Here is a 1,153,433-nt window from a genome sequence, read left to right on the forward strand (position 1 = left end):
CCAGCAACTCTGATTTTACTGTAATACAAGAGAGACATGAGCTCCTTCCGTTGTGTTTTTTATCCATCAATTAAACGGCACCCGAGCGGGCCGTGGATAACAAGGAGGCCTCTCATGTCACTGCAGGGGAGGGGTTAAAAATAGACAAGCACTGGAAAAGAGGAGAAATGTAATCAATACCGTGATTAATGGCAGTAATTTCACGCGAACATCTGGGCAATTAGGAAAGCTCTCAAGGAGGTGTTTCTTCCTGTGACTTGTGAAGGGATAAATGAACTTCAAGCCTACGGTAAATTTACATCAATATATTGAAGTGAGCAGAGGCATGAACCAATTCTGCTTGGCAATGTTTCAACTTTCACATTCCAAACGTGTTCTCAAACAATTTTGGTTGTCGGTGGCTCGATGAAACTAAGCAAAGGTTCCCGTTGTTCTGTTCATCGGAGCCTGCGGTTTTAGGCCCGAGCTCGCTCCAGGCAGACATTAAATTACTATATGCTCTTTGCTCTGCTTTACAGGGTACTGCTCGCCAGACGTGAATGTATAAGCCTAAAACACTTTCAATCAAAAATATATGATGGAATGCGGGAAGTAGGGGCCTGATGTACAAAATACTAGAAGCAAAATACTGGTTGTAAATTCTGACCAGTGTTTTTGAGACCAGTGTACAATTTGCCATGTACTAATGTTCACTAAAAAGGTTCACTAAATTCCAGTTGCAGTGGGTCATTATCCAACCAACCTCATGAATATTAATGAGGTAAGTTGCAAATTCAATCTTACTATAGACGAATGCGGTCACAGTTTAGGTGGCATAATGGCATCAGTAGTCCACCATATGTCTGTTATTGCAAATAAATAAAGGAAACTTTTTTTAATGCAGTCTGTCTTCCTTGAAGTTAACGTGACTGTTCAAAATAAAAGTTTTTCAAAAAGTACCCTGGAGCACTGCCTACTCCCAAAAAAACTTTTTTTTAAATTCACAAAGGGAAAGAGCCCCCAAAGGACCCATAAATGGCCTATCTTGCCAACTTGGAGTCAGTCATTTTTTAATGTTTTCTACTGGGTTATGGTCACAAATCATTGCTATTTTGAAGAGATGCCTCCATCATGCCCCTTCCTAATTGTGAATTAGTATTCATTCACAATCCTGTTTTAGGGGTTGTCCAAAGTTCACTTCCTCTTAAAATTGAATTAGTACATAGTTGTTAGAAATGAGGTTTTTGGCTAACTAGGGTTTGCACCTCAGCCAGGCTGAAACCACCAAACCACCACTCTATACAGGACGAGTAAGTTCCATGCCAAAGATAACCTGTGCTCACCCCAGTAGCAGGCACTAAGCAGTCAGGCTTATTCTCAGAGATCATGTGAAAAGCATTTTCACAACACATTCACACCAGAGACACAATAAAGTACACCACAAAAGAGGTTCCACACCAAGGCATATGAAAATATAAAATATATTATACATAAATCAAAGACCAAACAACCATATTAGTAAACACTGTGCATGCTATACAGATCCTGACTCAGTGTTCCTTACCAGGAATCCCAATGTCATACCTTGCAACATCAGGGCACAAAGCACAGCATATAGGTTATGGAAAAGCACATATGAATCACCATGTACCGTTAGATCAAAGGTATCATAAATCATAATTACTGTGTAGGCATGCACAACGTAAATCATAAATGTTGCACCTAGAATGCCATGGCGGTACTCAGTTTCCTCATAGTGCTGGAAGCCCCTCAATAGACATTATAAGATCAAAATATACTTTGGTTATAAACTGTGCCAGGTTATAGAAAAGAAGACACATAGGTGCCATAACCAGACCCTGTAAGGCGAGTGGAAAGTACCGAAAAGAAATCAATATGAATCAGATAAGTATCAAAAGAAATGCTTATGAGTTTAGAACACATAAATCACCACAGATAATATTAAGGCACTGGAACACCTGTGCTCCTATTAGGTATACTGTGGTATTTCTATGTGAGTCTTTGACAGGATGGTACTCCAACTTTTAAACACAGGGCCCAAGCTGTCTGTCGCACTCATAGGTTATTTACGGTATTGTGGAACAACACTTTCTGTAGGGATCTCCCCCCCGCACTCCACAGGGGGTTTGCAGCATTGCCTTTGCCCTTCCGCACCACCAGGCAAAGAGGTGGGCAGGAAACCAATTGCATAGATACTGGCCCTTAGGCTGCAACAGTGCCCTATGGGTCCACTGTGACGACACAGAGCAAAGACAGCTTCTCATGCGTGCCGTGTCTATCAAACCCTTCCATCTGCCCGACCCTGGTGGCTTCCTTGAACGGTGCTGGGGAGCAATGGAACGTTCCCTGTGCCCCCAATACCTCAGGGAATGGGTGTAGCTGCTGGAAGGAGGTGTGGGGATCAAGTTGACGATCCTGCACTTAGCAGCCCCTGGGTTGGGGTCTTCAGTTACACTCCCCTGGGTGATCCTACTGTCTTCGAAGGCACCGGACCTGGTTGGGGCATGGCAGCTGCTGCAGCAGTCTCCCAACTTCGTGCAGTGTGTAGCAGCTGGGAGCCAGCCCGGCCGGGTACTAGCAACATGCTCTGTTCTTCCTTTCCCCACAGGCTGGCCTGCACCACATCATTCTTGAATAAGACTGAGCACCTCCACCCATGCAATCTGGCATCCATAGGGAGTGCCTTCTTGAGGATGCCAAGTAGCATCCTTTTAACGTGCTCTTCCTGCACGGGGGAAGATAACAAAAAGTGCCCACTGTAGTTTCAGGACCAGGGACAGGTCAGCCTGCACTGGAAGTGGGGAAAAAATAAATAAAACACTCACCACAAGCTGAGAGCACTGGCTGGAGTACAAAAACAGGACTGCAGGCCAGCTCATTCAACAAGGAAGAAGGCAGGGTTGGCGGTTGCTCCTCACATCACCCCAGTGCCCAGGGGTCCAACATCAGGGAACAGGTTGGCAACAGGGCCACAAGCAGCAAAGCAATCCAGGGAGTCCTTTATGTTACCCAGCAGCAGCAGGTAGCAGGGCATCCACAGAAGAGCAGTCCAGTTGAGTCCCTAGTGCAGTCCAGCAGTCCTTCTGACAGAGGTTCAGTCCCAGTTCCAAAAATGGTCTCCAAAAAATGAGGTGACAGCCCCTCTACTTATACTTCACATGTCCAGCTTCTAGAAGGTGGCAGAAGGTCCCAGCCAGATCTGACCAGTTCCAGGAATTCCCCTTCTCCTTTAGCCTGGCCCCATACATCAGTGGGGGGCAGACGAGCCACTTTGTGTGAGTGCAGAACACAGCCTAAACAGGTGTAAAGTGTGCCCCTCCTCCCTCTCTCCCAGCCCAAGAAGACCATGAGTATGAAGATGTAACCCTGCCACACCTAACCCTCGCTGATGTATGGCTGTCTGGGAGTATCCACTAAGTGAAGCTGTCACCCTGACCAAGACATGGATTGGAGCGATGCTGCAAAGCACCAGAGATATGAGCACAGAGAAATGCCCACTTTCTAAATGTGACATTTCTTAAATAGTGATGTAAAATCCACCAGCACCAGTAAACTGGATTTTTCACTACCATTCCAACCATACCACACATGCCCACTCCATTCCTTATGGATCAGAAACTACCACTTACACACATGTAAGGGCATTTCCAATGTGATCCTATTAGAGGAGAAGCACTCACAGTAGTGAGAAACTAAATAGGCTATATGACACTACTAGGACATGTAACACATAGGTGGTCATTACAACCCTGGCGGTCGGTGTTGAAGCGGCGGTAAAACCGCCAGCAGGCCAGCGGTAAAAAAAATGGAATTACGACCGTGGCGGAAACCGCCAACATAGACAGCCACTTCAACACTCCGACCGCCACGGCGGTACAAACAAACATCGCAGCAGTATCCGCCAACAGACAGGCGGAGGGCAATGTACAGCCCACACTATTAAAACCCACCAATCCGCCATCTTTTCCGGGGCGGATTCACCGCAAACAAAAACACGGCAGAAACAGGACTTTGAAGGGAAAACGCTCACCTCTACACACCCCACGAGGAGCCAGGACGCCATGGAACCGGAGCTCCAAATTCTGCCAGCCTTTATCTTCCTGCTCCTCTACCAGGAGCACGAACGCCGGCGGCGAAGACAACAGTGAGTACTGCACCTACGACACAGGGGAGGGGGGAGAGAAAAAACAGTGACAAACGCAACACGTAAAACTCCCACTCCCACCCTCACTCACTACAACACACACACAAGTACATGTTGATACATCACAGTTACACCCCCAACCCTCCCTGGAAGAATGCAAGGACAAAAGGAAATGAGTTGAATAATTGTGATATATTCAAAGACATGAATCAAAAATATATACAAATATGTACATTTATACTATATACAATTATATACACCAAGAACACAAGTCCAAGGGATTCCACCATCATATTCCGTGGATCACTGGGCCCAAAAGGCATGGGCAAGGCCCACACAAGATACCCGAACAAGACGGAGAGAACAGTGCAGGGACATCAGTTGGAAATAAAACAGGCACCTCAGGGGGAACGGAAGGGGGGGCACCTCAGCCAGTTGAGTGCACGACCCCAGATACACGAGGGGGCTCCATGCTCACAGTGCAATCCTGGGGAGTGCAAAGCCACAGTCTCTCAAGTCTCTACAGTGGGTGGTTTGCCCACTGTTTAATCCTGGGGAGTGCAAAGCCGCAGTCTCTCAAGTCTCTACAGTGGGTGGTTTGCCCACTGTTAAATCCTGGGGAGTGCAAAGCCACAGTCTCTCAAGTCTCTACAGTGGGTGGTTTGCCCACTGTGCAATCCTGGGGAGTGCAAAGCCACAGTCTATCAAGTCTCTACAGTGGGTGGGTTGCCCACTGTGCAATCCTGGTGAGTGCAAAGCCACAGTCTCTCAAGTCTCTACAGTGGGTGGGTTGCCCACTGTTCAATCCTGGGGAGTGAAAAGCCACAGTCTCTCAAGTGGATAACAGTCTCCACTGGTTCTGGAGGGGGCTTTGTGCCCAGAGTGCTTCATCCTGCCAAGGACTGAGGTAGTGGATGCCTTTCTCCACTGGTTCTGGAGGGGGCTTTGTGCCCAGAGTGCTTCATCCTGCCAAGGACTGAGGTAGTGGATGCCTTAATCCACTGGTTCTGGAGGGGGCTTTGTGCCCAGAGTGCTTCATCCTGCCAAGGACTGAGGTAGTGGATGCCTTTCTCCACTAGTTCTGGAGGGGGCTTTCTGCCCAGAGTGATTCATCCTGCCAAGGACTGAGGTAGTGGATGTAAGTCTCCACTGGTTCTGGAGGGGGCTTTGTGCCCAGAGTGCTTCATCCTGCCAAGGACTGAGGTAGTGGATGCCTTTCTCCACTGGTTCTGGAGGGGGCTTTCTGCCCAGAGTGCTTCATCCTGCCAAGGACTGAGGTAGTGGATGTAAATCTCCACTGGTTCTGGAGGGGGCTTTGTGCCCAGAGTGCTTCATCCTGCCAAGGACTGAGGTAGTGGATACCTTTCTCCACTGCTTCCGGAGGGGGCTTTGTGCCCAGAGTTCTTCATCCTGCCAATGACTGAGATAGTGGATGTAAATCTCCACTGGTTCTGGAGGGGGCTTTGTGCCCAGAGTGCTTCTTCCTGCTCATGGCGGTCTCAGTAGCGTCAGAGCTTTTGACGCTCATTGGCCTGCGGTGCTGGTGGGGGCGGTGTTCTGTTCAGCGGTGCTTGTGGCGGTCTTGTCCTGATCAGTGTTGCTGGTGGCGGCGGTGTCCTTGGCAGCGGTGCTTGTGGCGGTGGTGTCCTTGACAGCGGTGCTTGTGGCAGTGGTGTCCTTGGCAGTGGTTCAGCTGGTGGCGGTCTTGTCCTTGCAGCGATGCTTGTGGCGGCGGTGCCTTGGCAGCAGTTCAGCTGGTGGCGGTCTTGTCCTTGGCAGCGGTGCTTGTGGCGGCAGTGTCCTGTTCAGCGGTGCTTGTGGCGGTCTTGTCCTGTTCAGCGGTGCTGGTAGCGGCGGTGTCCTTGGCAGCGGTGCTTTTGGTGGCGGTGCCCTTGGCAGTGGTTCAGCTGGTGACGGTCTTGTCCTTGGCAGCGGTGCTTGTGGCGGCGGTGTCCTGTTCAGTGGTGCTTGTGGTGGCGGTGTCCTTGGCAGCGGTTCAGCTGGTGGCGGTCTTGTCCTTGCCAGCTTTGCTTGTGGCGGCGGTGTCCTGTTCAGCGGTGCTTGTGGCGGTCTTATCCTGTTCAGCGGTGCTTGTGGCGGCGGTGTCCTGTTCAGCGGTGCTTGTGGCGGTCTTGTCCTTCACAGCGGTTCAGCTGGTGGCGGTCTTGTCCTGGCCTGCGGGGCTGCTTGTGGTTGCCTCCTGGGCAGCCGGGCTGCTGGCGGTCACCTCCTAGGCAGTGTGGCTGCTGCTGGCGGTCGCCTCCTGGGCAGCGGGGCTGCTGCTGCCATTCCTGTCCGTGGCAGCGGGGCTGCTGGCGGTCACCTCCTGGGCAGTGTAGCTGTTGCTGGCGGTCGCCTCCTGGGCAGTGAGGCTGCTGCTGGCGGTCACCTTCTGGGCAGTGTGGCTGCTGCTGGTGGTTCTGTCTGTGGCAGCGGGGCTGCTGGTGGTCTGCTCTTGGGCAGCGGGGCTGCTGGCGGTCTTTTCCGCCGTGCTGATCTTCCCAGACTTGCTGGTTTTACTGTGTCCCTTCCCCACCTTGAATGGTGTCGCAGCTGTCTCCGCACTCCCAACTGGACCCCTGGGAGTGTCTTTGGTGGCTGATTTCTTTCCCCTCTCCTGCCGGGAACTGGCAAACTTTTGATGCTTGACAGGTGGGGGACTGTCTGTGCTCTGGCTCCTTGCCACACTGGCTGCCCTGCTGCCTGGTGCACTCCATAATCCGATGACTACTGGCACCACTGGTCCCGCCGATGTTGTGGCTGAGGTGCTAGGTTGGGACCTGGAGAGTCAGGCCCTAGGAGACTGAAGGGGTGGGGGAGGTGAGGGAAAGAGGTCAAGGTTGGACAGGAAAAGTTTTTGGGACACACTGGGATGGGTAGCTGGAGGGGGTTTGGGAATGGAGGAAGAGGTAGTGGTTGTGGGAGCTGTTCGGTTGGTGACTTTGGGTGAAGGTGCATGGGCTGGAGACTGTCGTGGGGTAGATGGCTGTTGGGTGGGTGTGTGGCTGCCTTTGTGTACCTTGGGAGGTGGCCTCATAGACACACTGGGAGAGGACACAGGGGATGTGTGAATGGTAGTGGGGGTGGTGACTGCACGTGAGCGGGGTGTGGTGGTGTGTGTGCTGGTGTTGGACATAGTGACTGAGGATGTAGTGCATGCAGGTGTGAGTGGAGACGAGACAGGGAGGGAGGAGGGAGACGAGGAGGAGGGGACACAGTGGAGGCAGTGGATGTTGGTGTGTCTGCATGTGTGTGTTGCTTGCGTGAGTGCCTGTGGGATGTGTGGTGCTTATGTTTGCCAGAGCTTCCCTTGTGTGTTGAGGTGTGTGCATGCTTGTCTGATGGTGTGCTTGGGATAGGCTGAGGTACAGGGATGTGGGTCTGGGTGGAGGAAGTTGGAGGAGGGAGGCTAGAGACAGGGACAATGGCTGCCATCAGTGCTGAGGCCAGAGTCTGGAAAGCTCGCTGAAGGGCTGCCTGACCAGAGTGAATGCCCTCCAGGAATGCATTGGTTTGTTGCAACTGCCTCTCTACACCCTGGATGGCATTCAAAATGGTAGACTGCCCAACAGTGAGGGACCTGAGGAGGTCAATGGCCTCCTCACTGAGGGCAGCAGGGGTGACTGGGGCAGGGCCTGAGGTGCCTGGGGCGAAGGTGATGCCCACCCTCCTGGGTGAGCGGGCACGGGGCAAAAGCTGAGGGGCTGCTGGGAGGGCGGTGCTGGTAGGGGGGTGGCGGCTGTACCTGTGGATGCAGGGGCACAGATGGGGCTACCAACGCAAGGGAGCTTCCATCGGAGGAGGAGGACGTTTCGCTGCTGTCAGCTTCTGTCCCCGCCGTGGAGCTCCCCTCGCCCTCCGTCCCACTGGTGAATTCGTAATCCGTAGTCTCGCCCTCCAGGGCCATGTGGGATGCAGCTCCCTCCTGCTCCGGTGCCACTGCTCCTCAGTCTGATGGTGCTAATGCACACAAGAACAGGGAGACCACAAAAAGGGGGGGGAGACAGAAGAAAGACATGTTCAGTGCCTGCAATACCGCTACCGTTGGCGGACACGACAGACACAGAAGCCCCCTGCACTATGCCGCGCACTTGGGGGCCACTATTCAATCCCTGGGACATGGCTTACAAGGCTATAGCCGATTTCTGCACACATAGATGTCACAGGAGCCTGACTAGGTGTAGTTGGCACTGTACACAGGTGGGGTGGGGTGCCACAGGGCCTGCCTGAAGAAGGGAACTTAACTGCCAAACTCGCCCTGGCCTAGGGGAACCCACAGCCCACCTCCCCCACCCAGACACCTCCAATACGTGCTGAATCAGCAGAATAAGAGTGTACTCACCCCCTTGTGGCTGCTGTGATGCCCTCAAGCGCCCATCCAACTCCGGGTACGCCACCGCCAGGATCCTGAACATCAGGGGGGTCTTGGTGCGACGGGCACCCCTACCACGTTGGGAGGCCATCCCCAGCTGGGCCTCCGCCGTCTTCTTGCTCCAGCAGCGAATGTCCTCCCCTTCTTTTCCGGCAGTGGGTGCTCCGTCTGTGGTAGACCCCCAGGGTCCAGACTTCCTTGGCGATGGCACGCCAAATGACCTTCTTCTGGTGGGCGCTGACCTTCAGGAATTGTACAGGTTAAAAAGAGTAGTAATTACCAACTGCACCATCACAGTCATTGGCCCGCATCCCTACCCTTGCCATGATGCACATGCACTCACCATCGTTTCATGCATGCCTCATTCTCAACCCCCCATCTTTCATCCGCACCTCTCCACACAGGCTTGCCCATACAGCATGCTCACAGTGTACTTACCTGTTTGTCTGGAGGACTGTAGAGTTGCGTGTACTGGGGGAGGACCCCATCCACAAGTTTCTCCAACTCCTCCGTGCTGAAAGCAGGGGCCCTTTACCCAGACACACGAGCCATTGTCTCTTCCAGACAGAGGTCACAGCAGCACTTGCAGTGTAGGTCCTCTCCTGTCGAAGATCAGGTATCGAGTGATTGAACAGAGGGAAAATGGCAGTCACGTCCGAGGCGGTGTGTACCGTCACCACCGGCGTACATCGTCCTTGGCTCCTGGGACCCATAGGGTCCAATGTTAACCAATGTAGGATTGTGCCGCGGTCTTCGACCGCCTACCGCAACGGTGTACAACGCCAGCGCAGTTACCTCATATCCCCTTGTCCCGCCTTACAGGTCAGGCAGCCGCCATTTCAGGGGCCCACATGGCTTTATTTTTGACTGCGTCACACATACCTAGGCCTTGCCTTACCACTCATACAAGCAAATTTCAATTTATGAATATGTTCAGAGTAAGCTGTGTTTCCGTACCTCTGATTTGGTTGACTCTGTGCTCGCTGTTCTCCTCCATAGGCACCGTCCACTGGGCATGTGAGGAGATGGTGGCATCCTCCGGTGTACAGACCGCTGGTGGACCTATGGACAATGGAGGAAAGACATGTGATCATCACCTACAGGCTTGATCGTGCCACAATCCAGGAACTGTGTGCCCAGTTGGAGCCAGACCTGATGTCAGCTATCCGCCATCCCAAAGGAATCCCCCGTCTAGTGCAGGTGCTGTCAGTACTGCATTTCCTAGCAAGTGGGTCTTTTCAAACAACAGTGGCCATAGCATCAGGGATGTCCCAGCCTATGTTCACAAACGTGTTGTCCAGAGTGTTGTCTGCCCTGCTGAAACACATGCAGAGCTACATTGTTTTCCCTCAGGTGGAGGAATTGGCTACATGGAAAGGTGACTTTTATGCCCTGGGACATATCCCCAACATCATATGTGCAATTGATGGGACACATGTGGCCTTGGTACCCCCCCCCCCGCAGGAGTGAACAGGTGTACAGAAACTGAAAGAGTTTCCATTCGATGAATGTGCAGATGGTGTGTTTGGCAGACCAGTACATCTCCCATGTGAATGTCAAATTCCCTGGCTTGGTGCATGACGCTTACATCCTGCGGAATAGCAGCATCCCTTATGTGATGGGGCAACTCCAGAGGCACCAGTTGTGGCTATTAGGTGAGCACCTGGACCCAAATCATTGGGAACAGTTGCCTGGGTCTGTGGATGTCCCTCTGAGTTAGTGTGTGTCTAACAGTTGTCCCTCGCCATTTCCAGGGGACTCTGGTTAACCCAACCTGTCATGGCTACTGACCCCAGTGAGGAATCCCAGGACAAGGGCAGAGGAATGCTACAATGAGGCCCATGGGCGAACTGGGAGAATTATAGAGCGGACCTTCGGCCTCCTGAAGGCCAGGTTTAGGTGCCTCCATATGACAGGTGGTTCCCTATTCTACTCACCAAAGAAGGTGTGCAAGATCATCATGGCCTGCTGTATGCTTCACAACTTGGCTTTGTGATGACAGGTGCCTTTTCTGCAGGAGGATGGTCTAGATGGAGGTGTTGTGGCAGCTGTGGAGCCTGTGGACAGTGAAGATGAGGAAGCAGAAGAAGAGGATATTGACAACAGGAACACAGTGATCCTGCAATACTTCCAGTGAGACACAGGTAAGAAGACAAACCTACCTGCTACATCTAATTTAGTTCTACTACCTCTCTACTGTCTGTCATTTTCACCCAGTGTATGGTCAGTGAGTTGACACTTTCCCTTACGATTTCACAGATGTGGGCCCCACTGTGTGACATCTGCTTTGTTTCCTCATGGACTAGAGCTGTGTGACATAGGTATGTTGACATTGCATTTGAAAGAGCATTTTGCCACTGTAATTGCTAATACAATATTTCGAAATCACAGACAGACTACAGATTGTTTTGTGCTGTAAGAGTGTTTATTTAAGTGCTCAATATTGGAGGGGGTTGTAAAATGGTGAGGGGTGATGGTGGAGGAATTTCCATGGCAGAGTCCAGTCTATTAGTCTCACAGGTGCATTGTCCAAAGGGGCATAGGAAGTGGAGCTGGGACAGTTTAAGTATGGACAGGGTGACAAGGTGGGACCGAAGGATGACAATCAGGGTGGTCTCATTTCTTGGCGGGGGTCTTGGCATCGTTCTCTGTCTTTGTCCTGGATCTCAGGGACCGCTTGCGGGGTGGTTCTCCCTCTGCAGGGGGTGGGGTGCTGGTGTGGTGTGGTGGTCGTGTGGCGGTGGCTCCTGTCCACTAGCGCCGGCAGAGGTGGTGGGCAGTTCATCATCCAGGCTAGTGTCAGGGGCCCCTTGTAGTGCCACAGAGTCCCTCCTGGTGTTGAGGAGTTCCTTCAGCACCCCTACAATGGTGCCCATGGTGTAATTGATGGATTTGAGTTCCTCCCTGAAGCCCAAATACTGTTCCTCCTGCAGCTGCTGGGTCTCCTGAAACTTGGCCAGTACCGTTGCCATTGTCCCCTGGGAATGGTGGTAGGCTCCCATGATGTTGGAGAGGGCCTCGTGGAGAGTGGGTTCCCTGGGCCTGTCCACCCCCTGTCGCACAGTTCCCCTGTGTTCCTGGGCCTCTGTCCCCTGAACCGTGTGCCCACTACCACTGCCCCCAGGTCCCTGCTGTTGTTGGGGTGGTGGGTTAGCCTGGCTTCCCTGTAGTGGTGGACACACTGCTGCTTGACGTGTCCTGGGGACAGACGTATGGGCCCGCTGGGTGGGTGCTGTGCTGGTGTTTCCAGAGGGGGAAGCTCTGTACTGGCCTGTGGCTGTGTGAGGGGAATCGACTGTCCCGAGGTCCCAAATGGGCTGGGCTGGTCGTCTAGATCCACTTGGACAGAGCTGCTGTCATCACTGTGGGCCTCTTCTGTGGGTGGAGTGGACATGTCTGGACCCTCCTGTCCGGTGATGTTGGGTAGGGGTCCTGCAGGGGTGTAAAAGCATGATTATTGCATCTGTGTGTGCCATGGGGTGCAATGGGTGGGTGACAGTGTACCCCAGTGCTTGCATTCCTGTGTAGGACCTTGTGTGATGATGGTTTAGTGGGGTGTATGGGTATGTGCAGTGGCCATGCTTTGGTAATGGGTGTCCATGCTTTGGTGTCACATGCAGGGCTTGATTTTGGATTGGGTGGTTTGTGATATTGGTACATGTGTGAGGAGTAGGAGTGATGGGGGTCAGGGCGAGGGTGGGGGTATGTGATGGTTTGCAGGTAGGGTGGGGGATGTAATAGTAAAGATTTGACTTACCAGAGTCCATTCCTCCAGCTACTCCTGCGAGGCCCTCAGGATGCAGAATAGCCAAGACCTGCTCCTCCCATGTTGTTAGTTGTGGGGGAGGAGGTCGTGGTCCGCTGCCAGTCCTCTGTACCGTGATGTGGTGCCTTGAGACCACGGAACGCACCTCCCCCGTAGGTCGTTCCACCTCTTCCTGATGTCATCCCTATTTCTTGGCTGCTGTCTCACTGCGTTGACCCTGTCCACGATTCTTCGCCATAGCTCCATCTTCCTAGCAATGGAGGTGTGCTGCACCTGTGATCCAAATAGCTGTGGCTCTACCCGGATGATTTCCTCCACCATGACCCTGAGCTCCTCCTCAGAGATCCTGGGGAGTCTTTGCCGTGCCATGGGGTGGTGTGGGTGATGTGTGGGTTGGTGTGTGTTGTGATGTGTGGGGTGATATTTAGTGGTGTGTTGTGTGAGGTGCGTGGATGTTGTGTGAGTGATGGTGTTGAGTGCCTGTGGATGCTGGTTTGTAGATGGTGGTGTCTCTCTGTGGCCTTCAGTCGCAATTCTGGTTGTAAGGGTTTGTGGGTGATGTGGGTGTGTGTTTTATATTGTATTGGGTGTGTGGGAGTGGTGTGTGTATGTGTATCAGGTGTGTGTATTTCGTCCAATGTGGTAGTGTTTTGTATATGTGTGTGTATTTTGAGCGCGGGGGTGTGTACTGCCAATGGAATACCGTGGTTGAAAGACCGCCGTGTGAATTCGTGGGTCGTGATAGTGTGGGCGTATTCCTGTTGGCGTGACGGCGAAGGTTTTGTTATCACCAGTTTATCACTGAGCTTTGATGTGGCGGACTTGTGTGGGGGTCTAGATTTTGGCAGATTCCGGCCTTTGGGTCATAATGACTGTGGCAGAATTCCGCGGCCGCGGCGGTGTGTTGGCGGTCTTCTGCACGGCGGTATGCGGCTTCTACCGCCAATGTTGTAATGACCCCCATAATAACATATGTCCGACCATTTACATACACAGCACCCTGCCCATAGACCTAACTAGGGCCTACTTTAGGGGTGACATACGTGTATTTAAAACAGGGAGTCTAGGCCATGGCAAGGGTTTTGGCTTGCCATATCAGTGTGGCAGTACGCTGCACCTGAAGGCCCTGCAGTGTTAGGCCTGAGACATGTTTGAAAGGCTACTTCTGTGGCTGACCCAATCTGTGCTATAGGCCCACTAGTAGCATTTAATTTACAGGCCCTTGGTATATGGTATATCACTTTACAAGGGTCTTACTGGTAAATTATATAAAGCTACATCACAAAATAAAATGATGGATGAAGTGTTGAAACTTTTCAAACGCTCATCCCCAGTCAAAGATCTGGGTTTAATCCATCTCTATTTTGCTTGTCACGTCACCCCTGTTTGGCCCAGCCATATGCAAACCAGTCTTGACCCCACACCCATGAGAACAGTTCAGTCTGAATTGCCAAGCCAGATCCTCCCTGGACCAGAAACAAGCATCCTGGGACCGGTTTTGTTGTATTACCCCTCATTAATGAGGCTAGCTTGAATCTGATGGTGCAGTGAGCAAGGGACCATGTCTGGGCAAACATCTAGCCACTTTGGGCACACAAAACAACATCACAAAAATAAAAGGATGGATAGAGTGTTGAAACTTTGCAAACACTCACCCCCAGTCATGGATCTGGGTTTAATCCATCATTATTTTCCTCGCCACCTCACCCCAGTTTGGACCCAGCCATATACAAATCAGTCTTGACCCTGCACCCCATGGGAACTGTCCAGCTCAAACTGCCACACCACATCCTCCCTGGACAGGAAACAAACATCCTGGGATTGGTTTCGGGGTATCAGACCTCATAAGCCAGGCTAGCTTGAATCCAGTATTCATATAATCTAGCGGAGCCCTTATAACCCCACTGCGTATGGACCAATTCACGATACAACAAATACATTTACACAAAGGGGATAAATGAATATTATTATCTCAACAATTAAAATATTAATTAAGCATTGGATAGAATTCTACTTCTTTTGGCTTTGTTATTTACCTTTCTTAATGTGTGTCTCTCTTTGTATTACTCCCATATACATACAACATAAAAAACATAGAAAAACACGACCAATTCCCCTATTTACACACTGTTAGAAATGGGGTCTCTGGTTGACAGTCAGGTTACCCCCTGTTCAAGCAAGGACCCTCACTCTAGTTAGGATAAAAGAGAATCACCCTCAGCTAACCCCTGCTTACCCCCTTGGTAGCTTGGCAGAGCAGTAGGCTTAACCTCAGAGTGCTGGGCGTAAAGTATTTGTACCAACACACACAGTAACTTAATGAAAACACTACAAAATGACACAACACCAGTTTAGAAAAATAGGAAATATTTATCTAGACAAAACAAGACCAAAACGACAAAAATCCAACATACACAAGTCAAGTTATGATTTTTAAAAGGTTTAAAATAAAAAGAGTCTTTAGGTAGTTGTAACAACACACTAGCGCTGCTAGCGTGTAAATGTACCTGGTTTGCGTCAAAAATAACCCCGCACGGGCTGTGCGCGTCGAAAATAACCCTGCACGGTTATATGCGTCGAAAACAACTCGGCACGGCGATGCGCGTCGAAACAGCCAGCCACGCGACGGTCCGAAAGTCCCGCGGCGCAGGTTGCGATCTCTCAGCCTTCGTCAGCGATGCTGCGCGTCGTTTCTCCTGCTCCGGGCGTCGATTCTTCGGTCGCGTTTCCTGCGGCGTCGTTTCTCAGCTGCGGAGCCGGCGTCGCGTCGTTTTCTCAGCCGCGATCGGATTCGCGTCGATCTTTTCTCCGCACGGCGCTCGGTGCGTGTATTTTTGTCCTTAGGCTGCCAGCCTCTCCTTTCAGGGTCCCAGGCACTGGAAGGGCACCACAGAGCAGAGTAGGGGTCTCTCCAGAGACTCCAGGTGCTGGCAGGAAGAAGTCTTTGCTATCCCTGAGACTTCAATAACAGGAGGCAAGCTCTACATCAAGCCCTTGGAGATTTCTTCTTCAAGATGGAAGGCACACAAAGTCCAGTCTTTGCCCTCTTACTCTGGCAGAAGCAGCACTGCAGGAAAGCTCCACAAAGCACAGTCACAGGCAGGGCAGCACTTGTTCCTCAGCGATCAGCTCTTCTCCAGGCAGAGGTTCCCCTTGATTCCAGAAGTGTTTCTAAAGTTTGTAAGTTTGGGTGCCCTTCTTATACCCATTTTAGTCTTTGAAGTCACCTTTCTTCAAAGGGGACTCACACCTTCTTGTGAAATCCTGCCTTGCCCAGGCAAGGCCTCAGACACACACCAGGGGGCTGGAGACAGCATTGTCAGAGGCAGGCACAGTCCTTTCAGATGAGAGTGACCACTCCACCCCTCCCTCCTAGCAGAGATGGCTAATCAGGAATGCAGATCACACCCCAGCTCCCTTTGTGTCACTGTCTGGTGTGAGGTGAAAAACAACCCAACTGTCAACTGACCCAGACAGGGAATCCACAAACAAGGCAGAGTCACAGAATGGTTTAAGCAAGAAAATGCTCACTTTCTAAAAGTGGCATTTTCAAACGCACAATCTCAAAATCAACTTTACTAAAAGATGCATTTTTAAATTGTGAGTTCAGGGATCCCAAACTCCACCTGTCCATCTCTTCTCTAGGGGAATCTACACTTTAATCATATTTAAAGGTAGCCCCCATATTATCCTATGAGAGAGACAGACCTTGCAACAGTGAAAACGAAATTGGCAGTATTTCACTGTCAGGACATATAAACCACATTACTATATGTCCTACCTTATCCATACACTGCACCCTGCCCTTGGGGCTACCTAGGGCCTACCTTAGGGGTGCCTTACATGTAAGGAAAGGGAAGGTTTAGGCCTGGCAAGTGGGTACACTTGCCAAGTCGAAGTTACAGTGTAAAAATACACATACAGACACTGCAGTGGCAGGTCTGAGACATGATTACAGAGCTACTTATGTGGGTGGCACAACCAGTGCTGCAGGCCCACTAGTAGCATTTGATTTACAGGCCCTGGCACCTCTAGTGCACCTTACTAGGGACTTACTAGTAAATCAAATATGCCAATCATGGATAAACCACTTACATACAATTTAAACAGGAGCACTTGCACTTTAGCACTGGTTAGCAGTGGTAAAGTGCCCAGAGTAACAAAAACAGCAAAATCAGAGTCCAGCACACATCAACAACCTGGGGAACAGAGGCAAAAAGTTAAGGGAGACCACGCCAAGGATGAAAAGTCTAACACGTGTCCCCCCCAGCTAAAAGTGGGGAGTAACTACCCAACCTCATGGGAGTTCTCATCACTAAGGCGGAAGAACCTGGACAGACCATCAGCATTGGCGTGTTCTGTACCGGGTCGATGTTCCACCGTAAAGTCCATCCCCTGTAGGGAAATGGACCACCTCAACAGTTTTGGGTTCTCACCCCTCATCTGCATTAACCATCTGAGGGGTCTGTGGTCGGTCTGAACTCGGAAGTGAGTCCCAAACAAGTAGGGTCTTAGCTTCTTCAGTGCCCAGACCACAGCAAACGCTTCACGTTCTATGGCACTCCACCTACGTTCCCTGGGTAGTAACCTTCTGCTAATGAAGGCTACGGGTTGATCTAGGCCCTCTTCATTCAGCTGTGAGAGTACTGCTCCAATACCATGCTCTGAGGCGTCTGTCTGTACAACAAACTCCGTGGAGTAGTCAGGTGCCTTCAGCACCGGTGCTGTGCACATGGCAGCCTTCAGGGCATCAAAAGCGTTCTGGCAAGCCTCTGTCCAGATCACTTTCTTGGGTTGCTTCTTAGAAGTCAACTCAGTTAAGGGGGTAACAATGGTACCATATCCCTTAACGAACCTCCGATAGTACCCTGTGAGACCTAAAAAGGCTCTCACTTCAGTCTGGGTCTTGGGAGGCTCCCAAGCCAGAATCGTGTCAATCTTAGGCTGTAGGGGTGCCACCTGGCCACTCCCCACCTGGTGTCCTAAGTACACAACAGAACCCTGCCCTATTTGGCACTTGCTCGCCTTAATAGTGAGGCCTGCCTTCTGCAGGGCCTCTAACACTCTCCAGAGGTGTTGCAGGTGTTCCTCCCATGTGGAACTAAACACAGCAATGTCATCCAGGTAGGCGGCACTGAACTCATCCAGTCCTGCCAACACCTGGTTGACCAACCTCTGAAAGGTGGCAGGGGCATTCTTCATCCCAAAGGGCATCACATTGAAGTGGAAGTGCCCATCGGGGGTAGAGAATGCTGACCTCTCCTTTGCCCCTTCAGTTAAGGCAATCTGCCAGTACCCAGATGTTAAATCAAACGTACTGAGGTACTTGGCAGCTCCTAACCGATCAATGAGCTCATCAGCTCGGGGGATGGGGTGTGCGTCAGTCTTGCTGACCGCATTGAGACCCCGGTAGTCCACACAGAACCTAAGTTCTGGAGTGGCACCAGGAGCAGTAGCCTTTGGGACCAAGACCACTGGGCTGGCCCAAGGACTGCTGGAGTGCTCAATAACCCTTAGGGCTAACATTTTGGAGACTTCCTCCTTAATGCAAGCCCTCACCCTGTCAGTCACCCTGTAAACCTTATGTTTAACAGGTGTACTGTCCCCAGTGTCCACATCATGTGTGCACAGGTGTGTGACTCCTGGGATCAGGGAAAACAGTGAGGCGAACTGTCCCAGCACGTGGCGACAGTCCCTCTGCTGTTCCTCAGTCAGGGAGGGGGAGAGGATCACTCCCTCCACAGACCCATCTTTCTCTCCTGCAGACAGGAGGTCAGGAAGAGGCTCACTCTCTTCCTCCACCCCGTCATCTGTCGCTAGGAGCATGGATAGCTCAGTTCGCTCAAAGTGGGGTTTGAGGCGGTTGACATGTAGGACCCTCAAGGGGTTCCTGGGGGATTGCAAGTCTACCAGATAGGTGACCTCGCTCTTTCTTTCCACCACCTCAAAAGGCCCAGTCCACTTATCTTGGAGAGCCCTAGGCTCTACTGGCGCCATGACCCACACTTTTTGTCCAGGCTGAAACTCAACCAGAGTGGCATTCTGGTCGTACCACCGTTTCATGTCCTCCTGGCTTGCTTCCAGGTTCTCCTGAGCGAGACGCCTGAAGCGGGCAGTCTGGTTTCTTAGTGCCAGCATGTAGCTAAATACATCCTGGGGTGGTTTACTAGGAGCTTTCTCCAAAGCCTCCTTCACCAGACTGAGCGGTCCCCTCACAGGGTGGCCATAGATGAGCTCAAAGGGGCTAAAGCCAAGTCCCTTTTGAGGCACCTCCCTGTAAGCGAACAGAAGGCATGGCAAGAGGACGTCCCACTTACGCCTCAAGGGCTCTGACAGGCCCTGAATCATGCCTTTCAAGGTGCGGTTGAATCTCTCAACCAGACCATTACTTTGGGGGTGGTAAGGGGTGGTGAACTTGTAGGTTACCCCACACACCTTCCACAGAGACTTCATATAAGTGGATATGAAGTTTGTACCCCTATCAGATACTACCTCCTTGGGGAACCCCATGCGGGTAAAAACCCCCATCAAGGCACGTCCCACCACGGGGGCGGTGACCGTCCTTAGAGGAATAGCTTCTGGGTACCGTGTGGCATGGTCCACCAAGACCAGGATGAACCTGTTGCCCAGGGCTGTCTTGGGATCCAGAGGCCCCACAATGTCAATTCCTACCCTTTCAAAGGGAGTACTGACTACCGGTAAAGGTTGGAGGGGAGCTTTGCATTTCCCCCCACTCTTGCCACTTGCCTGACAAGTCTGACAAGATCTACAATAAGCAGCTGACTGCTTGTTCATCAAGGGCCAGTAAAAGTGGGAGACAAGCCTCTTATAGGTCTTGTCCTGCCCTAGATGTCCTGCCAAAGGCACATCATGAGCCAACCCCAGTAGGAAGGTCCTGAAGCCCTGGGGTACCACCAGCATACGAGCTGACCCCGGCTCAGGAACCTTAGGCTCACTATACAGGAGGCCATCCTCCCAGTAAATCAGGTGAGTACCTGGCGCTCCGCCAGCCGCCTGGGCTGCAGCCTGCTGCCGCAGTCCTTCAAGAGTAGGGCATTCCTTCTGCGCTGTGCAGAATACTTCCCTGGTGGGTCCCCCTTCCTGCTGCCACTGCGACAGCTCAGGGACCTCCCCCAGTTCAGCCACCTGTTCCCCTGTAGGTTCCGGGGCATCACCCTCAGGCTCTGCCTCCTCCCGGACCGTGGGAACTTCTGGGGCGGGTTTCCCGCGCCTCCTGCCTTTCCTCTTCTTGGCGGTCCCCTGGGCCACTGTTTCAGGCTCCAGGGGCTCTTGACTACCCTGATTGGCTGCCATAGACCGGGTGGATACGCATACCCACCCAGGCAGACCCAACATCTCCAAGTGAGACCTGTGTTCCACCTCCTTCCAAGGGGAATCCTCCAGGTCGTTGCCTAGCAAACAATCAACAGGCATGGTTGGACTCACAGCTACTTTCCAGGAACCTGAGACCCCCCCCCATTCAAAGGGAACCTGCGCCACTCTGCAGAGGCGCTCAGAGTTGTCTACTGCAACCACTTGGTGAAGTACCCGGGGATCAATCTGCTCTTCAGACACCAGGTGACTCCTCACTGTAGTCACACTGGCTCCTGTGTCTCTCAGAGCCTCCACCCTCTGTCCATTGATGGTCACCCATTGCCTGTACTTCTTAGTGTTATCAGGCACTAGGTTTCTCTGGACCATCTCACTGTCCCCTAGTGAGACAAGGGTCATTTCTGCTGGTTCCCACCCACCTGAAACCAACTCCTCCCCAAGCGCTACACTGGCCAAACCCTGGGACGGTGCACCAGTGGGTGCCGGTGTACTTTTGGGGCATTTGGGGTCCCCCCTCACATGACCCACCTGGTCACATGAATAGCACTTACGTAGGGGACCACCTGCCATTGGCTTCCCTTTGGAGAACCATGGCCTCTTTTCACTGGGGGGTTGGGAATCCTTACCCTGGGAATCAGTTTGGGGCCCTTTAGAGAACTCATCCTGTTTGCCCTTACCCCCCCCTTTCTTCTGAGAGGGACCCTGCCCACCCTTGGCGTGGTCTCCCCCATACCTCTTTTGGACCCTGGTGCTCTCCCAGCGGTCCGCTTCCTGTGCAAGCTTCCTGGGGTCAGTCAGCTTGCTGTCAATGAGGTGCTGGCGCAGCTCTGGAAAACATAAACTGTACAAGTGCTCCCAAGCAATTAAATTGTAAAGCCCCTCATACGTGTTTACCTTACTGCCCTTCACCCAACCATCCAGTGACCTGCAACAAGAATCAACACATTCCAACCATGTTTGGGATTCCTTTCTCTTGTAGGATCTAAACTTCTCCTTGTACTGCTCAGGGGTGAGACCATACCTGGTAAGTAAGGCCTCCTTCATGGCAGGGTAGGTGAGACTCTGAGCATCCCCTAAGGCCGTCAGTGTGTCCCTCCCCTCTGCCTCAAAATGCTTCCACAGGACTGCCCCCCAATGAGCTTCAGGGACCAGGTTCATGTGGAGAGCTGACTCATAACCCTTGAACCACAAGTAGATATCATCCTCCCTCTTATAATCCCTCACAAGGTCTTTTGGGATGTGTACCCTTCTCTCAGGCTGCACTGTAGAATTGCTGCCACCATCCCTACTGGACTGACTCCTCTGATCAATCTCTTTTAAACTGAGCTCATGAGCCATGTTTATCTTCCTTTCCTCAAGGGCCAGCTTCCTCTGTTCCATCTCTAGACTGAGCTTTGTCAGCTCCAACTGGTACTCCCTCTCTGCCTGTCTGTCCTGTAACTCTCCAGGTGTCAGACTCTTGGAGGACACACTGCTACCTGCCCTGGAGATTCTCCCCTGAGACATAGCAGGCCCACCCACTACATCAGTGTGAGTGACTTGCAACTCCTCTTCCCCCTCTGGCTCCTCATCTGTGTGCCCCTCAGCTGCTTTGGCTGCCACCCAGGCCCTCAGCGCCTTTTGCAGCTCATCCTTCTTGGATGAGCTCTCAATGGGACAGCCAACATTCCTACAAAACTGCTTCAACTGAGCCACCTTGTAGCTCTCCAATTTCTCCAAATCAAAAGCAGTTTCAGCTAGGGCATCTCCAGACTGAGACATGATGAGAGGTTAAAAAGAAAATATGCACAGTTCCAAAAACAGAAAAGCAAGTTCTCAAATGAAGTTTCAGCAAAGTCAATCCCGGGATCAGCGAAAAAAAAGAAACTGAATGCAGAGAAAAACAGTCCAAGTAAAAAAACAAAAATCACAAGACTAGTAGTATGTGGTCACGTAGTGGTCTGAGATCAAAACAGTAGCGTACACTTAATTACTGTATGTCAAGTACAAATACAAGTCCAAATCCCGACCGCTGGTCACCAATGTTAGAAATGGGGTCTCTGGTTGACAGTCAGGTTACCCCCTGTTCAAGCAAGGACCCTCACTCTAGTTAGGATAAAAGAGAATCACCCTCAGCTAACCCCTGCTTACCCCCTTGGTAGCTTGGCAGAGCAGTAGGCTTAACCTCAGAGTGCTGGGCGTAAAGTATTTGTACCAACACACACAGTAACTTAATGAAAACACTACAAAATGACACAACACCAGTTTAGAAAAATAGGAAATATTTATCTAGACAAAACAAGACCAAAACGACAAAAATCCAACATACACAAGTCAAGTTATGATTTTTAAAAGGTTTAAAATAAAAAGAGTCTTTAGGTAGTTGTAACAACACACTAGCGCTGCTAGCGTGTAAATGTACCTGGTTTGCGTCAAAAATAACCCCGCACGGGCTGTGCGCGTCGAAAATAACCCTGCACGGTTATATGCGTCGAAAACAACTCGGCACGGCGATGCGCGTCGAAACAGCCAGCCACGCGACGGTCCGAAAGTCCCGCGGCGCAGGTTGCGATCTCTCAGCCTTCGTCAGCGATGCTGCGCGTCGTTTCTCCTGCTCCGGGCGTCGATTCTTCGGTCGCGTTTCCTGCGGCGTCGTTTCTCAGCTGCGGAGCCGGCGTCGCGTCGTTTTCTCAGCCGCGATCGGATTCGCGTCGATCTTTTCTCCGCACGGCGCTCGGTGCGTGTATTTTTGTCCTTAGGCTGCCAGCCTCTCCTTTCAGGGTCCCAGGCACTGGAAGGGCACCACAGAGCAGAGTAGGGGTCTCTCCAGAGACTCCAGGTGCTGGCAGGAAGAAGTCTTTGCTATCCCTGAGACTTCAATAACAGGAGGCAAGCTCTACATCAAGCCCTTGGAGATTTCTTCTTCAAGATGGAAGGCACACAAAGTCCAGTCTTTGCCCTCTTACTCTGGCAGAAGCAGCACTGCAGGAAAGCTCCACAAAGCACAGTCACAGGCAGGGCAGCACTTGTTCCTCAGCGATCAGCTCTTCTCCAGGCAGAGGTTCCCCTTGATTCCAGAAGTGTTTCTAAAGTTTGTAAGTTTGGGTGCCCTTCTTATACCCATTTTAGTCTTTGAAGTCACCTTTCTTCAAAGGGGACTCACACCTTCTTGTGAAATCCTGCCTTGCCCAGGCAAGGCCTCAGACACACACCAGGGGGCTGGAGACAGCATTGTCAGAGGCAGGCACAGTCCTTTCAGATGAGAGTGACCACTCCACCCCTCCCTCCTAGCAGAGATGGCTAATCAGGAATGCAGATCACACCCCAGCTCCCTTTGTGTCACTGTCTGGTGTGAGGTGAAAAACAACCCAACTGTCAACTGACCCAGACAGGGAATCCACAAACAAGGCAGAGTCACAGAATGGTTTAAGCAAGAAAATGCTCACTTTCTAAAAGTGGCATTTTCAAACGCACAATCTCAAAATCAACTTTACTAAAAGATGCATTTTTAAATTGTGAGTTCAGGGATCCCAAACTCCACCTGTCCATCTCTTCTCTAGGGGAATCTACACTTTAATCATATTTAAAGGTAGCCCCCATATTATCCTATGAGAGAGACAGACCTTGCAACAGTGAAAACGAAATTGGCAGTATTTCACTGTCAGGACATATAAACCACATTACTATATGTCCTACCTTATCCATACACTGCACCCTGCCCTTGGGGCTACCTAGGGCCTACCTTAGGGGTGCCTTACATGTAAGGAAAGGGAAGGTTTAGGCCTGGCAAGTGGGTACACTTGCCAAGTCGAAGTTACAGTGTAAAAATACACATACAGACACTGCAGTGGCAGGTCTGAGACATGATTACAGAGCTACTTATGTGGGTGGCACAACCAGTGCTGCAGGCCCACTAGTAGCATTTGATTTACAGGCCCTGGCACCTCTAGTGCACCTTACTAGGGACTTACTAGTAAATCAAATATGCCAATCATGGATAAACCACTTACATACAATTTAAACAGGAGCACTTGCACTTTAGCACTGGTTAGCAGTGGTAAAGTGCCCAGAGTAACAAAAACAGCAAAATCAGAGTCCAGCACACATCAACAACCTGGGGAACAGAGGCAAAAAGTTAAGGGAGACCACGCCAAGGATGAAAAGTCTAACACACACCATATACAAAAACCTTTATATATATACAATTACATATAGTTAGTGAACCAATTTAAACAATGATCTATTGCACCGCACTTTTCCATTTAGCAATTCATAAACAAATCCGCTGCTAAGCCCTTTCCTCAGGTAAGCAGTCTTTGGAATGAGGTAATCTTGTTTTGGTTCCAACTTTAATAGGATATTACTTCCTGTTGTTTATGTCTGGTACTGTCACATTCTTCTTTTTATTTAATAATTAACTTAATGCTCCTCGTTATTGTGGTCAACGTGTTTCGGCCTTACATCTTATGGCCTCCTCAGTACATCGGAAAAGGTGCCTATGTATACAATATTACACAAATTTACACAAAATTACATACCCATATTATTTTAACAAACCATCGCTGACAGCGCCACCAGGGTCAATAAGGACTCTGTTCACCATTCTCAACAAACCATCTCAAAAGGCAAATCGTTGCCTCATGAAGAACCTCCCAAAGATCTCTATAAAGACATTTTATAGGGTATCTATATGTGGTTTATCTCATTTTCTTAATAAGGTAGCATTCTCATTCCCAAAGTGTTCAATCACCAATCGTGAACATGCGTTTATGCTCCAGGTGCTTTACTATCATTTTCTATCGTGTTGACTCAATTATTTTGAAAAATGAAAACTTTTTATTATACGTGTAAGCTCCATTCTTTACCTATATGCATGCTTCTCTGGCTGACCTTATTATTGTCACAATAATCCGTTTGTTTCACACTCCGGCTGCAGTGGCGGCCGGCAGCTTTAGGAGGGAGGGGGCGGGCGGCATACACACACTCTCACACACACACACACACACTCATTCTTTCACACACAGACACGCATGCATGCACGCATATCCATTAACAACACTCATACCATTCAAACATGCACGCATGCACCAAACATTCTTTTTAAAAGATCACACAAACTCATTCTTTCACACACACATGCATGCACGCACGCACATCCATTAACAACACTCATAACACTCAAACATGCACGCGCGCACCAAACATTCAATTTAAAACATCACACACATACACACACACACCCACACACTTACCTTCAGCTTCCAGGTCCCAGGAGGGTTAGGACTGCTGCCTTCCCTCATTGGCTGACCTTAGGTCAGCCCAGTAGGGAAGGCAGCAGTCCCAGTCTTGTCACAGAGTGGGATGGGGTCAGTGAGATTGCTGACCCCACCCCACTCTGTGACGAAGTGTCACTGATTGACACTCACGCTGGGCACTTCAGGGCTTAAACCTGAAGCACCCAGGGAGAGTGTCAATTGGTGACGCTTTCCTCGTCACCCAGAGGAGGGCCTCGAGGCACCTATGCTGAGCTGAGCAGGTCACGCCCATAGGAGCTGTGACCTCCTCAGCCCAGCAAACTCAGCTCAGGCAGCCAGGATTGTGCGCAAATCGCACGCATGTCTGCTCCTGGCTACCTGAGCTGAACATGGAGAGTGTCTGTCAGGCTGACACTCTTCATGAGGGGCAAAAGGTGGGGGGGTGTGGCCCCTCCGCCCTAAAGGACGGGCCGCCACTGTACGGCTGACAACTCCAATATGACTTTGTTTCCTGTGCCCGTTATCAGCGAATATTTCCTGCATTTGCTAAACATATGTGCAAATATACGTAATAAGTACTCTGTATCTATATATTACATTGAAGTACGCTGTTTACCGTGTTTTTACTTACGGTTTCTTTCATTATAATTCTAATTTTTGGTCACAGCCTCATATCACAGGCTTGCTGGAACGCCATCTGCATGTCTGTATTCAAACCGATCTTCTGGGTAAACCCCTTATATTATTTACGGAGGAACAGGCTCCTCTTTTGCGATGTGTATGAGCCAGCTGCACTTGGAGTGCCCATCATTAAAGGACTACACCTCTTATCTACATTGTTCAAAATTATAAACACCCTCTATTTTTTTAAATATCCATTGTGCTAACAAGAACTAAAGACCATCATTTCAAATAACTGTTATTTTTCAATCGTTTTTACTCCTCTCCTGGAACTTTTATAGCCCATAATAGCTGTTTGATATTATCCAACTTCACATGCTGTGTCCGTCATCCGAATTGTCAACTTCTCACTCTGTATTTACCTTAGGAGCTGAGAAAAGTGCAGTTCTACTTAGCTCATTTTCGCCTTTATTTGGCAGTGTTATAGCAGCCATCTTATCCTTAATTCAAGCAGCCTTTCACAGCAAATCGTCTTTCAATTCGAGGTTCTATACAAATCATGGGCAAAAGAAGGAAGGCTCTGCCCTACTCTAAGCTTATTTCACATTGATTTTCAATTATATATTGGCTGCCATAGCACAAATAACTATCCATTGGGAAAGTTTTCAGACATTAACTTAAAACTATGGAAGCTTATTGATTACCAATAAGAGCCCACATTTCATTGAAATAATTTAGCCCAGATCTTGCTGTACCAGATTTTTCAATAAATCTGGCCTCCATTTTGGCGAGCATATCCTTATTTGTTCTTTGTGTTTTTTCCAATACGTAAAATATTGACCACCATATATGTTCTTCTTTATGACTCTTTTCTATGTAATGTTCCACCGTACCTCACATCTAATCCTGGACATATGTTGTAAGATCCTCGCTTTTACTGGTTGGACTGTCTGTCCTATATATGTCAATTGACACTGGCACTTAATACAATAAATTACATTCTTTGCATTACAGTCAGTTGGAGAAGCTTAGTTGTTGGTGTTATTTCCCATTAACTTCTATATTCTTATTATTCTCAGTATATATGCATGCTGTACAATTATTACATTTAAAGTGTCCAATCAATGGTGGTAAATCTAACATCTCTTAGGTCATTTTGTCTCTTTTTTTCAATGGGGGATGAGAAATGTACCAAAACATCCTGTATGTTCTGTCCTCTTTGAAATGAAAATAGAGGTTTTGGTATCCCTAGTGGATGTAAAACTTTCCATTTTTTTGCTATGATGGACTTAACCTTATTAGGTTTAGGGTGGTATGTCAGGATACAAGTCAATGGGATGCCCTGTTCCTTTTCTCTTGGAGTGAGTAGACATTCTCTGGGGGTATACCAAGCCCTTTTGCGTGCTCCTTTTACAATCTTTTTGGGATATCCCCTTGCAAGCAATCTAGGGCCAGATGTAGCAAACGTTTGCGACTCGCAAACGGGCCGATTCGCAATTTGCGACAGTGCAAAATCGGAAATGGGATGCAAAAAGCCAATTTCCGACTCGCAAAAAGCGATGGGACCCGTTTGCGAGTCGCATCCGTTGCGACCCCATTTTGCGACCCGCAAATTGCAAGTCGCAATTTGCGAGTCGCAAACCTTATGCAATTGCAACTCGCAAATTGCGACTAGTCGCAAAAAGCCCAGTTTGCAAGTCGCATTTACCACTAACTCAGAGCAGGTGGTAACCATTACCAAAGTATAAAAGGAGACCCAGAAGGCATCTGGGTCACTCAAGATGGCGGACATATACCTGATAGCAGTGAGGAGGAGAGTCTACGCAGCCCAGCAGAGGAGGAGGAGGGGCCACAGACAGGAGAAGATATATAGAACAAGGCAGACCCTTTTCCAGCAAACTGAAGAGGAGATCTATGATAAATACCGCCTTAGCAGCGCAGCCATTCTAGAATTAATAGATTTACTAAAACCACAGCTAGAACACAAGACTCTGCGTGGCTGCGCCATCCCTACGCATGTGCAAGTACTATCCGCACTGCACCTCTTGGCCTCAGGGAGCTATCAGGGGGTCATTGCCGTGGCAGGTGGGGTATCCCAAAGTGCAGTGTCAAGGTTCCTCAGGGCATTCCTAGATGCCTTAGTAGCGCACAGGTCTCAGTTCATATACTTACCAAGGAATGAGGCAGAAATTAACAGCACGAAGCTGGACTTTTACCGCATTGCCCACTTCCCCCATGTCATTGGATGTGTAGATGGGACACACATTCAAATATGCCCCCCGCTAATCTGGAACATATTTTCCGCAACAGAAAGTGTACCCACTCACTCAACATACAGGTTGTTTGTGATGCCCATTACATCATCACGGACATCGTAGCTAAGTTTCCAGGCAGTACCCATGACTCATACATTTTTAGACATAGTGGGATACATCAACGCCTGGAACGTGGGGAGTTTGGAGACGGATACCTCCTAGGTAGAGCTGCATACACCTTGCAGACATACACACAGGTCACTGTGCACGACTATCTGGACTTACTAACAGTGTACTTTTGTGCCCAACAGGTGACAGTGCATACGCTCTAAGGCCATGGATCATGACTCCATTTTTAACACCCAGCAACGATTCAGAGAGGCAATACAACAGTGCGCATAAGAGGACCAGGAACCTCATAGAGCGCACCTTCGGACTCCTGAAGGCAAGATTCCGATGCCTCCACCGCAGCGGAGGCGCCCTCCAATACACCCCCATTACCGCTTTCAAAATTGTGGTCGCATGTGCCATCCTCCACAACATAGCCACCCGACGTGGGCTACCTCTCACCCCTGCAGACCCAGATCCTGATGATGAAGAGCAAGAACAACCACATCGCCATCATGGGGATAGGAGTCTAGCTAATCAAGGCAGACTGAGACGGGACCACATTGCAACGCAATATTCTGGACGGTACGTGTCAACTCCCACCATACTCACCTATTAACCATTTGTTAAGTGGAACACAAATAACTGTTTTATTAATGTCATGAAGAAACTATATACAAGTTGAAATTGTCCATGGGCAGGAAAATGCCAACCAGTCATGTGGCACATTAACGCCATGTGCCACATGAATCTGTCCTGGCTGTTATCTATGATCTCCTGCCCCTCCTGCCAGCCTGGCTGGTCCCTGCTGCGTCCATGGTGCTGTGCCTACCACTCCCCAGCACCCTACTGTGAGTGGCAGAGACACTGCTCACTGTTGAGCCCTCCTCCCAGGTGTATTTGTTAACTTTCTGGCTGTGATGTCATCATCATGTGCCAGGAAGTGTTTCCAGGGTGTTCTGGTATGCTTTCTGGAGTGTTCTGCTGCATCTGCAAGCAATTTTGAAGGTATTCACAATTTGCGACACCCACTCGCTAATTGCGAGTTCGTTTTTGCACACTCGCAAACAGCGACCTCGCAAACTGCGGACTCGCACACAGCGTTGCGAGTCCGGCTGTGAGTCGCAAAATCGGATCGCTTTTTTTTCTGGCATTCCAATTTGCGACTCGCATTTTGCGAGTTGCATCAACTCGCAAAATGCGAGTCGCAATTTTTATTTTTGCTACATCTGGCCCCTAGTGACCAAGTTGTCTGCATTCTCAAAGTATTCCTTGTTGGTACAGTTCCTGCGAATCCTAAGGAACTGCCCATATGGTAAATTTTCTTTCAGGTTGCGTGGATGGTAGCTAGAGTAATGTAATCATGTATTTCTATCTGTAGGTTTCTTATATAAGGTGACCGCAAGTTGGACTTCTTTTAACTCAATCCATAAGTCTAAGAAATGAATCCGTCTTGGATCTGATGTCATCGTGAAATTTAGATCTAAAGTACAATGATTCATCCATTTATGAAATCTACACAACAACTCCACATCCCCTTCCCATATCATAGAGATGTCATCGATATATTGCAACCATCTCTTTATTTTTATGTGGAAAGGATTGTTTCTGTGGTAAATCCATTTCCATTAAAAACTATCCATCACCAAATTCGCAATTTCTGGGGCAAAGCTGCAGCCCATCGCTATGCCTTTAGTTTGTAAATGCATCTCTTTCCCAAATACAAAAAAAGTATTCTTAAGGCATAGTTTTGCCAGAGCTAAGATAAAATCCGATGGACCTTTATGTGGTACCTCCATATTTTCCAGACAAATTCTCATAACTTCCAAGGCTTCATCCTGTGGGATATTTTATATAGTGCCTCAATGTCTAATGTAACAAGCAACTGTGTTTGTTCTTCAAATGCATTACCCTCTAATATTTTTATCATATGCATAGAGTCTCGTCCATATGCTTGAGTCTCCCACACCATAGGTTTCAGAAAAGTATCCACATATTGTGCTAAGGGCTCCAGAATTGATGCACAGGCAGAAATAATCAGTCTGCCCAGTGGATTTTCTGGATCCTTTTGAATCTTTGGAAGAATGTATATACATGGTGTCCGTACAATACTTTGACTTAAAAAATCATATTCCTTTTTACAAATCCACCCTTCTGTCAACGCCTCATCTGTTAGATCTCTTATCTTGCCTTGTAGTCGTTTGGTGGGGTCTTCTGTGATCTGTCGATAGTGTTCTCTCTTACATAGTTGTCGTATTACCTTTCCTACATACTTTTGTTTATCCAATACTACGATACCTCCTCCCTTGTCAGCAGGTTTTATAATGATGTTTTCATTCAGAGATAATTTTTTAATAGCCACCTTTTCCTCATTTTTGCAATTCTGCTTATAAAATATTTTTTTCATTCATTGTCTCAAATTCTCTTAACACCACATCTTAAAAAATATGTACTTCTGCTGGAGGGTGGTTTATGTCTGGACAGAAGGTGGATTTTAAATGCAGACCACTCACATTTTGTTCTATCATTGTAGTCCCTGCATCTTCCAATTCCTCGCAAAACCAAGCTTTTAGTCTAACTTTGCATAGAAACTGTAAAAGTTCTATCTTTGAATCAACTGGATCTTGTATTTTAGCAGGGACAAAGGAGAGACCTTTATTTAGTATTGAACATTCACTTTCTGGGAGTTTGTAACTGGATAGATTATAAATCGGAATCAAATCCTTAACTTGGGTACTCTTTTGGTCTACCTTCTGTAGGTTTGTTTCCTTGTTCGGAATTCCCCTTGCTCTAAAAAATCACCCCTGCTTTGGTCCTGAAATTGGGCTCTTCCTCTTGGGTACCCACCTCTTCCTCTGCATCCCCCTCTATTGACAAAGGGTTGGTTTACAGAGTATTAGGGAACTGAACTTGATCCTATCATATGATCTTGTTCAGAGTCCGAAGAAGTATCTGAAAAAGTAATGAATCTTCTTCTTGATCTTGTCTGTAATTGTAAATTCAAATGACTTGGGTTATTGAATTTGTAAAAACCATCTTTTTTAGTAAGGGTTAGAAGTTTAACAGGCAAAATCCTCAACCTGAATCTGTGGTACAAATTCCTTGCTATAGAGAACTCAAACTTGTCCAATTATTTTTCAAGCTTCAATGAGCACATAGAAGACAAGGAATTGTCAACAATCCCCCTCCATTGGCTTCTGAAAACCAATCATCCATCATATAAGCCAAGTATTTACTCTTTAACTTGCCTTTAAATTTCCTTAACCTAGTCTATGATTATCCCAAAGATTGTGTAGGCACAACTGGAACAACCGGTCGTAAAGAAACACTGACCATAGTGTAGCACATTCCATGTTAACTCTACAAGTGTGTCAAATGTCTGTCTATAAACCTTGACTTCTGGTAATGACCAGATTTGTAAAAATGATAGCAACGGTCTCACATTTGCCCTGTGGCAGACTCCAGCTAGAGTCAGGTTGACATATGTGGGGATAAGGGGTGCACTTTGTAAAAAATCAAACAATAATCTCCAAAAAATGTTCTCTGTTTTTAAAAATAGAGACACTTTAACATAAACCCAAGTTTCTAACCCATACCCTTGACATAATAGACTTCTAATGTGGGTGAGAAAGCTCTCCATTGGGTCACGTTATACATTGCAGAACCGTAGTTGCTCTGTGGGTTAATACTATTTGGCATTTTGCAATGTGCAGAGTCAAGGACAACCAGACAACCAGTATCTCATGATACAGCCGAACAATGTCCTGCAATCTGTCCAGAATCTGCTTGCAAAAAATGTCTGTTGATTATCCAGGACACTAATAAATCTATAATTTGTAGAGTTATCATTCAGGCCCTTTTTATGGATTGGGATTATTTATGCCTCTTTCCATGTTGATAGGCTTTCTGCACATTCACCAATGTCATTTGACAGCAAGTCAATGTAGGTGGCCCAAATCTATGGTTCCGATGTGTAGGACGGGGAGAGTTGTAGGTACCGGTCCTGGGGAGAGGGAGTTGCAAAGGGGTTTTGATTTTGTTGTTGTTGTTTTAAGGGTACATCATGCACATCTTGTTCACGGCCCAGATAGATCACACCTTAGATTACTGATCTCGATAGGTACATCCATTAGTAGTAATAGAGCGGTGCTGGCAGGCCGCCTTTACGTTCCTCCTTAAACTATGGCCACAGAATACAAGATAATCACATGGAATGTTAGAGGCCTAAATAACATGTCCAAAAGGTACAAGGTTCACAATTTCCTTAAACGAAGGGGAGTGCACATAACTATCTTGCAAAAAACCCATTTGTTAGAGCAGGAGGTTAAAGCCCTGAAAAAGCGCTGGAAGGGACAAATCTTCGCCACTGTCCACTCGGCGTTTGCGAGGTGAGTGTTGATATGGATCCGACCATGCGTTCCATTGCAGGTTCTCCATACCTTGATTGACACGGAAGGGAGATATGTAGTGATTTCTGGTAGATTGGACGGGAGGGAGGTAACCCTTGCGGGACTATACGCCCCAAATCACGACCAGGGGAGATTTCTAGATCGACTATCGCTGGTCATGAGCACGCTCCTCACCAGCACCACGCTAATAGGAGGGGACTTTAATTGTGTAACGGATGCCACAATGGACAGATCTCACCCACCATTGTTGCAATCCGCAATCCATAAAACAGCACTGCACTTTCGGCAGTGGCAGAGACACTGGCAACTGACGGATTGTTGGCGCAAACTTAATCCCCTCAACAGAGAATATTCTTTTTACTAAGCAGTCCACGACCTGCACGTACGACTGGACACCTTTTTGGCATCTCTGGAAGTACAATCTGCGGTGGCAAAGGCCGAGTATCTTGGCCGCACCATCTCAGATCATAATCCCTTACTAATTTCTTTGACCTGGTGCGGCGAGAGACCTTTGATTCCCACTTGGCGCCTAAGAGCAGAAACACTTGAGGACGAGGCTTTTAAGGCGCTACTGAGTACGCAGATCACTGACTTCTTTAGGAACAATGCTGAAACTGCTTCGTCCAGATCCATTGAATGGGAATCCTTTAAAAGAGGGGTCAGGGGATGTTGTATTAGCGCGACTATAGGAGTACGTAAGGTGTTGGAGACTGAACTAAGTGATCTAGAGGATTCCCATAGAGATCTTGAACGCAAACACCCGGCACATCCCGACCTCTCAGCACAACTAGAAGAGACAAGGGCTGAAATAGCGGAAGCTAACATTAGACTGTCTTGTTTCGATTACAAGCAATTTTTTCAGAGGCAACACGCGGAGGGTGACAGGGCGGGTGCCCTCCTGGTCTGGTTGGCTAAACCACCTCAGCATCAAACCATAGTGGTAGAGCTGGAGGCTAACCCGGGTACTAAAGTGTATGTGCAGAAGGAGATCAATGCTACCTTTCTTGAATATTACTCGTAGCTATATGCCCCCCCACCAAAGTACTTAGCGATGCTCAATTACAAGAACTGGGAAACCTCAAACTCCCAGCACTGGGAGGGGAGGATAGAATAGCCCTGGCGACTCCCATATCACTTACAGAAATAAAGACTGCAATTCAAAGTATGGCCAGGGGCAAGGTCCCGGGAGCGGATGGTCTCCCCCTGGAGTTTTACCTTACGTACAGGATTCATTGGCTCCCCAGCTCAGCATACTATATGCGGAGGAATGGAATAACAATAGCTTGCCTCCTTCCACTACTGAAGCTATAATGATTCCTCTTTTGAAACCCACCAAATCCCCCACGGACGTTTGATCATACCGCCCACTATCAATGTTGAACTTAGATTATAAAATACTAAGCAGGGTGCTAGCTAACAGACTTCTACCTCGTTAATTCATCAGGACCAATCGAGATTTATCCCACAGCGTAGCACTGCCCAAAATATTTGACGATTGATTTCACTCCTTCATGCCCTGCCTTCTGATGCACCTAGAACAGTGATCATCTCGATTGATGTCGAGAAGGCTTTTGATAGCTTGCAATGGGACTACTTAGAATGAGTCATGCTACAGCTGGGGCTGGGGGAAGGTTTTGTCAAATGGATAAGGCTTCTTTATACAAACCCCACGGCGCGAGTGCGCACAGGCCGTACAATATCCCCTTCTTTTGTCATAGGTAGGGGCACCAGACATGGCTGCCCGCTGTCACCTTTACTTTTTGCATTGGCGGTTGAACCTCTCGCACAGTCGGCTAGATCCCAGAGGTTTTATTAAGGCATTACAATCAATGCCTGGACACATCATATTGCCCTATATGCGGATGACATGTTACTTTTTCTCCTGAACGTAGAGGCAGACTTGCCGGGAGCAATGACAATGTTAGACAACTTTGGTGCTGCATCCGGGCTCCGGATTAATTGGGGGAAGTCGTCCATTTTTCCGGCTACCAGGGGCATCAGAGAACCAGCGGACAATCGGGGCCTCCCGTGGTCCCCGTCCACATTCAAATACCTAGGGGTTAATATCTATCATTCTGCTGAAGAACTACTGGAGGGGAACATACAGAGCACGATTAGGAATATCAAAAATAGCATGGTATTCTGGTAGACACTTCCGTTGGCGGTCACTGGGAGAGTTGCGCTGATTAAGATGATAGTGCTGCCTAGAGTGTTATACTACATCGCAACCATTCCACTCATAATACCGAGGGTAGTATTTAAAACAATCACATCCTTGATTACAGGATTTATATGGGGAACTAGCAGACATAGGATTGCGTTGCGCACCCTCCAGAGATCAACAGCGGAAGGTGGTATAGCTGTTCCCGACTTCGAATTATACTATTGGGCGAGCCAACTCCAGTAGTTGGCGCGATTTTTCAGGGCACCCCCAGTGGGAGAGGCCCTGAGAGCCCCTCTCCATTGCTCCTGAGATAGAATTTTGGGCATATTACTAAACCCCAAGAAACAGAATAGACCGCTGCCGGTGGAATGGGAGGCATCACGTTACTGCTGGGAACAATACCTAAAGCGAACGCACACCAGAGCTCCATACTCACCAGAAGCCCCTCTGACCTACGTGAGGTCTATTGTGGAAAATCATGTGATAGGGGGTATCACCCGATTGATGTCATTTCAGATCAACACCATAGGGGCTCTATACAATAATGGGAAACTATGGCCCTCATTCTGACCTTGGCGGTCTTTTCGCAAGACCGCTGAGTTACCGCCGCGGTGAAGACCGCCGACCGCGGCGGTGTGCCGCTGTGCGCATTCTGACCGCTGGGAGCGTTCCGCCGGAAAACCGCCAGCAGCCACACTGGCGGTCGGCGGGAAAGTGGAGACTGGTCAACCTCCACCGCCACGCCAGCAGAACACCGCCCACAGAATTACGACCCACATTTCTGTGTGGCGGTCTTCTGTTGGCGGTCTTCTGTTGGCGGTCACGTCCCTATGGCTCCCGTCACCTCCCGGAGGACCAACGCACAAGGTAAGTTGATCGTCCGTGAGGGGAGGGGGTGGGGGGGTGTTGTGTGATGTGGGCGTGCATGGGGGTGTGCGTGTGAGTGTGTAGAGGGGGTGTGTGAGTGCGTGTATGCGGGCGGGGGGTGCTGCTGTGTCTATGGGTAATGTGTGCTGTTCGGCAGGTGCGCATGTCGGCATGTATGTGTGCGGGTATGTGTCCCCGTTGTGTATGTGTGTGTAGGGGGTGTGTATATGTGCATGTTGGGGGTGTTTGCATGTCGGGGTACATGTATGTGCATGTCGGGGTGGGGGTGGGGAGGGGGTTCGTACCACCTCTGGGGGGTGGCAGGGGGGTGGAGGGTGTGGGGGGAGGACCCGGGTGGGTAGTGGGGGGTGGGGGAGACCCCTATCAGTGCCAGGGAAGGAATTCCCTGGCCCCGATAGTGCTTACCGCCATGGTTCGCACGGCGGTTCCCGCCCGCAAGAAACCGCGGCGGTAGGCAGGGTCATAATACCCTTGGCGGTCTTGGGACGACCGCCGGGCCGGAGTGCGCAAACTCCAGCCCCGCGGTCATGACCGCCGTGGCGGTCGGAGTGGAGAAGTAGCGGTCGGTCGCGGCGGGGACCGCCGCGGTCAGAATGCCATTTTTAATACCGCCGGTCTGTTCGCGGTCCGGCCGCCGTCTCTCCGCCGACCGCCAGGGTCAGAATGAGGGCCTATGTACCTATGCAGAACTGCAAGAAAAGTTCCAGCTCCCACCAGGGCTGTTCCTAACCTATAACGCGATTGTCAGAATTCTTCGCAGGCAGTGGGGTACAGGGGTGGAGGAACCCCCCAGACATCCTACCTGTGACCAAATATGCACTATAGGAGACCAAGGGAGGATGATATCAGGGATACATACCTCTTTGCTAACCAGCACATGTCTTCCCTTAAAGAAACTTAAGACCAAATGGCAGGGGGAGCTGGGTGTTACAATAGACGACGCACAGTGGTCCAGAATAACCTCACACATGTATGCAGTTTCCAGAAATGCCAGGTTTAAATTAATAAATGTATATGTCTTTCATAGGGCCTACTTAACCCCCTATATGATATCAAAGATTTATGGTGTAGAAAATGCCAGTTGCCCTCGCTGCGCAGAACTGGCAGCGAAATTGTTGCACATGCTCTGGAGTTGCCCACTTACCGGGGATTACTGGGCGGAGATATTTGAGGCGCTCTCCACCTGCACGGGCAGAACATTACCACGAACAGCCATAGTGGTGGTCTTGGGGGATTTCCCACGCCCCAGCAAGCATAAAATCACAAACCGGTTCATAGACCTGGCCCTGATATTAGCAAGGAGAGAAATAACATCGCACTGGAAAGATCCGAAGGGCCCACAGATAAATCGTTGGAGAAATGCATTAATTAAATGGGCGGAAACTGAAGCGGCAGTATTACTGAAGGAAGCTCTCAGGGGCCTAGGAACTAGAGACAATGTTCAGCATTGGAATACGATACTGGACAATTTTAGAATACCCCACACTTCTAATTCTGATACAGAGGCTAATTTATCAGAACCAGACCCTGCATAAATAACTAAGATACTCAACCAGGAGATTCTACAAGAGGACAAATATGTTATCCATTTGTGAACTGATCAAACACATTTAATGCAATTGATAGAATGTGCAGAAGGGAAAAGGGAGGGGGGATCAAAAAATTTGGAAGTTATTTTGTTATGTATGCGTTGTCATGCAATTATAAAGCAATAAAAGAGATTTTTTTTTTAAATGGTTCCGATGTGTATACATCACCAGAAATTGTGTCCTTCAGACACAACATCAGAGAGCTTTTATTAACAATGAACAGTAATTCCGTGGGGGATCAGTTATACTAGTCAAGGATTGTAGTCTAAGACTTGGTAGACTGAATTTAGATTTGAAAAGTGTTTTGGATATTAAAAGCATGTCATCCACGAATAATGGAGTTGAAATTTTGGAAGAACCCAGTTTAGGGGCACCATCACCAGGGAAATACAGTGCTTTTACTATATCATTGAAATAAAGTGTGAACAGGGCCGGTGCCAAGACACAGCCCTGCCACATACCTATCTCGATCCTAAAGGGGTCAGTTAGTTCACCTTTATTCCCATATCTTGCTTGTGCATTTTTAAAGGTGTGTAGTTTTAAAAGAGCCACCAGGAGATCTTCAGGGAGCCCGATCAGCTTCAGCATTTCCCTGAAGTTCGCCCTGGTAACTGAATTAAATTCTGATCTCAGATCATAAAAAAATTACATAGGGGTGGCCCTGATCCAGCATTACAGTTTTTCAATCAATACTACAGAAACATAGGGCCTGATTCTAACTTTGGAGGACGGTGTTAAACCGTCCCAAAAGTGGCGGATATACCACCTACCGTATTACGAGTCCATTATATCCTATGGAACTCGTAATACGGTAGGTGGTATATCCGCCACTTTTGGGACGGTTTAACACCGTCCTCCAAAGTTAGAATCAGGCCCATAGTATTTGGTCTACTGTGATGATATTCTTTCTAAATCCTGCCTGAAAATCTGAAAGTATGTTGTTCACATGAGCCCACTCCGGCAGTTCCCCCAAAATGTCAGCAAAATAGTTTCCGCAAAATATCAATTAAACTAATTGGCCTGTAGTGCATGTTATCTCTACAGCCATGTTTAATAATTGGAACAATCTTGGCTTCCTACCATCTTCTGGTTGTAGGACCACCTTCCATGTTTGATCGAAATAGCAGTTAGAAATAAGGCCGTCAGACAAGCGGTTCCAGTAAATGCAAAATACCCATGAATGGAGTTAAGGCCAAGAGTTTTGTGAGGGTGAATCACCTTGATCGTCTCGAAAATATCTGTGAGTGAAAAACCAGCGGTTTATCATTTCTAGTAGGTGATGTAGGGCCTGCTGCTATAGCTTTAATTGTGGTGGCACCTTTAGCTGCATTTACCCTATCAAAATGTTTAACTCATACCTCTGGTTGGAGATGGGAGTCAATACAAGAAACAGTATGTTGGCTACCATTAGCCAGTGTCCCCCAGAATAATATATTTTCTCCTTCCTTGACTGCTTCTACTAAATCCTCCCAAACCCAACAATCCCACAAGGTTTTAGCCCAGGACAAAGTGCCTTCATACTTCTTTCCAGCCAGGGAAATGTGTAATCAAATGCCAGCTTTGATTGTCCTGATGAGGTTAGCCCTAACCAATCTACAATAACTGCTGATCCACGGGCATCATGGCAGTAAATTACTTCCCTTGTTGCCATCTTTGGTTAATAACGCCTAAAGTTTACTAAACAGCTGTTAGTCAAAACTGCATATAAACCTAGGTACAAAGTCTGAGGACCCGCTAGGTTTCATCTCAACCAAAATATAAGAAACCAACCCATAAATCTTTGCCAGGCCATTCATGTCCTTAGAAACAGAAGCCCACTTAATGGCTCACTTATTGTTCGAGATCCCCAGTTCACCCGATATCTTAAAAGTACTTGTAGGAAGTTGGCTCTGTATGCACTATTTCAAAGTAAGGAATAGTATGCACAGAGTCCAAGGGTTTCCCTTAGAGGTAAGATAGTGGCAAAAAGAGATAATACTAATGCTCTATTTTGTGGTAGTGTGGTCGAGCAGTAGGCTTATCAAAGGAGTAGTGTTAAGCATTTGTTGTACATACACAAGCAATAAATGAGGAACACACACTCAAAGACAATTCCAGCCCAATAAGTTTTTGTATAGAAAAATATATTTTCTTACTTTATTTTAAGAACCACTGGTTCAAATTTTACATGTAATACTTCAAATGAAAAGTATTGCAGGTAAGTACTTTAGGAACTTTGAATAATCACAATAGCATATATACTTTTAACATAAATCACATATAGCTATTTTAAAACTAGACACAGTGCAATTTCCACAGTTCCTAGGGGGAGTAAGAGTTTGTTAGTTCTTGCAGGTAAGTAAACCACCTACGGGGTTCAAGTTTGGGTCCAAAGTAGCCCACCGTTGAGGGTTCAGAGCAACCCCAAAGTTACCACACCAGCAACTCAGGGCCGGTCAGGTGCAGAGGTCAAAGTGGTGCCCAAAACACATAGGCTTCAATGGAGAAGGGGGTGCCCCAGTTCCAGTCTGCCAGCAGGTAAGTACCCGCGTCTTCGGAGGGCAGACCGGGGGGGGTTGTAGGGCACCAGGGGGGACACAAGTTAGAACAGAAAGTACCCTCAGCAGCACGGGGCGGCCGGGTGCAGTGCGCAAACACACGTCGGGTTTCCAATGTAAATCAATGGGAGACCAAGGGGTCTCTTCAGCGATGCAGGCAGGCAAGGGGGGGGCTCCTCGGGGTAGCAACCACCTGGGCAAGGGAGAGGGCCTCCTGGGGGTCACTCCTGCACTGGAGTTCCGATCTTTCAGGTCCTGGGGGCTGTGGGTGCAGAGTCTTTACCAGGCGTCGGGATCTGGGAGTCAGGCAGTCGCTGTCAGGGGGAGCCTCGGGATTCCCTCTGCAGGCGTCGCTGTGCGGGCTCAGAGGGGACAACTCTGGCTACTAACGGTCTCGTAGTCGCCGGGGAGTCCTCCCTGAAGTGTTGTTTCTCCACAAGTCGAGCCGGGGGCGTCGGGTGCAGAGTAGCAAGTCTCACGCTTCCGGCGGGAAACGCAAGTTGTTTTAAAGTTGCTCCTTTGAAACAAAGTTGCAGTCTTGGGTGAACAGAGCCACTGTCCTCGGGAGTTTCTTGGTCCTTCTAGAGCAGGGCAGTCCTCTGAGGATTCAGAGGTCGCTGGTCCCTGGGGAAAGCGTCGCTGGAGCAGTGTCTTTTGAAGGGGGGAGACAGGCCGGTAGAGCTGGGGCCAAAGCAGTTGGTGTCTCTGTCTTCTCTGCAGGGTTTTTCAGCTTAGCAGTCCTCTTCTTCTTAGGTTGCAGGAATCTGAGTTCCTAGGTTCAGGGGAGCCCCTAAATACAGAATTTAGGGGTATGTTTGGTCAGGGAGGGCAGTAGCCAATGGCTACTAACCCTGAGTGTGGCTACACCCTCTTTGTGCCTCCTCCCAAGGGGAGGGGGTCACATTCCTATTCCCATTGGGGGGATCCTCCATCTGCAAGATGGAGGATTCCTAAAAGTGAGAGTCACTTCAGCTCAGGTTGCCTTAGGGGGTGTCCTGACTGGCCAGTGACTCCTTGTTTTTCTCATTATCTCCTCCGGCCTTGCTGCCAAAAGTGGGGCCGTGGCCGGAGGGAGCGGGCAACTCCACTAGCTGGAATGCCCTGTGGTGCTGTAACAAAGGGGGAGAGCCTTTGACGCTCACCGCCAGGTGTTACAGCTCCTGCAAGGGGGAGGTGATAAGCATCTCCACCCAGTGCAGGCTTTGTTACTAGCCACAGAGTGACAAAGGCACTCTCCCCATGTGGCCAGCAACATGTCTCGAGTGAGGCAGGCTGCTAAAACCAGTCAGCCTACACGGGTAGTTGGTTAAGGTTTCAAGGGGCACCTCTAAGGTGCTCTCTGGGGTGTATGTTGCAATAAAATGTACACTGTCATCAGTGTGCAGTGATTGTGCTGAGAAGTTTGATACCAAACTTCCCAGTTTTCAGTGTAGCCATTATGGTGCTGTGGAGTTCGTGTATGACAGACTCCCAGACCGTATACTCTTATGGCTACCCTGCACTTATAATGTTTAAGGTTTTGCTTAGACACTGTAGGGGCACAGTGCTCATGCTCTAGTGCCCTCACCTATGGTATAGTGCGCCCTGCCTTAGGGCTGTAAGGCCTGCTAGAGGGGTGACTTATCTTTGCCTATAGGCAGTGTGAGGTTGGCATGGCACCCTGAGGGGAGTGCCATGTCGACTTACTCGTTTTGTCCACACCGGCACACACAAGCTGGCAAGCAGTGTGTCTGTGCTGAGTGAGGGGTCCCCAGGGTGGCATAAGACAAGCTGTATCCCTTAGAGACCTTCCCTGGCATCAGGGCCCTTGGTACCAGTGGTACCAGTTACAAGGGACTTACCTGGATGCCAGGGTGTGCCAATTGTGAAAACAAAAGTACAGGTTAGGGAAAGAACACTGGTGCTGGGGCCTGGTTAGCAGGCTTCAGCACACTTTCAAATCAAAACTTAGCATCAGCAAAGGCAAAGAGTCAGGGGGTAACCATGCCAAGGAGGCATTTCCTTACACAACACCTCCCACACCCCAACGAAAGAGGATGAGACTAACCTTTCCCAAGAGAGTCTTCATTTTCTAAGTGGAAGAACCTGGAAAGGCCATCTGCATTGGCATGGGCAGTCCCAGGTCTGCGGTCCACTATAAAGTCCATTCCCTGTAGGGAGATGGACCACCTCAACAGTTTTGGATTTTCACCTTTCATTTGCATCAGCCATCTGAGAGGTCTGTGGTCAGTTTGAACTACAAAGTGAGTACCAAAGAGGTATGGTCTCAGCTTCTTCAGGGACCAAACCACAGCAAAGGCCTCCCTCTCAATGGCACTCCAACGCTGCTCCCTGGGGAGTAACCTCCTGCTAATGAAAGCAACAGGCTGGTCAAGGCCATCACCATTTGTTTGGGACAAAACTGCCCCTATCCCATGTTCAGAGGCATCTGTCTGCACAATGAACTGCTTGGAGTAATCTGGAGCTTTTAGAACTGGTGCTGTGCACATTGCTTGTTTCAGGGTGTCAAAGGCCTGTTGGCATTCTACAGTCCAGTCCTTCTTGAGCATTTTCTTGGAGGTAAGTTCTGTGAGGGCTGTCACTATGAATCCATATCCCTTCACAAACCTCCTGTAGTACCCAATCAAGCCAAGGAATGCCCTGACTTGAGTCTGGGTTTTTGGAGCTGCCCAGTCCAGAATAGTCTGGATCTTAGGCTGGAGTGGCTGAACTTGGCCTCCACCTACAAGGTGTCCCAAGTAAACCACAGTTCCTTGCCCTATCTGGCATTTGGATGCCTTGATAGAGAGGCCTGCTGATTGCAGAGCCTTCAAAACCTTCTTCAGGTGGACAAGGTGATCCTGCCAGCTGGAGCTAAAGACAGCAATATCGTCAAGATAGGCTGCACTAAAGGACTCCAAGCCAGCAAGGACTTGATTCACCAACCTTTGGAAGGTGGCAGGGGCATTCTTTAAACCAAAGGGCATAACAGTAAACTGATAATGTCCATCAGGTGTGGAGAATGCTGTCTTTTCTTTTGCTCCTGGTGCCATTTTGATTTGCCAGTACCCTGCTGTTAAGTCAAAGGTACTTAAGAATTTGGCAGCACCCAATTTGTCAATCAGTTCATCAGCCCTTGGAATGGGATGGGCATCTGTCTTGGTGACAGAATTAAGTCCTCTGTAATCCACACAAAACCTCATCTCTCTCTTTCCATCTTTGGTGTGAGGTTTGGGGACTAAGACCACTGGGCTAGCCCAGGGGCTGTCAGAGTGCTCAATGACTCCCAATTCCAGCATCTTGTGGACTTCCACTTTGATGCTTTCCTTAACTTGGTCAGACTGTCTGAATATTTTGTTTTTGACAGGCATGCTGTCTCCTGTGTCCACATCATGGGTACACAGGTGTGTCTGACCAGGGGTTAGGGAAAAGAGCTCAGCAAACTGTTGCAGGACTTTCCTACAATCAGATTGCTGTTGGCTAGAGAGGGTGTCTGAGTAGATTACTCCATCAACAGAGCCATCTTTAGGGTTTGATGAGAGGAGATCAGGGAGAGGTTCACTCTCAGCTTCCTGGTCCTCATCTGTTACCATCAACAGATTCACATCAGCCCTGTCATGGAAGAGCTTAAGACGGTTCAAATGGATCACCCTCTTGGGGCTCCTGCTAGTGCCTAGGTCCACCAGGTAGGTGACCTGACTCTTCTTTTCTAGCACTGGGTAAGGGCCATTCCATTTGTCCTGAAGTGCCCTGGGAGCCACAGGCTCCAGAACCCAGACTTTCTGCCCTGGTTGAAATTCAACCATTGCAGCCTTTTGGCCATACCAAAACTTCTGGAGCTGTTGGCTGGCCACAAGGTTTTTACTTGCCTTTTCCATGTACTCTGCCATCCTTGAACGTAGGCCAAGTACATAGTCCACTATGTCTTGTTTAGGCTCATGAAGAGGTCTCTCCCAGCCTTCTTTCACAAGAGCTAGTGGTCCCCTTACAGGGTGGCCAAACAGAAGTTCAAAGGGTGACAACCCTACTCCCTTCTGAGGCACCTCTCTGTAAGCAAAAAGCAGACATGGCAAGAGGACATCCCATCTCCTTTTGAGTTTTTCAGGGAGCCCCATGATCATGCCTTTTAATGTCTTGTTGAATCTCTCAACAAGGCCATTAGTTTGTGGATGGTATGGTGTAGTGAATTTATAAGTCACTCCACACTCATTCCACATGTGTTTCAGGTATGCTGACATGAAGTTGGTACGTCTGTCAGACACCACCTCCTTAGGGAAACCCACTCTGGTAAAAATACCAATGAGGGCCTTGGCTACTGCAGGGGCAGTTGTAGACCTAAGGGGAATAGCTTCAGGGTATCTAGTAGCATGATCCACTACTACTAGTATGTACATGTTCCCTGAGGCTGTGGGAGGTTCAAGTGGACCCACTATGTCCACACCTACTCTTTCAAAGGGGACCCCCACCACTGGAAGTGGAATGAGGGGGGCCTTTGGGTGTCCACCTGTCTTACCACTGGCTTGACAGGTGGTACAGGAGACACAAAACTCCTTGACTTTCTGGGACATGTTGGGCCAATAGAAGTGGTTGACTAGTCTCTCCCACATCTTGGTTTGTCCCAAATGCCCAGCAAGAGGAATATCATGGGCTAAGGTCAGAATGAACTCTCTAAACTCCTGAGGCACTACCACTTTCCTAGTGGCACCAGGTTTGGGATCTTTTGCCTCGGTGTAAAGGAGTCCATCTTCCCAATAGACCCTATGTGTTCCAGTTTTCTTGCCATTGGACTCTTCAGCAGCTTGCTGCCTAAGGCCTTCAAGAGAGGGACAGGTTTCTTGCCCCTTACACAACTGCTCCCTTGAGGGTCCCCCTGGGCCTAAGAGCCCAACCTGATAAGGTTCTAACTCCATAGGCTCAGTTCCCTCATATGGCAGAACTTCTTCCTGAGAAGAGAGGTTCTCTTTTTGTTGTTGTATTGCAGCTGGTTTCCCAGTTGTCTTTCCTTTTCTCTTGGTAGGCTGGGCCCTTTTTCAAGGCTACAGCTCTACTTTTTCACCCTGAGCCTTGCACTGTGCCCTTGTCTTGACACACACCAGTTCAGGGATACCCAGCATGGCTGCATGGGTTTTCAATTCTACCTCAGCCCATGCTGAGGACTCCAGGTCATTTCCAAGCAAACAGTCTACTAGGATATTTGAGGAGACCACCACGTGTTTCAGGCCATTGACCCCTCCCCACTCTAAAGTTACCATAGCCATGGGATGTACTTTAGTCTGATTGTCAGCATTGGTGACTGGATAAGTTTGTCCAGCCAGGTATTGACCAGGGGAAACCAGTTTCTCTGTCACCATGGTGACACTGGCACCTGTATCCCTCAGGCCTTCTACACTTGTCCCATTAATTAAGAGCTGCTGCCTGTATTTTTGCATGTTAGGAGGCCAGGCAGCCAGTGTGGCTAAATCCACCCCACCCTCAGAGACTAATGTAGCTTCAGTGTGACACCTGATTTGCTCTGGGCACACTGTTGATCCCACTTGGAGACTAGCCATTCCAGTGTTAGCTGGAGTGGAGTTGGAAGTGGTACTTTTCTTGGGACAGGCCTTGTCTCCAGTTTGGTGTCCAGGCTGATTACAGCTACGACACCAGGCCTTTTTGGGATCAAAGTTTTTACCCTTGTACCCAAAATTGTTTTGTGAAGAGACTCTGGGCCCACCCTCCTGTGCAGGTTTTTGGGGGCCTGTAGAAGACTCTTTACTAGTTTTGTTTTTGGATGTCTCAACACTCTTCCCCTGGGGAGGCTTTGTGACCCCTTTATTTTGGTCACCCCCTGTGGAAGTCTTGGTCACCCTAGTCTTGACCCAATGGTCCGTCTTCTTTCCCAATTCTTGGGGAGAAATTGGTCCTAGGTCTACCAGATGCTGATGCAGTTTATCATTTGAACAATAATTTAATAGGTGTTCTTTCACAAATAAATTGTACAGCCCATCATAATCATTTACACCACTGCCTTGAATCCAACCATCCAGTGTTTTCACTGAGTAGTCCACAAAATCAACCCAGGTCTGGCTCGAGGTTTTTTGAGCCCCCCTGAATCTAATTCTATACTCCTCAGTGGAGAATCCAAAGCCCTCAATCAGGGTACCCTTTATGAGGTCATAAGATTCTGCATCTTTTCCAGAGAGTGTGAGGAGTCTATCCCTACACTTTCCAGTGAACATTTCCCAAAGGAGAGCACCCCAGTGAGATCTGTTTACTTTTCTGGTTGCACAAGCCCTCTCAAAAGCTGTGAACCATTTGGTGATGTCATCACCATCTTCATATTTAGTTACAATCCCTTTTGGGATTTTCAACATGTCAGGAGAATCTCTGACCCTATTTAAGTTGCTGCCACCATTGATGGGACCAAAACCCATCTCTTGTCTTTCCCTTTCCATGGCTAGGAGCTGTCTCTCTAAAGCCAATCTTTTGGCCATCCTGGCTAACAGGAGGTCATCTTCACTGAGGCTCTCTTCAGTGATTACAGAGGTGCTGGACCCTCCTGTGAGGGAAGCAGCATATCTGACTATTATAGTTGGAGACAGGGTTTGAGGGACTCTGTTCTCCCTAAGTAGGACTGGAGGGGGGGAATTATCCTCCAAGTCACTATCTTTATTCTCTGGGAGGTCATCGTCAGAGGGGTTGGCTTTTTCAAACTCTGCCAGCAGCTCCTGGAGCTGTTGTTTGGAGGGTCTTAAGCCAACTGGGATTTTCTTTATTTTGTAGAGATACCTTAGCTCCCTCATCTTAAGATGGAGGTAAGGTGTGAGGTCGATTTCCATCACATTCTCTTCTGCACTAGACATTATGGGGGTCATTCTGACCTCGGCGGTAAAAGGCGCTTACCGCCGGTCAGAAGACCGCCGTAACACCGCCGTGGTAAACCGCCACGGTCATTCTGACCCGCTACCTGAAAACCTCCAAAAACCCAACAACCACAAAAGTCCGCCACAGCAAAGGTCAGCGAAAAAATGGCGATGACCAAACCTCCACCGCCACGCCAACAGAAATACGCCTATGCCATTACGACCCACGAATCCACGCGGCGGTTTTACAACCGCGGTATTCCATTGGCGGTACACACCGCCGCGCTCAAAATACACACACCCTTACAAAACACAACCACATTGGACAATTTGAAATACACACACCCGAGACACATATACACACCACTCCCACACACCCAAGACAATATAAAACACACACCCACATCACCCACAAACCCCTATGACCACAATTGCGAATCAAGGACAGAGAGAGACAGCACTGCTTAGAGTAGACCATCACACAGAGGCAAATCACAACATCACCCACACAATTACCACGCACAAAACACCATACACCACCACACACATCACACTCCACAACACATACAACATCCCTCACCTCATCCACACCACCCCATGGCATCCCAAAGACACCCCAGGTTCTCTGACGCAGAACTCAGGGTCATGGTGGAGGAAATAGTACGTGTAGAGCCCCAGCTATTCGGGGCACAGGTGCAGCACACCACAATTGCTAGGAAGATGGAGCTATGGCAAAGGATAGTCGACAGGGTCAACGCGGTGGGACAGCATCCACGCAATCGGGAGGACATCAGGAAGCGATGGAACGACCTACGGGGGAAGGTGCGTTCCATGGTATCAAGGCACAACATTGCGGTGCAGAAGACTGGCTGCGGACCCCCACCTACTCCCCCAGAATTTACAGCATGGGAGGAGGAAGTCTTGCACATCCTGCATCCTGAGGGCCTCGCAGGAGTATCTGGAGGAATGGACTCTGGTAAGTCAAATCTAACTACTACTGCCCACCCCCACCCCACCTGCATGCCAGCACATACCCCCACCCTCACCCCCACCCCATCACACCAACTCCTTGCAAATGTCCCACCATCACAACCCACCCATCCCAACACCAAGCCCTGCATGCGACCACAAAGCATGGACACCCATCACCAAAGCATGCCCACTGCACACACACATCACCCCCACAAGCCACCCTCACAAAAGCATCCACAAGGGAATGCCTGCACTTGGGTACACGGACACCCACCCATCACACGAAATGCCACACACAGAAGCAATAACCTTACCCTTATACCCCTGCAGGACCCGAACGCCACCACACCGCCACGGAGGGTACAGAGATGTCCATCCCACCCCCAGAAGAGGCCCCCAGCGATGACAGCAGCTCTGTCTCCCTGGACCCAGATGACCAGCCCGGCCCATCGGGGACCTCTGGACAGTCGGTTCCCCACACACAGCCACAGGCTACAGCAGACCTAACCCCCTCTGGGAACCCCAGCACAGCTCCCACCCAGCGGGCCCATGCCTCTGTCTCCAGGACACGTAAATCAGCGGTGTGTCCGCCACTACAGGGCACCCAGGTTGACCCACCACCCCAACAACAACAGGGACCTGGGGGCAGTGGTAGTGGGCACACCATCCAGGGGACAGAGGCCCAGGACCACAGGGGAACTGGGAGGGCTGCTGTGCGACAGGGGGGGGACAGGCCCAGGGAACCCACTCTCCAAAAGGCCCTCACCACCATCATGGGAGCATACCACCACTCCCAGGAGACGATGGCGACGGTACTGGCCAGGTTCCAGGAGATCCAGGCACAGCAGGAGGAACGGTACATGGGGTTCAGAGAGGAACTGAGGAACATTGGTTCCGCAATGGGGACCATAGTCCTGGCCCTTAACCAGATAGTCACCACATTGCGGGACCATGTGGCACCCCAAAGGGCCCCTGTCACTAGCCTGGACCAGGAACAGCCTACCACCTCCGCCGGCGCTAGTGGGCAGGAGGCCCCCACACAACGACAGGCCACCAGAGCCCCACCTCCTGCTGAAGAACAACCACCCCGCAAGCGGAACCTGAGATCTCACAAGAAGACAGAGTAGGATTGCAAGACCCCCGCCAGCATAAGATACCCCCTGATGTCATTCCACTGTCCCACATTGTCACCCTGCCCAACCTTAAACTGTCCCTGCTCCATCCTTCCACAGGCATATGGACAATGCACCTGTGAAACTGAGAACTGGACTCTGCCATGGACATTACTCCACCCCCACCCATCACCGTTTTACAATCCTGTACCTATATGTAGTACTTGAAATAAATCACTAATTGCACTTACAATAACAGGAGTCTGCTTGTATTTGTCACAAATGTATTACACATAACGGTGCAATAATGTCCAGTAACATTGTGATGACAACATACCAATGTCAATAAGCTTTAGTCCATGGCCAAACAAAGCAGAAGTCACGCAGTGGGTCATACAGCTCTGAAAAGGGAAGGGAAAGTCACAACTCAGTGAAAAGGAACTGGGGGGAAACACAGACAGTAGAGACGCAGGAGGCCTTAAGTAAATGTGAAATGGCGTGGGTGATTCATACCTGTGTGCTACTGAAAATATTGTTGTATGACTGTATCCCTGTTGTCCGTGTCGTCCACGTCGTCTTCCTCCTCTTCACTCTCCACAGGCTCCACAGCTGCTACAACACCACCATCTGGACCATCCTCCTGCAGGAAAGGCACCTGGCGTCGCAAAGCAAGATTGTGAAGCATACAGCAGGCCACGATGATATGGCACACCTTCTTTGGTGAGTACATTAGGGATCCACCTGTCATATGCAGGCACCTAAACCTGGCCTTCAAGAGGCCGAAGGTCCGCTCAATCACCCTTCTAGTACGCCCATGGGCCTCATTGTACCGTTCCTCTGCCCTGGTCCGGGGATTCCTCACTGGGGTCAGTAGCCACGGCCGGTTGGGGTAACCAGAGTCACCTAATAACCACACACGGTGTCTCTGTAGCTGTTCCATCACATAAGGGATGCTGCTATTTCGCATAACATACGCGTCATGCACTGACCCAGGGAACTTGGCATTTACATGGGAGATGTACTGGTCAGCCAAACAGACCACCTGGACATTCATCGAATTAAAACTTTTTCTGTTCCTGTACACCTGCTCACTTCCTATGGGGGGAACCAAAGGCACATGGGTCCCATCAATGGCACCAATGACGTTGGGGATATGTCCAAGGGCATAGAAATCACCCTTCACTGTAGCCAAATCATCCACCTCAGGGAAAACAATGTAGCTCCGCATGTATTTCATCAGGGCAGACAACACTCTGGACAAAACCTTAGAAAACATAGGCTGAGACATCCCTGATGACATGGCCACTGTTGTCTGAAAAGACCCACTTGCCAAAACATGGAGTACTGACAGAACCTGCACCAGAGGGGGAATCCCTGTGGGTTGGCGAATGGGGGACATCAGGTCTGGCTCCAGCTGGGCACACAGTTCATGTATAGTTGCTCGGTCAAGCCTGTATCTAAGTATAATATGTCGTTCTTTCATTGTCGACAGGTCCACCAGCGGTCGGTACACAGGAGGATTCATCCTTCTCCTCGCAAGTCCCAGCGGACGGTGCCTAGGAAGGACAACGTGGAGCACAGAGTCAAGCAAACCACAGGTTCGTTCACACAGCTTGCACAGTAAAAGATTCGCAATGCATAGAAAGGCTTGTATGAGTGGCAATGCATGGCCTAGGCCTGTGTGACGCATTTTAAATTATGCCATGTGGGCCCTTGAAATGGCGGCTGCCTGACCTGTGAAGTGTGACAGTGGGATGTGAGGTCAATGCGCTGGCGTGGCACACCGTGGCGGTAGGCGGTTGAAGACCGCGGTGCTAAGCCGCATTGGTTAACATTGAAGCCTATGGGTTTCAGGAGCCAATGACGATGTGCGCCGGCGGTCGCGGTACGCACCGCCGCGGTACGCACCGCCGCGGGCGTGACCGCCATTTTCTATCAGCTTAATCACTCGAGACCTGATCATCCACAGGAGAGGACCTATACTGCAAGTGCTGCTGTGACTTCGGTCTGGAAGATACAATGGCTGCTGCGACTGGGGAAAGGGCCCCTGCCTTCACATCTGAGGAATTGGAGAAACTTGTGGATGGGGTCCTCCCCCAGTATGCGCTACTCTACGGTCCTCCAGAGCAACAGGTAAGTACACTGGGAGCACGTAGTATGGGCTATGCCTGTGTTGAGTGGGGTGGATGTAAGATGGTGGGGAGGGGAGCGAATGAGGAGTGCAACGCACAACAGATGAGAGCATGTGCCACATGGCAAGGTTGGGGAGGGGGGGCCACTCACATCGACCATGCAGAAAAGTGATGAGATTTCCTTTCCCTCCCTGTACATGTCACATAGGTCAGCGCCCATCAGAAGATCGACATTTGACGTGCCATCGCCAAGGACGTCTGGGCCCTGGGGGTCCACAACAGAAGGGGCACCCACTGCCGAAAGCGGTGGGAGGACATCTGCCGCAGGACCAGAAAGACCGCCGAGTCTCTGCTGGGGATGGCCTCCCAACGTAGAAGGGGTGCCAGCCGCCAATTGACCCCCCTGATGTCCCGGATCCTGGCGGTGGCCTACCCCGATTTGGATGGGTGCGTGAGGACATCACAGCAGACACAAGGGGGTGAGTATCTGCACATTCTGCTATCTTTGCGCGCAGTGGAGGTGTCTGGGTTGCGGAGGAGGGCTGTGGGTAACTCTAGGCCAGGGCGCTTTCTGTAGGCTAGTCCCCTCCGTTAGGCATGGCCCTGTGCCCCCGCCCCCCACCTCTGTAGGGTGCCAAGTACAGCTATCCATGGTCCTGCATCACCCATGTGTGCATTAGTCGTCCATAGACCTGTAGGCCTAGTCACAACAACTGAGTAGTGTACCCCGATTGCGCAGCGTAGTGCTGGGGGCTTCTGGGTCTGTCCTCTCCGACAACGGTGTTGTCAATGCATGCACTCAACCTGTCTTTATTTCTCCACCCCCCCCCTTTTCTTTGTCTTCCTGTGCATGTGTGCATTAGCATCATCAGGCGGAGGAGAAGTGGCATCGGCGCACGAGGGAGCTGCATCTCACATGGCCCCGGAGGGCCATGCAACCGACTCCGAGTTCACCAGTGAGACGGAGGGCGAGGGGAGCTCCACAACGGGGACCCGTGGAGACGTCAGGGACACCGACACGTCCTCAGAAGGGAGCTCCCTTGCGGTGGCAGCAACATCCGTGCCCACCGCCACAACAGGTACAGCCGCCACCCAGCGTACCAGCCCCGCCCTCCCAGCAGCCCCTCAGCCTTCTCTCCGTGCCCGCTCGCCCAGGAAGACGGGCATCTCCTTCGCCCCAGGCACCTCAGGCCCTGCCCCAGTTACCCCTGCTGCCCTCAGTGAGGAGGTCATTGACCTCCTACAGACCATCAATGTTGGGCAGTCTACCCTTTTGAATGCCATCCAGGGTGTAGAAAGGGAGGTGCATCGGAGCAATGCATACCTGGAGGGCATTCATTCGGGTCAGGCTGCCCATCAGCGATCATTCAAACCTCTGGCCTCAGCACTGACGGCAGCCATTGTCCCTGTCTCCAGCCTCCCTCTTCTAACTGCGTCCACCCAGTCCCAGTCTCCTGTTCCTCAGCCTATCCCATCCACACCATCAGACCAGCCTGCATACACCTCAACACCGAAGGGCAGCTCATCCAGACATAAGCACCACAGATCCCACAAGCATTCACCCAAGCAACATCCAGATGCAGACATGGCAACAGTCACTACCACCTCTGTGTCCCCCTCCTCCTCGTCTCCCTCCTCCCTCCCTGTGACGTCTCCACTCACACCTGCATGCACACCACCATCAGCCAGTACTTCCATCACCAGAACACCCTCCAGTACAGTCCGCACACGTGCAGTCACCACCCCCACTGCCATTTACACGTCCCCTGTGTCCTCTCCCAGTGTGTCTGTCACCCCCTCTCCCAAAACACACAAACGCAGGCAGCCACCCACCCAACAGCCATCCACCTCACGACAGCCTCCGTCACAGGCACCTGCACCCAAAGACAGCACACTTGACTCTCCTACAACCACATCCTCTTCCTCCACTCCCATACCCACTGCACCCTTCCCATTGCTCCTAAAAAACTTTTCCTCTCCAAAATTAACCTCTTTGCATCACCTGACCCACCCCCTCCATCTGGTAAGAGTCCAAAGAGCACCTCAGCCACCACCAGACCTGCATCTAGTATGACCATAGTGCAGGGCTATTGGAGTCCACCAGCTCCTAGGGCAGGGACATCGCCCAGCAGCAAGGGGACAGCCAGCCCACCCCCTGGGAAGAGGACCAAAAAAAATAAGGGCTGGCGCGAGAAGCCTGAGACGGCTGCCACCAAGGAGAGTGGCCTTGCCCCGTCACCTGCCACATCATCTAAGGGAGGCAAGGGCCAGAGAGCTGCAGCGAAGGAGGGCAAGGGCAGCGGGGCGGAGAAGACATGCAGCAGGCGAGCGCACCAGGAGGGCCCCACCAGCCCCATACCGGGTGTGACGGATGACACCCACGGGCCCAAGACTCCATCACAGGAGGGCCCCGGAACCGCAAGGTCAGAGGGCGACTAAGCGGGGAGTCTTGGCCAGGTCTGGCTCCCTTGAAAGGCAGGACAAGCACTGCTGAACAGGGCCCCGCCAAGACAGGCACCGCTGAACAGGGCCCCGCCAAGACAGGCACCGCTGAACAGGGCCCCGCCGTGAGGAGCACCGCTGAACAGGGCCCCGCCGTGAAGAGCACCGCTCCGCTGGGCCCTTCCTGTCAAGCACCGCTCCGCTGGGCCCTTCATCTCAAGCACCGCTCCGCTGGGCCCTTCATCTAAAGCACCGCTCCGCTGGGCCCTTCATCTCAAGCACCGCTCCGCTGGGCCCTTCATCTCAAACACCGCTCCGCTGGGCCCTTCATCTCAAGCACCGCTCCGCTGGGCCCTTCCTGTCAAGCACCGCTCCGCTGGGCCCTTCCTGTCAAGCACCGCTCTGCTGGGCCCTTCATCTCAAGCACCACTCCGCTGGGCCCTTCATCTCAAGCACCGCTCCGCTGGGCCCTTCATCTCAAGCACCGCTCCGCTGGGCACCGCCGTCTCAGGCACCGCTGGTCCATTGACAGTGCCGGTTCTGTGTCGAGCAGGTATTCACGAAGCACTCTGGGCACCATGCCTCCTCCAATACCAGTGGAGTCGGTTATCCATCTGATGGACTGTGGCTTTGCACTCCCGAGGATTGGACAGTGGGCAACCCTCCCACTGTAGAGACTTGTGAGACTGTGGCTTTGCACTCCCCAGGATTGGACAGTGGGCAACCCTCCCACTGTAGAGACTTGAGAGACTGTGGCTTTGCACTCCCCAGGATGGTACAGTGGGCATGGAGGCCCCTCGTGGATCTGGCGTCGTGGACTCAGGTGGCTGAGGTGCCCCCCTTTCCCTTCCCCCTGAGGTGCCTGTAGTTTTATCATCTGATGCCCCTGCAGTGTTCTCTCCAATGGTATCCGGTCTCCTGTGTGGGCTTTGCCCATGTGTTTGTACACATTGGCCCATGGACTATGGATATTTAACGGACTGTGCAGGACTTATTGACTATGTTTAAACTTTGCACTATGTTCATTATTTCTTTTGTATATTTCATGTAGCATATTTACCATGACTTCAATGAACCTATTTTATACATAAATTTTATAGTTCTTTTTAATTATGTCTTTGCATTCCTCCGGGGGGTTTGGGGGGTGTCACTCTGACTTGTTTCTCTGCATTGGTGTGTAGATGGTTGGGGGGGGTGGGGGGTGGGTGTGTCACGTATGTGTGTGCCCGTAACCTTTTCTCCTCCCCCCTCCCCTGTGTCGTAGGTACAGTACTCACCGTTGTCGTCTGCGCCGGCGTTCGTACTCGTGGTAGATGAGCAGGTAGACAATAGCTGGTAGGATGTTTAATTCGGGTTCCATGCTGTCCTCCTTCCTCGTAGAGTGTGTATAGGTAAGCGTTTTCCCGTTCGTAGTCTGTTTCCGCCGTGTTTTTATCGGCGGGGCTCCCGCCCCAGAAAAGGTGGCGGTTTGGTGAGTTGTGATAGGGTGGGCGGTACATTGTCTGCCGCCTGCCTGTTGGCAGTGACCGCCGCACTGTTTGTTTGTCCCGCCGTGGCGGTCGGAGTGTTAAAGTGGCGGGCTGTTTTGGCGGTTCCCGCCAGGGTCAGAATTCCATTTTTTTGACCGCCTGCCTGTTGGCGGGTTGGCCGCCGCTTTATCACCGACCGCCAGGGTTAGAATGACCCCCTATGTTTCTAAAAGTTGGAATACTTTTTAAGAATCTAAAACTATTTCTAGAACTTAATTCAAACTTTCTGAAAACTTTTAAACTCTAAAAGAAATGCTAACAGGGACTAACACAAGGCCATAGCAGGACTTTAAAAAATTTAGAAAAATAGTTCAAATGGCAAAAATCAGTTTCTAATGACAATTTTTGGAATTTGTCGTGTGATCAGGTATTGGCTGAGTAGTCCAGCAAATGCAAAGTCTTGTACCCCACCGCTGATCCACCAATGTAGGAAGTTGGCTCTGTATGCACTATTTCAAAGTAAGGAATAGTATGCACAGAGTCCAAGGGTTCCCCTTAGAGGTAAGATAGTGTCAAAAAGAGATAATACTAATGCTCTATTTTGTGGTAGTGTGGTCGAGCAGTAGGCTTATCAAAGGAGTAGTGTTAAGCATTTGTTGTACATACACAAGCAATAAATGAGGAACACACACTCAAAGACAATTCCAGGCCAATAGATTTTTGTATAGAAAAATATATTTTCTTAGTTTATTTTAAGAACCACAGGTTCAAATTTTAAATGTAATACTTCAAATGAAAGGTATTGCAGGTAAGTACTTTAGGAACTTTGAATAATCACAATAGCATATATACTTTTCACATAAATCACATATAGCTATTTTAAAACTAGACATAATGCAATTTTCACAGTTCCTGGGGGAGTAAGAGTTTGTTAGTTCTTGCAGGTAAGTAAACCACCTACGGGGTTCAAGTTTGGGTCCAAAGTAGCCCACCGTTGGGGATTCAGAGCAACCCCAAAGTTACCACACCAGCAGCTCAGGGCCGGTCAGGTGCAGAGGTCAAAGTGGTGCCCAAAACAAATGGGCTTCAATGGAGAAGGGGGTGCCCCGGTTCCAGTCTGTCAGCAGGTAAGTACCCGCGTCTTCGGAGGGCAGACCAGGGGGGTTTTATAGGGCACCGGGGGGGACACAAGTTAGCACAGAAAGTACACCCTCAGCAGCACGGGGGCGGCCGGGTGCAGTGTGCAACTACACGTCGGGTTTCCAATGTAAATCAATGGGAGACCAAGGGGTCTCTTCAGCGATGCAGGCAGGCAAGTGGGGGGCTCCTCGGGGTAGACACCACCTGGGCAAGGGAGAGGGCCTCCTGGGGGTCACTCCTGCACTGGAGTTCCGATCTTTCAGGTCCTGGGGGCTGCGAGTGCAGAGTCTTTACCAGGCGTCGGGATCTGGGAGTCAGGCAGTTACGGTCAGGGGGAGCCTCGGGATTCCCTCTGCAGGCGTCGCTGTGAGGGCTCAGGGGGGACAACTCCGGCTACTCACAGTCTCGTAGTCGCTGGGGAGTCCTCCCTGAAGTGTTGTTTCTCCACAAGTCGAGCCGGGGGCGTCGGGTGCAGAGTAGCAAGTCTCACGCTTCCGGCGGGAAACGCAAGTTTTTTTAAAGTTGCTCCTTTGAAACAAAGTTGCAGTCTTGGGTGAACAGAGCCGCTGTCCTCGGGAGTTTCTTGGTCCTTCTAGAACAGGGCAGTCCTCTGAGGATTCAGAGGTCGCTGGTCCCTGGGGAAAGCGTCGCTGGAGCAGTGTCTTTAGAAGGGGGGAGACAGGCCGGTAGAGCTGGGGCCAAAGCAGTTGGTGTCTCCGTCTTCTCTGCAGGGTTTTTCAGCTTAGCAGTCCTCTTCTTCTTAGGTTGCAGGAATCTGAGTTCCTAGGTTCAGGAGTGCCCCTAAATACAGAATTTAGGGGTATGTTTAGGTCAGGGAGGGCAGTAGCCAATGGCTACTAGCCCTGAGGGTGGCTACACCCTCTTTGTGCCTCCTCCCAAGGGGAGGGGGTCACATTCCTATCCCTATTGGAGGGATCCTCCATCTGCAAGATGGAGGATTCCTAAAAGTCAGAGTCACTTCAGCTCAGGTTGCCTTAGGGGGTGTCCTGACTGGCCAGTGACTCCTCCTTGTTTTTCTCATTATCTCCTCCGGCCTTGCCGCCAAAAGTGGGGCCGTGGCCAGAGGGGGCGGGCAACACCACTAGCTGGAATGCCCTGTGGTGCTGTAACAAAGGGGGAGAGCCTTTGACGCTCACCGCCAGGTGTTACAGCTCCTGCAAGGGGGAGGTGATAAGCATCTCCACCCAGTGCAGGCTTTGTTACTAGCCACAGAGTGACAAAGGCACTCTCTCCATGTGGCCAGCAACATGTCTTGAGTGTGGCAGGCTGCTAAAACCAGTCAGCCTTCACAGGTAGTTGGTTAAGGTTTCAGGGGGCACCTCTAAGGTGCTCTCTGGGGTGTATGTTACAATAAAATGTACACTGGCATCAGTGTGCAGTGATTGTGCTGAGAAGTTTGATACCAAACTTCCCAGTTTTCAGTGTAGCCATTATGGTGCTGTAGAGTTCGTGTATGACAGACTCCCAGACCATATACTCTTATGGCTACCCTGCACTTACAATGTCTAAGGTTTTGCTTAGACACTGTAGGGGCACAGTGCTCATGCACTAGTGCCCTCACCTATGGTATAATGCGCCCTGCCTTAGGGCTGTAAGGCCTGCTAGAGGGGTGACTTATCTTTGCCTATAGGCAGTGTGAGGTTGGCATGGCACCCTGAGGGGAGTGCCATGTCGACTTACTCGTTTTGTCCTCACCAGCACACACAAGCTGGCAAGCAGTGTGTCTGTGCTGAGTGAGGGGTCCCCAGGGTGGCATAAGACAAGCTGCATCCCTTAGAGACCTTCCCTGGCATCAGGGCCCTTGGTACCAGGGGTACCAGTTACAAGGGACTTACCTGGATGCCAGGGTGTGCCAATTGTGAAAACAAAAGTACAGGTTAGGGAAAGAACACTGGTGCTGGGGCCTGGTTAGCAGGCTTCAGCACACTTTCAAATCAAAACTTAGCATCAGCAAAGGCAAAAAGTCAGGGGGTAACCATGCCAAGGAGGCATTTCCTTACACAACCCCCCCACACCCAAACGAAAGAGGATGAGACTAACCTTTCCCAAGAGAGTCTTCATTTTCTAAGTGGAAGAACCTGGAAAGGCCATCTGCATTGGCATGGTCAGTCCCAGGTCTGCGGTCCACTATAAAGTCCATTCCCTGTAGGGAGATGGACCACCTCAACAGTTTTGGATTTTCACCTTTCATTTGCATCAGCCATCTGAGAGGTCTGTGGTCAGTTTGAACTACAAAGTGAGTACCAAAGAGATATGGTCTCAGCTTCTTCAGGGACCAAACCACAGCAAAGGCCTCCCTCTCAATGGCACTCCAACGCTGCTCCCTGGGGAGTAGCCTCCTGCTAATGAAAGCAACAGGCTGGTCAAGGCCATCACCGTTTGTTTGGGACAAAACTGCCCCTATCCCATTTTCAGAGGCATCTGTCTGCACAATGAACTGCTTTGAGTAATCTGGAGCTTTTAGAACTGGTGCTGTGCACATTGCTTGTTTCAGGGTGTCAAAGGCCTGTTGGCATTCTACAGTCCAGTTTACCTTCTTGAGCATTTTCTTGGAGGTAAGTTCTGTGAGGGCTATCACTATGAATCCATATCCCTTCACAAACCTCCTGTAGTACCCAGTCAAGCCAAGGAATGCCCTGACTTGAGTCTGGGTTTTTGGAGCTGCCCAGTCCAGAACAGTCTGGATCTTAGGCTGGAGTGGCTGAACTTGGCCTCCACCTACAAGGTGTCCCAAGTAAACCACAGTTCCCTGCCCTATCTGGCATTTGGATGCCTTGATAGAGAGGCCTGCTGATTGCAGAGCCTTCAAAACCTTCTTCAGGTGGACAAGGTGATCCTGCCAGCTGGAGCTAAAGACAGCAATATCGTCAAGATAGGCTGCACTAAAGGACTCCAAGCCAGCAAGGACTTGATTCACCAACCTTTGGAAGGTGGCAGGGGCATTCTTTAAACCAAAGGGCATAACAGTAAACTGATAATGTCCATCAGGTGTGGAGAATGCTGTCTTTTCTTTTGCTCCTGGTGCCATTTTGATTTGCCAGTACCCTGCTGTTAAGTCAAAGGTACTTAAGAATTTGGCAGCACCCAATTTGTCAATCAGTTCATCAGCCCTTGGAATGGGATGGGCATCTGTCTTGGTGACAGAATTAAGTCCTCTGTAGTCCACACAAAACCTCATCTCTCTCTTTCCATCTTTGGTGTGAGGTTTGGGGACTAAGACCACTGGGCTAGCCAGGGGCTGTCAGAGTGCTCAATGACTCCCAATTCCAGCATCTTGTGGACTTCCACTTTGATGCTTTCCTTAACTTGGTCAGACTGTCTGAATATTTTGTTTTTGACAGGCATGCTGTCTCCTGTGTCCACATCATGGGTTCACAGGTGTGTCTGACCAGGGGTTAGGGAAAAGAGCTCAGCAAACTGTTGCAGGACCTTCCTACAATCAGATTGCTGTTGGCTAGAGAGGGTGTCTGAGTAGATTACTCCATCAACTGAGCCATCTTTAGGGTTTGATGAGAGGAGATCAGGGAGAGGTTCAATCTCAGCTTCCTGGTCCTCATCTGTTACCATCAACAGATTCACATCAGCCCTGTCATGGAAGAGCTTAAGGCGGTTCAAATGGATCACCCTCTTGGGGCTCCTGCTAGTGCCTTGGTCCACCAGGTAGGTGACCTGACTCTTCTTTTCTAGCACTGGGTAAGGGCCACTCCATTTGTCCTGAAGTGCCCTGGGAGCCACAGGCTCCAGAACCCAGACTTCCTGCCCTGGTTGAAATTCAACCATTGCAGCCTTTTGGCCATACCAAAACTTCTGGAGCTGTTGGCTGGCCTCAAGGTTTCTACTTGCCTTTTCTATGTACTCTGCCATCCTTGAACGTAGGCCAAGTACATAGTCCACTATGTCTTGTTTAGGCTCATGAAGAGGTCTCTCCCAGCCTTCTTTCACAAGAGCTAGTGGTCCCCTTACAGGGTGGCCAAACAGAAGTTCAAAGGGTGACAACCCTACTCCCTTCTGAGGCACCTCTCTGTAAGCGAAAAGCAGACATGGCAAGAGGACATCCCATCTCCTTTTGAGTTTTTCAGGGAGCCCATGATCATACCTTTTAATGTCTTGTTGAATCTCTCAACAAGGCCATTAGTTTGTGGATGGTATGGTGTAGTGAATTTATAAGTCACTCCACACTCATTCCACATGTGTTTCAGGTATGCTGACATGAAGTTGGTACCTCTGTTAGACACCACCTCCTTAGGGAAACCCACTCTGGTAAAAATACCAATGAGGACCTTGGCTACTGCAGGGGCAGTTGTCGACCTAAGGGGAATAGCTTCAGGGTATCTAGTAGCATGATCCACTACTACTAGTATGTACATGTTCCCTGAGGCTGTGGGAGGTTCAAGTGGACCCACTATGTCCACACCTACTCTTTCAAAGGGGACCCCCACCACTGGAAGTGGAATGAGGGGGGCCTTTGGGTGTCCACCTGTCTTACCACTGGCTTGACAGGTGGTACAGGAGACACAAAACTCCTTGACTTTCTGGGACATGTTGGGCCAATAGAAGTGGTTGACTAGTCTCTCCCACGTCTTGGTTTGTCCCAAATGCCCAGCAAGAGGAATATCATGGGCTAAGGTCAGTATGAACTCTCTAAACTCCTGAGGCACTACCACTTTCCTAGTGGCACCAGGTTTGGGATCTTTTGCCTCTGTGTAAAGGAGTCCATCTTCCCAATAGACCCTATGTGTTCCAGTTTTCTTGCCATTGGACTCTTCAGCAGCTTGCTGCCTAAGGCCTTCAAGAGAGGGACAGATTTCTTGCCCCTTACACAACTGCTCCCTTGAGGGTCCCCCTAGGCCTAAGAGCTCAACCTGATAAGGTTCTAACTCCATAGGCTCAGTTCCCTCAGAAGGCAGAACTTCTTCCTGAGAAGAGAGGTTCTCTTTTTGTTGTTGTGTTGCAGCTGGTTTCCCAGTTGCCTTTCCTTTTCTCTTGGTAGGCTGGGCCCTTTTTCCAGGCTCCAGCTCTACTTTTTCACCCTGAGCCTTGCACTGTGCCCTTGTCTTGACACACACCAGTTCAGGGATACCCAGCATGGCTGCATGGGTTTTCAATTCTACCTCAGCCCATGCTGAGGACTCCAGGTCATTTCCAAGCAAACAGTCTACTAGGATATTTGAGGAGACCACCACGTGTTTCAGGCCATTGACCCCTCCCCACTCTAAAGTTACCATAGCCATGGGATGTACTTTAGTCTGATTGTCAGCATTGGTGACTGGATAAGTTTGTCCAGCCAGGTATTGACCAGGGGAAACCAGTTTCTCTGTCACTGTGGTGACACTGGCACCTGTATCCCTCAGGCCTTCTACACTTGTCCCATTAATTAAGAGCTGCTGCCTGTATTTTTGCATGTTAGGAGGCCAGGCAGCCAGTGTGGCTAAATCCACCCCACCCTCAGAGACTAATGTAGCTTCAGTGTGACACCTGATTTGCTCTGGGCACACTGTTGATCCCACTTGGAGACTAGCCATTCCAGTGTTAGCTGGAGTGGAGTTGGAAGTGGTACTTTTCTTTGGACAGGCCTTGTCTCCAGTTTGGTGTCCAGGCTGATTACAGCTACGACACCAGGCCTTTTTGGGATCAAAGTTTTTACCCTTGTACCCAAAATTGTTTTGTGAAGAGACTCTGGGCCCACCCTCCTGTGCAGGTTTTTGGGGGCCTGTAGAAGACTCTTTACTATTTTTGTTTTTGGATGTCTCAACACTCTTCCCCTGGGGAGGCTTTGTGACCCCTTTCTTTTGGTCACCCCCTGTGGAAGTCTTGGTCACCCTTGTCTTGACCCAATGGTCCGCCTTCTTTCCCAATTCTTGGGGAGAAATTGGTCCTAGGTCTACCAGATGCTGATGCAGTTTATCATTTGAACAATAACTTAATAGGTGTTCTTTCACAAATAAATTGTACAGCCCATCATAATCATTTACACAACTGCCTTGAATCCAACCATCCAGTGTTTTCACTGAATAGTCCACAAAATCAACCCAGGTCTGGCTCGAGGTTTTTTGAGCCCCACTGAATCTAAATCTATACTCCTCAGTGGAGAATCCAAAGCCCTCAATCAGGGTACCCTTTATGAGGTCATAAGATTCTGCATCTTTTCCAGAGAGTGTGAGGAGTCTATCCCTACACTTTCCAGTGAACATTTCCCTGTATAAGTGCTGGACCTCTGACCCTACCACTCAGTACACTACTGGAACTGTGAAGAGCTCTGCCAGAAAGAAGGGCTGCTGTCCTGCTACAAGGGCTGTCACCCTGGACTGCTGCTCTGGAAGAACTGATTTTCAGCTGTGTGGCACTGCTGCCTGCTACCCTCTGCCCTGCTAAGGAAAACTGGACCTATCTCACTTGAACCCAGAGTGACTCAAAAGGGCATGCTCGCTCTCCTCTATTCTAAGTCTCAGGAATATCAAAGACTTGTCATCAACCTACAAAAGTACTTGGACTTTGCTTGCTGCAAGTTTTGCCCTGCCAAATGGTGCCAATCCGGTCCTGGGCCACTGGAAGTGGGTATAAAGTGCTGCAACCCAGATTTAGCACATCAATGCTGTTTTGGCAATTGGAACTGGCACATCTTCATTGACGCTGATGCATATCCGCTTCTGCAAGGATCACGGACACCAAATTGCCGGCCGCATGGTACATCGTCTCCAACTTCTGATGCATCTCCAACTCTGCGCAGTTTGGAGTTGATTCATCGCCTACATCCAAAGGACTGATGATGACGCATTGCCTCCCCTGCTTCTCACATCTTGACCTTAACGTCGACACATTCAAGAACTAAGGTACTTTTCAATGGGCCCAGGCTGGTCCCTGCATCTGATCAGTGCTCCATTGAGGTCAGCCTGAACTTTTGGATTTACCCCGCTCTAACGCAGCCAGATAGCCCCAGTTGGTGCTTCAAGCTTTTAAACACAGCAATTTAATTTAATCTTTAAAAATCATAACTCCAGTTATACTTATTGGCTTTTTATTGTTTTGGTCTTGTTTTGTTCATAACAACACAAGCTATTTTGTCTAAACTGTTGTAGTATCTTTTTGAGGTGTTTTCACTGTGTTTCACTGTGTTCCTGTTTGAAGTTTTGCACAAATACTTCACAAATTTCCTCTAAAGTCAAGCATGCCTGCTCTGTGCCAAGCTGCCAGAGAGTAAGCACAGGTCAATTTAGGGTGACAACACATCCCTGAGGCCAGACATCTGGTCACATACTTGCTGGTTCAAACTGTATCCACGCCAGGTTGAGGCCCACATGCGTCCACTATCTGTACGTGTATTTACAACTTCTTGACAACTGTTCACATTTTTTAACAAGAAAAGAATGTATTTTATGGATTTATTCCACACAGAGAAATGTATAAAAACTTCATTCAATCTAATGTACAACGTGACGCAGTCCTCAGACAGGTTCTGTAACTGCTCTCCCGGTCGTAATGTTTAATTAAATTAGCAATTTCTGTTCTGCCAGATGTCTCTTGTCTTTTGTTTTTTAAGGTAAATTTTCATTCAAGCACGATTTTGGTGAGCCAACCAGGTGTTGATTGGTTGTTCAAGCCCGAGTGCGACCCAAAGAAGGGGACCTCATCCGGACAGATTCAGATTTGCACAACAAGAAAGATGAGCAGACGCCGCAATTTATTGGAAATTGTGCTGAATCAGTGGGGCGGGGGTCCACCCTGAAGCTGCCATCAGAAGGGTAACAAACTACATCAGAGCATTTGTCCTATCATTTGACTTGTGGCAAAGTAGGAAAAAAGTATACCTGCATAGTTCGCCAAAGTCATCTTTGTTGATCATCAGGGTCGGGGAGGGCAAATATTGTTTGTTTTTTTGGTTTGTTATTTTTGGGTTGCTGATCACTTGGAGCACTGGGCATGGCACAGATGGTACATAAAAGGCCCTGGGTGAGACATAGGGTCAACACCTCTGTTGAAAGAGGTGGCATGCTCTTGAACCATTTGGCTTGACACAGATGGTAATCATAGACTCTGGATGTGAAATAAGGCCCACACTTCAATCTTGCTATGCTTAAGAGGTTTTCCCAGTGCTTTAGGAAGCTAGAACTATTGGAATATAGGAGATATTGTTCATGAAGGTCCCTTCCTTTCTAAACACAAATCATTGTCATTTTCACCCAGTGCCACCTTATTGCCGTCCGCCGCCATGACCTTCTGGTGGAATACCGGCTACAGGAAAATAGTAATAAGGGGATTCCCTGAACTAATAATCGTAGCTCTAGCAGGGAAATAATCAATATAGAGAAAAACTACTAATAGAGCTACTCAGATAAGCATGAAGATACAATCATCTTCACGTACCAACACTATGGGTTGGAATGATACTAACTATATATTACTGACCAGTTATATGTTCATGATATCATGCTACTATACTTAGGTGCTTGGTCACAGATAAAGTAATCCTACTACATAATTGATGTAAACTCATTTTATAAATACAAATACTTTATTGTTCAATAATAACACAATCATGAAAAATATATATTAAATCAAGAAAAATAGAAAAAACATACAAAGTGCCTAAATCAAACATACCACATGCACACTGGGCTAAACAGATAAATAAACATGTCTCATTTACAAGTGAAACAACACATCAAAAAGCTAATCAGAATGACATAATAAAGCTAAAACAATTTAAATAATAAAAAGAATGTAGAAATATAAATTGTTTTGATGTATTAACATTGATAGTCTGATACACAAAAAGGAAACAATGTTGATATAGTTCTATCCAAATGGTACCGTAGGGACCGAAGGCCTACGCGCGTTTCGGTGTTTTAGAATATTATGGACAACCTTCCTCAGGGCCGTTCCCAGTGGTACTATTCAATGATGCTCTAGTCTAAGCAGCCAAATCTTCTGGTCAGATTGGTTATAGGTTTGTAATGTTCTTTTTGATGTAGTAGTCAAAAAATCTGATAGAAAGATTATATAATAATTTATATGAATCATCGTGCTAGTAGCTAGAAGTCACTAATATATGTTTGACATATGTATCTCTACCCAAGGTGACATGTTATCTTCTCAAAAATACGTGCCAAAAAAGATCAGAGTGGACTTTGAATAGTATTATTAGTAATAAAATATATATAAAATATGAAAAGGTAAAAACTAGAATTAGTTGGTTGGAAAGCATAGTGGTGACACATGTGACTTTAGTTGCTATGGTACATGCCAAGTGCACCTAAGGGCCCCAATGGTTAGTGTATCATCGTTGGTAGATGTCTTGTATTGCCATACCAGCATGCCTTAGTTCCCTTTAGTGAGTACATGCAGCTTAGTACGTGTAGAATGATAGAAACGATAAATTTTAGTAAAGACAGACCTTGCTTGAAGAGTCTTGTCTAACGTTTTTATAGGGCAATAGTTTTTCCAGCCATTTCTGCTTCACTGCAGAACATGTTGATACCCATTATTATGCAGAAGGATGAGCTAAATAAATAACAAGAGCCACATAATAAATAAATAAATAAGCAAATACTTATAATATGTTGACAGTACAATCGATATATATTATTGCTATTATTTATATGGGCTGGAATTTACCTATGTATTGGCTGATGTCAGCTGTTGAATTTAGGTCCACATAATCCGTTTTTTATATATATATACATCCACAAAGTTTTGCCGTCTCACACGGTAAGTCTGGGATATAGGTACCTAGATACAATGGTTTGGGCTATTACAAATAACAAAAAAGAAGCAAGAAAAAGGGCCAGAGTGGTTAAGCTATTTACTGCGTGTAACTCGCACTGTGTACTCTAATGATAATAAAATGAATATAACACAGGTACAGTTGAAAGAAAACTACGGGCTTAAAGTAAATACCGATCGCGGCGTTCGCTCTTCATGCGTCTGCTGACTAGAGTCAGCTGCCACTGATTATGGACGTTTTTATGCGGCTATAGGATAGTGTTCCCAATGCCTCTAGGCCGCGAAGGTGTAGAAAAGTTAGGCGGTCTAGGGCGGCCGCCATATTGGGGGTATTCCGAAATCATCGGAAAGGTAAAAACAAAATAATAGAAGAATACTTTTTAATACCTCTACTAGAGAACTTATATCTATAACTGGATGTTATCAAAGACCTACATATATATATATACACAATTCATTAATCAGTAAAATAGACATTAAATGGAACCCAGCTATGGGCTCAATTAACAGCTAACTCTGAAGATGTAGTACAAGACACAAAAGACATTGTTGATTCAAGTGATTCTATGGAGTATACTCTAGGGTCTAGTAATATAGATGATGATAACTAACAAAATAACTACCAGAAAGAATATCATCTTATTGATGGAAATAATTTATACTGAAGTCATACTCTAATTAGAATAAAGAGTAGACTTATATAATGGCATTTTCCCATGGAATATACTCGATTGCAGAGCCTTCAAAACCTTCTTCAGGTGGACAAGGTGATCCTGCCAGCTGGAGCTAAAGACAGCAATATCGTCAAGATAGGCTGCACTAAAGGACTCCAAGCCAGCAAGGACTTGATTCACCAACCTTTGGAAGGTGGCAGGGGCATTCTTTAAACCAAAGGGCATAACAGTAAACTGATAATGTCCATCAGGTGTGGAGAATGCTGTCTTTTCTTTTGCTCCTGGTGCCATTTTGATTTGCCAGTACCCTGCTGTTAAGTCAAAGGTACTTAAGAATTTGGCAGCACCCAATTTGTCAATCAGTTCATCAGCCCTTGGAATGGGATGGGCATCTGTCTTGGTGACAGAATTAAGTCCTCTGTAGTCCACACAAAACCTCATCTCTCTCTTTCCATCTTTGGTGTGAGGTTTGGGGACTAAGACCACTGGGCTAGCCAGGGGCTGTCAGAGTGCTCAATGACTCCCAATTCCAGCATCTTGTGGACTTCCACTTTGATGCTTTCCTTAACTTGGTCAGACTGTCTGAATATTTTGTTTTTGACAGGCATGCTGTCTCCTGTGTCCACATCATGGGTTCACAGGTGTGTCTGACCAGGGGTTAGGGAAAAGAGCTCAGCAAACTGTTGCAGGACCTTCCTACAATCAGATTGCTGTTGGCTAGAGAGGGTGTCTGAGTAGATTACTCCATCAACTGAGCCATCTTTAGGGTTTGATGAGAGGAGATCAGGGAGAGGTTCAATCTCAGCTTCCTGGTCCTCATCTGTTACCATCAACAGATTCACATCAGCCCTGTCATGGAAGAGCTTAAGGCGGTTCAAATGGATCACCCTCTTGGGGCTCCTGCTAGTGCCTTGGTCCACCAGGTAGGTGACCTGACTCTTCTTTTCTAGCACTGGGTAAGGGCCACTCCATTTGTCCTGAAGTGCCCTGGGAGCCACAGGCTCCAGAACCCAGACTTCCTGCCCTGGTTGAAATTCAACCATTGCAGCCTTTTGGCCATACCAAAACTTCTGGAGCTGTTGGCTGGCCTCAAGGTTTCTACTTGCCTTTTCTATGTACTCTGCCATCCTTGAACGTAGGCCAAGTACATAGTCCACTATGTCTTGTTTAGGCTCATGAAGAGGTCTCTCCCAGCCTTCTTTCACAAGAGCTAGTGGTCCCCTTACAGGGTGGCCAAACAGAAGTTCAAAGGGTGACAACCCTACTCCCTTCTGAGGCACCTCTCTGTAAGCGAAAAGCAGACATGGCAAGAGGACATCCCATCTCCTTTTGAGTTTTTCAGGGAGCCCATGATCATACCTTTTAATGTCTTGTTGAATCTCTCAACAAGGCCATTAGTTTGTGGATGGTATGGTGTAGTGAATTTATAAGTCACTCCACACTCATTCCACATGTGTTTCAGGTATGCTGACATGAAGTTGGTACCTCTGTTAGACACCACCTCCTTAGGGAAACCCACTCTGGTAAAAATACCAATGAGGACCTTGGCTACTGCAGGGGCAGTTGTCGACCTAAGGGGAATAGCTTCAGGGTATCTAGTAGCATGATCCACTACTACTAGTATGTACATGTTCCCTTAGGCTGTGGGAGGTTCAAGTGGACCCACTATGTCCACACCTACTCTTTCAAAGGGGACCCCCACCACTGGAAGTGGAATGAGGGGGGCCTTTGGGTGTCCACCTGTCTTACCACTGGCTTGACAGGTGGTACAGGAGACACAAAACTCCTTGACTTTCTGGGACATGTTGGGCCAATAGAAGTGGTTGACTAGTCTCTCCCACGTCTTGGTTTGTCCCAAATGCCCAGCAAGAGGAATATCATGGGCTAAGGTCAGTATGAACTCTCTAAACTCCTGAGGCACTACCACTTTCCTAGTGGCACCAGGTTTGGGATCTTTTGCCTCTGTGTAAAGGAGTCCATCTTCCCAATAGACCCTATGTGTTCCAGTTTTCTTGCCATTGGACTCTTCAGCAGCTTGCTGCCTAAGGCCTTCAAGAGAGGGACAGATTTCTTGCCCCTTACACAACTGCTCCCTTGAGGGTCCCCCTAGGCCTAAGAGCTCAACCTGATAAGGTTCTAACTCCATAGGCTCAGTTCCCTCAGAAGGCAGAACTTCTTCCTGAGAAGAGAGGTTCTCTTTTTGTTGTTGTGTTGCAGCTGGTTTCCCAGTTGCCTTTCCTTTTCTCTTGGTAGGCTGGGCCCTTTTTCCAGGCTCCAGCTCTACTTTTTCACCCTGAGCCTTGCACTGTGCCCTTGTCTTGACACACACCAGTTCAGGGATACCCAGCATGGCTGCATGGGTTTTCAATTCTACCTCAGCCCATGCTGAGGACTCCAGGTCATTTCCAAGCAAACAGTCTACTAGGATATTTGAGGAGACCACCACGTGTTTCAGGCCATTGACCCCTCCCCACTCTAAAGTTACCATAGCCATGGGATGTACTTTAGTCTGATTGTCAGCATTGGTGACTGGATAAGTTTGTCCAGCCAGGTATTGACCAGGGGAAACCAGTTTCTCTGTCACTGTGGTGACACTGGCACCTGTATCCCTCAGGCCTTCTACACTTGTCCCATTAATTAAGAGCTGCTGCCTGTATTTTTGCATGTTAGGAGGCCAGGCAGCCAGTGTGGCTAAATCCACCCCACCCTCAGAGACTAATGTAGCTTCAGTGTGACACCTGATTTGCTCTGGGCACACTGTTGATCCCACTTGGAGACTAGCCATTCCAGTGTTAGCTGGAGTGGAGTTGGAAGTGGTACTTTTCTTTGGACAGGCCTTGTCTCCAGTTTGGTGTCCAGGCTGATTACAGCTACGACACCAGGCCTTTTTGGGATCAAAGTTTTTACCCTTGTACCCAAAATTGTTTTGTGAAGAGACTCTGGGCCCACCCTCCTGTGCAGGTTTTTGGGGGCCTGTAGAAGACTCTTTACTATTTTTGTTTTTGGATGTCTCAACACTCTTCCCCTGGGGAGGCTTTGTGACCCCTTTCTTTTGGTCACCCCCTGTGGAAGTCTTGGTCACCCTTGTCTTGACCCAATGGTCCGCCTTCTTTCCCAATTCTTGGGGAGAAATTGGTCCTAGGTCTACCAGATGCTGATGCAGTTTATCATTTGAACAATAACTTAATAGGTGTTCTTTCACAAATAAATTGTACAGCCCATCATAATCATTTACACCACTGCCTTGAATCCAACCATCCAGTGTTTTCACTGAATAGTCCACAAAATCAACCCAGGTCTGGCTCGAGGTTTTTTGAGCCCCACTGAATCTAAATCTATACTCCTCAGTGGAGAATCCAAAGCCCTCAATCAGGGTACCCTTTATGAGGTCATAAGATTCTGCATCTTTTCCAGAGAGTGTGAGGAGTCTATCCCTACACTTTCCAGTGAACATTTCCCTGTATAAGTGCTGGACCTCTGACCCTACCACTCAGTACACTACTGGAACTGTGAAGAGCTCTGCCAGAAAGAAGGGCTGCTGTCCTGCTACAAGGGCTGTCACCCTGGACTGCTGCTCTGGAAGAACTGATTTTCAGCTGTGTGGCACTGCTGCCTGCTACCCTCTGCCCTGCTAAGGAAAACTGGACCTATCTCACTTGAACCCAGAGTGACTCAAAAGGGCATGCTCGCTCTCCTCTATTCTAAGTCTCAGGAATATCAAAGACTTGTCATCAACCTACAAAAGTACTTGGACTTTGCTTGCTGCAAGTTTTGCCCTGCCAAATGGTGCCAATCCGGTCCTGGGCCACTGGAAGTGGGTATAAAGTGCTGCAACCCAGATTTAGCACATCAATGCTGTTTTGGCAATTGGAACTGGCACATCTTCATTGACGCTGATGCATATCCGCTTCTGCAAGAATCACGGACACCAAATTGCCGGCCGCATGGTACATCGTCTCCAACTTCTGATGCATCTCCAACTCTGCGCAGTTTGGAGTTGATTCATCGCCTACATCCAAAGGACTGATGATGACGCATTGCCTCCCCTGCTTCTCACATCTTGACCTTAACGTCGACACATCCAAGAACTAAGGTACTTTTCAATGGGCCCAGGCTGGTCCCTGCATCTGATCAGTGCTCCATTGAGGTCAGCCTGAACTTTTGGATTTACCCCGCTCTAACGCAGCCAGATAGCCCCAGTTGGTGCTTCAAGCTTTTAAACACAGCAATTTAATTTAATCTTTAAAAATCATAACTCCAGTTATACTTATTGGCTTTTTGTTGTTTTGGTCTTGTTTTGTTCATAACAACACAAGCTATTTTGTCTAAACTGTTGTAGTATCTTTTTGAGGTGTTTTAACTGTGTTTCACTGTGTTCCTGTTTGAAGTTTTGCACAAATACTTCACAAATTTCCTCTAAAGTCAAGCATGCCTGCTCTGTGCCAAGCTGCCAGAGAGAAAGCACAGGTCAATTTAGGGTGACAACACATCCCTGAGGCCAGACATCTGGTCACATACTTGCTGGTTCAAACTGTATCCACGCCAGGTTGAGGCCCACATGCGTCCACTATCTGTACGTGTATTTACAACTTCTTGACAACTGTTCACATTTTTTAACAAGAAAAGAATGTATTTTATGGATTTATTCCACACAGAGAAATGTATAAAAACTTCATTCAATCTAATGTACAACGTGACGCAGTCCTCAGACAGGTTCTGTAACTGCTCTCCCGGTCGTAATGTTTAATTAAATTAGCAATTTCTGTTCTGCCAGATGTCTCTTGTCTTTTGTTTTTTAAGGTAAATTTTCATTCAAGCACGATTTTGGTGAGCCAACCAGGTGTTGATTGGTTGTTCAAGCCCGAGTGCGACCCAAAGAAGGGGACCTCATCCGGACAGATTCAGATTTGCACAACAAGAAAGATGAGCAGACGCCGCAATTTATTGGAAATTGTGCTGAATCAGTGGGGCGGGGGTCCACCCTGAAGCTGCCCTCAGAAGGGTAACAAACTACATCAGAGCATTTGTCCTATCATTTGACTTGTGGCAAAGTAGGAAAAAAGTATACCTGCATAGTTCGCCAAAGTCATCTTTGTTCATCATCAGGGTCGGGGAGGGCAAATATTGTTTGTTTTTTTGGTTTGTCATTTTTGGGTTGCTGATCACTTGGAGCACTGGGCATGGCACAGATGGTACATAAAAGGCCCTGGGTGAGACATAGGGTCAACACCTCTGTTGAAAGAGGTGGCATGCTCTTGAACCATTTGGCTTGACACAGATGGTAATCATAGACTCTGGATGTGAAATAAGGCCCACACTTCAATCTTGCTATGCTTAAGAGGTTTTCCCAGTGCTTTAGGAAGCTAGAACTATTGGAATATAGGAGATATTGTTCATGAAGGTCCCTTCCTTTCTAAACACAAATCATTGTCATTTTCACCCAGTGCCACCTTATTGCCGTCCGCCGCCATGACCTTCTGGTGGAATACCGGCTACAGGAAAATAGTAATAAGGGGATTCCCTGAACTAATAATCGTAGCTCTAGCAGGGAAATAATCAATATAGAGAAAAACTACTAATAGAGCTACTCAGATAAGCATGAAGATACAATCATCTTCACGTACCAACACTATGGGTTGGAATGATACTAACTATATATTACTGACCAGTTATATGTTCATGATATCATGCTACTATACTTAGGTGCTTGGTCACAGATAAAGTAATCCTACTACATAATTGATGTAAACTCATTTTATAAATACAAATACTTTATTGTTCAATAATAACACAATCATGAAAAATATATATTAAATCAAGAAAAATAGAAAAAACATACAAAGTGCCTAAATCAAACATACCACATGCACACTGGGCTAAACAGATAAATAAACATGTCTCATTTACAAGTGAAACAACACATCAAAAAGCTAATCAGAATGACATAATAAAGCTAAAACAATTTAAATAATAAAAAGAATGTAGAAATATAAATTGTTTTGATGTATTAACATTGATAGTCTGATACACAAAAAGGAAACAATGTTGATATAGTTCTATCCAAATGGTACCGTAGGGACCGAAGGCCTACGCGCGTTTCGGTGTTTTAGAATATTATGGACAACCTTCCTCAGGGCCGTTCCCAGTGGTACTATTCAATGATGCTCTAGTCTAAGCAGCCAAATCTTCTGGTCAGATTGGTTATAGGTTTGTAATGTTCTTTTTGATGTAGTAGTCAAAAAATCTGATAGAAAGATTATATAATAATTTATATGAATCATCGTGCTAGTAGCTAGAAGTCACTAATATATGTTTGACATATGTATCTCTACCCAAGGTGACATGTTATCTTCTCAAAAATACGTGCCAAAAAAGATCAGAGTGGACTTTGAATAGTATTATTAGTAATAAAATATATATAAAATATGAAAAGGTAAAAACTAGAATTAGTTGGTTGGAAAGCATAGTGGTGACACATGTGACTTTAGTTGCTATGGTACATGCCAAGTGCACCTAAGGGCCCCAATGGTTAGTGTATCATCGTTGGTAGATGTCTTGTATTGCCATACCAGCATGCCTTAGTTCCCTTTAGTGAGTACATGCAGCTTAGTACGTGTAGAATGATAGAAACGATAAATTTTAGTAAAGACAGACCTTGCTTGAAGAGTCTTGTTTAACGTTTTTATAGGGCAATAGTTTTTCCAGCCATTTCTGCTTCACTGCAGAACATGTTGATACCCATTATTATGCAGAAGGATGAGCTAAATAAATAACAAGAGCCACATAATAAATAAATAAATAAGCAAATACTTATAATATGTTGACAGTACAATCGATATATATTATTGCTATTATTTATATGGGCTGGAATTTACCTATGTATTGGCTGATGTCAGCTGTTGAATTTAGGTCCACATAATCCGTTTTTTATATATATATACATCCACAAAGTTTTGCCGTCTCACACGGTAAGTCTGGGATATAGGTACCTAGATACAATGGTTTGGGCTATTACAAATAACAAAAAAGAAGCAAGAAAAAGGGCCAGAGTGGTTAAGCTATTTACTGCGTGTAACTCGCACTGTGTACTCTAATGATAATAAAATGAATATAACACAGGTACAGTTGAAAGAAAACTACGGGCTTAAAGTAAATACCGATCGCGGCGTTCGCTCTTCATGCGTCTGCTGACTAGAGTCAGCTGCCACTGATTATGGACGTTTTTATGCGGCTATAGGATAGTGTTCCCAATGCCTCTAGGCCGCGAAGGTGTAGAAAAGTTAGGCGGTCTAGGGCGGCCGCCATATTGGGGGTATTCCGAAATCATCGGAAAGGTAAAAACAAAATAATAGAAGAATACTTTTTAATACCTCTACTAGAGAACTTATATCTATAACTGGATGTTATCAAAGACCTACATATATATATATACACAATTCATTAATCAGTAAAATAGACATTAAATGGAACCCAGCTATGGGCTCAATTAACAGCTAACTCTGAAGATGTAGTACAAGACACAAAAGACATTGTTGATTCAAGTGATTCTATGGAGTATACTCTAGGGTCTAGTAATATAGATGATGATAACTAACAAAATAACTACCAGAAAGAATATCATCTTATTGATGGAAATAATTTATACTGAAGTCATACTCTAATTAGAATAAAGAGTAGACTTATATAATGGCATTTTCCCATGGAATATACTCGTTTAATCCCTTTTCAAAGCTGTCTAGTGTAAAAATCCAGAAAACTTCTCTCTTTTTCCGGATTTTGTGATCCTCTATCTGTCCAGAGTTCTTAATTTTTTCTAGGACAGTCCAAGAGAGGTCCTCAATTTTATGTCCATGCTGTATCCAGTGAGTGACCAGCGGGGCACTTTCTTTACCATTTCGAATATTGGAAATATGTTCCAATATTCAGATTTTAACTTTTCTTCCAGTTTCTCCTATATATAGGAGAGGGCAAGGACATCTGATTAAATAAATACAGTTGGCTGTTTTACAATTAGTCATATCCGATAGTTGGAAGTTGGTACGTTTCCACGAGAATACATTGCCCACGATGGCTCTCGGGCAAGCTTTACAATTGCCACATTTATGATTGCCTGTAATGGGTCGATTACCATGTATCGACTTCTGACAGAAGGTCTCATTTTTGGGTAAAATAGCTCTGACTAGTTTGTTCGAAATATTTTGGTTTTTCCTAAAGGACAGGAGAGGACGCTCTAATAGTGCTTGATTGGAATCACTATTTAGGATATGCCAATTAGCCAAAATTATCTTCCTGATTTTTTCATTGAGATTAGAATGTTGAACTACACAAACTATGGAAGGTGTAGATTTTTTATTCTGTTTCTCAAACATACTTACTCTATTGTAGTATTTAGCTCTTTTATATGAGTCTCTGATCAATTTTCTGGGATATCCTCGTAGAAGAAATTTCTGCTGTAAGATGTTAGCATGGTGTTCATAGTCACTCATGCTGGAACAATTTCTACGGACCCGTAGAAATTGGCTAAAGGGTATCCCTTGTTTCTGACTGGTAGGATGAAAACTGTCGTAGTGTAATATAGTATTCCTAGCTGTTGGTTTAGTAAACAATGACATCTCAAGTTGAGAGTTATTGTGGCCAATCCAAATATCCAAGAATTCAACTTTATCTCTACTGGTGTGAATAGTAAACTTGAGTTTGGGATCACATAAATTGATCCACTGACTGAATTATGTTAGTGAATCTTCTTCACCTGTCCATATGAAGAAAATATCATCTATGAAACGTGACCAGAAGTGAACGTTTTCATAAAATGGTGCCATCTCGTTGTAAATGTGAGTTTCCTCAAAGGAGCCAACATAAATGTTGGCTACACTTGGGGCGCAAGCAGCTCCCATACTGACTCCTTTCTTTTGCTGATATGTCTGGCCATCGAATTCAAAGAAGTTTTCTTGTAGGACAATATTGAGAAACTGTAAAATGAAGGAAGAATGTTCTGTATTACCTTCTTTTTCGAAGAGGTGTGCAACCGCTGACCATGCCTCTTTCTGCGGGATGTTGGTATACAGTGCCTCAATGTCCATTGTTACTAATAGTTGTGTAGTCGAGTTGAATGGAAGGCCTTCTAGCTTGGCAATAATGTGGCTGGTATCTCGAATAAATGCTGGAAGTAAGGCTACTCGCGGATTCAAGAATTTCTCAACATATTTAGATAGAGGTTCTGTCAATGCCCCTACAGTGGAGACTATAGGTCTCATGGGGGGGTCTGTCTTATTTTTATGTATTTTCGGGACCCCATAGAACGCAGGGGTCCTAGTTTTCACTGGGTTAAGGTATTGAAATTCTTGTTGGCAAATGATTCCATTTTCCAAGGCTTCTGCACTTATGCTAGTTATCTTTCTCCTGACTCGTTCATGCCAGTTGTTTCCTGTTTTCTGATAGTACTCTGATTGGTTTAGCATAGTTTGAATCTTAGATTTATAGGTTTCAGTTTCCAACAATACTATACCCCCTCCTTTGTCACATGGTTTGACTGTAGTATGTTTATCTTTTTGTAGTCTTTGCAGGGCTTGATGTTCTCCCTGATTTAAATTAAAGTATGGTCTTGGAACAAATTTCAACAGGGATAGAATCCTGTTCAACACTATATTCTCAAAGATTTTAACTTCAGGACCCACCATATCGAGGTGGGGGGTGAAGGTGGAGATAGGTTTTAATCCAGATAAGTTAGATTCCCTAGTGTCTATTCTGCCTTCGAAGTATCTAGAGAGCCTGATTCTCCGAAAGAAGGCATGCAGATCAGAAAGAAGACCAAATTTATTGATGGGAATAGTGGGGATAAATGACAACCCTTTCTTTAATAGTGACTCAGTATCTGTGTCCATAGGTGAAGTTCTTAGATTGAAGACTGGTACTGCCTTTAATCCCTCCCATATTGTTGTCTCCTGGTTTGAAGGGTATGTGGTGGATTGTCCACATTCTGAAATCTGCCCCTCTGATAATTTCTGTATCTCATTCGGGGTCTCCCTCCTCTGGATAAAAAATGGTTCGAGCGACTGGGGCCTTCATTGGGGCCTACCCTTACATTGTATTGTTCGGATTGGTTAGAAGTTCCTTCTCCCTCAGATTCTGAGGTATCAGAGAAGGTAACAATTTTCTTAGTCGTCCAAAATTGTCGATCTTGTTGAAATGCGTTTTGTTGTTGGTTCGCATAGTATCCATCTGATAGATACGGGTATGCTCTTTCTTTAGTGAACCATCTAATATCCTTTCTAAGCTTATCTGTTTTTCTCTTAACTAGATATAGGTTAAAGGAATCAAGTTCTTGATTGATGGTCTCTATCTGTTTCTTCGCTTCCTGTACAGAGTCTTGTGTTTTCAATTCTTCTTCTAGTGATTGGATTTCTTTCATAAGGGTTTCCATCAGTTCTCTAGCGGTCTCTATTATAAGGATCATCCAATCTCGAGAACAACGATTGGAGATCAAGGACCATTTTTCTAAGAATTGTCTAATCTCCACAAAGAGACCTGGGATATTTCTCACTCTTAGTCCTGCAGAGATAATCCCGGCTCTAACATATTCTAGGATGTAATCTGAGTGTAATTCTGTGCGTTTAGATTTTTTCTTTAATTCCAATAATTTGAACCAACCTTCTTTAGGTTGATTCGAAGAAATCGATGTTCCTGACCCTGATCTTGGTTGTTTCAATAATTTAGCTAGATCTTCCTCGCTGAATCCAAATGTTTTAATAGACTCCATAGTTGGGTCTAGCCTAATGTCTAGGGAAATTAATTTTTCTTTTTTATCCAGTTTTGGCTCTGTCGCTAGATAGAATAAAATAAAGATACGAGTAGCCAGAACATAATAAAGTGGTTATAGTATAGATAATAGACAAAATAGAGGGTAATGCTCTAGCATAAACCGAATTCTTAATTCTCAAATGATACATATGTCAGACATGTTGAAAGTTACCTAGGGGACCACTAGGGCTAGCACGTGTGAAAAATTTAGTAAATATGTGTACAATATATAATGACTACAAGAGCAGACAACTACCTAACAAACCAATAAAGAACAAATGACAAAAGTAATCAAACAAACAAACAGACTCCAACGACAAAGTGTCGTAGCTATAGGAAAATAGTAATAAGGGGATTCCCTGAACTAATAATCGTAGCTCTAGCAGGGAAATAATCAATATAGAGAAAAACTACTAATAGAGCTACTCAAATAAGCATGAAGATACAATCATCTTCACGTACCAACACTATGGGTTGGAATGATACTAACTATATATTACTGACCAGTTATATGTTCATGATATCAGGCTACTATACTTAGGTGCTTGGTCACAGATAAAGTAATCCTACTACATAATTGATGTAAACTCATTTTATAAATACAAATACTTTATTGTTAAATAATAACACAATCATGAAAAATATATATTAAATCAAGAAAAATAGAAAAAACATACAAAGCGCCTAAATCAAACATACCACATGCACACTGGGCTAAACAGATAAATAAACATGTCTCATTTACAAGTGAAACAACACATCAAAAAGCTAATCGGAATGACATAATAAAGCTAAAACAATTGAAATAATAAAAAGAATGTAGAAATATAAATTGTTTTGATGTATTAACATTGATAGTCTGATACACAAAAAGGAAACAATGTTGATATAGTTCTATCCAAATGGTACCGTAGGGACCGAAGGCCTACGCGCGTTTCGGTGTTTTAGAATATTATGGACAACCTTCCTCAGGGCCGTTCCCAGTGGTACTATTCAATGATGCTCTAGTCTAAGCAGCCAAATCTTCTGGTCAGATTGGTTATAGGTTTGTAATGTTCTTTTTGATGTAGTAGTCAAAAAATCTGATAGAAAGATTATATAATAATTTATATGAATCATCGTGCTAGTAGCTAGAAGTCACTAATATATGTTTGACATATGTATCTCTACCCAAGGTGACATGTTATCTTCTCAAAAATACGTGCCAAAAAAGATCAGAGTGGACTTTGAATAGTATTATTAGTAATAAAATATATATAAAATATGAAAAGGTAAAAACTAGAATTAGTTGGTTGGAAAGCATAGTGGTGACACATGTGACTTTAGTTGCTATGGTACATGCCAAGTGCACCTAAGGGCCCCAATGGTTAGTGTATCATCGTTGGTAGATGTCTTGTATTGCCATACCAGCATGCCTTAGTTCCCTTTAGTGAGTACATGCAGCTTAGTACGTGTAGAATGATAGAAACGATAAATTTTAGTAAAGACAGACCTTGCTTGAAGAGTCTTGTCTAACGTTTTTATAGGGCAATAGTTTTTCCAGCCATTTCTGCTTCACTGCAGAACATGTTGATACCCATTATTATGCAGAAGGATGAGCTAAATAAATAACAAGAGCCACATAATAAATAAATAAATAAGCAAATACTTATAATATGTTGACAGTAAAATCGATATATATTATTGCTATTATTTATATGGGCTGGAATTTACCTATGTATTGGCTGATGTCAGCTGTTGAATTTAGGTCCACATAATCCGTTTTTTATATATATATACATCCACAAAGTTTTGCCGTCTCACACAGTAAGTCCGGGATATAGGTACCTAGATACAATGGTTTGGGCTATTACAAATAACAAAAAAGAAGCAAGAAAAAGGGCCAGAGTGGTTAAGCTATTTACTGCGTGTAACTCGCACTGTGTACTCTAATGATAATAAAATGAATATAACACAGGTACAGTTGAAAGAAAACTACGGGCTTAAAGTAAATACCGATCGCGGCGTTCGCTCTTCATGCGTCTGCTGACTAGAGTCAGCTGCCGCTGATTATGGACGTTTTTACGCGGCTATAGGATAGTGTTCCCAATGCCTCTAGGCCGCGAAGGTGTAGAAAAGTTAGGCGGTCTAGGGCGGCCGCCATATTGGGGGTATTCCGAAATCATCGGAAAGGTAAAAACAAAATAATAGAAGAATACTTTTTAATACCTCTACTAGAGAACTTATATCTATAACTGGATGTTATCAAAGACCTACATATTTATATACACAATTCATTAATCAGTAAAATAGAAATTAAATGGAACCCAGCTATGGGCTCAATTAACAGCTAACTCTGAAGATGTAGTACAAGACACAAAAGACATTGTTGATTCAAGTGATTCTATGGAGTATACTCTAGGGTCTAGTAATATAGATGATGATAACTAACAAAATAACTACCAGAAAGAATATCATCTTATTGATGGAAATAATTTATACTGAAGTCATACTCTAATTAGAATAAAGAGTAGACTTATATAATGGCATTTTCCCATGGAATATACTCGTTTAATCCCTTTTCAAAGCTGTCTAGTGTAAAAATCCAGAAAACTTCTCTCTTTTTCCGGATTTTGTGATCCTCTATCTGTCCAGAGTTCTTAATTTTTTCTAGGACAGTCCAAGAGAGGTCCTCAATTTTATGTCCATGCTGTATCCAGTGAGTGACCAGCGGGGCACTTTCTTTACCATTTCGAATATTGGAAATATGTTCCAATATTCTGATTTTAACTTCTCTTCCAGTTTCTCCTATATATAGGAGAGGGCAAGGACATCTGATCAAATAAATACAGTTGGCTGTTTTACAATTAGTCATATCCGATAGTTGGAAGTTGGTACGTTTCCACGAGAATACATTGCCCACGATGGCTCTCGGGCAAGCTTTACAATTGCCACATTTATGATTGCCTGTAATGGGTCGATTACCATGTATCGACTTCTGACAGAAGGTCTCATTTTTGGGTAAAATAGCTCTGACTAGTTTGTTCGAAATATTTTGGTTTTTCCTAAAGGACAGGAGAGGACGCTCTAATAGTGCTTGATTGGAATCACTATCTAGGATATGCCAATTAGCCAAAATTATCTTCCTGATTTTTTCATTGAGATTAGAATGTTGAACTACACAAACTATGGAAGGTGTCGATTTTTTATTCTGTTTCTCAAACATACTTACTCTATTGTAGTATTTAGCTCTTTTATATGAGTCTCTGATCAATTTTCTGGGATATCCTCGTAGAATAAATTTCTGCTGTAAGATGTTAGCATGGTGTTCATAGTCACTCATGCTGGAACAATTTCTACGGACCCGTAGAAATTGGCTAAAGGGTATCCCTTGTTTCTGACTGGTAGGATGAAAACTGTCGTAGTGTAATATAGTATTCCTAGCTGTTGGTTTAGTAAACAATGACATCTCAAGTTGAGAGTTATTGTGGCCAATCCAAATATCCAAGAATTCAACTTTATCTCTACTGGTGTGAATAGTAAACTTGAGTTTGGGATCACATAAATTGATCCACTGACTGAATTCTGTTAGTGAATCTTCTTCACCTGTCCATATGAAGAAAATATCATCTATGAAACGTGACCAGAAGTGAACGTTTTCATAAAATGGTGCCATCTCGTTGTAAATGTGAGTTTCCTCAAAGGAGCCAACATAAATGTTGGCTACACTTGGGGCGCAAGCAGCTCCCATACTGACTCCTTTCTTTTGCTGATATGTCTGGCCATCGAATTCAAAGAAGTTTTCTTGTAGGACAATATTGAGACACTGTAAAATGAAGGAAGAATGTTCTGTATTACCTTATTTTTCGAAGAGGTGTGCAACCGCTGACCACGCCTCTTTCTGCGGGATGTTGGTATACAGTGCCTCAATGTCCATTGTTACTAATAGTTGTGTAGTCGAGTTGAATGGAAGGCCTTCTAGCTTGGCAATAATGTGGCTGGTATCTCGAATAAATGCTGGAAGTAAGGCTACTCACGGATTCAAGAATTTCTCAACATATTTAGATAGAGGTTCTGTCAATACCCCTACAGTGGAGACTATAGGTCTGATGGGGGGGGGGTTGTCTTATTTTTATGTATTTTCGGGACCCCATAGAACGCAGAGGTCCTAGTTTTCACTGGGTTAAGGTATCTGTGCATGGCACAGATGGTACACATAAGGCCCTGGGTGAGACATAGGGTCAACACCTCTGTTGAAAGAGGTGGCATGCTCTTGAACCATTTGGCTTGACACAGATGGTAATCATAGACTCTGGATGTGAAATAAGGCCCACACTTCAATCTTGCTATGCTTAAGAGGTTTTCCCAGTGCTTTAGGAAGCTAGAACTATTGGAATATAGGAGATATTGTTTCTGAAGGTCCCTTCCTTTCTAAACACAAATCATTGTCATTTTCACCCAGTGCCACCTTATTGCCGTCCGCCGCCATGACCTTCTGGTGGAATACCGGCTACAGTCATAATATGGCAGATGGTAGGTAGCCACGGCAACGGTCTTTTGGAGGCCGTCGCCGTGGCCGTTGGTGGCATTTACCGCCTAGGACATAATGAGGGCTTTAGTGTTTGTGGTTATCCAAAATAGTAAGAGCATGCTGACTACTCAACAGGTTTCAGCCTAACAGATGATTCTCTCTAGGCCCTTGCTAAAGGTAGTACGGTGCCACTTATTGAACCCAGCCACCTTCCTAGCCCATGAGGTTTTGGAGGGGGAAGAGACCCGTGACTGCATGACATACACTCTGATGGGATCAGTCAGGCAGAGGAGGATCCCATCCTAGACAGTGAAGCACTGGTCATTGATGGTTCCTCAATGATCAACCAAGAGACAGGGTGTAACACACAGGGGCAGCTGTAGTCATGGCCCATAGGTATGAGCCCTCAGAAAATCTGCAGGTCATCCCATAGCAAACTCTCCTGCATTACCTCTCAGCACTGACAGCAGAAATGACAGCACTAATTAAAGCCCCCACCCAAAGCTTGGGTAAGATGGTAACAATTTATTCCGACTCAGCTTATGTCACCACCATGGTACTCTGAAGCATAGGAAGGTGGAAAAGGCAAGGATTCCTAAAGTAAGACGGCCCACCTGTCACACACCGGGACCTCCTAGAGCTACTAATTAATGTGCTGACCCGAATTAAACATGTTACTGTGGTAAAAGGATTTAATTTCCTGGGGAAATGCACTAGCCCACCAAGTTGCCAAAAAGGGCAGCATATGGTAAGGTTGAGAAGGTCCGTGTACTGTCAGAGTCGCAACCACTCATGACAAGCCTTACACGGAAATAGCAGGATTGTACTTGAGGGAGTTACAGGAAACTGCATTGCCTGAAGAAAAGGAACGATGGGTAGCCATGGGCTGCACATAGACAGCATACAACCTCATACAAAAACACACACTCACAGGGAAACCTATCATGCTGCAGAGCTTAGTCAACATATCTTTGCCCCAAGTAAACTTATCAACACACTCAGTCAAGGACAACATGATATCTGTACTTCAGAGCAACAGGTTTATACCCAACCTCTCTGAAATAGTGACAGTGTACTTGATTGAATGCTCCGTCTGCCAATTATACTCCCCTAAACCTACTCTCAAGGTCATGTCATCGGCTATCTCCAGATCAATGGGGCCTTTTAGAGCGTTACACACCAACTTCATTGCCATGATCAATGGATGTGCTAACTATTGGTACTTGATAGTAGTGGTCTGCCCATACTCTAGGGGGATTGAAGTCGGTCCTTGCATGCACTGCAACACCAAGGCAACAGCAACATTCCTTGGCAGAGAGGTAATACCCAGGTGGGGGGTACCAGACATCATCTTGCCAGACAACGGAAAAGCACTTTGTTAACTCCATGTTTGACCACATCCAATAGGGATTACCCACAATCTAGCCTCAGTGTGCCACCCACAAAGCAATGGTGTTCTGGAGAGACTCAACAGCCTGTTACAAAATAAAATAAATAAGACTTGCACCAGCCTCAAGAAGAAGTGGCTTCACTGTTTGCCCCTAGCTTTGTTCACACTGAGAAACGCACTAAACAGTGATCATCACCTTACACCACACCTGATAGTAACCAGAAGACTGATGAGGACACCCATCGCCAAAACTAGGGCCAAATTGAGTGCTGAGAGCTAACCAGAACCACCAAGTTCTTATCAAAAGAGGTCAACCTTCAGAGTTACAAGTGCTCCACCCCAAGCTACCATACCCAATACTTCAACCTCAAGAAGATTACATTCAGAACTCTGTTAGAAAATGGAAGCAAGACAAATTTGAAGGACCCTACCGAGTAATCTGCACCATGCTTTGAACCCTCAATGTGTAAGAGAGAGATGCATGCATCCACTTTTCCAATGTACTGCTGAAACCTTCTATAGCATACCCCCATGAACTGTTGAAACTGTCAAACTACAACTAAGGAATTCCCATCCAGGAGGCTGTGCACATCCCTGCCGGAATCATCTCAAGACCTACAGGGGGTTATTCTAACTTTGGAGGAGGTGTTAATCCGTCCCAAAAGTGACGGAAAAGTGACGGATTTACCACCAGCCGTATTACGAGTCCATTATATCCTATGGAACTCGTAATACGGCTGGTGGTATATCCGTCACTTTACCGTCACTTTTGGGACGGATTAACACTCCTCCACAGTTAGAATAACCCCCACAATGTTTAATAAGTTATGCATTTTTATGCATTTATACTTCCTCTGTTTGCTTGGGATTCTACCACATCCATGCATTTCCAAAGAACAGTTTAGTTTGATGGAGTATATTAAATAAATATCACCACGCTTGCTCAGGGACATCTCTCACTTCACTTTTATTTACATCGCACCCAACACTAAAATATCACATGCACTACACACTGCTCTTTTACACAACTCATGGTATCAGCATGTAACTGCCATAGGCTCCAAGACATCAGCCAGGTCATGTTATGTCTGTTTGCTGATACCACATGCAGTAGGCGCAGATACGCTTTACTTATCCCAGGAGGTAGCCCCTGAAAAAGCAAAATGCCTTCTCCATCTGTGTCTGTGTAAAATTAGGGCCAAAGTGCAACCTAACAATGTGGTGTCCCATAGGGTAGTAGTAAATCTGATCCGCGACAAGAACAATCCAGCAGCACTGTACCTTCTCACAGAGCCTAGTGACATCCAAACTGAGCTTGACAGGATGCGCAGAAAAGGACTTATAGGGGAGGACACTGTTTGTCCCGGGGATTTTCATGAGAAGAGATTCTTGGAGGTAGTTGAACCACCTAACCAGTGCACAAACATGTCAACTCCCTTTTCCATCTGTGGTGCCAGGGTGGCCCTTAACATGTCTGAGGCTATCTTCTTTAATAACAAATGGACCGCAGACATGAAATTTCAGGGCAGGGCCATCCACCTCGATGATATGAAAGGGAATGTTTCTCGTAGGGGAAGGTTGAATAACAGCATAGATACCCCATGTCAGGATATCTGGGATACTGACATAGATGGATACAGGTGGATAGAAGGGAAGGTACAACCCTTAATTGCATGGAAATTCACATTGTATTCCTTGTGTTTCAGACATGAAGGAACAATTCCACTGGGCACAAACAAAAACTGTGGCACAATACTGCACATTCCGGACATGCAATGGGTACCTGTACACTGATGGAGACCCACTGGCAGTGCGGCGAGTTTGCTTATACCCGGATGTTTCTTGGATGGTTTGGCCTCTGCTCCCTCATCACCATACACACCTCCACCCTGGTCATCTCTGGTACAAGGACATTCCTGAGAAATTTAGACTGTTCACCGTTGCCCAAATATCGGCAGGAGGCTGTATACCCTTTTTCACCCTGCAGACAAAATTCACTGGCTGCTGGTTGCAAATAACACTGCAGAAAAATGCTCAAAATTATGAACAGTACTGAGCTTGGCCTTCATGCAATAAAGGAATAACTGAGAGCCATCTGCCTTATGGTGATGCAAAAGCCATATGTTTTGGACTTGCCCGCGATGGAGGGTGGGGCACTTTTATACTTGGCAATGAAACGGACAACGGAACTCTGACTCTTGCCATTCAAGCATTGCACAGACTATAGAAAGATAAGCATGAAGAGGGAGGTGGCCCTGAGTATGAATGGTTCACGACCTGGTACTCCTGACTGAGCAGTCTGTACACATCATTGTTGCCTGTTTTCATTGTGTTACTGTGTGATTTTCTGCAGTTTGGGGTTTCCTGCTGTAAAAATGTAGTCACCAAATTGAGTAGAGTACAAGTAGCAAGGGAACTAGGACAACAAGGTGCCAACAATGTGACTGTCATGATGTGTGAGTGTGATGGTTGAAAATTCAACTAGAGGGGGAATGTTAGTATTGGATTAATTGCTGTTGATCCACACAGCGACACAAGTATATAGAAGAAGGAAGTTGCATCACCATTATTAGATTCCCCCGCCGTGAACTCTCTGTCAACCCTGGCACATATGTATGTGGTCAGGCAGGCTTTTCGACCCAAGTCTGAGGTTAATGACTGACAGGTCACAGCAGGGGTAACACTTAGCCAGCAGCCAAACTCACAAACAGGGACATTTAGATCAGATCCCACAGAGAGACAGCAACACCACAATGGTACCCGGAGACTGGCCCCAATAAAGCACACACGGCCCAAGGTACGTGTGCATTCCCAAACACACTATAAAGTTAGATGCCACACGAAGTTAGGAACACATAGCTGATCAGAGCACAGCACACACAGCACACGCAGTGACCACAAGCCTCTGAGACCAGACATCTGCACACATACTCACTGGTCCACTTTGTGTCCATGCCAGGTCACGGTCTACATGCATCCATTATCTGGAAGTGTATTTATGACTTCTTGACAACTATTCACATTTTCTACTAAGAAAAAAGAATACCTTTTATGGTTTTTACTGCACTTAGAGAAATGTATAAAAACTTGCTTCAATCCGATGTACAATGAGAGACAGTTCTCAGACCCAGGTTCTGTAACTGCTCTCCCGGTCATTATGTTTAATTAAACAAACCATTCTTTGTCTTTTAGTTTTTTGGGTTAAATTCTCATTTGGGCAACACTGATGGATTTTGAGAACAAGAAGAGCTTTGCTGGGAGTGGTTATATGATTTGCATAAGAAATTGGGTTATTGGTTGAGCAGGGCAAACAACCACAATCTTTTACAGGGTGAACGTTTTGTAGTTGTTAACTCTTAGGTAACTTGGCACAAATTAGGCAAGCTTCACTTTATGCACTCATCCTAATAGGAATAAAGTGAAAACACAACACAAGAAAAACACCAAACCAATTTAGAAATATAAAGCAACTTTGAATGAATACAATTGTGTAAAGATGAACAAACTCCAATCAGCAGAATGAGAGAGATTGATTTTTAAAGCTTTTAGTGAAAATAGCACCAAGAAGCAGAAAGCACTACTTGTAGATATATGTTGTGCTGATGGGAGGAACGTCAATGGCCCATGTGTCAGATATAGGGACCAGGATAGTGCCGCCAAAGAATTGCTTTTTCAAGGCTGGCTCTAAGTGTTCTGTTTGCATTGGAAGAAACTGCAAGGAAGAGGCTTTTGGCCCAAAGAGCAGGTTAGGAGTTGTAGCCAGCCATCACTGGAGCTTCATGCCAGTTGATCTTCGCAAATGGGTGCTGTCAGTGTGAAGTGCAGGTCTTGTGTTGCTGTTCGTACACAGTTACCATTTGCACAAAGAGCAGGTATCAATGGAGCTTTGCATTGGTGGTCATCAAAGGAGGTAGAGTCTTGATAGGAATGGGCCAGTTCACTGTTGTGAGAGCCCAAACTTCAGGATTTTCACTCCTTTCCTATGGAGCAGCTGTCACTGATGCCAACCAAGGGTCCAGGCTCTGGGTGGACATCATGGGTATCAAGGACTCAATCCAGCAGATGCCAGCAGCAGGGCTCAGGAATGTACAGACTGTTGCAGTTGGTGAAAGTCATCTGGGCATTTGCAGGGATGTATGTAGCTCACAAAGGAGGTCAGCCACCTGGGCCTTGGAGTTACTATTCGTAGTCTAGGACCAAGGCAATCAGGTCCAGTGCTTCTTCTTCAGACAGCAAGGCTGTCCTTCAAGCAGCAGGGCTGTCCTAATTGCAGCAAGGAATTCCTTCTTCTGAATCTTACACAAGTTGCAGGGTCCTGAAAAGTAGCTCCGGAGGTCCCCCTGTTATATCTGGTGACAGACTTTGTGTGAGGGAATTCCCTGACATACCCCTAAAACTGGTTCTGGTCAGTTCTGTCCCTTCCCCGGTCCTGGCTCCAAACGGTGTTGTGGGACAAAGGCAAGGGAAGGCCTGATGTCAGGTTCCTTTGTGTGTGCTGTAGCCAACGACCTTTGAAATGTAATCAGGGTGGGTTATAGCTCCTCCCCAGCTATCCTCCCAGGAATACCCTCTCTCAGTTACACCCAGGTCCCATTGTTCACTGTCTGGGCCCCATACACATTATTGATGGGGGAACCATTAACAGGCCTAGGCACCTGGCAACTACTTCAAAGGCCATGGAAACATTGGTTAGGAAAATGGCAATTTCTAAAAGTGACATTTGGAAAATTGTAATCTAAAATCAGACTTTAGCCGTTAAGAGGTTTTTAAATTACAATTAACACATATTGATTAAAAAAAGGTAACCCAGTGTTAGCCTGCAACAGAGAAAAAGGACTTTAAACGTTTTTCACTGTCAGGAAAGGTAAAACATATACACACAAGTCCCACTTTTTAAATACTATGCACCCTGCCCTAGGAGCCATATGGGCCTACCTAATGGGTGGCTTATAATTATTAAAAAGGAAGGATTAGGCCTTGCAAAATGTTTCTTTTGCCAGGTCTAAATGGCAGTTTAAAACTGCACAACAGGCTGCAGAGGCAGACTAAGACATGTTTTAAAAGGCTACTTTAGACAGTGGCATAATGACTGCTGCAGCCTGCGTGTGGAATTTAACTTGCAGCCCTTGGCCGCAGGTACTACCATTTACTAGGGAATTACAAGTAAACTAAATGTGCCAGACAGGTGTAGTGTTTAAGAAGATAACACTAGCACTTTAGTAATGGTTAGCGGGGTAATATCCTTAATACCAACAAAAAACGAGTTCAGCAAAGTAAGCCAGTGAAGGCATACATTTTGGGGGAATACAACGCCAAAGATGTCAAGTCTAACAGTGGGAGTTACAAGGGGTTCCCAGCACTGTTGTAAATATGTTTTACTGTAATAAAAGGGGACACTTCTCCTGGGTCTGCAAAGCTAAGGTTATAAGTGATGTAAAAACAACAGTAAGCCAGAATAAGTTTAGTTTAGTTAAGTTTAGTTCAGGAGTTTGTAAAGTACATGGCTACCCGAAGGCCTCCCAGCACTAGCACAGAAGCAGAACAACAAGGAGGCAACTTATGCTGTGAATGGAAGGGCCTTCAAATTCTCACAAAAGGAAATTTCTTGACTAACCTGGCAGGGCTCCAAGGGAAGGGAATTACAGAGATTTGAGGCTTTAAATGCTAAAGATCGTTCTCCCCATATTGCTTTCTTAATCTGTGGAACTTCAATTAGGGAGGCCCTTGAGGATCTGAGAGCCCTTTAAGGAATGTAGGGTGTTGCAATCTGTTTAAGGAAGGCCAGACCATTATTATGCAGAGCTCTGTGCAAAGCGCAGAGGGCCTTGAAGTTGATCCGTTGTTCCACAGGCAGCCAGTGAAGGGAAACTAAAGCAGGTTTTGCGGACAAGTGTCTGGGAATCTTCATAAGTAGGCATGCTGCAGCGTTCTGCACCACCTGAAGTCTTTTTAGTACATATCGAGGTGAACCCAGATAGAGAATATTTCCATAGTCCAAGCGTGACATTATGAGAGCCTGAGTGATTAGTCTTTTGGCTTGAAAAGGAAGTTGTTTAAAAACTTTTTAAAGAAACCTTAATAGACTAAAACAGGTGGCTGCCAGCTTTTTAGATTCATAGTCCATAGTGAGGTGGGAGTCCAGCCAAAAACCCAAGGATTTTATGATGTCTCTTGGTGGAGGCAGGCCTTTCAACCCATGAGGGAGAAGATAAGGGAATTTGAGTTGGCCATAATTACCCACCAGCATGACTTCTGTTATTCAGCTTAAGTTTACAGCTGGCCATCCATCTAGCTACTCCTTGAAGACAGGGTGTCAGGTTGGGCTGACCTGTCTTAGAGATGGTTGAGAATGAGAAGACCAGCTGTGTATCGTCAGCATAGGAAACCAGTGTCAAGCCATAAGGTTCCACAATCTCAGTCAGAGGGGACATATAGATATTAAACAACGTAGGGCTGAGAGAGGAGCCCTGGGGCACGCCACAGCTAGAAGGAAGGATATTGGAAAAAAAGGAGCGATAAAGAACTTAAAAATGTATATCCCTCATAAAGGAGGAGATCCATTTCAAAGCTTGTCCCTTGATGCCTGCATGGAAAATTCTATGAAGTACAATGTTATGATCTATGGTGTCAAAAGCAGCACTAAGGTCTAATAAAATAATGGCGGAAGCGCCCCCTAAATCCAGTCGCTGACGAACATCTTCGACTACTGCCAGAAGCGCAGTCTCGGTACTATGTTGGAGTCTGAAGCCCATTTGAGTATGATGAAGTATCTTGTGTTCTTCAAGAAAAGCTGAGAGGTGTCTATTGACATGTTATTCAATCAGTTTAGCTGCCATAGGCAAGAGAGAAATTGGCCTGTAGTTACTCAATATGGCTGTATCTAGATGAGGCTTTTTGAGTAAAGCTTTAATGATAGCATGTTTTCAATGTGACGGAATAAGGCCTGTTATTAAAGACTCGTTAAGGGCCTTTGTCAGAGCAGGGACAATCATGTCTGAACCTAATACCAAAATGTGAGGAGGGGCAGGGTCCAGTGGAGATTCTGATTTTATAATGTGTAACAAGTTACTTACCAATTTCTCTGCAAGGGGTGGAAAATCTAATAGAGAATCTCTGGAGTTTAGGACCTGAGCCTGGCATGCAAGGTTGTCATGCTGGGTGGTCATATCTGGAAAAGCTAAATAGATGTCTAGAACTTTCCTTTGAAAGAAACACTCCACATTATTGCTATGCTTCATGGAGGATTCAGTGAGATCAGTGTGAAAGGGCACTTGATATGATTTCTTTAAATATTGAGAAGATTTCTTGGGAGAGTTGGAGGACTGATATATTTTAGATGCATAATATGATGACTGTGTGTCTTTAATTTCTGTACGGAAGTGTCTAATTGCTTTCCTATATTTGTTTTTTGTGGACATATTGTAAGTTTTCCTCCAATTTCTTTTCAAAGCATTTCCACTCCGTTATTAGCAGCAATAGCTGAGGAGTGAACCATGGTAATTTTTTATGGCTTGCACCTCGAGTGATAGTTTTTATTGGTAGTACAGAGTTTAAGGATTTGGAGATCCATTCATTGAATTAGTCTGCTGAACTTAGGGTGGAATTAAGGAGAATGGCTCTACAGTAGTGTTCTCAAGAGCGGAGGTCCAGTCCTTGTGATTTAGCTTAGACCAGTGCCGACCAGATCACTTGTTTGCTAGCCGAGCTGCGCCAGCGGAGGTATATGGTATCATTAGCTTAATTAAAAAGTGATCGCACCATGACAGAGGAAGGACTGTCTGAGTTCAAAGTTCTGAGATGTTGAATACAAGGTCGATCATATGACCTTTGGTATGTGAGGGCCATCAATTATCTGTGTGAGACCTAGCACCCCAAGGTCTGTAAGTGGTGTTTTAGCCACAGCATTACTTGGTTTATCCGCATGAATATTAAAATCGCAGAGAATAGTAAACTTAGATTTACTACCAACTAGATTAGCAACTCGTTCGGGAAGAGCTTGAATAAACCTATCGTGGGAGACAGGGAGGTGGTAAATAAGATCCCCGGAGAATTTGAATGTAGGGCTCACTGCTAGGGAGAAGGACATGATTTCACAGCCAGGAATCATCAGAGGTTGAGAGAGACATTTAATAGAGTCCTTAAAGATAATGGCAATACACCCACCCCTTGTATGTGCCCTATCTAATCGGTTTATTGAGTAGCCATGAGGCAGGGCCAAGGTAATATCTGGAGAGGATTCCTCCCGGAGCTATGTTTCTGTCAGAAATAAAACTTCTGGGGCATAGTCACTCACAGTAAATGGATATCAATTTTTTGGGTGGGTAGGGATCGGCAATGTACTAAAAGGAACCTGCAGAATGATCCAGTGTACTTCCTTCAGGGCTGCATGCCTATATTCTAAGGAGTCTATAAGCAGTTGTTGCAGACCCATTGTGGCAGACCAGGTTCAAAAGAGTGCTGGTAGCAGTCCAAAACAGGTGTTCTGAGGGCAAGGAGTTGAGTAGCTGAAAATATTATTACATCTAGGCCAGAGGGGGCAGCATCCCTGGCCCCTGGTCGCGGCTGAGGGCGGATGGCGCAGATGGGCTTGCCTTTGGAACACCAGTGGTGCGCCCGCTGCGTGCGTCCACTGTTCCATGACCCTTATAAAGGGGTCAGAGAGTCAGCAGGTAGTGCAGCTAGACCTTCAACAAAAATGGTGTCACCTTGAGGCGTAGAAGCCTAGAGGACAAATGGCACCCTTCAAGTATTAATAACTATTAAAAGTAAGCCGCAATAAGCGGCTACCACCTCCAGCTGCCACTAAACACGGGCAGCAGGGGTCGAATGTTGAATGAGGGAGGAAGGGGTAGGGAGAATTAAAGGTAGAAAAACATTTAAATGTAAGCCGCAATAGGCGGCTAGCACCACCTGCTGCCACTGAACATGGGCAGCAGGGGTCAAATGATGAACGAGGGAGGAAGGACAGGGAGAACAAAAGGTAAACACAGCAATAAGGCAGAGCGATAGACAGCAATGAGGTCTGTCTTACTGAGTGCCTGCAGGTCTGCTGCGCGTCGGCTGTTTCATGACGCTTATAAAGGGGTCAAAGAAGCAGCAGACAGTGCAGCTAGACTGGCAATCAAAATGTTGTCTCCTCAAGGCACAGAAGCCCAGAGGAAAAATGGCACCCTTCCATTCTTTAAAACGATTAAAAGTAAGCCACACTAAGTGGCTAGCACCACCTGCTGCCAGTGAACACGGGTCAACTGAGGAACAAAGGATGGAGGGACAGGGAGAATGAAAGGTATAAAAACAATTAAAAGTAAGCTGCAATAGGCGGCTAGCACCATCTACTGCCACTGAACACGGGAAGCAGGGGTAAAATGAGGAACAAGGGAGGGAGGGACAGGGAGAATCAAAGGTAAACACAGCAAAAATGCAGAGCAATAGACAGCAATGAGGTCTGTCTTACCGAGTGTCTGCAGGTGAATCTGGAAAATGAAGATAATGGTGGTTAGGTCCTTATGGTATCTCAAAGGCATGGCTGAAGTGATTGATGGTGTGGTTAAGGTTCTCATGGTACAAAGGAGAAAAAGGATTCCATTGTACATTAATATTGCTGAAAATGGAAAATTGTTCAGGGTTATGGCAGATTCTGGTTCCCTGTTCACTTTAATTGGGGGCAAAGAGGTGTTTGTTCTTGATAGAGTGACACTGGTAGATACCAACATCAGTGTTTGTCTACAGAAGAAACAAATATGAATGTAGTACGGAAAGTCAAGGATAATCTAAGTTTTGAAGATGTGAATAAAGGGACAGTATGTGTGGGGGAAGTGTAAATCGTGTACAGGGTGATAAGCAAGGAAATCTGAACATGATATTGGACCCAATTAATTGCAAATAAGTCATTTAAAAGTCAAAGGTTAAAATTATTGTTCTCATTTGTGAAATAGATGATACAATGAAGATCTGGACAGAACAGTTTCCAAGTGTGGTTACCAAGTTGAGGAACAAAGCGGTGCCTGTGGTACATAAACCATGCAAGACGCCATTTAGATTCAGGATTGAACTTCTGAATGAAATTCAGAAATTGTATGGTCTGCAAATAACTGAGACAATCAAGAGTTCTGAGTGGTTGGATCCAGTAATTTTGGCCAGGAAGGTTTATATGTCCTTGAGGTTATGTGTTGACCTGAAGGATTAAATCACAGCATATAAGTCTCCCACCATCCTCTTCCATACATCAATGAAATATTGTGTTTGTTAAAAGATGCTGAGGTGTTCACATCCCTAGACATACCCTCCACCTACGGCTGAGGGGCAGGTTTACCACTGCTGTTGAGGACTATTGGCAGCCTTCAGAAACATGAAGGTCCCACACCTCTACTGAGCCCCTGAGTTGAGACCTTACAGGCAAATGTAGACAGAATTAGAACTGTACCTTCACAAATTAAGAACATTCAATCTGGTTTGACTGAAGTCAATATTGAGTGTTTGAATTATATTTCAAGATTTTATTAAATCATTGGTTCATCACTTTTTTATGAGTAAATCATATCATCTCAATGTAATTACAGAACACAGAATATAGAGTGTCCCATAAAAATCTAATCCCTGTCTAATTTAATTTTAGAGTACATTAAAAATAATTAGTAGACCCATAAAGAGGTCTTGTCTCAGATGTGAAAGCTTATAGATCTCTAATGTAGCATCTCATAGGAAAGAGACTGAGAATTTCAGTAGAATCTCTCAGCAATAAATTTAAGCAGAATACAGTCAGTCTCAGAATGAAATCCAAGACAAATCAACAAAAAGAATAAGGCAGAATGTGTCAGAATCACATTGCTCTCAAGGAAAGGGTCTAGTCTCTTGAAAAAGAAAACTCAAAAGCCTCTCCGCCGGTATCTTAGTCTGGGAACACGGTTTATACAGAGTTGACAATCTAATAAATTGCAAGTTTTGTATAGATGAGTTCTGGTTCCAATCAATTATAGGACAATGTCTTCATGTGGAGGAGCTTCCATCGATTGTGCAAGTTTTAACAAAGAACATTGTAAACACATGATACATTTACCTATTTTCCAAAGTAGTATGAATCATCCTGATGTCTCCCCACTACCCGTTGTCTATAAGGCAAAAATAAGTCAGGGTAAGTTCGATACATTTTGAGATGATCGCACTCTTAATCTTATACGATTTTCTGACAATTTCTATTCATAAAGAAACTGTTTGTTTAAAGATCAAACTAAGAATTCAGTAACTCTTTTCAAAGTTAAATGGTCGAGAAGCAAATGCTTAACACCCTCTCTATTCATTTATGTGTTACCATACAACATTTGTGTAATGAAATGTTATAGTTATGATCATGAAACAGGTCAAAACTAACAAAGAGGAAAGAAAGAAGGAGAGAAGGAAATAATAATCTTTCCTTGTCAGCAATTCAACTAAATACGTTATTGTGCAAGCTACAAATGTAAAGCCACACTTCAATAAAGTGTTTAGTTAAGGCCTACAAAAACTCTTTTGTGCAGGTTAATAATATTATGCTTTTATTCTCATCGTGTTTGTTGAACAATTCTCAGGTGTTCACATCCGTAGACGTGCCCTCAACTTACCATCAGGTGGAATTCCATGAGGAATTTAGGCATCTCTTGGCTTTCATCACTCTTGATTGTTCATATTGATACAAGTGCATGCCTTTTGCCTTAGTCTCTGCATCCTCCATAGTTCAGTGCATTATGAACATGCTGTATGGACAGAATTTGGCTCAACATAACGATAAGCTCAAAAGAACTTTGAAAAGATTTTGGGAGCTAGAGTATTGACCTTGAGAAAGGAGAAGTGAAAGTTTCGGTGGGTTGGTGAAGACTAACTAGGACACAATGTTGAACATGAGTTCAAAATCTTAGAAGCAATTGAGGAAGTTTCCTCCTGGAAGTATAAAGATCAGTTCTGATTTTTTAGGTCCACTGGAGTACTACTCCAAACATATTCAAAATTGTGCTACTAAAACTGCACCCCTACACAAACCTCTAAGAAAAGATCAGTTGTGATCTTGTTTAGGTTTAGAGGAGCACTGCTCCAATTTTGTCCAGATGTTTGCTAATAAAACTGCACCCCACTGCAAACTGTTAAGAAGATAAGAATGATATATATATATGGGATTGCTGAGTTGAGGGTGTAGTCACATTAATTCCATCAGTCAATGTTACAGCAAAACCATTAAAATCTTTTTTAATACCAATGACTCAAGTATAACAATGACAGATGCTAAAATCATCATTTGGGCACTGTCCTATTGTGTAAGCGAGTGAAGTGGCAATTGCATTAGGTCCCATGATCATGCAGGGTGCTGAATCTGCCTAATCTATGGTGTGATATTCTTTGGGTGTTTGTTGAGGGAAACAGGCTTTATACTCCATATAGATCAAATGCCTTTGATATATTTATTATCTACTCAGAGTGGAGGTAAGGCTACTCCACATATCTCAGGTGGAAATATAATCTGCAGGATTTTTCATAAAATCTCAAATATATACCTGGTTCAAAATATTTCACAAAAGATTGTCCAGATTGCCTGTGCAGGAGTAAGTGAATTTGGGTGAACCTGAATATGTGAATGAAGTTAGCTATGTTGGAGGTGCGCTTTATGGAGCATTTTCTGAGGACAATTAGATGCTGTAGTTCATGGTGGACTAAGCACTGAGAGAATGTATGGAGCATGCAATCAAGGGTTAGCCAAATGTTAAAGGAATGCAATCAACATTCACACTCAGGCTGAGTGAAGTAAATATTTAAAATGTATGTACATGAATATTAACATAAATATTATTTTTAAGGTTTATTTTGAGTTGAGTACATTTTACCAATACTTTAGCATGCAACGATTCCACACAAAGGGCAGAGATCCCCACATGATAAAGTGTAGGAAAAACAAAAATGTTTATTTAACTCAAAAATGTATATCAAAAATATTTTTAAGTTACATTTTAATGCAAATTCAATTTATATGTTTACTTTAGCTGTACAGCAAAATGAAAATGTTTCAGCACTATTAATTTAGCTTTGAATTACAATTTTAAAGAAGGGAAATACATTAAATTAAATTAAAATGTTATTGAAGTTTCAATTAAAAAAGGAATTACTAAACAGACATTAAAATAGAGGAAGTATGGCAATCCCCTATGGGTAAAGACACAGTTATTAAGGCGAAGAAAGCATTTTGGGAATCTGATTATTTGTGCCTTCAACATACGATCCCCCTCTGTACTTGCACTTTAAGCCCTTATTGTTGTTTTATTAAATTATGTATTATTGGGCTTTTTTTTCCAAATCTCTGCACATGCACTTCATGTTTTTATTGTATTTTCTATCACATCATCAATTTATAGGATGCTCTCTATCCTTTACTAAGTCTGGCCTTGTACTGTGAATGGATGTTAAGCTTTTTATGTTAGTATACATTTTTTAAGTTGGTTATATATGTTGTACTTTTATGATTGGCATAAGCCAGAATAAAGTAATTTTCAAACATGTCTGTGATGTGCATTACTAATTATTAAAAGAATAATTTTAAATGAATGTAATTGCTTTTTATTAAGATATATTACAACATTATTTTTCAAATTCAAAATAGGTCATTACAGGATATTATATTTAAATAATAGATATCAACTATCTTTATCAATAATTTTTCATTGTTTATATATTTACATTTTTAACTATTTGAAATAATTAAATATAATTTAACATTATTTGCTGTGGGGTTTTATTCTAAGTCCCAACCTCCATTACTTTCTATAGGAGGGCAATACAGTACAAATGGTTGGGCCTATGCAGTGCTGGCTTTACCACAAAAGGTAAGTTACTACAAAAGTGTGAGTTACTACAAAAGTGCAGTTTGTGAATACCGAAAAGTAGTACACTTAACCAAAAGTGCACTTTGTGAATCAGGTGTTTTTTGATGTTACAGGTCTAAGATATGTGGGTTTCATATGAGATTAACTTATCTGGGAGAATCATTCTGGCCAGCGATGCTGCTGTTTCAAATTGTATAGAGTTTATGTACTGTAAAGATGTGTTTATCAATGTAGATGATATATTTGTTTTTCCTATAATTTGTCAATTTAAAAAAAATATTTGGACTACATTTTAATGCAACTTTTCCCTGGTATGGTAATACAATCATTATCACTGTCATTTGCTAGACATATGAGGGACTACTTGTTTGATATTTCCTGTCTGTCTTGGGGCGTAGTTCACGCTGGTTCTTTCTGATGGGTGATATATCCATCTTGTCATTTGGAGGTGACCTAATGGCTCCACCTGTGTGATTTTGGCACATTTTGTCGGGAGATAAACATTTCAGGTCATTTTTGTCTTATGTATTTGGCCATATTGTTGGGCTCAAAGCCACCCATTGAATGATTCAGAATGTTTGAAATTGAATTTGTTGTGCTTAGCTGTAATGTCATCCTGTATTTTGTGCCAATGATACCTGTGCTTGATGTGGTCTGCATTGTATTGCTGATCTAAAAAAATCCCTTGCCTGCCCAACAATTTGTGTATGCTGTGTCTACCATATATATGGTAATTGCATTTCTCTATAAATTCTTGTTCTCCATGTTAGATTTGATTAAGCTAAGGGTGAAGATGGTGAATGACCCACACAAACAGAAAGAACTGGCATGATTATATGGGTACGTTGGCAGTTCTGGCTATTGAAGTTGGGCTATGGGGAGATTTGTACTTCCATCAACAGGTCTCTCAGCATAATTCATGGGTTTCAGTTGTCTTTCCCCATTGGGGGTCTGAAGGTCAGAGGTTACTCAAAGACTGCACCAGGAGCTCACATAGTGAGCCCTGAGATGGATTAAGTTAAAACATTGTCAGTGTCTTTGTAGCATGCATTTGATGTCTAGTTCTAGAAACACAGTAATTGAAGTGGATACTATATATACTGTGTGTGATGCACTAAGAATGACTGGTCTGTGCAGACGTGGATCCTATGATCACTGTGCCACTGGAACCAAGTTGCACCCAAGTGAATGGGTCCAAAGGGTTGAACCCGGTCTTGAGTTGCTTGTGTTCCAGTTTAAATAGGAACTGGGTTGGCATTTTGGGCTCGATTGTTCCTAATGAACAGGACCAAGGCTTATTTGTATATGTCTGGATCAAAACTGAGGTGGCTTTGTGGGCAACAAATGGTCATGCCCTGTTTAATGACCACTGGCTGTGATTACTTCAAACATTCTATCCATCCTTTTTTGTAACCTCCTCTTTCCCTGTGCCATCTCTTGTAGTGATTTTATTGCCTACATTATGATCTTCCACAGCAAAATCTGGGGATCTGCAAGTGAGTAGAGGGGATACAATGTCTTCAGGACATTCTGGCTCTTGCCACTAGCTACCTCAATAATGTTTGGAATCCTGGGGTTGACCCTTGAGTAGGTGAAATTTTGTAGTTAGCCTTAAGATCTTTGAAAACTTTCAATAGGCTCTGATCACCTGGCATCTACCTCAGGGCACCAATCCTCTCTCACCAATGGACCTGGAAGGATAGGAGCGTGGAAAGGAAAGATAATTTCTAACTCTGAGTAGCAGGACATGAGTGAGATGTTAAGGTGCACCATCTCCTCAGGTGTGCTTGTGTATGATGCTGTGGTCTACATGTCACCAGTTTCTTCTGTCAGCCATCTCACCCACTTATTCAGGGGACTCCTGAACAAATGAAAGTAAAATTCTCATGATTTCTCCTTCCGAGACTTTCAGCAAAGCAACTTGTGTTGTTCTTTGAAAGATGACAGGAAATGGTAAAAGGTAAGATGAGCCATTATTCGTGAACACCTCATCTGACACTGCTCTACCTCAAACTACCACTCTGGCAGCCTCTACATTCGAACCCATTAAATCATGGGATTCTATCATGCGTATTCTACCATATCATACATCTCCCTCCCACACAAAAAGACACACAATAAAGAACACAACAAAAGAAAAACAAACATATAAAGAAAATATTAGAACTTTCCCCCACACACAACACAATGTATTATTACAAGATACCAGCATTCGAAAGGAAAAGTGACATAATAAAAATGTGTATTGCACTAAGGTAATTAGACTTGAGAAACATACTACGAAGTATATGTATAGAAAAACTGAGTCATAGCCCCTTAAAACTTAACTTGATTACTGTACAACAAACTCCTTCAGATAAGCAGGTTTCCTAATTTCTCTTTTACACTTTCTTCTGCTGAGTGTTATATCGGAGTGAGATACACATCTATATTGTCTGTATTAACTCTCCTTTTCTTGTTCTGCACTATGCTGAAATGAAGTAGAAGAAGTAGCTGCCTGATGGAAAACAGCTACTCTGTTGTAACTCCAGATATGAACATCATACATTTTAACTGCATTTTTGAAACACTTTACAACCTCAAACTTCCTTGTGAGCCTGGATCAGTCTCCATAAATTTTAAGAGCTCTTATTTTAACTTAATCTCCTACATTGAAATGAAATAACGAGGCACTTATGCAGTGCACTGACACTTCAAGGAATAGCCTACAATTAACTGCTCAATAGAAGCAAACCGTTAAACCTGATTAAAAAGCAACATTTTTAGCTTCTTTGAAAACGGAGCAGTGTCTGAAATAGACTGCAGCTCAAGCAGCAAGCTATTCCAGGATGTAGGACCTAGGAAGAATAAAGACCTACCACTGGATCTAGAATGCCAAATCCTAGGAATTTTTGGGCAAGAAACTATTTGTCGGATGTAGATGCCTAGAGGGTCATTGAAGCTGACCCCAACACTAACATACCCTGCACCCTACTGATTAAGGGCTTTGAGGCCCAGGACAAGAGTCTTAAATAAAATCCTCTTTTTAACAGGGAGCCAGTGAAATGCTGTTGGAAAATGGGTTATTGGTAGGGCAGGTAGGTACCTACACCTAGCAACAAGCCACTAACCTCCACATAGGTACAGTTAGGTCTCAGTAAATTAATCCCAGCTCAACCCTTGGTAGCTTGGCAACGAGCGTCAAGGCTTAACTTAGGAGACAAAGTGTAAAGCATTCAAATATCACAAAACAGTAATTAAATAAAACACAGGAAACAGTTTAAAAATCCAAAACCAATTTATAAAAATAGTTTATATTTTTATCTTTAAAATGACACCAAAACGAATAAAATCGGTTCAGGGGAACCGGAGATATGAATTTTTAAAGAATTATTACTTTTCTAGCGCTTAGAAACAAAAAGTGCCAATCGGGTCATCTGGTTGCACCTCGACCGGGGCAAAGTCAAACTTTCAGGCCGACCGCGATGGAGCCCTGCTCGGCTACAGGTCGCAGGAGGCCTCGGTTAAAAAGTTACCTTCTGACTTAGTCATTATTTTGAAGTTTTTCTTCACCGGGACGAACCTGCCAGTTGAATCCGACCTCCTGGAGCCCTTGTCCGGATACGCGATGTGGGTTTCCTCGGTGGAGACTTTTACCTTCGGACTTAGTAGTTTTTTCGAGATGAAAATCCTTCGACCGGGGTAAACCTGGATCTTGATCCGACGTCCATGGAGCCCTTCTCGGATACGATGGCTGGGAGGTCCCGGTCAACTTTTTACGTTCGGACTTAGTCTCTTTTTTGGATGTTTTTCTTTACCGGGACGAACCACGAAGTCAGGCCGGGTCGCGGTTGAGGCAAGCCGGCTAGAATTTCTGCGGCGGGTCGGTCCCTCTCTGGAGCTTTTTTCCAAAAATTCTCAAATCTTTTCCAAACTTCTGGGGCTTCACCCAGATGTTCTTTTAAGGTTCTTTTGGGGTCCACAGCTCACCCCAAGGGTCCAGAAGTTCTGTGATGGTCCTTGGGGGGTGCGGACTTCAACTCCCAGAATGCACCTGGCGCAAACTCCTTTTTGGCCACTGGACAGTGGTCAGCTGGTCGCTTTCTTCAGGAGTTGGTGCAGGGGACTCTGGTTTCGCAATTTTTCACCTGTAGCAAACAGGGAGTCCCTCCTTGAACCAGTTGAAGCCAGGCAAAGTCCTTCTTGTGGTGAAGCCCAAGTGTGCAGCTGGTGCAGTCCTTCTGAGTGCAGGTTCCAGGTGCAGGCCAGGGGTCCAGCAGGGCAGTCCTTCTTCTTCTTTAGTTCCTTTCTTGTTGAATTCTGGAGGGGATCTGAGGTGTGGGTGCAGGACTGCCAGTTTTATCCTTGCTCCTGGGTGAAAAGCAGGGGGGCCCTGGTTCTCCAATCAGGTACAGGGTCGTCCCCCTGTGATGACCACTTCCTGGGAAGTGTGGCAAAAATCCATCCCAGAAGGCAACAGTCTCTAAAAATCCAACATGGATTAATCTGATTTTTGGAGGTTACATCTGGCTGAGCCCACCCACTGGTGTGGCTAAAAATCATAAACACACCCCTCTCCTGCCCTCTCCTAATCTAATCAAGGGGGCACCTAGCTGTCTGGGGTTGCAGGATGTGGGGGTGTTGCTGGGTGCTGCAAATGTCCTTCTCTGCCTTTGAAGACCAGTTTGGCAGCCCTCCCCCTTCCTGCCTCACCATCTGCTGAGGGGAGATTCTCTCCCCCAAGCACATTCCTTTGTGTGAAGTCTGGCCACTTCACACCTCATCAAGGCAGCCTGGCAGAAGCTGCTGCAGGCTGGCCAATCAGAGTTCAGCAGCAAAAACAATGCAGAGCTGAAATTGGCAACTTTTTAGGTAAAGTCTAAACTTTTTACCTGAACTAGTTATATTAAATCCAACAACTGGAAGTTGTAGGATTTATTACAACAATTAATTTGATACCAAATTCTTGGTATGCAACATTTAAGGAGACTTTAAAATTTAAAATAAAGTCTGCCCATTCTAGCCTATGAAGGCCATTTACTTCAATGAGGGAAAAACGAATTTGGCTGTTTTTACCTAACCAGGGCTTATAAATCTATTTTTATAAAGTCCCTGCTTATAGTTACATGGCACCCAGCCCTAGGGGCACATAGGGCACACCTTAGGGGTGACTTATATGTAAAAATAAGGTAGTTTAAGACTTTGGAAGTACCTTTAATTCCAAAGTCGAATTTGCATATAACTTTAATTTAAAAGCAGCCAGCAAGGCAGGCTTGCTTTTAAAATGACACTGGGCACCTCAGCAATGCACCTAGGTGTGCACCACCTATGCTGTGGTCCCTAAACCTACATGCCCTACCATATACTAGGGACTTATAGGTAGGTTAACTTAACCACTTATAATTAGCCTAATTTGCATATCCATTTTACACAGAGCACAGGCCCTGGGACTGGTTAGCAGTACCCAGGGCACCTTTAAGTCAGGAAAACACCAGCAAAAAGTGGAAAATGGGGGCAAAAAGTTATGGGGCCTCTGCAATCAGCCCTGTTTTCTCACAAATGCTTTATGGTGTGGGTACACATGTGCTGTCAAAGGCAAGGCTAGGAGAGTGTGAGCTGGTGCATTTTAAACCACCTGTAATTTGCTGGACAAATATTCAGGCAGGCCCAAATACAAGGCATTGCCATAATCCAGTTATGAAATGAAAAGGGCCTGTATAACTACTTTTCTAGCTGACAATGAGAGAAAGTGTAAGAATTTCCTTAAAATATGAAGCAGTCCAACATTGAATCCCCAAATTTTGTACTGAATTCCCCTGCCGCCTGAGGAGATTCGGGGAGGGAAGGGGCGTCCGCAGGCCAAAAAGTCTGCCAAGTTTCAGGGGTCTCCATGCCAAGGAAAACAGCTCAGTCTTTTCTGCTTGTATTTGAGCTGGTGTTAGGTGAGACACTTAAAAACAGCTGCTCGACATACTCTGATCTTATCACCAGGGAAATCAGAGTACCTCTCCCAGGAGAAAAGTAGCTGGATGTCATCAGCGTATAATATGCTAGGACTTCAGCAAGCAGAGCCAGTGGGGTTAGATAAATGTTAAATAATGTGGGGCTCAGGGCCAAGCCCTGTGGAACCCCCACTCATACTTTCAGAGACCCAGGTGAGAAAGGAAGGATCCACACCACTGGCCTGTTCCTCCAGGAAAGAAGTCAGCCAGTCCAGAGCTAGACCCTCAATCCCAATAGATTGAAGGCATGTGGACTGTATCAAAGGCTGCAGAAAGATTTACCTTGAATTCCACAATTTTAAAATGTTTGTCCCTGTAAAAACTCTCCTTTCTCTTTCTTTTGATTCAATTTATTTTTCTCTCCAGTCTAGCAAGGCAGCATTGTTCACAGAATTCTTACCCCAGGACATCCTACCTGGACACACTTTAATCAAAGAAGTTTTCCCCTTAAACAATTCAAATAGAGACCGTTTATGGTATTCTGAGGGGACATGCATTAACCACTTATTCTACTTGAAAACTCTCCTTTCCATTCTAAGTTATTCACCCCCACCAATTGTACACCCTCTTTCAATGTTTTCACCACTGTCTCAATAGCACCATTAGTTTGGGGGTGATATAAAACAGACTTCTTGTGTTTTATTACACATGCTTGCAAATACTCCATCTCACGAGAACAAAACTGCACACCATTATCTGTGAGTAGATAAAGAGGTTAGCTCTCCTGTCTGAAGATGTTCTCTAAAAATGTTACAACTACAGACAAGGAAATATCATGTAAACACAACACCTCAACCCATCTAGAGTACTGATCCATGAGAATCAACTCAGAAGGAGCAGCATGATCCCCCTTCACAGGCCTAAGATGTTCATTGTAACCTCTTCCCATGGATACTTTGGCAATTTCTAGCACACCATGGGAGTGTTGCTGGTTTTTAGCCCCTTGTCACATGCTACACATTCTACACAATCCCTGACTGTACATTCTACATCATGGTCCAGAGCCGTCAGCAGAAACGTTGATAGCTCTTGGTATGCACTGCATTGCATAACAATACTCTTTTGTGATTACTATCCACCTCCTGATGAGAAAACTGACTTCACTCACCCAAATTTACACTTTTCAGCTTAAAGTGTTAGACCTTTGTCTATCAACCTCCTTAACATCTCTCTTACTGTTTGATCATGTTTACTGAACATTGAACCAAAGTTCAAAATATCATCCTGGTAACACTTCACACCAGACTCACCCTTCAGAATCTTCATCAGTATCCTTTGGAAAACTGCAGTTGACAAAAAAAACGTAAAAGGCATCTTTTAGTAGCAAAATACCCCATTGCGCGTTAAAAAGGCCATCAGCTCTTGAGACGTCCCCTCAAGCTTGATCTGATAGTATGCTGACACCAAATTTAGGGTAGTAAATGCCTTTACACTTGAAAATATTTTAACCATTTCTTCAATGTTGGTCAAAGGAAATTTCTCTTCCACAACTTCACTAGTGAGTGCCTGCAAATCTACACACATGCAAATGTCATTTCCCTTGCGTGCCACAGATATGGGAACCCAACATTCTGTACCTTCCACTGGCTCAATAACTCCAGTCTTGCAAAGTCTCTCTAATTCATTCATCACAGCGGTTTGCATGCTCAATGGAATGTACATGACTTTTGCCACCAACAAGGTGGAAGGCATAATGTACAATAAAGGGGTGATCTCCCATTGGGGGGTCCAACAAAATGGCACAAAGAAAGGTAAGAGAACTCTTTGTGTCATTTTTTTCATCACTTTAATGACTGCTCCAAGCAGGCCTTAAATGAAGGCATACCATTGAATACAAAAAGCCTCAATGAGTTTTCCAGGATTAGCATCCAAATTTTTGACACTAATCCTGCAAAGCCCTGGACAAGCGTGAAAAATTCTGAAGCTAGTAAACTACTGCCATGGTGCGCCATATTTTAAATACGGCACACGCATGGTGGCATTAAGTCGGTGCTAAGGGTAGCAAGAAAAGGGGCACTGTACTGTGTGCAGCACCACCTTTCTTAAATATGCCCATCATTTCTCTCTGATGAACCCACTCCAACAAATCATCACCTTGGTATGACACATATATCTTCCCACGAGTGTGTTTGTAACTAACAGCTATATCACCCTCAAAATAGCCTACCATCTGGATCACAGAGCCACCATAACCACCAACTGCTAAATAGCTGTGAGCACTATCTCACTACAAGCATCCCAATTTAAGATGGCTGCCACTTGTAGGACCAACAAATTAGGCTGTCAACACGCATGAGTATGTTGATCAATGCTGAGAAACCACTCCTGCACCCATGCGCACAAGCACACTTGATGATGCTGATCTACTCTCGTACCCTTCCTCACAGTGAGAGCTCTGCACGAGCAAGAACTTGACAGCTGTCTTTCGGTGCGCAAGGGTGATGCTACACACGCTATGCCTTAGTTGCCTGATACAGGTCACACAGTGATCATGAGGCCTGCTCATGCTCTGATGGCCTTCACAGCTGACCTAATGGAATCTTCAACTGCCACACACTAGTCATGTGACCCACAATCATGTGGCTTGTATGCACACCTTAATGACACATGTTTTCCAAAAGATCAGGTCAAGAAACTCTGACTTCCCAACACAATGTACTCTAGAACTAGGCTCCTGCAATGAGTGACCACATACAGTGACAGGCAAAACAAGAATGCACAGGCCTTTATGACAAAATTGCAGTCTCCACACCTTAATGTTGCTTCATTGAGGTGTCCAGCAGTGACATTGATGTCCATCCCATCCTCGTCACCAGAAAATGTGGTGTTTTTCGAGAGAGAACAGGACATGGTAAAAGACAAGATGAGCTTTTATTCACGATCACCTCATTCAACAGCTCTCTACTTCCAACTGCCGCTCCGGCAGCCTCTACATTCTAACTCCTTACATCATCACATTCTAACATGAGTGTTCTACTGTGCCACACAACTCCATTTTTGTTCTAAAGATATGCTTTCAAGAAAAATCTATCCCAGACACAATTTCACCACAGAAAATTGCAACTGCCTTTTTCCTTTCTGCCTTTTTCCTTCTCTCTAAAAACACTTCAGAAGAGTGACCCATGTAACCACATCAAAAAAATAAAATAAAAATTTGCCTCCAGGCTCTGACCTATGCTGACTTCTATGCTATGATTAGCTTAACAGTTATGGATAAATCTGCCTCTTCCAAGGCAAAATATGTTTTACGTGCAAGGACAAGTTGACGAGGAGGTTAATTGAATGTTTCCTTCTCTTTCCTTCATATGCGATATCCTTTAACATCCAGCATCCAGACTGGCCAGTAAGGGAAAAGCTATGGAAAGCAAAAGTAAGGTGCAAATAGTAGGAGACCAACCATACATCTGAAGCCCTCTGAGCTAATCACCTCACCATAGTTTCAGCCAGGCGATATTACATAATATTAAAATTTAAAACATGGCTGAGCAGTAGATGTTATAAAAAACAAATGTTTCCATTGATGTTCTCACACAAACATATTTCTACAGTGTTTATTTTAAATCTATTTCATTTTCCTATTAGCCATTAGTGAATTAGAGTAATTATCTCCATGTTGTATTTTTTAAAGTAGCCTCTGCAGCCTCAGGCAAGAAACATGGATTGCAGGTAAATATCATACTCTTAGATCAAAGTTGAGTAATATTTAATTCCCTCCAGGATCCCATAATTGAACTTTGTGCAACTGTGCAAAACATTAATACACAATTACAGTTGACTTATCAGTGTGCTTTACAGCAAAACATGTTTTAGTTTGATAGCAGATGACAATGTAACTGGTACATGATTAGCAGGCCCCTGCACTCCATAGGTGGAATATGGGATGCCTACAGAAAAAAACAAGTGACAGAACATAGCAAAAAGAAATGATTAATCAAAGTCAATCTCCACCACTTCTGAATATATTGTTATTAAGTGCAATGATATGACCACACCTACAGATTCCTAGTGGTTTGCAAGTCAAATTGGAAAGTAAAGGTTTTAACACTAATCTTCTTTTGTAGCAATAATACAATCTAGAATCTTTCTGGTGGGCATTTAAGGGCATATTTATACTTGTTTTGCACTGAATTTGCATCATTTTTTGACGCACATTTAGTGCAAAACTACCTCCATATTTATACTTTGGTGCCAGCACCAAATTTATGGAGTTATGGAGTTATGGAGTTAAAGTCATTTTTTGGAAGTGGAAACCTACTTTGCGTCGATGAGATGCAAATTAGGTGTTCCCGTGAAAAAGATGACTCTATGGCATTAGCGCCATATTTATCCCCCTTGCTAAATTCACGCACGGGAGGGAGGAGGGAACTTGCTTTGCACCATTTTTTAATGCCTGGATCAGGGCAGGAGTTAGGGGACCTGTGGGCCTATTTCCATGGTGGAATACCATGGAATAAGTCCACAGGTGACCGCTCCAGGCCCCAGGGACACCACCACCCACACCAGAGAGACAGCGGAGGATGGGTGACCCCATCCCAGGTAAGTATAGGTAGGGCACACATGAATATTTTTTTTTAAGTGCTATTGGAGGCCCTGCAATGGGCACCCCTACAATGCACTGGGTGCAATGGTCATGCTCAGACCCTGGTCCCCTGTGCTGACCATTGGGGTGTTGGGCATGAATCTTGTCTTTTCTAAGACAGGAGTCATGTGGTATGGATGGTTTTGCATCAAAAAAGGACTCAAGGCAGGTTAGAGTCATTTTTCCATACTCTAACTTGCCTAACGTCATTTTTTGGTGCAAAACCCCCTTCTTCCATACCGCCAGCCCCACCTGACTAATGTCATTTGTTTTTTAAGCTAGCCTACCCTTTGCACCAGCTTGCACCATTCCATAAATATGGTGCTAGGCTGGTGCACAGAAATGGTGCAAACTCACACAAAGGCTCACACAAAGGACTTCAAAATAGCCTTTGGTTACTGGGATCAGGACAGGAAGAAAGGACATTTCAGAAAATGTTGGTGGAAAACTCCAGAAGCTTTCCCCACTTGAAAGCTGACATCAGGCATAAATATTGAGCCCTCATACCCAACTCATGAGTACACTCCTGGACCTGTACATGATACATAAGAAAGGCAAACTGGCTGCCCTGCTGCTTGAGGCCTACCCTGCTTGCTGAGAAGGAAGACTGGACCTGCTCTGTTCATCCCAGACTGACTGACCCCAAAATTCACCCATTGACCATGTGTGTGAGCTACAGGGACATTCAAGCTCCAGAGGCCTCCTTGCAACTGCCAAGATGACCTGCTGTAATGGACAAGCCACTGGATCTGCCTGAGCCCTAGCCTCTGCAGGAGTGATTTCTTAATCCCTAAGTGGTGCTTCCCCAGACCCTGGGCCCTTGGCTGGTATCAGAGAGAGCTCATCCTGGCATAACTGAAGTTTTCACCAAATCCGGCGTGAAGTGGTGCAAAGCCCCGCAAAACCTCATCGCACAGGTGCAAGCTTCATTGGTACTGACTCTGAGCAACACACACCTCGCAAAGCATCACTGCACAGCTATCCGCCTCATTGGAATTGACACAAGTTAAGATAATGTCCAATAAAGCATGGATGCGCAGCTGCCAGCTTCATCGGAACTGCCGTTGACGAAAGCTCAGCTGGGGTCCCTACGCCTGAGATGGCTAAGTGAGGTGGCCACACCCCTCTCCCCTTAAAAACAAAGACAACATTTGTGTTTGAACTATTAAAAAAAACACAGAAATTCACCATTTACAGTTAGCAGTGCTGAATATAACTTGGTCCCCATCCATGCACTACTTATGACCTCATTACATTACTCATTACAACTTCTATGCGTCCCCTCCTATTTATTTTTAAAAATGGCCCTGGGGGATGGGGTACCGAGGGCCGGACAAGTCTCAGGGAGGTGGGCCGAATGGTCTTTCATTTTGATAGCAGCCCTCGCAATGCATTGCTAATTACTCCACGTATTACATCACTTATGATGATAATATCACTGCAACATCTGATTAGAATACTGTGCATGGGGGGTCACAAGTTTCATGTAACAGGAATTAGAATTTGGTAATGTAATGAACAATCAAAAATCCACCTTGTGTTTAGTGCGGATGTAAAAGCAATCTTGACTTACTTGTCAGAAAATGATGCTAAAACACATCTTAGTTGTTTACAGATCAGTATTATGCTATTTCAGGTTCTAGGTAAGGAATTTAGTTGGCTGAGTCAATTGTGTCATAAAATGGGACCGTGATAGGCTGAGTTGTAGCTAAAAAAACAAAACAAAAATTGTGTAAGGTGGACTGTGCATGTACTTGAAGAATTCTATGGTGTATAATTAGAAAAAACTAATTCTAAAAATGCCTAGTGAAAATCAACACCGTCTGTGATTATTGTTCATATTGCTGGGTCAATAGTGTCAAACACTAGAAAATAAGGTATCCATCAATTTTCAGCACAGAACAGAATCTAATTCCTGTTTAGAGTTATTAACCACTGAAAGACTCTTTGGCGGCCAAGGTACCGCCGTCGGAACACCGCACCGCGGCGACCGCGGCGGTGATTCTGACATTTGCCCTGGGCTGGCGGGCGGCCGCCAAAAGGCCGCCGGGCAGCCCAGGGCAAATCAACCTTCCCACTAGGATGCCGGCTCAGAATTGAGCCGGCGGAGTGGGAAGGTGCGACGGGTGCAGTTGCACCCGTCGCGTATTTCAGTGTCTGCTGGGCAGACACTGAAATACTTTTTGGGGCCCTCTTACGGGGGCCCCTGCCGTGCCCATGCCATTGGCATGGGCACGGCAGGGGCCCCCAGGGGCCCCGCGGCACCCCCTACCGCCATCCTGTTCATGGCGGGAGAGCCGCCATGAACAGGATGGCGGTAGGGGGTGTCTAAATCCCCATGGCGGCAGAGCACGCTCCGCCGCCATGGAGGATTCAGACGGGCAGCGGAAAGTCGGCGGTAGCCCGCCGGCTTTCCACTTCTGGCCGCGGCTGTACCACCGCGGTCAGAATGCCCGGCGGAGCACCGCCAGCCTGTTGGCGGTGCTACCGCCGACCTCCGCCCTGGCGGTAATTACCGCCAGGGTGAGAATGAGGCCCTTTATGTCAATATCTCTTAAAGGACGAGATACCCTTTATTCTACCTGTTTAATTAAGTGCATGTTAATTCATTTTCAGACCGCACTCATCTAATAATTCTGTCACAAAATCACTGAACCTTCAATTTTTTTTAACTTTCCTGGCTTAGATCTTTGCACCTTTCTTGGATAACTTATTTCAGTGAAATCGTGGTGGTTATTCTCTTCCACATCTTTCAATCAATCAATCAATCAATCGGAGGATTTCTAAAGCACACTAATCACTGGTGAGGGTATCCAGGTGCTGTCACAGCTGCGCTAGTCACAGTCGAACAGTATCCGCTTGAGACCTCTTCTGAACTCCTGAATGAAGATAGATGCTCTTCGGTGGGGGAAGGCTGTTCCAGGCATTTGCTATTGGGAAAGAGAAGGAGTGACCACAGTAGGTGCAGCGGCGAGTACTGGGGTGGTGGAAGTTCAAGCGGTGGTTGAGGCAAGCTGGTCCTAGGTCATGCAGGGATTTGTAAGCAAACATCAGGAACTTGAAGTGCCACTGTTTGTGTATGGGGAGCCAGTGAGGTTTTTTAGATGGTCTTGATGTCCGTTCATTTTGGGAGGTCTATGATGAGTCTGGTGGCTGAGTTCTGGCAAGCGCATTTACGGAGTCTAGTCAGCTAATTATGAAGGCATGTGTGATGGTGCGTCTGGTGTTAATAGGGAGCCATTTGAAGACCTTGCAGAGCATTTTGAGGGTGAGGAAGCATGTGGAGGAGACTGCGTTGACCTGGCACTTCATGCTGAGTTTGTCGTCAACGCTCATACCTAGGTTTTTGGAGTGGTTTAGGGGTTTAGGGGGGGTCCCAACTTGACTGGCCACCAGGAGTTGCCCCTAGGTGAGGTGGTGTTACCAAGCAGTAGTACATCAGTTTTTTTCAGTGTTCAGTTTGCAAGATCTGTCCTTCATCAGTTTTGCAACATTGTTTTTGCAGTTCTGGAAGTTGGTTTTCATTGTGAAGGGGTCTTTTGAGAGAATAAGGATGAGTTGCATGTCATCAGCACAAGAAATTATGTTGAGTCCGTGGTTTCTGACAATGTCGGCCAGGGAGGTCATGTACGTGTTGATGAGGGTAGGGCTGGGAGATGATGTTGGGGGGGCACCCCAGATGATATCCTCAGGCTTTGAGGAGAAGGGCAGGAGGTGTACTCTCTGAGTTCTGTCTGATAGAAAAGCAGTGATCCATTTAAGGGCTTTTTTTCTGATTCCCATTTGGTGGATCCTAGTGAGCAGTGTGTGGTGGGAGACTGTGTTGAAGACCACGGAAGGGTCTAGAAGGATGCGGGCAGCAGAGTTTCCTTGGTCTAGGAGGTGTCTGATGTCATCCGTGGCTGCGATCAGGGCCGATTCTGGGCTGTGTTTACTGCAAAAGCCAGAATGTGAAGGGTCCAGGAGATTGTTTGTCTTCTAAGTAGGTCATGTGGTGTTAGTTGAAGTCTTTCTTGAGTACTTTTGCTTGGAATGGGAGTAGGGAGATGGACCTGTAGTTTTTAAGTTTGTTTGGATCAGTGGAGGTTTTTTTTTAACCGGGGTTCAACTCCTGCATGTTTCCATTCTTCCATGTGTTGATTGAGGAGCTGAGGAGTTGAGAATATCAATGAGTTTGAAGGCAATGTTGCTGATTCTTAAGTTGAACATTTGGTGGTGGCAAGGGTCCGTGGGGGATCCAGAGTGGATGGATCTCATGAGGTCCGCATTGTTCTGCATAGTGAGATGTTTCTAGTTGGTGGTAGTATAGTTGGTGGGGGGTCGGAGGAGCTCAGAAAATTTATGGTGTCAGGAACAGAGGGTTAGGGGCTATGTTGAGGTGGAAGTTCAGGTCTCCGATGAAGATGTATTATTCTGTGTTGATGGTTTGGGTAGCTGCAAGTTTGGGGATGGTTCTGCAGAACCTTTGTCATGGACTAGGGGGTCTGTAAGCAAGGGATCCTTTGAGGAACCTTGGAGGTTTTTTATCAAGGGTTGATCATTAATTGGAGGTGTTCCATAATCTGAACGTTGTTTCCTGTTGAGGTTGAGCGGCGGAGAGTGTTCTTGTGTATAATGTTGATTCCACCAATGGGTCTGCCCTGAGCAATCCAAGTGGATGATCTTGTAACCATCAGGGGTAGCTACAGCGATGACGGGTGTAGAGGAAGCATTGAGCCAGGTCTCGGAGAGCAAGGCTACGTCTGGAGCGAGGAAGGTGATAGTGTCTCATAGTTCTGTGACCTGTTTGCAGAGGGAACGAACATTAAACAGGATGCACTGTAGAAGGAAGGGGGTTGTCTAGGGTGCCAGCGAGGTGGTATCTGATTGTGCTGGGGTGCTGATGTTGCAGGAGAACTGGCAGTAGCACCATGTGAAACGATCTTCTATGGCCTGCGGAGATGAGTGGAAGCACGAGCTGTTGAAGGTGTGGACACTGAGTGCGAGGATCGCTGCTCTGGAGTAGTGGCAGAGGGAGACTGATCCAGGGTACCAGGGTCTCAGTGCAGTCCAGGTGGCGGACGGGTGCAGATGGGCTTAGCAGCCTCCATAAGTAGCACTGGGAGCGGGGGGGGCTGACAGGAAGGGGGTAGACTGGGAGTTACGCCCGTGAGTGCAAAAAAGTGGGCGGGTTGGCACTCAAGCTGGAAACTAAAAAAAACAATAAAATTAAACACTGGCAATTGATTAAACCACCAAAATTAGCAAAGTAACAATTAGGCAACTGAAATAATGAAAACATAACAAGCACAGAAGCAAACCTTGGGGTGGTAGTAGGATCGAACCTGTGAGGTCTCTGGTGGGAGATGAGTCAGTCAGAAAGTAGACAATTGCGCTAAGCAGCAGCCAGGTGGGAGCCGCACACAGACCAAGGGGTATCTTTCAATAGATGCACCTGCTTTTGTAATTTATTTCTGTGAAATTTAAATTAATTTTGCTAACTCTAAATTGTGTCAGAGTAAAGCTGGAGGTTAACAATAGACATGAAGATACCAGGTTTATATAATTTAATATTCCTTTAAACAAAATCCCTTGTAGGCACTCTTACCTCTTATAATTTAGGTATTTGGTATAAATGGGTTCAGCCGTTTTTGAGAAAATCTGCATTTAAAGAGGTGCTCAGGGTACTAAAAATAAGTATATTTGGATGGTTGGCCCCGAAGTCTGTGCATTGTGGGGGGTTGACTGCCCACGAGGGTTGAGCTCAGCCTCTGTGCCCAACTCCACTCTGCATATGGGTGAAGTGGGTGCTGGACATGGGACCTGACTGTGAGCCAGCTATACAAGCAGCTGCGATCTTGACTAAGGGCGGCTATAGCATCAGCAGGTGCAGAGGATCCAGACATGACATTCTGAATTTTAGCAGGGTTTGTGGACATTACTTTATCATCTTGCTTTCTGGTATGCCAAATGCTCAAGTGCTTCTTCATGACAGAGGTACAGAAAGGATACTTCTTTGTAGCAGCTCTGGAGAACTACTTGTCACAAAGTTTGCAGGTTACTATTTTTGCTGATACGTTCCTCTCACCAGTTTGTATGGTGAGGAAGTTGTGCTCAACAGATTGAGAATGTGAATGTGAATCCTCTTGCTGCTCCTCTTCATCACTTGAGTGGTATTCTGGATATTACCCTCCACATGCCATTTTCTGCATTTGATGTGTTCCCCAGATTTTGCTAAAAGCAAAAGAAGGCCGCACACATTAAACAGGTGTAAACTATGTGTACTGCCACTCCCTAAAAATAGGAAGAGGGTGGGAAATTCCCATGCATACACCAAAGTAATGGTATTAGCCAATGAGATGACATGTTCTTTGTCTGTCAGGTACAGTAGTACCATGGCACCTAAAAACACAGAAATGTCACTAAATTCTTCCAGATATCTTTATTATTTGGCCTGTGAGCAAACATCTTAAGCCCATTGGGTGCTCAGGAGAAACAACTGAAAAAAAACACTACAATAAGAAGCAACTTCAGATGATTTTGCAAATTACCATTACTGGATTGGTGTTTAACAGAGAAAGTTTGCGGTAAATGCTATCCAAAGCCATCATGATAAAACTGGAGACAAGCAGACAACATCTGCCAATCCTATGCAAAGTACACCATATGAAGATGGTGATGTCAGTGTTCTGTCAACCACTTCTTTAGCACCACAAGAAGCAAGCCCTTTGAAGGAATCAATGGAGTGGCAGTTGTTGACCTTCCAGCTGGCAAAAAAAGTCAGTGCACAATAGGTTACATACACTTTATGCCAGAAGGTGCTCTACGGGGGGAAACTGGCCAGTATTTGGGGAAACTGGCCAGTTCTCTTTGGGAACTACTGGAATGTGAAAGCACATAAGGGCTATGCCTCTGAACAGCATAGCGTGTTTAGAGATACAGAAGAAGAAAGCAGTAGAAAGAAAAACAAATGCTCTGGAGGAGGTGCGGCAACAAGAAGGGCAAGAAAATGATAACAATATGCAGCATTACAATATATCCTGCAGGCAGTGTCATAAAGTTGAGGCATGTGGGTCAGTTAATAGAAGAATATACACAAGAGTCATGGAACAGCATTAACAAACAGAACGCTGTAAACCATTGGCGGTGCATACTGCCATGCTCAAAATACACACACACTAACAAAACAACACCACATTGGACAATTTGAATAACACACACCTGACACCCATACACACACCACACCTACACACCCACACCACTATAAAACACCCACCAACAATACCCACATCCCTTAATGACTAACAAAAATTGCCACTAGAGAGAGATACAGCAAGAGCACCCACACAACCAGAGTCACAGAACACCATCACCCATACACCATCCACGCACCTCACAGCACACACCCCAACATATCACCCCACACACCCTCACCCACATCACTCACACTACACCCATGGCACCACAAAGACACCCCAGGTTCTCAGAGGGGTAGCTAAGGGTCATAGTGGAGGAAATCATCAGGGTAGAGACAAAGCTATTCGGATCACAGGTACAGCAGACATCCATCGCTAGGAAGATGGAGCTATGGTGGAGAATCGTGGACAGGGTAAACACCATCGCACAGCACCCAAGAACAAGGAATGACATCAGGAAGAGGTGGAACGACCTACGGGGAAAGGTGCATTCCATGGTTGCAAGACACCAGATAGCAGTACAGAGGACTGGCGGTGGACCACCACCTCCTCCCCCACAACTAACAACATGGGAGGAGCAAGTCTTGGCAATACTGCATCCTGAGGGCCTGGCAGGAGTGGCAGGAGGATTGGACTCTGGAAAGTCAAATCTCTATTACTATCACCCCCTACCTGCATGCCATCACATACCCCCACCCTCACCCTCACTCCCATCACCCCACCACCTCACATACACCCCACCATCACAACCCACCCCTCCCACTCCCAAGCCCAGCAAGCAACACCAATGCATGGACACCACTCACAGACCTGCATGGACACCCATCACCAAAGCAAGCACACTTGAAACAATCACTTAGCCAACCAAATCACCACTCACACAAGCCTAAGCTGCCAGGACAATCACAAACTTACAGGACAACACACCCATGCACAATATGTCACACACATATACTATAACACTGCATTTACATCCCCACAGGTCCTCCACACAACGTCACCGGAGAGGAGGTGCCAGCAACATCCAGTCCCCCCACAGAAAAGGCCCACAGTGATGACAGCAGCTCTGCACGCCTGGATCAGGATGACCAACCTGGCCCATCAGGGACCTCCGGACAGTCAATTACCCAGGCAAAGTCCCATACCACCACAGAGCCTCCCCCCTCAGGAACCACCACCACAGCACCCACCCAGCTGGCCCATACCTCTGTCTCCAGGACACATCAATCAGCAGTGTGTCCACCACTACAGGGACCCCAGGCCACACCACAAACACAGAATGATCAGGGACTTGGGGTCAGTGTCAGTGGGCACACGGTTCAGGGGACAGAGGCACAGGACAACAGGGAAACTGGGAGGACTGCTGTGCGACAGGGGGAGGACAGGCCCAGGGAACCGACTCTCCACGAGGCACTCACCAACATCCTGTGAGCATACCACCATTCCCAAGAGACAATGGGCCAGATACTGGCCAAGTTGCAGGAAACCCAGCAGCTGCAGGAGGATCAGGGAGGACCTTAGGGACATCCACACCACCCTGGTCACCATTGCAGGGGTGCTGGCAGACACAGCCAACACCATGAGGGAGGCAGTGGCACTCCACCGTGCCCCTGACAGTAGCCACATCGATGAACAGACCGCCACCTCCACTGAGGCTAGTGGACAGGAGGCCGTGCCACAGGAACAAGAGGCCACCAGCACCCCACCCCCTGCAGAAGGAGAACCACCCCGCAAATGGTCCTTGCGATCCAGGCAGAAGCCAGAGAACATTGCCAAAACCCCGTCAGGAAATAAACTCTCCTGATTGTCACCCTTGTGTCCCACTCTGTCACCCTGTCTACATTGAACTGCCATTGATCCACTCCCTATGCCCCCTTGGACAATGCACCTGTGATACAAATAGACTGGGATTCTTACCTAGACTCTCCTCCACCACTCCCAGCCTATAGTAATACCCCATCCACTTTTTAGCACATAAATAAACATCCTTGTAAAAAATCCTAAAGTATTGAGTCTGTCAAGCGATTGAACTATGTATTTGTTTAACAATCTGTAAACATTGCAATTCAACTGTACAGTAATGTATACATAGGTGTGACCTGTAATTTGCTGCAGTCAATACACCAGGAGCCAGAGTAGGGCACAGATATCTGTAAATAGACCTGTCAAAGGGTGCAGTAAGTGGCCATAGTAGTAGGAATATCAGCCTGCCAGTGAAAATTTTCAATACAAAACTGCAATGGAAGGTGAAGTTACAGTGTCTTACCTGTGTGTCACTGGAAGTACTGTCAAATGATTGCTGTTCTATTGTCCACATCCTCATCCTGTGCCTCATCTTCATCACTGTCCAGAGGCTCCAACGATGACACACACCCATCTCCAGCCTCCTTCTCCTGCAGAAAACGCACCTGGTGACGTAAGGCAAGGTTGTGCAAGATACAGCATGCCACAGTGATCTGGCAGACCTTCTTGGGTGAGTAGCACAGAGATCCACATGTTAGATGGAGGCACCGAAACCTGGCCTTCAGGAGGCCAAAGGTTCGCTCTATAATTCTTCTTGTTTGCCCATGTGCTTCATTGTAACATTCCTCTGCCCTTTCCCTGTGATTCCTCACTGGGGTCAGTAGCCATGAGAGGTTGGGGTAACCAGAGTCACCTGCAAATACCGAGGGATACCTGTTAGCCAGATACTAACCCTTAGGGCCAACCCCGTACCCATACACCAACATATACTGGGTGGGGACCATGGGCTCACCTATTAGCCACACCCTGTGCACAGACCCAGGATACTTTGCATTGACATGGGAGATGTACTGGTCCGCCAGGCACACTATGGGCCTCATTATGACCCTGGCGGGCGGCGGAGGCCGCCCGCCAGGATCCCGCCCTCCATTATACCGCTCCGCGGTCAGAAGACCGCGGAGGGTATTATGAGTTTTTCCCTGGGCTGGCGGGCGGTCTCCAAAAGACCGCCCGCCAGCCCAGGGAAAAACTCCCTTCCCACGAGGATGCCGGCTCGTAATCGAGCCGGCGGAGTGGGAAGGTGCGACGGGTGCAGTGGCACCCGTCGCGTATTTCAGTGTCTGCAAGGCAGACACTGAAATACTTTGCGGGGCCCTCTTACGGGGGCCCCTGCCGTGCCCATGCCATTGGCATGGGCACGGCAGGGGCCCCCAGGGGCCCCGCGACCCCCCCCTACCGCCATCCTGTTCATGGCGGCTTTCCCGCCATGAACAGGATGGCGGTAGGGGGGGTCAGAATCCCCAAGGCGGCGCAGCGAGCTGCGCCGCCTTGGAGGATTCTAAGGTCAGTGGAAAACCGGCGGGAGACCGCCGGTTTTCCCGTTCTGACCGCGGCCAAAGCGCCCCCGTTGGCCCTGGCGGTAGAGAACCGCCAGGGTCAGAATGAGGGCCTATCTGCACATTCATCGAGTGAAAGCTCTTTCGATTTCTGAACACCTGTGGGAGGGACAAAGTCAATATGTGTACCATCTATTGTCTCAATAATGTTGGGGATATGTCCCATTGCATAGAAGTCAGCTTTCACTGTGGCCAAATTCTCCACCTGGGGGAAAACAATGTAGCTGCACATGCGTTTCATCAGGGCAGACAACACTCTGGTCAGCACTATTGAGAACATTGGCTGAGACATTCCTGCTGCCAAGCCCACTGTCACTTGGAAGGAGGCAGTTGCCAAGAAATAGAGCACAAATAGGACTTGCACAAGAGGGGGGATCCCAGCGGGGTGACGGATAGCAGAGATCAGGTCTGGCTCTAATTGGGCACACAGCTCTGTGATTGTGGCACTGTCAAGTCTGTAAGTGAGGATAATGTGCCTGTCCTCCATGGTTGCCAAGTCCACCAGGGGCCTGTACACGGGAGGATGTCTCCATCTCCTATTCATCCTCAGCGGTTGTAATCTAGGGGGCAAAACGATGAGCATCTGGTCAGTATTCTACATTTCCAAAATGTACAGTGCATTGCATGCTGTGACAGAAACAGTATATTGTTGTGTAGGCCCAAATGGTGCCTATGTGTGCTATGACACAGTTAAGTGACATGGCCTGCCCCCCTGAAATGGCGCCGGCCTGTCCTGTGTAGATGAACATGTGGAAATGAGGCAATGCCCCTGACGTAGTGTGCCGCTGTTGGAGGCGGTCGAGTACCGCCATGCAACTCCTCATTGGTTGTCTTTGGGCCCTATTGGTTACAGTAGCCAATGGTGATGTACGCCGGCAGTGACGGTACGCACTGCCGTGGATGTGACCGCCATTTTCTATCTGTTCACTCACTTGCTACCTGTCCTTCAACTGGAGAGGACCTACACTGCAAGTGCTGCTGTGACCTGTGTCTGGAACCGACTATGGCTTGTGTCACTTTGGAAAGGGCCCCTGATTTCACCACTGCGGAGTTGGATAGACTGGTGGATGGGGTCCTACCCCAGTACCAAATGCTGTATGGGCCTCCAGACCAACAGTTGAGTACACTGTGAGCACGATGCATGGGGCATGATTGCATGGAGTGCTGTATGTGAGGGCCTCGTGTAAGGGGGGTGGTTGAGGGGTCTGGGGTAGCGTGCTGCATGTATGGTGGGCAATGTATGTGCGTAAGGGGATGGGAGGGATGTGGTGGGCCATTAGTGTAACAGGCCAGACGGTATGGCTGATACCCTTTTTCTATGTGTGTTTCCTCTGCAGGTCAGCACTCATCAGAAAAAGGGAATATGGTGTGCCATCGCCAAGGATGTGTGGACCCTGGGGGTCTACGCCAGGTGGAGCACCCACTGTCGCAAACGGTGAGAGGACCTGAGCCGCAGGGCATGGAAGACGGTGGAGGCCCAGCTGGGAATGGCCTTCCAACGAGGAAGGGTGCCTGTCAAACCCTGACCCCCCTGATGTTCCGCATACTGGCGGTGGCCTATCTGGAGCTGGATGGGTGCTTGAGGGCATCACAGCAGCCACAAGGGGGTGAGTACAGTTTCCCAATATACTACTTGCGCGTGATGGGTGGTTCCGTGTGGGGGATATGGGCCTGTTGGTGCCCCTAGGCCAGGCCGGATATTGCAAGGTAGGTTCCATGTTGGGCAGGGGCTGCTGAGCTCCACCTCCAACCAAGCTAGTGGACATCCACTACTGGGCAGGGCTCTGTGGGTCTCAGGTATGCTGCAATTGGCGTTAGGTATTACTGTCCATGGCATGGTGACTAGCATTGTGACTGGTAGTGCATTACATAGTGTGAAGGGCTGTTCCCTGTGTGTTGTGTACGCCAACGGTGGTGTTGTTGCTACCATTGACAAACTGTATCCTCTGTCTCTTCCCCCCCATTTTGTTTTGTCACCCTGTCCTTATGTGCATTAGCATTATCTGGCGGAGGAGCAGAGGCACCGGCGCCAGAGAGAGCTGCATACCTCAGGGCCCAGGATGCTGAATCCACCAACGGTGAGGGCTCCAGTGGGATGGAGCACAAGGGGAGCACCACAGCAGAGACAGGAGGGGACAGTTCTGAAAGTGATACCTCCTCTGATGGAAGCTCCCTAGTGGTGGCGGACAGCGCTGTGGCCACCAAAACTACAGGTACAGCTGCCACACACATATCAGCACCGCCCTCCCAGCAGCCCCTCATCGAGTTTCCTGTGCCCGCTCACCCAGGAGGGTGGGCATCTCCTTCGCCCCAGGCACCTCAGGCCCTGCCCCAGTTAGCCGTGACTGAGGAGGCTATTGACCTCCTGCGATCCATCTCTGTTGGGCATCCAACCATAGTGAATGCCATCCAGGGGCTGGCAGGGCATTTGCAACAAACAAATGCATTCCTGGAGGGCATTCACTCTGGCATGGCAGCACAACTGAGATCATTCCAGGCTCTGACCTCCTCCCTGATGGCAGCCATTGTCCCTGTCTCTAGCCTCCCCCCTCCAACTTCCTCTACCCAGTCCCATTCCCCTGAACCTTAACCTATCCCAAGCACACATTCAGACCAGCATGCACCCAAGACAACACACAGGAGTGGCTCAGGCAAACACAAGCACCACACATCATCCCACAGGCACTCACACAAACACCATCCCCATGCAGACACACCAACATCCAATGCCTCCACTGTGTCCCCCTCCTCCTCCTCGTCCACCTCCCTCCCCGTAGCATCTCCACTCACACCTGCATACACTACATCCACACCCACTGCCTCCATCACCATCACGCCTATCACTACACGCCCTCACTGGCAGTCACCACCCCCGCATCAATTCACTCATCCCCTGTGTCTTCTTCCACTGTGTCTGTGCCCCCTCGTCCCAAAGTACACAAACGCAAGCACTCAGACAGCCATCCACCTCACAATAGCATCCAGCCCATGCACCTGCACACCAAATGCAACAGACACCTCCTACAACCACTCCCTCTTCCTCCACTCCCACACCTTCGCCCTCTTCCCGCCCCAGTGTCCCTAAGAAGCTTTTCCTCTCTGCCATTGACCTCTTCCCTACCCCTCCATCCCCGTTCCTCACGTCAGGCCAGGGTGGGCAGAACCCAGACTAGCACCTCAGCCACCTAGTCCACTGCCACAGTAGTTTTGGCAGCTACTGCAGCTGTGAGAGGCTCCAAGGAAACACCCATCAGCACTTGCAGTGTGCCTGCACCAGCTGCCAAGGGGAAGGGCAAGGATGTACCACCAGCTGCCAAGGGGAAAGAGGCACCACCAGCTTACAAGGGGAAGGGCAAGGAGACACCACCAGCTTACAGGGGGAAGGGCACTGAGGCACCACCAGCTGGCAAGGGCAAGGAGCCACCACCATACGGCAAGGGCAAAGGGCCTGCCCCTGCAGGCCAGAAGGACAGGAGGCTTGGTGCTGGGACTGAGTCTGAGCCCCCACAACCAACCATGGTGCTTCAGCCATCCAAGGCTGCAGGGGAAGGGCTGGGGCCTCCCCCCACCACTGCCTGCCCCGCCACCAGCACCACTGCCAGCAGCAGCAGCCCCAGTGGGCAGCTGTCCGAGGCTGCAGTGGAAGGGCTGGAGCCTCCCCCCACCACTGCCTGCACCGCCACCAGCACCACTGCCAGCAGCAGCATCCCCAGTGGGAAGCCGTCCGAGGCTGCAGGGGAGGGGCTGGAGCCTCCCCCCACCACTGGCAGCACCGACACCAGCACCGCCACCTGCACCACCACCGCCACCTGTACCGCCACCAGCACCACCACCAGCACCACTGGCAGCAGCAGCCCCATTGGGAAGAAGTCCCAGGCCTGCCGGGGAAGGGCTGGAGCTTTCACCCACCACTGGCAGCACTGACACCAGCACTGCCATCAATGAGCAGCCGTCGCCACCGGTGGGCAGTGTGTAGTCCTGCATCCATGGATTGTAATGCATCCTACCCACTGCAAATCAAGTGGGTCTGACACTCAGGGGAGTGACTGTGACATTGCACTCCCCAGGATCAAGCACAAAGCTCCCTCCAGAAGCAGTGGAAGAAGGCATCCACTCACCCCCTCCTTTTCCAAAAATATGTTTATTAGCATTTTTTTATCCATCATAACACCCAAATAGGAGCCACTGACATGCGAATAATTATCATTGTGCAGTTACAATGTACCTAGATATCCACTCAGAGTAGAAAGAAGAGGGGAAAAGTCAGGTGATATAACAAGCTGTAGCCAGATATCTAATCTTTCCATTAAGCCATAGGGAGCCTGAGTTCCCATAACGTACTGTTTACAAGAATGCTACACTAGTACAAGAAGTGCTTACGCTATGGTCTCAAAGCATGAGCGACCGTGGAGAAATGTTAAATAAATGCATTATGTAACAAATCGGACCGTTGTGCCATGACACCACCGCCAATAATACAACATGAGTATGGCTAGCTGGTAGGCAAATACTGTAAGCAGGTTACAAATAAACAATACAAACAATAACAACGGCTTATTACTAGACATACAGGTGATAAATTACCATACAAGCGCATCCTGACCAGCTTGAGAACTACTCCACATCAATCCGGCATACCGGCGGAGGGGCAGAGCCTATCGTAGAATCCAGACAACACTCCCCGTCAGCACCCTAGCACTGCATCAAATCCCACCAGCGGACACACACATCACCCCATCGCAGCGCACCACACCCCCAGCGAACACCCATCTATGCTAGACCAAGTCCTCCACAGCGGAGTCCCCGTTAATATTCTGCAGTCACAACATCAGCTCCTCCCAGCCAGCTGAAAACGGAAACTTACTCAGCCCCAACACCTCTTCTCTCTTCAGCGCTATTCCCTCGGCCCCCACCCACACCTCAAAGGAGCATTTCCAAGCCTGCACCGACAGAGGGTCCGACGACTTCCACCTACGGGTCACTAGACGCTTTGCCGTAATTAGTCCCAGGTCCATAAATCGCACCGCAGCTCTATGCTGCTTGCCTCTGGGAAATAATCCCAGTATGCATGCTTCCCAGGTGAACGGAACCCGCCGAGCCGTGCACTCCGACAGGCAGTCGACCACTACTTTCCAGTAGCAGCACAAAGGAGTACAAGACCACAACATGTGGAGCAAATCCACGCCTACACAAGAACAGCGGGGACAAGCTGTATCCTGACGAGCAAAATATCTGTTCACTCGAGCAGGAGTGAGATAGGCTCTGTGAACAATGTAGAATTGAATTAAACTAAATCTGGAATTACGGGGTATGTTAAGGTGCCCACAAAGGGCTGACCTCCAATGTGCTACTGAAATTGAGTTGCCTGCATCCTCCTCCCAGGCCACACGCAACGCACTACACTCCAGAACAGTATGCGTCCGCAACGCGTCTGCAAACCAGCTAATCAAGCGCCGACCTCGGCCCATCACCTGCAAGTACTGAATCAGCAAATGTGTGGGGGGAGCCACCGACACATCTCCCCACTTGGATCTCAGGGCCCTCAACAAGATATTATATATATAGTAGGAACTGCCCCGATGGCAGCCCCAGCTCCTGAAGCCTAGAGAACGAAAGCAGTTGGCCATCCTCATAGAGATCGCCCAGCGTACACAACTCCACTTCATGCCACGCGCTCACTTCTGAGTCTGACGTAATCCTGGGGCCTCGTGGCGTGCCCAGCAGCGCTGAGGCCAGCGCAAATGGGACTACCCATCCAGTGAGCCGGAGGGATCTATGAAAACAGCTATACACCACCCTGAGGAACAGCTGTGGCGGGGCCGGCACGTGCGCAAGCGGATGAAATAAATGCGAAATCTGCAGTAGAGACCAAGGACCCCGCTCAGATGCTGTATGAGTCAGCTGGATGCCCGACAGCCACCTGGACACCCACTGAAGCTGAGAGGCCAAGTAGTAGTGCTCCAGATTAGGGACCGCCAACCCGCCCCTCTCTGACGGTAAGTACAGTTTCTTCAGAGCAACCCTACAACGTCCTCCATTCCAGATAAATTCCCTCAACTTTGACTCCAAGGCCCTAAAGAAGCTGGGGGGAACATAGTGCGGGAGGTTTGAAAAAAAATACAATAAGCGCGACAGGACTACCATCTTTAAAAGTGCTATTCTACCAGCAACTAACAGCAACAGCGTCCTCCAGAAGGACATCTGAGATTTAATCAAATACACCACTTGTGTGAGATTGCCATCAACTATATCCTCCTCACGATGGTAAACACTGATACCCAAGTACCGGATTGTGCGTGGCTGCCACGGAACAGGACTCCCAGCCAGGTAGAGCCCCGGATCCAGGAGCTCAGGGTCAAAAGGGAAAAGGCACGATTTGGACCAATTGATCCTGAGGCCAGATATCATCGCAAATCGCTGCAACAGCGTCCCAACCTCTGAAGGGATCTGCGTAATATCTCTAAAATACAGGAGGAGGTCGTCAGCATACAGCGATAGTACGTGCAGGCCGTCCCCTAGGGCAATGCCCCAGTCAGTCCCCTCTCCACGCAAGGCCGCTGCCAGGGGCTCCATGGCGAGAGAAAACAGCAGTGGTGAAAGAGGGCAGCCCTGCCTCGTGCCCCTGCACACACGGATCAGCTCCAAAATCATGCCCCCCAGCTTTACCTGAAACTGTGGCCGAGAATATTACAGTTTAACCAGTTGAGTGAAGGAGAATCCTATACCAAACCGCCGCAACACCCTGAACAGGTAAGACAATTCCAGAGAGTCAAGGCCTTCTCCAAGTCCAGGACAAGGCAGCCCGCCCTTGGCCAGTCCCGCTTTGCGTACTGCTTGATGCGAAACAGCCGTCTAATAGTATGTGAGGTGTCTCTAGCTGGTACAAACCCGTTCTGGTCGGAGTGGACCAGGTCCGGCAATCTCAGCGCAAGACGCACTGCCAGCACCTTGGCCAGGATTTTGTAGTCGGTGTTCAGCATCGCTAGCGGCCGATACAATCCAATCTACGTTGGGTCCCTCCCGGGCTTGGGAAGAGACACAAGTAATGCCTCCCTCTGAGAAGCTGACAAACAACCCCTTTGCACTGCCTCCTCATACACACGAAGCAACCGGGGTGCCTGATGAAACGCAAAGACCTTGTAGAAGTCAACCGGTAAACCATCCGGGCCCGGCGTTTTACCGGATGCAAGCTCACTGATACTGGACTTTATCTCATCAAGATCAAGAGGCACATCAGGCGCCTCCATCTGCTCCTCCTCCAAACAAGGAAGTTCCACACCAGCGAGAAAGTAGTTACAGAAACTCTCCATGGGAGGCGCACCCGGAGCATAGAGCGCCTCATATTGCCTCGTGAACTCAGCCTGTATCTCCCCTGGCGTATGCACCATTCCCCCGCCTGCGAACGAATCTCCATGATCGGTCCGCTCTCACAATCACGTCAAATCAACCAGGCCAGTAGCTTGCCCGTTTTATCGGCCGTAGCATGGGTTCTCTCAGAGTGCGCGGCATAATTCAAGCAGCGCAATCGCTCCAGTAACGACAGATGCTCAGCATGAGCCGCAGATAACAACGAATCCTCCGTCAGGCTACCAGCCACTTCTCTTTTCAGGCGTAGCATGACACGCTCCACCCGAGCCAAGTCACGTTCGACGGAGCGACGCAAATTACACTGAGTACCCAGGCAATGCCCACGGATGAAAACTTTAAATGCATCCCATTCCAACAAACCCAACAAAGCTGCACCATCATTGTGTTCTAAGTACTCCGGGATCGCTGCGCTCAGTAATGCTCTAAAAGCAGCATCTTCCAACAGTTCCGGCCTAAGCCTCCAAGTAGGAACAGCCGGAAGAGAGGAGTCCCAACTCAGGCTCACAAGCAGCGGGTTGTGATCCGAGTGCGTACGCCCCAAATAATCTGTATTAACAATCACTGAGGCCAGGTTCCGAGTGCAAAGCATCTTGTCTAAGCGCATATGCAGGGAGTGTGGAGCAGAGTAGAACGAATAAACCTTGTCCCCAGCGTGCCGCTGCCGCCATATATCTACCAATTGCCAATGCTGCGTCCACGTCACTAAACCACGCGCAGCTGTCACAACCGGGGACGTAGGCAGCGGAGGAAAGGAACGGTCCAAGTCAATATCAAGTACACTGTTGAAGTCTCCACCTAACAACCATCGAAAATCACTCCAACCCGCCAAGTGTTGGGACAACCCGCGCAGAAAAGAGGTCTGGTCTACATTCGGAGCATAGATGGAGTCCAGCACCACAGCATGACCTGACAGCCTCCCTCGAATCAGAACAAATCTACCTTGTGGGTCTATGATCTGCGCCTCTGCCGCAAAGGGAACGCCTGCTCTAATCCAGATCAGAGCACTCCTAGCATACGCTGAGTGACCTGTCACATATAACTGCCCTCTGCAGCGCCGCTGTAATCAGGGGATCTCCAAGCCCACCAAGTGCGTCTCTTGCAGAAACGCCAAATGGACTGAGTGCCTACTAAGATAGGAGTAGGTAGCGTATCGGCGCTTAGGGGTGTGTATACCCCTCACATTCCAAGTAATCGCAGTGTATGAAGACATGTCACAGATAGCCAACTACCCCCCACCCATAACCACCCTGCCCCACCGCATAGCGCCACACCAGCATTAACAGTTTCCCAACCTCCGATTGGACGCTCTGTATATGTCCGCCAGCATAACCAAAATATAACCAATACCATCAGAGCAGGTAGACAACAGGCCACCGCCCAAACCCAACAACAAAAAAAGTAGCGTGCAACAACACAACCACACATTATGAATCTCTACTAGGAGGAGTATGAGGTAGACCAATCCCACGAGGAAGCAATCCCCACACAAACCATACAGTCCGGCTAAAGTGGATAACAGAGAGGGGGGCAGAAAGGGAAGGCCACAACAGCCGACCATAAGAATGAGCAGCAAATAAAGACAGGCACAGTACTAGCGCCAGCCCACTCAACACTCCGAGGTCAAGAGCCCACATTCGACAACCAGATCTGCCATCCTCTCACATCATCAAACATACTTATTGGAGTCAAGCACACACAACAGTCCAGCAATGAACAGTTTTTCAACACAACTCGCGCAGCCCTTAAAAAAGTAAATCTGCTGTGGCTGGCGTTACGGATGGGCCCTCAACAAGGCCCAAATCTGAGAGTCGATCTGGTGTGGTAGGTCGATCACTAGGTGGCTGCGAGATTTCAGTCTCTGACTCTGACGCCAACAGGGAGGTGCCAATAGCCGCAGTAGAATGAATCGCCTCCCTCCTCTCCCGCATGAGCTGCTCCAAGTCTGGTGCATGCGTCACGGGCCCCACACGAACTTCACCTCTCTTTGGGGCGTGCCTGGCCCGACTGCGCTTACTTCGCAGCACCGGTGCATTTCGCTCCACCGCAAAGCCCGAGGCACGGCCCGTTGACTCTAGCCACTCCCACGCTGCCTCTGGTGTAGAAAAGAAGTGTGATTTGTTCTCAGCCACGACGCGTAGCTTGGCGGGAAATAACAGGGAGTAGCTTAGGCTGAGAGTTCTGAGTCTACGCTTCAAAGGCAGGTAGGAGGCCTGATCCCTCTGCAGCACCAGGGTGTAGTCCGGAAACAGCAGGACCTGCGCATCATCCACCCGAGTGGGCGGGGAGGTTCTCACAGTTCGAAGTATAATGTCTCTGTCCACATAATGGAGGAGGCGGATGATGAAAGGACGAGGACCACTCCCCGGCGGTCTTGGTCGCGTGGGAATCCTATGTGCTCGCTCCACAGAAAATAAGGGAGTAAGCGTGCCCGTTGGCACCAGCCCCCGCAGCCAATTCTCCGAGTAGGTCACCGCGTCCTGGCCCTCAGTGCCCTCCAGCAAGCCAACCACCCGAATATTGTTCCTCCTGGAGCGCCCCTCCGCATCCTCCACCCGACGCTCCAATTCCACTACACGGGCCAGCACGTCCTCCATCTCCGACTTCAAACGGGAAGCCGTCGGTGTCAGTTCATCCACCCTCGCCTCAATCTCGCCAATTTTGTCCACCAACTTGCGATGGTCAGCATGTAGAAGGAGAAGGTCGCTGGTCACCTTGTCTATTTTGGCTTTTAACGATGTGCGGGCCCGCTCCAACGAGTCTCCAATGCGCTCCACCACAGCAAGAACTGCATCTAACTTCTGGCTGTCTTGCACCGGCGTGTCCTGCTCCTCCCAGCTCCAGTACCAGAACGCAGACGTCCCGTCCCCGCCATGTTCCAGGTCTTAAGGGATTTCAACCTGTTCCCAAGCCAACTCCCGCTGTCTCACCACCAACTGCACCTGCTCCGTACCTTTAATTAATCTCAGTTGGCACAGAGGGACCACGCTAAGAGATTGGCACCCATAGTATAATTGTCTGATGCCGAGTGGAACAGCCAATGCCCACTCCCAACTCCACACCACCAACGCCTGGTAGCGACTGGTTCTACAGTAACAGGCACCAAAAGTGATCCTCCACGCAACGCTGTCCTCACTGTTAGTAAATGGCCCACCACTCAGGCTCCTACAGTTTCTCCTCTCTCACCGCTGCTCAAGATCTTGAATCGGGCCGGAACCGCTTGCCGGGGCTACCAGTTCACTACCACATGGCAGCACGAGCAGCCCAGCCCTTAATCACTGCACCCCTGGGCTCCCACTACCTTCTCCAGCTCCACGGGTCCCACCACCGGCCTCCGAATTCCTGAGGTGGTCAGCTAGGCTAGGGGCAAACATGCGTGTGATTCAGAGGCTCCCGCTGGGCCCAACGTGGCCCCGGTCACAGCCTGTCCACCAACGATAATGTTGTGCCACATACGAGGCACCGGCTCCTCAGGGCGCCCTCCTCCAGCTGACCTCCTCAATCGGGCTCGGCACGGGCTTGACCGCACCCCAGCCAGGCCCCAGGGGCACCCCGCAGGTCCAGCCTGGATCCTTAACTGGTTTTTCGGGAGGCGCCCACCAGCAGTCCTTCTGTTCTTCTCACCTCTCTTCTCCTGCCACGTCCCCGCATCCACTGGGGCAACAGCGGGCGTAGGGGAGCCTCGCCGTGGGGCCGTTCCCGTGCGAAGGCCTCGCCGTCACCGCGCGCACCGCACCACACAGCACTGCCGCACCGCAGGCCTCCGGCTCACGCGGTCCCGGCCCAACTCCTCCGCGAGCTGCCCCAACAAGTCGCCCCGCAGCACCAAAATGTCCTGGTGCAGATCGGGCCCCGGCCCGGTCACCCGCAAGGCGTCTCTGGCCCTCTGCCCCCTCAGATGACGCCGGATAAGCCGGGCGTGATGCGGAGCTCCTTCAGCTTGCGTCTGCCATGATCAACGGCTTGGCCACTCCCCTTCCACTCACCCTCTCCTTGCCAGGATGAAGCACACTGGGCACAAGGCCCCCTCCTGAACCAGTGGAAGAAGGCATCCACTCACCCCCTCCTTGCCAGGATGAAACCGCCCTCCTTGCCGCTACAGACGACATCAGAAGCCACCTCGACAATGGAGAAACATCAGCCCTCATCCTCCTAGACCTATCAGCTGCCTTTGACACCGTATGTCACCACACCCTAAAATCCCGCCTCCACGCAGCAGGAATCCAGGACCAGGTCCTCAAATGGAGCGCATCCTTCCTCACCGGCAGAACCCAAAGAGTCTGCCTCCCCCATACCAATCTAATGCCTTCAACATCATCTGCGGCGTACCCCAGGGCTCATCCCTCAACCCGACGCTGTTCAACATCTACATGGCCCCCCTCACACAAGTGGCCCGTCAGCACAACCTCAACATCATCTCCTACGCCAATGACACCCAACTCATCCTCTCCCCCACCAAGGACCCGCACACCGCCAAAACTAACCTCCATGAGGGACTAAAAGCCATCGCCAACTGGATGAGAGACAGCCGGCTAAAACTGAACTCGGACAAAACAGAGGTCCTCATCCTTGGGTGCACCCCCTCCGCCTGGGACAACCCATGGTGGCCGTCCACACTGGGTCCCCCACCGACGCCCATCGACAGCGCACGAAACCTCAGCTTCACCCTCGACTCCTCACTCTCCATGTCAAAGCAGGTCAGCGCCATCTCCTCCTCCTGCTACAACACCCTCCGCATGCTTCGCAGAATTTTCAAATGGATCCCAACAGAAACAAGAAAAACAGTAACCCAGGCCCTCGTCAGCAACAGACTCGACTACGGCAATGCCCTCTACACCGATATCTCATCCAAACTCCTCCAACGCCTCCAACGCATCCAAAACGCCTCCGCCCGACTCATCCTCAACATCCCTCACCACTGGCACATCACCCCCACCTAAGAGACCTTCACTGGCTCCCCGTCAACAAGAGGATTACCTTCAAGCTCCTCACCCAGGCACACAAGGCACTCCACAACACCGGACCATCATACCTGAACAACAGACTCAGCTTCTACACCCCCACCCGGCATCTCTGCTCCGCTAACCTCGCCCTCGCCTCCGTCCCCCATATCCAACGTACCTCGCTGCCAAGACCTGGAACACCCTCCCGCCGGATCTACAACCGACCCAGGACCTTCTTTCCTTTAGAAAACTACTCAAGACTTGGCTCTTCGAGCATTAGCAGCACCCCCCCCAGCGCCTTGAAACCCTCACAGGTATGTAGCACACTTTACAAATTAACTGATTGATTGATTGATTGATTGATTGATGAAGCACACTGGGCACAAGGCCCTCTCCAGAACCAGTGGAAGAAGGCATCCACTCACCACCTCCTTGCCAGGATGAAGCACACTGGGCACAAGTCCCCCTCCAGAACCAGTGGAGAAGCCATTCACTAGAGAGACTGTGGCTTTGCACTCCCCAGGATCAAGCAGTGGACAAACCACCCACATGAGATACTGTGGCTTTGCACTCCCCAGGACTAAGCAGTGGGCAAACCACCCACTTGAGAGACTGTGGCTTTGCACCCCCCAGGACCAAGCAGTGGGCAAACCACCCACATGAGAGACTGTGGCTTTGCACTCCCCAGGACCAAACAGTGGGCAAATCACCCACTTGAGAGACTGTGGCTTCGCACTCCCCAGGACCAAGCAGTAGGCGAACCACCCACTAGAGAGACTGTGGCCTTGCACTCCCCAGGACATTGCACAGGGCATGTAGCCCCCTCCAGGACAAGTGGTGTTGTACCATCTTCCGGCTGAGGTGCCCCCTCATTCCCCGTCCCCCTGAGGTTCCTGTGTATTTTCGACCTGATGCCCCAGCAGTGTTCTCTCCGTGTTCATGCAGGAGTAAGGTGGGGCCCTGGCCTATGTGATGTGGCCCTGTGGCCCACGGACATTATGGACTAGGCAGTGTCCCTCCGATTGTATATATGTAAATGCTGATTTGTTTTTGAGGACATATTTCTAGTATTTTATCTTATTACACTCACTTCAATCACTTCCTTTTGTCCTTGCATTATTCCTGAGGGGTATAGTGTAGATGTGTTATGTTGTTGCATCTGTTTGTGTGTATGGTGTTGGGGGTGGGGGTGTTGCGTGTGTGTGTCACTCTCTTTTTCCTACCCCGTCCCCTGTGTGCTAGGCGGCAGTACTCACCGTGGTCGTCGTCGCTGGCATTGGTATTCCTGTTGTAGGAGGAGGTAAGAACACCTGCAGTTCGGGCTCCATGGCGTCGTGGTTCTTCCTTGTATCTCCAGAGATGAGTCCTTTGACTTCTGAGATCTGTTTCCGACGTGCTTTTGATGTCGTTGGTACCGTCACAGAAAAGGTGGCGGAAAGGCCTCTTGTAATACTGTGGGTGGTACATTGTCTTCCGCCTGGCTGTTGGCGGTTACCGCCGCGGTGCTAGTTGCTACCACCGTGGCGGTCGGTGTGTTAAAGTGGCTGTCTGTGTGGGTGGTTTCTGCCGTGGTCATAATTCAAGTTGTTTTTACCACCTGCTTGTTGGCGGTATTACCACCGCTTTATCACTGACCGCCAGGGTTGTAATGAGGGCCTAAGTGATGTTATAGTTAGGTATGGTAATAAGATCTTACCTTACATTAAAATGCATCACAGAAATTCCCTGAAAAAAACTTATAGATTAAAGAAGTTAGATGTTGAAATAAGGTAAAAACTCAAAAAACTCTCTGAACTTCACCAGTTATAGTTTAATGAGCTCACTCCAACTTGCACCTCAGCCATGCCCTGCTGATGACCTCAACTATTACATAACTCATGACATGTTAAATGACATAATTGATGACATCACTGATAACAGAATAGCCATATAGAGCATAGAGTTACTGAATGTGAGTTACTGAATATGCCTGTGTGGGCCATAGCATGGAAGTAGACTAAGATCTGTAGGCAACCATGACTGTGCATGTTGAAAGTTATATGGTGCACTGTGTCACATTTATAAAAACACCTGTGCCATTACATATACTAGCCTCAGATTGTTTTCTGTTGTCAATATTTGTCAATGTATGTAGTTTTGGAGGGATTTACGATCAAATTGTTTATTTCTTTATGTGATCAGTGCAAACAGTGACATGTTTTCACAAAACCCACAGACCAAGGGTGCAAGTTGTAGTTACTTCAGTTTACTATTACTGGTAAATTTCAGTGTGTTTCTTGAGTTAAAATGTAACAATTTAAGTGATATTTACACCTAACCATAAAGACACTTAGGCCCTCATTATTACCCTGGCGGTCAGTATCGAAGTGGCGATAATACCGCCAATAGGCTGACGGTAAGTACTGCCAAATTATGACCATGGCGGAAAGATCTCCAAAAGACAGCCAATGTACCACACCAACTGCCTGGGGGAAACAACAGCCACCACAGCGGTAGCCACCAACAGCCTGGCAGAAGTCAATATTCCGCCTACCATATTAACAAACCGCTACCTTTTCCAGGGCAGTACCAACGACATCAAAAGCCTAATGGAAACTGAGCTCAGAAGTGAAAGGACTCGCCATTAGAGACACAGGGAAGAACCACACTGCCATGGAACCAGAACTGCATGTTTTTCTGATGATATTCTACGTTCTGCTCCACCATGAACACCAATGCCGGGGAAGACGATGACGGTGAGTACAGCCGCCTAGCACACAAGGAAGGGGGGAGGAAAAAGAGAGTGACACACACACGCACAACACACAACCTACACACACACACCATACACACAACCAGATGCACGACAAAAACAATTTGACGCCGTGACTCGGCTGAATAATGCAAGGACAAAATTATTTTGCCAAAGTGTTTGTGATAAGATCAACACAGTAGAAATAATAACTTAAGCAAGATAATAGATATATACATATTTACAGGAAAAGGCACACAGCCCAGTCCTCAATTTGTGTGGGCCACATGGCCACAGGCCAAAGTCCAAGGCCACACTGGTCACCTGCTTCAACACAAAGAGAACTCTGCAGGGGCATCAGTTGGTAAATAGGCAGGCACCTCTGGGGGATGGGGGAGCACCTCAGCAGGGAGATGAAACAAGAACACAAGTTCTGGATGGGGCAACATGCCCTGTGCTTTGTCCTGGGGAGTGATGGGTCACAGTCTCTCATGTGGGTATCTTACCCACTGGTTCTGGATGGGGCAACATGCCCTGTGCTTTGTCCTGGGGAGTGCAAGGCCACAGTCTCTCGAGTGGATATCTTAACCACTGGTTCTGGAGGGAGCAGGCCGCACAGCAGCTCATGGAGGCAGGATTACATAGCGTCCGCCGGCACTGACGGCTGCACAGTGGTGGTGCTGCTGGTGGGGGGAAGCTCCTGCACATTCTCTCAACCCTCGGACGGATGCACAGTGGTGGTGCTGCTTGTGGGGGGAGGCTCCGGCACATCCCCTTCACCCTCAGACTAGTGAACTGTGGTGGTGCTGCTGGTTGGGGAGGCTCCTGCACATCCCTTGCATCCTCGGACGGATGTACAGTGGTGGTGGTGCTGATGGGGGGAGGCTCCTGCACATCCCCTGCACCCTCGGATTGATGCATAGTGGTGGTGCTGCTGATGGGGGGAGGCTCCTGCTGATCCCCTGCACCTTCAGACGGATGCACAACCATGGATGGTGGTGGAAGCTCTGTCACAGTTCCTGTTCCAGGCTCCTTGCCCTTCCTGCCTGCTGGTGCAGGCTCCTTGTTCTTACTGCCTGCTGCTGCAGACTCCTTGCTCTTTCTGCCTGGTGGGGCAGGCTCTTTGTTCTTCCTGCCTTCTGGTGCAGACTCCTTGCTCGTCCTGTCTGCTGGTGCAGGCTTCTTGGCCTTTTGGCTGGCAGGTGCAGGCTCCTTGGCCTTTTGGGTGACAGGTGTAGGCTCCTTGCCCTTCTTGCCTGCTGGGGCTGGCTCTTTCCCCTTCAGTACATGTGTCCTGGATCCCTTCCCCCATGAGTGTATGCGGTTAGGACTGGGCTTGTGGACTGTGTGGCTGAGGTGCTTGACTGGGTTTGTGTTACCCTGGCCACACCTGCAGGATATGGCGGAGGGGTAGGGAAGAGGTCAATGGTGAATAGGAATAGTTTTTTAGGGACATTGGGGTGGGAAGAGGGAGAAGGAATGGGAGTGGAGGATAAGAAAGTGGTTGTTGGAGGTGTCTGTCCGTATGCTTTTGTGAGGTGAATGGCTGTTGGGTGTCTGAGTGCTTGCGTTTGTGTACTTTAGGAGGGGGCAGACACAATGGGGGGAATAATGTGGAGGTGTCTGCCAGTGAGGTGTGTGCTCTGCTTAGTGTGGTGATGATACTGGTAGTAGATGATGATGTAGTGCATACAGGTGTGAGTGTAGACATGGCTGGGGGAAGGTGGTGGAGGGGAAAGAGAGGGAGACAGTGGATGTTGTGTCTGCAACTGGATGGTGTTTGTGTGAGTTCCTGTGAGATGAAGTGTGGTGCTTGTGTTTGCCATTGACAATTTTGGGTGTTGTTTTGTGTGCATGCTCATCTGTATGTGTGCCTAGGATAGGTTAGGGTTGAGGGGATTAGGGCTGGACAGTGGAAGTTGGAGGGGGGACAGTAGAAACAGGGACAATGCCTGCCATCAGAGAGGACTGCAAAGCCTGAATCGATCTCTGTTGGGCCGCCAATCCAGTTTGAATGCCCTCCAGGAATGCATTTAATTGTTGCATCTGGACTGCCAGCCCCTAGGTGGCATTCACAAGGGTTGACTTCCCTACAGAGATGGATCTCAGGAGGTCAATAGCCTTCTCACTCAGGGCAGCAGGGCTAACTGGAGCAAGGCCTGAGGTGCCTGGGGCGCAGGAGACGCCTACCCTCCTGGGATGGCAGAGTTAGAAATGGGGACTTTGGTTGGCAGTCAGGTTACCCCTTGTCCAAGCAAGGACCCTCACCCTAGTCAGGGTAAAAGAGAATCACCCTCAGCTAACCCCCACTCACACCCTTGGTAGCTTGGCATGAGTAGGCATAATTAACTTCAGAGTGCTAGGTGTAAAGTAATTGTACCAACACACACAGTAACTCAGTGAAAACACTACAAAATGACACAACACAGGTTTAGGAAAATAGAGAATATTTGTCTAAACAAAACAGGAACAAAATGACAAAAATCCACCATACACAAGTCAAGCTATTGATTAAAATGCAAAAGAGTCTTCATGTTCTTTTTAAACACAACGCTAACGCTATTAGCGTGAAAATGTACCTGGATCACGACAAAATAACCCGCACGAGCAAGTGTGCATCGAAAAAGGTAAGCGGTGCGTCGATTTCTCACCCACAAGTGAGGTCATGTGTCATTTTTCCTTCTCCAGTCCAATCAACGTTCAACATTTCTTTCCCCGCAGGAGAGAGATGCATCGATCCAGACAAAACACCCCGGGTCCGGGCAGGCTTCCATTGTTTTTCGACAACCAGCGATGTTGTGTCGTTGCAGCCTCCGTCAGCAGTGCTGAGCGTAGTTCCTCCAGCTGTGTACCTCGATTTCACAGCCGCGCTGCAAGTGCTGCGTCAATTTGAGCCACGGAGCCTGTGGCCCTGCACAGCGATAACACTACAAAATGACACAACACAGGTTTAGGAAAATAGAGAATATTTGTCTAAACAAAACAGGAACAAAATGACAAAAATCCACCATACACAAGTCAAGCTATTGATTAAAATGCAAAAGAGTCTTCATGTTCTTTTTAAACACAACGCTAACGCTATTAGCGTGAAAATGTACCTGGATCACGTCAAAATAACCCGCACGGGCAAGTGTGCATCGAAAAAGGTAAGCGGTTCGTCGATTTCTCACCCACAAGTGAGGTCATGTGTCATTTTTCCTTCTCCGGTCCAATCGGCGTTCAACATTTCTTTCCCCGCAGGAGAGAGATGCGTCGATCCAGACAAAACACCCCGGGTCCAGGCAGGCTTCCATTGTTTTTCGACACCCAGCGATGTTGTGTCATTGCAGCCTCCGTCAGCGGTGCTGAGCGTAGTTCCTCCAGCTGGGTACCTCGATTTCACAGCCGCGCTGGAAGTGCTGCGTCAATTTGAGCCACGGAGCCAGTGACCCTGCACAACGATCTGTGGGTGGATTTCTAACCTTGGTCCACCAGCTTCACCTGACAGGGACCCAGGAACTGGATGGGGCACCACTCGGCAGGGCAGGAGTCTCAGCAGAGGCTCCAGGTGCTCGTAGAGAGATGTCTTTGCTGTCCCTGAGACTTCAACAACAGGAGGCAAGCTCAGTTTGAAGCTCTTGGAGAGTTCTTCACAAGCAGGAAGGCACACAAAGTCCAGTCTTTGTCCTCTTGCACAGGCAGAAACAGCAACTGCAGGATAGCTCCACAAAGCACAGTCACAGACAGGACAGCTTTTCTTCCTCAGCTCTTCTCCAGGAGGAGATTTCTCTTGGTTTCCAAAAGTGATCTAAAGTCTGTGGTTTTGGGTGCCCTTCTTATACCCGTTTTGCCCTTTGAAGTATGCTTACTTCAAAGAAAAGTCTCTCTTCTTTGTTAAACCCTACCTTGCCTAGGCCAGGCCCCAGACACACACCAAGGGGTTAGAGAATGCATTGTGTGAGGGCAGGCACAGCCCTTTTAGGTATGAGTGACCACTTTTCCCCTCCCTCCTAGCACAGATGGCTCATTGGGATATGCAGGCTACACCCCAGCTCCCTTTGTGTCACTGTCCAGAGAGAGGTGCAAACAGCCCCACTGTCAAACTGACCCAGACACAGAATCCACAAACAGGCAGAGTCACAGAATGGTTTAAGCAAGAAAATGCTCTCTTTCTAACAGTGGCATTTTCAAACACACAATATTTAAATCAACTGTACTAAAAGATGTATTTTTAAATTGTGAGCTCAGAGACCCCAAACTCCATGTCTATCCGCTCCCAAAGGGAATCTACACTTTAATCACATTTAAAGGCAGCCCCCATGTTAACCTGTGAGAGGCATAGGCCTTGCAACAGTGAAAAACAAATTTATCAGTATTTCACTGTTAGGACATATAGGACATATAAAACATATTAGTATTTGTCCTACCTTAAACATACACTGCACCCTGCCCATGGGTCTACCTAGGGCCTACCTTAGGGGTGCCTTACATGTAAGAAAAGGGAAGGTTTTAGGCCGGGCAAGTGTGTATGTTGGAAAATGGGTTATTGGTAGGGCAGGTAGGTACCTACACCTAGCAACAAGCCACTAACCTCCACATAGGTACAGTTAGGTCTCAGTAAATTAATCCCAGCTCAACCCTTGGTAGCTTGGCAACGAGCGTCAAGGCTTAACTTAGGAGACAAAGTGTAAAGCATTCAAATATCACAAAACAGTAATTAAATAAAACACAGGAAACAGTTTAAAAGTCCAAAACCAATTTATAAAAATAGTTTATATTTTTATCTTTAAAATGACACAAAAACGATTAAAATCGGTTCAGGGGAACCGGAGAAAAGAATTTTTAAAGAATTATTACTTTTCTAGCGCTTAGAAACAAAAAAGGGCAATCGGGTCATCTGGTTGCACCTCGACCGGGGCAAAGTCAAACTTTCAGGCCGACCGCGATGGAGCCCTGCTCGGCTACAGGTCGCGGGAGGCCTCGGTTAAAAAGTTACCTTCTGACTTAGTCTTTATTTTGAAGTTTTTCTTCACCGGGACGAACCTGCCAGTTGAATCCGACCTCCTGGAGCCCTTGTCCGGATACGCGATGTGGGTTTCCTCGGTGGAAACTTTTACCTTCGGACTTAGTCGTTTTTTTGAGATGAAAATCCTTCGACCGGGGTAAACCTGGATCTTGATCCGACGTCCATGGAGCCCTTCTCGGATACGATGGCTGGGAGGTCCCGGTCAACTTTTTACGTTCGGACTTAGTCTCTTTTTTGGATGTTTTTCTTTACCGGGACGAGCCACGAAGTCAGGCCGGGTCGCGGTTGAGGCAAGCCGGCTAGAATTTCCGTGGCGGGTCGGTCCCTCTCTGGAGCTTTTTTCCAAAAATTCTCAAATCTTTTCCAAACTTCTGGGGCTTCACCCAGATGTTCTTTTAAGGTTCTTTTGGGGTCCACAGCTCACCCCAAGGGTCCAGAAGTTCTGTGATGGTCCTTGGGGGGTGCGGACTTCAACTCCCAGAATGCACCTGGCGCAAACTCCTTTTTGGCCACTGGACAGTGGTCAGCTGGTCGCTTTCTTCAGGAGTTGGTGCAGGGGACTCTGGTTTAGCAATTTTTCACCTGTAGCAAACAGGGAGTCCCTCCTTGAACCAGTTGAAGCCAGGCAAAGTCCTTCTTGTGGTGAAGCCCAAGTGTGCAGCTGGTGCAGTCCTTCTGAGTGCAGGGTCCAGGTGCAGGCCAGGGGTCCAGCAGGGCAGTCCTTCTTCTTCTTTAGTTCCTTTCTTGTTGAATTCTGGAGGGGATCTGAGGTGTGGGTGCAGGTCTGCCAGTTTTATCCTTGCTCCTGGGTGAAAAGCAGGGGGGCCCTGCTTCTCCAATCAGGGACAGGGTCGTCCCCCTGTGATGACCACTTCCTGGGAAGTGTGGCAAAAATCCATCCCAGAAGGCAACAGTCTCTAAAAATCCAACATGGATGAATCGGATTTTTGGAGGTTACATCTGGCTGAGCCCACCCACTGGTGTGACTAAAAATCATAAACACACCCCTCTCCTGCCCTCTCCTAATCTAATCAAGGGGGCACCTAGCTGTCTGGGGTTGCAGGATGTGGGGGTGTTGCTGGGTGCTCCAGATGTCCTTCTCTGCCTTTGAAGACCAGTTTGGCAGCCCTCCCCCTTCCTGCCTCACCATCTGCTGAGGGGAGATTCTCTCCCCCAAGCACATTCCTTTGCGTGAAGCCAGGCCACTTCACACCTAATCAAGGCAGCCTGGCAGAAGCTGCTGCAGGCTGGCCAATCAGAGCACAGCAGCAAAAACAATGCAGAGCTGAAATTGGCAACTTTTTAGGTAAAGTCTAAACTTTTTACCTGGACAAGTTATATTAAATCCAACAACTGGAAGTTATGGGATTTATTACAACAATCAATTTGATACCAAATTCTTGGTATGTAACATTTAAGGAGACTTTAAAATTTAAAATAAAGTCTGCCCATTCTAGCCTATGAAGGCCATTTACTTCAATGAGGGAAAAACGAATTTGGCTGTTTTTACCTCACCAGGGCTTATAAATCTATTTTTATAAAGTCCCTGCTTATAGTTACATGGCACCCAGCCCTAGGGGCACATAGGGCACACCTTAGGGGTGACTTATATGTAAAAATAAGGTAGTTTAAGACTTTGGAAGTACCTTTAATTCCAAAGTCGAATTTGCATATAACTTTAATTTAAAAGCAGCCAGCAAAGCAGGCCTGCCTTTAAAATGACACTGGGCACCTCAGCAGTGCACCTAGGTGTGCACCACCTATGCTGTGGTCCCTAAACCTACATGCCCTACCATATACTAGGGACTTATAGGTAGGTTAACTTAGCCAATTATAATTAGCCTAATTTGCATATCCATTTTACACAGAGCACAGGCCCTGGGACTGGTTAGCAGTACCCAGGGCACCATCAAAGTCAGGAAAACACCAGCAAAAAGAGGAAAATGGGGGTAAAAAGTTATCGGGCCTCTGCAATCAGCCCTGTTTTCTCACACAACCCCCCCCCCCAGCCCACACGCCCAGGAGACTCAGCCCAACTCTAGGAGAGTCTTCCTGGCTTGTTAGGCGAGGAAGACAGTGAAAAAAACTGGCTGTCCCTTTGCAGGACCTACTCTGCCTTATATCCTCCTGTCAGGGTCACTCCCTATGGGTAGTGAAGCCATCCCAACAGTAAAAGGACCCAACTCAAACTGAAACTTCCCTCTAGGGGGGTCTTCCTCCTTTCTCTCTGCCAACTTGGGTAGTGAGGTGCCCACCTCCCCTACTCCAAACTTTGCTAGGGCAACACCTAGCTTAGCCAAAGAGGTCACCCAACACTTGAGCAACCCCACCATGACCAATAGGGTCAGGGGGCCTAATTTGCTATTGGCTTTGGGGTCTGCCTCCCAGGCCAAGTACAGTGCTGCCAGGAAGGCTAGCACCCAGCAGAGGCTACTGACAGCTGTCAGTACCCACAACCACACCCTAAGCTCTCCACTGACAGGTGGCTGAGCTGCTTTAGGGGCAACTTTGGGGTCCTGGCACCCCTCTTGCTGTCTAGAGTGGGGGGCTACCACCTCCTGTGGCAGACACCCTCCTTCCACTCTCCCTTCTGTCAGTGCAGGGGCAACACCCTGCATCTGGACAGCTGCCTGACTACTCAGGACTTCCTTAGGGTCAGGGGAGGCCTCACCAGTGCCAACTCTGGGCTTCCCCCCTACTGGGGCAGAAGGCCTTTGGCTCCCTGGAACTCTCTTTAAGAGTGGCCTACCCTTCCTTTTCTTCTTTCCTTTTCTTGGGGACCCCTGTCTCCTAACTGTAGGGACTGACTCCCCAGGACTTTGGCTTGGGGGGGCGCCCTGGGCGACCACCCCATCTGTGACCAGACTCACCTCTGGGAGGTCATTGCCCAGGATACAATCTAGGGGGAGGTCAGCACTGACTACCACCCTAATCCAGTCAAGGATACCCTCCCTCTCTAGGGGCACTATGGCTACAGGTTTGGAGGTGACCTCCCCTCTGGCTATCCTGACTTTCTTTGTCTTTCCTGGGACATACATGTCTGGCGTCACTAACCGGTCACTCACTATAGTGTGACTGGCACAGGTGTCTCTCAGGCCAGTGGTAGGGATCCCATTCACTTGAATGTGGTGGAAGTGCCTACTCCCACCCTCAGGGATCACCATCTTACCATCTGGTCCTGTCTCCCAGCACAATGCTATGAGGACTTCATCATCTGAGGAATCCTCCTCTATGGCTACACTGGACAGCCCAGTGCTAACCACCTTCTTTGGACAGGCTGCATCTCCTCTGAAGTGACCTGTCTGCTGACAGTCAAAGCAAGCCCTACTGTCCAAGAGCTTTTTTAACCCTGGGTCTAACTGTCTCTGCTGGTCAGAGTGGGATTTAATCTCCTCCTTCTTAGGGTTCTGGGGTACAGAGGGAGTCTCTGTGGTGGGCTTACCACCTCCCTCCTTAGGTTTTTGGGGACCTGTCCCCCCCCTTCTTGGAGTCTCCCCCCTGGGACTTGACAACCACCCTGGTTCTCAACCACTCATCAGCTGCCTCCCCTAGCTCTCTAGGGTTGGTCTGCTTAGAGTCCACTAGATGCTGGCGTAACCTTTCTTGGGTACAATTGGTCAAGATGTGCTCTCTCATGATCAGATTGTATAACCCCTCATAAGTATCTACTTTGTTACCAATAATCCAGCCCTCTAGTGCCTTTAGTGAAATGTCCACAAAGTCAACCCAAGACTGGGTACTGACCTTCTGGGTGTCCCTGAACTTCATTCTATATTGCTCTGGGGTCAGACCAAACTTCTTGGCTAAGCACCTCTTCATACTAGGGTATGAATCTGCCTCCTCCCCCCTTAAGGTCAGAAGCCTATCCCTCCCTGAGTTGGGGACCAACTCCCACAAAAGGGAACCCCAGTATTGAGGCCTAACCCTTCTCATTTGGAATGCCCTCTCAAAGGCCCCCAGCCACTAATCTATGTCATCCCCCTCTACATAAGCAGGAACTACCCCCTTGGGTAATCTGGGGCAAACTCCCCCACCCATGGACACCTCAGCTTCTTTATCGCTGCTTCCATCTCTTTTCTCTTTGTATGCCCACTTTTTCTTTTCTAGGGCCAGCTTCTCTGCTTCCAAAGCTATGTATGCTAGCTGGGCCTCCAGCTCTCTTTCTCTGATGGATGGGTTCTCTCCTCCTGAAAGGACCCCCTTCCCACCACTAGCTTTGGATCTGCCCCTAGTGACTGTGTTTACTGAGGACCGTTCTTCCTCATCCTCACTTGGGCTCAGATGCCTTCCCTCCCCTGAGTGGTTAGAGCTTGCATCCTCCCTTCTTTCTCCCTCCTCTGGAGCTTCTTCTGACTCTACCTCTTGGGCCTCAACCCATGCTGTCAGGGATGTGATCAGGATTTGCTTCCTGAGATCAGTGGTTGCAGGCAACCCTCTTTCAATACACAACCCCCTAAGCTGGACAACTGTCAGTGTGGGTAGGCTAGCCAGATCAAGCTCCATGGTTCCCTAGTTTTGTGTCAACAAAATTTTTTGCAAAAATTGGAAACAAGAATTTAGAAAAATTACAAAAATTCAATAATTGAAATTAATCCAAATTAAAAATTAAAAACAATTTTTGCACTAGGACAATTTAAAGGATTTTTAATTTGTTTTACCTAAAACTGTAACGCGATATTGAACACAAGTACAGGATCCCGTCGCTGCTTCCAAATATGTTGGAAAATGGGTTATTGGTACGGCAGGTAGGTACCTACACATAGCAACAAGCCACTAACCTCCACATAGGTACAGTTAGGTCTCAGTAAATTAATCCCAGCTCAACCCTTGGTAGCTTGGCAACGAGCGTCAAGGCTTAACTTAGGAGACAAAGTGTAAAGCATTCAAATATCACAAAACAGTAATTAAATAAAACACAGGAAACAGTTTAAAAGTCCAAAACCAATTTATAAAAATAGTTTATATTTTTATCTTTAAAATGACACAAAAACGATTAAAATCGGTTCAGGGGAACCGGAGATATGAATTTTTAAAGAATTATGACTTTTCTAGCGCTTAGAAACAAAAAGCGCCAATCGGGTCATCTGGTTGCACCTCGACCGGGGCAAAGTCAAACTTTCAGGCTGACCGCGATGGAGCCCTGCTCGGCTACAGGTCGCGGGAGGCCTCGGTTAAAAAGTTACCTTCTGACTTAGTCTTTATTTTGAAGTTTTTCTTCACCGGGACGAACCTGCCAGTTGAATCCGACCTCCTGGAGCCCTTGTCCGGATACGCGATGTGGGTTTCCTCGGTGGAGACTTTTACCTTCGGACTTAGTCGTTTTTTCGAGATGAAAATCCTTCGACCGGGGTAAACCTGGATCTTGATCCGACGTCCATGGAGCCCTTCTCGGATACGATGGCTGGGAGGTCCCGGTCAACTTTTTACGTTCGGACTTAGTCTCTTTTTTTGATGTTTTTCTTTACCGGGACGAACCACGAAGTCAGGCCGGGTCGCGGTTGAGGCAAGCCGGCTAGAATTTCCGTGGCGGGTCGGTCCCTCTCTGGAGCTTTTTTCCAAAAATTCTCAAATCTTTTCCAAACTTCTGGGGCTTCACCCAGATGTTCTTTTAAGGTTCTTTTGGGGTCCACAGCTCACCCCAAGGGTCCAGAAGTTCTGTGATGGTCCTTGGGGGGTGCGGACTTCAACTCCCAGAATGCACCTGGCGCAAACTCCTTTTTGGCCACTGGACAGTGGTCAGCTGGTCGCTTTCTTCAGGAGTTGGTGCAGGGGACTCTGGTTTAGCAATTTTTCACCTGTAGCAAACAGGGAGTCCCTCCTTGAACCAGTTGAAGCCAGGCAAAGTCCTTCTTGTGGTGAAGCCCAAGTGTGCAGCTGGTGCAGTCCTTCTGAGTGCAGGGTCCAGGTGCAGGCCAGGGGTCCAGCAGGGCAGTCCTTCTTCTTCTTTAGTTCCTTTCTTGTTGAATTCTGGAGGGGATCTGAGGTGTGGGTGCAGGTCTGCCAGTTTTATCCTTGCTCCTGGGTGAAAAGCAGGGGGGCCCTGCTTCTCCAATCAGGGACAGGGTCGTCCCCCTGTGATGACCACTTCCTGGGAAGTGTGGCAAAAATCCATCCCAGAAGGCAACAGTCTCTAAAAATCCAACATGGATGAATCTGATTTTTGGAGGTTACATCTGGCTGAGCCCACCCACTGGTGTGGCTAAAAATCATAAACACACCCCTCTCCTGCCCTCTCCTAATCTAATCAAGGGGGCACCTAGCTGTCTGGGGTTGCAGGATGTGGGGGTGTTGCTGGGTGCTCCAGATGTCCTTCTCTGCCTTTGAAGACCAGTTTGGCAGCCCTCCCCCTTCCTGCCTCACCATCTGCTGAAGGGAGATTCTCTCCCCCTATGCACATTCCTTTGTGTGAAGCCAGGCCACTTCACACCTAATCAAGGCAGCCTGGCAGAAGCTGCTGCAGGCTGGCCAATCAGAGCACAGCAGCAAAAACAATGCAGAGCTGAAATTGGCAACTTTTTAGGTAAAGTCTAAACTTTTTACCTGGACAAGTTATATTAAATCCAACAACTGGAAGTTATGGGATTTATTACAACAATCAATTTGATACCAAATTCTTGGTATGTAACATTTAAGGAGACTTTAAAATTTAAAATAAAGTCTGCCCATTCTAGCCTATGAAGGCCATTTACTTCAATGAGGGAAAAACGAATTTGGCTGTTTTTACCTCACCAGGGCTTATAAATCTATTTTTATAAAGTCCCTGCTTATAGTTACATGGCACCCAGACCTAGGGGCACATAGGGCACACCTTAGGGGTGACTTATATGTAAAAATAAAGGTAGTTTAAGACTTTGGAAGTACCTTTAATTCCAAAGTCGAATTTGCATATAACTTTAATTTAAAAGCAGCCAGCAAAGCAGGCCTGCCTTTAAAATGACACTGGGCACCTCAGCAGTGCACCTAGGTGTGCACCACCTATGCTGTGGTCCCTAAACCTACATGCCCTACCATATACTAGGGACTTATAGGTAGGTTAACTTAGCCAATTATAATTAGCCTAATTTGCATATCCATTTTACACAGAGCACAGGCCCTGGGACTGGTTAGCAGTACCCAGGGCACCATCAAAGTCAGGAAAACACCAGCAAAAAGAGGAAAATGGGGGCAAAAAGTTATCGGGCCTCTGCAATCAGCCCTGTTTTCCTCACAGTGTACACTTGCCAAGTCGAATTGGCAGTTTAAAACTCCACACACAGACACTGCAGTGGCAGGTCTGAGCCATGCTTACAGAGCTACTATTGTGGGTGGCACATCCAGTGCTGCAGGCCCACTAGCGCATTTGATTTGCACGCCATGGGCACCTCTAGTGCACTGTAGTAGGGACTTACCAGTAAATCAAATATGCCAATCATGGATGAACCAATTACATACACATTTTGTATAGGAGCGCTTGCACTTTAGCACTGGATAGCAGTGGTAAAGTGCCCAGTACACATCAACAACCTGGGAAGCAGAAGCAAAAAGTTAAGGGAGACCACGCCAGGAATGAAAAGTCTAACAAGCGGGCACGGGCAACTCGATGAAGGGCTGCAGGGAGGGCGGTGCTGGTAAAGGGGTGAGAGCTGTACCTGTAGCTGGGGTGGTCACAGAAGTGTCTGCCACCACGAGGGAGCTTCAATCAGAGGAGGTATCTGTGTCTGAACTCTCCCCTCCAGTCTCCGCCGTGGTCCCCCCCTCGCCCTCCCTCCCACTGGTGCCCTCAGCGTCAGTGGACTCTGCCTCCTGGGTCCATGCAGCTCCCTCCGTCGCTGGTGCCTCTGCTCCTACGCCAGATGATGCTATGCACATAAAGACAGGATGAGAAAGCAAAAAAGTGGGGAAAGAGACAAAGGACACACTGGGTCAATGGCTTCACCACTACCACTGTTGGCGTACACAGCACCCTCACACACAGGGAACATGCCTACGCAATATGTATTGCACTAGCAGACAAATAGCTTGCCTCCAAGCCATGGGGAGGGGCACACACCACCAAATTCAGTACACCTGGAACCCACGCAGCCCTGACCAGTAGTGGATGCCTATGAGCTAGGTAGCAAGATTATCCCTTCAGAACCCTAGTCACCAGGGGACCTATGCTGCAATGTTAGGCCTGGCCTAGGGGCACCCACTGACACACAACGCCCACACGGATACTACCCTACCATGCGTTAGTTGTAATGATGGGCACTGTACTCACCCCCTTGTGGCTGCTATGACGCCCTCAAGCACCCATCCAGCTCTGGATAGGCCACCGCCAGTATGCAGACAATCAAGGGGGGGTCAGGGTTCAGAGAGTACCCCTTCCTTGTTGGGAGGCCATCCCCATCTGGGCCTCCACCGCCTTCCGTGCCCAGCGTTTCAGGTCCTCCCACCGTTTGCGACAGTGGGTGATCCACCTGCCATAGACCCCCAGGGTCCTCACGTCCTTGGCGATGGCACGCCATATACCCTTCTTTTGATGGGCGCTAACCAGCAGAGGCAATACACAAAGGAAAACAGAATTAGACAAACAGTCCTGCCTGTTACACAGATGGACCACCATACCCCTTCTCCTCACCATTTCCACATACATGGCCCAGCACACAACCTGTATGCTGCCAAAAGGACATCTACCTACCCCCCTTACTCAAAGCCATCACACACACAACTCCATGCATTCATGACACATGCATAGTGCTCACAGTGTACGCACCTATTGGTCTAGAGGCCCATAGAGCAGTCCGTACTGGGGTAGGACCCATCCACCAGTCCTTTTCCCGGTTGCACGGGCCATGGTAGGTTCAAGACACAGGTCACAGCAGAACATGCAGTGTAGGTCCTCTCCTATGGAAGGTCAGGTAGCAAGCGAGGAATATGATAGAAAATGGAGGTCACGTCCGCAGCGTTGCATACTGTCACCGCCGGTGTAGATCACCATTGGCCACTGTACCCCATAAGGCCCAATTATAACCAATGAGGAGTTGCACAGCAGTTCCCGCCCGCCTCCCACAACAGCGCACAACGTCAGGGGAATTACCTCACTTCCACCTGTCCCTCCACACAGGACAGGCGGATTCCATTTCAGGGTGGGAGGGCAGGCCCTGGAATAATGCTGCATCACAGGAGATATTAGCACTTACTGGACAAATCACAGTGACCCATTACATGTTTACAGGATGCTAACCACTGTTGTAGCTCCATTGTTCAGTTTGTGACCGGCTCCTCACTCTTTTGTTCCTTAGATTCCTACCACTGGGGATGAGTATGAGATGGAGACATACCCCCGTGTACAGACCCCTAGTGAACTTGGCAACACTGGAGGACAGGCACATTATCCTCATTTATAGACTTGACAGGGCCACAGTCATACAGCTGTGTGTCCAGTTAGAGCCTGACCTGATATCTGCCATCCACCATCCCACTGGGATCCCCGCTCTTGAGCAAGTGCTATCTGTACTCCATTTCCTGGCAACTGGTTCTTTCCAAGTGACAGTGGGCTTGGCAGCAGGAAGGTCACAGCCAATGGTCTCAATAGTGCTAACAAGAGTGTTGTCTGCCCTGATAAAACACATGTGCAGCTACATTGTTTTCCCCCAGGTTGAAGATTTGGCCACAGTAAAGGCCTAGTTTTATGCAATGGGACATATCCCCAACATAATTGACAAATTTCACTATTTGGACATGTAAAACACTCTAGTACATGTCCCACCTTTTAAATACACTGCACCCTTTCCATGGGGCTACCTACGGCCTACCTTCGGGGTGCCTTGTATATACAAAAAGGGAAGGTTTGGGCCTGGCAAGTGGGTACACTTGCCAGGTCTACCTGGCAGTTTAAAACTGCACACACAGACCTTGCAGTGGCAAGTCTGAGCCACGTTTATAGGGCTACTCATGTGGGTGGCACAATCATGCAGGGCCACTAGTAGAATGTGAATTACAGGCCCTGGACACCTCTAGTGCACTTTACTAGGGACTTACTGTGAGAAAACAGGGCTGATTGCAGAGGCCCCCTAACTTTTTGCCCCCATTTTCCACTTTTTGCTGGTGTTTTCCTGACTCTGATGGTGCCCTGGGTACTGCTTACCAGTCCCAGGGCCAGTGCTCTGTGTAAAATGGATATGCAAATTAGGCTAATTATAATTGGCTATGTTAACCTACCTATAAGTCCCTAGTATATGGTAGGGCATGTAGGTTTAGGGACCACAGAATAGGTGGTGCACACCTAGGTGCACTGCTGAGGTGCCCAGTGTCATTTTAAAGGCAAGCCTGCCTTGCTGGCTGCTTTTCAATTAAAGTTATATGCAAATTCGACTTTGGAATTAAAAGTAGTTCCAAAGTCTTAAACTACCTTATTTTTACATATAAGTCACCCCTAAGGTGTGCCCTATGTGCCCCTAGGGCTGGGTGCCATGTAACTATAAGCAGGGACTTTATAAAAATAGATTTATAAACCCTGGTGAGGTAAAAACAGCCAAATTTGTTTTTCCCTCATTGAAGTAAATGGCCTTCATAGGCTAGAATGGGGAGACTTTGTTTAAAATTTTAAAGTCTCCTTAAAAGATGCATACCAAGAATTTGGTATCAAATTAATTGTTGTAATAAATCCCACAACTTCCAGTTGTTGGATTTAATATAACTTGTTCAGGTAAAGAGTTTTAGACTTTCCCTTAAAAGTTGCCAATTTCAGCCCTGCATTGTTTTTGCTGCTGTGCTCTGATTGGCCAGCCTGTAGCAGCTTAGCCAAGCTGCCTTGATGAGGTGTGAAGTGGCCTGGCTTCACACAAAGGAATGTGCCTGTGGGAGAGAATCTCCCCTCAGCAGATGGTGAGGCAGGAAGGGGGAGGGCTGCCAAACTGGTCTTCAAAGGCAGAGAAGGACATTTGGAGCAACCAGCAACACCCCCACATCCTGCAACCCCAGACAACTAGGTGCCCCCTTGATTAGATTAGGAGAGGGCACGAGAGGGGTGTATTTATGATTTTTAGCCACACCAGTGGGTGGGCTCAGCCAGATGTAACCTCCAAAAATCAGATTCAGCCATGATGGATTTTTAGAGAATGTTGCCCACTGGGATGGATTTTTGCCACACTTCCCACGAAGTGGTCATCGCAAGGGGAAGGACCTTGCCCCTGATTGGTTAACCAGGAACCCCCTGCTTTTCACCCAGGAGCAAGGATAAAACTGGCAGACCTGCACCCACATATCAGATCCCCACCAGATTTCAACAAGAAAAGAACTAAAGGAGAAGAAGAACTGCCCTGCTGGACCCCTGGCCTGCACCTGGAACCTGCACTCAGAAGGACTGCACCAGCTGCACACTTGGGCTTCACCACAAGAAGGACTTTGCCTGGCTTCAACTGGTTCAAGGAGGGACTCCCTGTTTGTTACAGGTGAAAAATTGCTATCCAGAGTCCCCTGCACCAACTCCTGAAGAAAGTGACCAGCTGACCACTGTCCAGTGGCCAAAAAGGAGTTTGCGCCAGGTGCATTCTGGGAGTTGTAGTCCGCACCCCCCCAAGGACCATCTCAGAACTTCTGGACCCTTGGCGTGAGCTGTGGACCCCAAAAGAACCTTAAAAGAACATCTGGGTGAAGCCCCAGAAGTTTGGAAAAGATTTGAGAATTTTTGTAAAAAAGCTCCATAGAGGGACCGACCCGCCGCGGAAATTCTAGCCGGCTTGCCTCAACCGCGACCCGGCCTGATTTGGTGGTTCGTCCCGGTAAAGAAAAATCTCTGAAAAAGAGACTAAGGCCCTCATTACGACCCTGGCGGTATAGAACCGCCAGGGCCGCGGCACGCGGGAGCACTGCCGACAGCCCGGCGGTGCCCCGCGGGGCATTCTGACCGCGGCGGCTTAGCTGCGGTCAGTAAAGGGAAACCGGCGGTCTCCCGCCGGTTTCCCGCTGAGCTGCGCCGGCTTGGGGATTCCGACTCCCCCTCCCGCCATCCAGTTCCTGGCGGTTCTCCCGCCGGGAACCGGATGGCGGGAGGGGGAGTCGCGGGGCCCCTGGGGGCCCCTGCAGTGCCCATGCCAATGGCATGGGCACTGCAGGGGCCCCCGTAAGAGGGCCCCTACAAGTATTTCACTGTCTGCTTGGCAGACAGTGAAATACGCGACGGGTGCAACAGCACCCGTCGCACCTTCCCACTCCGCCGGCTCGATTACGAGCCGGCATCCTCGTGGGAAGGGAGTTTTTCCCTGGGCTGGCGGGCGGTCTTTTGGAGACCGCCCGTCAGCCCAGGGAAAAACTCATAATACCCTCCGCGGTCTTTTGACCGCGGAGCGGTATTATGGAGGGCTGAATTCTGGCGGGCGGCCTCCGCCGCCCGCCAGAATCAGAATGAGGGGCTAAGTCCGAAGGTAAAAAGTTGACCGGGACCTCCCAGCCATCGTATCCGAGAAGGGCTCCATGGACGTCGGATCAAGATCCAGGTTTATCCCGGTCGAAGGATTTTCACCTCGAAAAAACGACTAAGTCCGAAGGTAAAAATCTCCACCGAGGAATCCAGCATCGCGTATCCGGAGAAGGGCTCCAGGAGGTCGGATAGGACTGGCAGGTTCGTCCCGCTGAAGAAAATCTTCAAAATAAAGACTAAGTCAGAAGGTAACTTTTTAACCGAGGCCTCCCGCGACCTGTAGCCGAGCAGGGCTCCATCGCGGTCGGCCTGAAACTTTGACTTTGCCCCGGTCGAGGTGCAACCAGATGACCAGATTGGCGCTTTTTGTTTCTAAGCACTAGAAAAATAATAATTCTTTAAAAATTCATATCTCCGGTTCCCTTTATCCGATTTTATTCGTTTTGGTGTCATTTTAAAGATACAAATATAAACTATTTTTATAAATTGGTTTTGGATTTTTAAACTGTTTCCTGTGTTTTATTTAAATACTGTTTGGTGATATTTGAATGCTTTACACTCTGTCTCCTAAGTTAAGCCTTGACGCTCGTTGCCAAGCTACCAAGGGTTGAGCTGGGGTTAATTTACTGAGACCTAACTGGACCTAAGTGGAGGTTAGTGGCTTGTTGCTAGGTGTAGGTACCTACCTGCCCTTACCAATAACCCATTTTCCAACACTTACTAGTAAATTAAATATGCCAATCATGGAAAAGTCAATAACTCATACCTTGTACTTTAGCCCTGGTCAGCACACAGTCAAAACATTGGAAGCAGAGACAAAAAGACAGGGGAGACTACGCCAAGGATGCCAGGTCTAACAGTCCTAAACAAGAAACAACAGTAGTGACCCATATCACAACAGATTTTTTGTTTTTCTGTATTAAACTCCTGCTTTGGGAGTTGCAATGCCGCTCTTGTAGAATCCTAGAAGCATTGAAAGAATTTCTGTCTGAGTTAACTCAGAGAAATACACTTACTACATGACATCACTATTAAACACTTGATTGGAAGTTAAACAGATATACAACCAGAAAACTTAATTGCAACTGATTGTTGCGAGGAAATAGGAAATGTGATCTCAGAGAAAGCTAGCATATTTTATCTGGTGTAGCTACTAGCCGTATACTGGGTCATTGTCATACTTGGGAAGAGAGGGAGAGCCATTCTGTTACCCAAGGTTCTTTATGATGAGAGGTCTTTTATTATGATATTGCAAACTCTAGGCAATTTTGACCTATGTTGCCCAGTATCCTGTTGGGCTGATGCAGTGTATATCTATCACTGAGCCGAGGTGGAACATCTACGATTGAAATCTCATCAATTTTCAATATAGTCCTTGGACTTAATGTGCACTCCTTAACACTTTTTTATTGGTTATAAATGCAATTGAAGTGCCTAATACAATGTCACACTTGAGGGGGGGTGAAATATGCCTTTGATTCAACAAATGCCAGAGCAAGAAACCATAAAGGAAATATTAGGGAGTCCCTGCAACTCATTTGTGATGGGTGTGCAGAAATCAAATAAAAAATGCAGGATATTTCAGAGTCAACGAAAGATGAATCAAATAGTTGACCCTTGTTGTCCCATGGTACCAAATTCTGTTGCAATACTTTTCCAAATTGATTATGACACAGTATTGATTCTTAACAAGCATTCCTTTCTATAGTTCTATAAGATAGTCAGTTTCTTTCCATGTTCTGATTTGTAGGGAAACTCCTTGCATAGTACAGAGTCCCACAAGGGCATACAGATACACCCTTAGCCTCCAATTGAATATTGAAGGAAAATCTGAAGACGTAACTATTGCTATACAATTCGGTTTTGGTCTAATATATCAATGACCTATTGGTTGCAACAACAACTCAAGATATATGCAAGCAAGACACTACTGACTTGTTGAATCATTTGGCAGAGAACAGGCACAATAGTTCCTCTACAAATTACAATCGTATCAGAGGAATATTTGGTACCTGGGACATCACATTGAGAAATTAGTTAGGAAAGTGTCTCAGAACAAAATATCTAAAGTCTTGAGAATGAATCCCCTACAACAAACAGAATTCAGGATAGTTCTGGAAACGGTGGGCTACAGTCGTCAGTGACTTCCCAAATTTTCCATAGTGGAAAAGCCTCTACAGAGATATACGCGCAAAGAGGTATCTGATCTGCTATCAATGGGCAATGAATGCAAGAGTGGCTTTCTAGAGCTTTGAGGAAATCTATGACACACAACCAGCTATAGGAATGTCTGATTACAAGAAGGACTTTGCCCTCTATTGTTATGAGAGAGAGGACAGGTGCTGTCTGTTTTGACAAAGACCCATGGTAAAGCCAAACGACCAGCTACTTACATGTCCACCACAGTTGATCTAGTGGCCACGGTGCTGCCTGGGTGCCTAAAGGTGGTGTCTACATTGGGTATCAGTATTCAGCAGTGTGAGGGTCTAACGCTTAGTGCCAAGTTGTCTGCATGAGTCTAGCACGTCTTGTACTAGAAGGGTACTATTCTAGCACACAATGCTATTCCTAGATGTACTTTAAAATATTCACACTTTTTGACGTGTGCTGTACTTTCCAGGCAAAACTTTCCAGCATAAATCACATTTTGTGTTTGACAGTAAACCAAAGCCTACACTCTGCCCTGATCTGAATCATTTTTGGTGACTTGGCATTGGCACAGAGTGTTGATAAATCTGAATACTAGTGTGCATGCCAGGCCTGCTCAGCCTTAACCCATGTACTCTCACATGGCTGGTGGCAATTAAATTGAAAATCATTCTTTCTGTGTCATTTTTTATCCTTCTTTCTCCTCACCTCTTCTGCATATACCCTCTGTCTTAATCTTTCCCTTCATCTTTATGTACCTTCATCCCTTTTCTCACTCTATCTCAGCTCTCTCCACCTCACCTTTGTCTACCTGATCTCTCTCTCTAAATAGCCACTATACCTCACTCAATGTCTAACTCTCTCATATCCGTGGCCCTCTCAGTATTACTCTTGGAGCTTACATCTATAGCTATCACTCAGTGCCATCTCTCAATCTCAGCTCTCTCTCTGCATCATTCTTCTGTTCGGACCACATTAATTGTTTTCCATCTGAACTCCCTTTATCTCTCCTCCTACTTCACTTATCACACAATCCCATCTCTATTTTTTCATCACATCACTGTCTCTCTTTCTCTTCATGTCCCTGCCACCTTACCTCTCTCTACTCTTCTCTCAGCTCTTTTTCTATCTCACCAATAACTCTCTCATCTCTATCTAATTTCTCTTTTTCCACATGTCCCTCACTACCTCACTTCTCTCTATGCTACTGCTCTGTCTCTCTTTCATTACCTCCGGGGTTACCTCACCATTAGTTCACTACATCACCTAATCACCTCCCCTTTTCTATTTTTTACTTCTGTTTTCTTTCATTTACCTCTCTAAATAGCCTATTATATTCTGACTCTACTTCCCTACTTCTACTTCTTTTCCTTTATCAAGTCCCCCGCTTTCTAGCTCCCTCTCTCTTTCACTCTTTCACTCTCTCTCTATCTGTCTCTCTCTTTCTCTCTCTCTCTCACACCCCCACACACACAGACACACACCCATGCACACACCTCGGTCTGAACTTTCTCAGTTTCAATTCAACTGATCTGCCCTGGCTATCTCATATTACCTGTTTTTTACAGATTTCCCTTCCTCACTCCTCTTCCTCATTTTCCAACTTACAACTCTCTACCTCTGGATCAACCTGACCTTTCTTTCTCCACTTCATCTATGTGTCACAACTTCCTCTTTTCACTCTATACTACATTTAGCTTTGTATCTTAACCCCCTCTCTGGCTTTCTCTCTTCTCCACTACCCTCTTTACCTGAACATTTGTTTTATACCGCTTCACATTTTGCTCTCTATCTACCTTGCATCACTTTCCTTCCTCCAGGTCCCTCTACCTGCCTACCACCTCCTTTCACTCCCTTCACCACTCTCTAATTCACCTCTTTTTCTACTTTACCTGTCTCTTTACCCCAACCATTGTAGTACTCTACTCCTCTACCTCGCCCTACATCTCATTCTTCCCATCGCTACCTTCCCTACTTTGCTATAGCACTCTAAAACCTTACCTATTTCTATATGTCTTTTTTTCTACCTGCATCTTTCCTTCTGGCTACCGCACCATTTTCTAGTTACTTTACCTCTCTCCCTAGCTCACTTATCTTTCTATATCATTTCTATCTTCCCCCTCCTCCCTCTATTTATACTGTTCACTTCATGCTAATGCGCACCTCCTGTAATGCCCCCTTCCATATCACTTAGAGCCTTATTATGACTTTGGCGGTCTGACCGTTGGACCACCAAAGCTGAGGGGATATGGCTGCCGTCAAGCCGGCATCCTCACCCCCCAATGTAGTACGATGTTTCCACTGGGCTGACTGGCAGAAGCATCGTATTATGACGTTCCTGTCAGCCTGGCGGAAACAGTGCAGTGGCATTGGCCTCAGCTCACCTAGGGAGCCGAGGCCACTGCCGTCGCACACCAGCACCTTCAGAATGCGAACTGTCCGCAAAGCAGACAGTGCATTTGGAGGGTGCTGGCAGGGAGGCCCCTACACTGACATGGTCGTGGGTAGCACTGGCTTGCCACCAGAATTTCCATGGTGGTTGCACCACCATGGCAAGGCTGGGGGAAAGTGAAGTTTGATGGGCACTGCGGTACCACCATGGGTACCACCGTTGGTGACCTTGTCTTCGACCACCGCCAAGCCATCAGCATCCAATAGTGGCAGTGGTTTCCTGGAAGTCCGACCACTAGGATCATAATCTGGCAGTCGTACCGCCAGGAACGTGGCAGTCCGACCACCACCGCGAGTTTGGCGGTCCATTGACTGCCACACTTGTAATGAGTCCATTAGTCCAAAGAGTCTAGCCAGAGAAGTCCACACATATACAGAGAAGAGGGACAATGAAGAGAAATTAGGAGAAAAATAACAGATTTTAACCAATGGAATTGTGAAAATTTCCAGACAGAGCTTTGATTTTCCCTGTTACAGCAAGAACACTGGTAGTGATTGGGATATATTTATAATAACAAATATCCGGCTAACGCTACAATTTCAAGTGCTATTTACATATTTCTTAATATTATGCACTAGTCCACTAAATATTTACCAAGCCACCCTAAGCATATTTTTCCTACAATGGGAGTAATATGCAGGCTAAACATTGAATTCCACATAAAACGTGTTGGTGTTGTAAGTAGAAAGTGTTATTCTAAAAAAATAGCTTCATCAATGCTTGCTCAAACTTTCTATTAGTATTATTTGTGTGCTGGACACTATGCAGTTTGAGCTTTTGATTTTTTGTTCATGCCCTGTTTTCTGAAGGTTCAACATACAGATCAGTAATGTTTGGCATCACAAGTACTTCAATGAGTTGGAAAGAGGTAATAAATGCAAAGTTGTTCTAATGGGAAGGCAAAATATGTCTTGCCCTGGGCCCCACAAATCCATAACAGATCACTTCTTCAATTTCACAAGTGCCCCTATCTAGAGACCACTGAAGACCAGATTTTTTCACAATGTGGATAAACTGTAATGGGTCAAAAACTCAATTTTCCTTGTACCAGAAGTGGCCCTTAATGTGACTGGATCCCTACACTACCATTGATCACAAAATCCAGAATATGTTCCTACTTTGGTAATCATTTGATGGAATATAATCGAGGTGGCTAAAAGGAGATGAAATAAAACCCAAGTGAGTAAATGGATTGCAACATCTATAGGACCTCCTGGTAGCAAACCCAAGGGCTGCTGTAACATTGACGTAATCAGAACCAAGTGGGTGATTACAAGGTCCATGGCCAACTGTTGTCCTACCTATAGTTTGGTCAGTCGCTGGTTAAATAATATAATCTAAGTGGGTAATTAATTAATACATACATGGGGCCTCTACATGGTAGACTGAGAAAGCTCCAACTAATGTAGGAAATAGTGGGTGGTCAACCGATTAGTATGCAATGCCCATAGTATCATAATTAGTGTGTGATCCATCTATAACAGTCCTATCATCTAACAAGAAGAGATTATGTGATGAAGAATTAAATATGTACAGTGAATCAGGCACCTATCAAAACTTATTGTAATGAAACTGCATATGTCAAACATCTCCTAACTCCCTCAATAGTCATTTTGAGTTAATCAATATATATATATATATATATATATATACATATATATATATATATATATATATATATAGGCACAATCTGTATATTCATAGATATACATGGTGCATAGATATCTCTAAGCAATGTTTTCACATATTTATATGATTACCTCCATCAATTATCCAAGAGAAACTAGAGCAAGGGTCCTCAACAGTCATGCTTTACTAGTTAGAAATCTGAACGCAATGTAGTCATTAGAAGTTTGATGTTGATTATTTTGCATGGTGTGGGGTCAGGTGTAATATAGACACCTAACAGTTCGAAGTTGGTGTGATGGGTTTTTGATTTTCAAGCTATGACTTGGCCCTCTTCTTTTAAGAAAGTTATTTTGGATTTGTCACAATTCATCTACAGCCCAGATGCTCTATCTTAGATGTAAAGTATTTTATTTGATTATTTCCAATGCTGTGTGATTTTCAAAAGAACAGCAGCATATCATCTGTATACATACATACTCCATCTTCCACTCAGTTGCCCCAGAAGAACCCCTAAACCATAGACACTGTCCTTATCCATGTCACCAAAGAATTGCTGAAGCAGATGTCTTAATTAGAATTTTTCAATGAATGTTTACGTATTTTCAATAATGACTTATGTAGAAATGTAGAAAAATGAATAACGTAGAAAAATAATGTGCACTTTTGAAAATGTGACCTCGTAGAATGGCCACTAGTGTTCACTAAATGTACTAAATTATAATTAATCCATATGAAATATTGAAAATGTATTAGATTATTGTAGTAATATGTCATATTAAGGGTTATGAATTACGTTTTTGCTACTTAATTATAAGCCTTAACTTATCGAGTGTCTTGGCCCAGTTTGCCAGGGCTCATGCAGAAGCTTTATTTCTTAGTGTTTAATACAAAATGCTGACAGGGTGAACTAACTGTGAAATGCTCATTGTTTTTATGAAATGCTTAGCAGAAATTTTCGTTGGGAACCGACGGAAAGGAGATGAGGTCTCTTGCAAAGTAACAATTAGTGTGTAAAATGTTCAAAGGTTCTTTCCCAGGATGTGAACAATGAAGACACAGACTTGAGATGAAGATGCAACAGAATTGATACCTGACGAGCCGGATGATGAGAACATCGTAAGATGAACCAATCAATGACATATGAACTTTGAAATATAAAAATTCATAGATTTGGTATATGGACATCATTGGGCAGAATAATACCGTATGATTAATTGACCAATTGGAAATTGGGGGATAGTTTGGGTGACTTTGATATAACAACATGACAAAGGGAAGAGAGTCCAGATTTTAGGCAGACTTATTCTGATTTGTGAGGCGATATTCGAGATTCTGTCATTGGGCTCATACTCTCTGACTGAGAGCCTGATGTTTTGCTTATCGATTAATGACTTGAGGACAAAGACTGATTCTGCTTGCTGACCCATACCGTGGATAGGTAGATATGACAATATGACTGAATTGCATTTTTATGCCTTTCCTTTCTAGGTACCAATTGCGCTAACCTAATACTTTTCTTTAGGTAGATGTTTTTCCAAATTTGTGTTCTAAATTGTTTTGCATGAAGCCCCACATGCTGATGCTAATCTGTGTTAGTTAAGGTTACTCACATGACAACTGACAAATTACAGAGACAAATGGTTGACAAACTATTTTGCTGAACTTTATGGACATCATAGCTTTGCTGAAATAGGTTTTACTAATGTTTTGTGTTGATGCCTTAGAATGTCTTTTGATTCAAGCTTTGATTAGATCATGTTTTCTGTGATTTGTTGATTAACAAGCATTATTAAAATAGATTGATTTGAAGTTGATGGTTAAGATTCCTGACTTAATAACGTATTGTTAACATAAGGGAAATAAACTTACTAAATTTATAATTAAAGGTGTGGTTATTCATTGCGGAAGAGACATGGTGTGTGAATTTTACTGACTCCGTTGGCTATTGATTGACTAATGGGTATTGATTATTGGGTGTTGATTATTGATTCTGTACTGAAACTATGGCAAGAACACCTTAAATTAATCAAAAGGTTCATCGACCTATACACGTCCCCTTGCTAACATGATCAATCACTAATGTGAACAATAGTGGGGAGACTGGCCGCGCTTGTGCCCTTGGAGATATGTGTTGTAATCCTTAGTCATTGTTAGGCTAGTAGTTCGGCCTGTCACTAATGCGTTTCAGTGGACCACGGTGCCCAGGCCCAGCAGGAGGCGAAGTTGTACATCAGATGCTGGTTGGTGCTGCGATTCACTATGGTGCTGCAACTTCTCTTCGAAATATCAGGCAGCATTGTCATGGAATTGCCTCGAAGGCCATTTTAAGAGCTGTGAGGCAGAGGGCGAATGTCTCAGGTTTCCCGTCTGCGAATGTGGCAGCAATGAGTCCAGGATGCGATGACTGGCTGTTTCGGGTCCATTCATTCTGCACACCATCTTCCAAGTAGGCAACGTGAGCCACGGCCTCTATCTGCCAACCACAATTGACTCCCACTCACATCAGCCTTATCGGATGTTTTCTTGCGCGTCCAATTCGACCAGTGGCATTGGCTTCTTTCACAGAAAACCGTCCCCTCTTTCTCCCCGGAACAGGAGTGCCACACTGACCATGCACCAGTCTGCAGCAGTCTCTCTTTCAGTGGATGTTGGTGAATGTCTAGGCTACAGCTCAGAGAGATGGCCCCAGTATGTCATCAGAAGGGACCAGTCTATTGACCACGGTGATACCGACCTTGCCTCCATTGCATCCGGATGTTTCTAGAGCTATTGCACCGTGGGCAGACAGTATCGGTTAACTGGTATTTTGTGCGCTGTTGGTTTCAGTGGCTGTCCTCTTTTCGAGCAGATTGCAGTGCCAAAGTGAAATGCTTGGAGGAATCGTGGTACACATTTTGGAGCTTGGTGGACTTTTGGCCTTACCCAGGGTCATCCCCAGTCTTTTTGCCTCCTTCCTCCTGGTTTTTCTGACCTCTCGCTGTTGGCGCTAGGACTCTGAGCACTTTATCACTGCTGACCAGTGCTAAAGTGCAGGTGCTCTCCCATCTAAAGTTGGTATGATTGGCTTATACCTAATTGGCATATTTAGTTTACCTATAAGTCCCTTGTACAGTGGTATCTCTATACCCAGGGCCTGTAACTTAAATACTACTAGTGGGCCTGCAGCTCTGCTTGCGCCACCCACTGAAGTAGACTTTCAAAACCTGTCTCAGGCCTGCTAGCGCAGGGCCTGTGTGCACAGTTTTCTGCCACCGGGACCTGGCATCTAAACGTATTTGCCAGGCCCAGAACTCCCCTTTTACTACATGTAAGTCACCCCTAAGGTACGCCCTAGCTAGACCTATGGGCAGGGTGCCATGTATGTAAAAAGGCAGGACATGTGCCATATTGCATGGCCTGTCCTAGTAGTGACAAACAGCCTAACTTGGTGTCTCACTGCTGTGAGTGCTGCCTTCTCATAGGATTACATTAGAAATGCCCTGCCTTATGTGTAAGGGGTATTGTCTGATTTATGAGGGGTAGCGAAGGCATGTTTGGTATGGTTGTGATGGTGATAATAAATGCTGCTTACTGGCGTGGGTGTATTTTTGATTACTATCACAGAAATGCCACTTCTAGAAAGTGCGCATTTATCTGTGCTTATGACTCTGGTGTTTTGCAGCTTGACTCCAATCCACGTCTGGGCAGAGTGACAGTTGGGGCTTTGTGCATACTTTTCAGACTGCCTGTACACAGGGAGGGTAGAGGTGTCACAGAGGTGCATCTGCATACTACCATTGTAAATCACTGTAAGAACTGACTATAAGTACAGAGGAATTTTCCCCACAATTTGGAGACTCTTGGAATCATCTTGGAACTGGACACCAAAGGCTGAAAGGACTCACCAGGAACCGCCATGGACTGCTGCTGCTGTGCTGACCTGTGACCTGCCTGGTCACTGTGAAGGACTTGCCACTTGCTGCCTTTCCCTTGTGCTGGCCTGTACCTGGGCCCTCCACCTGAGGACCTTGTCTTAAGATTCTGCTCCCCAGGGGCAGGGTGCTGTGGCCCCTGACCCCTGCATCCATTTCTTCACGAGGGGTGCTTCTCCGTGGTTGCGGCTGCCATAGCGCTGATTGCAGCGCACTTATGGAGCCTTGGGAGCTCATAGGCTCCTTGCTGCATTGTGCCCCTTTAAATAAGATCACCGCAGCGGCCCGGGAAGCTGGAAGAACACTCGCGCACCGCATCGGGTGCAGGCGAGTGTCTGCTCGGGCCCAGGAGGGGTCTGATCTTCTTGTGGCTTCACGGCAGGACCAGGGGAAGGCACGGGGAGTGCCCCCTGGCCTCTGCGTTAGTAGCAGGATGCTCCTTTTCTGCTGTTAGGTAAAACGGGCATTATTGTGGAAGGGCCAGTGGAGGCCCCCAGAGATCGCGGGTCCCGGGAGGGGCCTGTCATTAAACCGGAGGGGGTGCATGGTGCCCCCCTCCTGCCCTATGTTGTTTTTGCTGGCTTTGGCCCCCCTCGTGAGGGCCAGTTGAGGCCTTGGGGGCCCCCAGTAATCACGGTCCCCGGAGGGGCCTGTCTATAAAAGAGAGGAGGGGCATGTCGCCCTCCTCTGACCCCAGAGTATAAGGGATGCCCCTGTTTTGTGCATAGGAGCGCCGGGGGGCCCATTGTTCGCCTTCTAGGCACTGGAGATGCCTTCATCCAAACAGGTACTGTTTAAAGGACCAATATAGTTGCAATCCAAAGTTCTTTCTACAGACTTTTGTTTGATTCATATATTACCTACCTGCGTTTGATGTTTTTACATATCGGTATGCAAATGTTCCTTTTATGGACATGCTTGCTAATATGTTTTTCTAACTTGCCATATGTTTTCTAATGTTCCTACTATGGGCATTTTATGATATTCTTATGACAAGTGCTGTGATGTAATAACATGTTTTCCTGACTACTGCTTATGTTGCAGAATACTGAGTAACCTGTGTGTTATGTGTGACTACTGCTAGGTTGCAGAGTAACTAATGTGTAACGTTCTGACAACTGCTAAGGTAGCAGGATAGTACTGATATGTGATGTTTGGTCTGATAATTGCGTTGTGTACAATACAGTATATTTTCATATAATCTGGTGTTGTGTTTCGTTTGTGGTGGGGATATTGCGTCACATGTGTTGTGTGTGTTGTGCAAACGCTTCACACATTGCCTCCGGGTTAAGCCTGACTGGTCGTGCCAAGCTACCAAGGGGGTGAGCAGGGGTTATCTTGGACGTGTAACTCCCTTGCCCTGACTAGAGTGGGTAAGTTCTGCATGGCTGAGGTGCATACCCTAGCCAACCAGAAACCCCATTTCTAACAGAGCTGAATTAGAGTGAGGCTGTCATCTTAGATGCTCAGGCCACGCCTTGTAGAAACACTTCTATGTTTCAGAAAAGGAAATCTGCAAGTCTTCCTTTTCCAAGCCATCAGTGGAATCATATTATTCAGTCATTCCTAGACGGCTTGCACTTCCAGGTGAAATTAAGAGTTGTCATCCTGGATCCTCCATGAAATACAGTTAGCCTTGGAATACAGTGCATTTTAATGCTTCAGAAGTTCAGACTCCTTAACGCTCATCACAGCCTTTGCATTGAGTCCCTTTGTTTCCTCTTAGGTCTTACATTTTCTTTTTGGTCATGTATGACCTTCCTTGTTAAGTTCTGCTTTTTAACATTCTATAGTTTGTGCATATTTGCTGAGAGTTTTTTTTTCTGGCCTTGTATCTTTTTTGTCTTTTTTCTCCTGAAGGCTAGTTATGACACTAGTAATTGCGGCTTTTTGTCTATCTATTTTATCGGATGACAAGCAACGTGGAGTCTGAGGAAGATTGCCCTTATTATCCTTTTGAACTAAGACTCAAGGCGAGAGCTTTCACAAGACTACATTATGATGTACATTTAAATTGAATGAGGAGCTATTAAACTGCATTAATCTGTAAAAGCAGTCAGCATATCAAGCAACAAGGTAAAGAAACCATAACGTGAAGTACAACATTGATGTCTTTCACGGGAGTGTGTATGTTCATGAAAGAGGCAAAACTGAACCCTCAGCCATGACTAAAGGAGGGTATGCCCAGCCCGTAAAATCCGCACACGAAGGGCATATCGCACTTACAAAGCTAGACGGTGGATTTCCCCGTCGCGGCCTATTTTGTAGATGAGTTGTTTTTCCACACAATGGATCTGCTGCATCCCACATGAGAAATGAATATCTTACACGTTTGATGGGAATGACATCCAAGAGAACAAGATCTAAACGAGGCAAGGAGTTAACATGTTTGTTTTGAGTTTAATCTTAACAGCATTACAACCATGGCGCAAGCAGCAAGGGAAAACGCCCTTACAACCAGTAACAGCGCGTACTGATGTTTTTTTAAGGCAGAAGGCTTACACTATGATTTTCAATTTCTTTGCTGAACTGCAGCAGAAAGAAAAGCAACGAGCAAAATACAGATGATGATAGTGATTTAAAATTCAGGGAATATGCTGTCCAATAGCATGTGGACTCTTATATGCCAACTAGCTAATATATGTCTCTAAAATGTACATGATAGCTCTAAAAACGTAAGTATGAGACTTCATTGTGTATGAAACACAGTGATTGTCCTATACAGAGAATATTTAAGTAGTTATCCCATGACTACCAATAGTACATATAATGGTTTGCACCTGATGACAGGCAGGCATCACTGGGAATTAAGAGAGCATATATGAATACTAAGGGGCATAGTTCAACTTTTTGGTGCAAAACTGCGCTAACGCTGTTTTGCACCAAAGAGTTTACAGCGGCTTGCGCCATTCCTGAGCGCCAGCCAGGGGCCATGTTAATGGAATCGTGCAAGGAGGCGCTAAGCTTGGCCTAGCATCACCAAAAATTACGCTAACCGGGTGGGGGTTGTGTGTCAAAAAATGATGTTAGGCTGGATAGTGGCTAAAAAAATGCCGCTAACCAGCCTTGCTCATTTCCAGGGGCACAACCATCCTAAAACATGTCTCCTGTCTTAGAAAAGACAGGGTTTATGCCCTGGGCATGGCCATTGCATCCAGTGCCATGCAAGAGGCCCCTTGCTTGTGCCCTCGCCATGCATGGTTTTCGCATCAATAATTTTACTGCAAATGTTACAGTGAAATTATCAATGATGTCATAGAAGATGTCATGTGTGATGTAATATTTGGGGTAATTAGCAGTGCATGGCAAGGGCGCTAGTTATAGTTACCTTAGGACACTAGCTATAGTTACTTGAAATCACACTTGCAATAACCGCTGAATCTCTATTGTTTTGTGCATGTAAATGCAAACCTTGCTATAAGGGTCCTGTAACCTTTGTTTTTTTCAATGAAGTTCTAGTTTATTTTCAAACATTTCATAAAATGTCCATTTCAATGCACATTGGAGTGGGAGTTGGATGCTGGCCTTGGCCTGGTATTTTGCTGCCCCACCCAAGCTTGCTGCTCCTGCTCCCCTTTGCCATCCATTGTACAAGTGCATGCCCCTGCTCCATAATTGCAGCCCTGTGTGGCTGTCGTTCTGCTACTGCTCTTCCTGCCTTGAACAGTTGGCTTGCTGCCCCATCTACCTCTTCCCTACCCTCTGTTGTCTGAGTCCATGCACCAGTCCCCTGCCTCTGCCATGCATGGTCCGATATGCTGCAGCTGCCCTCCATTTACCATGATATCCCTGCCTACTTCTCCTGCCCTCAGTTGCCCAATTCTATGTCTCACCATTGCCCTCCTGCTTAGCCTCTGTGCTTAACTTGCTGTCTCTGCCTTCCTTACCCTTGCCCTTCAATGTCTGTGTGCTTGCCCCTGTCCCTCCTTTTCGCTCACCATGTTCCATGGGCCTGCTACTGCCCTTCCTTTCTACTTTGAGTGTTCTGTTGAGCTGACACTGCCCCTCCCATCTGCCTAGCATGGTCAGATGACTGCTGTCTGTCCCTGCCACTGGCACCCTCCCAGTCCAAGTTCCATGGCCCCATACCCTCCCTCCTGTCCTCCCTAGTCAATTTTGCTGCCACTCCTGTCTGCCCTCCATGCTTTGTTGTACTGCAACTGCTCCTCCTGCCTACCACAAATGGTCTATTTTGAAAGCTGTTCCCCTGCCTGTTCTTGCCTGTGTCAAGCTCCTACCCATCCCTTCTGTCCTCCATGGTCCATGGTGCATGCCCCTGCCACCTCCCTCTTGCCCATCACGGCTTCTGTGCTGCCACTAAACCTCCGCTTGCTTTGCATGACCTTCTATACTGCCACAGCCCCTCCCATCTTCCCTGTGTGGTCAACTTGCTGCCCCTGACCCTCTCCCACCTTTCCTCCATTGTCTGTGTATATGCCAGTATAGTATCATTGCTGCCCTCCATTGTGTGTTGTGCTTCCATTGCGCATCCCGCCTGCTGTCCATGGTCAGCTTGCGTCTCTAGCCCTACTCCCTTTCTGCCTGCCCTCCATTTTCCATATGCACACTCCTATCCCCTTCCTCCTACCTTGTCTGGTCTGTTGTCATGCCCCTGCACCCTCCCTCCTGCCCTGCATTGTTAGTTATGCTGCAACTGTCCCTCCTGTGTGTCTGGTATTGTAAGCTTGCTGCCCTTGCCTCTTTGCACTCTGCTGTCTGTTGTCCACGTGCATTGCCCTGTCTCCTCCCTATTTCCGTCCCGCTTGCCTGTGTGGTTTATTGTGATACTGCAACCCCTGATGCCTGCGCTGTGAGGTCATTTTGGTGACTCTTCCCCTAAAGCTCTTTCCTTCTGTTATACAAGACAATGTCCCTACCCCAATCCTCCTTCCCTTAGTGATCCAATGTATCATATGTGGCAACATTTTGAACTTGGTAAGAGGGAGGGTTTGAAAAAAACCTTGGGAATTGATGTTTCCCAGTGACTAACAGTGAAAAAGAGGTGCTTTTAGGCAGGAGATAGATAAAATAAAGCTCTTTTGGGCTTAAAAACATCAAGAGTCTCCCGCTTGAATAGTTTCTTTTGGCATATATGGTTGTACTGCCACTGCCTCTTCTTTCTACCATCAGTGGTCTGTTATATTACCAGAGCCTCTCTTGCCTGTCCTGCATGGTTGATTTGCTGCCCCTGGCCTCCTTTCCCCTGCTCTCTATTGTCTGTTGCATGGTTACTGCCTTGGCCCAGTGGTGTCAACTTGTTGGCTCTGTACCCTTCGCCCTGCACTCAATTATTTGTGTCCATGCACCTTTCATCTGTCTCCCCACAGTATTTTAATGAACAACTTGATTGCTAACATTCTACGTTTATTACAAAAGTGTGGCATGCCTGACGCCATCTTGATGTAATCAAAACTGTACTACCTAAAGTATATCCTTTAGAAATTGTAAAAATGACAGGGTCTTATTCCCATAGGAATTATGGTTAGTGCTCTAAAACACTAAAATTAGGTCATGTTTTCTGAGTTCTCAAATAGTGACAAAGCACTTTAACCGGTAGGGTGTCTGGGGGGAGATGGTCTTGTCCTCACACACATTTCCCGTGTGCCGGGAACGAGACCAGCTCGTCCTGCACCCGGCCCAAGTGGGGAGCGCTAGCCCTCCCCGTGGGCCTCCCTCCCACACTCCCCAGTCAGGGATGGAATCGCTTCCCCTTGGCCCTCTGACTCCCCCTCGGCAATCTGATGATGTTAGCGCACTCACAGCGTGCCAACATCTTCAAATGCTGCTGAGGACGCACTGGAAGCTATTTGCTTCGAGCGTGAGTGGAGAGAGCACCCGTCTAAAGTGAGTCCTTCTCCTGGGGGGTGGTTGGGGGTGGAAAACAGACACAGGGGGGAAGGAAAGAGATTTTCCTTTCCCCGTGCCTGTTTTCAATGGATTCCTGCTCCACAGTAGCGGACGAGACCTGTGATCATGGGGCAGGAATCCACCACTAGGCACCAGGGAAGTTCTTTTCAGTTCATTTTGGGGAGCGACCCCTTGGGCAAGGGTTGCTCCCCTGGGGGCATACGTATATCCATGTTTCTGCCCCCAGGGGGGTCGAAACCCACTAGACACCAAGGATTCCATTTTCAATAATGTTTTAGGGCAGCGACCCCTTAGACAAAGGTCACTGCCCTGGGGGAAATATTCTTTTTATATGTTTTGGCCTCCCCGGGACTAGATCAGCCATGTTTTTGGCCGATCTCGCCCCCGGAGGGTCGAAACAGACTAGGCCCTAGGGATTGTGTTGTGTGTGTGTGTTTGTTGTGTCTTGGGGGCATCTCTTGGGCAAGGGTCGCCCCCAAAAGGGGGGACATTAGTGTTGGCCATTTCTGCCCCCCTTGTGGGCGGATCGGCCTATTTGTTTAGGCCCATCTGCCCCCAAGGGGGGCAGAATCCACTTAGGCACCAGGGATCTTGTGTGTGTGTATTTTGTGTGTGGGGCAGCCATTTGGCAAGAGTCGCCACCCAAAGGGGGCACATTACCGATGGCCATTTCTGCACCCCCTTGGGGAAGATCGGCCTGTTTTTTTGTAGGCCCAAAGGGGGCAGAAGCCACTTAGGCACCAGGAAAAATTTGTAAATTCTTGTGGGTTGGGTGTTTGTCAACTGGCGATGTATTTGTATTTGTGATCATAACAGTTTATTTCTTTTTGTTCTAGTTCAAAGCTTTTGCTTCTTTGCTGCAGATCCTTGCGGTTTTGGCAGTAGTTGACCTGCGGTTTGAGTAGTTGCATGTTTTAGGTAAGTAAAAGCAATTTACTCCAGACATGTATGAGTGACATGTTTGTAGGCGGTATACTAATTGCAGGATTGTGTGTGAAATTTTCCCTAGATTTGTGCACAATGATATTTGTGTTGTCTTATGTCTAATTTGCTTTTCTTTTCTTTCTTTTTAGTGGGATATCATTGGTGATTGTTGAGTCTTTGCAGAGTAGTTGCTGGTGAGTTTAGCTTTTTCAGGCAAGTGAGTGCTATAGTTTTTTAGTATATAACTCTTTGTGGTAAAGCCACACTTTGCTTATTACTTGTTTTAGAAAGTGCTGGTTGTTGTTGGCAATCCAGTTGTTGTAAGAAAGGATCATGGCTAGCCGCAGAGTAACCGCTCAGCAGGTTGTTGGCATGCTTTTTGAGTCATCTTCTGACCATGATTATGAGACTGACTGTGCATCTGAGGCAGTTGAGGAAGTGAGAGATTCAGGCAGTGAGTTTTCTGTCTGAGAGGAATCTTCTGATGAGGAGGCCACTCTGAGTGCAGATGAAGGGCCTGTTTTAGAGAAGGACACTGATGTGCCAATAGTGAGGCAGCCTGTGGATGAAACATTTCCCTTTGGAAGACCTGAAACCTGGGATGCCCCAAACATGGAGCAGCCACAGCTGCCTGCCTTTACTGGTCGCCCACGGTGTAGAGTAAATACAGAAAACGTTTTGCCTGTCCATTTTTTTTTAGTTGTTTATGGACAATGTATTTTTGGAAGAGATTGTTGAGCAGACTAAGTTGTATGTGGAGCAGTATTTGAGAGACAATGCTGCCAGACTTAGGACTCAGTCTAGAGCTACCCAGTGGGTTCCCATAAATCTGGAAGAGATGAAAAACTTCTTAGGTTTTACTTTTTTTGATGGGTTTGATAAGGAAGCTGCCACTGGCTTCTTATTGGTCTACTAGTCCCTCGATGGCAACGGCTATATATCCTGCAACCATGACTCGTAATTGCTATTTGCTTCTTCTTCGGATGCTGCATTTTGTTAACAATGCTTTAGCCTTGCTACGAAATCACCCTAATTGTGACCGTCTTTTTAAGGTTAGGCCTGTCTTTGATCATTTTGTAGATGGGTTTTCAGAGGTGTATGTTCCAGGCGAAGAAATAAGTGTGGACAAGTCTTTGGTCCTGTTCGAGGGGCCTTTGGTTTTTAAGCAGTACATTCCTAGCAAGAGGCACGGTATGGAATTAAATTGAATACGCTGTCAGAAAGTAATACAGGATACGTGTATAATTTCCGGGTCTACACTGATAGGGATTCCAGTATTTACCCCCCTGGTTGTCTGCGCACTTTTGGAGTTAGCGAGAAAATTGTGTGGGAACTTGGTAGACAAAGGTCACTATTTGTACGTAGATCATTTCTACACTGGAGTGCAGTTGTCCAAGGAGTTGTTCAAAGTGGACACTGTTGCTTGTGGCACAATCCGTTCTAACCATTAAGGCTACCCAAGGGAGCTTGTCTGTAAAAAACTTGAGAGGGGACAGTGGAGTGCCTTGCGGAATGATGAGCTGCTAGCTCTGAAATTAATTTTCAGACAGGAGGGATATGTACACGTTAACTACCATCCATGATGAGAGTACTTCCCCTGTGACTGTTTGCGGTCAGGTTGCCGAAGTGCGCAAACCAGCGTGCATTTTGGACTACAATAGACAAATGGGTGGTGTTGATAGAGTAGATCAGAGGTTGGAACCTTACACTGCTCTACGTAAGTCTTACGTGTGGTATAAAAAGTTGGGCATACATTTATTTAATTTGGCAACTTTTAATGCTTTTATTGTGTACAAGGATTGTTCACCTGATTCAAGGATGAAATTTGTTAAATTGGCTAGATTAAAAGATCACCACTTTCCTGATCACATTTCTCCCACTCCCAAAAAAGACTTGCCCACTAAGAAATGTAGAGTCTGATCCTGAAGAGGTATCCGTAGGGAGAGCCAGATGTACTGTCCCGATTGCCCTTCAAAGCCTGGGCTGTCTGTTGCCAGCTGTTTCAGGAGTTACCATACCAAAAAAATATTCTGGAAAATACTGTGAGCATAAACTATCTGTTTTATATTTTCATATATTTAGTTTCACGATTGGCATTTCTGTCATGTTTTCAGTTAGAGCTTTTGTGTTTGTAGTTTTGTACTTTTTTCATAATTAGTTAGTGGTTTCTTTGTTGTTTATAAAACCCAAAAAGTGATTGCGGTGTGCGTGGAATGCCACTTGGCTGGTGATGTGCGTGAAGTGCCGCTTGGCTGGTGGTGTGCGTGGAGTGGCACTTGGCTGGTGGTGTGCATGGGGTGCTGCTTGGGTGACGGTGTGTGTGTACAGTGCCACTTGGCTGGCGGCGTACATGGAGTGGCACTTGGCTGGCGGTATGCATGGAGTGGTGCTTGGCTGGCAGAGTGCATGGGGTGGCGCTGGCTGGTGGTGTGCATGCAGTGGCGCTTTGGCTGGCGGTGCCAGCCAAATGTCAGTCCACACACTCCCATCAGCTGGTGTGATTACTGTATCAGGCATTTGGGCATATGTAAGTGATGGGCCTTTGAGTGGCGCGTCTATCGATGTGGGCGTTCGAATGTGCTGGGCCCGTGGCTGGTGGCGTGAATGGTCTTGTGCATGTCATGTATGAAAGGTGTGTGAATGGACTGTAAGGTGGTTGGTGCCTGCAGCTCACGAGTTGTGAGTCATTGGTTCAGTTTTTTGGCCTTTCAGTTATTAACAGGGCATTTCATTTTTGAGAAATCTCTTGTTAATAAAATGTGATCTACTTAACCATCACTCACCCTCGTGCCAAGTCCAACCAGTATGTGTGGTAAAAATGACAAAACCTGCTCTGCTGTAATAAGGCGTTGAAGCACACCCGTGACACACTAGGTGTCTCAGGTGGGATCCCGATGATGAAACATGCCACCAACTTGGTTGGTAGGGTGAGGGGTCTTTTAACATAACCTAAGTGCGTTTCTTTTCACAATTTTAGTGTTTGGACCATCACAGAAGTACACGGACACATTAAAATGATCTATTACAAAACTACCTGTGTTTGGGGGAGAGGTGGCACCTATGTTTTTGGCCCCAGGAGTGGCATTCATCTAGGGAAACCTACCAAACCCAACCATTTGTTAAAACTAGACACCCCAAGGAGTCCAGGGAGGTGTGGCTTGCATGGATCCCCCAACATTTTCTTACCCAGACTCCTCTGCAAACCACAAAATTTGCTTAAAAAAGCACATTTTCATCACTTTTTTTAGTAGGATCACCACTCTGGCACATATTTCCTGTCCCCTAGTGTTTCCCTCAGTCTCCCAAGTAAAATGATACCTCACTTGTGTGGGTTCCCGAAGCAGAATCAGCTTAAAGATGTATAAAAGAAAAATATGTGCTTATCAACTCGCTGTGCTGTCCCCTCAATCTCTACAGGTTTTTGGCCTTTTTCCGTTGCAGGCACCTGGGCCACCGAAGCAAGTGAGGTACCATTTTTATCAGGAGTCTTGGGGGAACACTTGCTGGAAGGAAATTTCTGGCTCCTCTCAGATTCCAGATCTTTCTGTCATAAATGTGAGGAAAACGTGTTTTTTTGCCAAATATTGAGGTTTGCAAAGGATTCTGAGTAACAGAACCTGGTGAGAGCCCCACAAGGCACCCCATCTTGGATTCCCCTAGGTGTCTAGATTTCAAAAATACAAGGGTTTGGTAGGTTTCCCTAGGTGCCGGCTGAGCTAGAGGCCAAAATCCATAGCTTGGCACTTTTGCAAAAACATGCTCTGTTTTCTTTAGGAAATGTGATGTGTCCACGTTGTGTTTTGGGGCATGTCCTGTCGTGGGCACTAGGCATACCCATACAAGTGAGGTACCATCTTTATCAGGAGACTAGGGGGAACGCTGGGTAAAAGGAAATTTGTAGCCCCTCTCAGATTCCAGAACTTTCTGTAACCACAATCTGAGGAAAATGTGTTGTTTGCCAAATTTTGAGGTTTGCAAAGGATTCTTGGTAACAGAACCTGGTGATAGCCCCACCAGTCACCCCACCTTGGTTTCCCCTGCGTGTATAGTTTAAAACAATGCACAGGTTTGGTAGGTTTCCCTAGGTGCGGCTGAGCTAGAGGCCAAAATCACAGCTAGTCACTGTGGAAAAAAGAGCTCTGTTTTCTTTTGAAAAATGTGATGTGTCCACGTTGTGTTTTGGGGCATTTCCTGTCGTGACCACTAGGCCTATCCACACAAGTGAGGTACCATTTTTATTGGTAGACTTAGGGGAACTCTGAGTGGAAGGAAATTTGTGGCTCCTCTCAGATTCTAGAACTTTCTGTCACCGAAATATGAGGAAAAAGTGTTTTTTTTGTCAGAATTTGATGCTTGCATAGAATTCTGGGTAACAGAACCTGGTGAGAGCCCCACACGTCATCCCATCTTGGATTCCCCTAGGTGTCTAGTTTTCCAGAATGCACAGGTTTGGTAGGTTGCCCTAGGTGCTGGCTGAGCTAGAGTCCAAAATCCACAGCTAGGCACTTTGGAAAAAACAGCTTTTTTTTTCTTTTGGAAAATGTGATGTGACTACGTTGTGTTTTGGGGCATTTCCTGGCGCGGTCACTAGACGAACCCACACAAGTGAGGTACCATTTTTATTGGGAGACATGGTTGAATGCTGAGTGGAAGGAAATTTGTGGCTCCACTCAGATTCCAGAACTTTCTGTCATCGAAATGTGAGAAAATAGTGTTTTTTTTGTCAGAATTTGATGCTTGCATAGAATTCTGGGTAACCGAACCTGGTGAGAGTCCCAGAAGTCATCCCATCTTGGATTCCCCTAGGTGTCTAGTTTTCCAAAATGCACAGGTTTGGTAGGTTGCCCTAGGTGCTGGCTGAGCTAGAGTCCAAAATCCACAGCTAGGCACTTTGGAAAAAACTGCTTTTTTTTTTCTTTTGGAAAATGTGATGTGTCCACATTGTGTTTTGGGGCATTTCCTGGCGCGGTCCCTAGACGTACCGACACAAGTGAGGTACCATTTGTATTGGCAGACATGGGGGAATGCTGGGGGGAAGGAGATTTGAGGCTCCTCTGAAGTTCCAGAACTTTCTGTCACTGAAATGTAAGGAAGAAGTGTTTTCATAGCCAAATGTTGATGTTTGCAAAGGATTCTGGGTAACAGAACCTGGTGGGAGCCCCACAAGGCACCCCATCTTGGATTCCCCCTAGGTGTCTAGATTTCAAAATTACAAGGGTTTGGTAGGTTTCCCTAGGTGCCAGCTGAGCTAGAGGCCAAAATCCATAGCTAGGCACTTTTGCAAAAACATGCTCTGTTTTCTTTAGGAAAATGTGATGTGTCCACGTTGTGTTTTGGGGCATGTCCTGTCGTGGGCACTAGGCCTACCCATACAAGTGAGGTACCATCTTTATCAGGAGACTAGGGGGAACGCTGGGTAAAAGGAAATTTGTAGCTCCTCTCAGATTCCAGAACTTTCTGTAACCACAATCTGAGGAAAATGTGTTGTTTGCCAAATTTTGAGGTTTGCAAAGGATTCTTGGTAACAGAACCTGGTGATAGCCCCACAAGTCACCCCACCTTGGTTTCCCCTGCGTGTATAGTTTAAAACAATGCACAGGTTTGGTAGGTTTCCCTAGGTGCGGCTGAGCTAGAGGCCAAAATCACAGCTAGTCACTGTGGAAAAAAGAGCTCTGTTTTCTTTTGAAAAATGTGATGTGTCCACGTTGTGTTTTGGGGCATTTCCTGTCATGACCACTAGGCCTATCCAGACAAGTGAGGTACCGTTTTTATTGGTAGACATAGGGGAACGCTGAGTGGAAGGAAATTTGTGGCTCCTCTCAAATTCTAGAACTTTCTGTCACCGAAATATGAGGAAAAAGTGTTTTTTTTGTCAGAATATGATGCTTGCATAGAATTCTGGGTAACAGAACCTGGTGAGAGCCCCACACGTCATCCCATCTTGGATTCCCCTAGGTGTCTAGTTTTCCAGAATGCACAGGTTTGGTAGGTTGCCCTAGGTGCTGGCTGAGCTAGAGTCCAAAATCCACAGCTAGGCACTTTGGAAAAAACAGCTTTTTTTTTCTTTTGGAAAATGTGATGTGACTACGTTGTGTTTTGGGGCATTTCCTGGCGCGGTCACTAGACGAACCCACACAAGTGAGGTACCATTTTTATTGGGAGACATGGTTGAATGCTGAGTAGAAGGAAATTTGTGGCTCCTCTCAGATTCCAGAACTTTCTGTCATCGAAATGTGAGAAAAAAGTGTATTTTTGTCAGAATTTGATGCTTGCATAGAATTCTGGGTAACCGAACCTGGTGAGAGCCCCAGAAGTCATCCCATCTTGGATTCCCCTAGGTGTCTAGTTTTCCAAAATGCACAGGTTTGGTAGGTTGCCCTAGGTGCTGGCTGAGCTAGAGTCCAAAATCCACAGCTAGGCACTTTGGAAAAAACAGCTTTTTTTTTCTTTTGGAAAATGTGATGTGTCCACATTGTGTTTTGGGGCATTTCCTGGCGCGGTCCCTAGACGTACCGACACAAGTGAGGTACCATTTGTATTGGCAGACATGGGGGAACGCTGGGGGGGAAGGAGATTTGAGGCTCCTCTGAAGTTCCAGAACTTTCTGTCACTGAAATGTAAGGAAGAAGTGTTTTCATAGCTAAATGTTGATGTTTGCAAAGGATTCTGGGTAACAGAACGTGGTGGGAGCCCCACAAGGCACCCCATCTTGGATTCCCCTAGGTGTCTAGATTTCAAAATTACTAGGGTTTGGTAGGTTTCCCTAGGTGCCGGCTGAGCTAGAGGCCAAAATCCATAGCTAGGCACTTTTGCAAAAACATGCTCTGTTTTCTTTAGGAAAATGTGATGTGTCCACGTTGTGTTTTGGGGCATGTCCTGTCGTGGGCACTAGGCCTACCCATACAAGTGAGGTACCATCTTTATCAGGAGACTAGGGGGAACGCTGGGTAAAAGGAAATTTGTAGCTCCTCTCAGATTCCAGAACTTTCTGTAACCACAATCTGAGGAAAATATGTTGTTTGCCAAATTTTGAGGTTTGCAAAGGATTCTTGGTAACAGAACCTGGTGATAGCCCCACAAGTCACCCCACCTTGGTTTCCCCTGCGTGTATAGTTTAAAACAATGCACAGGTTTGGTAGGTTTCCCTAGGTGCGGCTGAGCTAGAGGCCAAAATCACAGCTAGTCACTGTGGAAAAAAGAGCTCTGTTTCTTTTGAAAAATGTGATGTGTCCACGTTGTGTTTTGGGGCATTTCCTGTCGTGACCACTAGGCCTATCCACACAAGTGAGGTACCATTTTTATTGGTAGACTTAGGGGAACGCTGAGTGGAAGGAAATGTGTGGCTCCTCTCAGATTCTAGAACTTTCTGTCATCGAAATGTGAGAAAAAAGTGTTTTTTTTGTCAGAATTTGATGCTTGCATAGAATTCTGGGTAACCGAACCTGGTGAGAGCCCCACAAGTCATCCCATCTTGGATTCCCCTAGGTGTCTAGTTTTCCAAAATGCACAGGTTTGGTAGGTTGCCCTAGGTGCTGGCTGAGCTAGAGTCCAAAATCCACAGCTAGACACTTTGCAAAAAACAGCTCTGTTTTCTTTTGGAAAATGTGATGTGCCCACGTTGTGTTTTGGGACATTTCCTTTTGCAGGCACGAGGCCTACCCACACAAGTGAGGTACCATTTTTATCAGGACACTTGGAGAAACGCTGGGTGGAAGGAGATTCGAGGCTCCTCAGAGGTTCCAGAACATTCTTTCATCGAAATGTGAGGAAAAAGTGTTTTTTTAGCCAAATTTAGAAGTTTGCAAAGGATTCTGGGTAACAGAACCTGGTAAGAGCCCCACAAGTCACACCATCTTGGATTCCTCCTGGTGTCTAGTTTGAAAAAATGCACAGGTTCGGTAGGTTTCCCTAGGTGCCGGCTGAGCTGGAGTTCAAAATCCACAGCTAGGCACTTTGCAAAAAACAGCTCAGTTTTCTTTAGGAAAATGTGATGTGTCCATATTGTGTTTTGGGACATCTCTTGTCACGGGGGCTAGGCCTACCCACACAAGTGAGGTACCACTTTTATCAGGAGACTTGGGGGAACGCTGGGTGGAAGGGAACCTGGGGCTTCTCTGAGGTTCCAGAACTTTCTGTCACCAAAATGTGAGGAAAAAGTGTTTTTTTTTAACCAAAATGTTGGGGTTTGCAAACGATAACAGAACCTGGTGAGAGCCACACAAGTCACCTCATCTTGGATATCCCTAGGTGTCCAGTTTTAAAAAATGCACAGGTTTGCTAGGTTTCCTTAGGTGTTGGCTGAGCTAGAGGACAAAATCCACAGCTAGGAACTTCTCAAAAAACAGCTCTATTTTTGGGGGGAAAATGTGAAGTGTCCACTATGTGTTTTGGGGCATTTCTTGTCACGGTCACTAGACCTACCCACACAAGTGAGGTACCACTTTTATCCGGAGACTTGGGGAAAGGCTGGGTGGAAGGAAATTTGTGGCTTCTTTGAGGTTCCCGAACTTTCTGTCACCGAAATGTGAGCAAAAAGTGATTTTTTGCCAAATTTTGGGGTTTGCAAAGGATTCTGGGTAACCGGACCTGGTAAGAGCCCCACAAGTCACCTGATCTTGGATTCCCCTAGATTTCTAGTTTGCAATAAAGCACATGTTTGGTAGGTTTCCCTAGGTGCTGGCTGAGCTAGAGGTCAAAATCCACAGCTAGGCACTTTGCAAAAAACAGCTCTGTTTTCTTTGGGAATATGTGATGTGTCAATGTTGTGTTTTGGGACATCTCCTGTCGTGGGCGCTAAGCCCACCCACACAAATGAGGTACCATTTTTATCAGGAGCCTTGGGGGAACGCTGGGTGGAAGGAAATTTGTGGCTTCTCTCAGATTCCAGAACTTTCTGTCACCGAAATGTAAGGAACATTTTTTTTTTGTTGCCAAATTTAGATGTTTGAAAAGGATTCTGGGTAACAGAACCTGGTGGGAGCCCCACAAGTCTCCCCATCTTGGATTTCCCGAGGTGTCTAGTTTTAAAAAATGGACAGGTTTGGTAGGTTTCCCTAGGTGCTGGCTGAGCTAGGGGCCAAAATGCACAGTTAGACACTTTGCAAAAAACACCTCTGTTTTCTTTGGCAAATTATAATGCGTCAACGTTGTGTTTTGGGACATTTTCTGTCACAGGTACTAGGCCTACCCACACAAGTGAGGTACCATTTTTATCAGGAGATTTGGGGAAATGCTGGGTGGAAAGAAATTTGTGGCTCCTCTCAGATTCCAGAACTTTCTGTCACTGTAATGTGAGTAAAAAGTGTTTTTTTTTGCCAAATGAAGAAGTTAGCAAAGGATTCTAAGTAACAGAACCTGGTGAGAGCCCCACAAGTCACCCTATGTTAGATTCCCCTAGGGGTCTAGTTTTAAAAAATGCACAGGTTTTGTAGATTTCCCTAGGTGCCAGCTGAGCTAGCAGCCAAAACCCACAGCTAAGCACTTTGCAAAAAACAGCTCTGTTTTCTTTGGGAAAATGTGAGGTGTCCACGTTGTCTTTTGGTACATTTCCTGTGGCGGGCACTAGGCCTACCCACACAAGTGACATACCAGTTTTCATCGGGAGAATTGAGGAAAGGCTGCGTGGAAGTAAATTTGTGGCTTCTCTGAGGTTCCAGAACTTTCTGTCACTGAAATGTGAGAAAAGAGTGTTTTTTAGCCAACTTTTGGGGTTTGCAAAGGATTCAGAGTAACAGAACCTGGTGAGAGCCCCACAAGTCACCCCATCTTGTATCAAAATGCACAGGTTTGGTAGGTTTCTCTAGGTGCCGGCTGAGCTAGAGGCCAAAATCCACAGCTAGGCACTTTGCAAAAAACATCTGTTTTCCTTGGCAAAATGTGATGTGTCCACGTTGTGTTTTGGGACATTTCCTGTCGCGGGCAGTAGGCCTACCCACACAAGTGAGGTACCATTTTCATCAGGAGATTTGGGGGAAGGTTGGGTGGAAGGAAATGTGTGGCTCCTCTCAGATTCCAGAACTTTCTGTCACCGAAATGTAAGGAAAAAGTTTTTTTTGGTCAAATTTAGATGTTTGCAAAGGATTCTGGGTAACAGAACCCCACAAGTCTCCCCATCTTGGATTCCCCTAGGTGTCTAGTTTTAAAAAATGGGCAGGTTTGGTAGCTTTCCCTAGGTGCCAGCTGAACTAGAGGTCTAAATCCACAGCTAGGCATTTTGCAAAAAACAGCTCTGTTTTCTTTGGGAAAATGTGATGTGTCCACGTTGTCTTTTGGTACATTTCCTGTGGTGGGCACTAGGCAAACCCACACAAGTGAGATACCAGTTTTTATCGGGAGAATTGAGGAAAGGCTGCGTGGAAGGAAATTTGTGGCTTCTCTCAGGTTCCAGAACTTTCTGTCACTCAAATGTGAGGAAAGAGTGTTTTTTAGCCAACTTTTGGGGTTTGCAAAGGATTCAGGGTAACAGAACCTGGTGAGAGCCCCACAAGTCACCCCATCTTGGATTCCCCCAGGTGTCTAGTTTTAAAAAATGCACAAGTTTGGTAGGTTTCCTAAGGTGCCGGCTGAGCTAGAGATCAAAATAGACAACTAGTCATTTTGCAAAAAACAGCTCTGTTTTCTTTGGCAAAACGTGATGTGTCCATGTTGTGTTTTGGGACATTTCCTATCACGGGCACTATGCCTACCCCCACAAGTGAGGTACCATTTTTATCAGGAGACTTGGGAAAACGCTGGGTGGAAAGAAATTTGTGGCTCCTCTGAGATTCCAGAACTTCTGTCACCGAAATGTGAGGAAAAAATCTTTTTTTTGCCAAATTTATATGTTTGCAAAATATTCTGGGTAACAGGACCTGGTAAGAGCCCCACAAGTCACCCCATCTTGGATTCCCCTAGGTGTCTAGTTTTCAAAAATGTGCATGTTTGGTAGCTCTCCCTAGGTGCCAGCTGAACTAGAGGTCTAAATCCACAGCTAGACACTTTGCAAAAAATATCTCTGTTTTCTTTGGCAAAATGTGATGTGTCCAGGTTGTGTTTTTGGGCATTTCCTGTCGCGGGTACTAGGCCTACCCACACAAGTGAGGTACCATTTTTATCAGGGGACTTTGGGGAATGGTGGGTAGAAGGAAATTTGTGGCTCCTCTCAGATTCCAGAACTTTATGTCACAAAATGAGAGGAATTTTTTATTTTTTTGCCAAATGTATATGTTTGCAAAGGATTCTGGGTAACAGAACCTGGTGAAAGCCCCACAAGTCACCCGATCATGGATTTCCCTAGGTGTTTGGTTTTTAAAAATGTGCAGATTTGGTAGGTTTCCTTATGTGCCGGCTGAATTAAAGGGTTAAATCCACAGCCAGGCACTTTGCAAAAAACAGCTCTGTTTTCTTTAGGAAAATGTGATGTGTTCACCTTGTGTTCTGGGATATTTCCTGTCGCAGGCACTACGCCTACCCACACACGTGAGGTTCCATTTTTATCGTGAGACTTGGGGAAACACTGGGTGGAAGGAAATTTGGAGCTCCCTGGAGGTTCCAGAACTTTCTGTCACCGAAATGTGAGGAAAGTTCTTTTTTAGCCAAATTTAGATGTTTGCAAATGATTCTAGGTCACAGAACCTAATGAGAGCCCCACAATTCTCCCCATCTTGGATTCCCCTAGGTGTCTAGTTTTAAAAAATGGACAGGTTTGGTAGGTTTCCCAAGCTGCCGGCTGAGCTAGAGGCCAAAATCCACAGCTAGGCACTTTGCAAAAAACATCTCTGTTTTCTTTGGCAAAATGTGATGTGTCCACGTTGTGTTTTGGGTCATTTACTGCCGCTGGCACTAGGCCTCCCCACACACGTGAGGTACCATTTTTATCAGGAGACTTGGGGAAATGCTGGGTGGAAGGAAATTTGTGGCTCCTCTCTGATTCCGAACTTTCTGTAACCGAAATGTGAGGAAGAAGTGTTATTTTGCCAAATTTAGATGTTTGCAAAGAATTCTGGGCAACAGAACCTGGTGAGAGCCCCACAAGTACCCCATCTTGGAGTCCCCTAGGTGTCTAGTTTTCAAAAATGCACAGGTTTAGTAGGTTTCCCAAGGTGCCGGCTGAGCTAGAGCTCAAAATCCACAGCTATGAACTTTGCAAAAAACAGCTCTGTTTTCTTTGGCAAAATGTAATTTGTCCACCTTGTGTTTTGGGATATTTCGTGTCGCGGGCACTAAGCCTACCCACACAAGTGAGGTACAATTTTTATCAGGAGACTTGGGGGATAGCTGGGTGGAAGAAAATATTTTGGGCTCCTCTCAGATTCCAGAACTTTCTGTAAACGAAATGTGAGGAAGAAGTATTTTTTTTTGCCAAATTTAATGTTTGCAAGGGATTCTGGGTAACAGAACATGGTGAGAGCCCCAGAAGTCACCCCATCCTGGAGTCCCCTAGGTGTCTAGTTTTCATAAATGCACAGGTTTAGTAGGTTTCCCTAGTTGCCGGCTGAGCTAGAGGGCTAAATCGACAGCTAGGCACTGTGCAAAAAACATCTTTTTCTTTGGCAAAATATGCTGTGTCCATGTTGTATTTTGTGACATTTCCTGTCTTGGTTACTAGGCCTACTCACACACGTGAGGTACCATTTTAATCAGTAGACTTGGGGGAACGCTGGGTGGAAGGAAATTTGTGGCTCCTCACAGATTCCCGAACTTTCTGTAACCGAAAAGTGAGGAAGAAGTGTTTTTTTGCCAAATTTAGATGTTTGCAAAGGATTCTGGGTACCAGAACATGGTAAGAGTGCTACAAGTCACCCCATCTTGGATTCCTCTAGGTGTCTAGTTTTAAAAAAATGCACAGGTTTGGTAGGTTTCCCTAGGTGACAGCTGAGCTAGAGGCCAAAATCCACAGCTAGGCACTTTGCAAAAAACAGCTCTGTTTTCTTTGGGAATATGTGATGTGTCAATGTTGTGTTTTGGGATATCCCCTGTCGCGGGCGCTAAGCCCACCCACACAAGTGAGGTACCATTTTTATCAGGAGACTTGGGGGAACGCTGGGTGGGAGGACATTTGTGGCTTCTCTCAGATTCCAGAACTTTCTGTAACCGAAAAGTGAGGAAGAAGTGTTTTTTTTGCCAAATTTAGATGTTTGTAAAGGATTCTGGGTACCAGAACCCGGCGAGAGCCCCACAAGTCACCCCATATTGGATTCCCCTAGGTGTCTAGTTTTAAAAAATTGACAGGTTTGGTAGGTTTCCCTAGGTGCCGGCTGCGCTAGAGGCCAAAATGCACAGCTAGACACTTTGCAAAAAACACCTCTGTTTTCTTTGGCAAAATGTGATGTGTCCACGTTGTGTTTTGGGACAGTTCCTGTCACGGGTACTAGGCCTACCCACACAAGTGAGGTACCAATTTTATCAGGAGACTTAGGGGAAACGCTGGGTGGAAGGAAATTTGTGGCTTCTCTCAGATTCTTGAACTTTCTGCCACCGAAATGTGAGGAAAAAGGTTTTTTTTTGCCAAATATAGATGTTTGCAAAGGATTCTGGGTAACAGAACCTGGTGGGAGCCCCACAAGTCACCCCATCTTGGATTCCCCTAGGGGTCTAGTTTTAAAAAATGGACAGGATTGGTAGGTTTCCCTAGGTGCCGGCTGAGCTAGACGGCTAAGCCGACAGCTAGGCTCTTTGCAAAACATCTCTGTTTACTTTTTCAAAATGTGATGTGTCCACGTTGTGTTTTGGGTCATTTACTGTTGCGGGTACTAGGCCTACTCACACGCGTGAGATACTATTTTTATCAGGAGACTTGCAGGAACACTGGGTGGAAGGAAATTTATTGGTACTCTCAGATTCCAGAACTTTCTGTCACCAAAATGTAAGAAAAGTGTTTTTTTTGCCAAATGTAGATGTTTGCAAAGGATTCTGAGTAACAGAACCTGGAGAGAGCCCCACAAGTCACCTTATTTTAGATTCCCCTAGGAGTCTAATTTTCAACAATGCACAGGTTTCGTAGGTTTCCCTAGGTGCCAGCTGAGCTAGCGGCCAAAACCCACAGCTAAGCACTTTGCAAAAAACAGCTCTGTTTTCATTGGGAAAATGTGATGTGTCCACGTTGTGTTTTGGTACATTTCCTGTGGCGGGCACTAGGCCTACCCACACACGTGAGGTACCAGTTTTTATCAGGAGAATTGGGGAAAGGCTGGGTGTAACGAAATTTGTGGCTTCTCTGAGGTTCTAGAACTTTCTGTCACTGAAATGTGAGGAAAGAGTGTTTTTTAGCCAAATTTGGGGGTTTGCAAAGGATTCAGGGTAACAGAACCTGGTGAGAGCCCCACAAGTCACCCCATCTTGGATTCCCTTAGGTGTCTTGTTTTCAAATTGCAGAGGTTTGGTAGGCTTCCCTAGGTGACGGCTGAGCTAGCGGCCAAAATCCACAACTAGGCCCTTTGCGAAAAACATCTCTGTTTTCTTTGGCAAAATGTGATGTGTCCACGTTATGTTTTGGGACATTTCCTGTTGCGGGCACTAGGCCTACCCACACAAGTGAGGTACCATTTTTATCGGAAGACTTGGAGGAACGCTGGGTGGAAGGAAATTTGTGGCTCCTCTCAGATTCCAGAACTTTCTGTCACCGAAATATAAGGAAAAGGTGTTTTTAGCCAAATTTTGAGGTTTGCAAAAGATTCTGGGTAACGGAACGTGGTGAGAGGCCCACAAGTCACCCCATCTTGGATTCCCCTAGGTGTCTATTTTTAAAAAATGAAGAGGTTTGGTAGGTTTCCCTAGGTGCCGGCTGAGCTAGAGACCAAAATTCGCAGCTAGGCACTTTCCAAAAAACACGTCAGATTTCAATATAAAAATGTGATGTGTCCATGTTGCGTTTCCTGTTGCAGACATTAGGCCTACCCATGCAAGTGAGGTACCATTTTTATCGGGAGACTTGCGGGAACACACAATAACAGAACAAGTGTTATTGCCCCTTTTCTTTCTCTGCATTGTTTCCTTCCAAATGTAAGACAGTTTGTAAAAATTACATCTATTTGAAAAATGCCCTGTAATTCACATACTAGTATGGGGACCCCAGAATTCAGAGATGTGCAAATAACCACTGCTTCCCAACAACTCATCTCATGCCCATTTTGTAAATACAAAGGTTTCCTTGATACCCTTTTTCAATCTTTAAATTTCACCAATTGAATTGCTGTATATTTATGGGCTTTGGGTACCTAGGGTTCTTGATTAACCTACAACCCCTATATATGCCTACAACCAGAAGTTACTGTATATTGCTTTCAAAAATCTGACATCGCAGGAAAAAGTTACAGAGTAAAACATTGAGAAAAATGGCTGTTTCTTTCACCTCAATTTCAATATTTTTTTATTTCAGCTGTTTTTTTCTGAAGGAAAACCTTGTAGGATCTTCAGAAATGACCCCTTGCTGAATTCAGAATTCTTTCTACTTTTCAGAAATGTTTAGCGCTCAAGGATCCAGCATTGGTTTCATACCCATTTCTGTCACTAACTGGAAGGAGGCTTAAAGCACAACAAATACTACAAATGGGTTATGTCCCAGTAAAATGCCAAAATTGTGTTGAGAAATGGGGTTTTCTGATTCAAGTGTGCCTGTTCCTGAAAGCTGGGAAGCTGGTGATTTCAGCACTGCAAACCCTTTGTTGATGCGATTTTCAGGGAACAATCACAAGCCTTCTTCTGCAGTCCTTTTTTCCCAATTTTAAAAAAATAAATGACATTTTGGCTGTATTTTGACTAATTTCTTGGTCTCCTTCTGGGAAACTAACAAACTCTGGGTATCTCTAGAATCCCTAGGATGTCAAAAAAAAGGACACAAATCTGGCGTGGGTAGCTTATGTGGACAAAAAAGTTACGAGGGCCTAAGGGAAAACTGATCCAAATATCCCAAAAAAGGTCTGGCACCTGAGGACGAAAAGGTCTGGCAGCGAAGGGGTTAAAACTATTTGCTACCTTGATGTGTTTTATCTAGTTGATCACTTGATAATATGTTGCACTTAGGGGACTGTATGTGGTGTTATGGCCAGAGCTGTAGACTTTGCAACTGGGGAACCAGGTTTGAGTTTCAATGTCAGCTTGACATCCTGTGATTCTGGGCAAATCACTTAACCTCCCGCCCCATGCCTATAGCCCAAATGGAATGTGTTCCTTCTGTAATGTAAGTAGTGCTCATGTAAAGCACTCCAATACCTTCAGGTTAAGTATGCACCATATAAAACAGCAAAAAAAGAAAATAATAAAGTGTTTTGCACACTTCTGTCATTGGGCTATATTTTGGCTACATTTGGGTGATAATCTTTCTATATTTGGGGCCAGATGTACGAAATTCCTGGTTTGCGACTCGCAAATTGCGAGTCTGAGTGACTCGCAATTTGCGAGTCGCAAACCCGGATGCAGGATGGTGTCCATGACACCATCTGCGAGTCGCAAGGGGGTCGCAAAGGCCTACCTCATTAATATTAATGAGGTGGGTCGCAATTTGCGACCCCCATGCGATTCGCAGCACTCACAGGGCTGGTGGCCTGCTGGAGACAGCAGACCACCATGTCTGTGACTGCTTTTAAAAAAAGCAGTTTTTTTTTTGTAATGAAGCCCGTTTTCCTTAAAGGAAAATGAGTTGCAATACAAATGAAAAAATGAAACGTTTTTGTTTCATTTTTTCAGAGCAGGCTGTGGTCCATAGGACCACTGCCTGCTCTGAAAAAATGTTTTCAGGGCCATTCACAAAGGGGAAGAGGTCCCATAGGGACCCCTTCCCTTCTGCGAATGGTTTACCACCAGTATGACACTGGTGGTAACTGCGAATTGCTTTGCGAGCGCGGTCACAAAGCAATTCTGCATTGCGATGCGAACCGCAAATAGGAAGGGGAACACCCCTTCCTTTTTGCAACTCGCATTCCCATTTTGTGAGTCGGTAACCAGGTTACCGACTCGCAAAATGGGAATGGGCATCGCGATGTGCTTTTTGCATGTCGCAAACAGCGAGATTCACTGTTTGCGCCATGCAAAAAGTTTCCTACATCTGGCCCTTGGGCTCTTGTTCTCTGGTGTCCATCTTGGGAGACGCTCCCTAATCTCCCTAGTTACTGTAGTATCCTCAGCAGAAAAAGCTTTCAGACTTCTACTTGCATTCTATCAAGATGGCGGTCAGATGTGCCACACTTTTGACATACATTCATAAAGTTAGTACTCTAGTTGTTCTTCAGAACACTGTAGTGAACTGCTGTTCACCAGGGAGTTAAATGACAATCTTCTGCTGGTGTTGAAAGAATGTTTTAACAAGCAGTGCTATTGGTTTGGAAAAGATTGCGGGAGTGAATTTACTCCTTGACTTGATCTAAAATTGTTGGGGTGAGTTGAAGTTTGTGCAAAAAACATTTTCAACTCTTCAAGAAGTGCCCTAAGAGGAGATGTGTTTATTGCAGCGAGAGGGGGTAAAAAGGTAGCACCGGAGGGAACACTAGCTTATAAAGTGTCAGAAACAATAGGAGTTTCAGCATGCATATGGCTTAAACAGTGAGAATGAAGGTTCATTATCTTTTCCTTGTTATGGAACATTTAGTTTGAGAATTTTAGATAATTTGAGGAGAGTAATGTGTGGATCAAAGCCTCCTCCAAGACCTGCAGACAGAAAGAAACAATAACATTTGAGAACAGAATGCAGAAAGCAGTTAAAACATTACCAGAAGCTAGATGGGCTGAAGAGCAACAAATATGGAGAGCAGCCATACTACATGGAGTGAGAATGTGCCCAGATGTCACAGAGGAAGGTGATGGGAGTAGAAAACCGAAGAGGAGAAAGATGCAGACTATGAAAGGAGAACGGACAGCAGAGGAGGATAAAAGGACAGTTCCATATAAAAGTGATTGGGAAGATTAATTTATAAATCAGCTTCTGATGAATAGTCCCCCAATGTATCATTCAATTGAGGAAGCAACACAGAATGTAGCCCTGAATGTGCCAATTGCTCCAGTTGCGCAAAGCTCGATTCAGGTAGTTCCAAGTACAACTGCAAACTCAGTGACACAAGTGCTCATGGGTTATCCATCAATTCTGACTGTTAATACAGCACAGTCCATTACAATCCCAGTTATGAATTAGGTAATGCAAGTACTCATGTGAATCATATGGTGCAAACACCTAATGTGACTACATCTGTTCAGAACTAAGAATCAGACTATACCTATCTATACACCAGTGCAGACAATGTCAAATGTTACCTAGAATCAAACAGGACAGACTTTCAGTACTGTTTTAACAGGTCAAAGTACTGGAATGAAAATTCCACAGACTCAGACGGGACCCATCAGACCCAATGCATTACTGTACATTTCAGGCAAACCTGGAAGTAATGCCGAGTCCATGAAGGTTTCAGTAGTCCCAGAAACACTGGTATCTGCAGGGATGTCACCAGTTGGTATGCATAGATTGGTATATTCAAACAATTCAGAGAAGGAGAGAATAGATTATTGTGTTCCAACGTAGATCCCTACACAAACTGCAGAACCAAACCAGATGTTAAATCAAGCAGGACCAGTTTTTGATGTGAGATGTCTTTGGGGAACACTACTTCCTTACATGCCCACACTAGATCAGATTACAAGTGAACCTTGCAGTACCCAGCAAAATATGCCCCAGAGAAATAATATCAGTTTGCAAGGTTTTTCAGCACAGCAGTTAACTGAATGGCTAGACAATCTGAGCCCAAAAGGAACAAAAGGTGCAACGAATGGTAATATTAGAAAAATTTGAATTAGATTACTTACTTATGGGAACCCTTGATATGGAGCAATTAGAAACTTACACCGAAGATGAATGGCACTTCATGTGCAAAGATGTTACTCAACATGCAGGACTGACTTATGAGAAGTTAGCAGAATTGGCCGAGAAGTATGAAGTAGATTTTTAAAAATCCCTTAAAGAGAAGCTATAGATTAGAGATCAATCCCAAAGATATTCAGAATATAAATTTGCCCGGAATGAGTATGCACATTAAGGAATTAATTACATAGATTCAACTATGGGAAACATTAGATAAATGAGAAGGCAGATGGGCTAAGAAAAGAGATCAAAAGAAAGCAAAGCAGAATTTGTCTCACAAAATAAAAATGATGCTAATGAGAGAAATACCAGGTGAAGGTTATATGCATGTATCTTTGATTAGGAGTGATATATTGTCAATCACAAATGATTACTCGAGATTGAGAGAGAAGCCCGTTGAATTGTACAAGCAGACACATAGATTTGTGAAACTTTCAAAATGCCTGTGGAAGATTTGAACACATTATTTGACAATTTTGTTCTAGTTGATTTGTGAACAGAGTGTAAAAGATGCATTGATAGGCCAGAACTGGAACCTCCGAGAGATCCAGTAACAAGTGCTCCGTCCGAAGAGGTGATAAGAGGGTACTATAAGGTGATTCAATTCTGAAGAACAAAGAGTCCACTAAAGATGTAGGTTGGCAGAAGATTGACTGTACGGCGCAGATAACAAAAGACTCAGTTCATGCATATTATGAGAGATTGTTGCAAGCTTTCAAACAGCACAGTGGTTCTGAAACCATTGAACCAAAAGATATGAGTCATTTTGTATTCAGATTTGTGCACAGATTGAAGCCTGAGATTAGTACCACGATGCAGCAGCATTTATTTTGTTGGCAGAACAAGCCCATTGAAGAGGTACTACAGTATACATTCTGCAGCACACAAAGAAGTGCCAAATCACCATTAGTGATTGTTTATGTGCAGGAAGGGACACCCCTCAACGCAGCCATCCTTGCATGATGGTGCAAGGATGCCTGCATTGGCTCTGGCAGCTAAATTTAGCGCCAGTGTAGTGGACAACACAGGTGTGCATCGTATTCAATTAAATACGGTGTATACCTGAGTTGTGAAAATGACGGAGCGCATCAGCATTGCGCTCCGCCATTTTCCTATAAATATGGGCCTATGTCTTTTATTGCACTTCTTTTAATGAAGAATTGGGCTATGGAAGTGAGGATAAGACAAATCAAAATATCTTTATGACAGCCATTGACACTTAGGAAGAAGTTAAAAGGTTGCAGGATGAAGTAACAGAAGAAAAAAGCATAGTTGGGGTAGAGCAGAATGTGTCCAGAGGAATGAGGGTGATGTTTAGGTTTCGAGTGAACCTATAACAGTGTTGCCAAATAGCTTATTGTACCCGATGGCAAAATACTTCCATGGACAGGCACACATAGGTAGAAATATAATGATGAGAACGTTGAGACAGACATGGCACAACCTTAGATCCAGATTGGTTGCAGAAGCAGTGTCACAGATGTGTAAACTGTCAGCAGATGAATGTAGAAAAATGCACAGTTATTGCAATGATTCATGTAGGCAGACCAGGAGAACCTTTTAACCGAATGCAACTTGATTTCATTGAGGTGCCAGTATGCAATGGGCTGAGATATGTGTTGGTGGTGGTGTGTGTTTTCTCACATTGGGTTGAGACTTACACAACCAGTGATAGCCTTACTGTTGCAAAACTACTATTGAGAGAGTTGATACCTCGATTCACTTTACTGAGCTCTCTGGAATCAGACCGATGAACTCATTTCAATGATGAGATCCCAAAATTGTCCGTTTGTGGCATTTCAAGTTGAGCAAGGATTGCATTGCAGTTACGGACAAGGAGCTTCTAGTCTGGTAGTGCAGATAAATGGAACACTGAAGCCTCGACTGGTGAAATTATGTGCATCTACAACACTGAAATAGCTTGATGCATTGCCTCTTGTCCTGATGAGTATGCACAGCACTCCCGACAGAAAAACAGGCTTGTCACCTCGCAAAATAATTATGAGATGAACTATGAGATTGCCAGCAGTTCCTGCAAATGCTCTTGTGAACATTACAGATTACTTGGTTCTGGATTATTGGAAAGGACTACCTAATGTGGTTCGTACTTTGTCTCACCAGGTTGGAGAAGCAACTGCACAGCTGCAACAGGAACTTTGTGTCAGAGTCACCAGATCCTCGGGGTCTGTGCACGTTCCCAACACTTCCACCACAAGACAGCTCCAATACTCTGATTAGATTTATCACAGAGTCTAAGAGAGTCCAAGTGGGGAAAAGGGAATTACGACGGGAACAGCTGGGAAGGAGACCTCTAGGAAGCAAAGGTTAAAACACACTATCAAAATTACATCTCATGAAATCAGTACCATGCTACAACTCTAAGCTTCGTCTTTTCCGAAAAACATGAACAACCCTAGAATAGTCCTAAAACTAACTAGGCTTTAGATGACCGAATGCCTGAGGAGGAAACAGGAAAAGTTAAATAGGACTTTCAGATTCGAGTACTTTCTTTAGCATGAGAATCAGGAAACACTCTGAGCAATTTCTAAACAACCATATGAATCTCCTTTTAAGAATATATATCAGGAACACACAGCATTACATTTAGAACTCTGGTATTGTTGTGTTCATCTCAGAAAAAACATTGGGAAGTAAATTGCGCACATTGCAGATTTTTATATGAGTATTAAACACCATCAAGGATTGTGCACCATTAAATCACATAACGTAGATTCAAGGAATAAATCACGCAACGTGTCAACTTGAAATGCTACCAAGAAAATGTCTTAGAATAGTAGCGCACAGTAATTTACATTATTTATACACGAGGAAAGAATTGCGCGTCTTGCCGATTCAAATGCCACCATACAAATGCCAAGAAATGGTAGCGCACAATGAACAACATGAACAGCACTCAGGGAAAGAATTGCGCGTCTTGCCGATTCAAATGCCACCATGCAAATGCCAAGAAATGGTAGCGCACAATGAATAACATGAAAAAACACTCAAGGAAAGAATCGCGCGTGTTGCCGATTCAAATGCCACCATGTAAATGCCAGAAAATGGTAGCGCGCAATGAACAACAAAGTTAAATGCTCATGAAACGAGTTGCACGTCTTGCCAACTCGTAAAACATCATGTAAATGTCAAGAAATATCAGCGCGCAATGAACAACAATGTAATAACGAAGTCAAATCTTTATGAAATAAATTGCGCGTCCTCCCTATTTGCAAACCACCATACAAATGTCAAAAAATGGCAGCACACAAGTAATCTGTTATTCATTTAAAAATTAAAATCAAGAATATGAAAATTCTCAATTACGGTGTTGGGAAATGTCCAAACACCGTCTTACCGCCTGGAAACAGGGATCACCAATGAGAGATGAGCGCAGAAGACTGGAAAATCCAAATAGGCCGCCGGGACAGGAGCTCAGGAAGAAGCTGCTGCTCTGCACCGGGACCTCTGAATAGTGAGCACTGGGATTTGGGCTGACTCTCTTTTATAGAGTCTTGGCCCCGCCTAGAACCACGCCCAAGCATGTTGCAGGGAAAGTCTCTGAAAGGCCCTGGAAAGGGACCACACCCTGCCACACCCTAACTCACTCTGAATGTCTGCAGCAATACATTGCAAATGTACATTATTTATAAGCACCTTAAAAATGAATCTTTTGGATGGAATTCTGCAATGCAAAAGGTTAAACAATAACATATCATCACAATGCATAAATTACATTATCTTGCGAGTATTGGGTTTTTGCATTCTAGATGCCCGTAGAGCGTGCACTGTCCTGGTGTTGACACTTTGCCATGACCTGACTCCTGGCACTTCGGTGCTGGTGAAGAAGCACGTAAAAAAGATATGCTTGGAGCAGCATTGGAAAGGCCTGTACCAGATCGTTGTGGTTACGACAACAAGTGTGAAGTATGCTGTTCTCCCAAAGTAGATTAGTGCGATCCACACACGCAAAGGTATAAGTCCTCTTGATGAAACATTGCCTGTCCCTCAAGGGTCAGGGTCAGGGTCAGTTACAGTGAGAGAAGGAGTCCAGAGTAATCAAACTATGAGGACTGGACATGTGGCTATCGCAGAGCATGCACAGTCTGGTGAAAATCTGGGTGCTTCAAAAGCAGCTGAAAGTACAGAAGGGTGGAGAAAGAATCAGGCTTCTCCTACTTGCTCAGATCACACTGACATACCAGCAGTGTAAGATAAAAGATTTGTTACCGGAGACCAGTGGTCTGAGATAAATCCAGGCCCAGTGTTAAAAGAGCCCCCAACGATTGCTGAAGTAACTGAAGAATCAAAGCAAAGTGACAGTGAAACATAAGGTCATGTGACAAGGAAACCAAAACGTAAAAGAGTGCCAGGTCACAAATACTATGCTCCCAAATAGACTTATTACACAACTGATGACTGGGAGAAGGAGTTTGTTGCCTTTTGTGTTGACAATTCAAATCCAGTTCAACATTTTGGAGATTGGCATTGCTTTGGAATTGAACTTTGAAATCTCATTGCCTCTTGATGAGACACTATTTGATGGAAGTGCTAAACAGTGATTACCAGATGGTTTATTATTAGAGACATTTGAACTTTTAGTTTGAGCTTTTCAACTTTTGTAAATAGGAGTAACATTTAATGAACTCATGAACTTTTAATTTTCTTTTTAAAACTGTTTTTGAATTTGTTTTGCTCAGATAAAGAAAAGATTGAAAGATACAGTGAAATAATTGAAAGTAGCTTCTGCATTTTGATTTTTCATTTTTTATTTTTGAATTCAATATATTTTGGATCTGAGTCTAGAAAATTCCTTAATTCTGATCAAAGTAAGAAGAGTAAATGTAAATATGTGTGTGGAGGTTTAGCAGTGATTTGTGTGATTGCGATCATTTTGGTGATTATTGAATTGAGTTTGATGCTAAGAATGAGAATGAGAAGGCTTCAATCACAAATGCCCCAAATTTAGAAGGGGCAGTCACAAATCAAGGTCCCCTACATGAGGATGAGAAACTTTTGCACACAGACAGTTTAAAGGGAGATTTGACATCAAATGTATATTATAAATTTTTATATGAGTACAATGAAACAATGGAGGTTCAGAACTACTATGTTTGCCTTAAAATTCCTTCATCAGTAAAGGAAGGAATCACTTACCACAGCTTGCCACTAACATATGGCATTTCTTGTAGTCTGTAACTAACACGGCTGTATGATCAAGAGTATTATCATATTTGTATTCAAATTATGACCTAGTGTTTTCTTTCATGAATATCATGAAGCACCTGAGTAGTATTGGTAAAGCTGAAGACATTGATATTGTGGGAGGATTCTTTAAACCTAGCTTGAAATTTGGAACCACATATGCACACAAGAACAATATGACCTGCATACTTAGTTCAGTAGAAAAGGAGTTCAGTGGACAAGATGATGACAGAAGGAGATTAATGAAAGTCAAAATAGAAAAAGGAGTAGTTTTGAAAAACTGGGAAACGGATGCAATACACTCAGGGGGTCATTATGGGTTTGGCGGTCTTTTGTGAAGACCGCTGCAGTGGTGGCCGCCAAAAGACCGCCATGTTGGTGGAAATCCGATTGCCGTATTAAAAGTTACACTGTGAAGTCCACCAAAAATAAGCCAATTTTTAAAAACTACCAAGACACTAGGCCCCACAAAAACACCCATGTTTTATTGATGATGAGTTCAGCGTCATAGTGGACAATATTGTCAGGGTAGAGCCACACCTGTTCGGAGCACAGGTCCAGCAAATATCAATAGCCAGGAAAATAGAGTTGTGGCAAAGAATAGCGGATAGGGTCAATGCTGTAGGCACTTATCCATGCACAAGGTAGGACATAAGGAAGACGTGGAATGAGCTCCCGGGGAAGGTGCTTTCCATGGCATACAGGCACCAGCTGGCAGTACTGAAGACAGGTGGTGGGCCCCCAACTCTTCCCCCTACTTACACATCATGGGACAACAAGTTCTGGGACATCCGGAGGGCCTCACAGGAATACCTGGGGGAGTGGAGTCTGGTAAGTCCCCACAACATTCAGGTCACCCAATTGTTTTGTCCTGCATGCACCCTTACCACCTTAACCCCGCCTCAATTAACATACCACTGATGACCCCTCTGTCCAAATATCCTGATACCCCTCACTGGCATGCCACATGTCCAATAAACTCATCTGGCACCACAGCCCTTGGGGATATGACGTGAAGTGCTGGGAACTGATAGCACTACAACTCCCAGAAGGCAGTATCCCACCATTAAGAAAACCTGATCAGTGCACCAAAAGTGAGATATCATGCATGTGAAACTCACTGCCAATCTAACCAATCATGAATGTCCATCTGTGAAATAGTTCCTAGAAACTACAGCAATGTAAAGACCCACTCCCACTATCATTACAAACAAAACACAGCTACAGCTGAGTGCCCCATCAAACTGCCCTTAGAAAAAAGATTCCTAAGATTGTAATTTACTCACCTGGCCTGGAAATCTAGATGCCAAAGTGGATGCACATGCAGTACATCCAGACAGAGGTCAATGTCTATTGCTTACTCCCACACTGTGCCGCTACCCTGACACTATTGTGCATTGCCCAGCTTTCCTTGTGCCATTTATCATGCCAGACACTTCACTAGGCAACAAAGGTGAACACCCATGTCAATAGTCAAACAACATAAGATGGTAACAGCAGCCTAATGACTACCAACATAGTTTAACATCTGTCTCATGTTGCACTAAGTCAGATTTTACAACAGCTGTCATTGTCATTTCTGGGGATTATGTTAAGGCACAGTGTGCATCTCACAGAACATCACATACTCCAAATGAAACATCACTCACTGTAACTCTGTGTTCCACTTCACCCAATGGTAACCTTGTCATTGTCACCATGAGCCTGCTACCACCCCTCTGGATTAAGGCCCCAGTGTGGACAGCACCCCTGGATGTATGGATGCTGAGGATGAAGCTGGCTCATCAGGGATACCAGGTCAGTCAACAACTGTCAGCCTCACCCTGCCCTCAGTGATTCCTCCCAGCCCTGGTGCATCAACATCACAGGCAACCATTCATCCCCAAACTTGTGTCCCGAGGACTGTTTCATCCATTGTGTGCCCCCCAGTACAGGTACCTGAGTCTCACCTTGTCACTCCTGACGATGGTGGTCCTGCCACCACTGGGAGTGGGCACACTGTGGCAAGGGCACAGGCATGTGAGGGTAGGTTGCGTGAGAGGGATGGTGTGGGCCAGAGGATGGGGACTCCAAGGGACAATACTGACCAGGAAACAATCTCCTAAGTCTTGGGAGCCTACCACAATTCTCAAGGCATGATGGGCTAGGTAGTCACCATGATGGGGGAATCCAACAGCTGCAGAAGGACAACTACCAAGAAGTTATGCAGCAGTGGCAGGCACAAAATGCCATGCTGGCTTCCATTGCTGGGGTGCTGAGGGGCATTAATACTACCCTGTATAGGTCTGCGCCACAACATCAGGCTTCTTCCACTACTTCCACTAGTAATGAGTCTTAAGGCCCTTCAGAATCTAAGGCTGCTAGTGGAATAACGGCCCTGCCAGGGGAAGGACATGCCTCAGACACCATACCCTCTGTAGCAGAGGATTCCCCTCACCGCAAACGTGGTGGCCCACCCAGACATCCAGGAGGAGCAGATGCCAAGACAAAACCCACTGCCAGGAAGTAAACCTCTCCTGACTGGTTTCCGTTGTGTGTCACAGATACACCCTGTTGACTGTTCTGAAACCTAACTCAATTTTCCGGTGGTGCAATGACATTGGACTTGTGTTTCCTAATGGTGTCGCAGCTACCCTGATGATTTTAGCCACCATGACCGAACCCTTCACTGTTTACTTTGTGTGTTTTTGGTTACTATTCACACATATAGTTTTGCACTCCCCAATAAATAACACCTCAACACAGGTCCTGTGTAAGTGCCATTTATCAACCATGTACAATTGTCATATATGTCAACTATAGTATCAATATGTCCCTCTATACTGTACAACCTTTGTTACTGGCATTACACATGTACTCTATCACCAAGAGTCTCATTACATTGGGATTGTAACATAGACATAAGCCAATACATCTGTATTCTACATCTCCACACATTATTTCCAGATTTGCAAACAGCAGATAGAATAGTATCGCTAGTGACTTATGATTGTCAGCTTAGGTGTCATACACCACCAGCCCACAGGACAGAGAAGTTAGGGACATGTCAGGAGGCATACATATTGCTTCTTTGTAAAACCATGTAAAGCCTTATCACATACCCATACCTTAGCTTCCTAATAATCATACCCCATGATACAGACCGAGACCAGTACTGATGTCCCCAGTCCAGGGACCTTTCACTTACATTGGTCACTTATCTGTAATCTTGCCACTCACCTATGTCAGTCCACAGAGACATGCACATTGGTCTGCAAAGCAGAAACACACTGACAACTATGTTACAAGTAGATCACATACTACCGAAACCATTAAGATGATAGAGGCTCTGGTTCAACATTTTCACATGTGTCAGACACATATGGACACATGTGACACAATTTAACCTCCTCCAGTACCAAACTGTTTTTTTTGTTGGGAAAACACACTATCACCCCAGTGTCCTGGCAGTCTGGCAATAATACTTACACTCATGTGTAGTTATGGCAATCAGTACCTGGTTTCATCCATGTCCACTTCTCATGCCTGCCTGAAATGTCCATCTGCTTCTGACACTGTCTGTTACTTGTCAATGATGAAGAGCCAACACAGAAACTCAGCAAGCCTGTGATTGGCAGAGATAATGGATAGGACATAGCTGTAAACATACATCAATTCTGACAAGTCATTTTCACAAGTGTCAATTTGCATGTACAGTAACAAATCAGGACACTGTGTACAATACCAAAATACAAACTTCATGCACAACTGACTCAATGGCATTGGAACTACCTAAGACCTCATGGATGATGATAAATAGGAGGTGACATGCCAGCCATCAATTCTATGTTACAAAATGAAATATCACAATTAAGAAGACATCATATACCTTGAGTCAGTTGAAGTACTGATTGATGAGAGCTGCCCTGAAGTCTCCACCTTCATCTCATCTGGCTCATCAAAAGTTGGCAAATCTGCACTTCCACCCACAGGTTCTGTTGCCTTACCCTCATCTGGTATGAATGGTATCTGATGTCTCAGGGCAAGTTTGTGAAGCATGCATCAGGCAACAATTAGTCGGCATACCTTGTTGGGTGAGTAGAGGACGGCTCCTCCGATATGTAATTGACAACAAATGGCAACTCATTAATTGAAATAAATGCACATTCAAATTATGTATTCGAAAAGGAAATTATGGGTGCTCATACACTGAAACACATCGTTGCCTTGATGTGTAAAAGCGGGTTCACAAAAGTAAACCCGTTCTAGTAACAATGAAACAAACCAGTGGGGCACACCAACAAATCTATATCTATACTAAAGATAATGTAATATCTTAATGAGGTAAGTTAAAGGATCACAATAAGTTTAACTACAATGCTATTTTAGTCCTCTCCTTTTCTTAAATAGTATGAATAATCAAAAAGCTGACCAAAAGAGGAGACATACACAAAAATATTACTATCCAAACGAAAGATATATTCATACAAATAGACGTTTTCAATACAAAAAGAATACATTTTCTTATACATATAAATATATACATATATACACAAAACATATAGAAAAAGAATGGAAAGCAATCAGCCATCAATATACCTTCCCCAGAAGAAGATATTATCAGTAAATGCAGAGGGGCCCTTTTTCCAAACATGTATTGCTTCAAAAAAAAACATGTATAGATTTGCATACGATGGAGAGAACCGTGAGCCCATGGCTACTCCCTGTGCTTGCTTAAACCATTGTCCCTCATGTAAAAACACATTATTTTCCAATGTAAAGTCGATCATACACAATATCATTTCAGTATGTTCCATATGAGATGCGGATCTTCCAGACAAAAAATGTCGCACTGCTTGTAAACCCTTATCTTTGGGAATACATGTATATAGAGAAGATACATCTAAAGTGACCAACATCATATCTGGAGTCCAATTAACATCCTCCAGCTTACGAAGCACATCCTTCGTGTCTTGTAAATATGAAGGGATGTTTTTCACAACAGGCTGCAGATAGCTGTCAATGAACTCGGAAAGTCTTTCCGTAGGTGCTCCTATTCCCGATATTATGGGTCTACCTGGCGGTGAGATGGTACTTTTATGCAGTTTGGGTAACATATATATACATGGTGATGTCGGATAAGGATTGAAAATATATTTGAATTCCAAATCAGAAATTAAACCCTGGTTGCACCATAAGAGTAACAATTTCTCAAGTTTGTCAACAATCATTTTAATGGGATTACATTGCAGTTTAAGATATGCGTTACTATCAGCTAGTTGTCTATCTATTTCTTGAACGTAGTTTACTCTGTCTAGAATCACAATGTTTCCCCCCTTGTCTGCCTCCTTGATCACTATGTTTTGATTACTCCCCAGTTCCTTTAAGGCCAATCTCTGTTTGTTAGTTATATTGAATGATTTGTGAAAATTGCCACATTTGATCTGTTATTGAAGTTTAAACAGATCTTCTTTCACTAACCTTCCAAACACTTCTATAGCGTTATTACTGGGTAACCTAGGGGTAAAGCTGGATTTTGGTTTGAGGCCACTATTTAGAGTTGTGTCCTGGACAATTTTGAGATCATTTAGTCGGTCTAGCCTGTCCATATTATTGTAATCCATATTTTCCAGGGTAAGCAAGAGTTCAATATCTGCAATATCTTTGATGGTATATGTGCTCACTGTCGTGCTCATCATGGTGCTGGGTATCACTTCTGTATGTATTTCTGTCTTTTCTGCAAAATATTTTTTAAGTTTTAGTTGTCGAAGAAACTTAAAAAGATCAATATGTACTTGCGTCATATCGCAAAGATTAGCCACACAGAAGCCCAATCCTTTACCTAACACCTTTATTTGTTCTTCAGTGAGAATGTGTTTAGATAGGTTAACAATCGAGATGCTGCTACAATCCTGTGCAGCATTCTCCAACTTCTCGTTGGATGCCAGTATCAATTGTTTTTGGTTTTCTCCTTGCTGCTCTGGTCTGCACCCCTGTAGTTGGCTGATTTATGACTTCCTCTTCTCCTTTTGCCTTTGCGTGTTTTGGCCTTACATTTTGAAAACGCTGGTTGTGAGCATACCTTTTGTTTCCCAATCTGTACCTTTTTGCCTCCTGTAAAAAACTAGTGGTAGGCATTTGGTTATCATTAAAATTCGAATTGGTATTATCACTAGATACGCTAGTACTGTCTGATTCATCTGATGTAATTGAGAAGTCTGATTCATTAATCATGATTCCCAAAGTGCCTTTCACATTTGTAACTTGTCCTTTATGAATGAGACTGTCAAATCTCCTGGCAAACATGTACAGTATACTCTACCACTTTCATAATCTCTATCATCTCTTCGTACTTTTGACAGTTTTTTATTCTTGATATACATTTGATGTTTGTCAAACATCTCTTTCAAAATTTTGTTGTTTTTTATTTTGACATCTGGTAGATTTAAAGTCTTGATTTCATTTTCTAATTCCAGTATATCTTTTAATAGTTTTTCCCTTTTTTCCTCCGCATGTTGTATTAAAATTGTCATCATACCCTTTGAAGTCTCGAAGAGTAGTTGTTCCCAGTCCAGCATGTGTTTAACTGACAAGTCATCGAAAGTAGGGAATATAATTACTCTCAGGCCCCGAGGGACCTTTTTTTCCGTAAGATATTTTTTCAGGACCGTGGCATCCCACCAACGGGATAATTCCTGTTTCTTAAGTTTTTCTAAACGTAGGTATTTAGATTTCATACCTTCTGAACGATTACTTATACCTTGGGAACCATTACTAGTATTTGGAGTATGTGAGAACATTTCATGAAAAATCTTATCTCTCTCATCTTCAAACATCGCCATTTATTTGGGAGTGCCTATTCGGCAACCCCTACAATCTTGGTCTAGTACCTTTAGAAGTGCAAATAATCAATATGAACATATACAATTGACAACAAATGGCAACTCATTAATTGAAATAAATGCACATTCAAATTATGTATTCGAAAAGGAAATTATGGGTGCTCATACACTGAAACACATCGTTGCCTTGATGTGTAAAAGCGGGTTCACAAAAGTAAACCTGTTCTAGTAACAATTAAACAAACCAGTGGGGCACACCAACAAATCTATATCTATACTAAAGATAATGCAATATCTTATTGAGGTAAGTTAAAGGATCACAATAAGTTTAACTACAATGCTATTTTAGTCCTCTCCTTTTCTTAAATAGTATGAATAATCAAAAAGCTGACCAAAAGAGGAGACATACACAAAAATATTACTATCCAAACGAAAGATATATTCATACAAATAGAAGTTTTCAATACAAAAAGAATAAATTTTCTTATACATATAAATATATACATATATACACAAAACATATAGAAAAAGAATGGAAAGCAATCAGCCATCAATATACCTTCCCCAGAAGAAGATATTATCAGTAAATGCAGAGGGACCCTTTTTCCAAACATGTATTGCTTAAAAAAAAACATGTATAGATTCGCATACGATGGAGAGAACCGTGAGCCCATGGCTACTCCCTGTGCTTGCTTAAACCATTGTCCCTCATGTAAAAACACATTATTTTCCAATGTAAAGTCGATCATACACAATATCATTTCAGTATGTTCCATATGAGATGCGGATCTTCCAGACAAAAAATGTTGCACTGCTTGTAAACCCTTATCTTTGGGAATACATGTATATAGAGAAGATACATCTTAAGTGACCAACTTCATATCTGGAGTCCAATTAACATCCTCCAGCTTACGAAGGACATCCTTCGTGTCTTGTAAATATGAAGGGATGTTTTTCGCAACAGGCTGCAGATAGCTGTCAATGAACTCGGAAAGTCTTTCCGTAGGTGCTCCTATTCCCGATATTATGGGTCTACCTGGCGGTGAGATGGTACTTTTATGCAGTTTGGGTAACATATATATACATGGTGATGTCGGATAAGGATTGAAAATATATTTGAATTCCAAATCAGAAATTAAACCCTGGTTGCACCATAAGAGTAACAATTTCTCAAGTTTGTCAACAGTCATTTTAATGGGATTACATTGGAGTTTAAGATATGCGTTACTATCAGCTAGTTGTCTATCTATTTCTTGAACATAGTTTACTCTGTCTAGAATCACAATGTTTCCCCCCTTGTCTGCCTCCTTGATCACTATGTTTTGAATACTCCCCAGTTCCTTTAAGGCCAATCTCTGTTTGTTAGTTATATTGAATGATTTGTGAAAATTGCCACATTTGATCTGTTATTGAAGTTTAAACAGATCTTCTTTCAGTAACCTTCCAAACACTTCTATAGCGTTATTACTGGGTAACCTAGGGGTAAAGCTGGATTTTGGTTTGAGGCCACTATTTAGAGTTGTGTCCTGGACAATTTTGAGATCATTTAGTAGGTCTAGCCTGTCCATATTATTGTAATCCATATTTTCCAGGGTAAGCAAGAGTTCAATATCTGCAATATCTTTGATGGTATATGTGCTCACTATCGTGCTCATCATGGTGCTGGGTATCACTTCTGTATGTATTTCTGTCTTTTCTGCAAAATATTTTTTAAGTTTTAGTTGTCGAAGAAACTTAAAAAGATCAATATGTACTTGCGTCATATCGCAAAGATTAGCCACACAGAAGCCCAATCCTTTACCTAACACCTTTATTTGTTCTTCAGTGAGAATGTGTTTAGATAGGTTAACAATCGAGATGCTGCTACAATCCTGTGCAGCATTCTCCAACTTCTCGTTGGATGCCAGTATCAATTGTTTTTGGTTTTCTCCTTGCTGCTCTGGTCTGCACCCCTGTAGTTGGCTGATTTATGACTTCCTCTTCTCCTTTTGCCTCTGCGTGTTTTGGCCTTACATTTTGAAAAGGCTGGTTGTGAGCATACCTTTTGTTTCCCAATCTGTACCTTTTTGCCTCCTGTAAAAAACTAGTGGTAGGCATTTGGTTATCATTAAAATTCGAATTGGTATTATCACTAGATACGCTAGTACTGTCTGATTCATCTGATGTAATTGAGAAGTCTGATTCATTAATCATGATTCCCAAAGTGCCTTTCACATTTGTAACTTGTCCTTTATGAATGAGACTGTCAAATCTCCTGGCAAACGTGTATACTCTACCACTTTCATAATCTCTATCATCTCTTCGTACTTTTGACAGTTTTTTATTCTTGATATACATTTGATGTTTGTCAAGCATCTCTTTCAAAATGTTGTCGTTTTTTATTTTGACATCTGGTAGTCTTGATTTCATTTTCTAATTCCTGTATATATTACAAGGAAAATATTACTATCCAAACGAAAGATATATTCATACAAATAGAAGTTTTCAATACAAAAAGAATACATTTTCTTATACATATAAATATATACATATATACACAAAACCTATAGAAAAAGAATGGAAAGCAATCAGCCATCAATACACCTTCCCCAGAAGAAGAAATGTACTGGTCTGCCAAACACACCACTTGGACATTGATGAAGTGGTAGTGTTTCCTGTTCCTGTTCATTGGCACTGGGGGAAACCAAGGCAACATGGGTGAAATTGATAGCTCCAACCTCATGTGGAATGTGTCCCATTGCATAAAACTCTGCCTTCACATAGGCCCAATTTGCACATTGGGGACCCTGATGTAGCTGTCCAGGTGTTTCAACAATGCACACAGTACATCCTTCAAAACTAGACTGAACTTGAGCTGAGACATCCCTGCAGTTAGGGCCACTGTATTCTGGAAAGAGCCAGTGACCAGGAAGTGTAGCACTGACATGAATGGAACGACGGAAGGTATGCCATTAGGATTGTGAATGACAGGCATCATCTGGCTCCATCTGATCGCAAAGATCCATGATTGTCTGCCTATTCAGGCAATAGAAATGCATAAAGTGCCTGTCCTCCATGGTGTGCAGGTCCACTAGTGGGCGGTACAAAGAAGGTTGTCTTCCTCTCCTCCTGCCAGGGTAACTATGTGGAAAAACAATTTGATTGTAGGCGACTATAACAATGTACACATAATGAATATGTTCATATGCAAGTCTGACATACCTGCTGTTGATGTCAGATAAAACATATGACATCTCAATTACAGCATCTTGCTATGCATCCTATGACACTCATAATTGTTGCACCTAAGCTACGTTACTGACCTACACAGGATGTTTAGACTAGGTGTACATTTTAATTTACACCATTCCCTCTGTCAAACAGCTTTTACTACTCACATGCACAATTAGACTCACTGATATTTCTCACTATATAGGGAATCATCAATGATGCAGATTCAATACTTATCAATACATTTAATTGCTTCAAAATGGCAGCCGTCTGACCTACTGTACTTGACATGAGGAAGTGACCTCAATCTGCTGGCAGATGTCGTCATGGCGGTAGACGATTACAACCGTGGTGGACATTGCCATTGGAACCCATTGCTGCCTTTGGCAGACTTGGGCCAATGGCGATGTCTGCCGGAGGTGGCGGTCCTGTACGTGGAGAACGTGACCGCCATCTTTTGCAGTACTGCTCACTTGACTCCTGACACTGAAGCTATCAAGACCCCCACTACCTGAGCTTCTATGTGCTGCCTCTGGGAGCTATCATCGCATGTCCTGCAGGTGATTGGTCCCCAGCATTCACCTCAGAAGACCTGGACAAGCTTGTGGAGGAGGTCCTAACCTTGTATGGACAGCTATATGGTGCACCAGAGGAGCAGGTGAGTCCAATGGTATACCAATGTGTGAAAGATGACGTGTATGATTATGTACATGACATGTGAAGAAGTGAAGGTTTCCCCACTCATGTCTGGGTGTATGAAAAACTGTACATGTGCATTGGCAGACATACAGTAGTGTCACATAGTAGATAGTGTATAATGTAACTTCCTTCATCCACAGCATAGATTGTACCATGGACAACAATGATCGTGTGAGAAATGTTTTTGTAGACACTCGATGCTATGGACAGTCATGTGGCCTGGTCATATGTGTGTAGTCAACACCAGGTACTGATCATGACTGTTGTATGGGACACTCACCTCACACATGGGCTGCCTGCAGATGCTAAACGGTGAAGGAACCTGAACTTAGAGGATGGGAATGTTTGCCTACTTGCTGTGACTGAAGTGTTCTGACCACTTGCGTTGATATGGTGCATGTGGACATCATTTTCTCCTTTTGCCTTTGTCATCCATGCAGGATAATGCCCATCAAAAAAGGGAATTTGGTGTGCCATCGCCAAGCAAGTGTGCAACCCAGGGGTCCACAGCTGGCAGAGCACCCACTGAAGGAAGTGGTGGGAGGACGTGAGATGCTGGGCCCAGAAAACCACAGAGGCCCATCTGGGGATGTTCTCCCAACAAGGGAAGGGTGCCCGTCAGACCTTGACCCCCCTACTGGCCCGCATTTCGGCTGTGGCCTACCCTGAGTTGCATGGACATTCAAAACCCTCTGCCAGTTCAGTGTCTGATGTGCAAGTATCTTAACTGTAACAATGTGGTAAGTGCTAAAGCCAAAGGGTCTCTTAGGAAAACATAGAAGCACAGTTGGTACCACTGATCCACAGGTGTGGACATGGTATTGTGTATAGGGAAATATAACTCATATATAACTCACTTATGTTAAGCCTATTGTACTACAGCATGTGGTGATGCACATGTGACGGTGTCATATGTGTACCTCTACAGTGCAATACGTATGTGTAACTTGCTATGTCATCCTTCCCACCTACTGATCCATAGTCAAAATATCCTGTTGGTAAGTTGTCCAGCTCTTTGGTCTGTCGGTTCCTATTCTACCGGTTCTAGCTCTTTGTGCAACATAGTGTCTCACAGGTGAGAAACAGTCCAAATATTCCTGAGTTGTGAAATGGATGTCAACTTCATATGACGGTATTATCTCATTCAGATATATCACATGGCATACTTGCAACACTTACTCAGAGGTGTGAGGAGGTGTCCCCATTGTTAACTGTGGACGTACATTGGCAAATGTGATGTTTGATAAGGGTGGACATCCTACATGATGAAAAGCATGGAAGTAATTATACATTCCTAGTGCAAGACATCTCATAGACATGTGAGTTCAGACTATCTGTACCATGTATATGTTATTGAGAAGGTAAGTGGCTAGCCACCTATTCACTTAGTCAATATATTCTGCCCATGCTTCATGGGCAGGACATCTTGTATAAAGTTACAACATCCACTGTTTTTGCCAACATTATGTGTACATTGGTACTTCCTGCCATTTTAATATTTAAGATATAGGTTTGTCATACTTACTTTTGCTACTCTGAACATGTTTTGAAGTATTTTAGTATGGATACGCTCATTTAACCATGACTATGTAGTTTTGCAGGTGTTGTAGTTGACAGCTACATGTTGGTAGAATGGTGTATGTTGTCAAATTGTTGAACTCTAGATATATGTGGCAATCATGGTTAATTGAGAAGTGGTTTATGTCAGCGTAACTGTACTCCAAAGATGTAAGGTGACTCTTGTTTGAAGTGTTGATAGTGATGTTGGTCATTTTATCTGGTCATCTTGAGGTTGCTACTCAGCATGATTTGTGGAATGTGGCTTTCACGCACACAATAGGTATCCATTATGTTGAAGGAGTTGGTATGCTCCCTGTGGTTGTCTGTGGGTATATGCTGTGTGCTAAGTAGACCCCTATTGCTGTACAGGACTTTCTTTTCTATGTGAGAATGACTAAGATGAGTAGGTCCTGAATGTCTGTGCAACCGTTTGCAAAAACATAGTTGATACATGTGTTGGATAAATGGTTTGGGAATCTATTATACTTCAAAATTGGATATGCCAAATGGTGTAGATGCATCTGAGTTATTTGTCATTGTGAATGTTTTATGTATTTGGAATGTGATGAGGTAACTTTCATAGAACATGACATCTGGCAATGGACTGAGCAAGTGTGGATTTGGACTAGGTATGAATTTGAAATCAAAGTGAATACCAATTTCCATTGATGGTTTGTTGTTCCACATTGATGCTCTGTATAGGGACACATTTTTTATGTTTACAAATTATCTTGTACTTGAATAGTTTGTGTTTTAGCTGTACAGATAGGATAGTGATGTAGTGGTCAGATAGTAGGCTTATGTTGAGTGTGACATTGTTGTCTTATAGGGTTGTGGAAAATATGTTGTTGTGAAATGATGTTGGCTCATAATTGGGTGTTTTACACATAGATGTGATGTTACTGTTGTATATGGTGTAATGTATGTGTATGTAAAGAATGTGATGACCTCTCTCTCTTTTTCTCAGCAACAGTATCGGCAGGCGAAGGAGAAGGAGCACAGCCGAGTGAGGAAGTTGCTGGTCACGGGACCTGAAGTGCTGATACCACTGACACTGGGGGACCCAGTGGCCCACAGGGTAAGGGGAGTGCCACCGGAGAGACAGGATCCACGTCTTCTTCTTCAGAAACCTCCTCCAGTGGACACTCCCAGCACCATCTAAATCCACCACTCCCTTACTACTATCGCCATCCCTGCAGCTCCCCAACTAGTTGGCTGCGCCCGCTCACCCCAGATAGCGGGCGTCTCCTTTGCCTCAGGCACCACTGCCCCTTCGCCGTCAGCCCTGCTGCCCACAGTAAGGAGGCTATTGACCTCCTGAGGTCCATCTCTGTGGGTCAGTCCACCATTGTGAATGCCATCCAGAGACTAACAACTCAGATCCAACAGTCTAATGCATTCCTGGGGGGCATTCACAGTGCACTGGCTGGCTTACAGAGATACTTTCAGGGTCTGGTCTCCATACTGACAGCAGCCAGTGACCTTTCATCTCCTGCCCCCCCTCTACCTTCCTCTTCCCAATCCCAAACCCCACAGACAGATAGGCATAGGCATGCATCCATCTCAACACCTAAGGGTAGTTCAGACAAACACAAGCACTACAAGACACACCACAGGCATGCACACAAGCAACATTCAGATGCACACACAGCAACAGTCACAACCTGCCCTTACACCCCCACCACTGCCAGCATCACTGAGAGCACAAGTGACATACCTACAGACACCACACTAACATTCACAGATCCAGCCAACACACCATTCCTAACCACAGACAGCACCACAGCAGACCCTCAGACATCCACCCCAGTCACCACACCTGCAGACACCGCAAACACTGGAACACCTACATGTCCCATCCACCATACCTGCACTCACCCACCCAACAGACACCCACCACCCATAAACATACCTCACACAAACATGCACCCACTACATCCACAACAACACCACAGACAACCACTTCCTCTACCTCCACACCCAAACCTTTTGCTATGACCATCCCTGTGTCTAAAAAAAACTTTCCTTATGGAGTTTGCCCTTTACCCTACTCCTCTCCCACCCTTGATACCCCTAGACATTCTGTGTCCCTCCCCAAGTCCGGCCCTGCCACCTCCAAGACCTCCCCTGCCCCACCTGCAAGTACCTAAGCCCGCTCCCTGCCAAGAAGTCTACCCCTCCTAAAAAAAAAAACCCTCCGGTAAACCTATGATTAAGCCAAGGTCCCGCCCTTCACCAGATCCCAAAGGCCCCCTCTCCAAAACCTAAATCCAAACCTCCTTCCTCCACCAATCCCCCCCCCCAGATAACCCCTAAGGAGCCTGCCTGCTCCATAGATGCTCCAATCTGTAGAGGTTACATGGCAGTCAGGAGTCAAGCTCGGGGCACATATATGTGCACTGTGTGCATTGAGACTGGTATTTATGGACTGACCAATATCCTTTGTTTTTCCACTTTATTGGAATTTAATAATAATTTGAGCCAACCTGTTGGTTTCCAGCTTAGATCTTTGTCATGCATTTCTTTCACTAGTACAGAGTTGTTCCTGGCGGCCATTAATTGTGTATCTGTATGTCTGTATATGTGTGTGCTGCTTGGGTTACCTGTGTTGTTTAGCCAGTATGTGAGGCTGTATGCAGTGTTTTTGTCTGAAAGTGGTAGGTTGTGTTGTGTAATGATTGTGTGTCAAGATTTTTTGTAGTATTGGTATTGAGTGTTGTTTGTGTTGATATGTGTTTGTTTATGTGTTATGTGGCTTGCTGTGCTTTGACTGTGTGCATGTTTTATGCATAGTATGGTAAATACGATGTTCTGTGCGAGTCGATCGGTAAGTATTTAGGTTTTGTATTTGTGTGTGTTTTTTTGCCTCTTGGAGTTACATTGTGATGTATGTGTGATGTGTCCCTGGTAGTGTCCCCTGTGGGTCCCTGCCATGAGATTGGAGATGGTGCAGGTGTGTTGTGGTTGCGACGTGTTGTGGTGTAGTGGAGTACTGTGTGAGTGTGGGCCTGTGCAGTGTTTCCATATGTATCTTTGTGTGTTTGTGACGTGTGTATGTGTGTGTGAGTGGTGGCTGTATCATGGTTGCTTTGTTTATGCAAGTGTGTGGCAGTATGTGAGTGTGTGTGTTTATGTGCTATTACGTGTGTGTCACCATCACACCCCCTTCCTGAATATATGTTGTGTGAGTGTACAAAAATTCACAATCTACAACAGTACCAGGTACTTGTGTGTACTTACGATTGCTGTCATCATCACAGACTGCAGTCATTGGGCAAACAGGAGCAGTGGGAAGACGTCTAGTTCAGGTTACATAGCGGCACTGGACGAGTATGGCTTCCTGAAGGTGAGTGTCTCCTTTGAGGCAGTTGGTTTCCGCCTGGGTTTCCGTGGTGGTGCGACCACGGTGGAAACCTTGGCGGAGTGTAACCTCGTACGTTTGTCTGGCAGAAACTTGGTCTCCGCCGCCCTGCAGCTGGCTACCGTTGTCCATGTCCGCCTGACCACTGTGGCAGTGCTGGTGATGCTATGGCTGTGTTCTCCACTGAATGCTGCCAATGTTATAATTTGTCAGTCTTCTCTGCCAGCCTATTGGTAGTATGACCGTCACCACTAACATGGCGGTCCTGAGACTGCCAAACTCGTAATGAGGCCCTCAGTGTCTGAAAGTAAAGGATTCTCAGCTTTAGATTGGCAACATGTAGGAAAATTATGCATATATCGACCAAAGAAATTTAGGTGGTCATTACAACATTGCCGATAAAAGCCGCTTACCACCGTGAAGAAGACTGCCAATACACCGCCACGGAATTCCGCCACAGCTATTATGACCCACATTTTCGGAATCCGCCAAAATTCAGACACTCACACAAGTCCACCACACCAAAGGTCAGTGATAAACTGGCGAAAACAAAACCTCCACCGTCACACACATATACAAAACACCACCACATTGGACAATTCCAAATACACACACCTGATACACATACACACATCACTCCCACACACCCATTGCAATATAAAACACACACCCACATCACCCAAAAAAAAACTGACCAGAATCACTGAGAGAAGGCCAGAGAGAGACACCACCATCAACAAAATAGCATCCACAGGCACACAACACCATCACCCACACAACTTCCACGCACCTCACACAACACACCACTACATATCACCACACTTATCGCCACCCTACACATCACCTACACCACCCCATGGCAAGGCAAAGACACCCCAGAATCTCAGAAAGGCGGGTTGGGAGCACACTGCCTCACGTCCCAGTCGAGTTCGCCCCTTTGCATCCTGGTAAATACAGTTCAAATTTAACGCTTACTTGAAAGTGTCCGTAGTTTTTAACTAAAGTTAGTGCAGTCATTGCTGTTCATCTCTATACACGTGTTTCTGGGTTATTGCCCTTTATCAGTAGAGAGTAGAAAACATCGAAAAATATCTGGGGTTGCTGGAAATGCTGTCAAAATCGTCTCAGGTCTAGTACCACTCACAGGCTCACAGGTGCATCTCTAGAGCTCGTCAGCTCAATGGCTCAAGGGAGCCTTTTAAACAGGAAGGCGGGTTGGGAGCACACTGCCTCACATCCCAGTCGAGTTTGCCCCTTTGCATCCTGGTAAATACAGTTCAAAATTAACACTTACTTGAAAGTGTCCGTAGTTTTTCACTAAAGTTAGTGCAGTCATTGCTGTTCATCTCTATATACGTGTTTCTGGGTTATTGCCCTTTATCAGTAGAGAGTAGAAAACATCGAAAAATATCTGGGGTTGCTGGAAATGCTGCCAAAATCGTCTCAGGTCTAGTACCACTCACAGGCTCACAGGTGCACCTCCAGAGCTCGTCAGCTCAATGGCTCAAGGTAGCCTTTGAAACAGGAAGGCGGGTTGGGAGCACACTGCCTCACATCCCAGTCGAGTTCGCCCCTTTGCATCCTGGTAAATACAGTTCAAATGTAATGCTTACTTGAAAGTGTCCGTAGTTTTTCTAAAGTTAGTGCAGTCATTGCTGTTCATCTCTGTTCTGATGTTGTACGGCACTGTGCCAGTTTTGAAATGCAGGGATGCGCCATGTTCTCTGGTATATGGCATACCCCTGCGTTTCCCTCTTTGCCTGCACAGATTTGTTCTTACTGCACCAACACAGGTATTGTTGCATCATAGTGAATGGGGTGCCTGCATTGAGGGGATAGAGTGTTAATATGATGGGAGGTGTACTTTTCTGCACATGTGAAAGCAATTATGGCAAGGAGGCATTTCTACGTGTGCTGCAGGATACAGCACACATGCGAAGGGCAATGACACAAGGAGGAAGGAAAACATTTTGCCTTGTTGACCATCCTGACACCACCCCTGGCGTGGTGTTGACTTAAGTCACAGTCTCTGAGAAAGATGTTGTGTTGGATCTGGGCCTTTAACAATATGCAATGGGAGCAGTTGTGGCACAGCCACAGCTACACTAATTGCACGTCCCTTCCAGGCAATGTTCTGCATATTTACAAGGTGGTGTACAGCCACAGTAAGCAGCTTATGTCCACATTGTGTATGTGTTGAAGTGCATAACGTAACCAGAGCATCACTACAAGTGTCGCTGGGTGGCAATGGGGCATTTTGATTCAGGGCCTGTGTGTCCTGATGCAAACCTTTAGCATGCATTGAGTGTGTCCTATGTGCCTCCCCTTTCTGCAATTAGTGAGATTCCAGATAGTCCTCCCATGTAACTTACCCTACATTTGTGGTAGTTCTTGGTAGTCTGTGCTTTCCTATCCTGCGATTCCAGTGACCAGTTCCTCCGGAATGACTGCTGCCACCAACTCCTCCAGCTCATCCAGGTCCTCCTGTGGTACGGGACTTCCACCTCCAGTCTGCAGTACTGCCTTTCGGTTCCTGGCTAGTTTCTCCTTAGTTCTGTGCTTGTAATTGTGCCAGCTCTTCTTGCAATCAGTGACAGTCCTCCTCACCTCTGCAATGGTGTTGACTTATTCTACTATTGCCTGCCATATGGCCTCTGTCCTACCTATTGGCAATTTGGAGGTGACGAGGAGCTGGTGTTGTTGTCAGACACCCCAGGTTCTCGGAGGAGGAGCTCTGGGTCATGGTGGAGGAAATCGTCCCGGGAAGAGCCACAGCTATTCTGATCACAGGTGCATCACACCTCCATTGCAAGGAAGATGGAGCTTGGCGAAGAATAGTGGACAGGGTCAACGCAGTGGGACAGCACCCAATAAATCGGGAGGACATCAGGAAGAGGTGGAACGACCTACGGGGGAAGGTGCGTTCTGTGGTGTCAATGCACCACCTGGCGGTTCAGCGGACTGGCGGCGGACCCCCACCTCCTCCCCCACAACTAACAACATGGGAGGAGCAGGTCTGGGCGATTCTGCATCCTGAGGGCCTCGCAGGAGTAGCTGGAGGAATGGACTCTGGTAAGTCAAATCTCAATTATTACACCCCCCACCCTACCTGCATGCAATCACATACCCCCACCCTCACCCCCAGCACCCCAACTCCTCACATATGTCCCAACATCACAAACCACCCATCCCAACACCAAGCCCTGCATGCAAAAACAAAGCATGGACACCCATCACTAAAGCATGCCCACTGCACATACCCATACAACCCCCTAAACCATCATCACACAAGGAATGCAAGCACTGGGGTACACGGTCACCCACCCATTGCACACCATTACACACACAGATGTAATAACCATTGTTTTATACCCCTGCAGGACCCCTACCCAATCTCACCGGACAGGAGGGTTCACACATGTCCACACCACCAACAGAAGAGGCCCACAGTGATGACAGCACCTCTGTCCAACTGGATCTAGGTGACCAGCACGGCCCATCGGGGACCTCAGGACAGTCGGTTCCCATCACGCAGTCACAGGCCACTACAGAGCTTCCCCCCTCTGGAAACACCAGCATAGCACCCACCCAGCGGGCCCATACCTCCGTCCCCAGGACACGTCAATCAGCTGAGTGTCCACCACTACAGGGAACCCAGGATAACCCACCACCCCACCAACAACAGGGACCTGGGGGCAGTGGTAGTGGGCACATGGTCCAGGGGACGGAGGCCCAGGAACACAGGGGAACTGGGAGGGCTGCGGTGCAACAGGGGGCAGACAGGCCAAGGGAACCCACTCTCCACGAGGCCCTCTCCTCCATCATGGGAGCCTACCACCACTCCCAGGAGACGATGGCAACGGTACTGGCCAAGTTTCAGGAGACCCAGCGCCTGCAGGAGGAACAGTATATGGGCTTCAGGGAGGAACTCAGAACCATCAGCTCCATCCTGGGCACCATCGAAGGGGTGCTGAAGGAACTTGTGAACACCAGGAGGGACACTGTGGCACTACAAGGGGTCCCTGACACTAGCATGGACGATGAACTGCCCACCACCTCCGCCGGCGCTAGTGGACAGGACGCCCCGCCACAGGACCACCACACCAGCACCCCACCCCCTGCAGAGGGAGAACCACCCCACAAACGGTCCCTGAGATCCAGGACAAAGACAGAGCACGTTGCCAAGACCCCCGCCAAGAAATGAGACCACCCTGATTGTCATCCTACTGTCCCACTTTGTCACCCTGTCCATACTTTAACTGCCCCAGCTCCACTTCCTATGCCCATATGGGCAATGCACCTGTGAGACCAATAGACTGGACTCTGCCATAGACATTCCTCCGCCATCACCCCTCACCATTTCACTACCCCCTCCAATATTGAGCACTTAAATAAACACACCTAAAGCACAAAATGATCTGGAGTCTGTCTGTGATTTCAAAATAGTGTATTAGCAATTACTGTGACTTGGGGCCAGATGTAGCAAAATTCGATTTTGCGACTTGCAAACTGCGAGTCTGAGTGACTCGCAATTTGCAAGTCGCAAAATCGGATGCAGAATGGTGTCTCAGACACCTTCTGCGACTCGCTATGGGGTCGCAAAGACCCACCTCATCAATATTCATGAGGTGGGTCGCATCGACCTCATAGCGAGTCCTTTCACTCACAGGGATGGTGGCCTGCTGTAGTCTGACTGCAGACTGCTTTTTCAATAAAGCAGTTTTTTTTTTCATTTTGTAACCTGTTTTCCTTAAAGGAAAACGAGTTGCAAAATGAAAAAAATACCGAAACCATTTGGTTTCATTTTTTTCAGAGTAGGCAGTGGTCCATAGGACCACTGCCTGCTCTGAAAAAATATTTTTGTCGACATTCACAAAGGGGAAGGGGGTCCCATGGGGACCCCTTCCCTTTTGCGAATGAGTTACCACCAGTGTGACACTGGTGGTAACTGTGAGTTGGCTTGCGACCGCATTCGCGTTCACAAAGCAACTCTGAATTGCAATGCGAGTCGCAAATAGGAAGGGAACACCCCTTCCTATTTGCGAGTCGAGTCGGTACCGACTCGCAATTTGGGAATGAGCATCGCGTGAGGCCGTTTGCATGGCGCAAACTGCAATTTTCGCAGTTTGCGACATGCAAACGGCTTGCTACATCTGGCCCAAAATGCTTTTTAAATAGTAATGTCAACATACCTATGTCACACAGCCCTAGTCCATGAGGAATCTAAGCAGATGTCACACAGTGGGACCCACATCTGTGAAATCGTAAGGGAAAGTGACAACTCAGTGACCATACACTGGGTGAAAATGACAGACAGTAGAGAGGTAGTAGTGTTAAAGTACATGTAGTAGGCAGGTTTGTATTCTTACTTGTGTCTCACTGGAAATATTGCAGGATCACTGAGTCCCTGTTGTGCTGGTCTTCTTCCTCTGCTTCCTCGTCTTCACTGTCCACAGGCTGCACAGCTGCCACCACACCGCCATCTGGACCATCCTCCTGCAGAAAAGGCACCTGTTGTCGCAAAGCCAAGTTGTGAAGCATACAGCAGGCCTCGATGATCTGGCACACCTTCTTTGGTGAGTAGAATAGGGATCCACCTGTCATATGGAGGCACCTGAACCTGGCCTTCAGGAGCCCGAAGGTCCGCTCGATCACCCTTCTAGTTCGCCCATGGGCCTCATTGTAGCGTTCCTCTGCCCTTGTCCTGGGATTCCTCACTGGGATCAGTAGCCATGACAGGTTGGGGTAACCAGAGTCACCTGCAAATGGTGAGGGACAACTGTCAGACACACACTAACCTGTAGGGATATCCCCAGACCCAGATAACCATTCCCAATGATTTGCTTCCAGGTGCTCACCTAATAGCCACACACGGTGCCTCTGGAGTTGCCCCATCACATAAGGGATGCTGCTATTCCGCAGGATGTAGGCGTCATGCACTGAGCAAGGGAACATGGCATTCACATGGGAGATTTACTGGTTGGCCAAACATACCATCTGTACATTCAAGGAATAATAACTCTTCCGGTTTCTGTACACCTGTTCACTCCTGTGTGGGGGGGACCAAAGCCACATGTGTCCCATCAGTGGCACCTATGATGTTGGGGATATGTCCCAGGGCATAGAAGTCACCTTTCACTGTAGGCAAATCCTCCACCTGAGGGAAAACGATGTAGCTCCGCATGTGTTTCAGAAGGGCAGACAACACTCTGGACAATATGTTGGAAAACATAGGCTGGGACATCCCTGATGCCATGGCCACAGTTGTTTGAAATGAGCCACTTGCAAGGAAATGGAGCACTGACAGCACCTGCACTTGAGGGGGGATTCCTGTGGGATGGCGGATTGCTGACATCAGGTCTGGCTCCAATTGGGTACACAGTTCCTGGATTGTGGCATGGTCAAGCCTGTATGTGATAATCAAATGTCGCTCCTCCATTGTCGACAGGTCCACCAACGGTCGGTACACCGGAGGATGCCGCCATCTCCTCACATGTCCCAGCGGACGGTGCCTATGAAGGACAACAGCGAACACAGAGTCAAACAACTCAGAGGTACGTACCCACAGTTTACACAGAACACCATTCATACACAAAAGGTGGCCTGTATGTGTGTTGAGTCTAGGCCTAGGTCTGTGTGACGCAGTTGAAAATGAAGACATGTGGGCCCCTGAAATGGCGGCTGCCTGACCTCTAAAGTGGGACAATGGGATGTGAGTTAACTGCGCTGGCGTTGTACACCATCACGGTAGGCGGTCGAAGACCGCAGCGCAATGCTGCATTGGTTAACATTGGACCCTATGGGTCCCAGGAGCCAATGACGATGTACGCCGGCGGTGACGCTACGCAGCGCTGCGGACGTGACCACCATTTTCTATCTGTTCAATCACTCGATACCTGATCTTCGACAGGAGAGGACCTACACTGCAAGTGCTGCTGTGACCTCAGTCTGGAAGAGACAATGGCTCGAGTGTCTGGGGAAAGGGCCCCTGCCTTCACATCGGAGGAGTTGGAGAAACTCGTTGATGGGGTCCTCCCCCACTACAAGCTACTTTTCGGTTCTCCAGACAAACAGGTAAGTACACAGGGAGCATGTTGTATGGGCTATGCCTGTGTGGAGAGGGCTAGATGCAAGAAGGAAGGAGGCAGAGTGCTGCGTGCATGAAAGACGGTGAATGAATGTGCCACATGGCAAGGGTAGGGATGGTGGCCAATCAGTTTGACGGTGCAGTTGGTAATAACTTCTCTTTTTCCCCTGTACATTTCATGTAGGTCAGTGCCCACCAGAAGAAAGATATTTGACGTTCCTTCGCCAAGGACATCCGGACCCTGGGGGTCTACCACAAACGGAGCACCCACTGCTGGAAAAGATGGGAGGACATTCGCCGCAGGAGCAAGAAGACGGTGGAGGCTCAGCTGGGGATGGCCTCCCAACGTGGGAGGGGTGCCCGTCGCACCATGACCCCCCTGATGTTCAGGATCCTGGCAGTGGCCTACTCGGAGTTGGATGGGCGCTTGAGGGCATCACAGCAGACACAAGGGGGTGAGTACACTCTCATTCTGCTGACATTGCGCGCATTACGAGGTGTCTGGGTGGGGGATGTGGGCTGTGGGTTTCCCTAGGCCAGGGCAAGTTCCGTAGGCAAGGCCCCTCCGTAAGGCAGGCCATGTGGCACCCCACCCCACCTCTGTAGAGTGCCAAGTACAGCTATTCATGCCCCTGTGTCATCTATGTGTGCAGATATCATCCATAGCCTTGTAGGTCATTTCCCAGGAATTGAACAGTTGACCCCAAGAGTGCGGCGTAGTGCAGGGGTCTTCTGTGTATGTCGTGTCCGCCAACGGTAACAGTAATGCATGCACTCAACATGTCTTTCTTCTGTCTCCCCCCTCCCGTTTTTGGTCTCGCTGTTCTTGTGTGCATTAGCATCATCAGGCAGAGGAGCAGTGTCACCAGAGCATGAGGGAGATGCATCCCACATGGCCCTGGAGGGCGACACTATGGAGTCAGAATTCACCAGAGGGACGGAGGGCGAGGGGAGCTCCACAGCGGGGACAGGAGCTGAGACCAGCGACACGGACTCATCCTCTGATGGGAGCTCCCTTGTGGTGGTGGCAACATCTGTGCCCCCTGCATCTACAGGTACAGCCGCCACGCCCCCTACCAGCACCGCCCTCCCAGCAGCCCCTCAGCCTTTTCCCCGTGCCCGCTCACCCAGGAGGGTGGGCATCACCTTCGCCCCAGGCACCTCAGGCCCTGCCCCAGTCACCCCTGCTGTCCTCAGTGAGGAGGTCATTGACCTCCTCAGGTCCCTCACTGTTGGGCAGTCTACCATTTTGAATGCCATCCAGGATGTAGAGAGGCAGTTGCAACAAAAAAATGCATTCCTGGAGGGCATTCATTCTGGTCAGGTGGCCCTTCACCAAGCTTTTCAGACTCTGGCCTCAGCACTGATGGCAGCCATTGTCCCCGTCTCTAGCCTCCCCCTTCCAACTTCCTCCACCCCGACCCAATCCCCTGTACCTCTGCCTATCCCAAGCACACCTACAGACCAGCCTGCACACACGTCAACACACAAGGGAAGCTCAGGCAAACATAAGCACCACACATCCCACAGGCACTCACGCAAGCATCACACACATGCAGACACACCAACATCCACTGCCTCCACTGTGTCCCCCTCCTCCTCATCTCCCTCCACCCTCCCAGTCTCATCTACACTCACACCTGCATGCACTACATCTACAGCCACTACGTCCCTCTCCAGCACAACCACCACCACACCCCGCTCATGTGCGGTCACCACCCCCACTACCATTCACACGTCCCCTGTGTCCTCTCCCAGTGTGTCTGTGATGCCCCCTCCCAAGATTTGGCGTTGTGCACTCAACCGGCTGAGATGCCCCCCCTTTTCCTCCCCCTGAGGTGCCTGTTTTCTTGCTCTCTGATGCCCCTGCAGTGTTCTCTCCGTCAAGGTCGGGGATCTTGTGTGGGCCTCACCCATACCGTGTGGTCCCAGTGTTCCACAGACTTTCTTTATGCAGTACCTGGACTACTATGCCTGGTATTTATTTTGTACATTGTGTATATATGTATTTCTGCCTACTTGTTTTTAATATATTCCGATGGTTACACTCATTTTCTTTGATCTTTGCATTCTTCCGGGAGGGGTTGGGGGTGTAACTGTAATGTATCATGATGTATTAGTGTGTGTGTTGTAGTGGGTGAGGGTGGGGGTGGGGGTGTTGCGTGTTGCATGTGTGTGTCCCTGTTTTTTCCCTCCCCCCTCCCCTGTGTCGTAGGTGCTGTACTCACTGTGGTCTTTGCCGCCTGCGTTCGTGCTTCTGGTAGAGAGGCAGGAAGACTATCGCAGGGAGAATTTGGAGTTCCGGTTCCATGGTGTCCTCGTTCCTCGTGGAGTGTGTAGAGGTGAGCATTTTCCCTTCGAAATTCCAGTTTCCGCCGTGTTTTTATCCGCGGTGAATCCACCCCGGAAAAGATGGCGGATTGGCCTGTCATAATAGTGTGGGCGGTACATTGTCTCCCGCCTGTCTGTTGGCGGTGACCGCCGCGCTGTTTGTTTGTACCGCCGTGGCGGCCGGAGTGTTAAAGTGGCTGTCTTTGTTGGCGGTTTCCGCCACGGTCGTAATTGCAAATTTTTTACCGCCGGCCTGTTGCCGGTCTTACCGCCGCTTTAACACCGTCCGCCAGGGTTGTAATGACCACCATACACTTGTAGCTTGGACCTTTATGCTAAATGGACAGAATCCAGTGATACTAGGGGGCATATTTATACTTCAGTTGTGCCGAATTAGCGTCATTTTATTTAAACAAATTTGGCACAAAACTAACTCCATATTTATATTTTGACAAGTCTAACGTAAAAATATTGGAGTTTGCACCATTTTTTAGATGTGTGAACCTACCTTACGCCAATGAGTTGCAAGGTAGACGTTCCTGTTAAAAATGGAGTCTTTGGTTGGCAGTCAGGTTACCCTCTGTTCAAGCAAGGACCCTCACTCTAGTAAGGTTAAGTCATACACAATCCAAATTATCCTATGCTCACCCTCTGGTAGCTTGGGAATGAGCAGCCAGGCTTAACTTAGAAGGCAATGTGTAAAGTATTTGTGCAATAAATCATGCAATAACACAGTATAACACCACAAAGAGACATCACACAATGTTTAGAAAAATATAATATTTATCTGGTAAGATGCAGGTCAAAACAATCAAGATTCAATAAGTATACGTTGAAATATCACTGTAAAAATTATATAAAGGGTCTTTAGTCTTTAAAAAGCAACAAGTGTCTCTTGCAAGCACAAAGTACTTGTTTTGCCTTCAAATTCTCCGCAAGGGACCTCAGAGGAGGAGTTGCGTGGAAAACGTGGAGGTGTGTGTCGATTTTTCTGGCGCACACAGGCGATGCTTTGTTGAGTTTTCACGCAGGGCAGGCTTTGTGTTGATTTCTGGTGCATAGACTGGGATCCTCTTCGGGTTGCGGGGTTTTCGGACGCCCTGGGGATGATACGTTGAAATCCTGCTTGAAGCATGCATAACGAAGTCACAGAGGCTGCGTCGATCCGGTAGGCGTTGCGTGGAAATTTCTGCTGCACAGCAGGCACTGTGTCGATTCCTCTAAGGAAGTCGGGCTGCGTCATTCTGGTTCAGCTTTGCGTTGATCCAGTGGGCCGTGTGTCGTGTTTCCGGTCCCAACGCTGGCGCTGTGTCGATCTCCTCATCAGGAAGTCGGGCTGCGTCATTCCAGTTCGCCGTGCAGTAATTTTTTCACCACAAGGCATGCTGTGTGTCTTTTCTTGCAAGCTGTGTGGTGCTTTTCGCTGCACAAGAAGATCTTTTGCAGAGACAAAGTCTTTTTGGTCCTGAGACTTCAGGGAACAGGAGGCAAGCTCTATCCAAGCCCTTGGAGAGCACTTCTCAGCAGAGCCAGAGGACAGCAAGGCAGCAGGGCTACAGCAGGGCAGCAGTCCTTTGCAGAAAAGCAGTCAGGTGAGTCTTTTGGGCAGCCAGGCGGTTCCTCTTGGCAGGTTGCATGTTCTGGTTCAGGGTTTCTTCTCCAGTGGTATCTTGTCCAGTAGTGCCTTAGTCGGTAGGGTTAGAGACTGCTTAAATACTCATATGTGCCTGTGAAGTGGGGGAGGCTCAAAGAGTGGCTTACAAGTGCACAAGGTCCCCTTTCAGTTCCATCTGTCTGCCAGGGTCCCAGTAGGGGTTGTAGCAGCCCTTTATGTGAGGGCAGGCTACTGTCCTTTGACATGCAAGTGTCAGGCCCTCCACCCTCCCAGCCCAGGAATATTCAGATGTGTACAAGTGTGACTGAGCATCCTATGTTTGGGGTTTGTCTGAGTGGAATGCACAAGGGAACTGTCAAATAACCCAGCCAGACGTGGATTGTAAGGCACAAAAGGATCTAAGTGCAGAGACATGCTCATTTTTTAAAAGTGGCATTTCTAAAATAGTAATATTAAATCCAACTTCACCAGTCAGCAGGATTTCGTATTACCATTCTGGCCATACTAAATATGACCTTGTTACTCCTTTCAGATCAGACTCTACCACTCAAACAGTATATGAGGTTAGCCCTAATGTTAGCCTATGAAAGGAGCAGGCCTCACAACAGTGTAAACGCAAATTTAAGAGTTTTACACTACCAGGACATATAAACTGCACAGATACATGTCCTGCCTTTTATCTCCATAGCACCCTGCCCTATGGGTTACACAGGGCCTATCTTAGGCGTGAATTATATGTTAAAAAAAGGGGAATTTTAAGGCTTAGAAAGTACTTTTAAATGCCAAGTCTAAGTGGCAGTGAAACTGTACACACAGGCCTTGCAATGACAGGCCTGAGGAATGGTTAAGAGGCTACTTATGTGGGTGGCACAAAAAGTGCTGCAAGCCCACTAGTAGTATTTAATCTACAGGCCGAGGCATATGTAGTGCACTTGACTGGGGTCTTACAAGGAGATTATAGAACCCAATTGGGTATAAACCAATGTCAACATGTTTTAAGCACTTTAGCACTGGTTAGCAGTGGTAAAGTGCGCAGAGTCCTAAAACCAGCAAAAACAGTGTCCAAAAAGTGGAGGGAGGCAGGCAAAAAGTTAGGGGTGACCGCCCTAAGGCTGTCAGGTGTAACAGTTCCCATCTAAAAAATGGTGCTAACCTTATCTCCCCATATTCATCTTCTTGTGCATGGTTGGAAGAAGGGGCTAAATAATGGTGCAAAGCTTGCTTTGCACCATTATTGAACGCCTAGGTCAGACCAGGTGTAAGGGTACCTGTTAAACACCATGGAATGGGTCCACAGGTGCCATCATCAACCACCAGAAACACCCCCACCAACACCAGAGGGACACCGTAGGATGGGGGACCCCATCCCAGATAAGAAGGATAAGTATAGGTACGTTTTTAAAAAAAAATAAAGTGCCACTAGGGGCTCAACTTGGGGCAACCTGCATGGCACAGGGTGCAATGGCCATGCCCAGGGGACCCTGGTCCCCTGTGCTGGCCATTGGGGTGGTAGGCATGACACCTGTCTTTTCTAAGACAGGGGTAATGTGGCATGGATGGTTTTGCATCAGAAAATGACGCTAAGTTGGTTAGAGGCATTTTTTTGCCTCTAACCAGCCTAACATCATTTTTTGGTGCAAAACCCCCTTCTCCCATACAGCCACCCCCACCTGGCTAACATCATTTTTTTTACGCTAGCCCACCCTTTGCATCAGATTGCACATTCCTTAAATGTGGTACCCAGCTGGCACTCAGAAATAGCCCAAGCCAGTGCTAAACTTTTTGATGCAAAAACTGCGTTAGTGCAGTTTTGCATCAACAAGTATAAATATGCCCCTAGCTGTTTATTTTATTTGCAGAAAGCTTATTACAAGCTGCTGAAAGGCTTGTATGGAACTTGTTATTTGGGAGTAATTTTTCTGAAAATAAATCATGTGGGCAACATCAATGGACAAGTTTGGGATGAGAAATCAAACAGCAGAGTTAAAAGAGGAGCAAGTGCTTCATAGATAGTGGGAGATATATTTGGTGCCATAATTCCATCATTTGGAGTTATCTTGAATGTCATCAAGATTAGGAAATTGTCGACAATAGTAGAAAAGCTATCTAGTGACTATGCATGAGCTATGTTATTAATGGACATGGAGATGGTTGCTGTGAGATGAATGGTCTTGCATTAGACATCCTACTCCCAAAGGAGGGTGGAGTCTGCAAGGCTTTACATGTGCAACATTGTTGCACATACATACCTGACAAAAGGGAATAAGGAAGTACATTGCAAACATTACTAACCTGAAGAGAGACCTGAAGGGTCTGACAGAGACAGGTGCCTGGGATGCAATTGGGAATGGTTTTTCAGCACTTGAAATTTGGTTTGGAGACCTGGGAGAGGGAATAGTAGGAACAATACTGAGACCCCTGTTGATTGTGATTTTGTGTATTATAGCTACACTTGGATTTTACAGGCTGTACAAGATACGGAAGAAAAAACAAGAGAATTACAGCAGACCTCACTGAAATGAGACAATGAAGTTCTGAATGGTCTCATTGAAATGAGAATTTGGCCTATTGTGATGGCATATTTCGCCATCACAGGAGGGACTGATGGAGCATACATTTTAACTTTATTTCTTTTGCTATTAAACTCAGAAGACTGCGACAACTTTAAGTTTATAAGCACACATAAGTGAAAAACTAATGTAAAAAGCTGCACTGACATGTATATTAAATGTGCTTATGTTTTCATTTTCTGGTGGCCTCATTATACAATATGCTATTGAAATAAAAATGATGTTAATGTGTATTTTAGACTCTAGATTAATTGCTAGTATCAAAACAAATTTTCATTGTTACTGTTTAGTGAAAGATAAATAACTGAAAATATGTGCAAATGTGAAAAATGCACTTCTTTGTAATACATTAACGTTTTACAATTTATAATGATATTTTTTACTTATTCTGATGGTATATTAGTTATGCTGAATTTATGATTTTGCATATTATGTATGTTTCATTAACAGGTATTTTTTATGCATTTTATATGTTCTTGTATTAGCATAATTTAGGCCTACAGAGGTTGCATTACACATTCATGTAGATGTGCTTAATTATTTTTCCTTACCTAAAGCTTTCTTTCTGATTTTCTCTCTAGAGAAACAAAGTCCCATTTGCAAAAGCCTATTGTTCAACTGTAGAAGAATTGTTTATGGTTGTCTTTGGGATAGTATTGTTTTGAACTGTTTGGATTCAAACAGAGCTGAGATGATCCCATGGTCAAAACCTGGGAACCAAGTGAACTGTTGCAAAGGCATACTTTTGTATCATACCGTTTTGAGTCATACAGCAAGAGAAGATGTTCTAACGACAGACCTGGGAAATTGTGGTACTGTTGCAACCTGAAGTTTTATTACCTTTATGCTTGGACGATGCCCCTTTTGTGTGACCTGATGCTAATATTCTGAAGAATCAACACGATGTATGTGTTTTATATTAGGGACCTTTGAAAGTTTAAAGCAGATCTTCAGAATCCTTGACCTTTGGCAGTCTATCTATGCATTTTCCTGATGACACTTCTGACTGAACTTTGCTACTGATCTGATGCTTTGCTGAAGAAGAATTTCTGAATGCTGTACTCCTTGGAGAGGTATCTTCCTGTCTGCCATTTGCCCCTGCCCCTATAATTGCCCCTTTTAGGTTAGACTCTCCACTATGTTAGCACTTCTTTTTTTTTTTCTTTTAGTGTCCCTAGTTATTCTATTTTTCCAAATTATTTTGTTCCTCTTGTATTTTTGTATTTTGGCCACATGTGTTACTCACCACACGTGTATGTCCCTAATTTGGTTAGCTGTAGGGTTGACATGTGCCCAGACAATGATTATTGACTTGATTGAATTTGAATTGACTAAATTATTGTGCAATCTGAGCACCACGTTATTTCTGTGTTGCAGATATTTTTGTTTACTTTCTGTATTATTCTTCTTCAATGCTTACTTTTTTAATGTTAGTTTGCTTGAACATGTTTTTGTCGCATTGGGCAACCCTTGGTGATTATGTACCTCTATAACTTGGTTTTACGCATAGTCTAAATGACTTTGAGCTTGTGTTTATAATAAAGCTTTGAACTATATTCCTGAAGGGAGTTTTCATTCCATGGCCACATTGATCATGGTGTCTAAATTATTTGGATGGCGTTAATGTAAATTTGTCTATGGTTTCCACACTTTTTTCTTGGTCTAAAGGTACTCGGTGAAGCATTTGATTCCTTCGAAGGATGAAAACACGCTTGCTCTTAAAACGTGCCCTAATTTTCCTTTCTACAGCACTGACCATCATTTTTATGACAAAATGAAAGCCCTCATTTTATTCCTTTCTAAATTAAATGTTTTAATTTTTACCACTTGATTAAATCAAGATGGCTTCAGGTGTGCCACACTTATGTCATAAGTAAGGCTGTTAGTGCTCTAGTTGTTCTTTAGAACACTCTGAGGCTGCAGTAGAACACAAGGGAATCAACTGACAGGCTGCTCCTGTTGGAAGTACATGTTTCACGGAGAATGTCAGATTTTATTACAAGACAGGATGCTCATTTTATGCAATCTTTTCTTGCTTAATTTTTACAGCAGCCAAGCAAGAACTACGTTTCCAAGAGGAAACAACATTAGAACTACGAAATGATATCACAAAGGAACAACCAACAGGACGTTGAGTATAACCATAATTATGTTGACTGTGAACAACAAGTCCTCTTTTTCTTGCTGTGCTGCTCGCAGTCAAGGTAAGTAGTTATTTCACTTTTCCATATTTTATAATGATATTTATACATTCAAACAAGGTTTTTCTATGATTATTAAGCAATTTTTACCATGTACCTATGAAATTCTTGCCGTTACACACTCTGCCACTTTTATTTAATTCCCAGTGCTTCTTGTAACGGTCTTCAGTCAGCTTCTTCCGACACAGAGCCTTTTTTCTGGTTATTCTCCTCAGGTGTGGCCTCCTTGACTCTTTTATTAAAGACTCTGTCCAGCAAGCTGTTTCTGTTTCCATGTCAGACACTTCCAAAAATCTTGAAGCCTCTTTTTCCACACACGCATACATGCACTCAGACACACATCTCTCCCCACACATACACTTACACACATCCCCATGCACTCACACACTCACACACACCCCCTCCCCCTTCCCTCTCGGACAGCACTTACTTCTTCCTTCGCGCTGCTCCAGGAGGGAACGGGCTCCCTGGATGCTGCTCCGCCGCCATCGCTGCCACTCCATACAACTCTACGCCTGTAACTGCTTAATTTTAGGCATGGAGGTGTATGGTCTGATGTGGCAGTGAGGGTGGAGCAGCATCCACCCCCGCCACTGACCGCCAGCATGGAGCATGGCAGCACTCACCGCCATCAATGACGGTGAGGCTCCATGCGTCATTATTTGGGGGGATGCCAGGTGCCGCCACTGGCGGTCTTCCCCTGACTGCCGGCACGGTTGGCGGAAGGGCATCCCACCAATTCCATAATGAGGGCCTATGTTTCCTTTTATCTGCATAATGCAATGGACGTAGTTACCAGAAATAAATTAAAATCTGATTGCCCCCGTCCCTCTTTGCCTAACAACATCATGCTTACCCCAATAATTGATCCGAAAAAGCTTATGCTTTTCGCAAAATTCAGCAAAGACCCTAAAAAAGGAGTGGATAGAGCCTGGTCCAATTGCCAGGATAAACCGTTGTATTTAGTGGTTCCTCCCACCAGACTATTTGATCTGGCAAAAATGGCCAAGATGGAAGCCTCAGTGATAGACCTTGTTATACTTTCCAATTGGGCCAAGCATGCAATTTGCATGTTGGGCAGCGCTAACACACATTTATCTCTGGAGAGAAGGAAAAGTCTCCTGCTCAAGATTGACCCTAAGCTTGGTTCTTTAGCCTCCAAAGAAGAAGGTCCTTTAGCCAAAGGATTATTATTCAGAGGCTACTTTATAAAGGAATTTGGCAAATTCTTTTGCCACCTTGGACAAAGACCAACTTTCCCTAAAGAAATGTTTTTCTTCTCTGGTTTTCTCCAGAGCCGGCAAAGGTCAGAGTTGGTTTGCCGGCTGTTTCTCCAGAGGTCAAAACCCCAACAGAGGCTCCTACAACCAGCAGAATCACATTGACACCTATTCAGAATACAAGCCTTGCTTCTATCCCCACCGGACCAGAGGATACCAGTCCAGAGGATATTCCAATAGAGGAGAACAATTTTCCGGTAAGTGTTTTCCCTTCTGGCCTTCCTTCCGTACGAGGCAGATTTGCTTTGTTCATAGATTCATGGTTTCCTATCACTACAGAGCCCTGGTGATTCAGTCTATTCAGGGTTACCTCATAGAGTTTTACCAACCTCAGATATAATTCCAACTCCTTCAACCCCTTCTTTTTTCTCAGGCTCAACAACAATTCATCCACAACAAGCTCCAATCTTTTCTCATCGAACAGGCCATAGAACCAGTCCATTTTGACTCTTCAGGTTTTCTCTGCACCATTTGTCTAGTCCAGAAAAAGAACCAAATGTTTTGTCTTATCTTAAACCTATAAAGTTTCAACAACTTTGTAGTCTACCGCCATTTCAAGATGAAGACTATTTTACATTTCAGAAATATTTTACTTCAAGACAATTGGTTGGTCAGAATAGACCTTCAAGATGCTTACCTTACTGTCCCAATTCATCCATCCCAAAGAAAAGTTCTCCAGTTTCAATGAGCTGATTCTTTTTATCATTACAAATTTTTTCCCTTTGGTCTACCCTCGGCTCCTTGGTGTTTCACCAAGATTCCCAGACCGTGGCAACTTTCCTCAGATCCCATGAAGTGCGCCTGATTATTTATCTAGACGACTTTCTCATTATGGTCATCGACAAAAATCTTCCTCTTTCTCAATTACATCTTTGTCAGAATCTTCTCCTTTGTTTAGGTTTTCTCAACATTGTCCAGAAATCTGCTCTTGGAATTTCTGGGTTACTTGATAGACAGCACTCACTCTATCCTTCAACTTCTTCAACACAGCCATTCTTGTAGGACTTCTCGCTTCTTCAATTCAAGCGTTCTTTCCAGGCCCTCTTCATTATCGCGCTCTTCAATTATTAAAAATATCTTCACAAAGGCCTCACCTATTCCAACCCAATTTTTCTAGACCCAGAGACAAGGGAAGAGCTCCTGTGGTGGTTGACCCATGTAGATGCCTGGAACAGAAGAACAATCCTCTCTGCCACCCCAGATCTTGTATTAGAATCTGATGCAAGTCAGACGGATTGCGGCACAGGGTGTGGTCAGTTCTTCACTGGAGGCGCATGATCTCATAAGGAGTCTGGCCCCCTCATTTTCCCGATTTACTGCTAGAGCCTCGGGTCATCAACACTACATGATTCTCAACAGTTCTCTTTTTCTGATTGCATGGAAGATTTCAGGTCTTCCTGGAGAACGCCAGGAATTTTGGAGGAAGCTATCAACTTCATCCAACAGTCATGATCCCCTGGCACAGCAAAGGCCTACAAGTTGGCCTGGGTCACCTGGTGCACCTGGTGTAGGGACAGGAATTCAGATCCCTTTTCAACAGATGTAATCTTGGTGGTCAATTTCCTTCCTTCATTGGCTTCTCAAGGTAAAGCTCATCGCACTATCAATACTTATAGGTCAGCTATTTCAGCTGAACATTACAGGGTGAACGGCAGACCTATTGGTGAACATCCTCTAAATTGACAACTGTTAAAGGGAGTAAGATTTGTTCATCCTCCAGTTCCTAAATAAAATATAATGTGGGATGTTAATTTGGTGTTAAAGTTCTTCATTGCACAGCCAAACAATATGTCACTTTTACTTATGACTTTCTGCAGAGCTAACTACATTTTTATATTTGATCTCATTAAAATGTGTTTCAGATGTTGAAGCATTTGATGTTTCTTCTTTCCATTGCTCTCCTTTGGGTGTTTCTTTCAGACGTACCAAGACAAATTTAGCTTCTATTCATTATCAGTTTTTCCTTCTCAACCCAAATTGTGTTTTGGAAATTGCTTAAAATGTTAATTGACTCGCACTGCAGATTTGAGATCCTCCTCTTCTAACCAATTACTAATTTCTTTCCAGAAACCCCATCAACATGTTTCCTCCCCTACCTTAGCACGTTGGGTTAGATGGATCATGTCCTTCGCAGGAATTAACATTCATCTCAACTTCATTCTCATATGGCTGAGAAAGATAGTCTGAATTTACAGAAAATATGCTTTCCTTTTAGCTTCTGGAGCACTTTCTATAACCTCTATGGGAAAATCATGAGAAAACTGTTTTCGCTCAGACATTGATTCATGAAATCCCAGCATAAAGCTTTTTCACAAGGTAAAATCACCTTAGCAACAAATTGTTTATATTGTAACTAAAATCTGTTATCACCTTTTATGAATTCTTGTTTTTGTGACCCTCAAAATCTGCCATTCACTACAATGCATTTCAATGGGGTGCTATCAAGGCTGCCATCACTTTCCGGCTGCAGTACTGACATTCAATCAGATCTCACCCTGAGATCTGTGCTTAGGCTCTGGCCAGATATACAAATTTGCATTTCCTTTATTATCTCCAAATCTACTTAACAGATTTACACCAAATTACAAAAAGTTTTCTTTCTGGACCAAGAACTGCCTTCCTGCCAAGTTCTGTTTACCTCAGTTCAGTTGTTCAGGTTGCAGTGGTGCCTAAAATCTCTATGGGATTTAAAATGGGAAACACACTTTTTTGATCCCTATCTTTCTCAGGCCCTCCTTGACAGATCACCCCAAAACTTTCCATGCACAACAAGACCCAAGGAAGCTCTTCTTCTGGAAAATTGCATGAAGATTCTTCAAACGGTCCCAAAGATATAGCCAAGTCAAAAACGTTTTCCTATGGAAACTAGGTTCTGCCTATAAGTACCTAATGGTGGCTTATGTATATATATATATACATATAGCTATATATAGATAGAGAGATATACACACACACATATATATCACACATATATATTACCTAATGGACACCTGTAGGTACTTTTAGGTAAACCTTGAACTTTTTATGTTTTGCCAATTACTTTGGCGCCGCTTGATGAATCTTCATGAAAGTTTCAAAACTTATAATTCAGTCAGTTCCGCTGCTGTTTTGAAAGTTTCGGGGTGATCCGTCAAGCAAGGACTGAGAAAAAGGGGGGTCCCAAAATGCCTTTTTCCCATGCATTTTGACACAGGAATTTTGAACAAGACTACAGCTTGAAAGGCTGGATGGAATTACACCAAATTTGGCAGCATGTTAACTCTTGGTCCAGAAAGTGTCCATTTTGTGACTTGGTATAAATTTGTTCCATAGTTTCTGAGATAATAGAGTTTAAAAAATAGGGATGTATAGGGACATGGATCCTCAGTGGATCCTGATCTGTGGATCCAGACTCAGATCTGCAGATCTGGAGAAAAAGCAAAGCCCTGTTTGGCTGTCTGCTACCTAACAGAAAAGATGCTGCCGCCATTTAGTTTGTTGCATCAGCTTGGGGGTGGGAAGAATGCAAAAACACATAAAGGGTCAGGATGCAGGTATCCTTGACCTCGTAGGACACATATTGGGGACTCTTAGGGAACCCTCCTGGATAAAGATTGCCCATTTTGTTTCGTCCAATCTGCACAAATGTTGCAGTGATTATATCAATGATGTCATAGAAGGTGTCATCAATGTAAAATGTAATAATATGTGGAGAAATTGACTGTGCATGGCAAAGACCCAAGTTATAGTTACCTTAGGGCACTAATTATAGTTACTTGATATGTGACAGCTGAATTTGTTTAGTTTTGTGCGTGTAAAATCTGAACCTAACATATAATATATATTCACTTAAAAAGCCAAAGGTTAGAGGGATGTTATACATAGGCTCACATTTTAAACATACAATACCAGAGAAATTCACCTACAGATATCTCAAGTAACTATAATTCGTGCCCCAAGGTAACTATAGTTTGTGTCCCCCTATGCACTGTTTTTTCATCAATTTTTTTACTGCAAATATTACATTGATATTATCAATGATGTTATCAAAGATGTCATAAGTGTCGTAATTTGTGAGGTAATTAGCAGTGCCTGGCGAGGGTGCTAGTTATAGTTACCTTAGAGCAAGAGTTATAGTTACTTGAGATAAATCTAAGCAAAACAGGTAAATATCTGTGGTTTTGTACATTTAAAATGTAAGCCTAACTATAACGTCCCTGCAAACTTTTTTAAGTGAATTTCTATGCTTTTTAATTCTATTTCCTAACCATAATGTCCATGTAACCTTTAGTTTTTTCAGTGAATTTCTATTTTTTTTTTTTACTGTAAAGTAATTTTCATAACTATATGTTAATCCAACGTCTGCTGCACACGGCCTTTGGCCATGCATGACGGGAGTTGGCCACACAACCTGGCCCGTGGCCATGCCCTGCGGGAAACACACTAAAACTACCCAACCCCACGTGCTACAAGGATTATCTGCACTGCGGTCAAACCCCTATAACCACCCAACCCTGCACCGTGCATGAGAGGGGTTGGCAGCAGGGATTGGCCTGCAGCCAGTCATTATGGCCAACCCATCTAACCACCCAACCCGACTCTGAGCTCAGCCTTTGTCCATTCCAAAAGTGGAGCTTCAACTGGGGCACCTACTATGTTTATATTTGTAAGTGCTTCCTGTTGAGGTTTAATTTCTGTGAAATGAGCATCTATGCTAGAATGGCCTAGTCTTTTCATCATTTTTTGGCGGGGGCAAGGGCCTCATGGTCCCCCTCCCATATCCGATTTTGGCCCAAGGGACCCAATTCTTGGGGCCAGTCCTCACTAACAGTTATTTTTAGGGTGGCACATGCCTCTCCCTTCCCTGGCCGATTTCTGCCCCAGTGACCCCATCTCCCAGGGCACGACCTTTAATTTGTTTTTTATATTTTTTGGGGGAGGGGTACTGGGTGGTCCCCATCCCCTGGCCGATTTTGGCCCCTGGGGCACATCCCCCGGTGCCCAGGCTCACCCTTTACACTCCACAGCAGTGGACCCCGGGACAAAGCATAGGTGGCCCTTGGGGTAATGGTCCTTAGGGACATCAGTGCTTTAACAAGGCGGTCCAAGCGTACAGAAAAAACTGTGAAAAAAACCCAAAAGGGGCCAAGGTAGAGTCAGACTGACCCCTTAGCTGTGCTGTTGGGGTCCTAAAGGGACCCCCTCCCTGAGCTAAAAAATATATTGTTTTGAATTTTCACCATGATTCGCATTGGATCTGCGGATCCTGTGAAAATTAAAAAAAACAAGTGATTGTTTAACTGTAGCCCTGTGTGGGCCAAGTCCCGGGGGCATTCACATTTTAATGTGGGGGACTGCCGGTCCCCCACTCCCCCAGGGTCTGCCACCTCCCTGGTGCAAATAAAATTATGTGTGTGGGGTTCACTCAGCCCCCTTAGCCCCAGGGACAACCTACTCGTGGTTTAATGCAATTCAATGAGGGGGCTGCACAAACCCCCACAGCATTGGGGACCATCACCTCCCCGGGGCTATTATTACATTTAATGCTGGAGGTGTGCTGCCCCCGGGGCTATAATCAAAATGGAGGAGGGGGGCTGCCTGCAGCCCCGGGGGCCACCGCCTCCCCAGTCTTATATTTAGAGTGTCGGGCGTGTGTCCCCCCTCCCCGTATCACCCAAGATCACCACCTCCCCTGGGCTATAATAAAAAGAATGATAGGGGGTCCGTTTCGGACTCCCGCAGCCCCGAGAACCACCACCTCCCAAGGCCTCTGCTTGTTAGAGGGGTGCCGCTTAGACCCCCTTGTTAAACCTCTGATGTCCCTAGGGACCGCTACCCCCAGGGCCACCTCCTGCTTTGGAAGCAGGCATTACAATGCACATAACCATTCATGACCGTTACCACAAAATCCTTCCCACACGTCTGCATTTTATCGCCTTTATAATGAATTTCATTCTACAGTCATGAATAGTCATGGCGTATTCCTTTACCATGCATGCCTTTCCCACGCAAGCCCTTATGGTACGAATGGTAAAGGCATTTTTGTGGTAAAAGTTTTAATGTTAAGTACAGGTAAGTATTAAGTGATTACTATATATAAATGCCCACATTCAACAGTGAAATCAGTGGTGCTTGTGAGAAGAATGGCTGATTGTTTTCTTCCTTCTCCATCGTTGAATTACCTTCATGGGGATTCAGGCAGTGAGTGTTACAAACCAGATAAGACCTCATTTGATGATCTACATTACCTGTATTAGCTTATGTTAGAATATTTTTACTCAGGTGCAACCATCGTAACAGTGTTTCCAGACAGACAAAGGGCCTGATTTAGAACTCAGCGGACGGGTTACTCCTTCACAACAGTGACAGATATCCTGTCCGGCAAAATCAAAATCCCATTCTGTCCTATGATATATTGATTTTGATGGAAGGGATAGCTGTCACTGTAACTGTTGTGATGGAGTAATCTGTCCTCCAAGATCTAAATCAGGCCCAATATCTGTTTTTGGAAACCAAAACTCTTCTTTTTTCAACTTATTTTCATTAACCCATGTGGGAAATTGTGTTGTTGGGTGACTGGGGTGTGAGTCTTGGTCAAGCAACAGCCACAATCCCTTGCAGGGTGAGCCACAAAAAGTCATTAAATTAACCTGTGCTTAACCCTGAGTAGCTTGCCAGAAAAAGCAGGCTAACCTTAAAGGCAATGTACAAAGTATGTATGCAGCACGCAAACAGTAATAAAGTGAAAACACATTACAAGGAAAATCCCCTCCCAAAGCAATTAAAGTATTTGACACCAAAACCATTGAAACTAGTAGAACTGGGGGTATGGATTTTTTAAGTTTAAGGTTCAAAATAGAAAGTCCTCAGTTTTGGAAAATGGCCACCTGGGCATCCAAGAAACCACAACCAAGGGTCCAGGAGTGGGGGTTCAAGACTCACTCAGGATGGGACCAAGTGCAGGTCCAAGATGGTGGGCGCCTGTTATGTCCTTGTGGCTCTGAACAGGAGCCCAGCAAAACTAGCCCTTGAAGTCACTTCTGGAAGTTTTGGGTATAGGTGAAGATGCAGGGATCTACAGCATGGAAGGCCTGTTAGGGTCTAATGTAGGGTCCAGGCAGCAAAACAGTCCTCACAGGTACTTCAGCAGTATGGCAGAGTGCACAGCAGGTCACAGCAGCAGGCAGCCCTCTGGGAGTCCTTCTGCAGGTCCAGTAGTGAACTGAAGAGTGGGTCTGAGAGCTCAATTTTTATACCTTGGTGCCTTGCTTCTATAAAGTGGGAGAAGTTTCCAGAAGCATTCTTTGAAGTTCCTGGAGTTTCCTGCATCTCCTGCCCTGGATCCAAGCTGGCCACACTGACAATACAGGTTTATTAAGCCTATTGTGTGGCTCCACCCCCCCCCCACCATGCCAGTTCATGGGACGTTGAGGTTCAGCTAATCCCACTATTGTGTGACTGTCTGGAGGGAATTCACAAAGTCTTAGCTGTTAGTTACACCCAGTCATATGCTCTAAGACAGGCTGCAGACACTGAGGGCTAAGGGCAGGAAAATGCAAACTTTATAAAGTGGCATTTTCAAACTTGTAATGATAAATTCGACTTTACCATTGAAGAGGGTTTATTATTATAGTTTCATAAGTACCAAACATGACATATCTACCTCCTCTGGTTTAGGAATTACATCTGATTAAATATAATAAGGAATCCCCAATGCTATCCTATGAGGGGATAGGCCTCACAGTATTGAAAAACAAATAACATATAAAACTTAAAGGTAGATGCCCTACCTTGGGGAGGTACGGTGAGCAAGAGAACAATGGATTAAACCCACATCTGTGACTGGGAGTGTTTGCATTGTTCAGCACTCTGTCCATCATCCCTTTGTGTTGTACCTTTTAATTCCACAGCACCCTGTCCTATGAGCTACCTAGGGCCTACATTAGGCATGACTTATATGTAATGAAAGGAGAATTTAAGGCTTGGTAAGGGGTTTTAAAAGTCAAGTTGGCATGTCCGTGGGACACTGCATTCAGGCTGCAATGTCAGGCCTGGAACATGTTTTAAGGTGCTATTTAAATGGGTTGTACAATATGTACAGTAGGCCCACTGGTAGTATTTAATTTACAGGGCCTGGTTTTATTGTATACCACTTGACAAGGGACTTACATGTAAATTAAATATGCCAATCAGTTATATGCAAATCAAACCATGTTTTAGGGAAATAGCACAACACTTTAGCACTGGTTAGCAGTGGTAAAATTCACAGAGTACTAAGGCCACCAAGCAGAATTCCAGCAAAAAGTAGGAGGAGTAAGGCAAAACATTTGGGGTTGACCCTGTAAAGAGGGCCATTTCCAATAACCCATTATTACAATGTTTTCCGGTGAGTTATAAACCCCTGAGAAAGCTGGGAATGTATTTAACATTTCTAGTCAATGAATCCCTCAATCAAACCATTTCTGAGTCTGTGAATGAAGGTTCTATAAAAGTAGTGTTCGATTTAGTTCTTTATGTGATACAAGGAGGACAAATATGTAATTTCTGACACAGCTCTTAAATACAACTCCTTGGAGATTATGGTGGTCATTATAACATTGGTGATAAATCCCGATACTGCCGCAGTGACGGCTGCCAACATACCGCCACGGAGGCGAACATACGTTCGCCAAATTATGACACACACACACACCAATCTGACAAAATACTGCCACATACACAAATCCGCCAGCCCAAAGGTCAGCGCTAAAGTGGCAGTACCAACACCCAAACCGTTCCGCCAACAAAACAACACCCACCACAGTATGACCCACAAATCACCACAGTGGACATTCAATGGCGGTAAACCATTGGTGGTACACCCCGGTGCGCTCAGAATGGCCACCCTTATACTAAACTACACAACATTGACCAATACCAAAAACACACACCTGACACTCATACACAAACCACACGAAGCCACCCACAGCACTATAAAACACACACCCACATTACCCACAACACTTTATGAATATAAATTATTGCCACCACACAGCCACCAAGACCACTGCGAGAACTAGATACACATACCACATATACCCATACATCCCTCATACACCCCACTTCAGACACCCAACCACAGTACCCAACAAGCCCCCACTTACACACACCACACAATACTCATGTCCCCACAAAAGCACCCCCATTTCACAGATGAGGAGTTGCGGGTCATGGTGGAGGAAATAGTCAGGGTAGATCCATAGCTGTTTGGAGAACAGGTACAGTGAATATCCATTGCCAGGAAGATGGAGCTATGGCAGAGAATCGTGGACAGGATGAATGCTGTGGGACAGCATCCATGAACAAGGGACAACATCAGGAAGAGGTGGAATGACCTACTGGGGTAGGCACATTCTGTGGCAGCAAGGCACCAGCTCGCCATACAGAGGACTGGCGGTGGACCCCCACCTCCTACCCCACAGCTCACAGCCCACAGCATTGGAGGAGCAGGTTTTGGCAATACTGTATTCTGATGGACTCGCTGGGGTTGCCAGAGGACTGGACACTGGTGAGTCAACATTTATTACATCAACCCCCATATCTGCATGCCATCTCACCCCCTGACCCTCACTCCCATCACTCCACTCCATCCCACACACTGCACCTACACATATGACTAACCCCAATGCCAAGCCCTGCATGCTATCCCAATGCATGGACAGCCCTCCCAGCCCTGCATGGACACCCATCACAAAATCATGCACAGCATGGAGAACTAACAATCCCACAATACATCACCATACACAAACAAAGGTGGCAGGGCAATAGCAACAATAGAGAGGAAGATAGGGATCTACAATATGTCACAGACATGAAGCATAATACATCCCTTACATCACCACAGGTGCCCCAGCCAAAGTTAGCAGAGAGGAGATGCCATGACAAACCAGTCCCCCACCAGAAGATGCCCCCAATGATGACAGTAACTCTGGACTTCTGGATCTGGATGAACTACCTGGCCCATCAGGGACCACTGGTCACTCGGTCACCCCAGCCCTCTCCTAGTCAACCACAGAGCCTCCTCCATTAGTATCCAACACCACAGCACCCACCCAGCATCCCCACACCTCTGTCCCCAGGACACGTCATCAGCAGTGTGCCCACCTGTACAGGGACCCCAGTCCACACCTCGCCCCCAGGATAATCAGGGACCTGGGGTCAGTGGCAGTGGGGACACCATTAAGGGGAAAGAGGGACAGAGGAACAGGGACAGTGGGAGGACCAATATGTACCAGGGGAAGGACAGGCCAAGGGAACCGACTCTCCAGGAGGCACTCACCAAGATCCTGGGGGCCTACCATCAATCCCAGGACACGATGGGCCAGATCCTTAACAACATGCAGGAGAGCAAGCGGCTGCAGGAGGAACACCATCAGGAGATCATGGAGGACTTGCAGGCTCTCAACACCACCATGATCTCCATAGCAGGGGTGCTGGCAGACATGGCCAACATCATGAGGGAATCAATAGCACACCAGCGGGCCCCTACCACTAGCCAGTCAATTGACAAGCCCTCCACTTCCGCTAGTGGGCAGGAAGCCCCGCCACAGGACCACAGGCCACAGCACCCCTCCTCCTGCAGAAGGTGAACCAACCGCAAACGTTCCCTGTGACCCAGACAGAAGCCAGAGACACTTGCCAAGACCAAGACCACCCCAGGAAATGAGACTCTCCTGATTGTCCCCCTTGTGTCACACCCTGTCACCTTGTACAATTTGAACTACCTTTGCTGCCCTTCCAATGGCCCCTTGGACACTGGACCTGTGCTACAAACAGACTGGAGCAATACCCTGGACGACTTTCCTTTACCATCACCCCATTCCATTGCACTTTTCAGTCAATTATTTGTACTACAATAAACACCCTTGAACACAACTTGAGTGACACCATTTTATGTGTTGAAAATGTGCATTTATGGGAACAGTCACATCTAGTGCAAACTGATAGCATACAAATAATGACCTGTAGCTGTCTGCAGTAAACACATTAGGACACTGTTGTCATATCACCAACATCTGTAAAATGACAAGCCATAGGTGACAGTAAGCCGAGATGCAAAGGAAGTGAATGCTTTCATGATACAGCCACACAGAAAACATTGATAGTCAGAGGAATGGTCAGTTCCACTGTCTCACCTGTGTGTCATTGGAAGTATTGTCATGTAACTGATGTTCTGTTGTCCTCATCCTCTTCCTCTGCCTTCTCAGCTTCACCGTCCTCAGGGTCCACTGCTGCCACAGGGTCATATCCAGTCTCCTCCTCCTGCAGAGAAGACACATGTCGTCTGAGGGCCAGGTTTTGCAACATGCAGAATGCCACTACTATCTGGCAGACCTTCTTGGGTGAGTAGCACATTGATCTACCTTTCAGATGCAGGGATCTGAACCTGGCCCCCAGGAGGCCGAAGGCCTCTCAATTATTCTCCTGGTTCGCCCATGTGCATCATTATAATGGTTCTGAGCCCCTGTCCTGGCATTCCTCACAGGAGTCCGAAGCCACAATAGGTTTGGGTAGCCAGAGTCACCTGCTACTATTGAGGGACAACATTTAGCCTTACACAATGCTAAGAGGATAACATTTGAAGGCATACACTGACATACAGTGGATGGGGACTCTGTCTCACCTATTAGCCACACCCTGTGCCTCTGTGGTAGGGCCATCACATTTGGGATGCTGATATTCCTCAGAACGAAGGCACCATGCACCGACCCAGGATACTTGGCAGTAACGAGGGAGATGTACTAGTCCGCCAGGCACAGCATTTGCACATTCAGTGAGTGGAAACTCTTCTGATTACTGAATACCTGTTCATTCTGGCAGGGGGGGAGGGAACAAATGCAATATGTGTGCCATCAATCGCCCCAGTAATATTGGGAATATGTCCCACTGCATAGAATCCCTCTTTCTCAGTGGCCAAATCTTCCACCTGGGGAAAGAAATGTAGCTGCACATGTGTTTCACCAAGGCAGACACTACCCTTGCCAGCATGATTGAGAACATTGGCTGTGACATTCCTGCTGCCAAACCCACTGTCACTTGGAAAGAACCAGTTGCCAGGAAATGGAGCACTGATAGAACCTGTGCAAAAGAGGGGATCCCAGTGGGATGACGGATAGCTGATATCAGGTCAGGCTCCAATTGGGCACACAGCTCTGTGATTGTGGCCCTGTCCAGTCTATAGGTGAGCATAATGTGCCCGTCCTCCAGTGTAGCCAAGTCCACAAGTAGTGTGTACACGGGTGTTGGTCTCCTCCGCAGTGGTATCTAAGGGACACAAGAGTGAGTAGGCTGTCACAATTTGAACAGTGGAACCACTACCTCAGTGTGCATACAGCATTAATGTGATGGGACAGCGAGAATGGCAATGTATGTGCAATTTTCAGAAATGAATCATTATGGAAGATCTGTATGTAGTCTACCACCATGAAATGACGACCGCCTGTCCTGTATCTAGGGACAGGTGGAAGTGAGGTAACTCCACCGACATTGGGCGTCGTTGCAGAAGGCGGTCTTGCACCGCCGTGCAATTCCTCATTGGCTAATATGGGGCTCTAATATGAGCGACCCTTGACCCAAAGGTAGGTCGCTCCCCCTGCCGCTGCAGCTCCTCCAAGTTCCCGAGTTCCTGTGTTCCTGAGACCCACCTAACTGTAAGTACACCCCTCCTCCCAGCCCCTCGCCCTGCCCCGCGCCACTCACCTTCTCTCCTGCTCCTGCTTCTTTTCCTCCTCTCTGTCTCTTCCTCCTCGCTCCCCCTCTGCAATCTTCTTCTGTGTTCTTCTGTTCTTCCCTTCTGTTCTTCTGTTCTTCCCTTCTGTTCTTCTGTGTTCTTCCGGTCTTCTGTGTTCTTCTTCTCTGTTCTTCTCTGTGCTTCTGTGTTCTTCTTCTCGGTTCTTCTGTGATCTTCTGTGTTCTACTGTGTTCTTCTCTGTTCTTCTCTGTTCTTCTCTGTTCTTCTGCTCTTCCGATCTTCTGTTCTTCTGTCTTCTGCTCTTCCGGTCTTCTGTTCTTCTGTCTTCTGTTCTTCTGTCTTCTGTTCTTCTGTCTTCTGTTCTCCTGTCTTCGGCTCTTCTACCTCCTCCGTCTTCTTCCCCCGAGCCTGCCCTCCTGCTCCTTCCTCATCCCCCTCCCTCACTCGCCTCCCCCTCTCTCACCCCTAGCTAACCCGTTCGCTATCTACCTCCCTCACTCCTCCTATCTTCCTATCTCTCTAGCTCCCTATCTCACTATCTAACTCCCCCACTCTCCACCTCCTCCTACCTACCTATCTATCTATCTATCTATTTCCCTATCTATCGACTTCTCTATCTATTTTCTCTATCTATTTCTCTATCTCTCCCCCCCTCCCGCCACCCCCTCTACTACCTATCTCCATATCCTCTCACTCTACCTCTCTCCCTCACCCACCTCTACAACCCCCCCTCCCCTATCTTCACAACCCTACTCCTATCTCTCTCCCTAATCTCCAAACCTCCTAACACTCACCCTCCTCCACCCTAAACCCCCTCCCCCAGCTCCTCTCACTCTACCTGTCCCCCCCCCTCCCTCGCGCTTTCCCGCCGCGACCTCCTGCACGCCCCCGCCCCCCAGCTCCCATTCGCCCCCAGCTGACCCCTCCTACCTCTTATGGCGGCCGCTGCGCGACAGTGGTAGCGACCCTTGACCCAAGGGTAGGTCGCTCCCCCTGCAGCTCCTCCAAGTTCCCGAGTTCCTGTGTTCCTGAGACCCACCTAACTGTAAGTACCCCCCTCCTCCCAGCCCCTCGCCCTGCCCCGCGCCACTCACCTTCTCTCCTGCTCCTGCTTCTTTTCCTCCTCTCTGTCTCTTCCTCCTCGCTCCCCCTCTGCAATCTTCTTCTGTATTCTTCTGTTCTTCTCTTCTGTTCTTCTGTTCTTCCCTTCTGTTCTTCTGTGTTCTTCCGGTCTTCTGTGTTCTTCTTCTCTGTTCTTCTCGGTGCTTCTGTGTTCTTCTTCTCGGTTCTTCTCGGTTCTTCTCGGTTCTTCTCTGTTCTTCTCTGTTCTTCTGCTCTTCCGATCTTCTGTGCTTCTGTCTTCTGCTCTTCCGGTCTTCCGGTCTTCTGTTCTTCTGTCTTCTGTTCTTCTGTCTTCTGTTCTCCTGTCTTCGGCTCTTCTACCTCCTCCGTCTTCTTCCCCCGAGCCTGCCCTCCTGCTCCTTCCTCATCCCCCTCCCTCACTCGCCTCCCCCTCTCTCACCCCTAGCTAACCCGTTCGCTATCTACCTCCCTCACTCCTCCTATCTTCCTATCTCTCTAGCTCCCTATCTCACTATCTAACTCCCCCACTCTCCACCTCCTCCTACCTACCTATCTGTCTATCTATTTCCCTATCTATCGACTTCTCTATCTATTTTCTCTATCTATTTCTCTACCTCTCCCCCCCTCCCGCCACCCCCTCTACTACCTATCTCCCTATCCTCTCACTCTACCTCTCTCCCTCACCCACCTCTACAACCCCCCCTCCCCTATCTTCACAACCTTACTCCTATCTCTCTCCCTAATCTCCAAACCTCCTAACACTCACCCTCCTCCACCCTAAACCCCCTCCCCCAGCTCCTCTCACTCTACCTGTCCCCCCCCCTCCCTCGTGCTTTCCCGCCGCGACCTCCTGCACGCCCCCGCCCCCCAGCTCCCATTCGCCCCCAGCTGACCCCTCCCCCCCTCCTACCTCTTATGGCGGCCGCTGCGCGACAGTGGTAGCGACCCTTGACCCAAGGGTAGGTCGCTCCCCCTGCCGCTGCAGCTCCTCCAAGTTCCCGAGTTCCTGTGTTCCTGAGACCCACCTAACTGTAAGTACCCCCCCTCCTCCCAGCCCCTCGCCCTGCCCCGCGCCACTCACCTTCTCTCCTGCTCCTGCTTCTTTTCCTCCTCTCTGTCTCTTCCTCCTCGCTCCCCCTCTGCAATCTTCTTCTGTATTCTTCTGTTCTTCTGTTCTTCCCTTCTGTTCTTCTGTGTTCTTCCGGTCTTCTGTGTTCTTCTCTGTTCTTCTCGGTGCTTCTGTGTTCTTCTTCTCTGTTCTTCTCTGTTCTTCTCTGTTCTTCTGCTCTTCCGATCTTCTGTGCTTCTGTCTTCTGTTCTTCTGGTCTTCTGTCTTCTGCTCTTCCGGTCTTCTGTTCTTCTGTCTTCTGTTCTTCTGTCTTCTGTTCTCCTGTCTTCGGCTCTTCTACCTCCTCCGTCTTCTTCCCCCGAGCCTGCCCTCCTGCTCCTTCCTCATCCCCCTCCCTCACTCGCCTCCCCCTCTCTCACCCCTAGCTAACCCGTTCGCTATCTACCTCCCTCACTCCTCCTATCTTCCTATCTCTCTAGCTCCCTATCTCACTATCTAACTCCCCCACTCTCCACCTCCTCCTACCTACCTATCTGTCTATCTATTTCCCTATCTATCGACTTCTCTATCTATTTTCTCTATCTATTTCTCTATCTCTCCCCACTTCCCGCCACCCCCTCTACTACCTATCTCCCTATCCTCTCACTCTACCTCTCTCCCTCACCCACCTCTACAACCCCCCCTCCCCTATCTTCACAACCTTACTCCTATCTCTCTCCCTAATCTCCAAACCTCCTAACACTCACCCTCCTCCACCCTAAACCCCCTCCCCCAGCTCCTCTCACTCTACCTGTCCCCCCCCCTCCCTCGCGCTTTCCCGCCGCGACCCCCTGAACGCCCCCGCCCCCCAGCTCCCATTCGCCCCCAGCTGACCCCTCCCCCCCCCTCCTACCTCTTATGGCGGCCGCTGCGCGACAGTGGTAGCGACCCTTGACCCAAGGGTAGGTCGCTCCCCCTGCCGCTGCAGCTCCTCCAAGTTCCCGAGTTCCTGTGTTCCTGAGACCCACCTAACTGTAAGTACCCCCCTCCTCCCAGCCCCTTGCCCTGCCCCGCGCCACTCACCTTCTCTCCTGCTCCTGCTTCTTTTCCTCCTCTCTGTCTCTTCCTCCTCGCTCCCCCTCTGCAATCTTCTTCTGTATTCTTCTGTTCTTCTCTTCTGTTCTTCCCTTCTGTTCTTCTGTGTTCTTCCGGTCTTCTGTGTTCTTCTTCTCTGTTCTTCTCGGTGCTTCTGTGTTCTTCTTCTCGGTTCTTCTCTGTTCTTCTCTGTTCTTCTCTGTTCTTCTCTGTTCTTCTGCTCTTCCGATCTTCTGTGCTTCTGTCTTCTGCTCTTCCGGTCTTCATGTCTTCTGTTCTTCTGTCTTCTGTTCTCCTGTCTTCGGCTCTTCTACCTCCTCCGTCTTCTTCCCCCGAGCCTGCCCTCCTGCTCCTCCCTCATCCCCCTCCCTCACTCGCCTCCCCCTCTCTCACCCCTAGCTAACCCGTTCGCTATCTACCTCCCTCACTCCTCCTATCTTCCTATCTCTCTAGCTCCCTATCTCACTATCTAACTCCCCCACTCTCCACCTCCTCCTACCTACCTATCTGTCTATCTATTTCCCTATCTATCGACTTCTCTATCTATTTTCTCTATCTATTTCTCTATCTCTCCCCCCCTCCCGCCACCCCCTCTACTACCTATCTCCCTATCCTCTCACTCTACCTCTCTCCCTCACCCACCTCTACAACCCCCCCTCCCCTATCTTCACAACCTTACTCCTATCTCTCTCCCTAATCTCCAAACCTCCTAACACTCACCCTCCTCCACCCTAAACCCCCTCCCCCAGCTCCTCTCACTCTACCTGTCCCCCCCCTCCCTCGCGCTTTCCCGCCGCGACCTCCTGAACGCCCCCGCCCCCCAGCTCCCATTCGCCCCCAGCTGACCCCTCCCCCCCCCTCCTACCTCTTATGGCGGCCGCTGCGCGACAGTGGTAGCGACCCTTGACCCAAGGGTAGGTCGCTCCCCCTGCCGCTGCAGCTCCTCCAAGTTCCCGAGTTCCTGTGTTCCTGAGACCCACCTAACTGTAAGTACCCCCCTCCTCCCAGCCCCTTGCCCTGCCCCGCGCCACTCACCTTCTCTCCTGCTCCTGCTTCTTTTCCTCCTCTCTGTCTCTTCCTCCTCGCTCCCCCTCTGCAATCTTCTTCTGTATTCTTCTGTTCTTCTCTTCTGTTCTTCCCTTCTGTTCTTCTGTGTTCTTCCGGTATTCTGTGTTCTTCTTCTCTGTTCTTCTCGGTGCTTCTGTGTTCTTCTTCTCGGTTCTTCTCTGTTCTTCTCTGTTCTTCTCTGTTCTTCTCTGTTCTTCTGCTCTTCCGATCTTCTGTGCTTCTGTCTTCTGCTCTTCCGGTCTTCCGGTCTTCTGTTCTTCTGTCTTCTGTTCTCCTGTCTTCGGCTCTTCTACCTCCTCCGTCTTCTTCCCCCGAGCCTGCCCTCCTGCTCCTTCCTCATCCCCCTCCCTCACTCGCCTCCCCCTCTCTCACCCCTAGCTAACCCGTTCGCTATCTACCTCCCTCACTCCTCCTATCTTCCTATCTCTCTAGCTCCCTATCTCACTATCTAACTCCCCCACTCTCCACCTCCTCCTACCTACCTATCTGTCTATCTATTTCCCTATCTATCGACTTCTCTATCTATTTTCTCTATCTATTTCTCTATCTCTCCCCCCCTCCCGCCACCCCCTCTACTACCTATCTCCCTATCCTCTCACTCTACCTCTCTCCCTCACCCACCTCTACAACCCCCCCTCCCCTATCTTCACAACCTTACTCCTATCTCTCTCCCTAATCTCCAAACCTCCTAACACTCACCCTCCTCCACCCTAAACCCCCTCCCCCAGCTCCTCTCACTCTACCTGTCCCCCCCCCTCCCTCGCGCTTTCCCGCCGCGACCTCCTGCACGCCCCCGCCCCCCAGCTCCCATTCGCCCCCAGCTGACCCCTCCTACCTCTTATGGCGGCCGCTGCGCGACAGTGGTAGCGACCCTTGACCCAAGGGTAGGTCGCTCCCCCTGCCGCTGCAGCTCCTCCAAGTTCCCGAGTTCCTGTGTTCCTGAGACCCACCTAACTGTAAGTACCCCCCTCCGCCCAGCCCCTCGCCCTGCCCCGCGCCACTCACCTTCTCTCCTGCTCCTGCTTCTTTTCCTCCTCTCTGTCTCTTCCTCCTCGCTCCCCCTCTGCAATCTTCTTCTGTATTCTTCTGTTCTTCTGTTCTTCCCTTCTGTTCTTCTGTGTTCTTCCGGTCTTCTGTGTTCTTCTTCTCTGTTCTTCTCGGTGCTTCTGTGTTCTTCTTCTCTGTTCTTCTCTGTTCTTCTCTGTTCTTCTCTGTTCTTCTGCTCTTCCGATCTTCTGTGCTTCTGTCTTCTGCTCTTCCGGTCTTCCGGTCTTCTGTTCTTCTGTCTTCTGTTCTTCTGTCTTCTGTTCTCCTGTCTTCGGCTCTTCTACCTCCTCCGTCTTCTTCCCCCGAGCCTGCCCTCCTGCTCCTTCCTCATCCCCCTCCCTCACTCGCCTCCCCCTCTCTCACCCCTAGCTAACCCGTTCGCTATCTACCTCCCTCACTCCTCCTATCTTCCTATCTCTCTAGCTCCCTATCTCACTATCTAACTCCCCCACTCTCCACCTCCTCCTACCTACCTATCTGTCTATCTATTTCCCTATCTATCGACTTCTCTATCTATTTTCTCTATCTATTTCTCTATCTCTCCCCCCCTCCCGCCACCCCCTCTACTACCTATCTCCCTATCCTCTCACTCTACCTCTCTCCCTCACCCACCTCTACAACCCCCCCTCCCCTATCTTCACAACCTTACTCCTATCTCTCTCCCTAATCTCCAAACCTCCTAACACTCACCCTCCTCCACCCTAAACCCCCTCCCCCAGCTCCTCTCACTCTACCTGTCCCCCCCCCTCCCTCGCGCTTTCCCGCCGCGACCTCCTGCACGCCCCCGCCCCCCAGCTCCCATTCGCCCCCAGCTGACCCCTCCCCCCCCCTCCTACCTCTTATGGCGGCCGCTGCGCGACAGTGGTAGCGACCCTTGACCCAAGGGTAGGTCGCTCCCCCTGCCGCTGCAGCTCCTCCAAGTTCCCGAGTTCCTGTGTTCCTGAGACCCACCTAACTGTAAGTACCCCCCCTCCTCCCAGCCCCTCGCCCTGCCCCGCGCCACTCACCTTCTCTCCTGCTCCTGCTTCTTTTCCTCCTCTCTGTCTCTTCCTCCTCGCTCCCCCTCTGCAATCTTCTTCTGTATTCTTCTGTTCTTCTCTTCTGTTCTTCTGTTCTTCCCTTCTGTTCTTCTGTGTTCTTCCGGTCTTCTGTGTTCTTCTTCTCTGTTCTTCTCGGTGCTTCTGTGTTCTTCTTCTCGGTTCTTCTCTGTTCTTCTCTGTTCTTCTCTGTTCTTCTCTGTTCTTCTGCTCTTCCGATCTTCTGTGCTTCTGTCTTCTGCTCTTCCGGTCTTCCGGTCTTCTGTTCTTCTGTCTTCTGTTCTTCTGTCTTCTGTTCTCCTGTCTTCGGCTCTTCTACCTCCTCCGTCTTCTTCCCCCGAGCCTGCCCTCCTGCTCCTTCCTCATCCCCCTCCCTCACTCGCCTCCCCCTCTCTCACCCCTAGCTAACCCGTTCGCTATCTACCTCCCTCACTCCTCCTATCTTCCTATGTCTCTAGCTCCCTATCTCACTATCTAACTCCCCCACTCTCCACCTCCTCCTACCTACCTATCTGTCTATCTATCTATTTCCCTATCTATCGACTTCTCTATCTATTTTCTCTATCTATTTCTCTATCTCTCCCCCCCTCCCGCCACCCCCCTCTACTACCTATCTCCCTATCCTCTCACTCTACCTCTCTCCCTCACCCACCTCTACAACCCCCCCTCCCCTATCTTCACAACCTTACTCCTATCTCTCTCCCTAATCTCCAAACCTCCTAACACTCACCCTCCTCCACCCTAAACCCCCTCCCCCAGCTCCTCTCACTCTACCTGTCCCCCCCCTCCCTCGCGCTTTCCCGCCGCGACCTCCTGCACGCCCCCGCCCCCCAGCTCCCATTCGCCCCCAGCTGACCCCTCCCCCCCCTCCTACCTCTTATGGCGGCCGCTGCGCGACAGTGGTAGCGACCCTTGACCCAAGGGTAGGTCGCTCCCCCTGCCGCTGCAGCTCCTCCAAGTTCCCGAGTTCCTGTGTTCCTGAGACCCACCTAACTGTAAGTACCCCCCTCCTCCCAGCCCCTCGCCCTGCCCCGCGCCACTCACCTTCTCTCCTGCTCCTGCTTCTTTTCCTCCTCTCTGTCTCTTCCTCCTCGCTCCCCCTCTGCAATCTTCTTCTGTATTCTTCCGTTCTTCTCTTCTGTTCTTCTGTTCTTCCCTTCTGTTCTTCTGTGTTCTTCCGGTCTTCTGTGTTCTTCTTCTCTGTTCTTCTCGGTGCTTCTGTGTTCTTCTTCTCGGTTCTTCTCTGTTCTTCTCTGTTCTTCTCTGTTCTTCTGCTCTTCCGATCTTCTGTGCTTCTGTCTTCTGCTCTTCCGGTCTTCCGGTCTTCTGTTCTTCTGTCTTCTGTTCTTCTGTCTTCTGTTCTCCTGTCTTCGGCTCTTCTACCTCCTCCGTCTTCTTCCCCCGAGCCTGCCCTCCTGCTCCTTCCTCATCCCCCTCCCTCACTCGCCTCCCCCTCTCTCACCCCTAGCTAACCCGTTCGCTATCTACCTCCCTCACTCCTCCTATCTTCCTATCTCTCTAGCTCCCTATCTCACTATCTAACTCCCCCACTCTCCACCTCCTCCTACCTACCTATCTGTCTATCTATCTATTTCCCTATCTATCGACTTCTCTATCTATTTTCTCTATCTATTTCTCTATCTCTCCCCCCTCCCGCCACCCCCCTCTACTACCTATCTCCCTATCCTCTCACTCTACCTCTCTCCCTCACCCACCTCTACAACCCCCCCTCCCCTATCTTCACAACCTTACTCCTATCTCTCTCCCTAATCTCCAAACCTCCTAACACTCACCCTCCTCCACCCTAAAACCCCTCCCCCAGCTCCTCTCACTCTACCTGTCCCCCCCCCTCCCTCGCGCTTTCCCGCCGCGACCTCCTGCACGCCCCGCCCCCCAGCTCCCATTCGCCCCCAGCTGACCCCTCCCCCCCCTCCTACCTCTTATGGCGGCCGCTGCGCGACTGCGCAGCGGGCACGCCGCTGGCGCGCTGGAGGCGCGCCAGAGGCAAGCCCGTCTGCGCCCGTCCGCGCCTGGCCCGCGCCCAGCGCCACGACCCCTGGTCCCCAGCTCCCCCAAGCCCCGCTGATCCGCTACGACCCCACCACCCTCCACGCCCTCAACCCAGGGCGCTCCAAAACCTGCTTCCTAGCTCACCCCAAACGCACCCATGGACCCTTCGCCTGCAACTCCTGCAAACGCATCTTCCACCACGCAACTACCACGACCACAAGCCCACGCGCCATCAACCACCTCAAGTGCATCCTGATCAACGCTCGTTCCGTCCACAAGCACGCCGTTGAACTTTGGGACCTCCTGGACTCCACAGCCCCGGACGTCGCCTTCATCACGGAGACATGGATGAACGCCTCCTCTGCTCCAGACATCGCTACCCGCCATCCCCGAAGGCTACAAGATCTCCAGAAAAGACCGCACCAACCAAGTAGGAGGAGGTGTCGCCATCATCTTCAAAGACTCCATCAGCGTCACCACCTCCACTGAAGACCCCCCCCTCACCGCTGAACACCTGCATTTTCAGATTCGCACCGACCCAAGGACCACCCTCAGAGGATCCCTCGTCTACCGTCCTCCCGGACCTCGCGCCTCTTTCAGCGACGCCATCGCCGACTTCATCTCCCCGCACGCCCTCGCCTCACCGGACTACATCCTCCTAGGCGACCTCAACTTCCATCTGGAACAAAACAACGACCCCAACACCACCACCCTGCTCGACAACCTCGCCAACCTCGGCCTCAAACAACTGGTGAACACCGCCACCCACATCGCCGGACACACGCTCGACCCTATCTTCTCCGCCAGCAAACACGTCTTCTTCAGCCACACCTCTGCCCTACACTGGACCGACCACAGCTGCGTCCACTTCACATTCCGACGCGAGACCTCCCACCTCCGCACTCAACCCATCCCTCGTCGACAGTGGAACAAGATCCCTGAAGAGCAACTCTTCTCCGCTCTCGCCGCCAACCAACCCACCCTCACCACCGACCCCAACGACGCAGCTCTCAACCTCACAAACTGGATCTCCAACTGCGCTGACAACCTTGCTCCCCTCAAACGCACGCATCGACAGACCAACACCAAAAAACCTCTCTGGTTCTCTGACACCCTCAAAGAATCAAAGAAAACTTGTCGTGCCCTTGAGAAGGCCTGGCGCAAGGACCACACCGCTGACAACATGACCGCCCTCAAGAACGCTACACGCGAACACCACCACCTGATCCGCACTGCCAAAAGGAACTTTTTCTCCGACAGACTAGACAAAAACAGCCACAACAGCAGAGAACTCTTCAGCATCGTCAAAGAGTTCTCCAACCCCAGCGCCAGCGCCAACGCCGTCACGCCCTCACAGGATTTGTGCGAATCCCTCGCCACTTTCTTCCATCGCAAGATCAGCGACCTCCACGACAGCTTCGGACACCAGACCCAACCATACACCACTGAACCCGCTTCCCCGGACATCACCCTCAACAACTGGACCCACATCAACACGGAAGAAACCAAATCCATCATGAACTCTATCCACTCCGGCGCCCCTTCGGACCCCTGCCCGCACTTCATCTTTAACAAAGCCGACGACATCATCGCCCCGCACCTCCAGACCGTCATCAACTCTTCTTTTTCTTCTGCTACCTTCCCCGAATGCTGGAAGCACGCTGAAGTCAACGCCCTACTAAAGAAACCTACGGCTGACCTAAGCGACCTGAAAAACTTCCGCCCCATCTCTCTTCTACCTTTCCCAGCCAAGGTAATAGAAAAGACCGTCAACAAACAGCTGACCACCTTCCTGGAAGACAACAACCTGCTCGACCCTTCACAAACCGGATTCCGAACCAACCACAGCACGGAAACCGCCCTCATCTCAGTCACAGACGACATCAGAACCCTGATGGACAACGGTGAAACAGTCGCCCTCATTCTCCTCGACCTCTCGGCTGCCTTTGACACCGTCTGTCACCGCACCCTAATCACCCGCCTACGCTCCACCGGGATCCAAGGCCAGGCCCTGGACTGGATCGCCTCCTTCCTCGCTAACCGCTCCCAAAGAGTTTACCTCCCTCCGTTTCGCTCAGAACCCACCAAGATCATCTGCGGCGTACCTCAAGGCTCATCGCTCAGCCCGACACTCTTCAATGTCTACATGAGCCCCCTCGCCGACATCGTACGCAAGCACGACATCATCATCACCTCCTACGCCGACGACACCCAACTTGTACTCTCCCTCACCAAGGACCCCGCCAGCGCCAAGACCAACCTACAAGAGGGTATGAAGGACGTCGCAGATTGGATGAGGCTCAGCCGCCTAAAGCTGAACTCTGAAAAAACGGAAGTCCTCATCCTCGGCAACACCCCGTCCGCCTGGGACGACTCCTGGTGGCCCACGGCCCTCGGCACCGCACCGACCCCCGCAGACCACGCCCGCAACCTCGGCTTCATCTTGGACCCTCTTCTCACCATGACCAAGCAAGTCAACGCCGTGTCCTCCGCCTGCTTCCTCACTCTCCGCATGCTCCGCAAGATCTTCCGCTGGATCCCCGCCGACACCAGAAAACCGTGACCCACGCCCTTGTCACGAGTCGCCTGGACTACGGCAATACCCTCTACGCCGGGACCACCGCCAAACTCCAAAACCGCCTGCAACGCATCCAAAACGCCTCGGCCCGCCTCATCCTCGAGGTACCCCGCAACAGCCACATCTCCGCACACCTGAGACACCTGCATTGGCTCCCAGTCAGCAAAAGGATCACCTTCCGTCTTCTCACCCACGCACACAAAGCCCTCCACAACAAGGGACCGGAATACCTCAACAGACGCCTCAGCTTCTACGTCCCCACCCGCCCCCTCCGCTCCGCTGGCCTCGCACTTGCTGCCGTCCCTCGCACCCGCCGCTCCACGGCGGGTGGGAGATATTTCTCCTTCCTGGCGGCCAAGACCTGGAACTCCCTCCCCACCAGCCTCAGGACCACCCAGGACCACTCCGCTTTCCGGAGACTCCTAAAGACTTGGCTGTTCGAGCAGCGATAACCCCCCCTTTCCCCCCTAGCGCCTTGAGACCCGCACGGGTGAGTAGCGCGCTTTATAAATGTTAATGATTTGATTTGACTCTATGGAGTATAGTGGCCAATGGGGATCAGCAGCAGCGGTGATGGTGTACACCGCCGCAGACGTGACTGGCATTTTCTGTCTATAACCTCACTTGATTCCTGGCATTCCACAGGACAACACCTACACTGCGTTTGCTGCTGTGACCTGTGTCTGGAACCTGCTATGGCCCGTGTGACCAGGGAAAGGACCCCTGCCTTTACTTCGATGGAGTTGGAGCGCTTGTTGGATAGGGTCCTTTCCCAGTATGGACAGTTGTATGGGCCTCCAGACCAACAGGTGAGTATACGTTGGGCACGATGCATTTGGGAGGGTTGCCTGGAGATGTGTGTGCAGGCATTGTGTCATATGTGGAGTGGTATCTGGTGGAAGTGTACATGGTGTGGGCCGGGCGATGTGTGTGTCAATGGATTTGGAAACAGGATTTGGGGCCATATGTGTGACAGGCTGGATTGTATGTGTAATGCTGTCCTCCTGTCTGTATTACCTCTGCAGGTCAGTGCCCATCAAAAGGAGGGATTGTGGTGTACCATCACCACGGACGTGCTGACCCTGGGGGTCTACAGCAGGCGGAGCACCCACTGCAGGAAAGGGTGGGAGGACCTGAGACGCTGGGCACGGAAGACCATGGGGGCCCAGCTGGGGATGGCCTCCCAACGAGGAAGGGTTGCCTATCAGAACCTGACCCCCCTGATGGCCTGCTTACTGGCGGTGGCCTACCTAGAGCAGGATGGGCACTTGAGAGTATCATAGCTGCCACAAGGGGGTGACTACAGTCGGCATTACTACAAAAATTGGTAGGTGGCATGGGATCCGGGTAGTGGTTGTGAGTTACCGGGTGCCCCTTAATGCCAGGACAGACATTGCAGCATGATCCAGTTCAAGGGAAATGGGTGTATCACAAATGCAGGTAACCTAGCTTGTTTGCATTCCGTCAGTCAGGTCTTTGTGGGTCACAAGAGGTGTGCAGTTGGCGGTGTTTGGCCCTTATCTTGCTGTGGCATCTAGACAATTCATTGCCAGTGCAATGCATGGTGGTTCAATCCTGATCCCTGTGTGTGACGGTGCTGTGTATGCCAACTGTGCTGTTGGTGCTGTAATTGACCCAGTGCTCCCTTTCTCTCCCTCCCCCTTCTCCTTCTGTCATCCTGTCCATGTGCGCATTAGCGTGGGGCACTGGTGACACAGGGAGTTGCATCCCATAGGACCCAGGAGGCAGAGTCCACCAACGCTGAGGAAACCAGTGGGATAGAGGGCAAGGGGAGCACCACAGCGGAGACAGGAGGTGACAACACTGACTTAGGTAACTCCTTCAATGGAAGCTCCCTGGTGGTGGGGGATACTTCTGTGACCACCCCAGCTGCAGGTACAGCCGCCACCCCCGTACCAGCACCGCCCTCCCAGTAGCCCCTCAGTGAGTTGCTTGTGCCTTCTCACCAAGGAGGGTGGGCATCTCCTTCGCCCCAGGAACTTCAGGCCCTGCCCCAGTGAGCCCTGCTGCCCTGAGTGAGCAGGCTATTGACCTCTTTAGATCCATCTCTGTAGGGAAGTCAACCATTGTGATGCCATCCATGGGCTGGCATCCCAGATGCAGCAATGCAATGCATTCCTGGAGGGCATCCAAGGTGGCTTGGTGGCCCAGCAGAGATCGTTTCAGGCGCTGGCCTCCTCTCTGATGATAGCCACTGTCCCTGTTCCTACCGTCCCCCCTCCAACTACCACTTCCCAGTCCCAGTCTCCTCAAACCCAACACATCCCATGCACACATACAGACGAGCACGCACACAAGACATCACACAAGAGTGGCACAGTCAAACACAGGCACCACACTTCAGTCCATAGGCACTCACACAAACAACAGATAGTTGCACACACATCCACATCCACTGCCTCCACTGTCTCCCCTCCTCCTTCTTCTCCACCTCCCTCAGAGTCACATCCACACTCATACCTGCATGCACTGCTTCAACAGCCACCAGTAGCATCACCACACCAAGCAGCACACACACCTCACTAGCAGACACCTCCACAACATCCATCCACGCGTCCCCTGTGTCCTCTCCCACCCTGTCTGTCCCCCCTTCCTAAAGGACACAGACGCAGGCACTCAGACACACAACAGCCATCCACCTCGCATCTGCACACTGCCCATGCACCTGCACCCAAGTCCAGCAGATGTACTCCTCCAACAACCACTCCCTCAACCTCCACTCCCATCCCTCCTCCCTCATCTTGCTACAATGTCCCTAAGAAGCTTTTCCATGACCAACTTGACCTCTTCCCTCCCCCAGTCCTGCCCGTAAGAGCAGGGTCATAATGACCGAGCCCAGCACCTCAGCCAAACAGTCCACGGGGACAGTGGAGGGACCTCATAGTCGTGGAGGCAAGACAGTGAAGGATGCCACTCCACCAGCCAGGAAAGGGAAGGATCTCACTCCACCAGCCAGGAAAGGAAACTATCCCACTCTACCAGCCAGGAAAGGGAAGGATCCCAATCTGCCAGCCAGGAAAGGGAAGAATCCCACTCCACCAGCCAGAAAAGGGAAGGATCCCACTCATCCACCAATGACAGAAGAGGTTCCCACTCAACCACCAATGACAAAAGAGGTTCCCACTCAACCACAAATGTCAGAAAAGGTTCCCACTCAACCACCAATGACAGAGGAGGTTCCCCCTCAACCACCAATTACATGCAAGAAGCCCTCACCTCCAGCGGGGTCACAGCAGCCTTCACCTCCAGCAGAGGCTGCCCAGGAGACACCTCCCTCAGCAGAGACACAGCAGCCCTCACCTCCAGAGGAGGCTGCCCAGGCAACACCTCCCCAGCAGAGACACAGCAGTCCTCACCTCCAGCAGAGGCTGCTGAGGAGACACCTCCCCCAGCAGAGAAACAGCAGCCCTCACCTCCAGCAGAGGCTGCCCAGGAGACACCTCCCCCAGCAGCCCTCACCTCCTGCAGAGGCTGCCCAGGAGCCACCTCCCCCAGCAGAGACACAGCAGCCCTCACCTCCAGCAGAGGCTGCCCAGGCGACACCTCACCCAGCAGAGACACAGCAGCTCTCACCTCCAGCAGAGACTGCCCTGAAGACACATCCCCCAGCGGAGACAATGCAGCCCTCACCTCCAGCAGAGGGCATGTAGGCCACCCTCCAGGGACTGTTGTACAAGGATCCCCCTCCAGAAGCAGTGGGCGAGTTCCCCACTTCAGAGACTATGACCTTGGACCCCCCAGCTTTGGGAAATGGGCATGGAGCCCCCTCCAGAAGCAGTAGGCAAGTTCCCCATCTCAGAGACTGTGACCTTGATCTCCCCAGCATTGGAAAATTGGCATGGAGACCCCTCCAGGAGCAGTGGGCAAGTTCCTGACTTCAGCTGAGGTCCCCCCTGACCTCCTTCCCCCTGAGTTGCCTGTCCACTTCTGAGATGTTGCCCATGTGAGATGTGCGGAGTTAGTCAGGATCAAGTTGGGGCTTGGACTGTGCCCTGTGGCCATGTGATCCTTATGTGCTTTGGAAGAGGCATTGGCCCTTTCTGGAAAATTGTTCATGTATCTTTGTTGTAAAATTGGTTCATATGGTGGGTGTTGCCTTACTATTACAATTTCAGTACTGCCAACCTGTAATCCTTGTATTATTATGCCCTGTGTTGTGTGCCATTAGTTTACATCTGCAGCTGGTTGTGTGTATGGTGTGTGTGTGTGTGTCTGGTGTGTGTGTCACTCTCCTTTTCCTCCCTCCCTCCCTTGTGTGCTAAGCGGCTGTACTCATCGTCTTCATCTTCGTCGGCGTTGGTGTTCCAGGTGCAGCATGGCATAGAAGAGCATCGGTAAGACTTGCAATTCCGACTCCGTGGTGGCGTTGGTCTTCTCTGTGTCTCTGTTGGAGAGACTTTGGTCTTCTGTGATGTGTTTCCGCCAGGCTTTTGATGCCGTTGGTACCGCCCCGGAAATTGTGCCAGTTTGCAGTGTCATAATATAGTGGGTGGTACCTTGTCTTCCTCCTTGCTGTTGATGGCTACCGCCATGGTGAGTGGTGTTAACGCCCTGGCGGATGGTGGGGTACATTGGCTGTCTCTAAGAGTTACCAGCGCCATGGTCATAATTTGGCAGTAATCACCACCAGACTGTTGGCGGTATTACCGCCACTTTAACAGTCACCGCCAATGTCATAATGAAGGCCTATGTCCTTAACTAATGAATACTTTTTTAGGTCACAGCCTACCAGCAGTGCATCTTGGAGACTTTCAGAAAGTTGACTAGGAATGCATTCCGCTTGGCTTTCCATTTGCTGGCTTTATTTGCTTTAGGCTCTCCAGGTTCATTTTGTCTCTCCTGTTGCCGAAACTGTGTTTTCTGTATTCTTCCACAAACTTGCTTTCTGTTAAGAGGCTTTTAAATGCTGTTTTTATGTTGTCACACTTTGTGAGCATTCAAAGACTGAGGTCAAATGTCAGGCACTGTCTTCCAAGGGTGCTTGCTTACTTTCCTTTCTCTGACTTAAAAGTGAGAGAATTTATGTGCAATATTGATTGATACTGGAGGTAGGAAAGAGTTTTTTTCTAGCACACAACATTTAAATGAACTGTGTAAGTATTTCAGAAAAAAACAGAATTATGAACACAAAAATGAAACACATTTTTGTTATTTCCGAAGTGTGTCGCAGACAAATACTTTAATATAGTCAAAACGACCCATTAAACTAGGTGATGCAATTTCCACACATTTGTCTGGGTACCGTATAGTTTTATCAGTAAAACTGTGTGTCTGTGTAAATGCAATAGGCATTTCAAATGAAAATGTGTCATCTGTAATGGCTGTTTGCCACCACACCATGAATCTTCCAATCTATGCTACTCCACTTTACTCTGCACCACTCCATACCACTGCACTCTGCTCTTTACCACTCCACTTTACACTACTCCGCACCACTGCACTCTGAGCCACTGCACTCTATACCACTTCATGATATGCCTCTCCACTCTATCCTGTACCATCCAACTCTACATCACTGCACTCTTTGCCACTGACTCTACACCACTCCAGTCTAGACCACATCAATCTACTCTGCACAACTTCTATAGTACCAGGCGCGCAACCTGATCTCCAGAAGATACATTGCAAAGATAGCCAGCTTTTTTCACAATTGGATCCAGGCAATTGTTGTGTCATGTGTGCTACAAAGTGATTCAGTGGTTATAGACACAACATTGTTGCACAGGCTTTCTTTTGGGAAATTATAAAAACAGAATTCTACTTGTGATTTAAAAAGTCAGCTTGGAATTGCAGAGGCATCTTGGAGAAAGTTCACAATATTCTTGTGGAATAATATTCCCATGGAATAAGAATAACATGTAGCCCTTCACACACCTGAAATAAAAGGTCTATTTGAGATCAAGCTTTCCAAGTGCAACTTCTAGAAATGTCTTACAGGTTCATTTGCCATCAAAACATTAGATGAAAAACACATTTAATATTGTTTCTATTAAAATAAACAATGATTTGAAAGATTATTAAATGATACAAAACTGAAGATTCTAACAGATTAGATAGGAGTGTTTAGAAATATATTTTTCACAATCAGTTAGTAGTACTTTTGTGACATACTTTTAACTTTAATAACTCTATGGTGGACTAAGTGCCTTGATAATTCCACGCCACTGTAATCTACGCCACTCTGCAACACTGCTCTCTACGCCACTTCACAGTCTGCCAATACACTCTACACCAAGGCATTTTACTCTGCAACACTTAACTTAATATCCCTGCACTCTACACCAATCCATTGTACTCCACTCTAATCTACTCTGCACCACTGCACTCTATACGACAGCACTCTACACCAGTTTATGCCTTTACACTCTATGCCACTTCATCCAATTGCACTCTCCCCTGCACTACTCCACTCTATGCCACTTCACTGTACTCTGAAACAATCTACTCTATGCCACTGCACTCTATGCCACTGTATGCCACTCTGTGCTACTCTGTGCCACACTATTCTATGCCACTGCACTCTATGCTACTCTACTCTTAACCACTGCACTCTACACAACTGCACTCTATGTCATTGTACATTATGCCACTGCTCTCGGCATCACTGTACTCTATGCCACTGTTCTTTATGCCACTCTACTCCACTCTACACTACTGCACTTTGCCACTCTGCAACACTGCACACCTGCCACTGAACCTGGTGCCACTCTACTCTGCACTGCTCTATGCCCCTGTACTCTGCATCACTGTACTCTATGCCACTGCTCTCTATGCCACTCTACTCCCCTCTACACTACTGCAATTTGCCACTCTGCAACACTGCACCATTCTATGCTACTCAAATTAGCACTTTATGCCACTGCACACTATGTCACTCCAATCTAATCTGCGCCACTGCTTACTGCATCACTCAACTCTATGCCACTCCACACCACTTTACACCACTCTACTCTATGCCACTGCATGCTACACCACTGCATTCTACTCCACACTGTGCCACTCTACTCTGTACCAGTCTACTCTAATATACACCACTCTAATCTATGCCACTGCATTCTATGATGCTGCATTATATGTCGCTGAAATCAATGCCACTGCACTCTATACCACTATACTCTCCAACACTCTATGTTAATGCACTCTTCACCAGTCCACTCTACTCTACGCCACTCAACATGATTCCACACTATGCTACTCCAAAACACAACACTCTCTGCCACTTCTCTCTACAACACTCTACTGCACTCTTCTCCATTCCACTCTATAACACTCTCCTCAATGCCACTAACTTTTAGCTGTCACGTAGGCTCTCATTATTCTAATGAGACTACTGGATGTTGATGAGTGGCAGAATCGCCTGCGGTGTGGGAGACTGAGTCTTAACCTACTGCAGGTGACACCTGTAGCCCCAATCCAGGTTTTACTCCGGGTAACTAGCAGTGCCTCACCTCTACCCAAGAGCAGGGATGATTGGGCAGGCGAGCGCATGACACAATTGACTTCTCAAGGATAATGTGGTTACTCAGATCTCATCCGTTTCTCTCAGTTACATTAGTCTCACATACACAATGACAAACAAACAGAGGCAGTACATGTTTCAATAAGGTTTTAATGAGGCGACTGCATCTTAGATAACAAAGCATGTACTGCAATAACCAGGACAATACAGAATGACAGAATTAGATTGTGACAAGGAGAGTGTAGCATAGAAATAACGCTACCATATTGACACTAGAGTCAATAGACTAATTCCTACCTAGGCTACAATAGGGCACAACATGTTAAGCTCTAGTTCTGCCCTTCAGGTTCCCCTGGGAAGACATCATCCCCCATATCTGAGCAAAGGCCTGAATTCTGCAAAAGCAGCTGTAGCGAAGTGTTCAGCAATCAGCATACAGTCATGGTCCTCTGACTGGAATCTTCCTCTAACGTGTAATGGACAGGGAAGTGTTCATATAATAAAACAGCTGATGTTCTGATAAAATGTCCCTACTAAGGATGTGTGTTTTTCTATGAATACCAGAGACAAAACTTTTACCACATTCACCTGCAACCTACCTTACTGCAGCCTTGAAAGAAGCACAGAGTGAACAAGAATGTCCTGTTTGAGAGCGTAGTGCTGGCCTAAGCAAGAACAGCTAGATAGAAAGAAATAAAGCAAGACCGCAAAAGTGGCTATTGTTAAAATATTAAACGAAGCCAAATGAAATATATCTAGGTTAAAGTGCACAGCGGCAGGCCTAATGGGATAAAGTAATGTGCATGAAGCTATAACAAAAATGGCTACACAACACAGTCATGCTGAACAACAGCCACAGTGGTGAACATGGCTAAAACACATTGGCAAACCCAATAGCTCTTGCATAGGCGAGACCTATTGGCTTTGCCAATACATGTTATCCTTTGGTTGTAGAGGAGGGAAACAAGTCCAGGTAGACCCATGAAACACGCTAAAAAGGCTAAACAACTGCACAAAGAAGTGAAATGTCATTCATGGTAAATGTAGTGTATGGCCCTCATTATGAACACAGCGGTCCATACCGTGCCGCCGGCGGTGGCGGTAAAAACCGCCAACAGAGGAGCAGTCCGGAACACCAAATAATGAACCAAACGAAGCACAGGCATCCAGAAAACCACCCACCGGCATGAGAGGAGTGCTGACGACGACGGCAGAGTCCACCCACAGGCCAACGGAAAGGCCCAAACCGCCCATCAAATTATGAACCACTAGTCCGCCGCTAGTTCCGGGGCGGGAACCAGCACCACGCAAAGCCAGGTGGAAATGAACCAAATCAAATGAAACACTCAATGGAGGCCCACACAACGCGGCTAAGCAGACATGGATAGAGAGCTGCAGATCATGCCAGCCCTGCTCCTTGCTATATACCTCCACGACTGAGACCGCTGACGAAGACTATGACGGTAAGTACCGCAACCTACGAAACAAGGGAGGAAAGGGCACAGTTACATACTCACCCACTCCACCCACCCGGCAACGCCCCCACAACCCTTCACAGCAGCACAAGTCATGCACACCACAGCAAGAGGTACTTACCCGACACAAGTCAAATCCAACTTGACCATAGTACATCCTAATGCCCCACACCCACAAACAATGAAACGAAAGACCAGGGTTCAACAGTGTGCCGCCAAAACACAGGCCACACAGAAATATTTTATTAAAGCTCACAGAGCCAACTACTTCAAACAGGGCCAATGGCCAGTCCGTAGCACTACAAGTGCCATGGGCCACAACGGACCAAACATGACTCCCAAAAGTGCACGGTACTCCACCTAATGGGGCAACAAAGGGGCATCCAGGGACCTCATAGAACGGGGAAGTGGGTGGTGGGGATGGGGATTTGCGACAGGGGTGGGGCTTGGACTTGCGCTTGGAAGGTGGAGGGGGTGTGGGTTTGTCTTTTGAAGGTGGGGGGTGTTTCGAGCAGGTGGAGCCAGATGGACTTGGCTCTGCACGGGGTTTATTTTTCTCTGGGGAATGGGCACAGGAATGTGAAGGGCAGACAGAGGTGGGCTGTGAAGTGGAAGGAGTCGAAAGGGCAAGGAGGTGTGCACGCTTAGGGACAAGACGGGGTGGGCCAGTGGGTTGGAAGAGGTCAGCACTGGAGAGGAAAAGTTTTTTTCGGTGCAATTGGGGTGGTCCTGGATGAGGGCATGGAAGTGGAGGCAGAGGCAGTGGATGTATGTGGCATAGGGGTGCGTGTAGTGGGTGCAGGTGACTAGACAGTATGCTGTGGTGTGGTGGATGTGTGATGGGTGGGTGTCTTGGTGCGTTTGTGTGTTTTTGGAGGAGGGGGGTTGGACACAGTGGGAGAAGACAGGCTGCCAGTGTGGATGTACGTTGTGTGGGTGTCTGCAAGTCTGGTGAGTGTGCTGCATGTGTCAACTACAGTAGTTGTGATGAGTGCAGGTGTGGTGTCTGGGGTGCATGTATGGATGTCTGCTATTGAGGTGAGTGCAGTAAAAGGAGCAGCAACAGTGACTGAAGGTGCAGTGCATGAGGGTGTGGATGTAGAGGGGACAGACAGGGAGGCGGAAGAGGTAGGCACACTGGGGGAAGTGGATATTGTTGTGTGTGCATGTGTATGTTGGCTGTGTGAATGTTTGTGGTGGGAGGTGTGGTGCTTGTGTTTAGAAGTGTGCTTCTTGCGTGTTGATGTGCTTGACTGCATGCCAGATTGTGTGCTTTGGACGGGTGAAGTGAGTGGGGTGCTGGAAGGGGTAGAGGAGTTGGAGAGGGGACGGAATAGCCAGGTAAACTGACTGCCATCCAAGAGGAGGCCAGAGCCTGAAAAGATCTCTGTAGGGCAGACACGGCACTGTGAATGCCATCCAGATAGGCATTTGTCTGCCGCACCTCTGATGCTAGCCCCTGGATGGCATTGGCAATGGTTGTCTGCCCTACAGAGATGGTACTCAGGAGGTCAATAGCCTCCTCTGTGAGGGCAGCAGGGCTGACTGGGGCAGGGGAGGAGGTGCCTGGGGCAAAGGAGACGCCCACCTTTCTGAGTGAGCGGGCACGGGCAACTCGGTGGGGAGCAGAAGGGAGGGCGTTGATGGAATGGGGGTGGCGGAAGATGTCACTCTAATGGTGTGGCCACTAGGGTCCACCACCGCCAGGAAGCCCCCATCGGAGGAGGTCTCGGAGTCACTACCTCCAGTGGTAGTTGCCTTCCCCATGGTACTCCCCTCGCTCTCCCACCCACTGGTCCCCTTGGCGTTGGATGTCTCTGCCTCCGAGGATCCGTGGGCCGCTGCTTCCCCACTTGCCGGTGCCTCAGCTCCCTCAACAGATGTTGCTGCTGTACAAAAACAACACAAGAGAACAGGGATGGGGAGACAAAACAGGAGAGACACTTGTAAATAGCTGAATAGAGGTACATAGGGCCCATACATACACCCACCCAGAAGACACAGCCAACAGGCAGCACCGTTCACTATGCCCATGGCCATGCCCCTGATTACTGATCAGAACACTGCTCTACACCCATCCTCTGAACTACCTAAGGAGGCGACGTGTGGGAGACCTGAAAAAGACACCCCCGACACCCTTTGGGTACCATCATGTACATGGACACCAGTCAGAGTCCCTGCCTCTAAGCAGCATGAACCCTAATGCACACACAGACATCCTTCCAGACTGAAGTTTGTGACATGAGTACTCACCCCCTTGTGACTGCCGTGCAGCCTTCACGCGCCCATCCAGGTCTGGGTATGCCACCGCCAGGATATGTTGCATGAGGGGGGTCAGTGCCTGATGGGCACCCCTTCCACGTTGGGAGGACTTACCCAGCTGGGCCTCACAGATCTTATGTGCCCAGCGCCGCAGGTCCTCCCACCTCTTTCTGCAGTGGGTGCTCTGCCGGTTGTAGAAGACCCCCAGGGTCCACATCTCCTTGGCGATGGCATGCCAAATTGCCCTCTTCTGGTGAGCGCTGACCTAAAAGGGTGACACAGAAATGGAATACAGAGGTCAGGCACTTGCAAGATAGGTACAGCTGGCTATTCGTCCACTATGGGATGGACATTACTGTCAGACTTACAGGCCATATGCACACAGCATGCCATGCACCACGGCCCATGCAGGCTGAGAGGTGCACACATATGTCCTTACAACACCATCCATTACACCCAAACAGTGTACCCCAAACCCAGACTCACCTGTACCTCTGGCAGTCCGTAGAGTTTTGCGTACAGGGGCAGGACCCCATCCACTATCCTCTCCAGTTACTCCTGGGTGAAGTCCGGGGCCCTTTCCCCTGCAACAGGAGCCACATCCATGACCAGAGGCAGGACACAGCAGTACACACAGTGGAGTACCTGTCCGCACGAGATCAGGGAGTCAAGTGAAGTATAGATGACGAATTCATGTACGTACCGCAGCAGTGTGCACCGCCACCGCCGGGGGCCATCATGATACGCCAGGATTCCCCATTGGCATCCATGTTAACCAATGACTATGCGAACGGCAGTAAAGACCAACTTTTGATGTTACATCAAACGCTAGCAGTATGAGGTCATTTCCACAACAAAAGGCCTGGATTACAGTGGGCAGTCATTTTGGCAGTAACTACGCATCTATAAATAAAATTGTGCACAATGCAGGCCCTACTAGCCACATGAAGCACCTATGCATGTGACCATTTTGTAATATACCACACATGAAAAACACTGTTCCCTCAATAAGGTGTAGATGTAGATCTGTCAAGAAGCTGTTACTGTTGATTTACTACAATGAAATATGCAGTGCACAATTGATGACAATGTGTGCCTATGTATGTGTGTTCATCACACCTTTTTGATATCCCTCGAAGGTATCGACCCTTGTGGCGAAGAAGGGCACCATCGGTGTACAGACCACTTGTGGATATGAGGACCATGGTGGAGCGTCAGATCATAATCAATTACAGACTCCCACGTGCACCAATTCAGGAACTTTGTGCTTTGCTGGATTCTTCACTAACGCTGGGAAATTGTAATCAGCATGCCATCCCTACTGAAGTGCAGGTGCTCTTCGCACTCCATTTCCTGGCCATGGGATCATTTCAAGTGACAGTGGGCATGGGTGCTGGATTATCACAGCCAATGTTCAGCATGGTACTGACAAGATTTCTAAATGCGTTTGTACTACACCTGAAGTCCTATGTGAAATTTCCCCAAACTACATACCTCCCTGCCATCAAGTCTGATTTCTATGCCTTTGCCAACATACCCCATGTGATAGGTGCTATCAATGGCACCCACATAGCTATCATCCCCCCAAGAGTCAGTGAACAGGTGTACAGAAACAGAAAGAACTTTCATTCCATGAACATCCAATGGGTATGTACAGCAGACCAGTACATCTCACATGTGAATGCCATGTTCCCAGGTTCAATCCATGGTTCCTTTGTGCTGAGGAACAGTAGTGTGCCACAGAAGATGGAACAACTCCAAGAGGACAGAGGGTGGATCATAGGCAAGTGTTTCTGTCACTAACTGACACATAGCAGACAGCCAGGCTGTCTGACTAAGGGGCTTAACATTGACTACTCTGTATTGCACCTTTTTCTAGGTGATTCTGGCTATCCAAACTTGCGTTGGCTCCTGACACCAGTGAGGAATCCTAGGACAGATGCAGAGAGGAGTTACAATGAGGCCCATGGACGTACTAGGAGGGTGATAGAGCGCACAATAGGTCTCCTGAAGGCTAGATTTCATTGTCTACATATCTCTGGGAGTTCCTTGGCCTATGGGCATGAAAAGGTGTGTAGAATAGTGGTGGCCTGCTGCATGCTGCACAACGTGACAGTGAGACATTCTATCCCCCTCTTGGAGCTGGAGGGTGCTGTATGTCCTCACCAGCTACCTCAGAGAGGGGAGGAGAGTGATGGTGATGATGAGGAAGGGGAAGATGTCAATTCCAGGACCCAACTGATACAACTCTACTTCCAGTAACTCTGTGGGACTTAGGGTTGAAATTAGGGTTTGTGACACATACTGTCAGTGTGCTTAGTCATATTTAGGGGGGGTTTGATTATGATATGTGAAAGAGGGTCTAGTTCTGCATTTTACAGATTGACATTTTCTGCATTTACATTGGGCCCTCATTTAGGCACACAGGAGTCCTTTCATGCAACGATTTGACAATAAAGTGGTTATCAGCCAGTTGCATCCATACTTCACTTTGCTCACATTTTAACACAGGCGACAGTGTTACAGGTGTGATATGTGTTTTATTGGGGGCAGGGAGTGAATAGTGCTATTTACAGTGATGGGAAGTCGTAAGGGGTGGGTTTCCTCAATGCCAACATGGTGGCAGCCTTGTTGGTAGTATTGATGGGTCCATCATTTCTTACATTAATTCATATTGCCGCTTAGCAATGTGTGGTGGCTGATTGAGTGGGGTGGTTGCTGTGCAGATTGTTGCTGAGTTACTTCTTGAAGGGGGCCTTGTTCTTTGCTGGGGTTCCAGTGCCATATCTTGGCCTGAGGGTCCATTTGGGTGCCTTCTGTTGACCTTGAGGGGATGACATGGTAGGCCCTTGGGTTTCTTGTGAGGGTAGTTCCTGGAATGTTTCTGCTGATGGTGTAATTGCTAGGTGGGTGTCGAGTGCTGTAGTGGGGGCCTCCTGTCCTGTGTGGGTCTCAGACTGGGGTTGTACCAGCTGCAGCAGTGCTCCTGCTATGCTGGCCATTGTGGCGTTGTGCTGTTTCTACTGCTCCATGGCCTGTTGGTGGTGTTCCTGCTACATCCTCTGACTGTACTCCAGGGTGGATACTATCTGTGCCAACCTGTCATGGGTATGCTGGTAGGCCCCCAATACCTCAGATATCACGTCCTGGGCTGCTGCATCCATCCTGTCGCCTCCCCCCTGGCCCACTGAGACCCTAGTACTTGCCCTAGGCCCCTGTGCCTGTGTCCCCTGCACAGGTCTGGCAGTAGCACTTGTACTGGGGCCCTCGCCTTCTTGCATGTTGGGAGTGGGAGACTGTGGCATCTGTAACTGTGTTCTACCAGTCTATGGCCTGGATACACTGGTGTGGGGACACTTGCCCTGGGCTGCTGGCCTTGAATGGGTGGTAGGGGTGACAGCGGTTTCCTGGGTGGGGCTGCTGCATGGTGACAGTCCAGGACTGTGTGAGGGGCCTGCCTGCTCATCAGTGTCCAGGGATCCTTCACCAGTGTCCTGTGAGGTGCCTCTGTCTCCATGGGGGGTACTGGCACTCCTTGTCCTGTCCGTGAGGGTGGCATGGGTGGTGGTGCCTGTTGGGGGACATAGACATGTCTGTTACAAATTCATGAACGTTTGGGGTGCACATGACTGGGCTATTTTGTGCTGGTGTTACTTTCAGTGGCCATCCAGGGTGCCTTTGTGAGGTTTACACTGCATTTTGATTCGAGTGTGGGGTTGCATGGGGGTTTGTAGTTCCATTGTAGATACTTGCAGGGGTAGGTGGCTGTGCACAGAGGTAGGAATGTGGGCCTGTTAGTGGGTTTGTGGTCATGCAGGGGGGGGTGGATTCAGTGGCTGTTGCCTGGGTAGGGTATTGGTCCTGGTGGGTGTGGGTGGGGGGGGTGGTGCATGTATTACAGGTATGGTGTATATGTGGTAAATGTGGACGACTTACCCAAGTCCATTCCTCCAGTGAGTCCCTCAGGGTGCAGGATGGCCAGTACCTTTTCCTCCCAGTCTGTTAATTCGGGTGATGTTGGTGGCGGTCCTCCTCCAGTCTTCTGGACTGCAATGTGGTGCCTTGATGCCATGCCCCTGACCTTCCCCTGCAAGTCATTCCATCTCTTCCAGACGTCATCCTTGGTGCGTGGATGGTATCCCACTGCATTGACCCTGTTCACAATGGTCTGCCATAACTCCATCTTCCTTGCGATAGGTGTGTGCTGCACCTCGGCCCGAATATTTGTGGCTCCACCTTCAGGATCTCGTCTACCATGGTCCTTAACTCCATTTCTGTGAAGTGTGGACGTTTGGGGGGTAACATGGTGAGTGTGGTGAATGGTGTCGGGGCTGGGAACGCGGTGAGGGTGCTCTTCTTTGGGTCGGTGTGCGTCTCGTGTATGCCGGCGTTTGGTGTCTGCTTCTGGTGCTCTCCATCTTCTTTGGCCTGGTTTTGTTGTAAAGGATTGTGGGATGTGTCTAGGGGTGTTTTATGGGGTTATGGATGTGTGTGGGTTTCACACTTATCTAATGTGTGCACTTTTTGCTGTTAAGTCCACTTGCAGTCGGTGGCGGTCGGCACCGCCAGTGGTCGTCCGGCCTCCACTGTCCGCCAAGGTGATTTGTGCATCATTATTTGGAGGGCGGGATGTGGGTGTGCTTGGCGTGGCGGGGTGGGGACATCCAGCATTCACGCCGATAAGGTCATGGCGGGGAGTGGTGGTCTGGTGATTTTTGGCGGGGTCAAAATTTTCATTCATTATATGGCGGGTTTCCATTCACCGCCAACGGCGGCCTTCTGTTCACCACCGCCACGGCGGTCAGCGGTGTTTACGCCATGTTCATAATGACCACCTATGTCTTTTATATTTCCAGCTCAGTCCGAGCTACAGTTCATAGTAAATAACCACCTAAAATGAATTTATTTCAGATGTAATTCATAAATGCTACATGACAAATAGATGAGAAGTGACCTAGGTTTCTTCATCCTGCAGCTTTGACTTTATACCTATTATATAAGATGCCATTTTGGCTGCAGATGGTGAAATGGTGATGCTAATTATACCAAAGATTCAAAATCTATTTCCATTATGGCCTTCATGATCTAAGACTCACTAAACCATTATTGAAACAATCCCGTATTATCCTGATATGACGGTGTCCCCTGAAACTTTGGTGATTTCCCTAGAGCTCTTTTCCAATTATGCGGTTTATACAAATCCGGCAACAAAAGTGCATGATCTAAGCCAGGCCAGGATGAGCTCTTAATTCTTTTTAGAACAATATTATAGCCACTTTTGACTTAATAAATTATTGTTTTTTAAGAATGCAAAAAGAGCAGTTATAAAGCATGGGCAAAGATTCCAGGACAAAGTAAAAGAAAATTCACAGTGTGACAGATTTATGGGATGTGTCTAGGGGTGTTTTATGGGGTTATGGATGTGTGTGGGTTTCACACTTATCTAATGTGTGCACTTTTTGCTATCCTCTGGCATCCCCCCATCCTCTGACGTCCCTCTGGTGTGGGTGGGGGTGTCCCTGGGGCTAGGGAATGGCACCTGCGGGCCCATTCCATGGTCTCTGACCAAGAAAATAGGCCCATAGGTCCCCTAATGCCTGCCCTGACCCAGGCATTAAATAATGGTGCTAATCAAGCCCCCTTCCCCTGTGCTTGATTTTAGCACGAGGGATAGATATGGCGCTAAGGCCATATCATCATTTTGTGCCCGGGAATGCCTATCATGCATCTCATTGACACAAGGTAAAAATGATTTAACTCCTAAACTTTGGTGCTTGATGGGTCTAGCGCCAAAGTATAAATTTGGAGTTAGGTTTGCGCCAAATTTGCGTAACAAATGAGATGCAAATTTGGCACAAATGGAGTCCCTAAGTGCCTTGATTAATGTCTCTCTCTACTTAGGAATGGGTGTTCCTCATATGTCAGAACCTAGTGGGTAAACTTTTTTAAATGCCTATCTCTCAATACTCAATTCCCTTCTTCCATTGTCTTCAGTTGGTGGCCATATCTTGTGGCCTTAGACAACAAACATATTAATTTAAGTGTTGGGCTTCTATGTCTTTCATCTGCTCTCTAAGATGTCCGGGGATCCATAGTTTATCTTTTTATGTATATTAACCACAGAGTCAGAAGCAATTCTGGTCTTCAAAGTTCAGACCACATATTTTTACGTGTGTAAGCCACTGTCATTTTTAACTGGACATCGAAGCTAAATCAGAGCATTATAATTTTGTTGTTTTACTGTTTAGCCACATTTGTCTAAAGAGAAAACCATAAGAGAATAGGTGACAACTTGACGGCAATAAGTAACAGCGGTTACCAAGTGTTATCTATTTGGTTTAAAACAGCATAGAATCTGCCAAATCAATTGAGCAACAATATTAGCCCTAACTTTGACAGCATCATAAAAAATTACGTATTGCACAGCAAGTCATAAAACTAGAAACCATCTGAAAATATAAGAAAGCAGGTGTAAAGGTGCTGAATCTGCCATTTCTCATCAAGGGTGCAAGTTAATCAAATCTTGCAGATCTATCAAGACTGAAAAACAGAGTAAAGTCCATTAGTGTTTGAACTAAGCTTTAGCTGCTATGACGGAGATTCAAGAATTCCGCAGGTGACCAACCCTTATACAGCAGGCAACACCAAACTTGAACCTTGTATGTAGGCATCCCCTTGCATACACTGGGACCCAAGGTAAAATAAGGTTCAGTTGTGTTCAATATTAATAAGGTCTGATTAACTGCTTACATAAATCTGCAGACTATCTAGGTAAATTCCTCTATTGAATGAAGGTGTTCTTGATCTGTAGGTCATCCTTTTATTTGTAGATTAACCATGGGATTGGAAGCAATACTCATATTCAAATTTAGGAGCAAACATCCTTAAGTATTTAGGCCAGTGCAATTTTAAAGGGACATTCAAGCTAAACCAGTCCATAATAATTTCGTAGTTCTACTGAGTAGCCAGATTTTTCAAAAAAGCCAGAGGAGAAGAGGTGATAACTCGTTCACAATTCTTAATGACATAAGAAACAAGCAGTGCCTTGTGTGGGGCCGAAAGGTTTTATGCACAACCTGTTTTCCCCTCCTGAAGGCAAGTGATACTGGTAAACCCTAAAATCAGCACCAGGTGGAACAGGCAAAATAGATATAGATATCCAGCATATGTGTGAGTGCCTTATTACCCAGCCTTGCTGCAAAGTTAAAGGCATCCCCTCTGGCAGTGTGAATAGAAGACTCTTTCACGACAGCAGGAGCACACAGTTTCAAATTGTTCTTAAAATATTCTACAAGACATTGGCCCTCATTACAATGTTGGTGGTAAATCCCGCTTTCCGCCGTGCAGAAGACTGCCAACACACCGCCGTGGCCGCAGTATACCGCCACAGTTATTATGACCCACATCTCAGAATCCGCCAAAATCTAGACACCCACACAAGTCCGCCACACCAAAGGTCAGCGATAAATTGCTGTTAACAAAACCTCCACCGTCACCCCAACAGGAATACGCCCACACTATCACGACCCACGAATCCACGTGGAGGTCTTTCAACCGCTGTATTCCATTGGCGGTACACACCGCCGCGCTCATAATACACACACATTTACAAAACACAGCCACATTGGACAATTCGAAATACACACACCTGATACACATACACACACCACTCCCACACACCCAATACAATATAAAACACAAACCCACATTACCCACAAACCCTTCCAACAAACAATTTGGAAGAAGCAGAGAGACAGCAAAGCAAAGACCACACCAGCATACAGAGGCACACAACACCATCACTCATACACATCCACGCACAAAACACCACACACCCCTAAACATCACCCCACACATCACAACACACACCACCTCACACATCACCCACACCACCCCATGGCACCGCAAAGACACCCCAGGTTTTCTGAGGAGGAGCTCAGGGTCATGGTGGAAGAAATCATCCGGGTAGAGCCACAGCTATTCGGATCATAGGTGCAGCACACCTCCATAGCTAGGAAGATGGAGCTATGGCACAGAATCGTGAACAGTGTCAATGCAGTGGGACAGCACCCAAGAACACGGGATGACATCAGAAAGAGGTGGAACAGCCTACGGGGGAAGGTGTGTTCTGTGGTCTCAAGACACCACATTGCGGTTCAGAGGACTGGCGGCGGACCCCCACCTCCTCCCCCAAAACTAACAACATGGGAGGAGCAGGTCTTGGCTATACTGCATCCTGAGGGCCTCGCAGGAATGGACTCTGGTAAGTCAAATCTTTAACTACTTCATCCCCCACCCTACCTGCATGCTATCACATACCCCCACTCCTCACATATGTCCCACTATCACAAACTCAACACACATCCCAACACCAAGCCCTGCATGCAACAACGAAGCATGGACACCCATCACCAATGCATGTCCACTACAGATACCCACACAGACCCCTAAACAATTATCACACAAGGTCCTACACAAGAATGTAAGCACTGGGGTACAGGGTCACCCACCCATTGCACACCATGGCACACACAGATGTAATAATAATGCCTTTACACCCCTGCAGGACCCCTACCCAACGTGACTGGACAGGAGGTTCCAGACGTGTCCACTCCCCCCACAGAAGAGGCCCACAGTGATGACAGCAGCTCTGTCCAACTGGATCTAGATGACCAGCCCGGCCCATCTGGAACCTCTGGACAGTCGGTTCCCCTCACACAGTCACAGACCACCACAGAGCCTCCCCCCTCAGGAAACACCAGCACAACCCCCCCCCAGCAGGCCCATACCTCTGACCCCAGGACACGTCAAGCAGCAGTGTGTCCACCACTACAGGGAACCCAGGCTAACCCACCACCCCAAGAACAGCAGGGACCTGAGGGCAGTGGCAGTGGGCACGCGGTTTAGGGGACAGAGGTACAGGAAACCAGGGGAACTGGGAGGTTTGTTGTGCAGCAGGGGGAGGACAGGCCCAGGGAACCCACAGTCCATGAGGCCCTCTCCAACATCATGGGAGCGTACCATCATTCCCAGGAGACGATGGCAACGGTACTGGCCAAGTTTCAGGAGACCCAGCGGCTGCAGGAGGAACAGTATTTGGGGTTCAGGGCAGAACTTAAGTTCATCAACATCACCCTGGGCACCATTGTAGGGGTGCTGAAGGTCCTCATGAACACCAGGAGGGACACTGTGGTACAACAAGGGGCCCCTGACACTAGCCTGGACGATGAACTGCCCACCGCCTCCGCCGGCGCTAGTGGACATGAGGCACCGCCACAGGACCACGACACCAGCACCCCACCCCCTGCAGATGGAGAACCACCCCGAAAGCGGTCCCTGAGATCCAGGACAAAGACAGAGAACAATGCCTTTGTCCTGGGATTCCTCACTGGGGTCAGTAGCCATGACAGGTTGGGGTAGCCAGAGTCACCTGCAAATGTCGAAGGACAACTGTTAGACACACACTAACCCTTAGGGAGAACCCCAGACCCAGCCAACTGTTCACACTGTATAGGGTCCTTGTCCTCACCTAATAGCAACACACGGTGCCTCTGGAGTTGCCCCATCACGTAAGGGATGCTGCTATTCCTCAGAATGTAAGCGTCATGCACTGAGCCAGGAAACTTGGCGTTCACGTGGGAGATGTACTGGTCTGCCAAACACACCATCTGCACATTCATAGAATGGTAGCTCTTCCGGTTTCTGTACATCTGTTCACTCCTGCGGGGGGGTACCAAGGCCACATGTGTACCATCAATGGCACCTATGATATTGGGGATATGTCAAAGGGCATAGAAGTCACCTTTCACTGTAGGCAAATCCTCCACCTGAGGGAAAACGATGTAGCTGCGCATGTGTTTCAGCAGGGCAGACAGCACTCTGGACAACACGTTTGAGAACATAGGCTGGGACATCCCTGATGCTACAGCCACTGTAGTTTGAAAAGACCCACTTGCCATGAAATGGAGTACTGACAGGACCTGCACTAGAGGGGGGATTCCTGTGGGATGGCGGATAGCTGACATCAGGTCTGACTCCAACTAGCCACACAGTTCCTGGATTGTGGCACAATCAAGTCTGTAGGTGATAATTACATGTCGCTCTTCCATTGTCGACAGGTCCACCAGTGGTCTGTACACCGGAGGATGCCGCCATCTCATCACCTGCCCCAGCGGACGTGCTCTATGGATGAGAACAGCGATCAGAGGGTCAGCCAACACTGAGGTACTAGAAAAACAACTTTATTGCACACATTTGTCAATCCGCTATGTGCCTGTCTTAGTGTGTATGCAAGGCCTGGATATGTGTGACGCATTTAAAATTAATGCCATGTGGCCCCCTGAAATGGCAGCTGCCTGACCTGTATTGTGGGACAAGGGGATATGAGGTAACTGCACTGGCGTTGTACACCGTATCGGTAGGCGGTCGAAGACTGCGGCACAATCCTGCATTGGTTAACATTGGGCCCTATGGGTTCCAGGAGCCAATGATGATGTACACCGGCAGTGATGGTACGCACCGCAGTGGACGTGACCACATTTTCTCTCTGTTCACTCATTTGATACCTGATCTTCAACAGGTGAGGACCTACACTGCAAGTGCTGCTGTGACCTCAGTCTGGAAGCGACAATGGCTTATGTGTCTGGGGAAAGGGCCCCTGCCTTCACATCGGAGGAGTTGGATAAACTAATGGATGGGGTCCTCCCCCAATACACGCTACTCTACTGTCCTCCAGACAAACAGGTGAGTACGCTGTGAGCATGCTGTATGGGCAATGCCTGTTTGGAGTGGTGTGGATGGGAGATGGGTGGGGGGATGAGGCGTGCCTGATCCGACGGTGAGTGTATGTGCGTCAGGGCAAGGGTGGGAACGTGGGCCAATGACTGTGACGGTCCGGATGGTTAATGTTGTACCTTTTCCCCTGTACTATTCCTGTAGGTCAGCCCCCACCAGAAGAAGGATATTTAGCGTGCCATCGCCATGGACGTCTGGGCCCTGGGGTCCACCACAGACGGAGCACACACTGCCGGAAAAGATGGGAGGACATTCGCTGCTGGAGCAAGAAGACGGCGGAGACCCATCTTGGGATGGCCTCCCAACGTGGGAGGGGTGCCCGTCGCACCATGACCCCCCTGATGTTCCGGATCCTGGCGGTGGCATATCCGGAGTTGGATGGGTCCTTGAGGGCATCACAGCAGCCACAAGGGGTACAGTCAAATCCATCTGACTCTGCGCCCATTGGAGGTGTATGGGTGGGGGAGGTGGGCTGTGGGTTCCCCTTGACTAGGGCGAGCCTTGTAGGCAAGGACCCTTTGAGAGGCAGGCTAAGTGGCACCCCAACCACACCAGTAGTAAGAGCCATCTACACCTAGTCAGGCTCCTGTGACTTCCATGTGTGCAGCAATCGGGCATAGGCCATGTACCCCATGTCCCTGTGAGGAATTAGGGAACTCTAAGGGCATGGCGTTGTGCAGAGGGCTGCTGTGTCTGTAGTGTCCGCCAACGGTAGCGGTATTGCATGTACTGAACATGTCTTTCTGCTTTCTTTCCCCCCTTTTTCTGATCTCCCTGTTCTTGTGTGCATTAGCATCATCAGGTGGAGGAGCTGTGCCACCGGAGCAGGAGGGAGCTGCATCCCACATGGCCCTGGAGAGTGAGACTACGGAGACAGAATTCACCAGTGGAACGAAGGACGAGGGGCGCTCCACGGCGGGGACTGGAGCAGAGACCAGCGACACCGACTCCTCCTCAGATGGGAGCTCCCTTGCGGTGGTGGGCCCCTCTGTGCCCCCCACATCTACAGGTGCAGCCACCACCCCCCTACCAGCACCGCCCTCCCAGCAGCCCCTCAGCCTGTCCCCTGTGGCCGCTCACCCAGGAGGGTGGGCATCTCCTTTGCCCCAGGCACCTCAGGCCCTGCCCCAGTCAGTCCTGCTGCCCTCAATGAGGAAGCCATTGACCTCCTGAGATCCCTAACTGTTGGGCAGTCTACCATTCTGAATGCCATCCAGGGTGTTGAGAGGCAGTTGCAACAGACACATGCATACCTGGAGGGCATTCATTCTGGCCAGGCAGCCCAACAGCGAGCATTTCAGACTCTGGCCTCAGCACTGATGGCAGCCATTATCCCTGTGTCCAACCTCACCCCTCCAACTTCCTCCACCCAGACCCAATCCCCAGTACCTCAGCCTATCCCAAGCACACCATCAGACCAGCATGCACACACCTCAACACACAATGGTAGCTCTGGCAAACATAAGCACCACACATCCAAAAGGCACTCACGCAAGCATCATACCCATGCACACATACCAACATACACTGCCTCCACTGTGTCCCCCTCCTCCACGTCTCCCTCCTCCCTCCCTGTCACGTCTCCACTCACACCTGCATGCACTACATCCTCAGCCACTACCTCCATCACCAGCACGCCCATCACCACACACCGCTCATGTGCAATCACCACCCCACTACCATTCACACATCCCCTGTGTCATCTACCAGTGTGTCTGTGAGCCCTCCTCCCAAAGTACAGAAACACAGTCACACACTCACTCAACAGCCATCCACCTCACAACAGCCTCCAGCCCATGCACCTTCATCCAAAGTCAGCAAACGAACACCTCCTACAACCACTACCTCTTCCTCCACTCCCAAACCCCCTCCATTTACCCGTCCCAGTGTGTCTAAAAAACTTTTCCTGTCAAACCTTGACCTCTTCCCATCACCTCCCCCACCCCTTCTGTCCCCTAGGGCTCGCCTTTCCAGGTCCCAACCCAGCACCTCAGCCACCACATCACCGTGCACAGTGGTGCCAGCAGTAACCAAATTCTGGAGAGCGCCAAGCAGCAGGGCTGCAAGTGTCCCAAGGACCGCGGCCAAGGACATTCCCCCACCTCCAAAACAGAAGAAGTTGCCCACATCCCGGAGGGAGAAGGCCAAAACACCTGCCACCAAGGGCTCAGCCAAGATAACATTTGGAAGATACAAGTAAGCTGCGCCACCATCCAAGGTGGTGAAGGGCCTGAAAAAGAAAGGCAAGTCAATGTCGCCGCCAACCTGCATGGCGGACAAGACCGCCACCGGCACTGCCACATGCACCGCCGCCACGGGCACCGCCGCCAGCACCCAAGATACTGAGCCCTTCACCAGCACCGCAGACACGGTGCCCTTCAGCAGCACCGCGGTCAGTGAGCCCGCTACCAGCACCGCCGCTCATGACACCACCGCCAGCACCGACGTCAGTGAGCCCCCCACCAGCACCGCCGCTCACGCCACCGCCACCAGCACCGAGGTCAGTGAGCCACCCACCAGCACTGTTGCCCAATGACCAACGCAAGCACCACCGCTACTGAGCCCGCTGCCAGCACCGCCAGCGGCCATGCCACATCCTGAGCCAGTGGCACCACGGCAGACATGACTGCCATCCCCAGTGGTCATTCGTACGAGGCTGGTGGTCAGTTCCAGGGGCCTGGGCAGCTTCCATGTTGCCCCACCGTCAGTGGAGTATCACATCCACTACCTCAGTCCTTGGCAGGATGATGCACTCTGGGCACAAAGCCCCCTCCAGAACCAGTGGAGAATGGCATCCACTACCTCAGTCCTTGGCAGGATGAAGCACTCTGGGCACCAAGCCCCCTCCAGAACCAGAGGAGACTGTTATCCACTTGAGAGACTGTGGCTTTGCACTCCCCAGGATAAAGCCGTGGGCAAACCACCCACTTGAGAGACTTAAGAGACTGTGGCTTTGCACTCCCCAGGATAAAGCTGTGGGCAAACCACCCACTTGAGAGACTTGAGAGGCTGTGGCTTTGCACTCCCCAGGATAAAGCAGTGGGCAACCCACGCACTGGAGAGACTTGAGAGAATGTGGCTTTGCAGTCCCCAGGATAAAGCAGTGGGCAAACCACCCACTGGAGAGAGTTGAGAGACTGTGGCTTTGCACTCCCCAGGATAAAGCAGTGGGCAAACCACCCACTGGAGAGACTTGAGAGACTGTGGCTTTGCACTCCCCAGGATACATCAATGGGCATGGAGCCCCCTCGTGGAGCTGGAGTTGTGTACTCATCCGGCTGAGGTGCCCCCCCTTCCCTCCTGCCTGAGGTGCCTGTTTTTTTTTTAATCTGATGCCCCTGCAGTGTTCTCTCCGTTTCGATCGGGTATCTTGTGTGGGCCTCGCCCATGCATTTCGGGCCCAGTGGTCCACGGACTATATTGATGCAGTACCTGGACTTGAATTCTTGGTGTACATATTTGTTTATAGTGTATATAAAATTTTGATTAATGGATTTTACATGATTACAATCATTCAACTCATTTCCTTTTGTCATTGTGTTCTTCCAGGGGTAGTTGGGGGGCGTAAATGTAATGTTTCAGCATATATTGGTGTGTGTGTTGTAGTGGGTGGGTGTGGGGGTGGGTGTGTTGCGTGTGTGTGTCACTCTCTTTGCCCTCCCCATCCCCTGTGTTGTAGGTGCAGTACTTACGTGGTCATCGCCGCCGTCGGTGGTGCTCCTGGTAGAGGAGTAGGAAGACAATCGCAGGGAGTATTTGGAGTTCAGGCTCCATGGCGTCCTGGTTCCTCGTGGGTTGTGTAGAGGTGAGTGTTTCCCCTTCCAACTCCTGTTTCCACCGTGTTTTTGTTCTTGTTGAATCCGCCCCGGAAAAGGTGGCGGATTGGCCTGTCATAATAGTGTGGGCGGTACATTGTCTTCCGCCTGACTGTTGGCGGTGACCGCCATGCTGTTTGTCTGTACCGCCGTGGCGGTCGGAGTGTTAAAGTGGCTGTCTATGTTGGTGGTTTCCGACGTGGTCGTAATCCCATTTTTTTTTCCACCGGCCTGTTGGCGGTATTACCGGCGCTTTAACACCAACCGCCAGGGTTGTAATGAGGGCCATTGTCTGTTCCTGGAGCTTTGGCCAAAGAGAAGCCCTAATAGCGTCAATTAATTCCTGCAAGCTAAATATAAGTTTGGTGTTTATAGAGGAACACACCACTGAATCCAGTGGGATGTACAGGGTCATAAGTTGAGATATCCATGAGTCAGCAGGAACATGTATATCAAATAATAAACTGTTACTTTATGAAAAGAATGACTGTACACAATATTCCATAAGGTTTTCGGGTCATTCCTGGAATATGCTATTTTTAGACGTGGCTAGGCACTAAGGGCCAGATGTAGGAAGCACTTTGCGAGTCGCAAACGGCAAAAATTTGCCGTTTGCGACTCGCAAATGCGTGATTCCTATGCAGAAATGCATTTTTCGAGTCGGGACCGACTCGCAAAATGCATTTCCGAATCGCAAATAGGAAGGGGTGTTCCCTTCCTATTTGCGATTCGCAATGGTATGCAATTCCATTTGCGACCGCGTATGCGGTCGCAAATGGAGTCGCAGTTACCATCCACTTGAAGTGGATGGTAACCCATTCGCAAACGGGAAGGGGTCCCCATGGGACCCCTTCCCCTTTGTGAATGGACCCCATATTATTTTTTCAGGGCAGGGAGTGGTCCAAGGGACCACTCCCTGCCCTGAAAATTCCGAAACTAAAGGTTTCGGAATTTTTTGAAATGCAGCTCGTTTTCCTGTGAGGAAAACGGGCTGCACTTCAAAAAAAAAAAAAACCTTTATTTAAAAGGCAGGTCGCTAACATGGAGGCCTGCTGACGTCAGCAGGCCTCCATGTTAGCGAGTGCCTATACTCGCAATGGGGTCGCAAACTGTGACCCACCTCATAAATATTTATGAGGTGGGTCTTTGCGACCCCATTGCGAGTTGCAGAAGGTGTCTGAGACACCTTTCTGCATGTCAAATTGTGACTTGCAATTTGCGAGTCGCACAGACTCGCAAATTGCAAGTCGCAATTAGATTTTTTCCTACATCTGGCCCTAAGGCCCATATTTATACTCTGTTTTCTCTGAATTAGCGTTTTGTTTTTAGCGCTAATTCAGTGCAAACCTAACTCCAAATTTATACTTTGGTGCTATACCCGTCTAGCACCAAAGTTTTGGATTTAAAGTAATTTTTTGCTAGCGGGAAACTATCTTGCGTCAATGAGATGCAAGGTAGGCGTTCCCGGGCAAAAAAATGACTCTAAGGCTCAGGCGCCTTATTTATCCTACCGTGTAAAAATGGTGTACGGGTGGTCCTAAATAATGGTACTAAGCTTGCTTAGCGCCATTATTTAATGCCTGGGTCAGGGCAGGCCTTAGGGGATCTGTGGGTCTATTTCCATGGTGGAACACCATAGAATAAGTCCACAGGTGCCCTCCCCAGGCCCCTGGAACACCCCCACCCACACCAAAGGGATAGCGAAGGATGGGGGACCCCATCCTAGGTAAATACAGGTAAGTAGAGGTAAGAGTTTTTGATTTTTTTTTTTAAGTGCCATTAGGGGCCCTGAAATGGGCCCCCATACATGGCACTGGGTGCAATGGCCATGCCCAGGGGACCCTTGTCCCCTGTGCTGGCCATTGGGGTGGTGGACATGTCTCCTGTCTTTTATAAGACAGGAGTCATGTGGTATGGTAGGTTTAGCGTCAAGAAATTATACTAGGCTGGTTAGAGTCATCTTTTTTTAATCTAACCAGCCTAATGTTATTTTTTGGTGTAAAACCCCTTTCTCCCATACCGCCACCCCGACCTGGCTAATATCATTTTCCATGACGTTTGCCCACACTTTGAGCCTGATTGCGCCATTTCATAACTAAGATGTCTGGCCGGCGTCTTGAAATGGTGCTAGCCAGCTGTAAACTTTTTCACTCAAAACTGCATTAGCGCAGTTTTGCGGGAAAAGGTATAAATATGGGCCTCATTCCCATAGATGGGAATGTTTAGGGATTACTGGTCAGGGTATAGGCATGATGACTCTTTTGTGAATTTTTGATTATAGATTAACTTAGTCTTAAGGTATTGGAAGTGTATCTGGCACATTCAGAAATGCTGTATTTTTCCTCTGTGTCGATCTTCACAGGCATAATATAGATATTGAAAATATTCATCTTTCCATTCCTATCAAGTGTCATTCCCCATGCGCAAAAAACAGCCAGTCATTAAATATACCATTCTAAATATTCTCACCCACAACAATAGTACTCTCATTCACTTCTTCACCTGTAAAAATGGAAATCTTTCTGAAAGGCTTCCTCACTGCTAAATGCCTCAATATCCATCAAGGCGAAATTGACTTTCTCAGTACTGCACAAAAGATGGACCTGTTTTGCATTGCAAAATTCGGGAGCGCCTGTATTTCACAATCCTTCATAGATTCTGGAGTACAGCATCATAGGTGAAGAGAAGACACTTAAAAAGGGAGCAATATTGATAAAATATACATAGACTTACAAGATTGTGTGCCCATTCTCAACACTATGCCTTCCAGTAAGAAATAAAGTAATTAGCTGAAGGGACTAAGCACCCACCTCAAGTAATTACCATAATGCTTCATAGGGTGAATCACTAAAGTCACTTAATAATCCTGAGTTCAGCCCACTAATAGCTATGGCATAGACCAGGCAGGCTTAACCTGGAGGCAATGTGTAACATGTTTATGCATTACTAAAGCAGTCATAAAGTCAAAAAGCACAACAATAGACCTGTCTAGCGTCAAAATACTGGAGCTAGCGACGTGTGTTGGATGCGCAAACCCACCTTGCGTCAATGAGATGCAAGGTAGGCATTCCCATCCTAAACATGACACTAGCCCCCCAGCGCCATATTTACCTCCTGGCGCAAAAACTATGGGCAGGTGGGAGGCAGACCTAAATAATGGTGCTAAGCCCGCTTAGTGCCATTATTTAATGCTTGGGTCCGACCAGGCGTTAGAGTGCAGGTAGGCCCATTTCACCATAGAATGGGCACAAAGATGCCCATCCAAGCCCCTGCAAAACCACCACCCACACCACAGGAACTCCCAGGGGGCCCCTTACATGAGTTCCCCTGCCTGGCTCTGGGTATTTTGGGCTTTCCCAGGGGACACTGGTCCTCTGTGGTTGGCATTGGGGTGGTGGGCATGACTCCTGTCTAAACGTAGTAATTTTTTGGCTGCTTGTGCATCTGTAAATGATGCTAGGCTGTCTAGTGGCAACACTTCTCCCGCTAACCAGCCTAACATAATTTCTGACCCACTAGTGCCATTCCACCTAACACCATACCCCGTGGATAGCGTCTTTTTTATACGCTAGCAATGCCTTAGCACCATTGTGTGTCATTCCATAAATATGGGGATTCTATGGCTTTAAGAAATAGTGTTAATAGCATTAAGAGAAATGACGCACAACTACTTTAGCGCAGATGTACACCATTTTTCATTAATATGCCCCTAAGTGCCAGTGATAGTCAGTGGCCCCAGTAGAACGCTATATTGATGATATTTTGATAGTCTGGCACGGCACTATGACAGAAGCTTTGACTAACTGGATCAATCATCTAGATACATTTCTGATATTTACCGCCACAGTCTCTTCAACACAGGTACATTTTTTGGCTCTGATGATCACTATTGATAAAGGTAAACTTACCACTTGTACCTATCATAAATCTACAGACAGAAATAGTCTGCTACAGTTTGATAGTCACCACCCAAGGGCACTTAGAGAAAATTTACCCTTTGGACAATTTTTTAGACTATGCCGCAACTGTAGTAACATCCGACCTTTTCAGCAACAAGCAGCTGGGCTTGCTCAAAAATTGCAAGAGAGACACTATCCCCTTCAGGTTGTCAACACTGCATGGATGAGAGCCAGGAATAATAATAGGGATACACTTTTGGCACCCTCCTATAGGACACCTGATAATAGATTGACCTGTGTATCCAGCTTCACTCCTCTGTCTGACAACATCAAAAGAGTAATCAATAAGAGATGGTTGATCTTAGAGAGTGGCGGCACACCCATCCCTCAACCTTTGTTCGCCTTTAAAAGCACAAGTAACATCAGAGACATAGTGGTCCATATATGCCCGCACATATACAGGACAGGTGAGACAGACTACCCTGTCGGGCTTACCGTCCGTGACAGGCCATTATCCCTGTGGACAATGTAATGTCTGTCCTCTTACCTGTCGGCTAGATATTCTGGATTTAGAACCATGGGGGAGCTTGCGCCTTACCAAGCATACCAACTGCAATACACGTAATTGTGTTTATATGATTACGTGTCCCTGTGGCTTGCGGTATATGGGCACGACAACTAGAATGGTCAAATTAAGGATTAATGAACACCGGAGCAACACCAGGTGTGGTCGCATCACCACTAAACTTAGTGCTAATTTTTTGGATCTCCAACATAGCCCCAACGACATGTAGTGGGTAGTCATCTACTCCCAAGGGCATGTGAGGAGTAATCCCAGCTCGCTTTTTGAATCCAAACAATGCTGGATATTTAAATTGGGGACCCACATCCACGGGCTCAACAATGATATTCCTTGGCTCCAGTTTACCCACTGATCTTTGTCGTATGTGGGATATTCGAATGAGTCACTACCTTGACCTTGAACATATAACTCTGAGTGAACTATCTCCTTCTGTCCCACTCTTATCCTTGTAGTGGGGTTACTCAACATGTACCTACATACCTTCCTTTGCCTGACGATCAGATGTATTTCTTCTTTAATTGATTGTTACCATTGAGTGTGAGTAGTAAATAAACCCCTTTTTTGAACTTTGTTTTTGATTACATTGTTTTTTTTTTAAAAACAGGCACTCTGGCTACTTGAGAAACAAATTAGGTCTGTTTCTCTACATCAAATCTAGTAGGTATTTTACCTCCTTTAATTAATTTTCCCCTTAGCAGAGGTGCCGTCAGTCTGAGTACTTTTGTTGTTCTTTGATTGGACTGTATGAGGTGAATGCCTTTCAACCCGTTTGAGTCCCTTTTTAGTGTTGATGATGGGACTTGAGTTCCGGGAGTCCGTTTGCTCTGTCTACTTTTGTAGACACACGTGATCCAGTATCCGCGGGCTTCCGGGTTATGCCGTCTTTAAAACTCGGGCGACCGTGTTTCTTGACTATTAATGCAGGAACACGGCCGCGGGTAGGTCCCAGACGGAGGAGGGTGGACAAAAAAGTAAGTTGCCTGAGGATCTCGAGCCGCTTTTGAATAGCACGCCGAGTCTCTTGGCAGTATTGCTATATACAGTATTCCCGTTGCTCTGCCCAGTCAGATATTCTGCACGCGCTTCTAATAACGCTTGTTTCCGTTTGCCATATTTTGTTTTTACGTATTTTGACATTTTATTCTCACAATGTTTTGCCTACCTGAAGACCTATTACTCGGCTAGGTCGTATATATGTTACAAATTACTACTAGACATATGAACAGCTAAATGATATTGTAGTCCTGCTAACCCTGGTATTGGGGCTACATTCTGTGGAGATTATTTCTGGATATTAAGTACTGTTTTACATTTTACCTGTTTTTGTGCCATATCTCTCTAGTGTGATTGCTCTCCTTGGGGCACGTGTTTTACTATGATACCTGATCCTTTCATTGGGACGGTAAGCATATATATTTTGGTTCCATGCACCACCACTAAGCATGACTCCACTGCGTGTACACAGTGTGCCACTTACTGATCGTGTCTGCATTGTTTGTATCGTTACACAGGTGACATGATTTAATTGTTTTTGTGTTTACCTACAGGGTGACCCTTACATGAGACTAGCTTGATGTGCAGCCTTTTTGTAAGTGACTGGAGTTTAATATGACTGTTAGTTTGGACAAACTGTACCCCGTATTTGTTTTTTAGGAGTAATATTGAGATAGATGTTTTGGTCCTGATGAAGTGTTGATGGATCCTTCTGGACCGGTTAGACACGAAACATGTTGACCCTTAGCCTTAGGGTTTAGGCCAATCCCTTAACCACTACTCTTAGGCATAGCGTGAGAGTGGTTTGAGCATTATCTCATCCGTCACTCTCCCCCTAGTTCTTTTAAATTTGGCCACCACCCTTTGTTGTTCATTAAAATGTGGTGTCCTATTAGGGTTGTGAGCTTATTTTAACCCTTTCTGTTTGCCATTTATTCTCTCTCCTCGCTTATGTGGTGCCCGGAATTAGGCGACAACCACTCCACTTTCTTTTTCGGCACAGTGCTACTGAGAAAAGATCTCCGGCAAAGAGCCCCCGCTCAGGGGTGCCCGTCAGACATTGCAGCACCGGTCTGATGAGGAGCTTCCCGATGATGAAGCATGACATCCTATTGGATGTGTGAGGGCATTAGCTTCTAACCTAAGGGTTTCCCTGTGTTTTCTTTTTTATCTTTCTCTATTAGGAACAGTGTATTCTATTTTGTCCCAGTAGAACAGGACCTAGGTGCAATTTGACGCTGGCTGCAATGGAGCGTGAGTCGGAAACACAAACCAGGTTAATCCTGCTTAAGGATTTTACCTTAAGACTTTAGTCCTTTAAGTCCTGTAGGAAAGTGCCCTTTTTGACATAGTCACCCCTACGTTTTGCTCACTGGTACTGGGTTTTTTTGACTGAGGACCCCAATGCCAGTGCTCTTTCTCTAAAAACAGGTAACGGGTAACAATGTGTACAACTGGTACACTCCTCTTCCTATGCAAGTGCATAGTTAATGGTACCACTGGTACCTAGGACATGAGTAAGGGAGAGGATTGATCCCTAAGTGCTGCAGAGCATATTTTGTACCACCTTCAGGGACACCCCCCTAAAATGAGATGCACACAGTTGCCACTGCACTCTGCATGGCCTGGTGCAAGCCAGGTGAGAACACAACATGGCACATTACTCATCTGCCATGTCACCCACACTACATCAAAATATATATGTCACCCCTACAGCGGTCCTTGAGGACCTAGGATGGGGTGCATTATATTTGTTGTGACATTATTATGACATGCACTCAGCAAGCACCTTAGAAGTGCCCACTGAACCCCACTAGTCTCTGAGTGTGTTGGCTGACTGTTCTCGACCAGCCTGCCACACAAGACAGGTTTCTGACACCCCTGGAGGTGACAGCCCACTCTCTCAGAGGTCGGAAAAAAAGCCAGCTCCGGAGAGGGGTGTTGTCACCCAGTCTAGCTCAATGGCTAGCAGATCTGCATACCAAGGACAGAGGCTTTAAATGCCTTGCTGCCCTTTTTAATGCAAACCTCCCAGCTTCTCTCACCTGGGCGTAGGCCCAGCTGCCCTATCGTCAATTTGGCACTCAGACAGGTGGGAAAATTAGTTAGTTAGCAGGTGTGTACCACCTCTGGGCTAGCCATGCCTCTTATTTTTGGTTCAAACTAGGCCTTATGGTCTAGGAATATGCCCACTCCCCACTGAAAGTGGTCATATGAGGGCTGTAGGCACTCCAAGGGTAAGTAGCCCATTGGTTACTACCCTACAAACGCCCCTATATTGAGTTTTTAGGTGGCCCTCAACACCAGAAGGCAGATTCTCCGGACCCAAGAAGAAGGACACTGATAAGCTGTCAAAAGCAGGAACTGCGGAGCAGTTACTGACTTGGCTCCATCCCTGCCGGTCTTCCTGAAGTCCTTGACAATTTTGTCAAAGATGACCTGTTCTACAACTGCTCTGCTTCCAGAAGCCTGAGTGGACTTCCTGCACTTCCAGTAGCACCAGGATCTCCCATTGAGTAGCAGAACTACTCCTCAGCACCCTGCAGGCACCCAAGAAGAACCTTGAGGACACCAGACCACCAAAAACCCAACACCGGAAAGCACACCTCACCTGTTCCCCCATACTCCAAGTTGGCCAGTGGTGCTAGCATGGTTCCCAGGCTCTCCCGGACACAAGCCCACCTTGAGCACCTCACCTGTGGACTCCCCAATGCTGCCGGTAGACTCCTTGTGCAGGACCCCCTCTACTGCAACCATCTTCAGTGCCAAAGATCCAACACCTCAGGACACCTCTGCACCCAGCCATCCCAAAAAGAGGAGACAAGGACCAAAGCTGTACCTATGTCCCCAAGCCTTGCAAGACCTGAGCCCCCCTGTTGGTTCAGCTGGACTGGCTCCCCAGTTCTTACCTGCAGAGTCTTTTCCCCAAGGCCGTGTCTCATTGAAACCAATGGGGCACTCAATGTCATAAGGCACCTTTGCACCCGGATGTCCCAGAGTTCCCTGGGATGACCTGTTAGTACTGCCTTGGACAGTGCCCCATACTTACTTTAGCTTCTTAAGACCGGTCCTGTAAGTCACTGTTGAATACCCATAGAGAATACATGTGTTTTTCTCCATAGGAATGCATTGCTACCTTAGAGACACGTCAAGTATTTTGCTTGTTCTCTTCAAACTGCATCAAAAGTTATTCTTGTAACAGTATTCTGGTGTTGAAACACAATATAATCAAAAGTAACTATTTTCTAACAATTTGTCTCAAGTTCCTTCTTGATTGTGTGTCTCATTTATTGTCTCTGGGAGTATAACAAATGCTTAGCACTGCCCTCTGGTAAGCCTAACTGCTTGTCCACACTACCACAAAAGAGAGGTTTTGAGATTGTCATATGTAACCCTATAAACCAAAGTCGCCTGGACTATCTGCCTAGTGCCTCATGCATTAGTCCCTACAAAGATAGCCAGCCTCCTACTAGTACCAATCTACCATAGAAGTAGGCTTCTGAAGCCCTCTCAGGACCGTAGGGGAGGCAGTTAGAAACTAATTGTGTGACAGGCAGAAGCCAACAGGAGGGTTCGGTGCAGGTCTAGTTGTCACAGTCAATTGAGCACTCTGTTTCCCTCCTTTGAAGTGTGCCCCAAATATCATATGAAAAACCTAGCAAACCAGTTAAGGATGCCTTGACACTCCAGCAGGATCTGACACTTTGATGTTAAGAAGAGACCCATTGTGATGGAGGCTGGTCTGGAGAGGGCAAAAACATGGTGTTAGTTACATCTACTTGTGACAGGATAGACTTCTTTAAAGTTAATCAAGTCCTTGGGCCCAGACTACAGACCAGTCTATCAATGATACATCACCACCTCCTCATACCCAAGACCTTTTGCCCCTGTCTTGGAAGCAAGTTCACACCTTATTCACACCTATGTAAATAATAATTACTGGCTGACAGAAGCTGGAGAGCAAATGCAGATTTAGCTTTCAGGGACTTCAGGCAGGGCAAAGGTAACTTTCTAAAAGTTATTTTTCCATATTATGTAAAATAAACCAACATACCCAGTTGAATTGAATTTTTAATAACTGCCAAAATGGTGGTTAAATTATTTTTCTAGCTAGCACCATTGTCGAGATACAGTATTAGTATTTAGAATTGCATCCAAGTACCTTCTTATGGGGCAGCCAATCCTGCTACAGTGTATCATTGAGTGCTAGACACTGTAAGGTCATGTGGAGCTTTAAACTTTTACATATCATACTTTAAAATACCATGCATCCTGCCTGTATGGGCACTAAGGCCTACCTTAGGGTTGACATTAGTATTTAAAAGGAAGGTTTTAGGCCTGCCAACAGTACCAGGCTTCAATGGTAGGCCTGGGGTTCGTGTGTTGTGTTACTGCAGTGGGTGAACAATGTTTACTACAGACCACTCGTGACATTTAACTTATAGGTTCTAGTTACACTTTGTACCATGCACTAGGGTCTTATAGGTAAGTTAAATATCCATTCACATGTATACCAATGTTATCACTAATAAAGGGGGAGCACAAGCATTTTACCACTGGTTAGCAAGGGTAAAGTGTACAAAGTTCAATGGCTAACAAAAACAGTCAAGTCCAACACCTGGGAACTATCACATAAACGACAGTCATTTAAAACATTCCATTTCTTGAATGACTTAAAGTCACCATAACCCCACTGAAACTAATTTATCAACATCTCATCTATCACCTATTTAAACACAAACCCAATTTCATGGACCAGATGTTGCTATCATGATTCTTTTGTTGGACTCCAATGTCAACTTCTGGAATTCCCAATGGAACTGATCTCTCCTCTACAGAGTCTTTTGCACATGTATATGCCACACAACACACATTTCTATCAAACAACATAAAGGAAGAAATTGCTGATTCAGTGATTATGAAATTCCTGTGCAAATTAAATTCTCAGGTGTTATTACTTTCCCATGCTATTTCATATCCCTCCTTAATATATCTCATGGTCTGCACCAAATAATGCTAATTTAGTGACATTTAAACATTTCCCCAATTGGAACTGCTTAATCTCATCAATTCCATTTACATTTCACATACCTGATGCCACAAGTTCAAGTTTATTTATGTTTTGACAAAAGTATTTACAAAAATAAATACATACATACTATTAACATAGTAATCCCCCATCGTATTCCACTCTACCCATTACAGAAACCCCTACCACCACAGTGCCCTATAAAAACAGCTGTGTCCAATCAAGCATATTCCTCATGTTTCTCCTTCTATCACTTCTGCCAGATAGTCACCCACATACAACGTAGACCCAATGTATATCAACACTTTATTTCTAGTTCAAGCTTGCTTTTAAGAAGTCCTTTATTTTCTTCCACTTTAAGAAAAGGAAAACAGCCAACACGTTTTGTTCACCACATGTGAACTTCTTCAGGGCAGTGGAAAAGATATATAACATACATATATTTTACATTTTCAATGTAACATATAAATCCATATTTCACAACAATAAAACATATAATGAAACAGACAGAAAATCAAATACATGTATAAGGACAGAAAAGAAACAAAACACAGTAACCAATATTACACAATACTTTGACAATAAAAAGCATTCAGTCTGCATGAGTTCCCCTGAAGAAATGTTCATTACTGCTAAAAACATATGCCAACTTAAAACAACATAACATCAAGAAAGAAACTAGATCATGGCTTCATCAATATCAATTATTCAACACCCTTTCCTCACCCATGAACTGGGTTTGCACTTCTATTTCATATTTCTAAAGTCAGTGGTAGCACATGTATAACAGCATATTCCATGGTTCATAAATATTTATTTACTGACCCTTAATACTCATATACATAAACATATACTAATATGCATACATTCTAAACCAGGGAACCTCAAGTAGAGACAAATTATGCAATACCTCATAGACCTCAATACAAAAGATAGATAGGGTGCATGTAACTCCATTTTCCTCATGTAAGACTTGCCCCCAATAAAACAAATTAATTTGGTGCCCATAACATAATTTCCCTCAATATATCAACTCCCGATTTGACTGAGACAATCCAATTTAGATCACATACCATTGATGTTTTGTAATTATAAGGAATGCTACAGTCATCGAATGTGTTGACCTCTGTAAATTTAAGCATATCCATGTTCGTCAAAAGTGCTATTACTTTAGTCCAATGAGAAAAAAGCTATTTAAAAATCGTACAACATAACCTATAAAAGTGCGAGCAATCTAATAAAAGATAAGCATTAAAATTTAGGAATCCTAGTCCACGTGTACAATTATTCTCAGCATTCAGAAGAACATTATACATCTCTGCCCTTAGATAGCGCACATTCAGAGCTACCCAGAATTTCAAGAGAATTAGGAGTAACTGGGAATTGGGCAAGGTAACTACGTATGGGAAAGCCCTCTGATCATCCCAGGAATCCAAAATCTAATTAGATGAGCGCTTACCTCTTACATAGTCGTATAACCATGACTCTCTTTTACATGCCTTTTTCAATTCCGTGTTCAAAGGATGGGAGGCCTCTGTTGTAAAGCCACAGCTATTTTCCCTAATCTATTCCTTGCCTGCTCTGCCCAAGTTAGGTCACTATTTACAATTTCCTTTGCACCAAGGAACAATGCTGTTAGACCTGATAGCCTTAGGTTGGTCGTTCCCCAACTTTTTGTCTGCCTCCCTCCATTTTTCTGACCCTGTTTTTGCTGGTTTTAGGACTCTGCATACTTTACCACTGCTGACCAGTGCTAAAGTGCATGTGCTTTCAAAAACAGTGTCAAAAAGTGGAAGGAGGCATGCAAAAAGATGAGGGTGACCACTCTAAACCTGTCAGGTCTAACAATTACCTTCTAAGTTAAGCCTGCCAGCTGTGTGTCAAGCTACCAGAGGGTGAGCCCAGGATAATTTAGGTTGTACAGTGACTTAACCTTACTAGGGTTGTTGTCCCTACTTAGACAAGGGTGTACACCTCTGCCAACCAGAGAGCCAATTTCTAACATTGGTGTTCAGCAGTGAGGATAGGACTTGTTTTTGTGCAGTGCCATACAATAGGTATGCGTACACTACCTACTCATAGCTAAATACCATTTCAATTTGTTTTCTGCAATTTTCCCTGCTTTGCATTTTTAATCCATCTTATATATCATGGCTCTGGCAGGGTCCACAAGTGGAACTGGGGAGTTTGACCTGGCTAAGCTACAGGAATACACAGTTACCCAGCTAAAGGGCTTTTGCAAAGGGATGAGAGTAACTGCCTGTGAAACTTCCAAGAAGGGAGAGTATCAAAAGTCTTTGAGGGCCCGGCAGGATCCCGCTCCCAAGAGCACGGTGAGTTGGGGGAGCATGAGAATGGCTCTTCTGAGGAGCAGCCAACAGCAGTTGAGGATGACACTCCTGGATTTCTGCCTCTTACAAGGGCAGGAAGCAGTGTCTCAGGTCATGGCCTGACCCCAGAGAAAAGGAGAGAGGAGAGAGAATTCCAGCTGCATTTAGCAAGATTAAAAAATTGAAGCAAAGAAGAGGGGAGCTGAAAGGCAGGCTGAGGCTGAAAGAGCCTTAACTGAGAAGAAACGACTTCTGGCCCATGATCTGTGTTGAAAGGAGCTGAAACTCAAGGCCAAGCAGGCAGATTTCAGCAGTGATTATGACAGCATATGCACATTACCTGATGGTGACAAGAAAGACTTGATGCCCAGGTAGAGCTACCACATTGACAAGTGGTTTTCTGCTTATGAAGTTGCACTGCGGGCCCATGGGATTCCTGAAGAGCTCTGGGGGCGGGCCTGTGGAAACACATGCCAACACTTGGGAGGCAAACACTTCTAACATTAGAGGTTGGGGACTATACCAAGTACACTCCCATGAAAGCCATTTTGATTGCCAAATTTGGACTGACCCCTGAGAAGTATTGCCAGAGATTCAATGACAGGCAGAAGCTCCCCAACCAATCCTGGGTAGATTTCCTTGATTACTCCAGTAAGGCACTAAATGGATGGGTGCAGGGCCGCAAAGTCAGTGATTATGTTGGGTTGTACAATTTAATACTGAGAGAGCACATGCTTAGTACTTGCTTTACAGAGTTATGCCAGCACCTAGTTGACAGTGAGCTGATCCTAGGAAGCTTGCTGGAGAGGTAGACCTTTGGACTAGCACCAGAGTATCCAAAAAGGTATCTGGGGGGGATACCCAGAAAGGTGGTCAGGGTTCCCAACAGAAGAAAGGGGGTAGAAAAGTTAAAAATAAGGAGTTCTCTAAAGGCCCGCATCTTTTGGCGTGTTTCCCTGTCTTTTTGCCTTCTGACCTACTGTTTTATGATATGCTGGACTCTGTTTTTGCTGATTTATTGTCTCTGCGCACTTTACCACTGCTGATCAGTGCTAAAGTGCAAGTGCTCCCTGTGTAAATTGTATTAGTGATTGGTTTATCCATAATTGGCATATTTGATTTACTAGTAAGTCCCTAGTAAAGTGCATCATGTGTGCCCAGGGCCTGTAAATAAAAATGCTACTAGTGGGCCTGCAGCACTAATTGTGCCACCCACATGAGTAACCCTGTGAATATGTCTCAGACCTGTCACTGCAGTGTCTGTGTGTGCAGGCTGGCACTGCCAATTCGACCTGGCAAAGGTCAAAATCTTCCATTTAACTACATGTAAGGCACCCCTAAGGTAGGCCCTTGGTAGTCCATGGGCAGGGTGTAATGTATTTAAAAGGTGGGACATGTACTGGTGTGTTTTACATGTCCTGGTAGTGAAATACTGCCAAATTCGGTTTCACTATTGGAAGGCCTATACGTTAACATGTGAACTGCCTTTAAATATCTTTTAAGTGCAGTTTCCCATTGGGAGCAGATAGAGATATGGAGTATGGGGTCTCTGAACTCACAATTTAAAAATACATCCTTTGGTAGCGTTGGTTTTTGGATTGTCTGTTTGAAAATGTCACTTTTAGAAAGTGGGCATTTTTTTGCTTAACCATTTTGGACCTCATTACAACCCTGGCAGGCGGTGACAAAGCAGCGGTAATACTGCCAACAGGCCGGCGGTAAAACAAATTGAATTATGACCATGGCGGAACCCGCCAACACATACAGCCACTTTAACACACTGACCGCCACGGCGTTCGCAACAAGCACTGCAGCGGTAACCGCCAACAGCCAGGCGGAAGACAATGTACAACCCACAATATTACAACTGGCCTATCCGCCACCTTTTCCGGGGCGGTACCAACACCCTCCAAAGCACTGCAGAAACAGTACCCAGAAGGCAAAGGACTCACAACTGGAGACTCAAGGAAGAACCATGATGCCATGGAGCCCGAACTGCAGGTGTTCCCCATGCTGGTCTACCTCCTCCTACACCACGAATACCAACGCCGGAGACGACGACCACGGTGAGTACTGCCGCTTGGCACACAGGGGAGGGAGGAGGAAAAAAAGGGTGACACACACATGCAACACGCAACAACCCCACCCCCAACAACATACACACAAACAGATGCAATAACATTACATATTCACGCTCACCCCTCAGGAATAATGCAAGGACAAAATGATTTGAAGAAAGTGAGTGTAATCATATAAAATACTAGAAATACGTCCTCAAAAATCAAAACCGCATCTACAGCTATACAAATGAAGGGACACTGCCAAGTCCATAATGTTCGTTGGCCATAGGGCCATTTCACATAGGCCAAGGCCCCACTTGACTCCTGCCTCAATACAGAGAGAACACTGCTGGGGCATCAGGTCCAAAATATACAGGCACCTCAGGGGGAAGGGGAAGGAGGGCACCTCAGCCGGAAGATGGAACAACGCCACTGCTCCTGGAGGGGGCTATATGCCTTCTGCGATGTCCTGAGGAGTGCAAGGCCACAGTCTCTGAAGTGGGTGGTTTGCCCACTGCTTGGTCCTGGGGAGTGCAAAGCCACAGTCTCTCAAGTGAGTGGTTTGCCCACTGGTTGCTCCTGGGGAGTGCAAACCACAGTCTCTCAAGTAGGTGGTTTGCCCACTGCTTCATCCTGGGGAGTGCAAAGCCACAGTCTCTCAAGTGGGTGGTTTGCCCACTGCGTGGTCCTGGGGAGTGCAAAGCCACAGTCTCTCTAGTGGATGGCTTCTCCACTGGTTCTGGAGGGGGGCTTGTGCCCAGTGTGCTTCATTCTGGCACGGAGGGGGTGAGTGGATGACTTCTTCCACTGGTTCTGGAGGGGGGATTGTGCTGATGGGTGTCTCCTTGGAGTCTCTCACACCTGCAGTAGCTGCCGAAACTACAGTGGCTGTGGACTGAGTGGCTGAGGTGCTGGCCTTGGTTCCGCCCACCCTGGCCCGAAGTGAAGGATGCGGAGGGAGGGGTAGGGAAGAGGTCAATGGTGGAGAGGAAAAGCTTCTTAGGGATACTGGGGCAGGAAGAGGGTGAAGGTTTGGGAGTGGAGGAAGAGGGAGTGGTTGTAGAAGGTGTCTGCTGTGTTTGGGTGCAGGTGCATAGGCTAAATGCTGTTGTGAGGTGGATTACTGTTGGGTGACTGAGTGCTTGCATTTGTGTATTTTGGGAGGAGGCGGCTGTTCCCACTACTATGGCCACTTACTGTACCCTTTGACATGTCTATTGACAGATATTTGTGCCCTACTCTGGCTCCTGATGTATTGACTGCAGCACAATACAGGTCATACCTATGTATACATTACTGTACAGTCTACTTGCAACGTCTACAGATTGTGAAAGGAATACATACCTAAATCATTGGACATACTTGTTTATTTACTTGCTGAAAATTTAATGGTTAAGTGCAATGGGCTGGGGTGATGGTGGAGGAATGTCCAGGATAGAGTCCATTCTATGTGGATCACAGGTGCATTGTGCAAGGGGGCATAGGAAGGGGAGCAATGGCAGTTCAAGGTGGACAGGGTGACAGAGTGGGACACAAGGGTGACAATCAGGAGAGTCTTATTTCCTGGCGGGGGTCTTGGCAATGTTCTCTGGCTTCTGCCTGGATCGCAGGGACCGTTTGTGGGGTGGTTCTCCTTCTGCAGGGGGAAGGGTGCTGGTGGCCTATTCTTCCTGTGGTGGGGTCACCTGTCCACTGGCGTCAGCGGAGGTGGAGGGCTGTTCATCAGTGTGGCTAGTGTCAGGGGCCAGTTGTTGTGCCAATGCCTCCCTCATGGTGTTGGCCATGTCTGCCACCACCCCTGCAATGGTGACCAGGGTGGTGTGGATGTCCCTCAGGTCCTACCTGATCCCCAGGTACTCTCCCTCCTGCAGCCACTGGGTCTCCTGCAACTTAGCCAGTATTTGGCCCATCGTCTCTTGGGAATGGTGGTATGCTCCCAGGATATTGATGAGTGCCTTGTGGAGAGTCGGTTCCCTGGCCTGTCCTTCCCCTGTCACAAAGCAGTCCTCCCAGCTTCCCCGTTGTCCTGTGCCTCTGTCCCTTGAACTGTGTGCCCACTGCCACTGACCCTAGGTCCCTGATCGTCCTGTGTTCATGGGGTTGCCTGGGGTGCCTGTAGTGGTGGACACACTGCTGACTGACGTGTCCTGGGGACAGAGGGATGGCATCGCAGGGTGAGTGCTGTGGTGGTGTTTCCTGAGGGGGGATGCTCTGTGGTGGTATGTGTAGGAAGGTAGCCTCTTTCTACCATTGTTACCCCAACTTGTGGCCTGTTTGTGAGTATATGTCAGGGTGTTTTTACTGTCTCATTGGGATCCTGCTAGCCAGGACACCAGTACTCATAGTGGAAACCCTATTTTGTCAGTGTGTTTTATATGTCTCACTGGGACCCTGCTAGCCAGGACCCCAGTGCTCATAGGTTGTGGCCTGAATGTGTATTCCCTGTGTAGTGCCTAACGGTGTTACTGAGGCTCTGCTAATCAGAACCTCAGTGCTTATGCTCTCTCTGCCTTTTAAATTGTCACTGCAGGCTAGTGACCATTTTTACCAATTCTAATTGGCACACTGGAACACCCTTATAATTCCCTAGTATATGGTACCTAGGTACCCAGGGTATTGCGGTTCCAGGAAATCCCTATGGGCTGAAGCATTTATTTTGCCACCCATAGGGAGCTCAGACAATTCTTACACAGGACTGCCACTGCAGCCTGAGTGAAATAACGTCCACGTTATTTCACAGCCATTTTACACTGCACTTAAGTAACTTATAAGTCACCTATGTGGCTAACCCTCACTTGGTGAAGGTTAGGTGCAAGGTTACTAAGTGTGAGGGCACCCTGGCACTAGCCAAGGCGCCCCCACATAGTTCAGGGCAATTTCCCAGACTTTGAGAGTGCGGGGATACCATTACACATGTGCACTACATATAGGTTAATACCTATATGTAGCTTCACAATGGTAACTCTGAATAGGGCCACGTAACATATCTAAGATCATGGAATTGTCCCCCCATGCCAAATCTGGTATTGGGGTGCCAATCCCATGCATCCCTGGGGCTCCAGCATGGACCCCGTGTACTGCCAAACCAGCTCTCTGGGGTTTTCACTTCAGCTACCACTGCTGCCAACCCACAGACAGGCTTCTGCCCTCCTGGGGTCTGGGCAGCCCAGGAAGGCAGTGCAAAGAATTTCTTCTGAGGGAGGGTGTTACACAATCTTCCTTTGGAAATAGGTGTTAAGGGCTGGGGAGGAGTAGCCTCCCCCAGCCTCTGTAAATGTTTTGAAGGGCACAGATGGTGCCCTCCTTGCATAAGCCAGTCTTCACCGGTTCAGGGATCACCCAGCCCCTGCTCTGGTGTGAAACTGGACAAAGGAAAGGGGAGTGACTACTCCCCTGTTCATCACCACCCCAGGGGTGGTGACCAGAGCTCCTCCTCTGCCATCTTGAATCCAGAGGTGTGAGGGCACAATGGAGGCCTCTGAGTGGCCAGTGCCAGAAGGTGACGTCAGAGATCCCTCCTGATAGGTGCTTACCCGACTAGGTGGCCAATCCTCCTCTGAGGGCTATTTAGGGTCTCTTCTGCTTGCTTTTCCTCAGATAACGATGTGCAAGAATTCATCAGAATTCCTCTGCATCTCCCTTTTTGACTTCTACCAAGGATCAACCGCTGACTGCTCCAGGATGCCTGCAAAACTGCAACGAAGTAGACTACCAGTGACATTTTAGCGCCTAATCCTGCCGGCTTTCTTGACTGTTTCCTGGTGGTGCATGCTCTGGGGGCTGTTTGCCTTCACCCTGCACTGGAAGCCAAGAAGAAATCTCCAGTGGGTCGACAGAATCTTACCCCTGCTAACGCAGACACTCAACTTCTGCTTCACCATTCCTCTGGGTCCCCTCTCATCGTGACGAGCATGGTCCCTGGAACACAGGAGCTCAATCCAAGTGACCCTGACAGTACAGTGGTCCATCTGTCCAAATTTGGTGGAGGTAAGTCCTTGCCTCCCCACGCCAGACAGTAATCCTGTGTACTGCGTGAACTGCAGCTGCTAGGGCTTCTGTGCACTTTTGCAAGGAATCCTTCGTGCACAGCACAGCCCAGGTCCCCAGCACTCCATCCTGCATTGCTCAACTCACTGAGTTGACTACCGGCTTCGTGGGACCCTCCTTTGTAGTGTTGAGATGACTGCTGTGCTCAGTTTTCTTGAACCTGTGTTCAAGTACTGCTGCAGGTGCTGCCTTCTTGTGCATGGGCTCTCTGTGTTGCTGCGGAGCCTCTCTGTCTCTTTTTACAAGTGGTGACCTCCTGGTCCTTCCTGGGCCCAGGCAGCACCCTTTTTCTTCAGCTGCAACCTTTGCAGCTACCAAGGCTTGTTTGCTGTCTTTCTGCATAGAAACAACTCTGCATCCTCCAGCATTCCGTCGAACATCTTCTGTGCAAAGGAGAACTTCCTGGCATCTTCTGTTGTTGCAGAATCTTCAGCTTCTTCCACCTGGAGGCAACCATTTTGCTCCTGCCCCCCAGACACTTTTGTGACTCTTGGACTTGGTCCCCTTCTTTTACAGGTCCTCAGGTCCAGGAATCTGTCTTCAGTGCTTTGCAGTCAGTTGTGGTCTCTGCAGAATCTCCTATCACGACTTTAGTGTGTTTCTGGAGACATAGGGTCACTTTACTCCTACTTTTCAGGGTCTTGGGGTGGGGTATCTTGGACATCCTTAGTGTTTTCTTACACTCCCAGTGACCCCCTACAGATTACACCAGGCCTGGGGTCCCTAAGTGGTTTGCATTCCACTTTCTGAGTATATGATTTGTGTTGCCCCCAGGCCTATTGCATCCTATTGTATTCTACAGTGTTTGTACTACTTTTCTAACTGTTTACTTACCTGATTTTGGTTTGTGTGTATTTTACTTACCTATATCATCTGAGATATTTTTGGCACATTGTCACTAAAATAAAGTACCTTTATTTTTAGTAATATTGAGTATTGTGATTCTTATCATATAGTGCTATATGATATAAGTGGTATAGTAGGAGCTTTGCATGTCTCCTAGTTCAGCCTAAGCTGCTCTGCTATAGCTACCTCTATCAGCCTAAGCTGCTAGAACACTACTAATCTAATAATAAGGGATAACTGGACCTGACACAAGGTGTAAGTATCATCAGGTACCCACTATAAGCCAGGCCAGCCTCCTACAGTATGGGACTGTGTCTGGGTAACCGACTGTCCGGAGGTCCCTGATGGGCCAGGTTGATCATCCAGATCCAGGCGAGAAGAGCTGCTGTCATCACTGTGGGCCTCTTCTGGGGGGGACAGGATGTTGCTGGCACCTTCTCTCCGGTGATTTTAGGTGTGGGACCTTTGGGGATGTAAATGCAGTGTTATTGTTTCTGTGTGTGACATCTTGTGCATGGGTGTGTTGCCCTGTATGGTTGTGAGTGCCCTGTCAGCTTTGCCTTGTGTGAGTAGTTATTTTATGGGCTATGTGACTTTCTCTAGTGCGCATGCTGTGGTGATGGGTGTCCATGCAGGGCCGTCAGTAGTGTCCATGCATTGGTGGTGCTGGGTACTAGGATGGGTGGGTTGTGATGGTGGGGTGTGTGGGAGGTAGTGGAGTGATGGGAGTGAGGGTGAAGGTGGGGGTATGTGATGGCATGCAGGGAGGGGGGTGAAAGTAGTAAAGATTTGACTCACCAGGGTCCAGTCCTCCTGCTGCTCCTGACAGGCCCTCAGGATGCAGTATTGCCAAGACTTGCTCCTCCCATGTTGTTAGTTGTGGGGGAGGAGGTGGGGGTCTACTGCCAGTCCTCTGTACAGCTATCTGGTGTCTTGCAACCACAGAATGCACCTTCCCCCGTAGGTCGTTCCACCTCTTCCTGATGTCATCCCTTGTTCTGGGGTGCTGTCCCATGGCGTTGACCCTATCCACGATCCTTCGCCATAGCTCCATCTTCCGTGCAATGGATGTCTGCTGCACCTGTGATCCGAATAGCTGTGGCTCTACCAGGATGATTTCCTCCACCATGACCCTTAGCTCCTCCTCTGAGCACCTGGGGTGTCTTTGTTTTGCCATGGGTGTAGTGTGTGTGGTGTGTGCGAGGGTGTGTGAGGTGATGTGTTAGGATATGTGCTGTGAGGTGCGTGGATGGTGTATGGGTGATGGTGTTCTGTGGCTCTGGTTCTGTGGGTGCTCTTTGTCAATTTCTTTGAGTCGTAAAGGGATGTGGGTCGTGTGGGTGGGTGTTTTATAGTGGTGTGGGTGTGGTGTGTGTATGAGTGTCAGGTGTGTGTAGTTTGAATTGTCTAATGTGGTGTTGTCTTGTATGTGTGTGTATTTTGAGGGCGGCAGTATGTACTGCCAATGATTTACCGCTGTTGAATGTCCGCCACGGCGATTCGTGGGCCATAATGCTGTTGGTGTAGTTCTGTTGGCATAACGGTATGGGTTTTTCTACCGCCATTTTATCACTGACCTTTGGGCTGGCAGACTTGTGTTTGTGTCCGTATACTGACGGATTGCTGTGTGTTGGTCATAATATGGGTAGCGGTATACCACCGCGGTCGCGGTATGTTGGCGGCAGTCGGATGTGTGTGAGTGAATGCGTGTATGTCATTGTTGGTGAATGTGTGTATGCAGGGTGCGTGTGGGTGTGTGTATGTGTATATGCAGGGAGGGGGTGCTTTACTGGAAGAGGGTGGAGAGAGGGGGTGCTGTAAAGGAAGAGGGGTGGGGAAGGGGTGTTCTGGTATGGAAGTGGGGGTGAGGAGTATCGGAATTGCAGGGGGGGTTTGGGGGAGCATCTGCCGGTGACAGGAAAGAGATCTCCTGTCACCGGTATCCTTTCCGCAAGGGTTTTTATGGTGGTGCAACCGCCGCGGAAACCCTGGTGGAAAAATGACTTGTGATACCGCCGGCCGTCTTCAGATGCTAATCTCCAGCCCGGCTTTCCATCCGCCCTGGGGGTACAGTCGGGGATGAGGCGAGTTGCCAGAGGCCTACCAGCCACACTCATAAGGTGGCGGTCTTCACCGCCGGTCGGTCGGCTGTGAGACTGCCACCGTGGACCTGGCAGTCTTCAGACCACCAGAGTCAAAATAAGGGTCAGTGTGTTTTGTGCTGCAACAGAAGAAAAATCACAGTGACACCATGAATGACGCTACTGACTGCAGCGTGACCTGATTCCGCCGCACAGAGCTGTGCACCACATTGCACCACAACCCTGGTCTTGCCAACACTGCCAGCTGATGCCGTCACCGTGCCGCTGCTTGTACCATGACCTGTGAGCCCCGCATTCCGCATTGCTTTGCTCACACTGCAGTCTTAGGATCCCCGATGATGACACTTTACGCTGACACTGATGCCGCTGCCTGCTAATGACACTACTCGTGAGATACACAATGTACCACCCCATCCAGCACCTCAGCCCCGGTCAACCCACACCAACGCCGTTGACTCCAGCATTGACAACTGATGACCCTGTCTGTACCGTGACCCATGGGTGCTGCACGGAACCGCCCCGTGCCGCACCGCTGGCTTGGGCCTACCAACGGCAGCACTTCAGCGACAACACCGCTACTTGCACCTTGACCTGGAGACACCACACGTTGCCCCGCTTCACACTGCAACCCTGGTCTCAGCAGTGCCGCAGGATGCCGTTCCCGAGCCGCTGCCTGTACCTTGATCGATCTGCACACTCCTGATCTCATCACAAGAATCAGGACGCCCTGCATTTCCAAGGTACTGTTTGCGGGTCTTTCCGACACCATAGCTGGTCTGCGATGCTGCGGCCAGCCTGAACTGTTGGATTTGTAGTTCATGATGCTGTGATAGCCCCAGACGGAGCTATTGACTTCAAGGAAATGTATTTTTAAGTTAATCCTTGTAAAATTCATATCTTTATTAATGTTTGTTGGATTCCTTGAAGCTATTGACTTCAAGGAAATGTATTTTTAAGTTAATCCTTGTAAAATTCATATCTTTATTAATGTTTGTTGGATTTTTCTCGTTTTGGTATTGTTTTACACTGATAAATATTGGTTATTTTTCTAAAACTGGTGTGGAGTTCTTTTGTAGTGTTTTTACTGCATTACTGTGTGTTATGTGGATGTGCTTTACAGATTACTTCTGTGATATGCCTGAATGTTTGTGCCAAGCTACCAAGTGGGTAAGCAGTGGTTATCTGAGCTGGGTATCTCCCTTATTTTGACATGAGTGAGGGTCTCTACTTGGACAGGGTGCCAACTAGAGACCCCATTCCTAGCACCACCTAAATAATTCTCAAGGGAGTAGTGGTAGCCAGTCCCAGTCTGAGGGTAAGAATAAAGGGTTCTTTGATCACAAGAGAGGGGGGTGGGTTCCTCAATATGCAGAGTGCACCAAGTATTGTCACTCTCAGGGCTACTCCAAATGTCCAAAGAGGGCACAGTCTCCCCTGGATGGGCAGACACCTGAGTTGGCTAGTGTAGTGCTCGGGAGGAGGTAGTCCCAGATAGTTTTGGGGAACAGACAGATGTAACCTTAGTGTCCCTGTGTAATGCAGATATGGTGCCAAAAGCCCACATCCCTTCCAATACAAAGCTGCTGTGAACCTTACAATGCCTGTAGATTGTATGTTAGGCAATGACCTGGAGCAAACTACCTGGAAGGAGGTAGGGCTCAGGTCTCACTTAGACATGATGGGATTGCCTGAGTGGGTCTGTATGACCACACAGTCGGTGGCTGCTCAGGAAGGGAGCCAAAGGCGTCTGGAGCCTGGGAAAATGGTCCAGACAGCTACCAAGGAGAGGGGAAAGGGGTACTGGGAACGAGTCCCTGAAGTTTCAGCAGTGGAGGTTGACAGGATCCCTGAAGACGAGGCTCCTGAGCCAACGGGGGAGGACATTGCCACCCTAGGTGACCTTCCTGAGCGTGCTGGCTTGCAAATTAAGCCTACCAGGGAGGAATTCTACCAAGCACAAAAGGAGTGTCATGCTCTTGAGGTGACAGGCCTCAGCCCATGCAGCAGGTGAAGCCTCTGGAGATTACCTAATCTACTGGGAGAATGATCTCCTATATAGTGAGCCTAGGGCTCCAGGTGCTGGAGCAGCACCTGTGCTGGTGGTCCCCAGTGTTACCTAGCCTTCCTACTGGGTTTGGCTCATGACATACCCCTGGCAGGACATTTAGGGCAAGACAAGGCCTTCGCCAGACTTGCCACCCACTTGTTTTAGCCCCGAAGAAAGACAGCCTCAGATACATTCTGCAGGTCCTGTCCTACCTGCCAAGTCAGTGGGAAGTCAGGAAAAAACCTGAAATCTCCCCTAATCCCACTTCCCTTCATTGGCACCCCCTTTGAAATGGTGGGCATCTATATAATTTGTCCATTGACCCCAAGATGACCCTAGACAACAGGTTCATCGTGAACTTGGTGGACCTTACCACACGCTACCCAGAGGCAATCTCTCTGAGGACAGTGACTGTACCGGTGGTGACCGGAATTCTGATGGGGATCCCAAGGAGACAGTGTCTGACTAACTTCATGACTGCATACATGAAGTCCATGAGGGATGCATGTGGTGTAACTTACATTTTCAACACACCCTATCACCCCAATCCAATAGTCTAGTTGAGAGATTCAGTAAGACCTTCAATCAATCAATCAATCACTTGTTAAGTGTGCTACTCACCCTTAAGGGTCTCAAGGCGCTGGGGGAGGGGGAGTTGCTACTGCTCGAATAGCCAGGTCTTGAGTCGTTTCCTGAAGGTCAGTGGGTCCTGGGTCAGACGTAAGTTGACGGGAGGGAGTTCCAGGTTTTGGCGGCGACGTGGGGAAGGATCTGCCGCCAGTTGTGGTACAGTGGATGCGGGGGACGGTGGCGAGGGTGAGGTTGGCGGACCGGAGCTGGCGGGTGGGAACGTGGAAGCTGAGACGCTCGTTGAGGTAGGCAGGGCCTGCGTTGTGGAGAGCCTTGTGAGTGTGGATGAGGAGTTTGAAGGTGATCCTCTTGTTGACAGGAAGCCAGTGAAGGTCTCTGAGGTGGGCTTAGATGTGTTTGTGGCATAGGAGGTAGAGGATGAGGCGTGCGGAGGCGTTCTAAATGCACTGAAGTTTCCTCTGGAGCTTGGCCATTGTTCCTGCGTAGTGTGCGTTGCCGTAGTCCAGTCTGCTGCTGATGAGAGCGTGGGTGACCGTTCTTCTGGTTTCGATGGGGATATATCTGAAGGTCTTGTGAAGCATGTGGAGGGTGTTGAAACATGAGGATGAGACGGCGTTGACTTGCTGGGTTATGGTGAGCGATGATTCTAGTATGAAGCCGAGGTTGCGTGCTTGGGTGGTGGGAGTTGGTGCGACTCCTAATGCGGCATGCCACCAGGAGTCGTCCCATGCTGAACGGTTGGAGTCGAGGATGAGGATCTCAGTCTTATCCGAGTTCAGTTTGAGGCGGCTTATCTCCATCCAGTTGGTAAAGGCATGAAGTCCGTTGTGGAGATTGATCATGGCGGTGGCAGGGTCCTTAGTGAGTGAGAGGATCAGTTGGGTGTCGTCCGCGTAGGAGACAATGTTGAGGCCATGGGATCGGATGATGTTGGCGAGTGGCGCCATGTAGACGTTAAAAAGGGTTGGGCTGAAAGAGGATCCTTGGGGACTCCGCAGATGGTCTTAGTGGCTTTCGACAGGAACGGAGGGAGGTGGACTCTCTGAGTTCTACTAGATTGGAAGGATGTGATCCAGTCCAGGGCCTTGTGGCGGATCCCGGTGTCATGAAGGTGTGTGCAGAGTGTGTGGTGACAGATGGTATCGAAGGCTGCCGAGAGGTCAAGGAGGATGAGGGCCACGGTTTCACCTTTGTTGAGCATGATCCTGATTTCGTTAGTTGCGGCGATGAGAGCGGTCTCTGTACTGTGGACCTTGCGGAAGCCGGATTGGGAGATGTCGAGCGAGCTGTTGTCCTCCAGGAAGTGGGATAGTTGGCTGTTGACTATCTTCTCGATGACCCTCGCTGGAAAGGGGAGGAGGGAGATGGGCCGGTAGTTCTTGAGGTCTTCGGGGTCTGCCTTGGGTTTCTTGAGCAGGGTGTTGACTTCTGCATGTTTCCAGCTCTCTGGGAAGGTGGCGGTTGATGATAGCACGGATTTGGGGGGCAATGATTTGGCTGGCTTTGTTGAAGACATGGTGAGGGCAGAGGTCGGAGGGTGATCCGGAGTGGATGGTGCTCATGGTCTTGGTGGTGTTCTCGTCGTTGGTGTGGGTCCAGGCACTCAGGAGGTTGGTGTGGTTGGGTGCGTTGGGGTTAGTGTTGGCCGCGGTGGTCGTGGGGATCGGGGAGGCAAAGTTGCCGCGGATGTCCCTGATCTTGCGGTGAAAAAAGGTGGCGAGGGAGTTGCAGAGGTCTTGTGAGGGGGGGTCGATGGAGCAGGACTTGGGGTTGTCAAGTTCTTTGATGATGCTGAAGAGCTCTTTGCTGTCGTGTGTGTTGTTGTCGATTCGGTATTTGTAGAATTATCTTTCGGTAGTCCGGATGAGCTGGTGATTCTTGTGGATGTCTGTCTTGAATGCGGCGTGGTTGCTCTCTGTCTGTTCGTGGCGCCATATCTTCTCAATTTTCTGGCACTCCCGCTTGGAGGCCTGAAGGTCGGTGGTGAACCAGGGTGCTTTTGTGCTGGTGGAGGTGTTGGGTGGTTTCCTAAGTGGGGCGAGGTTCTTGGTGCAGTTGTCTAGCCATTGTTTGAGGTTGAGGGCAGCAGTGTTGGGGTCGCTGGTGCTGGGTGGCGGGGTGTGGGCGAGGGTGGAGATCAGCTGGTCTTTTGGGATCTTGTTCCAGCTACGGCGAGGGATCTGTTACTGGTGGTGGTGAGTGGTGGGTTTCTGGAAAGTGAAGTGGACACAGCGGTGGTCGGTCCAGTGGAGTTCGGTGGTATGGGTGAAGGTGATGTGGCTGCTGGCGAAGAAGATGGGGTTGAGTGTGTGGCCGGCTGAGTGGGTGGGTAACGTGACGAGTTGTTTGAGACCGAGGTTGGCGAGGTTGGCGATCAAGGCTGAGGAGTTGCTGTCGTTGGCATTCTCTAGGTGAAAATTCAGGTCGCCGAGGAGCATGTAGTCAATAGAGGCGTGGGCCCTGATTGTGTCGGCGATGGTGTCGCAGAACTGTGGTCGGGGGCCTGGGGGTCTGTAGACAAGGGTTACTCTGAGAGTGGTGTTGGCGTTGACGTGAATCAGGAAGTGCAAGTGTTTGGCGGCATCAATGGTGTCATAGGTGATGGCTGAGATACTGATGGTGCTCCTGTGGACTATGGCGATTCCTCCTCCCGGTTTGTTGGTGCAGTCTCTGTGGGTAATCTTATAGCTTTCAGGGATGGCTATGACGATGTCGGGTCCCGAGGAGGGGTTCTTCCAAGTTTCGGTGAGGAAGGCGATGTCTGGGGAGGCTGAGGTGAGAAGGTCCCAGAGTTCGACGGCATGCTTGTGGACGGAGCGGGTGTTGAAGAGGATGCAGCTGAGGTGGTTGTGGGTGCAGCTGTTGTGGTGCTTGGTGGCTTGGGTGCAGGTGAAGCTGCACATCCAGCAGAAGAAGGGTCCATGGGTGTGCCTCAGGGATGCTTGGACGCAGGCAGTGGGGCGGCCAGGGTTGAAGGCGTGGAGTTCCTCAGTGTTGTAATGGTGTCTTATGGCGTGGGGAGCGTGTGGGCCAGGGGGTCTGGTGCTGGGTGCAGTCCAGGCGCAGACGGGCGCAAACAGGCTTGCCTCTGGAGCACCTCTGGCAAACCAGCGGTGTGCCCGCTGCGCGTGGCTGCCATTATGAAGTGGAGGTGGGAGGGAGGAGCAGCTGGGAGGCGGGTGGTGGAAGTGGTGGGCAAATGGGGGCGTGAGGAGGGCAGGGCCGCAGGAGACACAGCGGCAGGAAAGGTGAAATCGGAACAAGCTGAAAACAAGAGAAATTAGTGAAAAAAAGGCAAAAAATTAAGAAAAGGCACAAAAAAACAGCAATAAAGGCACAACAAAGGAAAAACAGCACGAAAAACATTAGACAGATTACAGGACAGACACACAATACTTACGGCAACCACTAGACACCAGGGATGAGGCGCAGGGGGGTGCCTGTGGGTGGTGGAGGGCCTTGAACTCCAGGCAGCAGTGAGGATGGGGTCGGGAGCACAGAGGCAGTCAGGAGGAGCGGCGCAACGTGAAGGGTGAAACCCGACCTAAAATCAGGTCAGGGGACACTCTGTGCACCGCGCAGCGGGTGCCATTAATAAGGGGAGGTGGGAGGGAGGAGCAGCTGGGAGGTGGGAGAGGTGGGCAAATGGGGGCACGTGGGGGATGGGGCCGCAGGGGATGCATTGGTGGGAAAGGGGAAATCGGAAAAAGCCGAGAATGAGAGAAATTGGCAAAAAAAGGCAAAAAACAAAGAAAAGGCACAAAAAAACAGGGGAAAGAGGCAGAGAGCAATAAAGACACAACAAAGGAAAAATGGCACGAGAAACAAAAGACAGATTACAGGACAGACACATAATACTTACGGCGACCACTAGACACCAGGGATGAGGCACAGGTGGGTGCCTGCGGGTGGTGGAAGGCCTCGAACTCGCAGCAGCATCGAGGGCGGGGTCGGGAGCACGGAGGCAGTCAGGAGGAGCTGCGCAGCATGAAAGGTGAAACCCGACCGAAAATCAGGGGAGGTGGGAGGGAGGAGCAGCTGGGAGGCGGGAGGTGGGAGCGGTGGGCAAATTGGGGTGCAAGGGGGGCAGGGCCACAGGGGACACAGAAGTGTGAAAGGGGAAATCGGAAAAAGCCGAGAACGAGAGAAATCGGTGACGAAAAGGCAAAAAATGAAGACAAGGCACAAAAACCAGGGGAAAGAGGCAGAGATCAATAAAGGCACAACAAAGGAAAAACAGCACAAAAAAAAAGACAGATTACAGGACAGACACACAATACTTATGGCAACCACCAGACACCAGGGATGAGGCACAGGCTGGTGCCTGCGGGTGGTGGAGGGCCTCGAACTCGCAGCAGCAGTGAGGGTGGGGTCGGGAGCATGTAGGCAGTGAGGAGGAGCTACGTGGCATGAAGGGTGAAACCCAACCTAAAATCAGGTCATGGGTCACTCTGTGCACCGTGCAGGGGCCGCCATTAAGAAGGGGAGGTGAGAGAGAGGAGCAGCAGGGAGGCGGGAGCGGTGGGCAAATGGGGGCACGAGGGGGGCAGGCCCGCAGGGGACGAAGCAGCAGGAAAGGGGAAATCATAAAAAGCAGAGAATGAGAGAAATCAGCAAAAAACGAAGAAAAGGCACAAAAAACCAGGGGAAAGAGGAAGAGAGCAATAAAGGCACAACAAAGGAAAAACGGCACGAAAAACAGAATGCAGATTACAGACACACAATACTTACGGCAACCACTAGACACCAGGGATGAGGCACAGGCGGATGCCTGCGGGTGGTGGAGGGCCTCGAACTCGCAGCAGCAGAGAGGGTGGGGTCGGGAGCATGGAGGCAGTGAGGACGAGCTGCGCAGAGTGAGGGGTGAAACCCAACCTAAAATCAGGGCTCGACCTTGAAGGGCATGATTGGAGGCCTCCCTGAAGCCATGAGGTATAAGTGGAACATCCTCTTATCATGCCTTCTCTTTGCTTACAGGGAGGTGCCACAGAAAGTAAAAGGGTTCAGTCCCATTGAACTCCTCTATGGCCACCTTGTTAGTGGACCTCTAACCACTGTCAATTGGGGGTAGGAGAAAGCTCCCTGGAAATTCCCTAGGATGTGGTCAGCTATATGTTGGTCCTTTGCAGCCAGATGTACCGCTTCCAGAAGAAGGCCTAGTGCAACCCCAAGGACAGCCAGGAGGCAATGAAATGCTGGCATGACCAGAAGGCCACTCTGGTGGAGTTTCAACTTGGCCGAAAAGTATGGTCATGCGGCCAGTAGAGCCCAGAGCTCTCCAGGACCACTGGACTGGTCCATATGAAATGAAGGAATGCAAGGGGGAGGCCACCTATTTAGTGGAACTCCAGATCTCAAGAAACACCCTAAGGGTGCTACATGTGAACCGACTCAAGTCTTACGTTGAGAGATGCGAAGTGAGCATGCTCCTTGCGACAGATAAGAGTATGGAGGAGGAGAGTGAATATCTCCCTGACCTCTTCTCTGCACAGGAGAAGGATGGGTCAGTGGAGAGTGTGAACATCAAGGATGAAGTAGCCAAGATGCTAGCTGTAGGGGTGATTGAAACCTCTAACAATGCCTAGTCCATCCCAGTGGTATTGGTACTAAAGGCTGCCCCGCTGGATACCAAAACAGAAATTTTGTCCTGTGTAGACTACAGAGGCCTCAATTCCATCACCAAGACTGATGTACTCCCCATCCTCAGAGCTGATGAGCACATTAACAGGCTAGTCCCTGCCAAATTACTCAGTACCTCTGATTTGACATCAGGGTACTGGCAGGTCACCTTGACTGAGGGGGCAAAAGAGAGGTCAATGTTCTCAACCCCTGAGGTATATTACCAATTCCAGTTGATGACCTTTGGCTTGAAGAATGCCCCTGCTACCTTCCAACAGTTGGTTAACAGCATCCTGGCTGGTAAAGAGACATTCTGCTCTACCCACTTAGGCGACATTGCCATCTACAGTGCCAGCTGGGAGGCACACCTGCATCACGTTCATGAGGTGCTCCATGCCCTGCAACAGGCAGGACTGATAAACAAGGCCAGTAAGTGCCAGATTAGTCAGGATTCTGTGATGTATTGCAGTCACCTGGTAGGTGGTGGCAAGGTGCAGCCACTCCATACCAAGACTGAATCAATCATGGCTTGCAATCACCTAAAACCCAAATTGAAGTGAGAGCCTTCCTATGCGTCACTGGCTACCACAGGTTTGTTAAGGGATGTGGCACCATTGTTGCCCCCTTAACTGAGATGACTTCAAAGAAGCAGCCCAGATTGGTGAACTGGACAGAGGCTTGTCAGAAAGCCTTTGATTCACTCAAGGAAGCCATGTGCACAGCACCTGTACTCCGGGCCCCTGATTACTCCAAGGAATTTATAGTGCAGATAGATGTGTCAGATCATGGCATACGGGCAGCCTTAGCACAGCCGAATAAGGAGGGCCTAGACCAACCAGTGGCCTTTATTAGCAGGAGGTTACTTCCACTTTAACAGAAGTGGAGTGCCATTGAAAGAGAAGCATTTGCTGTGGTCTGACCATTGAAGAAGCTGAGACCATACCTGTTTGGGACTCACATCCGGGTTCAGACAGACCACAAGCGAGGGGTGAAAATCCCAAACTCTTGAGGTAGTCCATCTCCCTACAGGGAATGGACTTTACTGTGGAGTATCGCCCGGGGACCGACCATTCCAATGCTTATGGTCTCTCTAGATTCTTCTGCCTTATTTATTAAAGCTCCCAAGGTCTTCTCACTTTAGGCTGGGGGGGACACATGTTATCCTCGATAGCTGTAGAGTGGTTATCTCCCACATTTTTATCTCCTCCCTCTATTTTTCAGACCATGTTTTTGATGGTTTTAGGACTCCGTGCACTTTACCACTGCTGACCAGTGCTAAAGTACATGTGATCTCTCCCCTAAACATGGTAACATTGGCTCCTACCCAATTGGCATATTTAATTCACCTGTAAGTCCCTAGTAAAGTGCCCTAGAGGTGCCCCCTACATAAGTAGCCCCTGAACCATGTCTCAGGCTTGCCAGTGCAAGGCATGTGTTTGTAGGGTCACTGCCACTTTGACTTGGCTTTTAAAACTATCTGCCAAGTCTTAAAACTTCCCTTTTTCTACTTATAAGTCACCCCTAAGGTGGGCCCTAGGCAACCCATAGGGTAGGGTATTACGTAAGTAAAACACAGGACATGTACCTATGCGTTTTATATGCCCTGGTAGTGAAAAACTCACAAATTCATTTTTCACTACTGTGAGGCCTGCTACCCTCATAGGCAACCATTCGAACTGCTCCTATATACTTTTAAGTGGTCGATTCTGATATGAAAGGAGTAGCCTTGTCATGTTTAGTATGGCACGAATGGTAATAGAAAATCCTGCTTACTGGTGAAGTTGGATTTAATATTACTAATTTAGAAATGCTTCTTTTATAAAGTGGGCATTTCTCTGTGCTTACTGCCTTCCGTTCCTTACAGCCTGTCTTCAATCCACATCTGTGCTGTGCTGGTTGAGTGCATCCCTTGTGCATTCTACCAAGACCGCCATAGACACAGGTCACTCAGCCACATCTGCATTCATCTGCATACTGAATGGGTTTCCCTGGTCAGGAATGGTGGAAGGGCTCTCACTTACACTTCAAAGGCCAGTGGCCTGACCCCACACAAGGGACTGATAACCCTCACAGAGATCTTGGGAGACAGGGCTGGGATGAAAGGGGACTTTTTGCACTTCTAAACCACTCTTTGAAGCTTCCCCTACTTCAAAGGCATTTTGAGTACAAATAGTGGGTTTCTGACCCCACCAAATTAGACACTTCTGGATCTACAACTGGACTCTTGTCAGAAGGACTGCCTGGCTGCCCAACTGCCTCATTTGGACAGCTAAGCTGAAGGACTGCTGCCTTACCTGTTGCCCTGTTGCCTGCTGGCCCCTGATTCTACTGGATGGACTCTGTCTTTCCCACAAGTGCTTTCCAAAGGCTTGGATTGGGCTTGCCTCTTGTTCTGAAGTCTCAAGGCTACAAAGACTTCACCTGAAAATCCCCATGCGTTGGAAAATAAATGCTAAGCCTGCGGAAATCGATGCAGCACCTGCCTCACAGCTGAAAAATTGCTGGATCAACTACCAGATCCACGCAGTTTCTGTTCCTACCAGAGCATCAACGATTTTCAGCGCATCATCCCTGGGCATCAAATATCTCTGCAACGCAGTGAGGAACTGTTGGAAATTGCTTCTCTGCAGGGTCACCCCCAAACATTTTGCCTTCTTTCTCTTCTTTTTCTGACCTCATCTTTGCTGGCTTTAGGACTATGGACACTTTACTACTGCTAACCAGTGCTAAAGTGCATGTGCTGTCTCCCTAAAACATGGTACATTGGCTCATACCCAATTGGCATATTTAATTTACTTGTAATTCTCTACTAATGTGCAATGCATGTGCCCAGGGTCTGTAAATGGAATGCTACTAGTGGGCTGCAGCACTGGTTGTGCCACCCATATAGGTAGCTCCTTAACCATGTCTCAGGCCTGCCATTGCAAGGCCTTTGTGTGCAGACTCACTGTCACTTCAACTTGGCATAAGCCAAGCCGTACACTCCCCTTTGTCTACATATGTCACCCCTAAGGTAGGCCTTAGGTAACCCATAGGGCAGGGTGCTAAGTAGTTAAAAGGCAGGACATGTAAATGTGAGGTTTATATGTCCTCGTAGTGGAAAACTCCTAAATTGGTTTTCCACTACTTTGAGGCCTTCTGCTTTCATAGGATAGCTTGAGGGCTACCCTCATATACTGTTTGATTGGAAGATTGTGATCAGAAATGGGTAACCAGGTCATATTTTGTATGACCAGAATGGTAATAGAAAATCCTGCTTATTGGTGAGGTTGGATTTTATATTACTATTTTAGAAATGCCACTTTCAAAAAGTGAGCATTTCTCAACACTTAAAATCCATCAGTGCCTTACAGCCCCTACAGAATCTCTGACCCCACCAAATCAGACACTTCTGGACCTGAACCTGCAACCTATCAAGAGGAACTGCCTGGCAGCCCAAAGGCCTCATCTGGACTGTTTTGCTGTGAAGGACTGCTGCCCTTCTGTTGCTCTGCTGCCCTGCTGCCCTGCTGCCCTGCTGCCCTCTGACTTTGCTGAGAAGCGCTCTCCAAGGGCATGGATTGAGCTTGTCTCCTGTTTCCTAAGTCTCAGCACCAAAAAGACGCAAAGCCCATTGCAGCGTGGAAAGAAACAACACCTCTTTGCCACGTCTGAAAATTCAACGCACACCTTATTTTTCCAGGCATCTCCTCCTCTGCGGTCTCTGTGCATGGTAATTTTGACGCAAACCAGGTACTTTGTGCCAACCAGAGACAATTGTTGATTTCTAAGATTAAGGGGGTCATTCCAACCTCGGCGGTAAAAGGCGCTTACCGCCGTGCAGAAGACTGCCATAACACCGCCGCGGCCGCGGTAAACCGCCACGGTCATTCTGACCCACAACAGGCAAACCGCCAAAATACAGACATCCACAAAAGTCCGCCACACCAAAGGCCAGCGAGAAACTGGCGAAGACCAAATCTCCACCGTCACGCCAACAGAAATACGCCCACACTATCACGACACACGAATCCACGCAGCGGTCTTTCAACCGCGATATTCCATTGGCGGTGCACACCGCCGCGCTCAAAATACACACACACTTACAAAACACAGCCACATTGGATAATTCGAAATACACACACCTGATACACATACAAACAACACTCCCACACACCCAACACAATATAAAACACACACCCACATCACCCACAAACCCCCACTCCTAGAGATTTGTGAACACGCACAGAGATAAGTGACCCGAGCACCCAGACGCGCAATTCACTGTCACCCAGCAATACTACCACACACTTCAAACTACACACCAATACACATCACCACACTTAGCACCGCACAATCCACCCCACACATCACCCAAACCACCCCATGGCACCGCAAAGACACCCCAGGTTTTCTGAGGCTGAACTCAGGGTCATGGTGGAGGAAATTGTACGGGTAGAGCCACAGCTCTTCGGGGCACAGGTGCAGCACACCACCATTGCCAGGAAGATGGAGCAGAATAGTGGACAGGGTCAATGCTGTGGGACAGCACCCAAGAAATCGGGACGACATCAGGAAGCGGTGGAACGACCTACGGGGGAAGGTGCGTTCCATGGTATCCAGGCACAACATCGCGGTGCAGCGGACTGGCGGCGGACCCCCACCTCCTCCCCCAGAATTTACAACATGGAAGGAGCAGGTCATGGCGATCCTGCATCCTGAGGGCCACGCAGGAGTAGGCGGAGGAATGGACTCTGGTAAGTCAAATCTTAACTACTTCATCCCCCCCACCCCACCAGCATGCCAACTCATACCCCCACCTTCACCCCCACCCCCATCACACCTACTCCTTGCAAATGTCTCACCCTCACGACCCACCCATCCCAACACCAAGCCCTGCATGCGACCACAAAGCATGGACACCCATCACCTAAGCATGCCCACTGCACATACCCATCCCCCCCGCAAACCACTGTCACAAAAGCCCCCACACAGGAATGCAAGCACAGGGGTACACGGGCACCCACCCATTGCACGCTATGGCACACACAGAAGCAATAATCCTACTTGTATACCCCTGCAGGACCCGAACGCCACGTCACCGCGCAGGAGGGTCCACAAATGTCCACTCCACCCCAAGAAGAGGCCCACAGTGATGACAGCAGCTCTGTCTCCCTGGATCTAGATGACCATCCCGGCCCATTGGGGACCTCTGGACAGTCGGTTCCCCTCAGACAGCCACAGGCCACAGCAGACCTTCCCCCCTCTGGGAACACCAGCACAGCACCCACACAGCAGGCCCATATCTCTGTCCCCAGGACACGTCAATCAGCGGTGTGTCCACCACTACAGGGCACCCAGGTTAACCCACCACCCCAACAACAACAGCGACCTGGGGGCAGTGGTAGTGGGCACACGGTCCAGGGGACAGAGGCACAGGGAAACTGGGGAACTGGGAGGGCTGCTGTGCGACGGGGGGGGGGGGGCAGGCCCAGGGAACCAACTCTCCACGAGGCCCTCTCCTCCATCATGGGAGAATACCACCACTCCCAGGAGACGATGGCGACGGTCCTAGCCAGGTTTCAGGAGATCCAGCTTCTGCAGGAGCAACAGTATATGGGGTTCAGGGAAGAACTAAGAAACATCAGTACCGCCATGGGCACCATCGTAGTGGCTCTGAATCAGGTAGTCACCACATTGCGGGACACTGTTGCACCACAAAGGGCCCCTGACACTAGCATGGACCAAGAACTGCCTACCACATCCGCCGGCGCTAGTGGACAGGAGGCCCCGACACAAGACCAACAGGCCACCAGAACCCCACCCCCTGCAGAAGGAGAACCACCCCGCAAGCGGGCCCTGAGATCCAGGAAGAAGACAGAGTAAGATGCCAAGACCCCAGCCAGGAAAGGATACCTCCCTGATTGTCATCCCACTGTCGCACATTGACACCCTGTCCAACCTTACACTGCCCCTGCTCCACTTTCCACAGGCATCTGGACAATGCACCTGTGATACTGATAGTCTGGACTCTGCCATGGACAATCCTCCACCATCACACCTCAACGATTTGCAACCACCCACAAATTTAGAGCACTGTAATAAACACACTTATTGCATAAAACAATCTGGAGTCTGGCTGTGATTTTTTACAAATGTATTAGACATTACCGTGCCAAATGGCATATTCACATTGTGATGCCAACATACCAATGTCACACAGCTGTAGTCCATGGTGAAATAAAGCAGATGTCACGCAGTGGGGACCAGATCTCTGAAATCGGAAGGGAAAGTCACAACTCAGTTACCATACACTGGGGGAAAAGGTCAGACAGTAGAGAGGTAGTAGGGGTTAAGTATATGTAATATGCTGGTGTGGATTCTTACCTGTGTGTCATTGAAAATACTGCTGTATTACTGTGTTCCTGTTCTCTATGTCGTCCTCTTCGCCTTCCTCCTCTTCACTATCCACAGGCTCCACAGCTGCTACAACACCACCATCTGGACCATCTTCCTGCAGAAAAGGCACCTGGCGTCGCAAAGCCAGGTTGTGAAGCATACAGCAGGCCACGATGATCTGGCACACCTTCTTTGGTGAGTACATTAGGGATCCACCAGTCAAATGGAGGCACCTAAACCTGGCCTTCAGGAGGCCGAAGGTCCGCTCGATCACCCTCCTAGTTCTCCCATGGGCCTCATTGTACCGTTCCTCTGCCCTTGTCCTGGGATTCCTCACTGGGGTCAGTAGCCATGAGAGGTTGGGGTAACCAGAGTCTCCGAATAGCCACACACGGTGCCTCTGGAGTTGACCCATCACGTAAGGGATGCTGCTATTCCGCATGATGTACGCGTCATGCACTGACCCAGGGAACTTGGCATTAACATGGGAGATGTACTGGTCAGCCAAACACACCATCTGGACATTCATGGAATGATAACTCTTCCTGTTCCTGTACACCTGTTCACTCCTGCTGGGGGGGACCAAAGCAACATGTGTCCCATCAATGGCACCAATGATGTTGGGTATATGTCCAAGGGCATAGAAATCAGCCTTCACTGTAGCCAAATCCCCCACCTCAGGGAAGACGATGTAGCTCTGCATGTGTTTGAGCAGGGCAGACAACACTCTGGACAACACCTTGGAAAACATGGGCTGGGACATCCCTGATGATATGGCCACTGTTGTTTGAAATGACCCACTTGCTAGGAAATGGAGTACTGACAGCACCTGCACTAGAGGGGGGATCCTTGTGGGTTGGCGGATTGGTGACATCAGGTCTGGCTCCAGCTGGGCACACAGTTCCTGTATAGTGGCTCGGTCAAGCCTGTATGTCAGTATGACATGTCTTTCCTCCATTGTCGACAGGTCCACCAGCGGTCTGTACACAGGAAGATTTCTCCATCTCCTCGCATGTCCCAGCGGACGGTGCCTATGAAGGACAACAGCGAGCACAGAGTCAATCAACCCACAGGTACGTAACCACAGCTTGCACATAACACAATTCCCAATGCATTGAATGGCTTGAATGTGTGTCGATGCAAGGCCTAGGTATGTGTGACGCAGTAGAAAATAAGGCATGTGGGCCCTTGAAATGGCGGCTGCCTGACCTGTGAAGTGCGACAATGGGATGTGAGGTCAATGCGCTGGCGTGGGACACCGTGGCGGTAGGCGGTCGAAGACCGCCGCGCAAAGCTGCATTGGTTAACATTGAACCCTATGGGTCTCAGGAGCCAATGACGATGTGCGCCGGCGTTCGCGGTACGAACCGCCTCGGGCGTGACCGCCATTTTCTATCTGCTTAATCACTCAATACCTGATCTTCCACAGGAGAGGACCCACACTGCAAGTGCTGCTGTGACCACGGTCTGGAAGAGACAATGGCTCATGCGACTGGGGAAAGGGCCCTTCCTTCACTGCTCAGGAGTTGGAGAAACTCGTGGATGGGGTCCTCCCCCAGTATGCGCTACTCTACGGTCCTCCAGACCAACAGGTAATTACACTGGGACCATGCTTTGTGGCCAATGCCTGTGTTGAGTGGGGTGGATGAAAGATGGTGGTGAGGGGAGCGATTGAGGCATGCATCAAACGACAGATGAGAGCATGTGCCACATGGCAAGGGTGGGGATGGGGGGGCCACTCACATTGAGCATGCAGAAGGTGATGATTATTCTTCTCTCCCTGTACATGTCACATAGGTCAGCGCTCACCAGAAAATCGATATTTGGCGTGCCATCGCCAAGGACGTCCGGACCCTGGGGGTCCACCACAGACGGGGCACCCACTGCCGGAAGAGATGGGAGGACATCCGACGCTGGAGCAGGAAGATGGCAGAGGCTCAGCTGGGGATGGCCTCCCAACCTGGGAGGGGTGCCAGTCGTACTTTGACCCCCCTGATGTCCCGGATCCTGGCGGTGGCCTACCCCAATATGGATGGTCACGTGAGGACATCACAGCAGACACAAGGGGGTGAGTACACTCAAATCCTGGTGACTTTGCGCGCAGTGGAGGTGTCTGGGTGGGGGAGGAGGGCTGTGGGTATCCCTAGGCCAGGGCGATATCTGTAGGCTAGGCCCCTCCGTAAGGCATGGCCCTGTGCCCCCGCCCCCCACCTCTGTAGGGTGCCAAGTACAGCTATTCATTGCCCTGTGTCATGTATGTGAGCAGAGGTCACCCATAGGCTTGTAGGCCATGTCCCACGGATTGCGTAGTCGACCCCAAGTGCGCGGCGTAGTGCAGGGGGCTTCTGTGTCTGTCCTGTCTGCCAACGGTGTCGCCAATGCATGCACTCAACATTTCTTTATTTTTCCCCACCCCCCTTTTTTGTTGTCTTCCTGTTCATTTGTGCAATAGCATCATCAGGCGGAGGAGAAGTGGCATCGGAGCACGAGGGAGCTGCATCTCACATGGCCATGGCGGGCCATGCAACTGACTTGGAATTCACCAGTGAGACGGAGGGCGAGGGGAGCTCCACAGCGGGAACTCGTGCGGATGTCAGTGACAGCGACTTGTCCTCTGAAGGGAGCTCCCTTGTGGTGGCGGCAACATCCGTGCCCCCCGCAACAACAGGTACAGCCGCCACCCAGCGCACCAGCACCGCCCTCCCAGCAGCCCCTCAGCGTTTGCCCCGTGCCCGCTCACCCAGGAAGGTGGGCATCTCCTTCGCCCCAGGCACCTCAGGCCCTGCCCCTGTCACCCCTGCTGCCCTCAGTGAGGAGGTCTTTGACCTCCTGAGGACGCTCATTGTTGGGCAGTCTACCCTTTTGAATGCCATCCAGGGTGTAGAAAGGGAGGTGCACTAGAGTAATGCATACCTGGAGGGCATTTATTCGGGTCAGGCTGCCCATCAGCGATCGTTCAACACTCTGGCCTCAGCACTGATGGCAGCAATTGTCCCTGTCTCTAGCCTCCCCCCTCCAACTTCCTCCACCCATACCCAATCCCCTGTACCTCTGCCTATGCCAGACACACCATCAGACCAGCCTGGACACACCTCAACACCCAAGGGAAGCTCAGACAGACATAAGCACCACACATCACACAGGCATTCACACAAGCAACATCCACATGCAGACATACCAACACCCACTGCCTCCACTGTGTCCCCCTCCTCCTCGTCTCCCTTCTCCCTCCCTGTCACGTCTCCACTCACACCTGCATGCACAACATCTTCAGCCACTACGTCCATCACCAGCACACACACCAGAACCCCCCGCACACGTGCAGTCACCACCCCCACTACCATTCACACGTCCTGTGTGTCCTCTCCCAGTGTGTCTGTGACCCCCTCTTCCAAGCTACACAAACGCAGGCAGCCACCCACCCAACATCCATCCACCTCACGACAGCCTCCAGCCCAAGCACCTGCACCCAAAGACAGCAGACTTCAAACTCCTACAACCACAACCTCTTCCTCCACTCCCATACCTACTACACCTACTCGTCCTTCTCTTCCTAAACTTATTTTCCTATCAAAACTTGAACTCTTTCCAACAATTCCCCCACCCCGTCCATCTAATAGGACTCCAGTCAGCACCTCAGCCACCACAAAAGCGGGCCCTGTGAAGACAGTCTGCCATGGACTGTGGAGTCCCCCACCCTCAAGGGCAGCCAGTTCAGTAGGGAGCCAAGGCACGGGCAGCCCACCACCGCAAAAACATGCGAAGATTGTCAGTGGCCGGCGCGAGAGTCCTAAAACACCTGGGACCAAAATCCCTACCATGGCTCCGGCAGGGAGTGTGGTGCCACCTGGCACACCGCCAAAGGTGGGGAAGGGCCACAGGTGAACAGGGAAGGCTGGGAAGGGCAGCACGCCCGACAAGACCGCCAGCAGCCCAGCTGTGCAGGAGGGCCCCGCATGCCCCATCCCAGGTGGGCAGGAGGACACCAACAGGCCCGGTACTGCAGCCCAAGAGGGCCCCACCAGGCCCATCCCAGGTGGGCAGGAAGGCGCAGCCAGCCACAGGTCAGGTGGCGAATGACCTCCACGCCATGGGCTGATCCGCTGAACTGGGCCCTCATCCGAAGCACCGCTGAACTGGGCCCGCCGTCTCAAGCACCGCTCCGCTGGGGCCCGCCGTCTCAAGCACCGCTCCGCTGGGCCCCGCCGTCTCAAGCACCGCTCCACTGAGCACCGCCGTCTCAAGCACCGCTGAACTGGGCCCTTCATCTCAAGCACCGCTGCGCTGGGCCCTTCATCTCAAGCACCGCTGCGCTGAGCACCGCCGTCTCAAGCACCGCTCCGCTGGGCACCGCCGTCTCAAGCACCGCTGAACTGGGCCCTTCATCTCAAGCACCGCTGGGCCCTTCATCTCAAGCACCGCTGCGCTGGGCCCTTCATCTCAAGCACCGCTCCGCTGGGCACCGCCGTCTCAAGCACCGCTGAACTGGGCCCTTCATCTCAAGCACCGCTGCGCTGGTCCCTTCATCTCAAGCACCGCTGCGCTGGGCCCTTCATCTCAAGCACCGCTCCGCTGGGCACCGCCGTCTCAAGCACCGCTGAACTGGGCCCTTCATCTCAAGCACCACTGAACTGGGCCCTTCATCTCAAGCACCGCTGCGCTGGGCCCTTCATCTCAAACACCGCTCCGCTGGGCCCTTCAAGCACCGCTCCGCTGGGCACCGCCGTCTCAAGCACCGCTGAACTGGGCACCGCCGTCTCAAGCACCGTTGAACTGGGCCCTTCATCTCAAGCACCGCTGGCCCATTGGCGGAAGGGGCAGGCCCGCATCTGTGTCGGGCAGGGCTGCACGAAGCACTCTGGGCACTAGTCCCCCTCCAGTACCAGTGGAGACTGATGTTGACTTGAGAGACTGTGGCTTTGCACTCCCCAGGATGTAACAGTGGGCAAGCCACCCACTGTTATCGAGTTGAGAGACTGTGGCTTTGCACTCCCCAGGATGTAACAGTGGGCAAGCCACCCACTGTAGAGACTTGAGAGACTGTGGCTTTGCACTCCCCAGGATGGAACAGTGGGCAAGCCACCCACTGTAGAGACTTGAGAGACTGTGGCTTTGCACTCCCCAGGATGGAACAGTGGGCAAGCCACCCACTGTAGAGACTTGAGAGACTGTGGCTTTGCACTCCCCAGGATGGCACAGTGGGCAAGCCACCCACTGTAGAGACTAGAGAGACTGTGGCTTTGCAATCCCCAGGATGGCACAGTGGGCAACCCACCCACTGTAGAGACTTGAGAGACTGTGGCTTTGCACTCCCCAGGAGTGAACAGTGGGCAAGCCACCCACTGTAGAGACTTGAGAGACTGTGGCTTTGCACTCCCCAGGATGGAACAGTGGGCATGGAGGCCCCTCGTGAATCTGGCGTCGTGGACTCATCTGGCTGAGGTGCCCCCCCTTCCCATCCCCCTGAGGTGCCTGTAGTTTTGGTATTTGATGCCCCTGCAGTGTTCTCTCCGTTGGAGTCATTTATCCTGTGTGGGCTTTGCCCATGTGATTTGGGCCCAGTGGCCCACGAACAATGCCTGATACAAATATCGGACTGGACAATTTATGTATATAAAAGTTTTAGATGTGTGATATATTTTAAAGCCAGTCATACAATATATTCCAATGATTATAATCATTTCCTTTTGTCTTTGCATTCTTCCAGGGGGTTTGGGGGGGGTAACTGTGATGTGTTGCTATGCATTGATGTGTGTGTTGTAGTGGGTGAGGGTGAGGGTGGGTGTGTCGCATATGTGTGTCCCCGTAATTTTTTGCCTCTCCCCTCCCCTGTGTCGTAGTTGCAGTACTCACCGTTGTCTTCTGCGCCGGAGTTTGTGCTCCTGGTAGAGGAGCAGGAAGACAATCGCTGGGAAGATGTGGAGTTCGGGTTCTATGCTGTCCAGATTCCTCGTGGGGTGTATGGAGGTGAGCATTTTCCGTTTGAAATGGCTGTTTCCGCCGTGTTTTTATCGGCGGGGCTACCGCCCCGGAAAAGGTGGCGGATTGGTGGGTTGTGATAGGGTGGGCGGTACATTGTCTCCCGCCTGTCTGTTGGCGGTGACCGCCGCACTGTTTGTTTGTCCCGCCGTGGCGGGCGGTGTGTTGAAGTGGCGGTCTCTGTTGGCGGTTTCCGCCAGGGTCAGAATTATTTTTTTTTTACCGCCAGCCTGTTAGCGGTTTTGCCGCCGCTTTAACACCGACCGCCAGGGTTGGAATGACCACCTAAGACTCTTTTTAATTTACAAAAGTGATATCTCAACCTATGCCTATTGAATCTTTATAGTCTTTTACCTTAATTTAACCAGATAAATATCTTATATTTTTCTAAACCTGTGTGGAGTATTTTTAGGGTGTGTTCACTGTGTTACTGTATGATTTATTGCACAAATACTTTACACATTGCCTTCTAAGTTAAGCCTGACTGCTCAGTGCCAAGATACCGAAGGGTGGGCACAGGATAATTTGGATTGTGTGTTACTTACCCTGACTAGGATTGTGGGCCCTACTGGGACAAGGGTGTATACCTCTGCCAACTAGAGACCCCATTTCTAACAAGCACCAAGGCTGTGCTCCTGCAAATCGAGGCATCACCTTGCAGTGTGGATGCACCGATGCATCATCTCTGCCACCCCAGAAAATAAGACACAGCTCCTTATTTTTCAACACATCTCATCCTCGGCGGCCCCCTGCGTTGTTATTTTTACGCATCCCAGGTACAAAGTTTATCCCAGAATCTCAGAGTTGATTTGTAGGCCAGGAAATTTCAAGCCTGCAAATCTGCTTTGAATCTTATCGTTGGGCCCATTGCACTGTTAGGCGGACCAAGCAATTGTTTCAAACATTTGCCTTCACTCTTCTCCCAACTTGCCACAGAGCACAGGGACAATAGCTCAACCCCATTGAGGCATTTGTGAGGGAACCATCACGTTGTAGGCAGTTAGAAGTGGAATCCATGAGGGGTGACTAAAAGAATTCTTAAAGCACACCAGTCCTCCTATAATTGAAGCTGCACGTGTCTCCACAGTCTCTTTGTGTAGGGACCAATTCAGTTTTTGGGTGAATATCATTCCTAGATATTTGAGAGAGGTGACCACCTCCACCTTCCTTTCTCCTAGTAACCACTTAAACAGTTTGATATTTTTATGATTTTTGTTTTTTCCAGGTTAACCTTGAGTTTATTTGTCTCACAGTAGCTGTTAACGCTATGCGATTTCCTCTGAAGGCCTACTAGGGCCAAATCTAGAATGACCAAGTCATCATCATAGAGAAGGCATGGAATATGACTACTCCCCATATTCAGCGAGGAGTTGTTGGAAGCTAGAGAACTAGGGCGGTCTGTGAGGAACGAAGAGAACAGCATAGGGGTCAGCATACAACCCAGCCTTAGCCAATTTTCTAAAGGTATTCTTTTTTAAAGGACCCCATGAATGTCAAGTTCCATTTGGATGCAGTTTGTGTGGGGAGTTCCTGAAGTATTGCTAATAAGCAGCAAGGAATTGATAGTTGTCTTAGTTTTTCCCACAAGATGCTACTGCCCACTAAATCAAAAGCAGAGCTAAAATCAATGAAACAGTAAAACAAATTCCCTGTTGCTTCCATTGCTTTTTGTCCTAATGCCCACGGGCTAAAACAGTGATCAAGGATTGAATGTCCCTGCTTGAAACCTCCTTGTTCCATATGGACAATACAATTGACCTCAATTTCGTTTTTAAAGAGATAAGTATTGGTTTAGAGCAGGGGACCCCTGTAGCTCTGTGAAGCCTTCTCAGGGGGTCCACGACTGCTCTGAATATTAAATAATATTAAGAGTTTAGGTCCCCAATGACTCATTGGTGGGTCCCCAAATTCCAATAATGATTCAGTGGGGGTCCCTGGGTTCCAGTAATGATAAAATGGGGGTCCACAGAAGTCAAAAGGTTGGGAACCACTGGTTTAGAGTACAGCTTTGCTCCTACATCGAGGAGGCATATCAAGCGATGATTGATCAGATTGTCTGTCTCTCTGTTTTTATGTATAGGTTTAATGATTGCACCTTTCCAGCTATCGGAGAATATGTCTAACCTTGATATAAATATAAAGGCTTTTGATAGAATGGACGGCCACCAAATAGGATTGGGCGTAATTACAATTGCCGGAAGACTGTCCGGTCTGGCTGCCCTTGGTTACATTTAGGGAGGCTGTCCCAAGGTTTGTTCTGAGAAGGACTCCAAATATTTTAAAATAGAAGTTTTTATGAATTATTTTTAATATACAGTGGCCCTCATTCTGACCTTGGCGGGCGGCGGAGGCCGCCCGCCAAAGTCCCGCCGTCAGGTTACCGTTCCGCGGTCGAAAGACCGCAGCGGTAATTCTGACTTTCCCGCTGGGCTGGCGGGCGGTCGCCTTCAGACCGCCCGCCAGCCCAGCGGGAAAGAGGCTTCCACGATGAAGCCGGCTCGGAATCGAGCCGGCGGAGTGGAAGCTGTGCGACGGGTGCAGTTGCACCCGTCGCGTATTTCACTGTCTGCGCAGCAGACAGTGAAATACATGTAGGGGCCCTCTTACGGGGGCCCCTGCAATGCCCATGCCAGTGGCATGGGCACTGCAGGGGCCCCCAGGGGCCCCGCGACCCCCCCTACCGCCATCCGGATCCCGGCGGTCGGACCGCCGGGATCTGGATGGCGGTAGGGGGGGTCGGAATCCCCGCGGCGGTGCAGCAAGCTGCGCCGCCGTGGAGGATTCAATGGGGCGGCGGTACACTGGCGGGAGCCCGCCAGTGGTGCCGGTCCGACCGCGGCTTTACCGCCGCGGTCGGAATCCCCATTGGAGCACCGCCGGCCTGTCGGCGGTGCTCCCGCGGTCCTCCGCCCTGGCGGTCTTTGACCGCCAGGGTCAGAATGACCCCCAGTATCTTTAAAAAAAATTATGCTTGTGATTATATTTTATAAGATGGTTATATAATGTTTTATTTTTGTTATATTTCCTTGGACTTTTTATTGCATTTTGACTGTATATGATGAAGCTTTGATGGTTATGTTGACTGAATAAAGCTTGTGTTGATGATGATTACTCCAAAGACTTCTCCCCCAGTTTGGGCCAAGTTCCTCTCATGGTTACCTCTCTGCCTTTAGGTAAGAGACCGAAGTTTTTTCTGGAACCGTACACCTCACTGGGGTGAGGGGGTCCAATCTTGTGGACCGTCCCTGTACTAGCTTCCAGAATTGTTTTGTGTCCTTATTCTATGGAGTGCAAATCCCAATTTGACTAATAGTAAGCCTGCGTTTTAGCCCTAATCAACGTGACACACTACTTTCTTATAGAGTTCAAGCACCCATTACCAATTTCCTCACCTGAGACTCCCTTCGCTTTTTCTGCCTTCCTCAATCTCCTCCTGGCTCTCAGGCACTCATTATCAAACCAGGGCTGATTTAATTCACTGGTTGTTTCTTTTTTGGCCCCATAATTACACATTTCTTTAACTACCTCTGCTATGGTATCAGAGTACCGGTCCAATGTCTTTGGGATCAATTCCCCGATGAGCCCCATATCAATGGTGATTTGAAATTGCATTTGGAGGGACATATATCTTTCATCTATTCTTATTGTCAATTGTTTAGTGTAGGATACTTCCATCAGGATTACCTGCTTTCTTGGGTCTTGGGCAGCGACAAGAATCATTTTTAAGGCCCAGTGGTCACTGCCTCTCATTCTTTGGACCTCAAAGCATGTACAGTTGTTGAAAATCCATGTCTATATAAATATGTATTGAATCAGACAGCTCTGATTACTATACACATATGTTTGGGCCACTGGACTATCCCCCTTGAGGTGACTGTTTAGGCTGACAAAGCCTAACTCTGAGAGACTTTTATAAATTGCAGGTTGTGCTTTGTTTGGTGCATTTTGGGAAGATTGTATTTGGAATACCATAACTCTCTAGCATATTGCTACCACCAACCTCAACCTGAGCTGGGGCTACCCGAGGATTAAAATCCCCTAATAAAAGGATTAGAGGAGCATTCAGATGCTCTGTCAAATCCATCAGGTCCTTTAGGAAAACTTAAATTTTTCCATTTGGCTCTCATATGGTTTACATAGACATTGATAATTAATAAACTGTTGCTACAGTGGCACCCATCATACAAATCCAAAAGGGAAGCCAGGAGCCATTCACTACTTGTTGGTATTACTCTTGCCCCTTTACTACATTTGGTGGATACCAAGGTAATCAGCCCACCTTTTAGTCACCCTGGCTCCTCTTTTGTTCCTCTTTTTACAAATTGCAAAAACCCACTCAGGTACATTTAGTCACCTGAAAACTAAGGCCCTCATTACAACCATGCCAGTAAATGCCGCGTACTGCCATGCTGATGGCCGCAAACATACAGTGCCTGCAGCGGTATTCCGCTACAGGTATTATGACCCACACTGAGAATTCCGCCACAATACAGACACCCACACATGTCCGCCAGCCCAAAGGTCAGTGATAAACTGGCGGTAGCAAAACCCACACCGTTACCCCAACATGAATACGCCCACAGTATCACGATCCATGAATCACCTCGGCGGTCTTTCAACCACGGTAAACCATTGGCGGTACACTCCGCCGTGCTCAAAATACTCACACATTTACAAAATACCACAAGATTGGACAATTCAAAATACACATACCTGACACACACCTCACCCACACACTCACTCACACCACTTTAAAACACACATCCACATTACCCTCAATGAAAAAAGAGATTGCCAACCCAGAGAGACACAAGCCAGGAGCACAAACTCAATCAGAGGCATAGAACACCATCACCCATACACCATCTATGCACCTCACAGCACACACCACAACACATCACCCCACACATCGTCACATATCACTCACACCACATCCATGGCACCCCAAAGACACCCCATGTTTTCAGAGGAGAAGCTAAGGGGCATGGTGGAGGAAATCATCTGGGTAGAGCCACATCTATTCGGATCACAGGTGCAGCAGACGTCCATTGCAAGGAAGATGGAGCTATGACGGAGAATCGTGGACAGGGTCAATGCAAGAACCAGGGATGACATCAGGAAGAGGTGGAACGACCTACGGGGGACGGTGCGTTTTGTGGTTGCAAGACACCAGGTAACAGTACAGAGGACTGGCGGTGGGCCCCCACCTCCTTCCCCACAACTGACAATGTGGGAGGAGCAAGTATTGGCAATTATTCTTCCTGAGGGCCTCGCTGGAGTAGCAGGAGGACTGGACTCTGGTAAGTCAAATCTTTTCTACTTTTCCCCCCCACCCTACCTGCATGCCATCACGAACTCCTTTCCCTACCCTCGTCTCCATCACTCCACCACCTCATATATACCCGACTATCACAACCCACCCATCCCAATACCAAGCCCTGCATGTAACATCAAAGCATGGACTCCCAACACAGACCTGCATGGACACCCATCACCACTGCATGCCCAGTAGAGAGACTCACACAGCCCACAAAATCACCACTCACACAGGGCCAAGCTGACAAGGAAATCACAAACATGCAGGGAAACACACCCATGCACAAGATGGCACACGCAGATACATTAACACTGCATTTGCATCCCCACAGGACCCAATACTCAACGTCACCGGAGAGGAGGTGCCGGCTACATCCAGTCCCCTCCCCCTGGAGAGGCCCACAGTGACATCAGCAGCGCTGCACGCCTGGATCAGGATGATGAAACTGGCCCATCTGGGACCTCTGGACAGTCAGTTCCCCTGCCACAGTCCCAACCCACCACAGAGCCTCCCCCTCAAAAAATACCAGCATAGCACCCACCCAGCGGGCCCATGCCACTGTTCCCAGGACACGTCAATCAGCTGTGTGTCCACCACTACTGGGACCCCAGGCAACCCCCCAAACACAGGACGATCAGGGACCTGGGGTCAGTGGCAGTGGGAACACAGTTCAGGGCACAGAGGCACAGCACAACAGGGAAGCTGGAAGGACTGCTGTGCGACAGGGGGAGGTCAGGCCCAGGGAACCCACTCTCCACGAGGCACTCTCCAACATCCTGGGAGCATACCACCATTCCCAGGAGAGGATGGGCCAGATACTGGCCAAGTTGCAGGAGACCCATCGGTTGCAGGAGGGACAGTACCTGGGCATAAGGGATGACCGAACAAACATCTATACCATCCTGGTCACCATTGCAGGGGTGCTGGCTGACATGGGAAAGACCATGAGGGAGGCAGTGGCACATCAACGGGGGCCTGACACTAGCCAAACTGATAAACAGCCTTCCACCTCTGCCGGAGCTAGGGGACAGGAGGCCCTCCCACAGGACCAACAGGCCACCAGCACCCCACCCCCTGGAGAAGGAGAACCACCCCGCAAACGGTCCCTGAGGTCCAGGCAGAAGCAAGAGAACATTGCCAAGACCCCCGCCAGGAAATAAGACTGTCCTGATTGTCACCCTTCTGTCCCACTCTGTCACACTGTCCACCTTGAACTGCCATTACTCCCCTTCCTATGCTCCCTTGGACAATGCACCTGTGATACCAAGAGACTGGACTCTACCCTAGACTTTCCTCCACCATCAGCCCAGCCTATTGCACATCCCCCTCTACCTATGAGCACCTAAATAAACACCCTTTGAACAAATACTAATCTTGAGTCTGTCAAATGATTCACAAATGTATTAGTACAGCATTATCAAAGCATTTCAACTCAAATGTACAGTGAAATATACTTTGGAATGACCTTTGGTGGGCAGCAGTACACATAGGAGGACCCAGAGTGGGGCACAGAGATCTGTAAATAGAGATGACAAAGGGTACAGTCAGTGTTCATAGACATTGTGAAAGAGGCTGTCATGTACAATGTCCAACAGATAACTGAAATATAAAGTGAACTTACAGTGTCTTACCTGTGTGTCACTGGAAGTACTGCTGAATTATATTGCTTCTGTTGTCAACATCTTCTTCCTCTGCCTCCTCTTCCTCACTGTCCACAGGCTCCACCGCTGCCACAAGACTATCTCCAGGCACATCCTCCTGCAGAAAAGGGACCTGGCGTCTCAAGGCCAGGTTGTGCAACATGCAACATGCAATGATGATCTGGCACACTTTTTTGGGTGAGTAGTTCAGGGAGACACCTGTCAAATGGAGGCACCAGAACCTGGCCTTCAGGAGGCCGAAGGTCCTTTCAATAATCCTCCTTGTACGCCCATGTGCCTCATTGTAACGTTCTTCTGCCCTTGTCCTGGCATTCCGCACTGGGGTCAGTAGCCATGAGAGGTTAGGGTAACCAGAGTCACCTGCAAATATTGAGGGACAACTGTTAGACACACACTAACCCTTAGGGACAACCCCATACCCAGACACCTACTCATAGTGTGTGGGGACCTATGGCGCACCTTTGGCGGGGCCTCTGGAGTTGGCCCATTACATATGGGATAGTGCTATTCCTCGAGATAAAGGCATCATGCACAGAGCCAGGGTATTTGGCATTCACATGGGAGATGTACTGGTCCACCTAACACACCATCTGCACATTCATAGATTGATAGCTTTTTCTATTCCTGAAAACTTGTTCATTTCTCCGTGGGGGGGGGACAAATGCCACATGTGTACCATCAATGGCACCAATGATGTTGGGGATATGTCCCAGGGCATAAAAGTCAGCTTTCACTGTGGCCTAATCCTCCACCTGGGGGAACACGATGTAGCTGCACATCTGTTCCAGCAGGGCAGACAACACTCTGGTCAACACATTGGAGAACATTGGCTGAGACATCCCTGATACCATGGCCACTGCTGTTTGGAAGGAACCACTTGCCAGGAAATGGAGCCCCGACAGGACCTGCACTAGAGGGGGGGATACCTGTGGGCTGGCGGATAGCTGACATCAGGTCTGGCTCCAATTGGGCACACAGTTCTTGGATTGTGGCACGATCAAGTCTGTAGGTTATGATAATGTATCTGACCTCCATTGTCGCAGGGTCCACCATGGATCTGTACACCGGAGGATGCCGCCATCTCATAGTCAGCCTCAGCAGTTGAAGCCTATGGAACAAAATGGTAAGCAGCAGTCATGAAGGGATGTGCATCAGGGGATGGGAGGTGTCTGGTGGGCCATGAGTCTGACGGTCCGGCCCTTTTCTAATGTCTTTTCCCTGAAGGTCCGCTCCCACCAGAAAACGGGTAATTGGGGTGCCATCGCCAAGGAGGTGCGGACCCCTGGGGTCTTTGACAGGCGGAGCACCCACTGCCGCAAGAGGTGGGAGAACCTGCGCAAAGAAGACAGCGGAGGCCCAGCTGGGGCTGGCCTCCCAACAAGGAAGGGGTGGCGTCGCACCATGACCCCCCTGATGTTTTGCATCCTGGCGGTGGCCTATCCGGAGTATGATGGGCGCTTGAAGGCCTCACAGCAGCCACAAGGGGATGAGTACAGATTCTTAATCCTGACCTTGCGCACGTTAAGTGGTACCTGGGAGGGGGATGTGGGCTATGGGTGCCCCTAGGCCAGGGTGAAGAGGGCAGGGTAGGTCCCTTGTTTGGCAGGCTCTGAAGCACTCCTACCCCAATAGTGTTAGTGGGGACCTACTACTGGGCAGGGTCCTTTGGGTTTCAGGTGTGCAGCTGATGGCGTTAGGCATTGTAACCCAAGGGATGGTGACTATCTTAGTAAATGGTTGGGCGTGGCCTAGTGCATAGAGCTGCTCCCTGTGTGTTGTGTATGCCAACGGTAGTGGTGTTGCTGGCATTGACCAAGTGTATCCTCTGTCTGTTCCTCCTCTTTTTGTTTTGTCACCCTGTCCTTATGTACATTAGCATTTTCTGGCGGAGGAGCAGAGGCACCATCGATGGAGGGAGCTGCATCCCACATGGGCCTGGAGGCCGAATCCACCCAGCACTCACACAAGCACCATCCCCATGCAGACACACCAACATACACTGCCTCCACTGTGCCCCCCTCCTCCTCCACCTCCCTCCCAGTATCGTCTCCACTCACACTTGCATGCACTAAATCCTCATCCACTACCTCCATCACCAGCACGCCTATCACTACTCACCCCTCACTGGCAGCCACCACCCCCATATCCATGCACACGTCCCCTTTGTCCTCTCCCACTGTGTCTGTGACTCCTCCTCCCAAAGTACACATACACAAGCACCCACCCACCCAACCGCCATCCACCTCACAACAGCATCCGGCACATGCACCTTCACCCAAACTCAGCAGACAGACACCTCCTACAACCACTCCCTCCTCCTCCACTCCCAAACCATCCCCCTCTTCCCGCCACAGTGTGTCTAAAACGATTTTCCTGGCTAACATTGACCTGTTCTCTACCCCTCCCCCATCCTTCCCCTCGGGCCAGGGTGTCCAGAACCCAGGCCAGCACCTCAGCCACCAAGTCGGTGTCCACTGTGGTACCTGCAACTCCCAGTGGCTCAAAGGGGGCACCCGTCAGGCCAGCCAGTGTGCCACCAACCCATGCAAAGGACCAAACCATTCCGCCACCTGCCAAGGTGAAGAAGGGGAAAGCATGCAGCAAGGGCAAGGAGCACGACCCACCCAGCAAGCCCCCCCCCCTTTAAAACTCCAGCTGCCAGAGCCAAGGTCACAACAGCATCTGCCAAGGTGAGGAAGGGGCAGAAAACCCAAGGCAAGGCATTTCAGCTGTCGGAGGCTGCAGGTGAAGGCCTGGTGCCCACCAGCACAACTGCTAGCCCCGCCACTTGCACCGCAGGCAGTATCACCAGCAGCCCCACCGCAAGCACCACCGCAAGCAATGCCACTTGCACCGCCACTGGCACCACTACTGTCAGCAGCAGCATCCTCAGTGGGCAGCCGTCCGAGGCTGCAGGAGAAGAGCTGGAGCCTCCCTCCACCACTGGCAGCACCGGCACCTGCATCACAGCCAGCCCCGCCAGCAGCCCCGCTGCAAGCACCGCCACAAGCACCGCCACCTGCACTGCTGACAGTAGGACCACTACCAACACCAGCAGTCCCAGTGGGTGGCCGTCCGAGGCTGCAAGAGATGGGCTGGAGCCTACCACTGGCAGCACCCCCACCAGCACCGGCACTACCACCGGTTTGCAGCCTTAGGTGCCGCAGGATGGAGTCTAGCCCTGCCTCCATGGACTATCATGCAACCTGGTCCCTGCAAATCTTATGCCTCAGACACCCAGGTGAGGGAATGTGAACTGCCACACCCCAAGTGCTGCATCACTGGGCACAAGACCCCCTCCAGAACCAGTGGAGATATGCATCCACTCAGCCCCTCCTTGGCAGGATGAAGCACACTTGGCAAAAAGCCCCCTCCAGAACCAGTGGAGATGTGCATCCACTCAGCCCCTCCTTGGCAGGATGAAGCACACTGGGCACAAAGCCCCCTCCAGAACCAGTGGAGAAAGGTATCCACTTGAGAGACTGTGGCCTTGCACTCCCCAGGACAAAGCAGTGGGCAGACCACCCACTTGAGAGACTGTGGCCTTGCACTTCCCAGGACATCACTGTGGGCATGGAGCCCCCTCCAGCAGCAGTGGCGTAGTACCATCTTCCGGCTGAGGTGCCCCCCCTTTTCCATCCTCCTGAGGTGCCTGTGTGTTTTCGACCTGATGCCCCTGCAGTGTTCTCTCTGTATTGAGGTAGGAGTCAAGTGTGTGCTTGGCCCATGACTTTTGGCCCAGTGGCCCACGGACATTTGGAAAGGACAATGTACAGCCTTATGTACATAGTGTATATTTTTGTAAATGCTGTTTTTAGATTTGTTACGTATATCTGCCTATTTCTAATATATCACTGATTTGACTATATTCCTTTTGTCCTTGCATTCTTCCAGGGGGGTTACAGGGTGTAGATTTAATGTTGCTGCATGTGTTTATGTGTGTGGTGGTGGGGGTGGGGGTGTTGCGTGTGTGTGTTATTCTCTTTTTCCTCCCCCCCTGTGTACTAGGTGCAGTACTCACCGTGGTCGTTGCCGCTGCCTTTGGTATTCCTGATAGATTAGGAGGTAGACCAGCATGGGCAGGACCTGTAACTCGGGCTCCATGGTTCTTCGTTGAGTGTCGAGAGGTGAGTGGTTTCCCTTCTGTGTTCTGTTTCCACCGTGCTTTTGATGGCATTGGTATCGCCCCAGAAAAGCTGGCGGGTTGTGATGGGGTGGGCGGTACATTGTCTTCCGCCTGTCTGTTGGTGGTGATTGCAGCGGTGTTTGTTGCTACTGCCGTGGCGGTCGGAGTGTTAAAGTGTCTGTCTGTGTTGGTGGTTTCCGCCGTGGTCCTGATTTTTTTAACTGTTGGCGGTATTACCGCCCCTTTAACACTGACCACCACAGTTGTAATGAGGGCCTAAGTCTCCTAAAAATAGATTACTTCATTGTACCCCCAAATCTTTGTAAGATTTATTGTTTTACTAAGGCTATACAGCCCATGTAGATTCCATAAAAGACTCCCAAGTTGGCGGGTGCAGCAACTACCTAGCCTACCTGCCCCACCCACCCCAGGGGCAGACACGTTTCCTATCCTACCTACCAATTCTATCACATAGGGGATTTGAATCTACCACTCCAGATGACTGGGCAGGAATATGTACCTCCAGATTAACACAAATATAGTCCACCACGTGGGACAGGGGCTGCTTTGCACCCAAATCTATGACCATCTTTTGTTGTTCTGGATTGAGGCCAGTATGATTAGCCAAAAAGGGCAACTCAAATATAGGTGTCCATAATTCCACTACAAGCACAATTTCAAAGCCTAATTTATTTAGCTCATCTCAGTCGTCAAATACTAGGCCAACAAAGACTGGGGAGCTAAAATTAACCTTTGCTACTTCTCTTTAAATACTATTTGCTCTATGTCCGCTGAAGTCGACGATTCAAGAGCCTTACAAGCTGAAAAAACGTTTAGAAACCTTGACCTGTCAATGGCCTCCATTTACCTACACTTTTCCCCTTACGTGTCACTTCTAAGTGTACACATTTTGATCAGGGAGCCCTACAGAGCCCCTGAGTCTCCTCCGGAGCCCATACAGCGGGAAACACCCGGAAGAACGAGTCCGGAACCACGAGGTTGTGAAAAACGAAAGTGAAACAGCGCTTTCGTTTTCCATGACTCCCTGGTTTCGGTACCTTAACCACGCATGTCTGAACAACGTACATGCGTGGTTAAGGTACAGAAGGGAGTCGGAGTGGACGCGATGAAGGAGGAGGTAAGTTGGGCTGGGACGGGGGCTGTTTAGGGGGTGGTGGGGCTGGGGGTGATTAGGGTTTAGGGTCAGGGTTTAGGTTTTAGGGGCGGGATGGGACTCGGGTATTTTTAGTTTTTGGGGTGGGGTAGGGGACTGGGGGTGATAAGAGTTTGGGGGGGTCAGGGTTTAGGTTTAAGGGGTGGGGTGGGGGGCTGGGGTGGAAGCATGCTGGATCGTGCATGCTGATTGGTAATGCCTTTACCAGGAATGCATTTACAATGGTAAAATCGTTGTAAACACATTCGTGGTAAAAGGCATTAGTGTTTAGAACAAGGTCGTTGTTCCGACCTCGTTGTTGAGCCATGGGTGATTTAGGCACCCGTGGTTCCGACATATAACCCCGTACAGCATCGGGTTGTCTACTAGTTCTGGTATCTTGACAATTCCTTAGGTGTGTGCTTGTCTGCGGGATGGCATTTCTCCCCAAACCATGGACCTCTTTCCCAGATTCTATGTTATCATTATTTCCCTTGTTGTTGGGTAGGTTACAGTTTGTTTTACTTTTGGTCCTGTGTATAGCTGGGGCAGCCTTTACAAACACCTTTGACTCTTGCCTTACTCCCTCCTTTCCTTCTATCACCCTACTATTACCCCTTTGGTTCATTCCGGGTTTGGATTCTTGAAACATACACTGATTCCTGGACGTCCCTCTTGCATTGGCGCTACCTCCTCTTGTTCCAGAAGGTGGAAGGCTATGGGCCTTACAATTGTGGTTATTCAATAATTGATTGATTTTAGTTCACTGAAAATATCATTGAGTATACCGGTCTCCACTCTCAAGGTCTCATTTGCAGTGAGGGAGGAATCAAGCAGTCCATGCAGGGTTTTCAGTATTAATAAAAGTACATCCAGCATCGGGGAGGGACCTGTCAATAGAGACTCACAATTTGCTGCGGAATTTGCCAAGGTCACTGGGGCCCCTCCTTCAAGAGATTCGCCAGCCAACACAGATATAGCAGCCGTAGTTCCCCTTGATATTTCTTTTTGAGGTATTTTCCTATTGCCATTATTCTGCGCAACACCCCCCACTGCCCCTGACTCCTCTTCCAAACTTGAAAAGCTAAGTTCTACTGGACAGAACAGAGAGGGAGAAGAGACAATTTGGGGGTGTAACATCACTAGGTTTTCTGGTAAATCCAGAGCCCCCATTCCCATGGGGTCTAGTGACTTCCAAGGCCCACATTATGGAAATCGAGATGCTGCCTGCTACTCCATTACAGACGTATGAGCTGGTATGGACCTAAAATGTTTCCCCACAATGTCCTTAATCTATAGCCAAGGATTGTGCTGAGGATTGCGCACTTCCACATGTGGAAGGATAGTCATGAATAACATGGTTTGCCTCACCCTGACATAGGAGCGAGGTGGAGTCAGGGGCAAGAGTGCCTCTGGATTCAGACGTTACACCACCACCTTTGTTGCTTTTTTGACTCAGCAGGGGTTGGAGCCTTTTTTTCTTTTCAGGAGGCATCCCTGGACAGTCCTATCTGACGTTACCAGTTATTTTAGTGAATACAAATCACTTACCTCTTCCTCCTCCTACACGCAAAGTTTTTGGCCTTGCACAGTGCTACCACCACCACCGCCTTTTTAGACGGTTCACTTTAGATCAACTATAGGTCACAAGTCTTAAAGTGCACTAAGGTATGCCCCCTACAGTAATCCTACTTGTTGACCCAAACAAACTGGAAGCCCCTGAGGCCAGTTAGGCTTTCAACAACCAGCCTTTACAGGGCTTAATGGGCTTACTGCACTGGACCTTAGGCACTTAAAGGTGCAGTGGGCAGCAATTCCAGGCTGCAATTCCATGCTACAGTTGCAGCTAAGGCCCCCACGCTGGCATCCACTCCTGCCTGAAGTGCGAAGCACAGCATATAAGAAAAACGGGTCCTGCGGTACCAAGAACCACAGATCATCACCTTAAAACACTTCAGGAAGCAGCTATCTGCCGGGCGAGAAATCAAACCAGTACAGGGAGCAGAGTGACAACATGGAGCAACATCTAGAGCTGAGCAGAGTACCGAGCTAGACCCTGAGGGCTTTGTAGAGGAGCAGGATGCAGCCAGTGGACGGGCACAAGCACACGTAGGCACAAGTGTGTCAATTTGAAGCCATGCTAAGATGTGTGCTAGGAGGAGGGAGGAAAATCAGGCAACCTCTCACATAATTATTGATTAAAGCCATACCATAGTACGTTATATATGCCATATGAAAAATATGATGTATACTGCTCTTCAGGGCCTTATTCTTTCAGAATTAAACAACCTTAGGCACTGATTCAATACTATAGGACCGCAAGAACAATATTAACTCAGACATGAAAACAACTACTCTGCTTCAATTAAACCATGAATAAAAAATTCAAGCCAATAACAGTTTATTGAGACAGCTGAAAAAGAAAAGTAATTTGCCACTCTGAAATATTCAGAGTACAGCTATAAATTTCATATGCTATGAATCATATTAAAAATGGGAAGAAAAAATCCTAAAGAAAATGTCAGTGCCATTGCAACCCTCATACAAGAGCAAATCATGACATTGCCTTATCACAGAAAGTGAATAATAAACTGCATTCATTCCAATGTAGCAGGGTTAGCTGTTCCATAGGAAATCATTTAGATACAATGTTAATTTTAATATTTACTATTTCTGCATAGGAACCAGCTACTGAGTTCATTTTTGGACCTTTTAACTTATTTATTACACGTTTGATTCATTGGTAATCTCACACTTGTAACAATTATTTTAGAAACGTACTTTTAGAAAAGTTACCTGTTGCCTGCTAAAGCCTCTACTAGTCCATTTTCATGAGCTCTTACCCATGAGCGGAGTATCTCTCCAGATGTAGTGTGGACTTTCTCCACGAGCTAAGAAAAAGGGCTTGGATGTTGGGAGGTGTTCTGTTTCTCTGCCAGGCTGATCATCTGGGCTGTGCTCAGGAACTTAACTTCATAGGGGCCTACCTTGTCACAGAGAAATGTAGCCCACACCTGGGCCCTTCCCCCTTTCTTTGTCCACCTGAACAGTCAGTCCCAAAGCCCAATGAGAGAAAAGATTCCCCCAGAACCAGCTTTGAGTGTTGACAGAGGAGGGGTTGCTCATTTCCATGGCCACACCTCTAGGGTGACCACACAATCTCTACAAGGGAATAAATGTCCGGCCATGGTGACTTTGGACAGTGACAGCCTCTGTGGGATTGATTACAGTAAAACACACAGAAGGTGCTGCACAATTACGTAGGATTACCCCTGGGAATGTTTAACCAATTTCTTTGGGAGAGACGGGGATTTTTCCTCACACACAGGCTAGCACTGAGCTTAAATGTGACACTCACAGTACCCTCCTCAGATCACTTCTGTAGCTGTGGAAGAACATAAAAGGACTGGACTTCCTGCCTGTGTCCTGAGAGAATCCCTAAAGATTGGACCTGCTCTCTCTTTTGTATCCAGGACAAAGAAGTGGTCTTCAAGGGTCAGAATGATGACTTCCTGTTTTGGAGACATGGACACAACAAGCTTCAAGAGGCCTTTTGCTGCATTTTCAGCTGACCATTTCCATCTAGACCTGCACTGGAGCCTGCTCCTGGGCTCTGCTGGAGTAAGTCTTGACCCCCAACTGCTGTCCTCAAGATACTAGACCTTGACTGGTCTCAAAGTTTACTCCTCCTAACAAATCTTGAAAAATTGGACTTTTTGTCAACTTTTTGCTGTCAGAACCAAGGGGGGCTGGGACCAACCTGCCAAGCTGATCCAGTGTAGATGCATCACTGCTGGGTCAAAGATTCAGGTTCCTCTCCCCAGCTGCACATCTGATTTAGCAGAATATCATGGAAAGGATACCCAGACTTGTAGATTCTTCTCTGGCTACAGCCTGCAGCCTTGGACCGCAAGAAGAATACAAACTCCAAAAAAGTGATTAAAAAGTGACTAAGAAATATTCAATGGGTGAAGGAGTGAAAAGTATCAGACCGGTGAGAGACCTTACCTGGGCGCCAAATTGAACTTTCTCCCAATCGGAGCTTTCCTCTAAAAAGTCAACAGCTTCACTGAGACCTCGCCAAGTGGCTATTTGATGACATGGAGACCTCATCAGCCACAGCCTCCTGCCTACATTGCCCTGCTGAGGATTTCTATCTTCCAATCCAGAGACTAGAGGGCATATATACAAGGAATTGGCGCATTTGTTCTGATGCACCAGTTCCCTTGCGTCACCCTGCACTCCCCTGACACCATGGTAGCACTGTATTTACAAAAGTGAGCACCATGGCACACGTTAGCACGATAGTGTCAACATTCTTGATGCTATTATGGTACTTTGCTGGACTAGCACCAAAAATTGTGACACTAGTCCAGCAAAGCTCTGGGAGGCCCATTGAAAATAGCCTAGGATCACTTAACGCCTGCCCTGAGCAGATGTTAAAAAATTATGTTAGAATGGCGCAGTGAAATCTTGCAAATTTCACTGCTCAATTGCTTTAGGGGACTTCACCCTTGCATACATTCTACTTGGCACAGGTATGATGTGGCTCAAGAGTTTACAAAGTGTCACAATGTAATATAGCGGAGGGTGAGGGACTGGTTAGCGCCGCCGTAGCATAAAAAAAGACGCTATAGCGGTGTTAAGAGGCACAAGGGGCTTAAATATGCCCCTAAGTCCAAAGGTAAAACTCTTTACTGGGATGTACCTCGTACTTGTATCCAACCCATACTTTATTGTGGTCGGCCTTAAAACTTACCCTTGTCCTCGTCAAGCACAACCAGATGGCAACCGGTGGCGCATAATGCTTTTTTATTGCTATTTGGAACCTTACATTCATAACTCCATTTTTAATCACCTAACATGGCTACCACGTAATGACAGCCAATCCAATGGCTGAACATATCTTGACAGTCATCAGGGATTGGAGGTATCCTAATATGCAAGATGACCTAACATTGGCACTTTGTCAGTACATCAGCAGATCCTAGAGTGCAACATTATGGGGGTCATTACAGCCCTGGCGGTACAAGACCGCCAGGGCTGGAATGACGGAAGCACTGCCAACAGGCTGGCGGTGCTTCCCTGGTCATTAGGACCGCGGCGGAAGCGCTGCGGTCGCACCGCCGGGGCCGGCGGTTTCCTGCCACAATGGCCCCGGCGGTAGTAATCCGCCAGGGCAGCGCTGCTAGCAGCCCTGCCCAGGGGATTATGAGTCCCCCTACCGCCAGTCTTCTCCTGGCGGTTTGAACCGCCAGGAAAAGGCTGGCGGTACGGGGAGTCACGGGGCCCCTGGGTGGGCCCCTGCACTGCCCATGCCAGCAGAAGGTTGTTTGTTTAGCCTTAATACACAGCTCAGGCTTTGCCTCCCTCTGGCTCCTGTCCATGCCTGCACTTTTTGGCTGCTGCAAGTAATTGAAGTGCAGTCAGATGCACAAGGAGAAAATCTGCTGTTCAGCAGAGAGCAGAAAGGCTTGCCGTTAGCCACCTTTTCCTATGCCACCCTCCTTCGCATTGAACCTGGCTGCCATGTCTTTCTCCCATGGGTGCCTGAGCCTTCAGGGAGTCTGAGGATCCTGAGCTAGTTGTAGAGGAGGAGGGGGACCCCTACACAGAACACCTCCACAGCACTGAGACGTTTTTTAACTCCATTATAGAGGCACTGCTGTGTGGGTGTTTATATATATAACCTAGACATCCAAGGAGTCTGTGACACAATGAATGCCTCACCCTTATTGTATGTACAATAGAAGGAAGGAATTTTAATTGATACAGTTACATAATAAATGCATACAATTGTGGAATGTTGGGAAACAAACCAAAACACAATTAAAAGCCATATTCAATTCCACTTTCACTCACAACCAGAAGTTACCTACACACTGAACTTTTGGTGCTACTTTTGACACAGACAGCTGTGTCTTTTTTCAGAAAATTCTGCATGCTTCAATTTCTCTCTGCATTTATTCCATCAGCAAACCTTTGCTGTAAAGGTAAGTAGCATGTCATAGTAAGTGAAGCCCTCAGAAAGACTTGTACGTAATTTTGAACAATGTCAACAGGGGTGGTTCAAGGGTCTATTAAAGCTGGGTGTGAATTTGTGTTATGATTGCAGGGCTTGGTAGCTTAAATCTTCCATTCGGACAGTATTATTTCCTGTCTTTCCCAGGAAAATAGTTAACTTTAGATATTTGTTTTAAGGGGCTGTTTGACCTGGCCCTTTTACAAAGTCATTCCCCAGACTTTTTGCTTTTTGCCTCCTTATTTTCTGACCTTTGTTGGCTGACGTTTTGGCTCTGAGCACTTTTTCACTACTAACCAGTGCTAAAGTGCATGTGCTCTCCCTTATAAAGTTGGTATGATTGGCTTATACCTAATTGGCATATTTAATTTACCTATAAGTCCTTTGTAAAGTGGTATCCTTATACCCAGGGCCTGTAAATTAAATGCTACTAATGGGCCTGCAGCGCTGCTTGCGCCACCCACTGAAGTAGCCTGTCAAACCTAACTCAGGTCTGCTAGCACAGGGCCTGTGTGCGCAGTTTTCTGCCACAGGGACCTGTCATCTAAATTTAGTTGCCAGGCCCAGAGCTCCCCTTTTACTACATGTAAGTCACCGCTAAGGTACGCCCTAGCTAGCCCTATGGACAGGGTGCCATGTATGTAGAAGGAAGGACATGTGCAATGTTTCATGGCCTGTCCTGGTAGTGACAAACAGCATAACGTGGTGTCTCACTGCTGTGAGTGCTGCCTTCTCATAGGATTGCATTAGAAATGCCCTCCCTTATGTGTAAGGGGTATTGTCTGATTTATGAGGAGTAGCATAGGCATGTTTAGTATGGTTGTGATAGTGATGGGAAATGTTGCTTACTGGTGTGGGTGTATTTTTTATTACTATCACAGAAATGCCACTTCTAGTAGGTGCACATTTATCTGTGCTTATGAATTTGGTGTTTTGCAGCTTACCTCCAATTCACATCTGAGCAGACTAACAGTTGGGGCTTTGTGCATACTTTCCAGACAGCCTGAACACAGGGATGGTGAAGGTGTCACAGAGGTGCATCTACATGTTGTAAAGCCTTCCTGGGCTGAGAGAAGGGAGATGTGGGGCACACCAGCATTTGGAAAGGCTGTGCCCTGGCATTGCACAATAGGGTCGTTTACCCCCCACTGATGTTTGGAGCATGTGCTGGAGGAGAGAAAGGGCACTCCCAGAACCAGTTGTAACTGGTTGGAACCCCCTCCCCACCCCATAGTAAAACACACTGAAAACTTTGTATAAGTACAGGGGAATTTTCCCCACAAGTTAGACATCATTTGACATCACTTTGGACATTCTGGGAACTCCAGGAACCTTACCTGGAGCTGTACAGGATGCTGTTGAAATCACTCACCAGGACCATCTTCGACTGCTGCTGCTGCTGTGCTTGCACCCTCTTGCTGTGTTGACCTACTGCTGGGTTCTCCAGTCCTGCGTCCCCCTTCTTCATTTGTAGTCTCCAGAGGCAGGGTGCTGTGGCCCCTGACCTCTGTAAAACTTCTGCACTTTAAGGGTGCTGCTGCGATTGTATAGCGCTTGTAGAGCGCTCCTTTTGGACTTCAAAGTGCTTTTCTACAAGCACGTCTTGCTGCCTGAAAGAAAATCACCGCTGCCGCCCGGGGTGTAGATTTGGGCCGTAACGCTTTTAAAAGCGTCCTCTCAATTGCCCCCAAATCACCGCCGCGACCCGTGCATCTAATTTTTATCCAGCATGAGGATCGCGCTCTCTCCGGTGCCATCGGGGCACCAGACGAAGCCAAGCAGAGCATGTGTGCTCCTGTCGGAGCCCCCGGGGCACGGTCCGCTCTTCGTAGCACCCACGGGGCATCAGCCACCTCAAATTCACCAGGAATCACGGCTGCGGCCTGGGAACAGCTTCCTACACTCGCGCACCACATTGGGTACGGGCGTGTGCCTCCTTGGGTCCCTGGAGGGGTCTGAGCTTCAAACAGCCTCAAACCAGGACTCTGGATGGCGCGGGGAGCGCCCCCCTTCCCCGGTCTCTACACTAGGAGCAGAACTCTCCTTTTTCTCTTTTCTAAAAACGGGCATTGTTTCTTAAACCGGGAGGGGAGACCTCAATGAAGGCCCCCCCCATCCGCTCGCCCCTACTTGTTGTTGGGCCTTACCTGGCCCACACCCTGAGGACAGAGTGTGAGGAGGCCGAGGCAGGACCCCATCCAAATCGTGGGCCCCGAGAGTGGCCCATTTCCTACCAGGAGAGAATGCCGACAGCCCCTCTCCCCCAGGAGCACCACATGTCCCCCATAGTGCACGCAGGAGTGCCAGGGCCCCTCATGCTCTTCTAGACACTGGGAGTGCCTCTTCATCAGGAAACAAGGTACTTTCTAGGGATATAGTGGCTCTGTGAGCCAAGTATGGACCTAGGGGAATTTATATGTCTTACCTGCTTTTCCTGCCATTACATATTTGTGCTAATGTTCCTTTTATGGGAATGACATGCTGATATGTATTTTTATGACTTGTGATATGTTCTCTAATGTTCCTTTTATGGGTATTTATGAAGTATTCATGACAAGTGCATAGAATTCTTACTGTAATCCCTGACTACTGCTTATGTTGCAGAATCCTGAGTATTTACATGTTCTAATGTGACAACTGCTTATTCTTGCAGAGTATTAGTAACTTGTGTAACGTTCTGACAGCTGCTAAGGTAGCAGAGTGTTACTTACATGTAATGTTGGTCTAATTATGTTTTGTGCAATACAGTTTATTTTACATAGCTCAGTGTTGTGTTTACTTTGTTGTGTACATTTTGCGTCACGTGTGTTGTGTGTGTTGTGCAAATGCTTTACACATTGCCTCCGAGTTAGGCCTGACTACTCGTGCCAAGCTACCAAGCGGGTGAGCAGGGGTTATCGTGGACATGTAACTTCCTTGCCCTGACTAGAGTGAGTGGGTTCTGCATGGCTGAGGTGCATACCCTAGCCAACCAGAAACCCCATTTCTAACAGGGGATATAAGCACAATGCTTTTATCTTCGAGGTAGGTTGCACCCTTGGCTCTCAGTTTATTTTTCAATGCACCATTACCCAATCTTGTCACTCTGATGGCATTTCATCTCTACCGTCCTCTACAAACCCCACACTCAACCTGTGTTTTAGATATCCAAGCCCGTATTCATTGTGGTGGTCAACTTGCACTGAGGGGCATATTTACAATAAACTGGCACAGCTGGGTGCTTCGCCACAATTGGCAACGCTGTGCTGTATCAGTTCTGAAACACAGGGATGCAGCGTATTTTCAAAATATGGCACACCTTAGTGTTTCCCCTAGTGCTGGTGCTAAATTTATCTGCCAGCACCAACGCAGGCATCCTTGCACCACAGTGCAAGTTTATCTGCATTGAAGGGAAGCATTGTTTATGTGCAGGAAGGTGTCCTTCCTGCACATAAACAATCTACATAGGCGATCTGGCAGTTCTATGTATGCTGCAGGATGCAGCACACATAGAAGTACCAAATCCTCATTATTTAATGATTATGTGCAGGAAGGAACACTTTCTGCACATAAACAATCATTCATGGCGGTTTTGCTCTTGCTATGTGTGCTGCAAAAAAAGGAAATACAAAGATAATTAAATAATTTCTCCTTGTTGTCCCATGCTAACACCACCCCTGGGGTGCTGTTAGTTTTCGGCGCTGCCAAAGATTTACACATTTTTGTGGCAGCATCAAAAGCAATGGTGTTGCAGTGGACTGCCCACAGCAACACCCATTGCACACCCCTTTGTCACAGAAAACCGCGTTGGGCGGGAATATTTACAAGGCAACGTTAAGCCACAAAAAATGGCTTAGCACCACCTTGTAAATATGCATAATGCACAGCGCCACCGGAGAGTCACAAAAAGTGAAGCACCAGTAGCGCTATGGGGCATGTAAATATGCCCCTCAGTTTATATGTGGTCTTTTTACTGGAGAAAATGCAGACTCAATTTGCCAAAACTCTGTGCCTTGGACGCATGCTGGGCACAAGTGGACCAACAGGACAGTTGTCTCTACCTCAGACTTCCAAACATTTTTGGAGTGGGTGGGGTGGGTGACAGGGCACCATAAAAATGATAAAATCTGTTTTTCATAACGTTAGCTTCAACATAAAAAAGACTACTTCTAATTACCTCACAGGAGTATAAGAAATGGTTGTGTTACTTTATAACCTCACCTAACCCTCACCTTCCATATGGAAAAGTTGATAATGGCTCAGAAGGCAGGGACACACAAATAGCAGCAGATGCCTTTGCCCTCACCCCTCCTTAGAGTTGTGATATGTAATCACACACAGATTCACTTTGCTCTTCCTATTTGTCACAATGCCCTGTGCATATTTTAAGCTGATAGCTGTCTGTGAACAACAATCATGGGAGGGAGATAATTTGTCTTTGATGTTTTATGTATTAAATAGCAGATGTCATTTAACAGTTTAGGGCCCTAAACACAACTTTGCTTTTTGCGTTGTTATTTTGCATGCATTTTCTTTGATCAGATCTCTTAGAAATGTTTTAGTTCCCTTTGCTCAACTTCTTTCCCCTGTTTCTGAGGTGTATTTCCTATTGCTATTGTTTTGGCTGGGTCAAGCGACTAATGTACCATGCAATTTCAAGGTTGCACAAGTAAAATTTGAGCCTTTGTGACCACAAAATGTTTTTTTCAAATATACAAAACCCAAATTCCAATTTTGTAACATCACAATTTGGATTTTAGAATAAATACAGAATCCGTACTTTGAAGGGGCGTGTAAATGGTGTCCCTTCCAAATACTGATTCTTTAGCTTATGAATTAATATTTTGGAATAAAAATCCAGTAGCAAAAAATTAATAGGTTACCACCAAACAAACTTGGTGGGAATGTGGACAAAAATATTTTTTATAAGTGGGCACGGGTCCATGGGACCATTGCCTGTTCCTAAAAATGTTTTATAAGAGTAATTGTTTGCTTTTTTAAATGAATCCCGGTGTCCTATTATTTTTTTAAATAAATAATTTATTTTAAAGCAATCAGCGACATTGTGGTCTGTTGACTGCAGCAGGTCACCATGCCTGTCACCATGCCTGTGACCAATCGTAGAGGGTCCCAATTTGCAACCCACCTTATGCAAATTACTACAGTAGGTTGAATTGTGAACCACTACAAATAGTTTATATTTTGAGCCAACCTCTTGCTCATAGGTTGGTTTGCAAAATACCAATCGATTCAGTAGAAGTCTGTGTGCAATTACAATTGTACTGAATCAATTTTAGTAGAATCCTAATCCCAATTAGAAATCGCATATTGCAAATCGGTATTTTATGCAATTTATGATTTATCAATAGGAATCTTAGTACATCATGCCCAGGATTGGTATGCTTTCTTGCTATTCATTTTATGGTTGAAGCAACACCTCTTTTAATGGAATACTGAAGTGCATATTTTCAAGAAAGTGGCACATCGGCTATGATGCGCCACTTTTCTTGTGCCCATGTGTACGTTCGCAAACGTTTTGACACTATTGTGGCGCATTGGTCGACTAGCACCAAAAATGATGGCACTAGTCCAGCAATGCGTGGGGAAGCCCATTGGAAACAATGGGAGCGTAACTTTAACGCCCAAGGCAGGCATTAAAAATGACAAGTAAAATGATGCAGTGAAATCTCGTAAATTTCACTGCACCATTTTGCGGGGCTTCCTAATGGAGAGCTCCCCACCTTGCATATATTTATGCCTGGCGCAGGCATAATGTGGTTACAAAGTGGTACAATGCGGCCTTGCTCATCACTCCTTTCCTGTTCTGGTGTCAGCATTCACTGGGACACCAGAAGAGGCTCCACAGAAATCCTGGTGCTGCTTTCATGCTAAACCTAGCGTGAATGCAGCACCAGGATTTGGTCTGAGTGGCTCGGACTGACGCTCAGAGACAACCCTGGGGCCTGTACAGTTTCTCCAACCTGACTGTGTACATAGCTGGGCTGGAGAAACCTAAGTGCACATGTGTGTTTGGCCGTGTCAGGCTGGCCAAACACATAAGTACACTTGGTGCACTCTGTCCTCATACCCCCTCATACCTCCCAAGGCCCAGTCCCACCCTTTCCTTCACAGCCATCAGCAGAAAAAAAAACAATATTGAAATATTGGTTTTTTTTCTGCTGCTGGCGCATAGCCAGGGGGTGATGCCCCTCCACCACTGCAGAGGAGGTGCCCCTGGAAAGCAAGGCCTCTGTAATTAGAGGCATTCTTTAAAATATTGCAACTAAAATCTTGTGGTTCTGATAGCGAGCCACCCAACTAGTATTTTTGTGCCATTTTGTGAGCTTTCTCTTATTGCATCTATCATATAAAATCGCATATGTACCTAAAGCAAGTCAGACCTTGGCTTTGCAAATGCTTATTTCAAATAAGCCTGTTGTCTCTTTGGATTCTGGGGTTCATTGTATAAAAATGCATTTATCTTCTGTTTGACACTGTTGCATTCTCAGCGTTTGGTAAAGCATTCTTATACCTTGTCGTGCAGCAGCGCTATATAGGCTTCTTAAATATGTAAATAAATTAATACTTTGTCAATCATTTTATTTTCAGACACAGAATGTAGACTTTTGTTTTTAAAACTTTTTACGTCATGGCTCAAATATTACCGCATCACCAACAGTTCTTTTAGCTAAATTGTCTACCTGAGTCTTCTGTTACTCTATTCATAGAATTTTCTGATGTGAGATCTGTCAATATATATAACAAATGTTACTCACCTCAAGGGATCAATTTTATTATTTTCATACAATAAAAGTAATTCCACATCTATTTTATACTCACCCTTGCCCATATTCAAAACTGTATGCTAAGATGTACGCAACCTATTAGAAAGAACACATCGCCTTTCAATCCTTCTCAGTTTCAAACTTTCCCACCTATATTCCGAGCTTTCAGTAGGAAATTTAACTTGGAGCTTTTGATCCCCAACTCTTGATAGATTATGGAGCTGGCTGGTATTTATATTAGTACCTGTGTAGAACTCTCAAGCTAGCTTTACAAACATGTTTTCCCTGGTGGATTGAATTTTGAATATCTTCTCTAGGAAGCTAATTCCTTTTCCAATATTGTTTTTAAATAATGTGTTAGTAGGATTTAAATATGATATGAACTAATGTGGCATTACAATTATGTGTTTAATTCACAGAGCCAAACATTATCTCTCTGATCCTCATTTATGCCATTGAAGATTCACTAACACAGTATACAACTCAGTGATGGTACGATAAATTTCTTCTTGAATGTTCTTTTCATGGAATTTTACCTGACAAATAGAAAGAAAATATAATTAAATGCTGATGTTTAAAGGTTCAATTTATCCATACTAGAGGACTTTTACGAAACTGAATTATCACGTTTCAGAGTTAAAAAATACACCCCATATTTACTGAATGAATGACCATTCAATTTTGTGGCACTGGACAGAAAGCCAATATTAAATTTACAGTGGAAAGTAGACATTAGTAAGGAGGATGATTCGAGAGTAATAAGATAGAACTCTGATAAATGAAGTGGGACTGCACCTTGATAGGTACATTAAAAAATAAGCCCAAGGAATCAATGATGTTACAGTGAGATTGTCCTTACATTCATAATAAGACCAGATGTTGTGATCCAGTTTTTACCATTCTACTCATGTTCCCTGATCTAGAAACATTTCAGTCATTACAATCTAACTATACCTCTGGGTAACCAAATGAGTGACCCAGGGTATTTAGCCATCAAGTTAAAAATAGCCTGTTTCATGTTCGACTTCCGAAACCTATTTTACAGTCTCTACCATGCCAGCGTCTTTTCTCCACCACATCCATCTTAGATGGGGTATCTCAGAAAGGGTGATGGTCCACTAGCAATACGGCACACAATGGATCACGTGGTGGGCCCAAGTACTGCAGCAGTAAGTCCATGAAAAAATTTCACCTTTTTTATTTTTTTACAAAAGCAGTCATATCATCGAGCAATACAATGCTGCTTTCCTGCATACAGTAGATGTCCAATCATGTATTTAACAATTATTTTTCTTCCTCCTAAAACATACCCTGGACACTTGCATCATCTCCAGCATCAAAAACTTTTGTAAAGGCCAACAAATGATCAATTGTTAATTACAAGCATTTAGATAATGTTAAATGCAGGAATGTTATTTCCTCTTTTACTGTGAATGTTTGAAGCATCCTGCCGTCTTTCATGCAGTACTGTGGGAACGGATTTCCAATACATGAGACTTCGAGGTATTGATCGCTCAGGAGCTGGATTTGGAATGCAGACACCTATATGTTATTTCTTCCCAGAGTAAAAAAAAGTGAGCTGTCATGAAAATAACTTAAAATGTACTGAAAAGATGAGATATGCTGAAATGCTTGAAAGCCAATCAGCAGGGTATGTTTGCTTATATCCTAGTGGGGTTCAGGTTTTGGACATTTTGTGGCTGCTTAGAATGCGAGAACTTCATTTCCCACAACATTATTGCATATTCACCAAAAAGAGAAATCTATATAATGTCTACTTCCACTGCTGTTCATTGATGTGGTCTGCGCCTGTGCTACCGACTATCAAGTCCTGCTGATCAAGATGAAGGACAGCATAGCACAAAAACTAGTTACTCTGTCCTTGCATGTAATAGCCTATCCATCATTTACAACCAGTAACCTCACCTTTATCATGTAAAATTTCTGAAGCATCATGCAGCCTTATACCATAACACCAGGGCACAATTTCTTCACCTTAGGCATCTTGTCACACAGACAGCAGACATCTTTTGTTAAATGAATAATAATACAGGGCTACAAGGAAGGCCACCAGATATGTTTGAAAGTGGGGCAACAGCAAGGCAGTTGAGCATGAGCAAAGTTTAAAAAACACACCAGAGCCGATTAGACTTCCCCTGACTAACAATTTTACCAACACACATCTATAAACTCCCTCCTGGCTGTATCTCCTTCTGAGACTTGTAAAACTGCTGTAGAGAGTATTTTACTTCTGTGCAGTTCTCCAAACTGCCTAGATTTGGCAGCCCCAGAACTCCACCCAACTGCTACTACCACTAAATGAGAATATCCCACAAAATGCACAGCTCAGGTTACAGATCCGCAGACCTGGCACTCAACAGTCAGCTGTGAACCAAAAATCAAATGTCAACAAAGGTAAAAGATTCAAAATAGCAAACCACTCCAAGTAACATTATTATATACCATCAATGAATGCCAAGCTGGTCATTGGTGAATGGATGAGCTGGATATATGGTGAGCGGAGATCCTTTTAATGTATTTTTCAAGCACTAAGATTATCCGCCAACAAACTCCACCAGTCACTCATTGATCTCTCAGCTGGTCGCCATCATGTGATCCATTCCTCCTTCTATAATCTACATTCTAACATTTGTTATTTATACCTTGGACAAAGCATCTTACAATATAATACCAAATAATTATTCCTAGTTAATATGTATTTTTGAAGGTGGCAAATACGCCAACATAAACTATTTTAAAATAGTGTGTCATGCATCTGTGCACTCCAAGAGTAAATAAACATTACATTAAATAAAAGGTGTTTTTTATTTCTAAACCCAATTGGATAGAATAAGAGTACAATAAGATGATAATAATTCCTGAGGAGCCCCCACTGATTAAGTAAGAAATATTTTCACTCATTTTCTAGAAAATTATATACTGCCACCTGTCTTTAGTTCATGATCTCTGTGTTTTCCAGATTATTTCTGTTTTGAACAGAAGTGTGGTAGTGTATTATGTTTGTATTTGCAAAAGAGAATACAACAATCAGAATTCTTGTTTTAAGAATTGTTCAGTCTTAACTTTGGAAAATTGCAAGTATTCATACACTAAGCAAAGTTAAGCACTTAAAAGGAAACATTACTTGCTTGTAAAATGTCTTAAGAGATTCTGCAACATTTGTTAACATTTGTGTCAAATGCAAAGTATAATATCAATAGTATTTGCAGCACAAACCTCCTATTCAAGCATTCTACAAAATATCACAAATCATCCATCCCGAGATAAGAGCAGCCATAATATTCTGTTCTTTTGTTTATTGACAGATATTTTTCTTAAATAATTACAACAATAAGGAAACAATGGCAAGTAAAGAAGATGCAATTGTATAAAAAAAATCCAGATTAACCCTTCCCTTTAATAAGACACTTGCAGCAGACAAGAGCTGCCCCACCCAACCTCCCATCAAATCAAAATAAATATAAGTTAATAAATATAAAATAAATCACCACACCGCCCTTAACTCTTTGACTGCTATTACATCAATCATGTATTTGATTCAAACATGGGACATCAGATGTATGTAAGATTGCCCACAGCAGTCAGAGGGTTATAGTGTTGTAAACATAAGCAGGTGGCTGTAAAGGCTTAGTTACATAATATGGTCTCCAGGAACCTTTGACCTTTAATAATGCAACATTCAGAGGGGCTGAAGAGGTAACTTAACAGTGAGGTGAACTGTTACATAGAATCCCTAATTAATGCTTCTTCACCATTGCATGGACTTAGTGGACAATTTACCACTTGATCAAGAATTCAGCCAGACAGAAAATGTGCTCATGCACTGCAGTATCTTTTGTGATTATTGTGAACAATTACAATATACTTTAGCACCATTTAGTAAGTCTTGCACACAAACATGTTTTGTGTTTGTCCAAAGAAGTACTAACTTAATTTTACTCACACAAAAGGTTACTGTATGAAACCTTGAAGAGACAAAATACAATGGAAAAAAACGCAAACAGCAAAAGCAACTAAATAGTGAGAAAAATAAACATTTCTACACATGAAGTATATAATTATGTACATACAAGACTCATGGGAATATTGTGTATCTCCTATACAATCATTACCAAACATTGCCATCAATTGCATTTGTTTTTAACAATTATCTCTTCATTTGACTGTGAAGACATTGGACTGTTCTCAGGCTTTTTGATGACTAATACAATGGTCCTACATGAAGGGACATAGGCTCTCCATGTGGTCAATATTCTTATTGCAGGTGTTTGGTTCTGATTTGCTAATATCAAATAAAAGCATATAATGCACATAATGTGAGACATTACTACTTCATGGTCACCAGAAACCATCACTGTTGGTAAACAAGTATTAAAATGTCTCTACCATTAAATGGAACATTGGTTTTCAGATCTTGAGGATCTATCGAATGCAAAATCTTGAATAAAATGCTGCACCTTTGGAACAATCAGAAATGCAATAATTATGATGTTTAAATAAAGTTCCAAGTGACCAGCTAATGAAGGTGAACTTTTTTTTTTTTACTTTATACATACACACGTGGGTGAATAGTGTTTCCCCATAGCACTAACATAACTTTCCTATAAACTTTTTTTTATTAGGCTGCCTTTCTGTTCAAAGAAATAGAACTGAGTTAGTCTGTGGATCTATCTGAATCTTAAAATGACTTGATTACCACCTATCTCAATCTGCTGTGGATCCAATGGCATATGATAAGGTACCACAAATAATAATGAGCATGATTATGAGTTTGTTAACCCCAACAGGCATATTTAAATCCAGTTTTGAATGTAACACCAGAAATTCCAAAATATGACTTAAGATGCTTATGGGCCCTTTCAGAATATAGAACTGAATCTGGAGGTAATTTTTGCCTTACTGGTTATACCCTCTAGAATTACAGATTGGCATATGTAATAATGAATGGTGTCGTGTAAAAGCATTACATCGGTTTACAGTGCGACTGTAAGTGAACCACTGAAGAGGAAGTATCAGGATACTCAAGCTTTAGTGACACAATATAAAGTTATCGAAATAGAAGCTTGCAAGTAGGCTTTGAGGTACATGAGGAGAGAAGGGGCACATTCACCCAACAACGTAGGCTGAGCAAAGCAAGCTTTATTGTGGTTTTAGTGGAAGGGGTTTAAAGTACAGCATGCAGCAAGCAAAGATGGTTGGCATGAAAACACAAAATAAATTGTAAAGTGAAAGAGAGCGAGTATTGCATACATTTTCTGGTGAAACAATGTCCAGTTGAAGCATAGGCAGTTATTCTTTTATTCATTATACACCTATGACAAGAGAATGTATTATGCATGAACATTATTATCTACAGCAGCAATAGCTAACCATTCCCTGTATGGTGACTGTATTTAGATATTTAACAAGACCGGAAATTCAGAAATTTCTGTGCATAAAAATATTTTCAAATTCCAAAAAAAGAGACTGTGGCACATTTCTCAACACATTTTCATACAACAAAAGCTATTTGTAAAAACAAATCCATCTTGCCTGGGCATATGGCTTCTGTAAAACAAGCATCTCAACATCAGTTTGTGTCACATAGGTTTTTCTTGTTTAAAATGGATTTCTCTCATCACTTCCAAACGGTTATTGATATTTTCAAAATCTACATTGATCCAGGAAATGTATTTAATGTTCATTCCTCCTTTTCATTCTTAGCATCCAATGTCATAAAGACTGATAAACATTTTGTAGTACTGAACGCCATTTCTGTAACTTTATATATTTAGGCCCATATTTATACTTTTTTAGCGCCACATTTGCCTCAAATTTTGACATGAAAGCGGCGCAAGCCTACGAAACATAATTGTATTTTGTAAGTTTGCGCCACATTTGAGTAAAAAAATGACGCAAATGCGGCGCTAAAAAAGTAGAAATATGGGTCTTAGTTCAGTAATCTACTACATAGTTAACAAAATATTCATAGCAATGATGACCTGTACACTTTAAACCAACATAAAGTAGGTTTGTAGTATGTGGAAGGGGACATTATAAGACACATTTCACATCTTTGCCGGGCTGAAAACATTAACAAATTATCACATTTTCATTAAGTCCGATTAAGGGTTTTAGAGAAGTAGGTTTCTGGCACAAGATTTCCATTCATCTTATTTCAGGAGCACCCATAGCCCAAATTTGCCAACAGCCACATCCTACAGCTTGAACAGTTGCGTTTGCTACACCATTGTTATGTTATATTCATTCGGTTATAAGGACACTATGCAAAGAGCAGCTACATTCCCTGCACCAGCGCACATTGTTCAGTTGACTTTAAGGGCTGCCTCGAATTATAACATACAAGGGAACACAAATAACTGTCATCATGTGTACTAGTAAAAAAGGATGACAGGATTGTGGTTCTAATAGTCTTAGTGAAGTTAATGTGATTTGGGTTGCTTCTTACCTCATTGTGAAGAGAATTCTAAAAGTTGTTCCTGATCTATGTCACATTACCCAATCCAGAATGTTTCTTTTAAATCTGTGAACACTAATAGTAGGCGATGGTGGAACATTTTGATCTAAGTGTCAACATGTCTAAGTTGGACTCTCAGAAGGTTCAGCAAATCTTTCTCCCAGACTGCTTTTTCGTGTACACTAACAATTTACAGTGGATCCTGGCAGAGATCAGGATATTGTGTACATGCCACTGGGCCTGACACAGCTGTCAGTTTACATATGGTACATCACAGTTTGTTTTGAAACTTCATAAGACTGTCAGTGAGGTATGTTTGCAGGTATGCATGTTTCTGTGATCAATCAATGAGATTATTGTTTACTGTACATACATTGTAGAAAGTTTTGCCAACAAAGCATGGAAATGGCATGAATTTGCAACATAAGGGATAGGTTACTGTTGCACCTAAAGTTAAAGTTCTCAATCAATATTGTAGGTTTAAGGTTGAAGTTATCAACTAGATTCATAGCATTTAAATATGTTCTCTAATCATTTCTTTAAATGCCCTCTGAACCTACAACAATTGATTGGTGATTTATGTGAACTAACTAATACAAAAATCATTTGCATTCACATGTTAGAAAAAAATAAGGAACTAGACTGTTTAACCATGAGGGACTCTGCAGTCAACTATGACCAAAATACACTTGAGCTGTCCTATGCATCAATATTTCCTTCCAGGAGGAAAGGGCTGGCACCTTGTTTTAGTCATTCCTGTCATTCCAACCACCATCTTTAGACACTGCATTAGCAGCTGATATTCACCCATATTGAAGACAGGTTTGTTTTGGTTTCCATTCACCATAGTCCATAACAGCTGATATCTTATTTTCTGCCACCTAGGATCGAAGCCTGTTTGAGAGCAGCCAAGTAACTTATTCTTCAAAGTATGTCACCAGTAGCTTGCATTCAATAGCTTTAGAGACTTTATCAAAGATTGAAATGTTAGAAATTAATTCATAACCGGCAGGAGCAGTCACTGATTTTCTTTCCTAATAAAGGGCCACAATGATGAATTTGAGGTCTAATGTGATGTGTTGAGCCTTGAAAGACTGATTGTTGAGGTAAGGGAAGCCACCAGGACTTTGATTGACAGTGCAGGAGAGAGTCTCTATGGGGATAAGAACAAACCCAAGTTTAGCAAAAATTGGAGCAACTTGACATTTTCAACTGTTGACCCACCTATCCAGACAAGCCACTGTGATCCAGCATAAGAGCCCTTATTAACCTAAGAGCAGCATGTTTCTTTTCATCAAGTTGTGTGTCCAATCATAGTCTCTTGTCACATTTCATCAAATGGGGGAGGTGAACTTACTCGGTCCTAAATCAATTTGCTGAGCTTTAAATTCTTGTTTACTGCCTCTGTTGTTGTGATTTATGTTTAAATGTCTTCCTCATTTTTTAAATACAGCTAAGTATTTTAAATGTATGGAGACAATTGCATGACTAAACCGTAGATTCTACTCCAAGTTAAGCAATCACACAACAGATGGAAGCCTTATTTTTTTAAAGCAAAACAAATTATCAGTGGACCTTTCTCAATGTAATAGATGTAATTGATAGCCTTGGTTTGTGATTGCAGTTATTTGTTTTTTCCAAAGTTCATTGTCACTGTTTCACAATGGGGGATTAAAGTGCACAATTATACAAAATTAAGACTTAAATGAATGTGTTACAATAAACTTTCGGAGCCCTGTCAAGTGACAGGAGAAGGTTAAGCACTTTCACTCACTCACTTGACAAAGCCATGATTATAATCAGTAAATATGAACATATATCACGTTGAATACACAAACATGTGTGAGATATTGCTGCAATCAAATGATGTACAAACAAAGTAAAAGGTTTATGAAAAAGCAGCTCCAAAGATCAAATGCAGCATTCAAAATGATCTAGTTAGCAAATATATGTTAAGCACTGCGTGGTATCATCAGTCAGCAAGAAACATTATTTATGATAAATTAATAACTCATGATAAATTGCAACTAAAAACAAACCAGTCACTGTATTCACATATCCTGGAGTTCTGGAAAATACAAGTGTAAAACATCATAATTGCTAATAATCACTGCTGCTTTACACTGTGGCTCAAAACATGTATAACTGTCTCCTAAATAAATGCACATTTTGATTTTTAACTTTGTGTGTTTTAAAAAGCCATATTCCCAACCTACCATCTGAGATATGTTTTGATTTTAGTACCCATAACTCCTGGTGAGGGTCCTATACCTCCCTCCCCAGAATGGGCACAGATGTTTTAACCACCTATTTGTTGGTTTGCTGGGGTCACAGATATGCTGGTCGTGCAGTTGGTAGCATACTTGTTGCTGCACCTTATTTTTTGGCAAATTCCCAGATCCCTTCTCTGTGCTGGGCTTGATGCATGTTTAGGGTCAGTGTATGCTGATGTGTTTGAATTAATGGAAAACGAGAAGTGAGAAACCACATTGGAGGAAACCAATCAATGGAAAACCAATTTTAGGGGAAGGCAGTTTTAAGGAAATACAAAACAATCAAACATTAAAGTAAATATTGTAAAGGAATGATCAATTTAAGGGAAAATTCAAAATTATATCAAACATGGGTGGGGTTTAGAACTACTGGGGTCTTTTGTATTCAGAAAGGTGTAATGCTTAGGGTGATGAGGGGTTTTTAGGGGTTAGGTATAATTGAGGTTCGAGCATAGAAAAGGGTTTTAGGGGTCAGATGGGTGGTGAGGGGATTTTAGGGTTCATGGATGAGTAGTGTTTAGGTTTGTGAGGTGTTTTAGGTTATTATTGATGGGTGGATTGTAAGAGTGTTGAGGGGCTTTAGGGGTCATGGATGGGGTGAGTTTAGGGCTAGTGAGTGGTAGTAAGAATTCAGGGATTGGTGGAGTTTAGATGTAGAAAGTGGATTTTAGGGTTTAGGGGGAAGTTCTTTAGGATGATGAGGACTTCTTATAGGTTATGGATGGCTGGTTTTTAAGGACAGTGAGGGCTTTTTAGGGTATAGGGATGGGTGGCATTTGGATGTGCTGAGCTGTTTTAGGGTCTATCGGATGGGTGGGGTTTAGGCGTAGAAAGGGGTTTTTAGGGTTCAGGAATGGGTGGAATTAGGGATAGTGAGTAATGTTATGGTTCAGGGAGAGTAGGTTGCTGGGGTAGAAAGGGCTTTTAAGGTTCAGGGATAAGTGTAGTTTAAGTGTGGTAAGGGGACAGGGATTGATGATGTTTAGGGGTTGTGAGGGGTGCCCAATGTATGGTGTTTACAGGTGGTGATGGGTCAGTTAATTAAAAGCATCTAAAGTAATTTTGGCAAATGTAAAATATAGAAGTATAAAAAAAGTTCCCTGAATTAAAGGTAAATGCCATTCATTCTGAAAATGTCCATTAAACAGTTTAGATGAAACAATTTCTAAGTAATGGTATTCCAAGAAATAGTTTTTCTATGAAATTACAACCGGGTGTATGTGGGAGTACATAATATAATGCTATCTACTATTGCAACATATGCAACACATGCAGGATCTTTGTGAGCAGAGACAGCTCTCTTCCTTAGTTAATGTGATGCAACATTAAGTGGAAGGTGAGAAATGTGAGTGTGCAGGGTTTATCAAGACAGACTGAAAAATAGTACACAAAAAAGGGAACTGTTCTAGTGATATCAAATATGGCCAGCGGACTGTCAATAATTATCCTAACATTACTATCGATTAGGCCCATTGCATGTTCCCCTGGCGTTCAAGGACTTCAATCTGGTGCCATGTTGTGGGTTTTTGCAAGAATTTAATGGGTTTCTGAAAGAAGCAATGATACTGAAGTGTGTGAAGCATGCTGTTAAGTAAGCTCCACTGGACAAAATAAATTTGCAAATAGACCAATTCATAAGGCAAATTGGGAGTCTCTACAAAGCAAGCAAGGCCTTTTACAAGGAGTGAGATTGAGTCACATTTCAGCGAGTGTAGACATCATTCCAAGCTATATCCATCCAAACTGCAGTGCTGCTTGTAAGTAGGAACATTGACACCAGGCATACGAACTGCCTAGGAAACAGTCTGGCCATGATTTTAGAACCTAGTTTTGGATTGAGGCATATCTGAAGATATATAACTCAGCCATTGTTCAAGACCATTTAACTTCTTTGTCTCCAGACAGATACTACCAAGACCACCTGAGGCTTTGACCACAGCAAGCTGAGATGTCTCCCTTTCCACAGAGCCTTTCTGGAAGCCGACAAGGAGGCCCTCATCACAGATTTAGAAGTCACTAGACCCCAAGCAAATGTAAGGAATAGATTCATTTTTCATGTTTTTTGTGAGCACAATTTTTAAGTATTATCTTACGTTTTCTCCTGGGGAATCCATTACCCCACTCAGACCAAGGTGCTGCTTATGCTGGATTCAACCTCCTACTTTTTGCCATTATATTTTTAAGTTGTACAAAACTTGGTACGAAAAAGCTTAATGTTTTTTCTGAACATTTCAATAATTTCTGCATGATGTCCGTCTAAGTAACTACCCTTTATCTCCTTTTACGTCCTGTAAATGTTGTTTTAAGGAATCTAAACATTCTGCACAAAAAACGTAAACTATTTTTGTATGGTCACGATACGTTTAGTGTTTATTAGAAGCAAAGTCAGACTATAAGTGGGGGACGGCACAGCAAAGGGGTTTACACTAAATCGCATTGTAATATTTGGTAAAGGCTAACACAAGAATGCCTCACCAGAAACTGACAAATTTAACACGTACACAGAGTCTTTTCTCCCTTGTGCGTTTGTGAAATTGGAATGATTGGTTTTACAGTATTTTAAATAGTTTTTTAGGTATCAAGGTGGAAATGTAAATGCAAATAGTCTGCAAGTCTTGTGACATTATGGACGCAATCTGACTGGAACCTAACACTTATCATATTTTAGATCAAGGGGTTCCCCTGGACCTCTGAAATATCACCCTGCATGCAATGAGAAACTGGCCTACAAGGCAGCCTGTGTGGTACATAACACACAGCAGGACTAATCCAAAGAAAGGAAACATGTTTTCAATTTCCTGAGTAATGCTATCAGGATCAGATGTCAATACAACACCCCTTGTAAAACAAAACGCACTTCTGTGCTCATGCAACATATCAACACACACCAAAATGTTGTAAATGTGCTTGCATGTAATTGTGTAAATAGGAATGAAGGATTTCAATCTGATTGGAAACAATAAGTGTGACAGCTAAACCACAGAGAAAAGGTTTTAAAAGACTAGTTATATCTCTTTTCACATAAAAACTGTTCTTGCATTTTAACTGTAAGGTTAATGTATCAAAGTCAGCTGTAGTAATATGACCTAAAAATATTTCATGTATGAAATATAAGTTTCACAATACGTATAGAAAAATGTGTACCTTTAGAGAACTACACTGAGTATTATCTGCATTGGCTGTTGTTATCGCTGCCGCAGCAGTTTGCACATATCTTATTTAAAAAAAAAAGCCCAGTGGCCCATCCCTGTTTTTAGCCACTTTGTCTGAGTTCAAACTAAAGGTCAAAGGTAAAAACACAAGAGACAGTACTAAACATGGAGACAATGTGCCGTTCATAGAATAACAATATATAACGTAATAATGACTGTCAACAGTTCAATTATTGGGTTCAAGGCAAGCTCCTCTTTTGTTTCAAAAGCTACAGTACATTCTCAGTGCTGTATTTCACACATGCCAGGCTCACAGAGCACGTACTGTTCCGCCATCTTTAATAGGCTTCCAGCTCAATTCCCATGAGCTTATTGCTCCATGGAGCAGTTACTAAAATCAATAGAAAGGTCAGTCAGTGGCTGACTTTCCTATCAGGAAAAAAGCATTGATATTAACCTGATCTGCAGGTCGCACTGACGTGACAATACTGTTGTCATTAAAAGCAGTACACAAAATGAACTGCTTTGGTGGTCATATATTTTCCTTTCATGATTGGATGCATTCATAACCGCCAGTGGCTTTGCTAGCCCGTTGAGAACTGCAAACATGCGATATGTTAAAAATGCACTGGACAGTACATGCAGCCATCCTATTTGCTTCCCACGGACACTGCAGCGTTGTGTGTGTGCACCATTCAGTTACTGAGGCAAATCAAAGCGCCATTCAATACAGTTAGAGCAGAAATGCATTGGTCTGCAACCAAAGGGATGTTAGTAGGGAAAGCAAAGCCAACCGTAACACACAATGCACCTCTCAGCCCGATTTGTGAAAATAATGCACTCTTTATTTAACATGAGAGCTGAGACAAAACAAACCTCACACCTGCTTCCTGCATATACTTTTAGCAATGTTACCTTTAAAAATACAATGTCTTGTACGAACTGCACGAGCAGTTGTTTTTCTTCAGGTTCCATTTTAAATACGCCACCTGCCTTTGATTTGCAACACACACAATAGTCTTCCCCAAAGGCTTCATCAGAGTAACACTATTGCAATAGCTTCCCATGAAGGCTTCTGTTTTACAATACAGAGGCCCACTGCAAAAAGCTGTGCAGGCAGGGAGTAAACCACTATAAGCTGCCTTCCTGACGCTCCGAGTCTTCTGGCAGGACGCCCCCAAAAGAACTACAAAAATGAGGTTGCAAGAAAAGAAACAAAGGGATCTCTTTGAATATATGAAGGCTATAAATGTGTTAAACATTGAGAACATAGCTCAGAACAGCTGTATAAAACACAACAATGAATGTCTTATTAAGGCTGTTACTATATTGCAGATATTTTGGCCCCTTGTTGGTTGAAGAGCGGCTGTCAGAACAGTCTGAGGTCCTGCCTGTTATTCAGGTCTCCTGCTTGACCGAGCCGGATGGAGGAGTTCAAAGATAGCAGACAAGAAAGCAATTCTCTTTGGAGACAAAGCTGTTTGGGTTGTTCACACTTGCCTGTAAGTTCAGCTGTGTTTTGCTTCTAAATCTCAGTAGGTGTTTGTTTTGTAGCTAACAACACATTAGCTTTAAGAGAGGAAAAGCTCAATTTTATTTAAAAAAGTGGGAAAATTATAGGGTACTATTTATTCATTCCTCTTCTGTTTTAAATCCTGGAAATTAGCTGGGCATTGAGCGTGCAGAGGAAAGGCTTAGAACCAAATGACAAAGAAATACGTTCTGCAGGATTTAAGAAACGGCAGATACCATGTATCATGGAAGCTTCCTAGTTGAGTGAACTCCCACTCATGCTCGGGACAGGCAACCCCCTTGGGTTTTAAAGATCAGCCTGATCCAGGCTGACTGACTCCTGCTCCCAGCCTGGAAACAGCATCACAGCTCTCTTGCTGAATCTTGAGTTATCACAAGCCGCTGGAGATAAGAACCCTTCATCACACCCACTCTTGCATAGAGCGCTTGCAGTACAGTATGTGCCGTGGTGTTCCTTTCCGCTTGAATTGAAACACAGTGTAAACCAATACAAGTAGGCACAAGGCCAAAATGCAGGGGATGACTATGGCTATGGCTTTCACAGTGCCGGCTGTGTTGTCCAGTTTGATGACAATGTCTACGTCATCTTCAGGTTGTTGTCGGTCTTTGTCCCTGTCTGTTGTTCCATCACATCCCATAAAATCCTTCAGTATGGATCTGGGGTACCCGGGCTCCACCCTCAGCTTCTGGTTGTTGAATTTCCAGTACTCCTTTCCTTTGTAGAAGTAGGTGAATCCTGTAAGATACAAATATGTATTTTGTTACATCATTTCAGAATGGGCTCTATCACAGTTTCTTTTTTCTCAGATAAAGAAGAATGTATTTTTGGTGGCAATTCATAATTTTTAGTTATTTGGTGCATACAACAGAGCTACGTCAAACGTACATTTGCAAGGATCATTGCATAAATGAAGGCCTTCAAATGTAACTGTCGAATTAGTATGATTAAACATGCACAATTTGCAAATGCATTACGGACAATTACAAATAAATTGGTTAACATGTAATGTCAACAACAAAACAAATCACGCATACAGAAAGATATTCAAATAGCTGCCATCTAAATACACATTCATTCCATAGTCTTTTCTAGTATGATAAGATAGTTCAATAGGCTAGAACAACTTCTGCTCCCGTCTATTTGGATCCTGAAATGTACACATATTTTACACACATCAAGAATAGGTATAAAGTACGATTTCCCAAATGACCTTCCCTTTCTTAAAATAACCACCCCTTTTCCCAGACATGCCCAAAAGTCCCTAAATAGACATCTGCATCATTTGATGCACTTCGCAGAACGTTCTGCATTTCGCTTTTAATTCAATGTTCATTGAAGTGTAGCAAGAGCATTCGTGAATATTAAAAAGACTTCAAAATTGCGTTGGAAGCAAATGGTTGCTTTTTTAGCACTCCACTGGGTAGGTTCAATTTTGAATGACTATTTCGAAATTAAGTGATCCTACTCATGCATGCATTACATGCATGATGCATAATAAGAATACTAAGAACACAGGTACATGACTACAGATGTTTGTTTGTATTTTTATTGATTGCATTAAACTGGCCCCAACAGGCACCAGAGCATGTAGGACACTCATTAGGGCATGAATGAGTTCCATGAGCACACAAACCACAAATATGTGACACGTTTATTCATCATGTGGCATGAGTAACCGGCGGAGAATAACATTAGGACCGGGGTTTCCTTTCAAAGGGATATGAAAGGGTTACAACAAGTATATTTATGAATCAATGGGTGTTTTCCCTAACACCACATTAGCCTCTCACACCTTCTTAAATATCACCCTAGCGTTTATTGCAGAATGATTGCATCACTGTTCTCTTTCCTATTCCGATGAATTCGCTTAATTTTATACAATATAAGCATGAGCATAAGTACATGACTACGACTTGCAAACTTATTATTATTGTTTTCACTTTATGCTGATCACAGCTTTAATTAGTATCTTCATAGTACCACGTATTCAAATAGATGTACTGATTATGATTATTGTCCATGATACCCGAACCCAGCTGTTTTAAGGACGCCCTCTTCTTAATTTATACTGTTCCTTTTCGTCCAGGGACTTCGATCTTTACTGTCCTTTGTCATCCATAGGTATAGACATATGTTGCAATCATCTTTGATTTGCCCTCGAAATGATCATTCACTTTTTGCTGCATTTTAATGAAGGTAAATGCATTCCATATCATTGTTTCTTGAGTGAAAACCTTCCAAAACAATTGTATATACAGATCTTTTATGTAGATTCATAGCACCAGTTAAGCACCACCTATTTACATCGTTGTTTCATATTCATTAGGGGGACATTTGTTGTCTAGATAAGAATGGAGTCATGTTAACAAAATAAATGTACTCAATTCACATGGAACTAGGTTTTTGGCATTTATTTTTTTCAATTCCATATAATTTAGAATGCATGTAACATATGTTTATAGCATTTCTTGTACATCATTATTATCTCTATATAACAGAGGTCAGGTTTTGACATTACTAGAGTAGCAGCTTCATCCGAAGAGTAGGGAGATGAAAAGGATGGTACAAGCACACCTTACACATAATTATGACTATGTTCTTAGCGAGTGGATGGCATTTTACTCACGCTCTTTAAATGATTCAATCGTCAATCAAAGGCAGGGCTGAGAAAATATTTTTAAATACATTTGTGCATGCTCTTGAACTATGAATGGTAATATCTATGAATGAAATGTTCACTCCCCTAATCTAAGAACAGATTTAATCCCATGTCAGACTGAAACATAGTGGTGTAATATTACATTTGAGTAAAGCAAAATAAGAGCATACATTTACAGCTTTATGAATAGAAAAGTACATTTTCATTTGTAAAACATGCTTTCTGTGCAAAAAAGTTAAACTTAAGTGATTAAAAGACTTTGTAAATCAGACCACTATTATTTTTGAGCTACAAGTGGTCAGTGTAAATTTTTCACACATACAGTTTTGTGTTCGGTTCTGTAGTCGAGCTGACTGACTGCCTCCTCCTACTGTCACCCATCCGGCACCCTGGGACCGCCTCTTGTGGCACCCAGTTAAACATCGTTGCCCTTCTCTTTAGTTGTTTAAGACCTGTTTTATAAGGAACATCCTTCTTAAAACCATCTTCCATCCTGTTTTAAAATATCTATGGTTCTACCTTTATTAATGAAATATATAATGTCTATTATGCCCATTTAGGCGAAGTTCTTCCTCTCCAAGGTGATCAAACTACAGTGTCCTTCATCCCCATTTAGGTGAAGCTCTTCTTCTCCATGTTGCTCAAACTATTTGTGTTTAACCATGTTTATGTTTGTCTCCGCATAACCTACTAGCCCCACCAATCAGGTTTAAATGCCTTCTGCCCCAGCAAAACCAACCTCTGTAATGTCTTTGACTTTAACTCCTCTGCTCATAAAAACATCTTAGAAACAATTCTCATCCTTTCCAACATCAAACTCAGCCATTCGCCCAACACTGCTCACAGTTCTCATCTCCTGGCATCACTGATGTACCCTTCAGCTGAATCTATTTAAACATCTCTGACCATTCCTTCCCCATCTCCTGGTGCTTCCCCCGTTTGTTCTCGAGTAATTTAATGACTTTGATATCCTCTGTGGTTGAGCTCTGGCACCCCTCTAGGTGATACCTTTTTCTCTTTCGGCTGCTCCTTTCATCCCAACTTTCTTTCATCTCTACACGAAGACACCCAAATCCTCTTCTCTTTTCCATATTGTTCTACTAACCTCGAATCTCATACTTCAGACTGCCTAACAGTAATATTCCACTGAATGGCTCATTGTTTGTGCATAAAGAGCTCAATCAAACCCCTATCATATTTCACTGCCTGGACAGCATCTGGATTTCCAGCTCACCAGAAACTCTTACTTCCTAATATGCTAAAGCTCTCCTCTTCAATAATGAATGTTGATTCATTCAATTTAGAAATATAAATGGAACTGTCCATTTCTCTAGTTCCATTGTAGTGTGGTACCATGTATAAAATGTATGTAACAGCCTCATCCATCCCCACTATTACTCAGACAAGAGCCTAAAAAGTATTTTATGAGTATGTAAAATTGGCTACTTAATACATTCCTATCAGTGAAGTTCAAACTGATACATGAGGGTGCTTCAATGTATCCTGCCCCTATGCTCATCTGTAGTACATCTGCAAGCAACTTGTTCTTTCAGGTTGAATCAGCTAATCACCCCCAAAGTAAACTCCCCTACACTGCAGCACACGCCAGCAATCAAATCACTCTTCAAAACTACCTAAAAACACACCTTCTTGTAACGGACAAATAACATTAAAGATGATTACCTCCCTTGTGCAGAATCACCTCCATACAAGCATACCAGATAGGTATAATGCCTGAATCATTTTTAGTTATAATTTATTTGTTTCAATTAGTGAATTTTAGTATTTTTATAGGTATTCTTTGGTATTCTCTTTATTCACCACAAACCGTAAACTTTATCTTTAAATGCTCTAATTTTATTCTCTTTATTCACCCTGAAGCAGTCTATTATACCTTCACATATTTTACACAAAGTGGTAGAGGACTCACTTACATTCTCTACAATAGTATAGTATGTACATAAGACATGCTTCTGATTGTCTTAAATCACATCAATACGAATTAGTTGCCTTTATTAATATATGAGTTACCCTGGGGAACATTTGAATGTAAAAATATGTATTCCCTGGATCAATGAAGAACTTGGTGCTACCTGGAGAAATCATTCTCATAATTTTTTAGATTTCCTTTGACCCTTTGTGATTAAAGCATGTGATAACAGTTTTCAAACAGAGACTTTCACTTGCTTAAATACATATTTGCAGTATGAAAATTGAAGACTAGTCTAAAATTAGATGGGAATAAGCATGGTCTTTGGTTCCCCAAGCTATGTCTGATATCAACAAAGTTGTTACCACTATATGAAGCAGTTCATCTAAAATTGCATCTGAACATTTAAGTTTGGTTTCTTCCTCTCTAATATGCCCCATGTGACCAGTGGTGTGCCTTAACCACTAACGGCTATAATGCTGGCTACCACATTTACACTAATGACACCCAAGTCCCCTGTACCTAATGGGGTTATATTGATACTAGTTTGCTTGAAAGTCAAATAAACAGAGAGACTACTCCTCAATTCTGGTGGTCCAGAGGAATTCAAATTGGCTTGGCCTCTCTCCTTGGCAACTAAGTAATCTCTTCAAACTCATTCATACATGTTAGGGTCTTCTACAACTGTATTATCAAACACAACTCAATTTAAACTGTGGCCAGGAATTCAAACTGGGACTTAGAAGGAGGTCTTCCACCTGCATTGCCCCTGTAGGATTCTCCATGACTGCAAACTTTAAATAATCTTGTCAATGAAGTGGATCTTTCACTGACACACTTCTGCAATAGCGTGTATTATGGTCGTCTGGGAAAACTCTCAACAAAACTTTGCCACCTGATGCAATCCAGCTTAAAATGTCTGATTAAATCTCCCCAGTTGCAAAGTCACTTTAATGGTTGTCAATATAACAAAGGATTGAATTTAAAACTATCATGGTACAGGCCTGGGTTATCTCTGTAAACTCTCCACACCAACTGCGTACATCACCATTTATATTCAAGTTCCCAACATAATTTCACAATGTTCGAGGCAAGGTGCAGTCAGTGGCTAGATCACAGTGGAATCCAGGCACATTACTCCAAATCATTCCTCCTTTTTCTTCTTACCTCCAGGTTGACAAGAAAATATTCCGAAACATTTCACACGTCTTCCACCAAGCTTTTGAGCTTGAATACCTTTGCCATTTCTGCCTCCCTAAATTCCTTTGTTTAATCAATACTTTATCACTTACTGTAGCTGTTTAATGACAATATATGAAATAAAACATAAAATTAAGGCAAGCATGTCAAGCCAGTTGCAACTAAGACCTAATAAGCTGTGACACAATGGCTGTTCACTCATAGAATATCCACCAAACACTTAGTTCTCTATAATCTTATTCACTTCCCTAACTCCCAAAAAATTCTCAAGCATAAAGTTAGTGAACGTCTTTGAAACCTACAATGACATGTTCTTTATTATTGAGCTGGTGAATTAAAAATTATTATAGCAAGTATCATGTCCGCCTTCCAAGACCTGTTGACTCTAAACTTTTACAACAGATGATCTTAAATTACTTCCACATTGAAAGATTGTTTGTGAAAATGTAACCTGTCATCGGCTGAACACGAACATGTAGGAAATGGCACCACTCACAAGACGGAAACAACTAATAAGTCTAAAATAGTTTGATGAAGTAAATCTAATAAGACAACAACGTACAATAACAAACACCAACAAAAGTTCCTCATAATACAAAGACTGACTTGATAATTGTTAAACACACATCAAATACATAACTCATGGAGTCACTGGTTGCAGAAGGTGCAATCTTCAAAGCACCTATAAGCCTGAAATGCTTGATGATGACTGTGTTTGTGAGGCAAATCTATCCAGATTCTAGGAACAAGGACCCGTTTATTATGTACAGAAACTGCCGGACATCCTTGGAGAAATGTTCTGCTGTCCCATAGTGTGTCCACTATGGATATGGATTGCTGGCTTTCACCTTGTGACCTCAAAGAATGTACAAGGCTAAGATAACATGTCTACTGAAACCCTAGTTTATGATGGTCTTTCATCCCATTTAGCTGCTACTATTGATGAAGGTAAAAAGAACAGATGATGGAAGGGGATGAATATTTGATTTGTTAAGCATTCCTTACATCATCTGTTATTTTTGCTTTTGTCACCCTAAGGCTAAAGGGTATGCCCAGATGTGGGCCCCTGTCTCACTGTGCCACTCTATTCAAGCTAGCCTAGATGATACCCCAAAACCAGTCCCATAATGCTTGTTTCCGGTCCAGGGAGTGCCTGGCCTGGCAGTTTGGGATGGACTGCTCCCATGGAGGGCAGGGTCAAGACTGATTTGCATAAGGCTGGGTCCAAACTGAGGTGGCATGGTGAGAAGAAAAACCTGTGGATTAACCCCAGATCCGTGATTGGGGTGAATGTTTGATTTGTTCAGCATTCCGTCCATCATCTGTTCTTTTTGCTATTGATGAAGGTAAGCGTGCTCAATTGTATTTAACTACTCTACATATAAGGGCATGATTGAGGTACTGTCCAGACTTCCAGGGATTGGGGCCAGTGTTATCACTATAATGAAAAATTATATTTCAGCTCCTCTATGATTGTCCCCTCTTCCTGAGTATAGTACTTCAATTATGTCAGAACATTGAGGTCAAAAATACCTAAATACAATAATATTAACTGTTATTCTATAGTTAGGGTAAGCATATATGGGTTAGGAAAGGTTTAATATTCTTAACTTCACATCTGTGGATTATAACAATATTGTAGAGTAAATCCATACTTACCTTTATATACTTGTCTTTACAATATAGTGATAGTGATTGTCATGGTCTATCGTCTGCCTAGCTTTAGTGCCATGTTTTAAATACATTATAGAGAAATTCTGGCCTGCTTCTCACTGCTAGTCAGCCGAATTATCATCATGGAAGAAGTGCATCTGTGGTATGACAATAGTGAAGCGATAATGATAGTGAAGTGCTGATGGAAGTGTTTCTCCAATTCACCCCTTTCCTTCTACATACTCTGATGTTTCTGAGTCTAGTACTGCACCATATAAATGCATTTCTGTTCATTGGATTGGTGCGAACTAAGGTCACAATATCATGTGACATAGTATTGTCCTGTCAAAATACACAGTCCACAACATCCACTACGACAAAATCGTGAAGGTATGTATAAATGGACAAGTATAGATTTACTTTTCTTATCTACATATCTATGTACACTGAAGGTATCTGTCTATCTATCTATCTATCTATCTATCTATCTATCTATCTATCTATCTATCTATCTATCTATCTATCGAACTTTCTAATCAAGGTAGATGTTGAAATAAGAATGGTAAATCTATAGTTACTGATATGTACTTACCTTCACAATACATTGGTAGTCAATATTGTGGATACAATATGTAGAGAGTATCATATTTAAAACATTACTGGAGTAAAACACCTTTCTCTGTCTATAAAAAGCTAATCCCGAAGTTAATTACTTCTATAGAAATCCTAACCATATATGGCACCTCAATACCAAAATCATCGAAGGGACAAGAATTGAAGTCAAACACTTTCCCCATTATGAGTAGTTTCACAGTTTGTTGAAAGTTTGGAGTATAGAGCTTCTAGTGGAAGCAAATAACTGTTGTTTGCATTGGTTGATTACAAACAGGATAGCCAAAAGGGGAATCCAGTGGAATTGTTTGCTTATTCCATGTGTATACATAAGTATTTTAACAATAGAAATCTGGCCGAGAAATAACAAATGCAAAAACAATTGTTGTGGGCCATCGATAATGGGAGAAGAATCCAAAGCATGTGCCTTCAGAAATTAAGAGTTGACTCGTATTCTTCATTCATTTACTGTAATTGTAGAGGTGATGCTTTGTATTTAAGTAGGCCCATGGATGGCAGCCATTTGAAAGCTACACAGAAGCGTCCTAGTGGCAGGGTTTGCATGTTTGTGGAATTCAAGCGGATAGAGTTGGTATGCAACAAACAGTTTCGGTCCACTATACTATCAGCATGGCCCTGCTTATCCTCTCTCCTAAACAATGAGGTATACATGGACCCCCTTTTAGGTACATGGTTAGCAATCTTGTACTTGCTGAGAAGCGGCATCAGTATGGTACATGGACATGTAGCAAAGGATGAGCAATAAGGCTGAATCCTTGGTTACTATAAATAGGATGTTATCATCTAAGCCCCAAAATGGGTGTGTGTGGTTTTAAATGGCCACTGCGAGCCATGTTGGTTATATTGAGTTTTGGTCCTTTGCTGTGGATGTTCCCTGCACCATTCTTAAATTAGAAGTCCCTTTCATAAATTTCACTCTATTGGCCAAATACAATTATTCTTTATGAGGCACAGCTATACCTTATTCTAAATTAGGTCATAGCCTTCGAAGGTAGTATTGCAATTATATTATCATGAAAAGTAATCTGTGTGAGACCTGAGAATAATAATACACTATTTGTCAATGGATAACACCGATGAGCGTAATGACAGTTAAATGGCGTTTGAATAGTATTTGTTCAATATTTTAGAAGAAGCAGCCTTTTAAGGCGGCATGCTCAAACTAAATTACAGATGTCAGCTGTCGGTAATTCACCTTTTTGTCCAGTTTGAACGTTGAAGTGGTCATGTAACATACAATTCCACTTAAACGAGAAAACAAAGGGTCTTTCGTTTAGCAATACGCTAGTTAACTGGATGAAAGAATGTTTGTGGTCTGTCTCATCATTTCTGAAGGAAACTGCAGACCGGTTTTTCATCTTCCGTAATCGCTGTCGCTCTAGAAGGAACATGTTCAGAGCAACTAATCTCACCATTTAGCCCTCACCTGACACATCAACTTTCTTTCTTGTTGGTCCCTGCAAAACTTAATCAATATCTTCAATGGTGTTCTCGTGTCGAGGGCACATTAAAGGAGCATGCTATTAGTAGGCAGCGCTATGGGCAATTGAGAGTTTCAATATGGCGACCTCTTACCTGATTGGGCCTAATACAGCGCTGAGATGGCTAAAAGTAGACATTCACCAGCATACACCTTTCAGAAGTCTACTCGTGATAATAGAACATATTGTAATTGTACTATTCTTAGCGTTTTCGTGAAAAACAACGACAAGTGATAGATATGCTGATGGTTTGTACATTACCTTCAAAAATACATATCGCCTTGATAGAATTATTGTCTCACTAACAAAAACTTCATTGAAAGCAGAGCCAAAGGAGCCTCGCATGGAGGCTATGGGGCCCATGCGGGCAAGAAAAAAGAGTCACACACACTGTCTGGAAAATAAAAGGCACCTATTCATTGGGTGGAATGTAGTGGGCTGCTCACAGCCCCAGGCCTGGTGCCACTGCCCTTGTTGCATTAATAACTGCCACGTCTCTGAACATGTGCACAAAATAAAAATACATTAAGATGTTTTCCACAGTAAAAAAATGCCACCCTTTTTGCCTGTAGAATGGCCTTAGGCATCTTGGCACTAAAGAAGGAGAGCATTGAAAAAGATCCTCCTCTGGGTGGTTTCTTTAAAAAAAAAGTGGGGTGGACAGATGGTTTTCAGGGCTACTTTGTTTGGTGCTGGCAAGGTTAAACGACTGCAGATTACTTCACAGATAAAACGGGGCATTAGTGTAATCTATTTAGATTTTTAAAAGAAAACTGTGCCACTGCAAGATTCTTAAGTGGTAATCCGTGGTGGTGGATCAAAGGTCTTCAGAGGCAGCAAATCCACATAAACTTGACGGTTTTTTAAAGGGAAAATACTGATTTTCCACAACTGATTGAGTTGCTGCTTCAAAATGATCAGCGAGAGTTTGATTGTGAGATTTGTAATCAAAAGTACTACAAATTCATTACGAGATCTATAAAGAACTATCCACCCACAAACTGGCTACATCTCCTATCTCTCCTTGACTTTATCCTTATCATTGCCCCATACAGTAATCCGTTTCCTTTTGGCTAGGTTGGAGCTACAGAAATATCATTTACATACATACCTACCTACATACATACATTATAGACGAGTGTTGGCTGTGCCACGAGGTCTGACTCCAATATGAAGCCTCCAAGGCAGATAGCTCACCCTGCACTTACATGGGAAGAGTCATTTATATCTGGTGTCCTGAGAAAAGGAGTGTGGGCAGTAGAAGAGGAATGAGGCATGTGAGAGGGTACTAGGGCAAAAGGGTCCCTCTATGTTTTATTTTTGAGTTGCTCCGTTCTTGGTCTCTAGCCCATAAAACCTCCCTGAGTCAGCTTTAGACTGCTCTGTCTTCATACTCTAAGAGCCAGGTTTCACAATGTGAACTCTTCGAAAAGGGGTAGTTTTCTTAATCTGACAATGGCCAGAGGAAGATTCCATGTATAATTTCAGTCTTACAAAAACAGGCTTGTTTTATTTAATTATTAAACCAACTTCTTAATGTATTTGTCAGATTGTTCACAATGTAAATCCCCTGTATTTAGTATTTGTCAGATAGTCAAAAACGTAACACAGTGTGAGAGATTCAACATGTAAAACGTTTTGTTACATTTGTCAGTGCTTACAACGTAATGTTCAGTCCTACTTCATTTTTCAAAGATTTCACAATGTAAAAACCCCTCCTATGGTGTTTGATAGAGTTCACAATTTAAAATTACTCCCTGTAGTACTTACTGAAGCCACCAGACTTCGTATTGTAAAACCTCTTCTTCCATGTTTGCCAAGGTTGCCACTCCACCTTCTTATTGCATTTGACAGAGAGATCACAATGTAAAATGCCCTTCCTATTGTATTTGTCACAAGACACACAATATAAAACCCCTTCCTATAGTGTTTGGCAAGTAGTTCACAATGTAACACCCGTCCTTCCAGTAAGGAATTTCCCAAAGGCAGTTGTTAATTACTAGGTCCCAACAGTGGGGATCTTTGTCCTTTGGTGTTATGGACCCTCCTCACCATAGTGCCCTACACCATAGTGCCCTAAACTGGGCACCAACTACCCACCTTTTTTCACTTGAATCAAGTAATTTATAGTTTGAATCAAGTCACTCACGCTGTAAAATGGGAGGCTTGCGTGTCTTGTCATCATGTTTAGGAATAATAATGTAAGCATATTGGCATTAACATGAAGATAAACATTACCATGAGGCTTTTGTCTTAAAAGCCCTAGCAATTGTTTCAGGCAGACTCAACATATAGACTGACATGAACATAAAACGTTTCTCTAAGATATCTAGCATTTACTGTGGTCAGACCTAAAGAGTCCATAAGGAAAAACCTATTCCTACTGTGTATGACTAACAGCAACATTGAAAGCTGATCTTTATACTTTGCCAGGGTGTTTGCAATGTAAAACTCCCTTCTCTTGTATTTGACTGATGGTTCACAATGTAACTACCCCAAATTGCTAGTGTCTTTGTAAGTGAGTTCACAATGTAAAACCCTCCTTATGATGCCTGGCAAGACGTTAACAATGTATAGCCACTTGCTATTGTATTTGGGAGAGTTCACAGATTGTATTCCCAAGGTCCCAAGGCAGTCAGAAGTACCATCCCTTATACAGTCAATTTTGGTCTTTCACCTCTTGTGTCCTGTGGACTCTGTATCCTATGCTTATCAAGTTGAGGAACAAGTGCTCCTTTAAACATGCTTTAAGGGTAAATAGGTAGTACAGTGCAAGGCAGCCGCAGGATGGTTTCTCTGGGCTAGAAACCCAGTGCACAGCAATGCACACCATTAACACTCAATAAACCAATTTCCAGCCAGTGCTATTTCTTTAAAACGGAAATGTTTTACTACAGACACAACTAAATATTATCATCAAATCGGCAATATTACCAAGATGTTCAGTGGAATTACATATTGGAGCCCCTCCTATCGGGGTCTTGCAGATTAATCAGGGTACAATTCACAGACCTTCAAGAACGTTTAAAGACGGCAACGTACCCTGTAAAATTTAGTCTTCCCATTATCTGTGAGGTACCATGTGACAATTTCACAAATCATCAGGCTCTAATTGTTAAAACCAGCAATGGCCCTATATTGGCCTATCACACAATATGCAGCTTTTCACAATGAAAATTATCACATTTACAGGCTTTCCCAAGTCATTTATAGTGTAAAAAGAAAGGTCCACTGCCTTGGTAATCACATTTAAACATTAGTTAAGTAAGACAATTGACATTGAACATAAATATGCCCATGTTGCTTTACCTCAGGAGAACCATTAATCATTTTAGAACGAGGAAAAGTAAACATTAACATAAAATGAAGCTGTCTTCTTGAAACACAGAGCATTTACTATGGCCAAACCTCTGTACTAAATGCATTCGTACTGCATTTGTAAGAACGTTCACAATGTGAAGCCCATTCCTAGTGAATTTGTCAAATAGTTCAAAAGGTAGAGCCATATTTATGGTGCTTGTTGTGACGTTCACAACATAAAGCCTCTTCCTATTGCACTTGACAAAGGCATCACAGTGTAAACCCCGCCCACGTTCTACTGTATTTGAAAGAGAGTTTGCAATGTAAAACCACTTTTTGCATTCCCCATTGGGTTCACAACTCAAAGTCCCTGTTAATGGTGTTTCGCAAGGTGATCATAATGTAACACTTCTTCCTATTCTTTCAGAAGGTTCACAATGTAAAGTCACTTTGCATGGTTGGTTTTTGACAAGGTGTACAATCTAAAGCACCTTCCTCTAAAATGTGCCAGAAGAAATCAATTCTCGTATTATTGGCCATGTGATCACATTATGTTACGCTCTTCCCTATTGTATTTGCATGGTGTCTCCATTAACAAAGTTCCTATCCGTTATGAGCAGTTGAACTACTTCTTGGGTGAATTAACACAATTGTTTTCCAGTCAAATGTTTGTAGAGACAAACATCAACATATGGGCTGAACCACAGTCCCTGTCTTTACACAACTCTTTTTCTGGTAATCACATCTCCCAGACAGGTGGTGCTAAGAAACCAGGCCTACAAACCAAAGAAATTCACCAAGAAACATGGTGTGCAAGAGGAGGTTACCAAAACCTTTGTCTCCTCTGGGATTCTATGTTAGATAATATGGCCCTGACTTTCAAAGATAAACTTGCACTTTTGTGTAAGCTTACACTTTTCAGTATTCACAAACTATGCTGCAGCTGGGGCCAAGAATTCAGCACATAAAAAGATAGGACATAAAAGATAGGACAGGTCAGGCATTATCCACAGAGTTGATAATGTGTTAAAAAAAAGTGGGCATAAAAATGCGCACCACGTGATCTTGTAAAAGCATAAATATGGTCTTGAATGCCATTACTAAATAAAGTGCAAAAAAAGATTGTGGTAATGTAAACCTTCCCATGTACCTATTATCACTCTCAGCAGAAGAGCATTTACCCTCATGAGTAGCATCAGTCTGCATACCTTATGAGCGAGCAATACTCCAGGTATGACTGCATTATCAACTCTCTTGAAGGCAGTCAACAAGTCAATTTCAGCTAAATAAACTGGTTGGACCCTAAAGTTGACATATTTTTCCACAGTGGATAGCAGAACTGCCATTTTGTCTGAATTGAAGCAGTTTATTCTAAGTCCTGGTTGCTCATGACAAATTACTTTTTTCAAGGACCACATGATCTTCTAAAGTACTTTTAGCGAAGAACATTCAGATTTAAGGAGCCTGTCTAAAGCTATAATGCTGTTTACAACCCCGTTTTTATGAACTGGGAGGATAATCAGTATTAAAAAGGCTAGAATTGCTTCAAGATTTACAAATACATTTTGCGGAATGAGTGTAAGGCCCTAACAAAGCTGTGACTCTTGGAAAATACACCTGCAACCTAATGCGGATAGCCTTGTAATCAGAGAGAAAGTCTGTGTTCTTCAGCATCTTTATTTGGCTGAATCCTAGAATGCCAATAAGAGGGAAAGTTTCTGGGCTCCACATTACCATGTTCAGTGTCTCTACTACCACAACCGATCATTGGCAGTTACTCGGGACCATCATGCTGCACCGAGAATTACTGAATCCCATCCTTATTCCATGACCGTTTATATGAACATTTCCATGCTGCTTTCCACAGGAGGAAAATGTGTGTGGATTTCTCCACCTGGTAAAATTGAGTATTATACAGGGTGATATTTCAAGTGGAGATACAACTGTGCCCTACTCAGATCATGGCACATATGAAGTAAAATTCTGCTTACTTTTGTGGCTGAGAATGTAAGATGGTTGTTTCCATCACATGTGGAGCTCAAAGTGAACATCCAGTGCCAGACCAAAAAACGCTAACTAGCAACAACTATGAAGAAGATTACATTATATGGGAGTAGCAAGGGAGGGTACAAATGTAGTGGGATTAAATGGTGCAGTTGTGAGCTGTGCAGTATAAATGTTGTATCAGTTTACCTTCTTTGAACCTGATTCTCCACCACCATTTTTATGTACCTATGACACATACTATGAGTTCAACAGTCCAGATAACACTGAAGCAAGTTTGGAGTCTTGGCTACAACATTTTCAGCTGTTTGTTGGCCAACTTATTTTCTACAATACAAAATATACTGAGAGTGGGTTTTGGGTAAGCCTTTTGCTGAGTGACTGATGTCTTTATTGTCTACCTTATGTGCCTAATATTGACTCACTGGCTTACCACCCTATACTTGTGCTTGTCCCATCTAGGATCATTTGAGTCTCAAAGTGTTCTGATTGAGGCGAGTCTTTGCATCTTTTGTATTCAGGACTCTAAGTGAGTGAATGTGTATTCTGGATCTTCTCCCCCTGTATTTTCCTCTGCTATCCACCCGTGCATTCACTTTCTATTTCCCTTCCTTATGGTCCCTGTGATTCCTCCCCATTAATAGTACTCACTTTTTCACAAGATCCCAGCAGCTGCAAAGTGCTGCCTGCCACTTTGCACTAGCACGCATTTTGTTTTTATTTATATTTTACATTTAATATACCATCTTAACAGGGTGAACCTCCATGTTGGAATGGTAATCTAAAAACAGCGAAATAGTTGATATACGTCATAATGCATGCACAAGCATGTTTCATGATGAATGCACCCATATGGATTCTGATGCATGCACATGAATTGTGACAAATGAGCACATGTGCATTGTGACAGCATCTTGAAATTAAATGGATTTTCTTGCTTGAATACGAACAGAATTGTTAAAACTGTTAGTTCTTCTTTTTACTGTAGAGACCTTTTGCCTTTGCATTGCTTGTATTATATTAATGCATGAAATGTGAAATAATTCTACATATGCAATCTGACTGATGCTTGAACTATTACAATCCTTGAAGAGACACAAGGGACAATTTGGCAAAATGTTGGCATTTATTACAGATGTCATTGCTCAGTCATCCATATGTATGCCGATGTAAAGATGTATGTTATAATCCGTAAGACAATACTTACCATTTTCTTTATCAACAAAGGCTCCCTGTGGTGATTCTGGTATTCCTTTCCAAACAGTGATAGGTTTTGGATAACCAGGATCCATTGCTCTCATTTCTTCACTGTACCTCCAATACCTAAATAAGCAATACAAAGAAAATGTGATTGAAAGTAGACCTAAGTAAATTGGATATTTCTTTTTTAAACAAGAAAGTATGTCAACCTTTCTATTATTGAAAAAGACAGATAAATATTGTCAGTGCTCGTCACAAGGGCATCAAGAGGGCTAGAAGCTAACATTTGTACATAGGCGATACATGGTAGATTTTTAATAATATATTTCAGCCTTGAATGTTCATCAAAAGCAAAATGATCAATCATCACAGTTAAAGGTCATGTGATGCTACTTTCCAAGATGTCATGTGGTCAGAGAGCATGTAATGTCACTTAAACTAATATGATTTTGCTGACATTACCTTACGGTTATTTGTTCTCTATACGTAATATACAATTCACAATGTAATGGTGCAGTGGTTTGATTCCTGCTCAGTGAATAGGTTTAAGAAACTGTTTTTAAGATATCAGGCTCTTTAGCTGTCTATCTGGGACAGAGTGGCCTTAAGATGCCAATAAAACCATCATTCTTAATTTTCTTTCCAAGTCCCTTGTAAATTACAATCTAATTTTTTCAAGCAATTCAAAAGTATGGTCTGAAATGTTGTCTGGAACAATACAGACCTTAAAGGCAATTAGTTAAATTAAATGTATCAAACAAACAAGAATCTGTCCTTGTGATGGAGTCTTTCAATCTGTACTGTTATTGCCAATATTGTTTGTAGGTTTAATTTTTCAAAAATGATATGTGGCTATGAAAACTATATTAGAGTATATGTTACAGGAGCTTGCAATTGGTTTATCATGTCTTCTGATGATACCTCGCTGTCCAAAAAAGTTTGGCTTGATTCTATCAGTTAATTGTAAATAGGAAAATGTGTTTTGTTAAATACTTCAATATAACAGTTTTAACAGCCCTAGAAAAAGGTAATAGTTTTCTCCAACATTGGTAGCGCTGCTCATTAGAAAATGGCATGTATTGCTATAAATTATTTTTTTATAGCATACGGTGGAAAGCAACTGCTGTATATCAAGAATAAAGGATGGTTTTGGTTTTCTTTTAGGCAAACTAAGGTTTGTTTAGTAGTAACAAAGATGCTATTTTTGGAAATTCTGCAGAGCTAGCCAATACTCTACTTTCAGAGGAATCAGCTGTAGTGAGTATTACTTGTTGGTACAATATATTATATAATACAATTTTACAAAACTTGAATCAATGACCTATTCATAAAATGAGATAGGAATATTGGAGAGATCATTATAATTCAAATGTAGAAAGAGGCATGTATATTTAATTATAAATGTGTCTCTGGAGCCAAATTCAGAGATATGAATGGGCTCATATATTTTGCTCTGTTGCTCAAGATTGTAGAATGAAAACGTTGGGGACTGGCAGCATGTGTCCTGGAGGTGTCCAAACCTTAAAGGGTATCGGACACCTATTTTGACTTCCAAGGGAACTTAATGCATCAACATATTAAACTTTAGGCTTGATGTGCTACGATACAGGTAGTATCAAATAAGTTAATAAACAGGAAATGTTATTTTCAAATCAACACGTGTTCCTTAAATGAACCAGTGCCAATTTGTAAAAAATGGTTTTCCATTTAGAGAACATTTTGGTGGAAGCCCCCAAGGCTCCCCTATCCAAGTCACAATTTCAAAGTTGTCCTATTTCGGGGGGGAGGGGAGGGTGAGGGTACTTCCTCTTTGAGATTACTGCACCCGACTGCAAAGGAATCTCTAATCCCTCTTTAAAGTTCAGGTGGGTTGCCACCTGCACAGTGAAACATGGATTGGCTTTGAAGCAGCTGTTCCGTATTTCAGTTAAATGCTCTGCCCTCAGGGCAGCATGAATTTGCTGCTGCCCTTCTGGCAGTGTATTCAATGTTATAGGGCGCACTTTCCCTGTTTGTGCATGGCACACCTATTTAAACGTGTGTCATGGCACAAACGGGAAAAGTATGACCTACGTCTAATAGGGCACCTGAGAGGATCCAAAAGTGGTGTTTATATTGATCACACCACTTTTTCTTACATAGAATGCCTCACCAGCATCAAAATTATGCCTAAATATCCGCAATCTTCATTTCCATTGGGGATAGATGCACTATTTGGGCAGGGACTCAGGGATCCATTCAAGCTGTTTTCAGAAATGTGTGGGGTTGGCAGGTTTCCCAAGGTGCTAGCAAACACCAGGGCCAATATAACAGCACCTCATCCTAGCCTAACAATGATTGTAAATTAAAGCAAAATCTGTGATGATTCTACAATGTGTTTTGGAGGTTTTTCTATCCTGTGTGAATTGTGAAAATGCTAGGGGCCAACAAAGGCTGAAATACAATTAGTTCCTTTGGGGAAAAAACATGAGCAATGTATACAAATAATCCCTGATTAATTCATGATTTGATTTCGTTTTCAGAAATGTATAGCTTTCTGGGTGCACCCATAGGTTTAACACCTCTCTGCAAACTGCATACATAAACATTGACCAGCAATTACAAAATTACAAAAACTGTGGTATAAATACCTACTCTGCCTGTTTCTGAAAGCTGGCAGGAGGATGATTTTACCACAGCAAAAAGTGGGGTTATTATTTGTTTTAGTAAATAAACAATTTGTTTGAGCAGCACTTTTCCCCATTTTTGTAAGAATCCCACATTTTGGCTATATTCTCAGTTGCTTCCTAAGGTACCTTTCATTAAAAAAACAAAAAAAAAAACATTTTTAATTGGTTTTATATTTCAAGCTCTCAAAGCAAGAGTGCAAACAATGCCCAACAGGGCTTCTAGCTGACACTTCATGTTTTCAACCCAGCATTGACAACATTGCGATAATCCACATTGCCAGTAAGCATTACATAGCCATTTCAGTAGCATTCATCATTGTAGCATAGTAAGTCTTGGAAGTCCAACAGAATTATGAAACCAAACAACAATTAAAGTTCCCCTCCATCCTGCCAGTACTCCATTGCTGTGCTCCAACTTTGTGTCAACCTCTCATGTCTAGTGTGAGATGTTGTTGAGGTGTGGGCATGTTTCATCAAGATTCTCAACACCATCTATGACATCATTTCCTCTCTCAGAGCACACATCCCAAGCTGGTGGGAGTGCCCAAGGATCCCCTTGCTTGGAGAAAGCACCAAGTTAGTCAGCTCAGTCATTAGCCATTGGTCATCTACGCGGGCCCCTCTGTTCTTCAACATCAGTGGTGCATCTTCGGCTATCGCCATTGTTTCAAATTCAGTATTCCATTTGTTACATGGGAGGCCCTCCAGTGACCCCCAATGTATTTCTATTGCTTTATTAGCTATTACCAGTGCCAGATCTATGAATCTGGAGCCAGGGGCAGCATAGGAGAGCACAGCAGCCAGGTTTTCTTAACCACCTTCTTCCAGTTCTTCAGAGCAATGTGGAGCAGCCTGGAGCACCTAGTTTCCAAGGGCACCTACAATCCCCTAAATGTAGGCAAAAAGGATGTCCCTTTGAGAACCAGGGCTGCGAAGACTCCCTCTTCCTCTCTTCTGGACTCCCACTACTTAAGAGTGTAAGTGGGACGTAGGGAAGGAGAGAGAGGCAAAGACCTACTTCTTTAACTTGATTAACATATCTAGCTCTTCTACTACACTCCAAGTCTTCTCAGCAACTGAGAAGAGAAAGAGGCAAGGGAGAGGCAGAAGCTGCTGTTAAGATTGGACAGTTAGTGGCAGTGGGCCAATACTAGCCCGGTGCCATAATTTATGCTAATTTGTGGAACTCATCCCATATGGGTTTTTTTCTCACTAATGTTTGGCAAACATAAGTCTCAGCTAAGGCTCTGGCTCATTTTCTGCCTCAGACAGTTCAAGTTTAATAAGCTATCTTTTTTAGAGAAGGTTGTTGAGGGGTGTAGTACATTATGTAAGGATGTCCACCTACAGGTGCAGAAAACAGCTAAACTCTATTACATAGTATTTTCCTGCCTAAACTATTATGCTAAACAACAGGGAAGCACTGCTTTTCACCTATGCTGCATAACATGATAAAAGATGAATAATCAGCTAGGAGGCATACGCATACTGTGGCATGGAAGTGAAATCATAACATTTCACAAGAAATGATGGTACTGTAAAAAACAATGACTATTCGGAAGAGTGGGATTTGGGTTGTATTCCCAAAGGTAATTGATATCCTGTTAACGCTCAGTTATCTCAGAAAGATGTGCTATTCGATCCGCTCTCATATATTGTAGTGTATTCAAATGACTCATTGTGCTTACTATGTCTCTAAGTAGAAATAACCCATCAATATATGTTTTTCTTTGGTAGGTCTCCCTGACACGTGTTACAGCTAATGGTATTTTCTAACATTGTATTGAAAAAACCACCTTTGCTCTGAAATACTTTAACAGGTATTGAATTTCAGCACAACACAAATAAATACTCTTTCTAAATGATGGACAAGCATTAACCAAAAAGACATTTTTAGAAAACAATAAATCTGCACAACCACAGGTTGCAAATTAAGGCCCTCATTATGAACTTGGTGGCAATCACCGCCGACCGGCGTGGCGATGGTAAGAAGAAGACCGCCAGTGGTGGTAGACTGGACACCACCGAATTATGATGCCAAAAAATCAAACCTCCAAAAAACCTGCAACCTTCACCCACCGCCAGGGCTCACAACGGCAGAAAGGCAGTACACCCCACCCTGCCACCGCCATGCAGACAAATCCTCCGCCCACCAAATAATGAAGCACAAATCAGCGTGGCAGATAGTGGATGCTGAACGACTATTGACGGTACAGACCGCCATGGCCAGCAATGTGACCCACCAACAACAAATGCACACATTTGCAACTTTGAAAACCACACTCTAGGCAGACATCCACAACACTATAAAACACATACACACACACCCCACAATCCTTTGCATCACCAACAGCACAACTGAGATAGACAACACAACACGCATACACTTAACACAACCTAACACAAGTCACACACACAAATACACCACCAAACACATATAAATCCCAAACACCTTTATAAGCCACACACACAACCACACAACCACACAACCACACAACAGCACCCTCACCAATACACCCACAACACACCACCCACAACAAACACCATGGCACCCTCTAAGCACCCCACTTCACAGATAGGAAGCTAAGGACCATGGTGGATGAAATACTCAGGGCACAGGTGTAGCAGACACTCGTGGACAGGAAGATGGAGCTGTGGCAGACGATTGTCAACAAGGTAAATGCAGTGGGAAACCATCCATGCACAAGGGATGACATCCAGAAAAGATGGAACGACCTGCGTGGGAAGGTTTGTTCTATGGCATCCATGCACAACATCGCCGTACAAAAGACTGGTGACGGTCCCCCACCTACACCCCCTGAATACACCAACTGGGAGGAAAAGTTCCTGGCTATCCTGCACTGGTAGGGCCTCACAGGACTCACTGGAGGACTGGACTCAGGTAAGTCAACCATTATGCCAAAACATCCACCCCACCTATAATGCATGTATCACCCCACTACTCTCACTACCACTAGGACCCCGTCCCCAGCATGTCCACAACACCCACATCCAACTAACCTGCATGCTTACTAGCCCACAAACACACCTCCATCCTGCCCCCTGTGCACAGCCACCTACTCCGGCATGGAATCCCAGTGGCACTACAGCACCCACAATGCACCTCCACACCCCACATAAAATGCAAAGAAATGTACACGAAGAGACCTTGCATGCCACAACAGGGAAATATAAGCACAAAATATGGCAGAGCAGTGCATCAATTGCCCAAAAAGATCCTAACACTCACATGTCCATTCCCCCCCACAGGCGCCACCACCCATGCCACCCGGACAGAAACGCCAAGGAGTGCTAGTGCCCCACACGAAGACAGAGGCCCCACTCAGGAAAGTGCTGAGGGACATATGGAAATTGAGGAATACACTGGCCCATCACATAGTCCTGGACTGTCACCCTCCAGCAGCCCCACCCAGGACACCACTGACAGTCCTACCACCCAGCCACCATCCTCAGTTCTGGCCAAACAACCCCACACCAGTGTCTCCCTGCCACAGACTGGCGGCCCACATGTACAGAGGCCAGAGTCTCCACCCCAGGGCCCAGTGCAAGTGGGACTGCCAGACCTGTGCAGGGGACACAGGCACAGGGGGCTAGGCCCAGTGGTAGGACATCAGTGGCCCCGGGTGGCTGCCAAAGGATGGATGCAACAGCCCAGGAGGTGATTGCTGAGGTTCTAGGAGCATACCACCATACCCAGGACAGGATGGGCCAGATCCTGGCCACCCTGGAGCAGAATCAGAGGCTGCAGGTAGCACACCACCAGGAGGCCATGGAACAATGGAAACAGCTTAATGCCACCATTGCCACCATTGCAGGGGTGCTGCAGCACCAGTACCACAGCCAGCTTGAGTTTTCCACCCACCTGCAAGCCCCCACCACTAGCCAGGACCCTGCCCTGCCCTATCCATCTGCAGCAACTACTGGACTGGTGGCACTGCCAGGGTACACACAGGCAACCAGCATCCCTACCCCTGCAGCCCAGCTCCAGGCACAGAAACGTGCCCTCAGACCCTGAAAAACCACAAACCCCAGCCAAGACCAAGCCTAACGCTAGGAAGTGACTGTGCCCTGAACTGTCTTCCTTGTTTGCCACTGTGCTCCCTTGTTGACTTGCCACTGCCATCACACCATCTACCAATGGCCACATGAAACACATGAAACAAAAGCCTGTGCTACCAACATCTGACCACATGCACCTGAGCATGTTTTCACACCAAGTGCCACACTCCCTTTCACTGTCCCAACCCTTATGTATATTTTGCTACACAAAAAATACATCTAGGCACTTAAATCATTGGCACCTCATCGATATGAGTTAAGAATTGTGAGTGTGTATGCATTAACCAGTCAATTTCATAATCATGCCTTTATTGCAGGAGGGGATCCAACGTACTGTACTGTCAGAAGTATGTCTTGCTGTACATAATAGTGGGTTACCTGGCACATGCCACTTCAGTCATCAGTTAACAGTGTCACTGTCTATAGATACCACATTACCAATTATATTAGTCAGACTGAAATATGCAATGAAGACATCAGCATCATTGAACAGTTCCTTATAGTCACAGGAAGTATAGGCAGATCAGCTGGGTCCTGTGGTTTATCTCTTTCCCTTCTTTTTCCTCACCATCACTCACATCCCCTCACTGAGGTTGCTTGGCTGGTTGGACAGCAACCTCCTCTTCCAGAAGGGGGGTAGCTTTCCTGACAGCCCAGTTGTGCAGCATGCAGCAGGCCACCACAATATTACGCACCTTGTCAGGGACAAAGCACAGAGATCCTCCAGAGAGATAGAGGCAATGGAATCTAACCCAGCTAGGGAAGGTCTCCCAAAGAGGAAGGGGTGCCCATCCGACCCTGACTCCCCTAATGGCCCCCATTCTGGTGTTGGCCTATCTGGATTTGGATGGATGCTTGAGGGCAGCACAGCAGGCACAAGGGGGCAAGCACCAAAACTGTTGTGATTTTGCTTTGATGGATGTATGTTGGTGCTGTGGTATGTCTGCATTATAGTGCCAGGCACTTCGACAGGTGTGTTCCTGCAGTCCTGCCCCCTCAAAGTCTTTGGAATGGTGTGAGGGCTAGTTTGGGCAGTCTCCTTAGGCACATGGGGGTCCCCTTATTGTCATCTGGTATACTTTGTGGCCTCATGGACTTGTAAGTGCATTGGCTGGGCATGGTCTCTCCTGAGTGTACTCCATACAGTGTATCAGGTCCGTGTTTTCTGTGGGTAATGTGGTCTATTCTGAGGTAATGGCCAACAGTCAGGGGTACAGTCATGACTAATGTTGTAGGTGCAGCATGTAGGTGTGTGACCTGGATAAAAGTGTGTGTGGGCCAAAGATGTACATATATTTAGTTTTTGACAAATTTCTCCCTTTGCTTTGTCTCTCCAGCCCTTTGCTCTTTTGTCCTTTGTGTACATCAGCAACCTCTGACGAGGGAGCAGTGGCACTGGCGAGTGAGGATACAGTAGTCCAAGGTTCCAAGGAGGGAGAGTCGATCAATGCAAAGGGACCACTGGGTTGGAGGGTGGGGTGAGTACCACGGGGGACACAACTACCATTGGAAGTAGTGACTGTGATACCTCCTCCGATGGGAGCTCCCTGGTAGTGGCGGACCCTAGTGGGCACACCCATTATATGCCATCTTCTGCCACTCCCCTGCCATCACGGTCCTCCTAGTTGCTCCCCACCCAGGTGCCCGTGCCGGCTCATCCAGGAGGGTGGGCGTCTCCTTTGCCCCGGGTACCTCATCCCCTGCCCCAGTCAGCCCTGCTGCCCTCACGGAGGATGCTATTGACCTCCTGAGGAACATCTCTGTAGGGCAGACAACCATCATGAATGCCAACTAGGGGCTAGCATCCCAGATGCAGCAATGCAATGCATACCTGCAAGGCATTCACAGTGCCATGTCTGGCCTCCTGAGATCCTTTCAGGCTCTGGCCTCCTCTTTGATGGCAGCCAGTGTCCCTGGTGTTTCTGTCCCTCCTCCCACCACCTCTACACCTTCCAGCACCCCACTCCCTTCACCCATCCCAAGCACAGACATCTATGCACACAGATCAACACACAAGAAGCACACAGAGAAACACAAGCACCACATTTCCTACCACAGGCATGCACACACCAAACATACCAAAGCACACACAACAACATCTACTTCCCCCAGTGTGTCAACCTCCCCCGCCACCACCCTCTCTGTCACCTCACCATGCACTCCCACACGCACTGCACCCTCAGTCACTGCTGCTGCCCCCATTCATGCAGACACCACAACATCTGACATCCAGACATGCATCCCAGACACCACACCTGCACTCACCACAACTACATTTACAGACACTTGCAGCACACTCACCAGACCTTCAGACACCCAGACAACATACATCTACACTGACAGCCTATCGTGTCCCACTGTGTCCACCCCCTCCTCCCAAAACACTCAAACATTCACAGACATCCACACCACACACATCCACCACACCTGCCTCCATGCCTGGCACATCTACACCTCATACAAGCACTCCCTAAACCTCCACTCCCAGGCCTGGCTCCAAATCCCCTCCAACTGCCCCTAAGAATCTTTTCCTTTCCTGTATTGACCTGTTTGAACCCACTGGCCCACACCGTCTCGTCCCTGAACGTGCCCAACTCCTTGCCCACTCCACCTCTTCCACGTCCAAGTCCGCCCTTCCCATTCCCGTGCCCCTTCCCCAGGGAGGAAGAAGCCCTGTGTTGCCCCAGGTCCCTCTGCCACCCCCCCAGTCCAAGCCCACTCCCTCTCCTTCCAAGGGCAAGCCCAAACCACCTCCACCTCCCAAACCTTAACCCAAGCCCCCCTGCCATATGTAAGTCCCCACACCTGCCACCCCCAGTACCTGTTCCCTGAGGTGCATGGCTGCCCCATTTATGCCCCCTTAAAGTGGAATACCCTTTGTACATGAGGGAGTCAAGTACAGCCTATTTTGGCCCTTCAGGGTCTTTCAAATGGACTGGCCAATTAACTTGTGTGGACAATATTTTTTTTCATTTGAATAAAATTTAAGTGCCCAGTGATGCTGTTAGCACAGTATAGTGACGTTGTTTCAGCGTTTCACTGTGGGGGTGTGGTGTGCACATATGTGTACTTTTGTCCATTCTTTGTTGCCTTGTGTCTGGTAAGTACATCTTGTTTTGGTTTGTATGGCTTGGGATGTGGGAGGGTTTGGGAGTACGTTGCATGTGTAACTGTGCCCTTTCTTCCCATGTGCACTAGGTAGCGGTACTTACCGTCGTCGTCTTCGTCATCGGTCACGGTCCTGGAGGGATATGGCAAGGAGCAGCACTGGCATTATTTCTAACTCTCTCTCCATGTCTGCTTCGGCGTGTTGTGTGTGCCTCAGGTGGGTGTTTCATTTTATATTGTTTGTTTCCGTCTGGTGTTTCATTATTTGGTGGGTGGGTAAGACCTTTCCGCCGGCCTTTGGGAAGCCTCCTCCACCCTTGTTTTGACTACAAAGATGGCGGTGTGTGGATGGACCACTATTTGTTTCTCATGTGCTTCATCAATTGGCGCCAGCATGTTGGCCGTAGTTACCACCACCGCTGGTGGGGCGGTGTTTACCGCCATGTTCATAATGACCACCTAAGTGTCTGGATGCGTTTCCATTCACTGAATAACATGTACTAATCAGAGGGACACATTTGCTGCAGGCCTCCTAAGTAGTTTGTGTTATAATGTGTGACTGCATATTGTTTGGATTTGCTGTTCTAGTTCTAAAAGAACTGCAATCAGAAAAGACTAGTTCCAATATGCCAATTTTCCATATTTTCAGAAAATGATCAAAACATTAAATAACATATACATATTGCTCACTAACAACAAGTGTAGCAGTTATTGGACTCCTATTTTAACATAAGTAATGAAAACCCTTTTCTGTTACATATTAGATAATAATGTTGCAAACATTCTGAGGCCAAAAATCGTATTTCAATTTGAAAGCAGACAATAAAAGTCAAACGCTTTGTGTGCCATTTGTGCAATTTTTGCTTCATGTGGGCATGTTCCTGTAGTCCTATTATGCCCTTTGTCTTTAGTTAGTGGCAGAGGCAGAGTAGGCAGGCAAGGGTGGAACATGTAACTAGAAGGAGGAGACTGACAGATGCACCCTTTCAGTGTATACTCTCATTCCACTTTCAATGATGAAAGGCCATAAGGGTTCAAATGTCTGAAGACCTATCACAAATCTGCAGCATGTGGTATCCGGGTTCTTCTGATACCAGGAGCAACGGTTACCATGGGAGTGAGGATTCCAGAATGTGGGGTGAACAGCAGTTAGATGAGTGCCTAGTGAAAGAGCAGACATTGCGGCTTGTGCTCTTGGAATAAACACCTTGAACTTACCTCTGGCTCCTGTTCTTCATGAAAAGGCCACCATAGAATTGGTGATGAGGAATCCATGGTGCAAGATCCAGGCATTCCCGTTTACCTGTATCAACAGTAGAGCCTGCTTCCAGGAAGGGGTGCACGTAGCAGGGAGCACAGGCGCAGTTAAAAAAATAAAGAAACTTACCTCCCCTACGTGATTCTCTGTTCCCGACAGCCACCTAGTATTGTGTGCATCCCTCCTCAACCGATCACAGTGCTTTTCTCATGCTGTTACACAGCATGAAAGAAGTGCTGTGTTTGGCCTAAGGAGGCAGAAATACAGCTCAATGAGGGAGTGGGGAATTGCGCTTGGTATTCACCTGGCTGTAAAATACAGCCAGGTGGAGAGTTCTAAGTGTGCATGTCAGTTTGGCCAGTCTTGGTTGGCCGGCCAACTTGACATGCGCACTTAGAAGCACACATACTACTCCTCCTCTACTTGACATGGAGGATGCTGCCCGTACCCCGCCCTACAATGGCAGAAAAATAAAGGGATACTAAATGTTTTTATTATCCCTTTATTTTTCTGCTTTTTGTCATTGGGGGGACGCTCCTCTGAAATAGTGGGGGGGGGGCGCCTGTGTATCAAAGGAAATGTTGGAAGGCTGATGAGGCTGTACTCCTTACATCGATTCTCACAATGTTTTGGCATATTTGTGGTGAATTGGAGCTACACTAGTTTTGGAGAAGTCTAGGAGCTTATCAAGAGAACCAGGAGGGCAAGCAGTAATGTGGTAAATTGTATGCCAGCATATATTGATATTGTGCTAGCATTAAAGACTATGGGGGTTATTACAACTTTGGAGGAGGTGTTAATCCGTCCCAAAAGTGACGGTAAAGTAACGGATATACCACCAGCCGTATTACGAGTCCATTATATCCTATGGAACTCGTAATATGGCTGGTGGTATATCCGTCACTTTACCGTCACTTTTGGGACGGATTAACACCTCCTCCAAAGTTGTAATAACCCCCTATATATGTGCTCTTAAAAAAATGCCAGTATTGTGTAAGTTTGGCACACTACATGATGAACTTTTATTTGACCAAATAATGATGCACACTAATTATCATAAGTTGAAAGAAAGGTTGTGGGGTGAGTGTAGATTCCACACTAAAAGAAGTGTTAACAAATGATACCGTATCCTCCACCCATCTTCCTCCTTTTCTTGACACTTGTGTTAAAACCGCCCCAAATCCTTTACCTCCCAATGAGTGCTCTCTCAACACACCTGGATTCCTGTCAGGTCACATTTGAAGTGTGAAGCTCTCTAGCGGCACGAATGTTTCATAGCAACGAAACTTAATGCAACACTAGAACAACAACTTAACGTTTGAACTTCTCGTTGGCCATCTTGGATTCCTTTCTTCCACATTTTCTTTGCAATGTGTGTAGCACGGCTCGGCAAACTTTCTTCCAAGAAGGACATCGCCTTTTCCACTGCGGATACCTACAGCTTTTCCTTTACGTTTCACTGTTATTACATGGCAAGTTTGATGGTTCTTGACAGCATTTCACACTTAGGTTTGTTTCCTGATGCACTTTCTAAATTAACTATAGGACATTCTATGCATAATACATATATAATTCAGTTTCACTCAATTCTCCATCTCCCGATTAAACAAAATCAGATTGTTCTGTAACATACTTCACAGATTAGTTTGGTGTTTTGTTTTTTCACCTGTCCACTCCACAGTTGGCTAGAACAACATTAAAATTACTAGATTATACCTATGAAGCCGAATATATTCCAGGTCGGAATAATTAAATAGCTGACTATGGCCCTCATTCGGACCTTGGCGGGCGGCGGAGGCCTCCCGCCAAAGTCCCGCCGTCAAAATACCGTACCGCGGTCGCAAGACCGCGGCGGGTATTTTGACTTTTCCCCTGGGCTGAGGGGCGGCCGCCGAAAGGCCGCCCGCCAGCCCAGGGGAAAACGACCTTCCCACCATGAAGCCGGCTCGTAATCGAGCCGGCGGAGTGGGAAGGTGCGACGGGTGCTACTGCACCTGTCGCGTATTTCACTGTCTGCTATGCAGACAGTGAAATACTAGCGGGGCCCTCTTACGGGGGCCCCTGCAGTGCCCATGCCATTGGCATGGGCACTGCAGGGGCCCCCAGGGGCCCCGCGACACCCCCTACCGCCATCCTGTTCCTGGCGGGCGAACCGCCAGGAACAGGATGGCGGTAGGGGGTGTCAGAATCCCCCATGGCGGCGCAGCGAGCTGCGCCGCCATGGGGGATTCAAATGGGCAACGGAAAACCGGCGGGAGACCGCCGGTTTTCCATTTCTGACCGCGGCCAAAGCGCTGCGGTCAGAATGCCCAAGGGAGCACCGCCGGCCTGTCGGCGGTGCTCCCGCCCCCGTTGGCCCTGGCGGTGCAACACCGCCAGGGTCATAATGAGGGCCTATGTGAGTAGAACCCCTTTGCAGAGATAAGTTCTGAGATCTAATGAGTGGGATGAGTACAGTGTGGCAATGGTTAACTCAGAAACATATGCCATTTTGGAAAGTAACCTGGTTGAAAGGTTATGAGGAAGACGGAGATATGGCAGTGATAAGGAAGTTTGCTTTGAAAGGATAACCCACTAAGAGCAAATTGGGTGAGGAAGAAAATACATTTTAGGAAGTCAAGAATGAATTGTCCATTTCAGGCAAAGGATTATTATTTAGAGGCACAGGGTTGTGCCTCCCCAGAAACTGAGAGAAAGGATTCTGGAAATAATGCGTGAAGGGCATTTAGGTATTGTCAAGTCAAAAAGGAGAGTAAAGAATTCATATTGGTGGCAGTGGGTGGATTCAGACATGGAAAAAATGTGTAAGGAGAAATTAAAATTGTATGAATGCAGAAAAATCACAGAAAGCTTTTAGACCTTCACTGGGTCTGAGAGAAATACTGGAGAGTCCTTGGGTTGCTTTAGCTGTGGATATTTTAGGTCCTATTCTGGAATGTGAAGCGGTGCCGAAATATATGACAGTGCTTATGGATTTGAATTTTAAATGACCAGAAATGAGCATTCATTCCAAAGTGGATGCTGCTTTTATTATTTCATTTATGGGAAATATTTTCTTAAGGGAAGATATTCATAAAACATTATTTAGTGACAATAGGCCAACATTTACGGCAGAGTAGTTAAAGTACTTCCTATCCAGGAATGGAGTCAAGGCAGTGCACATGGCAGTGAATCATCCTGGAGGGAATGGCAGTGTTGAAAGATTCAATATAGTAATCACGGGGAGTGGTAAAGCTACGATTAATGCAGGCAAGAATTGGGAGGAATAATTAAGTAAGTTAGTCTGGGCGTACAGAATTACACCCTCAGTGACTAGCTGTAATCTTTTTTTAGAGGAAGTGAATTGTTTACTAAAGACAGCAAGGCCTGGATGAAATTTGGAATTTCTCAAATGACGTACAAAGAGTACTATGATAAAAAGAATGGAGTAAGGGTGGTTGATTTGCAAAAGGATGAGTGGGTACATGTGAAGCTGGATTGTAAGTTCAAGGAGGGCAGTAGCAAGTTTTTCCTACCCCTTCAAGTACATGAAGTGTATGGCTGCTCTGCTATGTTGTCAGATGGAAAGTTCTGCCATTTCAGTAAATTGTCTCAATGTATTAAAATATTGTCATCGAGTGAGGAGATGAGATGGAAGAGAGGTGAAAAGGGGAAACCATTGGGGTGATGGGAGGATGAGGATGTTGTGGATGGTAAACATATGAAGTTGGTGGAGAATGAGTATGAGGATGTTTTGATGGAAGGAGTCTAGAGCTGGAAGTGAGGGAGAGTAATTCTACTAATCAGGATAACATCAACACTGGAAATAGGGAAGAGTTGGAATATGATAATTGTGTAAATGAAAACAGAGACAAGTTAATTATTCAGGGTGGAAAAAGGACTACTACACAGAGGGGGGGGGGTAATAATACTACTAACAGAGGGAGGAAAGTCTCCCTTCCTGCTAAGTTAAACAATTTTGTGGTAGAAGATTTGTAAATCATATTTTAGATAATAAAATGTATACCATAATCAGAAGTATCATTAAATAGGTTGCACAAGTCTTGTGATGCAAATACAAATACTTACTAGAATTACTTGTATCATTTGTTAATTTGTTAATTTTATGTTGTAATAGTATAGCATTTAAGATTTTAGTTAGTTGTTAAAAGAGGATGATGTGTGGTATCTGGGTTATTCTGATACCAGGGGCACGGTTACCACAGGAGTGAGGATTTCTGACTGAGTTAAACAGCAGTTGGATGAGTGTTTAGTGGAGGAGCAAAATTTGCTACTTGCTCTCTTGGAATAAATACATTGTACTTACCTCTTGCTTCTGTCGTTCACAGAGAAGACACCGCACAGCACACTGAATTCTTGAATCCCACTTTCTTAACATAGCGATGATGGCACAGAGAGGCCCAAGTAAGGTCATGAGCACCTTGCAGGCAAATATATACACATAGAAGGACTTACTTCTGAGATGCAAACAGTGTGCCTCGGGTGAGTCTCAGCACATTTTAGAACTGTTTGCTTGACTCACTGTGTTGTCTGGAAGAGAAGCCCCCTTTAGTCAGGCTGAGAGGAGTCTTTTTGATGGGTTCACAACTGGCTACTGGCACAGATTCAGAGTCAGAGAAAGCTGTAGTGAGCTTCTTATCTTAACAAGTGTTTTCTGGCATGAACATTGTCTCTATGCAGAGATTTCAGAGTCAGATCAACTAGGCTCTGGAAGGCATCAGCCAAGGCAAAGGAATACAAACAGTAGTCTAAAAAATGAATAACATTCTGCCCAGAACATCACATCTGAATTCAACCTCTTTACTCCCACAACCCCCGTTCACCAAGTCACCAAGCCCAACCCACTAGGTTGTTCTGAAAAAGCCTCTTTTTAATGTAACAAACTCATCAGCCGCTTTGGAGTGACTGACAACTTCAAGCCTCAGACATGATCCCATTGCATCCTACGTATGACTTCATGATGAATAAGCAAAGCGAAAACTATACACAGGCACTGCAAATAAACTCAAAATAGTATTCAAACAATATTTGTATTGATTCAACTGCTCTTGCTGAGTAATTGTTAAATAGCACCCATCAATTATTTACAACTACAACCATTCCTGATTTATTTCTACTGCAACAACAATCTCTATTCTGCTATGCACATTTCCTTTGTTTCTGTTCTCAAGTAACTTACTTTGTTAGGCAATCCTAGTCAGGAACTACAACAAGAACTCAATCACACATTTTTCAGTACCAGACAAATTCTGCTACGGGGCACAGACCTGATTTGGACCTACCTACAAACTGCATACCTCCCTGCTGTCCCCATTCCCCCTTCATCAAATATGACCACTGTTGGCAGTTCACTCAGAGTGGTGCATCATTCTCATCAGCCAATTGTCACCAGAGCTATGCTTAAAACAGCATATAGGGCCAGATGTAGCAAAGGGTTTTTCCCATTCTGTGTCAATGGGAAAATGTGTTCGTACATATGGCCCATAGTTTCTTCTTTAGACAGCATGTTCCTTCAAAGGGCCCTATGTTCCCTTACTCTCACCAAACAAGGATGGATGTTCTAAAGTACAACATAATAGAGGCAGAAGCTTAGTTTTATTATTTCATTAAAATTCAAGTTACTGTCTCACCACCAGGCCTTCTTCCCATACTCTGAAAAAATTGCCCATTAGAAAACATCCATCATACATTTATTAGTGAAACTATTGTTGAATGGAACCTTGATTTCCTCTTCATTATAATGTCATCCTTTTTCACCATCCTTGCTCTATCAGCCTATGACATACTTAGCATGTATTGAAAAGTGGTTTGGCTTTAAAATATCACATCAATGTTCCATGCACAGAAATCGCTGTCCCTAAATCTGAGTTTTAGGAATCCCTGAAAGTAGGCTTGAAACCCTCACTTAAGATCATTACAATTACATTTGTTGCTTTGAAATATCACCATAGTCCCAAGTTCTCCCAAGTACTTTGTTAAGGATCTCACTGATAATGTCACAGAACAACAAGTGGTGATTGGTCTGATTCGATCTAGAATACTTTAATCTTAACCTAGGCAATATATTTGATGTCTCCAGCATGGCCCTCAAGAAGTTCTTAACCCAAGACAACTAAAATAGAAAAGAAAGTCTACAATTATCACATAAACAGCAATCCCCTAGACTGAGTAATTTTTCGTTAGATGAAAGTTATTGGCTCTGTTTCATGGGAGTGGTCCGATCTCAACCTACTAGGAAATATTAGCTTGAAGTAATTTCTGCAAAAGACCAAAACCTTCATACCAGGATAAATTACATTCAAAACTGCCTCAAAGTATTATTCAGTACAGTGAAACTCAACTCAGCACAAGTACCAAAATCCCACTACCACCAATTATATTCCAAGCGCATTGAATTCTTCAACTTTTTAACCAACAATGTTGCTTTACTTAAGAACTACATCTTCACACTGCACCTACTATTCTAGGAATCTCGTATGATTCCAGGTGCTACTCTAATTTCACAAGACTCACAGAGACAAAATTCTCCAAGACCATTAACGAGTTAGAGACAACTTCTTACTAAGTTTCCATTCTGGTCTCATTGACCAAAAAGAAACATCAAGCTATTTTGTATTTATATTATTGACAGAAAAGCATTGCTTTGAAAGAAGGAATAGTTCCAGACTCCTGCGAGGGAGGACAAATTCCCCTACTTCACTGACACCGCCAGATAACAAATACCTACCAATTGTATGAAAAAATAGAAAGACCAGAAATATTGTAGTGGAAATATATTGTTAGCTAAATAGTGAGAACCAAAATTTGTGAAGATAAGTTTCGATAAGTATACATAGACTTAGGGGGTCATTACGACATCGGCGGTTGGTGGTATAGTGGAGGTAATACCGCCAACAGGCTGGAGGTACCTACCTCCACTATTATGACATTGGCAGTTTGGCCAAAGCTAAACTGCCAATGTACCACACCGACCGCCACAGTGGTAATGAGCACCGGGCTGGAGACTTAAGTCTCCAGCCCGGCAGCCGTCACTAGGCCACCCATGGCATTTTGACCCCGCCCACAGCCATAGTTTCAGTAGTTTCTGTACTGCCACTGAAACCATGGCAATAGGCACTACCAGTGCCAGGGAATTCCTTCCCTGGCACTGATAGGGGTCTCCCCCACCGACCTCCTCCTCCCCAGAGTCCTTCCCCCTTCCCTCTCCCAATCCCCCCACACATTTACATACATACACACCCATACACACATGCATACACACATTCGCCCATGCATTCATACATTCATACACACTCACAACAACACTCATGAACATACATCCAGGCACACACGCAATCTCACGACACAACATGCACGTACACTCACACCGACTCATACACACATGCATTGCACACGCATGCACACATTGACACACACTCACAAACACCCTCACACATGCACACAACACCCCCCTCTCCTGTCGGGGAACCCAACTTACCTGCTTGTAGGTGGTCCTCCAGCAGGAAACGGGATGTGGCGCTGCTGTCAGCAGCAGCGTCCACCAGCAAAACACCGCCAGGTTGTATCATGGAACATGATACGGTAGGTGCTGTTTTGCTGTCAGCCGTCATGACCGTAGACGGAATTCCACCAGCCTTCTGGCAGAATTCCGTCTATGGTCATAATGCAATGGATGGTCGGTAGCCACGGCGACGGTATGTTAGCGGCCGTCGCCGTGGCAGTAGGCGGCATTTGCCACCAATATCACAATGAGGGCCTTAGTATTCCTAACTCCACATTCACGGATCCCGAAGATACATGTATTGTCAAGGTATAGTAAACCTATACAAGAAGGGCAATTGCTCTTATTTCTACTGGGAATTTGAGAATGTAGGTATCTGTATAACTCAAGTCCAAGACAACAACCATGTTGCAGTAAGTTATTCACAATTGCTACATGGAATAAAACTATATATTAACTCATACATTTGTGATATACACATTAATATAGGTTACAGGACACATTTGAAGGCATCAGGCACTTTTAAGAATCTCAGACTGGAGTGCATTGAGTACTATTGAAAATCTGCCTACTACCTCCAATCAACTCAGTCCTTCTTTGGTTCATTAAAGGTAGGTCCTATAACATCAACCAGATACTCTTCCTACCTTCAGGTTAAATATGCCTCAAATGTAACTCCCTCTTTGTCCTCTCATCTCAACACCTGCTACCATTTATTTCATGCAACTACCTTCTACATCACTCCCTCTAATCATCCTCCATTTTTCCACCAGTGCCAGACATTTTAGCAGAACCATGAAGTCTGGAAGTATCAATTGCGAGACTGTATGTGTTCCCTATTGGCCATGCTGCTGGATAATAGCACTGAGAGGGATGTTTGACCTCCTTAAATCACTGAGACTCCTTAGGTGAATAGTCAAGGCCTAACTGAATTGAAATGGTGTAACTTATAAAACATTTATTACAATCTCACTTACAATGGAATGTTCAGCCACAGTTGTTGCATAGTTACAAGAACACATAACAATGCCTTAAAATACATAGATAGTAAAAATCAAAATCAAACTGTATACAATCACACAGTACAGCACTGAGTACCAAACTTGCACTTAATTGTTTCTTCTTGTGATCTTTACAATGATCAGGATTGCTATGCTGTTTACAAAGCAATGTTATGATAATTATTATAATCCTCTTCTATATGAATTAAACCCCAATGTCATCCCATATTCATCATGCACAGATTGAAATAGTCTTTCATGAGAAATCAAGGACTGATGGCATCATACTGAAGGAGATATGAATAGCAATCCAAATGCCAAATATGATGATCCTCTCTAGGCTGTTTGTTATCATTAGCTAATCGTTATCTTTATTATATGATCCACCTAGCAACAGCCCCTTTAAAGAGTAGGATAGTCAAATCTCAGTTTACATTTTTCACAATTTTACAGCTGTACTTTGTTCAGGGATAGATGCTCTTTCTCCTAATTTAGGCTTCAGGTGTATTGAAATTTTAATTTAGACATGGTGCAGCTAAAGAAGCAAGCAACACTAGTTCAATAGTTAAGAGTACAGAAAGGAAAGATCTTGCAAACAGTGTGAGTTGGGCTGGCGTCTGATACTTGTGAGCAATTGTGGTGTGAATTAACAAGGAAAAGGGGCCATGCAGGGGATTGTGTAGAACCATATTCCTACTTTGGATCTAGAAGCAGGCAAGCCAATAAGGGGCTCGATGTCTCCACTGCAAGGAATGGTACGGGGACCAGTGTGAATAAGAATGTGTTCTTCCAAATTCAGATAAGATCAGAAAAATCCTAGTGATTGATGCATGCTCAGCACCTCACTGGATTTAGTCTAATGGGAATAACGGAAAGTAAGTGGGCCCACAAAGATCTGGTACTGCGAATAGGGGAAAGTAGGGGGACCCACTAAGATCAACACATAAGATGTTGATATGGAGAAGTGGGCGCAGTGGAATCATCATTCAACTCAGCTCAGCTCTACTAAAATAGTTAATTATTGGATAGTCCTGCTTCAGTGGCTGGTGAGGAGCAGAGAAAGCTGGCACTTTGGGACAGCATTTCTGGACACCTTAGCTTGGCTGTAGACTACCAAACAAGCAAGAGTAGCAACAACAAGGAAGAGCAACAAAGCTTCTCCAAGGCAACCACCTAAGCCGCAAACCAGAGGAAATGGCCCTCTGTTTAGGAAGGCACTGGGATATTAGTTGCATATGAAACTCTTCCAAATGAAGAAATGGGCCAGGATTATAGATGCAGTCTATATCAGCCATTGAGACAGCCACTAGAAATTACTTCAGACGAAGCTTAACAGTTTGAATTTCCAACAATTCAGACTGGGCCTGCCTATACCAGATTTTCTTCTTTCCTTATTGCTGTTGGACAGAGGCCCCTCCTAGCAAGTGCTGGATGCATGAATTGGTATTTGCCTCCATATACAAATATGCTTATGTGGTTTCTTTTGGCAGGAAAACATGTGTGTCCCATCCAGACAATCCACTGGGGCAAGGGAACAGGTGATAGTCTGACTGTTGTTTGTGAAGGTAGCATTGATTGATGATCTTCCACATAGCATTTAAACAAACAGGTATGAACAGCCATCTAGAGGTAATCTTAGTGACAGGTGTACCTGGCATGATTACGATCACTGCTTTCCTGAATATGTGCTGATGTTTACAATCAGTATTTCAATTACATCACACTTTACACAAAAATGTATTGTAGTTACCAAATGTTACTATACTTAATGCACTTAATGGGCATTATGCATGGTGCAGCAACTACACCACAAAACTAGATACTCTGCCAACAGCAAGGACATAGGTTTTAGATTGTGGTAGGGATGCTACCCCTCATAACCTTTCGATGGAAAGACCAGTCTAAGGTTTCTCCTGTCTTGAATCAACATGAGTTGACCTGGGAAACATTATATTTAGAGTGTGCGTGATAATTTCAATGGTGCATCAAAGCCAGCCAATTAATTTTGGCCCATGATTTTATTGATCAGGTGCTTCCTAGAACATAATGTATGGATTAAGATTTATAATTATGTAAATCATGTTTTACTTATGAATGCCTAGGAATAGAAGAAGGGCTACCAATGCATTAAATTTAATTAAGGGCAATTAAAAGGTATAAGCTAGTGTGCTTTGCTGGCAATGTTCTTGTCTCCCTGTAGGCCAATCTATTTCTCTTGGTGCTGATGAGGAGTAGTGCAGAAAATGTTGATAAGGTAGGCTGTGGACACATTTTAATTATGACTTAATATGGTCTGTCAAACCACACCCAACGGTATACCACAACTGGATTTTGTGTCTTTTCTAAAATATGAATCACGATTGCTGTAAATTGTCTGCTAGCCTTAGTTCAAACATCTATTCTGATATGCTGGTTTTGTTTAATATTTTTGCTAACAAGTGATATGTAATAATTTCAATAGGTAGTGTGAAAGCTGTTTTTTAAAAACACGGCCATATTGATAAGAACTTAAAGAAAGTTGTTACAAAGAATGAAATAATGCAAGAAACTGTGAAATCAGAGAACATATTTTCCATAGAAGAGTCTTCTCCCACTCTTCGTTTATAATGCATGTGCCCAAGGTTAATGCTGCAGTCAGTTTAGGATTGGGCGATTGATTTTAATGGTTTATGTAACTATGCTATAAAGAAATGACAGTTAAGATTAGGACATTCATTGTCATCAATGGTTTTAGTATATTTTCCCAAGTGCATACTCGGGATGTTCTGGTTGTATATCATGAATCTCAACTGAAGTAATTTTTACATGTGACATAGACTGTCTTATTGGTGAATCACATGGGTGTTGTTCTAATTACAATGAGCTCTCCCCAAAACATGTCTTTCACAATGTTCCGTTTTACTGTTAGACAACAAAGAAGTGCGAGTCATGAAGAGGGGGGATTGAAAGTTTCACAATTATTTTGAAGTTTGAAACAACTAATGCATAAAAATCCAGTAGCACAGAGGAAAGATAACATGACAGCTAAGCAGAGGATGTGCAGAATGAACTTTGGACATAAGGAGCTATCTACTGATGCATGCACATAACAGTGAATGGTTTAGACACACATATCGGGGCAAGGCTTCATACACATTCCAGCAGGGGAAACACTGAGTACGTGCTGAAGATATATGCATAAGAGTATTGGTTTGGGAAAAGGGGCTCTTTAAACTTGCATGCAGGTTTGAGATGAGGCAGGCATGTGGCAGTAGCGTGAGTCATGTGCCATAGGAGATATGGAAGTGGATACAATGGAGCATGGAATGGGAAACATTGGACTATCATGCAGGTATGGAAGCAAGGGACATTAGTGCAAAGGAGCAGAAAGAGGACTATCTGATACATGCGCTAATGTAGGAGTAATATGGCTGAAAAGAACAACATCTGAAAAAACTCTTGGACTCATTCTTTACAGAAGAATATTATAACCTGTAAAAGAAAGGAAATTTGAGTTGATACTTTGGAAGAACCAGGATTAGAGTAAAATCAACCAACGGGTACCACTCAAAAGATTAGAGATGGGAAACAAAGCCCTCCGTGCTTTTGCACTGTAGACTTCTAGTGAAGGGGATAGTGAGCGGGAAAATGTTCTCTTATGTAGCTATAGTACAGCTGTGTTTAATTAACAGTGTATTTTTGGTAAGTTAGGGTTCTTATTTAAATGAACCTGATACTTTAACCCACAGATAATCAGAGCTATGAAGTATTTCCAGACCTTCATAACCAGCTCGTACTGTGCAATTCTTAGCAGTGTATGTCCCATTTTCCATATATTTAGTTTTGGTTGTGTTCAGCTCAAGACCTCTGGATTTGCAAACCCCAGAAATGTATCAATTAAAGTCTGGAGCCACATTGGGATCTTGGAAATAAGGAGTGAATCATCCACAAAGAAGAGGATGGGGGCCTTTTTGTTGTAGGGCTGGTGAATCATTCCTACAATCCAAGATACATATGCAGGATGAATAGGGTGGGGTCAAGGACCCACCATTGGCGCACACCTCTCAGGATTGAGATGCGATCTGTCAGTTCTAACTTACTAACCCAACAGACCGGGGCATAATTCTCAGCATGCAGGCTTGCAATGAGTTGGATCAAGTTCCCCAGGACCCCATGCCAACCAGGACTCTGTATTTTCATGAGGAATGAGATTAAATGTGCTCCGAGATGTAAAAAGGCCATGCATAGTTTTTGTTTTAGAAGTAATGCATATTTCCAGTAAAGAATGTCAAGTCTAAAAACCTGAACAGATGTACTTGAAGAGGGGTCAGGATCTGCTCTTCCTCTGTCCACTTTAGCAGTTTGTATAGGACTTGTCTTGCAAATACTTTCTGTAAGGCTTATGGGCTTGTAGTTGGATGGAATACAGGCATTGCATTTTTTATAAATGGGAATTACTTCTGCACCTTTCCATAGGTCAGGCATTTCCCCATCAGCAGAGATGGTATTAGATAGTAAGCTGACATAACTAGCCCAAACTTGGGGCTCTGCTTTATACACTTCACCAGATATTTTGTCAGAGCAAGGGACTTCAGTTGATTTTAAAAGACAGATGCTACTAACAGGTCCTCAAGACTAATGTTTATTGTACTATTTGCTCCAGAATATACTGCTAATGTGTCCTCAGTGGGGATTGTCAAGTCAGGGCTCGGGGGAAGACCATCAGGGTTATCTTTGGCAACAGCTTGGAAAAACGAGTGACCCAAGTATCGGGCGGAATGTAGTAGTGGTATGTTCTCACACAATCAATAGTGCTATGTGATATTATACACCAAAAAGACATCTTACCATTGGTTCTAACAGCACAGAACCAATCTAGACAGAGCTTATCATTCCAATCTTTATTTTGATTTTGTGAGAGTAGATTTGTAGTTCCACCTGGCCTCTATGTTAACTAACCACTTGCAACTCTTTTTAACTATTCTAGTGTTCGTTTTGCTGTTTTACACTTGGGATTTAACAATTTTACTTCCTTCCTGGAGGCTGGATGTTTGTGATCAATTCCCCTGCAAAAAATATCTTGCAGCTTAGTGAAAAGCTGATTATAAATGTTTAGAATAGGAATTGCAGAGCTAGGAAAGCCTTCATAATCGGATAGAGAAGACACAAAGAGGCCGGATATCTCTGAGTGCATATGATTTGAACTAAGATAGGGGCCAGGTTACTGGCCTGTTAGCTAATATGGGCTCTGGTATTATGGTAAACAAAAACTAGAGGCCCTCCTTAGGGCTTCCCCAGAAAGGGATATACTCAAGGAGTTATGATCGCTCTCTGTTCAAGTTTCAACTTTCCTATCAACCAGTAATGACCAGAGCCTTACGTCTAGGAAAACATAATCAATGACACTCAAGTAGAGCCCTCTTTTGAAAGTGGGCGCCTTCTTAGGATCTGAGTTGGTGTGCCTGTTAAAAGCCCTTATTCCCCTGATGAACAGATACAAAAGCTAGTTGGAGAGTTAGAATAAGGTATGCTCAAGATAATGTCACTTTGTTAGACAATGATTGCCAGGGCAATAGCGATGGACCGCTGGGAGAAGGTTCTCCATGCCCGAAAATTTCAAGTTCCACAATCCCAGGGATTTCAAGGGCACGTTTGAGTTCTGGTGGCAGTTTTACATAAACCGTTGGTGGTGCTGGCAGCACAGCTGGATAAGCTCTTAGATTTTCTGAACACATATGGCACTTGGGTTTATTTATCTCTAATTGTAGGTGCTTTGGTATTCAGCAGTGACTCTACTTCATCAATTAAGTGGTCAATATCCTTAGGCAGGAGAAAAGATGTACCATGACCCCAGGACTACGGGCACCATTACACATGGCGGCAGGAGCTGTCACACCAGGCCAGGAGTGAATGTGCATGCAGTGCTCCCACAGGGCAGGCAACAGCCATAGTGAGAGCCCAGGACTATGGGGACCATTATCCATCATTGCAGGAGCTAACAGCCACAGTGAAAGATGTCCAGTGCATAAAATCAGCACCTATGTCCCACAGAAGGGGGAACAATTGTACTGTGAGCCCAGGACCATGGGCACCATTATCCATCACGGCAGGAGCCGCCAGGCACACTGTAGGTTCATTTGATATCTTAATTCTTAAAATGTTTGCCAACTGCCGTACCTGTTGATACTGAAAGCGGTTAACAATCATGGGAAAAAGGAAAGCCACAGAAGCATTAAGAGACCCTAAGCTTGTGCTGAAAAACCAAGGAATCCACCGGAGGGTGGTCTAGGGCGCTCCACTGATGTTAATAGTGACTGTACGCTTATGGATTGCTAGAGTCATTCCTTACCAAGCATTATCATTTACATTTAGCATAGAAGATGGGTATTGTGTTTGATTGGTATATGATTCCACATACTTTTATGTTAAATACTGTTGACAAAGTCTAATACAAATTTTTAAGTACTGGTACTAACCTTTCTCCCTTGAAAAAATAGGTTTTTCCAACATCTTCCCACCAGACAGCGGTATCAATTCCATGGGAAGGAATTCCACTTCCTAGTGTTATCAAATCATGAGGGTAGCCTAGCTGAAGTGTGGTATCCTTAAAGACCCAGAACTTGTTACCTGTAAAAATGAAATATATGTTAAAACAATGTAAAGACATCCACAGAATCATAAATGTTTACTTCATATTTCAGTCAATACAAATTACCTACCATGCACAAGTTATATTTTGCATTATTTTTCAGAAGAAAAATACATTTATTAATTCTTTGTAAAAATACAAATGGCATTTCTCATTAAAATGTTGCTGTTGCCAGTTCATTATTGTTAGTCTTGCTGTGCTAATTGAATTGAATAATTTTTCTGAGACTACTTTTAATCAAGAATTAAGCAGTGAAGATGATGAAAAAATAAATTAGCAGATATCAATCTTCCTTAGAATCACTGGACAACAACGTTCAACCTTTTGGTGAGCCAGTTGAAGGATGCTGAAACTGTAATGCATTTTAAGTTTTAGTTTCACCTCAGTGTAGGAAGGGTATTGAAAGTGATGGTAGACACAGAAGAGACTTTGATATTGTAAAAGTGGTGTGCGGTGCTACAGTGACACTTTACTGTGTTCCACACTTCATTTTTACCCAGCTTTAAGAGTGGTGTTGAAGGTGCCGGTGGCCTCTTCAATAGCATAATATGAGGGGGCATGTGGCCACTGTGATCAGCTAACTTATTGGCTCCTAGCAGCTGGACATAATCTTCAAGTCCAGTCTCTGCCCTTTGGATGCTTGTCTTGCTAATGCTAATACCACAACAACATTTGACCAGTATACAAGACTTTTACATATCACCAAATCTGTACCAGATCCTATACTTTATTTTTCCTAGCTCGTAGTAGGGTGGCGAAGATTCTAGTGGCCAGGAAAGAGATTTTGATATCAGAAAAGAACATGGCATATGGCTACATTGATCAGCCAGCCTCATATTGGGTGACAGTGCCACCCGACCTCGTAGCCTTCCATGAACTCTTTGAAAGTTTTTTATGCTGACATAGAACATTCTATACTTTATACTTACTATTCTAGGAAGGGTATTGGAGGTGCTGGAGGCCACAAAATAAATTCTGCTAACATTCTACTACAGACCTGTAGTCAGACCCCACCTTCTATCCCACCCTCCTCCATCTGCAAGCATTGCAATCTGAGGCAAAAACCACATGGGATCAATAAGGCCACAACTCCTGACCATTTTTATGGTGTGCTATCAGAGGCCATTAATGAGATTTAACGTTATTAATGTATTGCTGATGTACTTAGCACAATTGTGGTGTAGTCATACTCAGGTATGTAACATCACGCTAAAATAATTTGATTTGAGCTAGGTGCTAATATGCTGTCCTGAGGGAAATGCAGGTTTCCTATAAATACAAATACTGATGCATGGGAAAATGTTGAGGTGGTAAAATCAGGTACTATAAATGTAAAAGAGAATATAGCGCAAAAGAACAGTCCCAAGGGCCAAGACCAGCAGCTATAAGGGGTTTATGAGTTAAAAGTATAAAACTTCTGTTGTTCTTCTGATTTAAGTATTTGTAATTAAAATGTTGCTGCTTTGAGTACTTATTGCATACTTTGAAGCCCAAATTGTTAGCTTTTATTTCAGACATTGTATTAGAGATGTGCAGCTCCTTTTCTGTGCCTTTGCAGATTTTTTAATATTCCACATTGGGCCCTAGAAATATACACATTTACCCTAAAAACACATTTGAGTTTAAAGGAAGATGGCAAAGTACCACACTTCTTTGCTTCAATCTTGAAAATGCATTTGCTTTCACTTAGAAGTTTTAATTAGAGCTCCCAATATAGATAAATGTAAAATCTGCAAGAGGAGGAGTGTTTCAATAATAGAATTAACTGGAGAAACCTCCAATTCTAGAGATTCATCCTTTGGTAACTTCTCCATAACTTGCTTGTTAATCTTGATCTATCAGTTTATTAAAGCTTGAAGACATATTAACTCTTCAACAAGTAGATTTCCTTGAGCAATATGTCATACTCCTCTTTGCTGTCATCCAAATGAAAACTGTCCCCTTCCCCCTTTGGGTCCAGTGGTTATGAAATATGATGTTGACCCTCACTAGGATATAAAGGCAGTTCTATCAATAGTTTTAACTCTTTAACTTTGACTCACACATTCCCATTAGAGACCATAGAACACTTTTACCTTTAAAACTATGATTGTCCCTAGGAGGGGACAAAGGGTTAATACCTCAAATCTGTGGTCCGATGCTGAGTACAGATCTAAACAAGGTCAAACTTTGTGCTTAGCAGGTCTGTCTGGGCCAGAAGGACAAATGGACACAACGGGGGCTGGTGACTTCATGACAGAACAAACATTTTTAAAGGAACAAATAACTAAAAAACTGTGCAAGGAACACCTAAGGAAACTGTATGTCTTTTCACCTTTGGAAGAAGCCAGGCTAGAGAGTTGAGAAGATGTGGTGTGTTTTGGATCAATTCTACGGAATAAATGGAAGCAACATAATGTCCGAAATCAAGTACAGCTGCGGGAACAGATGGAATTAGGAATATGATTTCCAAAAGAGATCCAGTGTTCTGGGGTGAATAAGAGAGTATTATAAATAATAGTAAGAACACAGCCAATCCCTAAATGTTGGAAGGGCTCCATGGTAATGCCAATTTTTAACAAAGGTAGATTAGAGCGCCCCAGAGGCTACATGCGTATCTCCCTTCCTGATATTTTTTCAAAGATAAGTACACACTTTTCCTTTTAAAATAGATCCTGACATATTTGTCGGCCTTTCTCCCCCTTGTCCTTCTATGTGTAGAGAAGCCCAATAATATCTCCATCGAAGACAGATGCTTTATAGTAAAGAAACTCACATTTACAGAACCATACAGATATGTGCACATGGATAATGAATACGGAGCAGAAAAAAATAATTTCAGAGTTATCTTAATGACATATGTTTCAAACACAATGGAGGAGAGCTGGGCAAAAAGGAAAATAAAAGATAGATTGGCAACAAGACCTCAGACTTGCATTGTCAACTTCTTAACACTGCTTAGGTTGATATGGACAGGTGGAGCTGAGGACTGGATAATTAATGAATCTTAAGTGAACATCATCTTCAATACTTTATGCATTATTTATTTATTTATATTTTTCATAAAATTCAATTCTTAAATGTTGTATATAATTAAAATACTGAACTGTAAATCAATATGAACAGGAAAATGAGCCAACACTTGTTTTGCAACACTGTTAAAAAACTAATTGCATAACTAGTCTTCAGGGCTTTACTATTCAAAGTTTAGGAAAACCATAGCAAAACTATATTTGATCACAATTAAAAGTGTGACACATGAACAAACAACCAATAATGGGATAATTAAAGAGAAGAAAAAAAGGTTAAGAAGAAGCCGTTGTATGAAAGAAAATTTCATGAAAAACATATTGTTGGAGGCTGCCCTCTATGTAGTGTACAAAACCAAGTACACTATGCAGAGGGTCTGAACAACCACATGTTAGTTTTCAGGGTTAAAAATCAGACCACCTAATGCTTCAATTTTTAAGGCAGCTGGTCGAGCAGTTAGGCTAATCCAGGAGATGTGCTAAGTATTTGCTGTCCTCACAAATCCAATCATGCACTACACACACTAAATGAATAACTCGAGACCAGAATTTATAAAAATACTTCTGACTTTTATATAATTTTTAAGACCATAATCTTTAGAATAGGTTAAGTACTTTTCTTGTTATGACTTTTTAAGGTTTTAGCAAAGTCAGTCTTTCTGTGCGTAATTATGCACCATTGGAATCAATAGGCAGTCACCTTTAAGAAATGCAGTAAAAAACATACGGTTGAGTTACCAGTCTATTCTTTTGCAGGTTGGTCTCAGTGGTCGGCGGGCACCTTGTGCCAGCTGGAGAGCTTCGGGCAGCTCCTGGTTCCAGCAGGAGCAGTGTTGGAAATTTTCTTGGAACAGGCATAAGACCACCTGGATGGGCTACTTGGTAAAGGAGCTGGTTTGTAAATTCAAAGTGGTGCCTGGGGGTCCCCTTTGGCTGTCGAGGTCACAAGGGGATGGGGACTTGGGGCACACAGCAGATCCCGCGATGAGAGGCCCAGGGCGGCCAGGTGCAGGGCGTTTTGGAGGTCTTGGATGCTGTGCACAACAAAGTCCACTGGAGCTGGAGCTGGAGGTAAGTCTCTTTGAGTGTCGCTTGCAGGACAACGGGGACACTCTGGTCAGAGTTCCAGTGTGTTCCTGAAATCCCTTGACTAGGGCTTCCTCCTGATCATTTTTCAGCTCAGGGGGAGCTGGTTTTCTCCTGGTCCGACATCAGCTGACCAGGACCCAGGGTATTGCTCTATCTTGACCACTGGGGGTTGCAGCACCACCAAACTTAGTGCAGTTGTGTGGCACTTCTGGACTGTCATCTGTGTGTCGTTGGCTCCAGCTGTGACTTCTGGTCGTAGAGATATTGGCGATTCAGTGAAGTGTTCTTCACTGGTTTCTTGATCTTTTGTAATTTACTTGCTTTTCTTGAGTGGTGCCTCCACTCAGGAGGGAGATCTGTGGTGATCCTTGAAGCCTGGAAGTCCCCTGGGTTTCTCGGGGTCGGTCCAGAGCTCTTCCTCTGTCGCGATTGTCGTGAATCTGGTGCAGCAAGCAGGGGTCTTGGCGCCTCTTCTGGTGCAGCAGGTCCTCAGTTCTCATCCTGATGGTTTCTCTGGTGCTGGTCTTCTTGTCTTCTTGGAATCCTTTTCGAATCTAAAATCTTGATCTAGGGAAGCCCACTAAATACTGAATTTAGTGGGCGTTTTAGGGGACCCTGGTAGTGTCCAATGGGGCACTTACCCGTGGGTGGCTACACCCACTACAGTGACCACTTCCTATTGGAAGGGTCAATTCCCTAAACCTCACTGTCTGTTTTCTCCATTCCAAGATGGAGAAAACTGAATCAGAGGGTCCACTTCTCATGCAAGCCCTCGGGATGGTGCATGCTCAGTGAAGCCACTCCTCCTACCATTTGTCCGGTTTTCCACCTTTGCTCTCGCCAAAAGTGGGGGTTTGCAAAGGGGGAAGCCCTTTGCTGCTAGCAGCAGGCCTGGAGGCTCGAGTTTCAGTGGCTGTAGCCCTTTAAAGCTCACCGCCAGGGTGTTGCACATTCCAGAGGGAGGGGGAGTTAGCTCCTACACCCAGGAAGGGCATTGTCTTACAAACAAGGGAGCCAGGGCTCTCCCCCAGGTTTTTATATTGGCTGTCTGGAGTGGCAACTGGATGGAACCAGCCAGCAACTCTGCAAGTTAGGGTTAGCTTTTGCAGGGGGCACCTGTAAGGTGGCCCATGGGTACATTTAGGGTTAAATCCAATACTGGTATGAGTTTGGATTTAATATTCTGAGTTGTTTGATACCAAACAACCCAGGATTCAGACTGGCCATTATGTAGCTGGGAAGCTCATGTTTGACCAGTGCCCAGTACATACATTAAAATGGCTGCTCTTTTCACTCACTATGTCCTAGGTTTAGCAAGGACACAGTGGGGGAATATTGCTCATACAGCTATGCCCTCACATATAGTATGGTGCACCCTGCCTTAGGGCTGAAAGGCCTGCTAGAGGGGTGACTTACCCATAACATATGCAGTGTATGGTGGACAGGGCACACAGAGAGTGTACCAAGTCGATTAGGGTTGCCCCAGTACACTCAGCCTGCTATGTCAATGCTGGGTGCATCTGGGTGCAGGGCCCTTGGGGGTGGCACAATCAGTGCTGCTGTCCCCAGGGGCCTTCTCTTAATATCTCTTGCCCTGTGTACTGAGGTACCAATTTACTAGTGACTTACATGGGTATTTAAGAGTATAACCAATAGTGCCAAGCATTACAACAGATTAAGGGAAAGAGCACTGGCCCAGGGAACCTGTTTAGCAGGGGCCCTGGGCACTACCAACTTCTAGAACACATCAACATCAGGGAAAAAGTGGGGGCTAACCATGCAAAAAGATGCCTCCTCCCACACACATCAAGAAAGAACATAGAAATATTTCATTAACATATATATGTAAATATCATCAAAAATATAATCTTAATAACACAGTACAGAAAACAATGTAAAGACATTCTACGAGACATTAGTCAAACTGCTCTTGCTATGTTGAAATTGATAAGATTCAAAATAAAGCAAACAATAATTGTTTTAGTTATAGGCAGACTTACTGAAAGATTTCTGCACATGATATATATCTACAGCAAAGGACACTTTATTTATTAATACAAATGTGAATTCTTGAAATTCTTAGTTCAGTATTCAAATTGTTTATTTATAAATAATATGCCTTAGCTCCTCACAGCCTTCTGGTCAAGGCCTCTTAGCAGCCTAAATCCCACTCCTCTGTCTGACCTACTAATAATCTTCTTGGCCCAGAATCTTGCTCAGCAGTCCCACATAGCCTACAAGGCAGATTACACCCCCTATGTCCCAGACCTCCTGCTCCTATATTCTTGCAGGACCCAGGGGGTCCTGCTTCAGAGGTAGACTCCATAAGATTCCCATCACATCCATCCTCTACTGTTCCCCAGATGCAGAAGGGAGGCCAGTTGCACTGATGCTAGAGCCATGGGTCCACAAAGTACAAGTCAGTAAAAGTTCATTAGGGATGGATCCTTCCCACACATGGACATTCCCCAGAAAACATGAAAAAGGTTTTGCCTGCATAACAAACACATACTGGTGTATGTCACCTCATGAAACAACTGACACTGATATCCACATCACAAGGGTCCCCTCGTTATGTATGCACATATAAAATAAGCATGACTGTGCAAACTTCATACCCAGTACATGCTTATTCTATTCATGTGTGTGTGTGTGTGTGTGTGTAAAAAATACTTTCATAAATCACTTGTGATGTAAGTGTGTCTTTGATGTGAAAACCATCTACCTATTTTGCGAAAGTAGGACTTTCTTAAATTATGTGTTGCTGTCTGACACAGGTTTGTTTATTGCAACGCGAAAAGTAATTTAGATAGTGACTCAAATAAGACGTATGATTACTGTAAGTTCACTTATTTTGTATATGATCCCTTAAAGTTGTTGAGAACCTAGTGAGTCCTTTTATGTGTTTTGTGTACCATCACTAGAAATGGGCCATTGTTATTATTAGTATTTTGATTTGCTTTGTTAGTTATTTCAGTTTAATTGCGTTTAATGGTGCATATGTTATATTCTAGGTGGCAAGTGTAATTTGGTTTTGTAAACCACAACCTGGAAGTGAACTTCAGAGTTTGCATTTATCCAGGGTTTTATAACTTGTTTTTTGCATACCTATTTCTATATTCTCTTACTAAAATGTGATATGTACGTAGGTACATATATACACAGGTACATTCATACATACTTACATACATACATACATATGTGAGAGATCAATTTTCTGTCTGTCCCATGACCCACCAAACATTGGCTTGTGATCTACCAGTGGGTCCAGACTCACAGGTTGGAGATGCTACTCTAAACATTTCCTTCATTCTCGGGTATTTCCTTTTAATAGAACCTTTTAAACTAAGGGTGGGCAGTGAACTCCGCTAGGCTCACAGAGTTTGCATAGTGTTTCCCACTCCACGCTCCACTTACAGTGCAGAATTCTGAAAAACTCAGAGCAGTGGAGCAGAGCAGAGATTTTTCCTCACTCTCACTCGTCAACGGTGAGTTGGCGATCATGATCAATGAAAATCCTACTCAAGACCACCTCCCAGCGAGATTTCTCAATGCGAGCGGTCACAGATGGTTACAACCGCTCGCGTTGAGAAATCTTCATTTGTGTTGAGGAAGCTGCCGCTCGAGTAGAAAATCAACTTGAGCAGCAGAAAAGAAGCATTGCGCCATTTATACTGATTTTTCAACACAGGACAAACACCTGGGGCTACAAATCAGCACAAATGGCACAACCTAATACACTTCGCTGCTTGCGGAACTCCGCATAGTGCAGTACAGTTTTTGGGACACATTGCTGACAGTTTCCGAGACAATAAAGGCATTTGAAATCCACGTGCAACTCCAGAACTCTGCCCAGGCCTATTTTAAACCACTGACAGTTTCTGAGACACAAAGGCATTTGAAATCCACAGACAAAATACCTATTCTCAAAACAAACTGCAGTAACCTGGACTGCAGCCATCTTACTTCACAAGTCCACGAGCCATAGGGAATTTTTCATGTTCTTTTAGGAGATACAGTTTCGAACAAATGGTGTTCTTTTTTGTAAAATGCCTGAATAGCATCACTCATTTTGCATGATTACTCAATCATTCTAGTTACGTCATACCCATTTTGTTTTATAACTGTTATGCCAGTTTAGCCAAATGATTTGCTGTCATATTATCAATTCGACATGTGACACACTGAAACCTTTTCAAGTTGAACATTCTACCCAAGGTGTTGCTTTCCAATACAAAAAAATATTAAATGAAAATACATCATGAACAAAATAAAAAGAACCGTGTTTGTGCCAGATAGAGGTAACTAGGAAATCCAAAAATAGGTTTTCTATCTTCTTTCATACTTGAGTCAAACGTGTGTGGCTTTAAATATGGGAACTAAGTAAAAAAAGAAATGGCGGCTTTTCCCTCTTCAGCTTTCCTTCCTCCTGTCTTATGCCTTAGAGATTTTCTGCAGGATTTTTTTCTATCACACTTTGATTAGGAAAAAAGGATAGAGTTTCTCCCCATGCTGGATTTGTAGTCTAAATCGTTATCAGCTTCTGTCAGCCGCATGCCCGTGATTTCCAGCAATGACACTTCAGTGTACAGTACTTCAGTTCCCCTCCCCTGACAGTCTAGGATTAAAATTCCTGTTTTTAGAGAGCCGATTTTGTTTTCATAAGTACACAGAGGCATGAAGTGCATCCCACCCATCCCACTGCTGCATAAGCCTGTCTCAGCAGAAGTGGCCATCATATCAGCAGGAAGCCGAATATATTAACAAATTAGACCTCTGGTTCCTGTAGGAAACTGCACAGCCCACGAAGCATTGTGCAACCTCCCACCACGCAACATCACCTTCACAAAGCGCCTGGTTTGTTTTCATGATCTTCTGGGTGGAGTCCTTGACTGAAAAACCAAAAGTCCTTTTCAAATGTGGAAACACAACAATTAACATTTCCTTTACTCGACTGTGGAAGTCTTGCAGAATATTTGTGAGGGTAATTTCTCTTTTGCTATTCTGATGCACTGTCTGGTGACTGGTGTCACAAAATGTACAAGAAAAAAACAAACAAGTGGGTGAAGAACTGGGCAAGCGTACTTAGAACGGTTAAGTGACATAACTTGATGAGAAACGTAAAAAAGAAAATAAGAACGACATTTCTAAAAAAAAAAAAGGCATAACGTTCATTTTTTCCATCTTTGAAACGACCTTCAAAATATGGATTAAGTCACAAATCAGTAGATCTATTTTTGAAGGCTATCTCCCCTTAACAATACGAAAGCAAAAATGTGTCTCTTTAAAATAAACGCATATACATACTTGGTGTGTAGATACCAAAACAGAATGCATTTCTCTTTTTAACTGGATGAAGAGCTAAGACTGAAGTAGGGATTTGCTGTTGTAACCTATCCCTCTTTTCATATAAATCTGTCTACATTTGACAAAATACAGGAAAAATATGATACTTTAAGATATTCTCAATGTTGGGAAAGTCAATTCAGTGGTCGATGCTTGTCTAAATGTAAACTAGTCCAAGGGGTGTAATGTTTCAGAAGTCTTACATATGCCTACTACCCCTTCTGGGGTATAGGCCATCAATCAGGACTCTCTAGCCGTCTCTGTCCTAGGCTTTTCTTTCAATCTGACTCCAAGGGTAACACATCTCCTTGCAGTCACCATAAGGCCTTGCCTCAGGTGTTTCTTTCCTTTTTTTTTTGAGGGATCCAGGTCAGGGCTCGCATGGTGGGATTTGATGTGAGCTTGCATAGGCTGTGACCTAACCAGTCCCAGCGTCTTTTCATGATTTCTTCATGAGTAGGGAGTTGGAATGTCTGCTGCCATAAGTTGTTTTGCTGATGGTGTTTGGCCAGTGAACTCGGAAGATTTTCCTCAGACATTAGTTGATGAAGGTCTGATTTTGTTGGTGATCATCACTGTTGTCCTCAAAGTTTCTGCTCCTTACAGAAGGAACAATTTTACATTGGTGTTAAAAAGCCCTAACTCAGTTTCTAGTGTTAGGTCCTTGGAGCTCCAGATCATCTTTAGCTGAATGAAGGCAGCCCTTGCTTTGCCAATTCTTTCTTTGACGTAGATTTCTGTGCCACCCTGCTTGCCTACGACACTGCTCAGGTAGGTGAAGGCCTCAACGTCTTCCAGTGTATCACCTGCAAGAGTGAGTGAAGTTGTGCTGGCCGTGTTAGCCTTTCGGTTCTTAGTTTTTCAACTGTAGTTGTTGAGGCCAAGATGAATTGATGTGGCTGCCACATTGCCAGTCTTCTCTTGCATCTGCATATGGGTATGGGAGAGTGGAGCCAGTTTGTCTGCAAAGTCCAGATCGTTGCGTTGTGTCCAGGGTGTCCACTGGATCCCATTTTGTTCCTTGCTGTGGATGTCCTGGTGATACAGTCTTCGGCCATCAGGAAGAGAAAAGGAGAGCAAACAACCCTGGCAGACTCCGGTCCTCACTTGGAAGGCATCAGTGAGTTGTCCTCTATGAACTATCTTGCAGGTCATTTCCTTGTTAGGGTTCATGATGATTCTTACGAGTTTATCTGACATGGCATGGAGTTTTGGAGGAGTTTCCAAAGGGTCAATATGTCCACGCTGTTGAATGCTTTCTCAGTCAATGAAGGTGAGTTAGAGGAGAAGTTCCATTCCATCAACTGCTCAATGATGATGGGCAATGTTGCAGTCTGGTCAGTGCAGGATCTATCTTTGAAGAAGCCAGCTTGCTGGTTCCCCAACTGAGCGTCTTCTTGTTCCTTCATTCTGTTCAGGATGACTCTGTTGAACACTTTGCCAGGGGTTGATAGAAGAGTTTTCCCTCTGTAGTTTGCACAGTTACTCAGGTCACCTTTCTTGGGAATGTTGATGAGATAGCCTGCCTTCCAGTCTGATGGCACCTTTTCGTCTTCCCGGATCCTTCCAAACACGGGATAGAACATGTCTACTGAGGTTTTAATGTTGTCCTTCAGTGCCTTCGCAGGAACCTTGTCAGTTCCTGCTGCCTACCCATTTCTCAGATGTTTGATCATTTGCTGTATTTCTTCCTTGGTTTGTCTACTGAAGACGAACAGCAAGTCCTTATCAGCTGCCTGTATGTCTGGTGGAGAATGAGGCACAGGCTGGTTCAGAAGTTCTTCAAGGCGCTTCTTTCAAGTTTTCAGAGCTTGCTGTTTCCTTGGCTTCTATGGCAAGACCATCAATGAATCTTCACTTGTCTGCCCTTAAGGTTCTCTTTGCTTCCTTGTTGGGTTTGGTGTATTCTCCTTGAGCTTTTGCTTTTTCTGCTTTTGTTTGGCTGGTGTTGCTTACACCTCTCATTTCCTTTCTCTCTTGGATTTTTGCGGAGATCTTGGTGGAGGTATATTCTTTATACTGAAGTTTCTTGGTACGCAGTATCTCCTGGTAGGCTCATAACACTGTTTCTTTGACCTTCCCCCACTTTCTACTGTCTCTCTGTCATCCTCTATTTCTTTCATGACTTGAAACTTCTTACTCAGGGTAACTGAGTATTCACTGAGTATACACTGAGTTGTTGTGCATTTTTGAAGAGGGTGGTATTATACAACTGACGTTGGTTTGTCGCTTCCATCCATGGTTTCTTTAGCTTTAGCCTGGCCATGACAAGGTGATGGTCTAATGCCATGCTTGTTCCTCTTATCACTCTCACATGCTGCAGGCACCTCCAGAACCTCTTGGCGATGCAGACATAGTCAATCTGATTCTCTATTGAATAGTCTGGGGACACCCATGTTGTCTTGTGTATTGTCTTGTGTGGCAATACACTCCCACCTATCACCAGGCTGTTCAAGGCACAGAGAGCTGCAAGCCTTTCACCATTCTTGTTCATGTCGCCAAAGCCATGGTTACACATGACTTTTTTGTACCTAGTGTTGTTGCTTCCACTTTTTGGCATTGAGGTCTCCCATCAGTATGGTGATGTCGCTCTCAAGGCATTTCTCCAGGATGGACTGGAGTCTATTGTAAAACAGTTTTTCCTCTAATTTTCAGGCATCTGAAGGTGCATAGCACTGGGTAACATTCATGTTGATCTTCTTTCTATTTGTGCAGAAGGTCACTGTCATGTTTGTAGGACTATGGGCTTCCCATCAAATCAGAGCTCTGTTGGCTGCTGGCCTTAGCATTAGTGCTACTCCCTGAGAGTGTGGGGGTGTTCTCTTTCTCATGTCCAGAATAAGCAGTATTCCTTTTGGAGTCTTTTCTGTCCGGACTGTGTCCATCTGGTCTCACTGAAACCAAGAAGGGCAAAGTTGTATTTCTTCATCTCTGCTGCCACTTGGGCTGGCTTGCCTGTCTCACACATGGTGCTCACCTTCCATTTCCCAATGTTGATAGCCTTAGTTGAAAGTAGCTGGATCAGCTTTGTGGTTACAGGGATCTCTGACTTTAACCACAAGGCATCATCTCTCTCTGTGAAGGAGATTCTTCTCTTCCCAAGACAGGATGTCTTTTGTTTGACATTTCTGTAGCTAGGATTTTTTTACAAGGTGGGGTAGCTATCCTCACGCATAACCCTCTTTCTTTCTTCGCAGCTGGGCTTGGGACCAGCCATGGCGAAGTTTTCAGAAATCTACTTTCCTGCAAAAAAAGAGATGTACTTGTCCTTTTTTATACCATTCACTCGTGTGACAAATGATGGCAGAATTATCCTTACATCACGGTTCATATTATATGTTATCACAAATGTACACACAGGGAATGGGTGTAGATGGGAAAAGCGAATTCTGTGGTTGAAATGTCTTGAGAGTCTCTACAAACCTAAAACTCTTCATGCGTTGGGGTATAACTGCTTTCCAATTTAATCCCACACTACAATAAGTTAGACATTTACTCCTGACAAGTGCAGAAGTAAAACATTATCCAAGGTATGAAAGGATATATGGAAAGTGAATTTGTTGCAGTACAGCAGAAAATCACATTTAGGTGTAAGATCGTCCTTGGTAAAACACCAAAAACAGTGTGATTACTGCAGTAGCAGGAAAACCAAATTTAGGTGCAAAATCACTTGTAGGTGCAAAATCACATTTAGGCACAAAATCATGTGGGTTGCACCATCAGTAGGTGTGGGGGAATACTTTTAGGTGGGATAAATTAGGTGCAAAACACATTTATGTTAAGCATGACATTTACGTGCAAAATCATCACTGTAGTAACAGCAACAGGAGTGTGGAAACAGTTTTTGGACACTTAGGCCCTCATTCCGATTCCGGCGGGCGGCGGAGGCAGCCCGCCAGAATTCCGCCCTCCATAATACCGCTCCGCGGTCAGAAGACCGCGGAGGGCATTATGAGTTTTTTCCTGGGCTGGCGGGCGGTCTCCAAAAGACCGCCCGCCAGCCCATGGAAAAACTCCCTTCCCACGAGGATGCCGGCTCGTAATCGAGCCGGCGGAGTGGGAAGGTGCGACGGGTGCTGTTGCACCCGTCGCGTATTTCACTGTCTGCAAGGCAGACAGTGAAATACATTTTGGGGCCCTCTTACGGGGGCCCCTGCAGTGCCCATGCCGTTGGCATGGGCACTGCAGGGGCCCCCAGGGGCCCCGCGACTCCCCCTCCCGCCATCCAGTTCCCGGCGGGAGAACCGCCAGGAACTGGATGGCGGGAGGGGGAGTCGGAATCCCCAAGCCGGCGCAGCAAGCTGCGCCGGCTTGGAGGATTCCTTGGGGGCAGCGGGAAACCGGCGGGAGACCGCCGGTTTCCCTTCTCTGACCGCGGCTAAGCCGCCGCGGTCAGAATGCCCCGCGGGGCACCGCCGGCCTGTCGGCGGTGCTCCCGCGTGCCACAGCCCTGGCGGTTCTGTACCGCCAGGGTCGTAATGAGGGCCTTAGTATCACTGTATGTTCATTTCAATAGCTGGATTAACACACAAGGGGGTTTAACAAGCAATAGTAGCTTATGATTGAAAGTGCCTTTTGTGTCATTGATAAGTTAAGACACTCAGCAGGTCTGCATACATGCACTCTGTCACTCATCTTTTCACTCAAGCATCTGTTCACCCATCCACTGACTGATACCTACATATCCATGATAAATTAAAAGAATACAAATAGAAAAAAAAAACATGCCACCAACTAAACATGATGGGCATATGCCTGCAATAACAAAGCTAAATATAGCAGTTGGTGTTTGTCTTGAACATTTTTTTTAACTAGCCTGTCATTGGTTTAAAGTTCAAACATGGTGTAGTGAATCCTACTTCGTTTTAATGGGATAACAGGAGTTAGCTTAGCCTTTGGCTTGCAGACTCGTGCCCCCGTCACCTAGTGACTTTTAACCTACTTAGCTTGCTCTGTCTTAGCACATTTAATTATTTATTTCTCCTAAGATGGCTGCCTTGTTTATAGTTAGGCCACTTGTTATGAGTTACATTATCAGTGTCACCGCGCTAAGGCGTCAAGATCAAGCAACAAAGACAAACAGTAGGTGTTCACACTTAGGGATTTTCCCTCTCTATACTTTCGAGGGATTGTTTACATTAATTGCCGCCCCAAGCATGTCTGTTAAATATTGTTTGGGAACACACCTACGTCAGGGGTCCTTGTAGATCTGTATAAATACATCACACTTTAGACAGATAATCAGAGGGATTCCGACCAGAGGGCATCGCCACCATCGCTGATATCAATGCTGCAGTCGTCTTTACGCTGTCCCAGTCTTCGTGTCCCTGCGGAGTCTGAGATAGAGACCTCATTCCAAGGTAACGAGGGATGGGGGCTCCTCTCATGAACAGGCAGATTAGGTTTAGCAAACCCAGCTCTCCTTTAGGTAGGAGGTTAGGCCTTTCATATTAGGGTATTAGGGCATATTACATCTCGTATGTCTTCTCTATGTATTGCAAAATTGTGGGGGTCTTTGTAATCATGACTCTTGTCTTCACAATACTGTTTCTTGCATTATTCATTATCCTAATCATTGCAGCCCATGCAACTTATCGCAAATTGCAGTTATGTTGAATAAAAACTATTGAAACTTTACTGCATCTTATCTTATCTTAACCACGACACTCCCTGAGATGTCTTATTCTCGAGTCATGGGTAAAGGCTGCCACAAATCACCTTTTACTATTGTGTTCCTGGTGAGGTGGTGCTAGTGAGCCGGTAAGGTTGGGACAACAGTTGCGGCTTGTTGTAGGAAAGGCGTACAAAACAAACAAAAGTACTGTCATCCTTTAACCAGCAGTCTTGCCCAGAGCAAGACTCCAACTACGACAATGGCCTCACCATTTAGAAACAATGTGTTGGCCATCTTGGAATGGTAAAATAGTGGTACACAATGGACAACAGCAATACATAATTGTTAGAACTGGTATTTAGGGTTGCACCCTGTATATGCAGGAACCACCACTTCTAGTCAGGGTAAGCTAGAAACACACTTAGAGATACCCTGTGCTCACCCTCTGGTAGCTTGGCAAAGAACAGGTAGACTTATCTAAAGAGGCAATGTGTAAGGTATTTGAGCAAAACGCACACAGTAAGACAATGGAAACACCACAATAACATTCCACACATGATTAGAAAGAGAGATAATATTTATCTTAGTAAAATTAGACCAAAATGACAAAAATCCAATAAATATAAGTTGAGATATGATTTTTCAAAGAATACATCAAAAATAGTGTTCAAAAGTCAATAGCGGTGACTTGAGGTCATAAGTCACTGCCAAAGTTCAGGCTGACCATGGTGGAGGGAAGGCCAGGTACAGGAATCACACAGAGTTCTCTGAAAGAATACTTTGGAGGGAGCACAGGGGAGATGTCGAGGAGCGATGCAAAGATGATACATTGGTTCTGATCTGCGCAATTGGCTTGATGCGTCAATGTCAAGCCTCACATTGGATCCTGCATTGGCATCGAACTCCATTGACATGAAGGCAATGCGTCATCATTGAGCTGCTTATAGCATTGGGCCATGCAGGCTGTAAAACCGCTGTCATCGAACAGTCTTTGCTTCAGCATCAAAGGGGCGATGTGTTGTTTCTGATCATCACAAAGGTGATGGTGTGTAGGATTTATAGCAAAACAGCTGCAGAACCCTCTTCTGAGGCCCAGGACTGGAGGGGGGACCTCAGGCAAGGATAGGACTCACAGATGGCAGAGTCCAACAGTACAAGCACAGTTGCAGGTAGTCTTTTATGTCCCTGAGTCTGGAGGACAACAGGGGCAGGCCAGCAAGCTCTTGGAGTCACTCTGGGTCAGAAGAGATGGTCCAGTCCTTTCTCAGCTGGGCAGAGACCAGCAGTGTAACTCATAAAGGCAGCGAGCAGGTCTTCTTGGAAAGCAGTCCAGCAGCATGGTACTTCTTGTGGCACGGCAGTCCTTACTCCAGGAAGAGTTCTTCCCAGATTCATTACCAATCAATCATATGAAACATGATGCAACTACTCCTTTCTGATCAGGAATTACAGGCTTAAAGTTTACTAAGGAATTCTTAATGCTGGCTCATGAAAGGAGTAGGCCTCACAGTAGTGAAAATGACTTTGGGAGTTTTTCAATACAAGGACATGTATAACTTAAAGGTACATGTCATTCATTTTATTTACATAATAACACCCTGCCATATGAGCTACCTAGGGCCTACCTTAGTGGTGATCTATGTGTAATAAAAGGGGAGTTTAAGGCTTGGTAATGTTTTTTAAATGCCAAGTCAAAGTGGCAGTAAAACCGCACACACAGGATCTGCAGTGGCAGGCTTGAGACATGTTTAAAGGCTACTTAAGTGGGTGGCAAAATCAGTGATGCAGGCCCACTAGTAGCATTTAATTTACAGGCCATGAGTATATGGTATACCACTTTACAAGGGAATTAGAGTAAATTAAATATGCCAATTGTGGAAACACCAATGTTACCATGTTTAGGGGAGAATCACATGCACTTTAACACTGGTCAGCAGTGGTGAAGTGCGCAGAGTTCTAATGCCACCTCAAAGGATACAGTAAAAATGTGAGTCAAACAGGCAAAACATTTGGGGGACGACCACCCTAACGCTTACAGATCTAACAATAATGGTCTTCTGATTTTGAGGAAGTGGCCATAAGGGATGCGGCACACTGCAAATAAATTGTGCTGCAAGCAAGCGACTGTTAGCACTACCAGGAGAGTTGTAGTATGCTCTTAAGAACCATTAAAATTAAAAGAGAAGCAAATAAATGAAAGGGGGTCTTGTAAAAGCAGTTGTAAAAGGAGAGATATCATAACTAAAGGAAAGTCCAACCAGCCCTGACATTTAAGCACCCTATCTTTCAGGGTGTTGTACACATTTATTCATAAAATGTCATCATCCACAGGGCAAGGAAGCCAACGATTAATGTGGACTGAACCATTAGCCATGCAGTCTATTGTCTTGGAAAGCAGTGGAGTGTAAATTACCCTCACAACAGGGCCTAACAAGAATCATCACAGTCAAAAACATCAGTTTTTGGAGGGTGGTTGGCCAAGAACAAAACCCTAGCCTACTACAATAATCTGTGAGATCACATGTAACAAAATACCTGTCAATAACCTGTAACACAATGTAATAACAACAAACTGTTTAAGTCATACAGGTTTTAACATTTCCCTTTCACAAGTAATAAGAAAGGCAAACTGCATTCATAAAATGTTTTCATACTGAGCAAATTAGGTCTATGGCATCAGACATAACGTTTCCAGTGCACCAAATATGTATATAGTTACCCACCATAAGCAACTCAGGCCTGAGCATAACCTTTTTCACAAGGCAAATATCACACACACATTTATAAAATTAGAAAGGTATTCAAAGTAAGAGTGGGTTAGGCAAAATGCTGCGTCTTGTAAGATGGCCTAGTAAGGATTCTCACAGAATAAACCTTTTAAACCCATGGCTTGTCACACTGTGTGAGTAACACTTAAACCATTGTCTACTATGGTCATCTGTGAGATACCATGTAACAAAATATGTATCTGTAGGCTTTAATACACTCTAATATCAATCTTAAGTGACGTTCATTTGAAGTTACAAGGTACATAGTCTGACATGGATGTAATAGAGAAGGCCGTAAATGGACACTCTTAATTGTTAGGATTCTGTTTATGCCTTTTTTCCACAAATGTGAAGACCAATCTGTAAGTACTGTTGTCATCTTTGAAATGGAACAACTTGACAGCGGAAGTTGAGACTTGCTGAAGGACATATCGAACACACTATTAAAGTCTCCAAATCTCAGCATGGGTAGCGAGTTATAGGAGGATTATTGGCCAAAGAGGGAGCAGCCATACCTAGCGAACCTGTCCCCTTCAAGTCATGCAGCTATTTGCTGAGGATCATGAGTATATCATAAAGTATATTGGTAAACTCCATACAGACCCATTTAGGACCTTACCTAAACTATAACCTCCAAGGACAAGTGTAAAAAGCCACCCAATAGCACTAAAACTAACAGGTAACCTCCCAAATCCAACATTGTGGGTAAGCAGCTAAATGGGTATGTAAGACAGCATTACTTTCTGATAGTTTACTCCTGCTTAAAAGAGGGAACATCTTGCTGTCACTATCACTGTCTTGGACCATATTTATATTATTTACTTGAAAGTGTCTGCCGCCAGAATCTACAGGTGTCTTCTAGAGGAACTGTCATACTGCTTCATCTTCTGCCGTTAGGGTGATTTTAAGTAGATGCTCTGCATCTGTGTGAAGCTGATCCAATTGTGTTTTGGTCCTCAATGATTCTTTATCAGAGCCGGACATCTGTCAGTGATCAGCATCTCGGGTGAATGGACAACAACACACTATTGGACTCCTTGACTTCATGCATCTGCCTTCAAGTAGGGGTTACAGTGTGAGACAACCATCCTTCAAACACCTTTTCTAAGTTGGACCCTTCAGTATTTCTACAGATAGACTAATGATACAGATGTTAATCCTTCAAGAGTTAGCTCAACAGTCCTCTATCCTGTATTCCAAGAACCTTACTTTATCAGCACTGGCTTTCAAAGGTCCTCAGTGATGGTTGTAGAACTTCAGTCATGTTTTCAATTTCCTTGACTTTGCATACTGTCTTTTTCATCCCTCAGCAGGATGAGGTCAATACCCATATGACCCATTTTATGTTCCAGTGCCTCTTGTGTAGCATAGATGCATGTGCAAATGCTATCCAATATATCAGCTGGAATCTGAACGTGCTCACAATCTACTATGTAGAAAGTACCTAACATGGTATTTTCCCTGGAAACCAATGTTTCAGTAATGTGTTTGAGTTTCTTCAGCTTACCCATCTTAGTATGGATATTTGGATCTTTTTCAATAAAGTGATCCTGCGTTGGCATCGAAAGGAAAAGAAAAAGTGAGGGCACTTCATATTCAAGAAAGTGGCTTGTGTTCTGATGTATCTTGAAGACTAATTAATTGAAAGCTGCATACCAGGGCCATGTAGGTATCCATTAGCCAGGGGTAAAACACAACTGGGGCTCAAATGTTCAAGCTCTCACCGAGCACTCCAGTCTGGGTCACTTAACTATCCCCTTCCTCTCTGAAAAATACCAGGTATCTTACTTTCCTTCTTCCTAAATTGGAGTCATTTGTCACACTGATTTCTGTTCCCCAACCAACAGTGCTCACTGCGGTATTGAAACTCCCTCAACATGAAATACAAACTTGTGCCCTATGAGGTGCAGGAATTACCTCTGTGATGCACGCAGAACCCAATTAACAGGTGTATTTTCCATTTTAGCAATTTAAGACTTTTATTGCCCCAGGAACCAGCACCAGGTCCAATACCATCTGATAAGTCCCAGGATCTGGCTGTGTCTGGTAACACCTCTACAATAGTCATTCATTCCCCTTCCAGTCTAGGGGCCAAGGCAAAGGTCACTATCTCTCTTATTTCTTATGTTCCTCACTCCACACATGCTCTGCTTTAACCTTTAACCATTGACATGTGGTGTGGCCCCAGGGGCCTTGAAAGTTTAATTCTATGTCTTTCAAGGGGTACCTAGGAAGTTATGTTCTATCTGTTCCTGTTAGCTCTCCACTCTGCAAGCTGCTGTGAAGACATTTCTGTTCCAGCTCTCAGCTGGTGAAAGCATGCTTACAGGTCCTTCTTTCACAACAGCTTTGTCTTGGAGCTTCAGCCTGGCTCCAGCAGGGTCCCTCCAAGCCTCTCTCCAGCCCTCTGCTTTAGGTTAGGCATTCACCGGCATCTCTGCCGAGGATGGGGCATTGCACATCACAACACTGTCTTGGCTGCCGCCTTAGCACCCCCCCATAGTTAAATTGAAGGGGCCCACTGGTAGTGAATGGATGATTGGTCTTCAATTCAGACCCTGCAGCTAAGTACAGATGTAGGTGATCCAGCTTCAATCGAGGATACATACATATTGACACATGACACACAGCAAAGTTTTTGTGGTTGGAGTAAACCCCTCTTTATAAAACCCCATATGTTCATAAAGACAGCAATATTTACAGAGTCTGATGTGTGCATTTGTCTTGTAGTGAAGTATGCAAATGTGTTTCAAATATCTGTAATAAACCTGTACATACATACACACACACACACACACACACACAATACTTCTTAAAGTTTTAATAAGAGGCATGAAGGAGGCATAAATCCCTCTATATATGAATCTATATGTACACAGAAACAGCAATATTGGTAGTCTGAAATATGGTGTATTGTGGTGTAATATAAATTTTTCCCTTACATAAATATATTTGCTTCTAACAGGAAGCAAAGTTCAATGACCAATGACACGTGTTTAATGACAACCTCATCTCCATACCGCGAGAAGCATAGTTTGTCACATCTGAATATCTAATTATAGTACACTGTTGTGTTCCAAGTGTAGTCGTCATGTGGGGCAGAGTCAATTCTTGACTATTTTTGTGAAGCTGAGATGATTGTCAGTGGATCTTATATTTGTGGGTAGAAAATTCCGTAGTTTTGCTACTTAAATGGGGAAGAATATTCCACCCATATTTTTTCATGTATGTTGGGATATAAGGTGCCGAGTCATTCTCAAGCATAGAGTGCTTTGTTGTATGTGTTTGTTGATTTTCTTCCTCATGAAGATTAAGGCGGTCATTCTGACCGCGGCGGTCGGCGGTCGCCGCCCGCCAAGCGGTTCCTGCCGAAAGACCGCACCGCGGTCAAAAGACTGCGTCGGCCATTCCGGCTTTCCCGCTGGGCCGGCGGGCGACCGCCAGAAGACCGCCGGCCGGCCCAGCGGGACAGCCCCTTCAACAATGAAGCCGGCTCGGAATGGAGCCGGCGGAGTTGAAGGGGTGCGACGGGTGCAGTGGCACCCGTCGCGATTTTCACTGTCTGCAAAGCAGACAGTGAAAATCTTTGTGGGGCCCTGTTAGGGGGCCCCTGCACTGCCCATGCCAGCGGCATGGGCAGTGCAGGGGCCCCCAGGGGCCCCACGGCACCCGTTCCCGCCATCCTGGTTCTGGCAGTGGACACCGCCAGAAACAGGCTGGCGGGAAGGGGGTCGGAATCCCCATGGCGGTGCTGCAAGCAGCGCCGCCATGGCGGGTTCCCTGGGCCAGCGGGAAACCGGCGGGAAACCGCCGGCTCCCCTTTTCCGACCGCGGCTTTACTGCCGCGGTCAGAATCGCCCAGGAAGCACCACCAGCCTGTTGGCGGTGCTTCCGCCGCACTCCACCATGGCGGTCATGGACCGCCAAGGTCAGAATGACCCCCTAAGTCTTTGACATGTATTGCTTTGTGTGCAATACAAAGAAACTTGAAGGTGGACCTTGTGGTGACTGGTAACCAGTGTAGGGCCCCAAATTCAGGGCAGATGCGTGCTTGTGGCTTTACATGTAAGGGGATTCTAGTGCATCATTTTGAATTCTCTGTAGTTTTCACATAGTTGACATACATGAGCCATAGTATAGACTATTGGCGTAATCCAGTTTTGATAGGACAGGAGAAATGATAGCTTGAACCCTGTGAGGTAATCGTAGATGCGGGAAGATGTATTGCAGTGTTTTCATTGTGAGAAAGCTTGATTCGGTTACCTTATCTACTTGTGAATTCTTTGACAGCTTTGTGTCCTTGGTGATTCTAAGGTTTCTTACCACCTAATATATTTTCAGCCATGTCCTTGATTGCAAGGCCAGGTGCAGAGAGGGTCATAGGATTTGCAGTCACCACAAGTGAGTATTTCAATTTTAGAGCCATTCAATTTGAGTTCACTGCATATCATCTGTTGGGCAATGGCCAAGAGGCACCTGAAGATTTTTTGATGTTCAAATCACATCTGCATAGTTATAGAAGCTGAATTCAAAACCATTCATAAGCTCTGGTAATTATTTCATGTGGATGTTGAAAATGGGTAAAATGAGTGACCCTATTTTGATGCTGTATGGTTTAGAAGAAGAAGCACACATAGGCCCTCATTATGAACTTGGCGGTTCCGACCGCCCTGCCGGCGGTGGCAGAAAAGACCGCCACCAGCATGGCGGACTGAACCGCCATATTATTAACACGGGGAGGGCCGCCTGTGGTGGCCCTACGCCACCACCAGGCCACCGCTGACAGGCAGCCTAATGTACCCTGTTTTCCCCAGCCTTCCCCTGGCGGGTTCCCCCACCAGGGCAAGGCTGGCAGAAGGTGTGGCATGGGCAGTGCAGTGGCCCCGGGCAGTGCCCCGTTGAGCAGGTCACTGCTCGCTTTACAGGCAGTAATCTGCACGACTGGTGCTGCTGCACCTGCCGCACAGCGGCATTGACGGCGGTTCCATGTGGAGCCGTCGGAAATGTCCCGGCCCTGCATTCTGCTAGGCCGGCGGGTGGAAACAATGTTTCCGCCTGCCGGCCCAGCAGAATGTTCTTTATGCGGCCAGTGGGGTCTCAGGGGGGGCTGGCGGTCTATGGAAAGACCGCCAGCATGAACACAGCAGTGTTTACCGCCGTGTTCATAATGACCCCCATAATATTTGTTCTATTATGTAGGTACAAAGTTGTTCATGTGTGAGCTGTGCTCTCTATTCACTCTTACTCAAGTCTTTAGATCAGTGTGTCATGATCTACTGAGTCAAAGGCCACTGAAAGGTCCATGAGAAGAAGGGCAGCGACACCATTCTGGTTTACTATGTTTTTAAGGTCACATAGAGATTAGAGCTGGTTCAATGCCTCTTCTTGGACAGAATCCAGTTTGGAGGTCAAAAAGTATAGAAAGGTCTTCATAAACTGTGACATCTACTTGAAGGCTGCACTTTCAAGATGTTTGCCCAAGAATAGTCTGTTTGTTATAGGTCTGTAGTTGTTGGGGGTCTTGTTTAACCAGGTTAGCTTTGTTTTAAATAACAGGAGTATGTGTGCCTTTTATAAAGCTTCATAAAACTACTGTTGTTAGGGGGTTGTTGATGAATGTTCTAACTGGAATGGCCACTGGAGTTGATAGAATTTTTTTAAAGATTTGAGGAAGACAAGGATTAGATGAGAAGCTGGCTGGCTTGATCACTTTGACAAGAAACAGAAATTCAGTCAACTGATAGTTCTTTGAAGGAGCATAGATGCTGTAGTTTCCTTTCTCTGAAGGGTTTTGTTGCAAACCAGTTGGGGCTGTTGCATATTTTTTTCTTATTTGAGTAAGAATCCAATATGTTTTCTTAATTTGTGATATGATTTGCCAGTTGGTCACAAAATGTGATTGGTACCTTCTGTGCATTTTGGCCTTAGAAACTCTGTGGACATTTTATGAAATTCTTTCTTGGCACACTTTTCATTTTGGATTTGGAGTATAGTATTTTTGCATTTTTGATTGTTGACTTGTATATGCTGGGGTGTCTGTGCAGACAAATCTTGTCTTGAGAGACAGTTGCATTGAAGCTAAGCAATTCAGATCTTTTTTTAATTCTGCATACATCTAAGGGGCATGTTTTCTTTTGTTATGCATACTTGCGTTCAGAAGAATTAAGAGAACAAAAGCTTTCTGGAACCATTCCTAGAGTGTGACTAGATTTGTGTTGGAAGTAAGCAGGCTTTCTAGTTCATCCAACTTCAGTTTGTTCTAAGGTTGATATGTAGTTCAGCGTAAAATGATTTTAATTTGGATGAACTGTAGTGTCTTGTGTTGGAAGGTAACAAGGTAGTGGTCTGACCACATGCCTAGAGTGATCTTTTGGAATGATACTAGGTCTGTGTTCGTGAAGATGGTATCAAATGTGTGTTCAGCATTGTGCGTTGGATTGGGAACAGTCTGTTGTAGGTTATGTGTGCCTAGGCCAGAAAGAGGGTTCTGGGGTGTGGTATATTAGGATTCTGGAACATATGTTGGGGTCACAAAGACTGCATAGGTTTAAGTGTATAGTAAGAAGGTTTAGAGATTGTAGCTAGAAATGTGTCTAGGAATCTTACATTGCTAGGTAGTGGTCTGTCTAGAAGGAGAAAATAACATGAGAAGTTTGGGTAGGGTTTCAGCTGACAAGGAGGGCTTTATAACCTTGAAAAAAAGAATTTCAGCTTTGGTGAGATTTGTTATTTCTTTAAATATGATGGCTCCTCTTTCTCCTATGTGATTTTTTTGTTAAAGTATGATATACTGGTAAAACAGATTCATGCAATATAGGTGCCATGTCTTCCCCAACCATGATTCCTTGTTCTGCCTTTCTGTTCCTGATGAATCTGGAAACCCAAGATATATATATTCAGAGAAAAGTGTTACTACTGCCCTAAATCCACCTCTGAGTAGCCTTTACTAACACTGGCTAACTAGAGTTGGCCCGAAAAGCAGAGGTGGTCCCTTGGTCAACTTTTAAATGAGGCACTAGGGCAGGAAGAGAAACCTGTGTCTTTCAATTTATGAAAAGGGAAATAGGCAAATGGCATCAATCTATTCAAGCTCCAGTAACCAACAATCAGAAATCTAACATTTACATGATTTTTACATGCTAGAAACCCCAATAATGACATCAGAGACGTCTGAAAGAGACTTATCCAATCTGTGGCCCTCCTGAAACTATTAGATTAATATAGAATCCCTTGCAAAAGTACTGTGATGATCAATATTTTGCCTGGGATCATTTTTCTCTTGGTTAGGGACACAATCAAGGCATGGATGTTTTGTTTAATATCGAAGACAACATTGAACAAATGTGCAGCTAGATTACTTTTACAAAATGGTAGTAAGGTTTTTAAAAAGATTATATTATTGATGAAAAACACTCTTTTTCTAGAAGGGCCCTGCTCTTCCGTATGCTCTTTGAGTTTAAATAGCCCAAGTGCATTCATTGTCATGACTGGGACCAGCTGAGCCATGAAATTGTAGTGCTTCCACTTTATCAGTGGCAACCTAACCTACAGTATGTTTCTGTCATTGTGGCAATGCTGAGAAACCTGTGCAAAATGTTTTTTATATCTCATTTTAGAACATTTCTTACCTTTGAAGAAAACAAAATTTCCGTCGCTGTTTTCATATACTGCATCAATTCCAGGGAGCAGGCCCCTCCAAAAGTAGGTAATCTGCATTGGGTACCCATCCATTACCCGGTTGTTCCTCACTCGCCAAAACCATTGATCCTGAAATCCAAGTACAAGTCATGGTTAGTGGACACCTCTCAAACAACAGCAACATTTGTACAGAAGGTATACCCACTCTGATTCAATATTCAATCATGGTTATATCTGTAAAGAGTAATTCTGCTTTCTGATTGACATACTTATGCTTGGTGCTCATTGTTACACCTGTGTTCCACAGCTCTCACTCAGCCTTACTCCCGAAACCCCTCAATATTGCTGCTGTACTAATAGGACTGAAGTCACAAATCTGCTATTGCCAAATGTACTACTTGTTCAGCCCTAAAACCCCCTCTCATTACCCAATCACCACCATGAATTGGAGAATGAAGGGGACTTGGGCTGCAGTTCACTTCAGGTATGAAGACTAAGTAATAGACAATGAGAAGGACATTTGCATCACCGGAAGCACGGGAGGAGCACTACCTTTCATGCCTCCCCAGCAGATCTACAGGCTACGCCCACTTAGAGGCCTAAAGAATAACAATCTCTAACTGGTCCTGTTAAAGAAGTGAAAATCTGGCCTATTTGCACAATCTGTAAGTTTGAGTCAGGAGGGACTTTGTCACTCAATGAAGCAATTGAGAGATTACTCCTGCAATGTGGGGGTCTTTCAGAATCCATGAACTCAAAATATTACAGTATGTTTTAAATGCAATTTTGTGCCTTAAAAATAAGATATATATTTGCAACAGGATGGTGGACATCATTAGTGCCCACTGGTAATCCATGCTGGTATCTCTGAATTCAGGCCCTGTCCGACCATTACATCCCACTGCCCGGTCTATAGTGTTGATTGGAAGAAGTAAGGGCCTAATTTATTAAGAAGTGGCGCAGCACAGCGCTGCACCAAATTTGGCAGAGCTGCGTGACTTCAGAAGGGGTATGCCCTAGTTAATACAATAGCGCACACCCCAGTCTTTTGCCTAGCGCTGGCAATAAAATTAGCTGCCTAGCACCAATGCAGTCACCCTTACACCATAGTCCAAGGGGGCCTGCATTGCAGGGAATGATTATTTCTGTCCAGGAAGGTGTCCCTTCTGGCACATAAACAATCAATAATGGCGATTTGCTAGTCCTATGTGTGTTGAACAATGCAGCTGTTCCTATGTGTGGGGCCCCCTGCGGAATAATATCAAGGGCAAGGGAGTGGTAAGGTGTGGTGGTGCAAGAGGTAACGGGCTGATAGCCTTATCTGCCTTCTTGCACAGTTTTGCAGGAACTGGAGCGTGCACAGCTTCCTGGAAGGATAGCTGTCATCTGGAAGATGGCACAGTAGGGCCCTAATGGTAGGCAAGAATGCGGTCAGTGTGAGGGTGGATGACCAGATGTTTTTGCCTGGAATTGAGCTGTTCCTGGGGCTTATGGAGGATGGGCTCCACTCTTGTGCCGGTGTCAGAATTGGAGCTCGACGCTGAAGTCTTTGGTTCTGAAAGTGTCTTCAGTTTTGATGTCAATGTTCTGCTCGGTGCCAAGGCAGATTAGGTCAATGCCAAGGATCTACTCAGGTCCAGGGTGGTCAGAGCCAAAATGTTCATTCTGGAAGGCTTCTCCTGTGCAGAGCCAAAGCTGGGTGGGGCTTTCTGAAGCAGTTGGTTGGTGCCTACCATGACCCAAAGAGAGTGGCAGTTCAGAATTGTGTCTCTGGTTTTCCAGAGAATATGAATGCTTCGTGGCAGAAGGCTGCTCAGAAGGATGTCAAGGGGGAGGCGGTGCCAACTCACAGACTGCTGAGCAGGTGGCAGGTCTTTGATCTCCAGGTTGATCTTGGGTCGAAGCTGGAGCTGCCTTCACGGGAGAAGGCTTCTTCATCTGCAGCTGATGGCTGTAGGTACTATTCCCACTCGAAGTCACTGGGACCGAAATGGTCTGGTGTGTCTTTTACACTCCTCCATGACATCTCCGGTCAATGGGCGCAATGGTTGCAAACAGCCTTCTTGGAGCGGAAGGCACAACAGGCATTGGCTGTACACAAGTAAGAGAGAGTCATGAGAGGCAAAATGGGGCCAACCTGTGTCAAGAGAATACCCGCCTTTATTGTTGAGCCATTCTTTGCTGACCTCACTTGCAAACAGACCACCACAGCAAGGCCTGCTGTGGTGCCACTCATCTTGAAGGTGCCTGTGCTTTGGGATATCTAGTTGCTTTGGAAATCTGAAAGTACTTCTTTAAATGCCAATATATTTGCCAAACTATTTACAAAATGTTTAAATCTTTAAAATAAAAGTTAAAACATCAGTTATTACATACATTACAGCTGTGATTTTAACCCCCAAAAATTCAAGATTCACAACCTGATTTTTTGGGTGGACTTGACTCTAGTTGGGCTCTTAGCGCCAAGCTTAACCCCTAGCTCAGTGGCTTTCCGATCAATTCTTTGCCTTGCCTTCATCTACATTAATGTTTACTGTGAATATTTTTAGCCTCAACATCTCAGTCATGGTTTATTAAGCAGCCTTTCTTGTCTCATGTACCTTATAAATGGCTGAATGCAAGACAGGCATGAACTATCTTCAGTGCAGTCATGTTTCAAGCATCGGTGTGGCTACACTGCCAGTTGTCACAGCTTTAGTGTGTTTGAACCATTATATATATTTATATATATATATATATATATATATATATATATATATATATAATTATATCACCACTCTGGGTGACACCCCATTTGAAAGAAATGTTTTATCCTGGGTTAATTTTTCTTACAAAGTGTTTCTCACATTTAATTGTATAAAACACATATTTTTCCTAGATCTGCATTATTGGATAGCCACTTAATCCCTCATTTGAATAGAAAGGCTGTTTGATGCATTCTGAAATTAGCCAAATTAACTCCACCCAATTCTTTCAGAAGTCGTACTTTTTTAAGGAAATGTTAGGTTTTTTATTTTGCCAGAGAAATGTGTTAATATGGTCATCCAATTTACTTAAGAAATCATTAGACAGTGTTAGATGTAGCATGTTGATCAAACACTTAACACCGGGTGTTATCACCATTTTGAAAACTTTGATCGTTCCCTACCATGTTAGGAAGTTTGGGGACCATCGTTGAAATAGGTCTGAGATTTTTTTTTTATTGCCAGTGTCTTGTTGTGTCTAATGGTGTCCATGAGGTTATTTGAAAATTCTAAGCCTAGATACTTTATGTGGTGTGATTGTCAAACAAGACCTGTATTGCCCAATAACTCTTTGGCTTCTAGATTGTTTAGTAATGTCACTTCTGATTTGTCCTTTTTAATGGTACATCCTGATAGTCTAAAACATCCTTCAAATGTTGTCATTAATGGATTGGGTCGCCTTTTTGGTAATTATTAAGATATCGACTGCATATGCTACTGTCTTGATTGTCATATTTTTTAATGTAATGCCTGCACTTTTCTCATTAGTCTTAATGTTGTACAGAAGGGGCTCTAAGACTAAAAGAAATAAGGATGGCAACAAGGGATAAAGAGATGTTTTAAGATGTGCTGCCAGAAAGATTGAATTAGTTAGGAGAGATTGATGATTTAATTTGTTCTGAATATGAACATAAGTATAGTAATACATCATAAAAATAGCTTCATTTGGTTTGTCCCATGGCCTCAATAGACTTATATCATATGAATACATAGGGACCCATCCTTGCCTCTTCTGTTTATCATTTTTATTAAATCACTGGGTTGTACTGAGAGTATATATGAATTGAATAGAACATAATGAAAATGTCATCTACATACGTTGAGTACTCTGGCAGACCATTCCCATATTACCTGGGGTGCATCAAAACCATACAATCCATTGAACATGGGCTTTAAGTGGTGACTTGAATCTCATAAAGCATCCACCACCCAAATGGATTTCCTGGCACTAGCACCTAAAGACTGCTTAAACAATCAGCTAAGTCTTCATCTTTTGCTTAAACCAAAGTGAGAGGAGAGTCTTAAATCTAACCCCAGAAATACATCTAAAGGTTATGACCTAGTATATAGGGGTACATTATTTCCACAAAATCGATCGGACGTGAATGTGCAGATATTGGAAAACCTAGCATGATACCTTGAAACAGACTATACAGGAAGTCAATGAAAGGCCATGTGTGCATTGAAATAAGATCTTTCCTTCAAAGACCAGTTCTTACTACATTGTTATGAGCCCTTCATAAGCGTTGGATCGTGGTAAAGGCTATTTCATATAAGCAAACATATATTGCAACAACCATCATTTAAGAATGTTTTAGTCAGAAATAAACAGGAGACACTGCTGAGTTGAAGAAAGCAATTGTAAAGGATTTTATTTATCTGTTGGTCAAGAGCAGCATCAACATCCATTGCAGCACCTTGGTTCTTTCCTTTCTCAGTTGCAAGAAAGTGTACACCAAAGGTTTTTTGGTACTTTGATGATTAAGACCCAAAGTTGTCCTTGCATCAGCCAGCACTGGATATTTTGTAGTATATGTCTAAGGTCATTAGATGTCATTTATTCAGTTGAGAATTTCATATATATGTGAGTGTTAACGTAGTACTGGGCTGACACATGAATCCATTTCACAAGTTAGAAAAGAGGGAGAGAAGTATATATTGAATAAGATCTGGTATGGTTATAATCCCCTTGATGGACACTAGAAATTAGACAACGTATATCTGATGAGAAAATAGCTTACTTTCAATTGCTAGGTTCGAACTTCAAAGAAGGAATTAAAACATGTGTGTTGCTGTCTGAAACAAATTTCACAAATGAGTGATTCAAGCCTGAAATAAGGATAGAATGATCCACCATGTCTAAGGCTAGGTCCATCTGACTCCTTGCCTATAAAGCAAAAGTTGTCATCCTAACTGAATGAGATGGCATTTTCTGCTCATGAAGTGGTCAGGATCTTGGTGGAACCGTGATAATAGGAAAATATTTTACTTGTTAACTAATAACCTTCTCAAAGATATTGGCACACACCACCAAAGCAGTGATTGGCTGGTTACTGGCTCACTGAGTAGAAGGGAGATTAGGTTTGTTGAGATGTTGAGTAATACAATATATTTTTGTGAAACTGGAGCCTGTTGAATGTAGAGATTCATGCAAGGCTAATGACCAATGCAAATAGAAGGGTGTGTTGTTTGAGTAGACAAGCTGGAACAGCATAATTTGGGGTTTCAGTGGGTTTAATGGTCTGCAGCAGTACAATGCCATTGTCTACAGAGATTGGTATAAGAGAGAAAGGATACCTAAGAGAGGTAGATGTGGGCAAACGACTTGTCAGGGAATACACATATGTGGCTAATGACCAATATAATTTGCAGCCAAGACCTTCCTGATATTGATCATTTCATTAACAAGGGCACAACTGCAGATTGATTTATAGCTTTACTAATCAGATTATCCCAGAAAGTTTTTGTAATAAGAGAATGGCTATTTTGTATTTTATAAGTACAGTGAGGTAATAAAGTGTACAGAAGAGGCATTTATTTTTCAACCAATTTTGTTCATAAATGTGATTTAGCTTGTTTAAACTATTTGAGGTCAAGGGCAAACCAGGAGATTTTGTGAGACTGCATTCAAGATTTGTTAAACACCGTGAATTGATTTTAAAAAATGTAATTGTTCTGGCATAAATAGTGTAAGCATTTTGGCAGTGGTAATTTTAATTCACTAGAATATTACATTACTTTATCTCTCTGCTCCATTTTCTTTCAAAACATTTAGAGACTTAGGTTGCCTTAGAATTATGCAGGCATTAGAGGACACATCTTTCCCCATCCCCTTCATCCTATACATAGCATACAGTCCATAATCTTGACTGTACAGGGTGAACTAAGATGAAAAAGAGATCAGGGGAAAGATGTTTCACTGTCATTAGACCAGTCTTTAGTTTTTGATGGATTGATCCTAAGATCTAAATCAACCAGGTAGAGGAAGCTGAGGTACAAGGCAGTGCACTTTACTTGATCAAATCTTTGCTCAACACAATCGGTTAGATGAGAATGTTTCTCAGTTCAACCGAATGGGTTCCACAAGTATCCTTGCTTTCCTCACCTTTATTCAATATATATATATCAGAGTTCTCATTGTGAAACTACTATCGAAAGGCTGCAGTATGTATAAGTATGCTGAGGATTAACAGCTAGAATTCACCTTACATGGAACTTCATTGCTGCATACTTATTTTCAAAATACAATAAAGTATATTTCTATTTAAATGAAAACCAAGCAACTAAAACTAAGCACAGACAAAACAAAGACAGTCTTACTGAATAATAAGACCTGCACTTAGAACCAGCTCTATTGGGCAGATTAATTAGGCCCATTACCGACTCCCTCATCTTCAGCTAGGAGTTAGGGTACTGTTAGAAATGGGGTTTTTAGTTGGCAGAGGTATGCTGCCTGTCCAAGCAGGAACCACAGTCCTTGTCAGGGTAAGTTTTATAAAAACTAAAAGGTAAAACCTCTGATAGCTTGGCACAGAGTAGGCAGGCTTGATTCTAGAGGCAATGTATAAAGTATTTGTGTAACACTTCAAACAGTAAAACAGTAAAAAACACCAGACAAAAATATAACACACTTGGTTAGAAAGATAGATGGTAATTTAATGAACAAAATGTTAACATTCCATTAACTAGAAGTCAAAATATGAATTTTTAATGATGAACATGCAATATAGTGCTTAAAAGCATAAAGCGCCAAATGGGCTATCTGGTCGAGCTAAACAGGTGAAATCTGAAAAGTCAGGCCAACTGCTATGGAGCGTGGGTCAGATAAAGGGACCAACCTTGTTCCATTGAAAAAGTACCTTGTCCTTGTTGCGCCGTTGACCAGGCCTGATGCATGAAGCAGAGGAGGTGATGCATCGATCCTGCTGGATGCAGGTGATTTGTCGGATCCTAACCATGCAAACCGAGATGCTGAGGCGGTGGTTTCTTAGCAATGTCATCATCGAGCCACACAGCTGGCGATGAGGTGTTTTTGGGCCAGATGTAGGAAAGGAAAATGTTGCGACTTGCAAATTGCGAGTCTGACCGACTCGCAAATTGCAACTCGCAAAATGGGACGCAGAAATGCGTCTCAGACACCTTCTGCGACTCTCTATGGGGTCGCAAAGACCCACCTCATTAATATTAATGAGGTGGGTCACAGTTTGCGACCCCATAGCGAGTCCCTGCACTCACAGGGATGGTGGCCTGCTGTAGTCAGCAGACCTTCATGTCTGTGACTGCTTTTTCAATAAAGCAGTTTTTTTTTCTTTTTGCAGCCCATTTTCTTTAAAGGAAAACGAGTTGCAAAAAGAAAAAACTTCCGAAGCCATTTGGTTTCGTTTTTTTCAGAGTAGGCAGTGGTCCATAGGACCACTGTCTGCTCTGAAAAAATATTTTTTTCGCCATTCACAAAGGGGAAGGAAATGAGTTACCACCAGTGTGACACTGGTGGTAACTGCGAGTTGGATTGCGACCGCATTCGCAGTCACAAAGCAACTCAGCATGGCGATGCAGTCGCAAATAGGAAGGGAACACCCCTTCCTATTTGCGAGTCGCATCCTTAAATTTTCGCAATTTGAGGATGAGAATCTCATTCGGCCTTTTGCATGCCGCAAACTGCGTTTTTCGCAGTTAGCGACATGCAAAAGGCTTCCTACATCTGGCCCTTTGTCCTCAGTAGCAGTGGCGATGCATTGAGGTGAGATGCATTAGTTCTGACTGGCGCATCAGCTTCGATGCTTGGATTTTTCAGTTGAAGCACTTTATATCTACTTCCAAGGGTCCAGGACTGGATTGGCACCAGTTGGCAGGGCAAGACTTGCACCAAGCAAAGTCCAGATGCTGTTGCAGGATGAAGTGACGTACTTGATGTCCCTGACACTTTAGAAAAGAAGGTAAAACAATAAGCCTTTGGAGTCACTTGGGTCTGGGATGTAGAATTACAGGTCCAGTCCTTATCACTCCTAGGTAGGGAGGGCAGCAGGTCAGGCATTGCAGAGCACGAGCCCAGAAAAGTCCAGCAGAGTTCCGTCAGCAGCCCAGACGTCCTTCTTCCTGGCAGAATGTCCTCAGGTCTAGAAGTGTACTGATTTGGTGGGGTCAGAAGTCCAGTTCTTAAACTCAGTGGTGCCTTTAAAGTGGGGAAACGTCAAAGAGAGACCTTTGAAGTGCACTGATTCCCTGCCTGGCTCTAGACTCACTACAGGGGGTAATGTAGCCCTTTGTGTGGGATCAGGACACAGTTCATTCAGTTGTAAGTGTCAACTCCTCCCTCCTATCCTGTCCAGGATGAGCCATCTGGATGTTGATGGTCCATCAGTTACACCTAAGCTCCCTTTGTGGGTGGCTGTCTGGATGGAATGCACAAGAGCTCACCTGTCACCCACACCTAGACATGTATTCATAGACAGAGAGAAGGCACTAGATGATTTAAGGAAAGAAGGGGCCAACTTTCAGAATTACAATTTATAATTTAACCTCCCCATCAGTTGTGATTTTAAATTGAGATTCCAGAGACAACAAACTTGGGGGGGGGGGCATCTTTTCCCAATTGGAAATTACACTATAATATGTAATAAAGCAATCCCAATGTTATCCTATGGAAGAGATAGGCCTTGTAGTAGTGAAAAAAGATTTTAAGTGTTCTTCACTACCTTGACATCTAAAATCTAAAAGCATATGTCCACCTTTTCAGATACACTGCACCCTGCTCTTGGGGATGTCCAGGGCCAACCTTAGGGGTGAGCTATATCTGTTAAAAAAAGGAAGGTTAGGGCCTTGCAAGAAGGTTAACTGGCCAGGCTGACATGGCAGTTTAACACTGCACATATAGGCTCTGCAATGGTAGGCTTGAGACATGTTTAAAGGAGCAACTGAAGTGGGTGGCACAATCAGTGCTGCAGGATCACTAGCAGCATTTACAGGTCCTGATCACATGTAGTGCACTTTACTACGGACTTATGAGTGAATTAAATATGCCAATTGTGGATAAGCCAATGTTACCATCCCTTTAGGAGAGAGCTCATGCACTTTAGAAATGGTTAGAGTGGTGAAGTGCCCAGAGTCCTAAAGCCAGCAAACATCAACAAAACTGAAGGTCAGAAGGCAAATTGTTTGGGGAAACCACGCCAAGGAAGTCAGGTCTAACAGGAGTTGTAGTTGATGGAAATCTCTGTGTGCAGGCTCAGGACAGCATATTGGTTTTGAAATATATGTTTCTTCTAAAAAATGTGAGGGAAATTGTGCTTCTCCTGACCATCAAAGCACAGAAGCTGATAGCGATAGCGTCAATCACATTTAAACCCCATTAACTGAATGCAATCTATGAAGGCCTGCTGAGCGCTATTCTGTACAAACTTCAAGTTATTCAGAATGAGGAAGCTAAGGTGAACTTTCATCACCCTCGACACACCAATGTTACACCACTGTTAAAATAGCTTCATTGGCTTACTGTGAAAGAATGCATATTAATTTGCTCCCTATGTCAGCCTTTACTGATCATATGGCAACTTCATTACCCATAAAGCCAAGTTAGATCTCCTAAGTTGCAAAATAAATATAATCCTAACCGAGGGAAAAGAGACTCAAAATCTTCACACTACACTGAAACTACAATGTATCAGCCAGAGGGAAACATGATATTTGACTATCTAATAAACATATGTACTTTGTAGCTATTTTAAGAAGAAGATCCACATTTATATAAAGCAGACACTTAAGCCACCAATAGACTGTGATAATAAGATCTCACCTTGCTCTGTGGTTTTAAAATAACATAGAATTCTTAGCTCACTATAACAACTGAACTGTGAACCAGTGGCCAACATAGTTTTGCCTTTCAAATTTCAGCTATCATTAGTTTCAGATAGATACAGTGCTTAGGAGTCAAATCTGAAAGTAATATTTGCTACAGCCTTTAATGTAGCCCTGTGACCTAGATGGAACCATCTTTTAAATGAAAAAATATTATTGTGTCTAGTCTTGCCTAAAGAAATTCCATCTATCTGTATCTCAAATCATGTTATTATGTTTCTAGAAATAACGCTTGAAAGATACAAGTATAACAGTCTACCTTTTGAAAGCACTGGAATATATTGACCACTTAAAAAGTCTTGTAACATACAACTTTTATAGAAGATTGTATGCTGAAAAAGGTTATTACGATGATATAAAAGGAAACAAGACATCTAGTAATTGCTACTGAAACAAGAGACTGTCATGGTAAAAAATTAAATATGACTAGAGCACTATACTATCAAAGAAAATTGATTTCAAATCAAATGACCAACAAAACAAAAAGGAAGAGCTAAAACTCAAATACCTGTAATAGGAGGTACTAGTGTTATATTGCTAACTAGTGTCACTGATATCACAAAGAAATTCCTGATATTTCTATGTACTCTTAACAAACGCAAAGATGCTATGAAACAAATCAGGCCAAATTTAGAAAAGTGCATAATTAAAAACCTCAAAGAATCAGAATAATAATTTATTATCAAAGAAGAAATATTACATGAAAAATTTGAAGCATTTGACAAGTTGGAGTAAAACTTGAAGTTTAAACTATGATTATCAACTGATTCTTCAAATTCGAAAAAGTGGGAATGGAAACGTCAAAGGAACTAATCAGTTAATACATGTAATACTATCACTTGTTCACAAAATTAATTAGCCAAAAGATTAATTTATTTTGTTCTTTGAGAAAAACTCTGTAAACTGAGGAGTGTAATATGGAGGTGCAAGATCATACTGGTCCTTGTTTCAACCATTTATGCACATTCATTTGGGAACAATTAAATTTGAGTCTCGTGGTAGCCTTTAAAGAACTACAGGGTATCACCCACCCATTGTCTAATTTTGTAACAAGTGACAGAGACTGTATTCATCGGGAATTTTACAACTCATTTTATGAATACGTACCTCATACTTTCTATGACAATAATGTCCACTAAGCAAGCACTATCCATTTTCTTTAAAAAGGGAAAATATTATTTAATGTGATTAATAAAATGTATTTCATCCATAATACGGTTTTACTTTTTAACAATACCAATTCTTGCTACTACTGTCTTTAATATCTCTGTTATCAATCCTTGCAACAAACTTGTGTAATGCCAAAAAGGCCTTCAGCCGAGCCTGTTGGCATTTTTGCTAGTGCTCGAAAAAAATGCATCTTTACCCATTTAATAATAAAAATGAATTTGTGTGCAGTTTCAGGTCATGGTAGTCTGAGGCCCTAAGAGATCTGCAAGGCAGAAAGGCATCTAAAAATTATTCCTGATTCACGTTATAAGCACTATAGACATATTACCCCCATTGTCAATTAAGATCAATTGCACAGTTTTGTCCTATTGCAAAATAGAGGTCTCTATGATAGTAACAATAATACGTTATTGTGGCCATCATTGGGATTGAAATGTTTTGTGCTTTGCTCGCAGCCATGGCATTATGGTTCCAATCCATGTCAGAATGAAGGCCATGTCAGGTAAATTTCTCTTATCTTGGCCATAACTGGCATAACTGTGATCCTGTTTTACTAGGGTTTAGCTGAAGCATATCGTATACATATTTGGTTTTATGGTGGTCATTCCTGTCATAATAATCAATGTCTTATTCACTGTGGGAGATATTCCGGACAGGATTGTGGTCAATCCTGGTATAGGCTATATTCTGTTATATTGTAGGCAAACTTGGCATAATGGTAGTCACCTCAGAGATAGAGGTGGCTATTCTTTGCAAAGTAGTTTTATTTATGTATTAGTTGTTTTTATATAGAACAAAGTAGACCCAATGGATGGCAGATCACTTTCTTTAGGAGGAGTTTTTTTACAAGTTATGAACTGTAACATTCAAAATGAAATATACAAGTATACAATACAATATGATCAAAAATATTTTATTTGAAGTGATGTTGGGTGGGGTCATTCACAAATGATATTAACTTTGAAAAAATACAGATTTTAGTTCTTATTCAGGCATCAAAGATAGAATGGTCTTAACTTTTGGCAGACTGGAGTAAAAAACCCTGGACAAATTTCACAAAAAAGATTGCATTAGGGCTTTTGTTTTCTTGAATGTTCAAGATTGAGGAGTAAACTGTATCTGCTAAAGAGGAGGCACAGTTTCCCGATATGGTCACCTCCTGTGCAAGGTGGTTTGGTGAGCCAGAAAATATGGCTCTTTGAGTCATACAAACAAGCTAAAAGGTGTTCCTAGTTTCAATAGTGAAACACTTCTGTGGGTTCAGTGAAATAAACTTTCTGGTGCATTAAGCCTATCCAGCAGCTACCTGGAGAGTTGTTTTGAGAAGAGCTAGCTGTAATTTTTCGTATAAGCGATTGGATTATTAGTTTAAAATCAGAAATAAAGATGAAATGTTTTATATTATAGAGGTGTTTGACTTGAATTTGTGCTTCTCTTGAGAGAGGACCAAGGGGTGCATGAAGTTTGACTTTATTTTATCTAAGTGGGAGCCTTGCAATTAAAATAATTCTACTATTGTAGGTTTGAGGTTAAATGTCAAGAGTGAGTTTAGCTAGAATTGAATAGTAATGTTACAGTTGGGTGAGGATATCAGATGGAACTTGGTTTTTAATGAATTAAGTTTCAAGTGACGCCCAAATATCCAGGAAAGAGGGCCCCGCATAAAAATTACCATCCTTGGCATATGATGGCCATCTTTTGTTTAAGAAAGGCGTTTCAGTCATTAAATGGCCATTTGTGAAATATTCTGTGTATCCTTGTAAAAAGGGCACTCCTACCATGTCATTATGATACTTTAGCATGTGAGGCAGCATTTGTCTATGCAGACCGTATGGAAACATTTTGACATCATATTTTCACCTTATTATGGGAATGGTGATAATGGAATATTTAATTAGTGACTTTTAAATATCTGTAATACTTGCAATTTTAGTTACCATATATGACAATTCTACTGCAAAATGTACACATTGGCCCAATGTCTTTTTATTTTTTTGGGGAGACAAACCACCATATACCCAGAGAGAAATACATTTTGGTGAGTTTGGTTGAACTGTCAATGCAATTCAGGGCAGCTGTTTACAACCCACTACTTTTAAAGTTCACTAGCTGCCACTGCCAACAAGATCTTTTTACAGCTGAAGATGATGGTCTGGATATTGCTACAGGAGAGTTCAACATTTTTCATTTCATGAGTTTGATGGTTTGATGGGCAATATGATAGGAAGCCCTGCTCATCATTTATGAATCAATTCATTTCTGTATCTGGGGGGTGGGTTACCACATGAACATATAATTGTTTAGTTGTAAATAGATAACACATTTTAAAGAGTAAAAGAAACAGCGGACCTAATTTAGAGTTTGGCGAATGGGGTTACTCCTTCACAAATGTGACGAATATCCCATGCATCATATTGCAATTCCATTATACCCTATAGACACCATCATAGGGTCACATCTGTCACATTTGTGATGGAGTAACCCATCCACCAAACTCTAAACCAGGCCCAGACTTCCTAGTAAATGGCATATACACCCACCAATATTATACACAGATAAAACTGAAGATTTTCATTTATCTATACATCATGAAATAAAATAATAAACAGCATTTACAAATAAAGGTTCATTAGCAATACCCAACTGAGAGAAGTAAACAAGGAAAGCCTATGAGGAATGGAGAGATATGTGCAGAAGACAGGATGCAGAGTATTGGGTAAGCAGTGAATAGGGCTGATGAGTATTGGAAAGTTGACGAAGAAAGTAGAAAATGACTGTTGAACAGAAGGTGCTTTCAATCTCTCATGAAGGCCTAATACCGGGGGTTAGTACGGATAGGTGAGAAATGGAGTCCCAAAGTGTGCATGTGTGATCAGATTAATATTGATTCATTGTATGTTATTTTTTAATTCCAAGAGCTCAAAGAGAAACTTGTGAATATCAGTTTCTATGAGACATTGAGAATAGAAGTAGTGTGTACTTTTTGTGCACCAGGCAGGCCATTTCTAAAAGACATCTACTTACAATAAGAAGCTACTGTAGTTAAGTATTTCATTCATGTTAGATTGCTACTTCCAATTGTGCATTTTAGCCATGTTGCTTATGTGCTTGTGGAAAATGAGCTTGCTTCAAAGAAGGAATACAAAGGATTTAGAGTACTAAATGATAAGTGGTTTGCAGTTATGTATGTTAAGAGAATCAATGACACCTTTAGAGGATTCTGTTTTACACAACGTCACACATTCCTGTTTATTTTTTAGAATACTGGTTAAGGGGCACTTAGTAGGTAAAGTTGTGACCATCAGGTCTCCTCTTCATATGGCATATTGGTAGAGTGAAATAGCAGGGTTAAAGAGTAAGGCCCCAATTCTTTTCAGACAAAGGTTGAAGAAAGATGGAGAAATAATAGAATTGGGACTCCTAAAAGGAGAGTGTCCAGGATGAGGGAAATGTGCCTAGTTTGGGCAGATGCATTGGATAATTGAATGCAAACCATATCTGTGATACATTGGGTTGTTGGTTGACTGGGGTGCGAGCCCTGGCCAAGCAACAGCCATAATAATTCAGAGGGTGAACAACAAAAAGTCACTAAATTAACCTGTGCTCAACCTTCGGTAGCTTGGCACATAAAGCAGCCAGACTTACTTTAGAGACAATGTGTAAAGTATTTGTGCAGTACACAAACAGTAGTAAATTGAAGACATAACACAAGAAAAATCCCAAACCAATTAGGGACAATAGAGTACAGTTTACGCAATTAATTGACACCAAAACAACACACATCCAATCAGTAGAATCAGAGTTATCAATTTTTTAAGTTTTAGGTAAAATGGTTCCTAAAGATAAAAGTGCCAACCCCGGACATCTGGTCACCTTTAGTACCACAACCAAGGGTCCAGGAGTATATGGAGACACCTTGGAGCTTCAGGACTCAATCAGGCTGAGTCCAGGTATGGGTTCAAGATAGGGGGAGCCTGTTATCTCCGTGTGGCTCTGAACAGGATGCCAGCAAAGTCTCCCTTGGAGTCACTTCTGGAAGTCCTGGGTACAGATGAAGATGCAGGGCTCAACAGCAGGGCTGGCTTGTGAGGCTTCAAAGCTTGCCCCTGGCAGCAAAGCCTTCCAGGTACAGCAGCAGTCTGGAAGAGAGACCAGCAGGTCACACCAGCAGGCATTATTCTGAGAGTCCTTCCGCAGATGCAGTAGTGAACTGAAGAGTGGATCTGAGAGCCCTATGTTTATACAATGGTGCCCTACTCCTAAAAGGTGGGAGAAGGTCTGGAAAGGTTCTTTGAAGTTCTGAGAGTTTCCTGCCCCCCTGTCCTGGCTCTACGCTGGCTGCAATGACAATACAGGATTGCTAAGCCTATTGTGAGAAGAAAGGCACAGCATAGTCAGGTGCAAGTGGGGCTGTGCTTAGCTCTGATCCCCATCAAGCAAGTTAATTGCACATTGAGGCTCTGCTAATACCACTATTGTTTGACTGTCTGGGAGGAATTCACAAGGTCCTGTCAGTTACACCCAGTCATGTGACATAAGACAGGCTGCACACACAGAGGAGTAAGGGCAGGAAAATGCCAACTTTCTAAAAGTGGCATTTGCAAACTTGAAATGATAAACTCAACCATTGAAGAAGGTGTATCATTACAAGTTCATAGATAACAAACATGATATATGTACCTCCTCTCATTTAAGAATTACTGCTTATTAAATGCAATACAGAATTCCCAATGATAGCCTATGGGAGGGATAGTGAAAAACAAATTTGGGAGGTTTTTCACAACTAGGGCATGTAAAACTTAAAAGTACATATCCTACCTTTTAATTACACAGGACCGTACCTGATGGGCTACTTAAGGCCTACCTTAGGGGTGACTTATATGTAATGAAATAGGAGTTTAGGGCTTGGCAAGGAGTTTTAATTGCAAAATTGGCACAGCAGTAGACACTGCATTCAGGCTGTAATAGCAAACATGGGGCATGTTTTAAGGTGCTTCTTAAGTTTGTGGCACAATACGTGCTGTAAGCCCACTTGTAGCATTTACTTTAAAGGCCCTGGGTTTATGGTATACCACTATGCAAGGGACTTAAAAGTAAATAAAATATGCCAATTGAATATAAACCAATTAAACCATGGTTTAGAGAGCAAGAGCACAGGCACTTTAGCACTGGCTGTCAGTGTTAATGTGCGAAGAGTCCTAAGGCCAACAGGAGAAAAACAATTCAGCACAAATAGGAGGAGGAAGGCAACATATTTAGGGGTGACCCTGTAGGGAGGTCAATTTCTAACAATATCCCTTGATTACCTACAGGAATGTTGTGTCTATCCAATCGTCTGGAATGTCCATTAAGATGTTGTGGTTGACCGTGCTACAGGCCACCGACAAGTATAGAAAAATGAATAAGTATGAGTCAGGATTGATGGGAATGCACAAAGCTTTGTTGACTATTTGCAGAACATGTCTTAGACAGGGCAACTGTTCTGCATATGACCTGGACAGCTACATCATGCCTCGGAGGCAACCCCCAGGGGTGTTTCTTTGGCTTTCTGCATTGAGGGTATAATTCAAGAATATTTGTGAAGCCCCTCCAAAAGTGATTACCTTTGACCATCATATCTTCTTATAGACTGCATTTTGTAGATTGAATGCCCTTTCTCATGATGTTTAATAGGTGGTGCATTGATTTGTAAATAAAGCAGTGGGTGTGCACCAATTCTGGATCATGCATGATTTATTTCTTGTGTCAATATCAGGTCAATTTCATGGGTCCCTGACAGCTATGTCCACATCCAGTTAGGAGTTAGATGGGGAATAGTAACTCTGATGCAAGTAGTATACTTTAATCTGATCCTGGTCTTCCCATTACAGTTCTTGCCATCTCTCTTCCTTCCTTATTTTACTTTCTCCGTGATGATTAGTTACAAAATGTTACAAGTAAGTGTTTTAGGAACATAGGTGTAATTGCTCTATTGCTTTTCTCTGGGGGAAGAGACACATCATTGAATGCTGACTAAGATGAGGAAAAGTCGTCAGTGTAATTAAAATTAGAAGCAACTAATCAAGGTATTAAACAGTATGTGGCAATACCTTTAAAGAGAAAAAATGTATCTCACAAGAGCAAATGTTCCCTGGGAACATTCTCCAAATCCCAAAGTATAAACCTCTATGAGAATGATGTACATAAGTGTTTCTTGATTGTAATTATTCATCAACTTCCATTGTTTAGTCATTGGACATTTCTCACTAGCTTCATACTAGCCTACTGAACATTATCATTCTATACCTTTATGCTGATTGTTCCATTTATAGTGCAAGTATGTAAATTAGATGTTATTTTATTATTACCGAATTCATGATGTGCATGCTGTCAGAAGGATCTTTTGATCTATGGCCCTAACTGGAAGTGGGCCAGTAAATATGCAGTGACCTGAATGTCAGTGCTTATCGCGCCGCGGCGCACTGCGCGAGCCAAACACTCGGCTCGGGCCGCGGCACGCAGCGCTGGGGCACGCCGCGCCCCCAGTCTTTCTTGCTGCATACGAGGCCCCAAATTGGGCATGGGGCCTCATTTCTTTCCGGCCCAGCACGCCTCTCTACACCAAAAACCTCCCCCCACTTACCTGTTATTGTTGTCCTTCTTTTTCTGTCGCCCTCGTTTGTTCTTCCCTTTATGTTTTCCCTCTTTCCCATTATTCCCCTCTCTTCCCAGCATACATTGGTTCCCTACTAAGTATGGTTCCTTGTCTTTTACTTTCTATGTGTTTTTTCCCTATCCAATATGGTGTCTTTGCACTTCCTTTTGGTCGCTTCCTGTTTTATGGGTATTTAAGGGCTGTGATTCTCCTCCTCCTTGCGCTGTAACACTTTCTGTTTGGATGGTGTCTTCGCTGCTTCTCCTTTGTGTCAGATACTGGTTATACTTTTGTTCCAGTGCCTTCCTGTTCATTTTTGATCTTATATTTTGCATATTGAATTTTGCTGTCCTTCCAGGAAATTCCTTTTTGGGGTGTTTTCCCCTTTTTAGGTTTTTTTCCCTCTGGCACTACTTCTGAAGGACACGGACTGCCCTTGGCGTTTCTATCGCCTGCAGCACCGTGGCTACCAGAAAGAGTCACCCCTACCTGGGCAAACGCCGAACATTCAAGAACAAGAACCTCGTCCAGGCCCAAGCAACGTGTAAGTCTTGATAGTGCTGTGGTAATTACCACATCTATTTTATTTTCCCTTGATGATTTATGATGCATTAAACCTGCAGAAATGTACTGGGTGAAAAGCCTGGAGTGCATTCAGCTACAGCTGGAATTTATTCGTGCACAAAGCACTGAATTTAGCATGTAATTCCTTGTTTTACCAGATGATTACTTGGAAGGGTGTTCAACCATATTTTTATAATAATATAATGCTAGATGTCTAAATAAATAATAATTATGTCAATAAAATTAAGAGCACAGAAAACTATTGCTAACACATTTGAACACCTTGGAATGTCTTATCAGGTTTATTACAAATCAGTGCGAGTGTTTTCAATTTAGTCCTTGACGGGATAGACAAAAAGTACAGATTCAGATGGTATGGAATTATAAACTTAAGGATCAATATTACACTTTTAAAGGAAAGGCAGGACAATATCCCGCGCTTTTGTTTCCGCAGAGGAGATTTAAGTAAATGGTGCCTCATTGTTGAAATGACAGTCACAAGATAATGAGATGTCAGTCCCTTCCTTTCTCGTGACCTCACTTTATGGCAGTCAGAGATAACCCGAAGAAAAGGGCATCTTCAACAGACACAAACACTAGGGGGGTCATTCCAAACTTGGCGGGCGGCGGGAGCCGCCCGCCAAGCGGGAACCGCCAGAAGACCGTACCGCGGTCAAAAGACCGCAGCGGTCATTCTGGGTTTCCCACTGGGCTGGCGGGCGACCGCCAAAAGGCCGCCCGCCAGCCCAGCGGGAAACACCCTTCCACGAGGAAGCCGGCTCCGAATGGAGCCGGCGGAGTGGAAGGGGTGCGACGGGTGCAGTAGCACCCGTCGCGAATTTCAGTGTCTGCTAAGCAGACACTGAACTTCTAAGTGGGGCCCTCTTACGGGGGCCCCTGCAGTGCCCATGCCATTGGCATGGGCACTGCAGGGGCCCCCAGGGGCCCCACGACACCCCATACCGCCATCCTGTTCCTGGCGGCCGAAACCGCCAGGAACAGGATGGCGGTATGGGAGTCGGAATCCCCATGGCGGCGCAGCAAGCTGCGCCGCCATGGAGGATTCCCCTGGGCAGCGGAAAGCCGGCGGTACACCGCCGACTTTCCGTTTCTGGCCGCGGCTGTACCGCCGCGGTCAGAATGCCCAAAGGAGCACCGCCAGCCTGTTGGCGGTGCTCCCGCGGACCACGGCCCTGGCGGTTTTTACCGCCAGGGTCAGAATGACCGCCTATGTCTTATACGTTTACACATGGGCTCAGTGTAATTTTGAACTTTCACTGGAGTAGCTGACTCTGTCAAATTATGTATTGCAGTTGCATCACTATATAGGAAAACATGGGCATTATTAAGACGTCTTAAGTTCCAGCTTGTACGTTTCATTATTTCTTTTGTTTTCTCTCCTTCTGGAACCCTTTTAGTTTTCTACAGGGGACATTGAATACACAGAAAAGGTGCTCAGAGCAGCATGTATGCATTGTGCTGCAATCAGTCCCTTACACTGCAGTTCAGAAAAGTTGCAATCTGAAAATGGCAAATAACTGGAATGAGTTCTGCACGGTACAACAGAAGTCCACTTCATGAAAAAAGCCTAAACTGTGTCCAAATGATAGTGGTTCTTACAATAAATCTACCTCTTCTAGGATTAAGCCACTCCAACTGACTTTATTTTAAATGGCATAGGATGACCTTCATTAAGGTCAATTAAAATCGTTATTATTCAGAATACATTTGTTATGTACGGCTCTTACTAAGAGCTTTGCATCAATGCCAGATGCTAAATCTGCCATGACAGAGCAACGGTGGGAAGCAAATGTTGATTTCCACTGTTGCTACATCATAAAATAATTCCAAGCTGCTGTGATGGGCTGTGAGTCAGTGTGGCACTGATAGGGAGAAGAGAGCACAGCTTCGGGTTGGAGTTGAACGGACGGCACAGATGGTGGTAGGGTGTGTCACCAGAGGTCAGGTGTTATTTTCTTTATTTGAGTGTCAGTGGGGTGGATTGATAGAGGAGGTATTTAGACAGAAATAGCAGTTTTATCCGAATTTGGGTGAAAAGGGGGTGGTAAATGCAGAGGATTGTGAAGGTCAGTGGATGAATAACATGTTTATTTTCTCTAAAATGTAGGAGGTAAAGCTGAGGGTGTTCTGAAAGAGTGGCAGAATACTAGGTATTTTGGGGTGGTGAGAAGGGAGGGGTGTGATGGCCAGTGCAAGGTAGGGGTAGGTGGCAGGACACTAGCTGTAACAATGGGCACTTTCGGTGGCTGTTTAGGTGATGTTGTGACTCCTCTGACCCTTCATAGCTGTGGAAATCAGGGGAAAATTATTTGGGTGGCAATATATAATATGAAATTAAAGACCGTTAACAGTGACTACAGGGGATGTTTTTCTACACAGGGTTATGAGTAACATTATAGACAGCTTGAGCTTCGCTTGGTTTTCAATACTATTGTAAGTTTGATGTCGCTCAGAGCCACTTGGTTAGAAACATTCCCATCATTCACTATGACCTCCCGTAATTTTATACATCAAGAGTCTGAAGAAAGTGCATATTAAAACGATAGTCTGCAACATCCAGCCACTTTTTTACCTCTCTAATATCAGTTTAATTTCTTGAGCAAGATTGGCGATTGTCATTCCAGGACCCCCTTTGAAAGAGAACTGGTGGATGGTGAGAAGGAAAAGAAAGACAAATAGGCATAAGAAGACAATAGGCATTTCACATGTTCAAGTCAATATGCAGAACTCTCTAAGACTTTCATTTGGTCCTCCAACAACCTTATCACTTTCTGGCCCAAACTAGAAGTGGTTTTAGTCTATATCCAATCATGTGTCGCAAATAATCAAAATGTGACTGCTAGATTCACCTTATTCAGAGTGATGGCTGTGCTCCTTCTTTGAGACAAGATCAAGCTCTGGATAAGAAAACATAAATGGCATGTGTCCGATGGGGATGCGCAGTCAGGTGTCAGAGGGAAGAGGCAGAATTTTCGCTAGTTCACTCGGAGGCCTGAGAGAGCTCAGAACTTAGACAACACGAGTCTAGCACCTGTAAGGTCATTCCGCAGGAAAATATTCAGATCATCAGCATACAGAGCTATTCGATGATACACTCCACCTATGTGTATTCCTCCGTAGCCAGGGCCCTACTGGCCATGGCAGCTAAAGGCTCCATAGCTAGTGCAAACAACAGAGGGGATAGCCCTGTCTGATACACCACTTAAACAAATAACTTGCAGAAATTGAGCGACCGGTGCAGACCCTGGCCACAGGGGTAGTATACTGTATAGTAATTGTACCCATGCTCTCTAATCCGCGTCCTGCCCCATCATCGCCATCACATCATAAAGAAAGTTCCATTCAAGGCTGTCAAAAGCTTTCTCAATATCAAATGCCAGTACACCTGCTGCAGGTTTATCGTAGGATGGATCCATCATGACAGCCAACAATCGATGATACTGATAGCTGTGTTCCAGCCAGGGATAAAGCCTGCCTGGGCAGGGTGGACCAGGGTCATCATGTGCAGGAGGAGCCTGGCTGCCAGTTCTGCTAAGGATTTTACAATCTAAATTCAGCATGGGTAGGGGCCTATATGGACCACAGTCAGATGGTAACTTACCAGGTTTTAATAAAGGTATAACTAGTGCTTGCCTGGTCTTGGTTGGTAATAGTCCTACCTCCTTTGCAGCTTTATATAAGGTAACCAACTTCTGGGCCAAGACGTCAGAATAAGTGGCATAAAACTCAACAGGGAACCCCTCAGTTCCTGGTGTCTTACCCCTGGCTAGGCCCTTAATGGCGCTTCTAACTTCCAGCAGTGTAATTTCCCCTCCCAATGTTTCCGCTTCTTCTGCATAAGTTTAGTGAGTGGCAACTGGTTTAAGAACATTTGGATGGCCTCCATGGGTCGTGCTTTTGTACAGTCTCTCGTAATATTGCATGCAATGGGTTTTAATGTCCTCTTTTTTGTTTAGCCTACTCCCCGTTTCTATCTGCACTTCCACTATGATTGATCCCCTCTTAGTCGGTTAATCCAAGCAGAGGAGCCGCTCCAAGTGGTTCGCCACTGTCTCTTTCAATTGCAAGAGTCTATGATGGAGATCGGGGCACCCTGTTCTATTCTTTTCTTCCTCCCTCAGTTTATCTTCCTCTGCTATGGTTTCTCTCAGCAGCGTTTGCCTTACCCCCAGTGACATTTCCCCCTCAATGCCACTTTAAAAACGTCCTATTCTATCAGTGGGTTGCTGGCTGTTGTCAATGTTCTTGGTGAAAAAATTGTCAATATGTTGTCTCAATGTTTCTTGACAGTGTGAATCTTCTAATGATTCAGGTTTTAATTTCCATGTTGGGATGAAGGGGTGAGTGCAGCCCCAATTCAGATGTATGGGGTTATGATCTGAGATGGTGTGGGCTATGTATTCGGCATCATGAGTGAGGGCTATTACATCTGGAGTACAAAGGAAGGAATCCAGGCATTCATGTAAGTGATATAAATGGGAAAAATACGAGTAGTCGCGGGTCTGTGAATATAATCTATGACAAGCATCTATCAATCCCCATTGCATTTACGAGGTTGGAAAATGGCATGCAACTCTTGTTATTGGGGAGTCATGTAACGGGGTGCAAGTGGTCCATGGGGGGGTCAGCTACATAGTTAAAGTCCCCCCAACACTATTGATTGCATAAGATGTGGGGCCAGCCGTACCATACGTTTTGCAAAGAATGAACCTTGGTCTCTGTTAGGTCCATCAACACTAATTAGGATCAGAACCTGGCCCTCCAGTTTTCCCTTCACAGCAACATAACGCCTATCTGGGTTGATGGAGCTGTCTATGTACTGGAAGGGGACCCCAGCCAGTATCCAAATCAGGGTTCCTCTGGCATAAGCTTAGAAAGTGGTAAAGTAGGCATGACCCCTCCACCGTTTCTGAATAACCCTTTCCTCAGCTGACGTTAAATGGGTTTCTTGAAGCATCGCCACATGGACACCTCTTCTTTGCAAATAGAAGAAGACCTTAAATCTTTTTCTCTTTGTGTTCGTACCCCAAATGTATTTATAATTTGCAAGTGCAGCCATGTCGTCCCGTCAGAACTGTTCCCCACCCCACTCTCCTCCTCCTTTCCAATCCATTCATGTGTGCAATAATCCACTGTAACCATAACTGCCTTGGTGAGAGGTTTGTGACTCAAGTATCCCATAATAAACAATCCAAGTATTCCCTACCCAACTACCCCTCCCCAGTACAAGAAAACAATGGTCTCTCCTCCAAACTAATATTCATCAACTGTTCTTCCTCAAGAAGTAGGTAAATATGAGTGCAGTGTAACCGCCGGTACTCCCCCCCCAAACTTATGTTAGTTTGGACATCTTTTCTTCTGGTGCCCCAATCTATGATCCTCACTGCAGGCCCCTCCCACATCCCAGGGCATTGCTGGGCAGTCACCCATCTGTTCATGAGTGGGCGCCTGGTGAGTATGTGTCATAGGCGTGTGAATGAGATGATACTATCCGACGTCCCTGGCGGCATCCACTAGCATGGCGTCTTCTGATATGTGTGGTAAACTTTACCTTCTGTTTTATGCTATAACTTTTAATTGTGCATTCTCATAAGAAGTGGGAGTGCAATCTTATACACCTCATAAAAATGTCAATATAATTAAAAGAAACACTCGGACATATCACTATTGATCAAAGGCTAAACAGATGGTTGGAAACCTTCACACAGTGAAACCTTAGCTAAATGGATGAAGGCATTGCTAATGTATACCGAGCATTTTGGACTTTTAATTTAGTAATCGAGTTTTCAAATGTAGTTCCTAGTTATATTTATTGGATAAATCTTTGTATCTTCTCAATTTGTTTTTAAGAATAGTCAAATATTTTTATTAGATGAATGCCAGTTTTTCGGATCAAATATGCAAACGTTTTTTAAAAACTATGGGGGTTATTACAACTTTGGAGGAGGTGTTAATCCGTCCCAAAAGTGACGGTAAAATGACGGATATACCACCAGCCGTATTACGAGTCCATTATATCCTATGGAACTCGTAATACGGCTGGTGGTATATCCGTCACTTTACCGTCACTTTTGGGACGGATTAACACCTCCTCCAAAGTTGTAATAACCCCCTATGTGTTACATTGAACATATGCTATTTCTCAGCATGGAAGGACTGTTGGCATGGAGTATTAAGCATACACATAGGTGGTGATTCTAACCGCGGCGGGCGGCGGTCGCCGCCCGCCATGCGGTTACCGCCAAATGACCGCACCGCGGTCACAAGACCGCGGCGGCCGTTCTGGCTTTCCCGCTGTGCTGGCGGGCGACCGCCAAAAGGCCGCCCGCCAGCACAGCGGGAAAGACCCAGCAACGATGAAGCCGGCTCCGAATGGAGCCGGCGGAGTTGCTGGAGTGCGACGGGTGCAGTAGCACCCGTCGCGAATTTCAGTGTCTGCTAGGCAGACACTGAAATTCCTTTTGGGGCCCTCTTACGGGGGCCCCTGCAGTGCCCATGCCATTGGCATGGGCACTGCAGGGGCCCCCAGGGGCCCCGCGGCACCCCCTACCGCCATCCTGTTCCTGGCGGGAGACCCGCCAGGAACAGGATGGCGGTAGGGGGTGTCAGAATCCCCGCGCTCCGCCGCCATGGAGGATTCTCAAGGGCAGCGGAAAGTCGGCGGGACACCGCCGACTTTCCGTTTCTGGCCGCGGCTGAACCGTCGCGGTCAGAATGCCCAGCGGTGCACCGCCAGCCTGTTGGCGGTGCTACCGCGGTCATTCGCCCTGGCGGTTTTTACCACCAGGGTTAGAATGACCCCCATAGTGACCTTGTCTCTGCCCATATCCACCTGCATAGTACTTGAAATACCTGATGAGTCAAGAATTTTAAAAGCTGTGCATGCATTCTCTAGCTTATCTTCAAATCCGCCCGATCTCAAACATGGTTTCCTTTCTGAATGGCCTGTGGACAATTTCTTAAATGGGCCAGTATCTGCAGGTACTGAGTACAGGCATTTCTGTATTTTGCCTTCTTGAGTCCCGGATCTTCTCATTGGCTAAGGTGGGTAGTAGCACTCGTAGGAGCAGCAGGACAGTTTCAGGAATGGGCAGCAGCACGGTTGCCGCTCCATTGTTGCTGGCGAGTGTGTCAGAGTGAAGTAAGTGTGCCACTTTAAGAGACAATGCAAGAGCTCTGGGTGAATAATTTAGTAGAGACTCATTTACATCAATTAAGGAGGTTTGTGAGGGCCTGTGTCCCGGGCAAGTGAATCACTCTATAGGTGTGTGCTACAGGGTCTGCCGATGTGACAGCCTAGCCAGAATTTAATGATTAAAAATCTCCATAAAACTGTAGGCGAAAAGAGTTTGCGTGAGCCATATGCGTTTCATACTGTAGGTACACAATTTCCAGTGTGCTTTGTGGCCAAAAGGGATGAGAACTTCAGGAACCTCGATGTTGCTTCCTAGGGGATTTGAGACACACTGGCCTGCAGGCCAAGTGGCACACTCAGCAATTATCTACAACAGTACAGTGCAAATCTTTATTATTCACCCAGATTATATTTACAGGCCGCCTGTGATTGCTTCCATACAGGCTCCTGCTGAAGACAGAACCTTAGAGGAAACAAGTTTGCTTCAAGGCTATGTCCCCCGCTCTTGCAGTGAAGATCGAGCAGGGGTTTATTAAAATCAACGGCGTGGATTGGAATGCATGGGAACTATGTAAAATTGACTTAGCTTGTCCAGTCTTCTAATATTCATTTGTCTATTAGGAAAAATGCCCTGCGTGAGAAGGATCATGCCTTGCCAATCTGGACTCAGTACAGACATTTGTTTTCAGGCCTGTTTGAGAAACTACGTCCCAGCGACTGGAGTTATTGGATGAAGTAAAAAAAACTGTAATGCATTAATAGACCGTATTTATATTTGAACTGACAATCATTTGGTTTGCCGCTATTCTAGTGGTCAGTACCGGAGGTGATTATTCTGAGATTGCAGTGGCCTGAAAGCACCATGCTGGAACTTTCAATGCTTTGCAAGTGACATCTGCATATCTGATGAGACCGACACAACTTTTTGTTCCTTCCTATGTTGGAAAATGAAACAACATTTGAGTAATGAGTAAGGTTTATAAAAACAATTTCAGTGCGGTATGAAAAGCTGCTTATGAAAAAAGCCACAATTTATTGCTGAGGTCTACCTAACATTAGAAAAACGAATAGTGTGTCTGTAGATAACTGGCACAACGAGTACTTCCTTGTGCTTGACTTGTTATTACAACAACATATTTATTTATTTTAGTTACTGTATTTATAAAGTGCTACAATCATCCCCAAGGGGATATCCCGGTGCTGGATCGAGGATTGAAAGTATATCCACCAATTCTAGCTTTTTAAATGCACTTGGCCCACACCATAGCTAGATTAGTGAAGCAAAGTGCATATGTAGAATTAAAGAAAGCAACTTACTTAGATAGTATGACTGGCCCAGTATCGTAGAGTGCCCTATGAAGATAACATAGTAGCTTGATTTTGGCACTGTTGCGTACAGAGGACCAATGGATTGAGTTCAAGCAGGCAGAAGCCAAGCTACTTTGTGCATTTTTACTGATAAGTCTAGCTGCCGGGTTCTGAATGGATTGCAATCGAGTAACTAGGAAGTCAGCCACTCCTAGGTGTAAGGCATTCTCATAGTCCTGCCTACTCCTAATTGATGATTGAGTGACTGTCCTTCGATAATCTGGTAGGATCCAACAAAAACGTTTATAACAGCAATCAGAGCACTTCAAAACATTTAACACATGCTGTATTTACCTGGTCTTGCATAAAGAGAAGTCTATGAAACAGCCAAGATTCCTAGCTATCCTCTTTGGTTTAGGCTCGCTCAGGAGCGACAGCCACCAGGAGTCGTTCCAGATTGTACAGCCTGCACCAAAGAGCTGTGTCTTTGTTTTCTCAGCATTAGGTTTCGGGCAGTGTGAATGAATTCATGTGGTAACTTTGGAGGGACAGCCTATGTGATTGTCCAGTGTTTCTCCTTGTTTCTCCCATATGGAAATATTAAGCTGAGACTACTCAGCATAGGAGAGTATCTCAAAGCCCCAAGCCTTGACAATACCTGCTAAGGATGACACATAGATATTGAACAAGGTGGGAGTAAGTAAAGAGCCTTGTGGGACCCCACATTTGGACATTCGATGGCTGGCCCAGAAAAGGGGGCAGTTGAACTGACTGACATCTGTTGTTCAAAAAGGATCTTAACCATTGAAAAGCTTTCAAAGTTCGTCCAATGTCATGCTGTCCCTGCATTATTAGGCTATATGAGACCATGTGAAAAGCTGCAGACAAATCCAACAGGAACAGGGTTGCAGCCTTGTCCTGGTCAACCTTGGATCTAATACTATCCAATACTTCCAACTAGGTGGACTCCATGCTGTTTCTGGCTCTACAGCCCATTTGGGTATGGACCAGCAGGTTCTTGCTTTCTAAAAAGTGCATTAACTGGGCTTTAACTAGCCTGTCCAGCACTTGAGACATATGTGACTTTAATGAAATCAGAAGAGGCATCAAGTCCTGCTTTCTTTGTTAACAGCAGGACCAGGGCATGTTTTTGCATGACAGGATACTGAGCCCTATTCAAAGAAACGTTAAAGATCTGTGTAAACAATGGACTTAAAGTGGAAGCTCAATGAGAAAAGATGAAATAAGGATTTAGGTCCAAAGGTGAACCAGATTTCACCTCTAACATATCCTTTTCTACCACTTCTGGTTTAAAGTTTGAGATGCTGCGTAAATGGGCCAAATCCCCCCTCATGAGGGCTAAGAGTTTTAAAAGAGCTCTCCACTAAGGAAGGCTGATCCTCAAAGTCACATAAATCTTCTCTATTTTATTATTGAAAAATGTGGCCATCATTTTACAGCGCCTAGCTGAGGAATTCGTTGCCTGGTTTTAACATTCAGGGTAGACAAGTTAGTTCAATACTTTAAATATCTCCCTCGAGGAGCCACTACTCTCCTCTAATCATTTTGCAAAATACAGTTTTTTGCTTGCCTAATGATGTTGTAGTAGGGTTTCAGAGCGATTCTATATGCCATTCGGGCTTCAGGGTCCCATGATGGCTGCCAGCAGCGCTCCAGGGCTTTGCAATTCCTCTTCCATGACCGCTTAGGTATACCATTTTTCTGATGGAGATTTTATGCCTTATGTGTCAGGTCTTTTATCCATTGTTTAAGCTGTAAAATCTGCATCTCATTCTCCAACGCCCTACCTAGGAAGTCCCTCTTGTCCTCAAAATGAAACTTTAGTCGCCGATTAGCAGGAATAGTTCTACTTTAAAACCAGCGGGGACAGCAGAGCAAAGCTGCCAGTTTAGAATTATAATGAGGAGGACTGTAGAGAATGGCCCCACCCAATATAACTTATTCAAATGTTTTAATTTGTAAAATTTTATTCTACTTAATTGCAGGAACTACTTACCTAATTAGTTCACAATGTAATTTTGATAGAATTCATAGAGCTCTGGGTTTGTGGGCTGTTGGGTGTATGGACAAAGGTGTAAACCACCACTTTTTCTGCCAGCCAAGAAAATTATTGGACAGATAGGAGTACCAAGTAGGAAAATTAATTTAGTATGATTGAGGTTACTTTCTTCATTAGCCTGTACCAAATGCTTAGAACAAATCATTTTACTTATTTTGTAGTTTTATACAGCACAAAGTAAGTTGGCCTATGGGCGTTAGAGCACTTTACACTAGAACTAGATTATGTTATATATTTTCAGGTACAGGGAAATTAAATGATTTGACTACAATCATGGGATGTTGAGCCAAGGCTGAGATTCGAGCTTGGCTCCATAGTTCTCAAGTCAGAAAATCTAGCCATTAGGCCACATCGCCTCCCCTAAGTAATGGTCACTTTCAAAGGGGAACGGTCAAGCATACTCTACAGTTTAGTCTTCCTGGTAACCATATTACTAGCAAAATAGTCAATGGCACCACGAGGATAACTGTAGGGTATTATAACTGAAGTAGACCATCATGCTGAAAGAACCAGGTCTCTGGTTGGAAGGCAAAGTAGTACTAAACACATCCTTTTACATGTAAGGACGAAAGTATGATTCCCTTTGGCCCATATAGATCCGTAGTCCAGTTACATATTACTGTTCATAATATTATCACATGAACATCATTATGCCACATTCAACTATTCCTTCTTGTTTAGCTGTGTTCTATTTTTGGCAATTATGCACTTTGGCATCTTACAGCTAAAATAATTGTTAGCAAAAGTTTACACCTTTCATGTACAGCCTCTCTCCGTGGGACCCTGAATCAGGCTGATGGCTGATCTGATATCAGCTCTAAGGTGAATTAAGTATAGATAAAAATGTGTGAATTACATAAGTAAAAGCCATTATCTTGTGGGGTCGTCCTTATATTTGAAAGTGTGCGATATTTGTAATGCAGGCCTGTAACATACTATTCCTCTATAACATTATCACTTGGCTTTTATATGGTGTGGACAATTTCTTTTTTAGCGACATTTGTGTGAAAGTGAAAATGCAGGTACCCTTTTATGTGTTTTTCAAAGCAATATTCCTTTAGAGGAGCTGACATCATAGGAAAGCATTTCATGACGCAAAATATTCTGTGTATTCTGCTTCCCTTTGGGGACATTCTGCCCGGGGGGATAGCAAGGTCCCTGCAGCCCTGGCAGCGCAAGTGGGACCAGGGTGGCAACCCTTCAGGGTCCCAATTAGTCAAAGGCCAGTGCTTATCTTCGAGAAATGCGAGCCTCAGGGGTCCTCATCACATTCTGTGGTGGGGGCTATATATATATATATATATATATATATATATATATATATATATATATATATATATATATATATATATATATATCATAATAATGAAATCAGTAGGTCTAAACTCTGAAATCCTGAATACATGCATTAACAAGGTTCAGTAAGTTAAGCACTCACTCATGGGACGTGAGTGTGTGTGTGTGTGCATGCACGTGTATATGCATGTCTGAATGCTCAGTAGAATAATGCATCCAATGCAAGAACCTGCAGTCTTCCTCATGTCACAAGTTGGATTCCTGTTGCATCCACTTAAACATTTATCTTTTGAAGGTCAATAAAATCAATACCATTTAGTTGGAAAACAATACATATCTGTTTTTTTCATGACATGATGCCTCCTGGGATGAACATGCACTTCAGAAACACAAGTCATGTTTTGTGTGTGTCAGATAAAGAAAGCTGGAGAGCAAGAAAGTCAGAGACCTGTCGTTATTGACATGGCCAAATAAGTCCTACTAAGAGCTTATAACGTTTTGATCTCTACAAAGGCACTAATGCATACACCCACTTGTGATGATTAAGAGGAGAAAATGATGTCCCCTCCACCCATAAAATGCACCTTTCAACCTGGACCAAGAGCTGCACTTGAACTTCATTAAACCATCAGAATGCCTGGGACCGGATTTTAATTAAAACATGGCAATACTACATGATACATTGAAAGTAGAATCTACAATCCTCATTAAAAAACTCAGCATTGCCGAATACCTGGGACATGGAAACAACTCACGGGGCAGAGTAGGATTAGGATCTTCACAGTCAATCAATAATCCAAGCAATTAAAGTATTTTTCTTCATTCTAAAAACATCTTTAATGGAGATGATCTCTGTAGCAAAAACTGACTATATTGCCATTGCTCTAAATTTCATTGTAGCAACTATGGCAGCACTTCATTTTCAGCTTCTCAGAGAACTCAAATAGACATTCTCCAGAATACAGGGATCAATTAACTGATATCATTGAGAACCCTGCTCAGGATTCATCCCAAAGTGACCAGTGTGAGGAGCATCGCTGTTTCTTTGGCATGACAACTAAAACATTAGTAATGTTACTGAGCACTGTACAAGTAATGACTGACACCTAGCAAAACAGTTAATGAGAGATGTTTAGCATATTCATTGGACACAACAATTACCTGGAAAAAAAGAAGCAACTTGAGAGGCCTTCCTCAATTTAGCTTACTAAAAATACTCTGGAAGAGAGTAGACAATCTGGCACAAAGTAAGTATAACAATTGATTAATGTTCAGGTTTTACAAGGAATGCACCCAAGAAGAAAAATAAAAATAAACACCAGCAACAAGAATACTGTCTCTAGAGACCCCTTAGAAAAAGAGTTCTCAAGCACAAAATTAGCAAGAAATAGATGTGAGGTGAAAAACAGTGCAATATTCACTAGTTCTTTGGTAAGTCATTCCAGGAGAACTTGCTAAACATAAATGGTTTGCAAAACAGCCTTACAGGTAGTTATCCTAATTACACACATCAACTATATTAGTAGGTCTTAACTAACTGAAGTTCCAAGGGATCATTAACCCCTAATATGCTATCTTACAAAGAGACGGTCATTAAAATAACTGAATAAATGAGCAAAGTAACCAAGATTTCCCCGCTTGTTTTGCATTCCAAAACTTTTAAGAGGGACCAGGAAGTTTAATGCATCTTTTTGACATTTGAGACACCTGTAAACAATGATCATTCACTTTTATGAGAAACATAGTGAGCATAATGCCATCATTTGAAAGAAAGAAGTGGTTACTCCCAAAAAACCTGACTCTTTCTTAATGAAAGTACATAACAAGAGAAACACTTTACATAATCTGATAATGGAGCACACTTGTAGCCGGCATTTTCTCTGAACATCCAGCCTGTTAACATCAGCATTGCCCGATCCTGATTCCCGTAAGAGCACTTCCTTATTCCCTTCAATATTCTTGGTTTCCTACCGTTATAAGGTTGCTCATCACTTCTTTTGCCCCTTTATTTCCCTAGCTTCTGGGTTGACATGATGGTGTTGTTTTCACCGCTGTCCTTCTATTAAGTTTATTGGTCTTGCCCTACTGTGATGGTGAGTGTGGTACCACTTTTTTATAGCAATTAGTCGTACCTTACTAATTTTTTCTCGTGCATTTCATTTTACAGGTAGCAATGCTTTTTGAACTTTTTACTGCTCATTGTCAGTTTGTATTAATGTAGTTTCCCTTCCATGTTCAGGTATATGCTCTTTTTATCATCATTTTAAAACATGATTTCACATAATGATGGTTCGCACAATTTGAGCATTGTGGTTTTTATAGTTTTTTCCACTTATTTTTGGTGCCACTTTCTGCAGTTTTTGTTGTTAGTGATTTTGTCCAATTTAACTTAACTAAGTTGATGTCTTTTCTTTTCCTCTCTTTCTTTTTCTCTTCTTCTTTGTCCTCCCCTTTTCCTACTTTTTGTCTCATCTTTTTTGCCCTCCCGGTTTTCCCTTCTTTTTGCCTCACTCCTTTTTTCTCCCTCCCTTTATTTCTTTTTTATGTGTAGTGCCCCCAGGCTTATTTTTATTCTAGTCCCGATGATGATCCTAGTATTGCTAAAAGGACCAGAACTTTGCCGAGTTTGACACCTGGACCCCATGTGAACTGCTCATTACATGTATACGGGCTATGTTGTGTCTTTGTTGAATTTTGAGTTCTCAGATGTATTTATTTTCCTCACAAATTTCCCTGAGTCTGTTCCTATTGAACATGTTTTACCCCTTACATTTCTTTGTATAATTTAATTGTTAATAAAATATATCTAGTGTTGACTGGACTGTACATATAGGTATGATTGGTCTCCCTTATGTGTATATATATATTGTTTTCTTCTCTTAATTAGGGACCATTGTTTCTGTAATAAGTACTCGATGTTGATGCAAAGCAGTTTGTAATTGTCTTGCTTGATAACTGTAGAAACTTGGGTAGAAGAAAACAATCTTCTATCAACATTCCAGTCTGATTTTAGAAAAGTTAATAAGGCCAGTAGCAATGTTTTCACTTTATATCTACTGGTCCATAAAACAATCACACAGTAGGGGATCTTTCAATGTCTGCCTTCTCTATTACCGCTCTGCATTTGACAAAATCAGTAGAGGCCTGCTGTGAAAAAAGCAATCAAATTGGGGGATCCAAAGCACCTGATTAAAGCATTCAACACTTACATTGGGATAGAATAATAAGAGGCACTGTTGGAGATGGAATTAGAGTGACTAAAAGAATTAAAATTAATTGTAGCTTCAAACAAGGGTGTGTGATCCAGTCTTATTCATCCATTACAAGGTAGGCACAGTGGGTTTCCTGCGTGATGTTAGAAACGTTTTGTCAAAATTGAGAAATATACACATTCTCATTCTTCAACACTAACAATAAAGTCACCTCTTTAGGACTCTTCCTTCCCTGGAGAACATACATTCTTTCAACCAAGAAAAAGTTCTAATCATAAATATCTGTAAATTAAAAATAATTGCTTATGGAAGCTGCCAGGCAAGCACAGTTAAATTATCTACGTGTGAAAATTTGGCAAACAAAATGAAATGAAATAAAAATGAATTAATAAAATGAAATGAAAATGGATTTCTAAAGTGCAAAAAAAAACTCAAAGGTGTAAAGGTGCTAAACCATCAGACAGCATCAAGAGATTGTCAGAGAAACAAAAGAGAAAGACAGTGCTGAAAACTAAGATGGAAAAACAGGTTTGAAGATGCTTACAACAGATAAGGAGGTTTCCCAAGCCTGAAATCTGGATAGGTAAGGTGTTCCAGAGTTTGACCATCACATAAACAAAAGATCAACTGCTCCATCTGGCTCTGCAGATTTTAGGAACCACTGCCTTTCTCCTAAATGCGGGGAGAAGCAACCATTTAGGCACATGCCAAAGAAAAACAGATCAATAAAACGTCCGCCCCATATTATATATTGTCTTGTAGGCAATACAGAGGACCTTAAACACCACACGTTTCTTGACTGGGAGCCACTGAAGGGTCTAAAGGCCCCTAGCAACTGACAGATGTTTTGGGACATCCAGCATAAGACACACCGCAGCACTGTGAATAACCTGAAGTTAATTAAGTGATACCTGACTGAGGTTCAGATAAAGTGCTCATCAATAGTCCAGGCGGGATGGCACCAGTGCCATACCCACAGATTTGCACTACTCAATCAGAATGAGCGGGAAGAATTTTTCAAAGTTCTGATATATCGAAGCAAATACTGGTAGTGTGGCTGTGTGTCAAATGAGAAAGAGTTAGCAAAGATTACTCCCATGTTATTAGCAGAATCTATAGGGGTAGAAAGGAGACCGCTGGACTTTGGCTTCCAAGTTGCAAACCAGATAGACTGCTGCGCTCCAAATACCAGAACCTCTGTTTATTTAGCATTGTGTATGAGAAAAATGTATCTCGTCCTGCTGCTAATTTTGGACATAAATTCCATAAACCTACCTTCAACAGAAAGCACATTGTCCATTATTGATACAATGATTTAGGTGTCATCCAAACAGGACAGCACCTGAAAGCCAAAGGTTTTAACCAGTGTTGCCACAGAGGAAACATACAGAATAAAAAGGTATGACTAAAAGAGTAGCCCTGTGGCTCTCCACTCAGAAGAGTGAAAGCTTCTGCCCTGACTTCCCACGGCTCGCCACTTGCGATCTGTCAACCAAAAAAGGGTGCAGAAAACTGAGCGCCTTGGCCTCCATGCCCTGTTGAGACAGCTGACCTGGCATAAGCACAAGAGAGACAGTATCAAAGACTGTAGACAGCTCAAGCATGACCAGGACTGTGGCTCCGCCTTGTTTGACTTGGCCTCCTGTACTATCGCCAACTCACACTAATGTTTACTCCGTACCGTGATTACTCCTGAAGCCAGCCTGAGGTGGATCAAGGACATCATGAATATTGATGAGTTCCATTAATTGGTGGTTCATATGCTTTTCCAATATTTTACCAGAAGTGGACAATATGGAAATTGGTTGGTAGTTTTTAAATTCCTCCAGGTTAACATTTGGTTTCTTGGGCAGAGGAATATATGGTTGCTGCTTTACATACACTGGGGAACTATCTGGCATCTATTACCTTGTTGAAGATTGAGATAAGATATACAGCTACTATGAGAGGAGATAGTTGCAGGATTTCAAGCAGACAGGAATCCAACTGTAGTGTGATTTAATGTCCATCAAGGGTTTTTTAACTTAGGACACAGTGTCCTGTGAAATGCATGAACACATAGGAGAGTTCCCAAAAGAAGAAGAAGGGGGGGGGGCAATGGTCAGTGTCTCCAGCTCACGGGTATGCTAGAAATCAGCCCAATACATATCAGTTTCTAGAAGTATGTCAGAACAGGCGATCACAAAACCCACCTCAGTGCAGTAAAAGATAAATCCTGACATTTACAATTCAAACTTAAGAATCAATTTGCAAATATCCATAATCCTCATTTTAATGGTATTTGATATAATTGTTTAAGGAGCCACTGTGTCTGAAAACAAGATGAAGACAGTCCTCAACCTTTTAATGAATAATACTCTAAGACATATCTTTTCAATGCTTGTCTGGCAAATGAGACTCAATTTTGGGTTAATATACCCATATATACCCTATATGAATTATAATCATATAGTAATCAGGCACTATGTCAGCTAACATAATCATTTAGTTGAGAGACACAAGAAGAATTTACTCTGCAAGGAATGTAATAATTCAACATCCTCAAGACCTTCTTTGTGGCTTATCAATACGGGAATCATTTCAACTGATTTGGAGATTATTGAAGAATGGCACAAAATCTTGGATATGCAGTTCTTAAAACTGAAGATAAATAACAATGCAAACTTCTATTCTTTAAGGAAAACCATGTGTTTCTACTTTGGAACCAGAACAATAGCTCCATTACCATCACAATAAGGATCCAAACGAAATTCATGCAGCTCTGATTTTAATTGCTGTCAATAGCAGAGTTTGTGGCTAGCTGGTGTTAAGGAGGACACACCCAGCTGCATGTGTTGCAGACTTTGTGGATCAAAGTAGAATCAATAAAACATCTTATTTACGTTTGCATCCTCCTTTCAGTTGTTTGGTGGTAAAGACCACCAACGTGCATTATCAGGGTGCATTGAAGGAAAAGACACTCAGCTTGTCTGTTGCCTTATAAGTGTATTTGCATCTGCCTATCCTGTCTATCATGAAGCAGAATGTAAAATCAGGAAGCATTTGAAGCAACAGGTTTTAGCTTAATTCACAATTGTTTCTCTCACTTTTAATGAACATTCCAATGTTTAGTGTCTTTGGATATAGATATGGATTTTGAGATATTCTAAGTTCTTAGTTGTTTTATCTAATAATTATTGTATATTTAAATTGTGATGATTTTAAAATAATTGTTGAGAAAAATTACTCCTACTGACTACTATGAAAACCTAGGCTTTTATAATTGAAAAGTTCATAAAATGAGTACGAGGATAAATTGGGTTTTTAGTATTATACAGGGAGGATTTATTTTCTTCATTATGTGTAATAATGTTGCTTCCTTCTGGTATTTCGTTATCTGTTTCATAATACACAATCTTTGTATAGTTCAACTATAATGCCTAAATAAAGAAACACATAAATGGTAGATAGGTCCTTCTGTAAAAATGAGATGTAAAGTCTGACACTCTAAGCCCATTCTCATAAAGAAGAAAGATGTTCCCATGGTTGTTAAATGACACCAAGTGAGGCATTATTAAGACTGCATGCTGTAGCACATGAAGTTCCCACATGCCAACCGCTGCGCTAGGAGGTCACTGGCTGAAACCACAACACAACTCACACTGCCAAGAGCGCAATCTGCCATCTCCTACCAAGACCTGGATAAATGGATATGGGATTCCCTTTCTAAAAGCATAAGGCCAACTCCATGGCCTTCCATCTTCTTTTATCCTGCCCCAAACACTACTATTCCAAGTAAAAATAAATGAAACCTTTATTGAGGTGCCAACTGGAACATGAAGAGCAGAGTATAAAGCATACATATTTCCTCAAAGTGTGAAACATTTAGACATTAATGACATGTTCAGAAACTCTGCCAGTATAATGTTGGCATTGCCTACAATACTCATGTCAGCTTAGGGAAAGTGGGATAAGTGCTCATTTTACATGCATACTAAACAGCAGCCATTTTACAGGAGTGTTCCTATACAAAATTAGACGTTTCCATCTTTTTCTTAGTGATATCCCGGGCACTAGCAAAACTTCAATTACAGAATGCAGTTTTGACACTGATGGCACCTCTTTAGAGGTTGCATGTTTGGTGTCCAACAATGTTAGGATGGGCATCCATCTATCCAGTCCTTCACAATATTCAGGGTTTCTACCATGATGTCGCCCTGAATGGAAATATAACAGCTTGGACAGCTTTGGGTCAGCCTAGAGAATCCCAGACATTACTTTAAGGGCTGCTGAATGCATTTGAAAGTCTTGGCACCATGTACTTAAAAGGACTTTCAAGCTGCAGGGCCTGTTTGATCTAGCTGGTGTATGGGAAAAATAACTTTCGTTGTTAACATTTTAGGTTCTTTAGCTAGCTAAAGGAAATGATATAGGGCAGTTAATAATTACTGTTTGGCAACTACAGCAGACCACATCAGAGTGGATGGAAAGCCTGTTGCTGAACATCTTTGGTTTCTCAACTTTTGAAGGGAGTATATTTTTGTAATCCTCCTATTCCTAAACACAATTATTCATGGGATGTAAATACAGTTTTTAATTTGTCATCTGCTTGGCCTACTAATTATTTGTTACATTTGAAAATGATATTGTTGTCTCTAGTACCTATTAAAATTCTTCCCAGTGTTAGAGCTCTAGACGTTTCGAACAGATGATGGACTCCTTCAATGATTTGTTTCAATATCACTCCAAATACCAAAACAAATGTATCTATAGTATCTTATACTTATTTTCAACCTAATCCATAGTTGTTGGTTTGGTCTTTCTGGAACATGTATGAACACAAATCTGAACATCCAAGAATGTACTCTGCCACTCAGGTATTAATTTCTTGTAGGAAACCTCACAGACCTGTTTCTTCACCATTCTTATTTTATTGGGTGAAATGGATTATTTTCCTCATTATAATTGATTCCTTTGGGGTTCATTCTAGGAGGGGACAATGGCATCAAAAGCTGTTTTGGTAGGCTCTGGTCTAGAGGACATTTTTAGATCACCTGGTTGGATAAACGAATCAGCATGTTGTACTTCCTATTGTAAACTAGTAGCATATGTTGCTTCAAGAGTTGATGTATAAGTTTCAAGCAAACATAATATGAGCCTTTGGCTTCGCCATGAAATGCATATTTCAAAGCAGCTAGTAAAAGAAAGTCTAGCTTCTATTGTAGACACTGAGGCAAGAAATAGACAATGACGAAGATTAATTTCCCTCCTTAAAGTTGTCATCTAAGCCAGTGCCTACTTCCTTAAAGATAATCCTTACTGAAACTGAACGAACTCCTCATGTTTCAAGTTGAATGTACTATTTTGCTTTTGCTTCCTGGAAATCCAGGGATTTAAAGCCATCACCTTTTCAGACAAATCATTTAGTTGAACTATTTCAGACTGCCTTTGTTCTTCTGTTGGCTACATATATTGTTATTGATATAGTATCACACCTTCATTCTTCTTAGTGACTCCTCTAGAAAGAAAAGACTGCTAGTTGATTGTACCCAATGATAGTATAGAAACATGATGATGCTGCTTGATTGACTACAGATTGTTTTCCATTGGACTGTTTCTATTAAGCCTGATGGGAAGTGTAGTTTTTTTCTTTATATTCTTGGTTGCTATTGAAGAAAGATTTATATAATATTCAGCTTCTTGTCATTGATAAAATCTAGACTTTCAGCTAGTCAAATTTGCATTTTACATCTAATCAGCAAAATGACAGTTAAATAGAATAACTTTGACTATTATTATTGTTTCAGAAAGAAATGTACAGCTTCTATTTATGTAATTTCTGCACCATACGTATGGAATATTTCATGTCACGAGTAAACAAGATTTTGATAAGAATGAAGATGTTTTGTAGATTATTTTCTAAGCCCTTTCCAAAGCTAACATATGAAAATGGTGATGCTTATTCCTAAATTGAGGAAATTATACTTATGCCAGTATGGTAAAGTAGCACTCTTAATCTTGCTTACTTTTTAAGAAAATAAGTACTGGTGCCCAAGATGTCTCCGAGCATCTGAATGTCAGAGTTGCTGAAAACAGAAGCTGCATAATCTTGATTCCACTTCATGCCTTCTATATGCACCTCAATACATGGCTTGCGCCTTTATCCAACTCTTGCAGGGGTTTATCTTCCCCTGGTAACTGATTTCCATATTTTCTTCCTCCTTCTTCTCTCTTTTTTTGTTTTCCCTCTTTATCTGAGTCACCAGCTTTTAAGGAGAAAAAAGTGCTGATTCCCAAAAATGAATGCTGGTGGGCCCCACCTGCAATCACCAACTCAAATTAAACACTGACCATATCACTGAAGAGGCATTTCAATCCCAATATTGGGCATTACTTCCCTTTTGTACATTATGCCTCTAAGGCTAATAGGAGACTTATTAGTAGCACTACTTGTGGGTGACTTAATGCTATAAAAGATATACTTTTTCAAATGTTCGAAGGGTTTCTTTTGGCAAGATGTGTAGTTCGGCTGCAGCCAATCAGACCTGCAATGGCGAAGCTAAAGCAATGCCTATAAAGGTTACCCCTGTGGGTAGTGTAGGCTAGCACACACAAACCAATGAATGTTCAGGAGTCCCTCAGTGCCCAGAGTGCTACAATACTAGTAAATCCAGTTACATAACGGAGAAAATATGAGGAGACTATGGACAATGTCGAATTTCCTTTCAAGAGAGAGCCATCTCACCTCTCTGTTGGCATTTACACTATAAAGGGTAGGTCCTCTAAAGTCACACAGAAGAGGACGTGTTCTCTCTCCGTAGGTAGATATTATATTTCTCTAGGAAATTACAAAACTGAACTGGCACAGGACCACTCCTCTTAAGTTACAATGAATGTAGACCAACCAATGAGTGGTCTGATTTTTACATCCTTGAGGAACATTTGGGAAAAGCAACCATAATTCTGCACATACTGCTATGTAATATGCTCCTTTACTAAAAGTATTTGTTGAGTTCCTTGCTTAGATGCAGGCATTGCTCCCTATGATCACTACATGCCACTCACCTTCACATGGAAGCCTGAAGGCAATCCTAACAGCCTCAAGGGGACAAATGACAACCCATATCTGCGTCAACCTTAAGGGGTAGATTTATGTATTTTAATTGTATAGCGTGCATATAAATCTAACGGGTGTCAGCACTTTACACAAGAAGAGTTAAAAACACTTAGGATCCTTAGTTTAATTACCTGACATGTCGATCAATGTATACGAGCTTCCCTTGAATAAATAGGAGACTGTGTCACATGCTCAAAGAGTTCGGGTGAGGCTGCTTCTTAATGAGACACCCTCGACCACGCACATACACAATGCTTACTTCCACTACAGAACAGTTCACTTTTCAAGTAATGGTATTGTAACCAGCCCAACTCAATAGTACTCATTTTCTAGTATTTGGATAGCCCTGAGGCTGAGGGGAATTGCTGGACCTGTGGCTGTGAATTATACTTTTCGCCCAGCACTGGGCTCACTCAGGAAACCTACGGACATATATATAATAAATGGGTTTAGCGTATTTAGTTGTCCACGTTTTAAATCTTTCCGGTCTTTACAAGATGCGGGCTGTGTGTATGAGGCCAAACGCGCTTTAATTGGGCCATTTGATTGCAATTATTCCCTCTATTGAATGTTCCTCTAAACCAGGTCAATAAGCTCCTTTTGTGGGAACGTCAGCGTCATAATTTGCTGGATCAGATCAATTCCAAAAAGCTCGTTATAGAAGTAAATATTGCTGGCAGCGTCAGATATTTTAAAGCCATAAAATGAAATGCGTTGTGCCCGAAGTTCCGCAGGTGTGATAATGGTAGTTACCTAGGCAGGCTGCCCTGCGTGCTGCAATCCAACGGTACTTTCCCCTCATTAACGTCTACATAAAGCTGTAATATTCACATTGGGATCTCATTCACAGCTGCCTAAACTTTGAAAAAACAACAATAATGAGTATACTGTTGGAATGGAAGTGTTTTTTTCAAAACTGTCACTCAAAGTGTGTCAGCGTGAATATACCCATTGATTGTATTCCCCTGAAAATTGCCGAGTCCATAAAGGAATTACACAGGTTCCATTAACGCAGATGTAAGGAAGCCCTGTTAGAGGAAAAATGCGTGCAATTTCTACGTTTGTGGTAAATGGCGCAGACTCCGTGTAAAAGCAAGCCTGTCTCTCCTGTGAATGTGCGCCTTGTACTTACCAACACCCAGATTACCGAGAGCATGTTTCTTTCTGGTGGGAAATGTAGATGTCTATCATGTTGTTTTATTTCTACCCCTTAAAAGCCCCCCTTTCTTAAAATGTACAGGATGACGCGGTGCAAGCTTGGGAACAACAGTATTAAAATGGCATCTGTCTCATATGTTGGTATTTTTCGACAACGCACCTCCGCGCATGCTGGGTAGGAAGCAAAACGCACGGCAGTGTAGGCCCTCACGTGGCTGTAGGTACCGCTACGATTATCCCACCCATCGGATATGCAGTAACATGCTAAAGAGGTCAGCAAATTAAAGCACTCCACGTGAGCCGACCGTAATGATATTTTAACTGACAATAACATGAGACTTTGAAGACCAGATCCGAAGGAATACGAAGGAATGCCTCGAGTACTGATATTTAATGAGTTGTGCGGCATTTGACTGGTTGCTACATAGCGCTGAACTGTCCACGTTATTATCCATAGATCTTTTCACCGGTGGGCTGCAGCCCTACGAGGCCCATTTTTGAAGGTGGAGGGTCGCTGCCAGCACAACTGGAATTTTCTTCTGCTCCCCAAAGTTAAATGCAGCTGGAACCTTGAATGCTTTGAAGAGGTAAGAGGAAAGAGAGAGAGGAGAGACAAAAGGAATGAGAGAGGAAAATGGGAGACGAGAAAGGGAGTGGGGATGGTTTGAACATTTTTGCCAGGTCTGATTTTGGTTCCCAGTGCGGCCCTGCTACGTATCCGAATAATGATACAATGGTATATTGTTATCTACTAGTCATTGAAACATACCAATATTTTTCACCAAAGACTTTTAGGAAGGAAGCTCATCATATACTTTGTTATTGATTATACTTTATTTAGGCGCCCAAACGTGTTTTACGCAAATGCACCTAGTACACTATCGCCCATAAAAAAACATGAAACTGCATGCATCAAGTGCAAAACTTCCATTGAGACATGGCACATTCTGCTTCTTGCCTTTATGAAAAGTATAGTTAACGTAAGAAATTGGATTATTAGTTGAGGGGGTTGAGAGCCCAATTTCATGTTAAATACATATGGCGAGATTTACAAGGCCGTAGCGTTTCCTTGTGCAACATTAGCATAATTTTTTTTACACTAATGTGGTTCAACGAGGCAAAAATGGTTGTGCCATATTTACAAAGTGGCACAATGCATGCATTGAGCCAATTTGAGACATCTTGCGCCACATTATGCCTGCGTCACACATAATGGGGGCATTCCGACGTTAGGAGGCCCGCAAAAATGACGAGATGAAATCTAAAAGATTTCATTGCACCATTTTTGACATCATTTTTAATGCTAAACAGAGTTAAAAGGATGCACCGATTAAAGTCAATGGAATTCCTTGCACTTTTCTGCACTAGTATCAACATTTTTGATGCTAGTGAAGCAAAGCGGCACAATAGCGTCAAATTTTTTGCCGCTATTGGCCTAACGTGCACCATGGTGCATTGTATTGTAATTATGGTGCGCTCATGGTTGTGTTAGGTTGAGGTGGCAGGTGCAAGAAATCTGGGTCATGGTTTTGTCAGGGTGAACTACAAAAGTCACTATATAAACCGGTCTTTAAACCTCTGGTAGCTTGGCAGAAAATAAGTCAAGCTTAACATAGAGGAAATGTGTGAAGTATGTATGCAGCACTCAATTAGTAATTAAGTGAAAACACAAGCGAAAGCCCAAACCAATATAGAAAATTAGAGTACAATCTGATAAATAAGATGACACCTTTTTGACAAAACAATCAATGAGTAAAATCTTAATTATGAGGTACAAATAGAGTCAAGATGCCAGTAGTACCACTTGCTGTTTTCTGGTCACAATGGACTGGGTCAAAGTCAAAAGTTCAGGCTGACCACGATGGAATGCGGGTCTGGTACAGGGACCAGGTTCATTCTTGTGGGGAGTTTACCTTCTCCCTCAGCCCAGTTACATGCAAGGAAACTCAGCCTGAGCTTTGCGCTGGCAAGGGCTGCAAGGAGATGATTGTCGCATGAAGAGCAAGTCATTGTTAAAGCTTTAAGTTGGCAGGCGTTTCAGGAGGTCACTGTTGACATGAAAAGCAGCTAGCTGCTGGAGCTTAGTGTTGGTGGGAGATGAAGGCAGGCATAGCTGATGTGCAGAGCAGAGAACTTCTGTGTAAGAAATTGGGTTACTGGTTGAGGGGGTGAAACCCTTCTTAAGCAGCAACCACAATTCTTCTCAGGGAGAAGTCACAAGCAAACCATAAATTAGCCTGTGCTCAATTCTTGGGTAGGTTGGCACAGAGCTGCCACACTTAACTCAAAGGCAATGTGTAAAGTATTTGTGCACCACTTCAAATAGTAACACTGGGAAAACACACCACAAAAGGACCCCTCAACAGATTTAGAAAACTAGTGCAACTTTAAATAAATAGAGAAAAAAAAGAAAAATCCAATCAGTAGAACTGGATATATTTAAATTTTAAAGACATAAAGTGCCAAAAGGAATAAAGTGCCACCTGTAGATATCTGGTCAGCCAGACCAGGACAAAGTCACAAGATTGGGTCGGCTACAGGAGCCCAGTAAGGCCCGCTGAACAGAATACCTTAAATCCTGGTTTGCAGAGCATTGTATTGGTCCACATTGAAGAAACGTTGCGCAGCTTATGCAATGCATATGTTCCAAGATGCGGTGAGTCTGTGATGTGAGGACCTGCATCATCGTTGAGGATCCTGTTGACAAGGGCTTGCAATGTGAAGTACGGCATTGAGGATGCATCATGCAGTCAAGTTGATGCTTTGGTTCAGAGTTGATGCGGAGTCGGGTGTCGTCGGCAAGGCTGCCATTGGGGAGGGATACACAAGCCTGCACTGAGGATGCATTGTGCAGTCACGGTTCTGATGTAGTGATGGGCTGTGATGGGAATCTTTGTGGCAGTTCTTATGCATGCAGTAGTGGTAATGCATCAGTTAGACTCTTGGTTTGTTACGCAGAGGAGATGTGTCAACACAGAGGCTGGTAGAGCACCTCAGGTCCACATCCCAGGGACCAGAATAAGGGGAGGCAGCCTATTTGGGATCAGGACTCACCCCAGCAAAGGTCAGCAGCAGGCTCCAGGTTAGTCTAGCTTGTGTTGGTCAGCTAGATAGTTGTAGGGAAGGCCTCTGGAAGCTTTTTGTGTCCATGTAGCACAAAAAGGAGGTCAGCAACTGACCCTTCAAGTCACTTCTGGGATCCTGGGTTCAAGGCAAGGAGGCACATTTAATTTACTTATTCTTGAGTAAATGGCACTATGGCCCTCATTACAACTCCAGCAATCTTCACAGAAGACCGCCGAAGCTGTGGGCGCCAGTATACCGCCAGTGCTGGTGGTATTTCTGGCTCCCTATTTGGACTTTTCTGCGGGGCCAGCAGATGATAACAGTGTTACCATCCACTGGCCCAGCAGAAAAGTCACATCAACATTGCTGCTGGCTCGTAATACAGCCGGCGGCAATGCTGATGTGCAGCGGGTGCAGTAGCACCCGTCGCACATTTCACTGCCCGAAATTCGGGCAGTGAAATGCGTGATGGGGGTGTGTCTGGGGGGCCCTGCACTGCCCATGCCAAGTGCATGGGCAGTGCAGGGGCCCCCAGGGGCACCCCAAGTCCCCCTTACCGCCAGCCTTTCCATGGCGGTGTTTACCGCCGTGGCCAGGCTGGGCTCGGGGACTCATAGCTGCCCTGGGGATTATGACTGCCAGGCGAATGACTGGCGGTATAGTGGAGGGGCCGGAGGTATGGCCGAGGCTATTGCACCACGGTCATAATAGCTGGCGGAACACCGCCAGCCTGTTGGCGGTGTACCCCGCCAGCTTACCGCAGGCCGCCAGGGTTGAAAGGAATTTACAATGGTGACGTTTAAAAATAATAATAATCTTCAAGCTCACTGGCACAGAAAGGGTCAAGTATGGTGTATATGGACATAGAGCATGACCTTTAATAACCACAAGTCATAGTTAACTAATTAGGGTAGCTGTGTATAAGGCTAAGATGAAGTGAGGCCTAGCATGTCACGTAGGGGTTGTTCAGGCCGATAAGTAGTTTCTAGAGGAGCTGGTGCCCACCACCCCTATTATCTTATCAGGCCTTCTTGTTAGTGTTTACGTAAAGCAATGAACTTTCAACCTATGTTTTTTGCAAGTCAGAGTGACCCATACATGCTTAACAGATATCCACGTAGAAAGAGGCAGCCTCCAGGTGAAGTGTTATGAAACTCTAACGTAAACAAAAAACATAATATATTTCAGAGCCCACCCCTTCACAATGCCTATGCAGCATTAGCCTGGCGTAGCAAGTGTAAAAGCCCCCCATAGGTATCATACACACAGGCATCTCTCAAGACTGTTTTTTGTGACCGGCAAATTCAAGCTCACAGAGAGCAGGGCTACCTCAGACCATTAAGGAGAAAAATATGAAGGGCAGAGCACAAACTGGTAATTGTGAGAAAACAGGGCTGATTGCAGAGGCCCCATAACTTTTTGCCCCCATTTTCCTCTTTTTGCTGGTGTTTTCCTGACTTTGATGGTGCCCTGGGTACTGCTAACCAGTCCCAGGGCCTGTGCTCTGTGTAAAATGGATATGCAAATTAGGCTAATTATAATTGGCTAAGTTAACCTACCTATAAGTCCCTAGTATATGGTAGGGCATGTAGGTTTAGGGACCACAGCATACGTGGTGCACACCTAGGTGCATTGCTGAGGTGGCCAGTGTCATTTTAAAAGCAAGCCTGCCTTGCTGGCTGCTTTTAAATTAAAGTTATATGCAAATTCGACTTTGGAATTAAAGGTACTTCCAAAGTCTTAAACTACCTTATTTTTACATATAAGTCACCCCTAAGGTGTGCCCTATGTGCCCCTAGGGCTGGGTGCCATGTAACTATAAGCAGGAACTTTATAAAAATAGATTTATAAGCCCTGGTGAGGTAAAAACAGCCAAATTCGTTTTTCCCTCATTGAAGTAAATGGCCTTCATAGGCTAGAATGGGCAGACTTTATTTTAAATTTTAAAGTCTCCTTAAATGTTACATACCAAGAATTTGGTATCAAATTGATTGTTATAATAAATCCCACAACTTCCAGTTGTTGGATTTAATATAACCAGTTCAGGTAAAAAGTTTAGACTTTACCTAAAAAGTTGCCAATTTCAGCTCTGCATTGTTTTTGCTGCTGTGCTCTGATTGGCCAGCCTGCAGCAGCTTCTGCCAGGCTACTTTAATGAGGTGTGAAGTGGCCTGGCTTCACACAAAGGAATGTGCTTGGGGGAGAGAATCTCCCCTCAGCAGATGGTGAGGCAGGAAGGGGGAGGGCTGCCAAACTGGTCTTCAAAGGCAGAGAAGGACATTTGCAGCACCCAGCAACACCCCCACATCCTGCAACCCCAGACAGCTAGGTGCCCCCTTGATTAGATTAGGAGAGGGCAGGAGAGGGGTGTGTTTATGATTTTTAGCCACACCAGTGGGTGGGCTCAGCCAGATGTAACCTCCAAAAATCAGATTCATCCATGTTGGATTTTTAGAGACTGTTGCCTTCTGGGATGGATTTTTGCCACACTTCCCAGGAAGTGGTCATCACAGGGGGACGACCCTGTCCCTGATTGGAGAACCAGGGCCCCCCTGCTTTTCACCCAGGAGCAAGGATAAAACTGGCAGACCTGCACCCACACCTCAGATCCCCTCCAGAATTCAACAAGAAAGGAACTAAAGAAGAAGAAGGACTGCCCTGCTGGACCCCTGGCCTGCACCTGGACCCTGCACTCAGAAGGACTGCACCAGCTGCACACTTGGGCTTCACCACAAGAAGGACTTTGCCTGGCTTCAACTGGTTCAAGGAGGGACTCCCTGTTTGCTACAGGTGAAAAATTGCTAAACCAGAAACCCCTGCACCAACTCCTGAAGAAAGCGACCAGCTGACCACTGTCCAGTGGCCAAAAAGGAGTTTGCGCCAGGTGCATTCTGGGAGTTGAAGTCCGCACCCCCCAAGGACCATCACAGAACTTCTGGACCCTTGGGGTGAGCTGTGGACCCCAAAAGAACCTTAAAAGAACATCTGGGTGAAGCCCCAGAAGTTTGGAAAAGATTTGAGAATTTTTGGAAAAAAGCTCCAGAGAGGGACCGACCCGCCGCGGAAATTCTAGCCGGCTTGCCTCAACCGCGACCCGGCCTGACTTCGTGGTTCGTCCCGGTAAAGAAAAACATCCAAAAAAGAGACTAAGTCCGAACGTAAAAAGTTGACCGGGACCTCCCAGCCATCGTATCCGAGAAGGGCTCCATGGACGTCGGATCAAGATCCAGGTTTACCCCGGTCGAAGGATTTTCATCTCGAAAAAACGACTAAGTCCGAAGGTAAAAGTCTCCACCGAGGAAACCCACATCGCGTATCCGGACAAGGGCTCCAGGAGGTCGGATTCAACTGGCAGGTTCGTCCCGGTGAAGAAAAAACTTCAAAATAAAGACTAAGTCAGAAGGTAACTTTTCAACCGAGGCCTCCCGCGACTTGTAGCCGAGCAGGGCTCCATCGCGGTCGGCCTGAAACTTTGACTTTGTCCCGGTCCTGGTGCAACCAGATGACCCGATTGGCGCTTTTTGTTTCTAAGCGCTAGAAAAATAATAATACTTTAAAAATTCATATCTCCGGTTCCCCTGAACCGATTTTAATCGTTTTTGTGTCATTTTAAAGATAAAAATATAAACTATTTTTATAAATTGGTTTTGGATTTTTAAACTGTTTCCTGTGTTTTATTTAATTACTGTTTTGTGATATTTGAATGCTTTACACTTTGTCTCCTAAGTTAAGCCTTGACGCTCGTTGCCAAGCTACCAAGGGTTGAGCTGGGATTAATTTACTGAGACCTAACTGTACCTATGTGGAGGTTAGTGGCTTGTTGCTAGGTGTAGGTACCTACCTGCCCTACCAATAACCCATTTTCCAACATAATTGGAAGCAGCGACGGGATCCTGTACTTGTGTTCAATATCACGTTACAGTTTTAGGTAAAACAAATTAAAAATCCTTTAAATTGTCCTAGTGCAAAAATTGTTTTTAATTTTTAATTTGGATTAATTTCAATTATTGAATTTTTGTAATTTTTCTAAATTCTTGTTTCCAATTTTTGCAAAAAGTTTTTGTTGACACAAAACTAGGGAACCATGGAGCTTGATCTGGCTAGCCTACCCACACTGACAGTAGTCCAGCTTAGGGGGTTGTGTATTGAAAGAGGGTTGCCTGCAACCACTGATCTCAGGAAGCAAATCCTGATCACATCCCTGACAGCATGGGCTGAGGCCCAAGAGGTAGAGTCAGAAGAAGCTCCAGAGGAGGGAGAAAGAAGGGAGGATGCAAGCTCTAACCACTCTGGGGAGGGAAGGCATCTGAGCCTAAGTGAGGATGAGGAAGAACGGTCCTCAGTAAACACAGTCACTAGGGGCAGATCCAAAGCTAGTGGTGGGAAGGGGGTCCTTTCAGGAGGAGAGAACCCATCCATCAGAGAAAGAGAGCTGGAGGCCCAGCTAGCATACATAGCTTTGGAAGCAGAGAAGCTGGCCCTAGAAAAGAAAAAGTGGGCATACAAAGAGAAAAGAGATGGAAGCAGCGATAAAGAAGCTGAGGTGTCCATGGGTGGGGGAGTTTGCCCCAGATTACCCAAGGGGGTAGTTCCTGCTTATGTAGAGGGGGATGACATAGATAAGTGGCTGGGGGCCTTTGAGAGGGCACTCCAAATGAGAAGGGTTAGGCCTCAATACTGGGGTTCCCTTTTGTGGGAGTTGGTCCCCAACTCAGGGAGGGATAGGCTTCTGACCTTAAGGGGGGAGGAGGCAGATTCATACCCTAGTATGAAGAGGTGCTTAGCCAAGAAGTTTGGTCTGACCCCAGAGCAATATAGAATGAAGTTCAGGGACACCCAGAAGGTCAGTACCCAGTCTTGGGTTGACTTTGTGGACATTTCACTAAAGGCACTAGAGGGCTGGATTATTGGTAACGAAGTAGATACTTATGAGGGGTTATACAATCTGATCATGAGAGAGCACATCTTGACCAATTGTATCCAAGAAAGGTTACGCCAGCATCTAGTGGACTCTAAGCAGACCAACCCTAGAGAGCTAGGGGAGGCAGCTGATGAGTGGTTGAGAACCAGGGTGGTTGTCAAGTCCCAGGGGGGAGACTCCAAGAAGGGGGGGTCAGGTCCCCAAAAACCTAAGGAGGGAGGTGGTAAGCCCACCACAGAGACTCCCTCTGTACCCCAGAACCCTAAGGAGGAGGAGAGAAAATCCCACTCCCACTCTGACAAGCAGAGACAGGGAGACCCAGGGTTAAAAAAAACTCTTGGACAGTAGGGCTTGCTTTGACTGTCAGCAGACAGGTCACTTCAGAGGAGATGCAGCCTGTCCAAGGAAGGTGGTTAGCACTGGGCTGTCCAGTGTAGCCATAGAGGAGGATTCCTCAGATGATGAAGTCCTCCTAGCATTGTGCTGGGAGACAGGACCAGATGGTAAGCTGGTGATCCCTGAGGGTGGGAGTAGGCACTTCCACCACATTCAAGTGAATGGGATCCCTACCACTGGCCTGAGAGACACCTGTGCCAGTCACACTATAGTGAGTGACCGGTTAGTGACCCCAGACATGTATGTCCGAGGAAAGACAAAGAAAGTCAGGATAGCCACAGGGGAGGTCACCTCCAAACCTGTAGCCATAGTGCTCCTAGAGAGGGAGGGTATCCTTGACTGGATTAGGGTGGTAGTCAGTGCTGACCTCCCCCTAGATTGTATCCTGGGCAATGACCTCCCAGAGGTGAGTCTGGTCCCAGATGGGGTGGTCGCCCAGGGCGCCCCCCCAACCCAAAGTCCTGGGGAGTCAGTCCCTACAGTTAGGAGACAGGGGTCCCCAAGAAAAGGAAAGAAGAAAAGGAAGGGTAGGCCACTCTTAAAGAGAGTTCCAGGGAGCCAAGGGCCTTCTGCCCCAGTAGGGGGGGAGCCCAGAGTTGGCACTGGTGAGGCCTCACCTGACCCCAAGGAAGTCCTGAGTAGTCAGGCAGCTGTCCAGATGCAAGGTGTTGCCCCTGCACTGACAGAAGGGAGAGTGGAAGGAGGGTGTCTGCCACAGGAGGTGGTAGCCCCCCACTCTAGACAGCAAGAGGGGTGCCAGGACCCCAAAGATGCCCCTAAAGCAGCTCAGCCACCTGTCAGTGGAGAGCTTAGGGTGTGGTTCTGGGTACTGACAGCTGTCAGTAGCCTCTGCTGGGTGCTAGCCTTCCTGGCAACACTGTACTTGGCCTGGGAGGCAGACCCCAAGGCCAATAGCAAAGTAGGTCCCCTGACCCTGTTGGTCATGGTGGGGTTGCTCAAGTGTTGGGTGACCTCTTTGGGTAAGCTAGGTGTTGCCCTAGCAAAGTTAGGAGTAGGGGAGGTGGGCACCTCACTACCCAAGTTGACAGAGAGAGAGGAGGAAGACCCCCCTAGAGGGAAGTTTCAGTTTGAGTTGGGTCCTTTTACTGTTGGGATGGCTTCACTACCCATAGGGAGTGACCCTGACAGGAGGATATAAGGCAGAGTAGGCCCTGCAAAGGGACAGCCAGTTTTCTTCACTGTCTTCCTCGCCTAACAAGCCAGGAAGACTCTCCCAGGGTTGGGCTGAGTCTCCTGGGCGTGTGGGCTGGGGGGGGGTTGTGTGAGAAAACAGGGCTGATTGCAGAGGCCCCATAACTTTTTGCCCCCATTTTCCTCTTTTTGCTGGTGTTTTCCTGACTTTGATGGTGCCCTGGGTACTGCTAACCAGTCCCAGGGCCTGTGCTCTGTGTAAAATGGATATGCAAATTAGGCTAATTATAATTGGCTAAGTTAACCTACCTATAAGTCCCTAGTATATGGTAGGGCATGTAGGTTTAGGGACCACAGCAAACGTGGTGCACACCTAGGTGTATTGCTGAGGTGCCCAGTGTCATTTTAAAAGGAAGCCTGCCTTGCTGGCTGCTTTTAAATTAAAGTTATATGCAAATTCGACTTTGGAATTAAAGGTACTTCCAAAGTCTTAAACTACCTTATTTTTACATATAAGTCACCCCTAAGGTGTGCCCTATGTGCCCCTAGGGCTGGGTGCCATGTAACTATAAGCAGGAACTTTATAAAAATAGATTTATAAGCCCTGGTGAGGTAAAAACAGCCAAATTCGTTTTTCCCTCATTGAAGTAAATGGCCTTCATAGGCTAGAATGGGCAGACTTTATTTTAAATTTTAAAGTCTCCTTAAATGTTACATACCAAGAATTTGGTATCAAATTGATTGTTATAATAAATCCCACAACTTCCAGTTGTTGGATTTAATATAACCAGTTCAGGTAAAAAGTTTAGACTTTACCTAAAAAGTTGCCAATTTCAGCTCTGCATTGTTTTTGCTGCTGTGCTCTGATTGGCCAGCCTGCAGCAGCTTCTGCCAGGCTACTTTAATGAGGTGTGAAGTGGCCTGGCTTCACACAAAGGAATGTGCTTGGGGGAGAGAATCTCCCCTCAGCAGATGGTGAGGCAGGAAGGGGGAGGGCTGCCAAACTGGTCTTCAAAGGCAGAGAAGGACATTTGCAGCACCCAGCAACACCCCCACATCCTGCAACCCCAGACAGCTAGGTGCCCCCTTGATTAGATTAGGAGAGGGCAGGAGAGGGGTGTGTTTATGATTTTTAGCCACACCAGTGGGTGGGCTCAGCCAGATGTAACCTCCAAAAATCAGATTCATCCATGTTGGATTTTTAGAGACTGTTGCCTTCTGGGATGGATTTTTGCCACACTTCCCAGGAAGTGGTCATCACAGGGGGACGACCCTGTCCCAGATTGGAGAACCAGGGCCCCCCTGCTTTTCACCCAGGAGCAAGGATAAAACTGGCAGACCTGCACCCACACCTCAGATCCCCTCCAGAATTCAACAAGAAAGGAACTAAAGAAGAAGAAGGACTGCCCTGCTGGACCCCTGGCCTGCACCTGGACCCTGCACTCAGAAGGACTGCACCAGCTGCACACTTGGGCTTCACCACAAGAAGGACTTTGCCTGGCTTCAACTGGTTCAAGGAGGGACTCCCTGTTTGCTACAGGTGAAAAATTGCTAAACCAGAAACCCCTGCACCAACTCCTGAAGAAAGCGACCAACTGACCACTGTCCAGTGGCCAAAAAGGAGTTTGCGCCAGGTGCATTCTGGGAGTTGAAGTCCGCACCCCCCAAGGACCATCACAGAACTTCTGGACCCTTGGGGTGAGCTGTGGACCCCAAAAGAACCTTAAAAGAACATCTGGGTGAAGCCCCAGAAGTTTGGAAAAGATTTGAGAATTTTTGGAAAAAAGCTCCAGAGAGGGACCGACCCGCCGCGTAAATTCTAGCCGGCTTGCCTCAACCGCGACCCGGCCTGACTTCGTGGTTCGTCCCGGTAAAGAAAAACATCCAAAAAAGAGACTAAGTCCGAACGTAAAAAGTTGACCGGGACCTCCCAGCCATCGTATCCGAGAAGGGCTCCATGGACGTCGGATCAAGATCCAGGTTTACCCCGGTCGAAGGATTTTCATCTCGAAAAAACGACTAAGTCCGAAGGTAAAAGTCTCCACCGAGGAAACCCACATCGCGTATCCGGACAAGGGCTCCAGGAGGTCGGATTCAACTGGCAGGTTCGTCCCGGTGAAGAAAAAACTTCAAAATAAAGACTAAGTCAGAAGGTAACTTTTCAACCGAGGCCTTCCACGACTTGTAGCCGAGCAGGGCTCCATCGCGGTCGGCCTGAAACTTTGACTTTGTCCCGGTCCTGGTGTAACCAGATGACCCGATTGGCGCTTTTTGTTTCTAAGCGCTAGAAAAATAATAATACTTTAAAAATTCATATCTCCGGTTCCCCTGAACCGATTTTAATCGTTTTTGTGTCATTTTAAAGATAAAAATATAAACTATTTTTATAAATTGGTTTTGGATTTTTAAACTGTTTCCTGTGTTTTATTTAATTACTGTTTTGTGATATTTGAGTGCTTTACACTTTGTCTCCTAAGTTAAGTCTTGACGTTCGTTGCCAAGCTACCAAGGGTTGAGCTGGGATTAATTTACTGAGACCTAACTGTACCTATGTGGAGGTTAGTGGCTTGTTGCTAGGTGTAGGTACCTACCTGCCCTACCAATAACCCATTTTCCAACAGTAATGAAAACCAGCTTCTACTAAAGGTAAATAACTATGACCTGTTTGTATATTTTATGTAATGTAATTCCAACTTGCTGTTGTCTCAAGCCCCTTTCCCCAGGACACACAGAGCATATGTGCCATGTACTTTGAATACTACTATCTAAAGTCATGTTTTGTTTTAAATGTATTTATTTATTATTAAATTATATTTATGTGGTATGCAAACCCTTGCACCCTCAGCATCCAAGGGGCTAGGCTCACGGAGGGTGGGTCGCACAGAACCAGGCTCTGTCACTCCAACTGACCATTACCTTAAAGGTGGGATATAGGGGTGTCCTGCGTTTTTGAGCGCTTTGGGGGCACCTAAACTCCCATCACCCCAAGGGACAGGGACAGCCTATGGGGCGGTGCGAGGGGTTAACTGAGGAAGCTTACTATTTAAAAGCACATGCTGAAAAGTTCCTTGTGCTTGCAGCCTTCTGGGAATAATAATAATTGTCAACATACCTCTTATAATTAATGTGCCTACTGCAGAGCTGTAGTTTTGACTCTCCATAAAGTAGCACAGAAGGTTTTTACACGTGCTGCAAAGAACAGAACTATATTTTATGTAACTAGCAGAGTGGATAGGTAAAGCCAGCCTTTACAAACGCTTTTAAAATGATATTAATGTATGTGAAAGGAGGAATATGGCGAGATTTGGGGGGGTACAATTATAATATTTTTTTGGTGGGGCAAGTGGTGCCAAAAAGGCTGTTGCATGGGTCCTCAGGCTATGAGTCCGGGGCCCCCCCTGGGAACACGCATGCAAAGTCTTGTGATGGCAGGTGGCGACATTGCTTAATTTGTGCTTGTAGTTTCTGGTTCTGAGCAACTTTTTTTTTTATTTTATTTTTAGGGCTGGCACTTATTCTTCTGCCTCAAGCATGTATTGCACACAAAAGACACATTTGGAAAAGATGGTGGCAGAGAAAACAAAAAAAGTGCCACAATGGGAGAAAACAGCAAGCTGCAGAGTGAGCTGAAGGGTCAGGGAGTGTTTTTAAATGTATTAAAGAGCTCCGAGATGGCTTCAGGGTTACGATGGCTCAGTATTCCATGTTTCTACATTTAAGTGCAGCGTGTGTTTAAGAGGAGGGCTTTGGGGCACAGGCACATTTTTATTTATAAATTAACCACAGGGAGGCAAGCACATGAAGCTCACCACCCTTTGTTATTAACTAACAATACCAGCTCTCAGGGACTGAAGCCTGTCAACCTTCGGCCCCTGAGAGCAGGTATTCTTAAGTAATGGTGGGGGTAGCAGAGCACGTGTGGCTCGATGACCCCTGTCATTAACCTAACATGCCAGCTCTCAGAGACCACGCGGCCTCTGAGAGACAGTCTGTTAAGTTAATAACGAGGGTCACCGAGCAAATTGGCGGCTCGGTGACCTCCGTTATCAACATAACAAGCCTGTTCTCAGAGGCCACGCGGTCTCTGAGAACTGATGTGTTATGTTAATAACAAGGGTCAACGAGTCGCAAAGCGCTCAGTGACCGCTGTTATAAATTTAACTAACCTGCTCTCAGAGGCCACAGGCTCTTGCCGCCCAGCTTCGGAGAGCAAGTCTGTTCAGTTAAAGGCTCACTGAGCCACGAAACGCTCAGCAATCTCTGCCTTAACTTAACAGACTTGCTCTCAGAGGCCGTGCGTTGTAAGCCTGTGGCCTCTGAGAGCAGGTTTGTTAAGTTAGTGGCAGGAGGCCTCGCACATCGCGTTAGACACCCTCCAGCCCCCATGGGGGTAAAGGGTGTCTAACATGATGTGCAAGGCCTCCTGCCACCATATGTTGGAGGAGGAGGATGTGCATGGCACGAGTTACAGGCCTGAGGGCCCTAGCCTTGTGTGCTTGGGTCCTCAAGCCCGATAATATACCAAATGGTTGGGGCCCTTAGGCCCCGAGCACGAGGCTCAGGTCCCCAGGGGCCCAGCTAGCAGATTTTTTTTATTTAAAAAAATACATTAAAAAAATTTAAAAAAAATAAGAAAAATAAAACAAATAAATGAGAAATAAACATTAAAAAAAGAAGAAGAATTAAAAAAAAGAAATTCATTAGTGGGGGGCAGAGGACATAGAGCACAATTGTGTGTCCTCTACCCTGTAGTCCCCCCAGGCCAAACATACAAATTCTCAATGGTGGGGGCATTGAGCAACTGGCTCAAGCCCCACAAATCCCTAACCACTCACCTTAGGTTAAGGTCCTGTTTGGATGGGTAGATGATGAGAAATACACAGGGGCCCCCATGCTGCCTCCACACCCTGCAATGTTTCAAAAAGACTGTGTCAGTGGTGGTGAAGCTGGCTCTGCCTGTCTGGTCTACCCTCTAGGCTGGGGCTTAGCATGAGCTCTGCCCCCACACACCGTTCAGAGCATTGGAGAGCTAGGGCGAAAACAGGGAAATGGATCCAAGGATCCGGCTGTCATTCTATTGTACTTGTATATATACAATGAACTCTGATGTTTTAAATTGTTTAGTGTTTTATAGTTGTAATAATTACTGTAATTATATGACATTATAAGCACTAGAGGCGGTAGTGTAATATGAGTAAAATAAGGCTGCGGAGCCCCTGGAACTATATAAATAATGCTTTATTGACCGATTCCTAGATATTATGTTGTGCAGCAATGCTGCCCTGTGGACTTTTTTAAATAAACAGTGCATGGGTTTTGAGAAATTTGAACAAGAGGCTTTGTATATTGTACCTTCAGAACCATGTAACGGGATGATAGTGTACTTATTTGCTAACAATCTGAGTGAGCTGACTTAATTTTGTATGTAATTATTTGAGTAAATCCTTTTACATGCTTATAGTGTATTTATGAATGTTTTATGATGGCACTGTAAAAAGGAATGTCGGTCTAAAATCAAGTATGTCTCTTTTTGTACGTAGGATCCCCAAGAGCAAGTGTCGACCTGCGAGGAAATGGATGCCTCTCAGCAAGGTACAGCTATCTGTAGTTTTATAGTTAGAGAACCATGTCAACGACCTACTCTTATTACCTATTTGCTTTATTTCTAACAATGTTTTCTGATACTTTTCCTTCTTTATACTGGATATGACGCCCAAGTACAGATGGCTGTCAAAGCTCTACAGCGGATCCTATAGGCTCAAGACGTAAAGTCTTCAGCGTAACGAGATACAACTCTTACAGGTAAATACAATTATCCTATGCCTCAGAGAACGGTAATAGTCACGGGTTTATATTGTAAGTGTCACATTTAATTATTTATTTATTCATTTATTTATTTATTTATTTATTGTTCCCCTCTTCTGTACAGAGCCCGTGGAGGCGTGCATGAGCAGTGCATCATCGGCGCAAGACGACGTTAAAAAGGCAGGCAGGAAAAGGAAGTCTACAGCGCCTAAACATGGAGCACCTATAAAGAAATGCCCCAACCACGGGATCACATCAGGTGTGTTTTAAAAATGCAGTGCCTAAAGAATCCTAACATCTCTCTCTCTCTCTCGCTTTCTCTCTCTAACTATCTCTCTATCTCTCTCAACCCAGTTTTTATTTTTTTATCTTTCACATCGTAGAACCGTCACAAAATATATCAGAAAGTGTCCGCCCTAAGACCAAGCGGTCACCGTCGCCTCTAAAGTACGTCACAGGAGTCTTACAAAACACAAAGTCATCAACAGCCGCAGAGATTGGCACAGGGCGTCAGGACAAACAAAGACCAGGGTCTACAGATAATCCTCATAGACGAGGCACAGCCCTTAAACACTGCACCACTTTACAAATAAACACCACCACCAGTACAACGACCACTTCTACTGAAAGTACATTTCTAGAAGGGTTGGGACACACAGACGATGGAGCCGTTACACCCGCAGACATACAACATCAAGTACTGTTTAAAACAGCTGAGGGGGGGTCCCAAACAGTGCAACAAGCCTGCAATAAACTCTCTTTCCTTAAAGAATCATAAGAAGAAGCAACCTGTCCCTGAGCTGCAAACGGATCCTCTAGATCTTTCAGTTAAAAACACAGTTACGCCTTTGACAGAGCGCCATAGTCTACAGAGGTTTAAGTGCTTTAAGGCTGAAAGGGGTAATGCAGAGGCAGTTACCAACGGACAGGTCCCAAAAACTCCTATAACTAATTTTGAGTCTAAGTTTGAAAATGATCACTGTGTAGAGGACCCTTATGCCACGTGTATAGGGCTTCTCAGGGCACTGCCGGTGGGGTTGAGGGTTCTGAAACAATAGCAGCCACTGAAGGCAACGGACCTTCTAGCGTAGACCCAGTGGTGCAGCAATCTTCATGTCAGCAATCACCCAGTCCTAGCCTCTGTGCGTCCCATGCATCCGCGGCCCTAAGCTATTACGATCACCATTTAAGTTCCCTATATTTAATGTCCCCAATCAAACCTCCGGGACCATACGATCAAACCTGTCCCCCATTCAGTGAATATGTTCCCCGGTCTTCTTCCTCTTCAACATACCCTGATAGTAGTACTGGTGGTAGCAGGTCACAGAATCTAAGTTCTGGAACCCCGTCTAGGGAGGAACAGTCCTCTGAAGCACCCGGGGCCCTGCTTTTTTGACCAGTCCTGGTCCATCCATTCAGAAAGCTGGTATTGCTGTTAACAAAGAAACAGCAGATTGTATGGCTCAGGGAAATATAAACCACATATCTAAGTCTCAAGTAATGACCGAGAACATGGAGCTTTGGACCGTACTAGAGTCCTGGACACATATATAAAAGAAATACATCAATCTGTAAGAAAGCTGAAATTCAGACTACTCCTGAAGACTTGAAAACTTGGGAAGAGGGTTCACGTTACAGCATCCTCCAGAGCTGGTCTGAGGGCTTTAATCCAGAGGTTGGCATTGTGTAGGAGGGAGGTGGTCCATACGTATGAATCAGCCGATGCAGGCATAAGTAATATACAGGCGTGACTAGGTGTGTGGAGTCGCCTCAGGAGCATAAGACCTGCATCTATTAATACTGGTGTCCACAGGTCTAAATATGAAAAGAGGACCCTGGATATACTAAAGCACTACGGTTCTTACAAGCGCTCAAAATCAAAAAACCGCAAGAGCCACACAACAACTGTGTAAAACCCCAAAAATCAACACCAGTAACATATAAAACGACCCCCACTAGACCGCACAAAATAAAGTTAGGAGAAAAGATCACAACATAGGAGTTTTTAAGACCTCAGGGGATAGAGTCCGGAGCATGGTTACCCCCAAACAACCAGCAAGACCCCAGCCTGTAGTAGGGGAAGTGGCAAGGACACAGCTCGTAAATACATCGACTATTGTTCAAATAGGATGTGGTTGGTTACCTAAAAATAGCTGCGCTTGTAAGAAACAGAAGTGGGCTAGAAGCACTAGAAACCATAAGCTCTTAATAAGGAAATTAAAGAAAGCCAAACTAAGTGTTACAAGGGGTATAAAAATACGGCAGCACCGTGCCTTAGTAAGCTATCAGTGAATGTTACATTCATGAGCCCCCCATCTTGCATCAATCCTCAACCCGAGGATTCCTAACAGGTGTTTTTAGAAAGTGTTAGAAGGTACAGTCATACTGTAGAGAGGTTTAACGCTACAGAGCATTATTAACAATTTGACATCTGAGGAACGTCATGCTTTCCACAAAAGGGCAGACAGGTACAATCACATTTTGGATGTTGATGCTGGGTACCAGAGGATGGTAAGGAGGTTCCTTAAGGAAAAGGCCACAGGGGCATGGCGTGCCTTCCCACATGGAGGACCTCCACTGCAGCCACCAAAAAAGAAGGCGACATTGGGGAAGACATCAGTGATCCAGGGGGCCTCTGCGGCTCAGACCCCATCCACATCTGCTGCACCTGTCACAAGTCAGGCACCCGTGCAGCCACCTGCTGCAATATTGAGCCTGAAATTTGAAAGTGACAGAGACCGGGCATTGCCACCAGGATGGCCAGATTGGACAGATTGGAGCAGGAGAGTGCTAAAAACTGAAAAGTGCTGAAGTACTGTCCCAGCCATTCACATTGTATATGGTTTCTTTATTTTGGACAGGTAAGTATGGAACCTCAACTGTCATTGGTGGGGTCTTGCTGTTTCATTTTTGGTAAGTGTGGCATATATGACAACAGGGACATTTTGAACTGTATCCTGCAACACTGACAGGCGCCCATCACTGATAAGGTTAGCCGCTTCTGCATCACACAAATTAGTTGTCCTGGTACTCACATCTGGGTTAATTACCATTGATTGGGTTCTGAGCTATACATGCCGTATGTCAACTTCAAAGGATATCTGTTCAATATTTATATAGAATGCTCAGTAAGTTGGTTGTAGCCAACAAAACCATAATTCATCTTTCTCGTGTTAGGATCCTTGTGTATGGCTTTGTGACTGACAGTAATGTACTCATGTAATGATGTTCTGTACTCATTGACATGGATTCACACAAATAAATCATTAAGCTGAGTAGATAGATCACAGTAAACATAGTAATGCTACAAGTATACAAGTTCATATCAGGTGCTTTATTTACAGGTGTGAGTGTATTTTCAAATGCTATACAATGTCCAGTTTACAGACCCAAGGAGTGAACCTTAGCCATATGTAGCACAATCAGAGTCCAGGGGTGAGGGATGTGTCATGAAACATGGTTATGAGAAGTGTGCATTAATGAGGACGTTTAAAATTGCCAATTGATAAGAATGGAGACAATGACAGTACATAGCAGACAAGTCAACAGTGGTTGAGTGAAGAGAGCACATTTCCTACTGTCACAACACTGGTATGATCTTAAGCCTAGAACTAAGGAGATAGTCTCCATGTGGCACAGACTGGTGTTACCAGGTGGTTTTCCTTGTGAAAGTTATTCCTTCCACATCTTTATCCTCTGATGTGTGTGTTGCCTCCTGTGCCATTGCTGGTTCTGTAGTAGAGTTTGAGGGAGCCATACACACATCAGGGTATAGAGATGTGGAGGCAAAGATCCTGGCAGCTGCCATTTGTGGGAACATATAAGGCATCACTGCAGCAAGGAGGAACTGCTGATTTTTCAACACCGTAACAACATCATGATGGTAGGCAGCCATATTTTCCCTGAGGGAGGCTACTTCCTGCTGAGGGAGGCTACTTCCTGCGGTATGGACTCCAGGGTATTCTGAATAGCCCCCAGCATGTTGTCTGTCATGCTGCTGCCAGTTTGGGAGGGCAATTGTTGTAGCCTCTGTCTCATGACAGCAGCTATGTCGGGCCAGGGACTGCTGAAGTCCACGCAGTGGGGAATGGGTGCTTCTGATGGCAGCTGAATTGTCCTTAATTAGACTGAGGCACCTCTGCACTCCCTCTAGGTTGCCTGCCATGGTCTCCATCCCCACCCACACCTGCTTGGCCAGCTCCCGCTGGATTCCTACCACTGGCCTCTGAAAGGTGATCTCTGGGTCCTCAGAGTCCAAGGCTGTGTCAGTACTGGCTGGTGGTGTGTGTTGGTAGCTGGGTGGTTCATGTGGATACCCCGCAACACTGTGTGTCCTCCCTGTGACTGGAGGTGGTGTCTGGAGGGATCCTAGGACATCCTTGAGAGTCTCTTCGTTGATGGTCGGCAGCTGGTCATCCATGTCATCTGTAAAATCCAGGACAGACAGGTTGGCAGGAGGTAAGCCATCATCCAGGACAGGCAGGTCGGCAGGAGGTAATGAGATAGTGTAAAATCAATCTTAGATTTTTGTGGCTGTTGATATGGCACATCTTTTTTTGCTACTGGAGGCTCAGTGACATGTTTTTGACCCAAGGTTGTAGTTGTACATTATGGGGGTTATTACAACCCTGGCAGTCGGTGGTAAAGTGGCGGGCGGGTGGTAAGACCGCAAACAAGCCGGCGGAAATAAAAATGGAAGCATCTGCCACTTCACCATTCCGACCGTCATGGCGGTGAAGACCGCTGGGATGGAGATTGCGGTCACTAGACCGCCGACGGTATCAGGACCCTGCATACCGCCATGGATCTCGGGTGGTTGGGAACCGCCATGAGATCCATGGCGGTAGGCACTATCAGTGCCAGGGAATTCCTTCCCTGGCACTGATAGGGGTCTCCCCCACCCCCGCTACCCCCCACAAATCTTCCCCCCACATCCCTACCCCCCTGCCACCCCCAAAGGTGGCACAACCCCCTCCCCACCCCGACCCCGAACATGCACATATACACACCCCTACACGCACACACCCCCAACATGCATATATACACACCCCTACACGCACACATACAAACAGACATGCACACCGTCCGACCCGCACACATTTCCCATACACACAGCACCCCCCTTACGCATGCACTCACTCACTCCCCCTCTACACTCTCACACTCACACCCCCATGCACGCACACAACACACAACACCCCCCCACCCCCTTCCCTAACGGACGATCAACTTACCTTGTCCGTTGATCCTCCGGGAGGGGACAGGATCCATGGGGGCAGCTCCGCCATCAGAACACCGTCACCAGAACTCCGCCACACCGAATCATGGGACGTGATTCAGTGGGCGGTGTTTGGAGGTTGAGCCAGTATGGCTGCTTGCGGCTTTCCATACGAAAAAGGACGCCGGCCTGCCAGCGTTCATAATACCGCCGAAAAGACCGCTGAGGTCGTAATGACTCCCTATGTGTAGCATTGTGCATCACGCATGGGTCAAGCTCACAAGGTGCTTTGGCGGATAGTTAGGTGCTACTAGCGCCACCTAAGTGTCACTTTTCGTGTTGGTCCAGTGGTGCTAAGCACTGCTCCATATTTACAAGGAGGTGTAATTGCACTTTATTGTGGGGTTACTCCTCCTTGTGAATATGGGTCCCTCCAATGCAGTTTTCTGCATCACAGGGGCGTGCAATGGGTGTTGCGGTGGGCGTTCCACCGCAACACCCATTGATTTTGACACAGCCTCAGATTTATGAGTTGTCCTAAACTTGAGGCAGCGCCATAAATTATTGCCAGCCAAGGGGTGGTGTTAGCATGACAAAATGAGGAGGAATGCTTTTATCCCTCCTTTTTTTTTGCTTTTTCTATGTGTGCTGCATTCTGCAGCAAACATTGAAGGAACAAAATGCCATGGATCATTGTTTACATGCAGGAAGGGACACCTTCCTGCATATAAACAATCTATCCCCTCAACACAGACACCCCTGCACTATGATGCAAGGCTTGCTGGATTGGCCCACGTCAGCTAATTTAGCACCGGCACAGGGAGTGACACAGGGGTGCCCAGTATTCTATTGACTACTGGCCATCAGTGCATTTTGAAAGTCACGGTGCGCAATGCTGCCATATTTAGGGTTGTGTGGAAAACCATCATTTCCTGTTACATCTCGGCCTTTGTGATTTTATCCCACACCACCTACTTCCTTGCAGGCTCCTTGTCCCTGCCACTGACACAATGGTGGCATGTAATTAGCCTTCCTATTCACCATGGTGGACATTGCCACAGTAATGTAATGTGTGCTGTCACTCTCTTGCTACAATGATGCACTGGCACCATGAATGATGGGACTAGTGCAGCATAGCATACAATGCTTTTGTTACATTTTCAACTGACTGTAGCAGGCCCCACACATGTGCTAATAGGAGGTGACAGTGCAACCATGATGGAGTGTCTACCCCATTATATTGCCCCCCCCCTCCTAAATTTGTATTATTTCCTTGCACACAAGATATCAGCAACAGGCATGTGTTGGTGTAAGGATGTTGAATGTGGATCATTGCATGCATTCTGCGACTTTGTGGATGTGGCACTGGGGAATGTGCAGCTTGAATCCACATGGCCTATTATTAGAATGATGATACAGTTGCATTACAGGCTAGTGACATTGTGCTGGTAGTGCAACATTGATGCCGTTGCATTACAGGCTAGTGACATTGTGCTGGCAGTGCAACATTGATGCCACTTGTGCATGTTATCACACATGTTGAATGTGCCACTAAGCAGTAGACCAGCCGTTCACCAGCCGTTCACACAAGACACTCTGGTGGTCATTCTGACCCTGGCGGTCTTTGACCGCCAGGGCGGAGGACCGCGGGAGCACCGCCGACAGGCCGGCGGTGCTCCAATGGGGATTCCGACCGCGGCGGTAAAGCCGCGGTCGGACCGGCACCACTGGCGGGCTCCCGCCAGTGTACCGCCGCCCCATTGAATCCTCCACGGCGGCGCAGCTTGCTGCACCGCCGCGGGGATTCCGACCCCCCCTACCGCCATCCAGATCCCGGCGGTCGGACCGCCGGGATCCGAATGGCGGTAGGGGGGGTCGCGGGGCCCCTGGGGGCCCCTGCAGTGCCCATGCCACTGGCATGGGCATTGCAGGGGCCCCCGTAAGAGGGCCCCTACATGTATTTCACTGTCTGCTGCGCAGACAGTGAAATACGCGATGGGTGCAACTGCACCCGTCGCACAGCTTCCACTCCGCCGGCTCGATTCCGAGCCGGCTTCATCGTGGAAGCCTCTTTCCCGCTGGGCTGGCTGGCGGTCTGAAGGCGACCGCCCGCCAGCCCAGCGGGAAAGTCAGAATGACCGCCGCGGTCTTTCGACCGCGGAACGGTAATCTGACGGCGGGACTTTGGCGGGCGGCCTCCGCCGCCCGCCAAGGTCAGAATGAGGGCCTCTGTCTTGTCAGATGGTGAGATTGCAGCTACTTGTTCAGCTATACACATGGTGTTCACAGGCTCTCTCCATGTGTTGTATGTTTTTTATTTTGTGTCCATTCCCATATGGTGCATACAGTTGTGTTGTGAGTTGTTATGTGTTCACTCTGTGTGGGTTGTATTCAGGTCGCATGCTTTAGGGCTGATTTTTTCTCAAGTGGCACAGTTCAGTGCAGCAATATGTGTTGCACAACACTGCACCAGTTTAGAAATGTAGGGAGGTACACCTCTGCAATTCCCCCTGAGCCTGCACAGATTTGTTCAACCTGCACTAACATAGGCATTGTTGCAGGATAATGGAGGGGTGCCTTCCTTAAGGGGATAATGTGTTTATGTGCAGGGAGGTGTCCCTTCCTACAAATGTACAAGCTATTTTTGCTAAGGTGGAATTTCAATGTGTGCTGCAAGATGCAGCACACATGAGAAGGGCAATGAGACAAGGAGGAGGAAGCATTTTGGCCAGTTACACCACCCTCACACCACCCCTGGGGTGGTATTGACTTCAGTCGTAGTCTCTGATGTCTACATTGTGTATGTACAGGAGCTTTGACAATATGCAATGGGTATTGTCATGCACAGCCACAGCCACACTATTTGCACATCCCTTTCAGGCACTGAGTGTGTCATATGTGTCTCCCCCTTCTGCCATTTGTAGAATTCAGGATATTACCCCCCTGCAACCCACACTTCATTTCTGGAGGTTCTTGGTAGTCTCTGCTGTCCTGCAATTCCAGTCACCAGCTCCTCCGGAATGACAGCTGCTAGCAACTCCTCCAGCTCATCTAGGCCCTCCTGTGGTGCAGAACTTCCACCTCCAGTCTGTAGCGCTGCCTTTCGGTTCCTGGCCAGTTACATCTTAGTCCTGAGCTTACAATTGTGCCAGCGCTTCTTGCACTCGGTGACAGTCCCCTTCACCTCTGCCACGCTGTTGAGTTTGTCTACTATTCCCTGCATATTGCGTCTTTCACACCCACTGGCAATTTGAAGGTGACAAAGAGTTGGTGGTGGTGATACGACACCTCTCTGACCAGGATATCATGCTCCTCCTCACTAAAACAACACTTGTGCTTCCTCTTCTCCTTCTCCTGGGACTTTTCTGGACCTTGGTGGCTGGTACTTGGGTGATTGGGGTATCCCTGGGGTCTCACCTGGCCTGCAAACTCCATCTTGTCTTTTAATTTCAATTTTTCTTGCTTGTGTGTTTTTTTTTATTGTAATGCGGTAAAAATATGGCACTTATCCTTTTTGCGTCATATACACATGCCGCAAAATGGTCTAGCACCACTTTTGCAGCATTAACATTATTTTTCCTTACAGCATGTCACAATGGTTAACGTCATTTTTCTTACGCTAACCATTTCTTAGCATTTTTTAAATATGGCTCATGGATGGCGCTAGGGAATGACGTTAGCTTGTGTTAAAAAATGTGATGCACAAATGCGCTAGTGCAGTTGTGCATCATTTTTCATAAATATGGCCCTAAGCCTTCACATCCCTTGCCAAGATTTCTCTTCTCGGGCCTTACTATCAGCAAAACTAATTCATGTAATAATACTCCTTTTCTCTAGCTAATGAAAGCTTGAAACCCAGCTAAAAAGAAATAACATGCTAACCCAAAAAAATACATTTCAGAATTAAGGGCTTTAGTCAGGCTAGCTTTAACTATACATCTATGGCCAGAGGGATAAAATTGTGAATATGCAATTTGGTATGTATAAAATCCATTTCGCAATTCGGTAACTTGTTACTGAACCGCAAATTGGATTTGCGACTACATACCGATTCGGTATTAGAAAGGAGCGTGTCAAGGGCGTCCATTCCTAATACTGAATCGCAGAGGTATGTATGATTGTTTTGTGACCATGAATGCATTCGCAAAACAATCGCAGATACCACCAATTTCAAATTGGTTGTAACCCATTGGCAAAGGGGAAGCGGTCACCAAGGGACCTTGTCTCCTTTGTGAATGCATGCGAAAACATTTTTTAAGAGCAGGCAGTGGTCCCATGGACCACTGCCTACCCTTAAAAAATGAAAAGAAAACTTTTAATTTTTCTTTTTTCAATGCATCCTGTTTTCTTTTAAGGAAAACGGGCTGTATTTAAAAAAAAAAGATTGCTTTATTTAAAAGCAATCACAGACATGGTGGTCTGCTGAGCCCAAAAGGCCACCATCCCTGTGATTGTAGCTATTCGCAGTGGGTCACAAATTGCGACCTACCTCATGAATATTAAAGAGGTAGGTCTATTTGCGAGCCCTTGTGAATCGCTATATGAAACTCTTAGAGTTTCATACTTTCCAATAACGATTACTCAATTGTGATTCCCAAAAATTCTCAATTTGGTAATTGCTAGTGGAATTAATGATACATCTGGCTCCAAATGTGCATTTCGAATACATGGTTATAATGCATGCACATAAATAGCTTATCAAAATTAATGGAAATCATGAATAAGAGAAATGCATGTTACTTCAGCAGATGCAACAAAGTTTAAATGTAAAATCTGAATAATCAATATATGTAAGTAGGTTGAATGAACGTTAGTGTGCAGGTTGATAAAGCTCTCAGTTTTGCAGTGGTTACATTTCATTAATGCGTTTAAGTGAATCTCACTTTAATATTATTAAGGCACACAGTATGTATTATGTCTAATATAAATGCATAATTGCGCTATGACAGTGTGTGAAGGAGGAAGTCTAAATTGCACTGCTTCAGTTCATGACAGTGTATTTTTGTGTTTGAAGAAAGTAAGACATGAGAAGTGTTGCTTAGGGTAGAAAAATAATTGATGTATTATTGCAGTTACGATATTAAGAAAGTGCTCTGTTTTTACAATCTTGCAAAACTCTTGCATGATCGTAAAACACCTAGTGGAAGGCTCAGTAATTTTTCATCAGGGTTTTGCAAGCCTCTTCTGGGACTGTACATGTCTATGAAGCAAGCTTTACTCACTGATGCTTGTGAGCTACCCTTGTGAGATCACAAAACATTTGTAGGGAAATAGTAGTATGTGGGACAGAGTATCCTCTCCACTGAGAACAATCTCTTACATGACAGATGGGTGTAGTAGGGTGTAGGGAGAGACTGGCTCCCCCACACAGACCTCTGTCTCAAATGACAAGTGTATGAGGTCATCTGTATGGAGGGACTGATATCTCCACTGAGACCCCTCTCTTGGATAATGGGTGTGCATATTAGGGTGAAATGAAAGACTGGCCTCTTCCTGCTGACCACTCTCTTATGTGAGAGGTATGCACAGTAGGGTGCCTGCATGGACTGCCCTCCCTTTCCACAGATCAAGGAAGTGCATAGTATAGTTTGTAGAAGCACTGCCTTCTCCTTCCAGACCTCTCTCTTAGATGGCAGGTTTGCATTGTAGGGTGTATGCAGAGTGACTGGTTCTCCAATAAGTTCTCTCTCTCAGATCACAGGTGTACCTATATGGGTGTGTACATGGACTGACCTCTTCTGTCTGACTTCGCCCTCAGATGATGTCTATGCATAGTAGGGAATGTACTAGCCTCTCTCAGATGACAGGTGTGCTTATCGGGCTGTGTACATGGACTGGCCTCTTATGTCACAACTCTGTCTCAGATGATGTGTGTGCGTAGTAGGGTGTGTGGATATAGACTGGCCTCACTGCTGAGCCCTCACTTTTGGATGACAGATGTGCATAGTATGCGCTATCCAGGAACTGTACTCCCTGCTGCTACCACTCTCTCTGATAATGGGTATGCACAGTAAAGTGTGGGAAGAGACTATACTCTACACACTACTCTTCCAAAGCCTATAGGCATAAATGGTACACTCTGACAAACATCATATCCAGGAATACTCCTTCCTAAAGTAGTAAGTGTGCGTACTACAGTGTGTTCAATGATCACCTATTCCTTTCACTATACATGACCCTGTGAGCGTCTTGCAAGATAGAAACGTTTTTGAAAATCGGAATTAACATCACAGTGCTTGCCTCTTACATACTTTCTCTCAAAAACAATGACCACAATATGCATTCCTACTAATGGAAAAACTCATCTACCCCTTCTTACTTATGACAATTTAGCGAGAGTCCCGCAAGATCATAAAAATGAGTTAAAAACAATATACATTTATTTTTATCACAGTAGTTATCCCTTAGACACCGCCGCTCTAAATCTAGGGGGACAGCATGCCTTTCTGCTGCCCCCTTAAACAGCTTTTTTACTTCAATTCCACAATACTGTGAATTTTTCACAGTAAAGAGTAATGGTCATTTTTTAATTTCCAACATTCCACAGGTCAGCCAACCGGAGCACTCTCTCTTGCTGGATTCGCAGGAGCATCTCGCGAGTTCAACCATCCAAATATACAATTTTTTATCATTATTTTCTCTGAAACTACTGAACTGTTTTACATCAACTCACAAAAAGCACAAACTGCAGACCAAGATCTAGCTTTCTGCTGAATTTGGTGTAATTCCGATCAGTTGTTTTTTCTGTAGCAATGTCTAAGAAGCCTATGGGAAATGCACCGAGGTTTTATTTTGGGACCCACATTTTTCTCAGCCCCCACTTGACGGATCACCCCAAAACTTTCCAGGAAATAACTTTTTTTGGAATGTTTCGTGAAGATTCATCCAATGGGGCCAAAGTTATGAGCAAACCAAAAAATGCTCAGTCTACGAAACAGGAGATCTACCTATAACTCTATAATTATCTACTGGTGACCAACTTAATAGACCAAGTAACCGTCGCACATGAATCTTGCAATATAAAGGCAATTTTATTTGTTGTTCAGCAAACACCAATGCATTTGAACTCTGGTGAGTCTTGATCACGTGATGAAGACTCACCAGAGTCGAAACGCGTTGGTGTTTGCAGGACACGGGGAGCCGGCTAGGTCTGTGGCAGCCTTGAGACTTCCTTTGTGGATCTCTCTCTCTCTCTCTCGTGCTCTCTCTCTCTCTTTCTCCTCGCTATCTCTCTCTCTCTTTATTGTAATGGTTTCTCAATAGTTACATTTAAATAAAAAAGTCACTTTCGGCTTACCAATTAAGCTATTGGACTGCCACTCAATAGTTTGCAAGATCAAGTACTGGTATCTTATGCAGTGTGTCTGTTTTTTTTACTGGTGTTTTGAATCTTAAACATTGTTAGTGATGTAATACTTAGGCCTTTTTCACCAAAAATAATCTTTGGCTTGAATGTCAACATTATATCTGGATGCTATATAAGGAGAAATCATCTACTGACCTGTGGTTAAGGTCTCCGGCCCTCACCCTGAAGGTTGAGGGTTCCAGCCTTAGTGTGTCTCTGGTTGTTTGCCTAAATTAATTTCTTTTCAACTTCAAATGTTTAAAGTATATACTGAAAGGTGATCTCACTCTTTTTACTTGACAATTCAATTTTCCTTTTCAATTTATCCTAAAATATATAATTCTAACTATATTATTTATTAAAGTTCCGAAAAACTCTCTGGGTGATTACAGAGAGTTGGCCGCAAGGCCTGGCCACAGGCTAGGCCTCGCAGCCAAACCCTGTTGCGCACAGCTGAAGGCCATGGGCGGTGCAGGATTGGGTGGTTATAGGGGATGGCCGGATGCCTAGCCTCAGGCCAGGCCCTGTGGCCAACCGCTGCTGCGCTCAACCTTTGGCCGTGAGCGGCACAGGGTTGGGTGGTAATAAGGGATTGGTTGCAAGACCTGGCTGCAGGCTGGGCACTGTGGCCAGCTCCTGCCATGCACAGCCAAAGGCCGTGCATGGTGCAGGGGTGGGTGGTTATAGGGGCCCTGTAGTCATCCTCTGCTGTGGACAGCGTTGGTTGGATATACGTTTATTAATTAAAATTACATTAGAAAAAAACATAGAAATTCACTGAAAAAAACAAAGGTTACAGGGACGTTATAGTTAGGAAATAGAATTTAAAAAACCTTAGAAATTCACTTAAAGAAACCGAAGGTTACAACCTCGTTATAGTTAGGTTCTCAATGTACTCGCACAAACCAGAGAAATTCAGCAATTACAGTTAGAGTTATTTCAAGCAATGGTAAGTCGTGCCATCACCATTCACTGCTCATTACCCCACAAATTACAGCACTCATGACATCTTTGATAACATCATTGATAATGTCACTGTAACATTTGCAGTAAATATTTTGATCACATAACTGTGCATGGCGGGGCAGGAGTAGAGTTACCTTAGGGTGCGAGTTATACTTACTTCTAATAACTATAACTGCTAAATCTCTCTGGTTTTGTGCATGTAAACTCAGAGCCTAACTATAACGTCTCTGTAACATTTGGTTGTTTAAGTAAAAAAAAAGTATACATACATATATACATATATATATATATATATATAGCAAAAAACGGTGAGAAAAACTCATCGAACCAGCTGCACCATATCATATTTTGAGATCAATCCATGTCTGAGAAAAGAGGAAACAAGGTATTTCCCATAGAATCCGCTACTTTATTGTATGCGTTATAAGTGAAAACGCTATCTCCCATAAAAAAATTGTCAACGCGTTTCGGCAAACGCCTTCAACGGGACAATCCGATAGGGACAAAGTCTTGCGCCATTTGTACAGCAAAGTCTTTAAGCATAGGTTTGACACAGTGTCAACCTTGCCGAGCTGTAAAATGACAGAAGACTAGCTGCGCTTTACAACTCTAGACTCTATTTTTTGAGTTCCAGAGTAGCATGGTACTCGCCAAAAAACACTTTATTGCCTTGTCTGGGGTAGTAAGAGCTATATAAATGCAAACTGTTCCCTCTTTTATCTCTCCACTATCATTTCTTCAAGTCAACTAACAGACTCACATGTCCACCGCTCAAATTAATCTCATATTTCCATATACTAATTCACCACAAATCCTTCTTGGGTTCCAGAGTGGCACGCTACTCACCGAAAAGAAAGCACTTTGACACCTCGTCAGGGATAGCAAGCGCTATATAAATGCAAGTACAATTACATAACATAACTGGTGTGAGGAGCAGAAATGAATGTAGATCAGATTGGCAGATCACCTCTACACTTTTAAACTATCATGGTTTCTTTATACACACCCCAGCTATAAATCAAATACGTTACTCTCATCACAGCATCTACACCATGGGTCCATATGTCAATTGAACCCCTTTCATGATGTATTCCAGTGCTAGATGTGGAACCCAGTGATGATGCATTCCATATAGGATGGGTGAGGGTCCTTTATACTTCTGAAACTACTATGCCTTACTTGATTCGACTAATGGTTATAATAATCCCAGGTAACCTAGATTTTGTATTTTTATACAGTCTTTCTTTACAAACGTTGTGAATTGTGCTGCTGCCTCCCTCACTGTCATGGGGGTTTGGTGGTCATATACCTTTTAGTGTTTGCAATGTAGTTAGAACTGTAGCTATCCCAAATAAATCTTAAGCTGGTAGCTAGCAACCAAATACAGCTGAAATACCTCTATGTCACCTGAAAACCGTTAGGACAAACAAACAAAAAAAGTTATAGTCTCACTAAGGTCCGGATTTAATGAATCCCCATAAAAAATCGTTTTCAAAGCAATTACAAGAAATATTGGTGTGTTGGTGTGCTGTACATCCAAAAAAGATATTTAGTAGTTTATCAATGCTTTCCGTCAACAATACACTCGTCGGTCATTTTTTTTTAAATAAATGTATCATGCTACTGATAATTTCCCTAAATTAAATTCTGTACTTCAATATACTAGATGAAGCAGACTTTTAATTCTGGATCAGATGACCATCTCTCCCCTCTGACCACTAGAAATTATTGGGGGTGATGCAGTTTCTTTCATCTGAGGCACCTTTCAAGGCCACAAGATATGAAACATTTTGAGTTAACTTAGTGAATGCTGCTGTCACGTCGGTTAATTTAGCAATTCATTTACTGGTTTTATAAAAAGGTAACAAACTAAGGGCCTGATTTAGATATTGGCAGATGAGTTACTCTGTCACAACGGTGATGGATATCCCGTCCGCCAAAATGTAAATCCCACAGGAAATAATGCAATTTAGATTACAGTGGATGGGATGTCCATCACCATTGTGAAAGAAAACTCATCCGCCAATATCTAAATCAAGCACTTGCACAAAATAAATTACTGATAAGTCGATTAAGGTCCAAATCACAAGCATCCTATAAAAAGCTGTAAAACTACTCACACATCTGAACGTGGTAATATAATGAATAAACATATTTATTTAACAATATAATCATCTATGCAGAGCCACCATTTGAAATGAAAGTGGAATTTTCCTCACCAAGTGAACAAGCACAATTCATTGTATATATTTAACAAATAAAAACATATACAACTACCCTGTTGAATAAGGTGGTAACATGTTTAATTAACTGGCTCTCTGGCAAACATTAGGCTGCAGTTTTGGCCACTTAATAGCAAATAATTATTTTAAAATACTTATCCTCAATGGTTGTCTAGTCTGTCAAGGCTGTTACTCTAAGAAGCATGTGTGAAATGAAATATTCGGTTATATTTTTAGGAAATTGATGGACTGTTGAAATTATGCTGTCTAGGCGACCTGCTTGTCATGTTTAGTACCAAATATTCATGTTATGTTTTCTTTGGCACTTGAAAGTGAGGCAGGATTTAGATGTTCGCGTTAATGCTCCAAGCTGTGTTTTATGCATATAGGTATAAATAAATATAACTTAAAATGTCAACCTGATGGATATTCAACAAACAAAACAACCTGAAAGCCTCACACATTTCCATGGGGTTATTTTTGAGACGCATTATCTCAAAATGACAAACATTCCACACAGTACGTCAATCACGCTACAAAGTTAAATAAACTCCATGGCTCCTACAAAGAAAAAACTTCACGGGATACAAATGGATCCCTAGACCAGTAAGTGGCTGAGGTTTCCTCCTATGGCATCTCTGTTCAATACTTTAAAGGGCCGAATTGTGTTTATCACTGTGTCATGGCATACTTATTTGACCTACTTTTTGAATTTAACCAGATAAAGTGGACATAAATGTGTCCCAAAAGTAAAACAACAAAAAATAAATAATAATTATAGGCACTCTGCTAGGGAGGGAACCATGCTCTGCTTATTTTTGAGCTGTCTAACTGCTGGGTAACCACAGCCATGCTGACTGTGAGCTTGACGTTTTTAGTACAAATGCAGACACAAAGGCCCTCATTTCGAGTTAAGGGCTAAATTACGATACCTATAAGTGCTTGCACAGAGATCTAAATTAAGAGTTTTGGTATAATTATCACACCCTTGCAGTTTGCCCCTGAAAAATTCCTGCAGGTCAAACCTCACGAACGTTATTGAAGAAAAATGTCTACAAAAAGGCAAAACATGCACAATTAAGTGTGCTAAAACTCGATTCCACGTTATGACCCCCTTTCCTTTTAAAACATACGGTAACTACCACCCTTGAGTAATGGCTTACCACATGTGGTACAATACCCGTACAATACCCCACCGTATTCTGGCAAACACGTAATAAGGGCATTAATCGTAAATCACAAAATCGACCACTTCCTACCTTGAAAACAAACATCTCTCTTCGAAGAATAGCAAGCGTGTTAAAATTCCCATCACAGATGTTAGGCTTGGCTCCAGGGTAGGATGGCTTGTCTCCTGTGGGTGGCCTTGGTGGCTTAGGCTGCCGATCATTTTTCCGTGGATCCGCAGGAGGGATGGAGCGATGAGGGGGAACTGTGGGTAGAGGCTTGGTGGGAGGCTGGATCTTGTCTGGTGGACCTATATAATTGGCATCAGGATAGGGTCATTTAATAATATCTGCAGTTAGATGGCCCGCACATAAAATATATTGATTTAGCAAACATTGTGTTTTCAATTGCTTGGTATGAAGATTACATTCTAAGTCATAGACATGTCACCCGAGTGATATAATTACTTAGAGGAAACCTTCCCTATCTAGAGGAAATGCACTTCACCATCTGTGTTTTTTTTTGGACTCGTATGTAATTGTGGCACACCCAAGCAATTAATCAATAATCAATTAATATATTAAAGATCACTTAAAAAATGTGTTTGTGTTTGATCGTTATTAGCAAGTAAATAGAGAATAAATAGTGTTCTCCGTTTCAGTGTAAAGCAAACCCTAATATTATTCAGAACAAAATGCATGTTAAAAAAATTCCAACACCACCCAATGCTATTCACGTTTACCAGTTTATGGTAAAATGCACAGATCATCATTGGCTGTTGTCTTAAAAGGTATTATTTGCGCATTCAGCAGTGGGAAATTCTTATGTTTGACCAGCTATGAAGCCAAATAGTGAGCCACAGGGGTCAAACAGTGCTTCTGCATAATTTCTAATGTTACCTATGTCCTATTTCATGGTGAAATTTAGTTTAATGGCCATCGATGCACTTATCACATATTCCTCTGAAAGGAAGCAGGCAACTAGGGTAGTACCAAGTGCCATATTTCATTTGTAGACATTTTAGAATGTAGATTTTTTGAGGGGTACAAGGGTAACAAGTCTTCAACGTAAACTCAGTAAATCAGCCCTTACGATATAAATGATAAATGAAAACGTTAAGTATTTAAAAGGAGACAGGTTGTCTTTGCTGTAAAGTTATTTTGCTTTTGAGGCGAGGCTATCATAAAAAATGTTTAACTACTATGAAGACATCCAACACAAAACAGTTCCCAGCATGAAGGCCCACAGAACTTAGTCAACCTCCTACAACTACTTCAGCAGCTATGAATCTTTGATAAAGATGTATCCTTTAAATCCCAAATTGCACCCACATCTGCAACTTGCTTCATACTTCAAAAGTAATTTAGGAAACTATTGCACATCCTTTCTCCATGTACCTGCAAATCTGTGATACACTGTATCATCAATGCCCATCTAAACTATGACAGTAGCCTCTAGGCTGGACTTTTACAACATCTTAAACCCTATCTAGAGATCGTCTAAAATGCTGCTTCAAGGCTCATTCTTAACATTCCCAGACATCATAATATCACAGATCATCTCAGTGATTTTCATCCACTCTCAATCCCAATAAGAATCAGATTTAAAACACTGATAATTAAATTCAGAGCTTTCGCTAATAAAGAATCTCACTGCATCCAATGTATGTTTCGCTGACTCCAATCATGCCTTTAATTCTTAGGGATACCATATTTCTGGCATTTTTGTTCAACTTAAGCACGCTAGATTGTGCAGATTTTCTTTTACCTCCCTAGCTGAAAAATACTGGAACGCACTCCTGGCCGACTTATGCCACACTGTTTGTGAAGCCTTATTTTGCAAAAAACAAAATACCTTTCTCGTTAACTCCAACTTGTACCTCCGTCCGCCTGTGGTCCATGGCACAAGGACGTCCTACCCAGCAAGTTGTTTGCACTTTAAAAGACCATCATTCATTCATTCATTCATTCAATAGAACAGGACTTGAAGTATTGTATAATGAAGCTTAGTTAGAAGCGCTTTTGAGATTTCTAATAGTGACCACCAAAAGGAAATATTCCAGTGCCTATAGATCCATTCTGCTGAAAATGTGAAAAAGATTCCTCTTGCTTCAGGGAAATCCAAAGTCAAAAAAGGAAAACAAACATGGGCAAACCCAATACTTGTGTGTTTTGCAGTGTGGGACATTTTTAGTGTTACCATGCAATGTATCAATTTATACTATAAAAGGGCCCACTGAAAATAAAAAATGCTTTCCCAATTGAACTCTAGAGAGCAATGTGATAATAAGACACTAGGCATGTGTATATGGAACTCAGAGTGGTAATTGTAACTAGTGCTCGGTGCGAGGAACTGACACTGGCCATGTGAGGAGAAGGAACTTGTAGACAGTGAGAAGAGCTAGTTCTTTTTGGTAGTGTGCAGAGCCACCACTGGTAGTGAATGAGAGCATGTGGCATTGATGGCACATTGAAATGTAGGCACTGATAGACACCATGAGAATCTCACACTGAGATACTTAGATTGGAAGGGAGCGCTGGGAGCTGGCACAGGAATAGTGCCGGCACTTGCCTGTTTCTCAAGTTTTATGCTATACAAATACCTAATAAAACCATACTTTTAGCCATCCCATCACTCCCATAAAAGGAAGAAATGGAAGAAGGTAGAGTGGGACAGATGACAATACCTGGAAATAATCAGTACTCTATTTTATAACACCTTTATGTAAAATAACCCCCAACTCAGAATCAGTCACCAAACAAACCGCCATCAGCTAAACAGAATACTTAATTATCTTCATCATCAAACTCTGATCTATGACATCTCGCAGCAGCATTCCAAGCAACATTCCCCAAATCAACTTGTGTTATGAAATCAGCTCTTTCCTCGTAAAAGATATAAGAATATAAAGAAAAATTTGAGATTGCAATAGGATTTTTTTTTTTTTTGCGATGGATGAATCCCATTTTAATGGCTGGTAATATTTTACTGATTATTAAAATGTGATTTCGACCACATACTGATTCTTGTGGGGGGTGTTGTAAGAGCCCCTTCTAAATACCTAATCAGTATTGTATGTGCAAATGCAACCAAAAAATAGTTGCATAGCATTGCAAAATTACTAACCACGGAGTGGAGGTGGTAAGCTATTCCAGAAAGGTAACAGGCCCCTTAGGATCCCTTTCATTTTGTCAATAGAAAAGAAAAGTGTGTGGGGGAGTATGCTGTGGTCTCAGTGACCACTGATAACTCTTAAACAAACTTTAAAAGGAAAAACAACACTTTTTCATTTTAAATTTAGCCCTGTTTCCTTTAATGAAAATGGGCGGCCTTTAAAACTATCGCTCACATTATTTAAGTGTCCCTCGAAGGACAAATTTCCTGTCATTACCACCAATCAAGTGAGTTACAATAATTATTATTCATGAGGTAGGTCGGATTATGACCCACTCCAAGTTGGACTTTCATAAACCAACATATTAGTATATAGTTTGGTTTGAAAAATTGTGTACTAGTTGTAAATTGTGACCAGTATTTGAAACATTGGGTCTTATGTTCAGGCCACTGTTCCATTTGTAGAGGAATATACTCCCTTCTTCACAACTGTACCCACTTATCTCCCTTGGGCTCGTCAGTTTGCCTAAAAATGTATTAATGTTCTGTATCATGAATTCCACAGATGAAGGATATGTTTTTAGAATGCAGAATAGTTATATGCATGAACGTTTCATTACGTGCTCAGAATCAGGAAGTGTGGTGCCCAACATGTTTTGGCTGGTTTTGGAAGTGCACCATGTATTCCCTTTTGTACTAGAACAAGAAGCCTTCATCTTTTAAAAATAACCATCTTTTTTCAACACATTTTCATTTTGAGTCTGCTTGAAAGCCAACAACAAGATCCTGCTTTCTTCCAGTGCTCAAAAATCAGATCAAATCAGGTTTATAAAGTGCAACTACTCACCCATAAGGGTCTTAAGGTGGTGAGGATTTTTTTTCCTCTGAGCTTCAGATGAAGAGCCAGGTTTTAAGATCCTTCCAGAATTCGGGTAGCGATAGTGGATAGGGACTGCATGAGGGGCATGGAGTCAAGCTCTTTGCCACAAGGTAGATGAAGGATTTTCCAATAGCTGAGGTCTTCCGTATGCGGGGTACGATGGCTAGTGCTTGTTGAGTGGAGGGGAGAGGTCTAGTGGGGAGTAGAAGGTATTGCAGTTTTTGGGTAGTTGGGTCATTGGTTGTAGAGGGCCTTGTATGCGTGGATGAGAAGTTTGAAGTTAATTATTTTCTCAATAGAAAGCCAGTGGCAATCATTAGGTGACTGGAGATGTGTTCTCGGCAGGGAATGTCCAGGATAGTCTGGCTGAGGCGTTTTGGATGTGCTGTAGTTTCTTCAGGTCCTTCTGGGTGTTACACAGGGCATTGCCATAGTCGAGTCTGCTTTTAAACAGGGCATGGGCTACGGTTCAGCAGCAGTCATGTGTGAAAACCGGAGGATGCAACTGAGTTGACTTGGCGAGTCATGGTGAGCGATGAGTCCAGGTTGAAGCCGAAGTTGCGTGCAAGGGTTGTTGGGGTGGGGTGGTGCTGAGGGTGTCTGCCCACCAGGGGTCATTCTAGGCTGATGTGGAGGGTCTATGTCTAGTCCGAGTTCAGCTTGAGGCAGCTGTCCTTCATTCAGACAGAGACGGCTTCCATCCTGTTGTGGAAATTCTTCTTGGCAGTTGTGGGGTTTTCGGTGCGTGAGATGATTAGCTGGATATCGTCAGCAAAGGAGACAATGTTCAGCCTGTGGTTCTGTCGCGTAGGCTCTCATTATCCTAATGAGACTACTGGATTTTTGGGCGGCAAGATCGTTCACATTGTGGGGGATTAAGTCTGACCCACGGTGAAGGACCCTTGTCACCCCAAATCCGGGGTAAGCTCTGGCTAACTAGCAGTGCCTTATCTTTCTCAAAGGGAAGAGACAATTGGGCAGCCGAGCGCATGACATCTTAGTGCTTCCCAGGGAAGTCGTGGTCACTCAGGTCACAACCAGTTCTCTCATACACAGTGCAGTCTCATATATAAATGACAAAGGCAGTTTGAGTTTTAAAGATTGGTTTAATAAAACGACTGCCTTTTAGATAACAAGACGTGAGCCGCAATAACCAGAACCATACAACACAGTAGGATTGAAATAGTAACGAGGAGAGTGCAACATAAGAATAATGCTATCATAGTGCAACTAGGTTACGTTCTCTCTCTAAGTTATATTTTGATCACAGCATGTTAAGCTCTAAGCCTGCCTTTCAGGTTCCCCCGGGAGGACATCAACCCTCATACCTGAGCAAAAGCCTGTGATCTGGATCAGCATCTGCAACAGGGCAGTCAGCATCTAGTTCTGGGTTCCTGGTCAGAATCTCCCTCTTACATTTAATAGGACTAGAAAGTGTTTTATAACTAACACGCCAGTGTTCTAAGAAACGTCCCCATGTAAGAATGTGTACTGTCTACGAACCCTAAAGACTAAACTTCTACCACGTCTATCGGCAATGTACCAGACTGTATCCTTGACTGAAGCACAGAGCGAGCAAGAATGTATTGTTTGAGAACTTCAGTGCTGAAGTAAGCTAAACAGTGTGATAGAAGAAAATAAAACAAGACCGTGAAACTGTTTATTGTAAAATAACAGTGCAAAGCTAAATGAAATGCATCTAGGGCAAAGTGAACAGAGGCCTAATACTTTAAGCAAACGTGCATAAAGCTACATTAAAAATGGCTACACTACCGTTCCAGACAGTGGATGCAAGCAGGACCATGTAGATGTTGAAGAGTGTGGGGCTCAAGGAGGAGCCCTGTGGGACTCTGCAGCTGATCTCCAGAGGTTCTGACAGGTAAGGCAGAAGTCTGACTCTGTGTTCTGCCAGACAGGAAGGAGCATATCCATTGTAGGGTCTTTCTGTGGATACGCACTGTGTGGAGTCTGGAGCTGAGAGTGAGGTGCGAGACCATGTCTAAGGCGGCCAATTGGTCCAGGAGTATGAGAGATGTTGTATGGCTGTGGTGGAGGAGCAAGCGGATGTCATCAGTGGTGGTGAGAAGAGGGGTCTACGTGCTGTGGTTGCTCTTGAAGCCTGACTGGGAGATGTCCATGATTTTGTTATTCTCAATATGCTTGCAGAGCTGAGCGTTGATGGCCTTTTTGATGACCTTGGCTGGGAAAGGCAGCAGAGAGATGGGGTGGTCATTCTTGAGGTCCAGGGGTAGGCAGTGGGTTTCTTGAGGAGTAGGAAGATCTCGGTGTGCTTCCAGTCCTCTGTGAAGGTGGCTGTCTCTATGGAACAGTTGAGGGTGTGGCAGAGCTCGGGTTTGATGGAGGTGTTGGCTTTGTTGAAAATGTGGAGCGGACAGGGGTCCGTAGGGGCTCCGAAGTGGAGGCTGCTCATGATGGTGTGGGTCTTGTCTGTGGTGAGGGTGCTACAGTGGTGCAGGATCTGTGACAGATTGGTGGGTCTTAACTGGGGGTTGTTGGATGGCTCCTCTTGCTCTATTTCCAACAACTCTCATTAGAGCAAAAGGGCACCTGCTTCACAAATGTACTGGTGCACTCATTTCAAAATGGAGTCTTGGATGTGGCATGCATCCTTCATAATGCATTTGGAACCAAGACTCCAGTAAGTCTGTTCAAATTATCTCCATGTTATCTACTGCTTCTCTGCACCCTTTAGTAATCACTGAACCTCAGACTTTGTGCTTACCAGCATCTTGACTGTGGAGCCAGGTCTTGCTGGCCCATGTTTGCAGTTACCATATTTCATCGCTCATATGATTTCACCAGGAGATTTGTTGGCAATTTCAATCCTCCCCCCTTCATGTCCCCCAGGTGACTCATGGATGTGTGTCACCTACACTAACCCTCACTTAATGCATAATTAATGCGCAGACAAGAGTATGCTTTTAAACACAGGAATATTATTAATACCTCAAAGTAATTGCTGAAAATGTTGGTTTAGCATTTTTCACATCTATGCACTTTGTGACAAAGCAGTGTAACACTAACAGAAAATGATTATTTTAGAGGACATGACTGTGGAAAATGAATGAAATGGTCTTTTTCTGCTTGCCGTGGAGCAGCTACTCGTAATACTGATGGTCATAAAACAAACCAGGCATGAATTTTATGATTATGAGACACAAGTGATTATTTTTCAAGTTACAAGCTCAGAATGTGAAAATATATCTTTTCGCAACCCATTCTTGCTTCACTACATTTAACTTCAGAAGAACTGAAAACTGATCTCTTGAAAGAGCACATGCATGCTACCTTCTCCCACACTCACACTATGATCCTCTTGCTCTGAAAGCTCCATATTCCTGACTACACTCACTTATCCTTGAGAGCATCTGTCACTCTTGTACATATCTCAAGAGTGTATCCCAGTTTCTTGTGCAGAGCCCCATTGAATTCCAGTTAGGTTTGAGCTATGTTAATTCCAGAGCATACATCTATACAGCTCTTTTCACTCAACGCCCCCTCTATGCAAGTGGTTAAAGCACAATTCAAAGCAGAATAGAAGGTGTTATTTTTCTGCCCGTGTTAAACTATACCTGGAATTATTGTTTCAGCTACAAGCCGAGCATGGCAAGCAGTGACAAAACCGAAAGGTCTATAATTAGCTGCTGGCTCTTTAGCTTTGCCAATGCTTACTTTTCTTTTCTTGTGTATGGGTTTTCTACAAAAGCACACATTGTGAGAAAACAAGCTGTGTCATAAAGTCAAATTATCTATCTATCTATCTATCTATCTATCTATCTATCTATATATATATATTTATATATATATATATATATATATATAATATATAGACCACTGCTGAGGGCTATACCGATTGTTACAGCTCTGAACCCAAGCCTATGACGAAGGAGAGAGCCTTTAAAAACTGGTATAGCCTGAGCCAGAAGGGCTATAAGGCTAGTAGAACATTCCACCCACTCAGGGAAGAATGTTCTAAATTAAAAACGAAGAAATGGAAAGACAATCATTAGAATGTTGGAGTGGAAGGCTTATACCAGCCATTATAAGCCCTAAGCCATGTCATTGTCTTCAGTGGACCTCCCAACATTCCGCTGTTTGAATATAGCCACACAGCCTTCTGACGAGGGCTAAATTTGGTGTAAAGGGCCCTGAACCCTATAATAAGGTAGAGTGGCTTTAACAACTCGTATAGCCCGAGGCACAAAGGCTATAAAGCTATTAGGACATTTCATCCACTAAAGGTAGAAGGCTCGAAACTAAACAGGGAGAAACATAAAGACAGACATTGGAATGATGCTGCAAAAGAGTTATACCAGCTATTATCCCAGAGCTACTCCATTGTCTTTCAATCTTCTGATTTTTTTTTTTTAAATAATCACTTGTTTCTGGTACTAACGAGGCCTCATTATTGTGCAGATGTGCACAGTGTGCAAGAGCGGAATAGCCACCACTCACATTCCAGTAAGCCAATGAGTGGCTGAAGTTAGCTGATCTGGGTCCCATGCTGTGTGCTGTACTGAAAACAAAATATTGTGACTAGTGCTAGACCTAAACATAACTCTTTAAGGGTCTTTGGGTTCCAGTGTTGATTAAGACGTGTTAGCACAACATGGTAACTACAATATATGGAAAAAGTCTACAGTTCCATAAATAAAACTGCTCTTTTTATTTGTTTTATAAAAATGTGCAACGTAGGTCATATTAAAAAACGTCTCCTTATCAATGTGACTAGTTCTTAAGTGTAATGCGGAGCATTTTCTTAGAACTGGTCATGTACCTAGCAACGTAACGCACCGTTGTAATTTCTTTCAGGATAGTAAGCAAAACTTAGTGCCTGCGCGCCTTTGGCAGCCGCAGTTAACACGATGTTCACATCTGCTTTACTCTTAGGGGTTGGCCATCGAAGCTGCGTTCGTGATACGCACTCCACGAACACTGAAGGAAAGCTCAGCTCGCAGCAGCCCCGACGTCGATGAGTTTGAATCCCTATCGAAGTTCACACGGTCGCAGTTCGGTGATGATGTCAAGGATGCACTTCCTGAGGAACTTGAGACGTTACCAGAACGCACAGCTGCAAGTGCTTAACTTTCCGAGTGAGTGTTTAACTCTCGTGTCCAGCTGCTGAACACCGACTACGCACTCAAGGAGGTCATGAGAAGCAAACCCCCTTACGTTCATCAGAGAGACCATTTTCTCACCGGCACCGTGCTCGCTTCAGAGCCGCAGCCGTGGATAAACGGGCTTACCACGCGACAACATATTGTGCATGCCGAGTGCTCAGTTTCATTAGTAGTCTGTGTTCTGATCTGTTTTTATGCAGAAGGAAAAAATACCACACAACCTCCTGCTGCTCCCGTTGATGTTTATTTAGCTGTAAAACGTCAATATTCCGATGATTGAATATCAACCCCTGAAACTTCAGCTCTGACCCAGAGGGATAAAGACGTCAATTATTGAATGAATACAACCTCATATAAGATTCGAATTGGTCATATTTTGGTGCTAGGCATTCAAGGATGTTGACTACTTTTCATCTGCACTAAATAAACTATTGCAGCATATTTTGCGCATCCAGTAGCTTGTAAAATAGTCATTTGTCAACCTATGATAATTTTTTTTCAATTATAACACAGAGAGGCAAGTTGGCAATACATTGTTAGTTTTCTAAACAATGCTTCGCATTTCTCAGTGCTTTCCAACCAGTTCCACATCTATCTGATAATGGTTTAATATTTTACCTCAATGCTTTGCATTTAAAAAAAAAACATTTTCTTTGAAGGTCAGCAGTTGCAAAATACTGCTTGGCTGCTCCTGTTGTGCCCTTTTTTGCTGCCCTTATGCCCTTTCATTTTTTTTTTTTTTATCATTTTAATGTACTCTTCTAACTGTGCCATCTTCTGCCATGTTAGAACAGTACAATAACAAGCATTTGCAATGCAATATGTCTCACATTTGCTTGAGTTAGAGCTATTGGCGTTGTCAATACATAACTGGACTTTCCTTGCCACATAAATTGGTCAACCCTGGTGCATAATTTGGTCCTCTCTGCCACATAATTCCAGTGACCCTGCATATAACTAAAGCACTTCCATTTACTGCAGAGAGTCTTGCCCTAATGACCTGAACAGTTCTTAGATTGTTTTTAGTACCCTTTTCTAATTTATTTTGAGTGTGGGTGATGTGCGAGGGACTGTTACTGACATTTTCAGGGAAATGTATTTGTTTCATGCAGCATCCATAAAAAAAGGTTCTTTAAGATAAAAACAGGACCTCACATATGAGAAATGGGAGGGTGTCACAGAGGTTATTTGCAGTAATATTAGTGAACTGCATCACTATCCCTGAATATTAGATGTAAACACATTAAGAATTTGTACGATTATGTACGGTTATGCATGTGCATTGTCAGTGACCTTGGCAAAGAGAACGAGAAAGAGCTAGAATTGGATCATAAATTCAAATCGGTTACGAAGAGGGGCCACCAAAATACTTTGGCCCATGGCTCCAAAAATCCTTAAGCTGCCCCAAGGGAGAACTAGGGCAAAAGTAAGATAAATGTGGATGCACAAGTAGGGAAGAGGATTAGGCTCCAGTTGTCAGTAGCTCGGAGAGTATATCTTCTGAAGATTGTTTTTTTTCTGAAAAGCGTTTGCTAAAGAGTTTACGACAGACATGGAGCTTTACATGGGGCAAAATTTAGTCATGATGACTGACATCTCCTTGCTGCTGTTACTACGGAGAAGTTGGAACTGGAGGGGCGGCTTTTAATCAAGGTGACAAGCGCTAATCTGTGTAAACACACTTTTTTATCCCACTCTTTCAGTGGCTGAAACATACTATTATATGTTAAGCGGGGCACAGGAGAGGGGCTTATAGGCAGCAGAAAAAGAGGAATGCAGATTTGCAGGTGTACTAAGAGGGATAAAGCACATTACTTTGAAGTCTTGCCAAACAGAGAGAGGGAGAAAGTGTGGATGCATTTTTGCCTGTGTGTAAAAAATCCTGGTGAAATCCAATAGGCACCGTACCATACCCGACTGAAAGCACCTTTCCATGCCACAAAGGATGACAGGGTATTCTTTTTAAAGCAACTACAAGCTCAGCATCTATGTGATTTCTCGGTGCTGGATGACCTATGTCTTAAAATCTACTCCAAAATCACCACAGTTATTTTGCAGTTTTATATAGCGTGAACTCGAACAGCAGCCATTAAAGCGCTTTGCAGGAGCACCAATTATATTACACAAGTGCAGATTCATTTTGTTGGGGCATGGGGAGATTAAGTGAATTGCTCAAAATCACAGGATGGTGAAACGATGCTGATACTTGAACCTTGTTCCCCAGTTACAAAGGGAGCAGTTTTGGTGTATTTGAAACATCTGTTGACATAGAGCATTAATTACAGTGCGTACGCTTTAGATAGTATGGACCAAAAAAAAAACAAGATTAAGTAAAGAATGTGAAATGTAATCAGGAAGAACATGGTTACGTTATTACATTTACACTTATAGTACGCTGGCTGAAAAAACTTGCATCATTTATCATTCTAATATGCAGAAAGCAAGGGAAGGGTGCAGTACAACAGGCTGTCCCTAGTTATCCCTTGAGACCTCTTTTGGCCACATAAGGTACTGCACCCTGCTATCTTTAATTCCACACATCCCCCAATGACATTCAGGTGCTGTGCTGAAAAATGAAGTGCTGTGCCATTTTGTGAAAAGTTTTACACTTTGCACTCAGTTTATGAGGGAGGGGAGATTATGAGGGAGGGAAGACAAGAGTAATATGCTGGCTGAAAAAATAATAAAAGAAAACAATCAGAGAGAATGCTAGATTAGGTAAAGCATGTTAAATGTAAGCAGGACCAACATGGTTATGTTATCTGACAGCAAGAATGCTCTGCAAATGAAAAGGGAAGCTTCGCCAAACACAAGCAGGAAACCAAGAAAAAAAAAGTAACTCAAAGAACAGATTAACAAGACAAAGCATAATTATACAGTAGTAAGTCCCTGCTCCCAAGGAGAAAAATGAGGGATAAAGAGGCATGATACACTAGCAAGGAAGGATTTTTAAATGGCATGGAAACAAGCAAATTAAATGGCTTTAAGCCCACAGAAGTATACTAAAAGTAAAGAAGAGGGTGTACGCTTACCCTCAACCTAAAAATGGCTGGCATGTGTCAGGACGCATGTGCATACATGTGTCACAACACACACACCATGATGCACACTGATGATGAGGTACAGGGACATAACAGCAGTGTCCACAGTTTTCACAGTTCTAGGGTCGACTTTCCAAGGAAATCCTGACCTAACAAAATCCCTCTATGAAATTTGAAACCTTCATTTTTAAAACCCTTTTCTGAACTTTCAGAACTTTGAAGGAGTGTTTTTCAGTAATACGTTTGTTGTATTATTGTATGCTGGGATTGTGTTCTCTAGCCCAACCTCCCCGCATGGCCACCAGCTTCTTGCTAGAAGTGAGCCAAGAGAGTTCAGGGGCAAAATCAGTACAACATTCCTCATTCACAGAGATACAAGTATTTGAAAGGGTGTACAGGGATTTTGCTTAAGCATCTAAGTGCCTTTGAAACTATACTATACCACTCGGTTACATGCCAACAACCAAAGTGTGCCTAATCTCACTAAATACAGTGATCCTTCAGCAGCAGATGAGACAGTTTGAGTGTTTTTCCTATTGGTCCCAAGTCAGCGTAATACACAGATAAACAGATATATACAGGCAATACAAGGACACAAGGGAACTGACTGAGAACTGAAGTTCTTTTTTTTAAACCCTGTGGACGGTGCCCTTGATTTGCCTGTGTCTGATTGCATTTGGATGTTTGGATCACCTTCTTCAATGTTGATATAAACTTCTACCCTCATCAGCTTGCCATTGTCATGAAGATTTTCTTGAGTCTCACTCCTAGCTATCTGAGAAAACATGAGCATTCCTTCTACTGAAGTATGCTGTATGCTCCAAACATATAGTAAAGAAAAGGTAGCACTAAAGTAGCAACACTGATATAATGTGACTCTCCCTTCGGCACCAAGGGTATTCATCCAGATATATGAGTGTGTATTATGCTATTCTGAGTTAATTGACCTACAGATGATTGTTGCTAGGGTTGTTTGTACCACATATGACAGATTGGATAGAATGAGAAGCTTTTGGATTTAGGATATACTAGAAGTCAAACATGAGGTGACATACAGTGTCCGCAGTCAAAGGGCCCATCTTAGGATACCACATAGTTCCACTGTGACTATAATCTGCAGCACACATTACCTGCTGATTTAGCACTGAGGTATCAAAATATGGGCCTCTACTTATATGATCCTCTGTCTGTCCATAAAAGGCTAAAATGACTTGTTGAAACTATTTCCTTTTCTCATCTGCTTACTCTGCTTCCAAATCCTCTTCTTCCCCTCTTTGTGGTTGGGTTGACAGTGCAATTATAATGACGTCAATTGATTGGGCAAAAGTTGTGTGCTTCCACTTACAAGCTGTAGCCTGTTTTAGCTTATTTTAAAGCTTATACTCAATACAATATGCCTGGTTTGATTATGGTCACAAGCCAATGATGTTTGTCAAGTGCCATAGGTATGATCTCTAACTATGAAAAGTTGTGACAAAAGCTACAGGCCTCCTGACTTATTTAGTGTGAAAAGCATATGTTAAAGTAAATTGGCCTGCACAATGGATTGTTATCACACTCTGGAAAAGACTGCACACCCGTTTTATGTCATGTGGAATCACATGGAATAACACAGTAGTAAAGGTTTTGTGTTCTATTCTGTACTGTGGAACTTGGAAGGTAATTGGCTGCCCAAATCAGGACTCCCGGCACTAGGACAGTTCAGGCACAGAAACTCAACTAAGTTATACAATGTCTACAGTCTCTTTAGCAAACCATTGATGTAGAAGATTAGATCTGTGAGAACCTGTGTTAAGTTCAATTACAAAAGGGTGTATACTCTTTTATCAACAGTAATTTTGTATATGCTTGTAATTGTACTACTGTGTGCTGATGGAACGTGTATGTTTAATACAGTAAATATAAGTTGGTTATAGTGCTGTTATTGATATAGACTCAATGCCTTATTGGTTCATTAGGAAAGACGCCTAATACGTGATGGGTTTATTGTGAAAAGTTAAATAAAGGCAGTAAGTAAGGCTGACTTAATTATAAAGAAAAACTATATAATAAAACCAATAGGTCCTTAAGGTTGGATTGCTAATCAACTATGTTAAAACCTGTAGACAGGCATTTTGTTGCATGGTATCAGACAGACAACTGTATTAGGGAATGTTCTTCAGATTGCTTAATCTCTCTGACAAAACCTGGGAGGACATTTGTTGTGATAATCCTTGCTAGACCCACTTATGTGGGGCTGTATATTGTTTTGTCAACTGTAATTATGTGCATATTAGTAATTGTATGTGCAGAATGTGTGTATTACAGTACTTTGTAGATCTGGCCTAACAGCATTAGGTGTCTTCCAATCTCTTGTGCACAAAATACTCATAAAAATATATTGATACATTTAAATAAACAGAGGGCCTTTAGGTCAGCCCTCTTCACCCGTTGGGTTGTTTGATGGTCATTGATGTTCTGTTTCCTCCCATTGTAGTTAGTATAAAGCAAGGGACAATGGATCAGCCTATTTCACCCATTGGCTCTATTGCCCTTTGAGTGCCAGCATTTATCCTGATCGCATGTGCTTAAAAATGACTGTCCTTCAGTGCTATGGTTTGTGTACCAGGCAAGATAGTTTATGTTAACTCTTTTATTAATCTCTCTTTTACCTGTTCTCTACTTTTTCTATGTTGCTGTTTTTTGAGCCACCACTGACATCTTTCCAAAATGGTAACTCAATACAATGTTTTGTTTTTACTGATTTCTAATTGCAGGTACATACATGTTCACCACCTTTATCAGTTGGTATTTTCCTGTTTTTTATTTAATTATTTTATTTTATCTTGCATGTGCTTGTTGAGTTTGTGTGTGTGTTTTGGCATAGATCGGTGAGTGGCTGAATGTAGGAATGTGTCAATTGGTGAATGAATGGACACATAAGTGCTTGGATGAGTGACAAAGTGCATATATGATGAGGTGTTGAGTGCCTAATCTCACCAGTGCCTGAAGAGGCACTTTCATTTATAAGTCAGACCTATTGGCATTCATTCTGCTCTTTTTTCTTCCAAAATACCATCTCCACTTTCACACTCCCTTTCAGTCCTTCCCACCTCAGTCCTCCTATTTCTAAAGGGAACATATGTGAAAATCATTCTGGGTATTTGGAGCGCCGTATTAGTTGACAGCGCAACGTAGTTTTGTGCTAATAGACACAGACATGTAGTGAGTAAAAAATACCCGTTTTATTCTCTCTTTATTTTTGTTTATTTTTGTTTTTTGTATGAACGGATTGCATTTATATTCTGGAGAAAGATTATTGTTCTAGTCCTGTTGAAGCGCCAACCGATCCTTTTTGGACAATTTCTGGGTGTGAAACATGTTGACTTTTTGTAGCGGTGAAAGTCATTGTGCATCACATTTTGAGCTTGTAAAGTGTGTGATCATTGTTTCCCTTTCACTTTTTGTGTGTTTTTAACCTTGACCGGGTCCTCGCTTGTTTATTAAATATTATCTTACATTGAGGGGGTACAATTTTGTTTTGTTTCTCTCCAGCTGTCTCTCAGTGACCAAAGACCATTGGTACTGAGATATAAACAACTTTTAATGGTTAGACGGTCCCATGCAGGACCCCGTCAGACATTGCAGTGCCAGTCTGGCGTGGAACAGAGCTCAATGATGATGCATGAGGACTACTGCTTCTGACTACATGTGTGCCTTTGAGAGGTGTTTTAAGACCCTCCACTTTTTGGAACAGTGCACTCATTATTCTTTTTAAATTAAACATATGACATAACATTAAGAAAAAAACACGTGACAATATAACTTTTTATCTTCAATTGAACTCTGAATGACATTTTTTGCCATCATTTAAGTGCCTCATTTAAATGCCTTTAATACTATTTAAATTAGTAAAATAGTTTTTGTCTCCCTGAGTAGGCATTGTGAATCTTCAAAGGTCCTCGGTCTACAGGTTAAGAACCACTGCTCTAAAGAATCTGATCACAAAAGCAGCAAACGTTTGTTAGTAGGGGACATTTCTTTAAAGCCACATAATGTACATCACAAGTAAATGTGCTGTGATTTGTTAAAGGTTGTTCCCTGGGCTAGCTTCAATTACCCTTGACCTTTCACTCCATCCTCTGCTGCCCCTCTTGAAGTGTGTGCTCTTCTTTTGGTCATATGCCATGTTTTTCAAATATATATTTCAAAGTGTCAAATGTTATATAATGAAATTAGTGAACATATGTTTGTTCTGGTTATCAAATGTCCAGATATGTAATTAGCTTGGCTGCGCTTTTTTTGTTTTAACAATAACCTTGAAGTCCTATTCCATTAATCCCATGCCCCAATTATCACTGAAGTGTGACGTTATACTTTTCGGGTTACAATAGATAGGTAACAATGCTTAGTGGACATTCACAAAAGGAAATGCTATATCACAAGTAAATGTGACAGTGCTCACATAATATTTCACCTTTGCTGGATTCCTATTTATACTGCATGACTCTTTAGAACAAACTTCCTGTTGGGTTTGTGCTGGTTCAGGATGACACTCAGCCCTGCCAGATTGGCATAAATTATGAGCACAGTGTACAGGATAAGGTCAAAGTACGGCGGATGATTCACTAATGCAACAGCATATTTTGTTTCTTGGAACATTTGATGCATGCGATCAGATACCAGACCATGGCTTCCATGGTGCTAACGTCCGTAATGTAACCAGAGAAGTAGCTCACTGTACCCAGAAATTATCTGCAATCCCTCACATCCACTGGTGAGGGCGTAGTGTAAAGGTCTCCAAACATCTTTGCTGCTTTTCTTCCACAAAAGAGTTATATCCCACTACTTTCTTGTTCCTTCGTATTGAGCTCACATTTGTCAGCGCTCAGGGTGAGTTCAGCATACATGTCAGTACATTTCTTATATTAAGGAACACATCCAGCTGATATTCATTCACAGTCTTTATATATAGTAACCCATAATCAGTGTTTATTGAATAATGTTCATATACATAGAAGCGGAAACCTATTAAAATGTGTTTGAAACTATAGGAGCAGTGGGTAGGGATTTAATTAAACAAGTAATATTTATATATCCAACAGTTACAATTTTGAGTGGAATTACATTAAAACACATATATTAAACAGGCTTAATATCTTTTTTCACATATCTATGAGTATCAGTAGGTTTCTTGATTCATGATAAACACAGAAAAGAAATAACCAATATAGCTCGTGTAGTTTCACCATTTAGTCCTTCCTTTATGTTTATGTTAGGAAGGACGACAAATGTAATGGAAGTAGGACGAACTAGGTAGGTGATTATTCATACGCACAGCACGCAGAGACAGCTATTTAACTGCTGAGCGGCCATCGGAACAGTTTAGAAGAGCGTACTCGCACCGATGAGTTCAATAGGGAACAGAACATAATGAACAGGTAAGCGTATTGCAAATACTTATCGTAATCATACAGTTTAAGAGTTAGATATTCAGAATATATCTAAATAGTCTGTCACACTATTCTTTGGCTACAAATAACAAGGCACGCTTAAGCGTGGGCGTTATGAAAATTCATTGTTATAGACGATCGGTTAAATTAATGCGGCTCACTTCCTTGTGAGATATTGGGATACATACCAGTAACAGTAGTTATCATCTATTTACATTATAGAGTATCCCATATAGACTAGCTAGGAACAATAAAGAATAAGAAATAGGAGGTATAATAGCAGGTTCTTGTTATCCATATTCACAGATAAATGGAATAAAACGAACAAAAGGAATTATGAAGAATAAACCTCTTGGTCAGAAAAATCAACAAAGTGATTGGCAAACATATGATTTAAGAACAAGAAAAGGTTAGTCCACATCATAGACAAACAATAAAAAAAAAATCACATGTGTGTGCATGTACACAGGTTGAACCACAATATGGGAACAAGGTATCTAATAAATAACTAATAAATAATACTTGTTTAACAATAACATACACAATAAATGGACTATACAAGACTTTAACTACAGATAATATCTAATGGTTGCTATCCACACCATTCACGGATTAGTAGTATCAAAAATGTTATGTTCAATATATTGATCTTCACAGAGCACCAAAGGGTGGGTTAAGAACAACAATAATATGAACAGGATATACTAAGCTTGATACTATGTTATGTATAATTCACAGCCCTGAGGAAGTCTGGTGGGAGATATCCCTAACGAAACACATGTTGGCTTGGCGTGGATGCCATGGATGCTTGTTATGGACATTGAGAAATTATAATACGAATCACATTAGAAGATTTACCATGAAGGAATGAACATTATTTAATAAACACTGATTATGGGTTACTATATACAAAGACTGTGAATGAATATCAGCTGGATGTGTGCCTGAATATAAGAATTGCATTATATCAGCAAATGTGTTGTTGATTACAGGGTGTTTTGGGTTTTTCACCCTGTTCAGAGCACCGTCGGGTTGGTTTTGGAAGCAAATTAAGGACAGGAAGCGCCACCATTGTCCGAAAAAGAAAATTTCCCAATTACTAATATAATACATGTCAGTGCATGCCCACTTCTAACAGAACATTTTAATTATATTATATTAACTCTATAGATGAAATATATTATGTTTGTCAAATTACACCTGCCTCTTGGAACATTTCAGCATTAGACTAAATACCAAAAAAAGAGAATCACTTATCATTGTACATCCTTTGTTCTGTTGAAATGTAGTAATGTACACTGACTATCTGTCACGCACATGCCAGCAAGATTATACACTTTAGCTCAATAGAAATAGGCATTTGCAACACTGTTACGAGTAGACATCCAGAGAGGAAGAGATTGAAGATACTCTAGCTTCACTATGGTTTTCCGTCTCCATCAAACAGAGCATTTACAGATAGTGGAGCTGGCAGAAGTGTCACATCTGAGGTACATCCAAAGAATTATGAGGGTAAAAGAAATTTGAAGGACATTTTGGGAAACAATAACAGAGTGATGGACTAGAAAAACAGGAGGAAGGAAGACATGTGAAGAACTATTATTGACCATGTGCATTATGCAACAAGTCCAGCTGACATGTTTATCCAACTAGTAAATCGATTTTATCAGAGTATGGAGGTAGAGGGATACATGATGATCATTGGCTTTCACTGCTGCAACACTGTAGTTTTGAAAAGGTGTCAAGGATCAAATTCAGAAAAGACAAGGCTCAAAGCATATGGTTAGCCCTACGTAGCGCAATCCACAAAAGCATTTGCCAGTGAAATGGATGTAGTTGTGTGCAAATGCTAAGACACTGGAGAAGTGGCCTTCATCTGGCATAGACAGTAAAGAACGTGAAGGAAGAATTGGTAGTGATGAAAGGGCCTAAAATGATCAGATCTTCAACAGAGTATAACATGCATTTTAACTCTGCATAGACTTAAAAGGATAAAAAATCTGGAAAGCTGGAGAGAAAATATAGTCAAGAGATGCATCTTGATGTAGGCATTTAGAGGTGTTATAAACTGTGAGTTGCTTGCGTTAAGAATGATTTCTAGTGAACATCCCCAACAAATTGGCAGTGGGAACTTGTGGTCATTCAATTGTAACTTGATCTTGGATATATAGGGGAAAATTCGAAGCACAGCTTGGGGTGTCTCCTTGGGGTTCTAGAGAAAGAATGTGTAGGCCAGCAGGGTATTTGGTAGGGTTAACTCATGCCAACTTTGATCAGACTGAGAAGGATAGGGCCAGAACCACATTTATCCTTGACGAGAATGACCTAGTCAAAACTATATGAAACAATCAGATTAAATAAAATGAGAGCGGTCTAGATAAATAATTGGTGGCCCTATGCTAAGCCAGTACAGGGACAGTTACTGCTAAGAAGAGGTGTTTTTTACGAGCTGTGAGTTAAATTCCAATCAAGTCTTAGTTGTGGGATAGTTTTCCCACACCTAGTGTTTTCTTTCAACAGACTTCAACACTCCTAAATACACACTGTAAAACACAACACCCTTTTCAGACCTACTCAGAATTGGGGCCAGAGCAGGAGAGTCACTGTGATGCACACAGATATCAAGAGGTTTGACTTTCTATAATTTTTACGGCAGAATAAGTGATTTCTTTCCTACCTGTGAATTGCGATATAGTGAACTTATGGCAGTAGTGGAAAAAAATTGTGAGTAAGAGGGAGAGCAGAAATGATATCTCTGCAGAGGGTTGTTCTTGCTGGATGTTAAATCAGAATGAAAAAGTAAAATGACATATATATTGTATTTCATGTTGTCTTGGTAGTTTAGGATTAGGATATGGTTAGGCAAGGGTGACAGCTGCTATGGTCCATTTACAGAAAGACTTTTGGATGCAAAGTAGGTTCAAAATGAGAAAGGACTGGTAGGCCAAGAGCTAGTAACTGGGCAAGAAGGTGTAAAGTCATTGGCTGGCTTAGAAAATTAGAAAATTGTAGAAAATGGGCAATTTGGAAAAAACGAGGCTGAGGGTATTAATGCCAAATAGTGGGAGGAAAGATTTATTTATGTAATGGGAAGAAGTGTAGAATAACTTATGCATTAGGATAATATTTTTCGTTGTATGTGTGTCTATAGAACCAGATAACATTTATAATCCTGAACTTGCTGACTCATTAAAATAACCTTCTGACAACTTCAGAAAGCATAATTGAGCTTTGTTTGGCTTACAATGAACTCAGCCTAAACCTTAAACAATAACTAAAGAATGGTTGCATACCATATATCTTCTGGATGCCTTGTAAGTCATCATTAGGAAGTTTGAAATTGTCGGTTTCCATATACTGGTAAAAGGGAGCCATGATGGCAGTTGGGTCATTTGAATGCTCCAAGCCTAATGCATGACCAAGTTCATGAACAGCAACCAGAAATAGGTCATTTCCTGCAGAGAAAACATAGAAATGATTGATCAGCAGAGTCATTATGGCAAAGGTACCCTGAAATCACATTTAAGTTGTTTGATGAAATCACAAAGGTACTGAAATTAAATGCAATTAAAACAATTAGATATGTTTTAGTATTACTAATGGCCATGGATCGGGCCATGCATGGGCACAATCATACATTTTATCACATGTACCAACATTTTAGTTAGTTGTAAGAATCCATTGATGAGTTTTTTCCTGTCCTAGTAGGGCATACAAACCATTGTTGTCACGTAAAAGTGCGCGTAAGTTCCCCATGCACTGGAAGAAAACTCCAAGGTGCGCATTCACACCTTGAATTCTGTAGTACGATTAGTAGTACAATAGCACCACTCACATACTACAAAATGCTATTCACTAAACTACATTCAGAGGTCTCTGCTCCTACCTCATGAGCATAGATCTCTGTTCAGATTTTAGTATACCTAAGTTTTTGTAGTAAATGTGTGAGGGACAGGGGAGTGGCTGGAAAATGAGGAAAACTTGCTATGAAATAGAAGTGGTTTGGAGAGGAGTAAGGAGGGATTTACGGAGGGCCAAAAAGGGGTGTAGGGAGGAACATGCACTCACCCGCAAAACAGTAAGTCTATTCCTATTAACAAACTGCACTTGTAATGATACTACAGCCAAAAGAGATTAAAAGCAGTAGTAAAGGCACATCTGTTCAGAACTGAAGTAAGTCCTGCACCACACGTGGCTAGCCACTAGTACTGAAACACCGTCTGGTAGAAACTAATGGTGTTAGGGACTTAAAATAGAACCCTGAAGGAACTAATTTTAAGATGAAATATGTCTTTTTGGCTATGTAAAAATACATATAAATGCATTTTAATGATAAAAAGTATATATAATTAAACATAAATAACATTTTATTATAAAGCATTTTAATAACCTTTCCAATTTAAAAATAAATGTAATTTTATTTTTTAAAACATACTTAAATGTATTATTTAAATAACTTGTAGTAAGTTTTAATATATATTAAATAAATATAAATACTTCCTTTAGGTGAGATATTTTTAAAATAATTCTTTAAAAGATAGTTTTGATTCAATATATTTCATTTAATTTAACATTTAAATCAAAATTAAGTTAATAGTGCTGTAACATTGTTTGTATTTTTTTCAGCGTTTCAAATAAAACATAAAATTATGATAAAATAATATTCAGCATAAAAATATGTTTACTTTTTCAAAAATTTAGTAAACTTAAAAAAATTTACTATACTTTACCATAGGAAGGTCTGCGTCCCAGTGGCGGAAGGCTCTGCCTATGTGTGAACATGTACCAGTAGTGACATTTTTACACTCGTAAATGTAGCTCCACCCCCCCCCCCGGTTTGTGGGGGTTAGGACAAGTAAATCTACACTTGGTAGTAAATTGACACTTATACATGGTGAATAGCCGAAAGTAGTAGATTTACTGCACAGTGTCAAAGTAAATTACTCCTGTAGATTTACTCATATGTAAATTTACCATTTGTGAAGTGTGCCGAGGATATTATTTCTATTTTCCAAGGATAAAAAACAGATTTTTTCATCTGTACTTCAAAAATGCTGACAAGCGTACCATCAATACTGATATTTTTAACTAAGGCCTCTGACTGAACTCTTTAGCTAACGTGTGCCGCCATATTCTAAATTAGAACCCAGAACCAAGGAGAAGGAGCACACATAGAGTTCTACAATTTCTGTACATGTATATCTATGGTAATGTATATTTATGTGAATCGATTGTTAGGCTGAATTTGTAGGCAGAATTTGTAGGAGAAAATCCGTCAAAGAGGGTTTGTAATAAGCAGCTGGAGTAATGGAAGGAATGCCTCTGACACCCTATAGTCACCCTACCCATCACAGTTAGGATTTGTCATTCATAAAAGGAGGGCTTTTTGCTGAAATTGCTTCCCCTAACATTGCCGGGGCCCTCATGGCATCTGTATGGAAAGCTGTCTGGCCTGCCATGTGTTTGTGGCATGACAGACCATCCAGTATTATTTTTGCGTGCTAGACACAAAACCTACAAAGCAGGGGGTTGATTTTGAAAAACAAACTCTAGATGTTCTGGAAAATCTGGGTGTTTTCCTTCATGGGAGTAGTTACTGTTTTCTTTCCCAGCCTCATCATTGTGTACATTTATCTGTGCAGAGAAAAACACAGCAGGCAAGGCATTGAAAACCCTACCCTAAATATAGTAGCTTTATTACATCAAGTCAGCTGGTGGCTTTGCAGTGGCCGGCTAGCAGTTAAGGTGTTTCCAACAGTAGCTTCAGTGCTGGAAACACAGTGGTTCCCCCAGCTGTACTTTGTGGTTCTATAACACTTTTCTGACTGAGGGTGCTGACTGGCGGCATCAGAACACTAAAATTATAGGGGTTCCAAAAAACCCTGGTCTTACTGAATGTGTGAGTGAGGTGAAAGAGCTTAAAACGTTATGCTGGAAGTGTGTGCTTGACTGAGGAAAGGATATGGAAAAGATGGCTTTCAGAGATTTTTTTGCTAAAATGTTAAATGGTGCAGGTTTCCTAATTATATGTATTATAATGCAATACTCCTAAATACATGGATACATTGTGCCACTTATATTAGTAAAACTGTTTATTTAAAAGAGATCTTCAAGGATCACAATGGAAATTTTGTAAACTATAAAAAGGCACAATTTTTTACATTGGCGTCTATAAAATGTCTCATTCTTTCATGCTCTATAGCAGGGGTTTTAAGCTTTTGACTTGTGTGGACCCACAGTGAATCATAACAGGAATCTGGGGACCTCTACATTGTCACATAGTCATTACTGGAGGCTAGGGACTCCCGGACTAAGCAGTTTCTTTCATCTGTTGTTATCTTATGTTATGTCGATATGTATGGTACAACTGATTAAACTTGAGGGTATCCAGGCGCTGAACTTCAAGACAAAGCACAAAAAGAGAAAAGCAAATATACACCAAACACATTCTAAAATATGGAAATACTTTGTTCAATTCATAATCAAATGTATAAAACGCTTTTATTGTATTTATATATACTTTATTATTTTAATGTATTAATTTTAAAAGTATTTAAAATTGTAAAATACTTGTTGTCCACCTGCTTAAGCATTGCAAGCCTCCAGAGGTCTTCAGACCACAGATTAAGAATCACTGCTTTATAGAATCTGATCACAAAAGTGGCAAAAGTTTGTTAGTAGAGGACATCTCTTTAAAGCCACATACTATGCATAACAAGCAAATGTGCTGTGGTTTGTTAAACGTTGTTACCTGGACTATCCTTTATTACCCTTGACTGTGCACTGCATTTGAACAACAGCTAATGCTGCACAAAAAGAAAACTGATTTAAAGGCCTCCTTATTTATCATTATCTATCTAAACTGCCTCCTAGTTTGGGAGGGTCCCGGCACCCGCCTCACCCTTAGTTCTAGTGTCCCTGCCTGTAATTGCGTGATGAGAACCAGGAATTGGGTGGAAGTGGAACACAACAAATTTTTGGGCTAATATCCCACTATGCCCAGCTCTAAAAATGCTCCTATTATCTCATATCAAACCTTTATTTAAAACAGAAAATTGTATCCCATGTTGTATAACATGAACTCTCTCGGGAAAGCCATTGTGACACAAAAGGTCACAAATTCAAAAGTTTAAACATATACAGAGTTACATGATCGTAAAATGAATATCATCCCTTAGACAAATGCCAGTCTTGCAGAATGTGCTGCGTCAGTGCCAAAATCCACAAGAAAGATATACAATTAATGAGGCTTACATTGATACTTTTTCTTGATGTATAATTCAAGGGGGTATCATCAAGGACCCTAGACCAAATGGCAACTCTGGACACAATAAGATATCGATACTCTACACAAAGATAACCTTGTTTCCTAGAATAGCCCAGTCTCACTTTGTAGTAATACATTCATATTCAAGAAACAGCAATACATTCAATATTAAGTATTAAACTATTCAACAACACATCTAATTGTACTTCTAAAAAACGGCAATTTCAGGGATTCCACTTTACCTCTGACCAAATCAGATGAGTGATTGGAAAGGCAGGATCAGACTACCAATAAATGAGGAGTTGAGAATCTGCACAATAAATGTTGTTTTTCTGTCCCCTGCCTCAGGTACTACCTATCTTTATGAAAGACCACTTAGGGGACCTATGGGGAGGGAATGGGCATAGGTCTATACAGTGATTTTTCCAAAGGAATGCAGAAGCTGTTCTCCACCTCCCTCTCAACCCATTAATAACTTAGACTGAACCACACTGGCACACAGATATAGAATTGATCTTGTAGTGCTGGATTTGCTTGATTTAAAATAAACAGATGTTAAGGTGTGAGGTAAAAGGGACAGGCACATATTAAAACAAGAGATATATGAAGGGGACAGGACATATTGAAAATCAATGGAAAAGGTCAAGCATTATTTAGTGGCTAGGAGAAAGGGAAAATGCAAATTGTTAAAGGTTAGGGTGGGTACTCATCTACTCTGATGAAGGTACAAGGTTGAACAGGTAAAAACTGATTAATAAGGGGGAATACTGTGGGGCTGAGTCATATGAACAAGAAGTGGGCCAACGCAGTCTGGCAAGGAACTACAAGGATCCAGCTTGAAAAGTAATGATGTACTTGACAGGAGCTAGGCAGAATTGGATAAGCAAGGGCAGATAGGAATAGCCACTGCAGACTGACAACTAGGTATGCCAGAGGAGGAGAATCACAATGGATCTCCTCCATGTGTGCAATACACCGCCTGTTTTCTGAGGAATTTGATTTCAAAAGGCTTTCTTTCTTGCAGCTATGAAAAGTAACTACCTTCAAGATAAACGCAGGCAAATAAAGTACAGTGGATGTTTGTCTACTAACAGCTACTATGAAAGCAACTGGACACAATAAGAACTGAAATCCAGCTAGACCACACTGGAAGACACACCTAAACCATCAGCTGGTTAGGATCCATTTTGCATGAGTTGCTTTTTTGTAAATGGGTGATTGAAAAAAGTTTTTCATCTGGATTGTTGTATGGCACTAGAAAAACAGTAAAGGGCCACAGCACATGGTCAAGTGTATTTTTCAAGGAAATGGTCATCTACCTCAACACACAGACCCACAGCATAAAAATCACTGTATATCATTATAGTCCTTTCACTATATTAGAAGAAGGTGAAAGAGAGGAAGAGAGCGACTGTGCCAACCAAGGAACCTTAAATGTGTCAGTGACATACAATCATCAAAATAAGATTTGCACTGCTTGCAACTGTAGCAAAGAGACATGTCAACTAAAAGCTACCATTATACAGATGGGGAGAACTCATGCGATTAAGGTCACTGATTGAATTATTGGTCACAAAAAGCTGGGATAATGCAACCAGTGTTTTTTGGGTGTGATGTGGATGAATGTCTGAGAGAAAAGTGGGGACCTACTGCCAACTTCTCTGGCAACACTGCTATAAAACAAACAGGGAATGTATGCTTACAGGCCGCGTTTCAAGGGTTCCAACAAAATTCCAGGGAATGAGTGCATTGCTCTAAAATAATGAACATACATGCTTGGAAAATAGTAACATTGTCAATATCCACCAAATTATACCACCGCAGGCCAAGTTGCAAATTACCTGAATTGCCCTTACCCCTTGATATGAGGTACTACCCCTGGTGGGAACTGCGAGAACCACAGGAAGAGACCAGAAGAGCAGAGTGGGAACAAAGGTGCACTGCTGCTGGAAAGAGTGGTAAGAGGGTTAATTATAATAGCATCAGATGTGAAGTGCTCACAGGATCAAATATAGAGCATAGAGGTGAAGCAGTACTAATTTTATACATAATCAATGTCCCTAGGCTCTCGGACAGAGCACGAGAGAAAAATGATTGACTAGTAAATAAAGTGATGCACTGGATTAGACAGTACAGACACTGTTACTCTATAATAAGATCTGATATTCTGGCTGCAGGACATTGCTATCATGATGATGAATATCATTGCATAGCCCTAGAATCAGCCAAAGATGAACTTCCCCTTTCAACAGATCTAAAATTCAGTTGAACTATAATCCACCCAAGAGGGGCTGTACACAGGATATCAATGATAAAGGGCATTCTAGTCAACAGCCTGAAATAGAACAGGGGGTTACTGCCATTGCAGTTGAGTCTAGGATGTTGGATTGACATGTTGCGGGATTGTCACCTTCAAACCAGAGGTTGAATTTTAAAGAGGCCAACTATGTTGCCACCATATCAGAGTTTCAAGGGGCCCAAGTAAATATAAGTGAGACCAGGGAAAAGATACAGTCACCTCTACATAGTTGAATGTACTTTCATGGAATGTGGTGGGTATGAGGATCAAACTGCATGATGTGGAATGGGGAAACTTTGTACACTGTGTTCACATCTGCCTTTTGCATGAGTCGTGGACATTAAAGCTGGTCTATAAAGTGGGTTAAATGAATTATAGTATAGAAGCTTCCCCTCACTAGTGGGGCATTCATCGTGTGCGATAATTATTTAGATAAAGACAAAACTGAAATGTAATGTTAGAACGCTTAATATCAGGACCACCAACATAGTAGGTCTGAACATTTCTTCACCTAGTTGAGAATTTTCTTTATGACTGTTTAATATATACAGTCGGTTTCCAACTTTGAACCAGGGCTCTCCTACTTTACTTATTTTGGATGAGTACCTGGATCAGTTGAACAGCACAAGTGATCTTGTAATGGCTGGTGATTTTATACGTAACACAACATTTCAACTCCTGTTGTGATGCAAAAGTTGATGGAGGAAGAGGACAAATAAGGGCCATTCCCAGTCTGAGGACCATATTAACAGGTGGCAAAGCAGGTGCCATTCTTAACATTAAAGAATAGTTTGAGAGCTTGCAATGGATAAACATCATCTGGTAAAGGGGCTAGTTACCCACTCAGGCTTCTAGTAGATTTTGCACAAATGCCTACCCTCCCGTGCTGTCATTCCCTACAACAGACTGGAGTGCCAGTTCTTCTTACTAATAACAGGAGGCGGGTGAAATGGCCCCCACAGAAAGCAACAAGGACACCCTTTCTCAAATTTACACCAAGGGAACACATACAATAATCTGCATTAACAATCAAGAGGAAGACGTGCAAAACGTCATATGTATCTTTAACGGACTAATAGGAATGATTAAATGTTTTTCTACAAAGAGTTCAAGAGGAAGGCAATTAATTCCAACAGCACACTGTGGTATGATCGACAATGCAGGGTGACCAGAGAAAGGCTGATGACTGCCATTAAAGGAGGCAGTAAAAATGCTATAGTTGCAGGAAACAAACAGCATAAAGCAGCCCAACTGCTCAGTACAGGTGTTAAAAGGATGCACACCATTGTTTGCAATAGGTCTCAATGGGCTTTGAAAGACTAGCAGCAACATTTTTTATGCTAATCCTGCAAAGCTCTGAACTAGCTTTAAAAATGTTGACGCTAGTTTCCTAACTACCACCATGGTGTGCCGTATCCTAGAGACGGCACACACACGGTAGCGTTAGGGAGGTGCGAAGGGGCTCAAGAAAAGTGGCTCTGCTCTGGGTGCAGCACCGCTTTTCTTAAATCTGGCCCTTGGTGATTAGTGGTAGCAATAGGGAGGAAAGAGATGATAATTTGATTACCTTCACCATGGATGAGACAACCGAGACAATTGACAGCATGAAAAAAGGCAAAGCCACAAGCCTTGATAAACTACCAGGATACCTTTTAGCCTGTGAAGCAGTTTTTGGAGATATATCTTAACTCAAACATTCAGTGCCATAGTGAAAGGGGAGGATATACCATATACACAAAGGGACACCAAAGTAGTGCCAATTTATAAAAAAAAGAGAAAATGGGGATCCAGCAAACTAATGATTCATCAGCCTGATCGATATCTCTCAGAAGTTTTTCTGTAGACAACTACTTATGAGGGTTCTTTTGTCACACCTCCAAGTGATCTTTAGAACAAACACAAGCACCATTGGCCAAGTTTTCTCATTCTTACCAATGCTCTGGAAATCTGTGATTTTAAACAAGCACCACATATATGTGGTCTTTGAATTTCTTTGTGCAGCATTCAATCTAATACCCAGAGAGAAACTTTGGGTAGCACTCAAATATATGGGGATGCTTATTAACTTTCTACACATCATAATGCGGCTCCATATTGACAACTACACCAAAGTAAGATGGGGAAGGGCTAGTGAGCTAAAGGAGCATTTTAGTGTAAACAGGGGCATCGACAAGGATGCATACTAGCCCTGACTATGTTTACCCTATATATTGATTAGCTATTTGACACACTGTTTGACTGCAATGGCCACATGCCAAAACTGACAGATGTGCTTTTTGCACATAATACCTTATTGGCATCTAAAACTCCCCTGGGTCTGCAAAATTTAATCAAGCGATTCTCATTTTCATGTGAACAATGTGGTCTGGAGGTCAATGTGTCTAAGACAAAATTTATGACCTTCCATCTACACAAGGCATTCCGATGTAGGGTTAAGTTAGGGGCAGTCCATTTGGAGCAAGTTAAACAATTTGATTACTTAGAGGTAAGAATTTAGAACATGCTCACATGAGCACCGCAGATAACCAAGTTGACCTTACAACATGCAGGTTTAACAATAACAAAAAGGTTAAAAAAAATCAAGCTACAAGTCAATTTCACCAGCTTTAGCAATTTATTGTGGAAGAGGGCTTTCTGCAGGATTATATGGAGAAAACAAATGATGGATGGAATGCCTTACAATGTCAAACATTCACCTCCAGTCACAGATCTGGGCCTAAATCCATTGTTTTTTTGCTCACCACACCATTCTAGTTTGGACCCAGCCATATGCATATCAGTTTTGACTCCATGGACTGGAAAAAAGCAACCTGGGACCCGTTTCGGGGTATCACCCCTCATCAGTCAGACTAGCTTGGACATGGTGGCATAGTGAGCACGGGACTCATGTCTGGGCATACCCTTTCCACACAGGGCAATAAGATGCACAGTCATAGTTCTGGGCCTAAATACATCTTTATTTGCTCACCAAGGCATTCTAGTTTGGACCCAGCCATATGCCCATTAGTCTTGACCCTGCTACCCATGGGAACAGTCTAGCCAGAACTGCCAGGCCAGGCCCTCCCCTGGACTGGAAACAAGCAGCCTGGGACCGGTTTGGTTGTCTCACCCCTCATCTGCCAGGCTAACTTGAACCTGGTGACATAGTGACCACGAGACCCACTAGGCACAGCCTTCCCACGTGGGGCAGTAAATGCAAAAAGAACAGATGATGGAAGGAATGCTGAACACGGTCAAACATTCACCCCAAGTAACATATACGGACCCAAATCCATCAGGGAGCAGGGTCAAGACTGATTTGCATATGGTTGGGTCCAACTTGGGGTGGCGTGGTGAGCAAACAAATGATGGATTAAACCCAGGTCTGTGACTAGTGGCAAATATTTGCATTGTTCAGCCTTTCGTTCATCATCTGTTCTTTTCACAGTGATTTGAGTTATGAACCAAATAAGTGGATTAGAGAAAGGTGAAAATGTCTCATTGACAGCCATGCGATTAAAATTAGGCCTAAAGAACATAGTACATGTGGCAGCTTTCAATCCTATTGGCTGAGTGTTAGACTAGTAACTTTCCAATACCACTAATGCAGTCATTTACAGAAGTAAGAATGCAAAACAAAATGTGGCAGATTCATTGGTTTAAGTCTGTCAACACCTGGATTTTCAGACTAGGAATGAATGAATTTTGGGATAATCCTGAGGGAAGTAAGAAGGCTAAATTGGCCCATTTGAAGAGTAGACACTAGAACTACATCTATGAGAACTAGCTGTGCAGCAAAGATGCTAATGAACTAACAGAGAGGTTCCTAGATTCTAAGGGCAAATTGGCATTTGAACCATTCCTGCTCAGAACGGAAACACCACAGTCTGCATTTGTGCTAATACATCATGAAGAAGTGATACCAACTGTCCTTCCCCATTTAGATATTTTGGCGGGATTATAATATAAATTGAATAGCATTATACAATGATATGCGTGTGGCCCGGCTAAAAGTAATACAAGTTGGCCGATTTCCAGAGAAGCTAAAAATATCCACCGTCCCCAATTCTCTGCTTGCTTCCCCAAATCATCTTGCATATGTCCAAAAGAAGCGGGTAGAGATTTCTATTATTACAGCTCTTTGAGCTCTCATTCAGCTCCATCACTGCAACCTTCTCCCCACACAAACTCTCCCTAGAAACAGTTTGCAAAAAGTCTCTCATCTATAAAAAGTTAAAGACGTCTTTGCTATCAAGAGAGAATTCCTCTTTCAGTTCATTAAATGATTTCTTTTGACTGCCCAAGAAAATATCACCCAATTTTCTAGCGCCTCCTTGAGCCCATTTTAGACAGTATTTATCCTCAAAGATCCCAGTGAGAGTTGGAGTGTTCCACAGCGGCATATAATAGCTAAACCAACCAATTGCATTTCTGTGATTAACCTGCCACCATACTTAAAATGTGGCGCTTACTGTTTTAAATTTAAACTTTTTTATTGTAACTTGTCTCCACTATCCTCAAAAACACAGCGCCAGCCACATTGCCCCAGGTCATTTTATGTATAGATGTCATTCTATGTATAGACAGGGGCGCTTCCCCCAGCAATTTGTCAGAATAATCATGTATAATTAAGGTTTGAACATATTGCAAGGTGGCAGCCCAATAGTATAATCCGAAATTAGGAACTGCCCATCCACCGCTTTCCCTTGGTAAAACTAAATACTTAAAAGCTCGACAAACTTTAGCAGAAGACCATGTAAAACTGCTGGCTATCTCCTTTGTTTAAACCATTTTCATCCAAATTCCAGCTGAATGGTCCTGAAGAAATACAAAATCCTGGGAAGGAAGAGCATTTTAATAACATTACACTGCCCTACTATCGAAAGATGCAAGTTATTCATGCAGTGTAATTCTCTTTTAGTCTTAGCTAATACTGGGGCAAGATTATTATCCACTATAGTGTCCAGGTTGGCTGTCAACTTAAACCCCAAATATTTGACTTGCACAGTCTCGTTCATCCACCAGGCTTATACATTCATTGATCATTATCTGACACTTAGACTTATTTAACAAATAACCCGACACCTTACCAAATCTTGCTGTTTCTTTCTGTATCTCTGTTACTGCTGTCGCTGGGTCTGATGTTACTATTGCAATGTCATCTGCGTATGGTAGTGTTTTAACGCTCCCCCCCGGGCATATCAATTGGAGTGATTAGCTTGCTATTTAACAGCATTTTTATGAGTGGATCAAGGTATAGTGCAAAAAGCAGAGTTGAACAGGGACATCCCTGCCTTGTGCTCCTCAAAATTGAAATGGCCTCAGATTCCGAACCCGATATTTGAAGTCTTGCAGTGGGATTCTGATATAAGTCCTGAAAAGCCCTGATAAATTCGGGATCTATGCTGTTCTTGTGGAGCGCAGCCCATAAATAAGCCCAATTCACCCAGTCAAAAGCTTTGTCTGCATCCAATAAAATCAATGACATAGGAGCCCTAGCAGCCTGCATTGCATCTAACAGAGCTATACCCGTCTGACATAATCAATAGTCCTCCTCCCTGGGATGAAAACCGTGCTGCCAAGAAGAAACCAATTTACTTATCACTGTACTCAATCTAGTGGCAAGAACGTTTGCATAGAGTTTAGCATCTCCATTTATTAAAGAAATGGGGTGGTAAGAGCCAGGCAGAAGAGGGTCCTTCTCTTTCTTAAAAAAAAAAAAAACTATGATATTCGCTTGGCCCTCAATTCCAAGAAAAATACCTTGAAAAATTCTAAAGGGATCTTATCTGGTCCTGGGGTCTTTCCACTAGACAATGAACTCAGCACTGCTACCATCTCGTCAATGGTCAGTGGAGCCACTAACTGCTGCCTTTCATCTTCTTGCAACCGCCCACCGGGGGATTTAGCCAGACATTGATTTATCTCATATTCTGTTATATTGGCATCCTGCGTACATAGGTTCTGATAAAATTCTGTAAAACTCTTAGAACTGGTGAATTTCCTCTTACGTCAAGTTCATCTATATCCTTGATCTCACTAATGGAGCCATCAGTCATCTTTTGCCTTGGCCAATAATTTGCAGACCCTTTCACTGAAATCATAACATTCCCGTCGATGTGCTTGAAACTTGCTTGCGACCCTCTCAAAATAAAATTGGGTGATTCTAGCCTTCACCGCCGCTATTTTGTTTAAAATCACACACACAGGTAAATCATTTCTTGCTGCCTCTACTTTCTGAGACTCCAGTGTTACCAACTCTTCCTGAGCTGCGCTCATTTGTTGAGAGTACACTTTCTCCTTCCTTAAGCAAAAACTGAAGGTCTCACCTCTGATTCCTGCCTTAAGGGCATCCCACATCACGTTACTAGGGGCACTCCCCCGAATAATTTCCCAAAAATTTAGTAACCAATTCTTCATATGTTGAATATATTCCTGATCCAACAACAACCCCCTATCAAATGACCATGTCTTGGGATATTGTTCTTTGCACACTGCCCGTATTTCTATTACCAAGGGGCTATGATCAGACATAATTATTTGACGTTTTTCAATCGTTAACCCCTCACGCAGTATAGTTGACACTAAAAAATAGTCTAACCTCACAAGTTTCTTGTGGGGAGAAGAAAAAAAGATAAATCCTGGGTCGGGAGCCTTACATTGCTGCAAAGCGTTGACCAGTCGATATGAGGGTCTGCACAGCCTGAAATACTCTGTGTTTCCTCCCCATATACCACTCCGAATTCTGAACAGGCAAGTTACTATTGATATGAGTATTCAGATCCCCACATACAATGATCCTCCTCGACCAAGCCACTAATTCAACATTGATTAAATCAATTATATCCGGATCATCCAAATTAGATCCATAAACTAAACAGAGTGTAAATTTGGTTCCACCAATTAGACATTCTATAATCACTCAGCGACCAAATTTGTCAGTAGATTGCTTTATATTTTCTACTACACTTTTACGTGCCACTACCACTATTCCTTTAGTTGTTGTACCCTGAGTGGCATAGGCCAATAATTGATAACCAGGAAATTCCACCAAATGTTTCTTGGCACCTGTGATATGTGTCTCCTGCATGCAAATGACATCTGCCCTAAGGGCTATCAACCCTTCGGCCACAACCCACCTTTTCCTGCCATCATTTATTCCACTAATATTTAACGTAGCAATGCGCAAGCTGTTTCCATGTGCCATATTACTGTGTATACTGTCACCCCAAAAAAAAATGCATGTACAACTTTTCCACACCAACTGTCAATATGAAGTCACCAAATTTGAGCTGCTGACTTCTGTGCACCCCCAACACTCACCCAACCCCGACCAACCCCATCACCCCATCTGAGCCTACTCCCTACCCTGCACCCCTGGCAACCACCCTAACCCACCCCCTAATCGAGTTAAATGAGACAGCCAGACCACTAGGTCTGTAAGGTGGACATTTGCCCCCACACTCCCAGCACACCTTTATCCACCCCCATTAAGTCCTTAATCCTGATTAGCTGCCTATGCAGTCACTGAGGAATAAATCCTATCCCCCTGACTCACCTCATTCCCTATAAATGACTGTTGCTAATCCATTATCCCGATCCATTATCCCTAGCTTTTCCATGTACTCTCTGGCCCTGATCTCTGAAAAAAACATGCACAGTGCCTTTGTGCACCATCTTCAAACGGGCGGGGTTCAGTAAATATGCTTACGCCCCTTTCTCCTGAAAGGGATTGATCAATTGTCTCATTCGCCAACGTCTCGCCACATCGGCCTGGGAATAATCTGGTTGAGAAAAGAAGGAGATACCATCAAAATTTACCTTTGAATCGGGGCGGGCCTTCTCAAACACAGCTTGTCGCAGTAAGTAGTTGACAAAATATACAATGATAGCTCTAGGTTGCATCTGGTTATCCATAGTTTCCTCTCTTTTCTTCTTCCGGAGAAGCAGAAACCGATGGGCTCTCTATATCTAAAGCTCCCAATTCCAGTTCTCTAGCTCAGGAAAGACACCTCTAAATAATTTAATTATGTAAGCCTGCATGTCTTGGCCTTCCACCCTTTCTTTAATTCCTAAAATCTGCACGTTATAGCGGTGCTGACGATTTACAGAATCCTCCATCTTCCACTGAATATCTAAAACCTGTGACTCATGAATGGCAGATTGTTGCGCAACAGCACTAACATCAGATTCAAGCACATTCGCGGCAGTCTCAATCGCAGTTATACGTTCACCAATCACTGAGCAAGTCTTGGCATTTCTTCTGAGTGAAGCTTGAAGCTGCTTGTTAGTGATCCTCGCTCTCCTGCTGTCACTTTGGGTCTGCTCATGCTTTTTCATCATTGTCTGTTAAATTAGATCAAGGGAAGGGGACTCTGAAGATCCTAGGGGACATATAGGGGAGCCTGAGGGGTATCCGTCAGAGTTTGGGTAAATTTGCTGAGTCGATGTATAATCCCATAGCATCCCTCTTGCCCCTCTTGTGAACTTTTTCCTCCCCGCCTTCCCCTTGCCTGTTTTCCCAGACCAAGCTTTCTTTGACCTTTTTTCACAAACTGTTTTGCTTAGACCCGCCGTAGAAGTGGTGTAGCTCCCATTAGAATCTACTTCTGACAATGAGTTAGAGGCATCTGTGTCCTTAGATTGATTTGATAGCGAAAAAAAGCTATCCGCTGTCTCAACCTGCCCAGCATCTCCTCCTTTAATCACTCTTGCACCAATAGTCTCCCCTACAATGCCCCCAAATGTGCTGGACAATTCGCCATCATCATGCTCATGTCCAGAAACTGACTTACAGTTATGGCCAAACAACATGCCATTCGCACAACAGGGTACAGGTGTGGTCTCATCAGGAACCAGGATTGCTTGACTTTTCCCTTCTTTGTCCTTGGCTATTTTAGTCACCACATTAATTGTTTGGCTTAAATCATGTTCACCTTCAGGGGGAGGCACTTCTAAAACAGTGGGTGTAGCATCATAAACATTGGCACTAACCTGAGAGGAGTTGATGACAGTTACCTGTTGAACAGTTGAATCCAAAGCTGGCTGATCCACTTTGGCTACTGCTAAAATTTTCAAATCACCATCTTTCACCACTTCTAGTGTCTGGTCCTTCAGAAAAGATGAAGTCATATTTGCCGGCCCCTTCCCTGATAGTGCAGATGAGCGTTTTGTCTGGAATGTGCTTTAAAAGTATCAGCTATTGCTGATCCTCCTACGTACTGCATGATATCCGTACATCCTGTCTCCATACGAGTGCCCTCAGTCTGAAACAACCCCTTGTCAGAGCGAGGCACCCTAGGTTTTACTGCCTGATTCAGTCTGGTGCTGGAGACAGTCCCTGGTGGTGGAGGAGGCTGCTTCCGCTTGTTTGAGCCCACACATGATCTCCCACAAGAACAACGGGGAACCTTTGGGGCCATGCTGGACAAACAAACTTGCCATCGTTTGCACTCTAACTCATCGCCGCTGCCGAACTAATCAACACTCAGTAGCCTCCAGACTGTGTGCCAGCTCGTTGCAAGTCAGTGTGCCAGCGTTCCTCTACCGGTCCACGATAATCACAGTGCAAGACCGCCAGGCCAACGACCACAATAGCACCGACAAGGTCCTTCATTCCAGGGATTCCAGGGATGATGAAAACACCTCACAAGTCATCTTGGACTGTGAGCTGGTGGAGCTGGGGCCAGCTTCAGCCACTCACACGGCCACCATATTGTCACTAAGCCACAGGGTCTGATGGAGATGAAATGATTACCAAGGCCAACTTTTATCCCCTCTTGGGAGGCGAGTATTGAAACAGAGGTTTGTTTTATCTTTCTTTGTCCTGCTCATATTACATTTAGGAAGACATGAACAGTTCCATTTTGCTGTCTATATCACATTTAGGGGAAGCTATAGGGATATTAAAAACTGGTAGCACAGATAGCTGCTCTATGCATGGTGTCTGTAAAATGTTTTATACTAAATATGGTACTCTATTGCTTGACCACTACACCTCAAATGCCTAGGACTATTGCTTGGATTTAAGTAGGCGTGTTTCTTTTTTTTTAATTCTTAATGTTAATGTCTAGATGTCATGACTAATGAATATTTTAACCAGATGAAATTACCAGGAGTATAGCCCTCAGGAATTAATAGGACTTACTGGCACTTAGTATAAGCACTTTAATGAACATTATTGTTGTGTCCATTCTCATGTGTTTTGCAGTACAGTCATTTAGTGTACGTCAACCAACCTTGGTTCTGTTTTTAAATATTGCTACTATTAGCAATATTAGACTAATAGCTTCCCAGTTAACAGGGAAGTCAGGCAGGGATGTGTCCTTGCACCCACATTATTTTCCTTGTTCATAAATGATTCAGTAAGGTATGTAGATCATAGTTAGTCTGACGCACCTCGCCTGGCCAACCACAGGGTTCCTGCCTTGATATTTGCAGACAATACATTACTTCTGTTCAAATCTCCTATGGGCTTGCAAAAAATTCTTGATAGATTCCATAATTTCTGTAGTGTGAAAGGCTTAGACATTAACCCTGCAAAGACTAAGGGCCAGATGCAGAAAGATTCCAAATTGCAAGTCGCAATTTGGAATGCAGAAAGGTGTCTCAGACACCTTCTGCAACTCGCTATGGGGTCGCAAAGACCCACCTCATAAATATTTATGAGGTGGGTCGCAGTTTGCGACCCCATAGCGAGTTTAGGCACTCACGGGGATGGTGGCCTGCTGGAGACAGCAGACCACCATCTCCGTGACTGCTTTTAAATAAAGCAGTTTTTTTTTTTTCTCTTTGCAGCCCGTTTTCCTTAAAGGAAAACGAGCTGCAAATAGAAAAAAATACCGAAACCTTTTGTTTCGTTTTTTTTCAGAGTAGGCAGTGGTCCATAGGACCACTGCCTGCTCTGAAAAAATAATTTTGTGAGCATTCACAAAGGGGAAGGGGTCCCGGTGGGACCCCTTCCCCTTTGCGAATGAGTTACCATCCACTTCAAGTGGATGGTAACTGCGAGTTGATTTGCGACCGCTTTCGCGGTCACAAATCAACTTAAATCGCGGTGCGAGTCGCAAATAGGAAGGGAACACCCCTTCCTATTTGCGAGTCGGAAACACATTTTGCGAGTCGGTTCCGACTCGCAAAATGTGTTTCTGCATCGCTTGAGGGCTTTTGCACCTCGCAAACGGCGTTAGCCTACCTACATCTGGCCCAAAGTATATGGGTCCGGATTTATGCAAAAGTGGTGCAGTGCGGTGCTGCACCAAAAATAGCTGTGTCATGCTGTGCCACTTTTGAAATGCAGGGATGAGCAATATTTAGAGGAATACGGTGCACCCTGCATTTCCCCCTGCGCTGGGGCTGAATTAAGCTGCCTAGCACCAACGCAGGCATCATTGCACCATAGTGCAAGGGTGTCTGCGTTGAGGGGATAGATTGTTTATGTGCAGGAAGGTGTCCCTTCATGTACATAAACAATCTATAATGGTGATTCAGCACGTTTATGTGTGCTGCAATATGCAGCACACATAGAAGTACCAAAGGGTCATTTGGAATGATTGTTTATGTGCAGGAAGGGACCCCTTCCTGCATGTAAACAATCGCCCATGGCATTTTGTTTCTTTTATGTGTGCTGGAGAGTGCAGCCCATATAGAAAAAGCAAACAACTAGGAGGAATAAAAGCATTCTTCCTTGTTTGCCATGTTAACACCACCACTTGTGTGGCATTAATTATTGGTGCTGCCTCAGGTTATGACATCTCGGAAATATGAGGAAGTGTCAAAAGCAATGGGTGTTGCGGTGGAACACCCACAGCAACACCCATTGCACACCCTCTGATGCATAAAACTGCATCAGAGGGGCCCATATTTATAAAGGAGACGTAATGCCACAAAAAAGTGGCATTACACCTCCTAGTAGATATGGAGTGGTGCTTAATCCACCGCTTGGGGCACTTAAATATGCCCCATGGTTTTTCATTTGTCTCACTCCAGTCACCTGAATCCAACACTGAGGGGAGCCCTCTGGAGCGAGTCCACACTTTTGAATATTTGGGTGTAATCTTAACTGAGCATTACAGATGGCAGCCTCAATTGCAAGGTGTGGACTAAAACTAGATCAAATCTCTGGGGGGCTGTTGAAGATGCATAGGGCTTCCCCATACTGACCCATTTCCTTGGTCCGATAGGTGTATAATCATCAAGTGCTGGGAGCTGCTTTGTATGGAGTCGATCTCTGGGGTCACAGGCAGGTACCCACCTTGAATACTGTTAGAAATGGGGTCTTTGGTTGGCAGTCAGGTTACCCCCTGTCCAAGCAAGGACCCTCACTCTAGTCAGGGTAAAAGAGAATCACCCTCAGCTAACCCCTGCTTACCCCCTTGGTAGCTTGGCACGAGCAGTAGGCTTAACTTCAGAGTGCTAGGTGTAAAGTATTTGTACCAACACACAGAGTAACTTACTAAATCACTACAAAATGACACAACACAGGTTTAGAAAAATAGGAAATATTTATCTAAACAACACAAGACCAAAACGACAAAAATCCACAATACACAAGTCAAGTTATCAATTAAAAATCAAAAAGAGTCTTTAAGTAGTTTTAAACACACACTAACACTGTTAGCGTGAAAATGTGCCCTGGGTGAGTCAAAAATAACCTTGCATGGGCGAGTGTGCATCAAAAAGGGCTTACGATGCATCGATTTCACCTTGCGTTGTTTCTCCTTTCGCCGAGTCGGGTGCGTAGTTGCTTCTCTCCACAGGAGAGCGATGCGTCGATCCAGTCAGCACTCTCGGGTCCGGGCAGGCCTTGCGTTGTTTTTACACGCCCAGCGGGGTTTGTGTCGGAAATCCAGCTGCATGATGATCCGAAAACCATGTAGCGCGGGTTGCGATCTCACCAGCCTCCACCAGTGTTGCTGCACGTCGTTTATCCAGCTCCGTGCATCGATTCTTCAGTCGCGTTACAGGCGAGCGTCAATTTTCAGCCGCGAAGCCGGCAGCGTGCCAATTTTTCAGCCTCAGATCAGAGTAGTGTCGATCTTTTCCCCGCACGGCGTTCTATGTGTGGATTTCTTACTCTTAGGCTGTCAGCTTCTCCTTTCAGGGTCCCCGGACCCCAGAACTGGATGGGCACTACAGAGAAGAGTATGAGTCTCTCCAGAGACTCCAGGTGCTGGCAGAGAGAAGTCTTTGCTGCCCCTGAGACTTCAACAACAGGAGGCAAGCTCTAAATCAAGCCCTTGGAGAGTTCTTCTCAAGATGGAAGGCACACAAAGTCCAGTCTTTGTCCTCTTACTCTGGCAGAAGCAGCAACTGCAGGATAGCTCCACAAAGCACAGGCAGGGCAGCTCTTTTTCCTCAGCTCTTCAGCTATTCTCCAGGCAGAGGTTCTTCCTGGTTTCCAGAAGTGTTCTAAAGTCTGTGGTTTGGGGTGCCCTTCTTATACTCAATTTCTCCTTTGAAGTAAGCTTACTTCAAAGTAAAGTCTCTCTTGAATGTGAAATCCTGCCTTGCCCAGGCCAGTCCCCAGACACTCCCCAGGGGGTTGGAGACTGCATTGTGTGAGGACAGGCACAGCCCTTTCAGGTGTGAGTGACCACTCCTTCCCTCCCTCCTAGCACAGATGTCTCATCAGGAAATGCAGACTACACCCCAGTTCCTTTGTGTCACTGTCTAGTGTGAGGTGCAACCAGCTCAACTGTCAAACTGACCCAGGCAGGGAATCCACAAACATGCAGAGTCACAGAAATAGTATAAGCAAGAAAATGCTCACTTTATAAAAGTGCCATTTTCAAACACACAATCTCAAAATCAACTTTACTAAAAGATGTATTTTTAAATTGTGAGCTCAGGGACCCCAAACTCCACATGTCCATCCGCTCCCAAAGGTAATCTACACTTTAACCAGATTTAAAGGTAGCCCCTATCTTAACCTATGAAAGGGACAGGTCTTACAACAGTGAAAAACAAATTTGGCAATACTTCACTGTCAGGACATATAAAACACATTACTATATGTCCTACCTTAACCATACACTGCACCCTGCCCTTGGGGTTACCTAGGGCCTACCTTAGGGGTGCCTTATATGTAAGAAAAGGGAAGGTTTAGGCCTGACAAGTGGGTACAGTTGCCAAGTTGAATTCACAGTTAAAACTGCACACACAGACACTGCAGTGGCAGGTCTGAGACATAATTGCAGATCTACTTATGTGGGTGGCACAACCAGTACTGCAGGCCCACTGGTAGCATTTGATTTACAGGCCCTGTGCACCTCTAGTGCACTGTACTAGAGACTTACTAATACATCGAATATGCCAATCATGGATAAGCCAATTACATATGCATTGTGTAAAGGAGCACTTGCACTTTAGCACTGGTTAGCTGTGGTAAAGTGCCTCGTAACAAAAACAGCAAAATCAGAGTCCAGCACACATCAACAACCTGGGGAACGGAGGCAAAAAGTTAAGGGAGACCACACCAAGGATGAAAAGTCTAACAATTACCATGGAGAATTGATTTACGTGACAATTTGTTGAACTTCCAATAAGTACACAGTTGCAAACCCTGCAGACGGATTTTGGGCTCAAAAGTATCTCAGACATAGTGAGGTTAAGGCCTCTTATGTTTTATAAGATCATTTGGTCAACACTGGAGTTGATCTTTTATCAATAGGTTTTGTCTGAAGTGTTGTGCCTGCCAGGGGTGGGCAAACTCCCATTGGTTAAGTACCACCTGTGGGCCACTCCATAAGAGGCATGCTTGATCTCTAAAGAGCAAGTTAAGAGGGCATACTGGTCATACCAAGAAGGCTTACTTCATAGTCGGCCCAATTTAGGTTCAATGACGCAGGCCTTTCTAATGCACAAAGTTGATTTTACACTTGAGGAGTTTATGTATGATGTGAAGCCTAGCAACGCAAGCATGTCTTATCTTCAGTTCAGATATGGGACCCTTCCTCTTGCATCATGCACTGCCAGGTGGGTTCAACCTGTTAATCAACCAAATGGTTATTGCTCATTTTGCAACGCATGGCAAGAAACTATTGAACATGTTTTATTCTTCTGCCCCATCTATCATAGTATTAGGATGAAATGGGTTGCTTTTACATTTGTCAAGATTCCTGATGGCGATGAAGAGGATTAGGCAAAGAGCACTTTAACAGAAATATCGTAATACACTTTTAAGGAAGCCATTGAAATGTCACTATTTGGTCTTAACATATTTTATGCTGTTTAATCTTCCTGTATGTTTTAATGCATTTTATTACACACAATATATTATAGGTTTTATCTTTCTCATCCTTTTATTTTAAGTTTTTATGTATGTATTTGCTTGTTTTTATGACTATGATGGCGAGATTCAAAGAATAAAGATATTGGATTTATTGGAGTGGCTACTATTAGTTAGTTGCCAAATATTTTGCCAACCTGTTTTTGTTCTTTAAATGTCTTGGGCTATTGTCCTGGATTTAAGGGGCTGTTTTTTAATTATAATTACTATTGTATAGATGTTGTGATAAATGAAATTTTAACTGGATGTCATTTTCAGGAGCATGGACCGTAGGAATTATTAGGACCTGCTGGCACATTAATGCACAAGCACTTTAGCTAACAATCCATGGTTGAGTTCTTCCACATGTATTTTACACTACAATCATTCGAGTGAATACACTCTCATCAATTTTGTTTTTAACTATGATGCTATTAGTTTGTGTCAGTGGAGTAACTCTGTATGGAACCTTACTCAGCTACATTGTAGTGAACACTGATTATTGTACTACCCGGATTATCTTGAATTAAGTAGAATTGATTGTAATATATGTAAGATATGCTTGTGGCTTGAAGAACATCTGTAGCTTGAAGAACACGGGTCATGAACTATGATAAGGATGGTCATTGGCCAAGAATGTGGTTTTATTCAAATGTTATGTATCTATGTATATTCACTGTTTTAATTTATATGAGTATGCTTTTATGGGTTATTTTTAAACCAAATAAAGAACTAGTAAAGAACTAGCTAGTAATCATTAATTTTCCACAGAGGATATTCATACTTCTTTTTTTGAGTACCCATATCATGCTTAATAAGGGTCTGAAGCTTAACAGTGTATTGTATGGTCTCCTAACTGAAGATTAAAGTTTGATCTATTTAAGTCATGGAGAATCAGATTTTGATTTTGGATATCTTTTTAGTTCTGGACAAGGAAAGGACTTCTGACATCATGCAAGGATTAAGCAGAGGTATGTGAAATGAGAAGAAGGTACGAATGCCATTCTAAGCATCACTAAAAGTAAATGGTGCAAAAACAGATAAGGATCCTACTATAATTATTTCAAATTAAAGCTTCTTCTAGCTCAGAGTTCATGTCCAACCTTGAATGAACATAATTAGGCAAGTTGAAAGGAGGGTAACAGAGGTTTTTAACTATAATATCCTTTTTGAGGCACTCTACAATGTAATCCCTTATGGTTTGCCTTCCCAGCTTAGCTCAATTAAAATTGAGATGGCAAAGTAAGTTAGGACCCACTGCTTATTTTACTGATGCCTGTTTCCAGCTTGCCCCCCTTAAATAATCACCAATAATATCTGATTATAGGCTCAAAAATAAGACTTGCTTCAAAATCACATCTATTAAGGAACTTCAAAATACTAACAGAATAGTAACAATGCAGAGCTGATGGTATATTAGTTGGAGACATGGCAATGCATGAATTTAAAAATAAAAGGCAGGTGGGGGTATCAAGGGAAGTGGCCCACAATCCAAATAGCTCTGTCTGAGGCATTACTACCCATAGTGAGATCCAAAGCTTGTTGTAGCTTTAGCTGGGGATTACACAAATCTTCACATTTGATATTTTCCCTTTCTATGCACTCTTAGTATGACACTAAAAATGTGAAGCATTAGGGGAAATGTAATTTCCTAGTATTGCTCAAAGTTGTCAAGTGGGAAAGCCAGCACTTCACACATATGAGTATAGTCACATGGTCAATGCCTTATCAACTAGACCACAAAGACCTTACTTTTTACAGCATGCAAGATAAATTGCAGGGAAGATTTGAGTGGTGCTATGACACAAAAACAATATTTATATTCATACATTTTGAAAAGGAAGAATCCTGAATCCTCTGGTATTCTTGCGTGTTCTGATACTAAATAATTTCCAAACATATAAAGAATTATTTAACATAGGTGTTCACAGATTGCATGCTGGTGGATAACAAATATAGGATCCAACCAAGAGGTGCAACTATCTGTCACTTTTTATTTTAAACCACTATTCAAGTCGATTCCCTGCATATTTTCATTTGGCATAGCTTGAATGTCCCTTATTGTTGGGTAGTATTAAAATGTAGTTCTCGTGCTCCTCAGGGGCACACTTTGGTGTGCCCTACGATGAGGAAACCCCCAATTATCCCCACATTTTGTAGTTTTAAGGGTGTAGCCCCATTTTGCTCTGCACAATCCATGGCTGATGGCAGCATACCATAATTATTGAAGAGCAGTGCCTGCCCACTGGGGAGCTCTCACTGTCCTCCTCATATCAAACAAGTCAAGAGGCATATTTGGGCAAATGGACAAAATATTATTTTCAGGGTTTATGGGATGTACACAGATATTATGAGTATTTGCAATAATGATTGAAATCATCAGAACATGTGGGTGATCAAAATTACTATTGGTGCACATGTTTTAGTGTTATCTGTAAACTTGTATGAACATTATTTTTGTAAAAATGTCAAATGTAAAATGGTAGATGGATAGATGGATAATGCTCACCGACGACAACCTCTCCCCCTGACCTACCAACGTCTTCCTCTGCTGTCCTTTGTTTTCAGGGCTATCGGGAAAGAATATAATATGCATTTGTTGCACCAGAGCAACCCATGGAAGGTGTATCTGCTCATTCATTTGTAGGGAGTGACCCCCTGCATTGCATTTTGAAACAAGGTCTGCCCACGTCTCCACTCAAAACAGAGAAACTGTGCATTATTCCAATATACTCAACCCATGGACACTGGAGGATTCATTGACTATACCCGAGTGAAATTTAAATTGCACTGGAATACTTCAAGAATTTTCAGAAATTTTGCATCATGCTTGGTATGTCAAATTCCTGAAATTATGCAATTATGCCACGTTGCATAATTACATGTCATTCAATACAAAATGTTATCACAAGCATGCAGGAATAATGCGAAAGGTGGGAACACGAACAGCTCTTGTCACTTGTATGTTTCGTGTTATGTATTGAATGCACCCACTATCACAAATTGATGCAAGGAAGCATTTTCTGTTTAAATTTGGCGCAAAAAGATGAATTTGCATTTTGTGTAACTATGCATAATTTTACTGGAAATTCACAGAGTTATGCAAAAGCAAGTTATGCGGATTTTGCACAGCCCTAGCACTGACAGTGGGTCACTCGCTGCCCATCTACATAAACCTAAACTTATAAGGTTGAACGTGGATCGAATTTGTTGAATATATAGTTTTGGACCTGGATTTGTGTGAACCGGTTTGGTTCTTCCAGTATGTGCTGCCTGTTCCTTCTTGGTTAGAAGCAGGCTTAAAGGCCCTCATTAAATCTCTATTTGTTTGCCTTATTGCTTCTGCTGACCTTTCCTATGTGGAAGCCCATAGCAAGGCCAAGGAGACCAGAGAAAGGGACACTGCACTGTGAAGCCTCTTGAACCTTCATCAAAACAAGAGTATACCCCCAAAAGAATATGGTATGCGTCTCCTCACACCCCGAAATCCACCAATACAGTGAGGAGACAACTACACAGAGCCTTTATAACCTCCAGATTTTGAACTTCAATAAATACTAATGATAAACCCAGAACATAGGCCTAGCTCCCTGCACACAGTAAACACACCTCCTTTGCAGGTTACAAAGTATACTCTAAAACATTTGCCATTGAAATAGCCTGGGTCTGAATTGTTTTACGTGTTCACAAATGCTGTGGTCCAGGGCAGTAAACATCACCCCTTTATAAATTCTATTGTAGTATGAAGATGGTGATCATCCACTTTATGGTGTTATGATAGTGACCAATTAGTATTTTTGATCATAATATATTTACCAGCATTTCTGTGGTTGTATTGTTGCATAATGTTACTTCCTTTAACAATTACACAGGAATTAATGCTATTTGAGTGCAAATCGAACATGGTTTACATAGCAAGGGGCCTTGGTTTTTCTGATTTTGCCGTCTCATGATACTCTTGTATTGTTTATTATGTTTCGTTTGCTTCCTATAATCTGCACATACCATATATTTGTTCAAAATATTTGAATATTCTTGTTTACCTAAATTACCTCTTATTCAAATGTATTACAACCCCTATAGTTTGCTGCACTCTACCTATACTTGGTTTACGTCTTTTCCCTTGACCTAAAACTTGACCGCTCCTACTTATCTAACTGGAGATTCAAGGAGGTTTATTGACACAGGCATTCCTTCACAGAAAAAATACCTGCTAGTATAGTGATTGAGGGTCTTAGGCACTCTTACTTTGTAGTGCTCAATCTTCCCTGCAACTGTGAGTAGTGGGGAAAGAGTTTGACCCGTAAAGCTAGGAGCTATCAAACTATGCAAATGTGTAAATATAAATGCAAAGTTTACACTTCTCAAAAGATTATTTTGTAAAACAATGCCTGTTTTTCAGACTGACAGCTTTTTCCCAGGCCATCCAGGACCCATCAGGAATACCGGAGGTACATTCGTCGCTGATGTTTCATAAACGTGCAAACTGCAATTTGCTCATACATTACAATTAACACACTCGTATACATTAAGCATAACAACTGTGTGGCACGTTTAATGGCATGGATGCAAAAATAATAGCTAAAATACAATGAATTCAACAATTGCCACCACTGGATTTATTCATGACGATGACATGATATTTCTGTTTTGATAATTCCAACTTGTTCTAAATAGTTTATTCAAAATATTTCCAAATATAGTGCCACTAACAACATTGTATACAAGGTTAATGTTTCTGTTCCCCTTCATCGAAAAAACATCCTATGAGCATGTTAATATGAAAACACATTGACAGCGGAGAGGTCAGGCTTTGTACAGGTTAAATGGCCCTCTTACCTCCTGAAGCAGGGTTGAACCTCATTGGTGGGGCAGTGAGGGGAAGATTGCTCAGCCACTGCCCATGCTGTACATGGCCTGTGGATAAATGGAGGACTTCAGTATCCAATGCTGGCAAATCAGCACCTTTCACAAGCACTGCATTCTCATGAAATGTGAGAGAAGGAGCCATGAAGTGCAATGCAAAAGCTGCAGTATAGCACACTGCGTGATACACTGGTTAACAATGCTGAAGCTTGGGAGTACACAGGGTTTTTTAATGAAAGAGGAAGCATGTGCAACATGTGTCTGTCTGCCTAGCGACCTTCTTCAAAGTTCATTGTACTAACACAAATAAGCGCACGTATGTTGATTTTACAAGTACACTGTAGACCACCTTCCAGGATGTTTTGTTAATAAAAGAGGTAATTTTACATGGACGCCTTGCGTATGGCAGTGTAGCGTTAAAGTGAATGATGAAAGAAAAGCTTAAAATGTGCAATTTTCATGGAGTTAACCAATCACTTACCCATTAACACAAATGTTTCACAGAATAACACTACACAGCTCATCAATATCTATGCTAAAATATTATCAAACCAACATGTTTCCACACATGCCAGTGCCCTGACCTGCACAGATCCATGCCTCACACTACGCATGCTACTTGTTCACAATTTTCCAACTTAGAGAACATCATCACTGAGTTATGGTGCCACGGGGGTAGGTATCGGGGTGGGTGGTACTGTGGAACCTCCATCAAAAAGGAAGAACTATTAGAACTATGACTAGTTTGCATGTGACTAGATCACCTCTCCCATCATTCCTAAGAGAGTAATGCTCTGTGCCTACATCATGCTTCGGGTCAGCAGAACTCTTCAAAAGGGACATGCCTTCAACATGCAATGCCATAGAACCTTCAGGGATGTACTAAACTACTTAACATGGTCAAATTATAATGGTACACGCGTGTTTAACAAGAAAACTGTAGAGAAGAGGTCAATTGCACATTTTACTAAAAACTAAGCATGAATACTGTAAGCGATTTATACACCGGACACATAACCGTTTGGGAAAATTCAAGTGCGTGATCTAGGTTAGCTAAAAATACAATCATGCATTAAGACTTGAGTATGTAACATATGTCACAGACCACCCAAAACCGTTTAAACCGTCCACCACCACAAGTATGTTATACATTTCACATTCTACACATCTAAATAAATATATTTGTAAACATGCTTTTTGTGAAGGCGTTGACTGACAATAAATAACAGCGTCTTTGCTAAAATCATGCCACTTTTTGGCCATTTAATGATAACAAATGAACCCTTTTTGCTGAAGGGTATGTCCAATACAAATTGTAATTAAAAATCCTTAGAAATCAGTCTGTTGGTGTTCTTTCTTCGTAGTGTTTTCAGTAAGAAGATTAAACAAGCATTTGCAATGCAACGGGTCTCGCGTTTGCTCATGTTAGAGCTTATAGCGTTGTAAACTCATAACCTGACTTTTCTCCTATCGGCAAAAGTGCATTTATGTACGTAACCCAATAAAGTGTAATTAACTGTGTAAAGCGCTCGATTTCTGCCAAGTGAAATCGCGCTAGTAAATTAGAGAAAAAGTAGTCCACGAGCCGGACAGAAAACAGCGAGCCTCGCATGTTTTCTGTACTTGGTCGATGCGCTCGAGGAGGGCTAGCCACCGGAAAAGGCATGACGCATGCATGCCTTCGACTAATGAAAGCAAGCAGATTGTAATAGGCAAGCCCACGAACCAATGAAAAACACTGGCGTGACGTCGATAGGGCTCCGAGTCCTTTTCTAAACACTAAAGCATCTAGCTGCGATAAACATGCGCGAGCGCATGCAACGCAGGCTAGACCCTAAAAAAGAAAGGAACATGCTGCTGAATTATTATTGAGGACCATTACAGAGATGCGGCAGATCACTCATCTATATGGCTTATGTACTGTCCAGAAAAAAGCAATGTAAAGTAATGTCAAAGCCAAGCGGTTTACCTTTTATGCTTTAAGCGCAAATCTGTGGCAGGTGTATGCTGTTGTAAAACTCTAAGTTAGAGTTAGGATGGTGCTGCCACTTGCTTGTAGTCTGTGGAGATTGTCATATATTGATTGGTTCTGGAATCTGCACTGCTCTCATCAACATGAACCTCCCCCAGGTCATTATGTGTATTGACAGCCAGCGCACAAACGTAAGAGCACTTCTTCATAGGGTTGGTATAAGTACAAAAGGACAGCATGGTTAATGCACTATTGGGTCAGACCATCACTTCTCAGTTGGCATTCTAATACTTCCAAGGGCCAGTACCTATACTTCTCAGAAGATCTACCAGACTTTTAAGGTAATATCACTGACACTTGTTGGTAGTCTCAGTTCAGGCACAAAGACACTAGCATTGAGTGATCATGAATCTGAAGTCTCCGCTCTTCTGATCTGGAATGATGTACACTGCTGTAAAGAGTCAGAAGGCTTGGGAGGACTTGGTTAGAATCTGGATCATGTCAGATATGTCTTCTATGCAACCTATAAATATAGGTGTAATAGATTAAACAGGATTAGAGCCTGATTGTCAGTTTCATACTTCAGAGCAGATATGACATGGTGCTCAGATGGCTTCCTTCAGATTCTCTCACTTGTATGAAATGTGACTCATTCTCAAATCTTCTAGCCTTTAGAAAAATCCTGCAAGGTAAACCCCAAAGATGTTTCTTGGTATGATACTCTTTCTCTTAGAACAAGAAGTGGCATACGTTTCTCAACCCTTGTTGTATCTCTGCCATGAAACTTACAAGGAGTAACACTGATATTTATCTAGAAGAACAAAGCAATTGTTGTATATGGAAGAAAACATTCACACCAATTGCCAACATCATGTCCACAAATGGCATTGCTAGCTTGAGAATTTTAAAATATGGAGGACTCTTATATTGCACAGTTAAAAGCTCAAAGTAGGTAATTGACTACTGACTACCAGAAACCAGGCCAGGACAGTTGAACAAAGTAAGCCTTAAAATATGTTTTTATATGTTTATGAATAAGGATTAAGTTTATGCTACGAAGTGTCATAAGTAGACATTCTGTTCAAGGTAAGAAAATGTTTGGTCTACATGGCTTACTAAATATGGATTTTTATTGAAATAGTCCCTCATGGCTCTGCAATTCCGCTGGAGTTAATAAGCAGAATTACCTACTCCTACAGAAAGTAAAAAACGTTTCCAGGTGAAACACTTCGATAAAAAAAAGTGGGTACTGGTGTGGAAACGCTGAGTCCTCTATGTTATTTCCCAAAACATGAAGTGAGGAGAGGTTCTGCACCTTGAAATTACAGATACTCATGTTATTGGTAACTGCACATGATAGGGGATACACTAGGACATTTAGCGCCTGACTTGTAATGGTCCCAAGAAGGAGAAATACAGAAGAAATGATATGTATGAATAAGGATGCAACCCATCAAACACTCTATAGAATCAAATGAAATCCAGTGAGGTTAGGGATAATTTAGTTCTTGCATTCAGTATAACTGATTCACCGGGAATGGTGTAGACGACTAACAAGAAGGTACTGCAAACACTCACAAGATGTTACTGCAGATTTCTTGAAGCTTAACTCATGTAACTTCAGGACATTCAGTAGTGAGACCACACTTCAGACTACCACCTATCCATTCACGAAGCGAGTGTTGATGCAAACTCTTCTAACTTTAAAATGTGCATCTAATGATATTATAATTGGCCTTATTTAATGACTTTAAGGCAGATTTAGAGTTAAATTGTAGGAGATTAACCACGTTATTTGTATGTCTTACTGAAGTTGCCATCTTTAAGAATTCTTCTTTTAAAAAGCAGCACAATCCTTTGGGTGGAGAAACTGACAAGGCCCTCTGGATTCCTTTTCAGGCAGCATACACCCTAATTAGAACATTTTCTTCTACAAGAGGTAGGAATGTATCCCACTCTCCCTCAAAAGAGCATGCACTGATGCTCCAATTATAACAGTGTTAAGGTGCTTTTAGATGCAGACATCTGTGCAGACCATTCAGTCTTCAAAAATATCACTTTCTGTTTACTCAAACACAATCATAGAGGGAATGCTAAATCATTTTCAGTTGCTGAGAAGTGGTATTATCCTTCTAGGCCTCTCAAATGTATGTTGGAAAATGAAGCACTTGAGTGGGGTGATTCAGGTGATTGTGAGAGTAGTCTGAGTAACCTCAACAAATATATATATATATATTGAGAGTATCTTTCTAAACAGGCTAACTACCATTAGGGATTCCAAAACATTCTGGTTTCTAAATGAGCTTCTAAGAGCAATGTGATTTGTGAAGCATACTGTTAGTAAGAAAGAATACTGGAGGTACTGCTGGGGTGGTATTCACCACTCTTTGATTACCATAATCTGGTACCACAGGATAAACAAAGGCATAATCTTGCAAGTGTTGGAGACAATAGAGGATGGTCTTGATAAAATGTTACTCTTGGAGTTTCATTAAAGAAGATCTGATTGTTGGTCATCTACTTTTTAACAAGTAATTCAGTAGCTTTGAATTTTCAGGCACTTTTTGTATATGTCTATGGTGCTGGAAATTCTTAAGGTGTATCTGAAAACCCATATGCCATTCTTTGATGATTTATAGCACTACCAATTTGACAAATGTCATTGATATATTTAAATGTATGTCTTCCCTTTCTTAGTGATATTTAACCTTGGCAAGAAACCTCTACAAGTCCCTCTTCCTAATTCATAAGATAAATGTACCATTAGGCCAAAGGAACTCAGATTCTATCACTCTCTCTTCTACACCTAGATATCGGTCAACTACCTGATGCTTAATCCAACAAAACCTGAATTTGTTCTCATCACCAATAATGTCTATCAATGGCCTGTCTAGCCAGTGCTCTCAAATATGAATTTAAAAGAAATTAGAACATTGGAATGTTGGCATGTCCATTGAAGACAATGGAGTGCTGCAGGCTTTTACTGGCCGGTAAAAGCCCGCAGCGTCAACATTCCAATGTTCGCTTTGTTCACAGCAATAGCTGTGAACAAAGCCTCACGGAGCCCGAGGGGATTTTAATCCCCTCGGGCTCCGTGAGCAATTTGTTTTATTTAATAGAACATTCTGCCCTGAGTGGCAGAATGTTCTAATAGCCTTAGAACCCGCTGTAGCGGACTCTACCGGCTATTAAAGGCCCTTTCCCTTGTTAAATGACCTCGCCTTCGGCTCGGGCATTTAACGCGGGAGCAGGCCTTTAGTAGCCGGTAGAGCCCACTACGGCGGGTTCTAAGGCTATATTGTACCCCCAGTTTACAACTTGCGCCGAAGGATGTATGTTACTATATCCCCTTCCACTATATGCCTCTACATCACCAAGGTATTCATAACATTATTAGTAACATTACATTCCTCACAGTGCATTAACCACACCCTCTTATTTTAGGTTTGTTTAAATGTTTGTTAATGGATTTTTTCTATTGGTGTATATTTTTATGTTATTGTTTTTTGTTTCAGTTGCAATTTTGCACCTTTTACTTGATCTGCAAATACATTTGAATAATTGGTAATTATTTAATGTTGCAAACCATTTTGTAATTAATATATAGCTTTTGTTTATCATTATCATTGAATGTTTGAATTTATAGTTTTCAATTCTACTCTTTAAACTGACTTTTAACCCAATTCCGAAATTACACATTGCCTATTAATCCATCACAAGAGGTGACACACCACCTCTTTTGACATATGTTGAACAAGCATAGCATTTTTCTCATAGTGTGCCAATTTAAAAAAGTAGGCAAGAAAGAACCTAAAGTCATGAGAATCACTACAACATTCTTTTTGTCCCAGAAAGGAAGCACATTTAGGCTGGGTTAGGTATTGTTTACGTGCAAAAGAAATTACTGTACAATGGTCTAGTGTAAAGGTGCCACATTGTTGAAAAACATCTGAATACTGAAGCAAAGGTCAAGCTACCAGTTCATGGTATCGGGATCAGGCAGCAAGCTCCTGACATGTAATCTGTCTAGGAGTGTGGTCAGTGTAAGCGCTTCATGGCGGAGAAGCACACTCTGCTTGTCTTCCTCTCCTGAGGAATTGTGTTCATATTTTTTAAAATTAGTAAAATATAGAAAATCCATAATCCATTTAAATTCTCAAATTTAAATACAGTAATACACATGAATACAAATACAAATAGGCAGTTCATGTATAATATCGCCATCTGCACTTACAAAGTAATCTTCAACATACTAAGCAAAACCTCAAAAATGTCTTTCCCCAGTTTAAGAAAGTTTAAGTCATTTTTGCATTCATCCCATTCAAACCTCAACTAACCCTACTAGATGCTTCACTATGCATGTTAATCAACCATGCTGAAAAGATAGGAACTAATTGAGTGATCCAATTTTTGCAATAGCAATGACTGAGCATAAGCATAGACATATTAATTAGATTATGATACCTAGTTGACAGTCCCATAATTGACGAATATCGCAATATGATTATTGAGGGGATCTGGGGGTGCTATAATATTTAATTAATTTTAACAATATCTAAGAACTTCATTCCAGCACTGTTTTAGAATTAGGCAAAACATATGAGAAGTTTCCTATTTCATTATAAATGTGTCTAGCAGAACAATTTGATTTAACCTTATCTAAAAAAGTAGAATTTTGATACCAAATTATTGCATTTTCTAATAGGTAGCTCTAAGTAAAACTGAAAAGCTGAGAAATTAAACTCATTGATTTTTGTTCCACGTATCAAATGCCAGTGTAATATGTTCTTCCATATCCCACATTTAGAAGATTTTTGGAAAACAACTCTGTTTTCTTTAAATCTGAAAGATAATATTTCCACAATCCTACAGATCTTGTACTCCAATTCTCAATTAAATCAAAAACCAGATCCATGATAGTGCCTATGCTCACAGAGTCAGTACCCGATATAAATGGTTTTATACTTGACGAGGTTTCTATTCATAATTAACTTTAAAATCTGATAACTTAGAAATACCATTAATTTTCTATCTTGAAATTGTCAAATTGCCCAGTAGAGACTGCTCATTAACTTTTATGTTTTCTAAACATGCAGTAGCTCTAAAAAATGGAGCCGAAACGTTCTTACAAAAATTGTTCTTTTTTTTCAAAACACAACTGCAACAACTTATAAAGTACGTTTCTAGGTTATTGGACAGTTTAAAAATATTATTGGTGCTACTTTCATTAACAATAATGATCATCAAAGTGTTTATGTGCAAAGTGCAGATTTTTATATGGGAACACTTATGAGCAAATGTCCCAAACTCACAAAATAATAAATCTTTGTGTCAGGAAATGCTAGTCCTCCTCCCAATGTATTCCTGTACCAAGTGTGAATTGGTAATCTAGGTGTTTTATGTCCCTAGATAAATGTTGAAAACATACTTTCAACTTCTTAACAAAACATCCCATACAGAATACATAGACCAGGAGAAAAAACAAAAGTGAATGAAGGTAAAAACAGCATTCCAATTAAAGCAAACTTACCCATAGATTTCCATGGTAAGGGCTACCATCTACATAATAAAGATTTTAGTAAGGATCTGTATTTAGTAGACATCACCTTCTTTAGAAGTGACATATACCATCATTCCATGCTGCTGAATTGTGCTTGGTGGAAGTATAGGTTTGTTCCTTTTTATCCAGAAATGTGGTTCTCCAAGCGTCTGGTATATTCTAATCTTTCTGATAGAAGTTAAAAATTTAGCCATTTTAAATGTATTCTGTTACCATTAAAGATTTTAGAATTGAAAGCAGGATTCTAAATCAAATTAAAATCACGCCCAATTTTGTTTCACTTTGAAGAGTTAAAAATGATTAAAAAAGATTTATTAAAAGATTAGGATTATCTCTTATGAGAGTGTACCTACTTACTAAGATAATTGATTCATAAAATATAGCACAATTCACAAAGCAACAATAGTACTCTCTATCAGCTTACCAATTCCAACCTCCAGGTACTTAGAAATAAAAAGAAAATGCTACCCCTCTATAAGCAGCAGTCATAGATGAATGCGTGAATTGAACTGTACATGCTGCTGCACACCCGTCAAAATGTCTAAGTCAACTTGGGTACTAACTCCATCAGTTCAACTATTAATCATTTATAATTGGCTAGTATTTTTAAAAAGCAGAAGATATTTCTCACTATTCTTAGACAGAAACTTTCAATATGTATCATTATTTTCACCAAGTATTAAATCACCATTTTTTGTTTACAAATCTTCCTGTCTAACTGAACTGTGTGTGGACTTGAAGAAGTAAGTTGACATGCGTAGGCTCCTGTTATTATAATAATGATTGTTAACATAATAGTATGGCCATGTTTGTGTTTACCAGCAATGTGGTGCCCATGTTTACGTTATGGACACAAGCCTTGGTTATGCCCACCACAGCTTACACCATGGGGCAGTGAGCCACCCTACTTCATCCACTGGCAGTCTTGCATTGTTTGCAAAGTCATTTTGCCTCATCACATGTCCGTTGCTGTCTGAGAAGTTGTACACTTCAGTGCCAGGTTTGGAAAGCTTTAATTGCAAGGTAACTCCTTTAATTTGAGATTTTATATATTTTTGTCAGATTTGCTTACATATTCCGCATGTTTGAAAAATAAATATGAATATAATTTCACACCTGCCAAAGTTACACTTCTTCATTTCACACTCACACAATCTGGAAAAAAAAATAACCCTTTAAATGCTATTCCCAAAACAGATAATGGGACAAAGGGCACTGCAGGTAATTTTATACAATTGCTAGGCTGGGCTGAAGATATTGCAGTAGCTCTGCAACTCATTATCTGTAATTAGCATGCGGTAGGATTTTAGTGATGAGTAAAACAATTTTCGAATGTTAGTCTTAATGAATAATCATATGGTTGTTCAAATGCGATTTCTTGTAATTCATTTGGTAAGGAGGGAATAATCAACTGAAACATTCATAGATGAATGCCAGTAAAACTACTCTCTGTATTGTTTCTGAAGCAAAAGCTTTCACAAGATTTCTCCTATAAAACAGGATAAGCTACAAAAGTCAGAAAAATAGAAGAATATTTCTCTAAATTGAGAATTAAAATGCTGATGTACTTTTGCCTCATTTCTGGGAGGCCACATCCAAAAAGCCCACACATGCTGTAGTGCAACAGCAGGACCAACACTGATGTCATTTACATTTGGGAAACCCACAGACTCTTTAAATAAGACACAAAGGAACTAATTGTGTTCGCTGTATCGAGGTTTCTCTTTTGGGCATGTAGAAGAAAATTGAGTAAATTGCACAATGAGATTTAAAGGTTTTGATCGCGACCATGATATTCTGTATATGTGTGGTACAACTTCCATCACATGATTGTACTGTAGTGTGCTTCTTAAATATGCACTTTTGTGTTGTGTTTTTTAATAATATTTTATTAAATCTTTATGGCAGGATGTTTTAACCTATTTATATATGTATTGCTTTTATGGTTGTTATAAGGCAAAATAAAGTATTCTTGAATGTGAAGCTATTGAAAATATCAGTTTGTGCACAGAACCCCTAATGTATCTAGTTCCTTTCATATTGGAATGTTGTGCAGTAGCAAAAACCTGAGATTTTAGGAATCACAAGAGTTCAGGCTGCATAATGCTAATTCAAAAAGCTAGTCGAATCTAAAAATACCCTTGCATTTAGAAGAACAGTATATGATTTCATATTTAAAAGAGTTTCTAAACAGACCTTGGTGGAGCTACCTTTTCACTTATGGGTGTGAAGGATGTCAGAAACTGCTATAGAGGTCCAAGGTAGTGTGATGAAAACATTGTTCAACTGGTTCAGCCGGCTCACTGTTCCTAATAGCTTAGACACCATCATTGGTTCAAGCATCTTATGACATGGGTTGGGCTACTGTTTAGGTCTCTTAGACCTAGCTGTCTATTGTTGCCTATGGCTATAAGACACCTACTAAACTGTAAGGTAGATCAAGTAGACCTAGCTGGTCTTTGGTGGAAAAGTGGTGTGCTGTATGGCATATTGAAGCCACGGATGTTGATGGAGTGTCTGTAATTCTCGAACTACAGTATCCTTTAGCCTGAATTGTTTGGTAGCATTTCTAACTACAATAACCACGTTAGGCATGAACACCCCAAATCCTCTCATATGTCAATCGAGTTTGGTCGCTACATAAAAGTCATCCACTACATTTTCGCCCCACCACTTTAAAATTTCATAAGCCACCACTAATTCTATGAGTATGTTTTGTGGATGTGCAGAATATTCCCTAGATGTGACAGAAGCAAGCGTGGGCAACATAGTCTTCTGCTGTACACCCTGCACTACTGTCTTTTTAAAGTCAGGTATATATCTTTTTATTCTTTTTGTGTAATACTCCAGAACACAATTTTGGGAGATAAGCTAGTTCTTCTCTTTTCTTTCCTATACAGATATCTCTATTCCTCTACTGGAGATTGACCTCCAACAGATGAAGTTCCAGTCTACCTCACTACCCTTTAATGTTTTACCATTCTCTGCTTATTTTAGTAGTAGTATTAATAATAGCGGTGGTAGTAATAGTAGTAGTAGTATTATGCTGTAATCATCAAGGGTACTAAAAAATATTGGTACCATCTGACAGTTGTCGTAGACGTTTGCCAACAAACAATAATAATACAGTACAACAGCCCCTTGCTCATGGCTGCTTAGCAATATTGTCTATCTCAGCTTAGTGCTTCTGGTTCTATAGTTGAATCCCCATTCTTGTATTTGCCCAAATCAATGGACCTTCTTTACCACTATGTTTATGAGTGTCGATGGGATGAGCTGTATCCTTTCACTGCTGACATCAGGGAAGTGTTTATTCATTTGTCTTTTAGCACTCCAAGGGATTACATGGCTTCCTTGACTAGCTACAGGATTTATACCCCAAAATCGGCTGCCCTCTCCCACTAATCATCGCTGTCCCACACCACCACTTCCCACCCTGCACCTAATTGTTGTTTTCAATATTTGTTTAAATATATTTCTGACAATTGCGTGTGTGAGGGCATGACAGCTGCACACTTACAGGGACTCAAACTCCCGTGCTAGCATATCTTGATTTTTTTCTTTAAAAGTAAAAGAAACAAAATTCTACAATGGCTATCAATGTGAGTGTTTGTGTTGTGATGCACCATGAGCCATTCTGAATTATTTTTTGTTTTGTTTTTGAAAATGCCAAAAACAATATTGGCAAATCCAGTTGCAAGTTACTAGTAATTTAAAAGTAGGACACATGACTTTGCCAATGTTTGTTATAGAAAGCAACCAGCACATCACTTTCTGCCATTTTTTCCACTGTAATCTAGCTGAAACACAATGTGCGTGAAAAAAGTGTTGGGACTTGTTCACATTAGCTGAACCAGTAGGCGTCCACTAATGTTCTTCTAGCTACAATAGTGAGATCGTCTGGAGAGGAAGTTCTCTTTCTTGTCACCTCAGAGAGCTACCTCAATAACAAACACTCTAAAAGCGACAACTGATTCTGTCTGTCACCTTATGGAGTGACTTGTGCACATTTTGTTATTATGCAACTTCAAGTACATGTTTTTTCACAGCTTGTTAAAGTAGCTCAGCGTCCACATTTGTGTAACAATATCTGCACAACAGTAAATTACAACTGGTTCCCAGTTTGGTGGTATTTACATTATAGACATTTCCTTCCGTAATAATCCTTTTTTTCAATATTTTAATTGAGTAGAGATGATATGCAATATACAAAACACAGAATACAAATAGTTTAAAAAGTCCTGGAACCATAGTCTAACTTTTAACATACTTCATCAATGCAGCATATTTTGACAATTAACAAATACAAAGTTTATGACCACATTCTTAAAATCTGGTAACATCAGACATACAGATAATGCACTAAAGCCCCGAATCCTATAATCCCATAATTGAATAAAAATGAACAGGTGGGCTAAACACCAGAAAAGGCATGACGTATGCATGCCCTTCACTAATGAAAGCAAGCGTATTCTAAAAGGCAAGCCCACGAACTAATGAAAGTGACAGGCGTGACATGGGCGTGGTTAAAAGCCCAAAGAGAGATTACAACAGGGACGGAGCGCTTGTGCGCTTGAACCTAAAAAAGAATACCACTGTGTGGCCCAGGGTAATACCATTCTCCTATGACTCTGGTAGCCAAGACAATATACACTGCACCATCCTTGCAATTTACCAAACATTTAAATAATGCCATGATGTCTGAAATCTCTTTAGGCCCCCACCCTTTTAGCATATGCCTCAACAAACTTTCTTGTTCCGGACATTTTTTTAACCAGTCTTCATATGATGGAACCCATTCTGTATGCCAGAATTGAAGAATGAGCGATTGGGCCACAGACAGTGCAAGTGACATACATTTTTGTGTGGATTTGCTCACCTGATAGCCCTGTGTTTGAAGAGCAAAACCAAGAAGAACCAACAATTGCTCCCACTCTATGCCTAATTCCAGAGCCCGGCTTAAGGCCAAAGGAAGATAATGCTAAAAGGGCACCAGTTTAGGGCAGGAGTTATAATTATGAAGCCACGCACTAGTGCCATCCTGCTTACACCAAAAGCACTGATCCTCTACAGAGGGAAACATTCTGTGGAGGGACGCAGAGGTATCACATGCCATCTACCGAGATAAGTATGACATTCTTTTAAAGTTGGCCACTGTTAAGAGTTTGTGGCCCAAAAAAGAGATCACTTGCCAATCATCCTCAGAAAAACAGCATTGCATGGCTTCACCAATCTTCTCTAGAATAGTTGTCAAGCTTACCTGTGCTCCTTGATTGCGTAACAGCCTATACCGGTTCCCTATACCAAAAAGACTAGACCTAAAAAGGGCCTGCAACACAGGGTGTGTTACTAAGTGGGGATCCAAATAGTGGGATCTCAAAAAATTAACAATCTGCTGATAACTAAAAGTAAATCGCTTACACACATCACCACACTATGCACAAATCTCCTGTGAGGTCATACATTTACCATGGAGTAAAAATTGCCCTACTTCCTTAAACCCAGAGTGGTACCAAAATATAATATGTGATGAAGAAAGTTGTAAGCCCGAAAACCTGGCCTCATAGAGATTCAAGAGTGTAAAACCTGATAAGATTTGATTAGATCGATAAAATAACGACAACCGAGCACTTCAGCCCTGTACTAGCTTATATGTGTTTTTTAATTTCGTGATTTTAATAAAAAACAGAAGCCGTGTACCAGCCTCCTGCACCATTTCGTCTAGAAAAAATGAGTCAAGCATTGCTCTTCCGGTCAATGTTCTGACCAGGATAACTAAAAGAACTGCCTCATAGTATGTCTGTAAATGAGGGAGAGCCAACCCACCCTGTGCAGTCTCATGCTGGAGCACTGAATACGTCACCATAGGTGTTTTACAGTTCCATACGAACTGTCTAACCATTGTGTCAAGATCACTAAAAAATCAATTTTAATGGGAATATTCGAAAATAAAAACAGTAAAAGTGGGAGAATAGACATTTTAATAAGAGCCACCATGCCTATCAAAGTCAATGGAAGAAGTGTACATCTAGCCAAAAAAAACTTTTTTTATGAAACATTGGGAGAAAATGTAGTTGAAACAACTGGGAAAAGTTATTGCTCACATAGATCCCAAGAAATCGAATAGGAGCTTAGGATAGAGCTCGTTGCTGTAGAGAGGTAGGAAGACTGCTAACATGAGTATTAAAAAGCAGTTCAGTTTTCTTTTGGTTGATTTTATAGCACCCAATATCTTGCAACTGTGAGAATTCCCCCAACACTCTTTGTACATTCTTCCTGTCAGGTTTCAAGTGAAGAATAACATCTCCAGTGAACATTTGAGCATACCACCCATAAGGGCTTCAATAGCTTAATTAGCCCTGATCCTAACGTCAAGGGGCTCTAAAAAAGAAGTAAATAAAATAGGGGAAGGGGAACATCCCTGCTGAGTCCCCCGATTGATGTCAACTACTCCCACTAGCTGAGAATTAACCATTTATTTAGCTAGGGAACCTTGATATAACTTAGCGAGCATGCTAATAACTTGGAGAGGGAAACCAAAATTCTCGATCAAAAAAGACAGCATGCCAATTGACTAAATAAAAAGCTTTCTTAGTGTCGACCATTATTACTGTTGCACTACCTATCTGTAATAATCCATATTTATTTTTTGCTCTTTTCATCTGTATTTATTTACATTTATGTTCTGTTTTGTGAAAGAAATTAACCTGGAATTGGTATACTTCCACATTTATTTACCCGTAAAGTACATTTACAATTGAATTTTTCGTTGGTTTCAGTGCTATGCATTACACATATGCAATGCACATGTTAGCATTTTAGTACACTTGCAGCCGTTTAAAATGTCATTAGGAAAAGTGTACCTTTTTTTAAGCTCACCCGCTTGTCTGTCTGCTCTGGTATTGTCCTAGCACTTATGATTGACAGCATTAACGAAAAAAACACTGAAATTGAAATAGGTGAATACATGTCTATATTTATCTGTAAAAATCAGTAAAAACAAAACTGGGTGCCTTAATAACCTGCACATTTCAATGGGCTGCGGCATCTGTAGCAACAGCTGAGTTGCTGTTCGACACCTAAATAACCACTGCAAACCTGCCCCATAAAATGAAAAAACAGTGCGATACTTAGGTATGAATAAAGGATAGATAAATGTCACGTTTAAGCGTTCCGCTGAAGAGGCTGCTTTACCTAGTTACATTAGCGCTGTTTTTTCACGTATGAACACAAGTGCAGGTGCGAGGGTATAGGGCCGTTATAGTAACAAAAAAAAAACGATTTTATTGCGAAAGGAAATGCAATGAGCATTCCCTATCTCAACATCACCCAATTCCAGTTTGCACTGTGGGGGGCCGGGGAGGTGCTGCTGGGGAACAACAAGCTGTGTGGCCTGAACATAGGTCTCACAACAGCTATTTTCCATTTTAAAAACAGTCCTAGGTTGAAGTATGGATTATTCCAAACCCATGCAGGTTTGAAACTGTGATCCTACCCTTCCATACGTCCCTCCTCACACCACGAGATGCACTGACCTTCGGGTCAACAGTGGGAAGACGATATTGGTTTTCACCCTTCATGTTTTATGAGTCTTTGTTGAAAAACTTGACAGTAGGTATTGCGTAGTTCACTGGACGGTACCAAAATACATTGGCAGGGTGAATTCAAATGCAACGTTCACCTCAACGGTTTGCTTGCTGCCTTGATTATGTGCGGCTGCCAGCATCATAAATACTCAGAGCGGTCCCCGTGCCTCGCACAGTGAAATATTTCAGACTGGGGACCATGATGATCCTTTCTTCTAATAATTTCACAAAGAGACGCTGACATGTAGAGCTGCCTGGAATGTAAGGCTAGGGAATACGAATAATACGCCACATTTTTCAGTAAGCGCAGTAGGATCTGCCAGTCATGCTGCCTGTAGAATCAGGACAAAGTGGAATACAATGATATATCCCAACAGCATTGTTGTGAATCATTAACAGAAAGCAATGAATGATGCATCTGAGGTACATGGGCGTAGGAACAGGCTGCTGCACTGAATGCCACTTTTTCAATTTGTTTGTTTTTCCATTTCCCCTTCTCATTTAGCATTCATAGTACCTGTCAGCAGTCTCAACCCAGATTTGCCAGCATGGCATAAAACATAAAGCAATATAACACAGAAGCTTAAACAGACAGAAATAACACAATACCGGCCACTAGGACAAAGCCTGAATTGTGAGATAAAGGATAGGCCCCAACAGACCCCTCATCAAGCAGGACTCAGAGATGCATTACTTCCTCTGGCGAGAAGATGGGTTTCCGACACCTAATTGGAAGGTGGGCTTGCAGACCATCAGTATGGAGGAGGAACTCGACTGAGGCGAGGCAGAGATCATTTTTGCGCATTCAAGAAGTAATACACCCCTGTAATAGCAAAGTTTTGTCCCAAAGCTTCCTACTAAAGGGTGTCATTGTTTAATTTAAAAAGGGGGGAATAAGAGTTCTTTTCGGCTAAGTTTTTGTGCTTTGTGGCTTTTAGTGTGTCTTACTTTGCTAAAGTATTGACAGCAGCCTTAAATACATGCCCACATGTTTTGGCTTATTATTAAAGTTGTACCATGGTTAGCAAAACCCTGATTCTAGTAACAGCAATGATCAATGCCTATGACGACATAGCTCTTCACCATAGCGCAGACACAGCTTCATGCACACGATCTCAGTGCGTTACATAAAACAGAAAACGAGATTCTGTAACAGGACAATTACATACCACCTTCTACTTAGTTTAGCCCTCAAGTTCTTGTGTTTAACTCAATTCATATGTGTCCAGGTAGTCTTCACAAAATTAAAATATATTGTTTAACTGGATGTGAGAGCCATGATGCTATGCCTTCATATTCTCCTATATTTTATAAATACACAGGGAGCACCTTTAACCCCAAATGAAGATGGAAGAGAGCAATATCAATTGTATGTAGAATTAACCCACAATGGAATATACGTGTGTTTTTCAAGTAAAAAACAATAAGGGACGCCATAAATGAATATAGATACATTTTTCGGTTTTAATCATGTTTCGTGTGATATATAAATGCAATAAAAAGTATGAACATTGGGCACATTTCAGAAGTATTGTTTTTCAAACAGATGTTAAAATGCGTTGCAACAAACACAAGAAATAATTTCCTCAAATAATAAAACTTCAATTATTAGATTAACTGACATTCTTGTGAATTACCCATATCTTATCCTTAATAACAAGTACTATGCATATTTCAGATCACGTTCCATTACTCTCTTCCAACACGGATTACATCTGCATCCAGCTGCTATAGGTAGATGATATTGAGGAAGGTGACAATTCCTGTACACATGTGACTATAAAGATAGGATCGTATGTGAATGACATTTTGAGTTAATGTCATAATTTTGCGACCAACACACAACCCTTGGTGATTAAACTGGTGTTAGGGACGGGGATGTGCATTGATGCATCATGCCAATGGATGACCTTCACCCGGGTGCTTTTCTGCGCGTAATCATGCACGTCCCCCATTTAATTTGTGGTACGCTAGAATACTGCAGAGCCGCAACCAACCACAGTCCACTTTGTGGGGATGTGACAGTAGCATCAACCCAATGACACATATTTTTAGGTCAATAATCATAAAAAACATATGTAAATAATAGTGATGCTTGGGGTGACCACACCTGAATCAACATTATTCAAACCTATTACTTGCTTGTGCAGGTGACATACAACCCTGCTCTCCGGGACGTTCAGGTAGTTTTTAGTGAGTGACTTGCAACTGAGATAGTTCGTGGATGCCTCCCACCCAACTCATAACTGCAATGTCAATATAGCAGCACTTCCTGTCATATTTGCCAGTAATATTTGCCTGATACATGCACCTTAAACAGTCATAAATGTTTCAAAATGATAATATGCAAACCCTGCCCTGTCAGCACTATCACATGCTGACACAAAGAGGCTACAGACAGGTATTTGGCCACCCCATCATAGATGATGGAAAAGATGGTGCTGGAAACATAGTTGTGCTAAAACCTCCTGCTTTACAGATCTTGTTGAATGCTGGTGTAGAAATGAGAGAACGAATTTGGCTGATGGTATAAAAAAGATGGAACCTGGAAATAAAAGCTTAAACAGTGATACATGTACAATCCACCTTCCAAATCATCCCCACATATGAGCTAAAAAACATCATCAGATTGGGTACATCAGCCAACCCAGAGAAATGGCAGCGAGTCACTGTATCAGTGTCAGTTGCAGGATACGTTGTACCCACACAGAAACAGGAAGTTGCAGTGCTTAATTTGTGCTTGTTATTTCCGGTGCTGAGTACCGGAATTTATTTTTGAGGGCCGGGGCTTATTCTTCTGCCTCAAGCATTTGCTGCGAGCAAAACACACATATGGAAAAGACGAAGGAAGGGAAAAACGAAAACGCGTAACAAAGGGATAAAGTAGAAAGCTGTAAGAGTGAGCTGAAGGGGCAGGGAGTGGCTTTCTATGGATTGAAGAGGCCTGAGATGGCTTCAGGATTACGCCGCCTCAGTATTCCGTGTTCACACATTTAATTGCAGCAGCCGTGTGTTTAAGAGGAGGGCTTTGGGCACTGGCACCTTTTTATTTACAAGTTAAGCACTGGGAAATTGTATAGTGGAGAAATGTTTGCACACTACATAGGAGGTAGGTGAGAATAAAAAAAGGGTCCTAATTCCTGAAGTAAGCATTAGGCTTATTTAGGCAGCTTTGGCTCAAGTAGTTTAACTGACAAACATGGGTTCTTAAATGGCAGGTGTTTTTTTTAACCTTTTAGGCAGTGGGGCACAGAATAACATGACAAGAAATGCTCGGCACCACTCAATTTTAAAGACATGGCACAAAGTGCCAAACAAGCCCAGTATTAGATACCGATTGAGGCAGTACTCCAATGCAAAAAAAGACCCTACAAAATACAAGCACCCACCTTATTTTTACTTCCAGCAGGCAGGTGCCCAGAGATGAAGCATTTAACCAAGAGTTTGTGAGAGCCTAGGAAAGTACCTATGGGATATTAGGCTCCAGCATCTCTGTGAATTTCACTGGCAGACCAAAATCACTGAGGGTCTGTTGTTGTGTTGTATTAGTGAGTACTGGGAGGATTGCCTACAACCCTTCCCAAAATTAAATCTTCCTCCTTAGCCTTCATTTTAACAAGAGCATTGGTCACATCACTAATATGTGCTTAACGTTGCTGGAAGAGCACGGTGTAACCGTAAGATACATAGCAACCCAAAAAGTAGCTTAACAAATGAAGACCATCGCTCTGTTTGTAGGAGATGGCGAACACCCCTCCAAGTTGGGCTTTTACTCATCAGGAAAGGAGATATGCATGATAAGATCAGCTTGTTTCTTATAAAGCACTTCAAACTGCAGGATATGCTGTTAAAAGGCATCACAATCAACAGCTACCACAATTACCTTATGTAACAGTACTGAATTTACTGACCCAGAAGGGAGAGAAGGCTGAGCTTGCCATCGCCAGGATCTGAATTCATAACCCGTTTGTTACAGCGTATGTCAACCTTTATATCAGTAAGCCATCTTGTCCGATCATTTGAATCAGTGACCCCTGCTGCAGGCACACTGATTTGCTAGAATACTTTAATGCAAAAATCACAAGCTCGTGACTATGAAGACATAGGGGATTCTCTGTCTTAGCTGATAACCGTTTTTGTGGAGGGAGCTGGCTAAGTGGAATCAAACTTGTATTTGAAAATGTTATCTACTTAAGAAGATGTTCAGTCATCAAAAGCATTTTTAAAACTATCTATGCAATTTTTGTAATTGTTGATACGTCCTATATGTAACCCAACATATTACGTAGAAGACTTTTCCACCTCCACTTTTACACAGAGGTCACCTTCCATGGAGTTGTAGCTGACAGAGGCTGGCGACCAATGGCGGGACCTAGGGGGCAGGCCTTTGTGAACTAGTTAGCATATGTGCTGGGATTGGGTAAAGCTCTACTGGTGGCATGTGCAGTCTTCTCCCAAATAGGGTGAATCGTTCTGAGGGACAGGGTGGAGACCATGTTGTGTTCCACAGTTGTTAACAAATTAGAAGAAGAGGTGTGATTTCTGCAGATGGCCATTGTTCAACCATGATTTTTCACCAAAACCCACACAACCATGAATTTCTCAAGTGCACTTTAGCTAAATTCGTATTAACTGATATAATTTGTTTTATTATTGTCTATAAATATAGTACAGAGTGCATGACGCCTCTAATCTCCTATTTTAAATGTAAATACAACTGCTTACCTTGTTAAAATTGGCACACAATGTAGTGTACATCAAAGCAGAAGACAAAACACTCTTATAAACAGTAATCTATTATAAAGCAGGTAATACGTTTATTGTCCCAATGGTAAATGGGCTGAGAAGGGTTCCCAGGGAGAATGACGATCAGGGTAGTATTAAAAAAATCCCTGCACTGATGAAAGAAAACTCAGAATTCCATTTACACAAGTTGTGCCACTTGTGTAGTCCGGCAGAAAACGAATTATTTACGATTCAAACGTAGTCTCGACTTTTACTTCCTCTTCACTCCTTGTCATATGCATAGATCAAAAAACAAAAGTTTCCTTATTACTTAAGCAGTGCAGGTTGTGCAAATGGTTTAGCCGGTTTGTCTTTTTATTTTGCACTACTGCACAGTTTATGGTATATGACCGAGGGCCGATTACCCATTGAAATGTGAAGTACATGTCCATAGCTCCGTGATCCCTTTAGCTTTTCTTGTGCTCTCTTCTGAAGTTACAGCTTTCATAATATTTTAATGATAAAGCAAAGGCAAAAGTTAAAGTTTCTGCGACACAAAGATGGGGGTTCCTTGCAAATGCAATCGAAAGAAATGCTGATTGGAATTGTTAACGAATGCCAGTTCATTCGAACGCATTGCTTGAGGCTGAATTTGCTAATGGAAAGCACTGTATGTTCTGCATGGTGGATTATAGAAGTAGCATGGCAGAGGAGATTTTGAACTTCCTGAAGCCTTTTCTGCTTCAGATTCTATCCCACAATCCTTCATCACCGCTGACCCTAGCGAAATTGCAGCTGCCTCAGGAAGCCGAACTCCTACTGGGTCAGCTGGAGCAAAATCCACAGCTGGCCTTCTGTTCCAGCAGATCAGCCAGCAAAAAATACATTCTCATGCCGCAATGATATTTCCATTGGGAGTTTTTGTAGCTTCTAGCTAATGATTTTCTTCCGTTATGACATCAGCATTGCTTGATATATCCAACTTTTTTTTTGTACCTTTGATTCAAAAATAAAACACGGTAAAAAAATGACCCAAAACTAATTAGTGTTACGTAAGTGTACAAGTGGGTGATGAAAGAATGCCATCTGCTATTGATGCTTGTGTGACCACTAGTGAAACGGACAAAACCCAGGATTACTAACTCTACAATACCGTGGGGAATACAGTGGGGAAATCATATTCCAAAGTGGAAACTTGCCAATAGTGCCAAGAAGATTGTACTTTTCTTGCCAGCTATTTCAACATCCACCGACAGAACTCGGCAACTAGGGCTGACACAGCCTCTCACACCACTGGGTCTCGTTCCGATTGCACCCGCTGAGCTACTGCTGCTGAGGCCGATTTACTAAAATACAGAGCAACAAAGTACCGCAAGCAAAGTTACTGTGCTGCGTTGTGCAAGAGAGAGAACGACACAGAGGCCTATTTACTAAATATGGCCTGCTGCTGCTTTCTTCCCCTGCCTTGGTGCACAAACAGGCTGTCTAGTGCCACACCCATGTCTCTGCACTAGAGTGCAAAGACATGTGTGTGACATCTGTAAAGTTAGGCCCCCACATGCATTCTAGGCCCTCGCCCCTCCGGTGCAATGACCACACGGGCACTGGTTTTATTTGCACGTCGAAAACTGCGCCCGCAGCTCCAACCTTTTATTTTTATATTCTCGCGCTCAACTCTGCCCTTGCGTCCTGCAAGGGCAACAAAGTATAGAAGAGCCCGGGTGGCTCTCTACAACATCTACCATTATTTGAAATCACCAGATAAAATAGAAAGGTTATGGGAGAATATATAATATGTAGCAGTAAGGGGGCAACTAAGAAAAAAAACATGTGACAGATGTGGGTCTATGAAGTCACCACAGCAGCCAGAAGTCACATCCCAAGAATAATCACAGACAACACGGTACTGGCTCTACTGAACCAGCCTACATGGGGAGATGGCATAGACCAAGAAACAAACTATAGCCACTACTGTAGTGGGCCTTTGGAGTCCACTAAGAAACAGAGTACATACAAGATAGGAATCAAGCTATACATACATCAGTAGATGGCAGATGGAGTCCAGCAAGAAGCAGAGAATGCACAACAGAAGATTTAAACAATTGACCTCACAGTAGTGGGTTTATGGGGTCAATCTGTTTGTAGAGATGGCACAGCCCAAGAATCAACCCCACATTTCAAACCATTGCTCTTTGTAGATCATTCTAAAAGCAGAGAAGGCACAGTAGAAGACTCATCAAAGAGTGGATCAACTGTGTTAACTCAAGACCAGGAATGGTGCAACCCACAAATCTCTACAGACACCGCAGTAGCTTGTCTGTAGGTCCAGCCATGTGTGGAGGAGGTATTTCACAATCAGAACAAAATGCACCACAATAGTTTTGTTAAGAATTATTGTTGAATTAGTAAGCAGTACTGCTTTGGAAGAAACTGGTTATTAGGTTTAAGGTCATGTGTGAGAAGAAATGGATAGTAGGAAGAAAAGAATACAGATTAAGTACAAGAGTCAGGCCATAGGCCTTTTTCAGGCCCAATAGACCCAAACAGTCTGTACACCACAAGAAGACACTCAACCTCCCTGCCCTTTTCCTGTATGCCTAGGCCGGACATTTTAAGGAGGTTAAGTAGAGTTGCAGGATGTTTATCAATGGTAGGTGGTGGGAGATACCAGAAATGATTACCAAACAGTTATACTGGACACCGACATTGTGTGTGGATGGCACGGAAAGAGACACTATGGGTTGTGGAAAGGCAGTAAATGCAAAGGAAACAAATGCAGCAGAACCAATCAATCAATCAATCAATCATAGGATTTATAAAGCGCACTACGTACCCGTGAGGGTTTCAAGGCGCTGAGGGGGGGGGGTTGGGGAGCTTTTTGAAGAGCCAGTCTTCTGAAGGTGAGTAGGTCTTGAGTCTGTCGCAGGGTGTTGGGGAGGGTGTTCCAGGTTTTGGCGGCGAGGTATGAGAAGGATCTGCTGCCGGAGGTCTTTCTTCGGATGCTGGGGACGACGGCGAGGGCGAGGTTAGTGGAGCGGAGCTGACGGGTGGGGGTGTAGAAGCTGAGTCTGTTGTTTAGGAAGGCTGGTCCGGTGTCGTAGAACGCTTTGTGAGCGTGGGTAAGAAGCTTGAAAGTGATCCTTTTGTACACGGGGAGCCAGTGAAGGTTTCTCAGGTGGTGGGAGATGTGGCTGTGGCGGGGTCTGTTGAGGATCAGCCGGGCGGGGGTGTTTTGGATGCGTTGGAGGCATAGTAGGTCTTTTGCTGCGATGCCTGTGTAGAGTGCGTTGCCGTAGTCCAGCCTGCTGGTGACGAGGGCCAGTGTTACTGTCCTTGTTTCTGTCGGGATCCACTTGTAGATTCTGCGGATCATGCGGAGTGTGTTGTAGCAGGAGGAGGAGACTGTGTTGACCTGTTTAGACAAGGTGAGGGAGGAGTCGAGGATGAAGCCCAGGTTGCGAGCGTGGTCGGACGGTGTCGGTGGGGCTCCTAGTGCGGTGGGCCACCAGGAGTTGTCCCAGGTGGAGGGGGTGGGTCTGAGGATGAGGACCTCCATCTTGTCCGAGTTCAGTTTCAGACGGCTGTTTCTCATCCATTCGGCGATGGATTTAATTCCCTCGTGGAGGTTGGTTTTGGCGGTGCACGACACAACAAACTTTCAAACCCTTGCATTCAGTTAATGTGTACATCGTTCAATATTAGGAGACACAGCTTTCTGAAACAGATAGTTCAATTTTAAAATATACAAAATATTGAACAGGAAAGGTTACCTTTTGTGCCACCAAACCTTTATTGGGTTCGGTCTCTGCCCATGAAGGGCACCTCCAGCAGTTACTTACCATCTCTCTGACCCTCAGTTAGCCAGTGAGAGCACAAGCACAAATATTTGCAGGTGTGCTCTTACTTCACTAGTAGCACCTGTACCTCAGAATGTACTTTTTTGAAGGACGCATGCCGGTGGGGTAGGTGGACTTGCCTACTTGCATGAAACTGAACATTTTAGTTTCTTATTCTGGCCAGCGATCCTTTTGGGCTCTATCCTGACATTGGGGATGGGCGACCTTGTTGAGTTAACAATTAGGACTAAGTAAGTGATTTTGTTTTACACATTATCGATTATTATAGTTGTTGGAGAAGATTTTTGTCCTGATGAAGCGTCACTGGATCCGGCTGGACCGCTTAGACGCGAAACATGTAGACTTGTGATTGTGAGGGACCAAAGACGGTTATATCCTCCAATTTTTAAGTGAGAGTAGGTGAGCATTGTCAATCACCCATTACTCCCTATTTTGTTTTTAATCTTGGTCGCCATCACATGTACTACTGATTAAAAACTATGATTTATTGTTTGTTGATGGCTAACCAATTTTAACATTCGATTCTCTCCAAGATTTGCTCGGGTACTTAAAATTGGGTATCCCTTTGATAATTATGTACTTTTTCACAGTTACTATCTGAGCAAAGTGGTTAAGAGCACCCCGTTTGGGGAGCCCGTCAGGCATTGCAGTACCAGCCTGATGAGGAGCTTCCCAATGATGATGCTAGTCATCCATTGTGATGCATGAGGGTTCTTGCTCCTGAAGAATCTGGTTCGCTTCTGTGAATTTTCGTGTGTTTGGAACAGTGTACCAATTTTTGTATTATGGTTCAGTTAATGTGTACATCGTTCAATATTAGGAGACACAGCTTTCTGAAACAGATATTTCAATTTTAAAATATACAAAATATTGAACAGGAAAGGTTACCTTTTGTGCCACCAAACCTTTATTGGGTTCGGTCTCTGCCCATGAAGGGCACCTCCAGCAGTTACTTACCATCTCTATGACCCTCAGTTAGCCAGTGAGAGCACAAGCACAAATATTTGCAGGTGTGCTCTTACTTACTTCACTAGTAGCACCTGTACCTCAGAATGTACTTTCAATTTCATAGTATTAGGACTAAGTGAAATGTGCTGTCGGCCTGTGTCTTCCTTTTATTGGCATGGCCCTCACGGATTGGTAGCCTGCTCATTGTGCAGTGTTGCAGAGTTATGAAAATGTGTTCCATTTTGTGAAAAACGTTGTAATGTATGCATAACTAAAAAAATAAAATAAAAAAAATAATGGAGTAGAATTCCTTTATTAAGTTTGTATGTTGTTATATTTATTACATTTTAGATACTGCTGAATGGTCTTGAAGGCAAATTGCTAGCAGTTATTAACTCATGTAAAACATCAAAAACAACCAATTTATCACTGATTTCATAATGTCACATACTGTTTCCTGTAACAGAGTTGTACAAAAATACCAACTTGATACCATAGATAATAAGCACTGACAAAACCAAATATTATCTGGAGCAACATAATGTTAATGCTCCATAACATTACTAATCATATGTTTTTCAAGATGCTGATATACTAACTTGTGTGTTGATATGTGGCTACATATGTAAAGAAGCCACATTCATGTATTCTTTTTGATTTCCAAATAGTCTATAAAAAACTTTTTAAACACAAGAGCAAAACAAAACTTTCAAAAAAATAGAAAAGAGGAAACAAATAAGGTTTAAAGATCGCACGTAGGTCACATGTCGCTTAGGAATTAACGATGCATTAATGTATACAATGTAAACGTCATTCCATACATATCAAAGTAGATGAGTTGTTGAAATTAATATATATAAAGAAAAGCAGGAAAAAGGGAAGACACAAAGAGGAAATCAAAAGGTCAATTATGCTGTTCAGAGAATCTGTATCATTCATAAAAATGTGAATGAGAATCAGCCACCAAGGACCATCAAGTTACGGAGGTTTGTTGGAAGCGAAGTAGTTATCTAAGGATTTCCAAATAGATCTATGTTATGGTTTCCAGGGGGAGTGTTGCAGAGCAGTGTTATGAGCACCCCTGATGTGTGATACCCAATTTAGCTAGGCGTGGAATGTAGCCTTGTGTGTTGTCTTCCAGTTGGGGGTGATCATTTTAATTGAAGATGAAAAAAGAAGGTCAAGTAGGAGAGGGTCAGCGGGTCACCTGTAGTTAGGGTTAAGGAAGCCCTTGATTAGAAATGAAAATTCCTTCTTGGGGTGTATGTTAAAAAGTTTCGAGATAAAAGAGAAAACATTTTCCCAGAAGGAGCCTATTGATTTGCAGTGGAAAATTAGATGAGCAAGGTGTCCAATTTACTCATTCCAGTTCCAACAAATAGAGCTTCCCAAGATTTTCAGGGAGTGTAGGCAAGAAGGTGTCCAGTAGTCTTTGTGTATTACCCAAAATATAGCTTTGGAGAGTAGAGGTGAAATTTTGTGTGAGGTGACTGATTTCCATTTGGCATTCCAGCCAGCCTCAGGTGTGCGATTAGAAGAGTGCGTGTCCCAGTATTCTATTATTTTATTGTTTGCTTTCAATGACTTAGGTTGTAATAAGTGTTAGAATTTAGAAACCTGATTACATAGCATGTTAAATTTGAAAATGAGTGATGGAAGCGATGGTACCGTGGGGTGGTGTTTAGATTTGGTAATGGTCATCCTAAGTTTGAGGAAGTTGTAGAATTCCTGATCTTTTAACTGATTTTGTGTTTGTAAGTGCGAGAAAGTCAGAGGAGAGGTTCCGGAGCCTAATTGTTGAGGGACAAAGTTACCTTTGGTGACCCATGTGTCCCAAAAGAGGGTAAAGCACTCATATGTGATTTTCAGTTTGTGCCAGAGAGAAGCTAGATTGGAGAATTTCATCTGTGAAGATACATTTTTATCAAAGATTAGTAAGAAATAATTTCTAGCGTTTCTGAATATGTAGTTTGAAGTGATGAGGTGTCTGCAGTTGATGGTGAGTAGAGTTGTAGGGTTTAAGTTGTTCAAGAGGGCTCTTTCAACCTACAGCCAAGTGGGTGTATATTGATCAAATGTATGGAACCAATGTGATCCTTGTTTGGGTAAGAAGGCTGTCTGGTAATCTCTAAAACTGGCAAGAATAGTGCCTCCTAGTGTATTGGGCAGGAGGACTTTTTATTAGTGTTAATCTAGCTTTTTTACCTTGCTAGATAAAATGTGTGATCAATTTATCTAATTTACAATGGAAGTCATCTGAGGGTAATAGAGGTAACATGCTGATTAAGTAGTTAAATATTGGGGTGATCATCATTTTTATAGTTTCAATCTGACCCCACCAGGAGATGAATTTGTGTGACCAATTTTCTATTAAATCTGTTGTTTTTTGAAGGGTGATTGTTTCAATGTGTTTTATAGTGTCTATCAGGTCAGAACCTAATTTGATGCATAAATACTTGATATATTGGGGTTGCCAAGACAGGCCTGAGTCTCCTAACAAGTCCTTTGTGCCATAGGAATTGAGAGACTTAACTTTTGGCTTGTCTCTGTTCAGTTTGTAACTGGAGACTTTCCAATATTGTTCAACAGTATCCATGAGAGCATGGATGGAGGACATAGGGTTATCTGTGACAATTAACATGTCATCTGCTTATGCAGACAGTGTCACAACCTTCCGGTGAAGGTTGAATCCAGATATATCAGGATTGTTTTTATGTCTAGAAGGAGAGGGTAAAAGCGGATGGACCTGTCTGGTACCTTTTTGTAGTTTAAATGGTTCGGATAGGGAGCCATTAGTATAGATACAGGTGCTTGGATTACTATAGAAGGGCATAATCATTTTTATAAACTTATCACCCAAGTTAAATGTTTTAAGGGAGTATTCAAGAAAGGTCCATGATACCCTATTGAAACTTTCTCAGCGTCAAGTGCTATCGCTACAGAAGCTGCTGTCGATGTTTTCTCCTTTTTCAGGACATGTCAGAGGAGATGGATATTGTTATAGGACATGCAGTTTTTTAATAATTCAACTTGTGCATTGCTTATTAAATGTGGTACGAACAGATTAAGGCGTTTGGCCAGATGTTTCCTACATATTTAAAATCCAGGTTCATTAATGAGATGGGTCTGTAGTTTTTGGGGAGTAATATATGCTTCCCTTCTTTGGGGATCATTACAATGTCGGCTTCTGCTGTGGAACCACTACTAATGTCAGAATTTTCAAAATGTTTAAATATATTTAACATAGTCGGTTTGAATGATTGGGGATACATTTGATAGAATTTGGCAGTAAAGCCATCTGGGCGGGAGCTTTGTTCTCTTTACGAGTATTGATTGCATCAGTAACTTCCATTAAGAAAGTTGGTTTGGATAGGGATGCTTTGTTTTCGTCTGATAAACAAGGTATTTGTAGTTTGCTTAGGAGGTCCGTACATTGATCTGGAGTAAACTTTAGACCATCAGAATATAAGGTCTGGTAAAATTGCCTGAAAGTGTCCAAGATTTAATGGGGGTTAGTATGAGTTACATTTTTATTAGCTTTAATTGTGGTTATTCTTTTTTGGTTCTGCTTGTTTTTGAGATATGAAGCCAACATTTTACCAGCTTTGTTAGCTTCACACAGTTTGAGGCAGCCCTTTAAATCATCTGTTAATCCACATGCTGGCTTTTTCACTTAAGATCTTGTTGTGTTAATATTTTTTGCATGTAAGTAGGGAGAGAGTGTTTTTATCTAGATATTTAATATATTTTAATTCAAGTTGTTTAAGTTCTACTTCGAGTTTCTGTTGTAAGGTGTTAGTTGTTTTGTTGATTTTTGCTTTCATGTCAATAAGGGTTTGTCTCAGTGTTGCCTTGAGAGCACCCCAGAATGCCTAAATGTTTATGTCCGATGAGGTATTATCAAGGATGTAATTTGATATAATTTCCTCAATTTTCTTTATGTTGTCTGAATTAGTTAGAACATCTTTGCTGAAGCGCCATATCTTAATGGGGCTTTAGGATCAGTACTGGCCAGAAGGATATTAATACAGTAGTGGTCAGAGAGTAATCTCTGTGATATATTTGTTTGATCTATTAAATGTGTATAGGAGCCAGATATGAGCATATAATCAATTCTTGTGTAGGAGTGATGTGGTGCAAAGTAGAAAGTGTAATCCCTATAGTCGGGATGTTGTAAACACCAGGTACCTTTGAGATTGTATTTAGAGCATATGTTTTGTAGAATTTTGTGAGCTTTAGGTAGATGGTACTTACAAGTGGATTGATGATTGAGGGTCGTGTCAATCAGAAGGTTGAAATCACCACCTACAATCATAAATTCATTTGGAGGGTCAACACCCTATCCTGTCTGACAATTTACTCCAGAAGTAGGTGTCCTCATTATTACGGCCATATATATTGATTACATGACACAGTGAGTCCCCTCTGCATAGGGCAGCAGTGATCCATCTGCCTTCCCCATCTACAGAACATGTTTTGAGTGTAACGTTGGAGCATTTAGAAATCAGAGTAATAACCCCGTTGTTTTGTGTATTGCCGGGGAGCAATAAACTTCAGAGATCCAATTATTTTTAGGAAATTGGCTTCCTTGTCAGTTATTCTTGTTCCCAAAGGAGAATCATGTCTCCTTTAGAATTATAGAGGTAGTCCATTATTTTGCATCTTTTAACTGGAGGATTCAATTCCTTAACGTTCAGGGAGACAATGCTAAGATTATGTGTTATTGTTTAATAAGTCATGATTATGAGGGGGAGGATTTTGAATTATAGTGCCAAGTAAAGGTATTTGAGACTTCATAATATGTAAATAGGCTACAGTTTATATCGGATAGCGTAGTCTCTACGCATGATGATGGGTATAAGGGGCTATGGACCTCACAAGTTGGATTAAGTCGGTGAATATATATCAAGTGGAAGATAGTCTTCACAGATGACAATGAGGATAAAGGTTTAAGACCTTCCCAGAAAGGATTTAAATCTGTGAGTATGAAAATGTTATTGGAACCATTTTCTAATATTGCATATGTGACACGGTAACGCAATAGCAGTAAAGTAAAATTAAGAGGAGGGAACAAAGGGATAGCAAATACACAAAGGAAATAAAGAAGAAGAAAAATCTGCATTCTTACCCCATCCTCCTCTTCATGATCATTGATCTCAGAACAAGTAATGACGGAGAGTGTCCGTCCTCCAGCAAGGAGCAGTAACTTATGTCGGAGCCTGTTCTACATTGAATTAGATGTTTAAAGATCATGTATGAAGTGAGCTGAATAACATTTCTGAAGCAGTTAGAAAGAGCAAAAACAGCTGTCGTTGACTAGATGCATTAGAGCAGATATTAGTATATGTGATACAAACTGAAATTTATCCTCTAGTACATTTCGAAGTTACATAGATAACTGCCTGTATGAAGAGGGTCTTAAGCAATGTTACTTGATATGGTATAAAAAAGGAAAGCAGAGACAACTAGAAGTTTTATTTGTTAAGACAAAAGTCTCACATTCTGAACCAACATCACAACAAAATTTGATCATTGAGATTGTATCATGGTGCCTGAAACATTGGGCATACAGTATGGGATGATGGTAACCTCCATCTGCATGAAACAGTGTCTATGAATGGGTAGGCAAAGCAATATGTTCAGTCACATAAGGAATGATAGATGTAAATTATACTTATACAATCTGTAAACATAGTTGAGCTTATGAGTAACAGTCAGGAACAAGGTAAACAGCAAAGCCGCCAACAAGACACTCTTGATTTCTTATTGTTGGAAATGGATCTGGAGGTTTCCATTTCTTGTTCAGAGATCTTGCACAAGAAGTTTGGCAGGTCTTTGTGACCTTCAAAGGTATGGAACTTACCTTTTACCATGATTTTGAATCTCACTGGTCCTGCAAAGGAGAATTGGAGTTTCATATATTTCAGTCTGTCGCGTAAAGTCAGGAATCCGTTCCTGGTTTCAACCGTTGTCTTGTAGTAGTCTTGGGAGATATTAATTTTTTTCTTGTGCAGGTAGGTCAGTATTGTTTCAACATGTTGGTAACCTTGCATTTGCAAACTATTAGTCTCGTTCTATTCCTATTAGTTGGCTTGAAGGTTGGGACTCTATGAGCTCTCGCAAGTTTGAACTCTTTGGAGAACTTCAGACCAGTGACTTGTGGGAGACAGTTATTGAGGAAAGATATATAAGAGTTAGAGGAATCCTCAGGACCCTCAGGAATATCAAAGATTCTTAAGTTCTCTCTTCTATTCCAACCTTCCAGTTCAGCAATATCTTCTTTCATGCGTTTTGTAGATAGGTGAATTGCCTGTTGGTCCTTGGTTAAGCCCCCTACTGCACTGATCCTTTGCTCTGCATCTGTTATCTTATTTTTATCTTATTTTCCATAATATTGGTGTCTGCCCTTGTCGCAGTTATTTCTAATTGCATAGAGTCTGTGTTTTGTTTACTGGACTTTGCTAGATCATGGACCTCAACTACTTTTTTTAGCATCATGTCCATTGTACTATTGATGTCCGTTTTTTTCTTGATGAGCGAGTCTGGAGAGAGCGGTTCATCCTTTGATCGCTGAAGATGGGTTTAGGTTGTTTGTCTGCCATCTTGGTTATCTTGGTGACCAGTTACAAGTGTGGCCTGTATTGAGAACTGTTTCTGATAATGAGTGTAGAAAAGAGCGAGTGCAGGCTCACGACTTTATGAGGAAGTTTTATCACTCCAATGATAATAGTATCAAGTGTGTTCACTAACTGTCAGATGCATGAGGATAATGCCCCATCAAACAGGTGGAAGTTCAATGTTAGAAAGAAAATGTACTGCAGGGCTCTTATTGTTTATGGCTCAAGAGTCTGATGGTACCTTGCAGGTTTATCAGAGGAGGGAGGCAGACGGTAAATAGTTGTTTAATCAAGCCATTCACTGGGCATCATGAGCGCTGTTCAGTATGGCGGCCACCATTTTCTAGTTGCGATGGTTCATCGGCACAAAAACCTCTGATTGTAGCTGTCAATTATGTTAATGGTGAAATCAGTCCTTTATTTCTCCACTAGGGTACTTCCGATGCTGAGGGCTGCCTTTATTTTGATGAAAACAGGTCCTGATAAGTCTGAAATTGTTGAATTTTTCTCCATGCTGTGTTGAGAGATGGAGCTAGGCAGCCAAGGGTGCCACTATTCAAGCCACGCCCGCCATTCATATATTTATTGAGTTTAATTCATAGAATGCAGCATAGTTGTATTAATCAAATGTAGTGGAACAATGGGGCTTGCTGGGAGGAGGCCATACGTTGAATAAAGAGTTTTAATACTTTTTTGTACGCATATTGAATGATATGATCTTTCAAAAAAAATTCTCATGTTTTCCTTTCCTTTCCTTTGCAGGTCTTTTATCATCTTTCTTACAGTAGTCCTTTTGTTTGGGTTGAGATACTGTTAAATTACCAAACGTTAATTACAGCCTTGCTATGGGTTGCACTGTGTGGGGGAATAGGAGAGGGCCTTCTGTATTAGGCAGACCTGACTACAGATAACTTTCCAAGGTCATGCAGCTGCATGCATCATTGTTTGGTGATGGGAATTTAGGGAGTAGAGAGTTGGAGGGACAAAGCTTCTAGAACGTCTGTTAAATTTGAGTTGTGCATCTCTTAGAATAGTTTAGCAGAGCCTGTCTTGACTTCACTGAGGGAAAACCTTTCCCTTAGTACTGCTGATTTCTTGACCTTTGGTTCCTGAGCTTCTCACTTGAATGCCTGTGCCTATTTCCCCTCAACCCTAATTTGATTCAGCTGATGCTGGCACTTTCCGCTTCGAATTTTCCTTTACTACTCTTGATGGTTTATTAGCTTAGGGAAGTTCTTTTATGCAACCAATGTACGTTCTATTTTGTACTGGATTATATTTTGCATCTACATTTATATTATAACAAATGTAAACTGCATAATCAAAATTATATATATGCTTACTTGATAAACTGATTTACTGATTTGATTAACTTGTAACTTTGACTTATTTGTTACTAAACCTTTGTGGTTTGGACACTTTAGCTATTGATCCCGTGCAGCCAAATTGGTTTCACTGAAATTGGAATTTGATGCTGATGCTTACTCCTTTCACACACTTTCAGTTGATAATCAAAGGTCCATAGGACCAGTCATACAACCTGTACAGCAGTTACACCAGAATGTATAGACTAAAGAAATGGTGCCGGATCATATGAAATGTGAAGAGTTTGGTGTTGTGCTTTGGTGTGAAGAGTGTATGCATAAATGCATTAGTATATGACTGAAGTTATTTTAATATAGCAATGTAATCCCTTTCATCTGTTCACTTGTACCAAAATCAATGAATGTCAGCAGTCAGGAGGTACAAAGACAACACCATTCGAGCTTTTTACTCAATTCAATGTGAGTTACAGTCTGTACAGATCCTCAGCACACAATAAGGAAGGAAATAAACTGGCTTTGCTACATCTATGTTGATTGCAAACAGCTGCTCCATTCCTATTCTGGTTTAGGTAAGCAGAGTAAATACACAATCACTATTTCCATTGGCTAGGTGTTTGTAGAGTCTAGTTTGGTTACGTAGAATTGTGTTACTAAGCTGAAAACTAAGGATGAACTTTACTGTTCTTGTTACAGGATGCATTGGCCCAAGGAAGCATAGGGTGAAGAAACAGGTGAAGGAAATAGAAGAGGTGAAGTAACGAAATGCAAGCAGAATGAAAAGCAGACATGAGGCGGAAGAAAGGTAGAGCAAATTGGATGGCTATATTGGTGTTGCAACACAAAGAAACACACTGTATTAATATGAGATTTAAAAATGCTAATCCCGGCTAACGTAAGTAACTTCAGATAAAGTATCACTGTAAATGATAGCAAGAATAGCTTTGCCGCCTAATAGTTCTTGAGAGGTTATCTAAAAACATATGCAAAAGTAAATGTAATACCTCATTTTAAAAGAAGTGACATAGAAAGTGGGACTATACAAGAACAATGAGACAACAAGAACAGCAGAGGAAGAAAGTCACCCTGAGATTTATGCCCTATGGAATAACACTTGTCAAGAGACCCTCATATTTCTATAATTTTGTCACAATTTGTTGCATAGTAAATAATGTGTTTCCTTTAGCAACCATCTAATATGTATTCACTAAAGTGCATTAACAAGAATAGTTCTTGTTGATCAAGAATCTTGAGACCCACTTTCATTCAAAGACACTCAGCAACTCGGTCTACTGGAAAAAAGTATGATCACATTAGCATTACCCCTTTAAACACCTGTCAATAAAAGAAACAAATCACTAAATATTGACAATCACCTTCACTGGATCACCTACTAACCTGTGCCCCCCAATCATTTTAAAGAACATCTTTGGAGTTAATCTGTGGCCATGCTAGCCAGAGCATTCATTAATGAACCACTACTCTCTAGAAAATTCCAGAGGGAACTGAAAATGTGTTACCTTAAACCAGTTTTGAAGAAGCCAGGAATAGATCCTCAGGATCCAATAATTTACAGGCCAATATCTAATGCGGCACTTCTCTGGAAATTAATTGAAACAGTAGAAATTATTCAGATTTGCCGGAGCAAAATATTACCCTTTCTGTCTAGAATATAGGTTTCTGACCTGGAAGAGGCACTGACAATATACTAATTGTAATCTGGGATAGTATGGAGAACACAGATGACTCTAAGAAAGTGGCTGCACTCATCTTTCTAGACCAATCCTCAGCCATTGATACTTCGAACAAACTGCTATAAAAGACTAAAGAATGCAAGCAATACATACAAGCTACAGTCCTAGAACGTATTAGGACATATATAATAGAAAGAACAGAAATCCTCTACACCTGTTAGCTCAATTTCAACAAAAGGTAGGTGTTCCCCAGGACTCAAATGTTGTTGATTTCTTATTCAACATGTTTCTGTACCCACTTACAAGAGTTTATAAACATTTTAAAACTCACCTTTTACAACTACTCCGATGATACCCAGATCATTATTAAACTATAAAGCTCATCGGAATTAAATGCAACCAACACAGAGATCTTAGTGTATGGCAAATGCAAAACATGTGATCCAATTACCATCTGGACATTGGATTTCCTCCTACCTTATGGCCATATCAATAGAAATAAAGAAAGTAGGGGAGATCATAAACTCCAAGCTCTCACTCTACAGACAAGTTAACTATGTGACAAAAAAGCACCTTCCACATCATAATAACATTCTAATGGGTTACCCACCCCCCAGCTAACCTTGTAGGGTACAGGGCTCAATAGCCAAGAACTGTTACAAATAAATAATGCTAAAAAACTCAATAAGGCCTATTCACAAACTGAATTTTTAGTAGGTAAAATAGCACACACACAAATATGTTATTCAGAAACCTGCTGGTGGAGACCTCTGTCTCTGACTCTCCTATCTTTTCTGTGTGGAGGTCGCCACCATGGTGAGGTGGGGTGGTTGCAATCTCCACTTACATTAAAGTTAGTTATTAGTATTAGCTTTATACTTCTAAATCTTGTTGAAAGAGGCTCTATCCCCTGGTTTGAGGGGGTGGAGACATGTGAGTCTACAACTATGTGGAAATCTACACTCAAAAATGATTAGTAGCACAAAAATAAAAGAGTTGCATCAAGGTGTAATAACAAATATTCACATGAGTAAATATATACATGTGTATTAAGCTTTGTGAACTGGGCCCCATAATGTTCTCACAAAATGCCTAATCAATAAACAGTAATGAATTCTGAATGCCACAGCCAGACAAGGTCTTAATATAATTAACCTTAACCACATCACCCTTGTTCTCATTGCCTGCTGCAAGAAGAATGCCCTTCAAAGCTTTCTGCATCACCCAAAGGGCAATCTGCAGCAATGGGCCAATTTTTCCCCAATCCAAATTCATATGCTAGGTCTAGAGGAGGGACCATAGATAGAGAGAGGTACCACTATAAATGCTTCCTCCTTTCGGACGAAACATTATAGGGGAAGTAATTTCTCAGTATGCAACCATCTAGAATTCATGAATTTAGGAAAACAATACAAACTTGAATGTCCTAGTGGGTTACCGAGGGCACAACAGGGTGAACCAGAAAGTTGCAGGTGGGGTCTTATTTATGTCTTAAAACTGTCTGAGGACTAATAAGGTGGTTCTATTGTGGACTAAACAGGGAATATCAATGGCATTTTCATATTTAACAATATCACATTGTATTTGGTAAGTGAATTTATGCACATCTGTGTCTATCTCTTGCATGTTCTGCAATGCCCACACGTACGCAGTTTTAGCCACACTCAACACCTGTAGCCCGCTTCTAAACGTAATCCATGGCATCCCTAGAGTTATATTATTTGCACATGAAAGTAACAACTAACTAGATAATCAAGAAAGTGCCTTAGGACTATCAAGGTGAATAAAACATGTGATATAAACACATATAAATACAATACAATCCTATGTTGAATGCCCCTAATCACAACATTGCTAGGTTAATAGTTATGAAGAAGCGTGGTCTGCTAAATAACATTTTGGTCTGAATACGGGAGAATAGAACTTGAGTGAGTATCCAAACGTGATTAGTCTAAATGCTGTCACATGTGATCCAAACTGTGCCTTGTGGATTTAAAGCACAGTTAATAAAGATACTATTCAGTGGGACAAGTCATAAGGCAATAAAAAATTGATTCATTGGCTGTTAGAAATTGGGTTTCTGGTTGGAAGAGGTATGCACCCTGTCCAAGCAGGAACCACAGTCCTAGTCAGGGAAAGTCGCAAACACACCGTAAATTAACCTGTGCTTGCCCTCCGGTAACTTCGCACAGAGCAGTCAGGCTTGGCCTAAGAGGCAATGTTTTAAGTATTTGTGCAACATTTCAAACAGTAAAAACAGTGAAAGCACCACACAAAACGATGCCACACCTGGTTAGAACAACAGAGCCTGATGTATTTAACAAAACAAGACAAAAACAACAAAGATCAAATTAGTAGAGCTTGAGATATGAATTTTTAAATAATAAACATAGTTGTAGTGCTTAGAAGCATAAAGTGCCAACCGGAGCTATCTGGTCATGCTAGCCCTGGTCAAATCTGAAAAGTCAGGCCAACTGCAATGAAGCACGGATCAGATGAAGGGACCAGCCTTGGCCCACTGAACGAGTACCTTGATTCTTGAATGCATCAATGTCGAAGCCAAGATGCGGGGAGCAGAGGAGGCACTGTGTCATTCGGATTTAAGCAATTGGTCAGTTCTGAGCCATGGAAAGTCAGATATGCTTCGGAATCTGCAGTTGATGCCCCACACAGTCAGCGATGCGGTGTCCATTATCCTTATGGCAGCGGTTATACATTGGCATTGAGGGAGATGCAACGGTTTGGATTGGTGCAACGGCATTGATGCTCAGGTCCTGTCAGTTGCAGCACTTTATACCCACTTCCAAGGGCCCCAGATTGGATTGGCAGCACTTGCCAGGGCACGACTTGCAGCCATCAAAGTCCAGGTGCTGTTGAAAGATGATGACAAGTCTTTGATGTCCCTGAGACTTAGAAGAGGGGGCAAGCTGACATGCCTTTGGAGTCAGTCTGGATTCAAGTGAGATGGATCCAGTCCTTCCTCAGCAGGACAGAAGGCAGAAAACAGCAGAAAAGCTGTTCTTCCAGAGCAGCTGTCCAGAGTGGCATTCCATGTAGCAGCACAGCAGGCCCTTCTCCTGGCAGAGTTCTTCACAGGTCCAGTAGTGTACTGAGTTGGTAGGGTCAGAGGTCCAGTACTTATACACAGTTGTACCTTCAAAGTGGGTGAGATTTCAAAGAGTTGCCTTTGAGGTCTCTGCCATTCGTGCCATGGCTCCAGACTCACTACAAGGGGTTATGCAGCCCTTCTTGCAGGGTCAGGATACAGTCCATTCATGTGTAAGTGTTATCTCCCCCTCCCATCCTGCCCAGGATGGTCCATCAAGCTGTGGATGGCTCATCAGTCACACCTAAGAACCCTTTGTGTGTGGCGGTCAGGAGGGAATCCACAAGCCCATCTGTCACCTACTCCAGATGTGTATTTAGAGATAAGCAGAAGGCACCAGACGCTCAAAGAAGAAAATAGTATTACTCAAGACTCATGGTAGCCCAGGTTCTAGATGTTTTTTGCATGGTTAAAGAGTCACTGATGTTTTGGGGAGGCATAAATTAAGTTAGGATACATTATGTGCTAAGTGATTGTATCTGAAAAACAAAAAATCGAAGACTTATTTAGGATACCTATGCATTAGAACAGTAGAAAACGATAGAACACGCCCATGTGACCACTTGAAACTGGTTTAAAACATCTGGGATATCTGATAATCCATGGTAAGTGGGTGCTACTTAATGGTGTTGCAAGTCCATCAAGGATCCCTTAGGAAATAGAAGCTGTATGAGGAATAAATAACACTAATTGTAAGTAGTTTGCATTGGATTGGAGACTAAATAATTTGTCCTTGAGACCAAAGGAAATGACAAATCTTGCTCCTGGGAGGTCATAGGTCAGTACTGGGTAGAAGTAATATGAACTGATATTTTTATTAAAGTGAGAATTTCCATAGGGATACCTGAGCAAGTTGAAGCCTATAGACCCCAATAGTTGATTGATTTCTCCTGTTTGGATTACTCCATATGCACACTCATAGGTTGCTCAATATAGGCTGATCAACATACAAGAGTGAAAAATCATTTTTCAGCTAATACGAACTACACAGAATCCTTCATACTGCTTAGTTATGAGTTGCACAGTACAGGTGACAAGTAAACTCACCCCTGTAAATACTGCTCCAATGCAGAACTTCTCATTAGTACCACAGAATTACAAGTGAATCCCACAAAGTGGGAAATATCCACATTGACCCATTTTTTGTAGGCCAAATTATACTTGCAAATTCTCATATTTTCGTGGATTAATGTGACCATTTATCACCTGCTCAGACTAGGTTGTACATGAATGTGGTGAGAAGCTGTGGAGGATTTAGGCCAGAGGGAGGGGTTGGAACGGTGTCAGAATCAAGAGCAGGCAGTGATTGCTGTGAGAGTATTGCCTGCATACTCCATGATGTATTAGTGGTTGGGTGACAATCAGGAAAATCCTGGCTGGCAGTTAGGCCCATAGTCCCTCCCTGATGTGCACATGATTTTAATACTCAGATTTCCTGACAAGTGAATTAATGCCCTGTATTTCAGCACCTGACTATCTGGAAATGCTTTACCACATCATGCTTTAGTAATATATTTGAGACAATGTTCTTCAAAATCAGTCGGGGCTCGCAGGTGTTACCGGGAACAGGGCGGTGCATGGGGGGTGGAATGGAAATATTAATAATATAAAAAACTAAAAAAATAAAAATGTACCTGCTCAGCCACTCCGCCGATCCTCCATCTCCTCAGCAGCAGGGAGGCACAGGATCCCAGCCTGCCCTACAGCCAATCCTGATGCCTGCTCTCTCCAGCCCGGCAACACACTGCCAGGTTGGAGAGAGTCCTGTGCGCATGTGTGTTTGACCAGCCCAAGACCGTCGGCCAAACATATATGCGCACTGAGGGGAGTGCTCTGTTCACTTCCTTACATGGCTGTCACCCCCCCATGGGCCGCCCCTTTAAAAATAAAATGATAATAAACACTGTTTATTATAATTTTATTTACAAAGGTTTGCAGCTGGTGCTGGTGCTGCTGCTGGTGGGGGGGTGACGCTCCTCTGCCATAACAGAGGAGCCACCCCAGCCCAAATTTCTGGGAGAGATTTAAACAAATCCATAAGGACATCATCTGGTCCTGGAGCCTTGTTAGATGGTGACTTAAGAATGGCCTCCCAGACATCATCCTAACTGAATTCTATAGAAAGAGGAAAAAACACCTCCATCTCAGGGCTCACTCTCATCATTAGAACTAGAGGTATATGGTGCACTCAAATGGGTAACCCTTGTCTCTGGGCTGATTAAGGTAACGATAGAGTGGGTCCATCTGGGCTCAAATTGTTTGCAACTGCCCAAAAGGCCCAAGAGTTTTTCTGCCCACAGGCAAGTACTAGCTTCTCTAAGGAATCCATTTGAATCACTTTCTGCCTGTGGCGCAAGGCAGCCTTATATGCTACCCTGCACGGTTGAACCTTAAAGTTGTCCCTTGGTGATTCCTTCAATGCCATATGGAGGTTAACAGAAGCCTTTCTGCATTATAAATCAAAACATTTCCCATCATACTTGGCTGGATTGATGAGCTCCGTAAATAGATTACAAATTATTAAGCCCAATTTTGCAAATTGATTAGCCATGGCCCATTGACACACAGAGGAAGTGAGGCAGTCAAATAGAAGGTGAGGTGCTTGACACATATCTAAGCCGAAAGTGCTACTGGGACAGCATTCCTCCAGGCCAGACAAAGCCCTTTGGCCTTAACTACTAGGGGGTCCATCATTTCCTTTTTAGTGCAATTACCCCCTTAACATTACTTAGGTCAATCCATAGGGGGTTATGTTCACTAAATATACTTTATACTATTCCCCCCTTGGAGACCCAGCCCAACAATGCTTTAGAGGCAAGGGTGTAGTCAATAATAGAGCCATATGCCTCCTTAGCACAAGTTGCATTTAAGGAGTGCAAAAGATTAAACAATTCACAGTGAGTAAATCAAAAGAATTGGTTAGGCGTAAAAGTGCTTTGGCTTGCTGGTCCAGAGATGGTGAATGCATTTAGCATTTACTAATTCAAACATATTAGCAGTATTTGTCTCCCACAAACAACTCATTTTTATGTTAAACCTCTAACTACACCTACACCTACAACCTGAAACACTGTGTGCAAATTAGCAGGTTTACAAGCAAGATCTTGAATATAGTCAGAAAGCATATTAATATTAGAACAGGGGTAAAGACCAGAGCTACTATGTTTAAACCACTGGGCCACATAGTTAAAATACTTGAACTAAATTGCTATCAGTACATATCAAACTATGTTTACAGTCCAGGGTTACTCTAAAAAAACGCCATTAGTCCCATGCTGGCTCTTCCTGATGGGGATGAAATCACTGGAATACTTTAAGCCACATAGCCATCCAACAAAAATAACATCCATAGCCCAGATGTCTTGGAGGAAGAGGATGTCATAATTATAGATAAAAGAAACCCAGTTCACATTGTTGAGTTTACTGGCCAGGCCAACTGGGTTCCAAAATATTTATTTTTCCATGTGGGTGGAAACAATAGACTAGGATTTTCACCCTTTAACCTGGCCAGGGCCACTACCTAGTGACTTAGACATGATGAGGCTGACAAAGTTATCAGAGGCCTTCGATGTACTGCCAGTATGTTGGACCATAGCTTGGGAAACCTTCTGCAAATAACAAACCTTATCCAATTGGCCAGGGCTAATTCAGTCAATGTCTGCCAAATCACCCAAAGGAGTAACCTGATTCTGTGTCTTGATGTTAAAAGACTGGGGAACTGTGCAGGAAGTACTAGGATGTTCTTCTCAGTTTTGAGTGTGGATGGCCATATCTGTATAAAAATATCTGAGGGGGAGGATCTTGATGTTGTTTTGTTTGTAATACACTAGGGCAGAAGCTCTAATCAGACTCCCGACAACCACATTCTGAATGACACAATGACGCAGTCACCCTTTAAGACTTTAAACATTTTCCCCACCCATCCAACCAACCCGCCATAAGTACTTCACCGACCAGCTTGTCTTGGCAATTTGGGTTCCTGTGTAGCTAGTGGATTGATTTGTTTATCAAGTCTGCTGCATGTTCGACCATCCCAACCATTGTTTATTTTAGAGATGTCAACAAATTCTCCTAAAAGTCTAGTCTAAATTAACACGCCTTTCAAGTTCCAGTCACAAAGATCCATTTATATAAGATGATAAAATGCTGCTGGTCCAGCAGTTCCGCAACTTAAGACACCAATAAGACCAAAACTGTGACACAGACGTTTCTTAAATTAGAAATTTCAGTGAGTGTCTTATGTGATAAGGCCCCCCTGTGAAAAAGACTGTCTATGCCTCCAGGCAGTGCAAGGGAATGTCCAGGGAGGTACGTCCTACTCATTGCTATTCTGATTGGCTGCATGCATTGTGATTGTTACATTTCAGGGATCTATACATATTGGTGAAACAATGGGCAAATGGAATTTTCGTAACTGTAAGTTTGTCAGTAACCTCATAGGCCACACTTTCAACCAATCAGAAGTAGGGTCCTGTGTTAGACCACTTTGATTGACTGTTGGTGGCAATGTAGAATAGGTGCAAAACGGACTGTCACAGATTGCCGGCATCTCGAGTATGGGCAAGAAATCTCACACCAATTATACTTGCGTTTGTTTATAAATCCCATGACATAAAAATAGAAAAAGTATAAAAACAATCTTTAGGGTTGCTGAGATTAGTTAAAGCAGTGTGAAATGCACAGAGAAGCACAACTTCTTGATAAGAGAACTGGAAGAAGTGTCCCAGCTCATAGTGCAAACACACAAACATACTAACAACATAAAATGCATAGGTGTAGAACAAAAGAACCTCTGGAACATTTTCTTCCCCGCAAGCACGGAATATCATCCATCAGAAGAACGTCTAATGTCAGTTTTCTCTCACTGCACTCCTTTGAATATTGTATACTTTGTGAGTGCAGCATTTCGTATGACACAGCAATGTACACAGTAAAAATGGGAGTGTGTTAAATAATACTATCAATACTGTTGATAAATTGAGAACCTGCGCTGGAAGTATGATTTAAATCATATCCCTGATAAAAGGATGTTCAGTGATTCTGCTATATGGAACTGGACTGTGAGTATCTGTAAAAATAGAAATATACTGAAGTCATGATTTAGTTACCTAAATTTGGCTAAATACATTTATATCCAAAGTTTATGAGGTTTCAAGCGGGATGTTAATTTATTGCAAAGAAATGGAATCAGCGTGCACAGTTATTTTGTAAATATAAAATTATGTAAATCCTAGCCTGACTATTTCGATGTGTAAGGGCCTTGTGTTTCTGCCTAGAGGAGGTTAATCAAAATAAAATTTAGAGGCTGAGACTCCTCAACACATACCGGAGGCAACTATTTTAAGAAAACAATTCACAGCATATAATAGATATACATATATATTAGTCAGGACCTACTTATTTGTTAATGACTTTGGCGTTTGACGATTCTTCACAAATGTTCCAAAAAACAAACAGGTCATCCACCTCAGCTCCTTTCATGAAAGTTTTCGGGTGATCCGTCAATGGGGGCCAAGAAAAAAGGCAGGGTCCCAAAACACAATTTTTCCATGTAATTTCTATGGGGATTTTTGAACAGCGCTACAGCCCAAACGGCTGAACGGAATTACACCAAATTTGTCAGAAAGCTATATTTTTACCCAGAAAATGTGACTTAGTGTAAGTCCATTCAGCAGTTTTTGAGAAATTTTATGTATACCTGGATGGTTGAGTCTGCAGGACTCTCAGGAGTCCCACAGGCAAGCTCTTTGAATAATAGAGCAAACTGATTGGTCGAAGGTGTGTATTTTCCTGCCAGCAGACTTGCTCCTGCATGATTGAGAAGCTCAAATGAATCCCAGGGGACCTCACGCTCGGATTGGCTGGCCTCAACATGAGGAGGAATGTTGTGGTGGCCATTTCAGGACATGATGACTTCATCCTAAAAAATGTTTTAAAGTATAAGGGAACAGGGTAGGTGTACACATTATTTCTTTTAACATATAGCACAGGTCTCTCTTTAACCTTTTACTAATTTGCTCTTTTAACTTTGCAAGATATGAATCACTATGTATTTATAAGCTAAAGCAAATAAAATGATTTTGTGAATGATATTGAAGTGTAGTTCTAATTGATTTAAGAGATAACCGTGGGTATCTGGGAGAGATGGGATAAGAGAAAGTTTGCTGTTTGTGAACAATGGCACTAGGCATATGCAAATAACGTAAAATATAACTGAGCATAACATTTTCCCTGCAAAGAGCTCTGGTATACACATATTTTTTCGATTTATTCACTAACAAACTATACATTTTTGCAATAATAAAAATAATACACCGTGGAGTGTCCAAACTGCGTCTAACATTTCTCTTTCATTTAACGTTTTTGAAGCATAACAAATGCATTACCCTTTATATTTAATACACTAGGCACCAGTGTAGCACAAGTTTGGGGCATATAATGCTCTTTAAAACCTTTGCAGCCAAGGACGTAACGGTTACGTCTTGGGACCTGCTCGCATGCTGACCTCATCAGAGGCCTGCCCCTCCGTGGAGGGTCTGAGAAAGGCATCACAGGAAAGGAAAGGCGTTTCCTTTCCTTTGATGTCTTTCTCAGCATTTCTGCTGCCCGATCACAATGCGATCGGGCAGCATAAATGCCCACTAGACACTAGTGAGTTTTTTTTTTTTTTGGTAATTGACATGAGGGGATTGGCCCCTTGGGCAAGGGCTGCTCCCCAGCGGGGCAAATTATTTTGAGGCTATTTCTGCCCCTAATATAATCAGGCTGACCTGCCCCCGGTAGGCGAAAACCCCCTAGACACTAGGGATCATTTTTTTTGTTTGTTTATTATTATTTTTTATATGTGGGGAGCGAACCCTTAGCCAAGGGGGGCAGAAACCACTAGACACCAGGGATTTTTGTTGTTGTTATTGACATGAGGGGAGCGGCCCCTTGGGCAAGGGCCGCTCCCCAGGGGCCCAAATTATTTTTAGGCCATTTCTGCCCCCCTTAGACACCAGTGATATATTTTGCTTTTGTTTATTTTATTTTTTAATATGTGGGGAGCGACTCCTTAGGCAAGGGTCACTCCCCGGGGGGAGCAAGATCGCTTTTAGGCCATTTCTGCCCCCCCTTGGGAGCACATTGGCCTATTTTTATTAGGTCAATCTGCCCCCAAGGGGGGCAGAAGCCACTAGACACCAGGGATTTTTTTTTGTATATTATATTATTGAATGAGGGGAGAGGCCCCTTGGGCAAGGGCCGCTCCCCAGGGGGGAGAAATATTTTTAGGCCTTTTCTGCCCCCCCCGGGGGGAGATCGGCCTATTATAATTAGGCTGATCTGCCTCGATGGGGGGGCAGAAACCCCTAGAAACCAGGCATATATATATATTTTTTTAATGTGCAGGTGTGGTAGGTTTCCCTAGGTGCCAACTGAGCTAGAGGCCAAAATCTACAGCTAGGCACTTTGCAAGAAACATGTCAGAGTTCAGTGTAAAAATGTGATATGTCCATGTTGCATTTCCTGTCGCAAGAATTAGGCCTACCCACGCAAGAGACTTAGGGGAACACAGAATAGCAAAACAAGTGTTATTGCCCCTTGTCTTGCTCTACATTTTATCCTTCCAAATGTAAGACAGTGTGTAAAAAAGACGTCTATTTGAGAAATGCCCTATAATTCACATGCTAGTATGGGCACCCCGGAATTCAGAGTTTTGCAAATAACCACTGCTTCACAACACCTGATCTTGTGACCATTTTGGAAATACAAAGGTTTTCTTGATAACTGTTTTTCAGTCTTTATATTTCAGCAAATGAACTGCTGTATACCCAGTATAGAATGAAAACCCATTGCAAGGTGCAGATCATTTATTGGCTCTGGGTACCTAGGGTTCTTGATTAACCTACAAGCCCTATATATACCCTCAACCAGAAGGGTCCAGCCGACGTAATGGTATATTGCTTTGAAAAATCTGACATCGCAGGGAAAAGTTGCAGAGTAAAACGTGGAGAATGTTTGCTTTTTTTACCTCAATTTCAATATTTGTTTATTTCAGCTGTTATTTTCTGTAGAAAACCGTTCCAGGATCTACAGAAATTACCCCTTGCTGAATTCAGAATTGTGTCTACTTTTCAGAAATGTTTAGCTTTCTGGGATCTAGCATTAGTTTCACACCCATTTCTGTCACTAACTGGAAGGAGGCTGAAAGCATAACAAATAGTAAAAATGGGGTATGTCCCAAATGCCAAAATTGTGTTGAAAAATTTGGATTTCTGATTCAAGTCTGTCTGTTCATGAAAGCTGATGATTTTAGCACCACAAACCCTTTGTTGATGCCATTTTCAGGGGAAAAACCACAAGCCTTCTTCTGCAGCCTTTTTTCCCCATGTTTTTTTAAAAAGACATACATTTTTGCTGTATTTTTGGCTAATTTATTGGCCTCCTTCAGGGGAACCCACAAGGTCTGGATACTTCTAGAATCTCTAGGATGTTAGAAAAAAAGGATGCAAATTTGGTGTGGGTAGCTTCTGTGGACATAACGTTATGAGGGCCTAAGCGCGAACTGCCCCAAATAGCCAAAAAAAGGCTTGGCTCTTGAGGGAGAAAAGGACTGTCAGCAAAAGGGTGAAGTGGATTGATAATCATGTTATTTCTTCACTCAAACACTCTCACACTTTTCTTCATGCATCATAATATAACATGGTTGTGAGTTTAGTATTGCCTCAAAGCCAGATTAGTCATCAGTGTTATGACGAGGATGGAAAAAATAAGTTATTTAAAAAGAATGAACAGTCTCATAGTTTGGTGAAGTATTTTAAATCAATATTTTTCATAATGCAGTGCTAAACGCATGACAAATATTCGGAAAATAGAGACATAAGTTCAAATGTTTAGGTACTGAGGCCAAATTCAAAAGATATCTTACCATCATTGTTAGGGTTTCCTAACGTCCAAGGCTCATCTGAGTCAAAATGTGTGTCGCCCCCTATTCCAGGTCCAGGAAAATAAGCATGTGCCAAAAATCCTCCCTCCCCATCGAAGGGAGAACTGTCTCCATGGAAGCCTGAAGCAAAAATGATTGTTATGTCCACGTCCCGTTTGCCGTGTTCTACTTCACTGAAGGGTATTTCTTCAAAAGTCAAAGGCGTTACATTCTGCCACACATCGAAGGCACGGCGAATGGCTTTACGGGTTTCCGCATCACCAACTTTGGGAGTGACGTTTTTTATGCTGAAATGAAAAGAAAAATGATGGTCAGTGAACAATCTAAAATTCATTTGCGTTTACTTAAAAATGCTACTTTTAAGGATTAAAATTTCTTTATTACATTTATAATTTCATCCTAAACAAATTACAGCAAACCTTTTTTCTCGATCGTGCAACACCCCATAACATTTATTTGTAACTTTGTCTGCTGACTGTCCAGTATGTCTCTGTGGGGCTGATCTCATTCATACTAAAAGGCTGGCCAGACTGACAGCGCAGGGCAAGGGATGGGAATGCAGTAGTGATGGAGGTCTCTTGATATACGGTGAAACTGCTTCCTAAACAAAGATTTGATTTTTGATTATTTAATACCTCAGAAAGCATGAACAACCCGAGCAGCGTTTTAACATTGCATAATGGCTAGTGGTTGCGCAAAGGAACTAACGTTTCTTTAAAACAGTACAATTTACTTACACATGGTGGCAAAAAGATTCCCTTAATTGTACAGCTTCCAAAACCATAAAAAAATAGAAAAGTAAATTGGCATCATATCTTTCGGATGCAATTGCTGTGACAGATTCCCGAAATAAAACTGTACCAATTTTGAAAGTGCAGTGCACTTGATTAAAGGGCAACGCGATAAAGCAAAGAAAGTTAAAGACGCGCTCACCAAAAAATTATCTTTGTACAGGCAGCAGGGCCTCGGCACGATGGGTTCTCAGTTCGAGGAAATACAAGGTGCCTTTCTGCTATCGCATTAAATACAGAACCCAGCTCATTAACGCCGGCAAAGCAGAGAGCCAATTCTGCAATGGCCAAACCCGCTGGCCTTACATCAGCAGAACGTACATGTGCTTGGCTAGCCCCATAATGATTCAGGCTCTCTTTGAAGTCTGCCTTGTCAGATCTAGTTCCTGAAAAATTAAACTATAATTAGCATGGGCATGACTTAAAACACACGCGTCCAGGTGTTCCTTAAATGTTTGGCAGCTCGTTAATCGTCCTTTTTTTTCATGGCAGTCATAGCCACACATTTGTATTTTATGTGTCTTGGGAACTGCAGTGCCCCCACAAACAACATTTTACATCGCACGAGAAGTCCCAATGACAGAATGCCACCCACACAGAAGAAATACGGATGTATACGCGACAGCAAAGGCACCGATTTCCTATATTTTCTGCAAATGCCAGAAAAGAGCTGCTACATGGTCATCCTAGTGGAGAGGGTGGAGCTATTCCTGCAGGGCCTCTGATAAACTTCAAACCTAAAGAAGCTTTGACAAATCTTTAGGTCTTGGCAGTGAAACCTACTGCATCTGACAAATGCTTTATGGGATAGATAGCTAGTGTACATGCGGATGCACCACATAAGGATGCATCATAGTTTATGTAATATTTTCACAAACACAGTTTACGATGGCCAGCATGAATTTTTTAATGGGATTTATTTAAATATAGAAACTCATTCCCAGGTGCCTGCTGAAAATGTGGGTTCTTGTGCATTTGCAGGGAAGCCATATTGAAATGCTTTTTGACCATTGTAAGATGAACAACTGCTACCAGTGCCACAGATGCCAAAACATCAAAAGAATTCAAAATCAGTTGTCAGAAGGGCATCGCAAGGGAATGTCAAGTGGGGCGTGTGGGGGAGCATTAGAGTAGTGTGGGGAATAGTAATAAAAGAAAGCAAACAAACATACTGTGGTGGAAGCAATATGGAGACCATGTGGGTGGGGGAAGTGAAGGGTAAGAAGAACACAGGGGAGACAGCAAAAATACATATGCTCCTTTGGAGTGCTTAATTAAAAGATAAAAAGTATTTCCCTGAATGCAGATAATATTATTAGTAGAAGGTTGTATGACAACCTACAAGAAAATTGTGCAACTGAAATGCATCTGGGCTGGTCAAACACATAAATTGTGAGAAAAGCCATCAACTCAAAAGAGACAACTTTGTGGGACAGTAAAGTCATCCAATTATGAGCAGGGGCTGAATCAAAGCCCACTTTAATTGCATGTTAAGAATCGGAAAAATAGATCTGTTTACAGACAGCAAAAGCTAAAGGTGTCTGCAGCTGAGACCAAAAAAGAGCGCTGGCAAGGATGGTCACTGAGACAGTAAGGTTCTACTACGTGACACAGAGAGAACTTACCACTTTAAACAGAGACAAGTCATATACAATTCAGTATTGGTTCCGCTCCTATAGGAAAGAGTGTGGCCTAAATTGTGAGACCAGGTCCCTTCCAGACCAGACACTAGCAACCCCACACTGGATTAGGCCTATTTATCAGTTGCTCGAGTCTTGTGGCACTGAAAACATGGGACACACGTCTGGGCTTCCCCATCATACTTAGAGCATCTACTTCAATACGTAACACAGTGAGGGAAAAAGGAAGGTATGCCTTTCTGCACAAAAGCAATCCTGCCTGTAACACAGGCACCTTTGCACTATGGTGCACAGAGTGCCAATGCAAGGAGCGAGCAGAAATGCTCCATATCTTTGTAAATATGGAGCATTTTGGATCTCTCCATTTCACGCAACACAGTGTGAAAACTTTGCTTGCTACCCTGTGTTGTGTTAAAAATTAGTAAATGTGGCCTTCACCCACAATACCTTTGGGTATAATTTTTAACTAATATTAGGTTTCTGACTCTTTGCCTCAATCAGCGCTATTTGGCTGCAGCTGGTCCACTTTCTTTATTTGCAGCAATGTTTCTATTCCTAGATGTCACATCAATTTCTGAACACCTACCACCTTAACCACCATTTTGTCTGGGTTAAAAGATTTTAAATCGTTTGTACAGATTCCATTGAACTCTAGTTGGCCAGCTTTGTAGCACATGAGAAAATGTAATGGCTACTCCTTTGCTCGGGATTGGGGCACACAGATCTGAAAGTAGTTTATAATAATTTGTTTAAGTAGCTTAGGTCAGAAATGGAACTGGAAGGTATCCCATTAAGAACCTCAGTGGACGCTAATGCAGAAATGATATTTATTATTTATGTCTGGAGCACCATACACACCCAGGAAATGAAATGACTAGAAAAGATGTTTCTCACTCTCATTTGGCCATCGTTTGTATCTAATGTAATGGAAGCATAAACGTAGCTTAATTGCCATACTAGTACAAATATCTCCATAAACATGAAATTATCTGAATCCTGGACACTGAATATCAAGATAGACTTTAGAAGGGGGTTTTCAAATGTTCGAAATGTTCACACAAGGGCCCAGGTTTACTAAGACTTCACACAATGCAGCATAAACTGTGTGAAAGAAGAATAACAGCACATCATACAAGGACTGGCCTGCTACTGGTGGCATGTTGCTTGTATCAGCAGGATTGCAGGATGGTGTTTTCCCCTGTTCTAGTGCACGAAAAGAGTGCCTTGCACGATGCACAGGCTTGCAACATGGAACATAGACAAGTTTGCGCAGTCTAAAATTAGAATTGTACTGGAAGCATATCCTTCCCCTACAAACTCCAGTGTGTAGACCTAGGCAGAAGATTCCAACCCACTGGAAGTGTGCTGTACATTGGAGCCCACACACTGTGCCAGTTTGAAGGAAAATTCACCATATTTCTCATTCTTTGTATCTTCTGCCTTTAGCGTATAATGTGGCGCAAGGGTTTACAAAGTGGCGCAATGCATGAATTGTGCCACTTTGTAAATATGGCGAGATGAAAATGCCTCTTGAACGCCATATTAGCATTAAAAAATGCTGCTAGTATGGGCAAGGAGGCACAAGGGGCTTCTAACAATTCCCCTAAGGTTTGTGCCAAACCTTTGGGTGTTTGTGCTGATTCACCCCTATAACGCGTCCTTGAGTAAAGCAACATAAAGTGTTTTTTTTTTGCCTGAGAAAAGTTCTCTGTTCCAACACGACGCTTTTGCCCCGAATAGCAGATTGAGTCTACCACTTTGCACCGTTAAAGCACCAGAGCAAAACCTTAGTAAATTGTGATCTTACATGCAAAGGCGTATTTTAAATACTGGCTGGGGCACTGTAATTAAATCAATCTATAGCGCTATCTAATTGTGGTAGCCCTAACAAAATGGAATGGAAAAACTATCAGATTTTAGAAATTTGAAGCTATTCAACTTGCTTTTAAGAAAGTAGGCTAACAGCAATATTTTGTTGGTGAATTTTTCTGTTGACAATGTAATTAATGAAAGGTACACAGTTTATTGTTCAGTGTGGTGATTTAGAGATGTTTTTGTTAATAATTCAAGATTGATTGTTGTAATAGTTTTATTTCAAAATAAAACAATAGCATATTTTGATAGGTTTAATGAAAAAAACTATGGAATTTTACTATTCTATGTTTAAACTTAAAACATGCTAAATCAGCGAAAGGTAGCATTATTGATGTGAAAGTTTTAGTCTAAATATTTAAACAGGCTTCTTTCATTTTTCAACTTATTTGACATTCAGTACTAGAACAATGAGGGCATTTTAGAATTGTAAAAGCTAAATGAAGGACACACTGCGTACACGTAGCCATCATTTGTGAAACTGATGCTCAAATGGATCACTGTTCAGATTATGGGTTTAGTACTCTCTGGACCAGATGTAGAATTAACAAAATGACAGGATTTGTGACTGAAAATGGTGTCTGTTAAAGTACTAACCCTGTGATGATATTAGGGAAAGTCTATCCAAATCACAAAAGGGTTTGAATGATTAAGCATAAAATATAGATGCAGCTGCCTTCCACTGAAATTTACCAACACATCAAAGGAAGTGGTAATTGATTTGCAAAGGTGAAGCTGGTCACACTCCTTCAGGAGTCTTGTAGGGTGGACAAGGGGAAGTAGGCAGTCAATCAGAAGGCCACTGTCTCCTCTCCCTAGATATGTTCCCCCCCAAAACTGTATTTTAATGCAACACTTATTCAATTAAGGGACATGAGCAGCTTTAAAAAAAGGTTGCCATTTAGGAAGGCAAAGGCCAGGCCACCATCTTTGTGTTTGTAGCCAATCGAAAGGCTGTCACAAATAATGATCTTCCTAATTATGTTGTGTGATCCGTTGTGATTGGAAATTTTGCAATATCATTTATTAGTACATAGAATGCATAGCAAAATTACAGAACAGTCAAAAAACGGTGCATCATTTGCTGCCACTACGTGTGGTCTGCTGCTTTGTACATCTGGACTTCTGTGTTGAAGCTGGGTCTTGCACAAGTGTGCAATACAACACAAACAGAAGTAGAAATAGGGGTCATATAATAAAGCTGTGATGTAATGAAAGTGGTGAGCCATTCCTTGACAGTAATTACATCAAAACCATGAGCACAATGACTCTTGGTGTAATACAAATTCACATTTATTGTTGAAATCTTTGTCTTTTGAGATCACCAGGAAGCTGTTTACATCCATGTTCATTGGATGATGAATTTCCACAATTACATCTCAGCTATCACAAAACTGTGAGGAAACAATTCTGAATCTATAGATACATTTCTATATTATATTAATTTATTAATGCTTTTTTTAGATCTGTCTACAGATTTAGTGGAGGCAGACCCCATTGCACAAATTCTTCAAAAAAGTAAAACAAGAAAAGGTATGGAGATTAGCTTTCATTTGTTTGTTTGTCATCACTTGGATAGGCTGTTTTTCAAGGCCTCTACATTCATTGTCTCAATGTCTTGCTGTTTGGTCATAGGATATCAAATAGCCTTACTTTGCCTGTGTAATTGCAAGCCAGTGTTTGTTCTTTGATATATTCACTTAGCTCACACAATGTCATTTGAACTGCTGTTTTATGTTTTTTTGTTGAAGATGTGTGTGCTGTTTGGATGTCTAACTGGGTCACGAAGACCCACTGATATTTATTAATCACCCTTGTGCATTAATTTATTTCACTTTGCTTTCATGATAACATTTTCATGTTCACAAAGCAGACATGTTAATCCACTGGCTTTCTTAAAGATGCAACACAAATACAGGCTCATTCTGGAAAGGATCTACAATACAATATTTTCACATGTACACCTTGTAGGTTCACTGCCTACAAAACAAATTTAATCTTCTGTCTTATTTTCATAAGACTCTTTACTGAAGTTAGAGATTAACTCTTAAAATGCAGTCTCTTCAACAAAGGCACTCTAAAACTGCCTTCCACATTATTGTAGGCCAAGATGTTACCTTATTTCGGGATTTTCTTTCTAGCACAGCTGGGGTCAACAAACAAATAGGGCATCATTATGAGTTTGGCGGGCGTCAGAGGCTGCCCGCCAAACTCATTAGGTCGGAAGACCGCCAGTAATGTCTTCCATCCACTGGCCCTATTATGAGTTTCTACCCGCTGGCCTAGCGGGAAACTACCCACAACATTGACGCTGGCTCGTAATCGAGCCGGTGGCAATGCTGTGGTGCATCAGGTGCGACAGCACCCGTTGCGCTTTTCACTGCCTATAATTCAGGTAGTGAAAGGCACAACGGGGATGCTCATTAGGGTCCCTTCACTGCCCATGCTAGGTGCATGGGCAATGAAGGGACCCCATGGGCCCCCCCAGCAAGCTGTCTCCACCAGCCTTCGCATGGTGGTGGACCAGCCATTCAAAAGCTGGCAGACACGGGAGTCATAATTCCTAGTGCTGCCCTGGCAGATTAAGACTTCTGGCACTGCCAGGCCATTGGCTGGTGAAAAAGTGGTGGTGCCGGTGGTCGGACTGTGGTGCTTTTGCCTTGGTCATAATGTGGCTGTTGGACCACTGCATTGGCAGCAGTGCAACCTCCACCGTGAGTCTGGCGGTCGTAGGACTGCCAGACTTGTAATGAGGGCCAAAGTCATTCAAATGTTACCAAACACTTCTCCCAACAATGAGGCAGACCTGTTGCCTTTGCAAATGCTTCTTACTTAGTGGAACAAACTACAGAAAACCTACTCAGAACACTTTGGGTGTGATGGAGGATTACATGGTGAATTCTGCTGGTTTATCAATGATGTCTAATGTAGATCTCTTGGAAGGTCAGTAAAAGTAGCTGACACAGCACCATACCAACCCATAGTTTGTAAGTTGTGCCTTTTGGGAAGCTACAACCAGGAAGAGATGATGGGAGTCTGGGACAAACATCCACAAGACTATATAGGAACATTCTGAGAGATGGTTAAGGCTTAGAGGAGAGTCAAAAGTATTCTACACAGGTCATCAGATTCTAAAGTGATAAGGACCAGACTAATGTATATTTCAGGAGAGCATTGCATGAGTATAAGAGGGTTTGCTATGTCTGTGCATCAGTAAAGCTGGAGAATCAATGTGGTGAATGTGCCCATTGCCAAGGGGTAATTTGAAGAGGTGGCTCTTCAGTCACTTACAGAATTAAAGTACATCTTCTTTAGATCTCAGGTGTTGAGGAAGGGCATTCAATGTGTACAGTCCTGCAAATGCTTGCAAATCACATGACTCTGGCTTGATGGATAACAAGTTTATTTTCTGTGCCAATCTAAAGAGACTGATGGTGCTGAGACTTTAAGTAGGTATGGTGGGGTTTGGCCATTGATGGCTTGTGTGTGAGGGGTCGAGTCTTGCACTACATGTTTTGATTGCTTGATGGGTAGCTAATAATGGTTTTAAAGAAAAGAGGGATAGTCCGAGCTTCTTGCATCAAACATGAGCCTGGTCTCATGGGGTTTCACGTTTTGGAGCTTGGATAGCTTTTGAGTTGGCAGGCCAGTGTAGATCGATTTGTAGTAATCGAGCATGGTAATATAAACTGCTATTAAAAGATGAATTGTAAGGCAGGTGCAGCAAGGGTAGCAATAATAGGTAATATATAAGTGCATTACATTAAGTGCCAAATCATTGAAAGAAGGGAACAGTCATTAGGGCCCAACGTAGGCAGTAAAAGGTAAGTACCATCCAGTACTGACTGATTGCGTGAAGAAAAATGTAGAACACCTGGAGCTATCAACAATTTTCAGATTAGATAAAGAGTAAAACAATTAAATGAAGCAGAAACAAATTCAGGAAATTTTCAAAGCCATGTTTTTTTGTCACACTTAGGAAACATACAGAATCTACAATAGTGATTATGTATTTTCATTATTAACAAATGTGTTTACATTTATATGTGTTGGAATTATTTTTACTTATAACTGGTATCCCACAACTTTCAACATTAACAAAGAGGCACCAACATGGCTGTGCTTCTTTTCGCTGGCCCAACTAAAGCAGCATGATATAGAATTCAGTTTCAAGCCTGCTCAGTAAGTGCCAGCTTGTCTGATAACCAGTTATAACAACACTATGGGGCGCATTTGGAGTTTGGTAGAGAAGGTACTCCATCACATTGGTGAAGGAGTATCCTCAGTGCCAAACTCACGGTCTGCCCACTCGATTTAGAGGTGGGTGGATGGAAGATATGTTGAAGACGAACCCTACTTTGGTTCCATCGCCAACATAGTCCTCCAATAACCTGACAGAGTACAGGTTGTCAAAGGCTAGCCATTCAACTGCCCACCCAATTTAGAGTGAGTGATTTGATGGTTTCTTTTTTTCACTTTTCATCATTGTCAGATAAAGCCTGGGGGTAATGGACAGTAAAAAACAAAAATACCCTGATGTCTTGGGAGAAAACGCCCATAGTGTGGGGGTCCTTAGTATTTAATTTTTCAAAAACAAACTCCTACAGTGGGAATTTGTTTATGAAAATGTAAAAACTGTGTGAAAGTTTGAGGCAGCAGTCCTGTTTGATGGTGCTGTCTATCAAACCTTTATAACATTGACAGGAACTGGTATGACGGTAGTTCCTGTCAATGTTATGAGAGGACTGCAGGATGGCAGGGCTGGGGGACAACCTCTAGATCTGGCTGGTGGAGGTCCCTCAGAATGGTGGGGACAATGTCCTCTGCTATCCCATCAACGTACACACCATCCACCAAACCCTAAGTCAGCCCCTTTATTTTGTCAATTCTATTGTATGCTATAATATCACACGTATAACTTACATCATCTGGATGGTACATTGTTGGATTTATAAATGTAAGGAAGGCATAGTGCATGAATGTGCATACCTTTTATGTTTTGAGTTTCATTAAACTGTAATGCCAAGAGTAGCACACCAATTAGGATATTAAGGGACTAAGGGCCAGATGTAGCAAAGGTTTTTACCCATTCTGTGTCTATGGGAAAAAGTGTTCGTACATATGGCCCTAAATTCAATAGAAAATTGATGAAGCAATGAATCTGTATAATAGCCCATCTAGCGTTTGGCACTGTATTGCACTGTAGCACAAATTATGTAATACAACAAAACAGTGTTGGAATGCTATGTGCAAAAGCATCAAGTAGCAATCTTTCTAGGACACTTCCTGTCCTACATGTTTTACTCGCACAATGAGTAAGACAGATAACACCATTTCTAAAGTAAAATCTTCAGCCCAAATTTAAGAAAAGTGTTGGTGCATTATATGCAGACCCACTTTTCTTGCGCCCCTTAGCGCCCCCCTAACGCCACCATGTCTGCACCATATTTATCATATGGTGAACCATGGCAGAGGTTAGGGACAAAAGCATCATACTTTTTGACGCTATTGTTGTACATTGCAGGATTGGAGGCAAAAATCTTGGCGCTAATCCTGTAAAGTACATAGGTGCCCATTAAGAACAATGGTGTGCCCTGTTTAACACCTGCTCTGTGCAGGTGTTAAAAATAGCTGCTAAAAATGGCGCAGTTAAATCTCATAGATTCTACTGCGCCATTTTTGCAGTCCCCCTAAAGGGGGAACGCTCCCTTGCATACATTATGTCTGGCGCAGGCCTAATGTGGTACAAGGGGTTACAAAGTGGCGCAATGTATATGCCTCATTGAGCCCCATAAAAAGTTACACTAATCTTGCGCAAGGAGGCGCTAGGCCTTCTAAAATCTAGGCCTTCATCTCTTAAGTGGCACTTTCTTCCTCCTTCAAAATGTTAGTACTAAAGAAACAGCACTACCGAGACCTTTACATTACAATTAGGCTGTCTATAACAGACATAGACTTTGAAGATTAGTACTTTGCCACCGACACTTCATAAATATTCAAAAAAATGAAGCACAATAGAGTACTCACAATAATAGAATTTGATAACCTAATTATAATTCTCTATGTTTCAAGGTATAATACCACTACCCCAATGACCGCTATTTCCAAGGAGGAAATGTATAGTCTTCGACCTAGCTGTGCACACTGTGAGCATCGCTCTTATGTATGACGAATTTATGAAGTGACGAACGAACAGGCCCGCAGCATAAATATACAGCCTTCGTCCAAACATCTATGAAAGACACGATTGCAATGCAGCTAGAGCAGGAAACACGATTAATTTGGAATGTAGCCTGACAGTGCTGCAGTGCTGTGATTTTACACATGATGCACATACATTAAAATAAATGATCCATGGCTCTTTTCTGTAATCAAATTGCGCCTCCAAAGACAACCACGTGGCGGGCTGAAAGGGAAATTACAAATGGACGTCTAAAGAACATATCACAAGAATCAATCATTAATGTTCAATCAATTATTTGTCCATACTACATAATAAATTATGTGCTATGGCAATTTTATAACTCACTTAGACATAAATAGCTGATATATTATCTTATACTGTTCTTGACATTATTCAAGGACACAGCAATTTGAAAATATGTTGCTTCTTCCTTGCCTTACTAAGGAACTACCCGGAGGAAGGAAAATAGTTTACAAGAGACATCGGTCGAAAAGAATAACTATGCTTCAATTTTCAACACAAGGCTAATGTACAATAGTTTACTATCTATTCGGGTGGGGGTGGGTGGCTTTCCTTATGTTAAGGTTTTCCTCCCACTGGCTCAGATGACTAAAGAATCTCCATATCACAGGATGTCTCACCCATGAAATGCAGCACATACTGTTAATAGAAAAAGACTCCAGGTACATTGTAAATATGGTATAGAACTGGAAGGATGACAGGGTGAGGGATGGAGAATAGGTACGGTCAGGAGCCCATGAACGGTGTATCATTGGAAGGAAAAAAAACAAACAAATTACGTCTGTTTGGGTGGGTTTCAAGCACAGGGGATGAAGCAAAGGGCATGCTGGGAGACTGCCGCCCACTAGCAGAAATCCACCCACTGCGTCTCACAGCAATGGGGCCAATTTACAACTACTATGAAGATTTTTTGATACAGGTTATTTTTAGAGTTGAGCCTGTGACTGCAGAGTCTAGTGTATGTGTCTTGCTTGCAAGACTGTGTTGTGTACAGTAAAGGTCTTAGAGCCTGCTTGTCACTGACCATTTGTTGGCTTGTGTGACAACCTTCATTACAGTGACGTAATTCATCACTGCAAGCCTAGGATCATTTCCATTCCTCTCTGTGGAGCAGGGACCAATCACTGATTGATTCACCTTAATCAGTGTCCGTTCGGTGCCCCCAGAGTTATCAAGGTATTATTTTGTTCCTTTTAACTTCTAGTGCCCTGCAAACAGAAGGTTTTTGACTGCCAAAAACGTGCCAAACAGGACAAACAAAATTGCAAACTTGTATTTTTTATAGCTAACTTTTTTTCATTTTGCCAAGTCATCTTTTCTCACTTTCCACTCATGTTTCCTTTATTTTTTTGCTCGTGGGTGCTCTTTTTAAAAGATAATTAACTTGTTTAAAATATTGCAAAGCGTAATTGTTTATTTAATATATGTAATTTCTGAAATGATGCTTTACAACAGTAGTCTCCAACCAGTTGATCATGAGCTCCCAGTAGCTCCCAGACACCCTCGGAGTAGCTCCCAGCCTGGAGTTCATTTTAAAATAAGCATGGGTCACATTTTTCTGTTAAAGTTCAGGGAAGGATGTGTTTACTTTACCATATTATCATCAGGCTGCAGACAGCACAGCCTGATAATGAGCAATGAGCAGAGAGATATAACAACAGGCTGGGACACAAAGGTGAGAACTGACGCATTGTCCTAAATAAAAGCCTTTGTCAAATCAATATTTGAGCGTGAGAACAAAATTATGTTTCTGAATGCTTTTAAATGGGAGAAAATTAAAACAAAAAGTTACTTTAATGATTAAATCTTCATTTTAATTTCCCCCATTTCGATGTGTCACATTTACAAGCATCAAGCCTTTTTCTCCTAGTGACCAGGAGACCCCGAGTCATATTTAATACTGAAAAACAATATTTTTCTTTACAAATGGGAGAAATGTAAAGTGAAGAAAACTTTTCCTATGAAACATTAAGTCTTAATGTCTTTCTCCACTTTCAGTTAAGCCAATTACATCTTAATGTTTATGAAGCATGTTTCTTCACTTAAAATTCCTCTCTTTTAAACAAATATTTTTTTCTGTTATAAATACGGCACCACGTCTACAGGCCAATGGGTGCAAGATGCTTGGAGTTTGTAAAAGTGGCACTTGGAAATGGGTAAAAATGTATTTAAATGATGAATTGTATGGAATCCTTACAAACAAAGTTAACACTTCAGTTTAATTTTCTCAACACAGTGCCATATTTATTAGTGAAAAATACAGCTATTGTTTGAAGTGGGAGAAAGTTAAAGGGCAGAATCTTTTTCATATTCTGAACATTGCTGAACATTTTTCTATACTTTAAATGTCTCCCATTTGTGTTATACATGTGACAGTGACACATGTTGAGAAAGGTATGTGATGTGCCACAAGTACACATAACACAGTCCCTCAGTTACTCGTGCACATATATCCCATTCATACACACAAATGTTCATACATCCCCAAAGATCACGCTCTCACTGTCACATATGGCAGCCCTGACATAGTGCCCCTACTCAAAGTACCTTGTTCAAACAATAGTATCTGGCTCTGTGGACCTTAGGCTTAAAGTCACTTAAGTTGGATGTGGGTGCATCTGGTAACAATGTGTGAGTTGCTTAGCCTGCAGTAGTTCACAGGTATTTTCTCAGATGAGAAGTAGCTCTCACTACAGAAAAGGTTGGAGACCACTGCTTTAAAACATAATTGTGCAGTAGACCCCAATCCACCCCACTCCAATCTGCCCCACTACAATCCACCCCAATTCAATCCAATCCACCCCACCTTACCTCACTCCAATCCCATCCAATCCAAACCACTCACCCCAAACCAATCTACTCAAACCCACCCCACTCCTATCTTCCCATCCCCCAATCTAATCTGTCCCACTCCAATTTTCCTCACTCTAATCCAAAACAATCTGCACCACTCCAAAACAATCTGCCCTACTCCAATCCAAAGCAATCTTCCCTAATTTCATCCACCCAATTCCAATCTTCCCCACTCCAATCCTAAACAACCTGTCCCACTCCAATCCAAAACAATCTGCCCCACTCCAATCTGCCCCAATCCCAAATAATATTCCCCACTGCAATCTGCCCCACTGCAATCCAAAACAATCTGAACCAATGTACTAAAAACAACGTGCCCCACTCTAATGCACCTCACTCCAAACTGTCCCATTTTAATCCAAAACAATCTGCCCCACTCCAATCCACTCCACTACCATCTGCCCCAATCCAAAACAAAACAATCTGTCCTACTTGAATCCACCCCAAACCAATCTTCCTCACCCAATTCAAAACAATCTGCCCAACTCTAGTGTGCCCCACTCCAATCCAAAACAATCTGTCCAGTTCCAATCCACCCCACTCCAATCTGCTCTACTCCAATCCAAAACAATGCACCCCAGTCCAATCCAACCACCTCACCCCAATCCAATCCACTCCACAACATCCCAATTGACCTCACTCCCATCCAATCCAGTCCAATCCATTCCTATCCAATCCACCCACCAAACAAATCCACCCCAATCCAATCCACTCCTAATACAAACTGCCCCACTCCAATCTGCCCAATTCCAATCTGCCCCACTCTAATCCAAAATAGTCTGCCCCACTCCAGACTGCCTCACTCCAATCTGAAACAATCTGTCTCACTCCATTCTGTCACATTTCAATCCAAAACAATATGCTCCACTCCAATCCAAATCAAGCTGCCCCATTCCAGTCAAATACAATTTATCCCACTCCAATCCAAAACAATCTGTCCCACACCAACCTGCCCCACGTCAATCCAAACCAACCTGGCTTATTTCAATCAATTTCAATCTGTCCCAGTCCAATCTGTCCCACTTTAATCCAAAACAGCCTGCCCCACTCCATCCTGCCCCACTCCACCCTTTCCCACTCAAATCCTAAAAAAAAAACCTTCTAATCCAATCCATCTCACCTCACCCCAATTTAATCCACCTCACCAAATCCACCCTACTCTATCCCAATCCACCCCAATACAATCCACCCCACCAGATTCCACCCACCTACAATCCAGTCCACCCTACACCAATCCAATACACCTCACCCCAATCCAAACCCCCTCACCCCACCACAATACACTCCAGTCTAATCCACTCAACTCCTGTCCAATCCACCCACTCCAGTCCAACCCACTCCACTCCAGCCCTATTCCAATCCAACCAACTCCAATCCAACCAACTCCAATCCAACCCATACGACTCCAATTCATACCACCCAAATCCAACCCACCAAACTCCAATCCAATTCAATCCACCTCATTCCAATCCAATCCACCAACACTACCTCAGTTCATCCCACTTCAATACAGTCCACTTTAATCCACCCTCCTCCAGTCCAATCCACCGCTCTTCAAATCACGTTAATCTTCCCCACTTCAAGCAAGTCCATCCTTCTCCAATCATTCCACTGTATCCCACACCAATCCAATGCACCTCACACAATCCAATCCACCCCACACCATTCCAATCCACCCAACTCCAACCCAACCCACCCCACTCCAATCCATCCCACTCCATTCCAATCCACTACAATCCACTCAACTCCAATCCACCCCCTCCAATCCACTCCAACCCACCCCATCCCAATCCAATCCACCCCACCCCTATCCAATCCACCCCAATCCAATCTGCCACAATCAATCACATCCACCCCACCCCACTCATCATTCCACTCCACCCCAAGCTGATACAGCCCAATCCGACATACCTCACTCCAGTCCACCCCACTGCAGTCCAGTCCACCCCACTCCAATTCTCCTCACTCCAATCCACCCACACACCACTCCAATCCACCCCACTCCAGTCTAAGCCACTCCAATCTAATCTCCCTCACCTCAATTCATCCACCCCAGTCCAATCCACCATACTCCAATGCAACCCATCCCATTTCAACCTAATACATCCCACCCCAATTACCTCCTCCAGTCTACCCCACCCTAATCCATCTTCTCCCATTTCATTCCTCTCCACCCGATTACACCCCACCTTACTCAAATCCACCCCACTTCACCCCAATCCATTCCACCCCATTCCAATTCAGCCTTCCACACTCCAATCCACTCCACTCTAATCCACCCCACCCCAATTCACTCCACCACATCCCAATTCAGCCTTCTGCACTTCAATCCACCCCACTGTAATCTACCCCACCCAATCCAATCTATCCACTGCAATCCAATCCGCCCCACCCAATCCAGTCCACCTCACATCAATGCAATTCACCACAGACCAATCCATTGTACTTCAATTCAACCCATCCCACCCCAATCCAATAGACCCCACCCCAATCCAATACACCACTCTAGTGCTACCCACCTCAATCCACCCATCCCATTTCAATCCACTCCACCCCACTCCATCCCACTCTAATCCACTCCAACCCACCCCACTCCATACCCCAATCCACCCACCCCATCCCAATTCTGTCCACTGAACTCCAATCCAATCCACTCCACTCCACTCCAATCCAACCAATCCCACTCCAATTTATAACACCCAAATCAAAACCACCAAACTACAATCCAATCCAACCCGCCCCACTCCAATCCAAGCCAATCCACCCCTTTCCAATCAAGCCCACTGCTACCCAATCCACCTCACCCCAATCCAATCCACCCACTCCACCTCAGTCCATCCCACTCCAATACAGTCCACTTTAATCCACTTTCCTCCAGTCCAATATGCAGCTCTTCAGATCACCTTAATCTTCCCCACTTCAAGCAAGTCCACTCCTCTCCTGTCATTCCAACCCACCCCACACCAATCCAATGCACCCCACACAATCCAATCCGCCCCACACAAATCCAAAGCATCCCATACAATCCAATCCACCCCAATCAAATCCACCCCATTCCAACCCAACCCACCCTACCTCGATGCACCCCACTCCATTCCATTCCATCACAATCCACTCCACTCCAAACCACCCCACTCCAATCCACCCCAACCCACCCCTTCCCAATCTAATCCACCCCACCCCTTTCCAATCCACCCAATCCAATCTGCCACACTCAATCCAATCCACCCCACCCTAATCCACCCCACCCCACTCAATCCATTCCACCTCACTCCAATTCATTCCACTCCACCCCAATCTGATCCACCCCAATCCAACATACCCCAATACAATCTACCCACTCCAGTCCACCCCACTCTTGTCCACCCCACTCCAGTCCACCCCTCTGCAGTCCAGTCCACCCCACTCCAATTCTCCCAGATGCAATCCACCCATCCACACACCACTCCAATCCACCCCACTCCAATCTAAGCCACCCTACCCCCATGTAATCCACCTCACCTCAATGCATCCATCCCAGTTCAATCTACTGTACTTCAATGCAACCCATCCCATCCCAATCCAATACACCCCACCCCCAATACACCTACTCCAGATCACCCCACCCTACTCCACCCTCTCCCATTGCATTCCTCTCCACCTGATTCCACCACACCTCACTCCAATCTATCCACTCCACCCCATCCCAATTCAGCCCTCCACACTCCAATCTACTCCACTCCGATTCACCCTACGATAATCCACCCCACTATAATCCACCCACTCCAATCCAATCCACCCACCCCACAAAATCCAGTCCACCTCACATCAGTGCAATTCACCCCAGTCCAATCCATTGTACTACAATTCAACCCATCCCACCCCAATCCAATACACCCCACCACAAACCAAGGCACCCCTCCAGTTCTCCCCACCCCATCCACCATCCCCTTTCAATCCACTCCATCCCACCCCACTCAAATCCACTCTAATCCACCCCACTGCATCCCAATCCACCCCACCCCATCCCAACTCCAATCCACTCCACTGCACTCCAATCCAGCCCTCCCACCCCACCCCATCCCAAATCAATCCATCCCAGTTCAGTCCACCCCATTCCAATCTAATCCGTCCACCATACTGAACTCCAATCCACCCCACTCCACTCCATTCCAATCCACCCACTTCAATCCATCCCAATCCAATCCACCCAACCCCACTCCAATTCAATGCATCCCACTGGAGCCTACCACACCTCAATCCAATCCACCCCACCCCACCTCATTTCAATCCACCCCACTCCAAACCAATCCACCCCACTCAGTCCACCACACTCTGCTCTAATCCACCCACTCTATCCCAATCCAAACCAATCCACCCCACCCATTCCAGTTCAGTCCACCCCACTCCAATCCATCCAGCCCTCCCACTCCAGTCCATCTACCCCACCCCAATGCAATCCTTCCCACTCCACACCAATCAAATCCAATCCACCCCACTCCAATCCTATCCACCCTGCTCCAATCCTATCAGCCCACTCCAATCCTGTCCACCCACTCCAGTTCTATCCACCCCAATCCAATTCAGGCAATCCAATCCACCCCACTCCAATCCACCTCATTCAAGTCCAATCTAATGAACCCCACTCCAATCCAATCCACCCTACCCCATTCCAGTTCAATTCACCCCACCCTACCCCAGCCCTATCACTTCAATCCAAACCACCCACCACAATCCAATCTAAACCACCCCACTCCAATTCACCCAATCCCATCCACTGCACACAATTTCAATCCACCCCACTCCAATCCACCCCACACCAATCCACCCCACTCCACTCAATTCACACCCTCTACCCCAATCCAGTCCTCCCCAGTCTACTCCAAACCAATTCACCCCACTATCTCATTCCACTCTAACTCACTCCACCCTATCCCACCTCACTCCACTCTATGACACTCTGAACTCTACTCCCCTCTACACAACTCTATGACACTATACACCTAGTTCACTCAACAACATTCCAATAAATTGACTCTGCAGCACTCTACTATCCCACTCCACTCTGACACTCCATGCCACTAACTTTTAGCTATGCTGTATAGCAGCCACACTGGTGTACAACATGGCAAAACATTGCCAAAGCCAATATCTCTTGTATAGGTGAGGCTTATTGGATTTGCCAATGCTTGTCAACTTAGTGAAATTCCAAGGTACTAAACTTCACAGTTATCACATCCCAAGAGCTACCATTATAGGGACAGATATATTTTTCATTTTCTACTTTCCCTGACTGAGTCTAGGGTATCAAGAAGGGGCCCTTATCTAACATGCCATAGCTGACATGGTGTAGAGACTGTTGTTATTAACATCTAAATTGCTATTATTACATTATTTACCCTTTTTTTTATAAATAACTTGTGGTATGTTGCTCAGGGGTTATTAATGTCCCAACATAAGTTTATATGACAGATAGCAACAGACACTTCAGTCTATGTGAATAATTAGAAGTGACAAAGTACACTTTATAGTGTACATCTGTTCCACAGTACTGACTTTGAGGAAACCTAATCCATTATATGTGAATGGGAATGGAGCAAGGAATTGTTGATCTCTTCTGTATGAGGAAAACACAGTCCCTTATAAAAGAATTGAGAAATAATCCTTTAGAAGTGTGGCTGCCTCTTTCCCAAAATTCCCTTTAGAATAAGTCAAGTAATAAATAATAGCATCTACATTTTCTTCCACTACAATAAATTGCTCACCAATATTATCTAGTTTGATAATCTGTATTTGGAACGCTTAGAGGAATTTTTAGGTCATCCTTTTACCCATTAAAACACCTTTTCATGCATTCCAAATAGTCAAGGGTATCATGCACTATGCATGCATCACAAATTAAAGAACATGAGAATTTTCAACACGTACATACCTAGGCAGACCATTCAGAGAATCAATTACATCTATACTGGATACACTCTGTAAACTGACCTGTTGACAGATATTATAACGTACCTTTCTTCAACAATAATAGCACTGATACATCTCAGTGGATGCAAAATATAAAATCAGACGGCCGATTCACTAAAGCATTTATGAGTTTGGCAGTAGTACTATTAGGGTACTCTTTTACATACTCTTACGTGCTTCTCTTGAATCTGCTGTGAAATAGCCCTATTAGTAAAAGTTTAAAGACGGTATAGTACTTTTGGTGTGTATTAACTTAACATGAGAATTCCCTGAATGATCCTATTTTAGTCCCTTTTTAGATATTTTGGGACCAATTAGGAGAAGGCATTTAAGAGTATGTGACACATCCCTACATGAGTATTACTTTGCGTACTCCAAAATGCCTTTGGGAATATGCCCCTAAGTTGTTGTTGGTAAAAAGAGCATAAAAAGCGAAGCATATCACAAATAGACCATATGTAATTGTGATAATGTACCCTTATGTAAAGTTACTTTTTTGTGTTTGAGCCCTATGTCATGTATCATAAAAAACTTCTACCTAAAAAGTTATGGACTGCCATCAACAAAGAAATACTGACGGGCAGACGTACATTTCAGACCACTACTCATGTAATAATTGTCCAAAGTCTCCTTGAACATTATTTTCCAGTGTGTATTTTTAGGTTTAAAAAATTATAAAAAAATTAAATATTGTAAATTGTACCTGTAAGTGATATGTTTGTGATGCCACTTCTGCCCCGTCAATGCATATCGTTTCCGCCGGACATTAAATCTGGAACCACCTCTTGTCTGATCTGGCACACCACACCGAGGCTTCTTCATCCAGCTGGAAGGAGTTAGGATTCGGACGTTATAGGACACAATAATATACACAGCACACTAGATACTGATTAAAACAAGTATTACAAACTAATGTCTTCATAAAGTTAAGTCTTGCCTCAGAGGAACAAGTTTCTTTTATTTTAACAGCTGATAAAAATACAACAAGGTAATATTAAGTCACACAAGGTATAGTGTTCCTTTGTTTGCATTAATATTAACTTTTTTAGGAAATGTGATATTTGACTTCATTTATAATTATGTTGAAACATTTTTGCTATTTTTTGGGCAGACGCTCATGTCAGCATCGAACTTTTAGAGCAGGGAGTAAAAGCCCTGGGCAGGCACAACCACTTAGGGTGCAAGTAAAGTGTCGGTCCCACATGGGTGGCAAGGGGGTGACAGGGAGGGTTTTCATTAGCAGCTCACCAAACAACTGTGAGAAGGAGTGGGGCAAAGCAATTAATTAAAAATAGATACCAATCATACCTTTGCCACTGGAGGGCCCAGTGGAGAGCACATGCAGTATAGTCTCTCCACGGGAGCTATCGGGATAGGAAGTGAGAATAGGAAGACAGGGATTGGAGGGAGGTCCGTGGGGGAGGGATTAGGGGGAGGGTATAAAAAGAGGCGAGGCTTAGGGGAGGGAACGGCCTCTTCTGCAGCAGCCCATCGCGCGGTCAGAAGTTTGGCAGGTCTGCGTGATTTAGGTTTAAGCGAGGGAAGGTTTCACACATCAGAGGCATGGCTTCAGGCCCAGGCCGACCTGCTCAGGGCTGGTGTGCCACACCAGGTCTGGGTAGGCATGGTGTGCCCTTGGCATGCAGCGGCGTGCCGCATGATAGCAGCAGTCGCCGTCTGCCGCTTGCCCGAGAGGGGCCGAAGAAGGTAGTCAGTGGGGGGGGGAGGGTACAGGGTGCAGTGCGTCCAGCCCCCAAATAAAAAATGGGGCCTGCTTGTGGTGCCCACAGGGGCAAACGATGTGGTGGCGTCCCAATTTGAAGAGGTAGCATGGGGCCCCAGGGAGGCCAGAGAGAGTGAGGAGATTGCGGGGCAGCCGAGGCAAGAGCAGAGGGATGAAGCTGGACCCAGCAGAGAGGATAATCTGCCTCTGGACACATGGAGGAAGGGAGGGGAGGGGCCCCTGGGCAACAAAAAAGCAGAGGTAAGACCAAACAGGGCCTAGGACTGGGGTAGCCCAGGCCACAGACTGGGGGCAACAAAGATGACAGCAATGAGTCAGAGGGGCGAAATAAGTTAGCCAGGGACATGGCAGGGCATGAGGGGGACCACAAGAGTAGCAAAGCAGGGCAGCTAGGGGCCACTGACTGGTCTACAATTGATTTAGAGGCCAGGATCCGGGGTCAAAAAAGAGTAGTAGCAGAAACATAGGAGAGGTGGGCTCAGCTATGCAGAGAGAGGGAGGAGGCACTGGGGAGAGAGCAGCAGACAAAAAGAAAGTCAGGCGGGGGGGTCAGGGGACATGGAGGACCCTGGGGCAGGACAAGGTAGCTTGGTATGGCCTCCAAACAAGGAGAGAGGAAAGAGTCAGGAGGCCTGTGTGGCCAGGGGGTCAGACGGCGCATGGGGTATGAGTGGCGCATACATAGAGTCAAAGTCAGCGATGGATGCTGACAGAAACACTGTGACGCTAACGGGGTGCAACATGGCCCTAGGATGTTGGTCTGAATCAATAGAGGGGTCTTTTGCGGCCTTCTCTACAGTGCAGGAACGTGGCAGTCACAAGTATGGCATACGCCATGGGGGACAGGCTTCAGAGGAGTGGAGTCATGTAATGGATGATCGGGGTGATAATGACAAGTGTGAGATGGGAGACGATGGGGTAGTGGAACTTGACTATGAGGATGAGTTGGACAAGTGGGAAGATGGGGAGATTCGTGAAAGGGAGGTGAGCGGGGAAAAAGGGAGGGGGAAAGGGTGCAGGAGCGGCGCAACCCCCTCTTTGCTTTCTATTTTGCAGGAGCTTCAGACTAGTGTGCGGACACAGGACGCGTTGGACAAGGAGGAGCGTGGTCGCAGCACAACCAAAGAAACGGCCTTTGGAATCACATTTAAAAGGTAAGGGAGAATGGTGGTCTGTGTGGGGAGAAGTACAAGGTTATTCTAGTGCTCCTAACTACAATCCGGTAGGGGTGGGAGATCAATCTATACATGAGGCGCCTGGAGCAAGTGCAGCACAGGAGGGAGACAGTAAGAAGGCGACTGACAAGGGAATGACAACTGCTGGTGAGGATGGGGAAAAAATACACGTAGAGAGGAAAAGACAAAGAAGGTGGGGCATTAGAAGCGGCTCCCATACATGGGTACTGCGATGATTTTAGGATCTCATGTGGCAGAAAAGACGAAGGCAAGGATCTGGCGACACGAATAACGAATACGTGGATGTCTTCAAGCTCCTACATAAGGATATACAGGCAAAATAGGGATCTAAGGAGGAAGAATGGGAACTGGCACGGAGGCCCAGGGTACCAATAAATACGGACAACCGGTATGCCAGTATTTATTTCAAAGAATATCCAGACAGGGCCATCGCAATGTTTAAGTATGTGGACATTATACGCAAGGCCCAACTGCATTTTGGGGGTTTTGCGTGGCTGAGCTATGATGAGGAGTTCAGGACGAGAGTGGGCGTAAATCCAGACAAGCCTTGGGCGGACTTGGATCCAGAAGTGTGGATGCAGTGGATGGCATCCTCACACTCTACGGCAACAACGCATACCGCTAGCAGTCTGCCTGTGGTGTATAAGCCTTTTCTAGTGCACCCTGCCCAAGGAAGGGGCAGGTAATATTCAGCGACCTCTGACACCTAATTCAAGGGCTTGTTGGAATTCCAATAAGGGGTTCTGCTCCAGACACCCATGTAAATTCAAACATGAGTGTTCAAAGTGTGGGGGAAGACACCCAGTTATGCAGTCCTTTTCACTTGCCAGCCCAGCCAAACAGTGGAGAATGGCCAAGGGTAGAGGGATTCAGGGTGCTCCTGTGCCAAAGGGCTCCTGTGCCAATTAAGTTGGAGGGGCTGCTGCCTTGGCTGTGCATGTACCCAGAGCCGGACATAGTGCAAAAATTGGAATGGGGTTTCAAAGAAGGGTTTCAAATAGGTTACCAAGGGCTGAAAGTGAAGAGATGGGTGGACAATTTGCGGTCTGCCAAAGAAAAGCCACTGGCGGTGGCAGCAAAATTGGGTACAGAAGTGTTAGGAGGCAGAATTGCGGGTCCATTTTATGAATGGCCCATGGCGAACGTGATGACTTCGCCTTTGGGTGTGGTCGCAAAAAAGAGTAGAGGGGAGTTAAGCCTCATGCACGATTTGTTATGGCCGGAAGGGGCATCGGTGAATGACTTCATCACGCCAGAAGACGCGTTAGTGGTGTATGCATCAGTGGACGATGCCATTCAGCTCGTACCGGGTGTGGCAGCGGATCAGAGCTGGCCAAGTGTGACATTAAAGCAGCCTTTTGGCTTCTGCCTATCCATCCAGAGGACTTTGCCCTGCTGGGGATGCAACTGGACAGGGCGATATATGTGGACAGAGTACTACCTATGGGTTGCGCCATCTCATGTGCACTATTGGGGCTTTTAGTACTTTCCTACAATGGGTTTTTGTAAGGTGAAGAGACATTGGGAGGTGACACATTACTTGGACGATTTTCTGTTTGTGTGTAAGTCAGGATCCAATTAATGTAGAAAGGCTTTGGAAGGGTTTGAACAGCTGGCACAGGAGGAAGGGGTTCCTTTGGCTCCTGAAACAACAGAGGGCCTTAGTGGCTCGATTTACGGCAGGGAAAGTGGAAGAGATTCTGAGTTTCCTGAGGCGATCCTTGAATAAGATTGAATTGCGCATGGCCCGAAAGCTCCTAGGTTTCCTCAATTTTGCATGCAGGGTAGTTCGGGGGGCAGGACTTTTTTTTGCAGGCGCATTAAACTAGCTATGTCGGGTGCATCCCTCCAGCATTAATGGATTCGCTTGTCAGTGGGCATGAGGGAGGACATCAGGGTGTGGGAGATATTCCTGACACAATTCAATGGGGTTTCAATGGTTTTTCGAGAGAAGGACACAACATGGCAAGTGCAGATATTCTCTGACGCAGCGGGGGCCTCTGGTTTCAGGCTTTTTTGGGATGGTCAGCAGTGCACAGAGGCATGGCCGGAACAATGGTTAACACAGGGCAGAAGCATTGCTTTTTTGAATTGTTTCCGCTGCTGGTGGCTTTGACCGTGTGGGGGGACGAACTGGTCAACAGGACAGTAGTAGGTCTTGTGGACAACATGACAGTGGTGGCACTGGTGAACAAACAGAGGGCAAAGGATCTTAGGGTAGTGAAGCTACTGAGATGTTTTATGCTTTGATGTTTAACTTTAAATATCATATTTAAAGCGTCACATATTCCAGGAGCGAACAATGCTATTGCAGATTTCCTGTCTCGTTCACAGTGGCAACGGTTTCGCAGTATTGCGCCAGGAGCAGAGCAGCAGAAGACATCGGTCCCGGCAGACATTTGGGAGTGGGAGGCATGATGATCATTAGGCTGGTGGAGATGTCATTAGCAAATCCACTCGGAAGAGTTATCTCCTTGCATTGTTGGACTTTCAGAATGTTGAAAGTTTTGATGGGAAATTTTAGGTACAGGATAGCGGCACACTTGAGTCATATGCATTGAGTTTTGTATTGTTCCTGGTACACAAAGGTTTGTCACCAGCCACAATTGGTGGCAAGTTGGCAGGTGTTTTGTTTTATGGAAAATTGTTCTTTGGTTGTGATCTGGCAAAGGATAACTGGCAAGGTTGTGAGGGAAGCTATTATGTTTGGCTTGCTTTTGGAGCTGCTGCACGTGTTACCGGTTTGTTGTGCAGATGCTCATGAGGTTGCACTGATCAGATAAAAGGTGAAAATGGATGTGGTTGTGTAAAAGGGGAGATACATCCCCATGCCTGGTTACAGAGTGGGTTAGCTTTAGGTCATAGATGGTGCCAATCGGGGTAGGTGTTTTTAGTCACGCAAATGGTGTGAAGCTCACAGCATTTCAGTTGTTGTCAGTATTACAGATGGCGTTGCGATGGATTGGGAGACAGGCGCAGTGATTTGGAACTTATTCATTCAGAATAGAGGCAGCAACAGCAGAAGTTCGCTTAGGTTGTGACTGGTCACAGATTAGATGTATTGAACGGTGGATATCTAAATGTTGCAAACGATACGTGAGGGCTTGATTTTGGGGCATGGACAATGGGAGTAGGAGAGATAAGGGAGGTTATGGAAAGGGGGGATTGTAGGTCTTGTATTGAAATTTCTTCTCTTTGTAGGTTGTGTGAGTGGCCCAATAAGTTAAAAAATGGTCACATGAATGGTCGGGCACTCCTTTATACTCTGGGCAGCAAAGTATGCGGAGAAACAGATTTATGGATGCTCATTAGGACTGCCGAGTAGCCGTCACAGAGTTTTGTGTTGGGGGAAGAGCGAAATGAGGTGGGGTAACTTGCTTCCTTTCTTAACATGTATAATGCTGAACTGGGGATGTCCTGATGTTTTGCTGTTACATCTGGGTGAGAATGATCTGGGGCGGCTCTCTAGGCTCACCCTACTGCAACATATGCACCGGGATACGGAGTTGCTCCGAAAAAAGATGCATGGAACATGCTTAGTCTGGACTGAGTTTGTGCCCAGGAGAAAATGGAGAGGGACAATGAAAAATGGGGCCATGGGGAGGGCTCGGAGGAAGCTCATTAGGGTGATGAGAGTTTTCTGCTGGGCTCATGACATTAAGGTGCTGAAACATGAAGGAATTACAGAGGAGTTGGCGGTGCTCTTCAGGGATGTCGGAGTGCACCTGTCTGAGATGGGCAATACATATTACCTTATGGAGCTCTGTGTAATATTGGGGAACTTGTTGGGAGAAAAGATGTGGCTCAAAGAGTCTGTGTAATGACGTGCAATGTTGCAGTGGGTTCGCTGGTGGGGCGGCAAAATGCCTAAGGGGTTTGTGCTGGGTGGCAGTAGATGGGGAGGGTGGGGAGTCAGATGCGGGCCTGGCCACCCTTCCAGGGGAGAAAAAGAAGCAGGTGAAGGATGACAGAGTGGAGGATGCTCGAAGCAGGCAGGGGACAAAAGGAAAAGGGGGATGTGTGGGTGAATGGAAGTGGCAAGCTGGGTGAACGGAGGAAAAGTGGGGGAGTGAGTGAAAAGGAAGACTAGGGAGAAGTTTAAAAAAGGTGGAGTTTGAAAAGTTGAAGTTGATTTCAGTTCATGTTAAATGTTATGTTACAAGATGCAATCCTGTCCTAAACAAATGGCCTTTTACACTACATAAAACTGTGTCACTGACTGTGTCCCGAAGAAAAACAAGAAGCAATTGAAGCACCCAGAATTATAAAAAGTGCATGACTACAAAAGTGATTACTAATATGTATTTTAAACAACGTGATTTCACTGCAAGTGATGTACTCTTTCACTGATAGACAATGCAACTGATAGGATTTCTGATCAAGTATTAGTGGACAGTAATCATTGCCTTCATGTTGTCGCTCTTTCAGAGAACCAGTATTGCCCTGGATCACAGAGGAGCAGCTTTAAGTTTTGAAGCAAGTGCAGTGTCACCAGCCCAATTATGCAAGGGGCCATTTAACATCTGCTATGTAATTTTTTATTTTCGAAGGAGGATGGCGGGCCCCCGTTTTCCGTGCTTGCATTCATTTTTATGACAGCCTTCCTACATAACTGCCAGATTGCTGTTTTTTCAAGCTTACACCTGCTTTGCAAGTATGGAGTCCTGTCTTACCCACTGTTGGCCCATCTTGAGATATTGTTACAGGGACAGGCAGATTCAAAAATGTGCAACAGGTTGTAAATACAAGAAAAGGCAACTAAAATTGGCATCTGACTGCAGATGGTGCATGCTCATCAGTGAGTGTTGAATGCACTTTCTGCCTCCGTTTTTGAAGCTCATCATCAGTGCAAAAAACACAATATAATAATACCTCCTTCGTTAGTCTTGTCCATCTTGCCGATGTGAAAGTAAAATGATGCCACTCACAGCTGTAAACCACAGAAAATGTGAATGCCAACAGAGATTTCCAATGTTACTTCTCATAGTCAATGAGAGGTCTTGCATAAAGGACTTGCAGCAAATTTAGAAAAAGAAAAAGTACATTCATGTTCGTCATATTTACTTTACAAACATCTCTATCAAGCATGCTAAAATAACGCTAAAGTCAGCTAATGGGAATATGTGCCGCATCTCAGACTGAGCTGCTTAAAATGACTAAGACCTAACAATACACAACTGAAGTGGCGACTTGGGTGCAACTGAGCTTGTGAAGAGAAAGCATCCTCATGTGCTTTGATAAGACACTCAGGGGGTCATTCTGACCCTGGCGGTCATTGACCGCCAGGGTCAACGACCACGAGAGCACCACCAACAGGCTGGTGGTGCTCTCAAGGGCATTCTGACCGCGACGGTTTGGCCGTGGTCAGAAAGGGAAAACCGGCGGTCTCCCGCCGGTTTTCCGCTGCCCTCAGGAATCCTCCATGGCGGCAATTCCGACACCCTATACCGCCATCCTGTTCCTGGCGGTTTGCCCGCCAGGAGCAGGATGGCGGTATGGGGTGTCATGGGGCCCCTGGGGGCCCCTGCAGTGCCCATGCCAATGGCATGGGCACTGCAGGGGCCCCGGTAAAAGGGCCCCACAAAGAATTTCAGTGTCTGCTTAGCAGACACTGAAATTCGCGACGGGTGCAACTGCACCCGTCGCACCTTCCCACTCCGCCGGCTCCATTCGGAGCCGGCTTCCTCGTGGGAAGGGGTTTCCCGCTGGGCTGGCGGGCGACCTTCTGGCGGTCGCCCGCCAGCCCAGCGGGAAACACAGAATCACTGCGGCGGTCTTCAGACCGCGGAGCGGTGTTCTGTCGGGGGAACTCTGGCGGGCGGCCTCCGCCGCCCGCCAGAGTAAGAATGACCCCCTCAATGTAGACATGTACACCTCATTATTAAGTAGTTGATTATAACTCTTAACTTCAAATGATGGTATATATATATATATATATATATATATATATATATATATATATATATATATATATATATGTATATATATATATATATATATATGTATATATCAGCAACACAATGTGTCAGACAAGTAAAGGACACATTCAGGCACTCCTGAAGCTTTGCAATGATCTGTTTCTTAACAGACCGGTGATAAAGGCACAATTTCAGGAGAGCCTACAGTTATAAAAAGATTATTGCATAACCTCAGGATTATCTGAGCATATATTTGTTTGACATGTTGTTTTGTGAAGGTACGGACTGCTGGAGCTCTACTCAGACCTCGGACAACTGGAACGGTAGGTTTGTGTATGTATATATATATATATATCAATCACCAAAATGCCAGAAACCCAAGGCTGCTTTAATAATGGCGGTCCAGACGTGGATCCAGCTCTCCACCAATATACACGCAATTCCTCCAAAAATGTAGACGAATGCCCGGACAACAAGTAGAGGTCAAATAGTCACTTTAATTCACAATTGCCTTCTCTCAATAAAACGCATTTCAGCCGGAGTCTTGCTCACGTATCACGTATCATGTGAGCAAGGCTTCGGCTGAAACGCGTTGTATTGAGAGGAGACAATTGTGAATTAAAGTGACTATTTGACCTCTACTTGTTGTTCGGGCATTCGTCTACATTTTTGGAGGAATTGCGTGTATATATATATATATATATATATATATATATATATATATATATATATATATATATATATACGTATATATATATATATGTATATGTATGTATGTGTATATATATATATATATATATATATATATATATATATATACACACATATATATGGAGAAACAAACTGGTCTGAAATAGCGACGCTCTCTTCCTGCTGGTCCAGCATTATGGTTAAGACCAAAACCCTCAAAATATACAACCCCAAAAGAAAAAAGAGAGCCTCTGCGCTCCCGGAGGTTTCAATAAGCACTCCTCATTTATTGTCAAGAAAACTTTCCATCAGACACCACAACGCGTTACGACATCTTGTCTTCTTCCAGGTGGTTTTAGTCTGCTGTTATTCGTTCTCTCCTAACATCATGATTTATATACAACAGTCTGGGATTGGTAGTTTATAGATTTTGCACCTGTGAGTCATTGCGGTGTTATTGATAATTAGTTATTCTCAACATAATTATTTCAAGTATGTTGTCTGTTTTTGGTTTAATTATTTATTTGCTTCATCATTCTCTTTATCGCAAGTTGCACTTTATTATATCATCCACAATGTCTCTTTTTTGCATGTGTACAATGTTTCAATTACCAATCCAATTGTGACTGTTTGGCATACTTCCACTCCCATAAACGAAAATTACACAAACACCATCCGGGCCCTGCAATATCCATTGGCAGGGCCGCATCAGCATTATGAAAGCTTTGGGGGACATCACTCACCATATTTTCTCTGATGAGAGTGTCCATCCATTCTGGAGTAGCCTATATTACATATGTAATTTATTGTCAGTCGCCAGTAAGTAGTTATAGCTATGTCTGCTTTTCCATAGACACAGTGTTTTTGTCTTGCTAATAATTTTGGACCTGTTTAGTGAATCTTCTCAAAACTTTGAAAAAAAAAGGCCATCCACCTCAGCTCATTCCTTGAAATCTTTGGGGTGACCTGGCCAGCGGAAGTCAAGAAATAAGGGGGTACAAAAACGTAAAAACCCCATGCATTTTCCACAGATTTCTTTTACACATGGCTATAGTGAAAAACTCTGAACGAAATTACACCAAATTCGGCAGGAAGCTAGATCTTGGTCTGCAGGTTGTCCTTTGTGAGATTGATATAAATTTGTTCAATAGTTTTTGAGAAATTAAGGTTGAAAAATAATTGTACATCTGGACTTTGGGCTCCCAAGAGTCCAGCGAGAGTCCCGCAAGAGAGCAAATTTGAAAATGGAGGCATGTGATTGGCTGAGAGGCCCATTTTTCCTGTGAGCCTTCATGCATTTGTGGGAGCGAAAGGCGCCAGTGAGTCTTACAAGAACAAGTGATCTGATTGGCTGGCTGTTGGAATGTTAGAAAAAAATGGCAGCAAATACTGTTTGCTGTAAAAACTTGCAAGTTTTGTGGATATGAAAAAACTACAAAATGAGGCAGCAGAAGGGTATGTTGCCCACATATTTAGATAGAAGGTGTATATGGGATAACTAATGTGAAGATTATAAATGTTTAAATTTTTTAAACTATTCTTTAGGATCTTATGGGACTCTCTCGAGATAGTGAATAGTAAAAATGAGTAGATGAGTTCATAATACATTCTGTTAGTAGGAATGGATATTGTGGTGCTTGTTTTCAAGAGAAAATGTGCAAGAAATAGGTATTGTGATGAGCAGATGGTTAATTCTTATTTTTGAAAAATGTTGCGTTCTTGCAAGACTCTCACAAATATACAGGCGAGAGCAAAAGTGTGGATGCTTCCGCTCTTGTGAGTGTCTCGCAAGAGTTTGTAAGAAGGAAAAAAGGGAAACAGTAAAAACAAAATAGTTCATGAAACTATAGGGTAGCTCTAACTAGAGCTATTTTGTAAAGAATTTGGGACAACTACTTTGTATTTTCAAACATTTTTATTATATTTTTTGGTAAAATGTTTTTTTAAATAGTAGGAAAAAACCATGCAACTCGCGGTGTGAAACATATACCAACAGCATCTCATTAAAAACAAAAAGGAAAATATTTTACAAAGACCTGTTAAAAAACATAACTAATGCCTAGGGTGTCACTTAAGCTCTTGGACAAGCTTGTCCTCAGCAGACCTGCTTGTCTCTGAAGAAAAAGTGATCTGCTGCATAAGCAGCAAAATAGCACTTTAGTGAAAAAACAGGGTTATTATCTGCCTGTGCACTTAGAACGTGTGCAGGCACAGTATCTCCTGGGGAAGATAATTTTGAAGTCCCTGCAGAGTTGTCTAGCTCTGTAGGGTGAGCTAACTTTGCCTGTGCAAGCCTTTGCAGATGCACAGAACTTAGGTGTGTCCAAATGCCTTTGATGCTCATGCTATATTGTTTATTTCTGCACCCCATCTAAGCTTTTCACTACATAGTTCCTGTGATGTACTTTGCACAAACCTTCTTGGCACCTGGCCTCATATAATAAATGATATCATAGAACATGTCATCAGTGATATCATAAGCAATGCATGGCGGGGGAACATAATATAGTTAGTGTTGCTAACTATAAGAGTTTTTTTAGTTCAAAATGTTAATGTGTCACTGAGAAATCCACCTAACTGTAATGTTACTTTAACCTTTGTTTTTTTCAATGAAAATATATAGACATACAACTACTAAAATTCATAGAGCTACTTTTCCTTTTCCTTTCAGCATTCTCTGGGACGTCATGTGTTTTCTTGCTCCCTTCCCTTGGTGCTGCCTCCCCTTCACATTTGGGTCTCCGCACTCTCTGTGTTGCTCACCCACAATGTGTCCATTACTTCTCCTGCCCATTTCCATACCATTTAGATTTATTTGGCCTTTTAAAAGAATTGATACTTCCCAAACTGCTCCTTTGTTGCTCCGAGGCCTCTCACCACTTCATGTTACTTGGCACCCTCCATGCTCTACCGTTTCTCACACCCTCTCTGCGGCATAGAGTTTGAGCTGCTCATCACTCCACTTGTCCATTGTCACCAGCAGTTCCCCATCACAATTTTAGGTCTGGTGTGAGAGTACCATCGCTCTTCAAAACCTATTGGTATCAATTCTTTCAATACAATGGACTTTGGCTCCATCTATACGAGTATTTCTCTCTCACCGCGTGTTATTGGCTGTTTGGTGCATCATTATAACTTCTAGAGGGTGCATCATTTGAATATAAAGTTGGCTATTTTACATTTGAAAATCATCACACTGTGTACCAAATGTAATTATTTATTAGATCTGACAGCACAGCTTTCTTCATTAACTATTTTTAACATTTCCTAAACAGAGAATTAACGCCTACCCATTGACTATCATTGGTAGGCATTATTGTCACACTGATTTGGTTGCTTCATATTCAATGATTTCCCTTTTTCCAGCTTTTTCATCTTGTGTTTAACCCTCCCCTGGAACAAAGTCTTATTACTAACTCTGATCGGCTGGCTTCTATCCTTCCTCTGCTCACTTTTAGGAAACATATTTTTCTTTTTGGTTAAGCACTCCATAGAGTGCATGTGTTTTTCAGTTATTTTCTACTCTTCCCTATTTGCTAGCTCCAAATGCCCACCCCACTTTCCATGTTTCTCTCTCATGTACTTCCCCCCTACTCATGCTCCATGTTTCCTACAGCGAGTTGCCTTAGGAGGAAGTCCTGTGACGGCAGTTCCTGCCAATGCTTTATAAATGACCACCTACTTGGCAGTCATTTATAAGCTTGGTAGGTGGTCTCTCAATCATGGAGATGAGTAATTTACTTCATTCCCATGGCAGGATGTTGGGCCCTCGGTCATTATGTATATTAGCCAACTTTTTTTTACAGGCAAAGAACCTGCAGCTGTGATGTATATTATATGTTCCATCGAACATCAAAAACGTTTACCAATGCAATTTGATATGATAATGTGAAGCTGCTTTTGGAATGATTCATTAATTGATTAGTGCTTTTAATGTATATACAAGTTGAGCCTAAAAATTAGATTTTATATCTATCTATCTATCTATCTATCTATCTATCTATCTATCTATCTATCTATCTATCTATCTATCTATCTCTCTATCTCTCTATCTATCTATCTCTCTATCTATCTCTCTATCTATCTCTCTCTCTATCTATCTATCTCTCTCTCTCTCTCTCTATATATATATATATATATATATATATATATATATATATATATATATATATATATATATATATATATATATATAATACAAATCAGGCACGTCTATCTTTAATTGGCCTTCTTACTCAATAAAGGCTTAAGGTGATTGCAAATACAAAATAGTCTGAAGAATAGTGTTGGCTCAAACACCTGTCATTTAGTTTTGCACTATGAGATCTTCTGAAAGTTTTATCATTGGTGGATATTCACCTCCGATATTCAGGGTTTGAACATTCCTTTGACCATGTGTGTATGCATCAATGTAATTCTTCCCACATTTAATAGATATGCCATAAACATTGAATCGATTGCCTCTGTACTCAACGAATAACCATCTAAAATATATTGCTCCAAAGTAAAATAATGCACTTTGAATGCAGGAAAACTATGTCATCCTGAGATATTGTTGCTAGTTAAACAGCCAAGTTGTCTTGACTTAACTATGTGGTACCTCTCATGAATGTGATAAGTTTTAATCTGAAAGAGGCATTGAACTATATGTGAAACTATAGTAACTGCAATGACGTGCCTTTCTTAATTTTGATATTAAGCATGTAAACCTTCCTTTTAAGCCATCATTTCAGCTGTATAAAGTAAATATATTCATATGCCTTGGACCAATACCTTAAGCCTTTTATTACTTTTTTACAGTTACTGTAGTAGAAGGCAAATGTTTGAAACTTCCAGTTAGATTAGGTATCATATTAATAATGTTCTGTTATGATGACACCATGACCCCTAGAAACTCGTGTTTGTTTACAATTAACTGTGCCAGAGATCAAATTAGAAAAACAAGAGTGTCTTAGAAAATATGCATCCAAACGTTGCTATGATCTTGAGATACTTTCATAAGATCTTGGCTTGCCTGTAACGATACCAGAATGTTTAAAATAAGCCATAAATCACAAAGATCATAAGGTTTACGAAGATTCTCTTTTAAATGAAACCTGTGTCCTTTATTACAATGATGGCATAGATGAGGGTATATGTCATTGCATATGTTAAATTTGCTCTCAGTCACTCAGATAATTTTAGATGCTTCAGTTTGGCAATACCCTTAGTGGTAAATGGTATGTATATGTATGTATTTGTTTTTTCTATAACGCATACAAAACCAAAAGGTGGTGGAACACTGTATAGGGTCAAAGACAAGCATAAAGTCAGCAAGTGATAGGAGAGGTAGCTGGGGAATGGACAGTTAATGCATTGTGATGTCGAGTTCTTTAAATAGTTTATTCTTTATGCATAGTGTGCACATAACACAGTTCAAAAGAATAAAACACATTCTCACCTTAAAGTGATTGCACTACATCAAAGGAAGCAAATAAGGGGTAAAACAAAACACAAATCGATTATACGTTATAAGGAAAACACAATATAAAGATACTGTAACAAATACGAAAATATTCAGACATTGTTCCATAACAACCGTCAAATTGGAACATATTATTAAATTCATACATTACCGTAAGTTGGTTTTAACTGCATCAGTTAAATTAGAATTGTGTGGAAAAAGAAAATGAACACGATGCTGCAAGCAAGCTAAAATAATGCACCTTATGGCATAATTACTTGCAAATTATGTAGTACATTATGTGGCGAGGTATTTTGGAATTTTGAGCACGTTGAAAAGAGATTCATCCCTATCATGTGTTTCATAAAAATAAAACTGTCATCATTTATCAGATAATATTGAAAATGATATACACAGACAATATTACCTAGCATCTAGCGAAAGTAATATTATTGCCACTGCCCTTTCTACGGTGTAGTAAAATGTTTCTGTAAAAACGCATGCATGATTACACTCTGCAGAACACAAGCCTGTGTCACAAACAAGCACAGACTATGGATGCGTAATAAACGTTTGCCATCTTAGTCATGTTTTAAAACTTGTCTTGGTGTTGGGTTAATTCTGTTTTCAGGTTATAGGGCTTATCTGGGAACAGTATCTGATTTGCATAAATAGTAAAATAAAGCACTTCCATAACACAACAAATTATTTCATCCAATCAGTAGATTTTTAGAGCGCTTCTTGTCAGATGTGAGGGTATCCAGGCGCTGGTAGAAGCCAGTTGATTAGCTGAATAGCCAAGTCTTCAGGGGCTTTTGGAATTCTGGAAGCGATGGGGCAGTCCAGAGATGAAAGGGAAGCACATTTCATGTCTTCACTGCTAGGTAGGGAAAAGAGGGACCTCTTCATGTGCTACTTTGGATGCAGGGGTGAGGTTAGAGAAAGGGGAGTGGAGCGGAGGTGTCTGAGGTGTTGATGGAAGTTCAGGATGTTATTCAAGTAGGAGGGTCTGCAGTTGTGTAAGGCCTTGTATTCATGGGTCAGGGGCTTGAAATGACATCTTTTCTGTGCCAGTGGAGTTCCCTGAGGAGGGGGGTGATCTGGGTTCATTTAGGGAGATCCAGAATGAATCTGGCTGTGGCGTTTCTTTATGATCTTTATGATATGTAATCATCAGAGAAGGTGAGCTGCAATCCCTGTGTTGAGAGAGTTGCCATAGTTTGGGCGGCTGGAGATGAGGGCCTGGTTGATGGCAAATCTTGAGCTTTGGGGTAGCCATTTGAATATCTTACAAGGCATGCAGAGGATGAGGAAGCAGGAGGAGATGGAGTTGATCTGAGTCGTCATGGTTAGCTTGTTGTCCAGAATGATGGCTAGGTTTCTAGCGTGGTCAGTGGGGGTAAGACTAATCCAAGTTCCAAGGGCCACCAGGATGCGTCCCAGGAGGAGTTTTTGTTTCCGAAGATCAGTAATTCGGTCTTGCCTTTATTGAGCTTCAGGCAGTTGTTCTTTATTCAGTCGGCAATGTCTGTTATGAAGTTGTGGAAGTTGGGCTTGGTGTTGGTGGTGTCTTCGGAGAGGAAGATGATGAGTAGTGTGTCGGTGTAGGATATAATGTTGCGGCCATGGATTTTGATGATGCTAGCCAGAGGTGTCAAGTAACATTTGAAGAGGGTGGGGCTGAGCAAGCAATCTAGGGATACTCAAGGCCCTGGGCTCAACTGGCTCTATCACCCACACTTTGTCAAAGGCTTGACTTTTGTGCCACTCAATACATTTTTTGCTTATGTTTTGTTTATGTTTTGCGCAACAGGAAAGTAGGTCAAAGTGGACTGTTTCCAAAATCCTTGGGAATGGACAATATTTCCTGGTGTTCACCTATCACTAACAGCACCAACAGGAAGATAGCAGGCTCTCTACCCTCTTTGTGGTACATTAAATGATTTAATGTTATCATCCGCACTGTATTATCAAAGGCATTGTGTATTAAACCATGCTTTTTACACCACTGCCCCTTTACACCATGCAGTCATGCTCCAGCACTTGGGCAATGGATGTCGACTGCTACACACAGAGGTTTTGTGCTAGCGAAGTGTTACAAGCAAGATAAACATAAACTGCATGAACAAATATAGTGAACAAATGGGGGAGGTCATATAACAAACAACACAGCAGGTACATGTCCTAATAGCGGGCAAATTCATTAGGTGGATCATAGGTCCAAAATAGAGATGCCTACTGCACCAAATGCAAAGGTAAAGGAGAATAACACAAGATTATATCATACACCATGACCTGGAGACTGCACCACTTGTAGGTGTTAGGAAGAATGGTGATTATTAGCTTCCCATTGTAGATCATCAGGCAGATAGCTCTTGAGGGCTTTCTAGCAACACGGCCTCCATTAGGATGCATAGTGATATCACCAAAAACATTTGATAATCCCTAGTTTTACAATTCGTTTCAGGAACTTGAAGAAGTCAATATTCATTGGAGGTTAGGCGATCATGGCCAAAAAGCAGTATTCATTCATATGGAAACATCAAGACATTTACATATTCACATGTTTGGGTATACTACTTCTCCTCAAAACCAATGAGAAATCAAGCAATTTCCCATAGTAGCTACTGTGCTATTAACCAGGGCTGGGGCCACTGTTGATCCAGGAGTGTCTTCTCAGTACGCTCAGTGGCTCACCTAACACTTCACAACAGCAATCATGAAAATGTTACGTTTCTTAACTTGCAAATGTTAGAGGGTGTGAGAGTGTGAATGTTCTAATATGTTTATTAATGGTTTTCATATTAAAAATGTGTAATGAACTAACGTGTAAAACGAGAAACTTTTAAAATGTCAGTTTTTATGTTGTTGGATGAGCAAAATTATATTAAGACGCTGCAGTTATTTTCCATGATTTAAAGCTTCCATAAAAAGTGTTTTCGAATTTGTGTAGACGTATCCACAGCCACCCCTAGTGGGTTGCAGTGTAATGTCTTACAAGGTCATATATTAAACAAGCATTGCATAAGTTGAAATGTCCTATTGTTTGAGGATGATACTAATATCTGGTCTTTCCTCGAGGATGGAAGTAAAAGTATCAGAGAAAGTTTCTTCCTGAGAACAAGATACGTGAGAGATGGATGAGGCATTGGAGTTACAGACAAGACGGAAGAAGTGCGTATCCACCGAAAGAAAATGTTATAGTTAATGTAGGTTTGTCAAGTTTAGGTCATCAATTTAGCTGTCGATTGGCTGAAAGAAACCACCCCATAGACTGACCAATCAGGAGTTGATTAGATTTTAGTTTAACAACCTGTGTAGACAAATTAGAATAGGTGTGGAGTATAGGAGATCATAGGAGAGTTGTTGTTCTTCGAGAGCAGACGAGTTTCGAGATTAGTTATCATTAGGCCCAAACTTCTGATGAGAGAGTTGATGGTGTCCTCAAGTGGAAGCTGATTATTTGCTGTTAATCATTTTGTGGTAATGTAGGTTATTAAATGTGAATTGTGTCTCTCTTGCTTTTCAGATACCAACTGCAACTAATGATTATATTGCTGCAGATTAGGTTTATTTTATGTTTCATAAACCAGTTAGGAGTTATCTAAATTTGTGTCACTAAATTCTTTTCACATGAAGTCCAACATGTAATGCTAATCTGTGGTTAGTTAGGCAATTAATAATTTATTGATATGCCCATGATCTGGTTTGAAATCATTTGATGCTGAACTAATGCATACCTTACCATTATCACCTGTTTTTGTATTATTGATAAGTGTGATTCTTTTGGAGATAATTTGTTTAATTGTATTAATCAAATTGAGATATATGTACATGGTTTTAATCAGCTGCCATTGATCTTATATGCTTTTCATTTGTGTTTGAGAGTTATTTTCATGACCTTAGCATTGTTAATATAGGGAAATAAATCTATGACTTCTTATTACTAAACTGGTGTGGTCATTGTCTGAAGCCATATAATATTGAATGTTGTTGATTTGTTGGTCCTTACATTGCCCATTGATGACATTCACTCACCCTATGCCACTTCGATTCATCGACCTCTAGCACAAGATGCATTATTCAGTATGGTTAATAGTTAGGATATTGTGGCGTGCTCGCAGTTTATTTGGTAGCAGAGGATGGTTAGGTCATTATTTTGATGATGTCACAATGGGACTGTGAGGTTCGGTTGGGTCAAAGTGGTTCGTTTGTTCTTTCGTTCTTTTAAAAAATTGTTAAGCAGATTAACATGATGAGTGGCTAGTTGTCTTAAGTGACCTTCCCCAGTTCTTGGAAACCCCCCAGGTTGATGGGTATGTTCTTGGCGGTGTTTGATTGTGTTTGAATGAAGTGAATAAAGTGTTTGCGATTGCTCAACTTTAGCTAATTTGCAGATGATTGTGTTGAATATGAGTTTAGAGGAGTAGAGATACTCAAATTAGTGATTAGGTGGAGTGGGCGTACTCCTATAGGTATGAGAGTAGGGAAGTGGCGTTCTTCATTTGAGTGTGGCGCTTGATGCAGGAAAAATTATCCACGTGGTTGTTGATGACAGACCTAGAGAGAGAGAGGTCTGGGACTCCGGAGTATAGTGACAAGTGTAGAGAGACACTTGGTATATGTTGTAATTCGTTCATTCAAGTAGACCGATCTGTCGGGATTGGTGAATCGAGTTTGTGAGGAATTGGTGTGAATGGAAATATACTGAAGACTTGGTGAGTATTAAGTACACTAGACAATAATCCAAGGAACAGTGGAGTTGTGAAATTTGCTGGTCGAAGTTTACTCGCGGTTGTGGGAACTGTGAAAAAGGAGTCGGTCAAAGCTGAAGGTTTCTTTGGAAGGTTCTGAAGCATTTGTGCTACCTTACCTGTAGTAAATGAGCGAATTAGTTTTCTTATTTTTGAGAAAGCTCGCAAATTAATATTGCGTTGGTAGCTGTGTGTGTGTGTTGTGAAAGGGTTAGTACGATAGACTTTGTCAGCTCTCAGCGAGGGTGCTGAGGGGAGTGAATGTGTTGAGTGTGACATAGTGGTGCCGCGCTGGGATTGGTTGATCGAAGAAAGGAGTCACGCACGGATTTGTTAATCAGTCCCATAATAGAGTAACGCAATTGGAAGGCAAGGGGGTCGAAGAGAATTGTGGGATAGCAGTCACTTCATATGATTGGTTATTCTTTCTTTAGAATTTGTTTACTCTTTGTTGAGTTGTTTTGAAGTAACAAATTTCCCTGGATATTGTGTTTTGAATAAATTGAGTCAAAATGAAGTTTTGCAAAGCTTCGAAATGTGCATTGAGTGGTGATTAGTACATTCCGGTACATGAAGGTGAGATTTGTCCGCCAGAAAATACTCCAGCATACATTGTGTTTGAGGAGAGAGGTGCAGCTGCATGTCTTTGGTTGAAGCATTGAGTCAAAATCACAAAGAAAGAGGGTTGTTTAGCTTTTCCGGAACATGGTACGTTCAATTTAAGAATTCTGGATAATCTGAGAATGAAGATGTACAGTCTTAAACCTCCATCGAGGCCAGTGCAGTATGAAGCATTAGCTGTATGGGAGCTGGTAGCGAAGGAACAGCAAGCTTTAAAATATTAAAAGGAAATGAGAAGAAAAGAGAAAATGCTATCTGAAACATTGTGGGACGAGGAACAGAAAAGGTGGAGAGAAGATACATTACATGGGGTTAGATTATTTCAAGCAAGAACAGATGAAGATGAGGTGAAAACAAAAGATGGAAAGAAAAAGAAGAAGGGTTCGTTAGAACAGAACGCAAAAGAGCTGAAAAGTGTTATGTTTAACAATGAAGATACGGAGGAAGATGAGGTGCTTAACCATGTCATAGAGACATATCTTCCACCCAATGTGAGACAGCAGAACATAAGTGGGTCGAATGAGAGTGGTATGAATAACAAAATTCCTGCCATACCATTGACTTCAGAATCAGTGAGGGGAGACCTGAGTCACGAGAGAGTTCAGCCGCAGAGTAGTTTTAATGACTCGTTGAGCAATAGACAACAGTTTGCAATGAACATTCCTGAGGTACAGAAAGAAATCCAGACAGTGAGTACTGTCACAGGGTTGTCAAGGGACAAAAATACGAGAGCCTGTACATATGCAGACTCCACAAATGCAGAGCATGAGAGCAGAACAAAAATTAAGAGCAGGAACACTGGTGAATCCATTTGCAATTATTGTACCTATTATGATGGGTCCAGTGACTCCATTATATGTTTGAGTAGGCAATATTAGAGAGAATTTATTGCTAAATGTGCAGAACAGACAGGGACCAAGTTTAAACGAGACAAATTCTCTAATAGATTTGTCACCTGTCGAGACATCAGGAATGATGGCTCAACAACCGAGTACGAGTTCAGGACCAGGGCGAGGAACAGGTGCACAAACTAGCAGAGTATCCCTGAAAGGTTGGTCTGCACAAGAAATAACAGAATGTTTGGAGGACATAAATAGTTCAAAGCAACAACAACAAGAGACAAAAGAAAAGGAAGAAGAAATTATAAACAGAGTGAGGTTAAACATGGAAAGGAGTAAACTCTAGGAGGGAACAATGGGAGTGAACATATTTGACTCTTACACTGAAGGGCAATTGAGGTCCCTGTGTAAGGTCATTACAAAAGGAGTAAACAGGGTTTATCAACAGTTACAAGACGTGGCAAATGATTATGACATTGATTTGACAAAGATAAAAACATTGAAAAGAAGTTATAGGCTGAGTTTAGAGGAAGAAGACTTTGTTCACATGAGATCTGCAGGGATGAGAACGCATCTCAAAGAGTTACTTGAAAAAGTGCAGATTTGAAGGGCATTGGATTAATGGGAGAGTAAATGGGACAGAAAAAGAGAGAGACCTAAGAAAGATGATGGGACACAGGCAGGAGATGCAGTAAAAATGCTACCAATGAGAGAAACACCAGGAGGGAATTTTATTCATGTACCTTGGAATAGAAGTGACATTATAAGTTTTACAAATGATTATCCGAGACTGAGAGAGAAGCCAATGGAGTGGTATCAGCAGACAGATAGGTTTGTGAAACTTTCAAAGTGTCTTTGGGAAGACTTGAATATACTTTTTGACATTGTGGTTCCAGCAGATTTATGGATTGAATGCAAAAGGAGTGTTGATTGGCCAACAAGTGAGCCGCAAAGAGATTTGAAAACTGGTGCGCCGGTTCCTGAAGTAATGAAATATTACTATAAAGTCATTGAATTCCTGAAAACAAGAGTTTCACCGAAAAGAAGTAAAGGAGTCAGTTCATGCGTACTGTGAGAGATTGTTGAAGGCATTTAAACAGTTTAGGGGTGCAAAAAACATTGAAAAGGAAAACATGAACCATTTGGTGTTCAGATATGTCAACGGGTTGAAACCAGAAGTGAGTCAAATGATTAAGAATCACTTGATATGTTGGCAAGCGAAGCTGATTGATGAGGTTCTGCAGTATGCTAAATATTATAGTGATGAAATTGAGTTAAAACAGAAGAAGCTCAAAGAAAAGGCGATGGTAATACAGATTAAGGCAGCGCAGATAGGTATGCAGGGAAACTTACAACAGTTGCCACAGGGAAATGGTTTGTTTACGAATCAAGGTCGGGGTAGAGGACAAGGAATGATGATTCCAGGAGTGAATAGAAATGTGTACTTGAGTTCAGTGGTAATGCAGGATGAACAGCAGTGGCGAAAGGTATTAGCCTGCCACATTTGCGGATTGCTGAGACATTGAAAAAGACAGTGTCCGATGTTGAATCAGGGAGGAGGAATGGTTCAGCAAACAAATGGTGTAAATTCATTTCAAGGCATGAGAGGACCTAGGATGGGAGGTCAAAATTGAAATTTTCAGAATAATGTGAAAAACATACAAGGTTTTCAGCCTTTACAGCCAGTTCAACAAATGCTAAATGTGCAACCTCAGGTACAACAGGTATAACAGGTACAAATGCAACAAATGCAACAAATACAGCCACAGGAGCAGATGGTTCCTGTACAGCAAATACAGTTACTGAGACAGGTTCAATTAATACAGTGCCCAGTGGAGCAGCAACAGGTTATGCTTTCACAGATGGTCACAAATCAGAGTAAAAACAAATGTGTGAACACAGTTGAGCAATTTCCCTTACAAAGTGAGAGTGAAATAAACGCTGAATGGCCGTTGAGTAGTTCAGATGAGAAGGAGTTCATGATGGGTGCATAATTAGATGTTGATCAGAGAGGTCCTTATGTGCAGAGTGAAGTACATAGCCATGAGGTTCGTTTTTTGCTTGACTCAAGAGCAACACGCTCAACAATAAGGACAGTTGAAGTACCAGACATACCTGTTTCTGAGAGGACAGTACAGATAGTTGGGGTTGCAAACAAACAGTTGGTTAATGCCCTTACGGAACCAGTCCTTGTGAAAATTGGAAATGTCAGAGACTACCATAGTTTTGTTGTTTGTGATTCCAGTCCAGTATCGCTTTTGGGAAGAGATTTGTTGTGCAAAATAAATTGTTCGATCATGTGTTCCAGAAAGGGAATTACAATGGAGACCATTATTATTGATGGAGAGGATTTGTCAGTTGATGAAGGGAAAAGAATGAGAGGTTATGAACTAGCTTTGTTGAATGTGGAGGAGGACCAAGTGGTCAATGAAGATAAGACACATGAGGAACACAATTTGGAAGATTTAATGAGTTTCTTTCCAGTGTTCGAAAAGAAGGATTTGCTGAGTGATTTGCAGGAAAGGGTTAAACCAAAGGTTTGGGATTTGTCAGGAAAAGACATTGGTTTGATGAAAGGAGTTGAAGGAGTCACAGTAGCAATGAAAGAGAATGTGGTGGTTCCACAAACAGCTCAATACCCGATGACAAATGAGATCATTGAAGGAATAACACCACTGATAGAACAGTTTTTGGAACAAGGAGTTTTGAAAGAAGTGATGAGCAGTCCATATAATTCACCAATCATGGGTTTGAAGAAGCCGAATGGGAAAATACGTTTGGTTCAAGATTTAAGGAAAATAAATGACATTGTGGTTAAATGTTGTCCAGTGGTAACCAATCCAGCAGTAATAATTTTTCAGATTCCATGTGATGCAGAGTGGTTTACAGTCATCGACTTGTGCCAAGCATTTTTCTCAGTGCCTCTTCATGAGGACAGCAGATATCTCTTTTGTTTCAAATTCCTGACTAGAGTCTACTGTTGGTGCAGGATTCCTCAAGGGTATTCAGAATCGCCATCAATTTTCAATCAGATTTTGAAAAAGAATTTTGAGTCGTTGCTGACGCCTTTTAAGTCAACATTAGCACATTGACGATTTACTACTAGCTTCAAGGACGAAGGAAGGCAGTAGGGAGGATACGATTGCATTGTTGAATTTCCTGGGGGTCAATGGTCATAAGGTTTCTCCAGCTGAGTTACAATACTGTCAGCAAGAGGTGAAGTATTTGGGACATTCGATTGAGAAAGGTTCAAGGAGAATTTCCAGAGAGAGAGAGTGGTGGCAATAATGAAAATGAAAATGATGAGTTCCCAAAAGGAGTTGAGGATGTTTTGGGGAATGGTAGGATATTGTCGATAGTGGATCCCGCATTTTTCAGAGGTTTCAAAGTCATTGCAAAGGTTGACACATAAGGATGTTTCAGATCCAATAATGATGGATGAAGAGTGTGTAAAAGCTTTTAATGAGCTGAGAGAAAGTTTGTGTCAAGCACTAGCTTTAGGTATGCCTGACTACACAAAGCCATTCCTATTGTTTTGTCATGAGAGAGATGGATGTTCTTTGTCTGTCTTAGCACAAAAATATGGTGATGTCAATCACCCGGTAGCATATTTTTCTGCTACCTTGGATAATGTTGCATCATCCCTACCCGGATGTCTGCGAGCTGTCGCAGCTGTGGAACATATAGCTCAAAGTGAAAATATTGTGGTGGGTTATCCTCTGACAGTGACGGTACCTCATTCAATTGAAATTCTATTGACTAGATCAAAGACACAATATTTGACAAATGCAAGATTGACTCGTTAAGAAACAGTTATTTTAGGGGCACCAAATGTGACAATAAAAAGGTGCACAGTGCTTAACCCGGCAACATTACTACCAAATGAGGGTGAAAATCTGTCCAACATTGATGATGTTGAACATGATTGTTTGGAGGTGACAGAACTTTGTACCAAGCCAAGAGAAGACATTGAAGATACTTGTTTGGAAGACAATGATCAAATTCTTTTCATTGATGGTTCATGCTTACGAGACAACAGGGGAGCATTGAGAGCGGGGTATGCAGTGTGTACAGTCATAGGCATACTTGAGGCTTCATGGCTTAAAGGAGTGATATACGCACAGGTTTCGGAGTTGGTGGCTCTCACTAGAGCATGTCATTGATCAGAACAAATGAAAGTTACAATCTACACCGATAGTCAGTATGGATTTGGAATTGTGCATGATTTTGGGCAAATGTGGTCACAGAGAGGGTTCCTGACTTCTTCAGGATTACCTGTAAGGAATTGGAAAATAATACATGATTTGTTACAAGCAGTGCAGAAACCTGAGAAAATCGCTGTGGTCAAATGCAGTGCACACCAGAGAGGACAAGATTATGTAATATTGGGAAATGCTTATGCAGGCCAGGCTACACATTTTTGTGCTCTAAATGGAATTTCATTTAAGGGAAATTGGGAATTGATGTCTGAAAATGAAGAAATGTATGCTAATTTCACTGTGTAGATAGTGGAGACACTAGATGAATTGAAAGCAATACAGAACAATGTTTCAGGAGAGGAAATGAGGGATTGGATTAAAAATCGATGGATACAAAGGGAGGATGAAATTTCAGTGACAATGGAGGGAAAGGTAGTCTTGCCAAATAGTCTGCTGATGCAAATGGCTAGGTACTATCATTACCAAACACATATTGGATGGGGTGCAATGATCAGGAGTTTTAAACAATATTGGTACAATCCAAAATTCAGACAAGTGGCAGAGTTGGTGTGCCATAGGTGCATAAATTGCCAGCAGATGAATGTCAGCAAAGGAACAATTGTCAACATGGGTCACATAGGGATGGCTGGAGGTTCATTCAGTAGAATGCAAATGGATTTCATTGAGATGCCTGCATGTGCTGGTTTAAAATATGTGTTGGTGATTGTGTGCATTTTCAGTCATTCGATGAGGCTTACCCGACAAGGAGAAATGACAGTCTGACTGTGGCTAAGTTGCTTTTGCGAGAGCTAATTCCACGTTTTGGGTTTCCGGTCTCAATTGAATCAGATAGGGGTACACATTTCAATAATGAGGTGATAAAATAGCTTTTTTTCAGTATTAAATATTCAGCAAAGATTGCATTGTAGTTACCGCCCAGAAGCTTCAGGTTTAGTAGAACAAATTAATGAAACGCTGAAATCACAATTGGCAAAAGTGTGTGCATCAACAAATCTGAAATGGCCAGATGCTCTACCTCTAGTACTAATGTCAATGAGAAGTACACCTGACAAAAAGACTGGGTTATCTCCACATGAGATACTGATGGGGAGAGCAATGAGATTTCCAGCAATACCTTCAAACGTACTTGTGAATATTACAGATGATATGGTGCTAGATTACTGCAAAAGCCTGCCTGATGTGGTTTGGTCTTTTTCTCATGAGGTGGAAGTTGCAACAGCCCAACAAATACAAGGTCAAGGACATAGTCTGAGAGCAGGAGACTGGGTGCTTATACGGAAGCGTGTACAAAAGTCTTGTCTTGAACCACATTGGAAAGGTCCATATCAAATTGTGCTCACTACAACAACTGCAGTAAAGTGTGCTGGTTTGCCGAACTGGGTGCATGAGAGCCATACGAGAAAAGTGCATGATCCAACAGAAAGAGAAGAACTCTTGAGATTGCCAACAGTTGGGAACATCAGAAACCAAGGGGAAAAGAGTGAGCAAAATATCGAGAATGACAGAGATGTATCTACTCCTATAACAGATGAAAGAGAACCAAATGGTGAAGAGGTTGAACAAGATGTAAAAGGAGTAGAAGAATCAGTCCAAGAAGAAAGAAGTGAGACTGATTCCGATCCGAGGAGGGTGTCCTCGAATGAGAACGGAAAAGAGGAAACAACAGAAGAAAGATCTGCTCAGAGGAAGGTGATCTCAGTAGCAGGGGGTTTGTCTAGCCAAATCGAAGACGAGACAGACCCCGCTGGGAAAGGAATTGAGAAAAGTCCCGCCCCTAGTGGATTATACTCTTCCAGAACCAATTGCAGGAACGTCTGAAGAGAAGGGTCCAAAGGCAAGTGAAGACTCGATATTGAGAAGACTATTGACAAAAGGAAGACTGAAAGGAGACAATTGGCCAGAGAAAGCTGTGTAAAAGGGACAGATTGATGTGATACCATCAATATCACAGGAAAGAGAATTGCCTGGTGAAGAACAAACTAGTGGAGAAGATAGTGAAAGTGGAAGACAACCAAAATGGAAAAAAGTTGCAAGCAGGATATATGCTGGACCTGAATGGGGATACTTAAATTCAAGTGACTGGCAAGAAGAATTTGTGAGTTATTGTTTTGACAGAGACTTAGAAAATTCTGACTTCGGGACATGAAGATTCACATGAGAGACATTTGGGTTAAAGAAAAATGGAAAATTGAGTATTAAACTTATACTGCAAAGACAGAAATGGAATTGACTGGAAAAGACAAATGAAAAACTGAATGGAGATGAGCTGCTATACTGAACTTGACAAAGGAACTGTCCCAGAGTGACTGAATACATAAAAATAAAAAATAAATAAAAAATAAAAAGAGTTTAGGCGGGGTTTTTCAAATTTTTGTTGACTTTTGAAGATTTTTTTTAATTGTTTTTTTTATTTTTTCCTCCTAACATGAAGAATGAGTAATTCACACAATCAAAACTGTGGGATTAGTTGTTGCAAAGTGCTTAGTATTGGTTTAGCGGTAATGAGTGTGTTGATATGTTTATTGTTATTTTGGGGGTGTCTGTTTATGAGACTGATGGAGTAAATCAGACTCTGAAAATGGATTCCTTAGACTTGGCTGATAAGTCATTAACCAAAGATAGATTGCGAATAGATGTAAAATATTTGCATGAGGAAAAAGAGCTTTCTTCTAATGTTTTCTATCGCTTATTTAATGAGTATGTTGAAGTGATGGATGCGACTGATTGTTATGTATGTACACAGATTCCAGCACCAGTAGAAGGAGGAACTACGTATCATAGTTTACCTGTGACTTATGCTATAAGCTGCAGTCTTTTGCTAACACGTTTCTATAATCAAAAGTATATTCAATATTTTTATTCAAACTATGATATGGTATTATATTTTGTAACTGTCATAGGATATTTGAATAAAATAGCCATAGAAAATAACACAGTAATTTTGAGAGATTTCTTTGAGCCAACTTTAACTTTTGGAAATGCCTTCGGTCACTGTAATAATTTAACTTGTTTACTAGCATCAGTGGAAAAGAATTTTTTAGATAATACAGAAGATAGAAGGAGAGAAATAAAGGCAAAATGGATAAGAAAATTATAAGTAGAAAGCCTGGAATAGATTTTGCTTATACTGACATCACTAAACAAAGTATACTAACAATAGATGCTGAGCATGTAGGAAAACTTTGTATACAATGACCTTGGAGTAAGAATGATAGAATGTTTGTTGGAAAGAGTGAGTGCAGACATGTTTTTATGTTCAATAGTAAGTGGGATTTTATGATGAATGGACAGGATCCTCCGATACCTGGCATTTACTATATTTGTGGAAGAAATTCATACTACTGTCTTCCTAGAGGGTGGTATGGGACATGTTATCTGGGAGTAGTCTTCCAAAGATCTATCAATCGGAAGACTTGAGTAAGATTCCTGATTCAATGAAATTACAAACGAGACACAAGCGAGAATCAATTTCTGGCATTGTGGGAGACATATTTGGGGCTATAATTGCATCAGTGGGAGTGGTCCTAACTCGATTAAGATTCAGAAGCTGTCCACAATAGTGGATAACATGTTGACAAGATATTCCGAAGCTATCATTCTTCTGGACACAGAATTGGCTGCTACGAGAGCTACTGCACAACAGAATCGCCTTGAGTTAGATATTCTTTTGGCGAAAGAAGGCGGAGTTTGTAAATTAATTGGTTCTAATCATTGTTGTTCTTTTATCCCTGATAATTCGGGAAAGGTTTAGGAATTAATCACTAATGTGACTAACACTAATAATAAAGATTTGAAAGAACTAAAAGAAACTACAATTTGGGAAAAGGCTGGAAAAGGAATTGAAGCTGTGGGAAATTGGTTTAGCAATGTGGGAAAAAATGTTATTTTTTTGAAAATTGCGAAATGGGTGTCAATAATTGTGTTTTGTTTAATTGGAATTTGGGGGACCTTTAGAATAATAAAATGTATTAAGAAGAGAAAATTGGAAAGGAATAAACGACATTTTAGAATAGAAATGAATACATTTTACAAAGAAAATAAGAAGAGAAAAAGAGATAATTCATGAAACAAAGTTTTAAATCTGATGATAATAAATAAATGTATTAGAAAGTGATGTGATGACATAAATAGTAATGAGAGGAGGGATTTTGTGAGTGCGAATTTTGTAATATGTTTATTAATGGTTTTCATATTAAAAATGTGTGATGAACTAACGTGTAAAACAAGAAACTTTTAAAATGTCTGTTTTTCTGTTCTTGGCTGAGCAAAATTATGTTCAGACGCTGCAGTTATTTTCCATGATTCAAAGCTTCCATAATAAATGTTTGAATTTGTGTAGACTTATCCACAGCTACCCCTAGTGAGTTGCGGTGTAATGCCTTACAAGGTCATATATTAACCAAGCATTGCATAAGTTGAAATGTCCTATTGTTTGAGGATGATACTAGGTCTTTCCTCAAGGATGGAAACAAAAGTATCAGAGAAAGTTTATTCCTGAGAACAAGATACGCGAGAGTCAGATGAGACAATGGAGTTACAGACGAGACCGAAGGAGTGTGTATCCACTGAATGAAAATGTTATAGTTAGCGTAGGTTTGTCAAGTTTAGGTCATCAATTTAGTTGTCAATTGGCTGAAATGAAACCACCCCATAGACTGACCAATCAGGAGTTGATTAGATTTTAGTATAACAACCTGTGTAGATTAATTAGAGTAGGTATCCTCAAGTGGAAGCTGATCTTTTGCTGTTACTACTTTTGTGGTAATGTAGGTTATTAAATGTGAATTGTGTCTCTCTTGCATTTCAGGTACCAACTGCAACTAATGATTATATTGCTGCACATAATAGTATTTTTATATGTCATAATCCAGTTAGAAGTTTTCAAAATTTGTGTCACTAAATTCTTTTCACATGAAGTCCAACATTTAATGCTAATCTGTGGTTAGATATGGAATTAATCATGTATTGATATGCCCATGATCTGGTTTGAAATCATTTGATGCTGAACTAATGCATACCTTACCATTATTACCAGTTTTTGTATTATTGATGTGTGATTCTTTTGCAGATAATTTGTTTAATTGTATTAATCAAATTGAGATATATATGTCATTTTAATCAGCCGCTATTGATCTTATATGCTTATCATTTGTGTTTGAGAGTTATTTTTGTGACCTTAGCATTGTTAATATAGGGAAATAAATATATGGCTTCATATTACTAAACTGGTGTGGTTATTGTCTGAAGCCTTATAATATTGAATGCTGTTGATTTGTTGGTCCTCACATTACCCATTGATGACATCCCCTCAAACCTATGTCGCTTTGATTCATCTACCTCTAGCGTAAGATCCATTATTCAGTATTGTTAATAGTTAGGATCTCGTTGCGGGTTCACAGGGGTCACTGTCCAGTTAAGATTAGTCTTTTCCACATTATTAGATGGCCAGCGGTAAAGAAAAGTAAATAAAGAACATCACAAGCTGGCAGGTATGGGTTAACTAGGAAAGCTACTCTTAAAGGTCTGTAATAACCAAAACTTTCCAGTGCTACTTTTGCCTACCAGCAAAACATTTTCCTATACTGTAAATGGATGTGAAAGTAACCTTATAGGTATGTACTCCACTTCTGGTAAGGTGGCTCAATAAATGAAAGGTGCACTTGCTGACAGAACTCTGTAACACAATTCGGAATGGCTGCATCTGAACAGTAAGGGTGAACACAGAGTTTTCACCCTTAACAAGACCAAGATGGAGCTCTAATTAGTGCCTTCTCCAGTAGCCCCTAAAACAACATTACAGCAACAAAAAAATTCATACATATGCAAATTCTGAGTGAACAGAAGCTGTTAAGACACTATTAGTAATGGTACGGCTGGTCAAAGGGGCTAGTCATTTGCCGTACACGCATCCAATGGACCGGATCCACCACTGTGTGGGCATAAGGATGACACAAGGCAGTCAATAGCATTATTGTCAGGCTATCAGTTTAATATTAATCTTAAAACATGAACTTTTCAGGACTATTCTTCCCTCATTACCCTCAATCCCTCGATCTCTATACCCCTACTTTAATAATTTCCGTTCTTGTGAATGAGCTCTGCTCCTAGAGAGGGAAAGACTTTATCAGTCGTCACCAAATAATATGAAAGTGTGCCTGTGAGACTCTTAAGAGTGACTATCTATTTGTTGATCATTTGATTCTATTCCCTTGTTTGTTTCCCTCTGCACACCTGTTCCTACTGACACAGTTTAAAAAAAGTTCACATTTTTAAGGAATTGATTTATGTTACATTAAAGAGCAGTCTACAATCGTTTGATACTTCTGCAGTATTTACATTTACATTTACAACAAAGCATATATACTTACATAAATATTTTACATGTGTGCATGCCTTGTAGCCATGCATGTATGCCGAATATGTAGAGATACTCAACATGGATGTAGGCATGTTTAACAATGAAGTCAAGCTGCTGTTGTGTGTGTGTTACTGTTAACCCCGCCACCCGAGAGGGTGATAATGACATACATTATTTATCTCAAAGTAATGTAGTAAACTATTACTCAATTACTTTATTGCCATTGCTGAGTAAAATCACTAGGTAGGTTGTCTCCAAATAACTGGCAGCATACTTGGAGGCCTCCAGTCTGTTCGACGCCTGGTAACTGAACTTCAGATGTGTAATGCGCACAAAAACAGACCTGGCCCTGACTTTAGAGGATCTTAGGCCAGCTTCGGATCAGGTCAGCTCTGCAGAGCTCTTGTTACTTGATCTGTCTGTGGTGTTTGACACCAGAGATTATAACATCTCACTAGCCTGCTAGGAAGATTTAGCCCTAAAGGAACAGGTATTTGCATCGTTCCTGAATAACCGTACACAGTTGGTTATCCTACAGCTTTGCTGCTCTCATTCCAAGAGATCCCTTGTGGCAACCCCCATGATTCATCCCTCTCTCCTACGCTGTCTAAGGTTTAACCCCCCCTTTGGATTGCACTCATTAAATCCTACAGCTGCTCTGCCATTCCAATTATATACTCAGGTTATCATTTGGTTCGAGCAGTTGTCAGGCTCTGCCTTGCAGTTACAAAATTGCTTGCTAGCTGTCCAAAGCTGAATGTCACTAAATTCACAAGACTCAAATCCTGGTAATAGGCAGAAACCTCGACACGTGTGACAACTGTCATCGGCCCACAGCTTTGGGCTCTTCACAGATGCCATCAACCACGGGAAATTCTCTTGGGGTCTACCTTGATCCCGACTGCTTTATGATGTCCCAAATTAAGACAGTGGTTTCATCATGCTTCTTCCAACTCAAAGTATAGAAAAGGGTGATTCCTTATGTGTCGCAACAACTACATCGGTAAGTCATTGCATCATGTATTCCACCAACGTTAGATTAATCTTCTTTTGTGGGTCTTCAGGAAATCGCTCTGTCCCAGCTGTAGAGAGCTCAGAACTTTGCTGTTTTTGTCTCTGTTAAACTGAGAGAAAGAGAGACAACATTACTCTGCACGTATCAGTCTGGATTGGCTCCCTAAGAAGCAAAAGGTTTTCTTTAGGGCTCTATGCCTTATGTTCAAGATCTTATACAGATTGGGCAGGTATCCATTGAATTCCTGTTTCAGGCCATACAAACCTGTGGAAAGGCCATCAAAGCGTTTAAAGTTTGAGAGAGATCTCTTTCTCCCCTTAGACTTCTGCTATGAAACTCGTTGCCTCTGAATTTAGAAACTCTCTGCCATATCTTGCAATAATATCACTTAAATAGAAGGTTTGGAGAGCCCCTGGGAATAAGTCGCAAGGTTTTTGCTGTGAGTAGTTGTGTCCTGTTCTTGCAGGACTCCTGTCTTTTTGTTGAATTCCTGCATAATATTTCTGTCTCGGGCTCCTTACATTTTAAGCTACGAAGAAGGTAATACTCTATGGTAACACTTGTGTAGCAGAAACAGAACGACAACGGTACACCACTTTTGATTTAGCGTTAATATAAGTGCAAAAAAAGCTGCATTGCTGCAGCATTGGCCAGTCTTCACTCTCTACGATGCGGTATAGCCTTGCTATTAAGACGCAGAGCTGTTCAATACAATAATTTATGTTCTGGAATAAAGCAATGTTTTCAGTCCCATTTGGCATCTGTATTCGTGCAGACGCTTTCAGAAACTGCTCCCATAAGTGATTAAAAAATCATTCATGTCAGCTGTTTTATCAAGTGACTGTATTGGAGAACGGCGGCGCACAATCTGAAGGCTAATTTGTTCCCAAATATTGTTCTTGAAATTGAAGTGTATTTTTAAAATGAAGTGCGATAGATGGATGAACTTTGATTATGCCACGAATAATCGGTAGGTTTCCTTAACCATCTGTACAGGAAACAGGGACTTTGTTCTGTATATATAAACTACAATGAATTCTCATATGTACTTTTTCATGTATTCTCTTATCTCATATTCACCGATGGTGTATAGCCATAGCACAGAACTATAACGAGATGTGTTTTTAGTTTATATTTTAAAGTATGTAATATCAGTTGTGGCTCGCCAGGGTTACAGGGGGTGGGGTAGCCACAGGGGTAGGGAGTGGGGGGGCTACAGGGGGTAAAGAAATGTAAATTAAAAATAAAAAAATAAAAAATAAACTTACCTCCGCGCCGCTCCTCTCTCCCGCGTCGACTCTGCTGCAGGACTCTCCTCTGTGTTCTGACGCATTGCTGGAGTTGCATCAGTTTTATAACACGACTCAAGCAATGTGTCACTTTAGCACCAACAGATGCATCAGAATTTCATCAGCATTCATGAAAATGCGCGACATGGAACTCCGTATTGTAAATACAGCACATCAATGGCGTTGTTAATGCATTTGCAGCAGGCACAAGAAATCTGGCGTGCTGATGAGTAAGATTCTTGTAAATGAGCCCCTGAGTGTATCTGGCAGTAAGAAGATGGAGCTAGGAATTATGTCAAGTTATCCTATGAGTATTTGTAGTGTGTGCATGTCATCTGGGAGGGTATTCTGGTGCCTGGAGAAAAGATTGCTGCCCTGGCTGGTTCTAGTGAAAGAGCCAGGTTTTTTTTTTTTTTTTTTTTATTTGAGAATTGAGCTGGCATCTCTACTGTGCAAAGGGAGGTCGTTCTTGGCCTTACGAGCCAGGTACATCCAGCTCTGACTCTTCAGATGTGGGATACATGGGTGAGGAGTAGGCTGGTGGAGCGAAGATTTCTGGTGGGGGTCGAAAGCTGATGTGGCTGTCTACATAGGTGGGCCCTTGGCTGCACAGCACTTCGTATGTGTGTGTGAGTAGTAAGAAAGAGCAGATTTGTGAATCAGGAGCCAATGGAGGTCTATGAACTGTGAGGATATGTAGATGTGCGGTGGGAGGTTGAGTGTGAGTCTAGCCACTGCATCCTGGATGACCTGGAGTCTCTTGGTGAGTTGTGAAGAGAAACAGCAACTACAATGAAGCCTGAACCCCACATGCCATTACAACGAAGACTTAACCACACATGTGACATTACCACACATGCCATTACCACACATGCCTTTACAACGAATGTGCCTTTACTATGCATGCCCTTACAAGAAATTTAGGGTTTAGGGTGGTTATGGGATTTTGGGTGGCAAGGGTAATTTTACAACTTACGGTGGGTATGGGTTTTTTGGTGGTCAGGGTAATTTTGGGGTTTAGGGTCAGTATAGGTTTATGGGTGGCAAGGGACTTTTTAGGGTTTAGGGTGGATATGGGTTTTTTGGTGGAAATTTGTTTTTTTAAGGTTTAAGGTGGGTATGGGTTTTTGGGTGGTAATGTTTTTTTAGGGTTTAGGGTGGGTATGAGTTTTTGGATGGCTAAGAGTTTTTAGGGGTTAGGGCGGGTATGTGTTTTTGGGTGGTAAGTTGTTTTTATGGTTTAGGGTGGTTATGGGTTTTGTGTTGTTAAGGTGTTTTTAGGGTTTAGGGTGGGCATGGGTTTCTGGGTGTTACGGTATTATCAGGGTGTAGGCTGTGTATGGGTTTTTGGGTGGTAAGGGTTTTTTAGGGTTTAGGGGAGGCATGGGTTTATGGATGGTAAGGGATTTTTAGGGTTTAGGATGGGTATGGGTTTTTGGGTGGAAGGGATTTAGGGTTTAGGGTGGGTATGGGTTTTCGGGTGGCAAGAGTCATTTTAGGGTTTAGGGTGGGTTTGGGTTTTTGGGTGGCAAGTGTCATTTTAAAGTTTACTGTGTTTTTTTTTAGGGTTTTTGAGGTGGGTATTGATTTTTGGGTGGTAAGGGATTTTTAGGAATTAGGGTGATTTATATATATATATATTTATATATATAAAACACACATATGCATATATGTATCTGTGTGTGTGTGTATATATATATATATATATATATATATATATATATATATATATATATATATATATATATATATATATATAAATGTAAACAAATTCCTTCTCTTCACAAGGAAAGAACCGCACTCCAAAGGTGTAGAATTTCCAAAAGCTTTAATGCTGAGCTTTTCAAATCGTACGCACACAAAAGCAAACAAAGACACCCGACAAGTTTCGGTCAGCACGACCTTGATCACAGGTGTTACCGTTCGTGGCCCTTTTCAGTGGTAGTGATACACGAGGTGGAAGATGGAAAATGAAACACAGAGGCTAGGGTGTGCCAAAAGGTTGTGATTTCTGAAGAATATTAGATTGCAAAGTCTAAGGTAGCGAAAGAGGATGCAGAGATAGTTGTTCTAGGAGAATCTTTTAAAAGGTGTGCCAGATGCAAACAAGGAAAATGCACCATATTAGCATGATTGCGCCGACCCCAGGGCAGCCGCGAACTCGCATTGCTCTGGGGGCAGCACATTCATGTGAAAAACAGAGCTGCTTTGAAGCAGCCGCTCTTTGTTTCACTGTGCCTGTACACTTTTATGGGGGAACAGAGATCTCCTTGCAGGCGTTTTCAGTGAGTGACTGCACCCGCCTGCACAGGATGTCTGGGGGGTCCAGGAGACCTCCGGCCTCCCTTCAGAGGGCTAATATCAGGGGCTCACTGACAGAGCACCTCCTGACAGATTCTTTGCTACTGCACCCCGCACGGATGCAGAAGCAAAGGGATTCCATCATTTGCATGGGGCTACACCCCCATGCAAATGAGGGAACACTCTATGGTGATAGCACTGGTTCTATATGTGTGCCAGTGCTATCTGTATTACAGATAGGGCCGTACAAGCATCTGCGGCCCCTTCTATTTTACCAAAGAGCTCCACGGCGCGCAAAGCAGGCTCACATGCCCGTTGCACACCCAGGGCACTTCTTTAATATGGACCCTGGAGGCTGGTAGAGGGTCATAATGCACACCTTGAAAGCAGCAATGATTGTTAATAGATTGTTTTTTAAAGAGAAAAGTTTTTAAGGACTGGGGCAGTCTTGGCTAATCTGTTTAAGAGAATGGCAACTCCCCTACCTTTGCATTGTTTCATAGGGTTGTGGGAGAAGGTGGCATACTCAGTTAGGAGAGTAGCAGAAGTAGTACTGGTGTTGTGCTCTAGCTGGGTGTTAGTGAAGGCAGTGATAAATAGAGGGTTGAATCTAAATATTTCATTTTGTAGGAGGTCTTGTTCCAGATTGACCTAGCTTTCCAAAGGGAAGCTTTGACAGGATATGTGGCCAGATAAACCTGTGTGAGCTCAGATTTTTGCTTGATATTTAGTCTAGGAGTATAGTTAAGACATGGCAATATCCGACACAGAGAACATTGGGGTACAAGTGAAAACATAATATACTTAGATTTAGGGCCTGATTTAGATATTTGTGGATGAATTACTCCATCACAAAGGTGACGGTTATCCCGTTTGCCGAAATCTAAATCCCATAGGGTATAATGGGTTTTGGATTTCGGCGGATAGGGTATCCGCCACCATTGTGATGGCGTAACTCGTCCACTGAATTCTAAATCTGGCCCTTAGTGGGGATATTAGCGTAAAAGTTCAAGAACTCTAAATAGATGAACTCAGTAGGCAACTGTAAACATTTTCTAAATGCCCTTCATTTGGACATTTTACTAATGTTGTAAATTGTATTTGGCAACATTGTAACTGTAGTAACAACAGATATAAATTGCACCGTGTGTGTGATTCTAGTAAAAGCATGCATCGATTAGACTTTAGGAAAGAGCAATAAACTTACATTAAAGTTTCTCAATTAGTGAAGAATCTCAATTTCAAGGATGCGCATTAAGCAGAATGAGTACCCCAAGGTAATGGTGTAAGGCAAATGAAGGCCCCCCCTGCAGAATATGACGAGGTGGTCCTCAGTCTTCCATTTCTCACAGACATACATTTGCCATGGGCTAAACGGAGGCCCCTGAAGAGTTAGGGGGCCCAATTCGGGGTGGTGACTGTCCAGCGTCGAAGGGGCTGCTGAGTCCTATGCTACACCCCTGCCCAAGGGACATTGGATATATACACTGGGTGGTGTTCATACTTGTAGTTTTCTCGAACGGCCAGCTTATGCTTACTCTCAAACATTCTGGTCTGCAGTCAAACATAAATTTAGGAAGTAAGTTTAAAAGGGACCCTTACTCAATTGTGTTTTTGTCGACTTTCCCTGTAATGTTGATGCCGTAGAAATGCTGCATAGCAGCTATAGCTGATTGCATGGTCTCTGCAGTGCGTAGCACGGACATCCGGGGATTAGTTGGTGGAAGGTAGCCGTATTTCTGTAACCATACCTGCAAAACAAGAACAATTCATATGAAAGTCGTACATCTGACGTTTGGGTTCCTTATTTGAACAAGGTTCAATAATAGTTTAGGTAATAATTATTTTGCATCCATTACTTTAAAACATAAATTTCTTGATAAGATACCAAAGTTTTGTGCATCTTTGTTCATTCCATGAAAATACTTATCTTGGGTATTGAAGAAAACTGTGCAAGGAAAACCCAGCGAGTTAATTTTACTAAGCTCCCAATATAGGTGTTGAGTCGGGTAAAGTCAATAGGTCTGGTGTTAACTGTCTAGAATCTAGAACATTTCCGCTCCAGTGGTTAAGTGTTTATTACTTAATAGATAGGTACACAGGATTTATGGTTTGAAACATGAGACAGGCTATCACACCAGGCAAGTGTTACTTGTATAGTAAAAGCATGAAATAAGCATTCAAACATGCTAAAACAATAAAAATAAAATCTAAACTTTAAACTGCTTGGCAATAAAATACAGTACAATGCACAATTACACGATTACTATAAGAACCAACAAACTTGCAAAATAACTGAATCTCCAAGTTTGCCACTACAGATAAAGAACAGAACAAGTCGGCTACTGCTGAAGCATTCGCACACAATCAAAACCCGGACTGCCATGCACAAGCAAAATGCCATCACTCAAAACAATTGACAATGTGATTGTCAAATTACATTACTTTCCTGTGGGTTTATCCAAGAAAAGACGGACACTCCAAATAAAGCCAATAACTAAAGAGAGGTGACCTATTGTATGTATACTTTCCTGTGCAGTGACACAACATATCATCGACACTTTGACAATCTAATGCCTATGACAGTCAAGGCAATGGATCTTTTCTATTTGTAAAATTACTATTAAAATCATGCATTGCTTAGAGTACATTAGCCTCCTAAAGCAACTAAAGCTGCCTTCAGGCCAGACTTAAAATGGGAACGCATAATGAGTTAGGAGGAAAGAAGAACAGATGGAATAGAAAGCAGTGTAGGGGTGTGAGTTCACTTTGCTAACTCTAGCCAATGCTTGGGTGCAGCTTGAGGTTACAGGTTGCCAGGCGTCTCCAACTTTTTCTGCTATGAGAGCAACTTATGACCAATATAAATCATCCTGAGCTACTCATATCATTAGTGGTCTGTGTTGTGACAAAGAACACATCAGACAATATTTAGTTAGTCGCCACCCTATGGAAAATCACCTGAGTTATCACCACTGCATCAGTCAGGTTTGCCAAAGAGTTATGTAAAAAAAGGCTTTGTCAAAGTGGAATGCCTTTACATAGGTAATAGATGATTGCCATAGCATACATGCCCCTGGCACCCGGGTAATATTAGTAGTAAAGCTCCACAACACCTTATGGTTTATCACTAGCTGATCAGCTTTACATATTTTGGGAATTCAACCATCAGCTTGCTAGTTCTGAAAATACACAAATGTTCATTTTGAATACACATTGTTCAATGTTGAGCCAAGCAGAAGCTTCTAACTTAGTAAGCTGGACTGGACACAGAAGAGCTACTTCTAGGTATCTAGAAGCTACCAGTAGCTCACAAGCTACATGTTGGAGAAGCTCTTTACATATCTTCCTGCTGTGCACTCAGTAAATCTTGTGCTCTGCCACTCATCCCGGCCACCATCTGTCCATTTCCTGCACTAGCAGTCATTCTGCTTTAGAAAAGAAGGTACTTGGCATCCTAACAGTCTCCCACACCACCCTCAGAGCCACCTTCAATGCTATCTTAAATATTAGGAAAAAAATTATATCTGGCTGCCAGACGCACACCACAGCACCCACTGCATTTACACGCCCTCCTGCCCGAAGTGAAAAAATAACACCTGGCCTCCTTCCACCCAGGGTCTCTGCCTTTACCTTTCCTCCTCAAATCCAAGTTCAAAAGGATTGGTGTACTACCACACACGCCCCTCTTCAATCCTCTCAACGCTTGCCCAAATGTAAAAAAATAATACTTAGTCCCATGCCACCCACCCTATCACCGTTCTTTATTTACCCTTGCCCTCCTGCCCCAATTGAAAAAAAAATCTGGTGTCCTACCACTCACTCACACCACCGTCTTGTGAATCCTCCCCTACTCACCCAAATATAAAAAAAAGAAATACTTGGCCTCCTGCCACCTTCCCCACCCACCTTTGCTGCTCTGTGCTCCAGCACAGACACTGCACTGACCCACACTGATAGGGAATACGGCAGTTGAGCATGTCCCCCGAATGACGTCAGAGTGGGGGGAATAACAGTAAATAATCAGATTTCAATCCGGTTGTTCACGCTAATAGCTTCAAATGGAAGCCACACTTAGCGGAGGGAACTCTACAAGTAAATTTAAATTAAAATGTTTTCTCCAAGTGGAAGTGGAGCATTGTTGTACATGTGCATGTGCTTTTTATCACGTGACGGTCGGTATCATCATTTTACAGATCCTAAAACTATTGTATGGCTGTGTATGCTGAATGCCATAGCTAATTTTGTTAATAATAACATTTCCTTTCGGAAGGCAGTATTCTCTCTGCCGAGAATGTATTCGTAGACTCCCACCCACTCATTGCTGAAACACGCGCCAAACTAAGGGATATAGAATTACTCCACAGTAGATTTTAGCTGCTTTGAAATTTATCATTGATATGGCTGCTTTCATTAATTTCCAGCAACAGCTTTCCAAATCATTCTATTTATACAATCTAGTGCACGGCAGATGTTGAAATAATAAAAAAATGCTTACTTGCATTCCCTAATGTGTTCTTCACGGGCAGAGTAAAAATATTTATTTATTTTGCTTTACTTCACTCATTAAAAGACGCCAAAGTACCTTCATGTCTCTCCGTCATTGCTTAAGTGCTTGTTGTACAAGAGCGGTATCAGTGTACTTTATAGAAGGACTATCAGTTACACAATGACGTACATTCATGAAGTTGCAATCGAAGAGCTTTTAAAAAAACAGACACAACTGAATCTGTTACATTATTTGGATTTTCTAGATAATGCACTACTTACATCGGATCACAGGGTTGGAAGGTCTTTTCCAACTTACCTTAGACTCTCATCTGCAAAACCTAGAACTACCAGCTTGCTGGAGGAGAGTTCACTGCTTATTTTAGCTCTGGCATACTGTCCTGAAATTCTGCTTGGGAGGTACACAAAGGGATATTTGTTTCTCATTTAATTTACCCTCCATTTTGTATGGCTTCCTGCTTATACCGTCTTCTTCAGTGTCCTAATCACATATTTTGATGTACAACATAGAGGAAGGACCCAGGACTATGGAGTGGCTCACATGGACGTCAATTCACCAAAATGCCAGGGGTAGCAGAAGTGGCATCACATGCCCTTTGACCTTTACTTTCACATACACACATGCTCACACATGCACTCAAATTCAGACATACACATATTCTCTTTTACATAAACCCACTCACACGCACCTAATGTACATTTAAAATCATTTTTTACTTACCTCAGCTGCCCGGGAAGGTCATATTCCAGCTAATTTTACTCAATTTTTGTACACAAATAATGAACTGTCTAATAGTATTCAAAATGACATGAAACAAGAAAAGTGGAGGCCAATGGATGTCTGCCTCTGTGCTCCAGCCACTGATTTTTCCACCTTTGAGGCCAGGGTTCAGGAAGGGTCGCTCCTAAATGAGGTCCATGGTGACTCATCAAGATCATCCTTAGAGCTTTTACAGCAGTCTGCACTCAATTGTTTGTACAGACAAGCTATCTTTTTAACTTCAGAATGCAAAGATGAATTTCTTAGCCAAACTCTGTCCTGTGAAATATTGACTCGTGACTTAGTAGATGCCGCAGGACACATCTGAATGGTATATGTGTAAGATATGTACACATGTATTGTCGCTTCATCCTTTGCTTAACACAAGCATACCAAAGAACAATGTAAAAGTTGATCTAATAACAATGTGTATTTAATATTATGAACATTTGTGCAATAAAATGAAAACACTGCATTTGACAGAACTGCATTTTTCTGTGCTTGACCAAACGAGGCCTGAATTAGGCCTAAGATGCATTTTGGATTTCAATACAGCCATCGTGTGCGTTTTCATTTCTCTATTCACTGCACATAACTAAAAGGTGCACTATGTATAACTCTGTATGGACATGCTGTTCTCAAAGAACTACGGAGGAAGCCCTTTTGCAACATTCACGGTTCTTCCTGCCAGTAATACTGAAAGCTATTCATTTATGTGACCTAATCTTTGGTGTTCCTAGATTTGTACATCCACTTCTGAGGACACATTAATATTCAGTTACGGGAGTTAGAGGATAGTGCTAGTATGGTAGCATTAGGTGACATTGTCTAATTCTGTATTGCGATTCATTTAGTTTAGCTCACATTATCCTGACTGTGCGATTCCCATTGATTTCTATAGTGAATTTTCCGAGAAAAGATTTTACATCTTGTAGTAGAGCCAGTCTGGTTTACTTCAACTCTAGAGACAGAACCCTTCCTTGCTGGTGCATGCTTTGGGCTTAAAATATTTTTCCCTTGATTTTATGTAATCTTCCAACTGCATTTTATTGAACCGTATGCTGATTCCTTATATTGATTTACAATGCATGTTGATTACCTTTTATTTTTGCCTTTTGTATTGCACCTTAAATGGTTTGATAAACAATAATGTTTTTTTGTGTGGGTGCCATTTAGCAGCACGTTGCCTCAAAGCGGCTTGAGGTTCACACCATCTATGATTCCATTAGGCCTTTTCTCTTGAATATCTGATAAATTAGCATCAGCTGTAGTATCCAGCTAAATTACTGCAAGCACCCCTTTTTGTCTGATATCATACTCTGTGGATGTAATCTACCCTTCAACCACAAACTCTTCTGATCACTTAGGCAAACTATGGCTTGCAACTGATCGAAGAAGGCAGACTGGCTCTGGTCTGAAATCTATTTGGACAGGGCAAGAGCATTGCTAGATCACAAGAGTGGTAGAGGCACACTATAACAAGCTTTTCCAATGCAACGGGTCTCGCGTTTGCTTGACCCAGAGCAATTAGCATTGTAAACTCTTACCAAACTTTTCTTGCCACATAAATTGAAAATGAAAATAAAGCAGTTTTACATAACTAAACTGAAAAGTAAAAGTTTCAAATAAGCGAGCTGACAACCACCATCAGTGCAAAGCAGACACACAAAGGGAAATAAAAGTTCACTCGTAGTTGTACTTAGCCAAGGCGGCGCGGAACTAAACGCCGCTTGGCTGATTCCAACTCCCCTGACCACCAGCTTTTCCATGGCGGTTTCGCCGACATGGAAAGGCTGCCAGTGAGGGTGTGCTGGGGTCCACGGGGGCCCTGCACTGCCCATGGTATGGGCAGTGCAGGGTCCCTTCTGCCCAGCACCCTCGGAATGCGCTCTGTCTGCAAACAGGGCGCATTCCGAGGGCGCTGGTCGGCCTCCTCTGTGCTACAAGGTAGCACTCGGCTCTTTTAAGGGACAGACCGGTGGGAACATTGTAATAGGGCAGGGGGGACGCCACCGCAATGGTGGTGGCATCCTCCCTCAAGTTTGGCGGTCCCTCAGTAGGACCGCCAAACTCATAATGAGGCTGATAGTCTTAATTTATGAGGAACTTAGAGTAACCTGCTTGATATTTAATATTTTTAGGGAAAAAAGAGAACACTCAGCTTTTCTCAATGTCTTTATGGAAGGATCCTCACTTGCCAGGGGTGCGCTGGGCTGAATTAGTTGAACACCTGCAGCTATACAGGTATTGATGTTACATAGGTCAATTCATATGCTACAAATTCTGCCTATGGAGAAAAAACTGTCTGCAAAGAAAAAGTATTTCTCGCAGAGAATATCATTGGCAAGGGTCAATTAAAAGAGATCTTTTCTATTCTGAAGAAAGTTTACAAGGTAAAACTGACCGGAAAAGCCAGAAGCCCTTTGATCTTATCTGGCTCTATCTGTCCAGTAAAGCTTTTTCGATTAAAGCCTTGCAAATCTAAAAGGTCCAGGGACTGAAATCTTCCTGGACAAAGGTAATGTAACATAAGGAACAAAGTAATGTGTCCAGGCGAGAGATGTACACGTCCCTCACTATGACATCCATTAACAGGTTTCTGTGTTATTTAACATAGAATGAATTTCACTAACTGTCCAGAGGACACATATTTATTCCCTAATCTTTTCTAAAATTGTGTTTTGCTGGTGGCTTCCATTGTGAAAATGTCATTTGTTTTTCGAATGGAAATAACGCATCGAACTAACCCATTAACATGGGATATAACAACTAATGAACCGAGATCTCTAGGGGCCATTTATCCATGAATCAAAGGCTTAATGACACTGACTAATGTACCCAATTTAAAAGGTTAGAATGAACTCCGTTTAGAACTTGATTTCTAGTCTCACTCTGTCCAACAAATCCAGAAAAACCACCTGATCCCAATGGCATAATGTAGTATGATGATGCAGTAAACACTTGTATAACTCAGGGTTTTAGTTTGTTTTGAATGCATTTGGATTTCAGTTAATTCATTGATAAATTATTCTGACTTCCATTCTATTTAGATCTAAGATTATACATTCATTTGCCAAATGATCAAACTTCTTGGAGCGCCGAGGTGGGTGGGGTATTTATTAATGGACAACAGCGAAATGTTATGTCAAAGTGTAAGAAACTGATAGATCAGAAAAAAGTAATGACCTGCTGTTAAATACAACACTTTTTGCATTAGCGGCTTTGGAGAAGGGGAATTCATGGCATCGCACATTGTCTGATGTTTGTACTCCTTGCATGAGACACCTTAGGAGCCGTCACTGAAATGTGCCTGATTTTCATAACACGCTTTTTTCATGCCCCCACTAATTGAATCCACACCAATCCTTTCTGCTTGGCCTTTCGAACTGTATGGTACTGGGCAATTCCCACCAGGCTGTGACCCAGCATAATAAGCAGCACTCAAGACACAGAACTGTATTTTCAAACAATATTACTGCCATCCAATGAAAACAGTTTGGTAGGACAAATAAATAATTACACGCGATCCATTCTGCATGCCCTTCATTCCAGTTAACCAAAGAAACACAATTAGGAATGCAAATCAATAAATATCTAAAACAGCTACAACAGTTTGCAACTTCCAGTGCAATGGAAACTATTGGCAGCTAATAGCTCTAATAATGTTACATAAAATACGATTAACCCCACCCCAACTAATGCTACCAACTAACTCTGGGTCACGCCAAGTAGCATTTTGCTTATATGCAAAGTACATAAATTCCTCTACAAATCTAGTAAGTGCTATATAAATCTACAACACATTGTAGTGGATGTAGGCGTGCAACATTTTAACAGCCCATATGCTCCTCAATATGTTACATTATCACCAGGAATGAAATTTTGCAAACTGTCAAAGAGGAACATTCGTATTTCTTCCACAAGGAGTTGAAGTGAGGGAGAACACTGGAGAAAAATAAAACTTCAGGGACAATACTCTGGTTCAGTGTAATATTTGGAATGTTTGACTCTAAAGAGTGTTTAATCAAATTTGAGCTTTTGTGTTCGCTCCCCCCTCATAGAGAATGGCCACAGTTTTCCCAATTTTTAACATGCACTGGCAAAGGAAATAGGTCTGGCCTTGGAAACCAGGCAGTGTTTATTTTCATCATTTTTCTTCAAATGTGCACTAAGCAATACAAGTGTGAAAGTAATGCAAAAAAAAGTATGTCCTCCAAAGTTGTCAGGAATAGGTTTTCAAAATATGCAAAAAATGACCCACCACAAAAATAATCACAAAAAAAAAATGAAATAAAACCAGAGATTGGCCTACCAACTACTTTTTAGGTGGATTTGCACGTTGACACCAAAAAAATGCCATCACAGTGAGCCAATGGGTGAAATGGGCTGACTCATTGCCCAATGCTGTATGTTGGTGCTGTGTTGGTGAGTGGAAGCAACATTTGAATGACACTTCAGCAGACCAACAGACGAAGGAGGCTGACCGAAACCTTCTTCATATATTTGTGTGTGTGTTCACATGCACGAATGCTTATGAGCGTCTGATTATTATTGTGAATTTAAAAATGCATTTCATCCCGTAGTTCAGGCTGAACTGTTGGAAAAGCTAGATGGATGGAGAAAAGTTTCTCCAATGATAAATACTATTAGAAAGCTCGACACTGACAAAATAGTATTAATCATGAATTAGGGAGGTGGAAAGAGGGATAAACGTCAGCATTTAATACGTAGACATAACAGCTACTACTGAAACGGAAAGCTTAATTAGGTAGCTACTACAAATATTTTTGAAATATTGTTGACATAATGTTTGAAATATGAACAAATGAAACAACAAAATATGATAGTGATGTGGGAAGGCAAAACTTGAAAGGGAGCAATTACCAACCGTCACCTTCTGCAGTGTATGATAGGTATTTACAATTAAGGGTTATTATTTTTTCCAGTTTAAGCAGAGCAAGCTCTCCAGATACCCAAAGACCCCAAGTCCCTCTTGTTCATCTCAGTCATTAATCATGATGTGGTCCCATCACAGAGACAGGAACAAATTCTGAGAGTGCAAGTTGCACCTACTTCCAGGTATCACATGCCAGTATTCACAGAATTCTCTTGCTTTTTTCCCTTTCTCCTATTGACATGGAGATTCCAGTGAAGTACCAAGGTGTCCTATTTTCGGAGATTTGCCAGGACCCACTTGGGCTTCCACCATACTTTAGTCTCTCATTGCAGACAGCAAAGCATGGAGATCAATTATGTAAATGTTCGTGTTTAGGGTTGTCCAGTGCAATTTCTGTGATCACCCTCTGATTTACAATTAAATAAACTCATAGTGTTGCAGTTTTAGGGGCTGGGATTTTATGGCACCGCTGGCTGGGTAAATCTTCTTTGGAACACCTCATGAACGATGACTGAAGGAACAAAGAAGGGCCAGGAGGTAAATCCCACTAGTTACATACCAGTAATTTCCAAGTCCTCCTCTTTTTCAGCCTAGGAATGATATTTCACCCATCATCCCTGGACTATCTGGCCATCTATGGTAACTTAGGTGGCTTTGGGAATCCTGGTCGTACAATAATGGCAACAAATCAGGTGCATATCGCTTCTATGCTCAGTATTTGTTATCTGAATTTCCAGTATCAGAAGTGGGAAACAACTCACGAATGAGATGAGGAACAATAGTCCTAGGACACAGAAATACAGATCACCATTAAATAATCGGGACATTTTCAAGCACAGCATAAACTTTGGAGGCCTTCGAATCATGCATGCTTATAAGCATTTAAGAAAAAACCTTCAAGCGTATCAACAAAAAGACACTTTGAAAAGGATTTTGTGTGTAATGATATCACTAGTCAGCAAAGAACGTATATTTAGAAACAGTCTTAAAATGCATCATCCTTTACATAATTTAGCTCTGAAAAAATATTAGCAACCCTTGGAGCAGTTTATAGTATTGGACCCATGTATTTGTACGTCCCTTCTATTAAATCGGCCTGTTCGGCTAGGATAGATTTTGGTTTCAGCAGGTTTCATTAACAGACTAGGCGCATAACCTGGGGCACCATGGAGCAGGTTCTCAATCAATAAACACTGCTGAGAAAAAGATCTGTCATAGACAAATATAGCTTGCATTCACTCGTGTTTTTAGTAGATGGGTCAGAACATCTTTTTCTCACAAAAAACGCAGGAGTTGAACTGTTTGTTGAAATCAAACCTGTAAAAGCAGAGAGCATAATGGTCTCCTATACAAACTCAGACCATATTTAAAAGCCGCCTGCGCCACCGATACGTAACTTTTTTAGATGCACCGGCGGTGCAGGCTGCACACCCATATCTACACGGCCACGCAAAGCCACTTTGTATGGCTTTTCATGGCCTGGTAAATATAGAGTAAGCAGTGAAAGCCACTGTGTTGCCTTACTTTGCACCAGGAAGGCATTTCCAGAGATGTTGCGTGGGTGTTCCCATGCAAAACCCATGGATTTTGACGCATTCCCAGATTTACAAGGTTTTGTGAAACTGGGAATGTGTCAAAAGCCTACACCTCCCAAGGGGTGGTGTAAGAGTGACGCAACAGGGAGAAATATCTATTTCTCCCTGTTGTTTCCACAGAAGGAGGAATCAACTCCACTGATTGTTTTTGTGCAGCAAGGTATCTCTTTTTGCACAAAAACAATCATACCCAAAACGCAGGTATCCTTGCACAATGGTGCAAGGGTGCCTGCATTGGTGCATGGCAGCAATTTGTGCACCAGCGCAGGGTGAAAGAAAAGAAATGCATAGATCTTTTAGATATAGCGCATTTCTGCCCGTTCCTGGTGGCGCAGGGCAGCGTAGCAAGGCATTTGCTCCAAGGGCCTTGTGAATATGGCCCTCATTCTGTATCAACAAATCTTGTGCTTCACAGATTAACAGGTTTTGCAATCACAAATGTAGGTGTCATAACGTACAAAAGATACTTTGCGAGCCACAGGGCAGCCGGTTCAGAATAAGATGCAAAAGGCAAAATGTATTTCTGGCTTGCAAGCTGCCTTTTGCAACCAATTTGAGTTGGGAAGAGGGAAGAGCAGGAAAGAGGCACCCCCTTCTTTTGCATTTGGTTCACCTGGTATCAATGGTCTACAATAGTCACAGACAACACCACCACACTTGGGTGGAATATGATTCGTAAAGAGGAAGCAGCCCCATGCAACATCTTCCAATTTGTGAATGTTGGTGCACAACCTCAAGAGGAACATACATTTCAATGTTCTGTTTTTTTTTTTTCTTTAACTGCTTCTCTCCATATAACGGACAGGTACTGCTGTTTATAAAAACACTCAGATGCTGGGAACTTGGACAAAGGGATGGATGTTTGCTGTCCCTCACACGCATCAATCCCTGCATGCACAGGCATGTGTTCACAAGATCCCTCCTGCCTCATAAATATTAATAAGGAAGGAGCTTTGCAACTCTTGCAAATGTGTATTTTGCAATTAGACTCATTGGTCCATAAATTACATTGCAAAATAGAGCCGAGGTTGCAAACCAGTCGGTATCAAAAACACTGACCGGTTTCCGACCTGAGTTTGGTACTTGGAGGCCTAATGTTTAAAAACGAAAAGTTAACTGGCAAGAAAGAGGACAGGTAATGGTCACAGCACAGGAAGTGGTTGTTTCAGACTGCTCAGTGTTTAGCCTAATCCCAGTCTCCGGTTGATCCGATGTTGCTTCCTGGGATAATGCTGAAGCTGCTTTGGAGTTAATTGGCATTAAGAGCTTCAGGGCATGCTCTTAAAAGAATTACAATTCTTAGACGTCAGATTTTTTTGCTAAGTAGTTGCTTTGCATTGAGCCTTAAAGCAAGCAGTGGGTCGTGCGCATAACTGTTTCCATGCCTGGCATGTGAATGTGAGACCACAGAGGTTTCTAGAAAAACTGGGCCTTTATAAAACTCCGCCATGGAACAGTAAACAGAAGTTATTTGATTTCTCTCTGCCTCCCTTTATCTGAAGACGGTGGGAGCAACTGGAGCAAGTGAATATGTACACTTTTACAATTCATTCCTTCACTGCCTTGTATAACAAAGTTATTTAGACCGAACGACCATCATCTGCACATATAATGTATTTTATCGTTTTCTTTGATTTGCCGCATTTATATAGCATGGACCGAAAAGCGGAGCGTGGTGAACAGTACAGAGCGTCAGATGAAGGTGCGGGTGAGGGTAGGCTTATTTCTGAAAAATGCAGTGAATTTACCATGCGCCTACTTGTGGCTTTACACAGATACACGTATGTGAATGCAATAATATTAATATTTTCAGTACGATTTATATTGCGCAAACTGTGTCAGAATATTTTATGCAAATCAAAGCTTTATTTAAAAAATACAGGTGTACATTAACAGAGGGTCCTGGATTAAGTCAAGAGATAAGATATATGACATTACAATGAATGCCTTTAGGGCGCATCATTTCCAAGCAACGCCTTTTCACCGCATTGCCTTTACCATGCAAGTCTTAACCACGCATTTGCCTTTACCATGTATGTCTTTGAAAAGACATAACATAGTCTATATATGTGTATCTGTGTCTGTGTGTGTGTGTGAGTGCGTGACCTAGTGGATAACTGCCACTAGGTAGTTATAGCTAGGACCTAGTTTCTACAGAAAAAGCATTTTATGTTTTGATAATAACTTTGGCACCTCAAAATATTCCCAGAAAATGCAACTCTCACTTCAGCTGTTGTCTGGAAAGTTTCAGGGAGATCCGTCAAGGGGAGGCCGAGAAAAAGTGGGGTCCCAGAACGCATTTTCTCCAGTCACATTTCCATAGGGATTTTGAACAATGATAGCACCCAAACTACAGGACAGAATTGCACCAGATTTGGCAGAAAGGTAGCTCTTGGTCCAGATAGATGCCTTTTTGTTATTTGGTGTAAATCCATTCAGTAGTTTTTGAGAACTCAAAGGCAAGCTAAATTTGTATATATAGGGACGCGAAGGCTTTGTAAACCCTCCTGATCTGGTGCTGAGATCTGATTGGCTGCCAACACTTAATAAGGAAGTGTTGGCAGCCATATTGGGACTCAACTTCAGCTAAGTCCCAAAAAAGGGAATTAAAAAAAAACAAAAGGGGCCATGGAAGGGATACCCTGACCCCTTAGCTCTGGTGCTAGGGTTGCAGAGGGACCCCACCAGAGCAAAAAAAGCATTTTTTAAAAGTTTTCACTGTGATTCAAGGCGGATCTGGCAAACAAAGGTTTAAAAAAAACGAACATGGGATCCATCGCTTGTTTTTTAATAAGCCCCTGGGTGGGCCAAGTCCTAGGGGCATTGTCATTTTAATTTGGGGGCCCCCCGGGCCACTCCACTGCCCCAGGGACCGCCACCTCCCTGTGGCTACAATAATTATGTGTGTGGGGCTATCCAGCCCCCCGGATCCCCAGGGACCGCCACCTCCCTGGGGCACTAATCACAAATAGTGTGGGGGCTGCCTCGCATTTCTAGGACCTACTACCTCCTTGTGGCAATGGTTGTTGGAACGGGGCCGCACCCCTCGTGGATCCATTGATGGCTTTGGGGACCAACACCCCCCAAGGCTGGCTCCTGCTACGTTCCGGGGTGTACACCTTCAAGACATAGCTGTTTCCTTTTGCCTGGTGGGAGCTGACAGCGAGAGAGGAGAGAGAGAGAGTCACTGCAATAATCTCTCCATGCAATGACTTCTAAAGAAAAGTCACAGTACATTCAGGAGTCACCTGTGGCATAATAGTTAAGTCACAGACTCTCACAATAAAATTTCAAGTTTCTAGTCCAGGTGTGTCTGTGGTCATTTCCCTACTTTAATTTATTTTCAACTTGAAAATGTTAAGGTTCACAATAAATGGTAATCTCACACTTTTTAATTGACAAATACATTTTTCTTTTCAAGTTGACCAGAAATATCTCATTCTAAGTATATCCTTAATCAAAGCCTAAAAACTCTCTATCTCTCACCCTCTCTTTCACACTCTATCTTTCTCTTTTTTAATCTTTCTCCCACTCACACACCTACTCAGACCCTTACACACCCACTCACAGACCCACTAAGACACTCACACACCCAGTCACAGTACCACTAAAACCCTCACGCACCTACTCACAGACACTGATGCACACACTACGACACTGATGCACCCACTCTCACACCCAGACACTCTCACAGCCACTTTCCCCCCCAAATACACCCTCTCACACCTTTTTTCACACCCAGAGAGACAGGCCTTAGCCAACAACTGCCTGCACAGCCAGATGACTATGTACAGAGTGGGGTTGGGTGGATAGGGGTCTTGGCTGAAGAGTGGTTGGATTAACGTGTAGTAATGAAAATTAATATGGGCCTCATTATGTCCCTGGCGTCCGGCGGTAAGCGGGCGGTAACACCGCCAACAGGCTGGCGGTGTTCTGCCAGCTATTATGACCGTGGCGCAATAGCCATGGCAATACCGCTGGCCCCCCCAACATACTGCCAGGCTTCTGCCTGGCAGTCATAATCCCCAACCGCCAGCCTGTCAACGGCGGTAAACACCGACATGGAAAGGCTGGTGGTAAGGGGGACCCGGGGTGCCCCTGGGGACCCCTGCACTGCCCATGCACTTGACATGGGCAGCGCAGGGGCCCCCAGGCACAGCCCCATCACGCATTTCACTGCCTGAAATTCGGGCAGTGAAATGCGCGACTGGTGCTACTGCACCCGCTGCTCATCAAAATTGCCGCCGGCTCTATTACGAGCCGGCTGCAATGTTGATGTGACTTTTCCGTTGGGCCAGCGGACGGAAACACTGTTACCGTCCGCTGGCCCAGCGGAAAAGTCATAATAGGGAGCCAGATATACCGCCAGCACTGACGGTATAATGGTGCCCGCAGGTCTTAAATGTTAAAAAAAATAGAAATTCAGTAAAAAAAAAAAAACAAAGACTACAGGGATGTTATAGTTAGGAAACAGAATTAAAAAAGCCATAGAAATTCACTTAGAAAATCAAAGTTTACAGGGACGTTATAGTTAGGCTCACATTTAAACAAACCAAACTATAAAAATTCACCTATTATAGTTAGACTTATCTCAAGTAACTATAACTCGAGCCCTAAAATAACTATAAATCGGGCCCTCGCCTTGCACTACAAATTACCCCACAAATTACGGCACTCATGACATCCTTGATATTATCACTGGTAACATTACTGTAATATTTATAGTAACATTTTTGACTATAAAACTATGCATGGTAGGGGCGACCTAAGGCACTACATTGCCTGTCACCGACATCAATTGGAATTAAAAAAATTAAGATAAAATACTCGCTAAAATATAATCTGCAAAATAAAGTACCAAAACAATGACCATTTTAGATATAATGCTTAATTTAATTTGAGGGAAGACGAATAATAGAAATGAGAGACCAGTAAAGCATGCCCTCAGTACTGTATAAACATCACAAGCTCATATTGTAAAATCTATACGTACATAGTCAGGATCGTCATTCATGCGTAAATCGTAATCTGAGCCAATTGAGCATGTGGTTCACATTTGTGCGCTATTCATGATTCCACATTGTTTTACATTAGGCGATTATGCCATTGGTCTATATATCCACATTATCCCAGCGTAGGGAAATCATTTAGCAACAATCTGTAATTAAGCGAGTCATAACCTGTAAGTATAAGAGAAGCAGATAGGCGCCTCCCCTTTTCCACCCTACTGATGTAAACAATTCCGCACAGCGTCAACTACAGCAAATTGGAAGTAATTAGACTGCTCTGAAGTTTTGCCTTTGAACAGAAGCAGCATCTTGCTGTGTTCAACGGAGACCATGCTGTGTCACATCCATTGTGCAGACCAAGCAAGCACGTCCTGCGTGAGTGAGTGACAGCGAGATCGGCATGTGGCTGCTCTCCTAACCACCCCACGCACTACCTAATCTGCATGATCAATGTGGCACCCCTGAATGTAATGCTAGTGATATTGAGATGTTGGTGAACTCAATGTCTGCATCTATGCGTATGTCGCCTTTTTATTGCTACAAAGAACCGAAGGGCAGTCAATACCTGCTCACCCTGTGTGGCATTAATGTGCAGAAATGATTAATTACAGATGCTCAATCACTCTTCTCTGTATGGATATGTCTGTGCACACGCATGAAGAGGCCACATGTAACGGCTGCATCAAGATTAACATTGACCTATGGAAATACACAATTTCATGGTTCTCATTCACGTGTAATGGTGAAACAATCCTTCATCGCTCCGAATTTCTGCCTTGGTATATGCTTGTTGAGCAGCTCTTTCCGAATCAGAGCCGGCTCATAACACAAACAGACTTGCATGGCTTTAGCCATTTGGGATGAGTGTGGCTCATCATTCAACAGATGGCCACAATCTCTCCACTAAAATGGGACTGCAGCAGTGGTGGACACGCAGATCCACTTCCTTTGCACTTAGCACGATACATCCAAGGAACTGATGGAATAGTTTCCTTTCTGGTGCTACACCTATGACTCTCTCTTACTTGAAGATGTGTCTTCTACTAGAGCTGTCAACTATAAGGTTTTCTTTAGTTCTCTACCCAGAACAGCGTCCATAACAACAGAACACAGGTAACCGCTGTGGAATAACTAAAAGATTATACATGGCATTTTTTGAAAATTCCCTACTGAATGAATGAATACATAAATAAATAAATAAATATACTAATTTCAATGGCCATTTCTCACAAAGTACGTTTTCCCTGGTTCTTTTCGGTAGAGACCCCATGCATATGCCCACAGAGTGATAAATATTCTTGCCTCAAACCTCATGGCAAATCACTGTTACTCTCTTTTCTGCATGCTAAATACTTAAAAAGTCGTGTATATCTTCAGTATACCTCTGTCCAAAGGGCTCCAACAGAAGGGACAAGGAAGGAAATTGGAAAAAAGAGGCATGAGGATTGTTGTTTGTCACAGCAATGGCATGAGAAAATATTCAATCTTAGGGTGAACTTGTGAAATATTTTAATTGGCCAACAAATAAAATGTTGGCCAAAGTGGATCAGATCATCTGAACTTCCCTGTGTCATGTGCACGATACTTAGCCGTCCTACAATTTATGTCTTGAATTTTCATTCTGACAGCAGTTTTTTTTAACAATGACAGAGTTTCAATGTGGACGAAAATCACGACAGGGATTTTAGCAATCTAGGCTATATAATAATTATGTAGTACCAAATCCAGAGCCACGAGATGCTACCACCAAATGATCTCAACCACCAAATGTGGACTGTATCAATACCAGCACCAACAGATGCAAATAAATATTTACCACTGTGAAGGATATCACCTCACCAACACCCACTTCCAACTTGATCACTGCCTCGCAGGAACTCTGTAACAATATCTCTAAATTCTTTAGCAACAAAATAATCACCATTTGCAGCAACTTCAACCCACAACCGGACCTACAGATTTCACTCAATCTTATCCAAACGTTATCCAATCTTATTCAAAGAACCAATGCTAACCACATGGCTCATTATCACCTCAGAAGAAACCAAAGCCACCATGAAATCCATCCACTCAGGGTCCCCATTGGACTCCTGCCCCCACCATGCCTACTCTAGAGGAGAGCAATACATCAGCACCATGCTCACACGCATTCTGAATGCCTCCCCCTCTTCCACAACCTTCCCCAACAATTAAAAACAAGCAACTGTCTTCTCATTGCTGAAGAAACCCTCTGTGGATCTTCCACAGACCCTTCAACCCTCACCAGCTACAGGCTGAACTTCCTTTTACCATTCCCGGCTAAGGTCCTGGATAAAATCAACAAAAGATTCCTCACCGAATACCTCAATGACCACCAACTCATTGCACCATGGAGTATGGTTTCAGACTCATCAAGGGCACAGAAACTGTCCTCATCACCACCAAAAATGACATCCCCATGACTGGACAGAGAAGACATGGTGGCCCTTGTTCTCTTGGACCTCTTTGCAGTATGTGACACGGTCTTCCAGCTCATCCTCATCCTACACAACACCGGAATCCAAGAACATGCACTCGGACGGATGTGCTCTAGCCTAACTGGAAGGACTTTGGAGATTGCCCTTCTTAGGAGATTTCCCTAAAATGTTTTGCTTTATCCTCTTGGTAATTTGTTGGCTCTCTTTGCGTGGTCTTAGGTCTCTGGGCACTTATCCACTGTATGGCAGTGGGAAAGCACACATGCCCTTCCTACACATGCTTGGTGGGGGCGCTTACCTGCTTAGTTCAGTGCTGTACCCTGGAGTGCCCTATTAAAATGTACACAACAAACCTGGCCTGGGTACAGCCATGGCTACTAGTGGGATGTTTTCCTGAGTTTGCTACCCCTTTAGAATAGCCTATGAAGCATGAATCTGCCCTGCCAATGCCGGCTGGTGGAGGCGCAGTTGCCCTTCGGCTTAGGTTGGCACTACTAACTTTGTAGCCAATGCTGAGGGGGCCCTCGGCTACCTCTAGATCATCTCCTGCAGGGCAGGGCAGGGCAGGGCAGGTGGTAGACAGAAGGCTAGGTAGGTATGCATGGATGTCCCATGCCCGGTAGGGAAGAACCCCCATGTGGCTTCCCTTCCTAGGGGGGGTCAGTTCTTCCCATATGCTTTTTGCGGATTCCCTTTGCAGTGGCCTTAGATCCCTGGGTCCTTTCCAACTGTCAGTGCAGTGTGGGAGTGGGCACATCTTCCTACATATTTGGGGAGGTGGTGCTGGACAGTGTGCACGTTCGTACCCACTGGCATGCCAAATATGTGCTGAGCCTGTCATTTACTCATAGCTGCAACAGTGGATGGCAGTAGAGAAACCTCATACTGTTTACTATCATTGGATTCATCCTGACAAACCCCTTCGTATGGTAAAAGTGGTTTTGTCACTAATAATGGAGAAATGACACTTCTAGAAAGTTGACATTTCTCTGCCCTAACATGCTTTGTGTAACTTTTAATAGGACTTGAGTCCAGACTGGGGGATGGAGGAGCACATATGTGCATTCCTCAGCGACAGCTCTAAAACTTCTGCTCACAACTCGAATGAAGATCCCTGCCATTTGTGGGTCTGGCTAGTTAGATTGTAGGTAGGGGTTCTGACACTTAGGCCCATATTTATACTTTTTTAGCGCAGTATTTGCATCATTTTTGTATGCAAAATCGGCGCAAACCGACAGAATACAATTGTATTTTGTAAGCTTGTGCCGCTTTTGCTTAAAAAAATTACGCAAATGCGGCGCTAAAAATGTATAATATGGGCCTCAGCCTCTTGGAGCCAGATCATGGCTCCACTAATTGTTAAGATAGGCATTCTACAACCCCATGGCAGACAGGACAAAAATTTAGTGGAGACATCTGTAGTTCAAATGGGAACCGTCTGGACCTCCCCCAACTTCAAAGGCAAACTACAGTATAACTACTGGTGCCACACTGCAGCAAAACAGAGATACACTGCAGGAACTTGGAAAGGAGACCATGGACTACATGGTGCACAGAAAAACCTGCTATGCACAAGGAGTAATTACTGCCCAAGGAAGGGACGATGCAACCTTCCTGCATTGTGGTTTCCCTGGACAAAATGGTTGCTGCTGTGTGTCACCCTGAAATGTGCTCTTCAACGGCTTGTTGGCTTGCCCCCTGTTCTCATGTGGAGGTCTCAGGGACATCAAAGGGACATCAAAGACCTCCCACGAAGAACCTACACCTTTTACCTGTGTCAACTGGCGAGCGGTGCCCTCTTAAGTGTCTACATTGTCTATTGGATGTCACCTGGCAACAGAGTTGTGAGCGTAACAACTAAGAGGCAGATTTACGAAAAGTGATGCTGCACCTAGTGCAGCACCACTTTTTTGGCACCCCTTAGCACCATCCCAACACCACCATATGTGCACCGTATTTAAAATACGGTGCTCCATGGTGGTAGTCAGGGGAACTAGTGTCCTAATTTTTTACACTAGTCCAGCGCTTTACAGGATTAGCATCACAATGAAGACGTTAATCCTTCAAAGCACCCAGAGGCCCACTGAAACCAACGGGAGCCTCTTTTTAACACCTGCTCTTAGCAGGTGATAAAAATGCCGATAAAAATAAAGCAAAGAAATCTCTTAAATTTCTTTGTGCCATTTTTTCAGCTCCCCTAGCGCGGGAACGTCCCCCTTGCATACATTATGCCGGGCACAGGCATAATGTGGCGCAAGGGGTTACAAAGTGCTGCTGTGTTTTGGTCATCCAATACCACATTAGTGTCAAAAGAATTATGCCTATGTGGCGTTGGAATGGCACTAGGCCTTCATAAATCTGGGCCTAAGTATTGCATCTGTAGGCCTGGTGCAGAGCCTTCAAAGTACTGCCCGCATTCAAGGAGTGTGGAACTTCATTATGGGTTCACAACAAGCACAAGCGTCTTGGTAGTGAGAGCATGCTGCATTTCTCTTGTGCAACACCCAAATGCATGCTTATTGTGAATGGCGTCCTGTTCACTGGTTGGGACCCTCTGAGGTGGAGGCATGCCCTGAGGAGTGTTGCATTCTACCTCATGCGGCACTGCTGAACTAGCATTTCTGTTTGTGTCACCAGGTTGGTCTAGTGAGGCTCAAGTCATTATGCACCCGATGTTGTCCCTCATTCCAGGGAGTTACAGCATTGATAACTGTTAGTGTATGTCAGGATTTTTCTGGTGCAACTTAAGTCATCATGCACCGGACATTGTGCCTCATTCCAGGCAGGTACAGCATTGATAACTCTTCATGTGCAATCAGAATTGTCTGGTGTGACTCACGTCATCACGCACAAGACGTGTACCTCATTCCAGGGAAGTACGGCATTGGTAACTCTTTGTGTGTGATCAAAATTGTCTGGTGTGACTTATGTCATTGTGCACCACAGGTTGTGCCTCCTTCCAGGGAGGTGCAGGTTTGGTAACTCTTCGTGCACAACCGGGACTGTCTGGGGCAGCTCAAGTCTTCACACCCCATATTTTGTGCCCCCTGCCACGGAAGTGCGGAATTGGTAACTATTTGTGAACTGGAGTGCCTGACATGGCTGGGCGCCACTTTGAACAACATGTTTCCCAAAGCAACCCTACCCCTGTGCAACAGCAGACCAACTCAGTCCTGGAGTAAGAGTGATGTGTAGGTAGATTGAATTAGTTAATTTTAAAATATTTAATTTTTGTCATTACTATGCACTATTCCTAACACATTTGCACTTTACTGTCACACAGTGAGTACATGCAAATGAAGCTGAGATATTTTAAATTAAAGAGTATAAATAATAATATTATGAATGTGTAAACATCATAAAGGATGAGAATTTGTTAAAGTAATCCTACGCAAAGTAACCAGTTTTTATTTCTGCCTTCTGCAGCATATCATACTTTGTACATTTGTTGAATGCAGGGTATGCAAAATCACATAATTATCTCTAGAGAAATTTTACAAAATTTCATGACAGTTTCTTGAAACTATACCATCATAGTGAAATGTGATTTGCTGGTATCTCTCAAATGTCTTGCAGACGCACTTGTTACTTGAACCTGTCTCCTGTTGGTAGCTCGCAAAACTAATTAAAGCGAGATGTGCACTTCAGCAAAATAAAAATACATAAAATTGTATTATTTAGAATTTCAAGAAATTTCATGAATTTTGCATAACTAATAATTAGATAATTTTATAAACTTCAGGGGCATAAATAAAATTGCATGCAAGCCTACAGTACATGGGGCAATATAAATTAGTGAGCAATGCATTCTAGAAAGAATGAAAAAAGTGTAGGTGGGCACTGCCCCTCCAGGTCTGTTGTTTAAGAGTGTTTACTAGTAACAAACAGCATTTTTCGCTACAGCTCGCTCACGTGAACTGCCATCAAAAATAACAATTTTTTTTTTTGGCTGATAACAGACACACTCACGTACTGTAATTCCCTTTTACTTATTATTTTTTTAAACAAACATTTCTCTACATAAAAATTTTGACATTCGAGGATCAGAAGTAAAATAAGAATGAGGTACATTTTACAGCGAACTCTTGCCCTGACGGATGTTTGGCTCTATGCTTTGTGAGAGGACGGACAGATGTGTGACACTTGAACGCTATCATTGCGCTGTAATGGATCTCAGCCCCAGTGGCTCAGTTTCACTCAAGGATATCCTCTACCAATTAAACACGAATTCATAGGCATTTCAAAGCAAACCACGTTTGTTTCATCGCTCCCCATTATTGAACATTCTGTCTGGGAGAAAATGTCCTGCATTAATCTGACTAGAGGCGTACTACAGTGCTTAATTTGAGCCAGCGTTTTCTGTTGCAGGGCTCCGGCACTTATTTTTGAGGGCCAGCACTTATTTTTCTGCCTCAAGCATTTATTTCGAGCGAAAGACAAATATGTGAAAGACGGAGGAAAAGAAATACAAAAACGTGTCACAAAGGGAGAAAGCAGAAAGCTGCAAGCTGCAAGGGTGAGCTGAAGGGGCAGGGAGTATATGGAAACGGAGTAAAGAGGCCCGGGATGGCTTCAGGATTACGATGCCTCAGTATCCGGTGCGAGCACATTTTATTTCAGCAGCCGCATGTTTGAGAAGAGAGCTTTGGGCACCGGCACGTTTATCTTTTCAAATTAGGCACTGGTAATCTTGGGGCCAGATGTATACTTTTTGACGCTAAATTGCGCTAACTCAGTTTAGCGACAAAAAGTTTATCACCGGGTAGCGCCATCCCAAGATGCCTTTCGGGCGTCATATTTATGGTATGATGATAGCCGGTGGTAAGGATTGGCTAGAGTCATAAAAAAGGACGCTAGCCAGGTGGAGGAGGCGTAGGGGGAACAAGGGGTTTTGCGTCAAAGGATGACACTAGTACGTGCAGAGGCATAAAAATTGCCAGACTAGCGTCATTTTAGGGTGTTAAAACCCCATGGTCATGACTCCTGTCTAAGTTAAGACAGGAGTTATGCCCACCACCCCAATGGCCATGCCCGGGAGACATATGTCCCCCGGGCATGGCCATTGGGCCCAGTGCTTTGTAGGGGGGGGCCAAGTTAGGCCCCCTATGACAATACAGAAGTTTGCGCTGAATTAGCGTAAAAACAAAATAGACGCTAATTCAAACTGAGTATAAATATGTCCCAAGGTTTGTGTAAACGTGTGCTAATAACACACACTGCTAATATAGGTGTTTTGACACTACAGATTCTTAATTTTGCGGCTTTTGCTGCTCTCTGTTAAAAGTAGCTTTATTATTGGACCACACGCTCACCCACAGCAAGAGGGGCCCAGCTTAATATGATCGTAGACATAATCTAAATTGAGCTTGGAAGGTAATATAAAATTAGAGTTGGAGGGCAGTAAATTCAGTAGTTGCCTAAAGATCCTATTTCCCTCTACCTGTATGGGAGAGGTATTATGATATCCCTTCACCTCTGCCCAATAAGTGGCAGTGGGGAAACATTGCAGACTATGCATTTTTAGATATGAGGAGATGGTACTCCAACCCTCCGTCTGAGAGAGGCTCGCCAGTGGGGCATAGATAAGATAAAATGTACAAACAAAAGAAACAGAGGGAGAAGATCTGAACACTACTGTCCAAATGATGCCTGGACACTTACTTCAGGAGGGCTTTACCAATTCACATGCTGTGCTACCAGGAGAACATAGAAAAGGCCCAAGTGTCAGAAACCATCCAGCCGTGAATGGGTGCAGATGGGCCCATTCTTGGCCTGGTCTTCCCTCGGGCATGCTCCTGAGTGTGTCTCGTGCATGTCCTGCGCAGCAGGCGTAGTACCGGCTTACTAAGTGCCTCCTGGTGTGAAAGCAGGGCCGGTGCCGTTTCCCCCTGCTGCTGAGGATGTAGTAAAGGTAGTTCAAACCCCCAGCTCAGGCTTGGTGTATCCCATGCAGCAGGAGTGGTGCCAGCTTAATGAGCCTCTCCTAGCACAAGAGAAGGGTTGGTGCAGCTCCCCCAGCCGCTGAGGAGTGTCGTAATTGTAGTTGAAGGCCACCGCTCATGCTTGGCCAACATCACTCAATAGATAGACTTTTTAAAGCAGAGGCAACCAAACTTGGATCTATCATATTTTTACACGGTGGTCTCTGTTAGAAGGCCTCATGCATGCACACGCTTATAGCAATTGTACATATACATCAGCACATGCTGTCTGTTACTTTAAACGTGTGTTGGAGCTCCACACTCCGAATTATATCTGAAACAAATGCGGAGGTGGGGTAGATTGAATGCAAGGACGTGGAAAATGGTCTTTTGCTAACCAGCAGGGTAGAAGATGAAAGACATATGTGGGTTGCAGTTGGCCCCTCACACCCTGGGCCAAGTTTCATAACAGATACTGGGCTAATTAATGTCTGCACCACTGCAGAAATTCCCACAGTTGTTGTGCTGATGTTAAATAGGGCACAGAGTCAACGAACTTCAGCCATTGGCCTGCCTGTTTGGAAGTGATGTTATTCTGTGCCTGTACAATGTGCACATCTGCACAATAAGTAGTCACCGTCAGCGCAGGCTTACTGGTGCAATGTGTGCTTTTGCTGTAAATATACTTTATTTGGCTTTTAGGTGATGCGTGCTTTACTTCAGCGAGGAGGGCTCTGCAGTTCCCTCAACACTGCTAAGGGGAAGCTCGTGTGTTATTTAGCATCACACAAAAAGCATTCGAAACCACAATAGGCACTGGCGAAGCCAAAGGTTCAGCAGTCAACACAGACCTATTTGCCAATCCGTGTTATTTGTAGTATGAGAGCACTCTTTCCGAGTGTAAGGAAAAAGCGTCCATTATTGTAAAATCATAAGTTCCTAAAAAGTATTTCTGCAACCTACAACGTCTTTCCAATCTGTTTTTAAAAAGTGTTTATGAATTTCATATTTGGACTTATCACCCCAACATCTTGTTGACGGGGCCTCAGAAATTACTTCGGGAAATATTTGGCCTATTCAGCGAATTAGAAACTTTGAATCGCAGTGAAATGAAATTACTAACACTAATCAACCCGTGTGTGCAGAATTCTGTGTTCGTTTGTGGGGCACAGAGACATTCACTCCTGTACAAATGCACGTCGGCGGTGCACTCGTGTAATCCTTTGCACACCCAATAAGATTCTTCAAGCTACCACTGGAAATGGCAGAATCACATGAGACCGATGGGCACAAAGGGAACACGAATAGAGATACAAATCACTATGTATTTTTGCACGTATGTGTGTAAGTGGTACCTGTGTAGCACGAACCTTCTCAAAGGGCAGCAGAGTGCTGCACATGGTAAAAGATGGATAATGAGTGATTGGGAAGTTGGGGCGATTTAGTGTTCTTTAAAAAGTGTGTATTTAGCTCTTTTCGAAGTTCTAGCAGAGGTAAAGTGGCCATGGTGGATACACGGATGTCCTTCCAGATCCTGGGTACAAATCTATCCTGTTGTTTTTTGCACTTCTGTTCCAGCCTGGTGCTGTCCTGGATGCAGGTGCGTCAATTGCCATGTGAAATGTTGAGTTTGTCAGCCAGGTAGGATGTGTGGTTGCTGTTTGTGAGGTTTTTTTTTTTAGCAATGTCATTACGCGTACATGAAATTAAGCATTTCTCACCCAAAGGATCTGTACAGCAAAAAGGTGCTCTATGAGGTCACCGGTGTTTAGGCAGTCGGTAATTGTTGATGACAGTGACAGAACAGAGACAGTACATTACGCTCACTGTACTTACATTTGTAACCTCACACGTGTTTACAATTTAAGGCACAGAGAGATAAGGTGATTAGACCAAAATCCCATGATTGATAGTTTACGTTTCAAAGCTGAGATTAGAAAATAGGTATGTAATTGATAAACTGAGCAATTCAGCTGCTAACTAATATGCACAAGCGTCTTTTATGTACTGATGTTGATGGGCACATCTTGTCTAATGTTGCAGCGACGTCTATCAGCAGGGGAATAGCTTGGGGGGGAGGTTTAAAAATACATGTATTTTCTGGTAACAAATTGGTTAGAGGTGCTTTCAGTCGGGTACTGCGAGGTTTCTGTCAGATTCCACCAGGAATTTTTAGATAAACACATATAAAAATCCACATACACTCACCCTCTCTACTTCGAAAGTCTTAACAACTGTTGGTTATTTTACAAAGTATAGTGTTTTCTCACACTTTGTACCCCTCCGAGTCCCCTTTAGTTTCCCTTTCCACTGCCCCCTTAGATACTCTCCTTTGCCCCGCTTGTCGTATAATGTATTTTAACATGATATGACATGGTGATTGTTGGAAAATCTGAAACCTACACCCCCCAAATCTTACTGACCAAGCTACGCCCCTGTCTGTTACGTGCGAATTTACGTGCGATCTAAGAATACAAAGAGTTTGTTACATTATTTTTATATCTTCCACGTATTGGTGCTTTATCTAATTTGAGATGACTGCACAAGCTCAGATTGTCTCTGAGTTTACCATATATAATATACGAGAGTTCAAGCAGGGATTATTGATAAAAGTGTCTGCCCAAATTTGGCACTGACGAGAGTGTTTGAAGCAGTCCTGCACTAGCCGTGCACCACTCTCCACCATTGACCTCATTTGACCCCTGGCTTCAGATGTGGCAAAAGCAGTGCCAGAAACACAGTGGCAGCTCATCGTTATGGAGGTTGGTTGGGGCTCTTTTCTCTTTATTTTCTCTCATTTTTCATTACACTGATAATGAATGATGTTTAATTATTCACTATTAGTGTAATAAAAAATGGAGTACAATTAGTTGGAATAGACCCTCCCTCACAGCTAAGGTAAGCAAAAAAAATGTTTTAAATAATGTTCTGTGCATGCTTGAGGGTGAGTGTGTTTGGATAAGCGAGTGTGTAAGTGTGAATGTGTATTTGTAAGCATGTGCGTGTCAATGGAATTGTAGGTCAAAATGGGTGTGTGATGTCACTTCCGCTACCCCTTGCATTTGGTGAATTGACGTTCATGCTCTCCACTAGCCGTCGCCCACACTACAGCAAATCTAGTAATGTGGAAAATGAATAACTGGGGTTTCAGAGGTAAGCATTAATAAGGTAAAGTGAAGGAAACAGTTAAGGCGCATAAACACTGAAAATGCATTTAACAAGAATCAATGCACAGGTGACCCCGACGACTTGCAAATGCAATGGTAAACATACGGTTGCATTATTTATTAAGCTTGTGTTTTAAGCTAGTGGGAAAAATGCAAGACTGACCTCCAAACGTAACCCTGTAGGTAATTGTTTTGCGAGCTCTGTTCAAACCAGCTCTTTAAGCTCTAGTGTTTTGCCGTTCATTCATTTCCGGTACCAATCTTGACTTTTTCCATTTGCCAAACAGTCTATTCTTTATGATTTTGAGAACTTAAGCATTAAGGAGAGTGTCCGAGACCATTTTACAACATGGGTTTGCATCAGGTCCTGCATAAATCTCATCTCTTCTTTTGTCCACTGGATCAGATTACAGGTCAATTGGGCTCAGTTTCTAGAGAATGTGTGTGTGTGGGCATGTGTGTGTGTGGCAGGGTATGTGTGTGTATGTGTGCGTGTGCATGGGCTCATCCCTGTGTGTGAGCATATGTGTTTTTCTTTTTGTAGTAACATTCCTTGAAATCAGCAATATGATGGTATGACCTTCGGTTCTCCCAGAAATCCTGGGGTGAGATAGTCAGAATACTGCACCTCGTATGTGATGCAATTTTCCTAACACATCAGCTAAGACTACTGAAATCTCACCGCATCAGGCATAGGATAATCGCGGACTAGACCATGTCATTCTGGAGTCAGGGGCCGCCAAACCTTGCCTAGGATTTTTCACTCAATCGCTAGGCTTTAGAGCAAATTTATTAGCAATTTGTACAAGGTTTGCATCAGAACTGCAATGCAAACCTGCGCAAAGTGCTTCATTGAAATTACATTTCAGAGCAAAACTTGATTTCCATTAGAAAGTAGCATTAATAATTAATGCAATATGGGTGTTTTATGTAGGATTCTTGGACAATCTTATGCACCCATCAATGTGTTGTGAAACAAATCCCTATCTACTAACACTGATAGACATGGATTTGCATAGAAAGTACGACTTTTCGTTGCAGGTGTAACATTAGAGAAGTGTCTTCTTTTCTCCAAACGTTTCCATCTTTGCATGTGTGCTGTACTTTAAAGCACACATACAAACTTAGAAAAATATTGAATTATTGAATTATTTACAAGCATAGTTTTCTTTGTACTGGAAGCGTAGCCTTCCTGTACAAAACTTATGCTAAAAAACATGCACACACCCTTGCATTATGGCAACCGAAAGTGTGCCAATGCAGGGGCGAGAGAAACAATGTCATATTTTAATAGATATGGTATTATTCCACCTTCTTTCTTTATTTTAAATAACACCGAAACTTTGGTCACTGCACTGCGTTTGTCCCTTCTTTGTAAACCAGCTCCTTCATTCTTCAACATTTTCAAACTCTTAGGGAAAGCAGGGACTTGTTGCAGCAGTTCCATAGCTCTCCTTCCATACAACGTTCTTGCTGTAACGTGGGGCCCTGGGCCCTCATGCTGGTTAATGAGGTGACGCAGACACGGTGGTAGGGTGGTATTGAACTGGCCTCAGGCACGTGCGCCCGGCCCCTTTTATTGGCAGGGTCACCTGACTGGTGACGCCTGTGTTGGGTGGGTGTGTGTTACATATGTAAGACCAGCCCTCAGCAGAGTGGCTGGCAGAAAGACTAGAATGAGTCCAGCTGGACTCTACATCCCTCCCAAACTTTATTGAGGAACCAAACAAAAGTCCAACCTGTAAAAGAAACAATAACAAAACACCACAATCAGTCTCTCAGCCTCGAAAAGGCAGACTGCAGAATTGCAGTGGACATGGTGCAGCTGGGAGCACCCGGACACCTCCGCACGAGTCCATAATTTAACCAGGTACAGCTGGGCACGAACACTGTGCGGATGAAGTTCAGATACTTCAGTTGCTTGTCCACGACCTCACAGTTCGCTGGATATTGTTGATCGGGTCCTGCCTGGGCTCATGTGGTCAAAGTCTATTTACACTTTCTGATGCGGGTGCATCTGGAGCAGTGGGGAGTCCACTGTACACAGTTCTGGACGGCATTCTGACTCTGGAGATTGTCTACGTCCTAAGACTGCAGATGACGTGACGGCCTGGGGCGCCTGGAAGTCCAGCGGCAGAGAAGCAGCAGTCTTCCCTCTCGTGCCAGATCTCCATCAAGCAGGAGTCTCCTCGAGGCCCTTTCGCGGGCTTCCACAGGACTGTGTGGACTGTGCTTGCCTATCTCAGGCCCAGCAAAGACGTCTCAGAGGAACAGCCTACAGGACCACATCCTAGTCTCGCATGGAGCCACAAGGGTTGTTGATGCAGGGTCCGCTTGCTCGAGCCATCTGGATTCCGGTGCTCTGGCCATAGTGCAAAGTCTTCAGGTGACCAGTCTCTCGATATGAGACCTCCGTGCTTCCGGATGCCTGACGTGGAGCTGTCTCATATGCATTCTCTCTCAGCGATATTCCGCTCTCACAGGAATTTGTCGGAGGCCCTTGTCCGTGGATTGCGGCGGGGCTGTGCGGTGGGCTGTGCGGGCCAACGTCGGCCACGCCAAAGGAGTCTCTCTGAACTCCCAACAGGGCCACGTCCTAGTCTTGTGCAACCCCAAGGGTGGATGGTCCAAATGATCTGGTCTGCTCTCACCGGCAGGCGTCTGGTTCACGGAGCTCATGGCAGGGGTTCAGATGATAAATTTCTACGTTGCCAGACATGCCTTGTCAGCATCGGTTCTTGTTGCTGACTGTCTCCACTCAGGTGGTGCTGTGCTCCTCCTTCGATGATTGGGTGATGCACCTCATTATGATGATGTTTTTTCATCCTTCTGCAGATCAAACAGGTGGCTGCGGCTTCATCAGCGGAAGGACCACTTGATGGACTTAGTGGCCACGGCGGTTCTTGTGTGGCCTGTGCAGTTGGCGTCAGGGATGCCATCACAGCCAAGCAGCCGGTGACAGGTGACAGGACTGTCGTACTGGGAAGCGTGGGGGACCACCCGCATCGCTGTCTTCAGTGACGTCTGCTCACCCCGGTGACTGTCTTGTACTGATGGGTGCCTCCTCATCGGCTCGCACAAGTCCTCAGTTGTGTCACTCTACTTCCTTCCACTTTCACACCTGCAATGGAGTTGATCTGTGGTGTGACCGGTCTGTCACACTCCTCTCCTCATTTCTTGTTGGCATCGTGCCACTCTCTCTTCTCCTTGGTGTGGCGTCGTGCCACAGGTCACATGTTGCGTGCACATGGACCTTGCACTGCACCTCTGCTGGTACATCCTCCTCTTTGTCCTCAACGTGGCGTTGTGCCACGGGTCGCATGCTGCTTCACACGGACCTATCACTGCACCTTCGCTGGTGCATCTTCCTCTTCGTTCTCGATGTGGCGTTGTGCCACAGGTCGCATGCTGCGTCACATGGACCTATCACTGCACCTCCTCTGGTGCATCTTGCTCGGTCGCAGCCTCTCACAGGCTGAGTCCTGCGGGTAGGACATGATCTGCTCTTCAGGCAGACCTCTCCCGGTCTGGTCCGTTCCCGGATCCTCTTGGTGGACCTCTCTCTGGCAGGAGGGTCCCCGCTCTCTTCCTCCTTCTCTTTATTCGAGGGCGCCGCTCTTGCACCTCGAGGCTGTGCTGTTGTGGCGCTCACTCCTGCCATCTGCTCTGGCAGGGTCGGTCAGTTCAGATGACCTGCTCACTGATGGGCCAACAGTGGCCATCTTCCATCGCTGTGCGGCCAGCTGACATGGCCTCTTTTCCCGTGCGTTACGTCACGCTCTCGGGTACTCTCTCTATCTTCACGGACTTTACCCATGTCGTCACATTCTCTGGCGCAGCTCTCTGTGCACGCTGCGCACGTGTCAGTCTCTTTTTTTTTCTGGGCGTCCTGTGGCAACACCTGGCATGTCCCTTTCTTGTCCTGCGGTGATGTCCATCACTGCTGGGGCATGTGGCGTTCTCTCGTCGGTGGCGGCGGACGGCCGCCAGAGGCTGCGCAGACCATGCGCGCTCTCTTCATACCTCACGTGGCACTTACGGCCGTTTCTCACTGTTGCAGCTTGGCTGGGACAGCTGCAGTCTTCTTCTTCCCTTTTTTCAGCGTCGCCCGTGTCGCTTCCTTCTTCTTCGCCGTTTCCGTCTTCTGCGCCGTTTCTGTCTACGGGCGCAGTCTTGGTTTGGAGCAGTCACTTTCTGAAGGTGCTGCTGTAAACTTGCCTTCATCCAAGCTTGTTTTCCCTTTTAAAATAGAAATAGGGTGCAATACCAACTCTGGCCACTGGATGCCAGTAGTGCACTTTTTTTTTCTAGCTTGAAAGACAGTCTTTCCTGTTACCGGCCTCGTTTGTTTGAACAGATGCCGGTGAGGAGGACATGCTGCTGGGAGGACTTCTCCTGCTGGTGGGGGCTGCAGATAAGTGCAATTGTATTTATTTTCTTTCTCATCTCTCCCTTTTCTCTTCTCTCTTTTCCTTTCTGTTCAATTCTTTTTTTTCAAGACTGACCAGCCTTGTTTGAAAAGGCACGTAGATGGCACAAACGTTAGTGAAGTGAGGGTGGGGGCTCCGGGCACAGTTTTTTTTTCCATAGGTGCGTGTGAGCACCTCACTTCTTTACTCGTTTGTTGGGAGGTAGGGGCGGCCCTGGGCACCTGTTGCTTTGGTGCGTGGATGCACCATGTTATTTCAACTTATTTCAGTGAAGTCTGCACCTCATGCTTGAATTCTTGCCGGGACAAGGGGGGGGCAGCCCCTGGGCATTTTCGTTTCATATTTGGTGCATGCCAGCACCATCGGTGATCTCAAGTTGCGGCCGCAGCAGTCCTCCGTGCTGCGGCCGTTTTGCCGGCATTTTTTTGTTTTTTTGTTTTTTGGGGTGGCTGTGTGTTACATATGTAAGACCAGCCCTCAGCAGAGTGGCTGGCAGAAAGACTAGAATGAGTCCAGCTGGACTCTACACTTGCCATTTCTTGGCAATTAAAATAATGGTATTGATTAGAGGGAGGGAGAAGATGGGCCTCATTCTCCCTGGTGACATCCAGGAAAGAGTCTGACAACTCAAAGACTGCAACATGGAAGAGATTAACAGGACAAACAGAGGTACAATAGTTTATAAATACAGTACCCTACACTAAACTCAAATGCAAGTGAGTACACAAGGTGTCCAGACAGTCCTGAGCACAGAACCGCAGTTGATGCTGCAACAAGCTTGGGTAGTATATTTCATTCAAAGAGTCAGGCAGATGCAAACATACACAAAGTATACCAATTGCAAAGACAATGACACAGTGCACATTTTCTCAGTATGCTGTATGTGTTGGGGTTTGTGCTCGAGGACCAGAACCCTGTGGACAAATCCAAAATGATAACCCATCACTAAAAGAGAGCAATCTACGAGACAGTAAACACATGGTGAATGAGACTGGAAATAAATCCCCACCTACTTTGCCTCAAACAGTGGAAGTAAGAAATGGATAGTAAACTGATATGGAATCACTTCTGCTCACATTTTTCTCATCCCCACAAGTGGCCCATCAATGAAACTCTCACTCTTGAATCTATGCATCCTCCTCACCCAAAGAATTTCTGTCCTCTCTATATGACATTGTGGGGAACGGAACATATTTCAGCAGATGAATATAAAAGAATCAGAAATGACACAATGACAACACTAGTTATTTATGGACAAACTAAGCAGAAGCTACAATAATGATACTTTTTAAGTAGAATTAATGCTCTAAATAACGGAAATTATCATGAGAGAATGTAAAAGTACTCAATTTATCTATCTTGAAATATTTAAGGGATGGGGGGAGCCCTTTCAGAATTGATCTGCGGGAGCATTTTCATCCTTCGCATGAATCAATGCTCATTGAGGTGGGTGGATCTTTGGACCCAGTAATTTGTGTGGTAGGACTGCTAATACAATTTCAATAAAAACCCAATTAAATTAAACACCATGACCAATGGGGCCATAGAAGGAAAACTCCAATCAGGAATAAAGTTAAGGGATTTAATACAAACACATGCTCAAAGTAATACAGACTATTCGCAGTACCAAATTATCAATATATCTAATCACTAGGAGTTGTCCAAGCCACATAGGTTTAGGTGAACCAACGATAACAAAGCTAAGCTTCCAAGAAGAATAATACATAATATTAAAAGGAATATCTGAAATACAGAAATCCAATGTTGCCCAGGGCTAACAATCATCCACAAATTCAATTTAGCAAGTCTTCAATTTAGGCTGGACAGTGAAAACCCCACAACAATCGTGCACCCCCTCTGTGAATGCCCTTTGCTCCAGCCCTTCTGGGCGCTGGTCAGATGCACACTAGGAGTCTCCATGACTCTTCAGATGCCTTTTTCCCCCTCTCTTATGCTTCTCCATGACATGACTCCCCAGACTTATCCCGACCACAACACCGCCTTCTACATACAGCCCTTGTGACTGGCAAGATTTGCATTCTTTGTCACTGGAGATCTCCTACCCTTTCAACCCTGAAGGAATGGACAGTGGCAATGATCCAGACTGCCTCCCATGAACGTGTCATTTATAATCTCCCGGATCAGTCAACGCTGTTTACACAGACATTGGTGCCCTTCTTTGGAGACAGCCCCTAGCTTGAGCCATGTCTGGTACTCCCAGTCTTCCAGCTGCTGTGAGAAATTTCCGACACCCTGATACCCTGTAAAACCTTTCGCACCCACTCCAACCTCTGCACCATCTTCCCGGCTTTTCCTCATGTATTCCATTTCCTTCTACCCCTCCCACTCCCCTTAACCATTTCTCTCCATCTGGTGCAGTGTCCCTGTGCTCTTTTTTCCTCTTTTCCATCCTCTTTTTACTCCTCTTCTCTTAACCCACTTCCTCCTCCCTCTTCCCTCTCCCCACTGACCCATCTGGCCCCAACAACCTCGCCCTTTTTTCATACCTATACCTCCCCTCTTGCCTCTCCATGCCTCCCTATGCATCATTAACCTTGCCTCTGACTAGACCGCCTTCATCTACCCACTGCCATACTTTTCTATCTGCCTAGATGCCTTCCAATTTTCACCCTCATGTGCCGTTCCTCCCCCCATCCCTACTCCCCGTACCTAAGCTCTCTTCAATCTAAATTTCTATTTGGAATCCTACCTTTCCCTAGATCCACGATGGACGAGATCCTTCAAATTTTCATACCCCCACAGCCGAAGATATCTTGCAGTATTGTGTGTATTGTTTATTGTCCCCTTCTTTTTCTCCTTTTTCTCCCTTCCTACCCCCGTCCACTCCCCTTTCTGCTTCCCCCACTTTTCCCTTCCCTGAAGCCCCCTTTTTAATTTTACCATTTTGCTTTATCTTGTATTGCACTGTAATTTGCTAATGTTGTTTTACTCATTTAATAAAGAATTGCAACACAAAAAATATTCTGAACTGAGCCTACATTACTGCCTGAATTACCAAAATATACGAGAGAGCCACAGCAACATTTGTCCTTGCTCTATGCAATTAGATGTCAATTTGCTTGACATGCTTTGGTCTTGCCCCACACTCCTTTCATATTGCCAGAGAGTTCTTGAGGTGCTGTTAACCATGGTGGGCTGTGTACTAATGAATACCCCAGAAATGGTCCTATTGGGTGTATTCCCCCATCCTTAGTACGAGAAAACCTCCACCAAGTTCCTCAACCTGGCTCTTCTAGCAAAACTTAATATTACACTGCACTGGAAGGATTCACTTTCTCCTATTATTATACGTTGGACCAAGGGCTTGCTTTCTTGGTTTCGATTTGAATGTACCTTGTTACACAGTAAGGAATGAGTGGTGTGAGAAAATATTTTATTGCACAGAAGCGGGATTTTTTGGTAGAGGGCCTTAAAGACTGCACCAAGGATGACACACTTCTCTTTAATTGACCCTCGACACGTACACACTTGGTTTCTATGTAATAGTTGTTCTTGCCGAATTAAGGCCACCTATCTCTGACACACTGTTGGATTTCCCCATTAGAACACTTTCTTTAAAGTACCATGGGGTTCGTTGTTCTGCTTCCCTACACCGACAGTTGAGGCAGCATGACTGGGCAGGAGGATGGGAATGGACGATTTATTATGGGTTATTTTGCTGGATAGAAAATTGTAAAACTTGTTTGCTAACTCTTAATAAATGTATGTGGCTCACCACTGTTCTTCTGTATATGTATGATGGAATATTCTGCTGCATACCCAGCTACCATCATGGGATGTAACCTCTTTTTGGCAAACAACCATAGCGTTTTAAAAAAACACTTGGTAGTGTTTCAATTTAGCACATTAGATTACAACATTGCATTGACATTTATTTGAAGTGAACATTGCTAAACATGAACTTTAAAATATTCCTTAGCCCTCCCTCTTGAGGAGGAGTAAGCAAAGTGAACCAATTATATGGTGTCTCTTACATCATTGGCAATTTTTGTTATGGATGTTGAAACATTACAGGCTAATAAAACATACAAGTGATTTTTTGCAGTCGCGGCTCGCAGGAGGGAAAAGGGGTGGGGTGGCACTGCACGTGGCATGGGGAGGAGCAAAAACGACAAAAAATATATAATAATTAAAGAAAAAACATACTTTTCTCACAAAGCCATTCCGATCTGCTCCTCTGGCTGCCAGTAGTTGCAGGCACAAGCTCCCAGTCTGCCCTGCAGCCAATCCTAATGCTGCTCTCATGCTGCTGGCAGCATGAAAGCAGTGTTAGGATCGAATGGAGCACCCTGGCTGGGTGCTCCAAGGCAGAGTGGAAGTCTCTGCCTGTTGTCTCCAACCTGGCAACACAGTGCTGGGTTGGAAAGAGCCTAGAGCGCATGTGTGTACATACGCACTGAGGGGAGTGCTGTGCAGTCCCCTTGGTCCTTGCCACACCCCAGGGGCCGCCCTTTTTACATCAAAATGAGAATACAAGTTTTGCAGCTGGAGGTGGGGGGCACGACGCTCCTAAACCATAGCAGAAGATCCGCCCCTGAGTTTTTGTACACAGTCCATCTAAAACCGAAATATCTCTATCAAGTAAATTAAAGACATAAGATTAATGGACGTAACTTAGATTACACAATTTAGTCATGCAGAGAATCCAGGATTTGAACTCAGGCTTCCTGGCCACACATAATGCACTTAAGCCACTGACGCAATTAATTTCTTTTTCTCAATCTCCTTTAAAACTAGAAGACACTATTTTTGTACAATTTTCTAAAACGAATAGTACACTGTGTTAAACAAATACAGATCACAGGATAATCTGACACAATAACTTGCATCCTGCAGCACACTCACAAAGGGGAACACGGCTCTAAGAATTGTTTTTATGCAGGAGGGTGTCCTGTTCTACACAAAAACAATCCTGCCTATAACACAGGCACCCTTACACAATGGCACAAGGGTACTTGTGTTGGTGCTAGGCTGCAGATTGTGCACTAGTACATGGTGGTAAACCCCACTTCTTTACAGACCTCTGCACAATAAGGCGGCCTCCTACTATAAATAAATGTTGTCCACGGCTTGCATGATTAACTTCTCTGAAGTAACTAATCAATTGCCCGCTCTCTGCAACAGCTAAGTTTATCAGCACAATAAAATATAAATAGAGTGACTAAGGATCATGCAGTGGCAGCTCCTCCACAATAGGGGTAAAACATGTTGTTTTGTTTTTCTGTTGCTGGCTGAGCCAGAAAGTGCAGGGAGGGGCAGGGCTGGGCCATAGGAGAGGGGAGGAAGGCGGGAGTGGAGTGTGCCCTTAAAGCACATATCTGTTCGGCTGGCCGTTCTAGGCAGGCCAAAGAGTCAAGGGCAGTTAGGTTTCTCCAACCCCAGCTGTATTTGACAGCTGGGTTAGAGAAACAGTACAGACTCCCTGTGCCTGAGCGAGCGGCAAACCAGCCCGCTCAGGGAAATCCCAGTGCTGCTCTCATTCTAGGTAATAGCATGAGAGCAGCATGAGGATTGCACAAGGAGTCTTTCATGCTGTACCAGGGACTTCTGAGACCAGGAAGCATAGGAAATCAAGGTGGCCGACAGCACCACATAAGTAGGCTTTTATAAATTAACTCCCCCCTGCGCTTCCTCCTTGCACTTCCTCCCTGCACTCCTCTCCACCCGCCCCACCCGCCCCACCACTTATAATTTATGTCAGCTGCTGCTGGGATCATGTCCCTTGTACCAATGCATTTTGGAACTGTTTTTCACGTTTTGAAAACAGGCTGCACTTAAAAAACCTTTGGCGCTGAAAGTGTAATCAGTGAAGTGTGAAATGCATCCTTTCTACTTATGATTTGATTGGTAGACTGGCCGGTGTGTGAGTCCTTGTGTGATGCCACCAGCATTGCATGACAAAGGAGTCCATTTTTGTATACAGAAGGCAACCCACACCTAGCCCTAGTGTCTGTGGTGCAGGTGGTGAGGCTAGATATTTGTTTGCACCCTTCAGTTAGGAATCCATAGAAGGTCACAACATCTGAAGTGCTCTCTTGGGACTAGTGCCATCCTGGTTTTGTACATCAACCCTCTTTGCAGGCGCGGGATGCATGCTTTATTTCCGCTCCTCAATTCTTCACTGTTCAATCTAATTAAGTTATCAAACAGCTCGGCATTAGAAACATGGTGCTCTGGAGGGAAGACTGTTCTGTGATATGTCAAAGGTCTACAGGCTTGCACTGATATTAGAAGCATCCAACATAATGCACACTCAGCATAAGATCAACCAGCCTGAGAATCACACACACAAGCAGCATTCCAACACAGGAAAAGGCGAGGATAGGTTAGCAGTCTCTTGGTGGAGATGTCACTGTTGAGGCTGCGAGTGTAACTCCTTTCTAGCACAGTGGTTCTGTTGTTGAGAGCCAGGCTGTCTAATAATCGTGTTTCAGGTCCTTTCATTAAAGATAAAAGGTGTGTTCTTCCCCAAGAGAGTGTAACACAGAATGGCAGGATGTGCTGATGAGGCAGGCAGTCCATAAGGGTCACTGTGCCTAAGATAGCTGCGCAAAGCCTTGTGCGCCACTCATTGCCTGCACTCAGTCTGCTGACTGGCTCCTAAGGTGGGGATCCCTATTACAATTAGAATAATCCCAGTCCTCTCCTCTCTTCACCCATGCACATGCTGAGTAACTAGTGAGAGCCAGAGGTGGTGTTTGGTGCAGCAGTGAATTCTTATTCCCTTCCAAAAGAAGGGTTGCAGAACCAGCACATTTAGCCTGGAAATGGCCTTTACAACGTGGCCGGGGGCCAAGCAGGCGGTAAGCATGCAAGCGTTTCCACACTTGCCCTGAACCACACATGTGCCTGAACTAGGCACATGTGTGGTTACAACACCATGCATTTGCATGGTTCAGGCACACAGGAGGAACAGCCGGAAGATGAATGCTGCGGCTGGGTAAGTGGGACTGCGGTGGGTGGCTGTATTTTTAAGGTACAGGGTAGGTTTAGAGTTAAGGGTGGGGGGTCGGGGTAGTTTTAAGGACAGGGTGGTGTAGGGTTTGGGGTTCAGGGCAGGGGTAGGGGGTCGGGTAGTTTTTAGGGCAGGGTGGGGTAGGTTTTAGAGTTCAGAATGGGGTCGGGGTAAGTTTTAGGACAGGGCAGGATAGTTTTTAGGACAGGATGGGGTAGGTTTTAGTATTTAGGGCAGGATGGGGGTCAGGGTAGTTTCTGGGACAGGGCACGGTAGGTTTTAGTGTTTAGGGCGGGGATGGGGTAGTTTTTAGGACAAGGTGGGGTAGTTTTTAGGACAAGTTATGCTTTAGGGTTTAGGGTGGGGTGGGGGTTTGGGTAGTTTTAAGGACAGGGTGGGGTGGACTTTAGGGTTCATGGCGGGGGTGGGGAGTCAGAGTAGTTTTTAGGACAGGGTGATGGAGTTCTTAGGACAGTGTAGGTTTTAGGGTTTAGGGTGGGGGTCACAGTAATTTTTAGGACAGGGCATGGTAGGTTTTAGGGTTAAGGGTGGGGGCCAGGGGTTGGGGTAGTTTTTAGGACAGGGTGGGGAGGTTTTTAGGACAGGGTAGGTTTTAGGGTTTAGGGTGGGGTAGTTTTTAGGACAGAGCAGGGTAGGTTTTTAGGTTTAGGGGAGGCGCAAGGGGTCGGGTAGTTTTTAGGACAGGGTGGTGTAGGTTTTAGAACAGGGCAGGGTAGCTTTTAGGGTGTAGGGCAGGACAGGGTAGTTGTTAGGACAGGGCAGGGTAGAATTTGGTCAGTGTAGGTTTTAAGGTTTAGGGTGGGGGTTGAGGATAGTTTTAAAGAGAGGGCAGGGTAGGTTTTAGGGTGTAGGGTGGGGTGGGGGGTCAGGGTAGTTTTTACGACAAGGTAAGGGAGTTTTTAGAACAGGGTATGTTTTAAGGTTTAGGGCAGAGTCAGGGTAGTTTTTAGAACAGAGGAGGGTATGTTTTAGGGTTTAGGGTATGGCAGGGAGGTTGATCTAGTTTTTAGGACAGGGAGGGGAAGTTAGGACAGGGTGGGGGTGGGGGTAGGGTGGGGATGTGGTCGTTTTTAGGATAGGGCAGGGTAGGTTTTAGAGCTTAGGGTGTGGAAGGGGGTTGGTGACAGGGTGAGGGAGTTTTTTACGATAGGGTAGGTTTTAGGGTTTAGGATGGGGGTAGTTTTTAGGACAGGGCGGGGTAGTTTTTAGGACAGGGCGGGGTAGGTTTTAGGCTTTAGGGCAGGTCCGGGGTAGTTTTTAGGACAGGGTAGGCTTTAGTATTTAGGACGGGCGCGAGGGTTGGGGTGGTTGTATCACACAACCACTCACGGTGTTGCCAAATGTACCTTTACTAAGCAAGCTTTTACAATGAAATTAGTTGTAAAGGCATGCGTGGTTAAGACGCAGTCGTTGTTCCGACCATGTTGTTTAGCCATGCATGGTTCTGCCATGCGTGGTTCTGTCATACAAACTATTTAGCCATAAGCAATTTCGCTGAAAATGCTCAAATTTCAACAAAATTGCAATATGATTCCTAGTGCCCCTTTGATTTATAAGATGTGTGCCCTCACATATGCAGGATTCTAGACCCACTGATGCATTTTACTAGGAAGAGCCACCCCCCATTACTAGGTTCATCAATGCATGCAGTGCATGCATCTACTGACACTCGTTACGAGGCTCGTTGATGGGTGCATTGTCAGAAGATGCTAATGCTCCTTATTAATCCCACAACTGCATGTACTGTGAGGGACTGTTGATGCTCGTTTATAGGCTCATTGATCCACGCACTGCATGGGGTCACTGATGCTTGAAACTGAGAAAATGATGTATCTATCGTGTGAGGCCACAGGTAGTCATTAGTAGGCTCAAAAATTGGTCCACAGACATCATCTTTGGGTGCATTGATGCATGTACTTTGTGGGACCAATGACACTCTGAACCAGGCCCCTCAAAGCATGTACCAAGGGGGGCACTTGTGCTGGTTACCACAGTCATTGGTGAATGAGCTGTGTGAGGTCACTTTTGCTGATTACAGGCTCCACTGATGCATGGGCTGTATGGGTTCACTGATGGCAGCTAGCAGGGACACTGATATATGCATTGCATGGGGACCTCTTATGCTCATTATTAAGCGTATTCATGGATGCACTGTTTGGGTCCCGGATGCTTATACGCAGACCCTTTGATGCATGCATGCACTTTTTGAGGGGACTGGTGTGTGTGTGTGTGTGTGTGTGTGTGTGTATGTTAGGCCAATGTTTGCCTATTTAAGTATACTAGGATTTTCTTTTAAAACACGTACATTTCGCCCTAGGCATGTTGCATGGTAACAACAAACCAATACTAGTGTAAGTGGTATATGATTTTAAGTGAAACCTAAGACTGATAATGTACACAGAAACCAAGTCAAGCAAGTATAAGAATAGGTGAAAGTCTGTCCACGTATATGTTCCGATTCCCTGCCTTTCAGTTTTTAATTGTGTGTAATATATAGCCATTACTCCCTTGTGGCTGCCTCAGTGCATCGATCACTCCCCAGGGCTAGTGCTACAATACCACAACACCAGATAGATGTCTGGGGCATGGAAGATGATAGACAGTTCCAGGCGGCACACACGAATCTGCCACTGAAACTGATGACAAAATTTCAGAGCCTACAGTTTCTAAAATCCATGCGCTGGTCCTTCCATCATGAGCATCATCTGACGCCCGTTGAGGAAGGCATAATCGGGTTTTGTACACACTAGACAATGTAATTGCTAAATGAAACAAATAATTCCAGCCTCCTTGCCAATCACTCCACAACATAATCATGCTCCTTAGGCCTTGGGGAGTTAATACTGCACCTGAAATTTTTCTGATGATATTACATCATCTCATTGAGTGAACCACAGCCACCTCAAAGACAAAATAAAACAATGTGCAAAAGAATTATAAAAACACTGAATAAGTTGATAGTATGTGTTATAGTACAAGCATACAGGCATAGGTTAGAGAACAATTCACACATAATGCATCCATTAATCTAGACAAGCAAACTGGCAGACAGCAATTTTGACAAAGTTCAACACGCATACAGGCAGAGAGAAACTATCAAACAATCATGCTTCACAGCATATAGACCAACATTACTACTAAATAACGATACAGAATATATATAGTTACAGGGATTTTTGCTTAGTGGGTTGCATCCATTGCTCTGTTAATTTGTCATTAACGTTTTCATTTTTCTTCTGTTCATCACAACATTAAGCATGGAGTAAAGGGTCTGCCCATTTTACCTATAGGCTCCCATCACTTTCAGTGACTGAGCAAAGTTAATGTGCATTCTTCACATTTGCCTAAAATAGTTCCTTTCTATTTTTTACCAAATCTGGCTCAAAGGATGTTCTATTTTATTTTTTATATATTAATGTTAAATGACAGCTATTTATTTTGCCTGCACTCTGGGTGCCCAAATAAACGGCAATTCTGTCTTTTTTTTAAAGTTGCTGTTTTGAAGTGGTTAAGTGATATTGTAACATTGCAGCAGTCTGCAATTAGAGGGCTCGGTTCAATGGTGATTTACCCTTGTCATCTTCACAAACAATAACCATAAAATAAAAGACACAGCAGACAGGTTTGTTATTTAATAAACATTAAGGGTGGGTGGTGAGCTCTGCTCACTCCGCTTAGAGCATGGAGTTTGTCCCAAAACTCTACTATTCCCACAGCAGAGAGGAGCTCACCGCACTAGTGTTATGGGCCACACAGCGCAAGTGCTGATTGTCTGCGCTTGTGCTGTGTGGCCCATAACTGGACTGCTTGTTATTCTGCCCAGTCAGCGTAGAGCTGCTGCTGAGAGGCTGCACTGGCGCCAGTTCCGGATCCAGGCCTCCATCTTTCACTGTCCTTAGCAGGCCAGGGACAGAGGGAAACAGAGAGCCAGGCCACTAGCAACGGGGTCCCTGGACCCAGACAGCATTTGAGGCAGGTAAGACCTGCTGAGTTTTGCTTTCTCTTCAGTGTGCACACAGGGGCCGGCATTAGGCATGGACAGTATTTGCATATGAGGGGGAGAGGGGATCTGTGGTTGAAAAAAAAAGGAAATGTACAGTCAGAGCTCCACTTAAAAATAGCCAGTCTCCCCAGAGTCCCTGGAAAAGGTTGTGGTGCTGTGGGGTACAGTGCTGGGGCCAGCAGCGACAGCCGGAGACCGAGGGAGCATCAGCTGATAAGTGTAGTCTGGCAGTCCCCGCCAGACGTGTGTAACATGAGTGTGTGTCTTAGAGCCCAGTGGCAAGCAAGGCTAGGCACTTTGTGAAAATACCGGACTGCTGATGGTGAGCTGGTGTGATGCTGCTAGTGCTGGGCCCTAAAGAAAGGTCGACCTGAGGCTGTGTGTAAGTGCACCGGAAGCGATTGCAAGGCTGGTGCAAGAGAAAGAGTGTGCTTGGCCCTCCGTGGCAAGTATCTGAAGGAGGGCAGTTAGTGAAAGGAAGTGTGCAGGATAGGTGGAGACTTGTGGCCAATTTTTAAAGCGCTAAGCATGGTCAGGCCGCCTGACCCTATGTAGCGCTTCCGAGATTGGGCGAATAAGCCAGAGTGTTAGTGGTAGCCAGGCTGCACTACACCGCACGCTGAACTCCGTAGCATTCTACTGAGCTTTTAACCGACTCTGTGGATTTCCACTGAGTAGAACTCCGTGAGCTCCACCCCGGCCTAATAAACATCACTAGCAAAATGGCCACATCAGTGAATGTTTAAAAATTTTATGGGGAAGCAATATGGCAGCCACGTTTAGGAGGCTTCAAATTTTTCTGCTTTTTAATTTTTGGCTAATGCTTGTAAAACAAAATAAGAAAATATTGTCAAAACTATTGGCTTTTCCAATGATTGTTCGTAGGATTGCTAACCATGGGTAGAAGAAGTAGGATATTTTTAGGGGATGAATGATGGAAAGGTCCTTTACTGGAGAGGGTAGTGTCAAGGAGATGATATCTAAATAACCGGCAAATAAAAAAAAATCCATGTTTATTGTTGAAGTCGGGAATGGAAAAAAAGCACTGGGATTGTTTGGTGACGAGAAAGAGAGCACCACAGAATAAGAAAGAGGATGGTGAAAAATGTAACCATACAGTTTTGCTGCTAATATGTCGGTGCTGGAAAAATCCAGTGGCTGGAACTCATGTCAAGGATAGCAGACAACAAATGCATTTTGTCTGGTCAAATGCACACGCGTGTGTGCAAGTATTTGCATGAGTTTGTGAACCTATTCCTAAACGTACCTAATAATACAGGTTAGGTAGCAAGCTTCATTTTTTCTATGCTAATTCATTCTTGCATGCATGTTTTGCTCAACTGTTCAAACAATCAGTGGGTCAGTGCTTCATCTGCTGGCCACAACTTTCAATTATGAAAGCAACAATCAGTAGATGACTGATGTGAAAAGGACCACATATCCCTACAAGAACCATAATTAACTTTTTTCAGCACAAAATTACTCTGCAATTAAACCCTGTGCAGAGTCCACCCAGTGAAGGCGCTTTTAAATCTAAATGACATTCAACGCAGGCAGTCATCCTGGGGTACTATAAATCACTGCTTCGGTGAAGGTCACCATTTAGCAATGAGTCACAGTTCCAAGTATGCCCCTCCCTACATTCTCCCCCACCCCCCACTTTGGTGGTGCTTCCTAGTTTGGCTGAGATTTGAGAAAGCTTTCCAGTGTCTGCAAACGGGTTCCTTAAACTGGAATCTCAACCCTTTGAGTGCAGATTGCAGGAGGAAAATAACTTTGCATATACATTCATGATGTTTTGATGTGTGTCCCATGCATCTCTCTGCAGCGGATCCATTGTGTTGCACGTTATCTAAATTAAACTCCATGTGCTGAAGTATTTAGTATAATCTTTTCGAGAACCTTATGCACAATGTTTTAAACTAACTGCAATTAGCAATTTCATTTTAAATAAAAACAAACCTGAATCAAGTGAGTTACCGAAACAAATTTAAGGTATGCCTTGATCAATGATTTATAGAAAACATTAAGGGCTGTAAAGTACCGTGTCGCCGATTTATTTTGAAACATTATCATTTAATGCATCCGATCATACAAATGATAGCATGAGAAACAATTATTAAAAGCGAAAACGTTTTTTTTTTACGCATAAAGTTGGCTATTGAGTTCATGAAGGGTTATGAACATCTGGAAACTCATTTTCATGTAATGATAAATCCATTTTAGCTAATATGCATCACAAGAGCAAATTGTTTAGGTAAGGTGGCCTCAATTTCAAGTGTGCTTAACTGAAGTAAATCATAAACAAGCTAATAATTATGTACATAAATGATATCCAGGTCTGCTTTGTGTAAACTTTCAACATTTGTTTCTCTGGATGGTTACTTTTGGCTTTTAAAAAGGACTGTATTTTTAGCTCTTGCCTAAGATGGCCTTCCACTGTCTGTTATGTGACAAATTGTTATATTACAATGCTTATTCTAATGCTTACATTGTTTATCTTCATTGTCAATCTCGTTTGGTTTTTCCTCATTAGCTGTGTGAGCTTTCTTTTCTTTTTTTGTGTCTTTCCTTCCCATGGACCATGGTCACATTACTGTGGCCTTCATTTTGACTTTGGCAGTCAATTTCCCTGACGGCCAAAGCCAAACCCGCCAATAGACCACCAGTGCTGGCAGCCGTCTGCCATATTTGTGGTGGAAAGTCGCCAGCACTCGTGCTGGCAGTCGGAGGTGCACAGGGGGGTGCATCGCCAGCACCGCCACGGCAGAAGGACTCCGCCTGCTGTATTACAAGCCGTAATACGGCTTGGCAGAGTCCTGCTGGCATGATGGTGCGGCCGATGCAAGACCGCCAGGAACCACCCCCTCCCGGACGTCCTCCTCGATGGAGAAGGTAAGTGGGCATCTGAAAGGGGGGGAGGGTGCCTATGTGTGTGGATGCGTGTGTCCGTGTCTGTGGAAGGGGTGCTGAATGCATGTGTGTATGTGAGTTAATGTGAATGTGTGTGTGCTTGTATGGGCATGTTTATAGGGGTGTCTTTATGGATGAATGTGGCTGAGTGGGGGTGTCTGTGTGGATGAATGTGACTGAGTGGGGTGTCTGTGTAAATGAATGTGAGTGAGTGCAGGTGTCTGTGTTGATGGATGTGAGTGAGTGGGGTGACTGAGTGCATGTATGCGTATGCTGAATGGGTGTTTATGTGAATGCATGTGTGTGTGTGAAGGGGTGAGGGTTGTTTTTTAGTGTGTGGACAGGTGGGGTGGATGTGTTTATGTTTGGGGACATGTGTGCAAGTGTGTGCCGGTGACAGGAATAGAGATTCCTGCCACCGGATGCGTGACTGTCATGGTTTTCATGGCGGGGTGACCGTCATGGAAAGCCTGGTGGTTTGCAGCCTCATAATCCGGACGGTAGGGTGAGGCCAGGTTGGAGGTGATCACTGCCGGCCACGGCGGCGCGACCACACCAGTGGGCTAGACAGGGTTGTAGAGGCTTAGCGTCTGCCAAGCCTCACAACTCTTAATGTGGTGGTCCTTACCGCCGGCTCTGCGGCAGTAGGACTGCCACGGTGAGGCTGGTTGTCTCATGACCACCGCTTCTCAATTGCACTGCTCACTTTTTCAGGAGCTACTTTTTTTTTTTAAGCACTCAACGAGAGTGCATGAGTTTTGCAGGTGCCTCCCTTGAGTACTTCTCTCCAACCTCTGCCACACTCCATGTTCCTCTCTGTCAGCCCTGCTTCTCAACCTTTTTGCCAGGGTGTTTTCTCTGCTCCATGTTGCTATTATTTTTCACCAGTTTGATTCCCCACCTGCACCCCCCATATTGCTTCTCCCTACCTGAGCCCCTGTGTTTATTTTGGCCTTACCAGTGCCCCCCTGTGTTGTTTCCTCACTGTCCGCTTAAAAATACGCCATGTACTCAAGCCCCCATATTGCTTCCTCCCCTCATGCCCCATGTTGCTTCTGCCACTCAACTGCACCTTCAAGTTGCTTTAACCACCTCCTGTTGCTTTTTCCACCCACCTTAAGAAAAATCCAGATTGGATACACCCATCCCAAAAAAATGCAGCCAAAACCCTGACCCCATAATAACGTTCGAGGAGAGGAGTATTGACATAATAGACTCAAAGAGGGGCCAACAAATCATGGGAACGTGGAGACGGTGTGGATGGCGGGGTCATTCTGGTTGGGGAACAGTGGAAGGGGGAAGGTGGAAGGGCTTGATGTCTTTTTCCACAGCACTGCATGTCCTATGATGTATGCCAGCATGATGCAGAGGTGTGGACCCCAAGAGTATGTGTGATGCTGAGGTTAAACTTCAAATAAATATCCTAGGGTGGCGAGAGAACGCTTGCTTAGAGAAAGTGCTTGAATTAGGGACTGCATACAGTCGTTAAATACAATTAATCATTTGAACTGTAGCAGCCTTGAAAATTAAGTTTGTCTTACTTTTTAGAAATATATCCAGTATTTTGAAAGTAGCAGAGTACATAAGACATCTGGCATCAGGATTAATGCTAATTTGTGATCACTTGAAATGAAATGTCACACTTTAGTGAGCCTACAGATTTCCAGCCTCTCTCCACCCATCTGCCACATGGCCTACAACCCTTCCAGCTTCTGCCAAGCATTTCTAAATATATAGTCACTCAATATTCTGTTTACCTAACATTTTAACCTAGGTAATGATAATGAGTGGTGATCAGGGACATGACTTTAAGTTTAACTTAGTATTGGAAATGCATGTAGTTATATGCCTCAATAGAAACATTAAAGAAAGCAAGAAGTAAATGGCGAATGACCATATCATGTAGTGTAAATCACATTTGCCTAAAAAATATATGAGCTGTTGGCTAGCTGTCTGGCTCACATGCACTCTGTATCCATATTTTGATACAGGAGTATACATTTAAAAAGTGTAACTAGGAGGTTTTGCCAATTTTCTGATGACACCACGTTATCTTGAATACTGCTGACAGGGGGAATGAGCTGCGAGAGATGTACGGTAGGTAAATTAATTCAATGCTCTTGAGGTAAACCAAGTACCAAACTACGTGCTAAGGAAAGTGACAGCATACGAGTAATAATAGATTTTGCAATTAACAAGACCCAGTATGCTGTTGTATTAGAGAAACCAGAGCTTATCCTGACATTAAGCACAGAGGTTTGACAGTGTTTAATTCTGTGGCAGTACATACCAAGTAATTTCCCTTGTGTGCACCTGCATCACAGTAGATTCACGCTTCGCATTTCCGTAGTCATTAAATAAAACAACTACTGCACAATAGGGTGGGTGCTCATTAATTTGCATTGGATGGACCCACGAACTTAATGAAATGTGTGCATATGTATTACCATGGACCAACCACTGCACTCCTTCCTCCACAACCACCACACAGACGGGCTTAAATCTGCATTGTCTGGATGACACCAGAAATGGCTCATTGACCTGTTACCCCATGTGCACCAGGGTCTAAGTCAGAAGTTTGTTTGTACTCAGCTCTGATTATGGAAGTGCCTGGTATACCAGCTGCTGCTCAGCTGCCTTGAAAAACATTGTCGAACAAGTAAAATAAACTACTAGTGGTAATCCTTCCATGTGAGTTGGATGTCTCTTGCACAGTCTGAATTAACAATGCATTTTAGGGGTGTGGATATTTGAGGGGTCAGTGTTTCTGCATTACCACGTCTAGCAAACCCTTAAATTATCTGGTCAATTTCATCTGTCTGTGAAGTTTCATCAGCTTACCCTGGGCAGGTTGACAGCATGACGTCACTGTTACTTGAACTACAGGTTCATGATGCCAGCTACAAGCCATCATTGAAGTAAAACACAGACCCAACCGCGTGTAAATCAAAAACAATTACTGTTTCACAACCAGGATTTCATCACAATATAAGATATGCAAACTAAATATCTTTCAAAAATGATACTGGAGTATGAACAAAATAATGGCGAATGACCCTCAAAGAGACAGTTCTCTGAAGCCTGAATCTGAAGATTGTGCCTAACCTGAAGGACATTTCTGTGGTAGAATCTGGACATGTTTAAGCCTACTTAGCATTGAATTATTAACTCAACTGCAAAGTGTGGTTTGGACCCTGCAATATAAAGCTGTATGATGTTCAGAAGTGAGACAAGCAACTTATGCTAAGATTCAGCAAACTTGGGTACCAAATGACTATTAGTGTACTACCAAAGTCAGATTCCTATTGGCAAAGCCTGCATTGACTGAAAAAAATTACATTTCTTGATCCTAAGATATGAAGATCCTAACGAATTCATCGTTAACAAAATTTGCTGATAAGTGAAAAGCTAATTCAGTTATGAAATTACATTTTTAGTTTAAGTGTCACAAAGGTTGTTTTAATATACTTACATTCAAACCTCCTGCCTTAACTGTAATACGTTTCCTTCAGCCCAAAAGTATGCCCAAAGCAATGTGAAGTATTACAGTTAAGTAAACAAAACTGAGGACAATGACACTTTTGGTGCAACAGATATTATAAGTACACACCTTCTGCAGGACAAGTAGAGGATTACAGGAGCTTACAGGTAGTTGCGAGATGGCAGGGAGAGTCTGAGACACAAAGGCAGACGATGTCTCCTGGATTTCTCACTCACATTTCACAGAAAGGGCACAGTGGTAAAGGGCTTGACACACAGGGAAGGGAAAACGGTAGAACACAAGTTTGAGTGAATTGTCCCTTGATTTCACCTGATCAGAATCGGCAAGCACAAGGGTGGGTTTAGGAAACCTTGGCATTTTGCAAACCTGAGTCTTCCTTCTGCCATCTTGCAATAGTGGTTTCTGGGACAGCTTCTGCCTTAAACCAAAAAGCATTCGCAAACAGCTAGGTGAGGACAGTGTGAGAACTATTTAGTACTACATTTTAGGGTAACCACCACTCACTGCTGGGTTACTTCGAAGACGACAAAAGGCTTCCACGACCAGAAATTAACATGTTGCTTAAATCTATCAGATGAGATCGCAGAAAGGCTACTGCAGGAACCTGACAAAGGACTTAGGGAAACACGTTCCTTCTTGAATCTTCTGAGCCAAAAGACATTCTCAGGGTCAAGCAAGCTGAACACTTTGCAATCCACAGTAAGAAAATATTTAATGGACTGACCCAATAGAGATTACTGCTGCTCATATTCTCCTTCCAAGGCTGTGAGGAAGATGAAGCCCCAAGACAAAGTAAGTTGTGCTGCCATGAAGAAAACAATAATTTTCAATGCAATGGGTCTCACGTTTGCTCGAGTTAGAGATATTAGCATTGTAAATCCCTAACTGGACTTTTCTTGCCACATGAAGCACGCCAATTTAAAGCATCACCGCCGCCATGAGCGCAAGAGTAATTGGCTTCCTGCGTGAATGTCTAGAAAGGATCGTGGATGGGATGATTGGCAAACTGAAACCAAAGGAGGGGCTATCATATGCTGTAAAAGGAGGCAGCGTGAAATAGTGTGATGGCCAACAGAAATGTTCACTTAGTTAAAACACCTGGGCAAGGGAGCACACAAAGAGGGGACATTTTGCAAAATGCACCAATAAAAATGAAACATTCAAGACAAGCACAATAAAGAATTAATAGCATGAGTGGGTGTGGTTAGAAGCCCACAGAGAGATTACAACTTGCTAGAGAATTTGTGTGCTCAACCCTAAAATGCAGGCCCAGTTGAAGCCAGGATTGTGGCTTTGGTCCCGCAGAGAAGGGTTAAGATATTTGTTTTTCCCCTGAAATACATTCCCAGATTATCTCAAAATAGCTGCTGGATGTTTAAGAGCAAAAGGAGTATGCAGAAGGAGGGTATTCAGCTTTTGGTAAATGTGAAACATGTTAGAGTTCCAAAAGACCAGGACAGTGTATCAAGCAAATTTAAAATAGATTTAACCTCAGCATCTACTTTTACCGCAAATAGAGGTTAGCTTGTATTCATTAGTCAGAGTCAGCTACAGTATCAGCTTTGCTTCACTGATGGAGATTGAACTCCCTAAGAGCTTCAAACTCCGAACATAAAACCATTAACTAGGATGAAGTGCACACCCTTTGCAAGTCTTCACGTCAGCCACAAAGGAGGCCAAAGTGACTGTCCTGAATAGAACTTGATGATGCAAAATATGCAACCTCTATCTAACCTCAATATATTGCTGGTAAGCCACATGGAATGCTTATGTCCTGTTTACTGTGTCAATGACTTTCACTGTCAAATATTTTCTGTGGGAGTTTTTTGTCAATTCTTTTAAAAAATAAACTCTCTCTTGATTACCTTAACAGAATGTTGTAATTTTGGTGCTCTTACTAAATTGTTTGGAGAATTGTATCATATCACATTTATTTCCTATATTTAATGTTGTTTTGGTGCTCTTGATACATTTAACATACAATTGTATTGGAGGACATCCGTTTGTTTCATCCACAGAGCAACTCAACACAGGGAATGTGGAAAGAGGGTTCTTGTAATAACTGGATAGTCTGCTATTGCTACCCATCTTTGTGTGTTGTCTGCATAGGATAGGATGTTAAAACCAAAGGATCTTACAATTGCAGTTAAATGGGACATGTAGAAATTAAAAATGGTGTGATTAAGTGTCGACACTTGAGGAATCCCGCAGTTCAAGGTAAAGGGAGAGAAGTGGAATGGCAGGAGATCCAAAGTCTGTGTCCTCTCTGTAAGAAAAGAGGCCTTACTACAAATGCCAGTCTCTAACATACTCATCAGCAGATTTTCCCAGCAACTGAGAGGTCCAAGAAAACCAGGGTTGCAGATGTTCCCCAGTTCCAAATCAGCCCTAAGCATCAGCCACGTCCACCAGGGCAGATTCACTGCTATGACCAGACCAAAAAACAAAACACTACTTTGATTCATAATGATGAACATTATATACAAGGTAGCAGGTAAGTTAGGTGTTTACTGCCTTTTTGAAGATGTTTGCTGACAGAGGCAGCAGGGAGATAGGCCTATAGTGTGAGAGCACCTGCAGTAGGATTTTTAAACCAAGGTCTAATTCTGATGTTTCCATTGGGTAGGTATGGTGGGTCAATAAAGAGATGAGATACAAAGTCTAACTAGGCAAGGGACAATTTAATCTGCTGCCACTCGCATAACCTTGGGCAGACAAGGATCCACCAGATATCCCAATGTTGCCTTCAATAGCCCATACATTAAGGCCCTCATTACGAGTCTGGCAGTCACTAGACTGCCAGACTCTCGCATGTCGGTTGGACTGCCACCAATGTGGCAGACCGAGCACCTCATTACAACCCTAGAGGTTTGGTCTCTAGGGAACTGCCAGCTCCACCAGGATCGGAGATCCCAGCGGTATAGAGGTAGTAGCAGTCCTTCTCCGCCAGTGGTTTCATGACGGTACCACTGCCATTAATATGCTGCCAGATAACAGGTGCAGGGGGCCCCAGGGGTGCCCCTGTATTGCTCATGCTGTTGGCATGGGCAGTGCAGACACCCCCCGTCAGCACCCTTGCAATGTTCACTGTCTGCTTTGCAGACAGTGAACATTGCGAGGGTGCTGGTGCAACCTACATTCTGCAGCATTGCCACTGGCTTGATTATGAGCCAGGGACAATGCTGTAGGCTGCTTCCCGCTAGGCTAGTGGGCGGAAACTCAGGTTTAATGGGGCCAGTGGGGAAGTAGCCTGTATGGCAGCAACCTCCCGCGTTGGACGTTTGACAGGCGATGCAAACCATTTGCCAAACTAATAATGAGCCTCTAAGTGTATTTTAGCCACACGATTAAAGGAATCCAATGCAAGTATTGACTGATCAACATACCCAGTTGACCAAATGATATAGGTCATCCTCAGGAACTTGCAAAAATCATTATAGGGATATTTTGTCTTTTTTTTAAAAACACTACAAGAACAATAAATAATGTCTGAGAGTGTATTGGTCACATGCGTTCCATCAACAGGTGGTTTAGGTCCCTAATGATAATAAATAACTCTCCTCTTGGGTTTTCAGAATTAGTATTCTGCATAAAATAGTATTCTAATCTACATGTTTAAATCTGAGCTTTGTACTAAGAAAAAGTTGCTATATATTACAATCCACAATCACCATAATAGTCTTCTTGCCACTTAAGCGCTAATACTTCACACTGTTTTATGGCACCCTAAGCACCCTAATTTCATCTGAATACCATGGAGCTGAAGATCTCAATCTTCTAAGTGTAACCAGGTAATAATAAAACATGTTTGTAAAAGAAACAATTGGAGATAAAGTTAGAAATGTCATAAATGTAACATGCAAAAAATATAAAAATATATATTTTAATAGTTCATTTTAGATTACCTACCCATGTCCCCAATATATTCCACTAAACATAATATAAATTTCATATTTTCATTTAAATTAAACATATGATCACATACCTCATCAAAATAAAAATAAAGTGAATTAAAACATTTACCTTTAAAAATTAAAATAATTAAAAGTTGAACCAAATTCTATATATTAAAACACATTTATGTTGGAGACTACTCGTATAAGATATTGTTTTATATGTTAAAATAAATTAACAATAACATAGTAGTTGCTGATTTATAAAATCCCTAATTAATGCAATCCAAAATTACATCATTTGAAAAAACGTATTCAGTGTAGAAACAAATACATTATATATTACATAATGACTATATTAAACAAATAAAATTAAAATAATATATAATTAAGAGAGCTGTATCTACTACCTAGTAAATAACTAATAAAAAACACAATCGAAGTGCACATTTATTAAATAATTATGAAATGCTTCATACATGTAAACAAATAAATAACAAGCACCCACAATATAAAATATATATAAATACATTACATTATTTTTTTTAATAAGCACTACCCATGCAATCACCCAATAAACACAACATAAAAATATATATATTATATGCTTTAAAATAATTACATATAAGTAAATAATGAAAGAAAAAAACATAATAAAATACAATAAAATAACACTTTTAAACTTTATATTTAGGCAGACAACATTTTAAACTTTGCTTTCATTGTAAACCAGCAAATGAACAACGTACTTACGTGGTTATTTTTTGTCCACAATATTTTTGTAACCACAATATTTCCAACATGACATTATGGTCAAAAAATATTTTAAGTTAACATTTAGGAGGAATACCTTTTTTATGTAATACAAACACTAACCTGATTATTTGGCAGTCCGTTGTGCAGAAAATTGCCCTTTTATCCTTTCACTAATTTGTCAGAGTTATATTTCTTATTTAACATCTTAATTCTACCCCAGTGCTAAATCTTGATGAGTTCCCTCTGTGATATAAGTATCTGTAACACATAAAGGTTCAACCATACTTACCAGAATGTTGCATAATTCTCATAAACACTGGTTCACCAAATTTCTATGATGGCATATGTGACATCATGCATATGACCCTAAATACGTCACAGGGTTCACTCCCTGTCTTACCTATTGCCCCACTATGGCCTTGTATTTATCGCTGATGGGCAACAAAAAATACAAGGACTGGAAACTACAAAGCACAAGTGGACTCTTGGAGTCCCGTTAACTTTCTGTGCCTGCCAATATCTTCTTGACACTGAGAACATGGATTATTAGGGCTGTGCCAAGAACAAATCTGGGATGGAAACGTCCACTCCTGCCAGCACATAACTGATGACCCATAAATGTTTTTCTTTTCTCATCAATAACCTATCACTTACCGTATTTCAGTAGACATTCTAACAGCTCTGTCAATGGATTCATTAATCGACCACACTAATATACACAGATTTGCACGGTTCCCTTGTAAAGATATATGAACCTTCTAAAACCAAACCAATAGACAGACCTGAAGTACCCCTGTCCCCTCGCCTTCCCACAGCCACTGCAGCCATTACAAGCTAGCAGTAGCAGAATGCCAAGCTTGCATTCCGCTGCTATAAAGTGCAAGTTATTAAGCAAACAGCTGTCAATCATGGCCCTTGACCCAACTGTGACAAGAATCGTAATTAGATTCTTCGCAGCGTAGGGCAATTGTCGGCCGCAAAGGTTAAAATGAAAAGAAAAAAAATAAATCATTTCTTGATGACCTAATTCAGATTGATGGCAGGAGAAAGATAAACAAACCGTAAAACAGTTAAGGAATAGGGAGGCAGAACATTTGAAATCAAATTGTTTGAGAAAATAAAGAAATGGAAATCCAGTCTGCATTTAGTGTGACCTTTAGGTGTAGAAAGAGTATCTGTGGAAGGCTGGCGAGGTTCGCATGCTTTCAATTACTGCACTGCCCACCGAGGCAGCATCAGTAAAGGCATAACGGCATATGGATAAATTCCATTTTCTCAGTGCACTGAGTTTATTTTTTACTGTGGTACAGCCTTAAAAATTAAATCATCTAAATATTAATACAAAGGGCTTATAGTTTGTTAAGTCTTATAACTTGATATTTACATTCACATGTAATATTATTAATTGCCAATGGGTCATTATTTGGTTTCCTATGGTTTATTAATGTCAAAAATATTACGATCTGGTTTATTTCAAATGCAAAAATTAATTCAAACATCCATAAAAACATTTACTATCTCACCACAAATCTAAATTTATAAACCACATACAATATCCTCTACAGATACAATATTCCTTCACCCAGTCATTCTGTAGGTTTAAAAGGAGAGGCAATTTATCATAGTGTATTTCAAAAATATAACAAGACTTCAATTCTTCCTATGAAATGAAAGAAGTAAAATTTTTTACAATTACTGACAAAGCCTTTTGGTCTGGCTTTGTGAAAGGATATGGACAGACAGGCGGGACTAGAAGCATAGCAAGACGGTCCACATATGCGCATATGCCAGCATAAGATGCACACAGGGGGCTGGCTTTAGTGCAGTGCAACTGGTGTTTCTACATTGGACACAGACGTCCGGGGTGGGGCTATGTTTAGCAATAGCTTATGATTTAAAAACACCTGCTGCAAAGTTCCTTTTATGTCCAGCTTTCAGGCAGTAATAAGAATGTCACAATAGCACTTGTGATTAAAGTTTGTATTAGAGCGAGAGAGATGGAGTTTTACCTAGTGGCAGTTTTTACTCGCTATAAAATAGTGCAGACAGTTAAAAAGCCTGGTGCAAAGAATGTGTACTGTGCAGATCACAGATCTGTAGTTTATGTGGATTTCTTAGTGGATTATCTATTTTGTCACAAAGGTTTTTTATGTTTCCACAGTTCATAAAATACAACTAATATAGAACAGTGACTGTCACAAACTGTCATCAAAGAGCTGTATGCAACCTGCATAAAATAGGTTAGGACATTATGATTTTTCCCCAGTCTTTGATTCTCTATTTCTAATTGTGCTAAAAAGAGTTTGTTTGGGTAGATATACATTCTTGTAGTTAAAGCTAGCCTTTTCCAGTTCTTTAAAACAAATGAAATGTATGTGAGAGAGGGGCTATGGAGGGACGAGGGGCACTTTTGCTGGGTGGTAGTGAGGGAACCCGAGGAGGAGGTCATGAGGGGGTAACCAAAAATGATTGTCTCACTAGACGCCATCAGAGATAAATCTGGCCCTATGCACACTTGGGAAATATCACAGGTGTACCCAAAAAACAGGCACACTTGGGCAAGCAGACTACAACATCAGATGGTCAAGTAAGTCAAAGCCTATTAAACAGTCTGCCATCTCTGTAAATGGCAAATATTTAAAAGGCTACTAATAATGAATGAATTCCTTTTGTTTTCACTACTGGTATTTTGCACAATATAAAACTGTTTTCTCCCATTCTGTTCTGAATGGCTGTTTGACTTCTTCTATTACTTAGTTCACACAACATTTTAAGTACCTGATACTAAAGTATCTGTGTGATTTCCACCTTCAAGATGTGAATATCAGAAGAATGAATTAAACACCATCAACTTGATTTCAACTAGTACTGGCTACGCATGTTATATTATGGAAATTTGTACAGTGGAAGATCTGATTTTAGCATAATCGTGCAATGTATTTGTTTGTAGGCCAGTATTCACTGCTACTGTGATAGCCAAATACATGGCATTTCTGGGCTGTGTTCCATGTATTTTAGGAGTTCTGTCAAATGTGTGCTATTGAATGTTTGTAGGTCAAGCCTTATGTTGGGATGTACTGTTCGGAGCACTGTGATAGCCAACTATGGGCCAACTATAAGTTGCACAGTACTGGCAGTGAGCAAACTTTGCACCCATAAATACTGGTACCATAGAGAAACCCCTTATCAGTACCCTGAAATTATGAATGAATCCCCATGGAATGGGTAATATCATGCAGGGCCAGTTTTAGATCAAATTGCACAGAGATTGCACTATTCCGTGGTGATTACTTCTGATTTACTTCTTCCTCTGAACAGGTGGTAAATGGGAGTGTTGAGCCAGTGCAGAGGAGTGGGGCAGTAGGTGTGAAAGTATCAAGGGGCAAGACTGGTTGTAGAATAGGAGGAGAGCATTGCATGCTCCCCCTTCCATAGGAGAGGTTTAGGTGTGGGCAAGACTGTGCTTTTCTCTGAAGCCCCTGCCAATGTGCAGATTATTTGTCTGGACAGATTTTTCAAAGCTGGTATAATTGGGCCCAGTTAACAGTAACCTGGATTATCCAGGTCCTAAAACCCCATCCCTCTGATGGTTGGGTTACGTGGCACCTGACCTGGTAATACTCCAATGCCTAACTCCTAACTGGGGCCTATAGGAAATATCTGTGATGGTTTGGAAGTATGCTCGGTGGTCTGTCTACTGTACTCTGTTGAATGTTTTGTTTGGTTTTTGCAAAAAGAGCTATCATGGTTTTACATTCTTACAGGCATCTACAATGAGCAAACACAGCCATATGGGAAGTGGAGCTTCATGGGTGTTTAACTGAAAACAGCGTTGTTAGAAATGGGGACTTTGGTTGGCAGTCAGGTTAACCCCCTGTCCAAGCAAGGACCCTCACTCTAGTCAGGGTAAGCCACACACAATCCAAATTATCCTGTGCCCACCCTTTGGTAGCTTGCCACTGAGCAGTCAGGCTTAACTTAGAAGGCAATGTGTAAAGTAGAAAAATATATAATATTTATCTGGATAAATGCAGGTCAAAATGATAAAAATGCAATAAGTATATGTGGAGATATCACTGGCAAGTGATATAAAGTGTCTTAAGTCTTTTAAAAGCAAACAAAGTCTCTTTCAAGCATGAAGTACCTTGTTCGCGTGAAAAATCTCCACAAAGAACCGCAGAGGAGGAGATGTGTGGAAACAAAGGGCTGTACAACGATTCCTCGGGCCGCGCACAGCGATGCGTCATTTAGTTTTCACACAGGGATGGCTGTGCATCGATTTCTGGCAGTCGATCGTGGATCCTCTTCAGGTTGCAGGGTTTTCAGATGTCCAGGGGATGATGTGTGGATGTGCATCAATCTGGTAGGGCCGTGCATCGAATTTCCGGTTGCTACACTGGCGCTGCATCGATCTTCTTGTTGCGAAATCAGGCTGCGTCATTCCGGTTTGGCTTGCGGTGAAATTTTCACCGCAGTGCAGGCTGTGCATAATTTCTGGCAGGCTGTGCGTCGAATTTCACTGCACATGGAGTCCTTTTTGTACAGATGAAATCTTTTTGGTCCTGAGACCTCAGGGAACAGGAGGCAAGCTCTATCCAAGCCCTTGGAGAGCACTTCTTCACCACAGCCAGAGAGCAACAAGGCAGCAGGGCAACAGCAAGGCATCAGTCCTTCACAGAAAGCAGACAGGTGAGTCCTTTGAGCAGTCAGGCAGGTCTTCTTGGCAGGATGCAGGTTCTGGTTCAGGTTCTCTTCTCCAGGAAGTGTCTGAGTTGGTAGGGGCAGAGGCCCTGTTTAAATACTCAAATGTGCCTTTGAAGTGGGGGAGACTTCAAAGAGTGGCTTAGAAGTGCACAAAGTCCCCTTTCAGTTCAATCTTGTTTGCCAGGGTCCCAGTAGGGGGTGTTGCAGTCCTTTGTGTGAGGGCAGGCTACTGTCCTTTGACATGCAAGTATCAGGCCCTCCATCCTCCCAGCCCAGGAAGACCCATTCAAAATGCAGATGTATGCAAGTGAGGCTGAGTATCCTGTGTTTGGGGTGTGTCTGAGTGAATGCACAAGGGAGCTGTCAACTAAGCCCAGCCAGACATGGATTGTAAGGCACAGAAAGATTTACGTGCAGAGACATGCTCACTTTCTAGAAGTGGCATTTCTAAAATAGTAATATTAAATCCAACTTCGCCAGTCAGCAGGATTTTGTATTACCATTCTGGCCATACTAAATATGGCCTTCCTACTACTTTCAGATCAGCAGCTACCACTCAAACAATGTAGGAGGGCAGCCCAATGTTAGCCTATGAAGGGAGCAGGCCTCACAGCAGTGTAAAAACAAATTTAGGAGTTTTACACTACCAGGACATGTAAACTACATAGGTACATGTTCTGCCTTTTGCCTACACAGCACCCTGCCCTAGGGATTATCCAGGGCACACCTTAGGGGTGACTTATATGTAGAACATTTTTAGTTTTAGGCTTGGCAAGTACTTTTAAATGCCAAGTGGAATTGGCAGTGAAACAGCACACACAGGCCTTGCACTGGCAGGCCTGAGACAAGGTTAAGGGGCTACTGACATGGGTGGCGCAATCAGTGCTGCTGGCCCACCAGTAGCATTTTAACTACAGGCCCTGGGTACATATAGTGCACTCTACTAGGGACTTAAAAGTAAATTAAATAGCCCAATTGGGTATGATCCAATGTTACCATGTTTAAAGGGAGAGAGCATATGTACTTTAGCACTGGGTAGCAGTGGTAAAGTGCACAGAGTCTAAAAACCAGCAAAAACAGTATCTCAAAAGTGGAGGGAGTCAGGCAACAAGTTAGGGATGACCACGCTAAGGCTGTCAGGTCTAACAAGCGTAATCAGATTAGACCAAGAAAAACAGATGGTGACAAACTAGGCAACATTTTAGAGGCAAGTCAAGACATTTATCTCCAGTTGCTGTATGTCATAATATTGTAGGCAGAAATATCGTCCTGTAAATATATATATGTATATATATATCTATATATATACACACACTTAGTAATTAGTAATAGAAATAAATAATACCTTTTGTAGGACCATATTTGACACCTGATAGGAGTTTGACACCAGCATCATGGAGAAGGTAGTGATGAGAGATACCCATTTTTAACACACGCTGAGTGCTAGACATCAACATGCAGCCAGAAGTGTCACAGTTTATAGAAATTACCATATGACTTCTAAATAATTTTCCTAATATGAATTGCTAGACCACAGGACATCTGCCAGATATTTGCCATCACTTGTTTGCCAGAGGTCTTGGACTGAGCATGCTTCAAATATCACCTGTAGGTTCACTTCCTCGAGGACTAGAAACTAGTAACATTGCTCCTATGAAATCTGTGCATCTTTGAGGTCACAGGGGAGGCAAAAGAGTTATGAGGAGCAAACAAGGATCACAAAGGTGGCCTCTGCCGAACACTAAATTCTGCATCTAGAACGAGCCCTGTTTTAAGGCAATGAGTGCTTCATTAATTTACTTAATGTTAACTCAAATCACTTTCTGCAGGGCTGGGGGGTCTGATTTATTATTCTGCCTGTGTTTACGATTAGGTTCTGAGTAATTTTCACCAGTTAAATCTCTTAATTATGATGACTAAATATGTTAAGCTTTTACTGCGACTGCATTTGCATGATGGTAACATCACTTTTAGGCTTTTATGTGCCATTTTTAGGGTCGAGCTGCAAGTGATCATGGTCCCTGTTGTAATCTCTCTGTGGGCTTTTAACCATGTCCATGTCACACCCATCAGTTTGGTTGGTGTGCAGGCTTGACTTTTAAAATTTGTTTGATTTCATTAATGAAAGGCATGTATATGTCATGCCTTTTTCCGGTGTTTAGCCCTCCTCAAGAGCACTGGTAAACTACTGAAAACATATGAGGCACTGTGTTTTCCACATGGCTTCTAAGCTACTTTTTCTTTCCTATGCAGTACAATCTTAGGCAGTAGTCAAGAGCTTTGCATGACATCGACCCTGTAACATAGATAGTTGCACTTTTGCCGGTTACATGGATAATTTCACTTTTGTGGATACGTTTGACTGCAAGCAAACTTCTGTTTCCTTTTGTGTGTTTCCTTCAAGATCATGGCGGCCATTGGCTCGCTTATGTGAAACTGTTTTACTTTTCATTTTCAGTTTATGTGGCAAGAAAAGTCAAGTTAGGCGTTTACAATGCTAATAGCTCTAACTCGAGCAAATGCAAGATCCGTTGCATTGCAAATGCTTGTTTATTTCATGCTATGCCTGCTTAGGCCCACCGTTTTTGTCCTTTCCACTTACATTGCCCTTTTTCACAGCAAACATGGCATTCTCTTCTGCAAATTAACGTTTTTATCACAGCTCATCTTTGAAATGTACTTTACAAAATAAAAGTACCCTTTAATAGGCTGATGATGGTTTTCATAGAGATACGTAATGTGACCTGAATGTTCACCTTAACCAATGGGAGTACAGGTATAAAAAATAATTAGGTCACATTAGGTCAATTGCAAATAGAAAAAATGTTTTGGGACTGTGTAAAGTAAGGATGCTGAAGAATGTCTTAAAAGGGATGGCCTTACAATGCAATATCTGTTATTTCTTGATAGTGTGTGTAAAGAGTGTGAGTTGCATGCATCGAGTCAAAGTACCACACTGTCCCTCTTCCATCGCACAGTATTTAATGTGGTGAGAGTCAGTCATTTTATCAAGGGATTCATATATGAACATGCCATCTTCAGTTCGCTAACCATTTGCTAACCACTTAAGCATATATCCTACTTATGACATAAAGGGCAGAAGACACTGACTCTATATTCTATGGCTCTACGAATCTGTCAACTCCAAGCTGCTCCGTTGTAGACCTTTCCATTGGCTCACTTGGACGTGGAAGTGGATATCATCAGTGTATATCTGGAACTGATGTTGGTAGGTTGTACGTCAGAATATTGTATATAGAAATATCTTTGACATACATGTTGTGTCCTCTATATCAGTTACAAAACTAGCGTCACATTGGGTTATGTTTGCTAACATTACCTCCAATGGGGCAATGTTTTTCAAACGATCCCCAATATTTATAGAGATGATATTCTGACAGCAATACTACATCTGTTGTGTTGTGAGATGAACTGTCCAGTCGCTGTCATGTAAACATTGAATGAAAGTGGGTAAGGGGGCTTCCTGTTGGACGGTTGGAGTTTGCTGTTCCTAATGATGAACCTACTTTGACTTGTTGGGTATGGTTTAACAAAAGAATTACATCATTATAGTGCTGTTCCAGTGATTCCAGCAAGTTGGTATTTGTTTCTCTAAGTATTTAGGGGGTGTGTATTCTCTGTGCAGTTCTGCAAGGACCAGGTTTACCTGGGATGAAAACGCTAACGACAGGTCTGCCATACAATGAGAATAAAATGATAAAGCTAAGTACTAAGGAATAATTAAAGAAACTTGAAGTTGGTCAATGAAATTGAATCGTTAATTGTTTTGTTCAGTTCAACCTATAAAAATAGACAATCTCATTATTCAATAATCTACAGGGCTTAAAAATTGAAATGTTTGATCGATAATACAACTTTCTGATATTCGCCTTCTACCTGCATCATTGCTGCTAGTTGTAGAATGGTTCAAAGTGCACTTCATTGATTAAATATAACATTTTAACCTTAAGTAAGGCTAAACTCTCTATATTAAGACACAAAACCGTAGAGTTTCAATAATTAAAATGGTGATTAGGAGGGCACTCACATTTCTCTCCGAAATACTGCAATTCCTAGAATTGTAATAAGCAACAAATGATAAAAATTGGAACACTCTATGTTTGAAAATATCACTATTATTTCAGATTGTTTGAAAAGAGCAAATCACACACCTGAAATGTCAATTGAGATCCAGGGATTTAGGAAAATAAATGCCTGTACTTGCTAGACGGATAACGCCTAAGGCCTGCAGTGACTGACATAATCTCATTTGCCTCAAGAGAGTGCCATTTGTAATTTAATTCCATAATGAAACACCCCTTCCGAGACTGAATATGATTCAGGGCCTTGCACCGGATGCTACTGCAGACATATTTAGTGTAAGTCTGTGTCAAAATGAACCCAAAAGATGCATAAATAACCAATATCAGTCAAATAAATATTCTTGCTTTTAATTTAGGTGACAACAGACTACCTTATCACACACTATAATTCAAGATAGATCTCACATGAACTAGTGAAATGGAAGGACAGAAAAAGGTAAATTAGAATTAATATTAATGCAAAGATGCTAGGTGCCAGGTTGAAACGTCAGTACGGTGACAAACAAATAATATATAAGTGAATAAGTGTGCTGTTCTTTGTCACTCTTCCACAGTTAGCTAAAAATGAAATCTGGCTTATGGGGACCATCTGGTGATTGATGTCACAGTACATCTCAAAATCCATGCTGACATCATCAATGAAATATTCTCGAGGCCCTACTGTTGGAGATTGTTAGAGAGGCATGACCTGGTAAAGAAGACTGATTTTGTCTGTAATCTGGGGACCCCTTTAAGCTAGAGTACACTTGGATGTTTCAAACCAAAATATTGAGATGGTTTTCAAGATAAAATACGAAATGAACATAACCAACTGTTTGAGAGTTTATTAGGACGTGTGTTTTTGATTATAAAGACAAGCTAGAATACTAGAGAAGCTGGTATAAGATGGAACTTGCTGACTTTAGTCTGACAGTGTCCAAAATCCACCTTGTGATAATACACAGACACAAGTGAACATAAATTGCCCTTTGGGTATAAGCTGCTATTTTGCGATTTTAAAATAATGGCAGGAATATAATGGATGACTGAAGGCAAAAATAACAGGCTGGGCATGCAACTCCTGTTTTACTGGGAGTATTGTGAATATAATATTACTCATTTTTATATTGTTATGTGAAATCATTTGAACTTCAGCACTTTCCAATGAATTACCAGGCAGCATTGACTTCACTATACCAGAAATACTTAATGTCAGAGTGATGTGACGTAAGATCATGCAAAGAAATCTTACATGGACGTGAGGACACACTAAACATTATATTGATTGACATAGCCTAACAACGACTCACCAATGCCATAAAAACAGTATGAATCCAAAGCGACCTTTCAAGCCTGGCTGAATTCTGATACATGCATTCATGATAGAAGGTCTATCCATCTAACTATTTAGAAATGTGTTCATCTTATTTCTGACCGCAGGGAGACTGAGAGATGTAAGAAAGTGATCAAGGCTAAGAAGCAGATGAAGGGGCATGTAACTTTTAGAAAAGACACTCAAGATGAACAATGCCTGAAGGAGAGACTAAAAGATTAAATGTAGAAAGGGCACAGATGCAGAAGGGCTGATACTTAACAGAAAATTACTGCATTTGTGTTCATAAAAGAAGGAAACTAAATAAACATTTTCTTGAGATAAACAATAATATTTGTAAACACTATGAAACTATTGTTGTAAATGGATAAGCCCTTAATGCAAACACTAATGTAGGAACCCTGCCAAGAGATATATTTCATGGAGGAGTTCTGAAATTCTTCACGTGAGACATACACATCTCTGAAAAGTCAAACTTTCACAGTATGCCATGATACCCAAGGATATCTTGCTGCAACAGGTAGGAGCCAATCAGAATAATCCAGCTGGTCAAGGGCAGGTCCAGTTGAAACTGGTCAGTGGGATTCTTCCAGGAATGTGGGCTTCTTGCAGTTTTTGTTTCCTTGTAGCATAGCAGGAGGTCAGCCAATCAACACTTTGTGTTCTGAGACTAGGTGGGAGATGGTTCAGACCTTAGGGTGCTTCTCACAGGTCTCAAGAGCAGGTGCATTACTTCTTATGTCTTCAACAGGTCCAACAGTGCTCTGAAGAGGGTGCTACAATTATGCCTGTCACTAGGCAATAACTGGGGGTGACTCCTGACCCCGCCCTAACAAATCAAGAAAATGTTCCTAGGGGTATCCCTACCACCTTTTGCAGCTGTTCCTGTGTGCTCTACTGCAAACAATGCCACAGTACTCCTCTCCACCTAAAACTAAGATGGCAGAACCTTTCTTCCCCTGTGCAGAGCTCCTGGAAATGGGCTAACCCTCCCCCAGGTCACTGTAAAACAGTTTTATGGCGGCTCCTCCTCTCTCTGGGTTTGCAGCCAGTATTATTAGAAAAACAAATGAGAGGAAGGGCTAGGAGTGAGCTACATCTGCTAGTGACAGAGTGAGCATCCTTTGAAGATATGCAAGGGGGTGGGCACAGCCCCCAGGCCATCCTGACAAGTGAAGGAAACCTCTCCCCACACCCATGGCCTTTGTCTCAGCTATTGGAGCTAGTTCCCTCTTCATAAAGGACCTTTTCAGCTCCTGGGTAACAGCTCATTAGTTGAAAGCTCATGCAAATGGGCTTTGAAAGGCATTAGGCAGACAAAAGGTGACTTTTTTAAAATACTATTTGTGAAATATTTGTTATAAATTAAACTTTACCAATGAACTATATTTGTAAAAAAATTATTGCAAAAGTCCCATAATTACCGTTTTAGCTGGTTCCTAAGTGGGAATAACCTAATTTGATTGTAATAATAAATCCTAATGCCCAAGGAACAGCTAACCCTGCTACACTGACATTACCTATTTGGGGCTTGTCTCCGTAAGGACATGTTTTATATTAAAACATTATGGGGGTCATTCCGACCAGGGCCGGGGACCACGGAAGCACCGCCAACAGGCTGGCGGTGCTTCCCAGCCCATTCTGACCGCGGCGGTAAAGCCGCGGTCAGAAAAGGGGATCCGGCGGTTTCCCGCCGGATTTCCCCTGCATGGGCTGAATCTCCAAGGCGGCGCTGCAAGCAGCGCCACCATTGAGATTCCGACCCCCTTCCCGCCATCCTGTTTCTGGCGGTTTTTACCGCCAGGAACAGGATGGCGGGAACAGGTGTCGTGTGGCCCATGGGGGCCCCTACACTGCCCATGCCACTGGCATGGGCAGTGCAGGGGCCCCCTAACAGGGCCCCATAAAGATTTTCACTGTCTGCTTAGCAGACAGTGAAAATCGCGACGGGTGCAACTGCACCCGTCGCACCCCTGCAACTCCGCCGGCTCCATTCGGAGCCGGCTTCCTTGTTGCAGGGCCTTTCCCGCTGGGCCGGCGGGCGCTCTTTTGGCAGTCGCCCGCCGGCCCAGCGGGAAAGCCAGAATGGCATCCGCGATCTTCTGACCGCGGAGCGGCCATATGGCGGTTCCCACCAGGCGGGCGGCTCCCGCCGCCCGCCAGGGTCAGAATGACCCTCTAAATGTCTTACTTGCAAACAGCATGCACCATGCCTTCTAGAATATTAAGGGCTACTTAGGAGTAACTTATTAACACTTGAAAGGAGCATTTAGGCCTGTCAAAAGAGGCCTGCAGTCAAGTTTGCACCATCTCTCTAGTGGTGGTACAATGTGAGCAGCAGTCCACTGGTGATGTTTAACTTACAGGTTTTGGGCACACTGTAGACCATACACAAGGGACGTGTAGCAATTTAACTATGCCAATTAGGAGTACAGCTAATTTCAACACATTATAACAGTCAGAGCACATGCACTGAAACCTGGTAAGGAGAGTGCCATTGCACAGAGTCAAAAAAGAGGCATTTTACTACAGATGTTAAATATAAAAAGGCAAGCATTTACATTTTAAGTATAATACAACTAAAACACCATATTGGCTCTCATTACAAGTGCCAAAGTAATCCTGATGGGATTGATAACTGGAGTTACTGACCACATAGGGATTACAAGCCCTGTGGGAACACAATGGCTTAGAGTGTTTCACCATGACACTTCACTTGCTAAAAGCATGTGAGAGCAAACGTTCTAGTGAAAAACTAGAGGCAAATGGGAATGACCACAGGATGTGGGTAAGGCATTATTGATTATCCCAGTTATACCACAAGCCCTAGAAAACCAGCAGGGACAAACTTTGATCCTGTGATATTTCCACACACTGCTTCCCCAGCCCACCAGTCAGTGTCTAGCCCACTCATAATGGGCCCCTGTGAATGCTACTGTGTGTTTTTGCTTGCATTAGGCAAAGTGAATGCCACCAGAGGTAACCTGTAGAGCACCTTTCACAAAAACATTCAGAAACAATTGAGCAATCATCACATAAGGTGCAACTCCCACAGACACCATACTCAATTTATGTATTGATTTCCTTCATGGGGTAATGTCTTCCAAATTCTCATATTATCAATGTACAAAAAAGCCAAGCTGTCTTTTATGACCTATGTGTGGCAATTAAAATCATCCTAATGGCCTTTTCAAATATGACTGTTATTTTTCAGCAGTGGCTCATTCATCGAACTGGCAGTGCGGCAAAATCGATGTTGACAGCTCCTCGCCTCTTTTCTGTCCCCATTTCAGCAAATGATAACAATTTTAATCTGCTGATTGTATAAAATACCTTATATATTGGCCAAAGCAAAAATCTTACTAATGACCTACATCTACTAAGAAACCTATGCAGCAAACAAGGTTTTGGCAGCTGAATATTCTGTGAAGTCTACACTTCTATCTAACCATGCTACCTTTATACCTTGATTCTTTAAACTGTCACTCAGTAGTTAGATGTGGCACCACAGTGGCAACGAGCATTTCACAAATATGCTGCACATGAAATAAGCATCAGTGTTACTAGTAACAATATGATCCTCACTACTCTGTTCACCCCCTTATGTGGCCCAGGAGTGAAATGCCAGTCTAAACAATTGTATCAAATAACATAGTTTCCTTGTTTTTTTTAACAGAAACAGGGTCATTAATGCAGTGGCCAGGTTCTAGAAGTATTAGCTGAACTTGCACTTGTGTTCTGAAGCCCTTTCGTTGGTCAGATGCCCTTACTATGTGTTCTGCTGACTACATGGAGCATGCAGCGTACAGAATGAGATCAAGTGAAGCTATCGGATAATCCACTCCCAAAACCCACAATTAGGTGAACGCAGATGCCTTCTCTTCTGCTGTGCACACTCCAGGGTCAGACTGGCCAATAGGACAATCAGGCTGTGCCAAATGGGTTGGTCTGGCAGGACAGTGTATGGGATGGTTTCTTGGCTGTTTATGTGCCTGCGTTATGGTCTGCTGAGCTGGTTTTTCTGTTGATTTCCTTGATATTAGAACACACATTGCCTGCAGCAAGCACAAACCTATGAAATTTTACATACCTTGCAAAACACTTATACAGCATGTTGTTACTAGTACAAAATGGCACCAAATTGCAACCAAGGGCCAACGTGTATTTATTTAATTCACTATTGGGGGCAATTTAATGTTGTTGTCTGGGCCTACTTTCTGTCCAAGTCCAACACTGGCATACTTTCAATAGTTTTGAATGCAAAACTACAAGGATTATGGCACATAAATAGGGACATGTGATGAGTATCATGAGTGTACCTTGAAAAAAAGGATGTCATCAATGATGTTTGTGCAAAAAAGACTATTAAGCATGATGTGCAGCTTTGTGCCATGGCACACAGGTAAGCCAGAGGTATTGCACTTAGGATTTGTACCCAAAAGACACCCTCCCACACAAATACAGTTTCAGTAAGGTAAGTCAAGTTAGACGTGTGCTTGTTGTGTACAGCACACATGTAACATGTAGGTATTGTAGGCAAATAACCACTTGCCCCTCATTTGCACCTGGTTTTATATTGTGTTGAATACAAATCCAGGTCAGGGGGAAGTTGATGTTTTATGCTGTTTGTGCCATTCTGCACCATAAAGTGCCACTTTGTGCTGTGCAAGCACCCATGTAAACACCAGGGGCGGCTCCTCCATTAGGTCGGAGGAGCGTAGCCCCCTGCCAGCAGTGGCAGCTGCAAAACCTCTTCAAGAAAACAATAATAAACTGTGTTTATTCTTTCTTGAAAAGGAGCAGGGCATTGGGAGTGACAAGCACTTGAAGGGAGTGCACAGAGCAGTCCCCTAAGAGTGCACGTGTGTTTGGCCGGCCGTCTCGGGCCGGCCAAATACACATGCGCAGTAGGCTTTCTCAAGCCCAACAACACAGTTGGCGGGCTGGAGAGAGCCTGCACAGGCTCACAGTCTGCTTGGGAGCACCCTGGTGGGTCGCTCCCAGGCAATCCTGATGCTGGGAATTCCACTTTCGATAACTTAGGGCCGGAAGTATAAACCTATTTTGTGGTTGTGAAAGTTGTGATTCACAAAAATAGATACATTTGTAGCTGTGAAATGGGCTTTTACTACTTTTTACAATTCTTAAACAACCTTTAAAAATGTTTTCTTTTAACACATTCCTGTTTCCTTTCAGGAAAACAGGATGCATATTCAAAAAAGGTGATCTGCTGACTCTGGTCGGCACCCAGAGTGAGTTGCAATTTCCTATATACCTCATGAATATTAATGAGGAAGGTCGGATTGCAACCCACTCCAAATTCTTTTTTTGGAAGCTCACCTATTCATAAATAAGTCAGTTCACAAAGAAAACTTATGATCACCAAAATATTGGTTGCATATTGTGATCAGCATTTGCAACCACAAAGTACGTAGATAAGGCCCCCAATGTCTAATATGCAAGCCATGGTCCCTAAGTGCAGTAAACATTTTGGGCAAATGTGTAGAAGCAAAGAGTATTTCAGGCGCCCGTTTTGTAGCTCCTGCAAAAATAAAGTTCATTTGCATGTCTTTGTTGCAATGCCTTCTATATTTGATTTTGTTCCTGAGAAAATACTTATTATTTTGGTAAGGCCATTTTAAGTATCTTTTATCTGAAGTTCTTGCACTCGACATATAGTAATTGATGCTGGCACAACTATTAAGATTGTAATTACTTTTTCTGTCCTCCCTGCCAGTAATTCCATATTGCAAGCACATTAAAATATGTACGTGCTTTACATTCAAATATCCCGTCCATAATAACACTTGTTAAGATCTCACTTGTATGAAAGCATTGCAAATTCAAATCACAGTGAATGTATTACCCAAAAAGAATAGGAATTAATCATTATATTTTAGTGACAAAATTATTTCAACTCCTTCATTATCAAATTGGAAACTTTTATTCAGAAGTTTGTTTGCATTGGCTAATCTTCTGAGATGATTTACATACACTTCTTCGCCCGTGTGACGATGATAAATCACCCTTTCAAGACAGCACATTAGAGCAGTGAGTGCTGTCATAATCAGGCTCAGTATGAAGACGCTATGGGCAACAATCAATTACTTTAAGACGTGGGCGAGTATGGCACTTTCACCTGATGTGCTGGCGAAGAGCAGCACTGCAGCACTTAAACAGCACTTTGTAAAAAACTTAATAAAACCAACATTTTAAAGCAGCGTTAAAGCTACAAGAAAAAATGCCACTTATCAACATTTCGAAAGAAATGTGTCTCTTATTACATGAGGCACAATCTGCTTTTCGGGGTGCTCTCTCCCGACTGGACTGGTCAAATATAATAATGTGCAACTAGGGTTTAAGATGCCTAACAGTTGTGTAGGGGTGCCGCAAATTAAGTGGACAGGACTTCCTAGATAATATGCTTGGGAATCCCCAATAGCTGTCCAACGTTAAACTAGTGTGATTATTTAGAGGGTAAAAGGGCACGAAGATTAGTTGTATGTAGAATTTTTTTTCGTCTCGTCAAGTATATGATTTTAACCTTTTATGATGTTTTTGAAGTTTCCAGGCATACTTCAAAATTCTCAACTGAGCATTGTGGAATATTTTTTTTCTATAGTCATGCCCATGTGCAAAATGCATGTAGCGTGAGTTTGAAAAGGAAATTACTATTTTCGTGAAACATATGAAGCATAGGAAACCCCACTCATAAATTTAGAACAAGGCCAGGGTCACTGGTATTAAGCATCAAGGGGAGACCAAATTATGTGGCAGGGTTAGCTAAATTATACAGCAAAATAAGGCAAATTGTGTGGGGCCATGTAGCACATGTTGTAGCAGGATTAAGTCCATGTTTTGTACCTTGTACGCGTTAACACTGTTTGGCCAAATGTTTCACCTCATTGGTATCTGATTAATATCTGAATTCACGAATCGGAATCTATAATGTTATCTGCCACGGTTTCATTTACATTTGATCTCTGCAAGCTGGAAGTCATTTTTTTGTAAAAGTATGCAATTTATGCAGAAGACAATAGATTATATGCAAATCTATAACTGTTCAGACAATACGCAGTCACAGATTTGCAAATGTCCAATGCAAACGTTGTGACTCACAAAATAGATACACACCCACCCGCAAAATAAAGTTTTTATGACTGCTTGCAAATTCTTAAGCATACTTTTGAAAAATAGTTTCCTTTTCCTATTTTCTTTCAGAAAAAAGGGATTTTTTTTAAAGCTTTTTTTATTGAGATGCGATCATAAACAGGGCGGACTGCTGAACTCAACTATAGTTAATGTCTATGTATCTAGTCTGTCGAAACCATTGATGTGCATCACCAAACCAGTCCATCCCTCCCAGTATACAGATCCAAAGGGCAAGTTGTTTTGGATCTTTCTAGGCCACACATCCATTTAAAATTATGGTTCTCATTCAAATCAGTGGAATATCTTAAAGGATCGATTCAGTCTCTCCAAAATGAAAGTAACACACCGTAACAGATGGAGCTGGTATGCAGATTTCCTATTTCAATTAGACACAGCCGTGCACTTGAAGTTTCTAGCTTTGTAGGATGTTTGGAACTCGTTTAGCAATATTTAACAGTATAAGCACCGCCAGGAACAAAGAGGCCTTTGACTGGAAGAAGAATTCAGGTTGAGGGCCCTCTTCTCATCCCCTGTCCCCACTGTTTCCCTCCACAAAAAATGTACTGGTCGGACAAATGAAACAAATCAGTTCATCTATAAATAAATGTGAATTTTAAACATTCTCTTAGTTTGGAAATAAACTTTCTTTAAAAAGGTGCTGTACGTAGTAACGTGGCATTTAATGATATAAAGTGCAAATTTTTAATACAGAAAGCAGTTTGAGATGATTAGGGAGGGACGAGGCTTGATGGTGACAGTATATTACTTGAAACATTATAATTTACATATTTACAAGAGAATAGGAGTCTTCAAGGATGAATAGCAGGGGTCGGCTATAGGCTGGGGGTTCATGGTTCTTTATAAGACCATGGGAGTGGGAATTAACAGTGGACTTTACCATCAGCTAGAAGTCACCCTTTCCATTAGTTTTTCTGTTTTTCTTTCGTTGCCAGTAAACAAGGAAAGGGATAAGGCTACAAATGAGATAAAAAAGCAGAACATAATATATCATTGTGAAACTGGGTAAATGTCCATGAATGAACCAAGTTCAGATGCCTATGCTTAATTCACAAATGTCTCTACAATGACTCTCCAGCTTATCTTCTAGGTACGCTCAAAGCCACCAGCTTCTCGCTAGGAGTCAAAGCCTTCTGGAAGGATACCAAAGCAAATGGATTAGCCCAGGGGGTAGGTATTTTGAAAACCTATGCACTGCAACTGTGTACCAAATCACCTTTCACTTCTCACTTCGCACAATATCAACTGGAAAAAGACTTCCTTTCATCTATGTATTTGTACTGTATAAGCATACTCACCAACTCAATCTGAATTTTATTTACAGTAAATTGCGTATGCAACACAGGACATTTTGTGTGATCTTAAGTGGTGCTTAATAGTGAATGATCAGGGATGGCACCTGAGCTCTATGAACATAGCTAAATGTGTCATCTGAAATATATAAAATGCATATGCATTTTAATTATATATTACATAGTATCAGTTTATCCGTAGTATTACAGACCTTATAATGATACCCACAATAAATATTTAAGGGCCTGGAATGAATACCGATGAACACGTGCAAGTTTGAATAACAATCACTGCTAACGCTCATGCCCACGATAGTAGATCCCAGTGAACTGTTAGTATGCCATTTTCACTTATTTTCACCATGTGCATAAACAGTTTCCGTATATGCTCTTGTGAGCTATTGTGAGACCCATGTTTTATCGTGGCGAACTCAAGACATTAAGTGAAAATATTATAAAGATTTGAATACGGAGACACTGCCGCTCCAGTGCATAAATACTTGCATTTTTTGTCACAAACACGTCGTCAATATCTTTCTTCTCAATTTAAGCTAAAACACTAGAACTCTATATGGCCGGCTTAACAGTTAAAGGATATGCCCAGGTCCTATGTACATGGAACCTCTTTTTACATGATCCTGTGAACTGATTGTGCTCTCTGATCTTGCATTTTAAGACAGTAATTACCAGTGTCAAGCCTGTTTGAACATGTACATTGCCAAAGGAGCTGCGCACTCTCTAGGTTGAAGTAAAACCTCCTGATCCCAGAAAGCATTAGAAATAAGCATTGGCAAACCAATGGGTCTTGCCTGTATTTGAGTTTTGAATAATCATTAAAAACAGAAGTAAAAAAAAAATATATATATATATATATATATATATATATATATATATATATATATATATATATTACTTTCTGTATACAATGCTTCACGAGATAGAGAATTCAATTTGTGGTGACTCAAAATTCTTTTTAGATGTAAAATAGTCCCTAGTGCATTGCAATGTAAGCACTCCATAGCACATGCATAGTTGCATCAAACAACCAACAATATGAGGTGAGAGATAAATACTCTTTTGGGCAGAGCCAAAGTCCATTCTCTGTATATCTTACAGAAATGGTGACAATCTATCATGCAGCCAACTGGACTGTCAAGGCAGAACTAAAAATGGCCATATGATTTGGTCACAACTAAAAATTACAACCGTCTATGTTGGTTGCAGCGCAATTTCCGAGCTATTTCATATATATCAACCTGCACAGATGAATTTCATGCACTATTATACGAAATCCAATAGGTATGACTACAACTTCACCACTTTTAAAGTTAATTAACAGCTTCCTTGAAATGTTGCTCATTTTAATAGATCTCAGGGTAATCAAACTTGTCAAATACATTGAAGTGCACCACGGGATATTATCTTTGTTCTTGATGTTTGTCCTGGTCATACTATAAAACTGAGAACAAATCTGAAACTAATGATTTTGTGTTTTTTTAAAAGGGTTCAAGATTATACCTGATGATACCTGAGGATCCTGATTCTGTAAATATTTGCTTTACACTCGTTAATTTTTGTAAGCATTTTTGCTCTTTTTTGAACAACAATTTATATAATTATTACTGCAAGATGTCTGTGTATGTCAAATTCAAATAAATAACCTATTATTATAAATGTAATTCTTCACTGTTTAGAATCATTGCCCAGTGTGTTCTCGCTCCTACGTAAAACCAAAATTAAAAATATTGTCAATATAAAATTAGTTCTCTGATGTAAAAACCACAGTCATTGCCCCTCAGAAGTGAGAATGATATTAAAAAAAACACTCGCTAGATGCCACAGCAACCCCTCCTGTTAGTGCATCTTCTGTGTGGGTGTTTCTGCATTGATATCCTGGCATCCATCGAATATACCCTCCCAAGGAACCCAGAGAATGAGCCAAAATTGGAGACATGGGGGTCCAGCCCAGTGTGGATCACTGCTGCATATGCACAATTTTCACTATTCTGGCCTCCTTCGGGGGTCAGGTAAAGCAAGCACAACCTTGTCATCAAAGTGGCATATGGAATGCATATTGTATGCATACATTAGTCAAGTTATTGAGCAATTGGGATGCCTGCTTAGGAAACAGCTCCTGAGAATGAACGGACAAGCAATTCTAGGTGCAACCTTGTTACCAGAAGTACACCAAAAGTGGATACAAATGGCAGTCGTTTCAGCACCAGCATGAGTGCACAGAACCTACTCACAAGAACGTTAATGGCTCCCTCTAGAGAGCACGCATGTGAGGAGGGTGTGTTTATGTGAATACACACACAATATTACGGGTAGTGGCAGTAAAGTATCATAATGCCCGTCACTGATACTTTAGACAGGTAGGCATACAGATGCATGTGAACTGTCTTGTACGCACCTATGATCTACATTTATTGTATACCTGTCCATATTCCAGGGGGCTCAAACTGCGGTGATGGACACTTCAATCATGCAATACCTGAAGGATGATGAGTCAAAGCCAACTCAGTCAATTTCTAACATAGGTCTTTTGCACTGTCAGACGTAAAAATGAAAAGGTTACATGTAGAGATACCTACTTTACTCATGCAGATTTTCCACTAGAGCCAATAGCTGTGTGAGTTAATGTCCCTCAGTAGTAGTGCTACTAGACATCAAATAGGCTATTCACAAAGGCATATTTAGTAAAGACAATACATAGATTTATGACCAAAATCAGCTTTTTTATATCGCTTACAAATTCACAGGATTCGTTTTGGGCATAGATAGCTTTGTGGGTAGATTTTTCTGACAGAAGTGTATAGAAATCCGAACTCGTAAATCCCACTTAAGGGGTGGAAAGTAGGTGGTAAAAAGTGTTGTTTCCTTGTAAATTTAGGAATGAACACAAACATGTACGTTTGTGGCTATTCCCAATTTCCCATGATCCCCTTTCCGCTCTGCATATGGTTTGAGATGTAGTGCAGCACAGGGATGGAGAAAATCCTCTTTCAGGACTGGAAGGGGGATCACCCCCGGATTTGGTATGTGTTTAGGATAAGGGTTTTTTCCCAAAGGGGAAATATTTTTTTCTTCAAGAGAAAAAAAGAATTATGCATTTGCATTCTCAGTTGTGGTCTTTTTAGGTCGAGCATGCAAGCGTTCTGACCTGTTGTATTCTCTGTGGGCCTTTAACCACGCCCATCACACGCCCATCACTATCACTCATTCTTGAGCTTGCCTTACAAAAATCCTTGGTTATCATTGGTAAATGCTTTATGTTTGTCCCTCCTTCGGGCAGTTTTGTTACCGCCTTGGCCATTGACCCTAGACGTGGATAATTGCACGTTTCTGATACATTTCTCTGTGAGCGAACTTCTTTTTCCTTTTGGGTCTCTCCTTCGCACTCACGCTCATGGCGGCCGTAGCGATATAAGTTGGCTTGCCTATGTCAACTGTTTTACTTTTCATTTTCAATTTATGTGGCAATAAAAGTCCAGTTAGGCATTTACACCGCTAATAGCTCTGACTGGAACACATGCAAATGCTTAGTTGCAATGGCGAACTCTTCACAGAGGCAATAGGCACAGGTTTCCAGGAGTACCACCAGGGATATTAGTGAACAGGAAATAAAGAGAAGTATATATGTAGGTGGAGTCATAAAATTAAGCAGGCGATTTCCCATTCATTTTTGTGCATCAGATGTTTTGTCTGTCATACATTTCTATGAAAGTTCGTGTGATTTTTGTGAATACCCACAATGTCTGAAATATATTTCACAATTAGGAATACATTTACAGATGTAGATTTCTGTCTGTATGAATCGGACCCAATATGCCTATAGTACATATAGCGCAATTACATTAGGGTACTTTAATGCCAAAGTATGCTTACTTTTATTTCATTTAGCATCCCAAATGGCAGCCTGTTTACAAGGATTTTCATAGCTACAGTTGTGACAAAATGTACGACACTGCCATTAATCTAGGTCAACGCTAAAATGGCTACATTTTGTCCATGGTGTGATGTGGCGGATGGAATGCCAGAGACAGGATCAATTTTCATTTTCTAAATGGAAACGGAGAGCGCTGCAACGACAAGGCCATCATCAATAACCAAGAGCCAGGAGCCCTTCTAAAATTAGTTAACAGGGAACAGCATATTGCCTTCTAAACAAAAAGTAAATGCAAAAAGCGCACTTCCTTTTTGACATGGCAAGAGTTGACATTGCATATAATCTCTTCCAAGTGCGATAGCTATAATTTACATCAACACAACACGGCCAGTCATTAGCCATCCATGTCTCTGTAGTCACCGACTTCACAAACAATTCTCTGCATCCTTTGCGGTGCCTCCGACTGTCAGCCACAAATTGGAGATCATTTATGTCCCAACGAATGAAGAGAACGCGAACAGATAGAGGAAGCACACGGTGATACACTAAGCTTTTCAACACAAAATGATATTGTCGACCATATACACACTTCTGCTTATTAACAGGAAGAAATGTCGTGACCGTATATGAACACTGCATCCTTCAGTACTAGGCTTGCCAGCTACTTTCGCTGATTCAGCGCTTTGCAGTAAAATGGGTGGGACTGATTGCCAGTTTAGAATCGACATATAAACACACACCAATGTGCATATCTAATGAAACAAATTATAAAATCCCAACGTTGCGTGTTTCAGGCAGTGTTAAGAAATTCATTAGAATTAGGCCAGTATTTATATTTTTTTTAACAAATGATTTCTTGTGCATAGATACTTGGGTTTATCAAGTTACAAGTTTAGACTAACAAGGTAAAACCTTATAATATAATTTCTTCGGCAGTGTATTCTTTATTGTCCTCTTTTAGGAAATCACTTCCTCATCAGAAATAATGTCGTGTTATATAGTTAGCAGATTAATTTACCAGGGGCTGCAATGTACATGTATTTTACTCTGAAGAACAAGCTTAAAACTAACGTGTCTCAAGACAACGCCCAAAGATGGGAAATAAATTAACAGGAGCTAGTGTAGAATACGAATAAAGCACTGCAGGCTTCTGATAGCTTTTTACTCGTGTAAATTCTGAACATCTCATGTGGATCTGCGTGCAGTTCTTTTTCGGCTTAATCTTAGAAACATTCTAAATATATCTAAACTAATTCAGACCTAACACACCTAACTGTTGACTTGTTATCCATTACATCTATTTTAACTGAGTTGTCGGAACTTCAGTTAGAAATACACCTAAGAGAAACCGTTAGCTGGTGACAACGGTGTATAGCAGATTGTAAGTGCTTTCCCTTATAATAAGACATCTAGGGCCAGATGTATCATCACGGCCCATTGCGATTCGGTAATAGCGATTTTTCAGAAATCGCTATTACCGACTCGCAAAGGGCCATGTATCACATTTGCGAATCGGTAATAGCGATTTCTTAAAAATCGCAAATGCTATTACCGAATCGAAAATTGTGATACCGGCCCCATTCGCAGCTATGGGCCTGTTGGCCCATAGCTGCGAATTTTTTGCATTTCCAAAATTGCGATTTCTGAACCAGAAATCGCAATTTTGGAAATGCAAAAGGCCAGGGTGATGGGGGCCTAAGGCCCCCTCTCCTGCACCCCAAAATCATTTTTTTAAACATGTAAGGTACACATATGCCAAAAGGGCATGTGTGCTTTACATGTTCGATTTAAAAATGCAGTTTTACTGCATTTTTTAATTTTGCACCAGGTTACCACCTTGTTGAATATCATGGTATTTTGCAAGTGCAAAATGCCATTTTGGGAAAAATCGCAGTTTGCGATTTTTTCCAGCATAGCCTTGCGACCTGGAATTTGCGAATCGCAAATTGCGACTCGCAATTTCCAAGTCGCAATGCAAGAAATCGCAATTGTAGTGATTTCTTATTTGTGGTCTGCGAATGCATTTCATGCATCGCAGACCACTGTTTTGCACTCGCAAACGGCCGAATTTACCGATTCGCACCGTTTGCGAGTGCAAAACTTTTTCATACATCTGGCCCTTAATGATTACATGATTCGGCAAACAAGTCTGTATGTTATTAATTGATGCAGCCAGCTAATTGTTAGAGCAGGTTATCTGTACTGTAACATCTACAATACAAAACGCGACCCAAATGTTTAAGACTTTTGCGTAGTGAAAACGTTTTTCACCATTTTAACACACAACAGGCAACACTATGGGGCAGCACCCCTCGATGTCCCTCACTCACCATCACTCACACTCAGAATAGGTAACTGGAGAGCGTCACAAGTGCAAGATTTCCTCAAACAGACCATGTGCATAGTCAGCAGCTGGGTAAACTTGCACATACACAACCAAGACGCCAAGGAGGTGCAGCATATTAGGGAGGCGGCACATTCTCTGACATGGCTATATAATATTACAGAAGTACACACATTAATACACAGACAGAACAGGAGCAGTATTGTCCGAAGTAAGCTTCCCTCACACAGAGAGCAGGTTACAGCTTAGCCACCAGCAGCGGACAAATCATCTCTCTCTCACACACCAACACTCACATACACACACATCACAGCATAGCCACCAGCGGAGCATAAATCTTCCCTTTTCTCTGCCTTACACACACACACACACACACAGAAACTATTCACACACCTCACAGCATAGACATCAACAGTGCATAAATTATCACTCTATTACACACACACACCCACACACACACAGCTTTCTCTCATTCTCTTTTTTTCAGGCACAGACAGCTGCATGAACCATTACATGAACACATACAATCAGGTATATCATGGGCAACAGTACTGCAAGCTTTCTTCAGCACACAAGAAACAGGTACAGCACCACAGCAAAGAGCCCACCTATGCAACACACACAAAATGGAAGAAAATCACAGAACTGGCAGCAAAACAACAATACTCATTCACACAGAGTTGATAACACATTGACAGCAGCACAGTAAATACCCCCATACACAGCACAGATAACAGCAGTACAAGCTTCCCTACACAAAGCATGGCAGTGGTGGAGCAAGTTTCTACTCTGGTAGCCGGGAGTATAGCTCCAGGGGTCTGCGACCCTTAACTTTCTCTTTTAGAGAATGCTTTACTAGGGCTTATTGGGTTGATGAAGGCATCCTGATGGTAAAAGTGGGCACTGGTCACACCACCCCTTCTGCTATTGCACCACAGCTGGGGCATTCAATGATCTGTAGTCACACCAAACCAGAAGTTTGGGAGCAGCAGCAGAAGACCCTGTTTCACATTTCTCAAAGCTACTAATGGATCTTATGAGTAATGCAAGGCATCCTCAATATTGTCGTTGATGTATAGGAAAGGCACTGGAGACAGCTTTGATATATTTAACTGCACGCTAGTGGGTTTCCCTTTGTTCCAACCCATGAGGGCAGCAATGAATTGGAGAGAGGGCTGAGCAGCAGTGGAAGAGACCCCGAGCCACACACAGTGCTCTCAACACATCCAGTCTGTCATGTGTCTGTTTGGGTATGGCATGCATTGTTTCTCCTCAGATCAAGGCAGGGGTCACAGAAAAAAAAAAGTCCAGCCCAAAGATGCCTCTGGCCAAGACGCAAAACCTGCTTAAACCGCCCCAGAGGCGGCATTCCATGACACAGAAAGAGAACTTATTAGGTGCACAGAATAAAGCAGCCCTGAATCTTTGCAGCCCCGGACGGCATGCTTGCATCACAGCTGCTGTATACTGGTTGGCAATGTGTGATTGACAACAAGAATGACAGTGTTACAGAGATGAGATATACCTTGCGAGGCAGACTGAGTACATCGCAGCTATTCCAGGCAACTGATAGGGGCATGGTGAGTTCTTCTCCTGTCAGTGTCATCCATGCATTGACAGCGTCTGCCATCCTTGGTTACAACACATGTAAGCATAAGCACAGACCATTACCAAAGCTCTTCTACTAAATGCCCAGCCAATCATAAGATGTAAATGTGTCCATATGTACAGTGTGGCAAGAGTCACTCTCTGAATGCGAAGTGAGCATCAAAAGCGTAGGAGGCTTACTTTCCACAAGCTCAAACCCTGTAATACCAAAGCAATAGTTTACTCACAGTGAGGTAAATTGCTAGTGTACCAAAACGAACCTTAGGCTGGAGGAGGCTTCCCACTTGGGTATAGACACTTCTATGTCTCATATTCAAGCACTGTTGCCCAGATGTTTCTATGGTACAGAAAATGATCATAAAAAATAAGGAACTAAGGGGTGTAAATAGATATTTACCAAACATTTTGGAAGGTCACTGCAGTTAAACGTCCTGTCAGTTGAAGACAAGCAAAATCTCGAAACCAAACCACAATATAGTGAGATTGCTCCATTTGTACTATTTGTTTTAGTGAATATTCTTGGCACTCGCAAAGGAAAGGGCAACAGGCTCATGGAGATTGGAGTTATACATCTGCATTTCCCTCCACAATATAGCAGATGGCCTACTAGTTGCTGGAAGCAGTCCCCCAACCATGTATGCTGGCTTGTGACACGTAGCTCATGGAAGGTTGCGCTATCTAGGTTTTAGGTCATGCAACTCAACTGCTATGGTATGCCAGTTATCTTAGGATGTGTATGTGCTTGTAGAGTGGCCATTTCATCAACGTCTTGAGCCTGATAAAGTAGTAGCAATTTAGAATGCAGCCCGATGTTACTTTCGACGAGGTAAGAAAAAGAGATACCTTTAACGGTTACTTCGGTATTTATTTAAATTTGAATAATGCACACCTGGCTGGGGAGCGATGGAGCAACCCGCAATAGTTTTGGAGTGCTGAGGGATGATAAAAAACGTCGCACATTTTCCATGGTGAAGTTTGATGCCAAATCATGTTTTCCCTCTCGGAGCTGCTAACAAGCTGTTTTTCCAGTGGTAAGTGACAACACCTATAGCTGCCAAAAGAAGTTGAGTTATGAGATCTCGGAAAAAACTCCCAGTTGGCCAAAATTGGCCTCAGTCCCGGTGACATAATTCCCAGTTCAACAGGTACAAGAACACTCATAACTACCTCACAGAAATATGAAAGCTTGCATTTTACTAAGCTCCCTCACAAAAATACAGTATGAAATGTCTGCTCAAAAGACAGAAATTACAAGAATCACAGCGGAATAAAAAATCTGTTCAGTACTGTACAGATCATGCTAAGCCCACCAGTTTGCATTGTCCCCATCAACAAATGGTTTCTGTGACTTAATTTTATTTAAACTGTACACATTGTTCAGTTTTGTGTACACTCTTCTTATGGTAGATACTTCTGGATCATCGTTCCTCTGCTCTTTCCAGCTGCTTGTGCAGCATAATATTAAATAGCTACAATATTGTCCATGTGCAAGAAGTCACCTTTCTACAAGATATTGCGGTTTGTCACAAACCTAAATACACAAAGCCATTTTCCCAATTTATAGTTATTGTTAAAATTACTACCTTAAGTGCATTTTGTTCCCACTCACTGAAGTCCATTACATACTTGGGAAATGGTTGCAAAGGGCCAGGAGAACTCAAGGTTCCAAATTGCTGTATATAATGAGGTACTATGATCTGGCTTTCATGTGACTTATTTGCAGTTGGAATATTCTGTGTGAATTAGCAATATCTCATATATTTGCTGCTGTGAAGCAAACCTGGCAAAAGCTGTTCTGGGTGGTGACTACATACTACCAGATTCAACAAATGGTCTTGAATCATGTCTCTTTTCTCTGGAAGAACGCTATTTATTTAATTAATAATTTTGGCACCGCTTAATGAACCTTCATAAAAATTTCTGAAAACACAACTTAGCCCACCATGGCTCCTTTGTGGAATGATTTGCGCTGGTACATCGAGCGGGTGCCAAGAAAAAGCGGTGGGTCCAAAAACTGTGATATTCCATGTTAATTACCATAGGAAACTTTGCACTCTGATAAAGAAAAAATAGGCTGAAAGGAATTTCACCAAATTTGGCAGAAAATTAGACCTTTACTCAGTAAGGCTTTTCCTGATTTCAGTGTAAATTCGTTAAGATTTTTTTGAGAAATTTGAATTTAAAGAGGTGCTGAGGATGGGCATAAAGGGATTAAAAAGGTAGCTATATATAAGCGCTTTTTCTAGAGAAAGCTGTTAATGGTTACCAGTATATTAATGAACCATCTGCATCCTCAATGGGTAAGTTGGGATAAGGCCTTTGAGGGGAGAATCTATCTTGCAACCCAGGGCTAAAACAGGAAGTACCACCAGGACTGGAGGACAGTTAGAAGATGAGGTATGAGTGGCAGACTAGCACCATCAGCAGTGACCAGCATTTCCACAAACATGATTATGTTCTTAAGGCCATCAATAGTGTAGGCAGTGCATTGGCACCAGGGCCCAAGGTTGTGAGAAGCCCATTACACCCAATTAGTAGTTGATTTTATTATCCTTCTTGGGGGTGATTTTGTTGCCTGAATTAGGGTTGTGGTGTTTTTGCTGTGCCACTTCATGTACTGCTTCCCTTATGGCAATTTAGATATATCTAACAATGAGACCCACACCTGAACGCAGCAAGGAGAACTTGAAGAACTTGGAATATGCAAAAGGTGAAAATGGTAACAGTGATGATAAACAGGAGGAGAAATGTTGGATTGAGCCTGAGGTCAAGCTTCAGAATAATCTTCATTGAAGAGGTGAACAGCAGAGAAGTGTTGCACAACTTGCTTCTCTGACCATAAACAATAATTCTGGTTACACTGTTGACAGTGATGGTCATAAAGGTGAGCTGTATTGGACTGTTGCCAGCATAAGCAGTGATTTTAGGTGCAGCTGTGGTATGAGCAGTTCCTGTAGTGACTCCAGGAACTATTAATATAAGGGTGCCAGAGCATTTATGTCTCAGACACCAGACCATAGGTGATAAGATGCAAGGCCTGCGCAAGCCTGGGGAAGAGGGGAAATGCAAGCATCCCCGTGATTTGTTCTCCCACCCACACCTTTTCACTGGTGAAACGAAGACATTTATCATGTCAGCAACTATGCCCCCATATTAGGAGCCAGTGGCAAACCTAGCCATGTTAATAACATGAAAGGTATGAACACCCCTAAGAAGGAAGGGTGTAATGTACACAATTTGCTACTAAAATTACTCTGGACCATTGTCAGCTATGCCAGGAACCACAAGGCTACGATTCAAGCTGCCACTACGTCAAAATCAAGGCATGATCCCTCTATGTGATCTCTATAATCTTACTGTCTTCATTAGTCACCACTGTTCTACATGGTTTTTGTATCTTCCAATTTTATGTAAAGCTCAAAAAGTCCCATGGTGAAGTAGTGTTACATAAGAATGCAAAATAAAAATTACTTGTATTCAGTGCTTTCAATGGGCCAGTACTGTCCAGACCGGAACACCGGCACTTCTTAATTTTGAGAGGGAGAGTACATGCACTTCTCAAGAAAAACGTAATGCTTTTAATTGGAGAGTACCAGCACTACCCAGAAACAAGCAGGTATTCTGCTGCAGAGTATCTGCACGTCTATTTTTCCATTTCAAGCACTGCTTGTATTAAAACATTACTCTATGGCTTTCCAAACTTTATGTGTATATTATTACAAAAGAAATTATTTGCAATCAGAAAATCCCTATCCAAGCCTGAAAAACGATATATCCAAAACATGGAACTTCAAAAACTATTTAGAAAAATCTAATTACTTCTTGGAAAACAAAAACACTCTGATCCTTTTGTCTGAGATGGTGGTGTTAGCCAAAGAAATGTTGCTGGACAATGCCCAGCTGTTTGAAAGTCATGATCTTCCTACCAGTAGTGATATCCTCATACAATTGACACACACTGTCCATTGGTGATATAGCACAGCACTGCAAATCACATCCTATCAAAGACCGACAATGGACATGAACTTTTTCTTGCATTTGGTATCTTAATCACTTCCACAGGGTCTTGCACCTGAGATAACCTCTGTGCTATTCTGATGAAATATATGTTCGAACAACGCATGCTGGAACAACGCATGCCTGAACAACGCAGTCTGAACAACGACTGCGTTGTTACCACTGCCTTTACAACGTTTTTTCACTGTAAAGGCATTCCTGGTAAAGGCATGTGTGGAATGGCATGCATGGTTTCAGCATGTGACCCCCCTGATCCCCTCCCTCCCCTTAAACTACCCTGTCCCCCACCCCACCTCTAAAACCTAAAACTACCCTGACCCCCTACCCTTCACCTAAAATCTAAACTACCCCAACACCCCACCCCGCCACTAAAACTACCCTGACCCCTGCCCCTAAAACCTAAAACTATCCCAACCCCCCACCCTGCCACTAAAACTACTGCAACCCCGCACCCGGCCCCAAAAATCCTAAAACAACCCAGACCCCCACCCCTAAAACCTAAACTACCCCAACCCCCAACACTGCCCCTAAAACTACCCCAACCCCCTCCACCCCACCCCGAAAACCTAAAACTACCCGACCACACCCCGCTCTTAAAACTACCATGAACCCCCACCCTCAAAACCTAAAACTACCCCTACCCCCCCACTCCGGCCCCTAAAACTACCCCAACCCCCCACCCTGCCCATAAAACAACCCCAACCCTGATCCCCCACAACCCCGCCACTAAAACCTAAAACTACCCTGACCCCCACCTCACCCTTAAAACCAAAACTACACCAACCGCCCACCCCCTTCCCTAAAACTGCCCCAACCCCTCACACCCACCCATAAAACCTGAAACTACCCTGAATCCCCCACACCGCCCATAAAACCTAAACTACCCCAACCCACCACCCCTGCCCCTAAAACTACCCCGACCCCCCATCCCCGCCCATAAAACCTACACTACCCCAACCCCCACACCACCTACAACTACTCCGACCACCCACCCCGCCTCTAAAACCAAAAACGACCCCGACCCCACAACAAAAAAACAAAAAATACCCCGACCCTCCAACCCAAAAACCTAAACTACCCCAACCCACTCCTAAAACTACCTGACCCCCCACCCCGCCCCTAAAACCTAAAACTACCCCGACCGCCAACCCTCCCCTAAAACTACTGCAACCCCCACCCCTAAAACCTAAAACTACCCCACCCCCACTCCGCCCCTAAAACTACTGCGACCCCCCACCACCACCCCTAAAACTTAAAACTACCCTGACCTCCACCCCTAAAACCTAAACTACCCTGCGTGGTTAAGGCAGAGGAAAACAAGGTTGTTGTTCGCAAAAGTGTTGTTCCTCTTCCATGGACAACGCACCTCGTTGTTCCTGCGTCATTGTTGAGGCTGATTCACATTCTGATGTGCTAGTCCTCTTTGCCCTCCATAGGAAAAGTGGGTGCCATTGGCTGCATTTTGTCATCAGATCTTAGGCCTAAATGCAGCTGCAGTGGGGCAGTAGGAACATTGTGACATGAGGAAAAGGAAAGTATAAGAGAATGGATGGTCAAGTAGAAGGTGGAAATCTGTGTGGCTTAAACCACAAGATGGCTCATTGAGTGTAGCTTACCACTGACATCTGAGGTGAACTTTCATAATTTTAAACCCTGACAAGTCCAACGCAGCCAATGATTCTACTGAGAGCACGACATTGAGCATCGTTAGGTCGGCTGATGTTAACTTGCCATGTTTGTAGCACTTAAAAAGGGATAAAATTGATATGAAGCATCACATAAAACAATTATGATTAATGGTGGACCCATTCTCCACCTCTAGGTCTTGCCTGGCTATAAACAATACAGACTTCATTCCTATAGTTTACAGTATAGTATCACAGGGCAGAAATTACAGCGAAAAACACAATTTATTCTGTTCAATAATTTGAAGGAAATAGTAGTTCGTTTGTGCATTTGAGAAACCTGACGGAAAAGGAGATTTGCGTATTGGTTCAGCTCTATCATGACATTTTTGCGTTTCTAAAATGGTAGACAATTTTTCTATAGATGTTATCTTGCGCTCCCATGACTAGCCGCGAAATGAGTCAAATACCTGCCCAGTAAGTTCGCCTGCGAAAATGTGGAGTCTGGTGCGCGTCTTTGCAGTAGCGGCAAGCATAATGATGACCGATGTTTTCTTGGGAATCTAACATTTAGAGGAAGTGATCACCCCAAACTGACCCCCAGCACTGGGCAGATATGCTGCTTACAAACATTAATCTGCCACAATTTTCCCGGAGGGGAAGGGAAATTGCGCACATGCTGGCCCTGAAACAGTCTATTGTTGTAGCTGTGGAAATGTATAGATGACTAGTGATATAGGGACATTTCAGGTTCATTCATAGCGCCTGTTGTTTCTCACATTAAAACACCTCCATTCAACAGCGCATGTTTTCACGTTTTTGTAAAGTTGTACATGCATTAAACAAAAAGGCTGAAATCTCATTCACTGTGAAAGATTGTTTTGTGAAAGATACCCTAGAATGCTCACAACTGCTTTTCGTAGGATTCACAATAGTTAATGGTGCAGTGTGAGGTCACATGGGCAGGCCACTGTGTAAAAGCTGTAATTGAGCGTTTCCATGCTCCATCATTAACAAAAGCATCCCGAGTCCACGTAGAGAGCTTTTACTGTGGTCGGGGAAAAAGCAAGCGCCAAGCTGCCAAACCTCTAGCAAAGTTTAATTACAGACCACAGATGACTCAGTATAGTGCAGGCTTTAGACGGCGTGGGATAAAATGACAGAAAGCCAGCAGTAACGCAGCCTTGGCCTCGCTGTGCAGATTCAAGGTGGTATTGATCCCTTAAAGCCACAGAAGCAGCCTGGAGTTCTTAGCCAAGCCCGTGGACGCTGGGAAAATGAGAAACACTGCAAACGCATTCGAAGAGTTCATATCAGACCCATTCCTTACCAAAAGTCATTTTTTTCCAAATTTTTTTACCGGCTTAACGGCCTTCCGCGCAAAAACATTTCAGCAACCGAAATATGTTCTCGAGTTACACGAGGCATTCCACTGTCGAGCAAGTGCTTTGCACATATTCGAATGATTCAAAAGGAATAGTAAGAAAGTCCTGCTCACACGAGTGAAAACTACTTGACATGGCATACGAACACATAATGACACAGAGGACAATGTCATAATAGTGGAACAAATCAAAAAGTTCGCGAGGCTAAAACAACTGCAGACTACCAAAGTAACACGGGTGCAGGAGAAATAAATCACTCTTACATAGCACAGCTTTTCTTAAAGTGGCACATGAATAAACATAATTAAATTTAAGAACAAGTCGTAAAAATATATATTTCTGAATGGGAAGCGCCTTAGGGTATGGCAAAGACCCCCAGCAAGTCACTCCATTCGATTTGTGTGTATTTTTATCTTTTTTTTTACCCTGAAGTGACTATAGGCAAACTATCTCACATACCTTAAATAAGGGTGCCCCCTCCCCTCCTCGTCCACAAACCTGGAGCTCGACATCCTTTCTGTTTTGAATAAACCTGGATCCTCCTCTCCTTCATACAGACCTGGAGCTAGAGACTTCTCCCTCATCTCCAGAAGCTTGGAATCAAAGTCCTTCTGGTTTTTTACCCAAAAACCTGGACTGAGAGTTCCCTCTTCTGCTGCTCACGGACTTGGAGTGAGAGTCCATCCTCTGCTTCCTTCAAACCTGGACTTAGAGTTCCCTCTTATGTTTTCCCACAGACTTAGAGTGAGAGTTCCCTTCTCTGTTTCCCACAGTCTGAGAATAAAAGCCTGTCTTCTTTTTCCCACAGACGTGGAGTGAGAGCCCATCCTCTGCACCCCCACAGACTTAGAATGAGAGTCTGTCCTCTGCTTGCCACAAACCTGGGTTGTGAGTTCCCTCCTCTGCTTCCCACAGACTTAGAATGAGAGTTCGTCCTCTGCTTCCCACAACCCTGGACTGAGAATTCCCTCTTCTGCTTCCCACAGACTTGGAGTGAAAGTCTGTCCCCTGCTTCCCACAAACCTAGACTATAGTTTGCTCCACTGCTTCCCAGGAAACTGGAAGAAAGAGTCCATTCTCTGCTTCCCGCAAACCTGGACTAAGATTCCCCTCTTTTTCTTGGCCAAAGTTGGAAATAGAGGCTCCTCCTTCCATTCCACAAGCCTGGAGAGAAAGGGACCCTCCAGTGCTTTCCAGATCTCCCAAAACGCCTGGCTCTCTCTTCACTGTCACTGAAGAAGATCATTAAAGTGACACTCATCCGTCACCCTAACGAAGGGAGTGGAACTCCCTGCACTTTGTCTGTAGTCATAAATCTCTTGTGAAATCAGTATCTACATCTCTATACCTGGATAAGTAAAGAATACATAGCATGAGCAGGCCTTACAGAATGTTTTATTTCATGTAATGGAGCTATTGTTTAAGAGCTAACACTGAAAAAGGTGCATCATTTGGACATTAAGTAACACAGAAGAACTGTAGCAGTCAGAATGCATCTGCTCTTCCCTTTAGGAACCAGAGTAATCTGTGTTGGAGTAATGGTACTGAAAATTCATTGTGTTATAATTAATTTCCCTTGCGGCTAGTAGAAATACCCGTTATTTCCCGGGCTCAGATTTAATGTTATAAGGACAAGCTGTAATTTTAAAGGGTTGGAAATAAAGGGAATCATGAGTTTTTGCGAAATACCATGAGCTTTTGGGGAATACAAATCTGATTTACTGTGCTGATTTCAACCCTGGTATTCCAACCTGGAGATTCTGTCTGCTAGCAGTAGTGGAAAATGCTATGTGTTCCTGCTAATCTTAGGCTTATGAGTATCATCCGCTATTAATTCACGTTGAATAATGACTGCCAGAAGGACTGAACAACTGCAAAGGCCAATGGATGGATACAAGATTTTAAATCAAAGCTTAAAATGGGAACTTGGTAGAATGCATGGCAAATGGGACCCGCATCAAGCAATAGGTGTCATCAACTCCTCACTCCTTAGCTTCCTTTTGAGTAGAAGGCAATGTAAGCCACAAACCTGAAAAAAGGTGGAGACTGTAGACATGAGAGGACATTCCTTGCTGTGATTCAAGCAGAGTATAAATGCCAATCAATTTCTTCTCTGAAATGTGGTTCTTCCTATTGGAATGAATAATCAATGCATGGGGCCAATCAGTATTCAGCCAAAGTGATGGGACAGGAAAATCTACTGAAAAAAAGGGTTTGGGAACACTGCATGCTGGAGCCAGAATTATTGTAAAACGGAGTTTATTTTGAGTTTATAAAGTCTGGCCACCTATCAACTTCAATTTCTGCAAAGCTGCAGGGGACGCCCAGCGCTTCTCTTTGGTAGTTCTGCTTGAGAAATGTCTGTGCCTGCGGTGCAGTTGTCGCCAAAATGATTTTGTATGCAGGACCAGGAATTTATGACAATCCTGCTATTGTTAAGGTCTTAATATTTTTACGGAAGAGCATTAAGTTTTTTCATTAAGCTCAGTTTGGAGTAGCATAGAGGATTTCTAAAGTAATAAAAAGCCATTCCTTTCATCAATATGATCTATTGTACACTTCAAAGCTTCTCTCAATCTAGCTGCTAATGCATGCCATTACCACTAATGACTTAAACCGACTAGAATATGTGCCAACAGTAACTGGGACAAATGACTGTGCAATCTACCTGAAGCCATCCATCTATAGCACTTGATAAAAAAGCAGCAGAGGAGAGGGCAGATGTAGAAAAAGCAAGAATAACTGAAGAAAAATCAGAACCTCTGCAGCAGACCCTCTACCCACAGACAATGCACTGCAATGAACATTAACCACCGCTGTGGGTCGTGCAGTTCAAAACATGCTACTTTGGTTGATGTACTTTCTACTGATAAAACTGCAAACTACGTTGGAGGTAGTGAAGTATTCAAGACCACTTTTAAAATATGGTTTGTTCATAAATAGCATGGTTTGACTGGACGCTTAATGTAGATACGTTTCGGAATACGATTATAATATGTTGTAATGCACAGAATCCTAGAGAGAAGCTGGCCCGCTAGCTCACCATCTTAGACTCTTTACCCGATACCCATATCTCCTCAAGACATATAGGATAAAAACTTGACTTGTGTGGCAAGTTACAGATTAGGTATACACGTACTCGACATCAAAACTCTGAACATGGCGGAAAGAGGCACCTGGATGTTAGTGTTGCTTACTTTCAATGCCTTGGCGATGGAAGGCATCTACAATGTGTTCATTTCAGCCACCTGTATGTCATTCCTTGGTAGGACGGACATTCAAAGACAAAATGGGTTGTCTTATAAAGAGGTTACTGCGGTGAAGGACCCGAATCCCGGCGCCCTGCAACCACTGTATCCAGTGGCAATAGATGACTCTTGAACTTCAAACAGAAAGCATGCAGTTCAGGGGAAGAATAACATGCCAGCAATCTTCATAACACATTGTTAGCTTAGGGCCTGAATGCCCGTTTAAGTGTTATTTATCACACCTGATAAATAACAATATAACTGAGTACAATATTTATCTGAAGCGGCAAATAACACCTATTAAGCGTTTGTGGGGAATACAATGTTTTGGGTGATAAATGCACAAAAGCAGCATGATAGGGTAAATACCGTATGCTTTCCCTTGTTAAATTTCAGTGGGTTTGACCTGCGATAATTTAAATAAGGTTGAGTTATTTAAAGCATCTGATAATTATCTGATGCGTTAAATTCCTTCAGACTTGTCATTCCGACCCATACGTGAAAGGAGGTTTACACATGGGTCGGAATTAAATGTAATAAGGCCCTTAGTCTAAATGTACGGTGGAGTTTTTGCTTTTAGTAAGTTGGACACCCAGCATTTGACTTATTTGTGTTTTAAATGTAAATATTTACTTTCCAAATACCTAATTTAGTTATCCAACAACACTGGAAAATCAGGTTAATCTTCCATTGCATTTATATAATGTTTAATTTGTTCCATTTCCGGTTACCTGTGAACTAAGTACCTCTAACAGATACTTCCATCGCCAGGTAGCCCCTTGGTCTCAAAACCGAGAATGACTCATCTGCTGTGAAGATAAAGCACTATAAAACCTTCCCCCCATCTTTCTTTTATTTTTTGTTATTCATTCGGGAGACGAGAGACCCTGAATAGCAGTACATTTCATCTTCCTTCTCTGGTCCTCCCAGTCAAGGACACAAATTATTTTACTAGCCCTTGTCCCATGGCATCTCTGTGCCCTCCTGATTCCCTTCTGCCTGCCTTCTTGTGCCCTGTCTCATCTCATCGCCTGCCTTCCTGTGCTACATTGTTGTCTATTACAGTGGTTTAGTGTCAATTTAAATGCAGTAAAACCAATCCAACTACCGCAATGAGTGTTAGCTGGCATCCTTCAAAGTTGTGAGTAGGAACAAATAAAATATTGCCATATCAGTGTACAGAGTTTCAATGAACATATCATTCCCTTCTCTGCGACTAGTAGTTACACACAGCAGTGGAAAACACCACAGTTCAGCCCTGTACGCCACGTCTGCTTCTTCTTGAGCTGTTCAAGTGAGACGGGGAACAAAAAAAAATAGATGCAATAGTTCAATAGTTGACATGGGCCACGTAAGAAGAAGTCTGTCGAAATGCAAATCTTTGGCATTTTGTGTGACAATTTTCAGTTTACCAACAAATGTTCTTTAAAACGATCTATGTTGATGACATATTGTAAGAGCGGACTCTATAGCTCTAACAAACGTGTGCAAAAGAATCCTGCCTAGAAAGCAACTCTTGAGACGTGATTTGGAAGTAACCAGAAAGTTTAGGCAGTAGATATTTCAAAGCTGAAGAGGACCCACAAGCTGTTATTGTCAAGAAACCCAATTGGCTGTATGACTAAACTATAAGCTATTCTTCATCACTAATCATGACAATCTAATTTCACAATATAAATAGATAATTTTGCAAACTCACCAATAATAGCTTTGCATTACAGAAAGGTACATTTTGGTTATTTACTGTAAGCAGTACATACATTCACGTGGGTTTGTTAAGCATAAACTTGGTAGACAAACTAAGAAGGTGTATAATAAAATAAAATCGTGTGGGCTTCATAAATCTTATTTTATCTACATTCGGAGTTGAACTGCTTTTATCAGCATGTAAGAGGCAAAAGATAGCAGAGTTTTACATATTCTCTTACAGAAGGCATAAAATGATATTGTTTGGATCTCAGACGAGCTCCCAGAGAAGGATTGCTTTAGTATTTTGCCTTCTTGGGTCAGGAGAGTTAGAAAACGAGGGAGACTGCAGTCCGCAATTGACACTGGCCGCCAGAGATTGTAAGTTTCTAGGCTGGGTAGCTTGGGTCCAGAGTGACATTCAGTGTAATGATGCAGGCTGGATCATGGACATGTTCTGCTTTGGTGGGCAGCCAACTCAGTTCACCAACTAACAGCAGAGCCAATATTCAGTGGGGCTCGAATATTAAGCTGCATCTGGCTTCCGTAAACTGGGACTATAATTGACTCCATTGGATTGTTTTAATTACTGCAGTTTGCTCAGTTTATTTTTCTACGGTACCGGATAATGGGCATTCCTTCAGCATTCCACGTGTGAAGATGTCTGATACATGTAAGGTTCAGTTACACACCAATCTCTCTTTAAAAGAGCAAGAAGCTCTCGTGTTGACATATTCTAACCATAAACACCTTATTCATTTGCATAAATGGCCAATTGCCTAATTTTATTAAAATTGCACATACAATACATATAGCTATATTAGCAAAAAACTATTTCCATACGGAAAAGCAGACAAGAATATGATTACATTCCAGAATCAAAAGTAATGTTCTCGTATTAAAGAATTTAATCGAATATCTCATTTGAATAATGTTGACTCCTTTTCCTGTTTAGTGACCCAGGGTAAGGGAAACATTCGCCGAAAAGAGCTTTTAAAATGAGGTCCAGAAAACCTGAAGGTTAAGCAAATGTGCAGGAAAGCTTCAGATGATAAGAAAATAATACGTGATTAAAGTTCACAGTAAAACAATTATGAGAATGTGTAACAGCCGGTCTTTGTGATTCATTTGAGTATGTCTTAGTAAAGATGGTGCCCCCACATAGGGAGGGAAAAGGAAAGAGTAAAACAGTAATGCATTATCATTTGACCTTGGATTTTAACAAATACTTTTAATGAACGAGAGCCCTGAATCACCACATAATGATTCATTGCTGAATGGTATAACGTATTGAGTCACGTTTGCGATATTAACAGTAAAATGTCATTCTTTTTAAAATTTAAAATCATTTACAAATGTAGATGCATATCCTAAATATTACAAACTTTATTTTTATTTCTTCTTAACATTTACAGAGTGTTTCTCAATTTCGAGTCAATATAACATTTTCTTGCCCATCTGATGAAGGAAATCTATGTCTTTTCTCTCCCTTTGTGTGTTAAGAGGATTTAATTATTTTAAGAAATATAAATGTTAGGTTTAAGGTTCCTGGAAATATCTTCCTGGAGATCATTACTCGAGGCAGGTAGTGGTAAGTTTGATCTATTTAATAGAGCGATCATCTACAATGTAAGTAGTGCAATAGGATTTTTGTTTTCTTTTTTTAATAGAACCTCTGTCTTTCTAATTCGAGTTCTCGTACAACAGCACACTAAGTCCATAATCAAACATTATAATGCTTCACATAAAGTTACGTAGGCAAACGTTCCTTCATCCAAGGTTTATTGCACAATATCTCTATTGTATTCCAAACAACGTTACACCATTTTCACTGCCAGCAACACGTTTCGTTACTACACGTGACTTTTTCAGGGCTGCAAACATATATATAGGACACAACTAAATCAGAAGGACAGGGATAATTTTAGACGTCACAAAGGATTGCCACAGACGTAAAGTGCTGGGCTCCCTGTGTTGGGATGGTAAAAATAGGAAAGAAGTGCATTTCACTCTGAAGAGAAGTAGGAAACCAGAAGTATATAGTAAGAAAAGTAGATCCAAATATTCCAAGGTGAGGCACAACGTAAAAGAGAATGCTAAAATATTTGAACCATGCAACATGGATTGTCAAATGTGATGAAGCCCTAGAGCGTCCAAAATTAGGTGAAAAAATATATTAATGGGATTAAACTTGCCTAAATAGTATGGTACAATCCTGATGGATAATACGAAAGTGATCCCTTGGTGATATCGATCTAGTACTAATGCAGAAGGAAGAAAGTATTATTGTCCTATGTATGATAGCAAGTTAGCCAGTAATTAAATCTGGTTCCCTTGTACTAGAACTAACCTGCACAGCTAGCGCGTGCCATCTTGTGCCATGCTATATAGAGGCAAATATGAAGTCAAGGTTTTGTTTGGTTCCATTATTGGCGGTTTCCCTAGAAATAGGTTATTTAAAAGAACTGAAAAAGTAAAAATGAAAGCATTGTCTATTATGTCCTGGTCTGGAGGGGAGGAGTTGATTCTCCTACTGGGCTGGTTGTCTGTTATGAAGTTTAAGCCTAGAAACTATAGCCGAACCTCGGTCGTGACCCCTGCATGTTAAATTGTAACTTATTTCAATGACATGTTCAAAGACGATAAGCTTCCTACAAAACACAAGGAGACTTATAGAGTAAAGTCATTACTGTGGCAAAATAACCTATGGAATTAGTTAAGGACGGGGGCGCACTTTTAAGTGTCAAGTAGCCCTCCTGACAAATGAGAACACATTACCTCATGAACGGTGGACCAGTAGTCCCCACTATGAGTGGCTGCGAGCCCTGATAAGGCGGATCCCTGTTAAGCTGGATCCTGAAACAATACTAATAGGAAATAGAAGTTGCTATCTGTATCTATACGAGAAAAACATTTTTGTTCAGGAGACAGGATTACCAGTCGGTGCCCTAGTATCCCCACATCCGCATCTGTGGTAAGCATGCCACGTACGCGTTTAAATCTGCATACAATAATACACATAAAAAGGGGACTGGCTGAAACAGTCTCCGGCGCTCATATTAGAATGGTGAATAGGTACTTGTTTTCCTACGGCACCTAGTCAGTTTTCATTCCATTGTGTAAGTGGTAATTGGCATGGTGGGAGAACTAACTTGAAGTGTTCCCGGTTGCCATTTCTGAATGGTGGAATTATAGTAGTTACTTGATGTTCAGAAGTGACAGAACCCCAATGACGGGACGTACATATTAATGACACGCCTCTTAGTAATAACTTGTACTAGTATTACATAATACAAGGTAAATCCCAAAAGGTGCCAGGATAGAGGTCCATGAGTAACCATGCATGTTACGAGTAAGTAGTAACCTGCTCTTGCAAGGTGAACAGTATAGACATATAGCACACACTTACAAAGAACAAGCAGAAAACATCGAAAAGTGAAAATTACCAAAAAGGGGTTCTATAGCATTCAGTTACATCCAGGTATAAGTGCAGAATGCATAAAGTCATTCTGCTAAAGGCTGTCCATCGTACAGTATATGTAACAATATGTATACAGTTTACCCACATCTTAATAGAATACATAATATTGGTGAACAATGTTCCTTTTGCAGGAGAGAATCATACACATCAATCCTAGTACAAAAGTCTCATATTTGAGATGGCTGAGCAAATCAGTCCCAGTAGGTGAGGCTTGAAAGCATGATATTATTAGAGTCTACCCCTATCACGATAAATGCAGCCGTATGTACACAGTTCATCAGCGTCATAACGCAAGTGTGTATGTGTCCGTGTTGTCAAACAAAATTCAGGGGAAAATAGACAATGAGCAAAACCAAAGTATATACGTCATAGTAGGCACAATTAAACCTCTGCTCCTTACAGCGGTATATGGTTGCTTATCTCTATTCTGTAAGCCTTATATATTCTCCACACAGTGCTCTAAACCGGATGAAAGGTAGAGTGACCTTGTGTACATCATGTGACTTGTCAAGTCTGGAACAAAATAGCATTGCTAATCCTTTGCATGCTAGAATTGAATGCTTTCCTTGCCTGAATGAAGAACTTCTAAAAATAATAACACTGGCACCTTTATTCTATTGAAAGTAAATATATTACCTGGGCTGCTTAAAAGTAGCTGCAACTGAGGCCTTCTAGTCATCAAAAACCTTAAAACAAACTTCCATAAAAACGTCTCATGGGTAAATATAAAAAAAGTTGGAACTGTATGCATGCAGCCATGCAACAATGATTTGCTTAATATTCTCACTTTCTGGGGATTCACGAAAATCCCCAATGAAATTTCTCTAAATAGTAAATGTGTATGTTTACGAATTCTGAATTGCATGAAAATGAGTTTGGGATTGACCTGATGGGACTTGCTATGAACTACTTTTTACCAATGAATTACTCACACAATTATTTGGAACTAGTACTTTTTAAATCAATGGCCAATATTAACATGTGAGATGAAAATAATCACAATGTGCCTTAGTATCTACAAAATATAATAAAAGGGACAGGGAATTCTATTATATATGCAGCTAACTGCTGCCTTTTGATAGCTGACATTTCTACATTTCACTTGTGATACAGAATATCATTTCAAGGCTTATGCATTAACAATACTTTTCAGCTGTTTGTACTACAGCAAAAAAATAGTCAAACGACACACTGACTGCAAGAAAAGAAAAACTGCAATAGCTTTCTATAGAACCAAGCAACAAACCTTCCTATGTTCCCTTTTGCTTTCATGATGGATACTTCAGAAAAGGGAATGATGAGACAGAATCTGTAGAGCTTGGGCCTAGCCACTTTTTCTAATAATAGAATTTAATGAGGACATTTCTACCCTAGATCCTATTGACTACCATCTTCACTAAAGTCACTACCAATGATAAAAGATCCTCACTCTAACATCAGTGTATTCTACAGACTCAGGGATTTGCTGAATCCTATGAAAGTATTTGTGAAAGAAGCAAATTTCAGTTTTCAGCATTGTGCCTGAAATCAAGCGTCTTCTGTCTCCCATGAATAAGATATCAGTGCTATTAGTACAGTCACTAATAATATATCATTATGTGTGATTCACTTGTTTTTTTCCATATTTCAAGGGCCATTACCAAGAAAGTATATGCATTAACCAAAATATTTAAAAAAATAATCTTTATTGCCTGGCATCACTTTAATGAAAACACTTGAAAATATTTGCTCTGCATGGATTCCTTTGTCCTATAAATACCGTTCATTTAGCACAACAATATGCTTTTTTTCAGGCTGAAATGCTTTTACTTAATATTCTGATAAGGAAGCATAGTTTAGTCACAAATATAAGTATTTTTTCCATGTACCTGATAACATCTCAAAATTACTCAAACTTAAAATATAAAACATCTCTTTAATGTGATGCACAGGGAGTCACTCTAAATTTCAACCCAAGATGCATAGTACCCAAGTGGTAGGGAGTTGCACTGCATTTTCAGGTGAAAAGATGAGTGATTATAAGTTGATGAGTCCTTTCAGTATTTTTACAGATGACATAGCATCCCCCTTGTCACACAGCTGAGCATGAAGTGGAGCAAAACAGTGGTGACAATTTGCACCTCTTCACCAATGTTGTTTGACTGTGTAATTATTATGTGCTATATCATCCACCACCAAGTTGCCTAACACAGTGGCAGCTTTAAAGTGACGCATCTGGTGCCTCCAACCTGGATGCCAAGCTCGAGATATTTGTGTGCCTAGCATTTTTCAGGGGATAATAACAACTACATAGTAACTCTTGTGGTTAATGCACTTGATGGAGAGATATGTAATTTGTCTAGTTATAGTTGTGGTTCATGATAAAGTAGCAGACGGATAATATTCTGCAACAAAGCACAATGTGCAACATGCAGGTCACATATTTGTATTTCATGTAAATAGCTCAGTGGGTTACTGCTTTTGTCACAGAGATCCCTTTAATACTTGGATTTCATGAGTTACAGTCCTTCTAGTATAGTATATTTAGCAATGAACAGGCACCAAAACACTGCATGTAAATTGCAAGTATAGGATTAGAGCCATATTGTTTTTCCTCAACATTTCATTCTTCTAAGATTGCTAAAAAGGATTTGTGTGCGTAGTAATACAATTTTATAATTTTGACACCCCCTATCATTAGGTTATGTTTTAAGTCCTGAGTATATAGGGTGGACTTACTAACTTTTTATGCCTGGTTTACATTGCAAAAATAACACAAACTCACTTCAAACTGTTGTTTTGGGGTTTCATTTCCAGTTAAAATCCTGAATTGAATTGGAGAGTAGCACTAAACTAACAAAAAATTGCACAATGTGCTAACTTGTTTTAAGGAGGTGTACCATCGGTGGTACATGGATGTTCATAAGCACCCACTCATGGATTCTGATGCAAGTTTCTAACTACTAACTTTGGTACAAAGTGATTTAAATCAACAAATTACACCTATTTGAGACAGGCTCAAATTTGTAGAAAAGATTTATTTTCCCCAAACCTTTCCAACATTGCATGAATGTTGCACCGTGCTGCACACATACAAAGCAATAAAGAATGCAATTGTGTTAATGCATAATCTTTTGTGCAGGAAGGGCACCAGGAGAGATGAGGGACGCCACTGCAGGATGGTAATGAGGGAATCTGTGAAGAAAGAGGTCATTGCCATGGGTGATGGGTTGACAACAAAGACTGCAACACAGGGTTCCACCAACAATAAAGCCAATCCTGACATAATAGGCTATTTAGTTATCACTTTCCTAGTAGCTGTTTTACCTTAGAGAAGGGCTCATAAGATTTGTATGCCCTTTCAGGAAACATCAAACCTAGTGAAAACAGGTTCTGATGACCCATTTCTATTGAACTGATTTTCTTATAATTTTCACCTGGCTGATAGACCAAATTTTGTGAAAGTCTTACCTGGTGAACGTCAATGTGCAATTTTTTTGTTTACCAAATGTTTGTGAATATGTTTTAATGGGGGCAGTTAGACTCTGTTGCTCCCCCTGTATTTTCCTCCTTTTCTTTATTTTCACAGGTTGCCCATGAAAACCCATTTCCTTTTTCACCCTACTCCTGCTGATGATGGTCTCCCTTTTTTAAATTAAATGTTAGTGTAAAATGTAAAAAAAAAAAAAAAACTTAAATGAATAGCATTCTATTCATAACTTTAAATAATGGTAATGTGTAATAAATACAAATTTTACTGTTTAGGTGGGATTTTTTTATTCACATTTTGAGAACAAAATGTTAATTTAACATATTATGAGTGATTACATATTTAATCAAAATCAAGTGAATAATGTTGTATCATTAATTAATTTGACTAAACTTGAAATCCTTGTTTTAATTAAATTACATTAATATTTAAGAATAATATAGTTCTCCTAAGTTACTCAAAGGTGTGAAACTAGACATGCCTTACTTCTCATCCTACATTCCAGGTAGAAACCTTCTAATAATGAAACTGCACTTCATCCAACAAAAACAACATATATATGACAAAACCCACTGAGTTAGACCTATTGGTTTCCTGGGTCAGAAACTCTAAAACGCCTTCTAGCTAGGCCTGGGTGAAATTCCAGTAATTTCCTTTGATTGAATTATGCAAATGGCAAACAATCATGCAAAATGTCTATTGAGCATGTTTCACTATTGCACTATTGAGTGAAATGTGTCATTGAGTAAATTTTGGCCAATAGCATGCATTTTGTTCTAAAAGAAAACATACCACAGAATTGTGCATGAAGCGAACAACAGCCACTTGCTTTCTGTTTATTAAGGTCATTCCCATGCTTCTGCAATACTTTTGACCGAAAACACCTCAATTACGTGACGTGGCATATTGGGGTAAAATTGGGCATTTAGCATAATAAGTGTAATACAAAATTCTTGAAATTATGTGAGATTACACCAGAGAAACCACATTTTGCCCTTGCCTACTTGTAACCCAGTTTGGGAGAGGAGCACAGCCACCTTGTCCTCAGGAGGACGTTTCAGGACTGAACGCTTTAGGTGGACATTCAGCTGATCTCTGGTGTTGATAAGAGCAGAGTTATGGAAATAGTGCGTTGCCAGGGGCGTAGTTTCAGGGGGTATTTGTCCCCCCAATAAATGTATTTTCTGGAAGTAGTTAGGTATAGGTGCTTTCAGTTGGGTATTGTAAGGTGTCGGACGGATTTTGCTAGAAATCTGTAAATTAACACAAAAAAATGCACACATACACTCTCTCCCTTTCTGCGTTGAAAGTCTTCCAAAATATTGGTTCCTTTACAAAATATTGTGTTTTGTCTCACATGGTACCCCACCAAATCTGCATTTGTCTCCTTCACCACTGCTGTTTAGCCCCTCTCATGTGCCCTGCTTGTGGTGTAAGGTGTTTTATCATTATATCCCATCGTGATTGTTGGAAAATCTAAAGCTCACCGCCCCCCAATCCTACTGACGAAGCTACGCCAATGTGGATAGGGATGCTTCAAATCACATTTAATTGCACTCTACCTCCTTCTTTCTATTTCGCTTCAGACTCTCGCTTTTCCATTGGTGCTCTTTAGTAGCTAGAAGCCTACTTGTCCAATGGGTCACAGAGCTCTGCATAAGTAAATGCCGTGAAGACATTCAGACCCTAGTCATGACATCATACTATAATCTCACACTCTGCATACTCTGAAATACTCCAGAAAGAACAGCACTAGTTACATTGTGATACATATCACAATGGATGCTGTGCCTACCACTTTTCTTAATTACAATCATGATTTTTGGAGACTCTAATGATACAGTTCATATTTATTCCATTAAATATAGTTCACGTTCCTATTCAGATCTATCAGGAGTAAATTTTATGTTATGTATGTGCAACCTTTAAGACTGAAATACTTGAAAAATATAATGTAACTGAATTTAAAAAAGAACTACTAACCTCAGTGGCACATATATGCTCAAACCTTAGGAGCAATTCATATATTTATTAAAGGAAAAGTAGATCAAATAAACATGACTTTGAGAAATCAGCATTTTGTTACCATAAAGCGTCAAGTCCCATGACTATGGTGGTCATTATGAACACAGCGGAAACAACCGCTGTGTTCATGCTGGCGTTCAAAACACTGACCGCCTGTGACCCCGGATCCCCAGAACATTGTTTCTGCACGCCGGCTCACAAAAAGGCTCGGCCGGGACATTGACGGTCAATGCCTCTGTGCGGCAGGTGCAGTTGCACCCATCGCGCAGATCACTGCCTAAAAATCGGGCAGTGACCTGCGCGACGGGGCTCTGCACCTGGGCCCCTGAACTGCCCATGCAAAGTGCATATCCTGCCAGGAAAAGGCTGGCGGGAAATGAAACATTATCCGCAGGGTAGCACCGCTACCCTGGTGGATGGGGTTTCAACTCGTCGCCAGGCTGCCTGACGGCAGGAGCCTGGTGGTGGGTGAGGACTGCTGCTGGTGGCCCTCACCTTGTTCATAATATGGCGGTTTGGCCCGCCATGCCGGATGGCGGTTTTAGCCGCCACTGCCGGCATGGCGGGCCAAACCGCCATGATCGTAATGAGGGCCTATATCTTTAGACACATCTAAGCCAATTATTTAAAACTGGCTTGCGTTAGCTTCAAGCACGCACGTACGATATGCAAAGCATCAATGCCGCAGGTAAATACAGTTCGTACAATCGCCTTCTTTTGCTAACATCTTCTAAAGATGGGCCACCTTTGAAATCCGTAATTCAATTAGACAAATGCGTTCAGTTTGCTGATAAAATTAGGAGCAAAGCAGCATAATAAAGTGACTGAAGACAAAACTCGTTGCGCAAGACAAACAATCTCGACATGTTGTACTACCACAGCTCTGACCACAATGCTTTGGCAAAGTCTTGTGCTTTGGCTGCTAATAACATCCCTGGAAAGAAAATGAATAAACATCACAAATCATTCCTCAAAGAGAAATCTTGGCAATAGTATCATGTTTAAAAGAGGATTATATTTGTTGTCTATAACATTATGGCTCCAATGCGCAAAGAAACTCATACATATGTACTTGAAGGATTATTCTAAATTTTGAAGCCCATTTCCCACTGTCTTGGCAATCAGAAAGAATTACATGATTACTCTTTGAAAGTCATGACCGTCTTAGCATAATTTCAGAATGTTGCAAGTGTATGTTTATGAATTCGTTCAATATTAAACACATGTATATTTGCACTTCCTCTGGAGTAAATATTTTTCCTAGTGATGAAACCCTTTTTACTTCCACAGCTACCAGTGTTGCATGTGTCCCTCCCCATTTCCACCTTGTAAAAAGATTTACTCTTGCTCTTTACAGAAGTACATCTCCAACTTTTTTCTAGGTGGGAAATTGACAGCAAAACGTTTGTGAATAGCCACAAACTTGAGAATATTTATGTATTCTCCACTTTTTGCAGATGTCCCCATTCTGAAACCATGACATTCTGCTCATTGGTTTAAGTTAAGAGGTACAAATAATTGCACCAAAACTATTTGGAGATATTAGTGTTATGCTCACAAAGAGCATAAGTTACATATGCAAATTCAAAATTTGTGGTTCACTTAGTATAGCTCTGCCCTCACAAATGGATTTAATACGTTCCACGTGTTAGTAAATCCTCCAGAGTGGCTGGACTATTTGAATTTGATGGACGAGGCATTTGCCAAAGGTTCTGATTACCACAAGCTTGTAATACTATAGTTATTCATAAAACACTGGCAGAGAGCATCCCACCGTGAAAAAAGGTCCAGATATACTCCAGTAAATTGCATGAGTAAATTAATTTTCAGAGTGTGAATAGATAGGGTACACCTCCAATGTTTGAAGGCATGTTGGAAAAGGGATTTCCCAAAGTAGGAAATAGGTTCCTTATAATCAAAAACCAAAAACAAGCACTGACAACCCCAATTGGTCTGGTTTATAAATGAAAATTCAGGCCGGACCTTTTGACTTTGCCAATGCTTGTCTCTTTTGTTGGCAGTGATTAACAAATATGGACCAGGATACCTGCCAGGTCTGCTTGCAGTCATTCTCACCAGGTGTATTTAGGTCTGGCCAGAGAGGGGTGCTTCTGACAATTTGTGACTGCTACAGTGAGGGGTATGAGTATGTTCTTGGTATAGAAAACTTGCATGCAATAAATATAAGAATGCTTCTGGTACTGTGCGACTGGTACCCTACGAAGGGTTTGAAAGTGCTTTCAGGAATATGTAGCTACCAGTCTGTGAGAGGTATGTAGCTTTCAGTTTTCAGATCATTTTGATTTTCCACCATATAGTCTTTAACAGATCCATTCATTACTTAAGACAGGCTGAGGACTTATTTAACGAAGGATAAGACTTACTCTTGAAACAATGCTGCATCAATCATTCCTAAGAGGAGTCTACTTTCCTTCCATTTGTAAGCCTTGCTGATCTGTGTTCCCAAACGTGGCTGCCCAGAGTGTGAGGGCAGGTGAATGAATGACCCAATCTGTCTATGTATTTACTTTCAAGAACCAATAATGGTGATGGCTGGTAGGCTGTTTCCAGTTGCTAGCATGGATCACTGAACCCAATATCCTATGCACCTGGTCGTGTTTACTGGCATTTTCAAGCACCTTTTATACCAGTGAAAAGTGCCTTAGCCCCCCCCCTTGGGACCATTCAGTGCTCACACACACACATACTCTGATCCAAAACTTTTCATCCAACCTCAGATGAACAGCTCTGCAGCTCTCTAACAGCTGCAGTTCCTGGCTCATGCCAGTCCCAAGGCATCACACCCAGAGCCACTCCACCTCTCCTACATGCACATAATTTGCATGTGCATCAACCATGTGCATGGTGCATCTATGGTACAGAGTTTGACAAAAGCATGTGCCAAAGAGCACATATTTACCCATGCACCGGAGAGTGTCATACTTGCGTACCAGATAAGCTGTCATACCACAGCATTAGAACAGCATTCATCCCACCCATTACTGTCATCACCCACTGGAATTAAGGGGTGAAAGCTCAGTGGGAAGCTCAACAGTGCTGAAAACAATTCACAATGTCATCACCACAGTGTCAGAGGGAGGAAGCATACCCGCGTTGCATGGGTATTTGTGCTTTTATTGCAACATGCAATGACTTCCCGCTCACTTCATGTGTGCTCCTTCACTATGTTTGAGGAGGAGATCACCTTAAAAGCAGAAAATCCAACGAGCATCATGCCACATTGCACTAGCCTTCCTGTTGCTGCCACGTGTGGCCTGAAGTACTATTGATGTTTTTCAGCAGCGACCAATATAATTTTAGATGTGAAGAAATCCAATTACAATTCATATTTGTGAATCACACAGTTAAATTTGCATTCATAAGTTCTGGTATTTCTGCACAAAAATCCACATGCACTTTCAACGATCCCCTCTCCCCCCACCACCTTGCTGTGACTTCACAGGAACTTTCTTTATACGTTTTTTTTTTTAAACAACTGTGATTGATAACTCAGGACTACAGCATTGTGCCAAAACGTGATAGCTAAAATAGACAATAACCCAACTAGGAACACTGACAAACTCGAAAGGCCTAAATATCTTTTAAATGATCAACATTAAGATGGCAAAATGCATGAGTTCCAAGTAGTTCAAAGAGATCGCTGACAATAAATAACAGGGGAGTATCCACTGTTGCCCCCTTCAGCTAGTCCTAATTCCAAACTTCTAACTTTGTCCGTTTTACCAATCAGTTTTAAGACAACAGGATAGTCATAGGACACTACTAAAGTCACAATAGACTACCACTAAATGCATATGGTTTGCTACTATGAACAAAATGATGTGATATCAAAGTATGGCCCGGGTATAACCTTGTGATTCCAGAACGGCTAATTCAACAATTAAGTGGGAAAAGTACGAGCGGAGATCTCCAACGGAATGTACTTTTTGACTTCATAGAATTCACAAACATTCCCAAGAGTAAGGCTGAAAATCTGGCTGGGAAGGTTGTATGACTTTCCATGCAGATTGTATTCTCCTTGCACAGAGTTGTCATCAGTAAAGTACACTGAACAGGGTGATTGGGATCCCCTCTAAAAAAAGCAGTTTTTCTGCTGAGGAACCAAACCTCAGTGAAAAACCTCCTACCCTGTTATCTCCAGTAAATCTTAGGGTGCCCCTTCCTACCCTGAAAAGGGATTTATGCCATCCCTTTGCAGCAGCAAATACTTTGAAGCTTCCAGTAGGGAAAAGGGAAGGACTGGAATTATAGAGTGCCCACAATGTACATTTGTGGGCATTCACAAATTTCAGAGGCTAACCCCTCATTGGAACACCCATTTCCCCACCTTCTGAGTGGGATTTAGAGGTGCATAGAACTACACACTCTGCGCACACATAGATGAGCTAATGCCTGCTAGGAATTCCTTTGTGAAATCCTGGCAGTTGTTAAAAAGGTAAACTTTGCTGTAAATATGTTTACAAGTTGATTTATGTTTTTAAATAGGGCCTATAGATTCTATGGGCAAGTTACATGAGCAGTGATGTGTGGATTAATAGTAGGCAAATGCTAAAAACTGTTTTTGCACTAGCAGCAGGGGCATAACTTCAAGAGGGTGTTGGCAGTACTACCCCTGCCCTTAATAAATGTATTGTGTGATAAATAGTTGGGTGTAGATGCTTTCAGGTGGATATGGTGTGGTGTTTGTTTTTACACACACAGACAAAAAAATGCACACGCATTCCACCCGTCTCTCTGTTTGGAAAGGCTTAAAAAATTATTGTTATTTCCCCCAAAAATATGCTCACTGATTACTCTTACCAATTCGCACTCCTTTCCCTTTCCGCTGCCCCTTGAGCCCCCTAAGCCCCTCTCATGCGCCCTGATTGTCTTATGATGTATTCTAACATTATGCGCCAGAGTGACTGTTGGAAATCTGAAGCTCACTCCTTCCCCCAATCTTGCTGACCAAACTAGCCCCCTGACTATCGGTGCATGCATGAACACGAATCAACGCAATGAACAGGCAAAGAAGTTCCGGTGGGATGTGCTTGTTCGTACAAATTAGAATTTGCCTAAGCAATGCAGATCAATGCATATCATTCTTGTTTTCGTGGAACTCACATTTGAAGATTGGCTGGCTTCTGTCAGAAAGGGTCTGATTTCAAACACGCTGCTCACCAGGGTGCACGCTACTCACCAGGGTATACTTTCTCCCCCATGGGTAGGGATGGGGTGGCATGTAGGGCAAAATCAACAAAACTCAAATGTTTGCCTCATTTATATGAATCAACCGTCAAAGAAAAGACGGCATGACTGCTTTTCTCATTAAAAAGAAAACGGATCTCTGCTTGTCTCTCCTAAGTTCTAGTACAGCTTTGCATAACAGTACCTCTGAAACACAAGGCAGGGGGATAGCAGGAACTAATGTTTAGAATCCAGCTCTATGAGCAGGCCTCATTGTTTAGATTGCATCTCTTAGCAATGCCTGCTGCATACTTGCGGTGCTTCCAAAGACACTGCCCTTATCTTCAGTCAGCAGACTCCCTCTTTCTATGGTGCCTCTAATCTGCCTTCGACACCCTCCTGCTTGTAGGTGATAGGCTTGGACAAGTGCCAAGCCGCTCGCTGTCTAAAACTGATTTCCCTCACATGTCTGACCACTGCTTTCCTAGAATGCCGGACAAAAGTTCGTTCTGACCGTGAATTTCCTCAATGTTTTTACTCTGCAGAGACTTTGCAAGCCGGGCTTGAAGAAATATAAGCAATAAGACATTATGGCCCTCATTCTGACCTTGAAAGACCGCGGCGGTAATTCTGACTTTCCCGCTGGGCTGGCGGGCGGTCGCCTTCAGACCGCCAGCCAGCCCAGCGGGAAAGAGGCTTCCACGAGGCTTCGGAATCGAGCCGGCGGAGTGGAAGCTGTGCGACGGGTGCAGTTGCACCCGTCGCGTATTTCACTGTCTGCGCAGCAGACAGTGAAATACATGTAGGGGCCCTCTTACGGGGGCCCCTGCAATGCCCATGCCAGTGGCATGGGCACTGCAGGGGCCCCCAGGGGCCCCGCGACCCCCCCTACCGCCATCCGGATCTCGGCGGTCCGACCGCCGGGATCTGGATGGCGGTAGTGGGGGTCGGAATCCCCGCGGCGGTGCAGCAAGCTGCGCCGCCACGGAGGATTCAATGGGGCCGCGGTACACTGGCGGGACCCCGCCAGTGGTGCCGGTCCGACCGCGGCTTTACCGCCGCGGTCGGAATCCCCATTGGAGCACCGCCGGCCTGTCGGCGGTGCTCCCGCGGTCCTCCGACCGCCAGGGTCAGAATGACCACCTATATGTATTTTAATGAGATAAATATATTAAGTAAAAAAAGGAACATGTTTTATGTGAAAAGGTGCACTTTTCTGACATAGCCGTATTTGAAAGTATGCAAAGCATCCATGAAACGGTTGCAATAGTTGCAAGACACTGTCAGTCTTGTCTTAAAGATTTATGGGGCCCTGCGCAGGGCATACTTTGTGACATCCTCTTTGGAACAACTCTGATTTGAACTAATTCATGTCCTTGTAATGACTAACAGTGTGACGTTATAAGTTACACTTTCAGAAATGGTCACATGCAAAAATAGTTGAAAGCTCGAGCTGTCCAGAATCTGCCATTAAATAGTATTAACAGTATTATTTACTTCCAACTGTCTCTCCTCTCATCTTTCTGTGTGTAACTACTCTAGCTAGACAGTGGCATCCATCTCTTTCACGTAAGAGAAATGCGAGTGGTCAAGAGACAGGAAAATGACAAAGCAGTGAGACGAAAGTTATAGGGCGACTGGTCAAGTAGAGAGAGCATGAGAGTTAGAGACAGAGATAAAGTGATTAGAGATCAATAAAAGTAGGTAGTAGCGAAAAGGACCACACCATAACAAGAGCCCAAGTGGAATCAAGATACTAGAATCAAAAATCAAGTGTTCATGAACATTCCAAAAATATGAAGAACAGCTTCATAGTTATGCATTGCTTCTCATGATCGCTTCCTTTATATCTGATTCAAACAGGAACTGACAGCACGGGAAAGGCTCATATTTCATTATGGAAGAGGAGCATCTGAAGGAGATCTCTGGACAATCCATCATCTTGGTAATGGTAGTTCACAGGTTTGAGGACACCTCTATCCTCACAATCATGACATAGGAATAATATGCAAAGAAGACAACCAAGTTTGACATCAATTCAACTTTGCCAAACTACTTCATTGCAGCCTGTCAAAACCATTGCCTCCAGCTAATCACAGAAAACCCCTATGGTTGACTGTGATCAAACCCATCTGCACATTCTATGGCACATAGAAGTCCTGCCATGTCTAAATGCCTGGTGCATGCAAAGTCTTTGTGGTGTGCACGTGGCAAAGATGTGATATGTGAAGTGAAAGGGGTAAGATAGAAGAAGTTATATGAAATAAGGAAGGAGAAACAGAAAGTGTTCTTAATGTAAGTGCCACAAACTGCTCAAAAGTGCAGGGGTAAAAGTTGGGTAGACCAGGCATGCTCAGCTGTCAAATTTTAAAAAGTTATGTTTAAGAACATTTGTTAGAAGTGTTCTGAGGGACGGGCTGGCTGGTGGAGTCCACAGGCAATCGCCCACTTTGCCCATGCCTTAAAGGGCTCTGCCCGGGCTGTATCATAATCCTGGTTTGTGTCCTTGCACAGGTACACTACTGCGTAGGTGTTGAGCAGGATCATTATACAGTTCAGGAGGGACAGCAGAAGGCACAGCACTGTTTCAGGAATATCTATGAACTGGTCACTGGGACTATGTCACTACAAATGGTGATTACTACCTGCCATGAACTTTCCATCATGCGAGATATTTAAAAACTTTTTTGCATTATGCTTGCCCTACAAAGCTAAAGCTCTTCTCAGCAAAAGTGGAAAAGGCCCAATTAGTGTTGAAAGTGGGCGCTGCCTTTTGCAAGCGGATGATGGTGAAAGTGGTTAGTTGACGAGTTCTCTGGAACAGAGCAAAACAATTCATGGAGTGTTAAGTGTAAGGTAGACGCAAAATCAATTCTAATATAGGTTAAGAGGTACAAATAATTGCACCAATAAAATGATGTATGACATTGTGATTTCAGAAGCAATGTTTTTAAATTACTCCATGTTATTTTTAATTGTAAAGTCACATGACTCATATTTCACAGGGCAGACATAGCATTCAGTGCCTACCCTTGTGACTGTCTTTACAAATTAAAATAGGTTTGGAAAATCTAGTCAATTTCTAATAAAGGAATGCATGAAACTAGTTTCTTTTTTTAAAGAGTCTACAGTATAGATCTGTGGTTCGTGTTTCACTTCTAGCCACCTAACAAAACAGTCACAGCACCTCTAACAGCACCATTAAGAGTGAAAACCTTTTTGTATTCTGGACTAGGAAAAAGCTCAGTTTATTAAACGTTTGGCCATAAGAATACTAAACTAGCCCCTCCTCTCCTTCCGTGGCTATTTTGAGCCTAAGCCCCTCCACCAGTGAAGGAATCTATCAACAACAACCAACAGGAAATTCCAAGGAAAGCTATATTTATACTTTAAGTTAGTATGGCTTATTTATGAATACAGAAAGTCTACACCTCATCGAACTTTGTTGCACAATTAGTTATTTTCCACTGGTCAACACACCATACGCCAAAATCAAATTATGTATCCTAAAATTATACTTTCAAACTACCATAATCTAATAATATCACCTCTCATCATCACACCTTCGAATGATTTCTTGGTGAAAGCAATTTTAGAAGAAAAAACAGCTGTTGTTGGTATATAAAAATGACACACCTAGGTTCAGCAATATTTGACCATTCTACTTAATTGTTCAATCTTTGATGAAGGGCAATCTTCAAGTCATACCAAAAAGTGTGAGAGCATTGCTCTTTTGGTCCTTAGTCATTGCGATGTAGTGTTGGCTGTGTTCTGTGGTTATTGTTGTAGAGAAAGGCTTCCTTGGTTCTACTTTCTCGCAGAGGGGAATCATGTCTGTCTTCGATTGTTTTTCCAAGTCTAGCCTTCTTCATTCAGTTTCCATTTTTATGGTTCCTTGCTCACGAGAAATAGCATAATTTAATGATACTGCCATGAAAATGTTTCACAGAGAGATCATATCTGTTGGCTGATTTACTGTGTTTCTATTTATGCCAATAAAATTGATTACACATTTGAGACCAGTATGCAGTTTGCCAACAGATGACAGACTGCACACTTCAAATTCATTTCAGAGGAGCTTCCGCCTTACCAGCTTAGCATAGAGGCTAGCTTTGTGGAAAGCGTGGGACAAAATATACCTGGTTTGGATGGATTAACTGAACTAGAATGGGGTTGACAGCTCATGCCCCTTGGACTTCTACTCTTGGTGCACATGCACCAAACAGACATTTGAAATTCTGTATATGCCGCCAAATAGCCGCCTTTCCACAGCTTTGCCTCAGAATTTGTTTTACATTTGACTAAAGAGGACTGCTTAGTTTATCTGAAAAGTTTGTGAATTACTACAGTTAATTCCAGGCTAGTAAAATCAATTTGGTGAGTCGTTTTGAGTTTGACTGAATTCATCTATGCTAATTTGAGATTGCTGCAGAAACGAGATGGGCACACATCCTACCAATCATTTTCAGTTTAAATTCTTATTAAAAAATGTTCTAGAAACATTTTCTTGATTTATAGTTGGTGTTGCAACACAGATGAACCTATTCTATTTTAATTCCATACAATCACACATAAAAGGTTGACATTTTTGCGAGGAGGTGTAGACGTTCTGTAAGCACTGTTTAAGTTTACTAATATATGAATAAAAATAAAAGAAACCTGTCTTTATAGAATTTCTAGAGGAGGTCAAAATCGCTTTACAATGAATCAATCAAAGCTTCAAGAGTGAACAGTGTATCTTCAGAAAGCAGTGCCTAATTCTTCCTGAATCCCCTTTAATAAATGTTGTATTTAATTTGTCGTTATTCCATAGTTCCAAAGTGATTTACCACCAAAACCAATATTTCATTTAGAATCCAGAGTACTAAAACATAAAGGCACATATTTAAGAGCCACTAACCACTGCTCCATACTTACAAGGAGGTGTAATACCACTTTTTGGGGCGTTATGCCTCCTTGTAAATATGGGCCCCTTCGACACAGTGTTCTGTGTCGAAAGGTTGTTCAATGAGTGTTGCAGTGGGCGTTCCACTGCAACACCCATTGCTTTTGACGCTGCCCTAGATTTACAAGAAATCGTAAATCCGTCACAGGGCCAAAAACTAATGCCACCCCAGGGGTGGCGTTAGCATGGCGAAACGAGGAGGAATGCTTTTATTACTCCTTGTTTTTTGCTTTTTCTATGTGTGCTGCATTCTGCTGCACACATACAAGAAGCAAAATGCAATGGATAATTGTTTATGTGCAGGAAAGTGCCCCTTCCTGCACATGAACAATCATTCCAAAATGATACTTTATTTCACACAGAAGTGCCAAATCACCATTATAGATTGTGTATGTGCAGAAAGGGACACCTTCCAGCATATAAGCAACCTATCCCATCAACGCAGATACCCTTGCACCAAAGTGCAAGAATATCTGCGTTGGTGCAGGCAGCTTAATTCAGTGCCAGTGCAGGGGGAAATGCAGGGGTGTCCTGTAAATACGCTGCATCCCTGGATTTCAAGAGTGGTGCAGCACTGCTATTTTTGGCGCAGCATCAAGCTGCGCCCCTTTTACATAAATCTGAGCCATAATATTTTTGCCAAAGCATGAAAGTTTCTATATGGTAGTCCTGTGAACTTTAAAAATGTGCTTCTTTAAGAGATTAACAAGGTGATTGATTAGATGTGAAGCTCGAGAATTAATACGTTTTTTAGTTAATAGGTATGACTAGAATGAAGAGTGTTCACACAAAATTGTAGTTCTACGTTACATAAATAAGCAATGGTTTCTAAAGATTTAGGACTTACATTTTATAACTGTTTTCCTGTGATCTGAAAAGAACAAAGACTGTACTACTTTAAAAACACATTCCATTCGAACACTCTTACAATTATTTCCTCTGTTCTATGCTGATATATTATCTCATAGTAGGTGATTATGCTAGTCTCTCAATGAAATGTTAATCAAAATATAAAACTTCCCACATAGCCTTATGAACAATTATGAGTTGCTGTAATGGAAATTCCATTAATTCAATCAAACAAAGAACGTGGAAGAGTTTTCACATTAATTACATTTGTTTAATTTTTCTGATAAGCAATTATTATAATTATTTCTAAGTATGTAATAACAAAGCATGAAGCATGCATTGTGGAGCTATTGCAAGAATACAAAAAAAATCACCTGTAGCTACTCAAATTCCTCCTAATCCGGAACAAGCAACTTTCCATCCAAATCTGGCTAAACAACATGACCATCGCAGGATACAGAGCTTAACTTTCAACCAAACACAATCACCCAGATTCAGCTTTAACACCAAACTCACCTTTGCATCTGAATGGTGGCAACTCCCAGCTCATGGTCTTATTGTCTTCCAGACTCCACATTGGCCTCCTTTATGGGCATCCCACATGCTGCAACTACGGATAACCCCCTTTCACCTCCACCTCCGATGGAATTCCACCCACACCCCTTGCCAGCCTGCACTATCTTTAAGGCCAGCTACATCATCCATAAAGCCATCGTGACAGGAGTCTCAACTCCCTGGCTGATAAGCTTACCATATCCGATGGCTCTTGACACTTGCAGCTCAGATGCTATCAAATTGGAATTTAATAAGGGCAAAAAAGAAAAATATATACAATATGACTTCTCCATGAACACATTTATGACCCAGAAGCACATTCTCTAAATCATCAGGACCATTCCTACTTTTCTTCAACTTAGGGCGGAGTTGAAGACACACCTATTAAAAAGTGCTGTACATTACAATGCATTGCTTCTCCTCCGCCATTGTACAATATGTCAGTTTCTTGCCTCTTACAGAGAGCGAACATGCATAAAACATTACAATTTATGCAGCTAGTCGGAGTGCAGTGCAATACTGAATTTGCCAAAACATTCTTCCTAATTGACCAGGTGGAAATAATGTTTATGATGTAAAATAAGCCATTCTGTTGGAAATCAATACAGGAAATTGAGGCTTCTTTCTTGGAGACCGAAAACTGCTAGTCTGAGTATCTGGAGCATGCACAGCTTATTTGCTTTGTTACAACTATAATACATTTAACCTAATTAGAAAAAGATGTCCTTTTTCTGACTCATCAGGATTCACTTTCCAATTGCTTAATGTTAAAGGTACAGGTAAACTGAACTGAATAATTTTTTTTTAATTTTAGTGCTTGACTTTGGAAATTTGAATTACTTCTTAAGCTTGGAATAATGTTGCCTAAAAAAGTATTTCAGACAACTCAACGATTTGTGCGGTTTGACTAGGGAAACGGCAATTAATTCCACACACAGGAATCAGAATGCCAGGCCAGGGATAGACTCGTTCTCATTATTTTTTAATGTTAAAGTGTACCAGGAAATTCAACTATGCAATGATTTCAAATAGGAAGTGACCTGTAACACATCAGGGTTCAGTCAGTAGAATAAAATGTTGTAAACAGAATATATGTACTTCGGTTGTAAACTAAGAAAACAGTCATCCCTACCTATGAGGCTTAACAGGCTTTTGAACTGACAGTCGTCTGAGCGATTTATAGGTCTGACTTGACTGTAGTTTGCAGCAAACCTTCTTTGTGATAAATGTTTATATTGCTCCAGGCTCCAAGTTGACCCGCCTAATGCAGATTTTAGTTGATTTAGCTGGGGGAACATCCTTATGCTGATTATTCAGTAACTCGAGATTTTAATGGAAATTTGTTTCAGGATACCTCTGAAGCCCTTGAGGGTCCTGATCTTTGTAACTGCCAGTTAGTCCCTGAACAGTGGAGACCAAGGGATTGTCCACATAGCCCCTTAGTGAGCATGTGGCAATTCTCTTAAATAGCATGGAATTCGAAGTCTTGAAGGGCTGTTTGCCACAAGACTCCTCTCCGTGTTGGACAAGTTCCGATGGGCAAAAACTATTCTTACTTGGATTACACTATTTGTAATATGTAACTGTTCTCCTTTTTCGAAAAGTTTTCAATATCACCTCAGTGTGAGAGTGACCATCGCCCCCAGCCTGTAACTATAAAATCCAGCTTTCATCACCATGCTCTGACTTGAGCCTTGGGTGGTGGCATATGCTTTGAGTCTTTAAAACACCTAAAATGGAACTCTTCTTCTAGTAATGCAGCAATTGCTGAGTCTGTTGACTTTTGTCATCCTGACGTGCGTGACAGGCTGCGTGTCTCCAATTAAGTTATGGGACAATTTTATCTCCTTTTTATAGCCAAGGTTTCATCAACCTGTAAGAAATCCTATTTCATCCACGCAGTTCATCATCTCAAGGGAAATTCTGAATTTAAAGAAAGCTTGCAATAAAGTTGTTAGGGTAATAAGTAACCGTCCTGACTCCAAGGCACTATTAATCAAGTTTAAGGAACTGCGGAGAGGTTATAGGAAGGCTGTTTATGAAGAAAATCAGAGACACACTAATTTGTTTGGGGAAAACTTGTAAGCGTCAGTAAGGACTCGAACTCAAGAAAATATTGGTTCCTTGTTAACAATCTATCAAAGAATCAAGCTGGGGCTTGGTACTGTTAATATATCAGAAGGTGACTGGACCTCCTTTTTGGTCAGACACTTCTCAGTAAGTATGCCTGAAGAAAACCAGTCGGGTGCAGAGGTTCACTCCTCTACAGTACCACGGATCAAATTCAGCCTGAGCTATCAGTGTCCCTGCCCCTTCAATTAGAAGTTATGACCTTTTCCCTGCCCTGCATTTGTTGTATTATTTTCAAGGCAAAACAGGACGGAGCTTTGGGTCCCAGTGGCCTTCCGCAGATGCTGTTCAAACAGGATATATGTTTTTGGGCAGATCATCTTGCAAACCTTTTTGATTATTGTGTCTTCTCCACAGGAATTCCTGAGTCGTGGCGTGGTGCCATAATTCACCCATTACACAAAAGTGTTTTTTGTTCTGATCCAGCCAATTTTAGGCTGAGAGCATTGCTTGACAATGAGGCTAAGTCTTATGCCAGTCATTTGCTAGAAGATCTTCGATCTTGGGCTGAGTTGAAGGGCCTAGTTCTTATATGCCAAATGGGGTTCTCTGCTGTATCGGGTACATCTACCAACTTATAAGCCCTATCTATTTTGATGGACAAGGCATACTCATCAGGCTCTGTGCTGCATTGTTGTTTTGTTGATTTTAAGGCAGCTTTTGACTGGGTCCCTGGGAATTCCCTGTGGGTCAACCTACGAAATTGGGGAATTCCATCTGTGCTCCTGGTGGGGGCTATTATAGAATTACACACAGACACCATATTAAATTAGGACGTGGCCGTTCCCTTTCCAGGAAAATACCCACCTTTCGTGGTGTGAAGCAGGGATGGGTGCTGCCCCCTTGCTTTTTAATCTGGTTATTGCAGACCTGTAACCTGCTCTTGACGCCGTCAGCTCTCACTCCCCTAAGATCGGCGGTCTTTGGTTTAGCCATTTGCTCTATGCTGATGATTTGACAATGTTCAGCCACAACATGGTTGGCCTTCAACGGTTGCTAAACCAACTTGCACTTTATACAGCTGTGAATTATCTGGAAGCAAATCTGCTGAAAACAAAAGTGGTTTCGTTAGGCAGGAAAAGGCCCTTGGGAAACAACTGGTATTATAGTAGCAGTAACCTTATTTCAGACCACTTATATAAATATTTAGGAGTGCATTTTGATGCTAAGGGCAGCTTTGTTAGGCAGAGGAAGGAGATTGAAGTTAAAGTTGTGGCCTTGCAGGTGGCTTTTTCCAAACTACTTAAAATCCTTAGTGGGCCGAACCTGCTCCCTTTAATAGATCTTATGAGAGCAAAGACTACTCCCTGACTGTACCATGGTCAGGACGTTATGTTGGGGAGAGGCTCATGTCTGCTAAACAGGTTGGTTTTCATGATTTATAAGAGGGTCTTTCACCTATCGCAATCTGCATCTCCTGCGCAGGTTCTGCTGGAATTTGCCCTTTTAGATCAGTGGGCTGTAGGAGCAGCTACTTTCCTCAAACTAATTTTGTAAGTTACAGCGGGCTAAGGGGGTAGCTTGGAGTCAGTACTGTGTCTTGAAATTAGTACGACTGAGGTGAAAGTGTCTCACTACCACTTTTTGACTGTAAACGGCTACTGAGAGTTGAGGACCTTGGGGCTAACAATCCTTCTCAATCCCTTTTTAAATTGGGTATTAAAAAGAGTGTTCAGCTTTGGTCCTACCACTAGGATCAAGCTCTCCTTTAACATGCCTGGGCGGTTATTAATTCATTCCGGCCAGCTACCCCAGCTGGCTTTTTTACCTGCTGTTATGGGGTTTGTCTAAAAGAGTGATTTATGGTTCTAAGGATGGGCGATTGGGCTTTTTTGAAGCATTTACCCACCTGGCTGCCCATCCCAGGGGAGCGTGTCATGAGCAGGGGTTGTGGTTGCTGGGAAGAATCCTTTGACCATGTGGTCTGCCTGTGTTCATCTTTGTTTAAGGATCGTAGATCATTGTTGAGGAATAAGTGGAATGAATTGGGGGTCTGCTCCTGTCGGCAGGCTGTTATTATGTCCTTGGATCCTGAGAACACAATGTTGAATGCTTTGTTGACCAAATTTATTATTGCCTCCCAGGCCAATTTCATTAGCGGCACCTTTGGGTTTTGAACCAACATTGCATAGTAATTGAGTTTTTAATTTCTTTAGTATGGTTTTTAATATCTTGATGGTTGCCATTTTATGGTGGAACATCTAATGCTCGTAAGCACTTTAAGGGCCCAGATAGTCTTTGGTTCTATGTTTACTGTTTATGAGGTAGATGTCTGGCTCGCGGGGAGGCCTCAAAGTAATCCTAATTATAATTATGTGCAATGTTATATTTTGCCGCTGGATCCCCTGCTATTATGGGAATGTTTTTATTTTGATGATAATGTATACAAATTGATTAAGTACTGTATTATTTGATTGCTCTTGGTTTTAAATTGTAATGGATTTTAATATCTGTACAATAAATTATACATACATACCTTCACCTCATAATTGCACTGAAAGACACGTATCTAATTTGCACGGAAAAAGTAGATTCACTTATCACAGTTTTTGTCACACTCATTTGTTTATCTCTTACATTTATAATGTTGTCTACAGAAAGCACTATGTACTACAGCAGACACTACCAATACCAACATCACAATACCACTGCTAATATTACAACCACCACCAATGCAACCACTAATACCATCATTACCAGTAACACCACCACTGCCAAAACCAATGCTACCCTTCACCAGTCCCAAAATACCACACCAAAATTTGCACCATCAAAATAACCTATATTATTCCTGCCACCAGTACCAATGCAGCCAAAACTACCGCCACCAGTACCACAGCACAATCTCTGCCTCCAGTATTTACTTCATAAACACCACCACTATCACCACCAGTACCACCAATACCCCCACCACCAATATCACGTACAGCAATACCAATAACACCACCACAATACAACCACTACTGCCACCAGCAACACCACCAATACTACTACTAACACTAGTATCACCAACACTGCCACTAATATCACAACCTCTATTACCACATCATCAATATCATCACCACCAATACAGCCAACGACTACCCAATACCACAACTTTCAATACTCAGTCACTATCACCAATACCAGTGCAAAAAAAACTGCGTCCACAATAACCAGGGACACTGGCATTATGTGATTATACGGCTGTGGCATTTTCAACATAATTATGTAATTCAAGCATTTTCCACATAATCCATCATCATCCACTGCATAATCTGCAGATTTAAAAAAAAACATTTTTGTTTCTTTCTCAAACAAGTTCAAAAGTTATTATAAACGCAGCAACACTTATGCCACACAATGGAGGGCCTTTTACAAAGGATGACTGGTCAGCTTTCTGTTGCTTATTTCTATATTTGAGTGTTAAAATGGTACTAATGAGGTGCAACCTATACTAAGACAGTGATACCAAATGTGAAAAAAGAGGAATTAATGAAGTAATGCTATCAAAAAATATGCTGCATCATGCTGCATATTTTGCCCTTTATTGCCACACAATGAAGTTAACCCTGCTGCAAAATTTGGCCCTACCCTGCTGCATACATTTATTGGCCTTGACAATAAACAATTCCACCATCAATACCACCACCAATGCCAATAATACCGATATCACCACCAGCATCAACAGCAATACCACCACCCTCTCCAATACTAGTTCCATAAATATTGTCGCTACAACAGCAACAACACTTCCAATACCACCACCAACATCATACCCCGCCATCAGTACCGCTGCCAAAAACTACCACCACTACCATAGCCTGCCACAAAAACTACTACTGATACCACCATTATTCCAACTATCCTCATAGCATGAGAAGGCAAGCTACTTTTTTATTTTTTTTGCACTTCTTTATCTCCAGTCTGGTTGTGTTCTGGGTGTGTGTATGCTGACAGTTACTGGAAAATGTGAATCTGCCAGCCAGAAATATGGGGTTCTAGTTGTGATGGCTTTGTAAATAATGCAAATGATTTTGAAGATGATGCTAGATAGTAAGAGGAACCACTGCGTAGGGTGCCATTAAGGGGATTATTATGGGGTCTGGGAGACGAGGAGCAGGAAATTGCCAACTTTCTGGTGCAAGGATGTGAAGGCTTCAAGACCAGCTCCAAAGTCACTTTAAAAATGGAATGGTTTTACTTTCTTTCGTACAGACAGATAGTACAAGGCTGTCTTCATTTGTTTGGCAATGTGTTTCTTGAGAACGATGTTGTTGTCCAGGGAAATATGAGTGACTTGGCATCAGAAGAAAGTTGGGAATCCAATCCACCCAAGTTCAAATTTTGTTAGCCAGATTTTGACTAGATTGTACTTGTTGTTTTTGGTGAATGGTAGGAATTCTGTTTTGATGAGGTTGAGCTTCATCAGCACGTTATACTTTCTTTGAATTGCTATTGAGCAGGCAGTACCAGCTTCTCTTGTGATTCCTTATAAGTGTTTTATGGTGATCTGAGAATCTTTTCTATAGAACACACCTACGGTTCCCTACCTTTTGACTTCTGTGGACCCCCACTTAATCATTACTGGAACCTGGGGACCCCCATTGAATCATTATCGGAATCCAGAACTCCCCACTGAGTCATTACTGTAAAGCTGGGAACCTATCCTGTTAATAATATTTAATTTACTGAGCAGTTGCAGACCCCCTGAGGAGGCTTCATGTACCCCAGGGGTCCCTGGACGACAGGTTGGGAACCACTGGAATATACAATTTCATTCATTTTATTCAGCATTTATCATTTCTGTACTTCAGACTTTTTATAAGTTGCACACGTCCTACTCCCACTAACTGAGTATACTACAGCTGTTAGATGTCCTAAAAGACATACTTTCAGAAGGTTTCAAAATGATTTGGTTGAAATTCCGAAATAATATTTTCTGTTTATGAAATGATTTTATTTTGGCACAACATTCATGGTGAAATACTTTAAAGATATAGGTAATTTTCATATAAGTTTTTTTATGAGTATGTGTCGATTAGTCATTGGAAGATAACATACAGGAGCTTAACATGAAATACAGGTGGATACATTTTATGAATTTTACAAAAGAAGTTTGTCTCTCCATAGACAACATCCATGTATAAGTAGAAACTAATTTGGTGGCCAAGCATGCAATGATACATGTACCAGGATTTCATTTCATTTATACAATTTCTGTGAGTTCGGGCCATATTGTACTTGATGTTCTCAAAGTGTAACCATTTTCAGTGATAGATTTAGGGCCTCATTACGAGTTTGGCCGTCATGACACTGGCAAACTCGTGGTGGTGGTTGGACTGCCACGGCTTTGGCAGTCTGACTGTCAAATTACGACTTTGGCTGTCAGACCACCAAAGGACCACCGTCCCTGCCGGAAACATGGTTCCAGACGGCATGATGGTGGTCAGGCTTGGAACCAGCCATGGTGGCACTGAACTCAGCGCCATATGGCTGATTACAACCCGGAGCCTGGCATGAAAAGGCTGGCAGAAAGGAAGTGCTGGGGGCCACAGGGGCCCCAAGCACTGCCCACAAGCATGTCATGGGCAGTGCAGGGCCCCGCTGCCCACCACAATCGGAATGCACACTGTCTGCTTTGCAGACAGTGTGCATTCCAAGGGTGCTGGAGTGTTAAGATATTGGCCTCGGCACCCTAAGGCCAATATCTTAACATTGTTCCCGCCAATCAGCCCGGAGGGAATGCGTATTACAATGTTTTATTACAATGTTCCCGCTGGTCAGACCGGTACATTGTAATACGCTTGGGGGGGAAGGACACCGCTATGGTGGTTGCGTTCTCACTGTGAGTTTGGCAGTCCTGTGGTGGGTCCCCCAAATTTCTTCTTGCTTCACTTGTTTGGAATTCGACTGATGCTCTTTTTCCGTGTTGGTGTGGTTTTGGAACTTATCACATTTGTGGGTTGTAATTTTGCATGGGTGTAATTTATTGATTGTTTTATTTTTTATTTTATTTTATTACCTCTCTTGTTGCATTTATAATTTTATTGTTTTGGTTCCTTGAGTCGATATAATAACCTTTGAGTTCACCTTTATCCAATGCTTTGCCCAATAGAGACTTCATTCCCAGGCCAGCTTTAACGTAAATTTGATGAATGTAGTCAACTCATGTGCAGCTTATTCATGCTTTTTTGTAAAGGCATTCAAATTTCATGTATTTTAATTATTTATTTTGCCCTAAGTATACCACCTAGGGCCTTTCACAGCACTAGCTTAGTGCAGGAAGGCTGGATAGTCGATTGGGCGGGATTGATTGAGAAAGCTCTATGCAACACTTTTCACCAGTATGGATTGCGGTATGTTTGCCAGCATGCTTAAAGATCCTTCAGACCTGAATGAAAGGTTCTGGAAAATACTATTTTTTCAAAACATTATTTCATTGACCCTGTGCAAATGTACGTTTGTAATTGCCAGAATATTATGATGATTTAGACATTGCATTAGTCTGGTGCTCCACTGTAATCCACCATGTAAAAAAAAAAATATTTTGTTTATTAGATAATTCACTAGTTATCCCAACTCTCCCTGCAAACATACATTACATGTGCAATAAAATTGAGTACAATTCATGTTAGCAGATGTTGCGGCAGACAATTTACTGGGAATGAAAAAAAAATTGTTTATGTGCATTTGAAGCGAAAAATGATAGTAGGTATTCGGGTTGAAACGTGAGGTGTGTCAAGGTTTCAGTTTGACACCACTGCTCTTTAACCTATATATTTGATGAGCTCTGCCCCTATTTGATTGCTTCCCCAGTTGATACTCCAAGAATCGCTGGTAACCAGGTGCCTGCACATCTATATGCGGCTGATGTGGTCCTATTGGCCCGGGCTCCGAATACTCTACGGGTGCTTGTGAACCGCATTGCACAACAATTTGTGGGCAATCTGGACCTGTTGACAAATTATGGCAAATCCCAGGTCATGGCTTGTGGTCGAGGAACCACGGATATCAGTAGGCTCAACAATCAGGGTCAGTCACTGTCTAGCGTAAATGACTTCCGCTACATGGGTGTGGTTTTTAATTGCTCGGGTTCTTGTCAGTCGCAGTTGAATAGTTCAAGACTTAAGCTCAGTAGGGCAGCTGGTGCAATTTTTAATCTTTTCAGAGGAAGTTGAAAAGGGACATTTACCACTATAGTAAAGGTGTGTAATGTACAATGTGCCCCTGATGCCATGTATGGGTTCGGGGTCTGAGATTATCACAATAGCTGTACTCTCCAGCTCAAGGAAAATCTGATTTATCGGAGGATTCTGCAGCTTCCGCCAACCACCTCTAGCTATATCATTCATGCTGAGCTAAGTTAGCGGTATGTTGGGGATAGAGTCCAGTTGGCCTCTTTACTACTGTGGATTAGAGTATGGGTTAATAAGAGAGCACAATCCTTCAGAGACGTTATTCATGACTGTCTCAGTCTGGACAGAGGGCACGCCATTCCTTGGTTGAGTTACATCACTAAAATGCGTAAAGTGCTGGGGTTGTATTCTTTATAAACGTCTCCCCTGTGTATAACGAAGGAAGATAAGCTCAGGGTGAGGAGTCTTTTTTGGGTATTCTGCAAGGAAAGAATACTACAAACCGTGTTAGCAAAGAGCACTGTGCTGGTTTATTACAGATTTTTTACAACAGTGGACTTCGCATCTTACCTCTCTTTAGAACTCACACGATGGGAGAGGTCTCTTCTTTTTTGTTTTAGAACTAGATCGTTTTTGTGGCCCTAGTGTCCTGGGAATCAACTTGGAGCCTTTCGGGGACTGGCTCCACCCTGCACTTGTGAAGGGGCTTCTGCTTAGTCGCTTTTGCATTATATTTGTTTGCACTGACTTCAGCTGTCCCCACAGATTATTCCTCAAACCTCTTTTAAAATCACTGGGTTCTCATAGATGCAGAAAGGCCCTGTTTTATCTGCAATTATTAAATACCCCAGATACTTGCTTCAGGGTATGCTCATTCCTCAAAGCGGCAGTCCGAGCCAGGAAAAGCATGGAGGAGTAATTGTTTTTGGGTTGGCCATGTGACGTCTTTTTATTGTGCTTTTGTTTATGGCATACTTTGCATTTTAACTACTGTTTTTTTTAATCCTGGTTTTAAATCTTATTTGGTATTTTATTTTCATAGCCGTTTTTAACATATTGATTGTTTGAGGGGTTGTTGTGCCATTCAATTCAAGAAGTACTATGTTTTTGATGTACTCAACTGATTTAACCTGTGAGATATATATATATATATATAGATATATATATATATATATATATCTCACAGGTTAAAACAGTCTAGTAACATAAACACTCAACCCTCAACTGAAAACATAGTACTAAATATAAATATATATATACTTAATTCATGATTGTATTTATTAAAATATGTCTTTCATGAATATGAAGGGCCAAACAAAGAATCTGATGATGATGATGATGATAGTCGTGCTCTAAATATATCAGATATGTAAATGAACAGATGATATGTTAAGTGTTCAAACTAAAAGACAGCGGGCCTCATTACGAGTTTGGTGGAGGGGATTACTCCATCTCAAATGTGACTGATATCCTGTATCCCCTGTCACAAGTTCCGTAGGATATAATGGAACTGGTAATACGGCATACAGAATATCCATCACATTTGGGACGGAGTAATTGCCTCCGAAAAGGTCGTTATAAGACCCATAATATTTATTGAGAGTCGGGATGAAGTGGCTTTTGACCTAATAAAGCTCATTTTATACATGGAAGTCGTAGTTTGGTTTATATTTCTGCAGGAGATATGCCTTTTATCCTCTTCTGTCCTGGTTCTATCTCTCTCCATGTATAATACACTCTTTTGAAAACTTATGGCACAATTTATGTTTTGGTGGAGTAATCTCCATTGGCCTGGTGGAGGGTTTAATGTCCATCAGGCTAAGACTGCTCCAACCTGCCTAATTAAAAATGACCACAAAGCCAGCAGTCATTTCTAAAGCATCAGCAAGAAACACCGTCAAACAGCAAATCTATGTTTTCTCATTCATCATTTGAAGAAATAACTACTTTTGAACTAAACATTTTTTTCTGCTTCTTCACAGGGATTTTTTTCCCTTGTGGAGAATCCAATTTACCTTCACCCTCATCAATTTACCGGGTATAACCTCCACTTTCCCAATACATTCTTCCAATTCCTGGATAAAAAAAGTATTCTTGCCGTCTATGTAATGACTGCTACATCATGCTTTGTCGACTCCACAAATGAATTGTCATTTGACATTGTGGCTACTCCCTTAGCCTAATGGTAGCACAAATAGCTTTATAAATTGGGAGAGTAATTACTGCTATTTAAATAACTACATCTTTTTAGGTGGGCATGCAGCATAGTAAATTTAAAGATGCTATACCAGACTTGGGCTAAACATATTTATAGTGCTCGAGGTCAAAGCATAGTGTCAATTTACATAAAACTGAAAATGCTCAACAATTGTACTTTGCACAAATGCACAGATCTCACAAAATATTTGCAGATCTTTATGTACAAATGGATGCCTAATTCCTCCTCTCGAAGGGAGTATTATTTTCCCAATGTACATATACTTGCACAAACGGTGTCACAGAAGACGTCTGTAGGACCAAGTTCACTAATGAGTTGTGGTTATCACCATCCTCGCTCACATGCACTCTAATTGACTAGGCCCATTTGTAGATTTAGGGATTTCTGCATACTGTGCTGCTGTAGTCATTCACAAACTGAAAAGCACGTCTCAGAGCAGGCAGATACTAGTAGTGCAATGTCTGAAACAATCAAAAGTACACATCTGTAGCACACACTGCGAAAAGCAAGACCAAGAGCAAAATAGATCTAGTAATGAACTGTGCATAATTAAAAAAAATATATAGCACATGCTAGAAAAAGAGTATGAACGTATTGTGTTCTGTTCTATTGTATTGTGATAGAAGCAAGTGAACATTTTCATTAGACTATGGAAATACAAAAATAATGGCCACGCGTGAAGTGTAATGAAATAAAAGTACAGTAAGTAAAAAGTTGTCTAGTGAACAGTGTAAAAATGTTTTCTGAAGGTCTATGTCATTTGCAGAAATCAAAATGGAATTCTTCTCCACCGGTGTCACAATGAATATATCTTCCACAGTGGCAGGGACCACAATGCAAGGAAAACAAAATGCACAAGATTTCCGACTACACAGCTGTGGTATTCGGCACACTGTTGTGTAATAGCACCGGCCCGCAGGCTTCTGAGAAGAACTAGGGCCACATGTACAAAGATCTGGTTTTGCGACTTGGAAACTGCGAGTCTAAGCAAGTCGCAATTTGCGAGTCGCAAAACCAGATGTACAACAATGTACTTTACACTGTTGGAGATTCCCAATAGGGTCGCAAATGACCTACCTCATGAATATTCATGAGGTTGGTCGCAACTTGCGACCCCATTGGGAATGGCCACCCTCACAGGGATCGTGGCCTGCTGGAGACATCAGACCACCATGTCTGTGACTGCTTTTAAATAAAGCAGTTTTGTTTTTTTAAATGCAGCCCGTTTTCCTTAAAGGAAAACGAGATGCATTTCAAAAACACAAATTAAAAGTTTTCTTTTCATTTTTTCACGGACCACTGCCCGCTCTCATAAAATATTTTTGCTGCCATTCACAAAGGGGAAGGGTTCCCATGGGATTGTTTTGTGACCACATTCACGTCACAAAACAATGCTACATCGCGCTGAGACTTGCAGTTAGAAAGGGAACGCCCCTTCCTAATTGCAACTCGCAAACCTATTTTGTGATTCGGTAAATAGATTACCGAATCGCAAAATAGGCTCTGTACATACCAAAATGTTTTTCTCCTGTCGCAAACATTCCAATTCTGCGAATCAGGCCGTTTGCAACAGGAAAAATGGTACGTACATGTACCCCCTAATTCGGGAAACTATTATGAGCGTGATAAAATACTTCAAACACTGCCTCTGCCTCTGTGGTGTTTTATTTATCTATTGATGTGTTTTATAAGGCACTGATTGTCATCTCACCATTAGCAAAGCACTCGCATCTACTGAATAAAATAGGGAGTAAGGGTGTGCATTCTGATAAGAATAATAGTCTGACAACTCAAGCTCAATGGAGTGAATTATTACTTACTTATGACATTCTTCAACCACAAGCCCTAGGATTAATCTTTGGCAAACGCTTTCTTAAAAAGTTCAGTTAATAGCAGCTTTCTGAATAGAACAATGGTGATTTCAGCTCTGAAATTTAGGGCCAGGATTTTGGACCCAAGACACCCACAATTCAATGCTCGTTTCTTATTATTAAAGGAGAAATGTGGGATCAGTTATGCCAGTGCTGATCAAAGGTTTCTAGTGGGGAGGTAGTGTGGAGTTAGCTTCTAGTCAGTCTCATCTGTGCTACAGAGTGAGTTTAATGTGGCTTCAACTGGAGGCCAATGGAGCCCTTTCAGAGCTGGCTCGGCACGGATGTGTTTACTGAAGTTCAGACTCATCTTGGCAGCCTGATTTAGGAGTCTCTTCAGTGTATCAATCAGGTTGTTTGGCAGGCCTATGTAAATGGCATTACAATTATTACAACTTTAAGGCTTAGCATTGTTAACAACAATAATGTATCTGGCACTGCCGCCAGACTTGCGCTGACAGTGCAGATAAGCCACTACGCTTTAACATGTAGACCACCATGCCTTCTCCCTCTTTTTTAGGCCAAGCGTGCAAGTGCTTTTTGACCTGTTGTAAGTATTGTGGGCTTTTAACCACACTCATCTCATGCCCATCACTGACACTCGTTCATGGGCTTGCCTTTCAAAAATCCCTTGATGCCATTGGTAAATGCTTTACATTTGTCCCACCTTAGAGCAGTTTTATTGTCACCTTGCAGGGTGACCCTGTTACATGGATTTTTGCATGGTTGACGATATGTTTTACTGTCAGAAAACTATTTATTTCTTCTGTCTCTCCTTTGCACTCATGGCAGCCATTGCGTTTTGAATCGACACGCACTGCCGCCCCCAGCACCTTTGGCCCATCCCTAAGTTTCCCGTTCTTGTCGGCCCATCCCCACCACCCCTCACACGTTGTTACTTGTTATTAACTACATACTGATTTTATTACGACTGCATCTGATCGTCCTTTGAAGGTACGCCAATGGAAATGAAGTCAAACTGTTAGTAGTTATGTTATTTCCGATTGCGGTTAATAACTCTTGTCCGCCTTGGTCTGTATGGGGCAGTCATATTGTCATGTTTTGGAGAACTCTGGCTTCACATGCAAAGAAGAGGTTATATGCATAGCACTCACATTATCCCCATTTGGAGAGCCAGACAAACAAGTTACTCTCCTTGTTAGTAAAACTATGGTAATTGCCCTGCAGTGACCTTCGAAATTAATCATTCAGCTCACTGCATTTCAAGGAAAGCTTCTTTGAAGTGGTAGCAGGATTTCAGTATTGGTAACACCCAAACGTTTCAAGGTTGCCAGCTATGGAATTCCCTTTGCATGCATGGATGGCCAAGGAGGCTGCCCATGCTCTAAAGGCTGACCATCTTTGGAATGAAGGGCACAGTGTCAAGGGTGTTGTATGTTTGCTTTCCTTATGAAGGGTTCGTGGCTTGGATTGGAGCTTTTCAAGGCATTCAGTAGTATCTATTATAATGCTAAGTCCCTTAGACTGGTATGATAAGTCTAAACTTACTGCACATCTCTTAATAGTTAGTCGTAGAAGTGATGCCCTTCAATGTACCCATGAGTGAATGACATTGTTAGGAAACTGGAACAGAAAATGTTTAATTTTTTCCAGACGATATTGCAGTCTTCTGTAGAGTTTATACTTTGGGGTATATGAATTATTGTCCGAAGAGTAGATAGTGACTAATTAATGTCAGATGTAAAGATAAGAAATGTTTGTAAAGCAATGCTTATAAAAGAAAATAATAGTATATTGTAATCTATTGGAGATGAACTAAAAGCGGAGTGTATTTAAATTCAGATCAGCTGTTGCAAAGTTGTATGTTAGGCTGTAAGCAGCAAGGTGTGCATTATTGCTGCATGTGCAAAGGGTAATAGGTTTTTAGATTACATATGTAGCGCCTGTCTTCTGCACATTGTTTGCTATGGCTTGCAACCATAAAAAAGATGCTGCTGGATATTTTGCTGTATGATGTTAAGGACACTAGCCTAAAATAAAGCATCTTGTTTTTTTTCCCCACAACCACATATTAATACATTCACCCATGTCTGAGACACAGTTATCTATCTATCTATCTACCTATCTATCTATCTATCTATCTATCTATCTATCTATCTATCTATCTATCTATCTATCTATCTATCTTTCTATGTATTTCTGATATCTATCTATCTTTATATCTATCTGTTATCCATCTATCTCTGTTTATCTTTTGATCAATCTATCTGCCTATCTCTTGTGTATCTATTGTTTATCTATCTATAGATCTGTTATCTATCTATCTGTTATCTATCTATCTGTTATCTATGTATCTGTCTAACTTTCTGTCTATCTATCTGTTATCTATCCATCTATCAATCAATCTGTTAGCTATGTATCTGTTATCTATCTGGTATCAGTCTATCTTTTATCTACCTATGCTCCAACATTTTTCTTTTCCTTACTTTTACTTCTTGTGCTCTCAGTTCTATTTTCATTTCATCCCTCTTGTAACTAACTAGCATTTCCGGACTGTGCAGTTTCCTGGAGTCACATATAGCAAGTTGGTATCATGTGTTTGTTACCTAGCACTTGGCTTCTATATCAGTTACTTTCCTTGCTATTTACATGAATATGTAACCCCACTGACACCACTCATGATCTATGTCTCGTGTCCCGTGTCTCGTGTCTCGTTGCATTTACCAGCATCTATCACTGTGTAGGTGTTTTCAACTTCAATGTGATATTTTATAGCTTATTCTGCAGCTTCAGTGGCAATGTAAGAAAGAAGTTGGCCATTTTTATGCATAAAGCATGGACAACACCAACACAGCTAAAAAAATAAAATAGCTGCTGTGCTCTGGATAATTTGCTGCATTTCTAAACACTTATAAGGGCCAAAAGGTGAGACCTATTGGCTATGCCAACGCGTGTTTCTTGAATAAGTCCACTCAACTAAAACGACCAAAATAAAAATGTTTTCCAGCATTACTCTTTCCACCTCCATAAACAACAGCTCATTGGTTAATCCTCAAGCACTGTAGTCCAGGTATTGCATTCTGCTCAAACCAGATTATACATTCTGCAGCCATTTATGTATTTTTGCTGCTGATGAAATACTTTGAACATGGCTTTCCTACAGGTGGTCTCATACTAGCTGTATTTTTTAGCACAAACAAAAAGCAATAATACTAAGAACAAGCATTAAGAAAGCCAATAGGTCTTGCCAAAATGGTTTAGCCATGTTGTACACCACTGTGACTGCCATCCAGCATGGCTAAAAGTTAGGAGAGTGGAGTGTCATAAAGTGGAGTAATTTGGAGTGGCGCAGAGAGTCAAGGAGTGATGTAGAGTAGAGTTGAATGGCGTGAAGCTTAGTGAAGCAGAGAGTCCTAGAGTGGTATACAGTGGAGTGTTGTAGAGTGTTGTAAAGTGCAGAGGAGGGAGTAGAGTGTTGTAGGGTGGAAGAGCACAGAGTGGAGTAGAGTTGAGTAGCATAGAGTGGAGCAGGGTGTCAGAGTGGAGTAAAATGTTGTACAGTGGAGTGGCAAAGAGTATAGTGGACTAGTGTAGAGAGGAGTGGCACAAAGGGTGTTGCTTTAAGTGTTGAAGAGCAAAGTACATTGTCATAGTGTGAGGTGGAATAGAGTGGAGTAGTGTAGGAGAGTGGAACGGCACAGAGTGAAGTAGAGTGTTTCTGAGTCGATTGGCGTAAAGTACAGTGGAGTGGCATAGAGTGTCATCGTGGAGTTGAACGGAGTGGAGCGGCATAGAGTGGGGCAGTAGTGTTGAGCAGAGTAGAGTAGTGTGTCATAGAAAAGAGTGGAGTAAAGCAGCATGGACTGATTGGGCCCAACTTGGTTCTCCTTTTTAGTTGCACATTTTAGGTTGACATTGTTTTTAGCGATTATATTTTTCATGTTTTTATGTTTGGATGATAATGTACTCAGAATACACTGTACATGTCGTTTATTTCAAAAAAGCCTATCTCACCATGTAGTCTCTACACTCTTTTCAAAGCTAGGAGCACAGAATAAGAATATCCTGTTGCTTGCTTTGTCTGTTTGGAAAAAACCTAGACATATCATTGCATCAGGGCTGCGTCTTTAACACAGTGGGATTATGTTATATAAACAGTGCGCTGCCCTACACGGGTAAGAGGAGCACTTTGGCTGAGCTGGAGCGGATGCTGCGTTTAGGATGCAATCCTGCTGATGCTGGTCCCTCACCCTTCAAAGGATAATAGCCTACTCTACATTAGACCGGCTCCCAGGCACACCTATCCAGGAATGGGGGTCGGCGTATCTTTCTTGATCTGGGAGAGGGTACTCCTACTATGCTCTCAGAGTGTAGGTTGTAATAGATAGGAGCCTATAGAAGTATAACACCATAAGGTTGAAAAGGTTGGATTTTTTATTGTATTCACCATGTTAGCAATGCTGCTAACAATGCTTTGTTTTGTCTGCTTAATTATCACAGTTAATTTTCTCAATGGAAGAATATGATTCATACAATAAATGTTTGAAAACCTTTAATCATATCTTTTTTGTGTTTACCTTGGGCATGCATAAGCAAAATGTGACAGGATAAATCTGTTTCCAAGATTTCCTTGGGAATCAGAGTGGTCATGTTTAAGGGTTGCCAAATCATCTGATACTCTGGGAAGGTTAGGGGTTCAGGTGAGGCACTGTGAACTAGCTAGGAATTGGACCGACATTTACTGATGGTGTAGACGGACACAGTCCCTACATTCTGAAGTTTCTGTCATCCTAGTACGCAGTCCTACCTTTTTGGGGGAACTGAATAGCATGGTGCCACCAACGTTCTACGTCAGGTACTTATTTAATGGGTCTCCTGAGTAGTTCTTGTGTGTGCCCATGGCCTCTATTGCCCAATAAAATGGAGACATCCATGGTGTTAGGGAATCATCCTACTCAGCCTTATAGGAAGCACATATTTTTTTCTGTAGGTTGTTCAAGCTTGGACATTTAAAAGGATGCCCCAAAATAGTACTTTCTTCTCTGAAATGCATTCATTAAAATGGCACAAGTTATTAACCTGCTATTTGCAGACATGCTGTTACAGCACATTTAACGTTACTTGGGCTACTTGTATTACAAAACTTTAGACTCTGTTCCCTCAGCAATGATGGGTCAACATGGCCAGTACTAGCCGGGTACACCCCATATCCAAGCAGGGTATCACTAAATGCGGGTGAACTATGCACTCTGTACACAAGTCTTGTTAGACTGTACAGGTGTTTAATACAATTGGCAATGCGTACTATAACAACTGCCCATCAAGGGCTGTTCAAGCTGGCCAGCCACAGTTATCTGTGCCTGTGATTAGTCCAATATATATCAATGTAATAAACTGTAAAGTTCCCACCAGACTGGAAGAAATTTAGTTCTGGGTTGCACAAAAAACAAACCAGCTTGAAGAAGTGTTTCCCCAAACGGGACCGAAGACAAACATAGAATTATCACCATGTGCATACTACTTGGATTGGTTCCCCCTGTTGAAAACTGGACCATGTGGGTTACAGTTTTTGCTGCAATATATACTATAACACATTGTACAATATGAATTTCTGTGTTGCCGGTAGTGTTCAAGCAGATTCAAAATGAAAAGGGGGCTGCTTCTGCCCTGGATTTGGGGATGAAGCTAGTTGGCAACGTTGACACAGTTTCCTCAGTCCTATTAAGCAACATTAAAGGGGAAGCATCAGCATTGCAATATGCCAAGGCCTCATCCAGGTTGTAGGCCAGGAGCATGAACTACCAAAAATGATTGGGGACATCTATACATCTATACGTTGAGATAATTTGGCAGCTAGACCAAATAAGCCACAGTTTAAAGGTAGTTCTGAAGATGACAGTGCAAAGTAAGCACCTGATCTTTCTAAAAATAAAGAAAAAGTTAAATCATGGGGTGAATCTCCGCAATTGGAGTCCTCTAAGAATTGTTATAAACTTCGTAACCATGATACAATTAAACAGCCTGATAGGTATTAGTACACTGATACACGCCCTTCTCGTTCCTTTCAGGACTAATTGGATAAGTGATCAGAGAGAGGGGGGCAATCAGAGTGCAGATAAGAAGTATGTGTGAAACCAAACAAGGACTTGCACCGATCATCATGAAAAAGGAAGAGAAACTTCCACAGCAAAAAACACAATTCAAAAAGATGGCAAGTATTTCAGCTAAATATGCCCACATATTAAAAACATTCCTTCAGAACAAGACCTCAACAGTGACACTGCTAGACAGCATAGCAGAGGTCACAACAGTTCACCAGAATCTTCAAGAGTTTCTGGATACGAAAGCAACTAATCCTACTGAAGTTGAAACACCAGATCAATGAGACAGCCTTCCTGACACACTATAAGTTTAATATACAAATTAAGGGTGACATAACACGTACTATTAAAATAATATTCTGTGAAAACTCAATACTTAATTATGACATTCTCAAGGCTGAGTTTGATTGCTCACCAGCGTTTGTTAGAACAGCCCCACAAGGAGAGGATGTAACATTTGAATCTTTCTCTATTCTTTTCCCTAAAGAGGTTTAAAAAGCGTATGCTCCAGAATTGGCTCTTGCACAAGCCCCAGCATTATAGTGCAATCATGTAGGCATGGACAAGGATGCGCCTTATCACATTATACCCACAAAGTCCAGCCCGCAAATGCAACCACAATGCTCAATATAATATTATTTGAAAGCTCCTGTGAGGAGAATTCTCTCACAACCAGAGTACATGGGTATGATTGGACCCTGTGTATCTCCTATGAATAACCCTTTATTCCTGGTAGCTGAACCAGACTATTCCTACCACATGGTCTTAGATTACAGACCTTTAAACAACCATGCACTCACATTTGCAATTCAAAACTCACACTGTATGGCTTAAATGGACAATATTGTCCATAAAATATAAAACAACCTTGGATATTTCCAGTGCTTTTTTCTGTCAAAATATAGCACCTGCAACCAGCAATCTAACATCATTCTCCACCCTAGACAAACATTGTTGGTTTTGCTGACTCCCTCGAGGGTATAAGAACAGTTCTGTATTGTTTGCTGCCTGAGTAACATTAATTCTACATGATATTGACCCAGAAGCATTGTCCTATGTTGAAGATATATACCTCACGGATGATGACTTAAATGTACATTTAGCCAGAGTAGATCGCATTGTTTTGGGATTTGCTGAGCATGGCTATACATTTAACTTTAAAAAAAAAAAAATTGCTTTTCTCAGTGTCCTATTTTTAGGATAAAAATTATCAAGTGAAGGCAAAAGCCATGCACCACTTTTCTTATAGAAATGTGCTCTCTTACAACCTCCAAACACCATTACAAAACTAAAATCATTGTTAGTTTTTTTTTTTTACTTTTATAGAACATACATAGCAGATTATGCACAAAGCATAAAACCATTATACAATTTAATTCACCTTGATTTCTCCAGTACACACTGGACATCAGAACATCCACAAATGCTCAGAACATTACACACTGATATGCTAGCATCTAGACACTTACAAACACCTGTCAAATTTGGTGATCTGTATAATTGCAGGTTACACTGGTTACACATGTCATCTTTAAAGAAGGCTACATAGGCCCTCATTCTGACCTTGGCGGGCGGCGGAGGCCGCCCGCCAAAGTCCCGCCGTCAGGTTACCGTTCCGCGGTCGAAAGACCGCGGCGGTAATTCTGACTTTCCCGCTGGGCTGGCGGGCGGTCGCCTTCAGACCGCCAGCCAGCCCAGCGGGAAAGAGGCTTCCACGATGAAGCCGGCTCGGAATCGAGCCGGCGGAGTGGAAGCTGTGCGACGGGTGCAGTTGCACCCGTCGCGTATTTCACTGTCTGCGCAGCAGACAGTGAAATACATGTAGGGGCCCTCTTACGGGGGGCCCTGCAATGCCCATGCCAGTGGCATGGGCACTGCAGGGGCCCCCAGGGGCCCCGCGACCCCCCCTACCGCCATCCGGATCTCGGCAGTCCGACCGCCGGGATCTGGATGGCGGTAGTGGGGGTCGGAATCCCCGCGGCGGTGCAGCAAGCTGCGCCGCCGCGGAGGATTCAATGGGGCCGCGGTACACTGGCGAGACCCCGCCAGTGGTGCCGGTCCGACCGCGGCTTTACCGCCGCGGTCGGAATCCCCATTGGAGCACCGCCGGCCTGTCGGCGGTGCTCCCGCGGTCCTCCGCCCTGGCGGTCAAAGACCGCCAGGGTCAGAATGAGGGCCATAGTGCCTAATGCGTATAAAATGCATCTAGATTCCAATGCTGCAAATGTGTTTTGCATCCGCTGACAAAATACTGATTGCAGTTCAGATGGCTGTTATAAAAAACAGCCTTTGGCTCAGGAGAAATGTATAATTGTGGTTACTCCCAGTCCAGCCTTAGAGCAACTGATAGACTATGGCCCTCATTATAAGTCTGGTGGTCTCCTGACTGCCAGATTCGCGATGGCGGTCCCACCGCCAACTGGCTGGCGGTGAAGACTGGCCTGTGCCAAACCGCGACTTACATTGTTCATCCCGCCAGGACAGGTGGACCACTGGGCCAGAGATAAGCATCTCTGACCCCGCGGCCCACCAAATACCACTGACAGTACCACTGTCCCCTTCCCACCAGGGATTTTATGGTGGTAGCACTGCCACGAAATCCCTGGTGGGAAGGCTACCGGCGACAGGAATTTGCATTCCTGTCACCGGTGGATGACTCCCCCATCTCCCTGCAATTCTAACAGCCCCCACCTCCCATTCCATAGCAGAACCCCTCTCCCCACCCACTTCCATACCAGACCCTTCTCCCCCCTTCCATACCAGAACCTCCCTCCCCCGCATACATGCACACCCACCCACCCACACCCACCTCAAATACACTCATTCACAAACACTGACATACATGCATTCACTCACACGCATCCATACACGCATTCACACAGACATGACAACATGCACTCACTTCAACAATCATACATGCATTCATAAACCCATACAAACACGCATGCACACACACATTCAGACATGCTTACAAACATGCATACACCCATACACACACGCATACAAACACCCATACACACACGCATACACACACGCTTACACACTTACATTTATATATGGAGACAACACCCACACACGCACCTACAAGACCGTCCACACTCCCACCCCCTCCTCTGTCCAACGATCAACTTACCTTGTCTGGCGAGGAGGTCATCTGGCAGGGAACGGGAACTTCCACTGGCGGCAGCACCCTGCCATCAGGACACCCCCAGGGCGTATTACAGGTCATAATATGGCTGGTGGAGTCCTTTTGGCAGGGCAGGCTGGTGGTTGAACCACCTCTGCACCTCCGACTGCTAGCACGACTACTGGTGGATTTCCACCCAAATTGTGGCAGTAATCCCTCAGTTCTCATAATATGGCAATTAGAAGACTGCCGATACTGTAGGTCTTCCGGCACCCGCTGCTTCATCGATCTGTGTCAATGACCACAGAAGTCGTAATGAGGGCCTATGTCTTTGACCCTACTTTACAAAAACAAGAATTTCTCCACTATGAGCAAGAATACCTGTGCCCAGTAATATAATGCCATTTGATCAGTATACTTATATAATATATACTGATTGTTCAGACCAACATGCCATAGGCACCAACACCTATACTCGGCTCTTGCGCCACAGTACATGGTGTCAAGAAAGATTGAAAATTCCATTCACAAAAAACATACACACAGCCCTTAGGGGATTGGACTGCATGGCTGGCTGAACTAAAAACTTAATTTTGGCACTAGAGAATATGGATCCAGAATTCTCCACACTCATAGAGTGTGATTCGTATTATTGTTTCCAGTGTTTTTAGGAAAATGTACATTATTGGTGCCTGAACGGATTAAGACACCCAAAAGAAATACTGTCAAGAATAAATTACTTTGGGGAAAGGTGGCACTGCTTGAAGATTGTTTGCCACGGGCTCATGTGATAATCACACTGAGTATTCAGCATGTCAGAATACATTCTGTGGGGAATTCATTGGCTGGTGAAGAAGACAAATTTGCAGGTAAAACTGCAACTGTGGCTGTGATTATTCATTCACATACAAGAGTAGATGAAGATATAATGGCTGCTGTCACTGCTTCATACTGTTGCAACCCATTACCTAAAAAATACCCAGCAAAATATTCCCATCTACTGAGCACCCAAAATATTCCTTTTGCTCACATTCCCGGGGTGGGTTATTGAGTGATACCCAACCAGGACCACAGGCTATAATTAATTGTAGCCGTATATAAGGGTTTAGCATCTGCTGATGCACGTGTACAGGCCACAGTTTCTCTACCACAGAAGTGCTATTGGTGGCATGGTCTATACAAGAAGGCAAAACAGTATGTCCTCAGTTATGGCATTTTCCAATAAATATAAAGTTCCACCAATGCTCACCCACTGGAGACACCCCTCTTAGTTTAAAATAAACCGCTTCAATGAGTGTATCTTGGTCATTGTGGACCTCTAAATTCAGATAGTGAATTTATGTTCATTTTACGAGCTGTAGATTCCTGTTCTAGATTCCTGTGGGTATGGCCACAGTGATCAACTGATGATTGAATTGTTGTTAAAGATTTGCAAGTCTTTTACGGACATATGCAATAGCTCCATTCCACTCTAAGGCTTACAGGGATATCATGGGAACCCTGGGCGTTGCTGTGCATTATTCCTCCCATATCATCCTGAGGGAAGTTCAATAGTGGAGCGGAAGAACTGTGACTTGAAGCAATCCTTAACAGCTAGAATATTAGGTTCAGGTCGTAGTTGGATGCATCACTTGTATGGAGTCCAGGGAGCATTAAATAATCTGCCAAAATTCAGATCTTGGCAAGCCTGGCACAGTAGCAGAAGATACAGTGATGCAAAGGCCCTCGCAGCCCCCATGGTGCGGGGGTAGAGTCCCTAAGCTCAGTACTCTGGCCTGAGAGCTGCTGAGTTGGTTCAGAGAGAGGCCCCTCCTTGTTCTTTGCAGGGAGCCCCTCAAGTTCTGTTACGCCACTGAGCAGATACACCTTTTGACAAGATTGAACATTTCAGTGCGTTACATGAACTACAAGACTTCAGAGATGAGGATTCAAATAAGCTTTACAAACGTTCTACCACTGACGAAGTGAAGGAGCAACCAGCATCTTCTGGCTGGATTCCAAAAGTTGGGGATATAGTTTGAGAGAAGATTACAGCAAAAAAGGAATTTGTCCCATTATACCATTAACCAATGTCAGTCCTCTGCATTCAAGGTACAAGAACAGTGATTTTGCTGGTTGTAAAGACAAGAGATTTGTCTCTGTAGATCAAGTTAAATTATATCATGTGGACAATCCTACACAGTAGGCCACAAGGGCTTCTTGGTAGTTCTCTGTCTCCTCTCACTACCCTATAGGAAATACTTCTACAATTTTTGGGATTGTAGTGGGGCAGACTGAAGTGAGTATTGTTTTGGATTAGAGTGGGGCAGATGGTTTTGGATTGAAGTGGGGCAGGCTGTTTTGGAATGGAGTAGGGCAGATTGATTTGGATTGAAGTGAGACAGATTGGAGTGGGGTGGATTGTTTTGGATTGGGATGGGGCAGATTTTTTTTTATTAGAATGAGACAGGTTGGAGTGGGGCAGATTGTTTTAGAGTAGAGTGATGGAGATTATTTTGGATTGGCGTGGGGAGATTGCAGTGGGGCAGACTATTTATGATTGGAGTGGGGTACATTGTTTTGGAATGGAATGGGGCAGACTGGAGTGGGGTAGACTAGAGTGGAGCAGAATTTTTTGGATTGGTGTGGGGAAGATTGGAATGGAGCATATTGTTTTGGATTGGAATAGGGCAGATTCTTTTGGATTGGAGTGGATTGATTGGGGCCGATTGCAGTGGGGCAGATTGTTTTTGATTGGAGTGGGGCAGATTTCTTCAGATTGGAATGGGGCAGATTTCTTCAGATTGGAGTGGGGCAGATTGCTCTAGATTAAAGTGGGGCAGATTGTTTTGGATTGGTTTGGGGCAGATTGGTTGGGATTGGAGTGGGGCAGATTGTTATGGACTGGAGTGAGGCACATTGGAATGGTGCAGATTGGAGTGAGGCCGATTGTTTTGAATTGGAGTGGGACAGACTGGAGTGGGGAAGACTGGGGTGGGGCAGATTGTTTTGCATTGGAGTGGGGCAGATTGTAGTGGAGAAGATGTTTTGTGATTGGAGTGGGGCAGATTGGAGAGGGGTAGATTGCTTTGGTTTTGAGTGTGGCAGATTGGAGTGGGACAGATTGTTTTGGATTGGAGCAGATTGTTTTGGATTGGAAGGGGAAGATTGTATTAAATTGGAGTGGGATAGATTGTTTTGGGTTAGAATGGGACTGATTGTTTTGGATTGAAGTGGGGCAGATTGGATTGGGGCAGACAGGAGTGGGGCAAATTGTTTTGGATTGGAGTGGAACAGATTGGAGTGGGACAGATGGTTTTCAATTGGAATGGTGCAGATTAGAGTGGGGTGCATTGTTTTGGATTGGAGTGGGGCAGATTGTTTTGGGGTGGAGTGGGGCACATTGGAGTGGTGCAAATTGGAGTGGGGCTGATAGTTTTGGATTGGAGTCGGACAGATTAAAGTGGGGAAGGCTGTGGTTGGGCAGACTGTTTTGCTTTGGAGTGGGGCAAATTGCAGTGAGGCAGATTGTTTTTTTATATTGGACTGGGCAGATTGGAATGGGGAAGATTGTTCTGGATTGTAGTGGGGCAGATAGGAGTGGGGCAGAATGTTTTGAATTGGAGTGGGTAGACTGAGTGATGCAGATTAGAATGGGGCAGATTGTTTTGGTTTGGAGTCGGGCAGATTAGAGTGGAAAGATTGTTTTAGATTGGAGTGGACTACTTTCTTTGTATTGGAGTCAGACAGATTGGTGTAGGGCAGTTTGTTTTAGATTGGACTGAGGCAGATTGTTTTAGACTGCATTCAGCAGATTGTTTTGGAATGGCGTAGGGCAGATTGGAGTGGTGCAGATTGTTTGGGATTGGAGTGGGACAGATTGTTGTGGATTTGAGTGGGGCATTTTGTTTTTTTATTTAGTGGGGCAGATTGGAGTGGGACAAATTGGAATGGGGTAGGTTGTGAGGATTGGCATGTGGTGGATTGGAGTGGCTTGGGGTGAGTGGTTTCGTTTGGAGTGGAGTGGATTGGAGTGGATTAAATTGGTCTGAATTGAGTGGGGTGGACTGGATTGAGTGGATAGATTGGTGTGGGGAGAGATGGGGTGGATGTCCAAAGATTGGAGTGGGGCAGATTGGATTGGAGTGGGGTGGATTGGGGTGTACTGCATGACTGTGAAAAAGCATGATTTCGGAAATTACACATAAAAAAGAAACTAAGTAATTTTGCGCTACTTAGAGCATGATAACCGCGGGCTCGACCCTAAAAAGTCTGTCTCCTCTAAGTAGGTTGCCTCAGGACTGTGATTATACTCACCATGTGATTCACCTGACTAATGTTTAATTTAAAAGCAAAAAAGTTTAATTTAAAAAATAAAAAAATAACATATCTCATAGTGATTTTAGCAATCTAATTACTCTCCTTTTTGATGTTTTCTGGTATTCAGCTATAAAGGACACACTTTGTGTTTTTGCAATTAGAAGCAATTTAACGCTCATTTACCAAATGCTTTTTTAGAGTAAAAATGTCTTGCTTCAGGGACCAATACAACAATAAGCAACTCTGCCTGTTTTAAGTATGCCGTTGCATTCGCCTCTTTGCAGTGTGACTTGGAGTCATTTTCGGGATGGCTTAATTAAAGGAAAGTGATTTCTAGCGTCCATGTGTGCCAAAATGCACATATTTCATCTTCGTGTTGTTAGGCACAGTTTCAGCAACAGCAAAATATACACTTGTAGTTTCGTACAGTGAGGTCCCTCTCTGGAGACTTGGGTATTAAGTTCCAATCAGCTGCCATGGAAATAGCTGCTGCAGCTGAGGGACCAATTGCACCTGAGGAAACAGCTGCGGCTAAGCAGGGACTTGTAACACTAGCACTCAGGGTTTTAATTTGATGGCCTTTCCTGCTCTTTGACACCCAGTGCGCTTTGTTTTACGATAGGTGGGCGATGAGAAGACGACTAACACATTTGCAAGCATACCTTAACAGTGACTGACTACCCCGTAAAGTTCACCTCTCGTGATGCGAATACCAAACAAGCATTTTCAATGCAACGGGGCTCGAGATAAAGCTATTCGCGTTGTAAACTCCTAACCTAACTTTTCTTGCCACACAAATTAAAAGAAAAAAAAACAGGGTGATCGCGCTATGTAAAATGCAGCGCAATTGCGCTCAAATTGAAAATGAAAAAATGGAGCGCAATCACGCTAAGTAAACCCCTGTGCGATCGCCCTGCGGTGAAAATTAACAGATAAAGTAGTCCAGAAACCAGGCTCAAAACATCGAGCCTCGTATGTTTCAAGTAGTTTACCGGTGCTGTGTAGGCGGGCTAAACACTGGAAAAGGCATGACGTATGCATGCCTTTCGCAAATGAAAGCAAGCAGATTTTAAAGAGCAAGCCAGGAACCAATTAAAGAGACTGACGTGACCTGGGCGTGGTTTGAAGCCCAAAGAGAGATTACTTTATGGACGGAGCGATTTGCGCTCGCCCATAAAAAGACATTGATGCTTAGGCCAGGACAGGCCTTATATTCTGCCAGGCATTTCACAAGTTGGTTGGGACTCATGGTGGCTGATTTTGAAAGCTCAGAGAGGTCCTGTTACCCTGTCACTCTCCCCAGTTCCCCAAGGTTAATTGCAGCAGTCGGGGGGGGAGGGGAGGAAGGTTTCAAAAGGGAGAGCAAGAGGGGGCAGTGTAACATAGAGAGACAGTGATCAGAGAAGGAAAAAGGAGAGGGAAGAGAAACAGAGGAAGAATGGATCGATGGAAAGAGAGTGCTTGTACTAGGACAGGAAGGGAGCAGGGCTGGTTTGAGCAGTTTTGCCAGGGCTGCTTTTGGTCCCCCTGTCTGGCCATGTTTATGCTTAAATATTAATTTTCTACTGAAGAAAGGATCGAACAGGAGCAGCCACTCTAATATAAGTAGAACCAACGATGAAAATGCTGTTGTCACAGTAAAAGTTTCGCAGTTCTCACTCTTTTCAGTCATTTACTTTGTACTGAGTGCCATAGTAAAGTTTTATATGAGCGATCTCACAAAATATGAAGATGTTCAGAGTTTAAAATGAATTTTAGAAGATGATATTAAGCAGAGTGAGCAGTTTGTGTAGTCTGAGATCCAATATTAGTGTGTATTTGCAGAGGCTGAGTCCTTTTACTGACTCATTAAACTGATAAAGGCATCATCTGAGTGTTAGAGACTAACATGACTTGACAGACAACCTAGAAAAAGACCTCAGTCTGAAGGGATAGGTCTAAAGCCACTATATGACTGTCTTTATAGACACACATATTCTGGATTGGTAGCTTAATATGTATTTGTGGCACACAAGCATCAGCAAAGCTCATGGTCTACAGGAAACACACACAGATAGATCCTCCCCACGACCACCGCTGTAATTGCAAGTCCAGGTCTAGAAAATGAAGGTATGGCACTCCTGTTAAAATGATAATTTATTGATTCTTCATTGAAAGTGGCAACCGATTGCCCATATGAATCAATTATATCAAGTATTTTTCAAGGCAAACAACAGCAAGAATTTTTATATTTTTTAAAAGACAGATGACAACGACTGGGTACCAGAAATCTCAGCACTTTGTAGAAAATATAGTGCCCAGTTTAATGGAATGCAGAGTGATAATAGTGCAGACCCCATGTTTTTGCATGAAGGCGCGTGATTAGAAAATGTCTTGTGAAGTTTGATTGTATCCACAATGTGGTATGCAGAAACTTTGTGTGACATAATTATCATATTCTAAATATATTCCCATTTGGATATAGATTTTATATTACTAATTCCAAGGGAAGAATATTTCAGGAGCTCACATTTATGCCAGATGATATGCTAAAAACAATATTCTGGTACCACTTCAGTATGTTAGCATTACTTTAGTACAAGTCATAGGGCCAGAGGTAGGTAGCGTTTTGCATGGCGCAAACTGCGAAAATCGCAGTTTGCGCCATGCAAAACGTGCATCGCGATGCTCATTCACATTTTGCGAGTCGGTACCGACTCGCAAAATGTGAATGCAACTCGCAAATAGGAAGGGGTGCCCCCTTCCTATATGCGACTCGCACCCCGATGCTAAATTGCTTTGTGACCGCGAACGCGGTCGCAAAGCAATTCGCAGTTACCACCAGTGTCACACTGGTGGTAACCTATTCACAAAAGGGAAGGAGTCCCCATGGCACCCCTTCCCCTTTGTGAATGTTGCCAGAAATGTTTTTTCAGAGCAGGCAGTGGTCCAAAACACCACTGCCTACTCTGAAAAAACGAAACCAAATGGTTTTGTTATTTTTTTTTGTATTGCAACTCATTTTCCTTTAAGGAAAATGGGCTGCAATACAAAAAAAAAACTGCTTTATTTAAAAAGCAGTCACAGACATGGAGGTCTGCTGTCTCCAGCAGGCCACCATCCCTGTGAGTGCAGGGAATCGCAATGGGGTCGCAAAATGCAACCCACCTCATTAATATTAATGAGGTGGGTCTTTGCGACCCCATAGCGATTCGCAGACGGTGTCTGAGACACCGTTCTGCATCCGAAATTGCGATTCGGAAATTGCGAGTCACACCGACTCGCAATTTCCGAATCGCAAATTCGGAAATTCCTACATCTGGCCCATAGAGAGTTAATGAAACACAATAAAGGAAAGATGAAGAACAAGTGTTGGCAATGCCAGTAAGCCTGGCTTATGAATGCACTTTCGAGTTTTCCCTAAAAGTCTAAGTGGTTAATGACTGCCTTCCTCGGTACTGCTGCCACAGAACACACAATAAATTATCTAGTTAGTTAAGACACTTTAATAGCAATGCAACTTCACTGTGTGCCAATGAAAGTTCAAACTCAGGTAGCAGGAAAAATAAACAAAATAATCACAAATTAGATGTAGGTGTAGTGTGAGAGGGGTCAGCGAACAAGAGATTTGGTTATGGTAAATGAGAAATTGAGAAGGGAGTCAGTTTAGTGGAGGAACAGAGTGTGTGGGATGGGGAGGGGCAGGGGCAGGTAGCAACTAGGAGTACATTCTGGAGTGTAACCTGGAGCACTCTCACTTGCTGGACAGTGGTAGTTTTTTGTATTTCGGAAAGGTTTACCAGTGGTGTCTCAACACTGATTTTGCTCAGGCTGTAACACTGAGGATAGGTGTATGGTTAATAAATTCTCGGATTGTGGATGTAACTGATATAGAGAGTGGTAAAAAGTATCACCCAGAGGTGTTTTACGGACTCTACAGTATCAGTTTTATAAGGCAAACCCAGAAGTGTAGTTGGGGCAATCCAGGAGGGACCTAGACATTTCAACAATAGTTCTACAAGGCCAACCCGGAGCCGTAGCTAATATCATGCACATTTGTGTAATGTGCTTTTGCCTTCCGCGATTTTCTAACTAACTTTAATCCTTTGTTGTTACTAAAGAATCATTCAGCAGTAATTCTTTTTTTTTTTTTTTGGGCTGTCAGCAGGCTATTTTCAACAACTATTTTTTTTACACATCACAACAGAATGCTGGTGCATGCCACCACATTTTGTAATTTGCTACCACATTTTGTCTGTCATTCTACATTTTGTAATTTGCTACCACATTTTATCAGTCATTCTAGTGGACATATACTGTTAACATACGCTCTATGTGATATAATCTGTAGTGTGCAGGACACCTAGCTATGCAAAGGAGCTTACAGCCATTAACTACTCTTAAATGTTTGGTGCTTAGGGTCTGCTTTTGGCGTATCACCTTAAATTAAAAGGTTACACACTTCCACTTTGTCATTGTTAATATTAAAAATTCTGCACTACACCCACGACCCTCACAACAAAGAGACAGAGTTTAAGAGTCCTTTGCTCCAGAGTTAATTCCCTATTCTGGCTTGATAATTGACTGAATAGTTGATGTCCTCTTGCTCCTTTGGACAGAAACTAGACTGGACCCACTTTGATCAGCGAACAGAATGATAGACACCAATTCACTACCATAAATTGGATTTTGGAAGAGGACCAAGCACTCTCTCTGAATTAAGAATATGAGATTTAAAGGAAACATGCCCACTTTTCCACAAAGTCAAATGATAAGTCTTCCACCAGCTAAGAACTGATGAACAAAATCCCAGGGCTTCAGGTCTTTGAATGGTGACATCATCTTGCCGATCTTCTCACTTACTCAATGTGAGCCTGCTGCTAATTTTTTTTCAAAACAGCTAAATAATTAATCGGGGCATCCTGGTGTTTGTGAAGATCAGACTGCAGGCACTGGGCCAAAACTGATGTCCCTATGGAGAATTAGTGGCAGACCCAGACCAACTCTTGTGTACACACATCAAATGTACTTGCAACCATATCCTCATTCCCAATACTTATGCAGACATTACATGAACCAGCAACACTTCAAATGTGATGTATCTGGTAAGAAAACGGGATGCCTTCTGTTAGCAAAAGAATGCGCATTTGTTGGAGAGCAGGCTTTAGGAATGCACATGCAACACATTTAATTTTGTGCAAAATCATTCCTTGAGGATTAGCAAATACCATTTAGGAAAGGCAGCTGAAAAGGATTTGAAAACGCTGAACGGGTTTATTTTGGAATGTGAGTCCATAAGAACAAGCTACATGATCAAAGATTTCAGCTTAGTCTGATGCAGCGGTGGCTTGCGGGAGAGTTCCTCTTTGCTGAGCCAGCAGGGCTGGTGTTGCTTAGGAATACAAATGTATTTTCCTGTGGAAGTAAGTAGATCAAGCAGCTGATTCAATAATGTGAGCGCCCATAGCAGCCACTGCGATAGATACTGAGACAATGGCACAGACACTGGTGCAAAAGTCAGTGTGTAAAAGAGAATGGGGAAACAACATTTGCACCATGGTAAGCATGCCACAAAGTGATTTCACAATAAGAAGTTTTTTTTTACACAATAATAAGTGGTGAAAAAATGTTTTCTGCAACTTTTAAGCAAAACTAAATTATTCCACTATTGTATTACACAGCTGCGGTTTTTCCTTGAAGTCAGGAGAGCGTGCCCACCCACCAACCGCCCGCTGTGAGCTGCACTAAACATGAACAATAAGATAGCAATTACATGATTTCATTGCCTTTTTATTTTTTACAAAGCACACTGCAGCATACAGCCTGCCCTGGAGCTGGGAGAAATAAGGAGTGTGTCTTCTTTTGAATGAAGGACTAGAGCACTGCTGGCCAGACACTGCAAAGTATGCATGTCAGTTTGGCTAGCAGACTTCCACTGGCCAAACTGACCTGCGCACTTTCAATCTCTCCACCCAGGTGCCTTGGACAGCTGGGTGGAGAACAAGCACAGGCATAAAGGGCCTGTAAGAGCGTCTGGCCAGCTCCCTCCATCCAGTCCTGGTGCTGCTCTCATGCTGATTACTAGATTGGGAAGGACACAGAGGATGACACTGGTCAGGTAAGTACATTTATTTTATTTTTTAATTTTAATATAATGCATGCTTGTGTTTGTGTACTGTTTTCACTTTGTTTTTTGATGCAGTGGGGCTGTTCACTCGCCCTACCACTTTCATATATTACCGTTCACTGCTGGTATTACATAAGATTCAAAAACAATCCATAAGCTGCAAAAACAATGTAAAATAGCGTTGAACTTTTTTTTTAATGTAATGTTAGAACCACCATGAATAAAGTAATTATGACAGCAAATTGATTTATAAGCAGGTAAAATGTGTTGTATATGCTGCATTATTATGCAATAGTGTTACGCAGTGACACAAGAAGACATTTTCTAGCTTTAAAAGCCCTAATTCCAATATCAGTGCTTTTAGGAAGCTTATCAGCACTTATACCCAAAACTGTTGGATATCTTTTTCATGGTTTACAAGGCCTGCTTCTCTTCGAGGAACACAATTAAGAGTGACAGCTAATGCCATCGTTATGAATTAAGAATGCCGTCCCTCCATTTACACTAGGGAAAACAAGTCATGTCAGTCATTGATGTGGGGCCACTGACTTAAATACCAGTTTTCCTCTTGGAATTAGGATGTGAACAACCCTCTGCGATGCAAAATCATCAAAGCCTACTACAAAAAATGTGTATATAGCAATGCATACTATTAGCATCATGGGCACATTCATTAATGTGAAAGAATGGTTTTCAGGGATGTACATATTCAAAAGCCCGGAAACGAAAAATTTGACTAGCGGAGACCATTCTTAAATTGTTTTCCTCCTATCATAGAAATCAGATCTAACGGTCCATCTCCCTTTCTCATAGCAACCCTCTTGCTTAGGTTGCTCCTTTAGCACCATTCTGTTTGCTATCCTCATCACAGGTTTATACAACACACCTTTCAGCTCTCCTGAGACTCTCCAACAGATATTACCACGTTTAGGTTGACAAGACGGTCCTTGAAAATCTGCAACTTAGAATATATCACCTCCCCAGACCTGATACTCACGAATGTCTAAACGTGAAGATCCATGAAACTTAAAACATAACCCTACCTAAACAAAGTTTCACCAGGTCTCCCTACCTCCCGGCCCTATTCCAGTTTAAATATAGCTCAACTAACTTAAAGAGGTTGATTGAAAGCCCTCCATTGTGGACTGTGCTAAGTTCCTGTGGTTTTTGCTGAACAAAAATCTGAATCTTCAAGCTCATAAACGTTCCATATCCAAGGTTGTGCAGCATCAGATCCAACTCCCAAGAGAGGCAAACCTTTCATTCCTGAAGATGATTTTAGACACGCCAATGCAGATCTCTCATGGCTACCAGTTGAAGCCAGGAGCATATAAAAACTACTGGGTGTAGTGTATAGTTCTTAACCTGGGAACATCCCAATACCTGGCCCACAAACTCACCATTTCAGGTACATCTCTTCCCCTACATGGGACATACAATTTCATATTGAAACCCTGGCCATCAAGAAGAAAAGGCTGCTCTAGCAATCAATTTTGATAAGTGCACCAAAGGATTTAGAAGTCATTACCCCAGCAATCACAGCAAACCCTGACTATTGACGCTTCAAAGAGGAATTGAAGGGCCACCTATTTCAATGGCACTGTCAACCTTAGCTCTCAAACTGCCTACGCTTCTATCTCAGATCTTCCCACAACAACATGTACAAGTACCCTGTTGGCACTGGTCATGTATGTTGATTCTCAGTGTCACAGGCAATATGTACACTTTCTTCTTTGACAATCTATACCTTATCTCATCGTGTATGTTCTCCTGTCTTGAAAATAGTTTATATCCCTGATAAAAATGTACACTTAATTTTGCAATGGAAACTGACACTGTTCTTTTAAAATCTGAGAATACCTGCTGCACTATTAAAAAAGCAATGACAAACCTACATCAGCATAAACAACTTGAACTAGCCTCAAAATATTTTCTGTATTCGCTAAACTTTTTTATTCCATAATGTAACATCCCCCTCCTATTTTGGATTTTTAATCCAAAATAGCTTCCAGGCCAATAAACATGCATATTTTGTTTTTAAAACAACATGAGCTGTATTTGCTAAATTGCTCGTAATGCAGTCTTACTAGATGTTTGACTGGGTAAGAAATAACTCAGTTGGGAGCATAGGCATGCAGCGCTTGCATCTCATGAAGGCATGTGGCCCCTCTGTAAAATTAGGGATTGGAAAGTCTAAAAGTGCTCTCACCATGGTGGAGTCCTCAGAACCATCTCAAATATCAGGATTGTGGTGCAACATTGATAATAACACCGACCTGGCCTCTTTTGCATTTTTTTTATTAACAGTTGTGTCCTCCCGTCTGTCTTCAGCAAGTTGCGAGAGTACTCTGCCCTAGATATATGAAGTCTATCATTGCAACTCCACGGGTATGCGGTAGTAGTGTGGGTTTTTAATACATGTGGAGGGATCTTATATCATATGACACATGATCATCGAGAATGTAGGGCATAAGGATTAACTACCTATCTATACTAACTTTGTTTGTGGTATATAACTGATAAGTCCTAACAATGTTTGGGTTTTTCATATTGCCATTAAGGTATGATGCAATTATGTACCTTATGATAAGTAATTGTTATTACCGGGTCTTTCAACTCCCTTTTAATTTCCCAAGCGGCATTCACACAGATTTACAAACTGCAGAATTGTGCCCCTTTTAGTCCATCTCTGCTCCCACTGGGCTCCAGGATCATGTTTGGCACTGTGCCCCTTCCAGGAAATCACCTGAAATCTCACAGGATTTGAAGAGAGAGTTCAGGAATCACATGATGTGGCAGCAGTCTTGAAGGGCACAGCCTATATACACAGTGCCAAGGCCAACTGCCAACGGCTTAGCTTCCTGCTTGCCTGGCGGGAGGAGTAGTTGTGGCCCTCTCATTTAGTCGACAAGTGTTTCCACCCATTCACCTCAACAACACGCCATTGGAGTGCAGAGCAAGGCCACAACTAGTGTTGTAAAGTAGAAAAGAAGTCAAAAGGTAATGTACTGAAGGGTAGAGCACTGATCTAGGAAAGGCGGAATTTTGGCAGAAGTAATGGCAGTTATGCAAGAGTAGTTCAGCCAACCTGTTGCAATAAAAAGGTCGAGTGACCAGAAAATGTTGTTTTTGGATAATGTTTGTTTGTTTTTTTAAAGTGTTTAGTTAATCAAAACCTTACACAGTCCGTAAAATTACTTAATTGCAATACAAGTTCATAATAAAACCTACCCAATATCATAATTATTTTAAACAATGCAAGCCATAATATTCTGTGCAATCCTCAAAATCCCCACATAAAATTCCATTACATTTTTATTCATACATAGATCTATAAAGTGATCAATACTTTTTCATAAAACAGTCCAATGTTAATCTAATTAATACAAAATAAAACCGAGCATACCAATAGCTCATCAGCTAAAACCCTGTCAACTAAAGCAAGTCAACCCCTCAACTGAGTTTGAAGTCCTTCGAGCTTCCAGATTTTTGGAGGCCTGACTTAAAAACTTTACCAACTTATCATTCAAGGAAGTGTCCAAAGAGTTAAAACAGGCTATCACAGCTTGCCTACAAGTACGTATGACTCTCTGGTTAAACAAGACCTTAAGATACTTTCTTCATTCTTACCTTGGGTTTGACATATACAGATCAGGTGTAAAAGATCCCCAACACCATACCCACAAAAAGAACAAGGTGAGATTGATCCAGAGTGACACCCTTGTGCAAAATCTTGACCTCCTGGAAGTTGACCAAATCTATACTTAATCAACAGATCTTTTTCTTTTTTCGACCAACCCAGGTCCAGTTACAACTGGCGTTTTAACAATTTGTACTCATTTATTATAGTCCATGAATGAGAGCTACCCGCAAGAAGATATTTATCCACAACCAAGAACTTCTTCTTCACCATACGATTAATTGAGTTTTTTAAAACATTCACTGACATTCTGATCCCATAATAAACGGGCACCCAAAGCATCCAAAGGCTAGTATAAATATAGCTGAGAGGGGGACCTTGGGTTCATTTTTAACTCTTTCCAAAGGGCTTTGCATAACCCATTTTCGTTTGCAAGTTGAACACTTTTCAAAGTTTTTATATACGCACCTTGTCTTGCAAGGACTTGATTCACATACCCAAACTCCAGACTAATTTGGGCCTGAGATACGTTCTTGGGGAGGTGGAAAAGGTATCTAAAAACTTCCCAATAATCCCATTCAGGGTAACTGCATCCCTACCCCTAAGAGCTTCACTACCAAAGGTAATACTTGGAATTAGGTTAGCAGCTGTCACTTGTAACAGAGGTCTGTAGCTAGGGCTATCTAGAACTCTTCATAAGGTACGGAAAGCTAGCAGCAATGTATTTCCTTTTCTTACTAAATCCGTTTTCTGGGGAAAAAAGACCCCCTCTCCTCTAATAGAACCCCCTAGTATCTGTGTAATTTAACTTGTTCAAGTTTAAGACCTTGTAGGTACCACTTATGGGCTTTCTGTCTTTTACTGCTTATTTCCATAATTTCAACTTTCATATAACTTAGTAGGACAACATAGTCTGCATAAAGCAGGTTTGAAATGAAAAGATCCCCAATCTTTGGGGGGGGGGTGTATTTACCCCATTTATTGTATGGGACAGATCAGATAAAAAAAGATTGAAAAGATAGGGTGCTAGGACAAAAGCCTTGTTTGAGACCGCGTTCAGTCCCCACCTTCCTTAACAAAAAGGTACCATCTCCAATTTTGACTCTAATCCATGTATCGGTGTACAGCATCTGCTCTACTTTTAGTTATTTAGACGGGATACCCCAAGAATTTAATTTTGCCCACAACAGTTTACGCTGTACAGAGTTGAATGCAGATTTCAAATCCACAAAACATCCGTACAGAGGTTGTTTTCTTTGTTTACATTTATCTATAATAGTAGTGAGGGATAGAATGTTGACTGCTGTTCTAGGTCCTTTAATGAAGCCTGTCTGATTGACAGGAATAATGTTTTTTTCAAAAGCCCAGCTCTGAAGATCTTCCAATAGGGCGCTAGCATAATATTTGGCCTCTGAGTCAGTTAGGGTGATTAAACAATAATTCTCTGGTTTAGCGCGGTCGCTCCTTTAAAAATGGGGTGAATAATAGCACCCTTCCAGGAGCATGGGATAATTTCATGCTCCAAGACACTGTTATAGATCTTAACCAACCTCTCTGCCCACAAATGTGGGTTGGTTTCATATAATGCATTTGGGATCCCGTTCGGGCCAGGAGCCCCGCCCTGCCTACTTCTATTAATACGTTTTGTTATCTGAGGGACAGAGAACATTTGATCATTTTCATCCATAGGCCTATAACTAGCCGACTCAATATCTGGTTGCGACCCATAAGTCGCAAGTGGACTCCCTGTAAAAAACACCTCTTCTTTAAACTGTTTATCTAGATTAAAATACAAGGTTAGAAAATTGTACCAAGAAGACTCAGAGATATCAGAACTTGTCAGAATTGTAGGTGCCTTGTTTAAGTTGTTAACCATTTTCCAGAAAGCCTGTAAATTCTTTTGTTTGCTTAAGAATAGGGCCTTTCTCCAAAATTCCTGCCTCTTCTTTGTTTTTTCTTCCCACATTAGTTTGCGATATTGACTATTTGTGACTTTTAGGTCTTTTAGTATACAGGGATGATTAGAATGCTTTTTGGCTAATCATAATAAACGGTTCCTCTTTTTCCTTAATAATGTAATAACGGCTGTTATTTTATTTTCTTCTCTACCTTTTATCTTCTCTAACTCATAGTGCGGGTGAAGTTTATGAGGGGGATCAGAAAGAAAACTGGCGGAAAACTTCGCCAGAAATAATGACCATGTGGTTAATGGTTCTTCTATTGAGTCACACTTAATTTGGTTAAGTAGCTCCTATGAAGCTTCCCCAATGGTTTCAATTGAATCCTCGCGCCACCAAAGTTTTTTGTAATTAATTGAGGTAAGATTCCTAGAAAAGGAATTAGCTGGTTTATGTTTAGGAACGCTATAATTTATTTCAGTACTTTGCAAACCATGGCCACTTAAATCTGTCCTTACGATACAATAAGAAACAGTTAAGGCTAAGAGTGGTAAAGTAGCCACTGCATAGTCAATTAAGGACTGGTTTCCAAAGGAATAACAGGTAAGAGCAGGAGGAGTGTCCTGTTGGTATCTCTCGTTTAAAATCCCAAGGCCTAGCACCTCTAGGTTTTTGATGAAAGCGACAGTCTTTTTTCATGTCCCTTGCCACTAGCTTGGTTTCCTAGATCTTGTTGTGGAACAGACCATATATGATCCTGATTTACTCTCTGTTCCTCTCTGTCATAAGGTTGCCATTTCATGTTAAAATCTCCTGCTATTAATAACTCGCGGTGTCGGGTTTTGGAGCCCAGTTAATACTAATTCAACGAGTTTAAAGGACAATAGCTTCTTGGAGTGAGCATCGGAATACATATAAACATTTATTATCAAAAGAGGTCTCCCTATGGTCTTATTCCAATCTAAAAAAAATATTACCAAGGAGACAGCATAATATTCTTTTAGTTGTATACAGGTTTCCTTCAGCCCAACTGCTATAAAAGTCGCCAAACCCCCTTTGGGGAGCCCAAATTTCTTCACCTTGTGGGCTGGGGAGAAGAAACCCAAGTAGCCATCTATTGCGAAGGGTTTTGTTGCCCATGTCTCCTGAAGAAGCACAATTTGAAAATCTTTTAACAGAGTTAGCTCTGTTCATTGATTATTGGCACATATACTGTTTATGTTCCAGGAACAGAGTTTTAATGAGTTACAATAACAATTAACTTTGGGAATTCTAAACCGAGAGGAATTTTGTCAAGGGCTAGCATTGTTGTGATGCACTGCTGTAAGCCATCCTACATTTAATTGCCCTGGTCTGAGTCCATTGACTAGAGTGTAATTTATTGGATGGTCAATAGTCATCATAGAATTTCCAGTTGCAGTCCTCAAAATTGAATAGGGTTTTAAGGGTTTACTCATTCCTCTGGGCTCTAACATGTGGTTTTCCAATACCAAAGGTTCCGGATAGCCAATCGCCTTGGGAATTATAAGCGAAATTCCCCATTTATTAAAAACATGTTTCTCTTAAAGAACCCTATTGGCAACAAATGGAGAAAACCATGTCACCATGTTTTTGGCTAATGGTTTACAAAAAGACACAAGCATCTTGTTTACCCAGTTTCTGTATAATTGTTATGCAATGAAACAAGAGATTGATATAGATATTCTCTACATATTTAAGTAAAAAGTAATATAGTATTTGGTTACTGTTTAGGTGAGTCTCCTGAGCAGAGTTAGAACAAAAGAGTTAGGAGGAAAATACATCCCGGAGACATAAGGGGTGAAACTGAGAAAAATACATTCTATTTTCTCACCCCCACTCCCACCTCATTTTACCTACTGGGTTATGTGCATAAGTCAGAGAAATTTTATATACTGTAGATGAGTAATGAATGACCAGAGGAATCCTTGTTACTCCTGCAGCAATGCGGACATGCTGAGTGGTCCCTGACAGACAGCCAATGTTAACAAATGTAATTAATGTGAGCAAACATTTTTTAACACTCTACATCTGAGCAGACATATACCTTACCCAAACACATTTCCAGGTACTAAAATTTAAAGAGGAGAACTTTAATGAATACAGAGTAAACAATGCAGCGACAAATAAGTCTGTGAAAAATCCGCTTGCTGCTCAAAAATGAGGAACACATAACATATTCAAAATTTCAGCTGTGACACAAGAAAAAGTCCTTATGACTGAATAAAAAGCACATTTTTAGTTTTGCATCATATGTTCCTAGACTGTTAAACTGTTTATTTTCCAAAGTTGTTGTTTGAAATCTGATTTTTTGTGGGTTTTGACAGTCCAAGCAATAAATAAAGATACCTCTAAATTCTGCATTTCCAGTGTCACATTTGCTGCGCTTCAAAGCCAGAGGTCAAATGTCAGGCTATGTCTTCTGACAAATTGATGCTTATTTTTGAACATGGGAATTGATGTTTACAAGCTCCTCACACTTTACAGTCAGAGAAAGAAAAGTAAAGTCGGTTATGTGACCACTGTGTTCGGCACAGGGAGTGTGAAAGAAAAGGGCATATTTTAAGGTCGAGCATAGCAGCACACAAGCACTGCTTTTCCGATGTGCTGTTACGTATCTGGGCTTTTAACCACACCCACTGCATACCCACCACTATCACTCATTCATGGGCTTGCCTTTGAAAAATCCTTTGTTTTCGTTGGTAACTGATTTACGTTTGTCCCTCCTTAGGGCAGTTTTGTTACCCATCGACCCTGCTACATGGATGATTGCACTTTTGCCAATAACTTTGACTGCGAGAAAACTCACGGTGGCAGCTCCCTTAAGTCAACTGTTTTACTTTTTATTTTCAGTTTGTGTGGCAAGAAAAGTTCAGTTAGGAATTTACAATGCTAATAGCTCTACCTTGAACAAACATGAAACAATTTGCACTGCAAATGCTTGTTTGTAACAGTCAACAAAATGTCAATTAACTGTACACATTGAGCAGTTACAAAAACAAACATGAAGCACATTTGTTTTGTAATTTTGAAGTGTAATGGAAACAAAGATTCAATAGGGTCAAATCAAGACAGTCTACTTGGTGAGGGTCATGATAAATATTCACTGAAACCTGATTTCCTTACATTATCATTTGTGTGTAATATAGTTTTATCAGTAAAAATGCAGGTCTGTGAAAATGTAGTGGCCATTTCAATGGAAAATGTGCTGTCTAAAAATGACAATGTGCTACCACCTGTGCTTTAGGTATGTTAAAAAAACGCCCACCTCATGTCCATGAATGCTCGGTGAATTGTGAAAAGTTTGTTCTAAAAATGTGGTGGTTTATAAAACATAAAGAATTTTGATCATATGCTAGAAGTTGATGGTTTTTAGACCTAGCAGTTTATATACGTCATTACCAAGGCTAATGAATAATTAAAAGCCTGAGAGAAGACTAGAATAAAAAAATGAAGAGAATATAAGTTAAGCAGAAATGATTAAACAGTAAGTGGTGAGAGAAAGGCAGCGCACACTTATTGTAGTGGTAGACCAAGCTATCTTCACTGCTACAAAAGAGGAAGTTTAATTACACTTAATAACAAGAGGGATAACCAATCATGAGGATGTGAATCACACACGAGGGACTACTGGCGATTTGAGACACAGTTTAAAAAGGGTAAGACCTGTTATGGGGGAGAAATGGGTTTACCTGAAAAGGAATTGACCACCATTACTAAGATTAGGAATGTTAGAGCCGTCTGTTTTTCACGATCTGCAAGTTTAGGTTGGTAGTGAAGGTACACTTGGGAAATTAATTGGAAAAATTAGTTGAGGGGTAGTATAGGCCTGAGTGCTAAATGATGCATTTGGGTCCCAGAGGAACACCTGACATGAGAGCTGCTCTGTATGGGATTCAAGAAGTAGGAAATAGAGGAACAGTGATGGGAAACATCCACAGTCCGGTCAGTGTTCCCGTCTAAATGAACCAGAAAAGCTGATTGAAAAATGTGCATATGGAAAGCCCACAATCTCAGTTAGCTGAGTGATAGATCTCTGTTCAATTGAGAAATGCAAATGTGCAGGTTTCTGTCAGGCACATGCAGCAGGCAGAGTGAGACGTAAATGTCTGAGAGGAGAGGGAAGGATACCTGGGTGCACAAGTAGGATGTTTACAATTAATGTTGTGTGTCAACAGGAAAGGCAGGGCCGGGAATTCGAGTGGATGCAGAGGAAGGGTTGCTGATAAGACAGAAACAATAGAACGAAGAGAGGAAAACTGTCATAGACAAGGCCACGACATTGGAAGCCCAAACACATTATGAATGGTTAGGCTTAGTTATTAACAGAATGGGTCGCAAATGAAAATAAATATAGAAAAATACAAAAGAGAGTAATAACATGCATAATATTATTCCTCAAACTGCAATAGAAGCTGTCCGTGTCCTCCTAAACTCAGTCATGGCTGGACATCAGTGTTTACTCTGGAAGAGGTGTAACATAGTCAAAGGGGTAGCTTTCCAAGAAAGGTGGGGGTCAGTCTAAACCAACGAAATGGTGGATTGTGTCCAATTAAGGAAATAATTCACCAATTTGGTAAAGTTATTATTAATTAATTACATTTAAAATTCTTCAGCAAAGAATCAAGTGCGAAGGTGGTCTAAGGCTGACTGTAAAGCAAGACATCCATGTGTGCCGTGACAAGGGGTGAACCACTTGAAAAGGTAATTATCCACCAGATAGTGGTTAGCCTTATGTATGTAGGTAAAAGAAGGACAAGGGTTATAAACAATGGTGTCTAGCCCATGAACAAAAATTATACTCCGATTGACTGCTTACTCAGCAGTAGCTCTATAAAGGACAGACCCTGGTAACAGGTTGCAAATAGTCACACCGACAACAGGTTACTAAGCACATGCACACAGCAATGTTTTGCCTTGCGACCCTTGTAAGGCAACTGCCAAAACCAAGCTAAAACTACAGAGCCACATTTCTCCCTTGTGGAAGGTGAAGATCATCTACATATCTGGGAGCTATTTTTTCCCTTCCAAGAGAAGAGGGTGGTTTGCCATGGAGATGCTCTTGAGTCATCACACGACTGGCTCTCTTGTGCGTAGTGGAGCACCCAAACAGTCAAAAGAGCATGAGGGGCCATCTGGTGAGTGTGTACGCTTACAGATTCAATTCACTGTTCTAGCCTGAGGTCTTGGAGCTTAACATGAGCAGCTGAAAAGGAGAAACCAACGCTTATCTAAGAGGCATCATATGCTAAATGTGTATGTACACAATCAAAAAGTATGCTCATTATATATCACAGGGAGGCACACATGCTTTTATTGCACTCCCTGCCTACTGTGGCCCCTCCACAACCAAAAGCATCATGGTTTGAGAATTTTTGCTAGGGTTCCCCAGCTACAAGCTGTAAGGCAGAGTGTGTCATAGGTGAATTCACAAGCAAATGCCCACTGCTGAGGTACGAGGAAGAGACAGCATGCATACAGCGGCGGCTCCTCCAGTATGGAGAGGAAGAGTTGCCCCCGCGCCAGCAGCAACTGCTGCAAATACTATAACAATGAACTAACTTTATTATCCTTTCATTGTTAAAGGGGCGGTGCATTGGGATGATAGGGATGAGGGGAGTGCACTGTGCACTCCCGTCAGTGCGCATGTGTGTTTGGCCGGCCGTCTCGGGCTGGCCAAACACTCATGAGCGCCGTGCTCTCTCCAGCCAGGCACTGTGTTGCCTACCTAGAGAGCGCAGGCACAGGCTCCCAGTCTGCCTGGGAGCGCCCTGGCTGGGGGCTCCAAGACAATCCTAACGCTGCTCTGAGCAGGGTCAGGATTGGCCGAAGGGCAGGCTGGGAGCCTGTGCCTGCCTGCTGAGGAGACGGAGAAGTGGTGGTGCGTAGCGGAGGTAAGTTTTTTTTCATTTATTCTTTAATGGTATTAATATCCTCCCCTCCCCCCGCACGTTGCCCACCCTCTGTAACCCCCGCAAGCCATGACTGCATTGATATGCATGTCACTTTCTCATTTACTGCACAGTAATAAGTGGAAGCTCGAATTCCCAGCTCTTGGTACAAATGCCTTCTTCCCTACAGTGATACTATCAGTTTAATAACATTTTGTTGAAAATAGGGCACGGCCATGTTTTGAAGACAGCAAATGGGAAAAAATCAGGTCAATAGAAGAGCCACTTCTGCGCGTGCTATGTGAAAACATCACCTCGGGACAGGGAGACATAACTGACGTCTGAGACGATGTGGAATGTAGTGTGAAAATGGAAATAAGACGGCTGTCATCAGCCTAAAATATATCTGTACAGATGAGGCATTTAGTTCCATAGGTAGATAACTCAGCTTCCCTGTAAACTGGAAGATAATGAGACTATTGTAAAGAACACAGGCCCAGCAATAATATGGAAGGGGCCCGCTGGAAATAGGACCAGGAATGCAGAGGTCTAGGAAATACCAGCACGGCGCAAAACGCTCTCGGTGTAAAAAACAAAGGAAACGAAAAAAAACAAGCAGGCTTTAAAAGCCAGTGAGTGCAGTGCAAAATACGACTTGATGACTGTGACGAGGGCTGCAGATACAAGATTCCGAAGCTTCTTTTTGCTCAGTAAATAAAAATATGTACATTTTCGCTAGACAAAAAATGTATTAGAATCGTAAATAAATGTCCGAGAGGGCGCCTACGTGCTATTTTTTTGCTGACCGTATTCCCCATTTGTATTACCTGGCTCATGAATATTCAATGGAGCTCGCCGTTGGAGCTCGATAGCCAGGGCAGAATGCACGCATAGTGCGCTGCTCTGTGTTTAAGTTTTCCATTTCAGAAATGTCAGTGTGCAAAGAGGGTTATCACGGGTCTGCATGCTTCCAAAAAGCACACAGGCACAAAATAGCTTTCATTAGTCAGAGCTGCGTGCTAGCATGCATTGATTGCTTCTGCTGCAGCCTAATATGCGCAATGATTTTGTGTAATATGCACCAGCATTTCTTTGCTGTTATTCTGCTTGGTTCCCACATGATTGTTATATATAAGGGCCTCTAGGTGCTGCAGGCCTCATAAGAAATGCATGACAGAAGCAAGGGCCGAGGTCTAGTTTATGTCACTCCGTGCGTAAAAAAAATAATCAATATGAGGAATACATATGTCTGGCACCAGACACCCTCGGCCCATTTATCTCATTCTTACAGGTTCCTGCTTTCACATTGTGTGACTTTTTTCCGTCTGTTTCTTCCTCTTTCCTTCCCTCTGATTTCTTACTTAGGTTAAAAGTCTGATATCCGAAAGAGGGTCCTGATGAGCCCGCACTACAACCAAGTTAAGCAATGGCACCTGTACAGAAATCCTGGATGCAGATGGGTACACAAAAACTTGGATAAAAGCAACAACAGAAAACAGTTACAAAGAAAGTAACATTCAAGATTTTTTTTCAGGTCCACTTTTATTGTTCGTGCAGTGCTAGAAAAAAAAGAATCAATACTGACAGACCAGCCTGCATCCAACCCGACATCACCACTGACAGCAGCGGCGGCCTACGAATCCGCTAATCCCCCTAATGTATTCTGTGGCTGCTAGTTTGTAATCAATAGCCACAGATTAGGCGGCCTCTGCCCCTGCCAAGCCTCCTGTTCAGACCATCTCGCAGAGTGAAGAAGGAGTTTTGCCGCTCCATCACCTTCCTCCCTGTTTACATCTTTTGCAACGCCATAGTCACCCACAAATTCGACCTGTAGGTATTGCGCTGACGGGTCCTCAGCTGTATTCCGAAGGGTTATGAAAAGTGGGTGTGAGAAAACGTGAGCTCCATAGCCCTTGTGTAATGAGGAAATTAGTATATACATTATTGATATACATGCTTCAAGCACTGACTCACAAATCGCTTACGACAGCACTCGCAGTGATGTCGTGTTTACACTGCCGCTCGTCATGTTTTTTCACGTGATAGCTGATATTACCTCATTCCATGTGCCTAAGGAAACATGTTCAATATATTTGTTGTGCGTGAGTCAACGATATGTAATTGGTAGAAGAGGGAATATCAGAAGTAGGACATTGGAATTAAGGGCATCACAGCTCATCACTAGATGTCAAACCCGGCCTCCAATGGCTGCAACCCACCAGGGAAATGTCCGGCCCTCGATACAACTCACACTAACTTGCTGCTCCTCCCTGGTGAAGGAAGACCGGTATTGCGGTGAGTCCAAATCACATAGGGCCAGATGTAGCAAAAATGCAATTTGCGACTTGCAAATTGCGAGTCCCTGCGACTCGCAATTTGCAAGTCGCAAATTGCTATGCAGTACGGTGTCTCAGACACCGACTGCAACTCGCAATGGGGTCGCAATGACCCACCTCATGAATATTCATGAGGTGGGTCGCAAATTGCAGCCCCATTGCGAGTATAGGCACTCGCTAACAGCAGGCCTCCATGTTAGCGACCTGCTGTTCAATAAAGCAGGTTTTATTTTTTTTTAAGTGTAGCCCGTTTTCCCTAAGGGAAAACGAGCTGCACTACAAAAAAAAACCGAAACCTTTAGTTTCGGATTTTTCAGGGCAGGGAGTGGTCCCTTGGACCACTCCCTGCCCTGAAAAAATAATATGGGGTCCAGTCACAAAGGGGAAGGGGTCCCATGGGGACCCCTTCCCGTTTGCGAATGGGTTACCATCCACTTCAAGTGGATGGTAACTGCGACTCCATTTGCGACCGAGTACGCGGTCGCAAATGGAGTTGCATACCACTCCGACTCGCAAATAGGAAGGGAACACCCCTTCCTATTTGCGAGTCGCAAATGCATATTGCGAGTCGGTAACGACTCGCAATATGCATTTGTGAATTGCAAACCCACGTTTGCGAGTCGCAAACGGCGATTTTCGCCGTTTGCGACTCGCAAAAGGGTTGCTACATCTGGCCCATAGTTGTGAACTTTCATTTTTCTGAGATTAATCTTGTGGTTTTGGGGCCTGTGATATTTTCCTGCTTTACTCCACACATAACGTGCGTGGTTTCTTCAACTGTTCACCTGTGGATGTGGAACTGAAAAGTGCCTGTATCATTATTTGTAATGATTTTATTAATAGCTAAGAACTTGTTTTCATTCTAAACTTTGGATATGCACCATTTATTAATTGCATGCTGTTACACGAGAAGTGTTTTTTAGAGATGGTCTTTTTGTAAATATGAATGGGGTTTACATCCCTAAAGTTAATTATTAGGCGACCAATATTTTCTGTGATAACTTTGATATGCGAGCTGTTGTAAGCCAATCCAATCTGTTCACAGAGGTGGCAGGGCTTCTGTTCAGGGCCAATGACTGTCGGTTCACAGTCAGTCAGGTCTGGATGTAATATGCCACGCCGTCCTAACTTTCTGGTATGCTACGTACCAACCCGAGGACAGAAATCACAGCGTTCACAGAGACAAGAAGCACATCAGCAGCACAACCGCTGTGAATCTTAAAGGATACGTTTTCTAAATAATTAATGCAATGCAAATACCCAGAGACTGCGAGCTAAAAATAGGAGCTGTGCAAACCTAAGGAATTAGGTTTAGATGTAGCTACCTTTTTTTCTCTTTCCAAAGAGAAAATAAAGGCTGGACTGATATCACAAGGTCAGTTTCACCTATGAATGAAATATAAGTATGATAAACAGGTCTCACTGTTGGAAGAGAGCGTTGAACTCATCGGAAACGTTAATTCATTCATTTACTTCACTTCTTCAGACTGCACGTTTGGGCTGTGTTTTGGCTACTTCAGAGGACCATACATAGCCACTTTAGGTCGACCCTGTACACATTCGCACATTTTAGTATTCAGCCGAGCTTCACACCTAAAACATGTAGATCACAAGGTAGGGGACTTGTGACACAAATGTGTCAGAATGTTGAAAGGCGGAGCCATACCAATATGCAACGAACAGCTGCACACAGCTTGAATTCAATAAAGATAACAGCAACAATACTCCCACAGACCAGTACAAGCATTTATCTGAGATCAGGAACTTGGGGCCTCATGTAAGCATATTCCATTCACAAAAAGTGATTGCAAAATGTGCACATACTTTTTGCGAATGGAAAATAATTATGCAAACTGACCTGAAAATTATAGGCGTTGATGTCCATTCCTCTACAATAGCTCCATTGTAGCAATTCAGTAAAGACCCAATACAACAAAAGCTTAAAGGAAAGTCAGGAGTCACCCACTTACAAAGTGATTATCAGCCACTATTTTATTTTTCATCTTCTTAGCCATCTTTTTCTTGTATTTGTAGGTTTACATTTTAGTTTCTGATTTCCAGAGAGCTCACTTGTTTTTTTTCTTAATGTCAGGATAGACAGCATCTATAAATTGCCCACTGTTGCACCAGTCAAGGTGCTCTGTGGTGGCCTTGTAGTACACTTGAATTTAGTTTCAGTCTTGTAGTGGTGTATAAGAGGAGATAAATAATGTCTGTGACAACTTTGATATGGTTTTGTGGCATTCCATTTGTCCAATGTGCATTGGTCTAAGGCAATCCAAAATATTGAAAGGCAGGGCAGGCCAAGAACTGTCGGTCAGATTAGGGCTGGACTGGATTTAAAATGCCAGTTTATATAGAAGAAGCCCTCTTCATTCAGTGGCACACCAGGCAGCAACCTGATGACAGAAAGCACAGCATTCACAGCCGCAACAAGCAGTGGCCATCACCAGCACAAATGCTGTGAATTTTAAAGGAGACCGTTTTTAAATAATTAATCCAATTCAAATACCCAGAGTCTGTGAGCTAAAAAACAGAAGAACTGTGTAATCATAAAGTGTTAGGTTTAGATGCAGTCGCCTTCTTTTCTCATTCCAAAGACAAATAAAAAGGTGAATTGATATCACAAGGGCAGTTTCATCTATAAATGGAATATATGTAAGACAAACAGGCCTTGTTGGTAGAAAAGAACGCTGAGCACACCCGAAACATTTTCAGAATAATTCACAAAGTTAAGCATATATTTTTGGTGCAAGTTGACTATTTTATTTTGCTGTTCAGAAACTGCGAATGTACTTTCACGTGTAGTAACTGCACCACGTCAGAGAAAGGGCAATCTTTTTATGTGCAGAGGTCTCTACAGTTGTAAAAATACTACACTTAAAACTACACTACTAGTGTGTGAATAGCAAAATACCAAAACACCAAAAGTGTAAGATTACTTTTGTGAAAAAGGCCCGTTAAATTATTTATTTAGAAAAAGCCTTTAAATCATGAATTAGTGCTTCCTTTCAGTCTCTGAAGAGCATTATCCACACAGTGCCCCTTACACTCCAGCACACTTTAGTATTCAGCTTGGAAAGAACATTTAAAACATGCAGAGCACTCATAACTAGAAGCTTGAAATCTCTGAGGACCCCACGAGTCGCTCAGTGGTGGGAGGAAGTTGGAGTTGTGCCTGGCAGAAAGCGGGGCGCTAAGGCGGGAGAAGTACAGAGGGATACGGGAAGAGACCAGTCTCATTCGCATGGACTCTCTTCTAGAGGAATTCAAGGAACGGATTGCAGAGTCGGAGGCCGAGTGATTAACACAGAGGTCTTCTACAGGCCCATTGAGGTCTTCTTAGCCATACTCTGGGCCCAACTTCCACCACCTTTCCATGGTGGGCGTAGAATGGCCCTCTACCCCCTTTCTTTCTCTTGGCTCTACAGGACATCGGAATCGCCCCCTCCCCCCCAATTTTACAGTTACTCCTTTATCATATCCTACCGCTACGCAGGCAATGGCAGAATCACACACACTTCCACATACAGCACCCCCACACCCACATTTACAGAGAGGTGACATAGTACGGTAGGTTAGGGGGAGGGAGTCCAGTCTATAAAATGCTGAGTACATGTTTTCCTTTCATTCTGCCTGAAGAAGTTGTATTATTATAACTTGTCTATCATATGAAAATACCATTATATTGTGTGATGCTTCGAATGTGCAGACAAAATGCGACACGTATTGTGAATTATACGAGGCAATGCTGTTAGTGCTTAAAAAAAAACATGTCGAACACTTGCCAAGGAGCAGAATAATGAAATTGGGAACAGGATGTCAAGAGCTACTGTGCTACAACGTAAGACCCAATAGCTGCACACACTTAATTCATAGGAGGTCACTGTAACAAGACTCACAGTAGCCATGTGTGGACAGACTGACAGAGTAGGCTATTAAACCTACCAGAATCCATGAAAAGAAATAGAGAGTGCTTTCAAACCAAGTGTTTATAAAGAGTCTGTCAAAGTACCTTAGAGGAAACCGAGAACTTCATGAAATATGAATGCAAATGTGTATCATATATTTGTTTAAAGGTTTTATAGCATGCTGATATCAAATTATGTTAACTTCCAAGCAGTTGAAGGAGATCATCTGTTATTGGGCCCAAGTTACCCTCGTCTATACAGGGGTACTTTTGTGACTAAATGCCTACATCCTAATCATTGTGCTTTCTAGTACCATTTCATGTTCCGATTCCCTATGTAATGGCCCTTTGAGCTGTTATTACATGAATTTGAGTTATTTACTACCAACCGGATCAAAAAATACCTATTGGTTTAAGAACTTTGATTACAGTAGTGAGAGTTATATGGGTTTATTTCCATTCCCCCGAAATTGTTTAACTAAATCTCAAGCCAGTGGTCAGCATAGCTTATATCTACCTCACCAAACTCTTTTGTCTGGCTTGCTGCTCAGCTAGACTCAACTAGAGGTACTTGGTGTTCTAATCATAGATAACAACATAAGGATCTATTAACATGTTGATGACACACAATTCTACTTGAAGGTTGCCTTTGCTTCAGACAACCAACACCTCAAACAGTGTCTGCACATCTTTCCAGACATGGATGCCCAGCATATACACAAAGATCAAACAAATCAAGGCAGAATTCCTGTTATTTGACAAGAACGACAATCAATAAACAGAATAAATTTGTCTCAGTGACATGAACCTGGATGGTATTGAACCCCAACTTTCACCAAATGCAAAATCAGTTGGATTTTCCCTGAACACCCACCTTAACCTCCAGGAACACACCTTAACCTCAAGGAGCACATTGCCAAAAAACAACTGTCTCTTCTAAGGAAAGTGAAACACTTAGTTCCAGAAAGTGGCTTCAGAACTACTTTTCCCATGCCTTTGAACTCTTGCCTTCAGATGGTGGACATGTCCTCCTGCATGGCCTCCCAGACTCAACATTAGCATCTCTTCAGGGTATTCTATATGCCCCATAAGGCCTCCCCCAGGGCCTGAACAAATAAGATCATATTATTCCCTATCTTGATGGACCTCCATTGGCTCCTCTTGCTGGCCTGCACCATCTTTAAAACCAGCTGCATCATTTACAAAGTCATCACGACTAGCACCACTGCTTATCTTGCAGAGAAGTTCACCATCTCTGGTGGCTCTAATAACACCAGCAGCCAGGAACTCATTTGATAGCACAAGTAGGTAGTATAAAAATGAAAAAACACAAGGCACCAGGCATTTTCCTTCAATGGCGAGGATCTGGAACAACATCCTTGTACCCATCAGTACTATGCTAATTCTGCTCTAATTTAGGAAAGAGTTGAACACTCACCTCTTTGGAGAACACTACATACAATGCATTAACCATCCACAACCAAAGTACCTCTCCTGTTACTCATTGAGTCTATGTTTGTCTATGACTGTGTACAATGCCCTACATGCCTTCTGGGTAGGTTGGCACTATAGAAATATCATATGCATACACACATACATACATAGGATTCTTTGGCTTGAGACCTAATACAACACCATTTACTGCATTAATACAACCATCATTCAATAAGAAAGAGCCACCATAATAACATTTTATTCCAATGTGAACACATATCCCACTGGAAATAGTTGTGTTAATTTGATGAATGACTACATTTAAAAGAATATACAGAGTATAAGCTCTTTTGTGGAATTAGGCAAACACTGGAAAACTACTTTTCATCCTTCTTGAAGAAATGTTGTGAAAAATGTTTGCAACATGATGGCTCCCTAAAATGGCTTGGCAGTCCTTAGTGTCTTTAATCATTCTTTTACCAATCTGGTATTCTACCATACTGAGGAAAACATCGTTATGCTTCATTTTAAAGAGGGCTTTTCCCATGCAGATAAGCCAAACACTTTGTTAGATTACTAAACCGGTCAAAGCTTTGTCGTACCATTCAAAATAAAGAACTATGGTAGGATGTACTTTTTAAACAAGCATTGTGTAATTTCATTCAGGGTTGAATACCTTTTTGTACTTAGCTCACTGCTGTGAGAATTAATATTAATGCTTGAATGTATAATTGGTCTCAATTATAAAACAGCAATCACACTATGATTAGAACATACATACTATAAAGCATGGTTATCATATAAAGATATTCAAAACACCACTCCCCCTCTGTCTCTTACCAATCATTCCATCTTAAAGCCATACCATTTCCAAATCCATTCTTTATTGGGGAAACACAATAGCACATAGATGACTCCCTCATTAGAAACTATCTATATTTGTTTTTATTGTACTGTGGTCTTATGAGTGTGTTATAGAAAGAGATTAAGAGCTCTCAATTTAATGGGACAGGTAAAAAGCTGCTCATCATTAGTCATATATCCTAGCACTAGCTGCCATCTTGGAAAAAATTATGGTCATAATTCTGTGGTAAATAATGGGTTCTATATTCCACGTGTCTGAAAGTTTTTGGAGCACTTGGTGAATTTGTCAAGCTTCTTTTGAAATGTACCAATAATTGAAATGACATGGTATGGTGTCTTTGTAACATATTATTGGCATGTGTCATGTATTTCAGGTTTGGGTCTCTTCTACCAGGAGAGTTGTCTCCCGGGATGCTGGGCCACAACTTGTGAATAAATATAGCTGTTCCTGTCTCCACACGCACTCCAAATTATTTTCAACATGCTGCAAAAGTAACTGAAAATATGAGTTTCTTTATATTGAGGTTTATTATGAGCAGTACAATACTTGCTAATTCATCTGTTTGTAGCGGTTACTATATGGCTGATCGAGAGTTTTGCATTTTCATTTGACAGTGGGGAAACTGTAGGTCATTTGTTAATTGCTGGTGAAACGTTAAACACATTTAGATAGTTAAGCTTTCTCCTCCATAGTAGTACTTTCGACCTTGGGAGGATCCACTTCAGGAAAACTTTCACGTACATTCTTATAGTGCCTATGTTTGATGGTAAGATGTTTGCCACCAAGTGTGGGCAGCTGGAATTGTTCTTCCTTAATTGGGGTATAGTGCCTGTGTCCTGTGTCTGCTTACCAAACCTCCCAAACATACAGTGATGTTACAAAACATGTTTTTTCATGAAAACCGAACACAGTTTCACTGGAGTTCCTCCAAACACAGCGAGGAGTCTGTTCCTGGAGAAGATGTGTCTAAACCACTGCTCTTTTTGGAATTAGGATGATACCTTGCTGGGCAGGATGGTGGAGAAGGTGTCTCTGCCATCAGGACAAACAACATTTAAAAAACTTTAAAATGAGTGGCTAACTGGCACAAGTCATGGATGGAGCATTTGCCATTTCTTGCCAGGATCCTCCAATACTGCTCATTTCTAAATCAGGAATTTTAGGAATTTAGTGTGTGTTGAGAAAGATCAGCCCACAGTTATTCATATATATCCATGCTGACATGATGTGAGGGTTTGCTTTCTACTTTGCATTTGATGGTTTGACTTGTGTTACCTTTGTGAGCAAAGACTAGTTTGTAGATAGTGGGTATCAGGCCTATCGTATAAGGACCAGAACTCAACAGCCCCCTCAAAGGATGTAAAGGGTCTTGTAACTGTCACTTTTGTTTTAGAATGAATTATCCAATAGCCATTTACTAACTCAAATTCCTTTTGCCAGATCAGAGAATTTAATTTCCTCCTTGAGTGATTTTTCACATATTGTTTGACAATTCAGCATTGATCAAATGGGCCTTTGAGTGAAGCAAGACTACATTCTTCATGGGTGTGGTTAGGTGTTACCATGTGTAAGAACATTTTAAGCCCTTTCCTGTTCACTTTCCTACCTATTAGAATACCTAATGATCACCAATATTTTTAGTGCAGACACATTCCGTAAAGCTTTATACCTAATGACCATCAATATTTTTAGTGTAGACACATTTAATAATAGCCTCACGGAGAAGATGGCATATAGCCCATCATCACTCCATAAGAAACTGCAGCCACCATGAAGTCCATCCACTAAAGTGCCCCATCAGATCCTAAACCCCACCATGCCTACTTCAGAGGGCTGAAATCCATCAGTGCCATCTTCCCAACCATTCTGAATGTCTCCATCTCTTTCAGCGACCTTCCCAGATGCTTGGAAATATGCAACTGTGATCCCATCACTGAAGAAACACTCTGCAGACCCTTCAACATTTGTCAGCTACAGAAAAATCTTCCTGCTACCATTCCCGGCCAAGGTCTTAGATAACATAATCAACAGACATCTCACCAAATACCTTAATGAGCATCAACTACTTGACATCACTCAGTCTTGTTTCAGACCCAACCACAGCATGGAAACTACCCTCATGGCTGCCATGGATGATATCGGCATGACTCTAGACAGAGAAGACACAGTGGCCCTCATCCTCCAGGACCTCTCTGCAGCAGCTGACACAATCTCCCACTCCATCTTCATACAATGACTACACAACATCGAAAACCATGGACACACACTCTGATAGACTGGAAGGAGCCAATCAGCCAGCTTGGTACTGTAAACCACCGACAACCGCAACCCTCTTCAATGCAGCCATGATCCCTCTAGCTAGCATCATCCACTCTCATGATATCGACATCCTCTCCAACACCAGTAACACACAACTCATTCTCTCCCTCATGGACAGGATGCCTAGTACCTAGATCAAGTTCAATGCCTGCATGACTGAAGACCAATTGTCTAAAGTGACCAAAATTGTGATCTTTGGGAAGAGCACATCACCATGGGACTCCATCTGGGGCCCAACAAAGGTAGGACCGACGCCAACTTCCATTACCCACAACAAGAACATCAGGATTATCATCAACAACAAACTCAACATGACCATCCAAGTCAATGTGGTCACTGCCACATGCTTCCATATCCTGAAGATGTTGACGAAGATTATCAAATGGCTCCCAGTCATCACCTGGAAAACCGTCATAACCATTTTAGTCAAAAGCAAGCTGGGCTATGAGAACACCTTCTATTCCGGAAACAACAAAAAACTCACCAGAAGGCTGCAGACCGTTCAGAACTCAATGGCCAGAATCACTCTTAACCTCTCACGCTGTGCTTACATCACATAAGCTTAAGAAATTCAACTGGCTCCCCATTCACAAATGAGCACAATTTAAACTTCTCATCTGCACACCTCCACTCATCTGGACTCCTACCTGCACAAATCCCACACATATGGATATCCAGATCTGGCGGTCGAGCCTTCTCCCACATTACTCCTAAAGCATAGAACACGTGCAGCTACACATAATATCCTCCTCCTCACTTCTTGAATTCCACAAGAAGCTAAAGAACTGACTTTTTGAGTAGTCTCAGTAGGCCCTAGGTGTGCCAAGACTCACACCTGCTCAGCACCAGGATACCCTCCTGGGTGGCAATGCACTATACAAATCTGCATAACATAACATATGTACCCTCCAATATAAACACATATCCAGAGTCTGTAATAGGGAATGCAGTCACTTGAAATTGAAAATCGGACATTGGGGTGATGCTACTCATTGCATTATATGATTCTCTTCTTTCTTTTTGCAGTGTCAGCAATGAATATAACTAGAACTAATGCCAGCTTGCAAAACATTCTGGAATTGAAAAATCTTTACAAATGTCCCCGGTGTGCAACTGGTATTGACACAATAAATATATCTAAAGTGTCCGAGCAAAATACCATTCATTGATATCAACTACTAAATGTAGTTTTTGGAAGCATATTTCTTCCTGTTTAAATATGATGTCACCTAATTCATGTTTGTTGTTTTGGAAAAAGCTGTATTTAGGCTTGGCAAACTAATCCTTTAGCACTGAAAATATCAGAGAGCCAGTTCAAGGCAATATTCTGCAGAGGTAAAGGATTTATAACTTGAGTTATGCCAAGTGCGTAGGCAGAGAATAGCTGCCTAAAGCAGGAAGCGACCTTTTGGATGGATTCAGATAGAGCTGGTGCAGAAACCCATAAATTTTAAACGGGTTAAAAAACGAGTTTCTACTGTAAGAAAACAAATAAAGGATAACATATGACTTTCACAGTACACCGCTGCTGGAAGAAAACCCTTTAAATGATGAGCCATATCTATTTTTCATTCAATAAATTTAAAGTTGATCTCATCCTGATACCTATTTCAGCAGAGACAAACAGAGCATAATCTGTAATCATCACCCCACAGCCAAGCGGGTTGAAGTGAGGTCACGTGTGGAATCGCTAGCTATTAGTAGTGAATAGGAGCGACACCAAGGTTCCCGAACAAGCCGAACGCATTAATGCCCGGGCCACTATTACAGGAGTGTGTCTTCCATCTCACATCAGTATCGTACTACCCAAACTGCTCCCAGTCATGTGCTACAATCTACTACGGTGCGAAATGGTAGGCGTTTTCCAAAGGCGTTCTATGCCATATATTTTCAAACTCTGCAGCGAGAGTGAGAAAGTATTCTAAAATCTAGGAGTACTGTTAAATTGCGCATTTATTTTACAGTTCTTTTGGGAACTGTGTAAGTATTTCAATAAGAGGGTCCTAGTTTCTAGGCGATACAGTTCTTTTGGGAACTGTGCAAGTATTTCAATAAGAGGGTCCTAGTTTCTAGGCGATACATCGGGAAGTCACCTTTCGGGTAAAGCAGACTGGAGATTGCCTCTTCCTTTTCTCTGACAGCGTTGTACTTATTGTGCCCCGCTTACGGATGGCATACCAGCGACCCGCATGAGACATGATGATGATCCTAGCAGCTCCCAATAAGAATAGAGATTCTCAGTATTTCCTCCCAAAATTGTTGCCCACATAAAGAAATAAAACAATAGGTACACTTGTACTTTACTGCAAGATGTGGTGAACCGTTATATGAGGGAGCAAGAACTCTTTGGGCTATATTTGGGAAGGTTCAAATATTTCAAGAGATGTTGGTACATTTGGAAAGTAGCACTTCTTGAATAATTGTGTACCTCTAGGACAGCCACTGTACATAGAACCATAATTATTATGAAGGCACAGTAATCCACTGTGCACCTGGTAACAGCAACAGAATATGGCTTTACAACCTTTATAGATTAAAATCATACTAGAGCAAAACATGAACTCATCTTTAAGTTCAATAAGTTAGTTAATGTGCTGCAGAATAAGTAAAAGACAGTAGTCCTTCAGTCACCATTCTGTGTTCCTGGGCATAGCCAGTGCTTAACTTGTAAAATAATGAGTGCCGGTGCACAAAGCTCTGCTCAGAAGCTCATAGCAGGCGCTACTGAATGTCAGCACACCAAATACTGAGGCTTCATAGTCCTAACTCCACTCCATGCCTCTTTATTCCACTACCAGACACTTCCTGTCTGCCTATCTCACTCTTGCAGGTTCCCGCTCTCTCCATTTTTGGCAGTTGTTAGGTTTCACCTGCACAGCAATTTTGTATTCTCAAGAAAATCTTTAAAACAGGGCTTACAACCCTTTCCTTACTTACCATTTATTTCAAAATTGCTATATTTAACTAGCTTTTTCTGTTGGCCAGCATGTCATCTACTTTCACTTCCTTCTATTCCTGCTCTGCTATTGCTGTCCATGCCATCCCGTGGAGCTTAAATTAAGTACAGACTCCAGAAACTTGTCATTGGCTGCTGGCCAGTGTCCTTCAAATGACCACATGCTTTCCAAAGGAACTTTATTTTTACTTTTACAAATGCACTCTTTATAAATGCATATGTCTGCAGTCCTTCTTATCAAGCACGGTATATTTGATTTTCTGCCTTCCTTATTCTACCCCTTGTTTGCCCGAACCTCTCACCCCACTCACTCATTTTACTTTCCCTGCTTGCCCTACTCTCCCCTCCCACTGTACATAAACCCCTCCCTCATGGGCTCCCCATGACCATAATAGTTTTTTGAGTACCAGCATAAGCAGTACAGCACCACTAGCACACAATGGCAATACCTCAAACAGTGCCTTACTGTTATCCTGGTGAAATACGTGCAGCTCGAGACACGCATCCTAAATGTGCCTGAGGCATTTGAGAGAAGTAAGTTATAACTTTGGAGCATTTAATTGTATCTTTTCCTTAGGCCTGATTTAAAAGGTTTGAGCTACGTAGTTTGACTTCTTGTGCTTGTGAAGCCTTCAAGAAAAATTCCAGGCTTTTTGTTTTTGAAATTCTAGACCCTGTTGTTTCTTGATAATGCCTCCAGGGCAAAGAATACCCATCCACAAGTATCCAATTGTGGAAATATTTGATCAGTAACAACTTATTTCACAAAACAATTATACTGGTCAACAGACTGAATTTCCCAAAAACACAGTTGCGGATTGCAGACAGCTGCAAAAACAGCTGCCGGGCTTTTTATGTTCCAGCCTTGCATTCCTAATTCCAGTTCGTGACTTGCCTGTCCTTCCCACCACCTTACTCTTATCTCTGCATGCCTCTTCTCTGCTTGCTCGACCCTCCCACCACTTCACTCCCATTGGCGCATGGCCCTTCCCCTTTTGTTGCATGTTGTTGCAGGAGTCCTTTACAGTTTCCCAAGCTTTTACAAGCATCATGAAAGTAGAAATCTCCCTCAGTGATCTAGTGCATGGTACGATCTGTCAAATCCATTGAGCATAGGACAAGAAACACAGTAGCAAATCAAAAACAACACTGCAGCAGCTGGAGTCCTACAGCCAATTATCATCTGATAGTTACTCCCGCAACCAATCTCAGGCTGCCACACTTTTCATGGTTTCCAAGGAATATGTTTCCATCTACTTATTTGGTGGGGCCTATGGTGGGGCCCATTGAGGATCTATTGCTCGGGTCCTGTTCACTGTAATTTCTGTAATCACTAGACAAAGGACGTCCATTAAATAAGAAATTACAGACAAGGCATTCATTGTGGGCACAAATGACATCTGGACCATCCTCGACCTAAGAAAAACAGCGGCCCTCATCTTGCTTGACCTTCCACAGTTTTGAAAACTGTCTTCCACAACACCTTCAAAAGAAGACTCCAACTGGATCTGCTCCTTCCTCATGGGAAGAACTCAAAAAGTATAATTGCCACCTTTCACATTAGAGACTAAGAACTTGATCTGCGGATTCCCCTAGGGAATTCCCTCATCCCCACCCCATTGAACATCTACATGACATCACTCACCAGCATCATCCGATCCAGGATGATGATCATCATCATCTCCTACGCTGATGATACCCAACTCATCCTCTCACTGACAGTAAAGACAACCACCACCAGAACCAACTTCACCAACTGTATGACCATGGTAGCAGAGTAGATGAGGACCATCTGCTTAAAGCTCAACTCTGACAATACAGAAGTAATGGTCTTCATAATTAAGACCTCCCAATGGGACTTCACTTGGTGGCGGTCAGAGCTAGGAGCAACACCAACACCCACCGACCACACAAAAAATCTGGGGATCATTCAGGAAACCAAGCTCAACATGATGCATAAATCAATGCAGCGAGTACCTCCTGCGTCCACATCATATGCATACTCAAAAGATCTTCATGTTGCTGCTACAGAACACCAGAATGAGCACCACACAAGCATTCATCACAAGCAGGCACAACTACAGTAATACATACTATGCCAGAACCTCCAAGCAACTTCTACCGAGATACCAGCCATCCAGAAACATGCCACAGGACTCATACTCAACCTCCCACACTGCACCCACATTGCTCCTCCCCTCAAGGATCTTCACTGGCCCACCGTTCTAAAGTGCTGCCAATTCAAACTTTTCACACACACATACCTTACCCTTACACAGCACTTGATCAGCATGTCTAAACAGCCAAATACATTTCCACCAAACTGCCAAACACCTATGATCTATAAACACTCACTTGCACACACCACCTGCATTCACAAATACAGCATCACAGGCCACTCTTTCTGCTAGATGCCACCTAAAACATGGGATGACCTCCCTCAAAACATCTGAACCTCCTCCTCACTTCTTGAGTTCTGAAAGCAGCAGAAGACCTGGTCCTTTGAAACGATCTGTAGTGATTACGCACCTACACACCTGCTCAAGTGCCTGAATACACTTGTGAGTGATTAGTGTGCCATACAAACTGCCAACACATTCTTTAGCAACATGAAAGAATAGGCAAGAAGGATAAGTATTGTGTCAAAGCGTGATAGCAGTGAAATCATAGACTCTGGAGAACTAATCACTCTATAATCCTGATAAAGAGACAGCACAATGAAGACATTCTGAAAGCAGTGGCTTTAAAACCATTGTCTACAGCTGGTGAACTAATAACCTGAAAAAAACATAATGAATAAAAATCCTATGATATGTTGCTATTCTGAACTGAAAAACAATATAAGAATACACCCTACCACAGAGTTATAAAAGTCATTTTCTGGGTCATTTTCTTAATCCTAGTTTTATAATCCTCCAAATCCCCTGCCAACATGCAGATATGAGCTGGCTTCCAAAGATTGTAATACCTGTAGCAATTCCTTTCAGCATTACATGACCAAAACTAAAGCGTAAGGATTCATCCTTTCAAAATCATACAACATCCAGCACTTTACTAATCATCACACTTTGTTTCACAAACTCATTTTAGGAGACAAAGTGTAATGTAGTCTACATAGATTGTTACCATCATTTGCACCGTTGAGAATTCATTGTGGAATAGTTGTTATCATGTTAAGGCTCTCCAAAACTACTCCATAGTGATAAGAGCAGTCAAAACTTGAAATTTTAGCTTGGTGAGTCATATCTTCTCTTTTTTTGTAGTTAGGCTTTTTCATTTTAGTAGACTTAATACCACTATGAAGGAAACCCAATACAGTCTCTGCAAGATCCAGATTCTTGAATCCTACCTTACAGCTCTATACAGCTAGCTTTGAGAATAGGTGTTTACTCTTAACAATCACATTTAGAACACATTTTCATTCCAAGACCACTGAAAATTGCCTATGAGACTAAAAGCTTACTGGACAAATATGGTAAAATGATCAGTCATGCCTATTTAAGGCTCCTTTTTCAATGATAAATTTGCAATCATGCTTATGTTCACGTTTTTAATGTTTAAATACTTTACTTCCAGGTTTTTTGAATCACTACAATAACAGTAAGCTAAATTTGTATATGCATAAATATATGGATAGTTAAATCTTCAATAAAACATATACTACCACATGTAGAACTGATCTATTGTTTGTGTAATTTTGTATCTTATATGATTCAAAAGCACTTCATAATGTATAAAATAATTGTTGACTGATAAAGTACATTCAATAACCTACAATAATAAACTAAAGAATACATGTTTTGCAATCTCTGTGTGCCATATAAATGTTGTACTACCAAATAGTCTGTGTGTATTAGGGTGAGCTGGGCAATCGTTAGCATCACACCAAATCAAACGCTGGAGTGAAGGGTGGCCATTCATGGCCAGATGTTAATCTTCATATTTGTTCAGGAGCAAGCACATGATGATAGTCATATCATGAATATGGTCAAATGGTTGGATTCCATTAGGTAATCTTTGTTGACCAAGACAGCAGTCAATAAATATATTCTGTCAATTCTGTAGGTGAAGTCAATCTAATGCTTGAAATAAATATAAATCATCGGAAAACAAACTAAGATAAGCCAGGACAGGCTCAGTGGAAGATAGAACTAGCAGATTTTACAACTCATTCACATCAATATTAGTGCTATTGACCTTACCCTCTACTAAGAGATTTGGGGTGAAAGCAAGCATAAAACAAAGGTGTACTATCCTTATATCAGAAGAGTTTTTGTATAGGTGTTTTATTTAGAATATGCACATACTCCATATAATCAGCATCAAAGTGCTGTACCTATAGCATACAAAATTAACAAAACATTAACAAAAACAGACAGAAAAATAGCATAATACATAATATGCAACAGATAAACAGATCTAACCACAGAAATAGGCTTTCAGGGATGTTAAATAGGATGATAGTACAGTCATATACCAAAGTTTAGAGGTAAAGCAATTCATAACATCACTCCTGCAAGACTTCAGATTTTGCCACTTAACTTCTTGCAATTCCACATTGATGGATTCAATTTGGGGTCAGGCAAAGAGAGTTAAATCCCTAGCATACAGTTTATGGCAGCTCATCAAATTTATGTAGGGTTGAAATCCCAAATAGTTTTCCAAATAGAGATCAAAATTCAAAAGTGTATCATTTTTTTAATGGTCAACCAGTCTAGGGACTTTTGCTGCACAGACAAATTGTCAGATTTTTTCAAACCACATATTCATTTTATTACAACATTCAACTCAGTTTATTTTAACAAATTATAATTCAAAATGTTCAGGTATATAACTGTCTAACATAACACGCACTCTTGATATAAATACTCCCTGGATTAAAGGTATCAGGGTTGGAGGCTCTTGTAACTCATAGGTTAGTTTTGAAAAATAAGCAGTTTTTTTTCTACCATCAAAATCTGATCCTTGAATGATAAAGATGCATTTCATCAGGGGGTAATTCTTCCTGTAAATCAGAAAGGGTCTGCTTGTCATCCATGTATATCAGATTTCTAAGGACATAGGCTTCAATCAAATGTCCTAGGGTGATCTTGTAAATGTTAGAACACAAGGGAGAAACTGCAGCGCTCTGGAAAATACAGAAGGGAAAAGCCTTAGCCATAGCAAGAAGATGACACAACAGAACACATTGGATCTGGTCTGATAATAATAACTTTTCCACTCGGGAACTCTGCCTCTCAGTCCCGACCACACACTCCAATAATTCTCACAACAATCCATGCAGCAGAATATGAAGTGTCCCAAATAAGAACGAGAAATTTAAGGCTGCAGAATGCCTAGTTACTTATTGGTAATTTTCCATACTCTGAGTCCATGTATTTCTCATCACAGCCCTTACATATAGGTTTAACTCCATTCATGTAGAACATAATCACCAAACTTGACTTTTCCTTCCCACACTAAGATGACCCACATTCCATGGAGTACAAATACATCACATCGAGGGAAGGACTTCCTGAAATAATTAAGGTCATAAAGAAATCAGTTGAACAATAGGGAGAGGCGGGTACGGACTCCAGACTGTGACGAGGAAGGCATGGACTCAGAGTAATGAAAAATACTAGTAAGTAACCAGGCATTACCTCCTCGTCCATCTTCCTCTCACAGTCCGTATGTACCCAAGCCAAAAAACTGATTTGGAAACAAAACACACCAACAGGTTATCCAAAAAGAAGATATTGTAGTGCAATGACCCAAATACATCACACTGTAGGAGGACCCACAGCACTCCTAACAGCATCATCAAAATCAGATGATACATCTTCATTCAATGGCAAACGATAATGGGTCATAAAATTGTAAGGCAAAGCCCAAATGGCAGCAAAAAAAATGTTACAGATTGAAGCCATTTAAACACTGTCCAGGAGGCAGAATCACCCCTAGTAGACCTCCCAGGGCAAAACTTTAGGACTGGTTGGCCAGCCAACGGATAGGACTGAGAAAGTGCCAACCTAATCCAATGGGACAAATTATAGAGGGAAGGCTTGAGACCCCTCTTCGCCAGACCATGGGAGACAAACAAACCATCAGACTTGAGAAACACAGGAGTACACTGCAAATACGCAGAAAGCACACCCTAGACATAAAGGGAATGCAAAAGCATCTTCTAGTCAGACACAGGAGAGGGACAAAAGGAAGGCAAAACAATACAGAATCCAAATGAAAAGAGGACACCATGTTACAGGGAAAGGCTGGACTAGGACAAAGCACCACCTTGTTTGGAATAAAACGAACGAATGGAGGGGAGGGCAACAAAGCCTCACTCTCCCCCACCAAGCTCCCAGAGGAAATGGCCACCAGAAATACTACATTGGGCAAAAGAAACTTGAAGTCAGCAGTCTCCAAAGCCTCAGACAGAACATCCTGCAAACCCCACCGAACCAGAGGCAAGTTCCAAAGAGGAAGTGGGGAATGAACAACAGGATGCCTAAGAAAACAACACTGTATTAGGTGAGCCACCAGAGGGCAACAGATAAAACACTGGCCCAGTGAAAAGCTTGAACAGCCGTCCACTGACTACGGAGGATAGACACAGCCAAACCTAGTTGAAAACCGTCCCGAAGGAGTTCCAAAAGAGCTGTAGGGTCACAAAAGGAAGCCAACAACCCCTTACTCTGAGACCATAAAGAAAAATTCAGCCTAAAGAGGCCATAAGCCTTAAGGATAGATGGCCACTGGGACTGCTGGATCAATGCAGCAACATTTAAAGAACACCCTTGATCTAAGAGAGACTACCTCTGAAGTGCCATACTGCAAGCGGCAAAATTCAAAGAGTGTCCAGTGGAAGAAGTGTCTAACGCAGCGTGGAGGGATGCATCAACAAAACCCAATGGGGCCTGACAGACAGATAGAGGAGACAAGAGTACCAGGGGCTCTTCGTCCAAGCCGGGGCAATCAACAGAATCTCTGCCCAGTCCTGTACCATATTCTGAGCCACCCAAGGGTGAAGAGGGATAGGGGAAAAAACAATAAAGGAGACCCCTGGGCCAGGGAACAGCCACAGCATCCACCTCCCAAGCTCTCAGGGATGGAACCAACCTTCAAAATTGGGGAAGGAGGGCATTCTTTTTGGTGGCAAAGAAATCTTGTCAAGAGTGACTGAACTGAAAAAGAATGGAATAAAAGATCACCAGATCTAGACACTTCGTCACAGAGGACAGAAACCTCTGACTCAGAGTATTGGCAGGCCCATTCTCCTTCCTGGAAGACAGACTGCAGGGAGAGACAGGAGATGGTATTTGATGCAAAGGCAAAGCCCCCAGAAAAGGAGAAACACAGAGGGGGACACATGCCACCCTGCTGATTGAGGTAGGAGCGGACAATCTGATTATCTATCTGCACACACACTGCAGTTTGCAACAACAGGGGATGAAAAACAAAAAGGCCTTCATAAGTGACAACCGCTCCTTCCATTTCGAAGACCAAAGAGCCATCTCTCCTATGCAGCAGAAACTCCCACAGTGGCACCCCATCCCATTGGCATTGGTCATGAGAACCAGATCAAGAGGACGAACAAAAGAAAACCCTCTGCTCAGATGAGCAGGGTTCAACCATCACTGAAGATCCCTGCGGCTTTGAGGTGTCACCAGAACCAGAGTCTTGTACACCCAAGGAAAGGGATTCCAATACCTCAGGACATGGTGAACAAGGGAACAAAGGTGCAACCTCCCTCAAGGGCCAATGGCCAATGTAGAGGATATCGTCCCCTGACAGCAGAGCCATGTCCTTGCAGATGCCGAAGGGCAAAAAAGGAGACAGTACAAATGGGAGCAGAAACAAACACAACACTCTTCTGACACAAAGCTCTCCCCCAAGTCCATCCTAAAGTGGGTCCCGAGGAAGAGGAGATCTTGGGATGGCTGAACCTGGGACTTCTTCCAGTTGATCAAGAAGCTGTACTTCTCCATTAGTGTGTCACTCTGAGAACCTCCATCTGGGCCTTGGAAAAAGAACAAGAGGCAATCAGCCAGTCATCAAGGTCAGGGAAAAGCTGGACACCTTCAGAATTAAAAATACCCATCAAATACTCTAAAAGCTTGGTGAACGTCCTTGGTGGGAATTGCAGCCTGAACTTCTGTTGAGAGGGATGTACCGGGACATGGAGGTAGGCATCCATGAGATTGATGGAGGTCAGGAACTCGCCCTTCTGTAAGAGGGGCAGAATCAGCTGGAGAGACACCATCTTTAAAGACATATATGGAATATACTAATTGACTCCCTTCAGGTCCTGCACAGGTCACAACTCCACACAAGCCATCTGCACCAGAAAGAGCAAACGATAATAGCCATGAAAAGTCTCTGCGGGGGAGCTGGAGTGATGGCAGCCTTCTGGAGCAGCAACTGAATCACCTTGAGCAGTGCATCCAACTTCTTTTGGGAGCGAGCTGCAGGAGTCTTGAAACAAGCATTTGCAATGCAATGGGGCTCGCATTTACTTGAGTTAGAGCTATTAACAGGGCTTTTCTTGACACATAAATAGAAAATGAAAAGTATAACAGTTTCACATAAGCAAGCCGATTCAAAGCACTGCAGCATGAGCATGAAAGAGACACATAAACGGAAAAAGAAGTTCGCTCACAGTCAAAGATATCAGCAAAAGTGCAGTTAGCCATGTAACAGGGTCGATGCCCGAGGAGGTAACTAAACCGCCCCAAGGAGGGACAAACGTAAAGCATTTACCAATGATAACAAAGGGTTTTTGAAGGGCAAGCCCATGAACGAGCGCTAGTGATAGGCGTGAGGTGGGCTTGGTTATAAGCCCAACTAGATAACAACACATCGGAAAAGCAGAGGTTGGGTGCTGCTATGCTCAACCTAAAAACCTAAAAATGGTAAGGAGGAATGTCGCAGAAATTGAACCTGTATCAGTCTGAGACCACTTCGACAACCCATGCTTCAGAAATGGTACGAGTCCAAATGTCCTGAAAGTACTGGAGACAACTCCTCACAGGATGATCCTGGGAGCAATCTTGCTTTAGGAGGGATGGTAGAGGAGGTGGGAGATGATGGGTACCAGGACTTGCCAGCAATAGGGGTGTCCCAGCTACGACCCCTTCCTCTAAAAGGCTGATGTTGCGAGTGGGAAAAGCCTGTTTGTAGCCAAACCCACTACTCTTGGAGACTGGGTGAATAGGCTAACCCAGCTTCCTATTCCTGCTGACTTCTTATTCAGCTCCTCAAAATCACTGCCAAAAACATTGGAACATAAGAAAAGTGGGACATGCCTAGTAGATACAAGTTGAAATTGTGGGTTTTCATGTTGTTGCAGACAACAAAAGAAGAACGGTGCTGATTGCTGCACTGGGGTCATGTTCCAGCTCTGGCCTCTGGAAGACCTTTGTAATTATTGATGTATGTTTTGCTCACATATCCTCGACAATTGGGGGGTATGCTATACTTTTTGTCTTTCATTGCAAAAACTGAATAAAGAGATATTTTTAAAAAAAAACTTGGAACCAGTAAAGGGATGTTTCAAGAGGACTATCTTCTGAGAAGCTTCCAGCAGCGCATCCAGATGTAGAGATATGCCGCAATGGCAGTGCTAGAGGCAAACCCGCAGATGCACAGAGATTGTCAAATGTGATGTCAGAGAGAAACCACACCTACTGCGCCATCAATGCCTGATAGGGCAGAGAAATCCACACCTTCCTGCACGGAAGTCCTCAAGGAGCAACTGAATGGCATAAATGGAGTTGGCATTGGTCCAGACTGCAAAATTCTGAGCCACATAGGCCCGCTTCACTGCCTCCTCCACATTCTTGTCAATGGCATCAAATGGCAGAGCGTCCTCCAACACCACAGACCCCTGGGTGGACAAGCCGCCCATAGTGTTATCAGTGTTGACTGATGTCTCAAACTCCTCACCAAATCTATCCAGAGAATAATGTTTCAACACGAAATGAGGGAAAGGCTGCTTCTCAACATCCTTCCATTAATTTGTAGGCACAGCAAATAAAAGTGAATCCGGCTCAGCACGCTGATAATGCAAGAAAATGTCATTATCAGCTGGTGCCTGAGCTGAATCAGCACAGCCTAAAAAACCCTGAACATGCTGCACGATTTCCACCTAATCTGCACCCGCACAGAACAGCACTTAATGTCCTCATCATTTCCCTCCAAAGACAGAGGCATCCTAGGAATCTTTGCAGGAGGAGTCCCCCTCCCGGGCATGAAACTCGGCATCCACAGTACCCGCTATAATGGCCTGGAGGTCTGAGAACACAGGCATCCCAGCAGATGGCCCAAACACTGGAGTAAGATCCACTGCACCATTCATAATGCAGATGAACTAGGCACCAGAAAACAGCAGCCAAATAGCAAAATCCGAAGATGCAGTATAAAACGACCCTTAATGAGGTAAGCTGCAAGCACAGCACAGGAAAAGCATTTCCTGATAAAGCTGGCTGGTTGTCCAGGCAATGGGGCTCTCACTGGAGGGCACTCCCCAACCACACTGAGACAGGCAGAAGAGCACGGACGTGCCAATTGGGATGAGTAGAGGAGCCATCTTAAAAGTCATGCAGGTGCCACACGATTGTTGAAAACCCACTAAACTGCCGCCCAATGTGGCAAAGTCACCCCGCACCAGCGCACATTGAACTAATGGCACAAAAGCTCCCGAGGCCATCACAGGGTGCCCAGCAAGCCCCAGACAACCCCTGTGACCACGTACACCCCACATAAGAGTATGATCAAAAAATTTAAATATAAAGACTGCTAAAGCAGGTCTATAAAAAAATAGTAAAAGAAAACATACATACCTGTAGCCAAGGTGGTAATCAGCTGCAAAAAAAAGAAACAGGAAGTCCTTCCCTCAATGTGATGTAGTTGTAATACATTGGAATGGGGGCCATCTTGGCGTGGGAAGAAGTCAAGTTTGGTGATTATATTCTGCATGAATGGAGATAAACTCAAACATAAGGACTGTGAGAGGAAGACAGATGAGGAGGTAATGACCTTGATTGTGTAGTAACAGCCTTTGCTCTGTAATATCAAGAACAGTTGACTCTGCCCTTCGCTAATGTGAATCAGAGGCTGGAAATCTGGAATAAAAGCTATTCCCTTCAAAATATTGTACAACTATTCTATAGCTATAATTTCCTTTATCTTCACCAAGAAAGGGAGAGTCAATATAAGTCTAGGTTTCAATGGTAGTTTTGGGTCAAGAAATATTTTTTCACTACTAATGTTATTATCAAACTGTTCATGAAAGAGGCTAACATCCCCATTGCAAAAATACATTGATAACATGACCAATGTTCTTCTTGATTAGAATGACAGCTAGAATATCATCTTCGGAGCCTAAAGTTTTTAATGAAGCTACTTTGCAAATAATATCCCTAGGAAAGATCTGGTCAAAGTTCCTAAACTTCAGCACAAGAGTAAGACAAAAATCAGATATAACTTAATAAACATCTGATTCAGGTCTTGCAGGCTATTGTTGTTTCAGATATAACAATCCACATCACTTTAGTTCTTACTCGTGAATTGTTTCGGGAACCGTGAATCTTATCTCCAAGGGACTCTCTAAGCCAGTGCCTCAGTGCAAATAAGTCCATTACCAATAAACTAACGAGGTCTGTAGGTTGTGTAGAGGTTACGATTATAAGTAGCTAAAATGACCTCCATTCAGTAGAGATGGGGTCTGCATGGCTTGATACCAGTGTTCAGGCTCCCTGTGCAAGACAAGGGAGCACAAAACAGTTCTATTTTGTTTTAATTTTCAAGAACTTTGCTACCATTCATTGTTGTGTACTGCTGGATCACCTGGAATGGTGAAGAGTGAAAAGGGTGATGCATTTGTTTCTGAGATTGTAGCAAAGCGTGCACAAGGAAGTTGTACTGCTGTTCGGAGGGGAAGCTCTGTCTCTCTCCCTCTCCCTAGTTTGTAAATTGAACCAATAGCATGAGATCATTTGGAAACATGATCTGTATTTCCAGATGCATGCCAATGCTACTCAGCTAGCAGTACCTGTGACCAAGGTGTGTCTTACTGTGAAAAGGGGATGCCATGCAATATTTATTCTTTGATTAAAGACAACAGCCATGGCCAAAAGGTAGCAAACATTGCAATTTAAGACACCATCTGAGGCAATATTTTCATAAGACGTTGCAGTGGGGTCATCCCTTAGTCCACCCTTGCAGTTAAATAACTCCACGTCAGGGCCGCTCAGACCTGTCCTTGCAGAGCATCATTTTAAAGAAAGACGGGAGTTGCAGTCATTCCCCACAGTCTGCAAAAATCATCACCCTCAGTTTTCAAACAGTCTACATCAGATCTTGTTCATTAACCCACTATATTGCATGAGCTGAGTTGATTCGTTTTACACAGGACTACCAGATGCATATATCACTAGAAAGCACATGCTCTAAATAAGATGACAGGAGTTTTCTATAGACTTGGAGTGTGTGCCCCCCTTGTACTTGTCCATGTCTTCTGCAATAGTATTTTCAATGTAGGGTCCTTATACTGAGCCATGCAGTCAGCATGAGGAGAAGGACTGGTTTACCTAAACTCTAAATGAAATCTACTTAACAGAATTAAAGGCTTTTCCATTAGTTACTGAGTTAAAGCTGTCAGGTTTGGCAGCTTCTGTGCCACATCAATAATGTCCATCAGTCTCTTGCCCCATGGTATGTCACCCAGTAATTGTACCAAACGGGTTGCCCAGCACTTGCTGAACTCCAAACTGTCTGTGAATTTTTACCTCCTGTCTAGTTCTCTTTCACGCTGTGTCCTTCACATGAGACGTGGTCTCTGGTTCTCCTCCCTTCTTTCGTTTTCCTAATCCTTTATTTACCTTGTCCTTTTCATACATAAATATATACATTTGTTTCAAAATAAATGTTTTTCACCTGTAATATATTCTCTTTCTTTACACCTCAGTTGACCTGGATTTTCTACCATCCTCTGGTATCCTTTTCCTGTGGCTGTCTTTACCAGCCTTCTTCAATTCAGCTCCACCATGTATTCATGTTTTCCTTCCTATTTCAGTATAATGTTCTGCTTTCTACCTTTTTGTATACCACACACAGATTCTTCCCTCGTTTCCTTCTCTCCTTTAACTTCCCTTTGCACTTAACTTCTGTCTTTGTCGATGTATTACTGTGTACCACCCCCTGTGCCACAGGAAGAGATGAGAAAAGGAAAATGGTACTGGCAAAACGATTCAAGAGGGGAGGGGAAGGAGCTTTGTGCAGGAGTCCTAGTTAATCTCTAAATAAAGAGAGTGGCCCTGCACAGTAAACACAGTGGCTGTTGTGCACTTACATCTGATAATACATTTGCAACTCTCTGAGTCTCACTGTTAATGACCATGGCTCTAGAACAGTGGCTCCAAATCTTTTGACTCCTGAGGATCCCCACTGCATCATTACTGGAAGCCGGTGGCCCAGAGCAATTCGTACAATTTAAATTTCAAACATTAAAACAGTAATGCACAATACATAGTACACACCAAACAAATACTCAAACTACTAAAGATATAGGGCCAGATGTAGGTAGGTCCGATTCGCAAAATTGGATGCAGAACGGTGTCTCAGACACTGTCTGCGAGTCGCTATGGGGTCGCAAAGACCCACCTCATTAATATTAATGAGGTGGGTCGCATTTTGCGACCCCATAGCGAGTCCCTGCACTCACAGGGATGGTGGCCTGCTGAAGACAGCAGACCTCCATGTCTGTGACTGCTTTTTAAATAAAGCAGTTTTCTTTTATTTTGCAGCCCGGTTTCCTTAAAGGAAAAAGAGTTGCAAAATAAAAAAAATAACGAAACCATTTGGTTTCGGTTTTTCAGAGTAGGCAGTGGTCCATTGGACCACTGCCTGCTCTGAAAAAACCCTTTTTGGCAACATTCACAAAGGGGAAGGGGTCCCATGAGGACCCCTTCCCTTTTGCGAATGGGTTACCACCAGTGTGACACTGGTGGTAACTGCGAATTGCTTTGCGACCGCATTCGTGGTCACAAAGCAATTTAGCATAGCGATGCGAGTCACAAATAGGAAGGGGACACCCCTTCCTATTTGCGAGTTGCATTCACAATTTGCAAGTTGGTACCGACTCGCAAATTGTGAATGAGCATCTTAATCGGCATTTTGCATTGCGCAAACTGCGATTTTAGCAGTTTGCACCATGCAAAATGCTTGCTACATCTGGCCCATAGTTCTTTAATATTGAAAAAATGCAAAAATAGAAACATTTTATTGGGAAGGTTGGTGCTGCATCTCCGCACTAACTTTGCAATGTTTAGTGTTATTCATCAAAGGTGAATCCTCAGGTCAGATTCTAACTTTCCAGGGTGATTTCTATTATTATTTTTTAGGTAGGTAAGATCTGAGAAAGCTTTTTCACATAAATATTTGGTGGGGGAAAGGAAGTAAACCATAAGGGCCTCTCATCTCTCTGTAGCCTCTCTGACACATGTAATTAATTTGTTTTATAGCACCTCTCATACCACTGTAGGGTGTCAGAGCATTTTACAGGGGGCTACAAGGTGTAGGATTCACATGTCATCCACTCTGGTAGGCTTTTTCTAAGAGTGCTTGGTCTGGAGAAGCACAAACTCAGGATTCAGAACACAACACAGTTGTTAGCATTAACTTTAATAACACAAATGTATTTCTACACAAGCAAACCTTGTTTAGCAGCATAAGGAAAATGAAAGAATAGGAAAAAACAACTTTCTAATTTGTGCCATGCAGTTTGCATGCAGCACTATAATGGCTCACGGTGCTAGATTACGATTATGAACTGTACAGTAACAATAAACTCTCTGTGACAAAAGCAATAACCCACTATGCTATTCACATAAAATACTGTTCTTTGCATGATACACGTCCTTTGCAGCAGGCATATTAACCATCTGTGCTACCTTTGAGCCAAAACTGCCACTGCCCAAAACTCTCATTCCTCTTCAGAAGGTATATTAATCACTATAGTTATCTTGACACTTTTATTTTTGCTGTGCAAGGAGCTTTGAAGTGCTTTTAAACCTACTGAACAAAGGAAGCCATAAATATAAAAACACACACGCACATGTATGTCAGAGGCTTCAGCTGGAGTAGTGCCTTCCTCCCAGCCCAGGCCTGCGGACCGCCTGGGAATGTGTCACCGACCCCTGGGGGTCCGCGGACCACAGGTTGGGAACCACTGCTCTATAAAGTATCACCTGTAAGGAATGTGGTCCTGACATTACACTTGTATGTAGAACTGTGAATCCTTGATCTGTGATGTGGTGACAGGGGTTGCCTTCAGCAGACTGTAAGAGTGTGTATGGCATATCTTGATTGTAGAACAGTACAAAATTGAGTACAATGGTTCGGTTAGCTGAGAGAAAAAATAAGTGATTTTATTGGGTCAAACAATGTCTTAGCTATGGTATGATTAACCCCTGAACTGGAGTTGTGCAATCTTTCATTCCAAGTATTTTCAACTTTTGAAACTGGACTTTTTTTAACAACTGAATGGTACATGAGAGTTGATCAACTTCTGTCTCCTCACAGTCTGGAATGTTTGGTCAGTGCCTTTGTGTCAAGGGGCTTGGACAACGAGAAAGCCATCCATTCAGAACTCCCCCTGGTTCTCATAAAGAGATGTTATTCAATGTTAGTCACAGGCCTGCGCTACTGTACTACTAGGCATGATGCTTGGTGTGATGATACAGCATTCAACTGCAGTCATCTGGCATAGCTTTCTATCAGCTTCTGGATCCACTCTAACATGGATTCTTGCTAAAGGTCTTTTAGGCTGTGCCGAGTCAAGGTTCAGTATGCCCAACGAATATAGAATCATCGTGTACACAGACTCACTATTTGTAAAATTCTCACTTGAAAACTACGGGAATTCTGAATATCCAACTAGAATGAGACCACGAGAATCGTCGAGCAGGCAAGGCTGCAATTATTCCATTAGACTGGTCGATCTTTCGATAATCCACCATGTTCCAACTATTTGTCTCAAGACTATGTGACTACTCTGTAGTTAAAGAACTCATGCTTCACGTTGGGTGCCATGCCATTTAAAGGTCTGCCAATCAGGAGCTCCTTTTCTTAGCTGCCTACAATGCTCAATTGGGGGTGTCGTTTTTCTGTAGACAGCTTGAAACTCTCCTATGCAGCCTTCTTTCCTGCTCTTTGCTACTGTATTCTACTATCGCTCTTATGTTTACAGTGTTATTATCTGACCTAGAACAGGGAGAGTGATTTGTATGAACTAGAAATAGTAAACATGATAGCCGTCTGATGAGAGTACCCGCACACTTCTCCATTCCATACCTCCATTTAGCTCTTCGGTGCCAGGGAAACGATGCAAAGTTGCCTTACATTAGCCTCAGCCATCCGTCCGTGCTCACCTAAACTGACACCATTCTGTGGCATGTTTCTTTAATAGCCGCGCGCTGGTTGGTGTCTTCTTGCTGCTGTCATGGATACCTTCCGCCATTCCTTGAAGCAGCCTGGTCCTGCCTGCTCGGTAACAAGTCCTCATTAAGATAATGCACAGCGGTTGTAACTGAGAGCCAAGGTCTGGCCAAAGGATCTGGGCGGAACAGACGGATTCGGTTTCCGACCAAATTCCGCGTCTAGGGTCCCCCTCACGCTGTGCGTGCCTTTGTGTGCGGAGGAAACGGCTGCCATGCAGTGCGAGAAATCAACCAGTCCGTGGTCGCGTTTTAACGATAATTAGTGGTGAAGTTCTTGCGTGGGGCATTTATGTGGACAAAAGACTGAAGCAAGAAGAGAGCGCATCGCAGGGATATCTAGTTTAAAAGGAAGCCCCCCGCAATGCTGACGATGCTTTTACAGCTCCCTGCGGCTATGAAGCTGACAATAAAATAGTTCGGACAGGAATTTCCTGAACAATGCACATCCTGTATCCTGCCGGAGTAGCTGGGACCAGAGACCTTTAACCGAGCTCTCCTGAAGCCTGGAGACGGATCTTGCAGTGTGACCAAAGCAAAGGGCGGCGACCCAGTGGTGGCCGTGCGCTCGAGAAGAACTCTTTGAAAAGCGTAAACACAATCACTAGGTGCAGCCCTAAATGAAACAGCGGCATTGCAAACACGAAAGATGAAGATTTTTGATCTTCGGCTCAAGTCGATGATAACGTCAAAAAGCACTCAGGGAATCTATTATGCTCTCATCCCCAAAGATTTCCTTTAACTGCATTAAAACATCTATAAAAAGCGGGATCTCCCACTTAAAAAGAATCAAGTTACAAGTAAAATAAAGATGAAAAACACAAGGCAAACTTTTGATACTCTCGAGGAATTCAGTGTTCTTCTGCGATACAATGTATTTACTTCTAGCACTGCTAACTAGCCACCAGCGGTTACAAACCAAGAGCGAAGCACAAACAAAACCTTTACTGTGATTTTGTTGGCTTGAAAGTAGTTATGATTTTAATGGGCGCTGGCAACTTTAGCCGCCCTCGCCCCCGCTCTCACGTTCAAGCACAGTAGAAAAGTCTGGGAAGTGCCCAGACGTGGCAGACACACAGCAAACAGAAAGAAATGCTTGTTCTCCTAAGTGCTAATATAAACTCACAGCAGCATCCTTCGCCAGGTCAGTTGTTGGGAGAAGAACACGTCACAACTCACAACCCATCATACATAATACAAGTGCTTCCTTAGCCGGTTGTTTGTGAGTACATGTCATTACACACATGCAGAATGGAACAGTAACATACAGGACTTCACACAGAAACATCACCCTTCGCACGGTCAGTTGCTGGGAGAACACGTCTCAACACACAGCAAATCACACAGAACACAACAGCATCCTTCGCCCTGTCAGTTGTTGAGAGACTGACACAACACACAGGACATCACACAGAATAAAACAGAGACACACAGGGCAGCACACATAACACAACAGCATCCTTTGCCCTGCCGGTTATTGGGAGATTACGTGCCACACACACAAGACACCACACAGACTAAAACAGTAATACACAGGACATCACACATAACACAACAGCATCCTTTGCCTTGTCCGTTATTGGGAGAATACTGACACAACACACAGGACATTACACACATCACAACAGGATCAGTCGCCCGGTCGGTTGTTGGGAGAATACTTGTGACATAGCACAGGATATCACACAGAACACCGTGGGCAGCTGACTGCTTGAAAGGTTCTCGTCGGTCACGCTTTGAAGTCTAAACGCCCAGAGGTTTTGAAGTACGGTCCCCCTGGGAGTCTGCGGGAAGCCTTCTGACTCAGACTTCAGCGAGAAACCACAAACGGTCAATCACACCGACTTCTCTCTCCTGCCCTGGAGTCCGGGCCGCGTGAAGTGTCACACACTGAACCCACTGACAGGCATGGGGCCGGACACAGCGGAGGGCCCAGCAGCGCGTGCTGCTGCGATACCCACGGCCACGACAGGAAGTTTGATCAACTTCCCCAAAGTTCTTTCTCTGTGGCTCTGGTTGAAATTCCCACCACCACCAAACCATGATTGTACCATTAAGTAAGGTAGAAGATTCAACCCATCCCCCACTCCACGGAAGCGTCGGAAATATAATTCAACTTTCTCAAGCCATGACATGGAAAATTAGAATGTAGGTGCTCCATGTCCAGAGTAAGTGTTTGCTCTTGAGAAGTGCCGATACTCTCCCATTAAATGGACTGCAGCAGCGCTGAAAAGTGCAGGTACTCACTCGCTCAAAAAGTGAAGCATTAAATATCGGACAGTACCTGCTCGTTTAAAGCACTGACCTTTCTTCAGTAACATGGGGGAACATTCAAATATGACCGTGAAGGGCGGACATTTAACCTACACAGATCACATTCCACAGACCCTCAAGTCAAATACCGTGGATGGGCAAATACCAAGTCTGCCACTCCGATTCTGGCATCATCAAGCCCAGTTCAGCCAGAAATGTAGCAGAAATTTAAAAGCAGCTGCACAGAGAACGCGAGGTTCCCGTGGGCTGATGATGAGCACGCTTTATTTATTAGCAGCGCTCTCCCCAGAGGTATCAACATCCTTCCTGCGTGAGTGAGGCGTGTGCGGGCGTGACTCTCATCGCTCGAGCTGCATCGTGCCCCGAGCAGCTTCCCAGATAACGGGCTCTCCACCCATCTGCTCGCGCCGCAGCAGCAGCCGGCCAGATCCCCCTCCAGAAGCCCCAGTATGCTCGAGGTCGGCCGCTCGCCCCCAACCACCAGCACGAAAGCAACAATCGAACCAGATCTCAGTACAAAGAATAGCATCGTGTCCTTACCTCCACGTTGAAATTCTGCTCCTCGGCGCACACAGCCCATACAATCCACAGCAATGCTTGCAAGAAAAGCAACCCCTGATGCACGAAATCCAAAGGTCTCCGGCTGCTGGATGTGAGTAAGATCATAGTGGACCGGGCGTCAGTGGAAATGAGGACCCTTCTTTCTGCCCACAGCCCCCCGGGTCCGCGCCAGCAGCCGTTGTCGGGCTCACCCACAGAGGGGGAAAGTCTTGTGGGGGGTGGGAGAGAGGCTGGGGTCCAGGCACGGGCAGCCGGGCAGGGTCCTATTCATTACCAGCCTCCGGGTAGCCTGCCGGGCGCGGTGGAAGTGTCACTGCCCGGTGCTTCTCCTCCAGCCTGGGTCTCTGCTCTGGAGGGGCCTGCTGCCTCTCTGCCTCTCTTCCTCTGCCTCCCTACAAGAATGTTTCATCTGTGATCTGCATAACTCCTCCTCTGGAGCCGGACTTGGAATTAAAGGAGCCGGTCCTTTAAGAGGAGCGCATTTCTGCTTCTGCACAATGTCTGAGCACCCTGGTTGTCAGAAAGCATCCTCACATAAAACCGTGCCCCCTCTAAGAATATTGAATGCACCACATCTAGCCGGCCTGGATCCTGCCTAATTACATTTCCTGTGCCCTTATTTGTGTAACATAATCTACACTTCAAAGAGACAACAATGCATTTCAAGTTCTATGTTTTTTTCCAGTTTTTTTTACAATTTAAAATACCATACTCTAGACTGCAACCTCAATTGTGAATAATACAATCACATTAAGCAATATTTTCGTTTCGCAAAAGCTTTACTGATAATGTTGAGAGGCAAGTCTCTGTGGATATGATAGATCCAGTCGGAACTGAGATTGGCAGGGTTCAAATGGTGCCAGTTACTGCAGGACCAGTAAGGTTGGGGCAGGCAGGAACTGGCAAATGGCCGGTTAGTGGTGATCAGGAATAAATAGTTGCGTGCCTGAGTAGACCATTTTGCAGTTTTCTTTGTGTGTGTGGGGCGAGAGGAGGGTGTTTACTTGTCATCTGTAAGGTTTTGTGATGATGCGAAAGAAGCGTAACAGATACCAATGGAGAACATTTTTATGTAAAACTGAACAAAGGGGCCCGCCCTGCTGAGTAGCAGCATCTTTGCATCTGCCGAACAGGGTCGGGCCGCCTGCCCTCATCTTTATTGGTGCCAACGCTTTGCTCTTTTCCCTTCTCACTTCCCGAAAGTCCCAGCGTGGCACTTCTGAGATGGGATAGGAGGCTATGTGGCCAAGCAGCCTACCACTGAGCTGGCAGAGCAGCAATAGAAATATTTGATTTATACTGTCCCATCCACGTTGGGCAGGACTTCCGGCTGCAGTAACTGGTTAATTAAAATACCTCAGCATCTGGGAAATAAGGCAATGTTTTGTGAAATACATCAATTCTCGAACGTGTCCGATTATGCCAGCATAACCAACATTTCTTCAACCTCAAAGGCAGGTCACATGGTCCAGCCCTGGAGCTGGGGGAGACCAAATCGCATGGTATCTACTGTGTTGTATTACATTGTTATTGTATTTCTATGGTGCTTGCTACCCCCAAAGATGCGATGAAGTGTTTGAGGCCGGCAGCACTCACCTCGGGAGTACAAGTGTAGTGGTTAGTCCAGTGTTATTGGGATTAGTGTTGCACGCTCAAGCAAACCATTCCTCGTATTTACTCCAGTTTCTCTGTGGCAGATTAAATTAGGAGGAGTTAGGTGTGATCATTAATTGGGGTATGTGAGTTCATGCAGATGGTTAGTAGGGTTACTAGATGAGACGGAGATTAAGCAATGTTAGGTTGCAGGGGCAACTTACAGAAATTCATTCATAGAAAGTAATTCAACCATGGTTGTTACTTAGAAAAGGTTATGCTTCAAGAGGAGGCATGCAGAGGACGGAAGGGGAACACAAGTCTCTCTAAAGTTAAACAAGCAAAGGTAAAGCCTATAGGTGTTGCCTGTGCAAGATCTATTGGCTTTGTCAATGTGTGATAGTCCTGTTGTTCACCAGTGTGGCTGCTGTTCAGCATGGCTAAAAGTTAGTGGCAAAGGAGAAAGTGGTGTGGAGTGTCAGAGTGGAACAGCGAAGTGTGGAGTAGAGTCTTGTAGAGTGGAATGACAGAGAGTGTCGTGTATCAGAGTGGCATAGTGTAGAGTTGTGTAGAGTGGCATACACTGCAGTGGCATAGAGTGGAGTGGACTGGTGTAGAGTGCATTGGTGTAGAGTGTTGCAGAGTATAGTGGCGTAGAGTGCAGTGGCATTGAATGCAGTGCACTGAATTCAGTGGCGTACAATGCAGCGTTGTAGAATTTAGTGGCGTTGATTAAAGTGTTGCATAGTAGATTGGAGTGGCGTGGAGTGGTGCAGAGTAGAGTGGCCTAGAGTGGAGTGGTGCAGAGTAGAGTGGTGCCGAGGAGAGTGGCGTACAGTGCAGTGGCATAGAGTGCAGTGGCATGGAGTAGAGTGGCATGGAGTGGTGCAGCGTGGAGTGGTGTAGAGCTGAATGATGCAGAGGGCAGTGGTGCAGAGTAGAGCTGAGTGGCATAGAGTGCAGTGGCGTAGAGTACAGATTAGAGATAAGTGGCATAGAGTGCAGTGGCATGGAGTGGTGCAGAGTAGAGTAGCATGGAGTGGTACAGAGTGGAGTATAGTGCCATAGAGTTCAGCAGCATAGAGTGGAGTAGTGCAGAGTAGAGTTGTATAGAGTTCAGTGGTGGAGAGTGCAGTGTTGCAGAGTAGAGTGACAGAGTGCAGTGATGTAGAGAGGAGTAGAGAGCAGTGGTGTAGAGTACAGTAATGCAAAGTGGAGTTCAGTGGCGTAGATTGCTGTAGCATAGAGTGCAGTGGTGTAGAGTAGATTAGAGTAGAGTACAGTGGATTGACATAGAGTGCAAGAGCATAGAGTTAAGTGTTACAGAGTAAAGTGCATGGGTGAAGAGTATATTGGCAGAGAGTGCACTGTTGCAGAGTGGAGTGGAGTGCAATGTTGAACAGTGGTGTAGAGTACAGTGCTAAGTAGATTGGTGTGGACCAGATCAGAGTGGTGTCGAGTGCAGTGGTGAAGAGTGCAGTGGTGTAGAGTAGAGTGGTGAAGAGTGTAGTGGCTTAGAGTAGAGTGGTACAGGGTAGAAAAGAGAGGTGTAGTGTGAAGTGGCATAGAGTGTGGTGGTGTAGAGTGCAGTGGTATAGTTTGCAGTGGCGTAGAGTAGAATGGCATAACGTGGTGCAGAGTGGAGTAGCATAGAGTTGAAAGATGAAGAGGGGAGTGGCACAAAGTAGAGTCAAGTTTCATAGAATGCAGTTGCATACCGTACAGTGTTACAGAGTGGTGTAGAGTACAGTGCAGAGTAGATTAGTGTGACTGAGAGCAGAGTGGTGTAGAATGCAGTGGTGAAGAGTGCAGTGGTGTAGAGTAGAGTGGTGAATAGTGCACTGGCATAGAGTAGAGTGGTACAGGGTAGAACAGAGAGGCATAGTGTGAAGTGGCATAGGGTGTGGTGGTGTAGAGTGCAGCAGCATAGAGTGCAGTTGCATAGAGCACAGTGACATAGAGTAGAGTGGCATAGAGTGGTGCAGAGTGGAGTGGAAAGATGCAGAGGTCAGTGGCACAGAGTAGAGTCAAGCAGCATGGAGTGCAGTGGCATAGAGTGTAAAGTAGACTTGATTGACTTAGAGAGCAGTGGCATAGAGTGGTGCAGAGTAAAGTACCATAGGGTGATGCAGAATGGAGTTCAATGCTTAAAGTGCAGTGACATACAGTGTAGTGGCAAAGAGCAGGGTATTGCAGAGTAGATTGCCATAGAGTTCAGTGACAGTGAGTGCAGCTTTGCAGAGTAGAGTGTTAGAGTGCAGTGATGTAGAGTAGAATGGCGTAAAGAGGAGTGGCACAGAGTACAGTGATGCAGAGTAGCATGCAGCGATGTACAGTGCAGTGGCATAGAGTGCAGCGGTGCAGAGTAGATTAGAGTGGCATACAGTGGCTTGGCATAGAGGAGTTGAGTGTTACAGAGTAAAGTGCATTGTCATTAAGGGTATTGGCATAGACTACAGTGGTGCAGAGTGCAGTGTTGCAGCGTGATGTAGAGTACAGTGTTGCATAGTGGTTTAGAGTACAGTGGCATGGAGTGGAGTTGTGAAGAGTAGATTGGTGTGACTTAGATCAGAGTGGTGTAGAGTGCAGTGGCAAAGAGGGCAGTGGTGTAGAGTAGAGTGGCGAAGAGTGCACTGGCACAGAATGGATTGGTACAGGGTAGAGTAGAGAGGTGTAATATGAAGACGTGTAGAGTGCGGTGGCAGAGAGTGGAGTGGTGCAGATTGCAGTGGAGTGGGGTGTTGTAAAGTAGAGTGGTGCAGAGAAGAGTACAGGGTGTGGAGTGGTGAAGAGTGGAGTGGTGTGGCATAGAGTGGAGTATTCATGGTGTGGTAACACACTGTCATTAAAGATAACATATTTTCAATCAAAATGACCATTACATTTGCACAGACTTACAGTTTTACTAATAAAAATATACAGGGCAAAGATGAAAATGTTTGGAACTTGCATCACCTAGTTTAATGTTTAATTTTGATCATATTTCAACACACTTTAGAAATAACAAAAATGTGCTTTTTGTGAATTCATAATTCTGATATATTCTAAAATACTTACACAGTTCATTTAAATGTTGTCGTGTGCTAGAAGAAAACTCTTTGCTACCTCCAGTGTTCAGAAAAATTGTTGCATAAATCCTCTCATTTTGAGGCCAGAGAAAGAAAAGTAAACAGTCGCCTTTGGATGACAGCGCCTGACATTTGTCCTCGGTCCTTGAATGCACAGCAAATGTGACAAGATAAGAACAAGATTTAAGAGCCTGTTAACAGAAAGCGAGTTTGTGAAAGGACACACAAAACACAGTTTAAGGACCAGGAGGGATGAGCTGAACCTGGAGAGCCTAAAGCAGATAAAGTTAACATTGGAAAGCCAGAAAGTGTGAGTTACAAACTATAAAGTCAATGGTAATCAACCAGTAAAATGCATTCCTAGGTCAACTTTCTAAAAATTCCCAAGATGTCCTTAGCAACCTAAAATATGAGAGACGGCAATCAGAAGCTTTAATTGAAGGTCAGTTTTCATGCAGTGTCTTAGGAGCAAAGATTATCCTATTTGTGATGGCATGCAGATTGAGGATGGAAGACTATAGAAAGAATCAGTATTATATGCATGTGAGATAGTGTCATATTAGACATTAGAATGAGATCAGCCTGTCTTCGGCTAGGCTGACACTAAACACCAGTTTAACAAGGACAGCTGATCAGCTCAGGGGTTGAATAGCTAAAGTAAATGCTGGGTACATATATAGGGGGTCATTCTGACCCCGGCGGTCATGGACCGCCGGGGCCAGGGTTGGCGGGAGCACCGCCAACAGGCTGGCGGTGCCCCGCAGGGCATTCTGACCGCGGCGGTTTGGCCGCGGTCAGATGCGGAAAACCGGCGGTCTCCCGCCGGTTTTCCGCTGCCCATTAGAATCCTCCATGGCGGCGCAGCTCGCTGCGCCGCCATGGGGATTTTGAACAGGATGGCGGTATGGGCTGTCGTGGGGCCCCTGGGGGCCCCTGCAGGGGCCCCCGTAAGAGGGCCCCACTTTGTATTTCAGTGTCTGCTTTGCAGACACTGAAATACGCGACGGGTGCCACTGCACCCGTCGCACCTTCCCACTCCGCCGGCTCAATTCTGAGCCGGCGTCCTCGTGGGAAGGGTGGTTTGCACTGGGCTGGCGGGCGGCCTTTTGGCGGTCGCCCGCCAGCCCAGTGCAAAAGCCAAAATACCCTCAGCGGTCTTTCGACCGCCGAGCGGTATTTTGGAGGGGGGAACTCTGGCGGGCGGCCTCCGCCGCCCGCCAGGGTGAGAATCACCCCCATAATGTGTTAGACCTGACATCCTTGGTGTGGTCTCCCCTGTCTTTTTTGCCTCTGCTTCCCATGTTTTGATTGTGTGCTGGACTCTGTTTTTCCTGTTTTCGGTACTCTGGGCACGTTACCATTGCTGACCAGTGCTAAAGTGCAAATGCTCCTGTGTAAAATGTATGTGCAATTGGCTTTCCATGATTGGCATATTTGATTTACTAGTAAGTCCCTAGTAAAGTGCACTAGAGGTGCCCAGGGCCTGTAAATCAAATGCTACTTGTGGGCCTGCAGCACTTGTTGTGCCACCCACATAAGTAGTCCTGTAAACATGGCTCAGACCTGCCACTGTAGCGTCTGTGTGTGCAGTTTTAACCTGCTGATTCGACTTGGTAAGTGTACCCGCTTGCCATGCCTCAACCTTCCATTTTTATACATGTAAGGTACCCCTAAGGTAGGCCCCAGGTAGTACCATGGGCAGGGTGCAGTATATGTTAAAGGTGGCATATGCACTGATGTGTTCTACATGTCCTAACAGTGAAACACTGTAAAATTTGGTTTTCATTGGTGCCAGGCCTATCTCTCTCATAGGTTAACATGGGGGCTGCCTTTAAATAACTTTAAAGTACAGATTCCCTTTGTTTTTTTTTGTTTTTGTTGTTTTGGAAACTTCCTTTTTTTTTTTTTTTTTTTTTTTTATTAGAACACACAGCAAGGTACATGTTTGCAGCACAGAGACATAAATACTTCAATATTGTCATACAGAAGAAAGGCGGATTCTAATCAATTGTCATGATTTGTAGTTTTTTGAGGTCTCATATAAAATTCATTATATAGCTTACATTTTCTCGGGACCTATGAGCCATGCAGCAAAGGGTGCCCAAACCCTAGTGAGTCTTTTGCCGGCACGGCTCCTTTTAGTTCATACAAGCTATTCTCCAGGTGATACATAGATAAAAGTCATGAAAGCCATTGATTAAATCGTGGGGGGTCTGAATCCCGCCACAAAGATGCTATGCATCTGCGAAATACCGACATTGTTATAAACAGGAAATATCTATCTTGGCTTTTACAGACTGAATGATCAACTCCCAATAAAACCACTTGAGGTGTCAGACAGATTACCTGTACAGATTCCCTTTGGGAGCAGATATAAATATGGGGTTTGGTTTTTCTGAACTCACAATTTAAAAATACATAATTTAGCAAAGTTGTTTTTTAGATTGTTAGTTCGAAAATGCCACTGTTAGAAAGTAGGCATTCTCTTGCTTAAACCACTCTGTGACTCTGCCTGTTTGGGGATTCCCTGTCTTTGTCAGTATGACAGTTGGGCTGTTTGTGAGTCCCTGTAGGAGGCTGGCCTGGCTTATAGTGGGTACCTTGTGGTACTTACACCTTGTGCCAGGACAGTTATCCCTTATTAGTAGATTAGTAGTGTTCTAGCAGCTTAGGCTCAGCTCATCTGCCCTGGGTATAGGGTGAACATCTGTCTTGGTTACTTGGTTGAGCCCTCTATAGTCAACACAAAACCTCAACTCTCTTTTACCATCCTTACTGTGAGGGTTTGGGACAAGCACCACTGGGCTAACCCATGGGCTTTCTGAAGGCTCAATCACTCCTAAGTCTAACATTTTCTGCACCTCTTGTTTTATGCAGTCCCTGACATGGTCAGGCTGCCTATAAATCTTACTTTTGACAGGTAAACTGTCTCCAGTATTGATTGTATGCTCACACCAAGTAGTGGTACCTGGTATCAGTGAGAAGAGTTCAGAAAACTGACTTACAGTTGTCTTTCTGCTCAGCAGTAAAGCAATCTGCAAATACTACTCCTTCTACTATGCCATCAGCTTCAGTGGTGGAAAAGAGATCAGGGAGAGGGTCACTCTCTTCTTCCTGTCCCTCATCAGTTGTCATGAGCGGGGTGAGATCAGCCCTGTCATAGTAGGGTTTTAGGCGGTTGACATGGAGCAACCTAAGGGGACTCCTGGCAGTGCCTACGTCTACCAAGTAGGTAACCTGCCCCTTTTTCTCAACAATGAGATGGAGTCCACTCCATTTGTCCTGGAGTGCTCTTGGGGCCACAGGCTCCAATACCCACACCTTCTGTCCTAGGCGGTACTGGGTCAGGACAGCCTTCTGGTCATGCCATTGCTTTTGCAGCTCCTGGTTGGCCTGAAGGTTTTTACTGGCCTTTTTCATGTACTCAGCCATTCTTGATCTTAGGCCAAGTACATAGTCCACAATGTCCTGTTTAGGAGCTTTTAAAGGTTGTTCCCAACCCTCCTTAACAAGTGCAAGGGGACCTCTTACAGAGTGCCCAAAGAGGAGTTCAAAGGGGCTAAAGCCCACTCCTTTTTGGGGTACCTCCCTGTAAGCAAAAAGCAGGCATGGTAACGGGACATCCCATCTCCTTCTGAGTTTTTCAGGGAGTCCCATTATCATACCTTTGAGAGTTTTATTAAACCTCTCAACCAGACCATTTGCTTGTGGATGATCAGGAGTAGTGAACTTGTATGTTACACCACACTCCTTCCACATTGCTTTGAGGTATGCAGACATAAAGTTACTACCTCTGTCTGACACCACTTCCTTAGGAAAGCCCACCCTGGAAAAGATTCCTAGGAGGGCCTTTGCCACTGCAGGAGCTGTAATGGTCCTCAAGGGGATTGCTTCAGGGTACCTAGTGGCATGGTCCACTACCACAAGGATAAAACTATTGCCTGAAGTTGTTGGAGGGTCAAGGGGGGCAACTATGTGAACCCCTACCCTTTCAAAGGGCACCTCAACCACAGGAAGTGGAATTAAGGGGGCCTTTGGTGTGCCACCAGTCTTGCCACTGGCTTGGCAGGTCACACTAGAGCGACAAAACTCTTTAGTGTCCTCTGACATATGAGGCCAGTGAAACAGGGGAAGAAGCCTGTCCCAAGTTTTACGCTGGCCCAAATGTCCAGCCAAAGGGATGTCATGTGCCAAGGTAAGAAGAAACTCCCTATACTGCAAAGGGATGACCAATCTCTTGGCAGCTCCAGGTTTAAGGTCCCTTGACTCAGTATGCAGGAGGTTGTCTTCCCATTACACCTTATAGCTATCACTGACATCCCCATTCTGCTGTTTGACAGCTTGCTGTCTCAAACCCTCTAGTGTGGGACAGGTCTGCTGTGCCACACTCAGCTCTTCCCTAATAGGCCCCCCTGCACACAAAAGCTCAGCAGTGTCTGCTGCCAGCTCCTCTGGTGTAGGTTCTGCACAGGGAGAGGATTCCTCTTCCTCAAAAGGGGAATCTTCTGGTGAGGGAGGGATAGTGGGCAAGGATTTACCCTTACTACCCCTAGCTTTTGGGAGTACTTGGTCCATTGTTCCAGGATCCAAGATTCCCTGTCCTTTTTGCTTTTTGGCCTGACCCCTTGTCAAAGCAAAAATATGTCCAGGAATGACCAGCATTGTTGCATGAGCTTCCAATTCCACTTCAACCCAAGCTGATGTCTCCAAATCATTGCCTAGTAAGCAATCTACAGGTAATTCAGTGGCTACCACAACTTTCTTTGGACCAGTAACCCCCCCAGTTGATATTCACAACAGCCATGGGGTGGCTAAGTGTGTTATTGTGAGCATCAGCCACTTGGTACTGCTGACCAAGTAGGTGTTGATCAGGGTGAACCAGTTTCTCTATTACCATAGTTACATTGGCTCCTGTGTCCCTGTAGGCCTCAACCTCAACACCATTAATTAGGGGAAGTTGCTTGTACTTACCCATATTAAGAGGACAAGCAACCAAGGTGGCAAAGTCAATGCCACCATCAGAGATTAAAACAGCCTCTGTGGTCTCCCTAACAAGATCAACCCCAACTACACTGCCAATGGTGAGCCCAGCTACACCCTTGGATTGGCTATTTGTAGTAGACTTCCCACCACCACTGCTATTACTAGGGGCACTAGAGGTTGCAGTTGGGGTTGTAGTAGTGGGGGCCTTGGTGTTTTTCTTTGGACATGTGGCATCACTTGCCCAATGGCCTTTTACTTTACATAAATAACACCATGGCTTTTTGTGATTGTGAGAAGAGGATTTGGACCCACCACCCCCAGAGGATTTTTGTTGGCCTGATGAAGACTCAGAATATTTTTTATCTTTGTCCCCACCCTGTCAGAAGACTTACCATCCTTCTTCTTGCCATCCTTGTCACCCCCTGTATGATTTTTTCTGTTCACTCTTGTTCTGACCCATTTGTCTGCCTTCCTTCCCAATTCTTGGGGAGAGGTCAGATCTGAGTCTACCGAGTACTGGTGCAACAAATCAGACACACAATTGTTCAAAATATGCTCTCTCAGGATTATATTATACAGGCTTTCATAGTCAGTCACCTTACTGCCATGTAACCAACCCTCCAAGGCCTTCACTGAACAGTCTACAAAGTCTGTCCAGTCTTGAGAGGACTGTTTTCTGGTGTCTCTGAACCTAATCCTGTATTGTTCAATGGTTAAGCCAAATCCATCCAAGAGTGCCTCTTTCAAAACTTTGTAGTTATTATCACCACTTTCTCTGACAGTAAGGAGCCTATCCATACCTTACCAGTGAAAGATGGCCACAAGATAGCATCCCAATGCCTCTGAGGGACCAGCTGTACCATACAAGCCCTCTCAAGTGCAGCAAACCACTTGTTAATGTCACTCCCTCCTTGTAAGGGGGTACAATCTCATGCAGGTTTCTGGAATCTTGTTCTCTCATAGGATTGCTATGAAAAACACTGCTGCTGCCACCATGGGGGAACTAACCCCAACCTCTGCTTTACCCTTTCCACATCCAGAGATACCCTGTCTAAGGCCAGCTGCTGTTGTTTAAGCTTCAGTCTGGCCTCTTCCAACCTCATCTTTCTGGGTTCCCGTTCCATTAGGTTATCCTCAGGGTGGGAGGCTTGGGAATTGTGAGACACAGAAGAAAGATGGGAATTGGCAGAGTTAGACCTGTCCCTAACTAGCTGAACTCTAGTAACCTGGCCTTTAGGAGTGAAAGGTGCCCTACTAGTGTGTGACCCCCTCCCACTACCAGAGTCACTAGATGGCCGTTAGCTGACAGGTCCTTGGAAGAATCCTCCCCAGCATCCTCAGGAGACTCCTCTGAGTCTGGCTGGGTACCTTCCTCCCCTACCTCCTGATCCTGGGATGGGCCAGACTGGCTCTAGTCACTTTTTAGGAGAAGGCTAAGGAGAAGATCTTTTGTGGGATTCTTACCAATACTTAAACCCCTTTCAATGCAGAGACCCCTCAAACCTTTAAAGTTCAAACTACCATATGTTGCCTGGACAACTGTGGGAGTGAGTTCTACTGCAGACATGATTGATAGAAAGAGTTTAAGGTAGAGAGAAAAAAGTTTAGAACCTTTTGGAGAAAAGAGACATTTAAAAAAAACTTTTCAAAACGTTTGAAAACTTTTCTAAAACTTTTTAGAAAGTTTAAAGAAGGAAAGTTAAACTGTTTAGGTTAACTGTGTCTATTCTGAAGTATTTGGTATATGTTTTTCTTAAGAAAAGCACCAATGACAAAGTGGTAAAGCAATTACAAGGACTTATCCCACCGCTGCACCACCAATGTAGGAGGCTGGCTTGGCTTATAGTGGGTACCTTGTGGTACGTACATCTTGTGCCAGGTCCAGTTATCCCTTATTAGTAGATTAGTAGTGTTCTAGCAGCTTAGGCTGATAGAGGTAGCTATAGCAGAGCAGCTTAGGCTGAACTAGGAGACATGCAAAGCTCCTACTATACCACTTATATCATATAGGACTATATCATAAAAAACACAATACTCAGAGTTAGTAAAAATAAAGCTACTTTATTTTAGTGACAATATGCCAATTGTATCTCACAGGATATACTCCCTTAGCAGGTAAGTAAAATACACAAGATATACACATAAACCAAAATCAGGTAAGTAAACAGTTAGAAAAGTAGTGCAAACACTGTAGAATACAATAGGATGCAATAGGACACTATAGGCCTGGGGGCAACACAAACCATATACTCCAAAAGTGGAATGTGAACCACGAATGGACCCCAGGCCTAGTGTAGTGTGTAGAGGGTCACTAGGAGTGTAATAAAACACTAAGGGTGTCCAAGATACCCCACCCCAAAACCCTGAAAAGTAGGAGTAAAGTTACCCTACTACCCCAGAAAGACAGTAAATTCGAGATAGGGGATCCTGCAAAGACAACAACTGACTGCAAAGCACTGAAGACGGATTCCTGGGCCTGAGGACCTGCAAAGGAAGGGGACCAAGTCCAAGAGTCACGCAAGTGTCCAGGGGGGGCAGGAGCCCACTAAACCCCGGATAAAGGTGCAAAAGGGCTGCCTCTGGGTGGAAGAAGCCAAAGATTTTGCAACAACGGAAGGTGCCAGGAACTTCTTTGGTCAAAAGATGTCCCACGGTGTGCTGGGTGATGCAGAGTTATTCCCATGCAGAAATACTGCAAACAAGCCTTGCTAGCTGCAAGAGTCACAATTGAAGGTTTTGGGTGCTGCCAGGGCTCAGGAAGGACCAGGAGGTCACCCCTTGGAGGAGGAGACAGAGGGGGCACTCAGCAAGACAGAGAGCCCACACTGAAGCAGGCAGCACCCGCAGAAGTACTTGAACAGGCGTTGAAGAAATCTGAGCACAACAGTTGTCTCAACACAACAAAAGAGGGTCCCATGAAGCCGGTGGTCAACTCAGAGAGTTGATCAATGCAGGATGGAGTGATGGGGACCTGGGCTGTGCTTTACATGAAGGAATCCTTGCCAAGTGCACATAAGCCCTAGCAGCTGCAGATCATGCAGTACACAGGATTACTGACTGGCGTGGGGAGGCAAAGACTTACCTCCGCCAAATTTGGACGGAAGGACCACAGGACTGTCGAGGTCACTTGAATCCAGCTCCCGTGTTCCAGGGACCACGCTTGTCAAGATGAGAGGGGACCCAGAGGACCGGTGATGCAGAAGTTTGGTGCCTGTGTTAGCAGGGGGAAGATTCCATCGACCCACTGGAGATTTCTTCTTGGCTTCCAGTGCAGGGTGAAGGCAGACAGCCCTCAGTGTATGCACCACCAGGAAACAGTCAAGAAAGCCGGAAGGATTAGGCGCTACAATGTTGCTGGTAGTCGTCTTGCTACTTTGTTGCGGTTTTGCAGGCGTCCTGGAGCAGTCAGTGGTCGATCCTTGGCAGAAGAGGGAGATGCAGAGGAACTCTGGTGAGCTCTTGCATTCGTTATCTGAAGAGAAACCCACAGGAGAGACCCTAAATAACCCTCAGAGGAGGATTGGCTACCTAACCAGGTAAGAGCCTATCAGGAGGGGTCTGTGACATCACCTGCTGGCACTGGCCACTCAGAGGTCTCCATTGCGCCCTCACATCTCTGCATTCAAGAAGGCAGAGATCTGGGACACACTGGAGGAGCTCTTGGGCACCACCCATGGGGTGGTGATGGACATGGGAGTGGTCACTCCCCTTTCCTTTGTCCAGTTTCACGCCAGAGCAGGGGCTGGGGGATCCCTGAACCGGTGTAGACTGGCTTATGCAAGGAGGGCACCATGTGTGCCCTTCAAAGCATTTCCAGAGGCTGGGGGAGGCTACTCCTCCCCAGCCCTTAACACCTATTTCCAAAGGGAGAGGATGTAACACCCTCTCTCGGAGGAAATCCTTTGTTCTGCCTTCCTGGGACTGGGCTGCCCAGACCCCAGGAGGGCAGAAACCTGTCTGACAGTTGGCAGCAGCGGTAGCTGCAGCGATAAGCCCAGAGAGCTTGTTTGGCAGTACCTGGGGTCCATGCTGGAGCCCCTGGGATGCATGGGATTGGCACACCAATACCAGATTTGGCATGGGGTCGACAATTCCATGATCTTAGACATGTTACATGGCCATATTCGGAGTTACCATTGTGAAGCTACATATAGGTATTGACCTATATGTAGTGCACATGTGTAATGCTGTCCCCGCACTCACAAAGTCTTGGGAAATTGCCCTGAACAATGTGGGGGCACCTTGGCTAGTGCCCGGGTGCCCTCACACGTAGTAACTTTGCATCTAACCTTCACTAAGTGAGGGTTAGACATATAGGTGACTTATAACTTATAAGTTAATTAAGTGCAGTGTAAAATGGCTGTGAAATAACGTGGATGTTATTGCACTCAGGCAGTCCTGTGCAATATTGGTTTGAGCTCCGTATGGGTGGCAAAATAAATGCTGCAGCCCATAGGGATCTCCTGGAACCCCAATACCCTGGGTACCTAGGTACCATATACTAGGGAATTATAAGAGTGTGCCAATAAGAGTTGGTGAAAAATGGTCACTAGCCTGTAGTGACAATTTTAAAAGCAGAGAGAGCATAAACACTGAGGTTCTGGTTAGCAGAGCCTCAGTGATACAGTTAGGCACCACACAGGGAACACATATAGGCCCTCATTTCGACCTCGGCGGTCTTTTGTAAAGACCGCTGAGTGCAGCCAGTTTTCCGTGCGGCGTATTATGACTGCTGGCAGCCCTCCATCCTTTTTCGGACAGAGAGCTGCCAGCAGCCATACTGGCGGTCGGCGGGGAAGTGGAGGTTGCCCCACCCCCACGCCTCGTCATCAGAACACCACCCACCGAATCACGTCCCATGATTCTGTGTGGCGGTGTTCTGGTGACGGGGTGCTGGCAGTGGAGCAGCCCCCATGGATCCCATCCCCTCCTGGAGGATCAACGGACAAGGTAAGTTGATCATCCATTAGGGGAGGGGGGTGGTGGGTGTTGTGTGTTGTGTGCGTTCATGGGAGTGTGCATGTGAGTATGTAGAGGAGGTGTGTGAGTGCGTGTATGCATGCGGGGGGTGTGTTGCGTGTATGGGAAATGTGTGCAGGTCGGTATGTGTGCATGTCTGTTTTCTATGTGTGCGGTTATGTGTTGTAGTGTATGTGTGCGTGTGGGGGTGTGTGTATTTGTTGTAGTGTATGTGTGCGTGTGGGGGTGTGTGTATGTGCATTTTGGGGGTGGGGTGGGGAGGGGGTCTGTGTATGTTGGTGTTGGGGGTGGGGAGGAGGTGTGTGTATGTTGGTGTTTGGGGTGGGGGTGGGGAGGGGGGTCCTGCCACCTTTGGGGGGTGGTGGTGGGGTCAAGGGTGTGGGGGGAAGGACTCGGGGGTGGGGGAGACTCCTATAAGTGCCAGGGAAGGAATTCCCTGCCACTGATAGTGCCTATCGCCATGGATTTCGTGGCGGTTCCAAACCACCCGAAATCCATGGCGGTATGCAGGGTCCTGATACTGCCAGTGGTCTGGTGACGGCCGCCGGGCTGGAGACCGAAGTCTCCAGCCCAGCGGTCGTCACCGCCCTGGCGGTCGGAGTGGAGAAGTGGCGGATGACCATGGTGGTATTACCGCCACTTCTCCCCGTCCGCCAGGGTTGTAATGACGGCCATAGGCCACAAACTATGAGCACTGGGGTCCTGGCTAGCAGAATCCCAGTGACACAGGCAAAAACAAACTGACACACAAGTAAAAATGTGGGTAACATGCCAGGCAAGATGTTACTTTCCTACAGTCCCCTCTAGACATTTAGACAAAGGGAGTTGGGGTATAGCCTGCATATCCTGATGGGCCATCTGTGCTAGAGTGGAGGAAGGGGTGGTCACTTACACCTGAATGGCCTGTGCCTGCCCTCTCATAATGCAGTTTACAACTTCCTAGTGTGTGTCTGGGGCCTGGCCTGGGCAAGGCAGGATCTTGTGAACACAGAGACTTTCCTTTGAACTTTGCCTACTTCAAAGGCAAAAAGGGGTATAAGTAGTGGACCCAAAGCACCAGACTTTACATTTTGTTCAAAATCACTGTTGAATTCAAGATGAACCTCTGTCAAGGAGAAGAGCTAAAGAGCTGAGGAATAGTGCTGTCCCCGCTTGTGACTGTGCTTTGTTGGGCTATCCTGCAGTTGCTGCTTCTGCCTGTGAAAGGGGACAAAGATTGCACTTTGTTGTGAATTCCTGCTTGAGAAGAATCTCCAAGGGCTGGAACTGAGCTTGCTTCCTTTTTTGAAGTCTCAAGGCCATCAAAGACTTCCTCTGCCAGCATCTGGACTCTCTGCTGAGACTCCTACACTGCCAAGTGGTGTCCTATCCAGTTCCTGGACCCTTGAAAGGTAAAGGTAGCAGAACCAGAGCTGAAATCCAGACACAAAACGCCATGCGGGGAAACTTTCAATGTACCATCTTCAACGCGGCTGACAATCGACATGCCGCCGGCTTCGTGGCTGAAATTGATGCTCCACCTGCATCGCTGCTAGGAGATCGACGCATCGCGACTGGAGAAACAACGCGTAACACCCGCTTGCAGCTGCTGGTAACAATGCAAAACCCACGCAGCACAGTTTTCTAACACCGTGCAACTGGATTTCTCATTCATCGTGCCTGGGCATCAAAATCATCCCGACCCCGAATGGATTTGGGGTGCCCCGTCTGGAAATCGATGCATCGCTCTCCTGCGAGGGAGGAAAATGATGCATCGTCGATCCAACCAGAGAAAAGTTATGCACGGCCTTAGTTGTGAGTATGGAATCAACGGATTGCTGACTTTTCCGATGCATGATCACCCGTGCAGCTTTATGTTTGACGCAAACCAGGTATTTTGTGTAAAATCAACGTTTCTATTGTTTTCTATGGAATAAGACTCTTATCTTTTGAAAATTCATATCTTGACTTGTGTATGTTGGTATTTTGATCTTGTCTGATTTAGATAAATATTACCTATTTTTCTAAATTGGTGTGGTGTCCATTTTGTAGTGTATTCATTGTATTACTGTATGTGTTGTTATGAATACTTTACACATTGCTTCTGAGTTAAACCTGCCTGCTCATGCCAAGGTACCAAGCAGGTGAGTGGGGGTTAACCAGGTGGGTTTCTCCTTTGCCCTGACTAGAGGGAGGGTCCTTGCTTGAACAGGGAGTAACCTGACTGCCAACCAAAGACCCCATTTCTAACATAGGGAAGAATTGAGAGTTTTACGCTGTGCTCAAAGGAAGCCATAACCTAAAGATCATAGCAATTTGAGAAGATATATGTGTAACTAATGGAAGTAAAAAGAAATATTCTGTAAATTCTTAAGCAGATATATATTGATGTTCACTCTTAAAGTCTGGTGAACAGTATTAATTAAGAAATCAAAGTGTGATTTATTTGAATGCCTCGAGTTAGACATGGCACTCGATGGGGTGAGAATAACCTCCCCAGACATACAAGGTGTTGCTTTGCGGGGTGTTTGGTGTGTTAAACCCCCCCAATAAATGTATTTTGTAATAAATAGTTAGGTACAGGTGCTTTCAGTCTGGTATGGTCTGGTGTCTGGCAGGTTTTACTAGGAAAGTTTACACACCCACAGAAAAATACACACACATTCTCTCCCGCTCTTTGTTTCGAAAGACTTCAAAAATGTTGGTTAGTTCACTAAATAATATGCTTTCTCTCAGTACCCCTAACAATCCACATTCCTTTCCCTTTCCACTGCTGCTTAAGCACCTCTTGTGCACCCTGCTTGTTGTATAATGTGATTGTTGGGAAAGCTGAATCTCACCTCCCCAATCTAACTAATCACATGACAGAAAGGCTGGGACAAAGCCAGTCACATGCCAGGTCAGGTGGGGGGGGGAATACTCAGGCATACGCCAGATTAGTGGAGATAGGGCATGCCCATTCATTTACTAATTCAATGTGGCTGTTGTGGAGCCATAACTTAGCAGGTTCGGTGAACAAGGGAAGAGACAGTCATATTCAAACACAATGGGATTGTGGTAGAGGGAACCATATGACAGTGATGTTGTGCTGTGACAAACACAACTACTTGGCATGCCAACAGAGTCACTGTCAAGACATTTGAATACAACATAAGTTCAAAGGCTCTGCCTCAGCTCCGCTGTCTAATGAGAACTTTTCAAGTCAGTATGGCTGAGCATAGACAGTCACATAAAAAGCCAGGAGTGCTACAGCACAACCATCTACGTAATATGCCAGTAAGGCTGGAACAGACCAATTTGCATGGCATGCTGGCAGGGCGTGAATAGAGCCATTTGCTTGCATAGTCACTAGTCAGTCGAAGATCCAGTCAGATAGTATCCAAGTGAGACTCGGAAAGTGTCAATCACTTACTGATTCAATGGAGCTTCAGTGGAACAGGGCATCTGGGACAAAGGCATTTATATAGTGGGCATTCACACTGCAGGTTAGTGGGTTTGAGACAGACCATGTTGCATGCCATCAGTCTGGGCAGGGAAGCTTAAACTCTGATGCCTTTTTCACTGAAAAAAGAGCGTCTGTGGCAGACACTTTTCTTGTTCCGGTTAGGAAGCCAGGAGCTGCCCAAGCTGAAATTTGTTAGGCTGTGGATTTTACAGTCCTGTAGATGTGACCTCCTCAACCTCACAAAAGTGCCTTGAGGTCCTCCTTCTCATGATGAGGAGGAGTGTCAGTGATTGCCTCAGAACTGGTAGCTTCAGTTCTAATCCCTGAAGTGCTCAAGAATGAGTGTAAATTAATGACACCTCCTTACAAAGTGGTGTTGCATGGGCTCTCATTATCCTAATGAGGCTGCTGGATTTGGGCGGCACGATCACCTGAATCGTGGGGAACTGATTCCAATCCCACACCATGTGACCGCTGTCAGCCTAATCTGTTTGCAGCCAACTAGCAGCGCCTCACCTCTGCCAAAGAGCAGGGATAATTTGTGGCAACCGGGCACATAACAAGGATGAATTGCAGTTATTGGAATGATGAAACATGCTAAAAGCAAAATGGTGACAAGGAAAGTGAAACTCAGGAAACGTCTCTCCATAATGTCACTATGTGTAGATTATGTGGTTCCTACCTTAGCTATGTTAGAGCAGAGCATACGCACTAATCTGCTCTTCAGGATCCTCCCCCTGGGAAGACTCTCTCCCCCACACCTGAGCAAGAAAGTCTGTTGTCTAGAGAGACACCATCCCCATGTAGGCAGGGAACTGTTAGATTCAGCAAGCAGCTGCAGCAAAAGCTATCAACATGCAGTCATGGTCATCTGGCTGGAATCTCCCTCTAACGTGCAAGGGACAGAAAAGTGTTTTTCTATAATAAAACAAGTAATGTTCTGGGAAAATGTTGCCATGTAAGTATGTGTGTGTTTCTTTGAATGTCAGAGACAGTGTACCACTTTGCCAGCAAACCTATCTCCCTGCAGCCTTGACGAAAGCACAAGATGAGAAGGATGTCTTGCTAAGAAACGCAATGCTTTCCTAGGCAAAATAACAACTTGATAAAGAAAATAAAACAACAGCACCATGAACGTGGCCCAATTCTGAAATAATAAAAGTCAAGCAGTATAGAATGTAACTGGGCTAAAATGCATAAGCGGCAGGCCTAGTTGCAAAATAATGTGCCTAAAGGTATCACTAAAACGGCAATACAACAGAGGGGTGAGGTCAGCTGTCTCAATGACCCATCCCACTCTGTGACAACTGAAGGACTCCTGCCTCTTTGTATTGGCTTTCCTAAGGTCAGCTTTAGAGAGAAGGCAGCAGTTTCAACCCTCCTCAGATCTCTGAGGCTTCCGTTCAAAGATGCAGATGTGCAAGCATGGCCGACATGTTTCAACAAAACCTTTGACTGGAACACCAGAGTTGTTGGGCCAGACTATCTCTTTTTAATGTGAAAGCTTGCAATCAAACCCTCTTCCCTCTCTAAAAACAACTACTACTTGCTATGTAATCACAGTTGCCCCATTGCATATACCATTTTGTATTACACAACAAAGCATCTCATACTGTGAATGTAAAAAGTTTGCATTCCGAGTAAAGTATGATTATGTATCAAGAGATACCTCCTGTCCTAGGGGCAATACATTGTAGTCGCTGTAAAGTACAGGCATGCAATGATTATTCAACTTACAAGGCACAGAACTCAGAAGTGATGAATAATTAACTGCAAATTTCACCCCCAAAATTCTAGCAATCAACTCCATATTGATTACAGACTGAAGGCAGACTACTGATAATCAATCATATTCAGGTGCATCAATTGTATATAAGTCCTGGTCTACATTGGGCGAATAATAACTAAAGTGCAAATACATTTGATGTTGACCATAAACTGGCATCATGCAGCAATTACCAGTGCAAGTATCCTGAAATTTTACGTGGTTGAATACAGGCTGTGAACTACTTCTTAAGCATTTATTTTGAACTCTAAAGGTGAGGGTATATTATTTACAAATTAAGACTGGGGTTGTATGTTTTTATAAGGGTTCCTGTGAGGTAACAGGACAGATTGTTAAAAATATATTTACAAATATATTACTTTGTGGCGGTCGCCACTATGTAGTTATAATTAGGACCTGGTTTCTATAGAAAAAGCATTTTTTACTTGCCTACATCTTTAGCGCCAGTTGATGAATCTTTACAAAAGTTTCCAATAAAATTTGCCGCTGCTACCCCAGGTGTTTTAATAAGAGTTATTAATGAATGTTTATGTATTTTGAATAATGAGTTTATGGAGAAAATGAAACATCTTAGAAAAATAATGCAAGCATTTGAAAATAAGACCTCGAAGAATGGCCACAAATGTTAACAAATTATATTAATTAATGATTAATACATATGAAATGTTGAAAAAATATTAAACCGTGAAATGTATTGTATTGTTAAATGTGCTTAATGCAGGCTTTTCGTGAGAACCGACTGCTAGGAGTTGATGTTCTTGCTACTGTAACATTTTACGTGTAATGTGTGTGAGACTGACTTTCCCAGGACGAGAACAATGAAGATACTGATTAGAGTGGAAGCTGCAACAATATTGTTACCTAACAAGCCGGACGATGAGAACATCGTAAGACAAACCAATCAACTGTGCGAACAGAGAAATAATAGAATTCATAGATTTGGTGTACAAATATTATTGGACAAAAGTGTGAACATACGATTAACTGACCAATAGGGAATTAGGGGATAGTTTACGTGACTTTAAGATAACAACTCTCATTCTGAGAGAAGACAGCCATTGCCCTAATTTTTCCTGACCGAAAGGTTAATATCTTCCTGTGCGTCTTTACCAGAGATGTGCTCATCTTTAATGCTAAATGACTTTGCCCATGCTTTCCTGACTGAGACCTGATGCCTTGCTGATCAACTGATGTCCTGAGGACGAAGACTGATTCTGCTTGCTGACCCATACCGAGGATAGGTATAATGCGATAAAACTGTGATTATTATGCATATTTGCTTTTTCTTTCTGGGTACCAACTGCGTTGTTTTGTCTATGACTCTATCATAGCTAGATGTTTTCCAAATTTGTCTGCTAAATTGTTTTGCATGAAGCTCAACATGCTGATGCAAATCTGGTGTTAGTTGAGGACTTTTGACTTATTACGGAAAAGACTAATGATTGATGGATTTCTTTGCTTAATTACATGTATTACATCTCATTAACGCAGCTGACTCTGCTACTCATTTGCACCTTAACTTTAGAATGTGTTATAGTTCAAGTGTTGATTAGACTGCGGTTCTTCCGCCGCTTTGGACAACCAGTGTTGTTTCTGTATGTGTTTCATTTGATACTGAGATTAATCTACATGACCTTAGCATTGTTAATATAGGGAAATAGACATTCTAAACTTTTACTAAAGGTGTGGTTATTCATGACTGAAAGGTCATGGTGGGTGACAATTACTGACTCCATTGATTATTGATTTTATTGATTACTAATGATTACTGATTATTGTGTATTGATTATTGATTTCTGTGCGGGAGCTACGGCAAGAACTTCTTAACTTAATTGCGAGTCAAAAGGTTCATCAACCTAGTTGCGTCTCCTTGTAAGTATACTTATTAATGTCTGACGCACTGACAGTTATGGTAGCAGACTGATGGTTAGTCTCCTTAAGAGCTTGCCATAGATGTCCGGTACAGAGTGATCACAGTTATGGTAGCATTTTGAAGCTGGTCCTTTCGAGAGTCATTGTTATTGAGATTTGGATTTTGCTTTTCAGTGATGATAACTGGAGAGAAAATGATGTTCCCTTAGGTCCAGAAATGACTTTCCCAGATCCTTGATCCTGCTAATGGTTGTTGAGGATGTTCCCAGTGTTCTAGTGATAGAGTGAGTGAAACAGGTTGCGTTTGCCCAAACTTATGCAAATTAAATGTGAATTGTGAGGTCTGTGAGGGTCTTAGGGAGTTTGTGTACTCCAAATGAAGTTGTAGTAGGAGGGTGCAAACTCTGCAGTGTGAGAGTAGGGAAGCCGTCAAACTTCATATGTGTGCGGCGCTTTGTGCTCTAAAGTTGTCCACGTGGTTGTTGATGCTGCGTGGTCTAAGACTCCGGAGTATATTGAAAAGTACATGAGACACTTGGTTTATGTTGTAATTTGTCTGGTTTAGTAGGTTGATCGGACGTGGTCAACAAGTCAGTGTGTGAGTTAAAGTTGGTGAGAGGGAATTTCGCCTGGGATTTGGCGAGTCCTATGTGCATCAGGACAGACCCATTGATAAGTTGAGACTAAAATTTGTGGTTAAAATTTTGCTTGCGAATCTGGGAAACCAAGAAAGAGGAGTACCTGTAAGTGTGGGAAGAGCCATCAGTGACAATGCATAAGGTTTCTGAAGCGATCGTGTTACCTTTCCTGTAGTAAACCAGCAGATTTGTTTTTGGTTTTTGGTTAGTGCTCAAAATATTTTGCATTAGTTTTGTGTGGATTGGAGTGTAGGAGGACAAGCCGTAGGACTTTGTCAGCCACAGTATGTGTGAGTGTGACGTCATTGAAGCCACGCTAGGATAGGTCAGTTAGTGAGAAGGGTCGCGCACAGATTGGCAGCCATCCGTGAGAGGCAATTGGTTGAGAACGTAGGTTAAAGGAATCTTGGGATTAAAAGTCACTTCCTGATTTGATTTTGAATAAACAAAAAGTAGAAAAGATTAAGTTTTTCAAAACCTTAAGGAGTGCCCTAAGGGGAGATACGTATATTACAGCAAGTGTAGGCGAGCCTACACCACCAGAGAATACACCGGCTTACATTGTGATGGAAGAGAGAGTTGTTGCGCCATGGCTTTGGCTAAAGCAATGGTGCAAATTGACAGAGAAAGACGGGAGCTTAATGTTTCCTACAAATGGGACGTTCAATTTGAGGGGTTTGGAGCATTTACAGATGGCTCTATATGAATCAAAGCCTCTTCCGAGCCCAGCACAGTTTGAGGCATTAGCGATTTGGGAGCTAGTAGCCAGACAGCAACAGCAATAAAAATTTGAGAGAAGGATGAGAAAGGCAGAAAAGACTCTAGCGGAGGCCAGATGGGACTGTGTTCAGAAGGTAGGGGGAACAGAGACTTTGCAGGGAATTAAGTTCAGATTACGAGAGAAGTGAGCAGGGTGCATCAGATATTAGCAGACTTGGCAGAGAAGTACGGCATAGAAATTGAGAAAACAAAGAATTTGAACAGGAGTTACAGACTAGATTTTGAGCCGAAAGATTTTGAACATATGAGATTGGCTGGAACAAAGGCACCCCTTAAAGAATTACTGCAGAGTGCTCAGACCTGGGGAGCATTAAACAAATGGGAAGGCAGATGGGTAAAGAAAAGAGACAAAAGGAAAAGGGATTCTTTGGAGCTGACTGAAAATGTGCAGCCGGACAAAGATCCACTAAAGATTTTACTAATGAGGGAGATTCCAGGGGCAAATTTTGTTCACGTCCCTTAGAGCAGAAGTGACATTCTATCATTTACAAAGGAATATCCAAAATTGAGAGAAAAGCCAGTAGAGTCATACCAGCAGACAGACAGGTTTGTGAAACTTGTGAAGCGTTTGTGAGAAGACTTGAACACCTTACTAGAGACAGTGGTTCCAGCTGACTTGTGGGTCGAGTGCAAGAGGAGTGTAGACTGGCCAACAAGTGAACCAGAGAGAGACAAGAATACAGGTGCACCGTCTTCTGATGTAATGAAATATTACTATAAGGTGATTGAACTTCTGAAATCAAGAATTTCGTCCAAGAATATTGATTGGCAGACGATTGACAGGACAGCCCAGGAAGCAAAAGAGTCGATACATGCGTATTGTGAGAGATTGTTGCAGGCATTCAAGCATTACAGTGGAACAGAAACAATTGATGTGAAAGACATGCTACATTTTCTGTTCAGATTTGTGGAAGGATTGAGACCTGAAGTTAGCCAGATGATTAGGAATCATTTGATTTGCTGGCAATCAAAGCCGATTGATAAGGTGTTGCAGTACGTGAAATACTTTAGTGATGAGATTGAGTTGAAGCAGAAGAAGTTGAAAGAGGAGGTGATGGTGATGCAGATTAAATCAGTTCAAACAGGAGTGGAATGGAATTTCTCACAGCAGTTGCCACAGCAGCAGCAGGGAAATATGATGTTCCATCCCCAGATGAAAGGTAGAAGTCATGGAGGCAATATGAATCGTGGTCCGGATTTGAATACTGTAGTGGTTCAGAATGATGTACAGGGAATAAAGAAGCTATTGCCTGTCACATTTGCAGAGCCGTTGGACATTGGAAATGGGAGAGTCCGATGATGGTGCATGAAGGTGTTGTTCAGCAGAGTAATGACATCAATTCATTCCAGAATGTAAGAGGACCGAGGATAAGGGGCCCCAATCCAAATTTTCAGAAAAATGCGAATCAAGTGCAACATTTTCAGCCCATGCAGAAGGTGCAAATGCCATGTGCACAAGTGTCACAGTTGCAGCTGATGCATCAGCAGGTTCCCATGGTACCTAGACAGCAAATACCTCAAGCCCCGATGGAGCAGGAACAGATGATGCTTTCTCAACAGGTCACAGGACAGAGACAAACAAGAAATAGTAATACAGTGCAACAATTCCTGTCACATAGTGAGGATGGAATAAATGGTGAATGGATGAGTGATAGTTCGGATTAGGAGCCATGTGTGCTTGCGACTTCTTTAGAAGTAGACCAGAGAGGACCCTATGTAAAGGGAAAGGTTATGGGTGACAGAGTTTCATTTTTGGAGGACACAGGAGCAACACGCTCTACAGTGAAAAGCGCAGAAGTTCAGAATTTGCCCCTTTCAGGTAGAAAAGTTCAGGTTGTGGGGATAGCAAATCATTATTTGACAAACCCGATTACAGGCCCAGTTCAAGTTGAGATTGGCAATTTTCAGGGATTTCATAAATTAGTAGTCTGCGATTCAAGTCTGGTATTCCTATTGGGAAGAGACTTGCTGTGTAAAACAAAATGTTTGATTACTTGCTCAAATGATGGAATTGAGATTCAGACGAATAGTGATGATGAGGAAGACCAAGCCCCAGAAACAGAGAGTGAAACTACAAGTGAGGAGTACCCTTTGATTAAGTTTATCCCGATGTTCACAGTGAAGAGCTTCATCCTGATTTGAAGGGAACAGTGCAAGAGAAGGTGTGGGATTTGACAGGAAAAGAAGTAGGTCTGATTAAGGGAGTGGAGCCAGTCATTGTTTCCATGAAACCAAATGCAGTTTTCCTCCAACTTCCACAGTACCACATGCCACAAGATGTTCTGATGAAAGTGGCTCAGATAATTGCAGATTTCGTAAAGCAAGGGGTTCTGAAGGAAGTGTTGAGCAGTCCATGTAACTAGCCGATAATGGGTTTGAAGAAGCCCTGTGGGAAGGTTCGGATTGTTCAGGATTTAAGAAAAATAAATGAGATTGTGGTCAATTGTTGTCCCGTAGTGCCAGATCCAGCTATGATATTATTCCATATTCCATGTGATGCAGAGTGATTCACAGTCATTGATTTGTCACAAGCGTTCTTTTCTGTGCCTCTTCATGAGGATAGCCAATTTCTCTTTTGTTTCAAATTCATGGATCGAGTCTATTGCTGGTGCAGAATTCCTCAAGGGTATTCAGAGTCACCTTCCATATTCAATCAGATCTTTAAAAAAGAATTTGGAGTCGTTGGAATTGGCTTTCCGATCGACTTTGTTGCAGTACATCAATGACTTACTGATTGCGTCCAAGACTAGGGACTGGTGCAAGTATGATACGATTGCACTGTAGAACCATTTAGGGAAGAATGGTCATAAAGTGTCTCCACTGAAAATGCAGTACTGTCAGAAAGTAGTGAAGTATTTGGGTCATCAGATTGAGAAAGGCTCTAGAAAGATATCCAGAAAAAGGATTACCACGACATTGCAGATAAGTCTCCCAACCACAAAGAGAGATGTCAGGATGTTTTTGGGAATGGTGGGCTATCGTAGCCAATGGATCCCAAATTTTGCAGTCATTTCAACACCATTGCAGAAGCTGACTCATAAGGAAGTTACTGATCCCATAGTGTTAGACCAGGATGAAGTTAAAGCGTTCACTGAGTTGAGAGAGAGTTTGTGCAAGGCTCCAGCGTTGGGTATGCCTGACTACACAAAGCCTTTCACATTGTTTTGTCATGAGCGTGATGCATGTTCATTGTCTGTCTTGACACAGGTCCAAGGAGGTGTAAACCACCGAGTAGCATATTTGTCAGCTACTTTGGACCCAGTTGCAGCAGCCTTACAAGGTTGTTTGCGTGTAGTTGCCACAGTTGGTCAAAGTCTTTCACAGTGTGAAGGTGTGGTAATGGGATATTCCCTGACTGTAATGGTACTTCACTCAATTGAGATTTTACTGACAAGGATGAAAACCCAATACTTGGCTGGCGTGAGGTTGAATAGATATGAAACAAGTATTTTGGGGTCACCAAATGTAACATTGAAAATATGTACAGTGCTGAACCCGGCAACCTTACTTCCGAGTGAAAATGCTAAAATTGAAAAAGAGGAAGATGTTGAACATGACTGTCTTGAAGTAAATGATTTGTGCACAAAACCAAGACCTGACATTAGAGATACCCGATTGAAAGAAAATGTCCAAATTATCTTTGTTGATGGGTCTTGTCTTAGAGACAATACAGGGACACTGAGAGCAGGATATGCTGTGTGAACAATCAGAGGTACCTTGGCAGCTTCTTGGCTTCGCAGAGTGTATTCTGCCCAGGTAGCAGAATCGGTCACCCTTCCTAGAGCGTGTCATGTTTCTGCTCAGTTGAAAGTTACCATCTAAACGAATAGCCAGTATGGATTTGGAATAGTTCATGATTTTGGACAGTTATGGTCACAGAGAGGTTTCCTGACCTTTTCTGGTTCACCAGTGAGAAATGGCGAAAGAATTAAAGAATTGTTATATGCTATTCAAATGCTCGAAAAGATTGCCATGGTGAAATGAAGTACACATCTGAAGTAGCAGGACTATGTGTCATTGGGAAATTGATATGCGGATCAAGTCGCAAGTTTTTGCGCATTGAACTGTTTATCATTCAAAGACAAGTGGGAATTGATATCGGAAGAAGACGAAACTTGGACAAGCTATGCATTGAAAATATTTGACACTTTGGAAGAATTAAAACCTTTGCAGAATAATGTTGACAAGGAGGAAAGACGTTCATGGAGCAAAATGAAATCTGTACAAAGACAAGATGAATTGTGGGTTTCTGAGGAGGGTCAATTGTTTTTGCTAAATAGCCTGTTGTCTCAAATGGCAAGGTACTATCATTGTCAAGCACATATTGGGAGGGATGCCATGCTTCGTCTGTTCAAACATGATTGGTTCAACCCAAAGTTTAGACAAGTTGCTGAAGCAGTTTGCCATCTTTGTGTCATTTGCCAACAGTTAAACACAGAGAAAGGGACAGTGGTTAATTTGAGCCACATTGGAAGAGCGGGAGGTCCATTCACCAGAATGCAAATGGATTTCATTGAGATTCCTGTGTGTGGAGGTTTGAGATATGTGTTGGTGATTGTATGCATTTTTTAGTCACTGGATTGAAGCATACCCAACAGGAAGAAATTAGTCTCACAGAAGCAAGGCTACTGCTTAGGGAACTGATACTGCGTTTTGGGTTTCTGATCTCTTTAGAATCAGATAGGGGGAGTCACTTCAACAATGAAGTAATTAAATTACTGTGCGCAGCAATAAACATTGAGCAGAAGTTGCATTGTAGTTACTGCACTGAAGCATCGGGACTAGTGGAACAGATGAATGGTACCTTGAAGTCAAGAGTTGCAAAGATGCGTGCAGCTACAAATTTGAAATGGCCTGACGCATTGCCTTAAGTGTTGATGTCAATGAGAAACACACCTGACAGGAAGACAGAATTGTCACCCCATGAGATCCTCCTGGGCAGAGTAATGATGCTACCAGCGGTGCCAGCAAATGCACTTGTCTGCATTACAGATGATATGGTGTTGGATTACTGCAATGGTCTGGATGATGTAGTCTGCTCTTTTTCTCAGCAGGTGGACGCTACCACATTGCCACCGATCAGTGACCCAGGGCACAACCTGAGATTGGGGACTGGGTTGTCATCCAAAAGCACGTGAGAAAGACGTGTTTGGAGCCTCGTTGGTAGGGACCATACCAAGTGGTCCTGACGACTACCACAGCTGTGAAGTCTGCTGGAATTCTGAACTGGATTCACACCAGCCACACAAAGAAAGTGGCATGTCCACTGAATCATGAAGGAGCATTGTTGAGAGTACCAACAACAGCGAGACAAGTCTCATGGCCGGAAGAAGAACAAAGAGGAACAGAGACCAGATCTGAGCTCGTTGGGGATGGTTCAGTCACTCCTGTGAGAGACGAAGGTGGAGACCTCAAGGAGGGTGACGGAGAGCCTTCCTCAACTGAAGCAGCAGGAGAGCCTAGTCAGAGGAGGGCTTTCCCAGAAGCAGACAATCTTGAAAGACAAACAGAGCAATTGCCAGACCCGGAAGGGGAAGAGGCTGAGGTAGATCAAAGTCAAAGTGATCTGACTCCTCCTAAACCGATTGCAGGTCCATCAAGAGAAAACACCACAGAACAAGGAAAAGGTTCAAGTTCAATCTTGAAGAGAATACTGTCAAAGGGTCCACTGAAAGGAGATCAGTGGCCAGAATCGCAAGTGGAGAAAGGGAAAGAGGTGGTTGTCGAACCAACAGTAGAAGAAGAAATAGATTCCATAAGGAAAGAAGATCTAAGTGAAGGAGAGCTAAATGGTGATCGAAAACTGAGGAGAAAGAGAATAGCAAGTCAAAGATACACAGTTCCTGAATGGGCGTATGCAATTACAAACGAATGGCAGCAAGAGTTTTTGTCTTTTTGTTTTGATAGAGAAGTTCCGGGTCAATATTTTGGCATGTGAAGGAAGCTAATGAACTGAACTTTTGGAACAACCTGAGAGAAATTTTGAGAAATAGATTATTAAAGTAACTGGAAGAAACATTGATAACCTGATTTGACGTTTGGAACCTGATTTTGACAAATCTGCTAACCGATTTTGACAAAAGGTATCCTGGAAGTGAATCTGAACTGCCGAAAGAAGAGTTGTCTATTTTTGATTTTTGCTGCAAGTTTTTCTAAATTTCTTCTGCTTTCTGATTCTTTACCGATCATGAGTAACATTAGTCAACAAGGTAGAGGTGCTAGGCGCTATAAATATATGAGCAGTGGTTTCACAATTATGTTTGGGATTTTGTTTGTGCTGTTGATTGGGGGTATGTCTGTTCTTAATATGAGAGGAGCCAACCATACTTCTGCTTTTGAGACGACCACTGCACTAACTCCACTAGAAAAGTTTAAGTTAGATGAGAAATAATTTCATGAGGATACTAATGTGCAGGAAGAGCTTTCTTCTAACGTTTTCTATTGCTAATTGAGTGAGTATGTTGAGACAATGGATGCGAAGAATTGCCTTGTGTGTACGCAGACTCCTTCATCAGTCAAGGAAGGAGTCACATATCATAGCTTACCTTTAACATATGGGATAAGTTATAGTCTGCTACTAACAAGATTTTATAACCAGGAGTACATCCAGTATTTTTATTCAAATTATGACATGATGTTGTCGTTTGTTCCTATAATTAGGTATTTGAGTAGCTAAGGATAATGACATAGTATTAGTTAGAGGATTCTTTGAACCTACATTGATGTTTGGCACAGCATATGCACACCACAATAATCTGACATGCTTGCTTACACCTTAAGAAAAGAGCTTTTTAGATCGCACAGATGGCAGAAGAAAAGCATCAAAAGAGAAATTTAAAAAAGGCTTAGAGAAAAGGACTTACAAGAATGATTATGCTTATAGTGCAATTAAATCACAAGGGAAATTAGCTTTGGATGTGCAACACGTAGGGAAGCTTTGTATAAATAGGCCTAAATCGTACACTGACACTTTATTTGTGAGAACGAGTGAATGTAGGCATGTGTTTCTGTTTCAGAGTAAATGGACTTTTATGTTGAAGGGACAGGACCCTGCAATTCCAGGAATTTACTATATTTGTGGGCTTAATGCGTATTACCATCTTCCAAGAGGATGGTATGGGACGTGTTATTTGGGGATAGTTTTCCCAAAGATTTATCAAATGGAGGATTTGAAAACGTTTCAGAAAGTGACTGAGATACATCATAAGAGACAGAGGACGGAGTCCTCTTCTGCTATAATGGGAGATATATTTGGAACAGTGATTCCTTCAGTGAGAGTCATTCTGAATTCAATTAAGATTCAAAAGTTGTCTACTATTGTGGATAACATGCTGACAAATGTTTCAGGGGCTATCCTCCTGACAGATACTGAATTAGCTGCTGATAGAGCTATGACTCTTTAAAATCATTTTGCTTTAGACATTCTTTTAGCGAACGATGGTGGAGTCTGTAGAATTGCTGTCCATATATTCCAGATAACAGTAAAGCGATAAGAGACTGATTTGAAACAATTGAAAGAACCAGGGCCCATATTTATACTTTTTGACGCAAAACTGCACCAACGCAGTTTTGCGTCAAAAAAATTAGCGCTGGCTAACGCCATTCTGAAGCGCCATGCGGGCGCCGTATTTATTGAATGACGTTAGCCGGCGTTAGCCGCCGGCGCTGTCTGGTGTGCGTTAAAAAAAAACGACGTACACCAGGCAGCGCCGGCGTAGGGGGAAAATGGCGTATGGGCGACCAGAAATGGTGCAAGTCAGGCTGAGGCAAAAAAATCGCCACAACCCGATTGCGCCATTTTTTTACGACGCCCATCCCCCATTGAAATTACTCCTGTCTTAGCAAAGACAGGAGTCATGCCCCCTTGCCCAATGGCCATGGCCAGGGGACTTCTGGGCATAGTGGCATGTAGGGGGGCACAAATCAGGCCCCCCTATGCCACAACAAAAAAAATATATACTTACCTGGACTTACCTTAATGTCCCTGGGGTGGGTCCCTCCATCCTTGGGTGCCCTCCTGGGGTGGGCAAGGGTGGCAGGGGGTGTCCCTGGGGGCAGGGGAGGGCACCTCTGGGCTCATTCTGAGCCCACAGGTCCCTTAACGCCTGCCCTGACCCAGGCACTAAAATCCGGCGCTAATGCGGGTTTTTTAGACCCGCCCACTCCCGGGCGTCATTTTTGCCCGGGAGTATAAATACGACGCATATGCATCGCAGTCATTTTTTAAGACGGGAACGCCTACCTTGCATATCATTAACGCAAGGAAGGTGTTCACGCAAAAAAATGACGCTAGCTCCATGAACTCTAACGCCAAAGTATAAATATGGAGTTAGTTTTGCGTCGAATTTGCGTCGAAAAAAACGACGCAAATTCGGCCCCCAGGTGTTTGGCAAAAGGTTGGCAAAGGGAACATTGGCTCAGCAACATTTGGAATGGAGTTCCTTTGGTTTGTTTATTGGGGATATGGGAATTATGCAAATTATGCAACATGATTAAGTTGAAAAGGTCAAAGAATAATCAGAGGAGGGAAGAGAAGAAAAGGGAAACTTTTTACAGGGAAAATTCAAGGGGAAGACAAAATTATGAAGAAATTGAATTGTAAGGGTTTTAGCTGATGTGAAATTTGTGGGTGATAGTATGATGACATATTTAGTCATCAGAGGAGGGATTGCCAGCAGAGGTGTTTTAATAAGAGTTATTAATTAATGTTTATGTATTTTGAATAATCAGTTTATGTAGAAAATGAAATAACTTAGAAAAATAATGCAAGCATTTGAAAATGTGACCTCGAAGAATGGCCACCAATGTTAACAAAATGTACTTATTAATGATTAATACATATGAAATGTTGAGAAAATATTAGACTAATGCAGTAATATGTCATATTAAGGGTTATGAAGTATGCTTTAGCTTTATATATTGTAGGCCTTAACTTAGTGAGTGTCTTGCCCTATTTTGCCAGACCTCATGTAGAAGCTGTCTTTAATAGAGACGTGCTTATCTTTAATGCTAAATGACTTTGCCCATACTTGATGCCTTGCCGATTGATTGATGTCTTGAGGACGAAGATTGATTCTGCTTGCTGACCCATACCGAGGATAAGTATAATGCGATAAAACTGTGATTCTTATGCATATTTGCTTTTTCTTTCTAGGTACCAACTGTGCTGTTTTGTCCATGATTCCAGCATAGCTAGATGTTTTCCAAATTTGTGTACTAAATTGCTTTGCATGAAGCCCAACATGCTGATGCTAATCTAGGCCCGTATTTATACTTTTTTTAGCGCCGCTTTTGCGCCGCTTTTTGACGCAAAACGGCACAAACCTACAACATACAATGGTATTTTGCAAGTTTGCGCCGTTTTTGCGTCAAAAAACGACGCAAATGCGGCGCAAAAAAAGTATAAATACGGGCTCTAGTGTTAGTTGAGGATTTTTGACTTATGGCGGAAAAGACTAATGATTGATGGGTTTCTTTGCTTAACTACATGGATTACATCTCGTTAACGCAGCTGACTCTGCTATTAATTTGCACTGTAACTTTAGAATGTGTGATAGTTCAATTGTTGATTAGACTGCGGTTCTTCCGCTGCTTTGGACAACCAGTGTTGCTTCTGTATATGTTTCATTTGATACTGAGATTAATCTACATGACTTTAGCATTGTTAATATAGGGAAAAAAACATTATAAACTTTTACTAAAGGTGTGGTTATTCATGACTGAAAGGTCATGGTGCGTGACAATTACTGACTCCATTGATTATTTATTTAGTTGATTACTAAATGTTACTGATTGTTGTGTATTGCTTATTGATTCCTGTACGGGAGCTATGGTAGGAACCTCTTAATTGCAAGTCAAAAGATTTATCGGCCTATTCGCGTCCCCTTGTAAGTATACTTATTGAGGTCTGACGCGCTGACATCACTCTCTTGAGCTGTTATCTGAAACGTTTCAGGATGATCTGTCAAGCGGGGCCGAAAAAAAAGGGGGGACCCAATATGTTTTTTCTCCATTATTTTTCCATAGGGATTTTGAACAGCGATAGCGCCAATACCACTGGAAGAAATTACACCAAATTTGGCAGAAAAGTAGCTCATAGTCAATAAAGAGACCTTTTCCTACGTGATGTACATCCATTCAGTAGTTTTAAAGAAATTAAAGAAAATACAAATTTGTATACATAGAAACGTGAAGGCTTTGCGAACCCTCTCGAACTTGTGCTGAGATCTGATTGGCTGCAAACACTTCATTACGGAAGTGTTGCCATCCATCTTGGGAGTCAGCTTCAGCCAAATCATGGAAAATCACAAAAAAAAGAATAGAGGCCAGTGTACGGATACCCTGACCCCTTAGCTCTGGTGCTGGCGTCCCAGAGGAAAACATGAAAACAATTTTTTCACTGTGAGTCACGGTGGAGCTGGTGAAAAGTTTTTTTTAAAAACAAGTGCAGGCTCCCTCGCTTGTTTTATGAACAACCCCCAGTAAGGGCAGGTCCAGGTGGCATTGAATTTTTAATGTAGGGGGTTGTCCAGCCCCCGCTCCAGACCTGGGGACCACCACCTCCCCAGGGCTTCTAAGGAATATGATGAATCGGGGCCCATGCATCCGCCCCAGTATATGGGGACCACCACCTCCTCAGGCTTTAAACCAATATCATGTGGGGGACTGCACGTCCCCCCCGCAGCCCTGGGGACGGCCACCTTCTCGGGGATTCTAAGTAATTTGATGTGAGGGGGCACACTGCCCCCCACAGCCCTGGTAACCACCACTTTCCCAGGGATTTCAAACAATATGATACGGGGGCATGTGCCCCCTGCTGACTCAGGGACCGCCACCTCCCTGGGGTGAAATCTAAAATGGATGTAGGGAGCCATACACCCCAACCCCCGCAGCCCAGGGACAACTACCTCCATGGGGCTACAATAAACAAGTAAAGGGGGTCTGTTTTGGAGCTCCGGGGACCACAACCTCCCTGTGGTAAGTTTCATTGGAGGGGGGCTGCATGACCCCCTCGGGGACCCAATGATGGCCATGGAGACCATCACCCCCTAGGGCAGGCTCCTGCTATGTCCTGGGGTGACCAACCTCGAGACATAGCTGTTTGCTTTTGCTTGGTAGGAGCTGACATCTCCCAGTCCAGTTTCTGACAGCGGGAGCGGAGTTTTCATCTGTTTCCCTGCATGCAAATATGCGTGTAGGGAAACAGATGAAAACATTGCTTCCACAAGCAGGGAGCTGCTATTTAAAGCAGCTCCCTGCCTGTCGGAGCAATGCCAGCTCCCACATGACACGGGGAGCTGTCTAGGACCGTGGGGGCCTTCAGGCTCCCACGTCGGCCCTGTCACTGTAAGATAAAGAGAGAGAGCTAGTCATTGTAATGATTTCTCCATGCAATGACTTGACAGAAGGGTAAGAAGTCACCAGGGGCATGATGGTTAGGGTACAGGTGTGTCTGTGGTAATTTCCCTACTTTAATTTGTTTTCAACTTTAATAGTTTAAAGATCATAATGAAAAGGGATCTCGCTCTTTTTAACTAACAAATAGATTTTTGTTTTCAATTTGTCCAGAAATATCTAATTCTAAGTATATCTTTCACCAAAGCCTAAACAATTCTCTATCTCTCTCCCTCTCTTTCTCTCTTTTTTTCAGTCTCAACCACTCACACACCCATTCAGACTCTTCCACACCCTCTCACAGACCCACTCAGATACTCATGCACCTACTCAGACCCCTGTGCACCACCCACAGCCCCACTCAGACCCTCACATACCCACTCACAGACCCACTCAGACTCTTACCCATCCACTCACAGACTCACTAACACCCTCACGTACCAGCTCACAGACCCACACAGAAACTGATGCACCCACTGAGACACTAATGCACCCACACTCACACCCAGACAGACACTCTTACAGCCACTCTCAGCCCCAGATAAACCCTCTCACACCTATTCTCACACTCAGAGAGACAGACCGCAGCCAACTCTCGCAGTGCATGGCTAAGGGCCATGCGCAGTATGGGGTTGGGTGGTTGGGGGCTTGGCCACATGGTCTGGCTGTAGGCTGCAGCCAACCGCCACTATGAATGGCCAAAGACAATGCACAGTGGTGGTTTGATTAACATATTCTAATGAAAATTACTTTTCGTTAAAAAAATCATAGAAATTCACTGAAAAAACCAAAGGTTACAGGAACGTTATAGTTCGGAAATAGAATTAAAAAAACATAGACATTCACTTAAAAAACACAAAGGTTGCAGGGATGTTATAGTTGAGCTCACATTTTAAACCTGCCGAACCACAGAAATTCACATGTTATAGTTAGAGCTATCTCAAGTGACTGTAACTGGTGCCCTAAGTTAATTATAACTCATGCCCTCACCATGCACTGCTAATTACCCGAATAAATTACAGCACTCATGACATCTTTGACAGCCTCATTGATAATAGCAATGTCATATTTGCAGTAACATTTTTGATGAAAAAACTGTACATTGTGAAGGCGTGAGTTATGGTTACCCTACTACGCGAGCTATAGTTACTTGAGATAACTCTAACTGGTGAATTTCTTTGGTTTTGTACATTTTAAATGTGAGCCTAACTATAACGTTTCTGTAACTTTTCTTTTTTTAAGTGAATGTATATGTTTTTTAAATTATATTTCCTAGCTATAACGTCCCTGTAACCTTTGTTTTTTTTCAGTGAATTTTTATGTTTTTTTTAACAAAAAGTAATTTTAATTACTATGGGCCTCATTATGACCCTGGCAGTGAGTGATAAAGTAGCGGTAATACCGCTAACAGGCTGGCGGTAAGTTCCGCCAAATTATGACCATGGCGGTGATAACTCCCATAGACAGTCAATGTACGACACCAACCGCCAGGGCGGACACAACACTCACCATGGCGGTAGCCACCAACAGCCAGGTGAAAGACAAAGTACCACACACCATATTAAGACACTGCAAACTGCCACCTTTTCCGGGGCGGTACCAATGCCATCAAAAGCCTAGCGAAAACAGAGCTCAGAAGTGAAAGGACTCACCATTGGAGACAGGGAAGAACTACGCCACCATGGAACCCGAACTTCAAGTCTTCCAGATGATTTTCTATTTTATGCTCCACCTGGAACACCAAGGCCACCGAAGACAACGACAGTGAGTACAGCTGCCTAGCACACAAGGGAGGAGGGAAGAAAACAAGAGTGACACACACATGCATGACACACACCCGACACACACACAACATACACACAACCAGCTGCACATGTAAACCAATGGCACACGCCACACAGCATAATAAAACAAGTACCAGATTTCGGAAGTACTGACAATGTATTAGCATAGCAAAACCCACCACACAAACCAAATATATACCAATGTTCATAAAGGGCTAATGCCCAGTCCAAAGTCATAAGGGCACACAAGGCCACAGGGCACAGTCCAAGGCCCAACTTGTATCCGGGCACATATGGAGAGAACACTGCAGGGGCATCAGTTTGCAAGTGGGCAGGCACCTCAGGGGAATGGGGGGCACCTCAGCCAAATACAGGAACTTCCCCACTGGTTCTGGAGGGAGCTCCATGCCTATTTCTCGTTGCTGGGAGTGCAAGGCCACAGTCTCTGAGCTGTGGAACAAGCCCACTGGCTCTGGAGGGGGCTTCATGCCCATTTCTCAGTGCTGGGGAGTGCAAGGTTACAGTCTCTCAGGTGGGGAACATGCCCACTGCTTCTGGAGGGGGCCTCTTGTGCAGCAGTCCCTGGCGGGTGGCCTACATGTCCTCTGCTGGCGGTGATGGCTGCACTTCCTCAGCTGGTGGGGAGTGCTGCTCTGTGGCAACTGGTGATGGTGCCTCCTGGCCGGCCTCTGCTGGTGGTGAAAGCTGCACTGCCTCAGCTGCTGGGGAGTGCTGCTCTCTGGCAACAGGTGATGGTGCCTCCTGGGCTGCCTCTGCTGCAGTGAGGGCTCTCTGACCACAGGTGGTGGTGGTAGTTTCACCCTCCCAGCCTCTGATGGAGTTGAGGGCTTCATTCCCACCATGGCAGGAGGTGTGGGCTCCTTCCCCTTCTTATCTGTAGGTGCTGTGGGCTCCTTCCCCTTCCTGGCTGTATTTGTGGTGGATTCCTTCCCCTTCCTGGCTGTAGTTGTTGTGGACTCCTTCCCCTTCCTGGCTGTAGTTATTGTGGGCTCCTTCCCCTTCCTAGCTATGGGGGTTGTGGGCTCCTTTCCCTTCCTGGCTGTAGGTGTTGTTGGCTCTTTCCCCTTCCTGGCTGAGGGTGTTGTGGGCTCCTTTCCCTTCCTGTCTGTAGGTGTTACAGGCTCCTTCCCCTTTCTGGCTGTTGGAGTGGAATTCCTCACAGTCCTGCCTCCACAACTAGGATGTGCCTCCACTGTCCCCATGGACTGTTTGGCTGAGGTGCTGGGCTGGCTGGTTGGCACCCTGGTTCTATGTGCAGGACAGGGGGGAGAGGGAGGGAAGAGGTCAAGTTGGGCAAGGAAAAGCTTTTTAGGGACGGTGGGATGGGAGGAGGGAGGAGGGATGGGAGTGGAGGTTGAGGTTGAGGGAGTGGTTGTTGGAGGTGTACATCTGCTGGACTTGGGTGCAAGTGCATGGGCAGTGTGCATGTGTAAGGTGGATGGCTGTTGGGTGTCTGAGTGCTTGCATTTGCATCCTTTAAGAGGGGGGAGACACAGTGGGAGAGGACACAGGGGACAAGTGGATGGATGTTGTTGAGGTGTCTGCTAGTGAGGTGTGTGTGCTGCTTGGTGTGGTGATGCTGGTGGTGGATGTTGAGGCAGTGCATGCAGGTGTGAGTGTGGAAGTGACTGGGAGGGAGGTGGAGGATGAGGGGAGACAGTGGAGGTACTGGATGTGGTTGTGTCTGCAACTGTATGGTGTTTGCGTGAGTGCTTGTGGGATGAAGTGTGGTGCTTGTATTTGCATTTGCCACTCTTGGGTGTTGTCTTGTGCGCATGCTCGTCTGTACGTGTGCCTGGGATGGGTTGGGATTGAGGAGAATGGGACTGGGAAATGGTAGTTGGAGGGGGGACGGTAGGAACAGGGACAATGGCTGCTATCAGTGAGGAGGCCAGAGCCTGAATCGATCTCTGTTGGGCCACTAATCCACTGTGAATGCCCTCCAGGAATGCATTGCCGCATCTGAGATGCCAGCCCCTGGATGGCATTCACAATGGGTTATTGCCCTACAGAGATGGATCTCTGGAGGTCAATAGCCTCCTCACTTAGGGCAGCAGGGCTCACTGGAACAGGACCTGAGGTGTCTGGGGTGAAGGAGATGCCCACCCTGCTGGGTAAGCGGGCACGGGCAACTCGCAGAGGGGCTACTAGGAGGGCAGTGCTAGTATGGGGGTGGTGGCTGTACCTGCAGCTGGGGTGGGCACTGAGGTGTCCGCCACCACTAGAGATCTCCCATCGGAGGAGTTATCTGAGTCTGTGTTGTCTCCTCCAGTCTCTGCTGTGGTGCTCCCCTCGCCCTCGCATGCACAACACCTTCACACACAGGGAACAGGCTTAAGCACTATGCATTGCAGTACTAGTGATATGACTAGTCACTAGGGCAAGATGTATTTGCCATGCACCCATTACCCTTCAGTTGACCCACGCTGCAATGTCTGGCCCGGCCTTAGGGACACCCACTAACACACATCCACCACCCGGATACCACCCCAGCAGCCAAACTATGTAATGATACCCACTGTACTCACCGCCTTGTGGCTGCTGTGATTCCCTCAAGCTCCCATCCAGCTCATGCTAGGCCACCACCAGTATGCGGGCCATCAGGGGCGTCAGGGTCCAACGGGCACCCCTTCCTCGTTGGGAGGCCATCCCCAGCTGGGCCTTTGCGGTCTTCCGTGCCCAGCGTCTCAGGTCCTCCCACCATTTCCAACAGTGGGTGATCTGCCTGCCATAAACCCTCAGGGTCCGCACGTCCTTGGTGATAATCCCTTCTTTTGATGGGCGCAGACCTGCAGGGGAAAAACAGACAGGAGAACACCATCCAACAAACAGTCTAGCCTGTCACACAAATGGCCGCCAAACTTGTTCCCATCACCATTGGCACACAAATAGGCCAGCGCACAACATGTACACTGCCAACAGACAATCCCCCCACCAACTACCCACCCTTTCAAGATGCTTTCACACACATCTCCATGCATAGTGGCCAAAGTGTACTCACCTGTTGGTCTGGAGGCCCATACAGCTGTCCGTACTGAGGTAGGACCTGATCGACCAGTCACTCCAACTCCTCCAAAGTGAAGGCTGAGGCCCTTTCCCCGGTCACACGGGCCATGGTAGGTTCCAGACACAGGTCGCAGCAGCACACACAGAGTAGGTGTTCTCCTGTTGAAGGTCAGGAAACAAGTGAGAAATCAGATAGAAAATGGCGGTCACGTCCCTGGTGGTATACACTGTCACCGCTGGCGTAGATCCCCATTGGCAACTGTACTCCATAGAGCCCCATATTATCCCAAGAGGAATTGCATGGTGATGCAAGACCGCCTTCCGTTATGACGCCCAACGTCAGTGGAATTACCTCACTTCTACCGGTCCCTCCATCCAGGACAGGCGGTCGCCATTTCGGGGGGGGATACAGGCCTATCGACAATTACTGCATCACAGATTAGATTGGCACATACTTCACCATTTACACTGTCCCAATACATAAGTGCACCATGTGGGCTGCAGTTGTGGTTTTGTTGTTCCAATTGTGACAGCCTACTCACTCTTGTCTCCCTTAGAAACCTAATGCTATGGATGAATAGGAGGTGGAGACATAGCCCCATGTAGAGACCTCTGGTGGACTTGGCTACACTGGAGATCAGGCACATAATACTGACCTATAGCCTGGACAGGGCCACAATCACTGAGCTGTGTGCCCACATGGAGCCTGACCTGATATCAGCTATCCGTCATCCGACTGGGATCCCCCCTCTTGTGCAAGTTCTATCAGTGCTCCATTTCCTGGCAAATGGATCTACTCAAGTGACAGTGGGCTTGGCAGCAGGCATGTCACAGCCAGTGTTTTCAATCGTGCTGGCAAGAGTTTTATCTGCCCTGGTGAAACACATGTGCAGCTACATTTCTTTCCCTCAGGTGGAAGATTTGGCCACAGTGAAGGCCAGATTCTATGCAATGGGACATATCCCCAATATTATTGGTGCGATTGATGGGACACATATTGCGTTTGTCCCCCCCGCCAGAATGAGCGGGTGTTCAGGAATCGTAAGAGTTTCCACTCAATGAATGTGCAAATGGTGTGCCTAGCGGACCAATGCATCTCCCACGTCAATGCTAAGAATCCTGGGTCGGTACATGATGCCTATTTTCTGAGGAATGTTAAATGTGATGGCCCAACTACAGAGGCAGAGTGTGTGGCTAATAGGTGAGCCTTGGTCCCCACCCACGGTATGTTAGAGTGTGCCTCAGGTGTCAACCCCATAGGATAGTGTGTGGCTAAATTGTGTCCCTCAATACTTGCAGGTGACTCTGGCTACCCAAACCTATCATGGCTGCTGACCTCTGTGAGGAATGCCAGGACAAGGGCTGAAGAACGTTATAATGAGGCACATGGGTGAACCAGACAGATCTTCGAGAGCACCTTCGGCCTCCTGAAGGCCAGGTTCAGGTGCCTCCATCTGACAGGTGGATCCCTGTTCTACTCACCCAAGAAGGTCTGCCAGATAGTAGTGGCATGCTGCATGTTGCACAATCTGGCCCTCAGACACCATGTACCTTTTCTGCAGGAGGAGGAGACTAGAGATGCCCCTGTGGCAGCCGTGGACCCTGTGGACAGTGAGGATGAAGATGCTGAGGATGAGGACGAGGACAACAGAACATCAGTAATCCATTAGTACTCCCAAAGACACACAGGTGAGACAGTGTAGATTAACATTTCTATGATTATTGGTGTATTCTATGTGGCTGTGGCAAGATCGCATTCACTCCATTTTACCTCTACCTACTATCACCTATGGTTTGTCATATTTCAGATGTTGGTGATATAATAACTGTGTGCTGACGTGCTGACTACAGCCAGCTACAGGTCATTATTTCTATGCTCTCACAATGTACAGTACATTTGCAACGGATGTGACTGTTTCCATGAACACACATTTTCTAAACATGACATACAAGTAGTCGAGGTGTGTCCAAGGGTGTTTATTGTAGTGCTAAAAATTGAGGGGGAAGTGCAATGGAATGGGGTGATGATGGAGGAAAGGCCAGTGTATTGTTCCAGTCTGTTTGCAGCACAGGTGCGGTGTCCAAGGGGCCATAGGAAGGGGAGCAAAGGCAGTTCAAAGAGGACAAGGTGACAGTGTGGGACACATGTGAGACAATCAGGAGAGTCTCATTTCCTGGCGGTGGTATTCACAATTGTCTCTGGCTTCTGACTGGGTCAGAGGGAACATTTGCAGGGTGGTTCACCTTCTGCAGGGACAGGGATGCTGGTGGCCTTTGGGTCCTGTGGCAGGGTCTTCTGCCCACTAGCAGCAGCAGAAGTGGTGGGCTTGTTGACGGACTGGCTAGTGATAGGGGCCTGCTGGTGTGCTGTTGCCTCCCTCATGATGTTGGCCATGTCTGCCAGCACCCCTGCTATGGAGATCAGGGTGGTGTTGATGGCCAGCAAGTCCTCCCTGATCCCCTGATACGGTCCCTCCTGCAGCTGCCTGTTGTCCTGCATGTTTTCTAGGATCTGGCCCATCGTGTACTGGGAATGTTGGTAGGCTCCCAGGATCTCAGAGAGTTCCTCCTGGAGAATCGGTTCCCTGGTCCTGTCCTCCCCCTGGCACACAGCAGTTCTCCCAGTGTCCCTGTAGGCCTGTGCCTCTGTCCCCTGAACTGTGTGCCCATTGCCACTGACCTGTGGCCAGGCCATGCAGCCAAGCTTCTACAACCACCCACTGTGAGCCATGCACAACCTTCAGCTGTGCACAGATGGGGTTGGCCACAGGGCCTGGCCTGTGGCCAGTCCTTGCAGACAACCCCCTATTACCACCCGGAGAGTTTTTCTAGACTTTGATGAATGTTATCCCTAGAATTAGATATTGTAGGACAAATCAAAAGGAAAAATATATTTGTCAAATAATAAGATTGCAATTTTATCATGGTAAATACCTTAAATATTTTAATTTAAAAAGTAATTAAAGAAGGAATGCGACTATTGACACACCTAGACAGTAACTCTCAACCTTCAGAGTGAGGACCTGAGACCTTAGCCTCTAGACCTTAGGTGACTCTTTGCTATGTTGTTTACAGATATACAAATGACATTCAACCCAAAGATTTTGATGAAAAAAAGATGTCATTGTTCCATCACTAGGAATGTTGAACAGTCAAAACACTAGTAAATAAAAGACACACTGCATGCAATACCAGAATCTAACCTTCAACCTACAGAGTGACAGTCCAATAGCTTTACCAGGAGGCCAAAAATGACTATGTTCTCTAAGAATCAAAACATAACTATTACGGCAAAGCAAGCATCTTGCTAGTGTGATACTTTGAAGTTATTTTTTAGAAAGACTGTTGTGGTAGCAATCTCTCTCTCTCTTCCATCCCATATTGGAGAGAGAGATAGAGTGTAGGAAAGTACCATCTTGCCTGGCATATTACCCCCATTTTTACTTGTGTGTCAGTTTGTTTTTGCCTGTCTCACTGGGATCCTGCTAGCCAGGACCTCAATGCTCATAGTTTGTGGCCTAAATGTATTTCCTGTGTGGTGCCTAACTGTGTCACTGAGGCTCTGCTAACCAGAACCTCAGTGCTTATGCTCGCTCTGTCTTTAAAATTGTCACTGCAGACTAGTGACCATTTTTACCAATTCTGATTGGCACACTGGAACGCCCCTATAAATCCCTAGTATATGGTACCTAGGTACCCAGGGTATTGGGGTTCCAGGAGATCCCTATGGTCTGCAGCATTTCTTTTGCCACCCATAGGGAGCTCAGACCATTCTTAAACAGGACTGCCACTGGAGCCTGAGTGAAATAACGTCCACGTTATTTCACAGCCATTTTACACTGCACTTAAGTAACTTATAAGTCACGTACATGTCTAACCCTCACTTGGTGAAGGTTAGGTGCAAAGTTACTAAGTGTGAGGGCGCCCTGGCACTAGCCAAGGTGCCCCCACATAGTTCAGGGCAATTTCCCCAGGCTTTGTGAGTGCGGGGACACCATTACACGTGTGCACTACAAATAGGTCAATACCTATATGTAGCTTCACAATGGTAACTCCGAATATGGCCGTGTAACATGTCTAAGATCATGCAAGTGTCCCCCCATGCCCAATCTGGTATTGGGGTGCCAATCCCATGCATCTCCGGGGCTCCAGCGTGGACCCCGGGTACTGCCAAACTAGCTTGCCAAACTAGCTCTCTGGGGTTTTCACTGTAGCTACCGCTGCTGCCAACCCACAGACAGACTTCTGCCCTCCTGGGGTAAGGGCAGCCCAGTCCCAGGAAGGCAGAACAAAGGATTTCCTCTGAGAGAGGGTGTTACACCCGCTCCCTTTGGAAATAGGTGTTAAGGGCTGGGGAGGAGTAGCCTCCCCCAGCCTCTGGAAATGCTTTGAAGGGCACAGATGGCGCCCTCGTTGCATACGCCAGTCTAAACTGGTTCAGGGATCCCCCAGCCCCTTCTCTGGTGCAAAACTGGACAAAGGAAAGGGGAGTGACCACTCCCCTGTCCATGACCACCCCAGGGGTGGTGCCCAGAGCTCCTACAGTGTGTCCCAGACCTCTGACATCTTGAATGCAGAGGTTTGAGGGCACAGTGGAGGCCTCTGAGTGGCCAGTGCCAGCAGGAGACATCAGAGACCCCTCCTGATAGGTGCTTACCTGGTTACGTGGCCAATCCTCCTCTGAGGCCTATTTAGGGTCTCTCCTGTGGGTTTTTCTTCAGCTAACGAATGCAAGAGCTCACCAGAGTTCCTCTGCATCTCCCTCTTCGACTTCTGCCAAGGATCGACCACTGACTGCTCCAGGACGCCTGCAAAACCACAACAAAGTAGCAAGACAACTACCAGCAACATTGTAGCGCCTAATCCTGACGGCTTTCTTGACTGTTTCTTGGTGGTGCATGCTCTGAGGGCTATCTGCCTTCACCCTGCACTGGAAGCCAAGAAGAAATCTCCTGTGGGTCGACGGAATCTTCCCCCTGCTAATGCAGGCACCAAACTTCTGCATCACCGGTCCTCTGAGTCCCCTCTCATCCTGACGAGCTTGGTCCCAGGAACATAGGAGCTGGATCCAAGTGACCCCGACAGTCCAGTGGTCCTTCTGTCCAAATTTCATGGAGGTAAGTCCTTGCCTCCCCACGCCAGACAGTAATCCTGTGTACTGCATGATCTGCAGCTGCTAGGGCTTCCTTGCACTTGTGCAAGGAATCCTTTGTGCACAGCATAGGTCAGGTCCCCAGCACTCTGTCCTGCATTGCTCAACTCGCTGAGTTGACCACCGGCTTCGTGGGACCCTCCTTTGTAGTGCTGAGATGACTGCCATGCTCAGATTTCTTCAAAGCCTGTTCAAGTGCTTCTGTGGGTGCTGGCTGCTTCTGCATGGGCTCTCTGTGCTGCTGAGTGCCCCCTCTGTCTCCTCCTCCAAGGGGCGACCTCCTGGTCCTTTCTGGGCTCAGGCAGCACCCATTTTCTGTAACTGAAACCTTTGGAGGCAGCAAGGCTTGTTTGTGGTATTTCTGCGTGGAAACAACTCTACATCCTCCAGCACACTGTGGGACATCTTCTCTGCAAAGAAGAAGTTCCTGGCATCTTCCGTTGTTTCAGAATCTTCAGCTTCTTCCACCCAGAGGCAGCCATTTTGCACCTTCATCCGGGGTTTAGTGGGCTCCTGCCCCCCCCCCGGACACTTTCGTGACTCTTGGACTTGGTCCCCTTCCTTTGCAGGTTCTCAGGTCCAGGAATCTGTCTTCAGTGCTTTGCAGTCAGTTGTTGTCTTTGCAGAATCTCCTATCACGACTTTAGTGTGTTTCTGGGGAAGTAGGGTAACTTTACTCCTACTTTTTGGGGTCTTGGGGTGGGGTATCTTGAACACCCTTAGTGTTTTCTTACACTCCCAGTGACCCTCTACACACTACACTAGTCCTGGGGTCCTTAAGTGGTTCGCATTCCACTTTCTAAGTATATGGTTTGTGTTGCCTCTAGGCCTATTGCATCCTATTGTATTCTACAGTGTTTGCACTACTTTTCTAACTGTTTACTTACCTGATTTTGGTTTGTGTGTATATTTTGTGTATTTTACTTACCTCCTAAGGGAATATATCCTCTGAGATATTTCTGACACATTGCCACTAAAATAAAATACCTGAGTATTGTGATTCTTATGATATAGTGCTATATGATATAAGTGGTATAGTAGGAGCTTTGCATGTCTCCTAGTTCAGCCTAAGCTGCTCTGCTATAGCTACCTCTATCAGCCTAAGCTGCTAGAACACTACTAATCTACTAATAAAGGATAACTGGACCTGGCACAATGTGTAAGTAACATCAGGTGCCCACTATACGCCAGGCCAGCCTTCTACACACATATATATATATATATGTATATAGAGAGAGAGAGAGAGGACCACAGAGGGAGCTTAAAGGCTAAAGGCCCGTGGTCCTAGCCAGCTCCCTGCATTCTGAGGGAGCCGGCATTGCTCTTGCAAGCAGGGATCCGCTTTAAATAGCAGATTCTTGCTTGTGGGAGCAATGTTTTCATCAATTTCTCTGCATGCTCACCCTTGCCATGCACAGTTTTCTCATCAATAATTTTACTGCAAATGTTACAGTGATATTATCAATGATGTCAAAGAAGATGTTATGAAGGATGTACTAACCTGGGTAATTAGAATTGCATGGCAAGTTCATGAGTTATAGTTACCTTAGGGCACAAATTATAGTTACTTGAAATACCTCTAATTGTAACACCTGAATTTCTATGGTTTTGGGCCTGTAAAGTCTAAACCTAACTATATTATCCCTGAAACCTTTGGTTTTTATTGAATTTCTAAGGTTTTTTTTTATTCGTTTTCCTTACTATAACATCCATGTAAGCTTTGTTTTTTCAGCACATTTCTAGTTTTTTTTTTTATGTCAAGAAAGATGCCCATTGCAATGCCTGATGAGTGGAGAGGTTGGACACAGGGCCTGGCATTGTGCTGCTTCCCCCAAGCTTGCTGCTCCTGTCCCCCTCCTCCGTACCATCCATTGCCCAAGACCATACCCCTGCTCCCTCATTACAGCCCTGTGTGGCCATTGTTCTGCCACTGCCCTTCTCACCCGACCAAAACAGTTAGCTTGTTCTCCCTCCCACCCCCTACCTTCCCTCTTATTTTCGAGTCCATGCACCAGCCCTCTTCCTCCTGCCCTGCATGGGCCGAAGTGCTGCCACTGCCCCCTCCATCCTGCCCTTCATGGTCCATTACACTGCAACTGTCCCTCCTGTCTGTCCAGTATGGTCAGCTAGATGTCGTTACCTCTTTCCCTGCTGCTCTTTGTTGTCCTTGCACATGGTCCTGTCACCGCCCTATTGCTTTCCATGGTCTGTTCTGCTGCCCTACCATCTCGCTTGCCCTGTTTGGAAACCTGCTGAAACCTCTGTTGATTGCCCAGTAATGTCAGGTTGGTGCCCCTACCCATCTCCCTCTTCCCTCTTTTATCCGAGTCCACGCCCCTTTGCCATTCCTCCTGCCTTTTGTGATCCAATGTACCATACTTGCCAACATTTAGAATTTGTTAAGGGGAATATTTTGAAAAATACTGGGAAATTGATTTTTCCCATTGCCTTACATTGAAAAAGAGGAGATTTTAGGTAGGAGGCAGATAAAATAAAGCCCTTTTTGGATTAAAACATCAGGCGTCTTGTGCCTGAATCCAGTCTGTTGGCATGTATGGTTATACTGCCCCTGCCTCTTCCTTCTGCCCTCATTGGTCTGTTATACTGCCGCAACCTCTCTTGCCTATCCTGCATGATTGATTTGTTGCCCCCCCTTGCCCTACCCTCCATTGTCCATTGTACTGGCACTGCCCCTCCCACCTGCCCAGCATGGTCAACTGTACCTTCCTCCCCATCCTCAATTTTATCTGAGCCCGTTCCCCTGAAATCTGCCTCCTCATAGTATTCTAATGAACTAGATTACTAATATTCTATATTTATTGCAAAAGTGTGACATGCCTGACTCCATCTTGATGTAATTAAAACAACAATATCTAAAGCATTTCTTTTACAAATTATAAAAATGAGAGGGTCTTATTCCCAAAGAAATTATGGTTAGTCTAAAAAACTAAAAGGAGGACATATTTTTTAAGATCTCAAATAGCGTTAAAGCACTTTTACATTATTTGATATGTTGATTTGTTTTTTATCTAGTTGATCACTTGATTATATGTTACACTTAGGAGAGGGAATGTGGTGTTATGGCCCAAGTTTCAGATTTTGCAACTGGCGAACTCGGTACAAGTTTCAACATCAGCTTGACATCCTGTGATTCTGGGCAAATCACTTAGGGCCTGATTCTAACTTTGGAGGACGGTGTTAAACCGTCCCAAAAGTGGCGGATATACCACCTACCGTATTACGAGTCCATTATATCCTATGGAACTCGTAATACGGTAGGTGGTATATCCGCCACTTTTGGGACGGTTTAACACCGTCCTCCAAAGTTAGAATCAGGCCCTTAATCTACCCATGCCTAAAGCACAAAAGGAATGTGTCCATGTGTAATGTGACTGATGCTCAAGGAAAGCACTCCAATACCCTTGGGTCAAGTTTGCACAATATAAAACTGCAAAAAAACTAAAAAAGCGTTTTACACACTTCTGGCATTGGGCTATACTTGGGCTACATTTAGTTGATATTTGTGTGATATTTGGGCTCTCTGTTCTCTGGTGGCCGTCTTGGGAGACATTTTGTTATGAAGCTCCCTGATCTCCTCATTTACTGCAGTATTCCCAGTACAAAGTTTTCCACCTCGATTCCATTAAGATGGAGTACAGATATGTCACACTTTTGCCCTAAATTAAGAATGTTAGCAATCTAGTTGTTCATTAGAACATTGCAGTAAAGCGGCTGATCACTAGGGAGATAATTGGCAGTCTGCTGCTGGTGTTAAAAGTGCATGTTTAGGGTGCATGTCAGAATGTTGTAATGAAATAGAAGAGGAAGTTATTTGCGAACTCACTTAAAATCTGCCCTAATCTTTCTTTCTACTGCACTAACCATAATTTCTATGGCAAAATAATCCCCTTTATTTTGTTCCTTTCTAAATTAAATGTGTTAAGTTCTACCAGTTTGATTCAATCAAGATGGCTTTAGGTGTGCCACACCTTTTTCATAAGTAAGACTGTGAATGCTCTATTTGTTCCTTAGGACACTCTGTGATGCTGCAGTTGAAAACAAGGGATCCAACAGCCACCTTTCCTCAGCCATTATAGGTCTGAATTCAATAAGGGGAGGAGGCAATGTGTCCCCACTCCCTCAGCCATGGTTAGCCCATCCCAGAGTTGAAATTAACAAAAACAGTGGAGGAGGCCATGCAGCCTCTCTTCCTCAGCCATCACAGGCCCTGGGGACCCCATCCCTGGGGCTGAATTGTCATCAAATGTGGAGGGGGTCAAGCAGCCACCCTAGCAGAGCCTTGAAAAGACCCTGGGAACTCCATCTCCCAGGGCCACTACCTTTTTTAATGGGGGGTCTCCCTGAGGGATGCATGACTGAACCACATATGCCTTTACCATGCGTCCAGTACCATGCAATTAATTACCACTATGGTGATTGTATTAACAAAAAGTATTTATATATTACTTTATGTTAAAAAATGATAAAGAAGCACAAAAACCCACACAAAACCAGTTCAGCAGTTATTGTCATACTTATAACTCATAACAATAAGTAACTTTAGTCCACAAGTTGTAGTTTCTATAACAAATATTGGTCCCTTTGGTTGGGGGTCAATGATGGACCACCTTATATTAATATTTTTCAGTTCTTTGGATGTGGTGGTCGTGGCTGTGGGGGGCCATGCATGCCATAATTAGTATGATTTGTCCTGGGGAGGTAGAGATCCCTGGGGTGTTGAAGGGGACTGCAGGGCTCCCCCATGTATCAAATCACCTGGGAGGTCATGGTCTCTGCAGGTACGGGTGTGGGGGGCATGTGTGCCCACGCATTAATTTTAGATATTTAGCCCTAGGGAGGTCGCAGTACCTGGTGTTGTGGAGAGGCACACGGGCCCACCTCATTAATTTAACACGTTTTGCCCCTGGGAGGTGGCTATTCCCAGGGCTGCAGTGTGGCCATGTGAGCCCTCCCTCCTGCATGCATATTTCTCAGTACCCTGGGAGGTGGAGGTCGCCGGGGCTGTGTGGGCCCACATCAGCCCCCCTGCATTAATTTAAAAACATTGTACCCAGGGAGGTGGCGGTCCCCGGGGCACATGGGGTTCCGTGCAGGCAACCCAATATAATTTAGAAGGAGCACCCCAGGGAGGTGGTGGTCCCCTGAGCTTTGATAAGCACGGGCCCCCTCCTATTTTTTTTCTATGCCCCTGGGACCTGGCCCACCCGGGGGCCCAAAAAAAAAAGCATATGTGGAGACTGTACTTTGTTTTAAAATCATTGTGAAATTTGAAGATTTGCCACAATTTTTCAGTGATTAAAAAAAATACCTATAGGCCTTAATAGTGTCCCTGGGGATCCCTGCACCAAGGCTAGGGTGGTGGGGTAACAGTACCCAGCCTTATTTTTTATTTATTTTTAGACTACATACATACTCACACACACAGAACACTTACCTGGCATATACTTACTATTTCATGCTAATGGTATGCGTGGTAAAGGCATATGCGTGATAAAGACTTGTTTAGTAAAGGTAATGTGTGGTATAGGCATTGCATAGTAATGGATGCATGGCAAAGGTATTGCCTGGTAACAACCACATTGTAAAGGTTGTTGCTCCTCCCCGAGGCCTCTCACGGCTCAGGAAGGGGGTGATGTGGGACCTCCCCTTTTAAAAAATGTAGCAGCCCTTAACGGAAGGGCCCCCAATGCCTTCTTAAGGCTTTGGGATGGGGGCCACATGACTCCCCTCTCCTTTTTTCGATAATTTTGGCCCAGTGGTGAGCTCCCCAGGGGCCACATGTACATAGGGTTTTGCATGTCGCAAACAGCGAATCGCAGTCCCATGTATGATTGTTTTGTGACCGCGAATGCGGTCACACAACAATTGCAGTTAGCACCAGTGTCAAATTGGTGCTAACCCATTTGCAAATGGAATTAATGTGTGTGTGGCCTAGTCTGCCAATGGGTCATCTAACCAATAAGCCCACTACTAGTCATCAGTACACAAAAGAATGGCTTCTGTGGTACATGTTTTTTAAAACATAATTTAGGGCAGAGATAGCATTCTATTAAATGTAAAATGTTGGCTATTGTTTGTATTGCATGTTTTTCTGCACAAAGTGTATATGTGGGGTAGTATTTGATACCATAGTAGATTGTGTGTTATTGTAAAATGTTTCTAGCTCAGTTAATTTATGTGTTTGGTATTGCTGAATTTGTTTTAGTACTTTCTTCATTGTTACCTTGCCTCCTTTGCTCCTTTGTCTAGCCACTGTGTGTCTGTGTGTGTTTTTGCCATAGGCCACCATTTGTCTTTGTCTTCCGTGCCATGTATTTAGGGACCATTTTGTGTAGTCTGTGTCCATAGGCCTGAATGTGTTATTTGTTCACCATGCCTCCTTGCTCACTGTTGTTGTTTTACCATGTGGCCAGTGGCCATTTTGTGCAGCCAACCAGTGTGCTTTTGCTATAGGCATGCATGAGTTATTTTTTCTCCATTCCTCCTTGCTTGCTGTTGTTGATTTGACCATGTGACCAGTGGCCATTTTGTGTTTTCAGCCAGTGTGCTATTGCCATAGGCATGCATGTGTTTTTTGTTCTCCATGTCTCCTTGCCCACAGTTGTTGTTTGACCATGTGGCCAAAGTCTATTTTGTGTACTCAACAAGTGTGCTTTTGCCATAGGCTTGCATGTGTTCTTTGTTCTCCATGCCTCCTTGCTTGATGTCGTTGTTTGACCATGTAGTCAGAATCCCTTTTGTACAGCCAGTCAGTGTGCTTTTGCCATAAGCTTGCATTTGTTCTTTTTTCTCCATGTTTTCTTGCTTGCTGTTGTTGTTTGACCATGTGGCTAGCGACCATTTTGTGTGGCCACCCAGTGTACTTTTGCCATAGGCTTGCATGTGATATCAGTTTAGCAATATGCTTGAGGATAATTATAGTATGTGGATATTACAAATATGGTTATGACGAATACTGCTTTATGTTACTTGCATTTTTCATCTGCACCTCCTTACCTCCCAATAGGTTTCTCATACTCCCATAGTACAAACATCAGCAATTCCTTTTCGTTGTTATTTTTATTTTAACTTTTTTAAATTTTATTTTGTATTTTAATTATCTAATTTTCATTTATTTATTTTCAAATGTTGTATTTTTTTCATTTATTTTTTGCATTTTGCCTCGATCCATCAACCCCCTGACCTCCATAGGGGCACAGCATTATTTTGTTTTAGGTGTTATTCCATTTCACCCTGGACCCCCTGCCTTCCATATAATAGGTACACTGCACATACACCAGCATCATTCAATTTTTAATATTTATTCCCTTTCCCTCTGGACCACCTTGCCTGCCATAGGTGCGTAATAAACTACATTTTTTTAGGGTTATTCAATTTAGCCATGCACCACCCTGACTGCCACAGGCACCTCATTTAGAATAGGTGGACATAAAGCAAAGAGCTATCCCTGTATGTTATGTTATCCTGATTGGAAGTGGGAATTTGTGGTATGGTGGTGTGGTTGGACTTTACAATGTTTGGATACATTTTTGTTATTACCTAAGTAACCAACCACACTACATTATATCGTCTTTTTCTGTACTCATTCAAACTGCAACAATGCCACGTTACACTAAGGGCCTGATTTATGAAAAGTTAGCACTGTCTTTGTGTCATTTTTTGATGCAAAAGGCGCACAAACTTACACAATATAATTATAGTTTTGTATGTTTATGCCACTTTTGCTTAAAAAAATGACGCAAAGGCGGCATTCACTTTTCATAAATCAGGCCTTGAGTGGTTTTGTTTGCTTTAGGTGCACAAAAGAAGAGACATCACCCAGAGTATTGCCAAACAGAAGTCCTGTCCAAATCAAATTACCACACACAATGTCATTCCTCTAATCTCTTCCGCTCGTGTCGCTCAGTGCCATTGCCAACTGACAGGTTTAAGAGCGCCCCAAGAAAGGTGCTGTCAAGAAAGTGGCCAGTGAGAAGAAGCAGCTTTCTGCCACTGGCGTGCCGACCCCAAACTTTTTCAGGAAATGTGTGCCTGCCACACTAGCCTCAGGGGAGGAACTCAGGAGCAACACCCCCACATCACTGGCACCACCCCAACCTAAGCCCAAGCCCATGTCTGTCAGTGAGGAAGCCACTGCAATCACGGTGATGCTGACAAGCAGTGACGTTGAATTGGATTTGTCCCTTTGGTAAAGTAGTTGTTTCAGGAAACAGAGTAAAGTGGACAGTAGCCTCAGCCAGCAATAGTAGATCTTACTGAAGTTGGAGCAGAAAAGGAGGGTGAGCTTTCTGCAGAGCAAGAACCTCCTCTTTTTGAATCATTGGCTCACAGATCTCCAGCAAGAAAATAGAAGTGTACTCCACCATCTTCTCCAAGCACCTCTTCTAATGTTGATGATCTGGACATGGAAAAACAATCTGCCCACTCTCGTTCCTTTTTCTGAAAGAGATGTTTCAAAATACAAGAGGTAAATTGCTGAGAAAGCTGGAGGCCTGGAAGAAGAACACCTGGAAATTTCTAAAATCCCACTTCTGGGCAGAAGTTCCTGGGAGCCACTTTCAGTTTCCAGAGAGGGCAGTCTGTTCTCACAGCAGTCAACACGAGCAACAAGAACACTGGCAAAAACCACAACCACAGGAGCAGAATTGCCCCCAACATCTGCATTGACTTGGTTCAAGTGGCAGGTCATGAGTCTAGTAAAGAGGGTAAAGCAAACAAGGTGGAGCAAGTGGCAGCACCACTGACCATTGAGAGGATGTTCCAGGAGTATTTAAATACTAAAATACAGCAGTTCAAAGTAAAGAACCAAAATAAAGATTTGAGGCATGAATAAAGTAAAATAAATTCTCCCCTTTTATTTTTTAACCATTATAAAACCCACTGTTTTCCCCCACAAGAGATCCACCCCTCTCCCTAAACAAATCACCTCATCCCCGACCAATGTCAAAAGAAAACTTAAGTGTCCAATCTAGTCCAAACCCCAGTCAAAACTCCCTTTCGGACCCTCTCCACCCACAACAAATATCCCTCTCTTATAAACAGAAAATTTTAAAAAGGGCTAAAGGGGGCATTCTCCATGAGGGTCCAGAGCTCTTCGAGGATTCCTTTATTGTGTGCCACCCTGTGGGCCAGGTGCTTTAGATGCTGGTGGAAGGATGCAGAGCTGGAACATGAGGTCTGATCGGGGGGGGGGGCACAGTCATCTAACGTGGAAGGGCGGCAGCTGAGGGGCTGGAGGTGGTGGCAGTGGGCTGGAGGACCTGGGGCCAGCAGTCAAGAAAGCTGCCTTGTCCTCCTCCTTCTACAGAGCCACCAGCTGCTGGAACTCCAAACAGATGGCCTCCAACCTCTGCTGCCGCAGCTGGGCTGCTATCTCCTGGGATGTAGGTGGTACACCAGGAGTAACTATATCAACAAAAAAAGAAAATTATAAACCATGCTTTGTGCAAACACTTGTTTAAAATTAGAGTGGAACAGTAGCAGTACATTGCTGGTCTCCTACGGCCATTGGAACTTGATGTGACTGATTAGGAATTACAGGGCCACTTTTTTATCCACACATTCCTCACTGAGGTTGCCGAATGTCGAAAGGAAAAATTTGAACAGGAATGAATCCGTTTTGAAAGCCATGAAATATATGAATCACTTGTCCAGATAAATGTGGCACATGCCAAAAAGTAATTTTTCAACTTTTTTTGGTAGACATGGACACAAATTAGGAAAGAATAAAGTGCTGAAGTACTAGGAGGTGAATGAGTGGGCACTAGGAGGGAAGGGTAACACACCTTATGTTTGGTTTGCAATGCATTGAAAACTTTGCAAACACTGCTTTAACTGAAGCCGATGCACATTGAGCAGCTAATGCTATTGTACTGCTGAAATAAACAATGTTGCAGTTAGGTCATGGCATGAGTGACTAAATGCCATTAGCAGCGAGTTGATGACTGAGTATGTGTGGGAGGATGCATGTCTGCCTTGCTTAACGAATACAGTGAGTTAAGGGGGTAGATGAAAAACCAAAATACTCCCCACTTTGAACCAAATCGTTGATAATCAAGGAAGTAAGTGAAGTAAGTGAACACTTGCCTCTCCAGAAGAGCTCCCTTATTTCTTCATCCAGGCAATTAGCCAGTCATCCTTTCATTGTTCTATTCACCCTTTAATACCCACCACTTAAGCTTTACATTCTCTCATCCAGTCTGTCACCATTCCAAACCATCCATCCATATATCCACTCATCCATCCATGCATTCACCTATCTACTCTTTCAACCATCCTTTCATCCATCCATCTACCCATTTGCCAGTGCTTAGTTACTGTAAGAAGCTGGCTCCTAATGTGATATACCAAAATGAGGTATACGGTGCAAAGGGACCAGGGGTATCCTGACTAGTGGACATTGGCCTGCTCTAGCAATCCCAAGGTGCTCTCTTCTCTTGGGGATTATTGTGGTCAAGAAGCCTTAGGCTTATCAGAGAGAATTGTTAGACATTTACCATAGACGCACTGTCATAAATGAGACACACAACTCAATAAAGAGATTCACACCAATTTATAAAAATAACAATTATCTTTATCTATTTCCAGGCACCAGAATTAATACGGTCAGGTAAGTATGTTTTACAAGAAAAATACTTTTGGGTTTCAAAAGTCGACATAGTGCATTTTTCAGAAGCAGCAATGTTATCCTATGGAGGAAAATCTAGTACTGCTTATAGGTATAATACAGCAACTTGCTAGACAAATCTCTTGGACTTAAGATACGTATGAGCAAGGTCCATGGCCACACCAATGGGCCAAAAGGGGTGGCACCCGGGCAGATGGGTCCAGAGGTGCAGTACAACATTGGGTGCCCAATGTTAATCAATGGATATCAGTCCAGTTGAAAAGAGACTGCAGCGTGGGACTTATAGTCCAGTCGAGGTGAACCAACAGGTGGGTTCAAATCTTGACATGCTCAGGGACATGGGGACACCTTAGGTCCTCTTCTCCAAGGGCCAGGGGCAACGGGTGCAGAGGTGTCTTGAGGCATTGGGCTTTCTCCACTAGGAGCCCTCACGGTAGAGGGGGTCTGAAAACAGAGGCTGTATGTGGTGTCAGTGCATCCATAATGGGCAAGCCCAAGGTGGACTTTGTCTCTGGAGGGCTGGAGGACCACACTGGCACCATTGGCCTACTTCAGCTTGGGCTAGGCAGCATGGGTGCAGTAGTGCTTTTAGGTGCTGGGTTTTCAGTGGTCCAGAGTCCTCGCAGTTCTCTTCAGATGTGCCTACAGCTGCAGGGAAGCAGCTCTGCTGCTCCACAGTAGTTCCTGGGTCTTTGTTGAAGACAGGCAGTCCTTCCAGGCATTTGGAGGCATAAAAGCTTGCAGGAGGAGATGACGTTGATGCAATTTAACAGGAGCAGCAGACACGCTGGCAGGACTTGGTCCAGGTTAGGTGCTTCTTTCTCAGTCTTTGCTTTAAGGCCCTTTGCACCCTCCTTCTACGTAGGTTAGCAAGGATCTGCTTTCCTGGTGCCAGGGGTTCCCCTAAATAATGAATTTAGGGATGTCTAAGGGAGTGTAAGGTAGTAGCCAATGGGCTACTTATCCATGTGGTCACTATAACTCCTATTTGACCACTTCCTTTGGGAAGTTGGAATAACCCTATCCCAGTGTTTCTAATTCTGCTAACACCATGATGGCAGATTTCTAAATGTTGTGCCCCTATCATGCAGCTCACCTTAGGGGTGAGACCCACCTGAGGGATGGACACACCTCTCTGACTACTAAACTTCCCACCTTTACAGGTGCCAAATGGGCCCTAGGGGAGGGGGGTCACCATCTCTCTTTTGAGGGAAGCCAGACCTGCATATCAAGGGCAGCGGACTTCTTTGAAGACCCCGCTTTGTAATGCAGATTTGTAGGTCATTCTGTTGGGAGGGGTGTGCTAACACCCCTGCCAGAACAGGCTTTTGTTCCTGCCCACTGAGAGTGAAGGCCCTCACTCTTGGGGGTCAGAAATGTGTCTGGTGGTGGCATGCTAGTTAGTACTCATCATCCAGCACACCGGTAAATTGTAGGTTTATTGGGGTCACCTCTAAGGTTCCCTCTGGGTGCATGTATTAATAAATCCATCATTGGCATTGTGAGGGTTTATTAATATCAGATGTTTGATACCAAACGTCTCTATCTTCAGTGAAGCCAGGGGTTTATCTGCTCATGAATATATGTCCTCACAGTTAATATAATATACCCTGGCTTAGGGCTGTAAGGCCTGCTGTAGGAGTGACTTTCATATATTGTATGCAGTGTTAGGGGACACGGCACACAGACTGTTTGCCATGTTGTGTTTGCACTTTTAGCTGCACCAAGGCACCCAGCCTGCAATGGCAGCCTGCATGTGCTAGGTGAGGGTTCCCTGAGGGTGGCACAATACATGTTGCACAGTTTGGGGACCCTCTTAGGTACCCATGCCGTAGGTACCAGGGGTACCATTTACTAGGGACTTGCAGGGGTGTCAAAGGTATGGCCAATTGGGGAACAATTGCACAGATTTAGGGAAATAAATCTGTCACTGGGGACTTTGTTAGCAGGAACCCAGTGCACTTTCAGTCAACATTGCATCAGTTACCATGTGAAAAATGGGGGTGACCATGCAAAAAAGGGGCAGTTCCATGCAGTTACCCATCCTTTAACCCACCTGAGCATTCTTTTACCCATCTACCCTTCACTCACCCAGGCATCCTTTCACCCATATACCCTTTCATCCATCCTTTCATCCCCCATGCATCTCCATTCACCCACTTAAACATCCTTCTACCCACTCACACATCCTATCACTCATAGACCACTTCACCAATCCTTTCTTTTAAACATCCATCCTTCTTTCCCTTTTCCAGCAACCCATCATTTGTAGCATTCATTATGAGCTTTTGTTTGTAGTTAGAAGAGGCCATTAAGAACTCAATCCTTGCTGTAGCTGCTAAAGTGTGGGGGGGGGGATTCACAAGCAGTGCCTTTCTAGTTACTAAACTAGTAATTGTCAGCAAGCATTCAATGTGACTTACCAATGTCAGTCTCTACTGCCGCTGGTTCTCCCCCCTAACCGCTGCCACAGTCTGTGCACAATGGCTGCCACTGGCCCATGCACTGGTGGTCTGTGCTGCTGGAAAAATCACCAGTTTTGTTAGTTTTATTGGTTAACTCTGCTAGACAAGCCAGGTAGTCAAGTTAAGACAACCGCAAACATTTTGTAATGGAGGGGTAGAGCTAAGTCACTGAAGCACATTGAAAGGGTAGAATAATTGGTCAATCAAGGGCATATGGTGAGGTCTTGGTTGGCAAATGCAATGGTAGAGTAGGTAAAATCTGTTTTCTTAGTCATACAGTACCATCCACTAGACATGTAAGGGGAGAGGAAAAGCTTTCTAACAAAGCAGAAGAATGCTACAGACTAGTACAGACAGGAGGAAATCACCTACATAAACATGAAATGTAGAAAAAACAGGACAATGGAGGGATAACAAGAATTTAATAAACCTTAGAATGAAAATGAGTAGGAAAAAAAGTGAGTCAGTCAAAGTAAAAAAAAAAGGAAAAAGTATTTTAAATGGGGAAAGGTAAAACACAGAGGAATAATAATAATATAATTGGAGGACATACTGGGGCCAGCAGATCTGCCAGCTGCTGCAGTAGTGGTGGCACCCTGATCTCCTTGTCCCACCTTCAAAGCCCTCTTCTTGCATTTGGGTTCTGAGGTAGATCACCTATCATACTGGTATTGAGTTGACCTATTCTTAAGTTTCTAAAACCTAAGTCCTATTCTAAATTTCCTGCACCTAAACTAGATTAAGAACTACTAATGCATTGCAATGAATGACCTTTGCTTCTCAACCACTTTTTATGGGCCAACTCAGTCTCCCTTTTCAATGCATAGATGTATACTACACATCACTGGGAGATTGCAATTGGGATTGTGAGCTACAAATAGAAAGGTCCAGAAAACACTAACTCACTGATATTACTTACTAATACTGCAACTGTCTTAGTGACAAGAGGAGTCTGCATGGCTTCTTGAATAATTAGCCCAACTGAGTGCCAATGAACGCAATTGGATAGGGCTGAACAACTGGCTAGCTCAAGCTGCATCACATAATACTTATCGTAATGTAAACTTAACTTACCTCTCAGTGTGAGCAGCATGCTATGTGGAAAAAAATTAACATTTCAGAACACAACAAATAAATAATTACACGTGAGTCCCAACACCTAGATGCCCAGCAGGCCGGGAAGGTCCTGCCACAGTCCAGAATGTCTTCACAACAGTGCGTTAACTGATGATGGGTGTGCTGGACCTCAGTACGTAGATGAACACACCAGCACACCCTCCCCCACAGAAGTTGACCATCCAGCAGGGCAAAGCAGCTCCCAGGCCTGCCACCTGCTGCCAGCATGGAGGTTGGTGGCACTATACATAAAAAACAAGTGCTTTCCACCTCTGCCTCAGTAAAAAAGGTGCAGGACTGTGTTTCTTGGCAGCGCCCTTGACTGCAAGGTTTGCTGCTAGCACAAAAAGTACAAAAACATCATGAAAAACAGACCAAAATGACAAAAATGTAAAAAACACAAAGAGACACAGTGATATAATAAAGGAAAATGAGGGGTGAAAAATCAGATAGGGGAGGAGTGGAAAGATTGAGGGTGAATAAAAAAAAACAGAGCCTAGCATCATATACAAAACAGAAGAAAACAAAATGGCTGTGCACATGCAAACCACATGGTGCCATTTTTGTGGAATTTCTAGTGTCACAATAAATCACGCTCCTGAACAACAAAAACATTGGTGGCTCGAGCAGCTCCGCCCGCTTGTGGAATTTCATAGAATCTTGCTAAGTTCTTGGCAGACTGCATGGAATTCCACATAGCAGAACTCAGCGAGCTCTGCCCAGGCCTGACATTGATTCAGTCTTTTGGAGCATGGGAATCTGTCCAGTCTAGTGTGTAGGGAATATATGTGATAATAGAAAGAATAATCTCACTCTGTACCATATTGTGTATGCCAAGCATCCAACAGCTCTGAGTGTTTTAGCCACTCCTTAAAACCTGTTGCTGCCCTATGTCTAGTAGCATGTTTGTGACACAGTAAAGTCCCCACCTGATAACATATCACTCCCTATCAGCTGTCCCAGTCAGTCTGACAGTCACTGAAAAAAAGTCAGTTGATCATGGTTAAACATATAGATGCTCCCCGATGTCACCTCATTCCTCGCTAACCTGCCCTTCACCATTAAAATCCTCCCTCCAGGTTGACCAGTGATTGCAGGAATTCAGAAGATTTCCAAATTCTAACCCATATCAGCACACCTTGTGCATAGGTAAAATCAGTAGTGGTGTACAGCTCGCCATGCCATCTATTGCGTAGTTGCTCCACTTCAATCCATGTAAAATGTGTCTCCTGCAGCATAGCAATGTGTACACCCTGGCACCTCAGGTAACTATGGATTTTGTGTCAGTGGTAGCTGATCCCATTACCCAAACATTCCAGGTCATGCATGAAAGCCACGTCATCTTGTTAGCCATGTAGTTATGTGGATCATGGAAATTGTCCATTCAGCCCCCCACAAGCTCTGCATCCATTCCCCCAGTCCTCCCAGAAAGGACTCCCCCAGAAAAAAAAAATAACATACATCCCAACAATGAACTCCCCATTCCCAGGGCTGCAAAGCAATAGGCAGCGACCCAAACGTACGGTAACCAATAAACTGAGTCCTAAGCCAGGCTCCAAGGGACTCCTAAGAGGAGTTAAGTGGGAGGGCACTGACCAATGCGATGCAAAGTGCTCCAGCCCAGCGGTGGCCGGCTCACCAGGGGCTGGCTCAGATCACTGTGCGGGCAATGAGGTCATGGCTCAGTCATGCTGTGGATCAGATGCTTCGCCTGGTCTGCAAAATGTCTTGGAGAAGTGGGAGCTTTTCCCAAGACAGCAGATACCACTTGTGGTGAAGACTCCATGGACGTTCAGCTCTCCACCAGTAGTCTGACAGCATTGTGCCAATTGGGAGTGCTGCCCCCAGCTCTGTGGGTAGGAGAGATCAGTATGGCGTTCTGGCCAGATAATATTAATAGAAAGATTTGTATGTATGGTCAGGCCAGGGTTCAGCACACTGTTCCGATCCAACCAGCTCCATTGTCTCTTTGGGTTCGGACTATTCACTGTCCCTCCCCCATGGATATACGGGTCATGGGTTCCCGGCATCTAGTGAGCTATAAGGTCTGACCCATTAATGTCTCTCCTGGGTCGTAAGTTTCCCTGCGAGCCTACTTGACCTACGTAGAATTTCTCTCAGTCTATGACCTCCGGTAGCCGCAAGGTTGATCAGGTTCTCTTTCAATTCAGATCTCAAGGTATATATGGCCATGGTCAAGTCCCCTTTCAACAGGCCCTGTTGGGCTACATCCAGCAGAGGGTCCCAAAAGCTGCCCACTGAAGACTGTATAGCGTCATCTCTTCTCTGGACTCTGAGGACCTGGGGCTGGGATGGTGTGAGTAGCTTGGCTTAACTTGGGTGCCGGTTAGAGGTGTCTCTGGTGTTTTTCAGATCCACTGGGGGTTAGTCTACTGTGTGGAGGTAAGAGCGCCATGCAATGGACAGTCAAGGATCGACACAAAAGGAAAGTGGGCACATTCAATGCCCTGTCTTCGCTGTGCTCCACGGGGTAGGGTGGCACTGTGTGCCAGTAGCTGCTGTGTCCGGCATCCCTGCCTCAGCAATGCTGCTTCTTCTCACCCCGCAGTGAGCAAGGGGGTAACATGGGTCCAGCAGACAGGCAGGACCTGGGGCACCATCTTGTATGGCAGTCCTTCACCTCTACGGGCCTCAGGTGGAGGCTGGTGACATTCAGAAGGCACCACAAGAAGGTAGGTCATCTTAGGCTGCAGCACCCATGGGAGACACTTACACTCACTGAATGATATCATCAGTTATGTAATCAGTGAAGTCATGTGAGATGTCATCAGTGATGTTATCGGTGATCTCACTGACCTTGTCATAAGTGATGTAATATGAGTGAAATTGTATCACTCATCAGTAGCACAGGAAGAATAGTCATTTAACTTATACAGTAGCTTAATATCTATCTTTAACTCTCAGAAATGGTTTTGAAACTCTTACACTCACTGGATGATGTCGTCAGCGATGTCATTTGAGATGTCCTGAGTGATATCACCAGTGATGTCATTGACCATGTCATGAGTGATGTAATATGTGGTCATAAGCAGTGCATTGCTGGGGCGTCATTTATAGTTAGCTCAGGTAACTATAACTGCTGAATTTCTATAGTATTGCATGATTGAAATGTGAGCGTAACTATAACGTCCCTGTAACCTTTGACTTTTTAAGTGACTTTCTATGTTTTTTAAATTCTGTTTCCTAACTGTAATGTCCCCGAGACCTTGGATTTTTTTAGTGAACTTCTATGGGTTTTTTAACATTAAGTAATTTCAGTTACTGCATGGTAATCCAACCACCACCACCTATAGCCTTCAGCCGTCCACAGCAGGGGTTGGCTGCAGGGCCTGGTCAATGGCCAGGCCCTGTCGCCTACCTCTGTAAAGACCCAAACCTACACCACAGATAACTTATCAAGGTGCAACTGCAGGGAAAACACGCTTGCTTTGCCTTGGTCATGCACAAAAATATGGTCACATTTTGTGAAGATGTTCAAGGGGGAGAGACTTTTAATAAGCTGTCCCTCACCCTCGGAAAAGGAGGGAAGACCTTGCACACACTAATATAAATTGTGCAGGGCCACACAGGTAAGTCTTTTACATCATTTTATATTGTTGTAGTATCACTACATAAGATATTGCACTTGTAAGAACAAGAATGTAAAGAACTCCATGAAGGATTACAGATAACTTTCCAAAGTGAAATTGCATTGAAAACACTCTTGCAACCCTTAGGATGCTTTGTTCTTTACAAATGTAAGTGCTTCTTTCTTTGGTGGAGAAGTGATCATATTGCCATGCATCAAGAACGTGTCTACAAAATCAGTGAAAAACACGTTCAGGGATGCCTTGAAGTAAACTGTCAGTCACCCTGGACAATATGCAGAAAGACATAATATATATCAAGTGGGGCTTCTAGGGCATTTTACATTCTCATAGTTTACCTACATAAGCCATTCCACTCAAAACAGCAAGGAAGCAAACACTCTGACACTAAGGAGTTTATTTAGAGATTTGCTTACTGTACTTTTTTTTCCTTTTTCTTATTATTCGTGAATTAATCGTGACAAGTTGGGTTATGTGTATTCCGGTGTTGCGACTATCCACATATTCAGCATGATTTTCAGAAAGCTTAAAAAAAACATAGAAGCACATTTTATTCAATGTTTGAGGTTAGTAGTTTGTAAACACATAAAGATATATTTTTATAAGTAATTTTCTGGTTGCACACAGTTCTATTCTATTTCCCATATTTGCGACAATGTCGGCATTCACGAATGTCACATCACTACATAACAAAGGGATTTCACTGGGCAAGACACTTTTCATTATTCTAGAAAGGAAGATCCAAAACCAAGTTTTCTCTTTTGCACACTTCCAGTGCTGAGACTGGAAGCACCTATTGAGCCATTTCCAACTTTCCAGTACTGAAAGGACATTTTGAGGGTTTTTTCATTTATGTCCAAAAATAAATTGCCACCTAGTGGAAGTGAACAACAGTAACCACACCCCCAAAAAAGACAATTCTTCGAATAAGGAACGCCCAGTAAAGCAACAGTCGATTGCCTGGGAGTAATTCATCACCCCCTCTGGGGGGAAAAAAACTGTTTCCAAGCATGTGAAGTGCTCTTTATGTAAGAAGGCTCTAACAATGGGAATATCAAAAAATACTGGTGAGGGACTAAAAGTATGTTGACCCGCCTGAAGATATACCACAGCAAGCACTTAGCTAGAGCCCATAGGGAGTGCAGTGAAGCAGAACCATCAACATCCACTGCGACAGCAATGACACCAGGAGAGCCTATTCTCACAGAAGTAGAGCAACAACTCCCTGAGAAGTCCCCGGAGCTGAGAAGAACTGGCACATTTTATTTGGACTGCAAAAACGTCGTCACAGTGGGGAAACAATTGGTTGTCACGGTTGTACAGACAGCAAAGCACCACAATTGTTATTTTTTCATTTTAGTTGCCTATTTGACACTTGCTACCTAGCTATTGAGTTTGTTCAGTTAATATTTGTTAGAAATGAGGTCTCTAGTTGGCAGTCGGTTTGCAACCCATCGAAGTAGGGACCCTCACTCTAGTCAGGATAAGGAAGACCCCCTCCGATAACCTCTGCTCACCCCCTTGGTAGCTTGGCATGAGCAGTCAGGCTTATCTCAGAAGCAATGTGTATAGCATTTGCACATAACACACAGTAATAAGTGAAAACACTACAAAAGGACACCACACCAGTTTAAAAAAAATAGCCAATATTTATCTATATAAAACAAGACCAAATACAATAAAAATCCAACATGCAATAAATAAGATACAAATTTTGCAAGAATTACTCAAAAAGACAGTTCTTGAAGTCGATAGCTCCACCTGGGGCTATCACAGCGTCATGAACAACAAAACCAATAGTTCAGGCCCGCTGCGTGATCGTGGGCCAGCTCCGGTGTCCAGAAGACCTGCAAACAGTACCTTTGGAATTGCAGGGTGTGGTGATCCTCGCAATGAGATCTGGAGAGCGGCGTCGCTGGCATACCGGTGTTGGTTCCAGAGGTCGTGCATGGGTCATCGGGCCCTTCAAATCACAAACATCATGGATCGAACACTGGGCTGATGCTGCCATGAGTGGTGTAGGGCTGCAGTGCGAAGCTGGACAATGAGACGTGCGTTGCCCACAGGTCATGGTGCAGGCAGCGTCATTGTAATTGCTGAAGCGCTGTCGTCGGTAGGCCCAAGTCTGTGGTGCAGCGTCCAGGGATGCCTGGTGACAACACTGGAGTCGATGGTACTGGTGTCTGTGGGCCGGGGCAGCAATGCGAGACGGGATGGTGCTTTGTGTACATCACAAGCGGTGTCCACAGGCCACAATGCAGGCAGCGACACCAGTGTCAGCAGGAGCAGTGTTATCGGGGATGCCCAGGCTACAGTGTGAGCAAGGTGATGCCAGAGTGCGGGGGCACAGATCACGGTGTGAACAGCAGCTTGGTGGCAGCATCAAATGGCAGCGTCATGAGAGACCAGGGTTGGGGTGTGAAACGGGTTGGTGCAGCTCCATGAGGCATCACCAGGTCATGGTGCAGGCCAGCGCCATTGTTGGCGACGTCGCAGTGTTTTTTCTTCCTGAACAGCACAAAACACACAGTTCTCAGTGGTGTAGGCAGATGAAACTGAAGTCTTTGGTGTCACTGAGGCTTCCAACAGGAGGCAAGCTCTAATCCAAGCCCTTAGAGAACTCTCTCAAGTGGGATATACAGCAAATGTCACCCTTTGCTCTCTTTTAAGGCAGAGCAGCAACTGCAGGCCAACCCAATAAAGTACTCCTCCTCCAGCTCTTCAGCTCTTCTCCTTGGCAGAGGCTCCTCTTTATCCAGAAAGATTCTAAAAGTCTGGGGTTTTGGGTTTTAGGCATACTTCAAAGGAAAATCTATGTTGTTCACAAGATCCTGCCATGCCCAGGACTGGCCCCAGACACACTCCTGGGGGTCAGAGACTGCATTGTGTGAGGGCAGGCACAGCCTTTTCGGCTGTAAGTGACCACTCCTCCCTCCACTCTAGCCCAGATGGCCCATCAGGATATATAGGCTACTCCCCAGCTCCCCTTGGGTCACTGGTAGAGGGAATTCACAACAGCACAAATGTCAGTCTGACCCATATGTGGATTACACAAGCAGGAAGAGGCACTGAATGGATTAAGCAAGAAAAAATGCCCACTTTCTAAAAGTGGCATTTTCAAACACACAATTTAAAAACCAAACCTACCAGATGATGTATTTTTAAATTGTGAGTTCAGAAGCCCCAAACTCCATATCTCTCAAAGGGAAAATGCACTTTAAGGATAGCGAAAGACAGCCCCCATGTTAACCTATGAGAGGGATAGGCTTTGCACCAGTGAAAACGAATTTGGCAGTATTTCACTGTTAGAACATGTAAAACAGATCAGTACATGTCCCACCTTTAACACACACTATACTATATATGTGCCCCTGACCTTGGGGCTACCTAGGGCCTACCTTAGGGGTGCCTTACCTGTAGTAAAAGGAAAGGTTTGGGCCTAGCAAGTACGTACACTTGCCAGGTCAAATTGGCAGTGCAAGATTGCACACACAGATACTGCAGTGGCAAGTCTGAGACATGTTTACAGGGCTAGTCAGGTAGGTGGCACAATGAGTGCTGCAGGCCCACTAGTAGCATTTGATTTACAGGCCCTGGGCATACATAGTGAACTTTACTAGGGACTTGTTAGTAAATCAGATATGCCAATCATGGATAAACCAATCACCAATACAATTTACATAGGGAGTCCAGCATACCATAAAAACAGGAGGTCAGAAGGCAAAAAGGGGACACAGGCCAAAAAGCTGCCAGGTCTAACAATATTTTCTCCAGTTTCCAATTTATTTGTGAAAAAAAATAAAAAATCGCAATGTTAACATTTTGTTAAAAAAACAGTAAAATTCTGAAAATAAAAAAAAGTTCTTGTTCAAACCACCTTTGTAGGTTTAAAAAACATAAACTGTGTGTGTATGTATAAGAAAGAGCATGAGTGACTGAGTTTGCCTAAAAGTGAGTAATGTGCTGTATGTGTTAGTAGGTAGATGTGGAAATATTTTAGAGAGAGGGTAGATATGTCAGTGAATGGATGTGAAAGTGGTTGTGTGTTCTTAATTAAGTGTGTGTTTTTTGAATGAGTGTGTGAGTCGGTGCATGAGTGGCTGTATTGGTGAGTGAGTGTGTGTCTATGGGTGCATGATTGAGTGTGTGAGTGGCTGAATGGGTGAGTAACTTGGTTGGTGAGTGGCTGTATGAGTGAATGATTGGGTATGTGAGTGGCTGTATTGGTCAATAAGTGGTTGTGTGAGTGGCTGTATGAGTGAACAACAGGGGTGTGAGCGTGTGCATGAGTGAGAGACTGGCGCCCTCATTACGAGTGTGGCGGTATGAAGACCGCCACACTCGTGATAGCTGTCAGACTGCCAAGGACAGGGTGGTCCAACCGCTTGATTATCATGGTGGTACATGGGCCACGGTCCGACTGCCAGCACTGCCAGGTTGATATGTACAAAACACAATCTATTACTTTCTTTTTTTATTGAATTCCATTTACAAGATATGGTAAATGAAAGAGTACATTGAGAATAACATTTGCATAGCAGTTGACACCTGAGCTGGGCAGTGCAGAGGCCCCATGGACAGCCCTATCACGTATTTCACTACCCAAATTACAGGCAGTGAAATACGCGGCAGGTGGTGTCGAACCTTACGCACCACAACATTGCCGCCGTCTCGTAATCGGCAATGCTGTGGTGAGTTTTCTGCTGGGCCAGCTGGCAGAGAAGCTGTTTTGCCCACTGGACCAGCAAAAAACTCCTAATAGGTGGTAACTGGCAGTATGCTGGCTGCAGCGGTTTCAGGGGTCTACAAAAAAGACCACTGAAGCTGTAATGAGGGCCTGGGTGTGTGATTGGCTTGATGGGTGAGTGGGTGCTTTGTTAGTGGCTGTATGAGTGAGTGACTGAGTGGGTGGGTGAGTGGATGGCTGAGAGACTGGGCGTGAGTGTCTGTATGGGTGGGTGAGTGGCTGTGTGAGTGGGTGTATGAGAAATTGAGTTACTGTGTGAGGGGTGAATGAGTGAGTGAGTGGTAGCATGAGTGGCTATACAGGTAAGTACATGTGTGTGTGGCTTTATGAGCGATAGGGTATATAAGTGGCCGTAGGGGTGAATGAGTGGGTGTGTGAGTGGCTATATGGATGAGTCAGTGAGAGCATAAGTGGCTATGTAGGTGCATGAGAGGCTGTGAAAGTGATCATATGGGTGAGTTAGTAACTGTGTGAGCGAGTGTATAAGTAGCTGTATGGGTAAATGAGTGGGTGTTTCAGTGTATGCATCAATGTGTGAATGGGTGTGCCAGTGTCTTCATCAGTGTGTGCCTGGGTGTGATAGTGTATACTACAGTGTGTGGCTGGGTGTGTCAGAGTCTACATCAGTGTGCAAATGAGCGTGTGAGTGACTGGGTATGATAGTGGTTATAAATAGTGAATGAGATGATGCATGAGTGACTATATGGGTGAGAAGATGGGTGTTTGAGTATCTACATGGGTGAATAAGCGGGTGTGTGAGTGTAGGTAACACTAGTGTGTGAGTACCTCTAGGGTGAGTGAGTGACTGTGCCAGTGCCTGTATGTAATGCGGAATTTGTATGACACTACCAGTAGGAGTGGCTGACTGCCTATCTTAGTAGCTGCATAGGTAAGTGAGCAAGAGCATACGTGACTCTTTAGAGGAGTGAGTGGATGCCTTCCAGCTGTATGGGTGAGTGATTGGGTGTATCAGTAGTTACACAGGAGAGTGACTGGGTGTGGTAGTGATTGTATAGGTGACTGAGTGGTTGTATGAGTGACTGTGTGAACAAGTGCATATGTTCGTAGTGAGTGAGTGGGTGTGCAAGTATCTGTATGAGTAAGTGAGTATGTGTTATAGTAGATGCATTGGTAAGCGATTAAGGATGTTAGTGACTGTGTCGGTGAGTGAGGGGGTGTGTGAGTGACTATGTCAGTGTGTGTCTGGATATCTAAGTGGCTCTATCAGAGTCTACCTTGGTATATACCTTGGCAATGTTAGTTTGTAGAACTACAATGAAGAAGTAATTAGGAAGTTACTTTACTCCAATGGATGGGGTTATTCATCTGTTTAAAAACAAAAAGAATATAAATATGTTAGTATCACTTTTTGGATATTTCCATGATAAAGCTTTAGTTTTTGTAATGCATACGTTCATGCTATAAAACAAACAGCAGGCATTTATTGGGCTGTAATAGTATTTCAAAATATACTAAGGCATTTAATTTTCCCTATTTGACTCTTCTCATCTTTTGTACTTGCACATCGTAACCAATGTACTCTATGAAGTTTCATCCTTAAACAGTGGGGAAAAAACAAAACTGTTCTCGATTCAGCACCTGCTCTTTTCTTTTTCTGAATTACATTTTGGTGCTTTTTCCATCATTTCCCAATAAAGTGGCATCTGGTGACAGTGATACTCAGTTCCACACCCTGTTGAACACTGTTCTTTGGAGGAGCAACCCCTAACAAAGTGGCAATCAATTGTATGAGATGTTTTCATCATCCCCTCCAGGCAAAAGAAAGTAGCAGCAAAGCATGTCAAGTGTTCGTTATGTGTGAAGGCCCTCTATAGGCATACCTCAAAGAAATAGTTGTGTGGCACTACAAGTATGTTTACACGTCTAAAGAGGTAAAAGTTCAACCACTTTTGAAAAAAAAGAACATGAATATAAGTTGGTATTACATATACAAGATTCCAGGCATAAAGCAGTGCTCATTACTTTTACTGTAACAGTATATCATATTAGAGTAAAGCATTTCCTTTTTCCTTTTTTCCTGTTCTCAGCTTTTATACCTGGACAACTTTAATGCTGTATTGTATTAAGAATCATCATTGAACAGTGAGGAAAAATTGCATAGATTGTACAAGAACAACTGCACAATATATACACAATATATCACTACAAATAAGTGACACTATTCATTGCACTCACAACACTTACTTCATCAATTGTTTTACCTACAATTACTAAACTAATCTAAATAAACCTGAGCTAAAATAATTATTTTATTATTATAACTGGTGCAATAGCTATAAAGAACACTTGAACTTAGGAGACCTTTTTAAAGACATCACCCCTGGTAGGACGAATGATGTCTAAACGATCTATGTAGACGAAATACAATCCATTACTTTTTTCCAAGAAACACCCCTTAAAACTTTGGTTTAAAAACAAAAAGTTCATACTTTGAAAGGCAGTTTTTGTTTCCATTTAAGGTTGTTGTCATTGCATGCTGTCTATCCAGTTTTAATCTTTAATTAGACAGTGTAGTGTCCAGATGTTATATTATCTACTTTGTGAAAGATAATTGCTAAAGTAGTATAAGTACCACCAGAAAATTATATTTGTCCAACTTTGTACTTTGTAATTTAGGTTTCCAATTTAGGGCCAGATGTATGAAAGCTTTTTGCATTCGCAAACGGTGCAAATGCCCATTTGCAAATGCAAAAAGCCAGTTCAGAATGTATGAAAGACATTCTGAACGCAATTTTAAGGAATCGCTAAAATAGCGATTCCTTAAAATTGCGACCCTGTTTAGCGAGTCGCAAATTGCGACTCTCTAAATAAGAAATTGCAAATAAGGATTCCTTATTTGCGATTTCTAAGTACATGTAAGAAGCAATTCCTAAATGCGAATTGGGCATTTAGGAATCACTATTTACCACCAAGTTGAACTTCGTGGTAACCATGTGCAAATTTTAAAAATGCATTTAAAATGCATTTTTAAAATTTACATATAAAGCACACATGCCCTTTTGGCATGTGTGCACCTTACATGTTTAAAAAAAAGATTTTGGGGTGCAGCAGAGGGGGCCTAACCAGCACCCTGGGGGTTTGCATATCCAAAATTGTGATTTCTGGTTAAGAAATCGCAATTTTGGAAATGCAAAAAATTTGCAGATATGGGCCTACAGGCCCATAGGTGTAAATGGGGCCTTTATCGCAATTTGCAATTCGGAAATAGCATCTGCGATTTTTAAGAAATCGCTATTACCGATTCTCAAATGTGATACATTGCATTTTGCGAATCAGAAATAGCGATTTCTTAAAAATCGCTATTTCCGACTCGCAAAAGGCCTCCTTGATACATCTGGCCCTAAGATCTGCCCTGCACCATTGTAACATCAATATAAGGTATTTTCCACTTCTTCATACATGCAATGTAGACATAACATCTGATCTACAATTTGGGCAGGTCACATTTTGGTTTGCGTTTTTGATAAATCTGTCAAAAGGCACAGGTTTGCAATCCAGTTGTGCTATAAAAGTAACTCAGAATTGACTTGAGTGGTAGTTGTAAGAGAGCAATCTTCACAGTCATGGTCCCATTTGTAACTGAGCCCAAATAGCTCATCACTATTTAGTTCTTCTTCTTCTAAAACTCCAAGGATGACCATTATAAATTCTTGTACGTCTTGTTGAGAGTAAATACTACGGATCCACTATATGTATCTGAAAGGTGTCTAATACCTGAAGCCGAAAGTATTACATTCCTATCACTATAAACATTGAAAAAAATAATACAGTGCAAAACACAATCTGTTATCTTGTTTTTATTGAATTCCATTTAAAGATATGGTAAATGAAAGAGTACATTCAGAATAACATTTGCATAGCAGTTGACACCTGAGCTGTTTTCCAACTTGTAACCTACAATATCTCCCTAATTTTTCCCTTTTTTCTTCCTAACACCTTCAACTTGTCCTTGCTTTTCATCTTTTCATGAACATCTGTCGACTCTTTTGTAAGCTTCTGCTTCAGACAGATTCTCCATTTCTCATAGATACGATACAGACCTAAATGAGGCTTGTGTAAACTTCTTAACCAGTTGTACTCTCTTAAACAGCTTGCATCAACACTAGCTTTCCAATCATCAAATTCAACCAAAAATAAACCAGACAATATTCTAACTCAAGATAATGCTACATCTGACATACATTCTTTGAATACAGTATTTAAAATATTAATAAAAGCTGCATCTACACTTAAACCTTGAGATTTATGGACAGTTGAAGCATCCGAACCGCCAAGAGAACCGCCTTCAAAGACCGAATCAACAACAATGCATACAGCCACAAGGAGCTCTTCAACATCATGAAGGAACTCTCCAACCCGAGCTCCTTTGCCAACACCATCCCGCCATCCCAAGACCTCTGTGACCTCCTATCCTCCTACCTCCTCAGCAAGATTGCAGACATCCACAATAGCTTCAGCACCCAGACCCCCCTGACAATCACCGACACCACAGATTCACCTCCAACCAACCTCCTGATCTCCTGGACCCCCGTCAACAACACCATCAAAATCATGAACACCATCCACTCCGGCTCTCCATCTGACCCCTGCCCTCACCACATCTTCAACAAAGCAAGCTCCTTCATCACACCCCAACTACAGAAGATCATCAACAGCTCCTTCGAGTCCGCCACCTTCGAGGAGAGCTGGAAACACGCCAAAATCAACGCCCTCCTCAAAAAAACCAAGGCGGACCCAAAGGACCTCAAGAACTTCCGGCCTATCTCCCTGCTCCCCTTCCCGGCAAAAGTAATTGAGAAGGCTGTCAACCGACAACTTACCCGCTTCCTTGAGGAGAACATAACCCTGGACCTTTCCCAATCTGGATTCCGCAGGAACCACAGTGCCAAAACTGCCCTCATCGCTGCCACCGACGACATCAGAACCATACTGGACAGCGGAGAAACCGCAGCCCTCATCCTCCTGGACCTTTCAGCCGCGTTTGACACCATCTACCACCACACCCTACGCATACGCTTCAGCAATGCAGGAATCTGCAACAGAACCCTGGACTGGGCCCCCTCATTTCTCACTGGCAGAACCCAGAGAGTCCGCCTCCCCCCATTTCGCTCCGAAGCCACAAAAAACATCTATGGCACACCCCAGGGTGCGTCCCTCAGGCCAACCCTCTTCAACGTCTACGTGGCCTGCTCACTAACATCGCCCGATCTCGTAACCTCAACATCATCTCAGATGCCAACAACACCTAACTGATCCTTTCCCTCACCAAGGACTCTGCCAAGACCAACCTCTATGAAGGAATGAAGGCCATCACCGAATGGATGAAGAACAGCTGCATCAAACTCAATTCCAACATGATGGAAGTCCTCATCTTCAGCTCCACCCCCTCCACATGGAATGACTCCTTTTGGCCTGCCACTCTCGGACCCGCTCAGACTCCCACCAACCATGCACGCAACCTAGGATTCATCTTGGATTCCTCCTTATCCATGACTCAGCAAGTCAAAGCCATCTGCTCCTCCTGCTTCAACACCCTTTGCATGCTCTGAAAGATCTACAAATGGATCCCTACTGAAACCAGAAGAACAGTCACCCAAGCCCTCGTAAGCAGCAAACTGGACTACGGCAATGCCCTCTACGCAGGAACCACGGCCAATCTCCAGAAGAGGCTGCAACGCATGCAGATCGCCTGGCACGCCTCATCCTGGACATCCCCTGCCAATGCCACATCACAGTCCGTCTGAGAGACCTGCACTGGCTCTCAGCAAACAAGAGAATCACCTCCAAACTCCTCACCCACGCTCACAAAGCACTGCACAACACCGGATCAGAATACCTCAACAGATGGCTCTCCTTCTACACCCCGACCCGGCATCTCTGCTCCACCGACCTTCACCCTCGTAACCGCCCCACACATCTGCAGAACCACGAACAGCGGCAGATCATTCTCGCACCCCGCCACCAAGACGTGGAACGCTCTTCCCACCTACCTGAGTCAGACCAAAAATGTCCTTTCATTCAGGAAACTTCTCAAGACCTGGCTGTTCGAGCAGTAGCAGCACCTCCCCCTCATCTCGCCTCCCTCTCCCCAACTCAGCACCTTGAGACCCTCATGGGAGAGTAGTGCACTTTACGAATTCCTGATTGATTGATGCTAGAGAAAGTGGGAACTGCTGCCACTGAACATACAAGTCCATTAAGAGCAGAAAATCTACATCACATCGGCCAATCTGTTGCACACCACCTATCTGATCAAATTTTATGGGTAAATATTCAATCTCACCCCTATTTGCAGAAGTAATGAAATCAATAATTTTACCCATAGCACCATTTACTAACCCTTCTTCAACATTTAAATGACACCGCAAAATTATTCTACAGTTTTTGCACACACTTAAAATTGTTGTAATCCTGCGGGCCTGGATGCTAACTTCTCCAAAAATCCAATTTTGCTTGTAGGTATTCAGTTAGCAGTAGTTACTCCCTGGTGTTCCATTTTGTTCATAGCTGTAATTTCCAAAGTGTCTTGTTTCTCCAGTTTCAATAATTGTTCAGTAATTGTTGTTACAGATGGAGCGCTCTTGAAGTGTAGGCATTAAACAAACTATGGATTTCTCCACATCAATGAAATTGTACATTAGTTGTGCTACTGTGATGTTAGATGGAAATAGTTTCTTGATCAGTCAACTTTCCAAAGTATGTTTCCCCTCCTTCAGAATAATTCCATATCCCACATCAGATGCTTGACGTATATTCTTCACTAGTTCCTTGTGTTGGAAGTTTACCCAAATGTTTACATTGCAAATACTTCCAAAATAATTTTGTGTTCCACTATGGAGAAGTGTCTTGAAAAAAGGGCTGGCCTTTCACGGTTGCAGTAGGTCACCAAAGAAAATTAAATGCTTTCTTTCAGATAGAACATCATACTCTGTTTATATTCAAATCTTAAGTGTATAAAGGCAAGCATTACGTTTTTAACCATGCTCACCTTATCGATGATTAAAAGCTTCAGTTTCTTCAACACTCTTGACAAGATTCACCAGATAACTTCTGTTATTCCAGTTTATTGTCATGTTCAACAGGTAGCATGAATAGTCAATGTAAAATATGTCCTTTAATGTTGTATCCAGCTAATGCACTAGGTGCTCCTACCACACATGATATTTTTGAATCTGTAGTGCTCTGTAAATAAGCAGTGGGAACTTTAATTAAAAAGCTTTTCCCGCTGTCAGCTTGACTTCTATATACATTTGTTTCTAGTTGTCATCCAGTTGTGCAACTAAGTGATGGAAATTAACACTTTCCTGTCTCGCCTGTTCCCTTGCACTTTCCTCCTCATTCATGGCTATTGTGGGTTTATTTTTAATAACTGGTTGTCCAAGAGGATCTTGACTCAGTACTTCAATACTTTGGCTGCTTTGTGAACTCTTCTTAGCTCTCTCAGTGATTTTTGCATCAATGTATGTTGAGAAAAAACAGTTCACTATTTTTTGGGAAATGACAGGTCATGGAAATCCAAAATGACAACTTGTGTAAAGCTTTCCTTTGCATCTATATTTTGGACAACACTTCGGCCCCATCTATGAGTATGTAATCCAGAACTTGTCTCAGGCCATTTTTACCACTGTCTTTTGGGATGGTGCATGTCACATACTGTTCTCTTAACTAGAGGACAGACTCATCACTGTCTGTTGCAAATATCAGTGCATCTTTTGTCCATAACTGCATGTGGATATGAGGTGCACCTCATACTGGGTACTCTTTTTACAAAAAAAAAAACAGTTACTTTGCCTCAAGGAGGACTTGTTTTGCTGCAGATGAGAGACATCATGGCTTGAAACGTGGGTTAAAATATCTGCAACCATTAGCAGGACTCAAGGAGCAAAGTTCACTGACTGTCTTCACTTTCATGTCCTTTATGTTTGAGTTTGCATCTCTCAAAAATTCAAGCAGGTCATCTCATGCATACTCAGCACAGCTGAATTAACTTTGTCAATTAATTCTGTTGCAGAGAAGTTTTGTAGATTAACTCCTGTCTTTAGTATATGGTTTACAGCATCTGAAAGACTACATAATAAGAAAAATGTATGGAATACACTGGAGAAATCTAAGATCCTCTGAATATAATCTGGTTGATCGGTATTCAGCTGCTGGTATCTGTATTGGGCAGACATAGCGGCCACCCGCACCAGTGGAAACACTTGTGGAAAACAGCAAGCCTCTAAACATTTCTCCCACACACTCATGGGAGACCCTTTTGCTTGTTTCATTTTTAACAGATCAATAACATCATGATAACTTCTGTAGAATGCAGAGGGTGGATGAAGTAGTGTTTATAAATTTCTTCTGATCTAGATCAATCCACCTTTTCAATCTGACCACTTGACAGTATTTTTTCATCCTTGATATAACTTGAACAACATCAACATTTTTATTTAAAAAAATATTTTGTACCAAGTATAATGTTGCTTTTTTACTTTATTAATATCAACTAACTAGTGCCATATTTTTTTGTCCTTGATAGGGAAACCATTTACTATAATAAGAAGTGGTTCATCAAAATCTCTCTGTACCCCTACAATTTCAATAATCTGTTTGATATATAAAGGTAAATATACAACTCTATCTTCGAGACCTTTCTGTAGCTCTGTTGGAGATAATTTTCCCGTATTTGGTTCCAAATGTACTATAGCTTGAAAAGGATGTATACAGTGCATGAGCTTTGATTCATAAACACTTAAATCTTAACATTCTTGTGGAATAGAAACTAATTCTAAGTTGGTATATATTGCTCTAGTGGCATTTTATTATCCTCTAACTTAACACAGCAGTGCTTACATATAATTTGCTGTGTGGACAAATCAAACTATTTCTCTACAAATAAATAAGCACCAAATTCTTGCTACTTATCTCTGCTCTCTTCTTCAATTTTTGACTACAAACCAACATTACAAGTTTGACTCTTGTAGTGAGTGTGTTGACAACATATACAAACACTGTTTGGTTTCTCTGAAGAAACAGTGTTAAACTTGCTAATCTCTTCTGTAAAGTTATCAACACTAATACCAGTGTCCTACTCCTCCACATCTGCACGTACCAACTCCTCATTTTTCCTACATTCTTGTTCTGGACAGACAACATAAAATTGAACATCCTCACAAACATTAGCTACCTCTGCTACTGTGTCATGCAAAATAGCTCTATTCATTTCCCTAAACATAGGGCAGGAGTTTTTACATAGTAAAGTCTCCTAACCAAATTTTGCATTTTAGAGTGATGTACAGCTAACATTCTGAACTGGTGAAAGGTGCTTTGGCACACTTTCTTCATTAGACATGCTAGTGAATTTCCCTGTAAATTAGTATTCTTCCTTAATTTGCATGGATCTAACCCCTGCAACATAGCTATTTTCTGTTTCCGACCTTTGCATGGAAACATATGAAGGGAAATGCATAATATATCAATTGATTCCTGCCAAACACTGTAATACTGGTACAATTCCAGTTGTGTACAGGGGCTTGTCTATGCCTTTGCTGTACCCCTTCAGCTAACACTCCTAGGTACCATCACCTCTTTTCGAACAGGAGTACCATCTTTAATCTTACAACATTGTCCAGTTGCTTCAGCTGCATGCTCTAATGTGTTCTCTCAGAAGTAGATTTCTTCATTAAAGAAAGGCTCCGTACTGGGAGTATGCTTCCATTAACTAACCAGTGAACATTTTGCAAAAGTTAGTTCTATTCACAATTCTTTTCTTTTGGCTTCTTTTCCTCATAGACAATACTATTTTATTCAGTGCTTTCATTCTGCCCAGAATCAAAATAAATAGTTCCTTCTAGAGGGCAAATGCCTTATCAACTACAGCCTCAACATGTTTCTTCTCCTTTTACACTGCATCATAGTTCTTAGGAGATTCTGAATTACCCTGCTATAAAACATTCTGACTCCTGTTTCCTTAAACTGCCTCTGTATTCTGGTTAAACTATCTGCTGTATTGTACATTTTATTACTGTTAATGTCATTTACTTTTTGTCCTTTCTTAGATTTGAAAGTTTCCTTTTTATTTTCTTGTTTTTGATCCCTTTGCAGTTTTCCACATGCTATTTTAAGAAAGTTCTTTGTTTTATTACCAACTGCTCTTTTCTCTTTCACCACATTCCTTTCATTTTGCCCCTTTTCTTTCTCAGTTGTGAAGTCGCCGTATCCTTTCCTCTGTTTCTTTCTTTTTAAACATTTTTATGACTTTGTAATTCTCTGGTTTTAAGTAGAAGTACATTTCTAGAACGATTACATACTATTAAATTAAACCTTTGAGCATTTAACTGACAATGTACACAGATATATTACTATAGTATAACCACTCTAACGCTATTAATTTTTATCATATATCTGTGTGTCTCTGCCTGTTTCAGCGTATGCATCAGTGTGTGCATGCGTATGCCCCCAGTGTGTCCCTGGGTGTCTAGGTACATGCATTAGTATGTGCCCGGGTGTGTCACGGTGTGCATAGGTGTCTTCCTGCATGTGTTATTCTACACATCAGTTTGTTCCGAATGTGTCAGTGTATATATGAGTGTGTATTTCAGTGTGCTAGTGTATGCTACCATATCCAATAGATTGTATTTGGGTGTGTCATTGTATACCTCTGTATAACTCTACCTGCGGACTACATTAAAGGTCACTTATATGTAGAAAAAAAGGACTTTAACTAAATGGTAATTAAATGACCAATCAACCTGGCACAAAACTGAACACACAGGCTGTGCACTATTCGGCCTGACATATCATTAAAGGACTACTTGCAGAGATAGGTGACTTACATAGTCACTACTTGAATACAAACAAAAATAAGTATTCCCATAGCTTTCTAGGTATGTCATTGAATATGAACTTAACTATGTCACTATATGAGCGCATGTCTGAATATCTTTATGGCTCAGTATGTAACTGGTTGTATTTATTACTTAATGGCTCTTATTTACATTGCTCAGCATATAACTGTGTACCACTGAGTGTCTTACTACTGAATACATTATTTCTATATGGGCATGTGACTGCATGTGTAAGTACCTATGTCTGACTTGGTGGGTGAGTGCCTCTATGCTTTTCTAAATATGTATGTGAGTTGCAGTATAGTTGGGACACTGGATATTTAGCTGGGCATATGGGTCTAAAAGTGCGCAAGTGACTCACAGAAAACTCAAAGTACTTGTCTTACCTTCTATGGACATACCACCCTGAACTATAGCCTACCTACATCCTACCTTAGGTGTAAGGTATAGCTAGTAAAAGGAAAGTTTAATGCTTGGTAAGCAGTTTTAAATGCCAATTTGAGCTGGCAGTAAAACTGCATACACCGACTCTGCAGTTGCAGGCAAGCCACATATTTGAAGGTCTACTACTCTGAATGATTAAATAGGAGTATCACTAATTTAATACACTTGTAAATAAGTATATTAGTCCCTCTCTCGCCATGTCACTGGATATGAAAGAAGCTAAGTTGCAATCTCTTTCTGTCTATGGAAGTGGCTGTATATATTGCTTAGTGCTTCTGTTACGGTGTATTGGGTTTTACAAAAGTGCATGCAACTGCCTCTGTTACTGCTGCATACATCAGTGCTATATGGGCATGCCATTGAATATCTACATGTCTCCATCTCTGTCTCTCTCACAGGCTAGCTGACTAACTCTGCCTTTGTAAATAGGTGTATAACTTGCAGTATGGGTGAAAAATGGTATATTTAACTATGCCTAGTGTTAGAAATGGGGTTTTTGGTTGGCTGTAAGGTTGCCCTCTGTCCAAGCAAAAACCCTCACTCTAGTCAGGGTAAGTCACACACAATCCAAAATCAGCCTGTGCCCACCCTCTGGTAGCTTGGCACGAGCAGTCAGGCTTAACTTAGAAGGCAATGTGTAAAGCATTTGTGCAATAAATCATACAACACCATAGTATAACACCACAAAAATACACCACACAGTGTTTAGAAAAATATATAGTATTTATCTGGGTATTTTCAGGTCAAACCGATCAAAGTTGCAATATGAATTTGTAAAGATATCACTGAAAGGTGATATAAAGTGTCTTGTCTTTAGAATATAAACAAAGTCTCTTTCAAGCACAAGTACCTGGTTTGGAGTGGAAAAATCTCCTCAGAGGGCCACAAAGGAAGAGGTGCGTGGAAAAAGGGTGTGTGCGTCGATTTCTCCCCAGCACACACGGACTTGCGTCGTTATTTTCCACGCGGGGAAGTCGTGCGTCGTTTTCCGGCACGCGGACAGTCTCTTTCTGTGGGTCGTGGGGATTTCCAGATGTCCCGGGTCTGTGCATGGATTTTCCTGCTTGTTTTCCGGCTGCGCGTCGTTCTGCGGGGCTGCGCGTCGAAATTACGATCTCAAGGCAGGCGTCGCGTCGATTTCTTCTCTAGAGGTCGGGCGGCGTTGTCCTTTCGAGTCCGTGCGTCAAAGTTTTGATCTCACGGCAGGCGTTGCGTCGATTTCTCCTTGGAAGTCGGGTGGCGTTGTCCTTGCGAGGCCGTGCGTCAAAGTTTCAATCGTCCCGAAGGCGTCGCGTTGATCAGATTAGGTGTGCAGCGCTTTTCTTGCCGCGGAACAAGCTGTGCATCGAAAATTTCGGCGCACGGAGCGTCCAAGTGAAAAAGGGAAGTCTTTTTTGTCCTGAGACTTCAGGGAACAAGAGGCAAGCTCTATCCAAGCCCTTGGAGAGCACTTTTACAGCCAGACAAGAGTTCAGCAAGGCAGCAGGCCAACAGCAAGGCAGCAGTCCTTTGTAGAAAAGCAGACAGGTGAGTCCTTTGAGCAGCCAGGCAGTTCTTCTTGGTAGGATGTAGTTTCTGGTTCAGGTTTCTTCTCCAGCAAGTGTCTCATGAGGTAGGGCAGAGGCCCTGTTTTATACTAAGTTGGGCCTTTGAAGTGGGGGTGACTTCAAAGAGTGTCTAAGAAATGCACCAAGCCCCCTTTCAGTTCAATCCTGTCTGCCAGTAGGGGGTGTGGCAGTCCTTTGTGTGAGGGCAGGCCCTCCACCCTCCCAGCCCAGGAAGACCCATTCAAAATGCAGATGTATGCAAGTGAGGCTGAGTACCCTGTGTTTGGGGTGTGTCTGAGTGAATGCACAAGGAGCTGTCAACTAAACCTAGCCAGACGTGGATTGAAGGGCACAACAAGATTTTAGTGCAAAGAAATGCTCACTTTCTAAAAGTGGCATTTCTAGAATAGTAATATTAAATCCGACTTCACCAGTCAGCAGGACTTTATATTACCATTCTGGCCATACTAAATATGACCTTCCTGCTCCTTTCAGATCAGCAGCTGCCACTTCAACAGTGTATGAGGGGAGCCCCAATGTTAGCCTATGAAGGGAGCAGGCCTCACAGTAGTGTAAAAACGAATTTAGGTGTTTTACACTACCAGGACATATAACTACACAGGTACATGTCCTGCCTTTTACCTACACAGCACCCTGCTCTAGGGGTTACCTAGGGCACACATTAGGGATGACTTATATGTAGAAAAAGGGGAGTTCTAGGATTGGCAAGTACTTTTAAATGCCAAGTCGAAGTGGCAGTGAAACTGCACACACAGGCCTTGCAATGGCAGGCCTGAGACAGGGTTAAGGGGCTACTGAAGTGGGTGGCACAACCAGTGCTGCAGGCCCACTAGCAGCATTTAATCTACAGGCCCTAGGCACATATAGTGCACTCTACTAGGGACTTATAAGTAAATTAAATAGCCAATCATGGATAAACCAATCAATAGTACCATTTACACAGAGAGCATATGCACTTTAGCACTGGTTAGCAGTGGTAAAGTGCCCAGAGGTCAAAAGCCAACAACAACAGGTCAGAAAAAATAGGAGGAAGGAGGCAAAAAGTTTGGGGATGACCCTGTCAAAAAGCCAGGTCCAACACCTAGTTATCTCAAAGTACACATGTGACTGAATATGATTTTAAGGTGTATTTCATACCATCTGAGCACATAGCAGCCTGCCCTATGACTTACCTACATCCTACCTAAGGGGTATCTAGTGCACAGTAAAAGAGACATTTAAAGCATGGTAAAGAGTTTTGTATGGCAACTAGACGATGCAGTAAAACAACACACATACATGCTACAGTTTTAAGGTAACACATGATTAAAGGACATCGCAAACACCTACTCTCAGACACAGACAGACATTCACATACTCACTCACAAATGCACAGTCTCTTGCACACCCATTCATAAACTCACAAAAACAGCAGTCAAACACACACTCACAGACACCCTCATACACTCACACTACTTTTGTATATTTCATAAACACTTTTATAACACTTCATGTACACACATACCTTTACAATCACTTGTTTTAAACTACACTACAATTTACATACCTGTAAATTGAGTTGACTGATGAGGTATTTTCTTTTGATATTGGCAGTTAGACTGTGATTTCAGAGGAAATTAAAAAACTAAACATAAGAATGGCACACCACTCTCAAACAAAGCAATCATTAATGCCAACCTTTCAACTTTGAAATCAGTGATCCTGTAGAAAGTAGCAAATCAAAGTGTTCTTTTCATATTTAGTTTTGTTATCTCACTTCTCAGTGGCTGGTATCTGTTTAACGCTTCTTGCATGCCTCTGAAGAAGACCAATTTGGTAGGGTATTCAAGTGTATTCCAAAATTTGTCACAACCCTTAGCACGGTCCCAATGTAATTTTGCGACAAATTCATGAATAGGTGCGTGCGTCCAAAAACATACTTATGTTTGCACTCTTAATGCTTTGCAACTACACTACACTTAATAAGAAATGCATAAGTAGGAAAATAAGTCTTCCTTCATAAATAATGCTTCTAAACGATTGTTTGTGAAGAAACCAACTATACTTTGTTTAATACCCTTCCCCCACACTCTCTTAGCAAAGTTTCCATAGATACCCACAAGAACCAGTCGGTCACAGTTGACTAGACATCCTAGAAGCAGCAGATTACTATCCAGCTTAACTGCAGGAGGTGTGGTTGCATATTTGCAATTAAAAGCATCTTCAACTTTGAATTACATTCTTTTTAGTTTAACCACACCCAACCACAGATCTACTCACTTTTTCCTAAAAAACACTGCCTACTTTTAACTACCTTCATATGTACACCATCCAATGAAATATATCATTTTTTAAAACAACTCCTATCCTCTGTTTTAACTGTCCTTCATTTTCAAAGCTATCCCATTCTACTCCAGCTTTCTCCTGTGTGCTATTCCTGTTTGTCTTCAAAATCGTTAGAGTGTGGACTGTGGGTTACAGCTTTGTGTTTTGGGTCAGAGAGTGTGCTAGAAAGAGTAGCCTTGACAGGGAAATAGGTTTGCCAAATGTAGACATTATTTGGATTAGCCAGAGAGAGTTAAAATGGCATCAAATGCTGCCTATGGTTGAAACCATTACAGATTGCCAACACCATGAACTTATAACTGTGTACTGTGGTGGCAATGACTTAGGCATACTTACTGGGGTAGGACTAGAAATCCTAATGAAGGATTCTTTTGGTAAATCAATGGTACTTTTCCCTCAGACTGCCTTGGTGTTCTCTAACATATACTAAAGGCAGAAATGGAAGTGGTCAAGTGAATTTTGTCCACAGATCGACAAAGCCAGGAAACATGTTAATAAAACTGTTTCTACATTCCCCAGAGACCAAAAAATGGGCTCCATCTACAAAAACAACTTGCACTTTGATATGGATGAAATCTATGGAAGTGATGGAGTTCACTCCATAGAGGAAAGCAACAGGGTGTTTCTCAACAACTTAAAAAACTGCTTCCCATTTCATGTGTAGGTATCATCTATACACAACAAACACAAAGGCTCTTGTCAGAGCCATCCTATTTCCCAAAAACTGCTCTTTTAAAAAAAAAATATTTTTCCAAATTCATAATTATGTGACAAATACTCAAAACAAAAGCAGACAGTCAATGGAAACCAGAATATTTTAAATCCATCACTTTAGTAGTGATTCTGTGCATCACACTGGCTCTGTCACTGTCTCAATGAGTCAGTGAGTGGATGCATGAGTCTCTGAGTGGGTCTGTGAGTGGTTGCATGAATGCCTGAATGGGTCTGTAAGTTGGTGTCAGTGTGTGAGTAGCTCAGTCACTGGATTTCTAAGTGTGTGTGAGTCTTAAGTGGCTGCAAGAGTGTCTGAGTGAGTCTGTGAATACATATTTGTCTGTCTGACTGGGTCTGTGAATGGGTGTATCAGTGATTTAAATGGTCTGTGAGTAGATGGATGAGTCTCTGAGTTAGTCAATGACTGGGTGTGTGACTATCTGAGTAGGACTGTGAGGTGCTCTATGAGTCCCCGAGTGGGCATATGTGTGGGAGGGAGGGAGTGTCTTAGTGGGCCTGTGCATGAGTGTCTGAGTGGCTCTGTGAGTGGTAGTGAGTGTCTGAATGTGCCTGTAAGTATGTATGGCAGCATCTCAGTGGGTCTGTGACTGGGAGCATGAGAGTCTCAGTGGGTCTGTGAGTAGATGTGTAACTGTCTGACAGGTACTGTGAGTGGGTGCATCAGTCTCTGGGTGGGCCTGTAAGTGGATGTGTGAGTATTAGAGTAGGTCTGTAAGGGAGTGTGTGAATCTCTGAGTGTGTGGTTGTAAGACTGTGAGGGAGTATCTGAGTGAGTGTACCAGTGTCTGAATGAGTCTCTGAGTGGGTGCATGAGTAACTGGGTGTGTAAGTCTCTGAGAGGGCCTGTGAGTGGATGTACGTAACTGTCTGAGTGGGTCTGTCAGTGGGTACGTAACTGTCTGAGTGGGTCTATCAGTGGGTGCAAGAGGGTTTGACTGGAGCCATGAGGGTCTGAGTTGGTCTGAGAGTGGGTGCTTGAGTGTCTGAGTGGGTCTGTAAGAGGGTACGTAAGTGTCTGAGTTGGTGTGTGAGTGGGAGAAAGAGATTGAAAGAGAGAGAGAGAGAGAGAGAGAAAGGGAATGAGTGAGAGGGAGAGAGATAGGCTTTGATGTATGATATACTTAGAATGAGATATTTCTGCATAATTTGAAAAGAAAAATGTATTTGCTATTCAAATAGAGTAAGGTCGTCTTTCAGTATGAGTGTTAAACATTTGCATTTTAAAAAAAATAAAGGAGGGAAATGATCAGGAATACACAAGGACTTGAATCCTCAACGCTCAGTGTAAAGGACTGTGGCTTATTTTTAAAAACAAATTGACGAAAAGCAGAAAGTGCTTGGGGTATCAGTTATAGTTACGTTACCTACAATGTCCCTGAAACCTGTGATTTTTTCAGTGTACCATGTTTCCATTGGAAAAGCGTTTTTGACCTTGCCTATATCTGTGGAACAACATGACAAATCATCATGAAATTTTCCAAAGAAAGTGTTGCAGTGAATTTTGTTTGGCATGTAAAGATTCGGGGTGCTCTAGTAAGGGGGGCTGAGGAAAAGGGGGCTCAAAAAAGGTTGCGTTTCCCATGTTAAATTCAATAAGATTCTTTAAACATGACTACTGTCTGCACCACTGGACGGAATTACACCAAATTTGGCAGAAAGCTAGTTGTCGGTACGCAGATTATATTTTCACTTATTTGGTGTGAATCAGTTCAGTAGTTTTTGAGATATTGAAGGGAAAATAATATTTTATTTCTCTGGTCGCAAATAATTCACAAAATTCGTTAATTTTTCGTGACTTCAAGTGTGTAAAGAAGTGTTGCAATTGGCTGACCACAACCTGACCACACAGTTGTGGCCATCATTTTATTTCATGGGACACGGTCACCAAGGGTGAAAATCCAAATTGAACTTGGCATAAGGGTTCAGGGTGAAGGTACCCTGACCTCAGGGGTGTGATATAGGGGTGTTTTAGGTGCAAATAATGGGCTTAAATAATTTTGTGTCACCATGCACGATATTCATGAAAATTAATGAATTTTCACAAATTATTCGCAAATATGGAACAATTTGAAAGGAAAAAACGCAGACTCATTCATACACTAATTCATTCACTCAGACATGCACTCAGAGACTCATGCTTCTAATCACACACCCACTCAGACACTTATGCACCCCCTCACACCCACTCAGACTCACACACCCACTTTTAGAGCCACTCACACCCACTCACAGATCCAATGACTGAGACAGACCCTGTGGCCAGCCTGTGTTGTCCACAGCCAAAGAATGTGCATGGCCTGTGGTTGGGTGGTTATAAGGGCTTTGCTGCAAGGCCTGGCTGCAGGCCAGGCTTTGTGACCAACCCCTGCTACGCAGAGCTGCAGGAATAAAGTATAGTAATTTAAATTGCTTAACGTTAAAAAAAACAACATAGAAATTCACTGAAGAAAACAAATGTGGCATTGACGTTATAGTTAGGTTCTGAATTTACTCGTACAAACCAATAGAAATTCAGCAGTTAGAGTTAGAGTTCTTTTAAGTAAATATAACTCACCCTAAGGTAACTATAACTCACACCTTCGCAATGCATAGCTAATTACTCAACATATTGTATCATTAATGAGATCTTGTGTGGCATCTTTGATATTATCACTAAAACATTTGAAATAAAATTATTGATAAGAAAACTGTGCATGGCAAGGGCGCGAGGCATAGTTACCTTAGGGTGCGAGATATAGTTGCCTAAAAGAACTCTAACTGCTGAATTTCTATTGGTTTGTACGAGGAAATTTAGAACCTAACTATAACATCCCTGTAACCTTTGTTTTTTCAAGGTTACAGGGACGTTATAGTTAGGTTCTGAATTTACTCGTACAAAAACATGGAAATTCAGCAGTTATAGTTCTTTCAAGCAACTTTCAACCACGCTTCGCTTCATCTCGCCATGCACAGTGTCTCATCAATAATTTTATTGCAAATGTTGCAGTGAGAATATGAAAGATGGCATAGAATATGTCATCAATTATATAATATGTGGAATAATTAGCAGTGCATTGTGAAGGCGCAAGTTCTAGTTACCTTAGGGAGTAGGTTTAGTTATTTGAAAGAACTCTAACTATAACTGCTGATTTTCTAGGGTTTTGTATGAGTAAATTCAGAACCTAAATATAACATCCCTGTAACCTTAGTTTTTTCAGTGAATTTCTATGTTTTTTAATGTATAGTAATTTTTATTGCTATTCCTCAATGCAACCACCGTCGCACACAGCCTTCAGCCAAGCGCAACAGTCGTTGGCCTTAGGCCAAGCCCATATAAGCGCCTGACCTTGCACAGCCTTCTCCCATGCACAGTAGGGGTTGCCCACAAGGGCTGGCCTGCAGACCAGCCCTTACAGGAAGTACTGTGACTGAATTCATCAGGGTGTCAGTGGGTCTGTGAGTGGGTGTGTGACAGTCTCAGTGGGTGGGTGCATAACTGAGTGGGTCTGAGTGGGTATGTGAGGGTCTGAATGGGGATGTGGGTGCATGAGGTTCTGAGTGGGTTAGTGAGTGGGTGTGTGAGTGTTTGAGTGGGTCTGTGAATGGCTGTGTGAGTGTTTGAGGGGGTCTGTGAGTGGATATGTAAGTGTTTGAGTGGTTGTGTGAGTGGGAGAATTGATTGCAAGAGAGACAGAGAGAGAGAGAAAGAAAGTGACAAGGAGAGAGAGTTTTTTAGGCATTGATGTCTGCAATACTTAGAATTAGATATTTGTCTAAACTTAAAATAAAAAAACTGTAGTTTGTTTTTTAAATATTATAATTTGTTTTTTATAGAAAAAAATGGAAATGAGTCCAGCTGGACTCGAATCCCCAAAGGTCAGTGTGAAGGTCTGCAACCTTCACGCTAAGCTGAGGAGGTAGTGTTTCTTCTTAATTTTATTTAGACCTTTATGGGCTTTGGGGGACAGTGAGGGAGCCTCAAGGGCTCCCCCATGGTCCCTACATTTTTTTTGTAATTTAAAAAAAAAAAAAAAAAATTTATTGACCAAAGCCATAAAGCTTCCCTCGCAGTGCCAATGCTTCAGCAAGCAGCTCCCTGCTTGCTGGATCATTTCATATCTGTCCCCTGCGACAGAGATTAAACTTCCCGAAGCATCTGCTGTTGCTTGGCTGCAGCTTCAGCGGTGCAGCCAAGCCACAGCAAACAGCTATGTCCCTGGGTTGGGCATTCTGGGACCGAGCAGGAGCTGGCCCTGGGGAGTGATGGTAGGAAGGGCCATCTGTGGCTCCATTAGAGGGGCTGGATGGTCCCCCTCCAATGCAAAAATAGCCCCGGGGTTGGTGGACCCTGAGGCTAACTGGGTCCAAAATGGACACCCTTTCCATTGTTTTCTTTATGCCCTGGGCGGTGGTGGTCCCCGGAGTGCAGGGGGCCACAGGCCCCCCTCTAACATTATATTAGAAGCCCTGTGGAAGTGTTGGTCCCTGGGGCACAGGGGCCACGGGCCCCCTGCTTACATCATATTAGATGCTAAGGGAGGGTGTGGCCTCCAAGGCACAGGGGGCCATGGGCCCCCTACTTACATTAGAATTGATTCCCTGAGGAGGTGGTGTCCTGCTGGGTACAAGGAGCTGCGGGCCTCCCACTTACAATAGAATGAACTCCCGGGGAGGTGGTGGTTCGCGGGGGCTGGGGGGGTGTGGCCCCCCACATATATTTAAAAACAAGCACCAGGGAGGTTGTGGTCCCTAGAGCTGTGGGGAGGCCAGGAGGTCCCCCCACACAAAATTAATTATTCCCCCTGGCCATGGCCCACCCAGGGGCCCATAACACAACAAGGGCAGAGCCCACGCTTGTTTTTTATATTCTTTTGCCCTGTGGTTCGGGCTGTAGAAGTGTTGACAAATCGTATGTGAAATAACATGGAAAACGTAACGATTTTTGAGCCCCTTTTTCTAGGCCTCCTCTTGACTGATCACCACCAAACTTTCCATGCACACCAAGAAACCCTGGGCCACTTTTTAGAGCATTTTCGTGAAGATTTGTCAACCTGTGCCAAAGATATGGGCAAGTCAAAAAATGCTTTTTCTAAGGAAACAAGGTCCTATATATATATATATATACACACACACATATATATATACATAAATATACATATATACGTAAATATATATACATATATATATATACATAAAACTAGTACGCCACTTACTTCAGATGCTATCTTGAAAGAGTCGGGGTGATTTGTCAAGCGGGCACCGAGAAAATGATGTGGTCAGAAAATGTGTTTTCCTCATGCAATTTCCCATACTGATTTTAGACATGACTACATCCTGAACTGCTGGGTGGAATTACACACTATTTTGCAGAAAGCTAGCTCTTGGTCCAGAAAGATCCATTTTTGTGAGTTAGTTTCAATCCATACAGTAGTTTTAGAGTTATTAAAGGAAAGATAAATATAGATATCTAGGAATGTGAATCTTCAATGGATCTGACAGATCTCCCAGGAAGTGCTGGCAGCTATTTTGGTATCTGGACTCACCGAGTCTCAAAACAACTAAGTAAAAGAGAAGGGGTCAGGGTAGGCATACCCTGACCCCCTAGCCTTAGTGGTGTGGTGTGGAGACACCCTCCTAGAGCTAAAAAGCATTTTTTTTTAAATCTTTCTTTTGAAAATAATGATGGATCCTCAAATCTGGAGAGAAATTAAAAAAAACACTAGCTGCCGGGTGGGCTAGGTCTTTGGGTATACATTATTACATGTTTTAAGGAGTGGGCTCATGCAGCCCCCTCCACATGGCCAAATTTGGCCTCAGGCATTGCCACCTCCCTGGGACAGGCCACACAAAAAAATAATGAATAGGGCCATGCAGTCCCCCTCCTAAGGCCCTAGAAATGCCGCAGGGACCACCATTTCCCTGGGGCTTTTCTGTGAACTATGAGGAGGGATGTGCATCACCCAATGATCTATAAGAGTCATAGTTTTACACAAAACTGTGGGCTCTCGAAAAAATAAGCAGGTGAGGATCCATTTTAGCACAAATGCCTTTGTCCTGCGACCAACCCCCGCCCCACACATGGCTGAAGACCATGTGTGGCTCTGGGTTGGGTGCCTTTGGGGAGGTTGGCGGAAGGCTCTGTAGCCAATCCCCGCTGAGCATGGTTTAAGGGATTGGGTGCCTAGGGTGGGTTGGCAGCAGGGCCTGCTGTCAACCCCTGCTGCTCACGGCCAAAGGCTGCTCATGGCACAAGGTTGGTTGTCAATATGTGGTTGGCCACAGGCAACCCCTGCTGCGCAGGGCCGAAGGTCATGCGTGGCCTTGGATTGGGTGCCCACCATTTTTACCTAAATCAGACCTGTTTTTATCTCTGCCACAGAAATTGTGGCCTTATTTGAAGTATGGTAGGCTGTTCTCTGGTGTGCCAAGTCAGCAGAGGGATGTACTTTATTCCCATGGGGGACTACAGCCCAACAAACTTAAAGCATTATTTACAGAAATCTTTGTGCCTTCATCAGAACTGCCTTTGTGGTGGCTTCATTGAAGGCACCGAAACTTTGATGTGCTTACTGAGGCTGCACACAAAGGTTTTGTTCCTCAATAACAAACTAAAAATAAATCTCTTGAGTACTGCACGTTTTTTTCAGCATGTAGAGGGTCCTTTCTTTGCTCTGGACTGTCAGGCTTTCCCTTGCCTCTTGCATGCAGCCCCTCAAGGCACCAGAACAGAACCAAGCAGAAACTCCAGCAACAGATGGAATACCATACTAAGCCTTGACCTGCAACCGCGACAACGATTTCACCCTGCTCCTCTAAAGCATGGAAAGTTGAACCATAGATGTGCTGAGGGCAGTTTCGGTGCTGTGGTTGCTGCGGAATCCGGATTGGGAAGGGTTCAGGGTGCGGTTCTCCTCTAGGAAGCAGGTTAGTTGTCTGTTGACGACCTTCTCGATGACTTTTGCCGGGAAGGGGAGCAGGGATATAGGCTGGAAGTTCTTGAGGTCCTTTGGCTCCACCTCAGGTTTTTTGAGGAGGGCGTTGATCTCAGCGTGTTTCCAGCTCTCTGGCAAGGTGGCAGACTCGAAGGAGCTGTCGATGATCTTCCGTAGTTGGGGTGCGATGACGGAGCTTGCTTTGTTGAGGATGTGGTGAGGGCAGGGGTCAGATGGAGAGCTGGAGTGGATGGTGTTCATGATTTTGATGGTGTTGTTGTCATTGACGGGGGTCCAGGTGAGCAGGAGGTTGGTCGGAGGTGAATCTGTGGTGTTGGTGGTTGCCGGGGGGGGGTCTGGGTGCTGAAGCTGTCATGGATGTCTGCAATCTTGCGGGGAAAGTAGGAGGCTAGGGAGATGCAGAGGTCTTGGGATGGCTGGATGTCATTGGCATTGGAGCTGGGGTTGGAGAGTTCCTTCATGACGTTGAAGAGCTCCTTGTGGCTGTGTGCGTTGTTGTTGATTCAGTCTTTGAAGGCAGTTCTTTTGGTGGCTTAGATGAGTTGGTTGTGTCTGTGGATGGTGTTTTTGGAGACTGTGTGGTTGTCCAGAGTCTGATGTTGGCGCCACTTTCTTTAGAGTCTTCAGCAGCTTTGCTTAGATTCCTGGAGGTCGGTGGTAAACCAGAAGGCCTTTCTGTTGGTGCGTCTATTGGAGGGATTCTTGATTGGGGCAAGAGTATTGGCACAGGTGGTGACCCATTGCCTGAAGTTGCGGGCAACTGCATCGGTGTCAGTGGTGTTGATAGGTGGGTTCTGTGAGAGGGTTGCGATGAGTTGGTCTTTTCTGTGACCTTGTTCCAACTGCGGTGGGGGATCCATTGTGGGTGGTGGTGTGTTCTGGGTTTCTTGAAGGAGAAGTGGATGCAGTGGTGGTCTGTCCAGTGGTTGTGGAAGTGGCAGTGGGAGTTTGGTTGTGTGGCTGAAAGAGACGTGATTGCTGGTGGAGAAAATAGGGTCAAATGTGTGTCCTGCGGATGGATTGGTGTCGTGACGAGCTGTTTGAAGCTGAGGTTGGAGAGGTTGTCGAGTAGGGTGTCAGTGTTGTTGTCGTTGGTGTTGTCGAGGTGGAAGATTACTCCGAGGAGTATGTAGTCGGTGGATGAGAGAGCGTGCATTCTGATGATGTCAGTAATGGAGTCACTGAACTGCTGTCATGGGCCTGGGGGTCTGTAGACGAAGGTCCCTCAGAGGGTGGTGTTTGGGTCAGTGTAGATTTGAAAGTGCTGGAGTTCGGCGGTGCTGAGGGTGTCTTCAGTGTTGGTCGTGATCCTGAGGATGTTCTTGTGGATGATGGCGATGCCTCTTTCTGGTTTATTGGAGCAGTCCGTGCGGGTGGTCTTGTAGCCGTCTGGGATGGCTATGGTGATGTCAGGTGCTGAGGAGGGGTTCATCCAGGTCTCGGCCAGGAAGGCGACATCTGGAGAGGCTGAGTCGAGTAAATTCCATTGCTCTACTGCATGCTTGTGGAGAGAGTGGGTGTTGAGGAGGATACATCTGAGATGGTTGCATCCTGCCTTGTTGAGTGGGTCCTTGGTGTGGAGGCTGGTGAAGGTGCAGTTCCAGCAGGAGAAGGGTTCATGGGTGGCCTGCCGGGAGGCTTGAAGACAGACGGGAGAGCGGCTGGTTTTGAGGGTGTGGCGTCGTACTGAAGACGTGCGTGGAGGCAGTGGAGGGGTTGGGAGCCAGGGGTTCTGGCGCTGGGTGCGGTCCAGGCATGGACGGTTGCAGATGGGCTTGCCTTTGGCGTGCCAGCGGTGCGGCCACACAACGGCCGCCATTAAGTAGGGAGGTGGGGGGAAGGAGAGGACAGCTGAGAGGTGGGAGGGGGAAGAAAAATGGCGCAAAAAAAGATGGCGGAGCCGGAAAAAAGGGGGCAGGCCGCAGGGGAGAGAGAGAGAGAGGGGGAGAGCGAAAGAGAGAGAGAGATTGGAGTGAGAGAAAAACAAGGAAAAGGAGCACTAAGGGGCAGTAGTAGAGCAGAGAGCAAAGCAAAGCAGAGAAAACGAGGAGAGAGGCAGAAGGTAGCCTAGTAGGAGTGCAGAGCTCTCCCACTAAACACCAGGGATGAGGCGCAGGCAGAAGCCTGAGGGTGTAGGAGGGCCTCAAACTCTTGACAGGGGTCAGGAGTTCAGAGGAGCCAGGGAAAGTGAAATTGCTCTACTTAGAGGGTGGAGCCACGGGAGGCAGAGCAATGCACTGACCAGGTCAGTGGCATTGCTCCATTGACCTGCAACTGAGATAACGATTGCACCCAGCTCCTCTAAAGCATGGAAAGTTGAACAATAGACATGCTAAAGCGCGAAACTTAACAACCCAAGCCACAGGCACTACTTACCAACATAAGAGATAGCTACGAATGGGTACACCTGGCCGCTACTGGCACTGAACCAGTTACAGAAAATCACATGTCACAGTGATAAGAGGGTAAAAAGAAATATTCCAGCCATGTCAAATAGACTGTTATATAAATTCACCAGCAATGGCACTTCGTGCTGCAAACAAACAACAAGCAAAGTCCGTGAACTATGTGCCGGAACAGGTGTGCATTCGTTAAAAAATACAGTTACTGACAAAAAGAGCAGCAATAATATACAAGTGTACACATGTAAATATGTACTCAGAAAGAAAAAAATGTGCCATGATCAATTGCAAAATAAAAGTAAAAAGAAAGCTGAATGATGAGGTTAAATTGTGAGCGAACAACACAACTGAAGTAGTACCGTACCGCACCGCACCATGGCAGCAGGACATTACCAGCGCCCAGGTACTATCAAAAGCAGAATATGAAGTAATATGAACCGACAAAACAACTCACAGAATGCAATAAGTCAGCATCAGAAAACCCAAGACCGAAATCTTATAATAGCCTGCATCATGAAAGAAACCATACTGGGTCCCAAAATGATGGTCGCATGTGAGAATGTTGTATTACACAGGGTAATCACAGGCATTTTAACACCCCATCTCCATCCTACGTTTCCAAAAACATATACCAAAGCAAAATTCTGTAATGCAGAATGAGTACCTGTGAGGCAGGCATTGAGGTGAAGACACTGATGGAAGGACATATATCCCTTTTGTACAAATAGTTATATTGTTTCACTTTCTGTAATCACAGTCAACGGCACCAGAGGACTTGAGCCTTTAGCTTTCAGACTGGGAGAGAGGATCTTTACACATTAGGATCAAGAGAGGAACTTCCATCCCAGGAAAGGAACTGCTACTTTTGAAAGATTAAAATAATTACGTTTATATTGAGAAAGAACACAAGATTAGAATCCCAGATCAAAAACGTCAGCAGAAAAAAAGAGAAAAAACAGGGTACAAAAAGCATAATTGTAAGAAAAAGGCACATAAGTTGGGTAGGATGTGAGTCCTTCCCAAGTAATAAGTCCAAACTCTTAACAGGCTGAACAAACATGCTAAATAAATAAACCGGGATTCAAACCCTGGTAACTATGGCTCAGAGCAGACAGCTAAACTTAAGAAAAGTGCACAAAGTATTTAGCAGTACCACAACAAATAAAAAGTTGAAACACAACAAAAGTACCACAACTAATTTCTAAAAATAGATTTTAAAAAAGTGCCAACAAAAAGTAAAGCATCAAATAGAGGTCAATGCTTGTACTTGACTGCGATCTGAGTATGATTTCAGACTGCCAGAGATGAAGCAGAGGCTGGACAGACCAAGCTGGACATTCTGGTCAAAGACTTTACCTTATAACTTAATCCTTGAAATGGAATTTGAAATCCTCCAGTGGGGCAAGGTTTTAGGCTATATCAAGTCCTCTCGATGATAGCCATTGGATGATGTCCCACTGAAGCCATTGGTTAGGCAAAAAAGATCCATTTGGGAAAATTCTAACTTTACACATGCCAAAGTCCTCTAGTCTGGTGGATACTTTCCATGTCTTCACCCGGTCAAGATTTCTAACTTTATTGTTAATCTTTTTTTTGGACCTCAAAATTTCTAGTGGGGCAAGCCTGGAAGCTGTGTTTATTGAAGAACTCTCAAACACCTTTGCTGCAAGGACCTCCTTCAGCTCTGGAGGTCTTGGAAGTCCAAACAACTTTCTAAGTCTCACCTTTTCCTACTTTCTGGATCAATTCCTCTTGATCTCTTCTGTGGCTCCCAGGGACATCAGTTAGGGGCTAATACTCACTCCAGCAGAGGCTCCTAGCTGTATCAACGCGGGGAGCCTCCCCAAGGGTCGCTTTTGTTGTTTTTTCCGGATTACTGGAGGTACAGATGTCTGGCTTCCTGTTGAGGGGCCCTGGCCAGTCTTCGAGAAGAGAAGAGAACTGCAAGAAACCCACATCAGGGGCGCGGAGCAGAGGTGGCTTTTTCTCAGTGGAGAGGTAACGGCTCAAGTGGATTGTTTAAGGTGCAGTGAAGCAGAGAGTCATAACTCCGCGTATACCCGGCTCAAGCTTTTTTTTTTTTTTTTTTCCTTCTCTTTTTGTTTTTCCTTTTTTTTTTTTCTGGAGAGTCTGCTTATAGAATTCCCCAGATTTGCCTAGCACTTAAAGTATTTCACTTGGTATAACCGGTGGGGGGGGGGGGGGAACATAAGGGGATAAGAAAAGAAAGAGGGGGAAAAAAAAAAATTCTCTCCTTTCTCTCTCTCTTGTGGTACTCAGCACTACCTAAAGGAGGGTTGGGGTTGAAGGGACTCGAAGAAGGACTGTATTAGGGCTGACAAAGGACTTTTTTTTTTTAAGAGTTCTCACCCCACCTTCTCTTTTCTTTCCCTTTTTTTTTTCTCTTCCCCCCCACCGCCCTCCTGTTTTTTTGTTTTTTAATTTGTAATTTGCTAGTACAGTTCAATTTTCTAAATTTATTATTTTTTTTCCCCTGGGGAAGAGGGAAAAAATGCGGCGGTCTCCACACTGCAGGTCGCTCTGCTGCCAGAGCTCCCAGGACAACTCGCACTACCAAACAGAAGCGACCAACACCTTCGGATAACCACTTGCACAAGGCTCTGGGCTATACCCCCCCTCCTTTAATCCCAGTCTCTAGTCTGCCTTCACCTCTCCCTGTCAGCCCTCCACCCTTAGAAGCCAATTCGTCCAGCACCCCACTTAGTCTGGATTGTCCGTCCAATGATTCAAGGACCCCCCCATCGGATCTGGATCCTAGTCTGGGGTTAATTAAGGGCTCGCCAATACTGACTCTGCCTATCGCCGGCAGCAGCTCTGAGACAGCTAGCGATCCAACAGTGAACACTGGATCTGTTTCTAGACCCCTTTTTACTTTGTTTGGAAATGGAAGTGGAAGGAATCGTAAGGAAGATCATCTGGCACCCAGCATTAGCCGCACTCCCCCTTTGCAGCTGATTGACTCTGCTTCACTATCAGCACAAGAATTGATCAACAAAGCAGGGGCAAACGCAGCAACTGAAGCTTCGATCCACATTCTTTCCTCTAGTGCTTCTTCTCCTGATTCGGCCGGGCCTAAGGTGTTAAGGGAAGCCTCTGCACAGGGAATGATAGTTATGCCAGAAGCCGGGGATCCTGCGGACAACTTATTTCTGTAGATTCTAAGTGAGTTGAAAGCATTAAAAGTCTCCCAGGACGATGCAAATCAGAGAACAGAATCCCAATTGAACCTGATCTGTAGTAACATCCAGCAACTTAACTCACGAGTTACAGGTGTCGAACAATGAGTCTCTGCTCTTGAGGATACTCAGGTGACGGTCGAACCTTCTCTTGCAAAATGCCAATCTGACCTGCTAGATCTACAAATTCATCTGGACGATGCTGAAAATCGATCACGTAGATCCAATTTGCGCTTTACGGGAGTCCCTGAAGGGCGCGAAAACGGTCAGACGGTCACGGAGCTGGTAACAGATGTTATAAAAAGTCATGTTCTAGCAGGGTCTGAGGATAAGTATCCGGATCTAACAATCATGAGAGCCCATCGGGTCCCCGCGGTCCAACCGTCAAACTCTAAATATCCTAGAACTACACTAGTGAATTTTGGGGACTTTCGTATCAAGGAACAGATTTTCCAGAAAGCAATCAGAACTAAAACTTTTCAGATTCCCAGGGACTATGCATTCAAGATTTTCTCAGATATGTCAGTGGCGGCAGCGCTACGAAAGAGAGAGCTCAAAGATATGATTCCAGCCTTCCAAAGAGCAGGGGCGCAGGCAGGCCTCGTGCAACAATCAAAACTTAAAGTGTTTTTTCAGGGTCATTCAAACTTCATTCATACGGTTGATGCTGCTAAATCTTTGTTGCATGTAATTCAAAATTCCGAACAGTCGGCACGAGAAAGGGGGGGCGGGGGAAGAACGTAAGAAAGACTATAAGGTGATATATTGAATACTAGAAATGACAGCCTCATAGTGGAGGCCCGACCTCCTTTTTTTTGTTGTTGTTGTTTGTTCTGTTTGTGTTTTTGTGCTTTTTTCTTTCCTTTTTTTCTTTTTTTTTTGCCATAGCGTATGGTCATACTATTCTAATTTTCTCTCTCTAGCCTCTAGCCCAGGGTGCTATGCCAAGGCACCTTGTTAGGAAAGAAGCGGGACAAAGGGTGGGGGAGGGATGTGGCCCCGGATCGTCCAGGCGGAAGGGCTCCAGGTGTGGGCCACTGAAGGGAGGGGGGGAGGGAGGGTGGCATGGATATTAAGATTTGTTTTAGTTAATGTAAAGGATCGTCACAATTGATTAGGGTTTTTTTCTCCAGATTTAGGGAGGCTACAGGCATACTAGCTCGAAATTTAATTAAATGACACAATCACTTTTGCCATTAAGATTCCTATCCCGGAATATTCATGGATTAAACAATCATAGGAAAAAGTCCGCTATCGAAAAGAGGGTAATTGATCTTAATCCCTCAGTTATATTTCTTCAAGAAACCCATATCCCGTTTCATAAAGTTTCAGGTTTTCAAATGTTTAAAAAAATGGCTGATTTTAAAGTACTTGCGGCAGCCTCAGCGGCTCATAGAGGGGTTGCAGTCTTTCTAGCTAAAACCCTGAATGCACAACCGCTGGACTTTCATTCCGATCCTGGAGGGCGTTGGTGCTGGGTTCAGTGTACAGTTGCAATGGAGAGATTCATTTTTGTTAGCTTTTATGCCCCTCTGACGGACGATCTGGCCCCGTATATAGACTTATTTCACTCCCTTCTGCAGCTGACAGGGAAAATTATTATTGGGGGGGATTTCAACTTTCTTCAGGACCCAGCTCTAGACTCTACCGTAAAAGGTAAGAGACAGTATGAATCTAAAGTAGCAAATATGTTTCGAGATTATGTTAAGGTGCTGGCATTATGTGATCCTTGGAGGACAAACACCCCCGACGTGAGGGAATATACCTGTATCTCTTCACGCTATAAAAGCTCCTCGCGTATAGATTTTTTTTTGATCTCTGAAACTTTGTGTTATCGATCTCAATCCATCCAGCATTCTGGTCTTTCAGACCATGCCCTTCTGCTGCTGGAAATTTCACTCCACTCTATAATTAAACTACCGCAGATTAGAAGGTGGATTTTTAATCTCCGCCTTTTGACGGAAGAAGGGTGGATACAAACTTCACAGGTTGAAATAAGGGATTTTTTTCAACGCAATCAGGGGTTATCAACCCCAGCAATAGTCTGGGATGCATTTAAGGCATACTTCAGGGGCTGGGTGATCGTTAAAGAGGCAGCTGATAAACGGGCTCTGAAACAACAAACTGCGGCACTGGAAGATGTAGTTCACAAGTGTTTAGTTTCTTATTTGAATGCCCCTTCGGATATTAATAGAAAGGCTTTCGAAGCTGCCAAGAAAGCGTTGGCGGGATTTTTTTGGAAAAAAGTTGATATAGAATATGGAATTTCTAAACAGAAAAGTTATGAAGAAAGCAATTTTACGGAAAAATTCTTGGCATGGCAAGCCAGAGATCGTATCGCTGGCAATGTTATACACGCTTTAAGATGCCCGATTACTGGGTCTAGGCGCACGGAGCCTCGAGACCTTGACCAAATCATGCTGGAGCACTATAAACAAATCTATAGTGATGTTTCAGTTATAGATCCCAGGACCGTTGAGATGTTCCTACCGGGCCTTAATATTCCCTCTCTTTCAGAGGAGGACCGTAGGGGATTGTCTCAACCATTTACAAAGCCGGAACTTCTAGACGTAGTTAAGGATCTCCCCACAGGGAAAACCTGTGGTCCGGATGGCTTCCCGGCTGAGTTCTATAAGACTTTTATAAATGTATTTGCTGAGGAGTTCTTAGCCCTTTTAAACGGTTTATTACAGGGCGAGGAAATCCCCAGAACTTGGCACACAGGTAATGTGGTTAGCTTCCCTAAGAAAAATAAAGATAGGGAGGATCCAAATGCTTACCGTCCAATTTCATTGTTAAACACAGACTATAAAATAATGACAAAACTATTGGCTAATAGGCTCAATGGAGTAACTAATAAACTGGTGCATCCCGATCAAAACGGTTTCGTGGCTGGTCGACAACTGGCTACAAACACGCACTATTTAGCAGAGGCTCTTGATTATTTCACGACTAATAAAATCCCTGCCATTATTCTTCTGCTGGACGCAGAGTAAGCCTTTGATTTGGTTGTTTGGGACACGCTTTATTTAATTTTATCTAGTTATAAGGTACCCACTCTAGTGATTTCTTTAATTCAAAGGCTGTACTCAAATGCTGAGGCTAATGTTATTATAAACTCAAAGTCTGTTGGACAGCTTCAAATACAACGAGGGACTAGACAAGGGTGCCCTCTATCCCCTATTTTATTTCCCCTTTTTATTGAACCACTTGCCATGAAAATTAGACAGAATAGTCAGGTTCAGGCACCGCTAAAATCAATGGGAAAAATTAAACTTTATGCAGATGATATTATTTTGTTTCTGAACACAAAATATTCTTCTCAGGAAGCGGCCTTTAATTTATTTAAAGAATTTCAGCAAATCGATGGTTATAAGATTAATAGGACCAAGACCGACATCATTCTTTGTGGCACTACTCCTAATTGTCTTCTTCCTGAATTAAGAGAATGCGTAAATCCCACCCCAAAAAGATACTTGGGGGTTTATTTTTCGGCCAATATAAGTGATCTTTATGAGCTGAATTTCGCTTCTTTACTGCAGAAAACTCAGGCTTTACTCACTCGTTGAAGGCCTCTCCCTCTCTCGATACTAGGCCGCATTGCATTAATTAAAATGTCAATTTTACCACTCTTCAATTTCTTATTTGCAGCCATTCGTGTGTTTTAACGCAACCCTTTTTTAAGAAACTGGAATCCCTATTTCGCTCCTTTATCTGGCAGAACCGAAAAGCTCGAGCCGCTTTGAGTATACTGCACGCCGATAAGGAGAAGGGGGGACTGGCCTTACCCAATTTCAAAGATCATTACTATGCTTTCTTTGCACACTATTATGCTAGCTTTAAATTAGAATACTCCGTGGTCTCCAAGTTTTTCATTGATTTTCGGGTACTAATATGCCAAGAGCATAATATTCGGAACCCAGCCCTTCTGACCAAATCGCCTAAAAAAGTTTGTTATAAAATTCTTAAATGGTTTCTTAAGAGAAGAGTGGATTTCGCCAGAAAATATTCAATCCCCTCTGTACATTTTGACACCCCACTCTCACAGATTTCTCTAGGGTCAGGGACTCAGCTTAACAAAGTCATGGTGAAAAGGTGGGAGCGCACTGGATACAGTAAAATTGGAGATTTCTGTGTCGAGGGTAACTGGGAAGCCCCATGGAAAATCATGATCACAGTTAATAACGATCTTTTGCTGGTCAGATCCTACAATATTTTGCTGCAAGTTTTTAAGGACTTAGATATGAATTCTATCATTAATACCCAATCATTGGTATCAGAATTAGTTACTCCTTCACAGGTAGGGAATGCAGGGGCTTGGAGAAGGTTCTTGGCAGAAAGGTGTAAAGTGGATCTGGGGATAAGAGCTCAGAAGAAATGGGTTAGTCAGGAGGGCATGGTGCTCTCAAGTGAATACTGGGAGACTATTAACCACCTAAATTTCTCTGCGCTACAAGGAGCTAATTGGCATCGAATTATATTTTTTAGCAAATGGTTGCTGTATCGAACCCCGCAAGCCCTATCTCATATGGGGATCGGCCACCCAAATATGTGTTTTCGGTGCAAGGAAATAGGGGCAGCTGGCTGGATACATACGATAGCGACATGCAAATGTATACAGAGATACTGGGAAGAGGTTTTGGCAATGTTAACATCCATTGTGTTGGTACCCATATCTCAGAGTATTCGCCTGTTGAGCCCCCTCGACTGGAGCAGCTCGTATTTATAGCCACCGCAGTGGCTAGGTCACTGTTGCTGAGAAACTGGCGGTCTGAATTATCTCCTACTAGTCAAGGATGGTACAATAGGATGATTCAAGTTAGACTTCAGGAGATGAGATATGCTAGGAGAATAGGCAATGTTAAAAAGTTCTCTCTAATCTGGGGAAATTATTTCTTGGACAAGCCTGGTTGATCCCTTTTTTTTTCTTCTTTCGTTTAATTTTTTGAAAGTGACAATGTATCCTGTTGTGTACTGATGTTTATAATAAATAAAAAATAAAAAGTAAAAAATAAAAAAATAAAAATAACTTGTAAATGTTCTGCCATTGACAAAGTGAAGGAGCATCCAGCGACTTTTCATTGGATTCCTAAGTTTAGGGATCTAGCCCGGAAAAAGATTGCAGACAAAAAAAGAGTTTGGTTAGGCCGACCTTGCAAAAGTACCTGTCCTTGCTGTTTAAGGTACTCACACTGTAATTTTGCTGCCGCTTGCTGGTTGTAAACAAACAGCAACTTCATGAAAAATAATTTTGAATCATAAGACTGTTTCCAACAAAATGATGAATCAGCAGGAATAATGCTGCTGGTCTTCATACTAAAAGAAGCTCTGCTTCAGAAGCAGTCATCATGTGACCAGTTCTGCATGATAGGCCATGAAGGTATATGAGTAGTACCTTGTCTCCTCCTCCTACCCTGCAAGAGATCCCTCTACATGCATTAATAAGTCCTAATATTTTTTTTTTCCCTGGCTAGGGACTTCTGATGCTGAACTTTCACTTGTGCCTGTTTCTACTGCCAACACAGGACATGTGTCTGATGTGGATTTACAGCTTTCTTTTTCTGATCCTGGCAATGAAATTACATATCATTAATCATGTTTGTCTAATGAGAGCCCTTTTTTTGCTTGGATCTTCTCTGGTTATTTTATCAACATTTATGATTTTGATTTTGTTCAGATTTTTCACATATTTCTTTCCATGGTGTATGTGCACTGTTGTGTTGGTTTAAAGAGGCTCATCTGATTCCTCCATGGTCCTTATTTTTGATTTTTCTTCTGTTGTTTTTCTCTCTTCATATGGATCTGATTTGTTATGTTTTTTTCCTGTTGTTGAATGGTTATTATCTCTGTCAGGCAATTACCCATTAAATCAAAGTTCCACAGGAGCAAATGCCTTTTACCCAACTTCCTCCAACAGATGCGTGCTCAGACTATATTGATTATCTGAACCCTGCATCTGCTAGGGGGAAAGGGGAATGGGGATAGAAAGAGACCTCCTCCAGATCCAGTTCCAGGCTGTGTTTCCAACTTGAAGATAGGATATTCAGTGTGTGCTTCTGTAACCTGCACCTTTCTTCTTATTGGGATTTCTTTAAAGGAAGGACCTGCAGTCGGGTGATAAGAGAATAGTACATTCCTACAGCGCATTCAACCGTTCAGCCATTCACATTCACCCATTTCTATTGTTCTCCTAACCTGGATCTTTTGAGAGACTAACCTCTCTCTAATAGAACAATGTTAGCTTAATATATTTTTTCCTTCAGGAGTCATAGGTATCCAAGGTTCTCTGGAGAACAGTTTAAGGTTCACAAATATACAATCTACTAATGTCTTTTACAGGAAACGAAAACTCCTTATCAAGGTTCAAATTTCTCAATCACAGTCTATAGGAATTAGTGTGAGCACTGAGGTTTGTCCCTAAGACTGGAAAGTCTGCAAGGCGAAGAGTGTTTTAATATATATGTACATATATATATTGGCAAGTCTGGAAATCATACAAAAGGATTCCTTACTGCAGTTGCTTGAAGTTCTGTTAAGCTAGAACAAATTCTCCTCAGAAAGCTGATAGCCAGTTGTTGGAAGAAGGAAGAAATTCAGCTTCTCCAGAACGGAAAAAGTAGCTGGCGTGCACACCATAAAAAGAATTAATTACTCAAAACTGGAAGAATTCTCTATGAAATGAAGCACCTCAGGACCACTGATCATTCTCCTCAGGATGACAATTGAAGTGCACAACTCCCAGAGAGAAACAGCTGGAGGGAAGCTTCAGCACGAGACTAGGGTAGAAACACTAGAGCACTGAACTCACAAGGATTTGTGGCCACCATCTTGAATGGCAGTTAAACCTGAAGAAGCTAGTTCTAAGAACAGCCTCTGCAAGAGCCAGCGGGAGTGAGGATGCCGCTGCAACCAACATGGGTTCAAGGAAAAAGGAAATAGTTTTTGCTGAGGCAAGAACTTAACAACACTGGCAATAGTTTTCCTGACAATCACTCAAATCGCTCTTCTGCTGAACTGGTGGTTAAAGTGCTTCCACCTCATTCTTCTTCACATGAGGTCTGAAGAGACTTGTCCCTGTGAACATTACTGTATTTCCTGTCCAATATGATATTGTTTGGGATAAGGCCACCAATAACAATTTGGTCCTATAGAAACTTTGCAAATTCCTTATGTTTTTAATATTGTTTTGGATGATATCATCACCACATGTTCAGTTTCTGATGAATGGAATGTAGTGACTGTTACTAATGTACTATCTGAAGTAGAACCCTACACAGTATTTGAAAATGAAGATTTGTATTTGAATTCTGCTGATTATGGTGAACTGTTTTGTTATCATCATTATGCACATCACTACTTACACAGAGCTTTTACTCTAAGTGCTGTTTTAAACTTTACACAATAAATACACTACCTGACACCACCTCTGGGTAGTTCCAAAACATTTTTAAAGAAATTTGCATGTTTCTCTGATCACGTCCCCAAAGATCCAGTGTCATTTTATTATAAGCTTAGGGCCATATTTATACTTTTTGACGCAAAACTGCGCTAACTCAGTTTTGCGTAAAAAAAAATTGCGCCGGCTAACGCCATTCTGAAGCGCCATGCGGGTGCCGTATTTAATCAATGACGTTAGCCGGCGTTAGCCGCCGACGCTGCCTGGTGTGCGTGGAAAAAAACGACGTACACCAGGCAGCGCCGGCGTAGGGGGATATGGGGCTTGGGCGTCAAAAAATGGGGCAAGTCAGGTTGAGGCAAATTTTTCGCCTCAACCCGATTTGCGCCATCTTTTTCGACTCCCAACCCCTATAGAAATGACTCCTGTCTTAGCAAAGACAGGAGTCATGCCCCCTTGCCCAATGGCCATGCCCAGGGGACTTCTGTCTCCTGGGCATGGTCATTGGGCATAGTGGCATGTAGGGGGGCACAAATCAGGCCCCCCTATGCCACAAAAAAAAAAAAAAAAAAACGTACCTGAACTTACCTTAATGTCCCTGGGATGGGTCCCTCCAGCCTTGGGTGTCCTCCTGGGGTGGGCAAGGGTGACAGGGGGTGTACCTGGGGGCATGGGAGGGCACCTCTGGGCTCCTTCAGAGCCCACAGGTCCCTTAACGCCTGCCTTTTGCAGGCGCTAAAAAACGGCGCAAAAGCGGCCGTACGTCATTTTTTTTGACCCGCCCACTCCTGGGCGTGAATTTTGCCCGGGAGTGTAAATACGGCGCACATGCCTCGGAGTCAATTTTTTAGACGGGAACGCCTACCTTGCATATCATTAACGTAAAGTAGGTGTCCACGCTAAAAAATGACGCAAACTCCATGGACTTTGGCGCTAGACGCGTCTAACGCCAAAGTATAAATATGGAGTTAGTTTTGCGTCAGAATTGCGTGAAAAAAAATGACGCAATTCCGGCGCAAACGGAGTATAAATATGCCCCTTAGTCCTTAGCCACCAAAAAAAATATGCTGACACAAGCAAAATGTATTTGTTATGACTTCTTCATTTGCAAAAAAATTGGCTCTAAAGGGTTATGAATATGGGAAAGAAAATTTTGATTTGAAATCTGTTTGGGGTACACAAAACTGGCAAGTCCAAGGCTTTGATGCTTCACTTAAGTCTTAAATGATTCCCCATCAAACTATCTTTTTAAACAAAACAGTGCAACAGACTACATGTCTTGGATTAGCTAATGTTAAACATTTAAATAAGCATAGTATTCCCTCACTTGCCAGGATTAAAAATTGGCAACAAAATATTAATTTCACCGAAGAAGAAGTTAATGAAATGGTACAGAATGATATGTACAACCCTTCACTAACAGGTTCAAATGGGTGATTGGTTTGGCCCTTTGACACTAATGGCTGTAATTCCCTTTTTTTAAACTCATCCACTGGGTTTGAACGCATCAGTATGTTCAGTCACAAAATTCGGGTGTAGTAACTACCTATAGCATAGGAAAGTTATGTGCGCAATGGTTAAAACATTACACATTGTTTGCAGTTAAGGCAAACGTCTCTCTTCTTTCTGATGATATGGACTTACAAGATTTTTTGCTGGGTCCCGTTTCTCCTCATTCTAAGCAATTTGTATTTGCCACTTATAATGAAATTTTGAAAATTTATCAACAAGAAGCTGCTGAACAGTTGCAACAAATTGATAAGGAAAATTTGGAAAAAGCTTTGGCTTTTGTCGATAATGGCATGACTACATTGTCAACTCAAATGTATTCCTTGAATAATATTGTTTCTTCTGCATTCAATCAAAATGATGTCTGTGATTCAACATGGTCAGAGTCAGTTGAGATTGATTTTGTAATTGAGTTGGACATTGCAGGTTTTAAAATCGAACCGGATGCCAAGGAAATGCATGCAAAAGCCCATCTCCAAGAAAGATGCAACTTACACCATGCTAAACATAGAAAGCTTAGAGAATCTGCCTCTTTCTGTGGCCGAAACACCATCTGCTGCTGTTTGGCTTATCCACGATTTCATTTCTTTACCCATCTCTACATTTCATTTCACATCTTGTGTGAAACACTTTCAAGTAGGCAAATATGAGGGGTGGGGTGCGACTTTTTGACATGAGACTTGGTCTCTTTCTTTTGATTACAGATATTAGCAGGAAAAAGGGGTTTTCATTAGACGAAACGGATGGGGATTTTCTTTGGGCCGTTCCTTAATCTGTAAACACATAACACTACATGGAGCTTGTAAAGCGTCTATTGCTAATTTAGCATGTTATTTGAAGGGAGTTCCTATAGCCTTGATTAGGTTGGTATTTTAATTACTTTCTTATGGATGTTGCTTGATTTTAAATGATCAAGGTTGCTGTGAAATGAAGCCAAGAGGCCCATGCATTGTCACTGTTTCTACGGTCATGACCTGCTGTATGAATATCTTGTATCCTCCTACACACACAACTGGAGATGTTACCTTGTAGCCAAGAGTCCCTGTTTTTACAAATCACTTTCAGAAGTTATGCATACTGAAATCCCTATTGTTTCAAAGGGATTGGCACTAACACCTGCACAAGAACCTTTTGATTTCCAAGTTGCCCAATCAACCTCAGAAGTGCAATCGGTGTTGTGTTCTAATTTACCACAGCATTTCCTAAACTTGTGCATCATATTTTTAATTCTTCTAACACCACTGGTGTGGGCCATTTTATTAGAAGTCATTGGGTCTCGACTTGGTTCTATATTTCAGACTGTACTTGGAGTGACTCAGTTTTTCATACATTTCTTAGTTTCAAGCTTTTTGGAGTAATTCTGCTGGTGTTATTTCTGTTGATTGCTATGTTGGTCCTATTTTAGTTGCTCCTCAATAGATGTTCCACAATGAGGCCAAATGGTGATGAAATTGCCACACATCTTTCTGGGCCATAAACATATGGTGCAGTACTTTGGATTGCCTTTACTATTGGAACTAACAATAGCTGGTCTTAGTCCTTCTGACCTGTGTGATTTCTGGGTGCACAGCCTGTTTTCAACTTTCCTTCTCTTTCGTGTGTGCACTTGACTTATGCCTTGCTATGCAATTGTTGCAGTTTAAGGATATGGATCTTTAACAGTGTTATCTTATGTTGCTTCCCTTGCTGCAAAATGCTCATTAAGAGCTGCTTTGTGCTCCAGAGTTTCTGGCACCTGGCTCCTCTTCTGAGGCTAAACTTCTGCCCCCTATGCCTTTGGCTTCTGCTGATTGGACTGGTACTGACCATATTCGTTCCTTGAACTTTGCTCTTCAGGCTTCTGTGGGACTGTCTTCTGCAGATGAGTACTTCTTCCAAAACCCAAATGACTATCTGGACATGGTGAACTTTTCAGGGCTGCCATCCTGCCATCCAGATGCCTCCTAGACTCTCTGATTTGATTTCTTGCTTTTACACTTGTTTTATTCATTTTTAGTCGTTTGTGTGGTTTTTATATCGCATTTTTCATAGCTTTCAGCTTCTGTTTATATTGTTGAAGGTTTTTTATTGTATAATACCAGGCCTTTTAAATATTTTTAGTGCTACTAATCTTTATTAAGTAGTCTTCTTTCTGATCAAGTGGGGGTGTTGTAGAGCCCATGCACAGTCTCCAAGTTAACATATTTTTCTAATGGTGACATTTTACATATTTGTCCACAAACACAAGAATGTGCTGCATACTCATGTATTTTTTTTGTCACTGTCAACCTGAAGTCTACATTTTAGACTTCATGTCTAAGTTTACCTTTGTGAATTGGGCCCTTAAACATAGACTTCAGGTCTAAACTGAGACTTCTGGTCTACATTTACAATTGCGAATCACCTGGATTCACAACCTCAGGTCTAAACTTCAGGTCTGAGTTTAGCTTTGTGAATTGGGCTCTTAGACTTCAGGTCTAAACTTAGACTTCAGGTCTGAGTTTACCTTAGGGAGTGGGGCCCTCAGTGTTAGAGTTGCAATGAGTGAATAACAGTTCAGCTACATTCTTGAATATTGAATTCCAGGTTTTTACTTAGACAATCTCTCCATAGATAATTCCTGATAAGACTACAAAGGGATGTGCAGTGTCTATGTCTGGTACACAATGTTGAAAAGGAAATTGCAAAACCTTTGGAATTTAGAGTATTACTTAAATGTCTAATAAACGCAGAATATTTTTTTGTAGTGGACCCAAAAGGTTTTTCTTTATCCATAAATGACGCTGGAACCAGTATGCTGTATAAAGATAGATTGTATATTTTATGGTTTATGTAAATGAAAACACAAACTCTAATTATTTAAAAACATTAGGTATATGTGCAGCAATTTGAAACATTGATACTTTTGTACAGTATGGGAATTTGCAGCATGACTAGCATGTGCAATGAAAATGGAAATGAAGAAAACGTTATGGTGCTCTTAGAGATTTGCTCTTTGTTCAAGAAAGAGGCAGCTTCATAGGTATGATGAGCGAAGCAGTGACTCGTGGATTTCAGGGCCAGACTCGCCAGCGGAAGGATCTCCCTTTATTACACGATATCAAGTCAAGGCAAGGTGGAGGACGGATGAAGACCTTAGTCAGGTTTACTCTCGTTTATGCTTTTAGCATACTTTTTCCAGAGATTGAAAAGTTTGCTAACAATGGTTTGAAAGCAGAGACTTGTTTGCTTTTTTAATTATGTTTTTAATTATGCAGACATGCAGAAAACAGCAAAGCAGGGATGCAAACACGAGATGGTTAATGTTTCGGTTCCAAAAGCGATAGCTTGTGACATGGTTATAAACCCCTTTGAGGCTCTGCTCTGGGCACAGATATTTATTCAACATGCAGACGTGCATAGTTTATTACTACTGTTGAGTGTGAGGAGGGGTCATGACTCAACTTCCACTCAAAGCTCTCAAGATCCAACAACCAGCCTGCCTTCATGATTCCTTATGACATAGAGGGGCTCAACAATTTTTAGGAGTCTAAAGGTCTATGCCTGAAATAAAAAAGTTAAAATCTCATACTGCTGCTTCGAAATGCTTCAGTGGAGACGACCACTGTTGAAAATCTCTACCACTGAAGCATAGCTATCCAGAAAGTCTGTTCCAATTATGTGAAAATAGAAAAACATTTCTTTTCACTACTTATATACACTCCAAATGCTCATCCTCACTCTTACCTCACCTCGTTACCAAGGTGTACTAATCTATCTTCAAAAATGCTATCACTGTTATTTCCATAGTTATGACTACCTAATCGATACATCTTCTAGTGAGGCGGTTTGAAATCTTATCACCATGTTTTATCTTTGTTCTAAGTAATGCCTTTTGAGATTCATACGCTCTTCTATTGTTACTTATAATGTGCACTGACATGTCAATGGTAAACGTTTATAAGCAAAATCTTAAATAAATAAATAAATCACTCAGGTTTTGGCTACAGACATCTTTTTCTGTCTGTTGGTATGACCTGTTGTATCCAATAAACATAGAATGGGCCATAGCTGTAGCCCCTTGCTCATCGTTGGATGGCTTCGTTGACAGTCTCATTGAGCTCCTCCACATGCAATGGCTATTCTCCCTGGGTTTGTCCTGCTGAGGGGTATGTCTGTCTCACTGCGTTCTTATTGGTTAACTTGTATCCTTTGGCCCCTAACATTACATTCAGGGAACAATGCTTTTGTTTTACTTACTTGCTCTTTGAGTTGGGTCCCCAACTCATCCTTTGCTTCCTCCGATACTCCTACAACTAACTAGTTTCTTTTTTTTTACTATGGCCTGTTTCAGCTCCTCCATTGTTGGCCTGCTCCTACCTGCTTGGTGCTTCCTTCCCCTGACCCTCCCCTACTTCATTTTCCCTTTTTAATTTACTTTTTGGATGCATTATTGGTGGGCGCCCAAAAACGTTATCCATATTTCAATGTGGCTGTCTGTGAGTGCACATACACATGCAAAAATGGTGGGCAAATAGGAATGGGATTGTATTATTTTAGAATTTAAACGAAGATGTCTTAGAACTTGATTATTAAAATTATACAAATGCATTCAATGATGTCTCCATAGATGTGTGCATATTCACAGCAGCAATCTTCAAATAGCATTTGCTAATTTATTCCAAAATGCATTCACAAATGGCCACAGTGGATATGGATGCATCCAAAGAAGCCTTCTTTAGATGCTTTTATAATATTTTAATAAATCTATGTTCAAGTTGCCACTGTAGATGCATGTGCATTCGTAGCTGCTATTTAACCTAATAAAAACTGGTTTCTCTGCCTAGACCTATTGGCTTTGCCAATGCGTGTCTAAAGTTTATTAGCCTTCACTACAATAATAAAAGCAGATTTGAACATTACAATGACTTAAACAGGCATGTGTAAATTGATATTTTCTTTTTCATTTGGTCCAAAAAACATATTTTATTGGCCCACATTTATTTTCACTGGCATGATAGCGTAAAAGCAGATCTACTTACATGTTCTTTATTATCATTGGGGAGGGCGGGGAGTTGCGGCCCGCCTTAAGTCGGTTTTCTTGAACCCGCCCTTCACCCCAAATAATGGTAAAACTAGCATAATAATTTCGTCGTGTCGTGGGTTGGCGTGCTCTTTTTCATATTTAAATAGTAAAAGGGAAAATATTCAACCCAGTCGGAGCAAAAAAGTGTTTAGTCAGTACAGTGAGATATCATCTCATTGAAAAGACTTGTTCTGTGAAACGGGATCGCAACGAGGAAAATACGAGGCGGTCAGCAATGTTTCCTCAATATCTTAAGGCCTCTTACACCCAAATCTTTATTGTGTCATAATAAAGGAACCTTTATGAGTACACCTTTTGATAGTAACGTCGTGTTTCTGCGCGCTATACACTGCGAGAATCGTGTATCAAATCTACCAATTGAATGACTTATTTGTTGAGGTATTGTTTTCGAAAGTTATTTTGCATATTACCATGACATTACTGTGATACACAGACTTCTGAGTATTACGCATAAATAATCAATTGTGGGCGATAATATCTTGCTACTGAGATGTATTTTTCTGAGTTGTTGCGTAATTCTCCATTCTAAGCGCACTGCGCAGGTGGCTTGGCACTGGTCAGGAGCAGTTGGTGGGAATATCTAGTTGCCATTTTTTTCTGCATAGGCGTCATGTAGGAAGGCTTTATATCTGCTGATTCGCAGAGTCATTTACATAGTAATTATTTACAAACTATTTGAGGCACATTGAAGGTGGGCCATCTTGCTAACAGAAGGGAATAATATTTTGTGTATAACAAAACATGTGGCATTTCAAAATTAGTTACCTTTGTTGCCATGCAAGTGTTATCAAAATCTAAATTAATATGCCTTCAGGAAACTGAAAGTCGACATGAACATATTTTACAGTCAGCACAGAACATGTCAAACGTTTACCAGCTTTATTTCCACCTCAAGGACAATAATGTTTGTGCAATATTATGCATTTCACATAGAATTCAAACCTGACAGGTTGTGCCTGTCACAGAGCTGCCATTCCTATTAAAGGTAGGGAAACCACGTTTTGTAGGTCTACAGTAGTACTACAAACGCACTACAAAATGCTATTCACAATTTTAGGTATGCAGGTTATGCCTCTGCCTCTCCTATCTATTCTCTATGTAGAGATCTCTGCCTCCTTTGCAGAGATTCTGCACAAGTGCATATATCTTTTAGTAGTAAATTGGGGAGGGACTAATGGAAGTGGCTAGAAAATGGTGAATGCTTACAACTAAAACAGAGAAGATGAAAGAGGAGTAAGGAAAAGTTAAGAGAGTGACGGGCACCTCTCTACAAAAGGGTAAGCCCATTGCTATTCACAAACTGCTCTTCTAAAGTTAGCACAGCCCAAAAGAATCCCAAAACATTTATACATTATTCCATTTTAGAGGTGAAGTAAGTCCAGTACCATCCACGGGTAGCCACTGCCACTGCAAAATAATAGATGTAGGGACTTAAAATAAAACCCCATAGTAATTAATGTTTATTTCAGTTATTTGAAACAGTTAAACTATAAATAAATATATTTAATGTTAACAATATGAGAATAAACATGTTTATTATTTATTCATCAAATATTTTAATGTTTTGAATTTAAAAATTAATATATTTCTCACTTTTAATAATATATAATTACATTACTTTTAATTATTTCTATACACCACATTTAATAATTATTAATGGATATCTATCTATCTATCTGTCTATCTATCTATCTATCTATCTATCTATCTGGTTAATTTGTAGAACAAAAAAGAAAGTTAACATTTAATTAAATCTTTAATACATTTGGATAGTTTTCAGAAGCTTTAATAAAAAAAAACACCTATAGGAAGTAAAAAATCAAATCTTTTTATTATTCCTCAATGGTATTAAAATTGTGTATAGAATTGAATAAAAGTATATTTTTTAAATGTTATTGTGCTTTATTTTTTTAATTAAAAAAAGTTTTTGAAGTATTGTATAATTAAATGAAACATGTTTTATTTTTTGTAAGTTTTTAAGATTAATTTCTATTTAAACAAAATTGTATTTATTTATACTTTTAACTATTCTAAAAAAAGAATTTAGGTTGCAGTATTAGCGATTGGCCATGTCTGGTGTTGACTTACTACTGTTTCCTTTTGGCAGTAATAACGTACCCTTGTAAGTCTGGTTTTACATACTTTTTCAGGTGGTGGCTATGTGCATGTCTACACTTTAGAGTAACATTACCATGTGATTTTGTGAATAGCCAAATGTAGTAACGTTACTCAAAAGTGTAAGAGTAAACCTAGGCATTTAAATTACTCACAAGTGATAGTTATCTTTGTGAATAGCCCCAATAATCTTGGCAATAAGAAACATTTGATATGAAAAAATAAGTATTTCACAACAGATAACGTATAATGTCTCAAGCATATGGACAAAGATTTTGTAAACTGATTTGCAAATGGCAACCAGATGCATTGAGAGACACTTGGGTGATTAACGTTTTGATAAGTTATTTATTTTCAACTTTAGCTTTTTTTCATTCATTGATCTCTATGTGCTATTGCACCATTCCATTACCAGTAAGCAGGAATGCAACAAAAACACTGAGTAGGTACAAATGCCACACTGAGGCCTGCCTTAATAGAGCCATGTAAGGGAGTGGCGTAGGTTTACATCACAAAGGCCCAGCAACTCTTTAACCAGAATCTACATCAATAAGCAATACTCTGCCATTTTAATGTTGTTTTCTTTTTTCTCCATTTTAAGCATGCATTGGCCACAAAGCACTTCAATGGGAAAATAAAACCAGTCTACCTTTTATTTATTTTTTAACTAAAAATAGCCACGTTTACTTTTAGTAAAGCATAGTTTCATTTCATGCAAGATCTAGGTATCATTTTGCTGCACTATGTCTATAATTCTTCTATACTTCTTTCTTCTCATTGGATTATGATCTACCATTGCAACTAAAATATCATTTATGTTCTATTCAATTATTTTTGAAACATTTGGGCTTACATTTATTAAGCTATTCTGTTGTAATTGTGTACCGCATACCAGTGCAGTGGAGAACTTACTTTGAACTAAGAGGTGCTAAACATATTTGTGTTTGCTTTTTAACCCAGCGCTGCAACAATTTTGACTTTAATAAAGAGAGAGAGTGGGACCCTGAGACTCAGATTACTATTAAGGTTAAACCTGAATGTTGATTTTAGTGAATGTAGAATAATCAATACTGCTAGGAGAGGCCACGTTGACTCAGGGACACACCAATAAAACACAAGAGCTCTGACCTCGGTGGACTGTGTGTATTGGTTGTGAATGTCGTATTTTACTATTTGTATATAAATATTTATTTTCTCATAAAAGCAAGTTTTTGACTGAAAAATTATTTCTTATTGCTACAGAATGCATTTTGAGCTGTGAGCCTGTGTTCACACCACTGTGTCTAACCCCTACCATGGATTGCTGGACCCATTGGAACTGGCCAAGAATAGACACGAAATTGGGTGCATAAATCCATTGGCCACTTTATATCTAGACTGGGACAGCTAGAAACGATATGCCAGAAGGGTGTATGGTGTTTTGTATCCCACACTTTAGGTCAAAGATTGTATATAGGTCCTTTGTGGGATGTGGTGGATATTTTAATATTTTTTACTGTGTATGGGATTATTCCCATGAGGAACAGGGTCAAGACTGATTTGCATATGGCTGGGTCTAAACTGGGGTGGCATGGTGAGCAAAAGAACAATGGATTAAACCCAAATCTGTGACTGGGGGTGAATGTTTGATTGGTCCTGCATTCCGTCCATCATTTGTGTTTTTCTTTGCTTTTGCCGCCATAAGTGCGCCAGGTATGCCCAGACGTGGGTCCAAGCTCACTATGCCACTGGATTCAAGCTAGCCTGGCTGATGAAGGGTGAAACCGTGAAACTGGTCCCAGGATGCTTGTTTCCGGTCCAGGGTGGACCTGGCCTGGCAGTTCAGGCTGGACTGTTTCCATGAGGAACAGGGTCAAGACTGATTTGCATATGGCTGGGTCTAAACTGGGGTAGCATGGTGAGCAAAAGAACAATGGATTAAACCCAGATCTGTGACTGGGGGTGAATGTTTGATTGGTTCCGTATTCCGTCCATCATTTGTGTTTTGCCATGGGATTATTTATTAAACATTATATATTTGTTTATATTCCTTTATTAATTAAGATTGATAATTTGAGTGAAGGAGTGTGTGAGAAGAGGATTGTGGGGTGAATAGGTTGTTGGTTTCCCCAGGGGCGTATAACTTTGAATCATTGAGCTATCAAACCAGCATAAGAGGACTCCACTATGTGTGACTTACTCTAGCTTGTCATGATTTAAGGTGCCACAGGCTAGGTTTGTGAGTATACACTCTCATATTCATATTAGAAATGTACCTATTTCATTGTTATTTTTTTCATACATTTTAGAAGATTGACAAATTAAGTTGCTACCCTGTTTTCCCCTCCATGCATCCATTATTTTAGATTCTCACACCAACAGTATGAAGTATTACAGAAACACTCTGAATATTATACAATGACCAATTGAAATTAGTGATAGGTCAGTGCAGAAATCCTCACTGTTCCCTGTGCATCACTCTCTTTCTTATCCCATGTTTGAATGTTGCTACCCTTCTACCTGATGCACTATAAGAGTAATTAAGTCCCATTGCATTCAATTTGTTGGGATCGACTCATAAAGTCATGTAACAGTGGGTTAATGACTATTCATGCAGTACGCTATTCTTTTACGTATTCGTATCCAAATCCAATTATTAGTACTAATAGAAAGGTCTGTGCCTCTTTGCAATTTAACTAATAGGTAGTTGAAGAGATCATTGCCCATTTTCAAAATCATGGAGGAGTACAAAAAAGAGTGGTACTTTTTACATATTTATAAATGCCTTGGACAATCAGCCCCTGCCCTCCTCAACCCTCCCTTATGCTTCCTCGCTGCTGCTTCAATCATTTAACTTTACACAGTGCCACACATTTCTGGTGTATTTGTGTGATTCACAGATTGGTAGTTTGTGCAGAAACATGGCCATGCTCAACCATATCATTTCATACTTTTCCTAGTAGTGAGCTCACCATGACTGTCTTTTCTCACCTTTTCTTTAATCCTGTTAACTCACTTTTCATTTAACTGATAAAATCGGATTTCAAGATATAATTAGTCTTCCAATCAATTCAAATCAATAACTAATGAAGCTTTCATTCCTTTTGTGCGAATATAACCATGCTTGCTTTGCTCAATTTAAGAATTTTTTTTTGTTTAATATTTCTTTATTGTGATTTAAACAATCAAACAACAACACAGTTGTTCATATTGACATATCATTCAAGTATTTGCTTTTCTGGGTAACATTTTTCTGAATTATTTCAACAGGAAAGTTATTAAAGTATGACTCACTGCTACATTGTTATGTGAACCCCAAAAGGAGGAACCTAGGGTAAACACAAATGACAACTCTGTTGTCTCATATAAGCATTACTTAATATCACTCCTGTTGTGTATTTACAGTACATCATTGAGAGGGCAAGACATCAGTTTAATCCCCCAATATATAACAGCTGTGGGTAACTAGCCCCCCCATAAGGAATAATGGGTCAGGGGGGTGGACTGCATGAAGGAAACATGCGTTATTCCAGGTTACTTTGGTACCCATTACCTGATGTAAAGACCATGTGAATTATCATTCTCGTTAAGTATGGTGATGTTGTATGAGCCCAGGCTTACAATGTTAGTCTATGAGATGTGCCAGTAATATTCGTTCCCAAACAACCATGCAAATAACTGCCCGGTTTTCTCTAGTACTTTCTCATTTGTGTGAGGCTCAAGGGGGTCTCTCATATGTCTTCTCTTCAACCTTTTCTAAGTAACCTTGCCAATCGGGGGGTGAGTAGTGAATGTGATGCCCAAACTGCAAACTTAAGGGTATGTTGCTCAGCTATAATATATGAACGCAGGTCCCTTAACCATGTGGCAATGGGTGGGGACGCAGAGGACTTCCAACACATAGCTATCCTATGATTAGCCAACACCATGGCCAGGTCAATAAATGTATTAATTTGCAAGCTGATGTATGGGAGGTGAGGCCCAGAAGACAGTGTGCACTATCTGTTTGTACCGGGACACATATGGCTTCCGAAATAATCTGTATCACCTCTCCGCAATGTCCTGCTATGTGAGGGTAGTCCCATACCATATGGATAAAGTTCGCTGCCAGTGAGTGGCAGCAGGGGCAAGTGTCAGCTATTCAGGGATACATTCTAGCCAGTCTCTCCAGTGTGAGGTATGTGTGATGGAAAAAATTAAACAGTGTATTTCAGTCACAAATATATAAAAATCAACTTGGGGATTTCTATACATTGTACCCATTGTTTATCTGTCAGTGGGGTATTTAATGTTTCATTACAATAAGCACTTAGAGATGTCAGCGGGGCTTACTCATCAATGCCTTATGTGAATACGTGACAGGCTTGCACCCTGTGCTGTGGGTTATTAATGTTTGGAGGAGTAGGGATGTGTCTGGTTCGTCATGAGTTTTATGCCAATTAGTGTGAAGAAGGTGTGCAAGTGTAGCATATAATAGAAAGGAGCCTTGCAGGACATCATAGTTGTTCACTAGATCATCAAAAGAGTTAAGGACTTTGGGGGTCATTCTGACCCCGGCCGGCGGCGGTAGCCGCAGGCCTGGCTGGGACCGCCAGAAGACCGTACCGCGGTCAATAGTCCGCGGCGGTCATTCTGGGTTTCCCACTGGGCTGGCGGGCGACCGCCAAAAGGCCGCCCGCCAGCCCAACGGGAATCACCCTTCCACAATGAAGCCGGCTCCGAATGGAGCCGGCGGAGTGGAAGGTGTGCGACGGGTGCAGTAGCACCCGTCGCAAATTTCAGTGTCTGCTGAGCAGACACTGAAATTCAAAGTGGGGCCCTCTTATGGGGGCCCCTGCGGTGCCCATGCCATTGGCATGGGCACTGCAGGGGCCCCCAGGGGCCCCACGACACCCCTCACCGCCATCCTGTTCCTGGCGGTCGGAACCGCCAGGAACAGGATGGCGGTGAGGGGGTCGGAATCCCCATGGCGGCGCAGCTCCCATGGGCGGCGGAAAGTCGGCGGTACACCGCCGACTTTCCGTTTCTGGCCGCGGCTGTACCGCCGCGGTCAGAATGCCCGGCGGAGCACCGCCAGCCTGTTGGCGATGCTACCGCCGACCCCGGCCCGTCGGAATGACCCCCTTTGTCCGTGAACAAATCTCCCCATGTGGTAGTGCCTGCCTTGGTCAAAGCAGCTGTGTCCATTCGTTCCATTAGTATATGACAGTTAGGCAGTATCCAAAGGGGAAATTCAGGAGTATATGGAAGGGTCCTTATGTACTTCAGTAAATGTCTTGTCCAACAAAATTTGGCCACCTTCAATAATGCATTACCACCACCCTCAGCTATCACCATCTTTGAACCTAAGAGTCAGCTCGAACCAGTGACCCAACTCTGTGATGTTCTGACTAACTATCCAGCACATGGGCCACTGGAGCTGTGCTGCTGTGTAATAGTATTCATAATTCGGTGCTCCCAGCCCCCACAGTCGAGAGGGGCATATAATCTAGTTAATGACACCCTTCTGGGTTCCTTGCCTCAGATTAGTATTGTAAGTAAACCACGTATGCCTTTGAAAATTGTTGCAGGAAGCCATATTGGCAGAGCGGAGAAAAAATACAGGAATCTAGGGCGTATCAGCATTTTAGAGATAGCTATCCGCCCTCTTGGAGAAGTGGTAGTGACAGCCAAAATTGCAATGTGGATCTAGCTTTCGATATAGATTTGTCCACATGTCCCTCTATTAAATCTGAATTTGAGTGATAGATATGCACCCCTAAATATTTTAAAGTTGAATAGGTGCAGGGGAGTGTTGTGATCGGGAGTGTATCCCGCTCGGCATCGGTCAAACTCGTCAAGGGAAACAATTGGGACCTATCCCAATTTATCTTAAGGTCTGACGAATGGCCACATTTTCCTAGGTGGTCCATTAGTCGCCGAAGTATGGCTGCCTTTTTATGCAGGTATATCAGGGCATCATCAGCATACGATAACACTAACTGCCAACAACCATCCACCCAAATACCCCATTCTGGTGTGTAGTTTCTGATATAATGCAACCCGTTTTCACTGTAGCTTATGGTTGCTTATAAAGAAGGCCTACCAACATTAGAAAGTTCGGACCTAAACCTAGCCTCTCAAGGACAGTTTGCAGGTATTAAATGCCTTTCCTATATCTAGTGTAGCAACCCATGGTTAGGTGCCAGACGTTTTTGCCCAGTCCATCACCTTGAACAGTTTCCTCAAATTAATTAATGTGTTTATCCCTGGGAAAAACACATTTTTATATGGGTGTGCAATGGTTTGGGCTATTGGGCTATTGGAATCAGCCTTTTGGCTAACACCTTACCCACTATCTTGTAATCTGAATTCTGCACTGAAATGGGGCAATAAGATTCTCTCAACAAGGAGTCTCTTCCCAGTTTCAGTGTCACAGTGAGAACGGTCCCCAGAGGAGATTTTGGTGGCATTTCCTGTATATAGGCTGAATTATATATCTTCAATAAATGGGGAGAGAGGATAGAACTATAGGTTGCATAAAACTCAGTCGGCCAACCATCTGCCCCTGGAGTCTTACCCCGGGCCACCTGTTTAATTGCATCTGTTATCTCCGATAGAGACAGAGGGGCCTCAAGATTTGCTCTCTGAGAAGCATGCACATTTGGTCAAAGTATAGGGTCAAGAAACTGAAGTATGTGGCAATTTAGGTCTCCTGGTGTTGCTGCATATAAAGTGACATAATAAGCATGGAAGAAGTAATTTATATCCTTTTGTGTGTTCAAATTTGGCCTGCCAGCCCCCTAGTAGAAGTGATGGGTTTTTGTTGTGCAATGAATTTAAGGAGCCATGCCAATAATTTACCAGCCTTGTCCCCTTCTATATGTTTGCGGGTCAGATACTCCCTATGGTCTATCTACAGAGCTGAGGAGTGGCATTTACATGTGCCATAATGAGGCTGCCACTGTATGCCCCTGCGTGAACTCAAGTTTGTATTTACATTCATCCCCTTCCAGTTTGTGTAATTCCTTATGAACGGCCATCCTAGCACCTTACATTGCTGTGACTGCATGCCCTCTCAGGACCACTTTGAAAGCCTCCCATTCTATGTCAGCTTCTGTTGCAGTGCCTTCATTTTCCTTGAAGAACGCTGTAATGTGTTGCTTCAATGTTGTGTGAAAACTATCATCACTTAATGGTTCTGTGGGTAGGCACCCCGTCGGAATAACTGAGTGTGTATGACCCCATTGTAGGTGAAGTTGTAACAGCCAGTGGTCTGATAGGGTACAACCCAAACACTCCTCCTGGTTACTATAAACAAGATCAATTTGGGTATGGAGATGCATTCCCAAATAAAAGTAATATTCCCTCTCTATGAGGTGTAAACTGGGCCAGGCCTTGGATAATTTTCTCTGCAATACCCAAAGCTCTAAGTAGCGTGTCAGTGCAGTGGAATGCATCCTGGAGATTAATAGGCAGGATCGATCCTGACTAAGATCTGAGACACAATTATAACCCCCCCAGTAACAGGATGCTAAAACATTATTGAGGAGAGGGGTTGTACGAGCGTGGTTGTTTTTTTGGTGCGTATATAGATATGAATGCTACTGGAGAACCATCTAAGACCCCTTCCAACACTACGTACCTTCCTTCCGTATCTACCTTGGTGTGTGAGAGTTCGGTGTCCCAGGAGCTATACAAGTAAGTGTTTTTCTGGATATCTAGAATATGTGGTTCCTATCACTGCCACCCCACCAGTGCCTTCACACCTGTTCAAGATTGGGCTGAGTTAAGTGTGTTTCTTGTATGAGGGCTATTTGTGTATTATGTCTGTGCAGATATTGATATATGCAATATTGTTTAGTATGGGCAGCCACTCCCCTCACAATCCATGTCAGTATGTTATAATGGATTTGCATGACAAGGTTTATACTGAGAGGATAATGTGCACCAGTAAGCAAGGTTCCAAATATCTATAATGCCCTGACGCTGAACACCAATCCACCCTTCGGACCCCATAGCCCCATCCCTCGTCTGTATTGTGGAGAACATCTTAATAGCATTATACAAACATACAAAAAACCCTAAACATAACTGCATACCAACCAATTCCCAACTTCCCATCCCAGGCCAACACACCTGTGCATGTGTAGCCAATAACACTATATTGCCACTTCACAGTCAACGTAAATTAACCTTTGTGTTCACATTTGTCTTTTGGGTGCAGTTCCTTGTGATATATCGGTATTGTCAGCCAAGTCAGCGTCCGAGGCCCCCGGCCACGTATTTGCCCCAGATCTCTCAACAGAATCTCCGATGGCTCAGTTGAGGTGCCCTCCATCCTGGGATAAGTGATGCTCTCCGTCCTCCCCCCACATCATATCACCTCATCTGAAGTCAGGGGGGGTGACTTTAGGGCCGCCTCATAACAGTTTGTCTGCAAGGGCCCTTGGAGATGACAGAGTCCCCACCGTTGAGTCAGTGTCATCTGAGTGTGGAGGGGATAGTTACAGGCCCTGTGTTCCACCACTGCAACCACCTGGACTCTCTCGATCTCTGACTGTTCCTTTGTGGGACAGTACCTTTGGCATGTCCTGCAAGATCTTCAGCTGTGCTGCTCTGTCGATGTGGATGATGATTTTCTGGAACTTCAGGGATGGACAGTGACTCCCTACCGCTCAAACCAACTCCAAGCCTCTACAGGCGTAGCACACAAGGTAACAGCTTCTCCGTGCAATATTCCTAAGGTGGCTGGAAGCTGCAAAGTGTATTTGAAGTTATGTTCACGAAGACATCTCTTGACTGATGAGCATTTTCGCTGAACATCGATAGTGTAATCCGGATAAATATTGACCGTTGCACTCTCCACTGTCCATGGGCCATGCGCTCTGGTAACCTGTGGTATATGGTCTCTATCCTTATAATTAAACAAACATGCGACTACTGAGCAAGGTGGGGCCCCCGGAGGTGAAGGATACCCCAGAACTCTGTGTGCCAGTTCAACAGAAAAGAAAGTAGATTGTTTGCCTTGTAAGATGGTTGGTGTGAACCACTCCTCCAAATATAATTCCATGCTTGGGCCCTCTACTTTATTTGGAAATCCTACAATCAGTACATTGTTGCGGGGAGACCTGCATTCCTGGTCTTCTGCTTCCTTTAAAAGTTGGTTCACCTCAGCCTGAAGGGCCCTAATATGTGAGTCTGTCTCTGTGACCATGGGCCTCTGGGATGCAAAGGTGGATTCCACATTTTCTACCCAGTTTTTGAGCTTTTTCTGGTCTTACCGCATATGGAATATATCAAATGCAGTGCATCTATCTTAGGATCAAGCGTATTCTTAATGTCAGGTAGTGCTGCAAGTATTTCATGGAACCTGTTGGAGTGTATGACCAACGTAGATTCTATCTGATTTTTCGATGTGGGCAACGGTTCCCTGCTCAGGGAATTATCGAGAGTGCTCTTTGTCTGTGGTCTGTCATGCTTATTGCAGGCCATTTTATAGGGGGCATATGCTTGGTGGTGACTGTGCTTCACTGTTAGTATGGGGAAGTGCTCCAGGTTACAGGTTATACAGGGTGATTTTAAGGCCTTCAGAATGTTCCCCTAAGGACAGTAGAGGAGAGGTGATATTTGTGGTCTGGTTTGTGATTGCAGCAGCCGTTCATGTAATGGTGTAAATATGTGCAGTTCAGAAAGCCAGTATATCACTCCGTATCCGATCACATTTAACATGCGGCCATTTCACATTGCAGACACTCGTGGGCAAGTCACCTCAATGACAGGAAGATTGGCGTTCCCCTCACAGCGCGGCTCCCCTTTTCCTCTGTGGTATGCCTGAAAGTCCATCAAACACAAGCTGCATGGTGAGGTGATGTTACCTGGCTGCTGTGGAGCGCAGGAGTGGGATCTCAGGTCAATTGCGCTCCACACGCAGTGCAGGCTCAGATCACCCACTCTCACCATTCTGTTTTCTCTTACTCACAGGCACTGCCAGTTACTGGGGGCGTCTCTGTTCCCATTCCGGGGTGCACGCTCCTGTATGCAAGGGTAGGCATCTTTCCCCCGTGTCTGATCCAAGTAGCAGCGGTGTCAGGCCTCACCCGGGAGCTGGCAATCTGCCAGCCCAAATGCTGCAGGCCCATAAGGCGTGTCCACCACCTGAACGCTGTAGAGCATGTTCGGACAACCACCGAAGGATATACAAGGGTACCTTGTTACCCCGCCAGCGGTCAGAAGAGGCTCAGCACTCTCCCAGGGAAAACATCAAGCTGTACAGGATGCATTAGCCAGCCCAGGGCCGCAGAGCTTCCTATGAGGCCGCCATCTTGACCACGCCCCCTCTCGCTCAATTTTAAGCTTAGCACATAACTATGTCCTGCAATTTATTCATATAAAATCCTGTGTGCACTTCCTTTCTTTAGTAGAAAGAAATTGTATGCACATTTAGGGCCTCATTTGGAGATGGGGTGTTTCGCCGTATTTCATCTGGAGGTATTAATTAAAATGAAATACTACAATTTACAATAAAAGCATCATGGGCCCGGAATTATTTTGGCCCACTTTCAGTGTTTTTCTTTCTTCAGGCTGTTTCCCTAACACTCAGTGGTTGTGTCTGTCATTTTGTGGAGGAAGGACTCGGTGGCACGCTGTTAATCCCTGCACCACCTAACTTCACACTTACATGCTCGCAAAATGCTCTAAATTGTTGGGGAATCCACACTTAAATGCCTGCATAATGCTTCAACTTGTTGAGGAATTCTCATTAAAATGCTTGAATAACACTCCAAAGTGGCTGAGGAAATCATTTTTAATTACCTGCATAACGCTCCAACTTTTTTGAGGAATTGTATGGAGATCACGCCTGCTTCATAGTGGGTACCACCATCTAATTGTCTCTACCTTTGGCTCGTTATATGTCTGGGAGACTTTAATGTTAGAAAGTGCCTCTTTTGCCCCCTACTTCTTGCCTGGTATTGGATGTGGTTTCAAAGTTGTTAGTGCCAGGGGCCCCTGCTGAACAGGTTCCCTGGGCCAGATCTCTTTCCCCAAACTATTGTGGTATATTGGCACAATTAGCAACACCTTTAGCTGGCACTATACTTCCCTAGTAAATTATACTAAGGTACCCAGGGCCTGGGGGTCTAAGCGTAGGCCTCTGAGAGGCGCCTCCTGCAAAAGCTAACTAACCCTGGCATGGTTGCTGGCCGGTCACAACCAGCCAGCCACCACCAGACAAGATTCTGGAACCCTGGGGTGGGAGTCTTTGCTCTCTGGATTTAGAAAGCAACACCCCTCCAGGGCATAGGTCATACACTTCCCCCCAGGAATGTGCACTGCCCTGCCAGTGAGCTTCAAAGGACATGTTGCCTTTGAAACTTGCCCCCTATCCCTCCTGTTAGCAGCAGGTGGCAACCCCCTTTGGAAACCCCCACATTTGACAAGAGCAACAGTGGGAACATGCACAAAGGACAGGAGGAGTGGCCACCTCCCTAAGGTGTTGTATGAGAGGTGACATCTCCATTTCAATTTCCTCCATCCTGTCTGGTATGAAAATAGCCAATCAGGCATAGGGAAGTGATTTCTGTCCACAGGAAGTAGTCACATAATGGGTGTAGCCACCCTAAAGTAGATAACTCCTTGGTCACTACTGTGAACTCCCCTAAATGCCCACTAAATGCTGTATTTAGTGGGCACCCCTAGACCTACAGATCAGATACCAAGGACTCAAGAAGGCCAGCAACAATAAAAAAGTTGCCAAACCCTGCCTGCTGCACCCAGGACTCAATATTCACCACTGAGGGGTTGCATGGATTTCAGACAGACTCTACAAAACCCCAGAGGATCTCCAACCTTCTGAAAATTGCCAAAGATCTCCCTCCAGCGTGAAGGCATCACTCCCTGCAACAAAGAAGCAAAGACCAGTGAAGTCGAGTTCACTGACTGGCTTCTGACCAAGGAATTGGACACAGCAGCTGGACCAAATTCCACCTGACATACCCATTGGAAAAATCCTTCAAGTGTGCCAAGTTTGGTGGCACAACAACCTCCGGTGGCTGAACCGTGCAATAGTCAGCGGTACTGAACCTCCCCAATGTCGGACACCCAGAAGAAAAGTCTATGCCGGACTCTCCAAGGACCAGAAGCAAGCTCCAGTCAAGGAGGGACTTCAGGCCACATAACAACTTCCCCCAGAGTAGCCCTGCTGACTCATAATCCACCCTCAAAGTGACCTGCTTCCTGTTTCCAAGGGTACCTTTGCACATAGCTTTTGGCTCACCTATCTGCTCTGCACCCAGCCTACCTAGACCCTGCACCGGAGAGCGGGCTGTGCTCTAAGAGTCCCCCACCCCTTGTGACCTCTACACTCCAAGGCAACCCATCGGACTCACCTTGAAGTCTCCTGTTCATTTCTTTTCCAAGTGCTCCCCCGCAGTGGTCCTGCACCAGCTCAAAGGACTTTTCAGTAGCTGCTCCCACCTGAACGTCCCTAGCTGATCCACAGACATCTCGATGACTTCAAACTAAAAACAAAAGGAGACAGTGGTAAACGCATTGCCTCAAAGTTTTCTCCCATTGATTCCTATGGTGCGTAATTATAGTCAAATAGACTATTTTTGCTAAAGTTTTGAAAATCATAACTGAAAAAGCTCTAACCTTATTTTGATGATCTTGGTTTTAAAAAATGTATAAAAATCTGAAGTATTTTTGTAAATTGGTCTCAAGTTATTTTTTAAGTGTATGTCCACATTTATTGATACTGTGAGTACAACAAATACTTAGCTCTTCTCCAAGATTGGCCTACTTGCTCAACCAAGCTACCATACACATTAGAGCATTAGGTGATCTAGTGTTTACCTCTGCAAACCAAGGTGGGGTTGCTTGGACTCTCTGCACAGTGCACATCATTTTTGTACACTTTATAGAGAGCCAGCCACCTACTTCTAACCATGACTATAAGGAGTTAAAGCATGGATAATTGCTTTTCTACATGTGGCTTTCTTTCAGGTTTTACCTTAGTATTATTTTTCTTCCCAAATAACAACTGGGGTATATAGTTATGGGTCCATTCCTACATCTAACATTCAATCCATCAACTTTATTAGATTTTTCAAGAAAATCTCTAAAGTGTGCGCAGTAAAATTATACCATTGAAAAAATGTTAAAACTCTAAAACACAACTTCTATAGTTCACAGAGTGCAAATTATAAGAAGCAGCATAAAAATTACATTGCTGCCAGCTTTACACAATAAAAATAAATAAATTAATTAATAAATAAATAAATGATCAATGCCCAGGCAGGGTCCCAGATAAAAAACAAGTCATAAAAAAGCAAATAGTCAGAGACTTTAGCATTTGCATGAACAAGAAGCTTGGTCTCACTTGACTAAAATTTAAAAGCAAAAGGAGTGGCTAGCTATACTTATGATTAATCCCTGGGCATATCATAACAATATGAAAGGTGTCAGGAGTGGAAAAATCATCGCAGGAACATGCCTGTGAGTCAGAAACTTTGGACCAGGACCATTTAGGCAGCAGCAATTGGTAAAACAAGTTAAATCTAAAATAAGTTAACAATCTGCAATAGAAAAAGGGTATCTCCAAAGACAGATAGTGTAATGTTGCATAGAGCACTTACGAAGTGCTGTGGAGTCTTGCTTGGCTGCCGCCCTAGCAAGAAAACCCTGCTTTAACCAAGCGACGTCACCCCACTCAATGAGCTCCAGTTCAGCCAAGAGCTCAGGGCAACCCAGAGAGATTACAGTTTGTCTGATATATGAGAGCCATGGAATGCATTTCATACAATCCAAAGCCAGACAGCCTTGAATGATAAGTCTATTAAGGTTCAGATCCTCCTGGACAGCCACAGATGCAGGGGTTGTAGCCCAATGAGGTCAGAAAAATACCTCAACCCAGCTTCCTTGTGAACCATCTTGGAAGGTGTACTCGGGGGAACCCTGAAAAGACCTTTCAAGAGTTTTCAATGATCCGTAATTGGGAAGATGACACATAACCCCAAATGTTGCACCCATAACAGGCCATCATAATGTACTTAGCCCTGAATACTTTAGGCATAGACTCCACATGTGTGTGGCCTAAGCACCCAGTCAAGACACTGATCACACTAATTGCTGATTTGAACCTAATGATGTTTTTCTTAAGCAGAGGTTTCCAGGCAAGCTGGGAATCCAGTAGGACCCCTAGGTCTGAAAAATGATCAACCCTACAGATGCGTTGACGCTGAATTGCAAAGCTTCTACAACTAGTGTTTCTGGGACCCACCACCATTACATGGGATTTAGCATAATTTGTGGTAATTCCTAAATCTTCCTTTTATTTTTTTGTTATTTTGGGCAGCTGGCCAATTGTTTTTTTCCTTATGCTGAGCCCTATAAATGTTTCTCCACATAATTAACTGTGAAGTCTACTCCATCTTGCAACCTAAAGGCTGTGATCTCATCAGTGATGATGTCTTCTACGCTGCTACTAAAAGGCAAAAAAGGATCCAAGTCTCCAACAAAGAGTCCATTGCCATTGACACTTGAAGATTTAATAGAAAAAATAAAACTCCTGAAACCTTATTTTATGGAGACCAATGCTACGCTTCAGAAGATAGAAGAAAAATTGTAAAATCTCACATCCCGAGTGACTGAGGAGGAAGAGCAGCTGAGCAATATAAAGGCTGCAGCAACCAAAATCGAAGCTATGTCAAAGGAAATTGTAATTCTGCTACATTAAAAGGAGGATCTGGAAAAATGCAATTGATGCAATAATCTCAGAATTTATGGAATTCCTGAAGGAGTAGAGGGTTCTGACATGCTTGCCTTTCTTACAACACATATCCTGAAAATGGTTGGATTCAAGTAAGGAATAACTCACAATTTACAGAGAGCTCACTGGATAGGTCCTAAACCTTTGGGAGCTTCTTCATCTGGCCATCCAATAGGAATTACTGTTTTATTTTTGGAATATACTGAGTTTCTTATGGTTTTGCCAGCAGCCAAGCAAAGAAAACAAATACTTTGGTCAGGTCAGAAAGTTTTTTTCTCTCAAGATGTGGCCTGTGCATTGGCAGCACCATGTAAGTCATTTCTGTCACTTTGCCCTGCCCTATGCTCAATGATGCCCGCTATGGCCTTTTCACCAAAGTGACCTATAAAGACATAACTTTCTCATTTGACTCCCCTGATGACTTAAAAAACATATTTCAATGCAAGGGAGAAGAAATTAATCTTGGAAAAAACATGAAACTGTTTCTATATTCACACTGCTTACTATTATGTTTCATCTTGAACATGTTTAAGGCTTGGTTTTAAAATGAAGTTATGAATGAAGTCTCTTTTTGACGTTTCTATTTTAAAATATATTTTCCCTCTTGTTCCTCTTGCAAATGTCCCTTCTCTTGTCTGGATTCCCATCCCAGATGTTTCATTCATAAGAATATCTTGCCCCAGGCCTAATATTTACACTTGTCTCCATTTGTCAGTAGGTAATTCTAATCACATAGGGGGTCATTCTGACCCTGGCGGTCAGTGTTAAAGCGGCGGCCAACCCGCCAACAGGCTGGCGGTCCAAGAAATGGAATTCTGACCCTGGCGGGAACTGCCAACACAGGCCGCCGCTTTAACACTCTGACCGCCACGGCGGCACAAACAAACAGCGCGGCGGTCACCGCCAACAGCCAGGCGGCAGACAATGTACCGCCCACCCTATCACGACTCACCAATCCGCCACCTTTTCCGGGACGGGAGCCCCGCCGATAAAAACACGGCAGAAACAGACATTTCCAATGGAAAACGTTCACCTCGACACACTCCATGCGGAATCGGAACAGCATGGAACCGGAACTCCACATCCTCCCAGCCATTGCCTTCCTGCTCTTCTTCCAGGATCACGAAGGTCGCCGCAGACGACAACGGTGAGTACTGCACCTACGACACAGGGGAGGGGGGAGGAGGAAAGGTTACGGGCACACACATACGCCACACACCCACCCCCACCCTCACCCCCACCGAAATACCTACACACCAATGCAGATTAAAAAGTCAGAGTGACACCCCCACCCCCCAAAACAAAAATGCAAAGACAAAAGGCAATGATTGTAAAAATAGAACTATATTATAGCAATAATGAAGTATAGCGAACTTAGCAATATATACAGAATTATTACACATCTAGAACTATATATATACAAGTAGCAAAAGTCCGGCACAGTTTTGCAAAGTTCAAATGTCCGTGGGCCAATGTGCAGCAACACATGGGCAAAGCCCACACACGAGATCGAGTCCATTAGAGAGAACACTGCTGGGGCATCACAATAATAAAATATTGGCACCTCAGGGGGAAGGGAAGGGGGGGCACCTCAGCCACATGAGTCCACGACGCCAGATCCACGAAGGGCCTCCATGCCCACTGTGCCATCCTGGGGACTGCAAAGCCACAGTCTCTCAAGTCTCTACAGTGGGTGGATTGCCCACTGTGCCATCCTGGGGAGTGCAAAGCCACAGTCTCTCAAGTCTCTACAGTGGGTGGATTGCCCACTGTGCCATCCTGGGGAGTGCAAAGCCACAGTCCATCAGGCGGATTATAGAGTCCACTGGTCATGGAGGAGGCATGGTGGGCAGAGTGCCTCGTGAAGCCCTGCCCAACACAGAACCGGGCCTGCAAATGGGCCAGCGGTGCTTGAGATGAGGGCCCAGCAGAGCGGTGCTTGAGATGAGGGCCCAGCGGAGCGGTGCTTGACAGGAGGGCCCAGCTGAGCGGTGCTTGACAGGAGGGCCCAGCGGAGCGGAGCTTGAGATGAGGGCCCAGCGGAGCGGTGCTTGACAGGAGGGCCCAGCGGAGCGGTGCTTGAGATGAGGGCCCAGCGGAGCAGTGCTTGACAGGAGGGCCCAGCGGAGCGGTGCTTGAGATGAGGGCCCAGCGGAGCCGCGCTTGACAGGAGGGCCGAGCGGAGCGGTGCTTGATAGGAGGGCCCAGCGGAGCGGTGCTTGAGATGAGGGCCCAGCGGAGCCGTGCTTGACAGGAGGGCCCAGCGGAGCGGTGCTTGAGATGAGGGCCCAGCGGAGCAGTGCTTGACAGGAGGGCCCAGCGGAGCGGTGCTTGACTGGAGGGCCCAGCGGAGTGGTGCTTGACAGGAGGGCCCAGCGGAGCGGTGCTTGACAGGAGGGCCCAGCGGAGCGGTGCTTGACAGGAGGGCCCAGCGGAGCGGTGCTTGAGATGAGGGCCCAGCGGAGTGGTGCTTGAGATGAGGGCCCAGCGGAGCGGTGCTTGACAGGAGGGCCCTGTTCAGCGGTGCTTCTCACGGCGGGGCCCTGTCCAGCGGAGCTTTCTCACGGCGGGGCCCTGTTCAGCGGTGCTTCTCACGGCGGGGCCCTGTCCAGCGGTGCTTCTCATGGCGGGGCCTGTTCAGCGGTGCTTCTCACGGCCGGCCCTGTTCAGCGGTGCCTGTCTTGGTGGGGCCCTGTCCAGCGGTGCTTCTCACGGCGGGGCCCTGTCCAGCGGTGCTTTCTCACGGCGGGGCCCTGTTCAGCGGTGCTTCTCACGGCGGGGCCCTGTTCAGCGGTGCTTCTCACGGCGGGGCCTGTTCAGCGGTGCTTCTCACGGCGGGCTCTGTTCAGCGGTGCTTCTCACGGCGGGCCCTGTTCAGCGGTGCTTCTCACGGCGGGCCCTGTTCAGCGGTGCCTGTCTTGGCGGGGCCCTGTCCTGCGGTGCTTCTCACGGAGGGGCCCTGTTCAGCGGTGCTTCTCACGGCGGGGCCCTGTTCAGCGGTGCTTCTCACGGCGGGGCCTGTTCAGCGGTGCTTCTCACGGCGGGCCCTGTTCAGCGGTGCTTCTCACGGCGGGCCCTGTTCAGCGGTGCCTGTCTTGGCGGGGCCCTGTCCAGCGGTGCTTCTCACGGCGGGGCCTGTTCAGCGGTGCCTGTCTTGTGTTTCGAGTGAACCACACCTGGCCAATACTTCCCGCTCAGTCAGCATCGGACCTTTCCGTTGCGGGGCCCTCCTGTGATGGAGTCCTGGGGCCCTAGGTCTCCTCCGATACCCCCGGAATGGGGCTGGTGGGGCCCTCATGGCCAGGTCGGCTGCTCCCTGCCTTTGCCGCTTTGCTGCCCTTGCCTTCCTTGGCAGACTCTCCGTGGCCCTTGGCTTCCTTACCCGATGTGGCAGGTGACGGTGCAAGGCTACCCTCCTTGGGGGCAGGCGTATCAGGCCTCTCGCGCCTGCCCTTCAGTTTTTTGCTCCTCTTCCCAGGGGGGGGGGCTGGCTGTGCCTTTGCTGCTGGCCGATGTCCCTGCCCAAGGAAAGGGCGGACTCCAAAAACCATGCACGACGTTCTTGGGAGTTGCTGGGCTGGTGGTGGCTGAGGTGTTTTTGGAACTCTTACGAGATGGAGGGGGTGGGTCAGGTGAGGAAAAGAGGTTCACTTTAGAGAGGAATAGTTTTTTAGAAGCAATGGGAAGGGTAGCTGGAGTGGGTATGGGAGTGGAGGAAGAGGATGTGGTTGTAGGAGAGTCAAGTCTGGTGTCTTTGGGTGCAGGTGCTTGGGCTGGAGGCTGACGTGAGGTGGATGGCTGTTGGTTGGGTGCCTGCCTGCGTTTGTGTGGTTTGGAAGCGGGGGTGACAGACACACTGGGAGAGGACACAGGGGACGTGTACATGTCAGTGGGGGTGGTGACTGCACGTGTGCGGACTGGTCTGGAGGGTGTGCTGGTGATGGGTGTACTGGCTGATGGTGGTGTGCATGCAGGTGTGAGTGTAGACGTCACAGGGAGGGAGGAGGGAGACGAGGAGGTGGGGGACACAGAGGAGGTAGTGGCTGTTGGCATGTCTGCATCTGTATGTTGCTTGTGTGAATGCTTGTGTGTTCTGTGGTGCTTATGTCTGGATGAGCTTCCCTTGGGTGTTGAGGTGTGTGCAGGCTGGTCTGTAGGTGTGGATGGGATAGGCAGAGGAACAGGGGAGTGGGACTGGGTGGAGGGAGTTAGAAGAGGGAGGCTGGAGACAGGGACAATCGCTGCCGTCAGTGCCGAGGCCAGAGCGTTGAACGATCGCTGCTGGGCAGCCTGACCCGAATGAAGGCCCTCCAGATATGCATTGCTTTGATGCACCTCCCTCTCCACACCCTGGATGGCATTCAAAAGGGTAGACTGCCCAACAATGATGGTCCTCAGGAGGTCAATGACCTCCTCACTGAGGGCAGCAGGGGTGACTGGAGCAGGGCCTGAGACGCCTGGGGCGAAGGAGATGGCCGCCTTCCTGGCCGTGCGGGCACGGGCCGAAGGCCGAGGGGCTGCTGGGAGGGCGGAGCTGGTGCGCTGGGTGGCGGCTGTACCTGTAGTTTCGGTGGGCACGGATGTTGCCGCCACCGCAAGGGAGCTACCATCCGAGGACGTGTCGGTGTCACTGACGTCTGCACGGGTCCCCGTGGTGGAGCCCCCCTCGCCCTCCGTCTCACTGGTCATGTCGGAGTCCGTTGCATGGCCCTCCGGGGCCATGTGAGATGCAGCTCCCTCTTGCGCCGATGCCACTTCTCCTCCGCCTGATGATGCTAATGCACACATTCACAGAAAAAAATTGGGGGGGGTGGAGAAATAAAGACAAGTTGAGTGCATGCATTGGGGACACCGTTGGCGGAGAGGACAAACACAGAAGCCCCCTGCACTACGCTGCGCACTTGGGGTACACTACTCATTCACTGGGACATGCCCTACAAGCCTATGGGCGACAACTGCCCACACAGAATACACAGGTCCATGAATAGCGTTACTAGGCACCCTACAGAGATGGGGGGCGGGGGCACAGGACCATACCTCACGGAGGGGCCTAGCCTACAGAAATCGCCCTGGCCTAGGGATACCCACAGCCCTCCTCCCCCACCCAGGCACCTCCACTGCGCACAAATATAGCTGAATGTGCTGGTACTCACCCCCTTGTGTCTGCTGTGATGTCCTCAAGCGCCCATCTAAATCGGGGTAGGCCACCGCCAGGATCCGGGACATCAGGGGGGTCAAGGTACGACTGGCACCCCTCCTAGGTTGGGAGGCCATCCCCAGCAGAGCCTCGCGGTCTTCCTGCTCCTGCGGCGGATGTCCTCCCACCTCTTGCGGCAGTGGGTGCCCCGTCTGTTGTGGACCCCCAGGGCCCGGACGTCCTTGGCGATGGCACGCCAAATATCGATCTTCTGATGGGCGCTGACCTATGTGACATGTACAGGGGGGGAAAAGAAACATCATCACTTTTCTGCATGCTCGATGTGAGTGGCCCCCCCTCCCCAAACTTGCCATGTGGCACATGCTCTCATCTGTCGTGCCATGCATTCGTAATTCGCTTCTCTCCCCTCCATCGTACATCCACCCCACTCATCACAGGCATTGCCCACTATGCATTGGCCCCCGTGTACTCACCTGTTGGTCTGGAGGACCGTAGAGTAGCGCATACTGGGGGAGGACCCCGTCCACGAGCTTCTCCAACTCTTCGGAACTGAAGGCGGGGGCCCTTTCCCCAGTCGCAACAGCCATTGTCACTTCCAGACCGAGGTCACAGCAGCACTTGCAGTATAGGTCCTCTCCTGTGGATGCTCAGGTCTCGTGTGATTAAGCAGAGAGAAAATGGCGGTCACGCCCGCGGCGGTGCGTACCGCGGCGGTGCGTACCGCGGCGGTGCGTACCGCGACCGCCGGCGCACATCGTCATTGGCTCCTGAAACCCATAGGGTTCAATGTTAACCAATGCTGCTTTGCGCCGCGGTCTCCGACCGCCTACCGCCACGGCGTGCCACGCCAGCGCAATGACCTCACTTCACATTGTCAAACTTCACAGGTCAGGCAGCCGCCATTTCAAGGGCCCACATGGCTTAATTCCTACTGCGTCACACATGGCTAGGCCTTACATCGACACTCATACAAGCCATTCAATCCAGAGAGATTTGTGTACTGTGCAGGCTGTGGGAACTTACCTGTGGGTTGATTGACTCTGTGCTCCATGTTGTCCTTCCTAGGCACCGTCCGCTGGGACTTGCGAGGAGACGGAGGAATGTTCCCGTGTACAGACCGCTGGTGGACCTGTCGACAATGGAAGAACGACATGTCATACTCACCTACAGACTCAACAGTGCCACTATACAGGAACTGTGTGCCCAGCTGGAGCCAGACCTGATGTCACCCATCCGCCAACCTACAGGGATTCCGCCTCTAGTGCAGGTGCTGTCAGTACTCCATTTTTTGGCTAGTGGATCATTTCAAACTACAGTGGCCATTTCATTTGGGATGTCGCAGACTATGTTTTCAAAGGTAATGTCCAGAGTGTTGTCTGCCCTGATGAAATACATGCGGAGCTACATCATATTCCCTGAGGTGGGTGACTTGCCTACAGTGAAGGGTGATTTCTATGCCCTTGGACACATTCCCAATATCATTGGTGCCATTGATGGTACCCATGTGGCTTTGGTCCCCCCAAAAGACAATGAGCAGGTGTACAGGAACCGAAAAAGTTATCATTCGATGAATGTCCAGGTGGTCTGTTTGGCTGACCAGTACATCTCCCATTTAAATGCCAAGTTCCCAGGGTCAGTGCATGACGCGTACGTCATGCGAAATAGCAGCATCCCTTATGTGATGGAACAGCTACAGAGACAGCGTGTGTGGCTAATTGGTGACTCTGGTTACCCCAACCTGCCTTGGCTATTGACCCCAGTGAGGAATCCCAGGACAAGGGCAGAGGAACGGTACAATGAGGCCCATGGGCGTACTAGGAGGGTGATCGAGCGGACCTTCGGCCTCCTGAAGGCCAGGTTTAGGTGCCTGCATATGACAGGTGGATCCCTAATGTACTCACCAAAGAAGGTGTGTCATATCATCGTGGCCTGATGCATGCTTCACAACCTGGCTTTGCGACGCCAGGTGCCTTTCCTGCAGGAGGATGGTCCAGATGGTGGTGTTGTGGCCGCTGTGGAGCCTGCGGAGAGTGAAGAGGAGGAAGACGAAGAGGACGACACAGACAACAGGGACAGAGTGATACTGCAGTATTTCCAGTAACACACGGGTAAGAATCTACTCCTGCATTTTATTATATCTGTAACAGTACTGGCTCTCTACTGTCTGACCTTTCACCCCAATGTATGGTAACTTAGTTGTGAATTTGCCTTCCTATTTCAGTGATCTGGTCCCCACGGAGTGCCCTCTGGTTTATTTCCCCATGGACTACCGCTGTATGACACTGGTATGTTGTCATCACAATGTAATTGGACATTTTTGGTTGGTTATATCGAATACATTTGGTTTAAAAAAATAAATAGCAGACTCCAGATGGTTTTTGTGCAATAATTGTGTTTATTGAAGTGCAACAATTGGTGTATAGTTCAAAAAGAGTGATGGGTGATGGTGGAGGCATGTCCATGGCAGAGTCCTGACTCTCGTTCGCACAGGTGCATTGTCCATATGCCTGTGGAAGGTGGAGCAGGGGCAGTTCAAGGTTGGACAGGATGAACAAGTGGGACAGTGGGATGACATCCGGGGGGATCCGTGCATGGCGGGGGGCTTGACATCCTACTCTGTCTTCTTCCTAGATCTCAGGCCTTTCTTGCGGGGTGGTTCTTGTTCTGCAGGGGGTGGGGTCCGGGTGGCCCGTTGCTGTTGTGTCGGGGCCTCCTGACCACTAGCGCCGGCGGAGGTGGTGGGCTGTTCTTCCTCCATGCTAGTGGCAGGGCCCCTTTGGGGGGCCACATGGTCCCGCAATGTGGTGACAATCTGGTTGAGTGCCACCACGATTGTACCCATTGCAGAACTGATGCTGCGCAGTTCTTCCCGGAACCCCATGTACTGGCCCTCCTGCGTGGCCTGGATCTCCTGGAACCTGGCCAGGACCGTCGCCATCGTCTCTTGGGAGTGGTGGTACGCTCCCATGATGGTGGTGAGGGCCTCTTGGACAGTGGGTTCCCTAGGCCTGTCCTCCCTCTGTCGCACAGCAGCCCTCCCAGTTCCCCTTTGTTCCTGGGCCTCTGTCCCCTGTGCGGTGTGCCCACTACCACTGCCCCCAGGTCCCTGTTGTTGTTGGGGTGGTGGGTTGCCCTGGGTGCCCTGTAGTGGTAGACACACCGCTGCTTGACCTGTCCTGGAGACAGAGGCATGGGCCCGCTGGGTGGGTGCTGTGCTGGGGTTTCCAGAGGGGGGTAGGTCTGCTGTGGCCTGTGGCTGCCTGAGGGGAACCGACTGTCTAGAGGTCCCCGATGGTCCGGGCTGATCATCAGGTTCTAGGTCGACAGAGCTGCTGTCATCACTGGGGGCCTGTTCTGGGGGTGGGATGGACATTTCTGGACCCTCCGGGCTGGTGTGTTGGCGTTCGGGCCCTGCAGGGGTAAAAGAGTATGGTTATTGCTTCTGTGTATGCCATGGCGTGCGATTTGTGGGTGTCTTTGTCCCCCAGTGCTGGCATTCCCTTGTGGGAGGAGTTGTGAGGGTGGTTTGGGGGGGGATGGGTATGTGCAGTGGTCATGCTTAGGTGATGGGTGTCCATGGTTTGTGTTGGCATTCAGGGGTTGGTGTTGGTTTGGGTGGGTTGTGCTGGTGAGACATTAGCAGGGAGGATATGTGCTGGGGGTTTGGGGGTGAGAGTGGGGGTGTGGGTTGGCATGCTGGTGGTTGGGGGGGTGAAGTAGTTGAGATTAGACTTACCAGAGTCCATTTCTCCGCCTACTCCAGCGAGGCCCTCAGGATGCAGGATGTTCAGGACCTCTTGCTCCCATGCTGTGAATTCGGGTGGAGTGGGTGGGGGTCCGCCGCCAGTTTTCTGCACAGCGATGTTGTGTCTTGACACCATCGTCCGCACCTTCCCCCGTAGGTCGTTCCAGCGCTTTCGGATGTCTTCCCGATTTCTGGGATGCTGTCCCACAGCGTTGACCCTGTCGACGATCCTTTGCCATAGCTCCGCCTTCCTCGCTATTGTGGTGTGCTGCACCTGTGTGCCGAAGAGCTGGGGCTCTACCCTAATTATTTCCTCCACCATGACCCTGAATTCTTGGTCCGAGAACCTGGGGTGTCTTTGGGGTGCCATGGGGTGGTGTGGATGAGGTGTGGGGTGGTGTTTGTGGTGATGAGTGTAGTGGTGTGTGGTGTTTTGTGCGTAGATGTAGTGTGGGGGATGATGTTGGGTTCCTGTGTGTGTTGTGGTTTGCGTTCCCTGTGCTCTCTCTCTGTGTATTGCGCCTTGTCTCTGAATTTCGATTTGTGGGGGTTTGTGGGTGATGTGGGAGTGTGTTTTATATCGTATTGATTGTGTGGGAGTGGTGTTTGTATGTGTATCAGGTGTGTGTATTTGTAATTGTCCAATGTGGCAGTGTTTTGTAGATGTGTGTGTATTTTGAGCGCGGCGTGTGTACCGCCAATGGGATACCGCGGTTGAAAGACCGCCGCGTGGATTCGTGGGTCGTAATGGCATGGGCGTATTTCTGTTGGCGTGACGGTGGAGGTTTGGTCATCTCCAGTTTATCGCTGACCGCTGATGTGGCGGCCTTCAGTGGAGGTCGGGTTTTTGGCGGTTTGCCAGTTGTGGGTCAGAATGACCCTAGCGGGTTACCGCGGCGGTGTTATGGCGGTCTTCTGACCGGCAGTAACTGCCTTTTACCGCCAGGGTCAGAATGACCCCCATACTCTGTTGTCCTAGCTTATGTTTTATCTATTTTTTGAAGTGTTGTAAGATTAATGTATAAGGTTATTTAAATGTCTCAGAGGGTCATATCATCTGTCAATGTTAGTCTAGGGTCAGCTGTTGAACTCTTTCTTTGAGCATTTTTTTTATTTTTATTTCAGTTTCCATTGCTTCCCTTCCCTTTTCCTTACTTTTCCCTTTTTTTTCTACCTTGATATCACTTTCCAGGAATATGCTATACTCAAATTCTGTTCTATTGGCTGTCATTCTTGATTTGTTTCAATTACTCCATTAAGTTGAAGATATATATCTATTATGCTTTTTTTGCACCTATTTATATGGCAAAAAATCTCTGAGTTGTGCCTTGGAACTTCAAAGGTTTACATAATCCAATTGATTGATTGATAGCGCTGTTGCTGTGAAACACAAAATTAGGAAAGTACCTATTGTAGTCAGAGAGGAAGTCAGTAGAATGTTGAAAGATATGATTAGGGATGGTATAATTGAACCCGTGGAGGTTTATAATTGGGTTTCACCCATGGTTATAACAGAGAAGTCTAATGGCCAGTTAAGATTTTGTGTGGATCTTCGCAGAGTTAATCAGAGCATTGTAACGGATAATTGTCCCCTGCCTAACATCAATGAACTTATCATGTTGCTCAATGGAGGCCAGTACTTTTCAAAGTTGGACCTGAAGAGTGCTTATCATCAGATCTGTTTGCATCACAGTTTACAAGATGTTACAGCATTCATCACCATGGATGGCACCTTCAGCTTAATTAGAATGCCATTTGGACTCTCGTCTGCTGTGAGTGTTTTCCAGCGCATGATATCGGAAGTTTTTGAGGGTTTTAACAACGTAATATGCTTTCAAGATGATATTTTAGTGTTCACACCTACTGTTATAGAACACAATCAGATTTTGAGGATGGTGCTTAGGAAACTACTGGAAGTGGGTCTTACACTGCATTAAGAGAAATGTGTTTTTTTGAGTAAAGAGACTGAGTACTTGGGCCACACAATTTCTGATGAGGGAATCAAACCAAAGATAGATCTTTTGGAAGCCATAAAACTATATTCATGTCCAAAAAACAGGGATGAACTAAGGTCTTTCATGGGACTTATAGAGTAATATTCAAAATTCGTTGAAAACTTTGAGGGCAAAACAGAGGAGCTGAAGGTTTTACTGTGTAAAGAACATATCTTTGAATGGTCGGGGGTTCAGCCTGCATGTTTTGATAACATAAAGCGTGATGTGTGTGCTGCAAAAATGTTAGTACCTTTCAATACCTCATTTCCTACCATTGTCACTGAAGACGCCAGTGCGTCTGGTGTAGGCGCTGTATTATCACAGCTGCACAAGGGAGATGAAAGGACAGTGGCTTTTGCCTCACGCTCGTTCACTGAAAGCGAAAGGAACTACTCAGTGATCGAGCGAGAGGCATTGGTGGCTGCATGGTCAGCAGAGTACTTTGGAACATTTTTGTGGGGCATAATGTTCAAATTGAGAACAGATCACAAGTCTTTGATAAAGGTACTATCTGCAGGAGGAGCGTTAAAGGGGTCCCCAAGGTTGGCTAGGTTGGCTGCTCGCTTACAGGATTTCTTGTATCATATTCAATATATTTAAGGGTGGCAAAATGCTCAAGCTGATGCACTTTCATGTCTTGCTCTGGATTCGAAGGTTGTCGATGGAAAGGCAGTTTTGAACAAAGAGAAAGAAGGGACAGTGGCATGGAAGGAAGATATAGTGCAACACGGGTTGAATAGTGCTCTTAACCATACAATTCTTCCTCTCAGCAATACCATTGGCTTGAGGGTTATATAGAGCAGTATCATTGTGGGTGATCCCATACGCCAACGAAAACTCCTTCATTTCGACACAGGTCAACTGCGTGCCATTGTCCGTAATGATAGTATGAGGACAACCTTCCCTCATGAAAACATCTTTCAAAATAGTAACGGTATTCCTTGTCAACCCATCTAGCTAGACTACTATGCTAAGTTGCTATGTTACAAGAAACTTACCTTACAAACACAGATATTCATTCATTAAGGAGGCAATGGGTAGGTCATGTCTTGTTCTCCCACATGACAAAATAAAAATGGCTATCTTTTACGATTTAGAGGGAGGAGAGCGATGTTGAGGATAGATAGCTCCTCCTACTTCTTACTATAAAGAGCACTCTAATTTCTCTTCTTAATGTATAGGCCTCTAGTAGTGTGGATATTCATTTTGGGAACATATGTCAAATCATTTAAGATCCTGTTCTAATTCAAACCTCCTGGTGAGAGGAGACTGCAACCAAATTATCAATCCCTTCACTATTATTCCCAACAAAATGCAAAACATATTTAAAAAAGCTCTCCAAGCCCAGAGCAGGGCATGGATTTTAGACTTTGTCCAGGAGTGGCACATGGTCCAGCAGCAGTTCACCTGCTGCCCAGTATGTCCTTTACTTCAGTAGAAATTGTTTCCTCTCTGCTGCAAAGGTTCAAATGAAGCTTGGGAAGTTTAAAAAAATGAGCTGCGGAGTTAGGAGTCGGCTAGCTTTAAAGATTGTTGATATAAATGCAGACCATTTGGAAACTCAGAGCAAAGACTAAAATTAGACTGGAAAATTATAATTTGCCCATACATACTTATTACTGAGCCCCTGAGTCTGAATACTAGCTCTTCCCATAAGCAAATGCAGACATGGAGGTATGCTGCCCCTTGAAAGCCTCCATTTCTCTATTTGCATCTGTCCTGAAGTATTTTTTAATGGATGTGGGTACATTTAAGTTAATCAACAAATTTATAGAATACTCACTATATGCTATGCCAGGATGATAAATGTAGTACAGCAGAAAGACATGGCTATGGTATATGTTAGACTCTGCACAATAAATTGCAATGTTGAGATTGTTAATATCATTGATAATGGAAAAGGAGACATTTAATCCCATCTGCCTGACATACCACTTTGACCAAAGGCTGGGGATCACCATTTCAGCCATAAGTTAGGATCCCGTGATGAGGCTCTGAAAGTGGACCCTTAGCTATGCCCATATCACCCAAGTATTACAGACTTCCTTTAACTTAAGAGTGAGAATGTATTCCTTTCTCGCCACTGTTGGCAACAAGCAGTGCAGTCTTGCCAGAATTGTACTCCTCATCTTCAATGGTGCAATGGAACCAATGAAAGATATTTAGCTTGAAACCTAAAGTTTCAATAAATTAGCTTATGGATATCAATAACAGAGCTTTACTCAGTAACTATCTTGTTGGGTTGAATATTACTTTATGAAAGGTAAATTCATTCTAGCTCCTGCCACCATTATCACCTTCCTGATGGCCTCATTATTAGATTTGCAGCGATACCAGGGGAATATACCAGGGCAGAGTTAGTCATTGCAGCCATGTCTACCCCTAGCTTTCGACATTCCGAATTTTAGTCCTCGGAAACTAGAATAACATGCAAAAATAAGTATTACTAGGCCCTGCCCCTCAGGTTTTCCTGGATTCTGGGGACTATATGGCTCATGTTACAACCAGCACTAGGCAAGTGGCAATTGTGAGTTTGGGGTCATAGCAGGTTTCTGAGAAGGGATTGTGGAATTGAGAAGGTGTTGTGGGGGTCAGAGCCCACTACAAAGCTACTAGGTTGAGTTTTGCTTGCTCTCACCTCTTCTGTGGGAAGTAGTTTGGTGAGAGATGGATGGAAGCTCTGCGTTGCATCTCTCACCCTGAGCCCTGGTAGTTTTACCAGATGTGTTGCCACACACAGTATAATAACATCAGTAATTTGGGGAATGCGAAAACTGTGCCATTCAGAGATGGCCAAGATGGTGTTTCCTCAGGGGTACTGTTCTGGCCATCTCATAATGAGGGCTTCAGCAGCTGTGTTTGAGTGGCATCTTCAATCAGAATGATATGAATCTCATCCCATCTAATAGAATCTGCTTGTAACCACTGTAATGGACCCAAAGTGCAAATCTCAGTGGCATACTTGCAAAAGAAAGTTTCCTTTGGATACTGATCATCTTTGAAATATATATTGCTTCAACTGAATAACATACCACAAGAAAACATGAAGCATAGCTCACAGATTAAATTGTCAGAAGCCAATGGTTTGAAGACAGAATAATTCATGAGATTGATACCAGAGGTAATCTGGAGATAACAGAATAGACAGATGTATCACAATGTTACTTTTTTGGGAAATTCAACGATTAACATAAGCATGCATTTGGAATGTCATACAATTCAAACAAAAAAACACAAACAGTGCTAAATATCTTGCAGAGCCGTATTTAAAAGTCAGAGGGGGTTATTTAGTCTGACGTTCTTCCACCTCGCCGCCAAGACGTGAAACACTCTTCCCACCCACCTGCATCAGACAAAAGACCTACCTACCTTCAGGAAACATCTCAAGACATGGCTTTTCGAGCAGTAGCACCCCCACCTCCCCTCATCGCCTTGAGACCCTCACGGGTGAGTAGTGCGCTTTATAAATACTCATATTGATTGATTAATTGATTGACGTTTAGCCAAAGGGAGGCCATGGCCTTCACTACCGTGGCAGAAGTCCACCCTGTTTTGCATCCCTGCCTCCCTTGTGGGGAGCTCTGTGCTTTGAAGAGAGCTACTACAGCAATGGCTTCCTTCACAGAACTGCAGTTCTATTAAGTAGATGCCATATTTAAAGCACCCACTTAGCAAATCATTGTTTTAGAGAAAGTAAGCTCCCAAGAAGAAGTTTGTTTTCTCTCAAACAAACAAACAAATGGCTACATTGTACGGTGAGATTTCTCCCTGTGTGTTGAGCTAATTCTATGTTTATCCTGTCTCAGTCCACTAGGCCCCACATGGCAGACCTGGGCTGAGAAAATTATTGGTTATTGACCCGCATAAAAGTGTTAGGGTTTGTGCACAGCAAAGTGCATGTCCCCTCTCACTGCACTAGTGGGTTCTGTAATAGCTCCCTTTTAAACTTACTATTGAAAGCCTTTCTTGTTATCTCACCTTCCCCCCCCCCTAGGCTTCTGTGTATGTTGTTTAATGTGCTGTTTTGTTAACACATTGGGCCTTGCTTTTACCAAGGCTTCTTTAAAACACTCCTCTCTAGGCCATGTGTTAATTTAACTCATTTGCATAATAACTGAAACTCTGCACACCTTTCAAGAACATGTGCAGCATGTGAGGACCACACGCAGCTCTTCAAACCACACCCAGCTCTGCACACCTTTCAAGAACATGTGCAGCATGTGAGGACCACACCCAGCCATGTCTATAAAAGGCAGCCCCCGAGCCTCGCCCAGTGCTTGTGCTCGTCTACCTCCCGCTTACCTGAGGACAGATCCCTCGGCGCTGGCACTCCTGCTCTCTACAGACTTTCATTGGCTTCAATGGGCGCAGCTGCTGGCTCTTCCTTTTTCCGGTTTCCGGTTCCTCCTTGCCTCAGCCTCTCTCCTACAAGCAACCTGCAAAAGAGAAAGAAGACAAGGTTAGACTGATCAGTATCTCTTGCCAGCAACAAGTAAGTGCAAAACTTTTATTACCTGAAAGAACTTTGACAACAATTTCTGGATTCGTGTATAGACAATTTGAAAAAAGATACCTTCCACGAACATTGTGATTCAAACTCTTTGTTACAAGAATACTTTGCGGAACTTTGTGAAGCAAACATTTTTTTTATGGAACTTTTAAGAATCGAACCGTGGAAACCATTAACAGCAAGGCAAACAGTAAATCAAGGACTTGCACAAATTACATGCTGTATTTTGACGTAAAAGTACAGTATTTGTTTTATAAAAGATTCTGGAAATATGGGAAAAGTGAGTCTGCTATTGGCAATTTAGGCTTTAGTTATATTAAGATGAATGTTTGATATTGATAATTCTGATAACGGTATTTGTTTAATGTTTTAGAAGCTTTAGAGTAATAGAAAGCACATCCCAGAGCAGTAACACATTCCAAACCTGGAAACTAGAGACCAGGATCCAAGAGGTACTTTTAGAAGAAAATTTCTAATAAATAAAGGGATAGTCAGGAACCCAGTTAGGAATAGGATGTACTTATCTGTTCTTTGTTTATGTTTCATTAGGCACCAGTTTCTACAGAAGTCAGAGAGGGCCGCAGATTTGTGCAGCACTTCAACAGTGGAAACGCAAGAACGCTGTTGTCTCTTTATTTTATTTTATCCACTTCCCCCCTTCCCTTGAGCTTCTGTTCTTAGTGCACTGTTTTAAAAACTAGTATGCTGGAACAAGCAGTTTCAGGGTGGGGTCGGATTGTCTTCAACCTCCATCAGAACTGAACAAGGACTCAGGTGAGCTGGGCTTTGACAGAAGCACAAGCCTTAAATAAAAAAAAAATAACAAAAATAAATAAATTCAGTTCTGGTGGAAGAAATAGAGGGCATTGACTTCACCGATATGGCGCAGGCCCTAAATGAGGACTTGGCTCATAATGAATCAGTGTCTGGCATCTTGCAACATATGCAAGAGGAAATAGAGAGATTAAAGATGGAGAATACCTCTTTAAAACAGGATTTAAGCAGGTATAAATTTAGGGTATCTCAGTGGAACACAGCTTTTACGCCTTTGTTTAAAACCTCCTCAGAGACAGGGGCGCCATCAAAACATACAACTTTGCCTCCCCCAGTTGAGGTCACTGTTAATGATCCTAATGCTGTGCCCTTAGCAGCACCTGAACGTTTTCATGGAGATAGTAACAAATTCCATGTTTTTATCAATCAATGGCAATTACACTTTGTTTGTAAGCCACAACAGTTCCCTACTGATGCTACGAAAGTGGCATTCGTCTTGTCTTATTTGGGTGGCACAGCAGCCAATTGGTCAATTCCTTTCGTGGAGAGAGATTATCCCATCCTCCATAATTTGTATCAATTTAAACGTACCATGACCAGCCTTTTTGCAAAACACACTTTCATGCAGGCAAGTGATAATGAGCTTTTAAATCTTAAACAAGGTAACAAGGATTTATTGACCTATCTCACTAGTTTTAATCGTTTACTCACCGAGACACACTGGCCAGAAGTAAAGCATGTCTCCCTTTTCTATAAAGGTTTGAGAGACGAGTTAAAAGACGCGCTGGCTCATATCGTTGATTTGCCAGAAGACTATTCAGACTTTGTAGATTTAGTTGTGAAATTAGAACATAGACTAGGAGAAAGAAAGGGAGATAAATACAAACTGGAATCACGGTTAACTTTTATTAGACACGAGAAGAAAGACCCAGATAATAAACTCCCTGAACCTGAGCCTATGCAAATAGGGACACTCAGAGGTTCACTCACATCAGAGGAAAAAGAAAGAAGGAGAAAACTTCAATTATGTTTATATTGTGGAAGGGCAGGTCACTTTGCCAGAGAATGTCCAGTAAAGCCTAAAAATCCACGAAAGGGTGCTGTTTCCTCCACCTCCTCAACTGAATCGGGAAACGATTAAGCTCGACAAGGGGAGAGGTTACTTGTTCGAGAAAACATCTTAATCAAACCTCTAATGCTGCAGCCTTCATGGTACCGCACATACCTAGACATTTCATAATTCAGGTCGTTTTAATTGTTACTACCCAAGTGAGGCATTCTCTCCCTGTCCTACTGGACTCAGGCGCGACAGGAAATTTTGTGGATAATAAGTTAGTTGAAAACTTAGGACTTCCTATGTGCCTAAAGCCTTGTCCAGAAGCAGTATGTGCAGTGGATGGGTCAGAATTGACCTCTGGATTAATCACAAAACAAACAAGTCCACTTGTTATGGTCTGTCAGAACGGGCACACAGAAGTGATTAGCTTTGATCTGATAGATACTCCTAATTTTGGCTTGATTCTCGGGGTACCCTGGTTAACAACTCATAACCCAAAAATTGATTGGGTGAATAGAAATGTTACTTTGGATTCCTCTTTCTGTAGAACCAATTGCTATCAAGAAGCAGGTACAGAACAGAGCACAGTATTACACTGTGCTAGTGTTATACAAGATGAACCAAGTCTCCCGCCTGAATATTCTGACTTTAAAGACGTCTTTGATCCAGTAAAGGCTAGTGTGCTGCCCCCACATAGGTCTTATGACTGTCGTATAGATCTTATCCCAGGGGCCCCTTTACCTAATAACAGAGTATATGCTTTGACTGACGAAGAAACCAAATACTTAAGAACCTACCTAGATGACCTACTACAGTCTGGGTTCATCCGTCATTCCACATCTCCGGTGTCATCTCCACTCTTTTTTATCCTGAAGCCGGATAAATCCCTGCGCGCGTGTATCGATTATAGAGGACTAAATAAGGCTACAATAAAGAATAAATATCCTCTTCCTCTAATACCTGTGTTGTTGGATCAATTAAGACATTCTACTGTATACACTAAACTAGATCTGCGGGGAGCTTACCACCTGGTCTGAGTAAAAGAGGGGGATGAGTGGAAGACAGCTTTCAAGACAAAGTTTGGTTTATTTGAGTACACAGTAATGCCCTTTGGGTTATGTAATGCCCCTGCGGCCTTTCAGTTCTTTATAAATGAGGTCCTACACGAATTCCTGGACGTTTGTGTCATAGTATACATAGACGACATCCTCATTTACTCTAAGAAGTCAGAGGAACATACCCAACATGTTCGTGCAGTATTATCAAAGTTAAAAGAAAATCATCTTTTTGCTAAGTTAGAAAAGTGTACTTTTAATGTCAGCAAGGTGGACTTTTTAGGATACTGCCTGTCACCTCAAGGAATAACTATGGATGTAAAGAAAATCAGTGCTATTGCTGATTGGCCAGAACCATCCTCTGTAAAAGATATTCAGAAATTTCTGGGTTTCGCCAATTTTTATAGGAGGTTTATAGCACATTTTGCAGACATTGCGGCCCCAATAACTACCTTGTTGCGGAAAGGGCAACGATTTCTTTGGACTGATGAGGCGGCACACGCCTTTCAACTCCTAAAACAAAAGTTCACTTCAGCCCCAATTCTGAAACATCCTGATCCTGACTTGTCTTTTTTTGTTGAAGCGGATGCTTCACAAGTAGCTTTAGGAGGAGTTCTCTCTCAACGAGATGCAGTAGATGGCCAGTTACATCCTATAGCCTTCTATTCCAAAAAGTTATTACCAGCTGAACAAAATTACACTGTGGCTGAAAGGGAAATACTAGCTATCAAAGTAGCCTTTTCAGAATGGAGGCACCATTTAATGGGAGCCAAGTACCCAGTTACAATCTTTTCTGACCATAGGAACCTACAGTTTTTTGGATCACTTAAAGCACTAACACCACGTCAGATGCGCTGGTTAAATTTTTTTAGCACATTTGACTTTGTAATAACCTATAGACCAGGTGCACAACAAATTCAATCTGATGTGTTATCTAGATACAGACATACTTCAGACATGAAACAAGATAAAATAGGAGAACCCATTATTCCTCCCCAAAAGTTTTTGGCACCAGTACAACAGAAGGATTTCATCACAGATCTATATAATGCACACATGCAAATAGCACCTCAGGATTGGTTAAAGGATTCCCATAACACAATACAACAAGGTTTATTGTATCACGACAACATGCTGTTAGTGCCCACCTCTGAATTACAAACACAGGTGATAATTTGGCATCACGCCTCACCGTTGGCAGGTCATCCTGGTTGGGTAAAAACCCTGGAAAATGTGCAAAAACACTTTTGGTGGGACACTATAAGAAAGGACATTAAGCAATTTGTCACTACCTGTCCAATTTGTGCAAGACATAAATCTTCTCATAAGGCCCCTGACGGTTTGTTAATACCAATGCCAACACCCAAGCAACCTTGGCACACTGTGAGCGTAGACTTTATTATAGGTTTACCACCTGTAAAATCTTTCACAACAGTGTTGGTTATAGTGGATTTTTTATCAAAAATGGCACATTTTGTACCATTACGAAAATTACCCACGGCGGCAGAATTTGCCGATATTTTTATAAGGGAAATTGTGCGTTTACATGGTTTGCCAAGCAAAGTGGTGTCAGACCGAGGGAGCCAGTTCAACTCTAAATTTTCGAAAAAATTATGTAAAAAACTGAAAATAGATGTGGCATTATCCACTGCTTTCCACCCAGAGACAGATGGACAGACTGAACGACTGAACCAAACCTTACTTCAAACGCTACGTTGTTTATTGGCTGATTATTCTAGTGAATGGTTGGAAGCTCTCCCTGTAGCAGAGTTTGTTTATAATAATACTGAGCATTCAGCTCTACTTTGCTCACCATTCTATTTCTTGCAGGGGTATCATCCAAGAGCTATACCCATTTTGTTAGTAGATTCTCTGTTACCTACAGTAACGGATAGACTAACAAGGTTAGGTGACATACAAGACAAAGCCAGGAAACATTTATTAAAGTACAAGGAAAGCATGAAAAGACAAGCAGACAAACACAGATCTGAGGCCCCAATGTATAAAATCGGTGACAAGGTATGGCTCTCCACAAAGAACCTAAACATAGAGGGATCCCGAAAGCTGCAACCACGTTTCATTGGACCCTTTAGTATAACTGCCATAGTAAACCCGGTAACAGTAAAATTAGATTTACCAAAAGAATATCCAGTACATACTACATTCCATGTGTCCTTGCTTAAGCCGTACAATCCAAAAACCCGACCTGAACCACCACCTCCACCCATACCAATTAAGGGAAATCTAGAATATGAAGTGAAAAGCATAAAAGACTCAAAAAGAATTAGTGGACATCTGTTTTATTTAGTAGAATGGAAAGGATATGATGAATCTGAGAATTCATGGGAACCAGCATCATATGTACATGCCCCACAGCTGATTAGACGGTTTTATTTAAAAAATCCAGGAAAACCCCGTCCTGTAGGAGGGCCTTTGAGGGGGGCAACTGTTAGGGTTTGTGCACAGCAAAGAGCATGTCCCCTCTCACTGCACTAGTGGGTTCTGTAATAGCTCCCTTTTAAACTTACTATTGAAAGCCTTTCTTGTTATCTCACCTTCCCCCCCCCTAGGCTTCTGTGTATATTGTTTAATGTGCTGTTTTGTTTACACATTGGGCCTTGCTTTTACCAAGGCTTCTTTAAAACACTCCTCTCTAGGCCATGTGTTAATTTAACTCATTTGCATAATAACTGAAACTCTGCACACCTTTCAAGAACATGTGCAGCATGTGAGGACCACACCCAGCTCTTCAAACCACACCCAGCTCTGCACACCTTTCAAGAACATGTGCAGCATGTGAGGACCACACCCAGCCCTGTCTATAAAAGGCAGCCCCCGAGCCTCGCCCAGTGCTTGTGCTCGTCTACCTCCCGCTTACCTGAGGACAGATCCCTCGGCGCTGGCACTCCTGCTCTCTACAGACTTTCATTGGCTTCAATGGGCGCAGCTGCTGGCTCTTCCTTTTTCAGGTTTCCGGTTCCTCCTTGCCTCAGCCTCTCTCCTACAAGCAACCTGCAAAAGAGAAAGAAGACAAGGTTAGACTGATCAGTATCTCTTGCCAGCAAAAAGTAAGTGCAAAACTTTTATTATCTGAAAGAACTTTGACAACAATTTCTGGATTCGTGTATAGACAATTTGAAACAAGATACCTTCCACGAACATTGTGATTCAAACTCTTTGTTACAAGAATACTTTGCGGAACTTTGTGAAGCAAACATTTTTTTAATGGAACTTTTAAGAATCGAACCGTGGAAACCATTAACAGCAAGGCAAACAGTAAATCAAGGACTTGCACAAATTACATGCTGTATTTTGACGTAAAAGTACAGTATTTGTTTTATAAAAGATTCTGGAAATATGGGAAAAGTGAGTCTGCTATTGGCAATTTAGGCTTTAGTTATATTAAGATGAATGTTTGATATTGATAATTCTGATAACGGTATTTGTTTAATGTTTTAGAAGCTTTAGAGTAATAGAAAGCACATCCCAGAGCAGTAACACATTCCAAACCTGGAAACTAGAGACCAGGATCCAAGAGGTACTTTTAGAAGAAAATTTCTAATAAATAAAGGGATAGTCAGGAACCCAGTTAGGAATAGGATGTACTTATCTGTTCTTTGTTTATGTTTCATTAGGCACCAGTTTCTACAGAAGTCAGATAGGGCCGCAGATTTGTGCAGCACTTCAACAGTGGAAACGCAAGAACGCTGTTGTCTCTTTATTTTATTTTATCCACTTCCCCCCTTCCCTTGAGCTTCTGTTCTTAGTGCACTGTTTTAAAAACTAGTGTGCTGGAACAAGCAGTGTCAGGGTGGGGTCGGATTGTCTTCAACCTCCATCAGAACTGAACAAGGACTCAGGTGAGCTGAGCTTTGACAAAAAGAGGGGTGTGGGCGACTACTACTATAACCCGATGGTCCAATTGGAAGATGGATCACCAGGTTAGGGGTTAACCAGAGGTTCACCACTTCTAAATGGGGTGAGACAACAGTGCCTTTTGGCAGGGTGGAGGACTGCTGTTTTATGCCTTTCCTTCTTCTTTGCTGGACCCTAAGTGAGTCCTAGAGTCTTGTGAAGGCAACTTTAGGCTTGCAGGCTATATCACTGCAAATTATACCATTGCACTTTTCTTTACTACACTCTACACCCTGGCGCTGTATGTTTGTGCACTTTACACCACTGCACTCTATGCTACTGCACTCTACGCCATTCCACTCCTTTCTATGGCATTCCACTATACACTGTTGTATCTTGTGAGTGTGTATGATAGAACCTTTTTGGATCCTGAAAGACTCTGTAGGATAATGATGTAAGTGTTAGAATGTGGTGAAGTGAATGTTGATTTAGAATGCTGAGTCAGCAGTCACATTTTGAAGAATGAAGATGTGTAATACATAGCTCTGTGTGTGATCTATTCATTGGCAGGCACCCAGGCTGGGGAGGACGTGATAACGATAAGATAAGGGATAACCAACCCAAAGATTGACTGTGCTCTCCCAGAGAGTTAGCCGTGGTCAAAGAAACCTGCTTCTGCATGCCAGAAGTGCTTTCGTCGAAGTGCTGAATTGACCGTTGGCATATGTGGAGTCAAAGAATAACACCAACCACTGAGAAACATTTGATGGTAAAAAAAGCTTTACTGAGAAATCTACGCATCATTGATCAAGAAACTACAATCAAGGCCATGCAGAAAGGTACTGTGCTACTAAAGCCTTAGAATCCACTATAGCGGGCTCTACTGGCCATTAAAGGCCTGCTCCCACGTTATAGGCCCGAGCCGAAGGCTATTAGAACATTCTGCCACTAGAGAGCACTTTTTCTACCAAGGAAAAGGTCACAATTCCACAGACTGTTAGAGACAATCCAGAGGCCAGCATGTCACAGGGCCTCAGAGATGGTGAGCATAAACCAAATCACAAAGACTACCAAGTGGAGTCAGAGAGAGCTGTAGTTGCCATGTCAGCCAATCCTGTAAACAGTTATAATGCTGCCACTGTCCTGAAAACCGCCACCACCCTTCGATACTGCCATTAGCAAAATATTGGTGATACATGGACTGCTTGAATAGAGACAGTTGATGATTTCATTGATGTGCTAGAAGAGACAGATAACAAAAATATTATCAAACACCTCAGGAATCCTGCTGGTGATGGGTAAAAGAAGTCAGAAAGACGATATTGCAAGCTGATGAAGTCACGTACAGTCAAATTAAGGAAGCCCTGAATGTCAAGTTCAATCCAGTGTTGAATGTAGATTATGAATGATTAAGAGTTGGTGAAACTATAGATGAATTTATTGAGAGAAAAGCAAGCAGCAACGCAAGACTGATTGACAAAAGGTGATGTCTCCATGGAAAAAGAAGTTGTGTTTCAGATGTGGATTGTTATTTCCACATCAAGGTAAATGTTCTGCCATTGGACGAATATGTAGAGGCTGTGGTAAAGAGAACCATTTGTAATGTTTGCAAAGTGAATGAAAAAGTAAGCACAGCACAGCAAGAAGACAAAATGGCTGACCAAATGTTCTGGAAGTGACAGTCGACTTGCACCCAAATCAAATCAAATCATTAACATTTATAAAGCGCGCTACTCACCCGTGCGGGTCTCAAGGCGCTAGGGGAAAAAAGGGGGGGTTAACGCTGCTCGAACAGCCAGCTCTTTAGGAGTCTCCGGAAAGCGGAGTGGTCCTGGGTGGTCCTGAGGCTGGTGGGGAGGGAGTTCCAGGTCTTGGCCGCCAGGAAGGAGAAAGATCTCGCACCCGCCGTGGAGCAGCGGATGCAAGGGACAGCAGCAAGTGCGAGGCCAGAGGAGCGCAGGTGGTGGGTGGGGACGTAGAAGCTGAGGCGTCTGTTGAGGTATTCCGGTCCCTTGTTGTGGAGGGCTTTGTGTGCGTGGGTGAGAAGTCGGAAGGTGATCCTTTTGCTGACTGGGAGCCAATGCAGGTGTCTCAGGTGTGCGGAGATGTGGCTGCTGCGGGGTACGTCTAGGATGAGGCGGGCCGAGGCGTTTTGAATGCGTTGCAGGCGATTTTGGAGTTTGGCTGTGGTCCCGGCGTAGAGGGTGTTGCCGTAGTCCAGGCGGCTCGTGACGAGGGCGTGGTTCACGGTTTTTCTGATGTCGGCGGGGATCCAGCGGAAGATCTTACGGAGCATTCGGAGGGTGAGGAAGCAGGCGGAGGACACGGCGTTGACTTGCTTAGTCATGGTGAGAAGAGGGTCCAAGATGAAGCCGAGGTTGCGGGCGTGGTCTGTGGGGGTCGGTGCGGTGCCGAGGGCCGTGGGCCACCAGGAGTCGTCCCAGGCGGACGGGGTGTTGCTGAGGATGAGGACTTCCGTTTTTTCAGAGTTCTGCTTTAGGCGGCTGAGCCTCATCCAATCTGCGACGTCCTTCATACCCTCTTGTAGGTTGGTCTTGGCGCTGGCGGGGTCCTTGGTGAGGGAGAGTATAAGTTGGGTGTCGTCGGCGTAGGAGGTGATGATGTCGTGCTTGCGTACGATGTTGGCGAGGGGGCTCATGTAGACATTGAAGAGTGTCGGGCTGAGTGATGAGCCTTGAGGTACGCTGCAGATGATCTCGGTGGGTTCTGAGCGAAACGGAGGGAGGTAAACTCTTTGTGAACGGTTTGCGAGGAAGGAGGCGATCCAGTCCAGGGCCTGGCCTTGGATCCCGGTGGAGCGGAGGCGGGTGATTAGGGTGCGGTGACAGACGGTGTCAAAGGCAGCCGAGAGGTCGAGGAGAATGAGGGCGACTGTTTCACCGTTGTCCATCAGGGTTCTGATGTCGTCTGTGACTGAGATGAGGGCGGTTTCAGTGCTGTGGTTGGTTCGGAATCCGGTTTGTGAGGGGTCGAGCAGGTTGTTGTCTTCCAGGAAGGTGGTCAGCTGTTTGTTGACGGTCTTCTCTATTACTTTGGCTGGGAAAGGCAGAAGAGAGATGGGGCGGAAGTTTTTCAGGTCGCTCGGGTCAGCCGTAGGTTTCTTTAGTAGGGCGTTGACTTCGGCGTGTTTCCAGCATTCGGGGAAGGTAGCAGAAGAAAAAGAAGAGTTGATGACGGTCTGGAGGTGCGGGGCGATGATGTCGTCGGCTTTGTTAAAGATGAAGTGCGGGCAAGGGTCCGAAGGGGCGCCGGAGTGGATAGAGTTCATGATGGATTTGGTTTCTTCCGTGTTGATGTGGGTCCAGTTGTTGAGGGTGATTGCCAGGGGTGCGGGTTCGGTGGTGTTTGGTTGGGTCTGGTGTCCGAAGCTGTCGTGGAGGTCGCTGATCTTGCGATGGAAGAAAGTGGCGAGGGATTCGCACAGATCCTGTGAGGGCGGGACGGCGTTGGCGTTGGGGTTGGAGAACTCCTTGACGATGCTGAAGAGTTCTCTGCTGTTGTGGCTGTTTTTGTCCAGTCTGTCGGTGAAGAAGTTCCTTTTGGCAGCGCGGATCAGGTGGTGGTGTTCGCGGTTAGCGTTCTTGAGGGCGTTCATGTTGTCAGCGGTGTGGTCCTTGCGCCAGGCTTTCTCAAGGGCGCGACAAGTTTTCTTTGAATCTTTGAGGGTGTCAGAGAACCAGAGAGGTTTTTTGGTGTTGGTCTGTCGATGCGTGCGATTGAGGGGAGCAAGGTTGTCTGCACAGTTGGGGATCCAGTTTGTGAGTTTGAGGGCTGCGTCATTGGGGTCGGTGGTGAGGGTGGGTTGGTTGGCGGCTAGTGCGGAGAAGAGTTGCTCTTCAGGGATCTTGTTCCACTGTCGACGAGGGATGGGTTGAGTGCGGAGGTAGCGGGTCTCGCGTCGGAATGTGAAATGGACGCAGCTGTGGTCGGTCCAGTGTAGGGCGGAGGTGTGGCTGAAGAAGACGTGTTTGCTGGCGGAGAAGATAGGGTCGAGCGTGTGTCCGGCGATGTGGGTGGCGGTGTTCACCAGTTGTTTGAGGCCGAGGTTGGCGAGGTTGTCGAGCAGGGTGGTGGTGTTGAGGTCGTTGTTTTGTTCCAGATGGAAGTTGAGGTCGCCTACGAGGATGTAGTCCGGTGAGGCGAGGGCGTGCGGGGAGATGAAGTCGGCGATGGCGTCGCTGAAAGGGGCGCGTGGTCCGGGAGGACGGTAGGCGAGGGATCCTCTGAGGGTGGTCCTCGGGTCGGTGCAAATCTGAAAATGCAGGTGTTCAGCGGCGAGAGGGGTGTCTTCGGTGGAGGTGGTGACGCTGATGGAGTCTTTGAAGACGATAGCGATACCTCCTCCTGCTTGGTTGGTGCGGTCTTTCCTGGAGATCTTGTAGCCTTCGGGGATGGCGGTGGCGATGTCTGGCGCAGAGGAGGCGTTCATCCAGGTCTCCGTGATGAAGGCGACGTCCGGTGCTGTGGAATCCAGGAGGTCCCAGAGTTCGACGGCGTGTTTGTGGACGGAGCGAGCGTTGACTAGGATGCACTTGAGGTGGTTGATGGCGCGTGGGCTTGTTGTCGTGATAGTAGCGTGGTGGAAGATGCGTTAGCAGGAGTTGCAGGCGAAGGGTCCATGGGTGCGTTTGGGGTGAGCTTGGAAGCAGGTGTTGGAGCGTCCTGGGTTGAGGGCGTGGAGGGTGGTGGGGTCGTAGCGGATCAGCGGGGCTTGGGAGAGCTTGGGACCAGGGGTCGTGGCGCTGGGCGCGGGCCAGGCGCGGACGGGCGCAGTCGCGCAGCGGCCGCCATATGAGGTAGGAGGGGGGGAGGGGTCAGCTGGGGGCGAATGGGAGCTGGGGGGCAGGGGCGTGCAGGAGGTCGCACGGGAAAGCGCGAGGGAGGGGGGGACAGGTAGAGTGAGAAGAGCTGGGGGAGGGGGGTTTAAGGGTGGAGGGGGGTGGGGGGTGAGGTTTAGGAGATTAGGGAGAAAGATAGGAGTAGGGTTGTGAAGATAGGGGAGGGGGGGTTGTAGAGGTGGGTGAGGGTGAGAGGTAGAGTGAGAGGATAGGAAGATAGGTAATAGAGGGGGTGAGTGTTAGGAAGTTTAGGAGATTAGGGAGAAAGATAGGAGTAGGGTTGTGAAGATAGGGGAGGGGGGGTTGTAGAGGTGGGTGAGGGTGAGAGGTAGAGTGAGAGGATAGGAAGATAGGTAATATAGGGGGGTGAGTGTTAGGAGGTTTAGGAGATTAGGCCACATGGCCAAGCGACATCAGTTGAGGCAAATTGACACCAAACAAAGTCGATCATCATTTAAATCATCATCATCAAAAACTTTGTCACCATCAGTATCGAGCAAAAGTAAAGAAGATGATTGTGTAATGTCAGTGCTTATCTCTGAGAAATGTGCACAGGTTTGACGCGCTGCATGTGAAGAGAAATACCAGTCAAAGAAAAGTTCAAATGAGAAAGCACCCAAGTCATTCAAACATTGTACGAAGATCACACTAAAATTATATGGCTGTGCAATACCTTTCATCATTGACAGAGGTGCATCGATAAATATTATGCCTGAGGGGAAATATAATGAACTATCTTGATTAACCTTCTTTGCCAGGCCTTTTCCCCCTGAGGTGCCAAGCCTTTTTTTGGCTGTTTGGGGCAGTTTGTGCTTCTGCCCTCATAACTTTTTGTCCACATAAGCTACCCACGCCAAATTTGCATCCTTTTTTCCCAATATCCTAGGGATTCTAGAGGTACCCAGACTTTGTGGGTTCCCCTGAAGAAGACCAAGAAATTAGCCAAAATAAAGCGAAAATGTTGTTTAAAAAAAAAAATGGGAATAAAGGGCTGCAGAAGAAGACTTGAGTTTTTTTCCCTGAAAATGGCATCAACAAAGGGTTTGCAGTGCTAAAATCACTACCTTCCCAGCTTTCAGGAACAGGCAGAACTGAATCAGAAACCCCCATTTTTCAACACAATTTTGTCATTTTATTGGGACATACCCTGTTTTTAATATATTTTTGTGCTTTCAGCCTCCTTCCGTTAGTGACAGAAATAGATGTGAAACCAATGCTGGATCCCAGACAGCTAAACATTTCTGAAAAGTAGACAACATTCTGAATTCAGCAAGAGCTAATTTGTGTAGATCCTACAAGGGTTTCCTACAGAAAATAACAGCTGAAATAAATAAATATTGAAATTGAGGTAAAAAATAGCCATTTTTCTCCACATTTTACTCTGTAACTTTTTCCTGTGATGTCAGATTTTTGAAAGCAAGATACTGTTGCGTCTGCTGGACTCTTCTGGTTGTGGGGATAGAACCCTAGGTACCCGGAGCCAATAAATGAGCTGCACCTTGCAATTAGTTTTCATTTTATACCAGGTATACAGCAATTCATTTGCTGAAAAAAAAAGAGTGAAAAATAGGTATCAAGAAAACCTTTGTATTTCCAAAATGAGCACAGGATAAGGTGTTGAGAAGCAGTGGTTAATTGCACATCTCTGATTTCCTGGGTGTCCATACTAGCATGTGAATTACGGGGCATTTCTCAAATAGATACTTTTTTACACACTGTCTTACATTTTGATGGAAACAATTTAGAGAAAGACAAGGGGCAATAACTCTTGTTTTGCTATTCTCTGTTCCCCCAAGTCTCCCGATAAAAATGGTACCTTACTTGCGTGGGTAGGCCTAATGCTCGCGACAGGAAACGCAACATGGACACATCACATTTTTACATTGAAATCTGACCTGTTTTTTGCAAAGTGCCTACCTGTAGATTTTGGCCTCTAGCTCAGCCGGAACCTACCAAACCTGTGCATTTTTTAAAACTAGACACCTAGCGGAATCCAAGATGGGGTGACTTGTGGGGCTATTGCAAGGTTCTGTTACCCAGACTCCTTTGCAAACCTCAAAATTTGGCGAAAAAAAAACAACAAAACACTATTTCTTCACATTTCGGTGACAGAAAGGTCTGGAATCTGAGAGGAGCCACAAATTTCCTTCCACCCAGCATTCCCCCAAGTCTCCAGATAAAAATGATACCTCACTTGTATGGGTAGGCCTAGCGCCCGCGATAAGAAATGCCCCAAAACACAACGTGGACAAATCATATTTTCCGAAAGAAAATAGACCTGTTTTTTGCAAAGTGCCTAGCTGTGGATTTTGGCCTCTAGCTCAGCTGTCACCTAGGGAAACCTACGAAACCTGTGCATTTTTTAAAACTAGACACCTAGGGGAATCCAAGATGGGGTGACTTGTGGGGCTCTCACTAGGTTCTGTTACCCAGAATCCTTTGCAAACCTCATAATTTGGCCAAAAGAAACACGTTTTCCTCACATTACGGTGACAGAAAGTTCTGGAATCTGAGAGGAGTCACAAAAATCTTTCCACCCACCGTTCCCCAAGTTTCCCAATAAAAATGGTACATCACTTGTGTGGGTAGGCCTAGCGCCCGCGACAGGAAATGCCCCAAAACACAACGTGGACACATCATATTTTCCTAAAGAAAACAGAGCTGTTTTTTGCAAAGTGCCTAGCTGTGGATTTTGGCCTCTAGCTCAGCTGGCACCTAGGGAAACCTACCACACCTGTGCATTTTTTAAAACTAGAAACCTAGGGGAATCCAAGATAGGGTGACTTGTGGGGCTCTCACCAGGTTCTGATACCCAGAATCCTTTGCAAACCTCAAAATTTGGCCAAAAAAACACTTTTTCTTCACATTCGGTGACATAAAGTTCTGGAATCTGAGAGGAGCCTCAAATTTCCATCCACCCAGTGTTTCTCCAAGTCGCCTGATAAAAATGGTATCTCACTTGTGTGGGTAGGCCTAGCGCCAGTGACAGGGAAATGGCCCACAACACAAAGTGGACACATCACATTTTCCCAAAGAAAACAGACCTGTTTTTTTGCAAAGTGCCTAGCTTTGGATTTTGGCCTCTAACTCAGCTGGCACCTAGGGAAACCTACCAAACCTGCACATTTTTTTAAACTGGAGACCTAGGGGAATCCAAGATGGGGTGACTTGTGGGGCTCTCACCAGGTTCTGTTACCTAGAATCCTTTGCAAACCTCAAAATGTGGCCAAAAAAACACGTTTCCCTCAAATTTCCCAATAAAAATATTACCTCAGTTGTCTGGGTAGGCCTAGTGCCCGTGAAAGGAAATGCCCCAAAACACTATCTAGACACATCAAAATTATTAAATACAAAACTACCTGTTTTTGGGGGGGTGGCACCTGCGTTTTTGGTTCTGGGCTCAGAAGGCATCTAGGGAACCCTACCAAATCCAGACATTTCTGAAAACTAGACACCCAAGGGAGTCCAGGGAGGTGTTACTTTTGTGGATCCCCCAATGTTTTCTTACCCAGAATGCTCAGCAAACCTCAAATTTAGCTAAAAAAAACAAATTTTTCCCATATTTCTGGGGGGGATCACTGCACGGGACACATTTCCTACCACCCAACGTTCCCCTCAGTCTCCCGGTAAAAATGATACCTCACTTGTGTAGTTGGGCCAAGTGCCTGTGACAGGAAAGAGCCAAAAACTTGTTGAAATTGAGGGGAAACCAAAGCGGGTCCAAAAGGGCAGTTTGAAAAAAAAACATTTTTAGGCTGGCAAGTGCAGCAGACTTTTTATCGGTGTAGATGAGACAATGCTAGGTGGTAGGAATTTTGTGAATTCCTACAGATTCCGGAAGGTTCCATCACAAAACGTGGGAAAAATGTGTGATTTCCAGCAAAGTTGGAGGTTTGCAGGGCATTTTGGGTAAGAAAATGGTGCAGGGCGCATGTGAAGCACACCACCCTGGAATCACCCAGATGTTTAGTTTTCAGATGTGTCTAGGTATTGTGGTTTTTTCTACATGGCAGCGTCCCAAAGTCTAAAAAGTACAGCCTCATCATTCTAAGTGAGACGATTTTGAGAGTTAACCAAGCTCTCATGGCCCAAATGTAAAACCAAAACCCAAAATAATCAAAAGTCTTCTTGCTTGCCGTGGGATAAAATGTTTTAGTGTGCAGGTCGAGAGCTGAAAGGCTGTACCCCCTTCAGTTGGGGTTGGGGCATAACCAGGCCCAAACTGTTTTTTTTATTTTTTTTATTTTTTATTCCCTGGCATCTAGTAACTTTCTGCCCCCCTGGGGTGGGATCGGGCAGAACAAGTTTCTCTCCATTTATTTAGGGTGGGGGTATGGCCATACCCCCAGCCTCTTATTTTGAAAACAAAAATCTCCCTGGTCTCTGGTGGGCTTTCTGCCTCCCTTGGGGGCAGATAGGCCTTTCAAAAATAGGCCGATCTGCTGCCAAGGGGGGAAGATATGGGTAACAGTAATGTGCCCCCATGGGGAGTGACCTTTGCCCAAGGGGCTGCCCCCCAAACAAAACACACATACACACACACAAATCCCTGGTGCCTAAGTAGTTTCTGACCCCCCGGGGGCAGATAGGCCTAATACAAAGAGGCTGATCTGCCCCCAAGTGGAGCAGAAATGGCCTAAAATAAATTTGCCCCCACAGGGGAACGACCCTTGCCTAAGTGGTTGCTCCCCTTGCGTGAAATTGACACAAAAAAATAAAAATCCCTACTGTCTAGTGGTTTCTGGCCCCCTTGGGGGCAGATTGGCCTAACAGAAATAGGCTGATCTGTCCCTGGGGGGGCAGAAATGGCCTAAATACAATTTGCACCACAGGGGAGCGATCCTTGCCTAAGGGGTCACATAAGAAGGAATTATCTTGAGGGGTTCAATAGTTGTCATTTCGGCGTCTGAGACAACAAATGATTGAAGTGGCTCTTGAAGGCCATCTTGGAATCTTTGTCACTAAACATGCTCTCCAAAATTGAGTCTGTGCTCATCTCAATAAACAGGTTGAAAAAGAGTTGAAGACCTGTCATATATGGATCTGCCTGTCATTGAAACTACTCAAGACCCCTTTAATATGTCAGAGCTGTTAGAGCGTGCCTGTGAAAGACTTCCTGTTGACCTTTCTGGTCTACTTGACAATGGACATCATCTGATTGTGTATGAATACTCTAGCCTCACATTAATTGAAGATCACTCATCTATCACTCAAGACAGAGTCATTGAGAGATTAGATGGCATCTTTGTGACCTGGAGCATTCCTGCAATTCTGAAAACTGATAATGGCCCGCCTTTTAATAGCAGAGAATTCAGAGGCTTCCTCAAGCTGCTGAAAGTGAAGCATCAGAAGAGGACACAGGCTAACAGCCTCTCTGAACATTTCATGAGTATGTTAAAGAAAGCTGTTCAGCATGTAGCATTAGAGAAGCTCATTCTCAAGTCTAGTTTGAATTCTACTTTACAAGCTTATTGTTCAACTCCTCGCTCGATCACAGGTGAAAGTCCTACAACATTCATGCTTGAGAGAGCCATGACGACCAAGTTCCCTCATTAAAATAACACCAGATTCAGAACTGATACAGAGACATGTACAACAAACTTGAGCCATAAACAGAAAATGAAAGATCTATGCCGACAAATTGAGAGAGGCAAAGAACATTATCTTTACACGAGTGCTCGTTCGTCAGCCACAAAGACGTAAATCTGATGTTCCATTGATGCCAAGTCCATTAATTTTGTCACATAGTGACTTACCAAAGTCCAGGAAAGTCTACCAGTCAAGATTCCTCTAATGATGTTCCTTGTACACTAATGTCAATGTAGAGACTGGCTCAGAGAGATCATTTGGAGAATCCCAGACTATCATTGCTTCTACATCACCAAAGCAGATCATCACGGACACTCTGAATACTCATTTCCAGTTTCCAAAGACATGAATGGGACGGGTCATCAAAGGGCCAAGAAATGCTCACTGAAGAGTCATAATGTGTAGATGTTGTAAAAAAATAATGTTGTATTTAACAGAAGGGGACATGTTGTGTTTTTTGAGTTTGTATGATGGAACCTTTTTATATCTTGAAAGACTCTAGAGGATGATGATGTAAATCCTTGCATCCAGGATTTGATGGAAGCCATTATCATTAGGCTTGGTTGGCCATCCTCCATTGCCCAGTTGGAATATAATATCTAGGAGTCCTCACATGACTCGAGATGTCTTTGTATAATAACCCAGCCAGGAGTTTCTAGTTTTGGGAAGAAATTATAGGCCCATTATATTTTATTATGGATACATTGTTTCTGCTTACTATTATTTGCAGGTATCTCAATTTGTTGGACTTGCAGTGGAAGGAGTGATTTCCCACGTAGTGAATTTGGACATCTGGAGTTCCTCAATTTTCCTCCAATTCATTTTGTAACCAGAAAAAACAGAATAGGGAGGGAATTTTAGACATGAAGGTAGGGATGGATATTCTGGGTGAAGTTAAAGTCATAGGAATATCTTCTGTGTACAACATCAGTTTCATTTGTCTGGCACTTGTGGTGATACCTGCAATTCAGGGGTGGATCTCATAGCCATGGCAAAGGGCTCCAGTGTGATTAAGAATCACAGTGGGGAAGGGGGGCATTCTTTGTTGGGTGCCTCTACCAATGTTTATGACATCCAAAAGAAAGTAATTGCAAGGGATTCTGGGAGTATGGCCTTTGTAGAGCCATTGAATCATCAATGTGACTTTGGGCCAATGTCACTTCTGGCCATAGTCCAAAATAAGTACCTCCATTCCACCCAGTCGAAAGCCTTCTTGGCATTCAGATAGTGGGACACTTTTTTCATCCCTATCATTCCTGCATTGATACAGGAGGTGCATTAGCAGGCATAGGTGATTTTGAGAAGAGTGACCGCATACTTGGTCGATTATGTGGGGATAACTTTATTTAGAGAACCTTCATTTTATTGTTAATAAGCAACATGGGGTGGTAATTACCACACTCTAGAGGTGTGTACCTGATTTGTGGTTATGGAGATCAATGCTTTGTTGAGGTCAGATGGAAGGGCTCCTAGCTCCATTGCATCCATGAAGACTCTACCAAGTAGAGAGCCAGAGAACGGCAATGTGATCTTGTAGAATTCCAGGAGGAATTTGTCCTCATCTCTGGCTTTGCGGTAGGCACAGATGTGTTGGCCTCTGTAATTTCTTCATAAGTAATAGGCTTATTTAGTTTGTCACACACTAAGGGCCCTATTACAAAGTTGTCAGGCTGACCGTCGGCCTGCCAGCCCTTGTGGGGGAAGACTGCCGCAGAGTTGGTGGTCTCCCCCTTGACCCTATTAAGATGTTTCCACTGGGCTGACTGGCTGAAACCTCTATGTCAAGAGATTTCTGCTGACCAGCCCGGTGGAAACAGTGTGCCGGCATTGGCATTACCCTCGACTCCTCATGGAGCCGAGGCCAATAGCATTGCACAGAGTTGGCCACAGCATCCTCGGAAAACGCCCTGTCTGCCGTAGCAGACAGTGTACATTCGGAGGGTGCTGGGCAGGGGGGCACCTGCACTGCCCATGACATGGTCGTGGGAAGTGCAGGGGCCCTTTGTGACCTTCAGTTCTGCCTTTCTGGCAACAGGTGTTGCCCACAAGACCTGTTCTGCAGCCAGTTCCTGCGGGCAACCACCCAACCCTACTCTGCACATGGCCCTTTGGTCCTTTGGCCCTTCCACCACGAAACTACCACGACCACCAGCCCACGTGCCATCAACCACCTCAAATGCATCCTGGTCAACGCTCGATCCGTCCACAAGCACGCCGTTGAACTCTGGGACCTCCTGGACTCCACAGCACCAGACGTCGCCTTCATCACGGAGACCTGGATGAACGCCGCTTCGGCCCCCGACATCGCCATAGCCATCCCCGAAGGCTACAAGATTTCCAGGAAAGACCGCACCAACCAAGTAGGAGGAGGAATCGCCATCATCTTCAAAGACTCCATCAGCGTCACCACCTCCACCGAAGACACCCCCCACGCCGCCGAGCACCTGCACTTCCAGATCCGCACTGACCCCAGGACCACCCTCAGAGGATCCCTCAGCTACCGCCCCCCCGGACCGCGCGCCCTCTTCAGCGACTCCATCACCGACTTCATCTCCCCGCACGCCCTCGCCTCGCCAGACTACATCCTCCTCGACGACCTCAACTTCCATCTAGAACAGAACAACGACCCCAACACCACCGCCCTGCTCGATAACCTCGCCAACCTCGGCCTCAAGCAACCGGTGAACACCCCCACCGACATCGCCGGACACACGCTTGACCCCATCTTCTCCACCAGCAAACACGTCTCCTTCAGCCACGCCTCTGCTCTACACTGGACCGACCACAGTTGTGTCCACTTCACCTTCCGACGCGAGACCCGCCACCTCCGCACTCAACCCATCCCTCGTTGACAGTGGAACAAAATCCCCGAAGAACAGCTTTTCTCCACGCTCATCGACAACCAACCTACCTTCACTGCCGACCCCAACGACGCAGCCATCAGCCTCACGAACTGGATCACCAACTGCGCAGACAACCTCGCTCCCCTCAGACGCCTTCCAAGACAGACCAACACCAAAAAACCTCTCTGGTTCTCTGACACCCTTAAGAAATCAAAGAAAACCTGTTGCGCCCTCGAGAAAGCCTGGCGTAAGGACCACACCGCTGACAACATGACTGCCCTCAAGAACACTACCCGCGAACACCAGCACCTGATCTGAGCAGCCAAAAGGAATTTCTTCACAGACAGACTGGACAAAAACAGCCACAACAGCAGAGAACTCTTCAGCATCGTAAAAGAGTTCTCCAACCCCAACGCCAACGCCATCACGCCTTCACAAGACCTGTGCAACTCCCTCGCCGCCTTCTTCCATCGTAAGATTACCGACCTACACGACAGCTTGGGACACCAGACCCAGCCGACCAACACTGAACCCACACCACCAGCCATCACCCTCAATGCCTGGACCCACATCAACACAGAAGAAACCAAAACCACCATGAACTCAATCCACTCCGGTGCCCCCTCGGACCCCTGCCCACACTTCATCTTCAATAAAGCCGACGACATCATCGCCCCGCACCTCCAGACCATCATCAACTCCTCGTTTTCGTCTGCTACCTTCCCCGAAAGCTGGAAACACGCTGAAGTCAACGCCCTACTGAAGAAACCTACGGCTGACCCAAGCGACCTGAAGAACTTCCGCCCCATCTCGCTCCTCCCCTTCCCTGCCAAAGTCATAGAGAAGACCGTCAACAAGCAGCTTACCAACTTCCTTGAAGACAACAACCTTCTCGACCCCTCACAATCCGGATTCCGAGCCAACCACAGCACTGAAACCGCCCTCATCTCAGTCACAGACGACATCAGAACCCTGATGGACAACGGTGAAACAGTCGCCCTCATCCTCCTCGACCTCTCGGCTGCCTTCGACACTGTCTGTCACCACACCCTAATAACCTGCCTCAGCTCCACCGGGATCCAAGGCCAGGCCCTGGACTGGATCGCCTCCTTTCTCTCCAACCTCTCTCAAAGAGTCTACCTCCCACCTTTTCGCTCAGACCCCACCGAGATCATCTGCGGCGTCCCTCAAGGCTCCTCGCTCAGCCCGACACTCTTCAATGTCTACATGAGCCCCCTCGCCGACATCGTACGCAAGCACAGCATCATCATCACCTCTTACGCCGACGACACTCAACTTATACTCTCCCTCACCAAGGACCCCACCAGCGCAAAGACCAACCTGCAAGATGGTATGAAGGACGTCGCAGATTGGATGAGACTCAGCCGTCTGAAACTGAACTCAGACAAAACGGAAGACCTCATCCTCGGCAACACCCCGACCGCCTGGGACGACTCCTGGTGGCCCACGGCCCTTGGCACCGCACCTACCGCCTCAGACCACGCTCGCAACCTCGGCTTCATCTTGGACCCTCTCCTCACCATGACCAAACAAGTCAACGCCGTGTCCTCCTCCTGCTTCCTCACCCTCTGCATGCTCCGTAAGATCTTCCGCTGGATCCCCGCCGACACCAGAAAGACCGTGACCTACGCCCTCGTCACTAGCCGCCTGGACTACGGCAACACCCTTTATGCTGGGACCACCGCAAAACTCCAGAAACGCCTGCAACGGATTCAAAACGCCTCCGCCCGCCTCATCCTCGACATACCCCGCAACAGCCACATCTCTGCCCACCTGAGACACCTGCACTGGCTTCCCGTCAGCAAAAGGATCACCTTCCGACTTCTCACCCACGCACACAAAGCCCTCCACAACAAGGGACCAGAATACCTCAACCACCGCCTCAGCTTCTACGCCCCCACCCGTCTTCTCCGCTCCACCAGCCTCGCTCTCGCCGCCGTCCCCCGCATCCGCCGCTCCACAGCGGGTAGGAGGTCCTTCTCCTACCTGGCGGCCAAGACTTGGAACACCCTCCCCACCATCCTCAGGACCACCCAGGACCACTCCATATTCCAGAGACTCCTCAAGACCTGGCTCTTCGAGCACCAATAACCCCTTCCCCCTAGCACCTTGAGACCCGCACGGGTGAGTAGCGCGCTTTATAAATGTTAATGATTTGATTTTGATTTATGAGTGGCGGGAGTTGGACACAGCCCATCTCTCTGGGTGTGAGAATAGGTGTGAGAGGGTGTGTCTGGTGGCGAGAGTAGCTGTGAGAGTCTCTGTCTGGTGTGAGAGTGTGTGCATCACTGTCAGTTTGTGCATTAGTGTCTGCACAGATGTGTGAGTGGCAGCATGAGGGTGTCAGTGGGTCCCCACCCACACCATGCACTGCTAATTACTCACCAAATTATGGCACTCATGACATATTTGATAACATCATTGATAATATCACTGTAACATTTGCAGTACATTTTGTGACACAAAAACTGTGCATGGCAAGGGTGCAACTTAAAGGTACCTTAGGGCATGACTTATAGTTACTTGAGATAACTCTATCTTGTGAATTTCTATGGTTTTGTGTGTTTAAAATGTGAGCCTAACTATAGCATACCTGTAACCTTTGTTTTTTTAAGTGAATTCTTATGTTTTTATATTTCTATTTCCTAACTATAACGTCCCTGAAACCTTTGTTTTTTTCAGTGAATATATAAATATAGGAATATATGTATGTAGATTATATAGATAGATAGATAGATAGATAGATAGATAGATAGATAGATAGATAGATAGATAGATAGATAGATAGATATACACATACATTTAACCTCAACAATTGTAACAGTGCCTCAATGATAATAATTTGTAGCTTGCAGAGTTCAGAGAGCAGCAATATCGGAGTAGGTCTGCACTTTACCAAACTTAGGAGAAAAGGGAGAAATTCTCATAGATATGTGTATGTTACTGTGACGTACATATATGTCAATGGACTCCATCACCAATAACTGGACTGACTCTTATCATTAACACCATCTTGTCCTAAGGGTGTGTATGTTGTTGACGGATGGAAATGTTAGGAAATGGACAACGTCCATCTGCCATGATGGACAAGTCAAGCAACCGCCACTTTAGGTGAACCTCAGGTGGCTTTCAAGAAAGTTGCCAGAGGTACTTACAATGGTAGTTTATGCCTACAAAAATAGAGTCTAACAAATATATCTGTAACAGATGGTAGTTGCAAACATATACAAGAAAGAAAGATTAATTTTAATACACCTGCATTGTATGCCATATAAAATAAACCTCTGTTGACAGATTTGTTTTTGAAACAAAAATAATTTGTATAAAAGAAGAGAGGTCACATACCTTTTACTTATATTTATTTATTTTCAAATTCTGTTCATTGTACATACAAATGTTATAATTTTTTTATTTTACATTACATTGAATACATTTTTTCCAGGACATGCCTATATTTTTTATGTGTGGAGTTCTCCGCCCCATCTACAGAGTCTCCACACTGGTAAACATACTACTAAAGTGCAGTTTTGTGAATACAGAAAAAGCTTAAACTTACACAAATGTGTACGTTTACTTTTGTGAATTAGGTCCACAGCCGTTTAGAGTTCATGCATGTCAACAATAAATCATTTTCTCCCAAGGCAAATGTGAGACATAAATTGTCCCAAAAGTGAATGCTACTGATTCACAGAAGTTATGCCTCTTGGTGGTGGCCTTGGTTGAATTCTCTTCCACTGGCCCAGCCGAATGACCCGTATTGAGGGGCACTGATATCTCCATAGTTGCAGACTCCAAGGTGCTGACAGGTGTCTCTAGGGGTTACGGGGCCTCCCTTTCTGTAGATGAGCCTGGTGGAATATTGGTTGTTGTTGAAGATCCACAGAAAGTGGTAGGTGGTACCCAATAGCCCTAAATATATCCTTAAAACCATTCTGCACCATCCCAGAAAGTGAGCACAAGGTAGAAATATATTGTTACATGATGTCAGGGTGCTCCCTTTGAAACTGATTTAGCTCCCCCAGGAGGTCACTGTTTTCAATGAGGAGCCCCATGACCTGGCCCATCTAGTCTTCATTTCTAGAGGGTACACTGACGATGTTCTAGCCCATAGCTGTATGAAAATTATGGGCATCAGTGGCTTTACTTAACTGTGCCAATGCTGGCCTACCTCCACACTCATTGACCTGTGGTGGGAAGCATTGTTTACAATGATACATTTACTATGAAATGCATTGACAACCATGGCATTACCACGCACATGCCTTTGCCATGCATGCCTTTACCCTCATGCCTTTACTATGAATATACCTTTACCACACATACCTTTAATACTAATTTCATTCTAAAGGCATGAATGGGAAAGGTATATGCATGATAAAGGTTTTAAAGGTAAATATTATTTTTTTATTCAGTAGTGGCATGGATGATAAAGGTGTATGCATGGCAAAGGTTTTGCAGGTAAATACAGGTACGTATTAAGTGGTGAAAGAGTATATATATATATATATAAATTTATATGTATATATATATATATATACACACACACATATATGTGTATATATATATATATGTATATATATATATATGGTCCTACAATGTCAATCAACATTAAAGACAATAATAATTAGTTTACTAATTAGAATAATTAATTGTAGAACTTATATTTAACTGATCATTAGTTCAGAATTGTTTATCCAAAGGATATCCTCCTATTATTAATTATATTAAAATGTTCCTTTGTGTGTTCCTAAGGGACAGATTAAAAATAAGTATTTTGTCCCAATAAATTAACACATCTTTAGTGTGACTGAGTTGAGGTCCACCATCATAAACATTGCTTAGATACCAGCTAGTAAAATGCAAAGGATTTATATGACGTGACACATATGTATTTAAATAAAGAAAGTGTCCAGGAAGTGTTGATGAAAGCATCTTGTCTTCCTATTTTCACGTGTCGTTTGTAATGTAAAACACAAGGTCAGATGTAGAGGTTAAGTAAGATATCACACCTTCATTTCTAACTATATGTTGGACACCTATGTGGTAGCTATTTTGGAAAACTTTAGACTTTTGTATGAGTAGCATCGTTGTCACATGGCAGATATATGTGGAGTGACCATAGTACATATGTCAATTGCCTTAGAAAATGCTATCATATGAAGTAGCAATCATCAATGCTAAAGAAGTGAGGTTAATAACTAGTTCTTCAGAATGTGAACTTAAGTCACATAAGAGGGATAACGTCCTTGGTATAAGAGCACAGAAGTGCTTCAGACTGTTAAGAGTGATTTGAGATTTAACTTTCTCATTACAATATTAGCATAGTACAGTACATCATAATGGCTTAGCATGTGTATGATATAAACCATGACTTTGAAAGAATAGAGACTACATGAAAATGCAACAGTAAGTGTATTAACCTGTAGACACAATGGAGCATATATTACATATTTATTTACACTGTAGATAGAGTGAGACAACAGGCTAAACTAACATATATCTCAGTATGAACACTTTTGAAACTTGTTACACAACAAGAGCATTAGGTATTACACACATATAGATCAGCACAAAATATGCCATACTGTAACTAAAAAAGTAACATAAACAAACATGACCTGCAATGATGTATTATAGGAAATGTAGTCATTGATCCCTTACACTATGGAAGTAGTTGTGGACCATAACTCAGATTTCATAAAGATTTTAAAGAAATGAAATGGGATTTATACAGCACACAGCTACTCCTAGGGGTGTCTCAGCGCTCAAGGAACTATCTTAGATAATACATTACATATTATTATATGGCAATTTTTATGATTTGCTTAACAGAACCATATAAATGAACACACACCAGAAGATAGGTTAACAATAATAAAGATGCTAAAAAAATATTTATTATTATAGATACGTGTATGGGTATTTGTTAGAAGGGTATAACACATATAAATTAGTAAAGAAACAAAGCTTTACATGTTATATAATGAGTAAGAACATATAATATATAATTTTATAACTTTGAGTGAAAATCAAGTTACGTAAATTTGTTTTGGTCGAAATGCACATTATTAGAAAATAATGAAATGAATCATTTATACACAGAGAGGTATAACTGAAGAGTTCACAGTTGCAGACTAACATTCAGTTATTTGACTTACCAGTCTCCATTCCACCAGGGATTCCAGCAAACTCTTCAGTGTGGAGAATTCCTTACACCTTCTCCTCTCAGGGCAAGAGGTTAATTGGCCTGGAAGATCCATCATCTATCTGCTACCCCTCTACAAGGGATTTTGAGACCACAGCCCCACCCCCCTCCAGAGATCATTCCAGTGCTTCCTAATTTCCTCCTGTAAATGACTTGTTAGAAACAGCATTCATTCTCCCTCACATTTCCCTTTTTTTGGCAATGGTGGTATTCTGAACAATGCCACCAAACAATTGTGGCTCAAACCTAATAATCTCATTCACCATGACAGTTAATTCTTTGTATGAAAATCTGAGGTTCCTTCTTCTAGCCATGGTAATGAAAAAATGAATAATTAAAATACATAAAAGTAGAGGTAAATAAATATATAGTAAATAGAGTAGACCAGTGCCAAAAATTATTCTCCCTATGTCTTGCAGCTTCCAAATGAGAACAGGAAAGAATGGTGGGTTTGAAAGGGGTGTGTTTTTATAGTGTGGTCTGCAGTTGTGCTTACTTAGTACATTCATCTCAATTGTGTGACGTACATGTCTGCCTTTAAGACATGTTGATGCAGCAAGAGAAAAAATGCCTGCTACTTAATTACTCCATCAGTACAAGGCCTTCAATATGATGAACACATAGAAATCTGGCAGGTGTTAAACTGCCACTCTAACGCCAATGGAGTATTATCCAATGCAAGACACCTATGGACTGCTGATGGATGAAAATTGCAGCGCAAATGAATAACTACCATCAAGAACGAGGGAGTATTTTCTGTTGAATATATAAATTGGGTGGGATAACCTATGCCAGCATGACACAAAGACTGAAACCTCTGTCTCTAAGATCTAAATGAATCCCTGGGTGTTGTTAATCTGGTCCACATCATTATGGGCATATTTGGGTATTTTACTGAGGCTATAGTGGACCACAAAAGGGCATCCCCCAGAGACATAGAAGTGGACTCTTCCACCGGTGTGTGAGAAGGAGGAAACTCAAGCCCAATCCAAAATGGAAGACTCTCAGTCTTCCCATTTTTGAGGTCAGCTCAGTAGAACTGGGTCCTCTGTAACGTGCTCCAGGTGAGTGTTTCAAAGTGTGCATCTGGGTAGGAACACACTGACTAGGAGTTTCTGGCTGGAGAGCTTTTAAATCTGCAGTGCATGCTGTATTCAGCAGGGAGGTGGCTAGCAGCAAATGGCACCAGCACCTCCTGCCATGATCCCTTTCCTCAGACTAGGTTCAAGGACATTCAGTAGATGTTGACAGCCAGGTGGCTCCAGGAGAAAGCAGCCCTGGATTAGAGATATTGGGTGATTCCCAGTCACCTGTGACTATCGTGCTCTCATGCCATCATGTTTGTATTCTCCTAGTTTTCAAGGAGTGTGCAATGTATCATTTTCTCAGGGGAATGGTATTGGATACCATCTCATTCAGTGTGTACGACCCACCAACAGAAGCTGTCTAAAGTGGCCATTGTGACTGAGACCAAGCCCCGCCTCCACGATTGACTGTTTCTTAAGCAAGAGGAGTCTCCAGGTTGGGTGTTGGGGTGGAAGACCTTTTTAGCCTGAAATGACTGAAAGACCTTCACTGACTAGAAGAGAGAGAGAGAGAGGTCTGACTTGTAACAGTAAGTGCTCAGTGATTTTGCGTTTTCCCTATACATCTTGCACTACTGAAAAAACGTATACCTTGTCGGACCAAAACGTTTATTCCCACTGAAGAGAACAGCAACTTTCTCCTGGGCCTCTGGCTTTAAGGTAGGACTGCTGGTGCTTCATCAACTGAAATTTGTGTGGTTGGGGGCAGCAATGAGGTCTCAGGACATCTACTACTTTGTTCTGCAGTTTTTAGTTCCAGTTTGAGCATGAATATATATGCTTGTTAGCATTGTCGAGAAGAAAGAAGTTGTACTGGTCAAACTCCTGATTAGATGAATCCCGTGGCTGGCCATGAGGGCAGTGATATTTATCGGTCCCAAGGATACACTGACTGACACATTTTCTTGAACTATATTTTAAAGCTCCATGGAATTATGTCACTTCCCCAATCAAGAAAGCTACTGTCACCTCAACACCACAGAATAAGCTGGGGGTGTTGGTACATAAAACACTGTAAACAGGACTTGGTATCTCAATAGCCAGAGGATCCCAGGGGAGGAGTGCCATCATCAAAGGATGGATACCCTCATTCTCCTGGGATATTAATGGATTGCATTACCAAAACATTGGCAATGGCAGTGTGGTAGCATCTTTTTGGATACAGTTTGTTGTGGCAGTGTGGTAGCATCTTTTTGGATACAGTTTGTTGTGGTCACTTGTGCCAATTTGCAAATAGGTGTTAGTGTCCTGTTCTTCCAAACAAGTACTTTGGCTAGAGGGATGCCCCAGAGATGGATCAACAGTTGAATCATGCATCCCTGATTCTCAGCTAGAGTGACTTGAATTGAGGTTTGACAAACCACTCGACTGGGAAACTGGTTGCCAAGCCAGCCAAGGAACTGGTCACCAAGAATGTGGATCAGAACTGAAACTTGAATTGATACTGAGGTGCCTCTGGACCCCTTGGCCTTTCAAGTTTGCCCTAAGACCAACCACAAAGCAGTCTTAACTGTTGACCAAGGACACCATGAGGGTAAAACTTCAGTGGGATCAGGGATCAAATGTAATTATTTCATCCAGCTGCTTCTGTTTTGAAAAATCAGGTGAATCCAATTCCACTGTGGAGGAAGAATCAGGGGAGTGGAAAGAGGGGAATTAGCCCAGACGAGGTGGGCTTCTGATACTAAAGTAGACACTTGAGAGCCCTCCAATTGCACAACGAAGACCAAATACAACTTCTGCACCTTCACAGATTGTACCTGTAGAAGATCCACTCATACCTTGGTGCAGTGTGCCCCTGGTCCTATGGTGAACACTCCATAGCACTGTTTTAGATGGACTCCCTGAAAGGCTGGTACAGGAGTTGCTAGTTTTTCTCCACACATATACTTTTCTTTGTTCCTTCTTTGTTATGTGGGGAGGTCAGTGGGGTTGTCTTCCTCCTTTTGATTGAAACGCTCAGCTAAGGGGATAGACAAGGGCCTAACTGATTAGGTTGGAACTGCAACTGAGACTGCCCACAAGAGGAGCTGAGCAAACTAAGAATAGGTTCTGATAGGTAGGTAAACCTTCTAGAACTCTCAGTGCAATGAGCTAGCCACTCTGCATCCAAAAGGAGAAACGTTCTCAACCCTTTGTCACTGGAGTGCCTTGGGACAACTACACCCAGAAGAAGAGATGCTCTAAACTCAACAGTAGATGGGAATCATAGAAGTACAAGTGGGTATAATCCCAAAAGGGCCATCTTGTTACAGATTTGCTTTATAAATTCCATGCACCATAACAAAAGAGTCTAGATGGAACATGTGATCTGTTACCAGGAGAAAAATATTGTTTTCATCATGTACTTAACCTTCTCTAAAGTTACTTGTGCCACCTCCATTAAACCAAATGAGGGGGATTTCTGCATGGGATGGAGAGCATCCCTGAGTGACAACAGTACTTGGTACTGAGCCAGGTGCCTGACACCTGGTACTTACTTTGTGACTCTTCCGAGTAGTAAAGGAATGCAAAATTTCTTTGACGGTCTGTGCACCTGTATTCTCAACTCAAATCAGGCATTCCTTGAGGATAGCAGAAAGAGTGCAGTCATTGGATGGTTGTTCCTCGAATTCTAAACGCAGAGGATATGCAGGTCAGTTGCTGTAAATGGTCGGAATCGCTATGGGCAAGACTATATAATTGCAGCAAAAGCTGTTAGAGCTGAGTGAATACGAGTATGAAGAGAAACAAAACATCAAGAAACATCCAAAAGAGTGAACTGGCTACTTCTCAGGGTATCCAGAAATGGTGAATGGGAAAGGGCCAATATACTAGTAAACAAACTGAAAACTACACTTGCCTGAGGCAATACTACTAATAATACTAACTCCATATCATATAAAGAAGCCTGTGAATGCCAAGTCATTTTCGCTAATTTGTTTTTGGGGTCACTATTTACATCTCCCATTTATCAGTTCTGAAAATAAATACTTGGTACAAGGGACACTTTCCAGATTGGTTGTTCCCAAAATCGTTTGAAGTAAGGACATTGTGACAGGAGTGAAGGGTGTAGGGGTTAGGGGTTTAGGATATGGAGTATAAAGTAATGTGTATAGGGTTTAAGGTTATGGGGCTAGGGTTACATAGTTTAGGGTTTAGGGTATAGGATCACGGGTTTAGGGTATAGTGTTATGGGTTAAGGGTTAGGGGAGTATAGAGATATTGGGTTAGGAGTTTAGGATAAATGGTTTGGGGTTATAGGTTATGAGTTAACAGTTTGGGGTAAAGGGTTAAGGGCTAGAAGTTTAGGGTAAGGATTTATAGGGTGATGTTAAGAGTATAGGATATAGAGGTTAAGAATTTGGGTAGGGGTTGGGTAAAGTGGGTTGAATATAGAGTTAAAGAGATTATAGTTTTGGGCAATAGTCTAAGGTTTTGGAATATAGTGTTGATGGTATGTGTTATAGGGGTTACAGTGATATGGTTAAGGGTATAGAGGTTTAATTTAGTTATACGGTTACAGTTAAGGTTTAAGGGCCAGATGTAGCAAAAATTTGCGAGTCGCAAATGGTCCGAATCGCTATTTGCGACCCCGCAAAATCAGAAATGGGATGCAAAAATCCCATTTCCGAATCGCAAATTGCGACGTGAGCCATTACCGACTCGCAAAATTTGCGACCCCATTGTGCGACCCGCAAATAGGGAGACGCAATTTGCGAGTCGCAAACCATATGAAAAAGCCACTCGCAAATAGCGAGAAGTCGCAAAAAGCCCATTTTGCACACCCAAATTACCACTAACTCAGAGCAGGTGGTAACCATAACCAAAGTATAAAAGGAGACCCAGAAGGCATCTGGGTTACTCAAAATGGCTGAAATATATGTGATAGCAAGGAGGAGGAAAGTCCACGCCGCACAGCAGAGGAGGAGGAGGAGCCAGAGACAGGAGAGGATATACAGAACCAGGCAGACACTTTTCCAACAAACTGAGGAGGAGATTTATGACAAATACAGACTCAGCAGTACAGCAATATTAGAATTAATTGATCTACTCAATCCGCAGCTTCAACGACAGACTGTGCGCGTCAGCGCCATCCCCACAAATGTGCAAGTGCTATGCTCACTGCACCTCTTGGCCTCGGGTTCAATTTTCTCTTCCTGCCTGCACTATCTGACTCTTCCATTGTTGCTGCTGTTCCTCCAGGGAGTTGCTCAGCAATTAGAAAAGGGTGTGGTCCTCCCTCCTCCCAGGTGTATTTGATGTCTTCCTGGCTCTGATGTCATCAGCAAGAGCCAGGAAGTGTTTTTCAAACTGTTTTGCTGCACCTGCATGCAATTTACAGCACAGTCGCAATTTGCGATACCCACTCGCAATTTGCGACTTTGTTTTTAGCGAGGTCGCAAAAAGCAACCTCACTAGCAGTGGACTCGCAATCTGCAGTGCGGCATCATTTGTGAGTCGCAAAATGATGTCTCTTTTTTTGGTTGGATCCCATTTTGCGAGTCGGAAATTGCGAATCGCAATTTCCGACTCACAAATTTTTTGCTTCCTACATCTGGCCCTAAATGCTTAGCATAAAAGTCAAGCCTATAGTGTTTAGTATTTGGGTTATAGGGTTAAGTGGGTGGCCTAAAGTGTTAACCATGATGACCAAAATTGCTAGTGTCACCGTTGGCAATATGTGTAAGATGTGCTGATGAGTGTTAGTTATTTATGATTGTCTCTTCACTAAAGCACTAGTCTTGATTTTCACAGTAGCACTTTAATTAACACAATATCAGCGTGATGCAAATAAAAGTGTTAAAAAAGAACTGATGCTATTTATCAGTAAAAAGTTGAATTAACAAGGCACAGCCTGTTGTCCTTAATTACATATGTCTTCTAATGTTTAGTTGTGGTAGTGCTAAAGTGCGCGAGATGCTTTTGGTTCACAAGTAAAGAACAAATGGTTTTAAAATTAATTTAAATGTGTGCCAAGTTAAATGGGTTGAATTGCGCAAAACATTGATTTAAAATTCTGTTCCACTTTAATGCAGGACCAACACATAACACAGAGCTATTAAGCACCCACACAACTGAAGATAACAAGCAATATGCAATTAAGAGCAATAATACGCTAAGAGGGCAAATTAACAGAGATGGAGCTTGCTATTTGACCAATCCACTTTGTGTAATTCGGCCGAGTCAATTGTCGTTACAGAAGAAGAAAAACGGCTATCACCTGTGGTGGAAACTGGAAGTCATCATTGTCATTTTCGGTTTGATGACATCGTTGTATCACCTTGGTTCTGCAGCAGTTTTTGATCCTTGATGGTGTTGCACATTTCTGCCTTTCATGTGTGACTCACAGATGGCATTTTATGATCGAAAGCCTGTTAGATGAAACAACTCTTTTACCGTCCTATTTGTGAGGTCAGCATGACTTTCATGTTACTCATTTCTCTTTTTTGACCTTATTGCCTGCCGTTGCCAAGAACAGACAACTTTACCTTTAAAAATGACATCGCTCTGCTCTCCTCCACACCGCGTCAGTCTGTTTACCAGAAAGCGTAGTCACTCTGCTAGGCTCACACAAGACCGCATCACCTCTATTGATGAACTGCAATCTATTTATACACCCTCTCCCAGAATAAACACTTTTGAACTTTTATTCTCGTTTGCCTTTCTTTTCACGGCTGATCATGCTTTTGCCTTTTTAATGTCCGGATTATTTGATGCTTGATTGCACTTATCCCTAACTATAACATTCAGTGCTTAACCTTAAAATACCGTATACATAATTTAGTATGTTTACAATTATTTCAGCAACTAGTCATTTATTAGACATTGGAAACCTACGATGCCGTCTCCATACACTGTTCACGTATGAAGCCATTTGTGAAATGTACTCATTTAAGATTTACGACTAAGCCCACCAACATGTATGTCCCACAGGGTTGTAACTAGGTAGGTGGGTAGATAGATAGACAGACAGATAGATAGATAGATAGATAGATAGATAGATAGATAGATAGATAGATAGATAGATAGATAGATAGACAGACAGATATCTAAGGGAGTACACTCAAAAACATCCTTGAAACATGACATTTTTCACTTAGCTCTTGCATGATTGTTGATCAATTCCTTCTCTACTGTTTTACAATCTTATGCTGCAATTTCATTGATATTCTTTGATGGTCCACAGGCTAAAGTGATGATTGGGATAAACGTAGGAGTTTCATAACCTCTGCATAACATGCATAACATATCACGTTATAACTTGACATAATGTACAGCGTCATAAAGCATTACAGAACATAAACTTCAGTATGGTTTTATAGTGCCTGATTCACGTAATAGGCTCATCTATTGCCGGATTCACGCAAAAGCCCTTCTACTGCCTAGTTCAAGGCCAACGTTTATGTTAGAAGTGATCGCAAAACACTCCATAACTTAATTCCACAACGGATTTCAGTGGTTGTAGGTAGCAGTAATGTTTGTATTTATAAGCAGGGATATTTTGAGCATAAGAAATCAAGATGAGCTTTGTCATTTAACAAACGTTTTATTACAGTAAATGCACGATTGGCTTGAAAGCAAAGACTTTCATCAGTTCAGGAATAGTTGAAATACACGAGCCTTAATTTTTTACAAACGGAGCACAGGTCTGTTGAATCCATACATTCACAGCAAGATGTCCAGCCTGTTAAGGGAGACCTTGGGAAAGAAAGCTCATGCGATTGAGACCTATTTTAATAAGGACATATTTCTTTCTCTCGAGCTCATTCAGAGTCCCGAATGCTGAATAGGTTGGCTAGAAGTTGATTTTTTAATCTACTGGATTATATGCCAGGCATTAGACCTTGAATTTAATTCTGTCTTCCATCAGATGCAAATGAAGTTCTCTCTAAATGGATGAGAGCTAATAAGAGCTTGTAGTGTAAGAAATACATCTTAATTTACAGGATGGTTTTGAAATTGGTGAGGGCGTTTAGCAGAAGACCTGTGAGAAATTGGTCACTAAATTAACTTGCGCTGAACCCTCTGGTAACTTGGAACAAAAGCAGCCAAGTTTAACACAAAGGCAATGTTCAATGTATTTATATGCACACAAACAACAATTAAGTGAAAACACAACAAAAGAAAAACGCTACATACATTTTGAAAAATAGTGTAACTTTTAATAAAAAATCACATCAAAAAAGACATATCCAATCAGTAGAACGAGTTATGAATTTTTAAAGTTTAGAGTGAAAACTAGCACCTAAAAGATCAAAGCGTCAAACGCAGACATTAATCGCGCAAGACTGGGTCAAATAAAAAAAATATGGCTACTCGCGATAGAGCATGAGTCTGATACAAAAAGTGGATTGAGCCTAGTTGATTTACAAGAAATTACAGCAAAAGGTATATTGAGAAGGTAGATGATCGGCAGGGCAAGACTGCAGGTGGTGCCGAGGAGGATGCTTCGTTATCATCGCAATGAAGAGTTTCATGTTTGAGCTTAGTCTGTTTTTTGGAAGACAAAAATCTCCAGCGGGATGGTGCTGGAGGCTGTTGCGGACAAGGGCTCCATGATGTTAGACAACCCCTCTGCAAAGGACCGCTGAAAAGGATTTGCTGCTGCAGAGTACAATGTAGCGGGTCCTACCGCGAAGTCAGATAATCTTCGATGCGCTGTGGATGGATGGCCAAGCAGATTGCTGCTGGTGTTGCCTCAGTTCTCAGAGTAGTTTTTAACCAAACATTTTGTAAGTCCCAAGTTTTGGATTTTGGATATCTGGGCTTCTCTACCACCATCTCTAATGGTCCATGACTGAAGCGGCACCACTTGGGGGTTTAGGACTTACTCAGAATGGGTCCAGCTGTGGTTTCAAGATGGTTTGAGTCTTTTCTGTCCCTGATCAGGCCAACTAGCCTTTGGAGGCACACTGGTAGTCTTGTGTTAAAGCAGTGGAACAGGTCTCAAACAGCCGAGTAGGCCTCTGAGGGTTCAAAGCAGGCTTAAGGCAGCAGGGCAGTCTTCCAGGTTCAGCAAATAAGTCCTTTGAAGTACACAGCAAGCCACAGCAGCAAGTCCTTCTGCATCTCCAGAAAGTGAACTGCCTTGTGGGCCTGCGGGGCTTATATTTATACCTGAAGCTTTCTTTGAAGTAGGAGACATTCCTACAGAATTCCCTTTGAAATGCTTGGAGTTTACTGTCTCCCCTGCCTTGGCTCCAAGCTGACTGCATGAAAAATGAAGTGGTGCGAAGTCCTCTGTGTGAAGTCAGAGAACAGCCTGTTGATTTGCAAGTGTGTTGTCCCAGCGCTGCCCCCCATCCTGTCAGTAATGACCTATCCAGGCACACCTAATCCCTCTGTTGTGTGGCTGTTCATGGGAGGTATATACAAAGTCCGACTGCCAACTACACCCAGTCATGGGACCCAGGAACAATCTGCAGGCACCAAATAGGGCAGAAAAATGCCAATTTTCTAAAAGTGGCATTTAAAAAAATGCAACTTAAAATCTGACTTTACCTTTAAGGATGCTTTTAAATTACAATTTCTCACACACCAAACATGAAGTCCTTACCTGCTCCCAATCTTGACACTTATTAAATGTAATAATAAGGCAACCTCATATTATCCTGTGGGAGAGGTGGGCCTCACGGTACTGAAAAATGGATTTATGAGTTTTTCACTACAAGCAAATGTAGAACTTAAAAAGGTTATTTTGCCAATTTGAATTGGTAGTTTAAAACTGCATTCAGGCTGCAATGGCAGACCTGGGACATGTTTTAAGGGGTGTCATGATAAGTGTTGTTGTAATTAACCATAAATCATATTCCATAAATGAAGAAATCTTCAAACAGCGTGTAATTCTTTTTTGGACAAATGAAGAATTTTTATATATTCACTAATGATATATTAATCAATATAGCAAAGCAACAAAGAGACTTTTTAGTGTGTTAATACAAATGCACTGGAGACCCCTCTAGTCCACAATCCCTTTACATGCCAGGGATAGAAGGAGAGCATCAACACCTCCTGACTCCAATCACAAAAGGTTTGAGTCTTATATGCAGTCTTTCAAAGAATCAGAAATCACTCCTAATGGACTCCAACAGCTCAAGTAATGGCTTGCATCATGGAGAGTATAAGATTGACGTTTCGGTCTCCCAAGGCTCCAACCGTCCATGAGACCATCCTCAGGATAATGTGTCAAAGTGGATTAAATCACAATAATAGTTGCTCTACAACACAATAAATAACTCACATTAATAAAACGCTATACAACACTAAAAGGCAGCAGAAAATGAAACCACGCTGCACATGCAAGTGAATCACCCACTTTCAAGGCACTCCAAAAAACTGCCTATATAAATCTCAGTGTAAAACCAAAATTACCATCTTGTAAGGACTGAGTATAAACATTTTTCAGCACTGTTTAGCAGAGCTAACATGCATCAAGTCCTAAGGCCAACAGAAACAAATTCAGTTAAAATTAGAGGGGTGAAGGAAAAATGTTTGTGAGTGACCCTGCGGAGAGGGCCAAGTACATCAATACCAATCAGCAAATAATTGCCAAAGTCTTTAACAAGTAGTGACCATCTTTTTGATTACCTTCCTTAAATGATTTATTGGTATCATGGTTTTGGGTTTTTGAGGGAATGTGGGAAGTAATTTGCTGATTTAGCTATGAGTGATACGTGGTTGGTGAGAGCGAGATTCATGGTTATTCCTAGTGATTTAATGTGAGAAATATGTAGGGCGGACACCCTTATTGTACTGGTTAGTCAGAAGTGTCTTACCTCTGTTTTTGTATTTAGGCTGATTGACCAATAAGAAACTTGCAGACATTTTCAGGACTATGGAATAGAGAGGAAAGTGCTGAGAGTAAGGATATTTTGGAGTGAAAAGATTTTTTGCTACAGAGTCATCTGCATATTGGTAAAATACATCTTCAGATTCTGTTATCAATGGAACCAGGGACTCTAGATCCAGACTGAACAAAGTGGGGCTATAATGAAACTCTTATACAACCTACAAAGCATAACTCTTGGTTTTCAAATGTGCTCATCCACCTGCACATCCAAGCGATGGTTCATCAGGCAGGAGGAGAACCATCTCCAAACCTACAATCTATTTGAATGAAGGAGCCTCCTTGATTCAAATACATTGAATGTCATCCATATGCTTTAAAGTGTCAGTTTAATTGCTGCACATGGGACAGAGGACAGATGGATTGTTGGGCCGGAGATGCACTTTGCCAATATAATTGGCTAATTGGCTAAGGATACAGTGCTCGAAAAACACCTTCACAATTCAGGCTGGAAACAGACTGGACATTTTCAGGGAGACTCAGAATAATGTAGGGATTTTTCAGAATGGGAGTGAATTGGCTTTCTTCAGTTGCTCTGGAAAACGTTCTTGATTTAGTGATGGAAAGAGAGATGCTTTTTTACTCCATTTATTAATTTGGATGGCCTAAACCAAGTGGACTACCGACTGCCATCCTGTTGGGGATTGTGAGAGTGCTTCATGTACCTATGGTTCAAGCTGCTCCCCCTCTTGGCATTCCTGAGTAGCTAGTGCAAGAATGGGCCTTTTCACTCACTCCCTTTTGGGTCAACATGGGAGCGGATCACAGCGTGGTGTGCTCCTTCTCCCAACAGATAAGGGCATGAGGAGCAGGAGAGGCTCTGTCCCTCATCAAGGGGCATTATTTCAGTAACTCCAGAGCAGTCCACTGTACCTCCAACGCACTGGCGTCCGCTGGGAGCAAAATTTGGAGCTTACATGCTCTCAAAAGGTATTCTCATCAACTGAGCAATGGCTCTCCGCAGACGTTATTTGTTCGGGAAGCAGCAGAGCACCAAAAGCTTTGGCTTGCTGGTTCCTGAGACCCTGACCATCTCCAGGGGATGACAAATAAATCACAAAGCCTGGTCTGATTTTCCTCTGCCTGGTGGCCTCAGGGACTCATCGGACAGCTCTGCCACAAGCATAACCAACAAAGGCTTTCATCTTTGGTAGAGTTTTGATGGAGTTTATCTCTTATCTTATTGATGGGCTCCGGCCACCATGATGGTTGATTTCAGGCCTCCTGGGCTCTAAAAGTTTGCAAATTCTTAAAGCTGAATTTGGACTGTTCTCACTCTGACTAAAGAGAGTTCAGGGTGTGCCCTTCTTCCCTTTATTCACTTGCAAATAGTTAGTAGGTGTCATTCAATGCAGAAATTAAATACTGGAGTCGTTATTTTAGGTGTGAATGTTTTACTTTTTCTTCAACAAAGGGGTGCTATTTCTGATGGTTTGAAAAAAGTCTTTCATTCCTCTTTCCTTTGAGACCCTCTGGGGCTCCTAGCTGCTGGCACCCCTGACAAAAGAATACGTCTGGTATGTGACTGTAATATTTAAACCTGTCACCCTTTTTATGAGGTTGGTTTTGTTGTGTTGTGTTGCATCACCTACCCTTAAGGTGAGCTTAGCGTGTGTGATGAAAAGAAAATTGCAACAGGTAAGTGGACACTCCAACAATATCAGGTGGAGGTATAAGTCTCCTTTAAGCTACTAAATTAGGCAGAATGTTCGTAAACAAAAAAAATCACCCCAAACAACAAAAGAAATAAAAGAAAAGAGAAAGAAAGAAAGAAACCCTCAATGGGCTAATTGTCAGATCTCACCTTGGTTTTCTACAGGAGCTATACGATGGTCAGGAGGAATGCCCCCAACTTCCCTCATTACTAAGAAAGCCCAACCATGCCAAAGCCAATTCCAGGTTAATGGTGGAATAGGGGAGGGAAGAGAGAGAAAAACAGGTCCTGCTGAGTCAATGAAGGAATGCATGCTTTACCCAATCGTTTTTTGTAACTTTCTAGGTGAGAAAGAAAAAGAAGAAAAACATTAGAAACTGCCAATATAGAAAAAAGAAAATAATGTGTGCAGAGACCTTATAACTACAATTAGAATACCTGAGTGAATCCCCCTACCACTTAGCAAATGTGAAGTTGATGGGTACTAGATAGACAGGATCTACAGATATACATCAAAACACAGGGTATCAGGAGATAATCTGTGTGTTTTCTATGTATAGCAATATATAAATGCAAGGATTAAACTATCCTTATAGCCTTCTGAAGCAAGCACTTGAAAATAAATCTAGTAGCTTAAACAAGTAACCACTGTATACAATCATTTGTACCTATATCTTTGCAGCTTCAGAATAAGTACTAATGTATATCCTGTTATACATTCAGAGGATCTCTTCAGTTGTGAACAAACACAAAATAAGTCTTGGAGACAGCATGCTGACTTCAGTTAAGTAATCGTGAACATTAACCATAAATGCACAACGTGCTATCTGATTGATAATCTTGATAATATAGGGTCTTAAATGATTCTCAATGTTCCTTTCTTTTCTTTACAGGATTTAAAGATGAGTGATGAAACATGCAGAGCCGTCTTGGAAGTCCCATGAGAGAAACACTGCTTCGATAAGTAACTGCACCAATATAAATCACGCTAGCTGCTCTGCACGTGTTACCGCTTTGATGATGTGAAGATAGAGATACTTTAAAGTTCTAGCTTGTCCATTTCCTTCCTCAGGTTCTGAATCAGGAGAATAGCATGAACAACTTCCAAGTACCCCGGACAAAGAAAAATGAAGCTGACAAAGAAAGACGATGTAGACGATGAGAGTGGTGTGTGACCCGGAATCAAGAAAGGTGAGTAAAGCCATTGACAGGAAACTGCAGGCACAAAATACTAGAACACCTAGCAGTTTTCTGACAGACTATTGCATTAGTATGCCTGTTTCACTCCACCCCTGCTGCAGCCGGCAACCCATTCAAGAGAGGCACAAAACTAATAGCCTTCTCTTTGGACTCTTTTTCTTTTTACATCTGTACTCATTAATTTTCTGTGTTTTGGACACCACTAGTGTCTACATCCTGCTCAACATTCCCCTCCAATCTCCCTCTCTGGTTCAGGAGCCTTGTACACACCTGGTGTAGCCACGTTCCTCCAGGAACATGGTGAGAAGGAAGACTCTGCTAGTGCTCACTCCATGTTTCAGATCCTTTCCCTGCAGGATCCTCTTCCTTTGTTTGTTGGAGGGCCTCTGTGCCATGCCTGTCCGCCTCAATGAACCCTGAATTCCTGGTTCCTCTGCCCCACTTCTCAGCGATTTCCCCTCCATCAGTACTCAGGGAAAGCTGGACATGCCACCAGTCATTCCCCTTTCGGGTTCTTTTTTCTGCATTCTTGGGCTCTGCCTCCTGTTTCTCAATCCCGCACAGGCTCAAGAGTGCTCTTGCCTCTTCTTGGTCTGCCTAACTTTGTATTTGCTCGTCCTCATGCATCCGGCCCTGCAATATAAGAAGAACACAGGGTTTGTTATATTCTGTCCTGGGGAAGTGGTTTGGCAAGTCATTGTCCCCCATATTTTGACAGTAAGGCTTATTGGTGGTACCCAGAACCTGCTCTTCTGTCTGGACCTATGGTACTGTCCTGGGCCCAGGGAATTTGTCAGAAGCAGCCCTCTCTCCCTGTCTCCATTTCCCAGATCATATGTCATCTGGGCCACATGCAGGTCACCTACATGTACAGCAGGCATCCAGGGGTATCCCCTTTAGGGATAACTCACCCCTAAAGGACCAGTCTCTATAAGATTCTTGGAAACCCTCTCCTCCACGGATCCTAGGAAGTGCACCGAACTACTGCCCCTGAGAAGGGGAGTGCCACTGGCCCTGGAGACACAGACCCATGTGGTACAAGTTAGTTCAACTACAGAGTGTCCCAGACAGTGGCTCATTCATGGGGCATCCTTCCATTCTTAGGTCCTCCAGATTCCAGCGCTTCTCTGAGTCTCCATGTGCCATATACGCATCTACAAAGAATAAATGGTAAACTGGCTCTATTAAAGAACCCTCTCAGGCCACCCAATTGATAACCACACTGATAGTACATATTCTGTCAAAAACATTGCAATAATAGAAAATGGATAAATTAATGGAATTTGGGGGAGAAAACATCTCAAAGTTTGAAAGAGTTACTATTTTATACAATTTTTTTCCACTTTATTGCATTTAAAATAGAAAAACAAAAATGTAAAAGAACAAATGCATATGGTCGCATGAAAAAAGTTATCGAGTATTTTCAGTATTTGTTTCCTGGAATCAGTGTTATTTCAATCAATGGGTTGGGATGGTTGTATAAATTTAAATTGTAGTTTGGGATTCGTTAAAGTGGTAGTGCAGCAATCCACTGACAACAGGCCATTTTTACTTCAGGATCCATGAAAACTATTTATACATGATCAGCCATAAGTGATTTATTTGAAACTCTCTTGAAGCAAACTATGTCATATTAGATTAGGGGTGTAGCTTTCACTGGTGCAGCAGGTGCAGTGCGCTGGGGCCCATAAGCCAAGGAGCCCACTGATCACTGATCATTGATTTATTTCACACTTTAAATAGTTGTCAGGTATCACATTTTCTCTTTTGCACAAGGGCCCAAGGCACACTGGCCACACTGCTGGACCTGATCGCTAAATAGCATTGCCTCACTGTCCGAGTCCAGTGGATTACCTTGTTGGTTAGTGAGATCTAGCTCTCAGTAAAATCTGATTCTAATTTCAGGGCACCCTCTATATAGACTTGGCTTACAGTTGGTGATGCCTGTGGTTCACAAGGCCCACTTTGTTGTTCTATACCCTGCATCTCTCTTTTCAGGAAGTTCATACTATTTTAAGGTGATCTGTATGTTGGTTCATGCTGAGAGTACCCTTTGCTCCTTGATTATCTAGAATGAACTATCTTTTCGGATGGTACAAAATTATTCCTATACATAAAAGTATCTTGCAAACTGCATCTAGATTTCCTCATGCTCTTGCATAAATCATCCTCTTGAAGAGAGAAAAATAATTAAAACTCTCAATGTTTGGGGTGACAATGATAGGTCATACAGCCATGTCGTTACCTTCACCATATGGGATTTTGCAATATCAAGTACTTATTTAGTTTGTGACCCCTTATGTTCCAAAGCTGAGCATTGCCTGTTCCAGTATGATTGGCACAACTTCTCATTGATTTTGATTGCTAGAACAAACCTCACTTGCATTTGTCTCACTTGGCAAGTCATTATGAAGGTTGGCATCCTTTTTGCATTCAGTGTTTGGACCTGGCATTATGATGGAGCAATGTTCTGCAAATATATCCCTGTTCTTCTGTGTTTATCTTCTATACACCAGCACCAATAAAGATTCAACTTTCTCTAATAACGAGGCCACCCCATTTAGATGAGAATTGCTGAAAAACAGAGCTTTCTTTTCCAATTCCCTGAGTGTGATGTTTAGTCCACCTTCACTTCCTCGTTGTTAAAGGAAAGGGGTAAGGAAATAGGCCAAGCACAACTCAATAATGAGCGTGATTTAGACAGCATGAAAACTCCCTTCAAAAAACTAACTAGACTTCATGTTGGTAGGAAGTAGTGGAAAGCAATACTCAGGGGTGAAACTGAGTTTCCCTTCTCTATAATTAAATTCTTAATAAAAGCAAAACTATGGTTTTAGCACAGCCCCTCAATATGCTCACTGAAATTACTCAATGAATTAAAATAATACTATAAGCACATTTTAAAGGCTGTACAGAAATCCAAATATTAAGACAAATGCCAAACTGGATTAAGGGCCACAAACAGTCTGAGGGCCTTTCTCTGCCATGGCATACTTCAGGTGTCTTTCAAACTGTGTATAGCTCATCAAACATGTTAAAAGAGATATCATGACTAATGTGTCAGTGTGGACCACATGCTGCTGAAACAGCCAGTCGTAAAACATTAACAAAATGAAGGTTTTAAAGTTGCAGATTCTACATACGTGTATGACGTAAAAGGGAGGAGAACAGGAGGCGATGGAGAGAGCTCCACACAGGCTGCACTGCTTGGTGATATTTGGCTGTGTGGTGATCAGGGCCTGCCCAAACCTGACAGGGACATGGCCCGAGCCCATGTCCGAACCGTGCCCAACTTCTGACAGATATTTTGGGCCTGATTACAACCTTGGCGGATGGGATTCTCTGTCACAAGCGTGACAGAAGGATATTCTGTCTGCCATTTTACAAGTTCCATAGGATATAATGGAACTTGTAATACAGTGGACGGAACATCCGTCACATTTGTGATTGAGTATCCCATCTGCCAAAGTCGTAACCAGGCCCTTGGTCTCCAGGAATTTTAGATAGGGAAAAGGAAACTTTCAACAAATTACTTTTCCTTAATATTTATATAAAATTAGGCTTCACAATTTAATTGGATTTTTAATAACTATGAAAAATACTTGTTTAAATATATTTCTTCCTAGTACCATTCCTGAGATACTTTATTAGGGTTTTTAATCTGTACTCTGGTTTTCTACATAGGGCAGCTAGGCTTGCCACAGTGAAAAATAGCTTTTAGGTGCTAGTCACTGTAAGGACATGTTAATATTTAGTTTCTACATGTCCTCCATGCAAATACCATGCAATGTGCTCTAAGGCTATATGACCTATATAGGAGTGACATATTGGTATTTAAAAAGGAGATTTTGGCTTGTCAAAAGGGTTGCTTTTCAAAGGTCGAATTGCAATTTTTAAACTGACACAACCAGGTTACACAGGCTAGGCCTGAAGCTGCATTTTTACTACATTACTAGTAGATGGCACAATAGATGCTGCTGTCAAAAAGTAGCATTTAACTACCAGGCCCTGGGTCCATCTTGTACCATATACTAGGGACTTACAGGTAAGTTCAATATGCCATTTAGGAGTATGCCAATACACCCATGTTCAAAGGGGAATCAGAGGCAGTTTAGTACTGGTTAGCAGGGGTAAATTGCAGGGATGGCTGAAACCAGCAAACATATATGGTCTAACAAAAGGGGACAAATCCAGGGTGATCACACAGAGGAAGCACATTTCCTTTTAGGGCCTACTTTTAATTGGGTACCTCATTTGACAAATGCATAAGTTTGAAAAAGCATATTGACAGATTTTCATTGGCAATGGGTTGGTCCAGCTTTCAAGGAAAGTGGAGACCTTCAGAGTTTATTTCAATATGAAATTAGCAGAGGAGGGGTAGGTCAGTTAATGAATTAAGGATGATCTACATTTCAGACTATGTTTATATTTACTCCATCAGGATCAGGGTGATGGAGTAAAATACTCTTTCACCCTGACGCAGTAACCATACTTTGAATTCAGAGAGGTCTGCAGGCCAAGCCAATTGGCAGGAACCACTACTGCAGCATTTCCTGTCAGTGTATTATTGTTTTGCCTGGCGTGAAGGACAGTGAAAACTGGCCATTTAACCACCTGATCTAAATTGGGGGGCAGTCAAATGGCCAAACCTCCAAAAGCCCTTACTCCATCGACTGAGGATGTCAGCAGTGGAGGCAGGGTAGTCTCTTTCGCTAACATACTTGAGGCCCACCCACCTGTAAATCAGGAAGGCAGGCCTTCAGTTTGGTGATGAGGGTTCCATACTGGGAGTATACTTACTCCTTATGAGGAAAAGCATATCTCTCCTTTAGAAATTATTCTACAATGCCTCAAATACTATAGTAGGTGGATGCACTACAAGCAACCCTGTCCACCTTAAGTTCATTCTCCAAAGTACAAGGTCCAAAAATACACGTATGGTAGAAAATCACTAATAGCGGTAGTGACAGTGTGGATAAGTTATTTTGCTGACTGTAGCATTAACAAGGCTTATGTATCTTATTTGTCCAGAATAATAATTTCACCTTTCACAGATGATGGATGTTTTCTAATGTACTGACTCTATCCAAAGTCATATAAGAAACTATCATCCTTAAGCATTGAGTGATTCAGTTTTGATGTATCAATCCTTGATGTCACTCCCATTGCTAATAATTGTTCTATTTCCGAGACATTTTGAAAGAAAGAAGTTAGATCACTGCAATCTCATTAAATAGCATTACATGGATGAATGCTCTTCATTTATTGTATTCCCGTTTACTTACTCAAGAGGTCAGAATCAGATGAAGAAGCATACCAGATGCCCGGCACTCATTTTATTTGTACTGGATTCTTTTGGACATTTTATTGTCTCATGGGTCTAACAGGCCCTACTGCAGTGTTTCGTCCCACACAACAAATGTATAGGGCACAATTCTGGGGCCAAAGAAAATCACCTCAGAGATGGTAACATTGGGAAGAGGGAGTGAAGACTTCTCAGTAATAAGAATGCAGAGAGACAGCGGTAAAAGGAAGGTACAGTAAGTAACTTATATATCTATAGACAAAAGTAGCATGCTTGCAGGACAACAATAACCTAAATTCAGAACAGTTCTGTAAGCTATAACACGACAAGGCAAGATACCAGAGCGGATGTGAGTGGTGAAGTTCAAAAGTGAAAATCAAACAGGAAATCTAAGGCAAAATCCCACAAATCAATTTTTAAAGTATACATTGTCAATATTTTAAGACTGTCCATGTCATTCAGTCAAGCGCTGGTCTTGTATTAAAGATAATCAGGACAATAATAATAAAGGTAGGCGTCATTGTGAGAAAGCTTCTGCAACCTCAGCATGGCCACGTAAGTGCAATGAGGAAAGAGAGAGGGATCGTTGAGGAGAGAGGGGGAGAAACACACAATATCACCATCACTGTCTGCCCCAAAACTAAAGTACACAAAAAAGTGATTGATGGAATGCTTGAATTAATCTCAGCCACTGGTAATTACTCTGGGCCTCCTCCCAATCCATTGTTATTTTGCATACCATGCCACCTCTGTTTGGACCCACGTATATGCAAATCAGTCTCAACCCTCCTCTACTGGGAACAGTCCAGCACATAACCACGGCAAAACCAAACATGGGTCCTGTGAAATCAAACTATACGCGGCTGAAGAACCCATTACAGGGGCAGACCCAGTCCTGGTTGCTTGTATTCCAGTTCAGGGGTGACCTGGCTTGACTGTTTGAGCCATTTGAGTCTCCTATCCTGACCTAACAATTTCACCCTACTGCTACGATTTGTGGTGATCTTTACATTTCATATTAGGCTTAAAAGAGGAGCTGAAACAAATATAAAATTGATTGTGAAAAAACACCCTCAGCCTGTAAAAGTGGAAGATATAGGAGTATCCATGTCAGTAACAATTTTTTCAAGGGAAAAAGTAGATTCAATTAATTGAGGAGGGTATTCAAAAATTACTCTTGTCTGGAGTGTTCCATGTGAAAGGCTCGATTGTTATGAAGCTGGAGTTTGAGATAGGACATGAGTGCAAACCCTCAGAGCGATATATAATAAAATCACACAGAAACATAACTGTGATAGGTAGGGAACTCCTTTGTCAGATAACGTTCCATAAAAAATCTCAGGGAATGTAAGTGTTCTAAATTACTCTCAGTTGAGTTTGCATTATAGAAACGTAACAGTAACAATGTCATAGATTTGAGGAAGGTAAAAATGCTTGTGCGTCACTGAGAAACATGCACTACATCTATCAAATGTTTTGAAAGACTGTGTGCTAATTAGCTAGCTGTGTCCTTCTCCTAAAGTACAGTTGGATGCCATTGAATTTCCTCTAATTAAACTCCATAAAAAGTGAACATCAATAGACATTCTCAAGAGACCCAGGGGGTCATTCTAACTCTGGCGGGCGGCGGAGGCCGCCCGCCAGAGTTCCCCCCTCCGAAATACCGCACCGCGGTCAGTAGACCGCGGAGGGTATTCTAAGTTTTTCCCTGGGCTGGCGGGCGGTCGCCAAAAGACCGCCCGCCAGCCCAGGGAAAAACTCCCTTCCCACGAGGATGCCGGCTCGTAATCGAGCCGGCGGAGTGGGAAGGTGTGACGGGTGCTGTTGCACCCGTCGCGTATTTCACTGTCTGCCAAGCAGACAGTGAAATACTTGTAGGGGCCCTCTTACGGGGGCCCCTGCAGTGCCCATGCCAGTGGCATGGGCACTGCAGGGGCCCCCAGGGGCCCCGCGACCCCCCCTACCGCCATCCGGTTCCCGGCGGGCGGACCGCCGGGAACTGGATGGCGGTAGGGGGGGTCGGAATCCCCTCGGCGGCGCAGCTAGCTGCGCCGCCTTGGAGGATTCCAAAGGGCGGCGGTACACTGGCGGGAGACCGCCAGTGTTGCCGGTCCGACCGCGGCTTTACCGCCGCGGTCAGAATGCCCTGCGGGGCACCGCCGGCCTGTCGGCGGTGCTCCCGCCGACCCTGGCCCCGGCGGTCTTAGACCGCCGGGGTCAGAATGACCCCCCAAATGTATTGTTCACTGATTATATTGCACTGCACATCTGATCTCAAAATCAATAATTTTTTCACCCACTGCCATAGATGAGGTTAAATAATGGATACTGTGATTGATACCCCTCTGGCTATGAGCTAAAAAATCAAGCATACTGCTTCAGCAGTAAGAGCTTCACTCTACTTCCTAATAATGCACCAAAAAACTAGCTTTGCTTTACCCAGCAGTCAGCATGCATCATGTGCAAGGCCATTTACAATTGGTACTCATAGTGCCACGGACCCTCTGTCAAATCTTTGGTGGCATCAGGAACTTGACGAATATTAACAAGTTTAGTCTGGAATCCAAATAATCCATCTCTTTGAGGACTGCCACACTATCCTTTTCCAGTGCAGCCCACTCCATCTAGAACTCACAACCACTTGAACCTAGATGATCTAAATCCTACTCCAGTTTTGCAAAGGACTGAAATGCGAAAACACACTTGTTTAACAACAATGTGAGTACATTTCTGTTGCTTACCCATGCTGACTCTCTTCCTACTGCAGCCATCTTCTAAACCTCTCTTATTAATTCTACCTGGAGCCACACCATATTCTATTTTTGACCCTGCTCTTCACAAATGCCCAGATGTTCTAAGATTACATTTGTAAATAGAGGATTCAGAGGTTGGTTTGCAAGATAGAGGTTTGCAGAAAAACATGCCTAAACAATATTAGCTAGGCAGGTTGCAATTTTTGTTCCCTGTGACTGTCTACAAACACAGGATTAGTGGGCTGCAAGGGACAGCAGGCCACCATCACCGTGAATACATTTCTAAATGAAAAACTGTTTTTTTTTTTCAGCAGCCAGATTTGCTTGAAGGAAACATGCTGTTTTTTTAGAAAGCTTTTCTGTTTTGAAAATTAAACATCCAATTCAGACCACTGTCTACTTTCTTTAAAGTTGCCTCCTTGATTCCCAAAGTGGAAAGTGTTCTAAAGGGACCTCTTTCCTTTTGCATATCAGTTCCCAACACTTGGGAGGCAGTAAGTGATCAATGGTTTGTAACCCAAACTGAAGTTGCAAACTATTTATACATACCTTACTGACTCAAAGTTTGAATTCAATGCCCAAATCATCCCCTTTCCATAATAACATAGGGTAGGGCCTGGAAATCCCATTTTGCAATTTGGAAATAACTTTCTGAAGTACAAAATTGGGTTAATTCATTGAAAAAAAGATATTCTGCAGTCACAAACCCTGTCATTTGCAAACCGCAAACTCTTTGAATACAAATCCCTTTGTACAGCTAACCCTCAATCCTTTAGCTCTGTCCTACTCATCACTTTCAATGCTCCTTTTGCTGAAATTTTTCTCTCTTCCTTTAAACCTACCTATTTGTTAATTTTCCATAGACCCAACTACCCATCTTTCCATCTCTTCCTGTCTTCGTATCTTTCTTTAATTCTGTCCTGCTCCCTTACCTAAACCGTTGGGTCCTTTCAGCTATTGTTTTTCCTTTTTCCTAATTTGATAATCCTGTTTGCCTTATAGTTTTCCCTTATTTCTATCCTCCTAAATCCTCTGCCCCCTTTCTTTAATTGCCTTCTTACTCCACTGTAACACTTAGATGGATGTGTTTTCTTCATCCTATTTACACTGCTGTCCATTCTCTACTTCATGCTGATTCTGGTTTTGAATTGTTGTAATTTTTCTTTTTCTTGACTTTCTTCCCTCATTGGTTACTTACCAGGTTTATGTAATGGCTTAACCCAACCCCTCTGGTAGTGTACAGCACACTGACACTTCCACTGTTGAGTTGTGCATTGTGAAAACAATAAATAAGTTACTGCTGTTAAGACTATTCATTAGGTAAGTATGTAAAGATAACCTGCTTCCTACAAGTGAGGATGGGTGACGAAAAGGCAATGCTGTGTGGAATAAATGCTGCAGTCTTTCACACATTGATATAAAATACACTGTGAGTGAAGGAAGACCAATCTTTCTAAATGTTTCCAGGACTTTAGTTCAAGATGATAACCCCTGAAACCTATTTGATGAGTACCTCCTCCCAAAATTCAGATAGACATTCTTTAATTGCAATCTGCTATAAATAAGGCCAGTGGAAACGTAACTGTGCTATTGAAAAAGGTGTCAACAATTGTCTGGCTAGGTTGCCATTGAGGGTACCTCCTTTTTGATCTATACTTAACAGAACCTGAGAAGAGCATAGCTCTAACCCTCAATTAATAACATCATAGCCTTCCATGATGAAACCAATAAAAAGATTTTCTCCTGGGCTTGTTGTGAAAAATCAAATCTTTCACTATGTAGGTGCTTAATTATCAACTTAAAAACAACAAGTATAACTTCAATATCAAAAGTAACCATTGATGAGCCACCTCCAATATATGGAAACTCATAAATATTTAATAGAATACATATAAAATTATTTTGACATTTGTTGATATAATTCATTATCCATTCGACTGGAGTTTTATGTAAGGGTCTTAGTTTTTCTCCCTTAACTAGGATCAATACATTTGAGGAAGAGAAGTATTTAAGAGATATTTCTTGAAAATTTGGATTAAAACCTTTTTCCAAGGTAAGGATTTATTCCTAATAGTCACATGGTGGGAAAAGAGGTTGAAGCCTTTGGAAGAGCAGTAAAGAGAGGCCTTGATGACTTTTTGAAGAAAGATTTTTTAAGGTATAGCAACTTAAGTTTAAAATATAGGACCACATTAAAGACATTAAGTAAGTATGAGAACCTTACTATGAAGCTGGCCAATAAAGACAGCAGTATTATAATATTGGATACCAAGAAATATGAGAAGAGTATAGACAAACCATTATCGGTGAAGGAGCATTATATGTGAGTGCCGATGAATAATTGGGATGAACTGAAGGAAGAAATAGGTTGTCTGTTAAGTTTAGCCCAGGAGGATGATGTAATTATCAAGGAAGAATGTGTTTATTGTTGAACAAATATTCTGTATTTATTGCCCTATACAGCCTCCCCAAAATACATAAGAATGTATTTAATCCCCCATGAGACCTATTGTTTCAAGTATAATCTGACTGACAGAACCTTAACGTAAATATGTTGATATTTTCTTAAGGCCTTTGGTAGCCATACAGAAGTCTTCTATCAAGGGCACTACAGCTACTGTACATAAAATGGAGGGAGTACATTTTGATAGGTACTCTACCGGGATGGTAACTATGGACATAGATCATTAACAAATACCCCGTAATACTTAGCAATACAAGCATTAGAAATGATCTTGAAAGGAGAGAGGGATGTAACACTGCAAACTAGATTTATAATATACTGTATGCACATCATTCTCAAGAATAATGTGTTCCTTTAGAATAATAGCTTGTACAAACAAACAAAGGTGACACACACTGCACCCAGTGTAGCATATATCTGTGGAGGAGTCTTTGAAGACCAGCATATTTATTATGAAATGGCTCCATTTTTTGAGAACGTGACCTATTGGTCACGGTATATCAATAACATATTTTTTGTCTAGCAGGATGAAAGGGAATCCCTTACTGATTTTTTGGAATACATCAATTGCGGGGACACCATTCTAAAATTTACTGCAATAATGAGATATGACAGTGTAGACATTTTAGACATTCAAATTAAATTTGGGAAGGAGTTCCTTGAAATTGAACTATATACTAAACCAATGGACCGTGACAGAATGTTACATTATGAAAGTAATAATCGTAGGAGTCAACGTCATAATAGCCCCGTTAGACAATTCCTCCATTTAAGGAGGAATTGCACCAATATGCAGGATTTTGAAAAACATGTGGTGTTCCTTAAAGGGAAATTGAGGGTATGTGGCTATCCGGACAGACTGATTAGACATTCATATAAGCGGGCCAAATATCAAAATAGGAAGATCATTTTGTAACATAAGAATAGAGACACTATTAGAAAGTGTATTACCTTTGTGACCAACTTCAACGTTGTGAGTAATAGGATTAAAGTCTTAAGAGAAACTGGTCGATTTTGGAATGCTAGATAGAGAGAAACTAGAGAGACTCATTATTGCATGTGGGAGGAACAAATCTAAATACGACTGTCTTGACCATACCTATAAAGAACTGATGAAGAACAGGCTGAAAAGTATACAGGATAATAGCGTGCTCTAGGGGAATTTTCTCTGCGGTCACTTTAGCAACAATAATAATATAATAAAAGACAAGAGTATTATATTTGATGGTGTTGTATATTATGTTAATTAGATGGTGAGCTGTAAAAGCAGGAGCGTGATATACCTTATAATATGTCCCTGTAGTAAATGTTATATTTGGGAAAGAGGGAGAGAAATTAGAATACGACTTAATGAACACAGATTTGGTGTTAGGACATATAAAAAGAATGTGCTGCTCATGGAGCATATTAAAGAGATTAAACATAATGAATGTGCAATGAAATGGTGCATTTTTGAAAGGGTGGAATTGTCACAAAGAGGAGGGGACACTACCCTAAAGTGAAGACAGAGGGAACACTGTTTTATGTCTATATTTGCTACTCATTGGAAAGGCTTAATAACCATGAAGAGTACGATAGAATAAGAGTTGTGTCTTACCCGAATAAAAACAATGACATGGTGTAACGTTAGAACTCAAGGGGTGAAGTACATAGTGTGGTTATGGCTTGGATAGATAAAGCACCAATGGGAAACCAGAGGTACAAGAACAGGCAGGCAAAAAAGATACGGATATAGATGGGATAGATAAGGGACCAGTGGGAAACCACAGACACAAGAACAGATGGGCTAAAAAGATAAGGATATAGATTGGATAGATAAGGGACAAATAAGAAACTACAGATATAAGAACAGATAGGCTCAAAGATAAGGGTATGGATTGGATAGATAAAGGACCAATGGGAAGCCACAGATAAAAGAAAAGGAAGGCTAAAAAGATAAGGGTATGGATTGAATAGATAAGTGACCAATGGGAAACCATATTCCTGTATAAATCAATGATAGAAATATGTCCACAATTCTTTTTAAAAAAGGAATGACAGTCTGTGATGAGAGTGGGCTCTGACTTCAATGAGGTGAGCTCTAATTAGGCAAAAATGATATCCAAATAGTTGGTTTTCAATATAGCAGTAAATTAAATATTTTTTATGTGGTTTTAGAAACACAGGCCAATGTATTGGCACCCTGCAAAACCTTTGTCGGTTCATAAACCAGTAGATATAATAAGATGTGCGACTGGCACCAAATGGGCAGGTGAGACGTTTTAGTGGTAAGTCACAAATAGGAGGATTTAAGGTGCTTTTATGGTAGAGAGAACATCAAAAAACTAACTATGTAACTATAGGTTGAGTTATAAAATAGTTTTTTACGCTGTTCTGGTAATTGAAAATGTCACCTAAAGGAACAATTTGTTGACTGTTGAGATCTGCATTGTCATAGCAGCGGTCTTGCTTGTGGCACAAAAGGTACAGCAAATTTGCTAAAGTTGGTTTACCCATTTGAAATCTGAGCTACGTGCTTTAAAATAACAAAGGACCTGATTACAAGTTTGGAGGTCACACTGCCATTCTGCCGTGGCGGTGGTCCCAAGTACTTCCTGGACTTGGTGGTTGCTCTCCCACTGTATTTAGATGCTACAGCTGGCCCAGCAGCAGTGCTGCTGACAGTGTGGGACCAGCGCAGGATGCGGTCAGCAATTCAAGAAATATTTTTCAGATCTGTCAATGCAGGTGTGTACATTTTGCATAATAGATCCAAGCTGCTCATAAAACTAACTATGTTGTTATGCTTTTTAAACCTTGAGATTTTAAATCTAAATAGTGCATGAGCAATTGTGGATATACGGGAGAATAGTACCAGGGTAGCACAAAGTATGAAATTCATTAAGTACTGCACGCTGCCTGGGGCCCCCACGGTGAATGGACCTTAGGAATGGAATACAGCTTAAAATGGCTGCAATACAGACTCTTACTATGCAAATATGTTATATCTATAGGAGTCAATGATGGAAGTGTCAGTAATTTAAGATGTTTATTTATAATAATAGTTAAAATAGTTTTATTAGTCAAATAAGTTTACTGAACATTGTATAAAGTGTGTAGTGAAATCTATGCCTATTCTACAGTCTAACAATTCAGTCTAGTCAGAACAAATATCAGTAATCATAAAGAATACGGTAACAGGCATTGATAGAAATAGTCTAACCAGCTGAAAAGAAAGTATGAGAATGATATTACTCTGCAGAAATCAAAATGGCTATTCTCTACACTATCTTCCTTTCACTCAGCCTTACAACAATTTTAACAGTCCCTGCTTCTCTTTCTTCTGCTACTCTGACAAAACTCCCACAGCAGCTCAGCTCTGCTCTAACTTGCTTCTGCTTCTTCTCTTTCCCAAATAAACTTTTTTAACAATTTACAAATAAACAATTTTATTACAATGTAAACCTTCCAAGTTCTGTTTCTTCATGATACTGAAAGTCATTCTATTGAAGTTGCTTTTCATAAAAAAGATTCAGACTTGTAACATGAATAGTTTTTGGAGAGGGTGAATTCACAGTCTACAAGAAAGTTCCAATGTGCTTTTGCTTCTGAAAGACAAATACTTGCATTAGCTTACTCTCATCACATCCTTCTCACACAACTTCCACACTGTAAGCCCATCAATAAAGATGCAATTTTATAGATTAATTTAGCTAATCTGTGCATTCCAAAGTAGATCAGTAAGGCATGAAAGAATGATATAATGTGATATTTTACAGCCCTCTTTGTTATGACAGGAAGAAGCTTGTCTCATGGCTATGCAAAGATTAGAAAAGATACATTTATATTGGGTCAAGTTTTAAAGAATGTGTTACCAATAGCAGATGAGCAAAGTTTAAGATGAATGTACAATTCAAAAAGGTGGCTTTGGTTAGGCCTAGTTTCATTCATTCAAGTTAACTAAGTGTATTGATTTTTATATTTTAATGAAAGCTTTTGTAACCTCCCCCCTTTGATGGTATGGAACCATGACAATTAATAATAATAAATTCATTTATTACAATTCACTTCAATTTTATCATCAAATTCCTGTCTTTTTCTTTTCAGGTTTTCTCTTGCATTCAGTTTCTTATATTCCTGATTTACTCTGTCACTCAATTCCAAATCTCTCTTTATTCTTTTGTTCATTTATCTTGCTCTCTTCTTTATCAGAATCGTTGTTATTTTTTTACACATGCCTGGTGTAGACATGAAGCAAGATATTACAACTAATGCATGTACTAATATAGTTTTAGGTGTTCCTCCTCCTAATTCTGTAAGCTAGGTAGCTACTATTGCAAAGCCTTTAGAAAACCTTGTACTATGCTAGTAGTTTCTAAAGGCTCAAGATCAAGATTTAAGTCAGTAATATTCTTTGCACACAATACTATCTTTCTGCTCTCATCGGGTATGTAGCTACAGCAGTTTTCTATTTTCAGCATCTTGCAGCCCTTTTCAGCTGGAAGAATGTCTACTGCATAACAGTTTTGCAGAACCATAGATCTAATAGCTACAAGCTCTGTGTTTTCAAAAACTATAGCTCCAGGTGTACTTTTTTGCTAATCTATCAACCACTGCTGAAAGCGTTCCTGTCTTCTCATCATTCAGAATTACACCTACAGCAGATATCATGGCTCCAAATATATCTCCTTCTAGTTGAGTTCCTTCATTTGTACTTCATGTATTTCTTTTGTGTGCTGGTACCATTGTTAATGAATCTAAAGTTTGTACATGATACAACCTTGGAAGCCACACGCCTAAGCAACAAATCTCCTCCCAAAATGCAAGCAATCTAAAATAAGCACTCTTTCCACATATACAATACACTCCTTTTATTGTGGGATCATTCTGTTACAAAGCCTGCCATGTTCCACCAGATAATTCAAATACATGCTCACAGTCGCTATTTTCACCGGTACTTTCTTCCCACTTATTCTTCTTTTGAACATACACTTTCCCTGTGTGTCTTTTATCAAGCTTGAGTTTAAATAAAGGCATTCGATTTCTAAGTTCATCATCTTCCTTTTTCCACACATTCTTCTGAAGATCTTTCTTATATGCACTCTTTGTAAGTTGCTCATTGCTCTCTTCTAGCATTTGGATAAAAACCTTTTCTTGTGAGTTGATTAAGGAAGTTAAGTTATTCATATGTGCCTTAACAGCATGTACAGGAAGAAATGGTCTAAGTAATGCCAAGCAGTCTCCATTTCTCTAGCTCATGGATGTGAGTCCATGCTTTTCAGTAATGGTACTTTAGAAAGCACAATTTCAAAATTAGAATAATAATATTCAAAATGAAATTGTCTAGAACTTAACTAAGAAGAAAACTACAAGAGATAGCATACGAAAGTGGAGTATGGTGGTATGAGACCTGCTCATCTGCTGACGTGTACACAAACATAACAGCCCTTAATTTCTAAAGCTTTAGTGTATTCTTGTACTAATCTAGAATAAACATTGATTCAATAATCTACATCCATATAATCTACATATGATGTTTTTAAATCATCTTTGTCTATGATTGGTTTCTGTGTTGCATTAACAAAATATATTATAATTTTCTGTTTCAGATGTAAAGTGTATTACAAAAACTACTACTACTACCACAATTATTAATGTAAGTCCCTAAGAATATTCTAACTCTAGTTCTATTTACGATACACATGTTGTCTCTATAATCAGATCTACTACCAATAAATCAATTTTAACAGTAAATATAGCTTGTTGAGGTGAACAATTTCAATGCACTTTTCCTTCAGGTTAGTTTTTCTTCTGAATTACTATTTTCTTTAGACTTGTTAATGTTTTTCTTTACACTGTCTTTATAGTCTTTGACGGGCTCTTTTACAAGAATCTGATACATTGGCTACAATGAATCAGATTTCCTGCACTGCCTTATGACCCCTTAACAATGAATGGATGTGCTGTATTTAACAATACAGGGCTCTCTGGTGCAGGTTTTCACAGATCTGGCAGAAATTATGATGCATCTGTGGTGCTGAAGTCACACATTGCTTGACAAGCATCAAAAAAATGATGGTACTACAACAATGCCAGGAGGGTTCCATTGGGAAAAACCCTGCATCAGTTTTAAGCCTGATCTCAGCAGGCAATAAAATTCTGACTCAGTGACGTCACAGAAGGATGCAGTAAAATGTGTTCTGCGTGGCTTCTCCCTTGGGAACACCCACGTGGCTTCTCCCTTGGGAACACCTACCTTGCATACACTATACCTGACGCAGGTATAATGTGTCAAAAGGCTTTACAAACTGATGCATTGGGCCAAATGCATCAGTTTGTAAATGTGGAACAGTTTAGTGCACTGCTTGTGCCAGAGTTGCATCACATAAAATGACTCAACAGTAGTGCAAAGGCATTGTAAATGAGGCCCCTGGTTTATTAATATCAATAAAACTCTGTAGAGAAAATCCTTAACCCTATACCATATTATTCTTAATGTTATCCCTACTATTTCATCTTTCCCCCAGACCTTGGGACTCTTTTTATCTTCTTTTAAATTCCTTTTTTTCATCTGTCTATTTATCTTCAACAAGGTACTCTTTGCTCTTTTTGATCTCCAGACTGCGTTTAGTTCCTCTTCAGCATCACTTGTACCACTTGATGCTGTTTCTATTTTGACTTGCCAGTGGTATTGATTTCATCAGGCACAATTCTTGCTTCTTTTTGTTATAACCTTCAGGCCTGCTTTCGTTATGTGGATTTTTTTTCATACTTAACCCAGAGCTTGTGCTTTCTTCTTGGATACAGTCAATACTTCTCCGTTATCGCTCTTTGAGATGTCCACCAATTGGATCACTTCATGGGTTAAAGATTCTTCATTCCTAATTCCATCTTTCAATCTCTGATCACATTCTTGTCTTTCTTGATTTTCTTTGCATACCACGGGTAGTACATTCACCAGTGCTCTTGGTTCTTCCAGTCCATAGAACACTATTCTTAATCGGGATTTCTTGTTCTTTGAGCATGTGAATTTGGAATCCCTGCACTCTTGACTGTTATATTCGTGATCAGTATTACTTGAAAGGGGCCTTTCCAGGATTTTCTCACATATTTCCTTACCAGGACCCAGTCTTTAGGACTCAAGTTGATGCACTGGTGTTGCCTTAGATCCTCAGTCACAGTTCCAGGCTGTAGAGCGACAGAAAGCACCACATCAACCAGTCCTTCACAATAATCAAGTACCATGTCATCTGTAATAGTCACAAGTACATTTGCTGGAATTGCAGGAAGTCTCATTGCTCAACCCATTAGGACCATGTGAGGCGATAAGCCAGTCTTTTTGTTAGGTTACTTCACTGACTCGTCAGTACTAAGGGCAAAGCATCAGGAAGTGGAAGCACAAACTTTTGCCAATCTTGATTTGATAGTGTCATTCCATTGCTCCACCATACCTGAGGCTTTCTGCATATAACATTTTGATAATCTCACTGGTGAAATGAGTACCACAATCTGACTCTAAAGAGACAGGCATATCGTACCAAGGTACTAACTCCCTCAACGGTAACTTCACTACAGTGGGACAATCCTTTCTCCTTGTTTGCTAAGCTTCCATTCATCAGGAGAAAATGCAAACAATCACAATAACATACCTCAAACCATTGTAAATTAATATTTCAATTAAATCCATTTGTGTCCTATTTAAAGGACCTCCTGACCTCCCTACATAAATAAATGTGATGTGTGTTCTTTTGCCTACATTAATTTGTTGACATGTCACACATCTGTGACATAGCTCTTCTGCTTGAGCTCTAAACTTGGCATTAGACCAGAAAAATGTAAATGTTTTGGCCATTGCGTCTCCAACCAGATGAGCTGGGCCATGGAAGTGTTTCGTCATTGGAACAATGAGATTGTCTGGTAAAATTGGTCTTCCATTCATTAAAATTCAAACATTGTTTTCATCAATTCCACAACCTGCTCTGAGTCAAACTTGTTTTTCTTCTTCTGGTAGATTCTCTTGCATTTGTCTTAACTCATCCAAAATTGTCAGCTACTTTCAATATCCATGCAAGAATGCTTCCTTCCTGACTTCCAGAATTGAATGATCCACTGTAAGTATATGACATAGTTGCACAATGACATGACACTTCATCTGTGCATCTGTTTACCATTGTGACATAGCTAATGTCAGTTCTATGTGCCACACATTTTAGAGTGGCAATTTTAATGGAGAGTTAGAAAGCTTCCAATGGATTTTTACCTGTTGTCCATTTCTGATGGGTGAAACAGCAGAGGTTACAAAACCTTGTTGTGACCACAATTGCCCATAATCATGAACAACACCCAGCCCATATTGGCTACCAGTAAAAATAGTCACTCTCATTTTGGTTGTCAAGCTGCAAGCTCTGAAGAGGGCAATTAGTTCTGCAACTTCTGCTGAATAAATAACTTGACGCCATGAAGCTTCTACTATTCCTTGAATTTTACATACTGCATACGCTGTACTTAAATGTCCTCCATTTGTTCTCAAACATGAGCCCTCAACAAATAGACTTTCATATAGTGCCCTAAATTGTGTAGGTCTAGGAGATGGCTTAATGTCATGTAAAACATCTTTCAATTTCCCAATAATTCCCAAATTAAATGTTTCCCATCTAGGAAATCTCAGTGACCCTTCATTATCAGTTATTTTACACCATTGATGAAGCTAAAGACATGTGAGTAATCCTTTCTCAACCATCTTGTGGTATGCTGGTGTATACTCTGAAGGTGTCTCTTAACCTTCTCTAACTGGGATCACTACATTATTTTCTTATAGAACTGCCTACAGTTTTTAAAAGCTTCATGATTTCAAATGTAATCAATCAAACTACATGTCAAAATCACATTGTTTTATGTGTTTTGAACCTGTTCAGTTTACGTCATGACCCTTTCATAAAAACCCTTTCATAAAATTAAAATACAATCAACAAATAACTTTGCAAGAGGTGCAACCAAACACAGCACAGCTTCACACCAACCGACTGATCCCAGCGTGGTACACTATGGCACCACAATTCGTTCCTTGCAGAAGTTTAACCTCTTTTACAGTTTTTCTTTTCCAACGAACAAACAGAAATCTGCAAATGAAACAACACAAAAAGACATCAATTGTTGTCTGCTTCAATCTCTTTGGAAACTGAACCTCATCAGTCTTTGCAATCAGGTTCTGGGCACTCAATAGTTGTAACTTTCTAGGCTCTTTCTAATTATTGCAGCTCGTTTTCCCTAACATTCTACCCATATCTCTGCTACCAACTTTCTGGGGCAGCTCAAAGTACTAAATTCATTAAATACCTCATACAACTTGGGGCCATTAAGAGGGATGTACCTTGGCAATGGAATGTAGGTTAAAATGTCTGCAATACAGACTCTTGTTATGCATCTGTATTATATCTATAGGAGTCAATGATGAGATTTTAAGCAGTTACAAATGTTTATTTAAATTAATAATTAAAATAGTTTTATTAGTTAAAAAAAAGTTTACAGAACATTGAATAAAGTGTGTCTTGAAAACTATCCCTATTCTAACTGTTTAACAAATCAGAATAGTCAGAAAATATACAATACTCATAAAGAATACAGTAACAGCTTTGACAGAAATAGGCTAGCCAGCTGATAAGAAATTCTGAGAATGATATTTCTTGGAAGAAATCAAAACGGTTAATCATCTACACTATCTTCCTCTCACGCAGCCTTACAATAATTCAGTAGTCTTTGCTGTCCTCTCCTTTTCTACACTGACAAACCTCCCACATAAACACAGCTCCAGTCTAACTTGCTTCTGCTTCTTCTCTTTCCCGAGAACACTTTTATAAGACTTTTCTTCATGATATTGGAAGGCATTCTATTGATGTAAATTTTCACAAATTGAGGGCCCAATTAGACTTTGGTCTAAACTCAGACTACGTTTATGAGTTTGGGAATTCACAAAGGGCATTTATAAGTACTATCTTTATGTCCGCACTCGGGGCAGATCTACCTGAGTGCGGCCCGAGTGCATACATAAAGATAATCTCAAAAATGCCCTTTGCAAAATCTCAAACTCGGAAACTTAAACTTTTGGTCTAAATTTAGACAAAACCTCCAAGTTTACTTTTGTGAATCGTACACAAAGAGTGATGAGAAGCTTGCAGAGAGGGTGAATTCATAATACTTAAGAAAGTTCCCATGCACTTTTGCTTCTGAACAACAAATACTTGCATAAGTTTACTCTTGTCACATCCTCTTCACTCATCCTCAACAATGTAGGCCCATTCACAAAGATACAATTTTATAGATTTATGTAGGTAACTGGTGCATTCAAAGCAAGTCAACAATGGAGAAAAGAATAATATAATACAGCCCTCTTTGTTATGAGAGAAATAATGGTTTATCATGCATAGGCAATGCAAATGTTAGAACAGAAACATTTATGTCAAGCCAAGTTGTAGAGAATGTGTCAACTTTAACAGTTGAGCAAGTCAAGCAACATAGGTCGTGCAAAGGTTAAGGTGAATGCACAATTCAGAAAGGTGGCTTTGGCCAGACCTAGTTTCACTCATTCAGGTTAATGAAGTGATTGATTTTTATATTTTAATGAAAGCTTTTCCAGGACTGATGTACTGAGTGCCCCCTAACAGCCTAACACTACTTTAGTATTCAGTGCTCTATATCCAGATGTTGAAGGGCCGCTGTGTGTAATAAGGGTAGGAAATATTAAGGCCAACTATATTTAAGAGTACATGTGAGAAAAGTGAAGGGAAGGATGCAGGGGGATTTCATTCCTAGGAGTGGTTCCAGGGGACTAGGTACTCTAAAATGTGGTCCCTGGGTATGAGAGTTCAACTAATATCCTTAGCATTTTTCTGATGTTCACCCTTTTATCCTATAAGAAGTGGGATGACATATAGTAGGAAATTAAAATATTCTGGTGTGGAATGAAAAAAATAAACAATTGAAGTGCCTCCCTTTGCTGCTAATATGAAGTGATTGTTATTGTCTCAGAAGAGTAATTTCAGGCAGATCTAATTGAGTAACTTCAGGCAGATTTAATTGAGGTGAGGCCAAGGTAGTGCAACTTGGCAGCTGTCTTCATACTGACTTATGAAACACTGAGGAGTGATGATGTGCCTTTTCGTACATTACATTGGGTTTGTAAAGTTTAGTGTGTTTGAGCAGAGTGATCATGAGTGAATGGGAAACCCAAGAGCCCTGTTGTATAAAAGCACCCAATCAATTCAAAGGATGACAGCTATACTCTTGACAGAATGTAGACTAAGGTGTGTGTGTGAGGCCGGGTGACAATCTACCCTAATTTACCATTTCTGTACATTGGAATAAGGTGCACTAATAACTGGATGAAGATGCCCCACCAAAGCTGTGAGGCACACATATTATAGCCTAGTACTTTGCTGAAGTCATGCTGATTCTCACTAAAACTGCACTGAGACAGCAGTGAAATCTGAATAGTAGCATTTTATACTGCAAGAAGAAGAAATAAAAAAAATACAATACCACAAATAAAATTAAAAAAATTTAAAAAGAGGATGGTTTTACGTTTTGGTTTGTTCATTTTTAAAACACTTTATTCTATTTGGATTTAAATATAGATGATGAGATAACATAGGACACTTCACTGGCTAAAAAGTATAGCCAACACAGAACATTAGAGTGTTACATTTTTTCAATTCACTATAGGATACTTTTATGTTGGAAAGCTGATTAAAGCCAGGAACACAAAAAATGCTTTCTCATCAACCTATGAGGCTCCAATCTGGCTCTAACTAGCACAGTGCGAGTTCAGCTGAAGAGAAATGACTATATGTAAGGAGGTTGCAGGAACATTGTAATTAAATGAAAGATAACATCATTAACTGTAGGATACAGTGTGTAGGCCTAGATAAATGCTGCATTTTAAATGAGCTTCCCTAATCACATGTATTTAGCTTAGACCTGTGTCATGGATGTTAAAAGTCTGATAATACAAATGTATTTTTGAGACAACAGAATGAATAGAAAAATAGAAGATGTGTCATGCTTCAGATTTCTAGATAAGACAGATAATAATAATGTTTTGAAATGTTAGTTTAATTTCCATTAAATGGTTCTTAATGATTAGGTTTTGTTAGTATAAGAGTATGGGAGCGGTAATTATTTCATCTAGCAGTGTAATGCACTAACCCTGACCTGCTTTTGTCTTATAGTAAAAGGCAATGAGAAACCAGCTAAGTTGATAACATTGTTACAATTTCTGGTACATTTGTATCTTACTTTGATACATTTTTTGTCTCAAGGTGTTTAGCTGACAGAAGCTGTCCTTTTCTCATGATGACATTGTATGCTGATTGGACGAGTTATCGGAGAAATAGTACAATGTGCTCCAACTGTTGATATGAAAATATGTTAGATGTGAGTTCCTACATTAGAAAGGAGTTTCAGATCCTCAACATTCCGACTCAGATGCTTTGATGATATTTCTCAGATTCATTCTGAGAGACTTTCTATTTTCCTTGGCTGAATCTATGGTGCTTTGAGACTCTACTCAGTTTAATGAACCTCTCTTATGGGATGTTCCGCTAATAATTTGAATATGTTTTATGCGTTCAACTCTCGAATTTAGAATTCTTTATGGGTTATATTTATACGTTACCTGATTCTTCTATTTTAAAATAGGGCTAAACTTTACGGGACGGGCTTCATGCTTTGTATTAATATTATTATTGACTAATTGATGTCCTTTCAATAAAGAAATAATTTATTCAAGAGATTTAATAAAGCTTTAAAACTTACATCTAAATCTCATTATTGGCTCCCATAAAATGCTAATTATATTTATAATGGTAGATTGTTGATTTGCAACTCTTGATTAATTCCTATTCACTCCGAAGGTCCAACCTCTTGGGCCCAGCAGGCTTGGGAATTTCATGATTTCAGTTGAGATTGAATATAAATGATTTAATCTCCCAATAGGCCCCCTAGCACAGTTGGTAGCAGATTGATGTTTTTACGTGATGCAAAAAAGGAGCTGCAAAAATTTAAAAAGTGTCCCGAGATAGAAAACTGTCCATGTCCCAATACCAGCATGTTTATTCTGAAATGGTTGCAGACTTAGAGGTATGGGTATCTAGAGAGTTATGCGCCAACTATATATTGTTGATTATTGAACACTGAGGTGTGTTCAGGAAATGTTGTTGTGAGTTGTGTGCTAAATGCATTCTTGAAATTGTGCTTATATATAGCTGATTCTTATGTGCTTTTGTCAAAGTTAAAGAGGTTATTAGACTAAGAAGTCGTCCAAGATCTTGGCGTGGATAAATAAGAGTTGATTTGTGGTATTCTTCTCTGCCAATGATTTGTGATCGTGAGATTTTGTCAACCATACTTTAAGACAGGAACAGTGACAAATTGTTGTATTTGTAATAATATTGATTGAATTTGGTGGAACCTCACGCGCAAATGTGACACTGCATTTATATTTTTGCACAAATCTTTTTATTTTTTATATATATTTCACACAGAAAACAAGCGGATTTTGCAGGATCATTGCTTTGTGAAAGGTCTGAGGTAGCACTTCTGGTATAGGACATTGATGTTGAGCACATTCGCTAACTGGATACATAACAACAATTGCCATTTGTAAATCTCCCCCAGTGTCTGTGGTTTAGTGTGTCAGTTCCAGGATTCACTGCATACCTTCGGTTCCGGATGTTCATTTTGCTGAGGCGTATAGCACACCAGAATATCTTCTAGGTGGGTAGCTATTTCTTGCAGCATTATGTGATAGCGTAGATCCAGCATAACAATAGGTACAACAGTATAACCACAGAAACAATTACCATAAATGAAGTCCACTCCTAGGTACCCCCAGTCCTTGCCCCGTAGTCATGTGAACTCGCCCATCCTGCCCACCTAGGTCTTACAGTGTGCAGCCCCAAGGACCCCCTCTAGCTTATTCCTTTGAAGCGCCTCCCCTTATCTGAGGAGGGTGCAATAGGGGTAATCGCACCAGCAGAGGCATTGCATGCAAGCTAGCTATCGTCTGAGTGTTGTCTTCCTCCCGTGCCAAACTCATGCTCAGGCTTGTACAGCCTGGATAGCAGCTCATCCCAGGTAGTCAGGGGGGATTTACGCAAGCCCAAGTTGTCTATCCTCCACAGCGCCACCCCTTCTGCCTCTGCCCATACCATAAACAGCAGTTTCTACGCCTCTGTCGACGGGGCTTCCGTGGACTTCCATCTCCTGGTAATGAGATGTTTGGCCATCAGTAGGTCAAGGTCTTGCAATCTCATGGAGACTTTGTGCTTTTAAGCTCTGGGAAACAAACCGAGAATATAGGCTTCCCATGTGGACAGCAACGGATGTGACGTGCATTCCAATAATAGCGCTGTCACAACTCACCAGTAGGATCCCAGCGAAGGATAGGACTATAATATCTGGAGCAGATACGCATCTACCAATGCACAACAGGGGCAAGCAGCGTCCCTGCAGCAGAAGTACTGATTGATTTTGGAAGGAATAAGGCAGGCCCTATGGAAGATATTGAACTGAATAAGACAAAATCGAGAGTTGCGCGTAATGTAAGTGTGACTTTTCCATGCCACGTCCCACTCTTCGTCAGAACGAAATCTGGCTAAGTTGCCCTCTCAGTTGGCCCTCATTGTGGTGCAGGCATACTCTGTGTGTGTTCAGAGGGCATCGGTGAGCCCTCGAATTAGGTGCCGCCTTGCCCCAGTACCTACATATATTGTACCACTAGGTGCATTGGCGGTTCAGCAGAGATGTCCCTCCAACGCTGGGAAAGTATTGTTATTAGGGAGTTATGCAACGGGAACTGCCCTGGTGACAGGCCCGTGTTCTGTGGCAAGCTCATCAAATGGGATTAGTGTGCCCTAGCTATAGAGATCTTCCAGTGTTTGTATCCCAGATGTATATCTAGATTCCAACTCTGTTCTGTTCATGGGCCACGCAGTTAATGGCATAATCAAAAGTGTCAACACCGGTGCGTAAGGCATGATCATGAATGTGAGGTGCAGGCATCTACGGTAGCATCGATGAGCCACACCCACCAGAAGTGGTTCTGGTACCCCAGTCCATGTGAAAGGGTGAAATCAGTATAGTATCTCAGGTAGTGTCCAGGGCTGCACCACTGAGGCCGTGTCATCTGGAGACCCGAGAGCCACCTGGTCACCCCCTGCAGTTGGGAAGCCAGGTAGCAGTGTTCCGTATATGGCATGGCCATACCACCCAGTTCCAAGGGCAAATACAGTTTTTTAAGCACCACTCTACATCGTCCCTTGTTCCGAATAAATTGCCTAATTCTGGATTCCAACTTCCTGAAGAATTTAGCCAGGACATAATAGGGTAGGTAGGAAAAATAATAGAACAGATGTGGGAGGACCACCATCTTCAGGAGAGTGATTCTTTCCTTCACTGAGAGCAGTAATGTTTGCCAGAAGTTCATTTGAAGTTGGATGGATGTTACCCCTTGTTTAAGGTTACCATCAAGGAGGTCTTGACGATATCTCAACGTCCTGGCCTGCCAGGGAATGAATACTCCTGAGAGGCGGAGACACGGGTTGGGCATATCAGGCCTCTAGGGGAACAATCACGACTTTGCCTAGTTAACCTGCAGCACGAAAGTGCTGCAATTTTTTGTAGTATTTCCACAACTTCATCAGGGACATTGTCAACACTGTTAAAGTGCAAGAGAAGGTTGTCAGCATAGAGTTACACAGTATGTTGGCCTCCTCCTAGCAGAAAACTTCGGGCCTCCCCTCGCCGGTGGAACTCTCTTGCCAAAGGTTCCATCACCAGCAAGGGGCAACCCTGTTGAGTTCCTCTGCACACCTCTATTGGTTCAGAGATAGCTAAGCCAGTCCTGACCCTGAGCGTAGGCCGGGTATATAGGAGTTTTGCCAGCTGTATGAAATTGGAACCTAGACCAACGTGTCTCACTACCTCAAACAGGTAGAGCCATTCCAGTGAGTCAAAAGCCTTTTCCAAGTCCAGTACCCAGGGCCAGTCTCATGTCAAGTACCTCATGACCCTAAATAGACACCTGATATTCAAGGAGGTGCTACATGCCAGTAGGAAGCTGTTTTGATTGGGGTGGAGCAAATGAGGGACCAGAGACGCAAATCGTGTCATCTTATACTACATGTTGAGCATTGCAAGTGGTCTATAGGAGCCCAGCTCCATCAAGTTATGGCCCGGCTTGGGTAGAAATATCAGTAACACTTCTCATTGAGACTCAGTCAGGGTTGCTACCTCCAGTGTCTCCTCACATAGCTGCAGGATTTGAGGTGCAATCACGGAGGAAAATGTTTTATAGAATTCTGATGTAAGGCTGTCAGGGCCCATGGTTTTGCCGGCAGCTAAAGCATGTATACTGTCCTGTATCTTCAGGAGCACCAAGGGTTCATCCAACTCCACCTGTTGCTCCGCTGTCTGACACCATTACACTGTTGTTGAACGGTACCGTGCAGTGTAATGGCATGAGAGCTCAGCATGTATCTTGTGTTGGGTGTAAAGCATGTCTCTCGACATCAAGCTTTGATCCAATATAGGCTTTGGGCCTGATCTTCGTGGATCTGGCAAGTTAGCAGCTTACCCGACTGCGCCGTGGCATGTGTGCGAGATGAGTGGGCTGCATAATTTAGACAGCGCAGCCGCTCCACCAAAGATGTATGTTCTGCTCGGTGGGTTGCCAGTCTGTCAACTCCGAGAGGGTGCTGTGTAGCACTCTGCTCATGTAGTAACACGGGCCTTTCCACCTGGGTTAACTCACCCTTAATGGTTTTGCACATGTTCCATTGCGTACCCAGACAGTGCCCTCTGATAACGACCTTATGGCCCATATTTTACTATTTGACGCAAACCAGCGCCAGTGCTGGTTAGAGTCCAAAAATTTACTGCCGGCTAACGCCATTCCAAACCACCAGATGGGCGCCTTATTTATGGATTGACGTTAGCCGGCGCTGCGGCCTGGTTTGAGTAAAAAAATTGACTCTAACAGGGCAACGCAGGTATAGGGAAGAATGGGGGTTGTGCGTCAAAAAATGGTGCAAGTCAGGTTAGAGTAAAAAATCATGGCTCTAACCGGACTTGCGCCATTTTTTGACGCACAACCCCCATTGAAATTACTCCTGTCTTAGTCATGCCCCCCTGCCCAATGGCCATGCCCAAGGGACTTCATGGTCATCGGGCACAGTGGCATGTAGGGGGGCCTCCCTATGCCACTTTAAATAAATAAAAAAATACTTACCTCTACTTACCTGGGATGGGTCCCCCCATCCATGGGTGTCCTCCAGGGGTGGGCGAGGGTGGCAGGGGGTGTCCCTGGGGGCAGGGAAGGGCACCTATGGACTGCTTCCATGGTCAGAGACCCTGGAAATGAGCCCACAGGTCCCTTAATGCCTACCCTCACCCATGCGTTAAAAAACAGCACAAATCAGGCTGTGCGACGTTTTTAAGGCCTGCCCCCTCCTGTGCGTCAAAATGACACCAAAGTATAAATAAGGCACACGTACTTTAAAGTCATTTTTTGGACGGGAACGCCTACCTTGCATGTCATTAACGCAAGGCGGTTTCACGCATCCAGAAAATGACACACACTGCTGAATTTTGACATTCTCAGGGTCGGGCGTCAAAGTATAAATATGGTGTTAGATTTGCACCGAATTTTGATGCAATGCGGCGCAAACAGAGTATAAATATGCCCCTAAATGTCTCCAACTCAACAAGGCCAGACGGTGCAGTGCCACCATTGTGTTCAAAGTACTCTGTGATTGCTGTGCCCAGGACACCCTGAAGGGGTCATCTTCCAAAAACTTGTTACATAGCTGCCACGTAGGGACGACCAGAGGGGACGCCTCCCAACCCAGTTACAGGAGCTGGGGATTATGATCAGAATGAGAGTGGCCTAAGTAATCAGTTTGTAGCACCAAGGAGCTCAGGTTAGATGTGCACAATATTCTGTCAAGCCTTACATATAACTGATGTGGAGCTGAATAAAATGAAAGACTCTGGTCCCAACATTACGCTGGCGCCATGGGTCCAGCAGCTGCCATTGCTAGAGCCATTCTCTCAGTTATCGCGCTGCCACCACTGTGGGTGCAGTAGGTAATGGCAGAAAGGAGCAGTCTAGGTCAAGGTCCAAACATAATTAAAGTCTCCCCCTAGGAGCCGTGGAATACCACTTCACTGGGAAAGGGTGCCAGATAACCTACGAAGAAAAGAAGCCTGATCCACGTTGACACAGAGATGGACCCCAGCAACAATGCACAACCATCTAGGCATCCACGCATCAACACATACCGACCCTCAGCATCAACTTTCCACTCCTCTGCCACAAAAGGAGTGCTCGGCTGAATCCAAATAAGGGCCCCGTAGCGTAGGAAGAGAAGTTGGTTGAGAACAACTGCCCTCGTCAGCGCTGCTGCAGTTTGACAATCTCTGACTGCGCAAGGTGTGTCCCCTGCAGCATCGCTGTGTGAATCAAATGCCTTTTACGATATGAGTAAATGGAATATCTGCATGCTGGCGTGTGTATGCCCCGCACATTCCATGTAAGAATGTTATTGGGATTCATAGGCAGTCATCGGGGTAATTGTCTATTAATGTGCCACTTTTGGGGACATTGGGCTCTCATGGTGGGTGAATGGTATGCAGGGAGAAGGGGAAGCAACAGGGACCTAGACTCCATTTGAGATCTAACAAATGCAGGTTAAAACCAACAACTGCGGCAAAATTAATACAGTAGAATACCATCAGAACAGAGAGACAACCGGTATCTTTCCAAACATCCAACTTGCCTATTATGCATAGCTGGTGTGAGAAGAAGTTACTCACAGACAAAGAAGTGAGGGGGGTGCATTCCACCAAGTCAGCACTCAGGCGGGAGCCCCTAATGCATCTAATGCGCAGGCAGTGGCAAGGTACGCACCATAACACTTTATGCAGAAGCTCATCAGAACAAGCACAGACTCCTCCCCTATTGCGTGATTGGGATGGCAGGGAGCGGCCTGGTATATCTGTTTAGGTAGAAGGTAATTTGAGCAGATAGCGCAAGCGCACCGCAGGCACACAGCACAGCCTAGCCACCCTAATCGATCCTTACAATAGTGTTGCGCAACAAGGGCAACCAGTGAGTTGAACAATCAATAGTGGCATGGGCTCAGATTATGTCGGCCGCCGTCTGCTGTGTCATGGCAGGAAGGATTGCAGACCAGTGTCTGATAACATTAAATCTAAAGAGCCAATTTAATTGTTGAATTGAACTGTTTAGTTCTGCTTCCGCGTCTGAGGTGGCAGGTAGTGCTCCGATAGCCACCACCATCTGCAGTGCACGGAGCTGCTCCTGTATTATCTGCGGTAGGTCAGGATCATGTCCGGCTCTCGCTGAGGGTTTGTCATGACGCCTGTGATTCCTAAGTTGCCGGGGTTTTGAGTCCCACGACTCTCTCTGCCAACACCTCTCACTGGCTGACCAGCTCTGCCGATTCCAGCAACTCCCACGCAATCTCTGGGGTGTCAAAGAATAGTGCCTTTCCCTGAGCCACGACCTGCCACCTCGTGGGGAAAAGCAGAGAGTATGTCAGGTTAAGTGTGTGCAGCTTGTGCTTCACACATAGGAAGGAGCCCCTCTGCTTTTGCACTGCAGTGGTCTAATCTGGGAACTTCAGAACTCAGGCATTATCTACCTGTTTTGCCAGGAGTGATTGCACCGCTGCAGAATGTTTTCTCTGTCCATGAAATGAAGTAATTGGAGCAGGAAGAGGCACAGTCATCGGGACCTGGTGATGTTGTCTCTGTCTATGAAATGAAGTGATAGAAGCAAGAAGGGGCACGGTCGTCGGGACCTGGTGAGCACATTCAACTGAAAAGAAATGTTTGCGTGACCCTGGTGGATCAGTTCTCTGAGCTATTTCTCTGCATAGGCAACTGCGTCCTCGACCCTCTGCCCCCTCCGGAAGGCCCACAATGTGAATATTGTTTCTCCTGGTGCACCCTTCTGTGTCTTCCGCTCGGCTTTTCAGCGCCTCAATTTTGTTTAGCACTGCCTGTATTGAGGTCTCCAATTGGCCCACCTTGGGAGCAAGATCGTTCAGTTTGCCTTCCGCGGAGCGAGTCTTATCTACCAGTTTGTGATAATCCACGTGGAATAGAGTGAGAATGTTGGTCACCTTGTCAACCTTCCTCTCCAGTGAGGTTGATGCCTGATCTAGGGAGGTACCAATGCTTCCACCGACACCAGCATGGCGTCCAGTTTTGTGGCTGAGGGAACCTAAATCCTCTGTCCTCATCATCAGCTGCTTGCTCCCTGGCCTGGAGCAGAGATGACCCATTTCTTCGGCTGTGGGGTCCTGGCGACCCAGGTTCATTGGGGTAAGTGCTAAGGGCTGCAGCGCTGTGGCCGTCAAGGCACAATAATCCGGTGTTCAGGAGCCTGGGGAGGGCCCACTTGTCTGTGCAGTGTAGGGCCAGCGGAGCGCAGCAGCACGAGCAACCCCCTTCTTCAGTGGCAATAGCCTCTAGCCCATACATTGGGCCCCCATGGTATACTCCCAATCAGGCTAGGCTTCACTCCACCCAGGGGTCCCCTTCATGCTCTCATGCAGTTGAACCTTTTCTGTCAAGCTTCCATCCTCCTCTCCGTGGGTGGCCCTAGGCACTGACACCACGCTAACCTGGAGTTCTTTCTCTGTTGCAGGAATGCCAAGCCTCAGCTTCTCAAGTTTCCGGCCTAGCGGGGGGGGCAATGCCACGTGCCCGGCATGGAGTCCCCAGGGCACCATCATGACCTCCAAAATCCAGACGGGTTGACATACCTAGCACCAGCGAAGCCCTCGGGCCTGAACTCTTCATGTGGGCTTGGGGTGGCACTGGAGTCTTCTAGGGACCGCGTGGTTCCTCAGTTGCAGCCCGCAACTCTGTCACAAGTCTCCTCTGTGCCGCCCTTCAGCCACTGTTTAGTGCCCCGCAGCCCCGCTCACCATCTCATGCCTCTTCCTCCCTCGTCGCCAGCCTTTGTAGCCCAGGGGGGACCAAACTGGGCCCGGACGTCTGCTCACAGGCCACTCCAGCCAGGCCTTACTTCTCCCAGGCCTTGCTATGTGAGCCGAAATGGAATTGGCGCAGCTCCCAGTGGCTGTGGCCGATTTCTGCCATTTTTGGGCAGCGTCTTCAGCACTACATGACTGCTGCTTTTCTGCCAGGTGTGGTGCTGCAACCTGCCTCTCGCCTGGGGGCTTCGCCGCGGAGCCTCACTCGTCTGCGTCCACCATCTTGGCTGCTCAAGCCACGCTCCGTCACATTACATTGATCAGGTGATTCCTGGTTGAGACTTCACTGGTATGGGTCAATAAGATGACATTTTAAGGAGGGTGAGCCGCTGCAAGGAACAGGTGGTTGCATCATATTGTGCTGTGCTGCTATTGGTCAGCTGGTGTGAAACACTGTGCTGAGATTGCCTGAACTGCATGGAGAGCTGTACAAGGATTGGTTGCACTGAGATTGGGAGAAGGCCTTAATAAAAACTGTTGTACACAGAACATAATCAAAACCAGGGCCAGATTTAAAATGCCCTAGCACCACCAGAGCGTCAATTTTTGTGATGCTCCAATGACACTGTGCAGTGAGCCACATTTACAAGACAGCACTCAGCCACTTTTTGTGGCTTAACGCCACATTGTAAATATGGGCAATTTTCTGCTTCAGAGGGGTGTGCAATGGTTGTTGCTGTGGGCATTCCACAACAACAACCATTGCACCACTCTGGCGCAGAGGTGTCAAAATAATGTTTTGTAAGGAGCTAGATTATACCTTGCAATAACAAATAAGAAAAATGAATAACCTGAAAAACACGAAAAACCTAAAAAGATTAAGATTAAAGAATAAAAAGAAACAAATTATGAAACAAAATTAGAAACTTATACTGATTTGGTAGATGATATTCTAGATGAGTTCTTATCTGCACATCCACTATCTTATCTGGGTCCAGAGACGAGAACTGATGGGACGCAACTGGTAGTATGACAGTAGCTACAGCCCTGTTGATACAAATGTATATCACATGGAGAGACCATTCCCAATGACCCAGTCTATTGCAGCACAGCCTTCTGTAGCTGAACTTGCTTGTAGCACAGCCAGTGATAGCACAACCTGTTATGATACAGCCTACTGCTCAACCCTCTGTCCCAAATAATGTGCCTTGTCAAGTTAAAACTCTACAAACAGTAATTCCTAAAAATATGACTGCTTCCATTGTGACTGTACCAGCACTTGTTACAGCTGTTATAACTGCACAACTGGTAGAAGTGTGCACATCTATTGTCCCAAATGCAATTACTAAAGGAGCTTGTGAAGGAGCGACAGTGACAGGGTTTATCCCAATGTCATGGAATTCACAAATTGTTGTATCAAAATCACCACAGACTATTCAAGCATTTGGGTAAGGATGGAGAATTGTCTCAAGACACAGACAACCCAAGGTGGGACAAATCAAGTCGAAAGTGGGGTTTTACCCCCAGAGCTTGAGGAAGTTGCCAGGAAAAATCCAAAACCTGAGAGCACAGAAAGTTCAAGTATCAGTCAGGGTTCAGAAAAGGAGAGACTATTAAATACCACTAGATTAGGAAGAAATAATGAGAGGTTGTTTAGATTCGGATCATGTTAACTTGTAACAAGAAAAATTAGTGATTTATTTGTGCAAAGAAATTACAAGACGTGTTGCAATTGTACATGATAAATTGAATTAGCAAATACGTATGACGTCTATATTTCAAAAAGCATCCAGGACACAGATGGATGATGAATCAATTGAGACAAAGGGCCTCACTATGAGTTTGGCGCTCTGATGGGAAGACCGCCATGGTTGTGGCTACCAAAAGACCACCATGTTGGCGGTCATCCAACTGCCGTATTAAGAGATACACAGCTGAGACCACCAAAAACCAGCCAATTTCCTGAAACGGCAAGGACACAGATGGGCACAAAAAAGGCAGTCAGACCATCAGCACCGCCAGCCCGGCAAAAATCAACCAAGCTAATGATGAGATTAGGGTCATGGTGGATGAAATTGTAAGGGTACAGCCATATCTATTCGGGGCAGAGGTCCAGCAAACATCAATAGCCAGGAAAAGAGAGTTTGGCAAAGGATGGTCGACAGAGTGTATGCAGCAGGCAATTACCAAAGCTCAAGGTAGGACATCAGGAAGAGGTGGAACAACCTCAGGGGAAATGTACATTCCATGGCATCAAGGCACCAGCTGGCATCCCTCAAGACAGGGTGTCAGCCCCCACCTCTTACCCCACAGTTCACATCATGGGAGAAGAAGGTCTTGGACATCCTGAATCCTGAGGGCCTGATAGGAATACCTGGGGGAAGTGGAGTCGGTTAAGCAACAACAACATCCATGTCACCAAACAGTTATATCTTGTATGCTCACTTATCTCCTTTCCCCACCCCAGTGAGCAAACCACCCTCTGTCCAAATCTCCAAATACCCCTCACTGCCATGCTACATATCAACTAAACTCACCTTAGGCCACAGTGCTTGGGAAAGGCATATGAAGTTCTGGGAACTGACATCACTACAACATCCAGAAGGCACTGTTTCAACCTTAGCAAAAGTAGACCTGTACACTAAATGTGAAATGTCTTGCATGTGAAACTGACAATCAAAGCAAACCAAACTGAATGGTCCACCATGTAACAGTTCATGGCAATGACAGCTATACAATGGCCCACTACCAATACTGTTACAAGAAAATCACAGCTATAGTCGTGAACCATACCAAACTGGACTCAGAGAAAACATCCCTTATAATGTCACGTACTCACCAGGGGGGACACCTAAATGGCAAACTGGACGCCCCTTGCAGAACATCCAGGCAGAGCACCAGTGAAAATTGTAACACCACTTATGTGTGCTAGCTCTGACACGATTGTGCATTGTACTGCTACTACTTGGCTCAATGATATCATTCACCTTACTAGGAGAGAAATGTACATTGTCATGTCTGCATTCAGAATGGAGCATGCTATATGCAATTTCAAATCTCTGTGTTCTACGTTCCACTAACCCAGATTAAATAGCAGCTGTCATAGCCCTGTCAGAGGATCATGTAAAGTCAGTGTGTGCATCTCATACACCATGTTTAGTTGGCTAATCGATACATCACTTGTTGCACCACATATACCACCTGTGTGTTCCACGTTTCCTACAGGTAACCTTTCAATCCCCAACATGGAGAGGATACCGGCGACAGACACTACCCCTCTGAATGAAGGCCCCAGTGAGGAAAACAGTCCTGGAAGTCTGGACACTGAGGACGAAGATGGCCCATCAGGTACACCTGGTCAGTCAACAACTGTCAGCCTGACCCTGCTCACAATGACTCCTACCGGGCCTGTTGCAACTACACCATAAGCAACCATCTCACAAGTCTTGCAAGCCTACCAAAACTCTCAAGGCATAATGGGCCAGGTACTGACCATGATGGGGGAGATCAAACATCTAGCAAGGGACAACCACCAGGAAGCCTTGCAGCAGTGGCAAGCACAACATGCCATCCTGGCTTCCATTGCTGGGGTGCTGAGGGACATCAACACTACCCTGAATAGCTTTGGCACCCAACATCAGGCCTCTTTCACTAGCCATGAGACATTAGGCCCCTCAACATCTGTGGCTGCTAGTGGAATTGATGCCCTGCCAGGGAAAGGAATGTCTCAACAACCCACCCTCTGTAGCACAAGAACCCCCCGCAAATGTGGACATCCACCCACACATCTAGGAGGAGCAGATGCCAAGACCAATCCCACTGCCAGGAAGTGAACCTCTCCTGATTGGTTACCCTTGTTTGTGACTGATACACCCTGTTGACTGTTCCGACACCTAACTCCATTTTCCTATGGTGCAAGGACACTGGACTTGTGGTTCCAAATGGTTTCATCCACTATGATTGAACCCTTCACTGTTATTTTCATTTAATTTTTGTTTCAATTCATTCATTTTGATGTTCACTCACCAATAAATACCACTTAATCACAGATCCTGTGTAAGTGTGATGTATCAACCATAAACAACTAAAGTGCATGAAGACTATTGTACCAAAATGTTCCTCTCCAATGTTATACCTCTGTAATGGTCATCATACATGTACTGGGCAACCGGGATACACATTGCATTGGTATTGTAACGTACACATGACACAAGTCACATGTATTGTACATTTCCACATATTTATTAGGAGAATAGCAATCAGCACATTGTGAAGTAATGCTGTGGACTTTAGTGTTTCAGCATAGGTGTGATGCACTGCCAACCCACAGAATACAGAAGTTATGAACATGTCAGTCTATCACCAACCTAGGAGTCAGACAGATTGGTTCAATGTATCATCAGCAAAAGCGTCATGATATACCCATACAACATCCTCCCAAATCACCATACCCCATCAAACAGACAGAGATCAGTACTAAGCTCCCCAGTCATAGAACCTTCCACTTACCATGGTCAGGTATCTGTAGGCTTGCCACTCACCTATGTCAGTCTTCAGACACATGCACATTGGTCTGCTCTTAGGAAATACACTGACAGCTATGCACAAGTTAGGTCACATACAACACGAACCATAATGATGGTGGAGGGTCTGGATACCACATTGTGGCATGTGTCAGACACAAATGGACACACACATGCCACCGTTTGAACCACCTCCAGTACAAAACAGAACTAGTTTGTGGAAAAGGACACTTCCAAACCACTGTCCTGGCAGTCTGGGCATATAATTCACACAGCACAAATCTGATGCAAAACAGTGCCTGATCTAGTCCATGTCCACTGCTCATGTCAGTCTGCAAATCCCATCTGCCTGTGACAATGGCAAATGAGAATTAGCCAAACAGCCAATCTGCAAATCTGTGATTGACAAGGATAGGGTATAGGCCAGAGTGAACACACACATCACATTTTCTCAACAAAAGTTACTTTGATTGTGCATTTGCTGAAAAATAGACCATGTACATTACTTTTCTGTATACAGCTCGAAGGAACATCCAACATGCATATCTGAATCATGAGCTTTGGAGCCCTTAAGACCACACAGAGGGTGGCAAGAAGCACACTACATGGCATGTATTATATCAACAATGTCCCATGGAATCTCATTAGTACATCACATCACATACCTTGAGTCAGTTTTGATTGATGACATCTGCCCTGATGTCTCCAGCTTCATCCTCATCATGTTCATCCTCACTTGGAATATCTGCATTCCCACCCACAGGATCTGCATGCCCCCCCCCCTCATCTACTATGAATGGTATCTGACGTCTCAGGGCAAGGTTATGGAGCATGCAGCAGGCAAAAACTATTTGGCAGACCTTGTAGGGTGAGTAGAGGAGGGCTCCTCCACATTTGTCTATTCAGCAAAATCTTGCCTTCAGGAGCCCAAAAGTCTGCTCCACAGCATGCTTTTCCCTTCCGTGGGCCTCATAAAAAAGCAGACTTCCCTTGGCATGGTTGAGTACCTCACTGGTGTCAATAACCAAGAACGGTCCCCTGTAAGGTATAGTTACAACAATCCAAACTTTAATCTTGGACATCCACATATATGGTAGCAGGAAAAAAGAGACAGACACACATGACCTACATGACTTACCAACCAGCCAGGCCCTCTCTGTGTATAGTTGTGTCATCAGCAGTGGGATATTGCTGTTCGGCATGATGAAGGAATCATGAACTGATCCTGGGTACTGTGCACAAAATTGTGAAATGTAGAGGTCAGCCAAACAGACCACTTGGACATTTATGAAGTGGAAGTTTTTCCTGTTTCTATATACCTGTTTATTTGCACTTGAGGGAACCAAGGCTACATTGGTGCCATAAATGGCTCCAACCACATGTGGAATGTGTCCCAAAGCTTAGAAATCAGCCTTCACATGGGCCAGATCCTCAAGTTGGGGAAATCTGAAGTAGCTGGCCAGGTCTTTTAACAATGCTGACAGTACTGCCTTCAAAACCAGAGTGAACATGGGCTGAGACATCCCTGCAGTAAGGTCCACTGTACTCTAAACCCTCACATGTACTCTACTTGGAGATGCATGTCACTGACAGTAAAAGTTACATCAACCCTGTAGACATGTCACACATATATTTTTGCACCCATGCCATCTTCCAATTGTCATTAGTATGGTGACAACAATATTTCATGTACCTAACCCAAAATAACTCTTTTCAGTTCCTCTACTTATTACATGCACATTAATACTTATAAACAGTAAGCCTGCATTTCACACATTGTCATAGATATGAGGTTTCTCTAAATGACACAACTTTCATTACTACATCATATACATATTAGAGCCCTAAAAAGGCAGCTGTCTGACCTACTGTATTGGACATCAGGAAGTGACATGACTCCGCTAGTGGAAGGCAATTACAACCACAGTGGACATTGCCAATGGAACACATTGCTTCCTTTTTGAGGACTTGGGCCAATGGCTATGTCCGCCGGCGGTGACGGTCCTGTACGTGGCAGACGTGACCACCATCTTCTGCACAATCCCTCACTTGACTCCTGACACTGCTGCCAGCAAGAACTCCACAACCTGAGCTGCTGTGCACTGCCTCTGAGAGCTATCATGCCACGTCCTGAAGGTGATAGGGCCCTAGCCTTCTGTACCGAAGAGCTGGCAAAGCTTGTGGGGGAGGTCCTACCTCTGTATGAACAGCCATATGGTGCACCAGAGGAGCAGGTAAGTCCAATGCAACACTAATGGGTGAGTGTATGATGAGCTAGATTATTGGTGCATGAATGAAGAGTTGAGCTAACATGTGTGGGTAGATGGTTATGTACACGTGTACATAGGAAGACTGTTAGCCCTGATATATAGTAGGCTAATGTGTGATGTATGTATCCTGTACATTACTGCATTTACATCAATCTTGCTGTGGCAAATACTTGTTTAAAGGACATATTTGTGGAATTGTTCTATGTTTCTAGCCAAAAGCTGGTACTGGATATGCATGTTGTGTGCCTGACTCCACTTCACACATGGTCTGACTGCAGAGGGTGACTTGAAGACACCACACCAACATTCACAACATTCACAGATCCAGCCACTCCATCTATTCTACCGACAGTAAACACAAAAGCAGACCCTCAGACATCCACCTCAGTGACCAGACCCGCAGACACCACAACCACTGACACTCCTACATGCAGCACCACCCCAACAGACAGTCAGCCACCCACAATGGCATCTCCCAACTCCTCAACACCCCCTTAGTCCTGTACACATAAACGCCCTCACTCAACCGACAGACACCCACTACCAACAAGCATACCTCCATCAAACCCGCCCCATGTCACCCCCCCAAAACATGTCAGACAACCACTCCCTCACCCTCACCCTCCACACCTAAACCCCCTTCTGATGATTATCCCCCTGTATCAAAAAAAGCTTTCCTTTCATGTTTTGACCTTTTCCCGACTCCTCTTCCCCCATAAGACTCCTACATACTCCATTTCCTTCCCAGGTCAATCCCTTCCAGCTCCGAGGCCTCCCCTACCTCCTGCAAGTACCCAGGCCCGCCCTTGCCAAGAAGTGCACCCCTCCCAAGAGAACCCAAACCTCCCCTAAGCTTAGACCTAAACACCCCATGACATGTGTTTGTGTTGCAGTGTTGTGTGGCTTTGTGTGCTTTGACTGTGTGCGTGTTCGGTGCATGGTATGTCAGATACGATGTGCTGTGTGTTTGCTGTGTATTTCGATTTCTGCGATGTATGGTTGTGTGATTGTGTGTGTTCACTTCCTGTTGGTGGTGCGTTGTGTTGTATGTGTGATTTGTCATTGAGTAGTGTCTATTTTGAGTTTGTCAATCCATTGATGCTGTTGCGGTAGTGGTGTTGTTGGTGAGGTATTGTGATGTTGTGTGTGATTGTGCGTGACTGGGCCTGTGCTTTGTTTCCGTAAGTTGATATGTGTTTTTGACATGTGTGTGAGATATGGCCGTAGTGTGTGTACTGTGTATGTGCAGGTGTGTATGTGGCTATCCATGCATGTGTGTGTCAGGTTACATGTGTGTGTCGCCCTCGCCCCGTTCCCAATGGTATGTTGTGTGAGTGTACAAACATTGGCAATATACAACAGTGATAGGTAGGTGTGTGTACTTGCGATTGCTGTTGTCACCTACGGCGTTGATTCTGGAGTCTCTGGGTTAGTAGGAACAGCGGGATGACTGCTAGTTCTGGTTCCATGGCTGCTTCAGTTGAGTATGGCTTCATGAAGGTAAGTGTCTCCTTTTATGCACTCCGTTTCTGCCTGGGTTTGCATGGTGGTGCAACCGTGGCGGGAACCTTGGCGGTGTGCAACCGCATGATCTGTCTTGCAGAAACATGGTCTATGTCACTCTGCAGGTGCCTTCCGACGTCCGTGGTGGTCTGACCACAGTGGCAGTGCATTGACTGTATTCTGTTGGGAATAGCGCCATGGTCATATTTTGGCGGTCTTCTCTGTCAGCCTGTTAGCGGTAGAACCGCCACCACCAACATGGCAGTCTTCGGAGCACCATACTCATAATGAGGCTTTATGTGTTCTTCAGGAACAAAATTGCACATTACTGAATTGGTAGAAAAATTAGAAAGCAAATGGACAAAGCAACAGAAAAGGAAACACACAGATGCAGTTGAAATAAAAAGAAAGCCATCTTCAGATACTATGGATGAGGGAGATGCTTCGGCTTATCCACTAAGGGAAATACCAGGTGGAGGATAAGTGCCTTGGAGTAGGCGACATCTTGCAGCAGCTACGAACAATTTCCCTTGGTTGAGAGAGGACCCCAGTGGTATACACAGTTTAGAAGGTTTGTGAAGATCTTAAACATACTAAGGACTGATTTGAATGTGTTCTTTGACACTGTTGTCCTGAATGACTTGTGGTCTGAATGTAAAATTGTTGCTCATTGGCCAGATACAGAGCCACCAAGAGAGTCTCACACTGGTACACCATCACCTACTGTGATTGAAATATATAATGAGGCGAGAACTTTTCTTCCTGAAAGGCAGAGTCCCTACAAAAGATATGGATTATGTGAGGTTGAACAGGATTCAACAGGAGGTGAAAGAATCTGTGCATGAGTATTATGAGAAGTTGTTGAAAGCATTCCAGCAGCACACAGGTCAAATGCATCTTGAGCCAAATGATATGGGATTTTTTATTTCACAGTTTGTTCTCAGTTTGAGACCCAAGATTAGTCAGCATATGCAGCAGAATGTGATTTGTTTGGCAGACAAGGTCATTGGATGAGATCCTGGAGTACTGTAAGGGCCAGATTTTCAAGGCCCTACTGCCACCAGAGCATCACTTTGTGTGATGCTCTAGTGGTGCTGTGCACTGCGCTGTATTTACAAGGTGGCATTAAGTCTTTTTTTGTGGCTTCATGTAACCTTGTAAATATGGCCCCTTCGCACGCAACATTTTGTGTGGAAGGGGCGTGCAATGAGTGTTGCTGTGGGCATTCCACAGCAACACCCATTGCATTTTGACACTGCGCCAAATTTATGAGATTTTGTAAAGCTGAGGCAGTGCCAAAATCTAATGCCATCCAAGGGGCACAATGAGAAGACATGCTTTCATTTCTTCTAGTTTTTTGCTCTTTCTATGTGTGCTGGATTCCGCTGCACACATAGAAAGAGCAAATTGCCATAGAGGATTGTTTTTGTGCAGGAAGGTGTCTCTTCCTGCACAAAAACAATCTCTTCCACAACGCAGCCATCCTTGCACCATGGCACAACGGTGGCTGCTTTGGCGCTCGGCAGCAACTTTAGTGCGGGTGCAGGGGGAAACACAGGGGGGCACTGTATCATTGTGAACACAGCACTTCCCTACATTTTAGAAGTGATGCAGCACGGCGCTGCCAGTGTTGGTGCAGCAGCCGCACCGCACCACTTCTTGTAAATCTGGCCCTAAGTACAGTAGTAATGAATAGGACATGAAGTAGAAAAAGCTTAAAGACAAATTTATATTGTCCCAGACAAAGTTAACATAGAAAAGTTTTCAGAATCAGTTGTTTGGAAGAAATGGTGTCAGTTTTCAGAATGGAATGCAAGGTGTTCATTGAAGCATGGTTGCTTCACAGAGTAGGGGTTGAGCAATCCCAATTGACACAAGGACAGGTGTAGATGTGGAAATTTTAAAGAAAATGACTCCTTGTCATTTTTATAACAGGGTGGGACATTGGAAGCACAAGTGTAGGCTCAATCCATACTGAATAAATAATAATCAGATGCAGGGAGGAAATCAAACGTAATTTCAGAATGTCCCTGTACAGCATGTGCTAGTGCAAAACCATGTTCAAATTATGTCAGTCCCACAAGCCCCTATGGTTCAACAGAGTGTGGGTAATCCTAAAATGAATCTAAACCAGATGCCTCAGGTAACTAAAAAAACATTGCAAGTGCAAAATCAAAATATGGTCCAACAATTCCTGATGTTTGATAGTGAAATCTCGGACTCAGACGGTGCTTGAGAGGGGAGGCAGATTGCATACTTGGTACAGCCTTAGAGGTAGACCAGAGTGGACCGTTTGTAGAATGTGAGGTAAATGGCCATCAGGTGTCATTACTGACTGATGCTGAGTTTAAGTTAGCTGTAGAAGAGGCTTTATCCAAAGAGAACTGCAAAGGAATCGCTCCCAGAATTAAAAGAAACTGGAAACCCAGAAGTGTAGGATTTCACAGGAAAGGATATTGGGCTTATTACACGGAAACTACCCTATCACATGACCCCAGAAATAATAGCAGGAATAACATCAATAATTGAGGATATGCTGCAGAAAGGGAATTTGAAAGAGATAATTAGGAATCCATACAACTCAACAGTTATGAGATTACAGAAGCCAACTGGCAAATTTGGGATCATTCAAGATTTACAAAAGGCGAATTACATTGTGATCCTATGTTTTCCTGTGGTACCAAATCCAGCCACAATTCTGTGTACAACAGAATGGTTCACTTGACAAGATCTTTGTCAAGTTTTCTTCTCAATTCCCTTGTGTGAGGATAGTCAGTTCTTACTCTCAATTGTGTTTCTAGAGAAAGTATTAGCATGGTGTTAAGTCCCACAAGGGTATACTGAGAGTCCTACAAGCTTTAATCAGACTCTAAAGAACAATCTTGAGGCATTAAATATTTCCTGCCAATCAGCCCTTGAGCAATACGTGGATGACCTACTTGTGGCATTAAGAACAACAGAAACTTGCAAACAAGGCACCATTGCTCTATTAAATCATCTGACTACGAATGACCATAAAATGGCCCCAAGCAAATTACAATACTGTCAAAAAGAAGTCCAATATTTGGGATATATCATTGAAAAAAGAAAAGTGTCATGCGAGAGAGTTCATCCAAAAACACAAAGAGATGTCAGAATGTTTTTTGGAATGGTTGGCTACTGAAGTGTATAAACACAAAAGGATGATGGACAGAGTGCTGAACAATGCAAACACTCACCCCCAGTCACAGATCTGGGATTAATCCATCGTTCTTTTGCTCACCATGCCACCTGAGCTTGGACCCAGGCATATGCAAATCAGTCTTGACCCTGTTCTTCATGGAAACAGTCCAGCCCGAACTGCCAGGCCAGGTCCTCCCTGGACCAGAAACAAGCATCCTGGGACCGGTTTCAGGGTATCACCCTTCATCAGCCAGACTAGCTGGAATCCAGTGGCACAGTGAACAAGGGACCCATGTCTGAGCATACCCTTCCCACTTGGGGCAACTTTAGGAACACAAAAGGATGATGGATGGAGTGCTGATCAATGCAAACACTCACCCCCAGTCACAGATCTGGGTTTAATCCATCGTTCTTTTGCTCACCATGCCACCCCAGTTTGGACCCAGCCATATGCAAATCAGTCCTGACCCTGTTCCTCATGGAAACAGTCCAGCCCGAACTGCCAGGCCAGGTCCTCCCTGGACCGGAAACAAGCATCCTGGGACAGTTTTCAGGGTATCACCCTTCATCACTGAAGTGTATACCCAACTTTGTTTTGATAGCTAAACCTCTACTGAGGTTGACACACAGAGATGTGCCTGATCCGATTCCATTGGCCATCAAATACATGAAAGCTTTTCTAGAGTGGAGAGAAGGTCTCTGTCATGCACTAGCCTGATTACACTAACAGCTTTAATTTGCTTTGCAGGGAGAGGGGGGCTGCGCTCTGCAGTACTTACACAGCAACATGGAGATACAAGAAGGCCTGTGGTCTATTTTTCAATTACCCTAGATCCTGTCACTGCAAGGCTACCTGTTTGTCTAAAATCAGTAGCCTCAGATTCTTGGGAGGTGTGAAAGCATAGTGTTGGAGCATCCTTTAACTGTTATGGTCCCTCACTCGATTGAGGTTTTGCTTACCAAAACCAAAACTCAATACATGATGAACACAAGTCTGACTAAATATGAGCAGCAGATTCTCATGTCCAGCAACGAGAAGCTTAAAAGATGCAGTGTTACGAACCCCTGTACTTAACCCCCATTGCCCGATAGTGATGCATTTGATAAATTTGAACATGACTGTCTTGCTATTTCAGATTTATGCACCAAGCCAAGATTCAATATAAAAGATGACCCTTAAATTAGTCCTACTTTTTGTGGATGGCTCACACTTGCAAACAAGTGATGGTGCGCTGAGAGCATTCAATGTAGTCTGCACAATACAAGGGACTGTGGAAGCTTCCTGGCTTCAAAGAGTTTCCTCAGCACAAGTTGCAGAATTAATTGCTCTTACCAGAGCTTGCAGCTCGACAGCCCAAATGAAAGTGACTATTTTTACAGATAGTAACTATGGCTTTGGTGTGGTCCATGACTTCAGTTAGTTATGGTCACAAACTAGTTTCATGATATCCTCCGGTTCACCGATTAGAAATGGTGAGCATGTGAGAAAACTTCTGGAGGCCAATGGCTATGTCACAGTCGGCAAAAGATATGCAGGAAAAGTGACACGCTATTGTACAATTGCAGCCTGTACATTTAATGGAACACTCACAGATGAGTCTCAAGAGGATACTGGGGGTCATTCTGACTCCGCCGCCCGCCAAAGTACCGCCGTCAGAAAACCGCTGCGCGGTCAAAAGACCGCCGCGGTAATTCTGATTTTCCCGCTGGGCTCGCGGGCGACCGCCAGAAGGCCGCCCGCCAGCCCAGCGGGAAACCCCCTTTCATGAGGATGCCGGCTCCGAATGGAGCTGGCGGAGTGGAAGGGGTGCGACGGGTGCAGTTGCACCCGTCGCGATTTTCAGTGTCTGCTTGGCAGACACTGAAAATCTTGGTGGGGCCCTGTTAGGGGGCCCCTGCAGTGCCCATGCCAGTGGCATGGGCACTGCAGGGGCCCCCAGGGGCCCCGCGACACCCGTTACCGCCATCCAGGTTCTGGCGGTCAGAACCGCCAGAGCCAGGCTGGCGGTACGGGGGTCGGAATCCCCAGCGCCGCCATGGAGGATTCCCCAGGGCAGCGGGAAACCGGCGGGTCAGAATGCCCATGTTGGCGGTGCATCCGCGGTCGTTGGCCTGGCGGTAGTCTACCGCCAGGGTCAGAATGACCCCCACTGTCTTTTCAATGTTCATGACTATAGCTAGCAGATGGGATGAAACAAGGGCCACATGTAGGTAGGTTCAGATTTGCGACCTGCAAATTGCGAGTCACAGCGACTCGCAATTTGCAAGTCGCAAATCCGAATGTAGGATGGTGTCCCTGACACCATCTGCGATTCGCAAGGGGGTCGCAAATGCCCACCTCATGAATAATCATGAATTTGCAACCCCCTTGTGAATGGCGGCCCTCACAGGGATGGTGGCCTGCTGCGGATAGCAGACCACCAAGTCTGTGACTGCTTTTCAATAAAGCATTTTTTTTTTTTGTAATGCAGCCTGTTTTCCTGAAAGGAAAACGAGATGCATTACAAAAACAAAAGAAAAAATGTTTATAGTGACATTCAAAATGGGGAAGGGGTCCCATGGGGACCCCTTCCCTTTTGCGAATGTGTTAGCACCCATTTGAAATGGGTGCAAACTGCGATTGGTTTGCGACCGCGTTCGTGGTCACAAAACAATCCTACATTGCACTGCAAGTCGCAATTAGGAAGGGAACACCCCTTCCTAATTGCGAGTCACAAACCAGGTTACCGAATCGCAAAACTGGGTTTGTGCATCGCAATGTGCTTTTTGCACATCGCAAACAGCAACATTCGCTGTTTGCGACGTGCAAAAAGCTACCTACGTGTTTCCCCAAACGCCTTACAGAAAAATGTTACTGAAGCAGAACAGCAGGGTTGGATCAGAGCAGGAGGTGGAAAGGATACAAACAACATTTGGATTTCAGCAAATGGGAGACCAGTATGACCAGACAGTTTGCTATCTCCATGACACACCACTTTCATGGTCCTAAATACCTAGGTAGGGATGAAATGGCCAGGCACTTGAGACAAAATTTGGTCAATCCCAGACTTAGAGCTCATGAAGACGAATTGTGTCACCGTTGTAAAACATGCCATCAGACAAATATAGGAAAACAAACACCAGTTACACAGAGTCATATAGGGGGATCAGGTGGTCCCTTCAACTGGATACAGATGGACTTCAAGCAAATGCCTATTTGTAATTCACTGAGATTTGTCCTAGTTATAGTGTGTTTTTTCTGTCAAGTGGGTGGAAAACTACCCAACAAGGAAGAATGACAGTCTTATTGTAGCTAAATAATTGTTAAGGGAAATGGTACCGAGGTACAGAATACTGTTTTTTCTGGAGTCAGATCGAGGAACTCACTTTACCAGTGAAATCAATAGGATGCTGTGTGCAGCATTACAGGTGGAGCAGGAGTTGCATTGTAGCTATCGACCTGAGTCTTCTGGCATAGTAGAGCAACTCATTGGCACAATCAGGTTCCAATTGGCAAAGGTCTGAGCATCCACTTCATTGAAGTGGCCTGATGCTTTACTCTTGGTGTAGATGAGCCATGGAAATACACCTGACAGGAAGGCAGGTTTATCACCTCACAAGATCTTCATGGGAAGAGCCATGAGACTGCCTGCTGTATCTGCAAATGCACTTTTGAACATAACATATGACATGGCACTTGATTACTGCAAAGGATTCGCTGGTGTGATGCATTTGTGTCTTGGTAGGTTGAAGCTGTCATGCAAATCTGAATCAAGAGCAGTGTCATGACCTCAGGCCCAGTGAGTGGGTCTGATCAAGAAATGTGGGAAAGTTCTGTCTGGAGTCAAAGTGGAAAGGCCCCTAACAGGTGATTTTAATCACAAACACAGCTTTTAAATGTGCTCACTCACCAAACTGGCTGCGTGCTTCGCATATCCAGAGAACCAGAGATCCGTGTGAAGAAACCATGTTCTATGATCCAGAACTAAGAACACTGGTAACTGTACCACCACAAAACTGTACAAGTCACAGAAGTCCAAGGAGTACAACAGCAAGAAGATAGGAGTGATGAACCTCAGACAGGTGAGGTAATTAAATTATCAGATATCTCAGAGAGTGGCATTTCAGCTCTCGGTGTAAAAGGTGAAAAAGAAAGCATAAAAGACGAAGCAACAGTTGAAACACCTTCAGATCAACAAGAAGAACCAGGGAAAGGAACAATCACTGAATCGAAAACAAAAAGAGACACCCACAAGGCTAAACGGCCAAAAGACTACAGTCAAAGAAGCAGAAATCAAGTGTGTAAGTTGGATTCATACAGCCAACAATTGATGAGGCGACAGAGACAAGTATCACAGTAAGTGTCACAGAAGGAGATCAACAAACATTTAGAACATCTAAGAGAGCAAGAGTACCTTGTTGAAGATATTCAGCACCTGAATGGACCTATGACATGAGCCAAGTGTTAAACATCCCAACATCAGATTTACTTGACTGGAATAAAGAACTACAGGAACTGCTTGAAACTGTTTAAAGCTGACCCCCTTGAAACTGTTTAAAGCTAAACCCCAATTCTGGTAAAACGTACTGAATTAACTAGGCTAATAGATTCAAATATTGTCAAAAAGACCAAAAAGAACATGGCATAGGGCAAAGGAAGACTATACCAAGATAGTTGTAAGTAAAACTGCAAGAAACTCACTTAAATTGCAAGAAGAAAAGAAGAAACATTAGAACTGTTTGTGCAATAAAATAAAGACACTAATGCTGCTGTTACACCTATAGTCTTTGAAAGACCTGACTCTAGTCAAAATGTGTGTTCTAACCAAAAATAGATGCAAGCTTATTTTAGGTGTTCTATTTCTATTGATATTATCACTAGCTATAGCAATATTATTAGTGAAACACTTTACACCAAAGACAGACAAATCTGAATTTCCCTTTACTAAAAAAACATATAAACCTGACATAGATGAGGATGAGTTGAAAGCTTAATTTGTAGATTCCAAGATAGAGAATTAATCAGAATTGTTTATGCAAAATTAGATCAAGAATGTAGACAAGCTAAACATATAAATGAGTATGTGTGTGCACACTTACCTTCATTGGCTGATCATGAGGTGGCATCCCATCACATTCCTCTTTCTTATACTACATCATGCAGTATTTTGCCTAGCTTAGTATAAAGCAGCAACAATTTGAATACTATTACTTTAACTTTGGAATAATTCTTTTGAAAGTGCCTTTACTGAAAAGCATGAACTTACATTCACAAGCAAATGAAATGGAGACAGCTTGGCATTATTTCAGCCCTTTACTTCCTATACATCCTGCTAAGGTATACAAAAATAATTTAACCTGCTTAATGGATCCATTAGAGAAAACCTTTATTATGATGTTGGAGAAGAGAAGAACACATAGCACGTAGAGTTAACAAAAGTGAAGACATTTAGAAGAATGTCTGGAAAAAGGAAGAAGATGAGTATAGAAAGAAAATGTCCATTCCAAGACTAAAGCTAGAGATGAGACACAGAGGGAAAATGTGTGTTTTCAAAAGAAGAATTAAAGGGAAAAGGAGACTTGTAGGGAATAGTAATTGTGGACATGTTTTTGAATTATGATGAGGACCGAGGCAAATATTACAGGGGGATGACCCAACTAAACCTGGAGTTTATTTTATCTGTGACCAGAATGCATACTTTAAATTACCTGTTGATTGGGAGGATATTTTCCACTTATTTCAAAGATGTATCATGTGCAGAGCTTGATTGCTTAACAATGACACCTGCGCATAGATCAACACAAAGTGTTAATGAAGGAACACAGCTACTGGGAGACATATTTAGAGCTGTTATTCCAGCACTAGGTGTGATACTAAATTATGGGAAGATAGAAAAGCTTTCAACAGTAGTGGGCAAACTGGCAACCAGCAGAGAAGGAGCTTAATTTATTGAAAACTCAAAATAATGGTTGTGCAAAATAGATATGCTTTAGATATTTTACTCACAGAAAATGAATTTGCAAGATGCTTAAAATCGAATTTTGTTGCACGTACATCCCTGACTAGAAGAAGAAGAATAAACAGTTTGAAAATAATATTTCTGATCTAAAACTTGATCTACAGTCTGTAGAAACCACCAGTATAGTGAAAGGCTTTAACAGGGAGTTTTGGCAACAGGTATCTGGATTGCAGTAGCAAGATAAGGAATCATCAAAGCTATATTAGTACCCGTGTTAATTGTAGTGGTTTGTTTCCTATCAATATTAGGAGTTTATAAGGTTATTAAGATGGTATTATAAAAGATGAAGGGAAAAGAGATGAATTAAAGAATGAAGAAAGACTTAGAATTGAATGATCATACAAATAAGGAATATCAAAAACTAAAGGAAACAGAGATCCTGAAAAGAAACAGAAAGGACTCAATTGAAGACGAGAGAGAAACCTGAAACTCTCTGTGAATGAAAATGTTATAATGGTTAGAAACCATCAGATGAAGAGGTTGCAGGAGCGTTTTAAGTAAGTGAAAGTTAACAAAATCAACTATAAGATACAATGGCGGTCATTCTGACCTTGGCGGGCTGCTACCGCCGCCCGCCAGGCTGGAACCGCTAAGCGGCCGCCATGCGACCACAATAACGCGGCCCACATTCCAACATTTCCGCTGGGCCGGCGGGCGTTAACCATGTTAGCGCCCGATGGCCCAGCGGGAATGAGGCCGCAACACAGGAGCCGGCTCCAAATGGAGCCGGCGGTGTTGCGGCCGTGCGACGGGTGCAGTTGCACCCGTCACGCTTTTCACTGTCTGCCATGCAGACAGTGAAAAGCAGGCCGGGGCCCTGTTAGGGGGCCCCTGCACTGCCCATGCCAGTGGCATGGGCAGTGCAGGGGCCCCCAGGGGCCCCAGGACACCCCTTACCGTCAGCCTCTTCCTGGCGGTGTAAACCGCCAGAAACAGGCTGGCGGTAAGGGGGTCATAATCCCCAGGGCAGCGCTGCTTGCAGCGCTTCCCTGGCAGATTATCACCGCGGGGGGGAAATCGGCGGGACACCGCTGGCCCCACCGCCAGCCTGTTGGCGGTGCTTCCATCATTCTTGCCCTGGCGGTCCAAGACCGCCAGGGTCAGAATGACCCCCATTGTGTAGACCTCAAATAAGCACTGCATTTTTTACAAGGTTTGGACATCAAGCGCCCCTAATCATATGTATTTAGCTTAATTCATAGACAAATGCATTTGTTTCCTTTCTTTCCTTGTTTTGGTTCGCTCTGTGTCATAGTAATGAAAGTTAAAGCTCTGTTGACACAAATGTGTTTTTGAATCAACAGAATGATTAAAAGATGTGTTATGCTTCAGCATTTTCACCCCCATAGCTTTCATAAGATAAAAATAATGTATTGAAATCTTGGTGCCATTTCCATAAAATGTTTCTTTATGAATAGGTTTTATTAGAAGAAAGGGAAATATTTTATCTAGGAGTATAGTGCACTTACCCTGAACTGCTTTTGTCTTATAGTAAAAGGCGATGAGAAACAAGCTAAGTTGATAGTCATCTTACAATTTCTGTTGCACTTGTATATTACATTGAGAAATTCTTTGTCCCGATGTGTTTAGTCAACAGAAGCTGTCCTTTTCCCATGAGGACATCGTATGCTGATTGGAGGAGGAATATAACAATGTGTTCTAACTGTTGAAATGAAAACATGTATGTTCCTAGAGTAGAGAAGTGACCCAAACTCTTTGCTGATGTTTGACATATTCATTCTGAGATACTTTCTATTTCCTTTGTCTGAATCTATACCGCTCTGAGACTCTAATGAGTTTAATGAACCTCCCTTTATGGGAAGCTCTGCTAATAATTTGAATATTTGTTTTCAGCTTTCACCTCTCGAATTTAGAACTCTTCATGATTCTATTTGATAATTTTCTCCATTCTTCTTACTTTAGAATAGGGCTACCTTTATGGACTGTGCTTCATGCTTTGTTCTGTATTATAATGATATTGTCATTCACTAATTGATGATCTTCCAATAAAGAAATTAACTACTAAAGAGATTTAATACATCTTTAAAACTTACATCAAAATACCAATATTGACTCAGATGAAACTCTGATAAAATACAAATGACATTTAAAATGATAGAATGCTGATTTGCAGCTCTTGATTAATTTGTAGTCACTCTAAAGGTCCAACCTCTTGGGCTCAGTGGGGGTAAGAATTTAATGTTTGTGGCTGAGATTGAACATGAATGATTGACGTTCCCAATAGGCAACCTAACAACATCCTCCCTCTAAGTCAGAGTACCCCAACCACAGCATTACATAGAAGTGTTGACTTAGAACAGCAACATAAATTGCTGTATACACTGTAAACTTCTGCATGAGTGATGTATTACTGCCTAAGAGTGATGTGATCTTAAAGTTTGTTATCAACCAGGTTTATTTTGAAAGGAGCAAACAAAAAGTACCTGATGGGATTTCATGGGTGCCAAGAAAGAAATTTGAAACCCCCCGAGATTAAAAGGTGTAGGGCTTTAAAACATAATGACAAAAAAATGTGTGCGAATCCTAATAAATTATTTTAAAACTATAATAAGTATTCTTTTGAATTATGGAATATACTGAGTAGTTATGTAAGATCCCAGAATGATTTGCTAGACAAGTGCCATGTAATATTATTGAACCACTCTGCTGCAATTTCTTAATTAATTGCACCTGATGTTAGTAATAGGAAAGCAATTTAATGTTGATAAAAATAATCTTTTCTGTTAAGCTCTTGGTCTAAAGAAGAAACTCTTTGTCACATCATCTTGGACTGTATAAACTGCGTACTCTGCAAAATATGTTTCTCCACAGAAGCATGTTTTTTTAGTTAACATCTGCCTTGAACATTTGCTAAATAAAGTGACCAGAGAATAAGACAAATATTATATTTTTACTTGCCTGTCAGATCATTTGGTAAGTGCTCTGCAACTGTTTTAAAAGCGGAATAACTCAAATATTGGTGTGGTACTATTTTCATTTAAATCTTGGCTATTGATAGTGACATTTGTTTTAAACATATAACTAATTTATTATAAACATAAAATATACTTTTGTTGCTATAACTGTAAATAAATGCAACAATGTAGTACCAATTATTTGTCTAATTGTTAGTTTAAAAATGTTTTTTGCTTTTTAGGCCAAAGTAAATATATGTCTCCAAATGTCCAACAATAGGAGAGACATGACACTAGTACAGAACCTTTTCTTTTAACAATTAATTGGGTACAAATCATTTGTTTTAATGAACAAAATAGTCCTTCCATAGCAGTATTTTCTTGGGGATCCTCCTGAATCCAACTTTTCTGTTCCTAAGAAAAAATCTATGATCTTAAATGAGCTAAGAATTTGTCAAAATCTGATACATTCATTTTCTAGACTACAAGGATACAAGGGGCTTCTAATTTACTGTTTTACTGTTCTGTCTGACTAAAGACTCAAGCTTACCATGGAGTCTTATGCTTAATGGCATAACTAGATATTTAAAAGTGTATCTAGTGTTAAATATATTTTCCTTTTGGCAGATGCTTTAATACTGACTCAATTATATGCTTGTCTCGGATCCACATTTGTGAATATCTTGGCTGTATGGGCCTGATCAACAGCACTAAAATCAATGTCCAAAGGTATCCTTCATCGTAATTGCCATTCAGTTTTTAGTAATAGACACATAACGTCAGATTACCATTTGAGTTCAGAACAAAAAATACCACTTTTCGTTAGGCATGATATAATTGATGTATTTATTTATTATTATTATTATTATTATTATTATTATTATTATTATTATTATTATTATTAGTATTATTATTATTATTAGTATTATTTTTATATTTTTTTCTTTTTCCCCTTTTGTTTTATGTTAATGTGGAACTTTTTAATGTTAGAATTGTAATGAATATAGTTTTTGGGGCAACAGATGTTTTTATTTCCTTAATGGATAATAATGGCCAAACCAAGGTATACATAGTATTTGTACTATGTTTATTTGTGGGTGTATTATGTTTCTTTAAATGGGATGGAGCACTATGGGAAATATGGGCTATGAGGAAGACCTGTTTGATCAAAATGCATCGCCATTAAACTTGACTTTACATCTAAAACTCTGGCTCAAAATACTCTGGTGTCAAAATAGTGGCTGCTGTGGCTGTGACCTGCACCGACCCCGAGAGGTGATACCTGGATCATTTAAAATCAATTTTTTATCTAGATTCCATTCCCCCTGAAACGGAAGCATGTGGACATTCCCAATCTTCATAGCCTCCACTGAAGGTGTATCAGGGCAAGTTCCAAAAGAGCACAAGGTTTTGACCAGTGGGATTTCATTCATCTCTCGAAGTGCCACTCCTTTTGCTGGTGATCTAGCTGAAGTGCTAAATTAATTAATTCCTTTAGAGAGCATTCTCAAGAACCTTTCTTGTCCATGGTAGTTTCCAAATTTAATTGGCTAACAAGGCTTTTGTAAATATGGCCCTCATTACAACCTTGGCTGTAAATGCCACCTAGCGCCGTGCTGATGGCCACCAAGATACCGTGACCATGGCGGTATACCTCTACGGGTATTATGACCCACACTGAGAAATCTGCCACTATACAGACACCCTCACAAGTCCGCCACATCAAAGGTCAGTGATAAACTGGCAATAGCAAAACCCACACCGTTACGCCAACAGGAATACGTCCACAGTATCAGGATCCACGAATCACCGCAGCGGTCTTTCAACCACGGTAAACCATTGGCAGTACACACCGCCGCGCTCAAAATACACACACACTAACAAAACTATACCACATTGGACAATTCAAACTACACACACCTGACACACATACACACACCACAACCATACACTCACACCACTATAAAACACACACCCACATTACCCACAACCCTTTCAACAAAAAAAAGATTGCAAACAGAGAGAGACACAAACCAGGAGCACCCACACAATCTGAGCCACAGAACACCATCACCCATACACCATCCACGCACCTCACACCACACACCCCAACACAGCACCTCACACATCACCCCACACATCCTCACACTTATCACTCACACTACATCCATGGCACCCCAAAGACACCCCAGGTTTTCAGATGAGGAGCTAAGGTACGTTGTGGAGGAAATCATCTGGGTAGAGCCACAGATATTCGGATCACAGGTGCAGCAGACGTCCATTGCTAGGAAGATGGAGCTATGGTGGAGAATTGTGGACAGGGTTAACGACATGGGACAGCACCCCAGAACAAGGGATGACATCAGGAAGAGGTGGAACGACCTATGGGGGATGGTGCGTTCCGTGGTTGTAAGACACCAGGTAGCAGTACAGAGGACTGGCGGTGGACCCCCACCTCCTCCCCCACAACTAACAACATGGGAGGAGCAAGTCTTGGCAATCGTGCATCCTGAGGACCTCGCAGGAGTAGCAGGAGGACTGGACTCTGGTAAGTCAAATCTTTACTACTATATCTCCCACCCTACCTCCATGCCATCACAAACTACTACCCCTACCCTCACCCCATCACTCCAACACCTCTCATATACCCCACTATCACAACCCACCCATCCCAATACCAAGCCCTGCATACCACAACGATCCATGGGCCCCCATCACAGACCTGCATGGACACCCTTCAGCACAGCACTCCCATTAGAGAGAATCATCTAGCCCACAAAATCACCACGCACACAAGGCAAAGCTGGCAGGGCAATCACAACCATACAGGGAAACACACCCATGCACAAGATGGCACACACAGATACAATAACACTGCATTTACATCCCCACAGGACCCCTACTCAACATCACCGGAGAGGAGTTGCCACTAACATCCAGTCCCTCCCCCGAGGAGGCCCACAGTGATGACAGCAGCTCTACACGCCTGGATCACGATAACCAACCTGGCCCATCATGGACCGTCGGTTATCCTGCCACAGTCACAGACAACCACAGAGCCTCCCCCCTCAGGAAACACCAGCATAGCACACACCCAGCGGGCCCATGCCACTGTCCCCAGGACACGTCAATCAGCAGTGTGTCCACCATTACAAGGACCCCATGCAACCCCACAAACACAGGACGATCGGGGACCTGGGGTCAATGGCAGTGGGCACAGTGTTCAGGGGATAGAGGCACAGGACAACAGGGAAGCTGGGAGGATTGCTGTGTGACAGGGGGAGGACAGGTCCAGGGAACCCACTCTCCAGGAGGCACTCACCAACATCATGGGAGCATACCACCGTTGCCAGGAGTCCATGGGTCAGATACTGGCCAAGTTGCAGGAGACCCAGCAGCTGAAGGAGGGACAGTACCTGGGGGTCAGGGAAGACCTCAAACACATCTACTCCATCCTGGTCACCATTGCAGGGGTGCTGGCAGACATGGCCAACACCATGAGGGAGGCAGTGGCACACCAACGGGCCCCTGACACTATCAACACCGAAGAACAGCCCTCCACCTACACCAGTGTTAGTAGACAGTAGGCCCCACCACAGGAACAACAGACCACCAGCACCCCACCCCCTGCAGAAGGTGAACCACCCTGCAAGTGGTCCCTGCACTCCAGGCAGAAGCCAGAGAACATTGCAAAGACCCCAGCCAGGAAATAAGACTCTCCTGATAGTCACCCTTCTGTTCCACTTTGTCACCCTGTACACCTTGAACTGCCATTGCTCTCCTTCCTATGCCCCATTGGACAATGCACCTGTGATACCAAGAGACTGGACTCTAACTGGAAATTCCTCCACATCACCCCAGCCCATTGCACATCCCCCTCTACTTATTAGCACTTAAATAAACACCCTTGGATCAAATACAAATCCGGAGTCTGACAAATGATTGAATTATGTATTAGTACAATATTCTTAAAACATTGCAAGTCATATGTACAGTTATATATACATTGGTATGACCTTTAGTGGGCAGCAGTAAACATATCAGGAGCCAGAGTGGGCCACAGAGATCGGAAAATAGAGATGCCAAAGGGTACAGTAAGTGGCCATAGACATAGGGAAATCAGGCTGCCTTGCACAAGGTCCAACTGAAAACTTAAAGGTAACGTGAAGTTACAGTGTTTTACCTATGTATCACTGGAAGTACTGCAGTATGATATTACTCCTGTTGTCCACATCTTCTTCCTCTGCCTCCTCTTCCTCACTGTCCACAGGCTCCACCGCTGCCACAAGCCCACCTCCAAGCTCATCCTCCTGCAGAAAAGGCACCTGGCATCTCAAGGCCAGGTTGTGCAACATGCAACATGCAACGATGATCTGGCATACCTTCTTGGGTGAATAGTACAGGGATCCACTTGTGAGATGGAGGTAACGGAACCTGGCCTTCAGGAGGCTGAAGGTTCTTTCAATTATCCTCCTTGTACACCCATGTGCCTCTTTGTAACGTTCCTCTGCCCTGGTCCTGGCATTCCTCACTGGGGTCAGTAGCCATGAGAGGTTGGGGTAACCAGAGTCACCCGAAAACATCGAGGGACAACTGTTAGACACACACTAACCCTTAGGGACAACCCCATACCCAGACACCAACATATACTGGGTGGGGACCTTGGGCTCACCTATTAGTCACACCCGGTGCCTCTGGAGTTGAGCCATCACATATGGAATGCTGCTATTCCTCAAGATAAGGGCGTCATGCACAGAGTCAGTATACTTGGCATTAACATGGGAGATGTACTGGGCCGCCAAACACACCATCTGCACATTCATAGAGTGGTAGCTTTTTCTATTCCTGAACACTGGGGGGGGGGAGCAAATGCCACATGTGTACCATCAATGGTACCAATGATGTTGGGGATATGTCCCAGGACATAGAGGACAGCTTTCACTGTGGCCAAATCCTCCACCTGTCGGGATACAATGTAGCTGCGCATGTGTTTCAGCAGGGCAGACAACACTCTGCTCAACACGTTGGCGAACATTGTCTGAGACATCCCTAATGCCATGGCCACTGTTGTTTGGAAGGAACCACTTGCCAGGAAATGGAGCACTGACAGGACCTGCACTAGAGGGGAGATACCTGTGGGCTGGCGGATAGCTGAAATCAGGTCTGGCTCCAATTGGGCACACAGTTCTTGGATTGTGGCCCTATCAAGTCTGTAGGTTAGGCTAATGTGTCTATCCTCCATTGTTGCAAGGTCCACCAGGGGTCTCTACACTGGAGAATGTCTGCATATAATATTCATCCTCAGCCGTCAAAGCCTATGGAGGAAAACGGTGAGCAGAGGGTCATAATCACACATCTATTGCAATAATGATGCATTTCTACAGTAACAGAACCAGTATGTGAATCCAAGAGTCAGTTGCTGTGACGCAGTTAGGTGCCATGGCCTGTGCCCCGCTGAAATGGCGGCTGCCTGACCTGTGAGGAGGGACAACTGGAAAGGAGGTAATTCTGCTGGCGTTGTGTGTCATTGCGGTAGGCGGTCAACGACTGCCACGGAAATTCGCATTGGTTATCATTGGGCCCTATAGATTCCAGGAGCCTATAGCGATGTACTCCGGCAATGGCGGTACGCACCGCCGCAGACGTGACCGCCATTTTCTATCTATTCACTCACTTGCTAGCTGACCTTGCCCATGTGGAGCCGGCATCAATGTTCAGACCCAGCTGAATGTACATTATGTGGACGGCAGAGGCTTCTGCACACTGGTGGTCTTTGTTGACCGCCAGCGTTGAACTCTGTGGGTTTTCCCATCAAGTTCATAATGACCCCCTTAGAATTGAATTATTATATGAATAAGGAATATCAAAAACTAAAGGAAAGTGAGATCTTGAAAACAAACAGAAAGGACTCAACTGAAGACGAGAGAGAAACCTGAAACTCTCTGTGAATTAATAAGTTATAATAGTTAGAAACCATCCGATGAGGAGGCTGCAGGAGCGTTTTAATTAAGTGAAAGTTAACATAAACAACTATAAGATACAATGTGTAGACCTCAAATAAGCACTGCATTTTAAACAAGGATTGGACATCAACTTCCCTAATCACATGTATTTAACTTAATTCACTGACAAATGCATTTGTTTCCTTTCTTTCCTTGTTTTGTTTTGATCTGTGTGGTAGTAATGAATGTTAAAGTTCTGATGACACAAATGTGTTTTTGAGTCAACAGAATGAATAAAAGATGTGTTATGCTTCAGCAGTTTCACCCCATAGCTTTCATAAGATAAAAATAATGTATTGAAATGTTAGTGCAATTTCCATAAAATGTTTCTTTATGAATAGGTTTTATTAGTAGAAAGGGAAAAGGAAATATTTCATCTAGCAGTGTAATGCACTAACCCTGACTTGCTATTGTCTTTTAGTAAAAGGTGATGAGAAACAAGCTAAGTTGATAGTCATGTTACAATTTCTGTTACACTTGTATCTTACATTGAGACATTATTTGTCCCAATGTGTTTAGTCAACACTGTCCTGTTCCCATGAGAACATTGTATGCTGATTGGACGATGAATACAACACTGTGCTCTAACTGTTGATATGAAAATATGTTAGATGTGTGTTCCTAGAGTAGAGAAGTGACCCAAACTCTTTGCTGATGATTGACATATTCATTCTGAGATACTTTCTATTTCCTTTGAATCTATACCGCTCTGAGACTCTACTGAGTTTAATGAACCTCTCTTTATGGAAAACTCTGCTAATAATTTAAATATTTGTTTTCAGATTTCACCTCTCGAATTTAGTAATCTTCATGGTTCTATTTGGTAATTTTCTCCATTCTTCTTACTTTAGAATAGGGCTACCTTTATGGAATGTGCTTCATGCTTTGTTCTGTATTAAAGAGATTTAATACATCTTTAAAACTTACATCAAAATACCAACATTGACTCGGATGAAACTCTGATAAAATACCAATGATATTTAAAATGATAGATTGCTGCTTTGCAGCTCTTGATTAATTTGTAGTCACTCCAAAGGAGTGTTGACTTAAAACAGCAACATACATTGTTGTATGCACTGTAATCATTGGCATGAGTGATGTATTACTACCTAAGAGTGATGTGATCTTAAAGTTTGATGCCAACCAGGATTATTTTGAAAGGAGCAAACAAAAATTACCTGATGGGATTTCAGGATGCCAGAAAAGAAATTTGAAACCCCCTGAGATAAAAAAGGTATATGGCTTGAAAACATAATGACAAAAACGCTTGTGTGAGTCCTAATAAATTATTTGAAAACAATAATAAGTATTCTCTTGAATTATGGAATATACTGAGTAGTTATGTAAGATCCCACACTGATTTGCTAGACAAGTGCCATGTAATATTATTGAACCACTCTGCTGCAATTTCTAAATTTATTGCACCTGATGGTAGTAATAGGAATGTAATTTAATGTTGATAAAAATACTCTTTTCTGTTCAGCTTGTGGGCCTAAAGAAGAAACTCTTTGTCACATCATCTTGGATTGTATAAACTGCGTACTCTGCAAAATATTTGTCTCCAATAAAGCATGTTTTTTTAGTTATTCACCTTGAACATTTACTAAATTAAGTGACCAGAGGATAAGATAAATATCATATTTGTACTTGCCTGTCAGATCATTTGGTAAGTGCCATGCAACTGTTTTAGAAGCAGAATAACTCAAATATTGGTGAGGTCATATTTTCATTCAAATCTGGGTGATTAATAGTGAGATTTGTTTTTAAAAAATATATAAGTTATTATAAACATAGAATATACTTTTGTTGAATGCAACAATGTTATACCAATTATTTGCCTAATTGTTAGTTTAAAAATGTTTTACGCTTTTTAGATCAGAGTAAATATATTTCTCCAAATGTCCAGCTATAGGAGAAACATGACACCAGTACAGAACCTTTTCTTTTAACAGTTGATTGGGTACAAATTATTTGTTTTCATGAACAAAATGGTTCCCCCCATAACAGTATTGTCTTGGGGATCCTCCTGAATCCAATTGTTCGGTTCCTAGGAACATAAATATGATCTTAAATGAGCTAAGAATATTTCCAAATCTGATACATTCATGTTCTAAACTAAAAGGATACAGGGGGCTTCTAATTTACTCTTTTACTATTCTGTCTGACTAAAGACTCACGCTTACCATGGAGTTTTATGGCCTGGCATAAATTACTTATGCTGAATGGCATTACTAGATATTCAAAGGTGTATCTAGTGTTAAATATATTTTCCTTTTGGCTGATGCTTTAATACTGATTAAATTATATGCTCGTCTCAAATCCAAATTTGTGAATATCTTGGCTGTGCAGGCCTGATCAACAGCACTAAAATCAATGTCCAAGGATATCCTTTCTTGTAATGGCCATTCAGTTTTTAGTAATAGACACATAACGTCAGGTTACCATTTTTGTTCAGAACAAAAAATAAATGTGCCCCTGCTGGGGAAGAAGAATGTCTTCAAGATATTTCTTCAGATATTCATCTTCTTTTCTTAATGAGGGGATTTATTAAGCCATGTGAATCCTTAGGGTCTGGAACTTAGGGCTTTATTATGACTTTGACGGAGGGGTTTCCTCCATCACAAATGTGGCGGATATCCCATCTGCCAAATTATGATTCAATGGAGATCGTAATACGGCAGAGAGGATATCCGCCACATTTGTGATGGAGGAAACTCCTCCTTTAAGGTCGTAATGAGGCCCTTAATCTATGGAGCATTAATGCATACTCCCCTGGGGCGGAGACATGTAAGTTTCCTCTTCTCTTTTCACTGAACACATCCTGGAAATCAGATTGTGCTTCAGGAATTTTGGTTACACCTCTTTCAGGACTTAAAATAGAATATCCTGCCAAAGGATGAATCTGTGATCAGGAATCTTTCATAAAGCAAACATTTTTATGAGATACTGAAGTAAAATGCATACTCAGTGGTTTCTAATCAGTTGAAGGATTATGTTGACATAACCATCATGTTCCTAGGTCAACGGGAAAATTAGGAGTGTTATTTTGATCAAAACTAATAGTCTCAGAATGTCCAAAATTCACCCCCATTAAGAAAACTTTGACTTACTTGTATATTTTACCAAAGGTCAGAGGAGTACAATCAGTTCCCTTGATGGGCTCAGGCTCATCTTTCCTTCAAATACGAATATTATGAGAGCCTGGTACCTTTATGTCTCAAACATCTCAAAGACCAAGGCTCCAGTAAAGCCAAAAACATCAAAGATCAAGAAAGAGAGGCCAAGAGGATCTTTAGCAGGATGTGGGATCTACCTGGATATGCAGACCACCCTACCTATGTCTGCCTATTAACACTAGGTATTATTATACCCCTCAAACTGTGAGCATTTTCTGCCAAAACCTCCTGTTTGTGCAGTAGTTATACAAATCAATTTTTTAAAACAAATAACATGTCATGGGCATTAAAAAGACATCACTCCAGAGCTTTAGATGCAAAGTAAAGTTTAATGGCGACGCGCTTCGATCAAACAGACCTTCCTCATAGCCCATATTTCCCATAGTGCTCTATCCCATTTAAAGAAACATGAAACACCGACAAATAAACATAGTAAGAATACTATATATTCCTTTGTTTGGCCATTATTATCCATTAAAGAAAGACAAATATCGGTTGCCCCAAAAGATATATTCATTACAATTCAAACATCCAAAAGTTCTGTGTCTAACAGGTGTCCCTCGATATTTGCAGGTGACTCTGGTTACCCCAACCTCTCATGGCTACCGACCCCAGTGAGGAATGCCAGGACTAGAGCAGAGGAACGTAACAATGAGGCACATGGGTGGACAAGAAGGATTATCTAGAGGACCTTCGGCCTCCTGAAGGCCAGGTCTCGTTGCCTCCATCTAACTGGTGAATCCCTGTACTACTCACCCAAGAAGGTCTGTCAGATAATCGTGGCATGCTGCATGTTGCATAACCTTGCCTTGAGACGCCAGGTGTATTTTCTGCAGGGGGATGAGGCTGGAGATGGGCGTGTGGCAGCAGTGGACCCTGTGGACAGTGAAGATGAGGAGGCAGAGGATGAGGATGAGGACAACAGAGCAGCAATAATACAACAGTACTTCCAGTGACACACAGGTAAGACACTGTAACTTCACTTTACATTGACAGTTTTGTATTGGACATTGTACATGGCAGGCGGATTCTCCCAATTCTATGGCAACTTACTGTACCCTTTGGAATCTCTATTTTCAGATATCTGTGCCCCACTCTGGATCCTGATGTGTTGACTGCAGCCTACTACAGGTCATTCCTATGTATACATTCATGTACAATTGTATTGCAGTGTTTAGAGCTTCTTAAACGAATACATAGTTCAATCATTTGCCAGACTCCATACTTGTATTTTTTTAAATGGTGTTTATTTAAGGGCCAATAAGTAGAAATAAGTAGAGGGGTATGTGTCAATGGGCTGGGGCGGTGGTGGAGGAAAGTCCAAGATAGAGTCCAGTCTATTTGTATCACAGGGGAATTGTCTAAGGGGGCATAGGAAGTGGAGCAATGGCAGTTCAAGGTGGACAGGGTGACAGAGGGGGACACAAGGGTGACAATCAGGAGAGTCTCATTTCCTGGCGGGGTCTTGGCAATGTTCTCTGGTTTCTGCCTGGATCGCAGGGACCGTTTGCAGGGTGGTTCTCCTTCTGTAGGGGGAGGGGTGCTGGTGGTCTTTTTTCTGTGGCAGGGCCTCCTGTGTACTAGCGGCAGTGGAGGTGGAGGGCTGTTCATCAGTGTGGCTATTGTCAGGGGCACAGTGGCTCCCTCATGGTATTGGCCATGTCTGCCAGCACCCCTGCAATGGTGACCAGGGTGGTGTTGATGTCCTTCAGGTCCTCCCTGATCCCCAGGTACTCTCCCTTCTGCAGCTGCTGGGTCTCCTGCAGCTTTTGCAGTATCTGGCCCATCGTCTCCTGGGAATGATGGTATGCTCTCAGGATCCCTGCAAGTGCCTTCTGGAGAGTCTGTTCCCTGGGCCTGTCCTCCCAGCTTCCATTTTGTCCTTTGACTCTGTCCCCTCAACTGTGTGCCCACTGCCACTGACCCCAGGTCCCTGATTGTCCTGTGTTTGTGGGGTGTCCTGGGGTCCCTGTAGTGGTGGACACACTGCTGATTGGCGTGTCCTGGGGACAGAGGTATGGGCCCGCTGGGTAGGTGCTGTGCTGGTGTTTCCTGAAGGGGGAGGCTCTGTGGTGGTATGGGAGTGTGGCTGGGTAACCAACTGTCCGGAGGTCCCTGATGAGCCAGGGTGGTCATCCAGATCCAGGCGTCCAGAGCTGCTGTCATCACTGTGAGCCTCTTCTGTGGGGGGACTGGATGTTGCTGGCACCTCCTCTCTGGTTACGTTGGGTGTGGTACCTGTGGGGATGTAAATGCAGTGTTATTGTTTCTGCGTGTGAAATCTTGTGCATAGGTGTGTTGCCCTCTATGGTTGTGATTGCCCTGGCAGCTTTTCTTTGTGTGTGTAGTCATTTTGTGGGCTAGGTGATTGTTTCTAGTGTGCATGCTTTAGTGATGGGTGTCCATGCAGGTCTGTGATGGGGGTCCGTGCATTGGTGTTACATGCAGGGCTTGGAATTGGGATGGGTCGGTTGTGATGGTGGGGTGTATGTGAGGTGGTGGAGTGATGGGGTGAGGATAGGGGTGGGGGTATCTGATTGCATGCAGGTAGGGGGTGAAAGTAGTAAAGAGTTGACTTACCAGAGTCCAGTCCTCCTGCTACTCCTGGACCGGCCCTCAGGATGCAAGATTGCCAAGACTTGCTCCTCCCATGTTGTTAGTTAGGGGGGAGGGTGTGGTGGGTCCACCGCCAGTCCTCTGTACTGCTATTTGTTGCCTTGCTACCACAGAATGCACCTTCCACCGTAGGTCGTTCCACCTCTTCCTGATGTCATCCCTTGTTCTTGGGTGCTGTCCCACGGTGTTGACCCTGTCCACGATTCTCCATCGAAGCTCCATCTTCCTAGCGATGGATGTCTGCTACACCTGTGATCCAAATAGCTCTGGCTCTATCCGGATGATTTCCTTCACCATGACCCTTAGTTCCTTCTCTGAGAACCTGGGGTGTCTTTGTTGTACCATGGGTGTAGTGTGAGTGGTGTGTGTGAGGGTGTGTGGGGTGATGTGTTGGGGTGTGTGCTGTAAGGTGCGTGGATGGTGTATGGGTGATGGTGTTATGTGGCTCTGGTTCTGTGGGTGCTCTTGGTCTATCTCTCTCAGTTGTCAATTTATTTTAGTCATAAAGGGTTGTGGGTAGTGTGTGTGTGTGTGTGTTTTATAGTGGTGTGATGTGTGTATGTGTGTCAGGTGTGTGTAGTTTGAATTGTCCAATGTAGTGTTATTTTGTTTGAGTATATGTATTTTGAGTGGTGAATCGTGGTTCATAATGCTGTGGGCGTAGTTCTGATTGGCATAACGGTGTGGGTTTTTATACTGCCAGTTCATCACTGACCTTTGGGCTGCTGGACGTGTGTGTGGCTGTATAGTGTCATAATATGGGTAGCGGTAATCCACCACACCGGCGGTATGTTGGTGGCAGTCAGCATGGCGGTAAGCAGGACTTACTGCCAATGTCATAATGAGGGTCTATATCTTTTAGCCCTTGTCGTAAGATTAGAAGACTAGTGTATGCAGCGTGCGTGGTTTGTCTCTTATCAAATACCACCTTAAACTGTTCAATGTACACATTATATTGTTGTAACCAAGGACTCGTAAACAAAAATCAGTGATCTCACTTGGACTAATCCATTCTTAGTAAAGTATGACAAAAGTAAGGTGACTTTAGTAGCAGCATTAGAAAATTGTAAGGACTGTGACAAAAAGTGTAACTTGCACTATGCTAAGAAGGAAAAGAAAAGCTGAGGGTCTCCTGCAAACATTCTGGTGGCACCACATCTAAGAGCGGATTTCCACAACTATACTGCTTTGAGGAAGAAACTGGCTATTGAACCTGATAGGTAACCCCAGACACTTTTTTAAATCTTCTTAACTGTCAATAATGGCCTGTGCCATAGCCTGAAGTGAGTTGTGATCAGAAATCATGCAGGAATGTTGGACCTGGCAAACTGTAAGGATTCACAGTTGTGATCCAGCAGAGTCTGATGGAATTTCACCCCACTCCCCAGAATGTAATTCTGCTAGTACACTATCAAATACTAAAAGCAGAACAAAATATTTATTGTAGTGAAGTGGGAACGGAAAAGAGAGCGGAATAAGAGACAGCCAAAACTTCACAGTTTTGTCATGCACAAATCTCTGTGGGTTCAGGTTTCTTGCAATTAGTTTTGCATACACTGGCATTCTCAAGCAGTTTAGGTACACACAATAATATAAATAAAGTGCAGGTACATTTAGCACAAACGACCGTCATAGTTGCATATAGTTTTAGATAACAGTAGGTTTTCCTTTCTTGCCTTAGAATGGCACTATGTGGCACTAAGTTAAAATATGGGAGAAAGCTGGAACAGCAGTTGGTAAAATGCTAGATCAGTAAGCCCTCAAATCAAGGGGTTCCAGGGTACAAGGACAAATCCAAAGAACAAAGCCAAAACAAAATCTGTAATCAAGGTCAAAGTGCAAGCAACACAGCCAAGAAAATAGTGGAACCTATAAATGGAGAAAAACAAAAATGTAAGATATTGATTAGGTACAAAACATTTGTTTAAATAAACAAAATAGTCCTTCCATAACAGTATTTCCTTGGGGATCCTCCTGAATCCAACTGTTTTGTTCTTAGGAACATAAATATGATCTTAAATGAGCTAAGAATGTTTCTAAATCTGATACACTCATGTTCTAGACTACAAGGATACAGGGGGCTTCTAATGTACTCTTTTACTGTTCTGTCTGCCTAAAGTCTCAAGCTTACCGTGGAGTTTTATGGGATAGCTGAATGGTATAGCTAGATAATCAAAGGTTTATGTAGTGTTAAATATATTTTCTTTTTGACAGATGCTTAAATACTGACTAATACCAAAAGTTAGCCACAGGGATGCAATCACTGCCTGGGAAAGCTGTATCCACCCTCATTCTTGTGCCATACTAAATGAAGACTATCGAAAATAGATCCCATTTTTCTCTGCACTCTGACCCCTACCATACATACATTCTGGTTACCAAGCATGTACCTGCCTCGTTTTCTCTCTTGTCATCTTTTTTACTTTTACGCCTTTTCCCTCTCCCTGTGTTTCCTTCGTGCTTCCCCTGCAGCCCACCCCCTCCTTGCAAAGTGCTTGACCGCCCTCCTGCCTACTAGCTGACCGGACCCTTCTACATCCCTCCCCTTCTTAATGGGTGCCTTACTGCCGGAGCGCCAAAGGCAACCTGCCTGCTCCTGTCTGTGCCTGGACTGCACCCAGTGCCACGAACATTGATCCTCCGACCATCCATCACGACAATTTGGAGACCCGCACTGAACACAGTACGCTCCACCACCTGCCATCTTGCATCACCCAGAGACACCAGTGGACCTTTTTCCTGCTTCTACGATGACCACTCCCTCACCCTCCACCTAATGCCAGACCCTCTGGCTATCAGACTATCAAACACCCACCTTGAGCGCCTCAACTGCATCCTCATCTACATACACTCCCTCCACAACCACACTGTTGAACTCTGGGACCTGCTAGACCCCGCCCACCAGGACTTTGGCTTTCTCACCGAAACATGGATTAACTCAGCATCAGCACCGCTCATCGCCATCCCCAGTGACTACAAACTGCTCTGCAAAGACAAGTCCTCTCAGCCAGGTGGCGACCTAGCCATAATACACAAATCCACTATCCACCTGACAATTGACACAGAAGAATACTCCCCCCTCATGAAGTAACTCCAATTCCAGATCCACATCACCCCTAAGTCCACCTTCCATGGCACCCTCATCTTCAGGCCAACCGACCCCCACCCAGTCTTCAGAGACTCCATTGTCGACATCATATCTCCCCACGCATCTGCCTCCATGAACTACTTTCTCCTTGGCGACCTCAACTACCGCATCGACAACTTCAACAACCACAACACCACTTCCCTCCTCACCACAGTAGGCCACAAGCAACTGGTCACCTCTCCAACAAACAATGCTGGATAGACACTCAACCCCATTTTCTCCACCAGCATCACCGTCGACAACACCTCCATGCTACACTGGACTGACCACCACTGCATTAATTTCTCCATCACCACATCTACCGTCCACCTCCGCACCCTCCACTCCCCACAAAGGAAATGGAACCAGATCACCTAGGAACAGCTCACCAACACCCAGAGCAAGTCAACACCTCCCCATGCCACAGATGCTAACATTTCAGCATGGAACTTCCACCTATGGATCTATGAATGTGCCAACGCCCTAGCACCGCTCCGAAGAACCTCAGCTAAACACAACCTCATGAAAGCCAGATGGTTCTCCCCTGCACCTCCAGGACTCCAGCACACCTGCAGATGGCTTGAAAAAAGATGGAGAAATAACAATTCTCTGGAAGACTTTGCAGCCTTCAAATCTGCCATGAAATTCCACCACCACCTCATCAGATCCACTAGGAAAGCTGCCGGGCAGGACTGTATCAGTCCCACCGCACACAACACCAAAGATATTTTTGCCATGGTGAAAGAGTTTGCCAAACACCATTCAGAAACGGCAAATATCCCTCCATCTCAGGACCTCTGCAACAGACTAGTCACCTTCTTCCATTGTAAAATCAAGGACATCTACCATAGCTTCAGACCCCAAGACTCCAGAGCCCACCAACAGCCTTCCAGCTCGGATTCTCTGAACCTTCACAGATCCTGCACTGACTACCCTCCCCATGGACGAGACCAGCTCCATCATGAGCAGCCTCCGCTCCAGAGCCCCTACTGATGCATGTCCTCTCCACATTTTCAACAGAGCCAACACCACCGTTGCGCAGAGCTCTGCCACACTCTCAACTGCTCCATGGAGATAGCTACCTTCTCCCGAGGACTAGAAGCACACCGAGATCCGCCCGCTCCTGAAGAACCCCATTGCCAACCCTCTTGACAACTACATCCCCCTCTCTCTGCTGCCTTTCCCAGCCAAGGTCCTCAAGAATGTCATCAACGCACAGCTCCACAAACACATCAAGTATAACAACATCCTGGACATCTCCCAAACAGGCTTCAAGTGCAACCTCAGCACGGAGACCGCCCTTGTCACTGCTACAGATGACATCCGCTATAGCCTCAACTGTGGCCAAACAGCTGCCCTCATCCCACTGAACCTTTCAGCTGTCTTTGACATGGTCTCCCAACACACCCTCTGCTCCAGACTGCACACAACTGGCATCCACGGAAAGGCTGTACAGTGATTACGCTCCTTCCTGACCGGCAGAACACAGAGAATCAGACTCCCACCATACCTGTCAGAACCTATGAGATCAGCTTCGGAATACCCTAGGGCTCCCCCAGTGCCCCACACTGTTCAACATTTCCATAGCCCTAACCAAGTCCATTGTCATAAACAACAGATTGAACTGAAGACTTTAGCTGGAGGAAGATTGTTCACCTCACAGCAAAAAACTGGAGCACCTTGCCTCTTCACCTTAGGCAGTCACCATTGTTACCTCAATTCAGGAAGGACCTTAAGACCTGGCTCTTCGACTGAAGCACAGAGGACCAACCCCCGTGCCTTGAGACACAGTGAGTAGTACACTCTACAAATGCTGATTGATTGCTACACATTCACCATACATACATGCTCTTGACACTAAAGCAGACTTTAAACAAGTGGAATCAGTGGACAGTGCTCCTCTCCCCTTCAGCAAAATGGTCTGGTCATGGTTGATAAGTCACAACACTCAAGAAGTTGCCGCTACCATTTTATGTGATTTACCCAGGTCATGGAAATTTGCCACATGCTGGTTATGAGGATACAATGGTGTGCCCCTTTGTGTAGCCGAACAGGTTCTGGTTCCTTGTCAAGAATATGAGGAATTGGAAGAAAACCTGGATTGTAGCATCATTAGACTTTGACAGGGAGATTAGTATTTTGTAAAAATAAGACAGAGGTTAGCCATGAAAGATATGGAAAACAGGAACATTAAAGCTACAATAGAATGGTTAGCGTTATAAGTCATTATAAGTAACACACACACCTATGAGTTACCTGGCAATGTAGCCTGTTGTTTTGGCTCTCCTGCCACATTTCTTCATCACCATGCCTTGTGTTCCCCACACTACATTGTTTTCCTCCTTCCTAGTTCCTTGTTGCCCCTTATCTTTTTTTCTTACAGGACTGCTGCTTACCTGGTCTTATGTTTGCTGTGCTTGAGTAGCTGTTTGAATGCTGCTGCTGGCATCCTAATGTGTATCGCACATCTGACTCTGAGTATTCATTTTACCACTACCATTTAACCTCATTTCCTTGTCTTCCTGGGGTCTTGGTTCTGATTCCTGGTAGGATCGGGTAGGATTGGGGCTTATTATACCATTTGCTAGCTTTCAGAAGGTTATGCCACAAATTCTTTATAAATATGTTATCAGCTGTCCTCTTCTGTGCACAAAACCTATTGAAGAACTCTTTCATAAAATTGTTTATTTCAATTCTCTTAACATTATTACTGAGCAGTGGTCTGTGAGGGTCCGGAATCACAGTAACAACATTACAAACCACTGGTTTTAATGTCTTTCCCCTTCCCTCATTTTGTCCTGGGTGCTTAACTGAGATGGTATTGGTCTGTATCTTGAAACAGGAGGACAGCTGACATTGTTGGCTGTTATCCTAGTGCCCTTACATCTATACTAAACCTGACAACCTTGGCATCACCATGGACTGGCCTAGGCCACTGCACTCTTGCTAAATTTGTGTGCATGCAAAGCGAACAAAAAGACATACCAGTTTGACACTGAGTTGGGTCACTCTGGAAAGGTGTACGCATCAGTATTCCTTTCTGGGGACATTGTAATTCCAAAAATGTTAATTAAATTGATGTGTGCCTAGTGGTCCATAATGAACATATAAAATGTGATTGCGTTGTCTCCTCTTTTCAGAAACTAGGCATGTTCATAACTCTAGGTTATCTTCAAAGACCTTTTGCTTGTGTTGACATCCAGGAAGTAGAAGTGAACATGCACATTGGAGTTACAGTTAATCAGTGAATGAATATTGTTTCAATTGCCCTCTCCTCTTCTGATAGAGATATAATAAACAAAGATAAGCAAACTAATTCTGACATTGTAGACTACAGATTTTCAATGTCAAATGTTTCAACATACTTGTTGTATATATGTTTCTCTTTAGTTTACCTTCCATTCAATAATACAAAACAGACTAATTTAAAAAAAAAACTGATTGTTATCACACTGATAGCTTTGCAATGCTGTAACCCCCTTTCTACTGATATAAGCACATTTTTAATAAAAAACAATGAATATCCCATATACTATGTTTATTGATATTTATTCAGTACTAGGTACATTGGGAAATACATGTTTGTTCCAAATTGGGAAAAAAGGGTTGCCTGTGATTTCTGTGACCTTTTAAGTATAGACTCCAACTGTTTTTAAAGGTTAAGTTTCAGTTTCTTACAATGGGTGACTGAACGTTATGTGTGGTATCTTCCTGCTCATTTCCAGTAATAGTTGACTTTTTCACAGACGAGTAGTTATCCTTGTTTATTTTTCTATTGCACACTAACATTGAACTAATGGATATTCTTGAGATTTTCTGTTACTATACAAACATGATAGTAAGACACTCAAATAATTTCAGACAACTATAAGAAGAAAATATTTAAGTTAGAATTGTTTTCTAATATAGTTAAGCAGGTCAATAATAATATAGAGTTGCTACTGGTCCCCTCATGCAACCTTTTATTTTATCATCAAAATGTAGTGTATACATTGTCACCATAAAATTGTATTTAGGATTTCTGTTATTTTATTGATCTTATTGCCCATATTCTATTTCCCTAAAAATGTCAGTATTCATGAAATATTTAGACTCTCCAAAAATACCTGTTGTTCATAAGTGTACACATTCAGTTTAGATGATAATTGTTGAACACTATGAAGTCTATTCCTAAACTACATTTTGCAGTATTTTTAGCACTACTGTAGTAGTACTACTAAAGTACTACAAAATGCTATTCACAACCCTTTTTTATTGTAAATCTCCACCTCCACATCTCCTATCTTTTATGTGGAGAGAGAACTCAGACGTAAATTAACTGTTTAGTCCTAACTTAGAAAGGGACAAGGGGAGTACTGGAAAAGGGGACTAAATGGGAGGGGTTTAGGAAGGAGTACGGAAGGTTTTAGTGAGAGTTAGGGAGAGGTTAGGGAGAGGTGTAGGGACGGACATGCAGCCATCCACAAAAGAGTAAACCTATTGCTATTCCCAACCTGCTCTTCTAAAGTTACTACAGCCAAAAAGAGACCTAGAACAATAGTAAATTACTCCAACTCACAGTTGTAAGTCCATAACCATGCATATCCAGCCAACCATACTGCAACTCTCTCCCATAGAAAATAATGTAGAAAGGAACATAAAATACAACCGCAAAAGAAGTAGTGTTAAAAGATTATTTAAAAGAGCAAATATATAAATAATTATAATGTAATTTTTAAACACCTACAAAAAAACATATTTATTCTTAAAATACTGTATCAACCTTTTCCGAATTAAAAAAAAGTAACAATAATTGTGTTTAATATAATTGACTTACTTTTGATTATTTCTATACATCACTTTTAATAATTACTAATTCATAATAGAAATTGTTTTTAAAAATTTTTAGATCCAATTTATATTTTAATTTAAACTTCAGAAAATATATTTTAAAATGTAATTTAATATATTTGAATTAATTAAAGATGTAATTCAAAAATAAGTCAAAAGTGCAGTAGCATTTTTTCTTTTATTTCAGCAAACCATTAAAATGATTCAAAAGTGCAAGAGTAAATTACATATGTAAACTCCTCATAAGTTTAAGTTACCTTTGAAAATAGCCTGCATATTTAATAAACTCCAGTTTTCAGATTGCTTCAGCTTAAGACTTTTTGTGGGACTTAGTATCACTCTATACCCTGATCCTCGTGATATCGTAAATGCTGTACAATGCTTTTTATTGATCATTTTCAAAGCAGATGGTCCTCTATAAAGTGACTTTTTATATTGTATAGCGTCAGACAAAATAAAATTATTTCTTAAGGTTGTCTATTAAAAAGGTCATTAAAAGCAGTCAGTCATTTTCACAATAATCATCAATAATGTTTGACCACACTGTATCCACAATATCTATTGTGATCATTGTTTATATTATGTAGTCAAGCACATCCTTGTAAAGAAGTAACTGATGTTACTATTTCACTATCTCTTCCTGGTGCCTGGGGGCAGAAGATGTGAAGTGTTGCATTCATTTTAACACCTGTATTTATTAGGGATGACTAAGGTGAGTCTGTAACTATACTAAAATCTTCTCAAATTTTTCAAACATGTGAGAAATGTCCTGGCCGGGGGAGCATTATGTGTTTTCCTCATGCTGTTGTAGTTTACCTCTTGCTCTAGGCAAGACTGCTGGTTTAAGGATGACAGTACTTATGTTTGTAGGTGCCTGTACTACAACAAGTCACAACTGTCGTCCTAACCTTCTCGGCTCACAAGCAGCACCTCACCAAAAACCCAAACGGTAAAAAGTGACATAAGATGTGAAATATGTCCCATTACCCTAAAAATGTGAACCTAATCTCTAACCTAAAAGAGAGCTAGGTGAGTTAAGCCTAATCTTCTAATGCAAAGAGAAGAGCCCCCCAACCCTCGTTACCTTGAAATGAGGTGTCTAGCTCAGACTCCATAGGGACATGAAGACTGGGTCAGCGTCAAGGCGGCGTGCAGCATCGATAGCAGCGATGGCATTTGGTCAGAATCCCTCTGACTATCTATCTTTCTAAGTGAGTTGCGGTTATACAGAACTGCTCGGACCCCTGACGTAGGTCTGTTCCCAAACAATAGATAACAAGACATGCTTAGGATGGTAATTTCTGTAAACAATTCCATCGAAGGCGTGAAGAGGGAAAGTACCTAATGTGAACACCTACAGTTTGCTTATCTTTGTTGCTTGATATTGACACCGTAGAATGGTGGCACTAATAACGTGAAACAAAAAATAGGCATCGCTAAAAACAAGGCACCCATCTTAAAAGATATAGGGGATCATTACAACCCTGGCGAATGGTGTTAAAGTCGCAGTAAGACCGCAAACAGGCCGGCAGAAAAAAAGGGAATTATGACCGTGGCGGAAACCGCCAACAAAAACAGCCACTTTAACACTCCGACCGCCACGACGGTACAGACAAGCAGCGCAGCGGTCACCGCCAACAGACAGGCGGGAGACAAAGTACCACCCACAGTATCACAACCTACCAATCCGCCACCTTTTCTGGGGCGGATTCACCGTGGATAAAAACACGGCGGAAACAGCCATTTCAAAGGGAAAACGCTCACCTCAAACACTCCACGAGGAAGGAGGGCACCATGGAGCCGGAACTCCAAATACTCCCTGCGATAGTCTTCCTGCTCCTGTACGATGACCATCAACGCCGGCGCCGAAGACAACAGTGAGTACTGCACCTACGACATAGGGGAGGGGGGAGGCAAAAGTCAGGGACACACACATGCAACACCCCCACCCCCACCCCGACCCTCACCCACTACAACACACACACCAATGCATATCCAAACATTACAGTAACAACCCCCGAACCCCCCAGAAGAATGCAAAGACAAAAGGAAATGAGTGCAACCATTGTAATGTATAAAAATACAGTAAGCTAATATATACAGATATATATACACATTCTACAAAGTATACATCACGATTAGTAGTGCAGGTATGCACCATTCAATGTCCGTGGACCACTGGCCCCAAAATGCATGGGCGAGGCCCACACTAGATACCTGAGCAAAAGGGAGAGAACACTGCTGGGGCATCAGATCGAAATACAACAGGCACCTCAGGGGGAAGGGTAAGGGGGGCACCTCAGCCGGATGACAGCACCACGCCAAATCCACGAGGGGGCTCCATGCCCATTGATGTATCCTGGGGAGTGCAAAGCCACAGTCTCACAAGTCTTTTCAGTGGGTGGTTTGCCCACTGTACCATCCTGGGGAGTACAAAGCCACAGTCTCACAAGTCTCTATAGTGGGTGGTTTGCCCACTGCTTTATCCTGGGGAGTGCAAAGCCACAGTCTCACAAGTCTTTTCAGTGGGTGGTTTGCCCACTGCTTTATCCTGGGGAGTGCAAAGCCACAGTCTCACAAGTCTTTTCAGTGAGTGGTTTGCCCACTGTACCATCCTGGGGAGTGCAAAGCCACAGTCTCACAAGTCTCTATAGTGGGTGGTTTGCCCACTGCTTTATCCTGGGGAGTGCAAAGCCACAGTCTCACAAGTCTCTATAGTGGGTGGTTTGCCCACTGCTTTATCCTGGGGAGTGAAAAGCCACAGTCCCTCAAGTCGATAACAGGCTCCACTGGTTCTGGAGGGGGACTGGTGCCCAGAGTGCTTCATCCTGTTAAGGATGGACGGAGTGGATGCATGTCTCCACTGGTTCTGGAGGGGGACTGGTGCCCAGAGTGCTTCATCCTGTTAAGGACAGACGGAGTGGATGCATGTGGAGTCACAGCTGAGTCGACACTCCCGGCTGGAGTCTTCCCCCTATCCCGTTGGGCACTGTCCAACTTCTGGTGCTTCACAGGGGGGGACTGGCTGTGCTTTGGCCCCGTGTCACACTGGCTGCCCTGGTGCCCAGTGCACTCCACATACCTCTAACAGGCACCACTGGTACCAGAGATTTTTTGGCTTAGGTGCTAGTACGGAACCTATGAATTGGAGGGGGGGGTGGTGGGAAAGAGGTCAACGTTGCTCAGGAAAAGTTTCTGAAGAACACTGGGACGGGTAGCTGGAGGGGGTCTGGGAGTGTAGGAAGAAGAGGTGGTTGTAGGAGGTGTAACTTTGGATGATTTGGGTGCAGGTTCATGTTCTGGAGGCTGTCGTGAGGTTGATGGATGTTGGGTGTGTGTATGCCCGCGTTTGTGTACTTTGGGAGGGGGCGTCACAGACACACTGGGAGAGGGCACAGGAGACGTATAAATGGTAGTGGGGGTGGTGAGTGCAGGTGAGCGGGGTGTGGTGGTGGGTGTGCTGGTGCGAGTCCTAGTGGCTGTAGTGGTAGTGCATGCAGGTGAGAATGTAGACGACACTGAGAGGGAGGAGGGAGACGAGGAGGGGGACACAGTGGAGGCAGTGGATGTTGCTGTGTCTGTATGTGGGTGATGCTTGTGTGAGTGCCTGTGGGATGTGTGGTGCCTATGTTTGCCTGAGTTTCCCTTGTGTGTTGACGTGTGTGCAGGCTGGTCTGATGGTGTGCTTGGGATAGGCAGAGGCACCGGGGATTGGGTCTGGGTGGAGGAAGTTGGAGGGGGAGGCTAGACACAGGGACAATGGCTGCCATCAGTGCTGAGGCCAGAGATTGCAGGGTTCGATGATGGGCAGCCTGACCAGAATGAATGCCCTCCAGGAATGCATTAGTGAATGCATTAGTGTGTTGCAACTCCCTTTCTACACCCTGGATGGCATTCACAATGGTAGACTGCCCAACAGTGAGTGACCTGAGGAGGTCAATGGCCTCCTCACTGAGGGCAGCAGAGGTGGCAGGGGCTGAGGTGCCTGGGGCGAAGGTGATGCCCACCCTCCTGGGTGAGCAGGCACGGGGCGAAGGCTGAGTGGCTGCTGGGAGGGCGGTGCTGGTAGGGGGGTTGGTGGCTGTACCTGTAGAAGTGGGGGGCACAGAAGTTGCCGCCACCACAAGGGAGCTCCCATCGGAGGACAAGTCCGTGTCGCTGGTTGCTGATCCGGTGACCGCCGTGAAGCTCCCCTCGCCGTCCGTCCCACTGGCGTATTCGGAGTCCGTCGTGTGGCACTCCATGTCCATGTGGGATGCAGCCCCCTCGTGCTCCAGTGCCACTGTACCTCCGCCTGATGATGCTGATGCACAAAAGAACAGGGAGACCACAAAAATGGGGGGGGGACGACAGAAGAAAGACAGTTTGAGTGTATGGCTTACCGCTACCGTTGGCGTACAATACAGACACAGCAGCCCCCTGCACTACGCCGCGCTGTTGACCTCTACAGATGCAGTTCCTGGGATATGGCCTACATGGCTATGGTCGACATCTGCACACATAGATGACACAGGGGCATGTATACCTGTACTTGGCACTCTACAGAGGTAGGGTTGAGTGGCACATGGCCTGCATTACGGAGGGGCCTAGCCTACGGAACTCGCCCTGGCCTAGGGAAACCCACAGCCCTCCTCACCCACCCAGACCCCTCCACTGCACGCAAAGTCAGCTGAATGAGAGTGTACTCACCCCCTTGTGTCTGCTGTGATGCCCTCAAGCTCCCATCCAACTCAGGGTAGGCCACCGCCAGGATCCAGAACATCAGGGGGGTCATGGTGCGACGGGCACCCCTCCCACGTTGGGAGGCCATCCCCAGCTGAGCCTCCGCCGTCTTGTTGCTCCAGCGGCGAATGTCCTCCCATCTTTTACGGCAGTGGGTGCTCCGTCTCTGGTGGACCCCCAGGGTCCGGACGTCCTTGGCGATGGCACGCCAAATATCCTTCTTCTGGTGGGCGCTGACCTACATGACATGGACAGGGGAAGAAGAGAAGTCATTACCAACTGCACCGTCGAAATGAGTGGCCCACATCCCTGCCCTTGCCATGTGGCACATGCATTCACAGTCCTTCATGCTCACAGAACTCTGCCCCCTTCCTTCTTACGACCAGCCCTCTCGAGCCAGGCATAGCCCATACAACTTGCATCATATGTACTCACCTGTTGGTCTGGAGGACCGTAGAGTAGCATGTGCTGGGGGAGGACCCCGTCCACGAGCTTCTCCAACTCCTGTGCAGTAAAGGCAGGGGCCCTTTCCCCAGACACAGGTGCCATTGTCTCTTCTAGACCGAGGTCACAGCAGCACTTGCAGTATAGGTCCTCTCCTGTCGAAGATCAGGTATCGAGTGATTCAACAGATAGAAAATGGTGGTCACGTCCGCGGCGGTGACGTCCGCGGCGGTGCGCATCATCACCACCGGCGCACTTTGTCATTGGCTCCTGGGACCCATAGGATTCAATGTTAACCAATGCAGCATTGCGCCGCGGTCTTCGACCGCCTACCACGACGGTGTACAACGCCAGCGCAGTTACCTCACATCCCATTGTCCCAGTTTAGAGGTCAGGCAGCCGCCATTTCAGGGGCCCACATGGCTTCATTTACAACTGCGTCACACATACCTAGGCCTGGACTCAACACTCTTACAGATAACTTTTTGGATTATGTTTCATGTTCTGTGTAGCTGTGGGTACATACCTCTGAGTTGCTTGACTCTGTGGTCGCTTTTGTCCTTCCTAGGCACCGTCAGCTGGGACATGTGAGGAGATGGCGGAATCCTCTGGTGTACCGACCGCTGGTGGACCTGTTGACAATGGAGGAGAGACATTTAATCATCACCTACAGGTTTGACCGTGCCACAATCCACGAACTGTGTACCCAGTTGGAGCCAGACCTGATGTCAGCAATCCGCCATCCCACAGGAATCCCCCTCAAGTGCAAGTGCTATCAGTGCTCCATTTCCTTGCAAGTGAGTCATTTCAAACAACAGTGGCCATGGCATCAGGGATGTCCCAGCCTATGTTTTCCAACGTGTTGTCCAGAGTGTTGTCTGCCCTGCTGAAACACATGAGGAACTACATCGTTTTCCCTCAGGTGGAGGACTGTTAAAGGTGACTTCTATGCCCTTGGACATATCCCTAACATCATAGGTGCCATTGATGGGACCCATGTAGCTCTGGTCCCCCCCCACAGGAGTGAACAGGTGTACAGGAACCGGAAGAGTTATCATTCGATGAATGTACAGATGGTTTTGGCAGACCAGTACATCTCCCATGTAAATGCTATGTTCCCTGGCTCTGTGCATGACGCCTACATCCTGCGGAATAGCAGCATCCCTTATGTGATGGGTCAGCTCCAGAGGCACCGGGTGTGGCTATTATGGGACTCTGGTTACCCTAACTTGCCATGGCTATTGACCCCAGTGAGAAATCCCAGGACAAGGGCAGAGGAACGCTACAATGAGGCCCATGGGCGGACTAGGAGGGTGATCAAACGCACCTTCGGCCTCCTGAAGGCCAGATTCAGGTGCCTCCATATGACACGAGGTTCCCTATTCTACTCACCAAGGAAGGTGTGCCAGATCATCATCGCCTGCTGTATGCTTCACAATCTTGCTTTGCGACGCCAGGTGCCTTTTCTGCAGGAGGATGGTTCAGATGACGATGTTGTGGCAGCTGTGGATCCTGTGGACAGTAATGAGGAGGAAGCAGAGGAAGAAGACATTGACAACAGGGACTCAGTCATACAGCAATATTTCCAGTGACACACAGGTGAGAACACTTTCTTGACTACAAGTACTTTCACACTTCTACCTCTATCCTGTCTGTCAATTTCAACCAGTATTTGGTAACTGAGTTGTACATTTCTATTACGGTTTCACAGGTGTGGTTACCAACGTGTGTCATCTGCTTGCATCCTTCATGGACTTGTGATGTGTGACATTGGTATGTTGACATTACTATTGAGAACGGATTTTGTCACTGTCATAGCTAATACACATTTTCTCAGTCACAGACTGACTCCAGATTGTTTTGTGGTTCAAGGGTGTTTATTGAAGTGCTAAATATTGGAGGGGGTGGTAAAATGGTGAGGGGTGATGGTGGAGGAATGTCCATGGCAGAGTCCAGTCTATTAGTCTCACAGGTGCACTGCCCAAATGGGCATAGGAAGTGGAGCTGGGGCAGTTCCAGTATGGACAGGGTTACAAAGTGGGACAGTGGGATGACAATCAGGGTGGTCTAATTTCTTGGCGGGGGTCTTGCCATCGTGCTCTGTCCTGTTCCTGGATCTCAGGGACCGATTGCGGGGTGGTTCTCCGTCTGCAGGGGGTGGGGTGCTGGTGTGGTGGTCCTGTGGTGGGGCGTCCTGTCCACTAGCTCCGGCGGAGGTGGTGGGCAGTTCATCGTCCATGCTAGTGTCAGGGGCCCCTTGGAGTGCCATGGTGTCCCTCATGGTGTTCTGTATGTCCTTCAGCACCCCTACGATGGTGCCCAGGGCGGAGCAGATGGTTCTGAGTTCCTCCCTGAAGCCCAAATACTGTTCCTCCTGTAGGCGCTGGGTCTCCTGAAACTTGGCCAGGACTGTAGCCATCGTCTCCTGGGAGTGGTGGTATGCTCCCATGATGGAGGAGAGGGCCTCGTGGAGAGTGGGTTCCCTTGGCCTGTCCGCCCCCTGATGCACGGCAGCCCTCCCAGTTCCCCTGTGTTCCTGTGCCTCCGTCCCCTGGACCGTGTGCCCACTACCGCTGTCCCCAGGTCCCTGTGGTTGTTGGGGTGGTGGGTTATCCTGGGTTCCCTGTAGTGGTGGACACACAGCTGATTGACGTGTCCTGTGTACGGAGGTATGGACCCGCTGGGTGGGTGCTGTACTGGTGTTTCCAGAGGGTGGAAGGTCTGTGTTGGGCTGTGCCTGTGTGAGGGGAACTGACTGTCCTGAGGCCCACAATGGTCCAGGCTGGTCATCTGCATCCAGTTGGCCAGAGCTGCTGTCATCACGGTGGGCCTCTTCTGTGGGTGGGGTAGTGATGTCTGGACCCTCCTGTCTGGTGACGTTAGGTAGTGGTCCTGCAGGGATGTAAAAGTATGATTATTGCATGTGTGTGTGTCATGGTGTGCAATGGGTGGGTGAGGGTATACCCCAGTGCTAGCATTCCTGTGTGGGGGCTTGTGTGATGATGGTTGGGGGGGTGTTATGGGTATGTGCCGTGGGCATGCTTTAGTGATGGGTGTCCATGCTTTGTTGTGTCATGCAGGGCTTGTTGTTGGGATGGGTGGTTTGTGTTATTAGTACATTAGTGAGGACTTGGAGTGATAGGGGAGGGGGTGAGAGTGGGGGGGTGTGATAGCATGCAGGTAGGGTGGGGGATATGATAGTTAAGATTTGACTTACCAGTGTCCATTCCTCCACCGACTCCTCCGAGGCCCTTAGGATGCATAATGGTCAAGACCTGCTCCTCCCATGTTGTTAGTTGTGGGGGAGGAGGTGGGGGTCCGCCGCCAGTCCGCTGTACCGCGATGTTGTGCCTGGAGACCACGGAACGCGCCTTCCCCCGTAGGTCGTTTCCACCTCTTCCTGATGTCGTCCCGATTTCTTGGGTGCTGTCCCACTGCGTTGACCCTGTCGACTATTCTTCGCCATAGCTCCATCTTCCTAGCTATGGAGGTGTGCTGCACCTGGGCTCCAAATAGCTGTGGCTCTACCCGTACGATTTCCTCATCCATGACCCTGAGCTCCTCCTCGGAGAACCTGGGGTGTCTTTGCCATGCCATGTGGTGGTGTAGGTGATGTGTGGGGTGGTGTATGTGGTGATGAGTGTGGTGATGTGTAGTGGTGTGTGGTGTTTTGTGCGTGGATGTTGTGTGGGTGATGGTGCTGTGTGCCTCTGTGTGGTGGGGTTGTCTATGCTGTGCTCTCTCTCTGGCCTTCGTCAATAATTTTGGGTCGTAGGGGTTTGTGTGTGATGTGGGTGTGTGTTTTATATTGTAATGGGTGTGCGGGAGTGGTGTTTGTATGTGTATCAGGTGTGTGTCTTTCGAATTGTCCAATGTGGCGGTGTTTTGGAGATGTGTGTGTATTTTGAGCGCGGCGGTGTGTACCGCCAATGGAATACCACGTTTGAAAGACCGCCACGTGGATTCGTGGGTCCTGATAGCATGGGTGTGTTTCTGTTGGCGTGACGGTGGAGGATTTGTTTTTGCCAGTTTATCACTGACCTTTGTTGTGGTGGACTTGTGTGGGTGTCTGAATTTCACCGGATTCCGAGATGTGGGTCACAATAGCTGTGGCGGATTTCCGCGGCCGCGGTGTATTGGCGGTCTTCTGCACGGCGGTAAGCGGCTTTTATCGCCAATGTTGTAATGACCCCCATAATTAAATAAATGCACTAAAACAGAGCAAGCTAGGTAGGGTAAAGTCACTAGGTGACGGGGGCACAAGTTTGCAAGCCAAAGGCTAAGCTAACTCCTGTTTCCCATTAAAACAAACTAGGATTCACTACAATGCCAGAGAAAGAGGCCAGATGGGCAGGGAGATAAGGCTGGTTGTTGCAGCTGAAGCCGAAAATGATTTTACCAACCCTACTTTCTGGCCATTAAAATCAGGACTGGCATTCCCACATGCAGGAATGCCAGATGTGAATACTGTTACACCTGACATCCTTGGTGTGGTTTCCCCTGAATTTTTGCCTTCGGACCTACTGTCTTGTGACATCGTTTTTGCTGGCTTTAGGATTCTGGGCACTTTACCACTGCTGACTAGTGCTAAAGTACATGTGCTCTTTCCTTAAAACATGGTTTGTCCACAAATAGCATACTTAATTTATTTATAAGTCCCTAATAAACTGCACTACCTGTGTCCAGGGCCTGCAAATTAAATGTTACTAGTGGGCCTGCAGCACTGATTGTGCCACCCATGTCCTTAGCCCTTTAAACATGTCTCTGGCCTGCCATTGCAGAGCCTGTGCATGCAGTTTTAAACTGCCATGTCGACCTGGCAAATTAACCAACTTGCCCGCCCAAAACTTTCCTTTCTGTTACATATAGGTCAACCCTATGGTACACACTGGACAGCCGTAAGTGCAAGGTGCACTGTATTTAGAAAGTTGGACATGTACTTTTAAGTTTTAAATGTCCAGGTAGTGGAAAAACTCTTACATTAGTTTTCAGAACTGAAAGGCATGTCTCTCCCATTGGTTAACAGTGGGATTGCCTTATTACATTTTGTAAGTGTCATTTCCAATTGGGATGGCACAGATATAATTTAAAATCACATCGTATTTGTGAAGTTGGATTTTAAATTGCAAGTCTGAAAATGACACTTTTAGAAATTTGGCATTTTCTAACTTTCACCATTCTGTGCCTTTGGCTGTCTCTGAATACACATCTAGGTAGGTCACAAATGGGCTCTCGTGCATTCCCTCTAGATAGCCACACACAAAGGGAGCATAGCTGTGCTTGATGGGACATTCACATCCTGATTGGCCCATAATATCTCAATGGGTCAACCTGGGCTGGATGGGAGTGAGGAGCTGACACACCTGAATAGGTTGAGCCCTAAGCCCTCACAAAGGGCTGCACAAACCCCTGTACTGTGTCTGTGGCCAGGGAAGGAAGGGCCCCTCTTTGAAGTCTCCCCCACTTCAAAGGCACAACTGGATATAAGTACTAGAACCCAAACCCCAACAAATTAGTACACTTTTTACCTGGGGACAGTCTGCTAAGATAGAGGACTGCTGTGCTGCTGTTTGTGACTGCAATGACTTGCTGCCTAGCCTTCTGAAGGCTCAGGAACAGCAAAGACTTCACTCAGCTTCTGGGCTCTGCCAGCTGTATGTCCTACCCTGCCAAGTGGTACCAATTAAGTCCTGGGCTCTTGGAAGTCACTGCGCAATTCAGAACTGCTGAATCTCTCCTCAGTGCCAACACATCGCCACTTGTGGCAACGTCTTAACATCCCCGATAGTACAGCTCAGGATCAATTTATCACCATCAGCCCCAGCGCATTACCTTTGCATCGCTGGCTGCGCAGCTCAACAATGACACATGGTCTTCATTGCAAAGGGCTTGGGGCTGCATCCCCACTTGAATATCGATGACTTCACCACTCGATCACAACACATCCCCTGACTGTGTGAATTGGAACCAAGGCATCACTGTCACATTGTCTCCTCTGCTCCTTGCATCAGATCTTCGATGTCGACACAACACTCCACACAAGGAACTGTTTCAGTGGGACAAGGACCATCCCAAGGTCCATCCCGATCGGCCTGAACTTTGGATTTACCCCAGTCTAGAATGATCAGATAGCCCAGTTGGGCCTTTAAGCTTTCAAGCACTATAATTAAAGACCCATCCAGACAACAATTTGTATTTTCGACCCTTAAGGCCCTACCAGTCATTCTGATCCCTGAGTGTCAGGTTAGAGAGTTTACCCCCAATTGGACCCCAGGGTTTTGCAAAGAGCCCACTGGCTGCCATGGGTGTATTTTGTAAAACAAAAAAAAGTGGTGGAGGCCACCTGTGAAGCACAATAGTCTTTCTGCCCCCGCACAGGAGACAAAATAGAGGATTTACTCCTAAAACCCACTGGCAATAACTGCAATTCCTAAAGTCACAAATGATTTTTGATTTCCTCTTGGGACTAGAGCCTGAATACTGTAGCCATTTCCATGGTAAGCAAGAGGAAATGTGGATTCTTTTGGTCACAATTTTGAAATATGGGCCAGCAGAAAGAGAGATATCCCTCCCGTTATTCCTCTCACAGGTGGCAGAAAGACTGGCTGGTGCCTGGGGAAGGTGCAGGATGCACAATACCATCATCTCTTTCTGTTTTTCACTTTTTTCCCTGATGGTCTGATGGGCTTTGTAACTTTCCCCTTGGAATGGACAGGTTGGTTGCAAACATCCTAGGTTCCACCAGTTCAACTGATTAAAATGCTGCCTCCAATGTATGGGTGGACCTAACATACATTATAGTGACTGGCCCAAATTGAACTAGAGGAAGACCCCATGAACACCACATTGACTTCACAATATCCACATTTTATCCAGTTCCTGTTACAGGTTAGGCCAAACAACACATTTGGAGTCCCATTTTTATACACAGAAGTGTGGTGAAGTCTGGGTGGTAGAAATGTTGTGAATCCCTGCAGATTCTGGATTGATTATTCTCAGAAAAGCAAGGAAAATCTGTGATTTTAGTCAAATTTGGTATCTCACAGGGTATTCTGGGTTTGAAATGTTTTGGCAGGTTTACAGGTCACATCATTTATGGACGTCATTGAGTGTCTAGTTTTGAGAAATATCTGTGGTTGGTAAGATATACTAGGTGCAGGCCAAGCCCAGACTCATATACCACTACTACCCACATTGCAAGGATGGGGGAATTTGAAAAAGAAAAACTGTTTATGTTTCCTTATTGAATTGTGGGTTCTTTGATGTTGTGGGCAATAGGCCCACCCACAGAGGTGGGGTCATAGTGTTATTTGAAGAAAAGTGTCAAAACGGGATACTTTAACATTTGTTAGTATCCAATGAATTTTCCCCAATTTTTGGTTTACAAATATAAGCCAGTGTGCAATAAACAACACATTTTGCAATATGCCCTCTGAATCCCATTATATCATGGGCAACCCCAAATTTAAAGTGCTCGAAAGATCGACAATTCCTAAATTCGTTACCTTTGGCATATTCAAATGCACATAGGTTTCCTTAGCCCCCATTTTTTATTCATTTGATTTTGCAATGTGAATTGATGCATTGCCTATTCACAATGAAAAATCATTATAAGTAGCAGCTCAGTTGATGGCTCTGGGTATCAAGATTTTATGAGCAACCAATAGACACTATGGCCTTCATTATGACATTGCCAGTTAGCTGACTGCCACACCGGCGATGGAAGAAGTACCGTCCCCAGGCCGGCGGTGAAGACCGCCAAATTATGACCATGGCTGGGATCCGTCCCGCAGACAGCCAATGTACCCCCTGAACCGCCAGTGTGGTCTGTCCACTGACCACAGGGGTAGCCATCTTCAGGCAGGTGGAAGACAACGAGCTACCCACCATATTATTACATAGCAGACCTCCAGGGCGGGATTACCACCACCAAAAGCCTGGCAGAAACACATCATATAAAAGGAGACACTCACCTCCAGGGACATAGAGAACTCCTCAGCCGCCATGGAACCCGAACTGGAAGTCATGCCGATGTTGTACCACGCGATGGCAGTCCAGGAGCACCAACGCTGATGAAGACGATGACGGTGAGTACACCTGCCTAGCATACAAGAGAGGGAGGGGAGAGTAACACACCCACACACACACAACACACACCATACACACACACCACACAACCAGAACCATCTGAAGAGTTAATCAACATCAACAGAACCCACGAGCAAAGAAAGCCAGTACACTTACCTCCGGTCCAACCACTGTAATTATGTGGGAACAGCATCCGCATACTAAAATATATACATGTATACATATGTACAGCAAGGGCCATTGGCCAGTCCAAAGTCAACAAATTGCCACAGGGCAACGTCCAAGGCTCAACTTGACTACTGACAGCCCAGTCACTCCACTGGGCAGGGGCATCATGGAGATGGTAGAGAGGCACCTCAGGGGGCAGGGGGGCTGGGGGTGGCGGAGGGTTCTTCTTGGGAGTGGGTCCTTGGGCCTGGGTTTGGGAGGGGGTGGGTCTTTGCCCTTATTTTTAGGGGAAGAGGAGTGGCCTTGGGACGGAGGGCCTGGAGTGCCACTCATTTGCCCCTTAGTGGCAGGTGTAGTGTTAGGGGGAGGAACAGGAGTCGACTGTGATCTGGAGGTACTGGACTGGGGGGGTGGGACCTTTCTCTTACGGGCAGGACCGGGGGGTATAGGAGGGAAGATGTCAAGGCGGGAAAGGAAAAGCTTCTTAGGACCAAGGGGCAGGGTGTGGGAGAAGGTTTGGGAGAGGAGGTATAGGGAGTGGTTGTAGGAGGAATAGGTGTGCTGGACTTGGGTGCAGGTGCATGGACAGTGTGCTTGTGTGAGGTGGATGGCTGTTTGTATCTGAGTGGGAGCGTTGATGTGTCTTGGGAGGGGGCAGACAGGGTGGGAGAGGACAAACAGGACATTTGTATGTATGTTGTGGTGGTGTCTGCAAGTGAGGTGGGTGTGCTTGGTGACTGCGCATGTGGTGTGAGGGGTGCATGTCTGCGTGTTTGCTGTTGTGGTGACTGTGGGCAAGGCAGGTGGCAGGATCTGGGTCTGATGGTGCATGCAGGTGTGTTGTTGATGTGACTGTGAGGGAGGAGGAGGAGGGAGAGACAGTGGAGGCAGTGACTGTTGTAGTATGTGCATCTGGGTGTTGGCTGTGTTTGTGCTTGTGGAGTGAAGTGTGGTGCCTGTGTTTGTGCGAGTCCTGTCTGTTGTTTTGGGTACACCCTTGTCAGATTGTGTGCATGGGATGGGTTGGGTGAGAGGGCTTTGGGACTGGGAACAGATAATTGGAGGGGGGATAGTAGAACCAGGGACACTGACTGCCATCAGAGGGGAGGCCAGAGACTGAAACGATCTCTGTAGGGCAGCCAAGCCACTGTGAATGCCCTCCAGGTAGGCATTGCATTGCTGCATCTGGGATGCCAGCCCCTGGATGGCATTCAATATGGTTGACTGCCCTACAGAAATGGATCTCAGAAAGTAAATAACCTCCTCACCCAGGGCAGCTGGAGCGAAGTAGACACCTACCCTCCTGGGTGAGCGGGCCAGGGCAACTGGGTGGGGTGCTACTGGGAAGGTGATGCTGGTACGGGGTGGCACAAGACGACGTAGCTGGGGTGGTCCCAGAGCAGTCTGCCACCACCAGGAAGCTTCCATCGGAGGATGAATCTGAGTCTGTAGTCATGTCTCCTGTCTCCCTTGCTGTGCTCCACTCGCCTTCCAACCCACTGGTCCCCTTGGCATCTATGCTCTCGGCCTCCTAGGTCCCATGGGCTGCAGCTCCCTCACTCACCAGTGCCCCTGCTCCTTTTCCAGATTATGCTAATGCACACAAGGACAGGATGAGAAAAGGAGAGAGGGTGGGGGAGAAAGAAAGGGAGCACAGGGTCAATCAGAGCACCAACACCACATATAGCATACACATCACAATCACTCCCTGGGCCTTAGATTGCGCAGTGTGGACCACAGTGACAAACCATTACCTGGGTACAACAGCAGTACATAACCCAAACACTACCAGATGCACACCTACTGGAACTCACTAAGCCCTGTCTGCCATGGCATGCAAGATAATTACCATTTCATAATATATATACCACCCTACATAGCTAAGCAGGACCACACTGGAAAAGCTGAAGCAGCATATTAGGGCACCCACGGACTAGAATTTGGCACCCAAACCCTATGCCAGGCAACAGAAAAATAATATCACAAAGTGTGTACTCACCCCCTTGGCTGGTGTGCTGCCCTCAAGCTCCCATCCAACTCAGGATTGGCCACAACCAGTATGTGGGCTAGTAGGGGGGTCAGGCTCCGATGGACAGCCCTCCCTCATTGGCAGGCCGTCCCCATCTGGGCCTCTGCGGTCTTCTGGACCCAGCGTCTTGGGTTCTCCCACCTTTTCCTGCAGTGGGTGCTTCACCGGCTATGGACCCCCAGGGTCCACACGTCATTGGTGATGGCACGCCATGACCCTTTCTTTTGATGGGTGCTGACCTGCAGAGGAGACACAGACAGGACACCATGAACTATACAATCCAGTCTGTCACACAAATGGCTCACATACAACATTTGCCCCTCATCAAGCACACACATGACCCGTACTTCTGCATACACATTGCATGCAGCCAAATCCCCCAAATGACACACTGCTAGCACACACATACAACTACATACAGCTATGTCGCATCCAACTTACCCGTGATGTACTCACCTGTTGTTCTGGAGGCCCATACAACTGCCATACAGGGGTAACACCCCATCCACAAGCTTCTCCAACTCCTCGGATATGAAGACTGGGGCCCTTTTAAATGTAGCATGAGCCATCACAGGTTCCAGACACAGGCCACAAGAGCACACGCAGTGTAGATGTAGAACCGTACAGAGTCAGGAATCAAGTGAGAAGGTAGAAAGAAAATTGCGGTCTCCCAACACTGTCACTGCCAGCATTGATCATCATTGGTTCCTGTATTCCATAGAGCCCCATGTTAGCCAATGAGTAGCACAGTGGTGCAGACCGCATTCCGCCATGACGCCTAACGCCGGCGGAGTGAGGTCACTTCCACCTGTCCCTGCATACAGGACAGGTGGTTGCCATTTCCTACTGTTAGTACTCATGTTGGAAATAAATATGTGCGTTATTGGTATTGACTGTTCCAGTCTCCTACATACATACATGCTCTGTGTACTATGACCTTGTGTGTCCATAGTTCCTGTATTCACATCCATTTTACTTTTGGCTCACTTGGATACCAAGCAATGTGGAGGATGAGGAGGCAAGCACCCGTGTACAGACCCCTAGTGGACTTGGCTACACTGGTGGACCAGCACATCATACTTACCTAACATCTGGGCAGGGCCACTATTGCTGAGCTGTGTGCAGACCCCTAGTGGACTTGGCTACACTGGTGGACCAGCACATCATACTTACCTATCATCTGGGCAGGGCCACTATTGCTGAGCTGTGTGCACAATTTCAGCCTGATTTAATACCTGCTATCCGTAGCACTACAGTTATACCCCCTGTAGTACAAGTACTGTCAGTGCTCCACTTCCTGGCAAGTGGTTCATTCCAGGTGACAGTGGGCTTGGCTGCAGTAACGTCACAGCCAATGTTTTTGATAGTTGATAGTGCTTGGAAGGGTTTTGGCTGCCTTGCTCAAACACAGGGGCAGCTACATCGCATTCCCCCAGAGTGAAGATTTGCCCACTGTGAAGGCTAGATTCTGCGCATGAGACACATACCACATATGATTAGGGCCTTTGATGGGACACATATTGCCTTGGCCCCTCCCAGGGCAAATTAGCAGGTATGCAGATCAGTACAACCCCCACGTCACTGCGAAGTATTCTGGATCTGTACATGATGCCTATATGTTAAGGATTAGCAGCGTCCCACAGGTGATAGCATGACTACAGAGGCAGAGAGTGTGGCTCATAGGTGAGCATGTGGCTTCACACAATGCATGTCAGTGTATGGCAACTGGAGATGTACTTCATGCCATTGTAAATGGGTAATGTGTGTCCCTCACTACTTACAGGTGACTCCGGCTACCCAAACCTGTCGTGGCTGTTGACCCCTGTTAGGAATCTGAGAACAGAGGCTGAAAATCAGTACAATGAGGGACATGGCCATGCCAGAAGGGTTGTAGAATGCACATTTGGCCTACTGAAGACCAGGTTCAGGAACCTCCATATGACAGGTGGGTTCCTATGCTATGCTCCTAAGAAGGTCTGCCAGATTGTGGTGGCATGCTGCATGCTGCACAATTTGGCCCTTAGATGCCATGTTCCCTACCTGCCGGAGGAGGGGGGTGACAATGCACCCATGGTGGCAGTGGACACTGAGGACAGTGAGGAGGAGGAGGAGGATGTGTAGAGCAGGACACATATCATACAGCAGCACTTCCAATGACACTCAGGTAAGACTGTAAATCTGTTTGTTTCCATTTCTGTTGAGTGCTGTGTGCCAGCTGTGTTGAGCCAATTACTGCCTTAACCTTTCAATTGACTGTCACTTATGCCTTCCCTTTTTGCAGATGGTGGTGTAGTCACAACAGTGTACTGATGTGATGGCTACAGACTGTTTAACAACATTTGTTTGATGGGTTTATATTTTACAGGACATTTGCACAGGATAATACAGTACATTGCATTGCACATTTCTGTCTGATCAAGCACTATTACTCCAGTTGTGTTCAAGGGTGTTTATTGAAATGACAATAATGAAGGGATAGTGCAATAGAGTGGGATGATGGTTGAGGAAAACCACAGTGTAGTGGTCCAGTTTGTTTGGAGCACAGGTACAATGTCCATGGGGCCATAGGATGAGGAGCAATTGCTGTCCAAAGTGAACAAGGTGACTCAGTGGCACACAACGGGGACATTCTGGAGGGGTTCATTTCCTGGCGGTAGTCTTGGTGTCTGTCTGGGTCGCATGGAATGTTTGCTGGGTGGTTCTTCTGCTGCAGAGGGAGGGGTGCTGGTGGCCTGTGGGACCTGTGGCAGGTCTTCCTGTACACTAGCTGCAGCAGATGTTGATGGCTGGTGAGTGGAGTGGCTAGTGGTAGTGGGCAGCTGGTGTGCTCTGTTCTCCCACATGGTGTTGGCTATGTCACCCAGCACCCCTACAATGGAGGCCATGTTGGCATTTAGGCCCTGCAGTGCTGCATGACTTCCTGGGGGTGTACCCACTTCAGCTGCTGGTTCTCCTGCATGATGGTGATGACCTGGCCCATCCTGTCCTGGGATTTTTGCTATGCCCCATGCCATGTGTGAGGGCGTCCTGGGCAGTCGATTCCCTGGGCTTGCCCTCCCTCCCCCGGTGCACAACTGGTCTCCCACTGTCACTGGCCCCCTATGCCTGTGTCACCTGAATGGTGTGCCCACTCCCACTTACACCAGGACATTCTTCGTCTTGCCTGGGTCCGTGTACAGGTGGACACACTATTGATATACGAGTCCTGGGGACAGGGGACTGGGGATGTTGAGTGGCTGCTGTGGTGTTTGAGTCGGGGGGCTGTGGTGGTCTGACTGAGGGATGTGGAAGCCGACTGAGCTGTTGTCCCAGATGGGCCAGGGACTTCATCCAGCTCGGGACATCCAGAGTAGCTGTCATCACTGAGGGCATCTTCTGGTGGAGGACTGGGTTGCTCTGGCTCCTGGTCGCTGACATTGGTTGGGGCACCTGTGGGGATGGAAGTGATTTGAAGGGTCATTGTCACATTTTCTACATTTCTACCTTACACTGTGGGTTTGGTGTTGTCCTCCCACCTTTGGCTGCATGTGGTGTTGGATTGTAGGATTGGTAAGACTACATGCTGTCCATGCATTGCTGGTGGGTGTGCATGCAGTACTGGGAGGGGAGTGCCTGCAGTGGGCAGGGCATGCATGGGTAGAGATTTATATGCAGTCATTGGGGTGGTTCGCTGTGTCGGGTGTGGAGGGGTTTGGGGAGTCGGGTGAGGGTTTGACACGCCATGCAGGAATTGGTGGAGGGTAGGATAGTAATTGTGACTTACCCGTGTGCAGCCCTCCAGTGACTCCAGTGAGGCCCTCATGATGCAGGATTGCCATGACTTGCTCCCCATGCTGTCAGCTGTGGGGTTCTTACCGCAGTCCTCATGATGGCGACCTGGTGCTTTGGTGCAATGGAACGCACCTTCCCCTGTAGGTCATTCCACTTCTTTCGTATGTCATCCCTTGTGCATGGATATTGCCCCACGGAGTTCACCCTGTCCACGATCCTCCACCATAGTTCCATCTTCCTGGCAATGGAGATCTGCTGGACCTGTGCACCAAACTGCTGTGGCTCTACCATGATGATTTCCTCTAACATCACCCGCAACTCCTCATCTGTGAAACGGGGGTGCTTTTGTGGGGACATGCCTATTGTGTGTGTTGTGCAGAGGGTGCTCAGTGTTGTGGTAGGGTGTGTGGTGTGTGATGATGCCTGGCGGATGTATAGGTGGATTTGGCATGTCTGTGTGCAGTTCCGTAAAAGAGGCATGGAAAGGTGTGGCAGTCTTTTTGTGTTTGCAAGGGATTGTTGGTTGTGTGGGGGGTGTTTCATAGTGCTGTTGGTGGGTGTGTAGGGTGTGTGTTTATGTGTCAGGTGTAAGGTTTTTGAACTGGCCAATGTTGGCTTGTTCTGTAAGAGATTGGCATGGGAAGGTTGTGGCAGTCTTTTTGTGTTTGCAAGGGATTGTTGGTTGTGTGGGGGTGTTTTATAGTGCTGTTGGTGGGTGTGTAAGGTGCGTGTTTATGTGTCAGGTGCAGGGTTTTTTAACTGGCCAATGTTGGCTTGTAGTGGTGATGGGCGCCCAATTCTGCCGCGATGGTGTGCACCGCCAATGATTGACCACCGTTGAATGTCCACTGTGGTGATTTGTGGGCCATAATTTGGAGGGTGGTGTTTTGCTGGCGTAGTGGTGTGGGCGGTGGGTCCGACAGTTTTTCATCTTCATTGGATCTGGCGGACTTATGGTTGTGGCAGTTTTCTGTCGGTTTTGTGTTTGTGTGTCATAATCTGGCAGTCTGTTGGCAGCCGTCACAACGCAATCATTGGAATAGACCACCAATGTCATAATGACTACCTATAAATCCCTACAGTCTTAAGAGCCTGACAGAAGTAATATTATAAGACTTTTGTAAATCAGTGTGAGGGGCAAAACATTATAGTTTAAAAGACATTCTCCTATTTCTGTTGCTCATTTCTTTGCTTCATTAGGTTTGGATTTCAACAATTAGGACCTCATTAGGAGTTTGGAGGCCTCATGACTCCCATGTTGGCGGCCATACCGCCATCAGGCTGGTGGAGAAGGCTGACAAATTATGACATTGACGGTATTTAGTACAGAATACAGTCAAAGCACCGCTGGCACTGCCACAGCGTTCTGGCCACCACGGAAAACGGTAGCCACCTGCAGGCTAGCAGAGACCATGTTTCTGCCAGATAGATTACAAGGTTGCACACTGCCTAGGTTTCTGCCACGGTCGCATCACCACAGAAACTCAGAAGGAAACCAACTGCAAAAAAGGAGACACTTGCCTTCAGGAAACCATACTCATCCAAAGCCACCATGGAACCAGAACTCCAGGTCATCCTGCTGCTCCTACTCGCCCAGAGACTCTGGAATCAACGCTGAAGACGACAACAGCAACCGTGAGTACCCACACTTACCTGTAAATTGCAAACGTTCGTATGCTCACACAACATACGAATCAGGAAGGGGGGGCAAGGGCGTCAAACATATGTAACCTGACACTGACGCGCACACTCACAGACAGCCACATACACACCCACACAAACACAGTACACATACTACAGCCATCACACACACGTCAAAAACACACCAACTCCCGGGAACAGAGCACCAGCTCAGTCACTCACAACACAACAACACATCACTACAACACCACCACCACAACAACATCAATGCACTGACAAGCACCCACAATAGACACTGCCTAGTAACAAATCACACATACAACACAAAGTACCACCAACAGGGAACTAACACACACAATCACACAAAGCTGCAATTGACATACACGGCAAACACACATCACAACGCATCTGACATATCATGCACCAAACACGCACACGCACAGAGTGAAAGCACATAAAGCCACCAACACTGCAACAAACACGTCAACACAAACACCACTCAATACCATGGCAACAACATGTCCCCAACATACACAGGCCATCACACAATACACACCCGTCACTTGGGGACAAATGCACTGCACACTACCTCACATGTAGGCCAAACAAAATACGTAGCACAAGCACCATTTATACACAAATATTCACACACAAACATTGTCAGCCATTCCCAAATATGCCCTAAGAAAAGAAATGCAGGACAAATATGTAATGTTGAAAACAACAACTTGTTGGTCCAAAGATGTATTACAAAACAGAATAACTATTAAAATGTCCAAGGCATAGGCCAGTGCAATTATAAATAGTAGATGTACATCTGTGTGCCCCGGACATGACTCCTGACTGCCATGTAACCTCCACTGGTAGGGGCATTAAGGGGCAGGCAGGCATCTCAGAGATTATCGGGGGTAGAGGCGGGTGTAGGAGGCTTGCCTGGTTTGAAGTGGGTACCTTGGATACTTACACCTTAAACTAGGTCCAGTTATCCCTTATTAGTGAAGTAGTAGTGTTCTAGCAGCTTAAGCTGATAGAGGTAGCTATAGCAGAGCAGCTTAGGCTGAACTAGGGGACATCAAAAGCTCATGCAATACCACTTATAGTTACACAGTACTTATATACAAGTAAAGACAATACTCAGTGTTACCAAAAATAAAGGTAGTTTATTTGGGTGACACAATACCAAAAATATCTTAGAGGCAATACTCCTTCTGGAGGTAAGTACACAATATATACACTAGACACCAAAATAAGGTAAGTAATTAGACATAGGATAGTGCAAACACGAGGAAATGCTAAAGAATGCAATGGGAGAAAATAGGTTTAGGGCAAAACACAAACCATATATTAAGAAAGTGGAATGCGAATCACAAATTCCCCCCTGGACAAGTGTAGTGTGTACAGAATTGCTGAGAGAGGGAGAGTAAGAATACAGTAAATGTAAGTAAATTACCCCACCCCAGAGCCCAGAAAAGCAGGAGTAAAGTACTGCAAGTTTCCTTAGGACACACTACACCTTGTGATTGGGATATTGCAGTAACCAACCAAGTCTGAAAACAACAACTGCTGGATTCCTGGACCTGAAGACCGGCAAAAGAAGAGGACCAAGTCCAGAAGTTGAAAGAAGTTCCAGGAAGGGCAGGAGACACTGCCAACCCAGAAGAGAGTGCAAAAGAAGAGTCCCTGGTTGGAGGAATACTGCAGGAATGCACCCTAGGAAGATGACAGCGGATTCCTGCATGATGCAAAGGATGTCCCACGACGTGAAGATGGATGCAGATGTGATTTCATGTTGGAAGTCGCCAACAAGCCTTGGTTACGACAAATATGCATTTTGCGTCAAAATGGCGCTGGCTGGACTCAGGAGGGACCTGGGGGCCTCAACTCTGTGTGAGGAGGAAGAGGGGGCTCTTAGCACTTTAGAGAACCCTCAGGATGCCAGACAGCACCCACAGGAGTCCCAGGACATGGGGATAAAGGAGGTGCAAAATACAGTTGGTGCACAGAGGCCTCAGGAGGTGAAGAAGACGCAACACACAGGGGTACCATCGCTCTCAGGGAAGGCAAGGTCTTACCTCCTCCAAATTACGTCAGCAGGACTGCAGGATAGTCTATGTCAATGGGGTCCACCCTCTGTGCCCTTAGGATCATGCTTGTTGCTGTGAGAGGAGTCCAAGGGTACCGGTCGTCGTCTTAGAAGGTGCCTGCGTGAGCAGGAGAGTGACTCCGTCACTCCACAGGAGATTTCTTTGATCCTTCTGGTGTAGGATGAAGACAGGGAGTCCTCAGATCATGCACACTGTGGAAACTGTTGCAGTAGCTGGCTGGAGCTGACGTTGCAGAGGAAAAGTATCCCTTTGTGGATAGATGTTGTTGCTGTTACAGCGGTTCCTGGAGCAGGCTATGGTTGATCCGAGGTCAGAGGGTGAGTAGTATTTGCAGAGGATTCCTGAAGGAAACTTGCAAGCAGAATCTGATGAGAACCCACAGGAGAGACCCTAAATAGCCCTGAGAGGGGGATTGGCTACCATATTAGGTAAGGACTTATCAGGAGGGGTCTCTGATGTCACCTGCTGGCACCGGCCACTCAGAGCCCTCCAGAGTGCCTCCACACCTTGCAAAGCAAGATGGCTGAAGTCTGGGACACACTGGAAGAGCTCTGGGCACCACCCCAGGGTGGTGATAGACAGGGGAGTGGTCACTCCCCTTTCCTTTGTCCAGTTTCGCGCCAGAGCAGGGGACAAGGGGTCCCTGAACCAGTGTAGACTGGCTTATGCAAGGAGGGCACCATCTGTGCCCTTCAAAGCATTTCCAGAGGCTGTCTGTGAGGTGGCTGTAGCTGTAGCTGCACTGCAAGCCTCAGAGAGCTGGTTTGGCAGTACTGAGGGTCCATAGTAGAGCCCCCAGAATGCATGGAATTGGCTCCCCAATACCAAATTTGGAATGGGGGGACAATTCCATGATTTTAGACATGTTACATGGCCATATTCGGAGTTACCATTGTGAAGCTACATATAGGTATTGACCTATATGTAGTGCATGTGTGTAATGGCGTCCCCGCACTCACAAGGTCCCGGGAAATGGCCCTGAACTATGTGGGGGCACCTTTGCTAGTGCAAGGGTGCCCTCACACTTAGTAACTTTGCACCTAACCTTCAGTCAGTGAAGATTAGACATATAGGTGACTTGTAAGTTACTTAAGTGCAGTGAAAATGGCTGTGAACTAGTGTGTGGACTATTTCACGCACGCTGCAATGGCAGGCCTGTGGAAGGGTTTGTCTGAGCTCCCTATTGGTGGCAAAAGAAATGCTGCAGTCCATATGGATCTCCTGGAACCCCAATGCCCTGGGTACCTAGGTACCACATACTAGTAACTTATAAGGGGGGGTCCAGTGTGCCAATTGAAATTTGTAAATGAAGTCACTTGCCTACAGTGACAAAGTTAAAAGCAGAGAGAGCATACGCACTGAGGTTCTGATTAACAGACATTAGGCCACAAACTATGAGCACTGGGGTCCTGGCTAGCAGGATCCCAGTGAGACAGGCAAAACACACTGCAAATATAGGTTTTTATCTATGAGCACTAGGGTCCTGGCTAGCAGGATCCCAGTGACACGGTAAAAACATAATGACACACACTTTTAAACAGCCCAAAAGTGGGGGTAACCATGCTAGAAAGAGGCTATTTTCTCACAGTGGAGGTTTGGGATTGGGGTTGGGAGGAGAGGGGTTTAGGTCTGTGCTTAGGGGAGGTTTGGGTTCTCTTGGGAGGGGTAGACTTTTTGCCGGGGGAGGGGCATTGGTACTTGCAGGGGGGTAGGGAAGGCCTTGGAGGTGGAAGGGATGGGTCTGGGAAGGGAAGGGAAGCCTTTAGGGGTAGCCCGGGGGGAGAGGAGTAGGGAAAAGGTCAAAACATGAACCCATGACACACTGGGAGAGTCATCAGAAAGGGGTTTGGGAGTGGAGGGTGAGGGGGTGGTTGTCTGATGTGTGTGAGGTGTGAGGTATGCTTGTGGGTGGTGGGTGTGTGTTGACTGAGGGCATTTATGTGTATGGACTGAGGGGGGTGGAGGTGCTGGGGGATGCCTCATTTGATGGGTAACTGTCTGTTGGGGTGGTGACTGCAGGGGTGGTGGATGTGCTGCATGTAGGAGTGTTAGTGGTTGTGGTGTCTGTGGGTCTGGTGACTGGGGTGCATGTCTGAGGGTCTGCTATTGTGCTGACTGTTGGTAGGATAGGTGTAGTGTTTGAATCTGTGAATGTTGGTGTGGTGTCTGCAGGTGTGTCAAGTGAAGTGTCAGTGATGCTGTTAGTGGTGGGGATGTCAGGGCAGGTAGTGACTGTTGTTTTGTCTGCATAGTATGTTGCTTGTGTGCATGCTGGTGGTGTGTCTTTTGGTGCCTATGTCTGTCTGAGCTACCCCCGGATTTTGAGGTGGATGCATGCCTGTCTGTCTGTGTGCTTTGGCTGGGTCGGGGAAGGGTGTTTAGGTTTGGGAAGATGAAGGTAGAGGAGGAACAGGAGACAAAGGATTACTCGCTGCCGTTAGTGTGGAGGCCAGAGCCTGAATGTGTTGGACCTGGCGCTTTTTCCAGATTCATCCCCAGACTTTTTGCCTCCTTCCTCCTATTTTTTCTGACCTCTTGCTGTTGGCGCTAGGACTCTGAGCACTTTACCACTGCTGATCAGTGCTAAAGTGCAGGTGCTCTCCCTTCTAAAGTTAGTATGATTGGCTTATACCTAATTTGCATATTTAATTTACCTCTACGTCCCTTGTACAGTGGTATCTCTATACCCAGGGCCTGGAAATTAAATGCCACTAGTGGGCCTGCAACACTGCTTGCACCACATACAGAAGTAGCCTCTCAAACCTGTCTCAGACCTGCTAGCGCAGGGCCTGCATGCACAGTTTTCTGCCACAGGGACCTGGCATCTAAATTTACTTGCCAGGCCCAGAACCTCCTTTTACTACATGTAAGTCACCCCTAAGGTATGCCCTAGCTAGCTTATGGGCAGGGTGCTATGTGCGTAGAAGGCAGGATATTTGCCTAGTAGCGTGGCCTGTCCTGGTAGTGACAAACAGCCTATTTGGTTTCTAACTGTGTGAGTGCTGCATTCTCATAGGATTGCATTGGAAATGCCCTGCCTTATGTGTAGGGGGTATTGTCTCATTTATGAGGGGTAGCGTAAGCATGTTTGGTTTGGTTGTAGTGGCAGTAAAAAATGCTGCTTACTAGATGAGGTGGATTTTTTTATTATCATTACAGAAATGCCACTTCTAGAAAGTGAGCATTTCTCTGCGCTTATGACTTTGGTGTTTTGCAGCTTGACTCCATTCCACATCTGGGCAAAGTGACAAGTGGGCTTTGTGCATACTTTTCAGATATCCTGTCCACAAGGAGGGTGGAGGTGTCACAAAGGTGCCTCTGCATTATGAATGGTATTCCTGGGCTGAGAGAAGGGGGAGAGAAGGGGGACATGGGGCACACATGCATCTGTAAAGGCTGTGTGCTGGCCACACCCAAAGGGGTCATTTACCCCCAAACTGATGTTTGCTGGAGGAGAGAGGGGGCACTCCCAGAGCCAGTTGTAAATGGTTGGAACCTCCTCTCCCCTTCTTTGTTAAAGCATTGCAAAACTGAGTATAAGTACAGGGGATTTTTCCCCACAATTTGGAGACACTTGGGCCCATATTTATACTTTTTTAGCGCCGCATTTGCGTCGTATTTTGACGCACAATCGGCGCAAACTTACAAAATACAATTGTATTTTGTAAGTTTGCGCTGTTTTTGTGTCAAAAAGCGGTGCAAATGCGGCGCTAAAAAAGTATAAATACGGGCCTTGACACTTCAAACATGCTTGTAACTGGACATAGAATGCTGCTGGAGGGACTCACCAATAACCACCTTGGACTGTTGCTGCTGTGCTGACCTGTGACCTTCTAGGTTATTTGGCGGAACTGCCTCTGTCTACATCCCTTTTGTGCTGGCCTGTTGCTGGGCCCTGCCGCCCTGTGCTCCATCCTTGAATCTCCTAGAGGCTAGGTGCTATGGTCGCTGACCCCTGCAACTGCTCGTTTTCAGCGCATGAGGAGAGCTGTCTTCACCTTGCTTTATGGGGTGATTATAGCACCTGGAAAGTGCTTTTTCTCATCATCCAGAGTGCTTCATTTTGTGTGTATAGCACCTTGAGGGTGCTTTATTTGCTGGTCCAGAGAGCCTTGTGAGCACTTCGCTGAAGAGGAATCATCTCCGCGACCCAGGTATTCTTTGTCTTAATTGCCGGGAAGCGTGCTGCCCCTGGTGCCCCCGGGACACGAAGAAAAGAAACCTGGAGCGAGCGCGCTCCTAGCGGTGCCCCTAGGATGACGCATGCTCTGAGGAGCGCCCCCGGGGCACCAACTGGCCCCAACTATTGCCTGATCACCGTTGCGACCCTTGCGGGCTGCATGGGACTCACGCAGCAGGTGGGGTGGGGGCGAGCCAGCTGGTGTGGGCAGGACAGGTGGGGAGGAGGCCTCATCGGAGGCCCCCACTCCACGAGGCCCCAGTGCTTGGTTCTGAGGACGAACAGGGAGGAGGCCTCATCAGAGGATCCCCCCCACCGGGCCCTTATGTTTCTGCAAGAGGTCGCGGGCGGGGAGGAAGCCTCATCGGAGGCCCCCCGCACCATTGGCCCATTTTTTTGTTGCTCTTCTACCCCGGGAGGGCCAGCCATGGCCCTGGGGGACCTGCAAAGACTGTGGGCACCCTAGTTTGGGAACGAGCACCATGAGGGCCCCTGTATATAAGCAGAGGCGATACGTGCCGCCCCCTTCCCCCAATCATAAAATGGCCACTGTTTTGGTGCTGAGGAGCCCTGGGGGCCTTTTCTTCTTCTTTGCACTCGAGGTGCTGTCACCAGAAAAAGACAGGTACATTTCAGGAGCATTCAGACTGATATGTTTCTGCGCCTGACTTGCCATATATATCTAATGTTCCTTTTTAGGGCATGCTGGAAATCTTATGCTGACCTGTTTCTTGTTATGATGTGCCATTTGCTTTCTAATTTTCCTGTTATGGGCATTTATGCTATTCTGTGTTTATGACTTGCCATGTGTTTCTTAATGTTCCTGGTATGGACATTTATGAGGATCTTGTGACATGTGCATTATTGTAGTAATGTTTTCCTAACTACTTCTTATGTTGCAGAATTATGAGTAGCATGTGTGTTACGCGTGACTACTGCTGATCTCTGCAGAGTAACAGTATTATGTAATGTTCTGCCAACTGCTTGAGTAGCAGAGTATTACTGACATGTTGTGTTTCATCTAATGATGTTGTGTACAGGACGGCTTCTTTTTATATAACTTAGGCGGTCATTCTGACCCTGGCGGTCAAAGACCGCCAGGGCGGAGGACCGCGGGAGCACCGCCGACAGGCCGGCGGTGCTCCAATGGGGATTCCGACCGCGGCGGTAAAGCCGCGGTCGGACCGGCAACACTGGCGGTCTCCCGCCAGTGTACCGCCGCCCCATTGAATCCTCCAAGGCGGCGCAGCTTGCTGCGCCGCCGAGGGGATTCCGACCCCCCCTACCGCCATCCAGATCCCGGCGGTCCGACCGCCGGGAACCGGATGGCGGTAGGGGGGGTCGCGGGGCCCCTGGGGGCCCCTGCAGTGCCCATGCCACTGGCATGGGCATTGCAGGGGCCCCCGTAAGAGGGCCCCTAAATGTATTTCACTGTCTGCTGCGCAGACAGTACAATACGCGACGGGTGCAACTGCACCCGTCGCACAGCTTCCACTCCGCCGGCTCGATTCCGAGCCGGCTTCATCGTGGAAGCCTCTTTCCCGCTGGGCTGGCGGGCGGCCTGAAGGCGACCGCCCGCCAGCCCAGCGGGAAAGTCAGAATTACCGCCGCGGTCTTTCGACCGCGGAACGGTAACCTGACGGCGGGACTTTGGCGGGCGGCCTCCGCCGCCCGCCAAGGTCAGAATGAGGGCCTTAGTGTTGTGTTTCCTTTGTGGTGGGGATAGTATGTCACATGTGTTGTGTGTGTTGTGCAGACACTTAATACATTGCCTCTGGAATAGGCCTGCCTGCTTGTGACAAGCTACCAAGGGGGTGAGCAGGGGTTACCTTGGATGTGTAACTCCCTTGCCCTGACTAGAGTGGGTGACCTCTGCCTATCTTAGGTGCAAACCCTAGCCAACCAGAAACCCCATTTCTAACAGAAAGGATCTCTGTAGGCCAGCCAGTACACCGTGAATGCCTGTTGTATCTGAGTTGACAAATCCCTGGATGGCATTCACGATGGTCAACTGACCCACAGAGATGGACCTCAGGAGGTCAATAACCTCCTCACTGAGGGCAGCAGGGCTGACAGGAGCAGGGGCAGAGGTGCTTGTGGCAAACAAGATGCTCATCCTCTTGGGTGAATAGGCACAGCCAACTGGGTGGGGAGCTACAGGGAGGGCAGTGGTAATAAGGGGGGTGGCAGACTTAGATGGTGCTTGGGTGGTCCCAAATGGGTCCACCACTGCCAGGTAGTGTCCACTGGAGGAGGATTCTAAAGATGAAGAACAGGATCATGTCTCCCCCGTGACATTGCCCTCTCCCTTTTAGCCACTGGGTCCCTTGGTGTCATTGGTATCATGACTTCGGGCCCCATGGCCAGTAGCTTTCCCACTCAGCTGTGCCCAGTCTCCTTCACCTGCCGATGCTGATGCTGAGAAGCAGAGAGACAGGTAGGATCATCACATTCTTTACATACACATACATTACACCATATACAACAGTAACTTCACATCTATGTGTAAAGCAACTAAAGGCAGGAACCATTTTGAGCCAACATCATGTCATAACAACATAATTTTCACTGCCCAATATGACAAAAATGTAACACACAACATATGCCAACTATCAGAAGACTACATCACCATCCTATCAGTATAGCTATAACAAAAACTATAGCAGCGCAAGATGAATCGCCAACATTAAACATGTGTCCCTATACAGAGCATCACTGTGAAACTATAATCCATCAATGGGAATTAGTGTTGACTTTGATATCACATTTATACATACTCCAAATCTACACTTGCTCGGTCTTATGATAGTTACCTCATCACATTCCAATTACAACAAAGCATGTTGCTTAGCAATCACATTCATTACTTGTAACTGTGTATATTACATTCACAAAGGGAAAAACCACAGATGTATCTACTCAATTTGGTATATCCAAAGACAGTGTATAATAGATTTCATACGCATTTCAACAACACATGTATCAATACTGTTTTTACAAAGTTTGATACATACTTTGTGGACCTACTCACCTTAGCAATTATCACATAGTAAACAAAGTTATTTACAGCAATAGGGGCCTACCCAGCACAAAGGATTTACCTACAGACACCCCAGGAACCATACCAACACCTTCAATACAAAGGACACCTGTCATGTGCATGAAGTCCATATACAGTTAAACTATAGGATCATCCACCTCATGTCAACATTATCAAAATCACAACATGCCTAGCAGCACTTTAGACATGAGTAACCTTGCATCTTTGGAGTAAAGTTACATCGACAGAAACAACCTCGTAAATGACCATGATTGAGACAAATGCAGCAAATTGATTAATAATATATACCATTCTACCAACATGTGAATGTCAAGAACAAAACCAGCAACACAATGAAGTCCGTTCAAATTGAGCTTAGCCACACTAGCATCCCTAAACAGATTCAGAATAGCTACAGTAAGCATGCCAAACTTGGATCAGAAATTTTGAAAATGGCAGGAATCACCAATGTACACATGATGTTGGATAAAAACACAGTATGTTGTACCATTTAGGAGATGTCTTGCCCTATATGGCATGCCCACAGCACATTAGCTAAGGGACTAGCAGGCTACCTACTTACTTTCATGTTACCATGTACATGGGACAAAAAGTCTGAGCTCACATTTCTATGACATGTCTTGCACTAGGAATGTAGAAATACCACCATGCTATTCATCATGTAGGATGTTCACCCTGATTATGCATCAAAGTTTTCCAATGTACAGTCCTCATTTAATTATGGGGACACCTCATCACCCCTCAGAGTAAGTGTAGCAAGTATGACATTTGAAATTTCAGACTGAGATCACATTCGCACATGAACTTTACGTCTAGGTCATAATTAATTGGCCTGTTTCTCACCTGTCAGACCCTATGTTACACATAGAGCTAGATCCAGTGGAATAGGAATGAACAGAGACCAAAGACCTGAACACCTTACCAACAGGATACCTGGAGTATGGATCAGTAGGTGGGAAGGATGACCCAGCAGGTTATATATAGAGCAGTATAGTGGTACACATATGACACTGTCACATGTGCATCACCACATGCTTCAATACAATATGGTTCACACTGGTGAGTTTAATATCCCTATACACACTAGAAGCTGAACATCTGTATGTCAGTGATATAACCTGTACACATAAGTGTACCTAGGGGACAATTTGCCTTTAGCACTTTCCATATTGTCATTGCTTAAATACTCACAGATTATACACTGAACTGGCAGAGGGATGTACATGTGTGTAGTCAATACTTGTAAGTGCTGCTCTGCTGCCCTCAAATGCCCATCCAACTCAGGGTTGGCCACTGCCAATATGTGAACCATTATGGGGGTGTCAGGGTCCGACTGGCAGCTCTCTCTCATTGGAAGGACATCCCCTACTGGGCCTCTGCAGTCTTGATGGCCCAGCATCTCAGGGCCTCCCACCACTTACTATAGTTGGTGCTCTCCCTGCTGTGGACCCCCAGTGCTCGCCCTTGCTCGGCAATGGCATGCCAGAGTCCCTTTTTTCGATTGGTGTCGACCTGCATGGATGACACAGACAAAAGGAGAAAGTTATGTCCACATGAACCATCCAAACACAAGTGGTCTGAACACTTCAGTCACAGTAAGTTGGCAAACAAACTCTCAGTCCAAACTCATTCACAATTTACTATCTGCAGCTAGCCAACATGTGGAGTGGACTCTCCCATGCACCATGCATGAACAGTACCTGGTATTGACTAGACACATATGACCAGGCCACATGATTATCCATAACATGCTATGCCTCTATGAACATTTCTCACACAATTATTATTGCACATGCTGCAATCTATGTTATGTATGAAGGAAGTTAAATTACACACTAGCTACCATGTATCAGTACTGTATGTCTGTTTCTGCAAATGTACGCATTCACATACACCCAGACATTATTGCCCGATACCTCACATTTCATGTACACCATCATACACTCTACCTTTCACACATTGGAATACCATCGGACTCACCAGCTACTCTGGTGTACCCTATAGCAGTCCTTAAAGGGTTAGGAGTTCATCCACAAGCTTGTCCAGCTCTTCTGGAGTGAAGGTTGGGGCTCTATCACCTGCAAGATGTGGCATGATAGCTCCCAAAGGCAGTACACAGCAGCTCAGGTAGTGGAGCCCTTGATGGCAGCAGTGTCAGGAGTAAGGGACCATTACAGCAGAAAATGGCAGTCACGTCCGCCACGTACAGGATCGTCACCCCCAGCGGACATCGCCATTGGTCCAGGTCCACCAAAGGCAGCAATGTGTTCCAATGGCAATGTGCACCGCAGTTGAGACCTCATACTGCCACAATGACATCTGCCGGTGGAGTTAGTTGACTTCCTCATCTCTAGTACAGTAGGTCAGGCAGCTGCCATTTCGAGGCAATTATATGTATGGAAAAGTTATGGAATCTACATCATTGATAAATCTCTATATTGTGTGAACTATTAGTAAGTGCCACCTTCATGTTTAGTAGTCTAATTGTACATGTGAGTTGTAAAAGCTGGCTAACAAAGGAATTCATAGTAATGTAAATGATAGCCTGTTCTCGACATCCTATGTGTGACGACAATGGAGTATAGGTGCAACAAATAGGTTTCACATGTAAACTAGGTTGGACTATCAAACACCGACAGTCACAGCTAAATATGCATGTATAGTACATCAGAGGATTCTATAATAGTATATCTATACTATAATATTTGGTTTAAAATCTTCAAATATAATAAAAATGAATTGTGTTCAGAGGGATCTTTGAGAGACGCATTGAATTAATACACAACGGAGACACTCCAAAATGGCCGCTATGGGCACACATAGCAGAAGGATATTCGAGGCAAATTAGTTTCCAATCAATTAAGATATCAAAAGTGAAACATCTAAATATGATAAGATCATATTGCAAATCATTGCACTTATTACATATGTCGGAATTAGATAAATGAGCCGTAGTTGTGTTTTCTCATGGGGTATTGATGAACTTACCTGATTTAACAAACAACATGAATAATCCAAAATGGCCGCCACCAGTGGATGTATTATAATTAAGTTGGAGGGAAAACAGTTAGGAGATAATAAGTGATTTGTGTCCCAGAAGTGGTATGACCAAATATGATAATTTTTTATTTAAAATTTAAATATATCAATGAATGAATAGTGCTTCGATAGATGATTGTGGAATACACTGAATCTACATATATCGGAAACACTCTAAAATGGTCGCCACAGATATATGTATTGTAAGGAGATTGGAGGTTAAGCAGTCTGGAAATAATTAAGACGCCCAAAGTGGAATAATGAAATTTGGTAAGATATGATTATGATTTATTACACATACTACATAAACTGGAATTTGAGAAATGAGCCGAAGTTTTGTATGTCACTATAGAAGATATTTGATCGAATAAGTATCTAAGATATTTCAAAATGGCCACCATTTACACATGGATATGAGGCCCATATAGAAGATATTTGATCCAATAAGTATCTAGGATATTTCAAAATGGCCACCATTTACACATGGATATGAGGCCCACAAGAAGCTACTAAGGTGTTAACAATCGATGGGGATTATAAAATCGGCAGGATCAAACACGAGAAGATTTGCTTCTCTGTCGCCGAATTGAATTACGTTAAGAGGAACATTCCATTTGACTTGTAAGGTAGGAATTAGGTGGGGTCAAAATATAAATCTGTATAAGTAGTTTATTGTATTTGAGTCTGCTTTGGTTGACGAGTACAAAATAGGAGTTGAAATGTTATCTGGCTCAGTTTAATATGATGAAACTTGAATAGAATTCGATGAGACTTACTAGTACTCAATACGTCTATGTAGTACATTTTTGAGATTTATTGCAGTAACTTACTCCAATATGGCTGCTATGTCAATAGCAGTACTACTCTATCTGCTATTAGCAAATCTAGAAATAAATTGTGTGGAGATGTCAAATACGCTGTTTTGGCTTATTTCAGTGTAACCATCCCAATGTAATGAGTCTCCTGGTGATACAGTGCACATGTGATGTCCATAACAAAGATTGTACAATACAGAGGGACATATTGATAATAGAGTTGTCATACATGACAATAGTACATGGTTGATAAATGACACTTACACAGAACCTGTGTTTAAGTTGTATTTATTGGGGAGTGCAAAACAATATGTGTGAATTGAAACAGAAGTAACAGAAAGTAAACAGTGAATGGTTCAGTCATGGTGGCTGAAATCATCAGGGTAGCTGCTACACCATTTGGAAACACAAGTCCAGTGTACTTGAACCATAAGAAAACAGATTTAGGTTTCAGAACAGTCAACAAGCTGTATCTGTGGCACACAAGGGGAAACAATCAGGAGAGATTCACTTCCTGGCAGTGGGTTTGATCTTGGCATCTGCTCCTCCTTGATGTCTGGGTGGACGTCCACGTTGGTGGGGAGGGGGGGGTTCCTCTGCTACTGATGGTGGGGTGTCTGAGGCATGCCCTTCTCCTAGAAGGGCCTCCATTCCACTAGCAGCCGCAGATGTAGAAGGGCCTGACAAGTCATTATTAGTGGAAGAGGCCTTGTGTTGTTGGGCAGACCTTCTCAGGGTAGTGTTGATGTCCCTCAGCACCCCAGAAATGGAAGCAAGGATTGAATTTTGTGCCTGCCACTAATGCATGACTTCCTGGTGGTTGTCCCTCTCCACTGTTTTATTTCCCCCATCATGGTGACTACCTAACCCATCATTCCTTGGGACTTGTGGTGGGCTCCCAAGACTTGGGAGATGCTTTCCTCGTCAATTTTGTCCCTTTGAGCTTCCATCCTCTGGCCCACACCATTCATACCACACACCTTACCCCCACATGCCTGTGCCCCTGGCACAGTGTTCCCACTCCCACTGGTGGCAGGACCACCATTGTCACGGTTGACAAGGGGACACTCAAGTAGCTGTACTGGGAGGCACACAATATTAGAAACAGTCCTTGGAACACAGGTTTGGGGAGAATCATTGCCTGTGATGTGGATGCAACAGGGCATGGAAGAGTGGATGTGGGCAGGGTGAAGCTGACAGATGTTGACTGACCAGGTATTCCTGATGGGCCAGCTTCATCGTCAGTGTTAAAACATCCAGGGGGGTTGTCATCCAGAGGGGTAGTGGCAGTCTTTGGCATCATCTCCATGGTGCCAATGGCAAGGTTACCTATGGGAGAAGTGGAACACAGTGTTGCTGTAAGTGATACAACAAGTGATGTTTCAATTTGACTATTAGTGAAGTGTTGTGAGATGCACACAGTGCCTTAACATGATCCCCAGAAATTACAAAGACATCAGCTGGCAAATCTTACTTAGTACAACATGAGACTCTAAAATGTCCATACCATACACCATGCTCAAAGATGTTAAACTATATTGGTAGTTATTAGACTGCTGGTACCCTCTTATTTTGTCTGACCATTGACATGGGTGTTAACCTTTGTTGCCTAGTGAAGTGTCTGGCATGATACATGGCATAAAAAGCTGTACAATGCACAGTAGTGTCAGAGCAGGGACACAGTATGGGAGTAAGCAATTGACGTTGACCTCTATGTAAATGTACTGCATGTGCATCCACTTTGGCATCTTTATTCCCCCCGCCCCCCACCAGGTGAGTCAATTCCATTCTTGGAATTGTTTTTCTCAGGGAAGTTTGATGGGGCACTCAGCTGTAGCTGTGCTTTGCTTGTAATGATAGTGGGAGAGGGTCATTGCATTGCTGTCATTGCCATATACTGTTTCACAGTGGAACATTCATGATGGATTATATTGATAGTTATTTTCACATGCATGAGATCTCACATTTGGTGCACTGTTCAGGCTTTCATTATAGTGAAATATTGCCTTCTGGGAGTTGTAGTGCTTTACGTTCCTAGTACTTCACATGCAATTCCCAAGGGCTGTGGAGCCAGGTGAGTTTAATGCACATGTGGCATGCCAGGGAGGGATATTGAGATATTTGGACAGAGGGGTAGTGGGTGGTTTGTTTATTGAGGTGGGGTAAGTTGGTGAGGGAGCATGCAGGACAAAATAATTGGGTGACATGGATGTTGTAGGGACTTACCCGATTCCTCTCCCCCAGGTATTCCTGTCAGGCCCTCTGGATGCAGGATGTTCAAGACCTTCTCCTCCAAAGATGTGAAAGTAGGGGGAGGAGGTGGGGGTCCACACCCAGTCTTGAAGACTGCCTGCTGGTGCCTGGATGCCATGGACCATACCTTCCCCCTGATGTCATTCCACTTCTTCCTGATGTCCTTCCTTGTGCGTGAATAGCTGCCTACAGAATTTACCCTGTCAACTATTCTTTGCCACAACTCAATTTTCCTGGCTATTGGTGCGTCTCTACCCTGACAATTTCATCCACCATAACCCTCAACTCATCATCAGTGAAACGTGGGTGTTTTTGTGGGGACATGGTAGTGGTGGTCAAGACTGTGAGGTTGAAAAAGAGAAACATTGTACCAAAAGTAAGTGATGAGGTGTAGATGCTGTGATGTAAGTGGGTGACAGTGGTTGTGTGTTGTGTGTGAAAGTTAATTGTGTGTTGTGTGTGTTGTGCAGGTGTGTGATGTATGCGTGTTGAGATGTGTGTAGGTGGTAACAGTTGTTATAGTTAATCTGTGACAGTTATTTCTCCTCTGTGGCTGTGTGTGGCATTCTGGTTGCAAAAGGATTGTGGTATGTTTAGGTGCGTATTAGATAGTGGAGTGCGTAGGTGTGTTGAGTCTGGTGATGTGTGTCAGGTGTGGGATATTCAAACTATCCAACGTGGTGTTGTGTTCAGTGTGATATGAGTTGAGACTCTTTGGGAAAATCATGAGCAATCTGCTTTAATGACCCTTTTTTGAATTCAGAATTTTATCTTCTTTTCAGAAATGTATGGCTTTCCAGGTTTAACTACTTTTAAGAAATTAATGTCCTTCTGGTTCACCCCTGGTTTTCTCACCTGATTCCACCATAAACTGCAAGTATATGCAGAAACCACAAAAATAGGAAAAATCGACTACCACCAGGGGCTCTGGAATTATGAGATTGTGCAGCTGTGGGGATTTTTGAATGTTCACAGATTTGCCACATAATTCATTGTTTCCCGCACATTCTGCAGATTTTAACAAAAACTAATTGTTTCTAGCTTAAAGGGTCCAAAAGGTATTAAAAATGCAGTGACACATGTTGCCACACAGAGAAAGGTCCTTCGCAAAGCAGGACTTGTCACCTTTTTTGTTGCTTATTGCTATATTTGGGCATTAAAATGGTACTAATGAGATGCAACCAATGCCCAGGCAGTGTTACCAGGTTTAAAAATGATGAAATAATAAGACAATATGATTATAAAAATATGCTGCATTCTGCCACATAATCTGCCTTTTCGTGCTACATATCTTATTAAACCTTGCAGCATAATTTGGCCCTCTCGTGCTGCCTAATTCCAGTGACCCCGACTACCACCTAGAAAAGTGAAAGAAATTGGTAAAGAATTATTTTTATACTCTGTTCCTCAGTTCTGGGGTGCTGGGAATAAATTGAGCTCCCTCATGACAAACCTTTATTGATGCCATTCTTGAAAAAAAAAAGTTCTTGCTCATCACATTTTTTCAAAAGAAGCCAAAATGTTGCTACATTTGGGCCATTTTCTTGGTTCCGCCTCAAGGAATAAAACAAGCTCTGTGTACTTTTAGAATCCTTAATATGTGGGGAAAAAAATGCAAATGTGGACTTATCACCTTTTGTGGGAAAATAGATATGAATGCATAAGCGGGAATTGCCACACAGCAAACAAAAAAGGACTCTATACTGGGGCAGAGGAGGTAATGTTACTGATAGGAGAAAGCCTCAGACATTATAATCAAAATTAATTTCAATACTGAATGTGATGCTTTATCTGAAATATACAGCTTCTCATAATAATAGTGAAGATTTTAATCAAGCCTCAATAAGGAACCAGTTGTTGCCCACAGTACCAGGCTCAACAGAGTAGTATATAATCCTGACACAAAAAGGTTTCAGCGCCCCTTGAAGTAGCCAGTGAAATGCTTGCTGCAAGCATCTGTTACCACTGTGTAATTGAAGCAGGTTTGAGGCAGTGGTGATTTATTATAAGAATGCTTAACCATATTTAGGCACACATACTGCAGTTGAGGTAGAGCAACAACACAACAGCACTACAATAACACATTGCAACAATACACCACCACAATAGCACAACAGCAAGGCAACAATACATCAAAGTAAAATTAAAGTGAGGAAGGGAAGAGGGGAGCCGAGGTCATGACTCACTGTTCTCATTTATGCTGCTGCAATCAAGAGAGAGTCAACCTCATGTCGTCTAGGGTGGGCCCACTAGCCATAAGAGAAAAAAACCTTTATCTTAGAGGAACTCTTCCTCACTCCTCAATGTTATCCAGAGGTATGCTTCATCATTGAGTTCATTGTCATCCTCTGAGAGTCCAGGCTTGCTGCAACCTCTTTCCTTACAAGGGAACACTTTTTAAGGAAAAAGGGTGTGGGATCTATTTGACGTAATCTTTAAAATTGCCTAGGCGGTTCCCACATCAGTATTAATTCATGGGTCCAACTGACACGGTTAAAGGCTAGGAACACAGGCTAGTTGGAGTTACTATCACTCCTTGGCCCTTCTGTGTCAAACTAGTTTCTGCCATGTACCCCAATCCAGTGGCTTTCATCAAGATATGTTCCTATTAATACCCTTTTGGGGAAAGATGGCTTGTTATTTATTTAATAATTCATTCCATGCCACACACAGACATGGAACAACACTACCATAATAACCTTTCTTAGAAGAGAGTTCTGCTGAGGATGAAAAAAAACACATTTAGTCACAGCAGAGAACCATGAGCATGGTCCAAAACATGGTTCTGGTACGACCTGTATATGCAGAAAAAACAAAAAGCTACTGTGTGTACCATCGAGCCATAATGTTAAATCAGAAGCAGGTGCACATGTCACTGTCTTCTATGCTGATACAAACAAGCAGAAAACGCTGCAAACACAAGCAATATATGAGAGATTCAACGCATTCTGCAGACATAGACCCTTATTGATAGTTTAATTAAATGCCTACTTCTTAAGTGGATGCCTGGTGCTCCGGAGGGTAGTGTGCCAGTAGGCATGCACTGTAGGGAGAATTGGTAAAAATGAGTGGGTAAAATAATAGACAAAAATGAATAAAAATATTTTGAATAAAAACGTTGATGAGAAGAATGTTTATGGTCTGTGGAGGCAATGGTGAGTATCAGAGGTGGCAAAAAAACATTGTTCTGGCTACCTAAAGGAACTCCATTGGATCTCATCATTGAGACCCTTTGTATGTGTCTGTAGTCTATTTAACCAGTGCTGTTTACTTTCAAAGAAGATACTCTTTGAGTTGCTACTATTTTTCAATTGTTCTAAACAACCCAGTTCAAATCATTAGTTGTGTGAGGATGTCTACTGAAATACGTAGCTACTTTTGTGGTTTCTCTATGTTACTTCGATGTTCGCAGATTCTGGTTTTGACCTGGTCATGTCTAGGTAACGAAGTCCACTTCGGCATGTAACTATGTAAACTACTCTCTCTGAATTGCAATTTCTCAGGCTGCATAATTCCCATTTGGAAGGCAAACCCAGGCATTTGTCTTTTGTTACTCTTGTCAAGTTACAGACACTGCATGGCCCACAGGCAGAGTGTTCAATAGACTTAAGAAAATCCCCCCAGAAGGTACCTTATGGCTGTGGTGCTTCAAGGGACCTGTGTGAACTAGACAGTCTCTAAGGCTTGGCCCCCTTTTACTTGAAAAAAGTGTTTTTTCAAACTTCAATGTGCCTACAGTTAATAGACCCCAGTGTTTGCTGACAATTTTTCTAACTGCATCAGTGGCTATATTGTAAATGATTAATTAGATCAGGCACAGGTCTTCCTGTTCCTGACAGGTGGTTCTAAAAGGGCACCCCTGTTGTGGGGCCTTTTGGTAGCTTTAGCAACGATGGGCTGTGGGTAGTGTCTGTTTCTTAGTTTCACAGAGAGAGCCCTTGCCTGCAATTCATAATCAGTGATGTTACTAGAGTTCCATCACAACCTCAGGAACTGGCCGCTCAGGAGATTCTCCCCTCTAGGGTGTGGGTGGAAATTATCAAAATACAGTAAGAAGTTTTCTCCCGGCACTTGGGGGCTATTTGAGTTGTTTTTCTTTGAGGACTGACAGACTTTTCCAGGTGGTCCCAAACAAGAAAAAGATATATCAGGAAGAGCACCATAAATATTGCTAACCTTCTAGTGTACATTTATGAATGGTCCTGTGGTTAACTGGCTTCTTGTTAACTGCTTCTGATGACAAACCTAGTTGAAGCTTCACTGCCGCAAACCTAGTAATTTGTCCTCTTCCAAATTAAGCAGGTGAACTCCGAGTTTGGCTGATTGAGAGCCTGGTCAGTTCAAAGAAGACCCCAATATATCATTCCAGAAAGATGGTTGTTTTTAACAGGTATTTCCACACCCTTTAAGATGTGCTGCCTTGCCCACATCTGCAATTCCTTCAGCATATTACATAGTTGACTGGATTATCTAAAGCAAGGCTGGCTGGAACACTTAATCAAAGTTTTTCCTGTTATACTTGTACAGCATGGAACTTTAAATTGACAACATTGATCAAGCTACAACTCTGCTACCCTGCAAAAATTGTAACCATCGCTCTTCAATTTCCATTTGTGTAAACAAATTTACATGTGAGTGGCTGTTTCTCATCTTTGCTCATCAAGTATTCTGTGACATGTCTGTGCATATAATTACAAGGCCAATTTCTCAAAATTCTTCAGTTTTCGCTATACGATCGTCCCCCATTGCTATTTGTCCATACTACTTTCACATTTTTAACAATAAATATAGAAATGGCCAGCATATCCAATAAAAATACTAAATATATTTGGTTGTGTGTATTCTGGCAGTTTGTGTACATTATTTTCCAGTTTTATATTGCATGAATATATCAGAACAGGGTGTCAGCATTAGTTAGTAGAAAGGTAATCTACAATGTTTTATCAAGATTGTAAAGCTAGTACATTACAAAACTAATAAATCACAAATGTTGATTCCAATTACAGAAGTCAAACATAAAGAAGCAAAAGAGCAAAGTACAAGTTCAGGAACAATAAATGAGAGCTATAGCCAAACTAGGATATAAATAACAACAGGACCTATGTGCAGTTAAATGGGGAGGAAGCTATTAACGCGTATTTGGATGGAAGACTGTTTCTTGGGGAGAACAAAAAAACATTCTTCCTTTCAGAAATTAAGAAAACAATAGGGCTAGAGTAAGAAAGCTGATTGTTCTAGGCATGGAAGTTGAAATTGAGAAAATTAGAATATTTGTGAAAGCTTGAAAAGAAAAATTGATTCACGGAAAAGGCAGGGAGAAGTGTTTCTTCTAAGAAACAAACCTTGAGAAGGAGTCATCTCGATTTTACCGTTTATTGCATGTAATCTGTTGGAAATGGCCATTCTGGAGGGTCACTCCCAAACGTTTTGCCTTCCTCCTTCCATTTTTCTCACCTCATGTTTGCTGGCCTTAGGACTCTGTGCACTTTACCACTGCTAACCAGTTCTAAAGTACATATGCTCTCTCCCTTAAAACATGGTGACATTGGTTCATACCCAATTGGCTTATTTAATTTACTTGTAAGTCCCCAGTAAAGTGCATTACATGTGCCCAGGACCTGTAGATTAAATGCTACTTGTGGGCCTGCAGCACTGATTGCGCTACCCATATAAGTAGCCCCTTAACCATGCCTCAGGCCTGCCATTGCAAAACCTGTGTGTGCAGTTTCACTACCACTTCGACTTGGCATTTAAAAGTACTTGCCAAACCTTAAACTCCCCTTTTTCTACACATAAGTCACCCCTATGGTAGGCCGTAGGTAACCCATAGGGCAGGGTGCCTTGTAGGTAAAAGGCAGGACATATACCTGTGTAGTTTATATGTCCTTGTAGTGTAGAACTCCTAAATTCGTTTTACACTGCTGTGAGGCCTCCTCCTTTCATGAGCTAACTTTAGGGCTACCCTCATGTACTGTTTAAGTGGTAGATTCTGATCTGACAGGAGTAACACGGTCATATTTAGTATGGCCAGAATGGTAACACAAAATCCTGCTGACTGCTGAAGTTGGATTTAATATTACTATTTTAGAAATGCCACTTTTAGAAAGTGAGCATTTCTCTGCACTTAAATCCTTCCGTGTCTTACAATCCACGTCTGGCTAGGTAACTTGACAGCTCTCTGGTGCATTTCACTCAGACAACCCCAAACACAGGATGCTCGGTCACACCTGAGCCCATCTGCATACTGAATGGTCTTCCTGGGCTGGGAGGGTGGAGGACCTGACACTTACATGTCTAAGGACAGTGGCCTGCCCTCACACAATGGACTGCCAAACACCCTACTGAGACCCTACCAGACAGGATGGAACTGAAAGGGGACCTTGTGCACTTCTAAGCCACTCTTTGAAATCTCCCCCACTTCAAAGGCACATTTGGGTATTTAAACAGGGCCTCTGACCCTAGCAACTCAAACACTTCTGGACAAGATACCACTGTGAAGTAACTCTGAACCAGACCCTGCAACCTGCCAAGAGAAACTGCCTGGCTGCCCATTGGACTTACCTGACTGCTTTTCTGCAAAGGACTGCTGCCCTGCTGTTGCCCTGCTGCCTTGCTGCTGCCTTGCTGCCCTCTGGCTCTGCTGAGAAGTGCTTTCCAAGGGCTTGGATAGAGCTTGCCTCCTGTTCCTTGAAGTCTCAGGACCAAAAAGGCTTCATCTTGCAAAGAACTCTAGTGCGGTGAAAATTCGACTCACAGCCTGCCAGAAACGACGCATAGCCTGCATTGCGGTGAGAAATTCACTGCACGCCAAACCGGAACGAAGCAGCCCGGCTCCCCGAGAGGAGATCGACGCAGTGCCAGCGTTGCAACCGGAACTTCGATGCACAGCCCACTTGATCTACGCATAGCCGAGCCAGCATGACGCAGCCCGACTTCCTGCAAGAAGAATCAACGCAGCACCTGCCGTGCGACATAAATTTCTCCTGCATCGCTCACCGGATCAACGCAGCTCCTGTGACTTCGTCCTGCGCTGCCCAGGATTTCTCTGCATCGTCCCCGGGGCATCCGAATACCCCGCAACCCGAAGAGGATCCAATTCAGCGCACCAGAAATCAACGTAAAGGCTTCCCTAGGTGGAAAATTATCTACATATTATCTGTGTGCGCCCGTAGAAATTGACGCATACCTCCACGTTTTCCACGCATCTCCTCCTCTGCGGCCCCTTGTGGAAAATTCTGACACAAACCAGGTACTTTGTGCTTGCAAGAGACACTTGTTTCTTTTTAAAGACTAAAAACTCTTTTTATCATTATTTGAAGTGATATTTCAACGTATACTTAACAAATCTTGATAATTTGACCTGTATTTAAACCAGATGAATATTCTATATTTTTCTAAACACTGTATGGTGTATTTTTGTGGTGTTATACTGTGTTATTGCATGATTTATTGCACAAATACTTTACACATTGCCTTCTAATTAAAGCCTGACTGGTTAGTGCCAAGCTACCAGAGGGTGGGCACAGGATAATTTGGATTGTGTGTGACTTACCCTCACTAGAGTGAGGGTCCTTGCTTGGACAGGGGGTAACCTGACTGCCAACCAAAGAACCCATTTCTAACATACTCAATGTTATTGGTCTACATGATTCAAAGGAGAAAGGAGAAATGAGTGTGCAACATTCCATGCCTTAACTGTACTGACCCTCCTAACAACATGAAGCAGGTCAAAATATATTTTTGCAACTATTTTTAGGAATACTCTGAAGTGAGGCCTTATTTTATGATGCATGCATAGTTAATGGCATCTTGGATTGAATAATAACATTTAGCAGCCCTTTTCACGTAAAAATTACTTAATTTTAGATATACATATAGGTATGTTATCTGGGACACGAACAGTGCTAAATGTGAGCTTGGGGTTTACAAATGGGTATCTCCAACACTCATTTTTGTAGTCCAGGACTTATTTTTCATTAATGAGACTTTAATCTGGAACAGAAGTTAAAAAGCCAGGCAAGGGTGAAAGCGAGAGTAACAGAATGACAGAAATACGGTGAGAAAAGGGAGAAAGCAAGAATGAAAAACCGCCGGCAGGAGAGTGAGGAAAGGGGAGGGTGTGGTACGGTAGTGGATGAAAGAGTTTTGAGATGGAAAGAAGACTATAAATCCTTGGTATTCGCAAACCTGACATTCAGCAGCGCTGGCTGCAGGCGTCTGAGAAACGTTTTGGGCAACAGCACAGTGGCGCTTAATATTTTCCAAATGAAGCAATGAACGAGAACTACAATTGAAAAGGTGAATTTACTTTGAATGAGAAATCCACTAAAACTCCCTCTTTATCTTTCACAGTCCTCCAGACTGCACTTGAGGTTTCCAACAGAAATCCACTGTTCCCAAAACTAACAGTGCATATGTGCGACTGAAGTAAGAGCTGGCAAACCACCACACTGCAGTAAATTCAGCTGTTAAAGTTTACATCTTTAACATTGTTGCCAAATGCTGGTGGTTAACAGCAGGTTTAGTGCAGTATGCTGGGAATACAACATAAAAAGTAGATAACGTGGATATCCCAGTACACATGACATTCATATTTTTTGTGTAAAAACAGTAGTTTCGACTTAAGTGAGGTGAAGAGGGGTCAGAACTTTTAGACGTATATCTACCAAATATGTGCTCGTTTCGTGACAATATTTGATTTAGCTGTTCCATAAATGCTTGAAATAATGATCGTGTGAGCTGTAAAAATATTTACATAGATTCATAATGCAATTACGTAAAGACAGAGAAGCCCAATGCGATAAGATTCATCGAGACGCAATCTGGGATGAATACTCTGTGAGCAAAAAACATAAATCATCCACTTCATCACGTGCACACCAGGATTTGATAAGAACAAGCATTTGCAATGCAACTGATCTCGCATTACGTCGCGTTAGTGCTATTAGCGTTGTAAACTCCTAACCGGACTTTTCTTGCCACATTAAATGAAAAAATGAAAACGAGCGCTGAGAATTAAAGAGAAAAAAGTGTTTAAAAAACCACCACGAAAACATGGAGCCTGTATGTTTCCAGTTGTTTACCACTGCTATCAAGGAGGGCTAAACAACGGAAAAGGCATGATGTATGCATGCCTTTCACAAAAGAAAACAAGCAGATTTTAGAAATCCCAGGAACCAGTGAAAGTAACTGACGTTACATGGGCGTGGTTAAAATCCCCCTAAAGAGAGATTAGAAGAGGGACGGAATGCTTTGCGCTCACCCCTAAAAATGGCCAATTTGTCACTAGCCATGGAGAGTGCCTGCAGGCAGGAGTCCCTAGCCGGCAGTGGATTTTTAGTGTTTTGGCCAGGGAATTGAAGTCTCAAACTTCTAAGGACCATCTCAGCCTTCAAGTACCCTTGGATTTGTGTTTTGGGCAATTTGGACCCTCAAGAGGAACTTCAGGAAGAAGTTTCACAAATGTGGAGAAGTTTAGAGCAACTTTGGGAAAAACTCCATAAGTGGACTGACCGAACGTCATGAGTCAAGCCGACTACCTTCGACTCGACCCAGACTGAATTTCAGGTATGCTCTGCTGAAAGTTCCAGAGCTCCAGACTTCCAGGATTTGACCGAGGCCTCACTGAAAAGCAATCCAATGAAGTTGCTTCTAAATAGGCTTGCTGGAGAGGGCCGCATGACGTAGAGAGAGAAAAGCTTCAAAACATGTTCAAAGTGAGAAGGTTCAATTTTGATCGAGGCCTCCTGCTCAATATATCTGAGCAGGGATCCATCACGATTTCCCTCAAATTGTGACTTGGTGCCGGTCTAACACAACCAGATATCCCCGGTTGGTGCTATTGATTTCTAAGCACTAGAAAGCATATTTTTTTAATTTAATCTTTAAATATTCATGTCTCTTGTTCTCTCTTTTGGATTTTTGTCTTATTTGTGTCATTTTGAAGATAAAATATTTTCTATTTTTATAAATTGGTGTAGTATTTTTATTATGTGTTGTGTCTTACTTATTTACTGTAATGGCGTATTTAAATACTCAACATACCTGTCTCCTAAGTTGAGCCTGCCTGCTCGTTGCAAAGGTACCAGGAGTTCAGCCAGGGGCTGATGTTTTGAGACATTGACTGGACCTAACATTGAATTGATGGCCTTATTGCTAGTGGTAAGTGTGCACTTACCCCTACTAATAATCAGCCTTCCAACAGTACTGACACCTGACTTGAGAACTGTCCCTATGTATGGTGGCTGGCATTTCTCAGTGCACTACGTGCAATGATACTTTTGCTTCCTGGATTCACCACATCCACACATGGTATTTTGCAGAAAAAAGCAAATATTTTGAGAAGAAGCCACAACATTTAAAAGAGATTGGGCAGTGAGAATGTCTCACCTTGATTGAATTAATGGAAAAAATGTAGTAGGTACACACCCTTCTAAACTTAATTTGCCATGGCAAGGATTCACAAGAGTAAAAATTAGATGTTAAAATGCCCTTTATAGGGTTAGGAGAACATTTATGTACGCAGTCATGTGAAGATTCTGCATTGGGCACGTATTGACTTCAAGGTTAAATTAACTTTATTATAGGTCAACATAAAATGTCAACTGCTCCTTTCACATAGATGATACCTTGTACCCTGTTTAGTTGTTACTAGTCCCATAATGGCATCCCGTTGTCCTCTGCTCGAGGAAAGAATCAACCTCATCAGCTAAACTTCCCGCAAATAATTAGCATTGCTTTAGGCAGATATTATCTTACTTACCTTTATCACCACAGGGGCATTGATACAGACAACTGATCAAAGCAGTCTTACACACCAATCCAAGTTTTTTTGTGTTAGAGTACTCAGAATTATGATTTGACTGTGTAAGTGAACTCCAAGCGCACTTAAATTATATTTCGTTTTAATATCATGTTGTTAAAAATCCTATGTATAACTCATTTCTTCTCGTTCTGTTCGCATTTTGAGTTAATGAGAATTACAATGACATTCATATTTAACAAATGTAAAATGTATAATGTTCATGCCTATACCCCTGCAAATGACGCATATGGTGCATAGGAGTAGACTAAATCCATAGAGGAACCGCCAACCTATCCTCTGGACACCAATAAAGAACAGGTGACCCTTTCACTGCTGTACACAACTCAACTACACAACATCGAAAGTAAACCTTTGCCTGTTGAACCAGCATTTGACTTCAAATATTTTTCCTTTGAGAAAATCGATGCTTGGACTAAGATTTAAAAAAACAGCATGCGCCAGTATCGACCTCATAGCCAATACTGCATGGACTATTCGCTCTCTTATACAATCCAGCAAGAGTCCTCGTGAATCTATGCTTTACTTGGTTGTGGAATACTACTGAGGCTGCGTGTACAATACATGGCATAGCAAGTAACGTGAATGGCAGCTGATGACCTAATAGATGCTAATCCTTTATCCGTAGAAGAAATATGTGTTGTCCAGTTTTCAATACAGGGTAAACTTCATCATTCATCTGATCTCCACATCCCAAATGAACGCAAGTTATGTAGAAGTTAGACGCTGTCCCCTACGCAGCATTCCTTCCTCGCCACCTGTAAAAAGGAGGTGCCGCAGGTGATGTGAGTTGAAATATGTATTAGGAGTACAACATAGGTGCGTCTCAGTTCTTGCCAGGCAGCTAGCTGACAGGAATTCCAGAATTCTAATTGAGCTCTAACTGAAGATTCCAAAGAAGGAATCAATGAAAGAAAAGGTTAGGGGAAATGGAAGGAGGAATATACCAACAGTAGAGAATCTTACAGTCCATCACATCTTCATTACATGACTTTTTGGTACACTTCAAAAGTAGCACGCCCATGAATGAGCATTGATCGCCCTTTTCTCAGATTGTTATACCTCCTACACGTGAGCCCTACATTGTGCTTTTTGTTTCTCAATATGATAAAAAAAACTGTTATGCTGCGCATAAAGGAATGTTACACTTCAATATCCAATCTTTATACATATTATTCAAATTACGTGTTTGTGAAATAACTTAGCGCTGAGGATGCTGTGTACTTCTGTACTTCCATGTGTACTTCCTTAAAAACTCTACTTTTTTGCCATCGGACTGTGGATCAAGCGTTATTAGAGGCAATTTGTCTTTGATTGCACACTTTGTCCAAAATACAGTGAACTAATGATGTAACAGATTTGTTTTCTGGAGAGTATCAAACACATCCAAACATTAACATTTACCTTATAGAATTTTGAAACGCCGTTCGATAGTATTTCTCATTTTTAGGGTTGATCGTCTCAGTTGCAATCTCTCTGTGGGTTTTCAACCACACCCATGTCACACCCATCAGTTTGGTTGGTTAGTGGGCTTGCCTTTTAAAATTCACTTCATTTCATTAGTGAAAGGCATGCACACTCATGCCTTTTCCGGTGTTTAGCCCTCCTCGAGCGCACCGGTAAACATACCAGGCTCCATGTTTTCAGCATGGCTTCTGGACTACTTTTTCTCTTTCTTTGCTACAGAGAGTGATCTGTCTGGGTTTTACACACTGCAATCACGCTAGTTTAAAAAAAAAATATTTTTCTAAGTTTCCCCTGTCCCCATCCACACCCCGCCCACCCCTCCCTTGAGATTTGTAGCGGCTGCACATATAAATTGCCACACGTCCTCTAGTTTACAACGCTAATAGCTCTAACTCGAGCAAACGCGACAACCATTGCACCACATTCGACTATGCACATATGTTGCCCAATGCAGATCTCTCAGCAGAGAAGTCGGTCCCTCTGCACACCCTCCTCGGCATGCCTATCACCCTGGGAAGGGATCTGAGTGGAGACACCAGTCCCTCCCGACATGGTACTATGCACACCCATACCCCAAGGCAAAGACATCAGTGGATAGGCCTGTCCCTTCCCACATGCTACTGCACACAATATCAATTTGGAGAGGGGTCTCCGTGGGGAGGCCAGTTATTCCACATACTCCTCTATGCACATACAGTATGTCACCCAAGACAGAACTCGCAACAGGGAGGCCAGTTCCTCCTCACACCTTATCATGCACACTTGTCTCCCTAGTTAGGGGTCTTAGCAGAGAAGTTGTTCCCTTCCTGAAGACAACTCTGCACACCTGTTGCCCAACATAGAGGTCTCAGTGGGAAAGACAGTCCCTCTCCACATGCTACTCTGTACAACATCACCCTCAAGCAGTGTCTCAGTGGAGGGGCCAGCACACTTCCCACATGCTATTCTGTACAGTATCACCTCGGTCCCCACATGCTATGTGCACATATGTTGCACAAGACAAAACTCTCAGCAGACACGCTAGTCTTTACACATACCCTACTATGCGGAGCCATCATCCTGAGGAAGGCTCTGAACGGAGAGGCAAGTCCCTCCCCAGAAACTACAATCTACAGTCTGATCATCAAAGTAAGAGGTCAAAGTGTGGCCTATGAGGTGAGGCCATTCCCTCCCCACACTGTAGTATGCAGAACATCCTCCTGGGGAGGGGTGTCAGCGGGGAGGCCTGTCCACTCTACTATGCACATGTCACCCAAGAGAACGCTTTCAGCAGAGAGGCTAGTTCATCCACATGCCCTTCAAAGCATGCCCATCTCCCTAAAATGGGGTTTCAGCAGAAATGCCAGTCTCTTCCTGCAACCTACCAAGCACACCTGTCACCCTGAGGAGGGGTTTCAGTGGAGAGGGCATTCACTTCCCATGCCCTTCTATGCACAATATCACCCTAAGGGGTGTTGTGATCGAAGATGACAGTCCCTCCCCACACTCTACTATGCACACAAGTCACCCAAGATAGAGCTCTCAGTTGAGACACTAGTGCCTCCCCACACTCTACTGTGCACCTATGTCACCAAAAGACAGCACTCTTAGCAGAGAGGCACATTCCTCTGCACACACTACTATGCATGGCTATCACCCTGGGAAGGAGTTTCACTAGAGAGGGCAGACACTTACATTACATTGGGGAGTATATCAGTGGAGAGACCAGTTCCTCCCCCCACTGTATTATGTACACCTGACAAGAATAGGTCTCAGCAGAGATGACAGTCTCTCCCCATGTTCTTATGTGTAGACATCTCTCTAGGTAGGGTTCTCAGCAGAGAGGCCAGTCCCTTACAACAAGATACTATGCACATCATCCCCTTAGGGAGGGGACTCAGTGAAGAGGCCAGACCCTCCCCACACTCTACTACACATAACATCAGCCTGGGACGAGGTCTTAGCAGAGATGACAGTCCCTTCCCACTCTCTACTATGTACGTATGTAGCCCAAGAACGAGGTCTCAGTGGAGAGACTTGTCCCTCCCCACAACCTACTATGCACATATGTTGCCCTGGCCTGAACTCTCAGCAGTCTCTCTGAACACCCTACTATGCACATCTGTACCTTCTCGCCCAAACCCCATTACTCGCACCTCTCACCCTGTGGAGGGGTTTCAGTGGAAAGGGCAGTCTCCCCCACAAAATACTGTGTATGACATCACCCTAGGTAGGGGTCGGAGCAGAGATTCCAGTCCTTCCCCACACCCTACTACGCACATCCATTACCGAAGACAAAGGTCTCAGCAGAGACACCAGTCCCTCCCAACATGCTAATATGCATGACATCAACCTGAGGAGGAATCTCAGCACAGAGGCCAATCCTTCCCCACACTCTACTGTTAACATATGTCACCTAAGATAGAGCTCTCGGTGGAGAGGCTAGTCCTGCCCCACACTCTACTATGCACACATGTCACCCAAGACGGAGCTGTCAGCAGAGAGACCAGTCCCTCTGCATACACTACTATGGATGGCCATCAGTCTGGATAGAAGTTTTACCAGAGATGGCAGTCCCTCTCCATACCCTACTACACACATCTGAGACCCTGGAGAGGAGTGTCAGCAGATAGGCCAGTTCTTCCCCCACCCTACTACACACACCTGGTGCCCAAGACAGAGGTCTCAGTGGAGAGGCCAGTCTCTCTACACACACTGCTACATGCAATATCACCCTGGGGAGGAGTCTCAGCAGTAAGGTGAGTCCCTTCACACATGCTACTACTAATGACGTCACCCTGGGGAGGAGAAGCCAGTCCCTCCCCATACTCTACTATGCACAACATCAGCCTGAGCAGGGGTCACAGCAAAGGGGCCTGGCACTTCCAACACTCTACTATGCACATATGTTTCCCAATAAAGAGATCTCAGTTGGGAGGCTATTCCCTCCCCAGAAACTACTATGCACATATGTTGCCCAAGACAGAACTCTCAGCATATAGGTCAATACCTCCTTACCCTACTATGCATGCCCATCACCCTGGGTAGAGATCACAGGAGAGGGTCCAGTCACTCCTCCAGATGGTACTTCATACTCTTGTCCCCCTGGAGTGAGGTCTCAGTGGAGAGGCTATTCCCTTCCCACACCCTACTATGTACACCTGTCATCCAGGACAGAGGTCTGTGCAGAAAGGCCAGTCTCTCCCCACACAATTGTACGCACAACATCACCCTGGGAAAGGTGTCAATGGGAAAAAGGCTAGACACTCACCACCCTCTACTATGCACATGTGCCACCCAAGATGGAGCTCTCACTGGAAAGGCTAGTCTATCCCCACACTCTATTATACACAGGTATTGTCCAAGACTGAGCTCTCAGCATAAAGGCTAGTCCATCTGCACACCCTACTATGCATGCACATCTGCCTGGGCGCCCCCATATCCTACTATGCACACCTTTCACCCAAGACAAAGTTCTGAGTGGAGAGGTCAGTCCCTCCTCACATGCTACTACATATACCATCACCCTGGGGAGGTGTTTCAGCAGAGAGGCTGGTCCCTCCCTAAGCTCTACTGTGCACATAGTTCACCTAAGATAGATCTCTCAACGGAAAGGCTAGTCCCTTTCCCACACTTGACTATGCACATCGGTCACTCAAAACAGAGCTTTCAGCAGAGAAGCTAATCCCTCCGCACACATTACTATGCATGACCATCACCTTGTAGAGGACTCACTGGAAAGGCCTGTCTCATCTCACACACTGCTATGCATACCTGTTTCCCAAGACAGAGGTCTCTAAGAGAGGAGGTCAGCTCCTCTCCACATGCTACTATGTACATCACCTTCAGAAAGGCCAGTCCCTCCTCACCCACTATTACATATGACATCACCCTGGTGATGGTCTCATTGGAGAGGCCAGTTCCTACCCACACCCTGCTACTCACAATATCAGATTCTGGCAGGGTCTCAGCAAAGAGGTCAGTCATTCCCCATACTCTACTATGCCTATGTCACCAAGAGAGAGGTCTCGGTGAAGAAGCTAGTTCATTCCCACAGTCTACTGGGCAAATATGTTGCCCAAGACAGAGCTGTCAGAAGAGAGGCTAGTCCCTCAGCTGACTTTAACATGCATGACCGTCACCCTGGGGAACGGTCAGTGGAAAGGCTAGTCCCTCTCTACACCCTAATATGCACACCTGTCACCCTGCGAAGAGGTCTCTGCAGAGAAGTTAGTCCCTCTGCAAAGTGTACTCTGAAAAGTTCTCAACCTGTTACTGTAGATTAGAAGTATGAGCTTGTGAGACACTTCTGGGAGATGGACAAATGTACACTCATAGGATGCTGTTTAGCTGCTCCCGATCCTGCTGGAGTCCAGCAGGAGTTGTTTTCTGTTGTGTTTATAGTGTGTAGAGTCCATTTAGTTCAGGCTTCACCAGCGAGAACCTCATGAAGTATCAGTAGCTCTACAACTACTTATAAGTAGCTCTCCTATGTGCAGCCCATCCTACTAACTTAGAAGTTTTCCTTGGCTGAATTAATGTATGTAAACCAAGCTTGAGAATCTATATGTGAGACAAAATTGTGTGTATTTTTAAAAATCATGTTGATGTTTGCAGTAAATGGTTGAATTTTCAATATATTTAAAGTTCAAATTTGAGTGTTAAATCAAGTGATGTAGGGGAGACTTAAGTACCAGTAGAAATAAGTTGGTATCAGGGATATTGCAGCTATGTCTGTTATGTATTACTCATGTAGAAGCATTCAAAATTGACAGTCTCTTTTTACATTATTGCATGCAACCTGATACACGAAGCAATCAATATTGGTAATCTTGCACAGGTGGCCAATAAAGTAATAATGTCTGATGTGGACACTGTTACAACACTACTATTAGTAGTTCGGGGTGCTTTTTGTGTTAAACTTAAGTAGCTCTTATTACAGAAAAGGTTGGAGACCCCTGACTTAGATAAACAACTGGATGCATTCCTTGATGTTATTAAGGAAGATCCTGTTTCTTTCTGCAGTGAAGTGCAATCCATCCCACCTGTAGAAACCTAGCATATCAAAACACAAGTCATAATGATAAATGGAACCCATCCCATTGACACAGAGAAGTTTAGAAACTGTTTTATTAACATGTTTTTGGGTTTTCTCTATTCAGACTTGGCATCCATGGTGTCGTCTCTCCTAACTTTCTGCCTCTGCTTCCCAGGTTGTTGATGTGTGCTGGACTCTGTTTTTGATACCCTGGGCACTTTACCACTGCTAACCAGTGCTAAAGTGCAAGTGCTCCTCTGTAAAATGTATGTGTAATTGGCTTATCCATGATTGGCATATTTGATTTACTAGTAAGTCCCTAGTATAGTGCACTGGAGGTGCACAGGGCTTGTAAATCAAATGCTACTAGTGGCCTTGCAGCACTGGTTGTGCCACCCACATTAGTAGCCCTGTTAACATGGCTCAGACCTGTCACTGCAGTGTCTATGTGTGCAGTTTTAAACTGCCAGTTTGACTTGCCTAAACATGCCCTTTTTATACATGTAGGGCACTCCTAACGTAGGCCCTAGGTAGCCCCATGGGCAGGATGCAGTATATGTTAAAGGTGGGACATGTGCTGATGTGTGCTACATGTCCTAACAATGAAATACTGCTAAATTCAATCTTCACTGTTGCAAGGCCCATCTCTCTCATAGGTTAACACGGGGCTGCCTTTAAATATTATTAAAGTGCAGATTCCCTTTGAGAGCAGATAGAAAGTTGAAGTTTAGGGTCTCTGAACTTACAATTTAAAAATACATCTTTTAGTGAAGTTGTTTTTTAGATTGATAGTTTGAAAATGTCACTTTTAGAAAGTAGGCATTTTCTTGCTTAAACCATAGTGGTACTCTGCCTGTTTGTGGTTTCCCTGTCTGGGTCAGTTTGACAGTTGGGCTGTTTGTACTTCTACTCTAGATAGTGACACAAATGGAGCTGGGGTGTAGCCTGCATATACTGATGTGCCATATGTGCTAGGAGGGGAGAGAAGAGTGGTCACTCACACCTAAAAGGGCTGTGCCTGCCCTCACACAATGCAGTCTCCACCCCCCTGGTAGGATCTTGTGAACAACAGACACTTTCCTTGGAAGTATGCCTATTTCAAAGGCAGAAAGGGGTATAAGTATTAGACCCAAAACCCCTGAAAATTAGATCACTTTTGGATTCAAGAGGAACCTCTGCCAAGGAGGAGAGCTGAAGAGCTGAGGAGAAGTGCTGTCCCCACCTGTGGCTGTGCTTTGTTGGGCTATCCTGCAGTTGCTGCTTCTGCCTGTGAAAGGAAGGGGACCAGGATTGGACTTTGTTGTGCATTCCTGCTTGAGAAGAAGCTCCAAGGGCTTGAACTGAGCTTGCCTCCTGTTTTGAAGTCTCAGGGCCATCAAAGACTGTCTCTGCTAACACCTGGACTCTCTGCTGAGACTCCTGCCTGCCAAGTGGTGCCCTATTCAGTCCCTGGGCCCTTAAAAGGTGAAGTTTGCAGGCAAGAGCTGAAAATCCACGTGCAGAATGCAGTGCGGGGAAATTTACCACACACCATCTACAACGCGGCTGATAAACGATGCTCCGCCGGCCTCTCGGCTAAAATCGATGCCCCACCTGCATCGCGGCAGGGAGATCGACACATCGCAGCTGGAGAAACGATGCACAACATCCACTTGCAGCAGCTGATAACAAAACAAACCCCACCCAGCGAAGTTTTCTAACACAGTGTGACAGGATTTTCCACACATTTTCCCTGGGCATCAAAGTCAACCTGACTCTGCGCGGATCCGAGGTGCTCCATCTGTAAATCGAGGCATCACTCTCTTGCGAGGGAGAAGAAACAACGTATCGCCTACTTGTTTGGAGAAGAAAACGACACACAGCCTCCAGTGCAAGGAAGGAATCGACGCATCGCTGCCTTTTCCGACACATGCTTGCCTTGCAGCTTTATTTTTTTACTCTAACCAGGTGCTTTGTGTAACAACAGCATTCTCACTGTTTTCTGAGGATTAAGACTCTTAGGGGATCTTTATGACCCTGGCGGAAGGCGGAGAAGCGGCGGTAAGACCGCCAACAGGCTGGCGGTCATTTTTTTTTTATTATGACCATGGCGGTTACCGCCATGGTCATCCGCCGGTTCTCCATTCCGCCCGCCGGGCTGGAGACCTATACCTCCGGCGGTATTTGGACCCAGCCGCCCGCCATGGATTTCATGCGGTTTGAAACCGCCATGAAATCCATGGCGGTAAGCACTATCAGTGCCAGGGAATTCCTTCCCTGGCACTGATAGGGATCTCCCCCACACCCCACCCCCACCCCGACTCCCTCCCCTACACCCCCCACCACCCCTGCCACCCCCCAAAGGTGGCAGGACCCCCTCCCCACCCCGAGCCCCAACATCACAGCACTCATGCACACACGACACGCACGCAGGCACCACCAACACACATACACGCACACACACCGACATACATGCCAACATCCACACACAGTCAGACACGCACACCCACATTCAAACATACACGCACACATCCATACAGACAAACCTACAGACATACACGCACTCATTCCCAAACACACAACACCCCTGCAAGCATACAACACACAACACCCCCACCCCCCTCCCCTCACGGATGATCGACTTACCTGGTCCGACGATCCTCCGGGAGGGGACGGGAGCCATGGGGGCTGCTCTGCCGACACCACACCGTCAACAGAACACCGCCACGCCGAATCACAGGACGTGATTCGCTGGGCGGTGTTCTGTTGGCATGGCGGTGGAGGTGGAGCAACCTCCACTTCCCCGCCGCCCGCCAGTATGGCTGTTGGCGGCTCTCCGTCCGAAAAAGGACAGAGAGCTGCCAACGGTCATAATAGGCCGAGCGGCAAACCGCCAACACTGGCGGTCTTCCGCACAGCGGTCCCTCAGCGGTCTTGGCAAAAGACCGCCGAGGTCAAAATGACCCCCAATTTCTTTTGAGAATTCATATTTTAACTTGTTTATGTTGGATTTTTGTCATTTTGGTATTGTTTGATTTAGATAAATATTACCTATTTTTCTAAACTGGTGTGGTGTCCATTTTGTAGTGTTTTCACTGTATTTACTGTGTGTGTTGGAACAAATACTTTACACATTGCTTCTGAAGTTAAGTGCCAAGCTACCAAGGGGGTAAAGGAGGGTTAACTGAGGGTGATTCTCCTTTACCCTGACTAGAGTAAGGGTCCTTGCTTGGGCAGGGGCCAACCTGACTGCCAACCAGATACATCATTTCTAACACTCTATTTTAGGAAAAAATATTGTTGACCATTGCTATTTTTGCCTTTGACATATGTTTAAATATACAAAGGTTGTATGAGGAAAGAGAGATATCAACTGACAAAAGGCTTCCTTCATTTGGATTTCATGTCTAACCCCTGTGATTGTGCTTAAGTCATTGTCTCCACAGTATACTACCAGGCGGTCTAGGGGTCTGGGTTCTCACATTCCAAAATGCTCTCAACGATTGGGAACAATTGATGCTACTTCATAACTCTGTGGCTAATCCAAGTGATGTCCAAATAGGGAAATCTGAGGTCTCTGTCAATACCACAATGTATGGCAAATTCTCTTGACCAGAGGATACAACTGTGACCCAAAATCCAGATGTGAACCATGATGCAGTATGTGGGTGCCAGTAACAACAAAAGTATGCAGCAAAATGAGTAATATTCAGTAAGGACATGGAGTTAGATCGGAGGGTAAAAAAAGGGATAGTTGAAAAAGTAGACATGCTATTGGCAGATTGCTGTCAGTTAAAAAAAATGTAGATTAAGTGGTGAGTAACTAGTAGCAATGTTCTTCACTAAAACCTGGCTACAAGAGGAATCAATGTCTGATGTTGTAATGACCCTCCTACATGGCAATGCAATCACAAGGTGGGAATGAGAAGAAGGCAAAAGGGAAGTGGGAGTAGTCATTGTCTGTAAAGAGGAGATAAAAGCACTCCCTGGATGTGAAAGTCTGTTGTTATCCATGGAACTATCCCCAACCTTCACATTCTCCCAGCAACTTATACACTGCCCACTGGGTCTGATCACCCAGTTCATACAGGCCCTCCCTGACATCATGGCAAAACATAAGCCCTCATGGTGGCATTGGCGGAACATACCGCCACAGTGACGGGCGCCAACATACCACCGCGGTGGCGAATATCCGTTCACCATATAATGACACACACAGACCAATCTGACAGAATACTGCCACATAAACAAATTTGCCACCCCAAAGGTCAGTGTTAAACTGTCAGTACCAACACCCATACCGTTACACCAACAAAACAACGTCCACTACATCATGACCCATGGATCACCACGGCGGGCATTCACTGGCGCTAAACCATTGGTGATACACACCGGCGCGCTCAGAATGAACACCCAAATACTAAGCCACACAACATTGGCCAATACCAAAAACACACACCTCACACTCATACACACGCCACACCCACACATCAACAGCACTATAAAACAGCCACCCACAAACCTTTACAAATGCAAAGTTTTGCCACCAGACTAACACCAAGACCACTGCAACAACTAGACACACACACCACATACACCCATACATCCCTGACGCACCCCACTACGCACCCCAACCACAATACCCACACACTTACACACACCACACAACACCCATGTCCCCACAAATGCACCTCTGTTTCACAGATGAGGAATTGCGGGTCAGGGTGGAGGAAATAGTCAGGGTAGAGCCATAGCTGTTTGGAGTACAGGTACAGTAACTATCCATTGCCAGGATGATGGAGCTATGGCGGAGAATCGTGGACAGGGTGAACGCCATGGGACAGCATCCAAGAACAAGGGACAACATCAGGAAGAGGTGGAACAACCTAAGGGGGAAGGTACGTTCCATAGCAGCAAGGCACCAGCTCACGATACAGAGGACAGGCAGTAGACCCCCACAGCTTACAGCATGGGAGGTGCAAGTCATGGCATTACTGCATCCTGAGGGACTCACTTGAGTTCCCGGAGGACTAGACTCTGGTGAGTCAATATTTATTACTTATCAACCCCGATTTCTGCATGCCATCTCACACCTTCACCCTCACTCCCATCATTCCACTCCATCCCACACACTGCACCTACACATATGAGAAACCCCAATGCCAAGCCCTGCGTGCAATACCAATGCATGGACAGCCCTCCCAGCCCTGCATGGACACCCATCAGTAAAGCATGCACAGCATAGGGGAACTAACAATCCCACAATACATCAACAGACCCAAACCAAGATGGCAGGGCAAAAGTAACAATAGAAGGGAAGCCAGGGATGAACAATATGTCACAGGCATGAAGCATAATACAACACTTACATCCCCGCAGGTGCCCCAGCCAATGTCAGTGGAGAGGAGGTACCACGACAAGCCAGTTCCCCAACAGAAGATGACCCCAGTGATGACAGAAACTTTGGGCTTCAGCATCAGGATCAACAACCTGGCCCATCAGGGACCACTGGACAGTCAGTCACCCCAGCCCACTCACAGTCCACCACAGAGCCTACTGCATCAGTATACAACACCACAGCACCCACCCAGTGTCCCCACACCTCTGTCCCCAGGACACGTCAATCAGCAGTGTGCCCACCTGTACAGGGACCCCAGTCCACACCTCACCCCCAAGACAATCAGGGACCTGGGGTCAGTGGCAGTGGGCACACCATTCAGGGTACAGGGGCACAGGGAAACAGGGACACTGGGAGGACCACTGTGCACCAGGTGGAAGACAGGCCCAGGGAACTGATTCTCCAGGAGGCAGTCACCAAGATCCTGGGTGCCTACCAACAATCCCAGGACACGATGGGCCAGATCCTTGACAACATGCAGGAGAACAAGCGGCTGCAGGAGGAACACCATAAGGATATCAGCGAGGACTTGCAGGCCCTCAACACCACCATGATCTCCATAGCAGGGGTGCTAGCAGACATGGGCAACATCATGAGGGAATGGACAGCACAGCAGCAGGCCCCTACCTCGAGCCAATCTATTGACCAGACCACCACTTCTGCTGCAGCTAGTGGGCAGGAGTCCCTGCCACAGGATCCACAGGCCACCAGCACACCTCCCCCTGCAGAAGGTTAACCACCCCATAAACGTTCCCTGCAACCCAGACAGAAGCCAGAGACACTTGCCAAAACAAAGACCACTGCCAGGAAATGAGACTCTCCTGATTGTCCCATTGTGTCCCACCCTGTCACCTTGTACACTTTGAACTGCCTTTGCTCCCCTTCCTATGGCCCTTTGGACACTGGTCCTGTACTACAAACAGACTGGAACAATACCCTGGACTTTCCTCTGCAATCAACCCATTCCATTGCACTTTTCCCTCAATTTTATATCACTACAATAAACACTCTTGAACACAACTTGACTGATAGTATTTTATGTGTTGAGGATGTGCATTTAGGGAAGCAGTCACATCTGGTGCAAATGATCTGAACACTGTGATAGCATACAATTAATGACCTGTAACAGTCTGTAGTAATCACATCAGGACACGGTTGTCATATCACCGACATCTGTAAAATGACAAGTCATAGGTGACAGTAAGTTGAGATGCAAAGGAAGTGAATGCCATCATATTACAGTCACACAGATTAAATCAATAGTCAGAGCAATGATCAGTTCCACATTCTCATCTGTGTGTCATCGGAAGTATTGACGTATAACTGATGTTCTGTTGTCCACATCCTCATCCTCTGCCTCCTCATCCTCTCTGTCCTCAGGGTCCACTGCTGCCACAAGTGCATCTCCAGCCTCCTCCTCCTGCAGAAAAGGCAAACTTTGAATGAGAGGCAAGGTTGTGCAACATGCAGCATGCCACTATTATCTGGCAGACCTTCCCGGGTGAGTAGCACAAGGATCCACCTGTCAGATAGAGGCACATGAACCTGGCCTTCAGGAGGCCGATGGTCCTTTTGATTATTCTTCTGGGTCGCCCATGTGCCTCATTATAACGGTTCTCAGCCCCTGTCCTGGCATTCCTCACAGGGGTCAGGAGCCACGATAGGTTTGGGTAGCCAGAGTCACCTGAAAGTATTGAGATACAAACATTAGCCTAACACAATGCTATGGGAATAACACCTGAAGGTATACACTGACATACAGTGGGTGGTGACTCTGGCTCACCTATTAGCCACACTCTGTGCCTCTGCAGTTGGGCCATCACATTTGGGATGCTGCTATTCCTCAGCACAGAGGCGTCATGCACTGACCCAGGATACTTGGAAGTGACGTGGGGGATGTACTGGTCCACCAGGCACACCATTTGCACATTCATTGAATGGAAACTCTTCCGATTCATGAACACCTGTTCATTCTGGCAGGGGACACAAACGCAATATGTGTACAGTCAATCGCCCCAAAAATATTGGGGATATGCCCCATTGCATAGAATCCTGCCTTCACAGTGGCCAAATCTTCCACATGGGGGAAAACAATGTAGCTGCACATAGGTTTCACCAAGGCAGACAAAACCCTTGCCAGCACGACTGAGGACATTGGCTGTGACATTCCTGCTGCCAAGCCCACTGTCACTTGGAAAGAACCAGTTGCCAGGAAATTGAGCACTGATAGCACTTGCACAAGAGGGGGATTCCAGTGGGATGACGGATAGCTGATATAAGGTCAGGCTCCAATTGGGCACACAGCTCTGTGATTGTGGACCTGTCCAGTATATAGGTGAGTATAATGTGCCTGTCCTCCAGTGTAGCAAAGTCCACAAGGGGTCTGTACATGGGGGGTTGTCTCCTCCTCACATTCATCTGTAGCTGTAGGTATCTAAGGGACACACGAGTGAGTAGACTGTCACAATTTGAACAATGGAACCACAATCTCAGTGTACATACAGCATCAATGTGATGGGACAGTGGGAATGGCAATGTATGTGCAATTCTAGGCAATGATGCAGTTATGGTTAATCTGTTCGTTGTCCACCACCATGAAATGGGACCGCCTGTCCTTAATTTGGGACAGGTGGAAGTGAGGTAACTCCACCGATGTTGGGCGTCATGGCGGAAGACGATCTTGCACCGCCATGCAATTCCTCATTGGTTAATATGGGGCCCTTTGGAGTACAGTGGCCAATGGGGATCAGCCCCGGTGATGACGGTGTACACCGCACGGACGTGACCACCATTTTCTATCTAAAGCCTCACTTGTTTCCTGACTTTCCACAGGCCAACACCTAAAATGTGTGTGCTGCTGTGCCCTGTGTCTGGAACCTACCATGGCCCGTGTGACCGGGGAAAGGGCCCCTGTCTTCACTTTGGAGGAGTTGGAGCGACTGGCGGATGGGGTCCTACCCCAGTATGGACTGCTGTATGGGCCTCCAGACCAACAGGTGAGTACACCTTGGGCACGATGCATGTGGGAAGAAATCATGGAGATGTGTGTGCAAGCATCGTGTCATCAGGGTGGAATGTCTTGTGGTAGTGTACATGGTGAGCGCCGGGCGATGTATGTGCCAATGGTGATGGAAACATGATTGGTGGGTCATATGTGTGACAGGCTGGATTGTATGTGTAATGGTGTCCTCCTGTCTGTATCGCCTCTGCAGGTCAGCGCCCATCAAAAGAAGGGATTGTCACATGCCATCGCCAAGGACGTGCGGACCCTGGTGGTCTACAGCAGGCAGAGTACCCACTGTCAGAAAAGGTGGGAGGACCTGAGACGCTGGGCACAGTAGACCACGGAGACCCAGCTTGGCGTGGTCTCCCAACAAGGAAGGGGTGCCCGTCCGAACCTGACCCCCTGTTGGCCCGCATATTGGCAGTGGCCTACCTAGAGCTGGATGGGCACTTGAGGGCATCACAGGAGCCACAAGGGGCTGAGTACAGTGGGCGTTACGACAATAATTGGTAGGTGGCACGGGATCCGGGTGGTAGGTGTGAGTTAGTGGGTGCCCCTTTTATGCCAGGTCAGACTTTGCAGTGTGATCCAGCTCAAGGGTAATGGTTGTATGGCAAATCCAAGTAAACTAGCTAGGTTGCATTCCATGTCAGAGAGGGCTTAGTGGATCCCAGGAGGGGTGCAGTTGGTGGTGGTTGGCCCTCATCTTGCTGTGGCATCTAGCCAATTGAATGCCAGTACAAGCATAGTGCGCAATCCTGATCCCTGTGTGTGACGGTACTGTGTATGCCAACTGTGGTGTTAATGCTGTAATTGGCCCAGTGCTCCCTTTCTCTCCCTCCCCCCTTTCTCCTTCTGTCATCCTGTTCATGTGTGCATTAGCATCATCTTGCAGAGGAGCAGGGCACCGGTGACAGAGGGAGCTGCATTCCACAGGACCCAGGAGGCAGAGTCCACCAACGCTGAGGGAAACAGTGGGATGAAGGCCAAGGGGATGACCAATGGCAGAGACAGGAGGTGACAACACTGACTCAGATACCTCCTCCGAAGCTCCCTGGTGGTGGTGGACACCTATGTGACCAAGCCAGCTGCATCCACCCCCATACCAGCACCGCCCTCCCGGTAGCCGCTCAGCGAGTTGCCCGTGCCCACTTACCCAGAGGGGTGGGCATCTCCTTCGCCCCAGGCTCCTAAGGCCCTGCCCCAGTCAGCCCTGCTACCCTGAGTGAGGTGGCTATTGACCTCCTGCGATCCATCTCTGTAGGTCAGTCAACCATTCTGAATTCCATCTAGGGGCTGGCATCCCAGATGCAGCAATGCAATGCATTCCTGGAGGGCATCCACTGTGGAATGGTGGCCCAACAGAGATCGATTCAGGCTCTGGCCTCCTCTATTGCAGCTATTGTCCCTTTTCCTACCGTCCCCCCTCCAACTACCACTTCCCAGTCCCAGTCTCCTTAACCCCAACCCCTCCCATACACACATATGGATGAGTATGCACACAAGAGTGGCACAGTCAAACACAGGCACCACACTTCAGTCCACAAACACTCACGCAAACACCAGACAACTGCACACACAACCACATCCTCTGACTCCACTGTCTTCCCCTCTTCCTCCTCCTCATCCATCTCCGTCACAGTTACGTCCACACCTGTAATCACTGCTTCAACATCCAACACCAGCATCACCACAACAAGCAACACACACACCTCCCTAGCAGACACCTCCACAACATCCATCCAATACATCACCTGTGTCCTCTCCCACCCTGTCT

The 1,153,433-nt window shown here is 44.2% G+C and overlaps 1 protein-coding gene across 3 annotated transcripts; it reads right to left on the reverse strand.

Moving 5' to 3' along the window:
- Positions 1-353,445: 353,445 nt before the first annotated feature.
- On the reverse strand, positions 353,446-836,635 carry MMP16 (matrix metallopeptidase 16). Of its 3 annotated transcripts, none has more exons than XM_069220442.1 (11): positions 836,219-836,635; positions 646,632-646,780; positions 609,345-609,467; positions 589,314-589,618; positions 542,992-543,069; positions 516,633-516,794; positions 495,824-496,041; positions 421,912-422,050; positions 396,286-396,436; positions 370,221-370,336; positions 353,446-354,888 (listed from the first exon to the last, which is right to left on the reverse strand). In XM_069220442.1, the coding sequence occupies exons 1-11, from the start codon at positions 836,342-836,344 to the stop codon at positions 354,554-354,556; spliced, it is 1,902 nt and encodes a 633-aa protein (XP_069076543.1). In that variant the 5' UTR covers positions 836,345-836,635; the 3' UTR covers positions 353,446-354,553. The 3 variants fall into 3 exon arrangements, with proteins under 3 accessions (XP_069076543.1, XP_069076545.1, XP_069076544.1); XM_069220444.1 differs by lacking the exon at positions 836,219-836,635 and adding an exon at positions 833,339-833,424; XM_069220443.1 differs by lacking the exon at positions 542,992-543,069 and having other exon boundaries at positions 836,219-836,625.
- Positions 836,636-1,153,433: the final 316,798 nt, after the last annotated feature.

This window comes from Pleurodeles waltl, chromosome 2_2 (assembly GCF_031143425.1).
Source record: "Pleurodeles waltl isolate 20211129_DDA chromosome 2_2, aPleWal1.hap1.20221129, whole genome shotgun sequence".
In the NCBI taxonomy this organism is placed as follows: domain Eukaryota; kingdom Metazoa; phylum Chordata; class Amphibia; order Caudata; family Salamandridae; genus Pleurodeles; species Pleurodeles waltl.

Excerpts from the sequence above, each read along its gene's own strand:
- MMP16 (XM_069220442.1), bottom strand. The coding sequence starts at position 836,344 with ATGATCTTACTCACATCCAGCAGCCGGAGACCTTTGGATTTCGTGCAT. Across the intron at positions 516,795-542,991 it reads GTTCAACCCTGCTTCAGGAG|GAAATGACCTATTTCTGGTT; the intron begins GTAAGAGGGCCA and ends TTTTCTCTGCAG. Across the intron at positions 422,051-495,823 it reads GAGAGATGTTTGTTTTCAAG|GATCAATGGTTTTGGCGAGT; the intron begins GTAGGAAGTGGT and ends CTTGGATTTCAG.